Source organism: Petromyzon marinus, chromosome 33, assembly GCF_048934315.1.
Source record: "Petromyzon marinus isolate PM22_M1 ecotype Great Lakes invasive population chromosome 33, UKy_Petmar_22M1.pri1.0, whole genome shotgun sequence".
Classification (NCBI taxonomy): Eukaryota; Metazoa; Chordata; class Hyperoartia; order Petromyzontiformes; family Petromyzontidae; genus Petromyzon; species Petromyzon marinus.
In genome coordinates this window covers 14,041,327-15,194,759 of record NC_133699.1, presented here as the reverse complement: position 1 = coordinate 15,194,759, position 1,153,433 = coordinate 14,041,327, and the positions used below count along the sequence as shown (strand labels likewise).

The 1,153,433-nt window shown below is 49.1% G+C and overlaps 13 protein-coding genes and 3 long non-coding RNA genes across 40 annotated transcripts; 11 read left to right on the top strand and 5 right to left on the bottom strand.

The window, feature by feature from the left end:
- Positions 1-15,179: 15,179 nt before the first annotated feature.
- On the top strand, positions 15,180-32,636 carry HAUS2 (HAUS augmin like complex subunit 2). 3 transcript variants are annotated; one of them, XM_032965274.2, is made up of 7 exons: positions 15,180-15,317; positions 17,305-17,434; positions 18,350-18,454; positions 18,974-19,043; positions 24,114-24,246; positions 31,278-31,386; positions 31,986-32,636. In XM_032965274.2, the coding sequence occupies exons 2-7, from the start codon at positions 17,324-17,326 to the stop codon at positions 32,112-32,114; spliced, it is 657 nt and encodes a 218-aa protein (XP_032821165.1). In that variant the 5' UTR covers positions 15,180-15,317; positions 17,305-17,323; the 3' UTR covers positions 32,115-32,636. The 3 variants fall into 3 exon arrangements, with proteins under 3 accessions (XP_032821165.1, XP_032821166.1, XP_032821167.1); XM_032965275.2 differs by having other exon boundaries at positions 15,210-15,349; XM_032965276.1 differs by having other exon boundaries at positions 15,307-15,399.
- A 34,636-nt stretch (positions 32,637-67,272) lies between these two features.
- INO80 (INO80 complex ATPase subunit) lies at positions 67,273-177,609 on the top strand. Of its 3 annotated transcripts, XM_076071579.1 has the most exons (38): positions 67,273-67,625; positions 77,137-77,197; positions 79,871-80,054; positions 84,880-85,094; positions 87,917-88,075; positions 88,570-88,637; positions 89,785-89,928; positions 92,069-92,189; positions 93,002-93,207; positions 93,470-93,523; positions 94,423-94,626; positions 94,813-95,002; positions 96,241-96,308; positions 97,317-97,526; positions 98,085-98,165; positions 101,394-101,489; positions 116,641-116,700; positions 118,182-118,324; positions 118,526-118,610; positions 118,871-118,988; positions 119,549-119,634; positions 121,227-121,391; positions 122,021-122,154; positions 123,331-123,398; positions 125,600-125,693; positions 129,756-129,921; positions 135,719-135,859; positions 148,550-148,766; positions 164,361-164,488; positions 167,418-167,512; positions 167,691-167,763; positions 169,054-169,212; positions 170,216-170,318; positions 170,678-170,772; positions 172,156-172,302; positions 173,172-173,313; positions 174,923-175,189; positions 176,395-177,609. In XM_076071579.1, exons 3-38 carry the CDS (start codon positions 79,903-79,905, stop codon positions 176,634-176,636), a joined length of 4,896 nt encoding a protein of 1,631 aa, XP_075927694.1. In that variant the 5' UTR covers positions 67,273-67,625; positions 77,137-77,197; positions 79,871-79,902; the 3' UTR covers positions 176,637-177,609. The 3 variants fall into 3 exon arrangements, with proteins under 3 accessions (XP_075927694.1, XP_075927693.1, XP_032821163.2); XM_076071578.1 differs by lacking the exon at positions 77,137-77,197; XM_032965272.2 differs by lacking the exon at positions 77,137-77,197 and having other exon boundaries at positions 67,275-67,625; positions 84,880-85,001.
- Positions 177,610-230,413: 52,804 nt separating this feature from the next.
- Positions 230,414-240,446, bottom strand: LOC116948523 (uncharacterized). Its single transcript, XM_032965270.2, has 11 exons — positions 240,290-240,446; positions 239,625-239,927; positions 239,251-239,311; positions 237,678-237,935; positions 236,233-236,293; positions 235,705-235,835; positions 234,826-234,995; positions 234,273-234,495; positions 232,507-233,293; positions 231,824-231,941; positions 230,414-231,324 (listed from the first exon to the last, which is right to left on the bottom strand). Exons 1-11 carry the CDS (start codon positions 240,356-240,358, stop codon positions 231,319-231,321), a joined length of 2,187 nt encoding a protein of 728 aa, XP_032821161.1. The 5' UTR covers positions 240,359-240,446; the 3' UTR covers positions 230,414-231,318.
- Positions 240,447-306,487: 66,041 nt separating this feature from the next.
- Positions 306,488-312,346, top strand: LOC116948522 (uncharacterized). The gene is made up of 3 exons (XR_004403814.2): positions 306,488-306,709; positions 307,429-307,610; positions 309,880-312,346. It is a non-coding gene; the product is annotated as an uncharacterized LOC116948522 (long non-coding RNA).
- A 78,046-nt stretch (positions 312,347-390,392) lies between these two features.
- On the top strand, positions 390,393-395,496 carry LOC116948521 (uncharacterized). The gene is made up of 2 exons (XM_032965269.2): positions 390,393-390,608; positions 393,288-395,496. Exon 2 carries the CDS (start codon positions 393,330-393,332, stop codon positions 394,470-394,472), a length of 1,143 nt encoding a protein of 380 aa, XP_032821160.1. The 5' UTR covers positions 390,393-390,608; positions 393,288-393,329; the 3' UTR covers positions 394,473-395,496.
- Positions 395,497-452,009: 56,513 nt separating this feature from the next.
- LOC116948520 (protein fem-1 homolog C-like) lies at positions 452,010-460,296 on the bottom strand. 2 transcript variants are annotated; one of them, XM_032965267.2, is made up of 2 exons: positions 460,069-460,296; positions 452,010-458,173 (listed from the first exon to the last, which is right to left on the bottom strand). In XM_032965267.2, the coding sequence occupies exon 2, from the start codon at positions 458,138-458,140 to the stop codon at positions 456,269-456,271; it is 1,872 nt and encodes a 623-aa protein (XP_032821158.2). In that variant the 5' UTR covers positions 458,141-458,173; positions 460,069-460,296; the 3' UTR covers positions 452,010-456,268. The 2 variants fall into 2 exon arrangements, with proteins under 2 accessions (XP_032821158.2, XP_032821159.2); XM_032965268.2 differs by lacking the exon at positions 460,069-460,296 and adding an exon at positions 459,534-459,772.
- A 13,439-nt stretch (positions 460,297-473,735) lies between these two features.
- On the top strand, positions 473,736-824,595 carry ODF1 (outer dense fiber of sperm tails 1). Its single transcript, XM_076071399.1, has 10 exons — positions 473,736-473,739; positions 474,209-474,514; positions 502,510-502,617; positions 581,520-581,554; positions 613,927-613,988; positions 621,365-621,449; positions 692,249-692,295; positions 768,918-768,960; positions 801,440-801,539; positions 824,462-824,595. Exons 1-10 carry the CDS (start codon positions 473,736-473,738, stop codon positions 824,464-824,466), a joined length of 795 nt encoding a protein of 264 aa, XP_075927514.1. The 3' UTR covers positions 824,467-824,595.
- A 93-nt stretch (positions 824,596-824,688) lies between these two features.
- On the top strand, positions 824,689-856,969 carry FUT8 (fucosyltransferase 8). The gene is made up of 9 exons (XM_032965260.2): positions 824,689-824,970; positions 825,827-825,948; positions 828,158-828,392; positions 828,930-829,044; positions 845,434-845,671; positions 846,486-846,732; positions 847,606-847,782; positions 848,415-848,565; positions 851,823-856,969. Exons 1-9 carry the CDS (start codon positions 824,768-824,770, stop codon positions 852,159-852,161), a joined length of 1,827 nt encoding a protein of 608 aa, XP_032821151.1. The 5' UTR covers positions 824,689-824,767; the 3' UTR covers positions 852,162-856,969.
- Positions 856,970-859,507: 2,538 nt separating this feature from the next.
- Positions 859,508-869,077, top strand: LOC116948515 (protein max-like). 4 transcript variants are annotated; one of them, XM_032965257.2, is made up of 6 exons: positions 859,508-859,664; positions 863,591-863,620; positions 864,359-864,379; positions 865,854-865,961; positions 867,065-867,188; positions 868,189-869,077. In XM_032965257.2, the coding sequence occupies exons 1-6, from the start codon at positions 859,632-859,634 to the stop codon at positions 868,374-868,376; spliced, it is 504 nt and encodes a 167-aa protein (XP_032821148.1). In that variant the 5' UTR covers positions 859,508-859,631; the 3' UTR covers positions 868,377-869,077. The 4 variants fall into 4 exon arrangements, with proteins under 4 accessions (XP_032821148.1, XP_032821147.1, XP_032821150.1 ...); XM_032965256.2 differs by having other exon boundaries at positions 865,854-865,973; XM_032965259.2 differs by lacking the exon at positions 864,359-864,379.
- A 9,443-nt stretch (positions 869,078-878,520) lies between these two features.
- Positions 878,521-939,650, top strand: GPHN (gephyrin). 9 transcript variants are annotated; one of them, XM_032965253.2, is made up of 24 exons: positions 878,523-878,744; positions 888,017-888,095; positions 895,182-895,239; positions 896,539-896,631; positions 896,725-896,819; positions 897,525-897,591; positions 900,448-900,720; positions 902,677-902,757; positions 903,480-903,623; positions 910,311-910,359; positions 911,625-911,762; positions 913,915-913,932; positions 915,725-915,817; positions 916,078-916,133; positions 916,617-916,736; positions 918,797-918,855; positions 919,680-919,833; positions 921,384-921,505; positions 925,037-925,124; positions 929,278-929,351; positions 931,363-931,427; positions 932,549-932,652; positions 934,206-934,302; positions 934,955-939,650. In XM_032965253.2, exons 1-24 carry the CDS (start codon positions 878,675-878,677, stop codon positions 935,086-935,088), a joined length of 2,331 nt encoding a protein of 776 aa, XP_032821144.1. In that variant the 5' UTR covers positions 878,523-878,674; the 3' UTR covers positions 935,089-939,650. The 9 variants fall into 9 exon arrangements, with proteins under 9 accessions (XP_032821139.1, XP_032821138.1, XP_032821137.1 ...); XM_032965248.2 differs by having other exon boundaries at positions 878,521-878,744; positions 896,539-896,819; positions 903,480-903,614; XM_032965247.2 differs by having other exon boundaries at positions 878,521-878,744; positions 896,539-896,819; positions 910,311-910,353.
- Positions 939,651-948,075: 8,425 nt separating this feature from the next.
- On the bottom strand, positions 948,076-957,102 carry LOC116948513 (gap junction delta-2 protein-like). Its single transcript, XM_032965245.2, has 2 exons — positions 953,324-957,102; positions 948,076-952,310 (listed from the first exon to the last, which is right to left on the bottom strand). The coding sequence occupies exons 1-2, from the start codon at positions 953,392-953,394 to the stop codon at positions 951,290-951,292; spliced, it is 1,092 nt and encodes a 363-aa protein (XP_032821136.2). The 5' UTR covers positions 953,395-957,102; the 3' UTR covers positions 948,076-951,289.
- Positions 957,103-957,247: 145 nt separating this feature from the next.
- Positions 957,248-1,014,189, bottom strand: HEATR5B (HEAT repeat containing 5B). Of its 5 annotated transcripts, none has more exons than XM_032965241.2 (36): positions 1,013,866-1,014,189; positions 1,011,736-1,011,959; positions 1,009,736-1,009,947; positions 1,007,908-1,008,016; positions 1,006,633-1,006,782; positions 1,006,255-1,006,426; positions 1,003,307-1,003,464; positions 998,103-998,352; positions 994,734-994,883; positions 993,087-993,337; positions 991,853-991,964; positions 991,044-991,196; positions 989,487-989,586; positions 988,251-988,360; positions 987,465-987,628; positions 985,798-985,973; positions 984,806-984,911; positions 982,251-982,441; positions 980,509-980,668; positions 979,562-979,751; positions 975,835-976,004; positions 973,545-973,686; positions 972,915-973,094; positions 971,284-971,535; positions 970,631-970,812; positions 970,370-970,438; positions 969,251-969,430; positions 967,847-968,075; positions 965,648-965,878; positions 963,943-964,070; positions 962,744-962,891; positions 961,990-962,262; positions 960,711-960,935; positions 959,218-959,360; positions 958,267-958,480; positions 957,248-957,728 (listed from the first exon to the last, which is right to left on the bottom strand). In XM_032965241.2, the coding sequence occupies exons 1-36, from the start codon at positions 1,014,170-1,014,172 to the stop codon at positions 957,415-957,417; spliced, it is 6,525 nt and encodes a 2,174-aa protein (XP_032821132.2). In that variant the 5' UTR covers positions 1,014,173-1,014,189; the 3' UTR covers positions 957,248-957,414. The 5 variants fall into 5 exon arrangements, with proteins under 5 accessions (XP_032821132.2, XP_032821130.2, XP_032821131.2 ...); XM_032965239.2 differs by having other exon boundaries at positions 994,734-994,889; positions 1,013,866-1,014,188; XM_032965240.2 differs by having other exon boundaries at positions 985,798-985,967; positions 994,734-994,889; positions 1,013,866-1,014,188.
- Positions 1,014,190-1,017,046: 2,857 nt separating this feature from the next.
- Positions 1,017,047-1,066,517, bottom strand: LOC116948509 (neutral amino acid transporter A-like). Of its 2 annotated transcripts, XR_012945907.1 has the most exons (9): positions 1,065,940-1,066,517; positions 1,054,087-1,054,129; positions 1,052,899-1,052,982; positions 1,040,805-1,040,971; positions 1,036,433-1,036,666; positions 1,032,812-1,033,006; positions 1,031,154-1,031,288; positions 1,026,940-1,029,184; positions 1,017,047-1,026,896 (listed from the first exon to the last, which is right to left on the bottom strand). XR_012945907.1 is itself a non-coding variant. In XM_032965238.2 (8 exons), exons 1-8 carry the CDS (start codon positions 1,066,515-1,066,517, stop codon positions 1,028,950-1,028,952), a joined length of 1,671 nt encoding a protein of 556 aa, XP_032821129.1. In that variant the 3' UTR covers positions 1,017,047-1,028,949. The 2 variants fall into 2 exon arrangements, 1 of the variants encoding a protein (XP_032821129.1); XM_032965238.2 differs by having other exon boundaries at positions 1,017,047-1,029,184.
- A 318-nt stretch (positions 1,066,518-1,066,835) lies between these two features.
- LOC116948510 (uncharacterized) lies at positions 1,066,836-1,074,660 on the top strand. Its single transcript, XR_004403811.2, has 3 exons — positions 1,066,836-1,067,123; positions 1,072,705-1,072,924; positions 1,073,649-1,074,660. It is a non-coding gene; the product is annotated as an uncharacterized LOC116948510 (long non-coding RNA).
- A 10,071-nt stretch (positions 1,074,661-1,084,731) lies between these two features.
- On the top strand, positions 1,084,732-1,087,515 carry LOC142929752 (uncharacterized). Its single transcript, XR_012945906.1, has 2 exons — positions 1,084,732-1,085,573; positions 1,085,728-1,087,515. It is a non-coding gene; the product is annotated as an uncharacterized LOC142929752 (long non-coding RNA).
- Positions 1,087,516-1,095,627: 8,112 nt separating this feature from the next.
- Positions 1,095,628-1,135,154, top strand: LOC116948508 (cytochrome P450 4B1-like). 4 transcript variants are annotated; one of them, XM_032965237.2, is made up of 12 exons: positions 1,095,641-1,095,808; positions 1,098,955-1,099,099; positions 1,101,770-1,101,814; positions 1,109,838-1,109,965; positions 1,113,096-1,113,220; positions 1,113,879-1,114,030; positions 1,114,337-1,114,443; positions 1,114,564-1,114,754; positions 1,122,199-1,122,332; positions 1,122,938-1,123,002; positions 1,131,630-1,131,712; positions 1,133,083-1,135,154. In XM_032965237.2, exons 1-12 carry the CDS (start codon positions 1,095,668-1,095,670, stop codon positions 1,133,258-1,133,260), a joined length of 1,494 nt encoding a protein of 497 aa, XP_032821128.1. In that variant the 5' UTR covers positions 1,095,641-1,095,667; the 3' UTR covers positions 1,133,261-1,135,154. The 4 variants fall into 4 exon arrangements, 3 of the variants coding, with proteins under 3 accessions (XP_032821128.1, XP_075927683.1, XP_075927684.1); XM_076071568.1 differs by lacking the exon at positions 1,095,641-1,095,808 and adding an exon at positions 1,097,192-1,097,212; XM_076071569.1 differs by lacking the exon at positions 1,095,641-1,095,808 and adding an exon at positions 1,098,409-1,098,585.
- Positions 1,135,155-1,153,433: the final 18,279 nt, after the last annotated feature.

Sequence of the window (1,153,433 nt, the reverse complement as noted above, 5' to 3'; positions counted from 1 at the left end):
AACCAACTGACGGTGTGGGAGCGTATGTGTATGGGCATCAAGAAAACCAAAGAGTCTTTGATCAAGTCCTTGTGGCTGGGTCCCCAGGGAAGGTGGGCTCACTCTCTCTGGAGGTCCCGGGGGGAATTTGCAAATGTCCCGTTGAATCCGGCTCCTCACGAAGAGCAGTTGGCCGGGCAGATGGGCTCTCCTCTCCCGAATCCAGTGGAGAGGGCTCGGGTGGCGGGTACACGCTTTAGTTTGCTGGACACATCTGACACACGTCCCCTGCATAGTGGAGATGGGATGAATTCACGTGGTGCGATGAAAGGCTTGAGGCACGAGGGATGTACAAACCAACTCCGCCGACCCAAGCATATTTGAACACACTGGGGCCGAATGACCCGAATCACATCAACTGGCCCCTCCAGGGTTTAAACAATTTGCTTGATGTACCCACCGGTACCTGTGGACAGTGCAGCCAGGCTCTGTCACATGGAACCCACTCATGTACGGAAAGACGGGAACCCCTCAGCCACTCATTTGCCAATTGGTGCAAATTGGAATTTTCTCTAGAAGCCTCATGTGCTTCTGAAAGCTTCTGAAGGGTAAAGCGCATGGCATCAGAAATTTTAGATTTAGCCTTGTTTGGCGCGGCTCATAATTGGACATCAATCCGGGGATCATGTTCTCTTCTGTACATTAAAAAAAATGGTGAGTAGCCGGTGGATGCGTGAGGGGCCATTCTATAGGCAGCCAGGACTCCGGGAACATGCAAGTCCCAGTCAAGATGGATCTTGCTGACCTGATGGCTCAGCATGGAGGTCAGAGTCCTGTGCAGCCACTCCACCATTCTGGGGGTGGTATGACGACGTACGTACTTTCTTTGTTCCCAACAAGTCGCACACTTCCCGCAGTAATTTAGAAGAAAAATTATTGCCCTGATCGGTCAGAAGATGCTCAGGTGCACCCTTGTCCATCACATAGCCATCGAGGAATGCCTCGGTGATGGCGACCGCCGACTGATTGGGGAGCGGCCAGGCCATCGGCCAGCATGAAAAATACTCGACACCCACTAGCAAAAACTATTTTCCACGAGGGGTAGTGGGAAATGGACCAAGGATATCAAGAGCGACTAGTGCCTTTATGCGGGAGACCTGAATGGATAAAAACGGTGGACAACAGGGTTTAGACGGGGGTTTCCGCCATGCGCACTGCATACACCCCTTCAATAAATTTGCAACGTCTTCCGCCATGCCAGGCCAGAAGAAGTCGAGCTTAAGTGTGGCTCGCATCTTATGGACCCCCAGGGGCAACAGTCGCTCGTGCACCGCCCAGATGACTTTACCCCACAGGGCAGTGGGCACAACAATGTTGTAACGGCACAACCTTCCATCCCAATGCATGAGCAATCCGTCTCTGAAGATAACAGAAGCTACACCCCATCGATCCCCACCCCCATCAGCCTCCTTGACACAGCGTCGTAACTTAAGCAGGGAAGCATCCTCAACCTGGAGGCGCCCCTACTCCACATGGTCCAAGCCAATGACGGCGTCACGCGCCACAGGACCATCGGCTACCTCAGAGTTTTCAACCCCGGCCGACACCACAAGGGAAGGGGGCAAGTCCTCGGTAGGCGTTTTACAACCCCCCGAGCCTGAGAAACACGCGCACCCGTCGCTCGTTCCGCATTCGTGTGTCAGGTACCTTTGCAATAGGAAACAGTAAAGGAATAGTCCTGGAGGACTTCCAATCAACGTGAAATTTGGCCAGATGGCTGCTCAATACGTAACGCGCACTGTAGCGCTTCATGATCAGAACACACCTCAAAGCGTCTGCCATAAAGATAGGGGCGATACTGTTGTACAAAAAAAACAATAGCCAAAAGTTTCTGGCGTGTGACACAGTATGATTGTCTAGCCGGAGACAGTACTCTGCTGCCATATGCGACAAAACTCTTGACGCCATTGAGAACTTGAGACAGAACACCACAAATTCCGGTGTTATAGCATCTGTATCAATGGAACTTCTGACCTTTTGCCGTCAAGGCGTGGGGAAGTTTGTCAATAGTGGCGAACCCGGCGACAAAACGGCGGTAATAGGACGCAAATCCTATGAAACTCCACACCTCTCCCACTGACGTGGGGGTCGGCCAAGTATGAACACACGTGGTTTTGTCGAGGTCCGTCGCTATCCCTGATTTACTGACTATATGACCAAGATACCGAACATATTTTTGCAGTTTAAATTTGAGGTTCGCCGCACGCATTTTAAGAAAGACATCATGTAACCATTTGAGATGTTCTTTAAACGTACGGCTAAAAATGATAACATCGTCAAGATATATCAGGCACGAGTCCCACTGGAGGCCAGCTAGAACCAGTTCCATCAACCCCTGGAACATAGCCAGCGTGGAATGAACACCCATTGGAAGCCGATTGAATTCAAATAAGCCTTGCGGTGGACGAAAGGTTATCTTGGGCTTAGAGGAATTATCTAGCAGCAACTGCCAAAATCTGGATAGGAGGTCAAGAGTCAAAAAATAGCGTGCTCCCGCCAGAGCATCCAGGGAATCGTCTATCCGAGGAAGAGGGTACATGTAAGCCACAGAGATCTTATTAAGCTTACAGAAGTCCACATAGATGCGCAAACCACCATCATGCTTTTTAACAAGAACAATCGGTGCTCCCCACGGGCTGGTGGACAGCGAGATGATACCGGCAACCAACATTTCATCAACCGCCAGACGAACATGTTCTTTTTCCGTAGGGCTCAGCCTGGAGGGGTTCTGCTGGATGGGAGTGGCGTCACCTGTATCGATGTGGAAACTCAAAAGCGTAGTGCGACCGATGTCAAATTTGCCCTTGCTAAATACATCAGAAAATTCAAGCAAAAGCGACCCCAACGCCTCGCTCTGGGACTCGGACAATTCCGCATTTTCAGAACAAAGTGTATCCATCCATTTTTCATCAGAAACCAGTTGCGGCTTTGTATTTGACGTGACCCCTACACTTACGATGTTTCCCTCATGAAGCGCGGGCGATGCATGGGCTAGTATGGTGCCCTCCTGAATGACAGACGTGTCTAACCCAGCATTAAGGACCTGAATGAACGGTTCCTGGTCATTGGATACTAGAGGAGTCTGGGCCCCCACCAACGTCAATCCACGAATGGCTTTATTTGAGGGGTCCTAGGAGAATTCCTCCCACAGTCGCCGCCTGGTCTAGCGGCTTGCACAATTAAGGGAACCAACATTTGCGCACCGGCTGGAATCTTTACAGTCTTACTCACAAGCGCTTGTACAGTAGCGTTGGCCGTGTACAATCGAGTGGCAGAAGGCAAAAGGCCATTCGACGGCCTGAAGGTAACTCAAGGCACCCTTGATCGATAACAATTTTCAGGAGCATCTTCCCCAAAAAGTCAGTCCCGAGCAAGCAAGGAACATCAAGGGACGTTGATACAAGAACTGGTCAATTTTATATCTCCAATGCACACCTCCGCTGTTATTTTCCTAATGATGCCCAATGAGCCGCCGTTTGCGGCAAAGCACGGAGCCCCGATGGGACATAGGGTACGACTTTTAGGGGGCAAGATGTTAAAAATCAACTCAGAAATGATAGTCGCTGACACCCCAGTATCACCGAGCAATCTGATTTCAACCCCCTCTATCAATCCGATAACAGCTGATGAACCAGCGGTCGTAGCAACCACTCTATGGGCCAACTCTAACCACTGACTCGATCGGAGCGAACAGTCAGCCCAAGCAAATTGTGAACCCTCACGCACCGACGCACGATGGGAATCAAAACCGGCCGAACGCGATGAGTGAGGTGGATTCAGGGGCCGTGTGATGTGTTGTGACTCGCCTTCGGGTATAGTGGAGTGGAGGACGGTCTGGCGGATGATGGTGGTGGTCCGGGGAGGCATCGTCGCGGTACGCGGCAGTCTGACGAGACATGTCCCGGCAGGCCGCAGTTGTAGCACACGATGAGCCCACTCCCAGGACGAGGAGAGGTCTTCCACTATCGTTGTTGTTCATCTCGTCGCACCATGCCGTCCCCCCGTCAGCCTCCGCCTTGAGTTGAAGCGCAGGCTTGGACAGGCTCCACATCTTCGGGTGTATCCCACACCTCACGAGGCATGGTACACGCCACCAACCCCTTATGCCGTTGCAAGAGCAGGTGCGCCTGGATGCATCTTGCAACCTTGAGAGAAGACAAGTCGTCTTCAACGACAGCCGGCAGGATGATGTTGAGGTCCTTTGCCAATGTCAACAATCTTTCGTGCGGCCAGCGAATCGACTCCGTCGTGGTCCATCATCGGGAAGGCAGCCTTTGCTAGCACCAATAGTGTGCTACGGAAGGCGAGGGGCGTCTCGGCCTCCCCCCTCCTTATGGGGCACATTTGACGGTGGTCATAGATTCCCGCCATTTGCGCAAAGGCGTGATGCAATGTGGCCCTCTCTGACAGCGAGATGGTGAGAAATGCCGCCAAGGCTTCATCGTCAAGCGCGGCGGGGCAGCGCTCTCAGCGCCTCCACCTCCGTCCACCCCGCTTGAAGGCCACCCAGTCGCCTCCGGTGGCTGTAAATTCTTTAACAAAGGGCAGTCGTCACCTTTGAGATGGAGTGTCCACAGGCGAGTTCGATGCAGTCTCAGATTTGGTGGGCTCTTTGCTCTGCACCGCGATCAAAATGGCGGCCGCTTGTGTGGGCTGTGCCACAGAGGTTCTCTATTGGCGGGAAATGGCGATGGGATGTTCAGTCCCACACGGCTCCGTTGCTCTCTCCTCCACCGTTGGCTCTTCACGGTAGAGCTCAGCGACGATCGACGCTGCGGCTTGGAGGAGTTCTGCGAGGCGGGAGTGGGCTGTGCAACGCTTTCTCCCCGACGGCGGTGAGCTGTCGCGTGGATGGTCGATGCGATGCTCTGCCAACGGCGCCTCACTCTTTCTCCGGGTCGCCATCCCCGGGGCTGTTTGAGGGTGCTTCATCGTCCTCATCGTCCGACGTCCTTGTATGTAGTCTGCTTTGTGTAAACATAATCAAACTCAGCTAGCTTACTAATAAAATAACATTTGGCCACTTCCGACACCAGTTGTAGTGAGTTCAAGTGAGTCGCAGACGTACTCTTGGAGGCAACACATTTATTTAACACCTACACACGGGGTAACTGCCCCTTAACAGAATAACAACCTATGGTGGTGACCACCAGGCTAACTACACTAATAACAACGTAACTAGCTACAGCGGACCGTACCACAGCTCGGGTCCAGGTCCACATGTTGGAGACTCAGTAGAACGTAGGACGTAGACCAAAGATTCTTCAAGATGAACAACAACGCCGGTCCCTCTGGGGGACCCGGCTTATATTCTCTGCGGCATGGCTGGCTCCGCCCTTGGCCACAACTACCTTCCAGAATCCTCGAGCAGGATCTAGACCCGGACCACGTGACCTCCCCTAGTCCCCACTTGGGACTCCTTTGTAGACTTAACTGGTCACGTGTCCTCTCGGGTCAACCAGAGTGCCATGGCCTTTAGTAACCCTGGCACACCCACACCCTATCCTGTAGGGCTGGCACTGCCCGCCAAGCGTGGTGCCACCCAGTGCTATCAACCAGCACTCACCGAGCCCCTCTAGGGCCGGTACTACACCCACATCATAGTGGTGTCCGCGATGTCGTTACATCGCATGCCGCGCCTCTCTAGGGCCGGCACAGCATAGTACCATCCCGCGATGTCACTACACATATATAATATTAATGCATATAAAGTAATGTTTCCATTGTTTACAGATGTGCAAATGTTGCTACATTTTGATAAACCTAACCAAATTTGGCTGTTTCTGACGACGATTTGGCCAATACTGGACTGTACATTGACCAAACATTACCAACGAATTCCCATCTCGGCAAATGTCACCATATCTGGAATAATTTAGGAGGCAAGCAAATGAGGTCACTGAGAGATGACAGAAATCCACAGCAGTTAATCTCCGAGTTATTTGCCGTTCAGTACATCTGTACAGGAGCTATCATCTCTGTGGGCGCCGCAGTGGCGAAAATCTCCATTGCCTGGTATGCTGGAGGTCGTGGGTTCAATCCCGATGCAGACACCTGTATTTTTGGAGTTTGCATGTTCTCTCCCCGTGGTCACGGGTTCCCTGTTTTGTCCTCCACGTTTAGAAACATGCGTTTAGATTATTTGGCTGCTTTTATTTGTTGTATGATAAGCCACTTCGATTAGCTATCATCGCCTCTCAAAAAGACGTAATATCTAATAGCTCAGTAGGCTTTATTTGGTGACTAAAACAGTTTAGTTATTGGATAGTGCTGCTGCGAGCACACATTCATAAATTTTTCTCAAGTGCAATTATGCATGAGTTGTTGCTGAGTTGGTGATTTATGCATAGGATGGAATCAAGTTGGCTATGTACGGTGCAAAATAAGTTGAACATACATACGTAGAAGTTAATGGTGGTGAGGACGGCATGAAAATGAGGATGTGATCACGAGCGGAGATGCCACGAGTTCAGCAAGGTATTGAGGTTCATTTGTGGCAAGCACCTTGTGTGTAATGAGCGCGACCTTAAAAAACTTGTGTTCGGCATTGGGAAGGCAATGCAGCTCGGCGAGCACTGGATGGACATGGTCGAATCTTGCAGTATCTGACATCGATATTGTACATATAGAGACGTATACATGTTGAGTCGTAGAGGCGGAGTGTTCGATTTCACTCAGACAACTTCTGTCTTTCTTCGAACACCGCTTTATTTACAACTCTCAGCATGTCCTCCACATTCCACAATATCCTGGTCGCCACGGCTCGCTCGCCGTGCTTCACTCGACTCGCTCGCCACCTTTGTCTCTCCACTCCCCACGATTACTTTGCTTATTCTGCCGCTAACTTCTTCATCTCCGCTCTCCGCTATCACCGTAGCTATGTTCTCTCCACTGCTAACCTCTTCGTCTCCGCTCTCCGCTATCACCGTCGCTATGTTCTCTCCACTGCTAACTTCTTCGTCTCCGCTCTCCGCTATCACCGTCGCTATGTTCTCTCCACTGCTAACTTCTTCATCTCCACTCTCCGCTATCACCGTCACTATGCTCACTCCACTGCTAACTGCTTCATCTCTGTTCACCGCTATCAAAGTCACTATGCTCACTCCACTGCTAACTGCTTCATCTCTGTTCACCGATATCACCGTCACTATGCTCACTCCACTGCTGGCTGTTCTTGTCTTCAGCTCCGCTATCGCTACGCTCTCTCCACTGTTGGCTATTCCCGTCTTCAGCTCCGCTATCGCTACACTCTCTCCGCTGCTGGCTATTCTCGTCTTCAGCTCCGCTATCGCTACGCTCTCTCCACTCTTCCACTCCTGCACTCAGCGACTCCGCACTCAGCGACTCCGCACTCAGCAACTCCGCACACAGCGTCTTCGCACACAGCGACTTCGCACACAGCGTCTTCGCACACAGCGTCCTCACACTCAGCAACTCCACCCTTCAACTCTTATACCCGCTCTCATTACACCCCCAATGAATTAACCTGCGTCCCAACGGCACTCCGCGTGACCGTCACCTGTTTCTCGCCAGACTTCCAGACGCCCCTCCGGCCCTGGCAACAGCACCAACCAATCACAGCCGTCCTTGGCTCTCCCAACCTAATTGCCCTCACATAACCTGTACTGTATTTGTTATCATGTAATCACGCTGTTTCCACAACGCGCCTTCGTACTCCACTACAGAGGCACAAAAGATAATTCTCACAAACGACGTCTGCGACAGCTCTTGTCATCCTAGACAGACGCAGTATCCACAGAACAACTAAACGTTCATCAACATACAGTACAATCTATAAGAATAGGTTTTACCCTTTCTGGCAATAAAAAAAGGTGTGAAGATGTTAAAACACCAAACAAAATGCTTTTGCAAGTAATCATGTTTGCGTTAACCACATATACTTGTGGTGAACATGTAGCTGCTCACCCCGAGCTCTCAGTGTTCTGGAAGTGCATTGTCTTTGTGCTGTTCGCCTTTTGGTATCCACTGGTCTAAGACTGTTTTGAAACTTGGCTCTAAAGAAAGCTTTCTCTATTATTTGGGTATTTTTGTAAAGTCACGTAGATAGGTTAAAATAAAATAAACTACAACATCTCGATCGCAACACAAGCGGTCACCATCAAGAAAAGAGGGTTAGCCTCTAAAGCCAAACTGTTTATAAAGGTTTGAAATGGTCGTAGTCAAAGTGTCAGCAAGATGGTCAGGGCAGCTAATTTTAATATAAGTAATGGTACTCGTAGAGGGCGACAACGGCGGTGGTGGTGGGTTTCCACCAATTAAAGGGCTGCCAAGTAATATTTGCACCTCGCTTTACACACTCACACTGTTGCCGGTGGAGGTTGATGCTATAGGTGATGGTACTCATATAGGACCACAATGGCACTGGTGGTGAGCTTTCACTAATAGAGGGCTACTGCTCGTTGTAATGGTAGTAGTGGGCAGTGATGGTCCCGGTGATGGGCATCCACCAATTAAAGGGCTGCCAGGTCTAAAATGGCAACATTACAGCCAGTTATGACTTAAACTGGTTGATAACATCCTTCCAGTGATTGCTGAGTTTGTACCCATCTTCGCGGTTCAAATTGTGTCTGTGTCTGTACAGTGAGGGAAAAATGTATTTGATCCCAAGCTGATTTGGTACGTTTGCCCACTGACAAAGAAATGATCAGTATATAATTTTAATGGTAGGTTTATTTGAACAGTGAGAAACAGAATAACAACAAAATCCAGAAAAACGCATGTCAAAAATTTTATATATTGATTTGAATTTTAATGAGGGAAATAAGTATTTGACCCCCTCTCAATCACAACGAATTCTGGCTCCCAGGTGTCTTATATACAGGTAACGAGCTGAGATTAGGCGCACACTCTTAAAGGGAGTGCTCCAAATCTCAGCTTGTTACCTGTGTAGTGTTCGATTTCACTCGGACAACTTCTGTCTTTCTCCGAACACCGCTTTATGTACAACTCTCAGCATGTCCTCCACATTCCACAGTATCCTGGTCGCCACGGCTCGCTCGCCGTGCTTCACTCGACTCGCTCGCCACCTTTGTCTCTCCACTCCCCACGATAACTTCGCTTACTCCGCCGCTAACTTCTTCGTCTCCGCTCTCCACTATCACCGTCGCTATGTTCTCTCCACTGCTAACTTCTTCATCTCCGCTCTCCGCTATCACCATCGCTATGTTTTCTCCACTGATAACTTCTTCGTCTCCGCTCTCCGCTATCACCGTCGCTATGTTCTCTCCACTGCTAACTACTTTGTCTTTGTTCACCGCTATCACCGTCACTATGCTCACTCCACTGCTAACTGCTTCGTCTCTGTTCACCGCTATCACCGTCACTATGCTCACTCCACTGCTAACTGCTTCATCTCTGTTCACCGCTATCACCGTCACTATGCTCACTCCACTGCAGGCTGTTCTCGTCTTCAGCTCTGCTATCGCTACGCTCTCTCCACTGCCGGCTATTCTCGTCTTTAGCTCCGCTATCGCTACGCTCTCTCCACTGCGGGCTATTCTCGTCTTCAGCTCCGCTATCGCTACACTCTCTCCACTGCTAACTACTTCGTCTCTGTTCAGCTTCGCTATTGCTACGCTCTCTCCACCGCTGGCTGCTTCACTTCTTCAGCTCCGCTATCGCTATGCTCTCTCCACCGCTGGCTGCTTCACTTCTTCAGCTCCGCTATCGCTACGCTCTCTCCACCACTGGCTGCTTCACTTCTTCAGCTCCGCTATCGCTACGCTCTTTCCAAGCTCTGTCTCCAACTCCGTCTCCCTTCAACTCTGTCTTCCAAACTGTCTCTCAAACTCTGTCTCTCAAACTCTGTCTTCCAAACTCTCCACACTTCAATTCCCCCCTGTTGACTCCAAGCTCTCCAAACTCCAACCCCCGCTCCAATTGCCGACTCCCCAATTTATCCACGCTCTCATCACACCCTAATTAATTAACCCCCGTCCCAACGGCACTCCGCGTGACCATACACCTGTTTCCCGCCAGACTTCAAGACGCCTCTCCAGCCCCCGGCAACAGCACCAACCAATCACAGCTGTCCTTGGCTCTCCCAACCTAATTGCCCTCACATAACCTGTACTGTATTTGTTATCATGTAATCACGCTGTTTCCACAACATACCTTTGTACTCCACTACACCTGTATAAAAGACACCTGTCCACAGAAGCAATCAATCAATCAGATTCCAAACTCTCCACCATGACCAAAACCAAAGAGCTCTCCAAGGATGTCAGGGACAAGATTGTAGACCTACACAAGGCTGGAATGGGGTACAAGACCATTGCCAAGCAGCTTGGTGAGAAGGTGACAACAGTTGGTGCGATTATTCGCAAATGTAAGAAACACAAAATAACTGTCAATCTCCCTCAGCCTGGGGCTCCAAGCAAAATCTCACCTCGTGGAGTTGCAATGATCATGAGAATGGTGAGGAATCAGCCCAGAACTACACGGGAGGATCTTGTCAATGATCTCAAAGCAGCTGGGACCATAGTCACCAAGAAAACAATTGGTAGCACACTACGCCGTGAAGGACTGAAATCCTGCAGTGCCCGCAAGGTCCCCCTGCTCAAGAAAGCACATATACATGCCCGTCTGAAGTTTGCCCATGAACATCTGAATGATTCAGAGGACAACTGGGTGAAATGTTGTGGTCAGATGAGACCAAAATGGAGCTCTTTGGCATCAACTCAACTCGCCGTGTTTGGAGGAGGAAGAATGCTGCCTATGACCCCAAGAACACCATCCCCACCGTCAAACATGGAGGTGGAAACATTATGCTTTGGGGGTGTTTTCTGCTAAGGGTACAGGACAACTTCACCGCATCAAAGGGACGTTGGACGGGGCCATGTACCGTCAAATCTTGGGTGTGAACCTCCTTCCCTCAGCCAGGGTATTGAAAATGGGTCGTGGATGGGTATTCCAGCATGACAATGACCCAAAACACACGGTCAAGGCAACAAAGGAGTGGCTCAAGAAGAAGCACATTAAGGTCCTGGAGTGGCCTAGCCAGTCTCCAGACCTTAATCCCATAGAAAATCTATGGAGGGAGATAAAGGTTCGAGTTACCAAACGTCAGCCTCGAAACCTTAATGACTTGGAGAAGATCTGCAAAGAGGAGTGGGACAAAACCCTCCTGAGATGTGTGCAAACCTGGTGGCCAACTACAAGAAACGTCTGACCTCTGTGATTGCCAACAAGGGTTTTGCCACCAAGTACTAAGTCATGTTTTGCAACGGGGTCAAATACTTATTTCCCTCATTAAGATGCAAATCAATTTATAACATTTTTAACATGCGTTTTTCTGGATTTTGCTGTTGTTATTCTGTCTCTCACTGTGCAAATAAACCTACCATTAAAATTATAGACTGATAATTTCTATGTCAGTGGGCAAACGTACAAAATCAGCAGGGGATCAAATACTTTTTCCCTCTCTATATATATGGATGGCTTCACGAACTAATATTTATTGATAGCCATTTAGTTTGCAAAGTACCTTCGTCTTAGAGAAATCCATTTCGGGTGAGCCCATCGCATTAAAACAATGATCAGCCACGGCCGAGGTATTGGTCCTACCGTGTTTCAGATCTGCCTCATGTTGTCTCTGGACCAATCAGTTTCAAAGACAATGCATATATTATCAGAGTATGTTTTTGTTTGCATTCTGACCACAAGTATTTTGGTTAATGCAGACATGATTCCTTGAAAAAGGTTTCTGTTTGGTGTTTTAACATTTGAACACGTGTTTTATTACCAGAAAGGTTAAACCTATTCTATATTTTGATACTGGCAAGGGAGATCCCATGGTACAGTACAGTCATCCGTCGTTATACGGCGACTAAATGCACAGAATTTCGCTAAATCTTAAATTACAAATTCGGGAACGGATTTGATATACGTTATGGCAGGCACCGGGTGTACATGGTCGGATCTTTGGGATCGACTCCCAATTCTCGAGATCTTGCACCCTGGCTCAGGGTGGACCCAGGGCCGTATTATCCAATAGCCAAGGGCCTACGAAAAACATTTGCCATGTTTTTTGTTCTTATGATAAAATATATATTTTATTCATATTCATGATTGTATTTATATTGCACGCGATATGATAATAATCATTGTGAAAAATTGTTGCAGAAATTTTTGTTTGTAATATTGTTTGGCTCACCTTGTCCCCCCCCCCCACCCCAATTATTTCAAATTAAATTTGCTTATCTGCGGGACACAGAGCACTCCCATCGAATGAGGGCACAGACTAAATAACGAATGTGTCAGTATTAACGACATCTGTCCAGCGGCTGGACGAAGTACGTGTGAAACAATGGAGTGACAACGGCAGTTAAAGCATGGGGCAGCAGCAGTACTAACTGTAGTAAGTTGTCACTGAAGGCCTACGAAACAGAAGTGCCGAGGGCCGACAGGAACCTTAATCCGGCCCTGGGTGGAGTGAGTGCGTGGAGACCCAGGAGGGGACTGCCTCTCAGAGAATGTCAAGCAATGAAAAAAGTGGCCCCTCATGCCACATTTAATAGTCAATGCGTGCTTTCTCACAAAGTGTGTAAACCGACGAGGACTTTTATAGAGCACATGATAAACCCTACCGTGTCGTTGTAAACCGGCTGAGATGACTTAACTCGTGTTGACAATTCGAAAAAAAGTTCTTGCAGAGTATTCCAAAGGAAAAAGGAGTAATGGCAGGATTCAATAATAGCTGGAAAAGCAAGCAAATCAACTATACCACACGGAACATCTTAAGAACATGCGTGTTCAGTACAGCTTTGTATGCCTGCGAGACTTTGGCATTAAAAAAGACTGACAGAGAAAAGATATTGACCCTAGAAATGTGGGAAGGCTAATGCATCTAACCCAGACCCAAAGAATGACCAACGTAGAAGGTAGAAAAAGGTTGTACATAGGGGACCTGATGCAGGCAGTGATGAAAAGGAAATTGGCACTATTTGGGCACATGTACTGTAGGATGGACAACAGGGAAATTAAATGTGTGTTGTTCTGAAAAAGAGAGGAGCTAACAGAGAATGGCTTGACGACGACATAAGAGATTGGTGCCAGAAAGATGTGGCACTACTTGAGCATATTGGCACAAGACAGAGGAAAGTGGAAACAAATGATGAAATGTGCAGTGGACACCTCCGGGATATCTGCCCATGGATCATTATAGGCCTTCATTAGCTTTCAAAGAAGGCTGTCTATGGTGTAGGCCAATCAGTTTCAAAGGCAATGCCATATATTATCAGAGCATGTTTGTTTGCATGTCCACCACACGTACGTGTGGTTAATGCAGACTTTATTCCTTGCAAAAGGAATAAAGTCTATTGGGTGTTTGAACATCTTATCACCTCCTGTTTTATTTCCAGATAGGGTAGAACCTATTCTTATTTTTCATACTTTGATACATAAGATGGTTGGAGGTCAAACAGTGTTAAGATAACAAAAGGCGTTGCACAGGGTTCCATCCTCGTCCCCCTCTTGTTATCTCTTTATGTCAATGACTTGGGCACTGACCTGGATCATTCCGTGGTAAATCTGTTTGCAGATGACACGATACTGATTACTGCTGGCCGCTCTCCGGATGACGTGATTGCTAAGCTCCAGGGTGATTTCAACAAACTACATCAGCTAGTTGCTCTTAAACTAGTCCTGAATACCTCCAAAACCAAGGTGTGATGCTTCTCACCAGGACTAAAGCAGAAAGTTATTTTTCCCAATTACATTCCTTAAATAATTATCAAATAGAGCAAGTCAGAATCTATAAGTATCTTGGGGTCATCTTTGATTCAAAACTGAAGTTTCAAGATCACATTGATTATATTGGTAAAACGACAAAATTATAAATTAGTTTTCTGTATCGACACAAGCACTGCTTCCCCCCTATGTTCCGTTTTGAATTGATAAATGCTACCATACTGCCTCTACTTGATTACTGTGACATCGTATATAAATCATCCCCCAGTACTATACTCAAGAAACTTGACTCAATTTATCACTCAGCCTTAAGATTTGCATTGAACTGCCCATATAGGATCCACCACTGCGATCTCTACATTGGGTCAAACTTAACATCTCTCAATGATCGACGGCTCGTGCATTAGATCTTATTTATTCACGATGTACTTACAAAAAAATCAGCAGACTACCTGCTGGATCTCGTCACTGTTTCGAAGAACAAATGTGACCTAAGGTCTCCGCTCATTTACCAGCTTCACATTCCTTATTGCCGTACAAATTCTGGAGGAAGGGCCTTTGTTATTGATGCCCCCAGGGTCTGGAATGGTATCGCCAATCAACTGCAACTTGGATCACTGAGATCTTCACTCAAAACTGCTCTAGAGGAGCTGTACATCCCTAGCTGCCACGGCTATTCAGAGTGGCCTAATATCAAATGTATTGCTCCGGATGACCGCTGTAAAGTATGATCTTGAGTTTTGATTATAGTGTACTGATCTTTAAAGGTGCATTGAAAAATTTAGATACTCCTACTGATACTCCTGCTGTTATGGAGTGACTCATGCTGTCAGCTATGGCTGCAAAGTTTGGTCAGAAATTGCTTTTATAGCTTTATTTTGGTGATTTCGAAAACGTTTGGTTTAGCCATGTTTGTTTGTTGAAGAACAGAGTTAGCCTGATACATTTCATCTAAATTGTCTTATGGTTGTTATTGTTTTACTTGCATCCCACTGGAATTTTTGCATACAGCGTTGATATACGATGCTTTTTCTGGAAGATTTTGCTGTTTTTTCCTGGATTTTGCTGTTTTTTCCTGGATTTTTCTGTTGCGCGTAGTCACTTTAAGATGTTCTTTGTTCATGTTTTTGTTTGTTGCGGTTGCACCCGAGTCATGAGCCACATGGCTCAGAGGGCTCTACCTAATAAATGAAAAAAAACTGAAACTGGCAAAAAAAAGTTCAAACGTTGAGTTATGCTGATTACGTCACATCAACGGAGCCGCCACTAATTACGAAACGCGTTTTGTCGACGCATCGATGCGAGCCACCATAGGTTCTCGTTGATTGGCTGTACTAGGGTATCTTAAAATTTGATTCAAAGCTTTCGTGACTGCAGGGATTCATATTCTTGGTTCTTTCGGTAAAGTCACCACGTAGAAGGGAAACAATAAAATACCCTAATATAAAACAATAGGGTATCTTAAATGTTGAGGTCGCCCATTGGCTCAGCGCGTGAGTAAGGCGGCCTCCGATTGGGTGGCGGTGCCCGAGACGCAGATTGAATGCGGAAAGCGGGAAAGCGGAGAGGTGAGAGACAGAATGGAGATCTTCAATTACCGGTAGAGTGGACGGGGAGGAATCCGATGAGATTTGAAGCTCTTTTCTCCAGGTGTCCAGTAGGGGCGGGTCAGACACGGGAACTCTGCTATAATAATTCACTTGAGCCGACGAAAAGTCATATAGTGCATACGTCTCTGTATGTAAAAAAACACATTCATCGATATACAGTCGAGTCATCCGTCGTTATAAGTCGACTGAATACACGGAATTTCGCTATACCCTAACTTATAAACTCGGGGACTAAGTCGATGTACTTTACGTTAAATTCTCATTTACGGAATGTTTAATCCATATTTGTTTTGGAGACGGGGTTGGGAGGTGTAGGAAATCGAACAATGCTCGCTCGGCCTTTCGTTTTCACAACCTCTTTCCATCCTTCGGTCTTTGGTTCATGCTCGGCGTGCATTTCACGCTGCACTAGTTCCCGTGCTGCGTGTTTACCGGCCTCGGCTTGTTTGGGTGCAGTCCTTTGCGTTGATCACGCCTGGTCAGAATCAGAATCTTTTTTTATCCTGGTGAAATCCGATGAGCTATGAAGCTTTTTTGCACGGATGTCCAGAAGGGGCGGGTGAGGAAGTTACAACAACGAACAAAGCAAAATTCGATGGGAGTGAAGAGTATAGGAAAGGTAAAGCCCACTTTGGCAAAGTAGTTAACATCTCGCCACCGTGGCGAGACGTTAACTACCTTGCCTGGCGATCGAACAAGAAGGTTTGGGCGACAGCATTTTTCACAAATGGCCTGCTGTTGAAAGGTTCCATGCCAAAAGTAATGTCGCCAACAAGGCATTGCCCATCCTAGACAATACCCCATGGCACCCAGTAAATTTAGGTGATTGGTCTCATAATGTGAGGGTGGGAGTACCTCCCAAAAATACGACTGGCTTGATTCAGTCCATGGATCAATTCGTGATCAACACCTTCAAGGCTTATTACCTGAGGAATACTTTTTAATGGCAAAACTATATCATGAACGCCGTAGACAGGCTTGCAAATCCATCTCACATGGGCAATCACAGTATCTGGTAACTACAATAATGTACAATAGATTTTTGCTGTACATGTTTGAAAAATCATAGCTCATTGGATTCCTCTTGACTAAATAAAGATTCCTTATTCTGATTTCACGACTTATTTTGAGTACGATAAACACATTTTAAAAAATGTATCTGTTTTCCATTAAATCTGCTTATTAAAGGTCAGATTTGCTGTATTCTTACGTTTGATTTTATCATGTCTTGGGGCCAATTTTCCATAACGTATCCCCAATTATATGCAGGTCAGTGGGAAAATAAGGGTTCCATATACGGAACTTCACTTTACGGATACATTTTCAGGAACATATCTTCGTATATCGAGGGATGCCTGTGGATATGCAGTGGCCTTTCATTGCACAAATAAGAAGGGCAATTTCCCAAAACATCGACTATTATATATTTTTCTTGAAAGGCAGTGTTATTGCCTAACGTTTTTATTTGTTTGTGTTTAACACCATTGCTAACGCAATGTTACCAAATTGTTTTGCACACACTGAGAGATCCTGCCCCAGACTCACGGTTACCTGCAGCTAACCCCCTCATAAATACCTCTATACTCAGTATACACACGTACACATAACTTGCAGTAAGTACACGTGTTTACCAACAAAATGGGAAACCCTTAGCCGTTCAACTAAACCAGCCATGTACAGCGTGTGTAGGTTACGAGTTGTTAATGCCCATTCACCTATGTGCATCCGCATGTTAATGTCAGCTGATTCGGTTGATGCATGTCCATGTGGGCAGTGCTGTTCTCTCTTATGGGGGATTCACGTGGTCAATGGGATTGGGCTCATCGAGCAGTTGGTACCCTAGCTGGTGATGATGATTATATGGTGTGAAGTCAGGGTGATCAAGGTACAGTGTTACATCTTATCCAGTGTCCAACATGCTGCTCTTTCTGTTTTTAAATTATAGTTGCTGAATCTACGTGACTATGGTTGATAAAAATCTTCAGGGCAATGAGCGGAACCCTTGGGAGGCGGAGTGTCCTTCTAGTGTGGCGTTATTTCTTTCGAGAGCCGTCGCTGATGGGATGATAACCCAAGTAAGACTTTACCCCACAATAACATTCATGCCACCATCGTCGCATCATTCACAATTATCACAATATTATTCTTTGGGTATTTCGGTAAAGCCACATAGAAAAATAAATACAAATATCACGACGTTTCGATCGCAACACAAGCAATCGTCATCAGTTAAAAAAATATAGCGGGAGAGCTGCTGAGGCAGGAAAAAATATGACGATTGCTTGTGTTGATCGAAACGTCGTGATATTTGTTTTCTGTCTACGTGGCTTTACCGAAAGACCCAAATAATATGAATTCCTGCAGCCACGAAAGCTTTAAGTCAAGATTTATCACAATATTCCTCCACTCATCTACATTTATCAGCATAGCTCGTGGATGATCCTCAAAGTCGCTGTGCAGCCACAATCCTGCAACATGCGCATAACTAATAGATATTTGAGCTATAACACTTGTTCTCATTCTTTTTGAGGATGAGAACATCTTGCAGTAAATAGAAAATATTGCACACTACACTGGTGAGCAGCATCATGCTCTTGTAAATATAGTCACCTGGCAATCACAGCCTCCCTTTAGTGTTTCATCCTCCACTCAGTCGGCGGGTCACTCCTTCACCACTGTTCCCCACACACCTTGCAACTGCCTCCCCTTGTACATTTCCACGGTATGTTCCTCTTCCCAGTTTAAATCTAAAGTCAGCATACGGATAATCGCATTCTCCCTAACTTCATTTTACACCTGTGCGCATTTTAACCCACCCCTGATTTGTATATTTAGTTTAAACACAGCACCCTTTTCCTATTTTCAAACACCCTGCACTATTCATGTATGCAGACCCATGATTTATTAATGTAAGTTGCATGTTAATAAACAGACTGACTGAATCTGTTGAGGTCAGATGGTAAGATGTTACTACCCTGCTCACGTTTTAGGAGGAGATAGAAGACAACAGGAAACAAGTGGAAAAGGAATCTGCTGTTGTCCACCAGATAAAACTTCAAAATGAAATTGCAGCACTGCAGACTGAGGTCAACAAGGTAGGCCTGAGGAGTAACTGGTGATATAATTTCGTGGCGCTAAATGATTCCTTGATGGCTTCTGCCCATACCAGGGCATCCATTAATGTTATTTTATTTGCCACAACTTGTTGGTAACACTGATTTATAAACACACCACTCTGAACTCAATGTTATTCTCAATTTATATCCTCAAAGTAATAAATGAACATTCAAACAGAGTAATATAGTAATCCACACGATTGTAAGTGCTATCGTACATTGTCATTCCATGGAAAACTTTTTTGAGTGTTTTATTTTTCATAAACTATATTAAAGAGTTGAAATTGTTAACCGATTCATTTTTTTCAAACAAATACTTAATGGAAGCATTCTGGATGACTTGTAGGCCAATAAATATTCCTTATTTTAAGCAGTTAAACCAATGACATACTGTATTGTGAGATCATTTGCTTTGGCCGTTAACATAGTAATTTAAACAACGTATATGTATATTATTCATCATTCAAGTGATATGTAAGTCGTGCTGTTGCAACGCAGATGAAGCTGGAGAGACAGAAGCTGGAGTTGGTGCTGGACACAGCTGATGTGAGCCACCAGTCCCTGCTCTGTAAGTGACTTCCATGCTGCAAGGTGGCACAGTGGTAATGCTTGTGCCTTATAGCAAGAACTGTACTGGGTTCGATTCCCGATTAGCGCCATGTGAGTGTGTGGAGTTTGGATGTTTTCCACCTATATCACATGGGTTGCCTCCCAGAGATTAAAAAAGCACCATCAAATATATCTGGCCAAAACATCTCCATGCAAAAGAAATACCTGAAAATTAGCCAGTTTGGATTACACGTTGCAACATCACCCGCTCATGGCAGAACCCTCTTTCAAAAGAATCTCAAGACTCGGTGAGGCTCTCCTGGGTAAATACATATAGCACAGTCGTCCCTCGCATGATGCGTGACATGCGTTTCTAAAAGACAGCGCGTACGTCGAATCGCGCTGTTTTAAGCCTATTTTCCCACAGACGTACGTACATGTTGTCAGGGGGGGATGCGCTAGCGATGATAAATTAAGTCGTTTAATTTCATTATTTTAGCCCTAGATTTACAAAATCCATATAAATGTAATGCTTAATATCGATATTACAAAAAATATTTAATAAGGAGTTTAATAACAAATAATAAGATGTTAAAGATTACTACTTACAAAGAATACTTAATAAGGAGTAACTTGAAGGCTTCTAAATGCTTCCGTGGGTTGCTTGCAGCATCATGTATGATGCAAACAAAGGCAGCAGATCTACGATGGCCACACCCAGCCTGTGACACTGAGCGTTGCCATGGCGCGGTGACGCAATCAGAATTATTATTTGTTTACTTTGAATTTTGATCATTGAAAAAAAATTAGGAAAATATTTTCATTTTTAGTTTTTTCTTTAAACGCATAGCATCAGTGTGAAGTATGTCCCTCGAAGATGAATTGCGTAACTTGCGAATTTGCGCTAAAGGGGGGTGGGGCGCGTTACGCGAGGGACGCCTGCAATTATATTTCCAGAGGAACCGTGCACCATTGGCCATAAGACCTTGTGTACATGTGAACTGGAACGTTTGTAGATGACACTTGTGGACTAATAATAATTGACACTTTTCAGGTGCAATTCACAATGTCTCAAGGCGCCGTGCATGAAAATTACAAAGATAATAAAGAAGCGGGTGGCAAAATAAGAGCCCAATGAGGAACAAAGCTAATGAGAAGAAAGCTATTTTAATAAGATGAATCAATGTCAGTTGGTAAAATGTAATGCTATTTGGTTTTGTTTAGTGTGAAAGTAGAACACCTTATAATAGAGCACCATTTTTTGTTATTATAACTGTAGTGAGTTCAACTGAGTCGCAGACGTACTCCTTGGAGGCAACACATTTATTGATACCAACACAAAGGGGTAACTGCCCCTTTACCAGATAACAACCTATGGTGGTGGACCACCAGGCTAACTACACTAATTGCACTGGGAGTAGCTACAACGGACAGGACCCCGGCTTGGGTCCAGGTCCACGTGTTGGTGACTCTTCTCGGACGTTGAACGTAGAACGTAGATCTTCAGGATAACACAGCAACGCTGAACCCCGGTCCCTCTGGGGACCCGGTTTATATGCTCCCTGGTCGTGGCTGGCTCCGCCCTTGGCCATGATCACTTTCTCGAATCCTCTCGCAGGATCTCGCCCTGACATGTGACCACCCCTAGCCCCCACTTGGGGGCTCCTGTGTAGATCTTACCCTTCATGTGCCTTCTCAGGTCAACCAGAGTGCCATGGCCTACATTAACCCCATTCATGGCCAGCACTCTCCTACCCCCCTCCTATATGGAACAGCACTGCACGCCGAGCGTGGTGCCACTCAGCGTTCTTTATCAGGGCTCACCGAGCCCCTCTAGGGCTGGTAGCACACCCACATATACGGGGTGTCCGCGATGTTAATTACATCGCGCGCCATGCCTCGCTAGAGCCGGCATTATCCAGAGGGGTAGGGTTTGTGGCGTGCAGGGACGGGTGGGGACTGGATAAATTAGCATGTGAATGAGGTTTAAATCTTGAGTCTTGAATTAGTAAACTTGTATTTTTTAGAAAACAGCACGGGTGGGTGAGTGAAAATCACAGCAGTTAAAACTTGAAGTGGTTATCACGTCCTTCCAATGATTGCTCAATCTGAATCCATCTTCTCTATTAAAGTTTTGTCTGTGTTTGTATATCTGGATGGCTTCATGAACAAATCTCTGATGGTAACCCGAGGGTTTGCAGAGCACCTTGTTCTCGGAAAAAAACAATGTCATGTGTGCCCACAGCGTTGAAACAATGATCCGCCACCGCCGAGGTGTTGGTTCTACCGTGTTTCAAATCTGCTTTGTGAACTCCTGCAACCACAAAAGCTCAATCATTGGAAGGACATGATAAACCACGTCAAGTTTTAACTGCTGTGATTTTCACTCACGCACCCATGCTGTTTTCGTTTACTAATTCAAGCTCATTGACATGCTAATTTCTCCAGCCCCCCATCCCTGCACGCCACAAACCCACCCCCCTCTCCCCCCCCCCCTGTTAACTCCTGCAGCCACAAAAGCTTTAAGTCAAGATTTAAATCTCATTGACATGCTAATTTTACTCTACAAAACCCCCTCCCCTCCTTATCCCCCCCTCCCGTGCCTACATAAAGCCACAACAGCAGATCATTCTCACGTGATTACGGATGCTTGTGTTGCGACTGCAACGTCGTGTTCTATTATATTTTTTTCTATCTACGTGACTTTACCGAAAGAACCAGAGAGTATGGATTCCTGTAGTCACGAAAGCTTCAAATCAAGGTTGTATTAATCATGTCATAGAAACGTGAAGAGGGAGGGAGTCAACTGGAGAAGAAGATCTTGAGCAAGGAGCAACTCTGGCTCATCAGTGCTGCCTCGGTGTTGTCACAATCATGCGTTTCTTGGCCCATTTTTGAACCATTTCGACCTCGTCCGAGCAGAATATCCAGAAATGTTAGCGTTCTGTCATCTTCCACTTCAATGGTGAACTGGATGGATGGGTTTTGCGAGTTGAGATGATTTAGAAATGCGTTCAGTGTATCTTTGCCGTGTGGCCAGACCACCAATGTGTCATCCACATATCTAAACCAAGCAGATGGTTTTAGTGTGCTTGAAGCTATTGCTTTTGTTTCAAAATCTTCCATGCACAAATTCGCTATCACAGGAGACAAAGGAGAGCCAATTGCTGCTCCTTCCTTTTGTTTATAGAAGTCACATTGCCACAAGAAGTGTTCTTTAGACAGTGTTCAGCTAGTCTTGGGATATCTTTGGCTAAACATTTGTTTGTTACCAGAGTATCGAGTAATTTAATTGACTCATTCACCGGAACCCTCGTGAACAGACAGCTCACATCAAAACTTACGAGAATATCATTAGGGTTAAGATTAATATCTTTGATTATATTTACGAGATGTTCAGAGTTTTTGATGAACGAAGAGGTCCACCGATGTAGGGCTGTATTTGTTTCGTTACATATTGTGCTAATTTGTACGTGGCAGAGCTTATTGTATTCTATGGGTCTTCATGGGACATCAGGTTTGTGAATATTTGGTAGCCCATAAAGTCTTGGTGGTTTTGATGCCCTTGGTTTGATCAGGTATTGCTTATGCAATGATTGCCGTTGTTTTACGTTCCAAGGTGCTGGTTTGTTAAGGTAGGTACCTTTATCGAGTAAGTCTTTGATTTTATTATCGTAGTCCTCACGGGGCATCACAACAGTTGATCGGCCCTTATCAGCAGCAATAATTTGGATATCTTTATTTGCTCTCAATTATCTTAAGGCTTTTGCTTTGCTGAAGTTAATATTTGTTTTTGGCAATTTGCTGTTCTCATTAGTTTTGGCAACCTCATGCCTAGTCATCTCAGCTTGATTATGGGGGAGATGTCTAACTGCTGATTCCACTTAAGCAATGATCTCATCGACAGGGATTGTACGTGGGGCAACAGCAAAGTTAAGACCATTATACAAGACTGAAACCATATCGCTGTATAATTCAATGTTAGTCATGTTGATAACTGTTCTGTTTATAAAATGTTAATTTTTAATTGAGAGTTGTTTGTTAGCCAGTCTAGCAAATTTGTTAATTTGGGTAATGTTAGTTTTGTTAAATACGTTATCAGCTGATTGCTGTGTAATTGTGTCGATTATATTCCAGTGATCTGTAGAGACACTGTTACACATTTTTACGTGTGTAGTGACTGTACCTGTCACTGTGTGGTGCCAGGACTTGCGAAGTCATAGCCGGTAATGTCATTGCGGGCAGCCCAGGTTGCGGGCTGCAGTACCAACACTAGCAGTGGTTGGATGAGCGCTGGTTAGCGCGGGGGCACCACGAGCAGTGTGCGGTGCCGGCTCCCAGTGAGGGAGCGAGAGGGAGCGTCAGCCAGCCAGGGTTACTCTGGGGCATGATACTCTGGCTGACCTGTTGTCACGTGACTGGACGATACTGGAGGGGGGCCACAGGTGGACGGGGGCCGAGGAGCGGTCACGTGGTCCCGGAGAGCTCTCGGGAACATTCGAGAAGGAGCTCGAGGAGCCTGGAAGGTGGGCGGGGCTAAGGGCGGAGCTAGCCGTGGCATTCGAGACCCGAGCGTAGTTTGTTTTATGTTCGTGCTGTTGTGTGAATAGTGTTGCTCCCAAGATAACGTCTGCGACTCAGTTGGACTCACTACACGTGTAAGGACATTGATTTAGAAGTGTGACCTAGTTCACTTATATGTTATATATTTACGCGATCTAACCCAAAAAACCTCTATTATGGATGATATTGGTCGCGAAAGCCTACGCGTTATTATGCTTCAAGTAATTTTTTTAAGGAAGATGTATGATGTTAAGGGAGGAAACAAGGTTCCAAAACGTTGGTGCTGCAATGGCAAAGGCTTTGTTCCCTATTCCTATTGTTGCTGATTATGTTGTTGCTGATAAAACTGTAATGGTTAAGAGTGACATTCGTAGAAATATATTTAACTTGAAGAACGGGGAAAACAACATTCTAATTACCCATTTTCAACAAGTACTCTGTGCATGGTAAGCTGACGCAAAGAGACATGATTGGTCTTCGGAAGCAGCAGGCAGAGAGCATTGTTTGTGAACGCTTGCGATTGCAGTGCAAAAGACAGAGAAGCTGCAGCGAATCAACAGGGAGTTGGAGGGGGTGCTTAAAGAGCGGCGTGCCCTCACGCAGCGGCTGCTGGAGCGCACCACCATGGCAAGCATCGCTTTGGACGCAAACTACCACAGGTGCCTGGGCAGAGATTGCACGGGGAGTGCGACAGAAGAGAGGTGGCCACGAGTTTGGAATGTGGATGCCTATGGGGAGAGGGCAGCACACGACGTCCACACAGGAATAAGGAAAAGAGCCAGCTTGAGACTGTGGCTGTTGAGAATGTTAGCTTGACAATTATATGTTGTACTAGCTTTACTACCCAGACTTCGCCCGAGACTTGGATTAATACACGCCCTACGCGGAGGGTCGGGGGGATGCGTGACGCCAGCAGGTACACTGCGTGACGCTGCCGCATGCGGGTGACATCACAGATGTGACGTCACTGCTCACTTGCCGTGCAAAATATATCTATTATTGCCCCCCCTCCCCCTCAAAATACAAAAGTCTATTTTTATACTTTTTGCATTGTGTACAGTCTGGAAGCTTCCCACGTGCCAAATTTCAGGTTTGTTGCATTTTGGGAAGTATGCTAAATATTTCGAACAGACACATTCACAAATTTACCTTTTATATACAGTGAAACCTTGGATTGCGGGTAACGTGGTCTGCGAGTGTTTTGCAATACGAGCAGTACGTAGAGTATCCGCTGTCTGCCGAGCGTCACGTGATCACAACTGAACCAATGGTTCTCTCTCGCTTCGGGATTGTGGGTAATCATCTCCCATGCTCGGTCTCAGTCGGCGTTCCTCACTCGTATAGTCAACATCTGTGCGAGTGTATACTGTTTACTACAGTATAGTGTTGTGACCACGTGTGTGTGCGTAAAGCATTTTTTATTTTGTGTCCAAGTGTAGTGACTTCTTTAGTAACTCTACTGCAAGTGAAAGTCGTCCTACACAATAACCCTCCTCCTCTCTCTCGTCTCCCTCACACCAGCCACGATTAAATGTAATTCATAAATTTGATTACTTTATATTAAATTTAAATAATAAAAATATAAACCGGAATTTTGTATTAATCATTTTTATATGAATACAGTATTTTTGGGTTGTGGAACGAATCATCTGAGTTTCCATTATTTCTTATGGGGAAATTTACTTTGATATACGAGTGCTTTGGATTACGAGCACGTTTCCGGAACAAATTATGCTCGCAATCCAAGGTTTCACTGTATATATAGATGTTGTTTGAATGGCATTCTTTATTATAGGCTCACCAGGAGTGGTCCTCAATTTGTTTTGGACCGAGGACCCCTTGCAGCCCGCGATAACAATCTCACAGAATTATAATTTTGTGAGAGCTGTGTTCGAAAGTCATGAATGCAGAAGGGAAAATACAGTAATACCTCGATATACAAAGTAAATGCGTTTCTGGAGCTTCAAATATTAAATAACTTCTAACAGTACTAGGAGTATACGTTCCCAGCCTTTATAACTTACCATTTCATACTGTATACACATCATAACTTACTATTCATATTGTAAACAAAAACTTTATATTGAAAATAGTATTTTATACTGTACAGTATTTAAAAAAAAAACTTCGTGTACTCTAAAATATATTCACACCAGTATAGCCTTCGGTGCAGTCATAAGGTTCTATTGCCCACCAAACACTATAGCTCCGTACATGGCTTTGGTGGGCAGAGGGGGTGTGGAGTTAGTTGTAGGGAAGTCTTGACTTAAAGCTTTCGTGCCTGGGTCTTTCGGTAAAGTCACATAGATAGGTTCAAATAAAATAACAAAAACTATGACGTTTCGATCGCAACACAAGCGGTCGTCATCCAAGCTTGTGTTGCGATTGAAACGTCGTAGTTTTTGTTATTTTCTTTGAACCTGTCAACGTGACTTTACCGAAAGACTCAAAGAATAGTTGTAGGGAGCGTGTTGATTGGTCGAGACGAATGTAAACAAGCATTCTATGACCATCGTGATGCGCAACGCTCAAGAATCCAGATCTTGTTATTTTACTATGATTATTTAACACGATCATTGTTTCTAAACTCAACGTTGTACCTTTATATTCTTGGTTCTTTCGGTAAAGTCACGTAGAAGGGAAACAATAAAATAAAAATAAATTATTGTTGTGGTTTTCACACCTGATGATGATTGCTTGTGTTGCAGTCGAAACGTCGTGAGAATTTAATTGTTTTAAATTTTTATTATTTTATTGTTTCCCTTCTACGTGACTTTATCGAAAGAACCAATAATATGAATCCCTGCAGTCACGAAAGCTTTAAATCAAAAGTTGTACCTTTTCTTATGTTTACAAGATCAAATTTTGATTTAAAGCTTTCGTGACTGCAGTAATTCATATTCTTAGTTTTTTCGGTAAAGTCACGTTGAAGAGAAACAACAAAATAACAAAATATATATAAAACAATAAAAAATTCTCACGACGTTTCGACCATAACTCAAACGGTCATCATCAGGTGTGTCGGTTTGCATAAATTTATTTTGAAAACGGCATATTTATATATATATAAAATAACGTTTGCGTCACGCGCAGCGATTGGCAGTTTGCCCAGGACTAGTCCATCTATTTTTTTTTTTAAAAGAGGAGGGGGGAGACGAAATTTGTTTTTATGTATGCTGTCTGAAAGCCACTGTAAGCGTGAACAATCAATCAAGAACTGAAATGATTTATCAAATCTTTCCAATGATTGCTAAGATAGAATCCATCTTCTCGGTTGAAATTGTCTCTGTGCTTGTATATGTGGATAGCCTCATGAACGAATCTCTCATGGAAGCCAGATGGCTTACAAAGAACCTCCGTCTTGGAAAAGTCAATGGCATGTGAGCCTACTGAATTAGAACAATGATCTGCTACGGCCGAGGTGTTGGTTCTACCGTGTTTAAGGTCTGCTTTATGTTCACGAATGCGGTCCGAGATATGGCGTTTGGTTTCTCCAATGTAACTACTACCACAGAGGCAACTTAGTTTGTAGACACCAGGGTATTGTATGTCCGGAATCACATCTTTTACAGACGGAACCAGATCACGGATTTTATGTAATGTGTTGAAACGGACCTGGATCTTGTGTTTATTCAAGATTTTGGAGATCTTTTTTGTGATCTCAGCAATGTAGGGTAAAGTGATGGTTTTGAAAGGCTCCTCAAGAGGGTTCTTCTTCATGGTTTGAGTGATAGCTTTGCGGATTGTATAGTCGGAGTAACCATTAGCCCTAAGAGCTTGGTGTACGTGCTTGAGTTCACTGCTTATGTGTTCCTGGTCGGATATGCATTGGGCTCTATGATACAGAGTCTTGATGAGAGAATTCTTCTGTGATGGATGGTGGTGGGAATCCGGTTTCAGATAAGCATCCGTATGGGTAGCTTTCCTGTAGACAGAGTGGCTCATTGAACCATCAGGTCTCTTTTTAATTAGGACATCCAAAAAAGGTATCTTGCCATCTATTTCGACTTCCATGGTAAATCTGATGGCTGGGTGTATGGAATTGATGTGATCGAAGAATTGGTCTAGAGCAGGCCGGCCATGTGGCCAGATGACAAAAGTGTCATCCACGTACCTCTTCCATAAGGTTGGGCGCAGAGTGGCAGTCTGGATGGCGTCAGTCTCAAATTTCTCCATGAAAATGTTAGCTATAACTGGAGAAAGGGGGGAGCCCATTGGGGTGCCCTCAGTTTGTTTGTAGAAAGTTCCATTCCAAGTGAAGTATGTATTGGTTAAACAGTGTCTCACCAGGGGGGGTACCTCAGTGTTTAGTCCTTGATGAACCAAGTCTTCAATGATTGCAATGGTGTCAGGTACAGGAACCTTGGTGAATAAGGAAACTACATCAAAACTGACAAGCAGGTCGTCTGGGGACAGGGAAATACCCTTGATTGTTGATACCAGGTGAGTAGAATTTTGTACCGCAGAGGTGGTCTTTCCAGTGAAAGGACGCAGGATTTCAGACAAAAAACGAGCTAGTTTGTAGGTGGGGGAGCTGATAGTAGAGACTATGGGACGAAGAGGTGTATCAACTTTATGTATTTTTGGTAAGCCGTATAATCTTGGTGGCCTGGCAGCAGAAGGTTTCAACGAAAACTGTTTAGATTGATCAATTAATGCGGTTGAATCAGAAATTATTTTGTTGGTTTGTGTGACGAGGCTGTTGGTGGGATCTCTTTTTATTTTTGTATAACTACCATCGTCGAGTAATTCTTTAATTTTGTTGTTGTATTCTATTTTATCCATCATGACAGTAGCATTGCCTTTGTCAGCTGAGAGAACTACAATATCATTCCTCTTTTTTAATTTATATAATTCAAAACGCTCATCTTTGCTGAGGTTGCTAGCTGGCATCTTAGCGTTTTTGAGGGTTGCAGCGATTTCAGATCTTGCTACGTCTGCAGCGATGTGACCCAGGCCCCTGAGAGCAACGTCTACTTGGGCAATTATATCATTAACTGGTATGTGTTTAGGTGTGACTGCAAAGTTTAGACCTTTAGCTAAAACGGATTTCAGACCATCGGAAATAGAACTGTTACTGCGATTAATTACGACTTTATTAACGTCTAACTTTTTGGTGTGTGGGTCCGGTCTTTTGTTGAAGAGGAGGTTAAATTTGGAAATCAGGTTTTCCTTACATTTGGTCGACATAGTAGCAGCTGAAGAGGCAGTCATATTGTCTACATGTTCCCAATCCGATGTGGACATTATTGCCGTCAATGATAAGTGTGATTTGTAGAGTGTCTTGTCTAACTGATCTAGTTCTGTGCGTATAAGTCTGATTTTTTCTGAGATAAGAGCTAAGCTAGTTTTGAAAAGAATTCGTTTCGCATTAGAAGAAGTTACAGTAGCAGAGGTGAGTGTAAATGCGATTGGTATTACCCCAGAGTCGCGGCATCTCTTCAGGAAGGTGAGAGACTCGATCAGCTGAGCTTTCTTATCCCGGAGTTTGTTGAAGGATCTTAAAGTTATGTGAAAACCCTCCCCGTAGAGGCGATTAAATTTTGATTTAAAGCTTTCGTGACTGCAGTAATTCATATTCTTAGTTTTTTCGGTAAAGTCACGTTGAAGAGAAACAACAAAATAACAAAATATATATAAAACAATAAAAAATTCTCACGACGTTTCGACCATAACTCAAACGGTCATCATCAGGTGTGTCGGTTTGCATAAATTTATTTTGAAAACGGCATATTTATTTATTTATATATAAAAAAATAACGTTTGTGTCACGCGCAGCGATTGGCAGTTTGCCCAGGACTAGTCCATCTATTTTTTTTTAAAAGAGGAGGGGGGAGACGAAATTTGTTTTTATGTATGCTGTCTGAAAGCCACTGTAAGCGTGAACAATCAATCAAGAACTGAAATGATTTATCAAATCTTTCCAATGATTGCTAAGATAGAATCCATCTTCTCGGTTGAAATTGTCTCTGTGCTTGTATATGTGGATAGCCTCATGAACGAATCTCTCATGGAAGCCAGATGGCTTACAAAGAACCTCCGTCTTGGAAAAGTCAATGGCATGTGAGCCTACTGAATTAGAACAATGATCTGCTACGGCCGAGGTGTTGGTTCTACCGTGTTTAAGGTCTGCTTTATGTTCACGAATGCGGTCCGAGATATGGCGTTTGGTTTCTCCAATGTAACTACTACCACAGAGGCAACTTAGTTTGTAGACACCAGGGTATTGTATGTCCGGAATCACATCTTTTACAGACGGAACCAGATCACGGATTTTATGTAATGTGTTGAAACGGACCTGGATCTTGTGTTTATTCAAGATTTTTTCGGTAAAGTCTGCTCTAGACCAATTCTTCGACCACATCAATTCCATACACCCAGCCATCAGATTTACCATGGAAGTCGAAATAGATGGCAAGATACCTTTTTTGGATGTCCTAATTAAAAAGAGACCTGATGGTTCAATGAGCCACTCTGTCTACAGGAAAGCTACCCATACGGATGCTTATCTGAAACCGGATTCCCACCACCATCCATCACAGAAGAATTCTCTCATCAAGACTCTGTATCATAGAGCCCAATGCATATCCGACCAGGAACACATAAGCAGTGAACTCAAGCACGTACACCAAGCTCTTAGGGCTAATGGTTACTCCGACTATACAATCCGCAAAGCTATCACTCAAACCATGAAGAAGAACCCTCTTGAGGAGCCTTTCAAAACCATCACTTTACCCTACATTGCTGGGATCACAAAAAAGATCTCCAAAATCTTGAATAAACACAAGATCCAGGTCCGTTTCAACACATTACATAAAATCCGTGATCTGGTTCCGTCTGTAAAAGATGTGATTCCGGACATACAATACCCTGGTGTCTACAAACTAAGTTGCCTCTGTGGTAGTAGTTACATTGGAGAAACCAAACGCCATATCTCGGACCGCATTCGTGAACATAAAGCAGACCTTAAACACGGTAGAACCAACACCTCGGCCGTAGCAGATCATTGTTCTAATTCAGTAGGCTCACATGCCATTGACTTTTCCAAGACGGAGGTTCTTTGTAAGCCATCTGGCTTCCATGAGAGATTCGTTCATGAGGCTATCCACATATACAAGCACAGAGACAATTTCAACCGAGAAGATGGATTCTATCTTAGCAATCATTGGAAAGATTTGATAAATCATTTCAGTTCTTGATTGATTGTTCACGCTTACAGTGGCTTTCAGACAGCATACATAAAAACAAATTTCGTCTCCCCCCTCCTCTTTTCAAAAAAAAAAATAGATGGACTAGTCCTGGGCAAACTGCCAATCGCTGCGCGTGACGCAAACGTTATTTTTTTTTATATATAAATAAATAAATATGACGTTTTCAAAATAAATTTATGCAAACCGACACACCTGATGATGACCGTTTGAGTTATGGTCGAAACGTCGTGAGAATGTTTTATTGTTTTATATATATTTTGTTATTTTGTTGTTTCTCTTCAATGTGACTTTACCGAAAAAACTAAGAATATGATTTACAAGATCAGTTGTTAAAGCAGTTCCACTGTGTGTACCAACAATTAAATGCTGACATAAACCAATTGTTCTAACAATCTTGGGATTGCAGCATTCTTGACAGGATTGGCAAGGCAGCTTTGATTCTAATGACGATTGCTATTGGTGTGCTCTGGTGGTTTTAGGCAAGCAGTGGAGCTCCTGAGTCTTGTGAGCCGTCTCCTGGCCGATCTGGAGGGGAACGTGTCCCTTCTGCATGAGGTCAATGCCTTTCACATCCAGCACAAGAAGCTGGTGAGAGCTCCTGTCCCTGCTACGGTTGAGTGTGGGTCCTTGTGCAGCTTTGTACCCGTGTTCCTTTTCCTGTGCTGTGCTTGTGCACAGCTCACTTTGCCGGCTGAGAGAGGAGGGTGGTGATTGATACGTGTGATGGTATGGCCATATTCTTAACACATGGGGGGAGCGGTGGCCTAGTGGTTCGTGCACCGTGCTTCAAATCTAGCAGCGTGCGTTCGATTTCCCGCCACGGATAACACCAGTGGTGAGTGATATCCCCATGGTCAATTCGGCCCTAAATGAGTAGTGTGGCATGTAAACATTCACACTGGGGAGACAAAGGCGACTTGGTGTGGTCCTAGCCACACCACTCTTTCATGTACCTTGATGGCCTGCATAAATGCTTGCTACTAACATTTGCTCCAACAGTCTGTGTAGTCTCTGCAAGAGATTTTTACCACGTAGTGTTTTACAAAGAAGTTCACATTGAATGTGCATACGCCGATTGGCTTGTGTAAATAACACGTTCACTCTTGATGTAAAGCCAGCTCTTTACAGGTGGTGTTAACGAAATAATATTGCTCGTGTCCGTGACTGTACCACGTGTTTTTTTGCAGAATGAAGAGTGGATGCAGCTGAGTTCGTCGGCACAGCTCCGGGAGGAGGCAGCAAGAGCCTTGCTGCGACTGGAGGATGGGACGCAGTTGCTTCACAGCGCCACTCGCCCACATTTAACAGAATCTTAACAGCATCGACCCAGCGCCCCTCATATATCGGATGTGCGCTGCACTTAAGCTCCCAGCACCAGAGCTGTGGAACTTCTCTTGTAGTAAAACTGCTAAATACAGAATACCCTACGGTCGGGCAAGGACACCCATAGCAGGCAGATGAACTTCCAGCCAGTCGATGGCACTACAAGCATGGAGAGGGTAGTGCTTACTTCTCAGTGCCCTTGCAGCAACTAACCAGCTCACTTAGAGGTGATGCACAACAATTTAAGGCAGTACAAATTAAAAATAAATAGACATTACGTTGCATAATATTACCAATACAGAGTTTGCCTGCTTTGACTGCTCAAGTGAAATAACATTGAAATTAAACTTACCAATACAATTCTGCCATCTAGTGATGCTTTATATCCATTCCAAATGGCAGTGCCAAAATTTAAGCTGACATTCTAAGTAGCTCAATCAGTTCTGTCAGTCCCGTGCACTGATAACATGTCACTTGTGGTTATTTTAAGAGTAAATAAAGATTCAAAAGTTCAATTGCATTTGAATGAATATTTAAAGTCAGTGTCTTCTTGCTTCAGTGAGTGTGGAATGATGCTCATCATCCGCACCTCCGATTAGCACAGTTGGCTACATACGGTGAAAAAGAAGTTTAACATATTGATTGGAGGGCCTGAATTAGTGGTGGAAATTCCACATTTCCATGACAGGCCAGTCGCAGAATCATATATACTGTGGTTCAAGTTATGTATCCTGTGAAAAAAAATGTGGCTGTATGTTGAACTTCTTTGACACCATACATAGCCAACCGTGCTAATGAATGAAAGAAGACAAATTTACAGATTCCCACGTTATTCACGAACTTGCGATCCATGAATCGCATCTGGAACTCTACATGACTGCATGGAGAGAGAAAGAAAGTGATGAGATAAAGAGATGTGTTATTCTATTTTTATGTAATTAATAGCTTATTTATGTATTTCAGGCAATTCATGAAAAAAAGGTTTTCGTAGGACAATATCATAGAAATGTGCTATTCACGAGCATCTCTGGAACGTATCCCTCGTGAATAACGAGGAATACTGTATATGCTTTTGTTGATCATATAGATCAGTATATCGCAGCCGGTGTGCTGTGGCCAAGTCCCAGGTGTTGAGTGTCTGATCCAGCCCCCCCACCCTCAGCTGTCCTCTCTCCATTGGTCAGGTTGCAGTACGGCAGAGAGCCAGTCATTAGTCCCCACCCAAGCGCTCTCAACTCCATTGGTGATACACAGTTGGGCAAACACGGAGACAAATGAATACAGATGTAGTGGCCTTATTGACGTCGGAGACTGTTTACTTGAGGCAACGCGTATTTATTACAGATACTTCAATTATAGTAGCGACCCTGATACTCGAAGAGGTAACGGCCTCTTCACCCATACTTTATAGAGGGAAGTGTTCCTCGAGCTTAAGCCCACGCTAGCTCCCTAGTTCCCTCTATCCTAGTTCTCTCTCGGGAGGCTATCTGACCTGGCCCAGCTTCGGCGCAGGTCCCGATCACCAGCCACACGAGTCCGGCCCTCAGAAGGACATCGGCCCTCGCGGCTCTGGTGTCGTACCCTGGCTTGCCTTGCCCGGCCCTCAAAAGGGCAGCGAGTCAAAGGAGTTCCAGGGTCTGGCTAGTCGATCTTCATTCTTCACTGGCTCTTCATCTTGACTGGGTCGAACTCCCCCTCAGCTCTCTGGGTCCCACCTATTATACTGTCTCTCACTGAGGGGCGGGGCTGGGAGGGATCACAGCATCCCCCACAGCTTCCCAGGGGGGTGGCCGTAGCGGACGTGTTTGTGGCCACTGTTATACAACCGCGTGTCACCCTCCCGTAACACCTCTACATCACCCCCCCCCCCCCCCTGTACAGCCCGCAGACGTCCCGGCTGCAACAACACTCAACAATAAAATGCTTAACAATAACCAGAATCGCGTGTGCCTCAATAACAACAACCCAACAACAAAAACAATAATTACAATAAATTACCCCAACCCACCTGTACAGTTAGACACTATGAACAACATACACAAAAAAAATCTTCCCCCCCGGTACCGGGGCCCGCGACACGACCGACCCGACGCATAGTTCGTGAGGAGAAGAAGGATGGCCGGACAGTGAGCAACCATCCCTCATGAAAACCGATTTAGCATGGGTCCGAGTGGCTGGTCCGTCGTACGGGGCAGGGAATGGTTGTCTGGGGGTTGAGGCAGGCAGCCCCTGAGGGCACGGTGTGGGCTGCCTGGTTCCACGTTCATCGTCCAGCTCCGGTGGCCGATGCGCTTGTAAAGCCGTCAATTCCGGTGTGCCTGGAAGTGGAACAGTCAGTGGCATGTGAGGATCAGGCGACGGTACCACATTCCCCGAGTCGACAGACCCATCACATGCTCGGCCCTTAGGACATGTAGGGTAGGTATGAGGTGAGATGAACGGTTTCAGTCGTGAGGGGTGAACATACCATAGCCGTTTCCCCCACTTAATCTGAACACATTGTGGCCGTGCGACCTGCACAACCTCAACCGGCCCTCTCCATGGCTTCAGCAGTTTTGGGGATGTTGCCAGCGGTACCTGCGGACAGTGTAGCCAGGCCTTATCGCCAGGCTTCCACTCGTGGTTGTGTGTGCGGTGTGCACGCAACCGCTCGTTCGCCACTTGGCGAGAGCTCGAATGCTGTGCCGCAGCCTCCTTTTCCTCAGCCAATTTCAAAAGGTTGAATTTGACATGAAAGCTCACAATTATGACGGCCGCCAATCAACAGGATTGGGACAAACACCTCCCCTATGCTCTGTTTGCCTACACCTAAGACAAAGATCCCCCATATAGCCTTGACAGACTGTAGGGGCAAGTGCTGTTAGCGAGCACCTATGAAGGCCGGAACGGTACACGAGGGGGTGGGTGGCCAGCACCACGCCCGACCACCTTTGTCTCCCCAGTTGACGATGTTTACACACCGCACCTCGTACTAATTTTAGGCTCAGTAGATCTAGGGGAGGCCAAGGACTGGTTCAGATAATCGTCACTGGTGTTGGCTGTGAGCGGGAATCGAACCCGGATTACCGGGTTCATAGCGCAGCGTGCTAACCGCTACACTATCGCTCCCCACACGCTCTGTTTGCCTACACCAGCACGGTACACACATCCACTGGACAGACCCTGTTTCTAATGATATGTAGTCATGAGTCTTGCCTACCAGCAGATCTGTTGTTCAGCGTTCCTCCGCCACATGGGAGCCAACCCGTGGAGCACCTAATGGGGACCCAGCGAGGAGCCCGTGGCCATGCCTACCAACAGCGGGAGGCCGCCCATCAGCGGCAAGAGCAGGGCGCCCGCTCCCGTGTGGAGCCTCCCTTCTACTCGGCGGGCTATAAGATATGGCTGCATACCCCGTGTGTAGGGGCCGGACAGGTGGAGAAGCTGACCACCGACTGGCGCGGACCCTGGACCATGGTGCGGCAGATCTCTCCCTGGACGGTGCTGATGCAGGGAAGAGAGAGGCATCGAGAGACGGTGGTCAACGTCCGCCAATTAAAACCCTGGAGGGCGGCCCCAGCGGGGGAGACGCCCACCCCTCGGGTACCCCGAAACCCTGAAATCCCCGTACCCTCCATGCCCCCCATATCCGATGGCATCACGCCATATATGGACCCCGCTGGGCCCAAGTTACCAGCAGACCCCAGCCCAGCAAGGAGGCGATGGGCGCGGCGGCACCTAAACCCTTCAGCCCCTGAGTTTGTTTCCCAGCCAGCGGACGCTGGAGGGCAGGAGGAGCCTCTGGAATGGAGACAGAGACCGCCGCAGGAGCCATGTAAAACAGAGCCACCACCTACAAAACCGGCAACAAGGGCTGGGCGAGTCCCACGGACTCCGCGCCGCTACCTGGTTGGAGCGACCCAGGCGAGGTGCTCCAGTCAGACCGGGACGGGGACGGGCACCTCGGGGGGCTATGTGGTGCCACGACTGTGGAGCAACTCCGCAAGTGCCACGATTCCCCCCTAACCTCCCCCCCTGAGCACACGCACACACGCAGCACACACACACATAGTGTCCTGGTGGGGGATCGCCTGGCACAACGGGTTTTCATCCGAAGGGCCCCTAGGTGGGAAGTCCCGCAGTTTCCTGGTGCCAGGAGATTGGCCGACCCTCCCAGGACAAACCACATTGCGGCGCCCCTTAATTGGCTTAAAATTGTATGGGCACACAAAGGTTCACTGGGCCAGCCGCAATGAGTCACGCACGACATCAGGGAGAGGGCTGGAGTGAAATATTAAGCGAGCAGGGCAGACGATGAGGGCGGGGGGATTCCCGCACCACCGACCAAGTACACACTGACCGGGTGTGTGTGAGTACAGCTGCGAGGTACGTGATAGGGCGAGTGTTTGGGGACTTGGGTAGCAGTAGGCTAGGCTCTGCTCACAGAATATTCCCTCCGGGCAGTGCAGGGTTTGCGCTGTGAATAAATGTTAGCACAGAGCCTCAGTGTGGTGTGAGTGATTTATGTGTGGAGCGTCTGCGTGGGCGGACACGCTTCGAGAGTGAGGGCAGAGCCACAGCACGAGTGCTTGTTGAGATAATGGCCTGCAGGTGCACGCGCATTCGCGCAGCTGCTGTAGCGTTAACTGAGGTGTGTCCGCGGGTTAGAATATAATCGCCCACAGGAGCGCGCGCGTTCGCACAGCTGCTGTCGCGTTAGCTGTGGGGGCGTACGGGTGTTAGAATACAATCACCAGCTGGCGTGCGCGTATTCGTGCAGCCGTTTAGCGTCAGTGATTTAGCTATGTCCCTCAGAGGGGGCGCTAACATGGGGGGCGATCACTCGGTCGGCGGGGGCCCGGTGGGGGCCGATCAGCTCGATGGAGGAGGGAGTGGAGGAGGGAGTGGAAGGGGTGGACGTCGTGCCCCACCTGCCCGGCGAGAGCGGTGGGGTGGATGCCGACCCCCACACTATGCCTCTTCCAAAGGCCTGACTGGAGATGGTCGTAAGCATCATAGAAGGTGAGATCCTCCAGTGGTAGCTTCAAGACATAAATAGCCTTACCCACAAAGGCAAGGTTCGAAACAGATTTTGTAGTTACCAAGGCTGTCTGGGTCGAGAGGTTTCTTAAGGAGAGGTGTCATTTATGTGTCTTTACAATCCTCATCTAAGGTCCGGAATCTGGGGGTAATTTTTTTTATCCTGCCTTGACATTTGAGCATCATGCAAGGAATGTGACTAAGGTCTCCTTTCACCTGAACGATATTTCACACATTCGATCAATTCTCTCAATGCCAAATGCTGAGAAACTGGTGGCACATGTTTTCAGTTCATCAATACTTGATTATTGTAATGCGCTGTTTAGTAACGGGGAATGTGTTACATCGGTTGCATGAGGAAATATGAGCACATCACACCTATTCTTCGTTTCCTGCATTGACTTCTAGTAAAATACAGGATCGAATTTAAAATGATTGTATTGCCTTTCAAGGTCCTGACAGGGTTAGCTCCATTATATCTGCTGAAATCATATGCCCCTGTCAGGCAACTTTGATCCACCAAATCCGGGCACCTGAGTGTACCGCGGGCAAATTTGCGTTGAATGGGTGATATAGCTTTTAGTCTTCAGGCAGACACTCCGTCAATCGGGGTTTTTATGGCTTGTCTGAATATGCATTTATTTGTCTACGTAAGGTTATTTGCGTCTTAGTTTTAATGTTAAAGGTTTTTACTGGGATTCTGTTGTAAGGCGCAGTGAGGCCTAGTGTGAATGGCGCTATGTAAAACTGAGTTGTACTTTAGTGTCGAGAAACGTACCTGTCTCTAACGAACACCAGACCATCCCAGCTAGGACAAGCCTGGCAATCTTAATGCACCCCACAGCGGAGCGCCCATAGTTGTTTCACGTGTAATTGTAAAATCTGGTGTGGTTGCGCAATGTTTAATGTATTTCACTATGAACCTGGCGCCCTGAGTTTGAATCCAGGCTACAACTGTAGTGTTCGACTTCACTCGGACAACTTGTGTCTTTCTCCGAACACCGCTTTATTTACAACTCTCAGCATGTCCTCCACATTCCACAGTATCCTGGTCTCCACGACTCGCCCGCCGTGCTTCACTCGACTGGCTCGCCACCTTTGTCTCTCCACTCCCCACGATTACTTTGCTTACTCTCCACGATTACTTCGCTTACTCCGCCACTAACTTCTTCGTCTCCGCTCGCCGCTATCACCGTCGCTATGTTTTCTCCACTGCTAACTTCATCTTTGTTCACCGCTATCACCGTCACTATGCTCACTCCACTGCTACTGCTTCATCCCTGTTCACCGCTATCACCGTCACTGTGCTCACTCCACTGCTGGCTATTCTCGTCTTCAGCTCCGCTATCGCTACGCTCTCTCCACCGCTAACTACTTCGTCTTTGTTCAGCTTCGCTATCGCTACACGCTCTCCACCGCTAACTACTTCGTCTTTGCTCCAAGCTCCGTCTCCAACTCCGTCTCCCTTCCACTCTGTCTCTCAAACTCTGTCTCTCAAACTCTGTCTCTCAAACTCTGTCTCTCAAACTCTGTCTCTCAAACTCTGTCTTCCAACTCTGTCTCTCAAACGCTGTCTCTCAAACTCTTTCTTCCAACTCTGTCTCTCAAACTCTCCACACTTCAATTCCCCCTGTTGACTCCAAGCTCTCCAAACTCCAACTCCCCGCTCCAAATGCCGACCCCCCAATTTATCCCTGCTCTCATTATGCCCCAATTCATTAGTCCGCGTCCCAACGGCACTCCGCGTGATCGCACACCTGCTTCTCGCCAGACTTCCCGACGCCTCTCCAGCCCCGGCAACAGCACCAACCAATCACAGCCGTCCTTGGCTCTCCCAGCTTTATTGCCCCAACATAACCTGCACTGTATTTGCCTTCGTTACAGGCTAACCCAACATGAACCGCACTGTCTCTGTTTCCATGCAATACGCACCTTTCTACTCCACTACACAACTAACAACAGTGGCAACAGGTATTTGAAATGGTCCTGGGCTCCCTTCCCTTCTCCAAATTCACTGGCTCACACTGAGCAGTTTGGTGATGTGTGGTCAAGCGACTTTCATGGCATGCATGTGGTGGCCTTCAACTCTGGCTTGGCAAAGGTATTTGCCAAGGTGAATGAAAATAGAATTAATGCTCTTTTCACTTTAAATACATTTCATATTAAATCATCACTCCATGTTTTGTCAATAGACAGGTCCGAGGCACAGTTGTCTCCCTTGTTCCTGTCTTCCGTTGCTCTTTTCATGTGTCCGTACGTTCTTGTTGAACATCGTCGAGCACAGCTGTACTTTTTCTTCCTCTTGGTCTTGTCCCAAAGAATAATCCCTTCATCACCTGCTTCAACAAGCCATTTCTTCTCATGCCCAATCCACATTTTCTTTCTCTACCTAATGTTTAACTCGGCTTGTTGCATCTCTCTGAGCACTTTCTAATTTCTCACCATTACCATTTCCATCTTCATTGCCCTTCCTTTCTCTTTGCTTCTGTTAGGATGTTGCTGGGTAACGACAGGCCTTGCCTCATTTCCCGCTGGATGAGACCTCTGCAATTAAGTTGTGAGGCTCTGTTTATATAATTTACTCCAAATAAATGTTTTATCTGGACCATATGTCGGGGGTGGGGGGGGATAGTTCAAGTGGTTTCGCCTCGCCTTCCTCAACAAATGCAGTCTAGCGCCATTCCCAGAACGAGTTGGACTGCAGTTTGGCTTCTATACTTCATGTGTCCGGCTTGGGTAAAGCTGCCAGAAGCTAAAGCTCCCACCGCATCATTACCGTGGTTATACTGGTAGGAAACGTAGTTGACTGGAAGCCCAACCAGGATTAATTCACAGGAGGCAGGGGATTAATTGTGGATGTCTGGCCACGTGGGAGGGGTGGGGCTGGGTGAAGAGGGGAGGGTAGGGAGGGGCTGGGTGGGGAGGAGCTGGGTGGGGAGGGGCTGGGTGGGGAGGGGCTCGGTGGTGTTGTATATGTTGGTTGTGAAAATGTGAATGAAAATAATAAAAATTAAATGAAATTTGGAGTTTGTGTAATCATCCGAAATTATGTTAATTGACGTAATCGTATTAATTTATGCGAGTGAGTGTGATTATGCAAATGCAATCCGTCATGATAATTAGGCCCCGCCTCGCTGACGAGGGTCGGATTATCAATCGGGATCATACAATTAATCGTATGAAGTTATGCCAGTGTGATGCAAGCATGCCAGAGTAACTCGCTTCGTTGTCTAGGTTCGTATTAACGCTCGGTAATACAATTATTCTGACTTTAACATTTACTGAGTATGTACTAGTGTGTTTATGTCAGGTCTCCAAATTCAAATCTCAATGCAGAATACAGTTTTTATAAATAAGATTATTTTGCATGACCTCAGGAAAGAAAAACGCAGACACTTCTGTGTTAAGCAATTTTATTCTAAACGAAACTTTATAATATGCGAACTCTCAGGCTTGGAATTATCAACACAGTACCAACACAGTAACCGTCAACGATTGCGTTATTTCACTTTGGCAACTGCACATATGATTAATTCCACCGCGTAACGCGAGCTCAGTTGGTGGTAGGGACAGTTGTTAAAACATGCATGCACGCTATTCTAACAAAAACCTTAACACTCTATTATGAATTATTATACTTGAAATTGGCCACACAGTACTCCCTGATGCTCATTCAATGATCCATATGCAACTCTCAATGCAAATCTTGTCACGTTAACAGGGTAGCAGAACAATTGATTATTATGCAGAGTAACACAAGCATGTATGGCAATTAGGAACAAAAGGTCCTTAAAATTATACGACGATATTCATACGAAAAGGCAATCAAACAATTATTATTCCCAAAGGCACAAATATACGTCAATAGATTCATCGGCGAGATTATATCATTCATTAAATGTCTTGGAGTAAGGGCAGGCGACAGTGTGCGTGCTCTCCCACTAGGGATCCTTATCTTGGGCGAAACTTTAATTAATTTGTGGGCAAGATCGCCTGATAAAGAAACCGGTTTAATACGATATTCTCCCCGTGAGCGGAGCGCTTCGTGGCGAAGGTTTCAAGGGTTTAATTTATATTGATGAATCTATTGGTAATTTATGCGATTAGAAGTACAAATTACAAAGAAAAACGACGTATTCTCATCACTCGGTGAGCCGCGATGCCTTCGCGGCCACTGATTGTTCACGTACTTGATGATTAGGCTTCTTGTTAATGATTCGTGTATGTGTTGAGTGATATGGATTGGGTTGAGTGGGCCAGTGTTCGGAATCAATTCTTTGCATCAAGCAGACGCCAGGTGATGTGGTGGCAGTGTGGGGCAGAGTGCATATCATACGAACAGCGGGGTTTTCCTTCTTTCACGCGGTCGGCCAGAGTTCGGCCCCGCAGCAGGTGGACGAGTTGACACAGTGCGCTGTAGGCGCGATGATCCGTTGGCAGATGGCGCTCGCAGTTCGACCGCTGGCAGCTGGCACGGCTTGGTTGATCTCTGGTTGCGCGCTCTCTGGCGCTGAACGATGCAATGTTCGTTGCGATACTTCTTGTGATGGTGCTGAATTCGCACGGCGTAGCATGTCGCTAAGCAGCGAGTCTCGCCATTCTGGCGAGTTGTAGAGTCTTCTTCTGCGTCGGTCGTGGCTGATCCTTCTGATGGTCGCCGTCTTCTCCGCTGGTTGCTGAGCTGATTTCAATGCTCGCGGGCCTCTCTTTTATGTAAAATTTCTCCTTCTGGCTCCGCCTTCTTACAAGGGGCGGAGCTCCCTTTGATCCCACTGTGTGTCATGGGGTTGGAGTGTTCGTATCCGTGTGTATGTTTTTTGTGTGTGTCACGTGGCCTCAAGGTGCACATGGCCTGGCACAAGCGTCGTGGTGACGTCACCGCCGCTTAGTGGCGAATGGCGGTTGTTGTTGGTTTTTGTTGCCATTTATTGGTGTAATATGAGTCATCAAAGCATGGTTTCGTCACCTCCCTCAAGCCATCCCGCCATCAAGAGGGCCCAGATGTTCTAAGTCGTCCCGAAGGCGCCCCTCTGTCTGCATTATACAATTCTGGGGGGAGGGGGCGAACCTTCCCGTCCGGTCGAGCCCTCCCTGTGTGACTTTTCTCTAAGCACAAAGGGCGTTTTGAGGCTTTTAAAGTTTGACATTTATTTGATCCTATTTGGTACCGTACTACCTGCAGTTATGATTCTGTTTGTTATAGTAGTTTTCCATCGTGGTATTTGATTTTTATTTTCAAGAGGAGATGCTAGCGTATATAAATTCTTATCACGTGCTGCTGGAAGACAAAGACGGCTGGGAGGCTCTCTCTCTGGCTGGCTCTCGGTTTAACCTGCACAAATATTATTTGGGTCTATGTTTCAGGGTTTAATTTGTGTTGTAACACTGTCATCCCGATGCACTTCTCGGGTTTCATTAATTTTTGTCTCACCGTCTGTATACAGAGATTCGCGTTGTTATGATGGAGTTGCCATATATTTATTTATTTATTTTTATTTCCGATGTCCTGAGTTTGAAGTGTAAGTTTTTTGACTGTTGGAATTCATATCCCTTGGTTTTGTAAGGTTATGTAACGCCTAGATATAATGTAATTTAAGATGAATCACGTTAGTGTTGATATCATGCGTGACGCGATATGTGGGTTGTGGCCGGGCTTCGTGTTAATTATTTTTCCGCCCGGCTTTCGTTGTCGGCAGCTGCTGTCCTGGAGAATTCCTTCCCGCCCCCTTCCTCCTTTTGATCTAGTTCTGCGTTGGTGGTGTGTGTGCTATTATTAAGTCCAGCGCCGTGTGTACAGATGGCCCTCGCGATAAAGAGTAATTCCTTCGCTCTGGTGTTAATTCCAGGTCTCCTGCGCTGCGGGAAGACAAAGGCGGCCGGGGTCTCTCTGGAACACAGTTTATCCTGGTTTCGTAAGCTTGGCCCGTTTGCCTCATCTCTTCTGGACAACCCTTGATTTAACACTGCATCATTATTAATGTTTATGTTCCCCAAGATTTGTGATTTAACATTGTATTAACTTTTGCTCCTCGTCTGTATCTGGGGGTCCGTGCTATTATGTTTGAGTTATCATTGATTTTATTCCTGATGTCCTGAGGTTAGAGAATTCGTTTTGACTTAGGAATAACTCTGACTGCCAGAACTATTCTTGATGCTTCGGTCAGGTCGTGTAGAAAATTATTAAAGGTGAAAATAACATTTAGTATCGAATTAATAAATGGGTAATGATTCACTGATGTAGATTGTGGCCTGGTTTTTAATCGGAATGAGTGTGAGGATTGATAATGTTAGCTTATCCTTGTAGTTGAGTTCTGAACTTTAACCGTTGTTTTAATAGCAAAGAAGAGGAAAATTGTTTAAACTCGCTTGTGCGCGTGGCGTCACACTGTCTGCGGGCTGACGGAAAGGGGGAGAGGTCCCTGAAGCCTGGAATTCCCCCTTCCCTTTTGTCTTTGATTCTGGGTTTTATTGTTCATCTCCTGTGGTGTGTGGGTTTTTCATGGCCCTTTTACGATCTCCAGCTGCTGGTTGCTGGTCCTTGTCAGTTTGAGGGTGTTTATTTATTATTATTTATTGATTATTATTTAAAAAATATTTTTGCACATATTATTATTAATATCAATTTTAAAAAAGGCCTATATATCCAACATTCCGCCCTTTTAAAAATGATTAGTGGTCTATTGGCCACGGGTTATTAAAATAAATGCCTTTTTCCATCTTGAACCATCAACAGTCCTCAAGTTTCGGCTGCTATTTTCTTACAACGCACGCGTACGTGTCACAACTTAGCATGGTTACATTTGAAATAAAAAAAGAAAGAGGAACGAAAAAAATATATTAAGGCAACATGTTACATCGGTTCTTATCAATTATTGTTACTGTGATTTTGTTTTTAGTTCCTGGGAAACGCTGGGCAGCGGTTCCGAACACGGTTGTACACTGTTGTATCATCATTTTTTCTCATGGCCAGGTATTTTAGAGTAACCTGTGACTTTTCCACGCAACATCACAACATCATTCTCCTGTTTTTTTCTTCTTTGGTTCTTTCGGTAAAGTCACGTAGAATGAGAATAAAATAATAAATTTATAAAATAAAATAACACAATAATATTCTCACGACGTTTCGGCCACAACACAAGCGGCCTTCATCAGGTGAAGGGACGAGACTGTCTGGTAGGACAGCGCTGGAGTGAAAGAGCCACGTTCAGATCACGGCCTTTAAGCTGTGTGAGAGGAACAAAGCGCCTTGACAAAGGAATTAGCATATAATTTAGCATTGAAATGGCTGAATTATTAGCTTGTGACTGGTCACAGAAATAGCTATGTTAAAAGTTAAAGCATACACATCCGCAGAGGCACCCCTTGATAAAGGAATTAGCATAGAATTTAGCATTGAAATAGCTAAGTTAAAGCATGCACATCCGCAGAAGCTCTTTCGCCAGCATTGACTCTTAATACCTCTCACACCACGGTTAATGGTATGGTTTACAACATGGAGTATAATAGCGCCTCGCAGCTGTCTCTCTCCCCCTCCTCTGTTCCGACCATGGATGAACTCGCCTGTCTGAACGGGGCCCGTAGCTATCCGTGGTGCTAAAGTTGAGGGTAAGAATCCACCCATTTTTCGCCATATAGCATTGTGATATATAACGACTTATTGTTGGTAGCTTAGCTGATTGGAGAATATAGAGTTTATTGATAACATTAAGGTAATTTATATTTTAGTTTTTTATTGGTTCACTATATAGTACTGTGAATAGCTCAGATGTGTAGGCCTTGACTTCAACATAGTCATTTCTGTGGCCAGTCACTAGCTAATCACTCAGTTATTTCAATGCTAAATTCGCCTAGTTATTTCAATGCGAAATTCTCCTGTTTGATTTGTACTAAGTGCCTCGGTGAATGTGTATGCTCTGACTTTAACGTAGCTATTTCTGTGACCAGTTACAAGCTAATCACTCAGCTATTTCAATGCTAAATTCTATGCTAATTCCTTTGTCAAGGGGTGCCTCTGCGGATGTGTATGCTTTAACTTAGCTATTTCAATGCTAAATTCTATGCTAATTCCTTTATCAAGGGGTGCCTCTGCGGATGTGTATGCTTTAACTTTTAACATAGCTATTTCTGTGACCAGTCACAAGCTAATCATTCAGCCATTTCAATGCTAAATTATATGCTAATTCCTTTGTCAAGGCGCTTTGTTCCTCTCACACAGCTTAAAGGCCGTGATCTGAACGTGGCTCTTTCACTCCAGCGCTGTCCTACCAGACAGTCTCGTCCCTTCACCTGATGAAGGCCGCTTGTGTTGTGGCCGAAACGTCGTGAGAATATTATTGTGTTATTTTATTTTATCAATTTATTATTTTATTCTCATTCTACGTGACTTTACCGAAAGAACCAAAGAAGATTAATCATTGCAGTCACGAAAGCTTTAAATCGAAATCATTCTCCTGGTTCATCGTCATTATGGCTTTGGCCAAATGAGCACGGTTTACTGGTTCATATCTGTATTTTTTTATATCACTCTCTTTCCATGTGGGATTATGTGGCGTGAAGTTATGTTGCACGTAACCAGAATCAGCACACACCACGAGCTTCCGTGCTCGACTGTCGGGGGCGTTTGCCTTTCCCGCAGCAATATGCACGTTTGTTGACTCTGTGAGTCGATTCGATTCTGTGCCACGATTCGACTCCGTTCCTTTTAGTGTGTTGGGTTTCAACCCGATTCCCAATTCGTCATGGATTTTCATCTCCTCCCTTTCAACACTCCGATCCCCATCCCTCAGTGTGTCACCGCACAATTTTTCATTCAAAGGCTGATGCCTGCATGCCTCTGGGCGTGTCTCTGCAGCAGCTTTCTCTGCCACATTCACAGTATAACCACGCAATTTCGCAACACAAGGGGCGGCGTTTCCATTTACCGGACAATCAGGTTTTTCTCCTCGTCCCTGCGATTGGTTATCATTTCCTGTTGGATCATACTTCAATACAGTTATGTTTTCCTGTTCAATAGGTGTGTCCACCACGGGAGCGACACTTGCGTTCTCCACCACATTTTCAGAATTGGTACACGACGCATTTAGTTTTTCCCAATTATTGTTACTTTCCGGGTTTGCCTCGTCACCAGCAGCCTGCTTAATTTCTTTAATGGGGCTGTGATTTTCCTGCAGCTCAGCGGGCACCCTTGCTGACATTGATAGCTCCCTCTCAACCAATGTGAGCGATTCATCAGGTGTTCGTGTCACATTCTGTGTCTCAGCTGAGCCCACACCTGTTTCCCCATTTCCCGTGTCTTTGCTCCCTGGTAGAGCCGGTGGTGGGATCGATCGGAAGTGGGCAGACCGTGTTTGGCCCCTCGTGTGCCGTGGAATTGGGAACCGGCATGGTTCTGCTCTTGGCCCCCACATGCCGCGATTCTCGCAAATACGCGTCCCTGCACGCTGTGATCACCCCCAGCCTGTGTACCATTGTCTCGCGGAATTGTTACCCTGCCATCTGTGTATGTAATTACGTTGGTAGTTCGTGGGTGCTTGCCGTTCTCTGCACTGGGGGGCTGTGTGTATTAATTGCCACACATGTGGTGTTTTGTAGCTGCTCACGTGGTTTTTCTTTCCTTCTGAAAGGCTGGTTACATTATCCCTCTCCCTGTGTGTTGGACCCGGATTGTGTTTTTTAGTCCCATATAGCCATGCCATGTGAGCCCTATTCTCTATGCGGCGTAAGGAGGCCGTCTCTGGGTCCAAAACCATTCCCACGATTTCTGTAATCTCTGGACTCAAGGATTAAAAAAACATAATCTTGAACCTTTTGTCACCTTCATGATACTGATCCACATCGCCTGCGTAGTACGCTCTTTCAAATCGTAGGAGGTAATCTCGAGGATCCTCGTCTACGCACTGGATCATAGATTTAGCAGCATTAAATCCCTCAGACAGTGTTAAATATTCCCTAAACTTCCGAATCACTGCCAGGCTCAGCTCTTTGAAATCGTTCCGAACCTTGTATGGTAGCGACTTTACCCATGATATAGACTGTTCATGTAAACTCCGTTTCAACAAACTCGCTTTCTCGTCCGTTTTCCTCATACCCCTGATCATTGCCTCTGCTTCTACCGTTGCGATGTGTGTGTGTATGTCTCTGTTCCAATTGTGTGGATCAAAATAGGGAATTCTGACGAAAGCTTTGTCCATCAATTTTTTACTACTGAATGAGTATTCGAAAAGTTGGCCATCATTATCATCAGAGTCAGATGAGCTATCACTACAACGGTGGCGCTGCTTAACATAACTTTTGTAGTGTCTTTTGCACCTGTAACGTGGGTCAACTTTGCTTGGTGATTCCTGCTTGTCCCATGGCTCATGTTTATGTGGTTTTTGTTTGGTGTTTGATTTATATTTGTTTTGTGCCTCGTGCCTGTCGTCATGTTTGTGTCGGTCGTCTGTGATGCGGATCGTTTTATGTCGGTGGTTTTTGTGTCAGATGTGTCTCTCTGGTGAGCTGTCCCTGCGATCTGTGCTGTGTTGGTCGTGTTTGAGTGGTATGCGTCTCTCCTTCCATGTGTCTCCCTGATTTGTCTGCTCTGTAGCAGACCGGCATGTACGTTTTAATACGGGTTCCCAATATCCCGCAATCCACTCAAAAATACCTCTTAATCCGAGCATCTCTGGTATTCCCCTTCAGAATGCATATCAAAACAGTTGTATCACAGAATGCGGTCAGTTCGACTCGAGCAAATAATCTTAATCCAACTGTCTATGTTATACTCTGCTTACTCTGGTATTTCCCTTCAGAGTGAATTTTGTTTGTTTTACACCTGTTTACAATCACAGGGCAATGTTAGTTCACAATACTTTGGTTAACACAACAGTGATTCGTTCCTTAATTCATGCATAAACTGTCTGCGAGAGATTCCGGACGACGCCACCCAATTTTGTTGTATATGTTAGTTCATCTTCTTTGGTTCTTTCGGTAAAGTCACGTAGAATGAGAATAAAATAATAAATTGATAAAATAAAATAACACAATAATATTCTCACGACGTTTCGGCCACAACACAAGCGGCCTTCATCGGGTGAAGGGGACGAGACTGTCTGGAGGACATGTAGAATGAGAATAAAATAATAAATTGATAAAATAAAATAACACAATAATATTATTATTGTGTTATTATTGTGTTATTTTATTTTATCAATTTATTATTTTATTCTCATTCTACGTGACTTTACCGAAAGAACCAAAGAAGATGAATCCTTGCAGTCACGAAAGCTTTAAATCGAAATGTATGTTGGTTGTGAAAATTTTGATGAAAATAACAAAAATTAAATGAAATTTGGAGTTTGTGTAATTATCCGAAATTATGTTAATTGATGTAATTATATTCTTGGTTCTTTCGGTAAAGTCACGTTGAAGAGAAACAATAAAATAATAATAAGGATATATAAAAAAAACAATAAAATTCAAACGACGTTTAGACTGCAACACAATTATGCACATAATTATGCTAATTCGAGAGGTAATCGTATTAATTTATGTAGAGTGGGTGTGATTATCCTAATTCAATCCGTTATGATAATTAGGCCCCGCCTCGCTGACGAGGGTCGGATTATCAATCGGGATCATACAATTAATCGTATGAGGTTGTGCCAGTGTGATGCAAGCATGCCAGAGTAACTCGCTTCGTTGTCTAGGTTCGTATTAACGCTCGGTAATACAATTATTCTGACTTTAACATTTACTGAGTATGTATTAGTGTGTTTATGTCAGGTCTCCAAATTCAAATCTCAACGCAGAATACAGTTATTATAAATAAGATTATTATTCATGAACTCAGAAAAGAAACACGCAGACACTTCTCAACGAAATCTTAACTTTATAATATGCAAACTCTCAGGCTTGGAATTATCAACACAGTACCAACACAGTAACCATCAACGATTGCGTTATTTCACTTTGGCAACTGCACATAGGATTAATTCCACCGCATAACGCGAGCTCAGTTGGTGGTAGGGACAGTCGTTAAAACATGCATGCACGCTATTCTAACAAAAACCTTAACACTCTATTATGAATTATTATACTTGAAATTGGCCACACAGTACTCCCGGATGCTCATTCAATGATCCATATGCAACCCTCAATGCAATTCTTGTCACGTTGATAACAGGGTAGCAGAACAATTGATTATTATGCAGAGTAACACGAGCATGTACGGCAATTAGGAACGAAAGGTCCTCAAAATTGTTGAACGATATTCATACGAAAAGGCAATCAAACAATTATTATTACCAAAGGCATAAATATACGTCAATAGATTCATCGGCGAGATTATATAATTAATGAAATGTCTTGGAGTAAGGGTGGGCGACGGTGTGCGTGCTCTCCCACTAGCGATCCTTATCTTGGGCGAAACTTTAATTAATTTGTGGGCAAGATCACCTGATAAAGAAACCGGTTTAACACGATATTCTCCCCGTGAGCGGAGAGCTTCGTGGCGAAGGTTTCAAGGGTTTCATTTATATTGATGAATCTATTGGTAATTTATGCGATTAGAAGTACAAATTACAAAGAAAACGAATAATGTACTTAAAATGACGTATTCTCATCACTCAGTGAGCCGCAATGCTTTCGCGGCCACTGATTGTTCACGTACTTGATGATTAGGCTTCTTGTTAATGATTCGTGTATGTGTTGAGTGATATGGATTGGGTTGAGTGGGCCAGCGTTTGGAATCAATTCTTTGCATCAAGCAGACGCCAGGTGATGTGGTGGCAGTGTGGGGCAGAGTATCATACGTATAGTAGATTTCTTTTTTCACGGCAGTTAGTTGATGAGTTGACACGGTGCGCTGTAGGCGCGATAATCCGTTGGTAGATGGTGCTCGTAGCTCGTTCGCTGACAGCTGGCATGGCTTGGTTGATCGCTGGTTGCGCGCTCTCTGGCACTGAACGATGCAACATTCGTTGCGATACTTCTTCTGATGGTGCTGAATTCGCACGGCGTAGCATGTCACTAAACAGCGAGTCTCGCCATTCTGGCGAGTTGTAGAATCTTATTCTGCGTCGGGGGTGGCTGATCTTCTGATGGTCGCCATCTTCTCCGCTGGTTCCTGAGCTGATTTCAATGCTCGTGGGCCTCTCTTTTATGTCAAAATTTATCCTTCTGGCTCCGCCTTCTCACAATGGGCGGGCCTCTCTTTGATCCCGCTGTGTGTCGTGGGGTTGGAGTGTGTGTGTCCATGTGTGTGTGTTATTTATGGCATGGTTCTGTTCGTTGCCTTTCTCAATCCATAAACCATCAAAGGAACAGATGCTCCGAGTTGTCCCGAAGGCATCCCTTTGTCTGCATTATACAATCTGGGGGGAGGGGTGAGCCTTCCCGTACGGTCGAGCCCTCGGTTTAACATTTCTCAACGCACAAAGGGTGGGTTGAGGCTTTTAAAGTTAACATTTATTCCATCATAGTTTGGTACCGTACCACCTGCAGTTATGATTCTGTATGTTGTAGTGGTTTTCCATCATGATACTTGATTTTTATTTTAAAGAGGCGATGCTATCTCGAGCGTATGTAAATTATTATCAAGTGCTGCGGGAAGACAAAGGCGGCCGGGAGGTTATCTTTCTCTCTCTGGCTAGCCCTCGGTTTAACGTCACTCAAATATCATTTGGTTTTATGTTTCACAAGGTTTGTGATTTACCCCGTCATCCTGACCCTTCCTCAGCGTCATTAATTTTCGTTTCCCCGTCTGTATTCAGGAATTCGTTTTGTTATGCTGGAGTTATCATTTATTTTGTTTTATTTCCGATGTCCTGAGTTTGAGAGTTTGAGGTGTAAGTTTATTGACTGTTGTAATTCATATCCCTTGGTAAGGTTATGCAACGCCTAGATATAATGTAATTTAAGATTAATCACGTTAGTGTTAATATCATGCGTGACATGCTATGTGGGTTGTGGCCGGGCTTCGTGTTAATTACTTGTCCGCCCGGCTTTCGCTGTCGGCAGCTGCTGTCCTGAGGAATTCCTTCCCGCCCCCTTCCTCCTTTTGATCTAGTTCTGCGTTGGTGGTGTGTGTGCTATTATTAAGTCCAGCGCCGTGTGTACAGATGGCCATCGCGATAAAGAGTAATTCCTTCGCTCTGGTGTTAATTCCTGCTATCCCGCGCTGCGGGAAGACAAAGGCGTCCGGGGTCTCTCTGGAACACAGTTTATCCTGGTTTCGTAAGCTTGACCCGTTTGCCTCATCTCTTCTGGACAACCCTTGACTTAACACTGCATCATTATTATTGTTTATGTTCCCCAAGATTTGTGATTTAACATTGTATTAACTTTTGCTCCTCGTCTGTATCCGGGGGTCCGTGCTATTATGTTTGCGTTATCATTTATATTATTTTATTCCTGATGTCCTGAGGTTAGAGAATTCGTTTTGACTTAGGAATAACTCTGACTGCCAGAACTATTCTTGATGCTTCGGTCAGGTCGTGTAGAAAATTATTAAAGGTGAAAATAGCATCTATTATCGAATTAATAAATGGGTAATGACTCACTGATGTAGATTGTGGCGTGGTTTTTAATTGGAGTGAGTGTGAGGATTGATAATGTTAGCTTATCCTTGTAGTTGAGTTCTGAACTTTAACCGTTGTTTTCGTAGCAAAGAAGAGGAAAATTGTTTAAACTCGCTTGTGCGCATGGCGTCACACTGTCTAGGATTTCCAAGATGGAGCCCTTGGCGCTTGGAATTCCCTTGGAGTGTGTGTCCCCCCCCCCCACCGTCTCCTTTTGACTTGATTTATTACCTTTTATGGTTCATCTCCTGGCGCCCTGTTGTGTGTGTGGAAAGGGGGTTGTCCGTATCCCCCTTTTATTATTCAATGACCTTTTTACGACCTCCATCTGCTGTTTGCTGTTGTAGAGGTGTTAACTACGCGCTGTTGCGTAACCTGCGTTGCCACCAGGGCAGTGCAGCATTACCCCTGGGTACAACTGTTGGGGTTAGTCGAGGTGAAACGGATCGTGGCCAGGGTTTGGTGCGAACCAATCAGACGGTTCCACGTGGGAATGTATGATTGGTTCTACCTGGCCACGAAGGGGTATAAGACGGGTGACCCAACGGACCTCGGGGAGTTCTCTCCCTGCACGAAGACAGAAGACTGGGCTGAAGCCTAGCTAGGACCCTGGACCAGCCCTTCAGCCCTTCTAAGGGCTAAGGCTCGGCATACCCAGTGGTCAGGACCCACCGGGCCAGCGGTGGGTCAGATAGCCTCCCCTAGGTCCTATCCGGAGGACTAGGATAGCGGTAGACGTGTGAGTCCCGCCAGGTCCGGAGGCTGTACCTCCCTAAGGTATCGGGTGAGGGGACCGAATATCCCTCTGTGTGTGTTAAGCATTGTATAAGGAAATAATACAATAAACAGAGTGTGCCTCCTAAAGAAGTCTGCTCGTCCTTACAACACTACACTGTGATGAGGTAGCGGACGTTTATTTATTTATTTCGGGTACTATAAAAAATATATCGGCAAATTTGATTATTAGTATCAATTTTGTAAAAAGGCCTATATCAACAGTGGGGAGGGGCTGGGTGGGGAGGGGCTGGGTGGGGAGGGAGGGGTGGTGCAGGGTGGGGCTGGGTGGGGAGGGGCTGGTCACCCTGTGGTACCCTTATATGGACTGGAAGCCCAACATGGATTAATTCACAGGAGGCAGGGGATTAATTGTGTATGTCTGTCCACGTGAGAGGTGAGGGTGGGGAGGGGCTGGGTGGGGAGGGGAGGGTGGGGAGGGGCTGGGTTGGGAGGGGAGGGTGGGGAGGGTTGGGTGGGGAGGGGAGGGTGGGGAGGGTGGGGTGGGAGGAGTGGGGCTGGGTGGGGTGGGGCTGGGTGAGGAGGGGCTGGTCACTCCGTGGTGCCCTTATAAAACTCAACGTTTAACCTACTCACGCCGGCTTGTGCCCGCCCTCACAGTCGGGCATATTTGCGGAATACACCACGCCACCGTTGACCCTGGCCATTGATCGAGCAACCCAACGTTCCTACCAGCTCCCTCCGCAGGAATGTGTTTTAAGTACTTAAGTTCCTCCACCGTGTCACAGTTGCAGTCCAGGGAGAAGTCATTAAAATGTTAGCTTGATTTATATGCAATATTTGTTTCCATTCCTGACATATGGTATTGCTGTGGAAAGCAATATTCCCCTTCGAAATATTTAGCTGTGTGTGGGCATACATCCATCAGTTTATATTCAGGCTAATGCTTTTTTTATGGCTTACAAAGGCTAAGCACAATGGTAATTCAAATGTATTAGTCTTTTACATAATATTTTGATAGTTTGTATCTGGTCGATGATAGAGAAACATTTCATTAACCTTGCTTGCTCCCACGGCTGGTTGGCGTTATTCTGTTCTAAATGATCTCTAAACAATTTATCTACGTGCGATAGATAAGAGGCTGATGGATCTGTCGTCAAGGCGTTTTTTTATATCACCATTTTTGTCCAGAATATTGAGAAGTTTTATGATTGTGGTATTTCAATTTTGTTTCAGTAGTTGGTCCTGCATCTTTGATGATATCCACAGTTATTCCCATTTGGTCCAGAAGCCGATTCCTATGCTGTCTGTAATTTTCACGATAGAAATCTCCATTAAATTCCTCCACTATGTACACCGACATGGGCCACACTCCTGCTACCCTTCTCTCCACCTGAACTTTGCAAATGCTAATTCGGATGCTTTCCTAAAGGCTGGTTCTTGGGTCAGAATTAAAATAGGGCCATGCGCATCGTTGTCCTCATTGTTCTCACTCAAATATTTGTGTTTGAAAGCCTCCGCGACAGTGGGGGCATTTCAGGCTGTCTGAAATTTGTTGAAACATCCTCGTCTATCAGTTGCCACACTGCCATTTCCAGGTCACCGCATAACCCTCCATGCTGCGAGTTGTGCGTTATGAATGTATACTTTTGTGGGGACCATAGCCCGCCTCCCCGCTCCCTGTGAGCGGGCGGGGCACGACGTCCACCCCCTCCACTCCCCCTTCCTCCTCGTTGGCCGCCTCTCGCCGGGCCCCCGCCGATCGGGTGATCGCCCCCCCCCCCCCAGCGCCCTCTCTGAGGGACATAGCTAAATCGCGGGCTCACCGCCACACGGGGTTACTCTGCACACGCCCACGTATACCACCACTCATATGAAGGCGGCTGCGTGCACGCGCGTGCCCCTGCAGGCGCTCTTTTAGCACAAAATTTAGCACTAAAAACGGCAGTATGAATATGCGCACCACCTCCAGGTGGTTAAGCCTTAATCTGCTTGCACAAAGGCTAGCGCTAAAGGGCTGTGCGAATTTGCACGCGTGTCTCACCGTCAATGCTATTGTTGCTGTGTGAACACGCACGAGCTTTGGCGAGCGGGTTCTAAGGCAACCAGCAAGGTGTGTGAGAGTCAAACAAAGCAAGCAGTCTTAGAAGGAGTCCGCATGGCCGGACCTCCAGGCGAGGTAGGCTCAAGCTTCCTGGGGGTCCTGGGGGGACTTGAATGCTGGCCGACTGGCACGGCCCCTCTATAGGAGATAATGGCATCGGCGGAGAATAGCTGGTCAGCAGGCACTCCGCACCTAGCAGAGCATCTGGCGGAGCAGCAACCGACGGCGTCAAGAGAGTCACGCACTCCAGTCCTGTGGGCGGGACCGCAGAATCACCTTGAGGAACAACCTCAACAGGCGTGCCCCCCAGCTCGCCTGGCACACCCAACACTCGGCCTTCGTGAATTGGAGATTAAGGGATGTGACGGGGAGTGATAAAAGGCTTAAGGCGGGACGGATGCACAAACCAATTCCGACAGCCGAACGGGATCTTAACACAATGTGGCCGGTCGGCCCGTATCACCTCAACCGATCCCCGCCAGGGTCTGTACAACTTGGGGTATGTGCCCACGGGCACTTGAGGACAGTGCAGCCAAGCCCTGTCCCCTGGGGCCCACACTGTTTACCCGACACGCAAAGACCCCTTAGACGTTCATTGGCCCACTGCCGTGAGGCAGAATTTTCTTTCGAAGCCTCGCGTGCTTCCGAAACCCGTTGAATGGTAAAACGCATGGGTTCTGAGATGGTAACCCTCGGTTTCCTCGGAGCCGTATTTAGCTGGACGTCAATGGGGGGGGGGGGGGGGGGGGGGGTTGGTTCTCTCCCGTACATTAGAAAGAATGGCGAGTAGCCGGTGGAAACGTGCGGAGCCATTCTGTAGGCTGCAAGTACCCTGGAATGTGCAGATTCCATTCTTTCTGGAAATCATTGACCTGCTGACGCAACATAGAGGTTACGGTCCTGTTAAGTTGCTCCACCATCTCATCCATCTGGGAATGATAGGGCAACGTGCGGACCTTCTTCGTACCCAAAAGGTCGCACACCTCTTGCAATCATTTGGAGTAAAAATGTTTCCCTTGGTCAGTAAGGAGGTGCTCCGGGGCCTCCTTATCCAGCACGTATCCATGCAGAAATGCCTCGGTGATGGCGGCGGCCGATTGATTGGCGAACGGCCAAGTCACAGGCCCAAGGGAGAAATACTTCACACCCACCAGCAAATATTTATTACCCTGGGCTGTGACGGGGAAAAGTCATAGTATATCAAGTGTGACAAGCTCGTTGATACGGGAAGCCCGGATAGATTGCAAGGGCGGACAGCACTTAGTAGATAACGGTTTGCAGCGAGAACACTGCACACAACCCTTCAGGATGTTCTTGACGTCTACCGCCATTACGGGCCAAAAAAAATCAAGCTTAAGGGTAGCCAGGGTTTTGTGACCTCCCAGATGCATCAGCCGCTCGTAGATGGCCAAAATTTGTCTGCCCCTGAGGCTCGTAGGTACCACGATACTGTAGCGTTGCAAGCCGCCGTCACAACACATTCAAAGACCTTCCCTGAGAATGACAGGAGCTACCCTGCATCGGCTCGATCCATCGCCGGGATCACTAACGCGGCGCCGCAATTTCAACAGAGAGGCATCCTCCACCTGGAGGTGCCCCCATTCGTCGTGGCTCAACCCCAGGGTAGCATCGTGTGCGCCGGGATCGCCGGGAATATCAGGGGTGGAGGTCCCTGCCGATGCGACAACCGGAGGAGGCACAGCCGCGGCAGGCAATCTGCAGCAGCCCGAACCCGAAAGGCACACACATTCGTCGCCTGGGGGAAGCCGCGAAAGCACGTCCGCATTAGTGTGCCTAACAGTAAGACACCCGGAATGAGTAGTCCTGCAGGATTTCCAACCAGCGGGAGAGCTGGCCGGATGGTTGCTCAACACGCAAAGCATACTGGAGGGCGGCGTGATCGGAACGCACCTCAAATCACCTGCCATACAGATAGGGCCGGTACTGATGTATGAATAAAACTATGTCGTGCAGTTCCCGACGTGTCACAGCACCCTGCTGCCATACGCTACAACCCTCTCCACCCCGTTCACCACCTGGGACAACACTGCGTCAATGCCTGTGTTGCTAGTGTAGTGACTGGGAATGTCACTGTATAGTGCCGGGCCTGCGAGGCCACGGTGGGATGTATACTGTTGTGTGTACACCCCGGACACGGGGTGTAGTACCAACCCTAGTGGGGGCTTGGGTGAGCACTGGTTAAGCGTGGTGGCACCACGCACAGTGTGCGGTGTGGGCTCCCGTTGAGAGAGCGAGAGAGTGTCAGCCAGCTAGGGTTACGTTGGGGGCATGATACTCTGGCTGACCTGGGGACATGTGACCGGATGATACTGGAGGGGGGCCACCGGTGGAGGGGGCCAATGGGTGGTCACATGGTCCGGGAGGAACTGTCGAGAACCTTCGGGCAAGGGCGAGAGAGATCGAGAAGGTGGGCAGGGCGAGAGGCAGAGCCAGCCCCAGCCCAGCCCGATATAAGGGGGGCCCTGAGAGGGGCTCGGGGTTCTTACTGTTGGAGAGGCAGGAGATCCACTTCAAGCTTGAAGAAGCCTCCAGCCACGCGGACCGGGACCCAGCTTGTGGTCCGGACTGGGATAGTGAAAGCGTGTCTAGGTTCACCGTAGCATGGTTAGTTGGGTGGTCACCACCCGAGGATATGTTGTGTTAATAGCCCTGGAGTATGTTGTGCAAATAGTTAATACACTTGTTGCTCCTAAGACAACGTCTGCGACTCAGTTGGACTCACTACACTAGCGTCAGTGTCCAGGATCAATGGTAATGAAAAATCTGGGTATCTGAGGGGAGGAGCGCCCACCAGCACATCGCGGAGCGCAACAAATGAGGCCTCTTCCTCCGCTCAGCATCAAAATTTTTGGCCCTTTGCCATCAGGGCATGGAGGGGTTTGGCAATGGTGGCGAACCCGGGCACAAAGCGGCGGTAGTAGGGTGCAAATCCGATAAAGCTACGCACCTCACCCACAGACTTGTGGGTTGGCCATGTGTGCACGCACGCAGTTTTATCAGGATCTGTCGCAGCACCCAACTCGCTGACGATGTGCCCAAGGTACCGAACGGACGTCCGCAACATGTGGCATTTCTGAGGTTTAAATTTAAGGTTAGCCGCTTGCATTTTAAGAAAAACAATGCGTAGCCGGACCAAGTGCTCATCAAATGTGCGGCTAAACACGATAACGTCATCCAAGTATATCAGGCAGGAGTCCCATTGGACTCCTGCCAGGACCAACTCCATGAGCCTCTGGAACGTCGCCGGGGCCGGGTGGAGGCCCATCGGAAGCCGGCTAAACTCAAATAAACCTTGCGTCATGCGAAAAGCAGTCTTTGGCTTTGAGTAATCATCCAAGGGCAGTTACCAGAATCCCGAAAGCAGGTCGAGCATCGATAATAACCGTGCCCCTGCCAGCGCGTCCAGCGAATCATCCATACATGGCAAGGGGTACCCGTCCGCCACAGATACTTAGTTAAGCTTCCGGATGTCGACGCCAAAGTATAAACTCCCGTCGTGCTTCTTTCACGAGCACAATCAGAGAATTTCGATTTAAAGCTTTCGTGACTGCAATGATTCATCTTCTTTGGTTCTTTCGGTAAAGTCACGTAGAATGAGAATAAAATAATAAATTGATAAAATAAAATAACACAATAATATTCTCACGACGTTTCGGCCACAACACAAGCGGCCTTCATCAGGTGAAGGGGGCGAGACTGTCTGGTAGGACAGCGCTGGAGTGAGAGAGCCACGTTCAGATCACGGCTTTTAAGCTGTGTGAGAGGAACAAAGAGCCTTGACACAGGAATTAGCATAAAATTTAGCATTGAAATGGCTGAATGATTAGCTTGTGACTGGTCACAGAAATAGCTATGTTAAAAGTTAAAGCATACACATCCGCAGAGGCACCCATTGTTAAAAGGAATTAGCATAGAATTTAGCATTGAAATAGCTAAGTTAAGGCATACACATCCGCAGAGGCACCCCTTGACAATGGGATTAGCATAGAATTTAGCATTGAAATGGCTGAGTGATTCGCTTGTAACTGCTACAGAAATAGCTACGTTGAAGTCAGAGCATACACATTCACCGAGGCACTTAGTACAAATCAAACAGGAGAATTTAGCATTGAAATAACTAGGCGAATTTAGCATTGAAATAACTGGGTGATTTGCTAGTGACTGGTCACAGAAATGACTACACATCTGAGCTATTCACAGTACTATATAGTGAACCAATAAAAACTAAAATATAAATTTCCTTCATGTTATCAATAAACTCTATATTCTCCAATCAGCTAAGCTACCAACCATAAGTCGTTATATATCATATAACGACTTATGGTTGCTATCCGTGGTATGGAAATTTGAGGGTAAGAATCCACCCATTTTTTCGCCATATAGCATTGTGATATATAACGACTTATGGTTGGTAGCTTAGCTGATTGGAGAATATAGAGTTTATTGATAACATGAAGGAAATTTATATTTTAGTTTTTATTGGTTCACTATATAGTACTGTGAATAGCTCAGATGTGTAGTCATTTCTGTGACCAGTCACTAGCAAATCACCCAGTTATTTCAATGCTAAATTCGCCTAGTTATTTCAATGCTAAATTCTCCTGTTTGATTTGTACTAAGTGCCTCGGTGAATGTGTATGCTCTGACTTCAACGTAGCTATTTCTGTAGCAGTTACAAGCGAATCACTCAGCCATTTCAATGCTAAATTCTATGCTAATCCCATTGTCAAGGGGTGCCTCTGCGGATGTGTATGCCTTAACTTAGCTATTTCAATGCTAAATTCTATGCTAATTCCTTTTAACAATGGGTGCCTCTGCGGATGTGTATGCTTTAACTTTTAACATAGCTATTTCTGTGACCAGTCACAAGCTAATCATTCAGCCATTTCAATGCTAAATTTTATGCTAATTCCTGTGTCAAGGCTCTTTGTTCCTCTCACACAGCTTAAAAGCCGTGATCTGAACGTGGCTCTCTCACTCCAGCGCTGTCCTACCAGACAGTCTCGCCCCCTTCACCTGATGAAGGCCGCTTGTGTTGTGGCCGAAACGTCGTGAGAATATTATTGTGTTATTTTATTTTATCAATTTATTATTTTATTCTCATTCTACGTGACTTTACCGAAAGAACCAAAGAAGAACAATCAGAGAACCCCATGGGCTCGTGGACGGGGAAATGACATCGACGGCCAACATTTCGTCGACTGCCTGGCGCACATGTTCCTTTTCAGCAGGACTCAAGCGGTAAGGGTTTTGCCGAATGGGGGCAGAGTCACCTGTGTCATTATGGTAGCTCAGGAGGGTCGCGCGACCAATATCAAATTTACCCCTGCTGAAAATGTCCTCAAATTCGAGCAACAGCGCGTGCAGCACAGACCTCTGGGCGCCGGACAAGTTTTGATTTTCGGAGCAGAGGGCATCAGCCCAGCTGTCCTTGCCATTTAGCCCTTGGTCCGTGTCCGGCGCGACCCCTACACCCCCCACTATGTTACCGTCTACCTTCGCGGCCGACTCATGGGCGAGCACTGTGCCCGCCTGTATAACTGACGCGTCCGGCCCAATATTTAGCATCTGAATGAACGGCTGCTTGTCCCTCGAGACCAGCGTCTGAGCTCCCACGAGCGTCATCCCCCGGGCCACTCTGTTAGAGGGTCCCAGCACAACCCCTCCCATGGTGGCCTCCCGATTGAGCGGCTTACGCATTTGCGCACCAGGGGGAATCGTAACCGTGATGGTAGCTAGCTCCTGGACGGTCATGTTAACCATATGCAGACGAGTGGGGGATGACAAGAACGCAATGCGACGGCCTGAGGGCAATTCCAAACATCTTTAGTCTGTCAAAATCTTCAGGGGCATTTTACCGAGAAAGTGTGTTCCCAGCAGACAGGGCACGGCCAGGGAGGCGGAAACCAGCACAGGCCCTTCCAATTTAATGTTGCCAATGGACAATTCTGCCAATATCTGGCCTATAATGCCTAACGATCCCCCGTTAGCGGCAAAGTATGGAACAGTAACGGGGCGCAAGGAACGACAACCCCGCAGCAAGATATTAAAGATCAATTCAGAAATAATGGTGGTGGATGCCCCCGTATCGATGAGCACCCGCACTTCCACCCCTTGTATCGTACTGATGACTGCCGATGATTCCGTTGCCACGGCAACAACACGGTGGGCCAACTGCAACCACTGAGCCGCCCGGAGTGGCCAGCCTTTACCCGACACAACCGACCCATCACAAGGACGAACAACGATTGGACGCGGATCAACACGAGGATGAGATGGATGAGGTGGGAACGAGGGCCGAGTGTGTGGTGCACCGCGACTCGCCTTAGGGCCCCTTGAAGTCGATGGCGCCTGGGAAGATGATGATGGCGGCCCGAATTGTCCTCGACGTCCAGCGCGGCACCCTGAGGAGACATGTCCTGGCAGCCCGCAGTTGTAGCAGACGATGCGACTGTAGCCCGGACGAGGAAAGGTCACCCCAGTGGTGATCGCGTCTCCCTTGTCGCTCCGCATCGCGCCACCGTCCTCTGCCGTCGACAGCGGCACAAGCTGGAGCAGGCTCGTCCTCTTCTGATGCGTCGAGCACCTCCGCAGGTGCAATGCACGCCACCAGCCCTGTTCGTCGCTTTAGACTCAGGTGAGTCTGAATACATCGGGCAATCGTGAGGGACGACGAATCATCCTCCTCCGTAGCTGGCAAGGCAACGTTTAACTCCTTTGCTAACGCCACCAATCGCTCCAGGACCAATGAATCAATTCCCGCTGGCTCCATCTTTGGAAACGCTGTTTGCGCCAAGGACAACAGAGCACTACGGAAGGCGAGGGGCGTCTCGGCTTCCCCTCGCCTTCGCTCAGCGAATCTGTGTCGAACGCTCGACAGCGGGTTGTATACTGTGGCCATCTGCTTGAAGGCTTACGACAGCATGGTCCTCTTCTCTGGCGGCATGGCATAAAATGCCGCCAAAGTGTCATCATCGAGGGAGGTGGGAAGCGCCTTCAACGCCTCCGCCTCGGTCCAGCCCGTCAACGTGCAGTTTGCGGAGAAGCGGCGTTTGAACGCCTCCCAGTCCCCGCCAGCCGCTGTGAACTCCTGGACGAATGGGAGTCACCGTTGCAGCACTGGAATGTCCCATGGTGAGGGCGGCGGGAGGGGGGAAATGGCGGGCTCCGCGTCGCGCGTTCCCGCCAAAATGGCCGCCGAGTGGTTGGGCGGCTTGGCGGGAGAGTCGCGCGTGCGGACGGCAGTAGCAGCAGCAGCAGCAGCAGCGAGGTCGATGCCACGTGGCCCCGGGGCTGCCTCCTCCGTCGGCGGCTCCTCGGCGTCGAGCTCGGCGACCAACACGGCCGCGGCGCTTAGCAGCTCAGCGAGGCGGGCGCCGGCAGAGTGGCAAATCTTGGATCGAGATGGCGCGGCCGCCTGATTCGCGCAACGCTGCTCCACCGGCGGCGAAGTCTCGTCTGAACTTTCCAGGGCGGCCATCCCCGGGGCTGTCGGAGGGATGGTTTCCACGTCGTCTTCATCACCCGAGGAGTGTCTGGTAGGTTGCCTCCAACGTGTGAACATATCGCCTCAAGCTAAGTCTAGACTTAGAAATGTTTTATTTGTGCCACTTCTGTCACCAGTTGTAATGGGCTCGATTGAGCTGCACACTCAACTTGGAGGCAACACTGTTTATTCACACGTAACATTAACACGGACACTATACATAAGGTGGTGACCACCGTTCCTACTCTCACTAACACTCAGGAGCATTATATAGCATGACCAAGGCAGGGGGACGGCTGCTTGGTCACGAACGATGATCGGAGACTTAAGGACTTCTTATGGCATCTTCATCCCAGAGTAGAACAGCCCGCTCCCCATTCACGCCCCGCTTATAACCGCTCCGGCGTGGCCGGCTCCACTCCAGAACACGCCCCCCTTCTCGATCTTTCGGGAAGGTCTGGGCCCCCAACCACGTGACCCCCAAGCTTCCCCCTGGGGCCCCTAACCCCCCTTTATCCGGTCACGTGTTCTGTTGGGTTCACGCGGAGTGGCACGGCCTGACCCGTGTTGTATATGGCCCCCTTTTACCATCTGTAATATTAACAAGAAATTTGCCGATACATATATATTTTTTAGAGAAATAAATGAAGAAAACATGCAAAAGTCAACACCAGCAAAACACCAGGTTTTGACCACGACACACAGCTAAATCAAAAGAAGCTCCGCCTTGTGGGGAGGAGCCAAGAGGAGGGATTTTGGCATTAAAGAGGACACTGCAGCATTGAAACCTCAGCTTGTCAGCAAGCGGGCAAGACCCGCTTGCCAGCTCAGGGGGAGCTCAGCTCATCGAAGCTCGGCTCATCGGGGGAGCTCATTTGTGCATGCCACTGCGCGCCACGGCGCGCCACTTCGCGACAGAGCTCATCAGCGAGGAGCTTGTCAGCAAGCGGGCAAGACCCGCTTGCCAGCTCAAGGAGCTCATCAGCAAGGATCTCACCAGCAAGCAGGCAAGACCTGCTTGTCAGCTCAACTCAGCTCATCAATGGAGCTCATCAGCTTGCCAGCTCAAAGCTCAGCTCATCAGGGAGGGCTCAGCTCATCGGAGCTTGGCTCATCGGGGGAGCTCGCAGGGGGAGCTCAGCTCACCAGCAAGCGGGCAAGACCCGCTTGCCAGCTCAACTCAGTTCATCAAGGGAGCTCATCAACTTGCCAGCTCAACTCATCCCTGCAGGAGATCGGCCGCCACCGACGCAGAGGAGGTCCCTGCCGGCCGCCAGAATGGCGAGACTCGTTCTTTAGCGACGGGGCTATGCGGTGCGAGTCGGCACCATCAAAAGTAGCATCGCAACTAACGTGTATCGCCAGTGCCCGATAGCGCAACCGGTGGTCAACACTCAGCAACACGACCGTGCCAGCGACCAGCAGACGAGCGCTATCTACCGATCATACAACCGTGCCCACTAGAGCGGACTGTGGGCAAGCCGCCAAGCCGACAGCACCACCGCGCACGCTACGAGCGAACTGTGTGCGCCATCTACAGACGGGCCTTCGCAACTACAACAGCGTGTCGGCTCGCCAAACTATGTCAGCCGAGCCGAATCAACCATGGTGACAGAAGAATCGACTGATACGTATGACGCGCACTGCCCCCCACCACACGACAAACCAGGCGTCTGTTTAACGCAAAGAATCAACTCCGAACACTGACTATTCAACACAATTTATATCCCTCACCATACACGAGTCAGGAACCAAAATCCAATCCCAAACCGTGAACCATCTGTGGCCGTGGAAGCATCGCTACAGATCGGGTGATAACAGTCCGTAGTTTATAAGTATATTCGTAATTTTCCTCCTTAATATTTTGTTTTGGGCTGTTCTTCTAATTGCATAAATTACCAACCGATCCATCAATACGAATTAATCCTTGACCCCTTCGCCACGGAGCTACGCTCACGTGGGGGAATAGCTTCCTTATCGGGCAAACTGGTCCATAATTAAACGTTGGCCCAAGATAAGGATATCAGGGGAGAGAGCGCTCCCCACCGCACACCCTCACTCTAAGCCATTTCGGTAATCATATAATCTGTCCGATGGATCTGTTGATATATTTGTGCCCTTGGGAATAATAACTGTTTGGTCGCCTTTTCGTATGAATATCGTCATATAATCTTTAAGTATCTTTCGTTACTGATCGCCGCACGTACTCGCGTACTCTACAGAATACTCTACCGTTCCATGGCCCAATGTGCTAACAACGTGATAAGGGTTGCATATGATCAATAATGAGTGCGGTACTGCGTGAACAATTGAAGTATAATCATTTATTATAAAGTTAAGGTTTTTATTTAGATTAGCATATGCATGTTTTAACGACTCTCTCTCTCACCAACCGAGCTCGCGTTACGCGGCGGAATTAATCACAGGTGCTGATGTCAAAGTGAAACAACCCAATCATTGATGAGACTGTGTTGATACTGTGTTGTAATTCCAAGCCGAGAGTTGTATCTTTTAGAGTTAAGGTTTAATTAGAAATAAATTGATTCATGCAGAAGTGGTTGTGTGATTCTTTCCTGAAATCTATGCATAAGAACTGGTTCTGCGTTGAGATATGAACTTGGTGACCTAAAATATAAACACACTAATCCACTCAATAAATGTTAAAGCGAGAATAATTGTATTATACTGATCGATAACACGAAGTTAAACAGCGAAGCCGAGTTGTTTCTGGCATACCGCATCACACTAGCATAACTGCATACGATTAATTGTATTATCCCGATTGATAACTGACCCTCGTCAACGAAGCGGGGTCTGATTATCATAAAGGCTGTCATCAACATAACCACACCCACTCGCATAAATTAATGCAATTATCTCTCAAATTAGCATAATTTATATGCATAATTTCGGATAAATTATGCAAACTTCAAATTTCATTTAATTTTTATTGTTTTCATCTAATTTTCACAAAACCCACATATACAACACCTGACCCCCGTGACACCTGCCTACAGCCACCATACCGAGCCGACACGGTAGTGACGTCGTATGTCCCTACGCTCGTACAGTCCCAACATAATAGTGACGTCATGTCACTACATCTTAACTTTAAAGGCCCAGGGTGCCATTGTACCGCGCCGCCAAACGTGCGCTTACCTGCGGTTACCGCCCGCCCCCCCCCCCCCCCCCGTTACCGTGTCCTCCCTCGAGTGCTGCGCGGTGGCTGTAGGGCGGCAGCGGCCATCCATTGTCCCTTTCTCTGGAATGCTCAATGCTCTGCCCTCCGTTCTCTCCCCAATGTTGTGAGTAATTCATTGCGGTTGGCCCAGGGAACCTTTTCTTTCTGTGCCCATATAATTTTAAACCAATTTTAGGGGCATCGCAATGTAACCTGTCCTGCGAGGGTCGGCCAATCTCCTGGCACCGGGAAACCGTGGGACTTTCCCTCGAGGGGCCCTTCGGAGTAAAATACAATATGCCAGGCAATCCCCCGCCAGGACACTACGTGGGTACGAGTACTGCGTGTGTGCGGAGTTGCTCCATGGTCGTGGCACCACACATTCACCAACCACTCCAAAATGATGGCTGTTTATGCGAAATCGACAGCATTTGTGATACGGTGAGTTCGTTTTCGATAAGTCAATCCACATTGCGACGGCATGACACCCGCATCAGTCTTCGCCTGTCTCAGATGCTTCAGGCACCCTACTTCGGGATCACTCTTTCATCGCTATTGCCATGGTCACTGTTCCCATGGACTCAACTCGGTGATTCCTCCCATGTTGAGGACTCCGGCTCGAGGGCTGTTTCACTTACCTGTCAACCCATATGGTTTGCACGTATTCTTGTAGAGAGAATTCAGTTTTCAGGTCCATATGGCGTACAGCCGTTTCGATACGGGCAAACCATATTTTTGTCTATTTGTTCGTGTTTCTCCCTTGTGATAGGACTTTGTAGGATGAACGTTGAGCTTTATAAGGGCACGGGGTGACCAATAAGGTCTGACCTGGTTGACAGGTATGGTTTCACCTCACCCACACTGTTTAAGCAACCACACTACAGATCGCTTCCCTTTATGCCCTCACACTGCTGCTCTTTGGAATTCTCTCCCATTGCCTCTTTCCTCGAGCTCTTAGAACTTTGCCAAAAAGTCAAGAAGCATGTTCATTCTTTATCTCAACGTTGATTAGTTCAGTTTGTTGCTGTCCACTTGGCGTTTTGGGCCTTTGCTCAGACGTTGACCCCTCGTGTTTCCTTAGCAGATTCCGTTTTGGTGGAATTCATAGATGTGTGGGTGGACTGGTGGTACATTAAAATAAAATAACAAATGTCTCCATCCCACGTGTCCCTAAAAGAGTAATAAAAAAATTACGCATCCCATCAATATTTCTGGGAGTGCATTATTTGTGTTTGTACGCAGCAACATTGTAGTAATGCTGAGCTGGAACGGTGTCTGGGCACATGGGACAAAGCGGGGTCAATCCAGCTGCAGTGACTGCAGAGAAGGACTTCATCACAAAGCAATGGGAAGGGAAATGGTTTTGGATGTTTATCAATACTCGACAAACACCATTGTATTTATCCCAAATATGCTCACTGCCTCAAGACTTTCAGGAGGGTTCGGCATGGGGGTGTTTTGGCCATTCCCATTATTATTTTCTTCTTCGTGTGGGGGCGGTATTGGGCCAGCCGATGTGGCAGTTTCACTAATCCCTCCGTGATCCACCAACCCCTGCCCCAACGAAGTGGGCTCATCACATATGGGATCCGTTTTTTCGTTATAGATATGTTTTCAATGTTCACCGTGTTACATTGTATTCCCCACAACATTAGTCGTACGTAACGTGTCGTTGCTGTTGTTTTCAAACAACGCCGTTGATATTGCCATTGTTGCTGTATTCCGAACCGTCGCGCGGCCCCGAGGCGTCACGTGACGGTGAGTTTCCCGCGCTCGGCGCGCACCCCGCCCCGCGCGCCCCGCCGCGCCTTGACGTCACCTTCGGCAATCTCCGGAAGGCGCGGGAAAAGCAATCGAGCGCCGAGTGGGTCGAGCGCTCGCTCGGGATCGACCCCCCGCAAACAGGGCCGCGCTCGGGCCCCCCCTTCTCGCCTGACGCGGATCGCCCTGGAGGGTGCGGCTCTGCGCGGCTCGGCGCGGCCGGGTGCGGTGCGGGCGGGGCGCTCTGGGGGGCGGGCGAGCGTTGCTCGACGCGCGATTGGTCGAGCCGCGGCCGGGCCGGCCCTGGCGGTGGAGGCGCAATGGCGGGCGGCGGCGCTCGGCTTGGAGGAGGGAAGCGGCGGCGCAGGGAGGGCAGGAGGGACGCGCGCGCGGGAGGCGCCAACGCGTCCGGCCCGCGCCATAGCAATAGCAGCCGCAGACGCAGCAGCAGCCGCCGGCGCCGCGTCTCGCTCCTGCCGCCGAGCGGCACACAGCCGCGCACGCAGCCGCTCAAGCCGCGTGATCCCCGTGCTAACGCAGGCAGCGCCGCGTTCGCCGCGCATAGAGGAGCGAGGAGGATTGCGAGGAGGAGAGGCGAAGAGAGCACGGGCCGACGCGCAGGAGGCAGAGGACGGCGAGGTGAGCGGGCCACACGGCTCTGCGGATGGGCAGGAGACATGGCCTCACGTCTCGGCGGAGTGGGCTCCGCGGACCGGGAGGCCTCGGGGCTACTCCAGGGGGCTACTCCAGGGTCGCCCTGCGCGGGGTCTGGCCTGCTGGGTCGGGTCTGCCTGGGCCACGCCGGTCGTGTCGTGGCTGGCCGGGCCGCGCTGGGTCTCTCTGCGTTTCTACGGTCGGGTCGAGACTAGGTCGGGTCCCGTGAAGTATGTTTGTTGAACTCTCCGTTGACCGGGTCTGGTCTGGGTGACCCGAGTCTGGGTCGGTTCAGGACTGAGTTGGAGGTCCCGATGCTGGAGGGTCTCCGGACACTTGGCCGGGTGGTGCTCAAACATTAAACCACCAGTGATGATTTTATGATACCGTACTGAGAATTGCACTCGTTAATGTGTCAATAGTTTCAGCTCAATTGAAAGGTCCAAGGCTTGTTAAAAAATAACGACATTCAACCGTTGGACATTTAATTTAGGATTTCTGCTGGAGAAACTGCCCGGGTTGAGGCGGGAGTTGGTTTGGGTTACAGGCGCGGCTTTGCGGTTACTGGTGGTTCGAACCCCATCCATACGGGCTCATTAACTCGCCTTGAGCTGCGTCAGACCCAATAGAAATTATCTTTTGTGAGCGAATCCCACGTGTACACTCGATACGTACAGCCAGACTAGCGACTGAAATACTCGACTTGGGATATGTTGTGCTCGGTCGGGGTTAATTTGGGCGATGTATACTGGTGCCGAGCCATTTCGCTGTCGATATCGCCATATAATGTGATCTGTTTAAATGAGCGAATAAGAGGCCAGCGAGGCGAGCCCCGCCGGGGACACGTGCTGATGTACAGTGCGCACTGTGCCGCCATGGCCGCGCTGCGCTAGAGGTCACCACGGCGAGGAGGAGGACGCCGTGGCCCTGCCGGGAGATGTTGAACCGGGCACGAGATGGGCCTAGCAATGATGCCGTGTGCCGCGCCATCCACACCCCGGCGCCCGAGTCATTGTCAAGCACACGCACACACGTGTGCACACGAGCCGCCATCCGACACTGCCAGTGGCAGTAAAGACCCGACATCGCTTGTTTCCAAGCTTGGTGCTGTTTCAAGCCGCGTGGTTTGTGGAGAGACCCGGGTGTTCACCATGGGTTAACTGGGACAACGTGACTGGTAGATGTTACCACCTGCACTCCCCGAAGTGTCAACTGGCTGTGTTGTATCTGCCTCACGTTCTGCTCCTCGACATTAGTGTCCCTGCTCTGAGGATGGCTACGGTCAACAAGTGCCCAGGAAGTAGCGATTTCACGAGCACCCTCCACAGAGGCCGATCTTGAAACCACTGGCGTCGGTTATCGGCAAGTCGACTCGGCCCCAGGATCGTCCTGTGCACCTCGTACACCCACCTCTTGCCATTGCAGCGCCGGTTTAACCCCCTCTATCCGATCAAACAGGGAATGCTTGGGATTTTGGGCTCCATGTCAAGTGCATACTGACCTGCCAAATAATCCCACTCGCAGGACTGTGTTAGCTCACAATGCAATCCAACCATTGAGGATATATAGTAGGCAGTTCAACCTGTTCATGTGAAGTTTATGCAAGTGTTCCTACGAGGGGGTCCACATGTCACGAGCGAAGATATAACAAGCGGCTGGTGAGTGTGGAGCGTGCAACCAGGTAGCTTTCACGCAGCATTATGAAGCCGATGAAACAATGTATATAAACTTAGTTGGAGCATTCATTACCCGTGCTGTCCAGAAAAATAGAGCCACCTGTGCACACACTGCCCAGATATAGGAACTTCTCCACACTAAACCACCCCAATGCTCATATAAGGTTCTCAATGACGATGCCTGTAGGCATGTTAAATTGACGGATCCCGAACTCAAAATAAGGAGCAAGCACCAGGTCAGCAGAATTCGTAGAGAGGTTAGCCAGCAGGTTAGCGACCCATTGATCAGCCTCCCTTATATGTATATTTATCAGATAAAATGTACACTGGTATAGTTAAGAATCACAGTGTAGGTGCACCAGGACAATCCTGTGATACCTCTTGGTCCACAGAGAATGTCTCTGTTGGCTACGTATTTTTACTCAGGCCTGTTCATCTGAATTGTCCCTTGCCTTGACCAGGCCCTGTGTAATTCCGTACACCTATGTTGAACCAACAGAGAATATGGCATATATGCAAGACTGCCAGATTCCTCCAGTCGAAAGAAAGATTTGTATTCTGCCCCTGTCATGCTTGCCCTTAATGATGGTAATATGATGGTTCTAAAATTGACATGTTGATGCAATGAAATATCGTATTGCGATAATAGGCATCTCGCAACCACCAATCGTCATTGCAGCATTGAATGACTCCAGACCTGTGAGCGCATTAGTCTCCACATTATAGAATATGGGAATAGTAGTTGGTGTGAATTGATCCTCCGCTGTCTCGAGCTGAAACACTATTTGCGCGGGTTCTTGCTGAGTTCTGGGCCCGGTACCCATCGCTGCCACAGTGATTGCAAGAGCCACGGTCATAAACTTCTCCCAGCATTGCAGATAGTGATGGGAACATGATAAAATTATTGCTTACAGCTTTCGACATCTAGCTAAGACACAGTGTGAGTACAACGGACGCATATCGCATTTGACCAGCGAATGGTTGGTGAACAAACCAGCTACTGTACATGGCAAGTTGTCAAATGTTAATGTTTGGTCGGGTCTGCACCTATGATGCCATGTGGATGCGACGGTGAAGGAATAGATTGTTTGTCTTTGCAAACCCATTGACTGTAAAAACTGAAATATCCAGATTTGTTCTACTCTTTTAATGGGCATTAATGAGGTTTTGATTGAGTCTCTCACTTTTCTATAGCTTGTGATTACAATGCACATCTGCATTTTATTTCATACCAATGCATCTCATCATTGCCCATGTCGTCTGAATATATAAATACACACCTTATCTCACTGATTTCTATATCAATAATACATTTTCACGCCATTTTCTCACTTTTTTTTTACTAATTCTATACCTGAAATGTGTCCATATTAAAACTTCTCTTCGCTCAATTTATATTCTCTCGTCTCATGGCATCATTGAATTGTATCTGTATTTTTCTTCTCATGTCCCTACATATGTCTTCATAACCAATCTTGGTATTCCACGTATAAACTTAGCTAGCCATGTTTCTTCAGGCCTTGCGGCAGGATTACTTCTGCCACGATTGTGAATGCTATAAGTAAGCTCCTCGATCTTTGTAGTTTATGCATGGTTTATCCTAATTTGAAGCTTTCGTGACTGCAGGAATCCATACTCTTTGGTTCTTTTGGTAAAGTCATGTAAGTATAAAATAAAATAAATCACGACGTTTCGGGCGCAACACAAGCAGCCCTCATCAGGCGGGAAAGCATGGTCTGCTGCTGAGGCAGACTGTTTTAAAAGGTTTGAAATGGGTGTAGCCCAAGGGTCATAAAGAAGTGGCTGGGGCTAGTGATGTTAATGTGAGAAATTAGCATGTAACTGTAAGATAGGAAAGCGGCCTCCTCGACGAGGGCACGGAAATGGTTATGTTAATGTGAGAGATTAGCATGATGTTAATGTGAGAAATTAGCATGTAACTGTAGAAAAGGAGGGGAGCGGCTGCCTCGACGAGGGAGTGCAACCCCAACGGGTGCAATCCAAAGGGCATGTGAGTATGAGAGTGCAATCCAAAGGGCATGTGAGCATGAGAGATCTAACAGAGAGGCATAGAGAGAGACACACAGAGTCGGAAATAACAGCTGACATAGGCAGGTAGGATGGAAACATCAGTCAGTTAAGACTTTACCTGGTTAATAACGTCCTTCCAATGATTGCTCAGTTTGTACCCATCTTCTCGGATGAAGTTGTGTCTGTGTTTATATATGGATGGCTTCATGAACAAATCTCTGAAGGTATCCGGTAGGTTTGCAGAGTACCTCCGTCTTGGAAAAATCAATTTCGTGTGAGCCCACAGCGTTCAAACAATGATCAGCAGAGGTATTGGTCCTACCGTGTTTCAGATCCGCCTTGTGTTCACGAACGCGCTCCGATACATGTCGTTTTGTTTCCCCAATGGAACTGCTGCCACAACCACAACTCAGTTTGTAGACACCAGGGTATTGCATGTCAGGAATTGTATCCTTTACAGATGGGATTAAATCACGGATTTTGTGTACTGTGTTGAAACGAACTTGGATCTTGTGTTTGTTTAAGATTTAGGAAATCTTTTTGGTAACCCCTGCTATGTATGGCAAAGTGATGGTTTTGGTTGGATCCTCAGAAGGTTGCCTCCCCATGGCTGTGGAGGCAGCTTTCCGGATTGTACGGTCCGAGTATCCGTTCATCCTGAGGGCTTGGTGTATGTGCTCCAACTCACTGGCTAGGTGGTGCTGGTCGGAGATGCAACGGGCCCTATGGTGTAGTGTTTTGATGAGGGATGGATGGTGGTGGGTGTCAGGCTTTAGATAGGCATCCGTGTGGTTGGCTTTCCTGCAGCCCGAATGTCCCAACGAGCCATCAGGTCTCTTCTCAATCAAAACATCCAGGAATGGTAGAATGTATGTCTCTCTCTCTATGCCTTACCATCCTCAGCAGCAGACCATGCTTTCCCACCTGATGACGGACGCTTGTGTTGCGCCCGAAGCGTCGTGATTTATTTTATTTCATACCTACGTGACCTTACCGAAAGAACCAAAGATTATGGTTTATCCTCATTACCTTCAAACTGCATTTGATCCATGGCAACTGGTGTTTAATATATCAAAGGATTGTGTACTGTTTATCTGTTTGTGAGTAAATTCTTCCATCTTTCATGTATATAAAGGAATGCTTAATTTGCCATGGTTAAAATTGTAATTGGTACCTTGAATACGTTTTCTTGAAGACCATGAAGCAGGATTGCTTCTGCCACAATCACAAATGCTGGAACTGTTATGCCATCATGAATTGAGGGTGTGCATATGTTTTAGTTACATCTTTTTATTTGTTTTAAGCACTAATCATCGTTTAACGTGTTTGCACTAAATTCTGGCATGGGTTTCATGTAAATACTGTTTTGCTCTCTTTAGTTTGCACCGTTCCACCTTGCAATGTCCTTAACTGCCACCACTGCTGTTGGAAAAGAACTGCCTATCTCAATGGGCCTTGCCATCCGAAATATAGTCTGTCTCTTGTCTGTCTCTTTATTTATGTATGTTGAATTTCTTTCACAACTTATGTAGCCAACTGTGATAATCTCAGACATAGATGGTTGGCCTTTATTTCTCATCTCGCTGCATCGGTCCCTTTTGCCGCCTGCTTTCTGCCGTTGCAACTGCATCTCTCACTCACATTGTCTTAGGCCTCTGTATTTCTTGCCTCCACTCATCTCACTGCATCTTTCACTCTCGTAATGCATCTCTCACTCTCCCAACAGATCTCACTCTCCTAACACCTCTCTTCCTGCTTTTACTTTGTCCTTTACTTTTCAGTTTCCAATTCAGATAGTCAGATAACTCATTATTTGTTTGGCATTCAGAGGGATAGAAAAAAAAGTACTTGCTATTTGGAGCACCCTGAGAATGCTTCCTATATAGGCTTGCCAGTATGCAGTGGTTAGACCCCTTTCGCTTGTGATATGTGTGGCATGCACCGTTTTATTTCTTGTCATTTATGCAGGATATATTCTAAACCTTCAGGCTAATATAAATCAAACATACAACCCTTTAACATTCCCACATATAAGTTATTGTATGCTGTCTCCTTAATTCCCAAATCCCAAATTTTCTCTGAACCGGTATTGGAATTGACATTAAATATGAAACTGAGAAGACCTATGTGCATTAGCTAAAGATGCTAGATGTGCGCATGGCTCCTCATGTGGAAATGCGACAGAGATATTTGTCAAGAGGGAAAATATAAAACAATTACAATAGCACCAACTGAGTCGTATTTTGCTTTTGGAGTCGCTACAATAGCAAGGGACATGACAAATAGAAGCCACGCTTGTTTTGTTGTTGCTGAATTGTCAAATGAACGACTCGACTGGAACCTAAAGAACACGAACAGGGAGGGTCTGGAATGAAACTCAATGCGGAAATGTTTTATCGCTTCCTCAGTACGTCGCGAAGTATTGTTTTGTGCTCGCATTTTTTACTTAATGGTGCTAATTAATATTTGTATTCATTTTAGCCACGATGATGACTTTGTCACAATGCACGGGGCGTGCGCTCATGCCTTGCGCGGGGCAGCCAAATGCTTTGTTAACAAAACGCAGCAAGCGTGGGCCGTGCCAGCAGCGCTCGCCCTAAGCCTCTCCTCCTTCCGTCGCTCAGGCCTTGCGGTCTCGCAAGCCTCGTCACGATCGCCTATTCCCAGCCAGCGGTTGTGGCGCATGCTAAAAAACGCAGTGTGCAAGCACGTTCCTGCAGTGGAGCAGCGTGGGGTCTGATCTGTATCCACCCGGAAGGAATGTCGTGTTGAAACTGCTGCAGGCAAGACTTGGTACAGTGCAAAAAGGATGCCTGCTGCTGCTCTACCAGTCGTATTGTGCATAGGTTTTCAACTGAAATTAAGCCGTGTTTTTTTTATTTACAGATATCCTTATACAAAGGCAGTGTTGCAGTATGTTTTTTTTCTTCAATTACAGCCTTAAATTTTCTCCCAGGTTAAGTTTTGGAACAGGTTAAACCTCATTTAACAGGATTTGAGCACGGCTGGATTACACTGTTAATGTTCAGCTCCCACATCCACGTTGCATATTTTGCAGCATGTTTAGTAGAGAATTGACTAAAGCATTGCAATGAATAGATGATAAAGATCCAGTGACAATTTTCACGACAGTGGGCATTAGGAGTTAATGTCATATCCTAAATTCGATTTTTTTTTCCTGCCAATATGTCAGGAAATAGGTTTTCACCCTATTAAACAAATCCGTTGAATATATTTCTGGCATCACTGTAATGCTGCATTCCCAAATACATATAAAAGCCCGTGCAGAACATATTTTTTTCTGTATATGAACATATAAGCACATTACCAATATTAAACCTCATTTAACAGGATTTGAGCACGGCTGGATTACACGGTTAATGTTCAGTTCCCACATCCATGAATTTGAAAGCTAGATTTCATGACCATCAGTACCAGGCTTGCTTTTACATTACGCTCAAGGCATGTGCCTCAACATTATTCTGTGAGCAAAAGCAGTGTGTTCTATGTATTTTGAAGAGTTTGATATAATATACTTTATTAATAGAGTGATTGCATTGCTGGTATTCAAGCGCATTGCAGAGCTTTTTCCATTGCCAAACCCCTTGTGACGTTGGGACCACTTGTGAGAGAGGCTTAGCTTATCCAATGGACTGTGGCATCTTGAGATGTGCACATGGTTGAGTAGTTCTCAGCCTATCTGCTCAATTAGCCTTCAGAGCTAGGCTTGAATGAAGTAACTGTTACATGTGTGTTTTATATTCATTAATGATGATGCTGAGACAAACGCAATTCCCGTGAAAGAGCCCCTCTGTAGTCTTTCGTGAATGCCCACTATTTGAATCAAGGATGTCAAGAATGCCGGCTTAATACCCTATCACGACCATAGACGTTGACCCTACAAGCCACTGTTTCTCAAACTCCAGTTGTCATAAGCCCCGTGGTGCGGCGATCTGTGGTTAGTAACCATAAGATAAGTGAAGCTTGTAGTGGCTTAACTTGCCTATGCATAGCAAAGGTCAGTAAACATACAGTGGTTTGAGAAAGACCACTTTAATCACCCACCTCTGCCTATAGAGGCATGGGTTCAACATTCTAACCCAATATACACAAGGGCTCAATATCTTTATCCGATAGAGGCACGGGCTCAACATCTGCTATTTGCAGACAAAAAATTGAACTTCTGTATTGGTAACCAACATGCCATATTGCATTAGAAAATGTTAAACATGTTTGGCAGACTCACAGATCTGGATCAGAATATCTAATTTTATTTCTCCAATTAGGTGCATTGTATTGCAAAGTTATAATTGTCAGTAGGAATCCCACCTACACAGCTCATGTGTAATGTTTGTGGCATATAGCTGTACCTTTGACAAGTGTGCTTGTCTGGTGATTGAGCTAATTTTATTTTCCTCCCGTAATGCGCTTAAAGAAGATATTTAAAAATATGGGTTTTCTAGTTTGTGTTCTTCTGAAAATATACGTGCCTATTGACACCATGTCATTATGGAAATGCAGATCTTAATGAAGGAGATGCTGAATTTCGCCAGCTGTCTCACGGATAAACTAAGAGTTTGGCTTGAGGTTAATGTTTGTGCAACATTAACTGGGTGTGAATGCAAGTGAGTGCTCGGGGCCTAGAGCCAAACAAGACATGGCATATAAGTAGTGGTGGTGGTGCTTTTTGTGCCGTGTCTTGAGTGGCTCTGTACGTTTGCATTGGCATTAAGTGAGGATGACATTTTTTTCACCCGACTGATAAAGTGGGGAGGAGCGATGGCACAGCTATTACGCACTTGTAGTCTGAACCAGGATACCAGAGTTCGATTTCCGGCCACGGCTATCATGAGTGGCGAGCGATTACTGAATCATTCCCGGGTTCCCCACTTTTACCAATCATCCACTGACTTGCGTGGCGAAGTGCGGCCAACATCCTCCACCACCGGCACTACCCTGGAAGACCTTCGTCTAGCAAGTGCCTTAACCAAGGACCGTGCGCTATCATTGTTATGTATACAACGGCACAGTAGCAATAGTGAAAGTCGATGGGGCCGAGTCTGGGCTGCATGCTGGATGGTTCAGTTCCTCTAAAGGCATACTTTTGTGATAGCAGCCTGGACAAATTGTGGCTTGTGAACTGGAGCGTTGTTGTGAAGGAGGAACTCCACACTCGTAAAAAACAAATGGCAGCCGAGCTGGTAGCTGGAGCCAGGATGGACTGAAACTTTGTAGACATTAAGAGCAGATGTGTTGGAACCTGCTTATCTAGCTAGCTTCCCCACTGCTCCTTGCTTGGGTAGATGATGGCTTTCATGTAATTCCCACATGATCTAAAATTCTAAGCTGTGAATTTTTTGTCCAACTGCAATAACTTTGGATTTTACCTTTGATCCCTGGATGATGTTTTAACTTTTTTTGTTTTTAATGTTTATGGTGATTTATGTAGATACCAAAACCTTTGTACATTCGTTTCCCCCAACACCATTTATAAAATAATAATGTTGTAAAGTCATACTTAGCTGTTATCATTCGTGGAACACCTGACTTGGACCAAAATATGAGAACTCTTGTAAGGCATTGCTTTATTGATGCTGTACTGGCATCATCTCAGACACATGTATATTCTACCTGCTAGATGCCTGGCATTGTACTTTCTACCCAAGGTAATCTCTTCAATCCCGTTACGTGAAGTAGGGCTCTGCTTTGAGTCATGACTCATCCGGCCTGTGATGTGAATCATTTCAGTTTTCACCCTTTCTCATTGTGAGACGTTTATATTGTTGCAGGGTGGGCCCCGTTCACCGCTGAATCCCAGAACGTGCAAGCGGTTGGCGTTATTCGAGAGAGGTGTAGCACCTTTGTTTTTTAAAGACGTACTCACCGCATAGAACTGTAGCTACATGACCGCACTCCATGATAGCTGGCGCCAACTCTGCCACACGCCCCCCCGCATGACCTTGTGGGAGCCTCGGTACTGATTAAGTTATTTTATTGGAACGGATTCGGAAGATAAACTTATGACGTACACATGTCATTGGAAAGGGAAATGGTCAAGATGGTATCCTGATTCGACCTCCCTTTATCCATCAGTGGATTAACAAAGGGCTGTAAGTTTACTTATTTAAACAATCTTGATAATCATGTGGGAACCTTCATCATAAGGTGACTACCATTACGTGTAAACAGTCTGGTCTTACGCTGACAAAGAATGGCCATAACTTGTATTCACCATCAGCCCTGAGCTCTCATTCACCTCCCTTGTATTCTGATCTCTGCAGTCCCCCCTACCTATTTATGACCAACATCTCCTGTGTCTGCCACTTGTCCCATCGACTCTCTTGACCCATGCACATGCCTTTGTCATCTTTTAACTCCCCAAATATCTCACCCACAAACTCCAAATTGAGGAGAAGACCGGACCTCTTACCGACTACAGCTATCGATGTGGCGGCATCGCCACAATCCCCAGGTCCCTCCACTGGTTGTCATCCATCTTTAATTAAAAAAAAACTTTCTTAAATATCCTCAAAGGACTGTTCCTGCCTACGTCTCATCTCAATCTACTCCCCTCCATCTGCCCTTTGCTCCACAAATTAAGGCCTTTAGTTAATCTTTACTCAAAGGGAGGTCGTTCCTTCTCTGCTGCTCCCATTGTCTGGAATTTCCTCCCACTTGCCCTCCGTATTTCTGACTTCCTTGCTCTTCAAGCTCTGGCTGAACACCTTCCTCTCTGCTCTCTGAAGTGTCTTCAGGCACGCGTGAATGTAACAATGATATGCAATAATTTTTTGTTAGTGCACGCGTCCTGTTATTTTGAAAAGCAGGCACCAAAATTCAACTTAGTTTTGTCCTAGTATTGTTACGGCTGATTGAGATACTTCAGTATTCATCTTCTTGGTTTTTTCGGTAAAGTCACGTAGAAGGGAAATAATAATAAAAAATATGTCATAAAATAAAATTCTCACGACGTTTCAGCCACAACACAAGCAGCCGTCCTCAGGTGAAGAAACAGAACTGTCAGAAAGACAGTTCTGTTTCTGTTGGAAAGACAGTTCTGTTTCTTCACCTGAGAATGGCTGCTTGTGTTGTGGCCGAAACGTCGTGAGAATTTTATTTAATGTTTTATTTTTATTAATTTATTTTTTCCCTTCTACGTGACTTTACCGAAAGAACCAAGAAGATGAATCCCTGCAGTCACGAAAGCTTTAAATCGAAATTTATACTTCATTATTCATAGTGTCGACTGTAGAGGACCGTAAATTGTTTGGTGTAACTTTATTCAATTTCCACTTTAATCAAATGTTTCCTGTATATATGTGCTCTGTGTCATATATTACAAGTTGATATAACGACACAAAAAAATGCAACAGCACTTGCTGTGTTGTATGATATTTAAAAAAACTGCTTTTGATGTTGGATCTTTGTTCATTTGCTTTTTGAAAGGGAGCAGTTGAATTCCGTGTCCACTATAATAAATAATCATGCAGTAGCCGCAGCAGCAGTGGCTTGGGCTATTTGCAGTCCCTGTTGTGCGTGCCCAGACAAAATTACACTGCTGCGATCACCTAATCCCAAGTGCAGGTATCTACTCTAGCTGAGGTATGGTAGTCTTGCGTAAAGCTGGGTTGTGTCCCTCTCATCAGCAATATGTGATAAAACCACGTGCAAGAAATGATTTTGCATTGATTAAACTAGGGTTTGTTCTTATAAAGGAAAACAAGCGTGAACCATGTGCCCATGTCTACAGATAAAGGATGTCTTGGCGTTGTGATAAGGTAGAACCTGAGAGGATTTCAGGCAAAGGCTTGCCAGGCATTGTTGGGTTGCTGGTCTGTATGAGCGGCTGCCTTGCTGTTGAATTGTTCCAAACAGGAAAATGCTTTGTGCTCTGTCCGGGAATGGAAGAGCACACTTGCTTTAATTGGAGAACGATCATGTAAATTTAAAACACTCTTCTCATGAAGAAGACTGGCAAGGTTTGCTAAAATGCACATTCACGCTGTCCCGCAGTGTTGAACATTGCTATAAATAGCATTACCTCACTGCACACACAACACTCACACCACCTTCCCTGAAATTATTATTTTATTCGTAAGCTTTTCTAATAAAAAAAAATCCAAATGATGACCAATTCTCTTGCGTATTCCTTATTTACCTCTGTGCAATACCCATCCTGTTATTGCTTGAAATCTTTATTTCAGGAGGCCGAACTGAACAATCCCATTGCTGTATATCGAGTAATGAAATTTGAGAAGAATGATAATTCCTCTGCAGTTACTTCTCGTAAATTTGTATTATTTATCGAGTGAACGGGTTTGTAAGTTAACCCTGACTTGCGATGAATGCAGTTTGTGGGTTTACACGGCCACAGATGATTGTGGTTCTGCGCAATACAGAATAAAAATATTTATTTGCACTTGAGGAATCCAAATAGCTATGAAGCTCTTTTTCACAGACGTCTAGCCACTTTGGCAGCGAAAGCACTCGGTTGCCTCTCCTCCTCTCGTGGCCATTGTGCAGGCTCCCCATTGACTGCAAGCCGCTAGGTTCTCATGGCCACGGAGGTCGGAGCAGACGCAGCACCCGGGGGCGGCCCACCGGCCCTCGCCAGCCCCCTGCAGCTCCAGCACCTGGAGCGCTGCCTGCGCCTGGAGCCCTTCCTGCACCAGGTGTCGGCTGTGCTCAACCGCACTTTCCCCGTCAGGTGAGGAAACACGCTCTCTCGCAGGGGGGCGTCGAACTTCAAAATAGCTCGCCCGAAGCGCCAATTAAACCACCATAGTCTTGGGTCTTTCGGTAAAGTCACGTAGATAGGTTCAAAGAAAATACAAAAAAATTACTATGACGTTTCGATCGCAACACAAGCGGTCGTAGTTTTTGGATATTTTTGTGACTTTACCGAAAGACCCAAGAATATGAATTCTTGCAGTTATGAAAGCTTTAAGTCATACTGTAACCACTGCTCGCTCACGGCAGGTGTGATGCTTAAAAGTGTAATCGTGCTCCATCTGCTAACTGAGCTAATTAGTGCAATGTGTTTCACGTGTGAGGGGGTGAATTTGGAAAGAAAGGTGTATAAACACCTTGGAGATGCTGTTTTTGAGGTAGACACTGCAAGAGGATGCTCTTGTTAATTCGAATAATGCGTGCAGCACGGTTAAGCGGGTAAGCCAGAAGGCGTGTGGCTCTTGTTAGTCATAAGCTTTGCCGGTGTACGAGCTTTGTGCAAGTGGTGTGTGCAAAACCTTATCAGTGCTTGTATGGGTAATTAATCGGAGCTAAAATATCGCTGCTGATCGAGCAAACATTTGTAGAGATCTCTATTCGGTGCTTTGTAAGAACATGCGGTGTTTGTTCTTGTGCTGTCTTCATTTTTCTCTCAATACGGGTATTTCCCCGACTTACGAACGGGTTCTGTTCCTGAGACCCGTTCGTGTCGAACAGATCATAAGTTGGAACACATGAATGTACTGTTTTTAAATGCCCAAACAGTCAGTGTTATAACGTGTTACGGTTCAACAAAAAAGGGACGTTTTGTTAAACTCATAAATAATAAATATTGCATAGTAAATAAAACATAATATTAAGAAACATGAAAAGAAAAAAAACCTGTTTTTTTCACTTACATTGAGTCCTGATGCTTGGCTTGCTTTTCGGGTTTGTAGCACAGCGCATTAACCATTGCACTTCCGTTCCCCACACACACACACGGGGGCGAGCGCACGCATGCACACATGCGCAATGATACGCATACTCACTTTCACACACGCACACCCAGTTTCTCACACACACTCAATTTCACACACGTGCGCACACAAACACAGCGGGATGTTGAGACTCATTACATCACGCGGACGATCACTTCGCTGAACAGAATAGTTCTACTGTTCGATTCACAAGTGCGAGCTGGTGTTCGCACATTGTATGGTTAATATTTTATTATTTTATAGATGCACATTCGTAAGCGCGGTTCTTTGTAAGTCGGGTGTTCGTAACTTGGGGACTTTCTGTGTTCAATTTTAGGGTGACCTGCTTACAATCCTACATGTGGCCCTGTTATATGAAAAAGCTCAACGAAGTGAAATGTTTGAGATTGGCCAATTACAACAAAGTCGCATGAAGTTATTTCTACTTTTCTGGTTGTTAAGTTAGTGACCTTGAACTGGGCAAGAGTCTTTTTGATTCTTCTTATTCAAGCCACAAAAAAGGTTTCAGTGTTTTTGCAGGGTTAGCTGCATTAATTACAACATTGCTTGTAGGTCATTTTAAAATTACGATTTTGACCATTATTTTACAGTTACATCGGTGTTTACCATTGTTTACTGTTTTCAGTGAATTCACAGCGTCATTATGGGGTACGGCAGACATGGAAATGCACGTGGTTCATGGTCTTGCAACATTATTACTCCAAATTGGCCCGGTGGCAGGGACGTAATGCTGATCGAGCAAACATTTGTAGAGATCTCTATTCGGTGCTTTGTAAGAACATGCGGTGTTTGTTCTTGTGCTGTCTTCATTTTTTTCTCAATACGGGTATTTCCCCGACTTACGAACGGGTTCTGTTCCTGAGACCCGTTCGTGTCGAACAGATCATAAGTTGGAACACATGAATGTACTGTTTTTAAATGCCCAAACAGTCAGTGTTATAACGTGTTACGGTTCAACAAAAAAGGGAAGTTTTGTTAAACTCATAAATAATAAATATTGCATAGTAAATAAAACAATATTAAGAAACATGAAAAGAAAAAAAACCTGTTTTTTTCACTTACATTGAGTCCTGATGCTTGGCTTGCTTTTCGGGTTTGTAGCACAGCGCATTAACCATTGCACTTCCGTTCCCTACACACACACACGGGGGCGAGCGCACGCATGCACACATGCGCAATGATACGCATACTCACTTTCACACACGCACACCCAGTTTCTCACACACACTCAATTTCACACACGTGCGCACACAAACACAGCGGGATGTTGAGACTCATTACATCACGCGGACGATCGCTTCGCTGAACAGAATAGTTCTACTGTTCGATTCACAAGTGCGAGCTGGTGTTCGCACATTGTATGGTTAATATTTTATTATTTTATAGATGCACATTCGTAAGCGCGGTTCTTTGTAAGTCGGGTGTTCGTAACTTGGGGACTTTCTGTGTTCAATTTTAGGGTAACCTGCTTACAATCCTACATGTGGCCCTGTTTTATGAAAAAGCTCAACGAAGTGAAATGTTTGAGATTGGCCAATTACAACAAAGTCGCATGAAGTTATTTCTACTTTTCTGGTTGTTAAGTTAGTGACCTTGAACTGGGCAAGAGTCTTTTTGATTCTTCTTATTCAAGCCACAAAAAAGGTTTCAGTGTTTTTGCAGGGTTAGCTGCATTAATTACAACATTGCTTGTAGGTCATTTTAAAATTACGATTTTGACCATTATTTTACAGTTACATCGGTGTTTACCATTGTTTACTGTTTTCAGTGAATTCACAGCGTCATTATGGGGTACGGCAGACATGGAAATGCACGTGGTTCATGGTCTTGCAACATTATTACTCCAAATTGGCCCGGTGGCAGGGACGTAATGCGCTCGCCCGTCTAGCCAGCAATATTAAGGGAGCTCATTTCTGTTGCTGAACTGCAATTACAATTGCAATTTTGTCTTGTGTGACTTCGAAAACCACTGCATCTCAAGCTACTGTTCTATGACATATTTACTATACATAATTGTCTAATTTTAGCCAGGTGATAACTTGTTAATATGATTGTCTCCTTTAGAAGACATTTTCTACTTTCTTGCTCTATGTGCATGGTTATTTCTTGCGTCGTTCTTTTTTACAATCTGTGAGTAATTGTTTGAGTGTGGCTACGAGTGACGCAGAGTGGTGCACTCTGGAGAATGATGGCGCATGCACATGTTAAGTCTTGGCAGTGTTCATGATGCTTTTTCATGCCTAATAATTTCTTCACCCTGAGACCCACTTGTGCAGAGTTGACCGCTTCGGCTTGAGCACACATTTTCTCCTTGAACTTCAATCGGTAAACTTTATATTTACTGTTGCACTCGGCTCTGTGAAAATTCAGTGCGATGCTCACTTTTCTGCAGTGTTTGAATCCAAAGGCTCAGGTCTCTTATGTTTCAGGTGACTTATTTTAATTGACATCTTTTTCCATTTGAGCCATGTGCTTTTTCAGAATTGTGGAGCTGATGGGTTTTGTTTGAGAAGATCTAGTTTGGTTTCCATAGCTGTTGTCATCACTATTGCCAACGTGTGATGAACACGCTGCACACTTGAGACTCAATAGCCTGTAATGATCTGAAATGTATACTGCATTACTGTACACTGCTTAATGTTTAAAATGCAGCTCACTAATTGGGTAGTTCCACAAGCAAGATAACGAATTAAACTATAAAATAAACTTTTTTTTTGTATCAGGTCAGTCAACTTGGTCACAAATGATAGCTCATTGAAGTAGCTTATGTGGATATTTATAGCAGCTAAATACTCAAAATTAATATTTCGAAATGTGAAGGGGAAAACCAGAGGACCCGGAGAAAAATCCACGCAACCATGGGGAGATAATACAAACTCCAAATATATAGGCGTCAGGGTTGGGATCAAAACCCACGACCTCCTGCATACCGGGCGAGGCAGTTAACATCTTGCCACCATGGGTCTTGAATTACGTTACGGCAGGGAGGCCATTCCAGATGAATGGTAATAGAAGAGAAATTGATTAAAATATGGGAAAATAAGGCAGATACTTTTTTCAGTAGAGACGGTGGGAAAGGGAGCGTAGGGAAATTGGATCACAGAGGTGAGTGAATTCAGCCACAACGTGTTTTGAAGATTGACAGATTTTGTCGTTGAAACACAGGTGAGCCCCAAGATGCTTTTGTGGCTTAAGGATTGCTATAATGTTCCCTTGTTGGGGAGTCTGGGAGAGGGGAGCCTTGCAATCTAGACAGTGGTGGCTGACACTCAGTAGGATGAGTTCCTCTCCTGCTGGTGGATTTGAGTCTGGGTCTGTGCAATCCAAATTATATTAATTACCTCCTTAACAAATGTTGAACATTTATTAGGGAGTTTTTCAGAATGTTATTTATAATCCACATCTATATATACTTTGCAACATTGCCATTTAGTTATGACAGTGCACAGTAGTTTATTTTCATTAATAATGTCACAGGATCTATAAAGCCAAGCGTTCAATAGCTAATTTATTTGGTGATTACTCAGTCTAAATATACCTGAATAACAATTGAATGAAACTTTAAATATCCATTGATCATTTATAATATAAGGTAATATTGTAGAATTATTCTGCAATGCATCAACAGCTTTATAAACATTCTTGAGCAACCTGGATATTGGGAGTGACACTATTGCCGGTTTTGTACCGATGATGCGGCTCAAGTTCCTGTGCGCTTGACTCTAAAATATATCTCACTATAAGTTGGTGGACGTCGTGCTAACACCCCTCCCTTCCCCCCCACTGTGTATGTGGGGAATTGTGTATGCGTGTGTTTGGCAGTGATGATGACAGTAATGAGAGTGGTGAAGACTCAAAGGCGGAGCTTGCGGAGCGCCTGCTGCACATCAAACGGGAGACAAGCCCCGAGGCCGAGGATGCACGACCGTCCGTCAGGATCACAGGTGCCCCTTCCTCGGCCCGCCCTCCAGCAACGTTCGGTGTTGGTGGGGCCCTCGGCTGCGCAATCTGGCGGAGGGAGAGAAGGCGTTGGCGAGGTGTAGTGGCCTCGTTAGCTTTGGCTGTGATGACATCATTCCTTGACAAAGGTTGGGTGCCTCTTGGTGGCTCGACGTGTTTGTATGAATCTCACATCATAGCTTGGGTGGAACGATGATGGGACCTTGCTGGGGTCTCCCTGGGGTCCGATTGGGATCCAGCTGGGCCCAGTCCAGCTCAGCCGAACGGGGCTGGCCCTTCCCGTGTGCCTACTACCTCATGCCTACCATTTCTAGGTTCCCTCTTCACTTTAAATGCACGTACCTCCTCTTGCTAGTATAGCAACACTTTTCACTGAAATAGCAAGGCTGTGATGATGATCAGTGATGTTAGTTGCCAGCTAAGATGTGCAAGCATGTATTGCAAGAGGTGTGCTCAGCACTAAGGATTGGCATGGTTAGGCCATCATAGGTCTGCTTCCAAAGTCAGACAAACTGGGTCACAGCACCAGCACTGCATGAGTTACGGTGAGGTTCAAGATCTCAGCAACTGTGATAATTTACGACGTAAAGGTACCATTGCATCACATTGGTTTTTCACATCAATTGATTCAAGTGCAAGTCTGAGGGCACTTTTTCTAGATGAGCATTTAACGAACCGCTGCATTGAGCCATGCACACAAACTGAAGGTGTACAAAAATTTTGATTTAAAGTTTTCGTGCCTGCAGGGATTCATTTTCTTGGTTCTTTCGGTAAAGTCACGTAGAAGGGAAACAATAAAAGAATAAAAATATGAAACAATAAAAATGATCACGACGTTTCGACTGCAACACAAGCAATCATCATCAGGTGTGAAAACCACAGCAATTTTTTTTTTTAAAGTGGCGGTTTTTTTAAGTTAGCACCACGGATGGACTCGTCCATCTGAATAACTGCCAAATCGCTCTCCGTGGTACTAACGTTAAAAAACGCCACTTTTTTCAAATTTTTCTTGCTGTGGTTTTCGCACCTGATGATGATTCCTTGTGTTGCAGTCGAAACGTCGTGAGAATTTTATTGTTTTTTTATTATTTTATTGTTTCCCTTCTACGTGACTTTACCGAAAGAACTAAGAATATGAAGGTGTACAGTTCCATGTTTCTGCTTAAATGAACCGTAAAGGAGGTGAAGGATTGTGATGTCACTTGCATACCACTTGCAGAACTCGGCTGTCTCCAGGGGTTTCTGGATTGGTGAAAATTATTAGCTCCGTGCCTTGATGGTCTTAGCACATTTGACGTGTTACTTTAGTACTCAACTTATTTAGATTGCATAATCGTACGAAATCCAGAAGGCAGTCTTGTGTTTCCAATTTACACCTTTCTGGGTGTTACCACAAATGGAATCAATCCAGCTCTTTTATCTGTAAAACTATTTCATGGTCCATATTTTATGATTGTAAATACAATATATAAATAGAAAACTGAGATGCCACCAGTTTCCTTTAGTTGTGAGTGAATCTCTTCCAGAATTCAAATTAAGTTATGTTGTACTGTGCACCCATGCTTACTTTACTAGGGCCGTATTGCCACGTAAAATAAATATTGATTGATTGACTTATAGGGGAGACCTGGAATAAGCGGTAGTATCTGCATGCAGATGCTGGTGCAATCCATAACAATAACACTTTGCACACCCTCGCAGTATTAGGTTCGTTTTGTAACATTTGTGGAACATTTTCCAATGGACAGCCTGGTGGGTTATTCACTCACCATTTCTGCAGAATTTGAGAGCAAATATGCCCAAGTGACCGTGCATTCACCCAGACAGAGCTAAGTGGTGATTGCACTGCAAGTAACCGAGTATATGGGATATACACGGTATTTTGGACGTTTTAGTAACAACAACTGAGCAGGCTGTCTGCTGTTTCTTGTTGATAATCTGTGCTGGCTGCATTGAGCTTCAAATCACCCGCACTTTGAGTGTTGTAGTCCACACAGGCTACTGTAACCTGGGGGGGAAAGTGCATTTCACCAGAGGACATCGGCACTTTACAAGACATCCTACAATTAAGAGTGCTTGATTTTTTTTATGTGCAGGTCCACTCGACCGCACAGTTATTTTCTCCTTGACTTATTCAAGACGCATAGACTCAGGAAAACTGTTGTGCTATCCTCCATGCTCTTAATCACAGTCGCTAAACCTTGTCCCTTTTTTTACATAATTTGTAGCAAAGTGCTACCGCTCTCCTAGAGTTCTAGTTCCACTGCTTATAAACTCACTCCTATAGGAGTGTCGCTCGTTAAGTGAGACACACCTGTACCTGTCTTCACCACCAGGAGCCATTTTTACATTGATGTCATCAATGTACCTCGAGGAAAATTTTTACATGAGTCTAATTATATATGGTTTAGAGTGGCATAGTGGTAACACTTGCGCCTCGCAGCAACAAGGGTCTGGGTTTCCCTGTGGATTTTGCATGTTATCTCCCTGTTCTGCATGGGGTTTCATCTGGGTTCTCTGGCTTTCTCTAATAGCTGAAAACAACACACAATGTAATTGGTATTGGCCTAAACATCCCAATACAAAAAAATTAGCGAGAAATTACCAAACTGGGATTACACAAAGCAACATCACCCCCTTCTGCAATAATTTGGCAGGACTCTACTTAAAATGTTTTCTGAAGGCTTGGTGAGGCTTTCCTTGATAAACAAGCAAAATATCTAACGATATCACACAACGTCTTATAGCATGCACCTTCCGGCAGTGGTTGCACGACGACGCAAGACTACCAATTGCTCCGGTTAATGTGCCGATGATGACGCTGTGTCAGTTGCCGCGTGTGAAGCCGTTGCTGTGGCGGGTGGAATAAAAGGGTGCGTGCTGTTTGTTTGCCCGTCAGGGAGCATGGCTCGCCGAGCAGCCGCCATGAAAGTGGAGGAGGCCGGGGCCTTGACGCGGCTCGGCTGCATCAAGCAGGAGGAGGGCGGCGACCGCCACGGCAAGAGGGTTGCGCACAAGTTCCACTACGCACAGCCGGCCAATGGCTTCCTGTCAGCAGGTAGGGAGTCATCACCATCGCTACGTTCCTAGTTTGCGTTTCATTAATTGAGAAATACCACTTTACAACGTGCACACAATGAACTTTGAAAGGACATTCAGCAGTGTGGGAGAACACATTCAAGAAATTGAAAAGTATTCTCATTGTGGCACAAGGTTGATGCCGACACCGAAGTGTGCTTGTGAGAGAAGTAGTGAATTCAGGCGGCCGGAGTGGTATCAGAGAAGCGATGTTTGCCATGTCTGCTTCGAGAGAGACTTAGAGGTTGTGAGATGGGATGCACGATGAGACAGAGTTACATTTGCCGGTTCACCCCAAATTTGTGCGCTTTGTAACAGGACAGCGAATTTTTACAGGAAGCGTTGTTAAACTGAAAGCCAGTAAATTTGAGAAGCCTAAGGAATAGATGCAGGGGTTGTGGCCTAAACCAGCTCATGCTTGTCATCACAAGGTTTTCTCTGGCTTGCTACAGCAGTATGTGTTTCTTTTGACAGAACTGAAGGCTGAGAAGGCACAATTGTACAACTTCAGTAAGCTGAAGAAAAGTCGGAAATGGATGAAGGTATTTTTTACCAAGACCCTCATTGATCATGGTTATGTTCCTAAAGCAAATTAATGAATTACTCGGGAGAATTCAAACCAGAATCTACGGTGTTTATACTGCCTTGTGGTATATAATATATATATTTATTTAAAAAAGTATTTAATGTAATATTGTACAACTAGCCATGTGGCTCAGCATTAGAGAGTGTGGCTCGCAATCGGAAGGTTGCAAGTTCAAATCCTGGTCAGAGGTCGACTACAGCTTATCCATTTTTCTGAAGTCACTAAATGACGACCACTTTATGGAATATTCAACAGCAGTTATCTTATTCAGAGACTCGCCCCCACCATAGGAATGTGGAATTACCACCACTGGCTGGGGCTGTAACAGGAGATGAGCACCGCCTCAATACTCGTTGAAGCAGGAACTGACTTTTAATGGTACATGTAGATCAACGCAGCACTGTTATATTACATAGAGCTGAACCTTTGGCTTTTGGCTTGGAAGTGAACTTATAGTTCAATATTTACAATTTTGGTCGACACCAAGGCATTTGTGTGTGGTGTAACAATGCTCAGGAATACAAATGCGTCCATGAAATTCTCGTGGTGCATTGCATTCATGGCAAATAACTAGCACCTGGCATGCCCCTACCGAGAGACCATTTACAGTAGTAATTAACATTGTACTCAAGCTGACGCTACACCACCTCATATCTGTCTATCCACATGAAAGTTAAAGTATTATTTGCACATCATATCTGCCACACAGCCTGCTCGTAGTGTATTCTCGGCAGCTTTGGTTTAATACAAACGAACGCTGGACTTATTTTGACATTCAGTGTCTCATCAGCAGAGTCGAGCATGCTTAAAGCATAGGCAATGACTCATGAACAGCAGCCAGCTGAACAAGCAGAAATAACGAACGTTGAAACGTTTGTATTTTTAAGAAACATGGCAAATACATACCTTATAATGGGTCTTCGGTACTGAAAAAGCAGCGCTACCATGTCACGTGGCATACCTGCTCTTGTTGAGCATGTACTTTAAGGTGCTTTTCAGGATACGTTTTAACTTGTGTGATTTTCGGCTGATAGTTTCCTCCTCCAATAAAGAGCGATTTGTGACGATGCCCCGGCTGTGGTGTGCACGGCGCGTGCCCTCAGAGTATCCTCCTGAGCGACTCCTCCGAGTCGGAGAGCGACGGGGAGGAGGCCGCCTTCTCCCTCACGCAGGAGGAGCTGCACGACATGCTGCGCCTCCACAAGTTCAGGAAGCTCCACCAGAGCCGCTTCCGCTCGCACAAGGAGGTACGCTGCACGCCACGTGCCTAAGCAGCAGCAGCAGCTGTGCGGACACCGCCGCTGCAACCCACAGGGGGAGCCCCAGACTTAACGATTCACCCGTACGGGGGAATCTTCCACGTTTATTGTCATTGTGGCTCTGGCACTCGTACACATTTCCTGCTTAAAGCATTACCACAATGGCCTGGTTCCAAACTGGCAGCACACCTCGCATTTGACTGGGCTGCAGTGGCACTGGAGTGTTGACCCAGCAAACTGGTACATTGGCTTGGGTACTGACTTAAGGCCGAGATAAAATCGGGACATTTTCGGAATATTGTTGCCGGCAACTGGCACCAGCAACGCAGTAACCATAATTGCCTATGGCAACTTGGTGGGCAATGGCATAGAATGAGGGGTTTCTTTAGCCAATAAAAGACTTTGTTGAAAAGTGTGTTTGCTCAAAAGTGATTGCTTCAAATTTTCCAAAGTAAAAATTAAAATACTCTTTGGTTTTATTCGATAAAGTCATGAAGATAAAATAAAACAAAATAAAAGAAAACAATTAAATCACGACGTTTCAGAGGCAACACAAGCTTACATCCTCAGGTGGAATAGTCAACGCAGAATATCTGTGTCAGGAGCACAGTTCAGAGACGACCGGGATTATATACAGGTTAAGGGAGGGGGGAGGAGTCAGTAAGGGGGCGTGGGTGGGTGGGAGGGCTGGGTTAAGCAGTCCACGAGGCCATCCAGATTTACAAACACAGACATAACTTCAACCGAGAGGATGGTTTCAAATTTAGCAATCACTGGAAAGATGTTATAAATCAAGTCAAACGTTAGCTGCCTTTCAATTTTTTGTACAGCCATTTCCTTTTTTCAGTAGTTGTATATCAAACTTTAGCTACCTTATAATTGAACAGCCGTTTGCCGCCGCTTTAAAAAAATGCAGCATGTCTCTTCCTCCCCCCGACCCCCCACGCAGCATAACAAAAGGTGGGTTTTACCCACTCTCGTGCAGTGCGAAGTGGTTGTTACCCGCAGCAGTCTATCAAAAGGCTGCTTAACCCAGCCCTCCCACCCACCCACGCCCCCTTACCGACTCCTCCCCCCTCCCTTAACCTGTATATAATCCCGGTCTTCTCTGAACTGTGTTCCTGACACAGATATTCTGCGTTGACTATTCCACCTGAAGACGGAAGCTTGTGTTGCCTCCGAAACGTCGTGATTTAATTGTTTTCTTTTATTTTGTTTTATTTTATCTACGTGACTTTACCAAATAAAACCAAAGAGTATGAATCCTTGCAGTCACGAAAGCTTCAAATCTAGAAAAAATTAAAATGTCTGCAAATTACTGAATTGGGATTAGAGTAGCCCTTCAGTTAACAGTGACATCAGTTAATGGTTTTTCGGTTAACATTTCGCCTCCCATAGGACCCCATGGTTTCGACTAACCATAAAAATTTTGATTAACAGTGTTTACATTATGCACGTGGGTGACTCATGTAATTAATTCCTATATTGGATTAACAGGTATTTCAGTTAACAGTAGTTTTCGTGAAACGGATAAAAACGTTAACCAAGGGATACGTAGAAATCACCCCCTACAGGCTTACAAATGCCCCAGGTCTCTTGCAAATGAGACTTATCCTGGTCTCTAGAGTGCTCACCTGGTTTCGCAAAATAAGCGTTAAACTTGGTCTGCAGGCTGCCAATGAATCTTCGGCAATGGCTCAGAGGCCCGTCGTGGCCCATTACACCATCATGCCACACCATCATCCTATACGATCGCATCACACCTTTGTCTCCAGATCCCACTCAAAATGAGTCTTCCACTGTTTTTCAAACGAAGAAAGCTTCAGTGACCTATGCGATCTGATTGGGAACTGCATTGGCTTTCCCCACTAGAGGGAGCCTCGTTTTAACTTGTTTCAGTTATTGGGAAATGCTGCGGTAAACCTAGCGTGGTGTGCAGCGCTGGGGAGACGAAGGCAGCCGGCCTACGTGGCTCTGCAAATTCAGAAGTGCCTAGGGCCTACAAGCACCTTAATCCGGCCCTGTCCGAGATGTGCAGTGGAAGGCCAATGAGTGGTATTTGCGAGATGGGCCGTGCCGCGGCCGTGCGGTTGACGCGTGCTGTGACGCCCATGTGTGCTGTGTGCAGCTGCAACAGTACCAGTTCTACAGCGCGGGGCTGCTGTCTTCGCTGGACCGCTACCACGAGGCACACCGCCACTCCTCGGGGCCCAAGCGAAAGCGCCCTAAGGAGGAGCGCAAGCTCAAAGGTGCGTCGCCTTTGTATATCTGCTCTCACAGTGATTATAATATGGCAATTTTTTTACCCAGGGCGGCTCGCAAAGTCTATGAGGCTCCTTCGGATGAGTCCTGCTGAAGTGTGTTAGGCAGTTGTTTTTGTGAAAGTGTTTTAACATGTGGTTCTTTTCCACTTTTACCTGAGACACGACGAATGCTACATGCAGTATCAGAATCAGAATATTTATCCTGGAGGAACCCGATGAGCTATTAAGCTCTTTTTCACAGATGTCCAGTAGGGTCAGGTCAGAATGTTACAATAACAAACAATACAAAAACACGATAGGAGTGCAAAGTATAGGAAAAAGTAAAAAAATTACTTAGAAATATACAAATAAAACTAAACTATTTTTTATCTTACCAGGTTAACCCACTGAGCTATTAGCCTCTTTTTTAGAAGTGACCTGGCCACAAATGATAGCTCAATGAAGCAGATTATCATGTGGGAACTTATAGCAGCAAAATAATCTAAATAATTTAAATGCATGTTTCTAAACGTGGATGGAAAAACTTCAAATATACCAGCGGTACGGTCGGGATTTAACCACAACCTCCTGCTTGTAAACAATTATACAGGAGGGCCCTAACATGGGAGGTTCCAATGTAACAGCATGGCTATAATATTATGGTTTACTCTGCTATCGTATTGATGGAATTCTTCGCACCTCCGATTAGTATGGTTGGTTACGTACGGTGCGAAAGAAGTTCAGTGTTTTCACACACATTCTAAAAACACTGCCACCCGCACCCCCACCACGCATGGCCTCTCCCGTGCCCCCCGTAGCCATGAAGAAGAAAATGAGGAAGCGGCGCCGCGAGGAGCAGCAGCAGCGCGGCTCCCCGGCGCCGTGGGACGGGCGGCCGGTGGCGCGCTTCTCCCAGGAGGGCACAGCGACGACATCGTCGCGCCGCAAGCACCTCACCCTGGAGCAGCTGGGCCAGCGGCGGCGCCGCGCGTGGCTCACCGTTGCCAAGAAAGATATTCCCAAAGTGAGAGAACGGCGGTGGTGGCGGTGGCGGCGACAGTGGCAGCGGCGCACCCAGGGGTTCCGGCTCCAGCTGGCTCGGTGTGATGCGCTGGACCTGTGCTCCGTGCTGCATGCGATTGCCGGTGTCAGATTCGTCCACGTTTTGGATTCAACAAGAGCTCATCAAATATGAATAATCACGAATAAAGTTTGTCAAAATTGTTTTGTGAATGCGCTGTGGATTGATTGAAGTGCCCTGTTTGGGGTTTTTTTTTCTTCTGCAGGCCGCAAAACAAAAGTCGTCGGCCCATAACAACATTCTCACAAATGCCAAAAAGGTGGGTCGGGATCGTCGCCGTCTCATTTCCCACTTTCCCACTCTCACTTTAGGAAGACGCGACCTTTTTCCGCAGTGCCATGCCACTGGCAGAGCTCTGCACTTAAAGCATATTAAGTTGTATCACTTACATTAGTGCCTGGATTCAGTGTGTTTTTTTAATTTGTTAAATCTGAAGTGTCTCTTTGCTTGGTAATTTAATATCTACAGTACCCGTTCGATTGGCTAAGCCCAGTGCTTAGAGTATTTTTTTCCTGTTTCGGCGGATGTATGCACATCTTGAGTAATCTGAATTTGGTATCATGACACCAGCCTACAATGTTTTACATTTTTCTCACCAAAACTGCAATAGAATGTGCTTTCAAGTTGTCGCTACCCTGCCCGGACTGAAAATATTGAATTATAATTGGGTATATTTGATATTCGCGCTATTCTTCCAGCGGGAGGCTGTCACGAGTTCAGTAATTTGCAGGTAATTTTCAAATTTGGCAAATTTGCAGCATGATGTCAGTATGCAATAGCCTCCTTTTTAATGATGTCACGGGACTTTTTAACATCCACACTGAAGCAGACGGTGTGTAGTGTTTTACGGTTAATACATGGGCACTGCAGTACTAACCAGCAGCGGCATGCATTTAGAAATGTGCGTGTAGAGTATTTAGCTGCTATAAAATTCCATGTGATAAGCCACTTCTTTGAGCTCTTATTTGTGGCCAGATCGCTTTTAGAAAAAGATCTACGTAGCTCAGTGGGCCTTTCGTTTAACCAGGGGCGGCCCGCCGGATTCGAACGGCGAACCCCTGCAACGATCGGCTAACGCCCGCTTTTGCGGCACCACTTCTCATTGGGGGGGGTGTTGCGGGATGACGGCTGACGTCTGCATGTGGTGGGCGCGAGCAGTTGGCGCACCAGTGCATGCGTGAGGTGCGGCGAGCTTCCATCCAGACACAGAAGAACTGCAAGGAGACACTGCCGCGAGCGCGCCGCCTCACGAAGGAGATGCTGCTCTACTGGAAACGCTACGAGAAGGTGGAGAAGGAGCACCGACGGCGCGCCCACAAGGAGGCGCTGGAGCAGCGCAAGTTGGACGAGGAGATGAGAGAGGTGACTTCCTGCTCTAATGAACAACGTGGCAGCACTTGTTTCCTTTTAACACCAGTGGTGGGAATTACACGTTCCTATGGCCAAGGGACAAGTCCTCTTCATAGGATGATTCAATTTGAATCGATGCATCGAAAGCTAATGCCCGCCCTGCTCCCATCCTGCTCCCGTCCCGCTCCCATCCCCAAGGCCAAGCGCCAGCAGCGGAAGCTAAACTTCCTGATAACGCAGACGGAGCTGTACGCACACTTCGTTGGCGGGAAGACGACGATGGACATGGAGCAGGACGAGATCCTGAGGAAGCTGGAGGACTCAACGCCCAGCAGGCCTATCCAGCTGCCAGGGGGCGTCACACTGGACCCCGCTCACGACGATTATGGTGAGGGTGGCAATGAGCAATGGTTAATGCACAATGTCAACCAACCCTATAGATCCCAGCACACCAATGCCCATCGCTTACTTGCAGCACCCCTAACTGCTGTCTCCCACCAAGGATGTCCACTACCCCAACTTCCTAAATGCTCTATGTACGTATTTTGAATTTCTTTCGCACTGTACGTTACCAACCGTGTTAACCAGCGGTGCGAAGGACAAGAAACTGAACACAAAAAGCAGTTCTAAAGAAATTAGTTATCAATCTAGATTTTAAACTGAATAGCTCCAGTGGCTTCCTAATATCGGATGGAAGAGCATTCCAGATGGCTGCAGAAGCGCATTTGAAAGCGTGCGATGCCGTGACTGTCTTTGTTCGATGGCCAGCCAAAACTCCCGAGGCCGGTCTGTCTGCCCCCTGGTTCACCCCTTCCATCTTCGAAGTTGAAAGTCGCAGGCCGGAATGCCATCAAAGTCCCGTTTCAAAATTCATCACCATGTCTAGACAGGAACACTTGAAATCACATCAGGCTGCCCTTGCAGGAGCACGAATGGTGCCGGAAACCCAACACTTCTCTTCAGCTCCATAAACGTCTTCCCTACGCCCCCAAAGCCCAGTCGCCCAAACTGCCCCACCGATTAGTAGGTGGCATCAACGACTTTGGCCATTGTGACATCTTGATCAGCAGGCGTGAGCAACTTTTCTGCTCTCTTTGATCCTCCTGTTCCGTGTCCCTCTCCCTTGTCACTTACCATCTCCACTCGACATCCTCTACATCAAGTCAACCGCACATCTCTGCCATTATCTGTAACTTAATAAATATCTTCTTCCATCCTTGATTCTCCGATTAGCATGGTTGGCTACGTAGAGGGCGAAATAAGTTCTGCATACATACAAACATTCATTCTCTGCCTACTCCATTCATAACCACAGTATTCTCACCGCAGCGTCCTACAGAGTAGCAGCCCTTTTCAATGCTTCCATCTCCTCTTCCATTGTTCTTCTGACTCACAAGATATGTCTTCTACACGTTCTGTTCAGGCTGTTTAAGCAACTCTAGTCACATTGGGATTTTGTGTTTGAATGTAGTTATTATGTTTGAACTCTTCCCCACATTCTGTAACGTGTACTTTGAACTGTCGTGGAGGGGTGCGCAGACCACTTGGCTGCTCGGATGTCCAGGCAAATGTTTGTGTTGATGGTGCATCTGGCTGCCGCTTGATGCCCTATGATTGTCGTCACAGACAGCGAATTCTACAAGGCTCGGGCTCTACGCAATGCTGAAGAAGCTTTTCAGGCCCATCAGGCCAGGGTAAGGATTCACAAAGCACCGCGATGCAGAGCTCGTATTCGAAAAGCTTTTGGCTTTTGGCTTTTCGAATATGCCTCCTATGACCTGCCTCGCATCTGCAGAAAACATTCAGTCCCCATATGTTGTGTTTATGAAGTATGAATATCAACGAAAGGGTAATGGTAAGGTTGAAAACTATAACCAGAACATAACAACTGTTCCTTTAGATGCTTATGCATAATTTTACAAATTACAATTTCCACGTGACTGAAATAAATGTACTAATTCCTCATGACCTGTTTCAATGGGGCAATTGCACATTCCTGTCCACTGACAGTTGTATGTTTGGGAGGCTGAGAACTTCTTTGTCCGAGGTCAATTTAGTGCAGTGTAGCTTTATATTCAACTCAGTGAGTGTTCTCTTCATGCAAGTGTTTTTAGCACAGTTTCCGAGCACAGGCCCAAAGGTCTAAAACACCAAGCTTGCGTCTAGCAACAACAATTCAGTGATATGAGAATAAGTTTTTTCCACTTTTTTCTTGCAACAAAAAAACACCTTTTGCAAGGAATCATGTCTGCATTAACCACAATACTTGTGGTCAGAATGCAAACAAAAAACATACTCTGATAATATATGCATTGTCTTTCAAACTGATTGGTCCACACCAGAGACAGCTTTCTTTTGAGCCTCGTCTCAAACGGTGTTAGACCAGAGGCTCAAAAGAAAGTGTCTCTGGTGTGGACCAATCAGTTTCAAAGACAATGCATATTTATCAGTGGGTTTTTGTTTGCATTCTAACGACAAGTATTGTGGTTAATGCCGACATGATTCCTTGCAAAAGGTGTTTTTTTGTTGCCAAAAAAAAGGGGAAAAAACCTACTCTCATATGTTTGGTACTGTCAAAGGAGGTTCCATGATGAATTCAGTGATAGTTTTGGTGAGTGCTTTGAGATTTGCTTATTGTGTAGGAGGAATTGATTCTGAATGACAAAGCTGATGATTGCCCCCTCTTGATGACGCTTGTGCAGACGCGGCTCTTTGATGACGAGGCGAGCGAGAGCCGGCTGGCGGCACTGCGTGCGGCCGACGCGTCGGGCACCGGCTTCGGGGAGAGTTACAGCCTCGCGAACCCCTCAATCTTGGCCGGCGAGGACATTCCCCAGCCCTCCTTCTTCTGCGGCAAGCTCAAGGCCTACCAGCTCAAGGGCATGAACTGGCTGGCCAACCTCTATGAGCAGGTATGAGCGGATGGGAGTTTTTTTCCGACCACCCTCGCCGCACAAACCGGACTGTATTTGGTTGTGTTGCTCTGCTGAAAGTCAGGTATCGAATGAAGGGGGATGGGAACACAGGCTCATTGCTCAGGGGTTTGCTAAATTATTTTACCAGGTAAAGCCCATTGAGCTTTTTAGCTCTTTTTTTTAAGTGAGTTGGCCACAAATAATAACCCAACGAAGTGGCTTATCACGTGGTAATTGATAGCAGCCAAATACTCTAAAAGCATGTTTCTAAATGTGGAGGGAAAAACCGGAGGACCCGAAGAAAAATCAACGTGAGCACGGGGAGACTGTGCAAACTCCAAATATACAGACGTCGGGCTTGGGATCGAACACCGCCTGTATACCAGGCGAGATAGTTAACATCTCGCAACCATGTTGCCCCACTTTTGTTGACAGTGGGTTTCCATTAGTAAGACTAAGTCGACGGCATCAGATCATCGAGCAGTGACAATGTACAATATTTCAGTGCTGCAAATCGGTCAATTAACTTGCGTCTGTGTGGCACTTATCCTGCAGGGCATCAACGGTATCCTGGCGGACGAGATGGGCCTGGGGAAAACAGTGCAGAGCATCGCGCTGCTCGCACATCTGGCAGAGGTGCGGTCCCTTGTCGACTCCCCTGCATCGGCCGCTATGCATTTGAATCGACCCGCACATTCCTTTGCATCACGTCACACACAGTTACCCACACATACCTTTGCATCACGTCAAGTGCAGAGTTAGTTTGTTGTTGCGTCTAGCGGGAAGTACCCGGCATTGCCCGGGGAAAAATATATTTCAAAAATTCTCAAAACTTAAAGACATAACGTATACATACACAAATACTAAGCAATTGTGAAAGCCGGGCGTGCGGTTTGTCTCTCCATTAGTCCGTCAACAAAAATGTTATAGCAAGTGGGGGGTAAATAGTTGACTCTGCAGCAGTATCTACCGACTATAGTAGTAACTGCACACATTGCCTTTTTTTTTGCATGAAAGCGAATGAGAATTTTTCCCCGCCCTCACAGATCGCGCATGTCCATTGCTATGGGAACCACAACGTTTCGTGCATGCGAAGATGCGTGCTTTGGCACGCGCTCAGCGTAGTAGCATAATAATTAATAGTACTAAATTGTCAATTTAACTACTTTAAAGTTAGAAATGTAAACCCCAGTTTGTGAGTTAAAAGCGTCGCAAGTTGCATACACAGACATACGGAGAGACACACAGACAGACATAAAATTCCTTTTATTGGTAAGAATTAAAAGTACTTGCAATAATAATTTACTTGAATAATTTTTTACGTAACACCCATTGATTGGCATTGTACCGTTTAGCCATGTTACTTAGGGGGAAAACGTTTAACGTGCTACATGTAACGTTTACACACAACCCTTCTGTATAATTCATATAATTATGTATTTTTAAAGCAATTGATTAATAAATCAAAAGAAAACATAGATAATTACCTGATTCATTCAAATAAAACCCAACGCGCTGTGGAAAAAAAACTTACGCTCGTGCGCCAAGAATCGTTTCTTTAAATCGAGCAAAGGAATCTTAAGGTAGATTTCTTTAGAATCGGCCTATTCACGTTTAATCGATACCACAAAAGCTCACACACCGATTCTCACCAGTCCTGTATGCGGGTTGACGCCCCACACTTCATGGTAATTTCTCCCCCCCCCCCCCCGAAAATATAACAGTTAATTTTATACGTTTTAAATTGTGTACAGTATGGGAGCTACCCACATGCCAATTTTCAAGTTTGTAGCATTTTGGGAAGTATGCTAAACATTTCGAACAGACACATATCCACAAATTTTCCTTTTATATATAGATAAATAGGGATGCACCGTATTGTTCATTTTAATAAACAGTTGGTTTGGCCAGAGAGCACAGCTAAATCGCACGCGTAATGGGTTCAACTGAGTCGCAGACGTAGTCTTTGGAGGCAGCGCTTTTTGTTTAGTTCGGACACACAGGGTAACTTCCCCTTAACAGAATAACAACATAGAGTGGTGACCACCCGCCTAACTACACTAGTTAGCACATAACTGTTACTACGGACCCGGAACCAACAGCATCTGCCCGGGTCCACGTGCTGGAAGACTCGTAGAACAGCTATCGTAGACGAAGGGTTTCTTCCTGGGATGAACAACCCCGGTCCCTCTCTAGACCCGGCTTATATTCTCTGTGGCGTGGCCGGCTCTGCCCTTGGCCATGCCCACCTTCCAGAAACCTCGAGAAGGACCTGGGTTCCAATCACGTGACCCCCCCCCCCCAGGCCTCGTCATGCGGCCCCTCTGTCAACTTAACCGGTCACGTGTCCTCCTGGGTCAACCAAAGTGCCATGGCCTCACACGACCTTTTCCTTCGGTCGGCACCCACACACCATGTTCTGTAGGGCTGGCACAGCACTTACAACATTGTGCCATCCAGCGCTATTATTCAATGCACACCGTGCCCCTCTAGGACCAGTACTACACCCACAACCTGGTGACATCCAGCGATGTCACTACACATGTGTAGAGTAGGAGTGAGTGACGTCATGTCACGCTCGCCCTCTGGTACGATGACATCACGGATGGTGACGTCACGCACAGGGGGCAGGACGGTGACGTCATGTCCCCGTGGGGATTTAAGCTGGAACCTGTCACGGGTTCAGGGTCGTCTCGAGAGTCCGGGAACGTGAAGGGTGGAAGTCGGGACCCAGGGTAGGGGGAAATTGGCACCAGGCTAGGGTAGCCTGTGGGTGTGCTAGGGACCTCCCCAGTACCCTTCCCCTGGGGGAGCGATGGGACCCTGGGGTAGGGGGGCATTTGGCACCAGGCTTGGGTAGCCTGCGGGTGTGCTAGGGAATCCCAAGTACCTTTCCCCTGGGGTGTGGAGTGTAGGCAGCGAGTGTGCAGTACACAGAGTCGTGCACAAAGAGAGGTCTTTAATAAAACTGGCGCAAGCCCCTACACGAAGATCTGCCTCCGAGTCATCATTTATGCCTCAACACATGTATAGAGCACTTTCAGAGAAGGGATAAATGGACGTGTGGTGCTACGAGCAGGAGCAGAGCCAATAGAGCAGAGGCATGGGGGACTGGAGGTTGAGAGGATCGGCAACTTTGCTATGTCCGTGTGTTCGTTCTTGTGTGTATTTGTATAAACAGTATTTCCCCAAAAGTCTACGGCTATAGGGGAATCTGCCTTTTGTGCACGTGTTCCCCTCTGCAGCCACTAGCATGGCCCCAAGATCTTGAACAGCTTCAAATTTCCTACAATCTGTGAAATACATCATTACCAGTTTTTATTGAGGGTATCAATGCGATTTTCTCACAACCTGCTGCCGTGCTGTAGATTTCTGGGACCTATCGTTGAGAAATTCACATCAAGGTCACTGGCCCTAGCTGGAATCCTCATTCTCCTGGAACTCTGAGTTAAGCTATCAAGCTGACCCTTAGTCATTACAAATGTCTGGTGATGGGAAAGCAAATATATGGATGTTATGAAAACTGTGATGCTCATTGTACCATGCAAGGTTCCTCAAGCCACGATTCATAAGTGAAGCAGTAATTTCTTCCACTCACGTGGGCAGAACAAAGAGATATGGCTGGTGATTCCGCATGTCTCAAGAAGGCCGTGTCCCAAATGCAATTTTTGGAAGGGCAGCCATGTTGAACGATTATATTGGACGAAACATGTTCCACCATCTGTCTGTTGTGGGTTCATATGTGTGGAGTCAGAGTGAATCAGCGACCACTTGTGAAAACTAGATTAACATAAGTACAAAACCCTGTTTTTTCCTGAACGGCTCGCTAACATAAAAGTGGCATTTTTGTGTGTGTGTATGCAGAGAGAAAATATCTGGGGCCCTTTCTTGGTCATTTCCCCTGCCTCTACACTCAACAACTGGCACCAGGAATTTACGCGCTTTACACCCAAGTTCAAGGTAACCTATTGCATGCCATGCCAACAACTTTTGGAACCTGTTTGGCTTTTTACTGACAGCCATCTTCCCTATATATGTCATTTTTTTGTCTGTCTTGTGTTTCTGTGGATTCAAATTGCGACGGATTTAACTCACAACGTGGGGTTTACGTTTTTTTAAAGTACCCAGATACTGTGCGATAAGCCCCGTGGTGAGCCAGCGCTATTCGTATTTCACATCCGTCAACTTTAAAGTAGTTAAATTAACAATTTAGTACTATTATTATATTACTATGTTGAGCGCGCGCCAAAGCACGCATCTGTGTATGCGCGAGAAAGCTGACCGGTGGTTGCCCCTAGCAACGCACACACGCGATCGGTGGGGGGAGGGGGGAATTCTCATTCGCGTAAAAAATGCAGAAAAAATACACACAACAACGCCGAGGTAAAGTCTTCAGTGTGATGTTCTCTTCTCCCCCCCCAGCCCAATGTGTACAGTTGCTACTATAGAGTCGGTAGATGCTACTACAATAGTCCGTAGATAACTACTATAGAGCGGGCGGGGGGATGGTTGTGGGGGGTAGCGACCCAGCCCCAGCCTGCCAAGGTGCCACCTCTGCTGGCTGGGCAATCTAGGCGAGGCCGGGCCTCTGCACAGGAGTAGGTCTCACCACTACACTCTGTGAAGTTAGTACTATTATACAGTTAGTATAGCCACTACTACAGCCAGTACACAATGCTGTAGAGTTAGTATAGCTACAGCCAGTACACACTGCTATAGAGTTAGTATAGCTACTACTACAGCCAGTACACACTGCAATAGAGTTAGTATAGCTACTACTACAGCCAGTACACACTGCTATAGAGTTAGTATTGCTACTACTACAGCCAGTACACACTGCTATAGTTAGTATTGCTACTACTACAGCCAGTACACACTGCTATAGAGTTAGTATAGCTACTACTACAGCCAGTACACACTGCTATAGAGTTTGTATAGCTACTACTACAGCCAGTACACACTGCTATAGAGTTAGTATTGCTACTACAGCTAGTACACACTGCTATAGAGTTAGTATAGCTACTGCTACGGCCAGTACACGCTGCTATAGAGTTAGTATAGCTACTGCTACTACTGCAGCTAGTACACACTGCTATAGAGTTAGTATAGCTACTACTACAGCCAGTACACACTGCTATAGAGTTAGTATAGCTACTACTACAGCCAGTACACACTGCTATAGAGTTAGTATTGCTGCTACTACGGCCAGTACACGCTGCTATAGAGTTAGTATAGCTACTGCTACGGCCAGTACACGCTGCTATAGAGTTAGTATTGCTACTACTGCAGCTAGTACACACTGCTATAGAGTTAGTATTGCTACTACTGCAGCTAGTACACACTGCTATAGAGTTAGTATTGCTACTACTACAGCCAGTACACACTGCTATAGTTAGTATTGCTACTACTACAGCCAGTACACACTGCTATAGAGTTTGTATAGCTACTACTACAGCCAGTACACACTGCTATAGAGTTAGTATTGCTACTACAGCTAGTACACACTGCTATAGAGTTAGTATAGCTACTGCTACGGCCAGTACACGCTGCTATAGAGTTAGTATAGCTACTGCTACTACTGCAGCTAGTACACACTGCTATAGAGTTAGTATAGCTACTACTACAGCCAGTACACACTGCTATAGAGTTAGTATAGCTACTACTACAGCCAGTACACACTGCTATAGAGTTAGTATTGCTGCTACTACGGCCAGTACACGCTGCTATAGAGTTAGTATAGCTACTGCTACGGCCAGTACACGCTGCTATAGAGTTAGTATTGCTACTACTGCAGCTAGTACACACTGCTATAGAGTTAGTATAGCTACTACTACAGCCAGTAATACTGCTATAGAGTTAGTATTGCTACTACTACAGCCAGTACACACTGCTATAGAGTTAGTATAGCTACTACTACAGCCAGTACACACTGCTATAGAGTTAGTATAGCTACTACTACAGCCAGTACACACTGCTATAGAGTTAGTATTGCTACTACTACAGCTAGTACACACTGCTATCGAGTTAGTATAGCTACTGCTACGGCCAATACACACTGCTATAGAGTTTGTATAGCTACTACTACAGGCAGTACACACTGCTAGAGAGTTAGTATTGGTACTACTACAGCCAGTACACACTGTTATAGAGTTAGTATTGCTACTGCTACAGCCAGTACACACTGCTATAGAGTTAGTATTGCTCCTACTACAGCTAGTACACACTGCTATAGAGTTAGTATAGCTACTGCTACAGCCAGTACACACTGCTATAGAGTTAGTATAGCTACTTCTACAGCCAGTACACAATGCTGTAGTGATAGTAGATACTGCTATTGAGTCGGTAGATACTACTGTAGAGTCACTAGATACTGCTATAGAGTCGGTCGATACTACTGTAGAGTCGGTAGATACTACTGTAGAGTCGGTAGATACTACTGTAGAGTCGGTAGATACTACTGTAGGGTCGGTAGATACTACCGTACGGTCGGTAGATACTACCGTAGGGTCGGTAGATACTACTATAGTCAGATAATACTACAGTCAGTAGATACCACTACGGTCAGTAAATATTGCTACAGTCAGTAGATACTACTGTAGAGCCAGTAGATACTACTGTAAAGTTAGTAGTTACTACTATAGTCAGTGGATACTACTATAGTCGGTGGATACTAATATCATCAGTAGTTCCTCCTATAGAGTCGGTAGACGCTACTATAGTCGGTAGATGCTGCTACAGAGTCGGTAGATGCTGCTATAGAGTCGGTAGACGCTACTATAGTCGGTAGGTGCTACTATAGAGTCGGTAGACGCTACTATAGAGTCGGTAGACGCTACTATAGAGTCGGTAGACGCTACTATAGAGTCGGTAGACGCTACTATAGAGTCGGTAGACCCTACTATAGAGTCGGTAGACGCTACTATAGTCGGTAGACCCTACTATGCTACTATAGTCGGTAGATGCTACTATAGAGTCGGTAGATACTACTATAGAGTCGGTAGACGCTACTATAGAGTCGGTAGATGCTACTATAGAGTCGGTAGATGCTACTATAGAGTCGGTAGATACTACTATGGTTAGTGGATAATACTGCAGTCAGTAGATACCACTGTAGAGTCGGTGGATATTACCGTAGAGTCGGTAGATACAGGAGGGAGAGACACCTTGTAGCCGATCCTTGCCCTGACTCCCCACAATGACCGCGCATTCGTCACGGGGTCCCCCTTAAGAACCCTTTGGCGGCTCCTCCACCTAGCTCGGACCCGCCTTTGTCCCCGAAGGTACCTCTTCCACCACCCGTGACATGACATCATCCTTGACTGTCAACCCCCTCGCACCTCCTTCTGTTTGCCCCCTCATGGTTACTCAAAATACTACTCTACTACAGTCAGCAGATACCACTACGGCCAGTAAATACTGCTACAGTCCGCAGATACTATTATAGAGTCAGTATATACTACTGTAGAGTCAGTAGATACTACTATAGAGCCAGATATTACTGTAGAGTCAGATACAGTAAAACCTTGGATTGCGAGCATAATTCGTTCCGGAAACGTGTTTGTAATCCAAAGCACTCGTATATCTAAGTAAATTTCCCCGTAATTAATGGAAACTCAAATGATTCGTTCCACAACCAAAAAATATTCATATAAAAATTATTTAAACAAAATACCTTTTTACGTTTGTATTATTTAAATTTAATATAAAGTGATGAAATGTATTAATTAAATGTAATCGTGGCTGGTGTGAGGGAGACGAGAGAGAGAAGATGAGGAGTAGGGTTATTGTCTGGGACGAGTTTCACTTTCACAAACGAATCACTGCTACAGTGAGGGAAAAAAGTATTTAATCCCCTGCTGATTTTGTACGTTTGCCCACTAACAAAGAAATTATCAGTCTATAATTTTATTGGTAGGTTTATTTGAACAGTGAGAGACAGAATAACAACAACAAAATCCAGAAAAACGCATGTTAAAATGTTATAAATTGATTTGCCTTTTAATGAGGGAAATGAGTATTTGACCCCTCTGCAAAACATAACTTAGTACTTGGTGGCAAAACCCTTGTTGGCAGTCACAGAGGTCAGACGTTTTTTTGTAGTTGGCCACCAGGTTTGCACACATCTCAGGAGGGATTTTGTCCCACTCCTCTTTGCAGATCTTCTCCAAGTCATTAAGGTTTCGAGGCTGACGTTTGGCAACTCAAACCATCAGCTCCCTCCACAGATTTTCTATGGGATTAAGGTCTGGAGACTGGCTAGTCCACTCCAGGACCTTAATGTGCTTCTTCTTGAGCCACTCCTTTGTTGCCTTGGCTGTATGTTATTGGTCATTGTCATGCTGGAATACCCATCCACGACCCATTTTCAATGCCCTGGCTGAGGGAAGGCGGTTATCACCCAAGATTTGACGGTACATGGCCCCGTCCATCGTCCCTTTGATACGGTGAAGTTGTCCTGTCCCCTTAGCAGAAAAACACTCCCAAAGCATAATGTTTCCACCTCCATGTTTGACGGTGGGGATGGTGTTCTTGGGGTCATATACAGCATTCCTCCTCCTCCAAACACGGCGAGTTGAGTTGACGCCAAAGAGCTCCATTTTGGTCTCATCTGACCACAACACTTTCACCCAGTTGTCCTCTGAATCATTCAAATGTTCATTGGCAAACTTCAGACGGGCATGTATATGTGCTTTTTTGAGCAGAGGGGGACCTTGCGGGTGCTGCAGGATTTCAGTCCTTCACGGCGTAGTGTGTTACCAATTGTTTTCTTGGTGACTGGTCCCAGCTGCCTTGAGATCATTGACAAGATCCTCCCGTGTAGTTCTGGGCTGATTCCTCACCGTTCTCATGATCATTGCAACTCCACGAGGTGAGATCTTGCATGGAGCCCCAGGCTGAGGGAGATTGACGGTTCTTTTGTGTTTCTTCAATTTGCGAATAATCGCACCAACTGTTGTCACCTTCTCACCAAGCTGCTTGGCAATGGTATTGTAACCCATTCCAGCCTGTTTTGATCTACAATATTGTCCCTGACATCCTTGGAGAGCTCTTTGGTCTTGGCCATGGTGGAGAGTTTGGAATCTGATTGATTGCTTCTGTGGACAGTTGTCTTTTATACAGGTAACGAGCTGAGATTAGGAGCACACTCTTAAAGGGAGTGCTCCTAATCCTAGCTTGTTTCCTGTATAAAAACACCTGGGAGCCAGAAATCTTTCTGATTGAGAGGGGGTCAAATACTTATTTCCCTCATTAAAATGCAAATCAATTTATAACATTTTTGACATGCGTTTTTCTGGATTGTGTTGTTGTTATTCTGTCTCTCACTGTTCAAATAAACCTACCATTAGAATTATACTGATCATTTCTTTGTCAGTGGGCAAACGTACAAAATCAGCAGAGGATCAAATTCTTTTTTCCCTCACTGTGTCTGTTGGCTCACTGGAATCTTTTTCTTTTTGTGCAACTTTAACAAGGAACCTATCCAATGACACTTGCTTTTGCCTCCTTTTGAGGAATTCGCGGAAATGTGACATTGCATTGTCGTTAAACAGATTCATCGCTCGCACTGCTACAGCCTATTCGGGTGGTGTTTTTCTACAAAATTTTGCACTTTCCCACATTTTACACATCTCCCTAATCTCATTTGAGCATGGCACGCTCGCACAGATGTTGACTATATGAGTGGGGCACGATGACTGAGACCGAGCATGGGAGACGATTACCCACAATTCCGCAGCGAGAGAGAGAGAGAAGAACCATCGGCTCAGTTGTGATCACGTGACGCTCGGCAGACAAAGCATATATGTACTGCTCGTGTTGCAAGACCTCGCTCGTTTATCAAGTTAAAATTTATTTTAAAAATGTGCTCGTCTTGCAAAACACTCGCAGACCAAGTTACTTGCAATCCAAGGTTTTGCTGTACTACTATAGAGTCACTAGATACTACTCACTCTATTGTATGTAGGGTGTGTAGGTATATATGCCTACACGGGGGTAAACATTTTTGAGGGTGGGGGGGGGTGTCGACAATTTTCGGAAACCTTTAAGTTCAACTACCCCCCACTTTCTATAACTTTTTGGACTTCTGCAAGCCTCTTATCATTTTGTTGGCGGACAAATGGACAGGCAAACGGCACGCCGGGCTTTCACAATAGCTTAGTATTTGTGTATGTGTAGTGACATCGTGGGATGCCACTGCATTATGCGCGAGCCAGGCTGTGTGTATCACGGATGGATGGCATTGCACTTCACGTGCAGTGCCAGCCTCCAGAGGATAGGGGGGCGAGAGTGCCAGGTATGGTGGAAGGGTTCACAGGGGGCCGTGGCACTCTGTATGAACCCGGAGGCCTGGTGACCGGAGGTACCAGCCCGGGGGCCCCAAAGAGTGGGCTGGGGGACTACGGGACCAGGACCAGGTCCCTCTCGACGGCTCAAGAAGGGAGGCATGGCTAGGGCCGGAGTGTGGCCGACACTTGCGAGGGATTTGGCTCACGAACCGTGTGGTTTACGTTAAAAAAAAGTACCCAGGTAGCACGCCATAAGCCCCGTGGTGAGCCAGCGCTATTCCGATTTCGCGTCGGTCACCTTTAAAGTACATTAATTAGCAATTTAGTGTTGTTATTTATTCGTAACGTGCCTCCGAGCGCGCGCCAAAGCACGCATCTGCGCATGCGCGCCCCTACCAACGCACACACGTTCGGTGGGGGGGAGGGGGGAATTCTTATTCGTGTGGACACTGTACAAGGTAAGACAGATTTACAGCTCCCTTCAAACATTTATTACCTTTTCTGTTTACTCATTACTATTACTGTCATTTAATATTAAACGATAGGGATTACTCTTTGTTTTTTTTCGGTAAAGTCACGTATAAATAAGAAATAATAAAATAACATAATAGCGTACGACGTTTCGGTTGCAACACAAGCAGCCATCATCAGGTACAGAAGAGCTAAATTATGAGAGAGGGGAGACACATAACCTCAGATGTATATACAGACACCCAAGTAGGGGGAACTGACACAGATACAACAGGGGACAGAGAGAGAAGCATACCAGACAAACAGGGTTTAGCAAAATTTTTGGAAACCATTTAAAGCAACACAGACGGTTGGTCAAAACACAATTAACGCATAGTCCGGTTGATCACGCTATTTCAAAAGATTGCTAAATTGCAAGTAAAGTATGAAACTCAAAATACAGACCACACATGCACACACAGACAACCAAGTAGATTGAGCCAGCACAGAGACAAGCACGCAGTAAAGTCGCCTTAAATAGGCAGAGAAGGTAAGGCTGAGTGACAATGGGACAAAATTAGCATAAGGTATGCATGGAGCAAAGTGGGGCGCGGCAGCACCCACTCGGAAGCAACAAGGCCCACACACAGGCAGAGACAGCACAGAGACACAAATCCAAGCCAAGACACAAAGGCAGATACACAAGCAGAGACAACACAAAGACACAGACCTCTTACCTCCCCGAAGAGGTGGTTCAGACTTGATTTGAAGCTTTCGTGACTGCAGGGATTACTCTTTGGTTTTTTCGGTAAAGTCACGTATAAATAAGAAAGTATGATAGGGATTAACCAATGTTTGATGATAGTTAATCTAAGTAACACGACTTTTTTTTGCCCGAGTACTAAGTGCTACGTTAAAATTGTTACATTAAAAAAACAAAATGGCTATTATTCCCCACAAACTTTGCTTTTGGGACCACATCTTTGTGACATATTTACACTTGCCCCCTCATTACGGGGGTTGAGCAGTGACGTTATGTCAATTAGGCTTAATTGGTGCGCATCTGCTCATAGTTACAGGTAGGATAAGTTAATTTATTATTCGTTGACTTTCATTTATTTACCACTTTTTCTCGCGGCTGATTTTTGCACAAAAATAGCGGGACACCATCGTCGTCGTTCTTAATTACTTATCTACGCGTGCATTTCCCCAATTCCTTGGTACTTCCACTAAAGTCACGGCGATAGAAAACTGTTATTTAAAAACTAAGTAAATATGAAAGTAATAATGTGTGTGTGTGTAAGTTGATGTGTGCATATGAGTCCATATATGTGTGCGTGGTGTGTGTGTGAGTCCGTATGTGTGTGCGTGGTGTGTGTGAGAGTCCATGTGTGTGTGAGTCGATGTGTGTGTGAGTGGATCTGTGTGTGTGGAAGTCGATGGGTGTGTGTGTGTGTGTGTGAGTCGATGTGTGTGTGAGTCTGGCTGACAGAGGAGGTGTTCAGGATAGCTGAGAAAAAGCGACAGGCCCACTGTCATCGGCCACAGAATCCCACGTCAGAGAATGAGGAGGCTTACCGCAGCCTTCGCTCGGAGGTTCGGAGAGCCGTGAGACGCTGCAAGGATGGGTGGTGGTCGCGGGTTGCTGAGGAGATTGAGTCTGCCTCAGTGGCCCACGATCACAAATCTCTATTTAACTCCATCAAAAAAGTAACCTGCAGCGCCACACCTATTACCATCATTAGGGAAAAACGGTGATCCAATCTCCGACCCCCAGGAACAGGTTTGCAGATTTGCTGAGCATTTCTGTGAGGTCCTGGGGAAGGGGAAATCCCTCAGCCAGGAAAACATCGTGGCACAAAGTGGGGATGACCCTGCTGAGGCTGCGGTGCCTCAAATATTGGAGGAAGTAACCCCCTGTGAGTGGCTGGCTGAGGTGCCATTTGTTGAGGAAGTACTGAAGACGATCCGGAGTCTGAGACCAGGAAAGACACCGGGCAGAGATGATCTCCCAAGCAAAATGCTGAGGGAGGGTGGCGTTTGTGCACAGACTGCCCTATATGACATAACAACAGTCTGGACCACTGGACGGGTTCTGCAGGATTGGAAGGATGTCCTGGTGGTCCCCCTCTTTAAGAAGGGGGACCGCACAGACTGTAACAACTACAGGGGCATCTCACTCCTCATTGTGCCGGGAAAGGTCCTGGCAAGGATTATTCAACATCGCCTTGCCAGGCACGCTGAGGAGAGGCTTGCGGAGCCCCAATGCGGTTTCAGGAAAGGGCGGTCCTGCACAGATGCCATATTTTCTGTCCGTCTGCTACAGCAGATGTGTAGGGAATTCCAGCAAGACCTACATCTCTGCTTTATTGACCTGGTCAAGGCCTATGATACCATCAGTAGCCCTGGGCTCTGGGTTGTTTTTCGTGCTTTTGGAGTCCCTGACCTTCTGCTCACGATCATTAAGCACCTTCATGATGGTGAGCGGGCCCGGGTAAAACTACGTGGCCGGGAGTCAGAGCCATTCCCTGTACACCTTGGGGTGCGACTGGGATGTAGTCTGGCTCCCACATTATTTAACATCTATTTTGACCACGTAGTTCGTGAAGCCTTCAATAGTTATACCGGGGGAATCTCCATTTGGTACAGATGTAATGGGAGGCTGATCGATGCCCGGGTGCGGTCAAGGGATAGCTCCCTATTGCTCAACCAAGTTATGTATGCCAATGATTTGGTAATAGCTGCTCATTCAGAGGAGGAGTTGGAGACGCTGCTGCTGAGACTGGAGCGTGCCACTAAGAGATGGGGCCTTACCATCAGCCCCACCAAAACTAAGCACCTACCTGGGTATTTTGTATCATCGGATACTCCACCCCCACAACTCCCAATCGCTGATGGGGCAGTTGTGGAGAGAGTGGAGAGTTTACCATACCTGGGCAGTGTGCTTATGACTGGCTCCAATTTAACAGCAGAGGTCTCACTCCGAATCAGTCGAGCGACAATATCTTTTCATCAGTTGCGTAACGCTGTGTGGAAGCTACCTGGTCTGTCACTCCGCACTAAGCTTCAGGTCTTCTTGGCCACGGTCATTTCCTCCCTTCTCTACGCTTGCGAAACGTGGACCCCCCTAATGGAACATCTTTGCCGGTTAGAAACATTTAGGCTAGCCTGCCTACGATCCATCCTGGGTTTAACCAGGCTGAATTGTGTGAGGAGCTCACAAATCCTTGAAAGATCTGGGCAAGGTCCCATCGGTGAGCACCTCCGGCAGGTAAGGCTGCGTTGGCTGGGTCATGTAGCCCGCATGCCCAGCCACCGCATGCCGAAACAGCTTTTGTTCGGCCGGATCGAGGGGGCTAAATGGGTGCGGCACGGGCTAGAGAAGAGATGGAGTGATGTGGTACAGGAGGACGTGGAGCTGAGTGGACTTGCCGATGACTGGTACCAGCGGTGTCAAGATCGGCCTCTGTGGAGGAGGCTCGTGAAGGACGCTACTGGGCAGTTGGAGGCAGTCGCCCTCCAACAACAACGGAGGGCGGAGGAGCGACGCTCACAACAACGAGCGGAGTGCCGGGTGGCTAAAGCACAGCAGGTTGGCACAGTAGGGGGCACAGGTGGTGCATCAGCCAGTCATCTCGGTCATCTCAGTCAGTCGACCCGTGGCACCTGGGTCTGCCCCGTGACCTCCTGCCAGCGGGCATTCGACACTTCACGTGGCCTCAAGGTGCACATGGCCTGGCACAAGCGTCGTGGTGACATCACCGCCACTTAGTGGCGAATGGCGGTTGTTGTTGTGCGTGAGTCGATGTGTGTGTGTGTGTGGAAATTGATGTGTGTGTCAGTGGTGTAGCGGTAAGTGCGCTGCACCACGAACCCAGCGACCCGAGTTCGATTCCCGCTCATGGCCAACACCGGTGACAATTATCTGAACCCTTCCTGTGCCTCCCCTACGGCGAATCAGCTTCAAATGAGAACCTGCTGCGATGCGTCATAAACGTCGCCAGCGGGGAGTACCAAAAATATTTTTTGTTACACTATGTTGTATTCTCCTAAACACGTAAAATGTATACACAAATACTTTATACATACATTTCATTTTTCTGTATTTGTGTATGTATATGTTATGTTTTTAAGTGGAGTTTCGAAATATATCTTTTGCCCGGGCAACGCCGGGTACTTCCCGCTAGTATTAGTATTAAATAATAGAGATATCATCTTGCCCTGTCAGTGGGGTTGTTATTTTTTTTTAAACCAAGGCGAATACATTCTGATTTTGGGAAATTGTCTTTTTACGAAACTTTTTAAAACTCATGACAAATAATAGAAACAGGAAGAGCATTTCAAATTATCTAGGATTAGCATTGTGAAAATGTACAGTCAGTTTTTTCAACCAAAGTCAAAGGTAATATGTTGGACATAGCTCATGATCAACACAATAGGTCTCTGAATCCTTGCGGTCAGAATGATGTGTTGTTACTTGATTCTGTACGATGTAAATTCCTGAAGTGAGTGCAGTGACTGACTCGGAGACCGACGAATCAAGTTTTTGATAATGCCGATTGTACCTTCAATGCCACGTCACAAGGTGAATAAATTCCCGATTGGAACTCATTGCCACAAAGTGGTCAAATCATCCCATGTTAGACCAACTACTGCAAAATAACTTGTCAGGCGTCCTTGTGTTCCTCTTTTCAAAGTCACGGTTTGCCAGAATTTTATAACAAATCCAGCATTTTAAAATAGCTTGCAATTGAATTGCAGCACTGTTTATATTTCAACAAACCTTGATTTGTTCAAAGATGGGACGTGGCAGTCAACTCCTGTGCTGCTTGTAGTATTTTCTCTTGCAGTGTGTGCTTTAGTTATTGACATTGTTTTTTTTGTCAAAGATGGCTTGGCCTTAACCCTGCTCTGTGGCCATAATCCATGGTTCCTTATTCCAGAGCTATTTAATTAAATGGCCTGAAATCAAATTTGTTTTTCTGTCCATTAACATCTCTCCATTCCACTTCGCTATTTACCGCTTATCAGCATCTGCGCTCTGCATCCATTATTTGCTGGGCTTTCGATAAATATTCCTCCACCACCCCTGTTCTTAGTACAATAAAGCATTGCTTCCTGCATAATTTAAAAAGGGTTGTTTACATGAGATGTTGCTTTGAATCGTTTTTGCCAGTTATGTTTAGCAACAGACTCTCTCAATCAACCACACACACCCTTCACTACACTTGATGTGTGTCGTACAGAAGATATGCTCTCCCTGAGTCAATTACTGGGCTGTGGGGGGCTAGGGGAAGCTACGGGCAGGGTTGAGCTCTTCGTTAAGATGCAACCGCAGTGCAACGCTCGTCTGGAGACTGCCCAGAACCGCACGTTTTGTCCCACACAGATGTAGGTTAGCATACCTCGCTGCACCCTTGATATTTGCCACTTGAAACCACCAGTACTTTTAATTATAAGTTTATTCGCTCACTGAACCCAACCCTTCACCCTCCCGGGTAATCCAAATGCACGTTCTCTATCCCTGGATGTCATCATCTCGCAGTGTGGCCCTGCAGGAGATACACTTGAAATTAATGAGTGAACACAAATGTATAGACGTGTGTAAATAATCTGAATAATGCCCTTTATATGTGTCATTAGCTATGTTTTTTCCTGAGTATAAACAGGAATGTTAATAATTATGGTGGCACTTATTTTCAGCCTCTGCTTTGCACTTAGACATTCTAACAGTGCTTCAAACCTTGAGTGTCAAAAGCATTGCTATCTTCCAAATAAAGCAAGGTAATTAACATCTCTACACATAATTTTTGGTGACCTTGCAGATTTTTTTTCTTTTTTCATTTATTTTCACTTGTCCAGTAGCCCACGTCTTTATTTACGGTTCTTAGTGAACAGCTGGAGTTTTCTTAGAAACCTTCCAGTGGCTGGAAATACTTTGACCATGTCAAGGCTGAAGCATAGCAAAAATGTTCACAAGTGTAAGAAGGCAGGAAGGAATGTGTTGGAGTAAATGGGAAAACTGAAGTATCTCAAAGCTTGAGAGTAATAATCAACTTTCTAAATTGGAGGCCTTGATGGGTCTTCTACTGCCTGATGGTTTGAAAATGAGTGCTTTGTTTTGGGTAATTTAACTGTTATGCATAATTCTGGCTTAAAGGGCTTTTAGAGTTGATTTGAAGCTTTCGTGACTGCAGGAATCCATACTCATTGATTTTTTTTGGTAAAGTCACTTAGAAAATTAATAGATCACGACGTTTTGATTGCAACACAAGCAACCGTCTTCAGGTGAGAGAGAGAAAGCTACTGAAACAAGGTCTTACGTAGGCCTGAGATGGATGCAGCCTCAGGGTAAGAGGGTGGGGCTAGAGATGGTCTCCCTGAGGCTGTGGAAGTGGCGATTGTATTGTGAGAGATTAGCATGTCAATGCACGAGCTTAGTATGTTGCAGCATCGGTGACTGAGCGAGCAGGACATCCAGCCCATCAATACCAAGACATCCAACCTAATAATGCAACTCAGAGAGTCAGCTAAAATCGCAGGAAGGATGGAAACATCACAGCAGGTTAAGACTTTACCTGGTTAATCACGTCCTTCCAATGATTGCTCAATTTGTACCTATCTACTCGGAAGTTGTGTCTGTGTTTATATATCTGGATGGCTTCATAAACAAATCTCTGATAATAGCCAGGGGGTTTGCAGAGTACCTTCGTCTTGGAAAAATATATTTCGTGTGTGCCCATAGCGTTAAAACTGATCAGCAACGGCAGAGGTATTGGTCCTACTATGCTTTAGATCTGCCTTGTGTTCGCGAACACGATCCGAGACTTGTCGTATCGTTTCCCCAATGTAACTGCTGCCGCAGCCACAACTTAGTTTGGAGATACCAGGATATTGCATGTCAGGAATCAATCCTTTACAGATGGGATCAAATCACGGATTTTGTGTACTGTGTTGAAACGAACCTGGATCTTGTGTTTGTTTAAGATTTAGGAAATATATTTTTTTAATCCCTGCTATGTATGGCAAGGTGATGGTTTTGATTGGGTCCTCAGATGGTTGTCTCCCCATGGCTGGGGAGACAGCTTTGCGGATTGTACGGTCATAATATCCATTCATCCTGAGGACTTGGTGTACGTGCTCCAGCTCACTGGCTAGGTGGTGCTGGTTGGAGATGCAATGGGCCCTATGGTGTAGTGTTTTGATGAGGGAATTCTTCTGAGCTGGATGGTGGTGAGAGTCAGGCTTTAGATAGGCATCCGTGTGGGTAGCTTTCCCGTAGACAATGTCCCAACGAGCCATTAGGTCTCTTCTCGATCAAAACATCCAGGAATGGTAACTTGCCATCCTTTTCCACTTCCATGGTGACTTTGATGGCTGGGTGTATGGAATTGATGTGGTTGACGAATTGGTTTAGTGCTGGCTGGCCATGTGGCCAGATGACGAACGTATCATCTACTTATCTCTTCCACGTAGGGTGGATGTCTGAATGGCATCTGTTTAAAATTTCTCCATGAAAACATTCGCTGCCACTGGCGATAAGGGAGAACCCATTGGGGGTACCCTCCTCTTGTTTGTGAATGTACCTACCATTCCAGGTGTAGTTAGTATTGGTAAGGCAGTGCCTCACCAAACTTGGCACATCAGAATTCAGTCCCTGTTGGACCAAGTCTCCAATGATTGCAATGGTGTCAGGCACAGGTACCTTGGTGAACAGAGAGACTACATCGAAACTGACAAGCAAATAATCTGGAGACAGTGAGATGTCTTTGTTTAGAGAAACCAAGTGAGCTAAGTACAGCTGATGTGGTTTTTCCAGTGGATGAAAGCAAGGTCTCAGACAGAAATCATGTCAGTTTGTAGGTGGGTGAGTTAATGGTGGAGATGATGGGATGGAGCAGTGTACCTTGTTTGTGGATTTATTTTTTAGAGTGTTGGCACGGTCAGCCAAGTGACCGTTTTCACTTTGAGTGGATGGAGCCTCTACCTCGACTGCTACATGCTGACAAATTACTCAAATTTCTGCACAGCAACATTTAGTTCCAATATGTTAACGTGTGTGTATTTTACACATTGGTGGTGGGGGGGGGGCTATCACGTTCTATTGCCTGTATAAAAAAAAGATATTTTTAAGTTAAGCAATTATAGCAAACATTTAAATAATGGGACCAGTGGAAGATAATTTTAAACAATTTGGACAATCGACAAATGTGGCACTTGTCCATGATTTATGATCACTCGTACTCTCAAGTGTACGCATATATGCTTCACATTTGCACTACAGTTTGGTACTTAACACGTGCACAAGCTGTCTAATCGACTAGTAGTTGCGTGGGATATGTTACCACTCACATTGTTCCCGCTTTGTCTGACAGGTGCTGCCTTACTGGGGAAATCCTCACGACAGGAAGGTGATCCGCAAGTTCTGGAGCCAGGTAGGGGTGCACCCTCCGTTCAAGCTCTGCATCGTGCTGTGGCTTGCTCTGGTCCCGTTGAGAACGTGTGAAGGGGGAACAATTGCCCATAGTGTCAACCTTGAAAATCATAAACTCACTCCAATCTCTGCATGACGTATTTGGTAAAATTCAACTATAAACTATTTTTTACTTTACCAGGTAAGGGCCCACTGAGCTTATATAGCTTTTTTTCAGAAGCAACCTGGCCACAAATTATTGCTCATCAAAATATCATAAATGTTTGGAAATGTATAGCAGCCAAATACTCTAAATGCACGTTGATTCTAAATGTGCAAAGAAAAACCAGAGAACTTGGAGAAAAATCCACGCGACCACAGAGAGGACACGCAACGTCAAGATCGAACCCACTACCTCCTATATACCGGGCGAGGTAGTTAACATCTCGCCACCTTGGCGCCACTGCAGAAGCTCTCGGCAAATGGCAGAGCAATTTCCTGAGGGAACTTTCTGATGGATTGGGGCCTTGGTTGATGTTTGTGTTTCACGCTGGGTTTGGTGTGGATGTTGCTGATCGTTTTATCGACAAGGCTTGCTTCAGGCCGACCCTTTATCGCGTTCCTCTGTCAAAATGTTAGTGACTCGATGGCACGGCTGGACAAATAGTACGACGCCACGATTGGCGGCGGTGTTGGCGAGCCGCTGGGAGGCAGGGGCATAGACGGGGCAACGGTGTTGCGGGGAATCGCACCGTAGTTGTTACCTTGTCAAAATTGGCCCATGTTCACTGAATTGAATTAACATAGCCAATTGCAAGTCACAGAGTATTATTAAAGGTGATGTTCTTATAATAACATCAGACATAAGTTAGAACATCAATAGATGAAGGCTCTTGACACTTGATCTCATCAGTGGTGTCATACAGGATATCAGAAGTGATGTTGTACAACTGTTTGTTAAATTAAGCTTTTTAAAAACTCTTATAATTGGTGTCATGAGGTGAAAGAAGTATCCCAATCAGGCTCAGTAGGCTAATCAGGACCTTTCGCTGCCTGGGAATGTTGGCAGCGCTTTTCTAGAGTGCCCGGTCTCTTGTTAATTGGATGTTAGAGACCCGTGAATTACTTCACTGGAGTCGGCCATGATCTTTGGGCGTTTTGGCCCAAATATATTTAATGGTAATTAAATGTCAAAATTTTTTTAATTTAAAATATCCCCCATCATATCTATCATAGTCCATGTCTCCATTGTTAACTAGAAATCTCACGATTCTTCAAGTATTTCAAAACAGAACACAATCTACACAAACATATTTGATTTTGTACTTGGTTACATGAGGAACATTGACTGTGCAGCCAATGATCGTTGTCAACATCCAATACCCACTTTTGTTAATGTGGGTATTCGATGTCTTTATACCCATCCCTATGAAGACATTGTGTGGATGCAGGTTCCATGACTGCGGCCCCTGTGTGTGCATGTGCGCGCGTGCCGCCCTGCAGAAAACCCTGTTCACGCAGGACGCGCCGTTCCACGTGGTGATTACCAGCTACCAGCTGGTGGTGCAGGACGTCAAGTACTTCCAACGTGTTAAGTGGCAGTACATGGTACTGGACGAGGCACAGGCCCTCAAGAGCAGCACAAGGTCAGCGTGGCACACACACGCATCTCCTCTGTGCACCACACACACACACACTTCTCCTAGCCTGTATAAGCTGTTTAGAGCAACCTCTATGAGCACTTATTAAGGCAGCATGTTCCAAACCTTGCATAGTTGTGGTAATGTCAGCAGCATACAGCTGTGAATTACAGTGGTGGTTGTCTTGTGTGCGTGTCATGCCGGCAGTGTGCGGTGGAAGATCTTGCTGCAGTTCCAGTGCCGGAACCGGCTGCTGTTGACTGGCACGCCAATCCAGAACACCATGGCGGAGGTGAGTTCTCGTGGAGATTAAAATAATTGTAAAGTAGGCGCACCAGAGGTGGCTTCTTTCATAATGCTGGACAACTATTTTAATCAGAAATTTGTGCAGTTTGTGTAGATTGTTGCAAACGTGCGTAGTTGCTGCGTTGGCACCTGCCTTGCTACACTGCCACTCTGGGTTTGTTTGCTGCCACGTGGGTGCTGCCTGCATCCCGCGCTTACACGTGTGTGTGTGTGTGTGTTTGTTTGTGTGCGTGCTGTGATGGCCAGCTCTGGGCCCTGCTGCACTTCATCATGCCCACACTGTTTGACTCTCACGAGGAGTTCAACGAGTGGTTTTCCAAGGACATCGAGAGCCACGCCGAGAACAAGTCTGTAATCGACGAGAGTGAGTGCCGCTCCCCAACTCCACCGTCTTCCCCTTTCACTACACCCTCCCTTTCCACCGTCTCTTGCCTCACCTCTCTCCCCCTCCTCTCTCTTCAACACCTCCCAGACCACACGTGACAACGCAAAACCTAAAGCAAACACCTTTGCATGATTTTATATTTTTATAAGGCTGTATCCAAATAGTGAAAATATGTCCGGATACCATCCAGATCTGGGTTGTATGCGGATATTTGGAACATCCGTGATTTAAGGCCACATTGTTTACGTGATATGTGCTGTGACTGTGTGACACGGTTGATCCTCGGTCTGCTACAGTGCGGGAATGGCTGTGTTGGCTCTGTACTACCCATGACGCAATTTTGAGGTGAACGCTGCCCTAATAGAGGAACGTATGCCAGCAAGCGGTGTGTACCAATTGAAAGGTCAACGAAGTTGCTTTTCCAGGGACATAGCAGATTTGAAAAATCGTGCAGATTATAACGTATTTTTATTACAAGCAGAATTTTTAGGGTCTTTCCCGAAATAGTTAACATGTGTTTTTGCCCTCGCCTCCCTCAGACCAATTGTCACGGCTGCACATGATCCTCAAGCCATTCATGCTGCGGCGCATCAAGAAGGACGTGGAGAATGAGCTCTCCGATAAGGTGTGCACCCGCGGGACCGCCTGTATGCACTGCACCGGCATGCACGGCACTCACCGTGCGTGTACGGTGCTCGCCTTGTGCGGTGCACGCCGTGCATGCACGCTGCACACTGCGCAAGGAACAGAGTAGTTCGTGTCCTGCTGTGGTCAGCACAGTGTTTCGTTACACATGGCACCGTCGGCCGCGTGGTCAGCACATGTGTGACTGACACTGCTTGCAGGAATGCTTTTACTCTTTGGTTCTTTCGGTAAAGTCATGTAGAAAATTATAAATCAAATAATAGAAGACGACGTTTCGATTGCAACACAAGGTAGGGATGGAAAAAAAACATAGATAACTTAGAAACACAAGGCAACACAACACAGAGAGCCGGCCAACACAACAGCCAACACCCCACCTGGCTGACCACGCTCCTCCAAAGGATGACAAAAAGAAAGACAGCGCCACTGTGTCGAGGCTTTAAATAGAGAGAGGGGGGGAGGGGTTGGGGCAGAGAGAGGAGGGCGGGCAGAGGGCAATGAGAGTGTTGTGTGGAATTCCGGACCACAGTGGCTGGAGGCAGACCACACTCCTCCAAAGAATAGTTGTGTGGAATTCCGGACCATAGTGGCCGGAGGAGAGACAATGGACTATAAACAAGCAGCACGGCAATATTTAGAGTAAGAAAATCGGAAGTTTGAGAAAGCAAATTTAGTAAAATTAGAGAGTGTAATGTAATGCAACAACATAGAGTCGGTTAACACAGTTAACGCAATGACTGGTTGATTACATTCTCTGTGTTGTGTTGCATTGTGTTTTGAAGTTTACTATATTGTTTTTTTCTCATTCATTCTTACCTGATGACAGTTGCTTGTGTTGCAATCGAAACGTCGTATTCTATTATTATTGATTTTATTTTCTACGTGACTTTAAAAAAAAGAACCAAAGAGTAATTCCTGCAGTCAGGAAAGCTTGAAATCTAGGAATACTTTTTTTTATATTTTGTTGTTTTAATAGGTAAGGATCACTGATCTATGTAGCTCTTTTTAAAAAAGAGACCTGGCCGCAAAGGTTAGCTCAACAAAGCGACTTATCATGTGGAAATGTATAGCAGCCAAATACTCTCAACGCATGTTTCTAAATGCGGAGGGAAAAGCTGGATTACCCAGAGAAAAATCCACGCGACCATGGGGAGAACATGCAAACTTCAAATATACAGGCATCACGGTCGGGATCGAATCCACGACCTACATACCAGGCTAGGTAGCGGCGACCGCGGAAGATGCATTTTGAACCGCTCCAAACTTAAGAAATTCGACGGAGGGAGCAGACATTCATTTAGCCTCGCATGAAACCATCACGCAGCTTTCCGACTTGGACATAATAGAGCTTTAAGTTGCGCTTCACTAAACCATGCACAAGAAGTGAATGTTTACATGACGTCAGGAATATAATCCTTGCTGCCACCCATTAATGATGCTGCGTGGTTGTGAAAAGTGCATTGCAATGCTGTGTAGTGGGCACGAACAAGTCTGTGGCATTGGGTGACTTGGGGCATCTGTATTGCCTATATTTTTGCAATAACATGTCCCCTGTGTGCTTTTACATTGCAGATCGAGGTGCTGGTCTACTGCCATTTGAATTCGAGGCAACGGCTCTTATACCAGGGCCTCAAAAACAAGATCTCCATTGAGGATCTGCTGCAGTCGTCCATGGGCACCCAGCTCGCCCACACCACCACAAGCAGCCTCATGAACCTAGTCATGCAGTTCCGCAAGGCATGGCTCTCACACACGCACAATCACACGCGCGCACACACACGTGGACGGACACACCAACGAACACGGCGTGCTCACGGCATCCTCGTAATTGGGGGGTGGTGGGGCGGCTGTGGTGGTGGTGCTTGTTCTCAGCGACCGTCCCTGATTGTAACCTTGAGATAAAAAGATATTCCTGCATATTTACAGTTTTGGATGTTTTCTTATCCGAGGCACGGGATAGAACAAGATCATTTCTGGCTATATAGTGCGGAGTTTATGGTAATGAAGAGGGATTTATGGTTGCCAGCAACATTTTCCATCAGGGAAGAGTATAATATGACATTTTCTTTGTGTAGGGGTGGGGTATTACAAACCTGCATGTAATGTCCGATGGCATTTAATGGTTGAGGTGGAATAAAAATGCCTCCTAGACTTTTAACCAGTTAGGAATGCTTTCAAAATACGACATTCGTTGAGCTTAATATCAACATTGCAGGCTGTTATGTCGTGCCCGTTCCTGTAGGTGCATGGGTGGGGGGGTGCATGCATGCGTGAATGCGTGGGCATACCGTGGGTGGGTTGGTGGGCATACCGTGGGCGTGGAGTCGTGGGTACATGTGTATGTCTGCTGGCTGCTCGTTGTGCAGGTGTGCAACCACCCGGACCTTTTTGAGCGCCAGGAGACTCGCTCACCCTTTTTCTTTCCGACGGAGGTGTACCCTGTGCCCAAGCTAGTGTACCGCGAGTGCCTCCCTGCCTCCTGCAATCCCTACAAGCGAAAGTGAGTTTGCGCTGTCTGCGCATGGTTGGTTTACCGACAGGTTCCTGTGGCTGCTGCAGGGCGGCGTTTGGTTTGTTCTCTGGTTACCGGGGCCTGGTGGCTCGGCAGTGGAGCGAGCGGCTCGCACGTCGGCAGATTACGAGTTCATTCCATCTAGAGGAATGAACTCAATGAGAACCACTTTGTGGGAAAGTCACCAGTGGTTGTCCTTTTGATGGACTTGGCCTGCCATTGGAATGTGGATATCCCACCACTGGCTTAGGGCTTTAAGGAGAGATGACCGCTGTCTCGATGCTCATTTGAGCATAAATAGCTTGTGTCTTTGACCGGTTGCTGGGTTATTGCCTGATTGTTTTGTGATTTTTAGTTGTTCGTTTCATTCCATACGCTATAATCACCTCCTGCTGATTGACGTTGCGCTAACGACGTAAACTTGACTCCACCTGGTGCATCTGGTATATCAGTCGTAACCCCAGGAGTTAATTTAAAAGACCAGTCGGCCATAAAAGCTGAGATTTTACTTTCTTCTTTGTTATGAAAAAAACTTGTTATATTTAATGAATCTGTCATTCATCATGTATTATTATTATTCTTAAGAAAAGGTTTTTGGGTTAGATCGCATAAATATGAATTGTAAATGATGTGGGTATGCTCTCCAACAGACCGGTGTGCTGAACTAGTAACTAATTAGCACGTTTTGTTTCCATGATAAACCTTACTAATTGGCGGGTGATGGTGGTTTAACGAGACATATCTATGGGACCTTTTTGCCAGTATCAAAAGGTGTTAAGATGTTCAAACACCAAATAGATACCTTCTGCATGGCAACAAGTCTACATTAACCACACATGCTTGTGGCAAAACATTTACCTGATCTAACCCAAAAAACTTTATTATCAGTAACTTTATCGTTATTTATTTTAAATAGTAAATGCTGTTAGTAAAGACTGGCAGCAAAACCATCTTCTGAAATCAACCTTTGAGAGTGTAGGGATGTTAGCATTCCTGGTTGGCTTGCTTAGGTCTCTTACTAACGAATGTAAAATTGGTATTGCTCGATGATTTTGTCATCAGTTTCTGTTTTGGCATGCAGGAAATAATTGCTTACACTGCTGGTGCTGTGTGTCCTTGTTGTAACACTGTGTACACCATGGCGCTTGGTGTGCTGTGCCTCAGACTGCTGCTCTCCACCCTGTCTCCGTTCGCTGCTGAGCACATCCACTCCTCGCTCTTCCATGCCAAGGGTAAGCACCCCACCTCGCGAATCTCCCCCTCCACCAGGGGACAGCGATCGCACTGACGCCTTTTGTAACTTGGAGCAATCATATTGCGTGTTAAACACGCACGTTTTTTCTATAGGCCAGCAGCCAGTTGGATAAAACAGGGCTCTCTTGAGCTCCCTCTAGTGAAGGCCCTTCTGCCAGCAGTGTCATGGGCAGGGCTACACCTTTATCTGTACCTTTGTACAAGTTAATGTTCTATATATAAGTGAATACAAGCTACTCTCCGTGTATTGTATAGATGTGTTTCACTGTTCTTCAGATTTTTTTAAGCAACATTTTACCTTATGATTGTTGTTTCCTAAGAAATATTTGCTTAGAATCCCAACGGCATTCATCACCAAGTAATAGTCTAACGTTTTTCCTCTGTTTGTCTTGAGTCATTGCTGATTCCTTATGTTCTAAGCGGCCACTTTTGTTTATGGTGAAAGGGTACTTTTTTCCCTTTATGAACACGCCCGATGTAGCCAGAGCATCCCGTGCTTTTTACTTCACTGCCGCATATGACAGAAACACGCTTCTGGGAGCCAGAGCGCACTCTTAATGTTCCGGGGCGCTCACGCGCCGGGCCCCCCTGCAGCACGCCGGCCCGCTGTCCTTACCGGTGCCACCTGCACCGTGCCGCCATACGGTGTCGCCCTCGGCTCGGAGAGCGCTCGCTCCGTGGGCACGTGGGGCAGACGCAGGCGGGCCCGGGTTGTTGTGCAGCGGAGCACGCTCGCGTTGCTCGTGTTACAACCAGGATATCCGCAGCGGGCCGCCCTCCCCGTGGCTTCAAAGTGGGGCCCCCGTCTGGCAAGCGCATTCCCACTAGCAGGAGAGGCCTGGCAGGCAGGCGGGGGCTTCCTGTTATGGCAGCTCCAGATGGCGTGCATGACTTACGCGCTGGGAAAGGGAGCAGGGGGCCGATGGCAGTGTTGTGTGCGAGTGCCCTCATCAACAGGATATTTGTGTTTTAACGCGATCAACCACACACACACACACGTTCGCGTTGAGCCCTTCCACTCTTCAGTGCTGCGTTCCTTATTATTAGATTTCGCTTCTTGATAAAAGCAAAACAAACAAAAGATTATTTGTCTTCAGTTCGAACAAAGGCCGCATGTTTTCTGAATAGGTGTGTTCTTTTGCAGCGTGCACCCTTCCCGAGTGGGTGTGCCATAACTTACTCGCGCACGCCAGGGAGCATAAAGCACTGTCTGGAATATTTTTGTTAAACAGATTGTGCCATGTACACGGAGGTGATATAACTGCCCATATTAATAACCTACCAGGTAGCAATGGCTGTTAAAACACCCAGTGAAAATACACCTGCATTGCCTATGGCTTTTATTGCCATAACCCTGCCTGTATTGTGTTTTCACCGTAAAACTGGATAACCAATGTAGACGGCCTTGCAACTGGTCCGACAGCAATCCGTGTGCACAATTGTTGTGGAAAAATAATGCATACACTTTGGCAGGGATGTACAGGCATAGCTCAAACACAATTAATCGTTAACATGGCCTGAGAAGAGAAACATCTATATAGGAGGCTGGCTTTTCAAGCTATTTCCTGAAACCTCAACTTGATTGAAACATATGCTGATGTTATATCAACGAATGAGTATGTAATGCCAACGTTGTTGGTAGCTACACGCTTATCATTATCGCCCCCCCCCCAACTGGCAGACTGATACCCCTGATCGCTTTTGCAATTAAACTCATCGTGGTCTTTTTGGAGTTTGGGTTAGGTTGAACAAAAAAACTTTAAACTTGTGACGCAGGGTGCATTTACGATGATCCAGAAATAGGTTGCACATTGTGCCGAGTGGAGAGACATACACGTTCACATACAGTGTGCACCCCGATGTTCATGCTGCACATTATCACCATGCGTACATCCGACTGAGGGGTTCCGTTACTCATTTCTTGGACCGTGCTGGCCTGTGGCAGGGAGTTGTGCGTGAAATGTACAATCACCCATTCGTGGAGTGAGACAAAACTCCCAATATAGGAATAGAGAGCTTGGGAAATTGTTGGCTCCTGTTCTGGCTGCCTGTTTACGGTTTTTACCACGCAGACCTCCCTGTGAAATATGTGCATGTTACAAATTCTACAGTGTATTTGAGATGCAATTTGCACGAATCGCACTGTATAAAAATATATATCTATCACCTCTGCGTGCAGGCGGCGGCAGCAACAGTTCCTTCTCCTTCTTGCGCTTTGTGGACACCTCTCCGGCTGAGCTGTCTAACCTCATGCTGCAGGGGCTGCTGGTCAGGTAAATCCTCCTCTACCCAGTGTCACGGGCACTTACTGCAGAGCAGTTGGGGCAGGCCGAGTGCCAGGCATAGCTCATCCTTATCATATATTGTTTGTAGTACAAGGCTTAAATTTTGATTTAAAGCTTTCGTGACTGCAGTAATTCATATTCTTAGCTCTTTCGGTAAAGTCACGTTGAAGGGAAACAATAAAATAATAAAATATACATATAAAACAATAAAAATTATCACGACATTTCGACCATAACACAAACGGTCGTCATCAGGTGTGTCGGTTTGCATTAATTTATTTATTTTTAAACGGTGTATTTATAAAAAAACGTCAGCGCCATGCGCAGCGATTTGGCAGTTTATTTTATTATTATATGTTCTGAAAAGAGGAAGGGGGAGACGAAAAATTAATGTATGCTGTCTGAAAGCCACTGTAAGTGTGAACAATCAATTAAGACCTGAAATGGTTAATCAAATCTTTCCAATGATTGCTAAGCCAGAATCCATCTTTTTTCGGTTGAAATTGTCTCTGTGCTTGTATATGTGGATAGCCTCATGAACGAATCTCTCATGGTAGCCAGATGGCTTACAAAGAACCTCTGTCTTGGAAAAGTCAATGTCATGTGAGCCTACTGAATTATAACAATGATCTGCCACGGCCGAGGTGTTGGTCCTACCGTGTTTAAGGTCTGCTTTGTGTTCACGAATGCGGTCCGAGACATGGCGTTTGGTTTCTCCAATGTAACTACTACCACAGAGGCTACTTAGTTTGTAGGCACCAGGGTACTGTATGGCCGGAATCACATCTTTTACAGATGGAACCAGATCACGGATTTTATGTAATGTGTTGAAACGGACCTGGATCTTGTGTTAATTCAAGATTTTGGAGATCTTTTTTGTGATCCCCGCAATGTAGGGTAAAGTGATGGTTTTGAAAGGCTCCTCAAGAGGGTCCTTCTTCATGGTTTGAGTGATAGCTTTGCGGATTGTATAGTCAGAGTAACCATTAGCCTTAAGAGCTTGGTGTACGTGCTTGAGTTCACTGCCTATGTGTTCCTGGTCGGATATGCATTGGGCTCTATGATACAGAGTCTTGATGAGAGAATTCTTCCGTGATGGATGGTGGTGGGAATCCGGTTTCAGATAAGCATCCGTATGGGTAGCTTCCCTGTAGACAGAGTGGCTCATTGAACCATCAGGTCTCTTTTTAATTAAAAAAGAGGGATGATATTGTAGTCCTCTCAGCTCACAAGGGCAATGCTACTGTCATCCTGGATAAAATAGAATACAACAACAAAATTAAAGAATTACTCGACGATGGTAGTTATACAAAAATAAAAAGAGATCCCACCAACAGCCTCGTCACACAAACCAACAAAATAATTTCTGATTCAACCGCATTAATTGATCAATCTAAACAGTTTTCGTTGAAACCTTCTGCTGCCAGGCCACCAAGATTATACGGCTTACCAAAAATACATAAAGTAGATACACCCCTCCGTCCCATCGTCTCTACTATCAACTCCCCCACCTACAAACTGGCTCGTTTTTTGTCTGAAATCCTGCGTCCTTTCACTGGAAAAACCACCTATGCGGTACAAAATTCTACTCACCTGGTATCGACAATCAAGGGTATTTCCCTGTCCCCAGACGACCTGCTTGTCAGTTTTGATGTAGTTTCCTTATTCACCAAGGTTCCTGTACCTGACACCATCGCAATCATTGAAGACTTGGTTCATCAAGGACTAAACACTGGTGAGACACTGTTTAACCAATACATACTTCACTTGGAATGGAACTTTCTACAAACAAACTGAGGGCACCCCAATGGGCTCCCCCCTATCTCCGGTTATAGATAACATTTTCATGGAGAAATTTGAGACTGACGCCATCCAGACTGCCACTCTGCGCCCAACCTTATGGAAGAGGTACGTGGATGACACTTTTGTCTTCTGGCCACATGGCCGGCTTGCTCTAGACCAATTCTTCGACCACATCAATTCCATACACCCAGCCATCAGATTTTCCATGGAAGTCGAAAAAGATGGCAAGCTACCTTTTTTGGATGTCCTAATTAAAAAGAGACCTGATGGTTCAATGAGCCACTCTGTCTACAGGGAAGCTACCCATACGGATGCTTATCTGAAACCGGATTCCCACCACCATCCATCACAGAAGAATTCTCTCATCAAGACTCTGTATCATAGAGCCCAATGCATATCCGACCAGGAACACATAGGCAGTGAACTCAAGCACGTACACCAAGCTCTTAAGGCTAATGGTTACTCCGACTATACAATCCGCAAAGCTATCACTCAAACCATGAAGAAGGACCCTCTTGAGGAGCCTTTCAAAACCATCACTTTACCCTACATTGCGGGGATCACAAAAAAGATCTCCAAAATCTTGAATTAACACAAGATCCAGGTCCGTTTCAACACATTACATAAAATCCGTGATCTGGTTCCATCTGCAAAAGATGTGATTCCGGACATACAGTACCCTGGTGTCTACAAACTAAGTAGCCTCTGTGGTAGTAGTTACATTGGAGAAACCAAACGCCATGTCTCGGACCGCATTCGTGAACACAAAGCAGACCTTAAACACGGTAGGACCAACACCTCGGCCGTGGCAGATCATTGTTATAATTCAGTAGGCTCACATGACATTGACTTTTCCAAGACAGAGGTTCTTTGTAAGCCATCTGGCTACCATCAGAGATTTGTTCTTGAGGCTATCCACATATACAAGCACAGAGACAATTTCAACCGAAAAAAGATGGATTCTGGCTTAGCAATCATTGGAAAGATTTGATTAATCATTTCAGGTCTTAATTGATTGTTCACGCTTACAGTGGCTTTCAGACAGCATACATTAATTTTTCGTCTCCCCCCTCCTCTTTTCAGAACATAGATGGACTAGTCCTTATAAATAAACTGCCAAATCGTTGCACGTGGCGCTGACGTTTTTTATAAATAAATAAATACACCGTTTAGAAATAAATACATTAATGCAAACCGACACACCTGATGACGACCGTTTGTGTTATGGTCGAAACGTCGTGAGAATTTTTATTGTTTTATATATATTTTATTATTTTATTGTTTTCCTTCAACGTGACTTTACCGAAAGAGCTAAGAATATGAAGTACAAGGCTTCTCGGACCAATTATGAGACTGGAGCTTTTAAATGACCAAAACATTTTTTATCAAAATATTTCGAGGTTTAGCTCAGAAATGTAAAAAAAATACGCTTGGATTTGAATCTTTACCAGTAAAATAAAATTTTCACGTTTTGTATTGTAGCAGTCGTGTTAAGCTTTCTGTCAATTAAAACAAATTCCAAGGCCTTATTTTTTATTTTTTTAATGGCTATTTCAGTGTTTAACTTGTTATCAGTATAATTGTCTTTGTTTCACTGCCTCCCTTTATTTTCTTGCGGAATCCTATAGATCAAACACTGTTAGAAATATATCAATGTTAATCCAGGCAGTGACATGACCTGGCGGTGCGCATTCGCTGCTTGTTGCAGAGGTTCGAAGATCGAATCCAGCAGCCACCCTGGCTGCTACTTCAGGTGTATTGATCATAGAGTACACGCGGCCTGCTTCATGGTTGACGTTAAAGGTTCTTTGACAACTTTAGCATGAGTCGGGCATTGTGTGCTTGCATCATGGTCCACATTTGCCAAATTAGAAAATGAACCCACGTTAAACAATTGTGATTACGCATGGCAAGTACCGCCCCCCCCTACTCACAGACCACAGGGCTCGGGCAGTTCTTTGTCTCCGGTTCTGGCTCTGCCTTGCCTGCGGTTTCCCGTGTATGTTGCACATTGTGCACAGTGCTGTGAGGTTGCATTTGCATGAATGAGGCCGCAGCATAAAATAACGAATTTGCATTTTATGAGTTCTGCACAAGTATCCTCCTGGTCCTACTAAAATGCCGTCTCAATAATGAAAGTTTGTCGGCCAATTCAGGCTCCGTGCTGTTTGCTGCTTGGCCTTGCAGCAAGTGAACCGTAGTGATGTGTGTGTGTTTACCGGATGCCTGCTGCCCGCCTGCCTGTAGGTGGTTGGCCGTGTTCCTTGCCATGAAGGCCTCGTACCGGCTGCAGTACGAGCAGGCGTGGCCAGACCAGGTGGCTTGCGCGCCGTACCTGCATTCGCGCGCGCTGCTGCTCTCTCCCCAGAGAGTTACCTCGATGCCCAGTGTAGAAAGCAGCCCCGTGTTACAGGTAAGAGTCTGGTTTGTCAATGGGTGGCAGTGCCACTAAAACAATGCCCAGGGGGTGATGGCTGCAATTGCAGTAGCCGTGACGGCCTCGTAAACTTGCATTGATATTGTTGGCTTATTCTTTTCCATATTTGCCTGCTGCATAACCATTTTACTTATGTTATGCACTTATTCATATTTTCGTGTAATGATATGAGCCAAATTGCAGCAGGTATTCCATGTGTGATCATGTTTTGTGTGAGTGATTACATTTATAATCGAATACAGTACAATACCACAACGGTAACCGGCGCTTTGCATCCCCAAGTAGCACAAACACTTCTAATCTGCACGCCTCCACTTTGCCCAGGGAATGTCATGATGGTGGTAATTTGGAGGCGACACAGTCCCTGTTTTTTTCCAAGAGATGAAGCAATTGTTAAAAGCGGCAGCAGCCGATTTAATGTTGTCCATCGAATAGCGGCACCACTCTGCACCGGAAGCCATGCAATGAACTTTATTGCGATGGTCCCAGATAAAGCCCCTTCACAGCTCCCACAGCCGCATGCACGTGTGGCCCGACCATTGGGAGGCCCCTTCCAGGAAGCCTGTGAGCTGACACCCGCGTGGCGGCCGACTCTCCGTGCTGATTAACGGCCGGCCCAACTGCGCCTCCCCACCCCCTCCGTGCTCCCTGGGGGCCCCTCCCCACCTCCGATAGATAGAGGAAGCCTATTGAGGAGGCTCCGGTTCGAGACAGGGCCACCGCAAGTTGCTTGGTGCAATCACAGTGGGCGTTGTATTCGGAATAATGCCTCCATATCAATGAGCTTCCTAAGTGCACACTTGAGGTTTGTGTGTGGATCTGTAGTCACAGGCACCGGTAGTTTTATGGGATGAATTTCAAGACACTGGCGCTGACGTCATTAACTTGTGCACATATTATTTTTGTTCTTCTGTCGTTATTGCTGTCTTTGATGAATTGCTTCAGGATTATACAAAGGGTGGTGTGTAGTATGTCTGTTTGTTGAACTTTTCTTTCACCGTACGTAGCAAGCTGTGCTTATCGGAGGTGTGAGGGAAGGACAACAAACGAAACACAAAAAACTGTTCGAAGGAAATGACTTAAATCTATACTCTTTGGTTATTTCGGTAAAGTCACGTAGGTATAAAATACAATAAATTAAATCACGACGTTTCGGGCGCAACACAAGCGTCCGTCATCAGGTGGGACAACTACAGCAAGAAACAATTGCTGAAGTGGGCAAAAGCGCTGCTGCAACCAGATTTAAAAGTGCATCGCTCGGGTGGCTTTCTAATATCGGAAAGAAGAGTGTTCCAGACGGCCGCAGAAGCACATCTGAAGCGCGCACTGCAGTGACCATCTTTGTTCGACGGCTAGCCGAAAGCCACTGCTGCGAGGATGACCGGAGTGTGCGCAATGGTTTATGCTCCTTGACGAGATGAGCAAGGCATTGTGGTTCATTTGTGGCAAGCACTTTATGTTAAGTGAGTGCAGACAAAAATTAAGGATGTAAAAATGTAACGGTGACAAGTGGCCACATGCCATAGAAGGCTAATGCCACGTTACAGTGAAACAGCACTGCTCAGATTCTGTTTGAATCTGGGCCGCCACTTGTGATTAACCAGGCTTTCGAACCTCAAATCAGCAACAGTGTGTCTTTTCACATACAAGATATTTTTTTGTTCATCAACCGATTATCCTTCCAGATGAATGTTACCCAGCAGCTTTTGAATAAGCAAGTAAACTAGTCCAGAATTCAAGCTTGCACATTGGTATAGTTGCTTAAATAAATATGGCCGAATAACAGTCCTAAAGGCACTTGGGCTGATTAAATATAATTGTAATTTTACATCGATACAGATGCATATTTTCATACCCATAATTCACGAGTGCTTAACGAGTTGTTTCGAGTGTCATACCAGTTACTGGTTTATTCCTGCTCGGAGATTTACAAATGATGTAGGTTTGACATGCTGTGAGCACTCTTTTCCAGGGCATGTAAAAAGTATGACCAGATTGAGTCCCATTGAAGTGGCTTCAGGAGGAAGCGTGGGACATAAGAACGTAATCAACCAGGCTATGCGTTAATTGTGTGTTGACCGACTCTCTGTGTTGCATTGCATTACATTTCAAATTTTTACTACGTTTGTTTGATTTAGTGTGTTTTCTCTCTCTCTCTCTGTGTCCTCGTGTTGTTGCTCTATTATTTCCTGCAGTCACGAAAGCTCCAAATCTCTCGTTTATATGCTAATTTCTCTACCCCCCCCCCCTCTCTCTCTCTGCCCCCCTCTATTTATTTAAGGCCTCGACACAGAGGCATTGTTTCTCTGTGTGCCTATGTGTGTCTGTGTTATCTCTCTCTGCTTACAGTGAGGGAAAAAGTATTTGATCCCCTGCTGATTTTGTACATTTGCCCACTGACAAAGAAATGATGAGTCTATAATTTTAATGGTAAGTTTATTTGAACAGTGAGAGACGAATAGCAACAAGAAAATCCAGAAAAACGCATGTCAAAAATGTTATAAATTGATTTGCATTTTAATGAGGGAAATAAGTTTTTGACCCCCTCTCAATCAGAAAGATTTCTGGCTCCCAGGTGTCTTTTATGCAGGTAACGAGCTGAGATTAGGAGCACACTCTTAAAGGGAGTGCTCCTAATCTCAGCTTGTTACCTGTATAAAAGACACCTGTCCACAGAAGCAATCAATCAATCAGATTCCAAACTCTACGCCATGGCCAAGACCAAAGAGCTCTCCAAGGATGTCAGGGACAAGATTGTAGACCTACACAAGGCTGGAATGGGCTACAAGACCATTGCCAAGCAGCTTGGTGAGAAGGTGACAACAGTTGGTGCGATTATTCACAAATGGAAGAAACACAACAGAACTGTCAATCTCCCTCGGCCTGGGGCTCCATGTAAGATCTCACCTCGTTGAGTTGCAATGATCATGAGAACGGTGAGGAATCAGCCCAGAACTACACGGGAGGATCTTGTCCATTATCTCAAGGCAGCTGGGACCATAGTCACCAAGAAAACAATTGGTAACACACTACGCCGTGAAGGACTGAAATCCTGCAGCGCTCGCAAGGTCCCCCTGCTCAAGAAAGCACATATACATGCCCGTCTGAAGTTTGCCAATGAACATCTGAATGATTCAGAGGACAACTGGGTGAAAGTGTTGTGGTAAGATGAGACTAAAATGGAGCTCTTTGGCATCAACTCAACTCGCCGTGTTTGGAGGAGGAGGAATGCTGCCTATGACCCTAAGAACACCATCCCCACCGTCAAACATGGAGGTGGAAACATTATGCTTTGAGGGTGTTTTTCTGCTAAGGGGACAGGACAACTTCACCGCATCTAAGGGACGATGGACGGGGCCATGTACCATCAAATCTTGGGTGAGAACCTCCTTCCCTCAGCCAGGGCATTGAAAATGGGTCGTGGATGGGTATTCCAGCATGACAATGACCCAAAACACACGGCCAAGGCAACAAAGGAGTGGCTCAAGAAGAAGCACATTAAGGTCCTGGAGTGGCCAAGCCAGTCGCCAGACCTTAATCCCATAGAAAATCTGTGGAGGGAGCTGAAGGTTCGAGTTGCCAAACGTCAGCCTCGAAACCTTAATGACTTGGAGAAGATCTGCAAAGAGGAGTGGGACAAAATCCCTCCTGAGATGTGTGCAAACCTGGTGGCCAACTACAAGAAACGTCTGACCTCTGTGATTGCCAACAAGGGTTTTGCCACCAAGTACTAAGACATGTTTTGCAGAGGGGTCAAATACTTATTTCCCTCATTAAAATGCAAATCAATTTATAAAATTTTTGACATGCGTTTTTCTGGATTTTGTTATTATTCTGTCTCTCACTGTTCAAATAAACCTACCATTAAAATTATAGACTGATCATTTCTTTGTCATTGGGCAAACGTACAAAATCAGCAGGGGATCAAATACTTTTTTCCCTCACTGTATGTGTCTGTCTATGTGTCGCTGTGTCTGTGCTTTGTCTCTCTCTCAAATTTAGCAATCTTTGGAAGAACGTAATCAACCAGGTAGGGTGTTGACTTATTTTAGCCGACTCTTTGTGTTGTATTGCATTATATTTCTAAGTTTACTAGGCTTGTTTTCTCTTTCATTTGTACCTGATGATGATTGCTTGTGTTGCAATCGATACGTCGTATGCTATTATTTAAATTATTTTTTCTTTCTACTTGACTTTACCAAAAGAGCCACAGAGTAATTCCTGCAGTCACAAAAGCTCCAAATCTAGTCCAATTATAATTTAGTATTGGCCTGTACTATTGGTAAAGTGTTTTTCAAAGGTTATAGAGCGTTGAAGAGAAAAAAATGTAAGCTATTTCGTTTATAATACAGTATATATTTTGACAGATTGTCGTCTTAAACATTTTCAGCTTAAAAAAAAACTATTGTCACTAATTGTGTTTGCACTTTGGTGTGATCGTTTACTTTAATTACGTAACGCATTATTGTTTAATTTAACTCTACTTTGTTATATAAGGGCCAAATGATTTGACAGCTGGGCCCTTTGTCTACAATAGGATCATATGCCTATTTGGCGTGAATAGTGGAGCAGCTTGTGCTTGGATGCAATCAGATTGAGCAAAACCAAAGCAAAGTCTCTGCAGAATTAGTGAGGCAAGCTCTGTTGTGTCCTTGGCTTGTCGGCTATGGGCTGCCGCCCTCCGGCTGGCCAGTTGGTCCGCAGCTTGCATTCACTCGGCCAGTTTGCACACTCTGTATATGGAGAGACTCACAGCTTGAATAACAGTGCCACGGTCTCCGTAGGCTAACGATTTTTGTGTGAACGAGATTTATTTCTTGAAAGAAAAAATACAAATAAGGGCCAAGTGACAAGGTTGCATTCAGTTGCAGATTTATTGCGTATGTTGCGTTTGGAAGTAGCAGCATGTTTACGGCAATTGAATGCAAAAGGGACATTGAATGAAAATGAATATTTGAATCTCATCCTTTTTATGGAAGTGCATTTACAGTGATCGATCAACACAGCATGATTGGTGATTTTCTTGTTATCATGAGTTGCAGGGTGCCTTCTTACCTACCATCTTGTCTTTAATAGCATCTCAACTGGATAGTGTTTACTCTGCCCATTTGGAGTGTGTTGTAGGTTGACAGCTGGTTGTTGGAGACATATCTAAAATCGAGTCAAGGTTTTTTTGCTGCTATTGAGGAAAGAAAGCTAGCAAGCTAGGTGGCTAAAGGTATAAACTATAAAAAAACTCTAACTATTTTTATTTTACCAGGTAAGGCCCACTGAAATATATAGCTCTTTTGCAGAAGTGACAAATAGCCCAATAAAGTGGCTTATCAAGTGGACATTTATAGAAGCCAAATACTCTAAAGACATGTTTCTAAATGTGGAATAAAAAAACGGAGAAAAATCTACGCGACCACAGGGAGAGCATGCAAACTCCCAATATACAGGCGTCATGGTCGGGATCAAACCCACGACCTCCTATATACCAGGCGAGATAGCTAACATCTCGCCACATTGGCGCCACATCCCATCATCCTTGCTGCCTCCGCTGTTGAACGAATGGCCACTGCAATACACAGCACGGGCCCGTGCCTGGCGCCGGGTGTCCGGGCCTACTTAACGGTTGCCTGCAGGACCACCCCGGGCCTCAATTGCTCATCGGAGCAAGAGCGCGGCTCGGCTCGGAAAGCGTCGCTCGGGGAGATGAGGCGAGAGAGCTCGAGAAGCGCTTGGATGGGGGGGGGGGGGTGACTTGTCGTCCTATGCCTGTGCCATACAGGAGCTGGTGTTCACCGCTCACACGAGCCACGTGCTGAGCCACGTGCGCCAGGCCGTGCGCTCACGCCGGGCAGCCTCCACCGTGCTGCGCGAATGCCAGCGCTCGGACGTGCCCTCCTTCCTGCTCGGCTACCTCCCCAAGGTGAGACCTCGACACTTTCACCCTTGCCTCAAGGTGGCCTGCCACGGGGGAGGCCTCAAGGTCGATACGTGTACCTCCGATTGGCACTATCGGCTACATACAGTGCGAAAGAAGTTCAACATACATACATCTATTGGCAGCCGCGTTCGAATAGGTTGAGCAGTATTCGTAGAAACATGCGTTTTTCCTGAGATTGATTATGCTGTATGCAGCAGGATTTAATACAGACTATGACTGTGTTGCTCCATTTCTGATTTATTTCTCAATCCTAAGGCATTGTGCATGATATTTAATTTTGTTAATAATTCACACTCGTTTGTTTATCCACTGCTGGTTGACAGCCTTCCCTTGCCATTTTGCTCGTCGGTATTTTTGACCATATTTCACGGGTTGACTAAATGGGAGAGCCCAGGTCCGTTTCAGACATCGCCACTGATACCAGCCATGGCCGGGAGTGAAACTCGGGTCGCCTGGCTTGTAGCGTTGTGTGTTTGCTGTTGAATCTTTGCTCCGCCCAGGTGCGTATTAGTTGGTCCAAAGTATATATTTTTTACAAAATGCAATCTAGTCATTAATGTGTACTAAATACTCATCTCTCCTTTTCATTGCGTTGTTTATTGTGTCATTGCCTGCCTCATCCTCAAAATTGCGTACACTACATGCATCAAAATCATGCTGTGTGTACACTTAATGTGCACATCACGCATTTTAAAATTCCCCTGCTTCGGTTTAGCCAAAGGGTGAGTGACTCGTCGCTTTGCCAATGCCTGCTGTGCCTACATTATTATTGCCAATGATTTGTTATCACATTTGCATACAATGGCCTACTTTATGTATTGAGGTCATTAATAACTATTTTCCAGCAGATGGCGTGCTCCCACAGCATTATCGGCTGTAAGTGGGAATTAAACGATTGAATCCAGCACGATTGCTCTCTCTACACATACACAATGGGGCTAGTCCACTCTTTCTGCTCTTTGTATCTTCCCTAGCACTGCTCCACTTAAGGGGTTCCTCCCATCGTCTCTTCAGAGAAAGAGCTATAATAGCTCAGTGGGCCTTAGCTGGTTAAAAAATATGTAATGTTAATTTTCTCTCTTTCCCAAGTTCTTATAATAATAACCTTGCTCAATTTTAAGAAATGTGTTGAGTGCTGTTTGTTGCTCGCCTGTGATCGGAAACGTTTTAAACGATGCAATCTGCATTACTGGCTCTAGCATATGCATTTAGCAACCTACGTTACACAGAGGAGCGTGTCGCGTGGGTGTCAGTGTTGTGGCTAAATTTTTTTGCTTTCGCGCAACCTGTAACAGAGATAAGCAATTGATTTTTGGAACGGCAAACAACGTTATGAAACATTGTCTGGGTTCTTTCGCCATCCGACGGCGCTGGTGGTTGCGAACTGATGAATTACTTTTGTGACGTCGCTAACTGGTCTCGGTGGGCCATCAGCAGGGTGACCGCACGCTCCCATCGTTTGCTCCTCTCCGGAGTCGCAGATGGGACCTCTCTTTTGTCCTCCACTCATGTAGAAGAAGGGGGCGCACCGGCCGTGCGACAGGTGTCCGAATGCGACGATTCGCTGTGGTCCAGAGTTTACGTGGTAGCGAGAAGCCAGGAAGGGGTTCAGTTGGGTCGCTGATGGGGTCCATGTTGGACATGTGCTACATTGCCAGAGGTGCATGTTTTGTTCTTGGATATGCACAGCAGTGCAGAATTGTATCTGAAGCAGTCCTGGGCATCAGCTATATCAACACACACCTCGGTCAAGTACTCGTCATGTGACCCATAGTCTGCCATGGCAGTGTTAATAGGAGCTTGCTGATATTATTTGTTGATCAAATAAAATTATATATACTTAAATGCTTCTGCATTTTTTCTGCCCTGTAAAGATGCCTTTGTCTGCGTCTGTAAATACACGTTTGCCCAATTAGTTTTTCTTGGCTGCTCTGAAGTCTGCCATTCTCCAAGTATCTCCCAAGTTTTAAAACACGTTTTAAAGGAGATGCATGACTCTCCAAGTGTGTGGTAATGCTAATCTTGGTAAATAAGACCGGCACTGTGCCTTGATTAGGGACAGGTTGTCACACCTGCCTTGTGTGTCATCATGGCCGTGTGCTAAATTTGCATCAGTGTGCAAATGTTATGAGCAGCACCTGGTCTGTGCAAGGATCATGATTGCATAGGTCAATATTAAATGTTGATGTGATTAAAAGTTCAAAAGGTCGACAAAATATATTAATTGTACGTGGCTCAATGTTATCATACCACATGGCCGTAGTAATCAATCGTAATGTGCTAATGTCACAATAGTGCGGGTGCACACCGGCGATTCTAGCACATTTTGATTTGCGGGAGCGGGAAGCTCGCCAGATAACGCGGGCTTACATTGTCGGCTGTTTAGACTTCACCTTCATCAATCAGATGCACTCAAGTGAAAATAAACACACACGCCTATTAATATTATGAAGAGCCTGTTTTGAAGCCACTTCTTCCAGGAAAGATGGCTGGTAATATCAACGTAGATAGCTAATCTTTATGATTTTTTCGAGTGTTTCGTGAACACCATTGCACAAAGCAGCTGGTAGGTTAAAGGAGCCGAAGCTCGCTCACTGAACGCTCTCGGCACTGCATTTTAACTTAACACGGCATAGCTCCCAAGAGCGTCATTGTTTATTGTTTGAGTTGTCTGTGTTCTCATCCCGTTTACCTTCTCATAACCCATTCAGAGTAGCCTTTATTAAATTATGTTTCTCTCATGGCTTGCTTCGGCTTGAGCAAGACACAAATGTATACACATCATAATCAATTCTGGGTTTTCGTTTCTGCTACAGAGCCAAAGGACAGATGAGCTACAGTTAGTGATATTGGTTTTTACAATTTAAATGTAATGAGATTGACTGGTAAGCTAGCCAAGGGTTCCACGACGGATTGCAGTTGCCTGCTCAGGTGTCTTTTGGAATTACTTGTCAAGCCACGTTTATGCCCCCTCTGTGTACGACCCATTTTCCTCTCGGCAGATAAACGGTGTTAAGACCACAGTCTCCCTCCCAGGTTTGTTTTCGATGCTTGGTGAGGGGGCGGGGGCATGACCTCGCGGTGTCGGCAGGTGTCGCGGCCGTGACATTAACAGACAGCGTTGTCGTCGCAGCCTCTCCCGGCAGGTGTCCGCACACCTCTGCCCGTTCGCTCGCTCTCGCATGGCTCGTGCCGTCCGGCAGGTGCTCGGCTCCTGCACCTGTTGCGGACGCCTATTTTTTTAACCGCCACCCGTAGTAACGGCGCCTCTCTAATACTAGCGGGGGCAACTGAGTGAGAGAAGCGGTCATTTTAGTTCGTGGTACCAAGGTACATGGACGGGTCACTTTGTGGCAGGGTCGGGTTTCGCAAGAGCGGCTGTGAAAAGGGGAGTGGAGTGCGCTCGGTTTCAGGATTGTTTATGCCTCGCTGGTGGCGTTTACGGAGTGGCCACGCGAAGCCACCCGTGGTTAGGCTCTGCGCGACCCACCGCTGCGCCAACCACAGTTGAGAGATTCCGTCTCGGCGATGGCCTGACCTGGCTTCCCCCTCACAGCTTCCGTGTGCTGCATTCACTGGAGGTTACACAGTGGGGGGTATGGGTTCAGTTTGGTTATCAATTTCCCCTAAGCAAACAATCAAAATATATTTTTAAGAAGGAGTCATTTTTCTCTGGAAATGTAACTTTAGAAAGGCACATCTCAAACCTTAATGCATGCAAATTAAAAGCGACTTGAAACACCATTAAATAATGTTTCTCTCATGGGATGCATCGGCTTGAGCAGGCAGCAATGTATACATAAAAATAGATGTCGGGTCTTTGTTTCGTGGATGATTGATGTATTTTTAAATATTCTTGTTTCCCTTAGCAAATCAAGTGTAGCCATAGATTACATCATGGGTAGTCAGTGAAATAATAGCAGTTTATATTTAAATGGCGATGTACGTTTTATGCTCACACCAGCTTCTCCGTGTTGTCCAACTCGTCCAGTGTGCTGCATTGTGTCCCTCACACAACACAAGGTCCCTTGGTTTCCCTGTCCAGACCGTGTAAGACGCGTGATTAAAGCTCGCGACGCAATTTTCCGAATCTCTTGCAAATCCCCCTGATGATGCAGTTTTATGATATCTAGTGCATTTTTATTGTTGACTAGCTTTACTACCTGGCTTTGCCCGAGACTTGGATTCTTTTCTTGGATTAATACACGGCCTGTGATGTCACCCGCATGCGGGAGACATCACAGATGTGACGTCACCGCTCACTTGCCGTGCAATATATATCCATTGTTGCACCCCCCCCCCAAATACAAAAGTCTATTTTTATACTTTATGCATTGTGCATTGTGTACAGTCTGGAAGCTACCCACTTGCCAAATTTCAAGTTTGTTGCATGTTTGGAAGTATGCTAAACATTTCGAACAGACACATTCACAAATTTCTCTTTTTTATATATATAGATGAGTGTGGTCTGAAACGTGTAATCTCGAAAACCTACAACTGCATTTACAACCACTGATTGTGAAGTGCTCTGCAACTACACACCTGCCAGTCTTCTGTGGCAGCTGTGACCCAGTATGTTTATGATTGTTAGGCCAACGGTGAGTGCCTTTATTGCCAGACCCAAATTAGTCTGCATTGCAAATACCACGTGGTATGCAAGCAGTCATCGTGAAGTGCCAAAGTGCTGCGAGTTACTTTTCAGGAGCCAACTCTTATTTTGAAAATTTGGTCGTTCCATTTAGCACATTTCCCCTCCTTCCTGCCATGAATTGGAGCGCTCCTGTCAGTCATTTCTCTCTCATCCAACGAGACAGGGAAGATTCTTTGCAACCGCAATATACCTACGTGACTTTACCGAAAGAACCAAAGAGCATGGATCCCTGCAGTCACGAAAACTTCAAATCTAGATTGGACCGCAATACATTTAAATGTCATCGCACTGCCACTGCAGCCAGCCATGGAAAACCACTTCTCAATGTGAATGACTACACAGTCAACAGCTATGAAAGTTAAAAAGCATAATCAGGTGCATGGAAGTATTTTGTTCTCATTTACATATGTTCCCTCTACTAGACGATACATGTATTTATACGAGCCCTTTGTCAATCCACTGCTGGATGGACTCTCTCTACATTATTAGTATTGTGGGAATGTTTGACCATGCTTCACTAGACTGGTCAGGGCGGCTTGGTGAAGGGAGGGACCAGGACCTGTTGCCGGGAGTCGAACTCTGGTCGCTGGGTTCACAGCACAGTGCGCTAATCATCGGGTCATAAAATCATAACTTGGGTAATTCTCTCAATTACAAGTTGCTTTGTTTCGTGTGCAATGCATGTGATCTTCATGCACACGTTGTGTATTTATGTTCAGAGTAAAATTGTCTTTCTGCATATGTGAATGATGGGGCTGTACTCATTTTCCAGTGGTAGAAATTCCATATTTCCACTTTGGGGGCCGGTATAACTTTTGACTTCCCTTATATTGGTATTTAATTTATCCACCCCAGAGTCATGATGGGCGGAGAAGAATTGTGACAGTGATTTGATTTAACAAGCACAACCCAGCCAGCTGTGCATTGCCATTCTCTGAGTATTTGCGTGGGAAGGTTGTCGATCGAGGCAGCCCATTGTACGTTACCGGGTGAGGTGTGGTTCCATTGAGAAGCTTAATATTCATCACAATGGAGATCTGGGATTCCCAACAGGGAAAGGTTCATTATCATTCACCGCGCCATGGTTTTAGCGTGAATATTTGGATACCGCCCTGCAACATTTGTCAGCTGTAGAATTGAAATGACCGGCCAAGCTGATCTGTCCTCCACGGCTGGCTGCGTTGTGTACGATCGTGCATCTGTGGGGGCTCTGGATCATTAACTTGCTTAATTTTGGCAGGGTCATATTTATAAAGCTTATATGAAATATTTCCTTTAATCCATACATAACACTGTTACAATTTTTTTTATGTATTTATTGTTCCTGGGTAGTAAGTGTTATTTCCTAATTGCTTATGCCTCAAAAGTACAGAAAATGGCTATTATTCATACTCTTTGGTTCTATTGGGTAAAGTCACATAGGTAAAAAATAAAATAACAAAAATCACGACATTTCGGCCACAACACAAGCGGCCTTCATCAGGTGAAGGGACGAGACTTTCTGGAGGACAGCGCTGGAGTGAAAAAAGCCACGCTCAGATCACGATCTTTAAGCTCACACAGCTTAAAGAGCATTGAAATGGCTCATTGAAATAGCTAAGTTAAAGTATACACATCCGCAGAGGCACCCCTTGACAAAGGAATTAGCATAGAATTTAGCATTGAAATAGCTGAGTGATTAGCTTGTAACTTGTCACAGAAATAGCTATGTTAAAGTCAGAGCATATACATTCACCGAGGCACCTAGTACTAATCAAACAGGAGAATTTAGCGGAACACAACCACGCTCAGACCGCGGACCTTTAAACTGTGTGCGAGCAAATAAGGTGTCCTGACAAAGAAATTAGCATAAAAATTAGCATTTGATTGGCCGATTTTAGAAAAGAGGAGGTGTACGTGCCGGTGGACTTGCCGTTTGGCGCGGGGGGGGGGGGGAGTTTACCTATTGATGGTGTGAAAAGGGAATTTATAAGAGCTGCGAAAGTTTGGGGTACCACTACTTGAAAAATATACTGTACCATTGAAATTAGTTTAATGTTTAGTTCGATTTAGAACATCTTTCCAATGGTTGCTTAATTTGAAACCATCTTCTCGGTTGAAATTGTGTCTGTGTTTGTAGATCTGAATTGCCTCGTGAACAAATCTCTGATAAAAACCCGTGGGTTTGCAAAGAACCTTGGTATCGGAGAAAATTATATCGTGATCACCCACAGCGTTGTAACAGTGATCAGCCACGGCAGAAGAATTTGTTTTGCCGTGTTTCAAATCTGATTTGTGCTCGCGAATTCGGTCAGAGACATGTCGCTTTGTCTCCCCGATATAGCAATCACCACAGGTACAACTCAATTTGTAAACCCCGGGGTACTGTAAGTCAGGAATGACATCCTTCACGGATGGGATCAGATCACGAATTTTGTGTACTGTATTGAACCGGACCTGGATCTTGTGTTTGTTTAGAATTTTGGAAATCTTTTTAGTAACACCTGCTATATATGGTAGTGTGATGGTTTTGACCTGAGTATCAAGTGGTTGTTTCTGTATGGAGGGAGAAACAGCTTGGCGGATGGTACGGTCAGAGTAACCATTCCTTTTGAGGGCCAGGTGTACATGTTTTAATTCACTGGTCAGGTGGTGTTGGTCCGAAATGCAATGAGCCCTATGGTAGAAAGTTTTTATGAGAGAATTATTTTGGGCTGGGTGGTGGTGGGAATCAGGTTTCAAGTAGGAATCTGTGTGGGTGGGTTTCCTGTAGACAGAATGCCCCAATGAGCCATCAGGTCTCCTCTCAAACAGAACATCTAAGAATGGTAGCTTGCCATCTTTCTCCACTTCCATGGTGAATTTGATGGCGGGATGTCTGGAATTGATGTGGTGTAGGAAAAAGTTCAGAGCTGGGAGGCCATGTGGCCAAATGACGAAAGTGTCATCCACATATCTCTTCCACAGGGAAGGTCTGAGGGTGGAAGTCTGGATGGCGTCTGATTCAAATTTCTCCATGAAAATATTGGCTATCACTGGTGATAAAGGGGGATCCCATGGGGGTACCCTCATTTTGTTTGTAGAAGGAGCCATTCCAAGTAAAGCAGGTATTGTTGAGGCAGTGCCTAACCAGTGCAGGTGTGTCGGGGTCTAGTCCATGTTGGACCAAATTTTCAATTATTTCAATGATATCAGGTACTGGGACCTTGGTGAACAAAGAGACCACATCGAAGCTGACAACGATATTGTCAGGGGACAGTACGTCTTTGACCATAGAGACCAATTGGGCTGAGTTATGTACTGCTGAGGCGGTCTTGCCAGTGAAAGGCAGCAAGGTATCTGACAGAATACGGGCTAGTCTATAGGTAGGGGAGTTGATCGTGGATACAATGGGTCGTAGTGGGGTGCCTTCTTTATGAATCTTGGGAAGACCATAGAATCTAGGGGGTCTTGCAGCAGAAGGTTTTAGGGAGGGACGTTTAGTTGGGTCGATTAGGGAGGTCGAACTTGTGATGATCTTGTTGGTTTTTATCGCTAGGCTATTAGTAGGGTCATTTTTTATTTTATTTTTGAGTAACTTCCATCGTTGAGCAGATTCTGGATTTTGTTGTATGAATCTTTATCCATAACAACAGTAGCGTTGCCTTTATCAGCTGAGAGGATGACTATATCACTTCTGTTTTTTTTTAATTCGCGAGTTCAGAGCATTAATTTTTGCTGATGTTACTAATGGGTTTCTTAGCATTCTTAAGAATAGTGGCTATTTCAGCTCTCGCAACGTCTGCTTGGATGTGTCCTACATCTTTGAGGGCTACATCGACCTGAGAGATTATATCATCTACTGGTATGTGTTTTGGGGTGACAGCAAAATTTAGTCCCCTAGCCAGTACTGTTTTCAGATTGTCCGAAATCAGGGTGCTACTCTGATTAATGATGATTTTGTTAGCATCTAGTTTTGTTATATGTGGAACTGGGTTCTTCTTTGATAGGTGGTTGAATTTAGAAATCAGGTTAGCTTTACATTTGACTGACAGTGACTCAGCAGAAGAAGCAGTCATGTTGTCTACGTGATTCCAATCAGAAGGTGACATTTTTTGTGTTAACATTAAATGAGCTTGTAGGAGAGTCCTGTCTAAAGTATCGAGTTCAAATCGGAGTAGCCTTATCCTCTCTGAGATTAAAGATAGGCTGGCCTTAAGCAGAATCTGTTTAGAATTCGGAGAAGATACAGCAGCAGAAGTGAGTGTGAAAACGATGGGTATTACAAGCTAATCACTCAGCTATTTCAATGCTAAATTCTATGCTAATTCCTTTGTCAAGGGGTGCCTCTGCGGATGTGTATACTTTAACTTAGCTATTTCAATGAGCCATTTCAATGCTAAATTATATGCTAATTCCTTTGTCAAGGCGCTTTGTTTCTTCTCACACAGCTTAAAGGTCGTGATCTGAGCGTTGCTTTTTTCTCTCCAGCGCTGTCCTCCAGACAGTCTCGTCCCTTCACCTGATGAAGGCCGCTTGTGTTGTGGCCGAAACGTCGTGATTTTGTTATTTTATTTTTTACCTACGTGACTTTACCCAATAGAACCAAAGAGTATGGATCCTAGCAGTCACGAAAGCTTTAAATCTAGAATGGCTATTATTCCCCACAAACTTTGCTTTCGGTACCAGGACAGTGATATTTTTAAAAGTACCTATTTTCCAAAACATTCCAGATATATTCAGTGCTGAGTAAACTTGGAGTAACTTCTAGAACATTCTAGAACTTTCCAGTAATTTAAATAGTGATGTAATGAGAGAGCGCCATCCAGTGGGTGCCAGAGGGTAACTGGGTACAGGCACTTATGTAATAGACATCCAATCCTAAGAGCGAATAACATCTGGGGCAAAGGTGACAGGCGGAGTGGCGAAGAATGCTTCGGGAACCATTGGGAAGGTTCCTCGAGGGGGCTTGGCTAGAGGCGGAGCCTAGCTCCGCCGGGGTGAATATAAGCAGAGGCAGAGGAGGACTCGAGGTCGGTGTGGGGAGCCTTGGGTCCGGACTGCGTCACTGTTGGTCAACTCCTCTCGGCGCCACCGACCACGTGGCGGGTTCCCCAGCAAAGCTCTTCTCTTCTCTCCGACGCGCCGCCAGCTAACAGCGAGACCGGGGGAGCGGAGCGAACCTCGCTAGTGCAGAAGAGAGAGATGCTCGTCTATGGTGTTGTGCAAGGGAAACTACCCGGAGACCGAAGGAGCGGAGCTGTGCAATACCACAGTTAATCAAGAAGCACTCTGACAAAGATCGTCGTGGAAGTCGTTTATTACATTGGAGTCAGAAGTGGTCCTTCAATAGAATTAATTTTACCAGTCGCGAGAATTGTATAAACATCTCAAGAAGAAGAACCCACCTAAAGCGTCTTCCAACGACGATGAGGCGGGGACCCAAGACCTGCCGACACCGGGATCCGTGGTCCCGGTCACAGGAACCACAGCTGGTGAGGTCGCTGCACCAGAGGCGGTCGGCGCGGCCGCGGCATCTCCGCCCCAGCGAGCTGGAGGAGGGTGGAGGAGCAGCTGGAGTCGCTGCGGACGGTGCTTCTTCAGTTGGTGTCGCTCGTTGCGACGTTTACAGTGGCGGGGCGTCCACCTAAAGCATCGCCGAGGGATGGTGATCGGAGGTCAAAGGCTGGAGCCTCGGCGGGTTCTCCTGCAGAGGCGACATTCGCCATTACAGGCGCTGAAGAGACCAAGTCCGCCATTACACGCGCCGTGGACGCCACACGGCAAGACGCCGCCATTTTGGACGGAGCGGCAAAGGCACGGTCGGAACCCGCCATTTTGGTCGGGCCACTTGGTGTGCAAGGTGCGGGGGCCGCCGCGGAGGTTGGACGAGGCGGTGCCGATCGCACCCGACGACTCCCTCGTGTTAAAGAATTTGTCGCGGCCGGCGGCGACTGGAGCGCCTTCACTTAGAGGTTTGAGGCGGCGTTCCGTTTGGTGCGCTGGTTGGAGGAGGAGGCGCTCGTCGCTCTACCGACTGTGTTAGATGACGATGCCCTGGCGGTGTTCAGGTCGACCCCTCCGGAGAAGAAGGCAACTTTACAAGGTGCGTATGCTGAGATGGCAGAAGTTTACGAGCCACCTTCCGATACACGACGAAAGTTTATGCAACGTAGGCGAGGGAGTTCCGAGTCACCTATCGCCTACCGTCGTGCGCTGATGGCGTTGGCTGTGGCCGCCTACCCTGACGTGAAACAAGAAGCCCTCGACTCGCTTGTTATGGACTGTATGCTGGCTCTGGCGAGGGACATGGGTGGTTTTGCCTGCGTGTGGCCACGATGTGGCAGTTTGTCAGAGCTGTAGATAAGGAGTCGGCAGCCTTCAAGTACCTTCAAGACTTTTTCCCTAAGCTGTCCAAGGCAAAGGTCAAAGCCGGTGTCTTCATCGGACCACGGATAAAAAAGATCCTGGAGTGCAATGAATTCCCCAAGAAGCTCACTCGTAAGGAGAAAGCGACTTGGAACAGCTTTGTCGCAGTGGTTCGTGGCTTCCTGGGCCATCACAAGGTCGAAAACTATGTGGAGCTGGTTGAGACTGGTGAAGAACTATGGCACAATGGGCTGTAGGATGTCCCTCACAGTCCATATCCTTGCTGCTCATCTTGATTAATTCAAAGAGAACATGGAAGCATACTCGGAGGAGCAAGGCGAGCGCTTCCACCAGGATATGCTCGACTTTGAACGCCGCTACCAAGGACAGTATAACGAGAACATGATGGGAGACTACATTTGGGGGCTGATTCGTGAAAGTGATTTACAGTATAATCGTAAATCTCGAAAAACTACTCCCTTCTAAATCTTTTGTAGTATTTTTTTTATTACTTTAGTATAAATGCATGTACATTTTTATTCATATGTAGTTTTTTTCTGACTTTTGAAAATAGGTAAATTTCGAAATATCATTGTCCTGGTCACAAATGCAAAGTTTGTGGGGAGTAATAGCCATTTTCTATACTTTTCAGGCATAAGGAATTAGGAAATAACACTTACTACCCAGGAACAAAATTGTGTTACAAAGTGTAATGAGATTAAAATAAAATAAAACATTCTATTGGAGGCTGAAGGCCTCTGGAGGAAGACTTAGCAGTCAGTGTGCATCACTGAGCCGGTTTGCCATGGAAACCTTGGGATGTGAAATCCTGGACCGTGCCTGTTGCTTTGGCAATGCAGCCACCTACATTCGGCACCACGGTGGCGAGATGTTAATTACCTTGCTTGGTATACAGGAGGTCGTGGGTTCGATCTCGACCCCTGGCGCCTGCTGTATATTTGAAGTTTGCATGTTCTCCCCGTGGTCGTGGAGAACATGCAAACATTTAGAAACATGCGCTTGAGTATTTGGCTGCTATAAATTCCCACATGATAAGCCACTTCATTGAGCTATCATTTGTGGCCAGGTCGCTTCTGAAAAAGAGCTATATAAATCAGGGGGCCTTACCTGGTAAAAACATTTTTTTTTAATAATTTGGTCTTCAGGACATCGTTGCCGTATTCTGCTGTACAGGTGAATTACAAGAAATGTTGAGAGCCAATAAATAACCCCCTGCCTGGCAAGTTTCAAAGGAGCTTTGAGCTTCCATCCACAATGCCAAATGATGGATGTGGTCATATGATTAACAAAAACCTCCTTGAATAGTTCATGTTTTTTGTAAATACTTTCCTTACACTTACATTTTTTTCATTCTTTGACACTTTTGCTCAGGCCTAAGAACTGTTAGGACGTCACTCACTGCTGATATTAGCCATGGTCGCAAATCGAATTCAGGTCGCCAGGTCCATAGCGTCATGTTCAAACTACTGCTCCACCCCTCTGGGGAAAGTTGAGTCTTAAAAGGTTAATCTTGCTTGCATCCTGTTATAATGTAACTTTTGTCAGTGCCGCATAAAAGCTGACCATATAGCGCATATCTCTGCGCGCACCGTGCTGTTTGAATGTCACCGGTTGGTTGGCTCCATCCTGTTATGCGCGATCCTTAACACCTGCACCGTCCCTCGCCTTGGCAGGTGGTGTCTGGGTTCCGGCAGTGGCACTGCGTGGACCGGAGCGCGGAGTTCGAGCGTCTGGAGGCTGGAGGGGCGGTGGAACAGCAGGCACTGCTCTTCGGGAGTCCCGTCCGGGCGGTTCAGGCGCGGAGGCCTCACGACTCCTTCTTTCCGTCGCCGCTGGCCGGCCTGCACGCCATCGCGCCACTCCATGGCTGGTCCTTTATCCGCATTCCCGGTAGGTGGTGATGCCGCCCCGTCTGCTACAGAGCTGTGGCAGCAACCTTGAAGGCATTTGGTTGTTTTTGACTTAAACTTAACTAAAATTGAACTATTTGTCTTTTACCAGGTAAGGCCCACTGAACTATATACCATGAGGGATAAAAGTATTTGATCCCCTGCTGATTTTGTACGTTTGCCCACTGACAAAGAAATGATCAGTCTATAATTTTAATGGTAGGTTTGTTTGAACAGTGAGAGACAGAATAACAACAAAAAAATCCAGAAAAACGCATGTCAAAAATGTTTTTAATTGATTTGCATTTTAATGAGGCAAATAAGTATTTGACCCCCTCTCAATCAGAGATTTCTGGCTCCCAGGTGTCTTTTATGCAGGTAATGAGCTGAGATTAGGAGCACACTCTTAAAGGGAGTGCTCCTAATCTCAGCTTGTTACCTGTATAAAAGACACCTGTCCACAGAAGCAATCAATCAATCAGATTCCAAACTCTCCACCATGGCCAAGACCAAAGAGCTCGCCAAGGATGTCAGGGACAAGATTGTAGACCTACACAAGGCTGGAATGGGCTACAAGACCATTGCCAAGCAGCTTGGTGAGAAGGTGACAACAGTTGGTGCGATTATTCGCAAATGGAAGAAACACAAAGAACTGTCAATCTCCCTTGGCCTGGGGCTCCATGCAAGATCTCACCTCAATGATCATGAGAACGGTGAGGAATCAGCACAGAACTACACGGGAGGATCTGGTCAATGATCTCAAGGCAGCTGGGACCATAGTCACGAAGAAAACAATTGGTAACACACTACGCCGTGAAGGACTGAAATCCTGCAGCGCCCGCAAGGTCCCCCTGCTCAAGAAGGCACATATACATGCCCGTCTGAAGTTTGCCAATGAACATCTGAATGATTCAGAGGACAACTGGGTGAAAGTGTTGTGGTTAGATGAGACCAAAATGGAGCTCTTTGGCATCAACTCAACTCGCCGTGTTTGGAGGAGGAGGAATACTGCCTATGACCCCAAGAACACCATCCCCACCGTCAAACATGGAAGTGGAAACATTATGCTTTGGGGGTGTTTTTCTGCTAAGGGGACAGGACAACTTCACCGTATTAAAGGTACGATGGACGGGGCCATGTACCGTCAAATCTTGGGTGAGAACCTCCTTCCCTCAGCCAGGGCATTGAAAATGGGTCGTGGATGGGTATTCCAGCATGACAATGACCCAAAACACACGGCCAAGGCAACAAAGGAGTGGCTCAAGAAGAAGCACATTAAGGTCCTGGAGTAGCCTAGCCAGTCTCCAGACCTTAATCCCATAGAAAATCTGTGGAGGGAGCTGAAGGTTCGAGTTTGCAAACGTCAACCTCGAAACCTTAATGACTTAGAGAAGATCTGCAAAGAGGAGTGGGACAAAATCCCTCCTGAGATGTGTGCAAACCTGGTGGCCAACTACAAGAAACGTCTGACCTCTGTGATTGCCAACAAGGGTTTTGCCACCAAGTACTAAGTCATGTTTTGCAGAGGGGTCAAATATTTATTTCCTTCATTAAAATGCAAATCAATTTATAACATTTTGACTCTAAATGTGGAGGGAAAAACTGGAGAACCCAGAGAAAAATCCGCGCGACTACGGGCAGAACATGCCAACTCCAAATATACCGCAGGCGTCAGAGTCGGGATTGAACCCATGACATCCTGTATACCAGGCAAGGGGGATAACATCTTTCCACCGGGACTTGGGCAGTGTGTATCAGTTTTTGTATTTTAACTTGCATATGGCTTGGTGGCTCACCTAATTTTGCTGTGCATGTATCAGAGCGCTGAATCCTGCGTTCTGAGTTTGTATAGTGGAATATTATGCGCCCACCCAAAATAATTGCTGGTTTTCACGTGCAGCCGAGTTTGATGGGCCAACGACTGACGTGCCCGAAGTTTTTTAAATTTCGCAGACAGCTGGCGGACTGTGAAAGTTCACAATAAACAACACAGCACTGATATTATAAATAGCAATTAAATAATTATTCGTCAGCAGGTTAAGGTTTTTGCATTTTAAACTGGCATTCCATGGTTCTGAGACTGGTTGCAAATACTGCCATTACCCAGTTGCTTGGCAATATTATTTTTATTTTGCCTGTAAAAAATACCCTAATCACTGGTTAGTGATATTAATTGGCTGTGTCTGCTGCTATTATGTAAACTTTAATGTGGAACAAATTTGTATTATCAAGACCTCCTTGGGATAACTTTGGAATAAGATATCTTGAGAACTGACTAAATACACGTTATTGTGTATTGTTATTTAAACACCGATGCATTTCAAACCAGTTTTCCAAGACTGCTGCTTTCATGACGCTCGAGAGAAGTCGATGGTGTCCGAGTCCCGTTGTGGCACTTGGTGGCGCATTTCGTTTTGTTTGTATATATGTGCATGGTGCTCGCTTACAGCACTTTCCCATATAGTCTTTTAAGGCTATATGGGGGATCTTTGTCTTTGTATATATGTGTATGTTGGACTTCTTTTGCACCGTACGTAAGCAACCGTGCTAATCAGAGGTGCGTTTACGAGTAAGCTCGTGGAAGTGCAGAGACGTTCATGTCGTTCACCTTAACTGTTTGTGGGCAACCTGTCTGCATTGCTCAACGTCTGAAGCCTACGTGCTAATCTTTTCACTTTCGTTATTAAAAAAATAACGAAAGTGAAAAGTCAGAAAGTGAAATGGTTAGTGGCGATGATGAAGTGTGCTTCTTGCCAGCGAGGGCGTTCGTTCTCTGAAGTGCCGCCCCGCGTAGCTCGGTCAGGACACACAGGAAGCAGCTGCGCCACTATGCAGGAGCCCGACACCTCTGAGTTGATCATAAACGCCAACATTGTCCCCTCTTCCCGTGCTCCGTATATTTTTTTATTGTATTTCCTCCAGATTTCCCACGAAGAGCGGAATTGACAATGGTCTTTTACCTAGATATGAATTGAGCACTTGTCCAGCTGGCTGGGTTGGGGTGGAGCAGTGTTTAGCGCCGTGCGCTATGAACCCGGCGACCCGAGTTCGATTCCCAGCCCTGGCTAAACACTGGTGGCAAGTGATATGTGAACCAACCCGAACTGACCTCACCTTGGGGAAGTATGGTTAAAAACCCCCATGACCACAAGGTGTAGGGAGGCCTTCATCCAGCAGTGGATTTATATTGGGCTGCACACACACACACGCATACGATTGGCATTTTTGTAGTTGCACTTTGTGCGAGTGAAAATAAAGCGAAATTCTGTGACTGGAAGTTAAATGTTTCGAAAATTAGGCAGCAGATAATGCGCAGTGTGAGCCTTTGGAAGATGCCGTAGAGTGATGTTTTAACAATGAATCATGTTTAAAGGCAATTTGTTCTATACATTTTTGAACGTTTTGGACAAAACACTTGCAACCTTGGGGAACCAGAGCAAACAAATGCCCCATTGACCATTGACAAGTGACGAATTATTAAACTTAAAAAAACGAAGCAGGGGGGAAAATAGTTGAAGTAAGATGTAAATTAAATAAAATTAATTAAGTTTGCGTGTCCAGATTGTGTCCCTGCATGGTGGCTGTGGCGTTGCAGGCAGCGTACGGCCTTCATGAGCGAACGCGACACGCTTACCTACGCATTGTCACCTCCGTGTGAAGACTCATTCTGTAACTGTGTTCCTTGACTTTTTTCTATGTTTGCTTCTCTTTTAGTTATACGCCTCATTGGTTGGCTTTGTGTCACCCGTCAGGTCAAATTTAATTTGTTTTGTATCACATGTTCGGTAGACAACGAACACAAATGCACTTTGTGATGTTTAGCCATTTGGCTAAACATCACAAAATGCTGGAAGTTGTGGGGTGGGTTCCGTTCACCACAGAATCTGGGAAAGTGCAAGCGGTTAGCGTTAATTTTATCTCGAGAGGCGTAGTGCCGCTGATTTTAAAGACATTGTACTCACCGAAGAGAACCATAGCGACATGACCGCACTCTACGATAGCCGGCGCCAAACTGTGGCACACACCCTCCCGCATGCCCCTTTATTGTAAAATTGATGATGTACGTGTACGGCAATGGGAAAGGGTTAAAAGGTACACAAACTTGTCTAAATGCAGTGTGATGCAGTCCGGTTGATTGATCCAGCATTCACTCCATCACTTGCTCCATGGTGGTCAGTTACCTCTTGTTACTCTTGTATCGCTGCTGCCATGGTTACAGTTGCCGTGAACTTCACTCATTGACTCCTTCGCCCATGTTGATTGAGGACTCGGTCTACCAGACTGTTTCACCTCCACACTGCATTGATCCACCACACTGCAGGTCTCGACACCACTTCTGCTTTTTACATCTCACTGCTCGATTTGGGAATTCCCTGCCTTTCTCTTCCCAAACGCTTATATGTATTAAAAAAAACACCTTTCCCAATTCAAGAAACGAGTGAACTCTTCTAGCTATGGCATCTTTAATAGTGAGAAAAGATTAGTTGTTTAGAGTACTGTGCTCTGCAGTGCAGCATTTGGCCTCAGTACGTGCTGTTTGTGTGCGTGGTGTGAGAAAGGATGTGTTGCGTGGTGTGCCGTGTTGTGCTGTGCGGTGCAGCAGCACGGCCTCAGTACGTGCTGTTTATGGCTGCGCGGTGTGAGAAAGGATGTTGAGCAGGAAGCCTGCGCGGCCCCGGTGTGTTTACCAAACGCAGGATGAGCTGCCGCACGCGTGGGTCAAGGACGGGCCGCAGGGGAAACCACGGTACCGCTCCCATTGTGTCAACGATGAGAATTGGTTGCCGCTATCATCGCGCGCCGCCGCGCACCCCGAGCGAGCGCTTCCTGGGCCCCTCTCCCTGGGCCCCTCTCCCTGGGCCTGTGCCCGCTGCACTCCCAGCCGCTCCTCACCCTCATGCACTGGGAACCCTGCATACATTTTTTTGTTATTAAAGCCTTCCCTCACCCGCCTGTGTTTTCTGGTGACTTGCAATGATAATTGTGATCGATTTTTACAAGTCTATCAATGTGTTATTTTGGTCAGGTAAATTTTGGTCAAATATGATGGTGGAAAAAACTGTGTAAAGTACATCGTTATGGGTTAAATCCCATGATGCCGTTGTATCTCAACTTTTGGCGGCTTGTATACACACAGCAAACCAGTCTCGCCACCGTGGTTAAAATGCTGTAAATACTACTGCCTTCCCTTTCCTTTCAGCGCTTCTTTTTCACAACAGGAAAATTGGATACCAGTGCCAGGATTGTGGTTAATTCCACAAGATACATTTTCGAAGTTTGCAGGTAATTTGTTCCAATTTTCGAGTGGCGCTCACAATGGCTTAATCTTGAAAATGGTGCGAACTGAGTCTTAAATATCCACTTTGCTACAGTGCATGGTGAGCTCCGCTAAATCTCGGTAGCGATGGGAACTGGACCGAGTGCTCGTCGCCTGGCTGACCACAGCTGCCGGTGCTGTGAGGTTCCGGCACGTTGCTGTGCTCGGCCGCATCTGAGTCCCATCAGTGGGGAACCACGACAACGAATATCATCAACGTGGTGACCGAATGTTGACCTTATGTTAATACGCTAAATAAAAGCTTTATTGTAAAATGCTAATTTTATAGTTTGTTAAACAGGAAAAACTTGCACTTGGACCGAGAGATTTGTCGAAGATTACTGCATATATGTGTAAGAATATAGTCAGTCTGGTAGCCTGGATCCTCAACATGGATGTAAGAATCAATGACTGAAAATGCTCAAGTGATTCGTTTTACATTCTTCATCCTCAAACTGATATTTAATTGTGGTGACAATTGCAATGACTCTCGTCGCAAGGCTCCATCCACTTAAGTCGAGCGTGTCGTCCGCTGGCACGACGAACCAACGGCGTATCAAGTGTTCATACTAGCAGTGCCTGTGAAGCGCACACTTAGCTACGCTCTCGGAGCGCCTTCGCTGCTCATTTCCTACTCTGTTCCCAAATGGAAAGCGAGGCTCGTGCCATCGTTCGGCAGCGTTGCATTAGGAGCAGCGCGGTTTGCACCGGTGGTGCCACCAAGTGGCTTACTCCACTTGCTCGAAGCAGCTCTCTCGTCACGACTGATGTGACGCATTCTACTGGGGAGCTAGCACGGCTCCAGCTCCTCTCGGATTTGGGGCCAGTCGGGTTGTTGTGTGGGGGGCCCCACCGTGACAGCGATATACCGCAAAGGAGAGGGAACTTGGGGGGGGCGGGGGGGTTCGCAAAGAAAATTAGTGGAGCAGGACCCAGCCCAGCGCCCTCTTGTCTATCGCCAGCCCTTCCAGAGAGCCCCCCCCCACCCCTACTCTGTCTGTGCGTTTGTTTGGTTTGGTGTCTCTGGCTCTTGTTCAGCTGGTTTTGTTTCCTCCGCTCCCTGCCGCTCCTCTCTCCTCATATTTGCGCCAGTCACGGTGCCCTTTGCCCGTGGCTCGGTGTAGCAGCTTGCCACGATACCAGTACCTCGCGTCTCCTCCAAGAACACTTGGAGCAAGCAAAATTTCTTCCACCTTCGAAATTATTGTCGTAAAATGTGTGTACTTTCCATGTAAAATAATTATTGTATTATTTTATCCTAGTTATCTCGATAGTCCTTTTAAAATGAATGTTCTATTGATAATCTTAATATAATCGAAAGAAAAAAATTATTGGAATACAATTTTGCTATTTAAAATGATTGGAAAATTAATTAAATAATGCATGGTGGGGTTTCAGTTCCTGAGCCAGTGGCGGAAATTCTATATTCCTATGGTGGAAATGATTGGCTATTTAGGACGAGTACCATTTGTGACAGATACCAGAGAAATATGTTCGAGGATTTAATTAATTTTAGATTTCACTTTTACTTAAAATCAAACGGATAAGCAACTGCACATGACTAGGATGACGATTTTGCACGTGCCTGTGCACCACCACCAAAGTAGCTCCTTAATGTGTTTGACTCTTCTCGTTGCGGTTGTCATCGAGAAAGTTCGAGCCATTTGAAACGGATTGCGTAAAACGCAGAAGTTGTGACTGTGCGCGCGTGCCCCCTCGTATTGAGGCAAAGTCCGTGTCTGTGTCATCCGCGCCGATGCAAGTCCATGCCTGTCTGGAAAGCCCCGGCAGTGGGGGCTGCTCGTGATGCAAGCGTCCACGGTGTCACTGTGCTGGGGAATACGCGGCGGCCACCCCTTACGCCTTGATGGGAAGCGCTGAACGCTTCCTTCCTGCACGGGCCTTGACATTTGGAGAGTGTTGCTGGTGGCGATCGGGTGATGGGTGCGGTTCCTGCTGGTGTTGGCACCGTGCGTGCTCGCTGTCAGTCATCGCGGTATCGTGCTGTCACAAATCCCGGATGCTTCCATGCCTGCGCCGAAATGGTGTGGCACGTGTGGCCTCTGCGTTGGACGGTGGCAGGGCCTGCGTCTGAATATTCCCGAGAGATCGTTGCGTTTGCATTCGCGCAGTGCTTAACGTGGAACTGTCGCGTCTGCAGCTCGCCTGCTCAACCCGACTACAGATTAGGCACTGGCCAGGTTCAATTTGCGTCACCCACAATTGAATTGCGTCGTCGGTTGCATTGTTATTCTTAATCCAATCGATCCTTTCCCCCGAAGGGCACGTGGAAAGTAATTGTGATTAGGACTGGGGAAAAAAATGCGTTTTAACGCCACGCTTCATGTGTAAAACTTTTTCATGTAAAGGAAGTTGCGGGGGTGGGGTGGTGTTATGTGTTGGCATTGTTTGAAAGAGATTTATTCCATTGAATGAAAGTTTTATTTTGTTTAAACAGGGAAAAGCAAAAGGCATTATCAAAGCTCTGTGATGTCATTCACAAAACCAAGGGGCATCTTTTGTTGGTGTCGCAAAGCATGCCTACGGGCGACGATATGAGACGCGGGCTTAAAGTGCAATGTTACCGAACTGCTCCTTGAGCAGCATGAGTCTCTGGCGTGTCTCCCTTTCGAAATAAATAATGAACCTCGAATGGCAAACTTGGATCATTTAAGAATTATTAATCAAAAGATATCGAACTCACAAAGATCCCTGTCGCCATATCGAACTGGGTGAATCTTGATGTATAGTCAGATTTTTGTCTTGCCATGTCGAGCGCTGGTTGATGCTGCGTTGGTGGTGCTGAGTGGTGGCAATCCTGTATGGTGGGAATCCTACAGTGTAGTCGTTTTTTATTCATTGGTGTTGGTGCCCACTTAGGTGTCTGTTAGCGACATCTTTCCATGTAATGTTATACTCACAGTAAAGCGCAGTATATCACTCGCTCAACCGGTGGTTAGTCACCTGCGTATCACTCTTCTATGGCGACTACCGTGTTACGGTTCCCGTGAACTGCAAATGTTAATTCCTCCGACTGTTTTTTCTTCTCCACACCGAGTTCAACCACCACAATGTAGATCACAACACAACAACACACATACACACTCACCCACTCACTCTCCCTCTCATCACACTGCAGTCACAACACACTCACCCACTCACCACACGACAGGTCACCTCACGTATATTTATGCTTGTTTACTTTCACTGCGGCACTTTGGAATTCCCTCTCCTCATCGTTTCTTTTCCCCTTTGTCAATTCAAGAAATATGTTGACTTAACTATTACAGCTTTGATTGTGCTGTTTTTTTTCTCTGGGAATTTGAGTGTGCTTAGGAACCGTGTTAAAATGTATATACAGGATATATTATTGACATAGAATGGTGAACAATTTAACACCGTTATCTGACTGTAACTGTGCTTCCGTAAACCTTAGGGCTTTCCAACAGAGTCGTCAGAACTTTGCAAAGCCGAAGGGTGGAGTTTCTGCAGGTGGTGTTGACGGAGTTTTGTGGTGAGCCTCGTCCCATTCCCGTGTAGGTTTGGCACCGGCCCTCGTGGCTCGGCCACTCTGCGCGCTCCCTCTGAGCCAGTTTTGTCGTGGCCATGAGTGCATCACAATCGCTGTTTATGACCGCCGCTCTTGCCGTTGTCAAGTCGGAGAGCTAGCACTGTCCGGAATCTATAAATTAGTGCCGAGAATGAGACTTCCTCTGTGAACGTGTGAAGGCCCTCGGTCACCCCCAGGGAGAGGGACTGTTTGGGTGAAGCGTCACGTGGCGTGTAACACGCGCGCAAACGTTGCAACTTAGCCTCGTCCCCCTTGCTGGGGTGGTCGTGATCCCTGTCATGGCAGCACCTGAGCCACCTGCTTTCCTGTGTGCGACCTCTTTTGTTAATGCCTGCATGTTTCAATTTCATTGTGTCAAGTTTGATTTCTTTAATATACTTTGCGTATTTTCCCACAGTACTGTGTTAATAATTCAAAATAAGAATCTTGACGAACAAAGTTGCCGGTCAACTCTGAATATGGTCTCTCATGGGCCAAAATTTGTATTATAATGCTTTTTGGAAAGTCAACAATTTATGAAGCTGCCATGGTAATGTGGAATTTCAATGACTGGCGCAGGTCACCGTTGGAGACGAGTGCTGAATCTGTGCACTGTTTTCAGTCCGTCTCGTGCATTAAGTCGGGCCGCACGGATGCATCACTGCTTCTGGGTGAAATAGCTGCTTATTGCTTATAGTCTTGTTGATGGTCAAGTGTCACGTTTCGAGGACAAACCCCGGGACTAGACGCCATAGAAATAGCGTGTGGCGCTTGCGTGCGTCTCGTACCACAGTCACGAGACACCGCCTCTACGGCTGTATGGAGGTGGTTTTCTGCCCCCTCTCTGCACAAATACGGCTCGGATCCTCATTGCTGAATACCGTAAATCAAATGCCAGGCCGAAGTTGCCGTGCACGGGGTGCTTAGCGCAATCGGTCATCGCTGATGAGACCTCGGCACAGCGCGCAGTGCTCTCGAGAACCGTTTTATAACTTGGGACTCAGACTGAACCCTGGCACCTCATTGGTCATTACAAACCTTTATAAACGTGAATAAGAGCATCGTAAAATGTTCTTGGGAATTACAACCTCGAGTGTTGCTGTATGCCTTCTACTGCCCCGTTCAATGCTCTATGCTGCATTCCGTATTAACGTGTGCCGTGTTATGTTGCTGCAGCTTTGTGTCATGTGCTGCTTTGTGCACTCGGCGCTGCGCGTTTGCCGCACGCCTGCTCCCCCGTTTGCCTGTGTGTGGCGCGTGCCGCGTCCTCTGCGTTGTGTACGTATTAACGGGGGCGACGCGTTATTGTGTGTGTGCTTGCTTCCCTCCCACCCCACCCTGCCTCGGGCCTCCATGGTAACCTCCGGCAAGGGGAAGTGTGTGAATGATGCCGTTTTCCTGAGCTGCTTCACCAAGAAAATGGAACTCGGCCAGAAAACAGGAAGAAAGCGACACCGGCTTGTGGGCCTGATAATGGCCACGCTGTCGTTCAGGAGCTAATCACGGCCGGTAACAACGTGCAAAGAGCCGTTTTGTTTCGTAAAGATATCTCACGAGAAGAATTGGTGTTGCCCTAATTCCATTAGTTTGAAAACTCCTTTCTTTTGAACTGCTTTTTGTGTCTTAGTTTGTTGTCCTTCCCCCGCATCTCCGATTAGCACGGTTGGCTACGTACGGTGCGAAAAAAGTGCAGGACATATATACAACGTTCTCTCAGCAGTAAACCGTACACTAGGCAATGTCCCTGCAGAGCGTATTAAACGGCAACCGATGGGACCCCATCCAGACTAGCTGAGCGGCAAGCACTCAATCCACTAAGCCACCGCGCATTATAATCAGCTCTTCACATATACAGCACTGCCAAAGAGCCCCTCAACTATGCATACGTGTGGCTCTCTCTTCGGCCTTTTGTGGTAACCTTGTTCTGTAAGAATGGGACAAATACAAAAGGAACTAAATAATAACTTATGATTAAAACCACATTACACTGCCTAGACATAAAACGCTTCTTTGGCAATGCTGTGTGTTCGTGTTGATGGTGCTGTATGTTCGTGGTGATGGTGCTGCGTGTCCGTGTTGACGGTGCCGTGTTGATGGTGCTGCGTATTCGTGTTGACGGTGCCGTGTTGATGGTGCTGCATATTCGTGGTGACGGTGCCATGTTGATGGTGCTGCGTATTCGTGTTGACAGTGCCATGTTGATGGTGCTGCGTATTCGTGTTGACAGTGCCGTGTTGACGGTGCTGCGTGTCCGTCTTGACGGTGCCGTGTTGACAGGGTTGCGTGTCCGTGTTGACGGAGCCATGTTGGTGGTGCTCCATGTTCGTGGTGATGGGGTTGCGTGAGATGCGATAGTGGAGCTCGTGGAGGCCGGGGCGCTCGGGGTCCCGCCCCACGCAAATGAAAACATTGCTCGGCCGGCCAGCAGCCGGGCCTCCTTGCCGCATTTTACATAACAAGGGCCGTGTGGAAGTGCTGACGGCACCGGAGCCCAGTAATAGCCCCTTCCTGTTTGTACAACACGCGCGGGGGGGCGGCCGTGCCGCTGGCCGCGCGCTGTTTTGTTGCCGAGGTCTCCCCCGGTTCCCATGTTTTGTGTCGAAAACGTCTGCGACCCCAATCTCGCTCCAGCGGCCGCGACCCTTCAGTCATTATGCACTCCCCTTTTGTTTTTGCTTGTTTTGTTTCTTTATTTACAGTAATGTACGTGTTTTTTAAAGACCTATTTACAATAATAAACCTTTGTCCTTAGAATAACATCTACGAGTACCATACGGGTCATTTCCATCGTGTGGGCACCTTTAGTTACAATGTTCGTATTGATATTTTGCGTAGATTGACAGTGATAATAGCATTAATCTCGCACCTTTCTGTAGTGAAACGCCCGCAAGGCGCCTTGCAATATCCTGATTATTTCTACTGCTATACAATTAATCACACGGCAATTTGGCCACGCTCCGTGCGTTTCCTGCTCATGAGCCACGCTGCTTTTAAAATTCCTGATGAGAGTGGCGTTTTGTGCCCGAACTTTGGAGCTAATTTGACAAAAGCTCCATCACCAGCGCCAGCCACATGGGTTGGCATAAGGCTGGCGCAGCTCCGGTGCAGAGATCGGCGCGTGCACTACGGCTACTTGGATTGTTGCATCGCAGCGGTGTGGTGGGGAGGTCTTGATCCTAGCAGTGCCAATGGAGTGTGGTTCATGTTAATGATGATGATGAAGATGATGATGATGCTGCTACGGCATTAAATCTGTAGACAGTTTGACACAGGCTTTCGCGACCAATATTATTCATAATGAACGTTTTTTCTGGTTAGATCATGTAAGTATAAATGTGTCATTAACCCACCACCATCTGACACAGCCTCTTAGTAAGGTTTGTCATGTAAACAAAACATGCCAATTAGTTACTACTTCAGCCCACCAGTGTGTTGGAGAGTAAATCCACAACATTTACAATTTTAGTACAACGTTTCGCTGGTAATTAAATCCAGCATCATCGGGTGGGTTAACAACATTTATACTTAGGCACTCTAACGCAAACAAAATCTTAATTATGAAATCTGTAGACGCATGCGTCGGGTGGTGGATGCACGGCCGCTAACCTGCGGTAGACGCAGGGAAACTTCCTGGGGGTATAGTGGAGGTGATTGGTCTCGCGTGAGTGAGGTTTGTTGAGGTGCTGTGGAGGCCTGATGCTGAGGCCCGGGTGCCAGTGTCACGCGCTGTGCTCTGTGTGAATGCTGTGGAAAAAAATACTAACCACATCGCTTTCGGAATTGTAATTTGTTTATGACAACGTAAATTGTATAACATAACGAACAGCTACCTATAATCTTAGCTCTTTCGGTAAAGTCACGTCCTTTCACTGGAAAAACCACCTCTGCGGTACAAAATTCTACTCACCTGGTATCAACAATCAAGGGTATTTCCCTGTCCCCAGACGACCTGCTTGTCAGTTTTGATGTAGTTTCCTTATTCACCAAAGTTCTTGTACCTGACACCATCGCAATCATTGAAGACTTGGTTCATCAAGGACTAAACACTGAGGTACCCTCCCTGGTGAGACACTGCTTAACCAATACATACTTCACTTGGAATGGAACTTTCTACAAACAAACTGAGGGCACCCCAATGGGCTCCCCCTATCTCCGGTTATAGCTAACATTTTCATGGAGAAATTTGAGATTGACGCCATCCAGACTGCCACTCTGCGCCCAACCTTATGGAAGAGGTACGTGGATGACACTTTTGTCATCTGACCTCATGGCCAGCCCGCTCTAGACCAATTCTTCGACCACATCAATTCCATACACCCAGCCATCAGATTTACCATGGATGTTGGAAAAGATGGCAAGCTACCTTTTTTGGATGTCCTAAAAAAAGAGACCTGATGGTTCAATGAGCCACTCTGTCTACAGGAAAGCTACCCATACGGATGCTTATCTGAAACCGGATTCCCACCACCATCCATCACAGAAGAATTCTCTCATCAAGACTCTGTACCATAGAGCCCAATGCATATCCGACCAGGAACACATAGGCAGTGAACTCAAGCACGTACACCAAGCTCTTAAGGCTAATGGTTACTCCGACTATACAATCCGCAAAGCTATCACTCAAACCATGAAGAAGGACCCTCTTGAGGAGCCTTTCAAAACCATCACTTTACCCTACATTGCGGGGATCACAAAAAAGATCTCAAATCTTGAATAAACACAAGATCCAGGTCCGTTTCAACACATTACATAAAATCCGTGATCTGGTTCCGTCTGTAAAAGATGTGATTCCGGACATACAGTACCCTGGTGTCTACAAACTAAGTTGCCTCTGTGGTAGTAGTTACATTGGAGAAACCAAACGCCATGTCTCGGACCGCATTCGTGAACACAAAGTAGACCTTAAACACGGTAGGACCAACACCTCGGCCGTGGCAGATCATTGTTATAATTCAGTAGGCTCACATGACATTGACTTTTCCAAGACAGAGGTTCTTTGTAAGCCATCTGGCTACCATGAGAGATTCGTTCATGAGGCTATCCACATATACAAGCACAGAGACAATTTCAACCGAGAAGATGGATTCTGGCTTAGCAATCATTGGAAGGATTTGATAAACCATTTTAGGTCTTAATTGATTGTTCACGCTTATGGTGGCTTTCAGACAGCATACATTAATTTTTCGTCTCCCCCCTCCTCTTTTCAGAACATAGATGGACTCGTCCTTCTAAACAAACTGCCAAATCGCTGCCCGTGGCGCAAACGTTGTTTAAATAAATAAATAAAAACGCCGTTCGTAAATAATTTAATGCAGACCGCCACTTCTTTCAAATGTTTTTTGCCGTTGCTTTTCACACCTGATGATGACCGTTTCTGTTATGGTCGAAACGTCGTGAGAATTTTTATTGTTTTATATATTTTTTATTATTTTATTGTTTCCCTTCAACGTGACTTTACCGAAAGAGCTAAGCATATGAATTACTGCAGTCACGAAAGCTTTAAATCAAAATTTGAACAGCTACCTGTTTTCATCGTAGGACCCCCCCCCCTCCTCTTTTCCCTCCCAAATTCCCTGACCCCTACCCTTGTATATTTTTTATGACAACAACATTTATACGGCAATCAAATGCCTCGGCAACTCTGAACAGCACCTTGTGTCTCATCACACATTTCAAAGGGGACCCCGGGTGGCAGCTGTTGCTGTGCTACACAGAATTGCTCGGGCACTGGCCTAGAAGTGGGCACTGGCCTAGAAGTGGGCATTAGCTTCCCAGCAGGAAGAGATAACTCCAACCTGCAATCCCGGTTGACTAACTTTGTGAGTTTATTTCAAATTTGGGCTTTGGCACCAGCACACAATGAAAGGCCCGCTCGTCTCGAATGTCGTCACCGGATCTTTATTGTCCACTGTTAAACGGAGAGCTCGCTGTGATTTACGGTATGTTAACTGTAAAGCACAGCGAGCCGTCCGTGGTAACCAGGGTGGTAACCAGGGTGCACCTAGATTTGAACAACATACCTATAACATACCTGAAGGCCGATCGGGTCTGTAGGCATCAGAATTCAAGTGTCATGCGATTAGTTCATAGCAGAGGTTCGGACTTCCAGCTTGCTGCTATTCAGCTAATGCTGAACAACTGGACAGCCTCGACTTGGACAATTTCCTCTCATCGCATCTCTTCAAAAGCTGAAGCGTGTTAACTGCTGTTTGTTGCTGACCTCTTGAGATCTTGGGCCTTTGGGCCTTTGCTCAATGGCTGTTTAAAGAAAATCGAATCAAGTGTCAAGAGACGGGAAGTACGGAGGTCTTTATCTGGGCATTACATTGCACCAGTCAGAACGCTCCAAAGGGCATTCATATGGCAGGAAAGCAAAGGTGCAGGAGAAATGTCTTGCACTTGTGTAAGAACTTCTATGACATAGGTACAGAGAGCTGGTGGATTAGTGGCTATATACAAATATATTTATGATTTTTTTGGAAACCATGAAGCATTTGCATCAGTGTTTTTGAAAATTGATGTGCAGTAGTTTAGCTGTGCAATCCATTGAAAGGATCTCAAAGACGAGTGCCATTTCAGTGTGGAGCAGTACAGCTTTAATGGGTGCCCGTGCCAATGTGGGTGGGTTTTTGTCGGTGCATCCGTGCTATGGAAAAGGGCAGCCCCTCACTGCAGACTGCGCTCGTGTTACTCACCGACCCGTGCGCGTGTCCACATGTGCTTTGCAGACAAAGAGACGCTGATCACGGACAGCGGCAAGCTCTACGCGCTGGATTGCCTGCTATGCCGTCTCAAGATGCAGGGCCACCGCGTCCTCATTTACTCCCAGATGACTCGCATGATCGACCTGCTGGAGGTAGTGATGCGCGCTCACTCACTCGCTCGAGTGTCTTCAGTTTGTTGGCTCATTGCTGTATCTGGCTGCTGTAATGGGGCGATCGTACAAACAAAATGTGTGGGGAAAAGGAGGACGATGTCAACACAAACATGTAAACGAGCCAAGCCTGCCCTTCTTACCGCACTGCTGCACCATGGTTCTGCGTGCGAAGGGGATTAACATCGGCTGAAGAGATTGTTAGTCTCCTCAACAATTAAGATGCTCTGGCAAGTCTATTCGACGTGCGGTGTCTCATCAGCAGTCGGTCTTGCTTAAACCAACGCTGGCGTTCCGCAAGCAAGGACCCCCTATGTTGTGTATGGGTCATTGTTGGTTTAAGCGAGCCTGACTGATGATGAGACGCAGAATGTCTAAACCGGTCCAGACTTGTATAAAACGAATAGTGCTGAGAAAAAAAAACTCTCAGAAGGCTTCGTAGCTGTAGGGATTTGTAAAAAAAAATACTGACATTTTTTTAAGTGGAGAGATGAATATGTGCAGGAGGCGTATTGTCTTCTTAGTTATTTTCGTAATTTTATTCTCCACAATGATGCTCATGAGTGGTTTGCGTTCACTCTTTTGATAGAGCACAACACTTGCTCTGCTGACCACAGGCACCGAGTCAGATGATGGCTGGGGAATAAAATCAGCAGTGAAAGCGGACTCGCCTGACATGACGCTGTTTTGTATATCATAATTGTCTACGCTTGGTATCCCAGCGGTTAACACACCCTTTACGACGGCCGTGTTTTACACATGCAGTAAGGGATTCCATTCCTGCCGCGGCCGTTTGTGGGGAGTTTCTGGAATGGATGTTGAATTCTTTGCCACGTCTACGTGGCCACGTCATTGGGTTGCTAGTGTTCAAGGCCAGATTGCCGTGGTTTAGCTAAACAAAAATGCTTCTGACACTCGCCTTGTATGGTAACCCACATCTCCCTCACAAAATATTCATCGCATATCGATGGTGCCCTCCTGGGTCTAAATCAGGAAACCGGTCACATGCCCCACCCCAAGGCTGTTGTACTCTTCCTGAACTTGGGTCAGTGCTTAACGTCTGTTAAGGGGCCGTCCATAAATGACGTCACGCGATTTTGGCTGATTTTTGACCCCCCCTCGTCACACAGCGTCACAAAAAGTCAGACCCCCTTCAAATATGACGTCACAAATCTCTGCCCCCCCCTGCCTAAAACTATATTTATACATTTTGAAAATAAAATATGCTTCAAACCACTTTAAACTATTGTCATTGTAGTGCGTATTTAATGTGGCGCTGCACTCTTGATGTTGTAAGAGAAAACGCGTATAAAAAGGAGGCGTTGGAAAGCTGAAATTTAGCATAAAATTAACTTGAAAATATTCAACGTCTAACTAAAACTGCAGATGTTCAGAATATTATATTGAAATTCTTTTCTAAGTATCAAATATTAAAAGTAATTATAACTATAAAAAAATACTTGAAACTTTGTAGTAGAACGAAGCAAAATGGAGAGTACAATTATAATAATCACATATTCATTCCACAGAATGAAAAGCCCTGGTAGAATCAGAATCAAAATGTTGAATAACAATCATTCAAAAAAGTTTAAGAATGTATGCTTCATTCTCCCATGGAGAAGCAAAATGCTCCTTCATGGAATAAAACAACTATTGTTTTTTGCGCATAAAATACTAAATCGTGCACACGATATACTGAATTGTGAGTGGTGTTAATTTTTTTTTCCATAAGGGAACGCCGTAGTTAAATTAAAGATCCTAAATGGTTAAATTCAGTCACTCATGGTTCATAGTCGGACAATGCTGAAAAAGAAGCATGACGCCATTTTCTGGGTACAAAGAACAAAAATATCACGGAGGAATAATGAATCATGGAGGACGCGGTGGGCTATTGTACGCTTGCCGAATGACGTCTATTTAGTAGGTACTCTATGATTACGCTTGCCGAATGACGTTTAGTTAGTCGGCACTCTATGATTCATTATTCCTCCATGCTCAAAAATGGCTGTTTGATATCTTTGTACCCAAAAACTTTTCTTTCTGTATTATTATAAATGTTTTCGTAACAATAATAGTATAAAAATGTCATACTGATATTAAAATTAATATTTAATAAACAAATATGTGTGATTAAAAATTCTGTCGATTGATATTACAGGAATAATAGTACTTACGTTAAAAAATATATTATTTGAAACTATCAAGCGTTTTTAATATGACTTCATAAAATTTGTATTTGCACTTTCTGACGAAGTATTATTCTCTATAAAGATGTGACGTAGTTTGACTTCCGGTTCTTATGTTTAACATCATAATATCATCTATACTATACATAATTTTAAATTATCAAAAAGTTAATAATGGAAAATTAGTGTTATAACAATTCTATTTAATTAAGTAGAATGTGTTGTTTATATTTATTTAAAGTTGCGCATCTTGATGTGAGGTCACATTTCTAAAACCCCCCCTCGTCACACATTGTCACAAATGTCTGACCCCCCTAGGTGCGTGATGTCATTTATGGACAGCCCCTAAGTACCCATTGAAAACCCTTGTGATGGGACCAAGTGTAACCACAGAATTTAAACTGGCGTCTCCTACCAAATGTTCCCATCAGGGGTTATTCATTAGACTCAGTTCAACCTTAATCGTACTTTGAACTCTTGACATGGTGATTGCGAGCCTACCACACACCAGTTGATCAAAGATCTTCCCGTACATATATGCAATATACCCCTGCTTCACGTAAATATACACTCCTGTGTAGTTTTTAACAGTGGGGTTCTGAGTTGTTTCATCTTCTGTCACCGAACCCAGTGGTGTTGCAATATCTAGAGGGCCTGGACTTTGACCGAGCCGAACGGAGTCTTCGTTGTTGATGGCGCCGCTTGTTCCGTCCCGCGTGGTGCAGGAGTACATGGTGTACCGTAACCACACGTACATCCGCCTTGACGGCTCCTCAAAGATCTCCGAGCGCAGGGATATGGTGGCCGACTTCCAGACCAGGTACCCCCGTCGTATCCTCGTTACCAGTCTCCCTACGAAGTGCTGTTTTTACTTGTGAAGCACCCTAGGGATGGATTGATGTTGCCATTTCACTCGCGTTAAAGCGCTCGCGCATTGGCGGAGCAGCGCGCTGAGTGTACAGAGCGTCCGCGTGACGGAGCGATGCGTCTCCCTGCAGATCGGACATCTTCGTGTTTCTGCTGAGCACGCGAGCGGGTGGCCTGGGCATCAATCTGACGGCCGCAGACACGGTACAAGCTTCCCCGGCGCTGGGGGGTGCACAGCGATCGCCCGGCGCGGAGGGCCTCAACGCTCTCTCTCTCGTGAATCGAACCGCGTCAGCATCTTGGCATTCTCCAGCCGTCTTCCTCTCGATTCCGGCGTAGGGATTAACCACGTCACCGGCGCGGTTATATGGCCTGGCGGTTGTTGCAGAGATTCACGGTTCTAATTTAGCAGCCACCCTGAATATTATTGTGGGTGTAATAACCATGATAATACTACACACCATCTACTTCACAGTGGATGATAAAGATCCCCTCGACATCAAGCGCAAGAGGAGGCCATAGTGTGCCAGCGGCGTCGGAGTTGAAATTTGCCAAATAACATATTTACCTGAAAATTGCTCAATTTTGATTACACAAAGCACACCCCTCACTCGCTACTGGCAGGCTAATGCCTGTTTGCAGGCCAGATGCTGAGTCACATTGCGCCTAAAGGGACAGTTGCCACTGGGGGGGTGCCTTTATGATTGTTTGAGATGAGTTATAATGTGCTGAGTCACGCCAGCTGATGTATATAAAAAAACAGCAATATCATTATTAATACATTGTCATTTATTGTCATATTTTAGATTTGTTGCCGTGTAGAACTATGATGCTTATGCAAATGCAATTATTGACTTTTGAAAGGGCATTGACTTGACTTTCAGAGGGCTATAAGATGTAGATTGAGAACATATTTTCGTTAATTTTGGAATGCCTCAAAAGGGGCCAGTCGGGCCAGCCTCAAAATCGGGGATGGCCTTGTGGATGAGAGATTGTGTTCAGAAGCAAATTGTGCATGGGGGATTCCCAGCCCATTCACTCCACAAGATCTCTCTGGCTGTCTCCTGGGCCTGGTGAGCAGAAGTTTATCTCCAGGCATTGGGCTGTGCGGTGTTGGAAACACTGCAAGTCCGTGAAGAATTATCACTTGGATGCCTTGACTTTTGAAGAAGCCAGATTGTGTCAGGGTGCACTATTGGGCAGTCGTTGCCCATGTGGGGGACATAGTTGTTTCCTCATGGTAGGGTTGCCTCCTCTCCCACAGACCAAACCCACACATTTCTCGTTCAGTCTGGGTCTATCATCAACACTGCGCAGTAAACACAATAACCTTACCAGATCTCGGTACGAATAAATTCCTACCACCCGAACAGATACCATTTTCCAGACCGACCAGGTCAAACCTGTACAGGTGGCAACTCTACCCTATATTTTGAGCAACTTGTGAATATTGGAACAACTAATAAGGCCGGGGGTGACTGCCCGCGTGCGCAGGTGATCTTCTACGACAGTGACTGGAACCCCACTGTGGACCAGCAGGCGATGGACCGAGCTCACCGCCTGGGCCAGACCAAGCAGGTGACGGTGTACCGCCTCATCTGCAAGGGCACCATCGAGGAGCGCATCCTGCAGCGCGCTAAGGAGAAGAGCGAGGTATCCGCCCGGCCCATCGCGCCCGACCCCCATTGCCCACGCTCGCTCGCTCTGCTGCCCTCAATGACTGCTGCCCTCGTGCCAGGCCGCTGAATGCTTGCAGCCAAAGCCATCTGGCATAAAGCCCGTTACTCCATAATGCTTCTGCGACGTTTCGTCCGGCCATTGTTGACAGCATAGAAGCGCCGTGGTGTAACCCAGTCGTTTCCAATCTGTCCTCCGTGAAACTCTCAGTTGGTGGAGCAATGTCAAATTGGTTAGCAATGTGCTCTAAACCCAGAAACTTGAGCACGATTCCCAGCCATAGCTAACATCACCATCGATATTTGAACCGGTCCTTGTTTCCTTCACTAACCCATACCGAAAGTGATGAAGTATGGTCAAACAACCCCCATAATTGACATGGCATGGGGAGGTCATCAGTCAGCAGTGGACTGACAAAATTTGTATTTTCTAATAGCTTATATCAGACCTAGACATGAGTTCCTTTTCATAAAATATCCAGAGTGACTCACAAAAATGATTGCACAGCCATTAAGAGCACTGGGCAAGGCTTGTGGGGAATGTTGTCTTTGTCAGACAGTGTGTTTGGTTCATATTCCATTTGTTGAGACATCAGCTTGCAGCAATTGCTTTTTTTGTGTAAACACTTATAATAAAAAAGTATAGTTCGCCACTACATAATGAACACAATTGATTATACTAGTCTAAAATAACGGATTAGTTTGCTGTATGTACCCAGGGATTCTCTTTCCCATCGTGCAGGGTTTCCCATGTTTGTCTCAATGCGGGCTTACCTCCCTGGCTCCAAATAAATGGCAGCTGTACACGTGGGATGTGCAGTTGCTATCCACCACGGGGAGCTTAGCACCCTCTGCGCTACGACGCTTTTGTTTGATTTACCATCGGTTTATGAACGTGTCTCTGCACTGTCCTCGTCTCGTGCGTTCTCGCCCGGCTCACAAACATTAAACTTGAAACGGGTGAACTTCTCCGCGTGCAGATCCAGAAGATGGTGATCTCGGGCAGCAACTTCAAGCCAGATGCGTTAAAGCCCAAGGAGGTGGTCTCCCTGCTCCTGGACGACGAAGAGCTTGAGAAAAAGCGTAAGAGCGAGAGGGACGGCATTGTTGAAGCCTCTTGCTGCCAGCACTCACCCTGACAGCGGCTGAGGGCAAATGGCTTTGCAAAATCACATCTTGGTGAAAGTAATTTAAGCGGCAGGCAGCGGCGGCTGTGTTTGCACGCCCTTGAGTGGAACACGGTAGAGGCAAAAACTAATTTCTTCCCCCCGCACCTCCGATTAGCACGGTTGGACGGTGCAAAAGAAGTTCAACACACATACATCAACAACGTACGAGGGTTGGTGGTTCACGTAAACTCGGTGAAGCTCCCTCCCTACCCGTGTAGTTTGAGTGCTAGCGGGTTCCTGGAAGCACCTGTCGTTGGTGCGATGGTTGTGCAGTGCGGATGCGTCAAGAAGAAAAGAAGCAGCAGGAGGAGGTGAGCCGCGCCAAGGAACGCAAGCGCAAGCGAGACAAGTACGCCGAGAAGCAGCAGGTGCGTGTCCGCACGTGCCCGTGTGTGTGCGTGCCTCGATGGCGTGGCAGGCATTGCGTGCCCACCACGCCTTGCCGCACACCTCCCCAGCAGCAGCAACAACAACGTGCTCGTTTTCTCTTGCTCTTTAAATGCAATATTTGCAACTCTCTTGTTCATGACTATCTGACTTGGATATTTACGTTCGATTTATGTGTCGTGTAGCGTTAACAGATTGAGTTTTTTTTTTTTGGGCACGATACATTTTTTACGTGGTTGCTCCAATTTGAGTGTAAACATTGCCCGGGCGAGGTGACAGTGCTGCTCCAAGATCCCTATCATACGCTCCATTGTTCAGATTTTTGTCGCTTCCAGGTGCCTTGAATCTGCCACCCGTTTCCTGCAGTCTCCTGCAGTCCCCACGGCCGTTGTGCATCATCCATCTCTGCTGCCTTCGGCACGAGACTCATTTTATTGCCCACTGTAGGCCCCACGCACACCTGGAAACTCAACTGGCATCTAACGAACTGCTTACCACCTGTGCTATTAAAAGTTAAAATCAGTTGTGCCTACATTTTCCGTTTGTTTTAGAAAGACGTATTCCCTCCTTTGTGTTATATTTTAGTCTGTTTCTAGTTCAACATTTCTTCAAAGAATATTAGTCACGACACAACGCCCCATCCAGCGTGCTCCTCGGTGATTTGTGCAATCTTGATGCCTTTCTTATGCGCCGTCCTTAATTGATTTTCGTTTTGGGCCAAACTTACTAAATTTGATTTTGAGAACTGTTCTTCAACTCACCGGTGAACTGAAACAAAACCAAATTGGCGCATTGCACGCTTGTACACCGCACGACCATTTTATGTTTTTTGAATGTGTCGGGTGGTGGAGGTTCTTAGGAGACAGATTTTACCGGATGATTACGTGGCCTAACCCAAAAATAAATCATGAATCATCGTAATAGTGGCTGGTAAAGCGTACGTGCTAAGTTGCTTGTGTGTAGCTTGCATGTATTTTGTGCATTCATGCTGTGTTAACACTCTGTTGGTGCATTTTGCATTGCTGAGAAGCCATTACTCAGTTGTTACTGCAATGGTGCAAGGAACAACGATTGAGGATATTTGATATTTGCGCCATCCTTATGGCACAAGGCTATTGTGAAGATGGTATGGTTCACATACATAAGAGCATGACGTCATCACATAATGGCCTACAATTTTTTCGAATGATGTAATGGAATATTAACGTCCACTGTGAAGCAGGCGAAGGGTATTTCACGGTTAACGCGCCTGCAGTATTAACCGTGGGCAGCCTACCAGATTCGATTTACGAACCTCGGCAAAATGCGGCGAACGTGCCACGGCCGGGCCTCATCACCACCCTGCTTGGTGGTGGTGCGAGCAGGTCGGGGAAGGGTATGGCAAGCGGATGCGGCTGGAGATTGGGGTGGCGCCCCCCTCGCTCCCATCCGCCGACAACTCGAACACGTCAGCCGAGTGGGACGAGTGCTACGTGAGCGTCGACTCGGCGCAGCCCAGCCCCTACAGCGAGGTGAGCGGTGAGCCGCGGTGAGCCGCGGTGAGCCGATGAGCCACAGCCAGCCGATGAGTGGCGCCAGGCCGGGGCGACCACCGAAGGCTGGCGCGAGCTGCGTGCGTGCGTTCGATCTGCAAGAATAAACGACGAGCGTTATAGGTTTTATTTTGGCTTTGCAATTCTAAATGATTGGAATCAAAGATGCCATTGCAGCGATGTATGCGGAGTGTCCTTGCCATTGGCCACTAACGATTGCGTAACCAAAATGTAAATGAGCAAAGATTATTTTGCGAGCAATTATGTGGTTAAATAGAGGACTGCACCAATCCCAGCCAGGTAAGTTCAGTACTGATCTGTGGACCCCATCAGTAATTAGTTAATATCTCCGTTTGGCCTGAGGCGACTTGTAATAAAAGTCACCCAAATGTGAATATTTAATGCAGTTAATCAACAGCATGGTGAAATAATTCTTAGTCTGAGCAACCATTTTAAATTTAAACAAAAATTCAAATTAAAATTATATCAAATTCAACATTTCCAGATTTTTAACTCCCTACATTAATTAAACAAGCATTCAGTGTAATTTCGCTAGTAAATATACCAGCAGTTCGCACACACTCAGTGGCCCCCAGTTCGATTCCCGTTCACAGACAACATCGGTGGCAGATATCTGAACCGTTCATAGGTCTCCCCTAGGTCGACTGAGCCTTAAATTACTACCTGCTGCAATGTGTAAATATCGGATTGTGGAGACAAACGCGGCTGAGTGTGGTGCTGGCCACCCACCCCCTCTAGGTAGCCGCCAACAGCTTTTGTCCCAACAGCCTGTTAAAGGCTACACGGGAGATATCTGGACGTGATGTGCTTGCGTGTGTTTGCTTCAGATGTCCCTGGGCAGCGAGCTGCAGCCAGGCTCCATCCCTCCGGACGAGAGCAGCAACGACATGCTGGTGATCGTGGATGATGGCGCGCCGGCCAGCCACTGCAGCACGCCCACACGGAGCGTGGCGGCGGACCAGCCTCTCGGTGCGCGCGCGAGTCCTGCGCCTGCACCACACGCGGCCCGCGACACACGTGGCCTGCAACACACCCACCACGGCACACACTGCCCGTGCCACCGCACCTTCTGCGGCACACACGGCCCGTGCCACACTTACTGCGTCACACACGGCCCGTGCCACCGCACCTACTGTGCACATGGCCCGTGTCACACCTACTCCGTCACGCACAGCCCATGTCACCAGACCTACCGCGTCACACATGGCCAGTGCCACCACATCTACGTCACACACGGCCTGCACCACACCTACTGCGGCATACACGGCCCGCACCACATGCACCTGCCTCCTGTGCGGCCGCCATGACTGTCTTTTTGCTATGCTGAGCACATGGCTACAGCGTGGCAATGGGCAGCAAACACAGAAGGGAGTGGCCATGGAAGGAGAAACATAAATGATTTACCATTACTGAACATTGACCTTGGAGATTTATGTCTTATGGGTATATGCCACTATACGCTACTCTTGGTTGCATTTTAATATATAGGTTAGATGACTTAGGATTCCTACCAAATAATGGTTAATAATGTACGGATACCTGCCGTAAAACAGCATTTTAGTAGCTAATAACTTTTAATGAACATGAATTTGAATATATGTCATGCTTAATGACACGTGGCCGTATATTTTTGCTTTACAAAAACGGCGGAACAAAGCCGATGGTGAAGAACACGTCGGGTACATTTGTACTCGTGCCGTGCGAGCTAAAATGTGAGAAGAGAATAGGCGTTAATCAATTATAGAAAAGTGACATTCACGACTGGTCGGTTTCACGTGCAAGTCAGGTAGGCCGGCATAATTATGATTCCCGGGATTCAGGGTAAATACCCAAGACTCATATCTTTGAAATGAGGGCAACTTAAGGCCCACTGAGCTATATAACTCTCTTTCAGGATCGACCTGGCCGCAAATGATAGCCCAACAAAGTGGCTTCTCATCACGTGGACATTTATAGCAGCCAAACACTCCAAATGCATGTTTATAAATGTGGAGGGAAAAACCGGAGGGGATAACATGCAAACTCCAAATATACAGGCGTCAGGGTCAGGATTGAACCCACTACCTCCTGAATACCAGGCGAGGGAAATAACATCTCGCAACCACGACAAATAAAATGAGCACCACTTTGTTGGGAAGTCAACATTGGTCGTCCTTGAGAGAAACCGGCCTTCTACCATGGTAATGTGGAATTTCCACCACTGGCTCAGGGCTGCCAAGGCTGATGAGTGCTCCCAGGTTATTCTTTCAAGTAGGCAGACATATACATTGCAACAGAGTGCTTGTTGCTCTAAATATATTTTTTCCCACTATAAAAAAGGATGTACTGATCTGACATTCCGCCGAATAGAAAGGATCTAATGCTCTTTAACGATCTTGTGCCTGCAAAGACAGCTGCCTTTATATGATATATTGTACTCTAGTCCTGTGAATCAAGATGCGTATTCATGTTTTCCTCGGGTTCCTTTCGTCTAGTTTAGTAATAGTTAAGTAGTTTGAGGTTGTCTTGGTTCATCCTGTGGTCGTTGGTGAGAGTCACGTGTTGCCTGTGCGCTGCTTTGCGACCTCTTGTGCTGCAGAGAATGCGGGGAGAGGCCTCCCCAAGGGCCGAGGGCTGGCGCGGAGCCGCGGAGGCCGCTCTCGGCAGAGCGAGGCGCCGACCACCACCACCATCGCTGCCATCGGCGCCGCCTTCGCCGCCGCCACGGCAGGGCCCACCCGGGGCCGAGGCCGCAAATCGACGACGGGCAGCGCGGCGGCCATGGCAGGGGCCATGGCAGGGGCGGCGGCCGCCTCTGCGGCAGCTTACGCGGCATACGGCTACAGCGTGAGCAAGGATACCAACGGTATGTCCGCACCATCTAATGCGACAGCCCCCCGCGGTTTCGATGGTACCTCTGTAAATGTCCATCTTTGGGCACCGCACCATCGTGCAAGTGTCAACCTGACAGAGAATAAAGGGCATCACGGTGGCGAGATGTTAACTCCCTCGTCTAGTATGCAGGAGGTTATGGTACCTGCTTTATATTTGGAGTTTGCGTGTCTCCCCATGGTCGTGTGGATTTTTTGCCGGGTCCTCCAATTTTCCCCTCCACATGTTGAAATACGCGTTTACAGTATTTGGCTGCTATTAATTTCCACAAGCCACCTTATTGAGCTATCATTTGTGGCCAAGTCACATCTGAAAAAGAGCTATATAACTCGGTGGGCCTTACCTGGTAAAATAAAAAATTGAGTTTAGTTATAAATTAACAGACACATATGCTCTTAATTTCTGCACTTTGTGTGGTTATTATGATTGAATGAACCCGGTGAGATCCCATTTAAGAGTCTATCTCGTGCAGTATGTTTATGCGAGTGGCTGGGTGGCCGTACAGGTAATGTGATTGCCGACTGAGAGGCATTGGTTCTACTCTTCGTTCTCGTTGCTATGAATCGCTTAGCTTCCTAGAAGATTCCAAATAATACTGAAAAGCTTCGACATAGTACTTGAGCCCAGGTGGATCTCTTCGCCCTATACCGATAAGACATCATCATTGTTGAGGGCTGCCACACATTTGAAACCATTGGGGTTTGACAGTACGATGATGGGGTGCTTTTACATTTGTGTATTGTTGGGAGCCGCACGTGAGGGGCCGCACTAAAGGCCACCGGGGGCCGCCAGTGTCCTACGGGCCTTGTAATGAAGAACATTGCCCTCTATATTTGGGGCCCAAACTCTGCCCCCAATTAAATGGACACCACCTTCTTAACTTGGTGGCGTTCATGACATTAATTACTTTTAAATGCCTTGTTATTGTTTAGGAAAATCTAACATCGTCTGCACATGCATCACAACTCCCCGGTTTACCCCGGCAAAGAGATAATGCATTTCAGTCCAAACCCCTTTTTTCTAAACAACATTGTTGCATTGAGAGTGTTTGTTCCCTGGACCACAATCGTGGCCGGTGTTCCTGTGCTGTGCGCTTGTTCTTTATGCCACGATGCACGAGCACTCAAGTGCACGTGTGGCACGGAGACAAAAGGATCTGTGTTGTGTTTGCGTGGACAGGAAGCCCCCGGCAGGCCCCTCTGGTTCCCCCACCCACCTCCGCGACCGGATTTGGTGGCTCCACATCTTCCCAAGGCACGACCGGCTTCAGCAACCCCTCCTCGCTGGCTGCTCTCGGGCGAGCCGCTGGCAAGCTACCTCCCACGATCCGCAAGTCTCTGCAACAGCAGCAGCAGCAGTTTTTGTCTCACGGAGGCCGCAGGCACGGAAAAAATCCTGCCAACACCTCTGCCAACCCGTAGAGAAAATACAAAACGTTTCGGTGCCAGACGAAGACCGTTCCAATAAAACGAGAACGCAGGTGGCGACAATGGGGGTCTGGGCAGCAGCAGTGCCATTGTTTGGTTTGTGATGAGTGTTGGCTGCAGCTGGCCCAGCTTTGGGGGGGCGGGGGCTGGAGCGGGAGGCGGGGGCTGGAGCGGGAGGCGGGGGCTGGAGCGGGAGAGGTAACGCGCCGCCTTCTACTCATCCCGTTGTTCGGCAAGTGACCGACAAACTTTACTCCTGCCCTCTGCGACGGCTGCAAGAGGGGGCCCCGTGCGTAACGACGCAGAGGGGCTGACCACCTCTCACACCCCGACGACGGGAAGGTGGCACGTGAGCACCGAAGCCCCCACCCTGGTGCAACGGGGACCCCCTCCGCTGCTTCCCCCACCACTTGCAAAAGCTCGGCTGTTCGATCTCGGGTGGCAAACCGCACGGCCCACACATCCTGCAAGTTTGGCCGTTGGGCAATGTGACAGTCCCCACGTGTTCCCACTAAGAAACTGACAATACACAAACTGACCAACACGTACGTTCCTTTTTAAATACAACCCGTTGGTTTGTTGATTATGGCTGCTCCGTTTCGTTAACACACAGTAGTGTGCATGTGTTTTGGCGTGCGTGCACTCGCACTTGGTGATGTCGGGGAAGAGGGGCGCGCTGCACACGCCCCGGCTTGGCTCTGCGCTGGGTCTGCCGCTGGGAAGGTCCGTGTGCGTTACACGGAGTTACACGCGGATCATGCTTGGACGTCAAAGCAAAAAGGCTTTATTAAAATAACGTTCTCGCAGACACAGGGTTGAGGAAAGGCCCACATTTTGAAGGGCTTTATTTTTTTAGCTGTAATTACATATAATATAAATACAATTTGTAACAATGGGACAATTGTATAAAAAGCTTTGCCAGTGAGCCACTGATGCTTATAAAGTATGAAATAAATCTCTAATATTATTAGTAGTCTTTGTGCCTGACTTGTCCACAATAACGTGCCACTTGGGACGGTGCTTCTACGATGCTCCAGTTAGGTCGGGCGATGACACGCAGGAGACATGGTGCTTGGTCACATGATCTTGGAACCAACTGCCGACATAGTCACCCTACTCACATTCTACATAGTGAGGCTGTTTTGCATGGCTTTTGTCATCGATCAAGCAGTGTGCTTAGCCACCTGTTGATCTGAGTCACAACCCACTGCACAGGCACATCACTGCCTGCTTGTACATCACCGTAGTCGACCTGCAACACTGTTATTGACTCGCCCATATTGATGGTGATTGACCTCGAGAGCCCCCGCAAGATATGCCCAGCCTCGGTAGACAACAATGACTGTGGAATGCTCGGCCCATTGCAGGATCCTTCCCGCGAGTGGAAGCCGCGTCCGTGAAGCGAGACTCGCCACACCTGTGGCTCTGCCCCTTCCCCTTTCAGGGCCCCCTGTGGGACCCCCTTGCGCTCGCTCCTGCCGTGCGGAACGCAGGCACGGGGGCAGTGCCCCCCCCCCCCCCCCCCTGATCAATTCCTTGAAGTGAAACTGCTTGCGCTGAAAAAAGGCCTGTTATTCAGTAAACCACTGCGGGGGTGATGCCCCCAATTGCTTCGTTGGTTCAGGCCCAAGATTGCCGGACCACACCGTGTCCAGTGAAATGTGTTGGCTCTGCAGGGAAAGCTGTGGGCCAGCAGACTAATAGATGTTTATAAATACTGTTCTCTGGTAACCGGTTGATTTAGGATACCACTTGTGGCTAGATGCCACGAGTTGATTGTCTTCCTGCTGCCAACCACTAATTTCCACCAACCACTACTTCTGCTAAGTGAACACTCAATAACCTGACTGCATTTACAAGTGTAGGCCATTGTGTGTTGGTAGCATAGACCAAATTTTTAAATCGGCAATTAACGATTGTTTTTAAAATCTTGCTTACACAATGCTTTCTTGTACATATAATTATCTGATGATTATATTGTCATGGATCACAGCTGACCACCCAGGGCGTTTTGAGTAATTGGATGCAGATGAAACTAGAGTAGGGTTGTCAAGCGCTAACTGGTTATTTGTCCAAGAGGCGTGAACTGGTAAACCGATTGCAGTAGAACTTTAATTGCCAATGCACTGATTTGGCAACGCTGTTGGTTCAACTGCCACTCCAGAAGATGGAATATAACCAAGACAGCTGTGGCAGCTGTCTTGGTTTCTCAGTTGAGAAGCTAAACACTTGACGATCATTGCTCGATACATTTCAATACATGTGGCAAACTGGTCATCGGTTCATATTCTTGGTTCTTTCGGTAAAATCACGTTGAAGGGAAACAAAATAATACAAAATATATAAAACAATAAAATTCTCACGACGTTTCGACTGTAACACAGTCATCATCATCTGATGATGACTGTGTTACAGTCGAAACGTGAGAATTTTATTGTTTTATATATTTTTTATTATTATTATTATTGTTTCCCTTCAACGTGACTTTACCGAAAGAACCAAGAATATGAATCACTGCAGTCACGAAAGCTTTAAATCAAAATGGTCATCGTTTATTTTCCTTGCTCTTACCGGTAACACAAAACAAACTTTTACCCGCTCAACGAGAGCACTGCACTGGTGCTTGTTCTATCTGCAGTGTCCAATTAAACAATCAGAGGCCACAATTACAAACTAGTAGCCTGGATTCTGACACGAAACTAATTGTCAAGTAAATAATTGAGCCCATACCAGTGTGGTGAAGTATGGTCAAACATTACACGGCGTGGTGGGGAGGGCCTCGCCGGACAGTGGATTGACACCACGGCCGTGTACTAATGTATCCGTTTGTAAACCTAATTTCCACTCGTAACCAGAGTAACACCGTGTACAGACACGTCACGGAGGACTGGTGGAGTGGTGAGCCACTGGTTGAGACGTATCACCCAGACGTACTGACGTGAAATGTTCATCAACCTACGTCATCGGCTGTCTCCCGTCTCCTTCCAAAACCCGCAGAACCTTGACGTGCACAATCTAGCTGTGGGGAGCTTTATGGGCGAGTGCAGCAGGGCAGTTTCCTGGCTGTGTTATATAAATGAGCAGCCCCCAGGGAGAACAGAACGCCTGCAGGAGGGACACGCTGATGAGCCCTGTTGAGGTTGAGGAGCTTCCCGTGTGCTATTGGTAATGTGCATGGAGGGGTGTGCACGCCGGGGTGAGTGCGTTACAAGTGTAGCGACAAATGGTATCACTACAGTGTAGCGACAGTGATACTGCACGCGGGGTGCCGTTTTATGGCACCAGAGTGTGTACTGCATTAAGGGGCTCACGAAGACGGCAGGGTCCGGTTATCACGGAGGTCGGGTCAGGACATGACCGGACGAGGGGGCACGGGGACCCCCAGAAGGGGGTGAGAGGGCCTCGTGGTAGAGACCGAGAGCCTCCACAAATGATCTAGAAAGGGGCGTGGCCAGGGGCAGAGCCTGGTCACACCGCAGCGGTTATAAGCCCATTCCGGAGAGGGAGCTGGGCGGTTCGACCCGGGAATGAAGCCGCCGCCTTCGATCCTCGTTCTTCAGTCTTCGCGCACGAGGACCAGGCAGCGTGTTAGCTGTCCTGGTCCCACCATATAGTGATCCCGTTCCAGTGGTTAGGAGCGGTGGCCACCACCCTATGTAGTTAACCCGAAATGTACAGAGTTAACTTCGGAGCGTTGCGCAGTTATGTTATGTTAGCTGGTTCGAGTTGTGTTAGTAAATAAACGTGTTTGCCTCCAGGACTCGGTGTGCACCTATTTAGAACCCACTACCCTGCAGAGGGCGCGCGGTGGCGAGATGTTAACTACCTCACCTGGTATACAGAAGCTCGTGGGTTCGATCCCGACCCTGACGCCTGTATATTTGGAGTTTGCATGCTCTCCCCGTGGTCGCGTGGATTTTTCTCCGGGTCCTTCGGTTTTCCCTTCCACATTTAGAAACATGCCTTTAGAGTATTTGGCTGCTATACATGTTCACATGATAAGCCACTTCCTTCGGCTATCATTTGTGGCCAGGTCGCTTCTGCAAAAGAGCTATATAGCTCAGCGGGCCTTACCTGGTAAAATATATATTTAAAAAATAAGAGCCCAAGCCAAATGTTGTAACATTGTTTTGTTGCATACAACAGCATAAAAAGGTAAAGTTGCAGCTCTGCAATTCCTCGCTCGCACCACTGCTGGCGGAAGAGCCTCCACTCTTCCACGCCGGCCAAACGTCTTGGATGCGGTACAAGCACTCGCGCTCGATGCTGGTCCGTCAGCATTACTAACGACCGTCGCCTGGTCAAAAGTGAGTTCAGAATTTCTAAGGTGGTGACGAATGCACGTTCCCATGGCAGGAACGAGTCTGTCTAGAGGACCCCTTCCAAAAACATGCAATCGGTTTCGTTAAACCCCCAACCCGAATTTTTTACTCGATCTTACAATGGTGAGTTGAGCACCCCGCCAACAGTACAATGGCTACAACAATAATGACGGTGGTACAAATGACCTGTTAGGCAGGACACGATGGTGGCCGGTGGACTTCTGCCCCGATGGATGGGGCAGCCGACGGAGGGAAGGCGCCGTGGAAATGGAGCCGTGTGCAGGCTCTGTGTGGGATGAGTCTTGAGCCTGTTTATTATGGGGGGAGGGGGGGAGTCCTATTCAAGTTGTCGCAGCAGGGAGTGATATTGCTGCGTGTATGCCAATTGAGTCATTTTGTAGTAATTTTTAGCATTGGGGTGTTTGCTCAACACCGGTTACGTTGCACATTTAACTGGCCGGTGATGAATGTCCGATGTCTCCTTCCAGGTTGCTCCATGGGACGTGTGACCGCTGTTTGTAAAGGCGTTCAAAATGGGGAAGGAAAAAAATCGCACTCGTGCCAATTAATGGCAGCAACACAGCTGGGAGTACACCCCAACTGACGACAAATGCAAACGCTAAAGAGTGTTTGATTTTAATGCGTGAATCGTCAACAGCTCATGATGTTCCTTTCAACGACCGAGCATTAGGATTGCGGGACAGACGAGAGCCTTAAAACGAATATTGTGATTTTCTAATTGCCTAGCTCACTGCTTTAAAAAAAAATGACATGCTGAACGATGCCGGTGACGATGTTGTCGCATTGTGGAGCAGTATCGCGCAATCAACGCCGCGTCGGCAAGCGCCACACTAGCAAAGCAGCGGGCGTATTGTGGGACCCGTGGTGCCGCGCCGATTATATTGGCTAATCTGGGTGGGCAATATCATTTGCATAATAAAACAATCCAGCAGAGCGCACGGCGCGAGGCGGAGGCGGCAGCAGCCTTCTGTAATCGTGACTGCGGAGCCCACAGCTCACAATTATTCTGGTGGGGGGAGGGGGGGGGCTTTGGTGTGCAGGACGTGACGGGAGGGCATCTCCGAGCTGTCGAGGCCGCGGTGGGAGGGCCCCCATCAGCTCCCGATGGCCCCGACCCACCGACCACCACCATCACCACTTTCACCAGCCCGAGCAGCGCTCCTCACCAATCGCACGCACGGCGGCGTGCCACGGCGACAGGGTTCCCCTTCATGTGTACAACTCGAGGGTGAAAGGGATCCCGGCTATTGAGATTTGGTGCGGCGTCTTGTTGGAATAGCAATGAACCAAACATAAAATGATTAGATGTTAATTTAGCCGGGTGAGAGCCATTAGCGACGTTATCAGGCAGGCGGTGCTCTGGGCGGCAAGGGTGGTTAATTACAGCAGCTCATGTCATTCTATAATTGACTTTAATCACAGCAGCTCAATGTCATTCTATAATTTACTTTTTGGTTATTTCGGTAAAGTCACCTAGAAATCAAATAAATTAAATAGAACACGACGTTTCGATTGCAACACAAGCAATCATCATCGGGTACGAAGGAATGAGAAAAAAAACCTAGTAGTTTAATTGAGGGCGATGGTGTACTAATGCGATGTTTTCTTTCGCATCACTCACGCGGCGGCTTCAAGAAGGCTGCAGTCAGCCACCGGTGGGTCGCCCGCTCTCCACGAGACGCAGCGCTCCCTGGGCGATGCCATCACGATCCAAGCGATGGCAAGCAAGCGAGGGGCAAGCGAGGGGCAAGCGAGGGGCGCCGTCCACCGGCTTGCGATGGGTGCGCCGCCAGCTCGTGGTGGTGGAGGCTGGGCTGAGTTGACCTACGGGAGGCCCAAGGTCTACCCAAGTTCGATTCCCGCTCACGGCCAACACCGGTGACGATTATTTGAACCGGTCCTGGGTCTTCCCTAGGTCGAATCTGTCTCAAATGAGTACCTGGTGCGGTTTGTAAACAGCACTAGGGAGACAAAGGCGGCTGAGCGTGATGCTCGCCACCTCACCCCCTCGTGTGCCGTGCCGGCCTTCATACTTCCTCGCTAACAGCACTTGCCCTAACAGTCTGTTAAGGCTATACGGGGGGTGGGGGTCTTTGTCTTTGAAGTTCGCAACACTCAATTGTGCACCGAGAATCAATTCCGGAATTTAAATAATCTGTTAATTCACTAAAATAAGTAGACGGCAGACAGCATACCTTCTTCCAATGACTGTCTCTCCCCTAAAGAATGTAAGTGTACGTTTTACATAATTACATCAGCCACATGGCATCTTGAAATTATTACGTTTCAGCTGAAGTGGTTTAATACGAGCAAACTGGACGCGTGTCGACATTGTCTCATCAGCAGAGCCAGGCGTTGCATTACAGACAAGGACCCTCTATGATGTATAGTCATTTACTGCATTCAATAACCTTCGCATGTACCAATGTCTCCCTGTTCGTGCCACCACTTGCACGACAAAAAAGCGGTCGCATTCGTATCGCAGTCGCATCCGTTCATGTAGTTCGCGCTGTTTCAAGAAAGAAGAAGGAACTTTGGAAACAATTAAAAGTTTGCAGATGACTCTGGGGTTTTATTTAATTACTTTCTATCATGTTTTGGCATAATGTGACGAGTCGATGGCCCACGGTCAGGGCCATTCGTTCGAACCCCAAGTGCTGTGCTCAGCAGCGGGCAGCGCCCTCTGGCAACACACTCGTCCATAATTCATGCTGCCCTGGGCAATGCTGGCCATGCAGTCTCCCCCTCTCTCCCCCTCTCTCCCAGCTGTTGAGTTCTGGCTGGGTTATTATTATTAATCTTTATTTTGTCCCATTGCGCTGGGAGTGAGGTTGGGGGGGTCCCCCTGGGAGATGGGTCGGCGAAGGTTTCATTATGCGAGCGAGGCACGCGAATGCGTCTGGGGACCACGGCGCTCACGCCGCGTTAACGCTATAAAACCCCGCAGCGCGCCCTCGGCCCTATTAACCGCCTCTGCCGCAACAGCAGCAGCAGCAACAACAGCAGCAGCAACAGCAGCAGTAACAGCAACAGCAACAACAGTAACAACAGCAACACCAGCAGCAGCAACAGTAACACCAGGAACAACAGCAGCAGCAACAACAGCAACAGCAGCAGTAACAGCAGCAGCAACAGCAGCAGCAGCAGCAGTAACAGCAACAACAGTAACAACAGCAACACCAGCAGCAGCAATAGTAACACCAGCAACAACACCAGCAACAACAGCAGCAGCAACAGTAACAACAGCAGCAACAGCAGCGCCGCAGCCCTGCCCGATGGAGGGGTCTGTAATAAACGCAGCCGTTTTCTGTTACCCGAAAGTCGCACGCAGCGACAAAATCGTCGACACGAGGGCAAAGAAAGATTTTCCCTTTCCGCTCGGCCACAGACCCAGCCGCTGATGCCTCAAATTGGCTCGAAGCCCCCTGGGGTTCTTGCTGTGAGCTCCACTGGCAGTGCTGAAGGTCCCGGCACAATGTTTGCACGAAGACGGAGCGCGGATTTTGACCGATGGAGCTCTGCGTTCGATCTGAAACTGGCAAATATTGACCAACACCAAAATGTCCTTTAAACACACGCACACAAGCACACGCACCACCGTCTTTAATACGCGCTACTGTGAATGTATTAAACCAATTTGAAAACGAGCATGCTAATCGCACTTGCGATTAGCGCGTTTGGCTACGTACGGTGCGAAAGAAGTTCAACATACAAAAGGTGGTGCTGTGTAAGGAGAGGGGACTTCTCTCGTGGTGCTCCGTTTGGCACGGTGAGCATCGTCGCATCTCCGCATCCATTCAGAGGACTACCAACGTGACATGTCACCGGATTTCAACATTACAAACATCACACACATCGGTCGGCATTTGAGGGACGCTCGTAGTTGTCATAGATCTTCTGATGAAGGTTTTATTTTTTCTTTCCCAAGCTAGCAGACTTGCACTATTTTCTCTTTTTACAAGATAAGCCGGTGATTTGCACGCTTGTTATATAACGCCCTCGGAATTAGACCCGTGGACGTATCACGGCGTGACGATGGGGATCAATGAAACTGGCGGACCGAGTTTCATTGATGCCGCTCTGCCTGGAGGCCTCTTTGTACCCTTCCACTGGAATCAACTCCCCCCTGCGCATGAAGCTAGCAGTCTCCCCTCTTTAACCTCCGTTCGTTCCTCGCTCTTCAAGCCTCACCTCTTTTCCGTTGTCAATTCTCTTTCCTCCCATCGCCCCTCCACTCCGCCCCGTCCCTCCACGATCGCCCTTTCGTGGCATTCCCCCCCCCCCCCCATGTGTGCCCTCTGTCACGGCCACTCATTACTCGGCCCTTGTAACTGCCCTTGCCATCTAAATCACGCGATGTTTTGTTTTAAACGATGTAAAACGCCTTCAGCTAAGTGCGATATATATCTTCATAGAGCGCATTTAGCTAAGGCACTCTATAAAGATGAAAATAAGAGACGATTTACGCTTCACGTTGGGACGGAAAATAAATCAAAGACTTGGTGGCAAACAGCCATTTGTTGTTACCACCACCACCACCCCCAATGTTACCGAGTCTCGGGTTCCCCGTGCAGGGCGCGATCGGCCTGCGGGGTCGCCCCCATCACAGCCGGGCTGCTCTGCCGCGCGCGTTCCGGGTGATCGGCGACCGCTTCCTCCTCCTCCTCCTTCTTGGTCTCGACTCGTCGGGATGCCGCGGCACGAGTCGGCACCCGGAGTCTCCATCCCCACGCGGAGTGCCGCGGAGACGCGAGAGCCGCCGTGGCTTTTCCAACAAACAAAAACGAAATGTCTCGAGCCCTGTCTCAACATCCAAGGGCCCAAAGCGTCAAACTGCCATAAACAAACAGCACGCTCGTAGTTGCCATAGATCAATACATACAAGAGTGAATGCGTGTCTTGAATTGAGCACAGTTAGAAGTGGTTGGGGGGGAATTCCAAAGTGGAGCAGCGTGCAGGTCCCACCGCTTCTCTTTCTGCTTCTTCCCCTCGGTGTGGTGGTGAGTGCGTGGTGAGTCGTTGTGACCTGCAGTGTGGTGGTGATTGGGTGAGTGGTTGTGTTGTGACCACCTGCAGTGTGGTGGTGATTGGGTGAGTGGTTGTGTTGTGGTCACCTGCAGTGTGGTGGTGATTGGGTGAGTGGTTGTGTTGTGGTCACCTGCAGTGTGGTTGGTGATTGGGTGAGTGATTATGTTGTGGTCACCTGCAGTGTGGTGGTGATTGAGTGAGTGATTGTGTTGTGGTCACCTGCAGTGTGGTGGTGATTGGGTGAGTGGTTGTGTTGTGACCACCTGCAGTGTGGTGGTGATTGGGTGAGTGGTTGTGTTGTGGTCACCTGCAGTGTGGTGGTGATTGGGTGAGTGGTTGTGTTGTGGTCACCTGCAGTGTGGTTGGTGATTGGGTGAGTGATTATGTTGTGGTCACCTGCAGTGTGGTGGTGATTGAGTGAGTGATTGTGTTGTGGTCACCTGCAGTGTGGTGGTGATTGGGTGAGTGGTTGTGTTGTGGTCACCTGCAGTGTGGTGGTGATTGGGTGAGTGGTTGTGTTGTGGTCACCTGCAGTGTGGTGGTGATTGGGTGAGTGGTTGTGTTGTGGTCACCTGCAGTGTGGTGGTGATTGGGTGAGTGGTTGTGTTGTGGTCACCTGCAGTGTGGTGGTGATTGGGTGAGTGGTTGTGTTGTGGTCACCTGCAGTGTGGTGGTGATTGGGTGAGTGGTTGTGTTGTGGTCACCTGCAGTGTGGTGGTGATTGGGTGAGTGGTTGTGTTGTGGTCACCTGCAGTGTGGTGGTGATTGGGTGAGTGGTTGTGTTGTGGTCACCTGCAGTGTGGTGGTGATTGGGTGAGTGGTTGTGTTGTGGTCACCTGCAGTGTGGTGGTGATTGAGTGAGTGATTGTGTTGTGGTCACCTGCAGTGTGGTGGTGATTGGGTGAGTGGTTGTGTTGTGGTCACCTGCAGTGTGGTGGTGATTGGGTGAGTGGTTGTGTTGTGGTCACCTGCAGTGTGGTGGTGATTGGGTGAGTGGTTGTGTTGTGGTCACCTGCAGTGTGGTGGTGATTGGGTGAGTGGTTGTGTTGTGGTCACCTGCAGTGTGGTGGTGATTGGGTGAGTGGTTGTGTTGTGGTCACCTGCAGTGTGGTGGTGATTGGGTGAGTGGTTGTGTTGTGGTCACCTGCAGTGTGGTGGTGATTGGGTGAGTGGTTGTGTTGTGGTCACCTGCAGTGTGGTGGTGATTGGGTGAGTGGTTGTGTTGTGGTCACCTGCAGTGTGGTGGTTGAACGCTGTGTGGATGAAACTAAACAGTGAGTCTGGTAGACCGAGTCCTCAACACGGCTGGTACAGGAATCGGCGAGGGAACTTCACGGGAACAGTCACCGTGGTGGTGGCGGTGGTAGCGATAGAAGAGCGGTTGCATTTTGTGAACGTAAATCGGCACCTGGCGAGGTGACACGGGTCACGCGTGCAATCCATGGCCACCTCCCAAGGGCACTGGGATGTGAGGACTCGGCGTGGGAACGTCGCCTGGGTTGGGTTCATCGGCAATGCCGAGCCGGGCGAGGTCAAGACCCGCAATGTCTCCCCGCAGGGCTCCCCAAAGAGCCCTGCGGGGAGTCGCGGCTGCCGTGTTCGCTGCAGCGCAAGGCGAGGCCGCGTCCGCTTCCACATTCGGGAAGCAGGTGACCGACATCCGTCCGCCTCTCCCCCTCCTACTGCTCACGGGGGCCTCTTGCCGCGCCGAGTCGGTCAACGGACGCAACCAGGGCGGTCTTCTTCATTGCGAGGCCCGCAGGCCACTGGCGCCTTGTAGGCCGTGTGGCGGCCCCTCACACTGCGAAAATGCCCCCCCCCCTCCTGAAAAAGTGTGAAGAACACCGTCCCAGGCCGTGAAAACCGCGTCAACCTCTGCACGATTCCGTGCAAGTCTCCTGATTCACTGCTGCCCTGTTCCCACGGCTCGTGATCCTCAGTCGGTTTCCTCTTTTTGGTCAAGTGCGGCCTAAAAGCTTTCCTGTCCGCCTCTCTGGGTGTTTGCGACGGTGCTCACAGAGGGTTGTCTTCCCTCCTCGATACCAATGTAGAATGAGAACCACGCACAGAGAGAGAGAGACGATGGCGAAGTTGGGGAATGATTCGGACGCGCGGGAGACCACGGGCAGCCAGAGCCGGTGCCGACGATGTCCCCAGCTGTGGTCTTAGACCGGTCTCTGTGTACTACTGTTGTGTACTACTTGTTGTGTACTACCTGTTGTGTACTACCTGTTGTGTACTACCTGGTGTGTACTACTGTTGTGTACTATTGTTGTGTACTACCTGCTGTGTACTATTGTTGCCTACTACCTGTTGTGTACTACCCACTGTGTACTACCTGTTGTGTACTACCTGTTGTGTACTATTGTTGTGTACTACTTGTTGTGTACTATTGTTGTGTACTACTTGTTGTGTACTACCTGTTGTGTACTACCTGTTGTGTACTACTGTTGTGTACTACTTGTTGTGTACTATTGTTGTGTACTACCTGCTGTGTACTACCTGTTGTGTACTACCTGTTGTGTACTGCCTGTTGTGTACTACTGTTGTGTACTACTTGTTGTGTACTACCTGCTGTGTACTATCTGGTGTGTACTACTGTTGTGTACTGCCTGTTGTGTACTATTGTTGTGTACTACCCACTGTGTACTGCCTGTTGTGTACTACCTGGTGTGTACTACTGTTGTGTACTACCTGTTGTGTACTACCTGTTGTGTACTACCTGGTGTGTACTACTGTTGTGTACTGCCTGTTGTGTACTACTGTTGTGTACTACTTGTTGTGTACTATTGTTGTGTACTACTTGTTGTGTACTATTGTTGTGTACTACTTGTTGTGTACTACCTGTTGTGTACTACCTGTTGTGTACTACTGTTGTGTACTACTTGTTGTGTACTATTGTTGTGTACTACCTGTTGTGTACTACCTGTTGTGTACTACCTGTTGTGTACTACCTGCTGTGTACTGCCTGTTGTGTACTACTGTTGTGTACTACTTGTTGTGTACTACCTGCTGTGTACTATCTGGTGTGTACTACTGTTGTGTACTGCCTGTTGTGTACTATTGTTGTGTACTACCCACTGTGTACTGCCTGTTGTGTACTACCTGGTGTGTACTACTGTTGTGTACTACCTGTTGTGTACTACCTGTTGTGTACTACCTGGTGTGTACTACTGTTGTGTACTGCCTGTTGTGTACTATTGTTGTGTACTACCCACTGTGTACTGCCTGTTGTGTACTACCTGGTGTGTACTACTGTTGTGTACTACCTGTTGTGTACTGCCTGTTGTGTACCGCCTGTTGTGTACTACCTGTTGTGTACTACCTGTTGTGTACTACCTGGTGTGTACTACTGTTGTGTACTACCCACTGTGTACTACCTGTTGTGTACTACCTGTTGTGTACTACCTGTTGTGTACTGCCTGCTGTGTACTACTGTTGTGTACTACCCACTGTGTACTACCTGTTGTGTACTACCTGTTGTGTACTACCTGTTGTGTACTACCTGCTGTGTACTGCCTGTTGTGTACTACCTGTTGTGTACTGCCTGTTGTGTACTACCTGGTGTGTACTACTGTTGTGTACTCCCTGTTGTGTACTACCTGTTGTGTACTGCCTGTTGTGTACTACCTGTTGTGTACTACCTGTTGTGTACTATTGTTGTGTACTACCTGTTGTGTACTACCTGTTGTGTACTGCCTGTTGTGTACTACCTGTTATGTACTGCCTGTTGTGTACTACCTGGTGTGTACTACCTGTTGTGTACTACCTGTTGTGTACTGCGTGCTGTGTACTACCTGTTGTGTACTACCTGCTGTGTACTACCTGCTGTGTACTACCTGTTGTGTACTACCTGGTGTGTACTACCTGTTGTGTACTGCCTGTTGTGTACTACCTGTTGTGTACTACCTGGTGTGTACTACTTGTTGTGTACTACCTATTGTGTACTACCTGTTGTGTACTACCTGTTGTGTACTGCCTGTTGTGTACTACCTGCTGTGTACTACCTGCTGTGTACTACCTGTTGTGTACTATTGTTGTGTACTACCTGTTGTGTACTACGCGTTGTGTACTACCTGTTGTGTACTTCCTGTTGTGTACTACCTGGTGTGTACTGCCTGTTGTGTACTACATGTTGTGTACTACTGTTGTGTACTTCCTGTTGTGTGCTACTGTTGTGTACTACCTGTTGTGTACTACTGTTGTGTACTGCCTGTTGTGTACTGCCTGTTGTGTACTACCTGTTGTGTACTACCCACTGTGTACTACCCGCTGTGTACTGCCTGTTGTGTACTACCCACTGTGTACTACCCGAAGTGTACTACCTGTTGTGTACTACCTGTTGTGTACTACCTGTTGTGTACTACCCGCTGCATACTGCCTGTTGTGTGCTACCTGTTGTGTACTACCTGTTGTGTACTGCCTGTTGTGTACTGCCTGTTGTGTACTACCTGTTGTGTACTGCCTGTTATGTACTATCCGCTGTGTACTACCTGTTGTGTACTACCTGTTGTGTACTGCCTGTTGTGTACTACCTGTTGTGTACTACCTGGTGTGTACTACTTGTTGTGTACTTCCCGTTGTGTACTACCTGCTGTGTACTACATGTTGTGTACTACCTGGTGTGTACTGCATGTTGTGTACTACTGTTGTGTACTACCTGTTATGGACTACCTGTTGTGTACTACCTGTTGTGTACTACCTGTTGTGTACTACCTGCTGTGTACTACCTGGTGTGTACTACCTGTTGTGTACTGCCTGTTGTGTACTACCTGTTGTGTACTACCTGGTGTGTACTACTTGTTGTGTACTTCCCGTTGTGTACTACCTGTTGTGTACTACCTGTTGTGTACTACCCGCTGCATACTGCCTGTTGTGTGCTACCTGCTGTGTACTACCTGGTGTGTACTACCTGTTGTGTACTGCCTGTTGTGTACTACCTGTTGTGTACTACCTGCTGTGTACTACCTGCTGTGTACTACCTGTTGTGTACTATTGTTGCGTACTGCCTGTTGTGTACTACCTGTTGTGTACTACGCGTTGTGTACTACCTGTTGTGTACTTCCTGTTGTGTACTACCTGGTGTGTACTGCCTGTTGTGTACTACCTGTTGTGTACTACTGTTGTGTACTTCCTGTTGTGTGCTACTGTTGTGTACTACCTGTTGTGTACTACTGTTGTGTACTGCCTGTTGTGTACTGCCTGTTGTGTACTACCTGTTGTGTACTACCCACTGTGTACTACCCGCTGTGTACTGCCTGTTGTGTACTACCCACTGTGTACTACCCGCTGTGTACTACCTGTTGTGTACTACCTGTTGTGTACTACCTGTTGTGTACTACCCGCTGTGTACTGCCTGTTGTGTGCTACCTGTTGTGTACTACCTGTTGTGTACTGCCTGTTGTGTACTGCCTGTTGTGTACTACCTGTTGTGTACTATCCGCTGTGTACTACCTGTTGTGTACTACCTGTTGTGTACTGCCTGTTGTGTACTACCTGTTGTGTACTACCTGTTGTGTACTACCCACTGTGTACTACCCGCTGTGTACTGCCTGTTGTGTACTACCTGTTGTGTACTACCTGCTGTGTACTACATGTTGTGTACTACCTGGTGTGTACTGCATGTTGTGTACTACTGTTGTGTACTACCTGTTATGGACTACCTGCTGTGTACTACCTGTTATGGACTACCTGTTGTGTACTACCTGTTGTGTACTACCTGCTGTGTACTACCTGTTGTGTACTACCTGTTGTGTACTGCCTGTTGTGTACTACCTGTTGTGTACTACCTGTTGTGTACTACCTGGTGTGTACTACCTGCTGTGTACTACCTGTTGTGTACTACCTGTTGTGTACTGCCTGTTGTATACTACCTGTTGTGTACTACCTGTTGTGTACTACCTGTTGTGTACTACCTGTTGTGTACTACCTGCTGTGTACTACCTGTTGTGTACTACCTGGTGTGTACTACCTGTTGTGTACTGCCTGTTGTGTACTAACTGTTGTGTACTACCTGGTGTGTACTGCTTGTTGTGTACTTCCCGTTGTGTACTACCCGCTGTGTACTACCTGTTGTGTACTACCTGTTGTGTATTACCTGTTGTGTACTACCTGGTGTGTACTACCTGCTGTGTACTACCTGTTGTGTACTACCTGGTGTGTACTACCTGTTGTGTACTACCTGTTGTGTACTACTGTTGTGTACTTCCTGTTGTGTGCTACTGTTGTGTACTACCTGTTGTATACTACTGTTGTGTACTGCCTGTTGTGTACTGCCTGTTGTGTACTACCCACTGTGTACTACCCGCTGTGTACTGCCTGTTGTGTACTACCCACTGTGTACTACCCGCTGTGTACTACCTGTTGTGTACTACCTGTTGTGTACTGCCTGTTGTGTACTACCTGTTGTGTACTACCTGTTGTGTACTACCCACTGTGTACTACCCGCTGTGTACTGCCTGTTGTGTACTACCTGTTGTGTACTACCTGCTGTGTACTACATGTTGTGTACTACCTGGTGTGTACTGCATGTTGTGTACTACTGTTGTGTACTACCTGTTATGGACTACCTGCTGTGTACCACCTGTTATGGACTACCTGTTGTGTACTACCTGTTGTGTACTACCTGCTGTCTACTACCTGTTGTGTACTACCTGTTGTGTACTGCCTGTTGTGTACTACCTGCTGTGTACTACCTGTTATGTACTACCTGTTGTGTACTACCTGGTGTGTACTACCTGTTTTGTACTACCTGCTGTGTACTACCTGTTGTGTACTACCTGTTGTGTACTACCTGTTGTGTACTGCCTGTTGTGTACTGCCTGCTGTGTACTACCTGTTGTGTACTACCTGCTCTGTACTACCTGCTGTGTACTACCTGTTGTGTACTACCTGCTGTGTACTGCCTGTTGTGTACTACCTGGTGTGTACTACCTGCTGTGTACTACCTGCTGTGTACTACCTGTTGTGTACTATTGTTGCGTACTGCCTGTTGTGTACTACCTGTTGTGTACTACGCGTTGTGTACTACCTGTTGTGTACTTCCTGTTGTGTACTACCTGGTGTGTACTGCCTGTTGTGTACTACCTGTTGTGTACTACTGTTGTGTACTTCCTGTTGTGTGCTACTGTTGTGTACTACCTGTTGTATACTACTGTTGTGTACTGCCTGTTGTGTACTGCCTGTTGTGTACTACCCACTGTGTACTACCCGCTGTGTACTGCCTGTTGTGTACTACCCACTGTGTACTACCCGCTGTGTACTACCTGTTGTGTACTGCCTGTTGTGTACTACCTGTTGTGTACTACCTGTTGTGTACTACCCACTGTGTACTACCCGCTGTGTACTGCCTGTTGTGTACTACCTGTTGTGTACTACCTGCTGCGTACTACATGTTGTGTACTACCTGGTGTGTACTGCATGTTGTGTACTACTGTTGTGTACTACCTGTTATGGACTACCTGCTGTGTACCACCTGTTATGGACTACCTGTTGTGTACTACCTGTTGTGTACTACCTGCTGTCTACTACCTGTTGTGTACTACCTGTTGTGTACTGCCTGTTGTGTACTACCTGCTGTGTACTACCTGTTATGTACTACCTGTTGTGTACTACCTGGTGTGTACTACCTGTTTTGTACTACCTGCTGTGTACTACCTGTTGTGTACTACCTGTTGTGTACTACCTGTTGTGTACTGCCTGTTGTGTACTGCCTGCTGTTTACTACCTGTTGTGTACTACCTGTTGTGTACTGCCTGTTGTGTACTGCCTGCTGTGTACTACTTGTTGTGTACTACCTGCTGTGTACTACCTGTTGTGTACTACCTGGTGTGTACTACCTGTTGTGTGCTACCTGTTGTGTACTGCCTGTTGTGTACTACCTGCTGTGTACTACCTGCTGTGTACTACTGTTGTGTACTACCTGGTGTGTACTACCTGCTGTGTGCTACCTGTTGTGTACTACCTGGTGTGTACTACCTGTTGTGTGCTACCTGTTGTGTACTGCCTGTTGTGTACTACCTGCTGTGTACTACCTGTTGTGTACTACCTGGTGTGTACTACCTGCTGTGTACTACCTGCTGTGTACTACCTGTTGTGTACTACCTGTTGTGTACTACCTGCTGTGTACTACCTGTTGTGTACTACCTGTTGTGTACTACCTGCTGTGTACTGCCTGTTGTGTACTACCTGGTGTGTACTACCTGCTGTGTACTACCTGTTGTGTACTACCTGTTGTGTACTACTGTTGTGTACTACCTGTTGTGTACTATTGTTGCGTACTGCCTGTTGTGTACTACCTGTTGTGTACTACGCGTTGTGTACTACCTGTTGTGTACTTCCTGTTGTGTACTACCTGGTGTGTACTGCCTGTTGTGTACTACCTGTTGTGTACTACTGTTGTGTACTTCCTGTTGTGTGCTACTGTTGTGTACTACCTGTTGTGTACTACTGTTGTGTACTGCCTGTTGTGTACTGCCTGTTGTGTACTACCTGTTGTGTACTACCCACTGTGTACTACCCGCTGTGTACTGCCTGTTGTGTACTACCCACTGTGTACTACCCGCTGTGTACTACCTGTTGTGTACTACCTGTTGTGTACTGCCTGTTGTGTACTACCTGTTGTGTACTACCTGTTGTGTACTACCCACTGTGTACTACCCGCTGTGTACTGCCTGTTGTGTACTACCTGTTGTGTACTACCTGCTGTGTACTACATGTTGTGTACTACTGTTGTGTACTACCTGTTATGGACTACCTGCTGTGTACTACCTGTTATGGACTACCTGTTGTGTACTACCTGTTGTGTACTACCTGCTGTGTACTACCTGTTGTGTACTACCTGTTGTGTACTGCCTGTTGTGTACTACCTGCTGTGTACTACCTGTTGTGTACTACCTGTTGTGTACTACCTGGTGTGTACTACCTGTTGTGTACTACCTGCTGTGTACTACCTGTTGTGTACTACCTGTTGTGTACTACCTGCTGTGTACTACCTGCTGTGTACTACCTGTTGTGTACTACCTGTTGTGTACTGCCTGCTGTTTACTACCTGATGTGTACTACCTGTTGTGTACTGCCTGTTGTGTACTGCCTGCTGTGTACTACTTGTTGTGTACTACCTGCTGTGTACTACCTGCTGTGTACTACCTGTTGTGTACTACCTGGTGTGTACTGCCTGCTGTGTACTACCTGTTGTGTACTACCTGTTGTGTACTGCCTGTTATGTACTACCTGCTGTGTACTACCTGCTGTGTACTACCTGTTGTGTACTACCTGCTGTGTACTGCCTGTTGTGTACTGCCTGTTGTGTACTGCCTGCTGTGTACTACCTGTTGTGTACTACCTGTTGTGTACTGCCTGTTGTGTACTACCTGTTGTGTACTACCTGTTTTGTACTGCCTGCTGTGTACTACCTTCTGTGTACTACCTGTTGTGTACTACCTGTTGTGTACTACTTGTTGTGTACTACCTGTTGTGTACTACCTGCTGTGTACTGCCTGCTGTGTACTACCTGCTGTGTACTACTGTTGTGTACTACCTGTTGTGTACTACCTGTTATGGACTACCTGGTGTGTACTACCTGTTGTGTACTACTGTTGTGTACTACCTGTAGTGTACTACTATTGTGTACTACCTGTTATGGACTACCTGCTGTGTACTACCTGTTATGGACTACCTGGTGTGTACTACCTGTTGTGTACTACTGTTGTGTACTACCTGTTATGGACTACCTGTTGTGTACTACCTGTTGTGTACTACCTGTTGTGTACTACCTGTTGTGTACTGCCTGCTGTGTACTACCTGTTGTGTACTACCTGTTGTGTACTACCTGTTGTGTACTGCCTGCTGTGTACTACCTGCTGTGTACTACCCGTTGTGTACTACCTGTTGTGTACTGCCTGTTGTGTACTACCTGTTGTGTACTACCTGTTGTGTACTACCTGGTGTGTACTACTTGTTGTGTACTGCCTGCTGTGTACTACCCGTTGTGTACTACCCGTTGTGTACTACCTGTTGTGTACTACCTCCTGTGTACTACCTGTTGTGTACTACCTGCTGTGTACTACCTCCTGTGTACTACCTGGTGTGTACTACATGTTGTGTACTACCTGTTGTGTACTGCCTGCTGTGTACTACCTGTTGTGTACTACCTGTTGTGTACTACCTGTTGTGTACTGCCTGCTGTGTACTACCTGCTGTGTACTACCCGTTGTGTACTACCTGTTGTGTACTACCTGTTGTGTACTACCTGTTGTGTACTACTGTTGTGTACTACCTGTTATGGACTACCTGCTGTGTACTACCTGTTGTGTACTACCTGTTGTGTACTACCTGCTGTGTACTACCTGTTGTGTACTACCTGTTGTGTACTACCTGGTGTGTACTGCCTGCTGTGTACTACCTGTTGTGTACTACCTGTTGTGTACTACCTGCTGTGTACTACCTGCTGTGTACTACCCGTTGTGTACTACCTGTTGTGTACTGCCTGTTGTGTACTACCTGTTGTGTACTACCTGCTGTGTACTACCTGTTGTGTACTACCCGTTGTGTACTACCCGTTGTGTACTACCTGTTGTGTACTACCTCCTGTGTACTACCTGTTGTGTACTACCTGCTGTGTACTACCTCCTGTGTACTACCTGGTGTGTACTACCTGTTGTGTACTACCTGTTGTGTACTGCCTGCTGTGTACTACCCGTTGTGTACTACCTGTTGTGTACTACCTGTTGTGTACTACTGTTGTGTACTACCTGTTGTGTACTACCTGTTGTGTACTACCTGTTGTGTACTATCTGGTGTGTACTGCCTGCTGTGTACTACCTGTTGTGTACTACCTGTTGTGTACTGCCTGTTGTGTACTACCTGTTGTGTACTACCTGCTGTGTACTACCCGTTGTGTACTACCTGTTGTGTACTACCTGTTGTGTACTACCTGCTGTGTACTACCTGTTGTGTACTACCCATTGTGTACTACCCGTTGTGTACTACCTCCTGTGTACTACCTGTTGTGTACTACCTGCTGTGTACTACCTCCTGTGTACTACCTGGTGTGTACTACCTGTTGTGTATTACCTGTTGTGTACTGCCTGCTGTGTACTACCCGTTGTGTACTGCCTGTTGTGTACTACCTGGTGTGTACTACCTGTTGTGTACTACCTGTTGTGTACTGCCTGTTGTGTACTACCTGTTGTGTACTACCTGTTGTGTACTACTGTTGTGTACTACCTGTTATGGACTACCTGCTGTGTACTACCTGTTGTGTACTACCTGTTGTGTACTACCTGCTGTGTACTACCTGTTGTGTACTACCTGGTGTGTACTGCCTGCTGTGTACTACCTGTTGTGTACTACCTGTTGTGTACTGCCTGCTGTGTACTACCTGCTGTGTACTACCCGTTGTGTACTACCTGTTGTGTACTGCCTGTTGTGTACTACCTGTTGTGTACTACCTGCTGTGTACTACCTGTTGTGTACTACCCGTTGTGTACTACCCGTTGTGTACTACCTGTTGTGTACTACCTCCTTTGTACTACCTGTTGTGTACTACCTGCTGTGTACTACCTCCTGTGTACTACCTGGTGTGTACTACCTGTTGTGTACTACCTGTTGTGTACTGCCTGCTGTGTACTACCCGTTGTGTACTACCTGTTGTGTACTACCTGTTGTGTACTACTGTTGTGTACTACCTGTTGTGTACTACCTGTTGTGTACTACCTGTTGTGTACTATCTGGTGTGTACTGCCTGCTGTGTACTACCTGTTGTGTACTACCTGTTGTGTACTGCCTGTTGTGTACTACCTGTTGTGTACTACCTGCTGTGTACTACCCGTTGTGTACTACCTGTTGTGTACTGCCTGTTGTGTACTACCTGTTGTGTACTACCTGTTGTGTACTACCTGCTGTGTACTACCTGTTGTGTACTACCCATTGTGTACTACCCGTTGTGTACTACCTCCTGTGTACTACCTGTTGTGTACTACCTGCTGTGTACTACCTCCTGTGTACTACCTGGTGTGTACTACCTGTTGTGTACTACCTGTTGTGTACTGCCTGCTGTGTACTACCCGTTGTGTACTACCTGTTGTGTACTACCTGTTGTGTACTACCTGTTGTGTACTACCTGGTGTGTACTACTGTTGTGTACTACCTGTTGTGTACTACCTGTTGTGTACTACTGTTGTGTACTACCTGTTGTGTACTACCTGTTGTGTACTACCCATTGTGTACTACCCGTTGTGTACTACCCGTTGTGTACTACCGCCTGTGTACTACCTGTTGTGTACTACCTGCTGTGTACTACCTCCTGTGTACTACCTGTTGTGTACTACCTGTTGTGTACTGCCTGTTGTGTACTACCTGTTGTGTACTACTGTTGTGTACTACCTGTTGTGTACTGCCTGCTATGTACTACCTGGTGTGTACTACCTGTTGTGTACTGCCTGCTGTGTACTACCTGGTGTGTACTACCTGTTGTGTACTACCTGTTGTGTACTCCCTGGTGTGTACTGCCTGTTGTGTACTACCTGTTGTGTACTACCTGTTGTGTACTACCTGTTGTGTACTACCTGTTATGGACTACCTGCTGTGTACTGCCCGTTTTGTCAATGCAATGATGGATGAGGGCCCGCCTCGTGGACCTTCCTTCGTGCTGGTGGGTGCAGGAAGCATAGAAGTGGGAGGTGAGTACAGTATAATAATGTTGGTGTACTGCCCTCTCCTGTCCGCATTGCAGCCTAATAGCAGCCTCTTCACCCGTGTTATATATTGCACGTAGTGGTTGCTAATCCAACCACTATCCAGACCCAACCAAGGTTAACTTCCCAGATTTAACAAGATGCAGTACATAAATAACTGGCTTTACTACCCGGCTTCGCCCGGGACTTGCATCCACCACGCCCGGCCGCCTTTGTCTCCCCAGTGGCGATGCTCACACACCACAGCAGTTACTGGTTTGAGGCTGAGTCGACCTAGGGGAGGCCCAGGACCGGTTAAAATAATCGTCACCGGTGGTGGCCGTGAGCGGGAATCGAACTCGGGTCACCGGGTTCGTAGCGCGGCGCGCTAACCACTACACTACAATGCGTTCCGCTTCCACATGCGGGGGTCACGTGACAGATTTGACGTCACAGCTCACTTGCCGTGCAAATAAAATGCATTATTGAGCTCCCCCTTACCAAAAAACACAAAAGTGTATTTCAAGTTTGTTTCATGTCGGGAAGTACGCTAAACATTTTGAACAGACACACATATTCACAACTTTGCCTTTTATATATATGGAGGTTTTTATAGAATGTTCTATGTTTATGTTGATGAATCCGATAAGCTACGAAGCTCTTTTCCACATATGTCCGAGATAACGCGGCGATGGCACTTTGAGTTGTGCCAGAAAGGCACCACGTGCGTAAGCAAACGGAAGTCGGCTTCACTCATCGGCCTCGCCCAATCCAAACACCACCTCCTTAAGCTCCCAGCATCTTTACGGAATCTCGAGGTGCAATCGCATGTTCACGAATCAAACCCAGGCGTCGTTGCATTGCAAGAGCAGACGGTGAATGCGGTCACCTGCGCCAGACCGAGCATCGTCGATGCTTTGCGCGCGAGAAGCCGCGCTGCACTGTCCGCCCGGAGCGACGTTCCCTGCGACTTGGACCAACGTGGCACCAAGCAGCCGAGCGGCTCGGCGCCCTCCTCCCGCGGGGCCACGCGAGGCGCCGCCGTCAGGCACACGGCCACGTCTGAAGAGGTGGCCTCCACCACGTGGAGCCCTCCACGTGGTGGAGCCCTCAAGGACACTTATTTTGGTTCGCAAATGAATCTGCGCGGGCCTTAATCTGCATCGCCTGCTGCTGCTGCGGCCGCCGCCGCCGCCGCTCGTGAGCGGCGTCTAACGAAGTCGCTGAGTGGTGCTCGAGCTGAAGGAGCCGCGCGCACGTGGCTGGAGAGTGGCGGTGGCTGTGGTCGTGGTGGCGCTAATGAGAGAGAGAGGCGCGTGTGCGAGCTTTGTTTGTGTCGAGGCGGAGAAAGGGGGTCACGCCCCCCCCCCCGCAACGGAAACCTTTGTCGGGCCCCGCTTTCATCTCGACCGGCTTAACGACGCCATCACCATCACGGGCGAAGCCACGGTTCGGCTTGGAGCGCGCTGCACGGTGATGGACCCGGCCACCCGAGTTCAGTTCCTGGTCGCGGCGAACATCAGTGGTCAAGTGATATTTGAACAAGTTGTGAGGTTCTCTTCCAACACCCCACATTGATCAGCGCGGTGAAGCATGGACCAAACAAACCCCACCACGGACACGGTGTGGGGAGTTCCACACAGCAGGGCATTGGCAAAGGCCGCATACAATGAATAATATTTATTTGAATTTTGATTTAAAGCTTTCGTGACTGCAGTAATTCATATTCTTAGTTTTTTCGGTAAAGTCACGTTGAAGAGAAACAACAAAATAACAAAATATATATAAAACAATATATATATTTTGTTATTTTGTTGTTTCTCTTCAACGTGACTTTACCGAAAAAACTAAGAATATAATATTTATTTGCTTATAATTCAGAGAACAGTTGCAGCACATCACCCCACTGGCCACGCTGAATATCAGCCACCGGGTTCACGTAAAGCGCCTGCGTGAAGACGTCAACGCCAGAGTCTGTTAGAGGGTCGCCATCTGTCCGGGTTTGGCATCTCGTGCCGATGTTGTGTTGACCACCACTGAACTTCACTGCAGTTTTACTACACAGTTTTGATAGAGGCCGAATGAGGAATGTTTCCCGGTTTGGGCTGTGGGAAAGGTGGAAACTCCTATCGGTAGACCAGGCACGTTACATGCCTCACCATCACACGCTTCGCCACCTTCAACCCGCGCTGACCAGCGTGGTGAAGTATGGTCAAACATCCCCTATGACCGACGAGGCTTGAGGAGGCTCTCATGCAACGGTGGATTGACAACAAACCGAACATAATTTCCGTATACACTATACTTTAAAGGTAAGCCAAGCACGCCAACGTCTTTGCAGCTGACCACAATGTTGCCGTCCATTGTAAGGAAATGTGAACGCTGAGACAAAGTGGCCATGCACGCGATGGGGAGAGAGATTTCAGCTGCACCACGGCACGGGGACTCACAACTCGCGGCGCGCGCAGGCAGATTGCGGCACACGTGGGTACGGCACGGCACACGACGGTGCCACGACGGTGCCGACGGTGGAAAAAAAGGCGGCCAGTGTGGCCAATTTAAAATCAGCAATGAAAACACTTTAAGAGGTGGAGTTTGGCTGTCTCCTTCCTCCACCAGCCCAACCCTGGCCTCATCTGTTCTCATCAACATTTATTTATGAACGGCCCTCATTAAACAACTAATTAGCTCCGTGCTTTTTAGCCGTTTTACCGAGCGCTGAATGCTTAAACAGCACGAGAGCCCCTCGGATCTCCACCGCCCTCCTCCTCTCACCCCCACCCCGAGGGACGCAGGAGCGCTCCCTCCCCACTGTGAGTGGTTCTCGCGTGGCCAAGGCACGCGTCCACACACACACGCCGAGGCCTGCACAGGGAAACGCAACTTGTAGTAGCAGCGCGCTCCACTGTCGTGCAAGAGTGCGCGTGGACAAGTAGTAGAATGCGAAGCAATGACACCCTGGATGGAGCCATCGCGAACACATTTTTGTTTAATGAGTATTTATGTTTAATGAGTATTTTAGCAGGCAAGGCCCAGTGAGCGATGGAGCTCTTCATCAGAAGCGACCCTATCACAAATGATACCTCAACGAGGTGACTTATCGTGTGGAAATGTATTGCAGCCAAATACTCTAAAAGCATATTTCTAAATTTGGAAGGAAAACCCGGAGGAGCCGGAGAAAAATCCACGCGACCACGGGGAGAACACGCAGACTCCAGATATACAGGCGTCAGGGTCGGGATCGAACCCGCAACCTCCGGTATACAAGGCGAGGGCGATAACATCTCGACTCCGGGGCGCCGGCAAAATAAAAAGGGTGACAAGCGAAGGAAGAAGCCGTGGGGCCGGTGCGTGATGGGACCTGCTGAATATACGACCTCCTGCACACCGTGTCCCTCTTTAACTCTTTCATCACAGTGCCACCAAACCATGGATATACTGCTAAACATCAAATATACATATCCTTTGGTTATTTCGGCAAAGTCACGTAGATAGAATATAATATAATAAAATAAAAACTCACGACGTTTCGATCGCAACACAAGCGGTCGCAAGGACCAAAGAATATAAATTCCTGCAGTCACGAAAGTTTCAAGTCAAAATCAATATGCATTTTTAAAAGTGGATAAAGGGTGATGAAGCCGCATGTAAATGTCGTGTTATGTGTTATATAGTGTAGTTGTATCGTGTTATGTGTTATATATTTGTATCGTTTTGCATCGAACTTAAGACCATATCCAACAGAGAAAGTCCTTTGCCTATAAACCCCTGGAAGGTCACCACCATTGATTCAAGCAAACTTGACTCCACTGATGAGGAACTGAAAGTTGAAACCGCTCCAGAGTCTGCTTAAGTTGAACAAATGCTGCTGAAATGATGCGCTTCCAGAAGCGTGATGGAATGTGTCAAAAATTACTTAAACATGTTTTATGTCGAGGGACAGATATAGGAAGGAGGTGAATTGTCTCATTATTTATTTTCTTATATTCTCAGCAACAACACGGATGAGTGGTTTGTGTTACGTAAATATCGTGGTTACTCGATGCACACTTCATCAGATTTCACGTTGACATGTTTTGGAATTTGTAAAAGTGTAAACATTGTTTTTCTTCCATAAAACAGTCTTGAAATTTGGGCTGGGCTGAATTGTTGCCAATTTCCTACTCGCAGTCACTCGTAATTAATCAGCGGATGACGCCCTGTAGGGCTGGCTGCCTTGCACAATGACATATTAGCACGGCGGCTACGTACGGTGTGAAATAAGTTCAAGATACATACATACAAACCATGCCAATGTTCGAATGCGGAACGTAACTCACCGGAGGCGTTGCGTCTCGAGCGTGCTATTCGCAGCTACGAGGTCGTGGGTTCACAACCGACCAGTGGACGTGCCTCAACCTTTCCCCCTTCAGAGATGTATCAAATCCATCCTGCATTGCGCGGTCATGACTGACCCACATCGATAGGAACGTGGGGTTTCCACCAGTGGCTTTATTCAGTAAATGAGGATGAGCACCACCCCTGCTTCATCTGATTTGGAAAGGATTTGGTTTTGTAATACTCCGATTTACGTCTCTCAATATTTTACGTCGTTTCGCACATACGTTATCACTTTACGATTTACATCGCTACTACCTGGATTTGCATCGCCTCAATCCGCGCCGACGTCGCTGACAGCATCATCGTCCGTCCTTTCTCGTATCCCTCGCCTCGGCCTTCGCCTACCATCCTGTACATCGCTTCGATTCACGTCGGTTCGATATTCGTCACGGAGCTCAGGAAAGCATCCCCGACGGAAACCGGGGTTTTTGCTGTGATTGAAACACAGCGACGAGAATAACGAGCTAAGAGGACCATGGCGGCTCGCACGAGTTCGCGTCTCCAGCCACGCGTCGTGCACGGCGACTCCCTCTCGCGGTCGCAAGCGGCAATCCATCCCAGACGCGCAGCTCCAGAGCTTCCCTTCCGCACCTCCAGGGAATTTGATCATCTTCTCTGCACCACCTCTGTCCGTGCAGTTGTTTGGCACACGGCCACTGGTTGTTGCATATTCAGCATGTCCCTGTCGTCTTATTGGCGAGTGCTTTCAGGTGTTTTTCTCCCATTGTATTGAACGTGAGATTAAACGATGTGTATGAACTGATAGGACGTTTTAAGATGAGTTATTTTATTGTGTTCATTATTTACACTCGTTGCTAGAGCGAGCGGCTCGCAATCAGAAGATGCCAGGTTCCAATCCTGGTTGGGGGTTAACTCAGCCCATCATCATTCTAGGGTCGATACAATATGCACCACATTTTGGGGAAGTCAACAGTGATTGTTCTAAGGATGGACTCCTCCCCGCCCCCATCATAGAAATGTGGAATTTCCACCACTGGAAATTCCACATTTAAGCACCGGTTGCTTAATGCTCAAGTGAGCAGTAAATCACTGCAGCTGATTTCTCTTCAAGTAGAATTGCATCATTGCGAGATAACATTTATTCATTTATCTGGGCCGTGCTTTGAGCCCCCCCCCCCCCCACCGTGGACGCTTGCGTGAGCCCAACGTGCGCGCACCGCGGGCCCCCTCTCTCGGCAGCTCCGCTCGGACGCCGCACTTCGGCCGCTGACGTGAGTGCGGCGGCCATGGCAGCGGCAGGGCCCAGGCACCACCGCACGCCTGGCCCCGAGCTCATCTGAGCCTTCACGTGCATCGCCCCCTCATCGGCAGGACTCTCCCGGGCGCCACGGGCCCGTGCCACTCGCGGGACTGGCCGAAACGCATTGATCCATCGGCAACATCGATGCCCTCGGACGGATGTGTGGATGTATTTTTTTGCTCCTGTTGATCCCTCCGATAACGCCAGAACATTCACGTGGTGGCTTTTCCTGCCATTAAAGAAAAAGGCCGACAATTTTTTTTAACGTTCGGTGGCGAAACAACCTGGCCACTCTCCACGGGTGCTTGTGTGTTACCGTACGTTGAACTTCTTTCGCACCGTACGTAGCCAACCGTGCTATTCGGAGGTGCGTCCCGTAGATATGGTTACAGTGAATGTCCAGGAGAGACAGGCGTGGCATCGCTGTTGGTTGAATGACAATGCTGCAGGAGCTGCAACAGCCTCGTACCTTTGTACATTGTCTATAATAAATATATATAGCAGCGTGCGCTCCTTCAACGGAGGAGGAATAGCAAAGCTACTCTCTCACCTGAAGCCCTCTCGTCGAGGCTTAGCAGACCTCGACATTGGCATCGAACTCCTCAACCACATCGCTGCTGCTGTCATTCGCAAGATCAGAATATAATATACGATTATAATCAATGTTTTTTTTTTACGATATGTCCTGGAAAGCAATTTAAGTTTGTGTGATTTTATAAAAGAAGAACCCTAAACTAATTATAACGTGAGGAGGTCGAGTGGGGAGAGTTCCATTCAAAAGCCGCGTTCGTCACAGCCGGGGAGAGAGGCCACGCGCCCCGTTGCGTTTCAAGAGGGAGAGCCCTGCCACAGCGGTTCACGCACTGCTCTCCGAACCTAGTGACCCGAGTTCAATTCCCAACCACAGCTCACATTAGCCTGGATATTCGAACCGACCCAGGGGTCCCTTAACCAACCCGCTCTGTCCATCGTGATGAAGTATGGCCGAATAACCCCATGTGCGTGTCAATTGACACCCTGGACCCCCTTGCAAACAAGATGTTCCATCTCACGAGATTGTGTTAATTAATAAACCAAGCGGAACTGCTTGAGGGCGCGAGTGCTCTCCCATCTGCAGGACTCCCTCTGTGGGGACAGCGGCCGGCAGCCCCTAGGCTCGCATGAATTTGCCGGCTTCGTTAGGAGACCAAACCCGCGGGGCCTACACGGCGCCGAGCCTCGCTGAGGGCCGCGCCGCTGGTGATCGTGGGGCCCCAGGGACCCGGGGGACCCGTGGGGGGGCAGTAACCCCGGCCGCTCGGCGGCAGATGGGCGAGATAATCAGGCCCTTAGCATGCAGCCACCAGCCCGGGTCCCCTCCAGGCCCCCCCCCCTGCTCCCCTCCCTGCTCCCACCTCCCCGCTACCGCACCTCCCTGCTCCCCTCCCTGCTCCCACCTCTCTCTGCGTCCCTCGGCTGCTGCCCATTGGGTCGCTCCGCGGAGGTCTTCCCCCCGCCTCTCTCTCTCTCCCCGCAGGAAGGAGAGAGAGGAGAGATATCTGCAGTGCACTTGCCGAGTGCTGTCTAGACGGCGGTGCCGATGCGATCGACTTGTTGCCAACCGTTCCATCAGTCGCCTTGGGTCTATCAACATTGGGCAGTATGCTGCAAGAAAGTTCAACGCATGACCGGTACTAGATCTCGTAACAAATCAAGTCCTGCTACCAGAACACAGATGGCAATTCCCGGGTCAAACTGGGACACAGGTGGCAAGCCTTACAGTTGCTACCCATTTACACAGTATCCATGAGACCGATTGGCATCAGTAAGGACACTGCTCGTCGATTAAACATCTTCATTGACATTGACTGACAAGCGTGGGTCTGTAGAGCCTGATAGCCGAAACGCCGTAACTCGGTACATGCGCGGTATTGTGTTTTTGTTAATATTTGGAAATCAAACTTATCCATATAAATAAAATATAAATAAAACATATATACATCTCCTACAGCCAGTGTAAGTGAGCGATGTCCATTGACCTTGGAAAGACTTGAAACTCGAGCAGTGAGCAATTTCCTTCATTTCCAGAGAAAGAAACCCACATGCAACTGCTGCCACCATTCACGAGCCAACATTCGGCAAAACAAAGACAAAAATCCCCCATGTAGCCTGAACAAAATGTTGGGGAAAGTGTCGTTAGCGATCACCTATGAAGGCCGGCACGGCACACGAGAGAGTGGGTGGCCAGCACCACGCCCAGCAGCCTTTGTATCCTGAGTGGCGATATTTTACACTCCACACCAGGTACTAATTTCAGGCTGAGCCGACCTAGGGGAGACTCATGACTTGTTCAGACAATCGTTACTGGTGTTGGCCGTGAGCGGGAATCAAAATCGGGTGGCCGGGTTCATCGCGGCTCAGTCTCCTTCCTTCTGCCTCCCGCCTCTCAGTACCCCCACCGAAGCCTCCCACCACCGCGCTCCCCGGGGTCACCTCGTCACAGCTTCTGTGAACAACGTCGTCTCTCGCGAAGGGTGCAGGCCAGGTGGCACACGCTCTCAGAGTGTGACGTATGCATGTTTGTTGGTATTCTTTTGCACCGTACGTAGCCAACGTGGTGCTAATCGGGAGATGTGGGTGAAGGACAATAAACTAAACACAAGAAGCAGTTCTAAAGAAATTAGTTTTCAATGTAGATGAGTTAAAAGTGCGTAGCTCCACTGGCTTCCTAATGTTGGAAGGAAGAGCGTTCCAGACGGCCACGGAAGCGCATCTGAAAGTGTGCCGTTACGGCTCAACACTCAATCGCACCCAGGCGCGCGTCGGGCAGAGGGTAATTGTGCAGCAGCGGCGGTCATTAAAATGTTCCAGTTTACTTTGTGACTGTTTAGACTCGCCCCTTGGGCTGTGACACGAACACAACACTCCCCTAATGAAGTCGGAGTCTCTACCGGCCGCTGCTCGGGATCGAGACAGTGGTGCACTTTGGTAATTGCACACAGAAATGCGCGTGCGTGCGACTCCTGTGCTGGAACTGCCCAACGCTCTTGTAAGCCGGCACCAGCTGTCCGCTCGTGTCCGTGCACACATTCCCACGTTATTGTGCGTATTTGTAAAACTAACTCCTTCAGACTGGCATTTTCTACAACAGCAGTGTATTCGCCAAGCAATATTAACGACGCTTCTGTAGGACTGCCTATATTTTATAAACTCTTAGGATTAAAACATATATATGTAACATTAATTTTAAGCCCGTGTCAATTCAGTGTTGGATGCAGGTCAAGTCAAGCCATGTCAGTCATGGGGGTTGTTTGAGCATACTTCGCCACGCTGGTTTCAGTGTGGGTTTATAAAGGAGGGGTCCCCGGGGGCCGACCTCAGGTCACCGAGTTCACAGCGTAGCGCGCTAACCACGGCGCTACCGTTTCGCCTCCTGGCACCGATAGTTTCCACGAACGCCCCAAGCCCGGGAGGACAGGAACCGAAACTCAATGTCTGTGCCGGGACCGCCACTGCAAGGCGGAGGGCTCGGCACGCGGTCAACCCACGGTGCCGCTATCCATGCGGTGATCTCCCCGTGCGGCGAGCGTGTGGGAGGAGCCAGCGCGATCGCCGCTTTTAGAAGCTCCCAAGGCGCGGCTCTGAGCAAATTCCAACAAATGTAACCGCGTGCACGCTCGGCTAATTGCTCACGCGGCTGCTACCACTCGCCGACCCCCCCCCACCATCCCCGTGCCGACGAGCAGAGCGGTGACGCGAGCCGCCAGCCCCCCGACCCGCCAGCCCCCCGACCTCTGACCCGAGCCACTGAACCCTCTCCGCCCCCTCTCATCGAGGATCCCGCAGAGGGTCGCTCCGTGTGAAGCGCGGTGCTCTCACGACCGGCGCTCTCATCCTGCAAGTGCCACACACGCGGTGTTAAATTTCCAACGTCCGTCGCAGCAGTTGTCGCAGACTGAACTTCTACAGTTCAGTCGTCTACTTACAACGGCGCGTAGCCACAGTGCCGCGCGTGGACATGGCGTCGTGCATCCGCAGTCCGTACGCGCCATTTAAATGGACGAGGGGTAACACGGGGTCAGGGTCTGGATTACAGTCAGGAGTCGGACGGTCAGTGCCCCACTAGTGGAGTGGGTCACTAGCAAGCTGTCGATTCTGAGTTCCTCCATCGCTGCCCAGACATTTCTGCCGAGCTATAAAGCACTGCGCGCCACACCACCGCCACAACCCACCTCGATTTGCCTAAAATTTGGCTTCTACGCATAGCAACATCGACGCAGTCAGATCCACCTTGGGCCGCATTCTGAATGCCACGCAAAGCACGCCGTGTGATTCATTCCCCGTCTGTTGGGTCCGAGCTCAGATCGTGAATGCGGCCGGTCGGCGTGGTGTTGGGCACGCGGGATTGCATTCGGGCTCTTGTTGGTCCGTGGGCTGCGGTTGTGCTCACGGGAATTCTGGCTCCATCCCTCCCAGGTGATATTGCCAATGAGACCATCCGTGACTTCCCACCTGGGTGAGCGAAATGGAGCGGGGGAAATCGGCGCGGGGTCCGCGGTTGGGAAACGTCCTCCTGCCCCGGTGCTCGCTCGCGCGCTGCGCCGTGGATGTCTGTGGGCGCTCGCATTCCCAATTCGCGGCTTGCGACGGATAAAGGACTGCTCCTTCTCTGCCCGCGCCATCCCCCCCCCCCCCTCCCGTTGCGAGATTATTCAGCCCCATTGTGAAGCAGCGAGACAGCCCGGAGCCGGCCCCCCGCGCTAAAAGCACCCCCCGCCAGCCGGCTCCCCCAATCTGCAGCCTCATTACAGCCAATCTCCTGGCGAAAGCACGGGGGTGCATCCCCGCCTCGAGCCGGCCGCCGCTTCCATCTCCCATCTGTGAGCCTTCCGTGCAAGCATCTCCGCCCTAACCCTAACTCGAACCCTAACCCGAACCCTCCGCAGGGCGATCGTGGGCATCGCTGGGAGGCCTTCGCCGTGTGTTTAGGGGGACAGGCGGCAGGGCAGGTGAGGAGGAGGAGGCCCTTGGAGTGGTGCTGGTCCAGCGTGGGTTTCAATGTCGCTGCCGTGCACAGCGCTGGTGCACGATGGGCCGTTTAGCAACGAAGGAGGGTGGCCTGGGCGGTGTTGTACAATCGTCGACACGTCTGGGGTACTCGGGATGGATGAAGCGTCGCCCGCCGTAGTCTCCTCTCGCGTGCGAGCGCGGCCACCGCTGCCCCCCTCCCCGGGGACTCCGGCACCGAGAAGAGGCCGCGGGCTCCCCCAGAAGGCCTCGGCCATTGCGCTGCTCGGCTCGAGCCTTCGACTCACGGCGCTGCAGCTCGAGTCGGCGTAATCCCGCGATTGACACATTCACCGTTGAACCGTTTTAGGGCAATACATTTTCACGAATAAAAATGTCATGGTTTTAATGTTTCATGATTCCCGCCTCCCCCCTCCCCAACACTGGATGTTTATTTATTTAATGCGTGATGCTCGATCTCTCCCGGATGTTCTCGGGTTGTACCGTGTGTTGCTCTGTTCAGTTTCAGTTCCGGAAGAAGCTACCAGTACGAAACGTCGATCGGTACCCTTCCCCCCTAAGCCACCCGGTTACCTCTGAAATTAATCATTTCTAAAACCACGATTGTTAATTTCAACTCGAACATATTCACCTGACTCTACTAATCCACTGCTAGACGAAGGCCTCCCCCACACCATGTTAACCGTGGGAGTTGTTTGATCATACTTCACCATGCTGCTCATGGGGGGGGGGGGTGGTGGGGGGGGCAAAATGGTTCATGTGTGAAGCCGCCTGGGAAAGGCACGGCGCGCGATGTATTGACATTGCTGACGCCACTTGAATGTGGATGCAGTACCGGCCCCAAGCGGAGCTCGGTGAGCACTGACTGACAGTGACGGATGGCACGACGCTCTGCGTGCAGTGCCAGCCCCTACAGGATAGAGGGCGAGACTGCCGGGCACGGAACGGGGTTGCAAGGGGCCATGGCACTCTGGTTGACCCCGGAGGACATGTGACCGGAGGTATCAACCCGGTGACCCCCAAAGGGGGGGGGGGGGGGGGGGCTGGGGTGATCACGTGTCCAGGTGGAGATCCTTCTCGAGGGTTGGAGAAGGTGGGCGTGGCTAGGGGCGGAGCGAGCCCCGCCACGGAGCATGTAAGCCGGGTCCCCCAGTGGGACCGGCTGCTGTTGTCATCCCGAAGACTCGACGTTCTACGTTCGACGTCCAAGAAGAGTCATCAACACGTGGGCCTGGACCCAAGCTGGGGTCCCGTCCGTTGTAGCTACTCCGAGTGTAATTAGCCTGGTGGACCACCACTCACAGGTTGTTATCTGGTGAAGGGGAAGTTACCCCTTCGTGTTGGTGTGTGTTGGTACTAATAAATGTGTTGCCACTCATGTTAGCCGTGGCTGGGAATCAAACTGAGGTTGCTGGTTTCGAAGCTCAGTGCACTGAACATTGCACCACGGTTTCTGAGGGTTGCCACCTGTGGCGGGTTTGACCCCGGCACTCCGGGACCCGCCATCTGTGTCCGGGTGGGAGCAGCAATTGATTTTGTCCTGAGATCTGCTACCAGTATTATGTTGAACAGACTGAGATATAAGTCCGTGTTATGATCTACGGTGGAAATGGTGCCATCCCTACCACTGGTTGCAGCTACACTCGATGTAAACCACGGCCATCGGGCACTGCTCGCTCTGGCTACCCACGACCGGCAGAGCGACGATGAAGGTCGGAGGGGCCTCACGGCGAAGATGGGGAGCGCTGCCGCGTACGTGGGGAGCGCCTCTGGACGCGAACCTTTGACCCGGGCCCCTCCGGGACCTTGCGAGAGGGACGGCTGCCCGGACCAGTCTCCCAGCTCTGCTGCCGACAGCAAATAAGGAAACAAATACACAATCAGTTTAACACGCAGTAGCAGTCGTAGGGCTTTTGCGACGAATATGATCCAAAATAGAGGGGGGGGGGTATTGTAGGGGGGGATTAGATCGCGTAAATATAAATGTGTTATATTCTTGGTTCTTTCGGTAAAGTCACGTAGAAGGGAAACAATGAAATATTATTATTTATTATTTTATTGTTTCCCTTCTACAAAAGAACCAAGAATATGAATCCCTGCAGTCACGAAAGCTTTAAACCTAAATATAAATGTGTCGTTGAACCCGCCACCACCACACGACACAGCAAGTTAGTAAGCTTGTTACGTAAGCAAAACACACCGATTCGTTACTAGTTTAGCAAACCGGTGTGTTGCAGGGGAAACCCACAACATTTACAATTCTAGTTGAATCGACGTCTTAATCATAATTCATGAAAATTATTATAATGTTACATTAATGACCCTCCGATGTGCCACCGTATATAGCAAGCGGGGAGCAAACAGAACCGGCTGGGACACCGGGGAGAACTAGCGGGGTGGTTAAAGCCAGTTTAAAGAAGCCAGATTCCAGACAGACTAGAATATAGCTTAGGGACTCTGATTGTATTATCAGCAAAGACGACAGCGCTCCGAGGCTTGGGAGATGCACAGTGGCAAAAATCGCGATCAGCCCAGGAACAGTTTCAGTTTCATTTATTCGGTATAACCCTGTGAGCCATGCGGCTCTTGACTCGGGTGCAACCGCAACAAAACAAAAACATGAACAGGAAACAGGGCCTTGGCCTCGGAGTGCTTATAAGAAGGCTATCCGCAGATTGCAGGGGCCTCGTTGGTGAATGAGGATGGATCAGTTCCTGCAGACCATGGGTCGGCAACCTGTGGCTGCGTCGTGACGGACCACCACCGTCTCGTGAAATTTTGAGGTATTTTTTCGATTTCGACAAAAAATCTCTTATTGTGATTTTGAATTCCGATCTCCGCTGTGGAAAGTGCGCGGCTCGCCAATTGAGTCTTGGCATCTCGAACTCGCTCGTCACTCTCACTCAGTGCGTACCCACTCACTGAGTACTCACCCTCATTGAGTACTCACTGAGTACTCACTCAATAAGTGAGTACTCACTCACTGAGTACTCACTCAATGAGTGCCCACTCCACCTTGTGCCAACGTTGACGCTTCTGTGCTGACCCCCTGCAGACTCCCCAGTCGCCGCGCGCTGCATCCACACGCAACGCAGATGCAGCAGCACGGTGTTGCCAACAATACATCTGGAATTACACAGTCTGAGTAAAGGTTCCCTGGTTAATCACTGTGGGCTATAGCACTAGCGTGAGAATTTGTATTGTTATTATAGAAACGATAGCTACAATACCGTGCCTTCAAGTGCAGTTGATTCTCAAACTATGCAGCCGAGTACAACTCACTACAAGCAGTCTTTACAGAAAAACATTTGTCGATGACACTGGTTTTAAAATGAAATGTGCACTAGATAATTGGCGAACATTACGTGCAATGGGCCTTTTTCATAGCACATACCGTCACATGAAAAAGAGCCATTGCTTGAAACGTCGCCTATTATATTTATTTATATTTTTCCCTGTTCGTCATCAGCCAGGGTCAATCCACTGCTGAATGAAAGACGTCCCGAAGCTGCCACCAACTTCCGCGATGTAAAACATATAAAATCCATCCTGCGCATGGAACCGATCTCACCATCGCCGGCCACCATCGTCGCTTTCTCGTTACGAGCCCGGTGACCCGAGTTCGAGTCCCGCTCACGGCCAACACCAGGGACGATTATTTTAACCGGTCCTGGGCCTTCCCTAGGTCGACTCGGCCTCAAATGAGTACCTGGTGCGGTGAGTTAACATCGCCACTGGGGAGACGGAAGACGGCCTGGAGTGGTACTGGCCTCCCCACCCCCCTATGTACCGTGCCGAGCTTCATAGGTGCTCGCTAACAGCACTTGCCCCAAAAGTATGTCGAGACTATACGGGGGGTCTTTGTCTCGTGACCTGCAGGGTGGTAGTTGAACACCGCGTGGACGAGACGAAGCTGGCAGTGTCCTCATCGCAGGTGGAGGATTCAACGGGTTGAGTTCACGGCAACGGTGCCCGTGGTAGTAGCTTTAGAAGAGCGATATGGAGGCGACTGTCCGCAGGTGAGCGAGTGGAGTGATGGAGCGAGCGCTGGATCGTCAATCTGCACGCGTGCGGGGGATGCGTCTCAAGCCTCATTAACGCAGCCTATTTTCACTTGTGGACGCAGCGGTGCGGTGCGTCCTGGAAATGGCTGTTCCCGACCGCTCTTTGTTTCCGCAAATGGAACGGAGACGCGGGACGGGAGGGGGTGGGGGAGGAGGCGGCGGTGGCGGCCGAGCGGGGACGGCCGCCACCGCCGCCACGAGCTCGGAGCTCGGCGCGACTCGGGGAATCTGTGAGATTCTAATGAGGACGTCGCGTGCGAGCAAGCGCACCGCTGTGAGCGCCACACACGGAGTACACACGGAGTACACGCCGCGTGCACACGGAGTACACACGCCGTGTACACACGGGGTACACACCGCGTACACGCAGCGTACACACGCAGTGTACACACCGCGTACACGCCATGTACACGCCGTGTACACAAGCAGCGTTAACACGCAGTGTACACACCGCGTACACGCCATGTACACACGGAATACATACCGGGTACACGCAGCGTACACACGCAGAGTACACACGGAGTACGCACGGAGTACACGCCGTGTACACACCACGTGCACACGGAGTACACACGGAGTACACACCGCGTACACGCCATGTACACACGGAGTACACACGCCGTGTACACACGCCATGTACAAACGGAGTACACACCACTCACTTAAGCGCGAATTTCTGGCGGAGCAGTCCCGGAACACTGGTGCGGGACTTATCTTGAAACGTCGCCTGTTTCATACTTTTTTTATTTTAATGCCACGGCGTTATTGAGACGACGACGTTTTCAGTTGTTGTTTTATTGATTGCTTGGGCAGCTTTGGGAAACAGGAAAACAAACGAACGCCCGGCGTTGGCTCAGAGATCGTCTTTCGTTGTGGGTTCTGCAGTGTCACGAGCAAACAGCTCGGCATCGCAGGCTGCTGCGAGCGAGGCCGTTCAAGAGCAGAGGCCGTGCGTTGTCACCCAGGAAGTCGTCGATACCCGGACGCACGGGATGGGGTTAACGGCGCCTTTTTGTTCTCGTTCTTCAACTTTGCTTAAAGTGCAAATCCCACTGCTCCGAATGCCAAAGATGCACGCGAATTCTGTGCGAGACAACGAACGAATACAACATTCAACTGCGCTGGGTATAAATTAAAAGGGGGGGTAACTTGACGCCAGGAGACGTGATTATCTGGCAGATCTGCTGCTGTGGAGGCGAGGGGCGGACAGGATACTGTGATGTTTTTTATGCAAATTCCATCCGGGGGTGGGTGAGGGGGACTCTCTGCTCATCATTAAATTGAAACTGCCAAAAATCCAACGGAGGACCTCCAACATCGATTGAAAGGAAAGTAATAATTAGTTGTTTCTGGAAACCGGCGTTTGAGACCCCTGAAAGAGAGAGAGAGGGGGATGACCCGGGTGAACTTCCGTGGCCAGAGCTGGGCCTGCTGACAGAACAGTGGGGCCGGCACTGCTAAGATTCTGACAGCTCAAGGAGCAGGATGCTCACCTGGCACATTCGCTCGAAGTCGCCCGCACGCACAGACAGACACAGAGCGCCACGCACCAACGCAGCCGGGCTCCGTGGCTCCGCAACAGCGTGAGCGGCTCGCAATCAAAAGCGCGTGAGTTCAAATCCTGATTCGGGGGGTGCGGGTTTGACTTAGCCCATCATCACTCTGGAGTTGTTAAAATAAGCACCACTCCGTGGTAAAGTCAACAGCGGTTGTCCATATAGGACGGTGGGAGATTCCGCCACTGGCGCTAAAGGGCTATGAAGAGGGGATGAGCACCAATGCCTCGATGTTCATTTGAGCAGCGGGAGATGACTTTGACTTTCGTCACCATACACTGAGACGTATTCGCTTCATGTGATCAGCTGACGTGTTTAGTAGCGGCCATGTCACACCTGTTCGCCTGCGATGTGTTTATACGACCTAAGTATCTAATCAGCCCTGCTGTCCCCCGTTTGTCTTACCGCTGCATCATCGGGGTTACGTCTTGAGACAAATAATCCATTCGGAAATCTTGGCACAGTGTTGTGGCCCGATCGTGTGGCCCGTGAACGGCTGCCTGAAAGCCTCCCACGGAACTTGAGACAAACCCTTCAAGTGTCCTTTGCATCTCCACCACCACGACCACCACAAATACCACAAGCACCACAACCACCACAATCACCACAACCACCACAATCACCACAAACACCATTGCTGCACGGAGCTGACCCAGCTCAAAGTTACAATCCCACTTTTTTACGTCACGGTTTATTTGTGTGTGTGTGCAGTCAATAGTGGCTTGGGCTACGTTAATGTTATTATGTTTTTACTATTGTGTTGTTTCTTTAATTGTAACACATCGCAAGCCCGATGCAGCATGCGGCGCGGCTCGCATTGACCGCGTGTCACAATTCGCGCAGAAAAGTACTGACGCATCAGGAGGGGGACGGTAAAAGGTGGGTAGGGGGGGGGCGTGGGGGAAGGGGGGCCCCGCTGCCCCGACACGTTGACGTTATCCTGAAGACTGCGACGTGCATTTCAAAGATGCTTTCGACGGACGCATTCAATCCGCGCCGAGTCAGCGCCGTGGCGGTTCGGAGGAATTCTGCGTGCACCGCGGAGCTCGCGAGCTCCCCGCTGGCAGCTGCTCACTCAGCACGGTGACCGCTTTTGGGGAGAGATTCCCGCGGCCGGCAGCTGGAGAGATATTCCCGTAAAACTCTCCCGAACCCGTCGTTCTTGGCGACACGAACACCTCGGGGGAGGGGGTCGCCGTCCGCTCGCCCAAGGCAAAGTCAGGTCGGTTTGCGTACAACGAAGCAACGCAGCGACCCGTTTGTAAATGACGTCTGAGCCACGGTGACGGTCGTCCACTGGCGCCACGCACCTGGCTACCTCGGCAGCAGAGGGCGGTGCAGCAAACCGCAGATCGTTGTACTGCACTATGCTCCAAAGCCTATGGCTCACCACCTTCACCAACCTGCGCTGACGAGTACGGGCAAGTATGGTCAAGAAACCCCCCCCACCTCCCCCCACAACCCGCGTGGCATGGAGAGGCTCTCATCTAGCAGTGGATAAACAAGCGGGCTGTCTCTGCATGTGCAATGCCACTCTTCTCCCAAGGCATCGGTCTCAATCTGCTCTCGGGATTTAATTCTTGAGACGCCTTCACTCAGAGACGTGTGGCCTCTGTTTCTCCCTGCGTTTCGTGGCCACGTCTCTCGCCACCGTTCATGCAGACCAGGCGGCTGCTAAGCGTAAAAGTTTATATCCTGATGAGGGTGGTGGGATGGCGGGGGGGGGGGGGACTCATCATCCCTCCCTCCGGGGTTGATAAAATAGGCACCACTCTGTGAAGAAGTCAACAATCATATGGAGGAACTCGCCCCCGCCATATGACTGGAATTCATAATCAGAATATTTATTTGTACTGGAGGAATTCGATGAGCTAAAACTATCTTAATGCAGAGATGTCCAATAGGGCTGTACACGGGAGATGAGCACCAATGCCACTACAGACTAAACGATGTTTTTTTTATTTTACCAGGTAAGGCCCACTCAGTTATAAAGCTCTTTTTCATAAGCGACCTGGCCACAAATGATAGCCCAACAAAGTGGCTTCTCATCACGTGGACATGTAAGGAGGCCAAACGCTCTAAACGCATGATTCTAAATGTGGAGGGGAAAACCGGAGGAGCCGGAGACAAATACACGCGACCACGGGGAGAGAGACACGCAGACTCCAAATATACAGCAGCAGCAGGCGTCAGAGTCAGGATCGAATCCACGACCTCCTGTACACCAGGCGAGGTAGTTAACATCTCCTGGCCACCGTGTCAGAACGCCGTGTGTCTTATCGCGCATGATGAAGCGGCGCGGGCCCTTTCGCGCTGAGCCGCGCAACACGAGGCTCTGCAAAGTGAAAGGCAGCAGCAGAAGCGGCAGCAGCAGCAGCGGCTGCCTGCTGAATGATCGACCCCATAGCGGCATCAACCAGGTGAGGACACCTGCACGGATTAATTATCGCCGCGGCTCGCCGGGGAAGCTCGTTAGTGGCTCGCGGTACAAACACGCAGGAGAAGAGTGCTGCGCGTGGATATAGAGACCACTCAGCGCCGCACACTCGAGCGCCGCATCTGCGTGGGATCGGGGCGGTGGGGGTGGGGAGTCTCATCACGGCGGGATTTACTAAAAACGGCAGCAGCAGCAGCGTGGTATTGTATGAATGTGTGCGTGTGTGTGGAGCAGTGGCGCAGTGGTTGGCGCACACACCCGGGCCACCAGAGTTCGATTCCTACTCACGATCCCCAAATCGGTGACGAATATCTGAACCGGTCCTGGGCCTCCTTCGAGGTCAACGAAGCCTTAAGCGAGTACTCTACCTGATGTGGCGTGTGCTGTGTACATCAGCCTTAGGGTCAATACGAAGGCAGCCAGGGGTGGTGCTGGACACCCACCTCCTCGTGCGCCGTGCCAGTCTTCGTAACTGTATGCTAACGGCACTTGTCACTAACAGCTGCAGAGAGGCTCTTTGCCTTTGTAGTATTATCGAGGAGTGGCATAGTGGGTTTGCACACTGCCTTGGCCATGGGCACTCGTAGGGACTGGTCCTGGACCTAGTCTAGGTCGGCTCCGTGTGTAAACATCAGCGCAGGAGAGACGAATGCACGTCCACACCACGTGCTCGTGTGCAGTGTCTGCCTTAGGAGGCGCCGACTGACAGCGATGGGCCCCGCAGGCTCGTAGAGGATGCACATGGGCTCTTTGTTGCTCCAGCGGCGAGATTGTGAGTCGTTCCTGCATTGTGACCATGAGCCTATCCCAGCCCTCTCCGCGGTTCTCATGCAATCTCCATTTTCCGCCCGGTTTTAAATCAACTGAGTGAGCGGTGCCAACTCGCGAGATTAAGACACCATTTGCATCTCTCGCACAGCAGCAGACCGTTGTGTTCGAGATGATTGCCCACGGAAACGGATATCAAAGAGCTTCCAGTGATAGCTCTACAAGTGATGATGTCCAATCCACACTGCCACGTGACAGCGATGTTCTCCACGCGACAGTCAAGCCGGCATTTGTAAATCTCAGAGCTGGTCTGACCAAATGTAATACGATGGGTTTTTTTTTGTTTGCGCGGTCATTGATTATTATCGGGATGAGTCCATTAACTCACGACGCTTGAGAACCCAATTTAATCACCGGCAGCTGAAACCTGGATTCGAACACAGGATCCCAGGCGTGCCGGCTCTGCACTCTGACCTCAGAGCCAGCCGACCGCCTCTGGTTAACTCGGCCTTAAAGGAGAACCTGGTGCCCTGGTGGCACAGGCGTCAATATCTGGCTGAAGGCAACACAAATCCTGCCGAGCGCCGTGTTGGTGTAATGAGCGCTTGCACACAGCCCAGTGCTCTAACGGGGATCTTTCTCCCTGGTGGTGCCTCGCTCGGACGTGTCAGTCTGTGCGTGTGTGGCGTTGGAGCGCGATGCCTCGGTCGCTGTGCTGGTACCAGCGCTGCCAGCGCGGGGCCTCGACGTAGGCCGCTTGTGAGTGATGCCACGGGGCAGCTGGCGGTGGCCGCCGTCCAGAAACAGCGGGAGGTTGAGCAAGGGTGGGGGGGGGGGCAGCTCCGACTCGGCAGTTGGGGGCAGCAGAAGCAGCAGCAGCAGTAGCTGAGTGGCTGCAGCCGCTGTCCGTTCGCGGCTGCACGTGGGGACTACCGCCCAGCTGCCCGCGCGCTGCGCGCTCTCAGTGCATGAAGCCTGGGGGCTGACGCTGTGCTCAAGTCTGCATCACTGAGAAAACAACAACCACAACCACCACCATTCATCCGGTTAAAGTCAAAGTGATTTCCTGCTACTCAAATGAGCATTGAGGCGGTGTTCATCTCCCGCTTACAGCCCTGAGCCAGTGGTGAACATTTCACATTTTTGTAACTGGAACGAGTCAGTCCATAGGACAACCACCGTTGATCTTCCCCACGAAACGGCGCTCATTCGTATTGATCCAGGGGCGATGTTAGGCCGAGTGGAGGATGTCAACTCGCAACCTTCCCATTGCGAGTCGTCGCTCGTTCCAGCGCTGGGCCACGTGGCCGGGCGATGGCCCCGGGGGTCCCTGGCGAGGAGGTGCGGGTGGGGGAGACGCGGTGAGGTCACCGTGCAGCCATTCCACGGATTCGGGTTTACCCCCTCGGCAATGGACGCCAGTGGGTATTGGTATCTGAACCTGGCCATAGGGTTACTGTGTGGGGTCGGCTTAAATCGAGTATCTGCTGAAAGAGTGATCTGGACATATCAGTGAGTCGCTCGCTCCGATTAGAGTGCGTCGGCTGGGCCATGTGCGTCGCATGCTAAACATCACCGCGTTCTCAAGCAAATACTGTTTGACCAGATCGAGGGGGCTAAAAGGGGGGGCACGGGCTAGAGATGGACTGATGTGGTACAAGAGGTTAAGGAGCTGAGTCGACTTGCCAATGAATGGTACCGGCGGTGTCAAGATCAGCCTCGGTGGAGGAGGCTCGTGAAGGACGCTACTGGGCAGTTGGAGGCAGTCGCCCTCCAACAACAACGGAGGGGGGAGGAGCGACGCTCACAACAACACGCAGAGCGCCTAGTCGGATAAAACGCAGCGAGGTGGTACAGTGGGGAACACAGGTGGTGCATCTGCCAGTCATCTTAGTCAGTCAACCCATGCAACCTGGGTCTGTCCCGTGACCTCAACTGAGCAGAGAGCCGTCGCCACTTTGCATGGCTTCAGAGTGCACCTAGCCTGGCACTAGCACTGTGGCGACAGCGCCGCCACTTCGCGGTGAATGGCGGCTGCTGTTGCTGTTGTTGCTGCTGCTGCTGTTGTTGCTGCTGCTGCTATTGCTGCTGCTGCTGCAGCCATGCTCACTCCACGCAGACTCAACAACGGCGGATCTGTTGCGGGGCTGTGAGTGCGTGGGCGCGCGTCTGTGTGGTGTGGCGGTAGGCGCGCTGCGCTACGAACCCGGCGACCCGAGTTCGATTCCCGCTCACGGCCAGCCCCGGTGGCGATTAATTTAACCGGTCCTGGGACTTCCCTAGGTTGATTCAGCCAGAAATTAGTACCAGGTGTGGTGTCTAAACATCACCACTGGGAAGACAAAGGCGGTCGGGCGTGGTGCTGGCAACCAAACCCCTCGTGTGCCGTGCCGGCCTTCATAGGTGCCCGCTAACAGCACTTGCCCCTACGGCATGTTACGGCTATACGGGGGAACTTTGTCTTTGTGTGTGTGGACGTGATTCCGCAAGCGCTCTGGGCCCCCTGAGTGCGCGGTGTCTGCCACGATTTGGCTTAGAGCGCGACCAGACGACCTGGCGGCCTTCGCCGCTTCCACCGCTTAATCTCTCCCCACCAAAATAACTGTTTGTCTGCCATCCTCCGGCTCGCGTGCCCCATCTGTGCCTCCTTCTGCCTGCCCCGTCTGTTCGTCTGTCAGTGTTGCACTATTTGTAACCGCACACACGCGCGCGCACACTCCGCAACGGTTTACGTAATTGCTGAAATATTCGCATCTCAACAGCGTGGAAGCTGCGGGGTTCGTGGATATATTTTACACAAAAACTCAAACCAGCGTGCACAAAGATGGGATTTCTAATGCACGTATTCATTACAATGCGCTCTCCCGCTGTGGCAGAATGCCCAATTTTCACTCGGGAAGGTTGGAAGTTAAAATCCTATTGAGGAAAGGAATCAGCCCATCATCCCCCCTCTGAGGTCAATAAAATTGATACCACTTTGTGGGAAGCAAACAGGCGTCGTTGCACGGAGGGAATTAATTCTACCAAAGAAGGGTGGAAATGACGCCACGGCTCAATGCTCATTTGAAGACGGGGGATACGTTAAGTACAGATTGTGACTGTCGATCTCATGACCTTTAACCATTAACCCCATAAGCCCATGCCATTCTAACCCTTAGGCCATAATATACCCTAACCGTCCAATAAGCCCATAACACCCTACCCCTAACCTTTAACTCTAACCCTAAACATAAACCCAAACCCCTAACCTCAAACCATAACTCGATAAGACCGTAACCATAAGCCCAAAAGACGCTTAACCCCATAAGTCCATCACACCTTAAACCCAACCTCGTAAGACCTTAAACCTTCTGTGGAGCCCTTAGAAGTTACAATCTGAAACTCTTTTCACAGATGTCCAGTAGGGGTCCTGCCTGTCCAGTCTTTAAATCCTTTGACCTTGATGTCTAATACCTTGAGGAATGTAATCAATAAATACTTGGAATAGATCAATAGATAACGTGCATATCGATGACAAGCCAAAGTCGATCCCAGTGGTCGACTCTTCTGGTGACAGAAGGTATCTTCTGGAGGAGGCCGCGACGTCCGCTGCCATCGCGGGGAACGGTACGAGTCTGCTTTGTTTCTAGGTGAGACTGAGAGTGATGCCTCGGATCATTAAACTACTATATTTAATTTTTATTTGACCAGGTAAGGCCCACTGAGCTGTACAGCTCTTTTTCAAAAGCGACCTGGCTATCACAAATGATCGCTTAACGAAGTAACTTATCATCACGTGGACATTTATGGCAGCCAAATACTCTTAGGCATTCTGCAAAGTTTCCTGCGAAACCCAGAAGACCTGCCCTGGAGATTATGTGACAGCGTTGGAGAATGCTGCTGCTGACTGACCGGTGAAGTTCGGACCTAGATCCTGGTGGTCAGTCTCACTGTGGCCTGGTCGCCTCCATCAATGTTCACCTTGTCTGCCACAGTGCACTCGAGTGCACCACCGCTTATAAACAAGTGTCTTGCCGTGTCCAGTGCAGCGGACAACCGCCTCGTTTAATACTGCACAGTGCTGTAGCCTGGGGTTTATAAGGAAAAAGAAAGTGGTATGTAGAGCAGTGAATGAATAGGCGGTGAGTGTTTCGGCCGAGCTTTTGATGATACCGTGTGGAGCCTCATGTTTGTTTAGTGATACAATGTCTAGTCTCGTGTTAATTTAGTGATACAATGTCTAGCCTCGTGTTCATTTAGTGATACAGTGTCTAGTCTCGTGTTAATTTAGTGATACAATGTCTAGCCTCGTGTTCATTTAGAGATACAGTGTCTAGTCTCGTGTTCATTTAGTGATACAATGACTACCCTCGTGTTCATTTAGTGAACAATGTCTAGCCTCGTGTTCATTTAGTGATACAGTGTCTAGCCTCGTGTTCATTTAGTGATACAATGTCTAGCCTCGTGTTCATTTAGTGATACAGTGTCCAGCCTCGTGTTCATTAGTGATACAGTGTCTAGCCTCGTGTTCATTTAGTGATACAATGACTAGCCTCGTGTTCATTTAGTGATACAATGTCTAGCCTCGTGTTCATTTAGTGATACAGTGTCTAGTCTCGTGTTCATTTAGTGATACAATGTCTAGCCTCGTGTTCATTTAGTGAACAATGTACAGCCTCGTGTTCATTTAGTGATAGTGTCCAGCCTCGTGTTCATTTAGTGATACAATGTCTAGCCTCGTGTTCATTTAGTGAACAATGTCTAGCCTCGTGTTCATTTTGTGATACAATGTCTAGCCTCGTGTTCATTAATGATACAATGTCTAGCCTCGTGTTCATTAGTGATACAGTGTCTAGCCTCGTGTTCATTTAGTGATACAATGTCTAGCCTCGTGTTCATTTAGTGAACAATGTACAGCCTCGTGTTCATTTAGTGATAGTGTCCAGCCTCGTGTTCATTTAGTGATACAGTGTCTAGCCTCGTGTTCATTTAGTGATACAGTGTCTAGCCTCGTGTTCATTTAGTGATACAATGTCTAGCCTCGTTTTCATTTAGTGAACAATGTACAGCCTCGTGTTCATTTAGTGATACAATGTCTAGCCTCGTGTTCATTAGTGATACAGTGTCTAGCCTCGTGTTCATTTAGTGAACAATGTCCAGCCTCGTGTTCATTTAGTGATACAATGTCTAGCCTCGTGTTCATTTAGTGAACAATGTCCAGCCTCGTGTTCATTTAGTGATACAATGTCTAGCCTCGTGTTCATTTAGTGAACAATGTCCAGCCTCGTGTTCATTTAGTGATACAATGTCTAGCCTCGTGTTCATTTAGTGAACAATGTCCAGCCTCGTGTTCATTTAGTGATACAATGTCTAGCCTCGTGTTCATTTAGTGAACAATGTCCAGCCTCGTGTTCCTTTAGTGAACAATGTCTAGCTTCGTGTTCATTTTGTGATACAGTGTCTAGTCTCGTGTTCATTTAGTGATACAGTGTCTAGCCTCGTGTTCATTTAGTGGTACAGTGTCTAGCCTCGTGTTCATTTAGTGATACAATGTCCAGCCTCGTGTTCATTTAGTGATACAATGTCTAGCCTCGTGTTCATTTAGTGAACAATGTCCAGCCTCGTGTTCATTTAGTGATACAATGTCTAGCCTCGTGTTCATTTAGTGAACAATGTCCAGCCTCGTGTTCATTTAGTGATACAATGTCTAGCCTCGTGTTCATTTAGTGAACAATGTCCAGCCTCGTGTTCATTTAGTGATACAATGTCTAGCCTCGTGTTCATTTAGTGAACAATGTCCAGCCTCGTGTTCATTTAGTGAACAATGTCTAGCTTCGTGTTCATTTTGTGATACAGTGTCTAGTCTCGTGTTCATTTAGTGATACAGTGTCTAGCCTCGTGTTCATTTAGTGATACAATGACTAGCCTCGTGTTCATTTAGTGATACGTTGTCTAGCCTCGTGTTCATTTAGTGATACAATGTCTAGCCTCGTGTTCATTTAGTGATACAATGTCTAGCCTCGTGTTCATTTAGGGAACAATGTCTAGCCTCGTGTTCATTTAGTGATACAATGTCTAGCCTCGTGTTCATTTAGTGGTACAGTGTTTAGCCTCGTGTTCATTTAGTGAACAATGGCTAGCCTCGTGTTCATTTAGTGGTACAGTGTCTAGCCTCGTGTTCATTTAGGGAACAATGTCTAGCCTCGTGTTCATTTAGTGGTACAATGTCTAGCCTCGTGTTCATTTAGTGATACAATGTCTAGCCTCGTGTTCATTTAGTGGTACAATGTCTAGCCTCGTGTTCATTTAGTGATACAATGTCTAGCCTCGTGTTCATTTAGTGATACGTTGTCTAGCCTCGTGTTCATTTAGTGATACAATGTCTAGCCTCGTGTTCATTTAGTGATTCAATGTCTAGCCTCGTGTTCATTTAGGGAACAATGTCTAGCCTCGTGTTCATTTAGTGATACAATGTCTAGCCTCGTGTTCATTTAGTGGTACAGTGTTTAGCCTCGTGTTCATTTAGTGAACAATGGCTAGCCTCGTGTTCATTTAGTGGTACAGTGTCTAGCCTCGTGTTCATTTAGGGAACAATGTCTAGCCTCGTGTTCATTTAGTGGTACAATGTCTAGCCTCGTGTTCATTTAGTGATACAATGTCTAGCCTCGTGTTCATTTAGTGGTACAATGTCTAGCCTCGTGTTCATTTAGTGATGCAATGTCTAGCCTCGTGTTCATTTAGTGATACAATGTCTAGCCTCGTGTTCATTTAGTGGTACAATATGTAGCCTCGTGTTTGTTTAGAGGTACAATGTCTAGCCTTGTGCTTAATGAGTGTTACAGTGTTTGAGACTAGCATGCATTGGCATAGTGACTGGAGGCACTGGGACTGTAGCTTTCGGCACAGTGCCAGTGACTGGAGAGGCCTGACAACAAATCTCGATGCAGTGTTAGAGGTTTACAGTGCCAGGAACAGGAGACACTAGGGACGCCATCCCGAGCGCAACTCACATTTGTAACCTCTACAAATCACTCAGCCTGGTTGGTGTTCAAGCCCAAAGGTCTGTGCAGCCCCACTCGCTACGTGCCAGAGACAAACCTCGCGAGCCCTGTGAGCTTGCGATCTGTGCACGTTGCTCGGCTGGTGCCCAGGCCCGCGTCCCACTGTGAGCTCACGTTGTCGCCCTTGCTTCCATGACTGAGCACTCGAGTCTGGACTTTCATCGATAGCCATTAACACTGTGACCATCGTGTTATATAACCTGACCAAGTGCTTTCTGCTGCCGTTACACTTGATCTCGTTGATGTGACTTGCGTTTATTCATTGCCCTGTAACCCCTGTAAATCCTAGTATACTCCCCTGTGGAGTTGTTCTTCACAAACGCTTGCCTTGACACTTGTCCTGGAATTTGGTTCGTAGGTAGGTGGTTCAAGACAAAAATATAACCGTGGATTTATATAACTCGTCCAAACGAAAACCTGATTGTGAAATGTCCCACTTTTTTATTTTATGTGCAGTATTGCATATTGAGTCTAAAGACAATTGAGGAATTCACTTTTTTATTTCAAAATAAAACGATAAAAGCGTGGCCAACTTTGGAGAAAAAACGCGATTGGTTTGTACGCATTTTAAAAGGGAGACCTGGCTAAATAAATGTAGCTAAATAGGGACAGCTGTATTTTTATTATTATTGTCTGGTCAACGGGCACAGTTGAATGTATGTATGTTGAGCTTCTTTCGCAGTGTACGTAGCCTACCGTGCTAATTGGAGGTGCGGGGGGAGTTGTCTGCTCAAATCCTCTTAGTCACAAAAACCCGCAGATAATGAGAAGGCGTCCTGTGGCAGGACCCACAACGCGTGGAGCGGGGCAGACGAGAGGCGTTCCCTTGTCCGCGCAAGACGGGAGATCGTGGAAGCATTCAGCTGCAACAATTATATAATCATTGTCGCAAGCATCATCATTATACAATCCCATCGTCATTATAAACAATCCATTATCATATATCCATAGCGCCTTTGTGGAACACATTCTTGTAACCCCCTCCCCTACCTACGAATACACGCGGCTAAATCGAAGTCGACCCATGGGACGATTCAGGGAAGAGACAACGGGGGGGGGGGGGGGGCATAGCGCCAATTGTACAAGATGATTAACATAACTACACCACACAACCAGCCCCAAACAAAGGCTGACCCAAAACCTTTGAGTGAAACCTGCCACACATTGTCACGCAACACTAATTTGGCAGGGCCTTTCTAATGGCTCGGTGCTAAATGTCGCACAACGCCGCTGAAAACGGTCGCGCGGCCCCGGTTCAATGTGCCAATGCGGCACCGGATTGCTTTTCCATCAAAGCCTAAAATAAGAAAGTCCTCGTTGCAGCTGGTTTGTTTTACTCGAGCCTGCCAAGCAGAATGCGGATGCCTTACCAAAAAACACAACACACGTGGATTAAATAAAACACAAACACAGAGCTCCAGCAAACACACACACACACACACGTTCAGGGGTACAGCTCGTGCACACATGCACTCTACTTACACACAGCTGGCGCACGTGCACATGCGCACGCACAAAAGGCACAGCAATTTTTTCATGGCGTACAGACATGAGATGTAATCTAGTGTCTATTGCTGTGGACACGTCACGTGGCATGGGGTTACCAGTAAACCCAGCAGCATTTCGTCTCTCCATGGTTGATAAGCAAGTACTAATTTCCATTGACGTGACCATGAGTTGAAACCCAGTCTGGTGGAACCCCAACTCCCACTGAGCTATTGAGCCACTGACCCTCAACACCAGCGCGTGCCACACACACACACAGCTCGTAGTCTTCGTGTCTTGCACAATACAAATACCCCCCGTATAGCCTTAACAGAGTTTTAGGGCAAGTTCTGTTAGCACCTATAAAGGCCGGAACTGCACACGGTGGGGGTGAGTGATCAGCACCACGCCCGACCGCCTTTGTCTCCCTATTGGCGATGTTTACAGACCGCAGCAGGTACTCATTTGGGACGTTAGTCAATTTAGGGGAGGCCCATGACCAGTTCAGATAATCGTCACTGGCGTTGGCCGTGAGCGGGAATCAAAATCGGGTCGCCGGCTTCGTAGCGCAGCGCGTCGACACCACAAACACCTTCGGGTAATGGAGGTGAAAGAGTGCAGTTATGTAACCGTCAGGTCTCCCGTGTCTGAGCTCCCACTGGAACTAATCGAATGTGTGGACTTGTGAAATTACAGCGCCCGGGGGGCTTCGCCGACTCGCGTAGGTCATCTGGCAGCCGCGCGGCCAAAACCCCCACCGCCCATTCTCATCCATTCCCAAAGCCACCCTTCCTCAGCAACTGTCCAAACAATGCTCGCGCAGCAGTCTTCATTGAACTTCAGGATGAGCCCGTTCACGCCTCCCGCGAGGGGCGGTACAGTCGGAAACGCCGGTGTACTCTGCCTGGGCTGATCGGGGTCATCTAAAGAGTGCCCCCCACCCCCACCGTGACCCCCCGCCACAACCTTCCAGTCGCGCATTCGGTGCGACGCAGCGAGCAGGGCATCACCGCGTGTCGGAGAATGCCACCGGGGGGATGACGGAAGGCGTTCGGAAGTCACTCCCATTGTGTGCAACACAGTGTGGGACAGCAGTGGTGCACACGGACGCTGTAACAAAGTCTGCACATTCGTCAGTGACACCGTGCGTGGCCTGAAAATAAGAACACGAGCAATGTCCCTTCCTCGTGGCACTTAGATGAAATGCGTTGAGTGCTTGTGACGAGTGTGTTGAGAAATCGAGCAGACCGATTGCATCCACACGAGGAGCGGGGCGCGCCTTTGACGTGCCCTGCAAGTGGGCTCGTCGCATGGCATGAAGCAGACATCATTCTCAGGACGAACTCGGTGATGAACCGCGTTTGACTTTGTGTTTTTGCGATGTTATTTGTGACCGGCTTGAGACCAGGCCCGGCTCCAGCTCCTCTCGGATGGAAAGGGGCAGTAAAGCTGTCGTGTGGGGGGCCGCCGTGACAGCCGTGCAGGTACCCCCCCTCTGACCCCAGCTCTCCCGAGCACCGGCCCTGCTTGACACCTTCAGCGCACGGCACTCGAAAACCCGGTTTGATCGCGGCTGGCTAAAACGTGGGAGTTCGATCTTGGATCTGATCCACAGTGTAGTTGTGTTATTGAAATGACGCAGCACTCGAGCAGCACCGTTTGTGATCGAGCGGAAGCATTAAACCGGTGTGGGGTGACCTCGTCCCGTGTTGGCCGGCAACGAACGTGGGGCGCAATTAACGAGAAGTCCCCAAACATCCGCCGCCGCCGTCGTCATCGTTGCAAGCGGACTGTGTGGTAAAATCGCCGCCGTGAATCCACCGCCGGTCGCTACTCGCGAGCCGCCCCCCCCCCCCCCCACGCCGTCCGCAAGTTTGGCGGTGTGGGTCAGGGGGGCTCGATTGGGGGCGTCAACCCCAGAATGTCGGTGGAGGAGGAGGTGGAAGAGGAGCGGGGACGGTGGCGCATTCCCCACATCCGCTCCGCCACCGCGCAACGCCACCTCACAACTCGCACTCAAGTCGAGGGGACTCGGTCGCGACAGGGGCTCCACACAGCCCCACAAGTCTGGCGCTGCCCCGCTATTCGACATAATGGAACTCCCGAGAAGCCTCGTGGACTCCGTAATTTTCTCGCTCCGTCACCACTTATGGCTACCGGGAGCCCGCGATGTCCCCCCGGCCTCACCGCTTAATCATCCGCAGCGTCGACCAGGCTGCCGCTGGTGAACTCGCAACCTCGCCCCGTTCCCGATCGGTCTTCATTTCACCGTCACGCGTTCCCCGCCCCGCCGCTCGCTCCCCCCATGTACGGCCCCTAGGGCCGAAATCCCTCCTCATCCTCAATTCCGCGTGAGCAACACAGAAGACAGCGTGTCGGGCTCCTGCCCCTCGCCGTCTCCCGTTTTGTGAAGCGGTACAACGTTGTTTATTGTTGTCGTAATATTGCTCTTGATTTCACCACCGGCGATGACTATCTGCCTCGATATGGAGAAATCCCCAAGCCATCGCCATCTCCCCGGTCCTGCGATGGGACAATCCCACCTGGCAGCTGCCCACGAGCCGAGTCTCAGTTCTGTCTGTGGTGGACGGTCTCTTGGGCCCCGTGCCTCTCCTTTTGGCAGCCACTCTGCTGAGACTTAACGATTGTCCATCGTCTCCTCTCGTGTACGCCTTGACCCACGTGTTCCTCTTCTCTATGTAACTCTTGAGCGTGCACCCAATTTTCTTTGCCAATACTTCTGATCCATATGAACAACAGGTACTGGTGATGCAGAAATTAAAAACGTGCTCATTGCTCTGTTGCTTTTTCATTATCAGGTTAATGTGTTCCTAAATCGCTCCAACTGCCCCTATGTGTCATCGTTGTGAACCCGGGCCGCCTTCGATAACTCCCCTAGCGGCACGCGCTGCTCTGCTGCTCGTGCCAGGTGCGTGCCTCCCGCCGCATCCATCTCCACTGGTTCAGTGAACTCGTCGTTGTTACGTGACTTTAGTTTCCCTCGTCTATCATCTCGGGTCCAGTTTTTCTAGCATTTTCCCCTTCCTGGCAATGAAATCGGTGTTCAGATGTCCAAACACTAATCAGATACCTTCTGCAAGGCATCGTCTGCATTAACCACACGTACTTGTGGCAAAATATGCTCTAATAATAATGTACCCCTTGTCTTTGAAACTGATTTGCTTACATCGGAGACAGCCATCTTTATGTTCTTGTCTCACCACTGTTGGACCAGAGAATGCAACTAAAACCTATTTTTATTTTTCATCATTTTGGATACTGGCAAAAAGGTTCCGTCTGTATCTTCTAACATTGCCTGCAAATCCCCCCCCCCCCCCCCCCGTGAGTGTCTGCAGCAGCACGTCCGCCCTTCTTGCACCAATCCAACTTTAGAAAAACGTGATTCTATCTTTCAGACACGAAAAAGTTGTGATAGATAATACAGTACCCAGAGATTCACACTGACAGCAAAACCACACAAGATGAACGGAGTGAAAAGTGGGACGGTGCTCCCTTGCGTGACGCGGAGGCCATCGCCTCTCGTGCCCGCGAGTCGCCCCGCAACAGGACCGCGCGCGAAGAGCAGCGGCGCCTGAGTTGGACACGGCTCCTGGGCTCCTGGGCTCTTGGGCTCCTGGGCTCCTGGGCTCCTGGGCTCCTGGGCATGCTTTTCGAGCCCCCTCGTCGAACGGAAGCGAGGTGTAGGAAACGACGTGTTCGCGAGGTGGTGTTGTTAGAATCGTCTTTATTTGAAACGGTGTTAAATGTGAACATCGCGCACGGAAACGCAGACGTTCATGAGGAAGCACGAATTTATTTTGAAAAAATACGGTTCTTTTGAAACAATTCGGAATGTGGTACAAAAAAACAAATATATTATAGTCTTCACAATCTCACTTTATAAATAAACTTTACAGTATATACAAAACAAAATAATCTTCCCGCACATACCTTACATTATACGCATATAAAAAATTAAATAATTTAGTGGGACTAAAAATTCCAAAAATATTTTCTTCTTACGGTACAAATAGTAAATGAGAAAAATACAAAAGTTATGAAGCATAGGGAGAGGCCGGCCAGTATACACAACAATAACACTTATACAAGCAGGACATTCATTTGCAGCAAGTAATACCAAGTGACAGGATCACAGAGACGAGAAGGCATCGGGCCTGGCCTGCGCGAGGCCAGCCGCACTAAAGTTCGCTAGGAGAGACTCTATAATAGAGAGTAGTGCAATCAGTGTGAGAGGCCGCTAAGAGATCCGCAGTCATACGCTCCAAGCTCTGCGCACATTCTTCTGTAATTCCGCGTTGACGTCTGCGACGAGCTCGTGGCGCCGCCGTCACCGGCGCTCCGTAATGTACACGCGTTGGGCTCGCGGAGGGCCCTCGGCCCCGACGGCTCCCGAGTCCACGTGGTGCCCCACAGTGCTTGTACCACGTCCGCATGTCACAGTGTGAAGTCTTCCAACAAAAAAAAAGTGCTCGGCTTTCTTCCAAATCGAGATTTGCCCACACGTGAGGCATCCGCACACTAGCAGCACTGGTCCACCGCCCCACGTCCCTTGTAAACAACGCCCATCCTCGCCGAAGCTCCGTGGGCCCACAGAAGACGCCTGCCTGCAGTGTCATACCTGTGAGGAGGGAGGAGGGCGCACGCACACACACCAGAGCTGTTAGGAGAGCGGCGAGATTGTGCAACGTGGAATCCCACCCATTGCAGCGACCCTGCGTATCGCCCTGGGAAATGGCTCGAGCAGAGATGCCACAGAACTGACTCTCTGCAGAGCCTCATCTATAGGCCTAATTACCACGGCCTTGAGACGGCAGTCAGCCAATCCCTGCAGAGGAGCCTTTGTTTTACACACAGAGCCTTGAGGACTGGGTGTACTTGTATCATGAATTTACTTGTGCAGTTCTGGTGACCTGGCCGAGACCAAGTTGCCCACATGCTTGAGAAGCCAGGTTCACTGTGGTTTCACCGTGGGTGGGAGCCCTGCTTTAAAAATCCTGGATCTCGTCGGTGCAGGAGGGATCGGCGCTTCAAGAAGTGCGTGAGCACCAGCCTCCTGAGTGGCGGAGGCGAACCCAGGTGACGTGTGCTCGCTCGCGAGTCGCAGGATCAGAACTCACCTCTGTGGCGAGAACTCTTTTGTCGGCGCTGTCTGGTATCAGGTAGATGGTGTGGTGATACAGCCCCTCGGGGTGATGCGTGTACGGCATGGCCGGTATGTGACGGTCGGACTTTTCACTGCGGGGAGAGAGAGAGGGAGGGAGGCAGAGCGTGAGACCTCGGCAAGGTGAGCACAAGCTCTATCGGGCACGCTTTCCGCCCGTCACTCGTGACACAATCTTACCTTGACCCCCAATGATGATTTATTTGTACAAGTAAAGATTCATCTACATAATTAAAAAACTATGTAACTAAGTGACGCCAGAGTTGTGTTGCACACACAGAATGTGTGTTTGTAAGCTTTGCACGTATGGGTTGCGTATGTTTATACACGCACACGTGCGTTCATTTATGCTTGCACACTAGCTTAAAGTCAAAGTGCAAGACCGTACGCACGTGTGGACTTGTTAAGTGAATACCCCCAATCTAAGCAAAAGCATGCCTCTCTGTTGTAACGTAAACAAAAAAAACCCACAATAAATATCAACACATGGGATTCTCAACAAGTCTCTTAACCAGGGCCAGGAGTCGGCATCCAGCCTATAGCCTCCCTGCGCTGCCAGCGGCTGGCAGTGGGGTGGGGGTGTGGGGGGTGTGGGAGCCCACGCGGGGGCGCGAGGCTCCGAAAGGAGACGGTGCTCACCTGTTCTGGGTGAGAGCGCTCTTCTCCTCGCCCAGTGGGTACTTGCAGTCCCCGCGGGCGCCGGCCAGGTTACAGTCGGGCAGCTTGAGCCAGTGGTTCGACTTCTGCCCTGCGGACGCCTCGCTCTCCAGCGCCGCCGCCTTGTTAGTGTTCTTGAGCTGCAGGTTGGGCTCCGAGGGCAGCTCGGCACGCTGGTACTCGCAGGCGTTGTTGTTCTTCACGGCCTCCGATTCTCCGGCCCCTCCGCCGCCGCCCCCGCGCCGGCTCGACACGCGCCGCGTGGTCGCGTGCGCCGTGACGCGCACGTACGCCATCGCCATGGCGCCCAGGCCCAGCGCCAGCACCACGAGGCCCAGGCCCGCCGACGCGGCCAGCCACAGGTAGCCGTCGCGCCTCGCCACGTTCGTCTCCTCCTCCGGCGGCATCTCCGCCGTGTAGGCCAGGTCGCCCTCGACCATCTCGTGGTGGAACTGGCACTGCTGCCCCCAGTAGCCCGGCGCGCAGGCGCACCGGTAGGCACCGCCCGCGCCCGCCGGGGCGGTGCGGCAGGTGGCGCCGTTCCAGCATGGCCGCGCGGCGCAGGGTTCCGCCGCCGGCTGGGAGCAATCCCGGCCCCCGAATCCTGGCGGGCAGATGCAGACGGAGCCCCTCGGCGTGTCCTGGCAGGTGCCGCCGTTGGCGCAGGGTCGGGCGGCGCACTGCGTGGCGGCGATCTCGCAGCGCGTGCCCGAGAAGCCGGGGCGGCAGATGCAGCGCACCGAGTTTCCGGAGGGCACGCACTGTCCACCTGCGAGGGGCAGCGGGGATAGAGCGAGGAGGGAGGTGTGAGTGCTCGCTCGCGCTCGAGGGGCGTACGGTCCCCTCCCACGGTCGTTGCGGTGCCTGGCGAGGCGGCCACTCCATGGGAGAGTGATGTTGGAGTTCAAATCTGGGTTGTGGGTCGACTCGGTCCAACATCACCCCTCTGGAGTCATTAAAATAGCAACCACTTTGTGGATTGTCCTCGAAAGAGACTTCCATGGAAATGTGCAATTTCCACCACTGGCTCTGGGCTGTAAATGAGACAAGAACCAGTGACTCGATGCTCATTTGATCATAAATCGCGTTTTTTTTTACTGATATTCTGCAGATTTTCCTGGCGCGTATAAATTTGGCAGAACAGTGCGGGACTTTAGCGAACATGAGTAAAATAAAAACATAGCCATGTTAGACCAATGTCCTCTATTTTACTACGGCTATCACACTACGGCTATAACACTGGCACATAACGGTCTACTCCTGCCAACAATGTCCCAGGGGCTTTAAACACTCCACTTTACAGCGTTCAAAATTCCCAACTGGGCATTAAAATCTTGCCAATTGGCACCGTGACAACCGCAGAGACCACCAGGGGCTACCCGGCTCCTGTGCGGTATAACAAACCTCACGTGTTCACAACCAGCATGCACAGCACCGGCGTGGTGAAGAATTCAACTGGCTAAATTCATATAATTGGTTATACTTTGTTTTGTTCTGAAAACTAAGGCGTTAACAATGACGGTGAGGAGTATTATCTGGCTCTGTCGACGCTGCCAGTGGTTGTTGGCCCGCATCGAGAACTGCTCTGAGCTGTTTGAAATCGATGGAGGGTATTCCAAGTTAATGATCTTAATAGATACATCTTTTTTTTAATAAAGCGTCAGTGGGTAAGAGGGTGGGCATGGGGAGAGGGGGGCACGGTGGGCACGGGTAGAGGGTTCCGCGGCGCGGCCTGGCTCTTCGCTCACCGTTGGCGCAGGTGTTGCCTCCGCTGCTGCAGCGGTCGACTTTCTTCTCGCAGTTGAGGCCAGTGTAGCCGGGGGGGCAGACGCAAGCGTAGCTGCCGCCCGGAGCGCTCACGCAGCTCCCGCCGCGGAAGCAGGGCTGGTCGGCGCACGTCATGGCGCCGCGCTCGCAGTTCTTGCCCGAGAAGCCCGGCGGGCACGAGCAAGCGTAGCCGTTCTCCAGGTCCTGTTGGCGGCAGCTCTGATTAGCACGGTTGGCTACGTACAGTGCGAAAGAGGCAGACGCGGCTCGTGACGGTCGCATCACCGGACAAAGGATGGACAGGCCCTCGAGCTGACCCGGCCCCGGGCTGTAGTCGTGGGCGCTAGGCGTGCTGACCGGCGGCTCGGGCAAACGACGTCGTGCCCAGGGAATAATATTCGGCTTTAGGCAAACCGCATCCAGTATTGTCTCTTGATGTGGCCGTGGCTGTGGCCAGTCGCATTACTACCCCAGTCTGACAGCACCCCGGAACACGTGCGCACGATGTGTGTGAGCGTGCGTGAGCGAACGTACCATGCAGCTGCCTCCGTGACGGCAGGGACTGCTGTCGCACTCGTTGATCTCGGTGTCGCACGTGGGCCCCGTGAAGCCCGGGCGGCACGCGCACGTGTAGCTGCCCTGGCCCGTGTTGGTGCACGTGGCACCGTTCTGGCACGGCCGGTGGTTGGTGCAGTAGTTGAGGTCTGCGCGGGGGACAGGGGGATGATGGGTCATCACTACGGCCGCGCGATTCGCACCCTCCGTGAGCCGACAGGTCGGTGAGCGAGGTGGTGCTAGTGTGTGTGTGTGTAACAAGTGTGTGTGACAAGTGTGTGTGAGTGAGTGCAAGTTCCCTCCCATCATCTGTTTTTCCCAAGCTCTTATAATAACCGTGCTCGATTTATACTAACGTGTTACACCCGTATCTATGACAATTGTGATGGTGCTGTTTGTTGCTGGCCGCTTGATATTTTAGGCCTCTGGGCGTGTGCTCAGCGACCTCTTGCGTGTATAGGGGTGCGACTATACATCGGCTCATCTATCAATGTCCATTCTCAAACTCGCAGCGTTCCGTTATTCTACTTGTACGTGATGTATGTAATTGGTTCGAGTGACCATTTCGGTTACGCGAGGGCCCGCTGCATTAACCACAAGGCAAACACGACAAAGGTCTGCAATTGGGTCGTGACAATCTGCGACAATGCGAGCGATGCGGCAATGATGTCCCCGTTCATAGAGCGGCGTCTTCCGCGCAAAGTCGCATCTCAGAACGCCGCGGTCAAATTCGGCGCTCGTCAGAGTTCGCACGGAGGAGGAGCGAGCAAACCCAGAGACAAGAAACCAACAAATTCCCGAGCCCTGCTGCCCGCTCAAGTGTGGGGGGGGGGGTACGGGCCGTCGTCGGCCGCTCACCTTGGTCGCAGAAGAGGCCGCCCCAACCCTCCTGACAGTTGCACTTCCACGGCTGGTGGCAGGAGCCGTGCACGCAGCCCGGGTGGCGGATGCACTCGTCACAGTGGCGGCCTTGCCAGCCCACGTGACACCTGCGCCGGGGCGGCAACAAGAAAACACCCCGAAGTTAGACAATGGCGCAAGTGTGAGAGGGAGGGTGAAATGTGTGAGCGAGAGTGGGGGTGAGAATGTGAGCGAGAGAGAGGGTGAGAGTGTGAGCGAGAGAGAGGGTGAGAGTGTGAGAGAGAGAGGGGGTGAGAGTGTGAGAGAGAGAGGGTGAGAGTGTGAGCGAGAGAGAGGGTGAGAGAAAGGCAATAGAGAGTAGGCCTTATGTGTCGCCAGCACGCCCGCCAAAACCCTTTGATTGTCGCCATCAAAGAGAACGCAGTCTCGAGGTCACGTGGTCGGCTGCCAGGACAAGCCTGCCCACCGCTGATTGTCCCCCCACCCCTGTCCGTGTCTGCACGTGGGCGCTGCGCGGCTACTCACTTGCACTCTCCTGGCTGATCGCATTGTCCATGCTGTGGGCTGCACCCAGCCAAGCAGATCGCTGTTGGTGAGAGAGGGAGGGAGGCTCTGGTTAGTCACGCCGCATCACTCGCGGCCGCGATACACAGGGAGATGATGACGACTTCGCCCGTGTGATGCGATATTAGTTATTTTTTAACCAAAGTCTTGATGTCGAGGATTAGACCTGGAAACAACGGATTAACCGAACTCGCGCTCCCATATGCCGGGCCGTTCCCCTCCCCGCGCATCGCCGCTTTGTAGGAGTGAGTTAACGGTGGCCAGTTGGGGGCAGCTCCGCGCGGAACAGCTGCCCCCTTTGTAGCCTCGCAGCTGCCGCGCACAAAGGCGCCGCGCGCCAGCTTGCCCCATTGTGTCCCCCTGCCCCTAATCCACGGCCTTTCATTAGCGACCACGGCCCACGGAGCCGAGCCTCGGCCACAAATCGGGGGCAGGGTTGTTGTTTTTTTTATTTTACGCGGCGCGTGCGGCCCCCGTCACAGGGCTCGGTGCCCCTCATTAGGAGGAGGCGCGGGGATCATCGGTGGGACGCGTGGAGGGGGGACAGACACCACGCGCCCTGTTTTGAATGCGCGCACCCGCGAACCCCTCCCTTCACGGGGGACGCGGCTCGTGCGGCTCCCGTCAAGGCCACGCGTCCTCCGCTGATCTACTGCCCCTTGTGCTGCTGCTACTGCTGCTGTGACTGCGGCTGCTGCGGCTGCAGCGAGAGGGCGATCCTTCCCGAAGCGCTCCCTAAGCCACGCGCGTGGCGAGCCTTCACCCCCGGCGTTGTCGCCACGATTATAATTCACGCCCCGCCACGTGTTCTCCGCTTGCCATGCGTGCCGCGGGCACAGCGACAGCGGCCACTTCTCGGCACGCGCCGTGCAAACAGCGGCTTAGCACGGCGCGTGCAGGTGACGCCCACAGGGGCACGCGGCCAAAGGCAACCCCCACGAAGCGCTTAGCGCGGGCCGGGCTAGCGTCAGGGGAGAGCGTTGCGCGATACGGAGAACGCGCAACGCAAAGTGGAACGACGTCCACTGCGTTGGCGGTGGTGGCCCCTGCTGTCTGGTATCGTGCGAACGACGCCACGCGTATCGCGCTGCTCACTCCACAGTCCACGCGGTATGTTTACGACCGCATACAGACGCTCGTCTGAATGTTTACAGTTCTCGTTATGGTCATTTCCCTTAACAATAACGCCCGAAACATTCTCTTCCATTGCACCAAACGCCCGTTGACTCCTTGAGAACGCGACTCGGCGAGGCCGATTTAATTACTCAGCCGCACTCAGCACTTTGGCGGAGGGCTGTGACTGAAGGGATCCGAAGAGAATGAGGAAGGAGGAGGCGGCGTGACGACAGGATGAGGATGACAAGGATGAGGATTTCTGATTCTGCAGCAGCAGAAGCGCGACTCACGGTCCGTGCAGTAGTTGCCGCGCCAGCCGGGCAGGCACACGCGCCTGCCCGCCTCGTCGCAGGCGTAGTGCCCGAAGTTGTCGCGCCGCGGGCGGCAGAAGGTGGAGCAGCTGTCGCCGAAGTAGTGCTCGTCGCAGAGGACTCGGTACGCGTACTTGAGCTCCGTACGGCTGCTCGTGTGCACGTCCTGGGCCCACGCCTCCCCCGCATACAGGTGGCGCTGCGTGGCGAGGCGGCTGAGCAGGCGGCCCGGATCGTCTGCGCGTGGAGGAGGGGTGCGAGGCACACAGCGGCGGGGTCGTTAGCGAGAGGGTCCCCGGGAGCGGCTCGGTGCCACGGGGTAGAACGATCTCGCAACACATTCGGCACCCGTGGCCTTCAAAGAAAGCAATTTAGTAAGGGACGATTCGGGTAATGAACCAGTTTCATGGCACAGAGATCAGGCAGCAGCAGCGCGGTCGTTAGAAGCGAGAGCAGGGGTCGGCAACCAAAATAACAATAAGAGACAACTTTTTTATATCGAATTCGGTAAAAACGCAATATTTAAAGAGCCGCGATACACTGCGTAGTGAATAAGAGACGGTAGCGGTCCTTAATATATAACCTCACGAGTGCTTAAAGAGGCGCACGAGGCTCCAGAGCCGCAGGTGGCCGACCCCTTGAGCTCGAGGGATTGGCCGTGGCGCGCCCCGAGTGAGTGCCGCAGCGATGAGCGCGGTGAGGACAAGTCTCGGCTCCCTCTCGAATCGCATAAGTTCGAGATCCAGATAAAATCTGGGTGTGGATGTGACCGCGCTCAATACCTCCCCCCCAGCCAACACAGCCCTCCTTTGTCTCGAGTCGAGACCCCCTCATTGCAAACACTGGAGGAAGCCAAAGAGTTGGGAAGCCCAAGAAGGAAGCCCCTTCGGGGAGCGTCTCCCAAAGTGTTGCGGAGCACGCGCGCACCGAGACGCGAACCCTCCCTTAACTCGAGCGCCACGCCGCATTCTCCCCAATAAACACGTCTCGTTCAGCTCTATGAGCGCGGTAATGGGATTACACGTTCTCATTACTGGCGAGCCTGCAGCGGAGGAACTGAGCGGGTAGTGCGGGGTGGGGGGGTAATGGGGCAGGGGGGTCGCCATGAGGAGGAGGCGCCTCCTACCGTGAAGCGCGCGCACTGCAGCGCGCGCTTCACGTCTCGCCGAGGGAGCAGGAGAACGGTGGGGGGGGGGGGGCAGGTAAGGCGGGAGGGGGGGGAGCGAGGAGGTGGGGAGGGGGGCTCAGGGTCCCGGGAGCAGCGGAAAGGGGCCGGCGTGTCGGGAGCCCTTCCTCGCGGCGCCCCGTTCCCACGCTCGCGGAGCGGCCGTGCCAGCAGCGCGCGTCAGAGCGCGCGAGCCGCTTTCCTGTTTGCGCGGGATCGGAAACTGCTGCAGCGAGCGGCTCTGCCCGTAAAAGCGAGGAACGACGGGGGGAAGAAGGGGGGGGCATGGGAAGGAGTCTGCTACACGAGCCCCGCTTCCCGACCCCCCGGATTCAGGTGCGAGGACAGGGGGCAGGAAGGGCGACGGGTCCGTTGGACTTGACTCACCAGTGGTGAGGCGCTCCGTGGAGTTGGTGTGCCAGGCTTCGATGATGAGCGAGAACGTGCCCTGCGAGCCACAGACACCGCCCCGTTTAGAACAGCGACACCGGAGGTGCCCGCGCCGAGGCGCGCACCGCGCCGTGCGGTGCCACTCTCCTGCTGCGCGTTGGCCTTCACGCATTCACCACAAACTCATTCTTGTAAGAACTCCCGGCGCACACGATCGCAGGCGAACGGTTGATCCTCTGCGCCTATAGCGCGAGCCGCGTCTAAGGGGCGCTCTGCTCGGACACTCGAGTCGCTCGACAGCAGAGCGTGTCGCGGTCGACCGACTTCTACGGACGCAATCCTCATCCCGGCGCCGCGCCGCGCGCACTCACGGGCCACTTGAAGGGGAAGGGCAGGCGGATGGGGTTCGCGAATCCTCGGGTCTCCTCCACGCGGAACGAGTTGGATCCGAGCACGGGCGTGGTGAGCTCCCCGTATGTGCACGGCTGCTCGGGGGAGACGCTGGCCTGGTAGTGCTTGAGGCACACGCGGAAGAATGTGCGGCATTCGCAGGCGTCCGACGCGGCGCGCTCGCAGCAGCGGCGAGGCGCACCGCGCGGCGCCTCCTCCTCTCCCCCCGCGTTGCTGAACTCGTGCAGTTGCAGCTCGAAGACTCCCGACGCGGACACCTGGTCCTGGACGAGGAGGACGCGCGGGGCACGCGGAGGGCGAGGAGAGAGGAGGGGGGGTAGATGGGAGGGGTGGGGAGAGGGGTCGGCGGGAGAAGGAAGGGAGAGTGAGACCCTACACCTGCACCGTCCTCCCGTTCCCCCCCTCAATTATTCAGCTCCGTCACGGGACCCGCGCCAGCGCGCGTATCCATAGCGCGCACATTCATTATGAATGATGTCCACGCTTGCATTAGCGCCGCCGATGCGAATTAGTTATATCATGGTTGTTGTTTTTGTTTACGTTCAGTTTCCCCCCCCCCCCCATTACCCCCTTTACAAAAAACCCTCGCTGACCAACGTTGCTGTTGTGAGTCCACGGTGCTCACCTTGAGTGCGCACAAGGCGAGTAACGCTAGCGACAAAGCCGATATGCTGGTACAGGAGCCTGTAGCCATCGCCGCTTGCGAGCCGCGGCGCTTGTGAGGGGCGGGCAGGCGGGCGGGCGGGCGGGCGGGCGAGCGGCAGGGACGCGAGGCTCGGAGCTGGCGGGAGACGCGCGCTCTGCAGTGCCCCGAGCGCGACGTCGCTGCGCTTTTAAAAAGCACGCCTCGCCACGCCCCCACCCCCCACCCACTCGGCCTCGCAGTGGAGGGGGGGTGGGGGGGGCTGTCACTCAGTCACTCACTCACCCCCGCGCTCAGCCCGGCCAGATCCGCACACAACTACCGCCCCAGTCGCCCTCCTCCCTTCACCCCCACCCCCTCCGGCCTCTTCTCCGCACCCCCTCTCCCCGCGGCGCGGCCACACGGCGCTCACAACTCCGCGCCACCGACACGGTGCGAAACGCGCCCATCCACGTCGCCTCCTCCTCCCTTCGTCACTGGAGTGCGAAAGCACGGTGCTCCGCTCGCCCCCCACCCCGCCCAGAATTAGGATTTGGCGCATCGACAGAAGCAGCCCGCAATCGACGCCTTTATCAATATTCCGATAATGAATCACTACCCCGTCCTCCCCAACCCGAACTCGCCATACTCGCATTTGTAACCACACGGCGCTTAAAGGGGGGCCCCTCTCAAAGCCCGGCCCGTGGCGCGAGTCGCCAAATGTTCACCGCGAGAAGGGGGATTGCGTTTCCCTGCGCGCCGTTTCATCGGCGGCTCGGCGCTGCAGCGGCAGCATCGACATTGACATCACGGAGAGCCCTCGTGCGTTGTGCAGCGACACGAGTTTGTGACTTGGTACGCGATTCCTACTCCTCCTAGCGCTGTGCCACTGCCTGCAGGCGCCTGGGTTCGGTGGCGCGTGCCTCTCATTAAGTGCTCGGCGTGTGGATGGGGTTTCGCGGTTTGGGGGTGGGGTGGAGGGGGCTAGGGGCCAGGAGGAGGATTGTGTGCAGGCTGTCGTCAAACGGTTTTTTTTTTTCAAAAGAAGCCGCACCTGCTGCTTAACAAGACACGCGTCCCCCACGCCCCTCCCCTCGCCACCCCACCCCCGGGCGGCCCGTGCCGTCTGTGCGACGCGTGCCGCTTTGTGTGACCCCCCCCCCATCTCCCCCCCGCTCCCCTCCCCCTCCACGCGGCACGCGTCCTCAGCCGCGCGGATCAGCGCGCACACAAAGACAAAGATCCCCGTGTAGCCTTCGCAGACTCTTGCGGCAAGTGCTGTCAACGAGTAACTATGAAGGCCGCCACGGCACACGAGCAAGATGGTGTGGCCAAGATTCACGCTCGGCCGCCTTTGTCTTCCCAGTGTTCGTGTTGAATGAACAATGCACCGAGCGCTCATTTAAGACTGAGTCGACTCTGATATCCGTCGCCGGTTTCATCGTGTTTGTCGGAACGCGCGACGCACACCGCTTCTGCCCGTGGGTGTTGTGGGATGTGTCCGCCGCGCCTCGTTATCATCCACGCGTACACGGGCGAGGTGCCCTGGTGCATGCCGGGACAGAGAGGTCATCGGCGTCAGATCGGAACGGGTGCCCTAATTGTTTTGGGCGCAACTGGTCTCGTCCCGTGGCTCTGAGCCAAACGCCACGCGCCTGTCGCCTCCACGCTCTGGGTTCCTGCGTAGCGGTGTCACCAAAGGGCCGCGCTTTGTGGAATCCGCACGTTAAAGATCACCCCACGCGCCACTCTCGTGCTAATACAGGTCGATGTTCCACGTCGCACGAGCTACTCATTCGAGGCTGAGTCGACCTAGGGGGAGACCCAGGACTGCCTCAGATAATCATCACTGGTGTAGGTGGCCGTGAGAAGGAATCGAATTGGGGTCGCCGGGTTCATTGCGCAGCACGCTAACCATTGCGCCACCGCTCCCCACACTCACTCACACGTGCCACTGAGGCATTCGCGTGAATGCGAATCGGATGTCACATCACTTGATGCGTTGCCGGTGCATGTGCCAGCGAGCCGCGCACACCCGGCCTTGAGCCAGCGATGGACATTCCACAATCCTGTGGCAGGGAGCAGGGGATCAAGGTTGAGGGGTGAGGGTTAGGCGGTTATGGCGGTCACGGATAAGTTAGCGAGCGTCATGGGCCCAGTGCGCACTGCTGCGTATCAGTCGACACGCGCGCCGTATATCGGGTTTATTTGTCGCTTTATGTAAATAACTGTACACGGTCCACGTGACGTGGCCACCGCGTGTCCTGCCTCACCCGGAACGCTCTCGCTGCCGGATCCACAGCCGTAACGTCACAGGCAACCAGAACCAACAGCAGCTGCAGCGTCGTGCAGTGTCACCGGGCCGGGTTCCCGTGGGCCGCAGTGTCCGGGGATTCCTCCTCTCGGGCTGCTCGGGGCTGCTGGAGGCTCCGCGGTGAGGCGCGGGGTGACGGAGAGAGCGGAGGGCAACCGCAGGACGCGGCGCACCGCGCAGATCTCACTCCAGACTCAGCTGCCAGATCCACTCCACCTGGAGTGAACTGTTCGTATCTCACTCCACACTCAGCTGCCAGATCCACTCCACCTGGAGTGAACTGTTCGTATCTCACTCCACACTCAGCTGCCAGATCCACTCCACCTGGAGTGAACTGTTCGTATCTCACTCCACACTCAGCTGCCAGATCCACTCCACCTGGAGTGAACTGTTCATATCTCACTCCACACTCAGCTGCCAGATCCACTCCACCTGGAGTGAACTGTTCGTATCTCACTCCAGACTCAGCTGCCAGATCCACTCCACCTGGAGTGCGCTGTTCGTATCTCACTCCACACTCAGCTGCCTGATCCACTCCACCTGGAGTGAACTGTTCGTATCTCACTCCACACTCAGCTGCCAGATCCACTCCACCTGGAGTGAACTGTTCGTATCTCACTCCACACTCAGCTGCCAGATCCACTCCACCTGGAGTGAACTGTTCGTACCCCACTCCAGACTCAACGCGTTGTGTTTGCAACGCGGGTTTTGTAACGCGTTATATCTGCGATGCGTTGTATCACCACGTAAAGTGTATTCCGATATACGGTGTTCACTCTGCCTCTCTGGCCTCTCTATGTGCTGTGGATTGCCCGAACCGTCGCTTATATATTTTTTACACTTTTATTTTTAAGGTCGTGTTATTGCAAACTATGTAGATTGTTGTTGTCTGTGCACCACTGCCAGCGCAGCAGCGACCGCAGCATCACCGAATAACGCGTCCGATGTTCACCGGTGCCGGCTGCCAGCTGCCGCGTGTGACTCGGAAACAGAGGCGGGACACTGGCGGACAGCGTGGAACGACGCGCGTGAGAAGTGCGCAGAGAGACGCGGAGAGGCGCACACTCGGAGGGAGGGTGGAGCAACGTGGAGTGGGGAATTTTTAGAGCTTACGGACAGCGTCACGTTTGGCTCGGGCAAAGGGCTTCGTTGCTCCTCGGATTCCTCAAGTTTAAGTAAATATTGTGAGGATAGTCATTGGAGAATTATGCTGGCACGGAATGTCAGCCGAAGGAGAGGGGCACGCCCGGGGGAGACCACCGCGGACAAGTGCCAGTGGCGAATATTTGAATCGGTCCTGGGCCTCCGCTAGGTAGACTGAGCCTTAAATGAGTAAATAGTGCGGTGTGTAAACATCAGCACTGGGGAAACAAAGGCGGCCGATCGTGGTGTTGCCCACCCACTCCCTCGTGTCCCGTGCCAGCCTTGATAGGTGCTCGCTAACAAGCGCTTGGCCCAGCAGTCTGTGTGGGCTACACGGGGGGTCTTTGTCTTTGTGTATTCAAGCCATTGAGGGCTGAGATCTCCTTCTTGTGAAGGGGCGAGCTGGAATGTGGCAACACGGGACTGTGAGAGATGCCGACGGAGTGGCGAAGCCCCGATGCAGCAGTGGATAGACCTTGGCTGATGTTGGTTCTGTGAGATGTCAGAGCGTCCGGCTCAAAGCCGGGAGGACGAGTGAGTGAGTGAGGGTTCCACTCCCGCTCGGAGGTGGACTCAGCCCAAGTTACGACAGTTGTGGGGAATTCAATATTGGTCATCTTGTGTAGATTACTTATGCGGCCACGGGAATGTGGAATTTCCACTTCTAGGCCAGGGAGCGCCGCTGAAGTGCTCGTCACAGCGGGGAGCCGCTCTCTGGAAGACTATCTCTCTGGGTTTGAAATGGTAATTTCCTGTTCATGCAACACTGTGTTCTGGTAACATTGTGTTGAGGCAACATTATGTTAAGGCAACTTTGTGTTGAGGCAACTTTGTGTTAAGGCCACATTGTGTTGAGGCAACTTTGTGTTGAGGCAACTTTGTGTTGAGGCAACTTTGTGTTGAGGCAACATTGTGTTGAAGCAACTTTGTGTTGAGGCAACGTTTTGTTGAGGCAACATTGTGTTGAGGCAACATTGTATTGAGGCAACTTTGTGTTGAGGCAACGTTTTGTTGAGGCAACTTTGTGTTCAGGCAACGTTACCTCTGTACAATGAAGGCGGACACAGAGAGACTCGATCACTCTGTGTACCTGTGTTTAAAAGTTGAACCATGCCGTGGAGACTTGTCTGAGTGTGCGGACACAGTGGACATATGTCTGAGTGTGTGGACACAGTGGACACGTGTCTGAGTGTGTGGACACAGTGGACACGTGTCTGAGTGTGTGGACACAGTGGACACGTGTCTGAGTGTGTGGACACAGTGGACACGTGTCTGAGTGTGTGGACACAGTGGACACGTGTCTGAGTGTGTGGACACAGTGGACACGTGTCTGAGTGTGTGGACACAGTGGACACGTGTCTGAGTGTGTAGACACAGTGGACGCGTGTCTGAGTGTGTGGACACAGTGGACGCGTGCCTGAGTGTGTGGACACAGTGAACACGTGTCTGAGTGTGTGGACACAGTGGGGACTTGTCTGAGTGTGTAGACACAGTGGACACGTGTCTGAGTGTGTGGACACAGTGGACGCGTGTCTGAGTGTGTGGACACAGTGGACGCGTGCCTGAGTGTGTGGACACGGTGGACACGTGTCTGAGTGTGTGGACACAGTGGGGACTTGTCTGAGTGTGTGGATCGACGCTCAATGACCCCTCTCCGTCTCCCCCAGCGGGGGGTTTCTCTTCTCGCCCTTTGAGGCTTCTCTCCGGGAGGTCTGCCCTGGCCCACAGCGGAGAGCCCTCGCCCGAGGGTAGCGCGATTCTCACCCCGGTGCGAACGGCTAATGAGCCGGCGCTAATGATCGCGGAGCGCGATCGCCACGGCGCGGCTCCCGCTCCCTTGGCCTCATTCGCCCGCCTCGCCAGCTCGGTGCCCCGCGGGCCTCGCGTCGCGTGGCCCGCGACGATTCCCGGGGCCTCCGAGTGAGCGCCCCGCCGCCCGCTCACGCACGGAAACAGCACGCGGCTGGCGTAGAGACGAGGTGCAGGCCCACTGTGGCGAGATGCGCGTCTTCGTATTCACGACGCGATGCCCATCGGAAGCTGGATATGAACGCACCCCTTCGCAGCAAGGCCAGCCGTGCTTGTATCCGCAGTAGAGTGCTTGTATCAGAAGTCCTCCATCGCCTTCCTCCACCCGTGCAATGTGAGCGCGTGTTGCTTATGTCAGATCTGTGCTTGTATGCGGTGTTCTCGTGTCCAGCTCTCCGCTGGGTCTCAGCGTCGCTCGCGCATCTCGCGCATGGGACGCTGCGCACGCGATACGATCAGCGTCTAGGAGATGTTAACTACCTCGCCTGGTATACAGGAGGCCTTGGGTTCGATCCCGACCCTGACGCCTGCTGCTGCTGCTGTATATTTGGATTTTGGATGTCTCTGTCTCTAGCCGTGGCTGCGATGGATTTTTCTCCGGGTCTTCTGTTTCTTTTCCCACCTCATTTAGAATCGACGTCCGTCGTTTCGAGTATTTGCCTGCTATAAATGTCCACGTAGTAAGCCACTTCGTTTAGCTGTCATTCGTGGTCAGGTCGCTTATGAAAATAGCTACACAGCTCAGTGGGCCTAAGCTGGTAAAATAAAAAGATCGTTTTTCAGAGGGTCACGTCATCTGATGGACTGCGCATCACAGCTACATGGCCCGAATACGACGTCGCCTGGTCTGCTGGAATACGACTTCTTTAGCAGCAGCAGAAGAATCAGATTTTTTAATGTACATACTGGATAAATCCGATGAGCTATAAAGCTCTTTTCCACAGATGTCCAGTAGGGGCGGGTTTGAACGTTACAACAACAAACAGTACAACAACACGATAGCAGTGCAAAGTACATGAAAGAAAAAAACAATTCACCCAAACCCAAACAAATAAAACAATAAACCATCCCCATCCTACCAGACAAAGTCCACTGAGGTATCAACTTACTTTTCAGAAGCGACCTGTCTATGACAATTGATAGCTCCACCAAGTGCCTCGTCGTTCGAACATTTATAGCGCCCAAAACTAAAACGAATCTAAATAATCTCGATCCACGTCGATTTTAACAAAAAAATGTGGCCATGCTGTCGTGACGCCATCCACGGTCGATGCGGCCCCGGCGGGGGCCTCGGGTGACGTGGAGCTCGGCCGCTGCGAGTTGCGGCGTTGCAGGTCGACGTCGTAGAGGCGAACGCCTTGAGTCGGGGGCGCGGGGGGGTTTGTTAGGATCCACGCGAGGTGGCTCAGCCATCGAACAAAGACGGCGGTCACCACGTGGCATCGTTTTCAGGTGCGCTTCTGGGGCCGTCTTGAACGCGCTTCCTTCCGATATTAGGACGCCACTGGAGCAAATTCACTTTTGCACCACCTACATTGAAAACGCATTTAGTTAAATCAGTTTGTGTGTGTGTTAGTTTGTTGTGCTCTCCCCGCATCTCCGGTTAACTACGTATCGTTGCGAAAGAAGTTCAATGTACGGTACGTACATACACGACTGTTTTGAGACGCTTTACAGCGCAGTATATAGACGCTGATAACACCACAAACCCGCCGCACTCAGCCGGGACTCGGCTGGCAAAGTGAGATCCCGTCTCGACTGGATGAGGGAGGCTCGCTACAGTCCCGCTAGCACCGCGCGTCTTGAGACGCGGCTGCCCGGCACCCACGTGCTGAGACCCACGTGTTTCCCCGCCTCACTGAAAGCGAGACACCTCGCAGCCCCATCAAAGCGGCGGCTCGTAAAAGGGGCAAGGCTGTAAAACGCAGCGAGCAGTTGCGCTTGTGCGCAATAATTTCCGCTAAGCTGCCCGCGGAGACGGCAGGTGGGGGAGAGGCGTGGAGCGGTTGCCCGAGACTCGCGGTGCGAGTAGCCGCAGCCTCGGTGCGAGCTGCTGCTGCTTGCTGTGACCCGCGTGTGTGTGTCACTACACGTGTGTGTGTGTGTCACTACACGTGTGTGTGTATCACTACACGTGTGTGTGTATCACTACACGTGTGTGTGTATCACTACACGTGTGTGTGTCACTACAGGCGTGTGTGTGTGTGTGTCACTACACGTGTGTGTGTATCACTACACGTGTGTGTGTCACTACAGGCGTGTGTGTGTGTGTGTCACTACACGTGTGTGTGTATCACTACACGTGTGTGTGTGTGTCACTACAGGCGTGTGTGTGTGTGTGTCACTACACGTGTGTGTGTATCACTACACGTGTGTGTGTGTGTCACTACAGGCGTGTGTGTGTGTGTATCACTACACGTGTGTGTGTCACTACAGGCGTGTGTGTGTGTGTCACTACACGCGTGTGTGTGTGTGTCACTACACGTGTGTGTGTGTGTCACTACACACACGCGCGTGTGTGTATCACTACACGCGTGTGTGTCAAGATCGGCCTCTATGGAGGAGGTTCGTGAAGGAGGCTACTGGGGGCAGTTGGAGGCAGTCGCCCTGCAGCAACAACGGAGGGCGGAGGAGCGACGCTCGCAACGAAGAAAGTTGGCATAGTAGGGGGCACAGGTGGTGCATCGGCCACTCATCTCAGTCAGCCAACCCATGGCACCTGGGTCTGTCCTCTGACCTGCCGAACGGGCGTTCGACACTTCACGTGGCCTTAACGTGCACATAGCCTGGCACAAGCGCCGTGGTGACGTCACCGCCACTTACTAGCGAATGGCGGTGGTTGTTGTTGTGTGTGTGCGTGACTACACATGTGTGTGTAGATACGTGGGGCTACACTTTGTTTTTATGATTTTATGCACTTGCATTAAGGATAGAGATTTACTGAGAAGTCCTGAATTCCGTTGACCCACCTTGAACCTTCTTCGAAGTGCTCGTTACAGGAGGGAGAGTCTTTTGGGTCTTTGTGTGAGTCTTTGGGTCTCTGAGTCTATGGATATCTGTGTGAGTCTATGGGTCTCTGTCTGAGTCTACACTTGCTATCAGTTACCCGATAAATGATCGCATCACTACAAGAACAACGAGAATTATGGCGTGTCACGTTGTGTGTGTTTTTTTTACTCCATTCGGCTGTGTGCATGTGTGAGTACGTGTGCGTGCATATGAATGCATGTGTGTGGGTTAGGGTGTGTGTACGTGTGTATGTGCGCACGTGTGTGTGTGTGGTGAGGAGCGGTGGTGTAGCGATTAGCGCGCCGCGCTACGAACCTGGCGACCCGAGTTCGATTCCCGCTCACGGCCAACACCAGTGATGATTATCTGAACCTGTCCTGGGCCTCCCCTAGATCGACTCAGCCCCAAATGAGTACCTGCTGCGGTGTGTAAAAGCTACGCCACTGGGGAGACAAAGGCGGTCGGGCGTGGTGCTGGCCACCCACCCCCTGGTGTGCCGTGCCGGCCTTCATAGGGTGCTACTCGCTAACAGCACTTGCCCCAACAGTCTGTTAAGGCTACACGGGGGATCTTTGTCTTTGATGTTGGGCGCGGCACGGATGGTGTTTTTGTCCGATGGCATATGTCGGGTTAACGCGGCGGGGGGGCACTCCTGCGGGGTGGGGGGTGTGTGGGGGGGGGGGTAATGACCGCGTGCGTGCAGGGAGGGGCAAGGGGGCTAACGCAGCAGCAGCAGCCCCGAGCAGCGCGTGGTGGTGCGAGCAGCCGGAGCGTGCTGCTGCTGCTGGGCAGGACTCGCACACACACACACACGTGTACACACACGTGTACACACACGTGTACACACACGTGTACACACACGTGTACACAAAAACAAAGATCCCCCATATAGCCTTAACAGACTGTAGGGGCAAGTGCTGTTAGCGAGCACCTATGAAGGCCGGAACGGTACACGAGGGGGTGGGTGGCCAGCACCACGCCCGACCGCCTTTGTCTCCCTAGTGGCAATGTTTACACACCGCACCAGGTACTAATTTGAGGCTGAGTCGACCTAGGGGAGGCCCGGGACCGGTTCAGATAATCGTCACTGGTGTTGGCCGTGAGCGGGAATCGAACCCTGGTCGCCAGGTTCATAGTGCAGAGCGCTAACCGCTACACTATCGCTCCCCACACACACGTGTACACACACACACGTGTACACACACGTGTACACACACACACGTGTACACAAACGTGTACACACACGTGTACACACACACACGTGTACACACACACGTGTACACACACACGTGTACACACACACACACGTGTACACACACGTGTACACACACACACACGTGTACACACACGTGTACACACACGTGTACACACACGTGTACACACACGTGTACACACACGTGTACACACACACACGTGTACACACACGTGTACACACACACGTGTACACACACACGTGTACACACACGTGTACACACACACACGTGTACACACACACACGTGTACACACACGTGTACACACACACGTGTGCACACACACACACGTGTACACACACACACGTGTACACACACACGTGTACACACACGCGTCTGTAGACACACACACGCGAGTGTATACACACACGTGTACACACACACCCACGAGTGTACACACACACACGTGTACACACACACGCGTGAACACAAAGACAAAGATCCCCCGTATAGCCTTTAACAGACTGTTGGGGCAAGTGCTGTTAGCTATCACCTATAAAGGCCGGCACGGCACACAAAAGGGGCCAGCACCACGCCTGGCCGCCTTTGTCTCCCCAGTGGCGATGTTTACACATCACACCAGGCACTGTATTCACTTGAGGCTGAATCTACGTAGGTGAGGCTCAGAGACGGTTCAGATAATCGCCATCGATGTTAGCTGTCGTCTGTTACACACATCTGTAAAGAAAGGAGCTTTATAGCTCATCGGATTCCTCCAGTAAGAATAAATATTCTGATTCTCGGGTCGCCGGGTTCGTAGCGCAGCGGGGTCAAGCGCTACACTCTCACCATCACCACCAACGTCACCACCATCAACCACCGCCACTCGGCCATCAGGGAGCTCACCGCCTGTTCGCAAGTGGACTCTGCCTCGCGTCGTGTCCGCTGCAGCCTCCGTCTCGCATGGCAGAGGAGCGCAACGACGACCCAACGTGGGCTGGGGCGCACCGCGACCTCGTGTCCACCACCGCGGGCGGTCCCCGAGGGCACGAGCGGGGTCCACGCTCGCTGTGCTCTGAAGGCGGCAGCCAGCAGCAGCTGGATTCACAACTCGAGAGACGGGGATTTGTAGTTGCTGCTCGGGTTCACGTCCATAGGGAAGAGAGAGTCACGCCAGGACTCGAATAGAAGGAGAGTTAAGCCTGGTTGGCACTCGGATGGGTGACCACCACCACTACCACCACAAGGGCTTGCCAAGTGTTGTAGGCGTGGAGCTGGGAGGTGGGTAGGAGAATGGCAGTGCTATCTCCACCTCGCTTGCCCGGAGGGATTTCTCCGGGTTCTCCGATTCTCTTCCGAAACAAAGCCCAACTCCCGCTCATAGTATTGGCGAAACTCCTCAATGTGACAGCACCCTCGCCAAGAACTGCGTGAGGCTGCTGCTGCTGCTTCTTAGACCAAGCCTGCTCCTATCTCCAAGTGTCACGCCTTGTGCGTCTGTGTGTGGCTGTGTGTGTCTATGTGTATAGGTGCTCTCTCACAGCACTTACTCAAACAGTATGTTAAGGCTATACGGGGGATCTTTGTCTTTGTGTGTATATGTGTATAGGTGCTCTCTCACAGCACTTACTCCAACAGTATGTTAAGGCTATACGGGGGATCTTTGTCTTGTGTCTGTGTGATAAGCGGGAAGCCCCATGCGCGACAACCCCGGACACCCGAGTTCGATTATCTGAACCGGTTCTGGGCATCCCTTAGGTTGACTCAGCCTCAAATGAGTACCTGGTACGGTGTATAAACATCGGCACTCGGGAGACAAAAGCGGCCGAGTCGTGGTGCTGGCCACCCACGTGCCTCGTGTGCCGTGCCCAACTTCATATGGGCTACCCGATAACAGAAACTTGCCCCAAAAGTATTCAAAATAATATACGGGGGATTGTTGTTGTTGTATATGTAGCGGTGCGTGTTGTGTAAACAGCGCGGATAAGACTGTATCTGTGGGAGTATCTATGTTTATGTACACGCGTGTTTGTGTGTAGGCACATGCTGGTATTCGCGTATGCATATGTGCATGTCGGTCTTACATGGGGGAGACGTGCGTGGCTGTCCGCACACGTGTTTGTGTGTCCATCCCGCATTGTTGATATGCGCACGTGTGTGTGTGTGTATGTGTGGGGGGGTGTAAATCCCTGGCGCGTGTACACACACACACGGCGTCTGTCTGTGTGTATGTACGTGTGTGGGGTGTAAATCCCTGGCGCGTGTACACACACACACGGCGTCTGTCTGTGTGTATGTACGTGTGTGGGGTGTAAATCCCTGGCGCGTGTACACACACACACGCGGCGTCCGTGTGTGTTAGTGTGTACACGCTCCGCGTGTCGTGTTCACAAACAAACGCATTGTTTGGTGATACCGCGTTGGCGGCGGTGCAACAACAGACGCATTGACAAGGGTTATTGGCCGAAACGTCGTCTATAACACACGTGCTTCATTCTCAGGCCCACGGGTGCTGCCGACCATCGTGCCGAGGCTGTGGCCGCGCTCCGTGTAGATTCGTTTGGTGAGCGTGCGATCTGGTCGGCCTCTTGCGAGTGATGACCCCCCGCCCGCCCTCCCCCCTCCCTGCTCTTTAACGTCCACGTTAAAACACACGCCACGCTTTGGTATTTTCCCGCAGAAATTAGCGGCCAGCTGCGGGAATCCGAGCGTCGGCTCCGTGCAAACTCGTCCTCTTCATCCCCCGCGACCACGGAGAAGCGGCGAGTCGGGCTCCCCGTGTGCGTACGTGCCGTGCCGCCCTTCATAGGGGCTCGTTAACAGCACTTGCCCCTACAATCTGTTAAGGCTATACGGGAGATCTTTGTCTTTGTATCTAGGAGCGGTGGTGTAACGGTTAGCGCGCTGCGCTACAAACCCGGCGACCCGGTCATGGATCTCTCCTAAGTCGACTCAGCCTCAAATCAGTGCTTTCTGCGGTGTGTAAACATCGTCACTAGGGAGACAAAGGCGGCCGGGCGTGGTGTTGGCCATCCATCCGCTCGTGTGCCGTGCGGCCCTTCATAGGTGCTCGCGAGCAGCAATTTACCCAACTAGTCTTCGTGGGCGACACGGAGGATCTTTGCCTGTGTGTGATCGCACGAGTGTGTATCTACACGTGTGTGTGTATCTACACGTGTGTGTGTATCTACACGTGTGTGTGTGTGTGTATCTACACGTGTGTGTATGTGTGTTTGTATCTAGGAAGCCGCTCGAGCTATGTACTTTAAAATCTAGATTGAAACGTCATTCCTTTAGAGCTGATGTGTGTGTACGGTGCGAAAGAAGTTCAACATACATACGTGTATGTGTATGTATCTTTACGTGTATTTGTATATACACGTGTGTATGTATCTACACATGTATGTGTGTGCATCTACACGTGTGTGTGTGTATGTATGGGTGTGTGTCTGCAGATGCGCTACGAAACCTGCTACCTGGCGTTCGCTTCCCCGCCGCCACGGCTAACATCAGTGGCAATCAAAACGTGCGCTCCATCCTCTCTGCATGTCCAAATGATAACCCCGTGTACACCGCAGCGCTGCCGACACTGAGCCGGTTGGGCGCCTTCATAGGTGCTCGCTAACAGCAGTACCTCCCCCCCCCCCACAGCGGGGGGTGTCTGTGGGGGGTGTGGGGGGTAGGGATGGGGGCTGTGCCCGCTGCCACGTGCCAGCTGCGCGTCGCTCGCGTCCGACCCCCACCGCCACGCGGCCTCTGCGTTGGCGCCGAGTGTTAGAATTTACGCGCTTATTAAATTAACGACGTTTCGCTCCTTTTGCTGCTGCTGTTGTTGTAGTAACTTAGCGCTCGCTCGCGAACAAATGGCGACCCGGGTGCGAAGGGGGTGACACCTCCCCCGCCCCCAGCGACGCGTGCCTCGCGCGTCAATAAATCTCGCGCCTTCACGACGCGCGCGCGCGTGCGTGCGCGGTACGACGTGGTCTCGGCAGGGGCACGTGGAATGGTCCCTCCCACACCCCAGCGCCACTGAACACCGCCCAATGTAGGCTTGGGGCACCGTGTCTCCCCTCGCTGTACACGCACGCAGTGCCCGCTCCGCAGACGGCGTCTGCACGGAGCCTGCTCACTCATCCCGGGTTCTGTTCAAATTAAATGCCGCCGGTACTCCAGAGGGCCCCTAGACGGGCACAAGATGAGTTGTAAGCATCGCCACCACCAGCCACGGTTGGTCAAGGTGCTTAGGTGGCCGAAACAGCGCACAAAGCTTCGTGTCCACGCGGGTGTCAGCCACACGGGTGTATGCAGAGGTCTTAATTGCCTGCTCATCACATCATTCCCTCCGGCCGGGGTCAATAAAAATGATGATACGGTATTGTGAGGAAATCAACAGTGTGTTCTATGGATACACCGGCGTTCGCCATGGGAATGTGGAATACGCACCACTGGCTCCGGGCTCTAAACGGGACATACGCACCGCCTCGGTGATTATTTGAGCTGAAAATCACTCGAAAGAATAAGAAGACGTTTTTTTTTAAGTGAACAGCCCTGGGTCGCCGATGCCCGCACTCGAGAGCCGTCGCGTTCGGTTTGTCCCCGCGCGCGCCTTGTGGGAAGCTCCCGGCTAAGGACGCAACGCCTCGGGTCGCCAGTCCCGCGACAGCCTCGGCGCAGAGGCTGTCGGTGCCAAGTTCCACCTCGAGTCCCGAATTCGCGTCCTGCCTGGAAGGATTTTCATTTTCTTTTTCCGGCGGGCGAGCTCCCGTGAGAAGACAAACAGCGAATCGACGCTGTCTGACGCACGAGCGCGGTCGCGACGCCGTGCGAGATTCCCAAAGGGATTCGTTGCTTCGCGGTGAAGCAGAATCCCACATTGCAGGTGGAGTGCATTTGCGGGTCCGGAGGCACGGGGCTCGCGTGTCCGGGGGGTCACCACACGGGGTCCCGCTCGCCACGCGTGGCGCGTGGCGCCCGCGCCTTCCCTCCCTCCTCCGTGTTTATTTACAAAACAAACTCGGGAGCGATGCAGGCGGAATGCAGGGAGAGCCTCGCGCACGCTGGGCTCGAGCCACTGGACTCCTCTTTTCCTGGAGCGAAGTTTGCATCCCCCCGAAGGGTCTCGCCTTCTGTCACCCGCCCTGCCCCCCACCCCGCACGCAGCCCCTCCCCCCCGCCCCCTCATCTACATCACGCATTCATTATCCTCGCCACGCGGCGCGAGCCTCCCACCCCACCTCCTCCCACCTCGCTTCCTCCACCCCCCACCGAGATCCCTCTCCACCCTCCCTACCCCCCACGCGCCCTCCCTCCTCTCACCTGCCGGCCGGATGGTGCGGCCGGGGCACGTGCCCCCCCCTCCCCCCCCTCGCTCTGCTCGCGCCGCATGCAGAGCTCCCTTGGCAGGAGCCACGAGGTGGCGGTGACGTCACCACGGCGCTTGCGCCAGGCTAGATGCGCCTCGAGGTCGCGTGAAGTGTCGGGAAGCTCTCTGCTGACAGGTGCCAAGGGTTGGCTGATTGAGATGACTGGCAGATGCACCGACTGTGCTCCCCACTGAGCCACCTCGCTGCGCTTTAGCCGCCCGGCGCTCTGAGTGTTATTGTGAGCGTCGCTCCTCTGCCCTCCGCTGTTGTCGGAGGGCGACTGCCTCCAACTGCCCAGCAGCAGCAGCGTCCTTCACGAGCCTCCTCCACAGAGGCCGATCTTGACTCCGCTGTTACCAGTCATCGATAAGTCCACTCAGCTCCACATCCTCTTGTACCACATCACACACGCGCGCACAGATACGCAGGGCTTCACTCAGTCTCGATCTACACACACGCACGTGTCTGTAGCCCAGCAGCCTCTTGGCTTGGCGGACCAACATCGTCAAGCCGCATTTTGTTCAAGCACGAAAACTCTTGGAGAGGTTTCGACATGTCGGGGTTTTATTAGCAGTCAGGCTTGTTAAACAAATGCCACTTGATTGCCAGATGTTATTGGCAACAGCACTCCGTGTTACCCTGTGCACGGCAAGATAGCGCACTCGGTTATGAACCCGGCCACCCGAGTTCGATTCCCATCCACGGCCAACATCCATAACCCAGGCTGTAGTGCTCCCTCCCTCACCAATCGCCACTGACCGAGTTGGTGAAGTATGGTCATACCCCCCCCCCCCTCCCTCAGATCGAAACGGTGTGAAGAGGCCTTCATCCAGCGGCGGGTCGACAGAAGCCGCGCAATGCAGACACCGCGGAAGCGAGATGTTAACTACCTCGCCTGGTATACAGGAGGTTCGTGAGTTCAATCCCAACCCCGACGGCGCCTCGGGTCATCAGCCACGGACGAGGGGCCTCGCCAGCCACGCTCTGTGGCTGCGCTCTCGCCGTCGGGGAGGTCGCCTCTGTCGCAGCCCCAGTCGCGAGCGGCGTGCGGGTTTTGCTGGGCGGTGGGACCACCTTCAACCCCCCCCCCCCCCCGAGTCCTCAACAAGCTGCATCTCTCTCTCGCAATCGTCAACAAGAAAAGTGCGAGCTGCTGCTGCTGTAATTTCCTGCCGCACCTGCAATATCGGACACGGGTTGATTCATGCACGTGGAATGAATCCAGCTCTGTACGCCTACCGATGAACTCATCCGTGTTCCGTAATGGTGCTCAATTCACGTGCCAACAACCAATTCGGTCCATTATCCTTTACATAGCCAGGTGAGATGCCCATTCAGGTTCGCTTTTTTGTCGGTGAGACACGTGTGTCTGCAAGTATGTAGGGGCAATTGCAATGACAACGTTACGTTTGTCCTGATTTATATTTGCTTCGTTGCTGTTACTTTATTTTATTTGTTTATAATGTCGTCATCTTGGTGACCCAGGGGTCACCCTTGCAAAAGAGACTCGATCCTGGTCCCTTGAGGTGTCAGCCTGTTCAACAAAACCAACTCGAGCTTGCATCTCTTCCTGCTGCAGCGCATGCCCCATGAACTCGCGCCGTGCACAACGTCATCATCTGTGTTTCTGTGTTCACTGGGTGTGATAGTCGTCGTATACGTTCAAAGAGGTACACTTCACGTTATAGATGAAAAATGTTGTGTTTTGCATGTGTGTTGTGTGTGTTGTGTGTGTGGTGTGTGTTGTGTGTGTGTTGGGTGTGTGTGTTGCGTGTGTGGGTGTGTTGTGTGTGTGTGTGTTGTGTATGTTGTGTGTGTGTTTTGTGTGTGTGTGCATTATGTGTGTGGTGTGTGTTGTGTGTTGGGTGTATTGTGTGTATTGTGTGTGCTGTGTGTATGTTGTGTGTGTGTTGTTTGTGTGTGGTGTGTGTGTGTTGTGTGTGCCCTGGGTGTGGGTGGAGGAGTGTCTCGACACGCATTGTGTAAAGTGCCGTTAAAGCTGAACTCAACTATTTTATTTTACCAGGTAAGTCCCACTGAGAAATTTCGAAATTCGCATCCCGCACGTCACCAATGTCTCCAATTCCTGGACCTTCTTGTTCCAACCCAAGGCAATATGTACTGTATGTTGAACTGCTTCTTGTTCCATCCCAAGGCAAGATGTACTGTATGTTAAACTGCGTCTTGTTCCATCCCAAGGCAAGATGTACTGTATGTTAAACTGCTTCTTGTTCCATCCCAAGGCAAGATGTACTGTATGTTGAACTGCTTCTTGTTCCATCCCAAGGCAAGATGTACTGTATGTTAAACTGCTTCTTGTTCCATCCCAAGGCAAGATGTACTGTATGTTAAACTGCTTCTTGTTCCATCCCAAGGCAAGATGTACTGTATGTTGAACTGCTTCTTGTTCCATCCCAAGGCAAGATGTACTGTATGTTGAACTGCTTCTTGTTCCATCCCAAGGCAAGATGTACTGTATGTTAAACTGCTTTCGCACCATCCGTCGCCAACCGTGCTAATCAGAGGTGTGGTGGAAGGACAACAAACTGAACACAGAACAAGCAGTTATAAATAAATGAGTCTACATTGCGAGTAATGTTCAATTGTGAGATTGATTAAAGTTGGCAGACTCCAACTCCAACAGCCTGCTCTTTGCAAGCGTCTCAGGACCCCTGTCGATGGACCTGCAGAATCTGACGGGAGCCTGCAGCTGAGAGCCGCGCGCTGTGTCAAGAGCAAGGGTGCCAACCACGAGCCACTCCTTTGAGCTTAGGCCATACACACGCGCGCACATTCGTGTGGCTACGCTAGTAGAGCGGTGTAGGGCAAACTGCATGGTTAATGCAGCACGATTACCAATTGGGTGTGAGCGGTGGTGCAACGAGTGATAGCGCAGTGCGCTGCGAACTCGGTGATCTGAGTTTGATTCCTGGCTGCGGCTCGCATCAGTGGGACCGGTCTTAGGCGTCCACTTCGCCAAACCTCTACTGACCCGCGTGGTGAAGTACGGTCGAGCAACTCCCATGACTGACGTGGAGTGTGGGCCTTCATCCAGCTGTGGAGCTGTGGATTGACAAAGGATGGTGAGGACAGAGGGGTGCTTGGGACCCGTTCAGATATCGCTCGCCACTTTTGTGAACCGTGTCCCGGAATCGAACTCGAGTCGCTGGGTTCATAGTGCAACGAGCTAAACACTGCGCCCACCACAGCCACGACTCCAATGCAAAGTGCGATACCTTCAAGTCAGAGTGACGTCCAGCTCACGTGACCGTCGAGGTCGGTGCTCATCTCCCGTTCACAGCCCCGAGCCAGTGGCGGAAATTCCACATTCCTATGGCAGGTATGAGCATCCTATTGACGGGGGAGGGGACATTCCTTTAACCGCAGCTACCGCCGCAAAGCTTGCACATTCCTGGAGCGGAGGAGATCGAGGAGAGCTTCCACTGGACGGCGGCAGCCTCGTGGGGACCAACGACTCCTTGCGTCGTGCAGACAGACTCATCACTGCGCTGGGCGGCACCTGCAGCTCCCAGGCTGCTGCAAGACGATGACGCCTCCGTGATAGTCACTCGGCCGCGGTCGTTAAGAGGCGTCCTGCTCACAGCCCGGAAGGTGGAAGGTCGCCTCCACAGATCTCCCTCTTCCAAGAGGGACGAGGTGTGAACGTCGGCACGACGCCCGATCTGTGGCTAATCGCGCTCCCTCTTTAGCGAAACGTTCAGAGATCAAAGGCGCGACCTTCCCCCACCCCGTCTGCGCAAGCCCGGAGCATTGTCGGCCCCCTCGCTCACGGCACGTTGTGAATTGTCACGCCTCCTTACGCATGCGACTCGGAGCTCTGTGTCTCGGCCAACCGAACGCGGCCCGGCTCAGCATTGAGGTGCTCGGTTGATTCCAAAGTCTCGCGCGAGCGGCTCGGCCGTCGTCTCGGTCTCGGCTCATGGGGATCACGAGCGCGCCTCTCGGAGCGCGCTCAGAGCCGGCTCAAGTTGAGCGTGGCTCTGGACCGTGGCTCACGTGAACCCAGCCGTGACCGAGAATATGGGCTACAGCGCCTTTGCTAGACCTAGTATGAGATTTTCATACTGATCACCAGTGACACGTATTTATTTAAATCCTCTGTTCGATGCGTACGACTTCCACTTCATCCAACATTGCGCTGTGATTGGTGCGTGGCTCCGTTGTACGATTCCTTTAGTTTGCCGTCATCATTTACTGACCTTTTATTTACTCGAAAAATTCCATCACTCTGTGGGCCGGGACTATGTCAATTGTTCGTTGCATTGAATTTTTTTCTTGAAGCAGAACTGGGAGAGTGTAGTTCATGAGCAGTTTTTTGTTAAAGAAATGCACGTGGAAGTTTAGTTCGTAGTTAAATCAAAGTCGGCTACTGTTTAGCTCGGTATACCACGAGGTCGTCACTGCGCACTTCTCTCGGGAAGCCAGTTGTCAGAGTGATTCCCATTCACAGACCTGAGCCAGTGGTGTGAATTCTGCATTCCTATGGCGTGAGCGAGTCTATTCATAGGAGAACGACTGTTGATTTCCCCACAAAGTGACACGCGTTGTGTCAACCCCAGAGAGATAATTGTGCTGAGTCGACCCCCTTTCAGGATTGTAACTCGCAACCTTCGGATTTGCGAGCGGCTCGCTCGACCGCTTCGCCACCGCACTCCGGGACGATCCCACGGAAGTCGGAGCTCAACTCGACGCCTACTGGCTCAGAGGTGATCGTGAGAACCACGACGCTTGTCGACCACCGAGCAGCAACATCACAAAGCAACATCACAAATCAACATCACAAAGCAACATCACACGGACAAATCCGCGTGCGGGGCGGCTTGGGTGGCGCACAGCAACATGAGCGGGGCGTGTGCGAGCAGCAAAAGGCGTTCTTCGTAATCAGCAGCCACGTTCAATCCACTGCTGGATGAAGGCCTTCCCAAGGCGCCCGCCGCTCTCACGATTCTATGATGCAACAATCCACCCGACCTGCGCAAAAGTTGATTTGACCGCTCCATCTCCGCAGTATGACGTATAACTTCATTACACCTTCATACTCACTTCTATGGATCGCTCGTTAAGGCGAGAGAGAGGCACTACGCTGCTCATCGCATTCATGATACTGGGGTTCGTTGGACTTGCGCGTGATACCGAACCGCTGGTAAGAGAGGAGGGCCCTGCCGCTCGCGTTCCGGTGAAGCGACAGCTGACGGCGGCTCAATTGGGTTCCGGACTCTGGCAGTGCCTCCGTTTGTCACGCCCGCAAGTGCAGCCGCCGTCACGGCGAAGTCACGGTCCCCACTCGTCACGCGGCGATCCAGAGACGATCCCCTCCCGTGACCACCAGATCGTCACCGGGCCTCGTTCATGGCCACCGTTTTTTTTTTGTTTGCGTCATTCACTCCCGCGTTTCCCGTCACTGCTTTCACTGCCTTTTATTTGGGACACATTTATTTAATTCGATATTTTGCTGTGGTTTTATTTATTTATTTTCATGAATCTTTTGTTTTTACTTCTCACATCAGAGGCGTCTGTGTAAAAATGTAGTGCAATGAATATGTTTCAGCCTACGGCTCACACCTGCCTGCTAAAACCCTCAAAGCAATTTAACATTCTCTGCCAACTGCGGGAGTTCACTAATTGCTCAGCTGTCGAGACGTAAATGAATGGCTCCAGGGAAGTCGGGCCGAGCGAAGAATGGCGGAGGTTAGGATGGAGGGCCGCAGGCCACAACCGGACACATTTCTCGGTGGTTGCAGATCGCTCGACAAACAGAACCCTGCTGCCACCCGCACAACGTATACCAGTTCCCAGACTGTCCGGGTCCAACGTGCGCAGGTGGCAACCCTAGGTGATTGGGTGGCTCAATTGGTAGATGCAGAGCGTTAACCGTGAATGAAAACGCCTTATTGCCGTTGTCCCTCTGGCCAACGCGATTTGGCATTTCGCTATGTTGGAGCAACAGGCCAATACCACGGTCTTGCTAAGGTTATACACTGATGGCTTCCTACCCAAAATGTGCGCACAGACTGCATTGCAACATAACTCACGGCCAAAACGCGACAGCCATAGGCGGAGTTTCACTTCTATATTTGGGGAGGGTGGGGGGGTTTCGCTTTGTCCCTCACATTTGGAATCACGGGAATCATATAATTACTTTCTTAGTTTTTAATCTTAACGGTAAACTACTGAAAATAAATTAATAAGGGTGTACAGTTTGGGGAGGTCATTGCCCCCCCACAAATTCCGCCCATGGTGACAGCTCCCCCTCTTGTATTGAGCCTGCGGTGCGAGTGAGACCCTCGCAGGGTGCTGGACAAGGCCCTCTGACGTCACCGCTGGCTAACTCCTCAACGTGCACCCACTGACACGGGGTGCCCAGCTCACAATGGATTGACGCGTGTTTAATGTATTGTTTGAAATTCCACGGTGTGAAATTATAAATAGTGTCTTCCTATGACCAAGTCACCAGGAATGCGTCTGGTCAGATCTCAGCAGCTAAGCAGGTTCGAGCCTGGATAGCGCTTGGATGGGCGACCACCATACATACCAGGTGCTGTAGGATGCTGTGGGGCGAGGCTCTCAGCAGAGGGCAGTGCAGACAAATCCATTGTTGTGCTGTACTATGCTCCATCGTCGATGCGCCCACCATCACTAACATGATGGTGGTGAAGTATTGTCGCATAACCCCGTCATGGGGATACCATCATCCAACAGGGCGTTAGTGGCCGTCCATAAAAGACGTCACGCACCTAGAGGGGGGGGGGGGGCGGTCAGACATTTGTGACGATATGTGACGAGGGGGGGGAGGTGAGAAATGTGACGTCACATCAAAATGCACAACTTTAAATAAATATAGACAACACGTTCTACTTAATTAAATATACTTTTTAATAAATATTTTCTCCTACAACATCAGAGTGCAGCGCCACATTAAATACGCACTACAATGACAACAGTTTAAAGCGATTTGAAGCATGTTTTATTTTGGGGGGGGCAGAGCTTTGTGGCGTCATATTTGAGGGGGGGTCTGACTTTTTGTGACGCCGTGTGACGAGGGGGGGGGTCAAATATCGTCAAAAAAATCGCGTGACGTCATTTATGGACGGCGCCTTACCAAATGGGCTGTGCGAGTACAGAGAGTCTCTCTCGTACGCAGCACCGCGATCTTCACTATGTGCTATGATGCCTACAGGGGAAATTGTCTTCTAATTGGTGACCAGAACCAATCTATAGAGTCAAACACTGACATTCGCATTGCCAAATCCGGCTCTCTGTGCACAACAGAGAGGTCTCCCGATGGGCATTACACAGTCAACTGGGGGCTCGACACTGCATGTATACGGTATATTTATTTATTTCACCTCGTATTTCATAGCCAATTATGTGAATATTTATTTTCTATTGTCTATTGTGTCGTCATCGTGTAGTTGTCACCCCCCCCATAGCGTTAACAGACTGTTGGGGCAAGTGCTGGCACGGCACACGCAAGTGCCGGCACGGCACACGAGGGGGTGGGTGACCAGCACCACGCTCGGCCGCCTTTGTCTCCCGAGTGACGCAACGTTTACACATCCCAACAGGTACTCATTTGAGACTGAGTCGACCTAGGGGAGGAGGCCCAGCACCGGGAATCGAACTGGTGTGGCCGTAGCGCAGCGCGCTAACCCCACCGTGGCTGGCAGCCCCTGCAGATTCCGCGCGCCGCGACTGTCGACGGTGCAGCGCTGCCAGGCTGCCCACACGCCGGGGAGGGTTGCCACCCGTACGTAAATTTGCGTCGCTCGCGCTCGGGTGGCAGGAGAGACCCCGGTACCGGTGAACTCCACCGCCGTTTTCACTGCACCGTCGTTCACGAGCCGGGCCGACTGAGCAATGCGTCCGGGTTTGGTGTCTCGTGGGAAAGGCGGCAAACATTACGGCGCTTGTGACTTTAAACACGTGGTGGATTCTGTCAAATACTTTATTTAACAACACTCACGCACCACTCAGAGCATAAAGATTTCCCCTGCTTGAGTGCATTTCTGTTGGAGACAAACAGACCTACTGCGGCGTCATGTTTCCTCTACGTGATGGTGTGTACGATGCTCTATACATAAAGGTCGTGCAATGATTAGAACATTGGTCAAGGAATCCAGAGGTCGCCGGATGGATCTCCGGGCGCGGCAGTCGCAACAATGAGCAAGTTGCTTGAACCTCCCCACCACTGACCACCCAGCAAATATACCTGCTGCAGTCGTGTGTCGTGGGTGCTTCCACGTCTGGCCACCGTGGAAGAGTAGGCCAATTACCCTCCAGAGGGGTTCTCTAGAGCGGCCTCTAGCGGAGGCCCCTTCCGCCAGCAGCGGCGTGAGCGAGCAATTGCGTTTCATAGCGGTTCGAGGGGGGGGGGGTGGGGGGGGTGGTGGTACGAGGGAGTGGTGGTACGAGGGGGGGTGGTACGAGGGGGGGGGTACGAGGGGGGGTGGTACGAGGGGGGTACGAGGGGGGGGTACGAGGGGGGTCGCGGTTCCCAGCTGTGCCAGCGCAGCGCGTTGCCATTGCGTGTGGAGGTGGTGTCCCTGCCTGGAGGCGTGGAAATCCGTTCGCTGCCACTTAAATGTACTAACACCCTGCCAGGGTTGCTTCAGCGGGAGAGCGAGCGGCTCGCAATCGGAAGTGCCCCGAGTTGAACTCCTGGTTCGGGGGATGACTCAGCCGTCATCGCTCCGGAACGAGGCCTCGGTTCATATTCTTAGCTCCTCGGTTGTCATTAAACCCCCGCGGTTCGCGGTGGTGCGGTGGTGAGCGCAGCGCGCTGCGATGCCGGGCTGTCGATTCTCGCTCACGACCAATAACAGTGGCGAATGTTTGAAGCGGTCCTGGGCATCCCCTTTGTCGACTCAGCCTAAAATAAGTACAGTACCTGGTGTGGTGTGTGTGCAAACATTAGCACCGGGGAGACAAAGGCGGCCAGGCGTAGTGTCGGTCACTCACCTCCTTGTGTGCCGTGCCCGCCGTCATAGGCGCTGATACTCGCTAACGACACTTGCCCCAACAAGCTACTCGAGGCTATACGTTGGGATCGTCGTCTGTATTTGTTTATCACTGTATAGACACACACAGCGATGTAATGCGCCGAAGTCAAAGGGCCATCGGCAAGACAAACACGGCGAGCTCTGGCAGTCTGTGGGGGTGGGTGGGGGGGAGGATCAGCGGGGCCCGGCGTGAGCCTCGCCGCTCCGTGTCTCTCACGGCCCTGGGACGCAGATTTGCCGAGCCCGGTGGGAGCCCGGGGGAGACCGGGCCGGGTGGGGGGGGGGGCGCTGCGGGAGCTGCGCCCGCCAGCGTTTGCCCTGCCCCGTGGCAGGCTGGCACGGGGCGTTGGTGAAAGGGGGACGGCTCTCATTTGCAGTAGACAAGGACGCAAAGTGTGCGGCGAAGCGCGGTGGCGAGATGTTAACTACCTCGCTTGGTGTACAGGAGGTCGTGGGTTCGATCCCTGACGCCTGCCGTGGTAATTAGAGTGTGCGTGTCTCTCTCCTCGTGGTGGCGTGGATTTTTCTCCGGATCCACCTCCGGTTTTTCTCTCCACATTTAGAATCAACGTCACGCGTTTAGAGTATTTGGCCGCTCGACGTTTCCACGTGACAAGCCACTCCGTTTGGGCTATCATTTGTGGCCAGTTCGCTTCTGAAAAAGAGTTAAATAGCTCATTGGGTCTTACATGGTAAAATAAAAAAATATATAGTTTTGAATTAATAGATGTGATGAATGGAATTACTCATGTTCACTGCATGGCCTGTCGTTATATTTAAACGCGGTATACTGTCGTTGATGTTGTAGTATATATGCCTTTAGTTGGGTTAAGAGTTACAATTATTATAATCCCTTGGAGGATGCATGTGCTGAGCTGATTGACCAGGATTTAACGTAGTAATGATAATTGTTATAATAACGTCGAGCCTACTGCTCTACCGACTGAGATCTCCTGGCCATGAACGACTTCTGCTATCCCACGTTGTTATTATTACTAGGAACCACAACAGTAGTCCCACTACAAGCACCCGCCAACTCTCACTCTCTAGAGACGTTTCTAATCTGGAATAGTTGTGCATTCAGCGTCCTGATGATTTTAACGGTGATTTATGATTCTGGTGATTCATGATGATGATTACGTATGATGATGAGGATTACGTGTAATGATTGTCATGTACAATTATGTTGTTGATTATGTATCCTCATGATTAATTATGATTAATATTTACGATGGCGATTTATTATTGTGATGATGATGATGGTGTTGCGGCCCGCGTGGAAGAGAAGGTCTCAGGCTCGCGACTCTCAGCGCAGGACGCGTGCTCTGCACGAGAGATGCTGCTGCTGCTGTTGCCGCTGCTGCCGCTGCTGCTGCTGTTGCTGCTGCTGCTGCCGCTGCTGCTGTTGCCGCTGCTGCTGCCGCTGCTGCTGCACTGCTCGCGGTGAGAGAAGTGCAGCAGCAGCAGCAGCAGGCTAAGTGCTCGCGTAAAACAGCAAAACAACACAACAATGGGCGCGCGTTAATCTCTTCCCGGGCTCTGTACCACTGAGTGTTGTTGTTGTTATTTCAGGCAAGGGCCGTGCCCTTTTTAGCGAGGGGAGAGTTTGCACAAATAAACAGCCGCGAAATACGCATCGTGGGGCACGGGTATGCAGCAGAGGGGCGAACGGTAAACATATGAGCAACATATGAACAATATAAATATAAACAAACGGTGGCCATACGCCGCGACAGAGGGCGAGGAGCAGCGCTCTGCTGCTGCCCGTTCGCACGGATGGGGGTGGCGCTCGGGTAAGTGTTTCTTTATTTAGCCAGGCGGCAGCCTCCTTCGGTCGACATTTTGAGGAATCATCGTCCGACCCGTGGGTGACTTTGGTACATTGGCGTTTGGTCATCACCGCCTCACAATGGCTTTTTTCAACAACAACAAAACACATCACAGTGGACTACAAACGGTGGGCGGTAGGAATCAAGCATTTTTATATCGAACCTTTAACTTTCTTACACAGTGGGTTGTGAAATAAAAACGTTACGCGTATCTGTTCTTTATCTCCGTGTCGAGTACAAATATGATCGTCTAAGTCCATCCTAAAGCGGCGAATGACATCATAACAGGTCCTGAAAGGGTGCCTCGGTTGGCAGGCGCCGTGTCCTGGGCGTCTGTCAAACTACCGGGACATCTATGAAACAAGAGCTTTAGTTATCATCGGATTCCTCCAGTATATTCCGACATTCCGATTCTGAAAATATTCGGTCCATGACCTGCGCCAATGTCGGAGTCCCGCTACTCGGCTCGCATCCTGCGGCTGCGCTGGGTCAGTGGAAGAAGAAATCCCACACAAATACACCGCGAGAGTGGCCACGCAAAAACACCGGGGGTTTACAATGAACTCTCCACTGCGCCGCACATCTGGGGGAATGTGAGTGTTGGCTCCATCAACGCGTATCAGCTGCTACAGGCTGTAGGACCAACCCACTGAGCGCGCCGCCAGGCCCGGAGCGAAGAGGCGTCGCTTCTCCGCGCCTCTTGCGGGCCCAGCGCAGTCCGCAGGCAGCGCAACGCGCGCGGCACGGTCCCACGTCCACTCTCTCTCCGTGTCTTTTATATGTCTCTCTGTGTCTATTCGTGCATCCGTGTCTCTGCGTGTGTGTGTCTCTCTGTCCGTGTGGACTTGCCGATGACTGGTACCAGCGGTGTCAAGATCGGCCTCAGTGGAGGAGGCTCGTGAAGGACGCTACTGGGCAGTTGGAGGTAGTCGCCCTCCAACAACAACGGAGGGCGGAGGAGCGACGCTCACAACAACGAGCGGAGCGCCGGGTGGCTAAAGCACAGCAGGTTGGCACAGTAGGGGGCACAGGTGGTGCATCAGCCAGTCATCTCAGTCAGTCGACCCGTGGCACCTGGGTCTGCCCCGTGACCTCCTGCCAGCGGGCGTTCGACACTTCACGTGGCCTCAGGGTGCACATAGCCTGGCACAAGCGTCGTGGTGACGTCACCGCCACTTAGTGGCGAATGGCGGTTGTTGTGTCATCGCCGAAGAGCGGTAGTGCAGCGGTTAGCCGCGCCGCGCTACGAACCCTGCGATCTGGTTCGATTCCCGCTCACGCCCAACACCAGTGTCGATTATCTGAACAGGTCCTGGGCCTCCCCCTAGGTCGACTCAGCCTCAAATGAGTACCCGGTGCGGTGTGTGAAAACATCGCCATGAGGGAGGCAAAGGCGGCCAGGCGTGGTGCTGGCCACCCACCCCTTCGTGTGCCGTGCCGAACTTCATAGGTGCTCACTAACAGCACTTGCCCAAAAGGTTTGTCAAGGCTATACGGGGAGGGGGGCTTTGTCTTTGTCCCACCGTCTGTCTTTCTGTGTCTACGCACAGCCCATCCTACGCCACAAGCCAACGCCTGGACACGTGCATCATGCATTTAAGAATCCACATCAATCAACAAATCGATTCGTCGTTACGCCCTTAGCAAGGCAGCCTCGGCTGGGGTGGGAATCCACCCAGTCCCCGGGCCCCATGGGGGTCATGATGACAATGACGACGTTGAAGATGATGACGGATGCGATGAGACCCGAGTTCTGTGAGACAAACCCACAGTGAACTCCCCCCCACCCCATTCCACCGACTGTCCAGGGACAGGTTCTATTCATGTCACGTCTTGGTGATTCAAATAACACGTCCAAAAAAACTCGGTTGTTAGACTTCACATTTAGAAACGTGCGTCTAGATCATTTCGATTATTTTGCTGCTTTAAATGTCCACATGATGATAAGCCACTTCGTTGGGCTATCATTTGTGGCCAGTTCGCTTCTAAAAAAGAAGCTAATGGCTCAGTGGGTCTTACCTGGTAAGATAAAAAAAATTGTTTCGTTTTATTTGTATATTTTTAAAAGTGATTGCTTTACCTTTCCCATACTTTGGACCCCTATCGTGTTTTTTATGTGTTGTTGTAACGTTCTGACCTGCCCCTACTGGACACCTGTGAAAAAGAGCTTCATAGCTAATCGGATTCTTCCAGTATAATCGCCCAGCGCTATTGCACACTTATCTCTTGCACAGGCGCCGTAAGATCATCCACCAGAGGTATTTTACACTTCCATGGCAGGGGCCAGCTGATCCATAGGACGGCCACTGTTACCTACCCAAAAAGTGGTCCTTGTTTTATTTACCCCAGATGCGATGATGGGCTATGGCATACAGGATATTACCCTTGGCTTAAACTTCACTGTGTCAATCTGACACCAAGCCAGATGTAGGCTACTGATAACAATTTTTATTTTACCAGGTAAGGCTCAATGAGCTATATCGCTCTTTTTCAGAAGCGACCTGGCCACAAATGACAACTCAGCATATAGTGTCTTATCACGTGGAAATGTATAGCAGCCAAATTCTATAAACGCACGATTCTCAATGTGGAAGGAAAAACCGGAGGACCCGGAGAAAAATCCACGCGACCACGGGGAGAACATGCAAACTCCAAATATACGGACATCAGGGTCGGGATTGAACCCACGACCTCCTGTATATCTGTCAAGGTAGTTAACATCTCGCCACCGTGGAGCCCTAAAAAGCAGTAGCTCTGAATCTGTGGACAAGGTAGCAACCAAGGGATGGTTCCATGGTGAGGGCTGCACTACTGCTGTTGTGGATACAAGTTGTCCTGAGGCACGCCAGCTTTGGTTACTCTCGCAGCAGCGTTTTTTGGTAAACCATCAAACAAAGACGGTCGTCACTGCATCGCGCGCTTTCAGATGCGCTTCTGCGGCCGTCTGGAATGTTGTTCCTTCCGATATTAGGAAGCCACTGGAGCTATGCAATTTTAAATCATCTAGATTGAAACCTCTTTTTTTAAACTGCTTTTCGTGTTTAGTTTGTTGTACTTCCCCCCGCACCTCCGATTAGTGCGGTTGGCTGCGTACGGTGCGAAAGAGCTTCAACATACGGTCTGTTCTCCTATGACACGGTAGTTTCGTTCCTGAAGAACATCGCGTTATGGAAACATCGCGTTATAATAATCTGTAAGGTAGGGTAAATCACAGTCCGCGATAACGCTGTGAGATGCGTACACAGGCTGAACGAAGACCGAGGTGCGTGGGTAGCATCCAGAAGCATCCAGCAGCATCCCAATGCCTCGTGTGATGCTTCGCCGAAGCAGCCGTACGACTGCTTATTCGTACACGCACGATGTAGTTCCGTTCACTCAATCGCGTTATATCCAGTTCGCATCCGCGTTATTAAAAAAAATGTGTTCCTGAACACATTTACCGCATTATATCTAATTCCCATTATGAAACCACCACGCGTTTTAAGAGAACATCGAGCTCTGAGGCTTCCACTGTCCACTTCCCGTTGGCCCAGAAGCCTATATTGGACACGTGACTGTGGCCACGCATGAAGCGGTCCATATCTGGATTTGCAACTGCACTGCATTCACACATTTGCAGCCTTGACGCATCGTGCTCACAAAGTGAAACATTTCACTTGTAATTGCTGGGTGAGAGAGCGCTTTTAAGCCACAGACCCATGGGACATCTCATCATATATGCGGGAGCCCTGAACCAGATTTGTATTCATTGGGGCTCTTTAATGAGCCGCAGCCTGTCGAAATAAATAGACGTTCCTGCACTGCAATGTACAGACAAAAATGTGGCTTTTTTATGGAGTCCAAATGCAACCGCATCTCATCACGCTGTACAGACACATTGGGCGTGTATATTGTGTACACACACACACGTGCTGTGTACTCTGTAGCTGTACTCGTGCTATTTGTGCCACCTGGGGCTGCCACCTTTTCCAGCACAGACAAAATCCAGACGCAGTCCTCAAGTCAGCCCGCGTATAATGACGAGGAAACTGCGGAGTAAAGTGCAATAGAGTTCGACACAACACCGGCGTCAGATCTGGGTACAAATCAATTCCTGCCGCCCGAAAAGCAAATCTCTCTGCCGGTTCCCGGAGGGGTGTGAGCCCGCACAGTGCGGGACTTGGCATCTGCATTCAGGAATTGATTAGCGCCGAGAGTCGTGGCGGTGGTTGTGCTGACAGGAGGGGTCAAACCCGGACAGTAGCAGCGCCACTGCCGCCCCGCGCACTGCCGTGCGTGAGCTCTGGGAACGCGCTCTCAGATTGTCCCTTCCTGCAGGAAAGGCTGGGCTCCCCCCCTCTCTCCACCCCTCTCACAGGGAGGGGACAGGACGAGAAACTCCGCGCTGCTGCGTAAAGAACCGGGGCGAGGGGGACGACTTCGGCCCTCGTGCTCACAAGCCCCCGCGTGCCTCTCGGCCGCTTTGCCTCCCTGATGCCACTCTCCTCTTGTAGTTGGCACCTCGCGCAAAGCACTCACCCGGTTCATGTCAGTGGACAAGAACAGAGGCCACGCGTGGCTGTTTGTTGTGCCTGTGTGTGTAGTGTAGCGGTTAGCGCGCTGCGCTACGAACCTGGTGACCCGGGTTCGATTCCCGCTCACGCCCAACACAAGTGACGATTAACTGAACCGGTCCTGGGCCTTCCCTAGATCGATTCAGTCTGAAATCAGTACCTGGTGCAGTGTGTAAACATCGCCACCCCATCGTGTGCTGTTCCGGCATTCATTGGTGCTCGCTAACAGCAGTCATTAGAAGCCCAACTTGGCGAGAGTGAACGAACTGGCCTCCTTCTCCGAACCGGAGCCTGGCATTCAAACCCAGGGTCCTCGTCGGTGCTGAATCGGCACAAGGAGACCCCGAGCAGTCGCTCCGACACAACGGAGCTGCTGTGTGGACGCGCAGCGCTCTCCCGGGATATTCCAGCCAGTCCCCACGTGTTCACGTCTCACGTGAAACACTCCCTCGCACACATCTTGCGGAGCTGTCTATTCTTTACGAATGACGTCACGCAACTGGGGCGGGGGTCAGGGGAGAAATGTGACATCACATCAAAATGCGCAACTTTAAATAAATATAGACAACACGTTCTACTTAATTAAATATACGTTTTAATACATGTTTTCTCTTACAACATCAGAGTGCAGCGCCACATTAAATACGCACTACAATGACAATAGTTTAAAGCGATTTGAAGAATGTTTTATTTTTGGGGGGGCAGAGCTTTGTGGCGTCATATTTGAGGGGGGGGTATGACTTTTCGCGTGACGTCATTTACATATAAGTACAATATTGGTACACTTTCTGTAACTTCATGGTAATTGTGCTACGATCAGTGTAAATATAGTCTGCCCGAGCCGACTCACGCTCCAGGGAATGTGTTCTTCACCAATGATTTATGTTCGTGTAATAGTTTCAATTTCTGCTACGACAAAAAAAAATACTTCCGTTCTGATTTCTATTTGCTTCGTGTCTGTAAATTTATTATTTTAATTTGCTTTTGAATTATGTCATCTTGGTGACCCAGGGATCACCCTTGCAAAAGAGACTCGATCCTGGTCCCTTGAGGTGTCAGCCTGTTCAACAAAACCAACTCGAGCTTGCATCTCTTCCTGCTGCAGCGCATGCCCCATGAACTCGCGCCGTGCACAACGTCATCATCTGTGTTTCTGTGTTCACTGGGTGTGATAGTCGTCGTATACGTTCAAAGGGGCACACTGCACGTGTCGCGTGTGCGTTGTGTTTGTTGTTTGTGTGTTGTGTTTACGTTGTGTGTGTGATGTGTGTGTGTGTTGTGTGTGCGTTGTGTGTGTGTGTTGTGTTTGTTGTTTGTGTGTTGTGTTTACGTTGTGTGTGTGGTGTGTGTGTTGTGTGTGCGTTGTGTGTGTTGTGTGTGTTGTGTTTGCTGTGTGTGTTGTGTGTGCGTTGTGTGTGTGCGTTGTGTTGTGTGTGTTGTGTGTGTGTTGTGTGTGTGTGTTGTGTGTGTGTTGTGTGTGTGCGTTCTGTGCGCGTTGTATGTGTGTGTTGTGTGGTGTGTGTGCGTTGTGTGTGTGTTGTGTTTGCTCTGCGTGTTGTGTGCGTTGTGTGTGTGCTGTGTGTGTTGTGTGTGCGTTGTGTGTGCGTTGTGTGTGTTGTGTGTGTTGTGTTTGCTTTGCGTTTTGTGTGTGCGTTGTGTGTGTTGTGTGTGTGTTGTGTGTGCGTTGTGTGTGTTGTGTGTGTGCGTTGTGTGCGCGTTGTGTGTGTTATGTGTGCGTTGTGTGTGTTTTGTGTGTGTTGTGTGTGCCCTGGGTGTGGGTGGAGGAAGAGTGGAATAGCTCGGGATGGTCGTGTCTCGACACCTTAGACACCCATTGTGTAAAGTCTCGTGAAATCTAAATTAAACCACTTTTGCATTTTTCCAGGTAAGGCCGACCGATATAATAAGTTTTACCCTTTCTGGCAATAAAAGAGTTGTATTAAGATGTTAAATCACCAAACTGAAACCTTTTGCAAGGAATCATGTCTGCATTAGCCACATATACTTGTGGCGAACATGCAAACAAAAAACATGCTCTGGTAGCATATGATGCATTGTCTTTGAAACTGATTGGTCCACACACCAGAGACAGCTTTCTTTAGAGCCTCGTCTCAAACAGTTTTAGACCCCAAGTCGCCAAAAGCAGCACAAAGACACTGCCACTATCAGGACATTGAGAGCCCATCGACCTACAGTATATAGCTCGCTTGCCAAAATCCTCCCTTCGCTCTCACATCCCGCACGTCACCCACGTCTCGACACCCCGGCCATCTCCTGTTCCACCCCAAGGGAATATCCGGGTGAGAGAGAGAGAGTTTAAAAATAAATAAATGACTAACTGAGTTGTTTCAATCGCATCTAAAACGAGCACAGCGTTCATCTGCTAAGCCAGGCAGAGGCACTGCCCCCCACTCGCCTCGCAGAGGCACTGCCCCCCACTCGCCTCGCAGAGGCACTGCCCCCCACTCGCCACGCAGAGGCACTGCCCCCCACTCTGCCCCCCACTCGCCAACAATTTCTCGACCTCCCTCCAAGTCCCGTGCAGGCGATGTCTGGCGCACGGCCACGCGGTTACCATGGCAGTAGGATGCCATACACGTGTCCTCTGTTTGTGCGCTCTTAGTTCGAGCATCAATAATAAATGTGACCACAACGGCGATCAAACTCGGGCGACAGAGGCGCGCGGGACAGGCCCCCTTGGTTGTTGTCGTGACTCTCCTCGGCGGGCAGGCGCGGGCGCGTCGTGGTGTGGGCCACCTGACACGGCGACCGTGGTTCGTCTCTTGTGCGGCTCGCGGTTTTATGTTTCATAGCGGGAGCGGTTCGCTGCGTCCTGGCGCCCTTGTCTGTGTCTCGTCTGCCCGTGACACGCGCTCGACTTACGAGATATCTCAACGCCTTCGTTTCCTTTATTCCGAGGGCAGCTGAGAGATTTGGGGACATCCATCCAGCAGTGGAGCGACATCGGGCCCGTTGTTTGTTTATTTGTCTCTTCAGAGCCCGGGGCGACTGTGAATTTCCAACTTTCCTGCGTCGCGTAAATAATCACTGCACATTGGAGTAGCAGCTATTCTAGCGGAAACCACGATGATGTCAATAATGGTGTGTGACGAGTTTGGTGATATGTTGTGAGAAGGGAGCGGTAGGGTCGCGGTTAGTGCGCTGCGCTATGAACCCGGCGACCCGGGTTTGATTCCCGCTCACGATCAACACCGGCCCTGCCCTCCCTAGATCGACTCAGTCTCAAATGAGTACCTGTTGGGATGTGTAAACGTTGCGTCACTCGGGAGACAAAGGCGACCGGGCGTGGTGCTGGTCACCCACCCCCTCGTGTGCCGTACCGACCTTTATAGGTGCTCGCAAACAGCTCTTGTCCCACCAGTCTGCTAAGGCTATATGGGGGATCTTTGTCGTTGATAAGTGATGATGATGATGACGATATGTAACGATGTGTCTGATAGAGTGATGGCAGCAAGACTCCAAACTTCACTGCCAAGCTCTGAGTAGAACGATCGCCGCATAACGAGAGCCACGAGTCAACTCCAATGACACACAACGGGTGGTGTGGGTGGTGTTTTGGTCTGGTGGACGATGTGCGTGGTGATGATGTTGTTGTTGGAGGCTGGGAGTGCTCAGCTCATTTGCAAAGGTCAGGCGTGGTGCAGTGGAGAGCGACCGTCTCCTGCGTCACGGGCAACGCGTCGATGGCCCATGCAAGAAAACGCTGCCACGATGCTCCTGACGGCACGGCTCCTAACGGCACGGCTCCTAACGGCACGGCTCCTGCAGCGAGGCTCCTGACGGCACGGCTCCTAACGGCACGGCTCCTGCAGCGAGGCTCCTAACGGCACGGCTCCTGCAGCGAGGCTCCTGGCGGCACGGCTCCTGCAGCGAGGCTCCTGCGGTGCGGCTCCTGCGGTGCGGCTCCTGCAGCGAGGCTCCTGCGGTGCGGCTCCTGCGGCGAGGCTCCTGCGGTGCGGCTCCTGCAGCGAGGCTCCTGCAGCGAGGCTCCTGCGGTGCGGCTCCTGCAGCGAGGCTCCTGCGGTGCGGCTCCTGCGGTGCGGCTCCTGCGGTGAGGCTCCTGCACTCCGTGCGCCGTGCATTGGTTTGGGGCAGCTTGACGGTACACGACCGGTGTTGTCACAAATTCGTTCACGTTTCATATTTTGTGGAAACCGCATGCAAGAGCGACCATGGGGCACGAGTCTGCCAGTACGGGGGGCCAGGACTGCTGCCGCTGCGCTCTGTGTAATCCCTCGTTGAGTTATTTGGAGGTAATGTTCGCAAAATTTGGAACCTAAAGTCCTTGACGTTGCACTGTAAAGTAGGCGGCTCGTATTCTTATTGTTATGATCATCACACAGACCGCAGTATTAACCAGGGCGGCCGCTGGAAATCGAACCGTGAGCCCCTTTGTCAATCCATCACCGGATGGGAGCCTTGGCACGCAGTGCGGGGTCATGGAGGTGATTTGACCATACTTCACCAGGCTGGTTAGTCCGGGTTGGTAAAGGCGGGGGCGTACATGTGAGAGCATATAGGTACAGTAGAACCGTGGATGTTGTTGTACTGCCCCTCCAGCCCACCACGTAGCCCCACAGCCTATAGCACCTGATGCCTACCCGAGCATCATCCAGCCTCAGCCCTGCTCAGCTGCCGAGATCGAGCTTATTCTGGGTGATTGGTTCACATAGCCTTCAGTATTGGTTTATCAGTATTATTATTATTAATATCAGCACGTGCTGATATACAAATCTGGATATTAAAAAGTTGTTCTTTTTCCCAACTATGAAGCAGCAATGATACCCCATCGGCGAACGGCAGTCAGTCCGTTTTGGTGTCTGTATCAGAACATCAGCAGCAGCAGGCAGCAGCAGCAGGCAGCAGCAGCAGCAAGCCGATGTGTAACATCTCCTTCGTAAAGAGACAATGAAAGAGACAAGCCACAGCAGTGCGATTGTGGCCATGCAACCCAAATGATTGACCGTAGAATAAAGCCACTGTGGTAGTCTGCGCTCCTTCAACGGAGAAGGAGGAACAACAAAACGACGCAAACTCTCGGCTCCAGGGGCCTTCTCATCGTGGCCAGCAGCAGCAGACCTTGACATGGGCACCTGGCTCCTGAAGAACCCAGCAGCAGCAGGAGCTACTGCTGCTCCAGCTGCCACGGGCGAGGAGGGGAGCGGTGTCCGTGAGGCGCCTCGCCCCCAGCAGCCCGGACCCGGCTGCTAGCGCCGAGAATCCTTGGCCACGTGAATACTCAGCCACGAGCCCTCGTCCTACAACAGCCTTCCCTAAAGTATTAAAGCTTTCGTGACTGCATAAAATTACTCATTGGTTTTTTCGGTAAAGTCACGTTTGTAGAAATACAATAAAATTATATTAAAACAAAAAACAATCACGACGTTTCGATCACAACGCAAGCGATCTTCATCAGGTGTCAAGAACAAATCACGGAGGTAAATACAACAAAAAGATGAGAGACGAGAATTCAACAAACCTGAAAAAACATTATGTGAAGCACATCCAGTCAGGCCAACAACACAGTTAGACACTTCCTGGCGAATTTCAGAAGAGTGTTAAATTTCGTGTTCAACCTTTGGATTGCACATACCAGCATGGATAGAATGAAAAATACGAGGTACACGGTCAGTAGAAATACATATACAAGTCCACCAAGAGGTAAGGAGGGAGGAAAGATGGACAGGGAGGCAGAGAGAGAGGGGGGGGGGATGAACAGAAGAAGCTCAAATAAGAAATACGGTTGGAGGGGGGGAGGGGCCAGAGCGAGAGCGGCAGCTTCTGTTCATCCCTCCATCCCCCCCCCCTCTCTCTCTCTGCCTCCCTGTCCATCTTTCCTCCCATCTTACCTCTTGGTGGACTTGTATATGTATTTCTACTGACCGTGTACCTCGTATTTTTCATTCTATCCATGCTGGTATGTGCAATCCAAAGGTTGAACACGAAATTTAACACTCTTCTGAAATTCGTGGTCCGCCAGGAAGTGTCTGTGTTGTTGGCCTGACTGGATGTGCTTCACATAATGTTTTTTCAGGTTTGTTGAATTCTCGTCTCTCATATTTTTGTCGTATTTACCTCCGTGATTTGTTCTTGACACCTGATGAAGATCGCTTGCGTTGTGATCGAAACGTCGTGATTGGTTTTTTTAAAATATAATTTTATTGCATTTCTACAAACGTGACTTTACCGAAAAAACCAATGAGTAACAGCCTTCCCTGTTGTGTTAATGCATTTCATTGTTTGGTGTGCACATGTTTAATACTGTTATGTAATCTTCATATTTATTTATAAATACTATTTTTTGTTTATTATATCCTGATCGCGATTGCTTGTGTGCGACTTGTACACAATCATTATCGCACGTAATCTTGCCTTGTGAGTAAAAAAAAACTAATCGTAATACATGAGCAGAGATCTGTGTAATGTGTCACGTCCTGCTGATGAGGCCCACGCCACGCTTCCACAGCCACTGGCGAGCGGGCCCGGCGACCCAGACAATGCCCCTGGGCTGCTCCGGTTGGAGGATCGTGGCACGGGTTCGCGTCTCTACCCCCCACCCACCCCATCGTACCCCCTCCCCCACGCCCCTCCCGTTTCCTTTCCATGAACGCGGAGGGGATGGAGGTGAGGGGACGGGGCGGGGGGGGCCTGAGGCGGATCTTGAGACTTCCCAGGGGGGGGGGGGTCTAGAAACGTCACGCTTTCTAAACAGGGACCCACAGCAATAAACACGACAAGTAAAGACTTACAACTTTCTCTCCTAAATATCAATACAATTCTCATTGCCGGGGTCTCATTAGCCGGGGCCGATGAATCGCCAGCCCCCCTCCATTGGGGAGCTTTCAATCCACTCTTGGGATTTCAGTGATTTTCCACGTTTTCATTTTAGTTCTAGAGGCCGTCCATAATGACGTCACGCGATTTTGGACGATTTTTGACCCCCCACCCCCTCGTCGCACGGCGTCACAAAAAGTCAGACCCCCCCCCTCAAATATGACGTCACAAAGCTCTGTCCCCCCTCCCAAAATAAAACATGCTTCAAATTGCTTTAAACTATTGTCATTGTAGTGCGTATTTAATGTGGTGCTGCACTCTGATGTTGTAGGAGAAAACATTTATTAAATAATTAAGTAGAACGTATCGTCTATATTTATTTAAAATTGCGCATTTTGATGTGACGTCACATTTCTCACCCCCCTCATCACACATCGTCACAAATGTCTGACCCCCCCCCCCTTCCCCCCTAGGTGCGTGACGTCATTTATGGACGGCCCCATAGATACACGGCCGTGGAGGTGACGTCAGAGAGGGCCATCCTCAGTGAGCGCGCGTTTGGTGGCCGCGATTCTGGGCCCGGCCCGGGTAGACGCGAGCGGCTGCCCCCCTCCCTCCCGCGGCCCCGAGCCCCTGAGCTCGGGGGGGTGTGGGGGGGGCATCGCTTCCCTACGGTCGTGGGAAACGCAGCACAACAACAATAACAATGCCCATGAGTTGTGTTCGAGAGAGCCGCCCTCCTTCACGCCGTGGCGACTCGGAGGGCTTTGCACCGCCCAACTCGACTCGGCACTTGTATTTTTTTTAAAGTAACCAACCCAGTGGCAGCTGTCCCTGTGCGGCAGAGGGTGCCTCGGACACGTGGCCTGCGAGCGAGCGTGCGTGCGTCAGTAGGGGGCGATGATTGCTGCTGCTGCTGCTGGGCGTGATCCCCACCAAATCAGTGACCGTGTCAATGAAGAGCCGCCCGTTGCATCCCGGTGTGTTCAGGTGAACATCGTCACCGGTGTGTTCAGGTGAACATCGTCACCGGTGTGTTCAGGTGAACATCGTCACCGGTGTGTTCAGGGGAACATCGTCACCGGTGTGTTCAGGTGAACATCGTCACCGGTGTGTTCAGGTGAACATCGTCACCGGTGTGTTCAGGGGAACATCGTCACCGGTGTGTTCAGGTGAACATCGTCACCGGTGTGTTCAGGTGAACATCGTCACCGGTGTGTTCAGGAGAACATCGTCACCGGTGTGTTCAGGTGAACATCGTCACCGGTGTGTTCAGGTGAACATCGTCACCGGTGTGTTCAGGTGAACATCGTCACCGGTGTGTTCAGGTGAACATCATCACCGGTGTGTTCAGGTGAACATCGTCACCGGTGTGTTCAGGTGAACATCGTCACCGGTGTGTTCAGGAGAACATCGTCACCGGTGTGTTCAGGTGAACATCGTCACCGGTGTGTTCAGGTGAACATCGTTACCGGTGTGTTCAGGTGAACATCGTCACCGGTGTGTTCAGGTGAACATCATCACCGGTGTGTTCAGGTGAACATCGTCACCGGTGTGTTCAGGTGAACATCGTCGCCGGTGTGTTCAGGTGAACATCGTCACCGGTGTGTTCAGGTGAACATCGTCACCGGTGTGTTCAGGTGAACATCGTCACCGGTGGATTGGGAGAGTGGGGTGGGTGGGGGGATGGGATGGTGACTGTCTGTGTAGAGTGGGTTGGTGATGTCGATCGTTGATTGTCCAACATTCGTCAGCTTTAACAAATGCTACTAAAAGCGCTGATCAGCAAAGCTCACCCACCGGTGATTAAACAGATATTTCCCTATACAGTTCATATATTAAACACAGTACTGCAGTAGCATTACAGTAATGCCTCTATGTACGTCTCCTACAACTCTTACGTCGTTTCACAAATACGCCGCTACGACCTCATTTGTATCGTCTCAACCCGCGCTTACGTCGCTGGCAGCATCGTCCCGTCCTCTTCTCGTTATCCGTCGCCTCTCACCCCCCTTCGCCACCACCACCATCAACCCACGACTACTACGACACCGTGAATCGCTTGCCATTGACGTCGTTTCGAGATTCGCCGTCGCACCCTTCAGAAACGCATCCCCGACGCAAACCGAGACATGACTGTGCCACTCTCACCGTGTACAGAATGTCGGGGACAGTGATGGCTTTGGGAGGCCTTGGCCTTCTTTCAGCAGTGGGCAGACAATCACTGAGGATAACGATGACGAAGATGATTATGATCAGAATTGCATTACCCACGGATCCTGCAGATGTATACGGGTTATCAGTAAACATGCGTACGGTGGTGCAAATGCGAATGCAGTATACAAGTCCCACTATGAGATCTATTCGTTCTTGCAGTTTGGTCACTGACTCTTACAAACAAAAATATTAAGTTCCCATCCTGTATAGCCATTTAACGAACTGTTGGGACAGTTGCTGTTAACGAGCGCCTATGAATGCCGGCACGGCATCTTTCAGCACACTCTCACACACAAAGACAAAGACCCCCCGTATAGCCTTTAAACAAACGACTTGGACAAGTGCTGGTAGCGAGTAGCACCTATGAAATTCCGTCCGGTGCGCGTTCACACACCTCCCAAAACTTAATCACACTGTCCTTGACCATTTGAGGAAACAGGAATAGGAGCCGTTGTGTAGTGCCGTTACAACTACAAGGTCCACTGAGCCACAAATGATAGCTCAACGAAGTGGCTTATCATATTGAAATGTATAGCAGCCAAATATTCTAAACGCACGCTTATTCTAAACGTGGAGGGGTAAACCAGAGGACCCGGAGAAAAATCAACGCGACCACGGTTGGCTACATACGGTGCGAAATACATTCAACATACATACATACAACATGCAAACTCCAAATATACAGCAGGCGTCAGGGTCGAGATCGAACCCACGACCTCCTGTATACCAGGCGAGGTAGTTAACATCTCGCCACCGCAGACCCACAACCTCCTGGAGGGGTAAACCAGAGGACCCGGAGAAAAATCAACGCGACCACGGTTGGCTACATACGGTGCGAAATACATTCAACATACATACATACAACATGCAAACTCCAAATATACAGCAGGCGTCAGGGTCGAGATCGAACCCACGACCTCCTGTATACCAGGCGAGGTAGTTAACATCTCGCCACCGCAGACCCACAACTTCCTGCATACCAGGCGAGGTAGTTAACATCTATCCGAGCCACCGTGGCGCCCCGTAACAGTCGCGAGTGTTGTGGTGGTGGCGGTGGTGGTGGTGTGAGAAGTTCCGCCGTGTGCTCTGCCCCGCCACCGGGAGCCCACTGCTCGCTTACCACAGCCACGCAGAGGAGCCGTCGTCAACATCCGTCGGAGGCTAACCACGCGAGACGTTGAGACTAGTGTTTGCGAAATGCTGGACATCCGTGAAATTCTGGCCATCTGTAAAAAAAGAGCTTCATAGCTCATCGGATTCCTCCAGGATAATAAAATCCGCACAAACCATGGCAGATGCGGATACCTGATGGACAAATGGACAATGAGAAACTCTCCAGTAATGTGCGACTGTGGTCATCCAGAACAGAGCGTACAACGTGTGACGACGCAATCCACCGATCCACAAATACGAAGGAGACATCACAGCGACACACTCCGCTGCTCCTGACCACCTAAACGTGACATTGTAGTCGTTGCTTTGCATCTACATCAGCAGCCGTGGGAAATAAGAGAAGGGCCAAATAACGATTCTGATTCCGAATCATCATCAGAAGACTGCGTATTGAGAATCCTGCCGTGGTTACGTCCCGTGCTGTGCCCGTGGCTCTCTGCGGATGCGCATGCGGGCACGGGTAGACGGCCCGGCCAGCAGGGATAGCTCCAAGGTGGCCGCATAAAGGATTTAAGGTGGCGTGATGAATGGAGCTGCGGTGGGTGTCGCCTTACAGGGCGGCGTGTCGGGTTCGTCTGAGCCGGTATCCCTCCCACCATTGTCCCGTTGTGTCCCATTATCAAAGCCACCCTCCTGGGTCATCGCTGCCGCGCGTGTTGACTGCGAACCCGCCGCACAAAGCGACGCCGTGCGCGCGGGGCCCGCGGGAGTGTTCCCGGTCGCACGGGCGAGCGGATTGGAGGCGCGCCGCGGCTCTCACGCCGGGCCCTTTCACCGGGTTCGCCACGGCGCGGAGACGGCAGCGGAGCGGACGTTAAAGACCGCGTGAGGCTAATCCATTGCGTGGCAGTAGCATCGCCCAAATTCCATAATTAGAAGTAAAAATCGAGTTCAATAACTCATCATGTACAGCTCTTGGTTAATGGATGAGGTCTCCTTGTGCCGTGTACATTATGGGAGAGGGGTTGGCCATGCTTCGTTCCGCTGGTCAGTGCGTGTTGGTGAAGTGGGAGACTCAGCACTGGTTTAGATACCACGCGTTATTGACGTTAGCCGTGGCTGGGAATCAAAACTCGGGTCGCCGGGGTCAATAGTGATGTGCGCTAACCACCGTGCCACCGCTCACTGCCGTAATTGACTTGAAAACTGACGCGCATGTAATGAAGCTGAATGGCACCTGAGTTGGCTTCGTGGAAAACATTGACGTTACCTGTGACCAGAACCACGATATCGATGGAGGAGTACCAATAATAGCTCTAGCTTTCACGAATCACAGATTTACCCATTGCTTCCTGTCGTCTATTTAACGAACCTTATATCCACCATTATTACATCCATATTAACATTATTAATTCTGTGTAAAACGCCTTCGATAAGGCGCTACATGAATTATATCAAGATAAGATAGCTTAACAACGACGAATCTGCACGCGGAACAAGACAGCGGCAGACGTTACGCAGCCACCGCCTATTCCCACCGCAGTCATCGCACCGTGAAATCCCCCATGGGTTTTCATTCATTTCGCTCAAGTCGCGTGTTTTTGTCGAAGCCGACTTCACATAGACGTCGGTCCATTGCAGTCAGCGAACGGTGAAGCGAGTTGATACACCGCGTGACGAACGAGGTGATTTATTTAACCGCGCGAGGGGTCACTGGCGCGCGCCTCCTGCCAGAGGAGATCCGGGCGACTGTCGTTCACTCGTAAATGTTTCACAAATACGATTAATTTTTTATTTGGAATTGCGAGTCGCGGCGCAGAGTGTCTACTAACATAAATAAGAGGGACACGTCTCCTTCCCGTATTTGTCTCGCTACGTGACAGCAACAACAATTTATTTTTTAACACATCCCATCAGCCGCATGAACTTCCGGCAGTGGCCGCGGTTGGCGATGTCGCGACCTCAGCGTGGCCCCTGGCGTGCCGAGTTCCCCCGCTCCAGGCTCAACTCCTACCCAAACAGAACCCGGCGACGTTTTGGGATAAAATATGAATAAAAGAAAACAGAGGAAATCAAATCAATACAACGATTACATCACGACCCAAAACCGTGGGACTGACGCGTTTGTCTGGGGGTCAGAAGTTTGTTTGTCTTGAAGAAAATAGTAATAATGATTCATACAGTTGCCGTTACAAAGGACAAGCGAAGTCCAAATCTGATGCAGGATTCCTCTGCCTCATCCTCCCCCTCCCTGTGACCGCGTGCCCACTCGGGCAAGTTTGGTTCTAAACGTATCTCGTATGACAGAATCGTCAGCCTGCATGTTGATAAATTATCATGTTTTATATCGCAACACTCCATGGGTTGGCACAATCCACGCGCCTCTCGTGTGCGCTCCTGGAATTGTTAAAAAGCACCGTGAGATGAATGCGGCCTGGGGAGCTTTGAAGGCCATGGCCGCCCTAACCCCCAATCTGACGTGCGGTACAACACCGCAGCGCTGCATAGACTCATCCCACCAGAGACTCTGCTCATCATCCCACCAGAGACTCTGCTCATCATCCCACCAGAGACTCTGCTCATCACCCCACCAGAGACTCTGCTCATCATCCCACCAGAGACTCTGCTCATCACCCCACCAGAGACTCTGCTCATCATCCCACCAGAAACTCTGCTCGTCATCCCACCAGAGACTCTGCTCATCATCCCACCAGAGACTCTGCTCATCATCCCACCAGAGACTCTGCTCGTCATCCCACCAGAAACTCTGCTCGTCATCCCACCAGAAACTCTTCTCATCATCCCACCAGAGACTCTGCTCGTCATCCCACCAGAAACTATTCTCATCATCCCACCAGAGACTCTGCTCATCATCCCACCATAGACTCTGCTCATCATCCCACCAGAGACTCTGCTCATCATCCCACCAGAGACTCTGCTCATCATCCCACCAGAGACTCTGCTCATCATCCCACCAGAGACTCTGCTCGTCATCCCACCAGAGACTCTGCTCATCATCTCACCAGAGACTCTGCTCATCACCCCACCAGAGACTCTGCTCATCACCCCACCACAGACTCTGCTCATCATCCCACCAGGAACTCTTGTCATCATCCCACCAGAGACTCTGCTAATCATCCCACCAGAGACTCTGCTCATCATCAAATCAGAGACTCTGCTCATCATCTCACCAGAGACTCTGCTCATCATCCAATCAGAGATTGAGTTTGAAATCTGGAAGGATCAGGTGCAGCGTGCTTTTTTATTTCCCTTCTCATCTTGGCAAGTGGTTTATTATTGTCATTGTTATTAAATGGTGTCAACACTTGCATCGAGCACAATGAAGAAGTCGCTGATTTCCCACGGTTGCGTTGTACAGACGGATCTCACCACACTTGTTGACTTGTTTTTTTTTCCAAGGACAATTTATCTCAGCCGAGACAACGGCTCTCAAGTTCATCTTCACGTGCAGGGGATCGTGAACGCGCTGAATGCAGCGAATCGTATCCACACTCCAAGGTCCCATTGATAATCACGCTTCAGGGTCCCGATTCCATTCCAGAAATCAAACACAATACATATATTTACATTGTGGTGGATGTAGCGGCTTCCAGTGGCTGGAGCTCCCAATTGAATCCACTACAAAACAGGAGGCCATTAAAACAACGTTAACGCTCGCGACGCAACGCACGTGGTCAGGACGAGCTAAGGGAACGATGTCACCCCGCGACTCGAATCACCGCCGATAGATGACGAGTCGACCGCGCGGAAAAGACGTCATCGACACACGAGCCAATAGGCGACTTCGAGGAGCAGTGACGCCACAGTGAGCGATGGGGCAGTAGGGAGGGTGAGTGGTGGCTGGCGAGCGGCTGGGCACGTGGCGCAGGTGGCTTATCGTGCGGACGATGCCGGCCGCGTCGTCTCGCCTTACAGCCGAGACGCGGTCGCGCGGCAGGGGGGGGGGGGGGGAGGGAGACAACGTCGCTGCATTATTAATTCCGCGGGAGAATGTCGCGCTTGCCGAGTCGTTTTGTCTCACCGTGTCGATTATAATTGACTTTCTCCCGCTGTAGCACGCCACGCGTGTGGATAGCCGCACCCGCTCGAGAGTGGCGGAACCGCGGCTCCACGCGGCTCGCTCCGGCCACGCGTCTGCTCGTGGCCCACTAGGGTCACGGCGCCCAGAGAGCGGGTCCGCTCCGAAGTGAAACCCGTCTCAAAGACGAGCTTCTGACGTGCGCTTCGCCTTATTTTGGGTAAAAACGACGTTGAGTACAGAGCTATCGCGGGAGGACTCGCCCTGTCCGTCACCCGACGACGCCGTAGGAGCTGTCGGGTCTGCATAACGCTCCACCTACCAGCGGCCAAAATCTGTAAGCTTTGACTGGAACATGTAGGGCAAGTTGTGATGATACAGGTTTCCAGTGTAAGTTAATATCAGCCTCATTCACGTCTAATGATTTATCTGCAATTTACCCTCAAGATGTCGAACCCGTCACGGCAGATAAGATGAGGCCTCGTGTACCAATGGATGCGGCTCAAATCACCCGGCTATTTGTGACGCTGTGGGTAACGACCGAGTCTCTAGGCGGGGGCCCAACCTTGCCCTCCCCCCCCACCCACCCCCCCCCCCCCCCCCCCTGGAAGACGTTCGTGAGAGCAATCGCTCAGAGAACGTGTGAGCGATCAGCGATTGGTGAATTACGGTACACGGTGGAAATGTCTGCCAGTGGCGTGCGTCAGATCCAGCGTGTCATGGTGCTGAGTGCGAATGGGCGAATGGCTCACTGACGCCACTTGCAAGGCTGTTGGGACACTCGGCAATGTTTCACAATTTGCTGGCAGGTCATTCCGCATATTTGGATTCGCATGGTAGCCACAGAGGCGGCTGTGGTTACCAGCAGTTGTAATAATAAAGCAAGGATTTACCCCTTTCCTACGTGGCTGCTATAGATTGCCACGTGATAAGCCACTTCGTTGAGCTATTTGTGGCCAGATCGCTTATGAAAAATAAGCTAATAGCTAAGTGGGCCTTACCTGGTAAGATACAAAATATAGTTTTATTTGTATAGATTTTTAAAGTGATTTGTTTACCTTTCCTATACGTTGCACTCATATCGTAGGTTTTTTTTGCTTGTTGTAACGTCCTGACCCGCCCATACTGGACACCTGTGAAAGGGAGCTTTACAGCTCATCGGATTCTTCCAGGATAACTAAATATTCTGATTCTGTAACGGGTGTGTGTGAACGAGCGAACAAGCATTGAATAACAGCGCGCTGCATCTTACACATTGCAGATATGCAAGTGTGCCGTCGTTTCTATCACGTGAAATGTCTTCCACCCAGCGGCAAACACAAACCCAATGATTACAATCAATTACGAAGATCGCGCCTCATGTATTTACATTTATATATTTGTTTCAAACTATTGAAATCACACTGACCTGGTTTAAAAACGGCGCGGTCACTTGAACAGCATCCACGCTGCAGAGTTAATTCAAGTGTTTAAGCAGCTGGTGGATTTAAAAATGCGCGGGCGAGCGAAATTGATGAAGGAGCGGCCTCGGTGCTGAGTGCAGAGCGCAGTGCGTGGGGGGCCGCTCCCCCCCCCCCCCCCCCCCGCGTCACGGCTCCAGGCTCGAGTTTCTGGGCCGCTCACTCGAGCACGGCCGGGGGCGTTTCCTCGACGCGTTCGCGCCCCTCGTAAACCCTCCTGGGTTGCTGAACAGTGCCCGCGAGGTCGACGACAGTCGAGAAGGTGGGTGCCCGAGCGGGTCTGCAACCAAGTGAACTTCGATGAAGTTCAAGGCAAGGCCGCTACGAGGTCTCGGAACAAATCAATTCCTGCCACACGAACACAGACGGCCTCTTTCTCCGGACAGGTGGCAACCGACCGCACCCTGCTACGTTAAGCGGCCGTAGGTGACAGCTGCCACTGCTGCCGTGAGGTCAGCTGACTGCCTCGCATTGTTCCACCTGCACGGGGTGTGTGTGGTGTGTGTCGGTTTGTGTTGGCTTTGTGTGTGTTGTGTGTGTGTTGTGTGTGTGTTGTGTGTGCTGTGTGTATGTTGTGTGTGTTGTTTGTGTGTGTTGTGTGTGTGTTGTGTGCGTGTTGTGTGTGCTGTGTGTGTTGTGTGTGTGTTGTGTGTGTGCTGTGTGTATGTTGTGTGTGTTGTTTGTGTGTGTTGTGTGTGCTGTGTGTGTGTTGTGTGTGTGTTGCGTGTGCTGTGTGTATGTTGTGTGTGTTGTTTGTGTGTGTGTTGTGTGTGTGTGCTGTGTGTATGTTGTGTGTGGTGTTTGTGTGTGTGTTTTGTGTGTGTGTGTTGTGTGTGTGTGCTGTGTGTATGTTGTGTGTGTGTTGTTTGTGTGTTGTGTGTATATGTGGTGTCTGTGTCGGTTTGTGTGTGTGGTGTGTGTGGGCTTGTGTGTGTGTGTGTAATGTGTGTGGTGTGTAGTGTGTGTGTGTGTAGTGTGTGTCGGTGTGTGTGGTGTGTGTGTTGGTTTGTGTGTGGTGTGTGTCGGTTTGTTCGTAATACACACAACGCAGAGCGTTCCGAATGTTTAGAGGAACGCATCGCGATGTTGTCCGTGTCACGGGGTGAGGCCTCGGTGCCGGCATTAAGTCAAAGTGCACGAGCAGTGCGGGGGTTCTCATCTCAGCCAACAGTGGACATTCCACATTCCCTCGACGGGGGGGGGGGCAACTCGTCCAGTAGGACGACCGCCGCTGTTACTGCCTCGACAAAGCGGTGAACGTTTCATAAAAAAAACTCACTCGGGTGGGTCCCCTCCGACGTTTGAACTTCACGACCTTCAAAATTGTGAGTCCAGCTGTGGCCGCGCCTTGCCACTGCAGTCGTGGCTAACGATCAGTGTTGGTAGTCACGCTACTGCGGTTTCACCCTCACCTCTGCGGTGGGTAATAGTCACACCGTGAGAGCTACAATCGGAATGTCGCGAATTCATATACCCGCTGGGAGTTGACTCAGCCCATCATCCGTCCGGGGTCGATAAACCGAGTGCCACTTTGTGGGGATATAAACAGTGCTATGGCTTAAAGATAGACTGCACCCCCACCACCAAGCCACCCACAGGAATGTGGAATTTTCCATCGCTGGCTCGGAGCTGTAATCAAGAGATGATGAGCACCGCGTGAATGTCCATCTGAGCCGCAGGACATCACTCTGACTTTGACTGTGAAAGGCTGCAACCTCGACTCGACTGGGCTCATTCAGCCACACGCTGCCTTCTCCCTCTGGGTGCCCCTCTCATTAGCCCGGTGCAACGCCGCCGCCGCCGACCATCGCGGGCTTAGATCGCGACGCCGCGCTTTGTTGTACCGTGGTGATTGCAACAAAAACTTGCCTATTTCGAGCGAGTCTTGGGGGGCGTCGTTTTTAATGTCCTTGAGATGCGAGTGGCCCACGGAATCTTCAGTGGCCAAAATAAAAAATAAAACGAGCAGCTGCAGCGATCCAGCGGCCACGAGGGCCGCCGCTTGGTAACAGTCACTCATCCCCGATATCAGTCACTCATCCCCGATATCAGTCACTCATCCCTGATATCAGTCACTCATCCCCGATATCAGTCCCTCATCCCAGATATCAGTAACTCATCCCTGATATCAGTCACTCATCCCTGATATCAGTCACTCATCGCCGATATCAGTCACTCATCCCCGATATCAGTCACTCATCCCTGATATCAGTCACTCATCCCAGATATCAGTCACTCATCCCCGATATCAGTCACTCATCCCCAATATCAGTCACTCATCCCCAATATCAGTCACTCATCCCAGATATCAGTCACTCATCCCTGATATCAGTCACTCATCCCCGATATCAGTCCCTCATGTCAGATATCAGTCACTCATCCCCGATATCAGTCACTCATCCCAGATATCAGTCACTCATCCCTGATATCAGTCACTCATCCCCGATATCAGTCACTCATCCCAGATATCAGTTACTCATCCCAGATATAGTCACTCATCCCCGATATCAGTCACTCATCTCCGATATCAGTCACTCATCCCGGATATCAGTCACTCATCCCCGATATCAGTAACTCATCCCCGATATCAGTCACTCATCCCCGATATCAGTCACTCATCCCCGATATCAGTCACTCATCCCCGATATCAGTAAATCATCCCCGATATCAATCACTCATCCCAGATATCAGTCCCTTATCCCCGATATCAGTCACTCATCCCCGATATCAGCTCATCCCCGATATCAGTCACTCATCCCAGATATCAGTCACTCATCCCCAATATCAGTAACTCATCCCAGATATCAGTCCCTCATCCCCGATATCAGTCACTCATCCCCGATATCAGTCACTCATCCCTGATATCAGTCACTCATCCCAGATATCAGTCACTCATCCCCGATATCAGTCACTCATCCCCGATATCAGTCACTTATCCCTGATATCAGTCCCTCATCCAAGATATTAGTCACTCATCCCTGATATTAGTCCCTCATCCCAGATTTCAGTCACTCATCCCCGATATCAGACACTCATCCTCGATATCAGTCACTCATCCCCGATATCAGTAACTCATCCCAGATATCAGTCACTCATCCCAGATATCAGTCACTCGTCCTCGATATCAGTAACTCATCCCCGATATCAGTCACTCATCCCCGATATCAGTCACTCATCCCCGATATCAGTGACTCATCCCTGATATCAGTTCCTCATCCCCAATATCAGTCACTCGTCCCCGATATTAGTTATTCATCCCAGATATCAGTCACTCATGCCCGATATCAGTCACTCATCCCAGATATCAGTCCCTCATCCCCTAAATCAGTCACTCATTCCCGAAATCAGTCCCTCATCCCAGATATCAGTCACTCATCCCAGATATCAGTCACTCAACCCCGATATCAGTCACTCATCCCCGATATCAGTCACTCATTCCAGATATCAGTCACTCATCCCAGATATCAGTCACTCATCCCAGATAACAGTTACTCATCCCAGATATCAGTCACTCATCCCTGATATCAGTCACTCATCCCCAATATCAGTCCCTCATCCCCGATATCAGTGACTCATCCCCGATATCAGTCACTCAACCCCCATATCAGTCACTCATCCCAGATATCAATCACTCATCCCCGATATCAGTCACTGATCCCCTATATCAGTCACTCATCCCAGATATCAGCCACTCATCCCCGATATCAGTCACTCATCCCCGATATCATTCACTCATCCCCTATATCAGTCACTCATCCCAGATATCAGTCACTCATCCCCGATATCAGTCACTCATCCCAGATACCAGTCACTCATTGCCAATGAGCCGGCACAATGCATCCCCATTTCCCTACTCGTGGGGCTCACTGCTGTTTCAATGGCGTTCTAATGGGATCACAACCGAGCCTTCTCCCCGCACTCGTCCATGACGAGTTTACTCTGCACACTGCGAGTGGAGCACGAACACAGCCGGTTACCGGAGTTCAATTTCCAGCCACGGCTAACAATCACCAACCCCGCGGTGGCCGCCGTATGGATGCACGGTCAAACAACCCCATGGCCATCCAGCAGCGGGTTAATAAAGAATCGTTAACATCCACGACAATTCTAATAACCAAGTTGAATAAACATAATCATCAGAAATTATCCATCCACTGCTGGATGGAGGCCTCTTCACGACCATGGCCATCTCTCGCGGTCTCGCGATGCAACATTCACAACGAGCATACGAACATTGGCTAGCTGATGCAATTCGAGCCTGTGCACTTCATACACATTACGTGCTTATTTTTTTTAGTGAGCTGCTTTCCTTTGCTATACTTTGCATTCCCATGGTTGTATTTTTTGTATCGTTTGTTGTTGTAACTTTCTAGCCTGCCCCTGTTGGACATCTATGTGAAGAAAATAACTTCATAGCTCATCGGATTTCTCCAGGGTTAAATTGAGATCCTGCTTGTTATCCATCCTGCGCACCATCACCACCATCAAAGTACCACCACCACCACCACCACTATCTCCGCGGGGGTTCCTCATTGCCGAGAGATACGCCTGCAGTGCGGCGACAATACAATTCGGGACGACTTTACACGCGCAGAGCCAAGCGCTCCCCGCTCTGCAAACAATCGACGGTGGCCACATCCAACCCTGCGGTGGGGCTCAGCGGGCAGTTGTTCTTCTCCTCGTTCTGCGTGCAGGAAAGAGGTCCCCCGCGCGGCCACCACAACAACAATAAAAGCCGGGCGGGCGTAACGAAGAAAGCACGGAAACCGATTCCGACTCCACAATGTTGCATTACAATGCGCTCCGTGCAGGTCGTAGGTAGGGGTGGGTGGGCACGGACTCACACAAAGCGCCGTGCTCCGAGCTGAGCAAAGGCAATCAACAGCGTTGAGCTCTGCTCGCCGCGGGTCAGGCGTTGGACATTTAACCCGTTGGCAGTTTCACATTCATGGGTTTATCTTCTTTTCGCTGAGCTTTACGTAAGCGAATATTCTGTGACCACAACCGTAAAGCGTGTGCGTATTTCGCCACCAGTTGTTCTATTTCATATGAAACAAAAAATACACGGCTGCTGAGCCACAGGTCCCCAAACGCCCAAAAAAATCAAGAGGCCAGAAATGAAGCCAGCAACCACACCTCAAAGTTGTAATCGATACAAGGGAACGCGTTTTTTTTTTTAAAAGAGAAACAGTGAATGAACATGTCTGTTTTACACGCAACATCAATCCATTAACTTCTTTCGCAACTCTGGCTTTCCCTCGCACCGGCAAAACGAGAGCACTGTGACCATTGGCACAGCTGGTGCTGTGCGTGGTAGCCTGGCAGATGCAGGCAGTATGTTGAACTTCTTTCGCACCGTACGCAGCCATCCGTACTAATCGGAGGTGCGGGGGGAAGTACAACAAACTCAACACAAAAAGCAGTTCGAAAGAAATTAGTTTGTCAATCTAGATGATTTTAAAGTGCATAGCTCCAGTGGCTTCGCTATTTCGGAAGGAAGAGCGTTCCAGACGGCCACAGAAGGCGCATCTGAAAGCGCCGCGCGATGCGCTCGACAGTAAACCAACAGCCGCTGCTGCTGCTGCTGCGAAGATGACCACCGGAGTTCGCGTGATGCTCCTTGACCAGATGAGCAAGGCATTGTGGTTCACTTTCGGCAAGCACTTTGTGTGTATTCTCAAGTCGACGCGATCTCCTTCTCGAGTGACCATTGAGGCGGACGCCTCTTTCTCTTGCTCGCAACCCTGGGCCAGTGGTGGAAACTCCACATTCCCATGGCGGGATAAAGTCCATCGATCAGACAACCAACTGTTGACTTCGCCGCACAGGCTTCTCCGTATAACACCGTGGGGTCCATCGGACGAGCAGCAGCAAGGTATTGAACTTCTTTCCTGATGCCCACGTGCTCCTGAGGCCGAGTGATTGGCACGAGGGGGGGCAGCGCTCGCATTGTGCCCGCGCATGACGTAATGCACCCTGGAACATCTCCTGGCGTCCGTTCGTATTACGAAAGCCTTTCTGCTTTTCCCGTTGGGAAATGTCCCATTTCCACCCTCCCCCACCACCCCACTACCCATTCAATCAAATATCACAAACTCACTCCCCCGGCATCTTAGTCACAGATGTCACAATGCAACTGCGGGCCCATTGTTAGCGGCGTGTCTCCTCAACTTATTCCGCCGCGGTTTGCATCGCTAACTCCTCGCGGGGGGGACCACGGTTCCCCGCTGTCGTCTCAGCAAAAAGAGTCGGGCAGCACCACGTGCTCCGTGATGTGTGTGCTATCCCACACTGAGAGACCAATTCAAATGTATGAAGTCTGGGATGTATATACTTTTCTAAATTATATATTCATATCCCTGTATCCATATTCTTTCATCCACACATTATTTGGAAATACATGGTTTGCTTCACCTGTGAAAAAGAGCTTCATAGCGTATCGGACTCCTCCAGTCTAAGTAAAGAGTGTGATTGATTATAGATGGAGATGTAGCCATGAATTCTGCTCGTGTGCAGGCGATGGTGGATTATCGCATGCAACGTGGGGAGAAGTGGCGGATTTGGAGAGGCCTTCATCCAGCAGTGGATAAAGGCTGATGACAATGACAACGACGATGATGATGATGATAATAATGTTAATATCAACTGGAAGCTCCTGACCCATAGTTGGGACATGCGTTCATTAAAATCAACGGTCGTGTAGTTTTTTGTTTAATAAATAAACGCAATAAAGAAATTCCCGTTGTATATAGAGCTCGAAAACCCCACAAGCGTGTGTGGTTACCCAATGAGCCACACCACCACCACCGCCTCCCCATCACCACCAGCCTCTCGACTATCCACCAGGCAATCTGCACGGACCCTCAAAGGCTGAGACTGGTGGCTGGAGCTGTAGAGGCGTGCAGTGCTTGGATGTATTGTGGCAATTCAGGGGCACGAATCACCTCAGTAATGAATCGTCCTTTGTCTCGTTGTATGCATCTCATTTCTATTGAGTCTTGTTTGCACCCATCTGTATGTTGAACTTCTTTCGCACCGCACGAAAGCCAACTGTGCTAATCAGAGGTGTAGAGTCTCATTTGAACAGTTTTCTTCACTGCCGTATTTTGCCTGCTACTCGTCATTTTTGTAATAATATCTCTATCTCCGTAAGAACTGTAACTGCTGAAATTAACAAGTCCCGCTGTGGATAGAACGGGGGGGGGGGGGGGCGATGACGCGATTGCTGCTTTGTTTGGCCTTGATGTCATCGCTACCTGTTTGGAAACAATGAGGACCCCCTCTCCGCAATATATTATTATATAGGCCTATTATTATTTTACGCTGCTCTTTTACGAGACTGAAACGCTCAGTTTTTTTTCACACGTCTATTGTTAAGGCCTAACGAGAATAATGCTACTAATTAAAAAATGGTTATTGATTTCCTTAACGCTTTCTTTACGATACTTTGTATTTCCATTATTACTCGCTGGAGATTATTCGTACGCGCCAAGTTCATCCATCAGCCGTCCCATCGCAAAGGTGACGATGGCCATTCAAGCACACACGTAGGCGTACCCTTTGCCACGAGGGATGTTTGTTTGTTGGTGCCAAATAAAAACAATGACGTCTATTCCAACAACACAATCAGCCAATCGACAAACACGCATTGTTTAGTCTCGAGCTGGCGAGCTCCCACTGAGACTCGGCGTCTCTTGATCACGTGGGACCTGGGTTACGAGGACGAGACCAAGACGTGTGTGCGTATGTTGAACTTTTTTCGCATCGTACGTAGCCAACCGTGCCAATCAGATATCTCGGCCAAAGTCGTCGATGCCACCACCCCACGTCGTCACCAACGCCTCTCCACCCTCCACCACAGCCCGCAGTAGCTGCACAATGGACGCGCGGCCTCCAAGATCCTCCCTCACGGTCTCCCTCCGTCTGTTCTCAGGTATTCTCTTCCCCTTGGTCTCGGGACTTCGTGGAGGCCCCTCCGTTCACCCCCCCCCCCCCTTCGCCCGCCCATCGCCGTAACGCGACTCCCACCACGCAGCTTAGCCGACATTTGTTTTCCCTGAATCATCTCCACGCCACTCGCCTGCCACGTTCTCTTGCGGACCTCTGCAATGCTGCTCCCGTCTCGCCAGGACATTCCAGCAGAGTGAAGCGCAGCACTCAAGATATCTGCACGGCAATAGAAAGCCATGTGCAGATATCCTCATAAAAATGATCAAATGTACTTTTTTTTTTAAATGCTAACGTAACGCACAAGTTACAATCAACAAACATGAAGCACCCAGACATTCCCAAGGTCCCAGTCGATCAAGAAGACAGCTTCGAGAGGAAGCAGATGTTTTCGTTGCGGAAGGTTCACCACGTGTCCTACGCAGCAACTATGGCGGCCGCCGTCCAGCGGTCGGGTCTGGTGGCCCTGTGGGAATTCCCGCGGCCTTCGATGCCACCGCCCGTCCCATAGCGGGACACGGGGCCCTCTGCCAGGGCGCAGAGACTGCAGGAAGAGGAGCACGCGCTCGTTGCCACGTGCGTAGGTGGCGGGAGTTCATTGACGATTCCTTCACTGACCTACGCAACGTAATTGTCGCTTTGGCGCGTGCGCACGTGATGGGGGACTCGGCCACGTGATGTGGATTGCGCGTGGGAGCTGCCCTTGCGATCTTACTCGACGCCAACCCTCCCCTGTTTACACGCCAGAGCAATCGTCGCCCTCAATCTATACGTTGATGTCGCCCCTCCGATTAGCATGGTTGGCTGCGTACGGTGCGAAAGAAGTTCAGTATACATACAGCATACATACCACGTTTCTCCAAGATCACTTAACTTGCTGTGGTTGTCCCACCTAATGAAGATCGCTTGTGTTGCGATCGAAACGTCGTGATTTGTTTTATTTTATTTCTACCTACGTGACTTTACCGAAAGAACCAAAGAGTTATGGATTTCTGCAGGCACAAAAGCTTCAAATCAAGATTGAGTCAACTTTTGTTTGTGCACTGTTTTTTTTTATTTCTGCTCTAACGTGGTTGTTCTTGCTCTGATCTCTATTCGCTTGTTTTTTATGTTATTGCTTTCTCAGGTCACCCTTGTAAACGCTAATTAACATGGTCTCTTGAGTTCTCATTATCTGGTTCAACAAAAATTAAGATAAATTAAACAAACTCCTTGAAATGCATTCTACCCACTCCATTTGCATCACAGAAAACATAAGGTTCACACTCACACCAGCTGGATGGCGTGTCCGATGGGCTGTGAGGAAGTGTGTACGCACACCACGCTACAGACACCACGCTACACACCACGCTACACACACTGCACACACAGAGACAGGGAATTAAGTCGCTTACATAACGTGACTTCCAAACTCCAGCAGGACGCATTTTTCCAATTGACTATCGTGTCAACGATGCCCCATCATTCCCCCTGGGTTACGTGCTACCAGAGAGCTGCTTTGCTCTTACGGAGACGTCAACGGCACGGTGACATCACGTGCAAGAGTTAGCCAATGGGTGCTTGCGATTAGGTCGCGACCTTTTCCCACGAGAGACCAAAATCAGGACACGTTCCTCAGTCTGCCTGGGCCTGTCAAAACCTTGCAGTTTGCTGCAGTGAAGTTAAATGCAACACCAGTAACCAGATCTCGGTGCAAACAAATCCCTGCCGCCTGAGCACAGACGCCAATTCAACGACCGTCCGGGTCAGACCTGAACAGGTGACAACCGTAGTCTGACGTCAGCTCATATCGCAAATATTAAAAAGACCTGCAATTAAAAGAAGTCAAAGCACTGTCCTTGGGTTTTCTGAGTTAAAACCAAGCCAGAAAAAAGAGGCCGACCATAGCTTGATCTCACCTGGTTAAGCAGCGGCCGACGAACTGCGACATACAAAGCTGAGGGGTTAAGAGGACGGCGATCGTCGGATGCCGAGTGCGAGTTTGGCCTTTCCCAGAGCCATAAATCGAGCAGCATGAGCTCACTTCCCTCGCTTCCTTCCACCGCCTCCCCATACACATTCACACGCGGCGCCTTTCCTCTTCGCGAGAACATTCACGAGCACCGCCACACACCCACTCATTGTCTTCACACGTCGCGTAGTGGCTGCCGCGATGCTGCGCAAAGTGGAATAAGCCCGGCCGCTCTGCGATATTAATTGGGGCCGAGGCTGTGTTGGCAAGAGCGCTGTTCCCAATGACTCTCGAGCCATTTCTGTTCAGGGCGACATCTGTGAGGGTTCGTTTCCTCCGCTGCCTCTAAAAAAAAAACACGACTCCAATGAGCGAGGCGCTCTGCCGGCACAAAATCCACAGTCAGGGATCCCGCGCAAGGGGACCCTACACTTGCTGTGCATCCTTCAGGGTCCTGGCACGCCTCTGTGAATGTGAACAATCCAATGAATGCAACTCTCTAATGCACATTGACATTCTCTTTTAAGATTAAAATTGGAATGGTTTCCACGAAACCAGCAGACCAAGCGAAAAGGCCTAAGAACTAGATTTTGGGGTAAGGCTGGAAGGGCAGATCTTGGAAATCGCTGCGCCGTCTCCTGTGCAACAGCTGCAGGATCTGGTGGAGGGTGGATAGCCTTGACAGCGAGGTGTGGTGGTGGTTGTGATAGTGGAGGGTGGAGAGCATTGGCAGCGAAGTATGGTGGTGGTGGCGGTGGAATCAGCGGCTTTGGCCATGGTGACACCGCCATCTCGATCTGTAACCCTGTTGACTGAAGCTCACACTCCGTCGTGGCTCAGTGCTCCGTGCACTGCTGCATTGGAACCTGTTTTCTCGGCGCGATTCCCGATACCCAGATATCACCATTGTCAAGGAGTACCCGAACCTGTTTTGGGTCTCCCCAAGGTCGAGTAAGCCTTAGATGAGTACCTAATGCAGTGTGTCAATGTCAGCGGTGAGAAGACAAAGGTGGGCGGGCATGATGCTGGCCACACCGGAAAAAGGGCACCGATAGTTTCCGGACGAGGCCGGTTCGGGATTTTACCTTCCGCTGCCGTTTCACGGCGAATTCTCAAGGTTAATTTCTACCCGAGGTGATGCTGCCATTTTGGGCATCTCCTGCTGGACGTTTTGGCTGCAAAAGGTGACAGACATTTCATGGCTTGTTTGCGAGTTAGCCAGCCGCTTGGCCAGACCGAGAGTTTAACCAGACCAAGAGTTGAACTAGAGCAAAAGTTTAACCAGGCCAGGCATTTAACTAGGCAAAGAGTTTAACCAGACGAACAGTTTTGCTCGAAAAAAACCCAAAAAGACCAAGAGTTCAACCAGACCAAGGGTTTAACTCAGGCCCAGCTTGAACAGCGGGCCCACGGCTCTTTTCGCGGTTACTGCTGAAGAAGCGTGCTAGGAACAATCGTCAGCAACTGCTGGACCTGCGATACCCCCCCCCCCCCCCCACGTCCTACTGTGACACGGACTGCGTGCAACCACGGCCGTCGGAGGGGCTCCGCGCGCTGAGTAATGTCCTGCTTCGACCCAAAATGACGACAGCTGAACCACAACAAAAACGTCGACTTTAGCCGACATGGAAACACAGCCCCCCTAGCCAGCGGAGTTGTATGCACGTGATCGGTGGGGGAGAGAGATGAGCTCTCCAAGTGAAAGGGGGCATCTGATTGCTGCGAGGCTAATTCCAGGCAAAATTACGAGCAGTGGCCTTTTTCTGTACTTTGGCTGGCAGTGCAGCTCGCCATAAACAAGCGCAGCGTTGAGGCCGCCTGGTCCAGTGCGCGCTTCCTGTTGTTGAGCACCGCGTTGTGTGTGGGGCTCCGATGTTGTGCGTTATAAACACGAGCCCGCTTCCTCCCCACACACACGAAGAGATCATCGCGTCCTGTTTATATTTTCCCATCTGTCAATCTGTTGCTATCAAACATTTGTGTCACTTGCTACGCTTGTGGGCTGGCTGCCTTGTCGACGTTGAGTCCATCCTGCTAATACGTTGGTACCGCGTGCCAACAAGGACTTTGAGAATGCTTTACTGTCTTAAGAGTGCAGAACCCGCATCACCACCAGCATCAGCAGAAGACAGTGGCTGGAGAATCCTGAATTGAATCCTCCCCACACCATTGCCATCGCTCCCGAAACCTGCCACGATCCATCTTGCCCGTCGCCTCTCCGGTGCGTTTCCCTCACTTGGCTGACATTCTCACCACCGGCCTCATTCGTCCGCCAATCGTCGTCGTCCCCTTTCTAAGAGACATGCCTCGCCCCAAGCCCGCGAGCGCTTCTCATTGGCCTCGCAAAATTTGTGTCCAGTCACGTGACACCCCAGCGGGGGGGGGGCGGGATGCTGCAGGTGACAGTGGCAGCAGTGAGTGCACTGCACAGCAGCAAGCTAAGGGACCCCACCCCCCCTGATTAAGACTGGACAGGCTGCGTGCACTGCGGCCTGGCAGCGAAACGAGGTCGTGAAACCTTTCGCATCCGAGGCCGGTGTTGACCGGCTTCCGTGCGCGCGCTCAGCGGCAGCTGCGTCGTATTCCACTGTGCTCTTCTGTTTCAATATCCTTCGGCTCTGTGTGTGTCTCCCTGTCTGACCCCTCTGCTGATTGGCGCAGGCAGACCTCGCTTAGTGCTCAAGATGCGTTCATGAAGAAGCGAGCGCTAATCGAATCGGCGTTAACTGGGGCCGCTATACCCTTGTGCACATGGGGATGCTTTCCCGGCAGCGTTATTTATTTCGTATGAGCACTATACGAAGGCTTCGTGGGTGTATCGTTAATAGCGCCAATAATACTAATGCTGTACAGATGGCAAACATTATTTGATAAATAAGTAATATACAATAACATCAGTAAGTATTATCTGTACTTGTGAGTACATTCTACTGTATTCCTCCTACAAGGCAGCGGAGGGAGACGAGATGGGAGACGAGGTGAGAGACGAGGTGGGAGACGAGGTGAGAGACGAGGTAGGAGACGAGGTGGGAGACGAAGTGGTGGACGAGGTAGGAGACGAGGTGGGAGATGAGGTGGGAGACGAAGTGGTGGACGAGGTAGGAGACGAGGTGGGAGACGAGGTAGGAGACGAAGTGGTGGACGAGGTGGGAGACGAGATGGGAGACGAGGTTGGAGACGAGGTGGGAGACGAGGTGGGATACGAGGTGAGAGACGAGGTAGGAGACGAAGTGGTGGACGAGGTGGGAGACGAGATGGGAGACGAGGTGAGAGACGAGGTAGGAGACGAGGTGAGAGACGAGGTAGGAGACGAGGTGAGAGATGAGGTGAGAGACGAGGTGAGAGACGAAGTAGGAGACGAAGTGGTGGACGAGGTAGGAGACGAGGTAGGAGACGAGGTGAGAGACGAGGTAGGAGACGAGGTGAGAGACAAGGTAGGAGACAAGGTGAGAGACGAGGTAGGAGACGAAGTGGTGGACGAGGTAGGAGACGAAGTGGGAGACGAGGTTAGAGACAAGGTAGGAGACGAGGTTAGAGAAGAGATGGGAGACGAGATGAGAAACGAGGTGGGAGACGAGATGAGAGACGAGGTGAGAGACGAGGTTGGAGACGAGATGAGAGACGAGGTGCGAGACGAGGTTGGAGACGAGGTTAGATAAGAGGTTGGAGACGAGGTTAGAGAAGAGGTTGGAGACGAGATGAGAGACGAGGTGCGAGACGAGGTAGGAGACGAGGTGGGAGACGAGGTGGGAGACGAGGTTAGAGACGAGGTGGGAGTTCAGTGTTAGTGGTGCTTTCACCGCACCGCCAATATTAATTTGTTTCATTTTCACCATCGATGATTTTGTTAATTTGTTGTCTTTTCATTTTTAAGATGGACTCCAAAAGCATTGCAACTTGTGCACAGTGTCAATTAATTTCCCGAAACCAATAAGGGGACGTCCGTAAATGACGTCACGCGATTTTGGACGATTTTTTTTACCCCCCCCCCCCCCCATAGTCACACGGCGTCACAAAAAGTCAGACCCCCCCTCAAATATGACGTCAGAAAGCTCTGCCCCCCCCCCTTGTCACACATCGTCACAAATGTCTGACCCCCCCCCCTCTAGGTGCGTGACGTCATTTATGGACGGCCCCTTCCACGTAATTTTAAGAACATGGATAGTGCACGTGGTGCATCAGTACTAAGCACATGTTGTTACATCTGCTGGCTTCCTCTGGGCCTACAGAATGGCGTTGTTTACAGGCTAACAGCAAAGCGACTCAATATGCGCCAACATAAATACCCAAGGCAGTGCGCCGCCTTCCCCATATCTGTCTCTCCACATTAAATGCAGGGTGCTTAAAAAAACACTTATACGGGACTATCGTTTTTTAATGGAAAAAGAATGGATAATACACTGGGACGCGAAATGTGATGCTAATAGCCTCAAAAAGTAAAAGAGTCTCCACTTGTTCGCCATCGTTGTCAACACGTGGCCTGGAATCTTCTCCAGGTGGTCTCCAGAGCCCGCAGACAAATCCTCAGAAGTGTTCACATGTTTTTAAAGCACTCTGTATAAAAGTATTTTTTGTTACGCATCTCATCAGGCACAAGGCCTTTTGAAAATGTGTTTTTTTCATCAGCACTAGTTTCATAGAAGCGAGCACTGAACCGGCGTTGACATGCAGTGTCTCATCAGCAGAGTCAGGCTCGCTTAAACCAATGCCGGTGAACTTCCCAGACGTTTGTAGGCAAGGAACCCCTCCCTCTCTCTTCAGATACGGGTCCTGCAGTCGTTCGCATCAAATATATATCCATGACACAACACAATGTAATCGTTCACTTCGCTGTGGAGAACATATATAAGTCATACAATGGACAAGCGAAGAAGACGCCTGGTTCGCGTAACAAGAAAATCAGCATTTGCCCAAAGAGGCCCAATCTCCATATCCCATGGCGGTGTGCAGAGTACCAGTCTGCTCCGTGACCTCCTGCCAGCGGGCCTTCGACACTTCGCGTGGCCTGAAAGTGCACCTAGCCTGGCACAAGCGCTGTGGTGACATCACCGCCACTTAGTGGTGTAACGGCGATTGTTGTTATATTCATTATTTGGTGATCTTGTTTTGGTAGTGGTGCGCAAACGCAATGGCTATACACTGAACACAGTCACCATTGACACTGCGACCTTCATCATTGAGGCCAGTATAGAGAAATAGTTTGGATAGCAAAGCGTTAGGGACTACATTGGTTTTAACCATGGGGCCTGATGAGAATTACATTTCGACAGTTTCCTGATGAGCAGTTTTAAATAGGCACATGCATAGTTACACTATTAGAAGTTGTTGAATAACGGACACACACCCTTCAAAACTCAGTAAGGTATTCCTATACAAGCTTAATGGTATTTAAAGTGAAACTATTTTAGATTGTTTCTGGAATATTGAGTGCTAATATCAGAGCCTCTTTCGCACCGTACGTTGCCAAACTAAACACAAAAAATCAGTTCTAAAAAAAAATACTTTTCAATCTTGATTTCAATGCAGACGCGTGCATGTGTCCAGCATGTGAGTAAAACTGGGCACAGTGGGGAAGAAGGTTGGCATCGGTCTCCTGGAGGCAAACTTGCGCCTGGCACCCGCACAGCAATATCCGTGGAAACGGCGGTCACCGGAAGGAGGAGTTGCCGTCGCTGCAGTGAGCGGCGCCGCGCCTCGCTTGGGACCGTCACGAGTTTGCAGCACGGTGTCTAGCACATGGTCTAGCACAGGATCTAGCAGGGGGTCTAGCACGTGGCCTAGCACGTGGTCTAGCACAGGATCTAGAACGTGGTCTAGGCCAGGATCTAGCACGTAGTCTAGGCCAGAATCTAGCAAGGGGTCTAGCACAGAATCTAGCACGTGGTCTAGCACGAGATCTAGCACATGGTCCAGTACAGGATCTGGCACGTGGTCCAGCACATGATCTACCACGGGATCTAGCACAGGATCTAGCACGTGGTCTAGCACAGGATCTAGCACATGGTCTAGCACGGAGTCTAGCACGTGGTCTAGTACAGGATCTAGAACGTGCTCTAGTACAGGATCTAGCACGTGGTCTAGCACGTGGTCTAGCACAGGACTCGTACGTGGTCTAGCACGTGATCTAGCACGTGGTGTAGCACGGGATCTAGCACGGAGTTTGGCATGGAATCGAACTCACTGTGATTTCCATCGATTCCCCTTCGATAACACGTATGGGCAAGAACACGCCCGTGGTAACCTATTTGGGCACGACACACCCACCTACCTACCATTATCATAATTTATCCCTGGGCATTTCACGGAAGAGTTCGGTTACTTTTTCAGCGCCAATGCAAAAGACCAACGATGGAGCTTTGCTGTTGATCTTAACGCCATGCGTCTTCGCTCTTACCATGGCAACATCCACCCGTGGGACGCGAGTTTTAATAGGATAAGTTTCGACGAACCTCGATCATACTTCACCACGCTGCAGGCTGGTGAAGCGGTGGGGAGGGAGTTCAACACCAGTTCAGATATAACTTGCTGCTGTCAGCCGTGGCCAGAAATCAAACTCGCTGGTTTCATGGACGGTGCCACGTGCTCACCGCTGCGCCACTGCTCCCCGTGTTTCCCGGAGACGCGCTGAGAACCATGTGAACCGCCCCGATGGTAACTGCTCGCCGCATTCGCTCAGCCAAGGTGGACGCCGCTTGAAGTAATAATCACCGCTGCTGTGTCTATGGCCAAAGGCAACGACAATTACATTGATTGGCGCAATCACGGCGGAGAGCTGCTTATCACACCCGGGCCATTGAGGTTTTCCACAGGCACGAAGGCGTGCCCACAGCGCGCCACCCTAGCCCGTGCCACGGGGCACGGATGGCGATTTGGGGAGAGGGGTGGGGGCCGCGGTAATGTCGGCACAATAGCTGTGATTGTGCTGATTACGCCGATTACGCTGAACACCAAGAGCCTCCGACTGCTGTCACGGCCAGTCGTGTCGGAGCTGCACAATTAACATCGTCACGGTGCACGTCCCCTACCTCGCCGCACCGGGTGGAGCGGTGGCGCAGCGGTTAACGCGGCCGCACCACGAACCTGTCGAGCCAAGTTTGATTGCCGCTCACGGCCGCCAACACCAATAACGATTTATCTGAACCAGTCCTTTGCCTCCCCGTGGTTGATTCAGCCTCAAATAAGTACCTGATTCGGTGTGTAAAATATCCCCACTAGAGAGACAAAGACGGTCGGGCGTGGTGTTGGCCACCCACCCCCTCGTGGTGCTGGCCACCCACCACCTCGTGGTGCTGTGCCGGCCTTTATCGGTGCTCGCTAACAGAACTTGCCCCAACAGTTTGTTAATGCTATACGGGGAAGCTTTGTCTTTGAGCGAGTGTGTTGTTGTGACGTGGAGGGTGGTGGATGAACACCGAGTGGATGAGACGAAATTAAAATAGATTTTTATTTGTAGCTCTCTTTCAGAAGCGACCTGGCCACAAATGGTAGCTCAACGAAGTGGATTATCGCGTGGGAATTTATAGCAGCCTAATACTCTAAACGCATTTTGATTCCAAATGTGGAGGGAAAAACTGGATGATCCCGACTAAAATCCACGCGACCACGGGGAGAGAGACACACAAACTCCAAATATACAGCAGGCGTCAGGGTCGGTATCGAACACATGCCTGACACGTTATTATCAGAGTACGCCTGACACATCAACTCTGAGACAATTCCCACTTCTCTTAGGCCAAGAAGCAGCGACTCTAGGTTGTGCCACTTTTCACACCGACCAAATCCGATCAAATGTCTCAGTCAACCTGGGTCTATCGTCCCTTTGCAGCAAACTGCAGTAAGGTTTAACACAAAACCGCTTCCAGTAAATTCCTGCCTCCCGAATACAGACGCCTGTTATTGGACTCAAACCTGAACGCAGAAGGAAGCTGTGAGCTACTCCTAAACGGGTTTTTTTTCTTCATAATTGTATTTCATCACTTTTAAATTGACTCCAGTTTGCGATTGCAAGTTGCCTCGAGTGGTGCACGCTGCCTTTGTGCTACATCTGCTGTTGATGTTAATCACATGGGAGATATTGCCGAGTCAAGCGTAGTCAATTACTTTTGATTATTTGATTAGCTAATTGTGTCGGGCAAATCAGACTACATTGCTATTAAATTCTGTTAAACTGGCATCAAGAGAGAATGAAAATGAATTTGTTCCCATGGCGAGTTGATTAATCAGGACAGGCTGGTCTAAGTCCACGGACCACGACACCACGCTTGCACAGACTTTGCAGATGCTACAAAGTCCACAGACTTTGTGGCGTCTTGCACAGACTTTGCAGATGCTACAAAGTCCACAGACTTTGTGGCGTCTGTAGAGTCCACAGACTTTGTGGCGTCTGTAGAGTCCACAGACTTTGTGGCGTCTGTAGAGTCCACAGACTTTGTGGCGTCTGTAGAGTCCACAGACTTTGTGGCGTCTGTAGAGTCCACAGACTTTGTGGCGTCTGCAGAGTTCAAGCAAGATGGTGGTATCACGCACCGCAACAGAATGCGTAGGTGCCACCATAGAACTTCAAGCGAACTGATACAATGGTCATGTTTAACCAGGGTTCTTCTGTACAGCCCAGGCAAAATTTTCTAATTATTGACAATTCCACAAGAAAACCCTCCTACTATCCTCCATGTAAAGACAAGACCTTCGGCCCAAACTCACATCACCTCAGTGGCGTCACGTGTTGCTGGACTGGATTGCAACGTTAATTGTCCAGTTCGTACTGAGTATCATTGACGAGGCAGTGCTCAGTAGAGGCTTGTTCTAATCAATGGTAAATATTATAACACCTGTTATAAGTGATGTGTATATGACGTTCCATCCCAAGGCATTTTAAATATACATTGAACATTCATTTCTTTAGGACTGCGTTTTGTGTTTAGTTTGTTGTCCTTCCCCCACACCTCCGATTAGCACGGTTGGTTACGTGACGGTGCGAAAGAAGTTCAACAACATGCATGTTCCAGGTGAAGTACATGCGTCCGAGTTCGTGTCGGGATGCACTGGACACGGTTCGGGGAGTCGAGAGAGGAAGGTGCCAAGGTGTTTTGATGGCATGTCGTCGATGACATCACACCACCACCTATTTAAGGCCCAAGGCCGCACCTCAGGTTAGCACGGTTGGCTACGCACGGTGCGAAAGAAGTTCAACGTACACACATTACATAAGTAACCACAAGGCGCCGGACACGGACGGCCACGCGTGCGAGTTGACGGAACGAGTTCGCTCAACCAGCGCCGAAGAGAGTGGGCCCCGAGTGTCGCGAGGCGACCTTCAGTCGTGCTCGCACATTCACCCGCGAGCACTTCCAATGGGGTTGCTGTGATTTGAGTGAGCCGAGGAAAACAAAAAGTGGTTTTGTTTTCCCCTTCGCGTTTTAACCTCTTGGCGAAATATTTTGTGCTCGTCCAGTATACAAGAGCGAGAGCCCAGCCTCCGTATTCTGTGGCAATTTCCTAATTGTGTGTGACGACTGACGTGGTCTAATTTCTGCTATTTTGAGGTTCATAGCTGCTTTCTAATCCTTGCATTATACTTCCACGGAGCCGATATATCTAACACAATACAACAATGCAAATTAACTTGGCAGAGTGATTATCTGCTCAAATGAACATTGAGGCACCGGTGCTCATCTCCTGTTTATAGCCCTGTGCCAGTGGGTGGAAATTACACATTCGTATGACGGGGGCGAGTCCGTCCATAGGATGACCCCTGCTGACTTCCCCACAAAGTGGCACTCGTTTTATCGACCCCAGAGAGATGATGAGTCGAGTCAACCCCCCAACTGGGATTTGAACTGGGGTTGTCACGTAAACAGAACGTGCCAATTCGTCACTTGTACAGCAACACCGGTGTGTTAGAGAGCCAAGCCACAACATTTACAATCTGAGTACGACGTTTCGCCAGTAATTAACGATGCTTTCATATATTTACGCGATCTAACCCAAAAAACCTATATTATGGATATTGGTCACGAAAGCCGACGCGTTAAACTGAGTACCATCTTTGTACATGGGAAAGTCAACAATGGTTGACATTGATTAACCTCACCCTCGCCACAGGAATGTGGAATTTCCACCACTGGCTCAGAGCTGTAAACGGGAGGTTGAGCATCACGTCAGTGTTCATCTGAGCAGGAAATCACTCTAAAATAGCGTGCATGAACAGGAATTAGACAAAACAACACATCTAAATATATGGCAGCGTGTTTGTTTACATTTCTCTTGCTCAACGTGTGCTCATGACCGATCGTCGCAGTGCTGCTTCTCGCCGGATGCTTTCACGGTAGGCGGTGCAGCTGCGGGTGCGCTCAGTAATTAGCGCGGTGTTTTGATTGCGATCGGCGGCGGCGGCTGTGGTGGCGGCGTGGGCCAAGGAGTGACCCCCCCCCCGCCACCCCGCCGTGCATTGTTGTCCCGCGTCGCAGAGAAAACACGGCGCTTCCTCCTGCGAGGAGCGGGCGCCTGAAGCCGGTTCCCATGCTCCGGTGGGGCCGGAGCACCGCGCGCTCGGCCGCCCGGGCTCGGCTCGCTGCGCGTGGCAGGAGGAGGTCGTCGCTCCTCCCCGAGCCCCGCGGTCCCGCAAAACAAACACCGCCCGAGCCCAATAATGACCGGGCTGCCTTAATGAGGTACTGTATTGTGCTGCCGCGTGCGTGGGCCCGGCCCAAGAGTTCCGAGCTGGCAACGGGGCTCCCACAGGATGCATCTGTCCGCCGCGAGTTCGAGCTTGTCGTGATGACGCAGCGTAAGTGGGGTTGCCACCTGTCCCGAATTGACCCGCGAATTGGGAATTGGTATTTGTACGTTCGAGGTGGCGGGTATATTGACTTATACCGAGAATCTGGTGGTGGGACTTTGTGTTGAAAATGCACTACAGTGTTGATTGACCTACACGAGGCTGCCTGAGGATTCTGTGCCGAAATGCTCCGTGGGAAAGGTGGCAATCCCCTCTTGCACGAGCTGCTCGCTCTGGCCCGGGTCGTGCCCTGCGGAGCTCGCAGGGAGTAAGCGAACACGGAGTTGTTTGTATGTACGTTTAATTTGTTCTCACCGTACGTAGCCAACCGTGCTAATCGGAGGTGCGGGGGAAAGACAACAAACTAAACACAAAAATGCAGTTCTGAAGAAATGAGTTTGTCAATCTAGATTATTTAAAAGTGCATGGCTCCAGTTGCTTCCTAATATCGGAAGAGCGTTCCAGACGGCCGCAGAAGCTCATCTGAAAGCACGCGATGCTGTGACCGACTTTGTTCAATGGCCAGCCAGAAGTCGCTGCTTTGAATTCGCGTGATACTTTGTGCTCCTTAACGAGATCATCGAGCTACTGTGGTGCATTTGTGGTTCACAGCTGTTCCGGGTCATCATCAGCCAAGAAACAATCCCGCGTAAATGGGGCCAGCATCGCCATCGGAGCCCCACGCAGTCATCAAGGACAGGTGGAGGGCGCAGTCCTGCAACTGCTCAATCGCGCCACTCCTGGCAGATGGCCCCTCCACGAGAGGGAGCTCAACAAGACTGCCACACTCTAAGGTATTTGGCCTACTCTTCCACGCTTCTACACAATCGACCAAAGTGCTTGTCAGAAGAAGCAAACCATGTATCATCTCCCGAGATGCCCTGCAGCACCACAATGCACTCCTTAAGATGAGGCAATGCTCGCACCAGAAGCGGTGGCCTGTGCAGAATATTTGGAAAAGATCAAGTGGTTGAACAGGAGACACATTGCAGATGTCCCACGCTCGCCAGGCATCTTGTAAGAGGTGAATGTGGGTATTTCACCCGCGTGCCGTATCTTCACGCGAAGGAAGGCAATAACTCTCCTGAAGTTTATTATTTACCCACACGTAAAGCATTTGTTAGTCGCTTGATTGAAATGGCAATTGAAATATAAAATCAGGGATAAGGTCACCCACATCCGAAACCACATTCTCTGTGTTGCCGGCTCCATCTTTGCCCCTAACCAGCTGCGCCCCCTCTTTGGCACTGCCGAAGTGTGTTGGCTGGCCCCGAACGGAAACGTACTGATCGACCCGTACGCACACCCAGCGCGTCTTATCCCTCCTGGCCCTCCTTCACCCTCCGTGCCCGTTCCGTGGTGACTCGACCCACCACTGCTGGGGTCTGGGGCCTGTGGTCTATCTGGCTAGGCAGTCATGGTGGGTTTTTTTACGATACTTCACCACATTGATCAGTGCAGGTTAGTGTAAGTAGAGCATTGTCTCTCCTCATGCTGCGTGACTGGACTAGCACGTGGGGTCGCTGTCCGCGATAAAAAGACTATAATGCACAGGTGCTGCTCTTTATCAATCCACTCCTGGTTGAAAGCCTCCCCACACCGCACCATTCATGGGAGTTGTTTGACCATACTTCACTGTGTGGCTCGGTGCGAGTTGATGGAGGCCAGGAGCGTAGATGGAAGAGCACAGTACGGTCTAATGTTGCTGTTGGCAATGTTAGTTCTCCAGCAATAGCAGCATACATAGACCAGGCCAATACACACTATTCAAGCACCATCCAGGCTCATGCATGCTTAGCTTCCGAGACCTGACGAGGCGTTTTTGGCAAAGGCACACATGTATTCCATGAAAATAAAAAAATCAAGGTCATTGCTCATTATATTTCATTCGTTATGTCACGCAACACTGTCTTATTTTTGTACTCTTAAAATGTATGAGTAAGCCGAAGTTAATCACATTATTGCCCGTTTGTCGGGACGTTGACGGTGAACGGTCAGAGTATTAAATTACTTATGATTAACGGAGTATCCTGCTTCTGTTTCAAAACCAGTTTCAAAACAAGATGCACAAATATAACCAAGAAGATGTATGTATGTAGAACTTCTTTCGCACCGTACGTAGCCAACCGTACTAAATGGAGGTGCGGATATTGAAACAAAAAGCCCAACATTTCAGCCAATAGGGCTTCCACATCATTTTGTATTTTCCACCGAAACACTGAACAACACAGAAGGCAGTGGAGTGTCTATTTTGCACAAATGTCGAGACTTTAATCACTACCAGAGATACTCACCACACGTGGTGGACACCGCGTGACACGGACAATCAGGGAGTAAACACAAGCCAGAGGATTGGTAGTTAGCGAGCCTGAAATGGGTTTGGTTAGAGGCAGGGAAATTGAAGGGATTGGAGGAGAAATTCTAAATGAAAATTGCGGGAAACAGAGGGTGATTGACAGGGAGGTCGGTTGGGATCCCTTCAAAAAAGTGGGAAGGTGATTGGCTGGAGGGAAAGTGGGTCAAGGAACCTTCAAGAAAGGAGCTTGAGGGATATTTATTTTATAAGGGGGGGAAACGCGAGAGCTCAAGACACTTGGAATGAAGGGAATCATTGAAGTCCCGTGTGTCTGGTTCCCGAGGAAATAAAGTCTCCTATTTGTTGAAGACCGCTGCTGTGTCGGATGTCACTGCACGAGGATGTTACGGCTTGGCAATGGTCCACTTGGCCGTGAGAAGGATTGCAACTTATGACACACAAAAGGAGAGGCGCTCCCTCTGGCAAGCGTGATAGCCGGACGGGCTGATTACAAGTTGGTGTGCGTAAGGAATCGATGCGTGGCAGAATTCCAGCAGTGAAATATCTTGAACAATTTATCTATAAAAAAAAGAACAACCCCCCAGGCCCCAAAGACTTGTCCTCGCAAGGTGGACACAGTTGAATATTTTCACGTCAAATGCCATATTTTGGCCACTGTTGCTAAAATAAATAATGTTTTAGATTCCATGATTATTAATATTTTTGTCATGTATGATGCTGCACTCGTTTTGTCTTTGTCTATCCAGTGTTGGATGAAGACCTCACTGCCCCCAGTGTTGGATGAAGACCTCACTGCCCCCGCCAGTGACATCTCTCATAGCCCTGCGATGTCACAGTCCATCTCACCTCCGCGCAGGACGCGATCTCGTCTCTGCGTTTCAGTTCCAGTCGTCCTCTCGGGCGCGTTTCCCCACTTCGGCTGCCATTCCGTCAGTCGCCACTCTCGGCCGCTGTGCTCATCCGTCCCTTCTCCGCGTCTTGCACAAAAGCCCGCTCGGCTTTCTTGAGAGTTCTCTGATGCCAACACGCACTCCTCTGCCTCTCAGTTTAATTCTCAGCGTAACAAAGAAATATGAGTATAGGGAGCATGGCACGTCTCGCATTTCAGCGTGAGACGTGCCATCGCCCGCCAGCTTCGTGCTCGCTCGGAGTCAACGGATCTCCGGTTTGGCTTGGTGCAACGAAGAGATCTCTCCCCAAAACCGCGAATCACTATGGACCTTGTGGTTACATTTTTGCAGTCGTTTGTTTGTTTACACTGGAAAACACGCCGAGCGTGTTGACTGTTTTGACATTAAAATAATTGTTTGGGGTTTTCCCCGTGTTTCGTAATGGAGCTTGCCAAGGAGCAGATTGACCTCGTGAAACAAAAATCCGTCCCAGGTAGAAATGAGACTGCGATGGCCTATCGTTCATGAAAACTGATGTTGCGTGAAATTTTGATATTTGAAGTCAGCCCTCTGGAAGAGAGGCCTAGTCAACTTCATCGATGTGCGTCTGTGTGTTCACTCGAGTATGTAAACTCGACTCGAAACGTTCCGTATCGTATATTCTTGGATTCGTAGATTTTGGGGGCTAGCCCACAGAATGATCAAACCAAATTAGGTTGTGACACCCTCCACCACTTCACACAGACAAACGATATTGATTATCATGCATACGAGCGATTAGCACACCAATTATTATTGTTGTTGGTCGGCTCCCACTGGGAAGTTGAAGAGCTCCCACAGCCCCAAAGTTAGCGATTGGATTCGTGACATTTCACTTGAAACCATGCCAGGAATTCTCAGCGGAGAGACCAGGAAGTCATTCTGACTCACCGGTGAGCTCACACAATTTCAATGGTCACTCCCACGTGACCAATGAAATTGTTTGGCCGTGACGGGCGCTAGAGGGTCCCGTGACCAAAGATTTGGCTGCACCATTTGGTGGCCTCCCCCCAAAACACCCGGACGATGAATCGTGATGGTGGCTACAACAATGCGCGCTGAGTTTTACATCCTTTGTTTGTAACCTGTAACCTCCCTTGCAACAGAGGCGCTTCTCTCAGGCTGTCACCATCCAGAAGGTAAAGGTCACGTGTGTGCGGTCATGCGTATGTTTTGGACTCGACTTGTCATTTTCTCACTCGTTATGCGACTTTGCGGCCAACTGAAATGAAGCTCTTGCGTTTGCTGTCAGAGGTAGATACAAAAGCCCATTCAACCGCTCGACCTTACGCCCGCTGCATCCAATTTACTCGGCCTTCTCGCTCCATCTCCTTGTCCCGTCGAAACGAGACGGACATCAACAATGTCAAGCGACGATGGCTGTCTGCCGGGCCACGCCATGGCCACGTGAGGGGGAGGTGACACGCGCAGACTGAGACGGTGCCGCATCAGCGTGCCAAGTTGCCCACAGCCACACACCGGTCCGGCAAACGCTTGACAGCCTGGGTAGCTACTGCTCATGGTACGCGTGTGATTCAAGGGTTGTGTGGAGGTGCAATGCGGTCCTATATCTGAGTAGGTGCAGTTATCGCAGGCTGGTGCGTGACAAAGTTACACTGTGTGTAACGTTGCCAAACAGAGGTGACCGAGTTCGTAACCAGAGTGACCCAACTCGTTTCGCAGGTGAACTCCCGTACACGAGGTCGGGGAGAATGCCGGCTGGTTCTATGAGGCAGATCCACATCTCGAGAGATGCAAAATGATGCAATACGTGTCACCACTTTCAGTCCTGTGGTCTCGAGTGCCCCGACTGTGAATTTACGGAACTGCGAATACCACGGGGAAAAGACTGAATAAAGAATTTAACGAACCTTAAGAACACAACAACAAAAACATTTTTTTATTAACTTCTGAATTATAGAATATTACATTAGTCTCTTGATTACAACAATATTTGGCCATTATTTACGTGTAATTATATTGCAATATGATATATGTTTGTATTATTTGCGGCTGTGTTGCACACGGACTCAAACACAGCGACTCGACTGGACCCACGACTGTCGAGAAGAGAGTCCTGGACATGTTCACTTTTTATTCAACTGCCACCCCACCACGGGTAAGGTGCCGTCCATAAATGACGTCACGCGATTTTTGACCCCCCCCCCCTTGTCACACGGCGTCACAAAAAGTCAGACCCCCCTCAAATATGACGTCACAACGGTCTTTCCTCCCCACGCAAAACCGTATTTCCATTTTGAAAATAAAACATGCTTCAAATCGCTTTAAACTGTTGTCATTGTAGTGCGTAGATCATGTGGCGCTGCACTCTGATGTTGTAGGAGTGTTGTCATAAAAAAATATATATTTATTTAAAGTTGCGCATTTTGATGTGACGCCACATTTCTCAAACCCCCCCTCGCCCCTCGTCACACATCGTCACAAATGGCTCACCCCCCCCCCCCCCCAGGTGCGTGACGTCATTTATGGACGGCCCCTAATGTTTAATGCGGGCGTATCTGCAATGAAATGTAGTTAGATTGACATAAATCCTGAGAACACGAATACATTTCAAAATAGGCTTTTGCCGCGGTCAGTAACCCCTCCACGTTATCGCCCGACACGTGCGATGACATTCGTAAGCGCGTCGCAAAACGCGGTTCAGTTCGGCCTTCATTAATTGTCCGGTGCTGCGCAGCGACGCGCCGTCTGATCAGGGCACGGCGGGGACTCCGTGCCGGGGAGTAGTTTGGAGACTGTAACAAAGCCCTTGGGCTGAAACAACAGGAGGGGGTGGGGGAGGAATGAGAGACAGCGCCGCGTGCTTTAATATTCTGGGGGTTAGATTACAGGATAAGCAGAACGGTGGGGGGGGGGGGGGGCTCTGACACTGAACCACGCGGCGGTGGCAGAGCAAAACAGCGCGGCGGTGGTGGCACTGGCGGTGGTGGCACTGGGGGTGGTGGCGCTGGGGGTGGTGGCACTGGGGGTAGGCACTGGGGGTAGTGGCACTGGGGCTGGTGGCACTGGGGGTGGTGGCACTGGGGGTGGTGGCAGTGGGGGTAGTGGCACTGGGGGTGGTGGCACTGGGGGTGGTGGCACTGGGGGTGGTGGCACTGGGGGTGGTGGCACTGGTGGTGGTGGCACTGGGGGTGGTGGCACTGGTGGTGGTGGCACTGGGGGTGGTGGCACTGGGGGTGGTGGCACTGGGGGTGGTGGCACTGGTGGTGGTGGCACTGGGGGTAGGCACTGGGGGTGGTGGCACTGGGGGTGGTGGCACTGGGGGTGGTGGCACTGGGGGTAGTGGCACTGGGGGTAGTGGCACTGGGGGTGGTGGCGCTGGGGTTGGTGGCACTGGGGGTGGTGGCACTGGGGGTGGTGGCACTGGGGGTGGTGGCACTGGCGGTGGTGGCGCTGGGGTTGGTGGCACTGGGGGTGGTGGCACTGGGGGTGGTGGCACTGGGGGGGGTGGCACTGGGGGTGGTGGCACTGGCGGTGGTGGCGCTGGGGGTGGTGGCACTGGGGGTGGTGGCACTGGGGGTAGTGGCACTGGGGGTGGTGGCACTGGGGGTGGTGGCACTGGCGGTGGTGGCACTGGGGGTGGTGGCACTGGGGGTAGTGGCACTGGGGGTGGTGGCACTGGGGGTGGTGGCACTGGCGGTGGTGGCACTGGGGGTGGTGGCACTGGGGGTGGTGGCACTGGGGGTAGTGGCACTGGGGGTGGTGGCACTGGCGGTGGTGGCGCTGGGGTTGGTGGCACTGGGGGTGGTGGCACTGGGGGTGGTGGCACTGGGGGTGGTGGCACTGGGGGTGGTGGCGCTGGGGGTGGTGGCACTGGGGGTGGTGGTGCTGGGGGTGGTGGCACTGGCGGTGGTGGCACTGGGGGTGGTGGCACTGGTGTGGTGGCACTGGGGGTGGTGGCACTGGGGGTAGTGGCACTGGGGGTGGTGGCACTGGGGGTGGTGGCACTGGGGGTGGTGGCACTGGGGGTAGGCACTGGGGGTAGGCGCTGGTGATGGTGGCACTGGGGGTAGGCACTGGGGGTAGGCGCTGGTGATGGTGGCACTGGGGGTAGGCACTGGGGGTAGGCGCTGGTGATGGTGGCACTGGGGGTAGGCACTGGGGGTAGGCGCTGGTGATGGTGGCACTGGGGGTAGGCGCTGGTGATGGTGGCACTGGGGGTAGGCACTGGGGGTAGGCGCTGGTGATGGTGGCACTGGGGGTAGGCACTGGGGGTAGGCGCTGGTGATGGTGGCACTGGGGGTAGGCACTGGGGGTAGGCGCTGGTGATGGTGGCACTGGGGGTAGGCGCTGGTGATGGTGGCACTGGGGGTAGGCACTGGGGGTAGGCGCTGGTGATGGTGGCACTGGGGGTAGGCACTGGGGGTAGGCGCTGGTGATGGTGGCACTGGGGGTAGGCACTGGGGGTAGGCGCTGGTGATGGTGGCACTGGGGGTAGGCGCTGGTGGTGGTGGCACTGGGGGTAGGCGCTGGTGATGGTGGCACTGGGGGTAGGCGCTGGTGATGGTGGCACTGGGGGTAGGCACTGGGGGTAGGCGCTGGTGGTGGTGGCACTGGGGGTAGGCACTGGGGGTAGGCGCTGGTGATGGTGGCACTGGGGGTAGGCACTGGGGGTAGGCGCTGGTGGTGGTGGCTCTGGGGGTAGGCACTGGGGGTAGGCGCTGGTGGTGGTGGCACTGGGGGTAGGCACTGGGGGTAGGCGCTGGTGGTGGTGGCACTGGGGGTAGGCACTGGGGGTAGGCGCTGGTGATGGTGGCACTGGGGGTAGGCACTGGGGGTAGGCGCTGGTGGTGGTGGCACTGGGGGTAGGCACTGGGGGTAGGCGCTGGTGATGGTGGCACTGGGGGTAGGCACTGGGGGTAGGCGCTGGTGGTGGTGGCACTGGGGGTAGGCGCTGGTGGTGGTGGCACTGGGGGTAGGCACTGGGGGTAGGCGCTGGGGGTAGGCACTGGGGGTAGGCGCTGGTGGCTTTGGCTCTGCAGGTGTCGCCATCGGCGGCACCTGCAGAGCCAAAGCCACGCGGCGAGCGGCAGCGACGCAAATCAGAGACGCGGGGGGGGGGGGGGGGGGGGCGAATCAGCGTCGACTGCATTGCCCACGGGGTTTGGTGCAGCATTGTCGCTGCGATCTTAATGTGTTGCATGTGTTGTGTGTTGAACCACTTACGTAGCCAGCCGTGCGAATCGGAGGTGCGGGGCAAGAGGAGAACAAATCTAGACACAAAAAGCACTTCTAAAGATTTGAGGTTTCAATCGATATGTAAAAGTGTATAGCTCCAGTGGCTTCCAAATGAAACCTTTAACACTGTTGCCAAAAGCCTTCGACATTGTTGTATTCTACTCACCAAGACTCGATCAGCAAAAAATGTCAGACAGTACAATAAAATGGTTTAAGAGTTACCGCTCAGACCGTTCTCAAAAGATGATAACATCTCGTCCACAGATATTAACGTAGGGTGCTCCACAAGGTGCCGTGCTGGGTCCAATTCTGCCCTCCTTATAGATGTGGATTAGAGTGGAGCATACGAAGGGAGTAGGGGCTGTTGTTGACACGATGATGGGGTGTTGGGGGGGGATTTCCACCGCTGTGGTGAGATGGTAACTACCTCGCCTGGTGTGCAGGAGGTCGTGGGTTCCATCCCGACCCTGAAGCCTGCTGCTATATATTTGGAGTTTGCGTGTCTCTCTTTCTACCCCTGGTCGCGTTGCTTTTTCTCCGGGTCCTCCGGTTTTTTCCGCCCACATTTAGAATCAACGTGCGTTGAGATCATTTAGCTGCTATACATTTCCACACGATAAGCCACGACGTTGAGCTATCGTTTGTGGTCGGGTCGCTTCTGAAAATGAGCTATCATCAGTGTGCCTTACCTGGTGAAATAAAATAAAAAGAGTCTAGTTGAGAGATGTACTCGAAGAGTGGTTCCCGGCCAGTGGGTTATCGTGAGTGCCCAGTGATATCGGAACTAGCAATGCCCCCCCCCCCTCCACTCCCACAACCCGCACTGACCAGCGTGGTGAAGTATGGTCAGACGACTCCCTAGGACTGAGAGCAGCGTGGGGATATTGTCAGCCAGCAGTGGACAAAGGACTGCACATTATTGCACTGTACTTAGAAGTCATGTCAGCTTCATGGGGGAAGTGTCTTGCAAACAATGTAATATTAATCTAACCCAGATATTGTTGAAAAATGTTACGTGTTATATCAATAAAGCATTTTAAAAAAATCTGAACTCTAAGTAGCATACGTTAACTTGGCGCCAGCTAACACTCCGCGAGTTTCATTTGACCCCGGGAGCATTTATTGATGATAGACTGCGGGTTCCGAATGCACAACGAGTGGGAATATCAAAAACGTCGTCTGCTTGCCACCGCGGCTACGAACTCCAAACCGAGGTGGCCGTGAACTCTCAACTGCCCCCGTTAGACACGTGGAGGCGGTGGGTGGGTTGGTGCGAGCGCGCGTCGGTCGGGGTGAGATCCCGTGCGGGCTATCTGCAATTCGCCCACTCTCAGACAACGCAAAATGAGCGGCCAAATTCACTGAGAACCGAATCTCTGATGGGTGGTCAGCTCCTTGGCCACACAACAGAGGAGGACGAAGATGATGACTGGCCGCATGAGGAACTACCCAGCACGTTGGGCAATCGCGAACACCGAAGGTTTGCGAGGCCCCCAGCAGAAATGAAACGCAGCAGCGCTTTCTTCTTCTGCCGCTGCTGTTTATGCGCGAGCGGTGTTTGATTTGCTCGTAGACAGTGACCCCGGGAACGTTCCGCAGGGGAACTCGTGGCCCGTGTGAACGCCATTGTGACCGTGGCGGGGGTGGGGGCGTGTGGGACGACCGAGAAGCGGTGGGGTGAGCAACACAGGAAGAGAGGTGGGGGGGGGTGTGACCGGGGGGGGGGGGGGGGGAGAGGGCCCTGCCCGCGGCACGGTGGCCCGCGGGGTACCGCCTCGCACGGCCGCAGCCCTGGCCCCGACTCTCCCCTCCACTGGAGGGGAGAGTCGGGGCCCCAAACCTCCTCCAGCGCGATCTTACACCGCACGCACGCGGAGCCGGCGGGACCCGGGTCTGCCCGTCGGTGATCACCGGCAATCGCCACTTGCCTGGGGGTGATTCTTGCTGCGGCACGCTGCCTTCAACATCCTGGGCCAAGGGTTCCACTCTCGCTGCCGTGGGCGAGAGGAATGTGTTGCGAGAGCGCAGCGGGCGTCGAGTCACAGATCGAAGAAGGCACGGTGATGTCGTTGTGCAACAAAACAATAAATACGACCATTGTTTGTCAATGTCGACGTTTGAATATTGCGGGGAAATCCGATTGGCTGTGAAGCGAAGTGGGGATCCGGCATGACGCGTCGCTGGAGGAGATGGCGGCCGATCGTCAAAACTGCTTCGTCTGTCCCCACATCGATGTCCTTCCCCCCGCACCGACGATTAGCACGGTTCGCCAAAGTACTGTGCGAAAGAAGTTCAACGCACATCCATCAAATGCTAAATTCCGAGGTCTTTAAGGGGAGTGGGAAGGGGGGGCAGGCATTCGACCACCCCACCCCCCATGCTTATACAAGCGCGTGTGTGTCGAGGCTCGTGTAGGATAATTGCTGTAATGTGCTGACGGAGAAGCAGCCAAAGGAGAACACGCGCCCATGAGGATCACTCCGTGCAGATGGATCGGTGCATCGCGAGACGATGACTTGGGGGTGGAGGGCTGTCATTCAGCAGTGGATACATCATCGCTGTTTACAACAATAATCAACAGCCTTCATAACAAAGTCACACTGTGATATTAGTAACAATATAAATGTATAGAGTGCCCCTTAAACAATCGTTCTCAGGGCGCTGTGCATGGAAAGGAGGAAATCGTTTGACATCAACCAAGGAAAGAGGAAGTTAGAATGACGTTTGACAATAACTAAAGAGAGAGAAAGCCGTTGCAAAGATATCCGCTTTTAGTCGAGGTTTGAAGGTTTGTGTCTCTCGGAACTCCACGGGGCACGGAGCCCCGGAGTCGAGCTGCCGCAATTGTAAAGGCGCCGTCACCACCCCCAAGTGTGGAGCCTCGATCGTGGGACAGTGAGCAACGCACAATCTGAGGATCTTCATGATCTTGATAAGTGGCTGAAGGAGGTCACGCATGCAGGGAGGAGCAAGTCCATTCAAGGCCTCGGAATACGGGCAAGAGAACATGTTCGCACGTCAGCTCCGCATCCGTGGAAAGTGTTTGATGTGAGAGGCGGGAAACGATGTAGCGCGAGTTGAAACTTTTAAACGAATTAGACATCAAGATAGGAGCTAAACTTCCGGAGGCTATTGAGTGAGCACGTGTTGGTCACCAGTGGAACGGCGAACAGGGCAACGCGTGGTGTTGATCGACCCACAAACGGCGACGGCGCCCGTGTGCAGAATAACCAGCGCATGTTTTTCCCCAAAATGTAAACAGCCCGTTAAGTAAATCGTGATGAACAATGAGAGCGCTTCACAGTGCCAGCTGGATAACAACAATCAGAAGTTTCGATTTAAAGCTTTCGTGACTGCAAGGATTCATCTTCTTTGGTTATTTCGGTGAAGTCACGTAGAATGAGAATAAAATAAGACAATAAAATTCTCACGACGTTTCGGCCACAACACAAGTAGCCTTCTTCAGGTGAAAGAACACAGAATTGTATTGTCTTATTTTATTTTATGATTGTATTCTCATTCTACGTGCCTTTACCGAAAGAACCAAAGAAGAACAATCAGAAGGTTTGCAAGTTCAATCCCGGTGAGGGGTTGACTTTGCCCATCATCACTGCGGGGTAAATAAATGAAAACGAATCAACATTTTTTTTTACCAGGTAAGTTCTCACTGAGCTCTTTAGCTCTTTTTCAGAAGCGACCTGGCCACAAATGTAACTCGGCAGCGTGGCTTGTCGTGTGGAAGCTTACTTCAGCCAACGACTCTAAACGCGTGTTCATTATAAATGTGGAGGGAAAACCCGGAGGGACCCGAAAACAAATCCACGCGACCACGGGGAGAGAGAGAGAGACGCGCAAACTCCAATTATACAGCAGGCGTCAGGGTCGGGATCGATCCTACGACCTCCTGGACACCAGGCGAGGTAGTTAACACCTCGCCACCGCGTAATAAACAGAGGCCACATCTATGAACTGAACGGGTGTTCATTGTGTAGCGAGAATGGTCCCTGCCGTAAGACTGTGGAATGGTAACCGCTGACTGTGAAGGCGATGTGGGCGGTGTTGGTGCGACTCCGCTCGCCTTGTTTGGTTTACAAGCCCCGTGGGTGGATGTCATGAAGTGCCTTCATGAGACGGAGTGAAACTTTAAATGCCGCGTTATTTAATGAACGAAATCTTTATTTGTTTTGATCGGTCAGCAGTTTCACGAATGAAAGTGCTATATTGTACAAATCCATGACAGCATCTGAACGTAATACACAAGGAAACTAAATTATATGTTGAGTTTTTTTAAGAGAAGCAAATAATCTGAAACACATTGCTCACATTAGTCCTGAAGCAGTGATGTGGGTTTTATAACAACTAAATGTGGGACTTGTCTCTCTCTGAGTGCAAGGCCTGTGCTGCTCACCCCTCCCCCTGCTCACCCCTCCTCCTGCTCACCCCTCCCCCGTGCTCACCCCTCCTCCTGCTCACCCCTCCCCCTGCTCACCCCTCCCCCTGCTCACCCCTCCCCCTGCTCACCCCTCCCCCCGCTCACCCCACCCCCCGCTCACCCCTCCCCCGTGCTCACCCCTCCTCCTGCTCACACCTCCCCCTGCTCACCCCTCCCCCTGCTCACCCCTCCCCCCGCTCACCCCTCCCCCGCTCACCCTTCCTCCTGCTCACCCCTCCCCCTGCTCACCCCTCCCCCTGCTCACCCCTCCCCCCGCTCACCCCACCCCCCGCTCACCCCTCCCCCGTACTCACCCCTCCTCCTGCTCACACCTCCCCCTGCTCACCCCTCCCCCTGCTCACCCCTCCCCCCGCTCACCCCTCCCCCCGCTCACCCTTCCTCCTGCTCACCCCTCCCCCTGCTCACCCCTCCCCTGCTCACCCCTCCTCCTGCTCACCCCTCCCCCTGCTCACCCCTCCTCCTGCTCACCCCTCCCCCGTGCTCACCCCTCCTCCTGCTCACCCCTCCCCCTGGTCACCCCTCCTCCTGCTCACCCCTCCCCCTGCTCACCCCTCCTCCTGCTCACCCCTCCCCCTGCTCACCCCTCTCCCTGCTCACCCCTCCTGTGCTCACCCCTCATCCTGCTCACCCCTCCCCCCGCTCACCCCTCCTCCCGTGCTCACCCCTCCCCCTGCTCACCCCTCCTCCTGCTCACCCCTCCCCCCGCTCACCCCTCCTCCCGTGCTCACCCCTCATCCCGCTCACCCCTCCCCCTGCTCACCCCTCCCCCCGCTCACCCCTCCTCCTGCTCACCCCTCCCCCCGCTCACCCCTCCTCCTGCTCACCCCTCCCCCTGCTCACCCCTCCTCCTGCTCACCCCTCCCCCCCGCTCACCCCTCCTCCTGCTCACCCCTCATCCTGCTCACCCCTCATCCTGCTCACCCCTCCCCCTGCTCACCCCTCCCCCCGTGCTCATCCGTCTAGGGTTTACGCTGTGCGAGTACTGTACAAGCATTTGCTGTGATGTTATTGGCCAAACATCCTAATATAGAACCACAGAGCTTGGGCAATTGTTGGCGCCGGTTCTGGCTACCTTCTCGCTTGGCTGTAATTTCTTGCGCTTCGGAAGAATGTTTTCTCTCTCTCTCTCCCCCATCTCTCTCTCTATCTTTCTGTAAGAGTGAAGGAAAATCGTGTGCGATACAAATTCTAAATGTGTATCGCACCATTTCTCCACCGAGCAATTTATGTTTGTCGGCGTTCACGCGTGGTTGGCAGGGCACGTCCGTGCAAGCACCCTCAGTGGAGTTAATGGCAACTTCGCTCGCCGTGCAGCCTTGGCCAGCAAGGGCGTAGAGGCAGAGCCAGACAGATGCCAATAAGTTCCAGATGCAGGGATTACGCGGCCGGATGGGCTCAGCCGAAGAGCGAGTAGCTCCCAATCTGAAGGTTGAGAGTTCAAATCCTAGTTGAGGGTTGAGTCCGACCATCATCCCTCCGTAGTATCTAAATGAGTAGTCGTACGACTTTGTGGCAAAGTCAACAGTGGCTGTCAAAAGGATTATGGATTTTCCATCACTGCCTCAGAGCTGTAAACGGATGACGATCACCGCTTCAGTGTCTCATTTGAGCAGCAGGAGATCAACTGACTCATGTGTTCCCGGGAACACATGCTCGCTGGCACATCCAGCATTCTGCCATGAAGATCCTCCAGCCGAGCACCGCGTGGCATTGCGCGCTGGTGCCCAGGGTACATCGCGCTACTGATGATGATGATGATACTGGTGCTGGGAGTGGTGCAGATGGCTGCACTACGAACCCAGCGACCCGAGTTCGATTACCGCTCATGGTCAACACCAGTGACTATTATCTGAACCGGTCTTGGGTCTCCCCTAGGTTAACTCAGCCTCAAATGAGCACCTGGTGCGATGTTTAAACATCGCCACTAGGGAGACAAAGGCGGTCGGGCGTGATGTTGGCCACACGCGTCGTCGTGTGCCGTGCCGGCCTTCACAGGTGTTAGAGTCTATAGGAGATCTTGAGCGTTGTTGTTTTGTGGTGGTTGTCGTGGTGTTGGTCGTTGTACATTGATGGTGGTGATGGTGCCCATCATGGTGGACGCAATCATAATCTTTATTTAGACTGCAGGAGAAATCCGATGAGCTATGAAGCTCTTTTTCACCCATGCCCAGTAGGGGCGGGTCAGTGAGTTACAACGACCGACAGTGCGAGCACACGATAGGAGTGAAAAGTAGAGTTAATGTAAGAAAGTCACAAAACATAAATGAAGTCTACGAGTACACATTTCAAAAGTACATGATACATCCCTGCCCAATTGTCAACACTGAATGCAAAGAAACGACAACAACAGCCCCAGGCCACACCGAGACGAACCTCAGTCGCCCCTCCATTTAAATTAACACGTAGGATCAAAAGTTACAAATCACAATCTTGACTTAAAGCTTTCGTGACTGCAGGAATCCGTACTCTTTGGTTCTTTCAGTAAAGTCACATATAAAAATAATAGATCACGACGTTTCGATCGCAACACAAGCAATCGTCCTCAGGTGAAAAAGCAGGGTGTTATATAGGCCTGAAGGAAGGACGTTATTAACCAGTTTAAGTCCTAACTGGCTGTGATGTTTCCATCATACCTGCCGATACTCTTTGGTTTTATTCGGTAAAGTCACGTAGATAAAATAAAACAAAATAAAAGAAAACAATTAAATCACGACGTTTCGGAGGCAAAACAAGCTATCTCAGGCCTATATAACACCCTGATCCAGCAGCTCTCTTGCTATATTGTTTCACCTGAGGACGATTGCTCGTGTTGCGATCGAAACGTCGTGATTTATTTGTATTATTTTTCTATCTCCGTAACTTTACCGAAAGCCCCAAAGAGTGTTCCAAGTCTCGTTTGCAAATGTGACTGCATCCAGTACCAATCGTCTGCTGCAGGATGTTATTTAAAGATTTGCGACGTTAAGCGAGGAAACAAGGCTGTTCCTAGACGTCGGTGCTGCACCGGCAAAGGCCCTTGTCACCCACTCCTCCTGCGATTCTCGGGAGCGTGAGAGGGACGTCTTCAGTTTCTTCGGTTTGACAACGGGGTTCATTAATTAACCGAGTTAACAGTCTTGGCGGCGTGGCTGTAAGGCTATGATGATGATAATGATATCGTACTGATATCATGATGCTGATATCATGGTGATATCATGATGATGATAACAATTAACCCACTGCTGGTTGAAGGCCTCCCCACGCGGTGTCACTCATGGGGGTTGACCTCACGTCACCCGCGTGTGCTCACAAAGTGCTCGCCACCGACGAACCACGATGCCGCCTCGCTGATCTCGTCAAGAAGCTTCGACAATCAGGCGAGCTCCGTTCATCATCGCAGCAGCGGCTTGCGGCTCGCCGTCGAACAAAGACGGTGGTCACCGCATCGCGCGGCGCTTTCAGGTGCGCTTCTGCGGCCGTCTGGAACGCTCTACCTTCCGATATTAGGAAGCCACTGCAGCTATGCACTTGTAAACCTCGATTAAAAACTCATTTCTTTCGAACTGCTTTTTGTGTTTAGATATGTGTTCGCCTGTTGTCCCTCCTACGCACCTCCGATTAGCGTGGTCGGCTACGTACGGTGCGAAAGAAGTGCAACATGCAGTATATCTCATAACGTACATACATACTGCCTACATGTGCCAGGCTGCCACACACAGCACCAGCTGTGGTAAAAAAACGAGGCCACGGTGCTCTCATTTCGCCGGCGCGAGGCGTTGAATCGCGATGCGTGGCGCAGGGGGCTGGGTCGAGGGGGTGGGACCGTGGAAAAATTTGTGATGGACAGCGAGGTCAGAGGGCACAGCGTCCACGTTGTAACGGGGAGCCGCGCCACACACACAGGCTAACGTGCGGCACAAAGGACAAAGGTCCCCCGTGTAGCCTTAGCATGCTTTTGGGGCAAGTGCTGTGAGCGAGTACCTATGAAGGCCGGCACGCCTCACGAAGGGGCTTGGGGGTAGCCAGCACCACGTCCGACCACTTACTCATTTGAGGCTGAGTCGACATAGGGGGAGGCTCAGGACCGACTCAGATAACCGCCGCTCTTGTCGGCCATTGTGAGCGGGAACCGAACTCGGTTTTCCGGGTTCGTAGCGCAGCACGCTAAGCGCCGCGCCACCGCTGCTCAACACACACACACCGCTGCTCAACACACACACACCGCTGCTCAACACACACACACAGCTGCTCAACACACACACACACCTGCTCAACACACACACACACCTGCTCAACACACACACACCTGCTCAACACACACACACCTGCTCAACACACACACACACCTGCTCAACACACACACACCTGCTCAACACACACACACCTGCTCAACACACACACACACACCTGCTCAACACACACACACCTGCTCAACACACACACACCTGCTCAACACACACACACACACCTGCTCAACACACACACACCTGCTCAACACACACACACCTGCTCAACACACACACACACACCTGCTCAACACACACACACCTGCTCAACACACACACACCTGCTCAACACACACACACACACCTGCTCAACACACACACACCTGCTCAACACACACACACCTGCTCAACACACACCTGCTCAACACACACACACACCTGCTCAACACACACACACACCTGCTCAACACACACACCTGCTCAACACACACACCTGCTCAACACACACACACCTGCTCAACACACACACCTGCTCAACACACACACACACCTGCTCAACACACACACACCTGCTCAACACACACACACACCTCCAAGGTGATGGATGATGTATTTCCACTGCTGGCTTTGCAAGGTGTCCCAACAGTGAATATTTATCCCACTTGGGTCTTTGCTGTAAAATTCATGCACAGTTTATGATTATTGTTTGTATTATTATCGTTGCGTTTGTGTACCCGGCAAGGTCCCACGGGATCTCAGCATTCTATATCAGGAGGCTCTTGCCAAGTTTATTTTCTCGCGGTAAGGGGCGATGTTGCTGCTGCGTGTAATTCTCATCGAGTAATTTGCAGGAACATTTTCAGCATTGGGATGTTTTTGGTCAATAACGGGAATATTGTGAATGTTGTTCTGAGGCTACGGGAGGCAATTTGAGAACCCAGAGGAAATCCACGCAGAACATGAGGAGAGAAGAGACAAACTCCACGCAGGAAGGCGTCTTCGTCAGCGATCGAACCCAAGCCCTTCTTGTTTTGAGACACAAGTGTTTCCACTGCACCACCAACGCAAGGCTGATGCAATTCAGAATATTTGTTGAAACTGGATGAATCCGATGAGCTATAAAGCTCTTTTTCACAGATGTCCAGTCCAGTTGCTTCACATTGGTTGCTTCATATGCAGTGATATTTTACACCGCAGCTTGTAGAGGGCGTCGGTGGTTTCCGGGGATATTGCTGATGTCAGGGTGTTGAACCCATCCTGTGTTCCACTCCTGTCTTCTCAACTAAGACTTGGGTGGCCATCGCGCTCGGCCACTCTAAAGCAGCGTCGTGAACTCATTCATATTCATGAGAGAGCCACAGATAAAGTAGCATGATGAAGACAATTATAATAATGAATCGTGTTACGCATTCTAGAGTTTGGCATGGATCTCGGACCCATATCTAACAGGGAGGGCCCTAGCCTATAAACACGTGGCAGTTCAAGCGAGCCTGACTCTGCTGGTGAGACATTGAATGTTAAAACCAGCCCAGAGGTTGCTTCTGTTGAACCAATGCAGCTGAAGTGATGCACCCACAGAAGGCCGCGTAGCCGATGAAATGACTACAAATGCTTTTCTTTTCGACATAGAGAGACAGACTGTATGTTACGGAGGCGAATTGTCTGCTTATTTGTTTTGTTACAGAGGAAGCAGCCGAGTCGCTACACAACTGACATCTGCGCAAGATCGATCTCTAAAGGACATCAGGTCCGCGTTGGCACGTGCGGCGTCGATATCGACCGTGCAATGCGAGTCCACTGCTCCAGCAGATTCCGAGTAATTCAAGTTCCACGGTGTGCCGAGATGCTGATCGCACAACGAGAATGGATAAAAGATGTGAAATAATAGAATAGTCGTGTGAGACGAGTCAGCGTGATACAATTGAATCAGCTGGCCACAGTCTGGTTTTACATAGGTGGAAGTCAGTAGGAGGCATTCCCTGGCACTCGCACAATATTGGCCGCTAAGCATTGACGAGAACGAGAAGCTTGCAGTGGTTCGCGCATCACAGAACGGTACCGCCTGGAGCTTTTAATCGGACATTGAAAAACGCAGACTCGAACAAAGACGCTGGTCACGGCATCGCAGCGCTTTTAGATGCGCTTCTGCGGCCGTCTGGAACGCTCTTGCTTGCTATATTAGGAAGCCACTGGAAGCTGTGCACAAATAATCTCGACTGTCAAACTCATTTCTTTAGAACTTCTCTTTTGTGCTCAGTTGTGTTGTCCTTCTCCCCCTCACCTGCGATGGGCCGCAATTGGCTACGTACGGTGCGAATGGAGTTCAACAAACACACAGACAGCACGTAGCGAACGAGCGGCCGGCAATCGCTCGCACGTCGCAGAGCGCAACCAGGCCGGAGCTTTTCCATCGTACGTTGAAAAAGAAAAAAAACGCAGATTCGGCCTCGTCCCTAACAAACACCGCCACCTCGGCGAGGACGACGGCGGCGTCGACTCCTGCGGGGTGCCGGCCGCGAACGTCCACCCCGTGATGTGGGAAGCGGCGGGCCAGTGGTGCCGCGCCTGGCGCTGCCTCCCCCCCCCTCCCCACACCTTCGGTGCACGGCGGCTCCGTTGCAGCGCGCTGTGGCGCGCTCTCAATGACAGGCCACGGTGTTTCGAGCGCCAGGTGCTCGCTGCTGCTGCTGCTCCTGACAATGACAGGGCCGCCCACCTCCCCCCACTCCTTCCCCCCCACCCACTCGCTCTGCTTCCCCACTTTACTCAATTGGCTTTTATTATTAATTGGGCCCCCAAAAGCAAAAGAAGAAGTTGCTCGTATGTCTCCGTATTGTTTTACAGGACCACTCTAAATGTCGGCAAATTATATGCGTGTGTCGTTGTGTTTTTAAGCAGAGTGGGAATGTTTTTTTTTAATTGATAACAACAGACATTTAATACAGATGTACTTACGCAGTTTGGAATTATAATAATCATTACAAAGACAATACGAAAACTATTATTCGTTATCGACTGATGAATATTTGTCCTTGGAATATACTTTCCCTTGCCATAGAAATGTGGAATATCCACCACTGTCTCAGCCATATTCTATTCTTGCGTATGGCAAGATATGTTGCATTGCCACAATCACACTTCTGTGGCTTGTATTTAATGTATCTCTATGGGTCTCTATGAATCTCTATGGGTCTCTGTGTATTTGTATGAGTCTCTAAGTATTTATATGCATCTCTATGAGCCTCTATGTATCTCTATGAGCCTCTATGTATCTCTATGAACCTCTATGTATATCTGTGGGTCTCTATGTATTTACATGGGTCTCTATGGGTCTTTATATATCTATGGGTATCTATATATTTCTGTGGGTCTCTATGTATCTCTATGAGTCTCTATGTATATCTATGTATCTCTCGGAGTTTCTAAATTGAAAACTCATTGTCTAAATTGAAAAGGAATATCTTTAGAACTGTTTTTTTGTGTTTAGTTTGTTGCCTTTTTTCCCTACATCCGATTAGCACGGTTGGCTACGAGCGGTGCGAAAGAAGTTCAACATACAGACGTTGCTATATGGTGCGCACGACTTTGGCTTCTCTTTAATCGCCTTTTCATTGGGGTGTGCGTATCTCCTGTCTCCCCGGGCTCTAAGCGGGAAGTTAGCACTCCCTCGGTGCTTATTTGAGCAGACCTCAACAGGCTGATCGATCACCAGCCGATCGCAGCCCTCCCCTGGGCTGTCACTGCACGTGGGTGGAGGTCGCTTCACGTGGTGCTGGCGACTGGCATTGTGGGTCGACTCCACCGCTCGTCGTCCCGCGTTCACTCTGAAGCTCGCGACAACAGCGCCATCTCAAAGCGAGTGGGACAATCCAGTTGTTGTCGTTGTTGTTGTCGCTGTTCGCGTGCGCCACGCGTCATGCGGCCGCTGTGGCAGGAGGCGCCCGCTGCACGGGCCGCCCGAGGTGGTGGGACGCTCCAAGCGGCTCTCTCCCCGTGGGGTCCCCGTGCCTCCTCCCTCGGCCGGGGCACGGCGGCTGTCGGACCTCGGGTTTCCGCCGCGCTCGATCCACTGCTGGTCGCCGGGTGAACCCATCTCGACAACTGTGCACGTGTGTGTACCAGCGCCTTTGGTCTGGACAAAGAGCGGCGGTGCAGCGGTTAGCGCACTGCGCTACGCACCCACAGTCACAAGTTCGATTCCGGCTCACGGCCAACACCATTGACGATTATTTGAATGGGTTCTGGGCCTCCGCTAGGTCGACTGGGTCTCAAATGAGTACCTGGTGCGGTGTGTAAACATCGCCACTAGGGAGACAAAGGCGGTCAGGCGTGGTGCTGGCCACCCAACCCCTTTGTATACCGTGCCGGCCTTCATAGGTGCTGCTCGCTAACAGTCTGTGTAGGCTATGGGCGGGATCTTTGCATTTGTCTGGATGAATGCTCCCAGGCCAGTGCACCCGTGTTAATGAATGAGGAGTCATTTGAAGCCTCTGCGATGTGTGGTTTACGCGAACGAGGCTGCATTTCTGAAGGCACTGTTGACCTTTGACCCGATCACGTGGCGTGTCGTCGCTGGCGCTGCTTTGTCCCCTCTATCGTCTACAGTATCCCGGCGCGCTGCTTTTTCCCCTCTTCCTGCCACTAAACGGATAGAAGTAATTTTTGTACAGGACATTTTACAGCTGTTACAATTGCCTCGCTAATCTAATTTTTATTACCGTATTTTTGATGCTTTTGTAATATTTTTACGAGCGCAACGACTCTCCCTTGGCTCAGTGTATGACTTGACTTCATTAAATACCTTCACCAGTTGTTTCATTCACCAAAATTACCATTCATAAATCGCTGCGCGGTTGACTCGGCACTCCTCTCGGAGTCGTCCGTTACCAAGGTACCCCAAGATGTCACGACCTGCGGCAGCGGGCAGCACCTGGGGCAGCAGCACGTGGTACTCGTAAGAGTGTGCTTTCGGTCAACGTGTACGAAGGGTTAAGTTAATACATTTAAGCGCGTTATCTAATCGTAAATGAAGTGCGTATTGCATTGACGGACAGTTACTGGTCGATGCGGTGAAGGGTTACGCATAATCAATAAGCCTAAACGCAATTGATCGCTGCATTCTTTTGATCTCGGATTGATTGATCACGCGGCCAAGTCACACAACGGACGAAGGATAAACATCTGGCCCTCAAGTTGTCGCTCATTCCCCGTTCGCTGGTGCTCGGCGCGGCTCTGTAGGCACGGGCCGGTGTGAAGTTGGCTGAAAAGTCCGAGGCATACAGCTGCCCTCAGCTGGAGTGTCTGAATTAGTGCCAAGGGAAAGCTGCAGGCCGGCTGATACACGAGACATTTTGTCCTGCGGTGAATGAATATTCAGTTTTAAAAAAAAAATCGTTTCAGGGGAAGGATGGAGGGAGGGATTATATTCCATTGTTTGATGTTTGCGTAAAAAATAAACAGTGCTGCTTGAAATGAGATGGCGCACTCCCAAAGCACGTGCCGGAGGCCTTGGCGGGGACGAGGAGTCCGTCGCTTCTGTGGCTGCTCCGTCGCCAACAACGGCAGGGCAATCGGCACTCGAGCGCGCGCGTCCAACGCCCCGCCAGTGGCGGTCCCTCGTCCGCCGCAGTGCGATCCGCGCCGCCTCCAAATGACGCGCGAGGGTCACCAAAATGTCAACCAACGCCGCGGCCTTTCGGGATCTTTTGTCGCCTTCGCGTTGCCGGCGGTGGCAGACGACGAATTTTGCGTCGCTCAAAGCGGCGACGAGACTGGGCCCCTGTCAGCTGCGCGAAACCCCGCCGGTGGCAATCGTCACAGTTTTACTTTTACAGGCAGCGGAGCTTGTGGCCGCGTGTCCATCACTTTGCCGGGTCACCAACAGCTGGGATGGAGAGGTGTGGCGATGGCTATGGTTCGAGATGTTCACTCACTCCACCAGTATGCAGGAGGTCGTGGGTTCGATGCCGAACCTGATGCCTGCTGTAGATTTGGAGTTTGCGGTGTCTCTCTCTCTTTCTCTCTCCCCGTGGTCGCGTGGATTTTTCTGCTGGTCCTCCGGTTTTTCACCTCCACATTTAAAAAAAAACACGCGTTTAGAAGATTTGGCCGCGATAAATGTCCACCTGATATGCCACTTCATTTAGCTATCATTTGTGGCCAGGTCGCTTCTGAAAAAGATCTATACAGCTCAGTTTTCCTTACCTGCTAAAATAAATACAGTTTATCGTTTATAAATGTAATGGATAAAATTGTTCATGTTCATTCCATAGCCTGTCGTTATATTTAAACGCGGTATACTGTCGTTGATGTTGTAGTATATATGGCTTTAGTTGAGTTAGATGCCCGGCCGCGTGGTTGAGCGGTCGAGTGAGCGGCTCGCGAACGGTGCGGTTGAGAGTTACAATTATTATAATCCCTTGGAGGATGCATGTGCTGAGCTGGCTGACCAGGATTTTACGTAGTAATAATAATAATTGTTATAAAAACGTCGAGCCTACTGCTCTACCGATTGAGATCTCCTGGCCATGAACGTATTTTGCTTTGCCACGTTATTACTACGAGGAACGACAGAAGTGGTTCCACTACAAGAACCCACCACTGTCGCTCTCTCACTCTCTCGGGGTAGACATTTCTAATCGGGCAGTGTTGGGGGCCCGGCCCGGCTCCCCCAGCACAGGGGCCGCTCTTAACCAAGGAAGCGATGTTTATGTTTCCTTTGTCCTTCCTGGGGGGGAGGGGGCTGAAGACTGGGTCTCACACAGACTCAATACCTCGTGACATTGTGTGCTCGGAGCTGAGCCAACTTTGTTATGGATTCAGCGTGGGTTTTGTTTGAGACCCTCGTTTTAAGCGGGCACCTGTTCCAAGGTTCAGGTTAATTTCGCGTAACCAGATGTAAATACGTAGAGACGAGCATGAGTCTCATTCGCAAGGGTGACCCGTGTCACAAAAATAACGAAAACTATTTTTTTTAAGTACAGCGATGAAGCAATTATAAATGAGAGTAAAAGGAAGAGATATTAGCCGTGACAACGGCTGCTGTGAAATTGGGGTCGGTCGTCTACTCGCAGAACATACGGACCGTTGTGTCTCCAAATAGCACTGATGTTCGGACAGCAGCAGCAGCACAGCCACGCATCAGATCTATCCATAAGGCGACTGTTGACTTCCACACAATGTGGTACTTATTTTGTTCACCCCAAAGTGATGATGGGCTGAGTCAACCCCCGACCAGGATCTGAACTCGCTATCACCGCGGAGGCACCTGAAGCTGCAAGGTCTAAACAAAGCGCTGACGGGAAAAGAAATACGAGGAGACGATCAGAAGCAAACATTGGCGTCAGTGCGAGGGTTTGTGGCCAGCGTGCTTGCAACGGCGCGGTGAAATCTCGCGGAGAAGCCTCGGGCTTGTGGGGTTGTTGAATTGAGTTGAGTGAGGAGGTCTCCAGCCGAGCCGACACTGCCTCGACGGAGCAGACGGCTTGGCAAGGGCGCTGCAGCCATTTGCCCCGTTGTCTCGTTTTCCATTCCGCGCGGCTTAGCAGAGCGCATTAGCGGGGTAAACAGTTGGGGCATCAACAACAACAACAACACTGCCCACCGCCAGCCCCCGTGGGTCGAGCTGGTTCGTGCGCTCCTCCTGTGCCCCACGGCCAACACATGCCGCATGTTGCCACCGCAGCGCGGTTTGGCCGAACGCCCTCTGGGTTTAGTGCGAGAGACGTTCATTTAACGGAGATTGTTGTATGCAGTGCTCGCATTTGTGGCTCAATCTCAAACTTGTGATGTTCATAGCAACAACAAAGACGTTTCGTTAGCTTCGCGTGCTGCTCTGTATGTATTGGGTGGATCAGCCCTGTGGCCAAAGCCTGGGCCAGGAGACCGCGATGGCAACACCCGTGCTGTTCCCGTGAACTGGGCTCATTGAGTCCTCCTAAAGCATGTGGAGGACTCGGGTCTACAGAACTGTTTGGTCTCATCCTTCCTGTGTTCAACCACCACACCGCAAGCCAGAATCAGAAAATAATAATAGTTCTTTATACTGGAGGAATCCGATGAGCTATAGAGCTCTTTTTCACAGATGTCCAGTAGGGGCGGCTAAGAATGTCGCAACAGTTAAAAAACATAACAGTCGTGCCAAGTACAAGGTAAACAAATCACCCAAACACAAACAAATAAAACACTAAACCATCTCCATCCTACCAGACAAAGTACACTGATGTATTAACTTATTTTACAAAAGCGGCCTTGGCCACAAATGATGGCTCAACTAAGTGGCTTATTATTTAGACATTTCTAGCAGTAAAATAATCTAGTTTAAACGCACCCGCTAACCCACCCACCTACCCACTCACTCATCTCACTGACCCACCCAACACACTGCAGGTCACAGCACTCACCCGCACGCCCGCTCACCTTCTTGGCCACTCATCCACTCACCACCTTTCTCTCTCTCTCTGTTTCTTCGCTCGCACTGCTTGCTCCACTTTGAAATCTCCCATCATCGTTTCTTTTCCCCCGAGCTACTAGAATAGTGATCACCTTGCTCAATTCAACAAACGTGTTCAACTCTTATCTATTGCAACTCCGAGAGTGCTGTTTGTAACTGGCCGCTTGACGTGCGTGGGTCTATGGGCGACTTTGCCCGGCCACTCGCAGTTCGGACTCGGACTCTGTGCCGCGAGCTTCCCCGAGGGCCCCGCGCGTGGGTCCGGACTGCGGGACCCCGCCAGCCACCCACTATGGGAGCCGCCGGTGGAACGCGAGCAGCTTGCGGCACGATTCGGGCTCCAGATATCGCGGCGTGCCACAACAACGGCACGAACCGAGGAGCCCACTGCACGAGCGATGCGGGCCCTGGAGAAACAACCCCGCTGGTGTCTCTGAGCGCGAGCCGCGTGCACTCGGCGGAGCGCAACGGGAGGAACGGTTCGCAACTCTCGTGGCTGCATCACCCGGGCATTGCGATGTTGGTCAGCGTGGAAGGTCGCTGCCATTTCATTGTTTATTTATTTCTACTTGGCCAGGGTTCAAAGTCTCACCTGAGGTATACATTTCACCGGCTGGTGCGTAATATTAACCCGCAGAGAGGGTCGGGGGAGGGCGGTGGGCCGGGGGAGGCCGTGGGTTCGTGGAGGAGGAGTGGGGGGGAGTGGCTGTGCAAGCAGCAGATGGGAGACGAGACAGATGATTGCTGCTGCTGCTGCTGCGAGGAAGGCTGAGGGATGAACGCTCCCTGGCTGCGTGCGTGGCCCCGCGGCCCCTTCCTCCCTCTCCTCTCCCCGCGCCACCGACGCGCGGCCCGAGCGGTCACTCGGCCCCGGTCGGTTCGACTCGGAGGGCAGCAGCAGCAGCAGCTGTGTGGACGGTTCGGGTCGCCAGCCTCAGGAGAGGCGGCGGTCGTTTCTCTGGAGCAGCAGCGGGGGCTGCTTTGGTGCCGTCGTGCGCTGTCATTTGATCGCTGTTTTTGTTGTTGCCGTTGTTGCAGTGGCGTCCTCATTCTCACTGTGTTTCGATGGATTTCACCACCTGTGACTTTCACTTCTGTTTATTCGGGACCCCGTGGTCCCGCCATAAGGTTCAGATGTTGCGAGTGGTTGGCGCGCACCGCTAGGAACCCGGCGACCCGAGTTCGATTGTCGCTCACGGCCAACAGCAGTGACGATTATCTGAACCGGTCCTGGGCCTCCCCTAGGTCGAATCAGCCTCAAATGAGTACCTGGTGCGGTGTTTAAATATCGCCACTGGGGAGACAAAGGCGGCTGGGCGTGGTGCTGGCCACCAATCTCCTCGTGTGCCATGCCGGCCTTCAAACGTGCTCGCTTAACAATCCTTGCCCCAAACGTCTGTTTAGGCTACTTGGGCGAACTTTGTCATTCAAACAAAGTGCGGATCAAACGCAGATTTGTAGTGGAGGCCCGGGAAAACTACAGACAAGGCAACCAGAAGTCAACGATTATCCAAGCTCTGTGATCCTTGAGTGGGATGTTTCGGCAACTTTTTGCAGTTTATATATGAATGCATTTATTTTACGAAATATAAAGGACACATAAGGACTTGTTCATCCTGATTGCGTTTTTTTACACTTATTGGTCCTTTGAAATGTAAAAACAACTCACGGTATTTAAATGGTTGGCACTTGTTCCCACGGAGAAGTGAATGGGAATCGTGGAAACTGCAGCTCTGCACCGGGGGCTTCTGGGACATCCTCTCGGGGCCTCTCCCTAGTGGCCCCCGCCGCGAAGGTACCGAGGTAGGGAGGGGGTACCGAGGCGGGGGGGGGAAGAACACATTCCGGTACAGAAAACACGTTCCTACTGGACCCGAGCTCGTGGTGGAAATTCCACATTATCATGGCATGGGGGGGGGGGGCTACATCCTTCTTGAAGATGCCCGATCGTCATTCGTGAGAACGTAGAGCGCTGTTATCGTAAAGACAAGCGGCCTTCTGGGTTTGCTCCGCGTGACCGCTCACGGCTGCCACACGCAAATCATAAATACACTTGAATATTCGTAACATCGAAGCCTACGGTCTGTTCTCCGATAACGCGTGGTGTTTTTATAACGCGAATTGTATTAAACGCGATTAATGTTTTAGGAGACACATTTTTTACGCGGATGCGAATTCGTTATAACGCGATCGAGTGAACGAAACTACGTCACGCGAGTAGGAATAACACGTCGTACGGCTGCCTCGGCGTAGCATCATCACACGAGGCATTGGGATGCTGCTGGATGCTTCTGGGTGCTGCCCACGCGCCTCGGTCTTTGTTCAGCCTGTGTACGCATCTCACAGTATTATCGCGGACTGTGCTTTACCCTATGTTATTTATTATAACGCGATTTTTCCATAACGCAACGACCGCATGACAGCAGAACTGGCAGTATTTGAATGGACAGTCGCGTTCACTACATTCTCTCTGAACATTTTAACATGCGGGGGGGGGAGTGAGCAGTTGAGTCGTGCTAAAGGAGACCCCCACGGAACAATTTGGCAACTGCTGTTTAGGCCTCATTCTGTAGGCGGTGTCGAATTCCGCCGGAAGGTTCTTGGGTCTGCAACAACAATAAAGACAGTCTCGTCCCTTCACCTGATGAAGGCCGCTTGTGTTGTGGCCGAAACGTCGTGATTTTTTGTTATTTTATTTTCACCTACGTGACTTTACCCAATAGAACCAAAGAGTAATAAATGCAACAGGCGAACAACCGAGAATGAAACGGCGATGTAAATTGACGGAGCAATGCACAGGCGACTCTCATTGTTTTTGGGGTCGCAGTCACTGATCCCGGCCACCCTCGGTGTGGCACTCAAAACATCCCCCCTGGAGCCTTCGCAGAGAGTTGGGGCAGGCGCTGTTAGCGAGTAGCACCAATGAAGGCCGGCACTGTGGCGTACGAGGGGCTGGGTGGACAGCACCACGCCCGGCCGCCTTTGTCTCCCCAGTAGCGATGTTTACTACACACCGCACCAAGCACTCATTTGAGGCTGAGTCGATCTAGGGGCGGCCCAGTCCTGATTCAGATAATCGTCACTGGTGCTGGCCGTGAGCGGGAATCGAACTCGGGTCGTCGGGTTCGCAGTGAAGTGCGCTAACCGCTCCACACTCTCACCCACACACACTTGGAACCCAGTCGTGGGACTCCCCTAGGTCGACTCGGCCTTAAATTCGAGTACCTGGTGCGGTGGGTGACCAACACTTCTGGGGAAACAAAAGTGGTCGAGGCGACGTGCCTGACCGCCCACCCCCCGTGTTCCGTCCCGGCCTTCACAGGTGCCGCTCGCTCATAGCACTTCACGCATCACAGCCACACATTCACTCATCCACAAGGCAAAGATCCCCCAGAATGTTGTGGCAAGGGCCATTAGTGAGCAACACGCCCGGCCGCCTTTGTCTCCCCAGTGGCGGTGTTTACACACCGCACCAGGTACTCGTTTGATGCCGAGTCGATCACTCACCCACCCACCCACGACCACTCACACACAGGATCCTATGTCAATAAACATGTAATGCCTCTTGGCAAATATAGACGTTTCTTGCTAGGCCTTCGATGTTTTTAAATGCCCATTGTTTAGTCTCTACGGTGGCGTATGCGGCAAAGCAGCACAGGCGCATCTGGAAAACTTTTCAAGAAGGGCGGGCCCAACATTTATTTAAATAGAGCTCTACATATTAAAACAAAATCCAATGTGCTTTCTGTGGTAAATATCAAATCTATAAAACTGATTTCTTTACAACTGCTGGTTGTGTGTTTAGTTCGCTGTCCCACCCCCCGCACCTCCGATAAGCGCGGTTGGCTACGTACGGTGCGCTAGAAGTTCAACACACATCAATAAAAAAAAACATTTCCGAAGTTTGAAGGGGGGCTTCGCAACCCTGCCTCCCTGGACCCGCCACTGCATCCAAGCTCCCGCGTGTGTCGAGGGTCATATAAGAACAATTGCTGTAATATGTGTAGAGTACACCTAATAAAGAACATATGCATGCATACAATATTCACGTCCCATGATGTAGCTGCTCAGCACCGAGCTATCAATGCTCTGATAGTGGCATTGTCTCCGCGCCGTTTGCCTTTTGGCGTTCTCCGGTCTGACACTGGTGACACGAGGCCCTAAAGAAGGCTGTCTCTGGTGGAGGCAAATCAGTTTCAAAGGCAATGCCCATCTATTATGATCAGAGGATGTTTGTTAGCATGTTCGCCACAAGTACGTGTGGCTAATGCAGACTTGATTCCATGTCCACCACAAGTACGTGTGGCTAATGCAGACTTGATTCCATGTTCACCACAAGTACTGTGTGTGGCTAATGTAGTAACTTGATTCCCCGCATCAAGTTCTATTTGGTGTTTGGACATCTCAACACCTCCTGCAGTATTGCACTCATCTCCCTCCACTCATCTCCCTCCACTCATCTCCCTGTACTCATCTCCCTCCACTCATCTCCCTCCACTGATCTCCCTCCACTCATCTCCCTCCATTCATCTCCCTGTACTCATCTCCATCCACTCATCTCCCTCCACTCATCTCCCTGTACTCATCTCCATCCACTCATCTCCCTCCACTCATCTCCCTCCACTCATCTCCTTCCACTCATCTCCCTACACTCATCTCTCTCCACTCATCTCCCTAAACTCATCTCTCTCCACTCATCTCTCTCCACTCATCTCCCTCCACTCATCTCCCTGTACTCATCTCCCTCCACTCATCTCCCTCCACTCATCTCCCTCCACTCATCTCTCTCCACTCATCTCCCTCCACTCATCTCTCTCCACTCATCTCTCTCCACTCATCTCCTTCCACTCATCTCCTTCCACTCATCTTCCTCCACTCATCTCCCTCCACTCAACTCTCTCCACTCATCTCTCTCCACTCATCTCCCTCCACTCATCTCCCTCCACTCATTTCCCTCCACTCATCTCTCTCCACTCATCTCCTTCCACTCATCTCCCTCCACTCATCTCTCTCCACTCATCTCCCTCCACTCATCTTCCACTCATCTCCTTCCACTCATCTCCTTCCACTCATCTCCCTCCACACATCTCCCTCCACTCATCTCTCTCCACTCATCTCTCTCCACTCATCTCCCTGCACTCATCTCTCTCCACTCATCTCCCTCCACTCATCTCCCTCCACACATCTCCCTCCACTCATCTCCCTCCACACATCTCCCTCCACATCCCCACATCTCCCTCCACTCGTCGCGCTCGGGGGTTTAAATTTGACGACAATCGCTGTCGATTCTTTTTTTACGCGACCGACCACCTTCAACTTCCACCACTGCGGCCCGGCTCCTGCGGTTTTTGCGCGGAGGGTGACATTTAAATTGTCACACGTGGGTTGGGGGCCGGCAAACTTGTGCAAGGCAATAGCCCAGAGGCCGGCAGCAGCGTTCCTCAAACAGGATGCACCTTGCCTCGCTCGAGTGTGGCCCTCTCGGTGTCGGCACCGGGCCAAGGATTGCCGCGTCAAAAACAACGAATGTCGCCGAGAAACATTCAGAGCCCCCAAGAACCCTGGGGTGGGAGATGAAGAAATAACTCGCGTTCGGCGATTCCTTAATCAACAATAATAATAATTTGACACGTAGGCTTTCGCGACCAATATTGTTTATAACAAAAGCGTTTTTTGGGGGGGTTAGATGTGTGTCGTTTACCCACCACCACCCGACACAGCCAATTAGTAAGGCTTGTCACATATTCTTGGTTCTTTCGGTAAAGTCACGTAGAAGGGAAACAATAAAATAATAAAAATATAAAACAATACATTTCTCACGACGTTTTATATTTGTATTATTTTATTGTTTCCCTTCTACGTGACTTTACCGAAAGAACCAATAATATGAATCCCTGCAGTCACGAAAGCTTTAAATCAAGGCTTATCACGTTAACAAAACGTGACAATTCGTTACTAGTTCAGCACAACGGTGTGTTGGAGAGTAAATCCACAATAGCGCCCTAGGATGGGGGTTATATAAATGCGAAATAGAATTAAATTTACAAATTGAGTACAGTCATGTGACCGACACATTTATACTTAAGCTATCTAACCCAACAAAGCCTGTATTATGTAACGTAATAACTTTATGGAGTTAATGTGTGGTTGTATTTTGGCCAACTTCAACATCTTGTTGGCGTACGGGGATTTTGGTTAAAAAAAACTCCTCCTGACAAGGGCCGACTGAAAGGAAGATTTCCCGATGAGTGAATGGCCCCCTCCACCACCCCCTCGTGGTTCACAGGGCGGCCTCGTGGCGGTGGTGGCGGCGGTGGTGGCGGTGGTGGTGGCGGTGGCGGCGGTGGTGGCGGTGGTGGCGGCGGTAGTGGTGGCGGTGGTGGAGCGCTCGCCGCTGGGGGTGGTGTGGAGTTGACAGGACACTGAGCGGAGCAGGGGAGTCACTTTGTTGTTATTGTTGACCACCTTGCCGCAGCGCCGGCGGGCTGCTTCTAGAAGTCGCGAGTCTACAGGTGGATCTGAAACGTTGTAGGAAGCTGAATAGGAAGACGTGATGATACTCTTTGGATAATTCACTCCCAGCAAGCCGCGTGACTTACGTGATGTATAAATGACAACTAATTTTTTTTTACGTGAAGGCACAGATATTGGGAAAAGGCAAATTAACTGCATATTAATTCTGTATTCATAATTAGCTAAAACGTGCGTTTTTCTCAAGGTGCTTTATAATTATCAAAGCAAAATTCGTGTGTCAATAACACCACCTTCAAAGGGGAACTATATAGAGTTAATACATCATGGGTGACATTGACGCCTTAAACCCTATTTATACGCTTCAGATTCTTAAAGTTTAGTTATTCTAGTAAATTAATTATAATCTATTAGTATTTATGCTGAGTGTTCGCTGCTGATGCTGCTGTGTTCTGTACAGCACTTTGAGATCTTAGTTGAAAATCCGCTATATAAATGGAAGTATTATCATTATTATTTCAGGCAGTGGCACTTTTTCACTGCGCCGCACAAGTTTATATATCAAATTACTTTGAAAACATCCATTGAAAGTTATTTCATTTGGCGATACGGGCACGATTGCTTGTCCGTTCACACGTGAAGCCCATTCACTCGCCGACGCCACCTGTGTGCCCGGGGTCGAGACACGAACACCTGTCCCCCTGCTCTCCTATCGCCCCCTCGCTCTCCTTTCGCTCTCTTGCCTCCCCAGCGCGGGGTGCTGTGGCTCACACCGCGCCTTGGTTGAGGTTCAGATGTCAAATGGCATCGGCGTGCAGGGCATGGAATCGCATTGACAAACAAGTACATATCTACAGAGACACACACACAGCACACCTCACACGTATACATCTACAGAGACACACACACACAGCACACCTCACACGTACACATCTACAGAGATACACACACACGTACATAGATACACACAGCACACACGTACACATCTACAGAGACACACACACCTCACACGTACATAGATACACACAGCACACACCTCACACGTGCATAGATACACACAGCACACACGTACACATCTATAGATACACACAGCACACACGTACGCATTTCCAGACATACACACACCACACGCACACATCTATATCCAGACATAAACACAGCACACACGTACACATCTACAGACACGCACAGAGCACACGGAAAACCGTGTCCAGTATCAGTGCGTCATTCCGTGCAGCTGCAAGGGATCTTGTGTGGCTGAGACTGAGGGGGGTGGGGACGTTCATCCCCGGGAGGCCAGGCTGGATGAGCGTGTAACGAGCGGGGAACTTGGCAATGAACGCAACAGAGCAATGGGCCTGGAGAGAAGAGAGAGTAGTGCCCAATCGGTGCGCATCACCACGTGCTGTGACGCATGGATCAGAAACACCGCGGCCGTGAACGACAAACTTCGAAGGCAAACTGAAAAAGTGCGCAAAAGATAAGCGTGGAGTCAATCTTGATTTGAAGCTTTCGTGCCTGCAGTAATTCATACTCTTTGGTTCTTTCGGTAAAGTCGCGTAGTTAGAAATCAGGCCTGATGACGACCGCATGCATGTGTTGCGATAGAACCGTCGTGATTTGCTTTATGTTATTTCTAACTGCGCGACTTCACCGAAAGAACCAAAGAATATAAGCGTGGAGCGATGCACGCTCGGGATTGCACCGAGAGACGTGAGGAGGAGCACGCGGATTGGAGGACACACGGGCAGGTTCAGGCCATCATGGAAACTGTGAATGGAAGTGGGCATGGGCAGGGCACGTTCCTCGGATGGACGACAGCCCACGATAATCGCGGAGCGGCAGCCATGGAACGAAACGCGTCCGAGAGGACGACCGCGGAGGAGACGGAGCGACGACGATGAGATCGCTTCGCGTGCGGCTGCTGGACGTATTGTCGCATCGCAGAATCGCGAGACGTGGTGGCGGCTTGGGGACGCTTTCATCCAGCAGTGGATTGACCAAGGCCGGTGGTGGTGGTGGTGGTGGCGGAGGCCGCAATCCGCAGCCATTGCCGTTGAATGGACCCGACGGGGCCAGGTTCTGGTGCCGGGGGTCTCGATCGGCTATCGCGGAGAGTGCAATCCAATCCCTCCCAAATCTTTAAATCCCCTACCACAGAACACGACCCATTGAACATCATAAACACGTCCACTCGCGCACGCGGCCCGTGCACACAACCCCCACGTGGACAGACCGGACAATGATCGGGGTGTCACACGCAATGACTCTGGCCGCGCGACTGGATGGAAGGAATAATCGTGAAAATAAAAACAAAATTTTAAGGGGAAAAACGAGTTCTTCACCGTAATATAAGTTTTTTTTGTGTTAGATATCGTAAATATGAATGTGTCGTGAAACCCACCACCGCCCGACACAGCAAATCAGTAAGGTTTGTCACGTAAACAAAACGTGCCAATTCGTTACTAGTTCAGCACACTGGTTGTGTGTTGGGAGAGTAAACCCGCTACAACATTTACAATTCGAGTACTGTGACGTTACACCGCTAATTACAACCAGCCTCATCAGGCCACAGGCAGAGTTCTTCACGAAAAACCGAACCCACAAAGAGAAAGATAGAGAGAGAGCGAGCACGTGGAGAGATGGAGTGATGGATTGTGGGTGATGGATTGTGGTTCGTCACACCGTGGGTGGGAAGTCCATCACTGAGGTGAATTACAATTCCGCTTCTGCCTCTTCTGTACAGCTGATGTAGACGCAGAGAAACAACGACAATTTCACATGCAGGTGGTCAAGCCAGTCAACTGCGTCAGGAGCCAGCGGAGTGTATCACCGCCGTGATGTCTCCTTCGTATTTGTGGATCGGGCATTGCATCGTGATACGTTGCATCGTCTGTTCTGGATGACCACAGTCGCACACTACTGGAGAGTTTTTTTTATTTTCCATTTGTGCATCAGGTATCCGCGCATATGCCATGGTTTGTGTGGATGTGGTTTGTGGTGGACCGTGAGCTTCGTGGAAGATCAAACCCAGGCATCTTCTTGCATTGGGTCGCTCACAAGAGGGTGTTGGTTTGCGAGTTATTTTGAACTCCGTTCCACTGTCGTGATAGCAGTTCCTTGTATTCACGACGTAGCTCACTGTAGGCAACTTCTCGGCAGTGTTGAGGAGCCGTGTCCGTGAGCTTCATGATCAGTCTCCTTTGTTTGATTCCACAGGCAAAAACATTCATTCTCATGGATGATGATTACCATCATCATCATCATCAGCAGCAGCATCGTCAATCTGTTTAGCTCAGGCCGGGAAATAAGCATGCACGTTGATGCTTCGACTTGTTATCTTGGAGTTATGCGCTGTCATCCAGAGCACAAACTCAATTAGGTAACCATCTTCAGAATTGGTTACCGGATCTAACAGGAATAGGAGCTGGTCACCAATTGAAGTAGAAATGGAGTCAAAACTAAACTATTCATAATAAAGGTTTTTTTGGGTTAGATCGCGTTATCTATAAATGTGTCGTAACCCTCCACCACCTGACACGGCCAATCAGCAAAAAAGATGTCACGTTGACAAAAGACAAATAGTTCACTACTTTAGCTCACCGGTGTGTTGAAGAGTGAATCCACAACATTTACAATTTTTGAGTACGACGTTTCGCTGGCAATTACATCCAGCATCATCGGGCAATTCTCCATTTATAAATATCGCGATCTAACCCAAAAAACGTTTATTATGAATATTGGTCGCGAAAGCCTACGTGTTAAACAGCCTACGTGTTAAACAAAACTAAACTATGTTACCAAGTAAGGCCCACTGAGCTTTATAGCTCTTTTTCAGAAGTGGCCTAGCCACAAATGATTGCTCAATGGAGTGGCTTTTCATGTGGACATTTATAGCAGCCAAATAGTCTAAACACATGTTTCAAAATGTGAAGGGAAATACTGGAGGACCCGGAGAAAAATCCACACGACGACTGGTAGAACACGCAAACTCCAAATATACAGCAGGCGTTAGAGATGTTAACTACCTCTTCTGTATACCTGGCGAGGCAGTTAACATCTCACCACCGTGGCACCCTAGTCGTGAACACCGCGATTGGCACACACAAACATAAACCTCACGGCAACGGGAGTCCAACTGGCCTTCGTTTCTCAGTTCAGGCGTCTTCGTGCGCGGGCAAACCGGTAACCGGTTTGTTTACCGGTTTATTTTTTGGCACTCGCAAAAACCACGGCAGCTCCTCGCGGTCCCCTCTGCTCCAAAGCTGGGGCTGCAGCGCAGGTGGCGAGCTGCCCACAGGCCACCCCCCGTGGGCGCGCGAGTCCAGACGATGCCATCACCAGCCCGACTCTGCTGACGAGACACCGAATGTCGAATCCGGTCCAGAGTTTGCGTTGAAACCCCGCGGTGCTGAAGTTACGCATAATACACGTGTAGTGACACAGCGCCGACTGCTGTCCAGCAGCGGCAACTGCGGTGGAGAGTTAGCGGCGCGTGTGCCGGCAGGGCGGAGGAACGGGGGCAAGGGTCATGGAAGACCTCATCTGGAAGCCCCTGGAACCCGCTCGTGGGTTCGAGAAGGGAGGCGCGGCCAGGGCGAGTAGGATAAAAGCAGCAGAGAGCGAGGAGCTCCTGGCTGCCGGTTCTGGGAAGTGGACTCGTCTCGCCGCCGCTGTCGTCTTCGCCGCCTTTGTCCCCGCCACCTTCACTCGATAATTGCGCGGCCGGAGAGTTGTCGGCCGTCTCGGTGGACGCCGTCAGTGTAACGCGGTCAGGGTTGTGTCTCGGCTGGGCTATTCGACTTGGAAGGAACGAGGCTGAACCTAAGAGTGTCAATAAAGAAGGTGCCTCCTCAAAAATCGTGTCTCCCGCCTCGTCGACACTACAAATGTTTACTCTGCACGAGTCGGGAGAGATATGGGGAGGAGGCGTCGCGGCCTGCTCCGCGCCGCTAAGCTGACCCCGCGTTCATCGTCGCAGAGCATCGAGCGGGCGACACGGCGTTCAGATTGGGACCCCAAGCATTCATGAAGCGGCCCCCTTTCTTTCCTCCCCTTTCAACACCTGGGTATAAACAGCGGCCCTTCCTTCCTTCCCGGCCTCTATTTCTGTCCCGCCCGCAGTGTGCACCCGTGCGGGGGGGCGTCCTGCTGGGGGCCCTGTGGGCAGGGGGGGCCCTGCGGGTAGGGGGGGGGACTGTGGGTGCAGGGGGGCCCTGCGGGGGAGGGGGGGCTGAGGGCAGGGGGGCCCTGCTGGCGGGGGGGGGGCTGAGGGGTGGTACGTACGCAGCTCGTGCCGCGCCCCACACACGCGATCCGCTGTGCCAGCAGAATCCCCGCGGAAGCGGCGACTTCCTGAAGCGGCGCGCTTCTGTCAGCTCGCCCACCCAGTGGGGGCACGCGGCGCGTCAAGCCGTCCACTGTCATCCAGCACCGTGCAGACGGTCCCATCCACGCGCTGAGATATCCTCATCCAGTCAGTAAGAGAACACGGCTGCTGATGGCAGACACAAACAACGGTAATAATATACAACATGCCCTTCATGTACAAAGCGTGGTGCATCGATCGATTCACGATGCACGCTCGCCTCACCTCCCACTTGGGAATCGACAGAGCCCTCTTCCGCCTGGCGTGCCATGCTGGAAGTTTGAGATCTAAATTACATCTAGCGTGCCGTTGGCCTATCGAAGGCGACTCGTTGCGTCAAGTCGGTTATATGTTCCACTTATTTTCGTTAAAATTTGGGCAATAAATAGCCGCGGAACTTAATTAATACTCCACACATTGTTTTCGCGGTGTGTGGTGCCCACGCTCATTGCTAAACCAGTTTCCAAGAAGTTAATGGTTTAACTCCTGCAGCTGCCTAATAAACTGCCCAGTAATTACCATCGTTCATCATCCGCTGTAAATTGGCTCTTAAAGACCTGGTGGATTATTCCACAACAGCAGGCCATTGTTATCCTGTTTTATAACCCGTGCACATTTTCTATTTTTTTCAACTGTCCACAACTAAATAGTCGGGCGATCATTTGCCTCCTTCAAGTAAACGCAGCCGTGCAGATTCTCCCTTTGCAAACAGCACCGACTCCACGGACCGCCGCCTGGCGGACCGAGGGATGCGGACACCGCCGTGGCATGTGACCAACTGGGTGGCACGTCGTCGTCTCCCGCGGGATCCACGTGCGTCCTCAGAGGGCTCTCCGCACGACGCTTCTGCGTTGCTCGCGCGCCTGCCGAACCACTGGCGCGAGGGGAGCGCTTCGGCAGCTGCAAAATATTTACGCGATCCATGGGGTGCTAAATTGGACGCGGATTAAACGCGTTAAACACACCCGAGCGGCACAACACAAATCACTCCTTTGTCGTGACGGCTAAACATCGCGAGCATGGCTTTTGAATTAGCGTAACACAATTAATGCGGCAGTGGCCAGCCAGCAAGAGGGGACCGCACAATCGGGCGCTCTCAGCGAGCACCGCGGTGCTTCGCTAACCCCCCCCCTCCCCACCACGTCCCCGCCAGGGGAGCCCCCGGGTTCAACTGCACATCGTAAATAGACGTACAGTGCAGCAGAGGTAGGGCAGAAGACCTGCCGAGGCTCCGGTTTCCCTGGCAAAAAAAAAAAAGCACGCGCGGTTCCTTCTCTCAGCGCCGAGCTGCGGAACGAGGTTGGCGTCGGCGTTCAGTGCCGCGTGATCGACGTGAATCGGTGTGGAAGCGAGGTGCGACTCCGCCAATCAGAAGACAGCAGGGGAGGTGGCTCTTGCCCTGTGGTTCGACCCGATCCTCTAAGGCTCATCTCAACTTTGACTCCCATCGCTTCTTGAAAGTACCGGCAGTTTATATTCTTGGTTCTTTCGGTAAAGTCACGTAGAAGGGAAACAATATGATAATAAAACTATTTTATAAGAATATCAATCCCTGCAGTAACGAAAGCTTTAAATCAAAATTTTACCGGTAGTTTGTCCGAGCCAAATTAAGTCACGGGAAATGCGTCCCAATTAAATGTTGATTATGGTCGTGCACCGCTTTGGATTTCTCCTCTCTCAGCGCGGTTGTTTTTGTACCGATTTCTATTTGCTTTGTCGTCACGTTGTTGGTGAGCCCCAGGTCACTCTCGCCAGATGAGACTCATCCTGGCCTCTTGAGTTGTCACGTGGTCCCACGACGTCAACCTGAAACGCGCGCCAGGCAGTGAAACGCGCCACCGTTCGAGCACGCACGAAGCAACGCCAACGACCGCGCCTCCGACTGGCACGGTTGGCCACGTACGGCGCGAAAGAAGTCTGCACGTACAGTCCACGCAGCCTGTAATCGCGTGAACAGCGGCTCTGTTCCCGCGTGCGGCGCTCGCGGGGTCCACGACGCACGAGAGACTGTGGTGGAGAATCGACACCCGCGAGACATCTCTCAAGAGCAGCCCATTGTTTGCCGGGATCTTGGCTCCAATTTTTCCACATTTGGAAATTACCCACAATTTGGCAAATTGTGTCAAATTAAGAACAGCGCGGCTCCCCCACCACCAGAAGCGCCTGTGCCGAGTTAGGGCCATTGCCACCCGCGGCCCAGGGACCGTAAAGCTAACGGCGTGCAGATGAGGCGAGAGAACTCGTGTGTGTGTGCGTCTGTGTGTGTGTGTCAGTGTGTGTGTCAGTGTGTGTGTGTGTGTGTCTGTGTGTGTGTGTCTGTGTGTGTATGTCTGTGTGTGTGTATCAGTGTGTGTGTGTGTGTCTGTGTCAGTGTGTATCAGTGTGTGTGTGTGTCTGTGTGTCAGTGTGTGTGTGTCTGTGTGTGTGTATCAGTGTGTGTGTGTCTGTGTGTGTGGGTGTCTGTGTATCAGTGTGTGTGTGTCTGTGGGTGCGTCTGTGTGTGTGTCAGTGTGTGTATGTGTGTCAGTGTGTGTGTGTCTGTGTGTGTGCGTCTGTGTGTGTGTGTGTCAGTGTGTGTGTCAGTGTGTGTGTGTATGTGTCTGTGTGTGTGTGTGTCTGTGTGTGTATGTCTGTGTGTGTGTATCAGTGTGTGTGTGTCTGTGTCTGTGTGTGCGTATCAGTGTGTGTGTGTGTGTCTGTGGGTGCGTCTGTGTGTGTGTCAGTGTGTGTGTGTGTGTGTCTGTGTGTGTGTCAGTGTGTGTGTGTGTGTCTGTGTGTGTATCAGTGTGTGTGTCAGTGTGTGTATGTGTGTCAGTGTGTGTTTGTCTGTGTGTGTGTGCGTCTGTGTGTGTGTCAGTGTGTGTGTGTGTCTGTGTGTGTGTGTGTGTGCGTCTGTGTGTGTGTCAGTGTGTGTGTGTGTGTCTGTGTGTGTGTGCGTCTGTGTGTGTGTGTGTAATTACCAACACGCTGTTCCGGCATCGGCGCATCCACACAACATCATGGATGCATGCCGGGTCCAAGCAAGAACATCTGCTGGACTACATAGTGACAGACCAGCGGATGCGAGCCCATGTCCTTGACACTGATCTGCCCTCTGACCATCGACTAGTCATCTGTAAGATGCGCCTGCCATTCTTCCACTCCGGTGGTGGGTGTACACCCAGGACCCCATTCCAACCTAATGTGGCCTGGTCTCAGTTATCTGATGAAAGTTGCAAGCGAGAATTTCATCATCGCTTGCGGCTGGGATTGGCATCGTTCCCGACTCCTCCTGATGTCGAGGGTAAATGGGCGAGGTTTAGGACTGTGACTCATGCAGCTGCAATGGCTGCTTTGGGTACGCGGTCCAAACCTCCCCAGAGACCCTGGCTGACAGAGGAGGTATTCAGGATGGTTGAGAAAAAGCGACAGGCCCACTGTCATCGGCTACAGAATCCCACATCAGAGAATGAGGAGGCTTACCGCAACCTTCGCTCGGAGGTTCGGAGAGCCATGAGGCGCTGCAAGGATGGGTGGTGGTCGCGGGTTGCTGAGGAGATGGAGTCTGCCTCAGTGGCCCGTGATCACAAATCTCTATTTAACTCCATCAAAAAAGTAATCTGCAGCGCCACACCTATTACCATCATTAGGGGAAAAAACGGTGACCCAATCTCCGACCCCCAGGAACAGGTTTGCAGATTTGCTGAGCATTTCTGCGAGGTCCTGGGGGAGGGAAAATCCCTCAGCCAGGAAAACATCGTGGCACAAAGTGAGGATGACCCTGCTGAGGCTGCGGTGCCTCAAATATTGGAAGAAGTCACCTCCTGTGAGTGGCTGGCTGAGGTGCCATCTGTTGAGGAAGTACTGAGGCGATCCGAAGTCTGAGACCAGGAAAGGAAGCGGGCAGAGATGATCTCCCAAGCGAAATGCTGAGGGAGGGCGGCGTTTGTGCACAGACTGCCCTATATGACATCATAGCAGCAGTCTGGACCACTGGACGGGTTCCGCAGGATTGGAAGGATGCCCTGGTGGTCCCCCTTTTTAAGAAGGGGGACCGCACAGACTGTAGCAACTGCAGGGGCATCTCACTCCTCAGTGTGCTGGGAAAGGTCCTGGCAAGGATTATTCAACATCGCCTTGCCAGGCACGCTGAGGGGAGGCTTGCAGAGCCCCAATGCGGTTTAAGGAAAGGGCGGTCCTGCACAGATGCCATATTTTCTGTCCGTCTGCTACAGCAGAGGTGTAGGGAATTCCAACAAGACCTACATCTCTGCTTTATTGACCTGGTCAAGGCCTATGATACCATCAGTAAACCCTGGGCACTGAGTTGTTCTTTGTGCTTTTGGAGTACCTGACCCTCTGCTCACGATCATTAAGGACCTTCATGATGGTGAGCGGGCCCGGGTAAAACTACATGGCCGGGAGTCAGAGCCATTCCCTGTACACCTTGGGGTGCGACAGGGATGTCCTCTGGCTCCCACATTATTTAACATCTATTTTCACCACGTAGTTCGTGAAGCCTTCAATAGCTGTACCGGGGGAATCTGCATATGGTACAGATATAATGGGAGGCTGATCGATGCCCGGGTGCGGTCAAGGGATGGCTCCCTATTGCTCAACCACGTTATGTATGCTGATGATTTGATAATAGCTGCTCATTCAGAGGAGGAGTTGGCGACGCTGCTGCTGAGACTGGAGCGTGCCACTAAGAGGTGGGGCCTTACCATCAGCCCCACCAAAACTAAGCACCTGCCTGGGTATTTTGTACCATCGGACACTCCACCCCCACAACTCCCAATCGGTGATGGGGCAGTTGTGGAGAGAGTGGAGAGTTTCCCATACCTGGGCAGTGTGCTTATGACTGGCTCCAGTTTAACAGCAGAGGTCTCACTCCGAATCAGTCGAGCGGCAATATCTTTTCATCGGTTGCGTAACGCTGTGTCGAAGCTACCTGGTCTGTCGCTCCGCACTAAGCTTCAGGTCTTCTCGGCCACGGTCATTCCCTCCCTTCTCTACGCTTGCGAAACGTGGACCCCCCTAATAGAACATCTTCGCCGGTTAGAAACATTTAGGCTGGCCTGCCTACGATCCATCCTGGGTTTAACCAGACTGGATTGTGTGCGGAGCTCACAAATCCTTGAAAGATCTGGGCAAGGTCCCAGCGATGGCTGGGTCATGTAGCCTGCATGCCCAGCCACCGCATGCCGAAACAGCTTTTGTTCGGCCGGATTGAGGGGGCTAAGCGGGCGCGGCACGGGCTAGAGAAGAGATGGAGTGATGTGGTACAGGAGGACGTGGAGCTGAGTGGACTTGCCGATGACTGGTACCAGCGGTGTCAAGATCGGCCTCTGTGGAGGAGGCTCGTGAAGGATGCACTGGGCAGTTGGAGGCAGTCGCCCTCCAACAACAACGGAGGGCGGAGGAGCGACGCTCACAACAACGAGCGGAGCGCCGGGTGGCTAAAGCACAGCAGGTTGGCACAGTAGGGGGCACAGGTGGTGCATCAGCCAGTCATCTCAGTCAGTCGACCCGTGGCACCTGGGTCTGCCCCGTGACCTCCTGCCAGCGGGCGTTCGACACTTCACGTGGCCTCAGGGTGCACATAGCCTGGCACAAGCGTAGTGGTGACGTCACCGCCACTTAGTGGCGAATGGCGGTTGTTGTTGTGTGTCTGTGCGTGTGCGTCTGTGTGTATGTGTCAGTGTGTGTGCGTCTGTGTGTGTCTGTGTGTGTGTCTGTGTGTGTGTGTCTGTGTGTGTGTGTATCTGTGTGTCTGTGTCTGTATCTGTGTGTGTCTGTGTGTATCTGTGTGTGTCTGTGTGTATCTGTGTGTGTGTATCTGTGTGTGACTACAGGGAGCAGGCAGGCTGGTGTATGCGGGACAGAATGAGTGGCTACACGTGAACTGTGCGCTGTGTGTATCTGTGTGTGTGTATATCTGTGTGTTTGTCTGTGTGTGTACGTCTGTGTGTGTGTCTGTGTCTGTGGGTTCGTCTGTGTGTGTGTGTCAGTGTGTGTCTGTGTGTGTCAGTGTGTGTGTGTCAGTGTGTGTGTGTGCGTCTGTGTGTGTGCCTGCACAAGAACACAGGTTTACCACTTCATCTGGCTCGACTCCAGCGGTAAAACATCAAGTTTTACTGGCATGCAATGGTCTCAAAGCTGAGCGTGAAGGAGAGTGCGACCCGCTTGCTTGTGTACGAAAGGTTAAAACGGCCGCTTCGGGAAGGATTTTTACTTTCCTGCCACTGTTCACGACACGAAGGGGGTGCGCTGCTCTGCGAGATTTCCCCGTGGATTCTCTGCCTCGGTGATCGTTGAGGCGATGGGGCAATTGGAATAAACCTGGGGGTGGGTAGGGTACAAAACCAAGAATAGAAAAGCACATTCACCGGAGGGAGGGAGGGGGGAGCTCGTTGGGAATGGGGCTCAATTCTTGCTTAGGCCTCGAGTCCCAATCGCAGTGCCCACCAACGAAATAATACACGAGACGTCCTGACACCCCCCCCCCCTCACCGCCCACTCTCACCCCCCACTCTCACCCGCCCCCCTCGCCCGACCCCCTCGCCCCCCACCTTCACGCCCAACCCTCACCCCCCCACCCTCACGCTCCACCACGCCCCACCCTCACCCACCACCCTCACCCCCCACCCTCACCCGCCCCCCTCACCACGTGACAGCCAAGTGTTTGTGGTTTAAACGTTGGCACAACGTGTAGAAATTGACAAATTCGCGAAAAATAATTCCACTTGGGCTCACTGTGAATGACACGTCGCTCACAATGCGCGTTGCGGCTTAACGGCTCATCGTGCAGCCGGGCAAACAGCGGCGTTAATAGATTGGACGATCTGTGCACACAAGGCCGAGTAGAAGCTGACACTGCGCGCGTTTTGATGCCTGTCGTAAGCTCGCGCTGCCCCTCAACCAACCTGCCAGTGGGAAGGAACGACTTTGGCAGGGCATCTGAAGTGTCCTGCAATCCGCTGGCGGCTCCACGTGGGCACTGCCTACACCCCCACGGAAAGAGGGTTTCGCATTAGCGACGAGAGAGACACTCTGCATGGGAGCATCAATCAAAACAATCAAAATCCTCATACCAGTACAGTGCGATATATTACTTTAGAATCATCGGAATATATATACTAGAGAAATCCGATGAGCTATAAAGCTATTTTTCACAGATGTCCAGTAGGGGCAGGTAAGAACGTTACAACAACAAACAGTACAACAACAAGATCGCAGAGCAAAGTACGAGAAAGGTAAACACATCACACAAACAAATACAACACTAAACCATCCTCATCCTAACAGGCAAAGCCCACTGAGGTATTCACTTGTTTTTTTCAGAAGCGACCTGGCCACAAATGATAGCTCAGCAAAGTGGCCCCATCATTTGAACATTTGTAGCAGCCAAAACAACGATCTGCTCTCCTCTGTTTCGGAGAGGGTATCTATTCTACTCTTCCACACTGACGAGACTTGGCCCCACCCACACACATCCTGACAATGTACACACGACTGCTGGGTAGACGGGGACGGCGGTGGTGGAGAGATTTAAGAAACTTGCCCCAATGATTTCAACTGCCGCGCCGGGAGATGAAATCGAATTCGGGATTGCAAGCTCAGTGCGCCGCTGACCTTTAACCCGTGGAAGCTCTCCCTCCCTGCGTTTCTCAGTTTAAAAAGCTGAACACGTCAGTGACGTTTATTGTTCTAGATCAGGACTCGGCAACCTGCGACTCCGAAGCGGCTGCTTCGTGACGTTGCTTACCAAGGACCAGCGCCGTCTCGTGTACACCACATAGGGCACTGCGGGCAGCTCTTGAAATATTGATTTATTTTTTTACAGAATTGGAAAAGAATGGGTCTTCTTGTTATTTTGGGTTGCCCCCTGATCTAAACATCTCTTAATGTTTGGAAAAACGATGTTAACCAGGTTTATCATTCCGTTACCAGTACTAAAAATATATATACAGTCGATAATTATCCGGCTTGCAACATTATCCCGTGGTCACGGACTGACCCAGCGAAACTAGCACGTAATCCGGCGATCGCCAGAATACCGCTCCAAAGGCTGTACCAGTCCGGCGATCTTTCAGTTTTCAGTTTAGTTTTCAGGTTATTTATTTTGGTATAGCCCTGTGAGCCATTCGGCTCTTTAATCGGGTGCAATCAACAAACAAAAAAACACGAACAAGTAAAACATCTTAAAGTGACTATGTGACTGTGCAAACAGAAAATCCATGAAAAAACAGCAAAATATTCCTGAAAAAAAAGCACCGTACACCAACGCTGTGTCCAAAAAATCCCAGTGGGATGCAAGTCAAACAACAACAACCACAAGAAAACTTAGATTAAGGCCATCAGTCTAACTCCGCACTACAACAAAACAAAGATGTCCAAACGAAAAAACGTTTTCGAAATCACCAAAAAAAGCCATAATTGCAACGTAACAGTGATCACAGGGACTGTGACCGAATGTTTACAATAAACTACATAAATAACATGTAACACCAAATCCTAGAGCCATAGCTGGCTGCATGAGTTACTCCATAACAACAGAAACATCAGTCGGAGTATCAAATTTTTCAATGCACCTTTAAGATCAGCACGCGAAATCAAAATACAGATAATACTTTGCAGCGTCATCCGGAACGAAACATTTTATTTTATTTACGCCAATGAATAGCAGTGGCAGCTAGGAGTGTACAACTTCTCTAGAGCAGTTTTGAGAGAAGATCTCATTGGTAGCGATTCAAGTTGCAGTTTATTGGCAATAGAATTCCAGCCCCTGAGGGCATCAATAGCAAAGGCCCTTCCTCCAGTTTTTGTACGGAAATAGGGAATGTGAAGCTGGTAAATGAGCGAAGACCTGAGGTCAAATTTGTTCTTTTAAACAGAGAGGAGATCCAGCAGGTAGTCTGCGGATTTTTGTGTAAGTACATCGTGAATAAATAAGATCTGGTGCACAAGCCGTCGAACATTAAGAGATGTTAAGTTTTACCCAATGTAGAGATCACAGTGGTGAGTCCTATATGGGCAGTTCAATGTAAATCTTAAGGCCGAGTGATAAATGGAATCAAGCTTCTTCAGTACAGTACTTGGGGCTGATTTATACATGATGTCACAGTAGTCAAGTAGAGGCATGGTAGCTTTTATCAATTCCAAACGGAACATTGGGGGGAAGCAGTGCTTGTGTCGATACAGAAAACCAATTTTTATTTTTGTCTTTTTACCAATATAATCAATGTGATCTTCAAAATTCTGTTTTGAATCCAGGATGACCCCAAGATACTTATAGATCTTAACTTGCTCTATTTGATCATTATTTAAGGAATGTAATTGGGGAAAAATCACTTCCTGCTTTAGTCCTGGTGAGAAGCAACGCACCTTGGTTTTGGAGGTATTCAGGACTAGTTTAAGAGCAACTAGCTGATATTGTAGTTTGTTGAAATCACCCTGTAGCTTAGCAATCACGTCATCCGGAGAGCGGCCAGCAGTAATCAGTATCGTGTCATTTGCAAAAAGATTTACCCTGGAATGATCCAGATCAGTGCCCAAGTCATTGACATAAAGAGAGAACAAGAGGGGGCCGAGGATGGAACCCTGTGGAACCCCTTTTGTTATCTTAACACTGTTTGACCTCCAACCACCTGTGAATATAGTTTGGGTGCGAGAAAAGAGGTAATTTTGTAACCATTTTACTGTGTTTTCGGAAAAAACCGAGGCAACTTAGTTTACTAAGCAGGGTGTTGTGGCCTACTGTATCAAAAGCTTTGGACAGGTCTAGAAAAAGACAGGCACAGTACTGATAATTATCAACGCTGCTGTAAATGTGATTCAGAGAGTCTAATGCAGCAGATGTGGTACTACACAGTACGCGAGACAAAGAAGATAGCTACGCTTGATTTCAGTGTCAAATATTATAAACAGTCCATTATACGCTACATACAACTTAAACAATGAAAATACTGCACGTATATACATTTTTCATGACTAATAACTCATAAAAAACTCATAAAATACACACGGTGCTATCTGGCGAAAAGTGCATTGGGGGCCGTCCATAAATGACGTCACGCACCTAGAGGGGGGGGGGGGTCAGCCATTTGTGATGATGTGTGACGAGGGGGGAGGGGGTTGAGAAATGTGACGTCACATCAAAATGCGCAACTTTAAATCAATATAGACAACACGTTCTACTTCATTAAATAGACTTTTTAATACATGTTTTCTCCTACATCAGAGTGAAGCGGCACATTAAATACGCACTACAATGACAATAGTTTTAAGCGATTTGAAGCATGTTTTATTTTTTTTGGGGGGGAGGCAGAGCTTTATGACGTCATATTTGAGGGGGGGGGTCTGACTTTTTGTGACGCCGTGTGACGAGGGGGGGGGGAGTAAAAAAATCGTCCAAAATCGCGTGACGTCATTATGGACCGCCCCTTGTTCAATTCGGCGTTCGCCAGAGCACCGGACTAAAGGCTGCCTCAGTCGTCCAACACGTGGTTGGCTGCCTCAGTCGTCCAACACGTGGTTGTTAAAACAAGAGCGAAGTCGTACCACCGACATCACCACATGTAGAGTCTTCGAGATTGGAGTGGTAAGTACGGTAAATACAGTAACGTTTTACAGTAGGACATTCATATTCGTCTCTTTGGCAATTCATTTATATAATAAACACATTAAAACACAAAAAGCATAAACACAACACCGAAAAACATGTTATACTCGAATGTGCAAATCTAAGTTATTTTAAATTATGATGATGATAATGATGAGATTATCCGGCGGTTTAATTTTATCCCCCTTCCTCCCTAAGCCGCTGGTTAATAATCCACGCTCCAGCGTTTATTTCCACAAGGCAACAAGTCGAATATCGTTCTTGTTGAGCTTCATCACCAAACCGCTTGGGTGCCATTGGACTAGCTCCCTCAGTCGCTCATGGCCTGACGACACCGAATCCTTCGTCCGACAGACGGCCACAACAACGGAGCCACCGACGCGTTGGTGTACATAAAAAAAAACCCATTCACGCTCGGGGCATGACGTAGTTAACGATCGTTCGTACTCGTAACGCGGCACCGCCGCACACGATCCGCTCACTGTCGTCGTTGGGGGAGGACAGCTTATTGGTGCCAGGCGGGGACTCACAGGCGAACGGGAAGGGGGCAGCCATGGCCACACCAACAATTGGCCAAACTCACGTGAGAGGAAACCGAAGCGCTCAGAGAAACCCGACGCGTGCGAGGGGGCAACACTCTATTCCGCACAAGATGGAACAGGTGGAGTTGATGTGGCTCCTCCGCGACGCCCACGGGGAGATTCACAGCATGTGTGTGGTGATCCATCAACCCTCGCTGCTGCACTCCAGTGCAGGCAGCTACCACGTGCAGCGTAGCCGCAGACGCGGGTCCAGACTGCTTCGCCTGCACCCCCTCCGTATCGCCGACCGAGCCCCCCGCACCCTCCCCCCACTCCGCACCCCCACACGGCGCCTCTCCACACCCCGCCAGCTGCCCCCAAGGCCGGCTGCTTTCGCTTCAAGGAGCGAGCGTTGTAAGTGGATGGGACTGAGGGGGAGGCGTTAATCCAGCGAGCGAGAGTTCGTCATCTAGAGGAAGATTACATGACCGGGCGGATTATCCGGCTGAGAGAACCGGCTCCGGCCTGCTCTACCCTGCTCCACCCTGCTGCACCCTGCTGCACCCAGCTCCACCCTGCCCCACCCTGCTGCACCCAGCTCCACCCTGCCCCACCCTGCTCCACCCTGCTCCACCCTAATCCATCCTGCTCCACCCTGCCGCACACTGCTCCACCCTGCTCCACCCTGCACCACCCTGATCCACCCTGCTCCACCCTAATCCATCCTGCTCCACCCTGCTGCACGCTGCTCCACCCTACCCCACCCTGCTGCACCCTGCTCCACCCTGCTCCACCTTAATCCACCCTGCTCCACCCTGCCAAACCTTGCTCCACCCTGCTCCATCCTGCTCCACCTTACTCCACCCTGCTCCATCCTGATCCACCTTAATCCACCCTGTTCCACCCTGCTCCACACTGTTCCACCCTGATCCACCCTGATGCACCCTGCGCTATCCACTGGGCATTAAAAACAATCTGAAGGCTTCATCTCAGGGACTTCGTGAAACTGGTCGTGATTGTGGCCTCTGACGGTAAGGAGATGCTTCCATCCAGCAGTGAATTGGCAAAGCCCTGGATTGGTATTACGTGTTCATAATGTGCAGGTGATGTGCGAACGTGACACTCGGACTATTGCCCTGACAATGTTGCCAAAAGGGATGGAACACACGGAGAGTAAAAGAAGCGGGATTGTAAAACTAACCAACATGATGGGTTCTTAAATCACCCTTGGCTCGCAACTGTGACAATTCGAGTCATCTGGGAGGAGGTAAAGGTGATTTATATATATACATAATTACATTTCTTATTTAACCAAGAGAGCCTCAAGGTTCTATTTCAGGAGGGTCCTGACAAGTTTTCGAGTCTGGGGCCGCTGCTGCTGCTGTGTGCGAGTGATCGCAATTGCAGGCAATTTTTCAGCATTGGGATGTTTTGGCCAGAGCCAGTTACAATGCGCGTGTGTGTGTGAGTGTGTTTTGTGATGGCGTAGCAGTTAATGTGCTGCACTACGAACCCGATGACCCAAGTTCGATTCCCACTCACGGCCAACACCAGTGACGATTATATGAACTGGTCCTGGGCCTTCCCTAGGTCGACTCAACCTCAAGTGAGAACCAGGTGCGGCGAGTAAACATCGCCACTGGGGAGACAAAGGCGGCGGGGCGTGGGGCTGGCCACCCACCCCCTTGTGCGCCATGCCGGCCTTCATAGGTGCTCGCTAATAGCACTTGCCTCAACCGTCTGTTAAGGCTACAAGGGGGATTTTGTCTTTATTTAGCTATAACAGGAAACCAGAGAACGTGAAATAAACCCACGCAGAACAGGAGTGGAGACCCCAGTCAGGAATCGAACCCAGGGTTTCCTTGTCGCTGCGAGGCACGCATCACCGCTGCGTCGCCACCCTGCCGGCAGGCCCGAGTCGCACGGCCGAATCGTCACCGCGACCCCCACGAGCCGAGCTGCTCGCCAGCGTCGGGGCACGGGCGACGCCCTGCATGGACGCGGCCCCGCAGCGTCGGGCCGAGCCGGAGGAAGCTCCCCGGGCGGCACGCGAGGGGTGACGCCGCTCCGCACGCCGCTTTCAGTTGCCGCCCGCGACGGTGCCCCCCGTTGGCCGTTCGAGTGCCGTCCGCGACGCACGCGGCCGGCAGAACAGGAACACCTTGCACGGCCGCACGCTGTCTTCAGCAGCGGCAAGAGATGAGTCGATGCATCGTGAATTATTCAGTCTTTGTCGACTGCTGGATAAATAATGATAATTACTAGGATTTACATTTGCTAGGCGCATTTCGTCCGTAGATCCCGATGCGTCACCGTGTATGGGGAGCAGGACATAAAGAGAACCCGCACGGTCAACAGACAGAACTAGCGCGGAGGGGTGGGGGGGGGGGTAAAGGTCAGTTTAAAGAGGCGAGCTTCCACGATACAATCTGAACCACAGGTCATGACTCTGGTTGTCTTATTCCCAAAGGCAAAGGGCTCCAAAGCTTGAGAGCTGTGCAGTGGCAAAAATCGTGATCAGCCCAGCAACAGAGCCTTGACCTCGGAGTCTTTAGAAGATCCCAGGGATCCCAGGGACCTCGTTGGATGAGGGCCTCCCCACGTCGTGTTTGTCATGGGGATTGTTTGAGCAAACTTCACCACTCATCAGCGCAGGTTGGTGGGGTGGGGGAGGGGCCAGGATCGGTTCAGATTTCACAGGCCACTGATGTGAGCCGTGGCTGGACATTGAGGTTCGCTCGCCTGGCTCACAGTGCAGTGCAAACAGCATCCTGGGGGAAACAGTGTGAAGAGCGAGAGCGAGGGAGAGACAAAGAGGCATTCATAGGTAGAATAGAGGGTCTTGTGGACTTGCATAGGGGCAGGGAGTCGGCAGCACAGACGGCAGGGGAGTTCTAGACTAGGGGAGCAGCAGCATTGGAGTGGGGGGGAAGCGACCTCCCACTGAGGGGAATACAGGGGAAGGGGGATATAAGCGGGGGTGAGTGCGCTGAGGATCTTCAAGATGTGAACGTGATCTTGCAGTTAGTCCGGGATTGCAATGGGAGCCAGCGGGGGGGGGACTCAGAGGGTTTGGGCAGTTACGGTCACATCAGTGGCTGCGGCTGTGAAGGCTGGCAGCGGCCTTCTGCAACGCCTGGAGTTTGGAGCTAAGGGCCGTAGAGAAGGGAGTTGCAGGAGGTGGAGATGGAGGGAGACATGGAGGTGGAGGGAGAGATGGAGGTAGAGATGGAGGTGGAGGGAGAGATGGAGGTGGAGATGGAGGGAGAGATGGAGGGAGAGATGGAGGTGGAGGGAGAGATGGAGATGAGAGTGTAAGGTGAATGAGAAGAGAGAGGCTGCAGGTCGTGAAGCTGTGGCGATGCTCGGCAATGCGACAAATCGCGACAGCGCTGGAGAGATTTTAATAAATAGTCGTTTGTGTTGGGCTAATGTATATGCGTGCTCTGCATTTCAATATGCTTTAGCAAAATAATTAAGTTTCAAATTGACTCCAAATTACATACAATTAACCGTGCTTATGTTTGCAACCATTCAACTTAATTGGAACAATAATTGCGATGCTTGCTGTGATTTGGCACGAGGAGGGATATAGTGGCCAGGCTCTAGGAAACAAACACCTATATTCTCAGCACCCAGCTGACGGTACAGCGCACCAAGATGCGTGTAGCTCGGTTTAATTGTATTTATTGGCTGTTGTTTACCTGAGAAAGCCTTGCAGGATGGTACTGCAAGGTGTTTTGCAGGAGGGGGAATTGTTGCTGCTCTGTGTAATCCTTATCGAGTAATTTTAGAGCACTGGGATGTTTGGCCAATTCCAGTTACAAAGTGTGTGTTTGCTGTGAGAGGAAACCAGAGAACCCGGAGGAAGTCCATGCAGAACAGAGGGAGAACGTGCAAAGTCCACACGAGGAATGGCAGGGAAGTGCAGTGGTAATGCCTGTGCTCACAGCAAGAAGGGCCTGGAGTTTGATGCCCGACTCGGTGGAGTTTATATCTTCTCTCCGTTCTGCGCGATGTTTCGCGTGGGTTCTCCGGTGTAACTGACTAGTAGCTAGGGTTCCCACCCTGGACATGTTCCTCAGTCGGCCGGGACATGCGCAGTAAACTGCAACAAATGCTTGACACGTGCGTATGTATGTACGTTGAACTTATTTCGCAACATACGTAGCCCACCTTGTTAATCGGATTTGTCTCCGGGTCCTACGGGGTTTCCCTCCACATTTAGAAATATGCGTTTAGAATATTTGGCTGCTATACATTTCAACACGATAAGCCGCCTCGTTGAGCTTTCATTTGTGGCGAGGTCACTTCTAAAGAAGAGCTATTATAGCTCAGTGGGTCTTACCTGGTAAAATAAAAGTATTTTTTTTAAATCTCCACCTCCATTTCTTCCTCCATCTCCACCTCCTGCAACTCCCTCCTCCACGGTCTCCCCACATCCCCCGCCTCCCCACGCCCTCTTCCCTGCGCGATCTCAGAGCCGAGGGAAGGTCGCCGCGCACGCCGGCAGCCAGGCCTAGACGGGCACAGCCACGCCTCTCAGGGCAGGAAGATGAGCGGGCGACGGCGTGCCCCGCTCTACACGCCGTGCGAGGCGCCTATCGTTCCAGCTTTTCTCGCATGCGGCCACCCCCTGCCGCCCGCTCGCAGCTCCGAGGGCGGCCGCACTGCCGGGACCCCCCCGCCCGTCCCTGACGGCCGAGCGGTAGAAGCGGTGCCTACATCACAGCCGTGTGGACACAGCTCTGATAGATACAGCAGGTGGGGGGGAGCGGAGGTGGGGGGGGGGGGCTTACTCGTTCCCCTTCCCCCTCCTTGAGACCTCGAATATTGGTATTTTGTTGATATTTTCCACAGAAGAAAGAGCGTATACCTTGAATGTCGTGATTATTGATGCAGGGTCCTGTTGGCTGAAGCTTGACATTTGGGGACCGCCCCGTGCCCCCCACTCCAGCACCCACGGGTGGGGGGGGGGGGGTGGCGTTTCCAGATAATCGACCTCCCATGCACGGCCCTCCGGCGAGCTCCTGCAGCAGCACGCGTCGCTCTCTCCCAGTGCTGACAATTCTGCTTTACTTTTTTATGTGCACATTCGGGTTGCCACCCGTGATGGCCCCATGCTGGCCCCGTCATGGCCCCGTGCTGGCCCCGTAATAACCCCGTGCTGGCCCCGTAATGGCCCCGTGCTGGCCCCGTGATGGCCCCGTGCTGGCCCCGTGATGACCCCGTGCGGGCCCCGTAATAGCCACGTGCTTGCCCCGTAATAGTCCCGTGATGGCCCCGTAATGGCCCCGTGCTGGCCCCGTAATGGCCCCGTGATGGCCCCGCAATGGCCCCGTGCTGGCCCCGCGATGGCCCCGTGCTGGCCCCGTGATGGCCCCATGATGGCCCCGTACTGGCCCCGTGCTGGCCCCGTGATGGCCCCATGCTGGCCCCGTGCTGGCCCCGTGATGGCCCCGTGCTGGCCCCGTAATAGCCCCGTGCTGGCCCCGTGATGGCCCCGTGATGGCCCCGTGATGGCCCCGTGATGGCCCCGTGATGGCTCCCGTGATGGCTCCCGTAATGGCTCAGATCGGATGTGCCAGTGGAGAATATGTATTAAAATGTGTTACACGACAACAAGATTATGCTCCTCGTGCCCAATATTACCCTTCATAAAGGTTTTGGTAAATATAAATGTGTCGTTAAACCCACCAATACCAGACAGCCAATTAGTAAGGTTTGTCACGTAAGCAAAACGTGCCAATTTGTTACTAGTTCAGTTCACCGGTTGTGTATTGGAGAGTAAACCCACAACATTCGAGTCCCGTGACGTTTCGCCGCTCATTACAACCAGCCTCATCAGGCGACAGACAAAATCTTGATTGGAAGCTTTCGTGACTACAGGAATCCATACTCTTTGGTTCTTTCGGTAAAGTCACGTAGGTAGAAAAATGTATAGTGTACGACGTTTCGATCGCCACACAAGCAATCGTCTTATTCGACTTGTTTAAGCAGCCTGCCGAAACAAGTCCTTATATAAACTTGATTTGAAGCTTGCATGACTGCAGGAATTACTCTTTGGTTCTTTCTGTAAAGCCACGTAGAAGGAAAATACATTGAATAATAGAATACGACTTTTCGATTGCAACACAAGCAATCGTCATCAGGTAGAACTACATTTTGAGAAAGAGACAAAACACAGACACGGAGACATACAGGCAGACACACAAGCAGAGAGAGACAACACAAAGTAACACAGAGAGAGACACACAACATAGACACACAGAGGTGTTGCAATCGAAACGTCGTATTCCATTATTTAATTTGTTTTCTTTCTACGTGGCTTTACCGAAAGAACCAAAAAGTAAGTCCTTAGATATATAAGGACTTGTTTCAGCAGCCTGTTTCTCTCTCTCACCTGAAGACGGTTGCTTGTGTGGCGATCGAAACGTCGTGATCTATTATTATTTTTCTTCTACCTACGTGACTTTACCGAACGAACCAAAGAGTATGGACAGACAGAATTATGGAGATATCCTTCTCCCTGTTTCAGTCTTAGACATAGGAGGGGTAAATATGATGTCGTCACCGGTGAACCAATCAGTGGCGAAGACCAGAGGGGGGTGGGGGGGGGCGTTAATGTAGAACAATTCCCCAAAAATGCGACCAAATGTGTCCCCTTATTTCTGACTAAACTCAGACCAGACCTTTAACCATGAATAAATGTTGCCTCATCCTGGGTGGTGGAGCAAGGTGCAAGAATACCTCGCTGCTGCGTGGTGTTGGCGCACGCCTGCAATATACCACTGGAAGCAGCTCGGGTTGGTGGAGTCTGTACCCCTGGCTTGCCAGGGACACCGATTCCCAGTGGATGCTCCATGTAGGACGCATCACTGTGACTTCTATTCTATGACTGGGCTAATGTCCCTGGAAGCACGAAGGCATTTTCATTGGGCAACATTCATTTTTACGGCAATTAGCCCAAGACCTCCAATTTCTTTATCAGCTTTATTCGTGCCGTTACAAAATCCCAAAATATTTGCGATGTGTGTCGCAGAATTTTTAACTAGATTTTGTACAAAACTTGGTTCAAAAGCGTTTCATGTAGCTGCTGCTGATCCACGGTTTTGGTAGCAACTGGTTGGTGTCTTCTCTGGGGATCACCACTCTGCCATCTCTGTAACTCTTTTAAACAGACATTATTAATATTTTAAATCTTGTTTCTTGACTCCTGCTGCCGTGTCTGTCTGTTGGCCGAGTCACCCTTGGAAAGGAGCCGTGTAGCTCATTGGGTTTTTTTACTCGGATTATATCAACTTCTGATTCTGGTTTCTGAGAAAGTGGTGCAGAGAAAATGTGGACTCCACCTGTCCCACCTGTGTGGGATAGAGCGTTTCCCCCTCGCATGCGTGGGTTTTCTCCGGCTGCTCCGGTTTTTTTTTCCCACATGTAAGCACTCATTAATTGGCCGACAGCACCTTGATATATAATAGAGGTACACAGAGCTAGGGGAAGTATTGGCACCGGTTCATTGCACGGCTGCTGCCTTTCCACTTGTGTCTAGTTCCTCGCGCCTCTGAGCCAATTCTCTCTTTACAAGAGTGAGCGAAGCCTGTTCGTTTTACAAGTTGACATTGCTCTTATTATTATTATTGAGACCGGATCGGCAAATAACACGTAACTTTATCCAAGAGTCACCGGTGAACGCTCCTATGTGTTTCCTGTATGCCAGTGTACACTGACTGTTGTCCGTGAGTTGAAAGTTACTTGGTTCATGGCAAGGATCGTTTTTAAGCCAGCAGTGATAGTGGAGCTTCAGCACTGGGCACCTGGGAGAGCCTAGAAGCTACGAATATCCGCTTGTCATTTGATCAAGCATGATGAACAAAGTCGTCAGACAAACAGTGGACCAGATTGTCAGTACTTTAGACTGTAATGGGTCACTGACGATAAGAGGGACAGGGCCGGAAACATAACAGAGACTTGCACAACAACAAGGTTGATGGTGATTATTTTGTGTTATGTATGAGGGAGTTTTATGTTGAACTAGGACCCATATCTTGTTTATAACGTCTGGTAATTCCCCAGCATTGGATCAAACGAGCCTGACTGCTGATGAGACGGTGAACCAATGCAGCTGAAGTGATGCATTCCCAGAAGGCCGCGTAGCTGATGGGATGTGTACAAACTACTTTTATTTTCTACGTGGAGAGAAAGTGTACGGGAAGGAGGCGAATTGTCTGCTTATTTATTTTGTTCCAGAGGAAGCAGCCGAGTCGCTACACATTTGACATCTGCGCAAGATCGATCTCTAAAAGACATCAGGTCCGCGTTGGCACCTGCGGCGTCAATGTCGACCGTGCAATGCCAGTCCACTGCTCCAGCAGATTCTGCACAACGGCGCTAACTCTGATTTTGTGGCATACGTAGACCCGCCGGTGAGCTACGACAGAGGCCGTGCTTGCAGATGAGGGTGTGCGTCAGTGATCGGGAGATGGTCGTGAACTTCCCAAAATGCTGACGGCTATTTTAAGATATGAGTCACCCGGGCTTCCGAGAAGCCACCCAAAGAAGTGGCGATGACTTCTGAAGATGGTAAATGTGTTGATGGCTGATTCTATCACTCAGCGCAGTACTTACTACGTCAAGGCTTACGAGTCACTTACGCAGCGTGCGGTTGTTCACTCTAAATTACAATCGGGAAAATCCCCCATTCTGGAAAAAACTAAACGTCAAGAGGGATTTCAGACTGATTGGTAAGAAGTTTCCTCGCAAAGATGTGCGATGAACTTCAGTAAAGCTCACTTCTTCTTGCTGCAAAGGAAGTGTTGCGGCATTGCAATTCCCAGAATACTTCAGCTGTCAACGGTCTCCATCAAGTGACAGAGCACAAATTGCACACATCACTCATGCTGCAAATGACCAAAAAAATACCAACGTTTCCGTAATTTAAGTTTTACGTGAACTTTTCATCTGGAACAACTTCACAGTGGCTGCCTTTCGAATCATACTCAGTTGTCAAGTCTCTTTAAATTGTCTTTATAATTCACATTGCCATAAATAGGCGAATAACACGTCATTAAGTATCAGTGGCGAGGTAGCCTTAGCGGGTGTGACTGTCACTCAGCCAATCAACACCAAGTCGACCGTTTAATCCCCGCTGCAGCGTCAGTCGACGTGAAGAGGCCGCGCACGTTCGATCCGCTTGATGCCGACGGATTCCCAACCCCCCACGCTGCCCGTGGGGGTTGTTTGGCCACTTCACTCCCGCCGGGCAGCGTGGGCGGCTTGAAGCATATCGGCCGTAAACAGCGGTGACGACGACAGCGCCGCGTGGCTGTGATTAAGGGGAGGTAAGTCGTGACGTCCGTCAGCAAGGAACCCCAACTCTCACCGGACAACGTCGCGCGGCCTTTAATGTCCACTCTGCAGCAGATGGCCCGGGGGTTAGAAATACCCCCACCAGGAACAATGGGGTCGCTGCTGGCTGTGGGGATCGACCTCCATGCCCTGGCCTTACACTGCGGGTGCGTCAACGAGAGCCCGGGCAACTGGATTATTGTCAACCGTGGACGCGTTCGAGTGAATCGTCGGAGTGGGCACGGGGCTCTTGGTTTCGTAGCTCGGAGCTGTGAGCAGATGCGCGAGGTTCGGGCTGGAGACAAAGAGCACTTCCTAACTTTCTGGAGCCGCGCAATTCAGCTGAAAAGGATGCGATCGATGCCAAGTGGATCCAGGGCCTCGGGCTGATGCCCGCCACCCACCCCCCCCCGGCTTCCACAACCGCCACCAACTCCTGGAATCGTGCGTTTATTTCAGATCAGCCGGGACATCTGTTGCACCGCGCAGTCCAAGTTCTATCCCCTTTGACAAACTGCAACCCTTCCAAAGCCGTCACTCGCCAAAAGCATCCGATTAATTTTCCGGCGCTTTTGTGCAGATTCCATTGATCAATTATCCCAAAAAAACGATTTGAATAGAAATCTGCTCATTAACAAATTTGGCACGTGCTGCCCTCTTGATAATCGATTGGCAACAGATTCTCAAAACAAAGATTCAAGCTGAATAAAATAGCCTTGGTTGCACAGTGCACCTCGGCAGTAAACACAGCATGCCACGAGCCTAGACATGAAGACATTATCACCCTTGAGCTACAGGATCACGAGTGAACGCAACACATTGAGCAGTGCCCAGAAGCTGGCTGTTACCAGCTGTTGCAGGTTCATGACATACAGCAAATACATAATAATACTCAGACGCAGGTTTCCCCAATGCTTGTAAATTCGACGTTCATCAACGTTGAATGCGATTAACTGACAATGAGTATTCAACAGAGCGTAAGCCGACAGCAGTGAGAGCACGGATTTGCGGAGACCTACAAGGCACGCGTAAGAGTTATTTCACTGCGAGGATTGGTTTGACATGAGGATTTTAAAAACGTAGGACGCGGCCCAAATGATCGAGTCAAAAGGGGATCCAGGCGGGCGCGGCCGAGGTAACTCCACTGCCGCTCCACCCACGCGCAGTTAGCGCTAACCCCCGACAAACCTGGCTTCGCTTTCCAAGGGGCCTTTTCGGAAATAGCCTGGCCCTCGATTGGGTTTTCTCTTTAATCTCTGTCCAGGATCCACCTGCTCGAACGTAAACTGAAACTCCCAGGTGGTTCCCTCCGCGGCCCTTCCCAAACCCCCCACACTGCGCTCCGTGGGAGTCGGGCGAAGGGAGGGGACGAGGGGGCCGGAGGAGCTTTGGGAAGGGAGGCGGGGGGGGGCAGGGCAGGGGGCTTTTGAGGAAGGATCTTGGGGGTGCGTTCCTGGGAATGTGAAACAGGAAGACCGGGGTGACGCAGCAGGCCGCGAGCGGCAGCGCGGCCACCACTGACAAAGTGTGCGGGCAGGGGGGTCGGGGTCGGTGGGGTGTGGGTGGAGTGAGTGGCTGCCAGGGTGAGGCACGGGTGATGAGGATGGAGTGAGTGGCTGGCATGGTGAGGCACGGGTGGTGTGGGTGGAGTGAGTGGCTGGTAGGGTGAGGCACGGGTGGTGGGGTGAGTGACTAGCAGGGTGAGGCACGGGTGGTGGGGGTGGAGTGAGTGGCTGGCAGGGTCAGGCACGGGTGGTGGGGTGGAGTGAGTGGCTGGCAGGGTGAGGCACGGGTGGTGTGGGTGGAGTGAGTGGCTGGCAGGGTGAGGCACGGGTGGTGTGGGTGGAGTGAGTGGCTGGTAGGGTGAGGCACGGGTGGTCGGGTGAGTGACTAGCAGGGTGAGGCACGGGTGGTGGGGGTGGAGTGAGTGGCTGGCAGGGTGAGGCACGGGTGGTGGGGTGGAGTGAGTGGCTGGCAGGGTGAGGCACGGGTGGTGGGGGTGGAGTGAGTGGCTGGCAGGGTGAGGCATGGGGGGGGGTTGAGTGGCTGGCAGCAGGGTGAGGCACTAGATGGTGCACAGGAAGCGCTATTTATACGCCGCCTGCTGCTGTCAGGTGCTGAGGGCGACGCTCTCAAGCCCCCCCCCCCCCCCCCCTGTGTTGAGCCTCTATGCGAGGCCCCTTCCTGCTTGGGTATTTAAAATGTCCGCTTGTTGCCATTCTCCCCGTTTCTCCGTCGCCGGGTTCACGCGTGAATCGACCATAGTCGGCGCCTGCCCCTGCAGACGCAAACCGCATCCACCTCTCGCTCTCTCCGCACTGCGTCCGTAACCAAGCGTGCACGCTCCAGACAAGTGAAGTTTACCGGTGCGGGAGTCAACAAAACCTAAAATCGTACTTAAATCTGTCGCGAAAATGAATTGTGATACTCCTTCTTGAACTGGCAACCACCCCCACCACCCCCCGTGAGAGATCCGTGCGGTTCCACGTCGGGGAGAGTCTCGCTGCCGCCGACCCAGCTGAGCCTGGCAACCTCGGTGGCTTTGCCTCTGGGCCACAACCGCGTGCGTGAGGTCACAATGGGGGGGGGGGGCCTTCCCGTCGTGTGTCATTTCCCATTCACGGGGGGGGGGCTTCCTGTTGCCCCGTCCGGCCTCTGTTCCCTCCGCAGTGGCCACGACCAGAGTGTTTAATTTGGTCGTTGAGCCAAAAGCCTTGCCCATATCCCGTGTCTCCACTTTCCTGAGTAAGCCACCGTCAGTGTCCACACGTTTACAAATACCAAATTGAATTTCCACAGCGCCCGGACGGATTACGTTGAAATGTTACCTCACGATGGATCGATACCAATCTGGTTACCTTTGTGTGGGCATTCAACTCTATCCATCATGTTCCTATCATCTGGTTAGTTCAGTTTCATAACCTAAAGTCAAGGTGATCATGAGTTAGGGTTTCGACCGGGCAGTCCAAAAATTTGCGTCTGCCTTGGGGTAACAGGAATGTATTTGTACCAAGATCTGGTGCCAGTATTTCGTTCAACTTTACGATGACTTCTGATCGACGCAGGCTCACGAGTATACATCTGGGTTTGCTCTGTGGGAAAGGCAGCGACCGTAACCCGCCGAAGCGCCATTTTCAATGTTTACTTGCCCACAAACAATTGTCCGAAGCTAAGGAGGCGTGAGCCTGGTGAACGCTTGGATGCGCGTGGTGCCAGTCGACGGGAGGTCGTCCCGATATCCGGGATTTTAAAAGGCACGCAGTCCTCCACACTGCGCCACAGTCAACGACGGACGACAACTTCGCCCAGTGCCGCGATGCTGACGGTGCGGTACGAATGGGTGGCACCTGGGAAAGACCGTCGTTCGCGAGCTCGAAACCGTCAACCACAATACAGGGCCGTGTTGTTGTTGTTGTTGAATGTGCGCGCCTGTGAACGTGTGCAGGTCAACCTACCAAGGGTGTTTAGGTACAAAAGAGCTGTGAGAAAAACAGTTTTTGTTGAACTTCTTTCACACCGTACGTAGCCAATCGTGCTAATCGCAGGTATGGGGGAAGGACAACAAACTAAACACTAAAAGCAGTTCTCAAGAAAATTGTTTTCAATCTAGCTGATTTAAAAGTGCGTAACTCCAGTGGCTTCCTAATATAGGAAGGAAGAACATTCCAGACGGCTCCAGAAGTGCATGTGAAAGCGCGCGATGCGGTGGCCATCTTTGTTCGACGGTTCGCCAAAATCCGCTGCGTGGTTGACCGGAGTTTGCATGATGATCTATGTTCCTTGACGGAATCAGCGAGGTGTATTGTGGTTCATTTGTGGCAAGCGCTTTGTGTGTAATGAGTGCGGACCTTAGAAAATGTAACTGCTCCTTCGAACGACAAGATTTTACACATGGGACCGAACAAATTACAAACGACATAGACGACAGTGAAGAGGAATCGCTGCGATGAATCACGGAGGCCCGAACGTGACGACGATTCACCAAAGCGCATGGCGGGGGGGGGGAAGTGAACCATCGCGGACGATCCGCACGATTACAATCATCAATCCACGCAGAGGTGCGCTCAGCTCTCAGGAAGAGCGCCGTCCCCGGCGCTCGCCAGCAGAATGGCGCGCATCGCACAAAGTGGCCCATGCCTTTTGGATTCCACCACGTGCCTCGTGCCGGGGCCAGATGCCTGTGGTTGGCCGCGACAAACCCCGAAGGACCAGAACTGCTGCAATATTCGAGCAAATATATATTTAGCACGCTCGCCACTGCGGTCGTGTGCACACTGCCCATCTGAACCCTGCTGCTGCCCTGCGGGGTTCTTGGGTAATCTCTGGGGGGCGATAATTACTGGCCCTCGCTGCCTTCTGCAGGCATCACAGAGCGGGTGCCGTTTGACAGCTACAGTCCCAGAAGTTGGCTATTATGTCATCCGTGTGTTTATTGCACGGCGCTTTATTGCTGAATTACAACACAGCGCCATGCGTGGTGAGGGGGGCAAATGACGGTCCCCCCCCCCCCCCGTTGTATATCGCGTAACGGCTTCACGGATTTCTTCATCCCGAAAGGACTAATTATAAAACAATCTGTAATCTTCAAATGGATTTCCTGTTCAAATGAGCATCGATTTGCGGTGCTCTTCCATTTATAGCCCTCAGCCAGTTGGTGAAAGTTCCACATTACTATAGCAGGGGCGAGTCTCTTCACACAAGATTGTACGTAGTTTATCGACCCCGAGGGGATGATAGGCTGAGTCAACCCCCGACCAGGAATTGGTCAAATGGTATTGGCCAAAACTTCCCAAGAGAGGGCACCTTGTGAAAGGGAGTCTTGAGATTCTGTTAGGGGTGTTTGGGATACATGGAATACGACACGCAATGTCAAGGCCTCCTCGCCTTAGCTCGGGCCGCCAGCGCGCGCGTGCCCTGGATCAAGGATCTCAAGCCGGCGAGGCGTTTCTTTTATCAATCAAAGCGGTGAAAAACTTTGCTCATTGAGAAAAATCAACCTTGGCTGGACCTCGCATATTCCACGGAGCGCCCACACACACCCCCACCCCCACCGCAGAGATGCTCGCCTGGTCCACGTTCATGTCCCGCGCGCAGGTATTTCCTTGGACAACGAAGGCGCGCGTTCACGTTTGTTTACGTGCGATTTCTTCGCTCGGGGGGAAGCACGCGGTGTGAATGGAGGACATGGGGGGGGGGGGGGGGCTGGGCCCGACGGCGCGCTACGTGTCCGCGCGCAGCCATCAAGCACCGTCACACGCCATGGAAACAGGAAGGCCCATTGTCTACGGGACTGGGACAATGGCTGTGACCTCACGGCCTCCCCTCTCCTGCGCGCGCACAACGCTCGCGCGCTCCGTGTTCCCAGGAACAGTTCGGGCCCGTCACGTCAGCAGCACGGGTCCCACACACACACACACAAAAAATCTGCATGCCCTCATCTTTTTTTGCGCACCCCTTACCCTGCCGACGAGCGATTGCGGGCCCCCCGATCAGCAATCGGCTAATTGTGGCACTGACATCGTGGCAATGTTTTGAGCCATTATCTCAAGGAGGGCTTTGCGGCGGTAGACGCACACTTAGGGGCGAGGATGTATTTTCCCAGGCTTTGTTGCCGTTGCTTATCGCGAGATCTTCCCGAGTTTGGATGCAACATCATTTCTCGGTGCCATCCTGAGAATCGAGCGGAAATCCAGGGCACTTGCGTCGCAGACGTGTGACCGTGCCCCTTTTCATCGTGCCGGGGTTAGGGCTGGGTCACACAAAGTGGATGTGTGTGTGTGTGTGCGTACACCATACAGCATGTGCGTCGCTCCAATCCCAACTGGCCAGGTGGCGGCTTTGCAAACAGGAGGTTGCATGTTCAAATCCAAGTTAGGGGGTTGACTCAACCCATAATCCCTCCACGGTCGATAAAATTAGTACATCTCAAAGTGGTTGTCCTATGGAGACACTCGCTCCCGCCATAGGAACATGGACATTCGATCACTGGCTCAGGGTTGTGTAGAAGAGATGCGCACTGCAATACTCTTTTGTTCTTTCGGTAAAATAATAGATCACGACGTTTCGATCGCCACACAAGCAACCGTCTTCAGGTGAGAGAGACAGACAGGCTGCTGAAACAAGGCCTTATATATAGAGAGCCGAGAGGGGGGGGGGCGCATCGGGCAAGAGGGTGGGGGCTAGAGATTGTGCCTAAGCGAAATCCAAAGATGGGAACTGAGATAGGGGTGTAAGGGAGGATGACCTCCACGACGACGAGGAGCTGAGGAGGTGGTCATTGTGTTGTGAGAGATTTTGCGTGTCAATGTGAACGAACCAACGCAATGGTGACTGTGCTAGTGAGACATCCAGCTCGTGAGACAACGAGGGAGCTACAAACGAGGGACAACATCACACCGAGAGAAGGAGAGACACACAGAGAGACACACACAGAGACACACACACAAAGAGAGAGACACACAGAGAGAGAGACACAGAGAGAGACACACAGAGAGACACACAAAGAGAGAAAGACACACAGAGAGACACACAGAGACACACACAGAGGGACACACCCAGAGAGAGAGATACACAGAGGGACACACCCACAGAGAGAGACACACACAAAGAGACAAACAGAGAGACACACACACAACAACATCACAGCCAGTTGTAGTCTGCTAAAAAACGAGAGCCACCACCACATCAAGGGAAAGGGGGCAACGTTGGCTTTGTTAGTGAGACATTTAGCCCGTTAATGTAAAGACTTGGTAATGTAACTTAGAGAGTCGGAAAAAACTGCTGACAGTGGCAGGTAGGATGGAAACATCAACAACCAGTGAAGGCTTTACCTGGTTAATAACGTCCTTCCAATGATTGCTCAATTTGTACCCATCTTCTCGGTTTAAGTTATGTCTGTGTTTATGTATATGATGGCTTCATGAACACATTTTTGATGGTAGCCCGAAGGTTTGCAGAGTACCTTGGTCTCGGAAAAAACAATGTCGTGTGAGACCACCGCGTTCAAGCAGTGATCAGCCACTGCAGAGGTATTGGTCCTGCTGTGTTTCAAATCTACCCCAATGGGTTCTCCCTTATCGCCAGTGGTAGCGAATGTTTTCATAGATAAATTTGAGACAGATGCCATTCAGACATCCACCCTATGCCCCTCCTTGTGGAAGAGATACGTAGATGACACGTTCGTCATCTGGCCACATGGCCTGTCAGCACTGAAGCAATGTTTCAATCACATCAATTCCATACACCCGTCTATCAAATTCACCATGGAAGTGGAAAATGATGGCAAGCTACCATTCCTGGATGTTTTGATTGAGAAGAGACCTGATGGCTCGTTGGGACATTCTGTCTATAGGAAAGCCACCCACACGGATTCCTATCTAAAGCCTGACTCCCACCACCATCCAGCCCAAATGAATTCCCTCATCAGCATAGGGCCCGTTGCATCTCCGACCAGCACCACCTATCCAGTGATCTGGAGCACGTACGCCAAGCCCTCAAGATGAATGGATATTCAGACTGCACAATCCGCAAAGCTGTATCCCCAGCCATGGGTAGAAAACCATCTGAGGACCCAATCAAAACCATCACCTTGCCATACATAGCAAAGGTTACCAAAAAGATTTCCAAAATCTTGAACAAACACAAGATCCAGGTTCGATTCAACACAGTACACAAAATCCGTGACCTGATCCCATCTGTGAAAGATGTGATTGTGGTCAATGTAAACATGACTCCTTGTAAAAAAGGTGTCAGTTTTGTTGCCAGATAAAAGGGTAAAAAGCCAATTATCATGGCTGTGATGTTGTGTGTCTCTCTCTCTCTCTGTGTCTCTCTGTGTGTATGTGTGTGTGTCTCTGCGTGTGTGTCTCCCTGTATGTTTATCTCTCTTTGTGTCTCTTTGTGTATGTCTCTCTCTGCGTATGTCTCTTTGTGTGTGTCTCTCTCTCTGTATGAGTGTGTCTTTCTGTGTGTGTGTCTCTCTCTCTGGGTGTGTCCCTCTGTGTGTGTCTCTGTGTGTCTCTGTGTGTGTCTGTGTGTGTGTCTCTCTCTCTGTGCGTGTGTTTCCCTAGGTGTCTCTCTCTGTCTCTCTCTCTCTTTGTGTCTCTCTGTGTGTCTCTCTGTGTGTCTCTCTCCTTCCCTCGATGTGATGTTGTCCCTCGTTTGTTTCCTTCGTTTTCTAACGAGCTGGATGTCTCACTAGCACAGTCACCGTTGCGTTGGTTCGTTTACATTGACATGCTAATCTCTCACAACACAATGGCCACCTCCTCAGCTCTTCGTCGTGGAGGTCATCCTCCCTCTCCCCCCCATCTCGGTCCCCATCTTGGGATTATCCCACTCGCTTCGGCACAATCTCCAGCCCCCACCCTCTTGCCCGATGCGGCAACCCTCCCCCCCCCCCCCCCTCTCAGCTCTCTATATATAAGGACTTGTTTCAGCAGCCTGTCTCTCTCTCACCTGAAGACGGTTGCTTGTGTGGCGATCGAAACGTCGTGATCTATTATTATTTTTCTTCTACCTACGTAACTTCACCGAAAGAACCAAAGAGTATGGATTCCTGCAGTCACGAAAGCTTCAAATCAAGATTGTTTGCACTCCAATGTCTGAAACCCAGGTTCTTAGTATCAGACAATGCCATCTCTCCTGAACAGTCACACCAACGTCCACCCGAGTGACAATAAAGCAGAGGCCACTGCAATAGGGTTAATTACACATTCCTATGGCGTGGAGAAGTGCTCACATAATTCTTGGCCATGAGCCACCAAGAGCCATACGTAAATATGCGGGTTCCCTACAGGACAGCTGCAGGTTTCTACAGGACAGCTGCAGGTTCCCTACAGGACAGCTGCAGGTTCTCTACAGGATAGCTGCAGGTTCCCTACAGGACAGCTGCAGGTTCTCTACAGGACAGCTGCAGGTTCCCTACAGGACAGCTGCAGGTTCTCTACAGGACAGCTGCAGGTTCCCTACAGGACAGCTGCAGGTTCTCTACAGGACAGCTGCAGGTTCTCTACAGAACAGCTGCAGGTTCCCTACAGGACAGCTGCAGGTTCCCTACAGGACAGTTGCAGGTTCTCTAAAGGACAGCTGCAGGTTCTCTACAGGACAGCTGCAGGTTCCCTACAGGACAGCTGCAGGTTCCCTACAGGACAGCTGCAGGTTCCCTACAGGACAGCTGCAGGTTCCCTACAGGACAGCTGCAGGTTCCCTACAAGACAGCTGCAGGTTCCCTACAGGACAGCTGCAGGTTCCCTATAGGACAGTTGCAGGTTCCCTACAGGACAGTTGCAGGTTCCCCACAGGACAGTTGCAGGTTCTCTAAAGGACAGCTGCAGGTTCTCTACAGGACAGCTGCAGGTTCCCTACAGGACAGTTGCAGGTTCTATACAGGACAGCTGCAGGTTCTCTACAGGACAGCTGCAGGTTCTCTACAGGACAGCTGCAGGTTCTCTACAGGACAGCTGCAGGTTCCCTACAGGACAGCTGCAGGTTCCCTACAGGACAGCTGCAGGTTCCCTACAGGACAGCTGCAGATTCTCTACAGGACAGCTGCAGGTTCCCTACAGGACAACTGCAGGTTCTTTACAGGACAGCTGCAGGTTCCCTACAGGACAGCTGCAGGTTCCCTACAGGACAGCTGCAGGTTCTCTACAGGACAGCTGCAGGTTCTCTACAGGACAGCTGCAGGTTCTCTACAGGACAGCTGCAGCTGATCAACAGTGACACCACTGCTCATTGCTGGTCAGAGGCAGATCTAGCAAAGTACCCAGGGGGAGCTGTCCCAACATTTAAATGAGGCCCTAAATAAACGATAAACCGCAATGTATTTGTCTGGTAAATATCAATACCATATTAAGTGTCGGTGTCTCAAGGTGGGAGGGGGCGATGGGGGGAGGCAATTACCCCATCGCCCCCCCCCCCTCCATCCACCACTGCTGTTAACCACTCCCACACAAAACACTCGGGGGAGCGGACCTGAGACATCCGATGCTGGAAACCCGGAGCGGAGAATGAACGGCAACAGGCACGCCAGTGGGAACAGCAAGCGCGTGTGCTCCACCGGACCAGGGAGCCGGGGTGGTCGCGTGCGTACGGTGGTGGTGCATGGGAACACGGCTCCACCTACTGGACACCGTGGGGGGGGGTGGGGGAGGGCAGCTTGGTTGTTTTTGAGTAAAGTAGTGTGAGCGCCGAGAGGACATTTTTGAGTCGAAATTCTGAGAGAAGAACTCCATTTAATGCACTTTTCCTTCATGGTAACTTGGGTCGCCAATTTTTTTCTGCTGCAGATCCACGCCAGACACATTCCTCAGTCAGCCTAAATCTATCGAAAACTGTGCAGTATATACGGTAACAACAACAACAACAAAATCAGCAAGAAGGGTCTGGGGTTTCATTCCCGACTCGGTGGAGTTTATACCTTCTCTCCGTTCTGCGCGATGTTTTCTCTGGGTCCTTCCGTTTAAATGACTAGCAACTGGGGTTCCCACCGTTTCCACAGACCGATCCCCGTACACGTTTCTCAAGTCAGCCGGAATCTGGACAATCAACTGCAACAAAGGCTCAATACAGCACCGGCCGTACCAGATCTGGGTACAGATCAATTCCTGCCACCGAAACACAGATACCAATTCCTGCACCTTCTGGCGTAAACACGGACAGGTGGCAACCCTCCACAGTAATATGAACAGATAAATGGTTCGAAGTGTAAATTATTATTATTATTATGTCTCTGGCCTGCGGTGGTTAGCGTACTGTGCTATGAATCCGGTGGCCGAAGTTCAATTCCCAGCCAAAGCTGGCATCAATGGCGAGTGATATCTGTGTAATGACAGGGTGACACCTGCTGGCCTGGAAGGGGAATCACGGGTACGGACACGGTTAAGTAACAACTAATCAGAGAAGGAGGTTTATCTGGTGCAAAGGTGGGGCTAGCCGAGATACTCCGAGAGCCTGCTCGAAGGTTCCACGAGAGGGCGTGGCCGGAGGCGGGGCCTAGCCACGCCTGGGGGGATATGAGGGGGAGCGGACCCGGGGCTCGTGTGTGGGGTCCTGGGTCCTGGCTGCGTCGCTGCTCGCCGACATCTCTCTCCGTCGTCCGGCCACGTGGAAGATCTCCTGCGTGGCTTCCATCACCGTCATCGTCACGCCGCCAGCCAGCGGCGTAGCCGAGTGAGGGCGATGGGACCACGCCGAGCGATCGGCTGTGTGCAGCCGGTAGAGACGTTAATATCGAGTGTTGTACTCAGTGTTAGGAAGAACAAGTGTGGACCTGTGTTGTGCCCAGTGTGAGTGATAAAGGAGAAGTACCCTCTACACGACGTGTCGCGGAAGTCGCTCACTACATCTGAACAAGTCTGGGGCACCGTTCACCAACCAGCACTGATCATTTCGGTGTTAGACACCTCGCAGGACTGACATGCCATCGGGAGGCCTTCATCCAGCCCAGTAGTGGATGGACAGAATCTTACAAAAAATGCCCTATAGACTGCTGAATTGCCATGTCGTTTGCACCGTGCTGTGAGAATTATCAATTCAAAGCCTCTTCATGCTCAAACAAGCATTGGGCCATAAACATCTATATTTGGCCTCGAGTTTGTGGTCCCATGGCGGCAATTCCACATTGCCATGGAAGGGCCAGTCTCCCCAGAGGAGAACCACTCCTTTTATCAACCGTGACGTGTCAGGCAGTATGCCAGCGCTGTTGACCTTAGATCAATTCACTGTGTGTGTAATTAAACGGTTCACCAATCACTTTGAATGCATACAAAAGTTTTGACCACATCTAATCAGTGTCATATGCAATCGCTGATCGGCATTTTAGACAAAGGTTATTAATCAGTGCCAAATGTGTGCATTGTATTTTAATGTTTCCTTGGGCCTCCATTTAAAATGCCGCTCCGCCCAATCAGACCTCCTAGAATAACGCTGCCCCATTGAATTTCAAAATTTAAAGCTCAGGCTTGGCAACATGTTTTTAAAATATACTCCCTTGTATATCACGTAAACATTCTGCCTTCCCACGCGGCAAAGCAGCGCACATGCGTACATGGAGATAAATGTATCCCACCGCACAAACTCTTCTATCTATGTTGCACTTATTTCGCACCATTCGTAGCTAACCGTGATAATCGGAAGTGTGGGGGAATTAAAACAAACTAAACACAAAAAGTGGTTTAACAAAATTAGTTTTCAATCTATTGTGGAAAATACTGTAAGTAAGCACCTATTAATAGTCAATAGAGCACACGATGGCGTGAAAATAAAAAACTTTACAACTTTGGTCATTAACACCACCTTTATCAGCCACTGCCTATCCACTGTTGGATGAAGGCCTCTCCCCGTCGCTGCCATCCTTCTTGCCCTAGCTCACTACAATCCACCTGTCCCCTACACAGCGGCCCATCTCCTTGGCCATTCCTGGCCGCGGTGGTCGCGCGTTTCGCGTTCTTGCCTTCGACTGCCACTTCATTGTGAGACGCGACGCCACTGCCATCGTCCCCCCTGGCGACGTTTCCTGTCCAACAATTATTTCCCTCTGAAATTCTGGCCAACGCCCTGCTTAGGGTGGCTGGTGTTGGCATTGATCCTGAAGGTAATCAAGAACGGCGTCGTTAAATTTTATTGCACCGCACGCAACACTCGGACAAGCACCGATAGCATCAGGCCACAAAATGTTACAGCGTTTACAACGCCATTAAAATCCATCATACAAATTGTCACGTTTAGGTCAAAGAGATAAGCTTCATCAAGGTATACTGCTGGATGTTGTGTGTGGGTTGCGGAAATATTTTTTCTGGACAAACCCCGCTGAAATTAAGCCCTGTATGAACAGGACTGCAGCTTCCCTCCAAATGAAATAAAGTTTCTTTGTGCAAGTCTACAACTTAAGGGGATGCAGCAGGATAATTCACCCAAACACCTCCAGCCATGTGGTCTTAAATTCTGAGCAAAGATATCCCTCGATTTACGAAAGGGATGCGTTCGTCAAAAAAAATGTTAAACGAAACGTCGTGAATCGAAACGGCTTTTTCCCATTCACACAAAAAATGTGGTATGTCTTTCGGACAGTCATTCCAACTCTACTCCAAAAAAAATTAGACACCTATAGCCATTTCCCCATCTTTCTATCCCCTGCTTTTCATGACCTGTTTGGCTCCTATTGAGTGTCTACGTGCATCACAACGGTGATGTATCGGGCCCGTACATTGCATCAATAAAAATATATCAAATATATATACCTATATCACTTTTCAAAATATAAAAATAATAATAATGAACAGTAATATTAAAACGATTGAACAATATTTGTTTTAAATTACGTTTTCAGGGAACTCACCAAAAGATCTGCTGCATGTTGGAATGACTGTCAAGGTGATGTGGAGGCGTCACTGTTGCTCTGCAGGGACACGGGGACGCCATCGTGGATGGATGACGACGCTGCCTCCCAGGTGGCTTCTTGTTTGATATTGAATTAACGCGGAAATTCGATTTCGTGAAAATCTAAAAGTGCCATAATTTGTCAATGGTGTTCACGCGGAAATTCGATTTCGTGAAAAATCTAAAAGTGCCATAATTTGTCAATGGCGTTCACGCGAAATTTCGTGAACCGAACGTTCGTAAATCGAGGGACAGCTGTATGAACTTCAGGAAAAAACAGTGCTCTACCAAGCTTCCAACTCCAATCCTCGCATCCCGCCGTTTGCATCCTCTCGACACGTTCCGTTGGTACCCAAAGGCGATTCATTTGTATGTCGTACACATCTGATGCCCTGTAAATAAAACAGAAGCCTAGCCCACAGTGTGGGCTGGAAAATAATAGTTTTGGAGGCCGTCAATTGTGACATTCTGATTATCTACACGTGCAGATGCTACATCACAACTGCCAGGAAGGCAATGCGGGTAAATGCATGCAGTGTGTGCATCCTCAAACAAAAAACAAAAAATTTGCCCTTCAGTGAAATGAGAATAGATGCCAACAGAGCTTTTTGCTCTTCCTCTCAAAAGCCCCAATGAAAACATAGTTTGTTATTAATGCCAGAACCTTACCCGTCACTACAACGACCGAGGATGACCACCTAGAGATTAATGATAATCATCATCATCATAATCCGACCGGGATCTCCAGAAAGAGTTCCATATCCGAGCGCGGTTGCAGCGCAACTTTGCGACGTTTAATTTTATATTCCAACACCGGAGTCACCTTGAAAACAAACCGCCAGGTACAGTATAATGCGCGAATTAGCTGCATGGCGAGACGCGTTTTGGCCGTGATTGAAAGTGCGCTCATGTTTGCTCATTATTATCAGGGCGGAGCAGGCTGTGTGTGTGTAGCGCCCGCTGTTTGCTGTTTATACACACAGCGACTTTATCGCCACCACCCAGGCCCCGCACTGGCACGCGTTGCATCTCCCGTAGCTTACTGCTCAGCTCTTTGCTCCATTCTCTCTCTCTCTGTCCCGGTTTCGCTGGCACGTTGGGCCCACAGACGGCCTTATCCAGCCTCTCCTCTTCTGCCGCTGCTCTGCCACGTTCTCTGCTTTATTTTCCATCCAAAGGCAAACCTTGGCACCCCGCCCCATGCTGCTAACCGCTGCTGCTACCGCCGCCTGGTTATCTCTTTACAGCTGCTTGCGCGGTTGGGAATATTAAAATAAGTTTTCTCTCTTTTCAATGACGATATCTTTATATGCAGTAATGGTCATATTTTTTTTTAAAGGCAAACCTTGTTTTTAATTTCTTTCAACAACAAAATTGGTAATGTTGCAGTTTGGACAAAAAGTGTCATTTTGTTCAGCCATGAGGTGAAAATTCATGGGACCATGATAGAGTCTCATTTGCAAGAGTGAACCTCGGTCACGAAAATGATGAAGCAATACTGTTATATTAAAAAAGACTATACAACAATGAAGCATATAAACATTTGAGCAAAAACAAATATATTAAAATCAGAGGAAAAACACTGCATCACAAAATAATTGATGGTGACAGTCTGAGAAGTGAAATCCAACATGTTAAAGGAGCGCTGCAAATAAACGGTTACAATGATGCACAAATCAACAGGGCATTGAATACCAAAACCAAATCAAATAACAAGAGCATCGAAACTGCCAAAGTAATGAAAACGATGTTTGGAAAAACAAAACATCCTAGTCAGATTTGGCACAGTACATATAATACAGAATTTGGGGGGGGGGGGGTTGAAGTTAATATCTAGTACAAAAGATGTATTACCGAAGCTATCAACAGAAGGTGTGTACAGGATTAACTGCACGTGTGGTAGATGTTATGTTGGGCAAACAGGACGAATGATCAGCACGAGACGAAAAGGGCATCAGATAAATATTAAATTCTCCCAAATGCAACTCTCAGCAGTAGCAGAACACGCGTGCCAACAAGGACACTCAATTGATTTTGATAATGTTGAAGTTTTGTGCAAAACCAGCTACTACTGGCCAAGACTAATTAGAGAAGCTATCGATATTGAAAGAAATCAAAATAACTTTTACCCGTTCGGATAGCCACCGCCTTAGTGCTGGCTGCGTGGAAGCGAATCATCAAATAATAAATTATTTATATGCATGCCTACAAAGGGCAGCGTACTTCAATAGGCATTACCGTTGGTGGGGCTATTTTAATAAACACAATAGACAGGAAGGACAAGTTCAAAGGGCTCACATAATGCACATGCATAATGTTCGTTGCCTCAGTCACCCCCCCCCCCCCCACATGGTGCAAGATCACAGAAGCGTGGTCAACACATCTACGCCTCTATATAAGGAACGAAACAGGAAGACTTCTCCACATATTTGGTTGTCGCCTGATGAAGCTAGTTGTAATTACTGGCCAAACGTCGTACTCAGATTGTAAATATTGTAGCTTGGCTCTCACACACACACCGGCGTGCTGTACCAGTGACGAATTGGCACGTTCTGTTTACGTGACAACCCTTACTAGTTGGCTGTGTCGGGTGGTGGCGGGTTTTAACGACACATTTATATATAGTTGTAAGGCAATCTGGCTTGAATACATTGCTTTTAAGAACCATTCACAATCAAAATAAACATCTTTCGGGCAATTATTGCAGTGGTGTGTAAACAGACGAGAGTTGCAGTGACGTTGTACAGAATCGACAGCTCAGCATCCAACACAAAGCAGGGTGAGCCGTGTTCACCTGAAATGTTTCCGAAAGTAAAATTGTTGGAGTGAAATAAACCACACTCGGCCTGTGCCTGTCCCTTGGGCACACAAAGATCCCCCGTGTAGCCTTCACAGACTGTAGGGGCAAGTGCTGTTAGCGAGCACCTATGAAGGCCGGAACGGTACACGAGGGGGTGGATGGTCAGCGCCATGCCCGACCGCCTTTGTCTCCCCATTGGCGATGTTTACTACACACCGCACCAGGTACTCATTTGAGGCTGAGTCGACCTAGGGGAGGCCCGGGACCGGTTCAGATAATCGTCATCGGTTTTGACCGTGAGCGAGAATCGAACCCGGGTCGCCAGGTTCGTAGCGTAGTGTAGCGCTAACCGCTACACCACCGCTCCCCACACGCACACGCGCGCACGTGCCAATGATGAGAGTGAAATCACCGGCTCATTCTCCAGGGATGTTGAGGGAAATATCTCCAGATCTCACAATTCTGTTTGGGTAGTGATGCAGAAAACACGCAATAAGTAATGTCTCAACGTCATTCAAGAACCCTTGTTGATCTTTACATGACTGAAATACATTTTTTGAAAGTGCTGGGTTACAACCTGAATTTCCACTTTTACATTTCACTTTTTACGATTTTTCAAAGTTTTAAAAGCAGTGAATAGTCGCGATTGAGTAAGATAGTGTCCCTTCACATTTAGATTGTTTTAATCGAGCCTTTAGCACCCCCCACCACATCCCCCCCCCCCCACATCCAATGAGTGGTGGTGGTCGTTTGACCACTGAAGGGAGCAGTGGCGGCGGTGGTTGGGAGCATTGAGCCAGGAGTTTGATCCCAGGCCGTTCGCCAACCCATAGAGACCAGTGCGGTGATGTATGGTCAACGAGTTCCTTCATCCGGCTGTGGATTGCTATGTTTAGGGGTGGATGTATTAAGACATGACCGTTGCCTCATTTGCTAACCCACAACACGCGCGGTGCCCCGCGTGTTCACGCGCGGTGCCCTGCGTGTTCACGCGCGGTGCCCCGCGTGTTCACGCGCGGTGCCCCGCGTGTTCACGCGCGGTGCCCTGCGTGTTCACGCGCGGTGCCCCGCGTATTCACGCGCGGTGCCCCGCGTGGACGCGCGCGGTGCCACGCGTGGATGCGCGCGTGGCACCGCGTGAATACGCGCGCTGCCTTGTGACTGCGTTGAGAAGGGAGGGAGGCAGAGGGCAGCAAGGCTGTTGTTGGGAAGTAGACGACGAGGAGGAGGCAGGCGAGGAGTGTGCGAGTGGTGCGAGGGCGCCTCCGTGCGGGAGCTCAGGGTAACCGCTGCGGTCCAGGGAGGGGTGGGAGCAAAGCAACGTGAAATAGAGCCACCCCCACCTATTCGACTTGGTTGATGCTGATGTCGAGCATCAGCTGCAGTTTAACACGGAGGTGGTTCATGAGCCAGGCGATTTCGTAACGAATAGGCTTTGATGATACCATCTGTATATATCTGTGTGAGTCTATGGGTCTCTATGCGAATCTCTCAGGATCTCTATGAGCCAATAAGATGTCCGTCTGTCTGTATCTTCGTATGGCGGATGCTGATGTTCAGCATCAGCTGTAGTTTTTACATTTAGGTTGTCAATGGGCCAGGCTATTGCGTCACAGAGTGCGTCGCTCTGATGACGATGCTTCCTTCTTCGTATTTGTGAATCGAACGTTGAGTCGTGGCTCCGTGTTCCGTGGTCTATCCTGGGGGGTCAGCACAGTCTCACACACTGAGGATGACACCCGTAGAGCGATTTGCGTCTTACCAATTGCATCTACATCTCCATCGCATCCACATGCAAATCGGCATCTCTCTCCTCCAACCACCTGTGATCTATTCTGAAGACAGGGTCATTATACGGTCCAATGACAATGAACCGGAGGAAATGTACGAAAAAATATTTAATAAAGAACACTGCAAACTCGTGGACGAAGATAGAGTTGAGCTCAAACAGAGGTCACGTGCGAGTTGGCTAAACAATGGGAGATGTCTGTGGGAAGGATGCGGCTGGACACGCGGTGCAGTGTGAGTACCGAAATCCACGACACAGAATGGAGGAAGAGCTGGGCGCAGTGATTTTTGGAAAATTGAACTTGGATAATGGCTGCACCAGAGCGATGGAGTCGGAGAGAGGCAAGATTTACAGCAGTGCCCATCACCACCCGTTGTGACACGTGGATCTGAAACAAAGTGGAAAGTGTGCAACGAAGCAGAGCTGGGCGGAATGAGAGATGGGAGGAGGAGCACACGGGTTAGAGAAAACACGGGCAGGTTCATGACATAATTCAAATTGTTTTTAAAAAGGTCACGTAGAAGGGAAATAATAAAATAATAAAAAATACAACGTTAAATTCTCACGACGTTTCGGCCACAACATAAGTAGCCGTCCTCAGGTGAAGAAACAGAACTGTCGGAAAGACAGCGCTCCGTTGAACACTAAGCTTGGCAGCGTCTTTTAAGCTGGGTGGGAGGAGCAGAGCGCCTTCACAAAGGAGTTTACATATCAACAGAAGAATTTAGCATTGAAGAAGCTGTGTTAATGTGAGAGATTAGCAGGATGTTAAAGTCAGAAATTTGCATGTAACTGGGAGATTGGCATGATGTTAGTGTGAGGAATTAGCATGTACAGTGAGGGAAAAAAGTATTTGATCCCCTGCTGATTTTGTACGTTTGCCCACTGATAAAGAAATGATCAGACTATAATTTTAATGGTAGGTTTATTTGAACAGTGAGAGAAAGAATAACAACAACAAAATCCAGAAAAACGCATGTCAAAAATGTTAGAAATTGAGTTGCATTTTAATGAGGGAAATAAGTATTTGACCCCCTCTCAATCAGAAAGATTTCTGGCTCCCAGGTGTCTTTTATACAGGTAACGAGCTGAGATTAGGAGCACACTCTTAAAGGGAGTGCTCCTAATCTCAGCTTGTTACCTGTATAAAAGGCACCTGTCCACAGAAGCAATCAATAAAGCAGATTCCAAATTTTCCACCATGGCCAAGACCAAAGAGCTCTCAAAGGATGTCAGGGACAAGATTGTAGACCTACACAAGGCTGGAATGGGCTACAAGACCATTTCCAAGCAGCTTGGTGAGAAGGTGACAACAGTTGGTGCGATTATTCGCAAATGGAAGAAACACGAAAGAACTGTCAATCTCCCTCAGCCTGGGGCTCCATGCAAGATCTCACCTCGTCGAGTTGCAATGATCATGAGAACGGTGAGGAATCAGCCCAGAACTACACGGGAGGATCTTGTCAATGATCTCAAGGCAGCTGGGACCATAGTCACCAAGAAAACAATTGGTAACACACTACGCCGTGAAGGACTGCAATCCTGCAGCGCCCGCAAGATCCCCCTGCTCAAGAAAGCACATATTCATGCCCGTCTGAAGTTTGCCAATCAACATCTGAATGATTCAGAGGACAACTGGGTGAAAGTGTTGTAGTCAGATGAGACCAAAATGGAGCTCTTTGGCATCAACTCAACTCGCCGTGTTTGGAGGAGGAATGCTGCCTATGACCCCAAGAACACCATCCCCACCGTCAAACATGGAGGTGGAAACATTATGCTTTTGGGGGTGTTTTTCTGCTAAGGGGACAGGACAACTTCACGGCATCAAAGGGACGATGGACGGGGCCATGTACCGTCAAATCTTGGGTGAGAACCTCCTTCCCTCAGCCAGGGCATTGAAAATGAATGGGTCGTGGATGGGTATTCCAGCATGACAATGACCCAAAACACACGGCCAAGGCAACAAAGGAGTGGCTCAAGAAGAAGCACATTAAGGTCCTGGAGTGGCCTAGCCAGTCTCCAGACCTTAATCCCATAGAAAATCTGTGGAGGTAGCTGAACGTTAAAAAAACCGCCACTTTTTTCAATTTTTTTTTGCTGTGGTTTTCACACCTGATGATTGCTTGTGTTGCAGTCGAAACGTCGTGATAATTTTATTGTTTTATGTTTTTATAATTTTATTGTTTCCTTACTACGTGACTTTACCGAAAGAACCAAGAATATAAATCCTAAGAATATGAAAAAACGTAAGTCGGACCATCGTAAGTCGGGGACGACCTGTATACGCTCTGCTGTAATCGGCTCTGGAATGTTAAACGTGGAATTGTGCGGGGTAAACCGTTAAATATCACGTAGATTATAAATTCACCGTAAGCATAATAAAAAAAATAACATCACCTCGTCTATCACAATCATCATGCCTCCAGGGTCGGTAAATGGAGTTCCATGTTGTTGTACAGCTGACCGTAATCAAACCGGGTTCTTAAGTGTCGCGAGTTGACGGGTCTCAAGCCCGCTCATGAGTGAAACCTCGGTTCGATTCCCGGCCAAGGCTAACGTCAGCAAAGTGTGGTGCTTACCCTGGGCTTCCCCTGGGTCGACTCAGCCTTAAACACGTACCCGATGAACCTGTGTGGAGAGGTAGACTCGGTGTGGGCCTGGTTCTGGCCACACCAACTCCACTTGTGCTCGTGTTCGGTGTTCAGCAACGCCTCCCAGGTGTTTGTGGACAGATGAACAAATTATTCAAGATGGGCTAGAGCAGTGAGTGGTTCTCAGATGTGTTGGCTACTGTGTCACCCCCCCGTCCCTCCCCCTTGTTGAATTTAGTTTCAACTGAGTAAACCCCTTGGCTGACCCAACGTGGTTCTGAGAAATAAACATAATGAATAATGAACATCAACCATTAAAATAAATTGGGTTAAATGGCGTAAATGTGTCTTTAAACCCGCCACCACCGACAGGTTGTGTCGGGTGGTGGCCGGTTTAAAGACTATCGATCGCGGAAGTCCACGTGTTAGCCTAACTAATTTGATTTTTTTTCACTTTAGTCTTTTTCATTTTTTTATATCTACGTGACTTTACCGAAAGAAACAAATAATATATACAATAAGGCGACGTTGTGGGCAATGTCCCTTTAAATATGTTTTGCCAATTTTTATTTAAACATTTAAATGCCACAGTTTCCGACATGAGAGGGGGCTAGGGAGCATGACAGCGGGCATGGTTTGAAACGACGCTGGTCAGGAGTCATGATAATAACAATGACACAAACTACAAGGTGAGTGGCAGGGCAGGAGCGGAACGCGTCCCGAGTAAGCGGCTCCGCGTGTGGAGACGGAGCCTTGAAATCAACCGGCGGCGCGTTGGGAGTGACCGCTGTCGATGTGACGAGGGTGGCACCGCCCAATGCCTATCCGCGCTAGGAAATGCGAGCACGCGGCCGCTGAGTCGCCTAAGCGCGCTATAGAATCTGTTGGCTCGCCGCAACGGGCGTAACGGCGACCAGACTCTGTAGTTACAGTTAGAGACAACTTCTCATTACAGTCAGAGACAACTTCTCATTACAGAGACAACTTCTCATTACAGTCAGAGACAACTTCTCATTACAGTCAGAGACAACTTCTCATTACAGAGACAACTTCTCATTACAGTCAGAGACAACTTCTCATTACAGAGACAACTTCTCATTACAGTTAGAGACAACTTCTCATTACAGAGACAACTTCTCATTACAGAGACAACTTCTCATTACAGTCAGAGACAACTTCTCATTACAGTCAGAGACAACTTCTCATTACAGTCAGAGACAACTTCTCATTACAGTCAGAGACAACTTCTCATTACAGTCAAAGACAACTTCTCATTACAGTCAGAGACAACTTCTCATTACAGAGACAACTTCTCATTACAGAGACAACTTCTCATTACAGTCAGAGACAACTCATTACAGAGACAACTTCTCATTACAGAGACAACTTCTCATTACAGAGACAACTTCTCATTACCGTCAGAGACAACCTTCGAGTTGTTGAACAACGTCGCCTGTAAATGAACCCAGCGAAGGGGCCGTAGCAAGCTGAAGAGATCCACGCCAGGTTGGCCGTGGGTGATGCGTGCGGCTGTGAGAGTGGCGATTTGGGGTGGATGATGATGATCATCGATGATGATGATCATCGATGATGATGATGATCGTGGATCCGTGAGGGTAGTCGGGCAGGACGGGACGCCGTGAGACATCTGCCTATGGCTCTGGGTGTGTTGACGCGTTTGTATGCAGGGTTGACCATGGACAGCTCCTGTTTCAAGTGATTGCTTTGAGCAACTGATCCGCTGGACGTCGAAAAGTCCTCATCGCGTTCACTGCGCTCGCATCGAATAGTGAGGAGTGTGACAATAGATTTAGATTATTGTGCAGTGTGCCCAACTCTGTGTGATTTTAGCTAACGTGACAATGTACCGTAATGTCTTTAATATGTACAGGTAGTCCCCGACTTACGATGGAGATGCGTTACGACGACCCCCATTGTAAGTCAAAAATGCCGTAAGTCGAAGATGGCCTAGCCTACCCAGGAGACTTAAAGAATGGTGATAATTTAGCAAAACAGAGCTATTTACAGTACCGTACTGCATAAACTATATACTGTATGTATTTATTAATTACAATACTATATTTCACAGTAAAATGTAAAGTAAAAAACAAGGTAAATTCTTAGCCTACCTATATGAACTGCGATTTAATATAAAGTCTTTTCAGGAAACAATCCTATCTGCTATAAAAAAAAAAAACTTTCAACATGCACTGAACGTATGTATCGTGGTAACCCTAAAATGAAATCGCTAAATCTACGTATCATACATGCATTGAACGTATCGTAACGTATCATATTGTACTGTACTCACCAAGATTCTGTCCGTCGTCTGCATACTTGAATAATGTTAGGTTGTTGATGGCAATTTTATCGCTATCGCCATCGTAAGATCGAAATATCGTAAGTCGGACCATCGTAAGTCGGGGACGACCTGTATACGCTCTACTGTAATCGGCTCTGGAATCTTAAACGTGGAATTGTGCGGGGTAAACCGTTAAATATCACGTAGATTATAAATTCACCGTAAGCATAATAAAAAATAACATCACCTCGTCTATCACAATCATCATGCCTCCAGGGTCGGTAAATGGAGTTCCATGTTGTTGTACAGCTGACCGTAATCAAACCGGGTTCTTAAGTGTCGCGAGTTGACGGGTCTCAAGCCCGCTCATGAGTGAAACCTCGGTTCGATTCCCGGCCAAGGCTAACGTCAGCAAAGTGTGGTGCCTACCCTGGGCTTCCCCTGGGTGGACTCAGCCTTAAACACGTACCCGATGAACCTGTGTGGAGAGGTAGACTCGGTGTGGGCCTGGTTCTGGCCACACCAACTCCACATGTGCTCGTGTTCGGTGTTCAGCAACGCCTCCCAGGTGTTTGTGGACAGATGAACAAGTTATTCAAGATGGGCTAGAGCAGTGAGTGGTTCTCAGATGTGTTGGCTACTGTGTCACCCCCCCGTCCCCCTTGTTGAATTTAGTTTCAACTGAGTAAACCCCTTGGCTGACCCAACGTGGTTCTGAGAAATAAACGTAATGAATAATGAACATCAACCATTAAAATAAATTGGGTTAAATCGCGTAAATATCTTTAAACCCGCCACCACCGACAGGTTGTGTCGGGTGGTGGCGGGTTTAAAGACTATCGATCGTGGAAGTCCACGTGTTAGCCTAACTCATTTGATTTTTTTCACTTTAGTCTTTTTCATTTTTTTATATCTACGTGACTTTACCGAAAGAAACAAATAATATATATACAATAAGGCGACGTTGTGGGCAATGCCCATTTAAACTTTTGCAATTTTTATTTAAACATTTAAATGCCACAGTTTCCGACATGAGAGGAGGCTAGGGAGCATGACAGCGGGCATGGTTTGAAACGACGCTGGTCAGGAGTCATGATAATAACAATGACACAAACTACAAGGTGAGTGGCAGGGCAGGAGCGGAACGCGTCCCGAGTAAGCGGCTCCATGTGTGGAGACGGAGCCTTGAAATCAACCGGCGGCGCGTTGGGAGTGACCGCTGTCGGTGTGACGAGAGTGGCGCCGCCCAATGCCTATCCGCGCTAGGAAATGCGAGCACGCGGCCGCTGAGTCGCCTAAGGGCGCTATAGAATCTGTTGGCTCGCCGCAACGGGCGTAACGGCGACCAGACTCTGTAGTTACAGTCAGAGACAACTTCTCATTACAGAGACAACTTCTCATTACAGTCAGAGACAACTTCTCATTACAGTCAGAGACAACTTCTCATTACAGTCAGAGACAACTTCTCATTACAGTCAGAGACAACTTCTCATTACAGTCAGAGACAACTTCTCATTACAGTCAGAGACAACTTCTCATTACAGAGACAACTTCTCATTACAGTCAGAGACAACTTCTCATTACAGTCAGAGACAACTTCTCATTACAGTCAGAGACAACTTCTCATTACAGTCAGAGACAACTTCTCATTACAGTCAGAGACAACTTCTCATTACAGAGACAACTTCTCATTACAGTCAGAGACAACTTCTCATTACAGTCAGAGACAACTTCTCATTACAGTCAGAGACAACTTCTCATTACAGTCAGAGACAACTTCTCATTACAGAGACAACTTCTCATTACAGTCAGAGACAACTTCTCATTATAGTCAGAGACAACTTCTCATTACAGAGACAACTTCTCATTACAGTCAGAGACAACTTCTCATTACAGTCAGAGACAACTTCTCATTACAGAGACAACTTCTCATTACAGAGACAACTTCTCATTACAATCAGAGACAACTTCTCATTACAGAGACAACTTCTCATTACTGTCAGAGACAACTTCTCATTACCGTCAGAGACAACTTCTCATTACAGTCAGAGACAACTTCTCATTACAGTCAGAGACAACTTCTCATTACAGTCAGAGACAACTTCTCATTACAGTCAGAGACAACTTCTCATTACAGTCAGAGACAACTTCTGATTACAGAGACAACTTCTCATTGCAGTCAGAGACAACTTCTCATTACAGTCAGAGACAACTTCTCATTACAGAGACAACTTCTCATTACAGTCAGAGACAACTTCTCATTACAGAGACAACTTCTCATTACAGTCAGAGACAACTTCTCATTACAGTCAGAGACAACTTCTCATTACAGTCAGAGACAGCTTCTCATTACAGTCAGAGACAACTTCTCATTACAGAGACAACTTCTCATTACAGTCAGAGACAACTTCTCATTGCAGCCAGAGACAACTTCTCATTACACTCAGAGACAACTTCTCATTACAGTCAGAGACAACTTCTCATTATAGAGACAACTTCTCATTACAGTCAGAGACAACTTCTCATTACAGAGACAACTTCTCATTACAGTCAGAGACAACTTCTCACTACAGTTAGAGACAACTTCTCATTACAGTCAGAGACAACTTCTCATTACAGAGACAACTTCTCATTACAGTCAGAGACAACTTCTCATTACAGTCAGAGACAACTTATCATTACAGAGACAACTTCTCATTACAGTCAGAGACAACTTCTCATTACAGAGACAACTTCTCATTACAGTCAGAAACAACTTCTCATTACAGCCAGAGACAACTTCTCATTACAGAGACAACTCATTACAGTCAGAGACAACTTCTCATTACAGAGACAACTTCTCATTACAGTCAGAGACAACTTCTCATTACAGAGACAACTTATCATTACAGAGACAACTTCTCATTACAGTCAGAGACAACTTCTCATTACAGTCAGAGACAACTTCTCATTACTGTCAGAGACAACTTCTCATTACAGTCAGAGACAACCTTCGAGTTGTTGAACAACGTCGCCTGTAAATGAACCCAGCGAAGGGGCCGTAGCAAGCTGAAGAGATCCACGCCAGGTTGGCCGTGGGTGATGCGTGCGGCTGTGAGAGTGGCGATTTGGGGTGGATGATGATGATCATCGATGATGATGATCATCGATGATGATGATGATCGTGGATCCGTAAGGGTAGTCGGGCAGGACGGGACGCCGTGAGACGTCTGCCTATGGCTCTGGGTGTGTTGACGCGTTTGTATGCAGGGTTGACCATGGACAGCTCCTGTTTCAAGTGATTGCTTTGAGCAACTGAACCGTTAGACGTCGAAAAGTCCTCATCGCGTTCACTGCGCTCGCATCGAATAGTGAGGAGTGTGACAATAGATTTAGATTATTGTGCAGTGTGCCCAACTCTGTGTGGGGTTAGCTAACGTGACAATGTACCGTAATGTCTTTAATATGTACAGGTAGTCCCCGACTTACGATGGAGATGCGTTACGACGACCCCCATTGTAAGTCAAAAATGCCGTAAGTCGAAGATGGCCTAGCCTACCCAGGAGACTTAAAGAATAGTGATAATTTAGCAAAACAGAGCTATTTACAGTACCGTACTGTATAAACTATATACTGTATGTATTTATTAATTACAATACTATATTTCACAGTAAAATGTAAAGTAAAAAACAAGGTAAATTCTTAGTCTACCTATATGAACTGCAATTTAATAGAAAGTTTGTTCAGGAAACAATCCTATCTGCTATAAAAAAAAAAAACTTTCAACATGCACTGAACGTATGTATCGTGGTAACCCTAAAATGAAATCGCTAAAGCTATGTATCATACATGCATTGAACGTATCGTAACGTATCATATTGTACTGTACTCACCAAGATTCTGTCCGTCGTCTGCATACTTGAATAATGTTAGGTTGTTGATGGCAATTTTATCGCTATCGCCATCGTAAGATCGAAATATCGTAAGTCGGACCATCGTAAGTCGGGGACGACCTGTATACGCTCTACTGTAATCGGCTCTGGAATCTTAAACGTGGAATTGTGCGGGGTAAACCGTTAAATATCACGTAGATTATAAATTCACCGTAAGCATAATAAAAAATAACATCACCTCGTCTATCACAATCATCATGCCTCCAGGGTCGGTAAATGGAGTTCCATGTTGTTGTACAGCTGACCGTAATCAAACCGGGTTCTTAAGTGTCGCGAGTTGACGGGTCTCAAGCCCGCTCATGAGTGAAACCTCGGTTCGATTCCCGGCCAAGGCTAACGTCAGCAAAGTGTGGTGCCTACCCTGGGCTTCCCCTGGGTGGACTCAGCCTTAAACACGTACCCGATGAACCTGTGTGGAGAGGTAGACTCGGTGTGGGCCTGGTTCTGGCCACACCAACTCCACATGTGCTCGTGTTCGGTGTTCAGCAACGCCTCCCAGGTGTTTGTGGACAGATGAACAAGTTATTCAAGATGGGCTAGAGCAGTGAGTGGTTCTCAGATGTGTTGGCTACTGTGTCACCCCCCCGTCCCCCTTGTTCAATTTAGTTTCAACTGAGTAAACCCCTTGGCTGACCCAACGTGGTTCTGAGAAATAAACGTAATGAATAACGAACCTCAACCATTAAAATAAATTGGATTAAATGGCGTAAATGTGTCTTTAAACCCGCCACCACCCGACAGGTTGTGTCGGGTGGTGGCGGGTTTAAAGACTATCGATCGCGGAAGTCCACGTGTTAGCCTAACTAGCTAAGTAACTTCAAAGCGAATTAAAAACAAGGTACGCTCTGTACGCGTGACGGAATTTGTTCCCGCTCGCTGGTTACTCTTGTAAACCACATTGTTTACGTTGAGTTTAGAAAGGTCTTTTATACCGTTCTATGTTACCATATGGATTTACATTTTATCGTAGTTATTTTATATTGGCAGATTTATACAAGGTTATTCACCAATGACTCTCATGTATGATATAATTTCACACGTTCATAGATCACCTCATGTATGGAAGTGTGTAATTGGCTTGTTTCAAAGGTTCTGCAGCTAAATGGCATCGGATTATACATTCCGAAAAAAAATGTTCAATTGAGTCTACCAAATCTTAGTGGCATTTTTTTATGATTACATTTTTATTCCCAAAGAGTTGTATCCATCGAATTGGAAGTGGGCTTAATTACAATGACATCATACCTAAATAATCCAGGTACTTTTTTAAAGAGTGTAATGCTAAAGCCAGTGGAAAGCAAACTAGTCGGAGATATATATCGGTATACCTGAGACTGGATGTGGCAGCGTATCTCTGTAGGAGAAACTAACAATATTCCCCAGACTGTGAAAAACAAAAACTGAGCACGGAACAAAACATGAAAAAAGGAACAAGGATAAAAGCAGCAGAGGCCAGGCAAACATCATACCTAGAATCAAGGACGGGGACAGTTGTCAGGATATAGTCAAGTAGTCTAACGTGGGTTAAGGCTAGACATAGGACTGTGGTCTGGTTAGTGGGATTTTGATTAGTAGAGCTATGGTCTCTGGTTAATGTGGTTAGAGTTAGACACAAGGCTGTGATCTGGTGAATATCCTTATGGTTAGTATTGTTGTGGTTTGGTTAATGTAGTTTTGGTTAGTAGGGCTATTGGGTGGTTAGCTCGTGTGGTTAGGATTAGTGGTGGGACTGGTGGTTGGTTCGGGTTAGCGATATGACTTACTCCACATCCTAACATGTCCCTTTCTCATTTTTGTTCACTTTTCACTTTCAGTCTTTAAAAGGCCCCATCTCCCTGCGCCTGACAGCCAGGAACATGGACAACCCGGCAGTGGTCATGGACAATGGCTCCGGTCTGTGCAAGGCTGGCTTTGCCGGGGAGAACGCCCCACGCTTTTGTGTGCCCTCGCTCGTGGGGCGGCCCCGTCAGAGGGACACGATGCTCGTCAGCCGTGGGCTTGACGACGCCGGCGGTAGCGGCGATGGTGGCTGCTACATAGGGCGGCAGGCGCTGTGCCGGCGCGGCGTGCTGTCCCTCCGCTACCCAGTGGAGCGCGGCATCGTGACGCGCTGGGACGACATGGAGCGCGTGTGGGCCCACGCCTACGAGGCCGAGCTGCACGCGAGACCGCAGGACCAGCCCGTGCTCCTGACGGAGGCTCCTCTGAACCCCCTGGAGAACCGTGAGCAAGCGGCCCAGCTGCTGTTCGAGCGGTTCGGGGCACCGGCCGTCCACATCGCCGTGCAGGCCGTGCTGTCGCTCTACGCCAGCGGCATGGTGACGGGGCTGGCGGTCGGCGTGGGCGACGGGGTAACACACGCCGTGCCCGTGTTTGAGGGTTACGGGCTCCCGCGCGCTGTGCTCCGCTCGGATGTGGCCGGGCGAGACGTCACCGATAACCTGGGCCGAATCCTCGCCGAGAGGGGACACGCGTTTGTGAGCTCGGCCGAGTGGGAGATCGTAGCCGACATCAAAGAACAGGTGTGCTACGTGGCCGGGGACTACGAGAAGGAGCTTAGACGGAAGCCAGAGGAGCTGGCTGTCGACTACAAGCTGCCGGACGGTCAAGTCATTACCCTTCACAGCCAGCGCTTCCGGGCACCAGAGCTTCTCTTCTCGCCCACGATCGTCGGACTGGACGCACCGGGAATCCACCAGCTGGTCTGGAAAAGTGTCACCCGGAGCGACATCGACCTACGCAAGAGCCTCTACTCCAATATCCTGCTCTCTGGGGGGTCCAGCCTCTTCCCTGGGCTGGACGAGAGACTGTGGCAAGAGCTGGCAAAGTTAGCGCCACGCGGAGCTCCTGTCAGGATCTTTGCGCCACCGGAGAGGAAGTACTCGGTGTGGATTGGCGGCTCGATCCTGGCATCCCTCTCCACCTTCCAGCAGATGTGGATAACAGCGCCTGAGTACAAGGAGTTTGGGCCATCGGTCGTTCACAGGCGCTGCCTTTGAACGATGGTTGCCCCTCGATCGTGCACGACTTTCTGTCGAGGCTGCGTAATGACTACTTCAATGTGTATTAAAGAAAACGCAGGCCAGTGACAACCTGGGCTGAGATAACCAAGTTGTGGGTTGCTGTTGAGGCTTTGGAGAGAGGTTAGCTGACTGCAGCGTGACTGTCACGCCGCTAGAGGGCGCTTTAGCAGTGCTCCTGAGATTGACGCAGCCCTGACTGGGTTTTGCTCATTAACGTATTATGCTACAAGAGCTTTGGGCGTAAAAAGGAGATTAAATAACATTCGGGGCGATTAAAACAAGTGTGCTGCTTTAATTGTAAATAACGTTTCCTTATATGAATGTAGCGGTTGCGCACGTTTGCTCCCCAGCACGGCCAACATCAGTGGCAATCAACATGGGAAGCGGTACTTAGGCCTCCCCTTCATCAACCTAAAACGTGAAGTCAAACAACCCCTAATACTGACAGGTTGAGGAAGCCTTCATCCAGCAGTGAATTAACAAATTGTTGTAAATATTGCTCATTCTAAATCCTATGAATACCCACAGCACGTACCCAACCCCTGCACAGTTGCACAAGAGCTCCCATTATTACTACACTGTATTTCATTATAGTTGGCTTAAAGTACTCTAATTACATTTTGGGCAAAGGTTATATTGTACATGAACAAAGATCACCCTTATATAAAGCCTTAACAGACTTTTAGCGAAAGTGCTGTTCTCCAGTACTTATACAGGCCGGCTCAGCACACGATTGGATGGGTGGCCAACACCACGCCCGGCCGCCTTTGTCTCTCTAGTAGCGATGTTTACACACCACACCAGGTACTCATTTGAGGCCGAATCGACCTAGGGGAGACCCAGGACCAGTTCAGATAATCGATCCTAGTTTTGATGGCCGTGAGTGGTAACTACTACACGACTGCTCCCCAGACAAACTAATCCCTGTTTGTGCTTACTGTGAGTTATGACTGGGCACTGTTCATTAAACCTGAACTATTAAAGAAAACTCTGTCCTGTTGCTAAAGTCGATTATATTCCTGGGTGACAATGACCAAACGTGTGACTCGTGTGGCAGCACACACATTTAAATCGTAGGAGCGAGTGCCCCACTGTAGCTGGAATGTTCACGCTGTTCCATTCAACGTGATTAATAACGCCGCTCTGTATTCCAGCACTTTTGCAAGGTTGAAAGCATTGTTGATCAACGAGCTCTCTCTCTGCAGCAATGGGTCACGATAACTCTCGTAAACATGGTCCAAATGTATGAAATATAAGGTCGTGTTGCTGAGAGGTGTATCGATAGTTAATGTTGCATGGTATTGAGTGATTGCTGTGTGGCGTTATCTTGGTGTGCTGCTCTGGGACTGTTTTGCTGCCTTGCCCAAGCTTGATAAATCGGACTTAAACAGTACAACTAAAACATGTTTTATTCATATTTAGTGACTTACGGTTTTCTCTAGTTTGCACTCCTGCTTTTTGTATTGCCTTTTGTTGTAACCCGCTGAGCCGCTCCTACTGGACATCTGTGAAAAAGAGCTTCAAAGCTCATCGGATTCCTCCTGCAGTCGAAAGATTCTGATTGTGTCCACCATGGGCACCGTCACCACTATCAATGTACAACCACCAACACCACTACGGCCACCACAAAAACCCAAGATCACCCGTATAGCCTTCAAATCAAGATTCTGATTAATGTGGTCAGCCTAAGTCATCTATCTGCAGGCGTTCATCCTCTTGTCTCTCCATGCCTCTTGTTGGCACCTGCCACTCACCTTGTGTTCATCAACATCAGCTCAATGTCACAGCCTGGTTGTACGCATTCGTTAAAAAAACAAAATACGTTGCTCTTTTATTACAAATGTAGGATTCCGACATGTTAACTTCAACGAGTAACGAACCATTTTAACTGACGCAAAATTAAAAAAAATGTTAAGTTAATTGTAACCAATAGGTAAATACAAAACATGAAAGTATAAACGAGATTCCGTCACGTTGCTTGACAAGACACGCGCCATCGTCGATCCATGTTCAACGCTGGTTGGGGCCTGTAGCCCCAGGCACCAGGCCTGCCTTACCTCTTTTCAGTGCCCAGGTTCCCGCGCCTCCCGGGGCAGGGGACTCTGGGTGAGAGCGGAGTAAGTTCGTGGCACGCACCGCCAGCAGCCAGGGCGTGACGTCCCCCGTAGTGGGCGACCCGTTGTGTGATCTGGGTTATTATGGCATGAGGACACACTTGTCAGGGTTGTTCCAAGGGTAAGGTCCAGAATAACAATTAACTCGAATTCACGCCGGCATTATCTTCCCTAGAAATTGTCCGCGTGCCCAGCAGACAATGCACATGGACTCACATGGCAAACGCGTTGGACCCTCAGTTGGACATGGTTAAAACCGTAATTAATACGTAATGAAATCTAACCACGGGGAGAGATAGCGAGTTATAAAGCCCACGTTTCATTGCCAGCGTCACGAGCCGATGAGCTTCAGGATGCGAGCGCCCTCTCCCCAGCACCCCCAGCCAGTAGCGACACGCAGGCAGCAGCCCCAGCCCAGAGACTCTCTTCCTCCTCAATATCACCGCCACCACCACCGGCAAGCAGCAGCAGCAAGTACCATCGCTACTTGGCCTCGTGGTGCTGCTCGACTACGCCGTGGCACTTGCCCGCCAGGAGATTTGCGAGGCCCGGCTCCCAGGGGCCGTCTTCTTCGACGTGGAGGGGTGAAGCCACCTCCAGCACTCCATGCCGAGCGCCGGGGCCTTCACGCCCATCGCCCGCCGCCTCCTCGGCGCGTCGGCTCGCCCGCCCGCCCGCCCGCCCGCACGGCGTGGTCTACGACACGAGGCCGAGGCCACCCCACCCCCGGGCATCGACTCGGCGGCCAGAGCCTGGTGGATGTTCAAGGTGTTCGGCCACGGCGCCGTCTCCGTGCCGGACTGAGGCTTGCAGGCATTGGCGGCTTCCCGCTGGGTAGCGGGCCCCCGATATCGGCAGGTGGACAATCGGGAGGTGGAGCCAATGTTGGTGCGATAGAACAATTTGCAGGAGGACATTTAGGTGGTGGTGATGACGGAGGAGGGCCTGGCTGTGACCACGCAGAGCCCGGTGGCGATGGGACGCGACTCTCCCGAGCCACCTCGCTTGCGCCGGGGCTGCTCAAAAGGTTCCGAGTAGATCCGAGACAACACGGACAGCGAGGACTTGGTCCTGGTGGGACACGAGGACTTGGTGCTGGTGGGACACGAGGTCTTGGTCCTGGTGGTACACGAGGACTTGGTGCTGGTGGGACACGAGGTCTTGGTCCTGGTGGGACACGAGGACTTGGTGCTGGTGGGACACGAGGTCTTGGTGCTGGTGGGACACGAGGACTTGGTCCTGGTGGGACACGAGGACTTGGTGCTGGTGGGACACGAGGACTTGGTGCTGGTGGGACACGAGGTCTTGGTCGTGGTGGGACACGAGGTCTTGGTCCTGGTGGGACACGAGGTCTGAGGACAGGTTCATGGAAACGGAGCCCCAGCCACAGCCAGGTGAGGCAGGTGGAGCGAGAACGGAGGAGGCCCGAGTGTCTGCAAATGTGTTGGGTCATGTAGCCCGCATGCCCAGCCACCGCATGCCCAGCCACCGCATGCCCAGCCACCGCATGCCCAGCCACCGCATGCCCAGCCAACGCATGCCCAGCCACCGCATGCCCAGCCAACGCTTTCGTTCGGCCGGATCGAGGGGGCTAAACGGGCGCGGCACGGGCTAGAGAAGAGATGGAGTGATGTGGTACAGGAGGACGTGGAGCTGAGTGGACTTGCCGATGACTGGTACCAGCGGTGTCAAGATCAGCCTCTGTGGAGGAGGCTCGTGAAGGACGCTATTGGGCAGTTGGAGGCAGTCGACCTCCAACAACAAGGAGGGCGGAGGAGCGACGCTCACAACAACGAGCGAGCGCCGGGTGGCTAAAGCACAGCAGGTTGGCACAGTAGGGGGCACAGGTGGTGCATCATCCAGTCGTCTCGGTCATCTCAGTCAGTCGAACCTTGGCACCTGCTGGGTCTGCCCGTGACCTGCCAGCGGGAGTTTGACACTTCACGTGGCCTCAACGTGCACATAGCCTGGCACAAGCGTCGTGGTGACGTCACTGCCACTTTGTGGCGAATGGCGATTGTTGTTTGGGAGTGGTAGTGTAGCGGTTAGCGCTCCGCTGTGCTACGAACTCGGCGACCCGAGTTCGATTCCCGCTCACTGCCAACACCAGTGATGATTATCTGAACCGGTAATGGGCCTCCTTCCCTAGGTTGACTCAGCCTCGAATGAGTACCTGGCGCGGTGTGTAAACATCGCCACTGGGGAGACAAAGGCAGTCGCGCGTGGTGTTGGCCACCCGCCCCCGTCGTGTGCAATGCCGGCCTTCATAGGCGCTGCTCGCCAACAGCACTTTGCCCAACAGTCTGTTAAAGGCTATACGGGGGATCTTTGTCCTTGGCGTACATTATTTACTGGGGTCATCTCAGCGGACTTTTACCCAACCTGTCTGCCATTCCTTGAAGATGTGCGTCTAACAAGGACGAACTGCAAACCTGGACCCCATTGATTATCTGGGATTCGCAGATAAGAGTGGCAGATTATGGAGGTTTCATACCGTGATCAAGTGAAACGGAATCATTCCTGCCAGGGGGTTGACACATTTAGCTGTGATAACACCTGTGTTGCAACGACACACAACACTGGCATGTTTTAAAAACCTCTAAATGTTTTGCAGCCTCGTGTAATCATATGTTCCGTCTCATTCTTTTAGTATGAATGAAAATGTGCATGTAATTTGCAATGATGCACACGTCATTCAATGCATATACAGTGGAGTAGTGTATTTAAATCACAAAGCTCGATTTTAATTGATGAATCTCACATGTTGCTTATATCTCTTAAGTGCTGAAAACGGAAACTTTACATCGTGTTCAATAGGGATGGTATTGTATTTTCCAGGGTTTTAACAATTCACCATACCCGGCGATTCAACTCGACGGTGCACAATGATTCAATCGAATTGCCGTCCGGAATCGTGACAAGTCGACTAATCTCTTCTACATCCAGGCAACAATCTCTTTAGGGCCAAATTCTCAGTCACGGCTCGGCTCTGGCTCAGCTCTGGCTCAGCTCTGGCTCGTCTTCTAACGAAAGCTCGACTTGGGGTTGAGCTGCTCAGTCGCTCCAAAGATGCATGAGTGGCTCAGCCATGGCTTGGCTCAGGCTCAGCTCATGGGAAATCCTGAGCATGATAGGAATCATGCTCAAAGCTGGCTTAGGTTAAGCTCATGAGGTTGTTGATGGGGAAGTTGTAAAGTGGCTCTGCAGTGGTGTGGCTCGTTATAAAACTGTCAGATTCCCAGCAGACTGCTGTTCAGGCCACATACCCGGGTCAGTGTCAATGCCTTTCAGCAGCGTCATGGATCCAACCACGGGGCTGGTAATGAAACCTTTGGATTACAGCCAGGGCAATTATCTGATTATGGACATAAATGAAGACACTTTAAACATGTGGGTAATCATGATTATAATCATAAAGTGGCATTTTACTTGGGTGTAGTATGTCAACCAGTTGGGACTGTAATGTACAGAAACAGTTTGTTCACTCTTTCTTAATAAGGGTAAAATAGCTGTAAATACCACGGTGTTGGATTTAAGCTAGTGGTGGTGTATTTCGTTTAATTGAATATCAAAACATTGACTTGTACCATACATAAGTAATACTTTTGAAAACTACAGAGAATTTATTTCACACTGACACCATTGTGGAGATACAGTCATACCTCGGTATACGACCGCTTTGGAATACGTCGAAGTTGGTATACGTCGTGTCTTGACGAGAAAAAAATGTCTTGGGATACGACGTCTTGCTTGGGGTACGATGTCTTGCTTGGGATACGTCTTGCTAGAACTTGTATGGGTCTGGATGAGTCACCGCGTAGCCGCGTAGACCCCGTTCACGACTGAGACAAAGCGCCGCTCCTCAGTCTGCCTGTAGATCTCGTTCAGTGCACAGCCCTTGCTATAACTGTGCATTTTCACGTGTTATTTGTCATTTTAATGTATGTATGCATTTTAGTACTAAGTAGTGTCTACATTATGTTATACAACCACATTAATGTATACTATGCCATATAAAATATATATTTGTTTATACTCTGGAACGGAATATTTCCTTTCCCTTTATTTCTTATGGGAAAAATTCGTTTGGTATTTACGTCACTTCCGGTATAAGTCCTACCTTCTGGAACGAATTAACGACGTATACCGAGGTACCACTGTATTTATTTTGACCGTTGCCTAATTTGTGAAAAAACTCATTGTTAAAATTGCCAGTAATCATGAACATAATGCCTAACAAAGACTCATATATACACTCCTCTATATCACGCATGTGTAAAGTATAGCAGATGGTATGACGAGTGCATGTGCACACCTCCTGGAGCCATTATTCACGCTCTAAGCACTGACCTTGACTTCTTATCTGTGGAATAGCGTAGATAGCAAAACGAGCTTGCCGCTCCACTCCCTTATTCTGTTTGCAAAATAAACAAGATGTGGTTATTGATGTCCCATTTGCTTATATATCCTTTTTCCCTTGTTCAAAGCCAATTGTAGATGCTCATTTAAAACCCTGTCCTCTGAATTGTTAGCAGATGATGACTTAAGACGATGACACGATGGAATTGGATAATGATGGTGATGGATGATGATGGTGATGGATAATGAAAGCAGTGTCGATGGGATGAAGATGCAGGAAGTTGAACGATGATTAAGACAAATGGATGATGATGATTATGATCCATGGAAAACAGAATTTTCTACGGATCAATTACGGGTGCAGATTATTGGAACATTGTCCCCGATTATCGGGGCATGGGTAAAAGGAGTTTCACCATAATTAGTTAATTCTTACATGATTGTGGACACATTGCATGTAATCGTCAATATAGTAGCAGACATAGTTGTGGAAGTAGCTAGCACACATAGTGGGCTGTTGATAATGAGGAAGTACTAACCCGTGCGCGAGTGTGAATACTTTACATGAGTTCATTACCGGCCATGTTCAATCCACTGCTGGATGAAAGCCTCCCCGCCGTCGCCGCCTCTCGCGATGTTGCGATGCAACAATCCACCCAGCACCTGCACATGAACTAATCTCGTTGCTCTTCATCGTCATTTAAGAATCTGAAATTAAGTTACTTTAAATGACATATCTCAATACATGGATGGTACAGAGCTGATGTACATAATGGCTACCTGATGAACATTTCTTACCACATCCGATTGATTTTTTTTCATGTTTAGGGAAATTACTTGTCCGTTGTAAACATTTCCGAGACCCCTGTGCTGAGTAGTGATTAAACATGGGCTTATATGAGGGTTATTTTTTCATAGGATTTAACTATACTCTAAATCTTTTAAAATGTCATAATTGTTCATCTGTGTCGTGCTCAAATGTTCCTTCCGTGACCTTCATGATCTCAATAGTCTCACCATCCCATAAGTGGACCAAGCCACCATGTGTAGTGTGAATTACGAATCAGGAACGTGGATGTTCAGTCTTTTCCAAACGCCATGCCACATTTTGGCATGAGCTAAGGATGAGAGCAATGTTCAGATCCAGCAATTGAACCACAAAGGGCACCGGGCCGTCATTTCCAGTGGGTGTGCACATATGCACGCCATGCCAAAGAGGTTGATAACCACTGAGCAAGCACTTTACTTTCTTTCTTATCCTGCTAAGGCAGAGATTCACATATACTTGGGGACTCAAAATATCTCCGGATGACTTTCACGATCGTTCTCTTCGCTCACCCGGCCACAGGGTACGGTGCTCCCTCCAATGCGGCGGTCACACGTGCTGAGACGATGACGATGCTTGCGCTGTTTGATGCAAATGCGCGGAGGAGCTGCACGGGGAGTTCACTCGGCGAGGTATGCCGTTCGACCGTCCCTTCGTGGCCACGTGCGGCTCGGGCGTGAGGGCGTGTCGTGCTGCACCTGGCGGTGCTCCTGTGCCGGGCTCTGGACGGGGCGCTCTACGACGGCGCCTGGATAGAGTTGAGCAAGCGAAGGGGCCCGCGCTCGGTCCAGTCCGCCATGGGAGCAACGCCTGACGACTTTGCGAAGAATGTCTGCGTGCGTTTGGGGAGCTTAGGCCCCTTCTTGCGCTGCTTCACAGCAAGAAGGTCCTGCGTGTATGTCCTCTCCCTGTTTTGGGTGGGTTTCCTCTGGATTCTCTGGTCTTCCTCCCGTAGCTAAAAACGACACGCATTGTAACTTGTGTCGGCCAAAACATCCATATGCAAAAGTATTACCTGCCAATTACTCAATTGGAATTGTACATAGCAGCAACATCGCCCCCTACTGCGAAAACTGGGCAAACGAGTGGTATATTGGTTTAACACGTAGGCTTTCGCGACCAATACCATCCATAATAGAGGTTTTCTGGGTTAGAGCGCGTAAATTTATAAATGTATCGTTAAACCCGCCACCACCCAACACAGCCAACTAGTAAGGGTTGTCACGTAAACAGAACGTGGACAATTCGTCACTTGTACAGCACTGGTGTATAGTAGTGTAGTGTATTGTGTATAGTAGTGTAGCGTATAGTGTAGTGTATAGTAGTACAGTACTAGTGTATTGTAGTGTGTAGTATGTAGTGTAGTGTATAGTGCAGCATACTTGTACAGCACTAACCGGTGTGTTGGAGAGCCAAGCCACAACATTTACAATCCGAGTACGACGTGTCGCCAGTAATAACAACTAGCTTCATCAGGCGACAGCCAGATTTGTGGAGAAGTCTTACAGTTTCGTTCCTTATATAGAGGCGTAGATGTGGTGACCACGCTTCTGCGCTCTTGCGCAAAGTGAGGGGGGGATTTATGAGTTAACGTACATTAGGCATGTGCATTATGCAAGCACTTTGATCTTGTCCTTAAAATATACTTACAAAAGAAATTGCAGTTGTAATACAAAGTAAAATCTTAGCAAATGTAATGTCAAAATTCCTTACATGTGCAACTATAAATACTCAATAAAGTAGTTAATCCTTCTGCATTACTACGTGCATCATTGAAGTGATTTTAATTACCTTTTAATTGTTTACAGCTGTTGTCTGTTTCCTGCCAATTTGAAGTTGTTCCCTATTCACTAGGACAGCACCGCAGCAGCCAATCCGTGGGTTCCCTGCGTGGGGGCCAATCCGTGGGCTGCCTGCGTGTGGGCCAATCCGTGGCCCCCCGTGTGTAAGGTCACCCCGTGCCCCACCCCCCGTGTGGGTCACCCCGTGGGCTCCCCGTGTGTAGGTCACCCCGTGGGCTCCCTGCAGCATGGGCCACTCCGTGGGCTCCCCGTGTGTGGGTCACCCCGTGGGCTCCCCGTGTGTGGGTCACTCCGTGGGCTCCCCGTGTGTAGGTCACCCCGTGGGCTCCCCGTGTGTGGGTCACCACGTGGGCTCCCCGTGTGTAGGTCACCCCGTGGGCTCCCCGTGTGTAGGTCACCCCGTGGGCTCCCCGTGTGTGGGTCACCACGTGGGCTCCCCGTGTGTGGGCCACCCCGTGGGCTCCCCGTGTGTGGGCCACCACGTGGGCTCCCCGTGTGTGGGCCACCCCGTGGGCTCCCCGTGTGTGGGCCACCACGTGGGCTCCCCGTGTGTAGGTCACCCCGTGGGCTCCCCGTGTGTGGGGCACCCCGTGGGCTCCCCGTGTGTAGGTCACCACGTGGGCTCCCCGTGTGTGGGCCACCACGTGGGCTCCCCGTGTGTAGGTCACCCCGTGGGCTCCCCGTGTGTGGGACACCCCGTGGGCTCCCCGTATGTAGGTCACCCCGTGGGCTCCCCGTGTGTAGGTCACCCCGTGGGCTCCCCGTGTGTGGGACACCCCGTGGACTCCCCGTGTGTGGGCCACCACGTGGGCTCCCCGTGTGTGGGCCACCCCGTGGGCTCCCCGTGTGTGGGCCACCACGTGGGCTCCCCGTGTGTAGGTCACCCCGTGGGCTCCCCGTGTGTGGGACACCCCGTGGGCTCCCCGTGTGTAGGTCACCACGTGGGCTCCCCGTGTGTGGGTCACCACGTGGGCTCCCCGTGTGTAGGTCACCCCGTGGGCTCCCCGTGTGTAGGTCACCCCGTGGGCTCCCCGTGTGTGGGCCACCCCGTGGGCTCCCCGTGTGTGGGCCACCACGTGGGCTCCCCGTGTGTGGGCCACCCCGTGGGCTCCCCGTGTGTGGGCCACCACGTGGGCTCCCCGTGTGTGGGTCACCACGTGGGCTCCCCGTGTGTGGGCCACCCCGTGGGCTCCCCGTGTGTGGGCCACCACGTGGGCTCCCCGTGTGTGGGCCACCCCGTGGGCTCCCCGTGTGTGGGCCACCACGTGGGCTCCCCGTGTGTAGGTCACCCCGTGGGCTCCCCGTGTGTGGGACACCCCGTGGGCTCCCCGTGTGTAGGTCACCACGTGGGCTCCCCGTGTGTGGGCCACCACGTGGGCTCCCCGTGTGTAGGTCACCCCGTGGGCTCCCCGTGTGTGGGACACCCCGTGGGCTCCCCGTATGTAGGTCACCCCGTGGGCTCCCCGTGTGTAGGTCACCCCGTGGGCTCCCCGTATGTGGGACACCCCGTGGGCTCCCCGTGTGTGGGCCACCACGTGGGCTCCCCGTGTGTGGGCCACCCCGTGGGCTCCCCGTGTGTAGGTCACCACGTGGGCTCCCCGTGTGTGGGCCACCACGTGGGCTCCCCGTGTGTAGGTCACCCCGTGGGCTCCCCGTGTGTAGGTCACCCCGTGGGCTCCCCGTATGTGGGACACCCCGTGGGCTCCCCGTGTGTGGGCCACCACGTGGGCTCCCCGTGTGTGGGGCACCCCGTGGGCTCCCCGTGTGTAGGTCACCACGTGGGCTCCCCGTGTGTGGGCCACCACGTGGGCTCCCCGTGTGTAGGTCACCCCGTGGGCTCCCCGTGTGTGGGACACCCCGTGGGCTCCCCGTATGTAGGTCACCCCGTGGGCTCCCCGTGTGTAGGTCACCCCGTGGGCTCCCCGTGTGTGGGACACCCCGTGGACTCCCCGTGTGTGGGCCACCACGTGGGCTCCCCGTGTGTGGGCCACCCCGTGGGCTCCCCGTGTGTGGGCCACCACGTGGGCTCCCCGTGTGTAGGTCACCCCGTGGGCTCCCCGTGTGTGGGACACCCCGTGGGCTCCCCGTGTGTAGGTCACCACGTGGGCTCCCCGTGTGTGGGTCACCACGTGGGCTCCCCGTGTGTAGGTCACCCCGTGGGCTCCCCGTGTGTAGGTCACCCCGTGGGCTCCCCGTGTGTGGGTCACCACGTGGGCTCCCCGTGTGTGGGCCACCCCGTGGGCTCCCCGTGTGTGGGCCACCACGTGGGCTCCCCGTGTGTGGGCCACCCCGTGGGCTCCCCGTGTGTGGGCCACCACGTGGGCTCCCCGTGTGTAGGTCACCCCGTGGGCTCCCCGTGTGTGGGACACCCCGTGGGCTCCCCGTGTGTAGGTCACCACGTGGGCTCCCCGTGTGTGGACCACCACGTGGGCTCCCCGTGTGTAGGTCACCCCGTGGGCTCCCCGTGTGTGGGACACCCCGTGGGCTCCCCGTATGTAGGTCACCCCGTGGGCTCCCTGTGTGTAGGTCACCCCGTGGGCTCCCCGTATGTGGGACACCCCGTGGGCTCCCCGTGTGTGGGCCACCACGTGGGCTCCCCGTGTGTGGGCCACCCCGTGGGCTCCCCGTGTGTGGGCCACCACGTGGGCTCCCCGTGTGTAGGTCACCCCGTGGGCTCCCCGTGTGTGGGACACCCCGTGGGCTCCCCGTGTGTAGGTCACCACGTGGGCTCCCCGTGTGTGGGCCACCACGTGGGCTCCCCGTGTGTAGGTCACCACGTGGGCTCCCCGTGTGTAGGTCACCCCGTGGGCTCCCCGTGTGTAGAACACCCCGTGGGCTCCCCATGTGTAGGCCACCCCGTGGGCTCCCCGTGTGTGGGCCACCCCGTGAGGCCCCTGCGTGTGGGCCACCCCGTGAGGCCCCTGCGTGTGGGCCACCACGTGGGGCCCCTGCGTGAAGGATCGCGCGCGGTGCTGGAATCCGCGCTCTCAAGTGCCGCTTCATACCTTTCGTGTTCTTGCCAAACAAAACTTGCTATTTTATGTTAAGACATAAACGGAAGTACGTTTTATTTAACGATGATTAATAACTCAAGGATGTTAGCGCTGCAATGTGTTGCTCAGGCCACTGTTGGAGCAACGACCTCCACCGAAGAGGCCTACTCTTCCACACTGGCCGGATGTCTCGGAAGAGGTGGGAGTCCCTACACACTTTACTCCACCACACTGGCGACCTGTCCGTCGATTAGCCGGGGTGTACTCATTGTCACTGCTCGGCGGATAGGCGTTGGGGGCTGGGGAGGGATTTAAGTAACCCACCCACCCCCTTTGTTTGAGGTCACGCCGCAACTGCAATGCGGTGCGCAGGGTTTTGTGTGGGGCCGAGCCTCCGCGTGCCGGTGTGAACGTCGCCGTCGGTGCTCTGCCTCCTCGGCCGCTTGTAGAGCACAATGTCGATGTCCCATGAGGACGCGGCGAATTGTTATTCTTCAGTTTTTTCACGGGTGTCTTTAAAACGAGTTATTTTTGTTATTTTGCCAAATACATCGCCCCCCCCCCTACCTACTGTGTGATAACTAAAAAATAGGTATCTAAATCCAAGAGGCACGTCTCCACTGAACGCTGCAGTTCGCCAGACTCGTGCAGCCAAAGACAACAGAATGTAGAGCACGACTTCTCACGGGGTTGCTTCCACATTTCTGTCACGTTCCAAACATTTATGTAAATTCGGCAAATTTCCTTTCATTTGTGGTATAATTATTGTTGTGTCCCTGCAGTCCATCTGGGTTTCCAGTTACCACTGGATTTGGATGGATTACCGATTTCTAATTAATGTTTGCATACAATTACCGTTGGCTTTCGTTATTAAGATGAAGACATTTTCCCAATTTCTCTCCTTTCTGCATGAAATCCTACCCTGGTTGCATTATCAAGTAGAGTGGTGGAAAAAATACAGCAGATTTTGCTGATGAGAGTGACCATGACGAATGAATGCAAAAAAAGGGGTGCTTTACATAATTCAAACACGAGCTTCTGCACGTGCTGCCGAGACATTCTTTCTCATTAATATCGGCACCAATTCCCAGAGACGATTTTCTTCACTCTGTAATTATCATTAACGGGATAAAAAAAAAACCCCCATGATAAATACTGGCTTTGGTAATGGCTTTGTCTGGGGAGGAGGAAAACATAATTGTGAAACGTAAATGAGATCGGAATGCATCTCTGCTCTTTGATGCCAACTGTCTTGAATCGAGCTCCTTCGGAGGCCTGGCACACTTAGCGTGCCCTTGAAAAAAACATCTTCAAGCAATAAGACTGCTGAAGAGCTGAGCCCTGGCTGTGTACCTGCATATTATCAGACCATGTGCACTGACTCTGCACCTTACTACACACACATCACACACACACACCACACACACTCACATCAGACTATGTGCACTGACTCTGCACCTTACCACATACACACCACACACACCTACACAACCACGTGACTGCTGCTTCTGCTACTATATATTACTATATATCCCACTGCTCAATCAAGTACATTTATTCTATTCAAACCTATTCCACTTTATCGCTCTTCCCCCGCATACGTGTAAATAGTGCCTACTGTGAAAAGTTCTTTCTTACTTTATTATATTTCTCACCACTTTTGTATACACAGTGTTCTTGTGCTTAATTTACGTGTTTTATTGACGTAGTATTCCATTGTGCTGGCTTTGCCTACTTATTGCCTTGATTGTATCTATGTTGGTATAGCTGCTGCACTGTTTGCGAGGAGAGAGCTTGCAAGTGAAGCATTTTCATTGTCCCGCGTGACACTCCGCTGCAGCCTGTGCATGACAAATAAACTTTGATTCGATCTTCCCCGCAAACAACCGTGTAGGTGTGGAGAGGACAGTCACCGGTTTTAGTTTTGGGGAGCTAACATTCCGATTTGGATCTCAATCATTTACCTAAATTAAACTAGAAACCATTTTTTTACTTTACCAAGCAAGGTCCACTGAGCAATGTAGCTCTTTTTTTAAGAAGCCATCTGGCGATCAGCAATGATAGCTCAACGAAGTGGCTTGTCATCACGCGGAAAAGTACAGCAGCCAAATGCTCCAAACGCGCGATGTTGAGTCTAAATGTGGAGGGGAAAACCTACACAGCAAATGGCTGCATGTGGCAATGTCATGTGCCTTCAGTACTAGTTTTTTTAAAGGCAGTTGTAATAGGTTCGGGTGAACACTCTTCTTGAATTAAGCAAGGTTATTTTAACAACTTGTCACAGCGTGAGAGACGGAGCAGAAGCGAAATATCAGCGATGTTTATTTTTATTATTATATTCTTGGTTCTTTCGGTAAAGTCACGCAGAAGGGAAATAATAAAATAATACAATAAAATTATCACGAAGTTTCGATTGCAGCACAAGCAATCATGATGACTTTACCGAAAGAACCAAGAATATGAATCCCTGCAGTCACGAAAGCTTTAAATCGAGATGTTTATTTTACCAGGTAAGGCCCACTGAGCTATTTGGCTCTTGTTCAGAAGCGACATGGTCACAGAGGAAGGCTCGACGAAGTGGCTTATCATGTGGACATTTATATCAGCCAAATACTCTCAACACATGTTTTTGAATGTGGAGGGAAAAACCAGGGGACCCGCTTAAAAAGCCACGCTACCACGGGGAGAGAGACACGCAAACTCCAAATATGCAGCAGGCGCCAGAGTCGGGATCAAACCCACGACCTCGTGTATAGCAGGTGAGGTAGTTAACATCTCGCCACCGCGTGTGGTGACCTGCAGTGTGGTGGTCGAGCAGTGTAGATTATATGAAACAGTCTGTTGGTGGTCTTGAGCTGTGGTCTAAATGTGAGACCAATATCGAGGTGGACACTTTCCACCGCAGAAGAACCACTGTTGATTTTCCACGGAGTAATTATTTGATAAACCCTTAATATCTGTAAATGTTGTGGATTTGCTCTCCAACATACCGGTGTGCTGTACTAGTAACGAATTGGCGCGTTCTGTTTATGTGAAAACCCTTACTAATTGGTTGTGTCGGGTGGTGGCCGGTTTAACGACACATTTATGCGATCTAACCCAAAAAAAAACGTGTATTATGGATGATATTGGTCGCAAAAGCCTCCTACGTGTTAAACTTGATAAACCCTGTAAGGACTTGCTAAGTCAACCCCTGACCCCAATTTGCACTCACAACTTTCTGCTCGTTACGACAGAACTCTTGCTTTAGAGCGTCCAGACTCCCATGTTGATGGCTTCACGTTTTTTTGTTTTAAATTAATACAATTGTAATGATGCATTGCTTGGCAATCATTGCACAGTGCCTCAATAGTTATTGTACACCATCAGTGAGACTGTAGGCTCTCAAGTGCGCATGTTCGGTCTGTGTCATGACAAACGTGGTTAGCAGGCACCAGGAGCAAGAATTGAGCACCTCACTACATTTTATTCCGTTTTGTGCATTCGATTTATTAACCGAGATGCTTTGTCAATTTCTCGGAAGAGAAGAACGCGCGTGTGTTTTTTTTCGTTTCGGATTGTACAAACACGGACCTAATCGTGTAACGAGCCAAAACATCAAGAGATGTTTCCCTGATAACCTTTTGCATTGTGCGCTGCGCAGATGGAAGGCTGCAATATCTTGCAGCTGAACAGAGTGAGGGCGTTCTTTGTGCTCGACTGTCAAACGGAACATATCGCGACATCTTCGCAGGGCATGAGACGACAGGACGGGTGTTGTGTATTGTGCAGCGCTCTTCCTTGCTAACCCCGATCAAAATGAGAACTGGGGTCCCAGGAACGCGCCACTAAGTGGATTATACGATCAATCTCACTTGCAACAGTTTTGCCCCATAATTAAATGTGCCGTACACTTATTTAAATGTTACTTCAAATACTAAACGAGTTTACTTTGGAAAATATGTTTCATTATTGACGGGTTTGGCTGTTACTCGATGGGCTACTATTAGATGCATTTTCATATACCAATAAAAAATAAATATTCTTTAGAAAAAAAACACTTTTATATACCAATTCGTATCAGGCCCCATTGTGTAAAGTTCAGTCTCCAACCCTTAGGTGATTTATCTCCCCGGCTTATTTACGTGATACGAAGTCAGGCATCGCCACTGGGGAGACTGAGGCGGCCGGACGTGATGCTGACCACACAGCCTCGTGTGTGCCGTGCCGGGCTTCGTAGGTGCTCGCCAACAGCACCTGCCGCAACAGACTGTCACAGGCTACACGGGGGAGGGGGCACCTTTGGCTTGGTTTGCACGTGCAACGCGCTTTGCAGCAGCAGCAGCACTCGTGTAGCCATTCAGCTGTGCACACACACAGCGCCCGTGTGTATCGTGAACCCCTAAGTGGTGGATGTGATTGAGGTCTCCCCAGTGCCGGATTAAGCTCGTGCGGGGCCTGTAGCATATGTTGTAAAGGGTTCCCTAAATTAAAAAAAAACACATGAATATAAAACACATAGTAAAGTAATTGTATTTTTTTTCATTTGCTATACAGCCAGATAATACGACAAATCGCTAACATTAAACACCCAGTCGTTCATAAAAGTTGAAGGCGGTGTAGAACTGTAGTAATAGAGCAAGTCCAGAATCAATGAACCGGAATTGATTGCTTGAAAGCATTTAGTGCGGAGCCCGTAGCTGCTACTACACGTGGAGTATCTGCTACTACACGTGGAGTAGTAGCTACTAGTAGTAGTAACTACTCCACGTGTAGTAGTAGCTACTACTACACGTGTAGTAGTAGCTACTACTCTTACTACACGTGGAGTAGCTGCTACTACTACACGTGGAGTAGTAGTAGCTACTACTAGCTACTACTACTACACATGTAGTAGTAGCGGCGCTATTGATTGGAATGATGCCAGGTTAATGCCGTGCACACGACAGCCGAGGACTGTCTCTCTCTCTCTCCCTTTCTCTCGCACACACAATCAGATAGTCGGCGTGAAGACTGAAGCGGGCTGCTTACTGGAGTGGAGCAGAGCGTAATGGGGGTGCTGCCGTGTGCGCCTTTTTGGAGTGACGCGATAAGCCTTTTGTGCAGCCTTATCGCCGCCTCGGTGCCTGCCAGACGTCTACGTCTTTACTTCCACGGAACATTCCGCAAAGGTCATCGCTCCGCCGTAGTGCCGGCTAGCACCCGATCGAGAGCTGCACTTCCACCCATCAGTGTCGGATACTGGCTGTTCGTATCGTCCTACTAACGATGACGATGATGAAGTGGAACAATGTGGGCGGGGAGTGGGGAGCTCTTTTCGATGTATGGCACTTGAGTCGGGAGACGTCTCGAGGTGCTCGAGACGGCACAACACTGTGACTCGCGAAGGGGCTGTCACGTCCGGAAGGGACGATGGTCAATAACAGTGGCGGAGCGGCCAGCCAAAGAACGGAACGCTTCCGAGAGGACTACCTCGAGGAGATGGGGTGGTGATCAAATCATCACTTGAGGAGAATGAGTGATGATTCAATCGTGATTCGAGGATATGGAGTGATGATCAAATTAGTTAGTTCACCACGCGTCGCCATCGAACGAGCCAAGTGATAAACGGGGTTTAATGTTGCGATAGTCAACTCGTGTTACAAGCTGACAGTGCATTCAAAAACCCACTCCTGACTCCATAGAACGGTGTGGACTGCACCTGTTTCCTCTTTATGGGATAGCGTGTTTCCCCCTCGCACGCCCTGCGTTTTCTCCACGTGCGCGCGTTTCCTCCCACATGTTAACGCTCATTAATTTGCCGATAACACGTGACTATGTAGAGGACAGCAGAGCTTGGGCGATTGTCATTGTTGGCGGCTCACCACGTGGCTGCCATCCGGCTCGTCAGTATGTACAGTATGTTGAACTTCTTTCGCACCGCACGTAGCCTACCGTGGTAATCGGATGTGCGGGAGGACAACAAACTGAGCGCAAAAGACCGTTCTAAAGAAACAGAGTTTTCACTCTAGTGTACAGCTCTCAGTGGCTTCCCAATATCGGAAGGAAGAGCGCTCCAGACGGCCGCTCTTCCTCGCGCCCCCTGAGTCGTATTCTCTCTCCGAGGGCGAGCGAAGACTGCGCCGCGGACCTTCGCGGCACAAGTTGAGTTGTTGATGGCTATGGAGGCCCTGGCACGATGATCCCGGGGGGCGGGGGGGGGTCAACGCCTCCCCCGCGACTGTGCCGAGCGAGCGCGGGGTCCCCCGTGTGCGTTCGCCGCTGTTCAACAGAGGGCACCAGAAGCTCGCCGCCGCGAAACGGAGGCGCACACGGGCGAGCGCGAGTTTCCGCATCGAGCGGGCGCTTAGCTCAAGCCACGTCGACGGTTTTCATTCACACAGCACGCCCGTAGCAGGACTGCAGTCGGTCAAGCGCCGCGTCGCTCGAACGCCGGGCGAAAGGGGTTGCCGACAAGGGAGATGCGCGCGTTCGCCTGTCTCTCTTTACAAGGAGGCGCGGAGAGCGAACTCTGACGAACTGTGCAGCGGGGATGGCGTTTCACTTCCCCGAGGCGTCGGTGTTCGTCTTCCGAAGCAGTGGTAGGAAAGTCCACGTTCCTGTGGCGGGGTCGAGTCTCTCCGTAGGACAACCACTGTGATTTGTACTAATTGTATCGACACCTAGAGGGGATGGTGGGTTTGAGTCAACCCCCCTAACCAGGAGTTGAACTCGCAAGCTTCAGATTGCTGTGGCGATGAGCCACCTGGCCAGTTGCGATTGACGCGATGTAAAGATCCCCCGTATAGCCTTTAACAGGCTGTTGGGGCAAGAGCTGTTAGCGAGCACCTATGAAGACCGGAACGGCACACGAGGGGTGGGTGGCCAGCACTACGCCCGGCCGCCTTTGTCTCCCTCGTGGCGATGATTACACGTTGCATCAGGTACTCATTTGAGGCTGAATCAACCTAGGGATGGCCCATGACCGGTTCAGATAGTCGTCACTGGTGTTGGCCGTAGGCGGCAATGGAACTCGGGACGCCGGGTTCTCAGCGTGGCACGCTGACCGCTACACGGCCACACCGACTGTCTTTCCCACAGCGGCTGACCGCTACACGGCCACACCGACTGTCTTGTCCACAGCTGCTGACCGCTACACGGCCACACCGACTGTCTTGTCCACAGCTGCTGACCGCTACACGGCCACACCGACTGTCTTGTCCACAGCTGCTGACCGCTACACGGCCACACCGACTGTCTTGTCCACAGCTGCTGACCGCTACACGGCCACACCGACTGTCTGGCCCACAGCTGCTGACCGCTACACGGCCACGCCGACTGTCTGGCCCACAGCTGCTGACCGCTACACGGCCACACCGACTGTCTTGCCCACAGCGGCTGACCGCTACACGGCCACGCCGACTGTCTGGCCCACAGCTGCTGACTGCTACACGGCCACACCGACTGTCTGGCCCACAGCTGCTGCACGGGATTAACGGTGCCCGCTTCATGGCAACCCCTTTGTCGTGATTTACCACTCGATATTAATGCCAAGCGACATTGGAATAACGGTGGAATAGTGATGTGCTGATATCACGACGCAATTAGGACGAGACACGGATTTTACAGCGTGACCAAGCATTCGCCCCTGCCCCTTGTTTGCCCAGAGGGGGCCAGGCGTGTGACACCATTGTTCTCACGGCAAAGGGGTGATCCATCGCCACGTTCTCTGTGCCGTGTTTTACTTGTGTCCAGCCACGAGCAGCGTGGAGAGACGACTCAGGCTTGGAATTTAGGGGGGGTGGGTGGGATGTGGGTGGGGGGGCCTGATCCTATCCGCGTTTGATCAGCGAATTGGGCATCTGAATTAGGATCGAATATTTATTTATTCTCGAGAAATCCGATGAGCTATGAAGCTTTTTTTCACAGATGTCCAGTAGGGACGGGTCAGAAAGTTACAACAACAACAAAAAACAATACCAAAACACAACAACGATAGGAGTGCAAACGTTAAGAAAGCAAATCACTTCAAATAAATACAAATAAAATAGATCAAGTATTTAGTCTGTTTTAGACATGGAACGAGGTATTTTTACATGTATATACACACGGTATACGTGTATATGTACATATATGAAGGTGTACTATTCTTTGGTCCGTTTGCTTCTTTTAAAATTAGGCAGCGTTTGTGGCCCCTACTTGTTTTGTTAGAGGCATAAAAGGACATTTGGACGCATTGGCGGCACACCGGTGCAGCATAACAACACAGCGGTCCTCATAAAAGTCTTCACGATGTCGCCGTTGCCCCTCGAGTGAGCTGCAGACTCTCTCATCAGAAGTTGCCCTTAGATTCAGCAGCCGCTTTCCCATTCGAACGTTGTTGGTGGTGGTGACACCACGACGGGTCGTAATCTTTTGATGCCACCGTCCGCCAAGAAACGAAAAGAATCGAGGAATCGTCCGACCAAGTCTGGGCACGAGGAGTCAAATCTCGCTGCCTTTGGAACACGGAGCCAGCCAATTATCAGGCTGGGTGCTGCTGCTGTGCGGCAACAGATCGTGCAGCTTCTTCGTGTTCATCTTCCGACTGCTTCGACATCACGATAACTGATTTGGACGCACCACCACCTCACCTTTTAGTTTAGCCATGTTTGTTTGTTGTAGTACAGAGTTAGACCGATAACTTTAATCTAAATTGTCTTATGGTTGGTATTGTTTGACTTGCATCCCACTGGGATTTTTTTTTGCACACAGCGTTGAAATGCAGTGTTTTTTTTCTGGAAGGCTTTGCTGTTTATTCCTGGATTTTTCTGTTCCGTGTAGTCACTTTAAGATGTTTTTGTTTGTTGCGGTTGCACCCGAGTCAAGAGCCGCATGGCTCACAGGGTCATTCCTAATAAATGAAACTAAAAACTGAAACTGAAACCTCAACAGATTTTCGGACCGGGGTTTTGTGAATTGCGGGAAAATATATTATGATTGCGGAAACTTAGGTTTTTCTTTTAAAATATATAAATACCGCGAACCACCTGTGTGTACCCGCCAATACGTTTGTTTCTGGAGGCCACTTTGGCCTTCAATGTTTGGTTCCCCAGCCGCGTGCGAACGAGTGCGGCTGCTGTGCGTGCAAACGACTTCCCTCCCTAATTTCATTATAATGTCCTCATTATGCTCGCGCCGAGCTGAAAGAAAAAAAGGGAACACATCACCTTGCTGACCCAAAACATTTCCATTGCTCGTGTAAACTTTTTAAAACATCTATTTGCTGATGTATTGGGAAGATGTCCCCTTTTTAATGAATTTCTCGTGGAGTGGGGGAGACAGCACGCACCATGCCACCCTCCCAAGCCAAGAAAGATTAAACTGATGTCGCCATGGGAAACGCGCCTCTAAAAATCTGTTTTCTGATGGATTTTCTAAGTAAATTTTCACAGTTGGCTCGTCCAGCCGGGGACAATTTATTCTGCCTGCTCTGATACCTGTTTTCAGAAATTGTGTTTTGGAGGAAAAAAAAAATCTCCACATTGCAGGCGCTCGTGCGTTCCAGACTTCGTTTTTACCATTACAGTCCAGATGTATATCCAGGAATGAGACCCACACGGTGTTCATGCCACCAGGGCCGTATGAAGTTTATGTGGCCTATGGCTAATAGGAGGGAAGGGCCTAAGTATGTATTACATATATTGCACTTTTTTACGAAGTCATCAAAATATTTATTTTCTTTTTTTAAAAAGCAACAAATGTATTCGACTCAATATAATGTGATGCAAACATAAATCGCTCACTACACTCGTGTCCTTAAGCAAATAAAATAAGCGTGCTCCTATAGCTTCAGCTGTGTGGCATTGAATAGTTGGTCATCATCGTGATCCACAGAGGAAGCGCGTTCCGACGGCTGCGATGCCGTTGCTCGGCTGTTTCTTCAACATGGAATGGGAAGAGCCTAAAGGAGGGCCTACAACGTATGAGGGCCTCGAACTCTGCACACGATACATTAGTAGAGATTGTATCACTACCGACGATACTCACCACACTGCGTGACACGCGTAGCCAGGGAGTAAACACAAGCCCTCTGATTGGTACTTAGCAGGCCTGAATAGGAGGATTGGTTAGAGGCAGGGAAATTGAAGGGATTGGAGGAGAAATACAAAATGAAAAGAGGGGGAAACGGAGGGTGATTGACAGGGAGGTCGGGTGGCATCGGTTTGGGAAAGTGGAAGGTGATTGGCTGCAGGTAAAGTGGGTCAAGGAACCTTCCAGTAAGGGGCTTGAGGGACATTTAAGTTGGGGGGCTGCCGGGAACTCGAGGGCTTGGGACGCTTTGAGAAAGAGGAATTCTGGAAAACCGTGTCTCGTGCCTGAAGAAGACTGCTGCTGTGTCGGGTGTCACTGCACATTAAGGAGCTATGGAAACATCGCCCAAGCGTTCATTGCCTGCATTTAGTTTGAGATTCAAACATTTTCAGAAATACTTTATTGGTGCGGTAATTGCATCATCCCCAGATATAACAAATAACACGGATTGAAATTTTAATCAAATGTACCATTACTTATTCAACCTGTGCAATAATGTCCCGTGTCTGCGGTCGCGTTCAGATCATATTGAGCAGTCAGTGCCCCCATGAGCCAGTTGTACACATTCCACAGCCCTACAATGGAGTGAAGCTCCTCTTCTATGCCACCCTCTTGTGCGCAAATACTTTTTTCTGCAGCTTTAAATCGTCATCTCTCGTTGTCCACAGGGTGAGTCATCTTGCAGTTGTCCACAGGGTGAGTCATCTTGCAGTTGTCCACAGGGTGAGTCATCTCTCGTTGTCCACAAGGTGAGTCATCCTGCAGTTGTCCATAGGGTGAGTCACCTTACAGTTGTCCACAGGGTGAGTAATCTCTTGTCCACAGGGTGAGTCACCCTGCAGTTGTCCACAGGGTGAGTCATCTCTCGTTGTCCACAGGGTGAGTCATCCTGCAGTTGTCCATAGGGTGAGTCACCTTGCAGTTGTCCACAGGGTGAGTCATCTCTCGTTGTCCACAGGGTGAGTCATCTCTCGTTGTCCACAGGGTGAGTCACCTTGCAGTTGTCCACAGGGTGAGTCATCTCTCGTTGTCCACAGGGTGAGTCATCTGCAGTTGTCCACAGGGTGAGTCATCTCTCGTTGTCCACAAGGTGAGTCATCTCTCGTTGTCCACAGGGTGAGTCACCTTGCAGTTGTCCAGAGGGTGAGTCATCTCTCGTTGTCCACAGGGTGAGTCATCTGCAGTTGTCCACAGGGTGAGTCATCTCTCGTTGTCCACATGGTGAGTCATCTTGCAGTTGTCCACAGGGTGAGTCATCTCTCGTTGTCCACAGGGTGAGTCATCTCTCGTTGTCCACAGGGTGAGTCATCTCTCGTTGTCCACAGGGTGAGTCACCTTGCAGTTGTCCACAGGGTGAGTCATCTCTCGTTGTCCACAGGGTGAGTCATCTCTCGTTGTCCACAGGGTGAGTCATCTGCAGTTGTCCACAGGGTGAGTCATCTCTCGTTGTCCACAGGGTGAGTCATCCTGCAGTTGTCCACAGGGTGAGTCATCTTGCAGTTGTCCATAGGGTGAGTCATCCTGCAGTTGTCCACAGGGTGAGTCATCCTGCAGTTGTCCAGAGGGTGAGTCATCCTGCAGTTGTCCAGAGGGTGAGTCATCTCTCGTTATCCACAGGGTGAGTCACCTTGCAGTTGTCCACAGGGTGAGTCATCTCTCGTTGTCCACTGGGTGAGTCATCTGCAGTTGTCCACAGGGTGAGTCATCTTGCAGTTGTCCACAGGGTGAGTCATCCTGCAGTTGTCGAGAGGGTGAGTCATCCTGCAGTTGTCCACAGGGTGAGTCATCCTGCAGTTGTCCAGAGGGTGAGTCATCCTGCAGTTGTCCAGAGGGTGAGTCATCTCTCGTTATCCACAGGGTGAGTCACCTTGCAGTTGTCCACAGGGTGAGTCATCTCTCGTTGTCCACTGGGTGAGTCATCTGCAGTTGTCCACAGGGTGAGTCATCTTGCAGTTGTCCACAGGGTGAGTCATCCTGCAGTTGTCGAGAGGGTGAGTCATCCTGCAGTTGTCCACAGGGTGAGTCATCTCTCGTTGTCCACAGGGTGAGTCATCTCTCGTCCACAGGGTGAGTCATCCTGCAGTTGTCCAGAGGGTGAGTCATCCTGCAGTTGTCCACAGGGTGAGTCATCCTGCAGTTGTCCAGAGGGTGAGTCATCCTGCAGATAACCGGAGTCGCTCAGACGTGGTCAGGGTGGGCACAAAGGTATTCTCTTATCCACCTTCACAAAGACAACCATGTTGATGGCAGCATTAACTGCGATGGTCATGATAACCATGCTGTTGCTTGTTCTGCTGATTATGATGATGTAAAATTAAGATGAAAGCACATCAGGGAAATGTATTTGTGTGTAAAAAAGTTGAAAAATATAAACAACATTATTTCAGTCCTGTATTTGTTATTCCTGGTAGAGATTACAATCACCTCTGCTAAGGTATACCACGCACATGCTACAGAATCACAACTTCGGTGAACGCGCTCTGTAAAATTCGGCTATGCCTGAGACGAAATTTGACCTTCAGATTGTTTACAAGAGTCCTGCCCTCAAACGCGTGCTCAACGTCACGGGCGCTGCGTGAATCGGGGCCCCTTTTGCTCCCGTGAGAATCTTCCTCTCGCGCCGTCCACGTGGCAGTCGGTGACAGACGCAGAGCGAAATCCAATCCCGGGCTGCGACGGTGAAATCGCAACCGCGCGGGTAACCTGGCGATGCGTTTGCTGTGGACACGCTTCATGAGCGCGTGTTGCGCACACGTATTTGGGGCGACAAGGCGGGTGACTCTCGTGCCTCGCACCAAAGGAGGCCCTGGGTTCGATTTCCTACTCGGCAGCTCTTCTGCGTGGAGTTTGCGTGGGAATTTGCACGTTCTCTCTCCCCCTTATTGTGCATAGCTTTCCGCCGGGTTCTCCGTTGTGCCTTCCGTAGCTGGGGCATGCAATGACACTCGTGTTGACGAACACATCCCAACGTAGCAGGCACCCTCCTGAAATAATCTACAAACTCAGTGTGGCTGCCCTGGGTGACTTGAGCACATGACGAATAATGTACTCAAAGTTAAAGTGCCACACAAACGGGCCCTGACGTCAGGTGGCAGCGCTCACAGGCAGCGACCCTCGAACCACCGGGGCATCGATTTCATCGAAAAGAGGCCGACAGGGAATCAATAACCCGCCGAGGAAGATAGACAAAGGCAGGGAGAACATCTGGGTCTCAACGAAGGTCCCTTGGACCTAAACGTTATCACCCCGTCGTGTCTTTTTCTCTCTTTCCTGCCGTCTCGTGGACGTGCTCTCATTTCTCTTCCGAGTCGAGAGCCTCCCGCCAAACACGAGGACCGGCCGGGTGCCGTCGGCAGTACGGACGTCGGCACGGCGCGTCGACCGGGGAAGTCTCCCCGTGCGTCCCCCCACCCCACCGCCCCCTTGAGTCTGCCGACTCTGCCGGGGGGGGGGGGGGATGAAGCGGCGAGACCCTCGGTTGCTTGCTGCTGGGAGCGCCAACCGCATCAGAACTTCAGCAGGCCCCAGGGCGAACATCCTCCTTCGCTGTTTTGGAAATGCATAAGCACACGAGGCACGGGAGTGCGATTGTGACCACGTAACTCAAAACCGTGGAATCGTATCGTGAAGCCATAGAGACAGGGAGACAGTGCCGGATGATGATCGTAGCACAAGTAGCTACACAAGCTACGGGCCCCGCACTTTCAAGGGCCCCGCGCTAAATGCTTTCAAGCTATCAATTCCGGTTCAGTGATTCTGCACTTGCTCTGTCACTATAGTACTATACCATCTTCAACTTTTATGAACGACTGGGTGTTTAAGGTTAGCGATTTGTCGTATTATCTGGCTGCATAGCAAATGAAAAAAATACAATAACTTTACTATGCAAGTTAAAAATGTTTGTTTTAATATTCATGTTTTTCTTTTATTTAGGGCCCCTGTATAACATATGCTACAGGCCCCGCACGAGCTTGATCCGGCACTGCACGGAGACTCGCAGAGATGACATCGTTGACTAGCAGAGAGTCGCGGAGCGATTGTGGACAACGCTCTGAGCACAGAATCACGATTGCCGTCACTGTAAAGAATATAGCGAGAATTAACAAGCAGACAATTCGCTTCCCTAAAACATGCGTCCATCCATGTTTTACAAATCTCATCCGCCACAAGGCCACGTGGAAGTGCATCCCACGAGCAGCGCCGGTTCAAAACAGAGGCCTCGAGTGCCCCTGGGCACTAACGCGCAGCGAGACCCCTCGCACTCGGCAGCCGCTCGCGAGTCCCCGAGAGTGACGACTGCGTTGGGCCGCGCGCACGGTGGTCTGGCCACGTTTGTGTCGGCAAAAAAGAAGACCCTCCACCACCCGACACCGCCGAACAAATGAAATGGTCCCGTGGTGTTCGAGGCGCTCAGCCTCGCGCCACTTGATGATGTCGCTGTTTTCTCGTTTTTCGTGTCAGCTCACCACTCACCGGCGAGTTGAAGGACAACAATCTCACGGCGCAGTGTGCCAGCTACAGCTCCTGTGATGGTTTCCGTGTCGGCGGCGCACGGCGCGAGTTGCTCCAATGACGAACCGGGCCCTGCGGACGCTCTGGCCGCTCGTCGCGCCCAGCGGCGGCGGCTCCTCGTAAACCCCGCGGGCCTCTCTCTGCACGGCCGGTGTCTGGCTGGACTGCTTGGTCCCAACATTTATTCTGTGCGAGTGGTGAGTTTGCTGTGCCCCCCCGCCCCGCCGCGTCTCCATTCCTCTTCTCGATAAACATCGCCGCTGCCTCGGCTCCCCGAGCCTCGAGCTTTACCCCTGACCCCCCCCCCCCCCCCCAGAATGATTCCATTGTGTGAGTCCATTACCTTGCGTGTCAGAAAATCGGTGGGAGGTACCGATTTTCACATTCTCATGAAAAGCAACGGATATATTTATCATCCATGTCTGAGATTAATTCGGCCGAATTGTATGATGCTCTGGGCATGGCCGGTAGCCTCGGACGTTGATTTTGGATTCAGAGTGAATGACAGCTTGCAAGGCGCGTCCTAAATTATCATTTAGTGCAATCACCAAACGTCTGTGTTGCATTAACCACCAATTAATCTGAGTTTTATAGCTGTAAAATGTGAATGCGTGCCAGCATTGTGTGTATGTGTGTGTCTGTGTGTGTCTGTGTGTGTGTCTGTGTGTGTCTGCGTGTGTGTGTGTCTGTGTGTGTGTCTCTGTGTGTGTGTCTGTGTGTTTGCGTGGAATCCGTAGTTCAATACTCGTCGCCGTTATTTCTGCTGTGAATTAAAAGTCACCAGCTTTGAGTCGAGCAAAGCTGGCTCTGCTGATGAGACATAATTGATTTGAAGCTTTCGTGACTGCAGGAATCCATACTCTTTGGTTCGGTGAAGTCATCACGTAGTAGGTATAAAATTATACCTACTACGTGTGACTTTACCGAAGTAGTAGGTATAAAATTATAAAAATTATACCTACTATAAAAGACACCTGGGATCCAGAAATCTTTCTGATTGAGAGGGGGTCAAATACTTATTTCCCTCATTAAAATCAATTTATAACATTTTTGACAAGCGTTTTTCTGGATTTTGCAAGATCTCACATCGTGGAGTTGCAATGATCATGAGAACGGTGAGGAATCAGCCCGGAACTACATGGGAGGATCTTGTCAATGATCTCAAGGCAGCTGGGACCATAGTCACTAAGAAAACAATTGGTAACACACTACGCGGTGAAAGACTGAAATCCTGCAGCGCCAGCAAGGTCCTCCTGCGTTTTTCTGGATTGTTTTGTTGTTATTCTGTCTCTCACTGTTCAAATAAACCTACCATTAAAATTATAGACTGATCATTTCTTTGTCAGTGGGCAAACGTACAAAATCAGGAGGGGAACAAATACTTTTTTCCCTCACTGTACGTGACTTTACCGAAGTAGTAGGTATAAAATTATACCTACTACGTGACTTTACCGCTTGTGTTAAACGATTTCTGCTTAGATTATGCACTCCCAGAAGGCTGTGTGGGTGATGGTTGTTTCGTGCGGAGGGGAGATATATGGGAAGGAGGCGAAAATGTGTTATTGTTGATTTTGCTAAGTAGTTTGCATGGCTATCGTGTGCCCGCATCAGCTCAAATACCTAATGTGGAAATTATCTGAACATAAATTGTAAATATAAACCAGCTAACACGCTTCTATCTATTTGATCACGTGGATGCTGCGAGAATTAGTGGTGTCCCCAAGACGTATGTTTGCTAATGTAACACTCGTTTATATATATAACACTCGTGATACATAACACTCCTTATAATGCTAATAAAACGAGTGTAATATTCGTTTCCAGTTTCACATCAGAGAGCAATGTGCCACTCTCTCAACTCCGTGGCGGTCAGCGAGTGCACGTCTCCGTGTCTCTCCGTGTCCCTCCATGTCTCTCCGTGTCTCTCCATGTCTCTCGATGTCTCCCCGTGTCTCTCTATGTCTCCCCGTGTCTGTCGATGTCTCCCCGTGTCTCTCCATGTCTCCCCATGTCTCTGCGTGTCTCTCCATGTCTCTCCATGTCTCTCTATGTCTCCCCGTGTCTCTCCATGTCTCCCCATGTCTCTGCGTGTCTCTCGATGTCTCCCCGTGTCTCTCCATGTATCCCCGTGTCTCTCTATGTCTCCCCGTGTCTCTCCATGTCTCCCCATGTCTCTGCGTGTCTCTCGATGTCTCCCCGTGTCTCTCCATGTATCCCCGTGTCTCTCGATGTCTCCCCGTGTCTCTCTATGTCTCCCCGTGTCTCTGCTTGTCTCTGCGTGTCTCTGCGTGTCTCTCCGTGTCTCTGCGTGTCTCCCCGTGTCTCTCTATGTCTCACCGTGTCTCTCTATGTCTCACCGTGTCTCTCTATGTCTCACTGTGTCTCTCCATGTCTCCCCATGTCTCCCCGTGTCTCCCCGTGTCTCCCCGTGTCTCTGCGTGTCTCTCCATGTCTCCCCGTGTCTCTCGATGTATCCCCGTGTCTCTGCTCGTCTCCCCGTGTCTCTCGATGTCTCCCCGTGTCTCTCGATGTCTCCCCGTCCCGTTTCTCTCGATGTCTCCCCGTGTTTCTCTATGTCTCCCCGTGTCTCTGCTTGTCGCTGCGTGTCTCTGCGTGTCTCTCCGTGTCTCTGCTTGTCTCCCCGTGCTTGTCTCTCCATGTCTCTGCTTGTCTCCCCGTGTCTCTGCTTGTCTCTCCATGTCTCTGCTTGTCTCTCCATGTCTCTCCGTGTCTCCCTGTGTCTCTGCGTGTCTCCCCGTGTCTCCCCGTGTCTCTCCGTGTCTCTCCATGTCTCCCCGTGTCTCTGCTTGTCTCTCCGTGTCTCTGCGTGTCTCTTTATGTCTCTGCGTGTCTCTCCATGTCTCCCCGTGTCTATGTCTCTCTATGTCTCCCCGTGTCTCTCTTTGTCTCCCCGTGTCTCTCTATGTCTCCCCGTGTCTCCCCGTGCCTCTCCGTGTCTCCCCGTGTCTCTCTATGTCTCCCCGTGTCTCCCCGTGCCTCTCGTGTCTCCCCGTGTCTCCCCGTGCCTCTCTATATCTCCCCGTGTGTCCCTGTGTCTCCCTGTGTCTCTGCATGTCTCCCTGTGTGTCTCCCCGTGTCCCCCCGTGCCTCTCCGTCTCTCTCCGTGTCCCCTATTCAGAGGGGCCCTCTTACCTCATCTGCTGCACAGGGTCAGAGTCGGGGCTCTGTCGCGGTGATTGTTGCTGTTCTGGGGGCTTTCCAAACCTCCACAGGGGTCGCCCTGTCCCTTGACACCGCTCCCACAGACAACCCCACCCCACAACCCCCAACAACACCAACTACAAAGATCCCCCCGTGCAGCATTAACAGACTTTTGGGGCAAGTGCTGTTATTGAGTTGCACCTATGAAGGTCGGCATGGCACACGAAGGGGTGGGTGGCCAACACCACGCCCGGCCGCCAATTGTGTTCCCTAGTGGCAATGTTTACACACCGCACTAGATACTCATTTTGAGGCCGAGTCGACCTAGGGGAGGCCCACGACCGGTTTGGATAATCGTCACTGGTGTTGGCCGTGAGCTGGAATCGAACCCGGGTCGCCAGGTTCATAGCGCAGCGCGCTAACCGCTGCACTACCGCTCCCCACACCACCAACTACACCACCACACCCACCAGCTGCCACACTGAGAGCGCCACCACCATCAACAGCAGCAGCACCACCACCAGCAGCACCACCACCACCAGCACCACCACCAGCAGCACCACCACCAGCACCACCACCACTAGCAGCACCAGCACCACCACCAGCAGCAGCACCACCACCAGCAGCAGCAGCACCACCACCAGCAGCAGCACCACCACCAGCAGCAGCAGCACAACCACCAGCACCACCAGCAGCAGCACCACCACCAGCAGCAGCAGCACCACCAGCAGCACCACCAGCAGCAGCACCACCACCAGCAGCAGCACCACCACCAGCACCACCACCAGCACCACCACCAGCAGCAGCACCACCACCAGCAGCACCACCAGCTGCAGCACCACCACCAGCAGCACCACCAGCAGCAGCACCACCACCACCAGCACCACCACCAGCAGCACCACCACCAGCAGCAGCACAACCACCAGCACCACCAGCAGCAGCACCACCACCAGCAGCAGCAGCACCACCAGCAGCACCACCAGCAGCAGCACCACCAGCAGCAGCACCACCACCACTAGCAGCACCACCACCAGCACCACCACCAGCACCACCACCAGCACCACCACAAGCAGCAGCACCACCACCAGCAGCACCACCAGCAGCAGCACCACCAGCACCACCAGCAGCAGCACCACCACCAGCAGCAGCAGCACCAGCACCACCACCACTAGCAGCACCACCACCAGCACCACCACCAGCACCACCACCACTAGCAGCACCACCACCAGCACCACCACCAGCAACAGCACCACCACCAGCACCACCACCAGCAGCAGCACCACCACCAGCACCACCACCAGCAGCAGCACCACCACCAGCAGCACCACCAGCAGCAGCACCACCACCACCAGCACCACCAGCAGCAGCACTACCACCAGCACCACCACCACCAGCAGCACCACCACCAGCAGCACCAGCAGCAGCAGCACCATCACCAGCAGCAGCAGGAACGCCGTTACCCACGGTGCGTGATTGAGCAAACCACAGACCGACTTTTGCACTTGCGAGCTGTCTATGGCCGGGTCCGTGCGTAGGTGCATCTGGTCGGTCACCTCAGCCAGTCAACCCACGTGGCACCTCGGTCTGTCCCGTGACCTGCTACCAGCGGGCCTTCGGACACTTCACGTGCCCTCGAGGTGCACCTAGCCTGGCACAAGCGCCGTGGAGACGTCACCGCCACTTAGTGGTGAACGGCGGTTGTTGTGGTGGTGGTGGTGGTGAATCACGTGACAAGCCGCATCCGCTCCCCTTGACAGCATCCGCCAGTGCCCGGCAGTGTTGTCTAACAGACCTGGGCTCTATCGATGTGACCCAGCAAGTCAAAGCCTGTTTCATTATTTTGCGGAATAGGAGGGTCCACGCGTTTTGTACAGACAAAACCGAACAAGTGTATCAGTCAGCCTGGGTCTGTCAACTCTGTGCAGACTACCGCAATGAAGCTCAACGCATTTCCGCCAGATGTCTCGTACTCAGCAAATGCGGGCAACCTCAATGCCGATGCCAATTCCAGGAGTCTCCGGATCAAACCCAAGGGAGGTGGCCATCATAGTTGTTGATGAACCTTGAACCCTGATGAACCTTTAACCCCGATGAACCTTGAACCCTGATGAACCTTGAACCCTGATGAACCTTCAACCCTGGGCACCTGGCCCACGTCACTCGGGGCTTGAGACTGTGACTACTGAGCAGACGAATGACCTGGGACATGCATTATTGGTCTCGGAACCCTGGTGGGTCCATACAAATGGAGCGTACTAATTCACAGACACTAGTAAGAGGCACTTTCTCTCTTTTATTCCGGCCTTCACAGCCTTAGGAGATAACTACACACCGGGTAGGGAGTGTCAACATGCTGCCAGACCCACAGCTTGCAGAGGGCAAAGATCACGACGACGACGACGGAGTTCCACCCCAGATCGCAGCAGCCCCGACTGTGAGTCGGAGCTTGCCTTTCATCCTGCCCAGCGTGGCCAGGCTCCGCCCTCGGCCCCGCCCCCCTCTGGATCCCCCAGAGGGCTCCGTGCCTTGCCCACAGGTCCAGCTGGTAGAACGGGCTGCTGCTACCCCTCATTCTAGTGTCTACCAATCTCCCAGCGGCACGCGCTACAGTGACTCATTCAATATCACGACACAAATATAAAAACTAATGTGTAACCAAAGGACAGTCGAGAGGGGCCGCGTAACGCCGTGGGACGTGCGAGGCAGGTGACCCACCCACCAGGTCAGACAGACAGAGGCCACAAGCGCTTTAATTCCGAGTGCCACTGCTGCAGAAGGCGTCTCGATTGGCTGAGGCCCCCTCACCAAGCGCCAGGTGATGCACTCTCTCGCAGCCCCTCGTGAACAAAGCACTTCCACGCATGGCAGTTGAAACAATCTCTTTGTCATTGTTTAGCGCTTAAAATAATCCAAATTGAGGAGGGGGGGAAACCCCCATTCATTTTGGGGGGTATTTTGCCAAAATGTTTGCCACTCGTGCTATCTGCATCGTGTCCTGAGACACGAATCCATCAAGAACTCCCGCAGAGCAATGTAACCCCCCCCACCTGTGTTCGAGAGCGGCCTGTGGAAGCCGACCTCTGAGATCCCTGACAATCGACAAGGTGGTGGTCAGGTTCGTGAAAATTGGAATTTAGACAAATTAAGTTTCAAACAAAACATGCTGTTTTATTGTTGTTGTTCATTCATTGGTGACGAAGTTGAGCTCATCAACTCACGACTCCACTTCATGGGCAGCTGCTTGGCGATTGCCAGCTCAGTGGCCCTGACCCCTGACCTCTCGTCAACCCCCCGTCAACCTCCCCGTGAACCCACAGTCAGCAGTAACCGGGCCCCAAGTGTAGCGAGCGAAGGACGAGTGTCTTGGCAAGGCTTTCCGGGACTGAGCTCTCACTCCCGAGAGAATCCCGTCACTTACTCATTGTTTTTTTCGGTAAAGTCACGTTTGTAGAAATACAATCAAATTATATTAAAACAAAAAACAATCACGACGTTTCGATCACAACGCAAGCAATCTTCATCAGGTGTCAAGAACAAATCACGGAGGTAAATACAACAAAAAGATGAGAGACAATAATTTTATGCAGTCACGAAAGCTTTCATACTTTATTATCACACTTCTACGGGGAAGTTCCCGTTGTAATTATGTGTAAGATGTGCCCTTTTTTGAGCTGCCGTTTTGTATTTACAAGAGGTGGCCCTTTTTTGAGCTGCCGTTTTGTATTTACAAGAGGTGGTCCTTTTTTGAGCTGCCCCCTCTCTCTCTCTGCCTCCCTGTCCGTCTTTCCTCCCTCCTTACCTCTTGCTGGACTTGTATATGTATTTCTACTGACCGTGTACCTCGTATTTTTCATTCTATCTATGCTGGTATGTGCAATCCAAAGGTTGAACACGAAATTTAACACTTCTAAAATTCGTGGTCCGCCAGGAAGTGTCTGTGTTGTTGGCCTGACTGGATGTGCTTCACATAATGCTTTTTCAGGTTTGTTGAATTCTCGTCTCTCATCTTTTTGTTGTATTGACCTCCGTGATTTGTTCTTGACACCTGATAAAGATCGCTTGCGTTGTGATCGAAACGTCGTGATTGTTTTTTGTTTTAACATAATTTTATTGTATTTCTACAAACGTGACTGTACCGAAAACACCATTGAGTAATTTTATGCAGTCACGAAAGCTTTAATACTTTATAATCCCGTCACTTGTTGATAGACAATTTGCCATGTTATTAAAACGCATCCCGTCTAATTAGAGCTGAGTAAAAACGGCGTTTCATCTCGCGCAGTTAAACAGCGGGTTATTTACGAAATAAAACTGTTACATCCGCACGAGATGACTTTAGAATCCGCCTTCATGGGATTTTTGTGTTTGTTTAAATATCCGTACAGTACAGCCGACAGCACGCGCATCGATTCCCCACTGGCATTATTGGGAGTCAGCAGGAATTACTCATCAGCTGCCCGAGCTCATTGGCACATTAACCACCGGGTGGGCCAGTCACAGTGGCAGAGTGGGGATAGGAGACGTGGAAGCTTTGCCACTCGCAGTGTGAGAGAGGCACTCTGGATGCAGCGCATGGACTAAGATGGCCAGGGAGTGGCACAGTGATGTGCGCGGTGGCTCAAGTGCCAACACTCGTCCCTCACAGCAAGAAGAGCCTGGGTTCGATTCCAGAATCGGGCACCTGTCTGTGTGTAGTTTGCGTGTTCTCTCTCCCCGCTGTTCTGTGTGGGTTTCCTCCGGGTTCTCCGGTCTCCTCCCATAGCTAAACAAGAGCGTGCATGTCAACCCGTATTGGCCGGCAATGACACAGTTGGGATGACACGGAAACGACATCGCAACCCGACTGCAAACACTTGGCAGGACGCTCCTGAGAAAAAGGTTCTTGAGACTCAGTGAGGCTTTCCTGGGTTAACACGCGTCATAATAAAGAACGTACACACGTGTTGAGAGGGGGGGGGGACGTTTGAAAGTGGGAATGTTGAAGGAACACAACAACAACAACAACAACTTGTAGAAACAGTGCTCGGCCTGCGTGCATTACGCAAACACCAACACAAGTTGGTGAAGCACTACCTTGCTGGTCTTCTTGTCCCAGGTCATCGTCAAAATACGTTTGAGTCACTGACCAGCTGACAGCAGCAGCAGAGAGACAGAGAGAGAGACAGAGAGAGAGAGAGAGAGGCAGAGAGAGACAGAGAGAGACAGACAGACAGACATAGAGACAGAGAGAGACAGACAGAGAGGCAGATAGAGACAGAGAGAGGCAGAGATAAACAGACAGAGACAGAGAGACAGAGACACAGACAGAGAGAGAGACAGACTGAGAGAGAGACAGAGAAACAAACTGAGAGACAGACAGAGAGAGACAGAGAGAGAGGTAGAGAGAGAGGCAGAGAGAGACAGATTGAGACAGACATAGAGACAGAGAGAGACAGAGAGAGAGGCAGAGAGAGGCAGAGATAAACAGACAGAGACAGAGAGACAGAGACACAGACTGAGAGAGAAACAGAGAGAGAGACAGAGACACAGACAGAGAGAGAGAGACAGACTGAGAGAGAGACAGAGACACAGACTGAGAGAGAGACAGACAGAGAGAGAGGCAGAGAGAGAGAGAGGCAGAGAGAGAGACATAGAGAGACAGACATAGAGATACAGAGAGAGGCAGAGATAAACAGAGACAGATAGAGACAGACTGAGAGAGAGAAACAGAGACACAGACTGAGAGAGAGACAGAGACACAGACTGAGAGAGAGACAGAGACACAGACTGAGAGAGAAACAGACAGACATAGAGACAGAGAGAGACATACAGAGAGAGAGGCAGAGAGAGACAGAGAGATAGACAGAGAGAGACAGAGATAAACAGAGACAGAGAGACAGACAGAGACACAGACTGAGAGAGAGAGACAGACTGAGAGAGAGACAGACAGAGAGAAACAGAGAGAGAGGCAGAGAGAGAGAGAGAGAGGCAGAGAGAGACAGAGAGACAGACAGAGAGACAGAGAGAGAGAGGCAGAGATAAACAGAGACAGAGAGACAGACAGAGACACAGACTGAGAGAGACAGAGACACAGACTGAGAGAGAGACAGACAGAGAGAGACAGAGAGAGAGGCAGAGAGAGACATAGAGAGACAGGCATAGAGAGACAGAGATTAACAGAGACAGAGAGACAGACAGAGACACAGACTGAGAGAGAGACAGAGATACAGACTGAGAGAGAGACAAACAGAGAGAGACAGAGAGAGGCAGAGATAAACATAGACAGACAGAGACAAAGACTGATAGAGAGAGAGACAGAGACACAGACTGAGAGAGAGACAGACAGAGAGAGACAGAGAGAGAGGCAGAGAGAGACAGACAGAGACAGAGATAAACAGAGACAGAGACACAGACTGAGAGAGAGACAGAGAGAGGCAGAGATAAACAGACACAGACTGAGAGAGAGACAGAGACACAGACTGAGAGAGACAGAGACAGAGACACAGACTGAGAGAGAAACAGACAGACATAGAGACAGAGAGAGACATACAGAGAGAGAGGCAGAGAGAGACAGAGAGATAGACAGAGAGAGACAGAGATAAACAGAGACAGAGAGACAGACAGAGACACAGACTGAGAGAGAGAGACAGACTGAGAGAGAGACAGACAGAGAGAAACAGAGAGAGAGGCAGAGAGAGAGAGAGAGGCAGAGAGAGACAGAGAGACAGACAGAGAGACAGACAGAGAGAGGCAGAGATAAACAGAGACAGAGAGACAGACAGAGACACAGACTGAGAGAGACAGAGACACAGACTGAGAGAGAGACAGACAGAGAGAGACAGAGAGAGAGGCAGAGAGAGACATAGAGAGACAGGCATAGAGAGACAGAGATAAACAGAGACAGAGAGACAGACAGAGACACAGACTGAGAGAGAGACAGAGATACAGACTGAGAGAGAGACAAACAGAGAGAGACAGAGAGAGGCAGAGATAAACATAGACAGACAGAGACAAAGACTGATAGAGAGAGAGACAGAGACACAGACTGAGAGAGAGACAGACAGAGAGAGACAGAGAGAGAGGCAGAGAGAGACAGACAGAGACAGAGATAAACAGAGACAGAGACACAGACTGAGAGAGAGAGAGACAGAGAGAGACAGAGAGAGAGGCAGAGAGACAGAGAGAGACAGAGAGAGGCAGAGATCAACAGAGACAGAGAGACAGACAGAGACACAGACTGAGAGAGACAGAGACAGACTGAGAGAGAGAGACAGAGACACAGACTGAGAGAGACAAACACAGAGAGACAGAGAGACAGACAGAGAGAGAGACAGAGAGAGGCAGAGATAAACAGAGACAGAGAGACAGACAGAGACAGACTGAGAGAGAGAGAGATACAGAGACACAGACTGAGAGAGAGACATAGACACAGACTGAGAGAGAGACAGAGAAACAGACAGACATAGAGACAGAGAGAGACATACAGAGAGAGAGAGGCAGAGAGAGACAGAGAGACAGAGAGAGACAGAGAGGCAGAGATAAACAGAGACAGAGAGACAGACAGAGACACAGACTGAGAGAGACAGATTGAGAGAGAGACAGACAGAGACAGAGAGAGAGACAGACAGAGACAGTGAGAGGCAAAGATAAACAGAGACAGAGAGACAAAGACACAGACTGAGAGAGAGACAAAGAGAGAGACAGAGAGAGAGGCAGAGATAAACAGACAGAGAGACAGATAGAGACACAAACTGAGAGAGACAGAGACACAGACTGAGAGAGAGACAGACAGAGAGAGACAGAGATAAACAGAGACAGAGACACAGACTGAGAGAGACAGAGACACAGACTGAGAGAGAGAGACAGACAGAGAGAGGCAGAGATAAACAGAGACAGACAGACAGAGACACAGACTGAGAGAGAGAGAGACAGAGACACAGACTGAGTGAGAGACAGAGACAGGCAGAGATAAACAGAGACAGACTGAGAGAGAGAGAGACAGAGACAGAGAGACAGACAGAGACAGAGAGAAGCAGAGATAAACAGAGACAGAGAGACACAGACTGAGAGAGGGACAGAGAGAGGCAGAGATAAACAGAGACACAGACTGAGAGAGAGACAGAGAGAGGCAGAGATAAACAGACACAGACTGAGAGAGAGAGACAGAGAGAGGCAGAGATAAACAGACACAGACTGAGAGAGAGACAGAGACACAGACTGAGAGAGACAGAGACACAGACTGAGAGAGAGACAGACAGAGAGAGGCAGAGATAAACAGAGACACAGACTGAGAGGTGTGGAAGTGTACAACGCTGCAGTCTTCTTGGTGCTTTCGGTAAAGTCACGTAGAATGGAAATAAAATAAAAATAAAACAATAAAATAAGTTTTATTTTAATAAAATGTTTTATTTTTATTTATTATGTTTTATTTTTATTATTGTATTTCCCTTCTACGTGACTTTACCGAAATAACCAAGAAGATGAATCCCTTCAGTCACGAAAGCTTTAAATCGAAACGCTGCAGTCTTTCAGACATAATTACATCCTGAACGTCACCGTTATAGTCCCACGTTATTTCTGCATGAATCCTCTAAACTAAACCAATTTCCACAAACTCACCCTCTCAACGTTTACATGTTGCATTTTAATGCTCTGCCACTAACATACAAAAATATTTTTTCTTCGTGAAATGAAAGCATTTCCACTTTAACTGCAAGCCCGCCTGGAGCCCAGACACACGCACACACGTGCACACTCCGACTCCCCCGTGTCACTCATTCCGCAATGAGACAGTGTCAGCCCATCGCTCACCGCTACTAAGTTTAATAACTATTTTCTGACACATGCTCGTATTGTACCATTTCCTCCCTCCTCCATTTTCCGCAACTCCGTCCCTACGCAATCCATTCTGAAACTGTCAACTGTTCCCGAGTTGAAATCGCATTTCTGTTATGATGCATTGCTACATTTGTATCTGCATGCACGCACTGTATGTGTTGAATTTCTTTCGTACGTAACCCAACCGCGCTCATCGGAGGTGCGGTGGGGGGACAACAAACGAAGTACACAAAGCAGTTCAAAAGAAATGAGTTTGTCAATCTAGATGATGATTTAAAAGTGGCAAAGCTTCCAGTGGCCTCTCAATATCGGAAGGAAGAGCGTTCCAGACGGCCGCAGAAGAGCATCTGAAAGCGCGGCGATGCGGAGGCCTTCGTAGATGTCCGACTCGGCCACTCGTAATCACGGAGCATTTTCTTTAGCATGCAAATGAGGATCTCGTATTTATTGGCATTCCAAGCGTTCTCTGAGATTCGCGCAATAATATACAGTCTGTAAATGAATGTAAAATTCTGAATTAAAACCTTTGTGACTGCAGGAATTCATATTAATGAAAATTATAAAATAAAATAAAATTAAAAGTTAAAAAAAGAAATTCAAGAGAAGAAAAAAACCCCACGACGTTTCGATCGCAAGACAAAAGCGTTTTTATTTTATCTTTACCGAAAGAACCAAGAATGTGTGTAAATGTCATGACGCAATACCTGGGAGAGACATCTGCCTTCACCTCCAACGTGGCCTTCATCTCAAACGTGGCCTTCACCTCCAACGTGGCCTCCACGTCCAACGTGGCCTCCACGTCCAACGTGGCCTTCACGTCCAACGTGGCCTTCACCTCCAACGTGGCCTTCACCTCCAACGTGATGTCCACCTCCAACGTGGCCTTCACGTCCAACATGGCCTTCACCTCCAACATGGCCTTCACCTCCAACGTGACCTCCACCTCCAACGTGGCCTCCACGTCCAACGTGGCCTTCACGTCCAACGTGGCCTCCACCTCCAACGTGGCCTTCACCTCCAACGTGGCCTTCACGTCCAACGTGGCCTTCACCTCCAACGTGGCCTTCACGTCCAACGTGGCCTTCATCTCCAACGTGGCCTCCACGTCCAACGTGGCCTTCACCTCCAACGTGGCCTTCACCTCCAACGTGGCCTTCACCTCCAACGTGGCCTTCACGTCCAACGTGGCCTTCATCTCCAACGTGGCCTCCACGTCCAACGTGGCCTTCACGTCCAACGTGGCCTCCACGTCCAACGTGGCCTTCACGTCCAACGTGGCCTTCACCTCCAACGTTGAGTAATTTAGACGAAGTGGCGAACGCGCAAACGCTGAGTCACAGTGCCACGGAGACCAAACAAAGACAAAGATCCCCCGTATAGCCTGAACAGGTCGTTGGGGCAAGTGCTGTTAGTGAGCACCTATGAAGGCCGACAAGGCACACGACGGGGTGGGTGGCCAACACCACGCCCAGGCGCCTTTGTCTCCCCAGTGGTGATGTTTACACACCGCACCAGGTACTTATTTGAGGCCGAGTTGACCTAGGAAAGGCCCAGGGCCGGTTCAAATAATCGTCACTGGTGTTGGCCATAAGTGGGAATCGAACCTCGGTCGCCAGGTTCATAGCACAGAGCGCTAACCGCTACACTAAACAGCAGAGCAATCAGCACGGTAGTGTATCATATTTACAATCAGTGGCAGCATCACCATCAGCAACAACAGCTGCTGCTGCAGTGAAGGTAACACGGCGCTGGAGCACAGCTTTGCAGGTGGTGGCCTCTGGGCTATCCCTGCCACAAGGACACAATTCGTCTGTGCAGCCTTCAACAGATCGTTGGGGCAAGTGCTGTTCGCGAGCTGCCAAGATAAATGTTGCATTCGTCGACAAACAATGCAGCGTTAACCCTGAGGTTGATGATGAGGATTGGAGAGTAAAATTGAGTCCACAAGAATGATGATGATGAAGATTGGAGAGTAGAATTGAGTCCACAAGAATGAGGATGATGAAGATTGGAGAGTAGAATTGAGTCCACGAGAATGAGGATGATGAAGATTGGAGAGTATAATTGAGTCCACAAGAATGAGGATGATGAAGATTGGAGAGTAGAATTGAGTCCACAAGAATGATGATGATGAAGATTGGAGAGTAGAATTGAGTCCACAAGAATGATGATGATGAAGATTGGAGAATAGAATTGAGTCCACAAGAATGAGAATGATGAAGATTGGAGAGTAGAATTGAGTCCACAAGAATGAGGATGATGAAGATTGGAGAGTAGAATTGAGTTCACGAGAATGATGATGATGAAGATTGGAGAGTAGAATTGGGTCAACAAGAATGATGATGATGATGAAGATTGGAAAGTAGAATTGAGTCCACAAGAATGAGGATGATGAAGATTGGAGAGTAGAATTGAGTTCACGAGAATGATGATGATGAAGATGGGAGAGTAGGATTGAGTCCACAATAATGAGAATGAAGATTGGAGAGTATAATTGAGTCCACAAGAATGAGGATGATGATGATGATGAAGATTGGAGAGTAGAATTGGGTCCACAAGAATGATGATGATGAAGATTGGAAAGTAGAATTGAGTCCACAAGAATGATGATGAAGATTGGAGAGTAGAACTGAGTCCACAAGAATGAGGATGATGAAGATTGGAGAGTAGAACTGAGTTCACGAGAATGATGATGATGAAGATGGGAGAGTAGGATTGAGTCCACAATAATGAGAATGAAGATTGGAGAGTAGAATTGAGTCCACAAGAATGAGGATGATGATGATGAAAATTGGAGAGTAGAATTGAGTCCACAATAAGCTACGAGCAGCTCCTCCTCGCGAGAGACCCCACGAGGCAGGGGATCCCCACCACGGTGAAATCCCCCGTCCTGAAGATCATGGAACCACAACCCCTGAACCGCATCCACTGCATACAAATAATAGCAGCAGCAGATAGTGCGGATACCTGACGATGATATGTGTACGTATGTTGAACTTACTTCGCACCGTATGTAGCCAACCCTGCTAATTGGAGGTGTGAGGGAAGGACAACAAACTAAACACAAACATCAGTTCTAAATAAATGAATTTTCAATCTACATTTACAAGTGCATAGCTCCAATGTATTCCTAACATATGAAGGAAGAGCATTCCAGACGGCCGCAGAATGCAGTGACCGTCTTTGTCCAATGGTTAGCCAGAAGCCGCCGCTGCGAGGATGACCAGAGTTGGTGTGACGGTTTATGCTCCTGATGCTGCACAAATAAAACATCCAAAAAGTCTCTGGCAATGTGCAGCGACTGTGGCCACCACCCAGAAAAGAGGCTGTGGAGCAACTGAGTGACCCAGTGCCCGATTCACAAACACGGAGGAGGATGAGGAGGCGTCATCACGGAGATGCACGGCCACTCCGCTACTCGTGACGCAACGATCATCTGGGCGCAACCACCTCGGTGTGAAACTCCCGTCCTTCTCTACGTCAACACTAGCCGTACGAAGAATAATAAATCACTTTGTAGATTCACATAGAAACCCGCAGACTCGCAAAGAGACCCATAGGCTCGCATAGAGACCCATAGACTCGTACGTGGATCTATACGAAGGAGGTGTCATCGCTGCGAAAAATTCAGCTACCCGTGATGCAACCGTCTGGCTCACGAACCACCTGGATGTAAAAAAGAACCACAGCAGTCGCTCGACATCAACATCAGCAACGTGGGGAGAGCGAGAAGATGAGGACACAAAGGCAACGTCTTAGACGCGTCACGAGTGACGCACGTGACGTGGGAGCGGGGGGCATTGTCCCACACTACGCGCGTGCCTCTGCTGCTGCTGCTGGGATTTTGGCGCGGACGCAGGCGGACATTAGCGGTGGGCAAAAGTGAAACCGGAGCTCAACCGATGGCTGCTGCGAGGCTATTTACGGTTGTCAGATTTAAATAGAGCCGGCGAGCAGCGCTGGCCGTTTTAACCCCACTGGCCGGGTGACGGCTTCGCACGCTTAATGTCGATGGCTGGCCTCTGCTTGATTAAGCATCGAGGCTCACAGCTTAGGCACTCACTGCTAATGTAAGGAAGCCCGCACGGGGTGTGCCAAACGCTCATGTGGACGACCACGGTTGCAAGGGACGTGAACGATCGCGATGTTACCGAAGAGATCTGCGGATGACAGTGATAGCAAAAACAAAGATCCCACGTGTAGCCTTTACAGGCTGTTGGGGCAAGTGCTGTTTGTTAGCGAGCACCTATGAAGGCCGGAACGGCACACGAGGGGGTGGGTGGCCAGCACCACGCCAGGCTGCCTTTGTCTCCCCAGTGGAAATGTTTACACACCGCACCAGGTACTCATTTGAGGCCGAGTCGACCTAGGGGAGGCCCAGGGCCGGTTCAGAAAATCGTCACTGATGTTGGCCGTGAGCGGGAATCGAACTCAGGTCTCCGGGTTCGTAGCGCAGCGCGCTGACCACTACACTACTGCTCCCCACACACAGACAGACACACAGATAGACACAGACAGACACACAGATAGACACAAGACAGACAGACACATACAGACAAACAGACAGACACACATACATACAGACACACATACAGACACACAGACACTCAGACAGACACACAGACAGACACACACACAGACAGACACACAGACACACAGACAGACACACAGACAGACAAACACACAGACACACAGACAGACACACAGACACACACACAGACATACACACAGACAAGACACACAGACACACAGACAGACACACAGACACACAGACACACAGACAGACACACAGACAGACACACAGACACACAGACAGACACACAGACAGACATACACACACAGACAGACACACAGACACACAGGCAGACACACAGACAGACAAACACACAGACACACAGACAGACACACAGACACACACACACATACACAGAGACACACAGACAAGACACACAGACACACAGACAGACACACAGACAGACACACACGTACACACGTGTGCGTGACGTCTCGCACGCCACCCGTTGTGCCACCGCGGCGCGTCTCGGGGGAATGCCTCTTCCGTTGACCGACGTTTCGCTTGATTCCCCCCCCCTCCTCCTGCGAGGCAGACGTGAGTGCGGGTGCTCCTGACGGCGCTCGCGATGGACGCTCTTGGTGACTGCTTCGTGCGGTCGCTTCGCGCTGCCGTGCGAACCGACGCGCGACTTCTGACAACCGACCTCGGGCAGGTCCACGCGTGCACCAATCACCACGCGTGCACCAATCACCACGCGTGCACTGGAGGTCCGCTCCCACGACACCGTGGCGGGAGTGAGTTCCTGCTCAACTGGAGCGCTGTTCTAACCCAAACACCTCCATTACGAATAATGTTGGTCGCGAAAGCCTACGTGTTAAACTGGAGCATTGAGGCTCATCACCTATTAACAGCCCTGAGCCATTGGTGGGAATTCCACATTTCTATGCCAGGAGCGAGTCCATCCGTAGGGCAACCATGTTGACGTCCCCACAAAGTGGTCTTCATTTCATTCACCCTCGAGGGATTATGGGCCAAGTGAAGCCCCCAACCAGGATTTGAACTCGCGGCCTTCTGATGGCGAGCCGCTTGCTCCTCCGTTGATGGCCACCTGACCAGTGAGATCAGTACTCATAGAATCACACTGCAGCATGAATGCACACATTATATATAGAGATGTCAAAGGTCGCTCTCGCAATGTTTCCATCTTTTTCGTTCACAGTCTCGTTTGACAATGAGGAGGACCAGTCCATAAACTGTTACAAACTTTATTTTGTTTACTTTACCAGGTAAGGCCCACTGAGCCATGCAGTTATTTTTCAGAAGCGACCTGGCCACAAATGATTGCTCAACGAAGAGGCTTATCATCACGTGGAAATGTATACGCAGCCGCATATTCTAAACGCGTGTTTTCTAAATGTGGATGGAAATCTCGGAGGCCCCGGAGAAAAATCCACACGACCACGGGGAGAGAGACACGCAAACTACAAACATACAGCAGGCCTCGGGGTCTGGATCGAAACCACGACATTCCTGTATACCAGGCGAGGTAGTTAACATTTCCTAGCCACCGTGGCGCACAGTCAAGTTGCGCATCAAACAGAGTCATTCAATGAACACCACCAATGCTGCTCGCCGAGTGGAGAGACTGGGTTGGTTTTGGAGAGCCGCGACTGGGTGGGTCGCGGGGGTCAACGCTGCCGTTCTGCCCTGACGGGAAACCCCGGAGAGGTCAAAACTCCTCACCACGCACGTGGCCACTGGTCAACGACCGGGCCAAGAAGTCACCACAGGCAACCCTGTTGTATGTTAGTTGTATGTTGGACTTCTTTCGCACCGTACGTAGCCAACCGCGCTAATCGGAGGTTGCGGTGGGGGGAGAGGGGGACAACAAGCTAGACACACAACCATCAGTCTGCTAAGACACGAGTTTTCAATCGAGATGACTTAAAAGTGCTACAGCTCCCAGCGGCTGCCTAATGCCGCGCACTGCACCGAGCCGCTTTCGAGCCGACACCTGCGAGGTCTGCGCCGACCGGCCGAGGCATCTCCCGCCACCACTTGCTGCTGTCTGGCCTATTGGCGGCCACTGCAACGTCCGTCTCGGTAACCCGCCCTCTGCCACCCCCTGCGCCACCTTCCTGTTTACATCTCCCGGCACGCGCCCTGAATTCCACATTCTACTCTGAACGTCCGAGTCGCTTGCCCCGCGCCAGCGCGACATTCATAACATTCTCTCCACACCGGCGGTCTTCACTCGTTTTCAGAGGGGGAGGGAGGGGGGGGCAATTTTCACCGACAAGACATCGTCGGTGTGAGCGCCGCCTCGCCAGTTGAAGCTATTGGGGCCGTTGGCAGCAGCAGCAGCGCGATGATGATGATGATGGGTGGGATGTTTTCGCCATTTGTGTATTGTCAGCGACGCAGCGGCTGTTTACTCGACAGCCGTGCCACTGATTTAGAGGTGCGCGTTCCTGCCGTCGATTTAAATTCCCGGTGACCGTGCTGTTTCATTGGAGATGGTGCGATCCTGTTTGTGTAGCAGGATGTTCTTCGCCAATTTTCACAGGGGGAGCCACTTTCGCCGACAAGACATCGTCAGTGCGTGGGTTCCGCTACACCACTTGAAACCAATTGGGGGCGGGGTGCTGACAGCAGCACGATAACGATGATGGGGGGCCGTCTTCACTGGGTGTGTATTTGTCGGGGGTCGCACGTCAGAGGCCGCACCGAAGGCCACCAGGGGCCGCCAGTGGCCTGCGGGGCCTTGCTCTGCGCGCACTTACACATCTATCGGCCAAAAGCCGTGGACATGGGAGAGTCCATTACACTACCCCCCTCTGTCCAGTCAGCGGTGGGGTGAAGTGTGCGTTCTCCAACCTCTTCCAAGATGTCCAACAAGCGTGAAAGAGTAGGCCAAAATCGCCTCGTTAGAGGGCCCCTGTGGAGCTCTTTCTCGTGGAGATCCTACCGCCAGCAGCGGCCTGAGCAAGCAATTGCACAGATGCGCCTTTACCTCTCAGGGCAGTATACAATAGTAATTGTGTAGTGTGCTAATTCACAGACACTATTAGGAGGTGCACTCTTTTATTCCGGCCTTCACAGCCTTAGGAGATAACCACACACCGGGTCGGGACAGCCAACAATTTGCCAGACCCACAGCTTGCAGAGGGCGAAGATCACGACGACGGAGTTCCATTCCAGATCCCAGCCACCCCGACTGTGAGTCGGAGCTCGCCTTTTATCCTCCCCAGCGTGGCCAGGCTCCCCCCTCGGCCCCGCCCCCCTCTGGATCCCCCAGAAGGCTCCGTGCCTTGCCCACAGGTCCAGCTGGTAGAACGGGCTGCTACCCCTCATTCTAGTGTCTACCAATCTCCCAGCGGCACGCTGGGAGATTGTTTTAAAAAGTTAACGTTTGAACATCGATCCCATCCCTAATATCACTTTATGATTAAACTTTAATGCATAAGTTGGCTGTAACTGGACACCTGTTCAGATGAATGAGGTTTGTTAGAAAAAGTCCTGTGTGTGTGCGTGCGTGTGTGCCTGTGCGTAGCGCACTGCGCTACAAACGCGGCGACCCGGGTTCGATTCCCGCTCATGGCCAACACCAGTGACGATTATCTGAACCGGTCATGGGCCTCCCCTAGGTCGACTCAGCCTCAAATGAGTACCTGGTGCGGTGTGTAAACATCGCCACTGGGGAGACAAAGGCGGTCGGGCGTGGTGCTGGCCACCCACCCCCTCGTGTACCGTTCTGGTCTTCATAGGTGCTCGCTAACAGCACTTACCACTACAGTCTGTTAAGGCTATACGGGGGATCTTTGTCTTTGCTGGTGGTGGTGCTGCTGGTGCTGCTGGTGCTGGCGCTGCTGTGACCCTTCTGGGGTTCGTGCAGCAGCGTTGCCTTGAACGCTCAGATTGTAAAAATAGTCCGGGCTTGCGATTCCGACTGCGCGCGTTCCCGGAGGGGTTGACGTTGAGAGGGAGCCGCTGGCCAGCGACGCTGCACCGCAGAGCCGTGCGCGCTGCGCTGCGAACCCGGCGAGCCGAGTTCGATTCCCGTTCACGGCCAGCACCGGTGACGATTATCTGAACCGGTCCCGGGCCTCCCATAGGTCGAGTTAGCTTAAAATTAGTACCTGGTAAGGTGTATAAACATCGCCACTGGGGAGACAAAGGTGGCTGGGCGTGGTGCTGGCCACCCACATCCTCGTGAGCCGTGCCGGCCTTCATAGGTACTCGCTAACAGCACTTTCCGCAACAGTCTGTTAAGGCTACACGGGGGATCTTTGTTTTATGCGTGTGCGCGTGTATGAGCGTGTGTGTGTGTGTGTGCATGTGCACGCGTGCGCGTGACTTTCTATGTTCTGTAAACTCCACATCATATAAATCCGAACAGTGCAATACAACTTGAAAAATTATAAAATGTTCGTGTTCATCATCGGCCATGGTCAATCCACTGCTGGATGAAGACTTCCCCCAAGTCTCACGATCCTGCGACGCAACAATCCGATCTCGCCATCGCTCCGTCGCCTCGGTGGACGTCATCCTCGGACCATTGCCTGGCTGCCACTCCATCACCATTCTGGACCATCGGCCACCGTCCCTCGTGGCCGTGACCTGCCCTGCCCAGGGGTCAAACGTCAGTCCGAACACCTTGCCCGGTGATGACACGGCTGATGGAGCCGTGTAGCGAGATGTTAACTCCCTCTCCCGGTATGCAGGAGGTTGTGGGTTCGATCCCGACCCTGATGCCTGCTGTTGGTTTGGACTTTGCGTGTCTCTCTCTCCGCGTGAATTTTTCTCCGGGTCCTCCGGTTTTCCCCTCTACGTTTAGAGTCAACATCGCGCCTTGAGAGATCTTTGGCCGCTAGAAATTTGCTCAGACACTGAATGTCGACACTTCTGTAGAACCAATGCCGAGGAACTAAGCCCCGCCAGAAAGCTGTTTGACTGATGGGATGTGTACAAAGCCTCTTTGGTATTGTTCATGTGGAGGGACAGTCGTGGGTGGGAGGAAGGAGGGAGGAGGGAGGGAGGGCGTCTCGTCTGCTTATTCATTTTGTTCTTTAGATTCCCTTGGTCGCTTCCTCAGCTGGCTCCCAGACGACCACTCATCTGCGTCGGTGTTGAGCTTCTTTCCCACCGCACGTAGCAAACCGTGCCACCTCAGCGTCTCCAGCTGTCCCGCTGATGCACCTTTGCGCGCCTCCCACAACGAAGCAGCTCCACGTGCTTCATCTGTGGCGCGCGTCGCAACTCAAAGAGGCCACGTGGAGGAGGAGCCGTGTAAGAGGGCCGCATGCCGAAGGCGCTGCCGGCTCCCGTCGAGATCGACTGGTGTGACAGGTCGCTGGCTAACCCAGTGTTTAATAAGATTGGCACCTGGCCCGTTTGCCACAGTTAAGTTGCCACAGCCATCCACTGCGCTCGGTCGGGGAAACTCACGAGGTGTGTGCTACCCGCTGCACCGCGCGGCGCTCAACTCGCCGAGACATTCGAAGGAGCGTGCCATTATCTGTTCAAGTCCTCAAAACACAAGCACCGACTTTATCCTGTCGACTGTGAACGAACCTTTCAACAAGACGCAATGTCGTCGTTGACGTACGCAGAATAATTATGTTTGAAATCACTAAATGAATTCTGCGACAGGAGAGTGAAAGGGGAGGGCCGTGCCTCTCAGTTAGCCTGGGTCCGTAGTCGCAGCCGTGCACCAAAACTCGAATACAGCTCCATACAATGCCTGCACCAAAACTCGAATACAGCTCCATACAATGCCTGCACCAAAACTCGAATACAGCTCCATACAATGCCTGCACCAAAACTCGAATACAGCTCCATACAATGCCTGCACCAAAACTCGAATACAGCTCCATACAATGCCTGCACCAAAACTCGAATACAGCTCCATACAATGCCTGCACCAAAACTCGAATACAGCTCCATACAATGCCTGCACCAAAACTCGCTGCTGCTAATAAACTCCGGCCACCAGAAAACAGATGCCAATCCCTTGCACTCCCCAGGTCACACCCGGACATCCCGAGCACAGAGCCACGTTGAAACCGCGATAACGGGAGGCGTTGTGCATTCGAAGTGCTGCCCACAGCCAATTCTAACGAGCACTCACTCCTCTGATGGGCACGAACACGTGTCATCCCTGGCGTCATTCACTGGCAGCAGAAATTCTAACCCTACCCTTACCCTGCTCTAACCCTATGCAACCCTAACCCTACCAAATCATACCCAACCCTACCCTGACGCTACCCAACGCTACCCTACCATATCCCTCCCAACCCCCCACCGTGTTGTCATCATCCTCCCCTTGCGCCTCCGATTAGCACGGTTGGCTACGTACGGTGCAAATCAAACGTACATACATAGTACATACATAGTACATACATAGTGCATATATAGTTCATACACAGTACATAAATAGTACATACACAGTACATACATAGTACATATATAGTACATACATAGTCCATATATAGTACATAATAGTACATACATAGTACATACACAGTACATACATAGTACATACACAGTACATACATAGTACATACATAGTCCATATATAGTACATAATAGTACATACATAGTACATACACAGTACATACAAATACATACATGACATGAGGGGGATCCGAAGCCCCTTGGGCGTGCGGAGGGAGTGGCCTGGATAGGGTCACGAGGTGCGGGTCCCCGTCACGCGTGGAGAGCAGCGCAGGTGGAGGTGGGTTCTGGAGGTGGGTACGGGTAGTGATAGGGGTAGTGATAGGGGTACGGGTAGTGATAGGGGTTGGGGTAGTGATAGGGGTAGTGATAGGGGTTGGGGTAGTGATAGGGGTAGTGATAGGGGTAGTGATAGGGGTAGTGATAGGGGTTGGGGTAGTGATAGGGGTACGGGTAGTGATAGGGGTAGTGATAGGGGTTGGGGTAGTGATAGGGGTAGTGATAGGGGTAGTGATAGGGGTAGTGATAGGGGTTGTGGTAGTGATAGGGGTTGGGGTAGTGATAGGGGTTGTGGTAGTGATAGAGGTAGTGATAGGGGTTGGGGTAGTGATAGGGGTTGGGGTAGTGATAGGGGTAGTGATAGGGGTTGGGGTAGTGATAGGGGTTGGGGTAGTGATAGGGGTTGGGGTAGTGATAGGGGTTGGGGTAGTGATAGGGGTTGTGGTAGTGATAGGGGTAGTGATAGGGGTAGTGATAGGGGTTGGGGTAGTGATAGGGGTTGGGGTAGTGATAGGGGTTGTGGTAGTGATAGGGGTAGTGATAGGGGTAGTGATAGGGGTAGTGATAGGGGTTGGGGTAGTGATAGGGGTTGGGGTAGTGATAGGGGTTGGGGTAGTGATAGGGGTTGTGGTAGTGATAGGGGCAGTGATAGGGGTAGTGATAGGGGTAGTGATAGGGGTTGGGGTAGTGATAGGGGTAGTGATAGGGGTAGTGATAGGGGTTGGGGTAGTGATAGGGGCAGTGATAGGGGTAGTGATAGGGGTTGGGGTAGTGATAGGGGTTGGGGTAGTGATAGGGGTAGTGATAGGGGTTGGGGTAGTGATAGGGGTTGGGTAGTGATAGGGGCAGTGATAGGGGTAGTAATAGGGGTTGGGGTAGTGATAGGGGTTGGGGTAGTGATAGGGGTTGGGGTAGTGATAGGGGTTGGGGTAGTGATAGGGACAGTGATAGGGGTTGGGGTAGTGATAGGGGTTGGGGTAGTGATAGGGGTTGGGTTAGTGATAGGGGTTGGGGTAGTGATAGGGGTTGGGGTAGTGATAGGGGTGGGGGTAGTGATAGGGGTTGGGGTAGTGATAGGGGTTGGGGTAGTGATAGGGGTTGGGGTAGTGATAGGGGTTGTGGTAGTGATAGGGGTAGTGATAGGGGTAGTGATAGGGGTAGTGATAGGGGTTGGGGTAGTGATAGGGGTAGTGATAGGGGTAGTGATAGGGGTTGGGGTAGTGATAGGGGTTGGGGTAGTGATAGGGGTTGGGGTAGTGATAGGGGTTGGGGTAGTGATAGGGGTTGGGGTAGTGATAGGGCTTGGGGTAGTGATAGAGGTTGGGGTAGTGATAGAGGTTGGGGTAGTGATAGGGGTTGGGGTAGTGATAGGGGTTGGGGTAGTGATAGGGGTTGGGGTAGTGATAGGAGTTGGGGTAGTGATAGGGGTTGGGGTAGTGATAGGGGTTGGGGTAGTGATAGGGGTTGGGGTAGTGATAGGGGTTGTGATAGGGTTTGGTAGTGATATGGGTAGTGATAGGGGTTGGTAATGATAGGGGTTGGGGTAGTGATAGGGGTTGAGGTAGTGATAGGGGTACGGGTAGTGATAGGGGTTGGGGTAGTGATAGGAGTTGGGGTAATGATAGGGGTTGGGGTAGTGATAGGGGTTGGGGTAGTGATAGGGGTTGTGATAGGGTTTGGTAGTGATAGGGGTAGTGATAGGGGTTGGTAATGATAGGGGTTGGGGTAGTGATAGGGGTTGAGGTAGTGATAGGGGTACGGGTAGTGATAGGGGTTGGGGTAGTGATAGGAGTTGGGGTAATGATAGGGGTTGGGGTAGTGATAGGGCTAGGCCTGGTGGTAGCTGGGTGGCGGGTGCAGGGAGTAGCAGTAGCAAGATGATGATGCTGGGCTAGGGGCGAAGAGATGGCGTTTGTTGTAAGGGAAGAACGGAAGAAGGTTAGTGACGATGATTGCTCTCTGTGCTGCACTGGGAGTTCGTTCCACTGCAGGGGGAGCAAGAAGGGAGAAGAAGGAGAGCGAGACTGGGCGCAGGCACGGTGAGGGACGGTGAGGACTTGGAGGAGGGTAGAGAATGGGACAGAGGAGTGAGACACGAGAGACGCAGGGGCAAGACCGTGGATGGATTTGAAGACCAGAGAGAGAAATATAAACGGACAGCGACAGTCGACAGGGAGCCGGTGGAGTTGGGGAGTGCAGAAGTGTGGGCATTGTGGTCGGGGCGGGGTGCTTATATCGCATTTACATCCAACAGCAATTCCATTCTCGAATAATCTATATAAGAATTACGATTAAAAAGTATTGTGTTTGCCTATAGTTTAGCTTTGCAGTGTATACATTGTGCAAATATATTATGTGAAGGTCACCTGCCAGTTCGAGAATATGAATGTTAAGGACATTTAACAACAGACGAGTGTGATTAGGAAGTAAGACCCGTTGAGACTGATAATCGTTATTTATCCTAAACGTTGAAACGGGAGCATGAAGCTCTGAATGCAGCAGAAGAGAATTATTTCAGGGCTCGAGTCGATTCAAGAATCTGGAGGAAATGTGTCAGATCGGATACCTGTGGGAGACAGAAGTCATTTAAAGTATAATCGGAGCGTGCCTGTTCCGCAGGACAAGGTACTGGCTCAGGGTCGCCACGTCAGGTCACGCGAGCAACAAAGCCAGCTGTCCCCAGTGCAAATCCTTGCGGAAGGGTGGCTCAGTGTTAACCACTCGTGGCTGCCTCATTGCAAGGAGGGCCTTGGTTCGATTCCCCAACACGGCCACTTTCCCGCATGCAGTTTATAGTATGTTATTCCCCTTGTTCTGCAGTGCGTTTCCACAGGGTTCTCTGCTTTCATCGCAAAGGAAAAAAAACCGATTCGCCTTTTGGCGTTCTCTGGTCTGACACTGGTGACACTCGGCCCTAAAGAAGGCTGTCTCTGGTATAGGTCAATCAGTTTCAAAGACAATGCCCATATATAATTAGATATAATAATTTGGATAATGCAATGTTTAGATAATGCATAGTCCACTTTTTCTTCTTCGACACACCTTTCCCAACTGGAGGCGCCATGCAAAAGTAACAATTGCTAATATGATCTGTTGGCACTCTCCAAATCAATGGCACTGCAAAAGGCATAGATTTCCTTTTCCAGTTCAACCATTGGCGAATATTTGTTGCACAAGTGTTGTAGCATATGTGTGGGGCCCACATCTTGTCCTGATCTACAATTTTGCAGCCAAAATAAAGGTAATAGGCTTTCTTAACCATAGTGGTTATACTGCACTTGTGTGATGCAAAAGTCACTTCAACACAAACATAGCAGAAGTGATCTGCTTTGTTCACACAAGTACGAGGCATCTCTGCTCACTTTGCTAAACATAAATGTGTCCCTTTGCAAAATCAAACACTTACAAATAAGAGAGCACGACACTGTATGATTTCTCGAGCTGATGTAGGGCTATTTGTTCAGCAGAAGGATGTACGCCTAGTTATGATTGCATCATCTATGACTTCTAGGAATAACATGATGCAATTCTGGCCTTCAGCCAGGAAAGTCACACACAAATTGCACACAAACGACGCATTCACGCAAGCACCTGATGCTCCGTTTTGAAGTTTTAAAATGAAACATCTTTGAATTGTATTGTTTTGAATTAAATAATTGTACTTATTCATTAAAAGCTTATATCATTTTACATCTGGAAGACTTCATTGAAAAGGACATTTCGTGTGAATTTTCTCTCGTCGTTAAGTAGATGGCCTTGCTGGGGGTTCGGTTCGATGCAGACTTTCACATGTTTGGGATTGCGGGATCGAGATAAGGCGACACAGAGCTGGCCGTGGGAGAAGATCGCTGTCTGCAGATCGATTCCAACGTAATCGAACGTTTGTCCCTGCGCCTCCGTCGTTCATGCAGGGGGCACGTAGGTTTGCAGCGCCCCCTGCATGAAAACGACGGAAAGTGCAGCGTTCATCACAGATAGATAAAGTTGTGCACTTATATAAGAGTATGATGCAATACCAGGTTCAGATTGCATCATTCATTGTTTTTCTCAAAATAAAGTAATGTCCAAACCCAGTAATAGATGTATTCATAGATCCAGTCAACGATGTATTTTAGTTATTTCTGGTTTAAACTGAGATCTCTTCCCTTTATAACTCACCCTCCGCCATTCCCAGGTCAAGGGTCGTATATACTGACCGAGTAGAATATCTTGTAAACTAGAGCCAATAAACAATTTTAAGCATCAATTTCATTCTCAGTGACTCAGAATTACTAGAGGTTGGACTACATTTATTTCGGAAGTATTTTGGCTGTAAACCAGTGTTATCAGAGCATGTTTGTTTGCATGTTGATCACAAGTACTGCGTGTGGTTAATGCAGGCTTCATTTATTGCAAAAGGTTTCTATTTGGTGTTTAAACATCTTAACATGTTTTATTGTCAAAAAGGGCAAAACCTATTATTATTTTTTTGAAACCCATTCTGTAACTATTTTTGGCGAAACATCCCAATACTGAAAAAATTATTAGCAAATTTATAAGATGGGATTACACATCACAAAAAGTGCCCCCTACTACAAATACCTGGCAGGACCCTCTTCAAAATGAATCATGGGGCTCCATGGGGCCTCGCCTGGGTAAATAATATAACCATAATAACGCTGACCTACAAGACGGCTGACTAAATAGGCAGACATTTCACCTCCTTCTCGTATCTGTCCCTCCACGTAAAACAATTGAAGTATTTCTTTACACATCCCATCAATGTGACCCGGGAGTGAATTTCTTCAGCGGCGTTGATCTCAATGCGGGCAAACTCTGGGCAGGTGAATAATACTTCTCACGATATCCAATACGCTTCAAACACGGAGCAATACGTTTCAGGAGATGACTGCGCACACGCAGCAGATTGCTCACACGCAGCAGATTGCTCACAACCGTGCTAATACGTACGTGTCTTGAACTTCTTTCGCACAGTACGTAGCCAACCGTGCTCATCGGAGGTGCGGGTTTCAGTTTTGTCAAAGCACCAGCAGGTTTCTCCATATCTACAAGTGGCTCCCGTTCACAGTTTTTCGTCGTCGTGCTGCGCTTGTTTTACACGTGTAGTGACACAGTGCCGACTGCTGTACAGCAACAGCAACTGCAGTGGACACAGCGCACACGCCATTGAGCATATACACGGTGTGTGTGTGTGTGCCGGCAGGGCGGAGGAACTGGGTCAAGGGTCAGGGTAGACCTTATAGGGAGGCCCCTGGAACTCTCCGGAGGGTTCGAGAAGGGAGGCGTGGATAGGGCAGAGCCAAGCCGTGCCGAGGGGAATAAAAGCAGCGGAGAGCGAGAGCTCCGGGCTGCCGGTTCTGGAAGTGGACTCGTCTCGGTTGTCGCCGTCGATGCAATGCGGACAGGGTCGTGCCTGGGCCGGGCCATACAGCAGCGTGGTCGAGAGAGCGGGGACTGGAGTTGCGGGTGTGAACCTAATAAAAGACGGCACCTCCTGCGACTACCTCGTCTCCGACTGAGTGTGTGCGCCGCAACGCCACACGCACACGCATGCACACACATGCCTCGATGAAGGAGAAGAGCAACTACACACGCAGAGTGCACCGTTATTACTCCTTAACATTAGTATTCTTACGTAGTAGTATGTATAAGGCAGATATTACATTTGATGTTTTTGGCCAAGGTCGGTTAATACCATAACAAATGATGATTTGTGAGGTAAGCTCATCAAGTGAACCACTTTCCACTCAATCTGAAATGCAATTCGCAAAGCAGATTGGAATTTACGAAAGAACGTTTTGCACTATAAAGTGGATGTCATAAATCCAATGAAAATTACTCAAAAGACCGCTGGCCAAGGAAAGCCTCCTTGTCGATGCTTCCAGCAAGGTCCTAAGTTGAAACGTTTGAACAATTCCCTCTGTATGTAGCATGTTGGAAGCAATCAGAAAGGACGCGCACCTTGGGGTAGACACTCAAAAGCTCCACAGAGATCATCAGGAAGCCACTGGAGCTATGCACTTTTAACTCGAGATTGAAAAACTAATTTGTTGAGAACTGTTTGTGTTTTAGTTTGTTGTCCTTCCCCCGCAACCTCAGATTAGCACCGTTGGCTACGTACGGCGCGAAACCAGTTCAACATACGGTACGTACACACACACACAAGGGCTCCCCAAGACATCGCAACTTCCCAAAAATCCCACCCAGCGCCTGAATAAAAACCAAATCACTGCGCCCGCCATCTCCTGGAAACCGCCAGAGCCCCACCCTGCAACACCTGGGGGCCCCGGGCAACCTCCCACGCACAGGACGCACCGAACCGGAGCCCAGCTTTTATCTTCTAAGAGCTGACCCGAGTCACGTGGGGTAACATTTCCGAGTGATTGGGTAACAAGTGAACGAGCGCGCATTACTAATCGTGAATATGTAGCGCCGCGATTCCGAACAGATGTTTAGGGTTTGACTCAAATTTGTGTCCTTGTTGTTACGAAGCTTCTGCCGCTACACGAGCTGCCACGCGGTGCACGCGACAATTATTGTTGTTGCTTCCGCTCACTCACCGGTCGTGTGCGGCGACCGGCCAGAACGACGGCGGTTCACGGAGCAACTCGACCCACGAGTCACAGAATGCATGGGAAGAGGCGGGGGAGGGGGGGCAGCAGCACCAGCATCACGGCAGTCATCGACGGTCCACCACTCCCACGACTGCTGGCGCAGTTACCCGGCTCAACTACGAAAATAAAATGACAGCCGCTGTCGCTCTCCATCAGCCATATGAATAGGTAAAATAAAATTTAGAAACATGCTGTGAAAACATTTCACACTGCTGCAGCAGCAGTAGTAGTGCACATTTGCAATTCGCTTAAAAAGTCATTCGCAAGCGATGCAACGGGACTGTCGTATGTTGACACATCCCATTGGCTTCATGGAAGTAAATACTGGGCACGTTTCAACAATGAGCGTCTCATCAGCCTTGAGACCAATGGGATGTGTAAACTAAAACTTGTGATGTGGAGAGACGGCTAAATATGAAAGAGTATTGACTATTATTGTGTTACCAATGTTCTCCACAAAACGAAGTTAATTATGGTTTGCGTCACGTGATGCAGGGCTACCATCACATTCTGCAGTCCGTGGAACCCAAAATGTGACTTTGCCCGCTAGACAGCCAAGATGCAAGCGGCAACAGGCAAAACATGATCCCGCATCTTGAACGTCTGCACAAGCATTCCCCTTACACGCGTCGTGTGTTTACTGCGTACTGGCCATTCACGCGGTGATTTCTTTTGCACTCTGACAAGTTGGCGGTTGGAGTTTTGCTGGAGGTGCATCGTTTGTCACAATCCCATTTTAGCGGCACTGGATTTTTAAAAAAAGCACGCAAAAACGAGATCAGAAGTAGTTTTTTTTCTCAAAATGCCATCCATATAATTGTTAATGTTAAACACAGTCGGAACATCACAATAGCTTTGTTTAAACGAGAAATGTAATTCCGTGAGCAATGAAAGGACTCGGATTTGTTTTCTTAAATGATAACTGACGATGTTACGAGAATCTTTGGTTATCAAATTATTTACCTGTGATGCCGGTGATGTTCATTTGCCAATAAGGAAATGCAGTGTAATGAATCACCCAAGAAGCATGATTGCGGCAGGTTGACATTATATTCTCAGTGCATAGATGATTTCAGCCGACAAATATAACAAGCATTTATTGAAACAGAAAACAAAAGTTTTTTTCTAAATAGTTTTTTTAAAATGCTACATTAAGCAACATTGGTATTTCCATGAAAAGATATATCAAACATGTCTCTATATATTACCGAGCACAAAGTTCAAACGTACCATAAAACCTGAAAAATATTGTTCAAATCACTTTCCAAGTCGTGAAACATTGTCTGGTCAAGGTATGAATCTAATTTGTCACAAACATCACTCGTGTTATTTTGATTAACCACGCCGTGTAATGTAACCCGAGTTGAAAATAGGTTTTCCCCTTTTCTCTGGCAACAAACAGCTGTGTTGAGATGTTAAAACACCAAACTGAACCCCTTTACAAGAAATCATGTCTGCATTAACCACAATACTTGTGGTCAGAATGCAAATAAAACACTAATATATGCATTGTCTTTCAAACTGATTGGTCCACAGCAGAGACAGCTTTCTTTTGAGCCTAGTCTCAAAACGGCATCCTCTGGTCTAACACCGTTTTGAGATGAGGCTCCAAAGAAAGCTGTCTCTGGTGTGGACCAATCAGTTTCAAAGACAATGTTAACAGAGTATGATTTTTGTTTGCATTCTGACCACAAGTATTGTGGTTAATGCAGACATGATTCTTTGTAAAGGGTTTCAGCTTGGTGTTTTAACATCTTAACACCTGTTTTGTTGCCAGAAAAAAGGGGAAACCCTATTCTCATATTTTGGTACTGGCAAAGGTCCCATGATGTAACCCGAGCTCTTCGTAATTGGCAATTTTTTCTTCTGCTTAGTAACCAAAATGTTATGTTTATTAACTCGTAAACATTGGCGAAATGTGGCAGAACTCGTCGGCACACCAAATTTCCTCAGCAGGTTAAAGTGATGGGATGACATAAAATCCCTGCACGCGGTGCTGAACGTAAGTATCCAAGAGGCGTAACAGTGGTCATGCAGGAGGACCGGTGGCACTGGTGGCGCTCGCACCCACGGAACCAACCCACGCACGCGTCGTTAACGCCGCCCTACAAGGGACACGCTGGAGGAAAGTCTCCGACACAATTCCAAAGTGCCCTCTTTATTTGAATGGAACAACATGCAGATGAAATAACTTCTGGTCGGTCGCATACACAGGCTTAGTTGTTATTACACATCGCCGGTTGCTCGTGCAGAGATCGTCGTCTGGTTATTTGGATGGAACAATGACGATAATGTACTTTTGTTAAAGCGTTGACCACGCATCACGAGAAGAAAATTGGCGCATCACAAGGATGAGATCGTTCAATTTAAATTTGATAAGATGTATAAGAATGAGTAATGCCCAAGTTGCCTGGGCAATTCGGGGAAAATGCCTTTTTGAAGTTGATGTGATTGTTCACACCAGCCAATCAGCCTCGACAAAGACAGCAACTGTGAAACCATGCATAGCTCCTTCTGCTACAGGGAGATTCAAACCCGACCTGTGAAACGTGTCATCTAATTAATGTATTCTATCAATCGTGCAAAATTGTAAAACGTAAGGACACAAGAGATACCCAATGTAAGCGCCAATGTAGCCTCTCAATAAATGTAGAATCATAAAATGCATTCTTTAATATGGTCAGAAAAATCATGAGCAAACTTACGGGAAACTCCAAGCAGATTTATTTTCAATGTATAATGCCATGGAAACCCAACTGCGGGAATTCGGCTCGTATGTAGTCTTGGTTCAGAAATTGATGCCAAGCAAGGTTCAGCAAAGTGATAACTGATCGCGATGAGAAATTGTCACCAGCCTGAGTGTAAAGTGCAGTAGTTTGGTCTGACGGAACTGCCGGCTTTCTTGACTCAATTGGATCGCCTAATCAGATCAAGAACACCTTTACAGCCTCCAAATGTCCACATATCCACATTGTTAAGCGCACGAGTAAGGTGCCTGCACAGTACGGTACTATGTTTAAGAGTCTTAGGATTCAGGAGACATGGGTCAGAAAGCAAAGATGTGAACAGCGAACAGAATAGTAAACTGTATCCGCCAATACCCAGCATCTCGGATCCCTGAGTAACAGAAGCAATGGACAATGATGAGAGCCGTATGCTCAGTCGCGGCTCAGCTCAGGCTGGTGCCACTCAGATGCTTCCAAAGACGCTCGGGGGTGGGGTGGCTCAGCCATGGCTCGGCTCAGCTGAGTGTAGTTAGAACCACACTTGGAGCCGACTGACATGAGCCGAAAGCAATGCTGAGCAGAGTCGTAACCAAGAATAATGTTAATGTGTTTTAAACTCGCACACAATGTGGTTGGTGCCTTTTACAAATATGAATGTAATCAAACTTTTATGGTGGTGAGTAAAAGTCACTGGCCATCAGCCTACAGGGAATTTCTTGCTTAAGATCATTTGTTAAACATTAGAAATCTTGTGGTGTTAGCATTGGGCAGATTGTTTCACATGTAGTATAGGCAACAACAAAACACTCACGCATGTTTCATTGATAGAGATGAGCATGTTAAAAAAATTAAAGATAGTTTAACTTGCAGTATTCTAAGTTAAATAGAAATAAGGGATTTCATTTAAAAAAATGCAAAAGGATGCTTAAATGGCGAGTTAGACTTATTCAACTAATTATCTTGCTTCCGCGGGGCTATCAAGGGTCTACACGACCCAGATTGGCCAGACATTGCAACCTCTCATGTTTTGCAACTTGGCCACATCAGCGTGGAACCAAACACCCGTTACCCCCCACCCCCCCCCCCCGCTGTAGTGCACTTTAAACGCTTCACACGACATGCTGCTTCACACGCGCGCCCGAGCCGCGCGGTTCCCTGTGCCGCGCGTGCGTCTCCTCCTCGCATGCCACCGTTTTATTCACAAGGTTTGGTTCATGCCAATTGTCATTTTGAACAGACTCAGGAAATGTTGTTTCTTTTTGTTTCACCTATGGATCCATAGTGCTCTATTAGACTGAACCTAAATAGCAACACATTGTTACGTACAGTAATATACTTACATTCTTGGCCTGAGAACAGATGTAATTACAATGACGACTGTTTACATGCTATTTACAGGGTTGTTTTTCTGTTTGCAGCTTTGTTAAGCACATTATTTGCACAAGTTGCCTTCTTTCGGTAGGCTTTAGTATGGTATTTGCACCATCAAAAGGCCTGATATTGTGGGCTCCACTGCAAAAGCTGAAAGGTACAAAAAGCAATATAATATTTAATGTTTGTGCACATTAGAGGTCTTAAGCCTTCCATCAGGACCTAGCTAACCATAGCAAAATGGTTCATTTCAGAAAAAATACGGCTGCCTGCAGGGAGATTGCTCATAAAATGGAGCTTAATAAAAGCAATAACAAAAATACTGCAGAATATTGAAAAAGGACTCGTCGGCAAAAAGATACTGGGATAAATTTGTTCAATTACAATGAGAATTACATTATTGTAAAACTCGCGCTTTACTCGGTGCATAAAATGTCAATGTAATTCCTTATAGCGCGTCACGTAAAAATACCTCAAATGCAGTAACACGACGCTATTAACGTGGAAAAAATACGCACGTGAGCACGCATCTAGGCCTCGATGAGATCCCATCGGTAACTCCATTCTATTGTCACAATGCATCTTCCCTCCTGCCCGTTCAAATCATTTCATGTCAACAGACGAGCTAAGAGTGGAAACTACGGATAGTCAGGCACACATCTTAAGTGTGTACAAAAATATAACAATGTTGTCTAAACCACGGGGGACATTTCATTAGTTCCTGCAACGCCGACAAATGTGTAACCCAACGACATAAGGAATACGCGGTGATGTAAAATTATGCGTACAATCGCACGCGGATGGCTGGTGATCAGGCTTTTCATTTCTTGCAAATTTTACTTCAACGGGGTTTAACTCAACCAAAATGTAAACTGAAGGTGATGTTACAGTACTAATGGGATGTGGAATGCATATCCTCACCGACGGGTTAAGTGTGCTTAGCAAATGCAGTCGTTTGTTGCAGAGCATTCAAAGTTAAATTCCCCACAGCCTTAGCTGTATTTAACATCCACAATTTACACCAAAGAGATCCTTACAGTATATACGTATATATCAATGTCTCATAGAATTTTACGTTCTGATTTTTTTTATATTTAAATCTGTATCAAAGTAATGTGCACACTATATTCATTTCAGCACCTTTGGACGTATTGTTACTCGGGTAACGGAAGCAGTAAGCACATGCCACCTTATTAATGTAGTTGAACAAAGGCCTCCAGTATACTGGGAATCTTCCCCTTGTATGTCACTTTGTGTCCGATAAGGGCTTGCGCAGCCAGACACTGCAGGGTCACGTGGCAGGTAGGATGGATGAGATTTTTGGCCATTTCTTTTTCATCCAGCAGCTCGTACGAGGTGCGGCGGGCCGCATTCGCCATGTCAAAGTGGGCTCCGTTATCGAGGAGAAGCTTCATGATGTCCGAGTTGTTGTTGAGCGCCGCCACGTGGAGCGGCGTGTTCCCGTCGAGGTCACAGGCGTCGATGTCGGCGCCGCACTCAAGAAGCAACGACGTGACAGGGCCCGAGGGGAACTTGCACACGGGGTAGCGGCCTACCGCCGTCGTGTCCTTGTCGACGGCCAGGTGCAGGGGCGTGAAGCCGTTCTTGCCCCGGGGGTCAAGCCGCAGCAGCTTGTACACCGTCTGCTTCTTCAGGAAGTCTTGCTCCGTGTCGCATGGCACCTTCTCCAGCAGGCACACAAGGTGCAGGATGATGGATAGGGCTTTGTTGAAGGGGCCGTGGTCTCGTTCCATCGGCGACGGGCTACTGGTGTGGTGGAGATGCTTGAGCCCACGCTCTATCTCCAGCACGCTTTTTATCAGTATTCCCACAAGATCATAAAAATCCACCGTCGTTCCCAAGAGGCCCTGGGCACGGTCCTGAAGCATGAATGAGAAAAGCTCGGCAAAGGAGAGGAGGCTGCTGGCCGTCATGGGGCTCAGCGGGTCCAGGTACTTCTGCTGCATGTCGAGTGCGTACTTCCAAAGCTTTATGCAGCGTTCAAAGTTCCCAGAGTCGGCGTACACGGCCCCGCGATAGCGAATGTAATACGAGGTGTCGGGGTGAGATGGGCCGAGAACTCTTTCTCGAATGAGCAACGCTTGAGTTCTCATCTCGTCAGGGTCGGCGATCAGTGCATCCAACTCGTCAGCATTCGCCACCTCTCTGGCATAATCGTAGGCTGCCACGAGCTGTTTGGGATCCGGTTTGTGGATGATATTCGTGCGGTCACAGTACCTCATTTCCATGGCTTTTTTCCAGTATTTGAGGGCTGTCAATAAATCCCTCTTCTTGTCTACAAATGTGGCACCCAGCAACTCCAATGCGTCGATCCGTTCCTCCCGTGACGTCTGCGGGTTGTGGATCAGATATTCCACAATGTTGGTGTGGCCGGTCACGCTGGCTGCCATGAGAGGCGTCATCCCGTAACCATCCTTCTCCATGTGCGCGCTGTACTTGAGCAGCATCTTCATGATCTCCAGGCTCCCCGATTCGGCACAGTCATGCAGAGCCGTGTTTCCCTTGACACTCTTGCGGTTCACGTCGGCGCCTCTCTCCAGCAGGTACTTCGCGATCTCCTTGTGGCCCTTGTAGCAGGCGATCATCAGGCAGGTGTGACCGTGGCGATTGGCCACTTCCAAATCGGCCTGGTGCTCGATGAGGTACTTGACAATATCCAGGTGGCCGTCGAAGCAGGCGGCGCGCAGCGGCGTCGAATTCGTCAGGGTGGTGTTGTTGACGGAGGCGCCGTGCGCCAGGAGGGACTTCACCACGGCCAGGTGGCCCGCGGCCGACGCGGCCCACAGGGGCGGCGCCCCCTCGATGGTCTCGCCGTCGAAGTTGACGGAGCCGCCCAGCTCAATGTTGGCATTGCAGTGCTCCACGAGGTAGAGGACCACGTCCAGGTGGCCGTAGCGAGCAGCTATGAGCAGCGGGGTGGAGCCCCCCGTCTTCTCGGTGACCAGGCCGCGCAGCTCCTCCGGCGCCTTGTGCCGCAGCAGGCGCTGCAGGAAGCGCAGCTTGCCGTCGCGAGCTGCGTTGAACACCGCCGTCTTGATGTCCATGCTTGCATCCGACTAACTCACTTTCATGATAACCTGTAAATAAAGTGTGGGCAAGTCACATGAGTGAAGCACTTGCCTAGTACTGGTAAACATCACAATTACAGTAGTTTTATGTATTAGTTTCGGGTAAATATACAACTCAATTTACCGAAGAATACATTTTACTTTTAAATTAAACTGGTACAAGAGTTGCATATAAAAACATGACAATTTAAACGTACTTTATTTAGAGCGAAAGTTCCCTATCTATGATACGCAAACCCTGGGGTGTACACGCGTTATCTCTCGGGGGTCATTTACATTATCATCAGCCATGGTCAATCGATTGAGAGTTAAAGGCCTGCCCAAGCCACTGCCACCAGCTCCTGCGATGTATAATCAACCGAGCGCTTGCACACCGATTTAATCGATTTTGCCTCAGTGGACGACCTTTCGAATGGGTCCCGTTCCTGAGCTGTCATTCCCTTTTTCTTCACCATTGTCCTTTCCAGAAATGTGTCCTGCACAAGCCCACTTCAATGTCTTCTTCAGGTTTCATATGTGGTTAGTGGTAAGCAGAGCTGATAGGACTCGTAGGGTACAAAATAAAAAAAGTTGTAAATCATTAATTGAATGCAGTAGACAATGAATTATAACTCGAGAAACATTAATTATGTAAACTTACGATCAGAATGTAAATATTGTGGATTTGCTCTCCAACACACTGGTGTGCTGTACTAGTAACGAATTGGCATGTTGTATTCACGTGACAAACCTTACTAATTGGCTGTGTCGGATGGTGGTGGGTTTAACGACACATTTATATTTACGCGACCTAACCCAAAAAAAACTATATTATTACGATCATCTCTCAAATATCTCAAGTTCGGGCTATCGCCCGAAGCGTCGCCTATGATCTATTTTCCTTTTACGGCAGTGGCACTGAAACGAACGTGTCGAGTGGTTTTCCCCGTTATCTATGCTTTTGCACCACTGCCAACGCAGCAGTATCACTAAATCATGGAATTATCTGACAGGAGCTGATAAAAATAATGGGGAATCAAGAGCAGTCGTATGGATGGACGATCCCCCACCATGAAAATGTGGAATGGCTCGGGCCTGCACGGGAGAATAAGTACCGCCCACTGCATTTTTAAGCAGTACGACGTTTGGGCTTCTTTCTGCTTAAATCCAAAACAGATTGGAACAATTAACATGTATTCACCGTACAAACAAACTCCCCAAACAGAACAGATGGCGGGGGGGGTGTGAGCGAGAGCTATTTAAGGCCGCGTTAAGAAAAGGTCGCGCCAGTGATGTTGGAGTCACGGCCGCACGAGGACACGGGCAGCTAAAACAGAATCACCATCACCACCACCATCACCACCACCACCTACACCGGAATAATCAATACCGAGACAAACAAGGCAGCTGCGGGCGAGGAAGCGGGGGCGGGGGAAGCGAAACAGACGCGACCCAGGGTCTCGCTTCGCCCATGAACTTGGGACGCGGGGGCGGCCCGGGCCTCAGTGGAGCCAGACCGAGCCCGGCCACAGCCTGCCATTAGAAGAGCCGCGAGTAATCCAAGGCCCGGGCCCGCGGACCGCAGGGGGGGACCGCGGAGAAGGAGCCGCGGAGGAGCCGCCGCGACCTTTACGCCCCACCCCCCCGCCGCGCCATTTCCCCGAGTCATCCCCGAGGCGCAACAGGCCCAGTCCAACGGCGTCAGGGCGGGTCGCACAGCCGCTCCGGTATGCGGGAGACGCGAGGATCGCGCGGGGCAGAGAGGAGGAGACGGGGAGGGGGGCAGAAGCGCTGGGCGCGCCGCCAGATACCGACACGGCCCCGCCGCGGAGTCGAAAACGGGGCCTCGGTCTCGCCTGGACGCGCGCCGGAGAGAGGGCGAGAGGAGCGAGCTGGGAGCTCAGGCGAGCAGGGACGCGGGTTACCGTGAGGAGGCGCGGCTGAGGAAGGGCGGCGCGGGTGGCGCGGGGATGGAGACGAGGATGAGGAGGTGGTGACGAGGGAGGGGTGGGGGTAGAGAAGAATGAGGAGGGAGGAGGAGGAGCGGACTCTTCGATCTTCGTCTTTGGGCCGCGGGGTCGTGGAGGTGTCGAGCGATGGCGGCGAGTCCAGGAACAGCTGATTCACGGCAACACAGCGACCAATCAGCAGCGAGCCCCTCTGTCACGGCGAGCAATCAGAAGCGGGCTCCACCACTACAACCGCCAATCAGAAAGGAGCGCTACTGTCACAGCGACCAATCATAATTCAGCACAGCCACCAATCAAAAGAGAGCTCTACAATCAGTGACCAACCACCAATCGACGCTTAGCTCTACTCATCACAACCACCAATCACAGTGCCAACACCAACACAACCACCAATCACACTTCATATCCACGTTGATGGACACAACCACAAATCAGAAGCGCGCTCCACTACCACGCATCTGCATCACCCTCATGGCTGTTGCAGATGCAAAGCAACAACTACAATTTCACATTGAGGTGGTCAAGCCAGACAACCAAGTCAGGTGACAGCGGAGTGTATCGCTGTGATGTCTTCTTCGTATTTGTGGATCGGGCATTGCGACGTTTTACGTTGTATGTTCTGTTCCGGATGACCACAGTCACACGCTACTGGAGAGTTTTTAATTTTCAACTTGTGCATCAGGGATCTGCATTTGCCATGGTTTGTGCGGATGCAGTTTAGGGTGGACCATGAGCTTCGTGGAAGATCAAATCCAGGGATCTTCTGTTGGGTCTTTCATAAGGTGTTTGTTTGTGAGTTCTTTTGAACTCCATTCAGCTCTCCAAGGTTCATCCAGGATTGAACAGGCATTGTTGAAGGTTAAGAGCATGGGTCCAAAAGGGCTTGCGTGACTTCAAGTGATGACAGACTTTATGGAGTTCCTGATGAATGGGAAGGCGACTGCTTTACTCGATTCGCAGGACTTCCCGGAGAGTTTCAGCATTGCAGCGGATGAGTGGAGGAGAGATTTGTGACAGCACGGGCAGCCAGGGTATTGGGGTCGACTTGAGGGTTCCAGTGATACACCACATTGCAGTGTTCAGTTGGATATTGACAAGTGGAGTGTGACTACTTCTGGTCCATACTCGTGCACAGTACTCAGCTACAGAGTACACAAGGGTCATCGTTGATGCCTGAAGCACCGAGGGTGCTGATGCTCTCCAACTTGTGCTCACCAATTTCTGGACCAGATTTGCCCTTGTTTTGGTTTAGGCAGCTACGTTTTTTAGGTGGTTGTTGAAGGTTAGCATACGGTCCAGCTTCACTGTGAGATATGTTGTAGTGGGGTCGTGTCACAGTGTTGCAACAGAAGGTCACTGTATTTGTTGCCCATAAAGACATGCACTCGCCTATTGCACAGCATCGTCCATATCAAGTGTATTGTTTTGAGGCAGGTAATGGTCCTTGCAAGCTTCAACATCAAGCCCCTAATCCAGACCGTATTGTAGGCCAATGACAAGTTCACAACGCCTGCTCCAGTCTTGGATTTCTTCTGGAAATCACAGCGATCAATAGAGCAGAATGGAAACCCACCTTTAGACAGTGTAGAGTTGTGCTGACATGTTTACGATATCGCCAGTAGCTAGTGATGGGCATGAAAGTACACGTAACAATTGGTATCATAAATAGAAGAGGCAGTCATAGTGCATACATTTGTGGGTGCTTACCTACCCAGTTCTCCACAACTTGCAGTTTTGTGGTGCACCAATCCGCTCGGTCTTTACACATGAACCCATCTCATTCTCATTGCACCATCGCGGCAGTGATCTTTCTGTTGGATTTGTTCCCTCATTTAACTGCAACTTTGATTAGTCTTGACAACCGGCCATGACCCCTACTCGTGACGTATCCAGTCCAAGACTAATTACCTTTTTAAAGTCCAAATGCTGTCTGTTTTGTTTTATGATCCATGTGTTTCACTTTCAGTGTAACTCAGCCTGTTCTTGTCTACGCTTCTTTGAACACGTATAACTTTTGTCCCATTTTATTTTTCAATGTCCCTATTCCTAAACCATGTGTCATAGCAGGTAATACACACTAATAAGGAACCTTAGTATGTGGTATTAAATACCACTTAGCCTTTTGTAACAATGTTAAAATACATTTAAATCTGTGAAAACTGACTGTAACCATTGTGGGCCTAGTTATGATGAATTGCACATAATTGTGCACCAAGCAGTGTGTTGCAGTCCAGAGGAGCCACGTGTTTTGTACTGCATCTTACCGCTGCATACTTCTCGTTAGGGTGAAACTACCATGTTGAGTGGTGCGTCTTGTGCACCACAGAGTTATGGTACACATGATGCGATAGTGACTCAGGGATTGGACCCTAAGCCAAACATGTACACGTGGCTTTAGACCACAGCCAGAAAGTAGCTGTGGGCTCCAGTGTTTATGGGCCCTAGTTTGTACTGCATTGGCCAAAGACGAGGGGAAAGAGCAGTATAGTGTTTTGTGGTGTGTAGGCTGATGTGGACTCTCTTGGTCACTGTTGCAGAGATACACATTCTTCCCGGAAGTGTACTTTAAAATTTAGTTTTGAGGTTATGTGACCCACTCGTGTTGATGAACGGCCTTACCATTGGAACTTGACCGTATACATGAAGACCTAAAGCTTTTGTGACTGCAGGAATTAATATTCTTTGGTTCTCACGGTAAAGTCATGTAGATAGGTTAAAAAAATAATCAAATAAACAAGAAACTATGACGTTTCGATCGCAACACAAGCGATCCACTGAATGCTAATGTACTGGCCCTGGTGAGACACTGCCTCACCAACACATACTTCACCTGGAATGGAACATTCTACAAACAAGTTGAAGGCACCCCAATGGGTTCTCCCTTATCTCCGGTTGCAGCCAATGTTTTCATGGAAATTTTTAAGACAGACGCCATCCAGGCATCCACGCTATGTCTGTCCTTGTGAAAGAGGTACGTAGATGACACGTTTGTCATCTGGCCACATGGCCTACCAGCTATGAACCAATTCCTCAACCACATCAATTCCATACACCCAGCCATCAAATTCACCATGGAGGTGGAAAAGGACGGCAAGCTACCATTCTTGGATGTTCTCATCGAAAAGAGGCCAGATGGATCAATGGGCCACTCTGTCTACAGGAAAGCAACCCATACTGATGTCTACCTAAAACCTGACTCCCATCACCATCCATCCCAAACGAATTCCCTCATCAAAACTCTATACCATAGAGCTCGATGTATCACCGACCATAATCACCTAGCCAGTGAACTGAAACACATGTGTAACGCCATGAACACACTATGTACTTACCTGCACTAGCGGACATACGTCAGTAGGGGGTGATATGTGGGCCACCGAGGTTCCCCAGACCCCAAGAAGGGGGCTGGGGGAATATTCTAGGATCCCCTGGAACACTCTGGAAGGGAGGCGTGGCCAGGGGCGGAGAGCCCCTAGGAGGTGTATAAAAGCCGGACCTCTGAACGGGTTCGGCAGTCGTCCTCAAGCCGAAGACAGAAGACTGGGTTTAGAATAAGACCCTGGGACCCCAGTTCCGCTGTCCTTCTAAGAGCCAGGACTGAGGTGGGACAGTGGTCGGACCCTGGGTACCCCCAGACCCGACGTCCTTGTAAGGGCCGGGACTGAGTGGACCAGTGGCCAGGACCCAAGGACCTTGGCTGGGTCGAGTCAGGATAGTGTCCCCTAGGGCCCCTAGCCGGAGGGCTGAGTGTAGAGTGGGCCCCAGTGTTAGGAGGCACAATAGCCCGGAGGCCATACCTCCCCAGGTAGCAGGTGTAAGGGGCCGTTGCTCTTTATAGTAGGGACCTTACATTGAGTTATTTGTTAAATAAACTGTTGCCTCAAGTACCGGCTCTCCCTCGTCTTTGCGCTCACTACACATGCACCAAGCTCTCAAGACGAACGGATATTCAAACTACACAATCCGTAAAGCTATCACCCCAACCATTAGGAAGGAGCCATCTGAGGACCCAATCAAAACCATCACCTTGCCGTACATAGCAGGGGTCACCAAAAAGATTTCCAAAATCATGAGCAAACGCAAAATTCAGGTTCTATTTAACACAGTACATAAAATTCGTGATCTGATCCGATCTGTAAAGGATAAGATCCCTGTCATGCAATACCCCGGCTTCTACAAACTAAGCTGTGTCTGCGGCGATAGTTACATTGGGGAAACTAAGCGACATGTCTTGGACCGTGTTCGTGAGCATAAGGCAGATTTGAAACACGGGAGGACCAACACGTCAGCCCTGGCTGATCATTGTTTTAATGCGGTTGGCTCACACAAAATGTATTTATTTTAGACGAAGGCACTTTGCAAGCCCACTGGCTGTCACCAAAGATTCGTTCATGAAGCCATCCATATATACAGACACAAACAATTTCAACCGAGAAGATTGGTACAAACGCAGCAATCATTGGAAGGACGTCATCAACCAGTTTAAGTCATAACTAGCTGTGATGTTTCCATCTTGTCACCTTCCGATGTTATTTTTATTTTACTAAAGATAGGACAAGCAATTCCAGTTCCTGCTGTATCGCCCCTGCATTGGGCGTACCACAAGTTGTTAATTTCTCCACGGCTCATACGTCTCCCCTATTTACATAACCATTGCCGTTGGTTTACCAGGACGCTTGGGCTACGCCTATTTTGAACCTTTAAAAACAGCTTGCCTTGGGTGGCTTCCCCCCCCCCCACGCCTTTTTTGCACCTGATGACGATCGCTTGAGGTGCCTTCAACTTGTTTGTAGAATGTTCCATTCCAAGTTAAGTATGTGTTGATGAAGCAGTGTCTCACCAGAGCCAGTACATCAGCATTCAGTCAATCGTTTGTGTTGCTATCGAAACGTCGTAGTTTCTTGTTTATTTTATTATATTTTTAACCTATCTACGTGGCTTCACCAAAAGAACCAAAATACATGTATTTTTGGATAGTTGTCATGTTTGATGCTGTAACCTGGTTTATGTTGTGTAATCAGATTTCCATCAAAAATGGGCATTGATTGCCCAATGGGTTTTACTTATGCCAAAATAAAGCAAACCAAACCACTCGCGCTCCCACTTCATGAAGTCCAGTCATCTCAACGAGCCGTGGGATACAGGAGAGAAGAACACAACGCACCTTAACATCAGTCTCTGAATGATTTATTTTTGGCCGGTCTGTTATCTTGTTGTGATCACAACATGAGAGAGGACGGGCCGGCTACATGATGTGATCATTCACGGTCTCACAAACCAAGTCCCTGCATTGTCCAGTATACATTATTAATCTGTGATAATACCATGATGGATATTTTGGAATTACAGTCCAAATATACATACCTGATGATGCTGGATGGAATCTCCAGCGAAACGTATAAACTGGTCCACGTTTTGCTTAACTTTAAACATTCTATTTCGATTTAATTTTATTTTTTGAAGCTCTGTCGTCCCGACAGGTCTGTTCCTTTCACCTGAAGAAGGCCACTTGTGTTGTGGCCGAAACGTCGTGAGAATTTTATTGTGTTATTTTATTTTATTAATTTATTATTTTATTCTCATTCTACGTGACTTTACCGAAAGAACCAAAGAAGGTTTAAACATTCTGGTTAGCTCATAAACCAAACGGGCACATTCGCCCATGATGTGACATTTTGATTTGTCTTTGTTGGTTGGTGGAGGGTTAAAATTACAATTTTACATACCTACGCAGTCTAAACCAAAAGAGCACACGAATCGTACGAATATGAACGTGAATGAAAAGTTTTTGATGCAGTTATGAATGATCGGGATAAGACTGTGGACCCTGTTGCATGAAACAACCTCATAACCCCTGCATTCATTCCCACTTTGTGTTCCTCAAGGCACAATACAAAGATCACAGGAACACAGCATCTTGACAAGAGCACGTGTGCATTTGTGCAAGCCAGACATCTCTTCAGAAAATGTTAAAGTTGTTTTCATAACCCAGGAAACAGATTTTTATTGATCAGTACCCTATTTGAAATCACTCTGTCTCACGCAGTAGCAAGCATTTGGCTTAAAAATACCATTTGATGGTACGTGAATGTACGTAGTGCTTTCTAGATGCATGTACTGTCTGTCCACTGTTCTCCAAAGTGGAATTGGTGGATTTATGTACGTCATTTTAACATGTATTAAAGTGAAAATTGTATATATAAATTGAATGAGAATTAAATCTTTATTTGAAACTTGAGAATTGTAGTGTTTTGAGAAAATTATAATTGAATTTGGGGACTTGGCCTGTCTATTTCTGACATAATTTTATTTATTAAATTCATGAACCTCAAATAGTCTAACATGTCACAATTTTAATATATCTGAACACATGTGTTAAGAGAAAAACAAGGAAATAATTATTGGAAGTATACACTGGGAATCACAGTCTTACCTATAAAAGGCATTTTTTGTCTGTCTGTCCGTCCGTCTGTCTGTCTGTGTGTGTGCACGCTTGCGAGGGATTTGGGGGTTATGTTAAAAAAACATAGCCAGGTACCACGCCGTAAGGCCTGCAGTGAGCAAGCGCTTTTCAGTTTTCCTATCGGTCAACTTTAAATTCGTTTAATTCGCGATTTAGTGCGATTTTTATACCAACTCACGTGCCTTTGGTGGGGGCGGGGGGGGGCGGCTCATACCAAGTTGCACGTCTTCGGTGGGAGTGAGGTGGACATTTTCTTTCGCGTTAAAAATGCGAAAAAATACACAAAACGCTTAGGTTAATTCTTCACAGTGTGATGTCCCCCCCCCACCCCGATGCGTGCAGTTACTACTATACAGTCTGTAGATGCTATCACTATAGGCCGTAGATATTACTGCAGAGCGGGCGGGGAGATCGTGGCCCGGGGGGGGGGGGGGGAAGGGGTAGCAGCCCAGCCCCAGCCTGCCAAGGTGCCACCTCGGCCGGCTGGGCAATCTAGGCAAGGCCGGAGGCTCTGCACGGCACTAGGCCTCACTATGCCACTCTGTCAGGTGAGTACTTTGTGCTATAGAGTCGATAAATACTGCTATAGAGTCAGCATGTACTACTGTAGTTATAGCAGGTACCACCACAGTCGGTATGCACTCCAGTAATCATAGCAGGTACTACCACAGTATTTACTACTGCAGTGAAAGCAGGTACCACCACAGTATGCACTGCTGTCATCATAGCAGCTACCACCACAGTGTGCACTGCTGTAATCATAGCAGGTACCACCACAGTCAGTACGCACTGCTGTAATCATCGCAGGTACGACCACAGTCGATGTGCACTGCTGCAATCATGGCAGGTACTACCACAGACACTATGCACTGCTGTAGTGAAAGCAGGCACCACCCCAGTATGCACTGCTGTTATCATAGCAAGTACCATCGTCAGTATGAACTGCTGTAATCATAGCACGTACCGCCATAGTCAGTATGCACTGCTGTAATCATAGCAAGTATCACCACAGTCAGTATGCACTGCTGTAATCATAGCAGGGACCACCACAGTCATTATGCACTGCTGCACTCATAGCAGGTACCACCACACTCAGTATGCACTGCTGTCATCATAGCAGGTACCACCACAGTATGCACTGCTGCAATCATAGCAGGTACCACCACAGTCGGTATGCACTGCTGTAGTGAAAGCAGGTACCACCACAGTCAGTCAGTTTGCACTGCTGTAATCGTAGCAAGTATCACCATAGTCAGTATGCACTGCTGTAATCATAGCAGGGACCACCAGTCAGTATGCACTGCTGTTAGCATAAGCACCACCACAGTCGGTATGCACTGCTGTAATCATAGCAGGAACTACCACAGTATTTACTGCTGCAGTGAAAGCAGGTACAACCGCAGTATGCAATGTTGTCATCATAGCAGCTACCACCACAGTATGCGCTGCTGTAATCATAGCAGGCACCACCACAGTCAGTAGGCACTGCTGTTATCATAGCAGGTACCACCACAGGCAGTATGCACTGCCGTAATCATCGCAGGTACGACCACAGTCAATATGCACTGCTGTAGTGTTAGCAGGCATCACCACAATATGCACTGCTGTTATCATAGCAAGTACTACCATCAGTATGAATTGCTGTAATCATAGCACGTACTGCCACAGTCAGTATGCACTGCTGTAATCATAGCAAGTATCACCACAGTCAGTATGCACTGCTGTAATCATAGCAGGGACCACCACAGTCATTATGCACTGCTGTAATCATAGCAGGTACCACCACCCTCAGTATGCACTGCTGTTATCATAGCAGGTACCACCACAGTATGCAATGCTGTAATCATAGCAGGTACCACCACAGTCAGTATGCACTGCTGTTATCATAAGCACCACCACAGTCAGTATGCACTGCTGTAGTCAAAGCAGGTACCATACTACTATAGAGTCATTAGATACTGCTATACAGTTAGTAGTTACTACTCTAGTCAGTGGATACTACTATAGAGTCACCAGATACTACTATAGAGTTAGTTGTTACTACTATACAGTCGGTAGCTACTACTGGCTCAGTAGATACTACTGTACAGTCAGTTGCTCCAACTACAGAGTAAATAAATACTACTTACTCTGTTGTATGTAGGGTGTGTAGGTATATACTGTATACCTACGCGGGGGTAAATATTTTTCTGAGGTGGGGGGGGGGGCGACAATTTTTGCAAACCTTTTACATCAACTATTTACCCTCCACTTTCTATAACTTTTGGGACTTCTGCAAGCCTCTCATAATTCTGTTCGTGGATACATGCACAAACGGCCCACCTGGCTCTCGCAATTGCTTGGTATCTGTGTATGTATATGTTAGATTTTTAAGAGTAGTTTTTAAATATATATTTTTGCCCGGGCAACGTCGTGCACTTCCCGCAGTATAATATATTTTCATAGGGCTATTGCTGACCACAGCATTGCGATCATAATGATAAAATAAAGAGGCGAACAAGGGCAGGATAGAGTCCTTATGAGAAGGTGAGTTTGACAAGGAAAGAAATGCAAGCAATGGTGCTTGAGTAAGGAAGTTTCAATGAGTGCACATCATGCACTTATGACAAAAGGATCAGAAACATTGACAAAACGGAACACAACCTGAAAAGTGTGCAGAGCAGCATGGAGAGATGTTTGCTTGGAAAAAATACGTCACAATTATGTTTATTTAACTACAAAGTGTAACAGCTTTAAACAAAATATATGTATTAGATGTAAACAAGTACTGCCGTTATGAGACATCCATAGCCAGTAACAAGATATAGTAATAGGTTTTTACCCTTTTATCTGGCACAGATTTGTCTTTTTTTGTTTGCATTTTGACTACTTCTGTTGCGGTTATTGCAAACATGATCCCTTGTATAAAGGTGTCATTTTTCTGCCAGATAAAAGGGTAAAAACCTATTACTAAGTACTGCCGTCTTTGTTGTGGTGAAGTCCATTTGTCTCGGAGTGGATCTGAATTTGCAACAACAGCAACAAAAAGTATTGTACGCATATATGAATGTCTGTGCAATTGCGTGAGAATGCAAGCATCTGTGGCAGCCCTAAAAGTATGCCGTCTCAGGCTGCCGCAGCATGCATGGCACGTGTCTACGAAGGCGAAACCTTGGCAGCTTACCATTGCTCCGACCACTCGGGAACGACATTCACGCAGCGAGTCCCCAGAGAGTGGCGGGGCCGTCTGAAAAAGAAGACAGCGGCAAATGTGTGCCCCGAGCGTCGGTGCAGGTGGCATTTGAAAAGGGCAAGTGTGGGCCCAGCGGCAGCCTGCCAACATCGAAGTCGGCACAGCGCTGGCCCGGCATCCGCTCGGAGGCCAGTTCCCTCTATACACGGTAAGAAAATATTCTGACAATCGTGTATATTTTGTACCCAGAATGGGTAACATAACTTAATAAAATATATTACTTCACAATTGTAACAATCGGTATCGTGTTGTTTACACTCCTATACTTCATGGGACCTCCTTTGCCAGTACCAAAATATGAGAATAGGTTTTCCCCTTTTTTCTGGCAACAAAACAGGTGTTAAGATGTTAAAACACCAAACTGAACCCTTTTAGAAGGAATCATGTCTGCATTAACCACTATACTTGTGGTCAGAATGCAAACAAAAAACGTACTCTGATAATATATGCATTGTCTTTGAAACTGATTGGTCCACACCAGAGACAGCTTTCTTTTAAAACTATGTCCCAAAATGGTGTTAGCCCAGAGGACGCCAAAAGGCTCTCTTTATCCTATAATGTCCTATGGAGCTCTCACAATCCAGCCACTCCCTTTCCTTTCCAGGCTTAACTCAACTAAAACTGCTATTTCATCCTTTTGTATATCAACTCTCCTGCTCCCTTAATTGCCCCAACTGACAGGCTCGTGGCTGCCCATCAACTGCCCCAACTGACAGCCTCGTGGCTGCCCATCAACTGCCCCAACTGACAGCCTCGTGGCTGCCCATGAACTGCCCCAACTGACAGCCTCGTGGCTGCCCATCAACTGCCCCAACTGGCAGCCTCGTGGCTGCCCGTCAACTGCCCCAACTGACAGCCTCGTGGCTGCCCATGAACTGCCCCAACTGACAGCCTCATGGCTGCACCGTCAACTGCCCCAACTGACAGCCTCGTGGCTGCCCATGAACTGCCCCAACTGATAGCCTCGTGGCCGCCCATCAACTGCCGCAACTGACAGCCTCGTGGCTGCCCATGAACTGCCCCAACTGACAGCCTCGTGGCTGCCCATCAACTGCCCCAACTGGCAGCCTCGTGGCTGCCCATGAACTTCCCCAACTAACAGCCTCGTGGCTGCCCATGAACTGCCCCAACTGACAGCCTCATGGCTGCACCGTCAACTGCCCCAACTGACAGCCTCGTGGCTGCCCATGAACTGCCCCAACTGATAGCCTCGTGGCTGCCCATCAACTGCCCCAACTGACAGCCTCGTGGCTGCCCGTCAACTGCCCCAACTGACAGCCTCGTGGCTGCCCATCAACTGCCCCAACTGACAGCCTCGTGGCTGCCCATCAACTGCACCAACTGGCAGCCTCGTGGCTGCCCATGAACTTCCCCAACTAACAGCCTCGTGGCTGCCCATCAACTGCCCCAACTGACAGCCTCGTGGTTGCCCATCAACTGCCCCAACTAACAGCCTCGTGGCTGCCCATGAACTGCCCCAACTGACAGCCTCGTGGCTGCCCATGAACTGCCCCAACTGACAGCCTCGTGGCTGCCCATCAACTGACAGCCGCCTGCTGCTGCTGATGCTGCTGCTTGTGTAGCTCTACACCATTACACTAACACAATGTCATATGTACCTCTAGTACCCCATGAGTGTGGCCAAGATGCTTGCAGTGACAAATAACCAGCGTATACACGATCGCTTGTGTTGTGATCCAAACATCGTGGGTTTTTAAAATTTATTTTTATTAACGAATGAACCAAGAATAAGTCTACATTATATACTGCCAGTACGCTCACTCAGGTTAAGAACCAGGCTACAGTCTACGGTATAGACTGCCAATACGCTCACCAAGCTTAAAAACCAGGCTACAGTCTACATTATAGACTGCCAGTACACTCACCCAGCTTAATAACCATTGCTACAGTCTACATTGTAGACTGCCAGTACACTCACCAAACTTAACAACCAGGCTACAGTCTACATTATAGACTGCCAGTACACTCACTCAGATTAAGAACCAGGCTACAGTCTCCATTAGTGTTTCTATTTTTTATTCACTTTCTTTTTTTCATTATTTTTCTATCTACGTGCTTTACCGACAGAATCAAAGAATATGAATTCCTGCAGTCACGAAAGTTTTAAGTCAAAATGTATAACGGGTGGGTTGAGGGAGGATGTTGTTGGGTTGAGGGGCGGGGTGTGTGTGGGTTGAGGGAGGATAATCTTTGGTTTCTTCGGTAAAGTCATGTAGACAAAATAAAATAAAAAAATAAATAAAATAACGACGTTTCAGACGCAACACAAGCGTCCGTCATCAGGCGGGACAACCACAGCAAGAAACAATTGCTGAAGTAGGCAAAAGAGCTGCGAGTAACAAGGGATTATATAGATGATGAGGGAGAGGGGGCGGAGCCAAGGATAGAGAGGTTGGGGGTGGGGCAAATATGGCATGCAAGGCAAATATTCTGAAGACAGGGAGCAGTAAATGACCTGCGCTGCAAGCTCGACATGCACGGCAAATTTCCGAATGATGGGAATGAGCAGGGCTGGGCGTAAGAGACTGGAGATGCGGATATGAAAGAAAACTAAAGCAGCTAATGTTTTACCTGGTTAATAACATCCTTCCAATGATTGCTCAATTTGTATCCATCTTCCCGGTTGAAGTTATGTCTATGTTTATATATCTGGATGGCTTCATGAACAAACCTTTGATAGTAGCCAGACGGTTTGCAAAGCACCTTGGTCTCGGAGAAAACAATATCATGAGAGCCCACGGAATTATAGCAATGGTCGGCAACGGCGGAGGAATTTGTTTTGCCGTGTTTCAAATCTGACGTGCTCGCGGACACGGTCAGAGACATGACGTTTCGTTTCCTCCATGTAACAATCACCACAGATGCAACTTAGTTTGTAGACTCCCGGGTATTGCAAGTCAGGAATGACATCCTTCACAGATGGGATTAGATCACAGATTTTGTGTACTGTACGGAATTGGACCTGGATCTTGTGTTTGTTTAAGATTTTTGAAATCTTTTTGGTAACGCCAGCTATGTATGGTAACATGATGGTTTTGATCGGCGTCTCAAGTGGTTGTTTCTCAATGGTTGGAGAGACAGCTTTGCGGATAATGCGGTCCGAATATCGATTCATCTTAAGGGTCTGGCGTACGTGTTCCAGTTCACTGGCGAGGTGGTCTTGGTCAGAAATGCAGTGGGCCCTATGGTACAGTGTTTTGATGATGGAATTCTTCTGTGCCGGGTGGTGGTGGGAATCAGGTTTCAGGTAAGAATCTGTGTGGGTGGCTTTCTTGTAGACAGAGTGTCTCAGAGAGCCATCAGGTCTCTTCTCAAACAAAACATCCAGGAATGGTAGTTTGCCATCCTTCTCCACTTCCATGGTGAATTTGATGGATGGGTATATGGAATTAATGTGGTTGAGAAATTGGCTCAGTGCTGGCAGGCCATGTGGCCAAATGACGAAAGTGTCAACCACATATCTCTTCCACAAGGAGGGACGTAGGGTGGGATGTCTGGATGGCATCTGTTTCAAATTTCTCCATGAAAACATTCGCTATAACTGGTGATAAGGGGGAACCCATAGGGGTACCTTCATTTTGTTTGTAGAAGGTACCATTCCAGGTGAAGTAAGTGTTGGTAAGGCAGTGCCTAACCAGGGTAGGAACATCAGGGTTCAGTCCAATTGTTTCTTGCTGTGGTTGTCCCACCTGATGACGGACGCTTGTGTTGCGTCTGAAACGTCGTGATTTATTTATTATTTTATTGTTTTATTTTATTTTGTCTACGTGACTTTACCGAAAGAACCAAAGATTATGCATCCTTGCAGTCACGAAAACTTCAAATCTAGAATTGAGGGAGGATGTTGGTGGGTTGAGGGGCGGGGTGTGTTGAGGGGCGGGGTGTGGGTGGGTTGAGGGGCGGGGTATGAGTGGGTTGAGGGGCGGGGTGTGGGTGGGTTGAGGGGCGGGGTGTGGGTGGGTTGAGGGGCGGGGTGTGGGTGGGTTGAGGGGCGGGGTGTGGGTGGGTTGAGGGGCGGGGTGTGGGTGGGTTGAGGGGCGGGGTGTGGGTGGGTTGAGGGGCGGGGTGTGGGTGGGTTGAGGGGCGGGGTGTGGGTGGGTTGAGGGGCGGGGTGTGGGTGAGTTGAGGGGAGGGGTGTGCGTGGGTTGAGGGGCGGGGTGTGCGTGGGTTGAGGGGCGGGGTTGTTACCTCGCGCACGTGACCGCCGGGGTGGTGATCGCCATGCTTGCGGAAGTGAGAGTGGCGAGAGGAGGAGCGCTCGCAGGAGACACGCGGAGCCCCGGGCGGTGAGTGCGCCTCCTCCTCCTCCTCCTCCCCACCCACCTCTCTCCACGCATTCTACCCTGCTCCCCGTGACTATGATGATGGTAAATTATGAGACTCCCCTCTTCCTCCTCCGTGCAACCCCGCACGGACGAAGAGGGGTCCACCGTTGCCGGTCGCGCTCCCCGTGTTCCCGCGGATTTGTAGGCTCTCTCCCGGCTCCCCCAGCTCCCCGTGCTCCCCCAGCTCCCCGTGCTCCCCGTGCTCCCCCAGCTCCCCCGTGCTCCTCTGGCTCCCCCGTGCTCCCCCCCTCCTCCCCCAGCTCTCTTTGCTCCCCGTCTCCACCGAAGAGTTCCGCGCACTGCGCCGGCTGCTGACCCCGGTGCCCGTTTCCCGCCGTACGACAGCGCGAGCGAGACGCGGTGAGGGTGAGACGTGACGAGGTGTGAGCAGGGAGACGTGGTGAGGGTAGCGGGTGAGGCGGTGAGGAAGATGCGGTGAGGGTGAGACGTGACGAGGTGTGAGCAGGGAGACGTGGTGAGGGTAGCGGGTGAGGCGGTGAGGGTGAGACGTGGTGAGGGTAGGGGGTGAGGGAGACGTGGTGAGGGTAGGGGGTGAGGCGGTGAGGGAGACGTGGTGAGGGAGACGTGGTGAGGGTAGGGGTGAGGTGGTGAGGGTAGGGGTGAGGTGGTGAGGGTAGGGGTGAGGGTAGGGGTGAGGGAGACGTGGTGAGGGAGACGTGGTGAGGGTGAGGCGGTGAGGGAGACGTGGTGAGGGTAGGGGTGAGGTGGTGAGGGAGACGCGGTGAGGGTAGGGGTGAGGGAGACGTGGTGAGGGTGAGGCGGTGAGGGAGACGTGGTGAGGGTAGGGGTGAGGCGGTGAGGGAGACGCGGGGTGATATTCGCCACCCGCGCAGCGCGAGTCGCCGCCGCCCGCGCAGCGCGAGTCGCCGCCGCCCGCGCGAGCCACCGACGCATTGGCGGCGCGGATGCGTGTGGTGAGCCGCGGTTGTGGTTGCACGTGTGGTTGTGGTTGTGGCTGGACGTGTGGTTGTGGCCGGACGTGTGGTTGTGGCTGCACGTGTGGTTGTGGTTGTGGTTGCACGTGTGGTTGTGGTTGTGGCTGAACGTGTGGTTGTGGTTGTGGCTGAACGTGTGGTTGTGGTTGTGGTTGCACGTGTGGTTGTGGTTGTGGCTGAACGTGTGGTTGTGGCTAGACGTGTGGTTGTGGCTGCACGTGTGGTTGTGGTTGCGAGTGCTGCTGCTGTTGTTGTGTCCGTGCTTGGTTGCGGCGCAGCGGTTCGCGCTCTGCGCTGCGAGCCGAGCCGAGTCCTCTGCTCACGGCCAACACCGAGTGGCGTTAGTCCGGACCGGTGCTGGGCCTCGCCCAAGGTCGACTCGGCCTTAAATGAGCGCGCGGTGCGCGGTGTGAACGTCGGCACGGGACGGGGAGGGGTGGGGAGACGAAGGCGGCCGGACGTGATGAGGTTGACCGGCCCGCACAGTCGGTGCGAGTCGCTAACGGCACTTGCCCCATGAGTCTTTGAAGGCTACACGGAGGGGATCTTTGGCTTTGTTTGCCCGAGCAGCCCAGCACGGGGTGTGTGTGTGGGGGGGGGGTGCTGCTGCTGCTATAGGGGCCGTGTTTGTAAGGGCCTCCCCTAGGTTGACTCGGCCTCAAACGAGTACCTTGTGCGGTGTGTCGTAAACACCGCCACTGGGGAGACAAAGGCGGCCGGGCGTGGTGTTGGGCCACCCACTCTTTCGTGCGCCGTGACGGCTTTCATCGCTGCTCGCTATAACTGCACTTGCCCCAACAGTCGTGTTAAGGCTACACCGAGGGGTGGGGGGCGGTGCGATCTTTGTCTTTGTGATGGCCGGGAATGAGCCGCCGCCGGCTCTCTGTGACATCTGTCCCGGCCGCCTTCCCCTAGTACTGCGGTGGCTGCTGCTGTGGTAGGGAGCAGCAGCAGCAGAGCCACCACACCAGCAGAGCCACCACACCAGCAGAGCCACCACACCAGCAGAGCCACCACACCAGCAGAGCCACCACACCAGCAGAGCCACCACACCAGCAGAGCCACCACACCACCGGGCAAGGCTCGTTCACAGCCACCGGTGGTCGATCTGTGGTCGTGTGCTCCCCACGGCATTGTGGCCTCTGTCGCACAGCGCCGGGTGTGTCTGCATGTGTAGTGTGTGCTGATTATTTACTCCACAATGCGTGTTGTGGTGTATCATGCACTTGGAGTCTGCTAGGACCCACGTCTAACAGACAAGGGGTTCCCTTGCCTGTAAAACGCCTTGCGGCGACTTCAGCGGTCTTCACTTCCGATAAGACACCGTATGTCAAAACCGGCCCCAGGAGGTCTTAACCGCACAGTATTAAGCGGTATTTTTTTAGCAAATAATTACGGCTATGAAGCCGATTGGGATGTGGAACAACAAATATTTCCACGTGGGAATTTTACACGTATCGTCGTCTGCTTGTATATATTTCGTGCACATTCTGCCAGATGCAAAACTCCACTCTGCTCCGGTAATGATTTTCTTCCGGTAATAACGAGCGTGATGAATGCCCAACAGCACCTGCAGCAAATCGATATTCCTCCATTTAAAAATTAATTATTCTCTTTTAATTATAACGCGCAAGACTCCGCGTATAGGCGGCCCCGTTAAGCGAATCCGTTATTGAATCCTAGATATCAAATATAGAGCGCATCTACAGTGAATTAAAAACATATTAAATATATCTACTGTTTTTATACTAAAGTGACGTGTGCTGCATTCGTTAAAACAAGGAGCGTTCGTGAAGTAAATGTAAGTTTTTATAACGAGACCAGTCAATGTACGTCGGTCGGTAGTGAGGTTTGGATTATTCTGAATCGCAATGCACTTGCACTGCGAATGTTTGCCATTAATGCGCATTTTTGTCCGGTTTTTATACAAAATATAAATTAAGCATTTACTCTGGTTCTCTTGTGTAGTTCCCCGTAGTTACACATTTAAGTGAATAGTAAACTCGTACAATGTATTTTGAGCATCCTGATACCCTGTAAAGATGCATAAGGGCAGAAAGCTAATTCGAATACGCATTATCATATTCCTTGTTTACGCATCAAAGCCTCGCTGATCCTGGTCATTACACACCGCACGCGGCGTGATCGTGGTCATTATACACCGCACGTGGGGCGATCACGTTCATTGCACACTGCACGTGGGGCAATCGTGGTCATTGCACACCGCACGTAGTGTGATCGTGGTCATTACGCACTGCTTGTAGCGTGATCGTGATCATTACACACCGCACGTAGCGTGATCGTGGTCATTACACACCGCACGTAGCGCGATTGTGATTATTACACACCGCACATAGCGTGATTGTGATTATTACACCGCACGTAGCGTGATTGTGATCATTACACACCGCACGTAGCGTGATTGTGATCATTACACACTGCACGTAGCGTGATCGTGGTCATTACACACTGCTTATAGCGTGATCGTGATCATTACACACCGCACGTAGCGTGATCGTGGTCATTACACACCGCACGTAGCGTGATTGTGATTATTACACACTGCACGTAGCGTGATTGTGGTCATTGCACACCGCACGTCAGGTGATCGTGGTCATTGCACACCGCACGTCAGGTGATTCGAACGGCGAACTTCAGCAAACGCGCGCTACTGCTCGGCCATGTCACCCCTCATGATTGAAAATAGTTTTCAAGAAGGCAGCTTGGGATGTTTCTTCTGCGACTCTCAAAGATCTGCGATAGGTTGCTTTGTCTGATCTGGGTGTAAAAGACAAAACCCTCTGACATGTCCACTTGCCTGGTGCTGCATAGGAATCGCGCCCGCACTTCGTGATGTGACACGAAAGCCACATTGCCTGTGGTTGCGTCTGCTCTCTGCGAAGTGCCGCTTCCTTTACGATGCTACGACGCATCGGAAAGGAAGCAACTGCCACACAGGCATATTCTGGTTCGTGTTTATTTGGCTCGGTGTAATCATTGTACGTGTTTGGGTTTTTGCTATTTTCGCTCTGGCAGAGTAAATTAAGCTGTACTTTTTAACAAAAAATATCCTTTTCTTGACGCAATTTCTGTTCCGGTAAGATATTTGCCAAACATTCGAAGCCCAGACGATTAATTGTGAGAGTGCTGTACTCAAAGGGAGTATTGTGCGATGGTTAACTTTATTGTTTTGATGCATGAAACGAAAAACAAACAAAATGACCGTGCATCTTTGCAGCTGTGGAGCAAATGGGTTGATGAGCCCCGTAATGTGGCACGGCACTTTCAAGGGCACCTCCTCCTCCACCTCCTCCGTGTTGCTGGCTCCGTGTATGATGTGAACTCGACTTTACACAGCGCCTCTTTCTTTCCTCATCTCTTCTGCAACTGTACACTTTTTGCTCCACTCTATTTTTAAACTTTCTCAGCATCTTTAAACCTTTCCCCCACTCCACCTGTATTTCATGAAAATGGAAATCGTTTCAACGTATGTCTCTCGTTCAGTTTGCCCTCTCAGAACGTTACATGCCCAATCACGGACAATTGTAGCATTACGTACTTCACGTTTGTTATTTTTTTCTTAGGTCTGTAATTTATCATGGCCAACAGGACCTGGTGTTGGATAGAACTTTGAAGGTAAAGCTAGGGAGACTGAACAGAGATCATCCCTAAACTACAAAAAAAATCAACACATTCGTGAATTTCACTGCGTAAAAATGTTCAAGTGATTTTCTGCTCAATTAAGCGAGTGGTGGGAATTCCACATTCCTATGGTGGTGGGGAGGGGGGTGTCCACAGCAGGGATAATCGTTTTAGTCGGTCGTATTAATTTGCTAAAGAAGTTCTACATACATAGGGGGGTGGCAGAGGGGGCCTTGTCTGGCTAGTGCAGTGCTCTTCACTAATTTCCAGAGGGGGAGGCCACTTTCTCCGATAAGACATCACCGGCGTGAGGGCCGCTACACCGCCTGCACAGGGGCCTTTTTCACTCTTTGTGTATTGTCGGGGGGGGGGGGCGCACATCCAGGGGCCACCAGTGACTTGTGGGCCTTGCAGTGAAGAAGACCGGCTCGCGGCTAAGAAAACACTGTTACAAAAAAAATGTGTTTCTGGGTAGTAAGTGTTATTTTCTCTTGGCTTATGCCTCAAAAGTACGGAGAGTGGCTATTATTATTCGCCACAAACTTTGCTTTTGTGACCAGGACAGTAATATTTTGAAATGTACCTATTTTCAATGAGAAAACGTGGTGTGCATTTGTGTCATTCCTTCACATAAAGTCCTGGTCACAAAAGCAAAGTTTGTGGGGAATAATAGCCATTTTATATACTTTTGAGGCATAAGCAATTAGAAAATAACACTTACTACCCAGGAACAAAAATCGTGTTACATAGTGAAATCTACTTTCGTTACACAATGTTACTGAATGTCTATACATGTGTATTAGTGTGCATGTTTCGGTGTGCATACGGTGTTATTGTACTGTACATACCAACAAATACAAAATACGTTCCGCATGCTTTATGGTGTATACGGTGCTGTCCACTACAGTATTTGTATGCAGGAAGTCGTCATGGGTTCGATCCCGACCCTCACGCTCGCTGTATATTTTGTTTTTGCATGTCTAGCTCTCCCCATGGTCGCGTGGATTTTTCTCCTTGTCCTACGGGTTTTCGTTCCACATTTAGAATCACTATGCATTTAGAGTATTTGGCTGCTATAAATTTCCACTTGATAGGCCACTTCATTGAGCTATCATTTGTACCCAGGTCACTTGTGAAAAAGAGCTGTATAACTCAGTGGGCCTTACCTGGTAAAATAAAAAATAGTTTATGTCCCCCCCCACCCTCTCCCCACCGCCCTCTCCCCCAAAACTCTTACCGATCGCCTCTTCCCCACCATCCACACGCATTTATTACACAATAACTAGATTATTTATATATTATACATAATGTAACACGGAGTGCATTTTTTATTGTAAATTATACGTCACATAGCATTGTAAGGTGTATCATACATTATTCTAGTATATTTAAAATGTGTACATTTCCGATATATTTTTATATTATCAGACGTGATGCGGCTAAACGAGATAATGTCCAGCTAGCTGGGGATTTCACGGCGATGTTTCAGGCAACGACCCTTCTTCGTTAGCACACCGTCCATGGTCTCACTCCAGACCTGCGGTGCTATCAGGTGGTCTGTAGTAGAGGGCCCGAATCGTATGCCGGTTGCGATCCTCCCTGTGGGGTTTGTTCAGCGCTCCGCTCGTGCTGTAAATGCTTCTCTTTACGTGGTTCGGTTGTTGTTTCCCCTCTGGCTTAAAGCAAAAACTAAACAAAAAGGGACCGGTGAAACGTCCCAATCCAGAGACCCTCCTGAAAGTCACGTTAACAAATACTATCGGGCGACGTTGGCATCTGTGCATGAGGGCAATTCACAAAACAACTCAACGTGTTGGTCAATAGCACTGTGGCCTTACAAGGAGAACACATAATATGGCTCTTCCTTCAGAGCGCATGCATGGAGATGCCAGGGAGACGGAGCCGGTGGGAGTTGGAGACTGCACTTATTAACACTACTGGGTCTGATAACAATAAACTTTTAACAATGTTTCCTCATGAATATTTTTGTTGAAATAGCCATATGAATAGTTATCTGGAAGTAGCCATTGAGTAACAGGCAAATGTGGCAACATTCAAAAATATATTACTAAAAATATTCATACGTATGTATGTAAATAGAGACCTTAGTCTGTATGTCTCAAAAACGTCTAGGGTACTTGCTGACAAATTAGTATCATGCTGAAATGTGGTATATAGGTAGCTTTTAGGATACCTAAACAAGGGTTAAGTGTGTCTCCTACTGCAATGATACAGCTGTGTTTTAGTTGGCCAATGATACAGCTGTGTTTTAGTCGGCCAATGATATAGCTGTGTTTTAGTCGGCCAATGATATAGCTGTGTTTTAGTCGGCCAATGATATAGCTGTGTTTTAGTTGGCCAATGATACAGCTGTGTTTTAGTCGGCCAATGATACAGCTGTGTTTTAGTCGGCCAATGATACAGCTGTGTTTTAGTCGGCCAATGATACAGCTGTGTTTTAGTCGGCCAATGATACAGCTGTGTTTTAGTCTGCCAATGATACAGCTGTGTTTTAGTCGGCCAATGATACAGCTGTGTTTTAGTTGGCCAATGATACAGCTGTGTTTTAGTCTGCCAATGATACAGCTGTGTTTTAGTCGGCCAATGATACAGCTGTGTTTTAGTCGGCCAATGATACAGCTGTGTTTTAGTCGGCCAATGATATAGCTGTGTTTTAGTCGGCCAGTGATACAGCTGTGTTTTAGTCTGCCAATGATACAGCTGTGTTTTAGTCTGCCAATGATACAGCTGTGTTTTAGTCGGCCAATGATACAGCTGTGTTTTAGTCGGCCAATGATACAGCTGTGTTTTAGTCGGCCAATGATACAGCTGTGTTTTAGTCGGCCAATGATATAGCTGTGTTTTAGTTGGCCAATGATACAGCTGTGTTTTAGTCTGCCAATGATACAGCTGTGTTTTAGTCGGCCAATGATACAGCTGTGTTTTAGTCGGCCAATGATATAGCTGTGTTTTAGTCGGCCAATGATACAGCTGTGTTTTAGTCTGCCAATGATACAGCTGTGTTTTAGTCGGCCAATGATACAGCTGTGTTTTAGTCGGCCAATGATACAGCTGTGTTTTAGTCGGCCAATGATACAGCTGTGTTTTAGTCGGCCAATGATATAGCTGTGTTTTAGTTGGCCAATGATACAGCTGTGTTTTAGTCGGCCAATGATACAGCTGTGTTTTAGTCGGCCAATGATATAGCTGTGTTTTAGTTGGCCAATGATATAGCTGTGTTTTAGTTGGCCAATGAGATACAGCTGTGTTTTAGTCGGCCAATGATACAGCTGTGTTTTAGTCGGCCAATGATACAGCTGTGTTTTAGTTGGCCAATGATACAGCTGTGTTTTAGTCGGCCAATGATATAGCTGTGTTTTAGTCGGCCAATGATACAGCTGTGTTTTAGTCGGCCAATGATACAGCTGTGTTTTAGTCGGCCAATGATACAGCTGTGTTTTAGTCGGCCAATGATACAGCTGTGTTTTAGTCGGCCAATGAGATACAGCTGTGTTTTAGTCGGCCAATGATACAGCTGTGTTTTAGTCGGCCAATGATACAGCTGTGTTTTAGTCGGCCAATGATATAGCTGTGTTTTAGTTGGCCAATGAGATACAGCTGTGTTTTAGTCGGCCAATGATACAGCTGTGTTTTAGTCGGCCAATGATACAGCTGTGTTTTAGTTGGCCAATGATACAGCTGTGTTTTAGTCGGCCAATGATATAGCTGTGTTTTAGTCGGCCAATGATACAGCTGTGTTTTAGTCGGCCAATGATACAGCTGTGTTTTAGTCGGCCAATGATACAGCTGTGTTTTAGTCGGCCAATGATACAGCTGTGTTTTAGTCGGCCAATGATATAGCTGTGTTTTAGTTGGCCAATGAGATACAGCTGTGTTTTAGTCGGCCAATGATACAGCTGTGTTTTAGTCGGCCAATGATACAGCTGTGTTTTAGTTGGCCAATGATACAGCTGTGTTTTAGTCGGCCAATGATATAGCTGTGTTTTAGTCGGCCAATGATACAGCTGTGTTTTAGTCGGCCAATGATACAGCTGTGTTTTAGTCGGCCAATGATACAGCTGTGTTTTAGTCGGCCAATGATACAGCTGTGTTTTAGTCGGCCAATGAGATACAGCTGTGTTTTAGTTGGCCCATGAGATACAGCTGTGTTTTAGTCGGCCACGCCAGCTGCAAGATGTTCAATTTGAGCATGAGGGTGGCCTTCCCTCTTTTTTTTCTGGTCTCATCCCCACCAGAGATCAAGCGGAGAGCACGCTCAGACGCGTCACTGGGGCTGTGCTCCCCGCTGTCGGGAGTGACGAGCCACCGGTTTGGACGCAAGTGCGTGCACGGCGAGCCGATGGAAGATGCTGGGCGAATTGACGACCTCAAGGCTTTTTCTCCAGTGTTGTAGTGGAAGGCCGCGCGTTGTATTTGGCGCGCGGTGCAATGGACCAGGCCGGTGGAGGTGCCTGTCAGTCTGTGGTGCATCACAAATGGTGCTCTGCGTGTTTTGACCCTCGTGTATCGGTTGGTGTGAGGATACACGTTGCATATCCACATCAAATGCTGTGGCCTCCACTACATCGGTGATTTGGTTTGATGTTTTTAAAATGATTTCTCCAGTACAGATGCCTTGCGTTTTAAACGCACGTTTACATTTGCGCAGTTTTGAAATGGCGCGTTAGATTAAATTGCACCCATTTTTGTAATGCGCGCGCTATTATTGCAATAACACGCTTCGGCACGTGGGCCACAGTGTTACGGAACGCGCCTGCGGAGCTGATCGTCAGTCAGGCAGCAAAGTTGAGTAGCGATGCTGCCTGCGGTGCAGCAGCATGTCAACCACGAGCGCGTGCAGCAGCAGCAGCAGTCGCAGCAGCAGTCGCAGCAGCATCGCCTTCTCGCACGCCATTTTGAAGATCTTGTCTGTGTGAACTTTAGCTTGTTCACACATTCGAATGCGCCATCATCTCCACCACCGTCGTCATCCGATGATGATGATGATAACCCTCTCTCTCTCCAGTAGTAACCCCACCACTCTCCCCTCCTCCTCGTCCCTTCCACCAGCCCCACTATACCACCACACTCAAACATCACACTACGGGTTAAACATTTTTTTAGTTTTACCTTTTTTTCTTTAAATAAGCTGTTACTGTCTTTAATACATGTATGATAGTATTGGAAATATAATGTTACAGTAACCAGTGAAATATGTGGACGTGTAAGAATGAGGTTCGATTGGGCGCTCTCTCCCTAACCTCAACCATTTCCTTAATTTATTTTCAGTAAATTCTGTTTAATTACGCGATGTTGAGTTACGCGCTGTCTCACAACCCCCTCGTAAAACGAGAGGTAGCAATATAGTCAATGTGATTATTTTTTTGTATTATTATTTTATCAAATACTCATGCCAACGACAATACACAAATTAACCTAATTCCCTTAATAATGAATAATTATGTTAAGAGTGATTGAAGATATATCGTGTCCTCGATTGCATTGTGACTGGATGTCAACACAGAGCAATAAAACTATTGGCATTCATAAGTAATTTCCTTGCAATCTGTGCTCCGTTTTTCTCATCCGATTCATCATTGCAACGAATAAGTCCATAAACGTGGAAAACCAACACGGTAACTTTTAATAATGACAAACGCTTTTCACACCGTCTGACAATGCAATAAGTGAACCGCAGGAGAATTCCTTAGCGGGCAGCACGCTGTTGCATGTTCATTTGCGCCTTTGTGTGATGATGACAATAAACAGTTTGGATTGCGATTTTTTTAATTATAAAACGGCAGCCAGTATAGGTGCCAACCGATTGTTCAAAGTGCGTGGTCCTGTATTTGGATGTTTGGCCAATTTTAGGAGCAATCAAAATATAGATTTTTTTGTCCAGGTGTGAAACAACTAACAATGACTTTCTACAGCTCCATAACTTACTTACGAACCGAAGTGAACTGCATACCAGTATATTAGCTAGCAGTAACAATATAGTTTATTGCTTGAAAAAGTCACGTGCTGGCTAGCACACAGAAGGTAAAGTTCGATGTAAAGTGTTTATTGAAACATTTTACAACAATTTTTTACACCACCAAACGAACTGCCAAAGCATAAAAGACTGGGCCGCATTGCATCATTGTGAATCTGGGATAAAAGGAGAGTGCTTCTCTCTGGGATAATGGGAATAACATCGTCTCGGCCCGATCACGCACAGATAAGAGGAGTTTGATATGACCTCTTGTGACCTTTGCATGTCAGTCCTTGCATCTTTGCACCATTTGCTTTGTGAATCTGATCGCGAGCGCAATAGGACACTTGATTTAAGAGCAGCCATTACACTTCCCGAGGGGGTAATACGTTACTTAGAGTGGCTGCTTAATTGAACGGTGACATTGACAAACAATGGCCTACTGGAGATGAGTGCCAAAGGGACCTTTAACTTTTATGAGTGGGGATCGCTGCCAAGATCCACTTGTCCAGTGTTGAAGTGAACTCTGTCCGGTGAGTGGCCTGCAGCTTGCATGCATTGGGGCCGTTTCGAGTCTGTTGAACGGTTTTACCGCTTTGCGCTATTCAGTCGGTGAGTATGTTGATTACTCGTAGTTCACACAATGAGAGAATGCATATTAAAAATAGGCAGTGGCATTGTACTCTTTGGTTTTTTCGGTAAAGTCAGGTAGGTAAAAAAATAAATAAAATAAATTAAAACTAAATTAAATCACGACGTTTCGGGCACAACACAAGCGTCCATCTTCAGGTGGGGACAACGTAGCGAAAGCACACACTTAAGTGTGTCTCACTTAAGTGTGTCTCACTTAAGTGTGTCTCACTTAAGTGTGTCTCACTTAAGTGTGTCTCACTTAAGTGTTTGTGCTTTCACTACACGTTGTCCTCACATGGGCACACTTAAGTGTTTGTGCTTTCACTACGTTGTCCTCACATGGACACACTTAAGTGTTTGTGCTTTCACTACACGTTGTCCCCACATGACACACTTAAGTGTTTGTGCTTTCTCTCCGTTGTCCCCACATGGACACACTTAAGTGTTTGTGCTTTCACTACACGTTGTCCCCACATGACACACTTAAGTGTTTGTGCTTTCTCTCCGTTGTCCTCACATGGACACATTTAAGTGTTTGTGCTTTCTCTCCGTTGTCCCCACATGGACACACTTAAGTGTTTGTGCTTTCACTACGTTGTCCTCACATGGACACACTTAAGTGTTTGTGCTTTCACTACGTTGTCCTCACAAGGACACACTTAAGTGTTTGTGCTTTCGCTCCGTTGTCCTCACATGGACACACTTAAGTGTTTGTGCTTTCTCTCCGTTGTCCTCACATGGACACACTTAAGTGTTTGTGCTTTCACTACGTTGTCCTCACAAGGACACACTTAAGTGTTTGTGCTTTCGCTCCGTTGTCCTCACATGGACACACTTAAGTGTTTGTGCTTTCTCTCCGTTGTCCCCACATGGACACACTTAAGTGTTTGTGCTTTCACTACGTTGTCCTCACATGGACACACTTAAGTGTTTGTGCTTTCTCTCCGTTGTCCCCACATGGACACACTTAAGTGTTTGTGCTTTCTCTCCGTTGTCCTCACATGGACACACTTAAGTGTTTGTGCTTTCACTACACGTTGTCCCCACATGACACACTTAAGTGTTTGTGCTTTCACTACACGTTTGTCCCCACCTGAAGAAGGACGCTTGTGTTGCGCCTGAAACGTGATTTAATTTAGTTTTCATTTTTTTTTTACTTTTTACCTACGTGACTTTACCGAAAAAATCAAAGAGAATGAATCCTTGCAGTCACGAAAGCTTCAAATCTAGAAAGAAGTGACATTGTACATGACGGAAAACAACAATTCTGCACGCAATATTTTTTAAAATTTAGAAAGGCCCCTGATTTCGGATTTAACGCCATTGTATTTCAAAGTTCTTGAGTGGAAACGCACAATTTATGCACAAATGTTAAAAAAGACCCTGCAAAACTGGAATACCGTTGACTATTTGCACATGAAGGTTGCTTTTTCAACTCAAGATCCATATTTTTTACGTGGACGGACAGCTATATGAAGGAGAGGTGTAATTTGTACTTCTGCTGTTGCTAAGGATTAATTTGTGTTGGTATGTTTTCACATTAAACTAATATCCACATCTAACTGAGACGGTCCTTGCCTATAAACATGACCGCTCCAGACATTTGTCTTGTGTTCAACGAACGCTTCTGAAGTTACGCGCTCCCAGAAGGCTGTGTGGCAGGACAGATCCGTGAGGGATGTCTTGCCTGCCTATTTACGTTTTTGCATTTGATCTGGTTCAATAATTTGAAAATGTGTGCGTGTGCCTGCGTGCCTGCGTGGCGCCCCGTGAATCGCCTTCTTGTTAACCTCACAAGACCTATTAGGGAGCTCCACTCAGCTGGCGTGAAGAAATGCCAGCGGTTTGAGTTAATGTTTGGCGTAATCGGAATTATTTGAGTAAGGGGAAAAAATGCAGATCAAAACATAATTTTAAAAAAGTGCACTTTTAGAACTCTCGTTGAGCTTGCGTCACTTTGGGCGATGCGCGAAAGATTCTCCGCGCATCCGTGTTGCCGAACCGTTGGTTTGCCGGGCATAGTGTACGCCCCTGTTGTACGCGCTTGCCACGCGTGCTCTTGCATAGCACAAAACCACCACTCCCACTTTTAATGAGGCCCGGCACAGTAAAGGTGAGGGGTGGTGTTTATGTTGTCAAGACCAGCCAGAGAATTGGACGCCTCCTTTTCATAATACGAGTTAATTATGTCGGTTGTCTAACTCAAATTACGTTTTGGAGGAGGTCATGTCCCACGGGTGCGACTCACGGTGGCAACGTTTTTTTTGTTGTGAGAGTGTGTGACCACACCTGGAGGAGGAGAGGGCTTTGTAATCACTGTCATTAACTAGTCAGAGTCTGGAAAGCCATAGCGAGGAAGCACCGCTGAGCGCGAGCGGCGCGTGTTTGGACTGCGCGAGGAGCATAGAGAACAGGCTGCAGGCCGCTCGGCATCCCTTCACGCCAGTGAACCTACGGTGACTACGGGCATAGCCACCGCGTCGAGATGGTGAACCTACAGTGAACCGACGATGACTGCGGGCACGGCCACCGCGTCGAGACGGTGAACCTACAGTGAACCGGCGTAGACTGGCCTGGCCACCGCGTCGAGACTGTGAACCTACGGTGAATCGACGTTGACTGTGGGCACGGCCACCGCGTCGAGACGGTGAACCTACGGTGAACCGATGGTGAACTGACGTTGACTGGGCACGGCCACCGCGTCGAGACGGTGAACCTACGGTGAACTGACGTTGACTGTGGGTACGACCACCGCGTCGAGATGGTGAACCTACGGTGAACCGATGGTGAACCGACGGTGACTGTGGGCACAGCCACTACGTCGAGACTGCATCTGAAGATGCCGCCAAAGCTTACTTTGCATTTTCGTTGCGCAGTTGTAGGAGGGCTTAATTCGGGACTGTGTGTGTTGTGGAAGTGTCTCTATTTAGATCGTGCAAATAATTATGATTCATCATTCATTTTTGGGGTTTGCCGCTTAATGATGTGACCACATGTGCATCATAAGACCCTCCACCACCTGACATGGCAAACAAATTAAATTGTCACACGTACAAGTGTTTGACGCGCCAGTTATTATTTTTTCAGCTCGATACAGATTTGGCCAGATCATTGCATGGCCTAGCCCAAGAGTCAATTACGAATAAACACTGTTAGCTGCAAAAAACCTACGACGTGTTCTGCATAAATAATTGGTGGCATTTTATCATGCATTTGCGTGCGGTTGACTCTTGGATTCAATGTTAAAGATGCAGGTTTGGGCTAACGGGGGACACTGCCGCATCTTTGAAGCTCGACGCAACACAAGAGAGTGCCCCACCTCACTGCTGCACACCACACCACCGCCGCACGTCTTCCTATTACCAGCATGTGTTTGTGCTCGCGAAGAGATGGTCGGCAACGTCTGTCCTACGGACCTGCACCTTCTTAGGCGAGAGGCGTCGGAAGGATGAAAACACGTGTGCGAATTTGTTCTCATTCGAGTAACGGGAGGCGTATATTTTCAACATCGCACAGTGAGGATCGCAGCAGCAGCATATATAATCGGATGTATCGTATGCGTTTAAACTGCGTCCTGGTAGTGACAAACGCGGAGCATGTTTTATTCATGTCGGCTCTTCATTGCTTGGACGTTATTTACCGCCGGCCGTGATGAACATTGCAAGCCAATTACCCACTTATTTTTGTTCACCTATTTATGGATTATTCTTTTTCCGAATGGATCCTGGATGCGCGAACTAATGGCGGTGCTTTCACGCTGCGGTCCAAGTCGCGTGACGATGGTCTACGTGATGCGTCTGCCATATTCGTCACGTTGGGATAAATTATTCAAATTACTACTCGACGTTTGTCATTGTCAAGGAAAAATAAAGCGTGTCCACTGGTTAGCGCATGCCACTGTAGTGATTGCACAACTGATGTTTCAGGACAAGCCTCACGACGAGAATGCATATGAACAGGCACACTAACTAGTTAGCATGTATACAAACACACTGACTAGTTAACTAGTGTGCGTGTGTCAATAGTATGTATACAGACATAGTAACCAACTAGTTCACCTGCGTGCGTGTGTGTTTCACATTTGTTTAACTCCCCACACGCAAAAAAATGTTCACGGCTCACAGCAGATTTGAGTAAGCGACTTAAGCATTGCCTCTGGCCAAACCACACTCGACGTAGCGTATACACGCGTAAGGGGCATCGGGACTTTGTGGCAACGCCACCCGGCGAGAAACTCTGCGCAGTTTGTTTTTGAGCTTTCACTTGGTGCGCTGCGATGGAGGCCATCGTCTCTCTTCTTTGGTCGCCCATCGGTGAGAGCTTTTCCGCCGACCGTGAGCAGGCTCCTTTTAAACGGGGAGGCCCAGCCCGCAGGTTCACCGCGATCGGGGGAAAATCCACCGAGCGAGCGTCGAATGAGCGCTGTGTGAGCGCCACAAGCGCCCAGTCCTGCATGACGCATGACCCCAGCCGCGCGTCGTCGTCGTTTCAGGAACGCGCGTTCAGTGAGGCTCCGTCGTGTTGAAGCGTGTGACGCGCACGGTGCTGCAGGCACACGACAACAAACAAATGTCGGTGACGAGTGTCTAAGCGGTAACAATTGCAAAGGGGTGCAATTGGCATAGAATTTAACCTTCCCGAGAAGAGGTCGTCGGGAAGAGGAGGTGCCTGTAAACGTTTGCTTTACAATGTATGTACGTGGCCAGCCGCGCTAATTGGAGGTGCGGGGGAAGGACAAAAAACTAAACACAAAAATCAGTTCTAAAGAAATGAGTTTTCAATCTGGATGATTTAAGTGCATCGCACCAGCGGCTTGGAACAGCGTTCCAGACGGCCGCAGAAGCGCATCTGAAAGCGCTGCACGATGCGGTGACGATCTTTGTTCGACGTCTCGCCAAACGAGGAGTTCGCGCGACGATGGGTTTATGCTCACGATGTTAACAAGCGACGGAAGGGATGTGTAAGTGAGCTCCGCCACATGTGTTTGTCGTAGCGGTGGGACGGGCACTGCACCGTATGTGGGGACAACGCCAAAAGGGGAACCTGCAGACAAGTACGTGCGGTTAATGCAGGCTTGATACCTTACAAAAGGTATCAAGTTTGGTGTTTGGATATCTTAACACCTGTTTTATTGCCAGAAAGGGTAAAACCTATTCTTATTTTCCACACGTTTATGCCGGCAAAAAGGTCCTATATATGTCTGTTGATACCTAATGAGGGCGCCACGGTGGCGAGATTTTAACTACCTCACCTGGTATACAGGAGGTCGTGGGTTCAATCCTGACCATGACACCTGCTGTATATTTGAAGTTTGCATGTCTTTCTCCCCGAGGTCGTGTGGATTTTTCTCCGGAGCCTCCGGTTTTTCCCTCCACATTTAGAACCATGCGTTCAGAGTATTTGGCTGCTATACATTTCCACATGATAAGCCTCTTCGTTGAGCTATCCTTTGAAAAAGAACTACATAGCTCAGTGGGCCTCACCTGGTAAAATAAAAATAGTTACAGCTAAATAGTCGGTTATTAACTCGGTGTGTACAGGTGAATGCCGACGCCTATTCAAAATAGGAGATGATAATGGCTCGTGAGAAGCGACACGCCCATGAGCCTCCCGACCACACGCACGTTGATTGTTGGCCTGCGGCAGCGCGACCTCTTGGTGTCGCGTTCGCCGCTCCTCGCAAAAAGGTTCACGGGGGATCGAATTCTGCAGTCGCCCCGGCTATCGCGCGCGCAGGTGCACTCGTTCACCACGCATCGTCCGCCTCACGGGAGACGTGGCAAAGATCCCAAAAACGGCAGAATGTACACACGTGACATATAATTACGTACGTTGATTACCTTTGAATAACCCCACCAATGATAGGCATCCATTGTAATTTATACGACTACATTAACCGCCCCTGATTGGCTCGCAAGTGACGACATCACATTTACCCCTCGTCTATTTTAAGACCGAAACAGGGAGGAGGATTACTCCGCACCACTCTGGCTGTCGCCTGATGATGCTGCGAAACGTCACGGTAGTCGAATCGTAAATGTCGCGGTGGGTTTACCCTCCCAACACACAACTGGTGAGTGCTGAACTAGTAACGAATTGGTACATCTTATTTACGTGACAAACCTTACTAATTGGCTGTGTCGGGTGGTGGCGGGTTTATATTTACGTGATGGAACCCAAAAATAACCTATTATGGATAATATTGGTCGCGAAAGTCCTGCTACTACCGCTATGTGTTACATCTTCTGATGTCGTTCGCAAGAGAGAAGACCATTGCGTGGCCAGCGTCATGGTTTAAATTTGCAAAACGAAAAGAAAAATTTCCCTAGAGTTACTCGATGGGAATCTAAGTCAGCAATGCCTGGCCCCCACTATGAAAACGTGGCAGGACCCTCTTGGAGAGGTGTCACAAGATACTGGTGAAACGTTCCTGTGTAAACGAGTGGAATAATAACAATGATTGGGAACCGGATATTGGACATTTTAGAGAAGTAACCATCCATGGGGCTGGACGGGGTTCAGGAAAGGTTTCTCTACCCTTGCGGCGCATACAACCTATCAATCCTGAAAAATATGAATGAACATCAGATACCATTGCGCATAGCCTTTGGAGGCCATTGAAAGGCATCTGACTGTAGAAATTGCAGCTATCAAAGCTCTCACAAACCGAGGCATAAATAAATAAACCATTGAGAAATATTAAAAACCATATACACAAATGGTCACAGCTCCACTGAGATAATCAAAAGAAAGTTTCAAAATACAAATTTGACGGGCAATTCGGGGCAAGGAGACCCATTTTCAGATGGATCAGAAAATGGAAAATACAAGCTTGGAATTTAAACTAGGGAAACACTATTCTTTTTTTACCAGGTAAGGCCCACTGAGCTATGTAGCTCTTTTTCAGAAGCAACATGGCTATCACAAATGATAGCTCAACGAAGTGTCTTATCATTGCAAATTTACAGCAGCTAAATATTCTGAACGCATGTTGATTCTAAATGTGAAGGGAAAAACCGGAGGACCCGGAGAAAAATCCACGTGGCAGCAGGCGTCAAGGTCGGGGATTGAACCCACGACCCCCTGTATACTCAGCGAGGCAGTTAACATCTCCTAGCCACCGTAGGAGATGAAGAGAAACGTGGATGAGAGAACAAACGCGTCGTGGAGACGTGGACTTGGTGGGTGGGCTTAAGCAGAGGAAGTGCGTCCCTCACACGGGTGATGGCCGGTGGTCGAGGCTCGCGATGCACAGGGGATGTTTTTTTTCCCCAGGACCATGAGCGATGGTGACATCTTTGGGGGAGAGGCCTTAATCCAGCAGTGGAATGATCGTCGCTGCCGACGATGATGATTAAATGAAGTTTAATTTTTTTGCATAGAACACAAGTTGCCTGCTGTTGTGCAGCTTGTCTGGCCAAATCGGGTCACCTGCCTCTAAAAAAAGTCTAGCTGTCATTTTGGTTAATGGCTCTTCTTCATAGCACATGGAGAGAGGTCATGTGATTAAGGAAAGTCTCTCTACCTCTCTAGCCTCTTTTACGTGCCCTGAAGAAGGGGGCCCATTGCCCATAAAGTCAACCGATTGTATACTTGCAGTGCGGCGTTATTGACGAATTATATTTCTTGTGCTTGTGCACCACTGCTGCAGAAGCAGCAGTGTCACAATAATTGGACTAATCGCCTGCAGTGAGTGCGTCGAATGTGGCACCGTCCATTTCCCTGTGGAAATAAGTCCCATCCTGTTTTCTGACAGTGTGGCTGAAATGGATGATTAGCTCGAGGTCGTAGCAATGTTGATGCAGATGCTGCATTTAACATTCAGAGGCATTCGTCTCATTGAATACTAATACAGGAGAGATGAGTTCTGCTAGAGACGACGGTGCAGGGCACATTGCGGAAGGTCTGCAGGGATGGGTCTACTAACATCGTAAAGTGGATAAATTGACTTAGCAGGCGATGACCTCTATCGAAATTGGATAGAAAGTAGAGACGTTAAAGGCAGTAAAGCTGTGCACGGGGAGGTGAAGGTCTGATGGCGGTGGTTGCAGTGGCTTTGCTGGCCGTTGCGTGTCTCCCCGCCGACATGTTGAGCTCGCTGATGAGCCGTGTGTTGTGGAAAACCGGGCTGCCTCGTGGTGAACTCGCTGATGAGCCGTTTGTGTGGAAGCCAGGTGGTCTCGTGGTGGGCTCGCTGATGAGCAGTGTGTTGTGGAAATCGGGCAGTCTCGTGGTGGGCTCCCTGACGAGCCGTGCATTAGGCACGTTGCTCGAAGCCCGCGCCATTTCGACACTCGATGTTTTGCGTAATGCAGCAGAGTCGGCGCGCGGTTGCAACGTGGCCGACTTTGCGGCTGTGGACGTGGCAGGGTGTTTTCTGCTCCGTTGCCCTTGACCCATTCACGGAACGTTTCGGTACCATTGTAATTCACCCGTGCGTTGCGTATTGTTTGTGAAATCGAGCGTCTCGCGGTGCAACCTCTGGACACGCTAACCAACTCCGTGAGCTATTGTTATTAGGCATGTGGTGTGCGTGGGTGTGCTCGGCCGGATAGAGGGGGCTAATCTGGTGCGGCACGGGCTATAGAAGAGACGGAGTGATGTGGTAGAAGAGGATGTGGAGCTGATTGGACTTGCCAATGACTGGTACCAGTGGAGAAGGCTCGTGAAGGACGCTGCTACTGGGAAGTTGGAGGCCTCCAGCAACAATGGAGGGAAAAGGAGCAACACAACAACGAGCGGAGCGCCGGGTGGCTAAAACACAGCAAGTTGGCACAGTGGGGGCACAGGTGGTGCATCAGCCACTCATCTCAGTCAGTCAGCCCATTGCACCTGGGTCTGTCCAGTGACCTCCTGCCAGCATGCGTTTGACGCTTCACGTGGCCTTAAACTGCACTTAGCCTGGCACAAGCACCGTGGTGATGTCACCGCCACTTAGTGGCGAATGGTGGTTGTTCTTGTGTGTGTGCACCGAGGGTTTTCCCCATTTCATGAACGTGGTCACCCTTGAGTGGCTGCACATTAGCCGGGGCGGTGGTAGTAGGTGGCGGCAGATATGCATGCGGCCTGCCTGTAATCCTGCACTGTGGAGGTGAGGTTTGGTGGATTGCACAAATGTTGTGAAACTGCCCTTGCCCGTTGGTGCTTCGTACGCTCGCTTTCCAGCAGAAGGGGGTTCAGCAAAAAATCTGCACTCTGTCTGCACTCTGTCTGTTACATCGATATGGGATAGAGTGTTGCCCCCTCGTAAGCGTGACATTCCTCCCACACGCGCAAGCGCTCATTAATTGGCTGAAAACATCTTAATGCATAAAGGACTGCAGAGCTTGGGCAATTGTGGGCAGCACCGGCCCCTCGCCGCCTGGACGCTGTCTTCCAGCCCATCTGTGGTTCCTGAGCAATGGCGGGAGGCAATTTGCATGAACGGCGTTCTGGAGAACCAAGCAAACAAACGTCGGTGGAAAACATCTCGGCGTTAATAATTGTGAACAGCTGCTATTGGCAGGAATTGAATGGCGACGCGAAGAGGTGCCTTTGTCGTCGGGAAGAGGAGGTGCCTGTAAACGTTTAGCTTTACCACGTACATACGTGTGTACGTTGAACGTGTTTCGCACCGTACGTAACCAACCGTGATGATGGCAGGTGCGACCGCGTTCATTCAACAGCGACGTTGGAGCTAGGACGGGGAGGCCTCCTGGCTACAACCGTTGACCGGCGGGGGTCAGCGTCGAAGCGCAACGCGATGCGAGCAAGCGACGGGAGGGGATGTGCTAAGAAGTGGAACACCGAGGGCTTAGGTTGGGGACCTCTGTGGAAACACTGTCGCTCATGGCTGGTGAAGAACGCAGCTCCTCGTGTTGAAGTGTACGAGGAGTGGGGTTCAGTGGAGTGTGTAGAAGAGTTTTTTTATTACCGGCGAAACGTCGCGGTACTCGAATGGTCAATGTTGTGGTGGGTTTACTCTCCGACACAACCGGTGAGTGCAATGGCGGAGCCAGGATTTTCAGGTAGCGGGGGTGGGGGGGGCAACCCCTCCAGCAATGAAAAATGATAGAGGAGTTGTTAGTGAGTAAGGACTTGTCCCTTGCTTTTTATTCGACGCGTGTGCGGCGATGACTCAGCCATCGATCGAGGATCGAATTCGAACCGCGTTGTGTGATCGGCGTCGCGCTCGCTGAAGGTGAATGCCTTCGGGGAAGTCGTGTGCTGTAGACGCAACTGCGCACAATTCTGTGAGTAGCTTGTAACTGCTTTGCCGTTTCTTATTGCCAATGATGGACTCGGACTATTGTCCTATCTTCTCATAGAGTCTCTGGCATGTAATAATATGCTACACAGTGGCAGTGGGGGTCGCAAAATGCCTATTTATTACTAATAAACCCTAATGATCCGATCAAAATTAGGGATTTCTATCGGATCATTGGGGGGGCACGTGCCACCCCCCCCCCCCCCACTGGCTCCGCCAGTGGGTGAGTGCTGAATTAGGAACAAAATTGGCATGTTTTGTTTACGTCACAAACCTTACTGATTGGCTGTGTCGGGTGGTTGGCGGGTTTAACGACACTTTTATATTCACGCGATATAACCCAAAAACACCCCTTTATTATTTGATAATATTGGTGCGCGAAAGCCCTACTACTACTACTGCTGCGTGTTAAACTTTGTGTCAAAGACGCTCGCGTGGGGCAGGAGGCCTCCGGCAGGATGGGCCGGGACTGAGGGCAGCAGCAGGAGGGGGGAGATCCCAGAGAAGGACACGAGCGGGGGTAGGGGGGGGTGGCGTAGCGTCTCGGTGGCCACATCCAGCAGGCTGGCTTTGCCAGGAACCGGAGTGGGGGGGGAGGACCGGATTGTGCGACCGCTGGAGGAGAGCGATTAGAAGAGAGGGGGGGGGGGGTGACCCTTTTGTGTGTACGTACGTTATACTTTTTTTCGCGCCGTACGTAGCCCACCGTACTAATCGGCGATGTGGGGGAAGAGGACAACAAACTGGAACACAAATAGCAGTTCGGGAGTGTTCCATGCAAAGAGCTGCTCGATTTGGGGTGCGTGTTTTGTAGGCTTGTTGTTGAGAACTTGAGTGGCAGCAGTCCTGGGGATGAGTAGAATGGAATGGACATTTTGTCAAAGCAGTTGTTTTTTTACATCTTCCATTCCTTCCCTTGTTTTACTCCCAACGGTTATTGTTGGTGTCTTACTGTGAGATGAAATCACCTTTGGGAACTCTCACACAGAGACCATCGCTTCACCCTGTGTGTTAGAGATCTCAGCCCCACGGGAGGTGGTGACGGAATCACTGTACGTCCAACATCCCCGGCAAGGTCTTATTGGTTGGTTAATTTTGCTCGATTTATATTTGTTTCATTGTTTTACTTATTTCTGCGATTTTTGCCAAATACAGAATCAGTCAAACTTAATGCTGGTTTATTGTTTGCAGTCATCTGTGGCCTGGTTGAAGCCGTCAATTCGCTACGAATTAAAAAATAAGCCGGACCATATGTACATACACCTTGTAGGATTTGTATGGCAGTAATCCTCACGGTGATATTATCATCATCGTCAGCATATAACGAATGCAAATAATGCAACTAAGTGGAGAGAGTGCAGTGTTTCAAAACCTCGCTTTGGCTTCACGTGCCGTACTAGTTTTACCGCGTGTTTCTTTTGAATGGAAGTGAATCCATTAAAAGCTTAATTGAGATTGCAAGTAGGGGTGGGCGGGTGGTGGGTGGGGCTTGGCTCTAGCCGACCACAGCCATTTACCTGGTATGCCTTTCATTCACTTGCCACTGGACGTGCAGGCTTTACCTGCGCTTCCTCGGCCAGAGGTCGTTCCAGGTGAGAGCTTTGAAGCCCCGTCCTCTCCGAGGGCCCAGCCTCCGCGCGACGGCGCGCCGAGGGGATGTGGGACCGGTTTTGTCCGCTGCAAACGAATTTAAGTGTGCGTGGGTGTGTTTGTGTACGTGTGCGCTGCGTCGAATGCTCGCCACCACCACCTCTGTTGTATCTCAAGCAGGATTGCGCCGCTCCCGCTGAACCGGACATTTCCTGCTCGTGGCTCAGGCTGTCTGTCGGGTGTGAGTCAAAGGGGAGAGAGAGAGCGACATTTTTGTTTACATGAACTGATCTCATCACTTTATCTCTCTGCGGTGGGCCATCCTCTCTCCGGAAATGTTTTTCCTGCAGCTGCCAATTCTATCCCTCGTCTCATCCGCGCACACGGGAACCGAAGACAAGTTGAGTGAGATTGACTCTAGTGCAATTGAGCAATGATAAATAATAATAATTATCATTTTGATTTAAAGCTTTCGTGACTGCACGGATTCATATTCTTGTTTCCCTTCTACGTGACTTTACCGAAAGAACCAAGAATAATAATGATCATATCTATGGGACCCTTTTGCCAGTATTAAGATGAAAAAAGTCTATCATTTTTGGGTATGCCACAGTGGCTAAGAGACGTTAACTCCCTTGCCTGATAATAGCAGGTCGTGGGTTTCATCCCGACCCTGAGGCCTGTATATTTGGCGTTTACATGTTTGTCCCCCTGCCGCCGCGTGCACTTTTTCTCCGGGTCCTCCGGTTTTTTCCCACCACATTTAGAAGTCTTTGGCTGCTATGCATATTGCCACATGTTAACCACTTTTGTGAAGCTATCACTTGTGTGACAGCCAGGTCGCTCCTGAAAGAGACATACATAGCGCCGTGGGCCTTACCTGGGCAAATATTATCACGTGGGTTTGTGAAACATCAGCGTGGAACTTTTTGAGCATTTTCCCGACACATGCGTGGGTTTTCTTCAGCTACAGGAACTTCCTCCCACGTGTAAAAAACGAAATAAAAAAAAATCCCAGACATTCCAATGCAGGACCCTCCTGAAAACACGTCGCTAGGCTCCATAAACATTTCCTGAATATCATCTTCTTGGTTCTTTCGGTAAAGTCACGTAGAATGGAAACAAAGTCATAAAAATAATAAAACATAATAAAATAAAATTCTCGCGACGTTTCGGCCACAACACAAGTAGCCTTCTTCAGGTGAAGGAACAGAACTGTCAGGACGACAGTGCTTCAATGAACGCTGCTAAGATTCGTAGCGTCTTTTAAGCTAGGTGAGAGAAGTGGAGCGCCTTGAAAAAGGAGTTTACATTTCAAACAGGAGAATTTAGCATTGAAATAGCTGAGGGATTAGCTTGTGACTGGTCACAGAAATAGCTATGTTAAAGTCAAAGTTTACATATCAACAGAGGCATTTAGTATATGGACGCTAAAGGGCTGCAACTACCCAACTATCATACAGTAAACCGATGTGAAAAAAACTAAGTCTAAATTACATCAATATAATAAATGTACTCAATATATTCTTCAATAAGCTGAGCTATTAACACAAAGCAACTGTGGGTATACACTACACTATATAATGAATACCATATAGTAAACTAATAAAAAACTAAAATATAAACTACCTCAATGTTATCAATAAACTCTATATACTCTCCAATCAGCTGAGCCACCAACAATAATTCGTTATATATCACAATGCCATATGGCGGTTTCTCCCCTCAACGCCAGCACCACGGACAGCGACGAGCCCCGTTCAGAGGGACGAGTCCATCCATGGTCGGAACAGAGGAGGGGGGAGAGAAACAGCCACAATGCGCTGTTATACTCCATGTTATAAACCATACCATTTACCGTGGTGTGAGAGGTATTAAGAGGCAATGCCAGCGAAAGAGCTGCCTCTTAATACCTCTCACACCACGGTTAATGGTGATAACATTGAGGTATTCTTAACTCTTTCGGTAAAGTCACGTTGAAGGGAAGCAATAAAATAATGTTTTTATATATTTTATTATTTTATTGTTTCCCTTCAACGTGACTTTACCGAAAGAGTTAAGAATATGAATTACTGTAGTCATGAAAGCTTTAAATCAAAATTTAACATTGAGGTAGTTTATATTTTAGTTTTTTATTAGTTTACTATATGGTATTCATTATGTAGTGTAGTGTATACCCAGTTGCTTTGTGTTAATAGCTCAGCTTAGTGAAGAATATATTGAGTACTTTTATTATATTGATGTAATTTAGACTTAGTTTTTTTCACATCGGTTTACTGGTAGTTGCAGCCCTTTAGCTTCCATATACTAAATGCCTCTGTTGATATGTAAGCTTGGACTTTAACATAGCTATTTCTGTGACCAGTCACAAGCTAATCCCTCAGCTATTTCAATGCTAAATTCTCCTGTTTGATATGTAAACTCCTTTGTCAAGGAGCTCCACTTCTCTCACCTAGCTTAAAAAACGCTACGAATATTAGCAGCGTTCATTGAAGCGCTGTCATCCCGACAGTTCTGTTCCTTCACCTGAAGAAGGCTACTTGTGTTGTGGCTGAAACGTCGTGAGAATTTTATTTTATTATGTTTTATTATTTGTATTACTTTGTTTCCATTCTACGTGACTTTACCGAAAGAACCAAGAAGATGAATCCCTGCAGTCACGAAAGCTTTAAATCGAAATTTCCTGAATATGTTAATTGTACCGCAGCAGTAGCAGTATTGCAAGCAAAAACAGAAACGCTGATGCTGCTGCTGCTGGTGATGATGATGCTGCGGATGATGATGATGCTGTTGCTGATGATGCTGCTGATGATGCTGCTGATGATGCTGCTGGTGATGCTGCTGCTGATGCTGCTGCCACTGATCATGATGATGATCATTATCAGCAGCAGGATTGCTATCATCTACTTATCCACGGTAATTGTGGGCAATTGGAATAATGTGTTGATGGTGAGAGCATTTATGCTGCCACTTCGTAATCAAGGCGCTGTGTTACTGTTGTAACAAAGTTGCCGAACCCAGGCCCCAGTGGCCCAAAAATGTCATGCGGCCTGCAACAGACGGCACCGTTGAAGGTGTAATAGGTACGAGTGTAACATGTTTCTTGGCATGACTCAAGGTTATTATAATTGTATAAGAGCCCTGGTGGACAAACGACGATGGGAGCAAGGGAATTCCAATGTGGAGCAGCGCGATTTAAGAAGCAGCGTGGTGAGTGACTGGGTGAGTGTGTTGTGACTTGCGGTGTGGTGAGTGAGTCGGTGAGTGTGTTGTGACTTGCAGCGTGGTGAGTGGGTGAGTGTGTTGTCACTTGCAGTGTGGTGAGTGGGTGAGTGTGTTGTCACTTGCAGTGTGGTGAGTGGGTGAGTGTGTTGTCACTTGCAGTGTGGTGAGTGAGTGGGTGAGTGTGTTGTGACCTGCAGGGTGGTCAGTGAGTGGGTGAGTGTGTTGTAACTTGCAGTGTGGTGAGTGAGTGGGTGAGTGTGTTGTGACCTGCAGCGTGGTGAGTTAGTGGGTGAGTGTGTTGTGACCTGCAGTGTGGTGAGTGAGTGGGTGAGTGTGTTGTAACTTGCAGTGTGGTGAGTGTGTTGTGACCTGCAGTGTGGTGAGTGAGTGGGTGAGTGTGTTGTGACCTGCAGTGTGGTGAGTGGGTGAGTGGTTGTGTTGTGACCTGCAGTGTGGTGGGTGAGTGGGTGATTGAGTGAGTGGGTAGGTGAGTGGTTGTGTCGTTAGTGGGTGAGTGTGTTGTGTTGTGATCTGCAGTGTGGTGAGTGAGTGGGTGAGTGGTTGCGTTGTGATCTTCAGTGTGGTGAGTGGGTGAGTCTGTTGTGACCTGCAGTGTGGTGAGTGGGTGAGTCTGTTGTGACCTGCAGTGTGGTGAGTGGATGAGTGGATTAGTGGTTGTGTTGTGAACAGCAGTGTGTTGAGTGGGTGAGCGAGTGAGTGGTTGTGTTGTGAGCAGCAGTGTGGTGAGTGGGTGAGGGAGTGGTTGTGTTCTGACCTTCAGTGTGGCGAGTGGTTGTGATGTGAGCCGAGTGTGGTGATTGAACACGTGATTGAACACGTGATTGAACACGTGATATTTCGCAGACATTGCGCTTTCTGTTTGACAAGTACCGACTTGCTGGCATGTACCCCACAGTCGGAATGGTGGAGTTGGCATCAGGGACAAACAAATCACGAATTATATTTCACTTTAACGTAATTCTTTGCTCATTTTATCCAGGAGGCCTTCTTGTACGGAGAGCGTAGTTTTCAGAAGTCCCCAGCGTATGTGCTGTTGTGGTAACAAGGGCTCACCGTGTGCTATGAATTTAAATACAATAATAATCGGCAGAAATGTAAAAATAACATGTGGTGATTATATCCAGTTTGTGATATTTTTTTTTCATCTTTTCAAATCCTTTGTTCGCCCCACTCTCGAAATTAAATTGCTCAAATGTTTCCATTTCGTCTGCTCGAAAATGCGCGCGTGTGTACGCCGCCGCACCTTTTAGCTGCCATTAGCAGTTCACAGGGGCCACCGCTATGGTTTTGTGGAGGTTTGAGGCTGCCAGGGATTTCTGGAAATGACACCGAGATGGTGCCCCTGGCCAATGTCAAAATAGACGGGCATTGTTCACGTTAAGTGTTGACAACTTTCTATCGTGGTCACGCGCGATTCCGAGTGCTCCATTGGCGGTACGTAGTCCAAGAGGGCAAGGGGGGGATTGTAACACAAAATAATCGCTCGCCGTCGTTGCCGACAACGCGGGTAACACGATAAGCGTGCCGACAATACGCCCCCTCCACATCTCCCCCCCCCCCCTCAATAAAATACAAGAAGTCTCTTTTTACACATCCCATTGTGCCGCACAGAACAACATCCACAGCTTCGGTTCACCCGGACAGAATCAACCTGTGCGCCGGCTTCAGCATTCGGGGTTTGCATCAGCAGCGTTCGGATTCGTGCGATTGGAGTAGACGCTGCTGCTGCCGCTCGGCCGACCCGTGGGGAGAAAGGGAAATCATTTATTTTGGAAATGACCGTGGGACTTGTGGGGGACAGCGCCTCACTCTCTCTCTTCGCCGGCCGCGAGGTCACAGCTGATGGAGGACCCTCGCTGGCCGATGACAAATGTTGTTTCGCGGCGCCAGGCAGCTGCCATCCTCCCGACGCTCGTCATGAAAACAGGTAGTGCCGAAAATACGTGGGGGAATGCTCTTTAAAGTGTTGAACCTTTAAGCACAGGGTGCTCAGTCGCTCGGGTCTCTTCAACACGCACTACGCACAACGTCAACATGCGGCGCCTCTTCCTGTCTGCGTTGTGAGCAGCGGTAGCGGCAGCTGGAGGAGGAGCAGGAGGAGCGGCCGTCTGGACAAGCATCCAGGGCAGATGTGGATCGTCTTTGCCGAAAACCGTAAAGCCTCTTCACACTGAAGGTGAGTTGAGTGTGCATGTCCGTGGTTTTTTTCACGGCTTGCACGGTCGGATGTTTTTTTTTTTAAAGCAAGCAAATGGAAGTGTGGGTTGATGTTGCGTCCGTCCCTCATTTCGTATCTTATTATGGTGATCACATTTCTTTTTGTCGATTTAGCTGCTCATTGGCAAAAATGAATGTGGGATTTTAACAAGTTGATTAGCAACAATAGAAATGCTTCCAAATATATACATATCACTCGTCGCTGATGTTACTCACAACTAGGAATGGAACTCTGGTCGCTGGGTTCCTAGCACAGTACGCTAGCGACTGCGCCACTACTCTCCCATGTTTTCTATGGGGTGCTGTGGTGGTGAGATTATAACTACCTCGCCTGGTGTGCAGGGGGCCGTGGGTTCCATCCCGACCGTGATGTCTATGTATTTGGAGTTTGTGTGTTGTCTCTCTCCCCCTGGTCACGTGGATTTTTCTCCAGGTCCTCCAATTTTTCCCTTCACATTTAGAATCAACATGCGTTCATAATATTTAGCTGCTGTAAATTTGCACGTGATGAGCCACTTCGTTGAGCTATCATCTGTGGCCAGGTCTCTTCTGAAAGAGAGCTATTTAGCTCAGTGAGCCTTACCTGGTAAAATAAAAATAGTTTAAAAATAGTATCGTTTATATTCTTTGGGTCTTTCGGTAAGTCACGTACATAGAAAAATAATAGAATGATAAAAAATCACGACGTTTTGATTGCAACACAAGCAATCGTCTTCAGGTGACAAAAATACAGCAGGCGGACTGCTTAGGCAGGAAGAAATATAGCGAGAGAGCTACTGCAGCCAAAGGTTATATAGGTTTGAAGTGGGTAAATGTAAGATCGCAGAGCTAGGAATACCTCGGCTAATTATGTCTGCATTAACCACAATATCATCTCTAGCCACGCCCACTTCAAACATGTACAGTAAAACCTTGGATTGCGAGCCTAATTCGTTCCGGAAACGTGTTTGTAATCCAAAGCACTCGTATATCAAAGCACTCGTACATCAGTTGTGGCGCTCGGCAGACAAAGCGATGTAAATGACATGCGTTTTTCTGGATGTTTTATTGTTGTTATTCTGTCTCTCACTGTTCAAATAAACCTACCATTAAAATTATAGACTGATCATTTCTTTGTCAGTGGGCAAACGTACAAAATCAGCAGGTGATCAAATACTTTTTTCCCTCACTGTATAACCTTTGGCTGCAGTAGCTCTCTCGCTATATTTCTTCCTGCCTCAGCAGTCAGCTTGCTGTATTTATCACCTGAAGACGATTGCTTGTGTTGCGATCAAAACTCATTATTTTTATTTTATTATTTTTCTATCTCCATGACTTTACCGAAAGACCCAAAGAATATGAATTCCTGCAGTCACGAAAGCTTTAAGTCAAGATTTAAAGTTGAGTTTGTCAATTCGACTGTCCACAGCAGAAATTCCCGCCGGGTCGCTGAACGTGTGCAGAGTACGCCCCTTGAGGTGGGCGTCAGGCCCCACCGCTGCCACCTGACGTATCCCACCCCCTACCCACAATCTCTCGCTTAGGTTCATAGCGCGATTGAGTGCAGTGTGAGACTTATAAGCCGCCTTCGCCTCAATGGATAAATAAAGTTGCAGATACTTCCACTGTGTCCCACCACCACTATTGTGAGATAATAATGACGTGAGTGCCGCAATACCATCCGTGGGGTCATCTTTATGGTCTCTTGGCCCATTGTGGAGGATTTTGGGAAGGAAAGTGACATATAAATAATAGTGGGGCTTTTGGGGTTAGATTGAAGAAATATAAATGTGTCGTTAAACCCAACACCACCCGACACAGCCAATTAGTAAGGTTTGTCACGTAACCAAAACATGACAATTCATTACTAATATAGAATTAAAGCTTTCGTGACTGCGTAAATTACTCATTGGTTTTCTCGGTAAAGTCACGTATGTAGAAATACAATAAAATTATATTAAATTAAAATAAATCACGACGTTTCGACCGCAACACAAGCGATCATCATCAGGTGTAAAAAACAAATAGCGAGGGAGCACATAGGGTGACATCACCGCAACACATAGAGAGCGTTAAACTGCACGGAGGTAAATACAACAAGAAGATGAGAGACGAGAATTCAACAAACCTAAGAAAAAATTACGTGATGCAAAACCAGTCGGCCAACAACACAGTTAGACACTTGCCTGGGGGACCACGAATTTCAGAAGACTGCTAAATTTCGTGTTCATCCTCTGTCTGTTCTTCGAAGTGCTTCAATGTGCTTAGTTTTTTGTTTACTGTTTACCGTTGTTTGTCTCTATGCTTCCGTCTGTTTCCGCCCGCGCGCTTGCGCACCTTGCTGTCCTCGGCCCCTCCCCCCACCTCTGCTGCTTATTTAAACCTCTGTCTGTTCATCCCTCCGGCCCCTTTTCTTGCTTCTCTGTCCGTCTTTGCTCTTCTTGCCTCTTGGTGTCCCTGTACAGTGAGGGAAAAAAGTATTTGATCCCCTGCTGATTTTGTACGTTTGCCCACTGACAAAGAAATGATCAGTCTATTATTTTAATGGTAGGTTTATTTGAACAGTGAGAGACAGAATAACAACAACAAAAGCCAGAAAAACGCATGTCAAAAATGTTATAAGTTGATTTGCATTTTAATGAGGGAAATAAGTGGGCAAACGTACAGAATCAGCAGGGGATCAAATACTTTTTTCCCTCACTGTATATGTATTTCTGCCACCTTGTACCTGGTATTTGTTCACTCTGTCTATGCTGGTGTGTTCAACCCAGAAGATGAACACGAAATTTAGCAGTCTTCTGAAATTCGTGGTCCGCCAGGCAAGTGTCCAACTGTGTTGTTGGCCGACTGGTTTTGCATCACGTAATTTTTTCTTAGGTTTGTTGAATTCCCGTCTCTCATCTTCTTGTTGTATTTACCTCCGTGCAGTTTAACGCTCTCTATGTGTTGCGTTGATGTCACCCTATGTGCTCCCTCGCTATTTGTTTTTTACACCTGATGATGATCGCTTGTGTTGCGGTCGAAACGTCGTGATTTATTTTAATTTAATATAATTTTATTGTATTTCTACATACGTGACTTTACCGAAAAAACCAATGAGTAATTAATTACTCGTTCAGCACACCGGTGTGTTGGAGAGCGAACCCACAAGATCTACTGGTCGCAAAAGCCTCCGTGTTAAATTGCAAGTTACATACTTTGCAAAAGTTGATCTTTGAACTGTTGAAGCGCTGGCATGTGGATTTTGTCGCATTAACAAAAGCACATGGGCGCTCTGCAGAGCGAGCGTATTTTAGAAATCTTAACACATTTTGTTGACTTATCCTGCATTCACATATTGTGCTCAATATGCTCCGTAAAACAGCGGACACGTCCGTCGGATCTAATCTTCTGAAAAAAAACTAATTTAGAGCCATTGATTTTCACATAATTCAACGTACCGTCATAATCGAGCCTGTGGCACTGGTGAGTTTGGGCTGGTGGAATTGATGACCGCTGTTATGTCTGTGTAATTGTGCATTTTATGAGTTCCATGAGTGGCTGTGCGTTTGATGCTCTGGTTACAAAATACGCTCGTCTGCAACACCGCCGCTGAAATCTGTTTGCTCACAAAGTTACTGAAAATAAACCTGAAAGAGAACAGCTTTTGCTCGGTAGGAGGCCTATCCAAATTGAACAACGCTTTGTAACTTTTCTTTTGCTCCGAACTGAATTGTAAGATGCGCTCTCTTGCTTTGGGCTGCCATGCGCCCTGTGTATTGCCGGATTCATTCGCTCTGACTGAACCCTACTTTCCTGCTCTGCGTTTTAACGCGTGCCGGCTGAGTATTTTTAAAAAGCGATTATGCATCAGCTCTGCCCGTCTGGTTTGTGGGTGCGTCACTCCGTCCGTGATGTGAGGACACTGTAACTCGAGTACAGGTGATCCGATGTAAATAAAATGTTGGTCTAAAGTGGTGTTGCTATTAGGGACTCGCCCCAGAGACAAACGGAGGCAAATGATCAAACGGTTACCCAGTGCTTGGTGATAAATATCTACCGACGCTCGGTATGCCTCCTCGGCCAGTGTCGTCATGTCATGCGCCATATGCGTGTCGTATAGATGTCGTGCGCCCAGCGCCGGCTCCTGCTCTCGATGGAGTGATGGAGTAATGGCGTGAGCGTGTGAGTGAGCGCGCGTGTGAGCGCGCGTGTGAGCGCGCGAAGCAACCTTGCGACATCATCCACGTTGTTATCTCTTATGAAATCCTTATCGAGGACAAAGGTGTGTTGGGAAGCATTGCAGCATTGACAAACGTCCATGATTTGTCCTCTTTGTTTATTACTCTTTCGTGTGAGACCTTCTGCTTTTGGCTGGTAAAAAAAAAACCATAAACCGAGTTCATGTCACCTTCGGATGGAAACATGATGAACTATCAACCCGTCAGCGATGGCTTTTTTGCATGGCAGGATTCGGGGCTAATGTCCACGTGCAGGATGGTATCAAGTCGATGGTTTTCATCGATTAATCCCCTCTGCAGCCGTTCGCCGCCGTATTGGTCGCTCTGGCGCCGTGAAGGCAGACGGCACGCGCTCGCGGAGAGTGCTGCCTGTCCCGTGGACTGCCAGGGTTTGCCGTCTCTCACCCGGGTCTCGCCCGGGGTCTCTCACCCGGGTCTCGCCCGGGGAGTGGTGGCGGCGTGGCAAGCAGGTTCATTCCCATCTCTACGGGAATTGAGTGTCCAGCCCCTCTCGCACCTGTGGGGGGTTTCTTTTGGGATGCTCCGGTCTCTCCCTCATGGACAAACACTTCGTGGGTGGTGTTGACCAAACGTCCTGATGCAGGATCACAGAGCTTGGACGCCTGTTTGGGGTCGGCACTGGCTGCCTTCCCGCTTGTCTGTGGGTTTTCCACGTCTTAGAATCAATCTTTCTGTCTCTCGCTCTCTCCGAGAGTGAGCACAAATTGTGCGCTTTACAAATCCTAAATTGTTATTATCACGATGTAAAAAGGAAGGTATTGTTCGGGCTGATACGTGACTCACAATTGGGACAAGTGATTGACTCACGGGGCGGGTGGGGGAGGGAAGGAGGTCGCTGCAGCGTGCGCCGAGATCCACGCTCGCGTGTGCACCGTGCAGCGTACTGTTCACTTGTGCCGTCAAGGCCGTGTCTAAAGAGCGCCCGAGTATTTTTTAAGCAGGGGATCGCCGCGCGCTGTCAGCGTCTCAACTGCAGACACCACCAAAGTGGATAAATGACGGCTTTCCATTGCCTCCCCACTTAGCGAGAGCAGCAGTGGGATGAAGTCTATTCGGAAATTGATCGTTCCGGCGCGTGAATGCCAGCGCGTCTCGTGGTGGACGTTCTTGCTTCGGAGCGCGCTGCCTTCGTTTTACCGCTCGGAAATTAGAAACGTGCACGCTGACGTTTCAAGAACCACAACGCTCGTGGCAACGTGCGGGACATTTTATGCGCGTGAGGATTTACCGACGTTAAGTGCGGGGGGGGGGGGGGGGAGCCTGTTTACGCTGATAGGACCCGGCTCATCTGGCGTTGGGAGAGTTGGGCTTGGTTTTGTCTTGTTGCCTCCTTGCTGTTAAAACAGAATGGATAGGGTGACCACGCCAGTCGACGTTGACTCGCGAGTTCAGGGGGTTGCATCGCTCCTCCGTTTAGCACGGTTGGCTACGTGCGCTCACGTGAGCGCTGAGATCGTGCACATCTCCCGTTTACAGCCCCGAGTTAGTGGTGGAAATTCCACCGTCCTATGGCGAGGACAATCGCTTAATGCATCGTTTTTGCAGCCAGTTTTCTGATTCATAGCGCAGGGTTTTAGGCGAGTCCACGTCGCGGTGATCTGATCCTGTAACCCTTCCCGGACGTGTGTGAAAAAGGGCTTGGGAGCGCATGGGATTTTCCCCCAAGATAAGACAAATTATGATTCTTAGTGGTGCTTAACTGAAACGTCAATTAAGAATCGGGACAAACCACTTTGGTCTTCTCCCATAGAGTGGTATCTATTTTATTGACCGCGGTGGTCAGGGGGGGGGGGTGGATGATGGGCTGAATCATCCCGCAACAAACAGCAACTTGAGAGGCTGCGTGTAAAAACAAATTCTAATATAAAAAGGAAAACGTCGCAGCGTGGGGCTTCTTGCGAAGGGGAGTAAACCCTCGACACGAGCCAAGCGGCCGCACACTTCGTCATGTGGGCTGCACCCCTCCTACGAGCTTGCCTCCAATTGGCCGCTCTTCTCTCGCGACAGCTTTCACGCCCCCCCCCCCTTCCCTTGCGTCAGTCGCGTTGGGGAGCTATATCGCTCTGTTTGAAATCCGGGCAGCTTTGATATTTTTCCACCAATATTGCTGGATCGCCCGTAGGTCACCGCGTCCACGCGCCGTTATTCCGGGACGCCAGCTGCCCCGGAGCTCGCCGCTCTTTGTTTTTTGCTCGGGATTGCGCACGGGGAAGGTGAAGCCCTGGGCAGCGCACGCCTCAATCGGGCTGTGCTGCACATCACCCTGACCGCGGGTGATTTGCCTACGTGTGATGTAGCTCAATTCAAATCCATAAAAAAACGTGGGCAGGCAGGAAAAACGGAGGGGTCTCGGCAGTGCGCAACCGCACGCGCGCATGCATGCGCGTGCTCGCCGTGCAACCAGCTCTCAACCATCAGCATTGTGACAAAACCACCGGTTCCTGAAGAACTGCATTGTGGTTATCTTGTCTTGAGCATCGGTGACTTCTGTACTGCCGACTCATAATAGTAGAGTGATAAGGAGGCAACTAACCGGCCCTGTGAACGAGATGGGTGTAGGATCGTCCGTCACCCTGACTGCTACTTTTCATTGAATTCTGTCCGGTGCAGCAGTGAGCTACGTGCTGGCGGCTCCGATCGAGATATGGTAGCAGGAGCAGCAGCAGGAGCAGGATTCCTCCTCGGGCTGCATGTGTTCTTTGTAGAGCAGCAGCAATAGTAGTAATAATTGTTTTGGTTCAACGCTTTGACTGATCGGCTGAATGCACTGAAATGCCAGCGTTGCAAGCTGCTTCGTTTGCAGTGGGTTGCAGGGTGTGTGCGGTCTGTTTCGTCGCAATCGCCTTGCAAACAAATTGCACGGTAACTCTGAAACCGTCTCTTTCTGCCCCCCCCCCCCCCCCGGTGTCTCCGTTTGTACGAGCCGGCGGTTTATTTCTGTCTCTCTCTCCCCCTCCATCCCATCCATGCCCGAAATGCAGAATGCCTCCCCCGCGGCGAAGTGATCTTTAGCGCCCGTCTCTGCCAATGTGTCATCGCTTAATTTGTGGCCATAGTGAAACAGCGGCCTGCATTGGCAAGAGTAACTTTTCAAGCGGAAACTTTTAACACGACATGTTCATTTTATGTGTCGACAAATACGCCTCCTCTCTACGTAAAAAAATGTATTCCTTTTACACATCCCATCAGCCACATGTACTTCCGGGAGTGCATAACTTCAGCAGCATTGGTTCGTCACAAGCAACATCTGGAGCAGTTTCGACATTCATTGTCTCGTCAGCGGACTCAGGCTTCCATAAACCAACGCTGGTGAACTACCAAATGTCATTTGGCGAGGACGCTGTGTTAGATCTTGGTCCTCATGATTATCAGGGCGGTGGTGACGTACACCTGAACTTGGTCTCCCTTCGGTGGCTGCACGTGACCTGTAATCCAGCACTGTGGAGGCGAGGGTTAGTGGATCGCACAAATGTTGTGACGTTGGAGGAGTTAGGCCCTGTCTCGCCGGTAGAATACAGCCCAGAAAATTGCAGACTTAGATCATCTTTCGCGCGGTATTCTTCTTCCCCAAGTGAACACTCATCGTTAATTGGCTGAAAGCATCTGAACATGTTGAGGACGGCAGAGCTTGGGCAATTGTCGGTAGTGCCGGCTCCTCACTGCCTGGCTGCTGCATCCCTGCTTGTCTCTGGTTCCTCTCGGCTCGTGCCTGTCAGTCGTCTCTCTCCTCTCTCGCTGCTCTGCCTCTAAGGGAGCGTGGGGCGAGTGCCGTGTGCCGCGCGTTACAAGTCGACGATGAATAATTACTTATTTTGTGTGACGCCCACTCGGTGCGACCACAACAAATAAGATATTAAATATGGCCAGATGCATCTGTGGATGATGAGTGGTTCTTCGTGTTGAAATTACGCTCCGTCCTCTGTGCTACGGGTCGTTGTCTTTAGTTATGCTGGATTTAATAAGGTTCAAGTTTATATTGTTTTAACCAGGTGAGAACTCGGGAGGCAAGGTAAGGATATCGGGCTCATTTACAAGTAAGACCTGGTGTGTTATAATTGGGTATTGCACATTCTCACAGCGTCGTAGGTTAATGACATCTGTCCAGGTGCAGGAGATATTATTTTGGGACCGAAGTAAAAGCCCCCTTTGAGTGGCATGTTCTTGAGAACTTTCACTCGAGGAGCTCCCTGGAAACAAAACAAACACCCCCCCCCCATAAAAATGTACGGATGTGTGCGGTAAGAGTTTTTGATGAAGCGCTACATCTGTTGTCAATGAGCTGTTAATCAGCGCTCTCATGAACCGTGTTCCCCATGCACCACTTGGCAGCTCTCAACAAGGTGCAGCACGGCTGATGTTTACAGGAGGGATATTTTTAATTGACTGCCCCCCACCCCAACCCCCACTCCTAGTCATCCTCGTACGATGAGATTTTCCCTTCCCAACGCTTCGTTGCTTCCAATTAGAAAAGCACCTGGGGTGACGCCGTCCCTATTTTGCGAGGTCGTCGCGCGGCCAAGCGGTATCCGGTTGAGAGCGCGTCAACGCTTTCCCGCATCTCTCTCTCTCACGTCACGCTTTCCCGCATCTCTCTCTCACGTCACGCTTTCCCGCATCTCTCTCTCACGTCACGCTTTCCCGCATCTCTCTCTCACGTGACGCTTTCCCGCATCTCTCTCTCACGTGACGCTTTCCCGCATCTCTCTCTCCCCTCGTGCTTCCCTGCCTCATCTCTTTTTCACGTCAACGCTTCCCTGCATCCCCGGGCCAGCCTTTGCACACTGCTCGTTGCCATCGAGGCAGCTTTGAGACTAATTGGATTTGCGAGTTCACGTGCATCAAGAACGCACATGCGGAGTCTGCTGGCGGTTCGCGTGCGACATGGGAACACCTCCGGCGAGGCCTGAACTTGTCAGTGCTGCAACCTTGGGCGGCCCCTGAAAATCACTTGGGCTGGTTTGTTTTTTCTCTCGCATCCCCAAAGTTTTCACAAAAATATTCGTGGAAGGCTCTAAATGCTGCTTGAACTCCTATGCGCCTAATTACTTTTCCTAAACAGTTTCCACACTTTTTTGTTGGTGTTAAGTCATGATATCCCGATGTTGGGTTTGTGTAAAGGCAGAGCGGTGTGTTTTCATTCACACAATGGGTCCCTAGGAGCACAGCTTGTTATCTTGCTGGGGAACAGCCGGGGAGAATACCATTGTGGGGTTCCACCTTGAGATTATCCAAGACAATTATATTCCGGCTCGGTGGCTCAGAGGTGGAGCGAGCGGCTCGCAAACCCGGAAGGTTGCGAAATTCAACTCCCGGTTTTGACTCCGTCGATCGTCCCTCCAGGTTTGGCAAAAATGAGTACCCCCCCCCCCCCCCTCTGTAGGGCAGTCAAGTAGGGAAGCCAACAGCGGTTGCCCTACAGATAGATTCGGCCACGTCTTGGCAACGTGGAGTTTCCACCACTGGCTCAGGAATATAACAGGGAGATTACCACCGACCCCAATGGTCTCATTCTAGCAGGAAATCACTCGGACTTTTGACTTGTTATCTCGTTCTTAGCAAGGGCTTCCTCGTGAGTGTGTGAACTCGCATCTGTGTTTGTTAGCCAGCATCTTGGCTGAGCTCCACTGTGCTGCTCATATCATGATTATTTCCAGTAGAGGTTTTTTTGGGTTAGATCGAATTACTGTAAATATGTCGTTGAACCCGCCACCACCCGACACAGCCAATTAGTAAGGTTTGTCACGTAAACAAAACGTGCCAATTAGTTTATTTTTATAATTATTCCAATAAATATTCATTTATTGGAATTATTTCATCCGGAAACCCCCTCGAGGTGGAATGTCTCATTGGCACAGTAGTCCAGGGTGCGGAGGAGCGGCCCTGCTGGCTCCCGGCACGACGGCCCGGTGGAGATCACCGGTGGCAAGCTCTCAGTTAATGTGTCGGCAAATACGCCGGTGCCGCGTGCCGTGCCGGGCCCCTGCTCCGGAGGCTGCGTTCGTTACGTGCCGCGGAGGCTTGCGCTGTAGTCGCTCCCCTCCCTCGCTTTTTATCCTTGCCGAGTTCCCAATCTGGGAAGGTATTGGGCAGGCCTTAAAAAATGGCCACATTAGTGAAGTGCGGAGCTTGATTTATGCGACGGTGTTTTTTATGCAGTCGCTGGTGACCTGGTTGCGTTCGTAAACTTGTCGTGCGTGAGAAGTGGGTTTAATCTCACGCTCTCTCGCACATCTATTAGGCTCATAAGATCCCTAGTGTAAAAAAATCTACAGTACACGTTTCTAACAAACGCAGTGCGTAATGGACAACGTTGTAACTTCACACACGCAGGTTTTCGCTGCTAATACCATTCACGGTTAATTTTTTGGGGTCAAGTCACTACGTAATGATCTGCTCAGGATTTGTTCCATCGCTCGGGCGAAAAAACATTTGTCGGAGGATCGAGCATGGCGGTCGCAGACTCCGGCAGTTCAGTTTTCTGCGTGTCTAAAGAGCCTCGGAACCATGCTCGACCAGATTATGTCGTTTGATCGCCACGTGCCAAAATAGAGCCAGGTCCTGCAATGTCCATATCGAGGCTCCCATGACACGTTCGACCACCTTTGAGTCGTGACGTGGCCCCGAGGGTGTGGACGTTGCCGTGACACGGCCGATGGATGCCTCAACCTGTCCCGGGCCGTCTCCACGGAGAGCGTAGCGCGGCACCTTCCTCCCGTGGCGGCAGCCTCGCGCTAAGAGAACGACGACGGCGCCCTTGCCAAATGCACACCAACGACGAGACGCCGGCTGTCGAGGCCCATCCAGAGTTGCGCTTGGCGTCGGACAAACGCTCCTGACATTTCGCACTGCCAGAAAGGGCCGTGGCGGCTGACGGGATGCGTAAAGGTTACTCGTGTATTTTGGGTGGAGGGACGGACGTGGGAAGCGGGCGCGTCCGTCAGTCTCCTTAATTTTGACGACGTGACAGCACGTGCGTGGACGTGTGAGTCGCTAATGAGTCGTCGGGAAGCTTGCTGCGCAGGATGATTAGAGCTCGTCATGACGTGCGACCCTCCGCTGTTACCGTGGCCTTTCTCTGAGGCACCAGTTCTCTTTTGCGCTCGCCCCTGTGTGCAGATTACCTTTTACTACTCGCTGCTGCCGTTGCTGCTGCCGCCGCCGCTGCTGCTGCTGCGGATAAACCTCAGTGGAATGACGAACGCCATTGATTTCTGGCCATGCTATTTGGTTGCTTAGGATATCACTCAAAGTGAAATGTACAAGTGAACATATCAGCAACCGTAATTCAAGTGTGTGGCAAGTGTAACTTTTTAACTGAAAACACTACGTATAATTGGACATTGCCCCTGCTTTTATATTGTTAAAGTGATCAATATTCTGAGTGACGAAGAGCAGCTGTGAAGTTATTTTCTGAAGGGAATGAAACATTCTCGGGCTGATATCGCTGCTTTGGCAGTGGGTGTCCAACCACAAATGATAAAACCTCAACACAACCAATAACAGTGGTCTAAAACATGACAAAGGATCTATCGTGTCATTACTCAATTGGAATTGCACACAGCAGCGATCATCGCCCCCTACTGGCAGGCTATTGCCCACTTGCAGGGTGCTGTCGTGTCTCCTTGAGCTGCTGATGGTTATATTTTGGAGGTAATGTTTAGAATGTTGGCAAGTCTGGACCACGGTGCCAGCACACAGCGGCCCACTCATTGAGCACGATGCCAAGGTGGCCTCTATCTACCGTTCACCGTGAAGCAGACATCGTGCTGAATTCACCGATGGCATTAATCAAGGGGTGGCTTGGCGGTTTCGAACCACAAACCTTGAAAACCACAACATTTCCAGGGCCCCACAAATCGCTCTTGAGACCCAGTGAGACTTCCTGGGCAAACCGAGCGTGACCACAATGACGGTAATGAGAGGGTTCCTGGGACGCCACGTGCGTACGGTGCTCCGTGTGTGCGTGTGCGCGCGTGTGAGCGCGTGTGAGCGAGTGAGCTTAAGGAGAGGGCTGACGAACCATGTTAGCGCCTCATTACTGAGCCGCTCTCCCCCACGAACTCCGAGGTATTTACAGCTCCGGGGGGGAGCCGCCGCACGAGGCCTGGCTCAGCCAGCAGCGTGCGGGCCCTCGCGTTTGCCGTTAGGTGGTGATGAGGACGGTTAGAGTGCCAGGGGGGTGGTGGAATCGGCAATCAAATATGCATTTGTGCCGTGCCACAGAGAGCCGCGCGTGCGCTGATGGGCGGCGAGCCCCCGGCGGTCGGGCCTCGCCGGCGATGGACGGTGGAGCGCGCGTCGGCTGCCGCTCACGGTCAACGTCACGAAGCTAACGGTGGAGAAACGGCGTTGTTGGGGTGCCACGGTGGTGAGATGTAAACTACCTCGCCTGGTATGCAGGAGGTCGTGAGTTCGATCTCGACCCTGACGCCTGCTGCTGTATTTTTGAAGTTCGCGTGTCTCTCTCCCCGTGGTCGCGTTGGCTTTGTCTCCTGGTCCTCCGGTTTTTCCCTGCCCGTTTTAATCCATGTCGTCAGCACCCCCACGTGGGTTTCCGCCCCTTCGCTCGGGTTCATCCGTGCTGTTTTGTGGCTACGGTTTATGTGACCTCCTGGCTATTGGCATGGGGCACAGGCGATTGCCACAGACAAATAAAACAATGGCAAAACATCTTCAACTTGAGAAGATACACGTGAGAGTGCATACTTGGAATAGCTTGGAGGAATAACAATACATATTTACACAGGAAATCCACACTTAGTTTAAAGCCTTTGTGAGGAGGGTGCTGCAACATTGAGATTCTTGCACAACACTGGTGAGTGATATTTTGTGTGTTTGTGGAGCAATGGTGACATTGTGTGTGTAGCTATGACATTGTGTGTGTGTGTAGCTATGGTGACAGTGTGTGTGTGTAGCTATGACATTGTGTGTGTGTGTAGCTATGACATTGTGTGTGTAGCTATGGTGACAGTGTGTGTGTGTGTAGCTATGGTGACAGTGTGTGTGTAGCTATGGTGACAGTGTGTGTGTGTAGCTATGGTGATAGTGTGTTTGTGGAGCAATGGTGACAGTGTTTATGTGTTTAGCTATGGTGACAGTGTGTGTGTAGCTATGGTGATAGTGTGTGTAGCTATGGTGATAGTGTGTTTGTGGAGCAATGGTGACAGTGTTTATGTGTTTAGCTATGGTGACAGTGTGTGTGTAGCTATGGTGATAGTGTGTGTAGCTATGGTGACAGTGTGTGTGTAGCTATGGTGACAGTGTGTGTGTGTAGCTATGGTGGCAGTGTGTGTGTGTAGCTATGGTGACAGTGTGTTTGTGGAGCAATGGTGACAGTGTGTGTGTAGCTATGGTGACAGTGTGTGTGTGTAGCTATGGTGACAGTGTGTGTGTGTAGCTATTACGTTGTATGTTTAGCTATGGTGACATTGTGTGTGTGTGTAGCTATGGTGACAGTGTGTGTGTAGCTATGACATTGTGTGTGTGTGTGTGTAGCTATGGTGACAGTGTGTATGTGTATAGCTATGACATTGTGTGTGTGTGTGTGTAGCTATGGTGACATTGTGTGTGTAGCTATGGTGACAGTGACATTGTGTGTGTAGCTATGGTGACATTGTGTGTGTAGGTATGGTGACAGTGTGTGTGTGTAGCTATGGTGACATTGTGTGTGTGTGTAGCTATGGTGACATTGTGTGTGTAGCTATGGTGATATTGTGTGTGTAGCTATGGTGACAGTGTGTGTGTGTAGCTATGGTGACATTGTGTGTGTAGGTATGACATTGTGTGTGTGTGTAGCTATGGTGACATTGTGTGTGTAGCTATGGTGAGATTGTGTGTGTGTAGCTATGGTGACATTGTGTGTGTAGGTATGACATTGTGTGTGTGTGTGTAGCTATGGTGACATTGTGTGTGTGTGTGTAGCTATGGTGACATTGTGTGTGTGTGTAGCTATGGTGACATTGTGTGTGTGTATAGCTATGGTGACATTGTGTGTGTGTAGGTATGACATTGTGTGTGTAGCTATGGTGACGTGTGTGTGCAGCTATGACATTGTGTGTGTGTGGTTATGGGAGGAAACCCGTTCAGAGCAGGAGCAGATCATGCAAGCTCCGCACAGAATGGAAGCAGAGAAACACGTGCGTGACAGAGCAAGCGAGAATCTGACACGTCGCAAAACGGGACGACATCACTCAGCTTGGGCAAGTTCCAGTGGCAGAATTGATGACAAATGACCGATGTGAAAGGGGACATTCATCAGGTGGGAGCCGTGCGGGAGATGGCGACGAGATCAGAGAATGTGTGCGAATTATTTTGATTGCAGCTGAGTGCATTGAGAATGACTTGAAGCTGTATTGTGGTGAACAATCTGCCGGTAACACGGGCATTCTGTTGATGTCCTGTGGCCAGAGTGTACAGTAAGTGAGAGTCGAACCGGGTTCAGAGACCACGGCACAACGGCGGAATATCGAATGGTAGCCATCCCGGCGGAGCGTGTGTGTAGGTCTGCACAAAGTCTTCCACAAGAGCGCGGTCATCGGTGGCATCCCTCGCTCTGCCCCGTGGAGCCACCTGACCAGATTTCGTGCAGGTGCCGCGGTATAAACGGCGTCGTGCGGTCTGCTTGGTGGCTGCAGCGCATTCTGCGCCGACGAGGCTGTAGCGCGCTGCGTGAGTGCACGCTGCGAACGGGGAGCCCGCTGCGTGGGCGAGCGCTGCGTGGATGCGCGCTTCGGGCAAGAGGGAGCGTCCGTGTTGACGGGCACCGCGCTATCGGTGGGTCCCCAGAAGCATCGTGATGGACGCTTGGAACCCTTGATGGATGGGTGAGCGGAGGTTGGGGGGGGGGGATGGAGGATGGAATGGCCGGAGCAAGAGGGAAATGTATCTTTTGTTTGTGAGGCTAAATCGCAGCTGTCACGCGTCCTCCAGCCGCAGTCGTGGAGGAAGATTTCTGAGCGGAAATCACCGGTGTGAAAAGAAAAAAAAGTGTTTAAAAAACGGTCACGTGTGAGCTGCACATTAACTCTGCTGATGATTTATTCCGCTGACAGCGGGGCCACGGCTGCATCGCAACACCCTTTTTATGCACGAGCCAAAATCGAGCCGTGAAAGCATCGTCCCCCCCCCCCGCACGCGCGCGAGGTCTGTATTAACGAAACAAAATATGCACCCCGGTTCAGGTGAAGATGAGCAACGCCGACGATGAGTCGCCCACCGTTTGTCGCGAGACGGCGAGGGTTGGGGTTGTCGGGGCATCTGAGTGCGCGAGGGGACTGCTGGCGGATCCCTTGCATAGCGAGCGGACAGGATCCTGCCTCTATGCGTCCGGCAGCTCACCAGCAAGAGTTCATTGCAAGACACTCGGTGTCAAAATTGGTCCAGAGGTTGTCTGCGTTGGACCAACGAAACTGAAATGATGCACTCGCAGAAAGATGACCACGTGGCTGATGGGATGTGTACAAAAAAAAGTATTTCTTGATTGGAGAGACGAATATGTGAAGGAGGCGTCGGGGTCTACTTATTTTGTTACTAAGATTCTCCATTCGACTGGTAATGATTACTTTGTTGTCCGTTTTAAAAGCAGCTGCTGGGTACTGAATGTGAAGGACGAGTGACGGGCAAGGAGACGTTTCATCTCCATCGGGGCTCTTCTTGCCTTCCAGCGCACGTGGAGACACTTCACGTGTTTGCATCGTGAGTTAGGAGGGGCGGGGTGGACGAGGAGGATAGGATTGTAAATAGGATTTTGCGTTCCTCCCATTACCCATGGTTGGCTCCATAGAAAGAAGTTGAACATACGTACATAAATAAATGATTGAATGTGTGGCACCTAAGGGGGGGGGGGGGGGGTTGTCTGCGCGTTACTCCGTGTCGCCCTGCAAACCTAAAAGAACTGTGCCGTCGTTATTTTGACTTCTCGTGATAAAACGGAATGAAATATGTACGCTGGCGGTGCCATCTGCTTTTATTTTGGTTAATTGTGGCTCGGAAACAGACGGAATTTTTTATTTCCGATTTAGCTACAGAAAAGCACGTTCCAGAGACCGGGAACTCATCGTTCGTCCGGTTCTCTCCACCGTTGCTTGGGGGATCTGTGGCTGGGAGTGAGGACGTAAGATTCCTCTGCGCAATGAAGGCGATTCCCCGCACCGTGCCGTCATCCACGAAGAGTGCGAACTATGCCTGTGTGCATGAGCGCGCGAGGTGGATTTGCATGGATTGTTACTGAGCAGGTTTGCGAGGGATGGCGGCTCGGGGAGGCCTTCATCCAGCAGTGTATTGAGCTGGCGATGTGGGTGATTCAGCGGTAGTGTAGCGGTCAGCGTGCTGCGCTACGAACCCGGCGACCAGAGTTCGATTTCCGCTACTGGCCAATGCCGGCGACGATTATCTGAACCGGTCCTGGGCCTCTCCCCTAGGTCGACTCAGCCTCAAATGAGTACCTAGTGCGATGTGTAAACATCACCAATGGGGAGACCCTCGTGTGTCGTGGCGGCCTTTCACAGGTGCTCGTTAACAGCACTTGCCCCAACAGTTTGTTTAGGCCATACGGGAGATCTTTGTTTTGTGCAGCTTTATAATAGATATCCTACCACAAATTTGGCATGGCTTGAACTCAACATTTACTTGAGAGTGCTGTTTGGGCCTACAGAGAAGCCCTTATAATCCGAGACATGGTTCAACCCTTACCTGGTCTTTCCCCGTCTGCAACATTGCCTCCATTCATTGAGTTGTGTTGTTTTGCATCTAATAACCGTGCCCTCTTGAATTGAATTTCATTCTGCGACTTGAATCATTCATGAAACCAATCGATTTTGAGAGAAATGCACGCGGACCTCCGTTGTCTCGTTTACAACCACTGCAGTGCCACTGTTGTGGATGTGGGAGTTGAACATCGCCGTGCGAATGGGATGCCGTCCATGCCCAGTGAGGGCTGGCAAAACGAGACTTACAGGGACTCCTCTACTTACGAACGAGTTAGGTTCCAGAAGTCTGTTCGTAAGTTCCAACTTCACTCCTGTCCAAACGTGTTGTATGGCGTGTAGACTAAACACGCTTAATGGCTTTAGAAGTTATATCATCTCCTCTGCAGAAGTAGATGTCACCACCGCCATCTATTGTGCGGCGGTTGAACTTACGACTCGCAGTCAGAACAGGCAACTGGACATACGGACAGGATTGTTCGTCTCTAAAATTTTATAAGTCGAATGTCCACAGACTTAACGCCTGTGGCAAAAGTAAAAGCCACGCTTTCACACAGGGCACTTCCATGTAGCATACACAGGCCGTGGATTATTAGATCTGGTCGCCCCCCATGTTGTCCCTCTTCTTTTGTGACTGCTGCCGTTGCTTTTTCTTCCCGTGAACTTAGCTCGTTGATTCCTGCACCCATGTTGAGGACTCTCTTTACGAGCTCAACGCATCCGTCAATGACACCGTGTGTGTGGCCTTGAAAAGAAAAGTATACAATTGGTGGCGTTTTTGGGGAATGGACCTTCAACCAGACTGATCGATCTTATCCGCAACCTTTCCACCACCGCTGCTCTGCAGGTCCACAGCACTTCTCTTTGTTTCCTCCCTCACGCTGCGTGACTCTGGAGTTACCTCTCCCGCCGCCTCTTCGAGCTCCTCATCAAATAACCTCGCTCTAATTCAGAAGCGCGTTCACTTTTGCCTATTTAGAACGCCCGACAGTGATGTCTTTTGCTGGCCCGCTTGATGTTCTGGGCATCTTTAGACCCATGTGCTGCTCCGACCGCTCGCAAAAAATCGTCGGCCAGGCTGAGCGGAGGATCAACCCTTCACACCCCTCTTGCAAGATGTGAGATTGGCCACACACCACTGCTGGAAGGGAAAAACGAGCCTGACGGAAAAGGCCCCGCAGCAACTGTGGGCATCGCTGCACTTAGGGTTGATGAGCGGGTGGACGAGCGGGCGGGCGGGCAGATGCCAAACAGCAATGTGCCGTGGCAATGTAAAGTCGAAGTGATTTTCCTGCGCGGGTGAGCAGTGAGGTGGCGTTCTTGGCCAAATTCACAGCCCTGAGACAGTGGTGCCAATTCTCATTGCTGTGGTGGGGGAAGTTGCGTTTGCAGGGATGACCACTGTTGACTTCTCCAAATTGTGTTGCACAGTACTCTATCAACCCCGGAGGGATAATGGGCTGAGTCGACCCCTAACCAAGGATTTGGACTTGCAATCTTCTGATTGGGCGCCACGGTGGCGAGGTGTTATGTCCCTCGCCTGGTGTGTAGGAAGTTATGGGTTTGATCCCGACCCTGAGGCCTGCTGTGTATTTGGAGTTTATGTGTCTCCTCTCCTCGTGGATTGTGTGGTTTTTTTCTCCGGGTCCTCTGGCTTTTCCCTCAACATTTAGAATCGACGTTTGTTTACAGTATTTGGCTGCTATACATTTCCACGTGATAAGCTACTCTGTCGAGCTATCATTTACTGCCAGGTTGCTTCTGACAAGGAGCTCTCTAAATAGCTTAGTGGGCCTTACCTGGTAAAATAATAAAAACAGTAAAGATAAAAAGAGAGATTTGGAGCCACTCGCTCTTCATAACTAGGGGTTGGTGGCAGGGTTCCCGCAAAGAAGATAGGTGGTACCGCAGTGGGGGCAGGAAGTGGCGGGGCAGGAGCTGGAGGGGCAGCAGCTGGAGGGACAGGAGCTGGCGGGACAGGAGCTGGAGGGGCAGGCGCTGGAGGGACAGCAGCTGGAGGGGAAGGATGCTGACGGGGCAGGAGCTGGAGGGGCTGGACCTGGAGGGGCTGGAGCTGGAGGGGCAGGAGCTGGAGGGGCTGGAGGGGCAGGAGCTGGCGGGGAAGGAGTCGGCGGGGGGCAGCAGACTCCCCCATGGCCTCGGCCCTCGTGTTGATCGTGTCGTCCGGTCCAATGCCCCTCTTGAGCAAGATGAAATGCAATAGAGTTTTATCAATGTATTGGGTAAGAATACATGTATAAGCTTATAAAACCCCTACTTTGCAATATCTTGGCAAGGGGAGGTAAATAATAATGATAATCCATTGGTGTATTGTGCGTTTCGTGCAAATGTATTTATGCCATGAAATGTTTAAAATATTTCGACTGGAAAATCCCTTGGGAGGGTACGTCTCAGTTGCAAGGGGCGTCCTGGTGAGCTTGTGAGTGATCTGTACCTCCGAATAATATGTAGCTGATGTGAATGATATGTCGCACGGTCGGCTATGTACGGTGCGAAAGAAGTTCAACGTTTATACATGTGTGGACACACGTGCGCACATTTCGGAACAGTAACTTGCGTGTAATATTTTTTAAACAACATTTGCTTGCTTTGGTTATTTGTCGAGCTCATTTTGTACCCATATGTTGTGTTTGTAACCTTGACTGTGGGCACTAAATATATCAGTCCGATAAAATATAATATTTATAGCAATCGCCACAGAATATATCATTATTGTTATTACATCGCACAGAGCGTGGTTTATAAGAACTAGATTTTAAACGCTAAACCAGAAATGAAATGCAGATAACGAGCACTGGAACATGTAGAATCATCGCCAGTGCGTTTTATTTTGTCATTACTGCCAGGATCTGACCTTAAGATTGTGTGGAGCAACGTTTGACGGAAAGCTCTGTCTCACCCGTGCTCTGCAGTTGTCTTTGCTGATTTATATTTTTTGCTGCCTACAAGACGCACATGGTCAGCATGCACGCACTCGCATGGTCAAGGCAGCGCTGCACGGCCTGGTCTTTTGTAGCCAGTGGTCCGTACATATGTGACTCGTTTTATCGTCCACGTGTGAATAAGTCTGGGCCGCTCAGACTGCTCTAATAAAACATCGTCTCCCGCCTCTTCCATCTGAAGTGTCAAGGTTGTGGTATCGTGTGATTTCTTCCACGGCTGTTTAATTGGAAAGCTGAGCGAACTGCTGCTGCTGCTTGACAGTGGGAAACTTGGGGGTTTAAAGTTTACTCTATTGTAGGTGGGCGAAAAGAACTCAAGAGATGGAAGTCTCGTTTGCAACGGTGACCCGGTCGCCAAAAACCTAAAAATCCAAAGTAATGGCAAAGAAGCAAATGTTAAATCTTGACTTATTCTTTGGGTCTTTCGGTAAGGTCACTTAGATAGGTTCAAGGAAAATAACAAAAAACCACGACGCTTCGATCGCAACACAAGCGGTCGTCATCAGGAAAAGGGGGTTAGCATCTAAAGGCAAACTGTTCATGAAGGTTTAAAGATGGGCGCAGCCCAAGTTTGTCAGCAGCATGGGCGGGCCAGCTAATGTTAATGTAGGGGAAAAACAACGACACCGGCAGTGGGTTTCCACCAATCAAAGGGCCGCCAGGCAAACATTGCACCGCGCTCCACACACCCACACTTCTGACGGTGGAGGTGGCTGCTAGAGATGATGGTAGTCGTGGACCAGTTCAGATTATCGTCACTGGTGTTTGGCCGTAAGCTGGAATCAAACTCGGGTCGCCGGGTCTGTAGTGCAGTGGGTTAAGCATGACGCGACAGCTTCTCACATATAAACACTCATTGCTTGCCTGACAACACCAATTCATATATGGAGGACCACAGAGCTTGGGCAATCATTGGCGCCGGCTTGCCGTGTGGCTGCTTGCCTTCCCGCTCGTCTGCGGTTCCTCGCCGCGCCTCTTCAGTCGTCCTTTCTCTTGGAGAGCGAGTGGATGCTGTGTGGTGGTGCCGCGTTGACAAGTCACGTCGTCATTCTGGCGAGTGCGGGGAGTGCGTTGGTGAGCGTTGCGAGGTCGGTTCTACGCACTGCGGGACTAGTTAGCGTTCCTGGTCTGCATTTCCAAAAGTGCATCAATAAAACATTCGTTTGTGGGAATTAAATTTTAAACTGCTAAATATTGCATGACTGTTAAGTTTTTATGATTGTTTTAACCCGTGTTAATGTCACTGGGAATCGTGGGAATATGCCGCATGTGCATGCGTGGGATGTGTCCGGGAGCGGCATGGTAGAGGTTAGCACGCGCCAACCCGGTAACTCGAGTTCGATTCCCGCTCACGGCAAACACCAGTGACGACTATTTGAACCAATCCTGGCCCTCTCCGAGGTCGAGTCAGTCTCAAATGAGTACCTGGTGCGGTGTGTAGACATCGCCACTAGGGAGACCAAGGCTGCCGGGCGTGGTGCTGGTCACCCACCCCTACGTGTGCTGTCCGGGCCTTCATAGGTGCTGGCTAACACCACTTGCCCCAACAGTTTGTTAAGACTATATGGCGGAGCTTTGTCTGTGTGGTTGAATCCCCTGCGTTGCTCGCAGGGTAGAAGAGGGGCAGTGCCGTGTCTCGAGAACGCTGGGAGTCGGGCGGCTGCTGGTTGAGTCAGAGTCGGCTTTGCCTCCAAACAAATATTACCGGTGCCATAACAAAGCACAAACCTGGCTCCCTTGCTGGCGTCACATCTGGGGTGGAGCACCCGGTTCTTCCCACGTCACTGCCGCACAGGGGGACAGGCTTCGTCGTGAAGCAGGCAATGCCGTTGCAGCGCGGGGCACCCCTTAAGCGCCGCGATTGTGGCGGAGAAGACTCCCGCGCGCATTGCGTTTCACCGGCGGTGCGTTCACCGGGCACAGCGCTCTGCCTTGGCACTACTACGAGGCGGGAGGCGGTTATTAAGTTAAACTAATACGAAACTATTATTTTTTATTTCACCAGGTAAGGCCTGCTGAGCTGTACATAGCTCTTTTTCAGAAGCGACGTGGCCACAGATAATAGCCCAACGAAGTGGCTTATCATGTGGCAATGTATTGCAGCCAAACACTCGTGGTTTGAAATGTGGTGGGAAAAAAATGGAGGATCTGGAGAAAAATCCACATGGCCTTGGGGACAGACACGCAAACTCCAAATATACTGCAGGCGACGGGGTTGGCATCAAACCCACGACCTCCTGCATACCAGGCAAGGTAGTTCACCTCAAGTCACTGCGGTGCCTCTTCTTGAATGGCGTGTTAGCCGAGCCCCTCGTGACGGCAGTACGACGGCAGCGCAATGTCAGTGCGACATCATGTGAACTGCAAGTTCACGGGAAGGGACGGCGCCTCCCATTGGTTGGATTTTGACACGTCCACCTCGCGCGACGCGAGGTGGCCCCTCGCACCCTCGGCTCCCGGTATGATGCACCCCGGGCCGACAGGTTGTTCAATAGAAAAGCGCTAGCCGTTGAACGCACGCCCACCCTGTATCGGAGCCCGATCGTGACGCGGGTTCCACGTGACAATTGTGAAAAATCTCCCACGTCTACGAAAGAGGGGGGAACGAAAGTGCCGGCCGATTACATTTGCGCAGCCGTGTAGGCTGCTTGTCCTCAGTGCTGGAAGGGCTGCCGGCGCAGGAAGGTTTCCCGAGAGCGAGCAGCTTTGTCGTGGGGTGGGGGGGGCGCGACGTGGCAATCCTCAAAATGGGAACGCGCGCGGTGCAGCCCGAAGCAGGTCCCGGCGAACCCCTGCGGTAGCGTGGAATCTCGAGAGCCGCGGTCGCCACGGTGACGGCTTCGCGGCGGCGGCCAAGGCACGCAACCAGCGAGAGCGCGAAACTCCTCGACCGAGTCTCTGGAACTCGCGCGGGATGAGGAGTGCTGCTCCAGTCCATTACCGCGAGAGTCTCTCGCTGCAACCTCAGCCTGTGGCTCTTATTAACCCATCGCACGGGGTCTGCATTTGTAAGACATACAAAATTACTTTCACGTTAATCAGATCTGCCCATACTTGTGGCAAAGTCTTGTAATCTAAGGAAGCGATGATTCAGCCCTGCTCGGTCTGGAGGCTGCATATTACATTTGGCGAAGTGTCTCAGGAGTAAAATTACTCATTTTCTGCAGTGCAAACATTTATTTTGAATCTGTTTCAACGTGATTCTCACGTCCAGACCGCTGCACAGTAGTGCTATGGTCTCTTGAACCATTTCCGTAGCGTGTCGAGAGTTCACGGCGAATTCATTATTCTGCGTGAAAATGAATAACATGTGAATATTGTTGGCCGTAATGCGGACCAGGAACGCTAACTAGTCCCGCAGTGCGTAGAACCGACCTCGCAACGCTCACCAACGCATTCCCCGCGCTCGCCAGAATGACGACGTGACTTGTCAACGCGGCACCACCACACAGCATCCACTCGCTCTCCAAGAGAAAGGACGACTGAAGAGGCGCGGCGAGGAACCGCAGACGAGCGGGAAGGCAAGCAGCCACACGGCAAGCCGGCGCCAATGATTGTCCAAGCTCTGTGGTCCTCCATATATGAATTGGTGTTGTCTGGCAAGCAATGAGTGTTTATATGTGAGAAGCTGTCGCGTCATGCTTAACCCACTGCACGACAGACCCGGCGACCCTTGCCCTCTCGAGCGCTTGAAAGCTTTTTAGCACATCACTTTTTTCACTCCGCGCTCAAACGAGAGTGTTTCCTCTGCTCATATGAGCCAGTGGTGGAGACTCCACGTTCATATGGCGGGGACGAGTCCATCCACAGGGCAACCACGGTCTCGTTTATGCCGAAAGGTATACACGAGACGAGGTCTAATCGTGTTGTTTTTTTATGTATTCGATGTAGGTATGCGACTGCACAGGACGAGTTATCGTTGTCTCGATAGATGAGCTGGAAGTTACATGTGGGGGTGCAGTGCTAAAGTACAATTGGCAAAATCATCCGTTGTCTTTTTTATATTAAAAAAGCAATGTGCGGGCCCGTGACACCTCGTTCTGACGCACATGCACACAGAGTCAACGTAAACTAGACCGGCTATGAAAAGTAGGGGACATCAAGTTGAAGAACGGACCCTGCTGCCCCAAACCAGATGGGGTCTCACCGAAAAGGGGAATTTGTTTTAAGTAGGAGGGAGGGTATGACACGGGTAGAGAGAGAGAGAGAGAATGAATATTACTGCAACACGCCTGACAAAGAAAATAAAAACATGAGAAGCCACCCGCACGAGTGAGTCGGGCTCCCCGTCTCAACTGCAGGGGTTGTGCCCCTTAACCTGGGTCCCTGTCTCCCGACCCTCCATCCTGCTGACTTAGTTTGGGTGTCGTTTAAGGTGGGGGGGGGGGCCATCCGGCCTCATTCTCCCCCTCCTTTCCCTTGAGCGTTACGGCTCAAGTTCTCCCCCTAACTAAATCTGCCGTAAGCAGTGTGCAACTGTTTCCAGGTATTAAGTCTCCATTGTAAACATTTCCGTGATTGCCGTCTGGGTGTTGATTAGGGCGAGCCGCGGTGTGTAAACGTGCCGGTTCGCGACGGGGCGCCACGCAGCCGCCACCGCTCACGACAGCCGCCACTAGTCCCGCCACCGTGCACGGCGGCTCCACTTCCTGTGTACCGCGATGCCCCTCCGCACAATAGGCAGGCAAACAATGTCGCCGTCGTTCATCCATCTATGCACTTGCAACGCAAAATGGTGTTTTACACATCCCGGCCCCACGCACTGCCTTCTGGGAGCCCATCGCTACAGTCGCGTTAATTCAGTACGAGCAAACTTTGGGCCCGTTTCAACGTGCAGCGGTCTCATCAGCAGTCGCTCTTTGCTGGAACCAATGCCGCTGAAACGCCCAGACGTCTACAGGCAAGGACTTAGAGGCGTCTTTTGCGTCAAACTAGGACCTGTATGTTGATGCTGCTATGAGGTGCATTCCCAGAGGACACCAGCGGTGAGTGTATCTATGGGACCTTTTTTTCCAGTATCACAAGGTCCCCGTGGATATAACTGCTCAAGCCGAGCTATTCATTATTTTGTATTTGTATTTCATTATTACTGTTCTCCTCTTGGCGTTCTCTGGGCTAGCACCGGTGAGACAATGTCCATAAAGAAGGCTGCTGTCTGGTGTAGGCCAATCAGTTTCAAAGACAATTCATATGTTAGATCATTTTAACACGTAGGCTTTCGCGACCAATATCCATAATACATGTATTTTTTGGGTGAGATCGTGTAAATATTTATGCAATCTAACCCAAAAAGAAACTTTTATGGATTATCAGATAATGTTTGTTTGCATGTTTTACCACAAGCATTTGTGGTGAAAGCAGACTTGATGTCTTGCAATAGGTATGTGTCTATTTGGTGATTCAACACCTTAAACACCCTCCTGTGTTATTGCCAGCAAGGATAAAGCCTCTTCTTCCCCCCCCCCCCCCTCAGCAGTGAGTGTGAGAAGGCACGAGTGGTCACAATATGCACGCACAATGTGACCGCTGGATAAGCGGAGGGGATAAGGGGGGGGGCGTCGAGTTTGGCAGCGAGAAATTCAGTTTGCGCAATTTCCTCTCTGGGATACGGATCAGAAAGCCGCCGACGGTAGCGTACGAGACTCGTGTTCTTGGAAGCCTTGTGTAATTATACTCAAACGTCGTAGTCGCCGTGTTCTCGAGAAATTCTTGCCAAGCGCCTAATTGTATATTTAACATGGAAATCACAAATTGTTGTGAAGGTGCGTCACATTCTAACGCACCGTTTTACGATGCCGCGTTGTTTGGCTCGTGCGCGGTTTGCGATGCATCCTCTCCACCCTTCCCCGCCGCCCCACTTGGCACGCTCTCAGCAGTCGTCTTGGACTAGCGCCGTGTGTTTGGGGCGTGGGTGGGGAGTCATTATAACCTGCCACGTTACTTGGATCGCAGACAACTTATTTACAATCGATTTCCCTTTTTGGAATATAAAAAGTTGCCGAATATTTCATCATCATCATCATCAGACAGCCAATCCACTGCTGGCTGGATTCAGCAGTGTTTTTGACGATACTTCACACCGCCGCTACCGCTTATGATCCTGCGATACAACAATCCATCCAGCAGATGCACGCGAACTGATCTCATCATCGCTCCATCTCCACGGTGGACGTTCCGATCCTTGGCTGCCACTCCGCGATTATTCTTGTCAATGCTCCCTTCTAGCAACGTGTCCTGCCCGTGCCCACTTACCTGTCTAAACAGTTTTGGATGATGTCATGAACCTGCCCGTGTCTCCTCTAATCCGTGTGCTCCCACTCCTCCCGTCTCTCAGTGTAATCCCGAGCGTGCATCTCTCCATGCTTCGTTGCACACTTTACAGTTTGTCTGCCACGTCCGTCGTTCATGGCCGCGGTGTTTCAGATCCACGCGTCACAGCAGGTGGTGATGAGCCCCGTTCGGAATCTCTCCGGGCTCGTTGCTCTGTTGTGTCCATTAACCAAGTTCAGTTTTCCAAAAATCACTGCGCCCAGCTCTTCCTCCTCTCTGCGTTGTGGATTTCTGTTCCTGCTCCACCTCCAGCAACTGCCCTCGGTACCCACGCTGCACTGCGTGTTCAGCCGCATCCTTCCCACAGACATGTCCCCCATTGTTTAGCCAACTTACACGTGACCTCTGTTGTTTACCCTCAGCCCAAGTTTGCAACCTTGATTGCAAAAATGATCCTTAACTTGTTTAGAGCGGCGTTGCAGAGCGGCGCACGACGATCCCACCCACAGGATGAGCAGTGCGTGTGCCCAACAGCGTAGAAGATGAGTGGGCAGCGGGGTGAGGCCGCAGCTGGGTGAGGCCGCAGCGGGGTGAGGCCGCAGCTGGGTGAGGCCGCAGCTGGGCGAGGCCGCAGCTGGGCGAGGCCGCAGCGGGGCGAGGCCGCAGCGGGGCGAGGCCGCAGCGGGGCGAGGCCGCAGCTGGGCGAGGCCGCAGCGGGGCGAGGCCGCAGCTGGGCGAGGCCGCAGCTGGGCGAGGCCGCAGCTGGGCGAGGCCGCAGCGGTGCGAGGCCGCAGCGGGGCGAGGCCGCAGCGGGGCGAGGCCGCAGCGGGGCGAGGCCGCAGCGTGAGCACTCCGGCTGCCTGTTTTTTTTGTAGCATTTTAAAACTAGCAACCCTCAATTGCCCTTGCACAGTCGCTGGGAGAGAATTCATATATTTCGTTGCTTTGGAATGAAATGTCACTCTTTATGCATTTTTCGTATGGATGTGAGGGGTTCTGGAATATGAGTGGAGCTGATGTTAGATTTTAATTTCCCACACGAGATTGGTTGTCATCATTTACAGCCCTATGTCAATCCCCTAATGGATGAAGGGCCACCCCACACCGCGTTGGTTTTATGAGGGGGTGAGGGGGGTTTGACCATACAAAAAACTAAACTATAAACTATTTTTTTTATTTTACCAGGTAAGGCCCACTGAGCTATGCAGATATTTTTCAGAAGCGACCTGGCTATCGCATGATAGCTCAACGAAGTGGTTTATCACGTGGAAATGTATAGCGGCCAAATACTCTTAAACGCACGTTGATTATAAAATATGGAGGGAAAAACCGGAGTACCTGGAGAAAAATCCACACAATCACGGGGAGAGAGACACGCAAACTACAAATATTGCGCAGGCATTAGGGTTGGGATCGAACCCACGACCTCCTGTACATCAGGCGAGGTAGTTAACATTGATGAAAGGGGGCACCCCAGGGCCTGGTAGAGATGTAACTCGCTCCCGATGTCAGCCGTAGGCGGGAATCAAACCCAGGTTGCCGAATTCATAGCATTGTGCGCAAACTACTGCACCAGCGATCCCCGACAAGATTGTTTACGTTATTGCAGCGTGGAGATATTTTTGCGAATGTGTTTGTGTGTGTGTCTGTAGTGCGCCGTGTGCTGTGTTTCAAACCCAGTGGCCCACGTTAAATTCCCGCTGACGATTATATGAACCGGTTCCAGGCCTCCCCTAGGTCGATTCAGCCTCAAATGAATACCTGGTGCAGTGTATAAACATCGCCACTTAGACAAAGGCGGCCGGGCGTGGTGTTGGCCACCCACCACTCCCTCCCGTCTGTGTCGTGCCGGCCTTCATAGGTGCTCGCTGACAGTTTGTTATGGCTACACAGGGAGGGGGGTCTTATTGTGATGGTTACCTCTATACGCTGTTAAACAGCCTATGGTCGTTACTGCTCGTCACAGTCATGTCGGTACAGTCATCAAGATGCCTCCTATACTTTCCATTTTCTAGAAACGCTTTTAACAATGCGAGCCGTCAATTTTGGCTGTCGACTTGGAAGAAAATGACCCCCAGGAGTTCTCCCGGCATACAAACGCGCTCGCACTCGCGCGCCCTACGGTTGACGTAAAGATTTGGTGTAGAGCACAGCGGCGCACAGCAATTCCAAGGTGTCGGGGATTTACGCCGCGGAAATGTTTTTGTTTCGACGTCCATTTTTGTCCGCGGGCAGCCCGGCGAGCGCTCCCGTGAAGACAGCGGAGCGGCGGCGTCGCTTGATGGCCCGGGAGAGCTGGCGGCGGTGGCGGCGGTGGCGGCGGTGGCGGTGGTGGCGGCGGTGGCGGCGGTGGTGGGGGTGGCGGCGGTGGCGGCGGTGGTGGCTACCGCACCCGTTTGCGCTCACGAGGCCACGTTGCTGGCTCTTCAGCGGAGTTTCTGGATATCGTTAGAGGTGCAGAGAATGTAAAAAATTGGTGCGAAAACAACGACAAAAATCCGCGTGCTGCTACTCTTGTGGTGTGGGTAAAGAGTTGCTGTTTGCAACACCTGTGGCCATTAATCATTGGCGTTTCACAATGCATGCCATCCAGCACATGCGCATTGGCTCATGTTATCTCCACATATGTAAAAGGCAAAGTTGTGAATGTGTGTGTTTGTTCAAAATGGTTAGCGTACTTCCTGACATGCAACAAACTTGAAATTTGCCATGTGGGTACTTTCCAGACTGTACACCATGCAAAAATTATAAAAATACAATTTTTTTTAGGGGGGGGGTGCTCAATAATGCATATATTTTTTGCACGGCAAGTAAGCTGTGACGTCAAATATGTCACGTGACCCTCGCATGTGGAAGCGTAACGCATTGTAGTGTAGTGGTTAGCGCGCCACGCTACGAACCCGGCGACCCGTGTTCGATTCCCGCTCACGGCCACCACCGGTGACGATTATTTTAACGGGTCCTGGGCCTCCCCTAGGTCGACTCGGCCTCAAACGAGTAACTGCTGTGGTGTGTGAGCATCGCCACTGGGGAGACAAAGGCGGCCGGGTGTGGTGAATCCAAGTCCCGGGCGAAGCCGGGTAGTACAGCTAGTGCAATATAACATTTGGCGGTAAATGAAAGTAGTAAGACAATGTGCATTCATAAAACCGGTATTTCTTAAAGAACCATGCAGTAAAAAAAGTCGAAATGATTTCCTGCTTCAATGAGCATTGAGGCAGTGCTCTGCATCTTCCGTTTACAGCTCTCAGCCGGTTGAGGAAATTCCCCATTGCTGTGACGGGGATGAGGTTATCAATAGGACAACCACTGTCGGGATGATGGGCTGAGCCCGATCGCAAGCCCCTCGTTCTACCGCTGAGCCGCCCGGCCAGATAAAGGGACGCCATTTTTGCAAACTTGGTAGAGCCATAAACAAGGCCTCTGCCAATACGTTTGGAGCATGGGAACTTAAAAGTGAAACAATTTGGCTCGTGAATAAATGCACCGGCGGTAGAAGCCCAGCGCTGAGTGTTTACTCGGAGACTGCTCGGGATGCAATTCATTTAAACGCAGCATACCGGCCACTTTACATTAAATCCTCAGACATTGCACGCAGCACAAACACAGGATATAAATGTGAGCACGAAAACAGCCGGCAGCAAAAACTGTTTAAATAACGAGCGCTTCTAATGGATAGCTGCGTGTGGTGTTGTGGGTGTACTTAGCAGTTCATCTGTTTATTGTGGCGTTCTCGCACTAAGCGAATGCTCAGCAGTGCGGTGGATGAGCGATGGCGAGGAGCATCGCAAGCGCTTGGGGATTGATTATAAATAGCAGCGCGATGACTCTGCTCCGCTAATGTGCGCTCCCGCCCGTCCGCCCGCTCGCTCGCTCGTCCGCCCGCTCGTTCGCTCACCCGCAGGCCACGGGCTCTGTCACCGAGTTACCCCCCACCCCGGCGCCCATCCCCTCCCCTGCGTCGCTGGCAGCACGTAGGGGTGGGGGGGGGGGGGCGGCCTTGCTCCATCCACTGTTGGATGAAGGCTTCCCCCCCGCCCCCCCGTCGAGTCTGTCTCCCTTGCGCAAGATATATCCAAAAAAGGCCGTCACTTTATGATTGCATCCCTGGCTTCCTCTCCTCACTTGGCTAATCCTTCCAATGCGTTTCCCCCACTTCCATCTCTGGTTGATCTGGGTTTGACTCCGCCGATGCGGTTCGGATCCAGGGCTGCTGGGGAATGGGTGGAGGGTCCTGGTCCTGGCGGTGCCCTGTCCACCAATGGGGGTCGTTTAGCCATTCCCTCGCCGTTGGCGGTCGGTGCGGCTTGGTGAAGGGAGCACGTGTGGTCTCTCGCCGAGTGGCGGACTCGGCGGGTGGGGATGAACCGTGTGAACGTGCCGCTCCGCAGCCAAGCATCTTGTGTCGCCACCCGAGGATGCCTTCTCCACCCCCAGGTTGATGGTGGATGACCCAGCGCTCACCCGTTCACTTCGGTCGCTTCGCTCACCGGCCACTCCTAATACCTCTTCTGTCGCTGCCGCGGTTACCGTTCCCGTGAACTTCGCTCGTTGACTCCTCCAAAAGAGGGCCAACAATGCGTACGCATTCACATGCCGGAGCGCCAAACCCGTGTCAAGGACTCGGGGGGGGGGGTGGGGTGGGTGGCGACCGGACTGACTGTTCCGTCTCACCCACCTCACTGGCGTTCGACTACCGCCCTGCAGTGCGGGTGGGACAGAACAGTCTGGTAGCCTGGGTGGAGCGATCAATGGGTGCAGTTTTGCGGGAACCGTAACCGTGGTGGTAGCGATGGAAGAGTGATAGGAGGACGACTGCCCACCGGTGAGCGACTCACTGGAGGTGGGGGGGGGGGTCGGCGAGCGCCGGGTCATCAATCACCGCGGCCGCTTTACTTTGAATCATGCCGGGGTGCAGTCACTTACGAAGTGGGAGCTCAAGAATGTTGATGGGGCTGTGGCATTGCGGGACTGTGGCGTTGCAGAGCTGTGCTGGGGGTTTCTGGCTCGTCGCTTGGTTGCTGCTGCTGCGCTGTAGCAGTGAAGCCATTGGCTACGTGAGGGATTCTCCTGCCGCTGCTGGTATGGTGTTTCATCTGTCGTGTCCGCATGCACAGATGTACTTGTGCGCTCCCTTTCCCCACGTCTGCGGTTTTTCAACGCATACGAAGATGTGTGCTTGATGCGTGGCGTGCGAACATAGTCTCATTATGTCCGTATGGCTTCAGCCGACGACGCCCGTTGCTCCAGAAGTGCCTAAAGTCCGCAGCCCGTGACACGCGCGAAATGTCCCATTGCTTGGCCTTGGCGAACGGATGCGGGCTCCGGTGCTTTATTTAGTCGCGTTTGCGATTCTGCAGCAGCTCTTCTCCTTTGTCGAAGGCGGCGGACGGATGGCCGTGTGGCTCGCAGGCCGCCGGCCGTTAGAACGACACGAGCGCCCCCCCCGTAGGCACGCGTCGACCGCCGACAACCTCCGCAGGGCGACGGACGCGGCCACGCGGCGCGCGGCGCGCTCAGTCGCCGGGCCCAAGGCCTCAAGTTCGTTACAGCGGCAGACGGCTTTCGCCGAGCAGAGCGAATAAATTAAGAGATCGTAATCCATTGGTTTATGTTCTTTTGCGCGGCATGCTCGGCCGGGTAAGAGACGTTGCTGCGCTTCCTTTCGTGGTGTCCGAAGCTAAGGGGCGGATGTTTTTTTCGTGGGACTCGAGAGAAAAAGAAAGGAGTCGGAGATTATCGGCGGATCTCTAATCCCGCTCTGTGGCCACGCTGCTTCGCCTGTGGTCCTTATTCCGGCACGGCCTGTGGTCCTTCTTCCGGCACGGCCTGTGGTCCTTGTTCCGGCACGGCCTGTGGTCCTTGTTCCGGCACGGCCTGTGGTCCTTGTTCCGGCACGGCCTGTGGTCCTTGTTCCGGCACGGCCGAGGTGAGGGTTTGGCGGATCGCGCTCATTTGTGACCCGAGTTCCATTCCTGCTCACGGATACAAATTCGTGATTAATATTTTAACCCATCCTGGGAACCTCGCTCATGGCACTTGCCCCTACAGTCTGTGCAGGCTACACTGGGGAACTTGATCTTTGTTTAGTGCACTCCCCTCCCCCACTACACACATGCACGTGAGTGTTTTGCTTGTAGCATTGTATATGCACGTATTGTGTACATGTGCGTGCAGTAGACATTTGGGGAGCGGTAGTGTCGTGGTTAGCGCGCTGCGCTACGAACCCAGCGACTTGAGTTCGATTCCAGCACACGGCCAACACCAGTGACGATTATCCAAACCGGTCCTGGGCCTCCCCTAGGTCGACTCCGCTTCAAATGAGTACCTGGTTCGGTGTGTAAACATCGCCATGAGGGAGACAAAAGCGGCCGGGCGTGGTGTTGGCCACCCACCCCCTCGTGTGCCGTTCTTCGGTGCTCGCTAACAGTATTTGCCTGTTAAAGGCTATATGGGGGATCTTTGTCGTTGCAGTAGACGTGAGACGTGGTCACGCCAGCCATGTGACAAGTTTTTACGTTTCTTGTGTCCCTTGCACCCACGTGCCTATGGTCACTCGCCAATTACTGAATTGGGAACACAGCAACATCGCTGCGTAAGTGGTTGTATTGTGATCTGCAGTATGGTGAGGACTGAGTGGGTGAGTCAGTGGTTAAATGAGTGAGTGAGCATGTTGTTGTGACCTGCCGTTTGGTGGCGGTTGAACTCCGTGTGGTGGATGAGACGACACAGTCAGCGTCTGGTAGAGACCGAGTCCTCAACACTGGTGGAGGAATCGATGGGGAAAGTTTGTGGCAATGGTTGCCGTGGTAGTAGTGATCGACAAGTGACAAGGAGGAGGCAGCTGACGGGGTGACTCGTTACAGGTCGAGAGTTGACTGTTGGCTCTCCACGGCTCCCTGCTGGTGGCTGCAGAGGGCGGTGGCGTCCCCGTACCGTGACCCCTGTCGCAGAGGGCGGTAGTGTCCCTGTGCCATGACCCCTGTGGCAGAGGGCGGTAGCGTCCCTGTGCCATGACCCCTGTCGCAGAGGGCGGTGGCGTCCCCGTACCGTGACCCCTGTCGCAGAGGGCGGTAGTGTCCCTGTGCCATGACCCCTGTGGCAGAGGGCGGTGGCGTCCCCGTACCGTGACCCCTGTCGCAGAGGGCGGTAGTGTCCCTGTGCCATGACCCCTGCTGTTCGTGCAGCTCACGTCCCGTCCGTTGCAAAAAGAAAAATAGCAATCCGTCGTTACGAAACAACGTTTCCTCGTTGCTGCCTGTAATAGGAAATAAATCCCGCAATGTATTCCCTGTTTGGTAGAAAAAAAAATTATGCTCTGTTAGGTATATGGATATAAAGTAAAAACAACAAAAAAATACTTCATAATGACTCGAATGAAGGGGACGCGGACTCAGTCGTGGGCGGCGAGATTTTGGCCGGTCGCTATCGGGCTTCATTGACAGCGCTGTGACACTTGACATTATTAAGTGTGACATTACGTCTGCCTAAAGGCGCTCACCTGGAACAGGAATGATTTAAGGTGACATTCACCAAATGAGCTACAGATGCTACGGCGGCGCCGGCTGTTGTTTCCTGCCATAGTCCAGCACTTTAGGCATTTCTGCCGGAACACTTGAGCAGCTCACCGATTGGTCAACCTGGCAGGCTAAAAGTTCGGTCCGTCTTAATGCGAAGCGGCTGTCTTTTTTCCGCGAGTTGTTTTGGAAACGACGGCTTTTGTGGAATCTGTCGACGGTGTCGACGCCCGCAAGGAGCGGAAAGCACCGTCGCCTTGCCGGCATGGAATTAAAATCCCGATTGCCTGACTCCCGTGGGGATTTTATGAGAGTTTTTGTTAGTTGTTAAGAAAGGCGGGAAAAATGGTTTATCTTACCAATTACAGTTCTCATTGGTTGACACGCTATGCCTAACTAACAAAAAATTAACCTCTTAATGATTACCCACGTCTTGTTAGTTGGCTCCGATTAGCTTGGTTGGCTGCGTGTGATGCACAAGAAGTTCAACGTGCACGCGCACGCACGCACAAGTGTTTGAAATGTGTGTCCGAAATTGTGGGCCTGCCCACGTCCAGAAAGTGAACTTTCGGATGCTCCTCCTCATCATGAGTAGGTGGATCATAGCGTCATTGGCTTGTGGGGGTTATTAGACATTTGACGAGTGTAATACAGCATCTGCCGAGTTCAGTGCAATATTTGTTCATCCATGAGTGGATGCGCAGAAAAACCGCGTTCACCCACGTTGCATTGTGCTCCAAAGAATGACACAGTTGGGACTGTAGATTGGTAGGTAGATATTGGTAGGTAGATATCGGTAGGTAGATATCGGTAGGTAGATATCGGTAGGTAGATATCGGTAGGTAGATATATAGAAAGATAGGTAGATAGATCGCAGTCATTGCCCCCCACTGCAAAACACTTGGCAAGAGCCTCCGGAGAGAGTCACGGGACTTGGGGAGGCTTTCCTGGGTAGACGAGTGTGATGATGGTGATGATGGTGATGATGGTGATGATGGTGATGAGCTACACACAGGGATCGTAGTCGTAGATGAATTCCGGCACAGGTGGGAGTTTGCAGACGTGGTCGCGATGACTGCAGGCCGTGTTATAATTATTGCCAACCTTGTTATTACGACTGTTGATTATAATTGTGGTGTCAGAATTTATGATGGTAGAAATGATCCGACACCGCTGGCTATGATTGATGGTGGCTGACGCAATGTTACGTTTAATAACGTGATGATTATTGTAACGCCGTGTAAATGACATCGATATGTTTTTTATTAAACGTCTGCATTAGACGTGCAATTAGGGTTCTAAACTGGTTAACCGTTTTCATAATCAGTACCGGTTCTGAAAGGCAGGAACTGATAACGAATTTCAGTGCAGTGTCAGTCATGAATGCGCCAGTTTAACACGTAGGCTTTCGCGACCAATATTATTCATAATACAGGTTTTTGGGTTAGATCGCGTTATTTATAAATGTGTCGTAACCCTCCACCACCCGACACGGCCAATCAGCAAAAAAAGTGTCACGTTGACAAAAGATAATTAGTTCACTACTTTAGCCCACCGGTGTGTTGAAGAGTGAATCCACAACATTTACAGTTTGAATACGACGTTTCGCTGGTAATTACATCCAGCATCATCGGGCAATTCGTAATTACATCCAGCATCATCGGGCGTTTATTTGCTCTTGACGTTTCTATATTCCCGGAGACCCGGGTTTTAATTTTTTTTCCATTATTTTTGTTTCTCGTGGTTTTCCTTGTGCCGCAATAACACAAACCGTTTTAAACAGCGCCTGTGCGCCTTCGGTGTTTTTTCCACTGCGGTTGGAGATGTGGTCACATGTCGCGTTGATACTTTGACAAATATGGGATGCTGTTGAGTTGAGTGCTTCCGTGCCCAAAACGAGGTTTCGCACAACTCGTTTGGTCATCGGCTGTTGTCGCGCCATTCATTGTCTTAATTTCACCGCGTGTACAGCTTGTAAATAGAAGCGATGCTAAATTGTTGCCGTGCAAGAGGTGAGTGGCCGAATAGTCACCTCTTGGTTGGGCAGTCTTGGCCGGAAGCCATTACGCGGAGAATCGCAGCGGCCGTCTTAACGCTCGCGTTTGTCGCACAATCGTTCTCATCAACATGGCCATATTCCTCATCACATCACGCTGACTGCAATTCAGATTTATGGATTTTCGCAGCCCGGATTAAGACTCACGTCGTCATCGCCTGCCGTTGATGGAATCGGCCCCTCCAGCCACGCGGCCTACCCAGCCTCTTGCTGCAACTTTGCAGCGGTGGAGATGTTCGTCGCCTGGAGGCAATTCTCACCCTGCAGTCCGCGACTGCACGGTGGGTTAAATGCTTGTTGGTGTATAATGCACGAGCAGTGCTCATTTGTTTCGGCCCAAGTAATTGCTAAATGGGAAATCTGTGCGGAAATGCGTGGAGCCGGGTCTAATGCGTTAATCCAGCGCTGCCACCCTCGATTCCACCAGCGAGACCATCGGCAGCATTTTCAGCACGGCACCTCGGAGGCTCGCTCTCCGCTCACGGGGCCTGCAGGTGGGCACAGCTGCCCACCTGGCACGATCCCAAGCCCCATCGCCTGCTGGCACAGAATGCACAACCCATTGGGCATTTCCATCCTTTGCCTGGCAAGAGACACCACATGGCATCGTCTGTGCTGCCCGCAGAGGATTCCGCGGGCTCCCTCCCTCCCCTCCCAATGCTGAGACCCCTTCGGTCCTTCCTGAGGCCCCCTCAGATCTGATTCCCTGGCAAACTGTCTCCCACTTGGCACATACCCCCTTCCCTCTCTCGACAGCCACGGATGTGTGATTTTTTTTCCTTGGCTGTTTTGAATGCCGCTGCAGCTCTTTCATCGACCATTCATGATTCGTGAGACGTGACCTTTGCGTGACGCCACCACTCGTGCTGTCTGGTGCAAGGAATAACCCTTGACAAACGTGTCGGGTGCCCGGCGTGCGCTTATTCAAATGCATCGGCGTGTATACGCGGCAGCAATCGTGAAATCAATAAGAGTTGATTGCCGCACGCCTTGTGCTGCCCCGTAATGGTTTCAGCCTTTTACGGGAAATTCACCTCTTGCTTCGCTTAAAGAAGTCTTGTTTCATCATTTCAATGAACGTTCCCTTTGAACTCTCTCTTGGCGGCAATTTTAATAGCTGCCGCCGCATAAAATATAAAGACCTTTGCCAAAATGCAAAAATCCCCTCCTGGTCGTCCTGCACCGCCGGTGTGATACCATGCAGCCTGCGGCGTCTTATTTGCTCAACCAATTAAATAACCTCCTCTGCTTGCACATCCTCCATAACCTCTGCGATGGCCAGAGTGCAGGCAGCCTGGAGATGATGAAACCCATGCAGGGTCCCCACTGGCTCCTCTCTCCCCCTCTCTTCCTGCTGTACGTGCCCCTTCCGTGCCACCTCTTGCCTCCCCTGCACTCGTGCAACTGTGGCACAACTGTAGTGCAACTCTGGTGCAACTCTCGCGCAACTCTCGCGCAACTCTGGTGCAACTCTCACACAGTCCTCACACGTTCCAACACGACCTAGCTGCAGCGCATCATCCTCTTGACGCAGAGGTTTGCAATTCACATCCGGGCAGGCCACCCTGGTTAATCCCGTGGCGTGCATCATCTGTGACTTCGCATGGACATTAAAGATCAGGTGATGTCATTCAAGATCGAGCAGGCCATTGTGTGCTGGCGTCGTCTATTATTACAAAAGCCCTGCGTTCCATTTGTCCGTCAACTAAATGATCAGAGCCATTCAGAAGGCCTGAATCAAAAGTTATAAAATGTAGGGGTAAAAAGTTGATCCAACAGGTTTCCAAAATTTGCCCTTCCCCCCCCCCTAAAAAAACTTTATTTCGTAGGCATATCTGCCCATACACCCGTAATACAATAGTCGGTAGTATCTGCATACATGTGAGCGAAGAGATTCTAGTGCTCCAAATTTGTCCAATTTTTTCATTTCCCTTGAAAAATATAACCCTTGACAGCACAAGGTGACTCGGTGGCCTGTGAGCAGCCATTATTCTGCCAGAAAGGGGGGGGGGGCGATGATTGCTATTTGTAAATCCAATTGAGTAAATTTCTAATAGGCAACATGTTTGGGAAATGGCCCGAAACGTCACCTGTTGTAAATGTTTCCTGTTATTGATTGGGAAACAGCAATCATTGCCCTCCCCGCCCCACTGCATAAACTGAACAGGACCCTCCTCAATGAGCCAGCTGTGTTGAGTACTCACCCGGTGAGGCTTTCCTGGGTAAACAACACGTTGCGATCACAAAATACAAACGGTCTTCAACCACCTCCCCTCCTTTGCACAATCTTGCGCCGGTGCCTTCGACTGCAGATCCATCTGGGTATTACAGAGTGCGTGCGTCTCTCCGCGCGACTCGCGAAGTGGGGGAGAGAGAGAGAGAGAGACAGCGGAAGGCAGAGCGCTGGGGAGTGATTGTTGCTCTCCAGCTAATCTAAGGGCACCGGCTGTGTCAGGCCATGTCAGGTGTGCAAGTTGCAGCCGGGCTTGTATGTTTGCTTGCTCCACGTGGCCACTATTATGCATGCTGGGAGGAGTATTACGGGGAAGGCGAGACGTGAGTCTGTGCAGCCGCTCGCCGACCGGTTGCGAGTCGTGCGTCCATCTCGTTTATACGCCTGCGTGCCCCCCCCCCCCCCGAGCGGGCATTTCGCGGAGGCGTTGCTAGCGGTTGTTTGTGTACCAGCATGTGCCGACCCCCAGTCGTGTTAATGGTTACTTATACCCCCACTGAAGACGAACATCCGTGGAGGGATGCAAGGCCGATGAATCAAATGCCTTCTATGACCTCCTGTCACAGGTGATAGCTAAAGTGGCCCCTTGGGATAGAGTCATCTTGTTGGGTGACTTCAATGCCCGAGTTGGTCATGATGCTGGCACCTAGCCTGGAGTGATTGGAAGGCATGGGCCAGATCAGCTCAATTACAACGGCAGGAGGCTGCTAGATTTTTGTGCAGTCCATGGGCTTGTAATTACCAACATGCTGTTCTGGCATCGGCACATCCACACCACATCATGGATGCATGCTGGGTCCAAGCAAGAACATCTACTGGACTACGTAGTGACGGAACAGCAGATGCGGGCCCATGTCCTTGGCACCAGGACCTACCGTGGAGCTGATCTGCCCACTGACCATCGACTTGTCATCTGTAAGATGCGCCTGCCATTCTTCCACTCCGGTGGTGGGTGTACACCCAGGACCCCATTCAAACCCTTAGTGGCCTGGTCTCAGTTATCTGATGAAAGTTGCAAGCGAGAATTTCATCATCGCTTGCAGCTGGGGTTGGCATCGTCCCCCACTCCTCCTGATGTCGAGGGGAAATGGACGAGGTTTAGTACTGTGGCTCATGCAGCTGCAATGACTGCTTTGGGTACACGGTTCAGACCTCCCCAGAGACCCTGGCTGACAGCGGAGGTGTTCAAGCTGGCGGAGAAAAAGCAACAGGCCCACTCTCATTGGCTACAGCATCCCGCGTCGGAGAATGAGGAGCCTTACCGCAGCCTTCGCTTGGAGGTTCGGAGAGCCGTGAGGCGCTGCAAGGATGGGTGGTGGTCGCGGGTTGCTGAGGAGATGGAGTCTGCCTCAGTGGCCCGCGATCCAAAATCGCTCTTTAACTCCATCAAAAAAGTAACCTGCAGCGCCACACCAATTTCCGACCTTCAGGAACAGATTTGCAGATTTGCTGAGCATTTCTGTGAGGTCCTGGGGGAGGGGAAATCCCTTACTCAGGAAAACAACGTGGGACAAAGTGGGGATGACCCTGCCGAGGCTGCGGTGCCTCAAATATTGGAAGAGGAAGTCACCTCCTGTGAGTGGCTGGCTGAGGTGCCATTTGTGGAGGAAGTACTGAGGGCGATCCAGAGTCTAAGACCAGGAAAGGCACCGGACAGAGGTGATCTCCCAAGCGACATGCTGAGGGAGGGTGGGGTTTGTGCACAGACTGCCCTACATGACATCATAACAACAGTCTGGACCACTGGATGAGTTCCGCAGGATTGGAAGGATGCCTTGGTGGTCCCCCTCTTTAAGAAGGGGGACCGCACAGTCTGTAACAACTACAGGGGCATCTCACTCCTTAGTGTGCCGGAAAAGGTCCTGGCAAGGATTATTCAACATCGCCTTGCTAGGCATGCTGAAGGAATGGCTTGCGGAGCCCCAATGCAGTTTCAGGAAAGGGCGGTCCTGCACGGATGCCATATTTTCTGTCCGTCTGCTACAGCAGAGGTGTAGGGAATTCCAACAAGACCTACATCTCTGCTTTATTGACCTGGTCAAAGATTATGAAACCATCAGTAGGCCTGGGCTCTGGGTTGTTCTTCGTGCTTTCGGAGTCCCTGACCCTCTGCTCACGATCATTAAGGACCTTCATGATGGTGAGGGGGCCCGGGTAAAACTACGTGGCCGGGAGTCAGAGCCATTCCCTGTACACCTTGGGGTACGACAGGGATGTCCTCTGGCTCCCACATTATTTAACATCTATTTCGACCACGTAGTTCGTGAAGCCTTCAATAGCTGTACCAGAGGAATTTCCATCTGGTACAGATACAATGGGAGGCTGATCGATGCCCGGGTGCAGTCAAGGGATGGCTCCCTATTGCTTAACCATGTTATGTATGCCGATGATCTGGTAATCGATGCTCACTCAGAGGAGGAGTTGGAGGCGCTGCTGCTGCTGAACCTGGAGCTTGTCACTTAGAGGTGGGGCCTTACCATCAGCCCCACCAAAACTAAGCACCTGCCAGGGTATTTTGTACCATCGGACACTCCACCCCCACAACTCCCAATTGGTGATGGGGCAGTTGTGGAGAGAGTGGAGAGTTTCCCATATCTGGGTAGTGTGCTTATGACCAGCTCCGGTTTGACAGCAGAGGTCTCACTCCGAATCATTCGAGCGGCATTATCTTTTCATCGGTTGCGTAACGCTGTGTGGAAGCTACCTGGTCTGTCACTCCTCACGAAGCTTCAGTTTTTCTTGGCTACGGTCATTCCCTCCCTTCTCTACGCTTGCGAAACGTGGATACCCCGAGTGGAACATCTTCGCCGGTTAGAAACATTTAGGCTGGCCTGCCTACGATCCATCCTGGGTTTAACCAGACTGGATTGTGTGAGGAGCTCACAAATCCTTGAAAGATCTGGACAAAGTCCCATCGGTGAGCTCCTCCGGCAGGCAAGGCTGCGTTGGCTGGGTCATGTAGCCCGCATGCCCAGTCAACGCATGCCTAAACAGCTTTTGTTTGGCCGGATAGAGGGGGCTAAACGGGCGCGGCATGGGCTAGAAAAGAGATGGAGTGATGTGGTACAGGAGGATGTGGAGCTGAGTGGACTTGCCGATGACTGGTACCAGCAGTGTCAAGATCGGCCTCTGTGGAGGAGGATCGTGAAGGATGCTACTGGGCAATTGAAGGCAGTCACCCTCCAACAACAACAGAGGGCGGAGGAGCGACGCTCACAACAACAAGCGGAGCGCTGGGTGCCTAAAGCACAGCAAGTTGGCACAGTAGGGGGCACAGGTGGTGCATCAGCCAGTTATCTCAGTCAAACGACCCGTGGCACCTGGATCTGCCCCGTGACCTGTCAGCGGGCGTTCGACACTTCATGTGGCCTCAGGGTACACATAGCCTGGCACAAGTGTCGTGGTGATGTCACCGACACTTAGTGGCGAGTGGCGGTTGTTGTTGTTGCTGTAAGTCTATCTTTCCTGTGTGAGTCGATGTGTGTGTCTAATTCCATGTGTGTGTCTAAAGTCGAGGTCTGTGTGTGTGAGTCCATATGTGTGTATAAGTCGATGTGTTTGTATGTGTGTGGGTCGATGTCTGTGTGTGTCTCTTTCGCCCGGGCAATGCTGGGTACTTCCTGCGAGTTATTAATAAACTGTCAGCCATTTTTTATTTCAAAATGGCCGACGCCAGATCCCGTCGCCTGATATCAGGGAAGTCACCATGGTGCAGACTCAGGCAGCGTTGGTGATGATGATAACAATGATCATGATGTCATAAATGCCTTTAATATGCTGGGTTTACGGACGTGTTTGAACCCCATGCATTTTTCAGGATTTATATTTGATTATTCGGTCAATAAAAGAAGTGATCAGAGTAGATCAATTGAGTAGTTCATTATTATTTCTGTCGTTGATAGTTTGGTGTTGACTTGAGCCTATCATACCTCTGGGGTTGGTAAAATAGGTACTGTTTTGTGGGGAAGTCTACAGCGGTTTTCCATAAGATTGTGGAATTTCCACCACTGGCTCAGGCCTGTGATAATAATAAAATAAAATTTCGACTTTTAGTGCGCAAGGTATTCGCTCACTCTCGAAGTGAGGAAAGGACTCAAGAGGTGCGAGGAACCACAGACAAGCGGGAAGGCAGCCAACGCGGCGAGCCCGTAGCAACAATTGCCCAAGTTCTGCGGTTCTCTATATATGAAGGTGTTATCGGCCAATAGATAAGTGTTTTATGTGGGAAGAAACTGGAGCACCCGGAGAAATCCCGAGCAGGCAAGGAGGCAACGCTCTATCCCAGTGTTCTCCATTGCAAGGCCCCAGCGGGCCACTGCTCCCTTGCAGGCGGTGATGTCTTATCGAAAATTAGTGAAGAGCAACTGCTCTATCCCATACGGATGGAACATATGGGATCCACATTTGCTCTACTGCCTTCTCTTGGCAAGCCAGGGTGTCGGCACCTTGACGCGCATGGGGAGGGATTTTGACGACATTTGTATGGGTCCCACCATCACCCGTGAACAGGAAATGAGCACCACCTCCATTATATGCTTATTTGAACAGCAGTAAGTCACTCTCACTTTGTATGTATGCCACGTGTTTGTTTGCCCCTTGCACATGCATAGATCATGCATTTGCCAGTGTCAGAAATGACGTGAAACCAGTTCAAGCCACCTTCTGCTTGTGGATTGTATTGTAATGTTATACGAGTTCACAATAGACATCTGCACGAGGTGGCGGGTTCTTGTGCGCCTCGCTGCGTTTCTCCTCGGCCGGCCACGTTCCCTCTTGCTTGAGTGGTTATTTAGCCGTGGCAGCCTCTTGAGTGGTAATTTAACCGTGGCAGGACACACAAAAGGCGTGTTGTTGGGTAAGGGCATCAGGCGGCCATTGTGCCCCGAGCTCCGCTTTGCCGGCGCTCTCTCCGATCTTGCGTCCGTGACGTTTCGTGAGCCGCCCATGAAGGACACCTGTTTCTCACTCGTGCAGGCGAGAGCCGTGCTGTTTCACGGTTTACGTTCGTTATGTTGCCCCCCCCCTCCCCCCGCTTCATCGCCGGGTGATGAATTCTTACGAAGGGGCGATGTTTCGCCACTTTATTTTTGTGGCCAGAGGAAAAACAATGGCAGTGCTTGTGTGTAGTACAACTCGTGTTACAGGCCAGGCTTCAGCATTCAAATGTATTCTTTGTACTGGACGTACACCCCTTTTCCGTTTACACGCCAGTGCAATAAGCGCCCTCAATCTACACTGATGTTTCTGTTATTTAATTTAACCGAATGTTTTTTTTAAGTAATAGCGGGAACTACCCGGCGTTGCCCGGGCGAAAAATATATTTCAAAACTTCTCCTAAAAACCTTACATATATATACACAGATACTAAGCTATTGTGAAAGCCCTAGTGGGTCGTTTGTCCACGCTACTCATCCGTGTCCACGTAACCACGTCCACGCTACTCATCCGTGTTCACGTAACCACGTCCACGGTACACTCATCCGTGTCCACGTAAACACGTCCACGCTACTCATCCGTGTTCACGTAACCACGTCCACGGTACACTCATCCGTGTCCACGTAAACACGTCCACGCTACTCATCCATGTCCACGTAAACACGTCCACGGTACACTCATCCGTGTCCACGTAAACACGTCCACGGTACACTCATCCGTGTCCACGTAAACACGTCCACGCTAATCATCCGTGTCCACGTAACCTCGTCCACGGTACACTCATCCGTGTCCACGTAAACTTGTCCACGCTACTCATCCGTGTCCATGTAACCACGTCCACGGTACACTCATCCGTGTCCACGTAAACACGTCCACGCGACTCATCCGTGTCCACGTAACCACGTCCACGCTACTCATCCGTGTCCACGTAACTACGTCCACGGTATACTCAGCCGTGTCCACGTAACCACTGCGGGGAGCGCTCGCTGCGTGAGGTTGGCTGCGACGGGGTGAGAGGTCGCATTATTGCCGTCGGTAACCAGGCCTCCCCCCCCATGCAAAAAAAGTTTTTTTTAATCATCAGGGTTTAGTGGAGGTTGGTGAGGGCTGCATTCATTTATTAAAGGTCATTAATTCAAGAGCCTCCTAAATATTCCGCTCTAATTCCAGATGTGACCATTCCGCTCATTGGCAACGGGTGAGAGAAGAGTGGGGGGGGGGGGCCTTGGGGAGCTGACGTTGGGGGGGGGGGGGGGGGCCTTGGTCGCTAACCGAGCCGTGCCGTAGGCTTTTGTGCCGGTCATTTGGTTAAAAGAGGGGGAGACTAAAGTGACGCGAGTCCGAGTGTGGATGAAAGTAGTTTGCATTGGATTGTGATCGCCGTTGAGTATTTTGGACTCGGGAATGGATGTTATCGATCAGCTTTGAATTACCCTGCAGTAAATGAAGATTAATCTGCCCTAATGATGCAGTGGCTGACGCTGCTGTGTATACACCCCGGCAATAAAAGCCTGTCCAGAGCCAACGATCCACCGTGTACAGTATGGATTTTGCTTGATCTGTTGGGTTGGGTCGTTGCTCGCATTTCAAAGCTTAAATGGCTACCTCGAAGGAATGAAAAAAAACACCTATGGGATATGAAACAGCGGCGAAGGGTCAATGGTTTTTATGCGAAAATCAGAGCGAACATTTGTTTGTGATTGGCAGACAGAGCCAGATGGGGTGGTGGGAATGCACGCACGCCGACTCGTGATTATTGTTGGGCGCTGTAAACGCATCGCCGTGCCGTTGAGTGCACGGTCGGCACATTGATTCAGTATCAGCCGATTAAAATGCACACTTTTATGTTGTCGTCTTGCTTGGTTTTTTGGTTGCTGTTAATTATTAATTCGGCTGTCAAAAAAAGACACGCTCGTTTTGCAAAAGAGCCGAGAGAATTTCCGACGCGTATCGAGCTTTCTCGTGCGCGCCCTTCCAGCCTGCAAGTAAACGGCCACCCTTGTGAAATTCTGCGCGTTGGCTTCCCCTGACCCAGGCGGCTTCGCCCGCCTCGCCCGCCTCGCCCGCCTCGCCCGCCCTCCTACATTTGCATTCTCCCGAAACAACCCCCGTCGCAGAGAGCCGGCATTGAGCCTGTTCGCTCGCTGCACGCCATATATTAATTCACTCCGCTGATTCTGTTAACGGGGCTGTGCGAAGCTCGTGTATAATTACGAAACTTAATTTTAACCTTGCAGGCATTGTCCTGCCTCGACGGGGCCTCGATGGATGCGGGCCAAGTGAGGGAAAAAAGTATTTGATCCCCTGCTGATTTTGTACGTTTGCCCACTGACAAACAATTGATCAGTCTATAATTTTAATGGTAGGTTTATTTGAACAGTGAGAGACAGAATAACAACAAAAAATTCCAGATAAACGCATGTCAAAAATGTTATAATTTGATTTGCATTTTAATGAGGGAAATAGGTATTTGACCCCCTCTCAATCAGAAAGATTTCTGGCTCCCAGGTGTCTTTTATACAGGTAACGAGCTGAGATTAGGAGCACACTCTTAAAGGGAGTGCTCCTAATCTCAGCTTGTTACCTGTATAAAAGGTACCTGTCCACAGAAACAATCATTCAATCAGATTCCAAACTCTCCACCATGGCCAAGACCAAAGAGCTCTCCAAGAATGTCAGGGACAAGATTGTAGACCTACACATGGCTGGAATGGGCTACAAGACCATTGCCAAGCAGCTTGGTGAGAAGATGACAACAGTTGGTGCGATTATTTGCAAATGGAAGAAACATAAAAGAACTGTCAATCTCCCTTGGCCTGCGGCTCCATGCAAGATCTCACCTCGTTGAGTTGCAATGATCATGAGAACGGTAAGAAATCAGCCCAGAACTACACGGGAGGATCTTGTCAATGATCTCAAGGCAGCTGGGACCATAGTCACCAAGAAAACAATTGGTAACACACTACGCCGTGAAGGACTGAAATTCTGCAGCGCCCGCAAGGTCCCCCTGCTCAAGAAAGCTCATATACATGCCCGTCTGAAGTTTGCCAATGAACATCTGATTCAGAGGACAACTGGGTGAAAGTGTTGTGATCAGGTGAGATCAATATGGAGCTCTTTGGTATCAACTCAACTCGCCGTGTTTGGAGGAGTAGGAATGCTGCCTATGACCCCAAGAACACCATCCCCACCGTCAAACATGGAGGTGGAAACATTATGCTTTGGGGGTGTTTTTCTGCTAAGGGGACAGGACAACTTCACCGCATCAAAGGGACGATGGACGGGGCCATGTACCATCAAATCTTGGGTGAGAACCTCCTTCCCTCAGCCAGGGCATTGAAAATGGGTCGTGGATTAGTATTCCAGCATGACAATGACCCAAAACACACGGCCAAGGCAACAAAGGAGTGGCTCAAGAAGAAGCACATTAAGGTCCTGGAGTGGCCTAGCCAGTCTCCAGACCTTAATCCCATAGAAAATCTGTGGAGGGAGCTGAAGGTTCGAGTTGCCAAACGTCAGCCTCAACCTTAATGACTTGGAGAAGATCTGCAAAGAGGAGTGGGACAAAATCCCTCCTGAGATGTGTGCAAACCTGGTGGCCAACTACAAGAAACGTCTGACCTCTGTGATTGCCAACAAGGGTTTTGCCACCAAGTACTAAGTCATGTTTTGCAGAGGGGTCAAATACTTATTTCCCTCATTAAAATGCAAATCAAATTATAACATTTTTGACATGCGTTTTTCTGGATTTTGTTGTTGTTATTCTGTCTCTCACTTCAAATAAACCTACCATTAAAATTTTAGACTGATTATTTCTTTGTCTGTGGGCAAACGTACAAAATCCACAGGGGATCAAATACTTTTTTCCCTCACTGTAGGTCATGAGAGCAAGGGGATTCACGTGTGAATAAGAGGAAAGTATTCATCTGAATAGCAAGCAAAAGTGCGGCTGCTCATGTTTGCTACATGTGGGTTCTCATATTTACTGAACATCTGTGAAAACTACCGGACATCTGTGAAAGAGAGCTTTATAGCTCATCGGATTCCTCCAGTATAAATGCATGTTCTGATTCTGGTTAATGTGAGACACCAACGAGGGGAAAATCGGAGGCAGCACAACAAGTAGGTGCTTGTCCTCCTCTTTGTACACGTGGGGTTTTTTTCCAGGAACTCTGGTTTCTAAATATGGACAACCAGGAAAGTCATCTTCTTGGTTCTTTCGGTAAAGTCACCACACGTAGAATGGAAACAAAGTAATAAAAATAAAACATAATAAAATAAAATTCTCACGACGTTTCGGCCACAACACAAGTAGCCTTCTTCAGATGAAGGAACAGAACTGTCGGGACGACAGCGCCTCAATGAACACTGCTCAGATTCGCAGCGTCTTTTAAGCTAGGTGAGAGAAGTGAAAGTGGCTAAAAACATCTCCAGCGAAACTCTCCTGCTGGTGAGGCCTTACTAGTTTTCAATAGTTTCGTCTAAACTAAACAATGTTTTATTTGACCAGGTAAAGCCCCACTGAGCTATATAGCTTGTTTTCAGAAACGATTTGGCTATCACAAATGATAAGTTAACGAAGTGGCTCATCGCGCGACAATTTTTATGTTTTGCAGAGGGGTCAAATATTTATTTCCCTCATTAAAATGCAAATCAATTCATAACATTTTCGACATGCGTTTTTCTGGATTTTTTGTTGCTATTCTGTCTCTCACTGTTCAAATAAACCTACCATTAAAATTATAGACTGATCATTTCTTTGTCAGTGGGCAAACGTACAAAATCAGCAGGGGATCAAATACTTTTTTCCCTCGCTGTAGATTTCCGTGGTGACATTTTATTTGTTTGTTGGAGAGCAACTGTGGGCACCTTCAACAAAAGACGAAACCTTTTTTTTCCCGCGGCGGAGATTTATTGATTCATCGATTTGTAACTCATTGAGAGCTTTACTCGCTTGAGTAATGAGCGGCGTCGTTGCGGCCGACTTCTGTGGCAGCTAGCTTCAGAGAATAGATGACACCTTCCCTCGGGTGAAGAGGGCACCGCGACCCTTCAGGGACGCGTGTAATGAAAGAGACGGACCGCTCGACGGCGAACTCAGCAGTGGGGGCAGGTGGCGGCGACTTCAGTGACTGGATTGTGGTGACGACTCAAGCGACTGGACCGCGCCTCGCTGGACCACGCCATTTCCCTTGTTCTCCTGTCTGAGAACGTGCTTGCGCGGTTAATTTCCTTTCTCGCTCGACGCCCTCCTGAGTGGGCGAGTGCAACACGTGGCTCTGGAAAGGCAGACCGAACGCGTTGTGGGAATGCGCTCGAACCTTCTTGTCGTGTAGCACCCAAAATACAGTTTTTTTTGGGTTGGATCGCATAAATATTTAAATGTGTCGTTAAACTCGCCACCAACCGACACAACCAATTAGTAAGGGTTGTCACGTAAACAAACCATGCCAATTTGTTACTGGTACAGCACACCGGTGTGTTGGAGAGCAAAGCCACAACATTTACAATCTGAGTATGACATTTTGCCACTAATTACAACCGGCATCATTGGGCGGCAACCAGATTTGTGGAGAAATCCTCCTGTTTTGTTCCTTAAATAGAGAGGGGTAGATGTGATGACATCACTTGTGATCCCATCTTGAGCGAAGTGGGGGGGAGATTAATGAATGCATATACATGACAATGGGTATCCATTGCCGGTTTGGTTATTTTTTGGTAATCAACGAACATTCTAGATTTGAAGCTTTCGTGACTGCAAGGATCCACACTCTTTGGTTCTATTCGGTAAAGTCACGTAGGTAAAAAATAAAATAACAAAAATCACGACGTTTCAGCCACAACACAAGTGGCCTTCATCAGGTGAAGGGACCGTGCTGTCATGAGGACAACGTTGGAGTGAAAACAGCCAAGCCCAGGTCACGTCCTTTAAGCTGTGTGGGAGGAAGCAAAACGCTTGACAAAGGAATTAGCATAAAAATGAGCATGATGTACGTAGGAGGTGCACGGGCCATGATGGACCAGGAGTGGATGGGGACCATGACGGACCAGCAGCGGGGGGGGGGGGGGATGTTCTATTTGAGAGGAGACCTGATGGCTCACTGGGGCATTCTATCTCCAGGAAACCCACCCACACAGATTCCTACTTGAAACCTGATTCCCACCACCACCCAGCTCAAAAGAATTCTCTCATCAAAACGTTATACCACAGGGCACATTGCATTTCGGACCAACACCACCTGACCAGTGAATTAAAACATGTACACTTGGCCCTCAAGAGAAACGGATACTCTGACCGTACCATCCGCCAAGCTGTTTCTCCCTCCATACAGAAATAACCACTTGATACTCTGGTCAAAACCATCACACTACCATATATAGCAGGCGTTACTAAAAAGATCTCCAAAATTCTAAACAAACACAAGATCCTGGTCCGGTTCAATAGAGTACACAAAATCCGTGACCTGATCCCATCCGTGAAGGATGTCGTTCCTGACTTACAGTACCCCGGGGTTTACAAATTGAGCTGCACTTGTGGTGATTGCTATATCGGGGAGACGAAGCGACATGTCTCTGACCGAATTCGCGAGCACAAATCCGATTTGAAACACGGCAGAACGAATTCTTCTGCCGTAGCTGACCACTGTTACAACGCTGTGGGTGATCACAATATAGTTTTCTCCGATACCAAGGTTCTCTGCAAACCCACGGGTTTTTATCAGAGATTTGTCCACGAGGCAATTCAGATTTACAAACACAGACACAATTTCAACCGAGAGGATGGTTTCAAATTAAGCAATCATTGGAAATATGTTCTAAATCAAACCAAACATTAAACTAATTTTCAATGGTACAGTAATTTTTTTTCAAGTAGTGGTATCCCAAACTTTCACAGCTGCTTATTTCTCTCCACTCACTCACTCACTCCACTCACTGCACTCACTCACTCCACTCATCACTCCACTCACTCGCTCCACTCACTCACTCCACTCACTCACTCCACTCACTCACTCCACTCACTCCACTCACTCACTCCACTCACTCACTCCACTCACTCACTCCACTCACTCACTCACTCCACTCACTCCACTCACTCACTCACTCCACTCACTCACTCCACTCACTCACTCCACTCACTCACTCTACTCTCCCCTCCCCGCTGCTGGTCCGTCATGGTCCCCACCCGCTCCTGGTCCATCATGGCCCATGCACCTCCTACGTACATCATGCTCATGTTTATGCTAATTCCTTTGTCAAGCGTTTTGCTTCCTCCCACACAGCTTAAAGGACACGACCTGGGCTTGGCTGTTTTTACTCCAACGCTGTCTTCATGACAGCACGGTCCCTTCACCTGATGAAGGCCACTTGTGTTGTGGCCGAAACGTCGTGATTTTTGTTATTTTATTTTTTACCTACGTGACTTTACCGAATAGAACCAAAGTGTATAATCAACGAATATGATGCATGTTCTTTGTTCTTGTACTTCTTGTCGACTGTGTGCATAAACTATCAGTCCCCGTTATTGTCTGTTCAATACTAATCGCCATTGAGGTATGGTGACCTGTACAGGCATGCATTTAAACGATGTATTATTTGATTGTTCGCTTCCAAGCAGCACTAAGTCTGTAGCTATCTCCACGGTTAAAATTATTTTTACTTCTCTCAATTTCGATAGATTCTCTAATTACTCTTGGCTATTAGTAACTAGTTTTGCACAGAACTTCAACATTATGAAAATCAATTGAGTGTTCTTGTTGGCATGTGTGTTCTGCCACTGCCTGCCGTTGTATTTGGCAGTATTTAATATTCCTTTCGTGTTCTTTTAGTTTCGTACTGATCATTCGTCCTGTCTGCTCAACATTTGCCAAGATCAATTAATTCGGTACACCTTCTGTTGATAGCTTCAATAATACATCTTTTGTACCAGATATTTCTCTATTTTTGTACCGTGTTTGTACCAGATATTTCTCTATTTTTGTACCGTGTCAAATCTGACTAGGATGTTTTGTTTTTCCAAGCATCTGGCTAGTTTATCAATTACTCCCGCAATGTACGGTATTTTAATAGTTTAAATTACTTGGTCTGTTTCAACGCTCGTGTTTATTTAGTTTTGGCATTCAGTAGCCTGTTTATTTGTGCATCATTGTAACCGTTCAATTGCAGCGCTTCTTTAACATGTTTAATTCACTTCTCAGACTATCATCATCTGACACTTTCTTGTGTAGCACCAACGGTATTGATGTCCTGTAACCCGCGGGTTTGTTATGTCCTTCTCTCTCTCATGATGCACCTCCCATGAGCACGGTTGGCTACGTAAGGTGGGAAAGCAGTTCTACATCCGTACATACTTGGGGAGATCGCGTTATCGCACACCATGGGAGCAGAGGCAATAACTTGTTTGTTTGTTTGTTTCTGGCTTTGGTACTTTAGAACATAGGTGGCTCAGATATGCACGTGTGGCTCTACAATGCAGAGCACTCGTACTAAATAATAATGATAGCCGTGTTGCGTTTGTTGTGCGTGCTGTCCTTCCTGCGCAAGGCTGTCGTCGCGACGGAAGGCGCCGTTGTGTTCCACATGGCCTGCCGTTTGCTTCCCACCGCAAGGCGCGACGTTGCCGTGCGTAATCCCAAAAGAGGAATTTGGGGGTAGTATTTTTTTTCTAACTCTGCTCCTTCCTCTCAACGAACTGGACCCTATAGTAGAGGGGATTTCCTTTTTGGTTATAGATGGCATAAATATAAACGTTGTGTCATCAAACCCGACACAGCCACTCGTTAAAACGTGCCAATTCGCACTCACCGGTTGTGTGTGTTGAAGAGTAAACCCACGGCAACATTTACCATTGATGCAGTGACGTTTAGTCGGGTAATTACAACAACCAGCCTCATCAGGTGACAGCCAGAATTCTTTATATTTACGCAAAAGCCCTACTACGATTATTTGTTGAGCTTGGGGCACTCCAGACGCTGGGGGTTGTGGGTTTGTTGAAGGAGAAAGGAGGATCGTGCCCTCAGAGGAAGAAGTGTAAATTCTCTCATTTGAACAACAACAATAATCATAATGATAAGAAGAATTCTGACATCGAGTAATATTTTTTCACAGCCTGGTCTTGTGCACGTTGTGGATACGAATTAATAAATTAAAGTCGCACTTAATAACATTGTTATGACAACTAACGTGTAATAACAGTGCTTGCTGTTTGGAATAATTAGATCTCCAGCCGCTGGTTCCATGGTTAAATTCATGTATGTATTTATGCTGTACCCATACATTTCACTCGCCAATTCCTCCACCCGTGTTGAGGCCTCGATCTCTACCAGACGTGGACTGTGTCGTCTCAGTCACCACACAAAGTTCAACCGCCACGACACTGCAGGTCACAACAACACACTCACTCACCCACCCACTCACTCGCCCACTCACTCACTTATCCCACTGCAGGTCACAGCACAACCACTCGCTCACTCACCTACCCACTCGCTCACTCACCTACCCACTCGCTCACCCACTCACTCGCTCACCCACTCACTCGCTCACTCACTCACTCGCTCACCCACTCCCTCGCTCACCCACTCCCTTGCTCACCCACTCCCTCGCTCACCCACTCACTCACCCATCCACTCAGTCACCCACTCACTCAATCACCCACCCACTCACTCACCCACCCACTCACTTACCCACTCACGCACCCACTCAGTCACCCACTCACTCACCCACTCACTCACTCACCCACTCAGTCACTCACACAGTCACTCGCTCACCCACTCACTCACCACACTGCAGGTCACTTGCCTTGCTGATTCTTCCCTCCGACTGCCTCACTTTGAATTCCCTGTCCCATTGTATTTCTATGTCTTTCTCAAGCTCTTTAGTAATCTTGCTCAATACAAGAAACGTGTCAATCCTGTCTTTTACGACTGTGATGGCAGTGCTCTTTGTTGCTGGCCGTTTGACGTTTTGGGCCTTTGGGGCTGTGCTCAGCAATCATGATTAAAAAAATTAGTTACGTGAGACAATGCTTCTGGTTTTCAGGTCCCCTTAAACAATGAGGTTTTTTCTTTGCTAAATATATTTCTGAACGGGTTTTTTCTTTTTGCGCTAACAATGCATTGAGGAATGCCTTGTGTAAGCTGTTTAATTACGGCATTGTGCAATCAATAAGACATTACGTTAGCATGGATTGTGTGGTCCTCAGACCACTCTATATTCTCTCGTCGTGCTGTGCCGTGGTGGTGGCTGTACCTGCCGTGTGCTGTACCTGCCGTGTGCTGTACCTGCCGTGTGCTGTACCTGCCGTGTGCCGTACCTGCCGTGTGCTGCACCTGCCGTGTGCCGTACCTGCCGTGTGCTGTACCTGCCGTGTGCCGTACCTGCCATGTGCTGTTCCATGGCGGTGGCTGTACCGTGCTGTACCTGCCATGTCTTGTGCCATGCCATGCCGTGGCAGTGGCTGTACCTTTCTCAATGTACAAAATTAACAGGGAGACAATACATCATGCCATTTCCCATATCTGCCCTTCCACATTGATTACCGTAAATGTTTATTTTACACATCCCGTCAGCCACACGGCATTCTCGAAGTGCTTACTTTATTTTAAAATCTCGTTGTAAAGGACACATTGTTGCATATCTCAGCAGTGTAAAGAAAGATCCCTTCTTCACACGTTTATATTTACGTATATATAATATAACAAAGACAAAGATCCCTCGTATATCCTTAACAAACTTGGCCAAAAAGCTATAAGCGAGCACCTATGAAGGCCAGCACAGCACACAAGCGGGTGGGTGGCCAGCACCACGCTCGTCCGCCTTTGTCTCCCCAACAGCGATGTTTACGCACCGCATCAGGTACTCATTTAAGGCTGGGTCGACTTAGGGGAGGCCCAGATAACTGTCACACTGGTGATGGCCTTGAGCGAGAATCGAACTCGGGTTGCCAGGATCGTAGCGCAGCGCACTAACCGCTACACTCTCGCTCCCCTTATACACACACACACACACGTGTATAAGTGGGTATACGTGGGTTTGTGTAACGTACACAGTTGAAATTGTTGCGACTATTGCTGTGCAAGAGGCTGTACACCGGTCGAGGTAGTTAACATCTCCGAGCCATCGTGGCGCCCGGCTCCGTGAACTCTCTCGGCTCACCCGCTCATTGACTTTGGTCAGCGCCACGGCGCAGCGTCCCCGCACAAACGTCTCTCGGAGAATGCCCGGGCAGTGCCACCGCCGTGAGAGCCCTGGCAGTGCCACCGCCGTGTCATTGCGGAATTTTCCTCCACAGGTGTTGTGGACAGGGGACAATTATCCGCTGATTATTTTGGTTATTTATCTCAACATTGACGTCAATTATTATTTTACTATTGTGTCATAGTGCCCGTTTGTTGCTGGCAACGTGTTATTTTGGGGCCTTTGAGTCTGTGTTTAACAGCCGTGTTTAAAAATGTAAAAGAAAAGATGTGGTCCAGAGTCATCCCCTGATCACCAGACTCGCGAAAACCACTCCAGTGCCGGTCTCGGCAATCGGCGATCGTCCATCTGGCTGCACGGGTGTCCTCACCCAGCGCCGCCATTTTTTTTGCCGAATCTACACCACTCACCTGCTGCCCTGTTTCCTTCCAAACACGAAACCATTTTGTGAGCCGGGTCCTCCTGAAAATAGGTCGTTGTGGGTCGAACGATCGATGGTATTATTTTTGTCAAAAATATAAAAGCCACCAGACACCGTCGTGGCAGTCGAACAAGGGGGGCGGCCATGCCTGCACTTGTCATGGTGTGAACTGGTGTCCGGGTCTGACTGCTGCCGTTTTGTGGTTTGTGTAGTTTCCACGCGTTCCCACCCCGTGACTGTTTGTGTCACGCAAATATTTAACAGCAGGCCTGTAAGGATTTGGGTGGCCAGGTTATCTTGCGGGGAGCTTCTTCTATTGGTTCTCTTTTTTGCTCAGAACTAGCTTTTAATGAGCACGCCTGTTGACGTCTGCGGGAATTGTTCCAACGTTGCTCCGTTGTCGTCTGCTGCAAGGCGGCGTCGCAGGCTCCTGTGGCACAACCTTTCGCGACGGTGAAAACGTCACTGAAGTAAATGTACAAGCATTTAATAACTCTGCCCCCTGACTAATCAAGATGAACATCTCCACACAAATAATTTAAAGCGGGGTTATTTAAAATTAAGACATCGGTTGCTCCGACAATCGAGGTTACGACAAAAGTGCAATGAAGAGCCGGTGTGCTCTCATGTACGGTGTCTGATGGTGCGGTGGAGCAGTTGTGCGTGGTGCCTGCATTGTAGACGGAGCCGGCGAGGCTACGGTAATACCGAGGGGCTTGGGTTTGGCGGTGGGGTTGGAAGATCGTGCGGGGGCAGCAGGGCGGGGGTGCAGCAGTAACTCTCGCACCACACAGCAACAAGTGCCTAGGTTCGATTTCCGACTCGACCACCTTTCTATGTGGGGTTTGTAGAGCATCTCTCCCTGTTCTGCGTGGGATTTGTAGAACGTCTCTCGCTGTTCTGTGTGGGGTTTGTAGAGCGTCTCTCCCTGTTCTGCCTGGGGTTTGTAGAGCGTCTCTCCCTGTTCTACCTGGGGTTTGTAGAGCGTCTCTCCCTGTTCTGTGTGGGGTTTGTAGAGCGTCTCTCCCTGTTCTACGTGGGGTTTGTAGAGTGTCTCTCCCTGTTTTACTTGGGGTTTGTAGAGCGTCTCTCCCTGTTCTGCCTGGGGTTTGTAGAGCGTCTCTCCCTGTTCTGTGTGGGGTTTGTAGAGCGTCTCTCCCTGTTCTGTGTGGGGTTTGTAGAGCGTCTCTCCCTGTTCTACCTGGGGTTTGTAGAGCATCTCTCCCTCTACTTGGGGTTTGTAGAGCGTCTCTCCCTGTTCTGCCTGGGGTTTGTAGAGCGTCTCTCCCTGTTCTATGTGGGGTTTGTAGAGCGTCTCTCCCTGTTCTGCCTGGGGTTTGTAGAGCGTCTCTCCCTGTTCTGTGTGCGGTTTGTAGAGCGTCTCTCCCTGTTCTGCCTGGGGTTTGTAGAGCGTCTCTCCCTGTTCTACGTGGGGTTTGTAGAGCGTCTTTCCCTGTTCTGCCTGGGGTTTGTAGAGCGTCTCTCCCTGTTCTGCCTGGGGTTTGTAGAGCATCTCTCCCTGTTCTATGTGGGGTTTGTAGAGCGTCTCTCCCTGTTCTACCTGGGGTTTGTAGAGCGTCTCTCCCTGTTCTGCCTGGGGTTTGTAGAGCGTCTCTCCCTGTTCTACCTGGGGTTTGTAGAGCGTCTCTCCCTGTTCTACCTGGGGTTTGTAGAGCGTCTCTCCCTGTTCTGCCTGGGGTTTGTAGAGCGTCTCTCCCTGTTCTGTGTGGGGTTTGTAGAGCGTTTCTCCCTGTTCTACCTGGGGTTTGTAGAGCGTTTCTCCCTGTTCTACCTGGGGTTTGTAGAGCGTCTCTCCCTGTTCTGCCTGGGGTTTGTAGAGCGTCTCTCCCTGTTCTACGTGGGGTTTGTAGAGCGTCTCTCCCTGTTCTACGTGGGGTTTGTAGAGCGTTTCTCCCTGTTCTACCTGGGGTTTGTAGAGCGTCTCTCCCTGTTCTGCCTGGGGTTTGTAGAGCCTCTCTCCCTGTTCTGTGTGGGGTTTGTAGAGCGTTTCTCCCTGTTCTACCTGGGGTTTGTAGAGCGTTTCTCCCTGTTCTACCTGGGGTTTGTAGAGCGTCTCTCCCTGTTCTGCCTGGGGTTTGTAGAGCGTCTCTCCCTGTTCTACGTGGGGTTTGTAGAGCGTTTCTCCCTGTTCTACCTGGGGTTTGTAGAGCGTTTCTCCCTGTTCTACCTGGGGTTTGTAGAGCGTCTCTCCCTGTTCTGCCTGGGGTTTGTAGAGCGTCTCTCCCTGTTCTACGTGGGGTTTGTAGAGCGTTTCTCCCTGTTCTACCTGGGGTTTGTAGAGCGTTTCTCCCTGTTCTACCTGGGGTTTGTAGAGCGTCTCTCCCTGTTCTGCCTGGGGTTTGTAGAGCGTCTCTCCCTGTTCTACGTGGGGTTTGTAGAGCGTCTCTCCCTGTTCTACGTGGGGTTTGTAGAGCGTCTCTCCCTGTTCTACCTGGGGTTTGTAGAGCGTCTCTCCCTGTTCTGTGTGGGGTTTGTAGAGCGTCTCTCCCTGTTCTACCTGGGGTTTGTAGAGCGTCTCTCCCTGTTCCGCCTGGGGTTTGTAGAGCGTCTCTCCCTGTTCTGTGTGGGGGTTGTAGAGCGTCTCTCCCTGTTCTACCTGGGGTGTGTAGAGCGTCTCTCCCTGTTCTACCTGGGGTTTGTAGAGCGTCTCTCCCTGTTCTACGTGGGGTTTGTAGAGCGTCTCTCCCTGTTCTACCTGGGGTTTGTAGAGCGTCTCTCCCTGTTCTGCCTGGGGTTTGTAGAGTGTCTCTCCCTGTTCTACGTAGGGTTTGTAGAACGTCTCTCCCTGTTCTACCTGGGGTTTGTAGAGCGTCTCTCCCTGTTCTGTGTGGGGTTTGTAGAGCGTCTCTCCCTGTTCTACCTGGGGTTTGTAGAGCGTCTCTCCCTGTTCTGCCTGGGGTTTGTAGAGCGTCTCTCCCTGTTCTGTGTGGGGTTTGTAGAGCGTCTCTCCCTGTTCTACCTGGGGTGTGTAGAGCGTCTCTCCCTGTTCTACCTGGGGTTTGTAGAGCGTCTCTCCCTGTTCTGTGTGGGGTTTGTAGAGCGTCTCTCCCTGTTCTACGTGGGGTTTGTAGAGTGTCTCTCCCTGTTCTACTTGGGGTTTGTAGAGCGTCTCTCCCTGTTCTACTTGGGGTTTGTAGAGCGTCTCTCCCTGTTCTGCCTGGGGTTTGTAGAGCGTCTCTCCCTGTTCTGCCTGGGGTTTGTAGAGCGTCTCTCCCTGTTCTGTGTGCGGTTTGTAGAGCGTCTCTCCCTGTTCTGTCTGGGGTTTGTAGAGCGTCTCTCCCTGTTCTGCCTGGGGTTTGTAGAGCGTCTCTCCCTGTTCTACCTGGGGGTTGTAGAGCGTCTCTCCCTGTTCTACGTGGGGTTTGTAGAGCGTCTTTCCCTGTTCTGCCTGGGGTTTGTAGAGCGTCTCTCCCTGTTCTGCCTGGGTTTGTAGAGCGTCTCTCCCTGTTCTGCCTGGGGTTTGTAGAGCGTCTCTCCCTGTTCTATGTGGGGTTTGTAGAGCGTCTCTCCCTGTTCTACCTGGGGTCTGTAGAGCGTCTCTCCCTGTTCTACCTGTGGTTTGTAGAGCGTCTTTCCCTGTTCTGCCTGGGGTTTGTAGAGTGTCTCTCCCTGTTCTACGTGGGGTTTGTAGAGCGTCTCTCCCTGTTCTACCTGGGGTTTGTAGAGCGTCTCTCCCTGTTCTGTGTGGGGTTTGTAGAGCGGCTCTCCCTGTTCTACCTGGGGTTTGTAGAGCGTCTCTCCCTGTTCTGCCTGGGGTTTGTAGAGCGTCTCTCCCTGTTCTGTGTGGAGTTTGTAGAGCGTCTCTCCCTGTTCTACCTGGGGTGTGTAGAGCATCTCTCCCTGTTCTGTGTGGGGTTTGTAGAGCGTCTCTCCCTGTTCTACCTGGGGTTTGTAGAGCGTCTCTCCCTGTTCTACCTGGGGTTTGTAGAGTGTCTCTCCCTGTTCTGTGTGGGGTTTGTAGAGCGTCTCTCCCTGTTCTACCTGGGGTTTGTAAAGCGTCTCTCCCTGTTCTGTGTGGGGTTTGTAGAGCGTCTCTCACTGTTCTACCTGGGGTTTGTAGAGCGTCTCTCCCTGTTCTACCTGGGGTTTGTAGAGCGTCTCTCCCTGTTCTGTGTGGGGTTTGTAGAGCGTCTCTCCCTGTTCTACGTGGGGTTTGTAGAGTGTCTCTCCCTGTTCTATGTGGGGTTTGTAGAGCGTCTCTCCCTGTTCTACGTGGGGTTTGTAGAGTGTCTCTCCCTGTTCTATGTGGGGTTTGTAGAGCGTCTCTCCCTGTTCTGCCTGGGGTTTGTAGAGCGTTTCTCCCTGTTCTGTCTGGGGTTTGTAGAGCGTCTCTCCCTGTTCTGCCTGGGGTTTGTAGAGCGTCTCTCCCTGTTCTGCCTGGGTTTGTAGAGCGTCTCTCCCTGTTCTGCCTGGGGTTTGTAGAGCGTCTCTCCCTGTTCTATGTGGGGTTTGTAGAGCGTCTCTTCCTGTTCTACCTGGGGTTTGTAGAGTGTCTCTCCCTGTTCTGCCTGGGGTTTGTAGAGCGTCTCTCCCTGTTCTACGTGGGGTTTGTAGAGTGTCTCTCCCTGTTCTACTTGGGGTTTGTAGAGCGTCTCTCCCTGTTCTGCCTGGGGTTTGTAGAGTGTCTCTCCCTGTTCTATGTGGGGTTTGTAGAGCGTCTCTCCCTGTTCTACCTGGGGTTTGTAGAGCGTCTCTCCCTGTTCTGTGTGGGGTTTGTAGAGCGTTTCTCCCTGTTCTACCTGGGGTTTGTAGAGCGTCTCTCCCTGTTCTGCCTGGGGTTTGTAGAGCGTCTCTCCCTGTTCTGTGTGGGGTTTGTAGAGCGTCTCTCCCTGTTCTACCTGGGGTGTGTAGAGCGTCTCTCCCTGTTCTACCTGGGGTTTGTAGAGCGTCTCTCCCTGTTCTGTGTGGGGTTTGTAGAGCGTCTCTCCCTGTTCTGTGTGGGGTTTGTAGAGCGTCTCTCCCTGTTCTACCTGGGGTTTGTAGAGCGTCTCTCCCTGTTCTACCTGGGGTTTGTAGAGTGTCTCTCCCTGTTCTGTGTGGGGTTTGTAGAGCGTCTCTCCCTGTTCTCCCTGGGGTTTGTAGAGCGTCTCTCCCTGTTCTGTGTGGGGTTTGTAGAGCGTCTCTCACTGTTCTGCCTGGGGTTTGTAGAGCGTCTCTCCCTGTTCTACCTGGGGTTTGTAGAGCGTCTCTCCCTGTTCTGTGTGGGGTTTGTAGAGCGTCTCTCCCTGTTCTACCTGGGGTTTGTAGAGCGTGTCTCCCTGTTCTACCTGGGGTTTGTACAGTGTCTCTCCCTGTTCTGTGTGGGGTTTGTAGAGCGTCTCTCCCTGTTCTGTGTGGGGTTTGTAGAGCGTCTCTCCCTGTTCTACCTGGGGTTTGTAGAGCGTCTCTCCCTGTTCTGCGTGGGGTTTGTAGAGCGTCTCTCCCTGTTCTACCTGGGGTTTGTAGAGCGTCTCTCCCTGTTCTACCTGGGGTTTGTAGAGTGTCTCTCCCTGTTCTATGTGGGGTTTGTAGAGCGTCTCTCCCTGTTCTACCTGGAGTTTGTAGAGCGTCTCTCCCTGTTCTACCTGGGGTTTGTAGAGCGTCTCTCCCTGTTCTACCTGGGGTTTGTAGAGTGTCTCTCCCTGTTCTACCTGGGGTTTGTATAGCGTCTCTCCCTGTTCTGTGTGGGGTTTGTAGAGTGTCTCTCCCTGTTCTATGTGGGATTTGTAGAGCGTCTCTCCCTGTTCTGCGTGGGGTTTGTATAGCGTCTCTCCCTGTTCTGTGTGGGGTTTGTAGAGCGTCTCTCCCTGTTCTACCTGGGGTTTGTAGAGTGTCTCTCCCTGTTCTACCTGGGGTTTGTAGAGCGTCTCCCCCTGTTCTGCGTGGGGTTTGTAAAGCGTCTCTCCCTGTTCTACCTGGGGTTTGTAGAGCGTCTCTCCCTGTTCTGTGTGGGGTTTGTAGAGCGTCTCTCCCTGTTCTAACTGGGGTTTGTAGAGCGTCTCTCACTGTTCTACCTGGGGTTTATAGAGTGTCTCTCCCTGTTCTACGTGGGGTTTGTAGAGCGTCTCTCCCTGTTCTACCTGGGGTTTGTAGAGCGTCTCTCCCTGTTCTGTGTGGGGTTTGTAGAGCGTCTCTCCCTGTTCTGCCTGGGGTTTGTAGAGCGTCTCTCCCTGTTCTGTGTGGGATTTGTAGAGCGTCTCTCCCTGTTCTGTGTGGGATTCCTCCGGGTTCTCCGGTTTCTTCCCACAGCAAAAGTAAAGGTACCATGTGACGTGCCGTGTGACGTACCGTGTGACGTACCGTGTGACGTACCGTGTGACGTACCGTGTGATGTGCTGTGTGACGTACTGTGTGACGTACTGTGTGACGTACCATGTGATGTGCCGTGTGACGTACCGTGTGACGTACCGTGTGACGTACCGTGTGACGTACTGTGTGACGTTCCGTGTGATGTACTGTGTGACGTACTGTGTGACGTACTGTGTGACGTGCCGTGTGACATACCGTGTGACGTACCGTGTGACGTACCGTGTGACGTACTGTGTGACGTACTGTGTGAAAGAACAGAACTGTCGGGAGGACAGTTCTGTTCTTTCACCTGATGAAGGCTACTTGTGTTGTGGCCAAAACGTCGTAAGAATTTTATCGTCTTATTTGCTTTTATTTAATTATTTTATTCTCATTCTACGTGACTTTACCGAAAGAACCAAAGAAGACGCAGTATGCTCAATTGGGAAGACACATGGCAGCATGGCCCACCGACTGCGAAATAACTTGGCAGGGCTGCTCGCTGTGAGTCATGTTTGTGTGCATACCACGATGCGGGACTACACACAGAGAAGCCGGCAGTGGCACCGCCGAGAGAGCCTGGCAGTGGCACCGCCGAGAGAACCCGTCAGTGGCACCGCCGAGAGAGCCTGGCAGTGGCACCGCCGAGAGAACCCGGCAGTGGCACCGCCGAGAGAACCCGGTAGTGGCACCGCCGAGAGAGCCCGGCAGTGACACCGCCGAGAGAGCCCGGTAGTGGCACCGCCGAGAGAGCCCGGTAGTGGCACCGCCGTGTGTCGAACGGTCTTGTTGCCGATTCATGGACGAGTGAAGTCTGTAACACAGATTCATTGCGTTGTAACCGTGTATATTCTGCGGTGCACTGTTGAAAACACTAAAAACATATTTTTAAATACCAGGCTTAACTATGATCCCCACCTTGTGTGGCAATCTGATAAGCTGAGCCTGAATAAATAGCCACATTTAATCTTCTCCTGCAGTTACATCTAAATTGCTCTGTGTTCCTTTAAAAGCCAATTGACAAGAGTGACACACACCACGGATAACGAAATAGATAAAAGCACACAATGCGGCCTTCTTCCCATATCTGTTCCTCCGCATAAACATTACAAGACTTTTTCTTTTTACACATCCCATAGCCCACGTGTCCCTGTGGGAGCGATTATTTTTCAGCGCGTTTTGGGTCGTCGCCGGCAAAATGTGAACGGGTATCGCGGTCCGGCGTCTCTCGTCGGCAGAGTCGCGCTTGCCGGGCCGGCTTCAACCAATGCCGGTGAACTTGCAGGCAAGGACGGCACGGATTGATGCGCGTGCGCTGTTGCCGCAGCTGCAGAGGGGCGCCGCGGTGGCTAGGAGACGTTATCTCTCGCCGCTCGGTATGCCGTGGGTCCTTGGTTTCGGTCCCGACCCTGACGATGCCTGCCGCTGAATATTTAGTGTCCGCGTGATGAGCCACTTTTTGCTGAGTTATCGTTTGTGTGGCCAGGTCACTTCTGGGCCTTACCTGGTAACAAAATAAATTACGAGTTTCCTTTTAGTTTTTATCTCTACTGGCTGCCAGGGGCGGTTCGCGCGTGCGTTAGCCGCGCGCACGCCGTGGTGTCGACAGCCAAGGGAGCTGCGACTTATCGTCCGACTGCGCCGACTTGCTCGGTTATTCAGGAGGTTGTAATTTTTCACAGAAGCTGCGTGTCACCCTCAATGACATTATATGCGGTGCCTAATGTAGCTAATTGGAACTTTATTAGAGCTTAATTGAAATTTTTAATAAACCATTGTCAGCTTTAATTGTCAAAATGAAATTTATTTGCGTCTGCCTAATGCATTATTAACATGTTGATATAACACAAACCCAACCCCGCTCCTCGTCCAAATAGGACACGTCTGCTTCCATTACCCTCGTCGTACGTATCGCTCGCTTCTCGTTTGGGGGGGAGGGTGGGAGATAAAACCATTCCCTGGAAATTCCATTCAGCGGTGACAAAAAGGGCTGCTCCTGAGGCAGGCCCAACGCTTACGTGCGCTGGCAGGGTTGCGTTTTGGCCGAGATGGCGGCCCCCGATGCTTAACGAGAGGGTGACAGGTCCCCCTCGCCCATTAGCCACACGAAGTGGCGTCTGTTGTAGATTCCAAGGTGGCGACTTGGCACGAGTCGTTTTTTTTTGTTGACACCGACCCAATTGGTCAGGTGTTTTTTTTCTTCTTTTGGTTGAACCACGTGATTTGTGGTGGGGTGGTGCATCTGGGGATTCAAAAAGGAACTCTTCCGTCATTTCGCTCTCATAATTCGCTCATTTCCATAAGCCATTACGCGGTTGCTGCTGCTGCTGCTGGGATACCGTGTTTAGCCGCTGTCTCCATCTTGTCCCCCCCCCCCCCCGTTGTAACTCATGCCCTGGAAACTATCCAATCCGCAGCGTTGCCCCCTTTCTAGGTCATCCCTTGCATGCGTCCATTAACTATTCATTGCCGTTCGTAATGAGGTGGTGTTTTGGATTATTTAATGCCTGTCGGGGTGCGTGTGTTTTTTTATGTTTTTGACTTCCTCATTTGATTACAGAAGTGAAATTAGAATAATAATTATAATTGCATGCTTTTTTTACTTTTATATTTAAAAAAAGCGCCCCAGGATTTGTGACGTGCCCAGCCTTTTTTTGAACGCGGCGCGGGAAACCAGACGTGGGGGACGGTGGTCAGAATCGGTTCCAACCGTTGCCCAAGCTCTGTGGGTCCTACATTGGGATGTTTGGTCAAACTTCATTCATGAGCGTTGTGTTTGTACATAATGCAGCGCTACACCGTTCAGTGATTGCCCAAGAAAAATATGAGTGATGTTGCTTGCTCGGTTTGTAAAGGTACTTTTATTTGCTTCAAACAATCAGAAAGCGATTTCGGTTGTAGAAATAATATATTTAGCCTTAACTCGGTGGTACAGGGGAACATTAACCTTGCGCATTCAAAAGCACTTCTGCGGCTGTCTGGAACACTCTTCCTTCCGATATTAGGAAGCCACTGAAGCTGTGCACTTTTAAATCTAAGATTGAAAACCAATTCCTTTAGAACTGCTTTTGGTGTTTAGTTTTTTGTCCTTTCCCCGCACCTCCGATTAGCACGGTTGGCGACGTACGGTGCGAAAGAAGTCCAACGTACGTCCGTGCCAGATTATTGTGCCCGCCTGCACCTCTGAAAGATAGAACTGCAGGTCGCCTGATAAATGAAATCGACCTGCTCAACAAATGGCTGCGACACTTCCACAATGTTTGTATGCATGTTAAACATATTTCACACCGCCCCCCTTAACCAACCATGCTCATCGGAAGTGCGGCGGAAGGCCAACAAACTAAGCATCAAAAGCAGTTCTAAAGAAATTAATTTTTAATTAAAATTTTAAAGTGCATAGCTCCAGTGGCTTCCTGAGTGGTGTTATTTGCTCCAGTGCAGCCCTTGAGACTTACGCACCATATGAACACCGAATACATCCCGACTCGCATTTACAGATTAAGAGCAGGGCCTTGAGCTTCACATGAGGTAGACTATTGAAGGTAGCTTGGCCACAGCCAATGATGTCACTTCCTGGCCATTGTCCAACGAGTCTCTGGTATTTTAGGAAGCTGTAATTATTTCTCGGTGTAGCTACCACGATTAGAGTTTGTGTGTTCAGATTGGGCGTTATCATCATCATCATCCATGGTTTCTGCCTTGTAGGCTTTGCCGGGCTCAGTTCGCTGATAGCATCGACCCTTCTGAACAGCTCTCCTTGTTGCATCGCGGCCGATTAACGAGACGCTATGTGAGTGACAAGGAATGGCCTCCTCTCGCCTGCTGGTGCTATACTGCTCGACCCCTTCGCTCCAGCTCAGGACCGCCGCTAGGTGTTGGCTAGAACTCGCAAAATGCACGCAAGGATTTCTTGATGCTCATCATTGTTCAAACCAGACTCAAATTTTACTGACGTCCGGACTCATTCAGGTGTTTTTGTGTTTTTGTATTTTATGAGTTAAAATTATTCGCCCATCAAATCCTTTGAGATGGAACATCTCGTCGTGCAAAGCAAACGCGTAACGACACGGTTATAAACATTTTAAAACGTTGCGTTCACCTACGTGCTTTTCTCAGTTGACGTAAAATGTTAATAGTAAAAACGATAGGCAAGTGTCAAGTTTATTTTGTTAAATCAGATGAGACCCAAAGAGACCAGGATGAGTCTCATTTGCACAGTGATCTGGGACATGAGTCTGCCAGTAGGGGGCGAGGATGGCCGCTGCTCTGTGTGTAATTGAGTCATGGTGGCGAGATGTTAACGACCTCGCAAGGTATACAGGCAGTCATGGGGTCGATCCCGACACTGATGCCTGTATATTTGAAGTTTGGATGTTCTCCCCGTGGTCGCGTGGATTTTTCTCTGCGTCCTCCGGTTTTTCGCTCCAGATTTAGGCTGCTATAAATTTCCACGTGATAAGCCACTTCGTTGGTCTATTATTTCTGGCCAGGGTGCTTCTGAAAAAGAGCTATATAGCGCAATGGGCCTTACCTGGTAAAATAAAAATAGTTTATTTTTTTTCCGCCCACAGACAAACTATGTAGATTCGCGAATTCTGCTTTCGTGCTAATTTTCAAGAACCTAACCTTCACGAATGTCGTCAGCAATGCTGATTATGAGCAGTAGTGCAGCAATTAAAGTGCGGCGCTATGAACCACGCGACCCGGGTTTGATTCCCGCTCACCAGTGACGTTTGTCTGAACCAGTCCTGGATCTCCCCTAGGTCGACTCAGCCTCAAAACGAGTGCCTGGTGCGGTGTGTAAGCATCGCCACTGGGAAGATGAAGGCGGCCGGGCGTGGTGCTGGCCACCCACCCCCGTCGTATGCCGTGCCGGCCTTCAAAGTTCAAAGGTGCTACTCGCCGAACAGCACTTGCCCCAGCAGTCAGTTGAGGCTACACGGGGGGGGGGGGGGGTGAGCTTCGTCTTTGTGAAGCCTGCCGTCACGCTGCGCCCTTGGCTGTGAGAGCCGTGCAGAGGCCGCCCACTCACACGAAGGCAGCTGCGCAAATCGTGCGTCTGCATGCTCTGGGGGTTTTTCTTGCCCGGCACGCTCTCCACGGCCACCCCTTTGTGTCCTGTTTAACCGGTCGCAGCGACGGTGGTCCGATGGTCGTCTACCCTATCTTGTGTCGTTGCGCGTGCGGAATTAACATCCCGTTTCACTATTGGTGACACGTGCTTAAAAAGGAATTGGCCGAACATCCCTAATGTAGGAAGGTGCTGCCGTGGTGCAGTGGTCAGCAGCGCACACACAAGAGGTCACTGGTTCAGTCTCCTGGCGCGTCAGTTGACACAACGCAGCTTGTTTCTGCAGGGTGCCACTTTCCCACACAGCCGTGCACATGGCTGCGGTCAACGTGGATGGATAGTACACACCTTTGAGAACGCCGCTGGTGAAGGAGAAGGCCCCTTCTCCACCAGCAGCCGCGTGAGCAAAGCGGTTGCAGGGGCTGCGCTTTTACCCCCAGTGTGGGGGGGACCCCTTTTGGGGAAAGCCTCTGGAGACTTTTGGGGGCGGCCTTTTGCGAGAGACACGCACGGCACGTGGGGTTCTTGCCGTTCGTTCGGCCGACGTTCTTAACCAACCGCCATTGCAGTATCGTATACGCCCAGCTAGTAAGTGAACGTGGGTTTCTTCATTTACCTGTTTTTAAGCTTGTCGAATTATTCGAATGAAAAGCTAGCATAACTGAAATCCTCTTACGAGGTTATCAGTGCAAATTTTTCGAAGCCGTAATATAAACGTAATCATAAGCAGACACGAAATAAATTGTTCGCGATTTCTTTTGTGCAAACCAATTGTGTTTGCCTACAACATTGCAGCGGTAGATTTGTGATTGATTTTGTTGAATGGAAAAAAAAGCTATGCTTTGCCCCGTAGCTGGTCTCCATTAAAGAATTCGAGCAATCTCCACATGCAAAGGCACAGAGATGGTCTCTTGTGCCAGCGAGGAGATGGAAGCAGTGAACACACACCTTGTGTTCGGTGAGAAGGACTTGAGAACCGGACAATCGGATTGCATAAAGAAGTGATCACAATTCTCATGAAAGGGTCTGAAAATATATTTTGAGATGGCAAAAGGAGCCCATTTTATGACCATATTTACGGTTACCAAAAAAGTGGTCCGAAATGTAATTTATTTTTGGGTTTGTCCACTTAATGATCTGGTCAAATATGTGTTGTAAGGGCCCTTCACAACCTGACACTGCCATCGTCCCAGCTCACGCCTGCGAGTTGGCTTCCTGGATTTTAAACTATATTCGAAGCTTTCGCGATATTAAACTGTCACGTGTGCCTTTATGTTGTGTCTCCTTCTGCTTGTGGGTCTGCCTATGCTGTTTCCGTGTCTGTGTTTGATCACACTTCTAATTTAGCAATCTTTGGAAGAAAGTTAATCAACCAGGCTATGCGTTAACTGTGTGTTAACCGACCCTCTGTGTTGCATTGCATTACACTTCTTAATTTGACTGAATTTGCTTTCTCAAACTTTCGATTTTCTTGCTCTAAACCATTGTCTCTCATCCGGCCACTGTGGTCCGGAATTCCACACTGCTCCCTCCTTGTCCCCTCGTTTGTCAACTGGTCCCACATCCCCAGTCCTCTCTCTGTCCCGGCCCCTCCCCCCTCTCTCTATTTAAGGCCTCGGCACAGATTCGTTGTCCTTCTGTTTGTCTTGGTGTGGTGTCTCGCTCGGCGTGTCTTTGTGTGTGTCTCTCTCTGCATGTGGGTCTGCCTATGCTGTTCCCGTGTCTGTGTTTTATCATTCATTCTTACCTGATGATGGTTGCTTTTGTGTTGCAACTGAAACGTCGTATTCTATGATTATTTGATTTTATTTTCTACGTGACTTTACCGAAAGAACCAAAGAGTAATTCCTGGATTTTATTCTGACTCTCGTGCCTCCTGTCCTGCAGACGCTTAGCGTAGCGTCCAAATGAAATGCCGCCTACCTGCATTTGGTCGTGAGAATTATTTTACACCTCGCTGGCAAGTCGTGGTTTTTGGTATTTCCTGTCCAGTCTTGTCCTCGGACTGCACTCTACCAGGCCGTCTCAACATGAATCGCAGGCCGGAAATCCAGAAAGAGGGCTTTAGGAGCTGATCGCTGACAAAATGAATTGTGGACTGAACAATGGAATAATTGGTTCGGCACCCAGGTAGGGTCAGTAAATAAATGAGTTTTCACCACCATTGGTTTGAGTGTGGCATGCTGGGTAAATGAAATGCCTATTGTGATTGGATGTGACCAGAGGTCAGGGGCTATAAACGGCCGGCGGGCCACTGGAGGAGCCCGCGCTGCGCGTGGCCTGAATGCAACACCGTGGAGGTGGCGAGAGGGTTGGTGGATCACACAGAGACGCTTGTAACTCTCCCTACCCATGGCTATTGAGGTCGCCACCTCCTGGCTTGCCAGGGTGTAATGATGGCAGTGCAGAAAGTGGGTTCATTTCCATCTGTATTCTATCTTTACACGCAGTTGAGCATTAACCCTCCTCACACGTCCAGGTTTTGTCCAGGAACTCCTTTTCCTCCCCGCATCTATCATGTAGTTGGCCAGACATCCCAAAATAGGACCACAGAGCTCAGGCATATTCTTTGCACTGGCTCTGGCTGCCTTCCCGCTGTCTCTGGTTTCCCGTGCACATTTACAAATTGTGCAGCGGCTGTTTTGAAATGCAATTTGCATGAGCAACGAGATGAAACGAAAAAGACCGCCCTCTTGAGACGGCTGGAGGTTGCCTTCTCAACTTCCCGCTTGGGAAGATTGGTTGGAGGTTGCCGGCTGGAGCGGTTCGTGACTGCGGAAAGAGGAGTCGTGTTCGGGGCAGGAGAAAGGCATTTGGAAAGATTGAAAGGGAACCTTTTAACATTTAGCGTTTTTTTTTTGTTTCGGGGTGCCCGCATGAAATAGGTATGAGCAGGATTTGGATTGTGTCATATATGGCGGTCGGTCGCCATGCAGGAGCCGCAGCAGGTCTGTATATTTAATGCAAACATTCTGCTCTGCTACTGCCGACTGACTCGGGTTTGTAGTGTGTTGAAGTGGCTGGGTCGCTCAGCAAAAGAGTGGGCGGCTCGAAATCAGAAGGGTGCGAGCTCATATCCAGTTTGGGTGTTCACTCTGCCCAACGTTCCTCTGGAGTCGATCAAATGAGTCCAACTCTCTCAGGAGATGCCAAAGAGTGAATCAGAATCTTGGTTTAGACTGCAGAAGGAATCAGATGAGCTATGAAGCTCTTTCACAGATGTCCCGTTGTTGTCCTATGGAGAGTCACTCCGCCATAGGAATGTGGAACTTCCACCACTGGCTCAGTGTTGTAACAGGAGATGAGCACCGCCTCAATGCCCATTCGAAGCAGGAAGTAATTTTGACTTCATATATAAAATTACGTTCAAACACATTTTCGATTTCTACCTGTACATATATATTTACTTTCCTTGACGTCATGTTGTACACAGCTCCTTGTTGCGTGTGGAGGCATTGAAATATTAGCAGAGAGAGGTGTGATGAACGGCAAAGAGGACACGTGGCCGGCCACCGCGGGGCCTCCCACCGCGGGGCAGCCTCCCACACGGCATCCCCGCACAGTGCGGGCCCTCAATGTGGACCCGGACAGGCCGAGAGTTGCGATCCCCACACCCGGACGGGGTCTTTGGCCTGGGGCCACAGGTGCCAGCGAAGGGACTGTGGCCCGCGAGTGCCCCAATTCGCATTTTTGGTTCCCTGGGGCCCCTGTGCTCGGCAAAGCGGAATAAAAACCCACCATATTGGGCGAAGGCATCGCGACGTCTACTTGGTCACGCGCAGTCACTTGCGATCAGCCTGCTGCGCGCGACAGTCAGGGGCGCACCTCAGGAGCCTAAGACATCAACCTAAGGGCACCGGCACTGACATTGGACCCCAAAGCCACCCAATTGCCGGATTATTAGCCCCCTGGAGCCACTCATCCTACGTGATTTATGTCTTAAATATACACAGCGACGCCATTCTAACAGGCTGCAGTGTTTCATGGACCCGGCTGACACTACGATGCACGGCGATGTGCTTCTGCTGACGTGAGCGGCGTTGAGGGCCGTGCTTGTCTCCTATTCGCAGCCGCGAACGTACGAGGGGGAAATTCTACTTTCCGACGACGGAGGCGAGTCTATCCACATGGACAACCGTCGCTGACTTCCGCACAAAGTGCTACTTATTTTATCGACCCTGGGGGGTGGTCTGAGTCATCCGCCCCCCCCTCCCCAAGCAGAATTGGAAGTCTCAACAGAGCCGCTCACTCTGCCGGCGAGCCACTTGGCCGGCTCCTACGCACGGAGCTTGTGAATGGGCGTAGTGGTTTAATTTATTAACGGACTCATGCCCATTTTACACGTCGTCCCCAATAACCGTTGCGGGGTAGTTCGTACGTTTACAGTCTGGTACCATTTGATGCGTGAAACTGGAGTGATTGACAGTCGTTTTCATGTCCTCTTCAAGGGCCACACTCGGATGTGCGGATGAGATGTAAGTGAATATCCTCGTGCAGCTGCACACTGCTCTGCGGTGTGGGGCGAGGGGGGGGAGCGAGGGGGGGAGCGACGGGGGGGTGCGAGGGGGGGAGCGGGGGGGGGAGCGACGGGGGGGGGGAGAGCAATGGGGAGAGCGAGGGGGGGGAGGGGGGGGAGCGACGGGGGGAGGGAGCGACGGGGGGGGGAGCGACGGGGGGAGGGAGCGACGGGGGGGGGAGCGACGGGGGGAGGGAGCGACGGGGGGGGGGAGCGATGGGGGGGGGGAGCGATGGGGGGGGGGAGCGACGGGGGGGGGGGGGAGTGAGGGGGGGGGGAGCTTTAAGTGGTCGTGTGGCCGAGACGCCACCGCCTCTTTGCTGGCCACACGGCTCCAGGGGGCCCATTGCCACCATTGCCACCATTGTGCAAACGCGGTGGCAGCGCTGCCGAAATCCTGGCTTTGATTGTGGATATCAAACATTGCAAATCACATTTCAAGTATATCAATGTGATGTGTAAAAGCCTTTTATAACCCCTGGCTCCGCATGGTTTTTGGGTTTAAAAAAAATTGTGGATTTTAAATTAACTGGATCAAAAGTGTCGTGAAGACGAAATGTGTTGTTGAAGGCCACCCCACACCCCCACAATTCAACGCAGAAACACACGCAGACAAAGATCACCCGCATAGCCATACGGTTTGGTGGGGGCAAGTGCTGTTAGCGAGGACCTCTTTAGACTGGTGTGCGGTGCACGAGCGGGAGGTGTGGCCAGCACCCCATGCCCAGTGATGATGATGATTATGATTATACACTGTACCTGGTATTCATTTAAGGCTGAGTCGATTCGGGCGGGGGGGGGGCTGGTAGACATCCAATAGCGATAGCAAACTTCAGCAAACTTTACCAGCGGTTGACGAGGTGTTCAAAGCGGACTTTTGGACGCGTGACGGACACACACACGAGGTGTAAAATCTGTGCGAGAAGGTATGAAATAAAATTGCGCGTGGTGCTTGCGCGCGCCGGTGATCCAACGTGCGGTGACTCGCGCAGATCCTAAAATCGGGGTCCCAGTACGACGCCAAACGACGCAGTGCTTGACGTGAAGGGATGGTTAGACGTGAAGGGATGGTTAGACGTGAAGGGATGGTTAGACGTGAAGGGATAGTTAGACGTGAAGGGATGGTTAGATGTGATGGGATGGTTAGACGTGAAGGGATGGTTAGACGTGAAGGGATGGTTAGACGTGAAGGGATGGTTATACGTGAAGGGATGGTTGGACGTGAAGGGATGGTTAGACGTGAAGGGATGGTTAGATGTGAAGGGATGGCTAGACGTGAAGGGATGGTTAGACGTGATGGGATGGTTATACGTGATGGGATGGTTAGACGTGAAGGGATGGTTAGACGTGAAGGGATGGTTAGACGTGAAGGGATGGTTAGACGTGAAGGGATGGCTAGACGTGAAGGGATGGTTAGACGTGATGGGATGGCTAGACGTGAAGGGATGGTTGGACGTGAAGGGATGGTTAGACGTGAAGGGATGGCTAGACGTGAAGGGATGGTTATACGTGAAGGGATGGTTGGACGTGAAGGGATGGTTAGACGTGAAGGGATGGTTAGATGTGAAGGGATGGCTAGACGTGAAGGGATGGTTAGACGTGATGGGATGGTTATACGTGATGGGATGGTTAGACGTGAAGGGATGGTTAGACGTGAAGGGATGGTTAGACGTGAAGGGATGGTTAGACGTGAAGGGATGGCTAGACGTGAAGGGATGGTTAGACGTGATGGGATGGCTAGACGTGAAGGGATGGTTGGACGTGAAGGGATGGTTAGACGTGAAGGGATGGTTAGACGCGAAGGGATGGTTGGACGTGAAGGGATGGTTAGACGTGAAGGGATGGTTAGACGTGAAGGGATGGTTGGACGTGAAGGGATGGTTAGACGTGAAGGGATGGCTAGACGTGAAGGGATGGTTGGACGTGAAGGGATGGTTAGACGTGATGGGATGGTTAGACGTGAAGGGATGGTTAGACGTGAAGGGATAGTTAGACGTGAAGGGATGGCTAGACGTGAAGGGATGGTTAGACGTGAAGGGATGGTTAGACGTGAAGGGATGGTTAGACGTGAAGGGATGGTTAGACGTGAAGGGATGGTTAGACGTGAAGGGATGGTTAGACGTGAAGGGATGGTTAGACGTGAAGGGATGGTTAGACGTGAAGGGATGGCTAGACGTGAAGGGATGGTTAGACGCGAAGGGATGGTTGGACGCGAAGGGATGGTTGGACGCGAAGGGATGGTTGGACGCGAAGGGATGGTTAGACGTGAAGGGATGGTTAGACGTGAAGGGATGGCTAGACGTGAAGGGATGGTTGGACGTGAAGGGATGGTTAGACGTGAAGGGATGGTTAGACGTCAAGGGATGGTTAGACGTCAAGGGATGGTTAGACGTGAAGGGATGGTTAGACGTGAAGGGATGGTTAGACGTGAAGGGATGGTTAGACGTGAAGGGATGGTTAGACGTGAAGGGATGGTTAGACGTGAAGGGATGGTTAGACGTGAAGGGATGGTTAGACGTGAAGGGATGGTTGGACGTGAAGGGATGGTTGGACGTGAAGGGATGGTTGGACGTGAAGGGATGGTTGGACGTGAAGGGATGGTTAGACGTGAAGGGATGGTTAGACGTGAAGGGATGGTTAGACGTGAAGGGATGGTTAGACGTGAAGGCATGGTTAGACGTGAAGGCATGGTTAGACGTGAAGGCATGGTTAGACGTGAAGGGATGGTTAGACGTGAAGGGATGGTTAGACGTGAAGGGATGGTTAGACGTGAAGGGATGGTTAGACGTGAAGGGATGGTTAGACGTGAAGGCATGGTTAGACATGAAGGGATGGTTAGACGTGAAGGGATGGTTAGACGTGAAGGGATGGTTAGACGTGAAGGGATGGTTAGACGTGAAGGGATGGTTAGACGTGAAGGGATGGTTAGACGTGAAGGGATGGTTAGACGTGAAGGGGTGGTTAGACGTGAAGGGATGGTTAGACGTGAAGGGATGGTTAGACGTGAAGGGATGGTTAGACGTCAAGGGATGGTTAGACGTGAAGGGATGGTTAGACGTGAAGGGATGGTTAGACGTGAAGGGATGGCTAGACGTGAAGGGATGGCTAGACGTGAAGGGATGGTTAGACGTGAAGGGATGGCTAGACGTGAAGGGATGGCTAGACGTGAAGGGATGGTTAGACGTGATGGGATGGCTAGACGTGAAGGGATGGTTGGACGTGAAGGGATGGTTAGACGTGAAGGGATGGTTAGACGCGAAGGGATGGTTGGACGTGAAGGGATGGTTAGACGTGAAGGGATGGTTAGACGTGAAGGGATGGTTGGACGTGAAGGGATGGTTAGACGTGAAGGGATGGCTAGACGTGAAGGGATGGTTATACGTGAAGGGATGGTTGGACGTGAAGGGATGGTTAGACGTGAAGGGATGGTTAGATGTGAAGGGATGGCTAGACGTGAAGGGATGGTTAGACGTGATGGGATGGTTATACGTGATGGGATGGTTAGACGTGAAGGGATGGTTAGACGTGAAGGGATGGTTAGACGTGAAGGGATGGTTAGACGTGAAGGGATGGCTAGACGTGAAGGGATGGTTAGACGTGATGGGATGGCTAGACGTGAAGGGATGGTTGGACGTGAAGGGATGGTTAGACGTGAAGGGATGGTTAGACGCGAAGGGATGGTTGGACGCGAAGGGATGGTTAGACGTGAAGGGATGGTTAGACGTGAAGGGATGGTTGGACGTGAAGGGATGGTTAGACGTGAAGGGATGGCTAGACGTGAAGGGATGGTTGGACGTGAAGGGATGGTTAGACGTGATGGGATGGTTAGACGTGAAGGGATGGTTAGACGTGAAGGGATAGTTAGACGTGAAGGGATGGCTAGACGTGAAGGGATGGTTAGACGTGAAGGGATGGTTAGACGTGAAGGGATGGTTAGACGTGAAGGGATGGTTAGACGTGAAGGGATGGTTAGACGTGAAGGGATGGTTAGACGTGAAGGGATGGTTAGACGTGAAGGGATGGTTAGACGTGAAGGGATGGCTAGACGTGAAGGGATGGTTAGACGCGAAGGGATGGTTGGACGCGAAGGGATGGTTGGACGCGAAGGGATGGTTGGACGTGAAGGGATGGTTAGACGTGAAGGGATGGTTAGACGTGAAGGGATGGCTAGACGTGAAGGGATGGTTGGACGTGAAGGGATGGTTAGACGTGAAGGGATGGTTAGACGTCAAGGGATGGTTAGACGTCAAGGGATGGTTAGACGTGAAGGGATGGTTAGACGTGAAGGGATGGTTAGACGTGAAGGGATGGTTAGACGTGAAGGGATGGTTAGACGTGAAGGGATGGTTAGACGTGAAGGGATGGTTAGACGTGAAGGGATGGTTGGACGTGAAGGGATGGTTGGACGTGAAGGGATGGTTGGACGTGAAGGGATGGTTGGACGTGAAGGGATGGTTAGACGTGAAGGGATGGTTAGACGTGAAGGGATGGTTAGACGTGAAGGGATGGTTAGACGTGAAGGCATGGTTAGACGTGAAGGCATGGTTAGACGTGAAGGCATGGTTAGACGTGAAGGGATGGTTAGACGTGAAGGGATGGTTAGACGTGAAGGGATGGTTAGACGTGAAGGGATGGTTAGACGTGAAGGGATGGTTAGACGTGAAGGCATGGTTAGACGTGAAGGGATGGTTAGACGTGAAGGGATGGTTAGACGTGAAGGGATGGTTAGACGTGAAGGGATGGTTAGACGTGAAGGGATGGTTAGACGTGAAGGGATGGTTAGACGTGAAGGGATGGTTAGACGTGAAGGGGTGGTTAGACGTGAAGGGATGGTTAGACGTCAAGGGATGGTTAGACGTGAAGGGATGGTTAGACGTGAAGGGATGGTTAGACGTGAAGGGATGGTTAGACGTGAAGGGATGGTTAGACGTGAAGGGATGGCTAGACGTGAAGGGATGGCTAGACGTGAAGGGATGGTTAGACGTGAAGGGATGGCTAGACGTGAAGGGATGGCTAGACGTGAAGGGATGGTTAGACGTGAAGGGATGGTTAGACGTGAAGGGATGGTTAGACGTGAAGGGATGGTTAGACGTGAAGGCATGGTTAGACGTGAAGGCATGGTTAGACGTGAAGGGATGGTTAGACGTGAAGGGGTGGTTAGACGTGAAGGGATGGTTAGACGTGAAGGGATGGTTAGACGTGAAGGGATGGTTAGACGTGAAGGGATGGTTAGACGTGAAGGGATGGTTAGACGTGAAGGGATGGTTAGACGTGAAGGGGTGGTTAGACGTGAAGGGATGGTTAGACGTCAAGGGATGGTTAGACGTGAAGGGATGGTTAGACGTCAAGGGATGGTTAGACGTGAAGGGATGGTTAGACGTGAAGGGATGGCTAGACGTGAAGGGATGGCTAGACGTGAAGGGATGGTTAGACGTGAAGGGATGGTTAGACGTGAAGGGATGGTTAGACGTGAAGGGATGGTTAGACGTGAAGGCATGGTTAGACGTGAAGGCATGGTTAGACGTGAAGGGATGGTTAGATGTGAAGGGATGGTTAGACGTGAAGGGGTGGTTAGACGTGAAGGGATGGCTAGACGTGAAGGGATGGTTAGACGTGAAGGGATGGTTAGACGTGAAGGGGTGGTTAGACGTGAAGGGATGGCTAGACGTGAAGGGATGGTTAGACGTGAAGGGATGGTTAGACGTGAAGGGATGGTTAGACGTGAAGGGATGGTTAGACGTGAAGGGATGGTTAGACGTCAAGGGATGGCTGGACGTCAAGGGATGGTTGGACGTGAAGGGATGGTTGGACGTGAAGGGATGGTTAGACGTGAAGGGATGGTTAGACGTGAAGGGATGGTTGGACGTGAAGGGATGGTTGGACGTGAAGGGATGGTTAGACGTGAAGGGATGGTTAGACGTGAAGGGATGGTTAGACGTGAAGGGATGGTTGGACGTGAAGGGATGGTTAGACGTGAAGGGATGGTTAGACGTGAAGGGATGGTTGGACGTGAAGGGATGGTTAGACGTGAAGGGATGGTTAGACGTGAAGGGATGGTTAGACGTGAAGGGATGGTTGGACGTGAAGGGATGGTTAGACGTGAAGGGATGGTTAGACGTGAAGGGATGGTTAGACGTGAAGGGATGGTTAGACGTGAAGGGATGGTTAGACGTGAAGGGATGGTTAGACGTCAAGGGATGGTTAGACGTCAAGGGATGGTTAGACGTCAAGGGATGGTTGGACGTGAAGGGATGGTTAGACGTGAAGGGATGGTTAGACGTGAAGGGATGGTTGGACGTGAAGGGATGGTTAGACGTGAAGGGATGGTTGGACGTGAAGGGATGGTTGGACGTGAAGGGATGGTTAGCGTCGCAGCGGAGCGCGCCTGGACGCGGCGTAGCGGGGAGTTTGCTGGATCCAAACGCCTCCCAAGCGCCTTGACCTCGTCGCGGGCTTCTTCACTTTCCACTGAAAAGCATCACTGCCAAAATGACGTTACCCTCGCAGACGGTCGGTGACGAACGCGCGTCGCTGCGTCTCCTGTAACAACTTACTGGCTGTGGCAGCTGCGTGGCTGTCCCCTGCCGTGCTCCTATCGGCTTATGGTAATGCTTATGGTAATGCTCGTGGTTATCCTCATCGTTATGCTCGTGGTGATGTTCATGGCGATTCTCATGGAGATTCTCATAGTGATGCTTATTGCGATTCTCACGGTGATGCTCATGGCGATTCTCATGGCGATTCTCATGGAGATTCTCATTGTGATGCTTATTGCGATTCTCATGGAGATTCTCACGGTGATGCTCATGGCGATTCTCATGAAGATTCTCATGGAGATTCTCATAGTGATGCTTATTGCGATTCTCATGGAGATTCTCACGGTGATGCTCATAACGTTTCTCATGGAGATTCTCACGGTGATGCTCATGACGATTCTCATGGAGATTCTCACGGTGATGCTCATGGCGATTCTCACGGTGATGCTCATGACGATTCTCATGGAGATTCTCACGGTGATGCTCATGACGATTCTCATGGAGATTCTCACGGTGATGCTCATGGCGATTCTCACGGTGATGCTCATGACGATTCTCATGGAGATTCTCATGAAGATGCTCATAGCGATTCTCATGGAGATTCTCACGGTGATGCTCATGGCGATTCTCACGGTGATGCTCATGGCGATTCTCATGGCGATTCTCACGGTGATGCTCATGGCGATTCTCACGGTGATTCTCATGGCGATTCTCACGGTGATGCTCATGGCGATTCTCACGGTGATTCTCATGGCGATTCTCACGGTGATGCATGCACGAACGGGAATGGCTGTACGGCTGCAGAGCTATTCAACTATTACTCTTCAACTAAACTATTTTATTTCACCAGGTAAGGCCCACTGAGCTACGTAGCTCTTTTTCAGTAGCGACTTGTCCACAAATGACAGTTCAACTAAGTGGCTTATCACGTGAGATGTTTCGCGACCAAATACTCGTAGACGCGTGATGTTGATTCTCAATGTGGAGGGAAAAACCGGTGGACCCGAAGACAAAAACCCTCGTGACCACGGGGGAGAGAGAGACACGCAAACTCCAAACATACAGCAGCAGCAGCTGTCGCTAGGGTCGGGATCGAACCCACAAAGGTTGCTGGTCTCGCCTTATTAGCAGCAATAATCCACTTTCCACCCTCCACTCCCGGTGAATTGGTGGATTGCCATGGTTCAGGATTCTGTTCAGAATATCAACAAACTTTATCGTGTGATTTATACCCTCATATATTTGTATATATGTTAACAAAAACTAAACTCTTTTTTTATTTTACCAGGTAAGGTTCAGTGAGCTACGTAGCTCTTTTTCAGAAGCGACTTGGACCATCACAAATGATAGCTCAACGAAGTGGCTCATCACGTGGAAATATATCACAGCCAAATACTCTTAAGCGCATGTTTCTAAATGTAAAGGGAAAAACCAGAAGACCCGCAGAAAAATCCACGTGACCACGGAGAGAGCGACGCGGAAACTCCACACATTCAGACGTCAGGGTCGGGGTTGAACCCACAACCTCCTTGTATAGCAGGCGAGGGAGATACCACTCCACCACCGTGGCATCTCGTGTTCGTGTATGTGCGCGTGATGACCTGCGTGCAAGCTGTGCTTAACGGACCTCTGGTGTAATTGTGGGACGGTGGTTTCTGCTGGCATTCGTCGTGTTCACATTGTAGTACAGCAACATTTAGCTCGGGTAGGAATGGATGCAATGTTCTTGCTGGGACGGATCCTCAGATTGTCGTTTGCAGTTCTGAGAAATGGCAGCCTTTAGAACCACCCAGGCTTGTGGAGGTGTGTTCGCGCTACGTGTGCGTGCGTTGATACGCCGCACACCCTTGCACCCGAGATGTTCCAGCTCGAGGGATTTGCCAAGTGATTAAATCGAAGTAAAAATTGGACTGATCTCGCGTCTGTTTGCCATTTCAGACGCTGATTATTGTGGCGACACGAGGTTTCTAAAGGTATTTCTACATACACGGCGTAACGCGCACACGTACACGGCGTTACGCACACACCTACACGCCTTACGCACACACGTACACAGCGTTTAATCGAAACATCTTGAAGTTCGCCGCTATGTTTGTAATGAAAGAGATCGCGGAGTAAAATTACTCATGGCCGTGCGTGATTGATTTTTGGGTGAGGCCATTATTGTCATGAAACCCTCCACCACCCGACATAGCCCAAACAAATTAAAATTTCACGTGCTGTGCAACTGTGAGTTGAAGAACAGCCATAACCACCTTCGGTGAGAGTGGCTGACGATGCGTGGCGGAGTTTCAAGAGAATCGTCTTCACTGCTCAATGAGGCCATGAGGGCTCTTCTTCACCTCGCCGGTGAGTGAGCTGAAGCAATCGCCACGGCGCGTTAAAAACTCGTGCACCGCGTGACGATTGCAGTGGTTTGGCTTGACTTGTGGGGGCGGTGGAGGTTTTCGCGACAAAAAACAATTGGGCTGGATCATTGCGTGGCCTCAACTCAACGGTCGACGATGAATCATGGTTAGTGGCTGCAAAATCCAACATGTTCAGGTAATGTATTTATTTATTTTTATCTGCAAGGCTCTGTGGTGTTCTGAGAACAATCCCGTAGAGCTTAGGCCTTCTCGACTCCACTGGGCTCCTGTTCCCTCGGCTCATTTGGTGCTCGAGTGTTGGTTTTGTGTGTGTGTGTTTGTGGGGAGCGGCAGTGCAGCGGCTAGCGCTACGCTGCGCTACGAACCCGGCAACCGAGTTCGATTCCCGCTCACGACCAACACCAGCGACGATTGTCCGAACCGCTCCTGGACTTCCCCTAGGTCTGCTCTGAGTAACCAGTGTGGTGGGTGAACATCGCCACTGGGGAGACAAAGGCGGCCAGGCGTAGCGTTGCCCGCTCGTGCAGTGCCGGCCTTCATAGGTGCTCACCGACAACACTTGCCCCAACAGTCTGTTGAAGGCGATAGGGGGATCTTTGTCTCGTGGGGAGGACCTGCACACCGTGTGTGCACACAAAGCGGCAGGCCCAGAGGACAGATGCGCCAGGGCGGCTCGCTGGGTGCACGTGCGCGCCCCCGGCTCCCGCGATGCGCCGTTCGATTTAAACTGCACACGGTTCACGGCATGTGCCAGCGCGCTAATGGAATGGTGCAGTCTATCAGGCCGCTCTGGATGTACTAAGTAATTGCCATTGTTAGAAGGCATTTTGCGTTCCGATTGTTGCGGGGCAGAGGGACGTATTTGCGAGGTGTCGTCGCACCGTGGCAGTGCCGCGTAGCTTCTTGGGCTCGTTGGCACGTGACATCGGGTTCAGAATCATCGGAATATTTATTTATTCTGGAGGAATCCGATGAGCTGTAAAGCTCTTTTTCACAGATGTCCAGTCGGGGCAGGTAAGAACCTTACAACAACCAACAGTACAACAACACGACAGTAGTGCAAAGTTCATGAAAGATAAACAAATCACCCAAACACAAGCGGCCTTCATCAGGTGAAGGGGCGAGACTGTCTGGTAGGACAGCGCTGTCCTACCAGACAGTCTCGCCCCTTCACCTGATGAAGGCCGCTTGTGTTGTGGCCGAAACGTCGTGAGAATATTATTGTGTTATTTTATTTTATCAATGTATTATTTTATTCTCATTCTACGTGACTTTACCGAAAGAACCAAAGAAGATGAATCATTGCAGTCACGAAAGCTTTAAATCGAAATTTAAATCACCCAAACATAAACAAATACAACCACTAATCCATCCCCATCCTACCAGACAAAGCCCACTGAGGTATTAACTTATTTTTTGAAAAGCAACCTGGCCACAAATGATTGCAGCAAAATAATCTAAACACTCTAAATGCACGTTTGTAAATGGGGAGGGAAAAACTGGAGAAAAAAAATTCCACGTGACCACGGTGGGGAGAGAACATGGAGACTCCAAATTCACAGCAGGCGCCAGGGTCGGCCTCGTGTGTGTTGGCCGGAGTGTCAGTAAGAGCCTGTTTGTGTGTCCCACTCGCTCAGTGTTGTTCAAATAATAAATAACTTCCATGTATCTCTCGACGTACAATAAATATTTGCCCAGGTGGCTCGGTGGAAAGTGTGAGTGGCTCGCAATCAGAAGGGTGTGAGTTCAACTCCCGGTTGGCGATTGACTGCGATTGGACATCTGTGAAGAAGAGCTTCTTTGCTTGTCGGATTTCTCCAGCATAAATAAAGATTCTGATTCTGCTTCAGCCCATCATCCTTCTTGGGTCTATAAAATAGGTGCCACTTTATGGGATCGTCAGCAGTGGTTGTCCACTGCTGACAAAATACTCACACCAGCCATAGCAATGTGGAATGTCCACGACTGGCTCTGGGTTTTTAAACAGATGAGCACCGCCTCAATGCTCATTTGAGCAGCAGGAAATCACTTTGACTTCATATTTAAAATTACTTATGGACATTTTCAATATAATATATTAATTTTGGATTTCTTCGTATACTTTGCTTGACAAACTCTTTGGTTCTTTCGGTAAAACAAAATAAAAAATAATATATTATTTCGTTTTCTTTTTCTACCCACGTGACTTTACCGAAAGAACCAAAGAGTATGGATTCCTGCAGTCACGAAAGCTTCAAATCAAGACTTTTCCTTGCCGTGTTATACACAGCTCATTGTGTTCGGAGACACTGTTTATTGAGCAGAACATCACTTTGTTTTAAAAAAAACCTAAATGTAACTTTTACATTCATCAGCCTCTAGGCATTTGTGTAAATAACTCATTCTCGGCCAGTTTCTGCCTTCGGGATCTCATCAGCAGTCTGCCTTGTTAAATAATTGCTACTGTGTTTACCATGTGTTTTGGCAATAAAACTCCATTGTTATGGTAGGGCAAAAACACAATATCATAAACAACTGATTACGTACCAATGTGGAGCGGTGGCTAGGAGATGTTAACTACCTCGCCTGGTATACAGGAGGACGTGGGTTCGATCCCGACCCTGACCCCTGTATATGTCGAGTTTACACGTCTCTTTTCCCGTGGTCGCATTGATTTTTCTCCGGGTCCTCTGGTTTTCCCCTCCACATTTAGAATCAACATGCGTTTAGAGTATTTGGCTGCTATGCATGTCCACGTGATAAGCCACATCATTGGGTTATTGTTCGTGGCCCGGTCGGTTCTAAAAAGAGCTTTACACAGCTCAGCGGGCCTTACCTGGTACAATAAAATATCGTTTAGTTTTAATACATAACTAGGCTCCCATTGATAGTTGTATACGATTTATTGGTCTGCACAGCCCATAGGCTGATGGAGGTGGTGAGTCTAAGCATAGGAAAATCACTTGACTTTTGCATATAGTGGTATTAATTGTATCCCTCCCAAAGGAATGATTGGCTGAGTCATCCCCTAACCAGGATTGAACTCGCAACCTTCTGATTGGGAGCCGCTGGCTCTGCCGCTGAGCCACCTGGCCGGCTATTTACTCTCTTACCCACGTTGCTCCACTCTGACACACCGTTAATAGAGGTGTTAATGTTTAATAATGTGTGCCTGAGTGTGTCCAAGTCGACAGCATAGCCGCAGTGTTCCTGACTTGCGAACTAGGAAGTCGTGCATTAAGATCCTTGCTGGATGTCAACTCAGCCCATCACCTCCTGAAGGGGTTGATAAAATAAGTACCCACGGATGGGGGAGGACGTGGCGATCACGAGGAGTGAGATTTATACCGCGCAGGATATAGAATGAAGATGATGTACAAGGCCGGGGCGGGTGAGTAATGAGGCTGAGGTGGGATGGGGGATGGGGTCAGGGGAAGGGCTTGGTTAATAAAGGGGAGCGGGTTTCTGGGACAGGCGGAGGGAGGAGGCAGCGATGGAGATGAGCCCCATTGAGGTCACGCTTCCACTTGGACTGTGCGCCACCTCTTTCTCTACATCAGTCGTACCTCTCGCTCCTCGGGCATGATATCATTCGGCAAAAGCGGCGTCCGCTGAGTGGGAAGTGAGCACAGGACGGGGGAGGGGGGGGGGTCTGATTGCCGTGACCGGCATCGGAGCGGTTTCCACGAGTCCAGAGACCAAGGGATGTTGTGATGAGACAGTCAGGGCCGATCTATGGGTCTCTGTGTGAGTCTCTGGGTCTCTATGAGTCTTTGGGCTCGGACGTCGTGGCCGCGATGTTCGCCACTCCCTTCGCCCACCGTTGCGTTCACCTCTCACCTGTGCTCGTAATCTCGTGTAGCGGGTAACCATTTACCCAGCACCGTGTATTTTCCCCAATTAGGATAAAGTCTTGGTGGGGGTATTGGTATATTTTTTTCCATTTTTAACCGAGTTATTGTGTTTGTTACCTCTAGAATAGTAGATTCAAGGTAAATGTATGCGCAGAGTAATTGCTGTTGCATTTTTAAAATCCATGCTCATGTGGATTAAGAGGTTGTCCACCGTTATTAATGTTTGCCAATGTCTAATGTAGCTGCCATCATCACCATCATCGCCTTAATGTATAATTGATTATAATGAGTGTCCAATGTGGAGATCACCGCACACGAGCCTGCGCTTGCTTCATGCGTGCAGCCTTTTTTATGTTTCCACGGGGAATCCCGCGGTGAGGGTAAAAGGGGCCCGAAGGTGCCCATTGTACGACGGGACGCGAAGCCACGGGAGTGAGAGGTTACGTCTTGTGCGTGGACAAATACAACGGGGAAGTGCGGTGTCAAATATTTAGCAAGATTCAAGAAAGACTCAAGATAGCTCGTGCCTCAGGCGTTGGCCATCTTCTACTTCCTCCCTCCGGCTGCTGATGTAGATGCAGAGCAAAAACTACAATTTCACATTCAGATGGTCAAGCCAGATAACTGCGGCAGGAGTAGCAGAGTGTATCGCTGTGATGTCTCCTTGGTATTTGTGGATCGGACGTTGGCCATAAACCATCATAACTAAACATATTTTCAGCTAGGTTCGGAGGCAGCCAAGGAATTGGCTGTCATATTTTTTAAATGAGCGTCGCTTCCACGAGCATCTGGGGCCATGCTCAAGGAGCACCTGTGCTCAGTGGAGTGTGTTGATTCAACTAAAAACCCAAACTGTTTTTGTTATTGTACCAGGTAAGGCCCAGTGAGCTATACAATAGCTCTTTTTCAGAAGCGACCCAGCTGCAATTGATAGCTCAGCCGATGTGGGCATATCATCACGTGGAAATTTATAGCAGTCAAACACTCTGAACGCACGTTTATTCAAAATTTGGATGGAAAACCGGAGGACACGGAGAAACATTTACACGAGCATGGGGAGAGAGAGGGACGCAGGCTCCAAATATACACCAGGCGTCAAGGTTGGGATTGAACCCATGCCGTCCTGTATACCAAGCAAGATAGTAAACATCTCGTGCGGATGCCTTAGAGGATAATTGCATACTAGGAGTTTGGATGTTGCCGAGCTTCAATATAAATAAAGGTCTGCCAAGGATTCCCGTAGAGTCGTGCGAATAGTCTCTCATCACATAAATCAACATCATTCATAGACACTATGAGACCTCCTTTGCCAGTAGCAAAATATAGTAATAGGTTTTTACCTTTTTATCTGGCACCAAAACTGACACCTTTATACAAGGGATCGTGTTTGCAATAACCACAACACAAGCAGTCAAAATGCAAACAAAACGAGACAACTCTGATAATGATATGCACTGTCCTTGAAATTGATTGGTCCACACCCGAGACGGCTTTTCTTAGAACCTAGTCTCCACTGGTGTTGGACCAGATGACGCCAAAAGGCATACAACTCAAAAACAGCACACTATCACAGTATTGAAAGCTCGGGGTAAGCATTTACACTATGAGACCTCCTTTGCCAGTAACAAGATATAGTAATAGGTTTTTACCCTTTTATCTGGCACCAAAACTGACACCTTTATACAAGGTCCAACACCAGTGGAGACTAGGCTCTAAGAAAAGCCGTTTCGGGTGTGGACCAATCAAATTCAAGGACAGTGCATATTATTATCAGAGTTGTCTATTTTTGTTTGCATTTTGACTGCTTGTGTTGTGGTTATTGCAAACATGATCCCTTGTATAAAGGTGTCAGTTTTTGTGCCAGATAAAAGGGTAAAAACCTATTACTATATCATTCGTAGATTATTTTTGGGTTAGGCCACATATGTTGAACTTCTTTCGCACCATCGTACGTAGCCAGCCGTGCTAATCGGAATGATCTGGCAAAAATTCTGTCGTTTTAGACCCTCTGCCACCCGACAGCCAAACAAATTAAATTGACACGTGTCGATGATTATTGTTTCAGCACAAAAGAAAGTTGAGGAACAATTTTCACGACTAAATCTAGCGAATTTAGGTGCGACCTTCCAATTGAAACTGTGGGAAGTGTCACAAAAAATGAATTTGGAATCATAACATTGGCTGAGGAAAAACCCGATGTGTTCAGTTCTTCTTTCTCATCACAATTATAAGCCCCTCCACCTGATGTGATGCAGCAGCAGCAGCGGTGTGAGTGACCGTAATGGGACCACGGTCGTCCGCATCATGAACGCGGGATTCATAGTTGATGCAATGACAGCATTAAAGCGATGTGCCCCTGAGGTGTGCCTTGTGATCACAGTGGGATTTAAATGGTTATGATGATGATTATTATTACGCTTGTTTACCTAGAAAAGCCTCACCCAGTCTCAGAATTTTTTGTCAGCAGGGTCCTGCCCGATTTTCACAATAGGAGGCACCGATTGCTATGCGTTTGCCAATTGAGTATTTGGCAGTGTCATTTTTGCCAATATTGGCAAAACTTGGATCATGCCGCTGGCACGCAACGGCCTGCCCTTCCCCGTTTAATCCCACGGGATCTCTCACGTCCGCTGTTGACATGGGCGGCGCATCGTATTTTCCAGTCAATGCCGCACCGCATTAGTAACGAGGGCAGAACTTTGTGGGTTAATACCAAGCAACGATGGAATTTTAATTATTCTGAGAAAGAAAATTAACGGAGCCCCGTTAATAATGCAGCCAATAGGCATGCGATCTTGTGGGACAAGCGCGTACAAGCATGAAGCCATTTGCGCAGCGCAAGTGCAATGTCTAGGCTGCGCTACTTACGGAGTAATTGACAAAGTCTAACGCGACCACACAAGAGGGCCCAGCGGACGGATGCTCATGAAGATGCATCGCAAATCCTTGTCTCTAAAAAAACGTGCCGTGGCCCCGAGGTCAGTGCGGTGGGTTGGTGCGTGAGTGTAGGTAATTCAAACAAGATCTACATCTCTGCTTTATTGACCTGGTCAAGGCCTATGATACCATCAACAGTCCAGGGCAGTTCTTTGTGCTTTCGGAGTCCCTGACTCTCTGATCACAATCATTAAGGGTGCCTCATGATGGTGGGCAGGTCCGGGTAAAGCTACGTGGCCAGGAGTCAGAGCCATTCCCTGCTCACCTTGGGGTGCGACAGGGATGTCCTCTTGCTCCCACATCATTTGACATAATTTTTGATCACGTAGTTCGAGAACCTTTCCATGTCTGTACATGAGGAATTTTCTATCTGGTACATATAAAATGGGAGGCTGATCGATGCCCGGGTGTGGTCGAGGGATGGCTCCCTATTGGTCAACCATGTTATGCATGCTAATAATCTGGTGATTGCTGCTCACTCATAAGAGGAGTTGGAGGCGCTGCTGCTGAACCTGGAGTGTGCCACTAAGAGGCGGGGTCTTACCATCATCAGCCCCACAAAAACTAAGCACTTGCCTGGGTATTTTGTGCCATCAAACACTCCACTCCCTCAGCTCCCCAATAGTGATGGAGCAGTTGTTCAGAGAGTGGAGAGTTTCCCATACCTGGACAGTGTGCTTATGACCATCTACGGTTTGACAGCAGAGGTCTCACTCCGAATTAGTCAGGCAATATCTTTTCATTGGTTGCATAGTGCTGTCTGGAAGCTACCTGGTCTGTTGCTCTGCACAAAGCTTCAGGTATTTTCGGCCACAGTCATGCCCTCCCTTCTCTTTGCTTTTGAAACGTGGACCCCTCTCATGGAAAATCTGCGCCGGTTAGAAACATTCAGGCTGGCCTGCCTGTGATTCATCCTGGGTTTAACCAGGCTGGATTGTGAGAGGAGCTCACAAATCCTTGAAACATCTGGACATATTCCGCATCAGTGAGCTGCTCCGGCAGGCAAGACTGTGTTGGCTGGGTCATGTAACCCATATGCCCAGCCACCACATGCCCAAGCGAGCTTCTGTTTGGCCGCATAGAGGGGCTAAACGGGAACGGCATGCGTTGGAGAAGAGATGGATTGATGCGGTACGGAAGGATGTAGAGCTGAGTGGACTTGCCAAAGACTGGTAACAGCAGTGTCAAGATCGGCCTCTATGGAGGAGGCTCGTGAAGGACGTTACTGGGCAGTTGGAGGCAGTCACCTTCCAGCAACAACGGAGAGCAGAGGAGCGACGCTCAGAACAATGAGGGGAGTGCCGGGTGGCTTAATGCATCAAGTTGGCACAGTGAATCTACCAGTCATTTCAGTCAGCCAACCCATTGCACCTGGGTCTTAGTCCGTGACCTCCTGTCAGCGAGCCTTCGACACTTCACGTGGCTTCAAAGTGCACCTGGCCTGGCACAAGCACCGTGGTGACGTCACCGTCACTTAGTGGCAAATGGCGGTTATTCGTATTTGTGCGAGTGGGTGTGTGAGTGGGTCGGTGGGTGAATGAGTGTGTGGGTGTGTGAGTTAGCGAGTGGTTGTGTCCTGCATTTTGGTGGTTAGACACTGTGAATGAGATGAGACAGATTTATAGAATTCCTAATCTCAATGATGAGAAAACGGCAGTACAGCAAGCGGGTTAGTGAACCTGTAGAACTCTCAGGGTTAATGCCTCGCACGTCTGCGTCTCCGTTGGTTCACCTGCCTCCTTCCCTGCTCATCATAATGGAAATAGCCAAACATTGCAATGCTGGATCCTCCTCAATATCTTGAGACTGGAGATGCATTCTTGGATAAATCAACATGATTGATCATCGTCATCATCATTGTTGCCATCGGTATCATCAGCAAACGCATCGTCCTATCGACAAAAAATTGAGAATCAGATCAAATCGGCACCTGCTGTGATAAAAATGCAGATAATATGTTGAATTGATGCGCGGATGGTTCGGGGTTACTCCTCTTATCCGTGCGGTGTCACTGATGAACGTGGAAGAGTAGAGACGCGGGTACCAAGAATATCTGCGGATCGAGTTGACCCCCCCAATGCATCGGGGAGGGTTCACGGATAAGGGGAGTCGCCGCACAGTGCTGCATTAGTAGGACACCAAATTACACCTCTTGTAAATGATTTTAATCGCACTTTCTAATTGTGGTCACGGGGAGGAGACCTTTATCCAGAAAAGATTGATCACGGCTGACGATGAATGACTGTAAATGATTATTCTCTGCCTGTCTTCGCTGTGAAAGGATTCGTGTAATTTGCTGCATGGAAGTATTCCCAGGTGCTCAGAAGTATTGCCACGCGGGAATGAAGTATGATCGCAATGTTTCATCCTCTTTGACAGCACGGCCTTGTTCAGCAACTGAGAATGCACTCTCATTTTACGATTGATTAATTGCGTTTGACCTTGCCGCGACCTCTCTACCACCGTTGCTGCATGGTGTGGGGGCGGCGGAGGGAGGGTCGGTGGAGGGTAATGAGGGAGCGGTGGATTCGTGTGGGGATTCAGTAGTGCTTGAGAGGGCATGGTTGGGTTCTCTGTTTGTGGTGAAGAGTGAATCTTATTATGGTTGTGTGTGTGTGTAGTGGGGAGTGGTGGTGTAGCGGTTAGCGCGCTGGGCTACGGACCTGGCGACCTGGGTTCGATTCCCGCTCACGGCCAACACCAGTGACGATTATCTGAACCGGTTCTGGGCCTCTCCTAGGTCGACTCGGCCTCAAATCAGTACCTGGTGCGGTGCGTAAAAATATCGCCACTGGGGAGACAAAGGTGGTTGGGTTTGGTGCTGGCCACCCACCCCCTCGTGTGCCGTTCTGGCTTTCATGGGTGCTCGCTAACAGCACTTGCCCCAACAGTCTGTTAAGGCTATGGGGGGGGGGGGCTTTGTCTTGTATATACGTAACAGCTCATTGCGCAACTCATATCGTTGCTCATATGAGCATCGAAGCGTTGTTCATTCCTTGTCACATTACAGCCCTGAGCACTGGCTCCGATATTAGGAAGCCACTGGAGCTATGCACTTTTAAATCTAGACTGAAAACTCATTTCTTTCAAACGGCTTTGTTGCTTTGAGTTTGTTGTCCTTCTGCCCCACCTCCCGATAAGCATGGTTGGCTACGTATGGTTTAAAATAATATCAACGTACGTACTTACATACATGTCAAATAATCGACAGCCACACTGAATACTCTTTGGTTCTATTCGGTAAAGCCACACTGAAATTTGAGGCAGTTGATAGATTTAAAAGATACGGCACTGATTTAACAGGAATATCAGAAATATATATTTGAGAAAGGTGGCAGGACAGCCCACCGTGGACTTGCTGGCAAAACTGAAAAAGTTCAGAGGCCCTTCGTGGCTCAGGAAGCAAGCCCGGGGCATTGAGAGCTTTGAGTGGAAGAGCTGTAAGTATGGTAATGCAAGATGGAGTTTATGCAAATGTATTGTCGTGCAGTTAACATTTACTAGTTTTGACGTGGGAAGTATTTCTCAAATCTGTAAAACTTCATTTTCTCTGATGCCATGTTTTTTTTCAGGATAAGTTGTACAAGCAACTATGATGGCGAGGCGTTTTAATTTGTGCAATAACTCCGTCAAGCTGCACATTTGTAAAATCTGTCCCATCATTTAATGAAAAATGTCGACAGTCCTTGAATATTTTTAAAGTAATTTTGGACAGGAGTCCTTTTCATCAGAAACACGATGCAGGGCATTCTTGTTAGATGGGAAAATACAATTTCGGGTTACTGCTATCAGTAATATATAAATTGTATCCATTTCAGCTTGTGTCATAACGTCTTGATTTTTACCTGCAGTTTATCAATACAATATTATTATCTTATGCGGAGAATGTTTTTGGTAGGCAAGTTATTTTTATTTAATTTTACCAGGTAAGGCCCACCGAGCTGTATATAGCTTTTTTTCAGAAGCGACCTGGCCAAAAATGATAGCTCAACGAAGTGGCTTATTGTATGAACATTTATAGCAGCCAAATATGGAATGAAAAGACCGGAGGATCTGGAGAAAGATCCATACAACCACGGGAGAACATGCAAACTCCAAATATAGAGTAGGCATCGTCAGGTTTGTGATTGAACCAACGACCTCCTGCGAGCGAGTTAACATCTCCTAGCCACCGTGGCGCCCCTTGTTCTTTGCTGGCAATGCTAAATTCTATAAATGGCGGAGACCACACTGTGTGTACGCAACCCAATGCCTGCATTCGTTTGATTTTACTGCAGTGTGAAAGTGTTGTACACAAAATAATTTTGATATAGGCACTATTTATACATGCAGCGACCTGATTTTATATTTTTAAATAAATGTAACCCAAATAAAATCTACATTCTTATCGGTTAGAAAAACTCTTCAAAAGCAATTTCCAAGTTTGAAATAAAAATAGATAGAAACGTTTTAAATCTGGCTGCACTACTGATCTGCCAGAGCAATTATAGAAAGTTTAGCTATCACTGATATAGTTATGACAGGCACATACATACACTTCGCCTTGACATTGGTGATCATGATCTCTGCAATTGCCTTGTGGATATGGCAACAAGCGGTGCGGCGCTTCTCAGATCGCCATGTGAAGATGAAGCGATGCACGGTCGGAAGTTTACCGAATCTCATCTTCACAAGAAAAGAATATTCCACACGATCTTCACGTGAAAAAAATATTCCACATGATCATAATACATTGATTCACTGTCTGTAAATTATGAGAAAACCCATTGCAACATAGGCTTTTGTTCGTGCAATGCAACTTTTTGCTCGTTAAATGTCGTTGTGTAACTCTGTAAATGAAATTGGTTGTTACTGGTGTACTTTGTTTCAAATAATATTTGTAGGTGACAGGACCTTAGGCACAGGCTGACAGTACTTGTGTCATGCTTGAGCGACAATGTTGAGAGCATGTGGGAGAAGCCTTCAGGCAAGGCCCCCATTAGTGTCCATACCAAGTCCGTGTGTAAACTAGGTGGTGTTGCTAGGCCTCCTTAGTGTCCATACCAAGCCAGTATACACTGGGTGGTGTTGCTAGGCCTCCTTAGTGTCCATACCAAGTCAGTGTACACTGGGTGGTGTTGCTAGGCCTCCTTAGTGTCCATACCAAGTCAATGTAAACTAGGTGGTGTTGCTAGGCCTCCTTAGTGTCCATACCAAGTCAGTGTACACTGGGTGGTGATGCCAGCCCCCCTTAGTGTCCATACCAAGCCAGTGTACACTGGGTGGTGTTGCTAGGCCCCCTTAGTGTCCATACCAAGCCAGTGTACACTGGGTGGTGATGCTAGGCCTTCTTAGTGTCCATACCAAGTCAGTGTACACTGGGTGGTGTTGCTAGGCCTCCTTAGTGTCCATACCAAGCCAGTGTACACTGGGTGGTGATGCTAGGCCCCCTTAGTGTCCATACCAAGCCAGTGTACACTGGGTGGTGATGCTAGGCCCCCTTAGTGTCCATACCAAGCCAGTGTACACTGGGTGGTGATGCTAGGCCCCCTTAGTGTCCATACCAAGCCAGTGTACACTGGGTGGTGATGCTAGGCCTCCTTAGTGTCCATACCAAGTCAGTGTACACTGGGTGGTGTTGCTAGGCCTCCTTAGTGTCCGTACCAAGTCAGTGTGCACTGGGTGGTGTTGCTAGACGTCCGTAGTGTCCATACCAAGCCAGTGTACACTGGGTGGTGTTGCTAGACCTCCTTAGTGTCCATACCAAGTCAGTGTGCACTGGGTGGTGTTGCTAGACATCCGTAGTGTCCGTACCAAGTCAGTGTAAACTGGGTGGTGTTGCTAGACATCCGTAGTGTCCGTACCAAGTCAGTGTAAACTCGAGATTTTTTTTTCGACCGACCGCTGGCCCCGTCCTGTCCAGGGCAGGGCGGCCAATTCCTCGCTGGGTGATCGTGACCTCAAACACGAGTGATTTATTGGTGGTTTAAATAATTGAATAATTTATTGATGCGCGATACGTGGGGAATGCTGCGCTGCCCGAGCGCTAGTGGAGACGCGCAGCCGCTCTCCGCCACGCTCCGCCCGAATGCCTACGGACCAATTCCACGGGATCATGTCTTTTTGCCATTATCAAGATGATGAAACGAAAGAAAAGGCCTCATTCAGCCTTTTGTTAACCCACGAACATCTCGACGACCTGGTATCGTTGCCAGAAAGCAGCAAGAGGCGGTCCTCGACCTGAGCGCCCGGCCGACTTGCGTCGGTCCGCACCCTCGGCAGGGTTGCCTGTCGCCGCCACCCCCGGCGTCGTTGCTCACGGCGGTGGGGCCACGCATCCGTGCGCTGCGTCGCCCCTTTCATCCGGCATCCCGACACCGCGCGCCGCCAGCGCTAGACCCCCTGTGCGTTGCGAGCGATTTTTAAGCATTTTTTTTTTTTGAAATCCTTAAAAATGCCTGATAAAAGGGAAAGGTGAGCGAGTGCTCTAGTGACGACGTTGATAAGAAATGTAAGAGACGGGCCACTGCCGTATTCTGTCCAAATAAGCCAGGAAATACGAAGAATCAAGGTAATACCTTTATAAACACATTATATTCTATATCATTTGTTAGTTCATTACATATGCTATTTGTATTTCTATTAAAAGTTGCATATCGGACCCTTGGTCAGGAACGTAACCCCCTATTTATTGTATTATTGTTTCTCTGGGAAAATGCGTCGTTTCCACTTAAATGGCACCTTTTCTAGGAACATAATCTGACCACGTTCAAGGACCGCCTGCCTGTCTGTACGCACGCATGTATGTGTGTCGAACTTCTTTCGCACCATACGTAGCCAACAGTGCAAATCGGAGGTGCGGGGGGAGGACAACAAAATCATTAATAGTAAAGTACAGTTTTGGAGTAGCGGTCATGATGAATACGAGCATCCATGTATTTGTGCTTGCCATGTAGTGTTTCCACCTGTATTTTGGGGCAGCAGGGTGGTGGTGCAGTGGTAACACTCACCTCACAGCAGGAACCTGGGTTCGATTCCCGACGCGGGCACCTTTCTGAGTGGCGTTTGTACGTTCTCCCCCTGTGTTGTGCACGGGTTTCTTCCAGCTTTGCCAGTTTCCTCCTGGAACTAAATCCGTCATAAAATATGCAGTGGCCAAAACATCCCACTGTTAAAACATGATCTGCAAATTACTCAACTGAGATTATGCTGTGATAAACTTGGCAGGACTGCAATAAATCAATCTTTGTTTTACGTGCACAATATCGCCCTCAATAATGTAGTGCATCGGTCCACATTACAGCGGAACGGGAACGCTAGAGGGGGCACGGAGCAGCAGGGAAGGAAAAAAAACGTGTCACCACCTCGGGCTAATGCTGACCGAGCAGACCTCTTGAACAAAGAGCCTTGAGACTCAGTGAGGCTGTTCTGAGTAAGCAAGTGGAATAGTAGTAATAACAATAACCGTTATTTTATTAAGCATGTGAATAAAAACCCCATTGTGCTTACCGTGTGCTTACCACGCATGTAAATGACCGTACTTCCAAAAGTGTACACTGCCATGAATTATTGCCGGAAAATTAAAGGTAAATGTTAAAAGAAATGTGTAAAAAAACAAAAAAATGTATATGTAGCGTGAGATGTTTAGAGACGCCAACAGCTTGCAGAGGCCTTCATCCAGCAGTGCGTAGATCATTGCTGACAACGAGATAGTTAAATAGTGTCCATATTTAACACGACGTCAACGTTACAAAGAAGTTACCATGGCGTGAGAGTAGCAAGCGCAAAACTCTCTCGGATCCCGGCATCCCCGGGTTCCATTCCCACCCTTGAACACAAGTGGCGCGTTGTATCCAAGCCACGACAAGGGCCACCCCTGGGATAATACAGACGCGGACGAGTTCCGACGTACGTGTGTACGTTGAAAGTCTTTGGTACCGTACATAACCAACCGTGCTGATCGGAGGTGCAGTGGAAGGACAACAAACCAAACACAACAAAAAGCAATTATCATGGAATGGCAATCTAGACGATTTAAAAGTGGCATAGCTGCCAGTGGCTTCCTAATAATCGGAAGGAAGAGCATTCCGAACGGCTGCATCAGCACGTCTGAAAGCGCCGCGCGGTGACTGTGAGCGTCTTCGTGGTATTGATGCTCACTGTTGGCAGCCGTTTTCCCAGAGCTTAAAAATGACCGCACGTTGTTTTACTAACATGCTTTTTAAACGTAAGCCATAAAGATTCGTATCTGGTCAGATTTAGTTTTGTATTCGGAATCACGGCAAAAGTTTGTGTTCGGTTCGATTTGGCCCAAATGGATTTGTCCCGCTGCTTATGCAACCTGCTCTGTTCCAATTGGTTGAAGGTTTAGTATTCACTGACTCCATATGTTCATATACTTAATATTCAATGTTGCTTTTATTATGGTGTGTGTGCTTCCAAGACAACTGCACGTGCTTGACTCATAAAACAATAATAATTGACAGCCCTTGGTCAATGCACTACCGGATGAAAACCTTCCCGTGCTCTGTGAGTCGTGTGGATTATTGGACACGGCGCTGATCCGTGTGACCTGGTGACGTGGTCGGGGTGTCCAAGAACCACTTCACGTGATCAGTCTCGGCTGATGCTGACCAAGGCCTACTAAGCCGACTGGGTGCTGTGTTGGAAGCGCGGTGGCAAGATGTTAATCTCCTCACCTGTTGTATACAGGAGGTCGTGGGTACGTTCTTGGCCGTGATGCCTACTTTATATTCGGAGTTTGCATGTTCTCTCCCGTGGTCGTGTGGATTTTTCTCCGAGTCCCCTCCGGTTGTTCCTTCCACGTTTAGAATCGTCATGCATTGAGTGTATTTGGCTGCTCAGCGCGCCTTACCTGGTAACGTGAGAATAGTTTAGTTTAACCACCATGGCACCGCTCCCTCTCCGCGTTGCGACGACGTGCAGAACCTTCGTGTGTTGAGCCACCAAAGAGAATGAAGAGGACAACATTTTGCTGCTGCTGTGATAGTCTCACATGCGTGCGGGTTTGTGGATTCGGAAGAGTGCAGGTTCACTCTAAAAGTTAACCCGCAAACTTGGTAGATTTCGGGTTTCGTGTTAATTGTAGTTGAGGACAATATTCGTGAAAAATGTTGTTAATCTCTCTGGACCAGGCTGCTGCAGTAAAAGTCGTAATTAAGTGCATTGGTTTTTAATTTGAGAATTGCATTTCATCTCCATGCAGGCTGTTGGAAGTGTGTTTAATGCCTGAACTATATGGCTGCAGGTGCCTTTTCTTGTGTGTGGTCATTAGCAAATTTATGTAATTAAAAGTCTCTTTGTTCGGTCACGTTTCAGAGATCTTTGTTTTATATTAAAATGTTAATGGGGTTTTCCAAGTGGTAGTTTTTGGACCGTGACCATTTCGTTCCTCCGTAGATAATTAATGTTACATTAATTGGAGGTCGGTAGTTTGTGTTTATACTTCATAAGAACATCTCATAATTATTTTTTGTATTGTAAACATCTACAACGCCAACTGTTTCAATTCCTCTTGAGGTAATAATTGTCTATTTTTGGGCAAAGTGTTCAAATAAGATTTGGTGTATCGTTCGTTTGTGATGTTATTGCATCGCCTGCCAGTTAATATATGGTGCGCACCCCGGGGACGCATTTTACCTGGAGAGCATGCGTTGCAGCTGTACGACGCTTGCGACAATAGGGCCAATCGCGCCTGCGGTTTTTCAGAGGGGGCAACAATATGCGAGCTACAGAAGCACGCCGCAGTGAACCCCCTGCAAACGCGTGTGTTGCATTTTGAGCGATTTCAACAAAACCTATTTTAATTTGACCAGGTAAGGCCCCACTGGTCTATGTAAAGTGGTACCTCAGTTAACAGTGACATCGGTTCACGGTTTTGCGGTTAACGTTTCGCCTCCCCATAGTGCCCCATGGTTTTGACGAACGGTAACATTTTGATTAACGGCAATGTGTTTAAGTTATGCACACGGGCGCCAATTTCGGACAATCATCGTGCTCGTAAGTGGGGCTGAGCCATGCCCTCACCCAATCAGCGACACCCATTTATGAGCGTCTAGACCTTGACTGCCTTTGTTTACGTAGGATAAAATAAAACAAATCACGACATTTCGATCGCAACACAAGCAATCCTCATCAGGTGGAATAACCACAGCGAGAAAAAATGCTGACGTAGGCGAGAGAGCTGCCGTGGCAAGAGGTTATATAGGTAAGAAAGGGCAACTATCAAAGGGTTGTTCATGAAGCCATCCAGAACGGTAACATTTTGATTAACGGCAATGTGTTTAAGTTATGCACACGGGCGCCAATTTCGGACAATCATCGTGCTCGTAAGTGGGGCTGAGCCATGCCCTCACCCAATCAGCGACACCCATTTATGAGCGTCTAGACCTTGACTGCCTTTGTTTACGTAGGATAAAATAAAACAAATCACGACATTTCGATCGCAACACAAGCAATCCTCATCAGGTGGAATAACCACAGCGAGAAAAAATGCTGACGTAGGCGAGAGAGCTGCCGTGGCAAGAGGTTATATAGGTAAGAAAGGGCAACTATCAAAGGGTTGTTCATGAAGCCATCCAGATATATAAACATAGACATAAATTCAACTGAGAAGATGGATACAAATTGAGCAATCACTGGAATTATGTTATTAGCCAGGTAAAGCCTTAAGTGATTGTGGTTCAATCTTGATTTGAAGCTTTCGTGACTGCAGGAATCCATGCGCTTTGTTTTTTTCGGTAAAGTCACGCAAGTATTTTTCCGAGTTACTTTCCCTCCGTGTCCCCAGCTTCCCACTTCTAGCCCCGCCTACTTCCCCCCCCCCCCCCCCCCAGCATCACTTCTTCCCCTCGTGCTCACGCAGCCCCCCTTCCCCGACCCCACACCCCCCCTCTCACTCTCCCCCCTTGCTCCTCCCGCCTTGCTCCTCCCCCCTCTCTTACCTATATAACCTCTTGCCACGGCAGCTCTCTCGCCCACTTCAGCATTGTTTCTTGCTGTGGTTGTTCCACCTGATGAGGATCGCTTGTGTTGTGATCGAAACGTCGTGATTTGTTTTATTTTATTTCTACCTACGTGACTTTACTGAAATAACCAAAGAGTTATGGATTCCTGCAGTCACGAAAGCTTCAAATCAAGATTGGCTTTGTTTACATTCGGGTTTCTGTTTTGGCAGTGGAAACAGCTCTCTCCCTCTTCGATTAACAGTTATTTAGCTTAACAGTAGTTTATTTTGGAACGGATTAAAAACGTTGACCGAGGAACTACTGTAGCTATTTTGCAGAAGTGACCTGACTACAAATGATGGCTCAACGAAGTGGCTTATCATCATGCAGAAATTTATAGCAGCCAAGTACTCTAAATGCACGTCCAGTCTAAATGTGGCGGGAAAAACCAGAGCACCCGGAGAAAAATCCACGCAACCACGGAGAAACCATGCAAACTCCAAATATACAGGAGGTCGTGGGTTCGATCCCAACCCTTAATGTCTGTTTATTTGGAGTTTTCTTGTTCTCTCTCCCCGTAGTCATGTGGATTTTTCTCCGGGTCCTCCGGTTTTTCCCTACACATTTAGGAACATGCGTTTGGAGTATGTGGCTGCTGTACATTTCCACATGATGATAAGCCACTTTTTTGTTGGGCTATCATTTGTGGACAGGATCGCTTCTGAAAAAGAGCTACACAGCTCAAAATGAGCACCACTTATTGGGGAAGACGATGGTGAATTTTTACGTGGATAGATTTGACCCACCTGCCATAGGAATGTGGAATTTCCCCCCTCTGGGTAAGGGCTGTAAACAGGAGATGAGAACCATTGCCTTAATGCTCATTTGCGCATGACTTTCATTGTTTGAGCACACACGAACAACAGTCACAGACATGCCAACATGCACAACGAAATGACACATGCGTGTGTGTGCAAGCGCTCGCAATCTTGTGTGCACGAATGCGCATGGTGTGTGTTCTATTCATTCCCTGCTTTGCACGTGAAGTTTACCATGAGAGGATCCCATCTCAACAGGGACATCGTTGTGTCCTGCAGTCATAACCATGTTCGACGCTTGCGGTGGGACTATTAAAAAAATGCATCTAATTACCTCCTTGAACAGCGTCACATCCGTTCACGCAACGAAAGACGGTCGCAGGATTCGTGTGTAACTGAGCGTTGATTAAATGCCGAGGTGTAATGAACTTAACCCGTAACACAATCCCGCCGCGTGTCACAGTGATGGCGGTCAAGACCCTTGGGATTTATTTTTTGGGAGAAATAAAGACATTACACAACTTATTTAGGAATAATTAAACAACAACAAAACAGGCTCGTAAATTTGGTTGTGAATTTTGAGGTCACCTGCCCCTCTCTCTCTCTCCTGGTGCTTGGAGGTGCTTGAAGACAAATTCTGTTAATGCCGTGGCATCGTAGGTCGAGTCTGTATCTGCACTGTGGGTTTTCATTGTTTCTCTTGCCCAATTGCTTAGCTAAAAAAATTAAAAAGCCATAATATTACCAGGGCCATAACTCATGCCTGTCTTGACTTTGCCGAGTCAAACCCCACCCATCCCCACGAAGGTGTTTATCCGCGAGGCTCAGAGCACGGGCTCACCAGTGATGCTGCTCAAATTCAACCCTTTCTTTAGGGTGCCAAAAATTGATTCTCCGTTGAACCTTGTACCCGCTATACAGTTCAAGAATTGTAATTTTAACACGATTGGTTTTTGCAGCCAGTATTATGATACGGAATAGCTTTTTTGGGTGAGGCTACTTATTTACCTGGCCCGTTTTTGACGGTATAACCCCTATTTGTGTTTATTTGTCTACAAGGCTAAGGCCCACTGAGCTGTGTGGCTCTTTTTCAGAAGCTACCTGGCCACAAGTGATAGCTCAACGAAGAGGCTTGTCATCATGTGGAGATTTATCGCAGCCAAATACTCGAAAAGCATGTTTATAAATGTGGAGGGAAAAACCGGAGCACCCGGAGAAAAAAAAGAGACACGCAAACTCCAAATATATATAATAGAGGTCTTTTTGGGTTAGATCGCGTAAATATGAATATAAGCATAGGTTTTCCCCCTTTTTTTCTGGCAACAAAACTGAAATCTTTTTACGAGGAATCATGTCTACATTAACCACGATACTTGTGGTCAAAATGCAAACAACGTGACTTTACCGAAAGAACCAAAGAAGAAAAAACACACTGATAATATATGATGTATTATCCTTGAAACTGATTGGTCCGCACCAGAGACAGCTTTCTTTTGAGCTTAGTCTCAAAACGGTGTTAGACCAGAGGACGCAAAAAGGCGTACAGCACAAAGACAATGCACTATCAAAGTAATGAGGGCTCGGGGTAAGCATCTACATCATTAGACCTCCTTTGCCAGTACCAAAATATAATAATAGGGTTTTTCCCTTTTTTTCTGGCAACAAAACTGAAATCTTTTTTTACAAGGATTCATGTCTGCATTACCCACAATACCTGCAGTCAAAATGCAAACAAAAAACATACTATTATAATCTATGCATTGCCCTTGAAACTGATTGGTCCACACCAAGGGACGGCTTTCTTTTGAGCCTCGACCCAATTGGTGCTCGACCAGATAACGCCAAAAGGCGTTACACAGCTCAAAGACAATGCACTATCAAAGTAATGAGGGCTCGGGGTGAGCATCTACATCATGAGACCTCCTTTGCCAGTAACAAAATATAAGAATAGGTTTTTCCCCTTATATATTATCAGTGTTTTTTTGTTTGCATTCTGACCACAAGTATTGTGGTTAATGCAGTAACATGATTCCATGTAAAAAAAGGTTTCAGTTTTGTTGCCAGAAAAAAGGGGAAAACCTATTCTTATATTTTGGTACTGGCAAAGGAGGTCTCATGATGTAAATATAAATGTGTCGTTAAACCTGCCACCACCCGACACAGCCGATTAGTAAGGTTTGTCACGAAACAAAACATGCCAATCAGTCACTAGTACAGCACACAGGTGTGTTGGAGAGAAAATCCACAACATTTACAATCTGAGTATGACGTTTTGCCAGTAATTACAACGAGCATCATCAAACGGACAGCCAGATTTACAGGCAACGGGGTCAGGATAGAACCCACGACCACCTGCATACCAGGTGAGGTAGTTAACATCTCGCCACCGCGGCGCCCTCTACCACCCGACACAGCCAAACAAACGAACCTGTTGCCACGTGCACAAGCCTTAAATGCGTCAGTCGTAGTCACAGCTCACCAGTGAGTTGAAGACCGATTCCCATGGACGTGGATGCAATCTTTAAATCTGGTTGTTGAGAATCGATCCTCAACTCACCGGTGAGCTGAAACGAATAACAATTGGCGCGTTCAGTGCTCGTGAACGTGTGACAATTCAATTTGTTTGGCAGTTTTAGGTGGTGGAGGGTTACAGGACAAAAAATGAATCCAGACAATTTATGTGACCTAACCCAAAATCAATTTGTGAAAAATACGAATACCATTTGCATTGTAAGCTGCTGAGCAGACATTTAAAACACGAAGCCTGGCCAATGTGCGTGGCACACTTGTGTATGAGAGCGCGTGTGTGTGCGTGTGCATGCGTGTGTGTACGTGTGTATGTGTGTGTGCGCGTGTGCGTGTGTACTGGGGAGTGGTGGTGTCACGGTTAGCGCGCTGCGCTACGAACCCGGTGACCCGAGTTCGATTCTCGCTCACGGCCAACACCAGTGATGATTATCTGAACCGGTCCTGGGCCTCCCCTAGGTCGACTCAGCCTCAAATGAGCACCTGGTGCGATGTGTAAACATTGCCACTGGGGAGACAAAGGCGGTCGGGCGTGGTGCTGTCCACCCACCCCCTCGTGCGTCGTGCCCGCCTTCATAGGTACTCGCTACCAGCACTTGCCCCTACAGTCTGTTTAGGCTATACGGGGGATCTTTATCTTTGTGTGTGTGTAGCATCATTTCGTAGGAAGGGGCTGACTTGGCCCATCATCCCTTGGGGAGGAGGGGGGCGGGTTGGTCTATAAAATGAGTACCACGAGGTGGAGAAGTCACACCGGTGGTTGCCCTGCGGATGGATGTGCCAACTTTCACGGGTGTGTGTAATCGCCGCCCCTGGCTCGGCGAAACGCGCCGGGTACTGCGGAGGCATCTTTACGGATTGACGCATCCCGCTGGCCAGACACGTACGGACCCAACAGGGCAGCGACGAGCGAGGCCTGCCCCCGGCGTGCGCATGTCAGTCGCGTTGCATTCGTAACAACGACAAAGTAGCAAACGTACCTCAGACGTCAGGGGCGCGGTCAAAGCGTGCATTTGCATAATGGTGCAATGGAAAAAAACGGCTCTTGTACGGAGCAGTACTCCGTACAAGAAAGGTACGGGGTGAAAAACGCATTGCAATAATGCTCCACCTCCACATACACGTCGGAATACATCGTTTGTGAAGGCGTCGGATTAGCTAACGCTAAACTAAGTAAACTATTTTTTTTTATTTTACTAGGTAAGGCCCACTGAGCTATATAGCTCTTTTTAGAAGTGATCTGGCTACAAATAATAGCTCGACGAAGTGGCCTATTGCGTGGAAATTTCTAGCAGTCAAATGCCCTTAACACGTTTAATCAGGTCGCCGGACAGAATCAATACAGCGATTGGTGACATAGAATTACAGCCATTTACGTGCTTGATGATGATCCAACGCAAGAACAATGGAAAAGAAACACAGAGTTCCCCATATATGTGTTTGTGTGAATGCTCGCCAATTTCTTCTTGAGAAATGCGTTGACTCACGTTCGAATAATAGCTGTGCCGGTGGAATCCCTGGGAGAACCTGGAATCGAATAAACCCCAGGGCCTGACCCTCGACCTCGAGCGTAGGGAGAGGCAGGCGCCGGCTTCCCCTGGCGCGAGAAGCCGGGGATCTGGGCCGGCGCGGTGTGTTCTACAGGGGCCCCAAAGGCACAGAGGCCACCCTGAGGCCTACTGAGGGAGCCGCTGGCAATTGCTGCCACCGACCTTTGGTCTGTGTGCCCCCCCCCCCCTCCTTTTTACCCACTGCAGACCAAAACCCAGACAGATTTCTCAGCCAGCCCAGGTCGATCATAACTGTGCACCGTGTCGTGATAAAGTTCAACGCAATAACGTTGCCAGATCTCGGTACAAATCAATTCCCGCCACCTGAACACAGACGACAAATCCCGGACACCTCTAAGTATACCAGTAAGTATTCTTCTCGAATTTAAATTAGTTTTCTCCGTGCGGAGTGGTTCTTCCGGAGATCTTCAAAATTTTCAAAAGCTAATCGAGTCTGTCCTGAGTGAAGATTTCGATGGTTATTTTTCGTAGACTTTAGTAGGCTTTCCAAAATCTCATTGTTCGGTTCCGCAAAGACCTCATCTGAGTGCGCATACAACTCCCTTCCCCTCCCCTATAATCATCAGTCCCCATCCTCAACTTCGTGAAACTTTTAAATTCAGATGTGCGATGTAAAACATCCAACGCGTTCCTTGGACAGTATTTGCGCATAACTAATTGGCTTTGGTGTTTCCAATGCCAATATGGGGGCGACAGGGTCAGGACGGACAAATAGCCTGGGCAACGTTGTGTGGAGTTCGTATGTTCTACCCCTGTGATACAGAGTGTGAGTGTTGGGTGCGTGTAGGCAGGTGTGGACTTTGTATTATTCTCCCCTGTTCTGCATGGGTTTCCTCCGCATTTCCTACCCACCTCCAAACACGTTTGTACGTGCGTTGAACTTATTTCACGCCGTACGGAACCAGCTGCTATATGGAGGTGTGGGGGGAGGCCATCAAACTAAACACAAAAAGCAGTTCTAAAGAAATTAGTGTTTAATCTGGATGATTTAAAAGTGCATCGCTCCAGTGGCTTCCTATATCAGAAGTGCATCTGAAAGCGTGCAATGCGGTGACCACCGTCTTTGTGCTATTGACACTCACCGTTGGAACCGTCATTCGCTTTGGCCAAACATCTCAACGTATTGGGACACCCTCCTGAAGAGAGTTGTCGGGCTCCGTGTGACTTAGCTGGGCAGGCGGAGTCAGAGATGTCAACGCACCGGTATGCGCCAACTCACACGCACGAGCCCGTGCACGCGCGCTGGTGCACGCGACGGCTCGTATCAGCGAGGGGAAAAGTGGCGAGACCTCGAGATAGAGGCCCCATTGTTGTTGGGTACAGAGATTAAGGCGCCTAATCTATGGGCACATTGGGTGCCGCAGTGGCTAGGATACGTTAACTACCTTGCCTGGTATACAGGAGAGTGTGGGTTCGATCCCGACCCTGACACCTGCTGCTGTATATTGGGAGTTTGCATTTCTCTCTCCCCGTGGTCACGTGGATTTTTCTCCAGGTCCTCCGGTTTTTCCCCTCCACGTTTAGAATCAACATCACGCGATCAGAGTATTTTGGCTACACGAGAAGCCACTTCGTTGAGATATCATTTGTGATAGCCAGGTCGCTTCTGAAAAACAGCTACATCGCTCAGTGGGGCCTTACCTGATAGCATACAAAATATAATAATAGGGGTTTTCCCCTTTTTTCTGGCAACAAAACTGAAACCTTTTTACAAGGATTCATGTCTGCATTAACCACCATACCTGCAGTCAAAATGTAAACAAAAAACATACTATGATAATATATGATGCATTGTCCAAAAGGCGTCATCTGGTCGAGCACCAATTGGGTCGAGGCTCAAAAGAAAGCCGTCCCTTGGTGTGGACCAATCAGTTTCAAGGACAATGCATCATATATTATCATAGTATGTTTTTTGTTTGCATTTTGACTTCAGGTATTGTGGTTATTGCAGACATTAATCCTTGTAAAAAGGTTTCAGTTTTGTTGCCAGAAAAAAGGGGAAAACCCTATTATTACATTTTGGTACTGGCAAAGGAAGTCTAATGAAGCATACAAAATAGTTTAGTTTCTAGTTTACTATATGGGCCGGTCCCTCCGTCTTCGAACCAGATGCTGGGAGCCTTGTTGAGTGACAAGGCTCTCGCACACTTACATTTTCCACTGCCCAGCATTTGATTGATACGTACTTTTTTTGTGCGTGTGTGTGGCTTCACCGTAACAATTGTAACTATCGTGCGTCGCGACTGTCTGCGCTAAATCTTCTGCAAATTAGTTATTTGATGAGAGCCTTGGCAGCGCTTCACTTCGCATGTTGAGACAGCTGCTGTGTCAGCCTTTCATTAAAATGGTTTAACACAGCGGCACTTAACCGACATGCTCTATTAAAACCTTATTTGGACGGGGAGAAATCTTGAGGAAATTATTTCCCGTGCAATACTCTGTGTAGCGGTGTAATTCCTTCACGGTGCGTTTTGTCGGTGGGCCATTCGCTGACGCTTTGGCTTTTTTTTTGGCCCACATTGTGTTCCAGTCGCGGTAATCGCGTCATATCGGCATAAGATCCCTGTTGGCATCGTGCCAGTTACCATCAGTCTATGTGTGGAGACGCGCGGGGAGACGCGCAGGGCAGTTGGTGGCAGCCACCATCCAGTAATGAAGGGGCATAGAGGAGCGACGTTCGCAGCAGGCGTCGCACCCGCCAGATAAAGTCGAGCAGGTTTGAACAGTGGGGAGTGTAGTCATTTAACCCATAACACCTGGGTCTATCCCGTGACCTCCTCGTCATGGTCTTACACCAGCATCTACCCCGGCACAAGCGCTGTGTGTGGTGACTATGGGACCGTTTTCATCGCTGTGGTAACGTTACCCAATCTGGCATGGCAGCTGTTTTTCCAGCTGTTGTGTGCGTGGTGCATTCTCTTGTTTGTATTGTGCAGAGTGGCGACACCGTGACTACCACTCGTGCCTCACAGCAAAAAGCCCCTGGGTTCCATCCCCAACTCGGGTCCCTTTCTGTGTGGAGTTTGTATGTTGCTCTCTCTTCCCCTGTTCTGCATGGGGTTTTTTTCTGGGCTCTCCAGTTTTCTTCCACGGCTTAAGAAAAAAAACACGTACAGGGAATCCTCTACTTATCAACTTTCAGAGATACGAACAAACCTGTCCGCTTGTCCAGTTGCCTGTTCAGACCGAGAGTCGTAGGTTCAGCCGCACAATAGATGGCGGTGGTGGCATCTACATCTGTAGAACGTGAAGAACCAGTGGCATCTACATCTACAGAAGGTGAAGAACTAGTGGCATCTACATCTACAGAAGGTGAAGAACCAGTGGTATCTACATCTACAGAAGGTGAAGAACCAGTGGCATCTACATCTGCAGAACGTGAAGAACTAGTGGCATCTACATCTACAAAAGGTGAAGAACCAGTGGCATCTACATCTACAGGAGATTATACAACTTTTAAAGCCATTCCCCGTGTTTAGTGTACATTTCGTACAACGTGTTTGGAATGGACAGGAGTAAAGTTGGACTCGCGAACAAATCGACTTACGAACAGACCTCTGGAACCGAGCGTGTTCGTAAGTAGGGGAGTCCCTGTGCAATGTAACTGGCATTGGCCAAGCATTCCAATGCTGAAAAATCACCTGGAAATTTCTCCCCCCTCCCTACGTTGAAATCCTGGCAGGACCATCCTGAAAAAGAGTCTTGAGACTCGGGATTTTCCAGACAATCAAGTGTAGTAGTATTATTAATAATAATAAAAATGCAGGGTGGTGTGTGCAGCACGATCAAGCAACGCCACCCACGGCGAGCGAATCGGCGATTGGCATGCGGCAAACGAAGTCCGTGGCCACCAACCCGGCTCTTCGCGGCGATCGTGCATTTTACGTCCATGCCGAGGGTATCTCGCATTCAAATATTTGTCTTGGCGGGAAGCGCAGGCAGATTTGTTAGCCACGCGTAAGGCAAGTGGGATTTCTCAAAATAATTAGGATTATTGGCCTCTCCGTTGAACAGGGTGGGGGGGTGTGGGTGAATGGGTTCAAGGATTACATGCACCATATATAGATTAATTAACCGGCATGGTCTTTCTCCGTCACGGCAAAATGGGGATGGTGGGGATCGTGCAAACAAACTCTCCCCGTTCGCGGGGCTGGACGCTGGCGTGAGTACCCCCCCCCCCCTCGTTATTTTTTAGCTTCCCCTTCCCTTCCGCTGGGCGAGGCTGTCATCGTGACACACGCGATATGCGTTCCACGTTCCCTTCGGGTCGGCTTCACCGGGCTTCCCACAGTTGGCGAGATGTTAACTTCCTCGCCTGGTATACAGGTGGTGGTGGGTTCGATCCCGACCCTGATGCCTGCGGTATATTTGGAGTTTGCGTGTCTCCCCAAATTTAGAATCAACTTGCGTTCAAGAGCATTTGGTTGCTGTAAATTTTCACACGATAAGCCACTTTGCTGAGCTATCATTTGTGGCCAGGTCGCTTCTGAAAAGTGCTAGACAACTCAGTGGTCCTTACGTGACTTTACCGAATAGAACCAAAGAGTATGGATCCTTGCAGTCACGAAAGCTTTAAATCTAGAATATATATTTGTAGTAAACTGGGCGGTGGATTAGCCACTGGCGGCCTCCGAGGTTCCACAGCGGCAGCGATGGATGCAATTTGTCGAGCTGTCCCCCCACGTCACTGGTCGTGTTCCACGCGGCGCAAGCGCCGACCCACTCGCGGGTCCGCACTGACCTTTGCCCGTCGTGTGAAGGCAGAGGACCCAGTCTCGAATTGCGTTGAGCTGTGACGCTGGAGTTTGAGATGTGTGTGTGTAATGCCACAAGGGGATGCTGCTACTGTGCGTGAGGTTTTTTTTTTAACGAGTTTGCTGCAGAAATCTTCTCTTAGCTTAGGACACGTCTGCCTGGTTGGCGCCCTGATAACTAGCACCCTTATAACTAGGACCTTGATAACTAGCACCCTGATAACTAGGACCCTGATAACTAGGACCCTGATGACTAGGACCCTTATAACTAGGACCCTGATAACTAGGACCCTGATAACTAGGACCCTGATAACTAGGACCCTGATGACTAGGACCCTGATAACTAGGACCCTGATAGCTAGGACCCTGATAACTAGGACCCTGATAACTAGGACCCCTATCTTACAGACAGAGTCTTTGCCTATAAACATTTGGCAGTTCATCAGCCTTGATTCAAGCAAGCCTGACTTGCAGATGAGACACCGAATGTTGAAGCCGGTCCAGAGTTTGCTTTTGTTGAACCAAAACTGCTGGATTATGCACTCCTAGAAGGCTGTGTGGATTTTTTTGGCCATGGATTTGAGTGAGAATTCAGTTTTGTTCGACTTCTCATGAACAATGATTAATCTTCAGCCTTTGTAAATCCACTGTCTCACTGCTCATGCTATAAGTAGGACGACTTGGTTATCTAGTCCTGGAAGAACGTCATAAGATTATTTTCACCTTGAGTTAAGCTTCACTGAGTGTGAAGGCTTTTTTAGGAGGGTTGTGCCACCGTTATTGTAGGAGGGGGGTCAATGTTTGTTCCGTGGAATCCCAGTTGAGAAATTAAGAAATCCCAGCTACCGTCTGTGTGTGTTTAGCTGTGGAAGGAGACCAGGGAACCCAGAACCCAGAGTCGGGAATCGAACTCGGGTCGTCTTGTGAGGCGTTGCGCATCACCGTTGCTCCACCACCCGTCTGCCCTAGATGGTCAAGAGTTGGCAAGAAGAGAATGTTACGCTGTCCGAGTAGACTACGGAAGAGTCCGATATTCATGGACATTCCGGGGGAGGCGTTTGCTAGATTTATTGTGTGAATAAGATCAACTCGCAGGTTGAAGACTATAATCGTGATGTTTGTTTCGTGTATTTCCCATTGTGCGGTGAGTTTAACCACGTAGGCTTTCGTGGTCAATGAGGCTGGTTTTAATTCCCGGCGAAATGTCGAACTCGAATTGTAAATTTTGTGGGTTTATTCTCCAAACACACCGGTGTGCTGAAGTAGTAACTAATTGGCATGTTTTGTTTACGTGACAAACCTTACTAATTGGCTGTGTCGGGTGGTGGCGGGCTTAACCGACACATTTATATTGCATCGATCCAACCCAAAAAAGCTATATTATGAAAAAAATTAGTTGGGTAAAATATTTTTTTAATAAAAGAAAAGGTTTTTCCCCTTTTTTTCTGGCAACAAAACTGAAGCTTTTTCCTACAAGGAATAATGTCTTTTTTGGGTGAGGCTACTTATTTACCTGGCCCGTTTTTGGCGGTATAACCCCTATTTGTGTTTATTTGTATACCAGGCTAAGGCCCACTGAGCTGTGTAGCTCTTTATCAGAAGCTACCTGGCCACAAGTGATAGCTCAACGAAGAGACTTGTCATCATGTGGAGATTTATCGCAGCCAAATACTCGAAAAGCATGATTTTTATATGTGGAGGGAAAAACCAGAGCACCCGGAAAAAAAAAAGAGACATGCAAACTCCAAATATATAATAGAGGTCTTTTTGGGTTATATCACGTAAATATAAATATAAGAATAGCTTTTTCCACTTTTTTTTGGCAACAAAACTGAAACCTTTTTTACGGGGAATCATGTCTGCATTAACCACGATACTTGTGGTCAAAATTAAACAAAAAACACACTGATAATATGATGCATTGTCCTTGAAACTGATTGGTCCACACCAGAGACAGCTTTCTTTTGAGCCTCGTCTCAAAAGGTGTTAGACCAGAGGACGCCAAAAGGCTTAATATTGTGCTTTTTACACTAAAATGGTTTTCTTTTTCATTTATCGCTTGTAAATGTCACAAATACGTGTCCGCCAGTCACTGTGGGTCATGCTTTCTCCGTGCAGCCAGCGACCCATAGAGATCCCTTCCCTGTGACCCTGGCCACCCAGGCGCTAAATGGCCACGTCGCCCGCCTCTTGTTATTTATATAACAGGTAGCCAGCGTCCTGTTCTCGGTGACGTGTGCGTGTGTGCGTGTATGCGTGTGTGCGTGTGTGTGTTGACGTGAGCTCAGTGGCAGCGGTGTTACGTGGCCTCTGCACAAAGCCGGATATCGCGTTTATGTGATTTATTTATTTTTGTTTTGGCTATCGCCATCGAACAAAGACAGTCACCGCATCGCGCGCTTACTGATGCACATCTGCCGCCGTCTGGAACGCTCTTCCGATATTAGGAAGCCAATGGAGCTATTGAAAACATAATTTTTAGGATTGTTTAGTTTGCTCTTCCCCCGCACCTCCGATTCGCACGGTTGGCTACGTACGGTGCGAAAGAAATTCAACGTACATACGAAGTCAGCGGCACACTCTTGCCAGCTCCCCCTCGGTGCGCACTAGGGTAAGATTGTGTGGTGTGAAACCAGTATCTGTGTGGGCATTTGGAGCGTGCTGTACGTCTATGGTGCCTGCAGCGCAACATCTGGAATGACTGTGACTGCTGTCATGTGAATGTTGTTGTTGTTGTTGTTTGTTGCTGTCTGGGCAGCAGTGGCGCAGCGGTTAGCATGCGACCCAAGTTGCACGGCCAGTAAAAAATTCCGATTGGGCCCTCGACGTCCCGTTGGTCGACTCAGCCTTAAAGGGGAGACAGAGCGGCCGGTGCTGGTCGTGCAAGCTCTCTGTGCGCCGTGTTTGCCTTTGTAGGTACAGGGGGGGTCCGCCGATATACGTCGGGGTTAGGGACCGGGAAGTTGCGACTTATAACGAAGCGATGCATCACGTGGGATTTTCCTCCCATAAGATTAATGGGAAATGGGGGGGCAGGTTTTGGGGATGATCGGGACCGTAAGAGGCTAAACATTGCCCCTGCGACGCAAAGTGGGGCAGTGTCTCCCATAAGAAACAATGGAATTAGGTAGGGATAGGGACCATAACTTAGGGAATGTTGAGTTTCATACCTAGCAACCACAATATTATTGTACATTTACAGAAAACCTGGTACTGTGCATGTACATGTACAGTACCTGCATTATAATGTACAACACAATGTAAACATTTGTTTTATATATATTTTATTATTTTATTGTTTCCCTTCAACGTGACTTTACCGAAAGAGCTAAGAATATGAATATTTATAACCAGGTTGAAGAACCTTGAAACAGCATTCATACCTATCAAACATTTCACTGAAAACAATTTTCATGAATATTAAGAAAGAATCCCTGTACACTTAAAAAGTTTTCCTTTTTTTAATACGACACGTATTTGTGACATTTCCAAGCGATGAATAAAAAAGAAAACCATTTTAGTGTAAAAAGCACAATCTCAAGCGGCATTTAAAAAATATTTTACCTTAACCTATCATTTTTACGATCTTATCTTGAGGAGTGGATGGGTTGTGTTTGCTTTGGAGGTGTTGGGAAGAGGATTAAACACCTTCAATTTTTTTTTTAAAAATGTCTGGAAACGTTTCTGCAGCGTCTACGTCGGCACTGGCCGACTTTCCCTGTATGTTTACGTTCTTTAAACTTTATCGTGCCTGAAATCTGTAGAACCGTCAACGCGCGACCTTGAATGGTTTCTCTTTCGCTGCTTCCTTCCTGTCCCAACTCCATATTCAAGTCCTCATACAGGCTTAGGGCCTTCTCCTGAATGAGATGCTAAGCTGATCGGCGTGTTCTTGTGCAGATCCTCAGATCCGTAAAGGCCGAGAAATTGTTCCACTTTTTCCGTGGCCACACTTCGTGCTTGAAAGCACGCTTGGCTTTAATTAAGAATTCATCAGCGTCCTTCACTATCGTACGCACACTCAAATTGTGCCCAATATCAACCGCGCGTTCACATTCTCTCCTTCGCTTTATCGCTACCATTTTAACATGGAGCGTGATACTGCTGCGCTTTTTCTTACGCTCATCACCTGCGCCGTCACTAAGCACGACGCTTGCTACTCATTGTTGAAGGGTTGCGACGATATTCTGCGACGAAGTTGACACGCCGATTACAATGAGCACCCGCTACGCAGCATGTGAGAGAGGACACGATGGGACTGAGAAGGTGGCGGGGCATGCGCTAAAGAGTAGTTGCACAGTCTGGCTGAACCGAGTCGAAAACGCGGTAACGACGTGTGCGTGCGGGGGACATTTTACGTTGGGTTCCTCAAAAAGTCAGCGACGTGAGTGCGAAACAACGTATATAAACAACGTCTATAAACAACGTCTATAAACAACGTCTATAAACAATGTATATATCGAGGAGATGTACATCGGGAGGGACCTCTCCCCCTGTACTTACAATTGGAACTTACCCTCAACAGTCCGTTAAGGCCTTTAATGGAGGATCATAGTCTTTGTTTTTGTGTTCTGTGCATGTTTCACCGCAGGTTCGTGTCGAGGGGATTCCTTTTCAAGCCGCCCGGCTGTGCTGTTCCCCGTGGTGTCGCCGGTATGTACAGGAGTCGCATTCGGTCTCCTCCTTTGCCCTGCTTACACCAATCACAGAATCCACAGGTCCCAGAACTTTTCTGTTGTTTCATGGAGAGCATAATTTAGTAGGTTCGCTGTTGGCACCGTTCTTATGGCGCAAGGCTGCTACCGCCACAATGGCTGTGTTGCACGCAAACTTCTGCAGAAGTTTTGCAACGGGGGGCGATTTACGTGTCATCTCAATTGAGTCATTTGCGGGCCATTTATCGAATTTGTCCAATTTAGGCCGCGATGCCCGGCATCTGTAACATCCACTTAGAAGCAGACAGCTCGTACGTAGTATTTTACAGTTGATGCGCAGCCGCATCCATAACTGGGGTAGCCTGCCAGATTCGGACTCCACTCCAAGATAATTTGGATTGTGTAGATTTCTCGTTGCAGGCTTTGATGGATTTCCCACAGAGGACGGAATGCCCTCCATTTGCAATAAACCACTCCTGTGACCATAGTTGTTCATGTTGTAGATCAAAAGTCAAAAGTGATTTTCTGATGAAATGAGCATTGTGGCGGTGCTCGTTTCTAGTTTACAGGCCTGAGGAAAGTGGAGGAAATTTCACGTTCCTTTGGCACGGGCAGGCCTATCCATAAGAAGACCAATAATAATGATGATGATTACAGTTCATAAGGGGCCTTTTTATAAAATCATCTCAAGGCGCTTAAGTGACACTCATTTGATCGACCCTGGAGCGATGATGGCAGAGTCAACCGCCAAACTGGAATTTAACTTACGACCTTTCGATTGCGAGCCACTTGCGACCACCGCCGCGCCACCTGGCCCGGTTATTGTCGACTCGTCATTGCGGAGAGGTTTCGTTGGTTGGCGCAAGTTCTGTAAGGGAGCACCTATGAAGGCCGGCACGGCACACGAGGGGGTGGGTGGCCAGCACCACGCCCGGCCGCCTTTGTCTCCCCAGTAGCGATGTTTACACACCGCACCAGGTACTCATTTGAGGCTGAGTAGGGAGGCCCAGGGCCGGTCCAGATAATTGTCACTGGCTTTGGCCGTGAGCGGGAATCGAACTCGGACCGCGGATTTGTAGCGTAGCACGCTAACCGCTACGCTTGCCACTCCCCACCATATACACGCAAGCACATGAAGTCACCCGCGCTCACTTATACGGCGTCAATTTCTCTAATGAAGATCGCACCTCGTCAAACACCCGCTAATAAACGACACCCGCTGATAAACGAAACGAAGCGGTGCACAGCAGCGGTTCGCATGGCCCAAGGTCGGTGCCTCACGCTCGTAGCTGCCACGTGGGGTGTTAGGGTCATTACGAGGGTCGCGTGGCTGTGGCGTCGCGGTCACCGGCAGCACCAAAGCCGTGCACCGTGCACCGTGCACCGTCCACCGTGCACCGTCCACCGTCCACCGTCCACTGTGCACCGTCCACCGTGCACCGTCCACCGTGCACCATGCACCGTGCACTGCACCGTCCACCGTCCACCGTGCACCGTCCACCCTGCACCGTTCACCGCCCCCCCTTTTTGCAGCGCTTTAGTAATCCAGTCCCTAGTGAGTGTTCATGCAGAATGCTGCACACTGGAAATGTGCGCTCTCTCCCATAAATTATCCTGAAAATTATTATGCAATCACATTACACGCTTTTTCAAAGGTTAAAGCGTCTGAATTTAAAGCTGTTCTACCCGTAAGAGGTAATTTTGCAAGATCGGCATACGGCAATATATTACGCCACATTTCTGTATGGGTTTTGGGATTAAGGTCGCCGTGTCTTGCATTTTTATTGAATATGACAAATCGACTGAATATTAATCGTAATCCAACATTTAAATACGAAGCATTTATGACCTTTGATGCCACGTAGCTTAATAGATTTGCGGTGTGCTCTACATGTTATCCCACATGCGAAACATAATCTCTGTCGGCGCGCGGTGCCGTTAATCCACGGCGCGTGCGTGGCGTTTTACTTGTTGCCAACTGAGGCGGTGGCCGTGGGAGGCGTTTGGTCACCGCGCGGCCACGCAACAACCCCCCCGCCCGTCATGAGACCAATCTTGACCAGGCGTGTCCGCCCGTGTGCCAGCGTGCTCGGTGTGGGCGCCCAAACAACAGGCACAGCCTGTGGAAACCCGTGCGGGGAAACTGGCACACACACGCGAGTGTGTGTGTGTAGAAGTCTGTGTGTGTGTGGGGAGCGGTAGTTTAGCGGTTAGCGCGCTGCGCTAAGAACCTGGCGGCCCGAATTTCATTCCCGCTCACGGCCAACACCGGTGACGATTATCTGAACCGGTCCTGGACCTCCCCCAGGTCGATTCGGCCTCAAACGAGTACCTGGTGCGATGTGTCAACATCGCCACTGGGGAGACAAAGGCGGCCGGTCGTGGTGCTGTCCACCCACCCCCTCGTGCGTCGTGCCGGCCTTCATAGTTACTCGCCAACAGCACTTGCCCCAACGTTATTCCTAATTGAGCGACGTGGTACCAACCACAAAATGACGAGTTGCATCGTTGTGGAGAATATCAAGTCGGTCAATTCGCAGACATACGCCTCCTTGCCATATTTGTCTCACCGCATTTTTTTTGTTTACATCCCATCGGCCGCACGGCCTTCCTTCAGGGAGTTGACTGCTTTGTTTTAAAAGCAATAGCCGCTGAAACAATTTCCTCAAACACGCTGGATGACAAACGCTCGCTGCGACGGGTGCCACCACACTCGTGTACGCGAGCCGTGACGAAACGCGTGGCCATGGCCGGAGATGTGAACATCCTCAACCATTTGTTTAGGCACACTAACTTGATTGCTGTTCAAGGAGAGGCGGCTTTAGGGAGTACGTGTGCACGACTATTTGAACAGAATTTGGCTTGCACGCAGAACACGCTTCGAAAAGCCCACTTAGAGCGCACAACTCGCCAATGTTTAACTTCAAAGCGGCAAGAGTTACTTTAAGACTTGTACCAAAGTGATATATTTTGATATGACTTGTAATTACCGCAGTGTATTCACCCGACACCCATGGTAACATAGCGTTAAAGATACATTGCAAACACTCATTGGAAATGTTCGAATTGGAATGTGGGACTCGTAAGAGGTGATACTCGGCCCCGCTGACGAAGGCTGTCTTAGACACGTGGCCTCGTGGTGATGGTGGTCATCCTGAGTCTTGTGATTTCCATGTGACCAGCGTGCGGAATACGACATGAGACAAGATGACAGGTTACCCAGACTCTTGGCTTGGGCGGATAACAAATTGCCTCGTACGGATCGCATCTCGGTCTAGCGAGATTGGGGCCTCGCTTTGTCGGTTACAAACAGCACACAGTAAGCATCACGTGGTCATTTACATGCGAAGGTCGGTGTGTTTGCTTTGCGTGCGGGCACGCAGTCTCTCGTCGATCGTGCGTGAATGTGATGAAGACGCACAATTTTTGTTTTTTTATCATGGAACCTTTTTGCCGGTATCAAAGTATGACAAATAATAATAAGAGATTTTACCCATTCTGGCAATACTACAGGAGGTGTTGAGATGTCCAAACACCAAATAGATATTGATGCGAGGAATCAAGTTACTGCATTAGCCACACACTACTTGTGGTGAACAAGTAATCAAGTTACTGCATTAGCCACACAGTACTTGTGGTGAACAAGGAATCAAGTTACTGCATTAGCCACACACAGTACTTGTGGTGAACAAGGAATCAAGTTACTGCATTAGCCACACACAGTACTTGTGGTGAACAAGGAATCAAGTTACTGCATTAGCCACACACAGTACTTGTGGTGAACAAGGAATCAAGTTACTGCATTAGCCACACACAGTGCTTGTGGTGAACAAGGAATCAAGTTACTGCATTAGCCACACACAGTACTTGTGGTGAACAAGGAATCAAGTTACTGCATTAGCCACACACAGTACTTGTGGTGAACAAGGAATCAAGTTACTGCATTAGCCACACACAGTACTTGTGGTGAACAAGGAATCAAGTTACTGCATTAGCCACACACAGTACTTGTGGTGAACAAGGAATCAAGTTACTGCATTAGCCACACACAGTACTTGTGGTGGACATGGAATCAAGTTACTGCATTAGCCACACACAGTACTTATGGTGAACATGCTAACAAACGTGCTCTGATCATAATAGATGGGCATTGCCTTTGAAACTGATTTGCCTCCACCAGAAACAGCCTTCTTTAGGGCCTCGTGTCACCAGTGTCAGACCGGAGAACGCCAAAAGGTGAACAGCTATCAATGCTCTGATTGTGGCATCGTCTCTGTTCTGTTCGCCATTTGGCGTTCTCTGTTCTGACACTGGTGACACTAGGCCCTAAAGAAGGCTGTCTCTGGTGTAGGACCATCAATTTCAAAGACAATGCCCATATATTATGGTCAGAGCACGTTTGTTTGCATGTTCACCGCAAGTGCTGTGGTTAATGCAGACTTGATTCCTTGAAAAAGGTTTCCATTTGGTGTTTGAACATCTTAACACCTGTTGTTTTATTGCCAGAAAGGGTAAAGCCTCTTATTTTTCACACGAATTTTTCGTTAGCAAAAACCAAAACACATTTGTGCAGTAGGATTACGCTGGGGTAGCAGGTATTGTCTATTATAAGCACACAATAGCATTAGCACCCCGACTGAATGGTAATGCATTGGAAACGTACTTTACAATGTAGGATCTTGTTGTTGGTGTTTTGTGTGTTTGAAGGAGTTATATTTAATTGCACTCCTGCGGTTCGACTACAAATATTTGAGGTTGGGAGACCCTTGGGTTGCTTGTGACCCGTTCAGTATAGTTGAATAACCCCCCCCCCCCCCCAGTCCACCTATCTTATCGTCACACATCTTCCCAGCCTATCATCAGATTCATAGTCACCACCTCATCCGCCTCTACGTATTGTTCATTCCAGGAGGTGCCCTCTCCATTATTAGAGGGAAATTATGAAGTGAATGAGTGAGTGAGTGTTTCATGCCAGAATTCTCGGCCCAATCACAACCTTTCCCAATTAATGAATGGGGCGGAGGGGGGGGCATTGCGTGGGGCTAGGCATAATTAATTAAAACTTTAAACTATTTTTATTTTACCAGTTAAGGCCCACAGAACTATGTAGCTCTTTTTTTCAGAAGTGACCTGGTGACTAATAATTGCTCGACGAAGTGGCCTATCATGTGGAAATTTATAGCAGTCAAATTAAATGCTCTAAACGCGTAATGCTGATTCTACATATGGAGGGAAAAACCGGAGGACCCGGAGAAAAGTCCACGCGATCACGGGGCGAACACACGAACTTAACATGCAGAGCAAGCATTGGGGTCGGGATACAATCCACAACATCCTGTATACCAGGTGAGGTATTTAACATCTTGCCACCGAATGCATCGGGAGGGTGGGGCGGGGCTTTGGCATTATTCTGGGGAGTGGTGGGGTGGGTGAGCAGCAGGGGCTGAGTAGCTGTGGCAGAGCAGTGGCTTCAATTCATCGGCCCTGAGCCCTCGGTGGAAATTCCACATTCCTATGGTGAGGATGAGTCTGTGTCCATAGGACAACCCCTCTTGACTTCACCACAAAAGTGGCACCAATACTTTCTAGCCGAGAGGGACGGCGGGCCGAGTGAACCCCCGGCCAGGGTTTGAACTCTCGAATCTCCGCCTGCGAGCCGCTCACTTTACCGCCGAGCCACCCGGCTGGTTTCCATGCCTACGCTGTCGCCCAACTGTGTGGTGGTGGTGCTGGTGGTGGTGTGGGAAAACCACTCCGAAAATATCCAGGCTGGCTGTGTTGACCCCTTCCGTCGCACAAAGCTGCCACCGCCAATATGCTCGGCCTCGACGTGAGAAATGTCAGAAGCCAGCGGACCAAGCCGAGGTGCTCCACGCTGTGCTCCTCACTCTGCTACACGCTCTGCTCCACTCTGTGCTCCACGCTGTGCTCCACGCTGTGCTTCACGCTCTGCTCCACATTGTGCTTCACGCTCTGCTCCACGTTGTGCTCCACGCTCTGCTACACCCTGTGCTCCACACTCTGCTACACCCTGTGCTCCACACTCTGCTACACCCTGTGCTCCACGCTCTGCTACACCCTGTGCTCCACGCTCTGCTCCACTCTGTGCGCCACGCTCTGCTACACCCTGTGCTCCACACTCTGCTACACCCTGTGCTCCACACTCTGCTACACCCTGTGCTCCACGCTCTGCTCCACTCTGTGCTCCACGCTGTGCTCCACTCTGTGCTCCACGCTGTGCTCCACTCTGTGCTCCACGCTGTGCTCCACTCTGTGCTCCACTCTGTGCTCCACGCTGTGCTCCACTCTGTGCTCCACGCTGTGCTCCACTCTGTGCCCCACGCTGTGCTTCACTCTGTGCTCCACGCTGTGCTTCACTCTGTGCTTCACTCTGTGCTTCACTGTGCTCCACGCTGTGCTCCACTCTGTGCTCCACTCTGTGCTCCACGCTGTGCTCCACTCTGTGCTCCACGCTGTGCTCCACGCTGTGCTCCACGCTGTGCTCCACTCTGTGCTTCACTGTGCTTCACTCTGTGCTTCACTGTGCTCCACGCTGTGCTCCACTCTCTGCTCCACGCTGTGCTCCACTCTCTGCTCCACGCTGTGCTCCACTCTGTGCTCCACGCTGTGCTCCACTCTCTGCTCCACGCTGTGCTCCACTCTGTGCTCCACGCTCTGCTCCACGCTCTGTTTCTCGGTGTGTTCGGCGGGTGGGCATGACGCGGGTGTGCCCAGTGTTTACACCGAGGCTTTCATGACTGATGTTATGATTCAGTGTCAGATGTTATTGTTATTTCCTCATGATGTTACTAAAGTATTATGAATCCACTTATTTTAGTAAACTTTCATAATACTGGTCAGATATTATAATTATTTCCTCCAGATTAATACTAAAATGAAAGTGTATTAAAATACGTTCGTGATATCACGAGCAGGGCCACCCTGGAATAAGTTTAGACGTAAATTATTGTTATTATTTTAAGGGCAATTAAGTATTCTCAAAAAATAATACAAGTTATGTTTTACAATTGTGGTTTCATTCCAGAAGTGATAATTTAAAACTAAAATTTGTTTTATCCGAAAGAAAGCCACCTGCAAATGACTGAAGGCTGCCACCGCTCCCATGATTCCCAGAAGGGCGCCGTAAGCCAATGGGATGTGAAGAAAATTACGTCGCATGGAGGGACACGATTGGGATTTCTCCATGTATCATCTTGTTTTTTGTTCTTCTCTGTACGGTCTCTGTACACTCTCTATACACTCTCTGTATACTCTCTGTACGCTCTCTGTATACTTCTCTGTATATTCTCCCCGCCCATCTCCGTGTGTGATTGCGCTCGCCTACCGGGACACCGCTCCGTCACGTGACCCTAGCGGTGTGCCAAGTTCGCGCCATTCAGACACGTGGATCGCTTCCCGCAGCAGCTGTGGGCCGACTACGGCGCGGTGTGAGGTGAAGGTGAGCACCGGCCGGTCCTCCGCGATGGCTTTGAAGCCTTTTGCCTCGAATTGGATGAGAAGGGGGTGGAGGGCGGCTTTGGTTGAAACCCTCTGTGGATTGGGGAGGGATTCAGACGGCAGTTCCCGGCAAAATGCGTGACCTCGTGCCACGTCCGTCGGATTCCGTTTAGTAGCTTGAAGGAGATTTAGGTAGTTAGCGTTTTAGTCCCGGTTGCCGTTGGTGTGCATCTGCCATACGCATTTGGAAGGTGGGGAATTTAAATCCCAAGTTGGGGTTTGACTGAGCCTATCGCCCCCTCTCTAAGGTTGATAAAATTAGTACCACTTTGTGGGAAGCGAGTTGTTATCCTCGGGAAAGACTGCCTCCAACATGGGACTGTGGAATTTCCAGCATTGGCTCCTGCCAATGGAAATGAATGCTGTCTAACTGCTGCGTTGATCAGGAAGAAAGTTTGACCTGGTATTATTGCACAAATTTAATCTGCGATTATTACAAAAATGAATCATTCAGAAATTAAACCATAAAAGTTTCACCTGAGCAGTCCTTGGAGATGAAACACCTCATTTGCAAAGGGTACATAGCGAACATATAATTACAGGTATGTTAAATTTGAAATGCATCGCCAACACTGTTTGGATTTATACAATGAATATCACACCCAGTCACACATGTAAACATACAAATAGATAAACGGCGCACGCCGCCGCCGCCGCTTGACGTAGAATGTCCGTCCCCTCGCCGTGAGAGTCGCGGTCGCCGTGTGAGGGAGTTTTAACGAAGGACGTGAACGTGTCGGGACTTGGCGGGACACCGCCGCCGTGAGCCCGGGAGAGCGTGGCGTGCCCACGCCGCGGCTGTTGTGTCGGGAACGAGGGAGAGCAGCGTGCACGCTCGGGGTTTCACCCTAAAAGCAGCGGCTCCTGCCGCTGGGCTGGGGCCAACCCTGCCTGGACGTAGGCCCGGTCCAGTTGGCCCACCGTCCCTGTGAATCAACTGTGCCGCTCGCATCGCGGGCAAGTGTTGGTTTTGGACCACGAGCACGCTTGGACGCTTCCTCCAGCCTGCAGCGAGCGGTCGTACCCAGCGGTGTACACCCGCCGGTACGTGACGCCGCAGCACGAGAGCCGACACGACTACCGGCACTTTACACACCGGCTCCCTTTCCTGTACCGTGATGATTCTCCAGAGGGGGAACGACGTCAGAGAAACCGGGTGGCTGCTGCTGCTGCTGAACCCGGTTTGTTTGCCTCGGCTGGGGAGCGGTGTGGTGGCTGTTTGGCTGTGGGGACGGCAGCTGACATGAAAACACGACAGACTGTAAATGTAGCTTTCACTCCGAGGGTCGTGCCTTGTAGCAAGAAGGGGCCCAGGGTGTGATTCACAACTTGGGTGCCTTGGTGTGTCAAGTTTATACGTTCTCCATTTTTCTGCACGGGGTTTCTCCTGGCCTCTTCCGTAGCAATTAAAAAAAAAAGAATCCATAAGGCGTGACTGGTATTGGCCAAACATCGCCATTGCTGACAAAATACTTGCAAATTACTCAGTTGGGATCGCACACAGCAGCGGCAATAACATCGCGTATCTCACCCGAGTTTCAAGAATCTTGAAACTCGGGTGAGACACCGCTGGGCAAATAAAATAAAATGTTTTCGCTCCGGATGACCGCTGCAAAGTATTATCTGTATTTTGATTTATCGTGCCGATCTTAAAGGTGCATTGAAAAATGTGATACTCCGACTGATGCTCCTGTTGTTGTGGAGTGACTCATGCAGCCAGCTATGGCTCTATGTAGTTTGTTGTTAAAAATTCGGTCACAGTCCCTGTGATCACTGTTCCATTGCATTTATGGCTTTATTTTGGTGATTTCGAAAAGTTTTTTGGTTTGGCCATGTTTTTGTTTGTTGTAGTACGGAGTTAGACGGATGGCCTTAATCTTAGTTGTCTTGTGGTTGTTGTGGTTGTTGTTGTTTGACTTGCATCCCACTGGGATATTTTGCACACAGCGTTGGTGTACGGTGTTATTTCAGGAATATTTTGCTGTTTTTTTTTCCTGGATTTTCTGTTTGCACAGTCACACATAGTCACTTTAAGATGTTTTCTTGTTCGTTTTTTTGTTTGTTGCGGTTGCACCCGATTCGAGAGCCGAATGGCTCACAGGGCTATACCAAAATAAATGGAACTATGGAAATGGAACTATGGAATAATAAAATAACAACAGATGGAGGTACAGTGAGAGAATTATTCACTCCGAATGCTGCAGCAAAGGCAGTACGTGAAGCAGTGCCGCGTTGTTGCTATGGAGACCGGCTACACAATGTACGCCAATTAGAGTAATCTTAATGCTTAATTTGCATAATTAGCGTGCTAAACGGCACACTTGACGGGCGTGAATATCGCGCAGCCTGTGAAGCTGGTGGATTAATGTACCTTAATATTACATGACAGATTCTTTGGGTATTTCGGTAAAGTCACGTGGATAGGTACAAGTTAATAAAAATAATCAATATAAAATACGCAAAAAACTAGGACGATTCGATCACAACACAAGCGATCGTCATCAGGAGGAAAGAGGGGGAAAGCTACTGAATGCAGACTGTGTTATAGGGCGTGGTCCTAGTGATGTTAATGTGAGAGATTAGCGTGTTAATGTGCACGGGTGGCTATGTTAATGTAGAGATTAGCGTGTTAATGTGCACGGGTGGCTATGTTAATGTAGAGATTAGCATGTTAATGTGCGTGGGTGGATATGTTGATGTAGAGATTACCATGTTAATGTGCGTGGGTGGCTATGTTTACGTAGAGATTAGCGTGTTAATGTGCGTGGGTGGATATGTTAATGTAGAGATTAGCGTGTTAATGTGCGCGGGTGGATATGTTAATGTGGAGATTAGCGTGTTAATGTGCGTGGGTGGCTATGTTAATGTAGAGATTAGCGTGTTAATGTGCACAGATGGATATGTTAATGTAGAGATTAGCGTGTTAATGTGCGTGGGTGGATATGTTAATGTGAGAGTTTAGCGTGATGTTAATGGGAGATCGCAGAGCCACCGCGACGTAGAAGTCGGTGTCCTGGGGTGGCCACGTAGGCGCGATAAATTAAACCTGTTGATGTGAAATCGGGGAGCCGAAGCCACGGGGAAAAAATAAAAATAACATCGGAAGTTGGCAGGATGGGAACATCACAGCCAGTGATGACTTAAACTGGTTGATGACGTCTTTGCAAAGGTTGCTGAGTTTGTACCCATCCTCTCGGTTGAAATTGTGTCTGTGTCTATGGATGGCTTCATGAACGAATCTTTGTTGATGGCCAATGGGTTTACAAAGTACCTTCGTCTTAGAGAAATCAATTTCACGTGAGCCAACAGCATTAAAACAATGATCAGCCGCGGCCGACGTGTTTGTCCGACCGTGTTTAAAATCTTTTAAAAGCTTTCCCCCTCATTCCTCCTGATGGCGATCGCTTGTGTTGTGATCTAAACGTCGTAGTTTTTTGTTTAATTTATGTTGATTATTTTTATTGATTTGTACCTATCTACGTGACTTTACCGAAAGACCCAAAGAATATGAATTCCTGCAGTCACGAAAGCTTTAAGTCAAGATTCATTACGTGACATTATTATTTCATGATATATGTAGCTTTAATGTAAGTTAAACGTGAGTTTGGAGTAAGAAAAAGAGTTGTAAAAAAATAATCCTTTGACCAGCGCTCGCGGCATTATTGTCTGTAGCCACAGTCCAGGGCCGAGAGTGAGGTCATCACTATCGGGGTCACCTCGCGATGTTATTGTCTGTAGCCACAGTCCAGGGGCGAGAGTGAGGTCATCACTATCGGGGTCACCTCGCGATGTTATTGACTGTAGCCACGGTCCAGGGGCGAGAGTGAGGTCATCACTATCGGGGTCACATCGCGGCCTTATTGTCTGTAGCCACGGTCCAGGGGCGAGAGTGATGTCATCACTATCGGGGTCACCTCGCGATGTTATTGTCTGTAGCCACGGTCCAGGGGCGAGAGTGATGTCATCACTATCGGGGTCACCTCGCGATGTTATTGTCTGTAGCCACGGTCCAGGGATGAGAGTGATGTCATCACTATCGGGGTCACCTCGCGATGTTATTGTCTGTAGCCACAGTCCAGGGCCGAGAGTGATGTCATCACTATCGGGGTCACCTCGCGGCATTATTGTCTGTAACCACGGTCCAGGGGCGAGAGTGATGTCATCACTATCGGGGTCACCTCGCCGTGTTTCCCGTCCATCAATTACAAGGTCTACACCTGTCCTCCACCGGCTTGCTCTTTTTGTTGTGATTCCGCTTGTTTACTCAGGCGAGCCTCACTGAGTCTCAAGACTCTTTTTCAGGAGGGTCCTGCCAAGGCTTTGCTGTGGGGGGGGGGGGGGGGGGGGATGGTGGGGGATGCTGCTGCTGTGTATTCCCAATTGGAGTTATCTGAAAATAAATTTTCAGCTTGGGATGTGGCTTGGCCAATATCAGTTGCATTGTGTGGAGGAAAACCACGCAGGCACAGGGCGAGAACAAACTGCGCCTATTCCGGTGCCCGGGTAGGGAATCGAACCCAGGTGCTGCTCGGTGTGAAGCACGAGTTATTACCCACAGTCATCCGCTTCTGCCTCGACGTCTTGGCCTGTCTCCTCGCACATAGCCGGGTGCGAGTCTGTGCGAGTCTGTGTGTGCGTGTGTGCGAGTCTGTGTGTGCGTGTGTGCGTGGGGAGCGGTAGCGTAGCGGTTAGCCTGCTGGGCTGTGAACCCGGGGATCCCGAGCTCGATTCTCGCTTACGGCCAACACCAGTGACGATTATCTGAACCGGTCCTGGGCCTCCCCTAGGTCGACTCAGCCTCAAATGAATACCCAGTGCTGTGCGTGTAAACATCGCCACTCGGGAGACAAAGGCGGCCGGGCGTGGTGCAGGCCACCCAGCCCCTCGTGTGCCGGACCGGCCTTCATTGGTGCTCGCTAGCAGCACTTGCCACCAACATTGTGTTGAGGCTACACGGGGGGGGTGGAGGGGGATCTTTGTTTTTTGTGTGTGCGAATGTCGCGCGCCATCTCGGTCAACTCAGATCACCGGGGCTCCGTCCCAGACCCGAGCGCGCGTTGCTGTTCCGCGCGCAGGATGAGGCGCGGCGCCTACCGCCGCCTCCTCTCGGTAATTGGCGACGTCACGGCGCGCTGTCACGCCACCGCTTCGTTAACCCGCAAGCGACTCACCTTGCTGGTGACCCCCGTACACCGAAAGAGAAACAACATGCGATGTTAGCGTGATTCAAAAACTAATCTCGGGTGCGTTGGTGAGGTGAAGAGAGCTTTGCCCCGGGTGGTGCACAGCATCCTGATGGTTGTGGTGGTGGTTGTGATGATGGCGGTGGTGTTGGCGGCGGCGGTGGTGTTGGTGGTGGCGGCGGAAGCGCTGGATCTGGCCGCACGCAGGGGCTTTGTTGCTGTTTTGTTTGCAGGTGCGATTGTGGCATAAGTTATTTCTTTAATTACAGCCGGGGCCGCACGTTTTGATAATTGCATTTCTGCGCAAGCAAAAAACCACGATCGTATATATATTAATTGAGTTAACGGCTTAGTGTAAAATGTTAACAACAATAGCCGCTTAGAATTTTTGGCCTTTATTTACCACGAAGGGTTGCTGCAAATCCACGCGTGGGGAAGCGGCGCGACCGCGGCGAGTTCAGTAGAGTTTATTTATTTATTTTTGGTATAGCCCTGTGAGCCATCCGCCTCTTGAATCGGGTGCAACCACAACAAACAAAAAACACGAACAAGAAAAACATCTTAAAGTGACTTTGTGTGACTTTGTGCAAAACAGAAAATCCATGGACAAAAAAAGACAGCAAAAATATTCCTGAAAAAAGCACCGTACACCAACGCTGTGTGCAAAAAATCCCAGTGGGATGCAAGTCAAACAACAACAACCACAAGAAAACTTAGATTAAGGCCATCAGTCTAACTCCGTACTACAACAAAACAAACATGTCCAAACCAAAAAAACGTTTTCCAAATCACCAAAAAATAAAGCCATAATTGCAACGTAACAGTGATCACAAGGACTGTGACCGAATTTTTACAATAAACTACATAAATAACATGTACAATAACACCAAACCCTAGAGCCATAGCCGGCTGCATGAGTTACTCCACAACAAAAGAAGCATCAATCGGAGTATCACATTTTTCAATGCACCTTTAAGATCAGCACGCTAAATCAAAATACAGATAACACTTTGCAGTGTCATCCGGAGCGAAACATTTTATTTTATTTTACGCCAATGAATAGCAGTGGCAGCTAGGGGTGTACAACTCCTCTAGAGCAGTTTTGAGAGAAGATCTCATTGGTAGCGATTCAAGTTGCAGTTTATTGGCACCGCACCTCCAACCAGACGGCAGCCCGGACTCGTCCGGGCCACGGCCAACACCGGTGGCGAGCGATATCCGACATTGGTCCCGGGTGCCTGCGCGCACCTCCCTTGGACCATCGGTGGCCGGCATGGTGAAGTATGGTCAAACAACCCCCGTGACCGGCGACACGGTGCATTGGAAGCCCTTCAGCGGTGGATTTAGCAAAAGGCTTGTCGATAAATATTCCGCAGCACCGCCAGGTAGAGGAAGGTAAGGCCTTCCTGTGCAATCCCTGGTAGCCTGGCATTGGCTGGTCGGCATGGCAGTCCAGCTGCTTGCTCACGCCGTGTGTGAGATGATGAATAATTATGGGCACCTATGGAATAAAATTTTAAATTCTGTAAAACACGTAAGGGTAATGAATGTCAAATACGATACTTCTCTGCTTTTTAATAACGCACTGCCGAACTGTTTGCTCTGCACCGTGTCAATTGCCAGTGAGATTATATCCTGTATCATGTGCGTAGCTGGCTGGGCGGTTAGAGAGGCTGGCTCGCAATCGGAAGTTTGCAAGTTCAAATACTGGTTTGTGGTTGACTCAGCCTACCGTCCCTTCGGGGGTCTATAAAATGAGCACCACTTTGTGAGGAAGTCGTCAGCGGTTCTCTTATGGATAGACTGTTTGCACAGTCACATAGTCACTTTAAGATTTCGATTTAAAGCTTTCGTGACTGCAATGATTCATCTTCTTTGGTTCTTTCGGTAAAGTCACGTAGAATGAGAATAAAATAATAAATTGATAAAATAAAATAACACAATAATATTCTCACGACGTTTCGGCCACAACAAGTGATACAGGATATAATCTCACGGCCACAACAAGTGGCCGAAACGTCGTGAGAATATTATTGTGTTATTTTATTTTATCAATTTATTATTTTATTCTCATTCTACGTGACTTTACCGAAAGAACCAAAGAAGATGAATCACTTTAAGATGTTTTCTTGTTCATGTTTTTTGTTTGTTGCGGTTGCACCCGATTCAAGAGCCGAATGGCTCACAGGGCTATACCAAATAAATGAAACTGAAAAACTGAAACTGAAAACTGACTCACCCCCGCCTGAGTAAATAATGATTCCCCCCTCCCTGCCTCCCCACTGGCAAGGGAGATGAACATTACCTCCACTGCTCATTTGAACAAGAAATCCAATTGCTACAATCATGTTGCTACAATCAATGTGAGCTCCTTGGTGGGCCTGTGAGACGGCGTGCAGATGGCAGCTCGCTGAGCTGGTAGCTCGTGCGCAAGTTGTGACCTTCACAAGTTGTGACCTTCACAAGCTGTGACCTTCACAAGTTGTGACCTCCAATAAAATGACGCGGCGAGGGCAGCGAGCCGGTGAAGGCGTCGTCGTGCCCATGCTCCACGCGGTCTGCATTGGCCAGCCGAGCACCGGTTGGGGGTTTTTGTAAAATTCTGCGCACTGTTGTTGGAACTCTGTTACCCTCGGTAAAGCAAACAAAAACTGCTACGTCGGAAGCGATGTGTTTAATTCGCCCAATATTTATTCGGCGCATCAGTAACCCCGGTGTTGTTTCACTATTTCTCCTCCACGCCGTGTGGGTAGGCGCATGAAAAATTCACGTAATTTTGATTATCGATTAATGCCCGGCCTGTAGATGTTTTCTGTTGGAATGGTATCCTGCTGCGGAGGAAATGTGTCTGCGTGGGGCGACTTGGCATGCGAGCTTGTGAGGCAACAGCCCCTTGAACAAATTGCGCTCTCGTTAAAAATTGCGGTTCAGCCTGCCAGATTTCAGCCTCGGTTTAACACGGCCCAGTTTTTTTGCGAGCGTCGCGGCGCTCGCGTGGTGCTCTCGGGAAGCTGATTAAGAGCAGAGAGAGATCGCTCGGATAGCCGTGGCCAATTAGCCCCCCCCCACACCCATCGCCAGGAGGAGCGCTGTGGCTTGCAAGCACCGTTGGCTGTGTGCACATCTGTCCTGGCCACCCTCCAGCGTTAATTGGTTAACGGTTGCCACCGAAGCAGCGTGTGCGATTGTATATACTGTACTGTACGTTCCATAGGTTTTTCCTTGAAAAACACCCTGGCGCTTTTATGGACACCCTCCAGATATGTCGTTTAAAAAAAAAGGCATCTCCCCATGTGTGGCTCGGCAGAATAGGGCAGCGACTCCAGTGAATCGGTTCGATAAAACCTCCCGTGCGAAATTTGAAGTTGCGCGAGTTTATCGTACCGCTTAAGGAAAACGGTTTTGCCGGCTGGCTTCCTGCCTGGATCCCTGGCTTGGCCGGCTTGCGCGCAAGTGTGCGTGCGCGCGATGGTGATGCTGCCGCGGATGGGCGGACGGCAGGGTCACGTCCAAAGAACGTGTGTGCTGCTCGTGTTCAGTACAAAATAAAACGCCCGAAATTGGCAAGAATTGCATAAACGTAATTACCATTTGGTTTATTAATTGCATCTGGGTTAGTTAGCATTTCTGAATGCTGCGACTTTAACTTATTTTTTATGAATTGTTACTTTATGCGCACGACCATGCTCTTGAGCTGTTTTAGCGACGTTTTTTTTACATTAAACCAAGGGTATTCAGTGCCGCGCGCAGTTTAAATAACGTCAACTTCTCTCATCTCTTGACACGTCTTTATTTCCCAGACGTTTTAATCCCTCGCCGGTTTTTTTTAAACTAACCGGAACGTTATTGAAGATTCACGCTTTGCTCCCCTCGAACACAACACGATCGTTTTTTTGTTGAGGCTTTATTTCACTCGCTTGTCGCCTCGCGGGGCACATTCGGGCCCAACAGGGGGAAGCGTTTCATGAAGAGGAGAACAAAAAACAATCTGGAGGGGGGTGGGGGGTGGAAATGCGGGAGGGAGGGAGGGGTGAGCAAAGGTGCGGCGATAGCCAAACGCAGCAGTGCGCGAGTATGGCATGGGTAATATTAGCATGGGTAATATTAGTGCGGGGATATCCCTCGATTCACGAAAGGGGGGCTGCGTTCTTTGACAAACACACGTGCGTGAAAACGACATTTCGCGAAATCGGAAATAGCTTTTCCCGTTAATTGAATACTAAATTTGATTTCGTGTTTTGGACAGTCAATCCCACTCAACCCCGAACCTAAAAATATATGCACCCGTGTCACTGGTCGCAATACAAAAATAAGTACAAAGAACGTAAGTTATTAAAACGATTGAATAATAATGAATGAATCAACATTAACAACAGATCTTGCTGCGTGTGTGAATGACTGGCGAGGCGACGTGGAGGCGTTAACGTTGCCACTGCAGGGACACCGTGGCGCCATCGTGGACGGATGACAACGCTTCTCGTTTGATGATCCTACGGCGCGCGTGGCCACAGTGAATGTTCGTGATAACACGGGAATTCGATTTTTTTTAAATCGAAAAGTGTCCATAATCTGTCAGTTGAGTCCACGTGAAATTTCGCACGCCGAACATTCGTAGTTTGAGGAATACTTGTGCAAGAATTCAGAGTGTTAAACTCGCAAAAGTTGGTGAAGGTGCCACTTTTAACCGATACGGGAAGCCCTACGCCGTGATTGCCACCTCCGCGGTGGGCGCTCCGCAATGCCACGGGAAGTTCCTCTTTGCAGGACTGTCGGTGGAAGTGTGCGAAAAAAAGAGCTTCACAGCTAATCGGATTCCTCCGGGATGAATAAAGAATCTGAGAGATGAAAGATGATGTTCCAGATGCTACGTTTATTTTTTTTTTATAAAACGGCATCACCATAAATATATGCCCACAGAAATATTGCATGGAAGCCCACCGCTGTCTTGGAGAATTCTGGGTAATTACTAAAATAAATCAACGTCCGTTCCATGTGGGAATACGATACTTGCGATCTATCAGCCTATTGGGTTTCCACACTCGCGGTCCGCACATTTGCATATAAAGTGTCGTAGGAGTGTCGGCATTTTGAGTTATTAGAATTCCCTAATTGTTTGCATTATCTCTGCTCGGTTTTATTGTTTGAGTAATTGACTTGAGTTCAAAGAGACCGGGCGCTCCGAGTCAGCCAACAGAGAGCCTACCCTTGGGTTATCTAAATAAATAAATAGACAAATAATTCGCCTCCTTCCCGCATCTGCCCCTCCAGATACATTTTTTTTTAAAGTACTTTGTTTTGTTCGGCATCCCATCAGCCGCCGCAGCCTTCTGCCGCGAGTGCGTGCTTTCAGCAGCATCTGTCCAACAGGCCGCTGCGCACGCGGTGCCTCGCCGGCGGCCGACGGGCTCGCTTTCTGCCGTCGCCGGTGAGCTTGCCCTGCGCTGATAGGCGAAGACCGCGGGCTGACGGCGCCCACTCTGCTGCACGCCCGGGGCGGCTCGGCGAACGCGCGGCCTGCGTGAGCGATGCTCCTGCTCCTCCCCCCACCCCCGCGCTAACAGGGCTGCCGTTGTCGCGCGGTTATCGTGCTCGCGGGCCGGCGGGCGGATGGTGTCCGCGGAGGGCGTCGGGGGTGCGCGCGTCAGCGTCACGTGCCCCCCGTTGGTGTTGCGAGCGCGCATCTTCACGGGGGATCTGCGTGTCGGTGCAGCATGCACGTGCCAAGAGGCTCGCGCGCGCGAGAGGTGTTGGCAGTGCCGAACGTTTTGGGCGTGTGGAGGTGGGCGAGGGGGGTGGGGGGGAATCGGGGAGCGCTTATTAGTGTGGGCAGCAGGCTGTGTGTGTGTTTGAGTAATCCCCATTAGTGGGGGGGGGGGGTGGTGCACGCAGTAATGTGAAGGGCAGATTTATGTTAACTAATGGAGGGCACGTGTCAACGGGGGGTGCGATTGTTAATGGTAGGTATGTTTGGTAATGGGTGGCGCGAGCGAGTGGAGGGACCCTTGTTAATTACAGATATGCGTGGTCATGGTTGGGGCAGAGACGCTGTTTAATAGGATTGGGTGTTAATGGGCGGGGTCAGGTGTGCTGTTGTGGCGGTGCTCTAATGCGCGACGTGTTCGTACGATGGGCAGCGTGGCCTTCGCTAACCAGCAGCCACACTATGCTGTGGGATGTTTCTGATTTTTGACGCAATGCAAACTTATTTATTTAATATTTCACCTGGAAAATCCCTTGGGATTAAACATTACGATTGATTGCATGGGCGTCCAGGATGACCAACTGGCAGCAGAACGCACGCCTGTCCCTTTAAGCCCCTCGTCTGAGACATCGCAAAGCGCCTCGCAGCGCCACCGTGCCCCCCTCTGCCCGTGCCCCCCTTTCCCTGTGCCTCCTTCTGCCCGTTCCCTCGCAGCGCCACCGTGCCCCCCTCTGCCCATCCCCCCCCCCTCTGCCCGTGCCCTCGAGGCTGCCCCTTGGCCCAGACGGCAGTTGCTCCGCCGAGTCTACTCCGTCGCGTTGTCAGTGACCTCGTCGAAGTTGTTTAACGAAGCGAGAACTTGAGGATAGAGGCTCCTCTGCAAGAGCGACGCTCGTACCAGGAATGCAGTGAGATACGCCATTGCACTTGCAGTGCTGCATAGGAAACCGTATGAATAAGAATCGTCTCTCGTGGTTAGCGTGATTATTAACGCAGGTTTGATGTTTTCAAATTCAGGATTTGGGCCATGGCATTGTGCACACGCGACGGGCTGCATCTCAACCAGGTGGCTTTTTTGCATGGCTATACGTAAACCTGTGAAGAAAATCAAATTCGCTGTACCACCAGAACACGTTCTTCGAGCCCGGAGGAAGTCATTCTCAATTAATGCGTAACTCGGCACTTGCTTGAATCGAGGGTCTCCGGTGATGCTGCCTCGGTTGCCTGAAATGGATCTTGGCCCCTTGAGAGACACCCAATCCCAGACTTAAGCCAGGGAGTCAGAGATATTGGCAGAGTCCCTTGGCACTCGTATTGTGGGCAGGAGTGAAGATGGTGGATTTCTTTTGCACGTTGGTCACCGACACGCTTCGATCGGATCCTATTGAAAGCCGCCCTGCGCCGGACACCCAGAAACCCATCCCTTGATGAATGATTTAACTCTTAGTGCCCGGGCGGGGGCTCCGCCCCTCCCTCCCACCCGAGGTAACTCTAACCCTCCAGACCAGCTGGAGGGAGAGGTGGCTGGAGGAGGAGACGTCCTGGTTCGTTGCGACCACAAGGCGGCGGTGGCCACGGTGAACGGACGGGGCTCCACGAGGCGTGACGGGTCGATGCGGGAAGCGACCCGCCTCCTGACGTGGGTGGACAGCAACCGGGGTGATGCCGGAAGGGAGAGTCGAAGTGCGGGTTGGCTGCGTCGGGAGACCGAAAACACCTTGCGAGTGGCCGACGCACCCCCGAGGTCTTCCGTCCGGTCGGTGGAAGCGTGGAAGCTTCTACAGCCAAAAGGGAGTGCGGTGCCAAGGCCTCCGGGCCCTGAACGTGACAACGTAGGAATTGAGAGGGCCAGGTTTTCAAATCTAGGCTTAGACTCCTTCTGAATTCCAGGAGACAGTCCACGTGTCGTGTCTTTCACTTCCCACGGGAAGGAGTTCCGAGCGTGGCGCCCTTCAGAGGAGATGGACCCAGAGTGTGGAGCTCCACGTTCCCGGTGGAGGCCCTTTCCTAGAAGCGTTGCCTCTGGCGGCGCTAACGGTCCGGACGTCGGCCATCTCAGCCGTCCACGAGGGGTTGGGGGGTCATTCCATGGGGTCAGCCAAGACACTCTCGAGGCTCTTAAGGGCTATGAGACAGAGGAGAGACCTCCAATAAGGACAGTTGTGGCACCATGGAATTTCCGTCTGGTGCTTAATGGTCTTTGTGGGCCCTCTTTGTGGCATTAAGCGATGTGTCCGGATCGTTAACTGGCAATCAACACGGTGCTCTTGCTGGCGATTACGTTGGCTACGCGCGTCAGCGCGCTCCAGGTCCTCGCGGCGATCACCAGGATGTGTGCCGTAGCTATTCTCCCGAGTTCGTCGTAATTCGGGAGATGGCGTAATCGCCCTTCTGCCCGGCACCGTTGCGCGCACCGGCGGAGGCCAGACTCAACAGGCTTGCCCCCCCCCCCCCGTGAGAGCGATGGCTCTGTAGCTGGCGGCGCGGCTGTTCGTGCCATCGAGTCAGCAGAGGAGAGGCGGCGAGGCAGTGAGTGGCCTCCTGGACGCGGGAGTGCTTCCCGTGCGCGAGACACCATCGGAGCAAAGCAATTACGCCGAGGCAGGCATCCTTCCTCCCCTGTTCAGCCCGGAGTATCGGCAGGAAACGCACCGGGAGTAATTGGTCATCGCACGGCCGCTGTTGCCGCGAGAGCGGCGAGGCATGCCGTTTGGCGTTGCTCACCTTCCGTGAGCGGCGATTACTTTTTGAGGCCACGTCTCAGCTTGGAAATGTCCCCCACGTGCCACTCGCCGTGGCTCGAGCCAGCCCAGTCTCACGCTTTGTCGCCGCCATAAAGCATCCCACCGCTCTAGGTTTTCGCCAGAACCGTCGCAGCACCCTGCGAGATCGCGTTTAGTTGACGGCGGGATGTCATTGCGACGGTGGTCGCACGAGCGTGAGCGACGCGATGGCGCCGGCCCCCCCCCCCGCGACGTGATGCAGCAACTTTGGCCCCGGCTCTGGCACCGGCAGTGGCCGGAGTGACGGCAGCGCCATGAGCGTGGTGGTGCCGGAGCCGCTTGCCGATCCCAGGGAACTCGGCGCCATGAAATCGGCTTTCACCAGAAAATTGCCAAGTGTGGCTTTTTAGTGGCTCTGTCTGTGAGAGTGGGACAGTCATTGGATTTGGTGGTTTTGTACATGTCACATGTCTCTGGCTATTGGAAGGAGAGTGCTGCTGTGTGTTTATTGTGAGGGTTTTATTCTTATTTTAAAACGACTTGCTGTCGCCACACTCCTATGTGCTTCACGCATCATCGCACACCAAGAGGGCACGGACATTCTCAATTTTTCTCTGCCTCCTTCGCTTATGCAGCAACGACAATGAAACGAGGTTTCTCCACCGCACGCAAAAATACCCTGAAGAAGCGGTGGACAGGGCCTACCAGCATGCCCGCCCCTGGCTGGACCCTGCAAGCACCCTTGCGACCGGTCAACCGAGAGACGCGGCGCAGAGCGTGCCGGTTGTGCGAACCCACGACCTTTCGAGCCCGCTTGTCAAAAATAAATCATCCCTCGCAACTTTCCTGTCACTCAGGAGCACCATCGCTCTTAAGGAACTGCCTCGATGTGCAGTTCGGCACAGACGCAAACCCTCGGGGATCTGCCACTGCACGGTTGCCTGCCAGAGGCCGGCAACGGTGGGCCGCGTGCCACGTGGTGCCTCGCCACGCCATCGTTTGTGACCCGCCACCTCAACCCGCGTCTGATTTTCTTTGTGATGCACTCAGACGCTGCGGCCTCCACGACGTTGGGGGGGGGGGGGGGGGGGACCGGTCAGTGCCTTTGTGAGTCCTCCCGCCAGCTTGCCGTGCAGACGTCTGTTTAAAAACACCTCGTCGCGAAACATTTCAAAATGTAATTCTCGTCAGGCCCCGTGCTGTGAAGTGCAGTCTGCAACTCTTATTATCCACTCTGCCGATCGCCTCTATTATTTATGTGCTGTGAAGAAGCACCATTACCCAAAATGTCAACTCTTATATATTTTTCCATTTAAAGCTGCAGTGTTATTGACGAATGTGTTACCTTTTTTCCGTAGTGTAATGTACGCTATGTAACCTGCATATAGATATCTAAAGGGTCCTTATCTATGCAATTTGGCGGTTCATTATAATGGCTCAAGCAATCCTGAGTGCTGTTGAGACACTGAATTTCGAAACCAGTCCAGACTGTTGCTTGTGTTGAACCAATGCTGCTGAAATGATGCAATCCTAGAAGCCCTTGTGACTGATGGGATGTGTTAAATGAATCTTGTTTTGTTTATGCGGAGGGAAAGCTGTGTGACGGAGGCCAACGTTCTGCCTGTTTGTTTTGTAAGGAATGGCGGCGCTGTTATTCCCCAGTGACGCCGCCTATATCACCGGTGACGCCGCCTGTATGTATTGCCAGTGACGCTGATCCAACACCGGTGACCAGAATCTAAACGATGAAGCGTCGGGGTGGCCCGAGCGTTTTGTGAGGCCGACCTTGAGAATGTAAAACAAGGGAACCCACGTGCCTCAATGTAATTACGTTATTATTATTCAGCATCTCGCGCCTACCGTGGCATGGTTCATCAGCAGGACACGTGGATAACGAATGAAAAATACTCGACTAGCGCCGAGAGATGTCCGCTTGGAATCCTATTGTAGAGCCCCCCCCCTTCCCGCTCCGATCGCAGAATGGCCCAAAGTGCAATTAAGGTATTCCTATCTGGTGCTCATCTGGCTCAGAGTAACAAATTACATAATAGGCCACACACACACGGCTGTAATTTGCAATGATTTATCTGTAATGTATTAACCGCACTGAGCTCTTTAACATTTTATTTTTCCATTTGTTGAATGTTCTGCGGGTCTTCGCAGTCCCTGTAATTTAACACATGAGATTTTGCAACCAATATTATTCATAATACGTGTTTTGGGTTAGATCGCGTAGATAGAAATGTGTTATTAACCCACCACCCGATCTGCCTTATGCTCACGAACCCGGTCCGAGACATGTCGGTTCGTTTCCCCAATGTAACTGCTTAGTTTCTAGACACCGGGGTATTGCATGTCAGGGATCACATCCCCCCGAGCACTCTCCTCAAAGGGGGGCAACGCAGGGGGTCGTTGAAGAAGTCCTCCCGGGGAGTCGTGCAAGAAGTCCTCACGGGGGGTCGTGCAGGAAGGCCCCCCCGCGTTTGTTCACGTCAACATTCCCTTTTCGTGATGGAAAAGGGAATGTTGACGTGGACGGCCACCGATTGCGAGGAATCCTTGACATTGAAATTCACGTTCCTGGCTTTAGGAGCCGCCGGTGCTGCTGGCGCAGGCTGGAGTGGCTGCATGTGCCGGGGGTCTTACCACAAGCGGAGTTTTACTTCTGTATTGGCCATTGTTCAGAGGGTGTGGAGAGTGTGACGCGGTTTGACGGGCGGCAGGGTGACACAACGACAACGCTCGTGCCCCCGCAGCAAGAAGTTCTGGGGTTCGATTCCTGACTGGGGCGCCTTTGTGCCGAGTTCTCTCTCCCTGTTCCGCGTGGGTGTCCTCTTTTGTTCTCCGGTGTCCTCCCACAGATGAAAACAACGCAATGTAACCCCGGTATGGGCCACACCTCCCAATGCTGAAAAATTACCTGCATGTTACTCAGTTGGGGTGAAACATAGCAACATTGCCCCCCTCCCTCCCTCCTCCTGCGATACATTGACAGGGTCCTCCTGCAAAAAGAGTCTTGGGACTCGGTGAGACTTACTCTTTGGTTATATTGGGTAAAGTCACGTAGGTGAAAATAAAATAACAAAAAAATCACAAGTGAGAGACTGTCCTGGGTGAACACCGCCAAGCAGTGATAACGCGCTTCTGCGGCCGCCTGAAACGCCTCTTCCTTCCGATATCAGGAAGCTACCGGAGTTATGCGTTTTTTCAAATCTACATTGAGAACTAATTTCTTTAGAACTGCTTCAGTTTGTTTTCCTCCCCCGCTCCCCACCCTCCGCACCTCCGATGAGCACGGTTGGCAACGTACGGTGCGAAAGAAGACGTTCAACTTACAGCTCATTACGGAGAGAACCCAGAGAGGAGTCGTGCGTTGTTCAGCTCGCACGGGGGGGGGGGGGGGGTGGTGGAGAGCGCCGGGACCCCCGTGTCGTTGCCTCGACAGGCCCACGTAGGCAAGGGGCCCAGCAACATAGCAGCGCTGTGGTGGTTCTAATGAGTTGTTAAGAGTTCAGTGTCAAGAGTTTGTTGACCTCTCTAACGTATTGAGCAAGGTTGTTATTTTTGAACCTTGGGGAAAAGAGACGACGATGGTGATGATGGGAGGGGATTCAAAAGTGGAGAGATGCGAGGGAAGACGTTGAAAGAAAGGTGGGGTGACCTCCAGTGTGGTGAGTGACTGGGTGGGTGAGTGGGTGGGTGAGTAGGTGAGTGTTGTGACCTTTAGCGACGTGAGTGAGTGGGTGAGTGTTGTGACCTTTAGCGATGTGAGTGGGTTAGTAGGCGAGTGTTTTTTTGACCTGCAGAGTGGTGAGTGAGTAGGTGTGTGTTGTGACCTTTAGCGATGTGAGTGAGTGGGTTAGTAGGCGAGTGTTTTTTTGACCTGCAGTGTGGTGAGTGAGTAGGTGTGTGTTGTGATCTTTAGCGATGTGAGTGAGTGGGTGAGTAGGCGAGTGTTTTTTTGACCTGCAGAGTGGTGAGTGAGTAGGTGTGTGTTGTGATCTTTAGCGATGTGAGTGAGTGGGTTAGTAGGTGAGTGTTTTTTTTGACCTGCAGTGTGGTGAGTGAGTAGGTGTGTGTTGTGATCTTTAGCGATGTGAGTGAGTGGGTTAGTAGGTGAGTGTTTTTTTTGACCTGCAGTGTGGTGAGTGAGTAGGTGTGTGTTGTGATCTTTAGCGATGTGAGTGAGTGGGTTAGTAGGTGAGTGTTTTTTTGACCTTTAGTGTGGTGAGTGAGTAGGTGTGTGTTGTGATCTTTAGCGATGTGAGTGAGTGGGTGAGTAGGCGAGTGTTTTTTTGACCTGCAGAGTGGTGAGTGAGTGGATGAGTGCGGTGAGGTGGTTGAACATGGCGTTCGGGTCATGCTCGGACAGCTGGTGACTTTGGTCCAGATAACCTCGTGCCAGGGTGACACCGAGCGATGGGGGAATTTCTTTGCACGTGGCGAGCGCCGTTCTGATGAGGTTGGACCCCGAGCTGTGGGCCCACGTGGCCTGCCACAAGCAGCTGTTCATAGCCTAAGGAGGGCCACATTAGCGTAATGGATCCTAATAATGGTGACGGATTGGACTCTTAAAACTAAATCAAATGTGGTGCAGTCCTTTCAACTCTGTTGTTTTGTACTTGTACGTGTGAAATGCCATTTGAATATTAACACAACCTGGGATTTGAACGTTAATGTGTTTTTTTTGTAAGTGAAAAGAGCAATTAACATTTATTACCGCGGTGTGCACAAAGTTGTTTTTTTTGTTGTTGCTTTTTAACTCTTGTCTTGAATGGCAAGTTGGCTCGAGCAGTTAATACATTTGAAAGCTTTGAGTGGCTTCGCACCAGCGTGGCTAGCACTGGCAGGCGAGCTGCGTGCGCTGGTGACCAGGTGGCCGTACCTCTGATTAATTAAACTGCCGAGCACACCTGGGAGCCGCCCGCCCGCCCCGTACCCATCAAGCAGCATGGCTGCGTTCCGACTGATGCAACACGTCGTCACAGCCGTCTGTTTGAAGCGAACGGCTGCGGCTTTACACAGTCTGTGAGCAAGCGAATACTTTTGTAACGTGTGCCGCACCCAATAAGGTTTTTGTTTTTTTGCCAACCTTTTCCACGGACCAAAACGCGGACAATGTTTGTTCAGTCAGTCGAGGCCTATCGGAACTGTGCACGAGTAACACCGCAGGTCACGCTTCAACACAATGACACCGGGTCTCGGTGCCAATCAATTTCTGACATGCGAACACAGGTGAGCCCTGCCCCGCCTCCCATGCTGGTGTCGACAGGGCATGTGTGCCAGCGATCATTGAAGTGGCCACAATTTGACACTTAAATGTCAATGAAACCAATCGCGCCGTTGCGCATTGAGGTGGTTTTACCCGTAACGATGTAGTCGGCGGTGTGTGTTTGGGCTCGCCACCCTCGGAGAGATAAAAAATCGGACACGTCAACGTGAAGAATATCTCACAGTATTGACAGAGGGGTATAAGTGCTCGTAAAAAAGTATTCAGGCCCTGCCTCTAATACGGCTCGGCTAACGCTTGAGCCGCTCAGTTGCTTTCAAAGTCGTGTGAGCAGCTCGGGCTCCAGTTCAGCGTGAGCCCGAGTGCCGACCCCCAAGCCTTTAGCCATTTACTTAGGACACGGGCCTTAACGTCCCGGGAAGCCACCTCGCTCGAACAGAGGACGATCCTAGGAACTCCAGGACGGGTGTCAATTGTACGGTGTGCCTGTGTTAAGTCGATGCTTCAATTGGTTAGGCTCACAAGCGAACCCACTCGCTTTCTTGACATCTCAATGCTGCGTCGGTACACAGGAGCCACGCGTCAAAGTCGCTTCCCGTGACCCGCACCGCCGCTTTAACCGCCGCTGCGCGCGCAGTGCGTGCCGAGCGCTCGCGCCTGCTGCCACGTCAAGCTGCCGCTGGTGCTTCTGTTGCCCGTGAGCGAGTGCAGCAGCACGACGATCGGGGCGTGCTGCCTCCCAGCGCGCATCCCCTTCCGCTGTGGGCCCCCGCCGCCGCCGCTGCTGCTGCCGCCTTGAGCGTTTCCATTTGCGTCCTTTTTCCCTTCGCATTACCAATCCATTACCATCATCGCATTAACATCATGTGGCCGCTGTGGCGGCGCTCGATGCGAGCGCGACCTCTTGGCGAACGTGGGTCCAGGGGCGCACCTCTAGGGGCGCTGTTCTAAGCACCGCTTTGCTCTTTCCGGAGCGACACGAGGGTGGAGGAATCGTCGAGCCAGCGATCCCTCCGGCCGTGTTGAGGACTCGGTCGCGACCACGCGCCGGTTGCTTCGTCTCATCCACCGCTCGGTGTTCAGCCGCCACCACCACCGCACTGCAGGTCACGGCAAAACTCGCTCGCTCGCACACTCGCTCATTCAAATATTCCTGCCAGTTCAAGGCGCTCACAATTTCATTTGCTTTAACGCCTCAAAGCATATCGAGTTTCCCCCGTAAAATGCACGGTCTGCAAACTTGAGATTGACAGACAAATAAAAGGCGCATGAAAGAGGTGTGTAACCAAACCGTGGGGCCCTTCCGTGTTAGCCACATGGCTGGCGGTGGCTGTTGGTGGTGTGGCGGCCCAGATGCACCGCGGCCCCGTGCCCCGCTCCGCCGCAGTGCAGCAGGCTCGGCGCAACTTGCTTAAAGGGGTCAAGAATGTTCTCGGTTGCACCTGAAGCTCGGCGAAGATGAAACGTTTTAAAGTCTCGCGCGGGTGCGCTTGCGCACGCGCAACGTTGAGCACTTCCCCGCCACTTCCCAGACGGCGGAAGCGACGCGGCATGGCTAAACGTTCGCGGTGTCGCTCACTCCGGCTGCCGAGAATCCATAACCGGGAGACGGTCGCGTCGTGCGCTGAGCGCGCGCACGTGAGGACCGGGAGGTGCCGGTGACTCAATGGTGGCGCGGTCTCTCGATGGCTCGGCCGGAACCGTGCACGGTCCGGCGCTGTGCAAGGTTGCCCCCCAGTGAACGGTGCCGAATGGCGCCGCTGGGCACAATCCCAGAAGTCGGCAGCGGCCGTCGGGAACGCGGCAGCGGTTGGGTAGCGTGAGTGGCAACAGTTGTTCCTCACGGCAAGGAGAGCCTGGGTTCGATTCCCGACTCGTGCGCCTATCTGTACATTCTCTCGCCTCCGGGTTCTCTGGTTTCCTTTTGTAACGAAAAAAGTACTTGAATTGTAACTGCTGTTATAGCCCAACACCTCAGTGCTGAAGCATCACCTGCAGATTACTCAATTGAGATTAGGTGCATGGCAACACCGCTCCATACTGCGGACGCTTCGCAGAGGATACTCCTAAAAAAACGATTCTTGAGACTCGGTGAGGCAAACGGGTAGAATTGGAAAATATTCACGATGAGCAGCAGCAGCAGCCGCCATCGGGTTCACCGCTGGGCTCGATGCGCAAGCAGAGGGAGTGCTGTTGCCCCCGAGTGGGCCAGCAAGGGCGAACACGAACGCTGTACCTGGCTAGGCGTGATGCCACTGGAATGGGGCTTTCCCATTGATTCGTCGACTGGAAGCCCGAGTTGACAATTGACAATCAACTTTGTAACAAGGAACGCCTCCAGGGCCCGGTTCCGCCGGTGCGTTTGCGATGAGTTGGGGCGAAGGCCGCCCGGGGGGGGGGGGTCCTTTGCGAACAAAGGAGGCTGACACACTCCTCGTGTGCACAGCGATTAATTCATTCATTAGTGGCCCAAGCGTGGTCCGCTGCCCCTTTGTGTGAAGGCGTTAATGAGATATTCATAAAAGGGGAATTTACATAATTTACATATTTAGCAAAAGAGAGACCACAAGTTGAACGTACGGGTTGCGCACGTTAGCTGTTTAGCTTGGGAATTCAGAATCGGAATATTAAATTATATTGCAGGAGGAAACCTATGAAGCTATTTTCACAGATGTCCAGTAGGGGCACGAGGTAAGAACGTTACAACAACAAACAGCACAAAAACACGATAGGAGTGCAAAGTACAAGAAATGTAAACAAATCGCCCAAACACAAACGGATGAAACACTAAACCATCCCCATCATACCAGGCAAAGCCCACTGAGATATTTTCCGGAGGAGACCTGGCTATTACATATGACAGCTGCGGAAGGCAAAGACAGCCAAGTGTTCGCCAAATATTTCAGTCATGGCACTCAATCGAATTCTCACGCACCTCTCAAATAACACTTGGCGCCGGATTCTCATCAACGCGAGCGTCCGTTCCCTGTGGAGTCGGCGCGAGGGGCGGCGCGCTCATTTACAGCTCCTCCAAGGCAACGACGACCTTGGCCCTGGTCACCGCCCACGCCCACCCCCACTCCGTTATCTCGCTAACGACGATAGAAGCCCCGTCGCAACGCGGTGACGAGCGCGCGCGCGCGCCCCCCGTAAAAACCGTACCTCTCAAACAACGCGCGCAAACCCGTGGAAAAGACGGCCGCCTGTGCGTGGGGTGCAAAACAGAACCCAGCATTTCCTGGACCAAGGGCATTGTGGGCCCATTGTCGGAGGAAACCGTCAGAATAACCTGAAACAAAATGTTACCGCCTGAGAGCAGAGCTGTGTGGAGTTTGTCGATTTTCCCCCTGGATTCCTTCACTTTCTCCCCAGTTTCCTCAACACGAAGTGGCGGTGACATCGCCACGGCGCTCGCGCCATGCTAGGTGCCTTCGACACCTCACGTGAGGTGAACAAGCGCTGTAGTAGTACAACGACTAATAATGATGGTAACATTTGTTTGCCGTGTCAGGACCACTGCGAATGTGTTCACCGCAGGAGCCTGCTGTGCTTGGTTGTGCGAGCGTAGAGCAGGATGAGGGAATGTGCCGTTAGGTGGGAAAGTGGTCCCTGTGGAGCCCCTCACATCATCTGTCAAAGTCAAATCTGACTTATTCAAATGAGCGGTGGAGGCAGTGCTCGTTTCCTGTTAACAACCCTGAACCGCTGGTAGATATATTCCGCTTTTCTATGGCGGGAATGAGTTTATCCACAGGGCAACACCAGTTGGCTTCCCTACGGAGCGGTGCGTCAATTTATCGACCCCGGAGAGATGATGGGTCGGATAAATCCCCCCCTCCAAATCAATATTCTAACTCGCTACCTTCCGGTTTGCCAGCCGCTCGCTCTCCCCACCTGGCCGGATATTGTTGAATCAAACGGAGTGAAATGTAGTAGAATGCAGTGCGTATTGCGGGGGATAATTTATGTAGTGCTTTGAAGTATTTAACAGCAACAAAAAGCCACCGGTAAGAACGTATCGTCATTATCGCCGGTGAGTAAATAGCCGTGTGGGTTTTTTTTTAGTTTAATTTTATATCCCACAAAACACTGCCTAAGTTGGCCCACGTGCCTAGCCGAGTCAGCATTTTAAAAGAGCACCGTCCCTGTGCCCATTACCATTTTAATGTGAAACATGAAAGTGACTCCCGTGCAAGCCAGAGCGGTGATCATTAAACGCAGAGGCAGAGTGCTACACATTTGCGCCCCATTTCATCCCGCCGCTCTCCCCGCGCTCTCCCCGCGCTCTCCCCGTACACACGTCTGTATGTCCATGTGTGCGCGTGTTCAAGGTTATCCTTTCGCGATGACGACGCAACAGTTGTTGGTTGAAGCGGGGGGGATGGGGTGGGGGGCGGAGGGGGCGGTTGAGCGTACATCGCTTCACGGGTTCGAGATTTTGAATCCAGCGACCGCACCCCGGTCGATGGCGCGAGGCGAATGGACCGTAAAAATGTTAGATAGAGAAGGCCATTAATATCTGTCGGTGTCATGGTCAAAATGTGCCAAATTAGAACGTTAACCCACACGTTAAACGATTGGGGTTACGCATGGCGTGTACCGCGCCCCCCCCCCTGTCGCAGACCACAGGTCTCGGACAGTTGTTTGGCTCCAGGCTTCTCGCTTTGCCTTCCCTGCGGTTTCCCGTGCCTCCAGTTTGTACACTGCGCGCATTGCACATTGCGCACAGCGCTGTGAGGTTGCAATTTGCATGAATGAGGCCGCTACGGCCGCAATGAAGGTAGCCATGGCAACGGGACGTGTTAATGCACGGACCCTGGTGACCTGGCCCGTGTTTCCCGCGTTGACTTGAGCGATGACTCCTCAGGGATGTTTCTCTCTGCTGGAGGAACAGGGCCGGTGCCTCGCTGCAAGAAGAGCCTGAGTTTGACTCCTGACTTGAGTCAATATCCATTATAGATGTGTTTTTGGTTGTTACGTGAATATAAATGTGTCATGAAAGCTGCCACCACCTGACACAGCCAATTAGTAAGGTTCGTCACGTAAACAAAACGTGCCAATAAGTTACTAGTTCAGCACTCACCGGTTGTGTGTTGGAGAGTGAACCCACAACATTCCAGTGCTGTGACGTTTCGCTTGGTAATTATAACCAGCTTCATCAGGCGACAGCCAGAGTTGTGGGGAAATTCTCCTCATGTTTCGATCTTAAAGAGAGGGGGTAAATGTGATGTCGTCACTTGTGAGCAGCCAGTCAGGTGCGAAGATCAGAAGGGGTGAGGTTAATGTATTCGTATAAAGTTGGTTTGTGCTCGCCTGTTCTGCTGATAAATTACCTGCAAGTCACTCAATCGGGATTCCCTACACAGCAGCAACGACATCGCCCCCCCCCCCCCCCCCCCCCGACTGAGAAAACTTTGCAGGACCCTCTTGAAAAAGTAACTTGAGACTCGCTAGTCAGTGAGGCTTTCCCAGGTAAACCAGCATGACAATAATAAATAAATAAATAGACCACTGAGCCTTTATTGAATTGGCCAGAGAAGAGATAGATTGAGTTGGAGATGGTCAGGGCCTTCCGAAGGTAACAAACTGCCAGGCATAAGCGGTGGCTTCCTCGGTTTGTTAATTGGCAGAGGAGTGCAGAGTCATCGTTTTGCACCCACACACTTGTGACCGTCGTCACTTCCTGCCTATCGCGGAACACGTCTGCTGCATCGGCGGAAAGAATCGTTTTTGGATTGGGAAAAACCCTCGGTCGGCAAACCCCTCATTTGCCATCAAAACGACAACGTTTCAATTGTCTCTTTCCACAATTCTATTCTGATGTCTGCCATCGGCACCGTGTGTTCACGAGGTGTAGAATCCATCTGGAACCCTCGCGGAGCACTGCCTCATTCACCTCCTTGCTTTCAGGAATAGCCCACGGAAGCAGATCTCGCAGAGCTGCATTTGAGGATCACCTCAAGTGACCTCTGATGTTCAAGATATGGGGCATCACTTTCCCACCAAGGATGGAACTCGAGCAAACTAAGTGCGGAACCAAATGTAACGTGATCCGGGTTTTCGAACAGTCATTGGTGGCCGTCGAATTCTGTCACGTGCAGTGAGGAGGGAATTGGGTGCTCCACCCCGGATATCATCGGCGTGTGTGTGCGGTGCACGCCACGGAAGTGGGTGTTTTTGATCGCATAAAGACCGGGCTATCGTTCATCGCTACTGCTGCTGCGTGTCAATCTGAAGCTCGTTTTCTTCCGAGCGTACGTCCCCTCTCGTGGATTCCCTGCGGATTGAGCTGGCGCAGGCATTTGAGCGAAGGCCAACACAAGCGCGTGGGCCGTGAGCGTGTAACGTTGGTGTGGTGTTTGCGGGAAACAAGCGTTCGATAATCGACGCGAGTCGAGGCGGCCGTTCCACACGATTGTGGTGGTGGGGGTGTTTTATTGAGCGGAGTAATTAATGTCCACGGCAACCCGGCCTAAAGGGCGTCAAGCCAACGGAATGTGGGAGTGAGTTCCAACAAACTCGCCCTGGGATGCCATGGATCCTGGCCCAATAGAGAGCGGCGTCAACGTGAAAAATGGGAGCCGGGCTCTCGAGCGAGACTTCAGGCAGCCTGCATTTTATATTTTTTTTACCTTTCCAGCACAGCGACAAAGGTGACGCCTAATGATGGCTGTGTCAGTGCGCTTGTCCGTCTGTCAATCCGTAGGCGTTTTACATTTTGTAATGACAAAGTATGACAGTTCAGACGCTTAAATTAACATCACGTTATTGCTTGAAAGACGGGAGACTGTAAAGGCGTTATTATGTTTTGCTTTTGAATGAAATAAAAAAGAACATGACTCTAAAACAAGCCATTTATATAGCGGTAATTAAAATGAGATAAAATATTAAACTGAGATAAAACGGCCCCGAATGAAGGCTGCCTTTTTTTTGGACTGCAATTACAATCTTTCTTGCCAAAGAGGGATTTCATACGTGACATTTTAACTTTTCGATAAAAATAAAGATTGTAACTGAATTACTGACCCATTACGATTTAATGTAAATGCGCATTCTCCAGTCGTGTGTTTTCCCCAAGCGTTGTGATTGTTTTTGGAATGTAATTAATAGGCTTTGAGGCAGGTCTCTCGTGGCAAAAGTTTTGCTGTGAACTTAGCAACATCGTGAATTTCATTTGTGTCATGGTGGCGAGATGTCAACTCCCTCGCCTGGTATGCGGGAGGTCGTGGGTTTGATCCCGACCTTGACGCCTGTTGTATATTTGGAGTGTGCGTGTCTCTCTCCCTGTGGTCACGTGGATTTTTCTCCGAGTCCTCCGGTTTTTCCCTCCAAATTTAGAATCAACATCACGCATTTAGAGTTTTTGGCCGATATAAATTTCAACATGATGAGCTTTCATTTGTAGTCAGGCCACTTCTAAAGAATTCGCCATATATCTCAGTGGGCCTAACTGAACCGTTGGATAGTTTTAGATGTGTCGTGTGAGCAGGACTTCCCGTGCTCCTTGTGTGGGGCCACTGCTTGGATTCGAGAATGGAAGCAGTGCCACCAAACCATTGGACAGGCCACTTGAGATTGTGTCCACGGGCTTGACAGTTCGAAGAAAATCGATGACCAAGTGGTAACGTCTTCTTCGTTGTTGCCAATGGCCATAAAAGTACAGACATGTCAAAACTTAATTATCATACTTTTTAAAATATATTTTTTAAAAATAATAACCTGTAAACGGTGAGAAAAGTCCGTCACGACGGAAAAGGGAACGTTGACGTGGACGGCGCTGGTTGTGATGAAACCCTGACTCTTAAAGTCACGTTCCTGGCCTCAGAAGCCGGCGGTGCTGCTGGCGCGGGCCGGAGTGTCCGCCACTTGGGAGCGGCGCGTTGTTTTTTGGGAGTCCTGAAACGTCACGCGTCGTACCACCGCCGATGTAAGGAAGAGGAGGGCCGGTTGGCATGGTGTGGTGGTGGACCCCGCCGTGCCGTGCTCGTGTCGACGGCGCCATCGCGGGGACCCCCGCCACAAACTGCCCGGTCGCACGTCGCAGAATTCGGCGCTGCTCGGCCGGTGCCGCAAAGGGAACTTCCATCGCGTCTCCGGTGCCACGGCAACCCACAACGTTTCACGGATCTTCGCTTAAAACTAAGATAGGTTACGGAAACGTCGCTTTGGAAACCCAAACTCGTTTGTGATAATTCCGCGTTCATACATTCAGTTAAAATTAGAGAGAGAAAAAACAATCTATACGGTCATAATAACAATGTTAAAAGTGCCCTTAAACAATCGTTCTCGGGGCCGCTATGTGCGGAAAGTGTTGATACACCCAACTATATAACACTCATTGGATTAAGTTGCGAAATAAATAATAACACCACTGTAATAGTAAAGCGAACAGCTGAAATGTATAATTGATTATCTATCAAACGACGGGGCGGTGATGCGGGGGGTGCGGGTCTGTATAGGTGCCCTGCGTGCACGAAGGAGGATACCAAACATTGCGTATGAGAAAAGACACACAATCCGATGAAGCAGCCTTTACATTGCGTGTGATTTTAATAAATACATTAATATAAAATGGCCATTTGGGTAAATAAACAAAGATAGAGCACTGCAACTCAATCTCTTAAAATCCATTACTCTCCGATATAAATAATGCAGGTGAATCAAAAAGTGGAATGAGAGCGACGCTCTAACAGTCTGAAGACATGTTTTTTTTCGAGCAACTAAACTATTTTCTGTTTTTGCCAGGTCAAAATTTATAGCAGCCAAATACTCTCAAACGCAAGTTTTTAAATGTGGAAGGAAAAAACGGAGGCCCAGGGGAAAAAATACGAAAAACACACAAACTCCAAATATACAGCAGGCGTCACGGTCGCAATCGAAACCAACGAACTCCTGTGTACGAAGCGAGGTTAGTTAACGTCTCGCCACCGTGGCGGGTTACCGAGGAACCGGATGAAAGATGGACGAAGCGGCTTGAAGCGAAAGGACGTGGCAGGTGGGGCTGTGCTAACGGGAGCCAGATTGCAGCTGACAGGTTTAGCATTTTGAATGGTGGCCATGTTGATAGCACACACCAGTAAGCCATCAGTTTATGTTAAGTTGTGAGGGGGCTGAGGGGTGGCAGAGTGGACCGGGCCACGGCGAGGGCGGCCTTGTTCCATGGATTTCGCGAACAGTCGGGGATCGCTTCCACAGCTTCGGGGTCTAATTTAGATTGAGGGCAGCAGATGTTCACGGCGCTGCATTGTAATCGCTAAGCAATTGCTGAAAGGGGCACGGACAGTGATGTAACGCCCGGACATCGGTCGCACGTTCACGATTATTTACGTGATGTGTGCGCGCGCACAGCTCTTTGCTGCTAATATCTTTTAATAGATGTTTTGTTGTCTGTTACTTATTGCAGACACGGGCGCATTGCACATTTGTGTTATTGAGTACGTTTGTGCACTCTGTGTGTTTGACTGATGTGGGCGAAAGTGACCACTTGGTGTGCGAGAGACATCAACACACGGGCGAGAGACAACACATTAGCGATGAGGCGTAGGCTCTGGGGATCTCGGCATCGGCAGCCTTGGTTCAAAGATCGGTCTTTTTGCCCCTTTTGTGTAGGCTTGGTAATCGCTGCCCTGTAATATCTCCACACCACCACCCTTACCAAGCAGTCATATAGCCACGGGGTCCCTGTTGCTGCCCAGGGGTCTGGGAAAGAAATGACGTGAGAACTGTGCAGGGCTCATCCTTTCCCGTGTAAAAATCTAAATTATGGTATCGTAAAGCAATAGAATGCAAATATTCTCAAGGTATATTGCATTTAAGTGCATTGATTCCGCCACAATGTACACGTGCTTAGATGCCCTTCGGTTTGCCACCTCTCCAGGTTTGACCCGCACAGCCTGGGAGTCGGCGTCTGCCTTCGTGCGGCAGTAGTTCAATCTGTACTGAGATGTGTGTCTGAGTGTCCGTGTATCCGTGTGTTCACGTGTCCGTGTGTTCACGTGTCCGTGTGTTCACGTGTCCGTGTGTTCACGTGTCCGTGTGTTCACGTGTCCGTGTGTTCACGTGTGTTCACGTGTCCGTGTGTTCACGTGTCCGTGTGTTTGTTTGTGTGTGTGTGTCCGTGTGTTTGTGTGTCCGTGTGTTTGTGTGTGTGTGTGTCCGTGTGTTTGTGTGTTTGTTTGTGTGTCCGTGTGTTTGTGTGTTCGCGCCGGGCGGCGCTTGTGAAGCCGCGGCCCTGCGCCGATGGTCGGCTCCGCAGCTGAATCATCCCCCGAGGAGCTGAGCGGGGTTAGCGTCGGCCCGTAATGCCTGCGATGATGTATGGCGGTGATGCTGGCCCAGAGTCCTCCGACGATATTTCTACTTGATAGACTGATCCGGGAGAGAGCCAGGGTTCAGCTGATTGTGCAACAATCAATATGGTTTGCTTTTATTACCCAGCCTCCAAGATCAAGACGCACTTGCGCTGCTTATTACACAGCACCAAGGCGATACATTATTGATATTTGGAAATTTAATCCTGCCGTATTCCCCGTGTAATAATTTTATGAAATCTCGGGAGTGAACTGCTCGTTTTTCTATTGTGTTCCAGCCGGCCCATTCTCTGTAATGCATTTCAGCCGTGCAATTTGTGCTGTTCTCTTTAAATCGCGCAAGCGGGTCGTCATGGCATATGCCCGTCGTTTGTTTGTCAGCCGTGATCAATCCACTGCTGGATGAATCCCTCCCCACGCCACCCACCACATCCCACGATTCTGCGACGCGCAAACTCGTCCAGCAGCTGCGCGCGAACCGATCTCACGGTCGGTCCATCTCCGCCGTGGGCGTGGTCTCGGACGCGCTCCGTTCCTTCTGGACCGTCGTCCGCCGTCCCTCCGAAGCGGCGTGCCATACCCATGTCTACTTCACAGTTTGGATGATCTAAGCCAGTGGTTCTTAACCTTTACTGCAGTCTTGCACCGTTTTGGTTCTCAATCGTAAAAAGAGATGTAATGTTAATAAATGCGCACAGAGGGTTTGATGTGACAAAAGTAGCCGTGCTTACGTGCCCGTGCTTCATTTGTGTTTTCGACGATTTACCTTCTAAAAAAATATATTGCCCATGGCTCGCACCCCCAGAAAAGGCATCTCGCACCGCCAGGGAGTGGTGCGTGCACCCCAAGGCTAGGAACCACTGCTCCAAATAGTGTGACCGTATCACTCCCGATTCTCTCGTCCCTGCTCTGGCTTCCTGTCAAGTACAGCACCGACTTCAAGATTCTGTTTTTTTTGTCACGTTCACGGCCTCGAATCGGCTGGCTCCCACATATCTCGCCGGTCTGCTCAAGTTGTATGCACCCACTGCGGCAACTTAGATCAGCTGACGCTGGTCTACTACTCATCATTCCAAAGCGCAGACTGTGGTGTTGACGTTCCGTGGCGAGACACAGAAGCTGTCTGCAGCCAGGGCTCCACGATCGTGAGAGATTCTGAGTCTGTGTCACTTTTTAAATCTCGCCTATTTGTACTTGCGGGCTTTCCCTGTAACTTAACATAAAAAAAACTCTGTTGTCTGACTGGATAATACTCTGCAATTATTACAATTATTATTCACTTTTATCATAGTTCATTTTATTGCAATTTCGGCAGGAGTCATCGATATTGTTTTTTTATCTTTCTGTACCACTTTGATTGTGTCTGTATTCATGAGTGTAGTTTTCTATTTACATGCAGCGCATTGAGATACTTCAATAAGGAAGGCGCTTTGTAAAATCGAGGTTGTTAGTATCATGATTATTGTCATTGAAGTTTGTTGCATATTCTACATGTTCCTCTTTCTGTCTCTCGCTGCCATTCCACCCCTGGATCTCTCCCAGCAACTTTTCGGTTCATGTTCAATGCGTTTTGTTAATTGCTGTATTTTTTGTTGATTTCGCGACTGCAGGATTCCATACTCTTTTTCTACCCACGTGACTTTCGGTAAAGTCACCGCGTAGGTAGAAAAAATAATAGATCACGACGTTTCGATCGCAACACAAGCAACCGTCATCAGGCGTGAAACAAACACAGCAGGAGGACTGCTGATGGCGTCAGAACGAACCAATGAGTATGTTTATTTGCATTTCTCATGTCGTGATACTGTTTAGAATTTTATAGGGTGCCACGGTGGCGAGGAGATGTTAACTACCTCGCCTGGTATACAGGAGGTCGTGGGTTCGATCCCAACCGTGACGCCTGCTGCTGCTGCTGCTGTATATTTGAGGTTTGCATGTTGTCCCCGTGGTTGCGTGGATTTTTTTCCGTGTTCTCCGTTTTTTTCCCTCCACATTTTCGAATACACCCCTTTAGTGTATGTGGCTCCTCTAAGTGTCCACGTGATGAGAAGCCACTTCGTTGAGCTGTCACGTGTGGCCAGGTCGCTTCTGAAACAAAGAGCTACACAGCTCAGTGGGCCTTACCTGGTAAAATAAAAAGTAGTGAATCGTAGTTCGTATGTAAATTTACATGGGATAGTTTAATATTTATATATAGATTAGATGTTGTATTTTAAGTAAACTATTACAGAAATTGCTTGTTGCTGTTTTGAATATTTAAATTAGAACATTTAACCTCTCACTAAAGTCCACACTTAAAAGCGTCAGCGATTGGCCAATCAAGTTGAACATCGTGGCGACTTTCAATCGGCAAAAAGAGCGTCATTCGCATCACACTACGAAGCCCAGGAACCCAAGTTCTAATCCCGGCCACGGCGCACCTCAATGGCGAGTTGGGTCAATTACCTTCCCAGCCCCCTCTGACCAGTGTGGTGAAGTATGGTCAAGCATCCAAAATTACTGGACATCTCTGAAAAAGAGCTTTGGGGCCGTCCATAAATGACGTCACGTGGTTTTGGACGATTTCTTTACCCCCCCCCCCACCCTCGTCACACGGCGTCACAAAAAGTCAGACCCCCCCTCAAATGACGTCACAAAGCTCTGCCCCCCCCCCCAACAAACCATATTTCCATTTTGAAAATAAAACATGATTAAAATCGCTTTAAACTGTTGTCATTGTAGTGCGTATTTAATGTGGCGCTGCACTCTGATGTTGTAGGAGTGTTGTTATAACAATTATATATTTATTTAAATTTGCGCATTTTCATGTGACGTCACATTTCTCAAACCCCCCCCCTCGTCACACATCGTCACAAATGTCTGACCCCCCCCCCCGGTGCATGACGTCATTTATGGACGGCCCCTTTATAGCTCATGGGATTCCTCCAGTATAACTATTTTTATTTTACCAGGCAAGGCCCCACTGAGCTATGTAGCTCTTTTCCAGAAGCGACCTGCCCACAAATGATAGCCCAATGGAAGTGGCTTATCGTGTGGGAATTTATATCAGCCAAATACTCTAGACGCATGTTTATAAATGTCGAGGGAAAAATCCACGTGATCACGAGGAGAACATGCAAACTACAAATATAACAGGCATCACAGTTGTGATCAAACCCACAACCTCCTGTATACCAGGTGAGGGAGTTGACATCTCTTTTTTTATTCTGTGCATTGACAAAGGGCTGAAGGTTACCCTTGTAAATAATTATTTTTTTAAGGAACATCTAAGAAGGTCTGATTTGTGTGTTTGCAGACTCGGATGTTCTGCATAATACTGTAAACAAGCGGCCAGATCGGTGGACCGGAATGCCGGTGTGAATTGGATTTTCTCAGTATAATACTAATGGAATGTGACCATTCACCAGCACTTGCGTTAGACCCATTTTGCCTTATCCCGTGAAATGCGTTTGTGAGTAGTTTTTTGTCGTGCAAGTCTCGAGAGAAAACAGGAGATATTGAGGAATCTGAATACGCTATCATGGCAAAAAGTAGATAAGCAGACCGTACGTCTCCTTCCCATTTCTGTCTTGCCATGGAAACCAAAAAAAATCCGAGTATTCGTTTTGCGCATTCCTCTTGGCCACGCGGCCTTCTGCGAGGGATGGTTTTTTATTCTCCGCAGCGTTGGTTTAAAACAAGACAACTCTGGATCGGTGTTGACAATTCGGTGCCTCATCGGCGCATCGCACGCTTCCCGCGGCCGCTGTCTGGACCGCTCTTCCCTCCAAACATTAGGAAGCCACTGGAGCTATGCACGTTTAAATCTCGATTGAGAACTCATTTCTTTAGTACTGCTTTTTCTATTTAGTTTGTTGTCCTTCCCCCGCACCTCTCATTAGCATGGTTGGTTGCGTATGATGTGAAATAAGTTCATCATACGTAATCGACCTTAAAAATAAGAAGGCATTGTTGCCAATGCAATGTGTAAAAAACGTTTTCATGTAAATTGACGGATACGGGAAAGATGAGGCATATATTGCCTGCTTATTCGTTCTCCACAACAACATACATTAATTATGCCTCGCTTCAACTTGCTTGCGGGTTGATTGCAGTTATCAAAACACAGGCATTCACCACAGGGCCGCTGCCGCCTCATCGCGAGCTCACGGCGCCGGCCAGAACGCAGCAGCTGTCTCCTCTTGCTGAGGCCTCAACCGCGCCGAGCCTCGGCGCCCGTTCCTTGCGTTAGGCGTGTGGCTGAGCGCGCTCGCCACGAACATTCTGCTGCTGCTCGCCGTCCCTCGAATGCGGAGCCCTCAGCTTTTACTGGGCGCCGTTAATGAACGGCTCCCAGATGAAATAACAACAGCCGGGTTGGATAATGCCTGATCCCATGGGGGACTACATTACGCATAAATAATGCGAATACTTAGCACTAATGTCTTTACAGTTTAAAATGTAAATGATGTTTTTGCTAAAAATAAACAAAGGAATTTTGGACTGCAGTCCAAAGTCAAAGTGGTTCCCTGCTCAATTGAGCATTCAGGCAATACTCATTTGCTTTTGGTGGAAATTTCACATCCCTATGGCAGGGGTAATTTTATCCATAGGATCACCACTGATGACGTCACCACAAAGTGGTACCCATCTTATTCAGCCAATCGTCCCCCCTGAGAGATGATTGGCCGAATCGTCCTCCCAACGAGGAGTCGAACTTGCGATCTTTCCGATCCACAAGCCGCTCGCTTAACCACGGAGCCACCTTGCCCATGGCTCATGGCCGTTATCTTCATGATTCGCTACCTCAACCTTCCCAGCGTTCATTGCCACAGTCAATCATCATCCTTGAAACGCCATTCATTAACCATCGTCAGTCACCGGGAATTCATCAACCAAATGTCACCGGAATGATACATCAGTCAGCAGAGATCAATTGTTGTCATTATCACCATCTGAAACAGCGGCTTTGTTTCCGTGAGCGACTTGAGTCCTGTCTTCCGTGGGGTTTCCGCGGTGGATGAAAACTCTGGCCCGATATTTTCTGTACCTCCAGGGTCACTGCTGTGGTTTATTTTGAATAAGTGGTTTAATATTACACGAGTTCAATGCACAGCTAATACATCATGTGTTTTGAGGCCTGCAGGGCGGAAACAAGCCACTGCGATGACCTTCGAGCTGCCGGCAGAGAGAGTAATGGCACTTAGTTAATGGGAAGGGCTGCCACGAATTCAGGCCCGTGTGGTGTGGCATGTATGATGTGGTGTGGTGAGTGTGGTGTGGTGTAGCCCTTGTGGTGTGGCGTGTATGATGTGGTGTGGTGAGTGTGGTGTGGTGTAGCCCTTGTGGTGTGGCGTGTATGATGTGGTGTGGCCTGTGTGGTGTGGCCCAAGTGGCGTGGCCCGAGTCGTGTGGACCATGTGCCATCCAAGTGGTTTGGCGCTTATCAGTGTCATCACTACTACTACTATTATTATTCCGATAAATTACCCAGGAACGCTTCGCTGAGCCTCGAGACTCTTTTTCAAGATGATCCTGCCAAGAGTTTGCAGTCGGGGGTGATGTCGCCTTTGTGTAATCCCAATGAACTACTTTGCAGATCAGGATTAGGGTGTTTAGTCAATACCGGTTACATTATAATCATTGTTTTAGCCATGGTAAGAAACCGGAAAACCTCGAGGAAACCCATTGCAGAACAATGGGAGAGGAACGTTCCCGCACCTCCGATTAGCACGGTTGGACGATGTTACCGTTACGAAAGAAGTTCAACACATACATGAACCCACGGCGCTGCTCTTGCTGCGAGCGTTCACCACTGCGCCACCCTGCCGCCCCAAAGAGAGCCGGCTCCGGAGTTCGACGCCGAGCATGGAAGAGGGGGGGGTGTGGCGGGTTCCCTCTCCCGGCAGCCGTGATGTAGCCCCCCCCCCCGCCACCCCCCCCCCCCCGCATGTGCGCCCGGAGTACGTGACGGGGGTCCGCGTAATGGTGATGGATGGAGAAGGCCCAAGCGGGGGGCTGCTCGTCGCAGGCAGTCGAGTGCGGTGTTCTGCTGTGAAGGCGCCTGCTATCCTCGCCATCCTTCACAATTACCGATCATCATCAATCATCATTCATTAGACTCTGCGGTTGTTACTAATCCATCACGGTTAGCAGATCGCACCTGAAATCGCGCGATCTTGCCCGACGTTGTGGTGTCCAGAGTTCTCAGAAGCTGAAGCGGGTTTTTGGGGGGTCCTTGCTTAGCTTCTTGCTATAATGAAGCGAAGCGGGCAGGAATTTGGCCGTGCAGCTTTGGATTTTTGAATTATTCTATTTGGAATTGTGGGAGTGTTAATCCCTCACGCGTGTGAGATTTCTCCCGTTGCCGCGGTTTGCTCAACACATCGCAGACGCTCGCGAATGGAATGCAGGATGCTCCTGAGAAAGGCCTTACAACTCAGGCTTTCCTTGTTATTATTATGGTGAGAGAGGTCAAAACTCAGTCAATATATGGTTCGTCTAGTCGTTCCTGTACGATGATGATGATGTTGTTGTTGCCATTGTCGGATGCAAGCAAATTCTAATCGAGCAGCCAACCTTTCTCTGCATGAGATTTACTCAAGCTGCTTTGCGCTTCCGGACTTTAAAATTTGTTGTTTTATTTCGTAAAAAAATGTTTTGGTAACCATGCGAAAAGAACTGGTGAAGCAGTTTTCCGCACGTGTGGCGACGTCGAGAGCGATAGACGTATCACGTTCACTTTCTTGACCAAGAACCAAGGGGAGCTGCCACAGTCGAGGTGTGAACGGTCAGCAGCCGGCGCTGAACTTATGATCCAGAGGTTCGCCGATTCGATTCCATCTCCTGGCACGGCCGCTGAAACAACGGGGCGAGTTTTACTCGGCGGCCAGCGGCGTAACTGACTTGGCCGCGGTGGGACGATCGGCACGGTCGTGTGCGGTGGTGGGGTAATGTGTGGGTAACTCCCACCCCTTCTAAGGTGTCTCGTCAGCATGGAAGAGAACAGAGAAACCATTTGAATGTTGATATCTGCTCATGGCGGAGACTATCCAAACCCAGCGCAGTATATTTTCGATCTCACCTCTTTGAATATGTTCACTTGGCTGTTTGACCTGCACAAGTATCAGTTGGAATTCTTAAAAAAGCTTCTGACCTTTACCTAAGTGTATTCTACTTAACTTTATGGATACCTGCTTGACACATTATTCTTGAAAATAGTATTCAGTTTGTACCTTATTTTTCGATGTAATTCCCAGGCTGTTAAGTGAGGTACGGTAGTCGGTGGCTTTGCAGTCCAGCCCGGTGGCTCAGCGGTGGGAGCGAACGGCTCGCGATCTGAAGGTTGCGAGTTTAACTCTCGGTTAGGGGTTGGCTCGGTCCATCATCCCTCCGGGGTCGATAAAACAAATACCACATCATGTGAAAATCAACAGTTGGTTGCGTCCTTTGAATAGACTCCCCCCCCGCCCCGCCCCGCCCCGCCCCGTCATAGGAACGAGTAATTTCCATCACTGGGCCCCTGGTCTGCACGCAGGAGTGTGAGCACAGCGTCGATGCGCGTGCGGGCAGTGGGAAATCGGCCTGACTCTGCGGTGCAGCACTGTTTGTTTCGTTCTCATGGACAATGCGGTTGCTCTCTCGGCCCTCCATTGTTTGCTTGCTCCGACTTCTGCTCGCTTCGTTGTTTTTTTTGCTCTGTTTGCTCTACTTCGTGTTGTTTTTATTGTTGTGGGTGACCCAAGGCCCTCTGGCCAACATGACTCACCCCCTGATCTCTTGACCCCTCACCTGCTTATAAGCGCAACAAATCCATAATCGAGGTTTTTTTTGGGTTTATGTTGCGTAAATATGAATGTCTCGCTAAACCCGCCACCACCCGACACAGCCAATTAGTAAGGTTTGTCACGTAAGCAGACATGCCCATTCGTTACTAGTAGAGCACACCGCTGTATTGGAGAGTAAATCCACAACATTTACGATTTGATTACGACATTTCGCCCTACGATTTGAGTACGACAACCTCTAAACCAATAAACTTTATCCTTGAATTTGGACCAACATGCCCTAATGGATAACCAAGCATGTTATTACCAACATGCTTCGCTTAGTTAAAGTGGGCTTGCAATGCTGTAGAATAGTCCATGCAATATTATATCAAAGACGTTAAATGACACAGGATGTTTTGTATTTTATATTTAAAATTCATTTCATTGAAAGTAAAAGTAAATTATTACCATATTTCACACATGAACCACCAGGGCTAACCCCACACATGACATTGGCTCCCTCATTTTTATTTCCGAGCTAAACCCGGCACTTAATCCTGAGAAAGATGGCCCTTTGCGCTGTGTGTGGATTAATGTATGTCGCCCGCTGAACCAATTAATCAGTACGAATAATGTGCAAAACATTTACATGTTTTATTGCGTTTGTGTGAGATTATTCATTGCATGTGCGGGTGATGGATCTTTCCTGCGCTTATTTAATATTCACGGGGTGCCGGGCCGGAGTGTGGACACGGTGTTGAGATGTTAACTGTCTCGCCCGGTATACGTGAAGTCGTGTGTTCGACACCGACCCTAACGCCTGCTGTATATTTGGAGTTTGCACGTCTCTCTCTCTCCCCGTGGTCGCGTGGATTTTTCTCCGGGTCCTCCGGTTTATCCCTCCACATTGAGAATCAACATCACACGTCTAGACAATTTTTGCTGCCGCTTTAAAGTTTCCACCCAATGATAGTAAGCCACTTCGTTGGGCTATCGTTAGCCAGGTCGCATCTGAAAAAGAGTCGCGTGGCTCAGTGATCCTTACCTGGTAAAAAAAAGTTTTTTGTGTTGTCACCCACGAACCCCTCTCAGTTGCACTGCCCACGAGCGGCCCGACGGAGCCGCCACCGTCGTCCCCCCGCTCCCTGCTCAGCCGCCGAGGCCGCACCGCCACCCTCTGGCTCCGCCATGCGGCTCGCGCTGTTGCTTTCGGGGGGGGGGGGTCATGGCGTCCGCGTGTTTATAAAATGTAGCTTGATTCTAATATTGATTTATTTTCTGAATTCTCAGCTCAAGGAGTAGAATCACGTGATGATGTGGCTGCGTGGGGTCTGGTTATGTGCAACAGTCTGGGCCAGGTGGCTCGGCGGTGGGGGGGGCGGCTCGCGATCGGACGGCCGCGAGTTTAGCTCCTGGTTGGGCGTTGACTCACCCCATCAATCCTCTGGGGTCGATAAAATGAGGAACCACTTTGTGGGGCAAGTCAACAGTGATCGTTCACTGGATAGACTGGATAGACTAACCCCAGAACGATATGAATGTGGAATTTCCACCACTGGCTCAGGACTAAATCGCCTTGTGCACACAAGGGGCAGCTGCCGCCATCCACCCACCAGCGTTCTGTCAAAAACAAAGCAGTATAATTTTCACCAGCGTGAAGTTCTCATGATGGCAGAGGTGTGACACTCGAGCAGTTGTAGACACGGGGGGATTTGGCGTAGTCGCTGTCGAGTGGGAGAGCAGCATGGTGAGGGCAGCAGCCTGGTGAGGGCTCTGTGATGATGGCAGCAGTGTGGTGAGGGCAGCAGTGTGGTGAGGGCAGCAGTGTGGTGAGGGCAGCAGTGTGGTGAGGGCAGCAGTGTGGTGAGGGCAGCAGCGTCGCCTCCGCCCGTCGTGCCGCATGGCGCTCTTTGTGTGCGACCATCCCCAGGGAGCTGTGGCAATCTTTCAGCGAGATGAATAAAATGATGTGGCTGTCCGCATGCAATCTCTAGCAGATATATACAAATGATAATTCAAATTTTCTGCATGCGGGCTGCTGAAACGGAAGCTTGCGTGTATCAATTGTTTCCGAGCACAGTTTAACGTTTTGTTCCTCCGCGGTGATTACTTTCCCCTTCACGAGGCCAGCTTCGTGCCATTCATTGATGTCCTCCAAAATAAACACGAATCGATTTTCATGCAGGTGCTTGATTCGGTTTCAGGCAAAACGTTGGAATGAATTGCTAAACTTGGCTGGAAGAGTTGTCGTTCTTCAACTTGCCGGTGACCACACAATGTAACAATTAGCGTTTGAAAGTCGAAATGTTAACTCCCTCGCCTGGTATGGAGGAGGTTGTGGGTTCGATCCCAATGCTGACGCCTGTATTTTTTGAGTATGCGTGTCTCTCTCCCCGCAGTCGCGTGGATTTTTCTCCAGGTCCTCCGCTTTTTCCCCCTCCACATTTTGAAACATGCGTTTGCAGTATTTGGCTGCTATAATTTTCCACGTGATAAGCCACTTCGTAGAGCTAGCATGTGTGGTCAGGTAGGACCAGAAAAAGGGCTATATAGCAGCTCAGAGGGCCTTACCTGGTAAAATAAAAAATATAGTTTAGATTGAGTACTTAGCTTATACACGTGACAATGTGTTTGGCTGTGTTGGGTGATGGAGGGTTTCACGCTATCATTGCGTGGCCCAACCCAAAATTTGCTTATGAATGGTAAGCGCAGGCGATAGTATTTTCCTTCTCTATGCCTATTATGAAGCAAAAGTGTTCATGAAGAGACAGTGTCTTATGAAGGGAAACTATGTGATGGCATTGCACGAGGAGATGTTTTACATCTCACAAATGTTATCAACATTGCATTCAAATCCGAGAGCTTCCAGGAGGCAAGGGATATATCACGCAGGCTTACAATGTTGAACTAGGCCCGTGCTCTGGTGCTCAGCCAGTGAGACTCCCCATCTCAGCGGTGGCTGCCACTGCCACCGCTGCTGTTTGGCGTTATTCTGGCCGGGGAGGGGTTGGAATGGAAATGGATTCATTTTCCACTCATGACCGATGCGCTCGCAGAATCGTACAAACACTTCCTGGAAAATATATTGACGTTTAAAAGGGCTCGCGAAGCAAGCTGAGAAGGTAAAATGTTGAGATTTACATCTCTATAAAGTGTAATGTTTTATGTAAAAAATAAATTTTCAGCAACGATATATCGTAATGCCTTTGATCGTGCAAAACTCTGAATTGCATCATCATTGTAAGGGCAAAACAAGCGTACAGAGCGCAAGGGGTGTGCGTCGTGTTGGTTGATGGCAGCTTCTCCGTCGTCTCAGTGTGCGTAGTTAATGTTGCTTCAATGATGCCCAGCTGTATCCACACGAGAGAAGGCTTTCGTCATTGCCACCACCACCACCGTCATTGTGGTGTCTACAGTTTATTGTCAAGCTGCTGAGCACCTTGACTCACTACCTCTGGAAGCTTAAATTAGAATCAAAGCGTCTCCACACTCATGGCACAGTGCTTTGATATTGTAGTGGCCCTGAGTCGGTGCTGGAAACTCCACGTTGTGATTGTCGACGCACAGTATCTACACGGGGCAACTTTATTTGTGGTTGATTAAAAGTGGATGATCCCTAGAGGTGGAACATCTCGTTTTCAAGGGCATCCACAACCAGCGTTGACTCTCCCCACACAGCTGTGCTTGCTCATTAATCTCCCAGGATAATGGGCCATCCGAGTTGACCTCCTGACCTGCGTTGTGCTTGGAACGTTGTGGTCATGACTGGCATGCACTTTGCCTCACGGTGACCCCTTTGCCCCGGGCATAAGGGAAGAAGAGGTCACTCAAATACACGCTCGCGCTGGAGTCGTCTTCAGCTGTGTAGTGTTTTGGGTGTAGATGCCCCATGAATTATTTGGCAAATTTGTTTCACAGCGGTGAGGGAGGAGGTGGTGGTGTTGCACTGCAAGGGTTCCCATGGGAACTTGGATGGAAGTCGACTGCGGTGTCATCCGTCGCCCCACTTCACTTCACAATAAAACAAACGCCCACTACGCACCTCCCTCGCACATCCCACTTCACCACACAGATGATAAAATAGAAACAATAAATGGATTTTTCGCACATCCCATCGGCCACACGGCCTTATGCGAGTGCAACATTCAGAAGCATCGGTTCAATGTGGGAAAACTTCTGAACTAACGCTGAGGAATTGCCCGATGGGTATAGGCAAGGGGACCCTCTCTTAGTTGTGGGTCCTTGCGTGATGCAAAAACGAATACGTACATGACACAATTAGATTCATTAGCATCTTTATGGAGAATATAATTAACAATGCATAAGTAGACAGTACGTTCCCAAGTGTGTACGTTGTACTGATGGTCAGCCTGTTCGTTGTGGATCATCGTCCTGATTGTGATCCACATATACAGGCGGCTCGACAGGAGAGCGTGCAGCTCACAATTGGAATGTTTTCAAAATGACATCCCAGTTGGAGGTTGACTCAGCCCATCATTCCTCCAGGGTCCATAAAACAAGTACCACTTTGTGAGGAAGTTAAGAGTGGTCTTAAGAGACGTCACCATCTGTCTACGTATGTATGTGGCACTTCTTTCGCACCGTACATAGCAAACCGTGCAAATCGGAGGTGTGGGAGGACAACAAACTGTGGGTCTGTGAGTCTATGGGTCTCTATGTGAGTCTATGGGTGTCTCTGTGAGTCTATGGGTGTCTCTGTGAGTCTATGGGTCTCTATTTGAGTCTATGGGTGTCTCTGTGAGTCTATGGGTCTCTATGTGAGTCTATGGGTCTCTATGTGAGTCTATGGGTGTTTCTGTGAGTCTGTGGGTCTCTATGTGAGTCTATGGGTCTCTATGTGAGTCTATGGGTCTCTATGTGAGTCTATGGGTCGCTATGTGAGTCTATGGGTGTATCTGTGAGTCAATGGGTCTATATGTGAGTCTATGGGTCTCTATGTGAGTCTATGGGTCTCTATGTGAGTCTATGGGTGTCTCTGTGAGTCAATGGGTCTATATGTGAGTCTATGGGTCTCTATGTGAGCCTATGGGTCTCTATGTGAGTCTATGGGTCTCTATGGGTGTCCGTGTAAGTTTGTATATATGTGGCACTTCTTTCCCACCTTACGTAGTCAAATGTGCAAATCAGCGTTGCGGGGGAAGGACAACAAACCCGTGACAAGTCATTTTAAAGGATGTTCCTCTTATTCTTAGCTCTTTCGGTAAAGTCACGTTGAAGGGAAACAATAAAATAATAAAATATATAAAACAATACAAATTCTCACGACGTTTCGACCATAACACAAACGGTCGTCATCAGGTGTGTCGGTTTGCAGATGTTCCTCTTCCCCATTATTTCTCCCAGCCGTGAGACAAAGAATCCATTGGGAACTCTCACAGAGCATTGTATCACCCTGCGCATCAACCCTGTGATAATGGTGGCCCATGGAAATGGATGTCAAAGAACCACTGCTGATGTTTAATTTACGTCTTGTGCACATCGGTGGAAGCATTTTCACACCGATCCTGCTGAAGAAATAATTCCCTGGCCTCCCATATTTATCCAAATTGAGAGCAAAAACAAATTTAATATGACGGGTTCATTTGCACGGTCGTTGATGACTGGGCCGAGACCATAAACTCGCTACACTGCAGAACCCATTTTAATCAGGGGCAGCCGCCCACGATACTGATTACTGCTGGCCGCTATCCAGGTGACGTGATAGCTAAGCTACAGGGTGATTTCAACAAACTACAACATCAGCTAGTTGCTCTTAAACTAGTCCTGAATGCCTCCAAAACCAAGGTGCTATGCTTCTCACCAGGACTAAAGCAGGAAGTTATTTTTCCTCAATTACATTCCTTAAATAATTATCAAATAGAGCAAGTCAAGATCTATGAGTATCTTGGGGTCATCCTGGATTCAAAACTGAATTTTGAAGATCACATTGATTATATTGGTAAAAAGACAAAAATAAAAATTGGTTTTCTGTATCGACACAAGCACTGCTTCCCCCCAATGTTCCGTTTGGAATTGATCAAAGCTACCATACTGCCTCTACTTGACTACTGTGACATCGTGCATAAATCAGCCCCAAGTACTGTACTGAAGAAGCTTGATTCCATCTATCACTCGGCCTTAAGATTTACATTGAACTGCCCATATAGGACTCGCCACTGTGATCTCTACATTGGGTCAAACTTAACATCTCTTAATGTTCGACGGCTTGTGCACCAGATCTTATTTATTCACGATGTACTTACAAAAAAATCTGCAGACTACCTACTGGATCTCCTGTCTGTTTCAAAGAACAAATTTGACCTCATTTATTCGCTCATTTACCAGCTTCACATTCCCTATTGCCGTACAAAAACTGGAGGAAGGGCCTTTGCTATTGATGCCCCCAGGGTCTGGAATGCTATTGCCAATAAACTGCAACTTGAATCGCTACCAATGAGATCTCTCAAAACTGCTCTAGAGGAGTTGTACACCCCTCGCTGCCACTGCTATTCATTGGCGTAAAATAAAATGTTTCGCTCTGGATGACGCTGCAAAGTATTATCTGTATTTTGATTTAGCGTGCTGATCTTAAAGGTGCATTGAAAAATTTGATACTCCGACTGATGCTTCTGTTGTTGTGGAGTGATTCATACAGCCAGCTATGGCTTTCGGTTTTGGTGTTACATGTTATTTATGTAGTTTATTGTAAAAATTCGGTCACAGTCCCTGTGATCACTGTTACGTTGCAATTTTGGCTTTATTTTTTGGTAATTTCGAAAATGTTTTTTGGTTTGGACATGTTTGTTTTGTTGTAGTACGGAGTTAGACTGATGGCCTTAATCTAAGTTTTCTTGTGGTTGTTGTTGTTGTTTGACTTGCATCCCACTGGGATTTTTTGCACACAGCGTTGGTGTACGGTGCTTTTTTCAGGAATATTTTGCTGGTTTTTTTCATGGATTTTCTGTTTGCACAGTCACATAGTCACTTTAAGATGTTTTTCTTGTTCGTGTTTTTGGTTTTTTTTTGTTTGTTGCGGTTGCACCCGATTCAAGAGCCAAATGGCTCACAGGGCTATACCAAAATAAATAAATAAATAAGCTGGAACCGAAACTCGGCAGTGCCGGCTCAGCGCTCTGATCCCTGGGCCCTGAACCACTGGCCACTTCAAAATAAAACAAATATCTTTAAAGAGTTCTGCTTGATACCTATCTCCAGCTGCTGAGAGAGGCTTAACCCACAGAGCATTCATGGCTCAGGGATTGTGTGAGGACTCTGGCTTCGGTTTCCTGCTGCTGAGCCTCGGCTGGGCCTGAGCTATTTCTGGGCCACAGAGGCCGCCATCGCCTGTGGCTGTGGAAACGAGTCTTCGGTCGCCAGGGGTGCTAATGGCCACGCCACGATGCTAACATGTTTGCCTTTGTGGACCTTAATAGCTGGTCGCTTGTGTCGCTATCTGTCGATAACGGCGTGTCGGATAACAGGGAGGGCCGTTAAATTTTTAAATGTGTGTGTGTGTGAACGTTGATTTATAGCCGTGAGAGAGAGAGAGCCCCGCTGAGCAACATTTCTCCTCTTCAAGAGAGACCGAGGGAAATTATGTTGAACAAGATTTTAGTTCTAGGGCACCCCTGGGTGTTTTTGCCGGGACTAGGAACTCGCTTAGAACCGCACGAGCATTCGTAATTGATGAACTTGTGGGCGCGCGCGCACTGCAGAAGCTGTGCGCCGAAGAACGGTGTGGAAGAAATATGACGTTCGTTACAATAACATTGTACTGTGCTGAAGACTAAAATCGTAATCATTTGCTTGTGTGTGTTTCTACGCATTTGCAACGGGGCAGCGGTAGTGCAACAGGTAGCGCCACGCTCCGCTACGAACGCGACAACCCGAGTTCGATTCCCGCTCACGGCCAGTGCCGGTGACGATTATCTGAAATGGTCCTGGGCCTCCCCCCTAGGTCGACTCAGCCTCAAATGAGTACCTGCTGCGATTTGTAAACATCGACACTGGAGAGACAAAGGCAGCCAGGCGTGGTGCTGGCCACCCACCCCTCGTCGTGTGCCGTGCCGGTCTTCATCGGTGCTCGCTAACAGCACTTGCCCCAACAGTCTGTTAAGGCTACACGGGCGATCTTTGTCTCTTCTGTGCATTTGGATTGTTTGTTTCCTGAAGTATTACAAATAAAATCAGCTATTTAGCAGGCCTGTTTACGGGCTCAGTATCCCCTTTAGCTAAACCCACTTACTGACTATACAATGGGATATTATTAGTTTTGAAAAGTGAATTTCTCCTCAATGTTTAGCCTTCAAAGTGTGGCTTGCGTATTCCATTGGTAATTGCGTTTTTAAATTGAGTGTAAACATTTGTGGAGTGTAACATCATTCTTTAATATTTTGACATTTTTTTGTACGTTTTATTTTCCTCTATAAAGCCCCTGGCCACACGTGATGGTAGCTCATCGAAGCGGCTCGGATCGTCGCACGTGGGAATTTATAGCGGCAGCCGATATAATCTGAAGGCGCGATGTTGTTTATAAATGTGGAGGGGGCTCAGAACCGGAGAAACCCAGAGAAAGATTCCACGCGACCACCACAGGGTGAGACGGAACATGCCAACTCCAAACATACAACAAGCACACAGCCGGGGTCGGGATCAAACCCACACAACTCCTGCGTACCAGGCGAGGGAGATGACATCTCCTCGCCGTCACCCCCGTCGCCCGATTGAGTGATGTTAATTATTATTTTAGATAAAAAAAATTATTTTTTGTTAAATTTTTTAACTCAGGCTGACACATTTGTATTTGGAGGTTTTTAATAAGGCGGAATCTAAATATGGCATCGGACTTCCCCAAACTTTGGGGACAGAAATATACGTGTATATGTGTGTGTGTGTCATTGTTTACCTAGGCCTACACGTTTGTGTTTGCATATGTATGTTGAACTTCTTTCGCACCATACGTAGCCAGACGTTGCTAATCGGCGGAGGTTTGGAGGATTCAAGGAGCGCTGGGTACAAACGTCACGTCAGGCGTTTAAAATCTTCCATATTGGATGCCCCGAGTTGTTGTGCTGTCATCCTTAACTCATTTGCGTTGAACCGTAGACCGACAAACCTCGTCTGTTGAGCTTTTGTATGGCGCTGATGTCAAGCGTGAGCGTTCACGTCGCTGACGCTGATACTAAACTGCCCAAGCCCTTGGCCAGCCGTTAGCATTGTCACACCGTGTTGCTGCATCATCGTCATCGCCATCATCGGCCGTGGTCAATCCACTGCTGGATAAAGGCCATCCCCAAACCACCACCACGCCTCGCAATCCTGGCGATGCGATACTCCGCCCAGCAGCTGCACGCGGAGCGATGTCATCGTCGCTCCGTCTCCTCTGTGGGCGTCCTCTTGGACGCGTTCCATTTCTTTCATTCCGCGATTTCGTATCTGATAATATCTCTCATAACTGTTTTAGATTGTGTTGACGTTGGTTGTGTTGCCTGTTTTTCTTATTGTGTATTAATGCACATTCATTTAATGTTACTTTTACTTAGGCGTCAGCAATGTGCAAAATGTTCTACCATCTCCAAATGCTTTATTATTATTATTATAACTCATGACTAATATATAACTTTCGACTCATTTACAAATAGCGTTTATTTGTTTTAAATGCAGTTTCTGAGCACCGGCCCTCCAGACCCAAAACATCGAGCGACCGCAACAAACAGCACTTGTCACAGTTGTAATGGATGAGAGTTAACACATTTATTGACTTGAGCAAGGTAGTTATGAGAGCTTGGCGAAAGAGATACCACTACAATGATAACAATGATGACTACGATGATGACTACAATGGTAACAATGATGACTACCATGATGACTGCAATGATAACAATGATGACTACGATGATGACTACAATGATAACAATGATGACTACAATGATGACTACAATGACTACAATGATGACTACGATGATGACTACAATGATAACTATGATGACTACGATGATGACTACAATGATGACTACAATGATGACTACAATGATAACTATGATGACTACGATGATGACTACAATGATGACTACAATGATAACAATGATGACTACGATGATGACTACAATGATAACAATGATGACTACGATGATGACTACAATGATGACTACAATGATGACTACGATGATGACTACAATGATAACAATGATGACTACGATGATGACTACAATGACTACAATGATGACTACGATGATGACTACAATGATAACTATGATGACTACAATGATAACAATGATGACTACAATGATGACTACAATGATAACAATGATGACTACGATGATGACTACAATGATGACTACAATGATGACTACGATGATGACTACAATGATAACAATGATGACTACGATGATGACTACGATGATAACAATGATGACTACGATGATGACTATGATGATGACTACGATGATGACTACAATGATAACAATGATAACTACAATGACTACAATGATAACTACGATGATGACTACAATGATAACAATGATGACTACAATGATGACTACAATGATAACAATGATGACTACAATGATGACTACAATGATAACAATGATGACTACCATGATGACTGCAATGATAACAATGATGACTACGATGATGACTACAATGATAACAATGATGACTACAATGATGACTACAATGATAACAATGATGACTACGATGATGACTACAATGATAACAATGATGACTACGATGATGACTACAATGATAACAATGATGACTACAATGATAACAATGATGACTACCATGATGACTGCAATGATAACAATGATGACTACGATGATGACTACAATGATAACAATGATGACTACAATGATGACTACGATGATGACTACAATGATGACTACAATGATAACAATGATGACTACGATGATGACTACAATGATGACTACAATGATGACTACGATGATGACTACAATGATAACAATGATGACTACGATGATGACTACAATGATAACAATGATAACTACAATGACTACAATGATAACTACGATGATGACTACAATGATAACAATGATGACTACAATGATAACAATGATGACTACAATGATGACTACAATGATAACAATGATGACTACCATGATGACTGCAATGATAACAATGATGACTACGATGATGACTACAATGATAACAATGATGACTACGATGATGACTACAATGATAACAATGATGACTACGATGATGACTACAATGATAACAATGATGACTACAATGATGACTACAATGATGACTACGATGATAACAATGATGACTACGATGATGACTACAATGATAACAATGATGACTACAATGATGACTACGATGATGACTACAATGATAACAATGATGACGACGATGATGACTACAATGATAACAATGATGACTACAATGATGACTACGATGATGACTACAATGATAACAATGATGACTACGATGATGACTACAATGATAACAATGATGACTACAATGATGACTACAATGATGACTATGATGATGACTACAATGATAACAATGATGACTACGATGATGACTACGATGATGACTATGATGATGACTACGATGATGACTATGATGATGACTACAATGATAACAATGATGACTATGATCATGACTACAATGATAACTACGATGATGACTACGATGATGATTACAATGACTACAATGATGATTACGATGATGACTACAATGATAACAATGATGATTACAATGATGACTACGATGATGACTACAATGATGACTATGATGACTAATGATAACAATGATGACTACGATGACTACAATGATAACAATGATGACTACAATAATAACAATGATGACGACGATGATGACTACAATGATAACAATGATGACGACGATGATGACTACAATGACGACGATGATGACTACAATGATAACAATGATGACTACAATGATGACTACGATGATGACTACAATGATAACAATGATGACTACGATGATGATGGGAGAGGGAATTCCAAAGTGGAGCAGTGCGAAGGCAGAATCAGAAAGAGGGCGGTGAGTGAGTCATCGGTGAGGCGAGCTGCAGGGTGAGTGAGTCGTCAGTGAGGCAAGTGGATGAGTGTGCTGTGACCTTTAGAAAACTATCAACAATGTTTTTATTTTACCAGGCAAGGCCCCACTGAGCTATGTAGATCTTTTTTCGGAAGCGACCTGGCGATCACAAATGATAGCTCAATGAAGTGGCTTATCACGTGCAAATGTATCGCAGTCAAATACTCTAAACACGTGGAGGGAGAAGCCGGAGAACCCAGAGACACATCCACGCGGCCACGAGGAGAGAGACACGCAAACTCCAAATATACAGCAGCAGCAGCAGGCGTCAGGGTCGGGATGAAACCCACGACCTCCTGAATACCAGGCGAGGTAGTTAACATCTTATCAGGGTCGGGACAGAACCTACGACCTCCTGAATACCAGGCGAGGTAGTTGACATCTCATCAGGGTCGGGACAGAACCTACGACCACCTGAATACTAGGCGAGGTTGTTAACATCTCCTAGCCACTGTGGCGCCCTTAACGTTCAGAGTCAGGGAAAGGGCCACGGTTTCCCAGCGCGGCGGTGCACCCCTCAACTTGTTCAATCCCCCCCCCCCAATGTCACGCGATTACAAAGTATTCATCCCCCCCCCCCCCCCAATGTTAACAAGAACCCGTGTAAATCTTGCCACCATGGTGACCTGAAATACATTTCCACCTGATAAGCCACTTTATTGGGTAATCATTTGTGGCCAGGTCTCTTTTGAAAAAGAGCTACATGGCTCAGTGGGCCTTACCTTGTAAAATAAGAATAGTTTTACTTTCATTTATATGGGGGTTCTTTGTCTTCGTTATTGTGTTGTAACCTGCTGTCTAGTGAAAGCGTGAGTGGTTGAGTGAGTGAGTGTGTTGTTGTGTTGTGACCTGCAGTGTGGTGCTTGAACTCAGTGTGGAGGAGATGAAAGAGTCGGTGTCCCGTCGGCAGAATCCTCAACATGGGTGGAGGAATCAATGGGTGAAGTTCACGGGTAATCATAAGTTATCACGGCTGGCACGTTCATCAATGTGTACGTTGAAGATCGACGCGGGAGCCGGGGCCAGTCGTTCTCTTGCGTTAGGAGCGGTGACGAGAGCGCCGTGTGTGTCCGTATAGACGCTTTAGTGCTGGGGAAAATATACAAGGCGTCTTGGGCTTTACGTCGTATAGGGCCTACTCGTGTGTTTGTATAGAGGCCGTTACAGCAGCAGCAGCAGTCACTGATATCCTCCAGTGTGTCCCATTGCACAGTGGTAAAACCATTACATAGACCATACACGCCGGTTTATAGTCTAGGCATTGCACAGTACAGTGCAGTTGTCGAACGTTAAAATGCTTCTAGCCACGTGTGTGGGGTTGAACTGTCATAGGGTACATGCATTTTAACGTATCTTGGTCACTGTTGTGCCTTTTGCTTGACAAATCAAACTGTCCACTGGAACCCCCCGTCTCATCAAGGCTGTTACGAGACCTGTTATACCGGGCCCGTTTATCCTCCGTCTCCTCAACAGGTCCCTCAATCCCGGCACAGTTCCTGACATTTTTCAGACGGCTGTGGTCACCCCAGTTTTTGAAAAAAGCTGGCTCTTGATCCAGAGCTTCTGGAAAAATGTTACCAAACGTCCAACTTTCCGTGTTTGTCTCAAGATTCTGGAACGATCTGTGGTCACTCGTTTACATCAGCACCTGGCCTACCACTTTCAATCGGGGTTCAGACCTGCGCATAGCACCGAGACTGCTCTGGTAAGGGTGGTCAATGATTTACTTTTGTCAGCTGATAAAGGCTTTGTCAGCCTCCTCATTCTGCTCTATCTAAGGGTGGCATTTGACTCCATTCATCACGGGGTTCTCCTTGAGCGACTCGAAGTTTCAATGGGGAACTATGGACTATATATGTTGTGGTTCCACTCTTATTTAAAGAATCGTAGGTACTATGTTACAAAGGATGGCTTCAAGTCACCGATTAGACCTGTTCTCTTTGGTGTTCCGCAGGGATCGGTGCTTGGCCCATCACCTTATAGCATCTGCATGGCACCATTGGGTATTCTGCTCCAACATCTTGGCTTATCCTTCCATCGCTATGCAGATGACACTCAATGTTATATCCGGTTAGAACCAGACTATGCAGCAGCTTCTTCTGCGCTAACTGCGTCACTGACAGTGAATTCGTGGTTGCGCCAAATCTTTTTGCCGCTCAATGCCGACAAGGCCGAAGCCACATTCATCGACTCCCCTCTGCATTTTTTAAAAATTGCTCCGCCTCGTTTGTTTGTTTGATGGTCATGATGTGAGTCCCACACGGGAGGTCAGAAAGCTTGGTGTTCATTTGGACCGGTCATTATCCTCTGAGACACACATATATCTAAGGTGGTTAAAATGTCCTTCACCAAATAAATATTACCAGAATGCATCGCTTTCTGTCACCTGCTGACTGGGAGAGACCAGTCCATGCTTTTGTGTCGTCCGGACTCGACCACTGCAACACCTCACTGGTTGGGATTCCAAGCAAAGTACTGGGCAGACTCCAGCTTGTTCAGAATGCAGCTGCTCCAGTGCTCACACCACGTTCACCGTTACGTGAGCACATCACGCCGGTCCTCTTATCTCTTCTTGGTTACCGGTCAAATTCTGAGTTGGTTTTAAGATACTGCTATTAACCTATAAGGCTTTTAAAGGGCTCGCCACACATTTCTTGCAGGAACTAATACATTTATATATTCCATTAAAGTCCTTAAGATCTTCTGATCTCCAACTGCTCAGTACTCCCAAGTCTAGGGTGCACTCTTTTGGTGATTGGGCTTTTGTTAGCGTGGCACCGATACTATGGAACTCCATGCCACTTAAAGTCAGGCAATCGAAGTAGATATACATTTTTAAGTCTGCTTTGAAAACCCATCTCTTTAAAGTGGCCTTCCCTCTCTAGTGTGGTCGGTAGCCCTTGGTTCTGTTTTTGTTTCCTGCTTTCATGCGTTGCGCATTGGGATCCGAGGATGGAATGCGCATTATACATTTTAAATATTATTAATACCTGTAAATCTCAAACTCTCTACCCATTAGTTGTATTGTTATTATTGTTTGTTACGATGCTCGTTTACCCAGGTAAAGCGTTACAGAGTTTCGAGACTAGTTCAGGAGGTTCCTGCCAAGTGTTCGCAGTAGGGGGGCGACGCTGTTGCTGCTGCCGCTGCCGCCACCGCTATATAATACCAACTGAGTGATTTGCAGGCCATTTTTCAGCGTCGCGAGGTTTGTCCAATACCAAAAAACTACGACGTTTCGATCGCAACACAAGCAACCGTCATCAGGAGAAAAAATAGTGGGAAAGCTTCTGAGGCAGGATGTTTTAAAGGTTTGAAATGGGTGTAGCCTAAGGGTCATAATCGAAGTGGGCGGGGCTAGTGATGTTAAAGTGAGAAATTTGCATTTAAATGTAAGATCGGAGAGCTACCTCCACATCATCGGCTGTGTTAGTGAGACATTTAACCTGTTAATGTAAAACCAGAGAGTCGAAAATAACTACTCACATCGGAAGGTAGGATGGAAACATCACAGCCAGTTATGACTTAAACTAGTTAATAACGTCCTTCCAATGATTGCTCAGTATGTACCCATCTTCTCGGTTGAAATTGTGTCTGTGTCTATATATATGGATGGCTTCGTGAACGAATCTTTGTTGATAGCCAGTTGGCTTGCAAAGTACCTTCGTCTTAGAGAAATCAATTTCGTGTGAGCCCACCGCATTAAAACAGTGATCAGCCACGGCCGAGGTATTGGTCCTACCGTGTTTCAGATCTGCCTTTAACATCGCTAGCCCCGCCCACTTCGCTTATGACCCTTGGGTTACACCCATTTCAAACCTTTAAAACATCCTGTCTCAGCAGCTTTCCCTCTGAACAAGTTGAGGGGTGCACCGCCGCATTGGGAAACCGTGGCCCTTTCTCTGACTCTGAATGTTAGGGTGCCACAGTGGCTAGGAGATGTTAACTACCTCGCCTGGTATACAGGAGGTCGTGGGTTTGATCCTGACCTTGACGCTTGCATTTTTGGAGTTTGCATGTCCTCCCCGTGGTCGTGTAGATTTTTCTCGGGGTCTTCCGGTTTTTCCCTCCACATTTAGAAACGTGCGTTTAGAGTATTTGACTGCTATACATTTAAACATGATAAGCCACTTTGTTGAGCTATTATTTGTGGCCAGGTCGCTGCTAAAAAAGAGCTGTATAGCTCAGTGGGCCTTACCTGGTAAAATAAGAACGGTTTCGTTTTATGTATGTAGAACTCTAAGTTATGTAGCTCGGTGCCTACGGGGCAGGAGTTGGGCTCACCGGCCTGCTACTCATGCAGGGGTGACGTTCGGGAACGTGCTATCTTGTAGGGTTAGGGGGAGGTGATGGGGAGAGAATGTATCTGAGTTAAGTGGGGCCGTCTCATGGCCTATCCAGGGAGTGGTGAATCAAGAGTCTGTCGGCAGCCTCCAGCCACGTGAGCATCATTCCCGCAGGGTGCTTGTTATTACTGTTGTGGTGAGAGTGGTGTGGGGACCGGCGGTGTAGCGGTTTGCGCGCGGCTCTACGAACCCGGCGTCCCGAGTTCGATCTCCGCTCACGGCCAACACCAGTGACGATTATCTGTACCGGTCCTGGGCCTCTCCTACGTCGACTCGGCCTCAAATGAGTACCTGGTGCGGTGTGTAAACATCGCCACTGGGGAGACAAAGATGGTCGGGCGTGGTGCTGGCCACCCACCCCCTGGTGTGCCATGCTGACCTTCATAGGTGCTCGCTAACAGCACTTGCCTGTTGGTGTTGAGTTTAGAAACCATCCGCGCGTAGCGTGCAGTCCGCCATTGCATTCTCTGATGAGGCAACGTGAATGCAGTTGCTGCTTCTGCAACTCCTTAAATATTAACGACAACAATAATTATAACTTTATTCTATACGTCGACATTCATGCGAATTGCATCTCACATCGCTGAACATTGTGAACAGTTTAATAAAACTGAATGTCAAATTGCTACCACGTTTCGTCTGGGTTAATTTGTTTAACTTTAATGTTGGAATTCTATATTTTAATTGTATTCAGTATTCTTGTTATTTATTTCTGTTCGTCCCCCTGTGTTCGCGTGCCATGATTGCCGCCCGTGATGTAGACGCTGAGAATGGGCTCCCCGTAATCCCAGCTGCCCGAGTGGCCCTTTTGATCGGGGCTCCCGTTTTAGTCCCCGCTCGCATTCAGGGGCGGTCACTTTGGAGGGGGCGAAGGCTCCCCCCCCCCTCACCTCCGATTAGCACAGATGGCTACGTATGGTGCGAAAGAAGTTCAACATACATACACATGTACATACGATGCCGACCAGAGGCGAGTGCCGTGCTCGACACGTGTCTGTCCCTCGGCTCAATAATGTTTTTGCGCTTGTGGAGGCCCGGTTGGCTCGGCCGTAGAGCGAGCAGCTCGCAATCGGAAGGTCGCGGAGTTCAGCTCCCCCGGTTGGGGGTTGACTCGACCAATCATTCCTCCCGGGGGTGGGGGGAAGTCGATAGAAATGGGTACTGCCTCGAGGGGAAGACAAACAGTGGTTGCGCTGTGGAGAGACTCGCCCCCCGCCACAGGAGTGTGGAATTTCCACCACTGGCTCAGGGCTGTAAATGGCAGATAAGCACCGCCTCATTTGTCAGTTGAGCAGGAAATCTTTGACTTGCGGAGGAGGGGAAATGGGGAAGAAATAAATGATTACGTGTAACATTCATAGCACGAGTCTGGGGCAGGCACCATGGCCCTCGTGGCGGATTCTTGGGGCACGCGACCTGAATCTTCTGAAGGAGACATCTCGGCTTGCAGATAACCGTTCAAAACCATGCCGATGGAGCTATTAAGAGGCTGATCATGTTTACGGCTCGGGGAGAATGTGAAAATAGGCTGAGGCTACAGCAAAGGTTAGTGGCTCTGATTTTCGTACAGATTTTATCTGCATTATCCATGGGGGGTGGGTTTGAGAGTGTTGACACAGTGGTTAGTGCATGCCACGACAGACACGAACCCGGCCACTAAAGTTATGGCGGATCTTGGTGGCAGGCAACAACTTTTAGTTGTCGGTCCTGGGCTGCCGACTACATCAACCCACACTGACCAAGCTGGGTAAACAATGAATGGTCAAACACTCCCCGCAACTGCAGGGGCACCACAACTTATTTCACCAGGGGGAGGGGGCTGTGCAAGATATAACTGTGCCCCCCCCTCCTTTCTCTCTACTCACTTTGACTGAAATCGCTACGCATGTTTTTAACCCGTATACAATAATACGTGAGACTTTAACTATATATATTATTTTAGTTGCGCCGTGTGTTGTATTTAGAGGAAGGCAGTCTCACAGTAGCAGCATTAATAAAAAATAAATTTAAAGCTACAATTCTCACAATAAAGCTCTCGTGCGTCTTGCTTTCATGCGCATGTCAGTTCGCGAAACAATCCTGGTGGTGTTCAGTAACAAACCCCAGCAGTAGCTCTACTAGATTTACGCTGCGTGTATTTTTTCGGAAATATTAATTTTTCATTTGGAACAATGACTTTTTTTTGGCATTTATGGTTAATTGTTGGAATGTGTTTTTTTATTTACATTTTCTTCAACATTAAAAAGTGTATCTGTTGATTGGGAGGCTCCCTTGTGGCCGACTTGGCCCCCCTATGCCCCGCGTAATGCTGCCCACCCCCCCTCCTCCCCCCCACCAGTGGCGCCCTGCATGACCGACTGTTGAAAGAAAATATTTTCTGAAATTGCACTTAACATTTTAGCGAATTTCCAACTGTGTAATTAATTGCATCGTCTCTCTTTGTTGTCCTGGAGTGCTGCTCCTCGTTTAATTGTCCTAACAGGGCAATGCATATTCTTTGGGTGTTTTGGTAAAGTCACATAGATAGGTTCAAAGAAAATAACAAAATAACAAAAAACTACGACGTTTCGATCGCAACACAAGCGGTCGTCATCAGGAAAAGCGGGGTTAGCTTCTAAAGACAACTGCTTTTTTTTTGTATTTTGTCATTTTCTTTGAAGCTATCTATGCGACTTTACCGAATGACCCAGAGAATATGAATTCCTGCAGTCACGAAAGCTTTAAGTCAAGGGCAATACAATTTCATATTTGCAATTAATTGTTTTTGAACCACGTTGGAGAGTGGCAGGGCGACTCACTGTGCGATATTTTTTTTGTCAACCGTTGCCCAACACATCTCCGGTGACCCACGATGCGTCAGCTGTTGCACGAAGTGCTCGAAATGGATCTGTGATTTTCCGTTGCGAATTGCTCGCTCACTGCTACTGAGCCACCTGGCCAGATGGTGAAGGGTTGTCGCAGTGGTTTCCTGCCACTCAAAGGAGCACCGAGGCGCAGCGCGCTCATCGCCTTTTCCATCCCCAAGCCAGCGGTGGAGGTTCCACATTCCGCTCATGGGGGGTGAGTCTACCCATTAGGACAACCAAACTCTTGTTGACTTCCTCGCAAAGTGGCACTTATTTTGTCGACCCCGAATGGACGACGGGCCGGGTTAACACCCAACCAGGATTTGAACTTGCGGCCTTCCGATGGCAAGTTGCTCGCTCTGCCGCCGAGCCGCCTGGCCACGCGAATGACTAGGCGAGTGGCTCGCGAGTGGCACGCGAGTGACTCACGAGTGACCCCCCCTTTCACAAGAGCTCATGAATCGGCCACGTCCCCTGATTGTGGGAAACCCTTGAGGCACGTTGCTTGCTGCTGGCTCCCACTGAATGAATGAGGAAGAACATGTGAGGAGGACAGAGGAACCTTGGAAACAATGCCCTTGACAGCCCCAGGCAAACTAAACAAACTGCAATGTGGGCAATTATCAATGTTATGTGGTCATGCTCATTCAGCTGTGCTGGCTATAACAACACAGAATCAGAATATTTATTCATGCTGGAGGATTCATGAGCTATCAAGCCCTTTTTCACAGATGTCCATTAGGGGCACGGGCTCAAAACGTTGCAACAACAAACAATAGAAAAACACGCCAGTCGTGCAAAGTACAAGAAAGGTGAACATCACCTAAGCACGTACAAATAAAAACTAAACCATCCCCATCCTACCAGGCAAACCGTGCCGAGGTATGAACTTGTTTTTCAGAAGTAACCTGGCTGCCACAAATGTGGGAACTCTCGACCGTGCGCCCATCAACCAGGCCAACGGAGAGAGAAGATGTAGGTCGCAGTCCCCAGCGTGGAGTGCCAGGGAGAGGAGGAGGCACCAGACAGCGCAGGCCGACCGGGCTAAAGGGGAACAGTGATTGACAGGTGGCGTGGGTGACACTGCGCTGGCAGTGGTGCCATAAGCAACACCGTCGGAGCTCTCACCGACACATCCGTCAATAACCACTGCCTTAGAAAGAAAAACATTTTGTGTATACGATTGGGGATGAGAGCAGAAGGAAAGGGACAGAAGGCATCCCCGCGTATTCAATCTGAATGTGGAGCAGCTGGTAGGGCTGACGGGAACGTCTCGCCCTCGCTACAACACCGCCGCGTCGTTGAAGCTGGAGGCTCACTTTTTTTCACCCCTCTTTTTAGAATCGTATTTGGGTGTAACCTCGTTTCGGAACGCACGTTTTTTGTTTGCGGAACAAACTTTCTCGGTGAAATTGTACGGCAAGGGGATGAAAAGTCACTCAAGTCAAACTTGTTATTAGATTGCCTCCGATGTGTTCCTCAAACCTGCCTTGCAAGGTTCAGTGATGTAAAACATTTGAAACTTCCGAAGATCCGAACGATACTTGACAGCCTCTTGGATTCCATTGAAATTACATTATCTAAGTAGATAATGTTCTTTTATTCTGTGTTAAGTAGATACCACGTGGAAACATTGATAACCATGATGCAATGTGCTCGCAACGTTTTCTAATTAAAGTTTAAATACAAAATAGTTGTGGTTTTCACACCTGATGATGATTGTTTGTGTTGTAGTCGAAACGTCGTGATGATTTTATTGTTTTTAAATTTTTTTGTTATTTTATGGTTTCCCTTCTACGTGACTTTACCGAAAGAACCAAGAATATAAATCCCTGCAGTCACGAAAGCTTTAAATCAAAACAAAATAGTTTATTTCGGAATTGTTTATTATGATGTTTTGAAGGGGTTTGTCTCTTACTCGTAAGCGACTAATAGGTCCATACACTAGTTTAAGGCTGTATAAAGAAACGTGTGAATGTTAACACTATGTAACACAATGTTTATTCCTGGGTAGTAAGTGTTATTTCGTAATTGCTTATGCCTAAAAAGTATAGAAAATGGCTATTATTCCCCACAAACTTTGCTTTTGTGACCAGGACAGTGATATTTTGAAATTTACCTATTTTCAATGAGAAAACTGGCGAATTTGTGTCTTATCGTTCACATAAAGTCAGAAAAAAACACATGAATCAAAATGAACATGTATTTATACTAAAGTAATACAAAAATGACTGCAAAAGATTTAAAAGTGAGTAGTTTTTCGAGATTTACGATTATACTGTAAATCACTTTAACGAATCAACCCCCAAATGTAGTCTCCCATCATGTTCTCGTTATACTGTCCTTGGTAGCAGCATTCAATGTCCAGTATATCCTGGTGGAAGCGCTCGCCTTGCTCCTCCGAGTACGCTTCCATGTTCTCTTTGAATTTATCAAGATGAGCAAGGATGTGGACTTTGAGGGACATCCTACAGCCCATTGTGCTGTAGTTCTTCACCAGTCTCAACCAGCTCCACATAGTTTTCGACCTTGTGATTGGCCAGGAAGCCACGAACCACTGCGACAAAGCTGTCCCAAGCCGCTTTCTTCTTACTAGTGAGCTTCTTGGGAAATTCATTGCACTCCAGGATCTTCTTTATCTGTGGTCCGACAAAGACACTGGCTTTGACCTTTGCTTCAGACAGCTTAGGGAAGACGTCTTGAAGGTACTTGAAGGCTGCCAACTCCTTATCTACAGCTCTGACAAATTGTTTCATAAAGCCCAATTTGATGTGCAGTGGTGGCATCAGCACCTTCCGGGGGTCCACCAGTGGCTCCCACTTGACGTTGTTCCTCCCCACAGAGAACTCGGTCCGCTGTGGCCAGTCCTGCCTGTGGTAGTGCGCCTTGGTGTCTAAATCTTTTGTAGTGATTTTTTATTACTTTCGAATACATTCATGTTCATTTTGATTCATGTTGTTTTTTCTGACTTTACGTGAACAAAAATACACAAATTCGTCAGTTTTCTCATTGAAAATAGGTAAATTTCAAAATATCACTGCCCTGGTCACAAAAGCAAAGTTTGTGGGGAATAATAGCCATATTCTGTACTTTTGAGGCATAAGCAATTAGGAAATAATAAATTGTGACAGTGTAATTCTCGTCAGGCCCCATTGGTGTCAAGTTCAGTCTCCAATTCCTATTCTCCGCTCTGTCTCTCTGGCCTCTCTATGCCTGTGCCATCAAGAAGGCCCATCGCCCAAAGCGTTGCCTATTATATGTGTAGTGTTCGATTTCACTCAGACAACTTTTGTCTTTCTTCGAACACCGCTTTATTATTTACAACTCTCCGCATGTCCTCAATATTCCACAGTATCCATGTCGCCACTGCTCGCTCGCCGTGCTTCACTCGGCTCGCTCGCCACCTTTGTCTCTCCACTCCCCACTATTTCTGCGCTTACTCCACCGCTAACCTCTTCGTCTCTGCTCTCTGTTATCACCGTCACTATGCTCTCTCCACTGCCTACTACTTCGTCTCTGCTCTCCGCTATCACCGTCACTTTGCTCTTTCCACTGCTAACTACTTCGTCTCTGCTCTCCGCTATCACCGACGCTATGCTCTCTCCACTGCTAACTACTCTTCTCTAGCTCGCTATCGTTACGCTCTCTCTACTACAAGCTGCTTTTCTTCTTCAGCTCCGCTATCGTTATGCTCTCTCTACTGCTGGCTGCTTCTCTTCTTCAGCGCCGCTATCGTTACGCTCTCTCTACTGCTAGCTCTGTCTCCAAACTCCGTCTCCAAACTCCGTCTCAAACTCTGTCTCCAAACTCTGCCTCCAACTCTGTCTCCAAACTCTGTCTCCAAACTCCGTCTCCCCCTTCGTCTCCTCAGCTGCTCCACGTCTTGCCTCGTCCAGCCCCCAACTCCAACTCTCTACTCCCGACTCCAACTCCCGACCTTATCCCCGCTCTCATCACACCCCAATTAATTAACCCGCGTCCCAACTGCGCTTCGCGTGCCCTCTGCACCTGTTACCTTGCCAGACTTCAAGACGCCACTCCAGCCTTGACAACAACACCAACCAATCACAGCCGTCTTTGGCTCCCCCAGCTTAATTGCCCTAACATAACCTGTACTGTATGTGTCTTCGCTACAGGCTGATCCAACATGACCCGTAATGACTTTGCCTTCACAACAAGCTGACCCAACATAAGCCGTATTGTCTTTGTTTCCATGCAATCACACTGTTTGCACTACGCACCTTCCTACTCCACTACATATGTTTAACTTTTTTAGGCCACGATGTTATTGCCAAATGCCCTCTTTCCCAATAATTGGGATGTTAACCGACAGGCCTCAGCGCTTTGGGGGATACTCTACGGGAGTTGAGAAGGGAAGTACAGCTCAGTGGTTGAAACGGAGGGGGGTGGGGGTCACCGGGCCGGTGAAGCGGGGGGTGTATTTCAGAAGTTCATGTGGTCATGAAGTGGCAATTCAAACCTCGCTGAACTTTCCATTTGGCGATGTGCCGCGATGATTGGTGAGTGTTGCTGCTGACAGTACCCTGTGGCTGCGTGCAGGCCTGGCGGCCGTGTGGGAGCTGCCGTGCCTCGTTAGGCCATGCTGCAGCTTCTCCCCTTCCCTCCCACAGATAAACAACACTCACTATAACTGGGATTGGACAAATATCCCAATGCTGACAAAAAAAGTACCTGCACAGAACTCAATTGTGATGACACATTAGCAACATCAACAATGCGCCTGTCTTTGGAACAATACGCGTGGTTGTATTGTTATTATTGGTGCTCATGTTTGGCTCTTCACGCCATATTTTTTGCCTGCACCTCCGACGCGTTCTGTGCCGACATTTCCCGATCCTCCGTACGGATCGCTCTGACGCCCTTGTTGCTGCTCTCGTTCTGTGCCGACGCACCGTGGATGCCCCACCTGGGGAACTAGCTGGGTAACTGTCTTGCACGCGATTGAACATTTCGCCCCACTGCCTAAAAACTGTGGCGGGACCCTCCTGGAAACAAGCCCTGAGACTCGGTGAGGCTTTCGTAGTGAAAGCAAAGCAGCATCACGATGTGTTGTGTCTTTCAATAATAGGAAGCTTGTTTGGCCCTTAAAACCGACTGCTGGCCCCTTATAGTCTTGACTCTGTGTGGACAAAGCAAAGCTTCGCATTTCACCAGAGCCAAGGCAAATGCTGCACGCAACAAGGGGAGGGGGAGGGGTGTGCGTGCAAACAAAAGGGAACCATCGGCTGTTATTCAGCAAATGCAGCGCCCCAAAATCCGCAATTGTGCGATCGTGGCTTTCTCTCTAAGCAAATGTGAAAAATCTACGCGGTCTTTAAAATTCCGAGTTCGTGTGCAGATGTGACACAAAATCATAATTTGCATCGTTGTAGGAAAAATGTAAATCGTAAAATAGTTGAGCAGGCAATGTCTCCTACACATTTCAGTATATCCACGTAAAAAAGTATGTTTAAAGATCCGCAGTGCATGTGGGAAAAAAAGTAAGTTTTACACAGCCCATCGACCGGGTTTGACTGTACACTGTCTCATCAGCGGCCAGGCCTGCTGAAAGCAAGGACTCCGCTGCTCTTTTGGGCAGGCATCGACTGTGATGTTGACGTCTGTAAGTGTCGGGTTGCATCTTTTAACAAGGTTACATCTTTGTCGAAGACAGGGTTTGGAAATCAAACAACAAGAGACTTTTTTTCGAATTTGGTTCAAATTCCATAATTCAAGAGTCGCAGTGCACGTGCGTATGAGAGACGGTGGTCCTGAATAAACAACATCACGAAGCAGTCCTTAAAGAGCCGCACGTTGCCAACCCCCGATCTAGGACAATGAAGTAGTTTCATATTTTTTATGGCTGAGTGGTTGGTATTTGTGGCTTAGAATCAAGAGTTATGATTATGGATGAGTAGGAAGCCATGGGTTTCTGGGTGAGTAAGTGAAGGTTTATTCTGCAAATGCCTCGCCACCAAACTTTCATTCAAACAATCCAACTTTGTGAGGGAGAAAGAAAAATACCGAGAAACAAAATCAACATTTTGAAGTAAAAACTTTTCTATTCGACATGATGACCAAGCTACCGTGTCCATTCCTGTGCCTGGATCCCCCAGGGCAATGAGAGTGCCCCGGACATTGTCGCTGCTGTGCACGTATCCCGCGAGGCCTGACATGAAGAAAGCCTTCGTTGAAAATGTTCTTCTAACTCTTAACTGTAAGAGATCTACGGACGGATGTGTGTGTGTGTTGAAGTAAAACCTACTCTCATAGGTTTTACTTAAACACTGGCAAAGCAGGTCCCATGATGTAGCTGCTCAACCCCGAGCTCTCATTACTCTGATAGTGGCATTGTCTTGGTGCTGTGTGCGCCTTTTGGCGTCCTCTGGTCTAACACCGTTTTGGGACATAGTTTTAAAAGAAAGCTGTCTCTGGTGTGGACCAATCAGTTTCAAAGACAATGCGCATATATTATTAGATTGTGTTTTGTCTGCATTCTGACCACAAGCATTGTGGTTATTGCAGACATGATTCCTTGTTAAAGGTTTCAGTTTGGTGTTTTAACATCTTAACAGCTGTTTTGTTGCCAGAAAAAAAGGGGGAAAAGCTATTATCATATATTTGGTACTGGCAAAGGAGGTCCCATGATGATTAAGTAAGTCGAGCACTTCTTTTATGCTTGTAAATATTGTTCTGTTACTTTTTCTTTCAAGCGTGGCCAAAAGTCAAAGCAATTTCCTGCTCAAATGAGCATTGAAGTGGAGCTCAGATTCTGTTCAAGGCCCTGAGTCAGTGGTGGTTCCACATTCTTACGGCGTGGGTGAGCCTTATCCGCAGGATGACCACTGCTGACTTCCCCACAGAGTCTTACTCATTTTTATCATGATGGGCTGAGTATCGTCGTCTGCAATGCAACTGCGACATGGCTTGTGGCTGTGCAAGGCTCAGACCGATGGCAATGGACGGCGCGTGTATTATGCAGTCGGCCGATAATGACGATGGCATACCGTCACCTCCGTCTGTACCGTCCCTCAGGGCGGGCAGTGTGAGGGGAGCGGCCGCCGTGGGCAAGCGGCTGTCGTGGCTGCTGCTATCCACATCCCTTCTACGATGGCGAGACGCATGCCCCTTGGCAAACATTTATTTGCTTGCCATCTGTATCGTCTTGCTCGTTCATTTCTAGACTTTAATTAAAGCCGCTTGTGAAATTGACATCCGTGGCAATTGAAACACATCACAAAGTGTATTCAATTACAGCGCGTGAGGCTTATTGTTATATGAAAACGTGAAAATAATAAAGACAGGGATCTTTCTGGTTTATTAAAATATCTGGCTGTGTATTTCGAGCAACGGAAGTCTTTCACACATTATCTATGAGAGTGTCACTTATCACGGCCACGCTTATTTACCTCCCCCATGATCCTTCACTCCAGCAGCGACTCTGCTGCCTGTTCCGAGCTCGCAACAATTTCACTCCAGACGGTCACGGCATCGCACGGCACTTTCAGACGTGCTTCCGCCTGGAACGTTTTCTTCCGACATTCATAAGCCTGTATATGCGTGTGTATACGAGTCAATTACGCCTTTGCTGTGCGCGAGTCGAGCGACACTGGTGGAGGCCCTTGCAAGTGAGATGTGTCCACGCTCCAGTGATGTAATCCTGGTGAAATGTTCTTGTTAGAGCTCCAGTTAGAATGAGCCTGTTCCACGGTGCCACTCGCACGCAAGCAGCCCAGGGAATCACGGCGGGCACCCAGGGCATCACGGCGGGCATCACGGCGGGCACCCAGGGCATCACGGCGGGCACCCAGGGCATCACGGCGGGCACCGAGGGCATCACGGCGGGCACACAGGGCATCACGGCGGGCACCCAGGGCATCACGGCGGGCACCCAGGGCATCACGGCGGGCACCCAGGGCATCACGGCGGGCACTGCAGGCATCACGGCGGGCATCCAGGGCATCACGGCGGGCACCCAGGGCATCACGGCGGGCACCCAGGGCATCACGGCGGGCACCCAGGGCATCACGGCGGGCATCGCGGGCATCACGCGCGTCTGCCACGTGCCCTCCGGTCTCGGTGGCCGGGCAGCTCGGCTGGCTTTCTCACCGTCCTCAGCGAAACGGAGCAGCAGTAGCAGCAGTAGCAGCAGTAGCAGCAGCAGCAGTAGCAGTAGTAGCAGCTCCTCTTCCTCAGCAGTAGCAGCAGTAGCAGTAGCTCCTCTTCCTCAGCAGTAGTAGCAGCAGTAGCAGCAGCAGTAGCAGCAGCAGTAGCTCCCCTGCTGTTGCTGTGGCCTCCTCGCCCTCCTCACTCTCCTCGCCGAGTTTCCGCCTCTGTCTGGCGCCGCGTCCGCCCACCTCGCAAGGCTCAAATGAGAAGCGGTGACCCCGTTGCAGCCAGTGCAAAGATCTCCGTCTTATTTTCATTTATTTTTTACGCCTTCACCAAGGCGCTGAGCAAACAATCAACTCTTTTGTACGGCAGAATAGTGCGATGACATGGGTTGACGAGAAGGGATGGTAGTGCGTGATGAATATGATGATGCATGAAATAAACGATGGTGAAAGCGACAGTCAGTGGTCGATGACGAATGAGTGTGATGGATGGGTAGGGAAGTTGCAAAGAGGGATGGAGTTAGTGATGGGGAAGGAAGGGGGAAGGGGAGTTGGAGTAAGCGACGGAAAATAGTGAGTTTTAACGGAAGAACGAAAAATAGTGTGGCTGATTGTTTGACATGTAGAGGCAGTTGCTAAAAACTATACTCAACTATTTCTATTTGATCAGGTAAGGTCCACGGCTATGTAGCTCTTTTTTAGAAGCGACCTAGCCACAAATGACAGCTCAACAAAGTTGCTTACCACGTGTAAATGTATCGCAGCCAAATACTCTTAAATGCGTGATGTTGATTCTAAATGTGGAGGGGAAAACCGGAGGACCCAGAGAAAAATTCACACGACCATGGGGAGAGACATGCAAATTCCAAATATGCAACAGACATCAGGGTAGAAATCGAACCCACGACCTAATTTATACCAGGTTAGGTAGTTAACATCTCAACACCGTGGCACCAGAGTGAAGGGGCCAGATAAAAACTTAACAACATTTTTTTTTATTTTACCAAGTAAGGACCACTGAGCTATGTAGCTCTTTTTCATAAGCGACCTGGCCACAAATGATAGGTCAACAAAGTGGCTTATCTCGTGGAAATGTATTGCATCCAAATACTCTTAAACGCAAGTTGATTCTAAATGTGGAGGGGAAAACCATGGGGAGAGAGCGAAAGAACACAGACTCCAAATATACAGCAGGCGTCAGGGTTGGGATCGAACCCACAACCTCCTGTGTACCAGATGAGGTAGTTAACATCTCGACAGCGTGGCATCGGTGTGAGGGGTCCAGATCGAGCAACGGTCAGGCCTGCCTCCTTGCTCTCATCCCCGATAGCCGATGTGCTGCTCCCATTGTGGGAATTCGCAAACCGTCCGAAATGATTCCACTGCGATAAGCGAGTGACGTCTGTTTTCTAATGTGCTCTTTCGGTTGTGACGCATGCACGAGCCTTATGAATGGCCCCTGTAACTTCGGCTAACGTGGCAGTTCACGATGCAGAACATCGCTGTGCTTCTTTCACGCCGGACGTCGCCAACCGTGTTCATGCGCCAGCTACGATAAGCGCACTCCGTTTTGTGTGTTGGACGTGCATGCAGTGCGGGGTCACGCGCTCTGTGGTTTGATTTGAATCTGAACGTTTGCGAGTCCTGGGATGAATGCGGTGTCGCTTGATACCGCTCCTTTGCTGCCTGTGTCTCTACGGCCCGCATCTCCCTCGGGTGCCGGGGTGGCACGGCGTGCTGTCATCCCGTCGACCCGGCTGGCAGCGGTGGCCAGTGATATCTGAGCCGAGCCTCGGGCCCCGCTTCGCCGACCTGTATTGACCAGTGTGGTGAAGTATGGTCAAACGACTCCTATGATCAACACTTGCGGGGTGAGTGGATTGACAAAGGGCTGTAAATTATTAGCATTGTTGTATCCACAGTTATGATGGCCAGCTGCTCCAGATTTGACCGTCTAATAGTCTTGAATAATTTTTCATGCTTTCCCATTTGGCGCCCTATCCTGTTGTACAAATCCCTTGGTGCGTTTTGAGCCAATACAAACACACAGCTATGAGTTACCTGGGGATTCCGTGCTTTGCAAATGCATGTTACCTTCATCAATATATTATATGTGGCTTTACTTTCACGCATCCATTGCGTGCACGTTATTTTTGTTTTATTTATCCACAAAAGCCTCGCTATTTTTCAAATGGTTCAGGTCTTTGTATTGGATGTTTCACCACATACTTGATATATATATAGTGTGGGAGAAAACAAGAATACTTAGAGACGAACTGTGTGAATTGGTAAGCAATGCCCACACAGAGTGGTTAGTAACTTAGTTTTCGTTATCATGATAATATTACACAGAACATATTGTTAATTTTGCGTCTCTGAGGCATCGCAGGAAAGTTGGATGAGCAAATAAACCTGGCGCCGCGATGATATCACCGCTTTTTGCTAGCCGTAGAACAAAGACGGTCACCGCATCGCGCTTTATGGATGCGCTCCTGTGGCCGTCTGGAACGCTCTTTCGATATTAGGAAGGCACTGGAGCTATGCAATTTTATATCGTCTAGATTGACAAACACCCCCGATTAGCACAGTTGGCTACGTACGGTGCGAAAGAATAGGTTGAACATACATACGTACAAGACGTACATACACACCCCAAACACCCGGGGAGGCACGCTTCCGCTCAGACACAATCGGCTCACAGCGGTGTTCCACCAGTCCCAACGTAGGAAAGAAGAAGTTCAACGTACGTACATAGTACAACCCCCTCAACGATGTAGAAAATGACTTCCCAGGGGAGCCTCGCTGAGTCTCGAGACTCTCTGTGACGAGGGTCCTGTGTGGCGGCATCGGGGCCTGTACATTCAGGAGAGTTTGTGCCTTGTGGGGAGAAAAAAAAACTACCGTAGAATCCAACAAGGAAAACCCATGCCGCAAATCTGTGACGCCTGGAAATCTCTCGTGGTCATCCATTGATAACAACCAACCAGGATCAGCCTGCTTGGCTTTCAAGATCTGGCGCGTGTAGGCTGATTTGGCAGAAGCGACAGATGAGTTCAGAATCCGAATTTTTATTTATCCTCGAGAAATCCGATGAGCTATGAAGCTCTTTTTCACGGATGTCCAGTCGGGGCGGGTCAGAACGTGACAACAACAATCAGTAAAAAACCATTCATCGCCCCAACTTGCCATGTGCACGGGGCACACACAAACACGGGGATGGATATTGTGGAAAAAGCTGAGGGGGGGTGGGCGTGGGGGGGACAAGACCCAATTTTATTTTGCTGCAACGCAACAGAGGCCTCGACGGTCCCCCGCTGCTGGTGCTCCACGCCGCGCCCCATTTGCCACGCCACGCCGGTGCCGCCGCACCCGGGTGACAAATGCCGAGCGCTCCGCATGCCGGCATTGCGACCCGCTCGGTCGGGCGTGTGCCCCCTTCTTGCAGGCCGTGTTATTTCTGTTTTCATGCTGCAGCGCACCGTGTGTGTGTGTGCGCGAGTGCTTCTGAGGTTTCGGTTGCACGTGCGCGTGGCTACGTGAACCCCTTTGTGAAGGTAGCCGCGCAAAGTGAATTATTTCGTACCGCGAGCAAGGTATTGGATTCGGGCGTGCGAGGGCACGTTGAATTCCACTCCGTAATTTACGTGTGTGGATACATTGACGTACTCCATTGAGTTCCGCAGTGCTCATAGATTAGACTAATGTGGGCTGTGCGCTCTCTCCTACGTGATGCTTAGTTATTGCTCATTTAATTATCCATTGTATTTATTATGAGGTCGTAACTCAATGATCCACCAGCAATCTTCTCCGGTTAGTGCACGGCTGCGTTTCCATTTGCTTTCATTTCCTTCGTTGAGACATCACGGTAAATAAATAAATATAAATCCTTGCCGTTTAATTTATCGTGACGTCTACACGAAGGATAAGAAGTCATCGTGAGCAACCTCACAGCGTCCTCCGTACGTGAGGCCTCTGTTCTTCGTTCCACACATGGGCCCCACACACGGGCCCCACACACCAGCCCCACACACGCTCACTGCGCTGTGGGTCACCGTCTTCCACGGTCCCACGTGTGGAAGAGGCGTGCGTGGGGGGGACCGGTCGTCGGTCGGAAGCTGTCGGTGATGGAGCCACCACCACAGCTTTGTTGGCGGAACAGAGCCGCAGCGGTGGGGCCCTCGGCGACGCTTGTGGTTAGGAACCTCGCTACGACTCTGCAGCGTGTGCAAAGCGCTCTTTGGCTCACCCCGCTTCGGTCCAATTGCGTCGCGCCGATCCAAGATTTGTTTCTGGGATCTCGGACGACTTAGTTGGAGGGCCGTGCAGGCCTAGGTGTAGATGTAAAAGTGTTCTTTGTATAATCGCACATCTGAGTTGAAGTGTGTCAGAGTTACTTGTTTAATTGTTTTTCGAAGCCCATAAAAAAACTACTCTGTCTATTTGAAACATTGCATTTTTAAAAGTTTTGGACTTCCTCATGTATGGATGGATGCATGTGTGTGTGTGTGTGGGGAGCGGTGGTGTAGCGGTTAGCACGCTGCGGTACGAACCCGGTGATCCAATTTCGATTCCCGCTCATGGCCAACACCAGTGTTGATTATCAGAACCGGTCCTGGGCCTCCCTTAAATCAACTCAGCCTCAAATGAGTACCTGGTGCAGTGTGTCGTAACTGTCGCCACTGGGGAGACAAAGGCATGGTGTCACCCACCCCCTCGTGTGCCATTCTGGCCTTCATAGGTGCTCGCTAACAATCTGTTAAGGCTACATTGGGGGGGGGGGTGTCTGTCTTTGTGTCTGTGTGTGTTATGTGTGGTATTAAAGTTGTAAGCTGGCAGACTAATTCCCACTTGCAGGCTGATGCTGAGTCGCCTCATGCCACGAAGGTACAGCTGGCACTGGGGGTTCCCTTTGAACGTGTGAGGTAATATCAAACGCAAGACGCTGTGGTTTTGCCGAGGCCTTCGAGGCCTATAAATGCAAATATTGTTACTTTTAGTAGTATTGGCAGAAGAATTAAATGTTAAACGTGAAACGGAGGTAAGCGTTTTGCCAGTCAGGCGTTGCTGCTGAAGAGCCGTTTGGTTTAAATGCCGTCTGCTTCATTGGCAATAATCTTTTTTTTCAATTTGCCAATTCCGTTGTTCTTATATAAAACGGCTAAAGCAAAAGGTGTCCACATAATATGATTTTTTTATTTCCTTAAGCCGTGCTCATGGCAGCAGAGAGGCATTGGCTCTCTTATCACGGTGGCGTTGGGGTTCATGGGTCAGTTGTTTTAGGCCAGTGACTTTAAGCATCCCATAATCTGCAATTAGGTTCCTTTTGACACTGAAAGGCTCAGATGTTTGTCCTCGTGCAGAATTCCAATTGGAAGGTTATGTCGGCCTTCATTACAGGTCCCACACACGCGTGGTATCCAATTTTATAGTGGGAATTGTCCCGGCTTCATGTATTTGCACTCCTAGCGTACGTCTGGCCTCGCCTCACTTGAACGCTGCATCCATCCGTCCGGGCGTCTGGTCCATCCCTCGTCTCTCTGTCGACCCTCCTGACTCGCGCCTCCCGTTCCGTGCCGCACAGTCGCTCCGTCGACACCCCTGCCCTGCGTGCTCCTGCTCGCGTTGTTACATCGTTCATAAGCAGTGCGTCATCCTTCTTGTTGTTTCTCAACATGGAAATGCACCGATGAATACACGTGGATTAACGATCATTGGTTGGTGGTAGAGCGGTGGCCTGTGAGTGCAGTGCACTAATCACAACCTTCGGCAGACGTGTATGGGCTCTTAATAGTGCCAAGTCTTAAAATCGCACGCTCGTAAAATGTAAAAATGTGCCCAGTTGACGCTCAGAGGTGAGCGTGCCCGTGGCATCGCTCGGCGGTTTGGTGTGCGCGCAGCTGAGCGATGGTCCGAAGCCTTCTGAAGACTGGCATTTGAGATTACGAACGCGCTCGCCTCTTACGGTTCATGATAGTCGGGCGGCGTAGTTATAGCGCGCGTCTATACTTAGAGACGCTTCGCCACACGCCGGCCTACAGGCGGCAGGGCGAGTGGCTCGTAATCGGAAGTGTGCGAGTTCTCATCCTGGCTGGGGTGGTTGACTCAACCCTCTGGGGTTAATATAATTTGTACCAATTTGTGGAGAAGTCAACATTGGTTTATGAACATACTCACCCCTGCCAATGCGGAATTTCCACCACCGGCTCTGCAGGGCTGTAAACGGGAGGTAAGCACCACCTTAACGCCCATTTGAGCCGGGGGATCTCTTTGGCGAAAGCTTTTTCATATTGCCGATTGGCTGCGTGTGGGTGTATGCGCAGCGTTACAAACCGTCTGTGTGTTTGTGTGCAGCTGCAGATATTGTTTTGCGGATGGACACTCGATGCACCTGTGAACACAAAGGGCTCGCGTTTCTGACTCATTACGATTGCCGCGCTCTCTCTCTCCCCCAGGCTGCTGCGCCGTCTCCTTCCCGAATCCCCTCCCGCACGTCCGCTCGGTGAGTCGCCTGCTTCACGCAATGCGATCATTTCCCTCTACCTGCGTTTTCTTTTTCGAGATGCGTTTCACGCGTGATGGAATACCTGTTCAATACACGGGCGTTGGATTTTCATAGGCAATTTTTTTTTTGGGGGGGGGGGGGGAATCGTAGCTCGATTTTCAATTATATTTAGATCTCTGCTTGTCCCCATTGAACAATTGACACGTCTGGATCACTTTGTTAACGTTTGGAAATGTATTCTGAATTTTAAATTCTATTTTCCTATCGGATTCAGTTTTCTTATGTGTCTGGCCTCATCTGGTGCTAGTAGTGCCAGACATTTTATATTTTTTACTTATTCAGCCCATGTATCTCATTTGTCTCACCTGTCGGAGCTCCCTCGGAGGTGATATGTTTGCCTCGTTCGTCCGATCTGTCTTATCGGTTTCACCTGTCGCTGGGGTCTCGTCCAATCCCTCCTCTCACGTCTCCCCCCCCCCCTCACACAGCGCTCCCGTCTTGCACACGCGTGTTCCCAATGCCGCACGGCCGATCCGTTTTCACGCCCATTGATAAACAGTCGTGCAATTACAGTGTGTACTCTATTTGCTTATTTACATGGTAAAGCTACGCTGAGTCTGAAGACTCGTATTGAGGAGGGCCCTGCTACATTGGGGCGTTTGGCCAACAGCAGTTGTTACACTGCACGTTTTTAGCAACGGCAGGGAGCCGTGAAACCCGGAGGAAATCCTCGCAGAATGAGAGGAGGACATAGAGACTTTCCCCATTGAGGACTTGAACCAAGGTCCTCCTGACTGAGACACAAGCGTTACCAAGGCACCACCCTGCTGCCCAGATTTAAATTGTTAATTTGAAGAGTGTTCTTGTTGTTGTTCTTCAATATTGAAATGCACTGATGAATACACGCGGACAATGGCCGTGGTTTTGAAGTCGTGGGGAGGCCCGCGAGTGTACTGTGTTTTTCTCAACCATCGCTAGATGTGTACAGGTTCTTAACAGCAAAGTATTCAAATCTAATGGCTGTCATTCATTGTCAACGAGCAGCATCTCAAACACGTCCACAGTGACCCGCGGGGCGGTGAACTCGCCACCCCGGCACTGCGTATATCATCAGCACGTGGGGAACACGCCGGCTGGCCGGGCTCGCGAAGGAGAGATCTCACAGCGCATCGGGTTCAAGGTCACGGTCTAGAGATCATCACAGTCAATGGCGTGGATGCCACAACACCTCACCATTGATGCATTTCTGCCGTTAAGCAGCTGACACCCGACCTCCAATGTCGCTCTTCCAGTGTCCTGCCATCTGGCTCGACGTGTCTCCTTTGGGCGCCGAGCCCCCGAGTGTCCACTCCAATATCTGCCTCCGTGGCCAGTCTCCTCCATTCTGCTTACGGGTATCGGGGTGGCGCAGCGGGGGCAACCCTTGTGCCTCACAGCAAGCGTCGTCTGGGTTCGAATCCTGACTCGGGTGCCTTTGTGTGTGCGGTTCACATGTTCTCCCTCTGTTCTGCATGAGTTTCCTGTATCCTCCGGGCTCGGACAGTCTGGGAATTGGCAGCTGTGTTTGAGTGGAAGGAATTTGTTTTGTACCAAACTATATTATGGTTTATTGCACAGTTTTGATTGGCACGAGATTGCCTAAGAAATATATCCGGGATTGGCTTGTGGGAAAAGAATGGAAACCTGGCAAGGATAATGCAATATGATAAGGCCTGAACTAACCCAATTTGAAAACAGTAAACAAAAAAATACGAAGTAAGTAGGTGAAATTTTCGTTGTAAGCATTAACTGTTCATAGAATTTTGATGAAATAGCATGGCATGTAGTGGTTGTAATTATTGAAAAGAGGGATTTATTTCGGATTTTTTTATTTATTTTGCTTTGAAATTGCAAAGAATGAAAACTCACAAAGCCCTGTGCTCGTTGTATTTGTATTTATTGCCGGGTTTATTTGGCGGTAATTGCAGCAGATGTGTAATTGCAATAAACTCAGAGCATCCGGCGCTTAGTTTGTAGCTTGGAAACAATCGCATAGCAGGTGTGCACATCCAGCATGAGCAGATGCTTCTCCTAACGATGAGCAGTTTCCTCTCTCCGCGCGGCTTGAATGTGCCCAGCAAACGCTCACCCTCGACCGCAGCCGGGATAGCGACACTCCGCATCGGTCTGCTCAAATTTGGATTTGTTTACGGATGCTACATTATTTACCGAGGCTACCGTGAGGATGAAAAATGCACTGGCGCTTTTCACGACACGTGGGTTTCCCACGCGGGTCTTCTGTCCCTTGCTCGCTCAGCGTGTTCCATGCTCATCGTGTCCCCCGCTCGCTCAACGCGTCCCCCGCTTGCTCAGCGTGTCCCCCGCTCGCTCAGCGTGTCCCTCGCTTGCTCAGCGTGTCCCCCGCTCAGCGTGTCCCCCGCTCAGCGTGTCCCCCGCTCGCTCAGCGTGTCCCCCGCTCAGCGTGTCCCCCGCTCAGCGTGTCCCTCGCTCAGCGTGTCCCCCGCTCAGCGTGTCCCCCGCTCAGCGTGTCCCCCGCTCGCTCAGCGTGTCCCCCGCTCAGCGTGTCCCCCGCTCAGCGTGTTCCCCGCTCAGCGTGTCCCCCGCTCGCTCAGCGTGTCCCCCGCTCAGCGTGTCCCCCGCTCAGCGTGTCCCCCGCTCGCTCAGCATGTCCCCCGCTCAGCGTGTCCCTCGCTCAGCGTGTCCCCTGCTCAGCGTGTCCCCCGCTCAGCGTGTCCCCCGCTCAGCGTGTCCCCCGCTCGCTCAGCGTGTCCCCCGCTCAGAGTGTCCCCCGCTCAGCGTGTCCCCCGCTCAGCGTGTCCCCCGCTCGCTCAGCGTGTCCCCCGCTCAGCGTGTCCCTCGCTCAGCGTGTCCCCTGCTCAGCGTGTCCCCCGCTCAGCGTGTCCCCCGCTCAGCGTGTCCCCCGCTCGCTCAGCGTGTCCCCCGCTCAGCGTGTCCCCCGCTCAGCGTGTCCCCCGCTCGCTCAGCGTGTCCCCCGCTCAGAGTGTCCCCCGCTCAGCGTGTCCCCCGCTCAGCGTGTCCCCCGCTCGCTCAGCGTGTCCCCCGCTCAGCGTGTCCCTCGCTCAGCGTGTCCCCTGCTCAGCGTGTCCCCCGCTCAGCGTGTCCCCCGCTCAGCGTGTCCCCCGCTCGCTCAGCGTGTCCCCCGCTCAGCGTGTCCCCCGCTCAGCGTGTCCCCCGCTCAGCGTGTCCCCTGCTCAGCGTGTCCCCCGCTCAGCGTGTCCCTCGCTCGCTCAGCGTGTCGGAGTCATCGAGGCATGCCCGTCACCTCGCTCGTACGTCCTGATGAGTGGCGGCACGGTCCGCCCCCAAGCCGTAGCGATTCAGCCCAGAGGCCGGAGGGGGCCCTGTCGGCCCATGTGTGCGCATTCCATGCTCAATTCAAGACCCGTCATGGACTCTTTTCTATCACAACTTTGAGAGTGCTGCTTGTTTGTTCTTTTTGTTGTCGATTTTTTGGCCCTTTGGGGGCCGTATTCGGCAGCTGCGTTTAAAATGAGACACATGTGCAGGATACCTCATCTCCCGCAGTGCACGTTTTTGGTACTGCACTTATCGGTGTCCTCGCTCGGATCAGACGCAGGACCTTGTTTTGCAGGGGTGATGTTGCGAGTGTAGTGGGTCCAACCGAGTCACAGACTCGTTCCTTTTTAGAGGCAACACATTTATTTGTAACACCGTAACACAGAGGGGTAACTGCCCCTTTACCAGATACAGCCTAGGGTGGTGACCACCCAGCTAACTACACTACACGGAGGAGTTACTGCTACGAAGGGTCGGACCCTCTCACTCGGGTCTCCGACCACGCCGTTGCCTCGTAGGACGAAGAGCTTCCCGCTAACGAAGAGAGCCCGGTCCCTCTCAGGGACCCGCCTTATATCCCTCTCCGGGCGGGGCCGCTCCGCCCTCGGCCCCGCCCGCCTTCTTGAACATTCTCGTTCCCTCTACAACATTCTCAAGAGCTCTCCCCGGACACGTGATCACCCAACCAGAGTGCCGTGGCCCGGGGCAACCCTGCCCCTGGGCTCACACTCACCCCTCCCCCTCGGGGGAGCCCCCACCACACGCTGTGCGTGGTGCCCGCACTATCCAAGTGCTCGCCAAGCCCCGCTAGGGCTGGTGTCACACACAGCCACCCACACGGTGCTGTCCACGCTAGGGCTGGTGTTACACACAGCCACCCACACGGTGCTGTCCACGCTAGGGCTGGTGTTACACACAGCCACCCACACGGTGCTGTCCACGCTAGGGCTGGTGTTGCACACAGCCACCCACACGGTGCTGTCCACGCTAGGGCTGGTGTTACACACAGCCACCCACACGGTGCTGTCCACACTGGGGCTGGTGTCACACACAGCCACCCACACGGTGCTGTCCACGCTAGGGCTGGTGTTACACACAGCCACCCACACGGTGCTGTCCACGCTAGGGCTGGTGTCACACACAGCCACCCACACGGTGCTGTCCACGCTAGGGCTGGTGTCACACACAGCCACCCACACGGTGCTGTCCACGCTAGGGCTGGTGTCACACACAGCCACCCACACAGTGCTGTCCCCGCTAGGGCTGGTGTTACACACAGCCACCCACACGGTGCTGTCCACGCTAGGGCTGGTGTTGCACACAGCCACCCACACGGTGCTGTCCACGCTAGGGCTGGTGTTACACACAGCCACCCACACGGTGCTGTCCACACTGGGGCTGGTGTCACACACAGCCACCCACACGGTGCTGTCCACGCTAGGGCTGGTGTTGCACACAGCCACCCACACGGTGCTGTCCACGCTAGGGCTGGTGTTACACACAGCCACCCACACGGTGCTGTCCACACTGGGGCTGGTGTCACACACAGCCACCCACACGGTGCTGTCCACGCTAGGGCTGGTGTTACACACAGCCACCCACACGGTGCTGTCCACGCTAGGGCTGGTGTCACACACAGCCACCCACACGGTGCTGTCCACGCTAGGGCTGATGTCACACACAGCCACCCACACGGTGCTGTCCACGCTAGGGCTGGTGTCACACACAGCCACCCACACGGTGCTGTCCACGATGTAGGAACATCGAACGGCACGACCCTTCCGGGCCGGCACCATGCAGTGATGATGTCACTACACTAGCATGAGCATCATCATCGTCGTCGTCGTCGTCGTCCATGGTCAATCCACTGCCGGATGAAGGTCTTCGCACAAGCCACCGGCCATCTCTCATAATTTTGCAACACTCCATCCAGCAGCTGCGCACGAACTGATCGACGAGTCTCCACCTCTTTTCGCCTCTCCGTGTGCTGTGAAGAAAGAGCGGTTGGCCACAATGCCGCCTATCGTAGACTGTTTTTTGAACGCCCGCAGTGTTTTTAAGCGAATGTTTTGGGGGGGGGGGGGGGGGGTTTCCATCATGAATGTCAATGCACCTGCCTAGAGATGGTTTATGGAAACGATTTGAATGATCGTGATCTTGGTGACATCTTGACTCTGAAACGGTGCGAACGAAAGGGACGCGCTCATTTGCCGCGGCAGTGGAAGCTGCTTCGGGTTTTTCTAGCAGCGCTAGGGCTTAATGCACGCACACACAAAGACGAATATTTACTGTATAGCCTTTACCAGACTGTTAGGGCAAGTGCTGGCAGTGAGCACGTGTGAAGGCCGGAACGGTACGCGAGGTGGCCAACACCACGCCCGGCCGCCTTTGTCTCCCCAGAGGCGATGCTTACACACCGCGCCAGGCACTCATTTGAGGCTGAGTCGACCTAGAGGAGGCCCATTACCGGTTCAGATAATCGTCACTGATGTTGGCTATGAGCGGGAATGGAACTCGGGTCACCGGGTTTGTAGCGCGGCACGCTAACCGCTACACCACCGCTCCACACGCAGACGCACACTCACACACGTACACACACTGACACGCACACACACACACACACGTGCACGCACACACACACACACACGTACACACACACACGTACACACACACGTGGCTTTGCCGACACTCGCCGTTAACTCTTCAGCCTTCCTAGCTCGTGCGAAAGAGGACAATTTAATTAAGCGGTTAAGCCATGTGACAAATTTAGTGTCATATCTGCCAACTGCAACACAAACAATGACCTTCTGATGTAACCTTTATAGTACCGGCCATTGATTATCTAAACGGTTAGAGAGGATAGCAGTGTATCCATGTCCTCAAACCAGTCGGGGTGAATGATGATCCAGCACTCGCTAATTCGTCCGGGTAAAGTCGCTCACCGGCCGTCAGTTGCCGCCGTGCCCACGCTTCTTTTGCGGCTACCATGGTTAAATCTTTCGCTCGGTGAACGTGCCCATTGATTCCTCCACCCGTGTTCAGCAGACGGACTGTTTCACTTCCTCCGCACTCCGTTCAACCACCAAAGATAAGAGAAAGACAAAGATCCCCAGTATAGCCTGTAACAGACTGTTGGGGCAAGTGCTGTTAGCGAGCACCTATGAAGGCCGGCACGACACACGAGGGGGTGGGTGGCCAACACCGCGCCCGGCCGCCTTTGTCTCCCTCGTGGCGATGTTTACACACCGAACTAGGTACTCATTTGAGGCCGAGTTGACCTAGGGGAGGCCCAGGACCGGTTCAGATAATCATCACTGGTTTTTGCCGCGAGTGGGAATCGAACTTGAGTCACCGGATTCGTAGCGCAGTGCGCCAACCACTGCGCCACCGCTCCTTGTAACGATTTAGGTAGCCATGACGATTGGACGAAGCAGCGGGCTGCATAAGTGAGAACAATACACGTTCGCTCCGCGTGCACCAATGCGCGTTTAGAGTGTTTTTCTGTGATAAATGTCCACGTGATTAGCCGACACTTTCATTGAGCTATCATTTGTGGCCAGGTCGCATATGAAAAATGAGCTTTATAGCGCAGTGGGCCTTACCTGATCAAGTTAAAACATAGTCGAGATCACTATTCTCAAGGCCACAGGGGTCCATTGCCTTACTTTTGCAACAGCTCATAAACGCATCTGCTCAATTATGCAAGAGGTGTCATAATTCGCAGAAAAACATGCACAGGCTAAGTGATGCTTTCAGGTATTAGGGAGACGAATGGCTCACGTGTGTGTGCATTGTGTTTACGTGCCGGGGGGGCCCCCGTGGAAGTTGCGGTGGCTGCGTTGGCATCTCCTGGTTGACTCGCTCACCCACCTCCAGGAACTCACAATCCGCATGTGGCGGCTTCCCGTGCCGTCTGGGTAAGACGGCGGCGGCGGCGGCGGCGCTATTAACGTCGCTGGATTCAACAACTTTTTTTTAAAATTGTGCTAAATTGAGAAGCATCCCAAACACGGTTGTGGCTACGCAGATATACTTTGAACATTTTTTAAATCTCAGTGGGATATCGTTTGGTTATAGGGCATTGTTAGAGTTGTCACAGTCTGCATTTGTAATGTATTAGCGTGCGATAATCATATCTTTGTGTTTCTCCATGGAAGCGTAACCAGGGCGTGTGGACAATCCCTTTTTAATCATGGACGTTTTATTTTTCATTTGTTTGGCGAATGCTGCCGCGGTGTTAACCGGTCAGCGGCACTGGACTTGCAGAGCAGAGGTTGCGGGGACCGATTCCATCTCCCGGCGAGACAGTTGAAACAATTTGAAGGCCTTTCTTGCATCTGCCGTGAAAGCTCATTTCTTTAGAACTACTTGTTGTTGTGTTCAGTTTGTTGTGCTTCTCTTGCGCCTCCGATTACACACGGTTGGCTACGTGCAGTGCGAAGTAAATCAACGTACATACGTGCATGCACATGTCAATCGGGTACACTACATGTGACTGGCAGGTTGGCTGCGATTGGGGTCAAATGTGGATACTTCCACCTTTTCTGGAACATGTGGCTGACATGGCAGAGTAGGCCAAATGCCCTCCGGAGGGGCTCTCTCTGTCTCTAGTGGAGGCCCCTCCGCCAGCAGTGGCGCGAGCAAGAACGATATTGTATCGCTGCACCTTGACCTTTGTTGTTAAACCCGCCACCACCCGGCACAGCCAATTGGTAAGGTTTGTCACGTAAATAAGATGTACCGATTCGTTACTGGTACAGCACTCACCGGTTGTGTGTTGGGAGAGTAAACCCAACGCAACGTTTACGATTCGACTACCGTGACGTTTCGCAGCATCATCAGGCGACAGCCAGAGTGGTGCGGAGAAATCCTCCTCCCTGTTTCGGTCTTAAAATAGACGAGGGGTAAATGTGATGTCGTCACTTGCGAGCCAATCGGGGGCAAAGACCAGAGGGAGGGCGGTTAATGTAGCCGTATAAATTACAATCCGATACCTATTATTGGTCGGGTTATTCACAGTTAATAAACATACATAATGTACATTATGGATGTACATGCACATCATGTATGTATAACTATGTATGTACATTCTACCGCTTTTGGGTCCAAAAATCTCAATTGGCTGCTCACAGTTAATCACCAACGATGTATGGTGACCCCCAGCTAAAGAAGGCAGCTGTCAGCGCCGGTGCTGCGGTAAAGCTGTGAGTTGAGTTGAGCGTGCGACCAACGAGCCGCGAGTTGTTCTGCACGCAGAGCTTTTGCAATCGCCGCGGCCTTCGCTGTGCCCATGCGAGAGCAGCGGCAGCAGGAGGAGGAGGAGGTGGCGCTTCCTTGGCGGCGAATCCTCGGTTCAGTCTGGCGCCCGCAGACACGCAGGCGGAGCTGGGAAGTGTGACGCGAGCCAAAAACGTCTCCCCACTAAATGTCTAAGCCTTTGTTTCGGTATCTTTTGGCAAAAGGGCCGGTGTTGCGGCAGGCCCCTTATCTGTAAGTGACGCATTGTCGCGCGCGTCTACTCGGTGGTTATTTTCCAGGACACGGTATCTAGAAACGTAAAACGTAGGTTTTCTTTTTGCAGCCAATGCGATTCACAATCGATGTTTTTTTGGGCTAATGTTGAATGCACAAATTATTGTTGTTGTTTCAGCTCATTTCTGCATATCGTTCTAACTTCCTGGATTTTGTCCTGAAGTTGCTTGGCGTGGTTTCAGGTGAAAGCTCGGATCCGAGCGTTACCGTTGGTTGTGAAGGGAGCCCTGCTGCAGCTCACCAGTGTGGGGACTGACACGGTGACGACCGGCACGTTGTTAAATGCAAGCACACGTGACCAATTCACCTTTGGCTGTGTCGGTTGGTGGGAAGGGTCCTTGTGACACAGATCTTTTTTGCCAGATCATTACGAGGCCTAACCCATTGCGAATAATATCAAGAAACAAACTTGTTTTTCCTCCAGATTTTCAGTAGATGTCACACATTGTTATTCGCATTAACTCTGACAATTGAGATTGCGATGCCCATTTACCTCTACTCATGTGGTACACACCAATAAGCACTCCACCCCCAGCTGGATATCTTTCCCTGTTGATGAAACAGCAAGTCGGTGACGCCGTTCTCATACACTGAGCAGTCGTAGTTTCCACCGGTGATTCCGAGTCGGTGCTAAAAACTCCACATTGCTATGGCAGAAGCCACTCTTAGGAAACATTATTTCAATCGAATTTTCTGCTCAAGTGCCACTTTGTAGGGAGTGAAATTCCTCCTTAATTGTGCTCATCGACCGCGAAGCTTTTAATATTAAGCAGTAATATTTGAAATACCCCAGAGGAACCCACAACCAGAATGAGCATTTCCAATATTCCAGTCGCGAGTCTTAATGCATTGTCACATGCCTTAGCCACACTGCCTTCTGGGAGTGTATTTTATCAGCATTGGGTTTAACACAGCCAAAATTCTGGACCATTTTCAACAATCAGTACCTTATCAGCAGAGTCAGGCATGCTAAATCCAATGCCGGTGAACATCCAAATTATTCATGCAAGGGGCGTCTCTGTTAGATATTGCCCTGGTTTTAATGCAAAACTGTATATTACATTACACAAACTAATAAGTAGCATCCTTAGGTGGAGAATATAAGTCACATAATATCAGAATATAAGTCGCAAAATAAATCAGCAGACCAGTTCGCCTCATCCTCTCTGTCGTCCCTCCACGTAAAAACAATAAAATGGTTTCTTTCACGTGCCCGGCAGCCCGCACGGCCTTCTGGGAATCTTACAAAGACATTTTTTTGCGGCATTGCTTTACGACAAGCAAAACTCGGGAGCAGTTTGAGACATTGAGTGTCTAACCAGCAGCCGGGCTGCTTTAACCAGTATTGGTGAGCTGCCTGCAGAAGTTGGTAGGCGAGGGGGGGGGGGCCTCTCTGCTGGTGCCAGGAGGGGGCGTCACTGACCGTGATGTCATAACATGCCCACATTGAGTTTTCCCAATTAAAAAAGAGAGATGATATTTTGATTTAAAGCTTTCATGACTGCAGTAATTCATATTCTTAGCTCTTTCGGTAAAGTCACGTTGAAGGGAAACAATAAAATAATAAAATATATATAACAATAAAAAATTATCACGACGTTACGACCATAACACAAACGGTCGTCATCAGGTGTGTTATGGTCGAAACGTGAGAATTTTTATTGTTTTATATATTTTATTATTTTATTGTTTCCCTTCAACGTGACTTTACCGAAAGAGCTAAGAATAAGAGATGATATTGTCATCCTCTCAGCCGATAAGGGCAATGCCACAGTCATCATGGACAAAACCACATACAATCACAAAATTCAGGACCTACTTAGTCATGGTAGCTATACAAAAATTAAAAGGGATCCCACCAACAGCCTCGTTACGAAGACCAACAATATCATCACCGATTCGACATCTTTAATCGAACCAACCAAGCGGTTTTCATTAAAACCCTCTGCTGCTAGATCACCCAGATTGTATGGCTTACCAACAATCCATAAAGAGGGTACACCCCTTTGTCCTATCGTCTCCACCATTGACTCACCCACCTACAAACTGGCCCGATTTCTGTCTGAAACCTTACAACCATTCACTGATAAGACCACCTCAGCTGTACTCAACTCAGCTCACTTGGTATCGTTAATTAAGGACATCTCACTATCTCTAGGTGATTTGCTCGTTAGTTTCGATGTAGTATCTATGTTTACCAAAGTTCCTGTGCCTGACACTATTGCAATCATTGAAGACTTGTTCCAACAAGGACTGAATGCTGATGTACCGACCCTGGTGAGACACTGCCTCACCAACATTTACTTCACCTGGAATGGAACATTCTACAAACAAGTTGAAGGTACCCCAATGGGTTCTCCCTTATCTCCAGTTGTAGCCAATGTTTTCATAGAAGAATTTGAGACAGATGCCATCAAGGCATCCACTCTACGTCCGTCTTTGTGGAAGAGGTACGTAGATGACACGTTCGTCATCTGGCCACATGGCCGACCAGCTCTGAACCAATTCCTCAACCACATCAATTCCATACTCCCAGCCATCAAATTCACCATGGAGGTGGAAAAGGATGGCAAGTTACCATTCTTGGATGTTGTAATTGAAAAGAGACCAGATGGCTCAATGGGACACTGTCTACAGGAAAGCCACCCATACAGATGCCTACCTAAAACCTGACTCCCACCACCATCCTTCCCAGAATTCCCTCATCATAACTCTACACCATAGAGCTCGATGTATTTCCGACCATCATCACCTAGCCAGTGAACTGAAACACACCAAGCTCTCAAGATGAATGGATATTCAGACTACACAATCCGTAAAGCTATCACCCCAACCGTTGGAAAAGAACCATCTGAGGTCCCAATAAAAACCATCACCTTGCCATACATAGCAGGGGCCACCAAAAAGATCTCCAAAATCATGAGCAAACACAAGATCCAGGTTCGATTTAACATAGTACATAAAATTTGGGATCTGATCCCATCTGTGAAGGATATGAACCCATGACATGCAATACCCCGGCGTCTACAAACTAAGTTGTGTCTGCGGCAGTAGTTATATTGTGTTCGTGAAAACAAGGGAGATCTGAAACACGGTAGGACCAATACCTCGGCCGTGGCTGATCATTGTTTTAATGCGGTGGGCTCACACGAAATTGGTTTCTCTAAGACGCGAAGGTTCTTTGCAAACCCACTGGCTATCAACAAATATTTGTTCATGAAGCCATCCACATATACAGACACAGACACAACTTCAATCTAGAAGATGGGTACAAACTGAGCAATCATGGGAAGGATATTATCAACCAGTTTAAGCCATAACTGGCTGTGATGTTCCCATTCTACCACCTTCCGACGTTAGTTGTTATTTTCGGCTCTCTGATTTTACATTAACAGGTTAAATTTCCCACACTAACACAGCCACCTCGCTCGCTGAGCTCGACGTTGTTGCTCTGCGATCTCCCATTAACATGCTAATCTCTCACATTAACATGCTAATCTCTCACATAAACATGCTAATCTCTCATAAACACGCTAATCTCTCACATTAACATGCTAATCTCTCACATCAACATGACAATCTCTCACATTAACATGCTAATCTCTCACATTAACATGCTCATCTCTCACATCGACATGACAATCTCTCACATAAACATGCTAATATCTCACATTGACATGCTAATCTCTCACATTAACATGGTAATCTCTCACATTAACATGCTAATCTCTCACATCGGCATGCTAATCTCTCCCATTAACATACTAATCCCTCACATTAACATGCTAATATATCATATCAACATGCTAATATCTCACATTTACATGCTAATCTATAACATTAACATGCTAATTTATCACATTTACATGCTAATGTCTTGCATTAACATGCTAACTTGTCACATTAACATAACTAGCCCAGCTCACTTAGTTTATGATCCTTGGGCTACGCCCATTTTAAACCTTTAAAACTGTCTGCCTCAGCAGTAAACGTAGATTTTCGTTATTTTTTGTTAATTTCTTTTGAACCTATCTACGTGACTTCACCGAAAAACCCAAAGAATATTCCCCCATTAATTTTAATATCTCCCCCCGCCCCACGCCACCTTCTTTTCTCTGGATATTAATGTTTTTTTGCGTGTAAATTTACTGTCCAGTGCGATGTAATTAATGCACCCACATATTTTTTTTATAATTGAATCCGTCACTTTTAAGATGTAACGTTTAATTAAAATACACTTGGGTTCTTTCCGTAAAGTCACGGAGGTAGAAAAATAATCGATCACGACGTTTCGATCGCAACACCAGCACTCGTCATCAGGTGTGACAACCACAGCAAGAACAAAAACTGCTGTTGTTGTTTACCGAAAGAACCTGCAGTCACGAAAGCTTCAAATCAAGATTTAATTAAAATCTTGCATTTAACACGGGCCGCCAAGTATCCGTTGCAAATCCGTCCGGCGTTGATGAGCGCCAAGCGTGCGAGGCTGCCCCCCCCGCAACCTCACCGCACAGTCACCTCTCAGCCACTTTACACCGCTAATTTATTGGACACGGAGAGCCGTTTTGTTTACTTTCAGCAGCACGGGCCACCGATGCCCGGCGGTGTAAGACGCGCAAGGGGGGCCCCGTCTCTCCGAGTGGGGTGCCGTCCTCCCCCCCCCCCCCCCTCCGCAGTGGGCGGCCTCGCTTGGGCCGCTTTGCACCGGCGGTTTGATTCGACGCTCGTGGCCCACGCCGGTGACGACAATCCGGACCGCCGCTCCGAGGCCTCCCGCAATGGCTCGGCTCGGTCTCGAATGAGTACACGGCGCGTCGCGAGCAAAACCCTTCGCAGTGGGGAGACAAAGGTGGCCGAGCCCGTTGCTGGTCACCCATCCCTTGGTGGGCTGTGTGCGGCCTTAATAGGTGCTCGCACACTGGCCCCAAGCAGCTTGTGTGGGCTACACGGGGGACCTCTGCCTTCGTGTTCACTATTGTGCTGACGTGCGTGCGGGTGTACGTTTCCACGCATTAATGCCCCGGTTGGCAAGTCTAACGTCACGGTTTCATTCCGGGTACACGCGCGCTGTGCGGTTCATGTGTACGCTCGCATATCGGCTCCTACGCTCTTAACTCAGAGGATGGTAGTGGTGCTGCGTGCATGTGCGTGTGTCTACGTAGCATTAGTGTAGAGGTTAGCGCGCTTCGCTACGAACACGGGTTCGATTCCCTCTGACCGTCAACAGCAGTGACGATTATCTGAACCGGTCCTGGGCCTCCCCTAGGTCGACTCGGCCTCAAATGATTACCTGGTGCGGTGTGTAAACATCGTCACTGGGGAGACAAAGGCGGTCGGGCGTGGTGCTGGCTACCCGCCCCCTCGTGTACCGTTCCGGCCTTCTGAGGTGCTCGCTAACAGCACTTGCCCCTACAGTCTGTTCAGGCTATCCGAGAAGCGTTGTCTTTGTGTGTGTGTATATACCTACGGGGGGAGCGGTAGTGGAGTAGCGGTCAGCGCGCTGCGCTACGAACCCGGCGATCCGCGGTGCTGGCCACCCACCCCGCCGTGCGCTTCGCCGGCCGTCATCGGTGCCGCTCGCTAACACCACTTGCTCCTCCAGTCTGTTAAAGGCTATATGGCGGATCTTTATCTTTGTCTAGCTGCCAGATGAACGGGCACTGTGTTGTCCTCTGAGGTTTGTTGTCATCCGAGGGATGCTGGCCTTGGCTTATCTGCTGTTGTTCATTCTGTCAAGAAGCGCCAAGCTTTGGGGCAATATTAATTCGGGCCTCTGCTGAGCAAGCACCAATTCTTTTGGACATTTTCTTCTTTGTTTTTCAGCTTTATATGGTGTGACGGTGTTTTCTGTACACGACATTTGTTTATTTCTGGTGCGTGTGGAACCAACGAGTTAATTTAGTATGAAGTGTCTTATAATGCGATTAAGTTTATCACGAAAAAGTCATCACAGAAAAGTAACCATCTTAAAAAAAATAACCTTCCTAAAAAAAACAGCTTGCTTTATTTATAATTATGTAATATATCACGGAAATGTTGACTTAATGTGCTGGCTGATGCAGAAAGCTTGATTTAAGGTGCATTAAATTGAGCACCTGCTAGATGGAGTCTGCTGCGCCTTGTATTTCATCTTGTGCGAGCCACACTAAAGATGACATTAGATTTTAACTGCTTTGGAGACTTCGTTTTTTTTCCCCACAGTGGCGTACCTTCTCGATTTTAACTCCACTTTAAAACCTTTTAACCAGCGTATCTGTCACAAAGGCTCGCAAATAAAATTCCCTCCCATCATCTCTCGTTTTTTTGCCAAGCTCTTAAAATAACCTTCGCTCAAATCAACAAATATGTCAACTCTAACCCGTTGCAAATTTTACCATGCTTTTCGTTTCTGGCTGCTTGGGATTTTTTGGGCCTGTGGGTCTGTGCTCAGAAACCATGTGAAAAAAATGAAGAATGGTCTCCAAACTATCGCAGAAGTAGGATTGCCACCTCTCCGTGAACTGGTGCCTGTGTGTTCGGGTGGAGTGAATTGATTTGCACTGAGGTCTGGTACCGGTATTGAACTCTTCAATGAGCTTTGCTGCGGTAAAGTGCCCGGACGTGATCGACGCAGGCTGACTGAGAGAAAGGCCTCCTGGGGGGCTTTGGCTTCATGTAGACAAGGGGGGGGGGGGGGGGGCAACCCTCCAGAGATGATATTTTCTTTTAACGATGCAAAACCCTCCGAGTTAAGCAATATATATGTAGTGTGTACGTGTGTGTGTATGTTTGTGTGTGTGTTGCGGGGAGCGGTGGTGTAGCGGTTAGCGCTACGCTGCGCTACGAACCCAGCCACGGAGTTCGATTCCCGCTCACGGTCAACACCGGTGACGATCGTCTGAACCGGTCCTGGGCTTCCCCTAGGTCGACTCGGCCTCAAACAAGTACCTGGTGTGGTGTGTAGTAAACATCGCCACTGGTGAGCCAAAGGCGGCCGGGCGTGGTGCTGGCCACCCACCCCCGTCGTGTGCCGTTCCGGTCTTCATAGGTGCTCGCTCACAGCACTTGCCCCAACAGTCTGTTACAGGCTATACTGGGGATCTTTGTCTTTGTGTTGGGCGCCTCTTCCACTGTTGGTGTGTTTTTGCATTGTGTCCACATGTTCAGCGTGACACAAGACAAAGATCCCCCGTATAGCCTTTTACAGACTGTAGGGGCAAGTGCTGTTAGCGAGCACCTATAAAGGCCGGCACGGCACACAACGGGGGTGGATGGCCAACACCACGCCCGGCCGCCTTTGTCTCCCTAGTGGCGATGTTTACACATCGCACCAGGTACTCATTTGAGGCTGAGTCGACCTAGAGGAGGCCCAGGACCGGCTCAGTCGTCACTGGGTGTTGGCCGTGAGCGGGAATCGAACCCGGGTCGCCGGGTTCGTAGCGCAGCGTAGCGCTAACCGCTACACTACCACTCAGCGTGACACACACACGCTGACACACACGCTAACACACACGCTGACACACACACACGCTGACACACACACACGCTGACACACACGCTGACACACACACACGCTGACACACACACACGCTGACACACACGCTGACACACACACACGCTGACACACACACACGCTGACACACACGCTGACACACACACGCTGACACACACACACGCTGACACACACACACGCTGACACACACACACGCTGACACACACACACGCTGACACACACGCTGACACACACGCTGACACACACACGCTGACACACACACACGCTGATACACACGCATGCTGACACACACACACGCTGACACACACACAAGCTGACACACACACAAGCTGACACACACGCTGACACACACACACGCTGACACACACGCTGACACACGCGTGCCCACGCTTCATCCGCAGTGTGGTGTTCCCTTGCCCTCCGTGGTCGTGTGTTGGCATTTTTCGTTTTCAAACGTGCGGACGTCCATCTCTTGAGTTTGACAACGCATTGTCACGGTTGTATTAAGGTCACGCGTTATCCCAAACCTCTTAGAATGTCACGGGGGAAGATTAATGGCAGGTGCGCGACACGAAGAGCGTTTCATCTTCATTAACCGTTGCTGCTTTTCTCTCAACATGGAGGGAAACTGTTTTGAGCAGACCGGGAGGGCGGCCCCCAGCCTCCAGACCGTCCGCGTTTGTCCGAGGCCCATCGAGGAGAAGTGTTCACACGCTGTTCACACTGTTCACACGCTGTTCACACTGTTTACACGCTGTTCACACGCTGTTCACACTGTTCACACTGTTCACACGCTGTTCACACGCTGTTCACACTGTTCACACGCTGTTCACACGCTGTTCACACGCTGTTCACACTGTTCACACGCTGTTCGCACGCTGTTCACACACTGCTCACACGCTGTTCACACTGTTCACACGCTGTTCACACTGTTCACACGCTGTTCACACTGTTCACACGCTGTTCACACGCTGTTCACACTGTTCACACGCTGTTCACACACTGTTCACACGCTCTTCACACGCTGTTCACATGCTATTCACACGCTGTTCACACGCTGCACACGCTGTTCACACGCTGCTCACACGCTGTTCACACTGTTCACACGCTGTTCACACTGTTCACACTGTTCACACACTGTTCACACGCTGTTCACACTGTTCACACGCTGTTCACACGCTGTTCACACTCTGTTCACACGCTGCTCACACTGTTCACACTCTGTTCACACGCTGCACACACTGTTCACACGCTGCACACACTGTTCACACGCTGCACACACTGTTCACACGCTGTTCACACTGTTCACACACTGTTCACACGCTGTTCACACTGTTCACACACTGTTCACACGCTGCTCGCACGCTGCTCAGACGCTGCTCACACAATTTTCACACACTGCTCCGAGCACAACTGGACCACTGGCACTTTAAGCTGCACGGAGTCACCTGTGACGTGATAACAAGCTACGGCTAAGCTATTGCCGGTTGGGGAGTTGGCGGTGCCGTGCTTGGTGCACTGTCCTCTGAACCCAGCGACCATAATTTAGATTCCTGCCGAATGTCCCTTCACCAACCCACGGCAACCAGCGTGGTGAAATATGGTCAAACATCCTCCATGGTGAAGTGTACAGAGGCGTTCGTCCAGCCGTGAATTACCAATGTCTGAAAAATATTCTACATTTTTTGGTAGCTTTTTCAATGAAAGGAGCGTGCTAACTCTTATCTGTTACAACTTCGACGGTGCTGTTTGTTGCTGGACGCTTGACATTTCAGGCCAGTGCTCGGCTTCTGTCATAACGGCCCGCGTGAAGTGCCTTTCAGAGTGCGTCCTTCGTCACAGATGTTTGGTAACCACTCCAGTGGTATTTCGACAAAGCCACTGAACGTTGTTGACTTTGATAGGCTTCCTATTTTTTCACGATTTTGTTCGGTAAGATGTTTTGTGCTCTTTGGGGCGCCTGGTATGCATGAGGTCGTGGGTTCGATCCCGAGCCTGACGATTCCTGCTGTATTATTGGAGTTTGCGTGTCTCTCTCCCCGCGGTCGCGTGGATTTTTCTCCGGGTCCTCCGGTTTTACCCTCCACATTGAGAATCAACGTCGCGCATTTAGAGTATTTGGCTGCTGCTATAAAATGTCCGTTTGAAAAGAGCTACATAGCTCGGTGGACCTTACCTGGTAAAATAAAAACATTGTTTAGTAAGAGGCGACTTACGTCAGGACCCAAGCTTGCTCAAGCGCTCGCGATCGACACAGAAAAACCATTGTCACGACGTTCCCTTTGCGATGCCCGTTGGCCGATAATTCTGCGATTCTCTGCCTTCCCCTTCTTGAAAGGAGGTTAGTCGAGGAGCATTCTGCGGTTAAGGGACTTCATTTTTTTGAACGTGCAAAAGTAAATCATCCTCGCAGCTTGACGTTTCGTCCCGTTTATTCAATAACATCACGGCCATTTGTGCGTCTGCATCGCTCCCGTTTACGTCAATGAGGGTACTGGCCGCATCTTGATGTTTAAACTCGGAAGCTTTCCCAATTCATCTTGTCAAAGAATTGCCGTTTGCACACCGCCGTTTAGCGACGTGTGGCGGTGGCTGCGGAGATCCTCCAATGGTGCTCCTCTGCAGCACGCGGGAACACAGCAGCCAGCCGCTAAACCGGGTCACGGCCAATCCGAGAACACAGCAGCCAGCCGCTAAACCGGGTCACGGCCAATCCGAGAACACAGCAGCCAGCTGCTAAACCGGGTCACGGCCAATCCGGGAACACAGCAGCCAGCCGTTAAACCGGGTCACGGCCAATCCGAGAACACAGCAGCCAGCCGTTAAACCGGGTCACGGCCAATCCGAGATTGCCGTCACGAGTCGTACACACGTTACCATGTGAACCCTAATTATACGTGACTGTGTTATCAGTGCATCGAAATTGAATCTGCGAATAATGAAATTTACCCACAACTGAAAACTGTTGTGGGAATCCATCATTGATAAAGCACGCTTCAAAGGAATTTGATTTGGATCGTAGCCCATATGTTATCGCGCAGCTGATGTTCAACTGTGACTCAACACATTCGTCAATAACACCGTGGCCTTTAGAAGGAAATAATAGAGAATCGGTGATGAATCGGGCAATGGAACTACTTCACGGCACAAATGCATTGGGTTGTTTTTATATATTTTTTACTTGGGCACAACTGACAACGCAGTCTCATCAAATTCGACTGATGTCGAGCTGTCCATATGCTGGCGAGATGTTAAGTACCTCGCCTGGTTTGTAGGAGGTCGTGGTTTCGATCCCGACCCTGTGACGCCTGCTGTATATTTGGAGTTTGCATGTTCTTCCCGTAGTCACGTGGATTTTTCGCCAGGTCCTCCGGTTTTTCTCACCACATTTTGAGTCAACATGCGTTTCAAGGTATTTGGCTGGTATAAATTTCCACTTGACGATCCACTTCATTGAGCTATCATTTGTGATGGCCAAGTTGCTTCTGAAAAAGAGCTAAATAGCTCAGTGGGCTTTACCTGGTGAAGTAGAAGTTGTTTGTTATTTGTAATCTTCTTCACACCGGCGCTCGCGAAAGTAAGCACCCGCTGCAAAGTTATCAAAACAAGCTTCGTGATGCCGCGATGTTCAAAGGCCCTGTCGTTTGCGCGGCACCACCGACTCACGGACGATGAGACCGCCGCGGCGGCTCCAGCAAGGACCCAGCTAAGACGAGACGTCCGTAAAGGTCATGGCCTAGAAAACAACCAAAAAATATATCGGTGAACAAAAAATATATCGGTGGGAATCTTCTTGTCAATGGGATTGGAGGCGTCGGCGGCGAGGGGGCCACAGCACAGACGCTCGGGTTGTTCAGGGCGTGCAGCTTGTGTGGGAGAGCTTTATGGATAATAGCAGTCCACGTGTTTTGTAATTCATGGATGATTTTTGTCAAATTATGATTCTTTGTGAATCCTAAATATAAATGGAGCTCATTTAGGAATTGTGGATGCCCTCGGACAACGCGCGGTGCTACGTGGCAGGGTGAATCCATCGTCCGTGATAACCAGCGTGCGGTGGATGTGAAAGATGCTGTATGCTCGCTTCTGGCTCCTCCGTATCACTCCGGATAGTGTTCTCGCAAATGCATCGATCGATTGAACTTTATTTTACCAGGCATTGAGATCCATCGAGCCATTTGCATGAAGAAAATTGTTACTCTGGGACAGTTATTAAGCTTTCATGAGAATAGTTGTGGATGATTTACATATTTTGGGGGGATTTCAGATGTGTTCGCAAACACTTGTTCTCGTGGTGATTCAATTGGGTTCGTTACATGCGCTTGACGGTGAGAGGAGCAACATCTCTGGTCATTTGGCACGGTGAATTGCCCAGTAGCTGCGGGAACAGAAGTGGCATCTTCGTGTGAATATTTCTGACGACAGTCAATGCGGACGAGCGTGCCGAGGGCCTGGCTTTGCAACTGCGTCAACTGCGAATCCTTTTGGGTCTGTGCGAGCCAGCAGATCAGCGATTCCTTCTGTTCACAGCAGACCGCGAGAACTCAGCGTTGTAGAGGCTGGGCCACTGAACAACACGATTATATATATATTTTTACTTTACAGCGTTGGTCGCGCAAATTGCATCTGAAAACGCTGATGCAGAAATCGTAACGCGCGTGCAGTTTTTGCGCACGGAGCTGCGGGAAAACCACAGACAAGGCAACCAGAACCGGCGCCAATGATTGCCCCAACCTCTCTGGTGCTATACGAGATGTGAACTGCCTCGCCTGGTATGCAGGAGATTGTGGGTTTGATCGAGACCCTGACGCCTGCTGTAGATTTGGAGTTTGTATGTTCCCCCCATGGTCGAGTGAATATTTCTGCAAGTCCTCTGGGTTTTCCCTCCACATTTAGAAAACTTGCCTTTCGAGTATTTGGCTGCTATAAATTTCCACATGATGATAAGCCACATCGTTGAGCTATCGTTTGTGGCCAGGTCGTGTCTGAAAAAGATCTCTATAGCTCAGTGGGCCTTACCTGGTAAAATAAAATAAAACAGTCTAAATGGCTAAAGAAATATGGGGATGTTTGGCCAACTCCATTAATGAATGGTTTACACATGTGGTAGGAAATGGGAGTACTCAGAAAAAGCGCTGTCCAGATGGAATATAGATGGAGACATCCCATTGCTGTACTGCCATACCCTGTAGCCTGAAATCAAACTCAAGTTTGCCACAAGCTCGCAGTGCACTGTGCTAACCACTGCACCACCGCTCCGTTTTATTCGCAGACCCAAAAAAAATTAATGTTCGTTGCGCATGAAGGCCATTGTCGTCATGTAGTGCAGTGTTTTGTTTCGAGTAATGTGGCTCGGTGTTTGATAATTCAGTTGATGTCAGAGGTTGGCTCACGATGTAAACCTGTGGATGGTTCCGCAGCAGCAGCAGCAGCAGTCTCGCTGAGCGCAACGCCGCTGGCAGAGCGTGCGGCCGGGCTCTGCGTTTGCTCCCTCCCAGAGGTTCATCTACTCGCAACGGATTGGGTCTGAAACGTCGACCTCCGCAAGCACGCGGGGCGCTCCGCTGCACAGATGCCCGGTGCACCAAGCCATGCAGCGCCGTGCCGAATGTAAACGACACGCACGTGTCGTTTACATTCAGCGTCTTGAGCACAGCCCAAAGGCTCGAGAGGATAAGTGGCCAGCAACAAGCAGCACTCTCAGAGTTGTGATGAATGAATAAGAGCGAGCACGTTTCTATAATTGAGCGATATATAAGAACACGGGGAAAAGAGACGATGCATGTATGTATAGTGAACTTCTTTCGCGCTATAAATAGCGAACCTTGTTCATGATGGGAGGGAATTCTAAATTGGTGCAGTGTGAAAGAAGAGGCACAAAGAAAAGTGTTGTGACATGCAGTGTGGTGGGTGAGTGGGTCAGTTAGTAGGTGAGTGGGTGGGTGAGTGGGTGAGTGAGTAGGTGAGTTTGTTGTTGTGACATACATTGTGGTGGGTGAGTGGGTGAGTTAGTAGGTGAGTGGGTGGGTGAGTGGGTGAGTGAGTGGGTGAGTTTGTTGTTGTGACCTGCAGTGTGGTGGGTGAGTGGGTGAGTTAGTAGGTGAGTAATTAGGTGAGTAGGTGGGTGAGTGAGTAGGTGGGTGAGTGTGTAGGTGAGTTTGTTGTTGTGACCTGCAGTGTGGTGGGTGAATTGGTGAGTAGTTGAAGTAGGTGAGTGGGTGGGTGAGTGGGTGAGTGAGTAGGTGAGTTTGTTGTGACCTGCAGTGTGGTGGATGAGTGGGTGAGAGAGTGGGTGAGTTAGGTGGGTGGGTGAGTGGGTGAGTATGTGAGTTTGTTTTTGTGACCTGCAGTGTGGTGGGTGAGAGAGTGGGTGAGTTAGTAGGTGAGTGGGTGGGTGATCGGGTGAGTTTGTTGTTGTGACATGCAGTGTGGTGGGTGAGTGGGTGAGAGAGTGGGTGAGTTAGTAGGTGAGTGGGTGAGTGGGTGAGTGAGTAGGTGAGTTTGTTGTTGTGACCTGCAGTGTGGTGGGTGGGTGGGTGAGAGAGTGGGTGAGTTAGTAGGTGAGTGGGTGGGTGAGCAGGTGGGTGAGTGAGTAGGTGAGTTTGTTGTTGTTGTGACCTGCAGTGTGGTGGGTGAATTGGTGAGTGGGTGAAGTAGGTGAGTGTGTGAGTGAGTGGGTGAAGTAGGTGAGTGGGTGGGTGAGTGGGTGAAGTAGGTGAGTGGGTGGGTGAGTGGGTGAGTGGGTGGGTGAAGTAGGTGAGTGGGTGGGTAAGTGGGTGAAGTAGGTGGGTGAGTCAGTTGTTGTGACCTGCAGTGTGGTGGGTGAGTGAGTAGGTGAGTTTGTTGTTGTGACATGCAGTGTGGTGGGTGAGTGGGTGAGAGAGTGGGTGAGTCAGTTGCTGTGACCTGCAGTGTGGTGGGTGAGTGGGTGAAGTAGGTGGGTGAGTTGTTGTGACCTGCAGTGTGGTGGGTGTACACGGTGTGGTGGGTGTACACGGTGTGGTGGGTGTACACGGTGTAGACGAGACGATACACTGAGTGTGGTACGACCGAGTCCTCCACATGGGTGGAGGAATAATTTCGTGAAGTTCAATTGGAACCGTAACCATGGCAGTCGTAACCACGGTAGTAGTAGCGATAGAAGAGTGATATGGAGGCGACTGACAGCCGGTGGGGCGAGTGATTAAAGCAAATCGTTGAGTGCTGGATCAATAGTCACCCTGGCTGCTCCCCTCTGAATGTTATCCGGGGCAGTGCGGCGGCAGTAAATGAGTACTGCACCCCGGGTAGGACAGCAGGATGCGGACTTGCCTGTGTAGTTTATGGAAACACATTCCTGCGGAGGGAGCTGGTAGGAACGTTGGGTTGCTCGGTCAATGGCCAGGGTCAACGGCGGCACCACGGGGTGGTGCATTCCGCAAATATGCCGGACTGTGAGGGCGGGCACAAGCCGGCGTGAGTAGGTTAAACGTTGAGTTTTATAAGGGCACCACGGGGTGACCAGCCCATCCCCACCCATCCCCACCCCCACCCATCCCCACCCTCCCCACCCAGCCCCACCCTCCCCACCCAGCCCCGCCCTCCCTCCCCACCCAGCCCCGCCCTCCCTCCCCACCCAGCCCTCCCTCCCCACCCAGCCCCGCCCTCCCTCCCCACCCAGCCCCGCCCTCCCTCCCCACCCAGCCCCGCCCTCCCTCCCCACCCAGCCCCGCCCTCCCTCCCCACCCAGCCCCGCCCTCCCTCCCCACCCAGCCCCTCCCTCCCTCCCCACCCAGCCCCTCCCTCCCTCCCCACCCAGCCCCTCCCTCCCTCCCCACCCAGCCCCTCCCTCCCCACCCAGTCCCTCCCTCTCCACCCAGCCCTCCCCCCATTTTTGGATGCACGACGGACGGACACAATAATCCCCTGTGGGCTGGTGGTGTAACCAGGAGGTTCCTACCACTAATAGTTTACTGTCTGGTGATGTGTGAAGTGTGTGAGCATGCAACTTTCAAACTCCCTGGGGTGCAGGTTAAACGGTCTCCTTTTGTACTCGCGTTGTTTTTGCATGGCAACTTTAATCTGACAAAACAAGCAGACGAGATGCCTCCTCTCCATGAAATTAAAATAGATTTGTTTACACATCACATAAGCCACACCACGGCCTTCTGGGAGTGCATCTTATCAGCAGCATTCGTTCACATGGGCAAACTCTGGGCCGATTTAAACTCGTGTCTCATCAGCAGTCCGTATTGTATGGGCAAGGACCCTCTGCAAGATATGTACGCACAACTCAAAACAATCGCTGGCATCGTGGAGTTGTGTGTGTGTGTGGGTTTTTATTTTGTCAACGAGGTTCTACGCTCCGTCGCCAATGACGCTTCTTGTTAAAACGATCGACTTGATGGGTGATCTGCGTCTTGTCACTGCTGTTGTAGTCTCAGAGTGGTGGCATTGATGATAATGCGTGCGCCGGGCAATGTACAGGACCGAACACACGTACGTGTGTGCGCGTGTGTATGTGTTCTCGTGTGAACACGTGTGTGTGTGTGACCACGTGTGTACGTGTGACCACGTGTGTACGTGTGACCACGTGTGAACACGTGTGTGTGTGCTTCTGTTAAACGTGTGAAATGTTTGTATGCTCGTGTGAACACGTGTGTGTGTATGCTCGTGTGAACACGTGTGTGTGTGTGTATGCTCGTGTGAACACGTGTGTGTGTGTATGCTCGTGTGAACACGTGTGTGTGTGTGTGTATATGCTCGTGTGAACACGTGTGTGTGTATGCTCGTGTGAACACGTGTGCGTGTGCTCGTGTGAACACGTGTGCGTGTGCTCGTGTGAACACGTGTGCGTGTGCTCGTGTGAACACGTGTGCGTGTGCTCGTGTGAACACGTGTGTTCACACGTGCGTGCGCTCGTGTGAACACGTGTGTGCGCTCGTGTGAACACGTGTGTGCGCTCGTGTGAACACGTGTGTGCGCTCGTGTGAACACGTGTGTGCGCTCGTGTGAACACGTGTGTGCGCTCGTGTGAACACGTGTGTGCGCTCGTGTGAACACGTGTGTGCGCTCGTGTGAACACGTGTGTGCGCTCGTGTGAACACGTGTGTGCGCTCGTGTGAACACGTGTGTGCGCTCGTGTGAACACGTGTGTGCGCTCGTGTGAACACGTGTGTGCGCTCGTGTGAACACGTGTGTGCGCTCGTGTGAACACGTGTGTGTGCTCGTGTGTGCTCGTGTGAACACGTGTGTGTGTGCTCGTGTGAACACGTGTGTGTGTGCTCGTGTGAACACGTGTGTGTGTGCTCGTGTGAACACGTGTGTGTGTGTGCTCGTGTGAACACGTGTGTGTGTGCTCGTGTGAACACGTGTGTGAAGGTGTGTGTGCTCGTGTGAACACGTGTGTGAAGGTGTGTGCTCGTGTGAACACGTGTGTGAAGGTGTGTGCTCGTGTGAACACGTGTGTGAAGGTGTGTGTGTGTGTGTGTGAACACGTGTGTGAAGATGTGTGTGTGTGAACACGTGTGTGAAGATGTGTGTGTGTGAACACGTGTGTGAAGATGTGTGTGTGTGAACACGTGTGTGAAGATGTGTGTGTGTGAACACGTGTGTGAAGATGTGTGTGTGTGAACACGTGTGTGAAGATGTGTGTGTGTGAACACGTGTGTGAAGATGTGTGTGTGTGAACACGTGTGTGAAGATGTGTGTGTGTGAACACGTGTGTGAAGATGTGTGTGTGTGAACACGTGTGTGAAGATGTGTGTGTGTGAACACGTGTGTGAAGATGTGTGTGTGTGAACACGTGTGTGAAGATGTGTGTGTGAACACGTGTGTGAAGATGTGTGTGTGTGAACACGTGTGTGAAGATGTGTGTGTGTGAACACGTGTGTGAAGATGTGTGTGTGTGAACACGTGTGTGAAGATGTGTGTGTGTGAACACGTGTGTGAAGATGTGTGTGTGTGAACACGTGTGTGAAGATGTGTGTGTGTGAACACGTGTGTGAAGATGTGTGTGTGTGAACACGTGTGTGAAGATGTGTGTGTGTGAACACGTGTGTGAAGATGTGTGTGTGTGAACACGTGTGTGAAGATGTGTGTGTGTGAACACGTGTGTGAAGATGTGTGTGTGTGAACACGTGTGTGAAGATGTGTGTGTGTGAACACGTGTGTGAAGATGTGTGTGTGTGAACACGTGTGTGAAGATGTGTGTGTGTGAACACGTGTGTGAAGATGTGTGTGTGTGAACACGTGTGTGTGCATGTGCTCGATAGTGTAGCGGTGAGCGCGCTGCGCTACGAGCCTGGCCACCCGGGTTCGATTCCCGCTCACGGGACGACACCGGTGACGATTCTCTGAACCGGTCCTGGGCCTCATCCCCTAGGTCTACTCGGCCTCAAACGAGTACCTGATGCGGTGTGCAGTAAACATCGCCACTGGGGAGACAAAGGCGGCCGGGCGTGGCGCTGGCCACGCCACCACCTTCGTGTGCCGTGTCGGCCTTCAGCACTTGCCCCAACAGTCTGTTAAAGGCTACACGGGGGATCTTTTGTTGTGTGCGTGAACACGTGTGCGTGTGTATGTGTGCGTGTATGGATGTGCGTGTGTATGTATGTGTGTGTGAGTGCGTGTGTGTGTATGTGTGGATGTGCGTGTGTGTATGCGTGCGTATGTATGTATGTGTGGATGTGCGTGTGTGTGCGTGTGTGTGAGTGCGTGTGTATGTATGTGTGCGTGTGTATGTGTGTGTATGTATGTATGTGCGCGTGTGTGTATGCGTGTGTATGTGAGCGTGTGTGGATGTGCGTGTGTATGTGTGTGCGTATGTATGTGTGCGTGTGACCGCCACGTGTGTGTGTTCACATATACAAGGCACACGCACGGACACCCCTACGTGTCACTGCGCGTCCGCATGTAAATCATCTCCCGAGTGAATCCGCCGAGCGGCCGATTGTGAGAATTCAGCGGAGAGGCGAGGGGCTGCTCGCGATGGCTGCCGCTGCCGCTGCTGCTGCCACGGTCCTCCGCTCTTGATGCTGCTGCTGCTGCTTCCGTGGCGTCTGATCGGAATGAATGGGGAGGAGGAGGAGGTGGTTGTTGGTGGTGGTTGTTGTTGGTGGTGGTGTTGGTTGTTGTTGTTGGTGGTGGTGGTGGTTGGTGGTGGTGGTTGTTGGTGGTGGTTGTTGGTGGTGGTGGTGGTTGGTGGTGGTGGTTGTTGGTGGTGGTGGTGGTTGTTGGTGGTGTTGGTGGTGGTTGGTGGTGGTGGTGGTTCGTGATGTTTCGTTTGGCCGGGCCACTGCTGGCGATTGGTTTGCGCGGGGAGACGAGAGAGAGGAAGGGGGAGAGACGATGGAGGCCCGTGGTGGTGGTGGGGTGCTGTGCGGGGTGATTGATTGGCGGCGGGTACGGGGGGGGGGGGCACGCAGGGGCGGGGGGGTACGAGGAGGGGGCGGTGGGGTACGAGGAGGGGGGTAATAGGGGGGGTACGAGGGGGGGGGGGCTCGGCGCTGCTGCCGCCGCCGAGAGCGGCTGCCGCCCGCCCGCCCGCCCGCGCCTCTCGGCTGATGCATTTGCCGCAGTAAATCGCCGCCGCCTCCTCCTGCTCCGCTTGCTCCGACGAGAAGTCTCCATCCTCCTCCTTCTCCTCCTCCTCCATCCTCACCGCGGCACACCGCGAGCGGCTCCCATCGGGCCCGCCACTCCGCGGGGCGCCGCGCCAGGTGAGGCAGCGCGCCCTCGACACCCCTCACCGTCTCACCCCCCTCACCCCCCTCACCCCTCTACCCCCTCTACCCCCTCACACCCCTCACCCCCTTCACCCCTCTACCCCCTCTACCCCCTCACCCCTCACCCCCTCACCCCGCTACCCCCTCTCCTTGCTCACCTGCTCCCACCACTCCCGGCGTGGGTACCCTCCTCGTCTCCCGCTCTCCTCCTCGTCACTCTTCCTGCTGTCCTCATGGCCAGCCTCATCCTCTTCGTCTCCTCATCACCCTCCTCACCCTGCTCACCCTCCTCACCCTCCTCCCCCTCACCCTCCTCACCCTCCTCCCCCTCACCCTCCTCACCCTGCTCACCCTCCTCACCCTCCTCACCCTCACCCTCCTCACCCTCCTCACCCTCCTCACCCTCACCCTCCTCACCCTCCTCCCCCTCACCCTCCTCACCCTGCTCACCCTCCTCACCCTCCTCACCCTCACCCTGCTCACCCTCCTCACCCTGCTCACCCTCCTCACCCTCCTCACCCTGCTCACCCTCCTCACCCTGCTCACCCTCCTCACCCTCCTCACCCTGCTCACCCTCCTCACCCTCCTCACCCTGCTCATCCTCCTCCCCCTCCTCACCCTCCTCACCCTCCTCACCCTCCTCACCCTTCTCCCCCTGCTCACCCTCCTCACCCTCACCCTCCTCACCCTCCTCACCCTCCTCACCCTCCTCACCCTGCTCACCCTCCTCACCCTCACCCTCCTCACCCTCCTCACCCTCCTCACCCTCCTCACCCTGCTCATCCTCCTCCCCCTGCTCACCCTCCTCACCCTGCTCACCCTCACCCTCCTCACCCTCCTCACCCTCACCCTGCTCACCCTGCTCACCCTCCTCACCCTGCTCACCCTCCTCACCCTGCTCACCCTCCTCACCCTGCTCACCCTCACCCTCCTCACCCTCACCCTGCTCACCCTGCTCACCCTCCTCACCCTGCTCACCCTCCTCACCCTGCTCACCCTCACCCTCCTCACCCTGCTCACCCTCCTCACCCTGCTCACCCTCCTCACCCTGCTCACCCTGCTCACCCTCCTCACCCTGCTCACCCTCCTCACCCTGCTCACCCTCACCCTCCTCACCCTGCTCACCCTCACCCTCCTCACCCTCCTCACCCTCACCCTGCTCACCCTGCTCACCCTCCTCACCCTGCTCATCCTCCTCACCCTGCTCACCCTCCTCACCCTGCTCATCCTCCTCACCCTGCTCACCCTCCTCGTCACTCCTCCTCTAGGTCGGCTCGGCCTCAAATGAGAGTTCCCGGTGTGGTGCGTAAACAACGTCGCCACTGGGGAGACAAAGGCGGTCGGGCGTGGGGCTGCTCCCCCCCCTCTCGTGCCCTTCGTAGGCGCTGCTAACTCGCGAACGTCACTCGCCCCCCCCCCAACCAGTCTGTTCAGGCGGCTAAATTAGTCCCGGGGGGCTCATTGTCCTCCAGAGAGGGGGGGGGGCTCGCTTATAAACGATGTCTGGGATCGTCGGCAGGGATTTCTTGACTGCCGATGGGACGCTGAATGTTGGAACCGGTACAAGCGTTGTTTGTTTGTGTCGTTTGTTTGTGTCGTTGTTTGTGTCGTTTGTTTGTGTCGTTGTTTGTGTCGTTGTTTGTGTCGCTTGTGTCGTTGTTTGTGTCGTTGTTTGTGTCGTTGTTTGTGTCGTTGTTTGTGTCGTTGTTTGTGTCGTTGTTTGTTTGTGTCGTTGTTTGTGTCGTTGTTTGTTTGTGTTGTTGTTTGTGTCGTTGTTTGTGTCGTTGTTTGTGTCGTTGTTTGTGTCGTTGTTTGTTTGTGTCGTTGTTTGTTTGTGTCGTTGTTTGTTTGTGTCGTTGTTTGTTTGTGTCGTTGTTTGTTTGTGTCGTTGTTTGTTTGTGTCGTTGTTTGTTTGTGTCGTTGTTTGTGTCGTTGTTTGTTTGTGTCGTTGTTTGTGTCGTTGTTTGTTTGTGTCGTTGTTTGTGTCGTTTGTGTCGTTGTTTGTTTGTTTGACGTTGTTTGTGTCGTTGTTTGTTTGTGTCGTTGTTTGTTTGTGTCGTTGTTTGTGTCGTTTGTGTCGTTGTTTGTGTCGTTGTTTGTTTGTGTCGTTGTTTGTGTCGTTGTTTGTTTGTTTGACGTTGTTTGTGTCGTTGTTTGTTTGTGTCGTTTGCTTGTGTCATTGTTTGTTTGTGTCGGCCAGTGCCGGATTATCCTCGTAGCAGCAACGTAGCTACTGCACGTGCCTAGCGGCTACTACATATGTAGTAGTACTACGTAGTAGTATATGTAGTAGTAGCTACTAGTAGTAGCTACTACTACATATGTAGTAGTAGCTACACGTGTAGTAGCTACATAAGTAGAAACTACTACATATGTAGTAGCTACACGTGTAGTAGCTAGTCGTAGTAGTAGCTACGGGCCCCGCACTTTCAAGGGCCCCGAGCTAAATGCTTTCAAGCTACCAATTCCGGTTCACTGATTCTGCACTTGCTCTGTTACTATAGTACTACACTGCCTTCAACTTTTACGAACGACTGGGTTTTAAGGTTATTGAATTGATTTGTCGTATTGTCTGGCTGTATAGCAAATGAAACAATACAATAACTTTACTATCCAAGTAGAAAATGTGTTTTTTTTTATTCAGGGCCCCTTTAGAACATCATGCTACACAGCTACAGGCATCGCGCTAGCTTAGTCCGTGCTGCTGACATGATGCACTTCTAGAAGGCCGATGAGATTTGCAAATACATATACAGTATATACACCTTATTACTTTTATATAGTTTGGGGGTAATTATTTGTCTCTTCACATCTGTACATTCATACAGTGTGTTATGTTTACTGTACACACAACACGGGCTTGTGTCTGTGTTGTGTTAACTGTACACACAACACGGGCTTGTGTCTGTGATTACTGTACACACACAACACGTGTTTGTGTCTGTGTTGTGTGTTTACTGTACACACACAACACGGGCTTGTGTCTGTGTTGTGTTGACTGTACACACACAACACGTGCTTGTGTCTGTGTTGTGTTTACTGTACACACACAACACGGGCTTGTGTCTGTGTTGTGTTGACTGTACACACACAACACGTGCTTGTGTCTGTGTTGTGTTTACTGTACACACACAACACGGGCTTGTGTCTGTGTTGTGTTTACTGTACACACACAACACGTGCTTGTGTCTGTGTTGTTTACTGTACGCACAACACGGGCTTGTGTCTGTGTTGTGTTGACTGTACACACACAACACGTGCTTGTGTCTGTGTTGTGTTGACTGTACATACAACACGGGCTTGTGTACGCTCTTTGTGGCTGTTCACGTGGGAGTCATTACTATGGATATTAAAGTGTATACATTTTATATTTGGCATTCGTATATTGTACGAGATCTATCCAAGAGTGTTCCAAATTTGAGTCTACAAGAATGTTATCCTCTTATTCCAAATTGACCTTAATAAATCAATATTGTGCAGCCTGGACATACACCGTACTTTTATACTGTGAATGTGAATCACCAATACGGCATATGAAGGCAGTGATGATGTAAGGACTGCGTGTGTGTAAACATGTTTACACGGTGTGCTGTGGTAATGGCTGTGGTGATCGCGTGGCTGCTGTATCGGCTGTGCATGGTAACTGCCGTGCATGGTAGCTGCTGTGCATGGTAGCTGCTGCTGCCGTGCATGGTAGCTGCTGTGCATGGTAGCTGCTGCTGCCGTGCATGGTAGCTGCTGTGCATGGTAGCTACTGCTGCCGTGCATGGTAGCTACTGCTGCCGTGCATGGTAGCTGCTGTGCATGGTAGCTGCTGCTGCCGTGCATGGTAGTTGCTGTGCATGGTAGCTGCTGCTGCCGTGCATGGTAGCTGCTGTGCATGGTAACTGCTGCTGCCGTGCATGGTAACTGCTGCTGCCGTGGATGGTAGTTGCTGCTGCTGCTGCCGTGCATGGTAGCTGCCGTGGATGGTAGTTGCTGCTGCCGTGCATGGTAGCTGCTGTGCATGGTAGCTGCTGCTGCCGTGCATGGTAGCTGCTGTGCATGGTAACTGCTGCTGCCGTGCATGGTAACTGCTGCTGCCGTGGATGGTAACTGCTGCTGCTGCTGCCGTGCATGGTAGCTGCTGTGCATGGTAACTGCTGCTGCCGTGCATGGTAACTGCTGCTGCCGTGGATGGTAACTGCTGCTGCTGCTGCCGTGCATGGTAGCTGCTGCGGCTGCTCGTTGGGTCTCACTATCACCAACTTGCCTTGCCCCTACGTTGTGCCGCGCTCTGCACACACGCAGCGGCAGTGTGGCAATTCGCGCTCTGCGCTACGAACCAGGCGACCGGAGTTCGATCCCTGCTCACGGCCAACACCAGTGACGATTTTCTGAACCGGTTGCGTGCCTCCCCCTCGGTCGACTCTTCGTCGAATGAGTACCCGGTGCGGTGTGTAAAAACATCGCCACTGGGGAGACAAAGGCGGACGGGCGTGGTGCTGGCCACCCACCCCCTGGTGTGCCGTGCCGGCCTTCATAGGGTGCTACTCGCTAACAGCACTTGCCCCTACAGTCTGTTAAGGCTACAATACCCTGATGTACGTCTCCCCCTTTGACGTCGTTTCGCAAGTACGTCGTCGCTTTATTATTGACGCCACCTCTACCTGATCCTCGTCGCCTTAACCCCACGCTTACGTCTCTGACGGCATCATCGTCAATCCTGTCTCTTTGTCCGTCGCCCCCCCAGCCTTCGCGTCCTATCACCACCCACCCTGCATCTCACTGCGATTGACGTCGTTTCGATATCCGTCGTCGCACCTCTCCGGCCTCTTCCCGTTCCGTGTTAAGGATCTTTGTCTTTTTCGTGTTCTCGGCAGACACCGGGCTTCCTGTGAACATTGCTACAGCTGCTATATGGTGCTGGGAATTCCACACACAGACGATGACACACGGGACCAGGCACGTTATTTTCTCAATGAGCACGCTGGCCGCTGCAATATTTATCGGCGGCGCGGTTTCTGAATACGTTGCCACGGTTTTGCCATTTTATTTTGCAGACGGAGTTATAAATATCACTGACGTTCTCCCACCTTGTTTTTTTTTTAAAGGAAATGCTGCGGGTTTCAGCGATTCAGTGACAAGTTAATTTACTAATCGAGGATTTGGATTGTGACGGAGGCATGCAGTGGACCGGCCTCTTGCGAGTTAACAAATTAAATAAGCAGACGCTACGCCTTCCTTCCCATGCCCTGTCGCTCCACGTGAAATGAACGATCCTCTGTTACACATCCCCATCAGCCACACGGCCTTCTAGGGGTTGGCATGATTTCAGCAGGATGGGTTCAATGCACGGAAAGTCCGGACGGAGAATTCTTTGTTCACGTGCCGCGTCTTGTCCAGCAGAGTCGGGCGCCGGAGAACACTGATGTCACGTTTACCGGCACAGTCGGGCGCCAGAGAACACTGATATCACGTTTACCGGCAGAGACGGGCGCCAGAGAACACTGATATCACGTTTACCGGCAGAGTGGGGCGCCGGAGAACACTGATGTCACGTTTACCGGCAGAGTCGGGCGCCAGAGAACACTGATGTCACGTTTACCGGCACAGTCGGGCGCCAGAGAACACTGATGTCACGTTTACCGGCACAGTCGGGCGCCAGAGAACACTGATATCACGTTTACCGGCAGAGTGGGGCGCCGGAGAACACTGATATCACGTTTACCGGCAGAGACGGGCGCCAGAGAACACTGATGTCACGTTTACCGGCAATCCTGACGGGCGCCGGAGAACACTGATGTCACGTTTACCGGCAGAGTCGAGCGCCGGAGAACACTGATGTCACGTTTACCGGCAGAGTCGGGCGCCGGAGAACACTGATGTCACGTTTACCGGCAGAGTCGGGCGCCAGAGAACACTGATGTAACGTTTACCGGCAGAGTCGAGCGCCGGAGAACACTGATGTCACGTTTACCGGCAGAGTCGGGCGCCGGAGAACACTGATGTCACGTTTACCGGCAGAGTCGGGCGCCAGAAAACACTGATGTCACGTTTACCGGCAGAGTCGGGCGCCAGAGAACACTGATATCACGTTTACCAGCAGAGTGGGAAGCCGGAGAACACTGATGTCACGTTTACCGTCAATGCTGACGGGCGCCGGAGAACACTGATGTCACGTTTACCGGCAGAGTCGAGCGCCGGAGAACACTGATGTCACGTTTACCGGCAGAGTGGGGCGCCGGAGAACACTGGTGTCACATTTACCGGCAGAGTCGAGCGCCGGAGAACACTGATGTCACGTTTACCGGCAGAGACGGGCACCGGAGAACACTGATGTCACGTTTACCGGCAGAGTGGGGCACCGGAAAACACTGATGTCACGTTTACCGGCAGAGTCGGGTGCCGGAGAACACTGATGTCACGTTTACCGGCACAGTCGGGCGCCGGAGAACACTGATGTCACGTTTACCGGCAATGCTGACGGGCGCCGGAGAACACTGATGTCACGTTTACCGGCAGAGACGGGCGCCGGAGAACACTGATGTCACGTTTACTGGCAGAGTGGGGCACCAGAGAACACTGATATCACGTTTACCGGCAGAGACGGGCGCCGGAGAACACTGATGTCACGTTTACCGGCAGACACGGGCGCCGAAGAACACTGATGTCACGTTTACCATTCAAATTAGCTGTGGGGACACAAAGGTGGCCGGGAGTGGCGATGGCTGCACTGCCCCCTTTGGTGCCATTCTCCTGCGCAAGCGCTGGCACGGCAATCAAATGGCTGAAGTGCGGAGTGTGTGTCTGTGCACACACAGAGTAATGCGTATGCTATGCTGATGACACCTGAGTACACACAGAGCATCGGCTACGCAGACTCTTGTCTTACCTTTAGTCAATTAAGATGTCTGCTGTGAGTGTGGTCTTGCTACGTATGTATGTTGAACGTCTTTCGCACCGTACCTGGCCAACCGTGATAATCGGAGGTGCGGTTATCTGGCCGCACGTAAAGTGGTGAAGTGTACATTTACTTGAGGCCAGGTTTGCTATACTGTTGTAATACATACGGTGGTACGGCGGTTAGCGCACTGCACTGTGAACCCGGCATTCTTCGCGCAGATTTAAAATTTCTTCTGCACGGTGATCATGCTGCAGCCTGCACCCCCCCCCCCCCCCATGGAAGGCTTTTTGAGTTTCCCCCCCCCCCCACCAAAGTGGCAAAGCCATGCCAATTTCTGCAGATAAACGTGGCCTGTGCGGTGGAGGTCCGGCCAACAGCCACGTGGACCTGATGTGACCACGTGTCTGGATGGTGGCGGCGGGGGTTGAATGTCTCTGGTGGCGGCATGGACAACATCGCAGGGCAGCCGCAGAGCTGTGATTTACATTACAAAGTGTAAGAGCCGCCGCCTCCCACGTTGCCTTCCGACGCCTCTTCCTGCGGGCCCCAAGCAAAACGGCTGGTTGCGGAAGCTTCGTAAATATTCTCGCATTGATGTGAGGTGATTTGATAAAAAAAATTTGTTAAAATTCCTCGTGTTGCTTACAAAATGAATATTTTTGTGCAGCGGGCACGTTGGTTTTAAACAACGTTGATTTATTGACACTACTGAGGCTCGGCTATTCAATTTGGAATCTTTATGCTTGCCTCAGAGGCCGTCCATAAATGACGTCACGCGATTTTGGGCGATTTTTGACCCCCCCCTCGCCCCCCTCGTCACACGGCGTCACAAAAAGTCAGACCCCCCTCAAATGACGTCACAAAGCTCTGCCCCCCCCCCCAAACCATATTTCCATTTTGAAAATAAAACATGCTTCAAATCACTTTAAACTATTGTCATTGTAGTGCGTATTTAATGTGGCGCTGCACTCTGATGTTGTAGGAGAAAACATTTATTAAAAAGGAGGCGTTGGAAAGCTGAAATTTAGCAGAAAATTCACTTGAAAATATTCAACGTCTGACTAAAACTGCAGATGTTCAGAATATTATATTGAAATTCTCTCATAATTAAAAAAATATTAAAAGTTATTTATGAATATAAAAGGGAAATTTGTGAATATGTGTGTCTGTTCGAAATGTTTAGCATACTTCCCGACATGCAACAAACTTGAAATGTGGCATGTGGGTAGCTTCCAGACTGTACGCAATGCAAAAAGTATAAAAATAGACTTTTGTATTGGGGTGGTGGGCGCAATAATGCATGATATATATTGCACGGCAAGTGAGCGGTGACGTCACATCTGTGCTGTCACCCGCATGCGGCAGCGTCACGCAGTGTGCCTGCTGACGTCACACCCCCCCCCTCCCCCACCCTCCGCGTAGGCCGTGTATTAATCCAAAACAAGAATCTCAGTCTCGGGCGAAGCCGGGTAGTAAAGATAGTTATGCCTATTAAAAAATACTTTAAACTTTTTAGGAGAATGAAGCAAAATGGAGTACTATTATAACAGTCACATTCATTTCACAGAATGAAAAGCCCTGGTAGAATCATTAGAATCAAAATGTTTAATAACAATCATTCAAAAAATGTACAAAATTGATGCGTCTCCATACCCCCATGGAGAAGCAAAATGCTCCTTCATGGAATAAATTAAAGGTGACCTTAGTAAATTTAAATAATGAAATCGTTAATAATGAAATTAATCAAAATTAGTGTTATAACAATTATATTTAATTAATGTTTATTTAAAGTTGCGCATTTTGATGTGACGTCACATTTCTCAACCCCCCCCCCTTCCTGTCACGCATCGTCACAAATGTCTGACCCCCCTCCACCCCCTAGGTGCGTGACGTCATTTATGGACGGCCCCTCACGTCCAGGCCTCTGAGAGTAAACCGTTCCTAAATGCCTCTGTGAAACCCAAGGGGAAGGCGGCTCGCCAGATGGCACCACGAATGATTCTACTTCAGGATCGGTAAAATATTTTTTTTGGTGGTACCGGTAAACTGCACCATGCGTGCAGTGACTTATGTCGCCACCGCCGCCCGGTTTCCGCGTTGTCGCGTGCCGAGCTGCGCGTTCATTATTGACGCTCCGCTTGAAACAGTGACCGCTTCCCGACATTTGGATCCCCTAGTGGATTCTGAAAACGGTTGCCAGTTTAGCGGTTGTTGTTCAACGTCCCCAGTTAGTAGCGACGTGGTGCCGCCCTTTCAGAGCGAGCATCGCGCGCTTTCGGATGCGCTTCTGGGTCGTCTGGAACGCTCTTCCTTCCATTATTATGAAACCACTGGAGCTATGCACTTTCAAATAATCTTGAAAGAAAACTAATTTCTTTATAACGGATTTCGCGATTAATTTTATTCATAATGAAGATTTTGGGTTTGTCACGTAAACAAAACGTGCCAATTAGTGATTGCTTCATCCCACTGGTGTGTTGGAGAGTAAATCCACAACATTTACAATTTGAGAAGTACGACATTTTGCTGGTAATTACATCCAGCATCGTCGGGCGATTTGCCAGAATAGTGAAGCAGTACACCTGCTTCCGGTCTTAAATAGAGCTCAGTTGGTTGTCCTTCCCACCGCACCTCCGATTATCACGGATGGCTACGTACGGTGGGAAAGAAGTTCAACGTGCATACGTCCAGCAAGACTGAGGCCTGCAGGCTTCATGGAAGCGAGCCACGGAATCACGATGGTCGATGCATTGCTTCCAAGCCGCTTGAGTGACGTGACTGCAGAAGTCAATTACTGCTGCTGTCATTTTTTAAGGATGGCAAGACGTTTCGGTGAGAAAAAGAGTACTCTGTCAAAACACGCACGTTGCTTGCATGCATGGATTTTATCCACTTAGCCCTTTTATAAGCGACCGAATGACCCTAATATCGTTTTCTCTCTCTGGCATCTTGGTGTCCAAGTCTTACACATTTGTTCTTGCAGCACGGGATGCGTCGCGATTAGAGATTTACCCAAGATTTACCCGGAGGGAGCGTGTGGGGTGTGATTTGTTGGCGAGCGAAGGCTCGCGAGGCAGATGGCGTGGTTTCCGATCCCGCTCGGCCGTTGACACTTCGTCGTGCTGTTTTTGTTCAAGAAAAATGACGGCGTCCGAGCCGCCGCACCTCACCAAATGGGAGGTGTTGGCTGCAGAAAGCGTTTCATGCATTGTTACCTCGGTGGGCTTGAGTTAATGTGGCCAGGAATTTGTGCAATTTACCCTCGCCGCTGCTGCTGTTGCGCCACACAAACGGCGGCCCGCACCGCGGCGTCTCTGGTGCCTGTTCCCGGGGCGCTCGCTCTGGCGGCTGTGAAACGTGGTGGGGAGGAGGGGGCGAGATTGCAACGGGGGGAGGTAGTGCTGATCCCTGGGTGGTGCTGAGCCCCCTGGGTAGTGCTGAGCCCTGGGTGGTGCTGAGCCCAGGGCAGTGCTGAGCCCTGGGTGGTGCTGAGCCCTGGGTGGTGCTGAGCCCCCTGGGTAGTGCTGAGCCCTGGGTGGTGCTGAGCCCAGGGCAGTGCTGAGCCCCGTGGGTGGTGCTGAGCCCCTTGGGTGGTGCTGAGCCCTGGGTGGTGCTGAGCCCCATGGGTAGTGCCGAGCCCCATGGGTAGTGCCGAGCCCCGTGGGTGGTGCTGAGCCCCCTGGGTAGTGCTGAGCCGTGGGCAGTGCTTGTGTGTGTGCTGGGGTCACTGTTCCCATCAGACCTTGCTCACCTCTGCTGTCGATTCGTTGTTTTTTTACACACTTGCTGAGGACAGGCCCAAAGGTCCAAGACATCTAACGGCCAGCAACAAACGGCACGATCAGAGTAGTAATAGATAACAGTTGATATGTTCCTTGAATTGAGCAAGGTTATTAGTATAAAAAGCTTGTGTAATCAGTTTATATATATGGAGAGACAGATATAGGAAGAAGATTGCCCAATATACTCACTAACACTTTCTCCCGCTAAACGACTCAACCACTCACCCACTTGCTCACTCACTCGTGCACCAAATCAAACACCGAACTGCAGGTCACAACACTTTTCTCTCTGCTTCTTCTCTCGTACTGCTCCACTGGGGATGTAACCCCCATCGTCTCCACACATCTCATCGTCCACACAGCCTTCTGGGAAAGCCTCATTTCCGCAGCATTGGATAAATACAAGCAAAGTATACAGTTTTGTCCTGAACTTTGACCCATATCTAACAGAGAACGTCCTTGCCTAGAAACGTCTGGCAGTTGACCAGTATTGGTTGAAGCAAACCTGACACTGCTGATGAGACTGAATGTCAATACCGTTCCAGAGTTTTCATCTGTTAAACAATTGCTGTAGAAATATGGACTCCCAAAAAGGCCATGTGTATGTACAGTAGTCCCTCGGTTAACAGTGACATCGGTTAACGGTTTTACGGTTAACGTTTCATCTCCCATAGGACTCCATGGTTTTGACGAACGTTAACATTCTGACTGACGGTAACGTGTTTACATTATGCACGCGGGCGCCAATTTCCACCAATCTGAGCGATCGTAAATAGGGCTAAGTCATGCCCTCGGCCAATCAGCGACGTCTATTTATGACCTTTTAGACCTTGACTGGCTTTGTTTACATTGCGTTTTCTGTTGTGGTAGTGGAAATAGCTCTCTTGCAAACTTTACTATGAACAGTTATTTTGGTTATCAGTGGTTTTCGTGGAACGGATTAAAAACGTTAACTGAGGGACGATCGTATTTATGTTGAACTTCTTTAGCACCGTATGTAGCCAACCGTTCCAAACAGAGGTTTTTCTGATGGGATGTGTAAAAAATGCAAATATTCTATGAAGGGACATATGGAAAAGGGGGCGTATTGTCAGCTTATGCCTTGGGTTACTTGATTGATATTTTTTTTAAATGGAGTTGGTATAATTCCCGTTGTGGCGAAGGCCGTTTGACAGGAAGAGTGTTCCATAATTCTACAGATCTTTTGGGTTAGATCGCGTAAATATATAAATGTGTCATTATACCCGCCACTACCCGACACAGCAAATTAGTAAGGTTTAATGACACATTTATATATGTACGCGATCTAACCCAAAAGATCTGTATTATGGATGATAATGGTCGCAAAACCCTACGTGTTGGGGAAGAGTTTTGCAATGTCGCGAATCTTAAGGAGCGGTTGAGAAGCAACGTCCCTCGTTCAAGCATCGCGTTCGTAATTTACTGTTTGGTTTTTGTTGTTTCAAATGTCTATTTTATGTCCGTTGTGTTTTTCTAGACTGTGTAGTCGTAACTTATGTTTTGTTGCTGTTGTTGCAGCTGTTATGACAACTCATTCCAAAACGAATTTTAATATCCGGCTCCATGGTCGTGATTGAGACGATTAATAGCACTGAGGCGAGTAGCGGGATCTGTCCACGACGATTGGCGCATGAGTCTTTTCGTGTGGAAATGTCATTGGAGAATTGTGTTGCATATTTAATCACCCTAATCTAGTAACTAGGAAGCTGCACGGTGAACCAAGCAAGGTGTCTTCTCGCTACTGCGTGGACTAGACCGATATTTTAGACCGATACAGCCGTCTGTAATCACGTTTGAAGCAGTTGTAATTACACGCAATTAAACAACCATTCATCTTTTTATCAAACAAATCAGTCCACACAGCTTTCCGTTTTCTATAAATCTCACACGGCCCATTGGAATTGTATTCCAAGTAGTTTTGTAAACTCTCCCGAGTAAGTTTCCCCAGCGTTTCTGCCCATCATGAGTGGGAGGAGCAGGGTGGTGGATGAGAGCAATGTGTACTGTGTTCGGTGGGTTTTGTGCCAAGTTCATTTTGGCAAAAGCAACAGAACGTGTCGGTCGGGCCGGCTTCGGGATCCGAGTTGAGTTGCATGCTGGCCAACACGCATTGGAATCTGAACTCTGGAGAAAGAATCTTCTCGCTCTGTCTGCCTGCCACATAAAAGGGCTCAGCAGCACACTGTCTGCCGTTGCCTTAATTATCGTATCGAATGGCGGTTGTCAGCGTTTGTTTAATCGTAGATACCCATGATAGGTAACAGATTTTTAGTTTCGGCCACGTAATGATCTGGCCAAATTTCTAATCCTCCACCACCTGACGTGAGCCAAACAGATGAGATTGTTACACTTGCAAGTGTTTTAACGCGCCAATTATCAGAGTTTCCGCCCACTGGTGGGTTGAAGAAGAGCTCTCACAATGAAGTTCGCCAATTAGATTCGCGACGTTTCTCTTGAAACTATGCCAAGCATCTTCAGAATAAGATCCGGGAAGTCATCTTGTTGACTCGGTATTCATTCATTGCAAGGCCCCACGGGCCGCTGGTGGCCTTTAGTGCGGCCCCTGACGTGCAGCCCGACCGGCAATACACACAGAGTGAAAACACACCCCCCCCCCCCATCATCATTATCGTGCTGCTGTCAAACCCCCCAATGGTTTAAAATGTGCGGTGGCCTTCACACTGATGATGTCTTATCGGCGAAAATTGGCCCCCCTCTGAAAATTGGTGAAGAACACTGGGCTAAATAGACTTCCGTGATCGCTGTGCGTTGAAGCTATCACCGTTATGTAAGCTAGCACCGTTAGCTTATATAACGGCGATCTGCTTTTTGTGTGTCTAGTTTTTGTTGCCCTTCCCACGCACCTCCGATCGCCATGGTTGGCTACGTACGGCGTGAAAGAAATTCAGCGTACATACATGCATACGCACGTACTTCCAACTGCTTTAGCGTCGCCTGCGCCCTGTTTGTGTCTCTGAGCACGTGCACCGACTCGCCACGTCGTTACTTTCTCCCCCCGCAATTTCAGGCCACAAAATCGACTCCCTTGCCTGTGTTATTGCCAAACATTGACATCTGCAGCCATTCAGAAATGCGTATTAGCCAGGAATACCATTTCTTTTGTTGTTTAGCCCTGGTGCTATGAGAGTACTGTTGATGACGCTTATTGAAGCTGAGACAAGTCAGTTTTAGCGTGACAGCGTTACGAGTACTTTGATGGACATATTGCGACCGCTTCTCCTGTTATCTAGTCAACCGTAGGGTAATTTTAGCTGTTGCGTGGAGTTCGTAAGTTACAGCTGCTTAGCAATGCGTGCAAGCACGTCGAGGGCGGACGGAGGAAGCGGCTCTTGTGAGCGCGTGGGCCAGTTGGTTGTTGAGGATCGTTTGCAACCCTCGAAACCCATGAAAATTTTAATTTATTGATATTTACCAGAGAAAATAGATTGTTTTTTTTTATGTCGGGCCATAGTTAAAAAGCTGAAGATTTTGGGACTCCCCCCCCCCCCTCCTTGGGAAGTTTATAGATCCGTCGCTGCCTTCTGGGAGACCTACTTGGAGAGGGCATTGTGCTGGAAGTGGCCACTATGGTTGCGGGGAGTGCAGTGCAGCCAAATCCACACTCCCCTACCTGGGAGTTGGGTGCAGCCAAATCCACACTCCCTACCTGGGAGTGGTGTACAGCCAAATCCTCACTCCCCTACCTGGGAGTCGGGTGCAGCCAAATCCACACTCCCTACCTGGGAGTTGGGTGCAGCCAAATCCACACTCCCCTACCTGAGAGTGCAGTGCAGCCAAATCCTCACTCCCCTACCTGGGAGTGCAGTGCAGCCAAATCCACACTCCCCTACCTGGGAGTGCAGTGCAGCCAAATCCACACTCCACTACCTGGGAGTTGGTTGCAGCCAAATCCACACTCCCTACCTGGGAGTGGTGTGCAGCGAAATCCACACTCCCCTACCTGGGAGTTGGGTGCAGCCAAATCCACACTCCCTACCTGGGAGTTGGGTGCAGCCAAATCCACACTCCCTACCTGGGAGTTGGGTGCAGCCAAATCCACACTCCCTACCTGGGAGTTGGGTGCAGAAAAAATCCACACTCCCCTACCTGGGAGTCGGGTGCAGACAAATCCACACTCCCTACCTGGGAGTGGTGTGCAGCGAAATCCACACTCCCCTACCTGGGAGTTGGGTGCAGTCAAATCCACACTCCCTACCTGGGAGTTGGGTGCAGCCAAATCCACACTCTCTACCTGGGAGTCGGGTGCAGCCAAATCCACACTCCCCTACTTGGGAGTGGAGTGCAGCCAAATCCACACTCCCCTACCTGGGAGTGGTGTGCAGCCAAATCCACACTCCCCTACCTGGGAGTTGGGTGCGGCCAAATCCACACTCCCTACCTGGGAGTTGGGTGCAGCCAAATCCACACTCCCTACCTGGGAGTGCAGTGCAGCCAAATCCACACTCCACTACCTGGGAGTGGTGTGCAGCCAAATCCACACTCCCCTACCTGGGAGTGCAGTGCAGCCAAATCCACACTCCACTACCTGGGAGTTGGTTGCAGCCAAATCCACACTCCCTACCTGGGAGTGGTGTGCAGCGAAATCCACACTCCCCTACCTGGGAGTTGGGTGCAGCCAAATCCACACTCCCTACCTGGGAGTTGTGTGCAGCCAAATCCACACTCCCTACCTGGGAGTTGGGTGCAGCCAAATCCACACTCCCTACCTGGGAGTTGGGTGCAGCCAAATCCACACTCCCCTACCTGGGAGTCGGGTGCAGCCAAATCCACACTCCCTACCTGTGAGTGGTGTGCAGCGAAATCCACACTCCCCTACCTGGGAGTTGGGTGCAGTCAAATCCACACTCCCTACCTGGGAGTTGGGTGCAGCCAAATCCACACTCCCTACCTGGGAGTCGGGTGCAGCCAAATCCACACTCCCCTACTTGGGAGTGGAGTGCAGCCAAATCCACACTCCCCTACCTGGGAGTAGGGTGCAGCCAAATCCACACTCCCCTACCTGGGAGTTGGGTGCGGCCAAATCCACACTCCCTACCTGGGAGTTGGGTGCAGCCAAATCCACACTCCCTACCTGGGAGTCGGGTGCAGCCAAATCCACACTCACCTACCTGGGAGTGGTGTGCAGCCAAATCCACACTCCCTACCTGGGAGTGCAGTGCAGCCAAATCCTCACTCCCCAAAATCCAGAAAAACATGCGTTTTTATGGATTTTGTTGTTATTCAGTCTCTCACTGTTCAAATAAACCTACCATTTAAATTATAGACTGATCATTTCTTTGTCAGTGGGCAAACGTACAAAATCAGCAGGGGATCAAATACTTTTTTCCCTCACTGTATGTATGTCACGTGGCCAGGCAGTTGTTTTTATTTTGTAATCGAAATAATGATTTGTGTAAGGCCGACTGGGCTATGTAGCTCCTTTTCAGAAGCGACCTGACCACAAATGATAGCTCAACGAAGTGGCCTGTCACGTGGAGATTTATAGCAGCCAAATAATCTAAATGCGTGTTGATTCTAAATGTGGAGGGGAACACCGGAGGACCCGAGAAAAATCCACGTGACCACGGGGAGAGAGACACGCAAACTCCAAATATATAGGCATCATCAGGGTCGTGATCAAACCTATGAACTCCTGCATACCAGGAGAGGTAGGGTAGTTAACATCTCGCCACTGCGGAAAGTTGTGGCCCAGCGGCCAGGGCGTTGATGGTGGTGTCTCACTGACAGATGATGGTGCGAAAGGTTTGTAATATTCATAATAAAGGTTTTTGGGTTAGATCGCGTTTATTTATAAATGTGTCGCAACCCTCCACCACCCGACACGGCCAATCAGCAAAAAAAGTGTCACGTTGACAAAAGACAAATAATTCACTACTTCAACCCACCGGTGTGTTGAAGAGTTAATCCACATTTACAGTTTGAGTACGACGTTTCGCTGGTAAATACTTCCAGCATCATCGGGCAATTCGCCAGATGATGCTGGAAGTATTTACCAGCGAAACGTCGTACTCAAACTGTAAATGTGGATTAACTCTTCAACACACCGGTGGGTTGAAGTAGTGAATTATTTGTCTTTTGTCAACGTGACACTTTTTTTGCTGATTGGCCGTGTCGGGTGGTGGAGGGTTGCGACACATTTATAAATAAACGCGATCTAACCCAAAAACCTTTATTATGAATAATATTGGTCGCGAAAGCCTACGTGTTAAACTGAGGTTTGTAATAATCAAGATTTGGTCTTGGCTGAAGGCGAATGCACATTACATTTTCCTGGCAGAGTCAGGCCTCGTACAAACGCCTTCATTGATTTGGATTTTGTGGATCTGACGCCGATCGAAGCGTGTTCAGTGGACACGCTCGGTGTATCTCGGTGGACCTTTATGCGAAGCGCAGGAAGCCACGAGGTGACACTGCCGAGGCCTCTGGGCTGTCCGTGTACCGCCGTTTCGTGCGCCAAGCGCATGCGTTGTTATCACGCGGTGGGGGGGGGGGGCGGAACGGGAGAGATGCTCCCAGCGTCGGCCGTCGCTTGACTTTGACGGATCGCTGCCTCCCTCAGCCCCGTTACAAAGCCACAGTGGCCACCAAATGGGGAGAGGCGTGCACTGGGAGGCTGGCTGGCACCTTGTAAAACGTTGAATTGCATTGCAGGAACACCGACTCGGATGCCAGCATGGAGAGCAGTGCGGTGCGATGCGCCTCCGTCAACTCACGGCATCGTTTTATGTGATTTGGTTACCCTCATCAAAGCCATCTTCAGTGTTGAAGCGTTCAACAGGTGGTGGCCCGAACATTAAAACGTGGCTACGTCCACAGGCGAAGGGACGACTTTTGGCACAAGACAGAGCGGTGTCTTTGTTCCTGGGGAGGTTCGTACACACAAGACAGTTGAAATGTGTAAGGCGTTCAAATGCCACCGCTGTCCGAGATTTGAAATTGACATGAAAGGGCATTCGGGTTAAATGGATCTTAACAATAAATCGACCATATCAAAATGAACTGGAACAAAGGAAATCTCTATCGGAGTGTTGACAGTAGAAGCATATAAAAACCAAAGACAATTTACGTGTTCAGTATTGCGCTTTTTTTTCCGAGGAAAATCTCACCGAGTCTCAAGATTCTTTCAGGAGGGTCCTGCCAAGTAATCCCCATTGAGTAGTTTGCAGGTAATTTTTTTTTTCCAGCTGTGGGATATTTGGCCAATACCTATTACACTTCATCTTCGTTTTTACTCGCTCTATAAGGAAACCGGATAACCCAGAGGAGGAAACCTGTGCAGAACAGGGGGAGAGAGCGTACAGACGCCATGCAGCAAGGCGCCCGCGTTGGGGATTGAACCCCAGGCCTCTTTGCCGCGAGGCCCAAGTGTTGACACTGCGCCACCATCACCCTGCCGCCGCCCGAGCGGTGTTGTGCCGCACGCCCTGACACAGCCAGGCGAGTGATAGATCGTCCTCTCCAAAACGCCGAGTCGGCCTTCCGGGCAGCAGTTCCTCCAGCAGGCTGCCGTCAGCCCGCTTGAGCAGGTGTGGCGAGCGCGCGTCTGTGCGTCTGTGCGTCGCGGGCGCTGGAGGCTGCAGGATCGCGGCCACCTCTGTGCGAGCCTGTCTGTTGAGTTTATTGGCCGGGTGTATTGGTGTAACGGTTCTAGCTCGGCTCCGTACACTCTGTGCCCCTGCGGTCCTTTTGTTGATGTAGATCTCCTGTGTGCGGTATCGAGCTCCGGCATGCGTGTGCATGCGCGCGCACACGCATGCACGTAAACTTGTCCGTGCGTGTGCATGCACACGCACGCGCACGCACGTACACTTGTGCGTGCGTGTGCATGCATGCACACACACACACGCACGTACACTTGTGCGTGCGTGTGCATGCATGCACACGCACGTACACTTGTGCGTGCGTGTGCATGCACGCACACACACACACGCACGTACACTTGTGCGTGCGTGTGCATGCATGCACACGCACGTACACTTGTGCGTGCGTGTGTGTGCATGCACGCACACACGCGGCGGATTGTTTGCATGCGAGGTGCGTGGCGACGCGCTGTCAGCGCCGTTGACAGCGCGTCGCGTCGGAGCCGAGGGCTGATGGATGTTGGCCTGTTGGGCACTATTTTTACAGACGAGTTTAATAGTAAACACCAGCCCGGGCAGCAGATAGGTATCTTGCAGCCACCGCCGCAAGCGTGTGAAACGGTACTGCTCTTTACGGCTTTAGGAGGACGCGTTTTGTAGAAGTAATGAATAAATAATGAGTTGCTCTTCACAGAGCGCCGTTTTACGATGGGGCGTCTCACAGCGCTGTACCCGCGATGAGCGACTTACAGCTCACCTCGTCGCAAACACTTGATAGGTCACCCCCAGTGGCAGCTGTCCCTGTGTGGCATGAGGTGACTCAGCACCTGGCCTGCAAGCGGGCATTGGTCTGCCAGCAGGGACGATGATTGCTGCTGCTGCCGTGTCTAATCCCATTTGAGTAATTTTCACCACGTCATTGACGCATCTGACATAATCACGAGAAGCTGCACGGTGAGGCGTATACTGCACCGTGTGTACCCAGAGGCGGAATTCGTCCCCGCGGCAGCGTCGGTATCGCCACCTCGTCGCGCCGCAGAGAAGCCCCACGCTCACCGCCGCGCCCCCTCCAGAACGAGCGTCGCCGCTGCACGGGGACCCCCCGCCGCCGCTGCACGGGGACCCCCCGCCGCCGCTGCACAGGGACCCCCTGCCGCCGCTGCACGGGGACCCCCCGCCGCCGCTGCACGGGGACCCCCCGCCGCCGCTGCGTCCGGTTGGGAGGCGTTACCGTTGCAGCTCTTGACCCGTAATCGGAATGGCGCAAGGATTCTTAGGCGGAGGGGGGGGGGGTCTCTGGTGTCTAAGAATTTGAGTACCAGACATAGATATCGGGCACTTCATCTTCTTGAAATTACATCGGGCAAGTTATTGCTTTTTAAATGAAAACTCAGAAGCTGCGAGAGGGTGTTTTGATTGGTCCCAAAGCAAGCACGTGACCCCCTTCACTTCGCGTGCGGGTGCCCCTTTACAGCTCGTGCAGCGGGTCGTCTTTATTGTCAAATTCCGCTGCCGCGCGATGAACTTGCACTTTAATTGCACTCGGGAAAACTCTGCCTCCGTGCTCGGCTCGAGTTTGTTGGCGTTCGGGGCCCTCGCGGCCGTGGCGCGGCGCGCGGGCGTGGGAGCGTGGCCCGTCCGGCCTCGCACCGCCAGCGCCCACGAAGCTTCTCCGCTTGTTACGCCACCGCCGTCGTAGCTGCCGGCTTCGGTTTAAACGTCGTAGCGGGGAAACGTTGCGGTGGGCGCGGCGCCACTCCGGGAGCACAAAGTGTCGAGAGGAGCTTCGATGCTTGCTTGGCTCACAGGTTAAGCAGGGTATTATGCACCGTTTTTTTTAACTGCCGGGCTGAAGCGTCCGTGGCTTCAATGAGACATACCCGTGCTTCCACCTGATATTATTAAGTCGATCCCATTACCTCGGCAGAGTTGTGCCAAATTACCCCGCGGTAATTAATGAAGTCGGTTCCGTAGAGGCAATCTCGTACCTGTCCCATAGTTTGACGCGCGACGTCAGCGTGTGCGTGGCGGACGTGGCGGCAGCTCGATATTCATTCGGCTCGGGCAATTCCCAGATTGTTGACGACACTTTTCGGAAAGCAAAGGTCAGAAAGTCTGTGCGAGCCATGACGACGATGACGCTTCCTCACCGTGCTCTCGCTGGGGCGGGGCAGGGGGGGTCGCATGTGCGGTTGCTAAAATGTTTTTTTTTTGGCGTCGCCGGTAACTGCATTCAAAATATGATCGTTTTACCAGTTTGTTTTTCAGCACCAATAGCTAACAGCATGTGCTTTCCTCGCAGCCTGTGACAACGGAAGCAAATTTGTTTTGCCTGACGTTGGATTAGCCGCGCGCTCAGCACAGCAAATATGCAGACGTGATCGCGAAGGCCCCTGGGCGGTGGTTTTGCGTCGTATTTCGTCCGCTAACTGCTGACGCTAAAACGACCCCCGCGCGTTGTGCTGCATACGCGTTATTATCCCCTGCCGTGTCCGTCTGCGTCTGCGCGCGCATTTCTCTGATGGCCTGGGACGTTCAGCGTCGGCTGCCTCTTTTTGGAGGCGTCGTTCTCTCCTGCCCCTTCAACGGGCTGAGCAATTTTAGGGAAGCTCTTAATGTGGAAAGCGAAATGTTCATCGGCCCGATGTGTGAGTTACGTACGTGAGCGTCGATACACACGTTGGGCGCCCTTCGGGCATGCGGGGAAAAGCCTTGCGGCATTGGTGCAAGATCAGGCCGAATGCAAGTAATATTTACCTTTGAAATCATTCTTGTCTCATTCCCCAAGTTTCTGGGTCCTGTGTGTGAAAGGAATATTACCATCTAAATGCAAAAGAAAAACATTCCTTTCAAACCAGTCCTAGTATTTTTGGTTCACAGCATAGAAGAGGAATTTCATCCTTTGCTCAGTATGGGTCTGTCTAGTTATGGCTGTGCATTAACCGAGGACATTTTACCAATGAAGTTTGAACAATGGCACCAGATGGCACACGTTTACATATCATCGTCTTTGTCTTCAATGCGTAGAAACACATGAGCCAAGGGCAAGCAAGTCTTATCATGCTTTTGTCGTACTGTATTTATGCGAGCGTATGCTACGAAAATAAATACGCAGATTATTCACCCAATTCGCACACCTGTCCCTCCAAACAAAAACTAAAGAATGTTTTGTACACATTGTGTCAGACGCATCGCCTTCTTTTCGACATGCGGAGTCTCATCAGCAGTCGGCCTCGTTTGAACTAATGCCGGTGAACTGCCAGGCGTTAAATGTATTTTTATTACTCAGCCTCAGACTAGAATATCCTTTTCACCCCCCCCCGCCCGCCTGCACGCTTGTCACCTCCTGTGTAACATAAACAACGCCTTCGTTATCAACCTCTCCGCCTTCATTCCAGCACTCACTCATTCACTCCACGCAGTCGTTCATCAGCGGTCAGGCGCCTCGCCTCGCCACTCTTCTATCGAGGCCTACCAGACGGACTTTCATCTCCTCCACACGGTGTTCAACCACCATACTGCAGGTCACCACAACACACTCACCCACTCACCACAACACACTCACCCACTCACCACAACACACTCACCCACTCACCACAACGCACTCACCCACTCGCCACAACACACTCACCCACTCGCCACAACACACTCACCCGCTCGCCACACTGCAGGTCACCACAACACACCCACTCACCACAACACACCCACTCACCACAACACACTCACCCACTCACCACAACACACTCACCCGCTCACCACAACACACTCACCCACTCACCACAACACACTCACCCGCTCGCCACACTGCAGGTCACCACAACACACCCACTCACCACAACACACTCACCCACTCACCACAACACACTCACCCGCTCACCACAACACACTCACCCACTCACCACAACACACTCACCCGCTCGCCACACTGCAGGTCACCACAACACACCCACTCACCACAACACACTCACCCACTCACCACAACACACTCACCCGCTCACCACAACACACTCACCCACTCACCACAACACACTCACCGACTCACCACAACACACTCATCCACTCACCACAACACACTCACCCACTCACCACAACACACTCACCCACTCACCACAACACACTCACCCACTCACCACAACACACTCACCCGCTCACCACAACACACTCACCCACTAACCACACTGCAGGTCACCACAACACACTCACCGACTCACCACAACACACTCACCCGCTCGCCACACTGCAGGTTACCACAACACACCCACTCACCACAACACACTCACCCACTCACCACAACACACTCACCCACTCACCACAACACACTCACCCGCTCACCACAACACACTCACCCACTCACCACAACACACTCACCGACTCACCACAACACACTCACCCACTCACCACAACACACTCACCCACTCACCACAACACACTCACCCGCTCACCACAACACACTCACCCACTCACCACAACACACTCACCGACTCACCACAACACACTCACCCACTCACCACAACACACTCACCCACTGTAACTTCCCCTCTGCTGTTTGGATCACCGAGCCTCTCTTTTGAATCGAGACTTAAGGCACCCCTCCGTGCTTCTCAGTCACACACGATTGCTATTGCCGTGTCTGCCCATCGCGTGCGATAATTTGACTCGACGTGCGCACAATTCATGGTTGTGATCAATTTCGCTTTGTAACGAGCCGCACGTTATCCGCTCGCCCTCGTAGCGAGAGAGAGAGAGAGAGACGACGGCTCGGAGGCGCCGGTGGCAATCACAGACGAGCGGGAAGGCAGCAGCCACGCGCCGAGCCTGACGCCTACAATTGCCCAAGCTCTGCGATCCTCTATATATATTTGTGAAGGTGTTTTCAGCCAGCGAGCGTGCGTTTCTACATATCACGTGTTAAAATCTGCCTTTTGATTGGTCCTTGCGATGGATAATTGCCTTGTGTCTGCACCCTGCCAGCCTCGGTGCCAATGCGGCGCCGGGTGGACGGAGAATCTAAATTCAATCGTGCCGCTCGACGCTTACATGGCGACACCTCTGTTTTGACGCCGTCCTGAGAGATATCTATCACCCTCTTATCTGTTGCAGCATTGATGGAACTGCATGTTGCTGGCCATATGACATTTTGGGCCTTTGTTGCCTGCGGTCAGAAACTTTGTTTGAAATAGAAGTATATAGAAAAATATATATTCCTCGCCGCAATAAGCAAAACCTGCGGTGGGTTTTCTTGTTTTTCAATTTGGTCGGTCACGGACACTGCAAACTCGTGAGTTGCAACTTTAAAATAGAGTTGACGGCACCACAGCCGTCAGAGCAACAGCTCCCCCGGGCGCGGTCCATCAAGCAGCAGAAAATGAGTCACAACAGGAACACAACCCCCTGGTTTACATCTGCAGCATGGAACTGCGAGAGAGCGCCAACGGTCAGGTAGCCTCTTGTGGCATCGCTGCGACCGTAAATGTGCAGTGTGCAGTGGGGCTCTCAAATGAGGAGACCTCCATCAACAAGCAAACGGATCGATTTGGAAGAAATTACTTCCGAGGTAATTTTTATTTATTTCACAGCTAAGGGGTTCTTGGCACAGAATAAGAATGTCTCCAACCATTTTGTCCGCAAGGTGCTTGTGGAATTTGTAGTCGTCGGCAATGACACAAATTCAAAACAATAAATGCATTGTTAAGTTGCAGCGAAATAGTTATTTTTTTAATTAGCAGTACCAATGTGTATTCTTGGTTCCTTTCAAAACCATCACTTTACCCTACATTGCGGGGATCACAAAACAGATCTCCAAAATCTTGAATGAACACAAGATCCAGGTCCGATTCAACACATTATATAAAATCCGTGATCTGGTTACGTCTGTAAAAGATGTGATTCCGGAAATACAGTACCCTGGCGTCTACAAACTAAGTTGCCTCTGTGGTAGTAGTTACATTGGAGAAACCAAACGACATGTCTCGGACCGCATCTGTGAACACAAAACAGACCTTAAACACGGTAGGACCAACACCTCGGCCGTGGCAGATCATTGTTATAATTCAGTAGGCTCACATGACATTGACTTCTCCAAGACAGAGGTTCTTTGCAAGCCATCTGGCTACCATGAAAGATTCGTTCATGAGGCTATCCACATATACAAACACAGAGAGAATTTCAACCGAGAAGATGGATTCTGGCTTAGCAATCATTGGAAGGATTTGATAAACCATTTCGGGTCTTAATTGATTGTTTACGCTTACAGTGGCTTTCAGACCGCATCCATTATTTTCGTCTCCCCCCTCTTTTCCGAACATAGATGGCCTCGTCCATCTGAATAACTGCCAAATCGCTCTCCGTGGTGCTAACGTTAAAAAAACGCCACTTTTTTCAAATTTTCTTGCTGTGGTTTTCACACCTGATGATGATTGCTTGTGTTGTAGTCGAAATGTCGTGAGAATTTTATTGTTTAATATTTTTATTATTTTATTGTTTCCCTTCAATGTGACTTTACCGAAAGAACCAAGAATATGAATCCCTGCAGTCACGAAAGCTTTAAATCAAAATTTAGTACCAATGTGTGTTTACATTTTCACGTTTCTTAAATTTAAATTTCCTTTCGACAAAAATTAGATTGTCCAGTGCACACACCAGATGGGAGTAAGAGGGAAACATTTCATGTTTAATGATGGAGGTTTGCGGGGTGGATATTAGAGGCCCCCTTGACAGCCAAGGAAGTCGGCCGTGACCGCGCGTCGGACCCCAAATGAGAAACACAGCGAGACGCGTGTGCAACGACGCGATTACCGATGCGTGTCTCGCCGTGTTATTTGCGTCTCGCTGTGTTGTCTGCGTCTCGCCGTGTTCGCTCGTCGCGTTGGGGCCAGCCCCAGGCCAGCAGCTCTCACCTGGCCCATTGAGCAGTCCCCGTAATTCCACAGCGCTCAAACCGACACGCGGCTTCGGACTGCTTGCTTTGTTAACGGGAGTCCAAGTGAGAAACGCTTTTTTCCCACACTGGCTGATCGGTGAAAAAATAAATAAGCTCACTGTGCCTCTTTCCGAGATTGGTCCTTCCGCATAATATATAAATGCATTGTTTTTTCCACATCCCATCAGCCACACGGCCTTCCTTCTATGGGAGTGCATGATTTTAGCAGCATTTGTGAAAAACAAGCAAATTCTCGATCCGTTTTGACATTCAGCGTCTCTTTAGCAGTCGGGCTTCCTAAAGCAATGATGCTGAAAAATGGCAAATGTTTATGAGGCAAGGGCGCTGTACGTTAGATATGCGTCCTAGTTTGACACAAAGATCTATAATACATAAAATAATCACTGGTGTCATTATGGAAAATACAATTCACAAAATAATCAGTTAATATGCCTCCTTCCCACACACCCTTCTGGCAGTGCATCATTTCAGCATCGGTTCAACACGACAACTGCACCAGTTTCAACATTCAGTCATTGGCTACTCCCGTTAGATTTCAGCGTGCTCACTAACACGAGTGGAAATTGGCGGCGAACTGGGTCTCGGAATTCAAAGCAGCTCCCACATTTCTCTTTGTGAACGCTTAAGAATGCTCACGTGAAACAGAGCCTGGCGAGTTGTCTTTCAGGTGATATCAGTGGGATAAAGATGGTCGATAACGTAACACACAGGTTTTTTCCCAGTCAATGTAATCAATCTTTTGGTTGGATCACGTATTGCCCAGACCAAATTTTTTTTCATAAATCCCTCCGCCGCCCGACACGGCAACAACAAAAAATACAGGTTGTTGCGCGTGCAAGCGTTTTAACAGAACGGTAATAATTTACACATCAAACGCTCGGCACACTTGACAGCTTGATTTGTTTGGCTGCGTTTGGGGCAGTGGAGGCTTTCGGGGGTAAGATGTCGCGAGGTCGCACGTGACGTGGCCCAAAAAAATCAAACGTAAGTCACGGCAGACGACGGCCTCCCGTGACGGGACGCGACAGCGCAGCCCCTTCGAGCCCGTCGTGTGTTGGGGGCCGGGGCAGGCCGGAGGGCCACTGGATATCTCCGTGCAAAAATTTCCACTGGATATCTCCGTGCAAAAATTTCCACTGGATATCTCCGTGCAAAAATTTCCACTGGATATCTCCGTGCAAAAATTTCCGCTCGGCGCTTGCAATTAACGTGCCTGCCCGGGCGCGGATGGGCGGCGCCGTTCTGCGCGGCCGTGTTTGTTCTGACCACCCTGGGGGATATACAATTTGACCAGTGAATCGAATGCCTGTTCCTGCGTATCATGCATAAAACATAACGCAATTACGGCGGGTCACGCCATCGAGCGCCACAAGGCTTTTTATGGGTCACAATAGCCGGGTTTTTCAAATTAAACGAGCGGAATTCAATTCAAGCGCAACAATTCCAGCCGGGCCACAGTTGAATACAACGGTGAGCATCGCAGCAGAGCCTTGAGTTTAGACGGGAGGAGTGCGCCGCCAGTGACATCCTTTGCAGTACGAGGCGGCGTCCTGCATTTCTTTGGCAAATGTTAAGCATGTTGAATGTCAACGCCAACCTTTGACGGATGCCAGGGATGCCGAGAGGCAAACCCTATTAAGTAAATCAAGAAGAAATTAACGGCTCCCCGAATCTTGAACAACTTTGGGGTTTGATATAAGGCGCTTGATTCCCATTGGCGATCTGCTACGTGGGGAGCTGATGTGCTGGTGGGCGCACAATCTGATTGGATGGTGCTGAAACACTCAAATCTGATTTATGGAGAGATCAATTTGGAAAATCCCTGGAAAAAGTCAAATGAGAATGAGGGATCGGTTGGAGGATCACTTGTCGGACACAAAGGGGATTGGCGGAGAGACGGAAAGTTCGAGAAGGGTGGAGAATATCAATGGGACTATTTTGCCATTATCCAAAATGATGAAAAATAGGAATAGGTATTACCCTTTATGGCAATAAAACAGTTAAGATATTCAAACACCAAATAGATACATTTTGCAAGGAATAAAGTCTGCATATCCAAACGTACTTGTGGTGAACATGCAAACAATCATACTCTGATAGTATACGCATTGTCTTTGAAACTGATTGGCCTACACCAGAAACAGACTTCTTTATGGCCGGTGTTGGACCAGAAAACGCCTAAAGGTAAACAGTACAAAGACAATTTATTGCCAGAAAGGATAAAAACCTATTATTTTTCATCACAGGCGGTGAAGCGGTAAGGTGAGTGTGGGCCCTAAGTGGAGTCATTGCCGGAGGTGATACCTGCTGTGAGTTGCACGAACGAGGTACAGGACTCAACCGGCCGTGGGGCCCCAGCGCCGGCTTGTCCGGCGCCCTTCGCAGCGGCGTCTCGCGGGGACGGGCAGGAGGGGGTCACGGGGGCTGACGCTTCCCAGAACCCCACAACGCCAACTCGCCGGCTAAGGGGGTGCCGCCAGGGAGCTGCTGCCCGAGCGAGGGAAGCGCAGCGCTTGAACTGCGCTTCGGCGATGGCAGCCCAGTAGCGCCGTGCGCCCAGTGAGGTGGACGTGAATTTGCTGGATGTGTATTGGTTGGATTTGTGCTTTGCCTGAAATGTGAGTGTTGATGCGTGAGCGCATGGGGACAGTGCTGGTGTCCTGGGTGCCGTTGGTGGTGGTTGTTCGAGTGTCGTAACTGGAAGGCGAGAGTGGGGATGAACCACTCAAAAAAATGTTTTTACCGTTTTTATTTTACCAGGTAAGGCCCACTGAGCTATATAAGCTCATTTTCAGAAGCGACCTGGCCATCACAAATGACAGCTCAGCGAAGTGACTTATCGCATGGCAAATTAAGTTGGCCAAATACTCCAAACGTATGTTTTCAGGCGTGGAGGGGAAAAAACTACGCGACCACGGGGAGAACATGCAAATTCCAAATATACAGTCGTCGGGGTTGGGATCGAACCCACGACCTGCATACCAGGCGAGGTGGTTAACGTCTCGCCACCGATCGAACCCATGACCTGCATACCAGCCAAGGTAGTTAACGTCTCAACGCCGTGGCACTCGAAGCCCAGAATGTCTCCAGTCCCGATTGGTTGGATCCCCACTGTCGGCCACTCTCGCCGTCCCACGCCACGAGCCACACAGCTGAGACAATTGGGAGCATTCCCCCCAGGGGATTCGCTCTGAGGGGTGAGCGTCCAAGAAGCGCGTCCACCAAGGAGGTGGAGCGGTGAGATCAGTTCGTGTGTAGGCACCGGATGGATTGTTGAATCGTAGGATCGCGAGAAGTGGTGGTGGCTTGGGGGAGGCCTTAATTCAGCAGTGGATTGAACGTGGCCGGTGATGATGAGATTGTCCACGGCGACGCTCATGATTATTTTTTGTTCCCCTTCGCACTTAAACATCCCTTGCCCCGAAAGTGTCATCCTGTGGAAGTCGTTTACAGCAAGAGGAATGATTCTCTCCTTGTTTTGTTACATTAGGTTGTGCAGGATATGATTAACGGTGTAGGGAGTCACGGGGAGCTCTATCATAGCGCCGCACGTCCTCCATTACTGCCCGGGCCTACTCTCTCGGCACTTCACGCTGAGCCTGCAATTGCAACGAGACCGCATTTTTCACCCAATTGTGGTGATCCGCCAGCGCACACGGTCGCCGCATTCCAATGCGTTTCTCATAACTTTACCAAGTGGCAACCGCTTTAAAATCAATCGCACGCTAGCAGCAGCAGTTGGTGGTGGCGGTTACGCTCGTAGAGCCGGTAGCTTTTATCCTGCGACGTTTCCTTGGCATGCGCGCGCTATAATTCCGTTTAGCCATCATGCGGCCGCGATGAGTTTAAAACAAAAAGCTGTCTCTGCTCAACTCGTCAGCCGCTGCAAGCGCACGGAAGCAACGCTGCCAAGAAGAGATGTACAGCGTCGAAGGTCATGCTTCCGTTTAACTGCAAAGGATTTGTGAATATTAAAGAGTTTTATTGGGTAAGATCGCGTCAATATAAATGTGTCGTGAACCCACCTACACCCGACGCATCCACTTAGTAAGGTTTGTCACGTAAACAAAAGGTGTCAATGAGTTACTGTCAGCACACCGGTGGGTATTGGAGAGTAAACCCACAACATTTACTAATTTAGTCCTTGGACGTTTTGCTGGTAATTACAACCAGCTTCATCAGGCGATTTGCCAGAATTGGCATCACTGTGCACCCTCAAGTGTGAAGATCCCAGTGGGGTCATGTATTCATATAAATTATCATGGATTATTTTAGTCTGATAATATGCACTACATATTACCGGTTGGATTAGTCACGTAATTTATGATGACATGAATACGCATGCAATTAAACATTGTATTTCCTTGTAAAAGGTTTCAGTTTGGTGTTTTAACATCTTAACACCTGTTTTGTTGCCAGAAAAAAGGGGAAAACCTATTCTCATATTTTGGTATTGGCAAAGCAGGTCCCATGATGTAGCTGCTCAACCCCGGCTCTCATTACTCTGATAGTGGCATTGTCTTGGTGCTGTGTGCGCCTTTTGGCGTCCTCTGGTCTAACACCGTTTTGGGACATAGTGGACCAATCAGTTTCAAAGACAATGCAGATATTATCAGAGTGCGTTTTTTGTTTGCATTCTGACCACAAGTATTTTGGTTAATGCAGACATGATTCCTTGTTAAAGGTTTCAGTTTGGTGTTGTAACATCTTAACACCTGTTTTGTTATTCTCAGTGTATTACTTGATAATACACTTCAAAGCAGCACTAACGACACATTTATATTTACTCGATGAATAACATTGGTCACGAAAACCTACGTGTGAAGTCACTCAAATTCTGCGGAAGACAACGCTTTTTTTTAGCTAGATGTGAACATTTGTGTTTTACGGACCTGCCAGACAGCCAGAGCAACTTGAAATCGAGCGTCGTTTGCTAAAATGGACTCCCACTTTATGGGAAACAAATTGTGCAGCCTTGCGATTGCCTTTTTTCTTCCATGAAAGGCACAGTTGGCTTTCTCCAAGTGTGACAACCGCAACTTCTTTCCACTCCTTGGTGAGTGTCGGCCTGATTCGCGGGCTATGTGCCTTTGTTTTTGCTCTGTGAATCTTCGTAAAATTCCTCCACTTGTTTGAAGTTACCCCATCGAGTCGTGGTTCCCTCTCGAGCACGCTGCTCAGTGCTGGGTTGGTGAAGGGAGCACCCATTGTGTCGCCTGGCCGCTCTGGATGCCGTTGTGCAGTCTTGCTACCCAAAGCACTCGGGCCTCTGTGTCGCTATGGTTACTTGGTCCTCGGTGTCGCTATAGTTACGGCTGTTGCTCAGGCGTCTGTGCCGCCATGGCAACGGCTGTTACTCGGGCCTCTTGTGTCGCTATGGTTACGGCTGTCACTCGGGCCTCTGCGTCGCTATGGTGGAAATGTGAATGTGGAAGCGACAGTGCAAGGCCTGTTCCTCCTGCAGGCCAGGCTCACTGCCCTTTTCCCTCTGCGGGAAACATCACGATACATTATCGAAGTAGGAACCACTATGAGACCTCCTTTGCCAGTAGCAAGAAATAGTAATAGGTTTTTACCCTTTTATCTGGCACCAAAACTGACACCTTTATACAAGGGATCATGTGTGCAATAACCACAACACAAGCAGTCAAAATGCAAACAAAAAGAGACAACTCTGATAATGATATGCACTGTCCTTGAAATTGATTGGTCCACACCCGAGACGGCTTTTCTTAGAGCCTAGTCTCCACTGGACCGGATGAGTTGTGTACACCTTTTGGCGTCATCTGGTCCAACACCAGTGGAGGACTAGGCTCTAAGAAAAGCCGTCTCGGGTGTGGACCAGGTATTCTGTACCACCGTGTGCCGTTACGCCTGCACCACTGCAACGCACACCGGCTCTTACCGCCTGCTCTTGGAAAGCGAGCGCTCGCGGTCTCCCCGTGCGGGTCGCGTGAATCCCACAGCATGTTTCTAAGTCGGCTGCCTTGTCCAAGATAAGAAGAGGGCAAAAATGGCATTCCCGGGAGAAAGGAATCGCGGACAGGTAAATGTCCTTAAGCTGCTTGGCGGCGCCTGTTTGTGCACACGAGAGAGCGAGCGTGTGATCGAGAATGTAATGGAAAGGCGCAAATGATGAGCGAAGGAAGAGAAGGAAGCAGCTGGCCCCTCGCTATGGAGAGGCTGGCGGGCGTGGACCGCCGGTTCACTTCCCCTGCAGCTGGGATGCGCGCTAGGTATGCATTCGACCTTGCTTTTACTCCGATAGCGCTCCTTGGGTGTTGTTCTTACCACGTTTGTGTTCACCCACCAAAGTCTCGCCGAGTCTCAAGATGCCATTTCGTGAGGGTCCCGCCAAGTGGTTTTTATTTTCTCAGCAGGGGGCGATGATTGCTCCGTGTAGTCCCAATTGAGTCATATTGCAGATACGTTATTTAGTGTCGGCGTGTTTGGCCAACAGTGGGTACATTGTGTGTGTGTGTGTGCGTTTAACGGGAGGGGGAAAGCCACGCAGAACAGGTGGAGAACATACAAACTCCACATGGATAGGCACCCGCGTTATGAATCGAACCCAGGAACCTTGCTGCTGCGAGGCGCTGTGATACCCTGCTGGTTATAATTGCCGATTTAAAAAAAAAATGCTTTGAATTTGATATGGAAATAGTTTAGATTTTTTTAAAATTCATGTAGATCTATTTGGCTTAATTTTTTATCTTGCATCACCTGATTTAATTGCATCCGTCCGAGGGATACATTCCTGCTGGGTATGATTAAGAGTGTCTTTGTAGTCCCGTCTCAACAGTGGATGCAGTGCAGGCCTGTGCGTGGCTGACAGTGCCGCAAACACACGTTGTGTAGGTCGCCGGAAACACAACGTTACAAATGAGAAACAAGCCCTCGGAGACATTTGGAAAGAGATCAAACGATGGGGACTCTCAAAAGGGGCGGGTGACATTCTTTATGGGCTTTGGCATGCAAATGGCACAAATGGTTTGTCGCAAGTGTCAGACTTGGCAGGCATTTGCTTTTGTAAGTTGTGTTTGTCAACGTCGCGGTTGCGTTCCCGTTTGTGGCCCACCTGGTGTCCAGAAGGGTGATGGATGCGTTTGACGGTTTAGAGCGGAGCGCTGCCCGCTTGTCACGTGGACACACACGTGTCCAGCGGGGTACAGCCGCCCCCGCTCCTCCCGTTTCCGCGCTCGGCGCTGAAGCGTTTTCGTCGGGGAGGGTTCGTCGCCAATCAACGATGACACGAGACCGTCGCCGGCGATGTGAGCATCCAAACTCGTGGGTTGGGGTTTATTGATCGTTGGGGTTGTGGGCCCCCTACCCACGTATAAACAGAGATGGGTCCTCTTTACAATCGTCTGGCGGTTCACCAGCATTGGTTCGAGTGAGCCTGACGATTCCGCTGAATGTTGAAATCGGTCCAAAGTTTGCACGTGTGGAACCAATGCTGCCGAAATTGTGCACTCCCAGAAGGCTGCGTTTGCCGACGAGATATATATTTAAAAAAATACTGTACTTCTTTTACGTGGAGGGACAGATACGGGGAAGAGACGTATGTCGTTAGCGTGACTGTCGTTAGGGTATGGGAGCTGTGCACACAGAGGCGATCGTCAGCATTCACCTCGTCGGGGCACATAGCTGCAGAGTCCACCGCACGCATTGTCAGCGCCTGACACGTGTTGAGGTGACGGGGTACTGGTGGCGGCGGCGGTGGCTGTGGCGGTGGAGTGATTTCAACACGTGCTCGTATACCACTAGCATTGCGGTCGCACCTTATTGGCTCACGAGTAATGACATCACATTTATCCCCTCTAAGACCGAAACAGGGAGGATTTATCCACAATTCTGGCTGTCACCTGATGAAGCTGGTTGTAGTTACTGGCAAAGCATCACAGTACTCGAATTGTAAATGTTGTCGATTTACTCTCCGACACACCGGTGTGCTGAACTAGTAACGAACTGGCACGTTTTGTTAATGTGACAAACCTTACTAAATGGCTGTGTCGGGTGGTGGCGGGTTTAACAGCACATATATTAACGCGATCTAACCTAAAAAACATGTTATGGATTACATTCTATGGTTTACAAAACACAACGATGGGCAGGGCGACATGTGCATTTAACAACTGAAGAGCAGCATTCACTGAGCTCCCATTCGGTTACATTTGTGTCACTATGCTAGATTTGACTGCAGGTGTTTGATGCAACTGGCCACACATACTTACACCCCATCTGGGTAATGTGGAATTTCTACCACTGGCTGAGGACTTGTCAACGGAGGATGAGCACCGCCTCGATGCTCGTTCAAGTGGCGGGCGATCGATTAAGCTGTGGGCTGACCCCCACTGCCTTTCCACTGTGGCTTCGCAACGCTACGTGGGGTGCCGACCGCCAGAATACCCCGGGGTCCCCATTGGCCGCATTTATTTGGCCCGGTGTGTTCGCTTCCGATGCGGAGCACGTTATGGAATTACCGGTTCCATTGGCATTTAATATGCATCGGCTTGTTTCTGTCCCAATTGTCGATGTAATTTGCCATGGAGCGGTGTGGATTCTCACGCCTGTGCTGGTACTGAGAGCAAAGCCTGCCTGCTCGCTTTCCGGTGCTTGACCATTGCCACCGTTTGCTCCCCTGGAAGCGTCGCTGGAGTGCGGCGCACGAGTGGGCAGGGTGGCGCGCTCCAGTTTCTCCAAACCCGAGCCTCCTTTGGCAGCGGTGGGTAATGAACGACGCGTAGTCCTTCGCGCGCTACCGTTCATCGCCTCTGCGTTCCACGTGGGTGTTTAAGTGCGGTGTTGGCAGTTTTATCATATTTAGAGAAGTAATTGACTGAGATGAAGATTAACAACCGCATTTGAGTCTCTTGTTTTGCCATTCTATCGGCTTTAGAATGGCAGCGGGGATATTGGGCCGTGTCGTGTAATTGTGCTCGCGTCCGCTGCTCATTCAAACTTTTTTTATGTTAAACAGCAGCCCAATTCCACAGGAGGGGTCTCTCTCGCGGCGTGTGTGCGAAACCCAGCCTCGATAACAATAATGGCCGATCCATAAAAAATTGCGGAGGGGGGGGGGGGTGGGTCTTTTTTATTTTTCGGCAAGTGATCCGCCGTGGCGCGGGGGATATTTCCGCCGCTAATAAGCGGGGGGCAGGCCAAGCTCGTTTGTCTTCATTAGCGGCTTTTATTGGCCGCTTGTTTACCTGCACGTCGCTCTCTCATTAGCCGCAGCCTGGCGTGGCCACCGCGGCCGGCACAGCGCGTTGAACCCCGATAGCCCCCCCCAGATGGTTGGCTGCTCGGCATCGTTTAGGGAGGCTCCTACGCTCGGCTGTCTCTCGGGCAGCGGCAGTAGGCGCTGGCAAAACCCTCCTCCTTCCCCGCCACCTGTAGGCAGCAGCAAAGGTTGTTTACGTTCTCACTTGGGCTCTCTTTTTGCGAATTCAAGGAGAGGCGCTCTTCGTTTTGTGTTTTGCTTCATGAAAAATCGTTGAACGTGTCTTGGGGTAAAGGTACGCTTGCCATTTAATGAATTTGTCAAAGTAGCCGAACGCAGAGGAGTTTTTAAATAATGTTGGGCACGACGAGTAGCCGTGTCGGGTGGCGAGGGGATCTTACAACACACATTTGGCCAGACCATTGCGCGGCAAAGTGAACTCTGAACCGAGTGATTGGACATTGCATCCTGTTTTGCATCATGTGGCATCCGGCCAGCTGGCTCAGGCGTAAGACGAGTGGCTCGCAAGCGGAATGTTGCGAAGTTCAATTCCTGGTTTGGGCTCGACTCGGCTATTGTCCTCGCGAGGTCGGTGAATTAGTTCAATTTTGTGGGGAAGTCACCCGTGGTTGTTTTATGGATAGGCTCGGCCTGTCACAGGAATGTGGAATTTGCACCACTGGTTCCAGGCTGTAAACAGGGAGATGAGCATCACCTCGATGCTGATATGAGCAGGAAATGTCTCTGACTTTTTTGTAACGAGAGTATGCTTGACGATTCATTTGCCGAGAAAAATCTTCGGAGGGTACCAAGACCCCCCCCCCTTTGTCAAAGACGGTGGATGGTTGGCCAATTTCTTGTGCTGCATACACATCTGTACAACACTCGAAACGCCGCACAGATGGATCAGCACCGTGCTTGCACAGTGACCACCCTGTAACCAGTGATGTGGGTGTCTCCTGTGCGCAATGATCTCTGCATGGGCCAATAGCTCTGCCTCTAGAGGCCTCGACTGCCGACACGCTGCTGTATGCCTCCTAAGTGAACTGTCGCTCCTTTAGGGAACGTGAATGTCACTCTATAAACTATTTATATTTGACCAGGTGAAGGCCCACTGAGCTATGTAGCTCTTTTTCAGAAGCGACCTGGCCACAAGTCACAGCTCAACGAAGTGGCTTACCCTGTGGAAATTTATAGCAGCCAAAAACTCTAAACGCCTGTTTCCAAATGTGAAGGGAAAAACCGGAGGGTCCGGAGAAAAATCCACACGACCATGGGGAGAGAGACACAAACTCCAAATATATACGTGTTAGGGGCAGGTTCGAACCCACGACCTCCTGTATAGCAGGCGAGGTAGTTAACATCTCGCCACTGTGGCACACACCCACGTTTCACATACATTGTAAATACGAAATAAGAGGCAGCTCGTGTCGAAAGAAAAAAATTAACGAAAATCTGATTATGATTATGAGTCCTGTAAACTTTTCGCAGTCGGGGCGGCAATTTTGTTGTTGCTGCTGTGTGATCCCAGCCGAGTAACTTGCAGGTAATTTTTCAGCATTGCGATGTTTGGTCAATGTCAGTTCACATTGCGTGGTTTTTGCTATGGGAGGAAAGCGTAGAACCAGGAGGAAATACCACGCAGGACCTGGGGAGAACATCCAAACTCAATACAGAAAGGCGCCCATAGTCGGGAATCGAACCCAGGCCTTTCTTGCTGTGAGGCACGAGTGTTACCCGCCGTGCCACCCACCCCGCCACCCACCCACCCCGCCGTGCCACCCACCCCACCGTGCCACCCACCCCACCATCCACCCCACCATCCACCCCACCACCCACCCCACCACCCACCCCACCACCCACCCCACCACCCACCCATCCCGCTGTGTCACCCACCCCGCCACCCACCCCGCCACCCACCCACCCCACCGCGCCACCCACCCCACCGCGCCACCCACCCACCCCGCCGTGCCACCCACCCCACCGTGCCACCCACCCCACCATCCACCCCGCCACCCACCCCACCACCCACCCCACCACCCACCCCGCTGTGCCACCCACCCCGCCGCCCTGTACCAAACAACGCTGGAAGAGAAGTCGTATTTCTTAAAGCGGTGCTCTCGCAGCAAGGCGACGTGTGGCAGGCCTTCATCGCAACTCGGCTTCGAGCGTGCCCACGGACCGTCTTCACACGGCAGCAAAAATACGGCAGTAAAAATTTCACAACGCTCCTATTACAAATGTAATTAAAATTAACGGTACATTTGACATCTTCATTAATACGCGTACCGTACTACCTTGGGTGGTGGATGTGTCGTGATTATCTGAGTTCAGCTGCGTGTTTACATTGCGTCAAGCAAGAGCTCGCGCTTAGCTTCCTAACGCAGCAACACAAACACCGCGTGCCAGACGATACTCCTCCTTCCCGTCTCTGTCCCTCCACTTTTCCCCTTCGGCCACAGGCCTCCTGGGAGTGCATAATTTCAATAGCATTGGGGGGGGCGTTTTTTAACACAAGCAAACTCTGGACCAGTTTTTGACATTCAGTATCTCATGAGCAGTCAGCTTTCATTGAACCAATGCCAGTGCACGGCCAGATGTTTATCGGCATGGATCCTCTCTGGTGAATATGGAACCCGTCCAGAGTTTGGTTGTGTTAAATAAATGTTGCTGAAATTACGAACTCCCAGAAGGCCACGTGGTTGATGGGATCTTTTAAAGGAAACTTGTAAAAAAATGTGTGTGGAGGGGTGGTTATGAGGTGGGGGGAGGAGGAGGGGGGGCAGAAGCGGGCGGTGGAGGAGTCTGCAGCGATGGCAGGGCAGCTTCTGTTGAGGAAGAAGAGGGTAGGAGGAGGGAGGGAGGAGGAGGGGGGGATGAGGAGGAGGGAAGAGGAGGAGGAAAGAAGGAGGAGGGGGACGAGGGAGGAGGGAAGAGGGGGACGAGGGAGGAGGAGCAGAGGAGGAGGATTGTCTGCGGATTTATTTTGTTGCTAAATGTATTATTTTGTTACACAGCGCGAGCGAATGATTGTTCCGAGCTCGAGAGGAATCGGCGGGGCCGCGGCGTCTCCCAGCGGGGATGTGAACACGGAGGGTGCGGCGAGATCAGAGCACAAATTACAGCGGCTTCCAGCCACGGGCCCGCAGTCACCTCCGTCTGGAGTCAAATTGCGACGATCGTTCTCGCAGAATAGAATTGGATCGAAATTGCGCATAGGATCAGGCATCGTCAGATCGGGCACGGATGATGCCCTCATGACCGATATGAATCCTGTTCAATCAGATAATCTCTTGACAGACTTTAAAATATGTTCGCATGTCAAAGTTTTATTATGAAGAATATATTTTGCTAGAAAAATAACCTCTCTGTTTAGTCAGTGGACATTTCTAGTACTCAAATGAACTGGGGAATGCCCCATAGCAAAAACTATTTCATGATTGCAATCTGAGGAATACTCTGCCTCTTGCTCTCGTATCAAGATGCCCTTAAGCCAAAGATATATACCTTACTATTATCGTGTAGACCTTCCTGCCATCATATAGACCTTTCTGTAATCATGGAGACCTTTCTGTCATCATATAGACCATCCTGTAATCATAGACACCTTTCTGTAATCATAGAGACCTTCCTGCCATCATAGACGCCTTCCCACCAGCATCACCTTCGCCAGGGGCGCGTGGGTGAAGGCCGACAGCACCAACCAGAGTGGTCCCCACGTTGCCCCGCGTTGGGGAAGGAGGCCTCGTGTAGCTGTCTGGCCGTTGACCCGGCAGCTCTCGTGAGAACGCGAGTCGCTCGTTGTTACCTGCCCCCGAGTCTCGAGTGTTCTTCCTCTACCTAAAATACTAAAAACGATGTTTTATTTTTAACCCAGGTAAGGCCCACTGAGCTATGTAGATGTATTTTCAGAAGCGACCTGGCCACGAATGATAGCCCAACGAGCAGTGGCTTACCACGTGGAAATGAATAGCAGTCAAATACTCTTAAACACACGTTTAGAAATGTAGAGGCGAAAACCGGAGGACCCGGAGAAAAATCCACACGAACACGGGAAGAACATGCAAACTCCAAATATACAGCGTGCGTCATGGTCAGGATCGAACCCACGACCTCTTGTGTGCTAGGCGATATAGTTAACATCTCGCCACCGCAGCACTCCTGTGCCATTCCAGGGACGTTAGCTAATTGAACACGGCGCAATGTTAACTGCTGACTGTTTCTCTAAAGCATCTTCGCTCGTTTCCGTACGTGCATTAGTCATGTGGCTGAATGTCCGTTCTCCGCTATGCCGTGTACTCATTGAACATCCTGCGAGAAGCTCTCGTCGCTCGTGCCCATTACCCCGCTAATGCTCATCCCCCCCACCCTGTTGTGCTCCCCGCCTTCTTGAGATGCACTTTGTTGTTGATGTTATTTTATTTTAGAACAGGATTGAAAGCAAAAACTAAATCTTTGTCCACTAGCCTTTTGCCCGTCCTAGGACTGAAGCTGTAATATTAAAGATGTACATTTACGTGTTCTTGCGTGATTGTACATTTTTTTAATTGTTGCACGTAAATACATTTTTCTTAACTTAAAAAATTTAATTTGGATTTAAAGCTTTCGTGACTGCAGTGATTCATATTCTTGGTTCTTTCGGTAAAGTCACATTGTAGGCAAACAATAAAATAATAAAATATATATAAAACCAATAAAATTATCATGACGTTTCGACTGCAACACAAGCAGTCATCATCAGGTGTGAAAACCAACGGCAAGAACATTTGAAAGAAGTGGCGGTTTGTATTTATTTATTTTTAAACGTTAGCGCCACGGAGAGCGATTTGACAGTTTGTTTAGATGGACGAGTCCATCTATGTTCGGAAAAGAGGAGGGGGGAGACGAAAAATTAATGTATGCTGTCTGAAAGCCACCGTAAGCGTGAACAATCAATTAAGACCCGAAATGGTTTATCAAATCCTTCCAATGATTGCTAAGCCAGAATCCATCTTCTTGGTTGAAATTGTCTCTGTGTTTGTATATGTGGATAGCTTCATGAACGAATCTCTCATGGTAGCCAGATGGCTTGCAAGAACCTCTGTCTTGGAGAAGTTAATGTCATGTGAGCCTACTGAATTATAACAGTGATCTGCCACGGCCGAGGTGTTGGTCCTACCGTGTTTTAGGTCTGCTTTGTGTTCACGAATGCGGTCCGAGACATGTCGTTTGGTTTCTCCAATGTAACTACTACCACAGAGGCAACTTAGTTTGTAGACGCCAGGGTACTGTATGTCCGGAATCACATCTTTTACAGACGGAACCAGATCACGGATTTTATGTAATGTGTTGAAACGGACCTGGATCTTTTGTGGTTAATCAAGATTTTGGAGATCTTTTTTGTGATCCCCGCAATGTAGGGTAAAGTGATGATTTTGAACACTTGGCTACATTTCACTGACGTACTGTTAATGTCAGTGATTCTTGCACAAAACTGTCATAAAACACGTTACTTCGTGTCACTGTAGCACTGTATTTAACTGACCTTCAATTAGCTAAAAAATAACTGCTCTCATACTTTTTTCACTCGCTAGCGTTGAAAGCAATTTGAATTCGATATAACATCTGGAAAATCACGGAGAAATGTATACATTATAATTGAAAAGCAAAAATTTTGACTTACCGTTTGTTTCAAGTGCTGAAGAAATACATAAAGACAGCAAAAGCACTGTTGCTGCGTATAATTATTTATTTGATCATATTTCAATAAAGAAACGTCAAATTTAAAGCGAATTTGCGTAAAAATAATGTTTGTCCGCTCGACCTGGGGGAGTGTAAAAATCCACCCGCTCATGATTATTAATGAGGGGGGGGGAGCCTCTCTTGCAGTGACGTCACGTACGGACGTAGCACTGCTGCGTATATTTTTGACCGTCACTTTCTGTAAAGAAACGTCATATTTGAAGCGACTTTGTGAAAAAAAATGTCCGTTCGACCTTCTGCGTGAGTATAAAAATCCACTTGCTCATGATTATTTTATTATTAATAACGAGGGGGGGTGGGGGGTGCGGCATGTGGAGTGACGCCACGCGCGTCACACACATTTCTGGGCTGTTATTCTTTGTCCATAGCTCCTAAGCTTATTATTCATAATTGACAGCTTGATTTGGCCACGTAATGATATGTGTTGTGAGACCCTCCACCACCCGACGTAGCCAAACAAACGTGTGTTGTCACGCAGTGTTCGTGCGTTTCACGAGCCAGCCATTAGCGTTTCATTCCGCTTGTTAGTTGAAGAACATTTCTCGCAACGAAATGATATCATGACGCATCTTGAAGAAGCTTCCCGGATTATTCCCCGAGAGATGCTTTGCGCAGTTGCAAGTGGCGAGCCGCACCAATCGTAACCGGCGCGTTGTTCAGCGGCTGCAAAACCGCGCGAGAATTGAAGAATGCCTTTGGCTGTGTCCGGGTGGTGGGGCCACGGCCTTACGATGGGAAGTAAGTCGGATCGTTACGTGGCCTAACCCAACAATCGATGAGGAATTGTTGACATCGGCCGCAAAGACGCACGTGTGGAGTTGAGCTGATGTTGAATGCGGACGTCGAGAAGGGAGGGCGGTGCCGAGCTCCGTGATTGTGCAGGTTGGGGGGGGGGTGTTGGGGGGGAGCGTTCGTGGAAACGGAGGCCGTCCGTCGGGATCGCGCGCCCACGATTAACCCGGCTCACGCTTAGACGCGGCGCAGACGGCTCGGCCACAAAAGTATTAAACTCGCAGTGACAATTTCAGAATTCATCCAGAATTCGGATTTATTCGACCCTTTATGTCCCCTGTTACAATCATATTTTTTGGCATTCGCTGAGATGAACCAAAAAAATATGTTTTGACCTCCCAATGAACGCGCATGTTAGTATGTTATTTTCTGAGAGGTATACCTTTACAAAATAAGGAAACATGAACACGTCTGTCGAATATTAAACGGACTTGGAATTAATTTTTCAGCATCTGTATGTTCAGGCATCTACTTGTGTTGAGCCAAAGTTGCTGAAATAATGGACTGCCAGAAGGTCTTGTTGCTGATGGGATGTGTACAATTACTTTTATTTTATACGTGGAGGGACAGATATGGGAAGGAGTCGTATTGTCCGCTTGTGTATTTTGTTAAATACATAATGGATCACCATCCAGTCAAGCTGATGACCAGACATCAGAAAACGCATATAAAGCTCCTGCGTTATTCTGCTGCAGAGAAGCCACGCTCCCATTTGAAGATGTGTGCACACAGTCAGAGGACTCTCTGGTGGAAATCCCAGCTCAGATTTCACAGAGTGCAGGAAAATATCTCGGCAGCTTTATCATCTTCACCACCACCACCAAAGCCATCACCTTGCCCAGGGTGGCTGCCGGGTGACCGTGAGAGTTTCCCTCTCGCAAAGGGGCGTTCCTCAGAGCTGTGTCTCGGATATATCTTGGAGCGAGGGAGCGTCTACATCTACTGCACGACGACTCAGCGTGGCCGACTAACAAGCGTCAAGGGGAGAGTCGTGTGGGTGTGTAGGTGACCTCTGCGGCACTATATTTTTCCCAAGACACATCTTTGAAGATGCAGAGCGGCCCGAAAATTGCCGGCTGTTTTGTCCCTTGTCATTTTTTTTAAAAGTGGGGAATACTGTTTGAGATTGCCATCGTAGGAAGGAATGGCATTATTTTAATGCAGCTGTTGGGGCACAATGCAGTGCGGTGCTCTGGTGGGAAGGATGCGCCTGTAACCTTCGCGCCAATGTCATTTCGGCGGAGAGCTTGGCAACTGATATCATTATGAACTGATATGAAGTTTAAACTAGATTTTGACAGCGCCGCGTTTCGTAAACCTTTCTTGGAGTGCAGCGAAAAGTACTTTATTAAGCAACGGCGCGCTCAGTGTGGTGGGATTTTACGGGGCGGGGGGGGGGGCATGGGACTCAATTAAGAAACATTTGCTTCTGTGAGTAAATATATGCTGGGCTGTAGAGGCTCTGTTAAATGTTGTTAACGAAGTGGAGAGCTCTGCCCGTGTGCTTTATGGTACAATTGCACGTGGTGATGTCAATAAAGACTTTAATCTGAGATGACAGGAGTTGGGCACAGTTAGACATGTGTGAAATTATAATTCCCAAAGTATTGGAGGAAAAAAAGAACTGACCTTTGTCGTACTTAAGAAGCATTTAAGGTGCGTGGAGTATGCCCGCTGGAAAAAAAAAACACGTGGCAGATAGAAACACGGATGTTTGGACACAGCTGACAATATTGCTTTTGTCATCTTAGTTGAGCATTCCTTCTCTGTAGTGCGGCGAGGAGGCTCAGCGGTAGAGCAAGCGGCTCGCTATCGGAAAGTTACTAGTTTCAAATCCACATTTGGGGTTTATTTAGCCAATCATCCATGCGGCGTCGATAAAATAGAGAAGCAGTTTGTCCAATTAATATCCCCCCCTTCCCCCCCCCGCTATGGGAATGTGGAAGTTGCATCACTAGCTCAAGACTGTAAACAGCACCAAAACTGTGTAATGTTAGTTACGAGAACCCACGTGAAGACAACGTTATGGGTCTGGAGTATACCAAAACCATGAGAAGAAAACGAGGAAGGAAATAATTGACAAAAGCTGCTTTGAGAGAGAATGTTTTGGGCCTGACATGCAGGCTCAAGTTTGGAAGCTCCGAGCCTGAGACCCCCTCTCTCAGCGCTCCCACCCCCATTGTGTCTTCTCATAGCATCACAAACTACACAAGGATTGTTTTCCTACGCCATCATCAGCACCGCAATGTGGAGTTGACAACGTTATGATTCTTAATGCTAAGAGAGATTCTCTTCCCATCAGAGGATTCCAGAATCCTGGCCCATGAGAAATACCAACGTCACTGTATAACATTTAATGTGTAGCATTACATTTTTCATCCGGCACGCCCGACAAAAAAACCATCTACGATAACTTATTTTGCTAAACATCCTGCAGTTTAAGTTGCACCCTGCGGCTGAATATCATGAATTCATTAAGAAGTCGTGTCTCTGCATGATATCTCGGTGACTATTATACATTTATCTTTTGTAGTTTAAACATGCACGTTGTGTTTATTTGGCACCTCTTAATAAGATGGTTTATGGCGTTAATTGCATAATAAAAGTCTGCATTACAGGTTGATTTTCCTCAATAATTACTCACGAGCATGGAGATAAAATCGCACTTTGTGGGTGGAGGCCCCCACGCTCAAAGACAGCTTGGAGGCTCCGCGGAGGAAGCCGCGTTTGTCATTGGGATGGAGAGAATGCTTGTACCGCTCTGATCACTGGCAAGTGTCGTGACGGCTACTGCGAGATCCGACCGTGTCCTGCAAGATCCGACCGTGTCCGTCCAGTGCTAGCCGAGCTGCATTGGCTTCCGGTTGCCGAACGAATGCATTATACTAAGGTCTCACTCATTACACACAAAGTGCTTGCCGCAAATGAACCACGATACCTCGTTGATCTCGTCAAGGAACATAAACCACCATCACGCGAACTCCAGTGGTCATCCTCAAAACGGCTTTTGGCTCGTCGTTGAACAAAGACGGTCACCGCATCGCGCGCTTTCAGATCTGCTTCTGTGGCCGTCTGGAACGCTCTTCCTTCCGATATTAGGAAGCCACTTGAGCGATGCACTTTTAAATCATCATCTAGATTGAAAACTCGCGTTTTTTAGACTGCTTTTGCGTTTAAGTGTTTGTCCTTCCGGCTTAGCACGGTTGGCTACGTACAGTGCCAAGGAGCGAAACAGTTAAGACTTCTCCACAAATCTGGCTGTCGCCGTTGAAGCTAGTTGTAATTACTGGCGAAACGTCGTACTCAGATTGTAAATGTTGTGGCTTGGCTCTCCAACACACCGGTGTTGCTGTACAAGTGACGAATTGGGCACGTTCTGTTTACGTGGCAACCCTTACTAGTTGGCTGTGTCGAGTGGTGGCGGGTTTTAATGACACATTTATATATTTACGCGATCTAACCCAAAAAACCTCTATTATGAGTGCGAAAGAAGTTCAACATACATGCACCACGACGCCGCCTCGCCGCACATTAATTAAGCTAAGCCTCGCGCTTTCCCCCGCCACTTTGTTTACGCGTGGTGTGTGCCAGTTGATGGTTGCAGCAGCTCAGACCGCATGCACGGGCGTGCGGCCTTGCCAGGATGCATTGGAAAGTGCTGCCAACTATTTCTGCTTAAATGGGTTTGTAATTTAGTGCTGCTTACTCTGGAAAAATATTTAGTATTTTAAAGCGCTCTTAGTGCATCCAACCAGTTAAAATAGCTAATTGAGATGCAGGACCAAAGCGATAAAAGAACAAGAGTGATTGCGTATTGGTTTATGATAAATTGTGTTTAAAGTTATTTATGCCCTTATTTGTTCATTAAATTCAAAGCAGCTTAGGTTAAATATCTTAAAAGGTTTAAGTTCGGTGAGGATTATGGTACGAAGCATTGTGTTTCCCGGGAGTATATGAACCACCAATTGCCCGTGGTATAATCTGTTGTGTTATAAGTGATGTGCCCTTTACAAAAGCACATGGGACATTTGAATCGTATCATAAATCACACGACAGGTCCTGGCAGCCCCTGCTATCGCAGACCTACTCTTCTGTGCACATTGCTTTTTTTTTACTTATTCACTTAATATTCTGCGACTCGACCTTACAAGGCCGATAAAGTTGAGTTGCGCTCCGGTACAATTCCCACGTTCGCTCCTGCGACAGATGCCATTCCATCGTGGAGTAAAAGTTGCTCGCATTCGGGAGGTCGTGGGTTCACGCCCTCGTTTGGGGGGGGGGGGGGGGGTTTGACTCAGCCAATCATCCCTCCTGGGTGGGCAGTATGAGTACCGCTTTGTGATGGAAGTCAACGGTGGTTGTCCTCTGGAGAGACTCGCCCTTGCCATAGGCATGTGGATTTTTTTTTTCTCCCCACTCACTTGCCCTCAGGGCTGTAAATGGAAGATGAGCACCAGCGCCTCGCTGCATATTGAGCATCAAATCACTTTGCGAGTGTTTTCAGCTGACGCTGCTGCTGCGCTAGGCCATGCCGTGCGGACGGTCACAGGCCGCACACGTTTGCGTAGGTCAGACACCCACCTGCATGCCGAAGAGGTGGTCTCTTGAAGGCAGTGCAGCGAATGGCTCTCGGACATATCTGTGCGGACCTTTGATTATGCCATTAGTTGTATTTGGGACCCAAACATAACTTGACGGTTTGGCCACGTATCCGAGCAGGAGCCCTCGAGGCGTAACAAAGAATGAGGATCATTGCTGGCATTCACGCGCTGTTAAACCGAACAGCAGCAGCAGCTGTGGCAAGGAGAGTCAAACTGCGCGGACGCGGCGCCTCCCAACGCCAGCCACGTCGTGGTCTTGTCACTCGGCGTGATAATAATAACTTCATGCGTCTGTGATATTTACACCGTCATCTAGATTGAACGTTATTCTGCGATACATCACACTGCATGGATCCAACATCCATGGAACAAAAATAATATAAAGGCAAAGTGTGTGGTGGGTGATGCTTTGTTGTCAGTGGTTTTTCTTTGCAAAGACCCAAATACGTAAATTCTTGTTTTGGCATTATTTTGTAAACCCTGCTTCAATTCTCAATCTTTGCTGTCTCTCTCTTTCCCTCCTCCTCCTCCTTGTGCTCAATCCACGCTGTCTCTCTCTCTTCTCGCCAACCCCCTTCACTGGAACAAACTTCCCCCTCCACATTAAGCGGTCACCTTCGCTCACGAGTCTCCGCTCCTCACCCAAAACTCACTTCTTGTTCCCAAGCTCACCCCCACGACCACCCCCCCCCCTCTTAACCCTCATAACCACCAACACCGTTTCTGTTCCATCTTCATATTCTCATTACGTGGCTATCACTCATTCCCCACTCATTCAACCCGTTCATCATCATTTACCGTCATCAATTTCGCTTTCACCGAATTCACGCTTCACAGATTGGCCACCCATTGCCTCCTGTCATCTATTTCATTCACCTCACCTCCACCGTTACGTTCACACGCGTCGTACCCTCCTTAATTATCTGTAAAGCGCCTTGGTTCAGGCGCAATATAAATTACATTAAGATAAGATAAACTCTGATTAATCACAACGTTTGGAACCTTTGGGTCTCTGCTCAGCCGCTGTGTTTATATATCCATACATTTATTTTTTTATATCGATTTTAAAAACTCACATTTGTCAATGACACTGCAGTCAAAGAAAGGTAGTCGTTTTTTTAATGATGCCACAGTGTCATTGAGGAATGCGTTCAGTTGTTATTCTTACCCGTCTTTTTGCACCACTGTCAGCAGCAGCATTACCAAATAACTTATTTACACACGAACTGTTTATGCTTTGGGTGTACATTCATTACAAGCCTTTTTCCCGTCCTAGGACGGAAGCTGTAATATTTACGAAACAATTTAGCAGAGTATAATTGTGTCATTTGTAAATTTAATGGCAGTGAATCTTGCACGAAAGTATGTCATCAAACACTTCACTGCATGTTACTGTAGCATTGTATAGAACTGAGCTTCAATTTGTTCAAATTCACTGCTCTGATACTTTATTCTCTTCTGCTTTCGGTCGCTGGGGTTGAGATTAATTGGAAATCGTTACAATATCTGGAAAATCACCGAGAAATGTCTATTTTACCATAATGTAGAAGCATAAATTAGACTTACCTTTCGTCTCAAGTGCTGAAGAAATAAACAAAGACACCAAATCCACTTTGTTGCTGGGTATGATCATTAATTAGATTCACTTTCAATAAAGAAACGTGAAACTTAAAGCGAATTTAGCAAAAAAAAAATGTTTCACTCGACCTTCTGTGTAAAAATCAACCCGCTAATGAATATTAATGACAGGGGGGTGCGGCATGTGGAGTGACGTCACGCACGTTACACACAAGTATTAATTATTTAAAATGGTTCAAACTGGTGACTGCCCTACGGTTGCTGTCACCATTGTCGATAGCGCGGTGTTTTGTTGCGATGGGCCATGACAGACGAGTGACGTGGCACGACAATGCTGAGTCACATCACCGTCGGCGTAAATCGAGAATCCCATGAATTACCACTTTCACTTTTTTTTTTAATCACTGCTAGTCGTGGCAGTGTTATGGATAAAGGAATAACTTACAATGTTTTCATACTCTTTGGGTCTTCCGGTAAAGTCACGTCGATAGAAAAATAATTTTTAAAAATCACGACGTTTCGGTCGCAACACGAGCAGTCGTCTTCAGGTGAAAAAATACAGCAGGAGAACTGCTGAGGCAGGAGAAATACAGCAGGAGAACTGCTGAGGCAGGAGAAATACAGCAGGAGAACTGCTGAGGCAGCAGAAATACAGCAGGAGAACTGCTGAGGCAGGAGAAATACAGCAGGAGAACTGCTGAGGCAGCAGAAATACAGCAGGAGGGCTGCTGAGGCAGCAGAAATATAGCAGGAGGGCTGCTGAGGTAGGAGAAATACAGCAGGAGAACTGCTGAGGCAGGAGAAATACAGCAGAAGAACTGCTGAGGCAAGAGAAATATAGCAGGAGAACTGCTGAGGCAGGAGAAATACAGCAGGAGGGCTGCTGAGGCAGCAGAAATACAGCAGGAGGGCTGCTGAGGTAGGAGAAATACAGCAGGAGAACTGCTGAGGCAGCAGAAATACAGCAGGAGAACTGCTGAGGCAAGAGAAATACAGCAGGAGGGCTGCTGAGGCAGCAGAAATACAGCAGGAGGGCTGCTGAGGTAGGAGAAATACAGCAGGAGAACTGCTGAGGCAGCAGAAATACAGCAGGAGAACTGCTGAGGCAGGAGAAATACAGCAGGAGAACTGCTGAGGCAAGATGTTGTATAGGTTTTAGATGCGTGCAACCCAAGGGTAAGTGGGCGGGGCTAGAGATGGAATTTGCATGTAAATGTAAGATCGGAGAGCCTGATTTACCTCACGACTACGGTGCTGTAGAGGCGGCCATTGTATTGCACGAAATCAGCATGTCAATCTGTAAGTTTCATGTAAATGTAAGATGTTTCGTGTCCCGCAAATGTCCCATGTGGGCAGCTGAATGATAGATTTCACACTAAGCGTTGCTTTTTCTTGTGTTGTTACAGGCGGCTTGCCGAACGTTTGAGGTGCGATCACTCCAACTCAGAGGTGAGCTGCTCTCTGTCTGCGGGCCACTGTCTGTAATGTTCTCTCTTTGATGCCCAGGTGCTTGTGTGAGTGGTCCCACGCCCATCCTGGTTTCTTATGACCGACCGTGTCCCGTCTTAGCATGCCTGTAAGTTGCCATTGGCTGCACAAACCCCAGTGAACTGGATAAACTAAACAATACAAAAACTCTTTGACATTTTGATTTTACCAGGAAAGGTTCACTGAGCTATGTAGCTCCTTTTTTCAGAAGCGACCTGGCCACAAATGATAGCTCAACGAAGTGACTTGTCGTGTGGACAATGTATCGCAGCCAAATACTGTCAACGCGTCTCTTTAAATGTGCAGGGGAAAAATCCACACACCACGGGGAGAGAAACATACAGCAGGCATCAGGCTCAGGATCGAACCCACAACCTCCTGCATTCCAGGCGAGGTAGTTAACATCTCGCCACAGATCATTAATATCCGGGGTGGAGGATTCGGTTTCTTCCTCACTGCCCCGGATAGAATTCAGAGTGAAGCAGCCAGGGTGACTGGCGATCCAGCACTCGATTATTCGCTTCATTCACTCGCCCACCGGCTGTAAGTCGCCTCCCTATCACTCTTCTATCGCTACGACTACCGTGGTTAAGACTACCGTGGTTACGACTACCGTGGTTACAACTGCCGTGGTTACGACTACCGTGGTTACGACTGCCGTGGTTACGACTACCGTGGTTACGACTACCGTGGTTACGACTGCCGTGGTTACGACTACCGTGGTTACGACTACCGTGGTTACGACTGCCGTGGTTACGACTGCCGTGGTTACGACTACCATGGTTACGACTGCCGTGGTTACGACTGCCGTGGTTACGACTACCGTGGTTACGACTACCGTGGTTACTGTTCCCATGAACTTCGCTCATCGATTCTCCCACCCATTCTGGGGCTCCGTCTACCAGACTGGCTGTTTTGTCTAATTCACACTCAACCACTCACTCACCCACTCACCCACTCACTCACTCACCCACCCACTCACTCACCCACTCACTCACCCACTCACTCACCCACCCACTCACACACTCACCCACTCACTCACCCACTCACCCACTCACTCATCCACTCACTCACCCACTCACCCACTCACTCACTCACTCACCCACTCACCCACTCACTCACCCACTCACTCACCCACTCACTCACCCACTCACTCAACCACTCACTCACTCACACACCCACTCACCCACTCACTCACTCACACACCCACTCACTCACCCACTCACCCACTCACTCACACACCCACTCACTCACACACCCACTCACTCACCCACTCACTCACCCATTCACTCACTCACTCACACACCCACTCACTCACCCACTCACTCACCCGCTCACTCAGTCACTCACCCACTCACACACTCACCCACTCACTCACTCACTCACCCACTCACTCACCCACTCACTCACCCACTCACACACCCACCCACTCACTCACTCACTCACCCACTCACTCACTCACCCACTCACTCACTCACCCACTCACTCACCCACTCACTCACTCACCCACTCACTCACCCACTCACTCACCCGCTCACTCATCCACTCAATCACCCAGTCACTAATCCACTCACTCACTCACCCACTCACTCACCCACTCACTCACCCACTCACTCACCCACTGACTGACCCACTCAATCACCCACTCAATTACCCACTCACTCATCCACTCACTCACCCACTCACTCACCCACTCACTCACCCACTCACTCACCCACTCACCCACTCACCCACTCACTCACTCACCCACTCACTCACTCACCCACTCACTCACCCACCCACCCACTCACTCACTCACCCACTCACTCACTCACCCACTCACTCACTCAACCACTCACTCACCCACTCACTCACCCACTCACTCACCAACTCACTCGCCCACTCACTCACTCACTCACCCACTCACTCACTCACCCACTCACTCACCCACTCACTCACTCACCCACTCACCCACTCACTCACCCACTCACTCACTCATCCACTCACTCACCCACTCACTCACCCACTCACTCACCCACTCACTCACCCACTCACTCACTCACCCACTCACTCACCCACTCACTCACCCACTCACCCACCCACTCACTCACTCACTCACCCACTCACTCACTCACTCACCCACTCACTCACCCACTCACTCACACACTCACTCACCCACTCACCCACCCACTCACTCACTCACTCACCCACTCACTCACTCACTCACCCACTCACTCACCCACTCACTCACTCACCCACTCACTCACTCACTCACCCACTCACTCACCCACTCACTCACCCACTCACTCACCCACTCACTCACCCACTCAATCACCCACTCACTCACCCACTCACCCACTCACTCATCCACTCACTCACCCACTCACCCACTCACTCACTCACTCACCCACTCACTCACTCACCCACTCACTCACCCACTCACTCACCCACTCACTCAACCACTCACTCACTCACACACCCACTCACCCACTCACTCACTCACACACCCACTCACTCACCCACTCACCCACTCACTCACACACCCACTCACTCACACACCCACTCACTCACCCACTCACTCACCCATTCACTCACTCACTCACACACCCACTCACTCACCCACTCACTCACCCGCTCACTCAGTCACTCACCCACTCACACACTCACCCACTCACTCACTCACTCACCCACTCACTCACCCACTCACTCACCCACTCACACACCCACTCACTCACTCACCCACTCACTCACTCACCCACTCACTCACTCACCCACTCACTCACCCACTCACTCACTCACCCACTCACTCACCCACTCACTCACCCACTCACTCATCCACTCAATCACCCAGTCACTAATCCACTCACTCACTCACCCACTCACTCACCCACTCACTCACCCACTCACTCACCCACTGACTGACCCACTCAATCACCCACTCAATTACCCACTCACTCATCCACTCACTCACCCACTCACTCACCCACTCACTCACCCACTCACCCACTCACCCACTCACCCACTCACTCACCCACTCACTCACCCACTCACTCACTCACCCACTCACTCACCCACCCACCCACTCACTCACTCACCCACTCACTCACCCACTCACTCACTCAACCACTCACTCACCCACTCACTCACCCACTCACTCACCAACTCACTCGCCCACTCACTCACTCACTCACCCACTCACTCACTCACCCACTCATTCACCCACTCACCCACTCACTCACCCACTCACTCACTCACCCACTCACCCACTCACTCACCCACTCACTCACTCATCCACTCACTCACCCACTCACTCACCCACTCACTCACCCACTCACCCACTCACTCACCCACTCACTCACTCACCCACCTACTCACTCACTCGCCCCACTGCAGGTCTCGACACGTCTCTTTCTGCTTCTTCCCTCGCACTGCTGCACTTGGCATTCCCTCCTCCCGTCATCGTCGCTCTTCTGAAGTTGTTATAAAAACTTTGATCATTATATTTTAAAAGCCTGACAGTGTGGTGTGTTGCTTGTACCACGAATAGCGAGCATTGCTACCAGTTAAACGGTCCATTCTACTATAATGCTTGTTTTCATAACGCAAATAGATATAGCTTGATGAATGTATCAGGGAACACAACGCAAATGTGAATTGGATATATAACGCGATTAAGTGAACAGAACTACGTCACGCGAGTAGGAATAAGCGGCCGTACGGCTGCCTCGGCGTAGCATCGTACAAGGCATTGGAGTGCTGCTGGATGCCTCAAGATGCTACCCACGCGTCTCAGTCTGTGTTCAGCCTGCGTACGCATCTCACGTGCCATTGTGGACTGTGCTACACCCTATATTAGTTGTCTCGCCTTGCATACAACTTGGTTACATTCATTTAAAATGAGTGGCTTCGCGACTAACACTGGAGCACGCATTTTTTAAAACTCATTTTCATGCTTTTTTTAAAATAAATAATCATCCAACTGAAACAAGGTCATTATGAAAGAACACGTAAAAATCTAAATGATATCACTAATTATCATAAAAAAGGTCAGCTATGTTGGTGTTTTTTAAACCTACTACCTGCCTTCCATTGGATCGATGGTTGTTATTATAACGCGATGTTTCCATAACGTCGTGTTCGTCAGGAACACAACTACCATCGCCTTATAGGAGAACAGACTGCTTATATTTGCGATGGGTTAATGCTGAGAAAATACACGTGTGTTATCTGTTATAATGTTGCTGGCTGCTTTGACGCTTTAGGCATTGGGCCTGTGCTCAGCAGCAGTTAAAACAAACAAAAATATATATGAGTTAATTGCGTTGAGTATTTCCTTGGGTGTAATAAGTTATTGATAAATATATTAGTGAGTAAATGTTATCGTTCAACATTCAGTTATTACAGTTAAAAAATTACACGTTGCGCATAAAATGTATTAATTTAATTCTAGACGTCTTTGCAAAACGAGATGTCCTAATCTCGAGAGATTTTTTTTTTTACAGGTGAAATATTTTGATAAATAGAATAAATACAAGATGTCGTTCAGTGGCCACTCGTAACAGGGGCCTGCTGGGACGTACATTACCGTATTCATGAATTAAAGTGGAAATTGGCATGTCATAGTTCCTATTTCTATTATGTCAGTAAAATATTGTTCAGTCTTTTAGCGTTTGATTTTTTAAACATTTCCTCCAGAGTATTTTTAAAAATAATGGGCATTGTTTGGCACGGAGCACGTTGAGCGGCCATTGTGTAAATTGCCTTCCATGGGAGGTCAAAGCGCCCAGTGAAATGTCTCGGTGCATCGGGTCAACGGCAGTGACTCAAAACGAGTTTTCTGGTCCGAAAGTAAACCGCCAATGATGCTTCATTCCCACTGAGGTGCCACGACACTCGCCGTTTCCACGCGCACCTCGAAAAATAGCAACGCGGCCGGCCGACTTGGCACGAGAGCAAGCGGCTTGCACATCTGAAAGTTTTTTGCGAGTTCAAGTCGTGGTCCGGTGTTGACTCGGCCCATCGTATACCCACCGGTGTGGGGGAAAATTAGTACCACTTTTTAGGGGAAGCCATCATTGGTTTCCCAAGCAACGGCCACGTCCCTGTTATAGGAATGAGGAATTTCTGCCACTGGCTCAGGGCTGAAAACCAGAGATGAGCACTGATGCCCCAATGCTCATTTGAGCCAGAAATCATGCTTTAAATTACTGTGATTTAGTGCGTAATCGTGTTGAGCTGAGACTCAGGAGCTCGTTGGTTAATTCCTCATGGTCAGGATGTCTGCATTACCCATCCCTAACAATGCCGTTTCTGCCCCGAGTACAAAACGGTATTGAGCAAGACGAAGCGAAGGGAACCTTAATAGCTTTGAAATTGCCTTGCTGAGCCTGGTTATAGGATCGGTTAAAAAGTGTTGAAGGCATCACCTTGGGGACGTACACTTTAAACAGAGCCTCGCTCGCAGCAGGAGCAAAACGGGCCGCAGCCTTAGCTGGAGAATGCGGAGCCCTGGACGCCGTGAGCTACCCGGGGTGGCCCTCCAGTGTAACCCCCCGGGGTAGCCCCCACCAGGGTTTCTGGGCAGGCAAAAGGAATGTGTCATGCTCAGCGTACCTTCTACACACGCTCACATCGGGTGGTGGTTCCTGTAGCGCTTGTATAGTGATAATAATAATGATTAAAAAAATTCCACCAGTATATTATTGTTCATTTCAAGTTAACTCTAAATTAAACGTTTTATTTTACCAGGCAAGGCCAACTGAACTACTGTAGCTCTTTTTCAGAAGCGACCTGGTCACAAATGGTAGTTCATCGAAGTGGCTTATCACGTGGAAGTTTATAGCAGTCAAATCCTCTAAACGCATGTTTCTAAATGTGGAGGGAATAACCGGAGGACCCGGAGAGAAATCCACGTGACCACGGGGAGAAATTGCAAGCTCCAAATATACAGACAGCAGGGTTGGGACCGAACCCACGACCTCCTGTATACCAGGCAAGGTCGTTAACATTCTCACCACCGTGGCGCGTACCATATTCCATCCGATGGGCAATTTAAAAAAGTTCCACAGTGAAAACTGAGCTCACATAGTAAACGTGGGAAATAAACAACCAGGCATGTAGTGCTGTGGCGGCCAGTCAGAGGGACGGCTTTTTCATCACGGAAGCTTTTGAAGCGTGGCTATTGTCACGCCATCAGATTTAGAAATTGCATCCATTTCCATCCACCTTCATTTAGAGTGGCCGGTCACACTTGACAGAGATTGTCCGCCATGCGGCAGCCCGACAGAAATCAAGTGCCATTATGCCGCGGGAGACGGCGGTAGCAGCAGCAGCAGCTGTGCACCGTCGTGTGTTAGAAGCAACGACGAACCGTATCGGTGCACTGTACTGTGTGCGAGTGTGTACGTGAAGAGTATTTTTGGGTACGATTCGTGTGCGGCCGTTTGTTTGCCGCTTGCGCCTGGACACGCGTGCCAATGAAATGTTCCATTTGAAGGGATTTTCGCAGGTAAAATATTTGGAAAACAGCAAAAAATAAGGCTACTGTGATGTTTTTGTTTTGTTTTCAAACCCTACATGTTTGCCAACTGTTGAGTGTTGGCTTTAATTTTTTTTAAATCAATACCCAATGATTTGAAGATTCGATCCAGCAAAAGCTGCTGCCGCCAGCTGGCACTTGCATGCAGGACGGGGGAGGTCTGATTGCCGTGACCGGCATCAGCGCGGTCTCCATGGGTCCAGAAGCCAAGGGATGTTGGGATGAGACAGTCAGGGCAGATCTATGGGTCTCTGTGAGTCTGTGGGTCTCTGTATGAGTCTGTGGGTGTCTCTGTGTGAGACTATAGGTTTATCTGAGTCTATCAGTCTCTGTACGAGCCTTAAGAGCAGATTTTGGATTGAGGCTGCCATGGCAGATCTTGGAGGTTGCTGCGCTTCTCCTGTGCAGCGTCTGTGGGCTCTGGCGCAGGGTGAAGGGGAGCGTTGGCAGCGATGTATGGTGGCGGTGGCTTCAATGGCTTTGGCCACGATGCCGCCTTGGTGTTGAGTGTCACTTGCTGCTGGTGTTCGCTGTTGCCAGGAACCAAACTCAGGTCGCCAGGTTTATTGAGCTTCACGCAATCCGTTGTAAGGCCACTCCACACCAGAAGTGATGCAGCAAACATAATTATCTCCGAATGTTTTGTGATGGGGTGTTATTCAATATCACCCGATGACTTCTGGGACTTCAAATATGACGTCACTTTAGTTTTGATGGAAAAGGAATTACGATCGCATTCTTAGAAGTTTCTTGCCACAGTTTGCGAAAAGTTTGCAATAAACACCGCTCAGATTTCATTGTGCACAACTTTCTTGCATAATAACATTTATTATTGATGGAGAACACATTGCAATGCTATTTACTCGAGGCTTCTTTGATGAATCACAACACTACAAAAGCAATGTATCCAGCATTTCACGTGTGAAGTGTAACACACGGGGCCTGAGCGAGGCTTGCGGGGTGCACGGGGTCCTAAGCACGGGGCCCTACTCACGGGGCCCTGCTCACGGGGCCCTGCTCACGGGGCCCTACTCACGGGGCCCTGTGCACGGGGCCCTGCTCACGGGGCCCTGTGCACGGGGCCCTGCTCATGGGGCCCTACTCACGGGGCCCTACTCACGGGGCCCTGTGCACGGGGCCCTGCTCATGGGGCCCTACTCACGGGGCCCTGTGCACGGGGCCCTACTCACGGGGCCCTGCTCACGGGGCCCTGCTCACGGGGCCCTGCTCACGGGGCCCTACTCACGGGGCCCTACTCACGGGGCCCTACTCACGGGGCCCTGTGCACGGGGCCCTGCTCATGGGGCCCTACTCACGGGGCCCTGTGCACGGGGCCCTACTCACGGGGCCCTGCTCACGGGGCCCTGCTCACGGGGCCCTGCTCACGGGGCCCTACTCACGGGGCCCTGTGCACGGGGCCCTACTCACGGGGCCCTACTCATGGGGCCCTGCTCACGGGGCCCTGCTCACGGGGCCCTGTGCACGGGGCCCTGCTCACGGGGCCCTACTCACGGGGCCCTGTGCACGGGGCCCTGCTCACGGGGCCCTACTCACGGGGCCCTACTCACGGGGCCCTGGCCACGGGGCCCTGCGCACGGGGCCCTACTCACGGGGCCCTACTCACGGGGCCCTGCGCACGGGCCCCTACTCACGGGGCCCTGCTCACGGGGCCCTGCGCACGGGGCCCTACTCACGGGACCCTACTCACGGGGCCCTACTCACGGGGCCCTACTCACGGGGCCCTACTCACGGGGCCCTACTCACGGGGCCCTACTCACGGGGCCCTACTCACGGGGCCCTACTCACGGGGCCCTACTCACGGGGTCCTGCGCACGGCGCCCTATGCACGGGGCCCTGACCACGACAGCCATGTGCCGTGGGGTCGGTGTCGGTGGGAGGGCGCGGGGGTGGTGCTCGCCGCCGTTCCCTCCAGCTGTGCGAGTCCAGCGAAGCTCTGAGAGGCAGCGCACGCGGGGGTGGGGGGGGCCTTCCCCTCCCGCCGTGTACACGTGGGGATGATACATTAATCGCTTGTCCAGTGGTCACCGACACGCTCCATCTGAGGAACAAATGAGCACTGTTCCTGAGGCGGGGGGGGCGTCCCGCTGCGTTGCCATGGCGACACTGCAGTGGCCGCGCCAGACCGGCACGGCTCCGCCCATCATCCCTCCGAGGTCGTTAAAATGAGTACTAATTTATGGGGAGGTCAAAAGTGGGTTGTCCTGTGGATGGACTCGCCTCAGCCATAGGAATGTGGGATTTCCACCACTGTAAAGGGGAGATGATTCCCCCGACTCGATGCTCATTTAAGCGATGAAGCTTATATAAAGGCACGTAGAAAATAAAATCAAATAATAGAATACGACGTTTCGGTTGCAACACAAGCAACCATCAGGTAAGAATTAATGATGAAACACAGACACGGAAACAACATAGGCAGACACACATGCAGAGAGAGGCACACACAAAGATACGCCGAGCGAGACACACCAAGACAATCAGAAGGACAACTAATCTGTCCCGAGGCCTTAAATAGAGAGAGGGGGGAGGGGCCGGGGCAGAGAGAGGACTGCGAAGGACAAATGAGTGGAGCAGCGTGCAATTCCGGACCAGAGTGGCCAGAGGAGAGACAATGGTTTAGAGCAAGAAAATCGAAAGTTTGAGAAAGCAAATTTAGTAAAATTAAGAAGTGTAATGCAATGCAACACAAACCATTGTCTCTCCTCCGGCCACTGTGGTCCGGAAATCCACACTGCTCCCCTCGTTTGTCTGCTGGTCCCCACGTTTTGGTCTGCCTCCGCAGTCCTCTCTCTGCACCGAGACTGGACCTTGGAATTGCAGTTGCTCAGCATTGACGAATTGATTTAAATACAAGCGCTTATTAGATTTAATTGACAATTTACTGATTGATTGATGGTGCATTTAAAGAAACGAATGCTGAATTAATTGCAGTCGTGTTTGTTTATTGGTTTTGTGCGCGCAAATAACGGGAGGTTTATCTTTATTTTTGGTGTACGCGTGGAAACTGCTGACGACGATGGTGTTTGCAATTCCATTGCCGTCTCAAAATTGACGCAACTTGAGCTCCGCCGTACGCAGTGCAAGTCATAAGCAATGTTAATCACGCGTGAAGCTGACATCGGTAAACATGACTGTGGTAATTGACTTGGGCAATGGGCCCAACTGCACAAGTTGAAATTTTGACTTTAAGCATTGCACAAGTTGCACAGAGCACAAGGAGGAGGGGTTCATTGTCATGAACCCAAGACGCTTGCCCGTCGTTCATCCTTACAGTGTCCGTACAGCAGCATCTGTTGCCTCCCGAGATGATCCATATCAGTTCCTTCCGGTGGGACCTGCCGCAAAGCCGCTCATCGTGTTTAACGCTCGTTGCCCGTCGGGATGATGCTCGCGTTCGCCACGGCACACTCGCGGGGGCCACGGCGCGCTCACGGCCAACACGGCACGCTCACGGGGGCCGTGGCACGCTTGTGTGGCAGCTGTGCTCTCGGGCCGCACGCAAACCCTCCGCGGCCTTAGCCGCGCGCCGACGACGGCGCCGGACGTCCGCGCTGCCGTTTGTCGCGACACCACGGACGGCGCGTTGTGCTCCGATGACGACACGGCAATCGATTTCCCGCGCCGGCGCTCTTGTCGCACGACGGTGCAGCGTTACCAACGCCGTGCACACAGATCCAGTAGGTTTCTGCCGATTGCGTTCGGTGTGCACGTAGACGCCACGTTGGCGGTGTTTCCTCTTGGTCATGTTTGCGTGGTCGTGGTACCCATGGTTGATTTGTTTGCGCTGATTTATGTCTACTTTGTTGTTTTTGTTATATATGTTGTCTTCATGACTTAGGTTTCTCTTATGAACGAGACTGTGATCCTCGGATGGTTTTACAAATTTAAACTTGGAACTTAAAAGCTGAATTTTGGTTGTTGTTGGGCTGGCATTGGAGCAGGCTTGGCATGTGTAAGTCGAGACGCTGCTCCTGCTTAGATGATGCACCTCAGGCAAACGGAGTGGGGAGTGGAGCTGAGGGGGACTCAGTTGTTGTGTGCGGTGGGGAGCTGTTACCTCTGCATTTAGAAACATGTATTGAGATTATTTAGATTATTTTTGCTGCTATAAATGTCTATATGATGGGCCACTTTGTTGAGCTATCATGTGTGGCCAGGTCACGTCTGAAAAACAAGTTAATACCTCAGTGGACCTTTGGTAGGATAGGGACATCGGATTCCTCCAGGATGACTACATTCAGATTCTGATTCTGACCTCTGCCTTAGCCACATCTTTTGCATTGACACCATTGCTGGGCACAGCCCAGAGGCCCAGTGGCCAAGCAGCAAACGGCACTGTCAAAGCCACCATAGATGAGGGGCGTTAACAAGTGTCTTGAATTGTCAGCAAGGTTATTTTGAGAACTTGGGGAATTAGAGACGATGAGAGGACATTCTAAAGTGGAGCAATGCGAGGGGAGAACAAGAAAGAGAAGTGAAGTGACTTGCAGTGTGGTGGGTGGGTTGGTGGGTAGGTGCATGGGTGAGTGTGTGTGGGTGAGTGTGTGTAGGCAAAAACAACCCCCTTCCTCCTCGTGGTGCCGGACGGCAACGTTGTGGTGGGCAGTGCTGTGGGGGGAGGGCCAATTTAGATTGGCCTTTCATGGTGTATGTAACCACCACAGCGGCCAAATGGGGGCTCTGGACGGGTGCGAGGGGCTGGTAACCCCTCCACCTTCAATTTAACTACCACTAAACTACGAGGTAAAACATTTATTAAGCTTGTGCCGGAGGCCCTGGGGGGACAGGCGTTCATGACGTCTCCTGGCCAAACCCCATTTGGCGGAGCCAGGAGACTGAATCCTTACCCTCGGGGCTCCTCCAGAAACAACAAAAAGCCACTACGATGGCCACGTGGAATGTTCGAACACTCCCTGCGGAGGAGAGGCTGCCACTCCTTTGTCAGGAGCTGGACCGGTACCGCCTGGATCTCTGTGGTATTCAGGAGGTCCGGTGGACAGGTTCTGGCTCCTGCCACCTTGAGGGGTGGACAGTCCTCTACTCGGGGCAGAAGACTGCCAAACAACAGGGAGTGGCTCTTCTTCTGAACAAAAGAATGAAGGGGGCGTGGGAGCGTGGCAGTGAGGTGTGGGAAGCTGAAAGCTGCAGACTACTTTGGGCTCGTCTTCCCATCAACCAGAGGCGAGGAGTGGTGGTCGTGGTTACTTATGCCCCCACCAAAGACGAACATCTGTGGAGGGATGCAGGCAAGGCCGATGAGTCAGATGCCTTCTATGACCTGTCGCAGGTGCTGGCTAAAGTGACCCCTCTTGTTGGGTGAGTTCAATGCCCGAGTTGGTCATGATGCTAGCACCTGGTCTGCAGTGATTGGAATACATGGGCCAGATCAGCTCAATAACAACGGTAGGATGCTGCTAGATTTTTGTGCAGCCCATGGGCTTGTAATTACCAACACGCTGTTCTGGCATCGGCGCATCGGCGCATCCCCACATCATGAATGCATGCCGGGTCCAAGCAAGAACATCTAATGGACTACATATTGACGGAGCAGCGGATGCGGGCCCATGTCCTTGACACCAGGGCCTACCGTGGAGCTGATCTGCCCACTGACCATCTACTTGTCATCTGTAAAATGCGCCTGCCATTCTTCCACTCGGGTGGTGGGTGTACACCCAGGACCCCATTCCAACCTAAAGTGGCCTGGTCTCAGCTAGCTGATGAAAGTTGCAAGCGAGAATTTCATCATCGCTTACGGCTGGGCTTGGCATCGTCCCCCACTCCTCCTGATGTCGAGGGTAAATGGGCGAGGTTTAGGACTGTGGCTCATGCAACTGCAATGGCAGCTTTCGGTACACGGTCCAGACCTCCTCAGAGACCATAGCTGACAGAGGAGGTGTTCAGGCTGGCTGAGAAAAAGCGACAGGCCCACTCTCATCGTCTACAGCATCCCAGATCAGAGAATGAGGAGGCTTACCGCAGCCTTCACTCTGAGGATCGGAGAACCGTGAGGCGCTAGAAGGATGGTTCGTGGTCGCAGATTGCTGAGGAGATGAAATCTGCTTCAATGGCCCGCGATCACAAATCGCTCTTTAATTACATCAAAAAGTAACCTGCAGCGCCACACCTATTACCATCATTAGGGGAAAGAAGGGTGATCCAATCTCCGACCCCCAGGAACAGGTTTGCATATTTTCTGAGCATTTCTGTGAGGTCCTGCGGGAGGGGAAATCTCTCAGCCTGGAAAAAATCATGGGACAAAGTGGGGATGACCCTGCTGAGGTTGCGGTGCCTCAAATATTGGAGTCACCTCTTGTGAGTGGCTGGCTGAGGTGCCATCTGTTGAGGAAGTACTGAAGGCAATCCTGAGCCTGATACCAGGAAAAGCACTGGGCAGAGATGGTCTCCCAAGCAAAATGCTGAGGGAGGGTGGCAATTGTGCACATACTGCCCTACATGACATAACAACAGTCTGGACCACTGGACGGGTTCCTCAGGATTGTAAGGATGCCCTGGTGGGCCCCCTCTTTAAGAAGGGGGACCACACAGTCTGTAACAACTACAGGGGCATCTCACTCCTCAGTGTGCCGGGAAAGGTCCTGGCAAGGATTATTCAACATCGCCTTGCTAGGCATGCTGAGGAGAGGCTTGCGGAGTCCCAATGCGGTTTCGGGAAAGGACGGTCCTGCACAGATGCCATATTTTCTGTCCATCTGCTACAGCAGAGGTGTAGGGAATTGCAACAAGACCTACATCTCTGCTCTATTGACCTGTTTAAGGCCTACGATACCATCAGTAGGCCTGGAATCTGGGTTGTTCTTCGTGCTTTCGGAGTCCCTGACCCACTGCTCGCGTTCATTAAGGACCTTCATGATGGTGAGCGGGCCCGGGTAAAACTATGTGGCCGGGAGTCAGAACCATTCTTTGTTGCTGCTGAACCTGGAGCTTGCCACTAAGAGGTGGGGACTTACCATCAGCCCCACCAAAACTAAGCACCTGCCTGGGTATTTTGTACCATCGGACACTCCACCCCCACAACTCCTAATTGGTGATGGGGCAGTTGTGGAGAGAGTGGAGAGTTTCCCATACCTGGGCAGTGTGCTCATGACTGGCTCCGGTTTGACAGCAGCGGTCTCACTCCGAATCAGTCGAGCGGCATTATCTTTTCATCAGTTGCGTAACGCTGTGTTGAAGCTACCTAGTCTGTCGCTCCACACGAAGCTTCAGGTCTTCTCTGCCACGGTCATTCCCTCCCTTCTCTACGCTTGCGAAACGTGGACCCCCCTAATGGAACATCGTCGCCGGTTAGAAACATTTAGGCTGGCCTGCCTACGATCCATCCTGGGTTTAACCAGGCTGGATTGTGTGAAGAGCTCACAAATCCTTGAAAGATGTGGACAAAGTCCCATCGGTGAGCTCCCCCGGCAGGCAAGGCTGCGTTGGCTGGGTCATGTAGCCTGCATGCCCAGTCACCGCATGCCTAAACAGCTTTTGTTCGGCCAGATAGAGGGGGCTAAATGGGCGTGGCACGGGCTAGAGAGGAGATGGAGTGATGTGATACAGGAGGATGTGGAGCTGAGTGGACTTGCCGATGACTGGTACCAGCGGTGTCAAGATCGGACTCTGTGGAGGAGGCTCGTGAAGGACGCTTCTGGGCAGTTGGAGGCAGTCGCCCACCAGCAACAACGGAGAGGGGAGGAGCGATGCTCAGAACAACGAGCGGAGCGCCGGGTGGTTAAAGCACAGCCAGTTAGCACAGTAGGGGGCACAGGTGGTGCATCAGCCACTCATCTCAGTCAGTCGACCCGTGGCACCTGGGTCTGCCCTGTGACCTCCTGCCAGCAGGCATTCCACACTTGACGTGGCCTCAACGTGCACATAGCCTGGCACCAGCGCCGTTGTGACGTCACCGCCAGTTAGTGGCGAATGGCGGTTGTTTTTGAGTGGGTGAGCGTGTGAGCGGGTGAGTGTGTAAGCAGGTGAGTGAGTGAGTGTGTGAGCGGGTGAGTGAGTGTGCGAGCGTGTGAGCGAATGAGTGTGTTGTTGTGACCTGCAGTGTTGTGGTTCATACAAAAATATGTGGAGAATCGATGCATGGCGTTAATTGGAAGAGTAACCATGGTGTTAGTAACAATGGTAGTAGTGTCAATAGAAGAGTGATAAGGAGGCGACTGACAGCCGGTGGGAAAGTGACTGAAGGGAATCAGCGCTGGATCATCAGTCACGCTGGCTGCTTCACTCTGCTATCCGGGACAGTGAGGAAGGAGCTGAGTGCTCCACCCTGGGTATGACAGCAGGATCTGGACTTGTGGTTGACAACACAGACCAGGACCTTATTCATAGCAGTTCAGTCACATCGTCCATTCACAAATTGATTACATTTATGTGGCTTGTTACGAATGACTGTCATCATATACATCTGCAACTATCGTACAAAACACAAACTAGCATCTTTGCGGAGAATATAAGTACATCTGTAGTGAGTCCAATTGAGTCGCAGACGTGGTCTTAGGGAGCAACACGTTTTATTAAAATATTTGCACAACATACTCCAGGCTATGAACACAACACACTCCAGGGATATTAACACAACATACTCCAGGGATATTAACACAACATACTCCAGGCTATTAACACAACACACTCCAGGGCTATTAACACAACATACTCCAGGCTATTAACACAACACACTCCAGGGCTATTAACACAACACACTCCAGGCTATTAACACAACACACTCCAGGGCTATTATCACAACATACTCCAGGGCTATTAACACAACACACTCCAGGCTATTAACACAACACACTCCAGGCTATTAACACAACATACTCCAGGCTATTAACACAACATACTCCAGGGTTATTAACACAACACACTCCAGGCTATTAACACAACACACTCCAGGCTATTAACACAACATACTCCAGGGCTATTAACACAACATACTCCAGGCTATTAACACAACATACTCCAGGGATATTAACACAACACACTCCAGGCTATTAACACAACACACTCCAGGGATATTAACACAACACACTCCAGGCTATTAACACAACACACTCCAGGCTATTAACACAACACACTCCAGGCTATTAACACAACATACTCCAGGGATATTAACACAACATACTCCAGGGATATTAACACAACACACTGCAGGGCTATTTACACAACACACTCCAGGCTATTAACACAACACACTCCAGGGCTATTAACACAACACACTCCAGGGCTATTATCACAACATACTCCAGGCTATTAACACAACATACTCCAGGCTATTAACACAACACACTCCAGGCTATTAACACAACATACTCCAGGCTATTAACACAACACACTCCAGGCTACTAACACAACATACTCCAGGGATATTAACACAACACACTCCAGGGCTATTTACACAACACACTCCAGGGATATTAACACAACACACTCCTAGGGCTATTAACACAACATACTCCAGGCTATTAACACAACATACTCCAGGGATATTAACACAACACAATCCGGGCTATTAACACAACACACTCCAGGGCTATTAACACAACACACTCCAGGCTATTAACACAACACACTCCAGGCTATTAACACAACATACTCCAGGCTACTAACACAACACACTCCAGGCAATTAACCCAACACACTCCAGGCTACTAACACAACACACTCCAAACTACTAACACAACACACTCCAGGGCTATTAACACAACACACTCCAGGCTACTAACACAACACACTCCAGGGCTATTAACACAACACACTCCAGGCTATTAACACAACACACTCCAGGCTACTAACACAACACACTCCAGGGCTATTAACACAACATACTGCAGGGCTATTAACACAACATACTCCAGGCTATTGACACAACACACTCCAGGCTATTAACACAACACACTCTAGGCTATTAACACAACACACTCCAGGCAATTAACACAACATACTCCAGGCTATTAACACAACATACTCTCGGGTGGTGACCACCCAACTAACCATGCTACGGTGAACCTAGACACGGTTCCACTATCCCGGTCCTGACCACAAGCTGGGTCCTGGACCGCGTGGCTGGAGGCTTCTTCAGCTTGACGTGGATCTCCTGCCTCTCCAACAGTAAGAACCCCGAGCACCTCACAGGGCCCCCCCCCCCCCCCCTTATATCGGGCCGGGCTGGGGCTGGCTCCGCCTCTCGCCCCGCCCACCTTCTCGATCTCTCTCGCCCTTGCCCGAAGTCTCTCGAGAGTTCTTCTCGGACCATGTGACCACCCATTGGCCCCCTCCACCGGTGGCCCCCCTCCAGTAGCATCCGGTCACATGTCCCCAGGTCGGCCAGAGTATCATGCCCTTAACGTAACCCTAGCTGGCTGACACTCTCTTGCTCTCTCAACGGGAGCTTGCACCGCACGCTGTGCGTGGTGTTACCGCGCTTAACCAGAGCTCACCCAAGCCCCCGCTAGGGCTGGTACTACACCCCGTATCCGGGGTGTACACACAACAGTATACATCTCGCCGTGGCCTCGCAAGCCCGGCACCACATAGTGACATTCCCAGTCACTACACATATATTAGATTTACGGTTAAGTTTTACTTCGCTGAGTGATGACAATGGGTGATGGTTGCTGTTGCCACTGCTAACCTATTGCTGGACCTCCTGCACATGACAGCGGACGGCAGTGGAGGATTCAATCTTTGACTTTCTGACAGTGCTGGCTTGGGTCTCTTACATGGGTGTAGCATCGTGGTGACAGCATCGTGGGTACAGCATCGTGGGTAGAGAATCGTGGGTACAGCATCATGGTTACAGCATCGTGGGTACAGAATCATGGGTCGTGGTTATATCATAATTTACATTTATAAGGCATACAGCATCGTGATTATAGCATCGTGGGTAGACCCTAGAGCCTTCTCTTCTGACACGTGTATAATTTAACAGGTGGGTGCAAAGTAGAGACACGTTTTTATCTTTATCACTTTCGTGTCCTCTCCGTATTATTTCCTGGTCTTGGACCGTGGATCGTGGTGGTGGTAGCCACCTCCTCCTCCTCTAGGGCGTTTGGCAGCTGTCGCCTCCCGCGGGCCGTCCGTGAGAAGCAGTGGTTGCAGACGCCACGTGTTTTTTTTTTATGGAGTTGCCCTTTTCGTCTCTCTCTCTCATCTCCCCGCGTTAAATTGGATTACGAGACGCGACTTCTTCTCGATTCGTGGATTTAAAAAAAACAAGCCCCCGGTAACTTGTGCGCATGTCCACATCGACGCAATCGGAACCCAGAGAAGGGCATTTGGTCCAGCTGTAACTGTCGGTATGTGTGTAATTATCGTGTGTGTGCTGTGTGTGTCACTGTCGGTGTGTATGTAGCTGTAACTGTGTGTGCTGTGTGGGTCACTGTCTGTGTGTGTCACTATGTGTGTGTCGCTGTGTGTGTAACTGTGTGTATCACTGTGTGTGTAGCTGTCACTGTGTGTGTGTGTCACTGTGTGTGTGTCACTGTGTGTGTAGCTGTTCCTGCGTAGAGCTGTGTGTGTGTGGCTGTGTGGGGAGCGGTAGTGTCATGGTTAGTGCGCTGCGCTACGAATCCGGCGATCCGAGTTCGATTCCCGCTCACAGACAACACCGGTGACGATGATCTGAACCGGTCCTGGGCCTCTCCTATGTCGGCTTAGCCTCAAATGAGCACCCGATGTGACGTGTAAACATCGCCACTGGGGAGACAAAGGCGGTTGGGCGTGGTGTTGGCCACCCAACCCCCTCGTGTGCCGTGCCGGCCTTCATAGGTGCACGCTAACAGCACTTGCCCCAACAGTCTGTTAAGGCTACATGGGGGATCTTTGTCTTTTTTTGCGTGACTGTCTATGTATGTGTAGTGAGTCCAACTGAGTCGCAGACGTTATTCTTCAGAGGCAACACATTTATTGTAACACGTATATAAAAAAGTGGTAACTGCCCCTCTACCAGATACAGCCTAGGGTGGTGACCACCCAGCTAACGACACTACACACAGGAGTTAGAGCTACGAAGGGTCGGACCCTCACTCGGGTCCCCGGACACGTGTTGATGCCTCTTCGGACGTAGGACGTGGAGCTTCCAGCTTGTAGGACGAAGCGACCCCGGTCCCTGTCAGGGACCCACCTTATATCCTCCCGGGTCGGGGCCGGCTCCGCTTACGGCCTCGCCCGCCTTCTCGAGCGTTCTAGCTCCCTCTAGAGAGCTCTCCCTGGACACGTGATCACCCCCTAGCCCCCCCCGGGGCCTTCGCTGTGGACACTCCGGATCACGTGTCTACGGGGACAACCACAGTGCCATGGCCCGGGGCAACCCTGTCCCTGGGCTGACACTCTCCCACTCCCCCTTGTGGGAGCCCGCACGACCCGCTATGCGTTGTGCCCGCGCTATCCCAACGCTCACCAAGCCCCGCTAGGGCTGGTACTACACCCGCCTACGGGCTGTACGCGATGACGGTGCATCGCATGCCGTGCTATAGTGAAGCCGTCATCACACAGAAACTCACACGGTGCTGTCCGCGACGTAGGGACATCGCACGCCACAGCTCTTCCGGGCTGCCTCCATGCAGTGACATCCCCGATGTCACTACACATGCATAGTGGGGAGTGGTGGCGCAATGGTGAGCGTAGTGTGCTCTAACCAATTGATGCGGCCCAGGTTCAATTCCAGATCACGACCAATAACAGTGGCGAATATTTGAAACGGTTCCTGGCCTCCCCTAAGGCAATCAGTCTTAAATGAGTACCTGGTGGGGTGTGTAGCTCTCAGCTGTCGCTGTGTGTGTAGCTGTCGGTGTGTGTGCTGTGTATCGCTCTTGCTGTGTGGTGCTATCGCAGTGTGTCGCTGTGGGTGCTGTGTGTGTGTTGCTGTGTGTGTCACTGCCGCTGTGTGTAGCTGTCGTGTGTGTGCTGTGTGTAACTGTGTGTGTAGCTGTGTGTCGCTGTGTGTTGCTGTGTGTCTATCCCCGTGTGGAGTAATTTATGACTCTGTCACTTGTGCATTAATGCTGTGCATGATTTAACATTCGTATTCATAAACGTTACAGGACGATACCGTAATTTAAAGCAAAGGACCTCTAATGTTCTCGGTACACCACGTCGCCGTTTGCCTGCCGATTTGGCGATTTAATTGTACATCCGTTGCGGCGTCGCCCTATTAGCGGCAGCGGCGGCAGCGGCGGCGGCAGCGGCAGCGTGCGAGCGCGAGACGTTGATGTGCCGGCCACTCGAGTGATCTTCGCACAGCGCCCTCCCCGAGTATTTCTGCCGCGTGCCGAGCGTCACGCGCGTGGGGACCGTCGCTCATCGTCACGCACGGGGCCTTCCCGCCCCCTCGCACGGCTGCGGGGCGGGGGGGGGGTCGCACTCGCCTCGTCTACGAGGGGGCGAACAGCCGAGCATGGTGAAGCGGAGGTGTAGAATGGTTTCCGATAACAGCGGCCTGGTGCTCCCAAATGCATCAACGAGTTGCCGGCGTAAGTGGGTAACGTCAAAGGATCGAAAATGATTGGAAAAATTACGATGCGCCGCCTCGCGGAGCCGGCGGCCGCACAAAGAGGGTTTTGGTGGAACGCTCTCGGAATATTTTAAGCGGGCGGTGGCGGCGGTGGCGAGACGCCCCATGCCGTTCACCCACCCGGCGCTTTCGAGTCGTCGTCAATCAAGCGCCGGAGCCTAAGAGCCCCAATCAACTTCACAATCAGCCGCGATGACCAGAGGTGCACCGGGCGGATCTTTGATCTTTGCGTTTAATTTTCTGGAAGATTAACCGATAACGTAGTTTTGGGTTGGGGGGGGAGACGTTGAGCAAACGGCTTCCTGCCTTGACGATCAAAATGCCACATGGGATGACCGCCGGGTGCCGTGAAACTTTACCTCTCGATCCTCGATTTACCCGGGGCTTGCCGGGGATGTCGGTTATTTCAATAATGTCGATTGTTAAAGAAGTAATCCTCGAAGGTGGCGTTCTATAATGCGTATTTGCGCACCAAAGTGAGTTCGACGCTGTAGTGTTTGCGTTTGTAGTCATTGCGGCGTGCTGAATGTACGTACACGTATGTTGAGCTTCTTCTTTTGCACCGTACGAAGCCAACCATGCTCATTGGAGGTGCGAGGGAAGGACAACAAACTAAACACGAAATGAACGAGTTTTAAATCTAGATTGTTTAAAAGTGCATAGCTCCCGTGGCTTCCCAATACCAGAACGGATAGCGTTCCAGACGGCCTTGGAATAGCGCATCCGAAAGCACGCGATGCAGTCACCGTCATTGTCCAACGGCTAACCAAAAGCCGCCGCTGCTGCGAGGAATTTCTGGAGTTCGAGTGATGGTTCATGGTCCTCGACGAGATCAGCAAGGTGGTTTTGCGGTTAATTTGCGGCAAGCCGCGTTGAATCGGCGCAAACTTCACCAGGGGTGGGGGGGGGGCAACGTGACGTCGGAGAGCGGCGCGTGCCAGTTAGGAGTTTCACAGCATAGGCTCGCTCGTTCGCCGTCAAGGTGGGACACCCCCCTCCCCGTAGATAAGCAGCATTGTGGCTCAACGCCACAAAGCAGCTGGGCCCACGGCGGGGCGACCGTGACCGTGCAGCCCAAACTGCGGACCGGTGAGAAAACGCACCGTGGTCGCTGCTGCTCCGACGGAGGAGGAGGAGGAATATCAAGGCGACACGAAGTTTTTTTCCTGAAGACCTCGAGTGGCTATCCGACCTGGACGTTGGGCACCTAGCTCCCGGACGTGTGTCTGTTTCCATGCGCAAGGGTCAAATGGAACCTGTGACAAAGCAGACTTCTTCGTAGCCGCTTGTCTGTGATATTGTGGTTAATAGGATTTTTTTTAAATAAAAATGTAAACAGATTTGCTGAGCAGAGGCCCAGACATATTAAGCAGCCAGCAATAAGCAGCAGCACTAAACTGATTTAAATCGATAAGAGTTTACACTTTTCTTGAATTTGAGCAAGGTTATTATCACAAGAGAGATGATGATGATGGTGATGGGAGAGAATTCCAGGAACAAGCCATGGGAGGGAAGAATCAGAGTTGTGTGACCGGATTTAAGCAAAAGCCCGGCTGCTGACGCGACACTGAATGTGGAAACCGGTCCAGAGTTTCCTTGCGTTGAACCAGTGCTGCTGAAATCACACACACGCCAGATGGCCGTGTGGCCAATGGGATGATAACGAGGGGTATCGTCTGATTATTTAATTTATTGGAAGTTATTGTTGTATCTTGATTTTTATTTGTTTGAATGTTCAATTGATAATAAAGCTTGTGTGGGATTTACATTGCTTACAAAGCTTACATTGATAACATTGACGCATCATCATCGTCATCACGGCAATCCCCACCATCATCATCGCCATCATTATCATCACTGCCATCATCATCACCGCCATCATCATCACCGCCATCATCATCACCGCCATCATCATCCTCACCATCATCACCAACACCGGATCTTGGCACGCCTTTGCCTGCCTGGTGCGTACGTCAACCCTGCCGTGCACGCGCATGTGCCAGCCATCGATTTCACGGAGCCGAGCGCTCGTGCGTGCGAGCGTGCCCGCGGGCTGCACCCATCCGAACCGCCGGCGGTAATAACGACGCGGCGGGTCGGTCGCCGTGATTGATCACGGACGCAGAGCGAGCGTGCGAGCGCCGCTTCCCCCGCACCCAACGCCACACGACGAGCGGCAGGCATCGGCGGCGCGCGGCCCCGTCGCCAACGGACTCGCGTCACGCTGGCCCAGCGCCGATAGGGCGGCGTGCGGTTTGCGGCGGCGCGTGGCCCGGCCGTCCCGGGCGGCCGCGCACAGTGATCGACCGCGCTAAAGCCGCGCGGTTCGGCAGCCTGGCGTCACCAATGGGGTGCGATGCGAGCTCCGGTGCCGGCTCCGTGCCCGGCCCCGTGCCGGCTCCGTGCGCGTGCGTGCCGCGCTAATCTGTTTGCCGTGGCCTTTGCAGTTGAGCCACGTGCGCGATATTAGGTTAATGTGCGTAATGTACGCGACGCGCGTGCGCTAATCTGCAGACAAGTTTGTCACGTGCACGTGGGGGGACTGCGTTTGTTTAAGCGCGGAATATCACGTCGGCAATGCCAAGTGCTCGCGTTTTTCACTGCATATTATCCTTAGTACATGATGTGAACGGTCCAAATGAGATTAAAAGATTACACTATGTAACACGATTTTTGTTCCTTGGTAGTAAGTGTTATTTCCTAATTGCTAAAAGTATAGAAAATAGCTATTATTCCCCACAAACTTTACATTTCAAAATATCACTGTCCTGGTCACAAAAGTAAAGTTTGTGGGGAATAACAGCCATTTTCTGTACTTTTGAGGCATAAGCAATTAGAAAAAAATTATGTTTTGTTACACAGTGTTATCCTTCCAAAATATTGAACTTTGGTACTAGTTTATAGCAGTGTGCATGCACATGTTGTTACATCATCATCCCCTTACTTTGCCAGAGAACGAACGTGCTCAATGTCCAGGTACTCACAGTGCAGCATTTCTTCCACTGTGAACGAGACGACGTTTGAATCTGGGCCATGATTCCCCCCCCCTCCCCTCACTTTGCAAAACACAACAGAGCAGGCCAAACCACGAAAACGCAACAACAACAACCGTAATCCCATCATGCTGCAATTGTAAACCATTTGGGGCGCACACCACAGCTGCGTTTAGAGGAATCTCGTGCGCGTGGTGACGTCTCGGGGGGCCCTGTTATCTTGTGACTGTATTCGCTCTGTTTTGGTTTGCAGGCGATTGTCACGTTTGGCCGTTTGGACGATACCGCAGGCACACGCTGACCTACTTTTACAAAAATTGCGGTGCGGGTTCTGCAGTGTCCACTTAATCACAGTGGCCCGCCACGGTGGCTGTGAAACGTCACGACACCTCGTCGCCGGCCTCCTGCTGCGGCCGCTAGCGTGGCGAGCTCGGCACGTGTCGCTGAGTGTATACGCTAGCTCTGCCATCTGAGTTTATACGCTAACTCTACCGTCTGAGTTTATACGCTAACTCTGCCGTCTGAATTTATGCGCTAACTCTGGCGTCTGAGTTTATACGCTAACTCTGCCTTCTGAATTTATACGCTAACTGTGCCATCTGAGCCCCCGCACCATGCAGCCGAACGACTCGCATGATGGGCAGCATTGTGCAGGGTGACGGTGTGGGAAATACATGATGTTAATGATCTGCCGCACTGGCGAAATGTTAACTTCCTCGTCTGGTATGCAGGAGGTCGTGGATACCATCCCCACCCTGGTAGCTGTATATTCTGAGTTTGTGTGTCTCTCTCCCCGTGGTCGCGTGGATTTTTCCCCGTGTCCTCCGGTTTTTCCCTCCACCACATTCACAAAAGCTTGCCTCGATTATTTGTCTCCTATAAATTTTCACGTGATAAATCACTTTGTTGCGCTATCATTTGTGGCCAGGTCGCTTGTTGATTGTGAGGCGATTTTAACCGAAGGAGAAACGTGGCCCAGTGAACGTGCGTGGATATTTTGCTCCACGGCCGCATGTTATTGCTGCTCATGCTGCCGTGAAGCTCTGTGCATATAAACGTTATGTTACGCGAGGAATCAATTATACGCACAACACACGTCGTAAATTTACGCGGAATTATGCGGGATGTACATTGTGCGCTCGTTGTGCGCGCACACGTTTCCGTGCGCCGTGCATGAAGGATTGCTGTGAAGCGCCGTTGTGAGGCAAGGCCGTGAGGTGTTGTTGCTGTGAGGCGTCACATGGCGAGGCAAGGCTGTGAAGCGCCGTTGTGAGGCATTGTTGCTGTGAAGCATCGTTGTGAGGCAAGGCTGTGAGGTGTTGTTGCTGTGAGGCGTTGTGAGGCGTCGTTGTTGTGAGGCGTCGTTGCTATGAGGCGTTGTGAACGAGCGCCGTGCGTTGCGTGTGCTGGGCGACCGTGAGTGAACCTCGTGGCGCGAGAGGCGTAAGACGAAACGCGCTTACAAACTCTGCCGGGTTCACCGCGTCGTCCCACATGTCAGATTGCGTGGTGCCACGACGCTCCTGACAGTGCCGTTGCTGCTGTTCGTTTTTACTTGAAAAGAAGACAAGTCGTAATTTCTCGTGCGCCAAAGTTATAACGATATATTTTGTCACTCGCATTTTCCACCGTGGCGCTGCTTGTTATTTTCCGTCATGTGTTATGTCACAAGTAATTAACTTAATACATTTCATCACCAAACATGCTCCTGGAATCGCATGATGCGTGTAAAATCTGATTGGTTCTGGTTCGGACACACAGTTTTCTGGTGGTCCAGGGAAACCCAGCAGCAGCCGGAGATTTTATACCGATAAATAAGCGGGTAATTCACCTTCTTCCCAAATCTGTCCCTCCAGACATAAAATAACTTTTTACACATTCCACCGGCCAAGCAGCCTTCTGGGAGTCCTTAATTTCAGCAGCGTTTGTTGGGGGCAAGCAAATTCTGGACCAGTTACTACCTTTGGTGTCGTCAGCAGAGTCAGGCTTCGTTGAACTAAAGATTAGAGCAAAGACAACCAAAGTGAAAATCAGAGCGGACAACCTGCCGCCTACACATTCCGCAAGGAGTGACTAACCCCATATCTGCATTTGTCATCAATATGCTGAATTCCTCTGTTGATATGTTAACTCGTTTGTCAAGGCGCTCTCCTCCTCCCACCCAGCTTAAAATACGCTGCCAAGCTTAGCAGTGTTCAGTAGGACACTGTCTTTCCAACAGTTCTGTTTATTCACCTGAGGATGGCTGCTTGCGTTGTCGCCAAAACGTCGTGAGGATTTTATATTACGTTTTATTTGTATTTATTTATTATTTCCCTTCTACGTGACCTTACCGAAAGAAACAGGAATACGGACATAACCAGTTTATGTTCTTGGTTCTTTCGGTAAAGTGACGTAGAAGGGAAATAATAAAATAATAACAATAAAACAATACAATTCTCACGACGTTTCGATTGCAACACAAGCAATCATCATCAGGTGTGAAAACCACAGCAAGAAAATTTTGCAAAAAGTGCTTTTTTTCTTGTTGCAATCGAAACGTCGTGAGAATTTTATGTTTTATTATTTTATTATTTCCCTTCTACGTAACTTTACGGAAAGAACCAAGAATATGAATCCCTGCAATCACGAAAGCTTTAAATCGAAATATGACCAGTTTAACTAAGTAGAAATCGGTGCAAAATCCGAGGATGTTACAGCAGAAATAAAAAAAAACAGTGCTGCTCTAAAATGACCAATACATTTATGGTAACGACAGTTACCTTGGGCAGATCACCTAAAATAATAACCCATTCACAGTAAAATTAAGTTCCGGAAAAATCAACGTGGATGCGGGTGATTATTTAGAGCAATTGTGGCACGAGTATGCAAACAGACGGGTAAATATATACTGGGTAGAAGAATCGGATGTCTCTGGGATGACACAAAGGTTGGTTTTGCTCTGATGTCTATTTGGTGGAGTTTAGGGGGCACTGCAGGCTCTTGTTTACAGACTCGCTTGAACTCGTTAATGGGCCAGAAAAGGAATTACGTGACTAATGATTCCCATGCTCGGTCATTTAACCACAATTAATGCTCTCGCAAAGTAATTTTCAAGAAACGTGGACATCAAATATCCCTCGTATGTAGTTCCCCCCACCCCTCATCACGATCAGAGCACGAAATCCACTTTGTAATGGACACAATAGCAGAGCTCTAAAACGTGCCTTTTAAATGGTTAGATATTTAATTTGGGAGGAATCGCTGTCGTGCGATTAGTCTCATTGATGCCTCGCAGGGTCTCTGCACAGCTCATTGACCGTGGGAATCTCTCCTCGTATCCCAGAGTGCTTTGTGAATATCTGAACACACGGGATAATTAGTCCCCACACCAGATGTAGTGTTCAAATGAGTAATTACCATAACAAATAATAATCTTGAAATGTCTTAATGATTAATTGATTTATCGGTCGCCCAATTAATTGTGAAATCCTATTTAATTAAAGGTCAAATAGATTTACATTAATTGACCGCACGCGCGCGCACGTATGGGGAGCGGGTAGTGTATCGGTCAGCGCACTGCTCTACAAACCTGGCGACCCGAGTTCGATTCCCGTTCACGGCCAACACCAGTGACGATTATATGAACCGGTCCTGGGCCTCCTCTAGGTCGACTCGGCCTCAAATGAGTACCTGGTGCGGTGTGTAAACATCGCCACTGGGGCGACCAAGGCGGTCGGGCCAGGTACTCCCCACCCACCCCGCTCGCGTGCCGTGTCGGCCTTCATCGGTGATACTCGCCAACGGCACTTGACCCAACAGTCTGTTACAGGCTATCCTGGGGATCTTTGTCCTTGTAGACTCTGGCAATTACACCGAGTTCAGTGTAGCTGTTAATCCTGAGTCATTTGAGATGCGTGCCGGCGACAATATCTCACGCTTGCTCTTTATGATACATTTTTGGCGATTACGATTTTGGGGCGTGTCGCATCACGAGATTACGCAGTGAGAAGTGCTCCACGGGCCGTGTCACACAGAGGCCCGCGTCACACACAGAGGCCCGTGTCACACACAGGGCTGCGTCACACACAGAGTCCCGCGTCACACACAGAGGCCCGCGTCACACACAGAGGCCCGCGTCACACAGAGGCCCGTGTTACACACAGGGCCGTGTCGCACACAGAGGCCCGTGTCACAGAAAGGGCCCGGAAGTTGACGTTTGCTGGAACTCTTTCCGAGGTCACTTCACTTGGCCTCTTTCTCCTGCCCCCTGGGGGATTGACTCGGTCCACAATCCCTCCCTGTCCGGGGGGGGGGGGGGTCATTAAAATAAGTCCCACGTTTGGGGGGGAAGTCATCGGTTGTTGACCAGTGAACAGACTCGCCCCTGCCATAGGAATGTGATGTTTAATCCCCAGAATCTGGAATAAGTGGAATTAAATTAAACATTTATGAAGTTAGCATGATAAAATGATGATGGTTGACGGACTGCCGGGAACAGAGCTACGCTCCTTGCTGAATTAGAAAGTGGAGCGATGACCTCGGCGTTCCTGCTGTGTTGGACAGCGTGACCAACGCTCGACTACGCACGGAGCATGGTGCAAATACAAATAGGGGCAGTCGCATTAAATATCTCATTTGGGCACGGGCGGTCAATGCGCACGATCCCAGGCACGAGTGATTGGCAGTGGGTCTGTTTTACCGGAATTGATCAAGGACACCTACGTAGTCAGACATCCCCCGTGTAGCCTGAACAGACTTGCGGAAAGTGCTGTTAGCGAGCACCTATGAAGGTCGATACGGCACACGAGTTGGTGGGTGGCCAGCACCACGACCGACCGCCTTTGTCTCCCTAGTGGCGATGTTTACACACCGCACCAGGTACTCACTTGAGGCTGAGTCGACCTAGGGGAGGCCCAAGACTGGTTCAGGTAATCGTCATTGGTATTGGCCGTGAGCGGGATCAAACTCGGGTGGCCGGGTTCGTAGCGCAGCGTAGGGCTAACCGCTGCACTATCGCTCCCCACCATAGTCATACACATGCACACGTGGGCGCGTCTTTGTGGGGAAATCGTAACTGGCCGTGCCTTTGGCACAGAGCCATATATAACATATTATTTTCATTACGTTTTGACCATCGGAGACTTCTCGCCCAATGCATTTTCTGCTGGCTTTGCACAACAGTTGCTCCATATCGGCCCAGCGCAGTGAACGAGGGGAGACGCTCCCTCGCGCTGCGCGAGTAACATCGTTGCCTTTGACGAGCTGCCACCAAGATTGTTTCGCGAGCCTTCAGTACTCTCGCGTTAGTTTGGTTGCCCCCATTCAAACGGTCAGCTGGGCGGCTCAGCGGCAGAGCAAGCGGTTCGTGATCTGAACGTTGCGAGTTCAGACCCTGGTATAGGGGTTGACTCAGCCTGTCATCCACTCCGGGGTCGATAAAACGAGTACCAATCTGTGGGGAACTTGACAGCGGTTGTTCTCTGGGTAGACTCTCGCCCCCTGCCCTTGCAATGTGGAACTTCCACCACTGGCCCAGGGCTGCCAACAGGAATCTGAGCACCATCTCAATGCTCAATTGTGAGCAGGAAATCACTTTGACTCATGTTGACCTTCGTTGTAAACTGTGCTCTCTGCAGGCTAATAGGGCTTGGCCAGTCGTAGCCACGTGCATGGGCTGATAACGGGAACTCCGTAGCAAAGCATGCGGTCCCTTACACATTTCAGTACAACGGGGTTGCAGCTCGTGTATGACGAAGCAGCGTCCCGTGCATTTCCCTTATCGAAGGTGGTCAGCGTGGCTCTGGGAACTATGGAAACATCACCGTGTGTGCAGCAGAAGGCATCGTCAACGTTGACAGTCGTGTTGCAATCACGATGCTGGACAGAATTGCGCTTGATTGGCTGTGGCGTGCTGCCAATTATTAAAATTGTACGCATGTTGGTGCTGATGACAGTGAGGAGCGACCTCCCATCATTTGGCCCTTTGAGGATAAATGAATTGTGTTCCAATACAGCTGGGCCCTCAGTTGCACAAAAGTGGAACGGGCACCTTCAATGTTGCTCTTCTGTCTTTGTGCCGATGGACACAGCTCGAGCACCCAGACCCCCACGCCTTGGGCCCATGTCAGTGGCCAGTTTCCCTACATTGAGACTGCGGTCCTGTAGCGGCCGTGTCCGTGGCCTTCGCGTGTTGAGATCGCCGCGCACTCTGTTCTCCTCGGCAATGCCACGTGCTGTTTTCGTAACGCGATGAATGTATTTAGGGAACACGTTTTGTTATGATGCTGGATGCGAATTGGATGTAACGCGGTCGAGTGAACGGAACTACTTCACAGCGCGAGTAGGAAGAAGCAAACGTACGGCTGCCTCGGCGTAGCATCATCACACGAGGCATTGGGATGCTGCTGGATGCTTCTAGATGCTACCCACGCACCTCGGTCTTTGTTCGGCCTGCGTACGCATCTCACGTGTTATCGCGGACTGTGCTTTACCCGATATATATTATCACGCGATTTTTCCATCATGCGGTGTTCTTCAGGAAGGCAACTACCGCTGCGTTACAGGTGAACAGACTCCGCTTGTGTCTGCTTCTATGTACAATCTCGTAGTCGTTCACTCTGGTTGGATGGTCACTGGTTGGCTGGTGACGCTGGTTGGTCGGTCGCCCTGATTGATTGGTCGCCCTGGTTGGTTGGTTACTCTGGTTGGTCGGTTACTGGTTGGCTGGTCACTCTGGTTGGTCGGTCGCCCTGATTGTCTGGTCACTGGTTGGTCGGTCGCCCTGATTGGCTGGTCACTCTGGTTGGTCGGTCGCCCTGGTTAATTACTCTGGTTGGTTGGTCGTTCTGGTTGGTCGGTCACTGGTTGCCTGGTCACTCTGATTGGTCGGTCGCCCTGATTTCACGCTCTGTGGGCCCCGCTGCTCTGCCCAATCATGGCTGCGTTTGGGCTGATTTTGCAGTCGGCCGGTACGGTGTCAGAACAAATGTAAAAGGTGCCCTTTTGAATTGCCCACGAGAGCTTGTTGCCCACGCGCCGCTGTGGCGCGCGCCGTTAGCGTCGAGCGGTGTTCATTACAATCAATTCCTTTTGATGATTTAATGCGTCTTCTGCATTCGTAGTGCGGGAAATGATCGATTTTTTAAAAAAAAATGTTGAGCCTCATCTCATTTCCTCCTCACTCGTTCTCATCACCGCATCCGAGCTGGCGGTTGCGTGGCTATCTCCCGTTGGCGCCGCCCCTTCACAGTCTCAGCGGGGGAGAATGTCGACAGCGAATGAACGCAAACGTCCGGCGGTCAGCAGCACGGTTACGGTTGTGATAGAAACGAGCGAACGCACCCCTTGAAAAGTTATTTTAAAGAGCTGTTGTGATTTGCAGTGCGAGGTGAGTGTGCGAGGTGAGTGAGAGTGTGAGTGTGCGAGGTGAGGTGATTCAGTGTGTGAGGTGAGTGAGTGTGTGAGGTGAGTGAGTGTGTGTGTGAGCGAGTGAATGTGTGAGCGAGTGTGTGTGTGTGTGAGGTGAGTGAGTGTGGGGTGAGTGTGTGTGTGGAGTGAGTGAGTGAGTGTGGGGTGAGTGAGTGTGTGGGGTGAGTGAGTGTGTGGGGTGTGTAAGTGTGAGTGTGTGAGGTGAGTGAGTGTGTGAGGTGAGTGAGTGAGTGTGGTGAGTGGTGAGTGTGTGAGGTGAGTGTGGTGAGTGAGTGTGTGTGGTGTGTGAGGTGAGTGAGTGTGTGAGGTGAGTGAATGTGTGTGAGGTGAGTGAGCGCTGGAACACAGCAACAGCGCTGGAACACAGTGACAGCGAGGCGATGCACCATCAATATTGATACTGCACCCATAACTGTCTGCATGAAATTTACATCGTACAGACTAAATATTTGGCTGCAATTTCTTTCTCAAATTTCATAGAAATATTATTACATTTAGTCTGTGAGCCTCATATTATACACACAGAATAATTTCCACCCTTTGTCTGCTAGCGGAAGGCCTTCCTATTCCCTGCACTGTCATTCGTGGGAATTGTTTGACCATACTTCACCATGCTGGTCAGTGCGAGTTGGCGAAGGGGAGTTTGTTCAGGGTGAGCGATTGCGATGTGAAGCGGACGACTGCCGAGTGGCGGCGATTTATTTTCAAGTAAGACACTGGGAATAACAGTTCTCTACCATGTGTGTTGATGAATCAAGCGCTGTTGAATCTTACTCCTTAACTGAATCGTATGTTTCCCTTCTACGTGACTTTACCGAAAGAACCAAGAATATGAATCCCTGCAGTCACGAAAGCTTTTAAATCAAAATTGAATCTTACTCCTTGACTGGGACCTCCTCTCCCCTGTTTCGATGTCCCCACCCGTGCGTTGACTCACGTCTGAGCTCTCGTTTCTGATCAAGGTGCCGACCGTTCACCCGTTAACGCCATGCTGATGAGACTCAGCAGAGTCAAAGCCGACCGAGGCTTTGGCCGGCTTTGACTCCTGCTGCTGGGATATGGGCATTTGGAAAACGCATTGGTCACTGGATTAATAAGTGTTCGATTTTGACAAATAAAGCCTCGTACGTTATTACTTTGGCCAAAGCTCATAGTTTTGAACTCGTAAAAGCAGCTTTAATGTGGTAGAAGCAAGTCTTTCAATAATATCTACAGAATATCGATAGTGGTATTGCATTGTATGCACCGAGTTGTTAACAAGTTCTGCGGATATTTGTGCTGCAGATTTGATCTCTGAATAGCTCTCCCTGGCTGAAGTCAAATCCAAAGTGATTTCTGCTTCAATGAGTAATGAGGCAGTGCACTTATATTCATAGCTCTCAGCCAGTGGTGGAAATTCTACATTTCCATGACAGGGGCGAGTCTATTCATATGACAACCAGCGTTTATTTCTCCACAAAGTAGTACTGATTTATTTTGACAACCCCAGAGGGATGATTGGCCAAGTAAACCCCTGACCAGGGTTCGTACTCACAACACCTTCCGACTGCGAGCCCCTCGCTCTACCGCTAAGTGCTCTGGCCGGCTTTATTACTGAGAGTCGAGCTAATTTAACAGAGCGCTACCTGACCGCCATGCACATTTACACCAGCGTTTCCTACCCAACAGAGATTCTGCAAGGCGCGCAGACAATGGCAGAGTAGTGCCGTAAGGGACGGTGTGCCCTGCTCGTTTGCAAACAAGCCCACGTGCTCTGGGCTTGGGGGACGATTTTCAGAAATATAGTTCAGACTCAAAATCTTTATTTAGACTGGAGGAATCAGATGAGCTCTGAAGCTCTGTTCCACGGATGTGCAGTAGTCACCGTTTAAAGTTGGCGTAACAATGCGTGCATATTTTACAAACGTGCAATGCCTTAATGAATGTAATAATGGCAATTAAAATGCAACTCCACCGTGTATCGTCGTGTTCCTCCAGTATCCAAGTCATCGCCGGGTTTCGACGGGTTTTGCCTTCCGTTCGTCAGCAGTGTGCGCACGCGCGCAAAGTCTTCCTGAAACCATTTACAGCTACTCAGGTGAGGCCATTACTGCAGAAGTACTCCGCATTACCACACGCACGGCCCTCTGAGTCCTGTGCGCACCCCCGGGGGTATTTAAGAAATTGCAGAGGCGTACCGGTGGGATTTTGGTAAAGGGCCGGCTTCCAGGATAACCTCTCCGGCCTGCTTGTGCATGCAGCGCCGCCGGGGTCAACCTGTGCCGTCAGCCGCCTGCGCTGCGCGCCAGTGTGCCCCTTAGTCCGCTGGAGACTGCCTCTGATATATTGGTAGCGCAGTCGAAGCTAGCAGGGCTTCAGCTCCATATTAATCTTTGCCCCAAAGGTGGCAAGCGGCACTTAATCCTGCTCGTCGGAGGACGCGTGCTGCAGGCTTCCCCCGCAGGTAATCCCTTGCGCAGCATCTCTGCGGAGGCGTGGTTTCCGCGCGAGTGAACGGCTTTGTGCTGTTTCGGGACGTGTGAGTTCGGGTCGTCGTATCTTCGAGCGTTGCTCGTTCCGGAAGCTGCCGCCCGCTGTGCCATACAGACCGGTGCCCCAGACAACGAACAGCTGTACCTTTCTCTCCGTAGGTTCCGTGCGAATGGAGCGAGCGTGTCTCCCATGTTTTCACAGCGAAATACGTGTCTTCATGTAAAACGTAAAAAATATATATATAAAATTTGGCGCTGCTGCTGCGTTGACAGCGGTGCGCAAGGAAGGACAACAGAAACTCAACACCGTCATCGAAAATAGTTTGGACACAAAGCGGAAAAAATACGTGCGGTATAATCGGCGGCGCTTTCGGGCAATGGCACGTGAAAAGGGTCATTCCTCCGAAACATAATCTGCTTATATATATTTCCCTTTGAAGGCCAGAGTGTTGTTGATGGATGTGCTGAGCCTTTGTTATCTATTTTCCAAGTGTTGCGTTGGATGTAGCATCCTGGCTATGGTTTTGTTTTGCCAGACTCAGTTCACTCCGAGCTTTGCATCGCGCCCTGCGTGGGTCACGCGCACGATTCACTCCGCGTGGGCTCCCAAGTCTGGGAGTGCTTTGTGCGGCGGTGCCCGGCTCTGCTGTCCTGCAGCCATTAGCAAAGTACCCGCGGCTTTAAAGACCGGCCGCGATGCGGATAAGCATCATGGAATTCACAACGCAGCCACGGTGGGGAATTGAGAATGAGTTGGCTGGAGAGGTGCTTCACGCACGCCGCACCTGCAAGGAGAGACGTAGCCATGTTTTCCTGCTTTTAGTCATCTCGGCAGTCATTAAACATGCATCGCTAATTACTTTCTCGGCAGGGACGTGGCCCAGCGGAAGCTCGTTTTGCCGCTCGGAGGAGATGTTTCGCGGTTCGAATCCGGCAGAGTGCCCTGGTGTTGACTATAACATAGCACACACGCCGTCTGCTTTGCGGTGGATGTTAAAGGTCGTGTGGTGTCGTTCACAAGAGCAGGCCATTGCGTACCGGCGTCATGCTCCACACTTGCCAAAATCGAGAAAAATGTCCCGCGGTGTACTCAATCGGGACGATGCACGGCAACATCGCCCCCCGCTCCCCATGCTGCTGTGACACCACTGCAGGCCGTGTCTCCGTTTTAATGTTGCGACTCCTTCCTTCACGATTGTAGCCCTACAGTTGAGTGAGATTGGCAGGAATTTGTGGAGCCTACCCGGCGAAAACTTTCCGCGCGTTTTTTTATGGAAGGGGGAAAGATTGGACCACGTCGGTTTGAACGCGACGGCAGAAAGGATTGAACGGCGGCGCCCGCTTCATCTGGCGGGCGGGTCCTCCCCGCCCCCTCCGTGTTGGTTCCCGCGTGAAACGTGAGCGGAGCGGAGCGCCTCCTCGCGGACTGCTCCCCCGCCGACATTGCCCGTCGGAGGCGCGACGGACGGCGTCACCCTCGCAGAAAATCCTGCGGCTTGGAGGCACGGACGAGATTTAAAGCTTTTTTTTATTGGGTGCAATTGTGAACAACAGCCATATCGGACATCGGCGTAATCATTGGTCACTGCAGCTCAGATCCTCGGTCACGATAAGTCGTGCGGTGGAGTCAGGAGATGCCCACGTGCGAGTTCGGCATTTGAAGGCCTCAAGACCAGAATCGGTGATTTCGCCGACATTGTGTTCATCAGGGAGGCAGTTCCATTTCCGGAAATCAGAGTGAAGAAGGAGTGAGCGTCTGTCCAGAGAGCAATGTTCTTGTCACGGGGGTGGGGCAAGGGCGTGGCTGGACATGTTTGTACCATTCAACATGCTGAGTCCATGGCTGGCTCACGGAGCCACGTGCCCGGCCTACACCGAGTCACCTCTCTGTGTGTTCCAGCACAAGCGCAAAGCGAGCAATTCACTCGGTTGGGCTTTGACGCCGCACGGGCGAAACGTTCCCGGTCCACGTGGCCGCGCGCGAGCCCCGTCGACATTGGGCGCTCGTGCGTGCGCTCGTGCGTGTGTGCGTGTGTGCGTGTGTGTGTGCGTGCGTGTGTGCGTGCATGTGTGCGTGCATGTGTGCGTGCGTGTGTGCGTGCGTGCGTGCAATCACAAACCTGGGCTGGATTGAACGGAACTCGGGGAACACGGCACAATACTTGAACAGCAAATTGATCGAGGAACAAGAATATATGCGTGCAAAATATAATAAATAGTAACATTTTATAGGTGACAACTCGTTAAAGTTCAAAGATATATTCAACTCGAAATTGCCCGTGAAATGTCATATTTGAAGCACCCGCAGACTCCCCACACACGCACTGCCCCTCACTACTTAACAGACTGCTAGGGGTACGTTCTGTTCTCGAGTAGCACCTACGAAGGCCGATTCGGCACACGAGGGAATGGGTGACCAGCACCACGCCCAGCCGCCTTTATCTCCCCAGTGGCGATGTTTACTCATCGCACCATGTTCGCATGTGAGGCTGAGTCGACCTAGGGGAGGCCCAGGAGCGATTTTATCATCATCAGTGGTGTTGGCCTTGAGCGGGAATCGAACTCGCGTCACCGGATTCGTAGCACGGCATGCTAACCGCTGCACTATAGCTCCCCACACACAAACACAGACATGCACAGACAACGACAGCTGCCATTCGCCATGAAGCAATTGCCCGACATTGCAATAAATCATAGTGCAGTTTCCATCACCACCATACATTATTTGCATTATCTCTCAGCGGTAGATTGGTAAAAGTGAACTTTTTAATGACAGAATAACTTGTATCCACACGCCCCGATTATCTGTCACTCCGATTGGTCCCTAAATCGATCCACAGAAGCCCCGCTCCACGCGTCGATTCACCCTGCGCCCTGCGCCTCAGAACGAGGATGAAGAGGGGTGACCCCACAGCTGCGACGAGTTGTCCGCTCCACTCGCAAGCTCTCCCGTAACTTTATCACAAACTGTTCTCGTGACGTTTAAATTGTTAAACTATTTTCTATATTACCAGGTAAGACCCACTGAGCTCTACAGCTCTTTTTCGGAAGCAACCTGACAACAAATGATATTAGCTCAGCGAAGTGTCTTATCACGTCGAATTTTCTGGTAACAGTCAAATTAACTTAACGCTTGTTTCTGAATGTGGAGGGAGACACCGGAGGACCCGGAGAAAAATCCACGCCGACCACGGAGAGAGAGAGAGAGACACACAAACTCCAAATGTTTCTACGATGTTGGGACTCGTTCTGTGCTCTGGCCGCACACCTATACACAGTGCCTTCCCCTGTGCGTCTTCTTAAGAATGTATTTAATTAAAAGGGAAACGAATTCTGCGAAATAACGTTTTAATCGATATAAATAAAAATAAATATCCCCCTATATCCTTCACGGGCTGATGGGGCAAGTGCTGTCTGCGAGCACCTATGAAGGCCGGCACGGCACACGAGGGGTGGGTGGCCGGCACCACGCCCGGCCGCCTTTGTTTCCCTAGTGGCGATGTTTACTGCACATGGCACTAGGTATTCATTTGAGGCTGAGTCTACCTAAGGGAGGCCCAGGACCCATTCAGATAATCGTCACTGGTGTTGTCCGTGAGCGGGGATCGTACTCGGGTTGCTCGGTTCGTAGTGCAGCGCGCTAACCGTGACACGACTGCTCCCCAGGTCATTCATATATGCCTATATATATTTGTATATATACACAGTATTCGTATTTCAGTTAATATTTTAAATAAATACAAATTGTGTGCAGATTCAGAAGCACGAAATAAAATCCATATTTAAAGGCAGCAGCATGACCAGTGTGTTCCACGTCTCCTATAGCAACAAAGCATCACCTGTGGCAACAGCTCTGGCAAAGCTCGTGTGTCAGAGCGAGGGATTGTGGGACGCGACGCATTACGCCCGGCTTGTTGTGTCTGCCGACCGTATGTTCTTTCGCCTTTCACTTCGTTACAAAATGCTATTAAATTGTTCCCATTTGCATGCCAGCACAATAAACGTAAAAAAAAAATGTAGTCTCTTGAAATATGAAAGGCGGTGTGAAACGATGCACTGCGTGTTTGTGAGCCAGGGCCCAGCTGGGCGCCTTGAGTCAGAGCGATAAGTGACCCCCCCCCGGTAGACGCAATGCTCACGGCGCTCCCCGCGGTGGTGTCCCCTTGACGGCGTGAGACACGCAACTCTCGTGGCTGAGCCTCGCACGCAAGAAGGTCGTCGCATATCTCGACTACCTGACGTGGGGGGTTTTTTGAACGCTTGGGGTCAGGGTGTAAATACTCGCGGCGTTGACCGCGCTCCTCCTCGCGTGCTCTCGCTGCTCAATGCGGACATCGCCACCAACTCAATTGCTCATTGTAACGCTCTGCGTGGCCATCTACTTCCGTGCAATTCACAAGAAGTCATTCAACTGTTTCAACTTGTGACGCACACGAGTTGAACTCGAAAGGACATTCAAATCGTGGTTGGGGCTTGACCTAAGCCCACTCGGTGGGGACGTCAACAGCGGTTGCCCAATGGGTAAACTCGCCCCTGGCATAGGAATCGGGAATTCTGCCGCTGGCTTTGCAGCGCTGTACACGGAGGTTGAGCTCTGCTTCGATGCCCATATGTCTAGGAACTCGCTTCACTCCGAGTGAGGTGCAGTCGTCCCTAGGTTAAAGTTTTTTTTTGTTTTCCCGTTCGTATAGAAACTACCGTTCACCGAAAGCATTAACGTTCGGAAGTTGACCTTTTTGACCCTAAAAACATAATTTATAACATTTAAACACTCAATATTAAGAGATACACGTAATAACATATTGAAGGATTAGTAGAAACACAGAAAACGCAATGTAAACAAGGCAAGTCGAGGTCTGAACGCTCATAAATGGGCGTCGCTGATTGTCTGAGGGCGTGGCTCAGCCCGACTTATAGGTGCTCGGATTGGCCGAAATTGGTGCCCGCGTACATAACGTAAACATGTTACCGCTCCATCATAATGTGCACGTTAATCAAAACCATGTGGTCCTATGGGAGGCAAAACGTTCACCGAAGAACCGTTAACCGATGTCACTGTTAACCGAGGGACTGCTGTACTGTGTGAACACTGAACGTGCAGCCTCAATGCCCAGACACTTTTAAAGTCTTAACCCGGGACAAATCCATTCCTTGTGCAGGAGAGGGGTGGCGGTTTTCATGGATCCCTTTTATTTACATTCTACTCAGCAGCCAATAACATTTGCAGTTTTATCCAAATCTCCAAAGACGAGCAAAAATCCATCATCACATAAAAAAGAACATAGGCTGCAAAAACCCCACGGGTTTCAAACAACACGCGAAAACGCATACCAAGAGCAGAACCCGCCTCGTGCATTATGCAAAAACCATCAGCAGTTCTGAAAGAACTGCATTGTGGCCCTCTCGTCTTCGATCAACCATCGGACGCAACGTGAGCGAATGTGACCAATTGATGGGCAGCAGTGAGCGAGAGACCAGTTTCGCCCTTATTGGGACTCGGCAGTGCAGGGAGTCGTGCAACGTGGCCTCCCCCCGCCTCCGCACATTTGGGGCTCATTAGCTTGGCTCATGCTACCAGTGATCACGTCCGTAAACGATTAACGCACACATCATAGCCGGGAACTCCCCTGGGGGTCTGCGCACCTCCCGTGCGGCTTCACAATTTCACGCTTAGCCTGCGTAGAGTAAAACAAAAATACCACAGCCTCGCTCGGTGTTTACCGTTTGATAACAAACGGTGCACGCAGCTCACCTCATTTGAATCATTGCAACGAACCAGATACCGTGTGGAAACAAAATCCTCTCCGCTGTGGCCTACAAAGGTTGCGTACGTTTGCTTTGGAAGGGCGTTCATGGGGAATTGTGGACGCATACATTGATTTCTTACATCGTTTTTGTACCATTTTATTGTTGGGTTTATGACATCACCCGGCTAATAATAATGATATTTATAACGCGCCAAGCTCATGGCTGCTCGAAAGCCTCACCAAACAGATAGAGGCCTTTAGATGTTTCTTGAAAGTCTTGAGTTTATTTGATGTTGCGGGTGTGCAAAGGGATTGAGTTCCACATTGAGGCGGCGACAGCAGAGAACCCACATGAGGCAGTTTAGTGTAGTGTATAGTGACGTGCAGCTGTAACAGTTCGAGACCTTTGGTGTCCAAAGCAGATTTTGAGTGACGCTGCTACTGATGCTGTGTAGGGTTCTACCATGAGCGTCAGTGCAAGGGTTTCTATATTCTTTGGTTCTTTCGCTAAAGTCACGTCGATAGCAGGCAAGGATAGAGGAGTGAGGCGAGGTGTGGTGGTGGGAAACCGGTGGTCAAGGCGCGATGACAAAGGCAGGCGCAATTGTATACATTAGTCCTGCTGGCGAAAGGGAGCCAACGAAGAGTACGGAGAGCGGTGGCCGAGTCGAGCCATAGACGTTGGGGACCGAGAACGACAGGAGCAAGGTTGTTCTGTAATCTTTGCAATTTGAGGATGTTGCTTGATGATGACTCTGCGAGATTGATGATGACTCTGCGAGATTGATGATATGACTCTGCGAGATTAAGGATGACTCTGCGAGATTGATGATGACTCTGCGAGATTGATGATGACTCTGCGAGATTGATGATGACGCTGCGAGATTGATGATGACTCTGCGAGATTGATGATGACTCTGCGAGATTGATGATGACTCTGCGAGATTTATGATGACTCTGCGAGATTGATGATGACTCTGCGAGATTGATGATGACTCTGCGAGATTTATGATGACTCTGCGAGATTGATGATGACTCTGCAAGATTGGCATTACAGCGGTGGAGGCGAGACCCTGACTGTAACAGCAGGCAGGCGAGGGTGTTGGCAATGTCGGTGTTAACGAGTGGACGCCGCTGACGAAGGGGCCTTGAGACGCTAATGTGCCCCGTCCGAAATAATCACGCCGGGCGGCAGGGAGGCGCAGCGGTCACACTCGGGGGTTCCGTTCCCGACTCGGGACGGGCCCTTTCTGTGCTGCCGGGTTTATTTTTTTAATTTGTCCTCCCTCGTGCTCTGCATGGGTTTCCCCCTCCCGGAGCTAAAAGGCTGACAATCTAACTCGTATTCGCAAGAAGCATAATAATGCTGAGAATTACCTGAAAATCACTCAAATTGGGATAACACGTTATCGGCACCGTGCCCGAATGCGAACACTCGGCAGCTTTCCTCCTGAGAAGAGTCACGAGAGAACTGTGAAATAAAGTGTGGGAGTGGTGGTAATAATAATACTCGCATTGTCATTCGAGGTCCTTGCAGCGCCAAGAGAGTAGCGCTGGTCGCGTGGGCAGTGCGGGGGGCCGGCACGCTGGGGGGCCGGCGCGCTGGGGGGCCGGCGCGCTGGTGAGGTGGGGGTGGTGGTGAGGTGGGTGTGGTGGTGAGGTGGGAGTGGTGGTGAGGTGAGGGGGGTGGTGGTGAGGTGGGTGTGGTGGTGAGGTGAGGGGGGTGGTGGTGAGGTGGGGGTGGTGGTGAGGTGAGGGGAGTGGTGGTGAGGTGGGTGTGGTGGTGAGGTGAGGGGAGTGGTGGTGAGGTGGGTGTGGTGGTGAGGTGAGGGGGGTGGTGGTGAGGTGGGGGTGGTGGTGAGGTGAGGGGGGTGGTGGTGAGGTGGGGGTGGTGGTGAGGTGAGGGGAGTGGTGGTGAGGTGGGGGTTTAGTTGTGAGGTGGGGGGGTGGTGAGGTGGATGAGGTGGGGGGCGGTGGCCGCGTCTCTGTCTCGTGAAGTCGTCGTGTCAGTACGGTGTCCTTTTGTAACTTTCAGTTGATGCAAGAGAATACTCTTTTTGTCAATTAGTATTTCAGTAAGATGCATTTCCTTTTTTTGATGTCTTATTTATTGGCTGTGGAGGTAGTGCAGGGCAAGTGGTGTTTTATTCCGAATAGATTTATATCGCAGCTTTCCTTTTATAAAAGATTTCCTGTCATGTCCACGCCGTCGCTAATCAATGCAGCCGCGAAGACGACTTTGAACCTCCCCCCCGCTCCCCCCCTCGCTTCCCTCTCTTTTCCCCCTCGCCGCCCTCCCATTCCCCCCGTCTTGTCCTCTTGCTCCCCCCTCGCTCCCCGCTCTCTCCCCACTCTCTCCCCCCCTCGCTCCCCCCTCTCTCCCCCCCTCTCTCCCCCCCTCTCTCCCCCCCCTCGCTCCCCCTCGCTCCCGGCCACTGCCGTGTTGTGTCCGAGTACTTTCCGTGCGCACTGCACAGCCGTGCGTTGTCGTCCCATGTAAGTTGCTCTCTCGTCACTGAACACAACACAAACTCTCGTCACTGAACACAACACAAACAGGGCCATGCGGCACAGAGTGCTCCCGTTAATATATACGATGACCACAATAACTGTTGTGCTGAATTTTATTTAGCGATATTGCTCGGTGACGATTATATAACATCTTGAATTCGTACCGCACGCACTTTTCGTACTTGTATATTTTTTAAGCCAATGCTATAATACATAACTGGGTTTTTTTTTTGCGTTGTGCTACGTTGTTTGCAGTTTCGGGTTGTGGACGGATTCATGACAAAATTGTGGCTTGGTCATTGCATGGGCTAACATAAAAAAGAATTATGTATCATAGTGCCACAGAGATATACAAATTATTAAACATATTTTAAATATTATTTGGTTCTTTCGGTAAAGTAACATATGGGACTTTACCGAAAGAACCAAAGAGTATGGATTCCTGCAGTCACGAAAGCTTCAAATCAAGATGTATTTAAAATATTTCACCTGGATAATCCCTTTATATGGAACTTATCCTCTGCAAGGCCAAAGGACACACACACACACAGCACACACACAGCTCACACACACAGCCAACACACACGTCACACACACATCACACACAGCACGTAGCACACAGCACACAACACACACGTCATGCTACGTACACATGCACGATACATCTGTCACTCACATGGTCCAGCGGTAGCGCGATCACCCCTTGTTGCAAGCCGGGCACTGAGTCACTTCGTACCCACAGGGACAGCTGCCACTGGGTGTGCCCACTCAAATGTGTTCAGATATTGTGTGATGTAATGCACCCCGGCGTATAGGTGGGCACTGTATCAAAAACACACGGTTATTATTAGTATTAATCACCAATCGTTTCTTTCCAAGTTCTTATAAACATGGTGTAACCAGGTAAGGCCTGCTGAGGACCCAGGAAAAAATCCACGCGACCACAGGGAGAACATGCAAACTCCAAATATACAGGCATTAGGGGTCGGGAGGAAACCCGCAACCTCCTGTATACCAGGCGAGGCAGTTAACATCTCGCCACCGTGGTGCCCTTACAATGACCGTACCTAACTCAAGAAGAGCGTCAACCCTTCTCTATTTCGGCTTCAACGGTGCTGCTTGTTTCTGGGCCGTTTGACGTGATGGGCCTCAGGGAGGGGGGGGGGTCGCGTACGCTTCCTTCTGGCCGCCCTCCGTAGGCACTTGATCTCGTCAAACCCCCTGGCCTAATTAATACCGTTCTCTGTGCCCTTGCCCTGCAGGACTCGAGCGAGCAATCGGCCGATGAGCTCGCAGCGCCCCCCCCCCCCCTCCCCGTGAGCTTGTGCGCTTGGCTGGATGCCAGTTGCTGGACGCAAGTTGCTGGACGCTCACGTGCGGCAGGGAAAAGGGGCACGGGTAACGGAGTGCCATTTCCCAGAAACGTTACGTAGCCGGACACGTGGCGCACCCAGAGAACGCTTGCCGTGCCAAGGGTCTCTCAGCGCAAGGCACGTTGTAGCTGGCGGTATGGGCTTAATGTAATGAATCACGTGTATAATTGATCCTTATGGCGGTTCCCCGGGGTACCAAATAATACAAAATGGCCGAAGCAATTAAATGTTTTATTTCTGGGACACTATTTTTTTTCCCAGAGGTGTACTTCACTCCGCGACTGGGGTAACCAATCAATCCGAAATGAGTGCCACACTCCGCGATGTCAAAACGCAGCGAGGACGATTACGCTGAAACCCTGAACGCTCGTACACACCGTAGTGGTGGTGCATCGTGTACAGCTCGTCGAGATGAGTCGATTGCCGCATCGCCGACCATCAACAAACTAAAAATGACCGCATCACGGAGACATGCGAGAACAGGGGTACTACGGTACCCCGGGGTACCGCCGTAAGGTTCAGTTATCAATAGAGTTAATGATGGTCATGGATTGTACCCATAGACTCACGTGACTGCACAGTAGGCCACGCCCAGCAGTGGCGTAATTAATTCAGGGTACAGGGCATCTATTCAGATTCAGATGGACGCTGGACAGGGATTGAGCAGTGAGGGGTTGTTGTAACGTGGGGTCGATTGGTGTGCGTCTAGATGCATGAATGCTCCTCAGTAGAACACTTTGAAATGAAGAGTTGCCGTTCCACAACCCTTTGGTGTCCCTCGGGGGTAGAGTCACTCAATCCTCAAGAGGAGGACAGAACACAACGCAGAGTCCGAACTCGTCTTTATTAAGCGGCCTGTCCCCTCGTTACGATCACCGGGAGGAGAGGGATAGGATGAGACGGTACACACGCGTCGGGCGACCTCGGCCTTGCCGGGCCGGCCCATACCCAGCCACACTGAGCCACACTGAGCGGGGCATGCGGCCCCAGGCAGACCGAGCGGCCAATGAGGTGGAATGCCACGCGTGCCTGCCGCCAGCTCTCATGGCCTGGCGCCCTGCGCATTCGCGTGGTCGTCGCTCACGCTGCCATCTCTTTCGAAGAGACACTTCCGCACGGCTGATGTCGATGATGCAGAGCGACAACTACAATTTAACTTTCAGATGGTCAAACCAGCAGACAACCACGTCAGCAGCAGCGGAATGTTATCGCTGTAATGTCTCCAGGACCGACACTGACTTTTTTAACCACCTCTCCTGGTTAAAACAGGAGGCGGTGAGCTTGTGAGTCTGGGATTTAACCAACGATGTCAATACGTTGAGGCTGGTGGCATGAGCTTGCGAGTCCGAGAGGCCGTCCCTTGCGCTAGTCGCACGAATCCCCTCTGTAGCGATGAATCTCGACGCTAGGTGAATGTAGCCGAGCAAACTTCCCTCCGTGTTCAGGCTGCTCGCCACGTGGGGAATTCACCGCACTTAGCGCCGTGAACCTGAGACCTCAAAAGGATCACTGTGGAGCGTTGTTGTGGAGAATATCAGTAACGAGATGAATAAGCCGACTGTGCGTCTCCTCCACGTTTTTGCGCCTCCAAATACAAAATGTAAGTATTTTTTACACTTCCTGTCAGCCACAGGGCCTTCTGGGAGTGCATAATTTCAGCAGCATTGGTTCAACGCAAGCAACACGTTGGTTCAACACAACCGATCCTCGTAATGAATTGAAGAAATACGTTATGAGGTCATACTTATTACACACGAAGTGCTTACCAAAAAGTAACAACAATACCGTGCTGATCTCGTCAAGGAGAATAAACCATCACGCAAACGCGGTTCATCCTCGCGGCGGCTTTTATGCTGACCATCGAACAAAGACGGTGGTCACCGCATCACGCACTGTAAGGTGCGCTTCTGCGGCCCTCTGGAACTGCTCTTCCGATATTAGGAAGCCACTGGAGTTATGCACTTTAAAATCTAATTTTAAATTCATTTCTTTAGAACTGCTTTTTGTGTTTATTTTGTTGACTTTCCTCCTGCACCTCCAATTAGCATGGTTGGCCACGTACGGTGCGGAAGAAGTTCAACGTACATACACACATTCGACTCGCGCTCGTTTAAGCATAAGCAACAAATGCGTGAATGTGTTCTGTTGACTCAGCCATTGCCTAGGCTAAAACAATACACCAGACATACAAAGGCAAGAGAGATATTCCCCCTATATCCTGAACAGGCTGTAGGGGCAAGTGCAGTTAGCGAGCATTTCTGGCCGGCGTGGCGCACGAGGGGATGAGCATCATGCCCGGCTGCCTCTTGTCTCCCAAGTGGTGACGTTTACGCTTCGCAACCAGGTACTCATTTGAGGCTGAGTCGACCTCGGGGAGACCATGGACTGGTGCAGATAATCATCACCGGCGTTGGCCTTGATGGGGAATTGATATTGGGTCGCAGCGTACCGGGAGCACGCACACACACGCACACACGCGCACACACACGCACACACGCGCACGCACACGCACGCACACGCGTGCACACACACGCACACACGCGTGCACACACACGCACACACGCGCGCACACACACGCACACACGCGCGCACACACGCACACACGCGAGAGAGAAGCCAACGTGAATGGCATGGCAGTGTCCTTGTGTCAAGGGAGGCCTGGTGGCCAGGGCTGGCTGGCAGCCTGGTTGGTGTCAGGGAAAGCTACGTGCATTCACACGATAGGTTGCTCCTCGGCAATGATCCAGACTTGAAAGAACACATTTCTTTTGGCAGATATATAAATGTGTGTATATATGCTCGACAAAACACAGTAATCGCAAAACGAAATTGGCAAGCAGAATTTTTTATCGAACAGTGATGAAGTTGAAAATGTCATGAGGTGAGAGACATGAGTTCCAGCACAGCAGTGGACATGAGTTGTTTTGCAATAGCTATTTATCAATAAATATCTATTTAGCAATACGTATTTACTAATTCTTACCAACACTAATTTACAAATACGTACCAACAGCTATTTACTAATACTTACCAATCACTATTTACAAGGGGCACACATCCACAGCTTCTTCCTCTGCAGCCAATGAAATCACCCGCCCGAAATTAGGCAAAATGTAACATTTTCAATTATTGGCGCATCGTCAGGCAGTTGTACACGAGACACTGTAATTTGTTTGGCCATGTGGGGTGGTGGAGGGTTCTTAGGGCAGAATTTTGTCCAGATCAATTTGCGGCTTAAGCCACAGAACCAGTTGTGAATAGTACAACAGATGTTTTGCCGTTGTCGGGAAAATGACCCCGACATTGTCGCGAGACAAGGCCAAAATAATTCCGTACGTTCTCCAGAGCGCGTGTGTACCTGTCGGGGTGCCAGTCTGTTCGAGCCATTCCTCCTCCTTGGCGTGCGTGTCCGCGTGTCCGCGTGTCCGAGTGTTCGTGCGCGTTTTTTTCCCCCATCGTCTTGAGATTGGCGAAGGGAAGTTTTTTGGTTGCGGACCGTTCTAACCCGGCTGATTCGAACCGCCGAACAAAGACGGTCGCTGCATCGCGCGCTATGTTGGCAATGTACGCTGCGAAAGATGTTCAACGCACGTACGTACATACGATGGGAGAATGCCCCTGTCTGCCTCGTAGTTTTTAGAGACGCATGTCTCGGTAGCAGCCTGGGAATATCGTCAAAAGGTATCGCGAAATAAGTTCAACATACTACAGTGACGTCCTGTTCACTTGCTGCGTACGGCCCTGAGCCAGTGCTGGAAGTTCCACTTTACCGGGGCAGGACAGAGTTTATCTGCCCGACAACCACTGTCGACTTCCCCACAAAGAGGGTCCCATGATTTTTCATTCCATTTTTGTGTAGGTGCCCACGATATTATTTTTGTTCAAGAGCTTCACGGCCATCGGTGTTATTGCATTGTAAATGTGTGCACGGTTATCTTAATTCAGCTCTCATGCATGTGGGTGTACCTTTACTTTACTTAAAATGCCCAATAATAAGAATGATTGCTGTTTCTCATTAACACTGGCGTGGAGAAATACACACACACACACATATATATAAGCCTATGAAAAAGTCAAACTCTCCGAGAAGTGGGACTTCTTCGGAGCAGAGAGATGGCGCAGAGATTGCATTATCGGAGACGGTTGCACTTTATACCCGGGCGGCCTTGAGGTTGACAAATGAACGGTTTCGAATCGATGTATACGAACAATATTTCACGCGCTGTGTGTCGATTCAAAGCCGTACATTTGTCAACTTTCACAATTTCGGTGCGAGGAGGAGGCCGCCTTCCTCCGCCGTGCGTCTCTCCCGGCTCGGGCGCCGGTGCTGCCCCCTCGCTTGCGTGTCATTCTCAACGACGGCTCCGCGCCACGGGAGCCCGTGCGGAGGGCGCGGGGTTCGTCACGCGGCTTGGCTTTGTTTGATGCAGTATGCGCGCCCGTCGCCCCGGCCCGTCGCCGCCCTGGCCGTGAATGCCGCCGGCGAGCCGAGCATGAGTACGGCCGCTAAGGGGAGGGGGGGTGGGGTTGCTGCCACGGTGGAGGTGTGAACGGTCGGCGACGCTGAAGTTGCGATGCAGAGGTTCACCGGTTCGACTCATCTCCCGGCGCGACCGGCTGAAACAACGGGCCGAGTTTCACTCGGCGGCCAGCGGTGCAAATGGGTTCGCCGCGGTGAGTCGATCGGCACGGTCGAGTGTGGTGGTGGGGTACAGTGTGGGTGCTCCTACCTCCTCTGAGATATCTGGCGAGCGTGGAAGAGTAGACCAAATTCCCTGTACTTGGAAACCCTTCCACCAGCAGTAGTGTATAAGACAAGCTATTAAAAAAAACTATAAAAATTAAACGAAAGCACTTGCAGGGCTGCGCCTTGACCTCTGGTGACAACAGACACCGTGTACGGTTTTGTGCACACAGGGTGTTGGTACCAGTGCTGTAGTATCTTGCGTAAGTGCGTATCAGCGTGACGGGTATGTGGTGTAAATTGCACGAATGCTGAATTTGTTAAGATAGAAAATAATTTGGATCTAATTTTCCAACTACTGCCCTTGGGTCACCTTGGAGATTATTATATTTTATTTCCAGGAATGCTGAACAAATTTGATTTTAAAAATATATGAGCAATTAGCCCCGTCGCAAGGAGGTTCCAATGACTTCTGACCAAAGGCTCCTTCTGAATTTTATTTGTTCACCCATATCCGTTCTTTGTTAAATATTTTTTTAAGTTTTATTCATTGAACTTTTGAAATTGACAATATTCCAGGCGATGCACCCTACCTAAATCATTCCGGTTTTTATTGACATACTGTATTTATAAGAGTACCAAGTAGCATCCGCTACAATTATGCTCATGTGCGGAAATAAACGGGCTTTTTTTTAACATCCTTTTCACTGACACACGTATCTTGCTCGCCGCTCGATGTACCCACCGTGTGTACCCAGAGGTTGGAATTTGTCCCTGCGGCAGCGTCGAAATCGCCACCTCGTAGCGCCGTAGCGAAGCCCCACGCTCAACGCTGCACCCCCTCTACAGAACGAGCGTCGCCGGTTCGCGCGCCCGTTGGGGGAGTGTCGGAAGACGAGCCGGCATGGGGCATCGTCGTGCGCCGGCACGACCCCACAGCTTCGCGGGCTGTCGACGGCATGTGTGTGTCGATTGTAGCCGTCCTTTTGTGAATCCTAATGTCAGTGCTCGGTCGCCGTTTAGGGCTTACGTGCCGTCGTGTGGGAGTGCAGCGGTGAAGGGCAGTGCATCGGTGAAGGGCAGTGCAGCGGTGAAGGGCAGTGCATCGGTGAAGGGGAGTGCATCGGTGAAGGGGAGTGCAGTGGTGAAGGCGAGTGCAGTGGTGAAGGGCAGTGCTGCGTAGAAGGGCAGTGCATCGGTGAAAGGGAGTGCAGCAGTGAAGGGCAGTGCAGCGGTGAAGGGGAGTGCATCAGTGAAGGCGAGTGCAGCGGTGAAGGGCAGTGCATCAGTGAAGGGGAGTGCAGCGGTGAAGGGCAGTGCAGCGGTGAAGGGCAGTGCTGCGGTGAAGGGCAGTGCAGCGGTGAAGGCGAGTGCATCGGTGAAGGGGAGTGCATCAGTGAAGGGGAGTGCTGCGGTGAAGGGCAGTGCAGCGGTGAAGGCGAGTGGCTGTGCGGTTGGCTGTGGCCGTGTGAGCGCTGCTGCCAGGCTGACTTTGTGCACTCCCCCCCCGCGATCGATCGTTGGCGAGGCGGCGGTGGCGTGCCGCTGCCTGATGGAGCAGCCCTCATTGTGCGTGCTCTGCACACGGGGTAGAGAGGAATTAGCGGAAAGAGCAAGTCATTTATTTGAGAGTTGCTGTACAAGACATTACACTAAAAGCCATTTTCACAAATTAAGGGCACCGTAATATACGTAGTAGCCTGGAGGCCTGGATTTATCTTATAAATGTAATAATGAAATAAAGTGGTAATAGCAGTTTTAATGAGATAATTCAGTACTTCAATGCAGTCCTTTGAATTTGCCTTTGGTGAAAGCATTGCAGGAGTGCGTGGGAGTGTTCTCAAAGACACAGAAGGTACATCCTAGACACATCCTGGGCACACCGTCTGTGCTTGTGACAAAATGCAACGAAACAAATTGTAATTTGGGTCCCCTAAAATGTCCTGGTTTATTTATTGTCTCTGTAGTCGAACCCACACCTATAATCGTTTGCATATGAACGTGAGGATGCTGGGGGGCAGGTGGAAAGACAGCTCCATAGGAATGTAGAATTTCCACCACTGACTCAGGGCCCGAGACAGGAGATGAGCAACTGCCTCAATGTCTCATTGAGCAGCAGGAGATCGCGCTGACTTTTGTATTTTTCACACGGCCACGCGACAATCAATTTTAATTAAATATTGAGCTAAATTTGGGGTGGTGATATGACCGAGCGCAGAGGTCCGCGGTTCTAACCCGGCAGGCCACCCTGGCCATTGCTGCGGCGCGCTGTCCACAGCCGGTGTCAACGATCCTCGTGATGTCGTTCTCAATGAGGGGGCTATCCCGTGCCGGCATCGTGTGAATAGCGCGGGGTTAAAAATGTACTGAATCAATGGAATTGTTTATTAAAAAAAAAAATTTGCGGGTTTAAAATTGGTGGCTTGTGTGTATTCAGAGTCGGTAGATATATTTAAGTCTGCTTTGAGAACCCGTCTCTTTAAATGGCCTTCCCTCTCTAGTTTGTTCGGTTGCCCTTGATTCTGATTTTGTTTCCTGCTTTTCATGCACGGCGCATCGAGATCCTAGGATGGAACGCGCATTATACGTTGGAATTATTATTCCAGATTTTTCGGACGTGGTATCCCGCTGCGGTACGAAGCGTGTGGCGTGCACGGCAACGTTGATTTTTAATGACTCACACTGAGGGAACGGCGGGGGGGGGGTGACCTCTGCCTGCAGTATCCGGCAGGTAGAAATTATGCCTCAGCAGTAACTGTGACAAAAATCAATCGCCGACGTTGTCACCGGCAGCGGCTGCCACCTTTTGGACTTGTCATACTCAAGAGCGCCGGGCCAAGGGGCTTCCCAGAGCAGGCTGACAGACGAGGTGACATTGACCAGTAAAATGCCCATTGCCCAGAGGCCACGGGTAAACAGTGTCTGGTTATAGAGTGCACGGCCCTGGCACAGCAGCAGCTGCAGCAGCAGCAGCAGCTGCAGCAGCAGCAGTAGCTGCTGTGTGGGGTTGCAGGCGGCAGATCCATTTTGTTCTGCTCCACTTAACGATGTCAGATTTTCCACAGCACCGGATTTGCCGCTCTGTCTTCAGACTGCATTGGGGGGAATTTATTGGGGAAGAAGTTTACGGCTTTTAATTTTGAAGTGACTGGTTCTTGACGGTGTTTACTTCAGGTTGGTTCTGGATAATGCATTGCTTTCTATCCCCGCTAAGTGGACGAAACACATTTCTGCTTTGTTCGTTTTTTTTTGGTTCTTTCTCGATGATTTTTTGTTGTTGCGTTTTTTTTACATTGGTTGTTTTTTTGCTAATATAGTAATCCCATGCAGGGGCTGAGTGGGGGGCTGAGTGGGGGGTTGGGGGGCTGAGTGGAGAGTTGGGGGGGGCTGAGTGGGGAGTTGGAGGGCCTAGTGGGGGGTTGGGGGACTGAGTGGGGGTTTTGGGGGGACTGAGTGGGGGTTTGGGGGGGCTGAGTGTGTGGTTGGGGGGGCTGAGTGGGGGTTGGGGGGGCTGAGTGTGTGGTTGGGGGGGCTGAGTGGGGGTTGGGGGGGCTGAGTGTGTGGTTGGGGGGGCTGAGTGGGGGTTGGGGGGGCTGAGTGTGTGGTTGGGGGGGCTGAGTGGGGGTTGGGGGGGCTGAGTGTGTGGTTGGGGGGGCTGAGTGGGGGTTGGGGGGGCTGAGTGTGTGGTTGGGGGGGCTGAGTGGGGGTTGGGGGGGCTGAGTGTGTGGTTGGGGGGGCTGAGTGGGGGTTGGGGGGGCTGAGTGTGTGGTTGGGGGGGCTGAGTGTGTGGTTGGGGGGGCTGAGTGGGGGGTTGGAGGGCCTAGTGGGGGGTTGGGGGACTGAGTGGGGGTTTGGGGGGACTGAGTGGGGGTTTGGGGGGGCTGAGTGTGTGGTTGGGGGGGCTGAGTGGGGGTTGGGGGGGCTGAGTGTGTGGTTGGGGGGGCTGAGTGGGGGTTGGGGGGGCTGAGTGGGGGTTGGGGGTTTCTCAGGGCACCAAAGTTTTGTTCCCACGTGAAGCCAAACTCGCAATCAAGAGAAGTGGCCAAGCGTCCCACTGCTGCAGGACCCTCCTAAAAAGCTGTCCTGAGACTCGGCGAGGCTTTCATGGGAAGTAATTTGCCTTCTTCTTACTACGATTGTCACCAACAGAAAATAATAATTTGGCGTCATCGCGACGGCGGCTGGAGGCAGCTTCTAAGCCCCTTGATCTCCGCGCCAAGGGATCTGGATCAAGCATGTTGAGTGTGTGTCATTAAGAATTGCTCTGCGCGTGTCATTAGCACCTCCGATTAACACGGTTGGCTCAGTACGGTGCGAAAGAAGTTCGACATACATACGTACAGACACAGACGTACAGACACTCGGCACCCTGGGCACCCTTGCGGATCTCAAGGGAGAAATACTTGAATCGATAAAACAAATGTAGAATAAAAATGAATTTCTAGACCGCAGCAGAAGTATCAACACTTTTCACATCCCTCCGCTGCTCTCTAGTGGCAGCGCTGTTCAGGGCAGATATAAACATTCACAGGGAATAGGAGGTTTCAAGACGCCTTGATAGAGAACGTGCCAAATGTACGGCGGTATAACATCTTAAGTGTAAATTACGCGACAAAATAAGGATGGATTACGTGTAATGTTGAGTTATGTGGTGTTGTGTAATGCAGTGTTATGTAACGTTCGATTTGTTCATTAAAAAAAAACAGTTGTGACCGGATTCACGAGCGTGCAGTATTGGGTGAATCTACCTTAGCCTGAGGCTGCGCTGAAGCTTGTTGTATCATGAACCAATTTTGACATGGCCTTTTGTTTTTTTATTTTAAATGTACGGTGTGGGTGCTTTTGGTGCATTGTCGATGGTTTAAAATATTTTTTTCTGCACCGTTTTGCATGCAACGTTTTCTTGCAATGGGGGCAACCTCGATTCCATTTTAGTTTTACCATTTGAGGCTATTAACAAAAAAATACATTTTCGCCTAGATATCAGTGAAACGTCGATTGTTTTAGAAATTGATGTAAACATAGTGTAAGAAAAGAAGAGGGCGTTGCCGTGAGTAAATTACCAACGTGCATCGGGAACCAGTTGATGGGCACCAACTCAAAACGTAAAACTCTCGACTCACTTTTTGTTACCAGACGCGGGGGAACATTTTGATTGACAAAAATAAAATCCCCTGGTGAAATAACCGCCGTGTTTTTTTGTTGGTCCGAGCAGGGGCCCACCGTTAGAAGGGGGGGGGGGGGCCGCGCGAGCGCCTCACCGCCTCGAGCGCCTCAACGCCGCGAGCGTCGAGACGCCACGGAAAGGCGTCACTAGATCCCGCCGCCGCTCCCTTGAAGATTGGAGGTGTGCGCTCCCACGGTCATGATGACATGGTCATCATCGATTTAAAGCTTTCGTGACTGCAATGATTCATCTTCTTTGGTTCTTTCGGTAAAGTCACGTAGAATTTATTTTATCAATTTATTATTTTATTCTCATTCTACGTGACTTTACCGAAAGAACCAAAGAAGATTGTCATCATCGTCGGCGGCGGTGGCGGCAATGCCCGCGATTACAGGGCAATGAGAGAACGTGCGGAGCGCTTCGCACGTCCTCCTGCCGACCCGCCGAGACGGGGTGGAGGGGGGGGGGAGCTGCACGTTGCCCGGTTGTCAACCTCGGGGTGGTGGAAATGTCCCATGGAGGCCCCGAAATATATAGCGCAATACAAGCGGAAATCTGACATTCGTGTCCCCTACAGAGGTAAATTAAATTGAACCTCACTCTCAGCGTGGACGTGCGGCTGTAAAGCTCGTGCGTCGAGCACTTGCGCGAAAAGGAGCAGCTGCTCTTGTGAGTTATGGCCACCCCCCCCCCGTCTTTGTGCGTGTCAGCAGAATACGGCAATCAGGCCGATCTCTCATTTTATACCGAGCCTACAACGAGTCAAAGTGATTTCATGCACAAACGAACATTCACACAGCGTGCTCATCTCTGCTCCTAGCCCCTGAGCCAGTGGTGGTAATTCCCCATTCCTACAGCAGGGGAGAGTCTGCCCCACAAAGTGGTCCCTGTTTTATCGACCCCGGAGGGATGGTGGGTTGAATCAATCCCCAAACCCTAGGTTATACCATAGGCTGAGCTATACCAATTGGTTGACAGAAACTACAAGGTACGTTCGTGTCCCTGGTACCCAGCACAAATCAGTTTCCTCCCCCCTTACAGTTAAAATGGAAGACTTTTTGCACGAGTCATCATCGCGAACAGCCGCGGTCAATCTACTGGCGGTGTAAAGGCCTCCGCAAGCCGCCGTCGCCTCTCACAATGTCACAAAGTGACGGTCCACCCACAGCTCCCTGCACAAAACAGATCGAATCTGTATCATTAGACCTCCGTTGCCAGTACCAAAATATAATAATAGGGTTTTTCCCCTTTTTTCTGGCAACAAAACTGAAACCTTTTTACGAGGATTCATGTCTGCATTAACCACAATACCTGCAGTCAAAATGCAAACCGTCCCTTGGTGTGGACCAATCAGTTTCAAGGACAATGCATATATTATCATAGTATGTTTTTTTTTGCATTTTGACTGCAGGTATTGTGGTTAATGCAGACATGAATCCTCGTAAAAAGGTTTCAGTTTTCATCTTCTTTGGTTCTTTTGGTAAAGTCACGTAGAATGAGTATAAAATAATAAATTGATAAAATAAAATAACACAATAAAATTCTCACGACGTTTCGGCCACAACACAAGTGGCCTTCTTCAGGTGAAAGGAACAGACTTGTCGGGACGACAGAGTTGCTCTCTCTCTGGCCAGAGCTCTGTCGTCCCGACAGGTCTGTTCCTTTCACCTGAAGAAGGCAACTTGTGTTGTGGCCGAAACGTCGTGAGAATTTTATTATGTTATTTTATTTTTCGATTTAAAGCTTTCGTGACTGCAAGGATTCATCTTCTTTGGTTCTTTCGGTAAAGTCACGTAGAATGAGAATAAAATAAATCTCCAGCGCTGTCCTCCAGACAGTCTCGTCTCTTCACCTGATGAAGGCTGCTTGTGTTGTGGCCGAAACGTCGTGAGAATATTATTGTGTTATTTTATTTTATCAATTTATTATTTTATTCTTATTTTATTTTATCAATTTATTATTGTATTCTCATTCTACGTGACTTTACCGAAAGAACCAAAGAAGGTGAATCCTTGCAGTCACGAAAGCTTGAAATCGAAAAACCCTATCGAATTTGTTTCGGGCCGTCCGAATGGAACAGCCGCACGAGAGATCACCCGGAGAAAGTAGGGTGTCACGCGAGTGCTCTACGACGAGTCCCACTTTTATTGCAGAGAAGTCGACAGCACTTGTCCTCTGCAGAGATCGGCCACCGTCGTTTTTGAATCCAAGGCCACGCCGGCTCGTGGGCACCGGTGGAGCCTTGCCGCATTGTTCGCTTGAGCCGGGGGGGCCGGGGGGACGCAGCGGGTTTGCCGTTACTGAGAACTCGGCGGCTGGCTCAGCGGTAGCACGGCCAGCGACCGTCCCGGCCGCATTGGTCATTGGCTGTGCCGCACGTGTTGCGTTTGTAAATGTTTCCAAGTGGAACGAGTTATGACGCCGGAGCCGGACGTGCAATTGTGTTACGCTCGCGATGATCCCGAGAATCCGTCGTTTCCCCGTTCGTTTCTCGTCGCAATTGATTCCCACGACTTCCGCAGCCTCCTGCCAGAGACGCTGCATTTTTACTACGGGGATGAGGCAAGAATGGATCCTCGAATAAAACTACCGCCGGCGCCGCCACTGCCACCAGTTGCCGCGATTGATCTAGCGATGTGCGTGAAAAAATCGCTTCGTGAATTTTGAGCGTGTCAAAGACAATCGACTCTTAACAAGTAGGTTGTTGCAGCCAATATTAAGATTTATCATTTTATTCCGATTTTTTTCTCAAGAGACTTGGCGCAGTTCAGAGTGAAACGGCGCATATCCAATTGCTTAATTTGTTGGTGAGAGTTGTGAATTAACTTGCCGGTGAGCTGAAACAAAAACATTGAAATGTTTTGCACGTGAAATGTTTTGTACGTTAAATGTTTGTAACACTGCATGAAAATTTAATTCGCTTGGCTGTGCCAAGTGGTGGGAGGGTCCTTCAACACAAAATATGGCCAGATCATCACGTGGCCTAACCCAGGAATGAACAGCGGATTGTAATTGCATCTCTTGATTGTGGCGCGTGGGTTTTCAGGTTGACTCGCGTTCTGCACGGAGGTCGTTGCTGCCTCGCGCTGATGGATCGGTCGAACGGCGCCAATCAATAGAAGAAAAATCAAGGCGTCAGGCGGATGAAACTACACCCCACCTACACCCCACCGGAGACGATTTGATAAAGACCCCCACCTTTGTGGGCATGATATTGGCATCATCGTTCGTATCTGGATCAGCGTGAGCCCCCCGCTTCAGCCCCCCCCCCCCCCCCGCGTGAGCCCCCCCCCCCCGCGTTCCCATTGCAAGCGGCGGCGTCGCCGCCATCTGTCGCACAGCGGCAGGCAGGATGCGCGCGTGGCCCCCGTCGTGGCGATGGATCATGCTGATCCTGTTGGCGTGGGGCTCCCTGCTCGTCTACATGGGCGGCCACCTCATCCGAGACCCCGAGATGGGCGAGCACTCGAGCCGAGAACTTTCCAAGATCATGGCCAAGCTGGAACGGCTCAAGCAGCAGAATGACGATCTGCGGCAGATGGCCGAAGCCCTGCGGTGAGCGACCTCCCCCACTCCCCCAAACCTCCTCTCCCATCGCGCGTTGCTCGGCGGTTGCTCGCATGCACGCAGGGGAACCACGCGGGCTCAATCCTGCTTAGCTTGCGGGGCTGGGCGAGAGAGAGCAACTCATCCACAAATTAAAAAAAACGATGCTTTGGAGGCATAACAACCAACTTCAATTGTACACTTTAAATGCACAGTCTGCATGGCAAAAAGTTCCAGGAGTCGAAACTTTCCGTAAACATGCGGCCCCCAGGTTTACCCATCCAGGCGTTGAACAGAGCCCACGTGCCGTGCGGATGGCAGTCAATCGCAAGTCTTGAGTGCGGTGCAAAGATTGTGCCAGTGTCATGAGACCGCAACCACACTCACGTCGCTGACAGCATCATCGTCCGTCCTTTCTCGTTACCGGTCACCTCTCAGTCTTCGCTTCCACCACCTACTACCCTGTAAATCGCGGCGATTCACGTCGTTTCGATATTCGTCATCGCACCTTTCGGCGTAAACCGGGGGGTATTACTGTACTTAGATATGTACGAATGTTGAACTTCTTTCGCATTGTACGTAGCCGGCCGTGCTCATTGGAGGTGCGGGAATAAAATACGACCACGGCAGGATTCGGACCTGCAATCCTCCAATCCGAAGTCAAAGACGCCTTCTCCATTAGGCCACGTGGCCGCAGTCGAAAGTTTTTATATCATTGCTTTGGTAACTTTAGTGACGCAGTTCACTCGTGCAAACGTGACCGTCCTTGCTTCTTGAGGTTCCCGCCTGGTTCTGCAGACTTGTTGATGAACGCAATTCCGGGCACGGTGCGCGACGCGTGTCCTCTGCCGTGCCATGCGTGCAGGGTCTCCGAGCAGCAGGGAGAGCCGGTTGTGCCGTCCAGTCCCCAGAGAGTCAAGGGCCTCGAGGAGCGCCTTGCACAAGCCCAGATGGAGCTCAGCTTCTACAAAGAGAAATACCAGCAAGGTAACGGCCCCATCTAACAAGCAGATTAATCTTATCCTGACGGAAATTGTATAACGCCTTAACCAACGCGAATTTACAAAGAATTAACGACGGTACGACGCTTGTGAACGTAACGGTGGAGTTGCGGTGAATGAAATAGATGAGAGGAAGCAATGGGCAAATCGGTGATGCATGAATTCTGTGAAAGCGAAATTGATGACCGTAAATTATGATGAATGGATTCAATGAATGGGGAATAAGTGATAGCCACGGGGTGGTGGTGGTTATGAGGGGGAGATTAAGGGGGGGGGGGGACGTGGGGGTGAGCTTGGGAACAAGAAGTGAGTTTTGGGTGAGGAGCGGAGACTCGTGAGCGAAGGTGACCGCTTAATGTGGAGGGGGAAGTTTGTTCCAGTGAAGGGGGTGGGCGAGAAGAGAGAGAGCGACAGGGTGGATTGAGCACAAGGAGGAGGAGGGATAAATAAACAAACCACACACCCTCCGCATGGATAAATAAACAAACCACACACCCTCCGCATGGATGAGAAGTTTTTTTATTTTTACTACACATCCATTCAGCCGACACGGCCCCTCTTGGCGGAGTGCGAGTAATAGAATTAAATATTACGCGAAATATCTGTCGTCTTTCGTGTGTCACTCTGTGCAGACATCAAGGGGCGGCAATAGCAGCGAATGCGTATATGATGAAAATATTGTGAAGAGGTTGGAGACTATAACGTGGTCTTCTTGAGTTTTTATGCATTTTTTTCCTACCCATACTCTTTGGTTCTATTGGGTAAAGTCGTTGTAGTCAATGTCAGTCAATGTCATACAAAAAAAAAGATACAGCTCGACGCTAATTGTTCAATACTAGGACACATGTTTAGTAAAACTTAATTGGCGCAAGAACTATTACAGTTCTTGTTACAAGCGCATTAAGGGCTCATTACTACGTTCCCCGCCGGCGTATGACGCATCGCGTTTGCGTATCGAACGAGCGAGCGCAAATTTGAGTTTAGGCACTGCCGTTATATGGAAGGATTACTACAGTAAATAATGTAGAGACCAATGGCGTCTGAAGTAAAATGATTCTCCCTCGTCATATAACATAGCCCAGCTATGCATATTTGGCACGTGTAATGTAGAGTTTGGTGGGTTTCTCTGTGTAAGAAGTGTGCAGGACCACTGATGAATTGTCACCAATATTACAGTTCTGTAGCTCCACCCCATGTCCTGTAGCTCCACCCCCTGTCCTGTAGATCCACCCCTGTCCTGTAGTTCCACCCCCTGCCCTGTAGCTCCACCCCCTGTCCTGTAGCTCTACCCCCTGCCCTGTAGCTCTACCCCCTGCCCTGTAGCTCTACCCCCTGCCCTGTAGCTCCACCCCCTGTCCTGTACCTCCACCCCCTGTCCTGTACCTCCACCCCCTGTCCTGTAGATCCACCCCTGCCCTGTAGCTCTACCCCTTGCCCTGTAGCTCCACCCCCTGCCCTGTAGCTCCACCCCCCTGTCCTGTAGCTCTACCCCCTGCCCTGTAGCTCTACCCCCTGCCCTGTAGCTCTACCCCCTGCCCTGTAGCTCTACCCCCTGCCCTGTAGCTCCACCCCCTGTCCTGTACCTCCACCCCCTGTCCTGCAGATCCACCCCTGTCCTGTAGCTCCACCCCCTGCCCTGTAGCTCCACCCCCTGCCCTGTAGCTCCACCCCCTGCCCTGTAGCTCTACCCCCTGCCCTGTAGCTCCACCCCATGTCCTGTAGCTCCACCCCCCTGTCCTGTAGCTCCACCCCTGTCCTTTATCTCCACACCCTGTCCTGTAGCTCCACCCCCTGTCCCATAGCTCCATCCCCTGGCCCGTAGCTCCACCCCCTGTCCCGCAGCTCCACCCCCTGTCTTCTAGCTCCACCCTGTCTTCTAGCTCCACCCCCTGTCCTGTAGCTCCACCCCCTGTCCTGTAGCTCCACCCCCTGTCTTCGAGCTCCACTCTCTACTGTGTAGCTCCGCCCCACTGGGAAACCCGAGACAGTTGATATAAAAAGCCCCAATACCACATACAGAGAAGCGCTTCACCGTGAACTTCCCTATCGACTTTGGGAAATGAAAGCATAGAGTCAAAACAAGTGCAGCTGGCAGCACGAATCTTAATGCCGCAGATGCGGCCGCTGGCTAAATAGTTTATAAAGACTCGCTTTCCCTTCTCGATGATATTTACGTACGCTTTGTTCGTTGGCAGAAAATGCAAAGCAGGCGTCGGAAGTCGGCCCCGCCGTGAGCGCCGCGGCCGCGGCCGCGAGGATCCCCGCCGGCCCTGGGACGGACCACGAGCTGCTGCGGAGGAAGATTGAGAACGGCATCAAGGAATTCTGGTTCTTCGTGCGTAGCGAGCTGAAGAAGATGCAGCACGACGCCGGCGATCACTCCAAGGAGAAGATAACCATGATGCTGCAGGACATGGGTCATCAACAGAGGTCCCTAACCCCCCCACAGCTGCCACTTCCCAAAGTCGTCACGCTGCATTCGCTGAAAGTTGCTCGACTTAACTGAAAATAATCAAAATATTTATATTATTTATTATTATACTGCTCGTTTAGCCGTGAAATTCTCACTGAGTCTCAAGACTCTTTTTCAGGAGGGTCCTGCCAATTTTTCGCATTAAAGCGGCGATGTTGCTACAGCTGTGTTTAGCCAATGCCAGTTTACATTGTGTGATCTTAGCTATGGGAAGAAAGCGTAGAGGATTACAATGCAGAACACGAGGAGAATATTTAAACTCCACACATTAAGGCGCGCGAGTCAGGAATTGAACCCAGGGCCTTGTTGTTGTGAGGCACGAGGGTTACCCGCTTTGCCACCCACCCCAACCACCCACCCCAACCACCCACCCCAACCACCCACCCCAACCACCCACCCCAACCACCCACATAAAGAAGCAGGAATCTAAACAACCCTCGTGCACTATCCGTTGTTCTCACTAAGTGCGTGCCCGTCGGTGCTTGTGCGCCCAGGTCGATCATGACGGACCTGTTGAAGCTGAGCGAGGCGGACGGGGCGGCCGAGTGGAGGGCCCGGGAGGCCAAGGACCTCTCCGACCTGGTGCAGCAGAGGTTCCACTTCCTGCAGGCGGGTGCAGACGCGCGTCGCACTCACAGCGCCAGCCCGTCCGCCATCGGGTCACCTCTGACATGGCTTTTACAATCCGCACCTCTGATTAGCACGGTTGGCTACGTACAGCGCGAAATAAGTTCTAACATACGTACGTACATAAGCCATCCGTTCTCAGCTTTCACTGGGCTTCATCATCATTGTCGTCGTTGTCAGCTATGATCAATCCCGTGATAGATTAAGACCTTCGCAAGCCGCGACCTTCTCATGTAACAATCCATCCAGCGACAGACCACAGGTTGGGAACCACTGCACCTGAGGAGTTAGGGTTCACATATAGACCCTGGCTACACTGTCTATTAAGTTTGAAGTGGACATCACGCCCGGTGGTTTGAGCAGCATCCAAGGAATTGGTTTGTGCTGTTTACTTGGTGACAATTCACGTTTTTTAATATCCTAAGAGTCATTTAGTCATGTTCAGAGACCCAAGATCAAACTATATCTGGTTCTCCAGTATTACGAGGAAGAAGATATTCAAATAGTATTTGCAGAGACTTGGAACTCAAATCTGTAAATTTATGAGAAAACTCATCGCAAATAGAAGACGTAGCGCAGGCCCAGACAACAGATTTAATAACGCGCAGAGATGCATTACATTTAAATAACCACTCGGCCTGATGCAGACCACTAGCTTAAAAGAACTGCATGTGTGGTGGTGGCACATGCAGTTGGGAAGGTGGTGACGCACACGCCTGTGCTCCAGCACCATGGAGGCAGCTAGGGTATCACTCCGCGTATTGTATCACTGTACCGCTCAGTTGTGCAGCTTAAGAAACGAGGTCATCATCGACCGCTCGAAAACCGCATTATAACGGTGCACTTTCGACGCTACAACGGTGCACTTTAAACGCGATAATGGTGCACTTTAAACGCTATAACGGTGCACTTACGACACTATAATGGTGCACTTTCGACGTTAGAACGGTGCACTTCCAACGCTATAACGGTGCACTTTCGACACTATAGCAGTGCGCGTTCGAATGGAAGAACCGCGCTTTAGTGAAAATGCATTGTTGCGTGAACACCGTGCGTGAAGCGACGACTTGCCGTACTTTCAAACCATGCTATCAAACGGGAGATGTTGCAAGACAGGGCCGCACCTCTCCTGTCCTCGTGCTGAATCCACATGGCTTGTTTGTTTTAATTATTATTGATATTATTTTACTCTTTAAACATCACTGAAGGTGCAGCCCCTGCAACTTTTTCTCACGTCTCTGCTGGCGGAAAGGCCTTTCGAGTGGGTATTTGGCTTAATCTTCCACGACAGCCAGACATTACGTTACGGTGCTGTATGTCTCCCAAACCGCACGCTCTCATGTTGCGCTCTGATCTCCTCCGACACTCGTATCTAAAATATTATTTAATAAGCTCGATATTCCCAGCATCAGCTTCACAAGGCATTTTCCTTCTCCCGTTATGGTACTGTACCGTATGCTGTCAGTGCACTGGCCACTTGTGTCAATAGTTTAGATTACGGCACTATTTGGATTACAAAGCGCCTAAACGTGACTCGCGTCAAGATGCTGGACACAAAAAAGCAGCGGGCATATTTGTTTTTTAATCATGCTGCCCTGCCTCGGACCACTTCTAAAATGCATAGAACAGTGTCCGTGGTCAGGAGGCATATATTTCCCACGGTAACATATCACCGCGTCGGCTCGCATGAACGCCAATTTCCTTCCAAGGACATTACCGCTGAACCAAGGCCAGCCCTCGTTGCTGAACTGATGGCATATGTTTACGACCAATCATCACGTCCGTCCGTCCGTCCGTCTGTGTTGGGTTCTCTTTTCCCCCACGAGGACTGAGCTCCGACACCGGAGCCGTTGTGAAGTGTAATCACGGGTGCGCGATAATTACGTGCCTCATTCTTTCCGCAACCCTAATTGGCGTGTTCGCAGTTGAGCACGTGCCTCTCATCAGGGCCTCTCATCAGGGCCTCTCTTTGCTGCGAAGGGTATATTTTGGTATTGGTTTTGACCGAGGGTGCTAGATTTCATTTAATTTCACGAAGGGTTAAACACGTTAAAGAATGTTTCAAGCGGTATTAAGTCAATAGTTATAAAACAACGAATTTGTTGTACTCACGTAGGATTGTGCTGTACTCGGGTAGGGTTGTACTGTGCTCACGTAGGATTGCGCTGTACTCGGGTAGGATTGCGCTGTACTCCCGTAGGGCTGCGCTGTACTCCCGTAGGGTTGTGCTGTGCTCATCGGCGATGTGCGTTGATGCTGTCGGGGAATAAAATAAACCACGAACACAAATGGGAAGGATTGCACGTGAGAAAGAAGAGGAGAGGTGGCGAGGAGAGGGGACGGGGCCCTCCCGCTTTGCCAGTGCTTGCACTTCAGGTCACGTGCTCTAGGAGGCGCTGGAGGTTGCACATCTCTATATATGAAAGGGAAATTTGTGAATGTGTGTCGAAATGTTTAGCATACTTCCCAACATGCTAAAAACTTTAAATTTGGCAAAGTGGGCAGCTTCCATACTGCACACAATGTAAAAAGTACAAAAATAGACTTTTGTATTTTGGGGGGGGGGGGAAATAATAGATATAATACATTGCACGGTAAGTGAGCGGTGACGTCACATTTGTGATGTCACCCGCATGCGGCAGCGTTACGCACTGTGCCTGCTGACGTCATGCATCCCCCCCCACCCTCCGCGTAGGCCGTGTATTCCGCACAAATGCACGGCTGAGGGGGGGGGGGAAATGATATATACTAGGACTAAACTATTAATTTCCGTGCGAAGAACGGGTACACCTGCTAGTCTAGAATAAAGTTTAACCATATTATTTGGGTCTTTCGTTAAAGTTGCGTAGATCGATTCAAAGAAAATAACAAAAAACGACAACGTTTATTGGTGGAAGCCCACTACCAGTGCCGTCATGGCCCTCTACGAGTACCATCACCTCTAGCAGCAACCTCCACCGTCAACAGTGTGATTGTGTAAAGTGAGGTGCAATGATTACCTGGCAGCCCTTTAAATGGTGGAAACCCACCACCAACGCCGTCATTGCCCTCTACGAGTACCATCACTCACATTAGTTGCCCCGCCCATGCTGACGACACTTGGGTTACGCCCATTTCAAACCTTGAAAAACAGTTTGCCTTCAAAGGCTGTAACCCCCTTTTCCTGATAACGACCGCTTGTGTTGCGATTGAAACGTAGTAATTTTTTGTTAATTTTTTGTTATTTTCTTTGAACCTATCTATGTGATTTTACCGAAAGACCCAAATAATATAAATTCCTGAAGCCATGAAAGTTTTAAGTCAAGGTTTAACCAAAAAAGCAAAATAAAAAATAGTTGAGGCTTTTCGAACTTTCAGGATGAACACCCCAAATTTAGACCAGATTTAACACCCAAGACACACAACTCGATGTGTCTCTCTGTTCGGAGGGTCTGCGTGGGGCCAGGCATCGCGTGGGATCAACGCTGTCCCTGCCTGCAGGTAGACGGGGACGAGCACCATTGTGTGCTGTCTCACCATGTGTCCCCTGCATTTGTGTGTATGTGTGTATGTCAGTGTATGTGGGCAGCGGTAGAGTAGCGGTTAGCGCACTGCGCTATGAACCCGGCGACCCGGGTTCGATTCCCACTCATGATTCCCACTTACGGCCAACACCAGTGATGATTATTTGAACCGGGCTTGGGCCTCCCCTAGGTCGACTCAGCCACCCACCCCCTCGTGTACCGTTACGGCCTTCATAGGTGCTCGCTGTCAGCACCTGCCCCTACAGTCTGTTCAGGCTATACGGAGGGTCTTTGTGTGTTACAGATTGTAACAACTACAGTGGCATCACTCCTCAGTATGCCGGGAAAGGACCTGGCAAAGATTATTCAACATCGGCTTGCCAGGCACGCTGAGGAGAGGCTTGCGGAGCCCCAATGTAGTTTCAGGAAAGGGTGGTCCTGCACAGATGCCATATTTTCTGTCCATCTGCTACAGCAGAGGTGTAGGGAATTCCAACAAGACCTACATCTCTGCTTTATTGACCTGGTCAAGGCCTATGATACCATCAGTAGGCCTGGGCTCTGGGTTGTTCTTCATGCTTTCGGAGTCCCTGACCCGCTGCTCATGATTATTAAGGACCTTCATGATGGTGAGCGGGCCCGGGTAAAACTACGTGGCCGGGAGTCAGAGCCATCCCCTGTTCACTTTGGGGTGCGACAAGAATGTCCTCTGGCTCCCACATTATTTAACATCTATTTCAACCACGTAGTTCGTCAAGCCTTCAATAGCTGTACCGGAGGAATTTCCATCTGGTACAGATACAATGGGAGGCTGATCGTTCCCCGGGTGCGGTCAAGGGATGGCTCCCTATTGCTCAACCATGTTATGTATGCCGATGATCTGGTAATTGCTGCTCACTCAGAGGAGGAGTGGAGGCGCTGCTGAACCTGGAGCTTGCCATTAAAGAGGTGGGGCCTTACCATCAGCCCCACCAAAACTAAGCATCTGCCTGGGTATTTTATACCATCAGACACTCCACTCCCACAACTCCAAATTGGTGATAGGGCAGTTGTGGAGAGAGTGGAGAGTTTCCCATACCTGGGCAGTGTGCTCATGACCAGCTCCGGTTTGACAGCAGAGGTCTCACTCCGAATCAGTCAAGCAGCATTTTCTTTTCATCGGTTGCATAACGCTGTGTGGAAGCTACCTGGTCTGTTGCTCCGCACAAAGCTTCAGGTCTTCTTGGCTACAGTCATTCCCTCCCTTCTCTACGCTTGCGAAACGTGGACCCCCCTAATGGAACATCTTCACCGGTTAGAAACATTGAGGCTGGCCTGCCTACGATCTATCTTGGGTTTAACCAGGCTGGATTGTGTGAGGAGCTCACATATCCTTGAAAGATCTGGACAACGTCCCATCGGTGAGCTCCCCCAGCAGGCAAGGCTGCGTTGGCTGGGTCATGTAGCCTGCATGCCCAGCCACCTAAACAGCTTTTGTTCGGCCAGATAGAGGGGGCTAAATGGGCGCGGCACAGGCTAGAGAAGAGATGGAGTGATGTGATACAGGAGGATGTGGAGCTGAGTGGACTTGCCGATGACTGGTACCAGCGGTGTCAAGATCGGCCTCTGTGGAGGAGGCTCGTGAAGGACGCTTCTGGGCAGTTGGAGGCAGTCGCCCTCCAGCAACAACGGAGGGGGGAGGAGCGATGCTCACAACAATGAGCGGAGTGCCGGATGGCTAAAGCACAGCCAGTTGGCACAGTAGGGGGCACAGGTGGTGCATCAGCCACTCATCTCAGTCAGTCGACCCGTGGCACCTGGGTCTGCCCTGTGACCTCCTGCCAGCGGGCGTTCGACACTTCACGTGACCTCAACGTGCACATAGTCTGGCACAAGCGTCGTGGTGACGTCACCGCCTCTTTGTGGCGAATGGCGGTTGTTGTTGGTGTGTGTGGGGTGCGGTCGTGTAGCGGTTAGCGGACTGCCCTACGAACCCGGCGACCCGAGTTCGATTCTCGGTCTTGGCCAACACACGTGACCATTATCTGAACCAGCCCTGGGCCTCCCCTAGGTCGACTCAGCCTCAAATGAGTACCTGGTGCGGTGTGTAAACATCGCCACTCGGGAGACAAAGGCGGTCGGGCGTGGTGTTGGCCACCCACCCTCTCGTGTGTCGTGCTGGCCTTCATAGGTGCTCGCTAACAGCACTTGCCCCAACAGTTTGTTAAAGCTATACGGGGGATCTTTGTATGTTTATGCCTTTGAATGTTGAACTTCTTTCGCACCGTCCGTCGCCAACCGTGCTAAATCGGAGGTGCGTTAAGCCGCTCCCCGCCTTGGATCCGCAAATATAAACGGGGCACCTTGCTGCAGTGAGGGGATCCCTGCTGGCTAAGTGTTCAAACAAACAAACAGGCATATAACTAGCTATCTCTGATGGGCCATGTGATAGTGCCGTGGGAATTCGTTTTTTGGACGTGTTTTATACCGTCTCGTTTCTCTCGGGGGTGGCTGCCCGGCCACTGTTTCATTTGTTCATTGTGCTCAAGGAACCGGCGAACATTTCTGTGCTGCATGGTGGTGGCAACACCGATCCATGCAATGTCTCTCTCTGGAGACTCAACGAGAGTGATCCACCACCATGCCTTCGTGACTATAGAATTGTGGCTGTCAATTCTGGCTGTCGCCTGATGAGGCTGGCCGTCACGGTACTCGAATGGTAAACGTTGTGGGTTTACTATCCAACACACAGTGAGTGCTGAAGTAGTAACGAATTGGCAGATTTTGTTTACGTGACAAACCTTACTTAATTGGCTGTGTCGGGTGGTGGCGGGTTTATCGACACATTTATATTTATGCCGTCTAACCCAAAGAAACCCTCTTATGGATAATGTTGGTTGCAAAAGCCTACTACGTGTTAAATGAGAGTACAGCGAATGATGCTGTATTTCCATTAATTTGTTTGATTACCACGAAGAGCGCCCTCCATGTATGGGCATAGACACGACGCAGTGCCTGGCAGCGCAGACTACAGCATGGAAGCTTCATTATCGGCAGCATAGTCACGTTCGCAAGTAACAGTTAGGCTTAACGTGATCAACATTGTCTCAGAATCTTCTGGGATCTGCAGGTCATGTAAATAATTGCATATTCTCCCGTAACCAAGATAAAGAAGCAGACGATAAGCCTCCTCATATCTGTCTCTCCTCATACAAATTAAAGCCCCCTTTGCACATCCTATCGGCCACATGGGCTTCTGGGAGTGCATCATTTCAGCAACATTGGTTCATGATAAGCAACACCCTGGATTGGTTTCAACATTCATTGCCTCATCGGCATCATCCAACTTGTAAAGTTCAATGCTGGTGAACTGACAGATGATTCATAATAAAAATGTTTTAATTAAATGGCCTCCATACAAAGCCGAATCATGTTGATGATCCTCTGTCACCCGACACGGCCAAAAACAGAACATGTCGTTTGAACAAAACGCATCAATTGGTATTTTGTTTTCAGCCAACTGCGATGTGGAAAAGCAATCCCCACAGAGGGAATTATTTGCACCTTGTCGCTGAAAGTTTTATACCCAGCAGCGTCAGGCAATCACAAGCACGCACTCGGCAATGACCACTCTAAATCCCCACGTGATAAGCCACTTTTGTTGAACAATCATTGGTGGCCTGGTCGCTTCTGAAAAAAAGCTCAAATACCTCGATGGGCCTGACCTGGTAAAATAAAACATATTTTAGTTTAAGTTATTGCATCTCCTCAGCTGCAGGTTGCACAACATCGTTTGGCTCTATACTGGCGCCATCCAACCCAACAACTAATACTGAATAATAATGTATTTAAATTTAAACTTGCGAACTGCTTAAAGCCAATGATCCTGTTAGATACTGGTCTTCGTTTGGTGCAAAACTGTACAATACACCACACAGAGTAATCACGAGCATCACCAAATGTTCTATAATTGCCCGTTCACAAGTCTCTGATTGTTCTTGCTTATTGTCCAATTGACCTTTAATCCAGTAGTACACACAGACGAAGTGTTCCCGTATTGAAAGGCATGGCGGAAGGAATCCCCAGTGCCCGTGCGTGCTTTGCTGGTGTCTCTACAGAGCCTAGGGTTGCTAACTGTCTGACTTTGACCCGGTTATGCATTGTGGAACTGACCCGGATAGTCCGGGAATTGGCATCTGTGTTCGAGTCGCAGGAATTGATTTGTGCCAAGATCTGGTACCGCCTGGTGTTGTGTAGAACTGCATTGTCGTGAACGGCACAGTTTTGATGACGGCCCCAGGCTTCGGTCTTTGGTGGAAAAGGTAGCGGCCCCAAACGGAGACTCATCTCCTCAGCAACCGTACCTTCACGGTGGCCATGACAGTAGTCATGACTCCACGTGCAGGAGTCATGACTACTGTAATGAGCCAAAAATGTCTGTTTGTGTGTAACGCGAGTGACGTCACTCCACGTCGACCAGCCCCCCTCATTAATAATCATGAACAGGCAACGTCCTCCACATGCCCGCCCCCCCTCATCAATAATCATGAGCGTTTGACGTCACTCCATCACTCCACATGGAGCACCCCCCCCCCCCATTAATAATCATGACCAGGTGATGTCACTCTACATGGGGGGGGGGTGGGGGGGGGAACGCCTCCTCCCCCCTCCTCGGCGTCAACTTATAACCCTCACTACAAAGGCTATCACGTCACGTGATCTCCATAATGATATTGAGACATAGAAAGGACGTCATGATGAACAAGGAATTATAACCTTTAAATGAAATAAGTCTGTGTCACCGCGGCCTGACAAATTGCACGCAAATTGATGCAATGAATATGACGTCGCGCTCTGCTTTTCGCTTGAATGTTTCAGATTTACTGAAATACACCCTTGGACGGGCTATAGGCTAGTTACCGTAGAACAGTCGAGCAACAGCCCTGTCGCCTCTATTGCCACAACTTGCGTCGAGGGCTGTTGTAATGAACAGCTCTCCCTATTATACACCGTGGAACTGCTAGACGAAAATTAGAATGGCACATCAACTCTAAAGATGTACGAGACGGTGCGCCCAACTTCCTCTGCGCTGGTTGCTAAGTACAGGCTGCTGTGCACACGCACAGTAACAGATGGCACTGAAGGTATTACTGAGTTTCCCCATGATGCCTTGCAATCCAAGTACAGTATTTAATCTTGGTGTGTATTTGTTTGCGATTTCTTTCTTAGCCAAAGACGCGTTTATTGCAGCTTATACGGATTCTGGCATCTGTAGACAAAGGGTTAGTAACAAACAAAAACATCCATAATCCATTTTGCAATTCATAATCTTTTCTCTTGGACAGCGCGACGGTGTCGTGTGCATGATTACACCTTCGAAAACGCACCCCTTATTGCGAAGGTGAAGTGTCCACGCGCGGTGTGGGAGGAGACGAAGCTGCACCTGGTAGCTTCGGCTTCTCCTGGGTGTATTGTTAAGCTTTTGGACCTCAGTAGCTTATAGCGACAACATCGTCTTTGTCTCTCTTGCCAGGCTCACACAGAATGTGTTGTCTCCTGTGACCCTAATCTCAGCGAGGCAATTAATAATTATTGTAGCGGAGGATTCATGCTGCCGCTGTCGAGACTATGGGCAACAAAATAAATACGTAGTTGGCAATTCGCCTCCTACCGATATCCGTCTCTCCACGTAAAAATTAAGTAGATGGTTTTTGTTACACTTCTCTTTAGTTGTGCGGCCTTCTGGGAAGCGCATAATGTCAGCGGCGTTGGTTAAACACAAACTGTGGGCTGGTTTCAATATTCGGTGTCTCATCAGCAGTCAGGCTACTCGCTTGAACCAATGCTGGTGAACTGCCAGGTGTTGATGGGCAAGGACCCTCTTTGTTAGTAATGGCTCCAAGTTCGACGAAGGCTCTATAATAAAATCACAACGATCATCATCAGCAGACAGTATATGCCTCCTTCATATATCTGGCCCTCCATATAGGAAATGGAAGTAACTGATCCATCATGTCGGGGTGCTGGGGTGGCGAGATGTTAGCTACCTCACGTGGTATACGGGAGTTTGTGGGTTTGAACCCAACCCTTGATGCCTGTATATTTGGAGTTTGCATGTTCTGGATTAGAAGCCAGTGGCTTGGTCCTGCCCCATGAGAGGGGACAAGGCTGCCCCGTGCATGGCCGTCTTGTGCAGTGTGATAGCATTGGCACATGACTGCGATAAGCACTCCCCTCCCCCCATGTTTTGTGGAAACGTGTCGTGTGTAATGCCTGTCACTTGATACCGAGTGTTAATTTAATTATTTATCAGTGTTTTTAAAAATGGGTTCTTCTGGGTAGCAGCATTCAGCGCGGGTAGCAGCATTCAACGCGGGTACCAGCGCCGAGCTTGGGAGGAGTTGAGTACCGGAACGCGTCGTCACAGCAGCAATACTCGCCACCAGGGAAGATACATTGGGACAGGACTCGATAATGACTTCTGAATATCCGCTGTAGGTCTGCGCACCGTGCTTCATTGTTAAAACAATGAAGCACGGTGTACTTTGTAACAGTGCACCTTACTTTCCTTTGCCTTGTCTGTGCACAAGTCAAGAAGAGATCAACGAACCCGCCCAATGGAAGTAAAACAACATTCCCCTTCCTGCCATAAACATTTAACGCGATGCCATAAACGTTTAATCTCTGGCGTGGTGAAAAATGCCTCTGAGCTACTCAACCAATATCTCTTCATGCGAATGCTTAAAAATTAAATTACGGCCGTTGTAAAACCTTGCTCATGTCAAGACACGTGTCAACACTTCATCGTTTACAGCTTTGATGGTGACGTTTGTTGCTGGCCGCTTGGTGCTTCGGGCCTTTGGTCAGAGGCCGCGTTTAATATTTAAAAAAAAACAGTCTGCCGTGCACATTTTCTGCATGCCATTCAGCACACACGTATGTATGTTGAACTTCTTTCGCAGCGTACGTAGCCAACCCCGGAAAGGTCACGGCTTTTCCCTCGCGATGCTTCCGCTGCCAACGTCCGTTGCGACGGGGAGGGCCGCGCGGGTGCTTGGTGAAGTCGCGCTACTGTTGGGTGCCTGTGAAAAAACTTAAATCTGGGCTCTGCCATTAACAATCACAGTTGGACGCTGAGCTGTGAGGTTCGCTTGCAAATTGCGTTTTGGCGCACAACCTAGGCCTGTTGACGCACTCGTGCAATGATCACCATAGCAACAGGTCTAGGTTTCACCCGGACATCCTAGGAAGTGAGCGCCTGTGTTCAGGTGGCAGGAGTTGAGTTTGCGCCGAGGTCTGGTACGCAGTGTTTTGTGGTTGGGCGTTATTGCGCAAGAGACGCGGGGGGGTCGGGGGGGGGTTGGGGGGGCACCGTTGCGATCGACCCCCGGTCTGACCGAGAGACGTGTCTGCATTTGCTCTGTGGAGGGGGAAGGTGGCGACCCTCGGGGGGAGGGGGGCACGGTGGTGAATCGCTGCACTCCGGGCAGCAAAGGCTGATGGGTAATTTGTGCTGTTGCTGCTAATCAGCTACATATCGATTGTTTGCGCTGTGATGCGTCTATTATCTAAATCTGTGGTACGGACGTCATACTGTGACTTTTTGTAGTTGCTTTAGAATTCTTGGTTCGTTGTGAGATATTGAAAATGCACTTACTGAAAATGAATTTGTAGGCAAACCACTTAACGTCATCTGATGACAGACAATACTACGTCTCTTCTCCAGAGTAACGTGTTACCTGATCATTATCATCTATTCTTGCGTCTATTATCTAAATCTGTGGTACGGACCTCATACTGTGACTTTTTGTAGTTGCTTTAGAATTCTTGGTTCGTTGTGAGATATTGAAAATGCACTTACTGAAAATGAATTTGTAGGCAAACCACTTAACGTCATCTGATGACAGACAATACTATGTCTCTTCTCCAGAGTAACGTGTTATTTGATCATTATCATCTAGTCTTGTGATTCCCTTAAGTTATTTAAACTCATTCCATCTTTTGGAAATTGTAATATTCTGACTAAATCATATTTCATGGCTATAGTCTGTTTGGTTTGTAAAAAACATTCACAAATCTGGGACATGATGATTTCTAATCACATTATCAGCTACATTTTTCAAACGTGGCTTTTCAATTGCTTTTTGTGACTGTTTATTCAACACTCCCACATCAGATTCATGAAACTAAAATTTAGAGGTGGCTGTGCGGCCCAGGGAGATCGGGAGCGCCGAGCTGGCTCTGCTGAGCCACCTGGGTTCGACTCCAGGTAGCCGGGCTCCCAAGCGGAGCGAGTCCGTTGGTCTCGACCGCGGCCTCCGATGACTTTACGCTCAAAACGTTTCACGACCAATTTGGGGTTTTTCATTTACCTTCGCTTAAATTCCAGCTCGGGGAATTAACAGTTGTCAGCTTTACTGGCTTGCATCAAAGAAGCTCCCGCAGGGTTTTTTGTTACGGACGTGTAGGTTGGCGGCGGCGGTGTTCAGGAAGCGGTCGGGGTGATGCATTGCCAGCTGTAAGAGAGATGTTAACTACTCGCCCAGTATGCAGGAGGGCGCATGAGTTGGATCCCGACCCTGACGCCTGCAGCTGTATATTTGGAGTCTGCGTGTTCTCTCTCCCCGTGGTTGCGTGGATTTTTCTCCGGGTCCTCCGGTTTTTCCCCTCCACATTTAGAATCGACATGCGTCTCGACTATTTGGCTGCTGTACATTTCCACGTGATGATAAACCACTTCGTTGAGCTATCATTTGTGGCCAGGAGGCTTCTGACAAAGAGCTACACAGCTCAGTGGGGCTTAGCTGGTACAATAAAAATAGTTTTAAGTCGTTTTACGGAGATTTCTTCGTCTCTTGAGATCACGCCAATTACGTAATTAGAAATAAATGAATCAAAAAATGATTGTCTAAACATATTAACCAACTCTGATCTCTTGGTGTTCCATGTCATGACAGTGCTGCTGGGTGCTTCGAGGATGGGACATCTCCATCGCTCTCGCTTCAGCTTCCTTATCTTGAGAAACATCTTTGAATATGATTTTTTTTTATCATTGTAATCACCAAGCGTAGTTCGGTTTTCCAGCATGCTTTAATGTCTGAATCACAATGACGCATCCCCTGTGATTACAAAAAATAGTTTTTGCTCCAACCATTTGTGTGTGTCCCTAATCTGATTGCAATAAAATTAAGTCCAAATTTCTTTTTACATTTTCATGGTCAGTTATCGGAATAAATCCACCAAACTGGCAGAGAAATGAAACGTATTTATGGAGGAAAACTCACGCGCTGTGTCCTCCGCGCAGAGCGGGCCTTGGGCCTTTAGCCGTTGGCGCACTGTGCACGCTAACAGCTCGCAGGGCCAGCCCGAGGTGACATTCGGCATCGGACCCTTGAAATGAAGTTCATACGAGGAATCCGCCTGCGGGAATTAAATATAGGTTTATGCCCACCTCTAACTGCTTGGCCCTGCCTCTTGATCACGCCCGCATGCTTGGGGGGTGGGAGCGCACGAGCCGACGCACGGCTTTTAAAATATATCAGACTGCCTGAGCAGCAGTGGTGCAAAGCAGCTTGGCTTGTCCACCATGTGACCGTTTGTGCATCCTACTGCGGCGGAAGTTCATCCCTCCAGTCGAGATAAAATGAGTACAGCAGTTCCCTCGGTTTACAATGTCATCGATTAACGATCGGCCCTCCCATGGGGGGGGGGGGGGTCCCATTGTCTCTATTAACTAAACGTTTTACGATATCACGCGGCCGCCAATTTCGGCCAATCGGAGCGCTCTTAAGTGGACTCGGCAGACCTCGGCCAATCAGCGATGACCTTTTATAAGCGTTTTGAGAGCAACTGGCTGCTCGCTTTTCAATGTCTCATCTTCTTAGCCTCAGGTAATCGTTGTTATTTTATGCTCTGTGTGCCTTCATGCTCTATCCATTATTTTTCCATGTTTATATTAATGCTTTGATGTTCTCAGAACATATATTTATAAAAAGTGCGTGTTTAAATATTATAAACTATGCTCTTAGGATGACAAAGGCCAACTTTCCATCGTCTTGGAACGTATTAAGTCTTTAACATGTGATTAACGATCATTTCAGTTAACGATGGCTTTCGTTGAACCAATCTTTATCGTTAACCGAGGGACCACTGTACCAGTTTTCAGGGAAGTCAACAGTGGGTGTGCTTTTGGTGGGTTTGCCCCCACCATAGGAATGTGGAATTTCCACCATGAAATAGGGGATGAGCACTGCCTCCTTCCATGCTCATATGAGCAGCAGGAATCACTTCGTTTTATTGTCAAGACAGACCAGAAATAACATTTCCTAGTCACTACACTCCCACCTGATGGACAAATTTACGCTGGAAACTCACATCACTGTTTGCAAAACAATTTCCAAAAAGAACTCTTTGAGTGTGACACTGCGATACTAATGAACGTTTGAAATTGTTTCTAATAAACAAGAAGGCCTTTTTCCCTGTTGCTTAAATATTAACTGCCCGTTCCCATCTGCCTTTCCGATTGTGCGATTGGTATCATGTCGTGTTTTTCGGTAAAGTCACGTAGGTAAAACAAATTAAAATAAATTGGAATAAAATAAAAGAAACAATTAAAACACGACGTTTCGGAGGCAAAGCAAGCTTCCGTCTTCAGGTGGGACCAGTCACAGCAAAATCACTTGGTGCAGTGTCGCGGTGTGTTAGAGAGCGGCTCACAGAAGCAGATGTCACAGAACTGCTGCAAGTGACCTCTCTTCTGTGTCCACAATGGACTGGCTGCGCTTCCCCTCGCGCTCCGTTGCCAAATATTTTCGTTTGCACGGCTGTAAAGCTCACAGTTTAAATTATCAAAAACTGCAACTATTGCGCATTTAAGTGAGAAAAACTACCTCATCATGATGTGTTTCGTGGGGTCATTAGCGGCCTGGCCGACACCCTTGACACTTTTCATCCGTGAGAGAAAAAAATGTTACAGGATTAAGCTTTACCCTTTCTGGAAATTGATGTTAAAAACACCAAATTCAGACAAGGAATAATGTCTGCATTAACCACGTATACTTGTGGTGAACATGCAAACAAACAACATGCTCTGGCAGTATATGATTGTCTTTGAAACTGATTGGTCGACACCAGAGACAGCTTTCTTTAGAGCCTAGTCTCAAACAGTTTTAGACCAGAGGACGCTAAAAGGCGAACAGCACAAAGACAATGGCACTATCAGGGCATTGAGAGCTCGGTGTGAGCAGCAGCTACCTCATGGGACCTTATTTTATTGACGACTTTATTTTTCTTGTGCTGTTGCGCGCGGTTGCAATTTACCCTCCGCAGTCGCCGTTGGCCGCTGAGGTCGTGATGGGTTCCTTTTTTCACCCCTGTTGCTCCGTTGTCCCCCCTTGTACCGTTCCGTTGTGATATGCGCACCGATGCCGACTTTTATTGTGGGCGATAATAATAATTTACATTTGTAAGGTGCCTTCCACTAATGTCTCAATGTTTCCTTTGAAGGATAAGGAAAGTGCCAAGAGAGATGGAGAAGATAAATAGAATAAACTGACTGAAGAAAATGTCAGTTTAACACGTAGGAGGCTTTCGCGACCAATTTTATTCATAAAGATTTTTTGGGTTCGATCTCCTAAGTATAAATGTTGTGTCGTAACCCTCCGCCACCCGACAGAGCCAGTAAGGTTTGTCACGGAAACAAAACGCGTCAATTAGTTTACTACTTCAGCCCACTGGTGTGTTGGAGAGTAAATCCACAACATTTACAATTTGAGGACAACGCGCGATTATGCCGGATGTAATTACCAGTGAAACGTCGTACTCAAATTGTAAATGTTGTGGAATTACTCTCTAACACACCGGTGGGCTGAAGTAGTAAACTAATTGCCGCGTTGTTTACATGACAAACCTTACTGGCTCTGTCGGGTGGTGGAGGGTTACGACACATTTATACTTAGGCGATCTAACCCAAAAACCTTTATGATTGATAAAATGTGTTTTAAGACGAGACTTAAAAGAATCCACATTTCGGATAACATTTCCAACGGTAGGGAATTCCACAACCGTGGCGCAGACAGCGATTGGCCGCTCACCTCAGGAGCACAGCCGGGATCGAGGTCCGCACAGAAAGGCGGAGTCTGCAGATCTTAACGACCTTGGGGGGGTGTACGGATGAATTATTGGCACGTAGAATGAAGATTGATTGGTTATAATACAAGCACATGTATAAGCATCCTACCCAGTGAGATGAGCTAAAACGCGATCATGAACACACGGGAGATCATCGATTATAATCGATCATTATCGGGCGGCTTCGGGGGGGAGGGGACGCCGGATTTTCAAAAACGTCGGATAATCACTAAACATTATTTAAAAGAGTTTATTTTTGTACATTCTTGTATGACATGTTTTTAGGTGTTGTGTTCTTTTCGTGTTTTAAATTAGTTTACTCTGAAATTGCCATAAATAAACATACAAATAGACACAAATAAATATCCTACCGTAAAAAGTTACCGTATTTACTGTACCGTACTTACCACTCCAATCTCGAAGACTCTGCAACGGCATGATGGACATACTGCAGTATTTTCATTGTTTAAGTTGTATGTGGTGTATAATGTACTGCATCTAATGTTTGACACCGAAATCAAGCATGCCGATGTTAAGGGATCGGTCCGGGATCGCCGGATAATGTTGCACGCCGGATAATCGACGCCCAAATAAATGTTCATTATCGTGCTTTAGCTCTGATCTCGTGGCTATTGTTCACAATTGCACCCAATTTAAAAACAACAATGATATTATTTAGTCATCGCAAGCACGATGTTAATGTCTCCCAAAGTGCGTCGCCGACATTTCCCACTGTTCGTCGCCACCGTCCCCAATGCAGAACCCGAAAGACTGCCGCACGGCACGCAAGCTGGTGTGCAACATCAACAAGGGCTGCGGCTACGGCTGCCAGCTGCACCACGTCGTCTACTGCTTCATGATCGCCTACGGCACGCAGCGCACCATGATCCTCGAGTCCAGGGGCTGGCGCTACAGCCCCAAAGGCTTCGAGAAGTTCTTCCAGCCCGTCAGCGAGACGTGCAGGGACCGCTCTGGGAAGAGCACAGGCCACTGGTCCGGTAAGCGGCGGCGTCTCTCGCTGCGTTTCGTTACCCCATCGCCACCGCTCGTGAATCGCCGCACTCGCCACCGCTGTAACAGCGCTGTAACAGCGCCACGTGTGGGTTTCCCGTGAATGGATTTGACACGGGACGAGTGAGGGATGATTATGTGGATCGCTGTACAGGTGAGGCAGTGGAGCAAGTGGTAATTGTGTGGATCGCTGTACAGGTGAGGCAGTGGAGTGAGTGTGGATCGCTGTACAGGTGAGGCAGTGAAGCGAGTGGTAATCGTGTGGATCGCTGTACAGGTGAGGCAGTGGAGTGAGTGTGGGTTTCCCGTGAATGGGTTTGACACGGGACGAGTGAGGGATGATTATGTGGATCGCTGTACAGGTGAGGCAGTGGAGCAAGTGGTAATTGTGTGGATCGCTGTACAGGTGAGGCAGTGGAGTGAGTGTGGATCGCTGTACAGGTGAGGCAGTGAAGTGAGTGGTAATCGTGTGGATCGCTGTACAGGTGAGGCAGTGGAGCAAGTGGTAATTGTGTGGATCGCTGTACAGGTGAGGCAGTGGAGTGAGTGTGGATCACTGTACAGGTGAGGCAGTGGAGCGAGTGGTAATCGTGTGGATCGCTGTACAGGTGAGGCAGTGGAGCGAGTGGTAATCGTGTGGATCGCTGTACAGGTGAAGCAGTGGAGTGGTAATCGTGTGGATCGCTGTACAGGTGAGGCAGTGGAGTGAGTGGTAATTGTGTGGATCGCTGTACAGGTGAGGCAGTGGAGCGAGTGGTAATCGTGTTTGTTGCTGAGCGTCGTGTGTTGCTGCGCTTGCAGGAGAGGCGAATGACCGTGACGTGCAGGTCGTGGAGCTGCCGATCGTGGACAGTCTCCACCCCCGGCCCCCTTACCTGCCTCTGGCCGTGCCGGAGGACCTGTGGGAGCGCGTCTCACGCCTGCATGGCGACCCCTCCGTGTGGTGGGTTTCCCAGTTCATCAAGTTCTTGGTGCGACCGCAGCCTCAGCTTGAGCAAGAGATTCAACAGAACGCGGAGAAGATGGGCTTTGAGCATCCCATTGTCGGGTGCGTAAAGCACCGCACCGCACGCAGACGACACGACTCGATGTTTGAACGCGCGCAGAGCGCACGTTCCCTCGCGTATTTGTATTCCTGAAATGTATTCGTTTGGTCAAAGTATACCAACTAGTTTTTTTTTAAATGTCGCCCGTAGCCGATACAAAAATAATAAAACCTCAACCATGCATTCGTACAGTTAATGCCGTCTCATTAGAGAATAATTATCGTAGGCTGACATGTCAAGAAATGGCCCTTCATCAGAGCACAAACTGAGAGCGGAGAGAGATGGACTTTATAGTTGGAGACGACATTTTTAACAAATGTTTAAATTCGCCTGGTGGCGCTTTAGTGCAGTGCGTCTAGGAGATTTTCCATGTCGATGTCGCTACGGCGAGTGTAGCACAGCTTGCGTGACCAATGACGGCGACGTGACGGGTTGGCACCGCTCACGTCCGGCACGCTTGGTGAGAGAAGACAGCAGTTTGTGAACGGCATCGATGTCATCAATAGAGCGTGGATTAAAACTTAGGATCCAGATTTAAAGCTTAGTCTGACCTTAGTCTGACCTTAGTCTGACCTTAGTCTGACCCAGCTGCCATGAACAAACGCGCGTTCACCGTCTCACTTGTCAATCACTGCATAACGATAGGAACCGATTCCACACCTCCACGGCCGACAGTCTGCCTCGTTTTTGCTCCGGCGCCTTACTTATGAGTCATATCCGTTTGTCTGTGAACACCGTTGAAGGGGGGCCGGGTGGCGAGGGTGAATCGCCAGTCGATGTCCCAGAAACCCTTCCCAATTTAGGGTGGCGGCTGCGTCTTAGCGAGAGCCGGCGCATCCGGTGGCGCGCACCGACGGGCCTGTGCACGTCCGCAGGGTTCACGTGCGGCGCACGGACAAGGTGGGCACGGAGGCGGCGTTCCACGCCATCGAGGAGTACATGAGCCACGTGGAGGAGCACTACGAGCTGCTGGCTCGCAGCGCCCCGGTGGAGGTGAAGCGTGTCTACCTGGCCACCGACGACCCGGGCCTGCTCGCCGAGGCCAAAGCCAAGTACGCGGCCCCCCCCTTCCGTGGGCGACTCCCGCTCGGAAGGGCCCACGTCCCCGAGCGGATAACGTTCGTCATTCGCGGTCCGTTGTTGATCCGCTGCTAGAAGAAGCCCCTTCCCCGACGCGCGACAAAGTGATCGTCGGCATTGCAGCGGAGAATTTATGTACTGAAGTAAACAAGCAAACAAAACGCCAACTTCCTGTTTGCTTTTTCTCCACGTTAAACATGAAGGTTAACAGAACTCCAGTAATCCACGCTCCACTAATCCGTGAATCCCCGTAATTTGCGGATTATTGGCGGATCGCGACTCCTCCCGTAATCCGCAGCGCACGGCGGTCGGTTGGAAAACGCTTCGCGGACCGCAATCCGTGACCCGTGGATGTCGGCGGGTTATCATGGAACTGCAGGAGTAGAGCAGCAGGGAAATACGGAGGGGAAAGTTTTCTAATTTTATTTATTGAGAAATTTTACTTTTTTTGTTTTGCATCAACACGGACGAGCTGTGCTAACACGCATTGTTCAGGAGAGACTATTTAAGCTTTTTATATTTAAAAAAAAATTACTTGGAAAATTTTGTATTCCTTTGCGCGTCCTAAGCCTCTCACTCGCGTGTTTGCGTGCGTCCACTGCAGGTACCCGAGTTACGTGTTCATCAGCGATAACGCCATCTCACGCTCGGCCGGCCTGCAGAACCGCTACTCGGAGCAGTCCCTCATCGGGGTCATCATGGACGTGCACTTCCTGGCACACAGCGACTTCCTCGTCTGCACCTTCTCCTCCCAGGTGACCCCCGACGCTGTGTGGCCACGCGCTCAGCTCGCCCGTGCGAACGCGACCGTCACACGATTCGTTGCTGACCGAGCGTCCCTCTCAAGGGCGCTGCACACGCGACAATCAACTCGCAGTCGCGCCTCCCATTAACACGGTTGGATACGAACGGTGCGCAAAGAAATTCAGTATTAATGCGTACATCACAGCTCACACGTTTGAAAGGGCACTCCCAGTGGCAGCCTTCCCTGTGCGACGCACAGTAATTTGGTACCTCGCTTGCAAAGGTGGGGCATTGGTCTCCCATTCAGAGGCGATGATTGCTTTGTGCATCCTGGCCACTTGACTTCTCAACTTGGTTTTACAAAAAAACGGAAGTAAACTCATCAAACTACGGATACATTTATTTTGTATGGCGTTTGAGAAAAGCAACTGACGAAAACACTGCAACTGCGTGTGCAGTCTGGTCACCAATTCGATGGCATCGGTGTAGTTTCATGCAGAGCGTGTTCGTACCTCCCGTGAGAGCGAATAACGGGCAACGCTCGGTTACGCGATCAGCGGATGGCACGTTCATAAGAGGCCAACTCTCCCACTTGTGAAAGAATTGGCTTCACCTGCCATGGGTTTCCATGCACACCACCGGGCTAGCACCGCTTGCAGTCGAATAGCAATGCAATCATTGAACGCAAGCGAAACTCGCGAGCGATTCTGAAACGCTTCCCAACGTTGTTGAAGTTCGCCGTTTGAATCCAACGTCCGTCCTGGTTAATACTTGCGGGTGTATTAACCGTACACCCGCAAGTACTCACCATAGACCCGTACCTAGGATTAGCACAGTTGGCTACATACGGTGCAAAAGACGTTCAACATCTGCTTTACGGTAGATGCTCAAAATTAGGCAAATTTTAAAAATTGCACTGTCAATTTCACATTTGCAATCTACATAGCAATCATCGTCCTGTGCTGCTAAAACTTTGCAGGATCCTCTTGAAAAAAAGAGTTGGGGGAGTCAGGTTTTTTGGTTAGGCTTCTTCTTTTGCATGGCAGGATGGAAAAGCACCGGTGATTAAACAGGTTAAGAGTTGAACACTTCAGTGTTTTCCAACCAATCCGAGGAGGAGGCAGCAGTAGACGCTATGTGGGTCGCAGCGACACTGCCGGGACACTCCACGGATGGCGCGGTCCGTCGACGATGCCTTTGATGGTTTAGACTTCACCACAGCCGCAGTTCGGCGATTCTGCGATCTTCCGTTTGCCGATGTCCGAGCACGGTGTGGCGAGGACCGCGGTCGTCGTGGGAGAGAGAAACCCGGAGGCGCTTCCACCCTCGCGTCCTCCACGAGGTGTTAGTGCTGCCACGTCCACGCCCAGCCCACCATCACGTGCGGCGAGTGCCGACGTCTTCTTTTTCGGCCGCTTGGATGTCAGCCGACGGCTTGGCGATTCTTCTAGGTCTCGTTGGAGCTGCGGACCGATGTTGTCCTTAAGCTGTGGTACTACTCCCCGGGTCGTCACGGCATCGCGCCGGACGTTGGCTGGGAGCAATGTTCACTGCACGGGGAGCCGCGGCGGTGGAGCGGAGCTCGGGGGTGCAGTCGCCAACGACGATCAGCAGCGCGGTGTTGATTTCGGCATCGCGTGAGAGCTGGCGCTGCATGCCGGCGGCCCAGGGCTCCGTCCGCGGTGGAGGGGGGGACCAGAGCTTGCATCGACATCTTCAACGTGCGGGCGTCGCTTGCCCCACGTTGTTCATATGTAGTAAACGAGCATAATAATAATAATGTGTTTTTCTACAGAAGCATTCTTTTTATAAAGATGCATATACAATTGTTACCTCGGTATACGTTGTTAATTCGTTCCAGAAGGTAGGAGGACTTATACCGAAAATGACGTAAATACCAAACGAGTTTTTCCCATAAGAAATAAAGGGAAAGGAAATAATCCGTTCCAGAGTATAAGAAATTATATTTTATATGGCATATTATACATTAATGTGGTTGTATAACATAATGTAGACACTACTTAGTACTAAAATGCATACATACATTAAAATGACAAATAACACGTGAAAATGCACAGTTATGTGCACTGAACGAGATCTACAGGCAGACTGAGGAGCGGCGCTTTGTCTCAGTCGTGAACGGGGTCTACGCGGCTACGCGGCGACTCATCCAGACCCATACAAGTTCTAGCAAGACGTCGTATCCCTAGCAAGACGTCGTATCCCAAGCAAGACGTCGTACCCCAAGCAAGACGTCGTACCCCAAGCAAGACGTTGTATCCCAAGCAAGACGTCTTATTACAAGACGTTGTATCACAAGCAAGACGTTGTATCCCAAGCAAGATGTGGTATCACAAGCAAGATGTCGTACCCCAAGACGTCGTATCACAAGCAAGACGTCGTATCACAAGCAAGACGTCGTATCACAAGCAAGACGTCGTACCCCAAGCAAGACGTTGTATCCCAAGACGTCGTACCCCAAGCAAGACGTCGTATCCCAAGACATTTTTTTCTCGTCAAGACACGACGTATGCCAAATTCGCCGTATTCCAAAGCGGTCGTATACCGAGGTATGACTGTATACCCTATGTGACATCACAAATCAGACGTTAACTAGAAAATGGAAAATGTGCAAAGAAGCATGGAGAGGTGCACGCTTAAAACTACGCTGAAAGACAGAAAGAGGAACACATCGATTACAGAGCACACACCGCTCAAAGACATCATGTTGACTGTTAATTAGTGGGCTTTGGCCAATTAAGAAGGGCTGCTGGCCACTGGTTGAGAATAATAACCGAGTGGCAGCCAATGGAGAGAACGTGCCGGAGAGTGCGTCCACCGAGGAGACGGACCGATGAAATCAGCTCCTCGCCTACAGGGGCTGGGTGGATTTGTACAACGCAGGACTCTGTGGTGTTGCAAAGACTGACACCGGACTACTAAGGCAGGTCAACAGAACGAAGCGCTTGTCAATTCCACAGTCTCTTCACAAACGCCTTTTGAGGCTGCTTTCCTTCTGCCCTCCTGCTGATGTTTTTCTTGTGACTACTAACTTACCGATGAGATGATGTGTGTCAAAACCGGTCCAGAGGTCCTTAGTATTGAGCCAGTGCTCCTGAAATAATTCACTCGCAGAAGGCTGCGTGGGGCTGATGAGTGTAAAAAATAATCCTTTCTACTTTATACACGGAGGATGAGATATGAGAGGAAGGCATATTGTCTGCTCAAGTATTCATGTCGCTGGTTGTTGTTGTCTTTGTTACCACAGGTGTGTCGCGTGGCATATGAGATCATGCAGACCCTGCACACGGACGCGTCCGCCTCGTTCCGTTCGCTCGACGACATCTACTACTTCGGGGGGCAGAACGCCCACAACCAGGCGGCGGTCTACCGCCACGAGCCGCGCTCGCCCGACGAGATCGCCCTGGAGCCGGGCGACACGGTGGGAGTGGCGGGTAACCACTGGGACGGATACTCCAAGGGGGTGAACCGTCGCACGGGCCGAATGGGACTCTACCCCTCCTACAAGGTGCAGGAGAGGGTGGAGGTCGTCAAGTACCCCTCCTACCCCGAGGCCGACCGGATACGTCTGCAAAAGCAGCACTAGCAGTCGAGCAACAGGCGGGGGGGGGACCGTCACCGTCCAGCAGCAGCAGCAGCGAGAGACTGCGTTACCCGGAATCGCGAGTTGTAATTGAAGAATCAAAAGACAGACGAGAGAGAGACTGCATTCTGTGAATGAATTTAAACAAAAGACTACCATGAAATGAAGAAATAAACTACTGCTGGCGATGCTGTTTACTTGCTATTGCTTTGTATTTCATTGGCAGTCTTAAGGCAAGTCTTGTGGTAAGCGCGCCAGGCGATTTGCATTTGTGACAAGACTGATGAGCATTTGGAAGTAATTTTTCAGCCTTTATAATCACGAGTGCAAAGTGCAGCTCCGGAATTGCCACTTAAACAGTTAGGTTGTTTGTGGTTCACTGTTATTTGTTATTTTTTTGTCAAGAACTGTGTCTGTAAAGCTTTAACCTGGCTGTCTTGTGTTACGTGAGGGATGGGGGGGTGTGTTGGACGAGTTGATCATTATCTGGGCTTGTAAACTTGTTACATTCCTTTATCAAACACCATGCATCTCCAACACTTGGGTTTTGTTGTTAAGTTCAAGGCAGAGATAGTACCTCAGGGTGCAGCTGGCAGGCTGCCTGGGTGTCCGACTGTGTCGCAAGGCAAGCAGGCGGGGTGGGTACATTCGTGTGGGAGACGCGTGGTGAGAGTCGTGTGGGAGCAGACGTGACGCACTCCCTCCGTGGTGGGAGCCCGCACGTCCAAATAGTCCTTCACCTGGGCCTAATACAGCCTGATCAGGAGAAACCAGCTCGCTACTTTGCCCGATTATAGATCGTAATCCTTGTAAAGCACACATTCATCATGAGAACATTACCTCAATTTTGTACTTGTGCGAGATGTCTGCGTGCAATTCGACACACGCGCTACTCCCGATTGCTGCAATTATCGCCACAGCGCGGACAAAAAAGAAGCAGAGGCAGCGGGATCGTGACTGCACGGCGTTTCCCCTCGATCGGTTGTCTTCTCCCTTTGTGAACTTTGCCTTCGCCGGATCCGGCGTGCGACGAGCCACGTGCAAGAGAGGTGTCCCAAACTTGCCTGGTGTAACAGTTTGATCCGTTTTGGCAAGTTGAGTAGTCTTTGGTTTGGTTAAAGGTGTTTGAAGTCACCGTTTGAGGACATCGTACTACAGCCTGCTCAATATTTTCTGTGGCCTTTTACACAGCATTTGTTCAGCCTTAAAGTGCCATCTTTAGCAGCTGCAAAAAGAGAATGGATTTACGTGCAATGCCCGACAGAGCCACTGTCTTGGGCTCGCTGCGAAGGACTGCAGGTTAGGAGGTTACCGTTGTTAATTCTTTCTTTCACTGGCGAAATTAACACGGGAGAATAATTTGTTTGCAAAATTTCCTAAATATACAACTTAAACAATATCCACTCTTTTGCCCAACTAATTCCAATCAAATGGCAACAGACATACTGTATATTTCAAACATGAAGAAAGTCCTATCTTTCGTCATGAATATCCATTTGTGCTTGATAATGGGTAAGTTGTTGAGAATGTGTGGTTCTCTCTAAGGGCCGATTAAACTTTATGCTGAATGAATGATTCATAGTGCTACTTATACCGCATTTAATGGTCAAAATGTAAATATTGAAGTCCCAATATGAAAGCTGTTCGTCCTACGGCTCACGTTCACTGCAGTTTCCCCTCTGTGGAAATATCGTAGAATAGGAGCTTTTCTCATCGTGCCGGCACCGGCATTGGGCATTGTGAGACGTGCCGGCACGTTTACACCACTGCGTCATTTCTGACAGCAGGAGGGAAGCGAGCAAGCCGGGTTAGCGAGCTCGGCGCGTGACCTTGGCCCCGAGTAGCACGCCGCGGCCTCACTGGGTCGACCCCGGTACCCAAACCCCCATCGATTTCCCGGGCCACGTGGCTCCCTCTCAGAAGAAGCACGTTTGCACAATGTCACCCCTGGCCGCTCTCAGAGCCAGACGTCACGGCGGGTGGGGCGGCGGGGGGGAGAAACTTGATAATGAGATGTGTAGTCAGTGGTGTCCCTCGCTTCGCTTCACTTTTCGGAATGTGTCTTGGTTTAGAAAAAAAGGCAACAAATATTGTAAGCGTGTGTTAACCTCACACAAGCTTAAGTTAAAACATGTATGCTCTTTGCCTCCTGCTGCTAAGGGCAGGGAAAGGGTGCAGGTGCAGTGGAGATGGAGCAGGAAAGGGCCCCTGAGCCCTTTGAGCAATTGTTGACACACAAAGGCCTCAGCTGGGCCCCAACCTGGGCCCGACCTGGGCCCGACCTGGTTCCGACTTGGGCCCTCCGAGACCATTGCGCAGTGGTCCTGGAGATGCAGCACGATTGACTCCTCGTTGCAACATAGAAATGTGACCTTGTGCAAGAACAATTTATCCATTCGGTAACAATGAGAATCTCGTTTAATGTGCTCCACTGTCACAAGACTTTTGGTTTGTGTTGCCAATAGACGATTACATTCACTGGATGATTTTATTTCTCCTAATGTGTTATTTTAACAATTATGTTATCTTCATGGTTATCCTAACCAGGCATTACAGATCCGAGCAATCTACATTGTTTGGAGGATAAGGGTAGCACTTGGACTCTCTGGTTAAATTTACTCAAGTTGCCCGGAGCCCATTTCACTCTCCGTAACAAACTATTGAATGCTGCAATTCCCCCCCCCCCCTCCGTCGTCACTCATGACACGTGACAGTCCTCCCACAGAACATCCAGAATTGTAATCGTCCCTGCAGGAGTTGGTTGTCTTGTACAAGAATTGTTCTCACCAACCTGGCCAGGGATAACTCGCGCGGAATACCTTCAGCAAGGACGAATCTCGATTGCATCTCTCTTCACCACTTTGATTTTATTTTGCGTGCTGTTTGTTCAACACCTGTAACACAGATCATCGCCTCTAAAGCTGTACACTTCTATTAGGAAGTCTGCAACAAAGACACTCGGTCATGTAAGCAAGGGTCGCATACCTGGTTCATAGCTTAAAACAAAATATGCATTTGTTCCACGATTCTGTCATCGGAGGCCTGAAATAAACGTGAACAATCATTTTTGACGGGCTAAAAAATGGATGTTATCAGAAACACAATAATTGTAAGTAGATTAATTGATATTAAATCAATTGCAATATTTAATAGCAAGTTAAAATACCACCTAATTCGCATAAACTTTAATAATTGGAAAGATTTCAATGCATTCAAACGTGCTTAGATTTGTTTCGCCACAAATACCAAGTTTGTAATCATCTTTTATGTTAAAGATTTCTTCTAACGAGTTAACGTCCCCATTCCAGGTAAAACGCATTAATCAGTGGAAAATTACCCATTCAGATGTCTCAGCAAGTCTGGAGTGTTTCAATTGGCACTTTTAAAATTGAGGCTATAAGTGTATTCCAACTGCTACTGAGTAGGACTATATTTTACATTAAATGTGATTTAAAAGGCCAGGTGGCTCAATGGTATAGTGAGCGTCTCTGGGGATTGAGCCGGCCCATCATCTCTCCGTGCCAATAAAATAAAGTACCACTTTGTGGGGAAGTCGACAATGGCTGTCAAATGGATAACCCCCCCCCCCCCCAGCACTTGTTCAGGGGTGTAAACAGGAGATGAGCACCAATTTATCTATGCTCATTTGAGCAGGAAATCACTTTGACTTGTATTGAACACTGAAATCATGCAGCATTTTACGTAAGAGCATGAGCCGTTTCTCTAGTAAACCGCATCGACCCCAAGTATTACCCGGACGCCTAAATCACCCTAGAAACTGAGGTACAACAATATTCGGACAACCCAAGTGTGGCGCCGCGAGCTGACATTCACTGAAATGTTTTATTTCCTGTTGGCACAGACGGTTCCCGTGCGTCTGCACGTGATCCTTATGGCTGTACCCTGGGGTACCAAATAATACAAACTGGCCGAGGCAATTAGGGTAAATATTTTATTTCTGGGACACTATTTTTTTTCCAGGGGTGTTACTTAACTCCGCGACTGGGGTAACCAATCAATCCGAAATGAGTGCCACACTCCGCGATGTCGAAACGCGGCGAGGACGATTGCGCCGAAACCCTGAACGCTCGCACACACCGTGGTGGTGGTGCATCGTGTACAGCTCGTCGAGATGAGTCGATTGCCGCATCGCCGACCATCGACAGACTAAACGTGACTGCATCACGGACATTATGCAAGAGCCGGGGTACTATGGAATCCCGGGGGTACTGCCATAAGGTTCGTATGTTCCCATCTGCAGTGGTGATGTCTATAAATAACACAAGGGAACCTTTTTAAAATCTGCTTCTCTTACCGTGCTGCCGAAAACATTTTCCAAACCGCTTGGCGCTCAAATATTCCAGCTAAAAATGTTGCAGCTAATGGACTTGCTCCAATATTGGCATTTATTTTTGTACTAGTTTTGCACAATTACATCACAGAAGCTATACTGAGTGTTGTTGCGTCATTGTTCAGAATTAGACCAGACCCGCGTGTTCCAGTGTGTTGTGACATGCCGTCCAACAGTCACCAAATATACACACCTCGCTTGGTTGTATTTCCTGGATGCATTTTGGAACCTTTGCTACTTTCTGGCCTGTATATCTACATTTGAAAACCACCCAAATGCCTGTCCAAGGGTCACTGTACAAAAGGGAACGTTCATGATAATTGTCATTGCTGCAAAATTAATGTTTTCCTCTGTGTAAATTCTACTTTTATTTTAAATGATTCCACTATGATTTTTCTGTGCTATCGAATAGAACGTGATTTTTTCATGTCTTGGTGAACAATTAAATAAGTTAAACAGGCTGTGTGTGACGGTAGGTTTGCTATTTTCCACAACGCTGTATGTTGACTGCGTGGCAATTGTCCCGTAACTACTGCGGAGAGTAATGCGCGCACATCTCTACATTTCAGACGTATGAACCTTTCCTGTACGAGTCTGAAATTAGGTCAAGAGGTTATCACGGCCGACGCGACTTCTGCCATATCCCAAACTTGTTGCTGGCTCAACCCCCCGGGGATCTGAGGGCTACTGCAGGTCCCATCACCACTATTACCACCACCTCAACCAAATGTTTTTATTGTCGAGTTGTAAACTATAACGTCAAAATGGAGTTTGGCAGACAGCAAATTCAGACCTCTACCCACCCGGTGTCAAAATGTCCAACATTTAAAAACACAGTTCCCGTGATTGCCGATCTTGTCCACGTTCAGTAAAATGGGCTTTGGGCAGGACTCGTCACGAGAGGGCGTTGATCGGCATAGCCCTGGACTGGACATGTTGGTGCCCTGAACAAGGTTGGCGGGGGGGGGGGGGGCTTCCTTGTTGATGCGGCGCCGGCACCGTCCCACCAACAATTACAGCCACCACCAACAACAATTACAGCCACCACGAACAATTACATCCACCACAATTACATCCACCACAATTACATCCACCACCAACAACAATTACAGCCACCATCACCAACAATTACATCCACCACAATTACAGCCACCACAATTACAGCCACCACCACCAACAATTACAGCCACCAACAATTACATCCACCACAATTACATCCACCACAATTACAGCCACCACCACCAACAATTACAGCCACCACCAACAATTACATCCACCACAATTACATCCACCACAATTACAGCCACCACCAACAATTACATCCACCACAATTACAGCCACCACAATTACATCCACCACAATTACAGCCACCACCAACAATTACAGCCACCACCACCAACAATTACATCCACCACAATTACAGCCACCACCAACAATTACATCCACCACCAACAATTACAGCCACCACAATTACAGCCACCACCAACAATTACATCCACCACAATTACAGCCACCACCAACAATTACAGCCACCACAATTACAGCCACCACCAACAATTACATCCACCACAATTACAGCCACCACCAACAATTACAGCCGCCACCACCAACAATTACATCCACCACAATTACATCCACAATTACAGCCACCACCAACAATTACAGCCACCACAATTACATCCACCACAATTACAGCCACCACCAACAATTACAGCCACCACCAACAATTACATCCACCACCAATTACAGCCACCACAATTACAGCCACCACCAACAATTACATCCACCACAATTACAGCCACCACCAACAATTACAGCCACCACAATTACAGCCACCACAATTACAGCCACCAACAATTACATCCACCACAATTACAGCCACCACCAACAATTACAGCCACCACAATTACAGCCACCACCAACAATTACATCCACCACAATTACAGCCACCACCAACAATTACAGCCACCACAATTACAGCCACCACAATTACAGCCACCACCAACAATTACATCCACCACAATTACAGCCACCACCAACAATTACAGCCACCACAATTACAGCCACCACCAACAATTACATCCACCACAATTACAGCCGCCACCACCAACAATTACAGCCGCCACCACCAACAATTAGATCCACCACAATTAAAGTCCCCACCAACAGTCTCAGCCACCGCCACTGTGGCCTGCGCTCGTCACCCATTGGGGTGGCAGCCGCCCCCCGCCCTCTCGGTGACACTGAGAGGCGATCGTCTCGAGTCTGGGACTCGTCGAGCAAGCAGCCAAAGGCGAGAGAACGCGCCCCAGGGGAAGATGCCCACCGCTGAGACGAAGCGATTCAATCGTTGCACGCCGAGGGCGATGGGTATCACAGTTAGGGATCGTTCATCACTGACGAACGAGTAATCGATTACACGGCGATCCTCACAACGCATTATATTGTGGGTGTCGTAATCGATGAGTTGAGATCGGTAATTCGCTAGTGCGTGCGCGCGCACCGCTGTGGATTGTAGCGTCACCACGACGGTGAAGACGACGCGAGTCGTGAGAATCGCGACCCCCAAGTTGAATCGACTCCTGACGAGGGGCGGGGCACTAAGTAATGGGGCGGGGCACAGGGGAGGGTGACAGCACAGAGGAAGCGGGTTGGGCGATGGGGGCAGTGGGCGAGAGGGGGGAGGGGGTGCTGCACGTGGACGAGAGGGGGCGGGCCAAGTGGGCGAGACGGGGGGCGGGGCACGAAGGAAGGGGGCGGCGTATCCGTGAAGGGGGCGGGGCAAAGTGGGGGTGACGGCACAGAGGGGGCCCGCTCGACTCGATGGGGGCAGTGCACGTGGGCGCGCACGTGGGCGCGCAAGCTGAGCACGGTGCGAGGCGTGGGAGGGGGGGGGGCATGGCAGGAGGGGGGCGAGGCGTGGGAGGAGAGGGGGGCGAGGCCTCACTCTAGGAGGGCGGGGCGCCCGAGCGCGTGGGCGTTTGGGGCGTGTGGGAGAAGCGGAAAAGGCGGGGCGCGAGGGCTGCCCGCGTGCGTTCTGTTTCCGGTGCGAAAGGGCGGTCACGTGAGGAGGCCGCGCCTCGTGCTCCGCGCACCACGCGCCTCGTCGCCCCGCGCGCGCCATGAGCGACATCGACGACGAGTTCGACAGCGACGTGAGGAGCCGCCCCCTCCTCCTCCACGCACTCTCCTCACTCACCCGCTCGCTCCCCCGCTCGCTCGCACGGACTCTGAGGCGCGGCGCCTGCCACAACTCCCTCGGACACGGCGCGCGCGGCTCTCATTTCACCCGCGCGTGTGCCAGTTACGTGACTGCGCGTGTTTTTGTTGTCCGTGTGTATTATTTGTTTCACGCGTGTGTCAAGCGTTTCACGTGTCCGTATATTGTGTTTCGCGGGTGTCCCCCGTGTCTAGCTTTTGTGTTGCGCGTGTCTGTTTCCTGTTACACGTACCCGTGTGTGTGGCTCGCGTGTCCGGTGGCTGGTGTGTGTGTGTTTCACGTGTCTCTGTCAGTGTGTGTGTTTCACGTGTCTCTGTGTGTGTTTCACGTGTCTCTGTGTGTGTTTCACGTGCCTCTGTGCGTGTTTCACGTGTCTCTTTGTGTGTTTCACGTGTCTCTTTGTGTGTGTGTTTCACGTGTCTCTGTGTGTTTCACGTGTCTCTTTGTGTGTGTGTTTCACGTGTCTCTTTGTGTGTGTGTTTCACGTGTCTCTGTGTGTGTTTCACGTGTCTGTGGGTGTGTTTCAGGTGTCTCTGTCAGTGTGTGTGTGTTTCACGTGTCTCTGTCAGTGTGTGTGTTTCACGTGTCTCTGTCAGTGTGTGTGTTTCACGTGTCTCTGTGTGTGTTTCACGTGTCTCTGTGTGTGTTTCACGTGTCTCTGTGTGTGTGTGTTTCACGTGTCTCTGTGTGTGTGTGTGTTTCACGTGTCTCTGTGTGTGTGTGTGTGTTTCACGTGTCTCTGTGTGTGTGTGTTTCACGTGTCTCTGTGTGTGTGTGTTTCACGTGTCTCTGTGTGTGTGTGTGTTTCACGTGTCTGTGTGTGTGTGTGTGTTTCACGTGTCTCTGTGTGTGTGTGTGTTTCACGTGTCTCTGTGTGTGTGTGTGTGTGTTTCACGTGTCTCTGTGTGTGTGTGTGTTTCACGTGTCTCTGTGTGTGTGTGTTTCACGTGTCTCTGTGTGTGTGTGTGTTTCACGTGTCTCTGTGTGTGTGTGTGTTTCACGTGTCTCTGTGTGTGTGTGTGTGTTTCACGTGTCTCTGTGTGTGTGTGTTTCACGTGTCTCTGTGTGTGTGTGTGTTTCACGTGTCTCTGTGTGTGTGTGTGCGTGGTTCACGTGTCTGTGTGTGTGTGGGCGGTTGTGGGGAGCGATAGTGTAGCGGTTAGCGCTACGCTGCGCTATGAACCTGGCGACCCGGTTTCGATTCCCGCTCACGGCTAACACCAGTGACGATTATCTTAACCGGTCCCGGGCCTCCCCTAGGTCGACTCAGCCTCAAATGAATACCTGGTGCAGTGTGTAAACATTGCCACTAGGGAGACAAAGGCGGTCGGGCGTGGTGCTGGCCACCCACCCCCTCGTGTACCGTTACCGACCTTAATAGGTGCTCGCTGACAGCACTTGCCCCTACAATCTGTTAAGGCTATATGGGGGATTTTTATCTTTGTGGGTGGTTCACGTGTCTGTGTTTCACGTGTCTCTGTGTGTGTTTCACGTGTCTCTGTGTTTCACGTGTCTCTGTGTGTGTGTTTCACGTGTCTCTGTGTTTCACGTGTCTGTGTGTTTCACGTGTCTCTGTCGGTGTGTGTGTGTGTGTTTCACGTGTCTGTCAGTGTGTGTGTGTTTCACGTGTCTCTGTCAGTGTGTGTGTGTGTTTGACGTGGCTCTGTCAGTGTGTGTGTGTGTTTCACGTGTCTCTGTCAGTGTGTGTTTCACCTGTCTCTGTGTGTGTGTTTCACGTGTCTGTGTGTGTTTCACGTGTCTGTGTGTGTTTCACGTGTCTGTGTGTGTTTCACGTGTCTGTGTGTGTTTCACGTGTCTCTGTGTGTGTGTTTCACGTGTCTGTGTGTGTGTGTCTCACGTGTCTGTGTGTGTGTGTTTCACGTGTGTGTGTGTGTGTGTTTCACGTGTGTGTGTGTGTGTGTTTCACGTGTCTCTGTGTGTTTCACGTGTCTCTGTGTGTGTTTCACGTGTATGTGTATTTCACGTGTCTCTGTCAGTGTGTGTGTGTGTTTGACGTGGCTCTGTCAGTGTGTGTTTCACGTGTCTGTGTGTGTGTTTCACCTGTCTCTGTGTGTGTGTTTCACGTGTCTGTGTGTGTGTTTCACCTGTCTCTGTGTGTGTGTTTCACCTGTCTCTGTGTGTGTGTTTCACGTGTCTGTGTGTGTTTCACGTGTCTCTGTGTGTGTGTTTCACGTGTCTCTGTGTGTGTGTTTCACGTGTCTCTGTGTGTGTGTTTCACGTGTCTGTGTGTGTGTGTGTGTTTCACGTGTCTCTGTGTGTGTGTGTGTGTGTTTCACGTGTCTCTGTGTGTGTGTTTCACGTGTCTCTGTGTGTGTGTTTCACGTGTCTGTGTGTTTCACGTGTCTCTGTCAGTGTGTGTGTGTTTCACGTGTCTCTGTCAGTGTGTGTGTGTGTGTGTTTCACGTGTCTCAGTGTGTGTGTGTTTCACGTGTCTCAGTGTGTGTTTCACGTGTCTGTGTGTGTGTGTTTCACGTGTGTGTGTGTGTTTCACGTATCTCAGTGTGTGTTTCACGTGTCTGTGTGTGTGTGTTTCACGTGTGTGTGTGTGTGTTTGTTTCACGTGTCTGTGTGTGTTTCACGTGTCTGTGTGTGTGTTTCACGTGTGTGTGTGTGTTTGTTTCATGTGTGTGTGTGTGTTTCACGTGTCTGTGTGTGTGTTTCACGTGTCTCTGTGTGTGTTTCACGTGTCTCTGTGTGTGTGTTTCACGTGTGTGTGTTTCACGTGTCTTTGTGTGTGTGTGTGTTTCACGTGTCTTTGTGTGTGTGTGTGTGGTTCACGTGTCTTTGTGTGTGTGTGTGGTTCACGTGTCTTTGTGTGTGTGTGGTTCACGTGTCTTTGTGTGTGTGTGTGGTTCACGTGTCTTTGTGTGTGTGTGGTTCACGTGTCTGTGTGTGTGTTTCACGTGTCTTTGTGTGTGTGTGTTTCACGTGTGTGTGTGTTTCACGTGTCTGTGTGTGTTTCACGTGTCTGTGTGTGTGTTTCACGTGTCTCTGTGTGTGTTTCACGTGTCTCTGTGTGTGTGTTTCACGTGTCTCTGTGTGTGTGTTTCACGTGTCTCTGTCTGTGCGTGTCTCTGTGTGTGTGTTTCACGTGTCTCTGTGTGTGTTTCACGTGTCTTTGTGGGTGTTTTTCACGTCTGTGTTTCACGTGTCTCTGTCTGTCTCTGTGTGTGTATTTCACGTGTCTCTGTGTGTGTTTTTCACGTGTCTCTGTGTGTTTTTCACGTGTCTCTGTGTTTTTCACATCTCTGTGTGTTTCACGTGTCTCTGTCTGTGTGTTTCACGTGCCTCTGTCGTTGTTGTGAAATGTTAACTAGCTCGCCTGGTATGCAGGAGGTCGGGGGTTCTATCCATGACCCTGACGTCTGCTGTGTATTTGGAGTTTGCAAGTCTCTCTCCCCGTGGTCGAGTGATTTTTATTTTTTCTCCGGTCCTCTGGTTTTTCCCTCCACATTTCAAAACATTCAATTAAGATTATTTAGTTATTTAACTACTATCTATGTCCAAATGATGAACTACTTTGTTGAGCTAACGTGTGTGACCAGGTCGCTTCTGAAAAATAACGTAATACCCTCGTGGGCTTGGTTTAGTTGTATTTGTTTGTGTTGGGGCGATTTATTTTTTGCCTATCTGATACTTTGCACTTCTATCATGTTTTCATATTGTTGTAATGTTCTTACTGGACATCTGTGAAAAAGAGCTTTATTGCTCATCAGATTCCTCCATGATAAATAAATATTCTGATTCTGTGTTTCACGTGCGTGCGTGCGCGTTTCACATGTGTGCGTGCGTGCGTGCGCGTTTCACATGTGTGCGTGCGTGTGTTTGTCTATTCTGCAGGATGATCAGTGCTCCAGGTTCCAGAACACGGTGAGCGCCTGTGTGGCCACACAGCGGCGTGGCGCAGCCCCTTTGGGGCCAGGAGCGGCTCCAGGGTTTGGGATGTAGCAGGGCCCTGTGTCCATACTCGACCTAATACTCACGCCATTGTCACTGTTTCAGGGTTATTGTTCTCGCTGTTTTTAGGTCGCTTGAGTAACAAATTGTTCATGTTCTGAAGTTAGTATTTCAGTGTTAGTGCTGCATGTTTTCAAGTTTATGTTTGTTTAACCAGATGTGAGAATTTAATTCGCTTGGATAGTCTGAAAACCAAAGGCGTCCACCAATTCCAGCCCCGGTTGGCTTGATGCGCTGGGATTTGAACTCAGTCGAGGGCTTTTGACAGTGGTGACACGCAGCCCGATTTTGAAATGCTGCTGCCTTGCGGGCAGCATCGGCAACAGCAGCGCGTATCGCGCACACAGTTGGCACGGTAGGCCGTGCTGTCGGTGGAGTTATTGTATCGTAGGAGGCCACCATTGGCGCTGCAGGGAAATGACCGGGCACGTCTTCCGCGTTTACTGGGTGAGATTAAACCACAGGACCTGTGGCTTTATCATCGCGTTAACCTTGGGTGCCCAGATTAAAATGTCAAAACAATCACTTTGTGATTTGAGTACACAATTTCTACTGGGCGTATTTTATTACCGTAATAATTTACATATATACACTAAGACTCGTGGTAAATTAAGTAGAATACCGTAATAACTTGATGTTTTTCTCTTAAAGGAGCATTTCCTCTTTAACCAGGTAAGAGCTCATAAACTGCCTTTGTACTTGGGGGCATCGGTTAACGTACTTGGCGGAAACTGTTGTATGACGTGTTTGGCTGCGTTTTGAGGTAAATAGCGACGGGAACATTTTCTGCTATTCATCTCGACACATTCCGGCGTGAAGGAAGTTCACCGGGGCCAAGGTGCAGCTTTTGCCAGGGCAGGTGAATGCGACTCGCTTTGTGGTCGGCATCGCCGGCACACGGAAACCCGTTTCGCACCACTGCGTGGGTGTTATGATAACCCATTCGGCACCGTTCTGCCATGTGCCATGATCGCAGAAAAAAAGTGGATGAAACTCTGAAAGGAATGTGCCACGTTTACCGTCCTCTGCTTGCGGAAAACCCATTCCGCAGGATGCAAACAACATAGGATGCGATGTGCAGGCGGTTTTTATTTCGAGTTATGACTTAACACACACCTGGCACAGTTGAGCCATTGGCATGTCACTTGCATACATGCGGGTGTATGTTGGGTGGAATGTCTAGACCAGGGGTCGGCAACCTGCGGCTCTCCTAAGGGCTGCTTCGTGACAGTTTTTGTTATTAAGGGCCACCGTCTTGTGTTCACCATTGCATTGCAACTCTTGAAATATTGAGGTTTTTTTTCTTCCGAATTTGAAAAAAAAGGCGCTCTTATTTTGGTTTGCTGGACCTCTGGTCTAGATTAAGGGTGGAGGCTGCAGCCAAGCTGGACTACAGTTAAACAGCCATTAAACTATATACAGGACCAACACTTTTTTCTTCTATAATCGGTGAATTGCCGCCGTTGCTGTAATTTCCGTAGGTCCACTGATTGCGATTTCTAATCCGATCTACGCATTTTACGTGCACCAGCAATTTTACATCTGTTACAGGTAAACAGGGATGTCAAAGTGTGTACGTGTTTCTTGTAGGTTAAAACATAGTAAACATAAGATAATATTTATACACCACTATGGACAAATTAAACTAGAGAATGACTGGTTACATATTTTTGTTAATGTTTAAAATATCTGAGAAGCAGTCAAACTGATTATTTCCAGTTAAGTTTGGGTTAACCCAAAAAAAGCTTTTCATTTAAATAAAACTGTCTTAAAGAAGGTTATATTTACTAAATACATGCATAGACAGGAAAGGCAGTACATAATATCCAGTGAGTGTCTGTCTTACGGGTGACCGTATGTGTGTGTGTACGCATGGCTTTGTGATCAAGGATTTATTTGTGGCTGTGTGTATGCTGTGTGTATGGTGCGTGTGAATATGGTGTGTATGCTGTACGTGTGTGTGTTTTATCCCTTGTAAAACAGGTTGGTTAAAATCGCTATTCCTGGTTCTAAATAGTTTTGTCTAGATGCTGTTAAATACTTCATTTTTTTAACCACGATATTATTTTATACAACTTAACGGTTTTCATAAACTGTATTTCAAGAACTGTGCATGGCATATTTCTGCTTATTTCGTTGTGCCCAGGCAGATAAGCGGGCCCACCACAATGCATTGGAACGCAAGAGGAGAGACCACATCAAAGATAGCTTCCATGGTCTGCGTGACTCCATCCCCGCAATTCAAGGGGAAAAGGTCTGTCACAGGGTAATTGTTTTTTGTTTGTTTTTAAACACGGTCGAGTACAGGCCCGAAGGCCACACGACACATCGAGTGACCAGTCGCAAACGGCACGATCAGAGTTTGAATAGGTAAGAGTGTGACACGTGTTCATATGGACATAGAGCAAGGTTGTCATTAGGGCTTGGGGTGGGGAGGGAGAGACGATGGGAGGGAAGTCCACAGTGGAGAGCAGTGTGTGAGGGGGAGGTGGCAGCGGCAGAAGAGTTGTGAGCTGCAGTGTGGTTGGTTGAATACCGCTCTGATGAAACAACGGTCCAGTTCCATTCGTTTAGTTTAACTTACACTTGAACGGTACATGCCATAACCTAAAAAAATCAAATTACATCCTCCAACTTAGGTCCTTTCTAAACCTATGCGCATAAATGTATTTTATGGCATTTTATGGCATTACCTGAAGTGACCACTGCGTTTTTGCCTATCCAAACTTAAGAATGTAAAATTCCCACCAAAAATGACGCATTAGTCTGTTAACTTTGGATTGGTCCTCCATCCTTAATGCTTGTATTTTTTTCAAATTTTTATTTCAACTTTTGGCGTAATGTATTGAAACAAAGTATAAGTTTCGGATCTCTCGCAAAGCAGTCCAACTTTTCGTCTTCTGCAATGACCCACGGATTAACTCTGATCCCTCAGTCACCTCTGGTTTAGACCAAGTCGAGGGCAGCACTGCTTACTCTGCACACGAGAGTGAGATTCGTCACATGACCATCAAACCCGATATTGTAATAAAATGTAATGGTGGGGGACTGGACTGAGACCATCAACTCGCACTGCACTCAACCCAATATAACCACATGCAGCTGCCTGAACTCAAACCTAGGGATCTCGGAGTTGGCACAAAGGGTTTTGTTGTACACTGTAGAAGATCGCCATCCACAGGCAGAGTAAGTGCATCAACAATTAAGGACAATACAGTCGGGAAGAGTGGAGTAGGGCCAGATTATGCTTGTACGCCTGAGTTAGCCTGAAGTTCTCTGATGTAAGACATTTGTATTAATTTTGTATGTGGTTATATTGTTGGTGTGTTCCGCCTGCCTTATTGAATTTCACTGCAGGCCTCCCGTGCGCTGATTCTCAACAAAGCGACGGATTATATCCAGCACATGAAGCGTAGAAACAACTCTCACCAGCAAGACATCGATGACCTCAAAAAGCAGAACTCACTTCTAGAGCAACAAGGTGTGTGGAATACACAATTTACAAATAGAGAACGACTTTTTTTGCGATGTGTAGTCTTAACTTTTTGAGTTTCATAGTTTACCTAATGAAAGCTTGGCTACCAGCCCCGTTATTCAAGGCACTCTTGGAAATACGACAGTTCTTGAGTTCTCACCTGCATTAACTACACTTTGCTGACATCTCCTGTCCACCATGTGGGTACGGCAGGATTTGGAGTTCCAAAAACAAACGTTATCTGCTAATCCTTGCCTTCCAAACACCGAATTACACTAGGCATGAGATATTGCTATGGTACCTGAGCATTCTCAAAGTCTTAGTAAGAAATTTTACTAAACTACATGACACTTATTTGTAAAAATAAAGTTAGAATTGTTTTTGTTTAAAACAACCTATGTTTTAAATATCATTGAATACATGAGTTGAAATTATAACAAATTACAGTTGTTCACGCATCTTGGAAACAAGTGCTCTTCATACAAATGTAGTTTTCTGTTGTGTATGTGCGAGTGTCATCATGTTCTTATGTTATTCAAATTGTGTTAGAGATTTGTGATAGGCACTCGCTGCACGAATTCTGGGTCTCGCTAAAGATCTCGACATATTCGATGTAGTTTCTCGCAGCCAGCCGGTCGTATGATTAATAAATGTTTATGGTTCGGCCATGTAATGACCTGGCCAAATTTCATTTTCGCTTCTCGGATTATTTCTTTGCTTCCTGGATTTTCCTGAAGATGCTTGGTATAGTTTCAAGCGAAACATAATGCTAAATTTGCTTGAAGAATTGCCTTCAACTTTGAGGTGAGCTGAAACCATAATATTTGGCCTGTTGAAAGCTTGTACATGCGACCAATTTAATGTTTGGATAATGTCGGGTGGTGGATGGATTGCCAACCGAATTGTGGCCACAACAATACTGGCCTAACACGTGAATCATGACGTGCGCTAACAAATGGATCCTATTTGCTAAAGTGCACAGTCTTCGTGTGTCGTGTGTTAACAGTGCGAGCGCTGGAGAAGGCCAGAGTGTCAAAGCAGCAAGCTGGCACCTCGTCGCCCAGCGGCAGCTACGTTGGCCTGAAAGGGAGGGCGGCTTCTGCAGCGATGTTGGAGGCATCTTCCAGTTCCGACTCCGAGGCAGAGCCCAAGGAGCCCCACAGTCGTAAGAAGCTGCGCACGGAGCCAAGCTGATCGCCTTCAAAATGTCCACATGGCGGGCTGTTGTTGTACCCACTAGCTCAAGTTATGCTGGGGCCAAGGAAAAGGTGATTTTTTTTTTTAATTGAAACCTGGTATTTTAAGAACACTCCCGTGTCCTTCTTTAACTTCAAATGTATTCTTCAGTTAAATTCGTGTGTTTTTTTTTTTCAAAGCAATACAGTTTTCTTGGGATGCCGATAAAGCTACTTGAATATCAGTCGTAGCTTTTACAATTTATAAAAAAAAATACTTGGCATGAAGCCATTGTAAACAGACCTACATAATTTGGTGTGTTTTGGATGGTGCATGAATGATGTTTGTTTACAAAAGCTTTGTTTTTTTTATGCAGCCATGTTTTGTGGTTATAAAAATGTATTAACTTAAGTCCATTCCTTCCCTTTGCTGTATATACTATTCTTGTGGCAGCCTTCCTCCATCGTCTTCTGTCCAGTTCATCTCCATTGAGAAATAAGATCAGCTGGGGGGAGAGAGGGAGCCATGTTTTAGCTTAATTTGGTTTTGTGGGGATAAAGTGACTGATCCGCAATCATGTCTCGCACACATTTTGTTAAGAAGGACTCAACAACTTGCTGCCAAAATTATCTTGCATTGTTCTGAATTATATTTTGATGTATTTTACATTAAAACAGCATATGAGATGAAATTTAAAAATAAAAGTAGTGTCCATCTTAGTTCCAGCTGAGTGCTTTTGTCAGGCAGTGTACAAACATTTCACTGCACACCCCCGTACTGTAGAAATGCCTCGTATCTGCCATGGTTGGCAGTATTCCTGCATTGAAGAGCTCAATTTGCAGAAAAGAGTTGTTCATGCGAGTATCAATTCCGTCTTCACATCTTATATCAAGCATCGCAGATATAAGAGTGGCAACAGCCGGTGCAGTTCAGGACGGCAAAACCAGGAGCCAGAAATTCCCAAACCCCCACTTTGACAAAGGCGAGAACCATTGGTGTACGAGTACACCAGATCCATGTGGAACGATGCACGGCTCGCAGGCAACCTTGTCGGCACCAGGTAGATGCATTCAGTGGCACCAATAAGAAGCGGAGTGAACGTCACGAGGGGGACACGTGTCTACACCACTGATTGTAGCGTGGCGTAGAATGTCTCTTCAAGGTCACTTTCCACGGTAGGAGCATCACGCGGCGACGAGGGAGCTGCCGCGGAGTGCCTTGGTCTCATACATAATGTGTGTGTGTTGAACTTCTTTCACACCATGCATAACCAACCGTCAATACACCGCCGGCAGTCGCTCCTTTCAACTGATGAAACCATCCTGCTTGAGAATGACGGCGACTCCTTTTTTTGGTGATCGCCCTCTGAGCATTGTGCCAAATTTGGCAAATAACCCACAAATTACTGAATTGGAATATGCAGAGTAATCATAACCCCCGACTATGAAAGCTTGGCAGGACCCTCCTGAGAAAGTCGTGAGACTGAGGCTTTCCTGACTGACGAAAGCATAATACTTTAGTTTTGCTAAACATACCAATACAGGCAGTCCTCGACTTATGAATGCTGAAAATACAAACCAGCTTCCATGAAATATAAAAAATCGATTATCGCTTTAAAACTCAGACTCGCAAACTGAACCGTGGAACTTTTCGTGGAGTGGTGGTCCTCACCTGTGTGTGTGAAAGTGAGTGGGGGAGGAGTCGTGTTGTGGTTAGCGTACTGCGCTAACAACCTAGCGATCAAAGTTAAATTCCTGCGCGCGATCGACACCAGTGACGATTACCGGAATGGGACCTGGGCCTCCCCGAGGTCGACTCAGCCTCATGAATACCTGATGCGGTGTGTAAGCATCGCCACTGGGGAGATGAAGGCAGCCGGACGTGGTACTCACCCCCACGTGTGCCTTGCCGGCCTTCAGGTGCTCATGAACAGCACTTGCCCCAACAGTCTGTTAAGGCTACACGGGGCATCGTTGTCGTTGGGGAGTGTGTGTGGGTGTGTGGGTGTGTGCACGCACGTGTGCTCGTGCATGCGTGGCCCGTGTGGGTTTGCAATTGTGATTCGCTTGCACCCCCTTCTGACTACAAGCTTGCATCAGGACGCAAGATCAGTGAAAATAAATAAATTATATTTGTTTTATTTACCATATAGTACAGTATTTTGCTCTCGTGTTATGTGCAAATGTACAATATTTCTTAATTATGAGTTTTAACAATGCTTCCCATTTTGTTGAACCGTAACACATTTCATAACACTGACCGTATGGGCATTTAAATAAAGTACATTATTGTGTTCCTTATGAACCGTTAGACTTGCGAACGGGTCTCGGGAACGAATTGTTCTTAAGTCGTCGAGGATTGCCCGATAGGACGGGCAATTGGTGTTGTTTCTGGCTCATTGCCTCTTGCATGGTTTACCGGCCGCTCGCCTAAGCAGAGGGGATATGGGCTATAAGAGTCGGAGCCGGAAATCGCCAAATGAGTTATGTCAACACTATGTAACACTGCGAGTAAAATAACTCGACCCACGTCCAACAGGATACTTGCCTATAACCACCAGCATTAGTTCAAGCAATCACTGCTGCTGATGAGATGCAGAATGTCGAAACCGGCCAAGAGTTTGCTTGCATTGAACAAATGCTGCTAAGTTTACGCGCTCCTTGAAGCCTGTGTGGCGGTGGCATGTGTAAAAAAAAAACAATGTTAAGGGACAAGATAGGGAGTGCATTGCTTGGTTACCTCGGTCTTGTACGTATGTTGAACTTCTTTTGCACCGTACGTAGCCAACCGTGCTCAACGCAAAGCCAGTGTGTGTGTTGCGGGTCGACCGACCATCTAATGGGGACGGCATGAGGTGCCGAGTGAGGATCATTGGCTTTGCCAGAACGGCGTGCTCCCATGCGCGTGTTCACGCCGCGAACGACTCCGGAGCGGATTGTTGTGTTGAAGGACGAGGCTACCACGGGTTGTTGCCCTCTCCCTGCTGTGTGTGTGTGTGTGAGGTGGGGGGTGGGATGGGCAGGCTTTTCAAGGTTGCAGAAGTTCTTGTGCCAACAATGGAAACCTTTTCCAAAAAGAGCCGGTTCATATTGGCCGAAGGCAAGGTGGGGGGGAAGGTTTTACCATTGCTAGCTAACATAATTCAGGCTGTTCAATTGCAGTTGTCTCCGTGGAGGTGCGTGAATAACGGATACCCTTGTCGTGGTGGTCTGTCACTTTTTTCACAAACCAAACCCACACATGTTTTTTCAGTCAACCTAGGTGTGGACAATATACGAATATAATTCAACAATACCAGTGCTGTACCAGATCTCGGTACAAATCAATTCCTGCCACCCGAGCACGGATGCCAGTTGTCAGCCGATGTTTGTGGTTGAACACTCCTCACTATCAACCAGGACGGCCGTTGTCTTGAACTGCAAACCTCTGCAATAAACGGGAAATGCGCCACCATTCTCAAAGTTGGACAGAATTTCGTGACATCCCAGAGTTGATGTGAATATTTAGTACAGCCCGTATGTCCAGTCACTGAGTCCGGGACCCCATTGAGCTATCTGGGGCCCTAGGCCTTTGCATGTGTGATCATGCCCTGTTCTCGCACTATAAGCATGAGAAATGTGTTAATTATAATCAACCGTATATGGCCAATGCGTTAATGTTAGATTGTGCATTTGGATATTTGGTTAATTTTTTATGTACTTGGGTCGATTGTTTAGTAAATATGCTTTTTAATGTTTTGTAACATTTGGAATGTTAAATGTTGCACCACGGTTGCGAGATGTGAATTGCCTCGACTGTTGTACAGGAGGGTGCGGGTTCGATCCAGAGCCGGTGGCTGTATATTCAGAGTTTGCATGTTCTCTCCGTGGTTGCGTGGATTTTTCTTCGTCGCCTGGTATGCAGAAGGTTCTGGGTACCTTCCTGAGCCCGATGTCTGCTGTATATTTGGAGTTTGCATGCCTCTCTGCCTGTGGTCGAGCGGATTTTTTACCGGGATCCTCTGGTTTTCCTCTCCACATTTAGAAACATGCGTTTCGAGTATTTGGCTGCTTTAAATTTCCACTTAAGCCACTTTGAGCTATCGTGTCGCTTCTGAAAAAGAGCTTTTTAGCTCGGTGGGCTTCGCCTGATAAATTAATATATTGTTGGGAAACATTACAATCAAATAACAGCAAATATACGTAATCTTTGATTACATTTGGAATTTGCCCCATTTCACACAGTCTGCAACAGTTTCACGGTTGGGGGGTGGAGCTGCAAAAGTGATCCGAATTGGGGACGTTTTGCGGGATGCGGTATTTTTTTTTAAAGTGGCAAATTTTGATGGTGGCGCCGGCACACGATGGCAGATTTTTAATAACGACGTCACGTAGATCTTTCACGTCCATTGATAAACAGGTAAGTGCGTGGTGATGCTGTAGAGTCCAGGGGCGGGGAACGTCCGGCCCGCGGGCCGTTGTAGGCCCGCGAAATCATTTGGTCTCTGGCCCTGCCAAGGCAACCGCAGACGGGACTCGAAATTCAATAAATCTAGGTAGCAAACCTTGAAAAGCAGTTGCGAGTAGCAACATCATCACACGCCTCGCCAAAGAGAAGCAGTTCCAGCCATCGCATTAGAGGTGAGTTAATTCAATGCTTGACCAAAATATAACAGGCTATTTTTTAAGTTGATAATTTTGTATGGCCCGCGAATGATGTTATAAATATCCAAATGGCCCTTGCAGTGTAGACAATTGACTGCGCCATTGGCTCAGGGCTGTGAACAGACAAGCACCCTTGGCTCATTGGAGCAGGAAATCACGTTTGAGTATAATCCAGAACTGCGCGTTTAATGCGGTAGCGACGCTGCAGAGAATCGTAATCAGCCGACGGAAGTTCTGAATGCCGCTGCTGAACCTGGAGCCGTCGTCCTCGGCGGTTAACTCGCGACGAGAACCAAACGCTGCGGAATGGATTCCCATCACGCAAACCCACTCCGCTCTCAACAACCAACCGGTCCGCTCTGCGCTCCCGCATTGGCCACCGATATCACGGTGGTGGGGGTGGTGGTGGGGGGGGGGGCACGAGTCGCGAATGCCCCAGGACTCGGTCGCGAATTCCCCGTCGGAGAGTCGCGGGAGGCCGCTGCGCATGCGGCGCCCTCTGCCGGGCGCTCTGGGAATGTCCAAAGCCCATCGAGGGGGCGCGGTTGAACCGTGGGAGATTACAGATCGAGATACCCTTGGGGGGCCGTTCATAAATGACGTCACGCACCTGGGGAGGGGGGGGGGGGTCAGACATTTGTGACGATGTGTGACGAGAGGGGGGGGTATGAGAAATGTGACGTCACGTCAAAATGCGCAACTTTTTAATATTGACAACACGTTCTACTTAATTAAATAGACTTTTTAATAAATGTTTTCTCCTACAACATCAGAGTGCAGCGCCACATTAAATACGCACTACAATGACAATAGTTTAAAGCGATTTGAAGCATGTTTTATTTTTTGGGGGGGGGTGGGCAGAGCTTTGTGACGTCATTTTTGAGGGGGGGGGTCTGACTTTTTGTGACGCCGTGTGACGAGGGGGGGGGTCAAAAATCGTCCAAAATCGCGTGACGTCATTTATGGACGGCCCCTTACGAGAGATTCAAATTTGCAACAGTGACTTGGCTTATCGCCGGTGTTCAAGTTTCTGATCCACATGCCATAGCAACAAGATAGGGAAGCTGACGATGCCTTCTTCGCGCATCTGTCCAACTGCAGAACGAGCAAACGCATTGTAACTCGGAATGTCCAAACCCCCAAGTGCGTTTCGTTGAACCAGGCGTGAGATCTCGAGGGACCAATTTTGCAAGATTGCCTGAGCCGTCGCCAAAATGATAGCAGCACCGGGTCACATCGTGACAACGCACGACAAAAAAAACCCCACACCAAACATCACGTTGTAGAAGAGATTGAACACTGCTAAAACGTCTAAAGGAGTCGACGATTCGCCTCCACCACAAGCCTGTTCATTATCTACAAAAAGACACAAGTGTGTGTGTGTGCGCGTCCCGTCAGCCACACGGCCTTCCTCAGGTGAGTGCACACATTCAGCAGCATTAGTTGAACGCAAGCAAAGTCTAGACCGGTTTCAACACGAAGGGTCTCGTCAGCCGTCCGGCTTGTTTGAACCCAATCAATGTTGGCGAAACTTGGCAGATTTGAGGAGTCAAGGAGCTGGATGTGGGGTCGAATTCTCCTTGTTTAGTCTGTAACATGCAGCGCTGCACATTCGTCACAGCGACGCGAATGGTTTACCAGACCGCGTACCAGCGGCACGTGCTGGACTCGTGTGTGTGTGTGTGCTTGCGCGCCTAGGTCGACTCAGCTTTAAATGAGTACCTGGTGTGTGTGTGTGTGTATATAGATCTCAGCATTGGAGAGGCACATTACGGTCGGGCGTGGTGCTGACCACCCACCCTCTCGTGCGCCTTTGTTGGCCTTTTGTAGGTGCTGTACTACTCGCTAACAGCACTTGCCCCAACAGTCTGTTGGCGGCTGTACGGGGGACCTGTGTCTCTGTCCGGCGTCAGGCGTCAGGCGTCATGACTCTTCCCCGTGTGAATGGCGCCTCTCGCGGCGAGGATGGAGGCAGACGCAGGAGCTGGGTCCCGGGGTCGGACGATTTGAATTCAACGCAAGAGGCAGCATCGTCTATCTGCCCCTACGTTATACCATTGAGACACGCTCAAATGTAAAGGGTTATTATACAAAAGATATAAAGAGTGCTTCTTACAAAATAACTATTGTCATCCGGCCATTGGTGTTATTTGACAGCGGCATTTGGGGAAGCCGGTGGTTGTGGCGTTTATCGAGATAAAACGCAGCGGAATAATGTAACCTCCCACCGCCACCACCAACACCCACCACCAACAATGTGCCCCAAGGCCGCTTGATCCGGGGGTTGAAATCCCCCTCGGCTAATCCCCTCGCTCCGGCTCACCAGCGCGGCCCCCACCCCCGCTGCGGCAGGGCCACGCGGCGTGGTGGTGTGGTGGTGGTGGCGGTGTGGTGGTGGTGGAGGTGGTGTGGTGGTGGTGTGGTGGTGGTGGAGGTGGCGTGGTGGTGGAGGTGGCGTGGTGGTGGTGGTGGTGGAGGTGGTGTGGTGGTGGTGTGGTGGTGGAAGCGTGGTGGTGGGGGTGGGGTGGTGGTGGTGGTGGCGGCGTGGTGGTGGTAGTGGTGTGGTGGTGGTGGCGTGGTGGTGTGGTGGTGGTGGCGGCGTGGTGGTGGTGGTGGTGTGGTGGTGGTGGTGTGGTGGTGGTGGCGTGGTGGTGGTGTGGTGGTGGTGGCGGCGGTGTGGTGGTGGTGGTGTGGGCAGCCCGGACATTCCTCCCTCACACGGGCCCCCACCTCTCTCACAGAGTGGCGAAGGAACGGAATTTAATTCGTCAGAGGAACGAAATTAATTGTCCGCCTCCTTCCCCGTGGTGCGACCTACCACACTGCAATAGACGGCGATGTGTCCTGTTGGGTGATTGGAGTCGCCCCGCCAAAGGAACGAGGCACGATCCACCGCTGGCCCGGGACTGGAAAACGCGTGAGAGCACCGCCTCCTCGATGCTTTATTTGAACAACGCAATCGCTCGCCTCTTTAACGTAAATATACACGAGTTGTCTTTATTTTACTTTACACAACCACCGGAGTGCGTACGTAACTTTCAGAAGCGTTGGTTGGTTCAACAAAGCTGGCTCTGGATCGATTTCGTCCTCCAGAGGAGGCTCATTTTTTACCGGTTAAATAAACCAGTCTACAATTAAGGTGGCTGCCGTGATATAATCATTAACAAGTAATTCTAGATGTGAAGCTTTCGTGACTGCAAGGATTCATACTCTTTGGTTTTATTCGGTAAAGCCACGTAGGTAAAATAAAATAAACCAATTAAATCACGACGTTTCGGAGGCAACACAAGCTTCCGTCTTCAGGTGGAATAGTCGGGTTTATATATAGGTTAAGGGCGGGGGAGGAGTCGATCATCTCAGAGCTGTCTACTTTACACAGATTTTTTCTGCTGTGACTATTTCACCTGAAGACGGAAGCTTGTGTTGCCTCCGAAACGTCGTGATTTCATTGTTTTCTTTTATTTTACCTCCGTGACTTTACCGAATAAAACCAAAGAGCATTATTAAGTAGTAGCAACATCGCCTAGCGGTAGTGCGATTTCCGCTTGCTACAGAGGTTAAGGGTTCGATTGCAGCGACCGCCCTAAGTAATGGTTGTGTGCGTGGGAGTAGTGACGACGCAGTGCTGACACGTGGCCCTTCACAGTGGCCCTTCACAGTGGCCCTTCACAGTAGCCCTTCACAGTGGCCCTTCACAGTGGCCCTTCACAGTGGCCCTTCAAGGCCCCCCTGGCGTCTCTCGCTGGTTTCAATGCGGTCCACATTTGCCAAATTCTAAAATCACCCACGATAGAGGTTTGTGTAGGGTCAGATCGCCTGAATGTGTGTCGTTAAACCCGCCACCAGCCGATACAGCCAATTTATAAGGTGTGTTAACGTAAGCGTAACGTGCCAATTCGTTACGAGGACAGCACACCAGTGTGTTGGTGAGCAAATCGGCAACGTTTACAATCTTGAGTCCGACGTTTCGCCAGTAATTACAACTAGCTTCATCAGGCGGACAGCCGGATTTGTGAAAATCACCCTGGCAAGCATCGCCACATGCTGGCAGACGAATTCATACGGGTAAACCTTGGTGCCCACAGGGACAGCTGTCACTGGGGGTGCCCCTTCACGGTCTGAGATGGGATACCGTGCGCTCTATATCGGAGGGAGCTCTCTCGTGATATTTGTTAAGGGGCCGTCCATAAATGACGTCACGCACCTGGGGGGGGGGGGGTCAGACATTTGTGACGACGGGGGGGGTTTGAGAAATGTGACGTCACATCAAAATGCGCAACTTTAAATAAATATAGACAACACCTTCTACTTAATTAAATACGTTTTAATAAATGTTTTCTCCTACATCAGAGTGCAGCGCCACAATAAATACGCACTACGATGACAATAGTTTATAGCGATTTGAACCATGTTTTATTTAAAAAAAATTGGGGGGGGGGGGCAGAGCTTTGTGACGTCATTTGAGGGGGGGGGGTCTGACTTTTTGTGACGTCGTGTCACGAGGGAGGGGGGTAAAAAACGTCCAAAATCACGTGACGTCATTTATGGACGGCCCATAAATCAGTCGTACGCCGAACTTGCGAGCCAGCGGGCGCCGGTTTCATTCCATCTCCCGGAACGGCGGTGGGCATGTGAAGAATGTCTGACATCGTCCCGGATGGTGTTAACACAAGTGTTCAATATAAGTGCACCAGTTAGCTTATCAGCATTCACGTGTGGTGGGGGTGAAGTGTAAGTACCGTGTCCACCTCTATCACCACGCCTGGTCAGTGTGGAAGAGGAGATCAAATGCCCTCCAGAGATGCCTATGGCGGATGCCCTTCTGCTGTATGATTGAGTGCTAGACAAACCTTTATCACCTTTTAAGGCCGTATACGGTGTCACCTCCGTTGGAACACACATTTGTTTATATTACACTTTTCAGGTCAAATACGCTCAAATTAAATGTATAATGTAACTTTAAATACAAATTGCTGTATTCCGGTGATGATGACATAAATATCGACGGATTTCGCCTTCTTACTCGGCCCTGTTGGTGTGAAGTGCAGCCTCCAACTTCTATTATCCATTGTCGCTCTGGCTTCTTTATTTGTGTGCGGTGAAGCAGCACCATTGCTCGAAACGTTGCCTAACTATACGGTTTATATTGCTATATGTTCCCTTTTAAGGCAGTGCTATTGATGTGTGTGTGTGTTGATTCTGACAACGGTTACCGGTTCACGGCCATCAGTTACCGGTTCGTCGGTTATTAAGGCCGGCCCCATTAGTCATTCTAATTGGGGGGAGGGGCGACGAGGGGGGGGGGACGAGGGGGAGGGGGGAGGGGGGGCGAGGGGGAGGGGGGGACGAGAGGAGGGTACTAGAGGGGGGGGACGTGAGGGGGGACGAGTGGGGGAGGGGGCGGGACGAGAGGGGGGGACGGAGAGGGGGGGACGAGGGGGCGGGACGAGGGGGGTAGGGGGCGGGACGAGGGGGGACGAGGGGGCGGGACGAGGGGGGAGGGCTGTGGGCAGAGCGAACTCGCGACGCAAAATGACCGCTGCCCCTTGGTGAGCTCCGCCGCCGCCGCCGCCGCTGCCCCGGGACTCGCAGCAGCAGCAGCAGCAGCCGTGACGTCACGCGCCGCGCTGCGGAGCTCGCCGCTCGCTGCCGCCGCTGCAGCTGCAAGGGAAGATGATGATGGCCGCGGACGGGCAGATTCTCTTCAACCACAGCTTCCAGATCCGCGTGGGCATCCTCACGGGTGAGCGAGACGGCGAGTTCCTCCTCCTCATCCTCCTCCTCATCCTCCTCCTCCTCATCCTCCTCCTCCTCATCCTCCTCTTCGCCCCGGCTTCTCTGCCTCCCTCCCTCTCAGCAGCAGCAGCGGCAACGTCGGCGGCGCCCTCTCCTCCTTCCCCTGGCGCCGCGTCGACGCCGCCGCTGCTGGATGGAGGAGGAGGAGGAGGGGGGGGATGCGGGGGGGTTATTTAATTAATATTTAACCATCATTATTTAATTATTATTTAATTCATTGGCGCCGCGCATTAACAGCAGGCGCACGAACAGTTGGGCAGCACGGCCCGGCCAGTGCGGCCAATGCAGCAGAGGCGGCGGTGGGGGATGGGGGGGCGATGGGGAGATGGGGGGGGGGGCGATGGGGAGATGGGGGGGGGGGCGATGGGGGGGGGCGATGGGGGGGGGATGTCCCACTGCTTTCTCGAGGATGGACCCCGAGTTTTGAGCGCGGCGCTCGCTGTGGCTGCAGCTGTAGGACATGGGGGGACAGGCGTGGGGTGAAGGGGGGGGGGTGACAGGCGGCTGCTGTTGCCGCTCATGATTTATGGTGCTCAGCCTCCTGGCTGCTGAGAGGGAGGGAGAGAGAGGCCCGTGGTGGAGAGCACGCGCGCGCACAGGGCACGCGCACGCACGCACACGCGCGCAGGTGCCGCGATTTGTAATCAGGTGAGGACCCCCCCCGTCCCCACCGGCGAGGCCGAGCGTGGCGGCTAGCGGGGGGGGGGCTGTGAGGGGAGCAGCGAGGAGGGAAGGGGCAGGGGGGGGGACACGGGGGGGGGGAGACACGGGGGGGGGAGACACGGGGGGGGGGAGACACGGGGGGGGCAGGGGGGGAGACACGGGGGGGGGGCGCATTCCGGGCGATGAGGAGGTCGCGATCTCCGCCTGCTCCCGACACGAGGAGCCGCAACAACGCCGGTGTGGAGGCCTCTTTTGTGTGCGCGCACATTCAGATAGTTGTAGCCGGCCAGAGGCAGATTGAATCTTTCCTCCACACACCCCCCCGCCATGCAACGCCGTTTCACAAACACGCCGTCACTTTGATCAACACCGCCACGACCTCATTTGCGCGTTCGCCTCAACCCGCGCTTACGTCGCTGGCTTCATCGTCCCGTCCTCTACCTCGTTATCCGTCCTCTACCTCGTTATCCGTCGACTCTCACCCCCCCTCCACCACCCCCACCACCACCAACAACAACAGCCCACGACTACTGCGACCCCGTAAATCGCTTGCCATTGACGTCGTTCCCGAGCTTCCGTCGGGAGTCTGACTGCGTCTACACTTCGTGAAGTGTGTCCAGGGGGGTGCCGGGCATCAATCCATCGAATCGTTATTTCTGTAGCGCGTCATCAATCCATCGAATCGTTATTTCTGTAGCGCGTCATCAATCAATCGAATCGTTATTTCTATAGCGCGTCATCAATCAATCGAATCGTTATTTCTGTAGCACGTCATCAATCAATCGAATCGTTATTTCTGTAGCGCGTCATCAATCCATCGAATCGTTATTTCTGTAGCGCGAGTTCGTGCACAGGATGGCATTCGTCACGTGCACGTTGTCCGTGTAGGCAACTGGATACCGCGTGAACCCGCAAGGTTCAAACTCCCGATTCTCATGCAGGGCAGGGCCATGCGGCGTACAGACGTTTCAATAGGGGCCAAGAAACATTGTTTTTTTGTCTGTGTTTCTCCCTTGCGATGGCACTTTGTGGGATGAACGTTGAGATTTCCAGCGATATCGCACCACCACGCATCGTGGTCACAGCGACAGCGTCCGTTGTCAAACGAGCGCGGAATCGGTGCAATTCCCAGCAGGCCTTGGCGAGAGGAGGACATTCCACATTGGTATGGCGGGGCCAGGTTCTCTGTGAGATCACCGCTGTTGATTTCCCACTAAGTGGTAGCTGGCTTAACGACCCCGGCATGGTGATGGATTGGCAACCTTGAGACTGCGAGTGGCGTTGCCCCAGCACAGCGCCACCCGCAACGCAGTCCGGTACAACACGTACCCTCACACTGCACACACACACACACGTGCCTGCTCAACACGTACCTTCACACTGCACACACACACGTGCCTGCTCAACACGTACCCTCACACTGCACACACACACACACGTGCCTGCTCAACACGTACCCTCACACTGCACACACACACGTGCCTGCTCAACACGTACCCTCACACTGCACACACACACACACACGTGCCTGCTCAACACGTACCCTCACACTGCACACACACGTGCCTGCTCAAAACGTACCCTCACACTGCACACACACACGTGCCTGCTCAACACGTACCCTCACACTGCACACACACACACACACGTGCCTGCTCAACACGTACCCTCACACTGCACACACACGTGCCTGCTCAACACGTACCCTCACACTGCACACACACACACGTGCCTGCTCAACACGTACCCTCACACTGCACACACACGTGCCTGCTCAACACGTACCCTCACACTGCACACACACACACGTGCCTGCTCAACACGTACCCTCACACTACACACCAGTGACGTGCAGTGAGGTCAATGGCTGGAGAGGCACTGGCTAGTGTCAGAGCCGGATTCGCACACTGAGGGGGGCGTGGCCTCACGGAGGGGGCGTGGCCTCACTGAGTGGGGGCGTGTTAGACACGTCCCCCTCAGTGAGGCAGATGTGATAGCTGCCTCCCCTGGTGCTTTTTCATTGCAGTTTCATGACGAGACCAGCGAGCCTAAATATCTCTATACACATACGTGAAATAAGTTTTACCTGGAGTATGACAGGGGAGGCCCTGACCGCACGTCCCTGCTGCACCCATAAACGTGCCTGCATAACACGTACCCTCACACAGCACAAACACTTGCCTCACTACACGTGCCTCGCTGCACGTAACCTCACAATGCATACACACACGCGTGCCTGCACAACACGTACCCTCACGTTGCACACATACACGTGCCAGCACAGGATCGTGTTTAATCGGTGCATGTTACCCGCTCTGAGATATACACAAAATCATCTCTATCTTTTCACCAGCATCGGTTCAAGCAAGCCCAACTGCTGACAAGACCTTGCGTGTTGAAACCGGTCTAGAGTTTGCTTGCATTGAACCAATGATGCTGAATTTATGCACTCCCCAAAAGAAGGCCGTGAGGCTGTCGGGATCTGTAGACACACTCTTTGTCTTTTGATGAGGATGTACAGATTTGCCAAGGAAGGGATTTGTCCGCTCATCTTGATGAATGTGTGAGCACTTTTTTTTTTACTTCTTTTGGAACGTGGTTTTTTGTTCCCGATGCTTTTCAGGTTGTTTTTCCCTCGAATTCTAATTGGCCCAATTGTTGTACGCTGTCGTGATGTCGTCGTCGCTGCTGCTATCATTATGGTGCTGACGCAGGTCATTCTTGCAAATTGGACTCTCCTGGTCTCTTGAGCTCTCCCCTGGTTCAAGTAAACGCACTTGGGGTTTGGACATTTCGAGTGAAAATGCTTTTGCTTGTTTTGATGCGGTTGGACAGATGCGCGGAGGAGACATTGTCTGCTTACCTATCTTGTTGCTTGCCATATGGATCATTGGTTGATGAGACATTGGTTGATGAGGCTGGTTGTTGTAATTACCGGCCAAACGTCGTACTCGATTTATAAATGTTGTGGAATCGCACGGAAGAGCCACGCGTGCATCAGAGAACACGCGCACGTTAAAGACATTTACCGTTCATGGATTGGGCTTGGGCAGGACGCGTCACTGGATGGGAAGATGCTCGCTGGTGGAGATGGAGCGGTGAATTTGCGTGTAGCAGCCGGATAGATGTCTGCCTCATCGCGAGACCGTGAGAGATGAGGAGGGAGGCCTTCATTTCTGCATTACGATTGCCAGCCATTCATCCTCCTAAACTCGAATGAACGGTGACAGCCAATTAAGCACACTGAAATGTTTAAAGTGTTTCGGTTTGTAAACCTCATGAAGGCAGCAGTAACGCCAAATTGACAATCGCTGCAATGGCTGCAGAGCAGTCTGACGATGTGTATATATTCGAACATGAAAGTTCATATAATTTTAGCACAACTTGATTTAAATCACCTAAACAAAATAGACATGGATGGAACAAGCTTGACTAAGATGGCATGAAGAAACAAATTTCATATCACAAGAGGAGTCGTGCAAGGATTTATGCTTCAAACCAAGTCATTCACAGGCATATTAGAAGACATTTTCAGAAAAAATATATAAAGTCACGAATATAAAGGCAGATATTAATAAAATAACATATCAGATGTTTCACTGTGCAAACCATTGGGAATGAGGTACTGTAAGATAAATGCGAGCAGAGGAAAAAGTCACGTGGGCACTGAACCATGAGCACTGAACCATGAGCAACTGCACTGAGAGACGACCGGAGAATACCGCCAGGGTTTGTCTGCTGCGACAATTGGTATACAGGAGGTTGTCGGTTCGATCTCGACCCTGACGCCTGCTGCTGAATATTTGGAATTTGCGTGCCTCTCTCTCTCATGGTGGGCGTGTGGATTTTTCTCTGGGTCATCCGCTTTTCCCCTACGCATTGAGAAACGTGCTTTTAGAGAATATGGCTGCTCTAAATGTCCACGTGATAAGCCACTTCGTTTGAGTTATCATTTGTAGCTAGGTCGCTTCTGAAAAAGAGCTCTATAGCGCAGCCGGTTTTACCTGGTAAAATAAAAAATAGTTAAGTTTTGATTGAAGGTGACGCTAACTCAAAATGTTGATATAAAGAGGTGGATGAGAGTGGGTTCGTGTGCCTTTCGAAATCTGAACTTTATTTTGAGAGGAACACGGCAATGCACCTCGTGGAGACAGTTTTCAGTCGGTGCACACGACTTGCCATGACGTGTATCCGAAGCAACGTGGTCACTGTCAAATGGAATGGAGCACACGCCGAGTAATGTGGAGATGCACGGAAAGGCTCATGCTGCGGTGACGCTGAGAGAAAGAGGAACACTCGGTTTGGGCACAGACGCAGTGCCCATTCGAGATGTTTTGTTTGTATTTTTTTTTTAAACATTGTCGGTTTAAGCATGAATGCTGAACAAATGAGTGAGACACAGGAACTTTAGTAGAAAGGCAATTGCTGCATCATTGCAGTGGACCTACGTGTGTCTGCATCTCTATCCCTCAGTGGATCTATCCATCTCTTCCTCAGTTGCCCGACTTCCTTCTCCTGGCCACTTCACAACCATTCAGGGTTTGGAGTTTCAAAAATCTCTATGTTCCATTAACCCTCACTCTCCAATAACAACTTTCAGTCACTCCCATACCTACACTCACACTCCCATACCTACACTCACACTCCCATACCTACTCTCACTCTCCCATACCTACTCTCACTCTCCTATTATCAGGAGAAGCACGCAGAGCAGATGGAGACGCTAACAGTAAGAGGCAGAGCAAGGCGTTTCTTTTGAAGGCCAATAATGTACATGGTGAGAGTGTCTCGGGGCGAGGTCCTTGAGGGAAAGCTGGGGGCAAGCAAGAGGAGTGTCTGCGTTCCAGCATGAGCTTGTGTGTGTGTCTCTCAATACACCAGTTATAATTAATTGTCCCTCCACTTAAAAAGTAAAAGTCTTTTTTTACACATCCCAAAAGTCACACTTCCTTCTTAGAGCGATTAAGCAAGTCTGATTCTACTGATGCGATGTTGAATCTCTGAATTAACTCACCAGAAGGGCATGTGGCTGATGGAATGTGTAAAAACAACCGAAGTTTAATGTGCAGGGACAGATATGTGAAGGAAGCAAATTGTCTCCTCATTTCTTTATTTTATGACTCGTGTTCTCCGCAACACCTGCCAATGGTGGTCATTTAGTGTGATGCGGGAGGAAAATGAGAGGAGCCAGGGTGTGTGTGCGGATGGTGGTAGTGGAGAGATGCCACGCAGAACGATGGCGCTGACAGTCACGTGGGTGTCTCACAGTGGCCCTGGGTGAAGAGAGCAGGACGCTCACAGTCACAGCACCTCCCGTGCCTCATCACCATTCCCGACGCGTGCAGCGTTACTCGGTGTGTGATGTCACACCACGTGTGCATGACGTCACGCCGTGTGCGTGCGACGTCACAACGTGTGCGTGCTGTCATAAATAATAACCCTCATAAAAGAAAAAAAATACTGTGTAATATGAAAAAGATTTGATCTAATTACAATTTTTTTTGCTAAGCGCAATATACATGTATTTATTGAACTGTTTTAAATTGGTAACTACATCTCAAATTTGTATAAGGTCATTCTGGATTTTAAAAAAAATTCGTTTCAGTTTGGGAAAAATTAATGCTTCAAGCCTTTTTTTTGGTTAGAGGTTTTTGTTTGGTTCGATTCCCTGGTTTACACTAGCACAGAATATTTTTTTTTTTATGGCAGCGCTTAGAGGATTTCCCGGGACCCCCTGGTCGATGGCTCGTCCCTCTGCAGGAGCACCCTTCATCGTTTGCTGAAAACCGAAATAAATTGTAATGTATACAACCCAGGGCTCTTCTCTCACCCGTGCAGCTGATCGCGTAAATCCTCTGCGGGTCGTTAAATACATTGGAACCTCGACCGAGCGCAGGCTTGCCGTTGGTTGGACGACGCTGGGTAGGCAGCGTTGGAGACCTTGCTGTTGTTCCAGGCATTGCTCACATCCTGCTGTAGACTTGACAAATTTGCCGTCGGTGATGGGGGGTTGCGCGATGCCTTAAGAATATTGAGGAAAATAGTTTGAAAGATGGTTTGTTATGCAGGAAAAAGTGTCCCTTAGGAAATACCGTTCTTAATACAATAACCAGGCCTTGCACAGTCGCAACAACAATGTAACTGGTCTCAAGTGAGTGATGTACAATCTATGATGCTCCAGGGGGGCTCGAGAGCTGAATTTTGGTATAAAGAGTCGACTTTATGCCTAACTGTAAACGTACACATTATTGAGCACTTTGAAATGAGGTGCAAAATTTATGCACTTGTTGTTTTTGAAGCTAGGCCTAGGAGTTGATTGATTCCTTGCAAAAGGAATCAATTGATTGCTTGCAAAAGGTTTATATTTGGTGCTTTAACATCTTAACACCTGTTTTATTGCCAGAAAGGGTACAACCTATTCCTACTTTGCAAGGCCTATGAGTGTTTGTTTTCAGGCATGGAATACAAATCAAACATTTTTGGGTACTTTTGGAAAAGTGCGATACTAAAGTAAATGCAGCGGCAGTCACTTGCCTGGAGGAAATGTACGGTGTGTATGCAAAGGACTAAAACACGAATGAATATGCCTTCATTATGCACTCGTGGCATATCATCTTATTAATAACGTGCATGGATGTAAAATAAAGTTGCATGCAGTTACTTCTTTACGTAGCTTCATGTGTTATCCAGTTTTGGTCAGAGACCCGACTAAGAGGTTTCTATAACATGTCCATCGCACAGTGGGCACAGAGAAACCACACGCAGTTGGTGACATCAATGCCCTGAAATGTTTCCATATGAATTCTGCTGGGGTTCTGACTTGCACTATAAGTTCTATAAGATACATGCATATATTCTGGTATCACGATTTTAAAATGCCTGCATCCTTTCATCAGAAGCCAACAACATCTTTCAAGATGTGCTTTTATTTTCTTATTCCGCAGCAGGGTTATCAAACATGTGGCCCTCGGCCACGTCAAGCTCGTGGGGCCCTGTGAGAGCAGAGCACGGGCGAGCACAAAGGCACTGTGCGTAGCCCATGTTGGGGAGGTTGCGGGTGCAGGTCGTGACCCGCGTGCTGTTTTCAAGTCAAGAGTCAAAGTGATTTCCTGGATTGCGAGTCACTCGCCGTACCACTGCGCCACGTGGACAAGCCATCGGGCGATGCGTTGGGCATGTTTTGTGCCGAACAGGGCCTCATTAAAGCTGCCAGCAATTCCCACTGCTGTGAAACCTTCACGTGGTGACAGTTGCGATGTCAGCAAATTTGAATACAACAGCGATCCTTAATGATGTCCCAAAGGAGGACGGGACACACAAGTATACCGCTATTAGTTTTATTGGTTGTGCCTAGGCCGTGCATTCTGAACTGCTGATGCGACTAGAGCGTCACGACTTATAAGAAACGAATTTAAAATCATAGGCACACTCTGCTTGGTGCTTCACATCTCCTATAATATCAAAGTGCCCAGCCAAGGTGCCTCATTGGTCGAGGGAGCAGCTCGCAAGCGGAAGGTTGTGAGTTCAAATCCTGATTTTGGGGGGTTGACTTGGCCCGTCATTCATTAAATGAGTACAACTTTGTGGGCTAGTGGTTGTCCTGTGGATAAAGTTGCACCCCACCATAGGATTGTGGAATTTCCACCTCTGGCTTGGGGCTGTAAACAACGGGATGAGTGCCACCTCAATGCTTATATCAGCAGGAAATCACTTTGACTCTGGCTATTGAAACTATTCTTCTTATTGGAGTAGCCTGAGGTGCCACCATGGCCTGCTCTGGCACAGTGGAAATGTAGCACAATGTCGCTGTGAAGGCTCCCTTAGTCTCAACGGTGTTGATTAGTATCATTACGTTGAATGCAATCCACGAGTTTTAAAATCACCCTCATTATTAGCAAAGTCATGATCGGGTTAATCATCAGAATCGGCGTAATTTTAATTCACATTGCCACAATCACCACACTAAAAAAAACTATGATTGGACCGCATTATAGTTGTACTGGCACTTCAAGCCTCCCTTGGAAAAAGAGGTGATTAATCTCAATTAGCTGTCATTGGGTTAAATAACAGACGGAATTATAAGGAGATGACCCTAATAGGCTCTAACCTGGTTAATTGATGTCAATTACAACATGCAAAAAACATTGTCTAACAAAGAGTGCTTAGCGGTGGGTGCCTTATTGTGGCTCTGACTCGGCTTAGGGTCATCACCTGTCCAGGCTTCAACCTGGGCTTCACTTGGGCTTCACCCAGACTGTCTGGGAATTGATTTTGTTCCAAGATCTGGTGCTGTTGAACTTTAATGCACTTGACTGCACAGTTCCAATAGACGATGGTTGACTGAGAGATGTGCCCGGGTTTGGTCTGTGGAAAATGTGGTGACCCTGAGCCACTGAACCTTGAACAAAAAAAAATATTTAATGTATTTTTTACTTGGTGGGACATACGTGTGTAGGCGATGTTAATGTCTGCTGATTTATTTTGGTACTATATTTTCCACAGCGACGCTAACGATTGTGCCGTGTAATTGGTGTGTGTGGTGTGGTGTTGTTGCAGTGAGTGACAGTTGCTTTAAGAACCTGGTTGAGGACAGAACGGGACTGAATCTGAAGGATCTGGTGGAAGATGAGTCAAGGTGGGTCCCTACCCTTTTATCATTAATTGCCGTAACTGTAGCCTAGGCCATTATTATTCCGTGGCGCTTGTGGCTGTTCTGCTCATGATCCAGGACTGTGGAGGCCAGGTTTGGTGGATCATACACATTTGTGAAACTCCCTTCCTACCCGAGTTTGTTGAGGTCGCCATCTCCTCGCTTGCCTGAGTGTGTCAGTACAGCACGTGGCTTGATTTCTGTCTGGAATCCATCTGTATGGGGATTGAGTATTACCTCTCCCCTGACACGCGTATGTTTTCTCCGGGTACTCCGGTTTTCCTCCAACATGTATTCAAACGAATGGAGTTGGCAAAACATCCCAATTTAGGACCACAGTGCCGGGGGCAATTGTTGGTGCGGATTCTGGCTGCCTTCTTTGCTGCCTGCCTGTGGTTTCTCACTCCTCCGTGCGTGACATCCGTGCACATTGCACGCTCCAGTAATTGAAACTTGCAATGTGCTCCCCGCGAACAGTTATTCGCTCACTCTCGCAGAGCGAGAATGACTTGAGGTTCAAGGAACCACAGACGATCCAAAATAATAGACAAGCGGGAAGGCAGCACCCACACGGTGAGTCAGCACCCCCCCCCCCGCCCCAAGCTCTAGAGTCTTGTCTATATTATTTTTCATCTGATTAATGTTTACGCATGCAGTCAGAAACCTGAGCGCCGGAAGAAAACCGACGCAAGCGAGAGGGGCAACACTCTATTCCATATACAGACAGAACAGGTGAAATTATTGAGCATGTTTGCTGTACCGCCTTCTCCTGGCAGGCTGTAATGTATGCCATGTGGTGACGTAACAGATGACAGCATAGAACCAGATCAAGCTCGTTTATCTTCTAGATATGCTTATCTATCTTCGAGCCTCCTCACCAACTTCAACACACCTGGGGGGGGGGGGGGGATTATACAGATGGCTCCAGCTCCCTTTTGACATAAAGTCAGCTCCATATTAGACATGCAGCTTCTACTCCCGAGAGACCCAGTCCGCATGGCACCATTGCCCAGAAACAAGCATTGGACGTGGAGAATAGTGGCAGGGCAGCATGATTCTCCAAGGTCCTACGTCAATGGCACGTGACGGACAAAAGTTTTTAACCCGAAATAGACGGGACGTGCCCATTATCCACTGATAAGGCTCACAAGTTCTTCAATTGGCGCCACTAGCTTCCTGGGTAGCACTAAGCTCCCATGTGACTGCACCTGACAGCAACGCCTGCACCAAACCCCATCAGTGTAACTGAAGGCATGGTAGAGGGCACTGGTCCCCTCATTGCAAGCCCAGGGAAGTGTTTACTGCGACGGGCGTCCTTGCAAGGCAGGTCCGGTCCTGTTGGTCAACAGCTGTCCAGCACTTTAGCAGAGGTGATGCCAGCAGGAATGCCTCGGCCAAACGCCAATGAGGCATCCATAACCAGCACGAGAGCTGGGTGGCCGCTGAACGGACCGTGCCACCTTGATAAGAATGGGGGCAAAATAATCCCCATCTCAAAGTACCATCAGCATTAGAGAGAGGGTAGTTCCACCCCTGTTCTGTTACAGTGCCATTCGCGTGGTGCTTACAACGTACATTCACACTCCCTCAAGCACTCGATTATTACTGTGAATGTGTTTAAGTTTGAAATATAAAGTTACATTTCATAAATGGAAGCACTGCGATGGTGTTCCCTCGTATTACTTAGTTACTTTGGGTTGGTTATATTTAACGTTGATGTTTTTTTATGATTATGTATGTATGGTGAACTTCTGTCAGACCGTACGTAGCCAACCGTGCTAATTTCAGTTGCGGAGGAAGGATTACAAACTAAACACAAAAATCTATTATAAAATCAAGTTTGTCAATCTAGATTTGAAAGTGCATAGCTCCCGTAGCTTCCTAATGTCAGAAGGAAGAGTGTTCCAGATGGCTGTAGAAGCGCATCTGAAAGCGCACGATGCAGTGACCGTTGTTTGATGTCAAAAAGAGAGATGTAATGAATGTCATGCGACAACGTGACGACGAGGGAGTGGAGTCAGACGGGAGAGCAGAGCATGGGAGAGATGTCAGTAGAGTTTGGAACCAGTGAGTTGTGTGTGCCTCTATTCCTCAAGCTTCGTTTAACACGTAGCCTTTTGCGACCACTGTTATCCATAAGAGGTTTTTGGGTTAGATCGCGTAAATATGAATGTGTCGTTAAACCTGTCACCACCCGACACAGTCAATTGGTAAGGTTTGTTACGTACACAAAGGATGCCAATTCGTTACTAGTATAGTGGCATAGTGCTGGCTGCTGGCGAAAAAGGAGAGCTGCGGTGTACGGCAGTATTGAAGTCAGCAGGCCATGACAGACACTAGAGGGGGACATCTAGGGGAAAGGTCACAGAGGGGGGCCTATCGGGAAGCCTCGGGAACTCCTCTCGTATGTTCCAGAGAGGAGGCGTGGCCGGGACGGAGCGAGGCCACGCTTAGAGTATAAGAAGGGCCCCTGTGAGGGACCTCGTGGCTGTTGCTGGAGTGGGATCCTCGTCGTGCTGTCGTCTCGTCGCTGTCGTCTTCACTCGATATTCCGCTGCAAAATAGTTGTTAGCTGTCTCGGTTCAGCGCCGTCAGTGTTAGACAGTTAGTGTCTTGTATAGGCTAGCAACCCACGTAGAATTGTGTATAGGTGAATGACTGTAGAGTGTGTACCCACGTAGGGTGTGTATAATCCGATGGTGCTCGTTAATTCAAAGAAGTTCCTCCAAGTCTTATCGTCTCCTAGTAAGTCACTACATTTGGCATCAGAAGTGATAAGAAAAAGAAAATTCGTCATGTCACAAGCGGCGAAAAGGAAGAACCCACCGGTAGTATGCTCGGAGGACGAGGACGACGGGGATATCATCCCCTCAACAGCCCCGGGATCCAGGACCCCGGTCATCTGTCCCGAGGCTGCGGCGGGCATACGGCTCGCCTTCCACCGCCACGCCAGTGCGGGAACCGGCGAATTTTTCGCCCGCGCAAGCGACCGCCATTTCGCCCGCCGCGGTCGCGGCACAGCAAGAGGCCGCCATTTTGTCGGCAGAGTTGAGGGCTGGTTCCCGCCAAGTTCAAGTCGCCATCGGCGGCTTCCGCGGGGGCGCCATTTCGGCGGGGGCACCTGCCTCCCGTCCGCGAATTCGTGGCGGCGGGAGGCGACGGGGCGGCATTTCAATGCCACTTCAAAGCGGCCTGCACCTTGGTCAGGTGGTCTGACGAGGAGGCTCTGCGACTTCGCCTCGGGCATACGCTCAGATGGCCACCATTTTCAACGCGCGCCGAAGGTTTGTGCTGTGGAGGCGGGGGAAGGCCGAGACGCCTTCCGGAGCGCGCTGCTGGCCTTGGCGGGGGCGCCTTTTCAGCGGAGGCGAGCGGGACGAGGCATGTCGTCCTTCGGGTGGCCACCGCCGCGAGCCGGGCTGTGGCTTTCGGCTGATCTGCGGTGCTTCCCGATGCTCGTGGGCTGCGGCGCGCCAGCGGACGTCGTAAATTGTTAGCTTCTCTCGCGGTTCGGGGTTAATAGTTAAGGGATATTTTTTTTGCTGATGTCTGTTAACCCTCCCTTTTATGCTGTAAGTTTCCCCCTCCTTATGTGATTGCAGTCTGCCGAGATGGCTGTTTTTTTTTCACGGGGGCGGGGGGGTGATGTAGTGGCATCGTGCTGGCTGCTGGCGAAAAAGGAGAACTGCGGTGTACAGCAGTATTGAAGTCAGCAGGCCATGACAGACACTAGAGGGGGACATCTCGGGGAAAGGTCACAGAGGGGGGCCTATCGGGAAGCCTCGGGAACTCTAGTATGTTCCAGAGAGGAGGCGTGGCCGGGACGGAGCGAGGCCACGCTTAGAGTATAAGAAGGGCCCCTGTGAGGGACCTCGTGGCTGTTGCTGGAGTGGGATCCTCGTCATGCTGTCATCTCGTCGCCATCGTCGCTGTCGTGGTCACTCGATATTCCGCTGCTAGATAGTTGTTGGCTGTCTCGGTTCAGCGCCGTCAGTGTTAGACAGTGTTTTGTATAGGCTAGCAACCCACGTAGAGTTGTGTATAGGCGAGTGACTGTAGTGTGTGTACCCATGTAGGGTGTGTATAATCCGATGGTGCTCGTTAAATAAAAGAAGTGCCTCCAAGTGTTATGTTTTGTTTACGTGACAAACCATACGTTACTTAAAATAAACTAAACAATGTGTATTTTACCAGGTAAGGCCCACCGAGCTATATAGCTCTTTTCCAGAAGCAACCTGGCCACAAATAATAGCTCAATGAAGTGGCTTATTGCATGGAAATTTATAGGAGCCAAATGAACGTCGATTCTAAATATGGAGGGAAAAACCGGAGGACCCTGAGAAAAATCCACGCGACCACGGGGAAAGAGAAATGCAGACTCCAAATATACAAAAGGCGTCAGGGTCGGGATGGAACCCACGACCTCCTGTATACCACGACCTCCTGTATACCAGGCGAAGTAGTTAACATCACGCCACCGTGGCGCCCGTTTACAGCCACGGGAAATGAGTTTCACTGCATTCGTGCAATGATCCCCAACCCTCGCTGTCTCCACGGTGCTGCATTACAGGCCGTGGCGCCACCAACGCAACGATTGTGAGATGAAATATGCTCAAATAACCATGTAAAAATAAAACATGATCACGTAACACGTAATACAAGCATTCCAATGCCATACACATGCATTATTCATGATAATTCATACTTGTAAAATATGTGCGTTCATCTTTAGCATAGATTATGTGGAAAAATACAAACGTACGTTTGTAATTGGTATTTAACATGGCATTTTGGAAAGATATTAAAAACAAATTGCGAAAGAGCCACTTTATTAGGTGTTGTAAATGTGGTGCCTGCTGGCAGTGATAGGTTACTGTAGATAGGCTTCAATCGACCTTGGTTACCAGCGTGACTTTGTGACTTCCAAATATTCCTTCAACTGGAAACCCACAGGACCTGATTAATCACAAAATAAACATAAAATTGCGTGCACACGTGTCCCTGCCTTGTTTGCTATGCGTGCATCAACCCGCACCCGCTGCAGCTCTTGCATACAACACGTCCCCTCTCAAGGGATTTTCCAGGTGAAATATTTTAATAAGTTAAAATGAATCAACGCGCACCTTGGCTGGAGGGACTTTTTATTGCCAGTTTACATTCTCACAGAGATCATTACTTTGTTTCTGCCTTACTGCAATGCGTACGCAAGTCATCTGATAGGCATATCGCACGAGGCTGATGCGTGCGATCCCAGTACACTCTGTGAATAAATTAGTAATTATGCATCGTGTTTCTTCACGTCAGAATGTTGCACATTGTGTCCAATTATGTTACATCTTTTTTTTTACAAGTACGTTGCACAAAGTTACGAGTTGAGTGAAGGGTATTCAATAACGACATCGGAGGGATTGCGTGGGGTGCAATCTCAAACTGTCATACGTTCCATCCCTCTCTATGCGCTATGAGGAATGGTCTTTTCTTAAAACATCACCTGTACATCCAGTATATGGATGCACTGGCGGTACACAGGTGCAGCATCACAACACACCGGTCCTCAAAAACCAGTCTGACGATATCGCTGTGTTGCCCTCGAGTGAGCTGCCGACTCTCCATCAGAATTTCCCCTTAGATTCAGCAGCCGCTTTCCCATTCAAATGTTCGGTGGTGGTGACACCACGACGAGTCGTAATCTTTTGATGCCACTGTCCGCCAAGAAACGATTCCGGAAATGAATCGAGGAATCGTCCGACCAAGTCTGGGGCACGAGGAGTAAAATCTCGCTGCCTTTGCAACACGGAGCCAGCCAATTATCAGGCTGGGTGCTGCTGCTGTACGGTAACAGACCGTGCAGCTTCGTTTTCAGCTGCTCCTGTAACGTTCGTATTCTGACCGCATCGACATCACAAGAACTGATTTTGACGCACCCGCAAGATTTTCTGACTGGGGTTGCAAATCACGGAAAATTAATAATTATCGTGAAGGTTTCACTTTTTTGTACTGCGCACCACCGGTGTACCGCCCATACATGAATATATTCTCTTTGAGGTCACAATGTTCATGTTGGTGAATGAATTGAGTCTTTGTCAGGTCAGGACAGAGGCAGGTGTGCGTCGTGGTGGCAGTTCGAGTGCCGAGCGGCGAGTGGCTGTGTAGGCACGCACCCGGTGTGCTGGTGCTTGTGTTCACTCGGCCTCGCGTTCACTCGGCCTCGCGTTCACTCGGCCTCGCGTTCACTCGGCCACGCGTTCACTCGGCCACGCGCTCACTCGGCCTCGCGTTCACTCGGCCTCGCGCTCACTCGGCCACGCGCTCACTCGGCCTCGCGTTCACTCGGCCTCGCGTTCACTCGGCCACGCGTTCACTCGGCCACGCGTTCACTCGGCCTCGCGTTCACTCGGCCTCGCGTTCACTCGGCCACGCGTTCACTCGGCCACGCGCTCACTCGGCCTCGCGTTCACTCGGCCTCGCGCTCACTCGGCCACGCGTTCACTCGGCCTCGCGTTCACTCGGCCTCGCGTTCACTCGGCCTCGCGTTCACTCGGCCTCGCGTTCACTCGGCCTCGCGTTCACTCGGCCTCGCGTTCACTCGGCCACGCGTTCACTCGGCCTCGCGTTCACTCGGCCTCGCGTTCACTCGGCCTCGCGTTCACTCGGCCTCGCGTTCACTCGGCCTCGCGCTCACTCGGCCTCGCGCTCACTCGGCCTCGCGTTCACTCGGCCACGCGTTCACTCGGCCTCGCGTTCACTCGGCCTCGCGCTCACTCGGTCTCGCGCTCACTCGGCCTCGCGTTCACTCGGCCTCGCGCTCACTCGGCCTCGCGCTCACTCGGCCACGCGTTCACTCGGCCTCGCGTTCACTCGGCCTCGCGTTCACTCGGCCTCGCGTTCACTCGGCCTCGCGCTCACTCGGCCACGCGCTCACTCGGCCACGCGTTCACTCGGCCACGCGTTCACTCGGCCACGCGTTCACTCGGCCTCGCGTTCACTCGGCCTCGCGCTCACTCGTGGTTATGTTTACTCATCCTCGTGTTCACACGTGCTCGTGTTCATGCGTACTTGTGTTCGCCGCAGGCTCGGGGGAATTGTGTCGGCCTACAAGATTGTTCCTGAGGAGATGGAGGACATTAAGGTGAGGGTTCACATTTGCCCCGTCACTCCGAAACCGCTCCCACTGTGCTGCGACGTTGTGAGTGAATGCTATGGCTGTCATTACGCTTGTTCACCCAGGAGAGCCTCACTAAGTTTCAAGACCTCTTTTCCAGGAGGATTCTGCCAGGTTTTTGCAACAGAGAGCGACGATTGCCTTACGAATTTTTTTTTACGATACCAATTTGGACCGTGGCATCACGGGATTTTAATGTCCACTTTGAAGCAGATGGCGCATTGGTGGGGGCAATGGCGGTGCTAGGGTTTCAGGTAGGGGGGGCAACCCCTCCAGCAATGAAAAATGATAGAGGAGTTGTTAGTAAGTAAGGACTTGTCCCTTGCTTTTTATTCGACGCGTGTACGGCGATGGCGCAGCCATCGATCGAGGGTCGAATTCGAACCGCGTTGTGTGATCGGCGTCGCGCTCGCTGAAGGTGCTGATGCCTTCAGGGAAGTCGTGGACTCTGTAGACGCAACTACGCACAATTATGTGAATCACTTATAACTGCTTTGCCGTTACTTGGACTCAGACTATTGTCCTATCATCTCATATAATCCCTGGCACGTAATAATATGCTACACAGTGGCAGTGGGGGTCGCAAAATGCCAATTTATTACTAATAAACCCCAATGATCCTATCGAAATCCCTAATTTCGATCGGATCATTGGGGGGGGGGGGCACGTGCCCCCCCCCCCCCCGCCCCCCCCCCCCCCACTGACTCCGCCGTTGGGTGTAGGCCAATCAGTTTAAAAGACAATGAATATGTTATTATCAGAGCATGTTTGTTGGCGTGTTTTGCCACAAGTATGTGTGGGTAATGCAGACTTGATGCCTTGCAATAGGTATCTATTTCGTGTTCGAACATCTTTATCCCTGTTTTATAGCCAGGAAGGGTAAAGCCTATTCTTATATATTTTTTCATCATTTTGATACTGCCAAAATGGTGTCATAGATAGATGGCACACACATTACCGTTGTTACACCACCGAAGTATTAACCGGGGCAGCCTGCCGATTTCACACCGCGAACCTCTGCAACAAGCGGCGAACGCACTACTGCTGGGCCGTATAACTGCCCCGCAAGCGGCTCATATTTGTGAATGTCCACGCTGCTGCTCGGTGAACTCGACAACAATAAAAAAAAAATATCAAAAGAATTGTAGAACTGGCGCACCAACTAACGCGAGCAATCGAGTTTGCCGGTGGGCGGGCACTGTGGCGCCAGGCCGAGTGGCTCCTTCCTCTCCCTTCCCCCTCTCTCCATCTCGCCTGGTGCTGCAGGAGAGCCTGCTGGAGTGGTGCGACGACAAGGAGCTCAACCTCGTGCTCACGTCTGGAGGCACGGGGTTCGCTCCCCGCGACGTGACGCCAGAGGTGACGCCTCCACTCCACTTCGTCGGTGCTGCACATGCCCCGAGCGGGAGGCTACACAGGGATATTTTATTTTTGTATGTTTTCCCCGCACAGGCAACAAGGGACGTGATCGAACGGGAGGCCCCGGGAATGGCCTTGGCGATGCTGATGGGATCTCTCAATGTCACCCCGCTGGCAATGCTCTCACGGTAACGCATGCGTGAGATGTATTCTTGTTGTCATCGCTTCTGAGATTGACGGAGGAAAATTCAAGAAATGTGCAGTAAATTAAACATTGAGACTTCCGTAAACAAGATATTTTTCGCAAAAATATGTGTCCATTCAAAGCACGCGTCATGTTTTATGCACTGCAAACCTCGTAACCTTGCTGGCGAGTATGGACAAGAGGATTCAAAAACATCAATCCTTAATATTAAGCGTTTTTAATAATGAACTTAATGTGTAGGTTTTCACAGTGATACGATTTACAGTTGATGTTTTGGGTAAGGCCACGGTGATCTGGCAAATTCTGGGTTGTAAGACCCCTCCGACCTGGTGTCGGCAAACAAATAAAAATTTTCCGCTTGTGCAAGCGCTCAGCCCCGCACGATTTTTATTGCTTCAGCTCACTGCTGAGTTGCAGGGCAAATTTCACAATCAAAGTCAGCAATCAGATCCGACGTTTCGTTTGGAACTGTGCCAAGCATCTTAAGAACAACATCCACGAAGTCCAAATAAAAGTCAGAATAACCGTGTCACCTGACCCAGCTTTTGTTTAATTATTAATCAGTAGAATGAATGAAGCAACAACGTTATACCTCACAGACTGTTCATGTGCGTCCTATGCATTGGGTTGGCTTATTTTTGAAATGTTCCTGTGTGGCTTCATCGTTATGTATTTTTGTACATTTTAGCCCTGTTTGTGGAATTCGAGGGAAGACCTTGATTATTAACCTGCCAGGAAGCAAGAAAGGGTCTCAGGTGAGCCGTCTTTCTTTTGGCAGAGTTCACGTGGACTTGGCGACGGGTTCATTCTGCTCAGACCAAGTGGCGATTCACACGAGCGCTTGGCATGTGCACATTTATGATGATGGACCCAACCCATACTGCGTTACGATCGACGTGGAGCGTTTTGCGATGAGGCTTGTCGTGTGACCGCTGTGCCGTGTGTCAATCGAAGTCCCGGAGCGCCACGCTTGCAAACGAGATGTTCCATCTCGAGGCGTTTTCTAGGTTAAATAAATTAATGGCTAAAAATAGAAAAATAAACAGAACAATGATGGTCACCAATATAAATGCATCACCCATTGCAATGTCGCACCCACACACACTCACAGTTATGATCAGTGTTGTTCTTGGGTGTTAGGCCACTCGGTAGCTTTACGACATTCTGCGCTTCAAGTGTACGCATATGTTTAATGAATAATAGAGGTACATGGCCAAGATGTTAATAAGCAAACTACGAACATTTACAACTATATATATAAAATATATGGTTGAATAATGCTGCCAAGAGAAGACTCACAAAATAAATTACGTATCAAGGATGACAGGTGCCTCACTGATGTAAACACTGGGAGAGAGTGTAAACCGTGAACCGGGGAGATTAAGGGTTTAAATTATAAGGGCAGCTGAATCGAACCAGCAACTGCCCCATTATGCAAAGATTTATGAGAGATGACAGGGAGCTGGACTCCTTTTTTGGGCAGATAAATAATGAAGGTGGATACGGGGACATTAAAGTCAGATTAGTGGGCACGAGTTAGGTGGTAGCAAATCACACGTGGGCACAATGAAATTGCACGTGGGTACGGTGAAATCGTACGTGGGCACGGTGAAATCGCACGTGGGTAGGGTGAAACACGGTGAAATCGCACGTGGGCACGATGAAATCGCACGTGGGTACAGTCAAATCGCACGTGGGCACAGTGAAATTGCACGTGGGCATGGTGAAACACGGTGAAATTGAACGTGGGCACGCTGAAATCGCACATGGACATGGTTAAACACGGTGAAATTGCACGTGGGCGCGGTGAAATTGCACATGGGCACGTTGCGCATCACATCGGTCGGCCGCATGATTTGGTCAGTCAGCTTTTGTCGTTGGAAATGGATTTGATATCAATAATGTTTGTGCACTGTTTTTTTTATTTCCTTTGGAACACGTTTTTTTGACTGCAATTTCTAATGTACTCGATTGTTTTTTTTTTTTGCTCTGACTTCTGTGTTTGTCTCGTTTCTGTGTTGACATTATTTGATTTAGTCGTTTTGGTAAGCCAGGTCACTCTTGCAAAAGGGAAAATATCCTTGTCTCTTTGAGTTCTCGCACCTGGTTAAACGAAATACATTTCACTCTTGAACTTGAATATTTTTGGCTGCATGAAAGCCCCACTAAAGTAGGTGCCGTGTACGCAGGTGCCCTGATGTGTAGCGTGGGCTGAAAAAGATAAAACGTGGATATTTTAAGAGCGTGATGCTGGCGCTGATGAAAGGCAGGCAAATCCCGACGAGAGTGCCAGTTAGATCCGAGCTCCACCGTCGGCTCTGCCCAGTGCCCCCACCTCTGAAGAACCCTTTGAATGCCGATTGAGTTGTGAAAAGATTGATTTGAGCAGCGTTTTCACCGGAATAATTTGTTCCCATGAATGCAATCCACACCGAGAGTGGGGCGGGGACCCCTCAGGTGATGAGCGCTGGTCTGTGACGGAGGCATTGATTGACAAGCTGCTCGAGGTTTTTTTCGCTTTGACAATTCCATTGTCTCAAACCCGCTACACCACAGGCAGCCACGTACGATTTGAGAATATGTTGTATACAGTGGAACATTTTAATTGCTTAAACATGGAACACTCTCCCAGACTCAACTTATTCCCATCTTTAGTTTAGACTTGCACAACATTTGCAACCGCCTACAGCGAGGGAACATTCTATATTAACCGTTGGTGTGCATCATCTAATTATGTATTAATTTATGTTTTTGGGTGTTATTTTCATTACATTATATCTCTCATATATTACTTCTGGGCATCTGTGAAAAGGAGAGTTGAAGCTCACCGGCCTTGCTTCAGGATAAATAAAAATTCTGATTCTGTATGAATGCACACCGTATGAGGCAGATGTAACGCACGTAAACGTGTCGCGACGCGTTTGCAAAGTGCGTGTCAATCGGCACCCTGGACTCCCTTGCAAATGAGATGCGTCCATCTCGAGGGATTGTCCGGTGGAATTTTTTTTATGAAATAAAAACAGCTGGTCATGTCTTTCAAAATAATACAAATAAAACTCAAAGTGAGACCTTTTGAAACTAACCACAAAACCACAAAATGTGCAAGACGCATTTTCCTCATCGTCGTATGAATACAATTTTTACTTGGCGTGTGATGTGACCCTTTCCTGTTCTGAGACGAGTGCAAGTTGCAGGGTGGGTGTCCCGTTCACCTCTGAAACGAGCAAGTGGCTCGGCGTAAATTTGATCTAGAGAGGCGTAGCGCCGTTGTTTTTATAAGACATTGTACTCACCGCAGAGAACTGTGGCGACTCGACCACACTCTAAGATAGCTGGTGCCAAACTGTGCCACACTCCCTCCCCGCATGGCCTTGTGGGAGCCTCAGTACCGATAAAGTTATTTAATTTTTTCTTCTGATTTTATTCTGATGACGGACGCATGCACAGACGTCATCGGAACGGAACCGGAAGAAAAACCGATGACCTACACGTGCGTTATCGTAACGGGAAATGGGTTAACCGTGGTTGTTCGAGCCGTGCGATTTACTCGCCGAATGTGCCCCCCACCCCCCCCCCCCCCCCGCGATGTTGCTCGACGACGCGCTCGACAGGAGTGCTTCCAGTTCATCCTGCCGGCTCTGCCGCACGCCGTCGACCTGCTGCGCGACGCGATGGTGAAGGGCAAGGGGTCGCATCCCGAGCTGGACAACCTGCCGTCGCCGCCTCCTCCTCCTACCCCACCTCCCGGCCTCCCCGGCCAGCGCTTCACCGTGGACCGGGGCATCCAGTGCGAGGACGAGGAGGAGGGGAAGAAGGACAGCGGTGTCTCCTCGACGGAGGACAGCTCCTCCTCGCAGAACACCTCGTCAGTCATCACCGGCAAGGTTCGCTCCGTGCGATCGTAAAATGCATGTATGTTGAACTTTTTCCGCGCCGTACGTAGCCAACCGTGCGAATCGGAGGTTGCCGGGGAAGGACAACAAACTGAACACAAAAAGCAGTTATAAAGAAATTAGTTTTCGATATTGATTTAAAAGTGCATGTATGTTGAACTTCTTACGCGCCGTACGTAGCCAACCGTGCGAATCAGAGGTGCGGGGGAAGGACAACAAACTGAACACAAAACGCAGTTCTAAAGAAATTATTTTTCGATATAGATTTAAAAGTGAATGTTTCCTGTAGCTTCCTAACATAGGATGGAAGAGCGTTCCAGATGGCTGCAGAAGCGCATCTGAAATCGTGCAATGCGGTGACCGTCTTTGTTCGACAGCCAGCCAAAAGCTGCTGCGAGGATGACCGGAGTTCACGTGATGGTTTGTGCTCCTTGACGAGATCAGCAAGCTGTATGGTTCATTTGTGTGCGAGCACTTGTAATGTATTCTTTCGGCAACCGGAACACCGATGCAGCTCGGCGAGTAAAAATGTTGCCTTTGTGAAGAGGCTGGGTGGGACGCGAGCGGGGGTGGGCAAGGGCTAATTTTGTCAAACGACGAGCATCGGAGCGGTCTTGACGAGTGCGGAGGCCGAGGGAAAGGCCAAACGAGTAGATGGCGGGAGACTATCGGGGCGTATCTTAGAGATGGCGGCGTGTCTCCCGTGCAGCAGCCGCAGTGTCTTGCAGAGGGTATAAAGCCTTGGTGAGGTGATGGTGGCGTTATGATGACATCATGATCTTGAGATCTTGGCCATCCAAATCTCAAAAGGATGTACGAACAATGATTTCGTTAAACTCTTCTTGGGGCACATTAAATATGCTCCTTAGTGTGTGGATAAAAAAAAGTCACTTGAAGGGGGGCTTTCGAAGTAGTTCTGTGATATTTACTTCCATTGAGCTGTTCTCTAACACATGTGGTGATGCAGTACTCCACGATAATTCTAAATGGCCGCTATCTAGTGACAAGATGTCAAGAGCCCAATCGGAATAAAGTAAAAACTCAGCGCGAAAGAAAAAGCGACCCAAAGCGTATAAACAAACAGGTGGCTTCGGGGTCTACTGCCGTGTTTGGGTGCTGAGCAATCACTGCTGGGTGGTGCCAGGGTCCAGCGGAAGGCCTGTGGTATGGCGCAGGGCTGTAGTGATCTAACGCCACAATTAATCAAGAATGGAATCTTTTTCGTTTCATCTGTTTTATATAGTTTTGTCACGTGTAGTTTTATTGCCTTCCCCTAGCCTAACGGCACTCCAGGTCAGCGTGTGTGCTCGCCTCTTCCCTGCTGCAGTAGATGGGTGATAAGCCGCAATATGAATCCACAGCGGTGAGATGTACAACTCGCTGTGAGGTGAATATACAACATTTGCTGTGGTACGGACCTGTAGAATCTGCTGCGGTTTGAATATGTAGATTTAGCGGCGTGCGTCGATTTGAATCCAGTGATGTAATATCAGAAAATGTATTGTGGTGTGAATCTGTGCAATTTTTTTAATTGGTGTGAATATATAGATTCTAACGCACACCCATGAAATGCGTCATTGTGGAGAATATAAGTAACAAATTAAATGAGCAGACCATCCACCTCCTTCACATATCTGATATTGTGTACCCCCAGGATCCTGTGTGGCTGCTGGGATATGTAAAACATTTATTTTATTTTGGTACTTGGAGAGATAGCAGTCTTGACAAACGTTTACTGTCATATAAAACTGCCTGCTTCAAAATGTGAGAAATTATATCACTCGTATTACAGCATAACTGCGACCTCTCCATTTGTTAGCGTGTTTACTTGGCCCTGACGGTGAGTAGGTCGGGTAGAACGTGGATATTTTTTGTCGATGTGTTCAGTGTCCCGTTGGTGTTTTACCCGGTGTACTCTTCTGTCCATTTTCCCCTAATGCTCTGAAGGTCCCCCTGAAGGCACGGAGTGACGTTGCTCCGTTCTTCTGGGGCGTCGAACAGCCGTCGGGTTGTGCCGTCCGCAAACAGGTCCACGTCGTTCGTTAACAACATGATTCCTCAGCCAAAGCAGCGCGAGCACTGACGACGCAACTACCGCGTGAACCCACAGCACAGAACGCCTCCACGCGGTGTACATGTCACATTTAAGATATCTCGGTCAAATATATAGTCACCAGATCTCGGCACAAATCGATTTCTGCCACCAAAACGCAAGATGTCAGTTCCCAGACTTGAACGGGTCAAAGCCGGACGGGTGGTAAACGGGAGCTCGGTGGCGCGGGGAGGTCAGGTTCTACGTCTCTGCGTGGTACCCTTGGAGTTGCCCAGCGGTAGAGTTTGGCGGAGGGGTTGTGCGTGACGGGGAAGCGGCTAAGATTGCAGTGCGCTGCTCACCGTGCCGTGCAATACGCGCAGTCTGCTTGTAAGGGGCATTAATTTTGCAGGGAATGTCGGCAGCGGGACGGGATGCCATCTCAAACCGGCCAAACGGCTTGGCAAGCAGAGCGAGCGGCTTGAAATCAGAAAGGCTGCGAGTTCAAATCCTGGTTGATGATTCACTCAGCCCCTCATCCCTCCGGTGTCGATAACATCAGTACCGATTTGTGGGGAAGTCAAAAGTGGCCTAACCAGATTAAAATCTATTACGAATCATATTGGCCGCTAAAACTCCCTTTTGAACTCAATAACGAAACAATTATGGGTAAAGATCTCGCCAAGGTGACCGTTGCTGTGTGTGGCGCCGTGCACAGATCCCCGAGTCCATCATCTCAAGAGGGGTCCAGGTGTTTCCCAGGGACAGTGCGTCGCTGAGCACAACCCCGTCTGAGTCCCCGCGCGCTCACTCCACCTCGCGCCTCTCCACCGCTTCCTGTCCCACCCCCAAAGTAAGCCTGGTAATGTCCATTACTCTGTGTTTACGCATGCAGCATACGCGACGGTGGAATTTGTCCCCGTGGCAGTGCGGTATCGCCACCTCGTAGTGCTGCAGCGGAGCCCCACCACGCTCACCACCGCGTCCTCTCTACGGAACGAGCGTCGCTTTGAGCTTCGGACGTCCCAGGGAGTGGCGCCGGTTCGCGCGCGAGTGGGGAATGTTGGGAGACGAGCCGGCACGGCGTAGCGTCGTGCGCCGGCACATTTACAATTTGTGGGAAATCGGGAGATGATTTAAGAGCAAACTACGGGCCAGTGCACGTGCCTCTGCATCGACACCGAGATCTTGGCGATAGATGGATGGGGAGCGACTTGCATTGCTAAACGCAGAGCTGAGTTTAACACCAGGTGCAACCTGTGAAAAGGTGTCCACGGTGCATCGTGGCGCTCCCTCATCCCCCCTCACGCGCTCACCGCGACACGTCGCCACTCTCCACAATGTATGTCCCCCTGCTTCCAAACGGTATCTTGAGATATGTTCGCAGTTTGATATTTTCTAGGTTGGAATATCATGTTGTGCGTGCTGGCGAATACCACTTACATGTGTGTACACATCGGGTAATATATAAACGTACGCGGATGTACATATTGTGCATACATCCATCCATGTATGTTGCGTGTACATGTTCATGTGTGTGCAATATAAGTGTCGTCTGTAATGGAGGCATTGGAATTGTATCTCAGAACGCTGTAGAATTTGTAACGCGCAGAGTTTATGCACGGAGGTCCGGATAACCTGGAGGCAAGTGGGACGTAGGGCAGACGCCGAAGATCTGCGGTCCTATATCAGGCTTGTTTGGCCAACTTTGCGAATCAGTATTTATACATGTGGGGAGAAAACCGGAGTACCCAGAGAAAACCGGAGTACCCAGAGAAAACCATGTGTGGTGGGAGGTGGAGGTAATATTCAACCCACGTACAGATGGAAATTAACCCACTTGCTGTACTGCCTTAACCCGGAACGCCAGGAGATGGCGACCTTGACGCGCGTGGGTAGTTTTTACAAACGTACGTGACCCACCAACCCTCGGCTCCACAGTGCTGGATCACAGCCGTGGAGCACAGGCATGGGGCAAGGAACCTCCCTGCCACACGCAGCACCCAGCAGAGCGCTCCTCTTCACTTGGCCATGAAGCAGAGCAGACAGGGCACAGAGCGGGAGTGGTGGAAGCATTAATGATTGAAGTCAAAGTGAACAACGTGTGCACTTTTTACTTTTAAGTGGTTGGTTATTTTGGGTTTCTTCCGTGGCTTTAGTTCGTGGTCAGGTGCGTTTGGCTAAGGACCTTTTGGCTTCCAGTTGCATGCAGCAGAGCCAAGATGCAGTGCAGATATCCAGATGCAGTTGCTTCCATGGCCAAGTTAAACCTCTTCCTCACGTCCATAGCCGTTTTTAACAGATAATTATTTGGAATTCACGAAAAAAATGAAATCCATTAAAATCAATAAAAATAATTATGGGTAAGGAAAGATCTCACCAAGGTGATGCTTCTCCTGCCCTCAAGAGGAGGATCTAAAAGAGCTCTAGAGTCACGCAATCAGACAGCAGGCAAGAGAGTGAGGAGTGGTCGGGGAAAGCGGTTCAATCCCTGTACCTTGGTGGGCATACTCGCTCTCTGTGCAGAACAGGTCAGCGTGGGCATCGTTGGGGCCTCCTGAGCAGCTATCCCAGGGGTCGGTGGCAAGCAGAAAAACAAGATGAGGCATTTATTTTCGAATTCAGTCAAACAAAAGACTCAATACTTCAAGAGCCGCAATGCGCGCGAGTAAGAGACGCTGGGTCCTTAATAAATAACTGTCACGAAGCAGTCCTTTTAAAGAGCCGCTTTGCGGCTCCGGTGCCGCAGGGTGCCGTCCCCCTGGGTCTAACCCAAGGGAACTGGCACGTGGACCTGGCGGTAACTTACAAGGCCTCAGGATTGGCCGTCGAAATGCCCGGAGGTGAAATCACTGGTTGGAGGGGCGTCACCTTGGCGAGATCTTTCTTTACCCATAATTGTTTCGTTATTGAGTTTAAAAGCCAACTGCTACAGTGTGAGTGTTTTTTTTAAAGGAAGGGTGTTGCAGATTAATATCGAAGGGAATTCATGGCTTGGTTTTTTTCCAAAACAACCCGAGGTAGACAGCTTCTGGATGCTGTTATGAACAACGTTGATTCAAGCATTTCTCTCTGCTTGACCCCTTCTAAAAATAAAACCCGGGAACTATGAAAATAAAAATGTAGGTTGCAATTCCTTATTTTGTATGATTTTTTTTAGTTTTTAAATAAAAGGATTGAAGACGTATTCTCCGCTTTGAACAAAGAAAATCGTTCACATTTTTCACATTATGTACAGTGCTTTTTTAACACTTGAGCATCTCAAAGCGCCCTTTCATCACCATCTCATCTCACACGTTCGGTGGGCACCCCTGCGGCAGCCGTCCCTGTGCATCATAAAGTGACTCGGCACAAGTCTGCAAGGATGGGGCAAATGATTACGAGGTGTCATCCCAGGTGAGTTGATTAAGAAGCGACGTTCATCGAGTGAAGATGTCAAACCTGCCGCCAGTGTTGCTGCACAGCTGCCGTTCTCCTGTCGTGTCTCTGCAGGTCTAATGGAAGCGTTCCCTACGTAGCTCTCCCCTTGCCGGCTCTTCACCATGTGTCCGATGATCAACCCACTCCATCCTCCATGATGCCCGGCGCACAGGGCGTGTTTCCAAGTGTGTCTTCCCCTTCTCGTGTGCTCTCTCTTGTTGTTGTTCATCCGCCTGTTGGGGACGGTGTAATCGTTTCCATTCCCCAGGTCATCGTGTAACATTTTCCACAGCCATCCCCGCTATCACCTTCCTCACCTTCGTGTGCAGACAGTGGTTTAAATAGATGTGTAGAAGTGCCGGAATGAAATCCATTCGTCTGGCAGTCCGGGTTCACCGCCGTTTCCCCTCTGTGGAAACATCGTAGCGAAGGAATCGGAACCATTATCAGAAGTGCTGGGTGTGTTGAGGTGCCGGTGTCGTGTACCCTTGTATACTGGGACATTTACACCACTCTGTACGGTAAAACCTCTAAATTGGACTCATTGAGGGGGGGGGACACCCTTTCTGATTATAGGCGATATCCGGCATACTGCAAATCATACGATAAAATTTGTTTTTAATGAAGCTGTTTTTTTATTCGTTTGTGTTTATGTTGAATGTTTATATTATGATGGTGACAATAGCAATGTACTGGAAACATAAAACATTTTTATTTAAAATTCTACATTCAAAACAATGCAACCTCTTGAACCCTGTTCAGTCCATACCTTGCCCACCTGTGAGTCCTTGCAACCTCTGCAACTCGGCTCTGTCTCTGTCCGAGTCCCCGTAAGCCCTGCGAATGTCTGAAACTTTGCCTGGTCCGTGCTTGCCGGTGACCTTGTGAGCTCTGCAACCTCTGCGACGTTGCTCGGCAGCGTGTCCGAGATCGTTCACCCGGGTGACCAGAGCAATTGCGCTCGGCACCGTGTCCAATGTCTGCGAGCTTGTGTCCCGGATCACGGATCGGCGAACTGTAGACTTTCTTTCACTTCTCTTGACGCCAGTGGTAGGAAACCCAATGATAAAAATTAAGAATAGGTTTTACCCTTTCTTGCAATGAAACAGGCCTTAATATGTTCAAACACCAAATAGATACATTTTGCAAGGAATCAAGTCTGCATTAACCACACGTACTTGTGGTGAACATGCAAACAAACATGCTCTGATAATAATTAGACATTGTCTTTGAAACAGTTTGGCCTACACCAGAGACAGCCTTCGTGACATGGCCTAGTCTCACCAGTGTCAGAGCAGAGAGTAGAAAGGTCCCATGATATGTAGGAAATCCGATCGCTCTTATTTTCCTTTTATTAATCTTTTATTCCTGAGACTAGTTTGACCAATAAACTCATAGTCTCATTGTTTCCTCTAGCTTTCGACTGTGGCCAGGGTTAACTGAAACTAAGTATTGGAATTTAACAGAAGGGCCTATCCCTTGTTTAGATGTATCCTTTGAATTTGCCTTGAATGTTTGACTCTGCTATGGATCTCATTTATGTTTATGACTCCGATTAGGCATGTTGATCTGGTTAAACCTTAAATAAAAATGCTTTAGACTGCATCTAGCCTGTAGTTTGCCTATTTGACCTGTTTGACCTATTTGACCTATTTGACCTGTGCTTCTAGTAGTTTAAGGACCTTAAGAACTACTTCTCTTTGCATTGCTTTGTGAACTCAAGTGTTGTGTTGCCTTGTTCCTTCTCATGCACCTTTTCTCGGGAACCTAAATATGTTAATACATCTGTTACCCCAGAACAAATTCCGTCTAGACTTTGCCAAATTGCTTTTATTTGAATCATCGTGGTGGCAAATTCTTATTTGAAGTTGTAACTTTAAACATACGACAAGGTGTCTATGTATGTTGAACTTTCTTCACACCGTACGTAGCCAACTGTGCTGATTGTAGGTGTGGGTTCTTAGGTATAGAGATGCCCACGTGTCTCTCAGCGTCCGTGGAAATTTGAGTTTGGGCCTTTCGGAGGCTCTCTCAAGAGTGTCTTGAAGAGGCGATAGCCTGAACCAACCCTCGCATTACTTCTCGGTGATTTTGTTTATTAATATCGAATGTATATTTACATTTTGTAAAACCCCGGCACTGGTTTATAATGTCATCGTGCGTTCAGAGGTTGTGTATTAAGACGCGCGTTGTCAATTGAGATTTGTAAATAAATATGGTTCGGACTATGACGTATTCCCCTAACTGTTTATCATTATTGTTCCTATCGTAAACTCGGCACTATAAAAGCGTGCCAAGTAAATCACCTGAATATTAAACTCCTCATGGTATTTAAATACAGTTCAAAGAGACTGCCTGAATATTCACTTCAGTCACTTTTAGCAAGCGATGAACTAGAATTTGCATTTCTCATCCGGCAACACGATGGCAATGACCACCAGGATGACCAGGGGCAATCACAGTCTTCTCTCTCACAGTGTAGGGCGGGTTTATTAGAACCTCCTTGAACAGTAGTGTCAGCAAAATAATAAGTGTAAGACGGCCGTCACAGTGACGAGTTATTCCCCATCCAGAACGTGGACACTCCTCGTATATCTACACATTGTCCACCCAGCCTCCAGGCCCGCTGAATACTCCACCACTCGGCGACTCAAATCTCCTTTCTCTTCCCGTGCTCTCTATCCCACGCTCAGTCCCGCCAACCTCCCCCTCCTCTCTCCTTGCCGGCGCTCTCTCGGCACGCCGTGGTCGCGGTGGCCTCACGTCGCTCCCCCCGGGACCCCCGCCTCCCCTCGGCGGTCGCTTCTGCCCTTGACCCTGCCGTCTCCTGCGTGACCTCACCCGTCGTTATCCAACCCGCGTTGACCATTGGTCCATTATGCCATACGCCGCACGGGCTTTCCAGTGCCCTCCCTCTCCATCCCCTGTCAACCAAGGCTCATTGCCATGCCAACTTATGAGGTTGCGCTCATTACACACAAAGTGCTCACCGCAAACGAACCACAATTACTTGCTGATCTCGTCAAGGAGCATAAAACATCGCGCCCACTTCGGTCATCCTCGCAGCAGCGGCTTTTTGGCTAACTATCGAACAAAGATGGTCACCGCATCGCCGCACTTTCAGAAGCCCTTCTGCAGCCGTCTGGAATACTCTTCCTTCCGATATTAGGAGGCCACTGGAGCTATGCACTTTTAACTCGTCTAGATTGACAAAGTAACTTCTTTAGAACTGCTTGTGTTTTAGTTTATTGTCCTCCCCCCCCCGCACGGTTGGCTACGTACGGTGCGAAAGAAGTTCAACGTACGTAAATCTCCTGCCAGTTCACCCCTGGCCCACCTATTCTACCTCTGCCTCCCCCCCGCCCGCCCACGGCTGTCTCCAAGGCTGTCCGGCGCGCCCCGACTGCTTTGGGTCCTGAATCTGCCCATTCATAACACTCCCTGCCCAAACTGAAACGTTACAATTTCGTATAATATTTTCCCATTCATACTCAAATGTTAGCAAGGGGCAATTGAAATATTTTGGAAGAGATGTGATCGTGACCCAGTACACTTTACAATTCATTGTTAAATGTACTTGAAAAATATGAATTTGTAGCTTTTGTTTCGGAAAATTCACCAATATATTTTCCCACTGTATCTACTGCATTTACCCTTTAATCAACTAATGTACGTTTGACTTCTCATCACAGGCATTGTAAATATATTTTTCATTACTATTGTAATGCTGTGAGCACTGGGTTTTGAGATATTGTAGAAATTTTACATCCTATTAATAATTATATTTTGTGTGTATGTTGCGTTAAACACACGTGTGCAATATTATCTATAATCACAGATCAGTGCAAAGTAACAGCACAGTCACCAGTGCACCGACAGACACTATTAACTGGATAATTCCTCGAGTAGCCACGAGGCTACTACAGGCATTGATTTTTTCACATTTTTTAACGCGATATTGTTTATTGTTTCACGAGACAAACCCATCCATTTGAATAGATTTTCATGAACCTTTCAGACATCTCAGTATAGGGAACATTATGCTGTGTCGTGACACGGTCAGTTTAGACGTTGGATATGAATGAATTTTAATGAAACGTCACCAATATTTAGCCGTGTTCCGTTTCAGGTACAGTCTCGTTGCAGCAGCAAGGAAAATATTCTGAGGTCAAGTAAGTGTATGTATACTCTCTCTTTCTGGCTTTGCATGATACACAGCCGTAACAATTGCACGTGGTATAAAGGCGACATGTGTTGAGATTGTGTAATGAAATCGCTTAACACAGCACGGCGTTGACGTGTATCATGTGGAGATTGCTACGCGAGGTATTTATACATAGTGTTCTATGCTGTGTGAGGTAGGCAGTGTTGTACAATGTTGAGATTGTTGTGTGAGGTAGGCAGTGTTGTACAATGTGGAGGTTGTTGTGTGTGGTAGGCAGTGTTGTACAATGTGGAGATTATTGTGTGTGGTAGGCAGTGTTGTACAATGTTGAGATTGTTGTGTGTGGTAGGCAGTGTTGTACAATGTTGAGATTGTTGTGTGAGGTAGGCAGTGTTCTACAATGTGGAGATTTCTGTGTGAGGTAGGCAGTGTTGTACAATGTTGAGATTGTTGTGTGAGGTAGGCAGTGTTGTACAATGTGGAGATTGTGTGAGGTAGGCAGTGTTGTACAATGTGGAGATTGTTGTGTATGGTAGGCAGTGTTGTACTATGTGGAGATTACTGTGTGTGGTAGGCAGTGTTGTACAATGTGGAGATTGCTGTGTGTGGTAGGCAGTGTTGTACAATGTGGAGATTACTGTGTGAGGTAGGCAGTGTTGTTCGATGTGGAGATTACTGTGTGAGGTAGGCAGTGTTGTACAATGTGGAGATTGTGTGTGTGGTAGGCAGTGTTGTACAATGTGGAGATTGTGTGTGTGGTAGGCAGTGTTGTACAATGTGGAGATTGTGTGTGTGGTAGGCAGTGTTGTACAATGTGGAGATTGTGTGTGTGGTAGGCAGTGTTGTACAATGTGGAGATTACTGTGTGAGGTAGCCAGTGTTGTACAATGTGGAGATTACTGTGTGTGTGGTAGGCAGTGTTGTACAATGTGGAGATTGTTGTGTGTGGTAGGCAGTGTTGTACAATGTGGAGATTACTGTGTGTGGTAGGCAGTGTTGTAGAACGTGGAGATTACTGTGTGGGGTAGGCAGTGTTGTACAATGTGGAGATTGTGTGTGAGGTAGGCAGTGTTGTACAATGTGGAGATTGTTGTGTGTGGTAGGCAGTGTTGTACAATGTGGAGATTACTGTGTGAGGTAGGCAGTGTTGTTCAATGTGGAGATTACTGTGTGGGGTAGGCAGTGTTGTACAATGTGGAGATTACTGTGTGTGGTAGGCAGTGTTGTACAATGTGGAGATTGCTATGTGAGGTAGGCAGTGTTGTGTGCTGTGCGCAGGCCATAGCGCAGTGGACATCACAAAGATGTCTCGCAGGTCTCGATCGTCCTCCTTCCCACTCACCTCGATGGACAAGGCCTTCATAACCGTGCTGGAGATGACTCCCGTTCTGGGCACTGAGATTGTCAACTACCGAGGTACAACCATCGCTCGTCCTTATAACAGGAGTCATTAAACACACATACGCTGTGTACATTGGAGAGAATTTTCCCGCACATGGGTAGAGACTTTAACAGGGTTTTATTAAAGACACGATTCACCACAGAGAATTGAAGCAAAAGTCCCAGTTGCTCTTCCCGTATATACCCCGGCTGCCACTGTCATCATTGTTGCCACGTGCCAAGAGCCATTTTAAAACTGCCGCTCATAAAATAGCCAATTAGTGACCGCTTTACAAACGCCCAATTGAGAGTCTCGCCCCGCACCCAATAAAAAAGCCACTTCCTCTATCACGTGCTCAGAATTTGGCTGATATGAGACTCCACATGCTAATATCGAATGGTAGAGTCACTGTTCCCACATGCCCGATGCTAACCAACAGGAGGCTCCACGCACGGCAGCCAAAGGGCTGAACCACTACGCCTCCCACTTGTCCAGTGCTCAACCAATGGGGACCAGGACAGGCCCGTGGACACAGCCCGGCCTTGCACCCGGAACCTGAAGCACGGGAAACTCTGGGTCGCGATGAGAACCTCGACGAAGAAGACTGGCCCCCGGGCGACCTCTGGGGCGTAGGGGGTGACAAGCCACCCAAAGCCGATGTGGAAGAGGTTACAACCATAGCCGAGGGAGACCAATGGAGATGTCGAAGCCGGGAAATAATTGGGAGGATCTGGGGGACTTGACAATCTTTCCGAGGAGAGGCCGGATGGGAAGACATCCCCAACCTACGGAGAACAGAAAAAAAACCCTTCGACTCCGCCAGTGACGGCGGAAACTGGAGAGTATCATGCCTGGGGATTTCCTTGCTCTACCAGAACAATGGCCACATTGTTGGAAACCCAGGGTGGACTACAAGACGCTCATCAAATTAGAGAGGGGTGACCGCCACAATGTCAGGGCTCCGATGGACGAGACAGGGTCAGCAGACCTGGAATGCTTGTGAGGGGTACTATGTATGTGTGTTGAACTTCTTTCGCACCATACGTAGCCAACCGTGCTAATGAAAAGTTCAGGGGAAGGACAACAAATGGTGACTGTGAGGGTGCTATAGGATTTGGGATAAAGTGGGGTGGAGCGGTTTGCTCTGAGTGGCCGCCTGGGCCCCAGGAGATACAGGGAAATGGTGGCACACAGAGAGACAGAGGGAGACACGAAGGCACGCAGGAAGATACAGGGATACACAGAGAGATACACAGAGACATAGGGAGACAGGGTGACAGTCATCTGGAGAACGATATACAAGCGGTCCCCGACTTACGAACTCCAGACTTACGAAAACTCGCACTTACGAACCAGCTTCCATTAAATATATATTTTTAACATTGACCTAAAATGCGAACTCGCATTTGTAAACTGAACCGCGGAACTATTTTGTTCAGCGGAGGAATCCTCTGCGAGATGCAATGAGTCAGCCTCGCGCTGGGAGTGAGTGTTGGTGCGTGTGTGCACGCGCACACGCGTCTGTGTGAAAGTAGTGTTGTGGTTAGCACTGCGCTACAAACCCGGCGACCCGAGTTCGATGCCCGCTCACGACTAACACCAGTGACGGTTATCTGAACTGGTCTTAGGCCTCCCCTAGATCGACTCAGACTCAAATGAATACCTGGTGTGGTGTGTAAACATCGCCACTGGGGAGACGAAGGCGACCAGACGTGGTGTTGGCCAACCACCCCCTCGTGTGCCGTGCCGGCTTTCACAGGTGCTCGTTAACAGCACTTGCCCCAACAGTTTGTGAAGGTTATATGGGGGATCGTTGTCGTGTGTCTGTGTGTGTGTGCCTGTGCCCCCGTGTGTCTGTGTGTGTGGGGAGCGGTAGTGCAATGGTTAGTACGCCAGTCAAAAGTGGCCGGGCATGCTGCTGCCCACTCACCTCCTCGTGTGCCTTCCCGGCGGCGACCTTTAGAGGTGCTGCTTGCTAAAAGCACTTGCCCCAACAGTCTGTCACGGCTATACGGGGGATCGTTGGTGTGTGTGTGTGTGTCTTTGTCGTTGTGTGTGCGTGCGTGCGCATGTGCACGCACACACACGGGGGATCTTTGTGTCTGTGTGTCTGTGTGTGTGTGCGCGCGTGTGCTGTGTGTTTGTGTGTTATTGTGGTGACTCATTACGCCTCTTCCGACAAGCAAGCCAGCAGCAGGACACAAGGTAGGTGAAAATAAAACTAATTTATTTTCTATTTATGCTACTTTATTTTCTTTTAATTACGATACAGTACTTATTACAATGGTGCATGAAAATGTACAATATTAATTTTTATTCATGAGATTAACAATGCTTCCCTTTTTGTTGAACCGTAACACATTTAATAACACCGACCGTATGGCATTTAATATAGTATATTGTGTTCTGACTTACGAACCAATCTACTTACTAACAGGTCTTAGGAACTAATTGTGTCCGTAAGTCGAGGACTGCCAGTTCTGGTATAACCAAAACAGATAAAGAGAAAGATCCTCCTTATAGCCTTAACATACTGTTGGGGCAAGTGCTGTTAGCGAGCACCTATGAAGGCTGGAAACGGTACACGAGGTTGGTGGATGACCAGCATCATGCCCAACCGCCTTTGTCTCCCTAGTAGTGATGTTTACTCCACACCGCACTCGGTACTCATTTGAGGCTGAGTCGACCTAGGGGAGGCCCAGGAACTGTTCAAATAATCGTCACTGGCGTTGACCGTGAGCGGGAATTGAACTCGGGTCGTCGGGTTCATAGCGCAGTGCGCTAACCACTACACTACCGCTCTCCATAACTGGTATAACAGATACAGGTGGAACAGACATAAAGTTGTAACAGAGAACAGTGACAAATGAGCCGCAGGATTACAAGTCGGACTCGACTTACCTTGTGACAGCGATCCAGAGGACCAGTGAAGAAGTGAGTCACAGGATTATACGTCGAACTAGATTTATAACTGGTGACAGTAATCCCGAGCCACACTGGGACAACGAACCGGAGCAACCCCGATTAGCACGGTTGACTACGTACAGAGCAAAATAAGTTCAACATGCGTTCATATAGTGAATCCTAGGATTATCAGTCTAACTCTGCTTACCTTGCAATCGTGGTCTAGTGCGACAGAGAGCGGTGAATTCCAGGCATATAAATACAAAGCCAGATATCTCTTGGATATATTTTAGGCGTAATGGTAGACCCTATGCTGGGATATCTGGTTGTAAGGCGCTCTTCGCTACTGCATGCTTCCGATGGCACTCCAGGGCCTGTTCTGCATGAGCCGTGCCCTTGCGCCCCAGGCGTCTTCTACTTGTCCTGTGCCCTGGAAACTCATTATTCTCCAGAGCGAGCAACCACCAGGATCGGAGACTGGAACTCTTGAGGACTGCTGGCACAGCGGGTACACACGACGGTGCGGGCGTGTTGTTAGTGGAATATTGTTTTGTGGTTGGTTTATACTGCTGCCCTGGCACTGACGCTCAACAAATGTAGCCGCGGTGTCTTTGGCGTTGTTAAAAAGAGGAACTTCCTGCAGCGGAGCTTCATCTCCGTAATTTCGTCCGGGGCGAGTGCCGGGAAGATCGTGCAGGTGGACGTGGCGGAATTGAACGGGGGGGCGGGAGGGTGGGAGGATCTACACCTCCCTCACACTTAACGCACTCGTGTCGTGAAAGCTACTGCAGTTACTTCACACTTTGCACTAAAATAAAAGCATAGGTGAGGTTATATGTGATGGGGGCTGCATACGCGGCTCACTCTAGACCGACTGTGGGATGTAGGGTAGTGGGACGTCATTAATCTACGACAGGAGGCTACTGAGCCCGTTTGTAATTTTCCTGCACGCTATCCTTGCCCACAGCCTATGCAAGGATATTTTCTTCTTAAAATGTTCCTCTTTTTAAAAAACAAAAACTTCGTATTTGTCCCACATGTAATTTTAATGCCACACTTATTTCAGTTGTTTCCATTGGGGATGTTTCTGCAGATGGCTTCGGCCGAGTTTTGGCCCAAGACGTCTTTGCCAAGGACAACCTTCCTCCGTTTCCAGCGTCCATGAAGGATGGCTATGCCGTGAGAGGTTTGTGTGCCTCTGTGCCAATTATTGTGACATTGAAGTTGTGAAGAAAATGTTCTGAGGATAAACGTTTAAAAGAAATCCCCTAAAATGTATCTAAAAAGAAAATGTAATTTAACATTTTTTTTGGAAGAGTGTTGCTAATTGTGGCAACCCAAGGTTATCCTCGGATGTCATAGCAAATGGAAATGAGAGAGTACACACCGATTAGTTCACTTTGAGGTAACGGTGTACATTGTTTTGCTGTCCGTGTCCCTTTTTAGCAGCGGATGGGCCAGGTGACCGCTTTGTTATTGGGGAATCGCATGCCGGTGAGCCGGTAAGCCCTAAACACTCACTCCCAGTGCCAAAATACGGCGTCATTGATGATCGCATGGTGTGAGGCAATAGTGGCCGGTCTGTTGTCTAATGAGCATGTACAGTTGTTCAACAGTTTAATGAGCATTTTTATTTGAATAGTGACAATCTCATGCAAATATTTGAGTAGGTTATAACAATGTTACCGGATTGCTTCTATATTTTGGCCCTTTAAAATACAGGAGACACATTCATATGGAGAGTGCAAAGGTGGTACTTTATTTGGCAATATTCCAGCTCTGAGGATTCATTATTTTTGTTCAATTGTGGCAGACTTTTCATAAGATTTAAAAGGTGGTGCCCCCTTTTGTGGGTGGGCAAAGTGGCCCGTTGAAGTGACCTTGGAAGTAATTCTGCGTGTTCATCTTCCAAATGGCCCGGCACTGCAAATTGAGCGGTCCTGTTGACAGTGTGTCCGTGTGTGTGTGTAATGCACCCTGGGCAGCCGAGCCAGACGGTGATGCCGGGGCAAGTGATGCGCGTGACGGTGGGGGCGCCAATCCCGTGCGGCGCCGACGCGGTGGTGCCCGTGGAGAACACGGAGCTCCTTAAGGAATCGGACGACGTGAGTGTTGTGACGCACGCTCAGTCCGCAGCTGGATGAAGGTCTCTGCGGGCCACCGCCACCTCCATGGTCTCGCGACTCATAGCCGGATGTCCTCTCTATGACGTGTTCCATTCCTTGGCTTGCCACTGCGTTTTTATCATTCTTATTATTTACCATCATCCCCCCAGAGCATGATGTGTCTAAGGGCACTTTTCCTAATAGTTTGGATGATGTCATTAGCAGCATGTGTTCTCTCTCTGATCCAAGTGTTAATTACAGCAGTGTCACAGTGGCGAGATGTTAACTACCTCGCCTGGTATACAGGAGGTTGTGGGTCGACCCTGACACCTGTTGTATATTTGAAGTTTGCGGCGTCTCTCTATCCATGGTAGTGTGGATTTTTCTCCGGATCTTCGGTTTTTCCCTCCACGGTTATTATCAATATCAGGCGTTTAGAGTATTTGGCTGCTATAAATTCTCACATGATAAGCCACTTCGTTGAGCTATCATTTGTGGCCAGGTCGCTTCTGAAAAAGAGCTACATAGCTCAGTGGGCCTTACCTGGTAAAATAAAAGAAATAGTTTTAATCAGAATTTAAGTGTATATCCCAAGTACAGCCTATTGAGCTAAAAAGCTATTTTTGAAGTGCTACTTTGCCGCCCAGACAACATCAAAGCATTCCACTATTACATATTTTAAAAAAACTTAACAATAGCAATTATTTTGATTTAAAGCTTTCGTGACTGCAGGAATTCATATTCTTGGTTCTTTCGGTAAGAACCAAGAATATAATAGCAATTGTGTTGTAAACTTACTTTCACACTTGAACTTTCGTGATTTTAATAGAGACGGTTTAATTGAGGACAGAGATAGCAGACTGGAGATGCCAAGAGACAAATCTTGGTGGTTCAAAACACTTTGGGGCAGCAGCTACATTCAATTATTTTTTATCCAAATTGCGTGTGAAATCTGGGAACTATTGCAAGACGATCAGACGTGCTTCGCGGACTTTTTGCATTGTCCACTGGTAACAAAAACACCAAGTCGGACAAATGGAGAGCATCTCTACGGAGAGCAGCCTTGTAAAATAAGAGTAACCTTACAGAGAAAATGTCTTCTCAGGTCCAAGGACATTTGCCCAGCCATGGCATTAGAGCTCAAAGTGATGCACCCGCTGAGAATCGAAACGCAGCACCGCAAACTGAGTTAAGCCGACGAAGCAACCTGATATGCTACATTGCGGTAGTCAAATAATGGAATGATTGGCGCTTCAGTAATCTGCCTACGAATTTTTATTTCGGAAGGCATTGCTTGTTTTTGTACAAGAAGATAGCCTTACATGTAATATTTTTGATGACTTGATGAATATGCATATTAAAGGGTAAGGCAGCATCAGTAATAAACCCTATGTATGTATATACAGTTAATTAAATGTTTTTGTACATAAAAATTTGTTTTCCCGCTCGAACAGACATAATATACAAGTACCATTATTTTAAAACACAACTACTTATACAGTGGGAGGAATCAAATTTGCCTATTCTGTTTTGTGTGTGTATATATAGGTAATTGATTCTGAAACGTTTAGGTCCATTGAAAGAAAAGGCAAACCACTCCATTCTCTCGGATAAAAAATGGTCAAATTGTTGTTAATCTGAACCAATTGGCTAAATTTCAGTCGCGAGAATGAAAGGATCAGTTTGACTGTCGTGTGCCAACCTCACTCTCATGTGCAGAGCGAGTGGGAAAGTGCTGGACCGGTGTTCACTTGAAGGGATCTCGGAGGTAGCTCTGCAATATCCACTTCCGTGGGCCGATTTCTAAGACGAAGGGGTTGCACTGCTCTCTTTGGGAGTTCCGAAACGGTACTTTGACTCGTGACGTCACTCCGATAGCACAATTAGGATAAAATTGTGGAAATAATGACAACGTAATTATTTAGTCTTTAACTGAATCATGACCCTGAATCATGATACTTCATTGAATGATGGACGGATTTAGGGGGTAGGTGGGGGTAATAATAATAATTAATGTATATCCACCATGCAATGGTGTGCCTATTGTATCTGACAAGCAGGGCACGGAGGAACTGGAGGTTCGGATATTAATTCAAGCCAGGCCAGGACAAGATATCCGGTAAGTGAACTTGCATTTAGAATTGAGATCGTTCTCCCTGTATCTCTACAGCTTTACTCTCTACGATTGTGCCCAGGAGAGCTAAACTGAACACTTCTGCCTTGACCCTGTGCGTGAACTGTACAATTGTCTTTGTCTAAGCTTCATCATCATCAGCAGTCGTTATCAGTCAATGCCAGATGAATGCCCCCCAAGCTGTCGCCGTCCCTTAGGGTCCTCGGATGCAAACATTTATTTAGCTCCGGCACGTGATCCGATGTCATCGCTTCATCAGTTCGGTCGACGTCACCTCGGGCGCGTTCTCTCACTTGGCTGTCGCTCGATTGTTAGTCTCGACCGCTGGCCATCACCCCGTCTCGCGACGTGTCCAGCCCCAAGCTCTCTTACTTTAGCAGATATTTTTATTTGCGTTAGTTTGTGATTTGCTTACCTATCGCTATACTTTGCACTCCTGTCATGTTTGTTTGTATTGTTTGTTGTTGTAACGTTTTTACACTCCCCGACTGGACATCTGTGAAAAAGAGCCTCATAGCTCATCGGATTCCTCCGGCATGAATAAACATTCTGATAAAATTTGATGTCATTCAACTCGCATGTATTGCCTCGTGTGCCCCTTTATGTCTCTCAGTAAAATTCCAAGCGTGCACCTCTCCATACCTGCTCGTGCACTTTTCAGCTCTTGCCGTTACATTTTTTGTCCACGTTTTCTGATCCATATGTCTTGTCATGCGAAGGGGGTCCCCCATGCCCGTGTGTCCGCGCGTGATAAACGATCGACGCGCGCACATGTGCAATGCGTGTGGCTCGTACTGCGTTGTGCGCAGGTCGATAGGCCACGATATAAAGCGTGGGGAGTGCGTGCTGGCCAAGGGCACCCACATGGGCCCCTCGGAGATCGGACTCCTGGCCACCATGGGCATCACAGAGGTGGAGGTGCACAAGTTCCCCATCGTCGCTGTCATGTCGACGGGAAATGAGGTCATCTACATTCTCAAATTTTTCTTTTTTGCAAAATTTATATTTAAAAGAATATTAATAGTACCATCTAGCTCTGATTCAAATGAAGACCTGGCGAGGTTAAGGCTCATAAGCAAGCAATTGCGCAATGTATATGATCGGTATTATCGCCAGCAGCTTCCAGCTCCACCAGAAATCACGTTTAAGGAACAGCGGGTCCTAAGAATTAAACTATGAAACTTGAAACTATTTTTGATTTTACAGGTAAAACCCTCTGAGCTATAGAGCTATTTTTCAGAAGCGACCTGGACACAAATGATAGTTCATAGGGGAAACACATACTAATTAACGGATTACTAACGTAGCATATAATCACAATAACACACATTACAACTAATTACTAATCTACAACTCATTACTAATCATAACCATTGACTGATTACCAATCGATTATATAATTACAATACCCCCCCTCCGCCTCAAATCACTGCACCTGAAATGAGTTAAATGATGACGTCACCCTGCTGCTCTATTTAAGACCGGGAGCAAGCGAGGGCTTTACCATTCTGGCGAATTGCCCGATGATGCTGGATGTAATAACCAGCGAAACGTCGTACTCAAACTGTAAATGTTGTGGATTCACTCTTCAACACACCGGTGGGCTAAAGTACTGAATTATTTGTCTTTTGTCAACGTGACACTTTTTTGCTGATTGGCCGTGTCGGGTGGTGGAGGGTTACGACACATTTATAAATAACGCGATCTAACCCAAAAACCTTTATTATGAATAATATTGGTCGCGAAAGCCTACGTGTTAAACTCAATGAAGTAGCTTATGATGTGGAAACTTATAGCAACCAAATACTCCAATTGCCGGGTATGAACAGGACACTTGCATTTGGCAATCACTATTATACAACAACACACGGAACTCACCGTTCGGATCAGACCTTTGTAGAATTGGAAGCAGAATTGGTAAAAATAAAGTGGGACATCGGTGGACTTCGTGAGGTGTGGAGAAAAATAAATAACAATACAGTCTTCTCTCTGAAAACGTGGTAGTTGCATTCCTGAAGAACACCGTATTATGGAAAAATCGTGTTATAATAAATAATATAGGGTAAAGTACAGTCTTCAATAACACGTGAGATGCGTATTAAGGCTGAACAAAGACCGAGGCGCGTGGGTAGCATCTAGAAGCATCCAGCAGTATCCCAATGCCTTGTGTGGTGATGCTATGCCGAGGCAGCCGTACGACTGCATATTCTTACTCGCGCGACGTAATTTTATCGATCGCGTTATATCCAATTTGCGTTATGAAAATATGTTACAGTAGAACGGACTGTACATTGAAATTGTGGGAAAGCAGAGGGAAATCACAGGAGTGGGTTTCTCGTCTCAAAGGGCTGCACATGCAGTGGGCATAATGTGAACAGTGACTTGAGTAAAACTATTATCAAACTACTGCGTCCCACAGACTTGATAATGACGCAACTATTTCCTGGTGCTGTTCTCCAAGGGCACGAGTGTAAACTTGCGTCACTGCCGGGTGCTCTTGTGGGTGTGCACAGTTGCTGAATCCGGAAGACAACCTCCTCCCTGGGAAGGTGCGAGACAGCAACCGCTCCACGCTGCTGGCCGTCATCCAGGAGCACGGCTACCCGACCATCGACCTGGGCATTGTTGGGGACAAGTGGGTACCGCGCCCGCACTCAACGCCGTGTTCAGCCATCGCTGATAAACTCCCATTGCCACCGTTACTGCATGCCTCGTCTCTCCCAGTAGGGTTTACCTATAAAACTAAACTAGTAACTTTTTTTTTATTTTACCAGGTAAGGCCCACTGAGCTCTGTAGCTCTTTGTTTCAGAAGTGACCTGAAAGTGGCTTAGCGTGGAAGTGGCTTATTGTGTGGGAATTGATAGCAGCAAAAAATAACAGTGTGACCAAAATTTTTTTTCCCTGGGTAGTAAGTGTTATTTTCGAAATGCTTATGCCACAAAGTACAGAAAATGGCTATTATTCCCCACAAAATTTGCTTTTGTGACCAGGACAGTAATATTTTGAAATTTACCTATTTTCAATGAGAATTCCAGATAGATTCAGTACTGAGTAAACTTTGAGTAACTTCTAGAACATTCTAAAACTTTCCAGTAATATAAATAGTAGTATAAATACAGGGGCCTTAAGCCCACCAGTTCAGTTTAGTTCCAGCTGCCTAAGTCGATACATATCTGCATTTTTCTGAGATGGCATCAAGAGGCTGCAAGCATCCGGCAGATACATTTTGCGATGTCTGCGGCCAATTTATCAAGACAAGAGCGAAAAAGTACTCTGTGGAAGCATCTGCTAAGATGTGTGAGGCCTACAAGGCATATTTCGGCATGCCTGTTGGGGATCAAGACAAACCCTGGGCACCTCATTTTACCTGCGAGCAATGCAAAAAAATTCTGGAAGGTAAGATGTTGCTCGGAATTTTATGTTATAAAATTTGTGAAAAAAATTGTAAAAGTTTTTAATTTTAAAATGTTTTACAATTTTCAATGTTATTGAACAAATATGTCATATATAAAAAATGTTGCGGGAATCTCTGACACATTAGTCATGGGGAAATCAATGTATTTTTGTAGGATGGTACAGAGGGGAAAAGAGAGCCATGAAGTTCGCTTTCCCAAGAATTTAGCGGGAACCCACTGACCACTCAAGCAACTGCTACTTCTGCATGGTGGACCCTTCCAAACGTCGGACTAGCAAGAATTCGGACCTTCCTTTATCCATCGCCCCAGTGCCACACTGCCATGAGCTCCCCGTACCCACTCCTCTGGGGAGAGGAGCCGTCTTTAGAAGAGAGCAGCAAGTCAGAGAGCGAGGAAGACGTTGTAGATCCAGATGACAATTTCAGAGGTGGAGCTGAGGAGAGAAACCTATACTACCCCAACCAAAAAGACCTCAACCACTTGATCAGAGATCTTGGTCTCACCAAGTCCAATGCCGCGCTTTTGACGTCAAGGCTCACGCAGTGAAACTTGTTGGATGCAAGTGTGCAAGTCGCAGATCAGAGGAAGCGTCACCAACCTTTTTGCAGCTTCTTCACCCGTCTTGATGGGCTCTGCTTCTGCCACAATGTGACCAGTCTGTTCGAGGCAATCGGAATTGCCTGTAACCAGAATGAGTGGTGCCTCTTCATTGACAGCTCATCCAGGAGCCTCAAAGCCGTGCTGCTCCATAATGGTAACAAGTACCCGTCTCTTCCCCTGGCTCACTCAGTGCACCTCAAAGAGGATTACAACAGCATCAAAACCTTGCCGAATGCCTTGAAGTATGATGGGTCTCCAAGGCGGTTTTACCAAGTTTCCCTAATATCTTTGCCTTTGGGACAGCAGGGACACCAATGCGCACTACCACAGGCAGGACTGGCTACAGCGGACTGAGTTCTCTGTGGGGAGGAACAACGTCAAGTGGGAGCCACTGGTGGACCCCCGGAAGGTGCTGATGCCACCACTGCACATCAAATTGGGCTTTATGAAACAATTTATGTCAGAGCTGTAGATAAAGAGTCGGCAGCCTTCAAGTACCTTCAAGACTTCTTCCCTAAGCTGTCTGAGGCAAAGGTCAAATCCAGTGTCTTCGTCGAACCACAGATAAAGAAGATCCTGGAGTGCAATTAATTCCCCAAGAAGCTCGCTAGTAAGGAGAAAGTGGCTTGGGACAGCTTTGTTGCAGTGGTTCGGGGCTTCCTGGGCAATCACAAGGCCGAAAACTATGTGGAACTGGTTGAGACTGGTGAAGAACGACAGCACAATGGGCTGTAGGATGTCCCTCAAAGTCCATATCCTTGATGCTCATCTTGATAAATTCAAGGAGAACATGGGAGCATACTCGGAAGAGCAGGGCGAGCGCTTCCACCAGGATATACTGGACTTGGAACGCCGCTACCAAGGACAGTATAACCAAGGACAGAATAATGAGAACATGATGGGAGACTTTAGTATAAAGACATGTTAATTTCGATTCATGTTGTTTTTTTCTGACTTTATCTGAACAAAAGGACACAAATTCACCCGTTTTCTCATTGAAAATAGGTAGATTTCAAAATAATCTTTGGTTCTATTCGGTAAAGTTACGTCGGTAAAAAAAATAAAACAACAAAAATCACGACGTTTCGGCCACAACACAAGTGGCCTTCATCAGGTGAAGGGACCAGACTGTCCAGAGGACAGCGTTGGAGTGAAGCCAGCCTGGTCACAAAAGCAAAGTATGTGGGGAATAATAGCCATTTTCTATACTTTTTAGACATAAGCAATTCAAAAATAACACTTACTACTACCCAGGGACAAAAATTGTGTTACAAGCGTAATCACAATAATGTAAACGGTCGGCCCAAGTGAAGCCCGCAGCCACGAGGGGCGCTATGTTTACCGCAACAGCAGAAAAAACAACCCCACCTCAAATCGTGACCAGTCAGTGTAACGCGACGAGCCAACTGCATAATGGGCCGAGCGGCCCAGTGCCAAATAATACAAATGCACGTTGATAAATGTGGAGGGGAAAAAAAAAACAGAGGACCCGGAGAAAATTCCATGCGACCACGGGGAGAACATGCGAACTCCAAATATACAAGCGTCATGGTCGGGATCAAACCCGTGGCCTCCTGCATACCGGGCAAGGGAGATAACATCTCGGCACCCAATGCGGCGCCCAAACGTGCGTGGTGAAGTCTGCTCACACAACCTCGATGACTGGCAACAGCGTGGGGTAGTCTTTATCCAGCAGAAAATTGGCAAAGGGCTGTAATGTAGTATTTTATTATAATTATTGTGGTACAATTGAACCTTATGGGCGGGACCCCGGGGTGCCGAATAAACGGAAGTCAAAAACGTAATTAATGTATTTATTTTTGACGACCTACCTGGTGCGGATCATTCTGTTGTCATGTAGTCCAAGTGCAGCGAGGACGAATGCGCAGAAGAAACAAAACTTTGAAACTTTGATTAGCGCATCGTGTAGAGCTCGTCGAGAGGAATAGACTGCCGTGTCGTTCGCCTTCAACAGACATAAAATGACGTTGCAACGCAGTTTATGCGAGAGCCGGGACTTATGGGACCCCGGGGTCTCGCCATAAGGTTCAATTGAACATATGTGCACGTCTGGTAACACTTTTACTGGAGGTGTTGGTCAACTGATTGGTGCAACTACTTGGCTTTTCAACATTTTTTGTTCTTCCAGTCCTGATGATCTACTGACGGCTCTCAATGAAGGCATCACCCATGCAGACGTCATCATAGCCTCTGGAGGCGTCTCCATGGGCGATAAGGTACGCAGGCCACGGGGTCACCACATCTGACTGTTTATGATTCCTATCGGACATTATGTTAGTTTCTGTTTACATAAAAGTGCAATAATCACCCGAAATCCATATTGATGGTTCTCTAGCTTAATTTTACTTTGAACGTTTTTTTAAAAGTTATTTGTCTGATCGAACTTTTGTTGGAGGAAATGTTAATTAACGTAATCGATTTCTTCTGTGATGCGGGGCACATTGTCTTTTTTGACATCATTGCTTTTGTCATTGTAGTGATCCAGCTCACTCTGGCAAAATGATGCTATCTTTGTCTCACCACTTGGTTAAACAAAATAAACTTGAACCTTGACGCTGAATTTAATGTACAACTGTAATGTTTTCTTGTCCGTGCACACTTGCGAGGCAGTCGCCTTGATTGGCTATATAGAATATTGGCTATATAGTGTGCCGACTCAAGTGATTTCATGAATGTATTATAGATCAATAGCGGGAAGTAGCCGGCATTGCCCGGGTGAAAAAGACACATACACATCGCCTTACACACACACACACACGGACTAAAACACACACATCGACTCACACACACATCATCTTACACGCATATTAACTAACACACACACATCGACTTAGACACACACAGACATCGACCCACAAACACATCGACTTACACACACACACACACGGACTAAAACACACGCATCGACTCACACACACATCAACTTACATGCATATTAACTAACACACACACATCGACTTAGACACACACAGACATCGACCCACAAACACATCGACTTACACACACACACACGGACTAAAACATACACATCGACTCACACACACATCAACTTACACGCATATTAACTAACACACACACACATGGACTGACACATCGACTCACACACAGAATTCGAACCACAAACACATCGACTTACACACACACACATTTGAACTTTTCTATTTACTAACTCAGTTTGTTAAGATTAGTTTTCTATGTACGTAATGTTAGGGAAGGAACCAATGAAGAGGGAAAATGCAAACAATTGTTAATGCACCTTTGAGGATCAGCACTGTAATCAAAGGTGAAGGTCATGCTTGTATGATATGCCTTTGTCTTGTATTGAATGCAATGAGTCATGGTGCCTATAAATATGTATATTATTTTCGAAATACTGCATTGTAGGCAGGCACTGTCATAAAATGGCAGAGGGAAAAAAATATTTTTAGATGAATAAAATAATATGATTTTGAAATAAAGTTGTCAAATAAATGTCAGTATCATAAATGTGTAAGGAATACGTGAATGCTTAAAAAATATAAAAAAAGAGGAAATGTGCTCGCTCCGTCAGGTGAATGTTGAAAGAAAAGCTGCAGTACGCCAAATGGAAAATTGGTGATTTTCCCAACAATGTAACAAAATCATAGACGAAATGTAATGAGCTGTAGCAAAGGAAGTCCAACGTATTTAGCAGTATAGCATAGAAATCAGCATCGCAGTACTACATATCAGTGAATAGCGTGACGTGAGCAAACGAAACAATAGAAATGCATTGAAGAAAGAATCTAGAATAAGTACATTATAGAGCAGCAGAACCCACACTTAAGAAGCAGTCTAGATTATAGACTGCCAGTACGCTGACTCAATTACATAAGCATTGCTGCAGTCGACATAACAAGCTGGCATATAAGGGTCAGCAGCTTAAGAAGCAGGCTACAGTCTACAAGAAAGACTTTCAGTACGCTGACCGTGCCTCATATCAATATTTAGCGTGTAGATAATAGACTGCCAGTGCACTGACTGTTAATTAATAAGCAGGCAACAGGCCACATTACAGAGTGGCAGTAAAGTGGCGCAGCTTTGTAAAAATGTGTACAGTCTACGTAAGAGACTGCCAGTAGAGTGAGCAGGCACCAGTGGAGACTGCCAGTACACCGACTGCGACCAAGAAGCTGGCTGCAGCGTAGCTAAGCGGAAGTGTTGCACTTTAAAAGTGTTATAGTACAGTAAAACCTTGGATTGCGAGCATAATTCGTTCCGGAAACGTGTTTGTAATCCAAAGCACTCGTATATCAGTTGTGATCACGTGACGCTCGGCAGACAAAGCGTATACGTACTACTCGTATTGCAAGACCCTCGCTCGTTTATCAAATTAATATTTATTTAAAAAATTTGCTCGTCTTGCAAAACACTCGCAGGCCAAGTTACTCGCAATCCAAGGTTTTACTGAATTTGTATTAATTAATTTAGTAGTAACATAAAATATTTCATGGCAAGTGGTCTATACGTGACAGTAACGAAAGAAGTGTGACGTTAGGAGAAGTTAGAAATGATAAGTTAAATTATGCGTTAAATTAAGTGCATTAATAAAGTACGTTGACGACGTTTTTGCTGTCATGTTGGTTTGTAATTTGTCCAGCGAATGCGAAATGGAGATAGTTATTGAAAAGATAATGGTGATGCATTGCAATATCATTTGCAGAAGCGTTAATAAACACTGTGTAAAGAATAAGGGGCCGTCCATAAATGACGTCACGTGATTTTGGACGATTTTTGACCCCCCCCTCGTCACACGGCGTCACAAAACGTCAGACCCCCCCCCTCAAATATGACGTCACAAAGCTCCGCCCCCCCCCAAAAAATAAAACATGCTTCAAATCGCTTTAAACTATTGTCATTGTAGTGGGTATTTATTGTGCCGCTGCACTCTGATGTTGTAGGATAAAAATGTATTAAAAAGTCTATTTAATTAAGTAGAACGTGTTGTCTATATTTATTTAAAGTTGCGCATTTTGATGTGACGTCACATTTCTCATCTTGCTGTGGAGCAGTCGCAGCAAGATGAAGCGACCTTGCTGTGACTGCTCCACCTGAAGACGGAAGCTTGTGTTGCCTCTGAAACGTCGTGATTTAATTGTTTTCTTTTATTTTACCTACGTGACTTTACCGAAAAAAAACAAAGAGTATGAATCCTTGCAGTCACGAAAGCTTCAAATCTAGAAGAAAGACGTATGTTTGAAGGGAACTCTAAATTCGTGTGTATTACCTCGCTCAGTGTCCGCATGAAAGAGAAATGGCCCCTCGCCCCCACCGAACGCGTGCGACTTGGTATGGGCGAGTGCACGCTAAGTACTGTAATACGTAATGAAACTAATTAAACTACGGTAAAACCTTGGATTGCGAGTCACTTGGTCTGCGAGTGTTTTGCAAGACGAGCAAAAATTTTAAATAAATATTAATTTTATAAACGAGCGAGGGTCTTGCAATACGAGTAGTACGTATATACGCTTTGTCTGCCGAGCGTGACGTGATCACAACTGATGTACGAGTGCTTTGATATACGAGTGCTTTGGATTACAAACACGTTTCCGGAACGAATTATGCTCCTCGCAATCCAAGGTTTTGCTGTATTTTAAAGTTTACGGACGGGAAAACGAAATGGCGCTGGCTCGCCACGGGGCTTACGGCGTGGCACCTGGCTACTTTTTTTAAACGTCAACCCCACGGTTTGGGAGCCAAATCCTTCGCAAAAGCTTGGGCTGCACACACAGACAAACAATGACATTTATAGGTTAAAACATTTAGAAAGAAAGAAATGTCTCTAACTTGCAATGCTGTGGGGATTGAACACAGTTACAGCTACCAAACATCCTGGTTTGGCCTGTCAGTTAAATTATCCGTTAATTATAAACTTCATTAAATAATCCTGAAAATTATTTAAGGATAAATTATACTTATGTAACAATACCTTTCAAAGTAAAAACAATAGTACGATAAATTATTTTTAAAAAATATTCTACGTTGTATCCTGTAACATCATCCAAATTTTTTTTAAATGCAATTTCTGTTTACGTACATGCTTGGTAATTAAGTTTCTCGAACATTCTTCCCGTTAGCCAGCCTGCTCATCGGTAGAGCGAGCGGCTCGCAATCGGAAAGTTCACGAGTTCAACTCCCGGTTGGGGTTTGGCTCAGGCTCTCATTCCTCCGCGGTCCATACAATGAGTACCACTTCGTGGGGAAGTCAACAGTGGCTTGTCCTATGGATATACTTGCCCCGACCAGATGAATGTGGAATGAGGGCCGTTAACGGGAGATGAGAACAGCTTCGATGTTCATATGAGCAGGAACTCACTTAATGACTTTTCCTTGAATTCCCCCTCCCTTTAGGATTATTTCAAACAGGTACTGGACATTGACCTCAATGCCCAGATCCACTTTGGAAGAGTCTTCATGAAGCCAGGGTGAGGAACAATTACATCAGTGCCCTGTGCTCAGTGGTGACACGTTCTAGGGGATGCACACTCGTGTATGGTTTGGGATTGCTGTTAGGTATCTGCGGCTGCCTGCTCGATGTGATTCCTGGTCACAAGTTATGCCCGCATATCGTTCCCCAGATTGGAGTGCAGCGTGAAATACATGGCGGTTATGTTTTCTGCAAAATTCAAGGTCTGATAGCGACGAGGGGGCTTCAGGAGAGAGTTCTTGTATTTTTATATTCTTTAATTGAAGGAGCGCGGACCACAGTGATTTACTATACAGTTGATCATCGATTATATCCGGCGCGCGATATTATCCTGCTTCCAACATTATCCGGCGGTCCCAGACCGATCCGGCGAAACCGGCAAAACGACTGCAAAGGCTGCATCAGTCCGGCGATCGTTAAACACATACGTACATCACCCCATGCAGAGTCTTCGAGATTGGAGTGGTAAGTATGGTACAGTAATTACAGTACCTTTTTACAGTAGGATATTATTTTTGTCTATTTGTATGTTTATTTATGCCAAGTTGATATAGTAAACAAATATAAACACAAAAAACATGTGCACAACTCCTTCAAACATGTTATACAAGAATGTAAAAAAATAAGCTATTTTAAATAATGATTAGCAATTAATTGTTCGGCGTTTTTTTTTTAAATCTGGCGCCCCTTAACCCCGTAGCCGCTGGATAATCAATGACCTCCTCTATGGTCCATAGTTTTGATTGCATGGCCACAAGTGCACCACTGTGTGGCTTGTGCCTTTAATTTTACATTCACGAAGGAGATGTGTGCATCAAGCCTGTCGGTGTTCTGATGCGGTTGATGATGGTTACACACGTGCCTTCTGGGAGGAATGTAGAACCCAGGAGATTGTTTTGGGTCTTGAACGAGGTGTTTATTCCGAACGTCCGCGTTGCTCGTCCAGATCTGGGCGAGAATCTAGGATGGTGACAGGATGATACTAGAAGGGGGGATTGGGACTTGAGTCGGTGGTGTGGTGATGTACATTGTTGAGGTGGTGGTTGGCGAGATATCTCGTAAAACTCCCTTACAGTTTGCATGTCTCGGCGGATATTCGGTGGCAGAACGTGTGCGAGAACAGGGAGCGAGGGGATTGGTGTCAGTTTCAGTGGTCTGGTTGCGATGCACATTACGTCATTTAATGGTGCATCTAGCAGTTTTACATATGAGCTGCCGGACCAGGCTGGAGCACAAGCGCTTGAGGTGGTTTCTGAGCATCGTGTCGATTAGGTATACGTTAGAATGACATCTGACGATGTTGGTCAACTTCAGCAGTAGACCATGATGCCAAGCAGTGTCATTGATATTCTTATTCTTGGTGTTGTTCATTGTCTGAGTAGCCCCATCATCGTGTGTGGTGGCTGTTGAAGTCACCCACGTCTATAGCCGTGCAAGCGGGTGCTGTCACAGGCGGTGGTGGTTATGGCTATTTGGGGTTTATACGCAGTGATGACCATCACGTGGCCAATTGTGATGGTTATTGTCGATGTGCTGTCACTTGTGGCGGTGGACTTGAAATCAGCAGAGACCCTTAGTTTGGCCTTGCCTGATGAAGACGGCGAGGAGGGCATTGTTACTAACACACCTGTTGAGGTTTCGTTAATTGCGGTCCGTATAAGAGGTCCTTTTAAGAGTCTCGGCAGTATTTCTGTGATGTCTGCTTTTGCCAGCTGTTGGTGCCGGTGTGCACCGCTGTTATCATTCTCACATTAATTTGCTTTGGGAGGAACAAAATACGCAACATTGTAACGTTACTCGTAACTAAAATTTTAAAAAGTAAATTATTGTTTCTACAGCATGAACCTTAGCCCCCCAGGGGAGTACAAGACCTTGACTCTGATTCTGTTTTGAGTTTATTAAAAAAGGGTGGTTACTGATTTTCTGACGTTATACGAAGCGGTTTAAGCAGCTGCATTGGTTTTGTCGCGTGCCGTTTATTTCTGGCATGGCGATGTTTCTCTTTGCAGATTGCCCACAACGTTTGGTACACTGGACATCCACGGCATGCGCAAACTAATCTTCGCACTACCCGGTAATGTGGTGCGCACAGACATCCACTTGTGTGTGTGTGTGTGTGCATTACAGTCGTGTAATAAAATTATGCGTAGGCCTGGGTACCCAATTATTTTAAGCTAAAATGGGTCGTGCGATAAACATATCGTGAGCTATCCACGTGAAGATTAGAACAGCCTTGGGCGTGCTCAGTCTCCTTACTCAGAAACGTTTGTTGTACACGTTAATACTTACATGTTAATACATAGCTAACACATAGTTGTACACATTGATACGTGCACATTGATACATACAGGGGGTCCCATAAGTCTGGAATCTAGGAAAAATTATACAAAAAAGGCAACTGTAACGCTTTTATTCGACACTTCTGTGTCATCATCGTTGGATCTCGTCGAAGGTCCACTGCGTGGGTTAAGTTGTATGGATCCTGTTCCCATTAACTTTGCAACAAGTTTGCTAACACAACTCTGTGTTATTGGCTCGCCGTCTGGATGCAGTCTGTTCAATTCCACGGCGACCTCCCTCTGACTCCGATTTCCTACGAGTGGAATTATCTGTACTCGTTCTTCCTTACTACTCAGAGACATCTTGGGCCTGCAGAAACAAAACTAAATACATTAATTCGTTATTTTTCCCTATGATTCCAGACCTATTGGCCACCCTGTAGTTGTACAGTACACGTTAATTCATCGTTGTACACGTTAATAATCGTTGTACACGTTAATACAGCGTTTGTTGTAATATTTTATACGCAGTGTGAACTATGACACGTGTGTCAGCATTTGTTTTGTGAAAGCCATGCTTTGAAAGTGCATTTAAATTGAATGTATTGTTTAAAGGCACTTTCAAACATGATGATAATAAAAAAGTGGATGGAAAGGAGAAGGGAATCCAATGACTGTAACAACTCGGGAGATGAACTTACTATATATTTATCCAGATTATACAGTGTTCCATCTAGCCATTAATGCCAAAACGCCATTGTTTTGTCAAATCGGAATAATATAGTGATAATATTCTGTTTTATTTCAAATTTGAAGAAGATTTACCTCATGCATTTCAATTGGCAAGCCATATCCAGGTACGATTCCGCAATCGTCTGTGTGTCTGTTGCCCATAAGTGCGGCCCTCCCATTACAGGAAATCCGGTGTCTGCCATCATCACAAGCAACCTCTTTGTCATCCCGGCGCTGCGTAAGATGCAAGGGATCATTGATCCGCGTCCCACGATCCTCAAAGCAAGGGTAAGGCAGGGAGCGTGTGATTGAAGCGAGATATCGGCAAAGATGCACTCCAGTAGTGGGCCAAGGCTCTCGAGACATATGTTTGACGCGCTCAAGTTTTAATTGCTGTGCAATATTTGCCTCTCTCGCAGTTTGTACATCTGTGAGAAAAGAATGTGAAAATGCGGTTACCAATAACTGTCCAAGGGAAGTATTTATATTTAACCCGGCGATGTTTTGGATAATGGCCCTTCCTCATAGCGCGTTGTGTTTTTGTTATTTGTGCTTATCAGAATTAGAATATGTATTTATACTGGAGGAATCCGATGAGCTATAAAGCTCTTTTTCACAGATGCCCAGTAAGCGGGCGGGTCAGAACATTACCACAATAAACAAAAAAAACACGATAGGAGTGCAAAGTATAGGAAAGGTAAACAAGTCACAAAAACCTTGACTTAAAGCTTTCGTGACTACAGGAATTCATATTCTTTGGGTCTTTTGGTAAAGTCGCGTAGATAGGTTCAAAGAAAATCACAAAAAACTACGACGTTCCGTTCGCAACACAAGCGGGTCGTCATCCTGATGACGTCACTTTACCGAAAGACCCAAATAATACGTTACAAAAAATAAAACTAAACAATGTTACTTTTTATTCTTAGCTCTTTCGGTAAATTCACGTTGAAGGGAAACAATAAAATAATATATATAAAACAATAAAAATTATCTCTTTCGACCATAACACAAACGGTCGTCATCAGGTGTGTCGGTCATGCAAACCGACACACCTGATGACGACCGTTTGTGTTATGGTCGAAACGTCGTGAGAATTTTTAATTGTTTTATATATTTTTTATTTTATTGTTTCCCTTCAACGTGACTTTACAGAAAGAGCTAAGAATATGAATTACTGCAGTCACGAAAGCTTTAAATAAAAATGTAATGTTACTTTTACCAGGTAAAGCCCACTGAGCTATGAGCTTATTTTTCAGAAGAAATCCTGGCCACAAATGAAAGCTCAACGAAGCGGTTTATCACGCACTGTTGTCAACTCAGTATCACTAAAATAAATAGTAAAAATATTTGAGGTTGATTCAATAGAGTAAATATAATAAGTATCTAAGTTATGCCAAGAGAAGTTCAGTAAAAATAGCCAAGAGCATGGTACTCGTGCACCGTCTTATTCCCAGACTCTCACCAGGTGCAGACGTGTCACATGATCAAGGGTGGGGCAGTGGGCACCTTGCATAACTGCTCTTTAAAAGTGGCCAGCTGTTATTGTTTATTTTGTGAAGTGAAATTTATTGAAGAAGGAACCTGGAATGTGGTGATAACTGACTTGCAGCATTGTTTAGAAATGGTTGCAATAAGGACATGCGCATGTTTGTGACGATTATGGAAACGGTCGGCTCAGCTTAATGCTCCCATCACTTATTGTCAAGAGGACGATTTCGTATGTCAGGTGCATATCAGCAGTCATAGCGTGAAAGGGAGGAAGGAGTACATTTTGTATATTTTTAACTGCTCGGCGTGTGACAGCACAAGGCTTATTGTGGTGCTACTCGTGATGTTTACAGTTGGCTTGCGATGTGAAGTTGGATCCACGCCCAGAGTACCACCGCTGCATCCTGACCTGGCATCACCAAGAGCCACTACCCTGGGCCCAGAGCACAGGTACGTTCGCAACGCGTGTCCAGCACAAACTACAGTTTATTTCGTAAACTGCGTACTTTTGGGCACTTTAAAGATTTTACACTTGAGGCCGCTTGTGGTATTTTATTGCGAGATCTGACCATGTCCGCCCAGTGCTCGCTGAGCTGCATTGGCTTCCAGTTGCTGAACGAATTCATTACAAGGTCGCACTCATTACATACAAAGTGCTTGCCACAAATGAACCGCGATACCTCACTGATCTCGTCAAGGAGCATAAACCATCATCACGCGGACTCCGGTGGTCATCCTGAAAACGGCTTTTGGCTCGTCGTTGAACAAAGACGGTCACCGCATAGCTCGCTTTCAGAGGCGCTTCTGTGGCCGTCTGGAACGCTCTTCCTTCCGAGATTAGGAACCCACTGGAGCTATGCACTTTTAAATATAGATTGAAAACTCATTTTTTTAATTGTTGTGTTTAGTTTGTTGTGCTTCCTCCGCTCCTCCCATTAGCACGTTTGGCTACGTACGGTGTGAAAGAAGTTCAACATACGTACATACGTACCAGGATGTTAGCAAGACGAATGTTAAAAAGTACGGCCACGGCCTGAACTCTCCACCTGCTGATTTGTTTTCGAACAGCATTGACGCGTGGCGGCCTTGAATTTCCCTGCAGGTAACCAGATGAACTGCCACGTGCTGAGCATGCGGAGTGCCAATGGACTGCTGATGCTGCCACCCAAGACAGAGCAGTACCTGGAACTGCATAAGGGGGAGGTGGTTGATGTGATGGTCATCGGAAGGTTGTGATCACCCCCCTCCCTGCCTCCTCCTCACCCCCAGCCAGCGCGCTGTGCATGCACTGCATGTCCACCATGTATCTGCAAATACTACATGCTGTACTTTAGTTATTTATTACTGTATATCCTTTACTATAGAGTTAGTTAGCAACCCCTTGCTTTAAATAATCAGGTAGAAAACTATGAATGTTTCATAGATATATTTACACTTATTACGCTATTATAATCCAAAATAGGTCAATGTTACTAAATTTGGGGTTCCCTATGAAATGTCTGACACGTTCGACATGGATTATTCATTTAACACATTTAGTTTTCAAATCAAATAATGAACCTGCGTGAACATGTTAGCGTAGAGAGCTGTTTGTCCCTTGATTAGCGCACACCCAGAGCCGCTTGAATTGGTTTGATGCCTCTAAACGCCGCCAGGGTGCTGATGCGTTCCAACTTATGGAGCCAATCACATGCTCATCCACAGCTTTAGCTCATTTATGCAATGTTTAGGTAAAGGATAATTTTAGCATATATACAGTATATAAATAGAGTACATATTATACTAATCTAGTGTGTGGTAGATCTTTCTCAAGAAGTATGTTCAGAGGAATTTAAATTAAATGATTAGCTTGATTGTACATCATCATCATCATCTGCTGCTGCAGGATTTGTTACCTTTACGGAGTGTAAGTGCATGGCCCTTGGGCCCTCTCAAACTCCGTCTGCATACAGAGTGCTACATCGATGCTCAGCATTATCTGCAGATACTCATATTTTTGTCAAGGGAGTAATATATATGATATAACACTGGGCTACACGAGGACACGATGTTTATGCTGTTTAAATAGTGTTCACTTGAATTTATATATTTATGGTATATGAAATATAATTATTGTACACATATAACTTATAATTAACTTGTACTGAAAGGTTACAAATCTTGTGAATTACTGTAACAGCAAAGGCAATGTGCCGGTTTGTAAGTACACATGCACGCACGTGGGTTTTAGTGCAGTATAGTACAACATTGGTGCAGTTTAATTTTGACCCCTCCCACAACGATGTTAGTGATCCTGTCAACGCAGAAACCCGACCGTTTTATTGGGGGATTTTCTACATAAACTGAATTCCTGATCTACAAACCTGCTGCACAAGTACTGCTTCGTAAGGATGTACATTTCCTCATTGCGCAATAGCGACCTCCTCGATCGGCAGCGGTCCCCGTGGCAGAGTGGAAACCTGCGAGGCTCTTGCCCTGGGCGCCCAGGCCGGCCACCTGTGTTCAGTAGATGCCTGCACAGTGGTCCACTCACCCAGCAGCTCACTGCTTACGTTGGGAATGTGTGTGTGTGTGTGCGCGTGTTTATTTGTGGGGGGCCGGTGGCGCAGCGGTTAGCGCTACGCTGCGCTACGAACCCGGCGACCCGAGTTCGATTCCCGCTCACGGCCACCAACACCAGTGACGATTATCTGAATCGGTCCTGGGCCTCCCCTAGGTCAACTCAGCCTCAAATGAGTATGGTGCGACGCGTAAACATCGCCACTAGGGAGACAAAGGCGGCCGGGCGTGGTGCTGGCCACCCACCCCTTTGTGTGCCGTGCCGGCCTTCATAGGTGTTCACTAACAGCACTTGCCCCAACAGTCTGTTCAGGCTATACGGGGGGAATCTTTGTTCTGTTTATTTAAATATTTATGAATTCCTTTATTTTTTTGATTTAAAGATGTTGCATTCAATGTTGTACATTTCAAAAACAGCAAAGGTTAAATCCCAAACAAGTGAAGATAGTAATGGCTGCATACAATGATGCTGTGTTATAGCCAAGTGCAACTCTTTCAGTGTTGGCCATCAATCACGCAGCATAAATGTACACATTTCACGGTAACATCTGTAAATGACGACACCATTAAACACATTTATGATCCATACTTGTTTTGAGTACAAGACTGGTTTTACAAATATTGGCTGAGAATGTATTTCAAGCCTATAATTGTCTGCATTGTTCTCTTGTCCGTCTCCATGATTTAGTTTGAACATGCGTCCCTTCATCTCTCAGACGTTTTACAACTCACGAAAGCTGACTTAACGAAATTGCCAGTTTGTGAATGTTTACATTTTTATTGACATTTAAGCATATATTTATCTGAAAATGCTGGTGCTAGCTTAACAAGAAGGGGATCTCATTTTCAGAGAAACTAGTTGTGATCTTGGAGCTGATGTAGTAACATTTACACAGACTCAACACCTATTTGTGAGGTAAAATTGGTACAGTATTTTTTGGGGGGGTTATTTTGTGCTTTTCAATTAAAATGGGATTTATGAAGCTTGCCCAGATCGTGTGCATCTCAGAGGTTCTGCACTGCTCACGTGTGATAGCCTGCCATACAGTACAAATAGGGGACATCGATTACTCTACACGCGCCATGGATGGAAAAAAATGGTTCCGTGAAATTGTTCCATCAACATTTTCATTGGGTCCCGTCATTTTTGACATTCAGGTATCTTTCAAAGCTCAAGGATTACCCGCATGTTGCTGGTTTCAAACACGTCCTGCGCAAAGGACAATGGAGGATTGCCATTGACTTGTGAAAGGCATCCACAGTCTTTGACCAAAGTTGATTATTTGATTTAGACCCATTCTCAAATCCGTCCCTGTACGATAGACACAAGATCGCAACACAGCGACACTAAACCAGGAGGAAAAGTCACGCGAAAATGTGTTTGTATTCAATTAGCAATGTAACGTGTTACGTTTCAGGCCGCACGAGGAAAGGACGTCATATGTAGTGACGTCACGAGGGAAGCGTGATGCGCCATGTCGTGGAATGACATCACAATGACGGCATCGCTAACCCCAAAGGCAAATTCTTAAGAGTGGAGGACTCGCGACCGTGAACTCGCAACTAGCTGCACGTGTGATTGCAAGTCACTAAATTGGCTGAATGTCAGGATATTTCTGTCAGTGATATATATATTTGAAGGCCTGGAATTTCTGAATGTGTATAGATCTGGCCGAGATCACCCAGCACTAAACATTGTGACGTGAGAAATATTTTCCATCGGTCGCTTTTCTGAGGCCGATCACTTTCATTGCTTTTGCAGCGTTATACCAGCTTCCGTAATACCGCGGTGACTGAAATTAAGCATGTTACTGTGCTATTTTGGGGTACATGTTAGTGAACAATACAAAGTTTACATCGTGCTGTATTTCTAATAGGTTTTTTTGGGAGTTATATCGCATAAGTATAAAGCCAAATGATGTGGTATACCCTCCTCCACCCGACAAAGCCAAACATCAAGTTTTACCATTACCATAATACGTCCCATTTGGCATTATTTTCAGCAAATCCGGTCAGTATAAAGGCAATCACACCAGAGTTTGACTTCGCAAGGTGTAATTTCCACACTACGCTGGAAATTACACCTTGCATTTTCTGAAGATACGTAATTATGAATCGTATTGGTCGTGAGTGTCACACTTCCAGTAGCAGTCCGAATGTTTTTTTTTCCATTTAAGAAACTTAAGCAAATATTGTTGGAAAGGTTCTGGAGACCAAATGAAAATGCCTTCAGTATAAGTTGCAATAAGTTGATATTTTTATTTGTAAGTATTGTTGACTAATAAAAGCATCGCATGCAGCTTTGAAGCTCCAGGTGAAAATGGGTAATCATTAGGTCAAGATAAGATCAATCTTCCAGTGTTCCTGGTATTCTTCAGCAAAACCAAAACATCGAACACTTATTGTACAGATTTGGCAATGTCAAGTTAAGTTTAATTGCATTCCTTATTGAAACTGCATTATTTGTTGTTCATAATGAAAACATAAATGTTATAGTGTACCAGTATTTTAAATTACGTATATATTGTTTAATTTCTACAAACCTATTTTTATACTCCAGTTCTGGTGTGTTACCCACTGTATGAGTTGAACATGTTGTTCACGTGATTTTCGGAGTGATGCTTGCCCAGTGAAAATTAGCTGAACTCTGGGCCAAACCCGGTAAACTCAGCAAGGCCCTCACTCAGTACGAGATAAACACCAAGTTAGGTCCTGGCATAACAGATGCCATTGAGAGCAAGATTTGGCATCTGCTCTAAATCGGGATAAACCGTGCCCATGCCCTGCATAAATAACAGTGATGGGTACCATTTCTGTTTTCCTTGAGTAACTTCAACTTATTACACACCGCTTACAAATTAATACTGTATGTGTAATTATATATCAGAGTGCTTTTCCCATTTGAAATAATTAACAGAGTAAACATGGTTTTGGAACTCGGGGTGATTTGTCTTGTAGTGCCACGTTAATGTTTATGGCAGACTATCACGGCGTTACGATGCGTCTCCCTTCCACGTGAATCACTGTAGACCTCGGTGCTACAGGGAAATACACCGGGTCCACGAGAGTTATCGGGAACTTGACGTGTTGGTTTTTGTTTGTCCCAATCTCTTCGTCTCGTCAGCGCCGTGATCACGACCCTGCTTCTTCCCTCACACTGCCCCACGGCAGGACTTACATCGTCTCTTTTCCTTAACTCGTTACGACATCGCTCGATTCAATAAACGTGTACAACTCCCTACCGTTACAACATTTCATGGAGCTGCTGCTGCTGTTGGTTTGCTGATTTGCTGGCCGCTTGACATTTTGGGGCTTCGCGCGCCTCTGCTCAGCAACTGTGTTTTAAAAAAATCTATTTGCGTTCAACGTGAATGAAGTTACTGTCGATGTATTAACACAACAATGGATTTTCTAACAGTCTGTATTGCACCCACAGTTAACACAGCATTAGTACTGCATTGGGGTCAACCCGACAAGCTCGCTCCTGTGAATGTATCATAATGTTGTATCCACCGTTGTCACGTCGGTTCACTCAACATTGGTGATGCATTATTTGCATGGTAGCTGGGTGGCTGCAGTTGCTACGAGGCAGCAGACCCTTTTCCAAGTATCGGTTGATCACGCAGTGCCGCAATCAGGAAGCTGCTAGAAGAAGCCAAGGCTCAAAACTCCCCCCTCACCAACCCCGCGTGTGTGGAGTTTAGCCTCGACACCGCTGGCACTCGCGGAGCAAAAACCTCGCCACCTCGCCACCTTGCGTTCATGTGCAGGGACTTTGTGGCGCGCCATGGCAGGGATAGTCGGCACCTGGAGTGGAGGAGGCGGGGACCAGGGGCCACGAGAGGCACGGGGCTACCAGCCTTGGACCGCGGCTCATCTCTGCGACTACCTCGAGTGGAAGGCGCTGGAGCCTGCCAGGGATGGAGCCTTGCTCCCGAGTGTAATGACATGACCACGAAGCTGCCCGGAGGAGTTGGGCAACCTCATCCACACCACACGCGGGCGTGAGGCCACAGTTGGCACTCGATGGGCCAGCGCTTCTCTCCCTGAAAGTGTTCATCCTCGGCAGCCTAGCAGGCAAACCTTAGCCATGGGGTTTCCCAGGTGAGAGAGAGAGACATGGGGATGTTCCGTGTGAAATAGCCCTCGGGCTCTGGAAGGAAAAGGGGAGCTCAACCTGAAACCGCCTTCAGGAAAATCCTAAACACGATAAATAAACCTCGATTCTGAGTTACGGACCGCGGTGCCGTCAGAACCATTCGGTGAACAAAGACCCAGCCCCGCGAGGTAACTTACTACCGAAGGTGAATCTTAACTCTTCCGTAACTCGAGGTGCAAAAGCAGCCGAACCGATTGCATCGAGGAATCACCTCCCCAAATACACAGCGACCCCTCCCCACCCACCTAAGCCTGTGGGGTGCAGAGAGAGATGAACCCATCTCGGGATTGCCAGCAGTGCACGGCTGGGGTACACAAGGAGGCCATGCTGTCTCTCGTGCTCGACTGCGGTGTTGAAAACCACCCTCGCTGTTCCTGTCCAAGTGATACTACTACTAATAATAATTATTATAGCTTATGTTGCGCTTTTCAGATTAGTTGAAAACTAATTTCGTTAGAACTGCTTGTTGTGTTTAGTTTGTCCTTCCCCCCGCACCTCAGATTAGCACGGCTTGCTACTGTGTACGGTGCGAAAGAAGTTTAACATGCATACTCGCAATTACAATGGAGGAGTGTGTGGGGGAGGGGGTGGTTAAGACGTGGTTCTGAGTTAAAATAAGAAAAGATGCCTTCTGAAAGGAGGTTTTTTTAGGCAGGACTTGAAATTCCCAACCGAACCGGACTCCTTTGGCAGAGCGTAGTTCCACAGTCCAGGAGCCACGGAAGCCGCAGTCCCAGAGGATCGACCCTTGGACTGAGCCCTTCCTTTCTGGGGATGCAGAAGAACCTCGCTCAGAGTTCTTGCTGGGCCGTAGGGCGCAGCAAGCTCTCAACTACACGGAGGTGCGAGATCATTTAGGGCTCTTGGATGTGAAGAAAAGTAGTGTCCTTGAATTCAATACGGAATGTCACTGCAAACAGTGAAGTGATGCTAGAACAGGGGGTGATGTGTTCTCAAAGATTCAATTTGCGGTGTCTGTAAGTGTGGAGTGTCGTCGGCATAACAGTGAAAATTGAGATCTAATTGATGAAGGGTCATGCAGATGCAGAAAATGTGGACCCAGGACCCTAGGGGACACAAATGGAACTGTTATTTGCGGACTTAAGAGCTACCCGAGCTATTAAATTGCTTGCTATTCAATCTCTATGTTAGTATCCAGCATAGTGCGGTACCATTCACCCCATAAAAATTGTTTCTCCAAGCGTTCAAGGAAGAACACCGTGGTCGATAGCATCAAAATCAGCACTCGGTTCCAGCATAACGAGAATGCTGGGTGAGCCCATTGTCAGTGGCAGTCAATACATCATGAAGTATCTTCACCAAAGCCGTCTCAGTGCTGTGCCCAGGCCGAAAACCAGATTGGTAGATCGTTTTGGAAAGGGCGATAGTTGTTAGGTCGTTCAAAATCAAGCCCTGGTTTCTTGACGAGAGGGATGCCAACAGCGTGTTTGAAGAGAGGGGACTGAGCGAGAGCAGAGTGGTATGTTCAAGAGGTGGGTAATAAATAGTACATGGTGAAATTACGACGAAGTAGTTTGGCTGGAAAAGGGTCCAGAGAGCAGAAGGTGGGTCGAGATTTAGCATCCAGAGCTGTAACATCGGATGTATTGAAGGAAGACAGGATAGTGCCCTGCAAGGGAGGGCAGAATTGGTGGCGGCTGTGTTTAAGAATAACACACGCAGATTATGACGGATGGCTTTAATTGTGTCGAGGAATAACTACTCAAGCAGTGTGTTACATTGTTCGATGAAGACAAGTGTATTTGCTTGTGGAGGGTGTTTTAACATCTGAGTAACGGTAGAAAAAAAAGTATCCTGAATTGTTGGGGCGACTGGGAAGGAATTTCGATGGCATTGCCTTTTAGTACGTTTCGCTGGCATTGCCTCTTAATACCTCTCACACCAAGGTCAATGGTATGGTTTATAACATGGAGTATAACAGCGCATCGTGGCTGTTTCTCCCCCCTCCTCCGTTCCGAGGATAGATGGACTCGTCCGTCTTAACAAAGCTCGTCGCTGTCCGTGGTGCTAACGTTGAAAAAAAAACCGCCACCCATTTTTTCGCCATATGGCATTGTAATGTATAACGACATAAAATTTTGATTTAAAGCTTTCGTGACTGCAGTAATTCATATTCTTAGTTCTTTCGGCAAAATCACGTTGAAGGGAAACAACAAAACAACAAAATATATATAAAACAACAAAAATTCTCACGACGTTTCGACCATAACACAAACGGTTGTCATATATATTTTGTTGTTTCCCTTCAACGTGACTTTGCCGAAAGAACTAAGTATATAACGACATTGTTAGTAGCTCAGCTGATTGGAGAGTATGTAGAGTTTATTGATAACATTGATGTAGTTTATATTTGAGTTTTTTTTATTAGTTTACAATATATAGTGTAGTGTATACCCAGTTACTTTATGTTAATAGCTCAACTTATTGAAGAATATATTGAGTACATTTATTATATTGATGTAGTTTATACTTAGTTTTTTCACATCGGTTTATTGTATGATAGTTGGGTAGTTGCAGTCCTTTAGCGTCCATATACTAAATGCCTCTGTTATGTAAACTTTGACTTTAACATAGCTATTTCCGTGACCAGTCACATGCTAAGCCCTCACATTAACATCATGCTAATCTCCCAGTTACATGCTAATTTCTGACTTTAGCACGCTGCTGATCCAACACTTTAACACAGCTATTTCAATGCTAAATTCTTCTGTTTGATATATAAACTCCTTTGTCAAGGCGCTTCACTTGATGACGACCGTTTGTGTTACGGTCGAAACGTCGTGAGAATTTTTATTGTTTTATATATATATTATTATTTTATTGTTTCCCTTCAACGTGACTTTACCGAAAGAACTAAGAATATTCTCCCACCTAGCTTAAAAGACGCTGCGAATCTTAGCAGCGTTCATTGAAGCGCTGTCATCCCGACAGTTCTGTTCCTTCACCTGAAGAAGGCTATTTGTGTCGTGGCCGAAACGTCGTGAGAATGTTATTGTCTTATTTAGTTTTATTGTTTTATTCTCATTCTACGTGACTTTACCGAAAGAACCAAGAAGACTGGGAAGGAGTTTTGAAAAATAACTGAGCTGGCTTGAGCCAGGGCATGTCAGTAGCCAGTTTGTTGCTCTCCAAAAGTGTGTCGATGCACACAGCAAGGCCTGATTTTCTCCAAGTGTTGCTCAGCTTTACGCACTGTTGTCTTGATTGAGGGCCGTTCGAAATCCTCTTTGTTTAAGGGGAGGAGGCTAAGGAATCCAGAATATCACTAAAGGGTTGGATTGTACAACCGAGTGAGATCATCCAATAACATACAAAGATAGCCTGTTGACTAACGCTGGGGAATGGAGTAAATGATCAGACACAAGTGTTAGAGTATTGCCCTTTATGTTATGAAATTGATGGAATTATGCAAAGCAGAGATGGCAGGGGTAAAAGCAAAATAGAAAAATACAGCAACGTGATCTGATAGGCCAGGGTCCGCTATCAGTCGTTACACTACAACTATTCGTCTTCAGTTCTAAATGCTTTGAGATGTAATTTGATGCTTTCTGAATTAAAGTTCATTATTTTCCTTGAGAAATCTACTGCAAGGAAGTAAGATAGGTTAGGTGTGTCTGAAACGAGACGTGTGATCCATGTCAGACAATCCAAGCTCCAAGTTTATTTTGTTTATCATGCGAGAAGGCAAAAGATCAGGGTAGTCTTATTTGCATGAGAGACGTGGGTAGTACCTTAGGGTCGTGGGTCACGGAAATGACAAAAGCAATCACAAAATGAAGTACAACAATGAACCAAATAGAAATCAGAGCGAAAACAACCATGGTCGAGAATAAATTTAACCTACTGCATGAGCTCACAAACCAATATTAAAGTACATTTCCTGGAATTAAAATTAACTTGGACAAATTACTTTAAACAAAAAACTTGTAATCGTAAAAATAAGTCAAAGAAACATTTCGATTTAAAGCTTTCGTGACTGCAAGGATTCATCTTCTTTGGTTCTTTCGGTAAAGTCACGTAGAATGAGAATAAAATAATAAATTAATAAAATAAAATAACACAATAAAATTATCACGACGTTTCGGCCACAACACAAGCGGCCTTCATCAGGTGAAGGGACGAGACTGTCTGTCCTACCAGACATTCTACGTGACTTTACCGAAAGAACCAAAAAATATTAAAGAAACATCTTATATATAAACGCCTAGTCTTATATAAACGCCTAGTCTTCTATATAAACGCCTAGTCTTATATAAACGCCTAGTCTTATATATAAACGCCTAGTCGTATATGTTAACGCCGAGTCTTATATAAACGCCTAGTCTTATATATAAACGCCGAGTCTTATATATTAACGCCGAACTTTATCTGTGATGAACGCTGCACTTCCCGTCGTTTTCATGCAGGGGGCGTGTAGGTTTGAATGACGGAGGCGCACGGATAGACGTTAGATTACATTGGAATCGATCTGCAGAACGAGGCGATTCTGTGTTGATTCCTAGAATCGACTTGGCCCCCACCGACACGACTTTGCCATTTGTTTGGCGACAATTTCCCATTCTCCCCGCATACGCTATCACAATCAACAAGTCACAGGAACAGACGTTCGATAGCGTTGGTAAGCGCACTACTTTATCTATATTTGTATGATGCATATGATGAACGCTTGCGAGAGAGAGAGAAAAGAGCGAGGAGAGGCCAAAGAGAGGTGACCCACTCTTCTCTCTCTCATTTTTGCCTTCAAAATGTTCCTTAAAGATTTTTTAACTTCCAGTAACAAATTATGGATGAGGACGAAGATCCCCTCGCAAAAAAGCATCGAAAGGCTAACGAACGAAAGCAAAGATGGTTGGTCAAGCAAAGTCAGGAGTCGCTCTAGACAATTCGAGCAGCACATGGTCAATCTCAACAATGTTACATCAATCGACAAACTGCTGAGCAATCCCAGTCGCGGCGTGCAGTGGTCGTTCAGAGTCAGCGCTTAGTTACAGAGCGTCAGAGACAAGCGTTCTGCAATGAAGCCATCAATTTCGACGACACTCGAGTCGAGGCTCAAAATTGCAGGCCAATGAACATCATCTGCCAGTTCTGCGGCTCGAGGAACTTCATCTCAAAGCGCCCTGTTGATCTGAAATTCACTTCGTGCTGCCGTAAGGGCAAATTTAAGTTGCCAAAGCAAAAGGACATCAACGGAGTTGAGCTGGAATATCCTGAGTTTCTCCACGCATTGCTGACTGACCCAACTCATCCGAATCACGCTCACTTCCGCGATCACATACTATCCTACAACAGCGCAGTTTTCTTCGCGTTGATGGGAGCGAAGATCGTCGATTTGCCAGGACGAGGCCCATATGTCTTCAAGGTCCACGGCCAGACATATCACGGCACATCTTACCTGCAGCCGCTTGACAATCAAGCATATACTCGTTTGTGGCCAGGTGTAACCAATCCCACATTCCCACGTGGAACTGTCTGATTGGTTCTTACCAAACTGTGGCTACGATCCACTTCACCTCGTCTGACCCCAATCGTTATGTACACAGAGGTAAAGCTTGCACTGCCCCTTTGATACCTGGTGGCAATGCAGGTTACCGAACAGTGCGTAGTTAACACCTCTACACAAGTAACGGAGATCCGTCAACAGCACACGGCGAATGCTCAGTGTCATCAACCTATCCTGGATGAAATTGATCGCTTTTTCCGCCGGCACAACAGATGCGCCAACAGCTATCAGTTGTGCACGAAAACGAAGCACGAGAAGTTGACCGTGCACTTCAAGCGGGAGAAGAAATTCCGTTGGTCAGCATGGTGCTGAGACGTGATCGTCAGTCGGATCAACGACGATACAACGCACCAACATCAAACGAAGTCGCGATGGTCTTCGTCAATGAGGATGGCGAGCCGCCGTTCGAGTGTGACATTCGCATCTACCCGAGGAATCCACAGAATCCCAATCAGCAGTTCATCAACCTCAATAACTTGAGTCCCCACATGGATCCCATGACGAACGCGATTCTGTATCCGTACGGCGAAATGCTTTTGTGAGGGGGCGCCATAGGTGCCCCCGAACAACTAGTTAAATAGATTTGAGTTATTATTGTACTGTGATGTAAACAGACAAGGATATGTGCCAAATACAATCACAAGTGAAGTGATGCAGAAACAACAGTTTAGCATCAAGTTGTGATTTAGATGGGAGAATAACCAAGAATATTTTAGAAGTGATGCCATTCCTGTTGTCCGGGTATTTAGCAGAGCATAAATGAGAACTGTGTGAGGTTTTTTTTGGTCCTTGGTACCAATCAATTTACTTTCATTTTAGGGGTTTGGTCCTGAATATTAGCTTGGTAAAGGACGTTACCAAGCTAATATTCAGGACCAGCGGTGGATTAGATATTTATTTGGCCCAACAAGTCTCCCTGAGAGTAAGGCAGAAAATTAACGATAGGACTTCACCACCATTTATAAAGACTAGAAATCAGGGATCATTGAGGAGTGAAAAACCCAACCAACTTGCCTCATTACTATCTATGCTCACTAACACCTATTCGTCAATGTGTTCTGCCTCGCTTGAAAGAGCATGTGGTGCCACGACCGCGGGGCCACTCCGCAAGCGCCGCGACCCCGAACGCACACACACGCCGGGCACACGAACACACGCAGGGTCCCGGTGGGGGATCGCCTGGCACCATGGGTTTTCATCCGAAGGGCCCCTAACGGGGATGTCCAACGGTTTACCGGTGCCAGGAGATTGGCCGACCCCCCCAGGCCAAATTACATTGCGGCCCCCCTTAAATTGGCTTAACATTGTATGGGCACACAGAAGCTCACTGGGCTAACCGCAGTGAGACGCTCACAGCACGGCGGAGGGGCCAGGGTAAAATATTACGCGGGCAGCACAGACGAGGAGGTGGGAGAGAAATCCCTGTGGACACCGCGGGTGTTTATTGAGCCGGGCGGCCGCTCAGGGTTTACTAGCTGAGTTCAGGGGTGAGGAATGCGGGCACGGAGACAATGGACGGGTGGGGGGGGGTAGCGTGACGTAATGCCCTAGGGTAACGGCCACGAAACGTTTGAAAATTGAAAGGTAGGTGCCGGATTGGCTGCACAGGATGAAGTCACGTAACCCTGAATTTTCGGAATCCCAGGGCATAAAAGGGGGGAGCGAGAAACGGTACAGGGACTTCTTCAGCCGTTCAGCCATCCGGACCGACTCCCAGCCACTCGCGAGCGTCCATGAGACGCTAGCAAGTGCCGCTACGCGTCGACACTAGGCAGAGCCCTCTCTGATCGCCGTCCCTCCGACTCGCACTGCGTCCGTGCGACACCGTGAGTGCGTCTGTGAGGTGAATAATCGAGTGGGGGTACACCTAATGGATTGGATAATAATAGGTTCGGCGCTGCTCGTAGAATATTTGCTGCTAGGCTGCCGAGGATGAACACTTTCAGGGAGTGAAGCGCTGGCCGATCAAGTGCCAACTGTGGCCTTACGCCCGCGTGTGGTGGAAGATGAGGTTGCCCTGCTCCTTCGGGCAGCTTCGTGGTCGTGGAATTACGTTCAGGAGCAAGGCTCCATCCCTGGCAGGCTCTAGCGCCTTCAACTCGAGGTAGTCGCAGAGATGAGCTGCGGTCCAAGGCTGGTAGCCCCGTGCCTCTCGTGGCCCCTGGTCCCCCCCACCTCCTCCACTCCAGGTGCCAACTATCCCTGCCATGGCGCGCCACAAATTCCCTGCACATGAACGAAAGGTGGAGAGGTTTTTGCTTCGCGAGTGCCAGCGGTGTCGAGGCTAAACTCCACACACGCGGGGTTGTAGAGGGGGGAATTGAGTCTTGGCTTCTTCTGGCAGCTTCCTGATTGTGGCATTGCGTGATCAACCGATACTTGGAAAAAGGTCTGCTGCCTCGTAGCAACTGCAGCCACCCAGCTACCATGCAAATAATGCATCACCAATGTTGAGTGAACCGACGTGACAACGGTGGATACAATATTATGTTATATTCACAGGAGCGACCTTATCGGGTTGACCCCAGTGCAGTACAAATATTGTGTTAAATGTGGGTGCAATACAGACTGTTTTTTTTTCTTTAAACACGCCGTTAATAAACATTAGTGCAGAGTATCGGTGCAGTTTGATTTGTGTGTGTGTGGGTGGAACCTCGGCGTGGTGTTGGTAATTTGAGGGTGTGGGCGAAGGGGGGCGTGTATTAAACCAGCGGTCCCCAACCTTTTTGACACCAGGGACCGGTTTTGTGGATTTTTTTCACGGACCGGAGGGGGGGGGGGGGGTTCATCATTGGGTCTTTCCCCCTTTTCAAAGAAGCTCTCCAGCGACGTTTGTTTTTTACTCATTGTGGCTACTAGGGGTTGGCTTGTGGGCTTACCAAAACTGTGACTGAGACAAGTGTGCAGTGCGGGAAAGAGGCGCGGACGGAAGTGGTAAATTAAATAATGGGTGCGGGCCACGCGCGGACTCACCGCTCACCTCCTGCTGTGTGGCCCGGTTCCTAACAGGCCATGGACAGGTACCGGTCCGCGGCCCGGGGGTTGGGGACCCCTGGATTAAACCATAAACAGCCGCCGACGCTCACGCGTCCGTGCAGTTGTGCCGCGCGAATATTAGGCCGGGGGAGGGGTGAGTCAAACCCGCTCGCTGGCACGCACGTGTTTGTGCCACAACAATAGCGTGTTTGTGCCACAACAATAGCATTAAAGGCGAGGAACGCACGCACATTCGCGCATCCCTTTAGCGCTAGCCATTGCGTGAAACAAGCGCCTGCAGGGGTGCATGCGTGCACGCAGCCGCCTTCGTATTCGTGGTGGTGTACGTGGGCGTTTGCGAGATAACCCCGACGGTGGTGAGCCAGCCAATTAGCTATGTCGCTCAGAGAGGGCGCTGGCGCGGGGGGGGGGCAATCGCCTGATCGGCGGGGGCCCGGTGACAGGCGGCCGACGAGGAGGAGGGGGGAGTAGAGGGGGTGGACGTCGCGCCCCGCCCGCTCATAAGGAGCGGGGAGGCGGGCGTCGGCCCCCACAAGAACGTCATGGGAGACAAGGGGAGGCCCGCGATGTGCTGCGTCATGGGAGACGAGAGGTGGCGCGTGGAGTCTTCCGGGGCAGCATCACCACGAAGCAGTTCGAGTGAGAGCGACTTCGTTACGATGCTCACGGGAATCTCGCGGTCAGCCGTGGATTGTCAAGCCACGGGGCAGGGGGGGGGGGCGGTACACGTGATCGGCGAGCTGGAACGTCGGCAAATATGGCGGCAAATGGTAAAATTCGCAATGAGAAAACCCGTGATGGGCAAAGCTTTGGTGTACGCTCAGGAGAAGTGTGGTGTCACAGCAACGGAGCAACTCTGCCAGCGCTGCTATCCCCTCGCACCCCCCCCCCACACGAACGCACGCACACCCCCTCTAAACACACACATACACCCACGTAGGGTCTCATGGGAGGGTCACCTGGTACCCTGGGTTTGTACCCAAGGGGCCCCTCGTGGGGACGTTCCACGGTTTCCCAGTGCCAGGAGAGATTGGCCGACCCCCCACCCCCCAGGCCGAATTGCGCTTTGGCCCCGTGAATGAGCTTAAAATTGTATGGGCACGACGAGCTCACCGAGCAAACCGCAGTGAGAACACACCCAGCACAGGGGAACGGGGCCTTGGGGGAACAAGGCTTTCAGCGAGCAAGCCGAGAGGGGTAGACGGGCGCGTAGACAATGGATTAGGGTGCAAGGGAGAGCCACACGCCAGGTAGGGGCGGGGCATCGGTTGACAATTGAAAAGTAGGCGTCCGATTGGCCGCGCAGGGAACACCACGTGACCATGGATTTTTGGATTCGGAGGAGACAAAGGGAGGGAAGGGAAAAAACGTTAGTCAGTTCTCCTTCAGCCGGCCAGCGACCCGGTCGGACTCCCAGCCGCTCGCAGTGTCCGGGGGATCCTGGCGAGTGCAGCTACAACTAGCCCCCAGGCAGGGACCATGAGACACTGTGAGTATATCTGCGAGGTGAGAAGCAGAGTAAGGTTCCACCCAGGGATTGAATAGGAAAGATTGGGCGCTGCTCGCTGAGAATTTTTCTCCGGGCCACTCAAGGTTTTTCTTCAGGCGCGCCATTAATAAACTTTAGCACAGAACACCGACGCCGCGTGTTGGGAGAGCGTAGGTGTGGTGTGAGTACGTGCGTACGTGTGAAGCGCGCGTGTATTCAATCATAAACGTTCGCGTGCGTGTTTACATAGCACGTTTTACGCAGTATGTTTACGTAGCGACGATCGCATTAAGGGTGTCGGCGTGGTGCGTAATTCGAGCGTGTGTGAGGCTGCGTGGGCAGTAATCCATTGACTGCGCCCGCGTGAGCGCAGCAGCCGCGCTGTTTTTAGCGCGAGCCGTGGTGAGCAACCTGCACGGGTATGCGCGAGCACGCAGCCATCTCCGCATTAGCGGTGGTTTACACGAGGAGTGTGTGGGATAACCCGAGGTGGTGGGAAGCCAGCCGCTACCCATGTCCCACAGAGAGGACGCTGGTGCGGGGAGGCCGATCACCTGATCGGCGGCAGCCTGGCGAGAAGGGGCGGAGGAGGAGGGGGGAGAGGAGAAGGGGGGCGACAGCCCCCACAGAAGCATGCAGTGGGTTCGTGCCAGGGCAATTACGCAAAGGGAAATCTGACTTCGGGTGAGACATTCTGAGCTTTGTGAAATCAGACGTAGGCAGATTCGCTCGAGTGCGTGCGACTGAAGCGAGGCGTTCGTATTGCATGCTCAAAGTCCTTGTGTCGAATCTCCCAAAACGACGTCTTGCGAGTCCGGACACCCTGCATGGCTCCCTTGATTTTCCGCCAGCCCAGGTGGTTGAGCTCTGCGAGGTTGAGCACCAAGCACAAGCCGCTGACGCCGAACATGAAGAGCAGAAAGACCGTCTTCTCGGTGGGCCGAGACACGTAGCACTCCACCTGCCTGATGCATGGGTGACGCTCGCACGCCACCATGGACGGTACGTAGAGGCCGTACAAGAAGTACTGCCCGATAAGAAATACGATTTCCAACACGTTGCGCAGGACAACCTGCAGGATGTAAAAGCGAGAGATGCTCTCCTGTGTGTGGAATCTGCCGTATCTCTCCCTCGTGGCGACCGACGAAGGTTTCGTTTCCCGCGACAGGCCACCACCACCACCATCGTCGCCTCCTCCGTGTCCACGGCTCTCCGAGCGACAGCCGAAGACGGCCCTCATCCTCGTTCTGAACGTCCTGCTGCAGTCGCGTTTCTTGGGTCGATAGCGCCGCTCGGCCTCGCCGAGGGTGGGAGGGTGAAGCACGGAGAAGGGCTGCCCACCCCGAGGCTCCTGCCTGTCCAGGGTCTGGTGCAGGACCGGGAACCCGCCGCGCTCCCGCGCCTCCGACAGTGGCGGATGCAGCGTGGAGGAGACGCGCCTCTCGTGCGCATCGCCAAGGGGCAGGTTGAGGATCGAGAATCGGTCCCACTGCTTGGTGGACTGGTGCACCGAGTAGGTGATGAAGCAGAGGCTCGGCGTGCAGACCATTATTATTTGAAACACCCAGTAGCGGAGGTGGGAGATGGGGAAGGTTTTGTCGTAGCAGACCTGGTTGCAGCCAGGCTGCAGAGTGTTACACACGAACATGGTCTGCTCGTCACCGTAGACGGTTTCTCCGACAATGGCCACGATCAAGATGCGGAAAATGACCACCACGGTCAGCAGGATCCTGCAATGAAAGACGGCAGAGGCGTCGAGACCGAACGCTCCACCGTGCCCGCTGCTACGCTTACAGATTTGCCAACGCGCTTTGCCAAACGGCCTCGATGCAGTCGCAATAACTTTGCTTATATCACATCGCCCTTCAGTTCAATTAAACCCCATTCATTGGAAGTGACAGTCTCGAATATAATTTGTAATGTTGTACGGTGTTTATTTTATTTGTCTAATGTTGCTGGTGAAAGCACGCCTCCTTGTGTGACTCTCATTATAATTTGAATTTGTTTCTTAATGCAATCTCAAATGTGTATACTCTACATCTGTGTTTTAGTTTGGCCAGTGAGTCAAATGCGTTTGCGTGGTCTACAAAGGCTACGTACAATGGTATCTCTTCTTCTTTGTTTTTTCCAGACAATTGAAATCATACAATTAAGTTGCACAAATATATCAAATGCACATTTGCCGATGACAGAGTACATTTTAATAACCCTCAGAAATGAACAGGAAATATTATAAATACGCTAAATGAATAAAGCTGAAAAGTTAGGCCCCACGATGAACATCAAAGCAAATGTCACGTACAAAAAGTTGACCGAATTATTTACCTAAATCGGTGTGAAGATTATGCTCAGAGTGCACTGACATGAGGGGAAACGGCGATAAGACAGAGAAGACACTAAACTGCTAGAGCTGTTAAGAGGAAGGAGCGAGTGCCGGTGGAAACTGAAGGATGACTTTAGAGATGACTATACACGACTATATCATTCTGAACGACGTTCCATCTTGCGGAGGCTGCGCGCAAAGTTTACTTCACGTTTGTGTTCAAATCATGGAACGCCACCGGCGGCTCAAGAGTGCAACCGACTGAGGCAGCCAGCGAACACGACGACCATTTAAGGTGGGCGTCCAGGAACGTATTCATCCGCAACTAACATCATCTGGGTTTCCCACCTTCCAATAATGCGAACAATATGATCACATGCATTGCAGAGGTCATATCAGTCACCACCAGCTGAGCCTTACCGCCCTATCATCGTCGCGTGCTGGTGAACGGCTGCAGCGAGCAGTCGCTCCAGAATCGTCCACTCTCCCATGGCCGCCTTTGTCTCTCGTCCAGTGATGAGGCCAGCACGGTGCTGCTGTTGCTACGATCGTAGGAAGGCTGGATACTTCACGCGACCCTCATCGTTGCCGTTGTTCAATGTCCATTGTGGTGATGATGATGATCTGCTGCTCAGCCTCAGTTTATTACAGTGTGCGCCACTCTCTACTATCCAGATTATCCTAAGCTTGGCTATATATAGCATTGGAATCTGACGAATCGCAGAATGCAATTTAAAAGAGAAATACGTGTGCGTATGAAAGAGAACGTTATATATATATTTCACACTATCAAATCCGCCTATTGCTGTACAAGGAAAAGATGTTTATATTTTACAGGAAATGTTGCATTTAGAATTGTCATATTCAGCAGAACTGTATCCAATGGACACATTCCCAATCAAAGCCGTTTCTGTCCAAAGCAACGGACGACAGCGAACCACTCTCCCCACACAGGATGAGAGACATCCAGAGCGCCACGCTCTCCCAGACTCTACACGGATCTCAAGCTAACGTCCTCTCCAGCTGATGACATTTACAAACGTACACATCAGCTGTTGTACACGTCCACCGCTCTCATTCATGTCCACCGTTCACACGCAAACACTCTTTGTTGGTGGAGGTCGAGGTCACCACGGCCTGTGGTAACAATGCCACCACACACTTGGCTATTAATTCCTTCCTTCTGTTGGATGCTGCAGGTTGTGAGGTTGGATGCCTGCCTTTGTGTTGGGCCAAGTCTTGTGGATCCTCGCACTGAACGTCTGATATTGGGGTCAGCACATCGTACCTGGTGATGGAAATCATCAGCTTGCGAAGCCCCAAGACTTGCACCCACGGGTGACGGTGCGAGGTACAATTGTGGTAAGTCGAGCAATACCGTGATCAAGTAAACCCAAGGCTTTGTTGGTTGGTAATCGTGTACAAACCAGCAGAGGCATGATAATTGGTGTGTTACCCTTTTATCTGGCAACAAAACTGACACCTTTTTTACAAGGAGTCATGTTTGCATTGGCCACAATACCTGCGGTCGGAATGCAAACAAAATACATAACTCTTATAATATATGCACTGCCTTTACTTCAATAGGGATTACCGTTGGTAGGGCTATTTTAATAAACACAATAAACAGGAAGGACAAGTTCAAAGGGTTCGCATAATGCACATGCATAATGTTCGTTGCCTCAGTCACCCCCCCCACCCCACATGGTGCAAGATCACAGAAGCGTCGTCACCACATCTACGCCTCTATATAAGGAACGAAACAGGAAGACTTCTCCACAAATTTGGTTGTCGCCTGATGAAGCTAGTTGTAATTCCTGGCGAAACGTCGTACTCAGATTGTAAATGTTGTGGCTTAGCTCTCCAACACACCGGTGTGCTGTACTAGTGACGAATTGGCCACGTTCTGTTTACGTGACAACCCTTACGAGTTGGCTGTGTCGGGTGGTGGCGGGTTTTGACAACACATTTATATATTTACGCGTTCTAACTCAGAAACCTCTATTACGGATATTGGTCGCGAAAGCCTCCCAAGTGTTAGTTAATTAAAGTGTCGTCCGTACCGCAGATTCGCTCCGCGTTCACATTCAGGTTCAAAAGCGTCCCTTTCTCCGCCTTAGATTACATTTTTATTTTACCGCACTCTCATTTCGCTCTTTAATTGAGCGTATTCGGTTCCTTCGCTCTCCCAAAAAAGAGTCCCCTTTCTCAAAATTCTCTTGATGCGCATGTCCCGAATTCGCACAGCATCTCTACATGCAGCTGCACTAGACATTGACGATAAGCTGCGACAATTATAATAAAGTGCTGTGCTTTCAAAATTGAATAACACAATATCCTTGCAGCAGCGGAAGTGGCGGCACAGTGGATAGTGCGTTGTCCTATTAAAACAGCAGACCCCTGTTTGATTCCCGACGTTGGCTAACATCAGTGGCGAGTGAGATCTAATTCGTGCCCCTGGGTCCCACTACCAGCCCTTCATCGACCCGCATTGACCAGCCGCTGACATAGCCTCGGAGGCCTTCATCCAGCATTGAATTAACACAGGGCTCTTCACGTTATATTATTATGCTAAGATCCTTGCTAAATAGGTTGCAAGATTTTGACAGATGTCCACAATCTTAACAGCAAAGAAATTATCAACAGTCGAACCGAGTTTTACTATTTGCAAGTTTCTAAATGTGGAATGTGAAAATTGCATTTTAGTTCACTATGATGGTTAGCACTGAGAAATTATGATTGGTGTTTGCATTTTGACATTCTTTGCATTTCCAGGCGTCCCTTGTGAAATGTGTGTCCCCCCCCCCCACACAGCGCAAATTTGCAGTTGCGCGGTTCATCTTTCAGGGACGCGCTTCACACTTACACAGTGCATTTCAGTTACACGCTCAAGCAAAAGACAAAAACACTAACATTTAGTTAAAAAAACTAAAACATTTCAATTGTATATCATGGGACCTCCTTTTCCAGTACCAAAATATAATAGGTTTTCCCCATATTCTGGCAACAAAACAGGTGTTAAGATTTTGATTTAAAGCTTTCGTGACTGCAGTAATTCATATTCTTAGTTTTTTCGGTAAAGTAACGTGACTTTACCGAAAAAACTAAGAATATAATAGGTGTTAAGATGTTAAAACGCCAAACTGAAACCTTTACAAGGAATCATGTCTGCATTAACCACAATACTTGTGGTCAGAATGCAAACAAAAAACACTGATAATATATGTGGCACTGTCCTTGAAACTGATTGGTCCACACCAGAGACAGCTTTCCTTTGAGCCTCATCTCAAGCGGTGTTAGACCAGAGGACGCCAAAAGCTCTGGCTTGGAGTAATCAATTTCAAGGACAATGCATATATTTTGATTTGAAGCTTTCGTGACTGCAGGAATCCATACTCTTTGGTTCTTTCGGTAAAGTCACGTAGTTATAAAATGAATAGATCACGACGTTTCGATCGCAACACAACTGACCTTCTTCAGGTGAGAGAGAGAAAGCTACTGAAACAAGGCCTTATATAGGCCTGAGATGGATCTGGATGGCTTCATGAACAAATCTCTGATGATAGCCAGTGGGTTTGCAGAGTACCTTCGTCTTGGAAAAATTAAATTCGTGTTCCCACAGCATCAAAACAATGATCAGAAACGGCAGAGGTATTGGTCCTACCGTGCTTCAGATCTGCCTTGCGTTCGCAAACACGGCCCGAGACATGTCGTTTCATTTCCCCAATGTAACTGCTGCCGCAGCCACAACTTAGTTTGTAGACACCAGGATATTGCATGTCAGGAATCACATCCTTTACAGATGTGATCAAATCACGGATTTTGTGTACTGTGTTGTGTTTGTTTCAGATTTTGGAAATCTTTTTGGTAACCCCTGCTATGTATGGCAAGGTGATGGTTTTGATTGGGTCCTCAGATGGTTGTCTCCCCATGGCTGGGGAGACAGCTTTGCGGATTGTATGGTCATAATATCCATTCATCCTGAGGACTTGGTGTACGTGCTCCAGCTCACTGGCTAGGTGGTGCTGGTTGGAGATGCAATGGGCCCTATGGTGTAGTGTTTTGATGAGGGAATTATTCTGGGCTGGATGGTGGTGGGAGTCAGGCTTTAAATAGGCATCCGTGTGAGTGGCTTTCCTGTAGACAGAATGTTCCAACGAGCCATCAGGTCTCTTCTCGATCAAAACATCCAGGAATGATTTGAATGTTGTTGTTCAGGAACGCAATCATCACGCGTTACTGCAAGGAACGCCCATATTACATCTCATGAATGTGTAAAAAATGTAACACGTTTCTAATTCATATCTGAAGCACTCATTTCTGAATAACACAAAAGAATGCAAATTTAAAATTATTGGCTTTTATTTTGGTGACATACCACACAAATATTTGTTAGTCTATAGTATTTACTTGCATTTTAATCGACAGTTGATATCATGTAAAAAAACATGTTGTGTTGGATCTATTGCTAACTTACAGTGTGTGCTTATAATCATCGGATGTGGGCAGAATTAAAAATTGCCAAAAGAGGTTTTGAGTGTGATGGAAGGAGCTGACGGGGTCATAACTCTCGACTCCCTCACTGACATCTTTGACTTCACACTGGCCTGGTTGGCTTTAATAGCGGCCTCCAACCTTGCCTTTAACTCAGCTGAAGCGCCCATCACAAGCTTGAATGCGCTTGGATACAGTGGACCAATATGCATGAGGTTCTGCAGAGCAAACTCGTGAAGCTGGCAGGAGACCAGTGGAGTCACGGAAAGGGCATTCTCATCCACAAGATAACGGATCAGGATGGGCACCAGTAGAGCCAGGAGCTGAACTCCTGCGGTGATAGGCAGAAAAAAACTGTCAGAAATGCTACACCAGCAACATTATATACGTTAATACAGCGTAAACAAGAAACATGAATAGGAGTTATCAGATGAGGGATGTAGTCGCAGTGTGCATGATTTTTCTGCGAATGCTCAAATGTCACCATCACCTGCTCCCATTAATCCGTAAATAAATAAAAATTAATAATCGGAGCTTGTCCAATATTGTTACATATAAAAGATGAAGTGTCCAAGTGTGAAGCCAGGTTGCCCTTGAAGTATTGCATACGCAGCGTCATTGCGCAAATTGCAATCGTGTATTTTGTCCTACAAGCAGCACACTGCATATTGTGATGAGCTGGCAATCGTAGGTTTTTACATAAGGTCATACAAAGGTCAAGTTGACTCCCAAAGACCTCTGGATTCATACCGTTACAATGAGCCTCTCCTGGACCATGTGTGATGAAATGTACTCACTTGCAGAGACAGACTGGCAACAACAATACCTCCAAGACAATTTTTGTTGAAGGCAAAAAAAGTTGAACGTACGGTTCTGGTCCTCGGCGACCGCCACCAACGTAGCAAGGACACGCACACCTTCCTGAACAGCCTGCAACTCGGGGGCAGCCTCTGGCTTGTTGTGTTCCACCTTTTGGAGTTGTTCAACCAGCAGCGGTGCAATTGCGTGGATGTACGGCACTGCTAGTGCCCGATTCTGGTGCTGAAACACTGACACTAGTATTTGGCAGCACTTAAATTGCACCTGATTAAAAAAAGAAAATTATTAGTAGTAGTAGGACTTCGTTCATAATATTTTCAATTTTAATCAAGGAAAATGTTTTGTTGTTGCACTGTATGAATAGTATTTTCAAGATTAAGAATTATCCAATTATACCAGAAAACAATTCATGTAAAACTAAATATATTAAAACGTTAATATTCATGACAAGTGCTAGTACAGTCCCAATGTAATTGACTTTTATTTAGAAAACATAGCAGGCACGTTTAGGTAATGACTGATTCTGTGTGTGCAAAGAAAACTGTCACTTTTTATTTTGTGACTATGCCTGAAATGTCTCTCTGTGATTTGGTGCAACATGCATTCATTATAATTGGCTTGGTAATAATAATGAGATGCAAGAATATTGTGTGCATGTTCATAAATGCATTCATATTCAAATCTGTTTAAAAATGGGCCACACTTTGGATAGATATGCAAAATAAAAAATGTTTTGCTCTTTTATATTGGTGTGTTATAATTTGTAATGAAATACAATTTGATAGCATGTGTTTGAACGAGTATAATCACTATAATTTTCAATTTGTATAATTGCCATATGTAACGTTTGAATGGAATTTGGATTATCTTTGGATGGTGCATTTTATATAAATGATCTCAACAAAATTTAATGAGACTTTCAATAAAACCTAAAAGTCACAAAAAATGTGACTGGAGAGGCAAGCATCGTCTCCTTTGCAAGAGTGGCCCGGGTAATTTACCTTGGGGTCCTTAGATTTGACAGCTGCTACGAATCGTTCGATGCACGGTAGCTGTAGGCTGCGCACAGCAAGGACGTCGGGGCTTGCCGACAGCAGGAAGACAGCGAGGGCCGCGAGCACGCTCACTTCATCCACATTTGCACCTGCGCAGCGATAAGTTGCGGTCGAATATCAAAACAGAATTGCAGAGCAATAAACAAATTTGGTTACATCGTGAAGCCAAGGCGACAGAGCGTGTCAATGGAGGATAAACACTGCAGCCGGTCCTACGCTTTTATGGTCATTGCAATGCGTTCCTGAAAACCCCGTCATCCTATATCAAACCCCATTTTTCCATAGACGGTAGACACAGTGGAAGCTTTGCTTTTTTTTTCCTTTTATTAGCCATATTTAACCGGCTTTGATAGGTACACATCCACAAAAAAACACCTGAGAATAACAAAAGCTCCACGCCACATAACGGACACCAGACTGATTGTTGAAATGTCGGAAGATGTCGGAAATAAAGTTTCTGCGAGGTAAATCGTTTCCATGGTGATATTATGTAAATGTCGTAAATGTGGATTCATGTAAATCGAACCGTCGTAAATCGGAGACCGCCTGTACTATTAACAAGAACAGGAAACCAACGGTTTAATTTCTCAGGAAACGCAAATTTAGTATTCAATTGGGATATTTAGTTAATTTCTTAGTGCATTCCACACAAGATTACATGTCTCATCTACCAATCCTGCTGTCAAAGGGCTGGAATACAAACATGTGACTGAGTGAATGACAGCGAGTGATTGACAACAAAAACATGTCTCAATCTATCGCCAAAAAACATTTTTCGGAAGCATTTTTGAGGTGGCCTTATACAAATAATGACTTTAAATGCTTTCTTACCTTTGACATCATATACAGGCTTGTAAAAAAGAAAAACTATTTTCCACATGAGATATTTTTACTTGTTAAGGTCGTGGTCACCTCGTAAAAATAATTACATTTTGAAATTTGACCCCACATTCATGGTCATAATGTTCCAAGTAAAATATAACATTTGTATTATTATCCAAATAAAACAATGGTTTTTGGAGGTGACCAAGTAAAAAATATTGCTTTGAATTTTGACCCCAAATTATTTCCTAAAATACTCCAACATCAAATTTCAACCACAATTGTAAACAGTGATATCATGTGCTTTTAGTGCTTGTTGACCCGGCCAAAATAGCAGTGCTGCACGCAAATTCAGTTCGTGCAGTTTTGCTATTCCTCCTCCATTAAATGACCGCAAAGTACAGTGGTTTACTGTGCGGTCTATACATTGGATTGCATGCCCACATTAGCACTGTGGTTTGTGTCTTAAATTTTCCATTCATGAAGGAAATGTGCACATCAGCTAGTTGATGTTCTGACGTAGTTGATGGCTACAGCAGTGTTTTCAAGGTATATCAAAGTGTGTAATTGAATGGGCTTGTTAAAATGAAAGCGTATCACGTAAATTGCCGACAAACCTGGTTTTGAAAAATCGAGGACTGTTGCCAAAGCACTACGCAAAAGTTTGGTCCATTGAAGGTTGGTCTTCTCCATCTGAGAAAGTGGAGACGTGATGAGCGCTCGCAGTGCCTGCAGAGTTGCACCGACTGGAAGGGAAATCTGTCCATCTGCTGTGCTGTACGCGGTCTCCTGGAGAACTCCGGTGATCAGGAACAGCAGCGTGGGCAACACTGACACGCTTCCTGTAACACAAACGAGCCAGTCACCCCTGTGCTATGCAGTTACACTTCGCAACTACTCGGGAGACCGGGTAATTCCGTAGCAAGCGCCGGGAACACATCACAACCATTAACATTACCAAACAACAGAAATGCACTTGAATCCTAAAATAACTACCCAACTCAAGAATGTGTGTGGGGGGGTGCCACAATTATACATTATGCAAGTCATATATATAACCTGCATGATATCATTTTGTAAAATGTATGATTCACCCCACATTACATGCAGCAAACCTTTTCCCATTATGTGTCTGGTTACATTCTTGAAAATAGCCACAATCGGCAAATCCACAATCTCAAAGGCAGATGGGAAAATGAGGGTTTGGTTCACGATTCGTCATACAAGACCCACCCACCACCCTCCTTTTGTTAAAAAATGTTTCCCTACGTCGATCCAAACATTAAATAGAAAGTATTTTGAACATAAAATATTATTAATATTTTCTAGCATTAAATATAACTTGTACGGTAAATGAATCGAATGAAAACAATTAACTTAGTGTACAATACTGTACACGTATCCGTGTACAGTAATGTACACTACAGAAAGAAAATCGTGTGGCGGAACATCACTGCCTCCTCACTGGAGGCTGGGAACAGCGCGTAATGGCCTGGGACCCGCGATAGGCCGCTTGGCAGACAAGATGCAGGATAAGACAGCGCCGCGTATGTTCTTCCGAGGCAGCAGCATCGTCGCGAGCAGTGCAGTTATGATGCGTACAAGAATCTCGTGGTCAATTGCGAATGGTCGAGGCATCTCCTCATGGAGTGGTGGGGAGGGAGGGGCAATTGGCAAACTGGACCTCAATAAATTTCACGCAAAAGTGAAACCCGCGAGTGGGAAGGGTTTGCCGCTTGATTATCAATAACTTTACGGGACATCAATGTCACACTGCATGCATACGATGCATCATACCAATATGGTGATGGATTATGTTAGCATTGTCCAATTGATAATTCTAGCATTCAGTTAAAGCTTTTCAAAGTTATAAAATATGATAAAAACTAACTTTACCTGCTGGGGAACACAATAATGGAAGCTCTGCTAAGATGTGCAATGCTGCAGATACAAGCTTTGCTCCATGTTGAGACAAGAGTTGGGGCTTGACGAGACCCTCGTTAGCTGCAAGCAGGAGCTTCGGGTTTAGCCTCGGGAGCTGCCGCACCAGAATGCACAAGCACAACTCGAGTGCGGCAAAAACCAACGACTTCCCGGGGACAAGCTCCCCGGTCTCCTCTCCCTCTCCAAACTCTGGGAGGGTCTCCTTCTCTGCGGCTCCATCATCGACTGTAAAACAACAATACCCCCCGAAAACGTTAAGAACAAATATATACTTTACTGTTGCACCAACCTCAAATCTATTCCTGAACGCCATCGGCCTTCCAAATGTTCTGTCTTAATATCACCTTGCACGACTACTACTGGTTTATGTTTAGTTCCACTCAGACACAGTGGGATTGCTCTTATCCACATTTATATGGGGCATGCTAATCACAGACCCTAATGTCTTTACCAGGAAACAACTCCATTTGCAATGTGACTCATTATTATTGTTATCATCATCATCATAAAACCATCAACATTAAGTGAAAGGCAACATGACCAACAACATACATTATTGCCAATATAAGAATGCAGTTAATGATGCTATTTAAAACTGTAAAAACAAATTTCCGCGAGATTATTTCTTTCAAAATACAGGACAATGTAAATGAACATAATCCACATTTACTTTAAAATAAAAAAAACAAACATACACACAGCTCACCTTCTGCACTTCTTCGTTTTTCCTTGATATGCTCAAGGGTGGCGCGGATTGTTTGCGTGACAACGTCAACTACAGCCAGCTGCACCACCGGCACGTCGCGTGTGAGCAGCAGTCTGTGCAGCACATTCAGCAGCTCCACAGCCAGCATCTGAATTTTAAAAAAACCCCAATACGGTGGGCACAACACGAAGGTTGAGGTGGCAGGGGATTAATGGCCTCATCACCACCACCACATATCACATTGGCCCCGCGCTGCGTATAAACAGATCAGATGCCTTGTATCTGACAGTTTTAATATAAAGTTATCCAGTTAACTTTATAGATCAGATAAATCGATTGCTTAGGCACTGCAATGATGTTTTGCAAAAAAAACGTTTTGTAGGAGACCTACATTAATAAGAGATTGCCAAACTATTATGGAAGTAATGCATTGATTATGTAAGCTTTGACTGGAACATGTAGGGCAAGTTGTGATTATGCAGGTTTCCAGTGTAAGTTAATATCAGCCTCATTCACGTCTAATGATTTTTGAGAGTGCAGGTTGGACTGGGTCAACAATGAGCAGACGGTAACAATTCAATTATGGTGGCTATTGCCAACAGACCTGTTTCACACGTTTGCCTGTATGTATAGGCCTCTCATCATCATCATCAGTTCTTATCTATCCAATGCCCCAACACTGAAGCCATCCCTTGTCTACGTACAATCATTCCACACATCTTGGTTACATGAAGAACTCAACACATTCGCCAATAGCACCACGTTGCGTTTGTTGTTGTTGTGCTTGTGCATTATTATAAATGCAGCAGCATCACCAAACAATTTGGTTCAATAAGGGGGGGGGGGGGGGTGGGGCTGTCTGGTATTGATTCCAGGATCTCAGCGGTGCCAAACTCATTCCTTGGATACAGTATTATCCCGAACCACTTGGTTACAATGTCAGCCATGTGTAAGAACATGATCCGATGGCATAGTTGTATGAGAAGATATAATGGTGTGCTACAACATTTATAAGTTCTGAACTAAATTATAAGTTCTGAACTAAATTATATAAAACCACCCTCACTGATAAATTACAGTATATTTCAGACCCTTTCACTCGGAGGCCAAATTATCGATGAAGAGGCAGTATTCCCAGTGAAAAAGTTGTATTTGATGTAATGACTGTATTGTGCAGACGCTTTTAACACCACAATTACCTGATCATTGCCAATTTTAGTTCGTGGCCAAGGCGAGTCCAGCAAAGTTTTGAGAGCTTCCAAACATTCTGTGACACATTCAATTGGTTCTTCCACTCTTGGTGAACACAGAAATTCGATGCTTATACCTGAAAAAAGCGGCAATAAAATTAAACTGAAACAATTTTATGATCAGGAATGATTGTAAGAAATGTATTACAATTAATATGGTTGTACACTCTTTCGTACAATACACACAAACTTTGCACATCGCGGGTCTGGTTACGTTTTTGAAAGTAGCCGCCGCAATCGGCAAATCCACGACTCGCAAACTCAAAGGCACATGGAAAAAATGGACGCATTGGCAGTACACCAGTGTTGCATAACACACCGGTCCCTCATAAAACAATCTATAATTTTAAAAAAAGTAACTGCCATTCGTCTTCTGACTGCTTCAACATCACGAGCCCTTATGTTAGACACACCCTCCAACATTTTCTGACCGGGGTTGCAGGTAAAATACATTATTTTGCGAAAATTTTGATCTTTTTTCATACCGTGCACTGCCAATACGTTTATATATGGTTTGGTTCATTAACCCAAAAATTAAACGGGAAGTATTTTAACATTAAATATATTAAATATGTTCTCTAGTGTTAAACAAAACTTGTACGGTAAATGTATAGCATGAAAGAAATGTACGTGGTGTACAGTACCGTACACGCAAAAGAAACCATGAAAATAAAGATAAGGTGAATGGCATATGTACAGTAAATATTATGCAGTCAACAAAATAAAAAAAATACTTTTACTATGGGAGACAAGATGGCGTGTGTGTTCTTCCACAGCGGCATCAATGCGAGCGGTGCGGTTATAGAGTACAGCACTAGGCACCAGTTCCCCCCCCCAGGCCCTCCAGCGCAGAAGCTTAATTTTGATATTTTTAAAGTTTTGTTTGGCAAATAAATTAATGGTGGAGGAGTTTCCAGCCCCTCACACCCGTCCAGAGACCCCCATTGATCAGTGTGGTGGATGTGAGCATGCCATCAGGGTAATGTGCTCCATTAGCCATCAGCGTCTCAATGACACTGCTCACAACACACCCGTGTTTGCCTCCTGACCCCAGCAAGGAGGTTGGCGTTTGTTTTTCCAGATTACATGACCATTAGTTAAAAGTTACATCGACTCGCTGAGACGCGCAAAAAAGAGGAATAGAGAGGAGTATATAAAGGAAGAGAAAGAGGCACAAAAGCCGAAAATCGAAATAACATTTTTCCAAGTTGCTGTTCCACATTCCTGGACTCATCCTTGCTACTCGTCAACAGCCTGGTTCCCTTCCTTCACTCCCCCGCTTCATGTTCCTATTACGCCATAAACAGAGCTTGCTTGCACATGCACCTCACTTTATCTGGTACCTCTTGCTCTCATATTGTTTGCAGTTCTTTTTTAACTCTCGTGTATTATGCTTACGACCGTTAAATACCTTGTTTGTTTGTTGTGCAATATGACCATGTGTGTATGTAGACCTTCTTACGAACCGTACAATATTGATGTCTGTCTTTTATTTGTGTTGCTGCTATGCTCACGCACCACGGATCTCCCTTGTAAAGTAACTCGGAAACTGGCTAAACAGCGGGAACATCCGTGCGACAAATCAAATAAACGCAAATTCACAGTTAACAAACATGAAAATTCCTATCCCCTTTACGGGAAGAGATAACATTACCGATGATGAGGTGAAAGCGATCTGTGTTGAGGTCTTCAGGGGAGCAAATTGGAACCTCAGGGCCTGATGCCAGTTCTGTGCCAGGCAGTGCAACTGGAAAATCTTCCAGCTCGCCGACTGCAAAGCCACTGCTGTGCAACCACAGACACACTGCGCGCAGGATCGTCGCCCATGATGCCCGGTAGTGCATTCGAGCTGCATCTATAGTCTCCGGGGTATAGAATGCGCCACCTGATAAAAAAAAAATACGCATGGCACAACATGTACGCACAAGCTTGCATGCGTTGCGTTTTTACTTTTGCCAGACCGTCTTTCCCAATGTAATTGAGGAAATACAAACATTAACAGGACATGCCTTTGAATGTCCTTTTTAAGTTAAATTTGAGTGTGTTACAATTTGTATCAACGACTTAAAGCTTTCGTGACTGCAGGAATTCATATTCTTTGGGTTTTTCGGTAAAGTCAGTAGATAGGTTCAAATGCATAAAAAAATAAACAAAAAACTACGAAGTTTCGATTGCAACACAAGCGGTCGTCATCAGGCCTGATGACGATTCAAATTAATAAAAATAAATTATTCAAAAATAAAATAAATTAATATAAAGAAAATTTAAACTACGACGTTTCGATCGCAACACAAGCAGTCGTCATCATTTTTTTTATTTGCACCTATCTACGTGACTTTACTGAAAGACCCAAAGTATTTGTTTAAACGAATGAATGAATCGAGTAATGTTTTTTACAATTATACTCTTTGGTTATTTAGGTAAAGTCACGTAGGTATAAAATAAAATAAATCACGACGTTTCGACCGTCATCAGGTGGAACAGATACAGCAGGAGAACTGCTGGCATAGGAGAAAGAGCTGCTGCAACAAGAGTTTATATCGGATTTTGGTGGGCTAAACCCAAGGGTAATTGGGCGGAGCTAGAGAAGGAATTTGTACGTAAATGTAAATGTGAGAGATTAGCATGTCAATGTGACGGCGGTCCCAGCCACCGGAGGTGGCGGGGATGTGTTGGTAAGGCAGTGCCTTACCAAAGTTGGTACATCTGGATCCAGTCCTTATTGGACCAATTCTTCAATGATTGCAATGGTGTCAGGTACAGGTACCTTGGTGAACAGGGAAACTACATCGAAATTGACAAGCAAATCAACTGGAGGCAGTGAGATGTACAGCTGAGGTGGACACGGTAGGACCAATACCTCTGCCGTTGCTGATCATTGTTTTAACGCTGTGGGCTCACACGAAATAGATTTTTCCAAGACGAAGGTACTCTGCAAACCTACTGGCTACCTTCAGAGATTTGTTCATGAAGCCATCCAGATATATAAACACAGACACAACTTCAACCGAGAGGATGGGTACAAACGGAGCAATCATTGGAAGGACGTTATTAACCAAGTAAAGTCTTAACTGACTGATGTTTCCATCCTACCCGCCTATGTCAGCTGTTATTTCCGACTCTCTGAGTACATCACCAGGTTAAATATCTGTGAGGCGGCCCAGCCACAGGAGGATCCCCGCCACCTCCGGTGGCTGGGACCGTCTCACATTTACATGCCAATCTCTCACATTAACATGACAATCTCTCTTACTATGACATGTCAATCTCTCATATTGACATGTCAATCTCTCACATTGACATGTCAATCTCTCTTACATTGACATGTCAATCTCTCATATTGACATGTCAATCTCTCACATTGACATGTCAATCTCTCACATTGACATGTCAATCTCTCTTACATTGACATGTCAATCTCTCATATTTACATGCTAATCTCTCACATTGGCATGCTAATCTCTCACATTGACATGCTAATCTCTCACATTTACATTTATGTACAAATTCCTTCTCTAGCTCCGCCCACTTACTCTTGGGTTGAGCCCACCAAAATCCGATATAAACTCTTGTTGCAGCAGCTCTTTCTCCTATGCCAGCAGTTCTCCCGCTGTATCTCCCGCTGATTTATTTTATTTTTCTACCTACGTGACTTTACCGAAATAACCAAAGAATATGGATTCCTGCAGTCACGAAAGCTTAAAATCAAGATTTTTTTACAATTGTTAATATTCCAATAGCACAACTTAAAGTTAAAAGTTAATGAAAACACTTGATGGGAAATAACATCAATAAATCATATCTATATATATGGCCTGCTATATATATAAAAAAAAAATTCTGCTCCTATTACCCTCCGCAGGAAGTTGGCTGGAGAACTCCAGCGGTAGAGTGAGCAGTGCATGGTCCTGCAGGGCTGCTTGCCACAGGCGGCTCAGGGTTGGGATCTCCGGTTGCACCAAGTTGAGCAGAGAATCTGCAGAAAGTTGGTCGACCTCTCTGCTCCCTTCCTCCTCCTCCTCCGTGTCTCTTGATACTTTAGCTGTGGCATCTTGCTGAGTTTTCATTGCAACGATATAAACCTGAGATAAAAAAGCAGCGACACATTGGAAAAAAAACGTATTCCACATGTAATCATGAGATGTTAACTACCTCGCCTGGTATACAGGAGGTCGTGGGTTTGATCCCAACTCTGATGCCTGTATATTTGGGATTTGCATGTTCTCCCTATGGTAGCGTGGAATTTTCTCCGGGTCCTCAGATTTTTCCCTCCACATTTAGAAACACACGCTTAAGAGTATTTGGCTGCTAGAAATTTCCATGCGATAAGCTACTTTGTTGAGCTATCAATTGTAGTTAGGTCACTTCTGCATAACAGCTCAGTGGGCGTTACCTGGTAACAATATATTTGTTGAAGTTTTTTTTTACATTAACATGCTCACAATATATACTTCCCATATTATTCCTACAATAAAATGCAAATGTGAATGTAGTCTCACAATACTGTCAAAGTAATGCTGCACCAGCGTACAAGACAAATTTGTCATTGAATATGATGGCAGAGATGAAAGTTATATTCTTGGTAATTGAGAGATGAACTGCTCATTATATTGGCTGAATATTAATATCTCTTTCCACAGAAAAAGCAACATTAATGAAGAAAGTATGTGCAAACCAAAAGGGCTCATCAATATTTTTGCAAAATGCTGCCTGTCACACAACTATGCAGTTTTCCCATATCTCCTATCCAGTTTCCTGCACTTCCAATTAGCACGTTTGGTTATGTACAGTACGAAAGAAGTTCAACATACATATACAAATGTGTGAAGTTTGTTTAAAGGTTGTGTTATCAGGGAGGTGTCTATTTATACATTAAGCAAATATGATGATTATTATTACTACTATGCGTGCTTACCCAGGAAAGTCTCAAGACACTTTTTCAGGAGCGTTCTGCCATGTTTTTTGCAGCAGGGAGCAAAGTTGCCATGCCTAATCCCAACTGAGTAATTTGCAGGTCATGTTTCAGCATTGGGATGTTTGGCCAAAACCAGTTAACATTGTGTACATTTTAGCTATGGAAGAAAACTGGAGAACCAAGATGAAACCCATGCAAGGACATGGGGAGAACATACAAACTCCACACAAAGGCACGCCCAAGTCGAGAATCGAATGCAGGACCTTCCAACTGCGAGGCATGAGTGTTATGACTGCGCCCACCCAGTTTAAAGCGTTAAGATGAGAGCAGTTCAGAGCATACCTTTGCCCAGGCCTTCAGCACAGCGAGTCTCTCCATGGTTCCAGAGCTCTCGCTGTACAGCTGGCATGCGCCACCCTTGCCTGCCAACACCTTGCTCAGCGAGGACACCAGCAGCGAGTGGACCCTTTGCAGCCCATTCGAGTCATTCACCACTCCACTGCAGATCCAGGAACTACACACCTAAGAAAAAACAAAACAACGGGCATACAGCAAAGTTTCCTCCACGTTTACGCATCACCTACAGCACAACTCCACCAATCCGTGAATCCCCGTAATTTGAGGATCATTGGCGGATCGCGACTCCTCCCGTAATCCGCAGGGCACGGAGGTCGGTTGGAAAACGCTTCACGGACCGCAAATCGCGAACCGTGGATGTTGGCGGGTTATCATGGAACTGCAGCAGCGGAGCTGCAGGGAACCACGGAGGGGGAAGTTTTTTTTTTTTATTGATCAGAGCGTGGGCAATTGTTGTTGCCGATCCTAGCTGCTGCCTTCCCACCGCCGGCCTGCGGTTTCGCATCTCTCCACGTGCAGGCTGTGACAGATTCTACGGCATGTTGAGATTAATTTTGCATGATGCCTTTCCACAGAAATATTAATGGAATATAACCAAAGGAAACAGCAGCTCTATTACATTATTTACACCAATATTACAAACAGCATATAACTAAGATTTGAGTAATTTTCTATACACATTTTTTGCAAAAGGGTTCTCATTTTGTAAAACAAATCCTCTCGTCCTAAAGAATACAACAGCACCTTGGGCATATCATGCACTGGAATTATACGGAGTAACACTTGCACTCATATTGCATCCATAATCTTAACAAAGTATATCAGAGCATAATACAAATTTTAGGCTGAGGGAACCCCATGCCTTCAAAGCCCTAGATGACAATGGTGCATCGCTGTGTCTGGCATGCTGCACCCTTCTTAATTATAATACATACTACATGAAGTTCTCATGACTTACATGTCACTGTGGCCACAATGAATTAACGTGTACGGCTATGCAGGTGTGTACATGCCTGTATATATGTGAATGCATCAATACTTGTGTGTACCGTTGCAAGCTATATATAGCAAAGTGTGTACATTTGCAAACGACACCAAGCTTACCTGACAGGCTTTCGCGGTTATGTCGGAAGGTGTGTCAGCTGAAAATGCTGGTCTTAGGGCTGCACCAACCTACAAAATGCACAGAAATATTTCAGAAACTCATATTACAAGTGCCATTTCTGGGTTAGGCTGTGTTGAGCATTTCTTATCTTATTGTTTCATGGTTACATATTAATTGATATAGTAAACCACACTTTTTTATATGCATAATTTGTATTTCTAATAAGCAACTTAGTTCACAGTGATTAATCAGCAACTTACATTCGCTTGATATTGCTCAAGTATGACATGGCCTGGGAACTCTGGTTCATCTACTGCTGCAAACTTCTTGATGACGTCTTCCAGAGCTTGCAGGCCAACCATGCGTAGCTGGTTGCTGTGGTCAGTAGCAGCCATGAAAGCCATACGTATGAGGTCCGAAAGGTGCAACACCAAATAATCACCTGCAATGAAAAATGCATTCTCTATTTGTCTTTATTGTGATGCAAAACCATGTCCGTATTGAGACAAATCAGGAGGTTTCAGTCATGTAGAGTATATGTTAAACCTGCAGCCTGTCACTTTCACCTGCTCTGACAGCAATACATCGCATAGCCAGCAGTGGCAATGTTACCCAAAACCAAAGCACCCGGACAAGTATGAACAAGCAGGAGAGGACTCAACATCAACACAACGAATGAATAACACCAATAAACGAAACATCTGAAAACTGCATTAGAATCAGCTAAAACAAGGACCTCCTTTAAGTATGCTGAGGAATCCTTACGAGCACACCCATCGACACTCCACAAACTGTACAGACTAGAGCTGACATCAACCAACCCCAGCAGCTCTAGTGATCCCTCTTGACGCCAAATCTCCCGCACTGCTATTACCATCGCTGGGCAGACCTGGAGACAATGGTGTCAAGTTACCTTTGGCATCCTTAAGCTTCTTGTCTCTTGCTTTGCCCAAGTCAAAATGGGCAGGGTCCCCACTCTCACACTGTGCGATGATCCGACAGAGGCAGTCTGCAGCGAAGACCCGTGTGGCCCAACGAGGGGCGATCTGCGGCCGAGATTTTTCCTCTGTGTGCGAGGACTTGAACATGGTATCATCGTCCATACCATCCCCCTTCTCTCCCTCTTCTTGCTGAGTCGAATCAACTTTAGACCCACCGCCTATTTCTGAAACGCAATTAAAAGTCACATTGAGAGAATTTGGTTATTCAAGGCAAGCGAGAGCTTATTAAGATCGTAATCATTTTGCAGGGGCCCTGGAAAAATAAGATTATAAGCTGACAACACGAGATAAATACAATGTGATGTGTTTTATATAGCACTCATAATGCAGAGTATTGCAGGGTGCGTTGTGCAAAAAAACGTAGAAAACCATTAGTCAATAAGCTAACTCAAACACATGTGTTTAAATTTGATACAATTAAAAGATTATGCCAGCAGGAATCTGATATGACTTTGCATGAAGTTCTCATTTTAGACGACCTCTAGAAAATATAAAAAGTTCAGCATTCACGGATGTCAGGTGCAACTAGGAACATAATGTGCCAATAGTTAGGGCCCATGAAGGATTGTACAGGGAGTAAGCGTAATTTTAAAATAAATCCTGATGTTAACAGAAAGCCAATGCAGTGATTTAAGAACCTGAGTAATGTGTTGAGTGATGTGTGTGAGTAAGCACTTTAGCTGCAGCATTTTTAATCAGTGGGAGCAGACGTAATTTAGAACCAAGGAGGCTAGCGGACGACACGTTACAGTGATCTAACAAAAGGATGCACCAACATTTCCACACCTTTAGTAGACAAAACGTATCTTGATTAAGAATATTATTTTTATGAAAAAATAAGACCTTTCTAATGTAGCTAATTTAAGTATCCAAAGCACTGTGGAATCAGTAATAATTCCCTAGTTAAAATATATATCCAGAAAACTAGGAAATTCATAAAACATGCAACAAACATGTCAAATATGTTTCCCCCCCCAAAAAAAGGATTACAGCTGCATCTCAGATTGTGCGGATTTGCCTGTGGATTAATCAATATTATTTATATAACATGCAGATTAAGGGATAATCCACGTATGCTTGCCTACAAATGACAAACACTGCTATTGCATATCGCAAGGACAAAATCATAGCCATATGAAAAAACTGAATGCTGAGCACACCACATTCATAGTATGGGAAAGGACATTACAAACACATTTTTACCAAGTGTATTAATTAGCTCTAGGTATATAAACTTAGATTATCTACTATCATCCATTCAAGTTTTTTTTGGTTAGATCGCGTAATTATGAATGTGTCGTTAAAACTGCGACCACCCGACACAGGCAATTAGTAAGGTTTGTCAAATTGAAAAAATGCCAAATTCGTTACTATTTCAGCACACTGGTGTGTTGGAGAGTAAACCTACAACATTTACCTCTTATGGATATTTTTCGTGAAAGCCTACCTACGATCATGTTGAACGAAAAAGTATTTTTTTGTGGTGTTACCATATTGCACAAATCCACTATATAATTGCCAGCTGTAGCTGGACTGACTGTACCTGTAGATGCTGCAAGCACATCCTTGCAGAGTTTTAGCCAGTGGGAGAGATCCTCGACCGCAAGCGATGACAACATGTGTCCCAAAGTATCACGGATGTCACAGCAGAGCTTACGATCAGTTTCACGGTCCAACATTCCAAACAAAACACCTTCCAGACCAGTCTCACTAATGGCAATATCTGGAAAATGGAGAAAATGTATAATATTTTAGAAATATCCGTACCATGAAAACACTGAACAATGCACACGAACATTATCACTGATATCAATTTCAGAAGTTAAGTAGTCGTAATGTAGAAACTAGTGTGCTTGAGATTCAATTATTTGAAATAAGAAAACTCATGGATATGCAAATGTCCTGTAATTCCAACGTGCATTTGTCGTCTAAAGTATTCAATGAGTGATAATGATGGGTTCACGCCAGATAAACAGGAAGCAGTAGACCGCGATGACACAATCGAGTCACGATCAAAAACGATGTTTAAAAGTTCCAAACATGCATGACAACATGCACAGTCAATTATAAATTAAAAGAAACACGTGGCGATTATAATATACAAAATCTATTTTCATAAATTCGGTTCGATATTATCAAATGGGATAGAACATGGGAATAATTGTAGACTTACTGTATGCACCAGCTTGGGCTTCCGTGTCCCTGGCCAGGCGGAGGGCGTACTCACAGACTTCCGAAGCCTCCCTCTGAGCCAGTTGGCGTAAGCAAGCGACAGCGGCACGACGCAGCAGCAGGTGTGGACTGCCTAAATTCACCTGCGCAAAGAACATATGTAAAAACATGAATGGCATCCGAACATGAACGGCTTGTTCTAGGTAATACTGCTTTCCTTTATATATATTTTTACAAAATGATATATCTACATCCTTGGTGCTATATATAACTTTTATTTTCCCAGGGTCTTGCTTTGAAGACATTTTTCAAAGGCTCTCCAACTACTAAAGGACAGGGTGCTTAAAAATGTTACCATTTTTGAGATTTTGCAACAATACCATGAGAAATGTGCCCCCGGGCTCTGGAGACCACCTGGAGAAGATTCCAGGGATGTGCTGACAATGATGGCGAACAAGTAGAGGAGACTCATTGACTTTTTGAAGCTAGTAACATACATTATCATGTTACAGTGTATTAGCCATTCTTTTTCCATTGTAGTGACATCAGGGATGTCACTGTATGGCGCCGGCCCGGGAGGGTCGTGGCGTGCGATGTTCTAACGTCGCGGACAGCAACGGGTAGGTTTCTGTGTGACGGCTTTACTATAGCACGGCATGCGATGCACCGTCATCGCGTACACCCCGTAGGCGGGTGTAGTACCAGCCCTAGCGGGGCTTGGTGAGCGCTGGAATAGCGCGGGCACAACGCATAGCGTGTTGTGCGTGCTCCCACAAGAGGGCGCAGGAGAGTGTCAGCCCAGGGACAGGGTTGTCCCGAGCCATGGCACTCTGGTTGACCCCGTAGACACGTGATCCGGAGTGTCCACAGAGAGGGCCCCAGGTGGGGGGGCTAGGGGGTGATCACGAGTCCCGAGAAGAGCTCTCGAGGGGGATCGAGAGGGAGCTGGAACGCTCGAGAAGGCTGGCGGGACTTGGGCAGAGCCAGCCCTGACCCGTTCTACAAGCTGGAAGCTCCACGCCCTGCAAGCTGGAAGCTCTACGTCCTACAAGGAATCAACACGTGGCGGAGACCCGAGTGAGGGTCCGACCCTTCGTAGCTGTAACTCCTCCGTAGAGTGTAGTTAGCTGGGTGGTCACCACCCTAGGCTGTATCTGGTAAAGGGGCAGTTACCCCTTTGTGTATTACGTGTTGATATAATAAATGTGTTGCCTCTATAGAATAACGTCTGCGACTCAGTTGGACTAACTACACCATTAAAAACGATAGTCCCATATAAGCGTTAACATTTTTTGAAGCACCCTGTATTTTAAATGTATGTGTTTTTTAAAGCTACATTTCAAGTAAGCAGACAATACCCATACTTCCCACATCACTCCCCCTTACATATAAAATTATTTTTACACATCAATCAGCCACACGGCCTTCTGAAAGTGCATAATTAGGCATTAGTACTTAACCTTAAGCATTCCTTTGGGTCGAAACTTACTATATTTAACAATTGTAACGTTTTTAAATCACAGCTGTTGAGCACAGGCCTTAAAGACTTATAGCACAAAGCGGTGAGAAATGAAGAACAATAATAATAGAACTGTATAATATTAGTGAATACACTGGTGAATGAGGGACAATCTACAAAGGAGGTCGTGGGAACTATTATTTTTCTAATAATGGCTTTACTGCGACCAAACACGAGCCCAGTACAATACGCTGATTAACATTGGAGGGGAGGGGGGGGAACAGAAAATCCACGATAATTCTGATTTGGCGCGACGGGACTGTACGTAGGGCTGGGGGGGGTGTTGGGCCTGCTTGCCTAGCCAAGAGGGATTTCCCGCGTAGTGCGGGGGGGGTGAAGATTTATAATGGGGGAGGGGGGTGGGGGGAAGAAGGGGGAGGGAGGGGAAAGACAACTAACATACTGAGGGAGGACCAAGGATAGAGGGAAGGGGGAGGGGAAGAGGGGGCTAAAGGAAAACCCTACAGCTTATGGGCTTACGCACTAACCTCCCACCGCTGGTAGATCCCGCTCTCGCTCGTTCGCAGCCGAGGGGCTGTTGTGGGAACTGTTTGACCATACTTCACCGCGCTAGCCAGTGTGGGTTGGTGAAGTTGAAGATTGATACTGTATTGCCCTCTCCTGCCCAACACAGGGGCCCACAGCCTACAACAACCTATTGCGCATGGCGGTCACCCATCCAAGCACTCTTTACAAACCGTCGTACCCTGTCTTAAGAGAGCTTGAATAAGAAAAGAAAATGAAGGATAGGATGAATGAAAAGGTTACTTACACAGAGATTGGGTACCAGGCTGGAGAGATTGACATGACGTGGGGCAAACATGTGGAGCTGCTGCAGACACGATATGGCCTGGGCCTGCACCAGCGAGTCCGAGTGGTCCTGCATGATCGCGCATCCCACCAAGCAGGAGGACCGCGCCGTGGAGATCAGAAGCCCTGCACCTACAACACACGCAAGTCGCACACAAGTCTTACAAAATGTTCCATTACGCATTGTTATCAAACTGCATCTGGTGCAGCACACTAATTTCCTCTAAATGGCATCCTCTATGCTACAACAATGTGCATCACTGTTAGACTATCTAAGTACGAGCACGAACCCGCGGAACTTCCATGGTAAAATCATGGCGAATGTGTAGAGAGACTGATCATTTCATTAACTGATGATTTCACAAATAGATTTTTTTTTCATAAAAAATTTCCGAAAATAAATTACAATTATTTACCCCCTCTCATCCGAATCTCATGTGACGTGATCAATCCAGTGTCCTCACCACTTTCGCATCTTTTCACGTCATCACTCCCTCTTCTTCACATCACCCGTGTGGCGTGACATCATCAATCCCTCTCCTCAGCAAACCCTGCGTCGCGTGACGTCACCTCCTCTCCTCACCAACTAACCCCAATCTTGCGTGACATCATCACTCCTCCCCTCTCCTCAGCACCTTCTACGTCTTGTGACATCATCAACCCCTATCTTGCATGACATTATCATCCTCTCCTCGACCTCACTAGTGTCATGACCCCTCTCACCTCCCCAGTGTCGCGTGACATCATCATCCCTCTCCCTCACCTCCCCAGTGTCACGTGACGTCATCACCCCTCTCTCCTCTACCTAACCACCACAGGTCTCGTGACGGCATCACCCCCTCTTCTCACAACCTCATGCCAATATCTCTCGTAATGTCGACAGTACTCCTCTACCCAACATCCCAGCGTTTTTACGTCACCAACCCCTACCCTCCACCTCACCCCAATCTCGCATGACCTCATTCCGGTGCGTTACAGACACACGCACACACAAACAAGCGTGTAATGACGGTATATCTGCCACTAGGGGGTTAGAGCGCTGTTGCCACCCACGTGGGTGCGGCACACGAACGGCCCTAGGGGGCGTGATTCGGGCAGTCAAGGGAGCGACCCTTCTGGGAGGTGCCAGAAGGAGGGCGTAGCCAAAGGGTGGGGCAAGGCCACACTGAACAGAATAAAAGGGAAGGGCCGAGCTCGTCGAAGATCGATTCAGTGGGTAATGTTCGGTGGGTCCGGTCATGTCGTCGGGTTGTGGATCTTCACTAGCCTCGTGTATAGTGGGTTACCTAGTGATAGATACGTCGACACCAATTATAGAACCAGTTCCGTAAAAGTCTCGATATAAGGAAGTGTTAATAAACGGGTTGCCTCCAACCACTTAGTGTGTCTCCATTTATCAGCACTACAAGCGTTTAATATAATGCAGACCAATACAAAAAATTAGATCAACCCTAACCATTTTGATTGTGAATGTTAGGTAGGCTAATGATTTGTCAATTGCTGCTCACTCTGAGGAGTTGGAGGATTTACTGCCAAACCTAGAGAATTCCACTAATAGATGGGGCCTTACCATCAGCCCCACCAAAACAAATCACATTCCTGGGCATTTTGTGTCATCAAATACTCCAACCTCTCAACTCCCCATGAGTGACAGGGCAGTGGAAAGAGTGGAGGAGTTTCCATACCTGGGCAGAGTACCAGTGGCATTATTATTTCATAATCTGCATAAGGGTATGTGTGGAAGCTACCTGGCCTATCACTGCATACGAAGCACCGGGTCTTCTTGGCCACAGTTATGCTCTCGCTTCTCTGTGCCCGTGAAATATGGAACCATTTAAAATTAAAATCTGCGTCGGTTTGAAAAATTCAGGCTGACGTGCCTATGATCCATCCTGAGTTTAACCAGACTGGATTGTGTGAGGCATCCACAGATCTATGAAAAATCTGGAAAATATCCCATCAATGAGCTCCACTGGCAAGCGAGGCTCTGTTGGCTGAGACATGCAGTCCGCATGCCCAAGCAGCTTCTCTTTGGTTGGATAAAGGGGACTATGTCGGTATGGCACGGGCTAGAGAAGAGATTGTCAGGAGAGGAAATTGGAAATGATTGGACTTTGTGGAAGCTTGTGAAAGATGTTACTGGGCAGTTGGAGGCAGTCAAGCTCCAACAATAACGAAGGGCACAAGAGCCACTCTCGCAACATTGAGCGTAGCATCGGGTGGCTAAAATGCAAGTTGGCACAATGGGAAGCGCAGGCGATGCATCCGGCAGTGAACTCATTCAGTCAACCTGTAACATCTGGGGTCTATCCCATGACCTGCTGCCAGCAAACCTATGACACTTTACATGGCCTCAAAGTGCAACTGGCCTGGAAAAAGTTGTTGTGGCGACGTCAACGCCACATAGTTGCAAATGGCTGTTGTATTTAACTGAAAAATATACCAAATTCCCAAAATATATTAAACAGTTTGCAAGTGGAGTGGTCTGAGTGAAACAGAAGTATGACCTTTAAGTTTATGAGAATGCCTGCTCAAAATTGTGATTGAGAATAAAATATTTGTGGCCAAAAAAGCCCACGAATTAATCACAATCAGCTACACATGTTGATCCCGGTCAGTGCCAAGCTCATACTTCCAATTATGTAGTTTGAAAATAATTTTTCGGATTTGCTAAATTTGTATCGAGCATGCCACCACCCAATGGCCCCAACCTTCAAATTACTTCACGGATCTTTAACGTCCACTGCAAAAGCAGTTTGTGTATATGTTATGCTCAATACACCTGCAGCATCAACAAGGTTGGCCTGTCGGATTCAAACCACAAACCTCTGCAATACGCGGCGAACTTGCTATCATTGGGCCGAGATCAACGCCCTAAATGACAATCATTTATTTTCTACGAGTCTACAATGACTGATATTAGTCCATGAGCCCAGGCCAGATGTTTTACTTGTCAGTACTACTAGAGGTGGCGTAACTTTAGTGGTTCCAATATCTTTATGTGGCCAATAAGTCAACTATGTGATAAGTATTTGTCTTATTAGCCATATAAATACATCTGGAGTACTCAAGTTTTGCTACCTTGGGCGGCACCAATTTCTGCTCTGAACTATTTTTGCTATTGTTTTACTGCCTTTCCCAAGATTGGGAATTTATGTACTTATGCAACGGGCACCAAGGTGGTCTGATGTAATCTTCCTCGCCCGGTATACAGGTCCGGGGTTTGATCCCGACCCTGGCGCCTATATATTTGGAGTTTACATGTTCTCCCTGTGGTCGCGTGGATTTTTTCTCTGGGTCCTCCGGTTTTTCCCTCCACATTTAGAAACATGCGTATAGATTAATGAGAATAATTTTCTCGTGTGGATTTCCAAATGATAAGCCACTTCGTTGAGCTATCATTTGTGGTCAAGTCGCTTCTGAAAAAGAAGGCAATGGCTCAGTGGGCCTTACCTAGTAAGGTAAAAAAATATAGCTTAGTTTTATTTGCATATATATCAAATGATTTTTTTACCTTTTGTACACTTTGCACTCCTATCGTGTTTTGTATTGTTTGTTGTCGTAACCTTCTGACATACCTCTACCGGACATCTGTGAAAAAGAGCTTCATAGCTCATCGGATTCCTCCAATATCGACAAAAAAACAATCCGATTATAAAAAGCACAGGCCAAACAAACTGGTTCATTACCTTGCAATTCTGGTCCAAGTGTAGTGATAAGAGCTCCCAGACAACGTCCCAGGCATTGATGAACCTCTACGTGGGAGGGTGGCACTGTGAGCAGCAAGGTGAGGGCTAGGGAGAGGGTCGGCTCAACATAGCTCCGGTACATTGGTCCACTCGAGTCCACAATCAGAGCTAGAGAGTGGAGGGCCCAGGTCTGTGGAAAGCAAAAAAAAAAACAATTGCAAATGCAGCCTCCTCAACATTGCTTTGGGTCATATATATCGTCACATTTGTGTTGGTTTTAAATATTATTAACTGTAACTTCTTACACAATAAAATTGTGCCCATTCCTTACACATTCCACTTACGTAAATATTTAGCTTGGATTTGTATAGGAGCAGTCACATAGATAATTTGACATAACAAATACTGCAATTATTTATCAGCACAGTGCGCATGGTGGGAAAGAGACATCGTTGATAATTGTTTGTTTTACTTGAAGGAACATAAGATTAGAACATACCAAACACCAAGGTTTATATTGCATGGTGTTGAATACCACCGATGTCTTCTCCTAAATTAACATTAGCTGCCCCACCCATGCTGCTGACAAAATTGTACTACGCCGCTCAGCTCGAGCTCGTCCATTCATGCTACTCTACGGCTCTTGTGCCCCACTCCTTCTGACACTTGGGCTACGCACATTTTAAACCTTTATAAACAGTTGCTTACTCCTATTTTCTCTCCGCCTGATGACGACTGCTTGTGTTGCGATGGAAACGGCGTGAGTTTTTTTATTATTATATTTTTTTCTACTTGACTTTACCGAAAGAACCAAAGAATACTCTTATTATCTATTATTTCAGTAAAGAGGGGTTACCCAGAAGTGGTGCCAAGAGCGTTAAAATAATCCCACCGTCAGTTTCATTTGTCTTTACCCCATGAATAAAACCGAAGAACAATAATCTCACCTGCACTTCTGGAGAAGTGTTGTCTTGTGCTAGAGCAAGCAGGATGCTCACACTCGTCTTGATATGCTGCCCAGATCCAATTCCACCAACGTAACGATGTAAGCAGCCCAGAGCTAAAGAATGGCCAGTACGTGACACAACGTCTCGAGCTGCTTTCAACCTGCGCAGTAGATAAATAAGTTAGAAATATACTGCAAGTTGAAAATATACTGCCTTCTATATTTGCAGTTGAGCTCTACCAGTTGTAACTGACAGTGTACGGTTAAGTGAATCAATATTAGGCACACACGGTGACAATAATTGATTTTGCATAACATTTAATAACCTCGTTACATATTTTCTTACCAATGTAATTTTGTTACTCAGTGATTTATATAATTATCTCTCGAGCAAAGGCTACCTGGGAAGTAATTGTTCAGTTGCAATCCAACTAAACTAGAGGAGATGGCATAATTTGACAATGCTCACTACACATGGCCTTCCTGTCTGCGCCTTCGCTTCCCCCGAAAGATACAAAATACAGGCTCCCTGTCGACTGTCGCCGTCTGTTTACATTTCTCACTCTGGTCTACACATTCTACTTTGGTTTTGCTCCGCATTATCTTGCTCGTGTCATCTCTTACTACTCTGTCCCATCCCATCCTCTATGCTCCCCGTCTCTACTCTACCTCTGTGCCTCCCTCGCTCTGTGTCGTCTCGCTCTCGTTCCCTTTCACTTCTTGAGCCCCCTTCACTGGAGCAAACTCCCACTGCAGCACATAAAGCAATCATCACTAACCTGCTTCTGTTCTTCCCTTAAAACAACCGCCATCTGTTCTCCCTAGCCCATCCTGCTACTGCTACTCCCTGCTCCCGTCCCCGCTACGACCAGGCCTAGCCCAACCCCTATCACTACCCTAACGCCTAATACTACACCCTACTCCTATCACTATCCTATCACTACCCCAACCCTAATCACTAACACTAGTGCTACTCCCTACACCTGCCCCCCAGCTATGACCAGGCATACCCTAACCCTATCACTTAACCCAACCCCTCCTTAACCACTCACACCTGTTCTCCTGTCACATAACTGCACCACCACTTTTAATAACCCCACTATTTAATTCAACCACTATTACCATCTTAGGTACAATTTTATAATTGTTGTAAAGCGCCTTGGATAAGGCGCCATATATGTCTATATAATTCTAGATTTGAAGCTTTCGTGACTGCAATGATCCATATGCTTTGGTTCTATTCGGTAAAGTCACGTAAAAACAACAAAAAATTAAAAATTCATGACGTTTCGGCCACAACACAAGTAGCCTTCATCAGGTGAAGGGACCAGACTGTCTAAAGGACAGCGCTGGAGTGAACACAGCCAAGCTCAGACCGACCTTTAAGCTTCCTCTAACACAGCTTAAAGGTCGCGGTCTGAGCTTGGCTGTGTTCACTCCAGCGTTGTCCTCTAGACAGTCTGGTCCCTTCACCTGATGAAGGCCACTTGTGTTGTGGCCAAAACGTCGTTAATTTTTTTATTTTTTGTTGTTTTTTACATGACTTTACCGAATAGAACCAAAGAGTATGTCTATATAAGATAACAGACTGGTTAAGCTATCGTACACTGGCTTGTTGACAAGCACACAAGTTGTTAGGTTAGTCATCCCATTGCTGTCCAATGTGGCAATTATCAATGTAAATGGCAAATATAAAAATATGGACATGAAAACGACGACGTTTGTGACATTTGCGCTGCGTACTTGTCAAAGCTGTTCTGAGCCATCTTGGCGATGAAGCTGGCTTCTCCCACAACCTGCGCCATCCTGCCCAGGGCCTCGCCAGCGGCACAGCGCAGAATCAGGTTCGGATTGTCCAGAGCTCCCAGCACGAGCGCAAGGGCAGATCGTTTTACCTCCTCGAGGCCCAGAGAGCTCTTGTTTTCTGCAAGGCCCTGCAAAGTAACACGTCCGTATACCGATAATACACAAGTTGTATCAACTTTCCGGAAAAAAAACTTTATCAGAACAATACTCCATCAAAGGCAAATCACTGACTGCTAGCCAAGACTCTGATGAGCAATGTATAAATGTTTATCTATCATCTTTATTGCATACTGGTTGCTATGCAGCGTAACATTTGTATGTTTTTTAGTTGAAATGAGTCAAACACTTGTGCTGCACAAGATAGTGCTATATTTGCATATTTATGTAATTCGTACTGTTTTTGTCTTGCAGTAATTTGCCCCTGGTTCAACTGTTCCATTGCAATTTCGACAGGTCTCCCTTGCACAAGGTCAGGGAACATTTGACAAAAACATTGGAACTGGAATGTAATGAAAAGGAGGATTTCTGAATGTCCCTAAGGCTAATACTTAACTCGATGTAAACAAAAATAATCATATAAAATGTGAATTGCCAAAATAAAACACATTCCTGCGGAGGGGGCTGGTAGGAACGTTGGTTGCTTGGTCAGTGGCCAGGGTCAACGGCGGTGTAGTGTATTCCGCAAATATGCCCGATTGTGAGGGCGGGCACAAGCCGGCGTGAGTAGGTTAAACGTTCAGTTTTATAAGGGCACCACGGGGTGACCAGCCCCTCCCCACCCAGCCCCACCCCACCCTGCCCCACCCCTCCCACCCCCCACCCAGCCCCTCCCCACCCAGCCCCTCCCTCCCCTCCCTACCCTCCCCTCTCCACCCAGCTCCACCCCTCCCACGTGGACAGACATCCACAGACATACACAATGAATCCCCTGCCTCCTGTGAGAATTAATCCCGGTTGGGCTTCCAGTCCACTACGTTTCCTACCAGTAATCCCCATTAGGAGCGCATTTGTTATATATCCGGGTGTTCAGATACACGTGGACAGACATCACAGACATACACAATTAATCCCCTGCCTCCTGTGAATTAATCCCGGTTGGGCTCCCAGTCCACTACGTTTCCTACCAGTATTAAAACTAAAGCAACGTGAGTTCCAAAGTATATTTGCATGTTCATCGTTTGATATCTGTGGAATCTAGTATTCGTACAATTGCACTGTCATTGCAGATTATAGTTAAAATATATGAAGTTCATTCGCAAAACAACCCAAATTCCCCAACTTGAAGACACGATATTCAAGAATGTAACATTTCAGCGAGAAAACGTTATTCACTTGTGGGAAAAAATGCATGCAGAGCTGCACACCATTTGTCTTTATAACCTTACCCTTTACAAATGATCAAATTCATCCATCATCTATTACCTACTGCAGGGGTCCGCTATCAGAACTTTGTGTTGCGCCAGCAAACCGAAGTACAGGAAAACCTTGCTCAATGCAGCTTTGTTGAACGCGTGTTTTGGCTACACATGGTTTATTACCAAACGACTTCTGTTTTCCAGAAGACGGGGGTGATGTTTCGGCTCTATGCGGTTTGACGTGACTGAGATTGTCTCCTCTCCATGTCGAAATGTAGTGCTACGAGAGTGTTGCATCCATTGGAAAGGTGTGAATTAATCGACTGTGAGAACGCTTTATTTACCATGTATGTTCTTGTGTGATTGTATTTTTTTTGTGTGTATGATAATGTAGCACTGAACACGCACAACGGAATGTTCGCATATTGCCGCACGCGTCTAGTCGTCCATTCGTTGAGGACTCGAGTCACACAGATGCCTAAATGGCGAATCATTAACGTTCAAGTGACAGTGTCAGGGTCGAGCGTCGGGTGTGAGTGCAGCAGTACGGAAAAGAGTAATGGGGACGGGGGCTTATTGTTGAGGTGAAATTTAAAAATAAAGAGTGTAGACACACACACAAGAAATTGAGAGCAACTCATCATCATTTAGTACAATAATAACAGTGAAAATCGTGCAGAACACAACCCTGTTTTTCCCCTAAGGCCTATGATTTGTCAAACACGTTTTTTCCCAACATGGCATTTTCCAGGAATGTAACCCCCCACACGTTCGGAGAGATCTGCCTGCACACTAATATTGCACAATGTGCATCTTTATAATTTTGTGTTTAAAATTTGAGATGAAGTAGTTATTAGTCAGTTAAAAGCATAACTCGGTACATCAGAAAATGTCCCGGCTGAACGGTGTTTCTGTGTAGCTGCTCCCCTCATCTGGAACTCTCTCTCCCGGTCCACATCCAAAGCATTGAAACTCCCTCTGCCTTTAGGAGTCGGCTAAAGGCACCGCACTTGTTCAAGCATACAAGGTACCACGAGGCCGTGCCCCACGCATTCAAGTTTGCGGTCACACAATGGCTCGTCTGTTTTGTTAAATATGTACACTTGACAAATTGTCGTAATATCGTAAATGTAGTACCTTAAGGGCGCTGAGCACAGCTGTGAATATATTTAGTTGTACTGCTTGTTGTCTGATGCCCTTGGCTTGTTTGATGCACTCAGCAAAGTGTTCCAACATTTGCAGCCTGAAACGGAACGGCATTAATGCGTTAATGATTCCAACACCACTGCAGTAATATAAACCCCAAAATGTGACGGCAAGGGTACATCCAGATTAACTGAAAACTGTAGCGTCAATGGCACACAACCAAACACCACATGATTGAATCATCTGCTAGTTACAACAAGTTATAAAACTTACATTAATCTTTCATCTAGAGACAGCTGTCTCTGATGTGGACCAATCAGTTTCAAAGACAATGCATAGTTTATCAGAGTATGTTTTTTATTTGCATTCTGACCACAAGTATTGTGGTTAATGCAGACATGATTCCTTGTAAAAGGTTTCAGTTTGGTGTTTAACATCTTAACACCTGTTTTGTTGCCAGAAAAAGGGGAAAACCTATTCTCACAGAGTATCACATTCACAAATTCTACTTTCGCGCAGATTTTCAAGAACCTAACCCACGCGGATGTTGAGGCCTGACCATACATTTTATTTTGAATATAAACAAAACTCTTTAAACCTAATATATTTTTTTTATTTTACCAGGTAAGGCCCACTGAGCTATACACCTCTTTTGTCAGAAGCGATCTGGCCACAAATGATAGCTCAACAAAGTGGCTTATGTGGACATTTATAACAGCCAGATACTCTTAACGCACGATTCTAAATGGGGTAGGAAAAAGCGGAGGATCCGGAGAAAAATCCACACCACCACAGCGAGAGACACACCACAAACTCCGACTATAGAGCAGGCATCAGGGTTGGGATCGAACCCACGACCTGTACACCAGGCGAGGCAGTTAACATCTCACCACCGCGGCACCCCCTCGTCAGCCCCGGCCAGCAAAAACTTGTATTCAAATAGAGTACGATGCATTGAATGATTCAGAGAGAAGGCAGTATACCGGTGCTTGAAGGAAACGTGTGGAAAGACGACCCCAAAGAGAGCGACCGAGGCATCGATCACCGACACGCCAAGCGGCAGCGGCCCGGGCACGGCCTCCCCCTCCGCTGCCCGCAGGTAAATGGACGAGGGGTCATGCTCCAACGCACCACTGCCAGAGGCACTGTTTGGCTGCAACTTAACAGAATACAATTAACAGTAGAAATTAAAATACACAACAGACGTTACTATAGATAGATAGATAAATATTTTATATATATTTACACTATTCATACAATCAGTTGTCAAAGTGATTCCAAATCAAATGAGCAGAGGCAGTTATCGTCTTCTGTTTACAGCCTTGAGCCAGTTGTGGAAATTCCTCATTCCGATGGCAGGTTGAGTCTCTCCATAGGATAACTGCTGTAGAAATACCCACAATCTGATACTTAATTTATTAACCTTGGTGGGATGATGGGCTGAGTCAACCCCAAGTAGAATTGAGCTCGCAACCTTCTGACTGCAATCCACTCACTCAACCACTGAGCCACCTGGCCAGATGAATTGAGCCGAGTTAAAATTGTTAACACTCTCAGCTTGAAACATTCAGTGAAGCAGAAGATGCAAACATGATCAATCAACAAGATTATCCCATGTAAGTACATCATAATAGTTAAACATTAAATATAGTTTTAGATTTGAAGCTTTCGTGACTGCAAGGATCCATACTCTTTGGTTCTATTCGGTAAAGTCACGTAGGTATTTTATTTATTTATTTTTACCTACGTGACTTTACCGAATGGAACCATAGAGTATTAAATATAGTGATTTAAAGCTTTCGTGACTGCAGTGATTCATATTCTTGTTGCAGTCGAAACGTAGTGAGAATTTTAATGTTTTATATATTTTATTATTTTATTGTTTCCCTTCAACGTGACTTTACCGAAAGAACCAAGAATATTAAATATAGTATTATCCAATGTGCTAATGTGTGCTTGTTGTATCAAGATACAAACATTTGGTATAGTTGTCAAACAACACGGGATAATAAAAACATAATTGCTGATGAGCAAGTGAGTATGGTGAGAGCATTGATGAGCAATAAATGCACAAATAAGTTCAAATGAATTGAGGGAAGTTATTGGGACATGGAAGAAAGCTAAGAGCATGCTCAAAACATGCACGGCTATGACGTGTAGATCACAGCATTTGCTGCGCATCGTTGTACATTTATAACGTGGCACATTTTGCAGACAAGTCAACAACTCAACGGCATGGAGCCAAACTCAGGGCTGCTGGAAAGCCTGACCAAACAGATAGGCCTTTAGATGTTTCTTCAAAGTCAGAGTACGTTTCATGTTGCAGATGTGCAAATGGATATAGTTCCACACTGAGGCGACGACAGTGGAGAACCGACATGAGGCTGTAACAGTTTAGTGTAGTGTATAGTAGTGTACAGTGTATAGTCGTGTCGTGTATAGTCGTGTAGTGTATAGTGACGTGAGGCTGTAACAGATCGAGACCCCCTTGGTGTCCAAAGCAGATTTTGAGCGACGCTACTGCTGCTGCATAGGGTTCTACCATGAGCCTCAGCGCAAGGGTAGAGTCGTGAGGCTAGGTGTGCTGGTGGGGAACCGGTGAAGGCGCGATGACAAAGGCACCGGTACTGCCTTCTATGTATTCCTTTACCTGATCCTCAATGAGCTTGTGGTCAGTTTCCTGCAGCCAAGATCCCAGCAGCACACTGTCGTCACAGTGGCAGAGGGAGCGTAGCAGTGATGTCGTTGTGTTGGCAGCATTATCTGTTAGAGTAAACTCTGCTACAAGCTCACGCAGCAAGGCGCTGAAGTTTCCTGCAACAAGAAGATATTACGTGTAGATTGCCACGCTACTGCATTATTTTCAGAGGGGCACGTTCCAAAACTGTGCGCACCTCACGCTTTTGTTGGCTGTAATTGTGCAATTTTTCGTTTTTATGGTCATATACAGCCAATTCTCTGTTATTCGGCTTCCATAGGGAATGAAGGGTGTCGGTTAATCAAATATGCCGGTTATATAAGTTATACTTACGGTTCACCAAATTTTGCATAAAACTTTTGAAGAAAGAAACTAAGCCTACATTTTAACTATGATGTAAGAAATTACGTACTCTTTTACAGAGGTCCTCACCAGCCAGTTGTAGAGCATTCTAAGTTAATTGCAGAGAAGCAGTGGGGCTGTTAGAGTACCGGATACAGTAGCACAGTACTGTATGTACAGACTGTCGCTAGCGCCACAACTCGGCAGCATCCTGAAGCTTCCGCAAACAAAAGATCTATAATAAGTGCATGGCAAGATCCCGGATGGCTGTCGGAATTTTTCCGGATATGCGAAGGAAGATTTGTATTGCCGTCTAAGACAGATGCCGGCAAAGAGAGCATTTCGGATGGTAAAGTGCCATAAGCCAGAGCTTTTGCCGCAAACAAGTCTATTTACCTTCGTATGTTTTTGGTGGGAGGAGAGCCAGTATGTCATACAGCCTGAGCCTGACCATGGCTGCACTGGCCTTGAGGTGTGCACCATGTGTCTTGATGACAGATGGGATGCTGCAATAAAAGCAGGAAGAGAATTTAGCTACCACTGCCGGTACATAGATGTTCAGGGGCAGCTTTAAATAAAGTTACTGTCAATATCTTTCAACTAATTGCATTGTCATATTCTTAGTTTTTTCGGTAAAGTCACGTTGAAGGGAAACAACAAAATAATAAAATATATATAAAACAATAAAAAAATTCTCACGACGTTTCGACCATAACTCAAACGGTCGTCTTCAGGTGTGTTGGTTTGCATAAATTTATTTTTAAACGGCGCATTTATTTATTTATTAAAAACGTTAGCGCCACGCGCAACAATTTAGCAGTTTATTTAGGACTAGTCCATCTATATTCTGAAAAAAGGAGGGGGGAGACGAAATTTTTTATAATGTATGCTGTCTGAAAGCCTCTCCTCTTTTCAGACTATAGATGGACTAGTCCTAAATAAACTGCCAAATCGTTGCGCGTGGCGCTAACGTTTTTTTAAATAAATAAATAAATGCGCCGTTTAAAAATAAATTTATGCAAACCAACACACCTGAAGACGACCGTTTGAGTTATGGTCGAAACGTCGTGAGAATTTTTTATTGTTTTATATATATTTTATTATTTTGTTGGTCCCCTTCAACGTGACTTTACCGAAAAAACTAAGAATATGAATTACTGCAGTCACGAAAGCTTTAAATCAAAATTTAATTCCATTGTCATTAAAATTCTACAAACAAAATCATTGTTAAATGTGAGTGGGCACATTCTTCATTATGAAGCTATATATTTAAACACCCCATACAAATGTTGGTCATTGCTATAAAATAACTATTATAATAATACTTTAATTTTAATTTATTTTGCATCCATAACATAAAGATATGTTTCAGAGCGCATAATTTTAGCATAGGGGACCCCCTAATGGCAGCTTAACTCTGTGGACCACGAGACTTGGCACCAGCCTGCAAGTGGGCATGAGTCTGCCAAGAGGGTGCAATATTTGCTGTAACCCCAATTGAATGTCAAATATGGAACATGGTGTTAAGAAATACCAATCTGATATAACCACTCATGCAAAAGACATTCTTAGATGTTACAGCAACAGTCCTAAGACACATTTAAACCGAATCAAAATCTATCTGTCACTTACTGCGTCATCATGAGCATGGCACACTCTATCGGGTTGAGTAGTCTCCTGATGACATCTTCAGTTAGCAGCTCCCCACAATGCGCAACGAAGCTACGCATGGCTGAGAGAGTAAACATCAACAACTTTTAACAATAAATGGTCGAATGTTAATAATAATAATGTTTAGTTTTATATAGTGTTGATCATGCAAATTGCAGCTCACAATTGCAACAGACAAGCTGGAAGCCACCGAGCCAGCACCAAGCTCTGTGGTCCTCTTCATATGAAGATGTTTTCAGCTTATTAAGTGTTTATATGCATGTGTGAGGAAATCGGACCATGGACAAATCTTGAGCATGTGAGGCTATCCCACAGGGAAGGAACAAATTAAATTTGTCCAAACATTTCTGTACTGACTTATCCTGGCAAGCCAACATGAATATGCAAAACTGGTATCATGATTCAACATGCTGAGAGGTCAAAACAAGTCTAGCATTTGAATAAATACTGACGAAAAACATTCTTTTGGAGGGCGCATAGGACGTATTATTTAATTAAATAATAATCTAAAGGATACCTGAACTAAGATCCATAACTTAATATACATTTAGGCTTGCATTAATTAATGAAAGTTAATTGATAGATGTTATAAACAAGGATGCTCTCTTTAAGATATGGGTCAGAGTTCAAAACAAAACAATGTAATATTACCTAACTCAGAAAATAATTCGTGTCTTTGTGAAGAATATAAATAACATGATAAGCAGAACACGTCTCACTCATATATTTATAACTCCACATAAAAAATTGAAGCATATTTTACACAATTTTCCATGATGCGAATGATTAAATCGAGTCATGCATAACATAATTTTGCATTGCACGAGGATGCATATCTTAAAAGAGGGTCCTTGCTTTTAACATTCAGCAGTTCACCAGCAATGCTTATAGCAAGCCAGGCATTATGTTGAAACCAGTCTCGACATTTCTTATAGTGAATCAATACTGCTGATATTAACTCCAGCCCATAGGGCTGTTGGTTTGTGTAAAAAAATACTTTTTCGTGAGAGGGACAGATGTATTGAGAAATACTGTCCACTCGTCTCATTTGATACACATTTGTTGGCAAATGCGTCGTGGCTTAATATTTTGATAGTCAGTTAAAAGTAGGTTATATATTATCACAAATACTGCAATGAGTTGTTTTCTAGATATACAGGGTAAATATATATTCACCGAAGGGCATGTGACATTTTTTTATCGGCCTCTAAACACAACATATTTGTGTTTTAACCGCCTTTACGGGGAGGGTTTCCATTTAACTATAAGATCTTTCATCCTGATGATGATTGCTTGTGTTGTGATCGAAACGTCGTAGTTTACCTATCTACGTGACTTTACCGAAAGACCCAAAGAATATGAATTCCTGCAGTCACGAAAGCTTTAAGTCAAGATATTTGTGTTTGTTCGATGTGAGCAATTAGAAATATTCCCCCTACAGGTTTAAACGAATTTTGAACAGTAAAACGAGACAGAATACAACGCACAATAGCACACGACTGGCCATGTGATTCATACCACACAGTGCTCCTGCACGGCCTTCTAGGGTGACCTGCCAAGTAAAGGCATCCCCTCTGGTCTTCTCTGCCTCCATCTCTTTTGGAGATCTTGGAAAGACATTGCGCCACAAGAGCAGCATCTTCGGGAGGTGATATCTCACAACTGACGGCCCTGCAAAAGTACATGTATGTTATTTAACAAAATGTAATTGGGACTTCAAAAGTTTTACGACGCAGCACAATATGACAGCGAACAATCTTAGACGGCAAGGAGTGTTAGTTCATCAAAGAAAATGAAGGAACCACAAATGAAATTGGGAGTTGAAATATTGCACTGGTTAAGTGTATACCAGTGGGGAAAACGTATCGCCAAAATTCACACTCAATTTTTATGCCATTCTGCTGAGGAAAACGAACAGCCTGCATTGGCTACAAGAAGGGCTGCCAAATCCCATGTCAGGCGGAGACCAAGGTACAATGGGAGGCTGGTCCTCCTAATGAGAGATGGGTAACTGTTTTGGCCACTCATATGATTTTATATCGATGACAGCTGTTCCATATTTGCAAACAATTTGAATAAAAATTATCAATGCAGAAAGGGCAGTGGTGTGCGTGCAGACCTTGCTTAATTGCAGAAGCCAAGAACAAGACTCGAACACACACTTTACCATCCCTCCTTAATTTGGCCTATCCACCCTCATCCTAACCCCACTCCTACGTTCCATCCAACCTCCACCCACCAAACAATGAACAGAAAATTATGTTTTTAATAATTACCAGGGAACACGTACAATAGTGATGTGCAAATGTGTGCTGCTGATCGCTTACCCAATGTCATGAGGGCGCCCAGGAGAAGCCACCCTGCCTGGGTTCTCTGCAGAGACAAGCGGCTGTTCTGCGTGGCTGTGCGAAGCAAATCCTCTGCTATGCTCATTACCATCTGCAAAACACATAGGTAGGACTTAAACGTTGAAAGCTGACGTAAATGTACAAATGTATTCGTGAACAGACAATATATACTTACATCTCTATGCACAGTAATATGAATGCCCTTTATCCAGGAAAGGCTTGCTTAGTCGCAAGCCTTCTATAAGACTCCTGTACTGGGACTTCATTGTTGAGTGTTTTCGAGACACGTTTCATTTTTATATTTATATTGCTCATAATCTTGAGAAGTGATCACATTCAGAATCTGTAAGACTCTAGTGATGAATGTAAATTATGTTTTCTATATAAAATTTACAAACTTGTCTGATGTGTGATCATTAAATCTATAAATCCTGTTACCGACAACGACATGGGATCTGTGATATTGATGTCTAGTTACCTAATTAACTCTTCTTGTTCATTGATTTACCTCTCCGTTTAGCATATAACAATGCCCTGTAGAACAAATCGAGTAGTATTTACATAGCACACATGCAAACATGCCAGTAAGAAATTGTCATTTCTTAAACCTGGAAAATGTGCAATTTGAAGAGTGGAAAAACTAAGTAAAGCTCGCTCACTCTACTAGTCCCAGATATGTTGATTTGAAATTCGCCTAAAATGCACCCAATCTCATCAAACCTTGGAAACCTACAAACCAACCATATTAAGACAACTTTTCCACGGCCAAAACAAATTTCAGCATTTCCTATCTGCCTTGCTAATTATAATGATAAAATTTGATAATTATTGAAAATTATCAAATGTTACCAAAAATTTGTATCTGTCTGGCTCAGGCAGACAAGCAGTAAGAGCCAAGTGAGTCGGCCGTATGCTTTGGAAGCAAGGGTTGGCTCACGTAGCTTTGTAGAACTCCCAAGGTATCCAGGAGCTGACGGTACAGCAAGTGGGTTCCTCTATAATTCGTGCGAACCACTGTCATTCCCCTCATATGCACAGGTTTCCCAACGTACTCTGAACAGTCCTTAATGAAACTGTCCAAAAAAACCCCACAATATTATGGGACTGTTGGAAAAGAACATCTGTATTCACCAATTTTCAGAGAATATGGAGATATTTAAAATCTTTAAACTTTGAAGAATCGATGACATTATTAATATTACAAAAGTGTTACCTTTCCCTTTGTGTGAGGAACTCCCAAAGGACAATGTTGCACACTGCCCAGTAGGGCTGCAATGGAAAAGCTGTATCCTGTAACAGCATCTGGAGAGTTCTTTAAGCTGTTCATAAATTCTGTGCATCGCTCAAGCAGAGGAGTCAGCTGAGATGGTAATGCGATGGACACAGAGCGGAGACACCAGGCTGCTGACAAGCGTGCTGATATACTTGGATGGAGCAGCACAGAAATGACTGTATCCACAACACCTGGAATTGGACAAGGGTTAATTAGATATAGATTTCTTCAAAATATGCCATCAAAAGAACAAGAGAAATTGATTTTAGTTAAAATAATCGCACCTCCGATTAGGACGGTTGGCTGCGTATGTTGCAAAATAAATTAAACATACCTAAATATTTCTTTAGCATTTTTATGATAGAGATCAAATGTGGTAATATGCTGAATAATGTTGCCTCATTCACTATTCTACTTTACATAGAGTAATAATAAAAACAGTATAAGTTCACCCTCCTGGAAATCCAGAACCATGATTCAAGTTGAGTGAAACTAATCGAAAAAAATTTGCCTCTTAAACTTGCAAAGTTATTGCATGCACTATGAGCTTAAGAATAAATATTCCATGCATCACTGCATTATTTCACCTGTAACTCTGAAATTGCATAAACTTGCCCATAAACATAGCTAAAGCACTGGATTATCTGCTATGTGATTATTCTTTTTATATTTGATTTCCGACAATATATTTAATTAACGTATTCAATATATCCTCAATTATCGGCAACATACACACTCTCCAACCAGAATTGAACATGTAAAATAGGTGCGTGTTTTATATACTGTTAATTCAATTGGCACCAGCAGTAGTTCACCGACAACATATTGCAATGCAGCATAATCATTCTTGATAATTGAACATGTCTAATACCTCTTGATTTGATCATTTATGTTGTCAATAATGCAGGATACGTTAAATAGGTTACTGAATAATTGTCGATAACTGATACTCAATAATTGTGTAGTGATATTACAGGGCGATGTCACAGGGTGCGAAGGAGTGCCCGGAGCAGGCCGGGCCATGGCACTCCGGTTGAACCCAAGGGGGCTCGTGGCCGGAGATGCAGACCCAAGGCCCCCTAGAGGGGGGCTGGGGGATGTCGTACGGCCAGCCCAGGACCTTCTCGAAGGATCTAGAAAGTGGGCGTGGCCAGGGGCGGGGAAAGCCGGGGCTGGATATAAAAACTGGACCCCTAAACGGGTCCGGAGGCTGTTGAGCATTTGAAGACCCGGAGCTGCCCACTGAAGACCCGAAGACTCGCCCTGAGAAGAGCCCGTGGACCAGACTCGAACCCCTGGCTAGGGTCGGGCTGAAGCTTAACCAGTGTGAGGGCACGATAGTCCGGAGGAGATTCCTCCGTAGTGTATCGGGTGGAAGTGTCCGTTTCCCCTTTGTATTAGAGTCTGTTAAGGTTATAAATAAACGTGTTGCCTCCAGTAAGTCTCATTCTCCCTGATTACCCACTACAATTGTATTAAATAGATTTCCGAAAATCAAACATAAATAAAACATAGCAACAGATATCGTACAATATATTTAGCTCCACGTCTCTTCACGAGTTTGCCACATTTAAAAATGCACATTACCTGTGTGTGTCTCCTGCACCAAGGGAGTAGCTGTGGCACTGAGGCCCAGAATGAGGCTGCCCAGCTCTTGCAGTGCGCACACGAGCATGTGCTGGGAGGCACACATGTCCACGGAGCCTGCCTTGTTGTCCGTGTTACTGTCACTCGCCGCTGCATCTTAAAAGAAAACAAAAAGGTCAAAGGTCGAATACGGTTAAACCCTTAATAATCGCGGGTTGTACAATCGCGCTTTTGCGTATTCCACGACAAATTTATTGTGCAGTCATTGTGATTAGAAATTCGTGGTTGTATTTTAAATATTCGCGGCCAACAAGTAGTAGTGCTCGCGTGGGACAGACGTGGGTGGTGAGAGTGCCAACGTTGCCCCCACGACTCTCCATCAGTCGGCCTTTGTCCGCCGCACTGATTAACAATGCGAGTGCTTTCCTTGTTTAAATTTTTGGAATTACGTACTCGAATATAATATTGATTTACTAATGCCTTTGTTGATATTAGCACTTTTAAATATGTTTATGATCATCATATTAAAAGTACGTAAAATCATATGTATTAATTAATATATACGTACAATTTATATCTTTAAAAGTAATTGAATACGTTAGTGCCTCCTGACACTATTTTCCTCATAAGCTGTAAGTATTAATTTTCGTGGATTGAAAATTTGTGCCGTTCTCCACAAACGTATCCTCGCGAATACCAAGGGCTTACTGGGAAAAAGTGTACTGCCTGTGTTTTGTTTCACTTGTACGTGAATTACATTTCAGAATCGAGTGGACTTCAAATGGCATCTTGGGAATTAGTGGGAGGTGAGACACGATCAAATGCTTTAGAAATGTCCAGGATTATGGTAATTTACTCTCGAAAAATGTTGAAGGCTTGCACTCCAAACACAAGTCACATGGGCTAGCTTTCGGCGATTCCATCGGACAAAAACGGTTACCACATTGCGCCCTTTCAGATGCGCTTCTGTGGCCGTCTGGAACACTCTCCCTTCCGATATTTGGATGCCACTGAAGCTATGCACTTTTAAATCTAGATTGAAAACTAATTTCTTTAAAACTGTATTTTCTGTTTAGTTTGTTGTCCTTCTCCCACACCTCCAATGAGCACGATTGGTTACGTACAACGTGAAATAAGTTCAACATACATACAGTGAGGGAAAAAAAGAATTTGATCCCCTGCTAATTTTGTACGTTTGCCCACTGACAAAGAAATGATCAGTCTATAATTTTAATGGTAGGTTATTTGAACAGTGAGAGACAGAATAACAACAAAAAAATCCAGAAAAATGCATGTCAAAAATGTTATAAATTAATTTGCATTTTAATGAGGGAAATAAGTATTTGACCCCCTCTCAATCAGAAACATTTCTGGCTCCCAGGTGTCTTTTATACAGGTAACGAGCTGAGATTAGGAGCACACTCTTAAAGGGAGTGCTCCTAATCTCAGCTTGTATAAAAGAAACTTGTCCACAGAAGCAATCAATCAGATTCCAAACTCTCCACCATGGCCAAGACCAAAAAGCTCTCCAAGGATGTCAGGGACAAGATTGTAGACCTACACAAGGCTGGAATGGGCTACAAGACCATTGCCAAGCAGCTTGGTGAGAAGGTGACAACAGTTGGTGTGATTATTCGCAAATGGAATAAACACAAAAGAACTGTCAGTCTCCCTCGGCCTTGGGCTCCATGCAAGATCTCACCTCGTGGAGTTGCAATGATCATGAGAACGGTGAGGAATCAGCCCAGAACTACACGGGAGGATCTTATCAATGATCTCAAGGCAGCTGGGACCATAGTCACCAAGGAAACAATTGGTAATACACTACGCCGTGAAGGACTGAAATCCTGCAGCGCCCGCAAGGTCCCCCTGCTCAAGAAAGGACATATACATGCCCGTCTGAAGTTTGCCAATGAACATCTGAATGATTCAGAGGACAACTGGGTGAAAGTGTTGTGGTCAGATGAGACGAAAATGGAGCTCTTTGGCATCAACTCAACTCACCGTGTTTGGAGGAGAAGGAATGCTGCCTATGACCCCAAGAACACCATCCCCACCGTCAAACATGGAGGTGGAAACATTATGCTTTGACGGTGTTTTTCTGCTAAGGGAACAGGACAACTTTACCGCATCAAAGGGATGATGGACGGGGCCATGTACCGTCAAATCTTGGGTGAGAACCTCCTTCCCTCAGCCAGGGCATTGAAAATGGGTCGTGGATGGGTATTCCAGCATGACAATGATCCAAAACACACGGCCAAAGCAACAAAGGAGTCACTCAAGAAGAAGCACATTAAGGTACTGGAGTGGCCTAGCCAGTCTCCAGACCTTAATCCCATAGAAAATCTGTGGAGGGAGCTGAAGGTTCGAGTTGCCAAACGTCAGCCTCGAAACCGTAATGACTTGGAGAAGATCTGCAAAGAGGAGTGGGACAAAATCCCTCCTGAGATGTGTGCAAACCTGGTGGCCAACTACAAGAAACGTCTAACCTCTGTGATTGCCAACAAGGGTTTTGCTACCAAGTACTAAGTCATGTTTTGCAGAGGGGTCTAATACTTATTTCCCTCATTAAAATGCAAATCAATTTGTAACATTTTTGACATGCGTTTTTCTGGATTTTGTTGTTGTTATTCTGTCTCTCACTGTTCAAATAACCTACCATTAAAATTATAGACTGATCATTTCTTTGTCAGTGGGCAAACGTACAAAACCAGCAAGGCATCAAATACTTTTTTTCCCTCACTGTACATACCTGTAGATCGTGCTTGACAGAAGTCATTCTGATGATAACTAAACAATAACTCCAAGTGATTGAGGATCAGATTGTTTAGGATAGATTAAATCACTAAAAATGCTAATGAAGTAGACAATTGGCCTCTTGAATAAGATATCACTTCAACAAGGTTACCCATAATGCAATGTGCAAGCAAAATTTTATGTTACTTTGAATACAAATAATTGTATGTGTGAATACATTTCTTATTTTGTAAGTGTGTTACTCAATATATCAATACAGGCAACTATTCATATGCCAATTAAAACTGTTTTAATTGTTATTCTTATCAGAGCCCCATTGTGTAGATTGCAGTCTCAAATATCTACTCTATCTCTGGCCTGTGCTATCTGTGTGCTATGAAGAAGGGACAATACCAAAAACGTTACCTATTATATATTTCCTTTTTATGTAGTTCTATGCACAAATGTGTTAAGTATGAATGAAGTCAAGGCAAATGACAAAAAGTGCAGTCAGATCATAACATAGCAGAATTTAAACAAACACAATAAAAAGTACAAATGAATGCTACAATAATAAAAAAAAAATTGTACAGGATTTTAAGAAGCGTATCAGAATGCTCCACAACTACTTACCCAGTGCTTTCATTTGCTTTGTAATGGCCTGGCAGATATCCTTGGCTGCCGCCACCTGAGCCTTTTCTCCAAGGAGACTCCCCACAGTGGAGCGCAGAATGAAGGACACACAGCGACGGGAGTAGACGGCCTCCACGTGGTTCTGAGTTGCCCTCGGATTGGCCACGAGCCCCAGGATGTGCATCAGGAATGTGGGGAAGCTTCTTTCCAGCCACGGTCCTCCCATCGTCGAGACAAACACAACGTATGCCTGTGAAAACAAAATTAACGTTTTTGAAAGTTTTACTCAATTACATAAAATCAGCCACGTTATTGTAAAGTCTACATCACAAGAGTTGCACAAACACTATAGTGTACATTTATCATGCAATACATTGAATGATTATTGAACCAATACTACCAAGGATAATGTGCAAAAAAGTAATTTAGTTTAGTTTAAAATGGGAAATAAGTTAAATAAAACCGTTGAAAAATTAGTTTATGTCCAATATCACATGTATGATTTTGATTTGAAGCTTTCGTGACTGAAGGAATCCATACTCTTTGGTTCTTTTGGTAAAATCACATAGGTATAAAATAAAATAATTCATGACGTTTCGGGCACAACACAATCAGAAAGGGTTTTATTCGCCATGAAAGTTCACACAGACAAGGAATTTACTTTGGCAGGAAGGGGCGTGCATACATTCAACATATAGGAATCTAAAATCTTAAATAAGTGGTATACAAGTCTAACTATACAATCTTCCCCGCTCGCCTCATGGTCCTCGAGGTGTGCAGGTCCTCGAGGGTTGGTAGATTGCAGGCAATCACCTTCTCAGCAGTGTGGTGATACGCTGCAGTCTGCTCTTGTCCTTGGCAGTGGCAGCAGCGTACCAGACGGTTATGGTGGAGGTTAGGATGGATTCAATGATTGCTGTATAGAAGTGCACCATCATTGTCTTTGGCAGGTTTAATTTCTTCAGCTGCCGTAGGAAGTACATCCTCTGTTGAGCTCTCTTGGTGAGGGAGCTGATGTTCAATTCCCACTTGAGGTCCCGGGAGAGAATAGTGCCCAGGAAGCGGAAGGACTCCACAGTTTTGACTGGGGAGTCGCACAGGGTGATGGGGGTGAGTGGGGCTGTATTCTTCCTGAAGTCCACAACCATCTCAACTGTCTTTAGAGCATTTAGCTCTAAATTGTTCTGGCTACACCAGGTCACCAGGTTGTCAGCTTCCCACCTATAGTCAGACTCATCCCCACCAGAGATCAGCCCAATGAGGGTGGTGTCGTCCGCAAACTTCAAGAGTTTGACGGACAGATGATTGGAGGTGCAGCTGTTGGTGTACAGGGAGAAGAGCAGTGGGGAAAGGACACAGCCCTGAGGAGTTCCGGTGCTGATGGACCTGGAGTCAGAGACTTGTGTTCTCAGCTTAACGCACTTCTTCCTGTCAGACAGGAAGTCTGTGATCCACCTGCAGGTGGAGTCGGGCACGTTCAGCTGGAAGAGCTTGTCCTGAAGCAGGGCAGGGATGATGGTGTTGAAGGCAGAGCTGAAGTCCACAAACAGGATCCTGGCGTAGGATGCTGGGGAGTCCAGATGCTGTAGGGTGAAGTGGAGGGCCATGTTAACTGCGTCGTCCACAGACCTGTTGGCTCTGTAGGCAAACTGAAGGGGGTCCAGGAGAGTGTCTGTGATGGCTTTGAGGTGTGCCAGAACCAGGCGGTCAAACGACTTCATTACCACAGAGGTAAGGGCGACCGGTCTATAATCATTTAGTCCTGTTGGCCTTAGCTTTTTGGGCACAGGGATGATGGTGGAGGACTTGAGACAGGCTGGTACATGTCATGTCTCCAGGGAGGTGTTAAAGATGCTGGTGAACACCGGAGACAGCTGGTCAGCGCAGTGCCTGAGGGTGGCTGGAGAGACAGAGTCCGGCCCAGCTGCTTTGCGTGGGTTCTGCCTCTTGAAAAGTCTATTAACTTCTCTCTCCTGAAGGAGAGAGTCGACTCTGTAGTAGGGGTGGTGGATGGGGCCTCTTGGGTGGGAAGGGGTAGTTCAGGACAGTCCAATTGTCTTTCAAATCTGCAGTAGAACTCGTTAAGATCGTTGGCCAGGAGGGAGTCGTTAGTGGTGTTGGGTAGCTCTGGGCTTGCAGTTGGTGATCTGCCTGAGCCCTCTCCAGACAGAAGCAGTCGTTAGCAGAGAACTGGTGTTTTAGTCTGAGTACAGTCGTTTAGCCTCTCTCACCGCCTTTCTAAAACTGTTCTTCGACTCCTTGAATCTGTCTCTATCCCCACTCCTAAACGCTTCCTCCTTCTCCAACCTCAACCTTCTGCGCTTTGCTGAGAACAAGGGCTTGTTGTTGTTGAAGTTCACCCTGGTACGTGTTGGAATACAGCAGTCCTCACAGAAGCTGATGTATGACATCAAGCCTCTGTGAGTTCATCCAGACTATTGGTAGCAGTTGTGAACACATCCCAGTCAGTACAGTCCAAGCACGCCCGCAAATCCTCCACAGCCTCACTGGTCCACTGTTTAGATGTCCTCACAGCAGGTTTACAGAGCTTTAGTTTCTGCCTGTATGCAGGAATCAGGTGGACCATGGCATGGTCAGAGTGTCCCAGTGCTGCTCGGGGGAAGGCGTGGTAGGCTCTACTGACTGTAGTTTAGCAGTGATCCAGAGTGTTCCCTTCTCTGGTAGGGCATTTAATGAATGGTATGTATTTGGGGAGTTCGTGGCTGAGATTACCTTTGTTAAAGTCGCCAAGTACGATAACCAGCTAATCTGGATTTGCTCGCTCTACACTCAGAATCTGGTCGGCGAGCATGCGTTGGGCTTCTGTAACCTGAGGACCCGGCGGCAAGTAAACTCCGACCAAAATAAGCGACGCGAAGACGCGAGGCGAGTAGAAAGGTTTACAGTTGATAAAAAATGATTCAAGGAGCGGAGAACAATGTTGCAGAATCACTGTGACATCTACACACCAGCCACTGTTAATGTAAAAACAAATACCACCGCCTTTCGTCTTGCCGGAGAGTGCTATGTCACGATCCGATCTTACAAGATGGAATCCTGCTAGTTGTAGCGAAGTCTCCGGAATCAAATCACACAGCCATGTTTCCGTGAAGCACAAAACAGAAGCTGAAAGAAAGTCTCTGTTTTTCACCATCAGTAGCTGAAGTTCGTCCATTTTTTTGCACAGTGAACGTACGTTGGAGAGGAAAAAGCTCGGAAGCACTGTTCGGATCCCGTGTCTGCGTAGCCGTATTAGAGCCCCCGACCGTTTACCCCTTGGGCGGCGTTTCGCTGCTTGAGCAAAGTCTAGCGCGGCTTTGACTAGAATGCCCACTAATTCTGTCGCTGGAAGCAGAAAAGTGGGAAATAAATCCACAGGAGTTGTTTCCCATGATGTTTAAAAGTTCGTCTCTTGTTAGGGAACTCCGAAAATTTGGCACAACACTGAATTAACAGACAAAACAAGACAAAACAGGGCGCACCGACCGGCTGAGGCTACCATCATCGTCGCTATCTTCTCACCAGCACGGGTGTGCTGAACAGCAGGCCTCTCTCACCAGCATGGGTGTGCTGAACAGCAGGCCCCTCTCACCAGCACAGGTGTGCTGAACAGCAGGCCTCTCTCACCAGCACTGGTGTGATGAACAGTAGGCCCCTCTCACCAGCACAGGTGTGTTGAACAGCAGGCCCCTCTCACCAACACGTTTGTGCTGAACAGCAGGCCCCTCTCACCAGCACGGGTGTGCTGAACAGCAGGCACCTCTCACCAGCACAGGTGTGCTGAATAGCAGGCCTTTCTCACTATCACCGGTGTGCGGAACAGCACACTCGTGCATCATTAGGTGGGAAAGCATGGTCTGCTGCTGAGGCAGACTGTTTTAAAAGGTTTGAAATGGGTGTAGCCCAAGGGCTCACGTGACGTGAAGGTTCTGCCTTTGTAGTGAGGGTTGTAAGTTGACGCTGAGGAGGGGGGAGGAGGCGCCCCCCGCCCCCCCATGTGGAGTGACGTCACCTGCTAATTATTATTATTAATGGCGGGGGGGGGTGTCCATTTGAAAGACGTCATCTCTTCATGATTATTAATGAAGGGGGCTGTTACATGTGGAGTGACGTCACCCACTCATGATTATTAATGAGAGGGGGTCCATGTGGAGGACGTCACCTGTTCATGATTATTAATGAGGGGGGCTGGCCGACATGGAGTGACGTCACGCGCGGGACACACAGACATTCTTGGCTCATTATAAATGCCACCATCCTGCCCATATTTGATTACTGTAACACCATCTACTGCCTGGCTTACCACATCTACCCTGAAACGTGCTGTTCCGCTACACCACTTTGCTCTCCGTTTTGCCCTCGATGCACCCCATTAACCTCATTATTCCAACCTGTACATCAACTGAAATCTGTCTTACCTGGATATCTAGAGACGGCATCACCGACTGGGCTGTCTTCATCCAAAAGGTCCCATTAAACAAATCCATCAAATACCTAAAAGAACCACCAAGCTCCTCCAACTCCCTCCAATAGCCTCAGAAGTTTTAGCACTTTTAAATGTTTATGATCATAATTATTAAAGGTAAGTAAAATCATATGCATTAATTAATATATACATACAGTTTATATGTTTAAAAACATAATTATATACGTTTATGCCCCCTAACACTATTTTCCTGGGAAGCTTTAAGTATTAATATTTGTGGATTAAATATCTGCGCCGATCTCGAGGGACGTATCCCCACGAACACCAAGGGTTTACTTGTACGTTAATTACATTTCAGATTCGAGTGGACTTCAAATGGCAGCCTGGAAATTAGTGGCAGATGAGACAGGATAAAATACTTGAGAAATGTCCAGGGCTTTGGTCATTCACTCTCGAAAAATGTTGAAGGCTCGCTGAAGTGCGCCCCCCATCCCCCCCGCCCCCGCTTTAAGAGTTACATCATTCATCAATTGTCCAAGTTCTAGTCCCAGCACCAGAACGGTGTTCGTTTGTGTATCGTCAGAGCGCGTTGGTGGCCAACTATGAAAACCGGATATACTAAAACCGCGTGTTGTTGTTGCTGTGCTCACGCACCATCCATCTCCCCTTGTAAAATATCCGGACAAAGTGCCTCAACGGATTCATCTGTGTAACAAATCAAATGAGCTCAAAACTCAAACAATGTGTTTTATTTAACCACGGTAATCCAGTAGCACACCTGTGTGACACCAACTCGGACTTCTCGAGGGATGGAGCCTCCCCCCTTGAGCATCTCTCCGCCACTTCTCAGGAAGCCAGAGCCCCCACGCAGAAACCCCGTGGCCAGGAGTTCAAACACCTCCTCCAGGGTTGCTTTGCGTACATTTTGCCTCATGACTGCAAATTAGAAAAAAAAAACTTCAGGTCAAATATACATATTATCCTCATGCAACATCGCATCCTTTGCCACTGCATCATCATTGCAAGTAAACTATGAAATCTTGACTTAAAGCTTTCGTGACTGCAGGAATTCATATTCTTTGGGTCTCTCGGTAAAGTCACGTAGATCAGTCCAAAGAAAAATAAGAAAAATACCAAAAATCTACGACGTTTCGATCGCAACGCAAGCGGTCGTCATCAGGCTGAAAAAAGAGAGGAAAGCTGCTGAGGCAGATTATTTTAAAGGTTTGAAATGGGTGTAGCCCAAGGGTCATAAATGAAGTGGGCAGGGCTATTTATGTTAATGTGAGAAATTAGCATGTTAATGGTAGATCCGAGGACGAACTCCATGATGAGCACGTGGAGGTGGCTATGTTAATGAGAGAAATCAGCATGTTAATGGTAGATCGGAGGATGACCTCCACGACAAGTGCGCAGAGGTGGCTATGTTAATGTGATAGAAATGAGCATGTAATGTAAGATCGCAGAGAAGCAGGCCCCGTCGGCGCACGAGTTGGCTGAGAAATTTAACCTGTTTATGTAAAATCAGACAGCCACAAATAACTAACATCGGAAGGTAGGATGGAAATATCACAGCCAGTTATGACTTAAACTGGTTAATAACGTCCTTCCAATGATTGCTTAGTTTGTACCCATCTACTCGGTTGAAATTGTGTCTGTCTATATATGGATGGCTTCATGAACGAATCTTTGTTGATAGCAAATGGGTTTGCAGAGTACCTTCGTCTTGGAGAATTCAATTTCGTGTGAGCCCACCTTGTTAAAACAATGATCAGCCACGGCCAAGGTGTTGGTACTACCGTGTTTCAGATTAGGATTATGTTCACGAACACGGTCCGAGACATGTCGCTTAGTTTCCCCAATGTAACTACTGCCGCAGACACAGCTTAGTTTGTAGACGCTGGGGTATTGCATGTCAGGGATCATCTCCTTCACAGATTGGATCAAATCACACATTTTATGTACTGTGTTAAAACGAACCTGGATCTTGTTTGTTCATAATTTTTTAAGTATTTTTGGTGACCCCTGCTATGTATGGCAAGGTGATGGTTTTGATCGGGTTCTCAGATGGTTCTTTCCCAACGGTTGGGGTGATAGCTGTCCGATTGAGCCATCTGGTCTCTTTTCAATTAAAACATCCAAGAATGGTAACTTGGATGTGATCCCTGACATGCAATACCCTGGCGTCTACAACCTAAGCTGTGTCTGCGGCAGTAGTTACATTGGGGAAACTAAGCGACATGTCTCGGACAGTGTTCGTGAACATAAGGCAGATTTGAAACATGGTAGGACCAACCTCAGCCGTGGCTGATCATTGTTTTAATAAGGTGGGCTCACACGAAATTGATTTCTCCAAGACGAAGGTACTCTGCAAACCCACTGGCTATTAACAAAGATTAGTTCATGAAGCCATCCAGATTTATAGACACAGACACAATTTCAACCGAGCAGATGGGTACAAACTGAGCAATGATTGGAAGGACGTTATTAACCAGTTTAAGTCATAACGGGGCTGTGATGTTTCCATCCTACCTTCCAATGTTAGTTGTTATTTGCGGCTTATCGTGCGCCGACGTGGCTGCGGCTCTGCGATCTTACACCACATGCTAATTTCTATCACATTAACATAGCCACCTCCGCGCGCTCATCGTGGAGATCATCCTCCGATGTAACATTAACATGCTAATTTCTTACATTAACATCAATAGTCCCGCCCACTTCGTTTATGACCCTTGGGCTACACCCATTTCAAACCTTTAAAACAGTCTGCCTCAGCAGCTTTCCTCTCTTTTTTCAGCCTGATGACGACCGCTTACGTTGCGATCGAAACGTCGTAGTTTTTTTGTTATTTTTCTTTGAACCTATCTATGTGACTTTACCGAAAGACCCAAAGAATAAGTAAACTATTGTGCAACATTTTTTTTGTGGACACAATTAGAAGTGGCATTCTGGTTTGTGTGCTTCCTTCTGCTTCAATCTTTCATCTACTTCTTCACAGCCCATTCCATTCTTCCTCCCAATTCATTCAAATGTAAATAATTGTGTATTTAAAACATTTGTTTATTGCATTGTTCTGATAAACCAGTAGTGGTGGATACATGGATAGTGATCCAAATATTTTCGTGGATCTCAGGACAAATCAGAACACCAACTTAAGCAACCAACTATTTTTGTGATGGCTAATTGCAAATAATACCCCTATGCATCATACTACAGTAGAAAAACTTTTCTGGCTGACTTCCTACTTGGATTCCTGTCTGCCAGCTCCTGTCTTCGCTATGCAACAACTAAGTCATGACCTGAACCTATACTGTTTGAGCACCTATACAACCTAGTCTTGGGAGATGCCCTGTGCTATTCTTTAGTTCTTGTTATAATATATCAGTTTATCATTGACCCATTTGTGATTAAGATATTTTGCCAACAGAGCTATTGGAAATACTCACTCTACCCGGCAAAATTGACCCATCCATCAACAGCCAATATCTTGTGGGAGTCCCAAAATACTCCCATCATATTTGGAATCAATAAATTAAACAATTCACTCAGATGGATACAAGTTGAATGTAGTAACAAGGAACACACATCATGCATATGCATGGATGTTATAAAGCTTTCCAACGTGTTCTTCTCTGCAGTATTTATTTAGTGATAATAGAGACTGATTTTAAACATCACCATGGTCAATAAGACGTGAAAACAAAATCCCAAAAAAAGCTTCCTTACCTGCTGCATGCTTGGGTAAAACAGCCGTGGCCAAAACGGTGCCAAGGAGTGTAGACACAGCCACTCGGACATCATAATTGGATCCTTCTAACGCTTTGAAGCATATTGTCGCCATGTTCTCAAGTTCACTGCTCCAAAGAAACACCGCTTCATTTTGGAGCTCCAGGAGACACTGCAGATACAATTAATTATTTGGCGATGCTGCGTTGGCAGTGGTGCACAGACACAATGATAAAAAATATCTCTGTGAGCTACACTGCAGAAAACAAAAAAATATATATAATTGTTGAAGTTTCAGGCAATGACCCCTTGTTGGTGTGCTATGAAGGGCCATTGCCAAGAAACGTCACCTGCTACACATTCACATAGAGTACATACCTTTGCAGCTGCACACCGAACCGCCATTGAGCGATCAGTCAAGCAAACACGAGCCGACTTGTAAATGTCCCTGTGACACGAAGCTGCTGCTCCACCAAGACCACTCAGAATCTTCTGCAAGCTGATCATAATCTCACTTCGACCCTGCGACTGATAATACAACAAAACATTGATGACACGCACCTCAATTAAATAAGAGCAAAGAAGGAATTCATAATGCCCCTTTAAACCACTTTTTTTTCTCAAAAATTTTGCCATTCTGATTGCCACATTAAGCAGTGGTGCCCCCTGGGCCACCAAATGTCCTCAATATAATTAAAATTGTGTGTATACAGTAGTCCCCCAGTTAACGTTTTTTTATTCATTCCACGAAAACTACTGTTTACCCGAAATAACTGTTAATCGAAGAGAGAGCTGTTTCCACTGCTAAAACAGAACACGTAATGTGAACAAAGCCAGTCAAGGTATAAACGCTCATATATGGACGACGCCGATTGGCTGAGGCCATGGTTCAGCCCAATTACGAGCGCTCGGATTGGCCAAAATTGGCGCCTGCGTGCATAACATAAACGTATGGTTAATCAATATTCTAGCGGTTTGTCGAAACCATGGGGGTCCTATGGAAGGGCACAACGTTAACCGAAAAACGTTAACCGATGTCACTGTTAACCAAGGGACTACTGTATTTTAACATTACAAAGGCTAATTGAAATGACAAGCAAACTCAATGTTTGACATGGCTGTGGCATATAATACATCCGATTATAATTGCAATTCAGTACTTCCACGTTATAGTACAAGTAAAATAACATTTGTATTACAAGCCTTGACTTCAGGAATCGGTCTTGGAACCTGCATTCTGAGCCTTGTTTTAGCCTTGCGTTGCATGTGCTTGGTAGTGGTTTTTAAGAGGTATCGTATGTCTCTAATTTATAAAACATGCGCAGCTGACAAACCTGCCAGCAAAGAGTGGCATGTCTCTAAACAGATTGGCTATGCACACAAATGCAGGGCAAGAGATGTATAGCAGTGGCAGCATTGTGAGGGGAACCATAACCTCGGTGTTATCTTACTCTACCAACCCACAGTTGCAGACTACAAAAAAAAACATGAATTGGACACTTCACACACCTATATAAAATTTCAGTGACGGTATGAATAGCGTATTAATCATGTGATAAAAAACAATAGCATTCAAACAAGTCATTAAAGCGTAGAAAATGCTGACAAGTTATCTGTGACGTGTGCAATTTAAAGTCACTGTTAATATTGCACCTCTGCGCTCTTAACAGCTTTGATGAGGTTCCCAATAGTGTCGGGGAAAGAGCTCCCCAACATGCGGCCCAGCTTCTCGTACAAGGCTCCAATGCAGGCAACAGCAGATCTAAAAAGGAACACATCGTTCGTATTAAAACCCAAAACGACAACATTGTAAAAATAATCATGGTAGATATTGCATTAGTCAAACATGTAAACATTAAACTAGCCAAGATGAACAGTATTCCTCTGAAATCTTGACTTAAAGCTTTCGTAAAAGAGGGGACGGGGGAAGAGGGCCCCTTTTCCTGAAGACGACTGCTTGTGTTGCGATCGAAACGTCATCGTTTTTGTTATTTTCTTTGAACCTATCTACGTGACTTTACCAAAAGACCCAAATAATAGCATTCCTCTGCTTTAAGGAAGACCTGTGTGGTGACTGGTCAATATCAGTGCCTACATTTTACACTTACTGTCACCTTGCAAGATTCAGGAAAGCCCAAAGATAGCTCTGAACTACTGCTCAGAAACAATATTCATTATGCTTAGGAATGGGACGATACTAACAGAAAAAAACCCTTTATATAAAAAAAACACAATGTCATATAATAAAGCAGGGGTGGGGAACCTTTTTTCTGTCAAGGGCCATTTATATATTTATAACATCATTCGCGGGCCATACAAAATTATCAACTTAAAAATTAGCCTGTTATATTTGGTCAAACATTGAATTAACTCACCCCTAATGTGATGGCTGGAACAGACTAATTAATTTGCGGGCCTTATACGGCCCGCAGGCCGGACGTTCCCCACCCCTGTATAAAACAAATGTAAATTGTGGCAATATACTATGATAGCAGCAGCAGAGAGGGTGCCAAGTTACCTGTACCGATGTGTTCAAAAGGGGAACATACCGAAAATATTACCCAATTGATGGCTAGAAACCAGGAAGTCAAACTTAACTGAAAACAAGAGTTATACGACATTTTTCATCAACCAAAACGAAATTGAAGTTGTTGCTCTGGAACTAAACAAAAAAAATACAATCCTGGTTTTAACCAGTAACGAAACATATAACGCTCTGTAGTTGGGGTATTCAAAGTGAAATTGACCATGAATCCTGGGCCAGTTCATTGTTATTCCGCTAGAGATGCATCACATATGCTGTGATCCCTCATGGACTGACACTTGCATTTGGCTTGGCACCGGGGCTAAGGGTGTATGGTGACATATGCGAGGTGAGGTATGGCAGGGTGTGTGGTGAGAGCTGTGGTAAAGGGAGTGTGTGGTGACGGGCTATATATGTAAAATGTGTGACGAGGTGTGGGTTTGGGGTGGAGCTGAATGGTTTGGTCCACAAAACAATCTATCCAGGATTAAAATTTCAATGTAACTGAATACATAATTTTTTATTATTTTAGGTATCTATTCTTTGATCCTTATAGCTGTACCCCAGGGTACCAAATAATACAAAATGGCCATGGAAATTAAATATCTTATTTCTGGGACACTATTTTTTCCAGGGGTGTACTTAACTCCGCGACTCGGGTACCAATCAATCCAAAATTAGTGCTACTCCTCGATGTCGAAACGCCAAACATTAGCATAAAAAATACGTTATCGAAAAATTAAACTTTGAATAGTGCATCGTGTGCAGCTCGTCGAGATGAGTCTATTGCCGCATCGCCGACCATCAACAGACTAAAACTGACTGCATCACGGACATTATGCGAGAGCCGGGGTTCTATGGCACCCCGGGGTACCACCATAAGGTTCATTTCACAGAATTATAAAATGCACACCAAAACAGTGCAACAATATATATTTTTTCAAATCAACGACTTACAGTTTTGTTGGCAGATAACTGGGTGAGTCATCTTTGCTGCGTATAATTTCATTGCATTTGTCAATGGTCTGGAAGACTGAAAACGTGTCGCCAATGCTGTAGAGGGTGGACAGAGATTTAGCGATGAGTCTACGAGTCGGTGGCCCAGGGGCCTCGCTCATCAAGTTGGTGAGTTGCTCCACCAGCCGGTTCTGGTTCTGCCTTGTGTCTATCTGTGAATAAAAAAACATATTACAATTTTCGGTAAGTGATGGAACATTTCCTTTTACCCAGTATCAGTTGCACTTTCTCCAAAAAATATATAAGTGGTGACATCATGAAGCAAGATAGAACCTTCATGGTTTATGGATTTATATTATGCTCACAATTCAGGCATAAATTAACTTCCATTATGTCCCAAAATCAATCGATCTTTCATATATATTAAAATGTCATATTTCGTCAGTAGTTTATCTTTGTCAAATCTAATATTGACATTCTCTCTCATGGTAATTTCATCACTCGTTTTGTTCAACTCTTTGAGTGAAGTATGTTGCACAGACTTAACTTTATTAATATTGATTTAAATGTTCATTGTTCTTAATACATGGGTTTCTATTTTTACATTTTTCAATATCATTGCAGCGTTTTCAAATAATATATTTGTTAGTGACCATTATTCCGATCCAAATGTAAATGTGCAAAAACTGCACAATATGCACATACCATATAATTGTAATATAAATGGAACAACATATGCCGGTCATAAAAAATATAATTTAAATGTTGGGATGAACAGAATAACAGGTTTATGTTTTATTCAAGAATTTCACCTGACAAATACCAGATAACTGAATGATGGATCTTGTTGAATCTGAATTTTAACATCGTACAGTTAAGATCGATACATTAACATGGATAGAACCATCCATCTACCACCTGCAGTGCACACCCTCGCAAATACCCATTTACCACACACCAGCACAGTTGTAATGACCACATACAAAGACCCTCCCCCCCCCGTGAAGCCTTAACAGAAGGTTGGGGCAAGTACTGTTAGCGAGCACCTTTGAGACTGGAACGGTACACGAAGGGGTGGGTGGCCTGCACCACGCCCAGCCGACATTGTCTCCCCAGTGACGATGTTTACACATCGCACCAGATACTTATTTGAGGCTGAGGCAACTTAGGGGAGGCCCAGGACAGATTCAGATAATCGTCACTCGTGTTGGCCGTGAGCTGGAATCGAACTCGGGTCGCCGGGTTCGTAGCACGGCGCGCTAACCGCTGCACTACCGCTCACCACACACACCTACAGGCACAAACACTATACAAGACAAAGGATTCGCCTTTATAGCCTCATGATGAATATTGGAGCAAATACTGTCAGCAAGCACTTATTTAAGACCTGTCACAGTGCGCAGAGGCGTGGCGTGGCCAGAACCACTACAGCTGCATGTCCTATACTTGTACCCGTTTACATCGGAGTTGGCCTAGCAAACCCATGACCAGATTTAGATATCACTCATCACTGATGTTATCTGTGGCAGGGAATCAAACTCAGATTGAAATCAAATACTTGCTGTAAACGAAAAAACAAACCCATCACAAAAGGCAAATGTGTGCAGGCTGTAAAGAAATACTGATGACGACACAAATGTGCTCAAAAACTGCAGGAAGTTCAGAGATAGAGCAAACTAAAAAACATTTCCAAATGCATAATTTGGAGTGTAAATACAATTTCAATGCTTGTCAACTCCCGCGTTGTTTCAATGTTGCAAACGTTTCAAAGCCATATATAATTAGCGCATACACTCAATTACACACCGGTCTTGAACAACAACAACAATAATATAATATTCATATTCTTGGTTCTTTCGGTAAAGTCAAGTAGAAGGGAAACAATATTTCATTTCTACGTGACTTTACCGAAAGAACCAAGAATATGAATCCCTGCAGTCACGAAAGCTTTAAATCAAAAAAATATAATACACCGTTTGAGAACGTTACCAGTTACGTACCTTGTTAGCGGTGGCAAGATAAATGTCGAGGAACCTGAGCCATTCAAAAACAAATATGGGCTTCTTGGCATCGGTCACTTGTGCCAGGGCTTCCTCGTTGAGCAACAGACTGTGAGCCAGCTCCATCGTTTTGTTACGGAACCCGAAGGTCGAGATGGAAGTGCCACTTACTCCAAAACTCTTCAAAACCAAATCACTACATTCCGCTCCAGCCGCGTTGGAAACTGATGGAAGACAAAATTATTGGCGAGGCATGGAACAAAACATTAAAATAGAATCAGGCTCGCAACACTACCACATTATATTTATACAGTTACAACTTATACGTCTAACTGACACGCATTACAAAGTGTCAAGTTCAGAATCTTTATACTGGAAGAATTCGACGAGCTATAAGGCTCTTTTTTCACAGACGCCCAGTAGGTTTGTGGAGGGCCCCTATACGTGTCCAGCAACCACCAGGTGCATTCGTTTGTTTACAGGCCGCAGTCCTGCGGATGTGACACACAAGAGTCGAGACCGCTGCAGTGAGCTTGGTGTTAAATGATGACGGAAAACGCCGGCCCCAGGGCCTCCCTGGCACGACACCCACACAAGACGTGCGCACTGCCGTGATGCTGCGCTACGCAGTTGGGCGCATACCCCCCTCACCCCCACAACCTCTCAAAATCACCCCCACAACCCCTCAACGTCACCCCCACAACCCCTCAACGTCACCCCCCACAACGTCACCCCCCACAACGTCACCCCCATAACCCCACAACGCCACCCCCACAACCCCTCAACGTCACCCCCACAACCCCTCAACGTCACCCCCACAACCCCCCAACGTCACCCCCACAACCCCTCAACGTCACCCCCACAACCCCCCAACGTCACCCCCACAACCTCCCAACGTCACCCCCACAACCCCTCAACGTCACCCCCACAACCCCCCAACGTCACCCCCACAACCCCTCAACGTCACCCCCACAACCCCTCAACGTCACCCCCACAACCCCTCAACGTCACCCCCACAACCCCTCAACGTCACCCCCACAACCCCTCAACGTTACCCCCACAACCCCTCAACGTCACCCCCACAACCCCTCAACGTCACCCCCACAACCCCCCAACGTCACCCCCACAACCCCTCAACGTCACCCCCCACAACGTCACCCCCCACAACGTCACCCTCATAACCCCACAACGCCACCCCCACAACCCCCCAACGTCACCCCACAACCCCTCAACATCACCCCCACAACCCCTCAACGTCACCCCCACAACCCCTCAACGTCACCCCCACAACCCCCCAACGTCACCCCCACAACCCCTCAACGTCACCCCCACAACCCCTCAAAGTCACCCCCACAACCCCTCAACGTCACCCCCACAACCCCTCAACGTCACCCCCACAACCCCTCAACATCACCCCCACAACCCCTCAACGTCACCCCCACAACCCCCCAACGTCACCCCCACAACCCCTCAACGTCACCCCCACAACCCCTCAACGTCACTCCCACAACCCCTCAACGTCACCCCCACAACCCCCCAACGTCACCCCCACAACCCCTCAACGTCACCCCCACAACCCCTCAACATCACCCCCACAACCCCTCAACGTCACCCCCACAACCCCCCAACGTCACCCCCACAACCCCTCAACGTCACCCCCACAACCCCTCAACGTCACTCCCACAACCCCTCAACGTCACCCCCACAACCCCCCAACGTCACCCCCACAACCCCTCAACGCCACCCCCACAACCCCCCAACGTCACCCCCACAACCCCCCAACGTCACCCCCACAACCCCTCAACGTCACCCCCACAACCCCTCAACGTCACCCCCACAACCCCTTAACGTCACCCCCACAACCCCCCAACGTCACCCCCCCACCTCCCCCCAGTCGCGGGGCCTCAAGGTCCCCGGTGTCTCAGCCCGGCCCCCACCTTCCCCAGCCGGGTCTTTAGGCCCCGAGAGTCTCAGGGCCCCGCGTCTTAGGGTCCCGGTGTCTCAGTGTCTCACGGTCCCCGGTGTCTCAGTGTCTCACGGTCCCCGGTGTCTCAGTGTCTCGCACGGCTGGACGTGAGCGGGGCGGGGGGGGGTCTCGGCTCCCCCTCGGGCCGCGGAGGAGACGTTCACCTCCTCGCCTCACCGCACCGCCGCGCTTCTCCCCGCTCCAGCCGCTCTGCTGCCAGCGAGGCGGGGCGGGTGGTCTCGTACCGTGAACCCGCGGCACGCGGACAGCGCGCGGCGCAGTCGTCGCGCAGTCCGCGCCTCGGTCCCTCCTCCTCCTCCTGCTGCGGCTGCTGCGGCTCCTGCTGCGGGGAGAGTCTCGCTCTGCTCGGCGGCCACGACGCCCGAGGCTGCGGCTTCGTCCTCCTTCGGTGAGGGGTGGGGGGCGACACAAACACTCCCCGCGTGACGTCACGCGCGCGGCCGACGTCATGTTAGGCCGGCCCCTGGACCCGCGTCATCGGCTGCCTTTCCCCCACCCCACCGCGGTCGCGATGGGGGATGACGTCGCCGCGAGCCACGCTGCGACGTTGTCCCCCGTGACGTTGCGGCTGACGTCGGCACACTTGGGGGCAACGCGCACGTGGTGGTGATGGGTGGTGGTGGGTGGTGTTGGGATAAAGTGTGGGTACGGCCAACCCTTCCAGATGGTATCTCCCTCGCCTGCTATGCAGGAGATCGTGAGCTGCCACTGCTATTCAGTGGCCTGAAATAAAATGTATCACTCCGGATGACCGCTTCAAAGTATGATCTTGAGTTTTGATTATCGTGTGCTGATCTTTAAAGGTGCATCGAAAATTCTTGATACTCCTCCTGATACTCCTGCTGTTATGGAGTGACTCATGCTGGCAGCTATGGCTGCAAAGTTTGGTCGTACATGTTATGTATATCGTATATTGTTAAATTTGAATCACAGTTCCTATGATCACTGTTACATTGTTTTTATAGCTTTATTTTGGTGATTTCGAAAACGTTTTGGTTTAGCCATATTTGTTTGTTGTACAGAGTTAGACTGATAACTTTAATCTAAATTGTCTTATGGTTGTTATTGTTTGACTTGCATCCCACTGGGATGTTTTGCACACAGCATTGATATACGGTGCTTTTTCTGGAAGACTTTGCTGTTTATTCCTGGATTTTTCTGTTGCGTGTGGTCACTTTAAGATGTTTCTTGTTCATGTTTTTGTTTGTTGCGGTTGCACCCGATTCAAGAGCCGAATGGCTCACATGGCTATACCTAATAAATGAACTGAACTGAAGTTCGATCCCGACCCTGACGACGCCTGTATATTTGGAATTTGCGTATCTCTCCAGGTCCTCCGGGTTTTCCCATCAACATTTAGAATTAACGTCGCGTGATTAGAGTATTTAGCTGCTGCTATAAATATCCACACTATAAGTCACTTCGTTGAACTAACATTTACGATAGCCAGGTCGCTTCTGAAATAGAGCTATATATAGCTCAGTGGTCCTTACCTGGTAAAATTAAAATTAGTTTCAACACACCTGGCTAGCATGAATGACATACCTGTCAACCCCTTACCAGTGCCTACCTTATTACAGACCAATTCAGACCTTATTGGTCACCCCGTGCCCTTTTGAAAAAAATGCCCGTATTGAAATGGCTGTACGCCATATGGTCCTGAAAACTCTATTTCCCTGTACAAGAATACGGAGTAAACCGTATGGGTTGACAGGTATGGAATGAGTAGTGGATGCATTTCCACCAGCAGTGACGTAAGCAGGACATTGTAGGAATTGCACCTTTTACCGGTAATCAATTATGAAAGCAGTTTACCGGTTATAATTCTTATCACTCACCGGTGAGCTGTAGCTATAAACCCCCGACTACAAGTACCAGACAAAAAAAACTCACCTTCGTCAATAACAGGTGTGTAGTGACATAGAATCGGTCACGTAGCAGCATAGCGCTGGCTGCTGGCAGGGAAGGGGATCTGTAGCTTACAGCAGCCCTGACTGACAGCAGGCCACGTGGTAGACCAGAGAGGGATCGAGGAGGTCACGGAAGGGGCACATCGAGAACCCGCTAGTAGGTTCCACAAGGGGGCGTGGCCAGAGTCAGGCCACGCTGACAGTATAAGAGGGGCCCCGGGGGGGGGACCTCGAGGCTGTCGTTTGGAGTGAGATCTCCGTCATGCTGCTGGAGTCTTCACCGTCGTCTCCGTCTTCACCATCTCGGCGTCGCCAGTCAGGTAGTCTACCAACTGTCCTGACTGGGAACTGTGGTTACTAAGTGTTACTGTCAGGCCGTGTTCATAAACAGAGTGCCTCCTACTCTTAGTGTCTCTGAGTCAGTCACTACACATGTATAGAAAGGGAGGGGGGGATGGCCCTTCTTGGTAGTACCATTACCCGCTATTCGCCACTAAGTGACGGTGAACTGCGCCTGTGCCAGGCCAGTTGCACTTTGAGGCCATGTGAAGTGTCGAAGGCTCGCTGAAAGGTCACGGGACAGACCCAGGTGCAATGTGTTGGCTGAGATGACTGACAGATGTAACAGCTGTAACCCCTAAAAATTATACAACTCTAAAAGTAGAGTTTTATAAAAAAAAATTGGGGGGGGGGCGCAATAATGGATATATATAAAAGGGAAATGTGTTAATGTGTCTGTTCGAAATGTTTAGCATACTTCCCGACATGCAACAAACTTGAAATTTGGCATGTGGGTAGCTTCCGGACTGTACACAATGTAAAAAATATATAAAATAGACTTTTATATATATTTGGGGGGGGGGGGGGGGATGACCATGAAGTGTGTGGCGTCAACCCGCATGCAGGACTGGCGAGAATCGATATCTGGGGAGCGTTTGTGGTATCGATGAAACGGGAATAGGTCGATTCTAAAGAAATCTATAACCTTAGATTCCTTTGCGCGATTTAAAGAATCGAATCTTGGCACGCGAGCGTAAGTTTTTTTTTCCCACCGCGCGTTGGGTTCTATGTTATTTTTAATTAATGAGGTAATGATAAAAGTTTTCTTCTCATTTGTATATGTTATGTTTTTACAGTTTTGAGGAGTTTTAAAATATATTTTTCGCCCGGGCAACGCCGGGTACTTCCCGCTAGTAGTATATAAAATAGCTTCGTCAATGGACTTCTGAATGAAGCCACCTTGTACTTTGTCAGTCAATGTTGAAGGGGTCTAGGATTGGTGATATCCCGCATGACTCGTCAATACGGTGTCATGGTTGCGAATGAGGTTAAATACTGTGCCACCATACGGGTAATACGCATCAGAAAACATTGACGCAATGCAGTTCAAAGAAGAAAAAGAGATACCAGGTAATTTGTTTTCTAATATTTAATATACTTATTACCAGTCTACACTACTTTCTTTTCAACATAGAGTAAAAGTGCTTACACACGACCGATCAGTTTTAACTTACAATTCTAAAACATCTACAAGTCTAAAACATCTCTGCAAGCTGTGACATTACAGTGCAGATACACGACTTCAAAAATAGTTCACCGCTGTAAGCTGGTCACAATAACTGTGCATTGCTGAATTAAACTTATGCAATGAACTTTCCAATCACATCAATACCCACACTACACCAATTGACCTGTACGTATACATACACATGTGCATTGATACATTACCACCGTGAAACTGAACTCAAAGCAACAAAGTCACGCCAGTATACGGAACTCAGCTGAGAACTTTGCACCAGCTACAGCCGCACGAATTGTTCCATATTAATGAACTTCTTCCTATATTACTACAGTAACTTCAGGTAATAATAATATTCATTTATTACTGTTAATTTGTTTTCCGAATAACATTTTTGCTAATTGTCATTGACTGTCACTCAAATGGAAAACAATCATGAATGATGAACCAAACAGTATTTTCTATTTAAAAGATGCTTGTGATATTTTGTCCGCGTGTGTACATTTTTTGTTCGTAATATATTTATATTAAAGGTATAACCGTACGAGCTGTTAACTTTATTTTTTTAAAAAATTTTTAAACAAAACTTCGAGCTTATCAAGTCAAGTTCATTTGCGTAAACCAGGTGAGATTTCATGAGACCAGGGTGTGTCTCACAGCAGTGACCCGTGCCACCAACATTAAAAACGCAAAATAATTTAAGGTACAACAACGAAGAAAATATAAATCATTGCAAAAACAACTGTCGAAATTGTTATTGTCGAAAATATTGCGCGAAAATAAATTCATGTCAAATAATTAAATAACTGCGGCGTCAGATCAAGCAGATTAGTTTTAAGACTGATCAAATTACAATCGAGATAAGTTACAGAAACAATAGACATTATGACTATTGCACTGATCGAAACAATATCACGCAGGCCTTACCCAGCAGCATTACCCCTCCAAAACAATTTCAAATCGACTGCTTGATCAAAGGCATCCCTATTAATGCTGTAGATTTTAACCCGAGTTATGTGCAACCCGATACACCCATATGTAACAAAATGGCTTAATCTCCCCACCAGCCATATCCTCATGTGGGTCTCATCCTGAGACCGTCATCATCGCATGTTGTGTTCTCTTCAGATCGTGCCAAGTACTGGTAGTTTTAATTAGGACAACTGTGGAGTGTTATATTTGTGTTTGCAATTAAATCCCCAGGGGTGGTATTTTAAACATTCATACTTTCATCCTCCGCAGGTGATCAAATTTTCTATCATTTGCATTGAATATTTCATTGCATATCCATTGATAAGCATTGTCCCATACCAGTAAATCATTGATGAAAAGAGAAAAGGCTTCACCCTTTCTGTCAACAATACAGGTGTTAAAAAGTTCAAACACCTAACAGACACCACATACTTTTTCTAATACAAATACGGTATGCTCTGACAATGTGTGGCCAATCAAGTTCAAGGACAGTATATACATTATGAAAACAATTATTTGCATGTTTTACCACAAGCATGGGTGGTTAAAGCAGACTTGATACCCTTTTAATAGGCGTCTGATTGGTGTTTTCACATTTTAACACCTCCTGTATTTTTGCCAGAAAGCTTAAAGCCTTTTTTTCTTTTTCATCATCTTGATACTTGCCAAAAAGTGTCCCATAGATTGAAAATAATTGATGTGACAATATAATTTGTCATTTTTGTATAACCATTTTCTCAAAAGCACTCAATTTTGTTTTATTATTTAACCAGCATTACCGTCTGTCTGTATTATGCCATTTTCTGGCTGCGATTCTTCACCAATCTAGATTTGAAGTTTTCGTGACTGCAGGGATCCATACTCTTTGGTTCTTTCGGTAAAGTCATGTAGGTATAAAATGCCCACTTCATTAATTGTTTCTTGCTGTGGTTGTCCCACCTGATGACTGACGCTTGTGTTGTGCCCGAAAAGTCGTGATTTAATTTATTTTATTTTATATCTACGTGACTTTACCGAAAGAACCAAAGAGTATCTTCACCAATCAGTTTATAGATGGCATGAACACAAATTGCCAATTTGTCTTGAATTATCATGAAGCATAGCCGTGATCTTAAATATTACATTTTCTTTGCAGTATTTTAATTAATCCCACTACACAAAAATGGTACCACAATATCGTACTACTGCATTAAATCCATGTAAACACAAACATTTTCACGAATTCGCCCTGGACTGACAACGAAGACCACAAAGACGATTCAGCAGAAGAGTGAAAAAAACACATGAAAACCCTGATAACTTAAAACTAAAAATCCTATACCAGACACACTGAAAGTATTAAACAACCTGAAACATACGGTTTATTTCTGTATTTACATTACAGTATACATGTGTAGTGACGTATATTGAGTGACTACGGCGTCTAGCGCCAGTTATTGAGAATAGAGAGGAACTACGAGCCTCTCTCTAGCACCAGGGTGTTTAGGCCATGGAAGGGGCCCCTAGGGGGCATGGTTCCGGTAACGGGCAGAGAGAGGGCACGCCAGCGCATGATACTCTGGGTGAACCCGAGAGGGCACGTGACCAGGACAGGGTAGCAAGGGGGGCCCGAGGGGGGCCCGAGGGGGGCGAGCGGGACACGTGACATGCAGCCTAGAACCTTCTAGTAGGATCCAGAAGGGGGTGTGGCTATGGGCAGAGCCAGGCCACGCTCAGGCGCATATAAGGAAGGTCCCGAGAGCCGATCGGGGCTGTTGTCTGGAATCAACCTGCCGTGCTACGTCTCTTCGGTCTTTTGTCTTCGATCGTTACGCTTGGCTTGTGGGTCAGGCAGTACGGTACTGACTGACCCAGTTATGTAGTTACCGCGTTGTAGTGTAGTTACCTCGTTGTGGTTTTAGTTACACGTGGTAGTCACCACCTATGTTGTTATCCTGTACGTTTATGCAGTTACCCTGTCGGGGTGTAGCAATAAACGTGTTGCCCAAGTTAAAGTGTGTGTCTCCGTGAACCCCACTACACATGTATATAACACATGGTTTAGTTATTTGCTTCAATGTGTGTGCTCTTCGATGGTGGTAACCATTTTGGTATTTGATCATTTCGCAGTTGCATCAGACAGGTTTTATGTGTGATGCATGGTGTGTGTATAACTATAACAATATTTAGGAGGTATAACTACATAATGATAAGACACTAACTCCATCATTGTAAACACGTTCTACCTTATAACTATGAAAACAACCATGCTAAGGTGTTGGGCAATGGCTCTTCTATCGTGTAGACAAAAGAATTGTGTGGCAGTGAGAATTGTGACTTGTTAGTTGGTGATAACGTTTGCAGTTTGGTGCCTAAAAATACTGTACAATTTAAAAAAAATATGTTGGAATATAGCTTTCGAAGTAGAGAAATGATAATGAAACGTTTAAAATACAAATGAATCCAAGACACGAATGTGTGCAATATACTTTAACACTGAAACTATGAATGTAAATTTTCACTTAACTTTCTATTACAAACGGGAGCTACGGTATTTCTATTGTGAATGCATTACACGAACATTTTATTGTAGATTGAAAGTTTGATTGGTACGGTGTCTTCAAGTAAATTCACATCGAATCCATAGGTTGTTTCCCAGCAGTACGTGTATAATCAAGGCAATTCGTTGGGGGGTGTTTAGTTTTTGGGCCACAGGAGCTTTTGTGGATGACACACTCACCGAGAGTGTCGCGCTCCTCAGCCACATTCATTTCACAGGCATTCCCTGGTGATATTTTAGTAAACTGAAACAAATCCATTGCCTGCTATTTGATTTTATATTGGCCACAATCTAGCAAGGCAAGTGCATCATCATTTAGAACTTTATTTCGCATTCATATTCAGGTAGATGTTCATAATTTCCATCTTTAAACGCCTGCTACTTAATATCTGATAGGTAAAGGGTACGGCCTTGAAATTGCTCGCTCACGCCACTGCTGGTGGAAGGGCCTCCTCTAGAGCGAACTCCAGAGGGTGTCAGTTCTTCTCTTGCACGCTGACCACATGTGTTATCAGAATATCAGAATCATATTTATTTATACTGGAGGAATCCGATGCGCTATAAAGCTCTTTATCACAGATCTCCAGTCGGGGCGGGTAAGAACGTTACAACAACAAACAGTACAAAAGCATGAAAGGAGTGCAAAGTACAAAAAGGTAAACAAATCACCCAAACACATACAAATAAACCTAAACCATCCCCATCATACCAGACAAAGCCCACGGACGTATTAACTTATTGTTGAAAAGCGACCTGGCAACAAATGATAGCTCAACAAAGTAGCTTATCATTTGGACATTTATATCAGAAAAATAATCTAAATAGTGGGCGTACCCACACTTTATTCCAACACACACGTGACCTGCCGATCGACTCACGGTGGCGAGATGTTAACTACCTCGCCTGGTATACAATAGGTCGTGAGTTCAATCCTGACCCTGACGCCTCCTGTGTGTTTGCAGCTGACATGTTGTCCCTTTGGTCGAGCAGATTTTTCTCCAGGTCCGCTATAAATTTCCACACAATAAGCCAATTCATTGAGCTATCATGTGTGGCCAGGTCGCTTCTGAAAAAGAGCTACGTAGCTCAGTGGGCCTTACCTGGTAAAATTAAATAATAGTTTGCAGTTTAGACTCGCTGGTGCACCCATTTACCCTGCTGGGTGCAGAGGCAGTGGGAGAATGTTAGAAAATTACACACTTTTTGCAGTTCCAGGCCGGGAGATGTAATTCAACCAAGCGACCTGTGGATGGCAAGTCCACTGTGCTAACTATTACACTCCGACATTTCCCATGTTTAATATGTAAAATGATGTAAACACGATTTTGTTCATTACCTCTTGTGTGGTACCAGAAAAATTGAGGACCCCCTCTACCAGATCACGCACGCGCTCTCACCTCAAATTTGGCTCCTGTTCCAAAAATCCCATCATGGCTCAGTTCAGGGTTTTAACAATTTTTTTCACGAAGCGCATACATTCATACTCTTTGGTTCTTTCGGTAAAGTCACGTAGGCATAAAATAAAATAAATTAAATCACGACGTTTCGGGCGCAACACAAGCGTCCGTCATCAGGTGGGACAACCACAGCAAGAAACAATTGCTGAAGTGGGCAAGAGGGCTGCTGTGACAAGAGGCTATGTAGGTAAGAGAGTTGGGGGGGGGGGCCAGGGAGGAGAGAGAGGGGGTGTGGGGTAGGGCGAGCAAGGAGAGCAAGGCAAAATGCCGAAAAAACCAAAGAGTCACAAAAACTTCAAATCTAGATCGCATACATTCAATTCCATATTCTTGGCTCACATGCATACTTTGTCTTGGTGACTTAATTTGATACCGTGAAAATACTTCTAAGAAGCATTTAAACAAATTAGGATTTTAACTTGCTACAACAATCACATGTTTAGGCTTAAACTCGTTTACCTTTGTTATTATTACCGTGTTACAACCCTGTCGACGCATTATGGCATCCCTTGTAAAGTGACTACACATGTGCTCTTGTCTGGCATAAATATATTATTTTTCGGTAAAGCTGGCTGTCTGTAATTCTGTAATAGAACTCACTGTACATATCCTGAGAATATTTATGTTTGACTGTTCCACTGAACAAGCAGCCCTCAGTAAAAAAAAAATCTGGCATTTCACTACTCAGCATAACCCGAGGTTGGAATTTGTGCACCTCGCGTTACTGAGGCTGCATATTGAATTGTTGGTAAATGCACGTTTAAATACTCAACTTTAATTTCTTGCTTGATTAATCATTAGGTTGTAAAGGGCTGTTCAAAAACCTCAGTGTTCTGACAATAAAAGCAGCCAATCTAACACGTAGGCTTTCACGACTAATAATATCATAAAAGTTGTTTTTTGGGTCAGATCGCTTAAATATAAATGTGTCGTTAAACCCGCCACCACACAGCCATTAGTAAGGTTTGTCACGTAAACAAAAGATGCCAATTAGTTATTAGTTCAGCACACCGGCTGTCGCCTGACAAGGCTGGTTGTGACTATCGACAAAACGTCACGGTACTCGAATTGTAAATCTTGTGGATTTACCCTCCAACACACAACCGGTGTGCTTAACTAGTAACTAATTGGCATGTTTTGTTTACGTGACAAACCTTCCTAATTGGCTGTGTCGGGTGGTGGCGAGTTTAATAACACATTTATAATAATAGGGGTTTTCCCCTTTTTTCTGGCAACAAAACTGAAACCTTTTTACAAGGATTCATGTCTACATTAACCACAATACCTGCAGTCAACTGATTGGTCCACACCAAGGGACGTCCCTTGGTGTGGACCAATCAGTTTCAAGGACAATGTATATATTATCATAGTATGTTTTTTGTGTGCATTTTGACTGCAGGTATTGTGGTTAATGCAGACATGAATCCTTGTAAAAAGGTTTCAGTTTTGTTGCCAGAAAAAAGGGGAAAAACCCGATTATTACATTTTGGTACTGGCAAAGGAGGTCTAAAGATGAAACACATTTATATTTATGCGATCTAACCCAAAAGACCTTTTATGAATAGCAGTCAACTCATTTAAAATCAAAAGATATAAGCAGACAAATTGTCCCATTCACATGTCTTTCTTTACACGTAAACTGAAAAGTAATTCTTTAACTGCCCATCGGCGAAACGGCCTTCTGAAAGTGCACAATTTCAGCAACATTGATTCAGCACAGCAAACTCTGGAGCGGTTTCGACGTGCAGTGTCTCGTTAGCAGAGTCATGCTTTGCTTGGATCAATGTTGGGGAATTTCCATATTTTAAAGACGACTATCCTCTCTTTAAGATGGGATTAGATGGCGGTGCTTGTACAGGCTTGTGGTGTTCGGATTTGTGCTTGTTAACATTTTCAGCGCAAACTATATACATGTGCATATGTGTCCAAGACGCTGCGTGTGTGTGTAGTGTTTTGGTCAAATTTACCAGTTTAAAATTAATCCGTCTCAGATTTTAAAGAAATGCGATCTCATATTCGGTGACTACAAAATAACAAAATCTGATTAATAGATTGTTTGTGCTTCCTTTCATAAAATGAATTAGGTTGCTTTGAGCCTTTAAAAAATGGCACAATTGTGTATTTATGTGGAACACTTGTGTTTGGTCGTGAAACATCTCAGATTTAGAAACACAGGAGATAGACATGAAGATAGACACATAAGCTAAAACTAAACACATTTTTTATTTGATCAGGTAAGGCCGACTGAGCTTTATACTGTAGCTCTTTTTCAGAAGCGACCTGGCCACAAATGATAGCTCAATGAAGTGGCTTATCACGTGGAAATGTATTGCAGCCAAATACTTTAAGCGCAAGCTTCTAAATGCGGAGGGAAAAACTGGAGGACCCGGAGAAAAATCCACGCCACCACAGGGAGAACATGCAAACTCCAAATATACAGACATCAGGGTCGAGATCGAACCTACAAACTCCTGCATACCAGGCGAGGGAGATAACATCTCGCCACCGTGGCAGAAGTTAGGAAGAAACCGAGAGACATATGCAAATACAGAATTGCAAACCACAGTAGCACAGAAAAACAAGCAGTGGCAGAGTGAGATACTAGAAATGGAGCCATTCGCAAAAAAGAGGGAGAAATACAATGAGACAGAGTTACGCAACAAGGTAGATATAGGGAAAACATCAGCGAAAGTGAGAAACATGGAGAAACAGAAACAGATAGTGAAAAACATCCCACGAATAGGCTCAACAGACTGTTGTGGAAAGTGCTGTTTTCAAGCACCTATGAAGGCCAACGTATAAAAGACACACGCACACATACATCAATACACAGACACACTCTCAGGCAAACACAGAGAAAGATATAATTTCCATACACAGATGCAAGATACTCAAACATGGAGACATCTAGAAACAAGTGACATGTGGAGTCTTACTTGGTGCACTGGCTCCATATGAATGGATTAAATAAAAAAGATATTGAGTGATGCGCATTCGGTATCTAGAAGAGTGAAACTCCACTCATTTGCGACCATCACTTGCTCGACTCCTTTTGCTTTTATCCATTGGTTCAAATAAAACAACTGCAAAGACCGCCACCAGCACTGCTTCATTCTACTGTTTAATTTACAATGTCACTGACGTCAGAAAGAACTGGTCATGACGGGGACAGACACAGCCTATTATCCGTGGGGTCTGCGGATGTCTGTGTAGAGTCAGGGGGAGAGGGCACAGTGGGGAGCAGCGATGTAGCGGTTAGCGCCATGTGCTACGATCCGAGTTCGATTCCCGCTCACGGCCAACACCGGTGACGAATATCTGAACCGGTCCTGGACCTCCACTAGGTCGACTTAGCCTCAAATTCGAACCGAGTGCGATTTGTAAACATCGCTACTGGGCAGACAAAGTTGGTCGGGCGTGATACTGGTCACCCACCCCGCGTGTGCCGTGCCGGCCTTCACAGGTGCACGCTAACAGCACTTGCCCCACTAGTCTGTTAAGGCTACACGGGGGGGTCTTTGTCTTTCGAGAGGGCACAGTCCTGGTGGGAGCCTGTGATGCATGCACGTTGCTACCAACAAACACGGCAGATCAGAGCACCACACGTTTATCTCGATCGCAGAGATCTGCGACCGAGATAGAAGAAGGTGCTACACTCATCATGCTGTCTGAAATTTCCCACAGGCAACAGCTTGAGTATGCAGATGAAATGTGGGCACTGTCAGAAGCTCTGCGCTATACCTAAAACATTGATATAGATGATAATGATGATGATTATGGATGTGAATGTAGTTTTTGTCTGCTACTGTTGTCACCAGTCACTGTTGATGCTGCAAGATACGGTGCACAACATGGCACTGCACTTTTACCCTGCACTCCGCCAATGCATTGCACCACTGCACTGCACCTCTACATGACACTGCACCACTGCACTCCACCACTACACTGCACCACTACACCGCTACACTACACAAAACTCCTGCTATACTGTGCGGATACACTGCACCACTACTACACAACACCACACAACTACACAACACTACGCCACTTTCACCATACTACGTAATCCATTACATATAATTTTTAGCCGATAAGAAGGTGTCCACCAGCCTGTGTGTATGTTGCGGCAAATGCTACATTGGTCGAAAAGGTCGTAAAATTAGTACGCGAATTAAAGAACATCAAATATTTTTACTTAAAACTTTCGTGACTGCAGGAATTCATATTCTATGGTTCTTTCGGTAAAGTCATGTATTGTAGCTAGAAGAAAAAGAATAACAATAAAATTATAAAAATAAAGTGAATTAAAAACATATCACGACGTTTCGATCGCAACGCAAGTGGTCGTCATCAGCAACAGGGACGTTAGCCTCTGAGGGCAAGCTGTTTATAAAGGTTTAGAGATGGGCAGGGCAGCTAATGTTAATGTAGGAGAGGGCTCCGACACCGGCAGTAGGTCAACACCAATCAAAGCATTGCACCTCGCTCCACACACTCACTGCTGACGGTGGAGGTGGACAAGAAAACACAAATCAAGTCATGACCCAAAGTGGTTGAAGACATCTTTCCAATGATTGCTGAGTTTAAAACCGTCGTCTCGGTTGAAATTGTGTCTGTGTCTGTATATATAGATGGCTTCGTGAACAAATATTTGTTGATAGCCAGTCAGCTAGCAAAGTACCATCGTCTTAGAGAAATCAATTTCACGTGAGCCAGCCGCATTAAAGTAATGATCAGCCACGGCAGAAGTATTGGTCCTGCTGTGTTTCAGATCTGCCTTATGTTCACGAAGTATTGGTCCTGCTGTGTTTCAGATCTGCCTTATGTTCACGAATATGGTCTGAGACATGTCGTTTGATTTCCCCTATGTAACTGTTGCCGCAGATACAGCTTAGTTTGTAGCCGCCGGGATATTGCATGTCAGGAATCTTGTCCATCCAAGATGGGATCATGTCACGGATTTTATGCATTGTGTTAAATCGGACCTGGATCTTGTGTTTGTTCAAGATTTTGGAAATATTTTTGGTTATCCCTGCTATGTAAGGTGATCGTTTTGATTGGATCTTCAGATGGCTCCTTCCTCACGGTTGGGGTGATGGCTTTGCGGATTGTGTAGTCAGAATATCCATTCGCCTTGAGAGCCCGGTGAACGTGTTTGAGTTCACTGGTCAGGTGTTCATGGTCGGAGATACATTGAGCTCTATGGTGTAGCGTTTTGATGAGGGAATTCTTCTGGGATGGATGGTGGTGGGAATCAGGTTTTAGGTAGGCGTCAGTGTGGGTTACTTTCCTGTAGACAGAGTGGCTCATTGAGCCATCTGGTCTCTTTTTTATTAAGACATCCAAGAAGGGTAGCATGACATCCTTTTCTACCTCCATGGTGAATTTGATGGCTGGGTGTATGGAATTGATGTGGTTGAGAAATTGTTCCAGAGCCGGTCGGCCATATGGCCAGATTACAAACATGTCATCCATGTACCTCTGGATGGCGTCCGTCTCAAATTTTTCCATGAAAATGTTGGCCACAACCGGAGATAAGGGAGAACCCATTTTTTATTTTATTGTTATTATTTTTCCTTCTATCTACGTGACTTTACCGAAAGAACCATAGAACATCAATTATTAAATATTCACAGACGCAGATGTCTGCGGTTGAACACGCATGTCAGGAAGGGCACACAATTTTCGCTGGTGAGATTAAAGTTTAGTGTAAAATGTATTATTATTATTGGCAAACATTAATTGGGGAAATTAAATTGATAAAAGGCAAAACAACATGAACAGGGTGACTTGCTATAGACCAAGCGCTGCCCTGAAACGAATTAAGAACACATTTTCATTAAGATGCTAAATTAAGTATTCCTATGAAGATAATGCTTAAATATATTCATAACATCAATTAACTCTGCCTTTTTAAGTTAAAATAAAACATCATAATTACAAGAATGTAAAAAACTAATAATCTCTTAAATTCACCTTACCTGCATATTCCAATCACAAAAAAATCACCAGAAAGACGGATAAATTACACCTTACGATATAACCCTAGGGGATTTGTAAACAATGAAGCTTAATGTAACTAATATCAATCATGACTAATACAACACACTTCAATATAACCGATTGATATTTTCACCAACAATGAATCAGCTTCACCTTGTTACACTATTTAACCCTGTCACTTACAACCGGTTAATCTGCATTCAATTCTATTGATCAAATCCAGTTCTCCTGCATCGTTGATCTGATGGTGGCATGGCACCTACTCCAGGAGCCAGATCAGGAAGTGCATTCACTCCGATATGATCTCTTGCTATCGCCTGATGATGGTGGTTTGTACTCGCCGTTGAAATGTCACGCGAAAAATCGTTAAATGTTGCTCGCTTTTCAACGTAACCGGTTGCTGAAGAACAAAACCAACGGGCACATGTGTCCAACTTGACAGCTTGATTCACGGTGGACATTACACCTCCACGATCTAACCCAGACGTTATACAATCTAACCAAGACATCACACCTCCACAAACTATTTCAGACATCACACCTACATGATCTAACCCAGAATAAACTATGAATCGGGAGAATCATAGTGTGCAAGGATAACTACGTACAATAGCTGCTGGTGTGCTTGCATTAACCCAGGTTACAAATATAATCAATTCCTCAATGTATTTTTTTTTTATATTTAAGAATTATAAAAACGAATCAGTGCTGTAAGTTATCATAATATGGTGACCCACTGAATGTGGAGTACTAACACAGATTTACCATCACCTGCCTTTGGGCATGGGACTGCAGTAAGGTGTATCTCCAATGTCCTCGCGTTCGACTCAGAGCGCAGACTCCTGGGCGGGCGACGTGGGGGTGAGAGACACGACGTGGTTGTGCCGGATCAGCGGCGATGCCTCACTGCCTGAGCGCCCGTTTATCGGCGTTTCCATCTTGATTTCGGCGAGTTCCTCCGCGGCCGGCGCGACCGCCTCCTCTCGCTCCGTGTTGGTGTAATGCAGAATCCCAGCGCCGATGGCATCGCCTTCAACATTGAGCACGGTGCAGGTGCGGTCCCTGGCAATGGAAACGCAAAGTGCAAGCTCATCATCATCATGATTATTATTAATCGGCATTATTTTTTCAGGAGGGTCCTGCACAGGTTCACAGTGGGGAGGGCAATGGTTGCGACTATGTATTCCCGAATGGGTAACTTGCCAGTGATTGTCAATAATTGCGATGTTTAAGCAACGCCGGTTATGTTGTATGTTTTATTAGCTGTGGCAGGAAACCAATTCAGAACAAGGGGAGAACACACAAAGTCCACACAGAAAGACGCCTGGCCCACTTATGAAATCAGGTCTACCTTGGTGTAACTCAATCCCAGAAGAAGAATCGACCATAAGCCGTAGTAAGTTAATTAAAAGTATATGCAAATATGGCAACCTACCCTCCTCCATTCTCTATACCTGTCTCTCCCATCACAATTTATGTTTATGAAATAATTTCACCTGGATAATCCCTTGAGATGGAACATCTCATTTGCAAGGGCATCTCAGCTGTGTTTCAAATCCAAACATTCCAATCACGAGCAAAAGCATCCAGCTCACTGAGCCACCCTGTAGCTCATTAAGTATTACACGAGAGTGTAATTGCTTATTAGGTACTCATTACAATTCTGATCACAATAATCCGAGCGAGTATCAGGTCTGATCTGACTTTGACCTGCTACTTGCTCGGGTTAGGTCATACCCAAACTGTGCACCCTGAGTATAAACTATTTTAAAAATTTGTAACTGTAAACAATTGATTTATTTTACCAGTTAAGGCTCACTGAGCTATATAGCTCTTTTTCAGAAGCGACCTGGCCACAAATGATAGCTCAACGAAGTGGCTTATCGTGTGGAAATTTATAGCAGCCAAATACTCTAAACATATACTTGTAATGTAACTCTCAGGGACGCTGTCTTGTCTTCTGTAGATTTATTAAGAACTAGCTTTACTACCCGGCCTTGCCCGGGACTTGGATTCATGTCTTGGATTAATACACGGCCTATGCGGAGGGTTGGGGGGGGGGATGCGTGGCGTCAGCAGGCACACTGCGTAACGCTGACGCATGCGGGTGACATCACAGATGTGACATCACCGCTCACTTGCTGTGTAATATATTACATGCATTATTGCGCCCCCCCCCCCCCCCCCCCAAATACAAAAGTCTATTTTTATATCTTTTACATTGTGTACAGTCCGGAAGCTACCGACATGCCAAATTTCAAGTTTGTTGCATGTCGGGAAGTATACTAAACATTTCGAACAGACACACATATTCACAAATTTCCCTTTTATATACATAGATAAAGTCCATATATTTATTAAGAATAAAGTCCAATAACAACTTAACACGTAACACGAGTGACTCCATACACTCGTGTGATGAGACACAACCCTACTCGGAGATAATCAAGCTTCCAAGCTCCAGACAACTTGCAGACGATGGAGACGACCCGATCCCAGGTGACGACGACGGCAGTTCCCCACACCAAGCAGCCCCAAGCCTCCGCTCACGCTGCTATTTATGCTCGCCTGCTCTGGCCACACCCTAAGCCTCAATCCTCCTCACCGCACCTGGCCCTGCCGCTAACGTCCTTCTCCCCCCATTGGATCCCGTCTCATGAATTCTCATTAACTCGTCCATTAGTAACACCTCCCCGCCATTGGCTCCCGTCTCATTAATAGCTCGTCCATTAGTAACCACGGTCCCGGAGAGCTACAGTGTCCCGCTATCGCTCCGCACTGTCATTACACATTGATTTTAAATGTGGAGTGAAAAACCGGAGGACCAAGAGGAATATCCACGCGACCACAGGAAAAGAGACAGGCAAACTTCAAATATCCAACAGGCGTCAGAGTCAGGATCGGACCCACGACCTCCTGCATACCAGGCGAGGTAGTCGACATCTCCTAGCCACCGCGGCGCCCAAAGCAATTCATACCGACAGGCTGCTCCAACATCGAAATGGAACACACAAAATGAGGGGACACTCACACGAACCAGTCGACCGCCAGGACCAGAGACAGGTCTTTGGTGGGGACGCCGACCGCCTCCAGGATGATGGCAAGTGTCAGGATGCCACCTGCTGGGATCCCAGCTGCTCCCACGCTCGATGCTGTTGCCGTAACGCTGCACAAATGAATACACAGTCACGTTAAAAACCCACTCTCGTGTACAAATATATACCGGACACCATAACACAATTGTAATTTGTCGTCCATTCTTACATTGCAATTTAATGTCATTGTTCAATGCGCTTCAGCCGGTCCGTGGATGGGGGTTAGTATATTTATGTATGTTAATGTTGAGAATAATAATTATACATTTTATTTATACTATTAATGAGTACATACATTTTGTCGTTGATTATATTACTAATTATAGGTTGACCTTTTTTGACCTTGACGACCGCTCGTAATGAACTTCTCTCACTGCTTGTTAAGGACTCGGTCTACCAGACTCACTGTTTTGTATCATCCACACTGTTCAACCACCACAATGCAGGTCACCACAACATGCTCACTCACTCATTTACTCATTCACTCATCACAATGCAGGTCACCACAACACACTTACTCACCCACTCATTCACTCACCACACTGCATGTCACCAAAACAGTCACTTACTCACCCACTCACTCATTCACTCACCACACTGCATGTCACCACAACACACTCACTCACTTACTCAATCACTCACTCATTCACTCACCACACTGCATGTCACCACAACACACTCACTCACTTACTCACCCACTCACTCATTCACTCACCACACTGCATGTCACCACAACACACTCACTCACTTACTCTATCACTCACTCATTCACTCACCAACTGCAAGTCACCACAACACACTCACTCACTTACTCACCCACTCATTTGCTCAGCACACTGCATGTCACTACAACGTCTCGATCTGTTTATTGCCTCTGCACTGCTCCACTTTGGAATTCTGTCCCATTTTCACTTTTGCCAAGTCTTACACATTTATTCTTATAAATCTACTCAGTGTTTGTGGCTTATGGCCCTGTACTCATCAACTGTGAATCTGAAAATAGGATCTGGAGTCTTCATCAACAATGACAATTAGCACCTGACAATAAATAATGTAGTGGATAGAGCTCAACGCCATAATTATAATGTCATCCACATAAGACACTACTAACTCTTCCACAAAGGTCATCAGTTTATATTCTGTGCATAAAATATAGGTCACGCGATGCACCCGAGTGTGGCGACGTAATCAGAGCATAAATGTCTGATATCTGTTTTGTTTACGATGACAATCGAATTTCTACCATTACTTCTGCAGTCAAATTTTTGAAAAACATCAAATGTCGCCGTGAATCACTTTGATAAAATCGTGTCTGTGTCACAAGCGATGAGCTACACCCGGCCGGAATGTGGAATTTCCACCACTGGCTCAGGGCTGCGAACAGGAGATGTGCAACGCCTCAATGCTCACGCGAGCAGGGAATCACTTTGCTCTTAATACCTATAGTAGTTGTTCCACTTTTGGGGTTTGGTGAACCGCAACATCGCGCTACTTACATTTACGATAACTTTCCATCACAAACCGTTGCCGTAAAAAAATAATAATAAACTCACGACCGTAGAGAGCGCACAGGCAAGCTCACGTGTGAACTCACAGGATCGTGAAGATCTGCCCCGCATCCAAATGTATGTCATTGAACTGAGCGATGAAGACGGTGGCCACACACTGGAACAGAGCGGCGCCATCCATATTCACGGTGGCGCCGATCGGCAGGATGAAGCGGCTGATGCGCTTGTCCACGCCGTTGTTCTCCTCCACGCACTTCATCATGAGGGGCAGCGTCGCCGAGCTGCGACACAAAAGGGTTCAACAAGAAGGGCTTCAAAGGACATGGTCGGGAAACGGCGGACCCTGAAATGAGAAGGTGCCGCCGGCGCCCTCGCTTAATTTGTAGCGCATGCGCTCCTTGCCGTTTGTTTTTTATCTCCGTCTCTTAGATAGTTTTATATTTTTTTTCTGGTCCCTGTTGCAGATTTGAATTTATTTTGGAGTTTTTGAATGCTTTTTGTGTTGTTCTGGGTTTAATAGGTTTTGGTTTTGTTGTCATGGATTTCCAGGGCCGCCTGTGATGCACTGCTGCTGTGGCGCCTGGCCTTGCCAAAGCTGCTGCCCCCTGCTGCACCCTGGGTCTGTCTGAGAAACTGCTGAACCCTGGGTCTGTGTGAGAAACTGCTGAACCCTGGGTCTGTGTGAGAAACTGCTGCACCCTGGGTCTGTCTGAGAAACTTCTGCACCCTGGGTCTGTGTGAGAAACTTCTGCACCTTGGGTCTGTGTGAGTAACTGCTGCACCCTGTGTCTGTCTGAGAAACTGCTGAACCCTGGGTCCGTCTGAGAAAATTCTGCACCCTGGGTCTGTCTGATAAACTTCTGCACCCTGGGTCTGTGTGAGAAACTTCTGCACCCTGGGTCTGTGTGAGAAACTGCTGCACCTTGGGTCTGTGTGAGAAACTGCTGAACCCTGGGTCTGTCTGATAAACTTCATCACCCTGGGTCTGTGTGAGAAACTTCTGCACCCTGGGTCTGTCTGAGAAACTGCTGCACCCTGGGTCTGTGTGAGAAACTGCTGCACCCTGGGTCTGTGTGAGAAACTGCTGCACCTTGGGTCTGTGTGAGAAACTGCTGCACCCTGGGTCTGTGTGAGAAACTTCTGCACCCTGGGTCTGTCTGAGAAAATTCTACACCCTGGGTCCGTCTGAGAAAATTCTGCACCCTGGGTCTGTCTGAGAAACTGCTGAACCCTGGGTCTGTGTGAGAAATTGCTGAACCCTGGGTCTGTGTGAGAAACTGCTGCACCCTGGGTCTGTGTGAGTAACTGCTGCACCCTGGGTCTGTGTGAGAAACTTCTGCACCTTGGGTCTGTGTAACTGCTGCACCCTGTGTCTGTGTGAGTAACTGATGCACCCTGTGTCTGTGTGAGAAACTGCTGCACCCTGGGTCTGTGTGAGAAACTGCTGAACCCTGGGTCTGTCTGATAAACTTCATCACCCTGGGTCTGTCTGAGAAACTTCTGAACCCTGGGTCTGTGTGAGAAACTGCTGCACCCTGGGTCTGTGTGAGTAACTGCTGCACCCTGGGTCTGTGTGAGAAACTGCTGAACCCTGGGTCTGTGTGAGTAACTGCTGAACCCTGGGTCTGTGTGAGAAACTGCTGAACCCTGGGTCTGTGTGAGAAACTGCTGCACCCTGGGTCTGTGTGAGTAACTGCTGCACCCTGGGTCTGTGTGAGAAACTGCTGCACCCTGGGTCTGTCTGAGAAACTTCATCACCCTGGGTCTGTCTGAGAAACTGCTGAACCCTGGGTCTGTGTGAGAAACTGCTGAACCCTGGGTCTGTGTGAGAAACTGCTGAACCCTGGGTCTGTGTGAGAAACTGCTGAACCCTGGGTCTGTCTGAGAAACTTCATCACCCTGGGTCTGTCTGAGAAACTTCTGCATCCTGGGTCTGTCTGAGAAACTTCTGCACCCTGGGTCTGTCTGAGAAACTGCTGCACCCTGGGTCTGTGTGAGAAACTTCTGCACCCTGGGTCTGTGTGAGAAACTGCTGAACCCTGGGTCTGTGTGAGAAACTGCTGCACCCTGGGTCTGTGTGAGAAACTGCTGAACCCTGGGTCTATGTGAGAAACTTCTGTCTCCTGGGTCTGTGTGAGAAACTTCTGTCTCCTGGGTCTGTGTGAGAAACTTCTGTCTCCTGGGTCTGGGCCTGCTGCTTCCTGGGGCTGCCATTTTTTTGTTAATGTGGTTTGAGATGGTAAACGTTTTGAGATGAAAAATTGCATGAATGCTACTACATAAAATAAATTATTATTCATTCATCTTATTATCCTGATTTCAGTAGGAACAAAAAAACGTGAAATATAGCGATGTAAAGTTAAATCTGAAAACTTTTATATGAAGCATGCAGCACGAAATCGCAAAGCAGGGTAAACACGGCACCATTTTACTACGGAGGAACCATTAGAGTAGTGGTTCTCAACCGGGGGTACGCAGACCCTTGGGGGTACGCATGGCAATGTCCCAGAGGGTACATGAGATGATTTATAAATGTGTGCAATTATATCACACATGAGAGTCATTGGTGAAAAATCATGTATGAATCTGCCAATATATATAGCCGACGATAAAATGTAAATCTATACAGTAACCTAGAAGGGTATAAAAGACCTTTCTAAACTCAACGTAAACAATGTGGTTTACAAGAGTAACCAGCGAGCGGGAACAAATGATGTCACCCATGCAGAGCGTCCGTTGAATAGTAATTTTGTCTAACTCGCTTGCAGTTACTTAGCTCTATACCTCACACAATCGACAATTGGTTAAAATATTGATCTTCTTTGGTTCTTTCGGTAAAGTCACGTAGAATGAGAATAAAATAATAAATTGATAAAATAAAATAACACAATAATATTCTCACGACGTTTCGGCCACAACACAAGCGGCCTTCATCAGGTGAAGGGAGCGAGACTGTCTGGTAGGACAGCGCTGGAGTGAGAGAGCCACGTTCAGATCACGGCTTTTAAGCTCACACAGCTCACACAGCTTAAAAGCCGTGGTCTGAACGTGGCTCTCTCACTCCAGCGCTGTCCTACCAGACAGTCTCGCTCCCTTCACCTGATGAAGGCCGCTTGTGTTGTGGCCGAAACGTCGTGAGAATATTATTGTGTTATTTTATTTGATCAATTTATTATTTTATTCTCATTCTACGTGACTTTACCGAAAGAACCAAAGAAGATGGATCATTGCAGTCACGAAAGCTTTAAATCGAAATAAAATATTGATGTTCATGATTCATTACATTTATTTCTCAGAACCACGTTTGTGTCAGCCAAGGGGGTTTACTCGTTTGAAACTAAACTCAACAAGGGAGGGGGTTACACAGTAGCCAACGAAGGCTGAGAACCACTGGGCTAGATAATGCATTTTGCACGGTGGTGTAAATGCAATACGCTGGTACACCAAACTGCCATTTGTCAAATCAGTGTAAGCTCAAGCATCAATTGTTTTTTTAAGGAGTAAATGGCAAGGGACATGGACTGCAGGGTGAATAGTTTTCACACCAGACTTTGAAATTCCCATTTTAACCACAGATTATATAGGATCGTGTTGGAAAACTATTTAAGTAATATACAGTACAAAAAAACATATCCTTGTCACAAATGCTCTCCTAGGCGTGTTTACACGGTGCTCTGTAAATGTTAACCATTAGGAAAGTTTGTTGCCTTGAAGAGGTGCCGAAGGCGGTGGTGAGGGCTGTGAGGATACCGAGCAGGAACGTGTACGGATTCCTCCTCGTGAACGCGAAGAAGATCGCTGGCAGCACAATGAGGCCGTGAATGAGCTGCCCCACGACGCAGCACATGATGTATTTGCCCAGGCTCGTGATCAGCAGAACCACGTTCCGCATCTCCACAATCTTGCTGGCCACCAGGAACATGATTCCAATGGGGGCATACCTGCACGCAGCAGCAAACGTGCAACGTAGTCGAAGCAAATCTTATCACTGTGTTTACATTTTGTACATTTATAAAGACTCTGCCAAGTCAAGCGGCTCAGGGGTAATCATACTTCATACTCAATTAGAAGGGAAAAAAATCTGGCTGGCTTCCTGCCTGGATTGCTGTCTGCCTGCCTGGATTCCTGTCTGCCAAGCTGGCTTGTGCGCAGGTGCACATGTGAAGCAGTGACGTCACCACGTACTTCCACGTGGTGACGTCACCCGCATCCCACGGCGTTGAGCTGCGTTCGTGCTGACGTCACGCCTCTCCCCCTCTACCATGGCCGTGGATCGATATAAGTGGGATAGAGGAAGGAGGTGAGGAATGAGATAGAGGGAGGTGGGAATGAGATAGAGGAAGGTGATGAATGAGATAGAGTGAGGTGAGGAATGAGATAGAGGGAGGTGGGAATGAGATAGAGGGAGGTGGAAGAGACAGGAACACAGAGGAGAAGGGTGGGGAGAGAGTGAAAGGGCATTAAACGGAGAAGAAAAGCGAGCAAAACGGAAAGAGGAAAGCGACAAGCAGTGGGAGTGAGCCTCAGAGCGAGGCAAGAGATTGTAATGGGAAAGGTGGGAATGAGGAGGGCAAGTGAGATAAATAGGGGGGAAAGAAGTGGTGAGATGCAAGTGGAGGGACGAGAGGAATACAGAGGGACCTAGGTAGAAAAGGGGACAGAGGAACAGAGAAAAAGTGATAGAGATAGATTGATATATACAGTACGGAGAAGGATGCAGAGACACAGTGATCTATCATGGGACCTCATTTGCCAGTACCAAAATATGAGAATAGGTTTTTCCCTTTTTTTCTGGCAACAAAACAGGTGTTAAGATGTTAAAACACCAAACTGAAACCTTTTACAAGGAATCATGTCTGCATCAACCACAATACTTGTGGTCAGAATGCAAACAAAAAACACACTCTGATAATATATATTGTCTTTGAAACTGATTGGTCCACACCAGAGACAGCTTTCTTTGGAGCCTAGTCTCAAATGGTAATAGACCAGAGCAGGGGTCGGGAACCTTTTTGACTAAGAGAGCCATGAAAGCAAAAAAATTGGAAATTTATTTCAGTGAGAGCCATATAATATATTTTAAAAGTGAATTCAACTAAATGTCAGTATAATAAGCCTCTGAATTTATTCTTTTAAATAATGTTGTTATAACACTCACCATTAATGCGACTTCTGGTGCTGCATGGATTTGCTGATGTCTTTGTAGTCGGGTTGGTACTTGGTGAGGTTAAGCTTCATGCAAGCGTTGAGGCTTTCATCCGTTAAACGTGATCGTAGGTTGGACTTGATGTTTTTAAGATGTGAGAATGACTGCTCACATGCATACGTAGATCCAAACATGGTCAATACAGCAATACTCACACGCTGCAGTGTGTGGTATGTGACAGGAAGCGCGTTCCAAGTTTTGAGAATCAGCTGGTCTTCGGGTTGGAGTTTTTTCATTTCTGTCCACATGTGCTTGCTCGCCAACTCCGCTTTCTGTCGTGTGATTCTTTCCAAATCTTCATTCAGTGACTTGAACTTATTCACCCACATGTCTGAGGCCTTCAGGTCAGCCACTTCTGCTTCAAAATCTCTGACGGAGACACCAGGGATGTAATTCAGGTCGGCTGTGTTCAGTGAACACTCGTTTGGATGGGTGATGAACTTAAAAAGACGAGTGTGCTCACGAAATTCTCCAAAGCGTGCTTTGAAGGACTGTAGGAGACTGGATGTGCAGCCAGCTAGCTGGTGGAGATCAAGGTTTTGAATGGGCTCACTTGCTGTGCATGCATCTTTAAATTGGCTCAGTTTTCCAAAATGTAGTAAACGACCTGTTTCAAGATCCGTGATGAAAAGCTCCAGCTTGTTTTCAAAAGCAAATACAGCTTGTTGAAGGGATAACACTGTATTTCCAATGCCTTGCATTTTCACGTTGAGCTGGTTCAGATGTTCAGTCAGATCTACGAGATAGTAAAACTTGAGGAGCCACTCGGTGTCGGCTAGCTCAGGATGCCCGACGCCTTTCATTTCAAGGAAAGTCCGGATTTCGTTCAGGCAAGCCGCAAAACGGCTAAGCACCTTGCCTCTTGACAACCAACGCACATTGCTGTGCAAAAGCAGACCAGGATAGTTATTTACAACTTCATCCAGCAGTGTTTTAAACTGGCGATCATTTAAGGCTCGGGCAACAATAAAGTTGATCACACGAATGACCAGCGACATCACTTCGCCAAACTGCCTGTCACACATCTGAGCACAAAGTGCCTCCTGGTGTATAATGCAATGGAAACTTAGGATGGGTCTATTTTCATGTTCACGGAGAAGCGCCACAAATCCTTTGTTTTTCCCCACCATACACGGAGCACCATCAGTACACACTGAGAGAAGTTTATCCATAGGTAGACTTTTTTCTTGAGCAAACTCCATGAAAGACTTGAATAAATCCTCACCTCTTGTGGACCCTTTTAATGGCAGAACAGCAAGACTTTCTTCGCGCAGTGTGTCACCAACAGCATATCTTGCAATCACGCTGAACTGCGACAAATGGCTCACGTCTGTTGACTCATCCAAAGCCAGAGAAAAGAACGGCGCTGCATTTATGTCCTTCACTTGCGTTTCCTCCACTTTGTTTGCCATCACGATGGTACGATCATGAACAGTTCTTGCCGACAGAGGCATGTCTTGTATCCGTTTGATTATCTTGTCTTTGTTCGGAAGATCATCAAAAAGTTCATTGGCTACATCCAGCATGAACTTTTTAGCATACTCGCCATCTGTGAATGGTTTTCCGTTCCTCACTATTGCTAAAGAACCAGCAAAGCTAGCCGAATTATAGTCACCTTGCCGGGTCCATACGCGGAGTTGCTGCTGGCTAGCTTGCACCCTGCTCAGAAGCTCTTGGTACGCTTTCTTTCTGCTGTCTCCCGCAGGGTATTTTGATGCAAAGGTAGCGTGGCGCGTGTCGAAGTGCCGCTTTACATTCGACCGTTTCAACGATGTAATTTTGTCATTGCAAATTAGACACACCGCAGAACCCGCTCTCTCCACAAAGGCGAATTCTTCGGTCCATTCGTCCTGAAATGTACGATACTCGTCGTCTTTTTTTCTTTTCGCCATCTTCGTCGAAGGGTTAGCTTTGAGCTAATGACCGAGCAGACGCAGTCTCAGACTGATTCAAAAGGGGGCGTTTACCTGTTTTACCCAGCAACGGCAAACGTAGGCCAGTATCATCCAATTAAAATAATGGACAATTGCTCCTGCAGCCCTGAACAGGACATGCGCAGTGAAAAATCGATGGATGGATTAAAACAAGTGAGAATATTTTGTTTTATCTGCGAGCCATATGCAATCATCAAAAGAGCCACATCTGGCTCGCGAGCCATAGGTTCCCGACCCCTGGACCAGAGGATGCCAAAAGATGCCTTTTGGCGTCCTCTGGTCTAACACCATTTGAGACTGATGCTTGTGGTCAGAATGCAAACAAAAAACATGATTCCTTGTAAAAGGTTTCAGTTTGGTGTTTTAACATCTTAACACCTGCTTTGTTTCCAGAAAAAAGGGGAAAAACCTATCATATTTTGGTACTTGCAAAGGAGGTCCGATGATGTAGATGCTCACCCTGAGATCTCATTACTCTGATAGTGCTTGCCTTTGTGCTGTACCCCTTATGGCGTCTTCTGGTCGAATACCGTTTAAGATGAGGCTCAAAAGAAAGCTGTCTCTGGTGAGGACCAATCAGTATCAAAGACAATGCATATATTATCAGAGTATTTTTTTTGTTTGCATTCTGACCACAAGTATTGTGGTTAATGCAGACATGGTTCCTTGTAAAAGGTTTGAGTTTGGGGGTTTAACATCTTAACACCTGTTCTGTTGCCAGAAAAAAAGGGGAAAAACCTATTATCAATATGGCACATTTTTAGTATTTTTTTGTGTTGGGACTTTGTAGGATGAACGTTGAGATTTATAAGGGCACGGGGTGACCAATAAAGTCTGAATTGGTCTCATAAGGTAGGTACTGATAAGGGGTTGACAGCTATGATGTACACTTCGCTTTTGTGTTCACAAGACAATTACCCGCACAGGTTGTCAGCTCACCACATGATCCAGGACACGAGCACCATGGTCCCTTCGTTAAACACGTTGAACACGCGAATGAGGACCTCTCCTTCTGCCCCAAGTTGCCGCAGAGCAATCCCGAAGGCAATGGCAAACACCACCAGTCCCAGAATATTCATTCCGTCCGCATCCGAACCAACTGGGATCTGGAAACACGTGCATACGCGCACAATATTTACAGTCATTCACACACAGGTGCAGCGAGGGTCACTGATGAACGCTTATAATAGACAAACCAAAAGTGTGAGAGTGGGACGGCTGGTAGGAGCGGGACGTGGGATTGACCGAGGGGTTGAAAGAGGATACAAATGGAGGCATGGCAAAATCGCGAGGTCTTTCAGTTTGGGGAGAATAAAAGTGCCTTAACGAAGAGGCAACTCGTGTGGACTGCCTTTCTTCCGGTGGCAGCGATAGCCTACAAGATGCCTCGCTTGAGTAGAAGATACCCACGCGAAGAGTCCAAGGAAGTGAAATAGGAGGGGAGTGAGGGAGAAAAGTCCACCGATACGGATGGCCCAACTCCAGAGACCCCCTCTTCTCCTGGTCGCCTCTTGAGGAAAAGATAGACCGGCTGTCAGAGATGGTCGCTCATACTGCCGCTGAAGCCGATGGAAGGAGGAAGAGCGGCTCTCCACAGCCATCGCCAAGTCCGTCGCCATCGCCGACCGCGCGGGACGTCATTGCTACTCCGTCGAGCGCCACGAGCGGCTTCCCGCAGCCATCGCCACTGCTGTTACTGTCCCTCCTGGACCAGCTGGGCAACTCCAAGCACGCCGCCCAGTGCCACGGAGAGAGGGATGGCGTTTCCACAGCTGTCGCCATCGTCGCTGCTGCTACTGCTACCGTCCTCCCTGCTGGACGAGTGCCCTGGGGCGCTGCTGCCACGCCGTTGATCGACTCCCGACTGTCACTGACACAGTTTCTGTTCATGCCCCCGACCAGCGGAGCCCCGGCGCCGCTCCCCTAACCACCGTGGACAGCTGCCGTCCTCACCATCAGGCAAGCATTTTGCTGCTTTTGTTTCTCTTAAAAGAGCCGAGGGTTGTGTTCACCAACCCCCTGCCAGGGCAGGACCCCTTGGTTGCTCTCCACACCACCTCCAGCGGGCATTCCACAGTGGCCACGACTGCCGGCAGCTTCCCATGCCGTGGCAGTTGCAGCTACCAGCCCAGCAGGGAGCCACGGCCGCAAACTGTAGGTTGCGTTCCACAGCGACTGCAGCCGCCACCGTGGGGGCCTCAAAGACAGCCCTAACGACTGGCACTCGTGGAGAAGCTTATGGGCGCTGGAGGAGACTGGGTAGCGTTCGTGTGCCATTTAGAAACGGCATTCCATGCCCTGGAATGGTCCAAGGAGGAGGAGGCTTGGAGAGCAATTTCCAAGGGCTCTGGATGACGAAGCCCTGGCTGTTTATTCCACTATTCCAAATGGTAAAGGAAAACCGCCCTTGGGCCGCCTACAAGGAAATGGTTGAGACCTATGATCCACCATTAAATGCAGTGCATCAATTTCAAGCTCAGCAATGGGGAGCTTCAGAGTTGGCATTGGCGTTTTGTAGCGCGCTGATGATCGTGCCAAGGACCATTTTAGCTCACGTGACCCCATTGTGGAAGCAAGAGACTGCCGTGGCGTCAGCAGTTGATGAATCCTCAAAGCAAGGGTGTGATCGTGAATGGATGCGATATCCTTGGAATAGAGATTTCCATCAGGAGCCCATCTTGACCCTGTTCTCTTTGCAGCTTACGTGTCGAGCGTGTATCCGTATATAACTTGTGTCAGAATGCACATATGTGCTCTGTGATATCTCGTTCCTCTTTCCGTGATTCCATCGGGTTTGGGGGCTTAAGGCAAATGGGGGTTACAACCACTCAGTTAACCAAGGATGGCTCATTCTCATGGAGTGATGGGTGGTGCAATGCTCAGGATTTATGGAGAAGGGCAGGTCATTTGGATCAAAACTGTAGTGATGGTCAAGATATTAGCGACCCAAGGGAAGACCGAAAACTAAAGGAAATGTTAAAGATTGACCTTGGTGGTTGAATGTTAACTCTGCCAATAGTCTTGGGATCTGGTGGGAGGGAGTAGGTGGTGGCAGCAGCAACATTGGCCCTGACAACCTTTTGACGTAGACCTGTTATAACAATACAAGTTGGCAGTTCTGGGATATGATGTCTAGGAATTGCTCAATATAATACAGTGTCTTCATATCAATCCAAAAGTTACAGATTCAATTAAATCTCCTTGTGCAGCAATAAAAAATGGCCAAATTTCTTAATTCCCTCTGCTTCTGTCCACCCAGCGACATAACTCGGTACACGGCAGTTGATTTGCAGTCCGTGTTTGGTGCATTAAAGTGTGGATATGCTCACCTTTTCCAAGTTATCTGGTTACTGTGGAAGAGTAGACTAAAAGCCCCCCAAAGTTCCCTCTAATAGTGGTTCCTTCTGTCAGCAGCAGCATGAGCAAGCAAAATGTAGGGCTGTATATTTACGTCTAATTTACCCCGTTTTCCCTTAGGCCTACTGCCGTGAGGTTTTGTACTTTCACACGTGCAAATCAGAGCATTCATAATGAAATTACACTGGAATCGTTTTTTCGGTTCCCAACTTTCGGAATCGGTAAATTAAGTATGAAAACGTCTACCAGTTTATCGTTTTTTATTATACAATGGTAGTTTTTCAATTATGGTATATTTATTTTTGGTAGTCTTTTGCCAGCTTGCCTGGAATCTTGATTGACTCAAGTTTGCTTTGAAAGGATTTACTGTCTCCAACCCCCCCCCCCCCCCCCCCTTCAGGACAGTTAGAAATAAAATATTAATGTGACAGGGGCTTCAATATTCCGTTAACAGAATATTGTTAGATTTAACCTCCCTCCTCCTTAACCATCCGATGTGTACGTACTAAATGTTGGCAATGTTTCAGTCCTTCATGCACATGCTTGTATATGTGTGTACGCATACAAACATGGGCGTATAGGGTGTGCATCCACATGTATTTATACTGTATGCATGTGTAGTGACATTGAATGAGTCACTGTAGCGCATGCCGCTGGAAGATTGGTAGACAATGGAATTAGGGGTTACAGCCATTTCTACCAGTTGGACCTGTGGGCAAGCCACGGAGCCCTCTGGGGGATCCATAGGGGTGCGGGGACCGAGGGCGGAGCCTGGCCATGCTGGGCCGGAAAAAAGGCGAGCTCCGACTCACAGTTGGGGCTGCTGTGATCTAGAATGGAACTCGTCATGCCGTCGTCGTCGTGATCTTCCCCCTCTTCAAGCTGTGGGTCTGGCAGCATTTTGGCTGTCCCGACCCGGTATGCAGTTATCCCCTAAGGCTGTGAAGGCTGGAATAAAAGAGAGTACCTCCTATTAGTGTCTGTGAATTAGTACACTACACTTGGTGTCAGAAGTGGGGTGTTAACCATTTTTTTATATATATGACATATATTGTAGGGTTGTTGGGATTTTTTCCTTCCTTTCCTTTCCAATCCTTGAGGGGGATATAGGCTATGTCGAAGTTCATGAAGAGGAATGCTCTCGTCAGCACGTCCTCGGACGAAGAGGGCGATGGTGATAAGGGTTCTCGGGCAGCCCCGGCAGTCGAGACCCCAGCGGGAGGTCCCAGAGTGGCGGTCCCGGCGGGGCAGCGGGTGAAGGACGACGATCCTGCGTCGCTGCCGGCTGGAGAAGGGCTGCGGGCACTCAGCACGCGCATAGTAGAGCTGATCTCCATGGTGACAGCACTGGTGGGGCAGCTGGGTAAAGAAGAGGCAGTGGAGGGGGCTGCGAAGCGGTAGCAGCGAACAAGCGACTCCGCCGTCACTGCCGACCAAGGGCAGGTATTGAGTCCCGCCGAAGATAACCTGGCGCCTTCCCTCGTGCAGCGGCTGCCGTTTCTCAAATAATTTTCGGCTGCGGGGGGTGATTGGGCGGCCTTCCGGCGATGGTTCGCCGCCACTTGCGAGCTCGCGGGGTGGTCCGATGGGGAGGCGCTACATATTCTTCCCACCACGCTGAACGATGCAGCCTTGGCGGCGTTTTTTTCAATTCCCGAGGCGGACAGAATGACGCTGCAGCAAGTGTACGCCCAGTTGGCGGCAACTTTTAACCCGCCATCCTACGTGTGGCGGAAATTCGTGATGCGGAGTCAGGGGGAGACAGAGACACCCCTCGCCTTCCGCAGCACACTACTGTCACTGGCTCAGGAATTGAACTTTTTTTGCCGGCCACAGAGAAGGATGACCTATCCTCGATTCAGGTAGCCCAATGCATCCAGGCCCACTGTAACCTGCGACGACGTGCCAGGGTGGCGGCCGCGGCTGGATTTCCGGGAGAAGAGGGCATCCAGGAGCATCGAGAGTCTCCTTGGGTCTGCGCGTCGAGTGGTTGGAGCCCGCGGGGGAGAGTCGGAGCAGGACGACAATGGGACCAGCAAGGCGGGGGGGGGGGACCTTGCCTCCGCCATGGCGGGGTCCCATTACCTGCTTCAGGTGTGGCCTACCGGGCCACATCTTCAGGGACTGGCGTGCTGATTTGGGTAAATTTTTCCTAGCTTCGCCATCCTCCGCCCTGCCGGTCTCCGCTCCTCTGGGTCCGAAGGCAGGTCGTGATACACCCAGCTGACACAGCCACCTTATGCATCCCCATTGCAGTCAGTGTCAGGTGCACACGCCATCGCCCCTCATAGTGATATGGGGTATGAAGATGGTGCTTCGGTACGTGATGGTTGGCCACGGGGGTCCAGGCAATGGACCACATTGGCACACCGTGTCATGGCGGCGGGAGCGGAATCATCCACGGTATATGGATTTATGCAGGGTGTTGAGGTGCGGAGTTTCATAGATACGGGGGCATCCGCCACCATGGTTTCCGAGTTTGTTTTTAGGACTCTGCCGTCGACAGTGGGTTGCCTTAGTCCTGTAGATAGTCCGTGTTTGCCGCTAATGGCGGGAGTTTAAGCATTGTGGGCCAAATTGAGGCATCGATATGGATTGGCGATATTAAAAGGACGGGCCCGGTGATGGCTTCAATTTCATTGGCGGTGCCTTGTTTATTGGGGATGGATTTTTTTAAAAGGATGCCCCTCCGGATTTTAATTGACCAGGGTTGTATGGAATTACTGTCGGGGCATCTGTTGTGGTTTTTGGAGTCCGCTACTGGGTGGTGTATGGCTAACGCTGTGATTCGGGCCCTGGTGCATGAAACTATTAGAATTCCCCCGGGTGCACAGATGCTCGTACCCTTGAGGCTGCGGAAGCGGCTCGACCAGAAAATCATTAGGGGTGGAGGTCTTTTAACCCCTTCGAATAGAGCGGTTCGTGGGCTCACTTTGATAGGGGCTCAGACGATAGTGAAGGGGAATCAGGAGCCCTTCCTGCAAGTATTGAATACTGGGCTAGATACCGCGGTCATACAGGTTGGTATGGTGTTGGTCCACGCGATGGCTGCGTGTTGTGAAGAAACGGATGATGTAACCACTCGGGTCGTGGCCGCGGTTGAACGGGAAGCGGTGTTGGATGACTCGTGGATGGATCTGTTGTGCATGGGTAATCCGGATTTGTTGTGGGAGCAGAGGGGCGAGTTGCGGACATTGTTTCGGGAATTCTCCGATGTATTTAGTAAGGGTAAATTCGATGTGAGCCATACGTCCCTGATGCGTCACCATATTGATATGGGTGGCGCCGCTCCCATTCATCAGAACTCATTTCGGTTTAGTCCGAAGGAAAAGGACTATGTTCATCAGGCGGTCGACGCGATGTTGGCCGCCGATATGATCTCCCCGTCAACCAGTTCGTGGGGTGCTCCCATTGTCCGGGTTAAAAAGGATGGGAGTTTGCGGTTCTGTGTGGACTTTCAGAAATTAAATAAAGTCTCCGTGGTGGATGCGTATGGACATTTGTTGGATGCCCTGTCGGGGGCGCGGTTTTTCTCCACCCTGGATCTATTGTCAGGGTTTTGGCAGTTGCCCCTGGATGAAAGTTCAAAACCCAAAACCGCGTTCCGGACACCACAAGGGCTGTTTCAATTTAAAATGCTTCCGATGGGCTTCACTCAGCTCTGGCCACGTTCCAGCGACTTATGGAGTTGGTACTTTCAGGGCTCCAATGGGAGTCATGTCTGATCTATTTGGATGATGTGATTGTCTTTGGCCGCACGTTCCAGGAACATCTGCAGTGGTTGCGTGCGGTATTTGTTAAAATGCGGGCGGCTAATTTGAAATTCAAGCCACAGAAATGTTAGCTCTTGCAAAAATCGGTTCAATACCTGGGGCATATTGTTAGCGAGTCCGGGATCGGCACGGACCCTGAGAAGACTGCGTGCATGCGTAAGTCGCCGACCTCCACATCAGTGGGTGAGGTCCGCACTTTTGTGGGGTTCGTGTCGTATTACCGCCGCTTCGTGCCTGGGTTTGCGACAATCGCGAAGTCGCTCCGCGCTCTCACGGCAAAGGGCCAGAGGTTTCGGTGGGGGACGGAGGAGGAGGCCGCATTTCTTGCGCTGTGCGACGGCCTCGTGAACGCACCCCCCCTTCGATACCCCGATTTCTCCTTGCCATTTACTATGGATACAGATGCCAGTGATACCGGAATCAGCGCCGTGTTGTCGCAGGTGGAGAACGGCATGGAGAGCGTGGTCGCTTACGGTAGCCAGGTGCTGTCCCCCACAGAGCAGCGCTATTGTGTTACGTGCCGCGAGTTGTTGGTTATCGTGCACTTTGTACAACAATACCGCCCGTACCTCGACGGAAGGCAGTTCATCGTACGCAAAGATCACACGGCTTTGCAATACCCGCTATGCATTGACCAGCCGTCCGCGCAACTCTCGCGATGGTTGGATATCTTGCAGGATTTTTAATTCGAAGTCACCTATAGGAAGGGTTTGCGCCACTGCAACGTGGGCGCTCTGTCACGGTTATCGCCGAAGAGCCAGTGCACATGTTTGATGGGCGCCGGTCGTTGTAAGCAGGTGGATGCGGGGCAGCCGGGTGCCATGGTAGAATCGGTGGATGCTCTGCCACCCGTACCGGGGGTGGCACGCGATAATACTATTGATCTTGCACACGAGGAATGGGAGCACCTCCAAGCAGAGGACGCCTCCTTACTAAAGTTACGGCGCCGTGTTGATGCACCAAGCGATAGGGAGGGTCCAGGGGGTATGTCCCCTGTGGTCCTCCGAGATGGGCTACTTATGCGCTGGGATATGGAGGTATGGTGGTACTGTATCGTGGTGCCAATTGCTCTGCGGGGTAGAGTAACAAGAGCTGCTCATGTGCGATTGATGAACCTAGGGGTGCAGAAAACGTTGTCTACGTTGAAGTGGGACTTCTTATGGCCTGGGATGGCAGAGGACGTTCATAACGTGCTCAAGAGATGTGCATAATGTGCACATCTCTTGAGAATGACCTGACCACCACTGCAGTCCATTGGGGTGTCCCGTGTAAATGAGCTCGTTGCCCTTGACATCCTCGGGCCATTTCCTACCACTCCGAGGGGAAATAAATTCTTGCTGGTAGGGGTAGAGTACCTGTCACGGTGGCCGGTGGCATGGCCCCTACCGGATCAGTCGGCGGCGTCCATTACGGACACGTTCCTGCATGGTTATGTATTGGATAAGGGGGCCCCGGAACGTCTCCTTACGGACCAGGCCCAAAAAAATTCTTCAAAATTGTTGCAAGAGTATGTGATTTGTTGGGTATGAAAAAAATTCGAACCTCGCCCTACCATCCGCAGACTGACGGGATGGTGGAGCGTTTACATAGGACACTTACGCCCATGTTGTGCCAACAAGTCAACGAGGCACAGTCCGATTGGGACCTATATGTTCTGGGAGTTCTTGCGGCCTATAGGATGGCCTCTCATGCCTCTACCGGATTCTCCCCATTTTTTTATGTACGGGAGAGAATGGGATCTCCCCCATGGAAGCCCAGTTAAATATTGAGCCAAGGAAAAAGAGAGTCGCTGTGCCAGGACTGATGAGACTCACCCTAAAGTAGTTGACGGAAGCATGGGAGGCATCCTAGGGAAATTCGGCCAAATGGCAGGCTGCAAATGAAAAACTGGCTGGGCTTAAAGAATCGGGGAAATCGTGGAAACCTGGGGAGAGGGCATGGCTGCATTGCCCCCAGGTGCCTGTGGGCACATCTCCTAAATTACATAGGCCATGGCAGGGCCCGGTGGAGGTAATTGAGGTTAGGAGGCAGCAGTGTGTACGGATCCAGGTTGGTCTCAGGTGTTGGTATGTGCACCCGTCACGACTTATGAGGGAATTTCATCTTCGCCATCTGATGGCTGGGTGTGTGATGTGTCCGACGGGGACGGACATACATTTACGGAGGTTGTGCCTCTGCGAGACCGTTCCTCCATCCGCAGGATCCCAGGGCTTGACGCCCATGGAACCGCCGGCGGTGCCGCCCTCAGGCGGACCAGGGTGGACTGTACGACCGCCACCCGTTTCTTCCTCTCCTCCATCTTCGTCCCGGGGGGGACCGCACCCATTGGGCCAGCTGCGAGTCACCCCCAGGATCCCTGGGGGATCCATGCCGGGTCCATACAAGGGACAAGCGACAAGGACCCATTCCAAGACCGTTCCATTCAGATAACCGCCCCTACTCGTCATTGGGTTGCTGTTATTTTAGGGGCTGGATCGTTGCCATGCATTACGAATGTTGCGTGGATGTTGTTGTGTACGTCGTCCCGCTACGCGACGTATGGAGATCAGCCGGGACTGCTAGGTTTTTTTTCACGGGGGGGGGGGGTGATGTATTGACATTGAATGAGTCACTTTAGCGCGTGCCGCTGGGAGATTGGTAGACAATGGAATTAGGAGTAACAGCAGCCCGTTCTACCAGTTGGACCTGTCGGCAAGGTACGGAGTCCTCTGGGGGATCCAGAGCGGTGCGGGGCCGAGGGCGGAGCCTGGCCACGCTGGGCCGGATAAAAGGCGAGCTCCGACTCACAGTCAGGGTTGCTGGGATCTGGAATGGAACTCGTTGTGCCGTCGTCGTCATGATCTTCGCCCTCTTCAAGCTGTGGGTCTGGCAGCATGTTGGCAGTCCCGACCTGGTATGTAGTTATCCCCTAAGGCTGTGAAGGCCGGAATAAAAGAGAGAGAGTACCTCCTACTAGTGTTTGTGCATTAGTACACTACACTTGCATGCCTGAAGGCAAAGGGGTCATTAAGGACAATGCCATTCATGTCACACACTGCCAGTGCCACGACCTCAAGAGCCGCCACGAGGCACACCACCCACACACACGAGGCACACCACCCACACACACGAGGCACACCACCCACACACACGAAGCACACCACCTAAACACACGAGGCAAGACTTCAGTTAATTGTGAGATGAAAGTCCTTGGGCCCTAAGATAAAACCTCCGTGAGGTGAGCACAAGACCACCTCTAGGAGGACCCGGGTGATATTCAAAGGAAGAATGTCAAATTCTGTGCGTTGGACTGTATGTGTTGGTGCACTAAGAGACGGGCAAACAGAGGTAAAGCACCCAATCTCACCCCGCTCGGTGGCCTTGTTCGAGACGAGTCACCGTGGCTCGTGTGCATTGTTGGTTTTCAGCGTTGGTCGTCTCCCAAGACGATCAGGAAGGAGTGGTGGAGGAATTACCAAGGAGTATGGTGATCATAAAACCAACTAAAAGTGTATGAGACTTCATCATGGGACCTCCTTTGCCAGTACCAAAATATGAGAATAGGTTTTTCCCTTTTTTCTGGCAACAAAGCAGGTGTTAAGATGTTAATACACCAAACCTTTAACAAGGAATCATGTCTGCATTAACCACAATACTTGTGGTCAGAATGCAAACAAAAAACATACTCTGATAATATATGCATTGTCTTTGAAACTGATTGGTCCACACCAGAGAAAGCTTTCTTTCGAGCCTAGTCTCAAATGGTGTTAGACCAGAGGACGCCAAAAAACGCCTTTTGGTGTTAAACCAGGGGACGCCAAAAGACGACTTTTGGTGTACTCTGATCTAACACTGTTTGAGACTAGGCACGAAAGAAAGCTGTCTCTGGTGTGGACCAATCAGTTTCAAAGACAATGCATATATTATCAGAGGATGTTTTTTTGTTTGCATTCTAACCACAAGTATTGTGGTTAATGCAGACATGATTTCTTGTAAAAGGTTTCAGTTTGGTGTTTTAACATCTTAACGCCTGTTTTGTTGCCAGAAAAAAGGGGAAAACCTATTCTCAGTGTATGAAACTGTGGTATGTTCTCTGTGTGTGTGTGTTGAGTGGCGCAGGAACGGTAGACCAGTGTTGCGGGGGTTTAGGCAGCACGCTGTTAAATTTTCCCTGCGTTAGGTGGCCAACGCAGCCAGGGGAGACACTCTGTAACCTTGTTCCCACTGATCGTGTGGCGTGCAAGGGCAGAGGAAGTGGGGAGCTTGTGTATGTATTGGCAGGAGACCGGTGCAGCATAACACAGCGATCCCCATAAAACAATCTGAAATCAAAATTTGAATCGGCAAATCTGTTTATCAGTCTTTAATTGGCCCTGTGTCACTAAGTTTGGTGCGATTCGAAGGTTTATTCAGTCTACTGAGACTTGCTAAAAAAGGTCAATATCGACTGATGATTTGGTTCCGGGGCATGCAATTTTCTTTTGGGCCGACCAAGAGGGTGAGTGCCTGAAGCAACAGCAGCAGCAGCGGCTTTCTTTCGTTGCTTTCTTTCCTTGCCTTACGAGCCTGAGGTGGGACTGGAGCAACATAATCTTCGTCGTCGTCTTGAACCGCCGATGGATAGTACGGCAAGATGAGCGTTGGGATCGTGTTGTACTTCTTCTGAATGCTTTAGAGTTTGGAATCGTCTGAACAAGTCTAGGATACGGGTCAAAACATGAAGCCAATCGTCATCAGGATGGGTGCTGCTATATGGCAACAGACTGCAAAGCTTCGTGTTCAGCCGCTCATAACGTTCTTCGTCCGACTGCGTCGACATCACGAGAACTGATTTTAACACACCACCACCACCCCACAAGATTGTCTCACCGGGGTTGGCGAATTGCGGAAAAATAAATAATTGCGAAAAATGCGACTTCTATTTTTTGGGATACCGCGCACCACCGGTGTACCGCCAACACGTTCACAATGCTCGTGGCCTGTGAGGTGTGCTGTGGTCAGGGGCATTACCGCGAACCATGGGAGTGAGTGGTTAGTGCGACGATGTGCCGGGACAAACGGTAGGAGGTTATTGTTGTTGACTGACGTGGTTTGTATAGTCCAAACAAACGACTCTGCAAATGTATGCAAATTAACTTGACATGAAGGTTGACTTAAAGCTTTCGTGACTGATCGTTGTTTTAATGCTGTGGGCACACACGAAATATATTTTTCCAAGACGAAGGTACTCTGCAAACCCACTGGCTATCAACAAAGATTAGTTCATGAAGCCATCCAGATACATAAACACTGACACAATTTCAACCGAGAAGATGGGTACAAACTGAGCAATCATTGGAAGGACGTTATTAACCAGGTTAAGTCATAACTGGCTGTGATGTTTAGTAGTTATTTTCGAATCTCTGGTGTTACATTAACAGGTTAAATGCCTTTACATTAACAGGTTAAATGTCTCACTAACACAGCCACCGTTGCTCGTTTTCCTTGATGTGGCGGTGGCTCTACGATCTGACATTGACATGCTAATCACAATACAATGGCCACCTCCGATCTTACATTTACATGCAAATTTCATCACTAGCCCCACCCACTTGGCTTATGACCCTTGGGCTACACCCATCTCAAACCTTTATAACATCCTGCCTCAGCAGCTCTCTCGCTATTTTTTTCACCTGATGATGATTACTTGTGTTGCGATCGAAATGTGATATTTTGATTATTTTTTATATCTACGTGGCTTTACCAAAAGACCCAAAGAATATTGATAGGAAGGTCTAATTAACTTGCATATGTCGGTGAAGATGCAGACATATTCGGGGACTTGAACAGAAATGCAGTGGTGTTTAATGTACAATCAATGCCTTTAAAGTGTCCGCGGGTGAAAATGTCGGTAGAAATGTAAAACAACGTAAATATGCACGTACCTTTTCAATCGTGACATTCTGCAAGGTTGTGTTGTCAACTGTGACATTTGTTGTCACGGAAATATAATTGTAGACGGTAGCATACTGCAGAGAAGATCAGACACAACACTGTATACATTGAATATTCGCAGGTTAGTTGTCTTTGTTTCAAATCTCACATTTGCTTTGTGTAGCCAGGTGAGAACTCGAGGCTTGGGTCACAAATATGATGAACCGAAACAAATAACGTTACAGCACTGAAGCACAAACAGGAATCAATGTTAAATTATACATTCCCTGTAGTGTAAATCTAATCTCCGCAGTTAAACACGTAGGCTTTCATGACCAATATTATCCATAACAGAGGGGTTTTTTTGGGTTAGATCGTGTAAATATAAATGTGTCGTTAAACCCGCCACCACCACCCGACATAGCCAATTAGTAAGGTTTGTCATGTAAATAAAACATGCGAATTTGTTACTACATCAAAACACCGGTGTGTTGGAGAGTGGGTTTACACTCCATGTTAGTAAGGTTTGTCAAGTAAACAAAACATGGAGAGTAAACCCACTCTCCAACACACTGGTGTGTTGAAGTAGTAACGAATTGGCATGTTTTATTTACATGACAAACCTTACTAATTGCCTGTGTCAGGTGGTGGCGGTTTTAACGACACATTTATATTTATGCGATCTCACCCAAAAAAACCTCTATTATGGAGATTACATTTAGACTGGGTCTAATACAATGACAAACTTAATTTACAGAAACATTAAACAGATATAAGGTGGCTAGAGTATTGTACTAATATCTAAACAGACGAAGATTCATGTCAAATGCAACTGTAATTGCAGGGAAGTTATCGTGGAAGTTTTTAGGCAGAATATCACAAGAGAACTAACAAGCACAATAATCACAATGATATTTATATGCAACTCTACCTGGTGAATATGGCAGCGAGAGGTTTACCCATGATGCACTGTGAGCCTAAATATTAAACATTAATAATACACCCAACCATGGCAGGGGCCATAAGCAGGGACCTTTGCCAAATAATTGTGGTTCGGAGCTGGTCAACTAATGGACTAGGTTAGAATACAACCACGGGCATTATATGCCATTACATTTGTTGTCATATTTCTGCACTGTGTATTAAAAGACAAACGTGTATAGCAAGCAACTGCAATATAAACAATGCAAGTAACTCACCGATTGAAAAGCAGCAGCCACAAGATTGGCAGGGAAGAGGTTTCTGGAGAAGACAATGTTAACAGGTTAGTGACATCGACTACCCAATTTCAAGTTCCTATACACTCACCACCCCCTTCTTAAAAATTAGCATTTACAATTTCTTTTCGTTCACCTGTCTCGTAATACATCATAATCAGCCGTGTTCTATCCAATGTTGGATGACGGCCTCACCACATCATCAACATTTCCCATGAACCTGAGATGCCTGAAGAGCTGGTCTCATCACACGGAACATACATTTTGTGAGATATTATTTTACCGCTATAAAGATCCAAATATAATTCCTACACTTTTTATGATTCTGTCTCAACTCATGCAGTATGGTTGCATCTGTTCTCTAAGTACTACTTGTGGTCAGAATGCAAACAAAAAACATACTCTGATAATATATGCATTGTCTTTGAAACTGATTGGTCCACACCAGAGACAGCTTTCTTTTGAGCCTCGTCTCAAACAGTGTTAGACCAGAGGACGCCAAAAGGCGTACAAATTTGTGAATGATCACAAATTCACTTCCTCTTCACTGCCTTCACGCTCACGTGCTCGTGATCACGTTTCATATATTCTTGAATCGTGGTCTCTAATTATTTCCCTCATGCATTTGTAGTGTTCGATTTCACTCGGACAACTTCTGTCTTTCTTCGAACACCACTTTATTTACAACTCTCAGCATGTCCTCCACATTCCACAGTATCCTGGTCGCCACGGCTCGCTCGCCGTGCTTCACTCGACTCGCTCGCCATCTTTGTCTCTCCAATCCCCACGATTACTTCGCTTGCTCCGCACTCAGCGACTCCGCACTCAGCGACTCCGTACTCAGCAACTCTGCACTCAGCAACTCCGCACACAGCGTCTTCGCACACAGCGACTTCGCACACAGCGTCTTCAGCTCCGCTATCGCTACGCTCTCTCCACTACTCGCTATTCTCGTCTCCAGCTCCGCTATCGCTACGCTCTCTCTCCACTGCTAACTACTTCTCTTCTTCAGCTCCGCTATCGCTATGCTCACTCCACTGCTGGCTATTCTCTTCTTCAGCTCCGATATCGCTATGCTCACTGCACTGCTGGCTATTCTCTTCAGCTCCGCAATCGCTATGCTCACTCCACTGCTGGCTATTCTCTTCTTCAGCTCCACTCCACACTCTGTTTCCAAACTCCGTCTCCAACTCTGTCTCCAAACTCTGTTTCCAATTCCGTCTCCAAACTCTGTTTCCAATTCTGTCTCCAAACTCTGTTTCACACTCTGTCTCCAAACTATCCTCCCAACTCCATGTCTTGCCTCGTCCAGCTCCCAACTCCAACTCCCCGACTCTCTGTGTGTCTCCCCATTTTATCTCCCCCACGCTTCGTGTCCTCAGAACACCTGTCTTTCTCCAGACATCTCGACGCCTCCTCGCCCTTGACAATAGCCCCAGCCAATCACCGCCGTCGCTGGTCCTCTGGCTTAATTGGCCCAACCATTACCTCATCATCCCAGCCCTTGCACCTGGCTGCCCTAACATGACCTGCACTGTATTTGACTTCGTTACAGGCTGACCCAACATAACCCGCACTGTCTCTGTTTCCATGCAATACGCACCTTTCTACTCCACTACACATTTGTAAGAGTACTCTCTGTCACAACCAGAATTAATATCTGTAACATAGTTGATTTATATAACTGTTGGGTGGGTATACGGCAGCCTACAAATACCGCAAGGTTGAATATTTTGAGAGAGTTAATCACCCAACCACTAAACGATATCCAGGAACCAAAGCAATGAGATATCATGCCAGCAATACCTAAAAAGAGTATTAAGCAAAGGTGTCACAACACCACTCTCGGTAGAGGAGCAATAATGCTTTACACAGGTTTTACAAGGTGATATCCAATATGAATAAAATATGTTGAAAAACAAAAAAAACATACTTTAATAATATATGCATTGTCTTTGAAACTAATTGGACCACACCAGAGACAGCTTTCTTTTGAGCCTAGTCTCAAAACGGTGTTAGACCAGAAGAGTATGTTTTTTGTTTGCATTCTGACCACAAGTATTGTGGTTAATGCAGACATGATTCCTTGTAAAAGGTTTCAGTTTGGTGGATTAACATCTTAACACCTGTTTTGTTGCCAGAAAAAAAGGGAAAAACCTATTCTCATATTTTGGTACTGGCAAAGGAGATCCCATGATGTAGCTGCTCAATCCCGAGCTCTCATTACTCTGATAGTGCATTGTCTTTGTGCTGTACGCCTTTTGGCGTCTTCTGGTCTAACACCGTTTTGAGACTAGGCTCAATAGAAAGCTGTCTCTGGTGTGGACCAATCAGTTTCAAAGATAATACATATATTATCAGAGTCTGTTTTTTGTTTGCATTCTGACCACAAGTATTGTGGTTAATGCAGACATGATTCCTTGTAAAGGTTGCAGTTTGGTGTATTAACATCTTAACACCTGTTTTGTTGCCAGAAAAAAATGGGAAAACCTATTCTAATCTATTTTTCTTCTTCCCTTTCAGATGACATTTAAACATGGAAATAAAGTTGACTGACGACGAACGAGTTAATTTCGCTTTCATGTATGCGAAATAAGGCAGCTGTAATCTAAAAAACAACCTAAATTAAATTAAAGATAATTCATGCATTTGTTAATGTTAATGGAATTTAGCTTTGGACATTTATTAAAATGTATTAAATAACCCTTTGGAATTTGTTCAAATAAATATAATAACTCCATGTGTCCTGACTTTTGGGTCACCGTATGTCATTGGAGAAGCGTTCTCATGGGCAAAAAATAGGCCCCAAGATGTAATAAAATCACACCTAATGCAACAAACCTTTTTGAGCACCTGTTTTATGGAATATCGATGATTTTATAATATATTAATATTCCAAATTAGTCCTGAAATAAAACTTACTGTACAGCACTTACACTCAGAACAATTGGATGACGGTCTCTTTTTGAACTTGTGCTTTCAATTGTATTTCATCGCCTCGTTCCAGACATCTTGACTGACTGACCGACCAACTGAAGTAATAAATGTAAGAAAAGGGTGAAATCCCCACAGTACAGAACCAGGCGTGAGCAACGCAACGGGACCCGAACCAACCAACGGGACCCCAACCAACGGGACCCCAACCAAAAGCAGGTGAGCGTGGGCAGCATGGAGAGCGGTTGCTTTGTGACGGGGGGTGACGCGCAAACCACCCGGAGCAGCACGCCAGCACGCCATGCACGCGAGGACAAACGAAATTGTTCACAGATCCCCCCACCCCGCCTAATTAATTTTTTTTATAGATTCAAAAATCCATAAATGCGAAGTCAACGTAAACTATATCTTAAACTATATCTTATTCGGAGAGCATATTTTTGATCCCAACTCTTACATAGAGAGAATGGTTTTTTTTCTTCTTACGGTCGTACAGCAAGAAGCACATGAAGAGAGTAGACATTCGCTTACGGTGGCAGCGATTGTTTTCTTCCCCCCCCCCTCTCACCACCACTTCGTTAGTTTTTTCACTGTGGTACATTTTATAGAAAGCGACCCATCGGAGCCAAGGCTGGGTTCCGCGCCAGCGCTCCGCCCTCGTTACCGCTGGCCGCTCCCCGCAGTGTCGACGTGACAGCTCCAGCCAAGCCTGCAACTCAATTTCTGGAGACCCGCTCGGCTCGGCCTCATTGGTGTCCCGACTCCGGGCTCCCGAAAGGCAAACATTAAATGTCATATGTTTTACTTTCTTATGCTACACACTATTATACTCACTGTAAATGTGATTGTAATGCAGCGAGGCGAGGTTCTGTCTCACGTACGCTTATTCAGCCCTTGCTCGACAAGGATGCCGTCAGTCTGCCTTGGAACATTTTTCCTCCGCAATGCTGCTGCGTTTTCATCGTCACTTCAGTATGATGTGAACTATTTTTGCAACACACTTTCATTTTGATGTTATTGGGGGTAGCAGACGTTTGCGTGTGTGACGTCGAGTGAAACAGCTCGAAACCCACGTCATCTTCGGATTCATCAGACACCTTTTCTTCCTTTTTCACTTCAGCAGCAGTGGCTGGAGCCCCAATAGTACCTGGCACGGCTGGAGCCACCAGCCACGTCGACAGACACAGCCACAGGCGTGGACGAGACGTTGGCTAAGCCAGCAGAGATCGCTTCTTCTGCATTCCTGCCCTTCACCTCACTGACGACATCCTTACTGAGCTTGGGGTCATCCCGCCTCAATGCCAACAACCGCTTGGGATCCTTCTTGCTGTCACCGGCATTGGGCTGCTTCGTTGCCATCACAGTGTGGCGATGGATGGGTTAGCGGCCACCCAATGCATGATTAAATTCCAGGGATGCGAAATGTCGTGCACGCTTGGGTTGTGAAGCCGTGTGGAACACACTCGTTGCGGGGGGGGGCACATGAACTGTGATCGAAAATGCCGGGTCTTACATTCAAAACCCATTTCACCCCTCCATCTCTGAATGAAGCTGAAGCAACTCCTCCTCCCTTCTAGTTTGCCATTACATCACCCCACGTTGTCTCCTGACATGAGATTTGTTCTATGCCCTTGCACTTTCCGACTGGGTTATTTCCAGATTCAGTCATTGTCAATGGGTCATAACATCCGATTACATTTTCTGCCCATAACCAGAATTATCTTTCACGATTCTATCTCAAATTTCACACAGATTCCGTCACGCTATTTTTAGTTTTGTTGGAATTTCATCCCTTTTCATCTCTACTATTACAAAATTCCTCTTATGATTTCAGATAACTTGGCATCACAATTTATGTAGTTTTAGTGCGTCGTTGGAGAATTATAAGATGGCAATCTTCAAGTGGTCTTCTGCGTTATGTGATAAAGCACAACAAATGTCACCACTCCGGTAACTGAACTTCTTAAATCGACCTCCTGGTCAAAATGTAATGGCAACAATGAAAAAAGGCCCACATCAGAGACAAACCAACCTCCCAACTGGTCCATCACTGTGAATTATCCATCTCAACGTGAAATTATTATCGAGCGCCAAAAGTGACTATCTCGCTAAATTGAGAGCAGAAAACATCAACATTTTGTCGCTTCAGAAAACTCACTTATCCGCACCTCCAATTAGCATTATTGGCTACGTATGGTGCAGAAGAAGTTCAACGTGCTGTTAACTACCTCGCCTGGTATACAGGAGGTCGTGGGTTCGGCCCCGACCCTTACGCCTGTACATTTAGAGTTTGCATGTGTCTCTCCCCGTGGCCGTGTGGATATTTCTCCGGGTCCTTCGGTTTTCCCTCTACATTTTTAATCAACATACGCTTCGAGTACTTGACTGCTATAAATGTCCACGTGATAAGCCACTTCGTTGAGCTATCATTCGTGGCCAGGCCGCTTCGGAAAAAGAGCTATACAGCTCAGTGGGCCTTATCTGCTAAAATAAAATACTAGTTTCATCTTCTTTGGTTCTTTTGGTAAAGTCACGTAGAATGAGAATAAAATAATAAATTAATAAAATAAAATAACACAATTACATTTTCACGACGTTTCGGCCACAACACAAGCGGCCTTCATCAGGTGAAGGGACGAGACTGTCTGGAGGACAGCGCTGGAGCGAACACAGCCAAGCTCAGACCGCGACCTTTAAGCTGTGTGAGAAGAAACAGAGCGCCTTGACAAAGGAATTAGCATAAAAAATTAGCATTTAATTGGCGGACTTAGCATGATGAACGGTGTAGAGGGGGTGAACATGTGCAGACCGGCGAGGGGGGGAGGGGGAGTTTAGCATTGCTAAATTATCCGAACCAAACATTAAACTAATTTTCAATGGTACAGTATATTTTTCAAGTAGTGGTATCCCAAACTTTTGCAGCAGCTTAAATTCCCTTTTCACACCATCAATATGTAAACTCCCCCTCCCCCCCTCGCCGGTCTGCACATGTTCACCCCCTCTACACCGTTCATCATGCTAAGTCCGCCAATTAAATGCTAATTTTTAATGCTAATTCCTTTGTCAAGGCGCTCTGTTTCTTCTCACACAGCTTAAAGGTCGCGGTCTGAGCTTGGCTGTGTTCGCTCCAGCGCTGTACTCCAGACAGTCTCGTCCCTTCACCTGATGAAGGCCGCTTGTGTTGTGGCCGAAACGTCGTGAGAATTTTATTGTGTTATTTTATTTTATTAATTTATTATTTTATTCTCATTCTACGTGACTTTACCGAAAGAACCAAAGAAGATGAATCCTTGCAGTCACGAAAGCTTTAAATCGAAAAATACTAGTTTGTTGTTTAGACTCACTGTGGTGCACACTTTACCTTGCTGGGTACAGAGGCGGTGGGGGAACTTTAGAAAACACACCTTTGTTTGCACTGCCACGCCGGGAGATCTAATTTGACCAATCGACCTCTGAATGGCAAGTCCATTGTGTTTACTATTGCACTCCGATATCTCCCATGTTTAATATATAAACATGAAAAATAGCTATATAGCTCAGTGGGCCTTACCTGGTGAAATAAAAATAGTTAAAATAGTTAATCAGACAGCGGCCGCTGGAAGATCAACGAAAACTGGCCACCTTCATCAAACATGACATAAGAGACGCCATCCAAGTGCTGCCGATCACTGATCCACTTCAAGTCGACATCAAGAGAGGCGAACTTCTTGTTGTAAACAAGCCACGACCCGCGGAATGTCCGTGCCCATTGCTACCACCAACAAGCCGCCCTACATTTTCATCCCGCCCATGCCCACCTGCTAGATCGCGGCGATCAAGATGCTGGCATGAGCTCCTACTCGAGAGAGATCCTGCCCTGGCTGGCGTTTCTGCTGCCACTGGGCTGCCGCTGGTCTCCAACCGAGTAACTCTGCTCTATGTTTTTACCCGATTGTCGCTCGACCCATCAAACTCACTGTCACCTTATCCACCACACGCAACTCACCCCCGATACTTTCTTAAACAATGGCACCTCCCATAATCCGTTCATTCTTTTATTCCAGTCTGAAATATTCTACAATTTCATATTACTCTTTGGTTCTTTCGGTAAAGTCACGTAGATAGAAAATGTATAGATAACAACGTTTCGATCGCAACACAAGCGACCATCTTCAGGTGAGAGAGAGAAAGCTACTGAGATGGGTGCAGCCTCAGGGTAAGAGGGCGGGGCTAGAGATGGTCTCCCTGAGGCTGTGGAAGTGTCTATTGTATTGTGAGAGATTAGCATGTTAATGCACGAGCTTAGTATGTCGCAGCATCGGTGACTTGCCTAGTATGTCGCAGCATCGGTGACTGAGCGAGGACATCCAGCCCGTAAATACAAAGACATCGTGAACATAAGGCAGATCAGAAACACGGTAGGACCAATACCTCGGCCGTGGCTGACCATTGTTTTAATGAGGTGGGCTCACGCGAAATTGATTTCTCTAAGATGAAGGTGCTTTGCAAGCCCACTGGATATCAACAAAGATTCGTGCATGAAGCCATCCATATATATAGACAGACACAATTTCAACTGAGATGGGTACAAACTGAGCAATCATTGGAAGGACGTTATTAACCAGTTTAAGTCATAACTGGCTGTGATGTTTCCATCCTACCTTCCGATGTTAGTAGTTATTTTCGACTCTCTGGTTTTACATTAACAGTTTAAATGTCTCACACAGCCACTGTGGCTCGTTTTCCTCGATGTGGCAGTGGCTTACATTGACATGCTAATCTCTCACAATACAATGGTCACCTCAGCAGCTTCGTCGTTGTGGAGGTAGCTCTCCGATCTTACATTTACATGCAAATTTCTCACTTTAACATCACTAGCCCCACCCACTTCGCTTATGACCCTTGGGCTACACCCATTTCAAACCTTTAAAACATCCTGCATCAGCTTGTGTTGCAATCGAAACGTAGTTTTTTCTTATTTTCTTTTAACCTATCTTCGTGACTTTACCGAAAGACCCAATAATATGCTCCTAAATCCCCAAAAAAAACATCATGCTCTTTTCCTCAAACAAAAATCCAGTTTTATTCTCGTCACCTGTTACGAAAATCAGAAACAACATGATTGAACAATCGGAGTGCTTCAAATACTTGGGTTTACTGATTGGTTTGAAACATATTCAAACTATATATTCATCACATTTCAAATATAATCAATGAAAAATAGAGTTTGTATACAGAAACAAACATTTTTTCCCATTCGACTGCACCTGGAAATTGTTGAAGCTACCATTCTACAACTTTGACGATGTGACGCTGCTTGCAGATCAGCTATTAATAAAACACTAAATTGACTAAACCCGCTTTATTATCCTGCTCTTCGATTTACATTATTATGTGTACCATACAGTAGAGGTCACCATTGTGACCTCTACTTGTAATCCAACCTCACACCACCTGATGCAAGAATAAATCTACATTGGGCCCTGCTTATCCATACAACCCTTAACTGGAAAATCTGCATTATACTTAGCTCATTCATTAACCCCATTGTCAAATACCAAGAAACCTAAAACGTCCATCGAATTGCCTTTTAACTCTCCCTAGAACAAGAACCGTAATCGGTGACAAAGCCTTTGCCGTTGCGGCAGCATCGACGTTTTAAAACAACAACCTTGTTTCCTCTCTTTACATCGTAACTCTTCCTTCAAAAAATATCCTGAGACAGAAGATTGGTGCTGAACGCAACCACATTTGCACATGCGATTTGTAACTTTGATTCTTACTCGTGTATCGATAGTTCAATGTTAAGGTAAAATTTGATTGTGGAATGACTGTTGTGTGTTGTCTTGGTGTGTGGTCTGGGACTGTTTTTGCTGGCATTTTGCTGCTTTGCTCATATACTTATTTCTTTTCTGAACTTTACCTTTTCTCTATTATGCACTTCTAATAATTTTTTTATTGTTTGTTGTAACCCGCTAACCCGCCCCTACTGCACATCTGTGAAAAAGAGTTTCATAGCTCATCGGATTTCTCTTGCAGTCTAAATAAAAAGTCTGGTTCTGCAATCCACGAAGGTGATTTCAATAACCACTTCACCCCCGTGAGGGTGCAAACAAAATAATTCAGCAGGAGAGTAGCTGACATTGTGGGCATCAACCGAAGACTAACATGTGCTGGACAATGCTAAATAGCCCGGGACGTCGAGGACACCCCAATGGAGGTGACACACCCCAGGTCTCTCCTTCGTATCGCAGGGTATGCAAGACCTCCCATTTACATCTTTGAGGTGAGTCCAAGACATTTTTTTCAAAGAATCAGCTTCGCCCCGTTGCGGTCCCACCAATGCCTCGACCCTTTTGTCAGCTGAACAGAGCCCTGCCACCCAGTGGTGCGACGACGTGGGAAAACAGCGGTGTACCAGACAAGAATCTGACTGAAGAGCAGGCGAAGTGGCAGCCTGGTTTATCTCCACTACCCCGACGGGAATCGGTCACTGTCAACCGTGTCCGAACACATGGAAGGTGTGGATATTTCCTCCATAAATGGAAGACTGAGGACTCGCCAAACGTTGAATGCGCACCACTGATGGCTGCCCAACGTAACACGCGCACACTCTGGTGGGACAAGCAAAATATGCTCAGCTACCCCGGATGCTGCCGTGGAATGGCTTACAAAATAAAATATATGGACACATAAGAGGTTTTTTTGGGTTAGATCATGTAAATATATAGATGTGCCGTTAAACCCGCCACTACCCGACACAGCCAATTAGTAAGGTTTGTTACGTAAACAGAACGTGCCAATTCGTTACGAGTACAGCACACCGGTGTGTTGGAGAGCCAAACCACGTTTCCAATCTGAGTACGACGTTTCACCAGTAATTACAACTAGCTTCATCAGGCAACAGACAGATTTGTGAAGCACTCCTGTTTCGTTCCTTAAGCCTACGTGTTCAATTATTCAATTATAGCCTGTTGCTTTTTGCAAACTCCATATGGAAGAAGAGGTGCAATGTCCAATTACAATGTTAGAAATCTCAAAATGTTTAAGTGGTAACATCAATTTCATAATTTTGCTTCTCAAGAGTTTTAAGTTGTTATCTTCATATATATATACGAATCCAAGCCTTTGCCTACCCACGTTTCCCCTACAGTACAGACCCTGTGTTAAGGGACACACACCTCGAGTTACGTGACACATGTACAAGGTTGGGAGGCAAGCGTAGGTTTATTGGCTAACAGCAAAATGCTCCCTTGGGCAGATGCAGTGAGCGGATGAATGGTATATTCAATCGTGCTTTTTGGCCTTTTAAAATCTGAATAATTTAATTTGTTCCAGAAATAATCAATGTATCCACCATCGAAGCAGCTAAGGTACATGCAATCCCTGTAATGTCCAGCATTATTTCTAGAAATCATGCCCACCGCTGTTGCAAAAAAGCAATCCTCCATTTTCACGGCATCGTAACAACGTTAAATTTCGATTTAAAGCTTTCGTGACTGCAGGGATTCATCTTCTGGGTTCTTTCGGTAAAGTCACGTAGAATGGAGATACAATTATTATTATTTTTATTATTTTATCTCCATTCTACGTGACTTTACCGAAAGAACCCGAAAGAACCCAGGAGATCGTAACAACGTTGTCGGACGCCACGGAACCTCCGCTGCCCTGGTGTTATAATTCGCACGAGGCTGGAGGATGCTGCTCGACATGGGCAGAGCGATGCATTTAGAATGTCAACGTGTCCTGTTGAAGCACGCGCCTCCTTCCCTATGTTCACAATGTAAACGATGATCACTGGGGCATTTGTGTGTGCTTGGGAGACATGCGACAGGTTGCGATGTTTAAACAAATAACGCGGAGACGTTCAATATAGAACCGATAATATTTAGCACGAGATTAATCTAGAAATTCTGAGTTTATATGCCAGAATTCACGTCTCGCTTCCAATCGTGTTTGAATGATACAACTGCAGATTTTAAAAAATAACAGGCGTAACTGTTTTTTAGATGACAAGATGTTGTATTGACAATATAACGTTCTTCAGCGTGATAACCATTGCGCACAACTGCAGCCTCCATCGAGCAGAGATACGCATCTAAAAACTGACACCTGGAATACATAATAATGTATCGAAATAGATGTAGTGTATTAGGGAGAAAAGCGCTGTGGATAACGGATGTAAGTGGTTAAACATCCAATGTCGTCGCTGACAATAATTGTTTATTGACGTTTAAACGAAAGGCAGTGAGTTTCTCATTGACAGGCAGGCGCAGTAACCGTGTACGCCTCTGTGTGGTTGTTATTAGCGCAGACCTGGGGGGGTCTCATTCACGGCTCTGGCGGTGCCAACCAGGGAAAGAAGAGGCGCGCATCTGGGAGCTGCGTGGAGAGAGCTGCCCAGTCGGGCACTGCTGCTGCTACTGTCATCTCCTTATTTTGTAATAGTCTTCAGGAGGACGCGATTTTTTTAATTTGTGCTATGTGAAATATTTGTAACTAACAGAGAGGGTATATACATCTGACAATACACCAGCATTGGTTCATGCAAGCCATGATTATCAAGCTGACGATGCACTGAATGTCGAAACCGGTTCAGAGTTTGCTTGTGTGGAACCCTGCTAAAATTATGAACTCCCAGAAGGGCTTGTGGCTGATGACATGTGTAGACATTTGTATTTTGTGTGGAGGGTCAGATTTGTGAAGGAGGATAACTGTCTGCTTACGTATGTTGTCACATTGTTGGCGTATACACTATTTTTTTAAAAGGACACGTTTTTTAATGATCTAGTTAGGAAAACAAATATTACCGTCAAAAGAGCGTGTCCATGCTGGACTGATTGAGTCGATATCGTCTGCTTGTTCTCTCGTGTGACCAGCGACCGCTGCGCGTGTCCTGGGCAATGGGTGAGCGGCACCCACCTGGTCAAGTCCAGGAACGAGTCCACGGCCTCCCGCGCAGGGGGCATTGGGCTGCTGCTGCTGCCGCTGTCGCCCAGGTTGGGTTTCGCGTCAGAGCCGCCAGCCCCGGGCTTGATCATCAGGGCGAGGGCCACGCCAATGGCCGAGGCTATGAGCGTGGTGACGAGGAAGAAGAGGATGGCGCGACCCCCGAGGCGGCCGAGGGAGCGCGTGTCCAGGCTGGCCGCGCCCGACACCAAGCTGCACACCACCAGCGGTATGATGATCATCTTCAGCATGCGCAGCAGCATCTCGCCCGGGAAGGCGAAGTAGGCCGCGCCGGCCCGCGAGAGGCCGACCCGCCGCACGGCCATGCCGAGCGCCACGCCCGTGAGCACGGCGCCCACGGTGAGCAGCACCAGGGCATTGGCGCGCACGCAGCGCGACGCCTTGCGCAGCCGCACGTTGGGCTCGGGACCCCCCGCGGGCTCCGCCGCCGCCGCCGCAGCGTTGCCGCTGCCACCGCTCTCGGGGACGGAACCGCCTCCCTGGGCCGTGTCCTCGACCTCGCAGGCACCGTTACTCGCTGACTTCTCCATTGGTGCTGCTGCGCTAAGCTGGGCTGCTGCTGATGCCGCTGTGTTGATCACGGGCGGCTGACGCTGCTGCTGCTGGGATCGGGCGGCCCGGGAGCAGCAGCGATGCTGCCACGCCTCGGCAGTGGACCAATGGGAGGCGACAACGCGTTGCCTGGGTATCCGTAGCCATGGCGACCGCGGAGACGATGATGCGCGCGAGCTCTGCCGCGGTGGCGCGCGTGAGATGCCCCCCCCCCGCCCCCACAACCGAGGGGGCAGGGTTGAGGAGGGCGCGTGTCAAGGTTGTGCTGCCCTTTGTAAACACGATCCTCGCTATAGGCTCGGGTCTTTCGGTAAAGTCACGTAGATATGTTCAAAGAAAATAACAAACAAAAAACTACGACTTTTTTTTTCTTTCTCCTGATGACGATCGCTTGTGTTGCGATCGAAACGTCGTAGTTTTTTTTGTTACTTTTGTTATTTTCTTTGAACCTTTCTACGTGGTGACTTTACCGAAAGACCCAAGAATATGAATTCCTGCAGTCACGAAAGCTTTAAGTCACGATCCTCTCTCTCGACTGTGCGCCTCCCCGCCCGTCCACTCCGCCTACCGCCTGGCGTCACCGAGTAAGCGCTACACGATTTGATTGTCTATTTTTATTTATAAATCGCATTGACAGAGACACATGGTGGGAAGGGAGTGGGATGTGTCCCATCGTCGGTTTTGTGCACGCACAATGCACTGGTTGCAGTTTCCATCACCCGCATACAACAACATCCAGTTTATAAATATAGCCTCGAACGTGCAACCTGATCCACGCATCGTGAGCATAATCGATTTTAACCAATGAAGGGATGCTCTCGTATCGATGAGATGCATCTGTCAAGTAGCCATTCTAAAGCTCGTTTGGTTTTACATTCTAATTTTTTTAACGTTCGTTGACCCACGGAAGTCTCACTTAGGCTCAGTTCCCCCCCTTTCAGGAGGGTCCTGCCAAGTTGTTACAGCATGCAGCGATGTTGCTGCTGCTGCGTAATCCCAATTGACTGATTGCCAGCATTGGGATGTTTGGCCAATACCAGTTGCATTGTGTTGTTTTTCTCTTAGCTATGGGAGGAAATTGGAAAATCCAAAAGAAACCCACGCAGAACAGGGGGGGGGGGGTAACATACACAGTCCACAAAAAATAGCGCCCGAGTCGAGGATCGAACCCAGCATCTTCTCGCTGTGAGGCCCGAGTGTTCATCACTGCGCGCACGTTGTTTGGTCGTGTGGGTAGGAGGGGGCCTCGTGGTGGCACTGTAATGGGTGGCTTTGTGTGGGGAGCGGTGCTGTAGCGGTCAGCGTGCGCCGCTACGAACCCGGAGATCCGAGTTCGATTCCCGCTTACGGCCAAAAGATCAGTGATGTGTTATCTGAACCGGTCCTGGGCCTCCCCTAGGTCGACTCGGCCTCAAATGAGTGCCTGGTGCGGTGTGTGAACATTGCCACTGGGGAGACAAAGACGATCGGGCGTGGTGCTGGCCATCCACCCCGTCGTGTACCGTTCCAGCCTTCATGGGTGCTCGCTAACAGCACTTGACCCAACAGTCGCTTTAGGCTATACGGGCGATCTTTGTCTTGTGTGCGTGAGGAGCTGCTTATCTTTTCTTGAGGCGGTATACTTGTCGTGGATATGCGTAGTGAGGTGACTCTGGTGCACCACACTCACGTCCTACACGCACCACAAATCAGCTCCGGCAGGTGACAGAAGGATTTAGCGAGAGTGCGGTGTACGGAACAGCGCGCGTTTTCAGTGTGCAGGGAGAGGGACACACATTTAGAGTAGGGATGGCCACACAGAAGGCACGTGATTTAACGGAGGCTTCAGCTGATTAATTCGTTTATAAATAACAATGTTTATTGTACAAAAAGCCCGCTTCGTGTACAAATAATATTTACACGATAATAAATTATTTCGACACAGTTTAACATGTAGGCTTTCATAATAAAGGTGTTTTGGGTAAGATCGCGTAAATATAAATGTGCCATTAACCTACCACCACAGCCAATTAGTAAGTGTGTTGCGTAAAAAAATGCTAATTAGTTACTTCAGCACAACGGTGTGTTTGAGAGTAAACCCACAACATTTACAATTGGAGTACGATGTTTTGCTGGAGTGTACAACCAGCTTCTTCAGGTGATTTGCAATAATCTCCATATATAAAAGGCAAAGTTGTGAATGTGTGTCTGTTCAAAATGTTTAGCGTACTTCCCGACATGCAACAAACTTGAAATTTGGCATGTGGGTACTTTCCATACTGTACACCATGCAAAAATGATTTTTTTAAAAAATTAGGGGGGGGGAGCTCAATAATGCATATTTTTTGCACGGCAAGTAAGCTGTGACGTCAAATATGTCACGTGACCCTCGCATGTGGAAGCGTAACGCATTGTAGTGTAGTAGTTAGCGCGCCATGCTACGAACCCGGCGACCCGTGTTCGATTCCCGCTCACGGCCACCACCGGTGACGATTAATTTAACTGGTCCTGGCCCCCCCTAGGTCGACTCAGCCTCAAACGAGTAACTGCTGTGGTGTGTCAACATCGCCACTGGGGAGACAAAGGCGGCCGGGCGGGGTGCTGGCCACCCACCCCCTCGTGTGCCGTGTCGGCCTTCATAGGTGCTTGCTAACAGCACTTGGCTCCTACAGTCTCTTCTCTTTCTCTTATGTATAAAAGTCTCCACACGCGCGTGCTCTTGCGAGGGATTTGCCTATCGAACGGTGACCTTTACGTCCAAAAAATTTGCCTGCCAACACGCTATTCCCTTTTCACGTCTGTCACCTATAAATTAGTTTATTTAGCGTTGTTTTGGAGACATTTATTAAAATTGAAAGTTAGTTTGCCTATTATTTATTTATTTCGCCACGCACTGGGTCACAACGCAGCCAGCTTCACTTGCGCACAGGTGTGGTGGTCACTCTGTAAACACACACGCGCTACACAGTACCTACCAGAGCGGGGTCATTGATAACCCTGACCAAGACCCCGCCTGGGGGGTGGAGGCTGTGGAGTGTGTGTGTATGATCCCCCAGAACCCTGCCCCTAGGCAGAAAGCGGGACAAACAAACACAGATCGGTTGAACTACCTGTGGCCAGAACCCCTCCTGAGGGGAGGGGGCTGTGGGGGATCTGTGATCCCTCAGAACCTCGTCCCTCGGTGGGGAAACGTATAAAAGGCTGGCTCCTGAGAGCAGAGCTCAGTTCGCCTCAAGCCGAAGTCGAGGAGCCACCTGGAGACGAGATCCTGGACCCCAAGCCCCGACGTCCTTCTGAGGGCCGGGGCTCATTGCGGTGCCAGTGGTCGAGAGGCTAGGACCCTGAGGTTCCCTTAGCCCGACATCCTTCTGAGGGCCGGGTCTGGACGGGCCAGTGGTCAGAGACCCACCGGTGCCAGCGGTGGGTCAGCCTCCCTCGCTCCAGCCAGCCGGAGGGCTATAGGAGTAGGTCAGTGGCTAGGATAGATAGCCCGGAGGCTGTACCTCCACAGATTGTGGGTGGAAGGGGCCATTACCCCTTCGTGTTAAGTCCTGGTGAGTGTTTTTAAAGATATAAAATAAACGTGTTGCTTCCTACTACGACTCCGTCTCCATACACGACTACTGCACAGGGCCCACGAGGTTACCCCCAGTAATCCACACGTGCCATCGTCCAAGGTAAGTCGCACACTTTTGTTTTATATGCTTTTAGATAAGACGTAAGTCCCACTAATTTGTCTTATAAGCATTTATCTCATTACACTTTGCACTGCCCACATGGGTTGCCCCTAGCAACGCACACACGATCGCCACAAATTTTCTTTTGGCTTACACATGCAGCTAAAACACACCAAACACGTACATTCTTCACTGTGCGATGTCCTCTTCTCCCCACACACCCCAATTATACCCCAATGCGTCCTTAAACGCTATAGAGCCCCTACATATCATTATTCTAGCGCTTACATCACATTATTGTCACGTTGCCGGGGGGACCGGCCCAGCCCCCAGCCTGCCAAGGTCACACCTCGGCGGGCTGGGAAATCTAGGCGAGCCCGGGACTAGGCCTCACCACGGCACTGTCTGCTTATTACTTTGTGCTATACATTCCATATATACTGCTATACAGTCATCATGTACTACTGTAGTGCTAGCAGGTACCACCACAATCACTATACACTGCTGTCATCATAGCAGGTACCACCACTGTCGCTTGCCCCACTCTAATCATAGCAGCTTACACCACAGTATGCATGCACTGCTGTAGGGAAAGCAGGTACCACCATAGTATGCACTGCTGTAGTGATAATGCATACCATCGATGTGTGTACATAAGTCCATATGTGTGTTAGTCAATATGTGTGCGTGGTGTGCGTGTGTAGACAACTACTCTTTTTTAATTCAGTTACTTCTTTTCACAATAACAATGCCTGCGTCTAAGTCCATGTGTGCGTGTGGGTAGATGTGCATGCCTGCGGCGATGTGTGTGTGTGTGTGTGAGTCGATGTGTTTGTGTGTGTGAGTCGATATGTGTGTGTTTGTGTCAGTCAATGTGCGTGTGTGTTAGTCGCTGTGTGTGCGTCGCTCCATGTGAGTCAGTGTAAGTCTATTTCTTTCTGTGTGTTGGTCCACGTGTGCATGTGAGTCCATGTGTGTGTGTCTGTACATACATGTGTGTGTGTGCGTAAGTACTTGTGTGTGTGTCAGTCCCTGTGTGTGTGCCTGTATGTGCGTGTGTGAGTACATGCATGTTTGTGTGGGAGTCTATGTGTGTCAGTCGATGTGTGTACGGCAATGTGTGTATGTGTGTGAGAGTCCATGTGTGTGTGCGTCGATAAGTGTGTGTAAGTTCATATGTGTGTGTGAGTCGATGTGTGTCTGTAAGTCGATGTGTGTGTGTGGGTCCATGTGTGTGTGTAAGTCCCTGTGTGTGTCTGAGTCGATATGTGTGTCTTTGTAAGTCCATATGTGTGTTTGTGTAGGTCAATGTGTATGTGTGTCTGTGTACCATCGGACACTACACGCGACGCTCACAACAACGAGCGGAGCGCCGGGTGGCTAAAGCACAGCAAGTTGGCACAGTAGGGGGCACAGGTACTGCATCAGCCAGTCGTCTCAGTCAGTCGACCTGTGCCATCTGGCTCTGCCCCGTGACCTCCTGCTAGCAGGCGTTCGACACTTCACGTGGCTTCAAGGTGCACACAGCCTGCCACAAGCGGTGTGGTTATGTCACCGCCACTTAGTGGTGAATGGCGGTTGTTGTTGAGTCTATGTATGTGTGAGTCGATATGTGTGTGTAAGTCTATGTGTGTGTGAGTCCATATGTGTGTGTGTGCGCGTGTAAGTCGATGTGTTTCTCTGTGTGTGGGTCGATGTCTGTGTGTAAGTCCATGTGTGTGTCTGCCTTTTTCGCCCGGGCAACGCCGGGTACTTACCGCTAGTTGTGAATAAATAGAGCAAGGTGATGTCATCACTGTGAGCCAATCAGGTGCCAAAATCAAATTGTAAATGTTGTGGGTTTACTCTTCAACACACCGACGTGCTAAACTAATGACTAATTGGCACGTTTTGTTTACGTGACAAAGTCCTCTGCAAGTCTTCATCGTATCTCACGGTTCTGAAATGCGACAATCCGCTGAACACCTACAAACGAGCCGCCTCCATCACTCCACCTCCTCGGTGGACGTCCTCTCAGACGCGTTCCATTTCCCGGCCGCCACTCCGTTACTATTCTCGACCGCCGGACCATCATCTCTTGTAGCCGTGATGCGTTCTATCAACAATAGAAGACTCGCCCGTTTTGTCTCTGGACGAGTTTGTTTGACGCGTGGTGACCGCGAAGCTGTACCCATGGCACCTCATGGTGATGCGATCCTCCCGGACCCCCCCATCGCCACTGTCACGGTGCACAGTGCACGGGGCTACAAGTCCAAAGAGGAAATCGAGATTCTGAGTGTCCGTCGCATTAACAAGCTGCTGAGGCTCGCAACCAACAGGTGGAGAGGTGGGCGCCCTCCCTCGACCGTCGCCTCACTCGCCGCCCGTCGCCTTTCCTCCAGCGGTGGCGGCCGGGCACCCAGTGAGGTGTCCGCTTTTGCCACGGCTCGTGCATTTGTCCGGGTCGCCCGAGGTAGCCGGCACTTTATTCTGCTTGTCCCGTCGCCATCTCTTTGCTGCTGACTTGCAGGAGGACGTGCAGATGTGGCTGAAGTAATGTCGACGGCGACCAGGGTGGTGGTTGTGGCGACGCGTGCCGCGATGCGTGCTTGCAAGCGAACGAGCGATCGCTGGGGCCCCTCTGTGCATGTGATGCCTTTCTGCAAACCAAGGAGGAATTCCTGGATGACGTTCTTAGCGGGGAGATGGCGCGATGGCGTCTGCCAAGATCGCCTCCAGGACGACCTTAGGTGTGTACCGACGATGCTCGCCCTCCGTCATCGTCACAACACAAACCTGGATGGGCGCGATGGTGTCGTGCACCGGTGGTGTACGGTGCACGTGCCGGGGCAATGTCGGTGCGCCAGGCAACAGGGGTACCGTGGTGCCGCTGTGTGTGTCGAGATGTTCATGAGGAATTCATTTTTCATCGTAATTACTGTTAAATGTAAAAACATAAGGAATCAGGAAAAAATTTACTTTTACATACTGATTCCCGGTGATCTGATTACAGCAGCGTGTACGGCTGTATTTACATGATTATAGCACGTGAGGCGCTCATCTGATTACACTGACCATTACATTAGCGTGTCCCTGGCCGGTGGTGGCTACGCACGTGGCCTGTACTCCAGAACGTTGGAGGCAGCGAGGGGTGGTGGATCAGAGGAAAAATGTCGCGAAAATCCCTTCCTGTGGGCATCGATGAGGAGCCGTACCCGGGCTTGCCAGGAGAAGGGCAGTGTACAGCAAGATTAGACTCCACCTGTTCAATCTGTATGGGATTGAGCACTTGACCCTCCCATGCTTGGATTTTTTACGGATCCTCCATTTTCCTCCCACATGTAAGCACTCATTTATTGACCGATAACACCTTCATGTATAAAGGATCGCAGAGCTTGGGGTGGAATTTGGCACCAGCTGACCGGATGGTTGCTGCCTTCCCGCTCATCTGTGGATCCTTGTGTGGTTCCACAGCAGCGAAGCCGCCCCGTCGGAGCCGTGCCTGCCACTGTGATGCCGCAGCAGCGAAGCCGTCCTGCCGACGCTGTGGGTGCGACGCCGCAACCTCCGAGCGACGGGGCCGACGCTGCTCCTCCTTCACCACCCCCCACATGAACACACACACACACAGAGCCCCCACATGAACACACACACACACCCCCATATAGAGCCCCCACATGAACACACACACTCCCCCACATAGAGCCCCAAGGGGAGGTCACCTGGCCGACAGGTTTTCACCCGGAATCCCTCTCATGAGACCAAACTTTACGGTTTCCTGTGACCAGGGAATTGGGCGATCTCCCCCGAGGCTAACTCACACCACGGCGCTGTGACTTGGGTTGTAATCACGTGGTCACGACGGGGCTGCTGAGCCACCGCGAGTAGAAAACACACACAACACACACGGGTCAGCAGGCAGGTAGGGGGGGGGGGACGGAGTCACTAACGGCGGGAAAAACAGGGCCGGTCCTCTGATTGGTAGGACAAATGTGCTTGTTTAGAGGGTAAAAAGCGGACGTCTGAGAGAGCACCGGCCCGGGGAGAGTGGCGGGAAATCCGAGCCACCTGATTGGCCGGGAAGGCCAGCGGATCAGCGCCGAACTATCTTTGATGTGGGGAACAATAAAAGGCATGAGAAGGTAGGGATAGGGTAGTCACGTTCTTCCCGAGTCAGGGATCGTGGTAGTCACCTTACCGGCCACTGGATCGTCCGTGAGACGAGTCACAGCGCAGCCCGGCCCCGCTCCCAACGAGAACGTCGAGCAGCCTCGCCTCTCCTTGGCTTCCCGCACATCCAAGGCAAACCGTGAGTACGCAGGGGAGAGTTGGGATTTAGGATAAGATCCTAGGGAGTTTAATTCTAAGGGGACGAGGCAGGTCGAGTTAGACCATCAGGAGATAGGTTACACCTGCTCTGCTGTCTTCGACTGATTTGGGTGATAGGAGCTCGCAGACACGTCGGGAATAAATCGTTCGTGATAAATAGACCTTGTTGTGTGGTTTCTGTGAGTGTGGAACGGGCGCATGATGGTGTGAGTCCTCTCGTCGTGGTACGGGGATTTGTGCGCGGGTAACTCTGTTGAAGCAGCCATTGTGTGCGCGCCCTACCGGGGTTCCTGCGTCGTTATACCCTGTGGTTGTGCGCGAGTGTGTATTTACACGTGTGTTTGCGCTCGGCCCTGGGTGTTACTCGTGGTTAGCGTGTGCGTGTAGCGAGCGACGGCGGGCTCGTACAGAGATATGTGAGGTTACTCATGCGCCCTTGGGTTTAACGTGTGCCTGAGGTAGTGCCCGCGGTGAGCGACGGTGGACTCGCCTGGGTACACGTGGGATTATTCATACAGCTCTTTAAATAATCTCCGAGACAACCCCACAAATCGGCTACGCGTGTGCGAGTGACGTCCCTGCCCTCGGACTCCCGACCCCCAGTCCCACGTGTGCGATCGGTGTGCCGCCCTACGACCAACTCCGAATCCCCGCCCCGCAGACCTTTAAACAATCTCCATTGCCTGCCCTCGGTGGCAACGCGTGTGCTTAGGACATCATTGCCCTCTGACCCCTGACCCCCGGTTCAGCACGTGCGAGTGGTGCGCGGGGTTGTGTGAATGGATACGTCGCGTTTGAGTGGCTGAGAAGCGACGGATTGATTCCAGGCAGCCGTGCGCCAGCCCCGAGCTATGCCCCCCAAACAGGACCCGCGGACCCGAGGGGCTGCGGCGCGAGGAGGGGAGCCAGGGAGCAGCAGCCCTCTCCCCACGAGCGAGGAGTTGAATAGCAGCGGCTCTCACACGAGCGGGGAGTCCGGAGCCTGCAGCCTGCAGCCCTCCCGAGATCAACCCTCCCCCGGAGGGGGAGCCGGGGGCCCGTGTCCCCCACACTTGCACCTCTTAGTTGTCCTCTCTCTACGAGAGTGAGAGAATACTGTGCAATGCCACATTCCAAGGATGATTATTTTATTATTATTACTTCCAACATACCTGCCCACTTCTGTTTGGGGCAGAGGTCACTTAAATTGATATCTGAGGTAGCTCCGTGCCACCTACTTCTGTGGCCTATGCTGTTTTAACATGAAGGGTCCGCATCGCTCTGCGAGATGCGTTGTGGGTTCCTCGTATTGTGAGGACATGTGCCGGTAGCAGTCGAGGTGACCCTGGCTGGGCAGTGCGCATTTAAAACCGGGCGTCGCCGCTCCACTCTGTGTCCACCAGACGCGAAGTTCCACATCGCACTGCCGTCCATCGTCAGATCGTTTGACTTCATGAAGGAGCTGCAGAAGGAGATCCGGGAGACATGAGTGCTCGAATTCCTCCTCCGTGCTCTCTGCCTGCATTTGTGATTCTTTCCGACGCTTAAGATTGATCTCGGTGCTCAAAATCGAGTGTTGGGGGGTGGGGGGTTAGGGGTCATGGTAACTCTTGTAAAGACATTCAAAACGTAAATAATCCAAATTAAATTTCAGTACAAAGTTATGTCGTTCGTTGTCCGCGGCGCTCTGCCTTGAGTAGCGATGCTTTGTGATGTCGCACAGACCAGGGCGGTCTTCCCCTCTATTGGCATTGGGCATCCATAAATTACCAAGTGACATCCACTTCAGTGCTCACGACACGAGCCTCGAGTCTCGTGCGTCATTTTTTTGCACATCGTTTGAAAATTTTAAATGCAATGTTTAGACCGGTGGACCGAACGAGGGTGTGCCAATGAGTCGGCGGGTTTGTGTCGGCACACGGCTTATGATCCACTCGGGGTGCGTGCCTGTTGGGCTCCGTCCACAGCTGGAGTGGCTGTCGAGTCGACACGCTGGCAGCTCACACTGGCTGCGGCACCCACATTGGCAGGGGTCGATGAGTCAGGCTCAGTCTGCAGCAGTGTGCATGTAAGCCACGTCGCCAGATAGCGCTCGCAGCTCGTCCGCTGGGTAGCAGCACATCACGCCACTTGGCACCAGGCACGGTTGTTCGTGCATCATGCTCGACCCACGCTAGAGGGTGCTCGGGGCTGCCGAGTCAGCACGCTCGTGGTTAGCTCTTAGCTGCTGCGCTGCACGTTCGTAGATTATCTGCACGCCCGGCTTGATCAGCAGTCAAATAGTCTGTGGCCACGTTGCTCCTAATTGCTTGTCAGCAGCAGCTTGCTTCGCGCGAGCACCCTTGGTGCCCCTCCCTCCCGCAGGAGGGCTCCTGCTGTGCGCCGCTCATCACTGCTCCTCGCTCACTCTCCAAAACTCATCAAGACTCTTATCATTAGAATATCAGTCACTTGGACAACGTAACTTTTCCAGCCTATAGCTTGGACAAAATTTCATGCATTCTCGATATTAGTGTATCACAGTATTATGTGAAAATGTATTCGCACACCTAATAGCTTATCACAACTCTTATAGCTTAGTACAGTACAATCTCTCGCAGTCCTTGACTCTGCAAGCGACTGAAAACATGAAAAACGTAGAATAAAACTTTCAGCGCAGAACTCAACACTTAGCAACACAGAGCCCTTTGCCTCTGCAAAACTCGACACTTATGGTTGGTTTCAAGGACCATACCCCAGAGCAAGACTCTTTACACTAGAGGGGAAGACGGGGGGGGCACCCTTTCTCAAGATTGTTTAAGTCAGCACAAGAGATATCAGTAGAAAAGCGTGAGTGACTGCAATAGTCCAACCTGAGCCTGATTAGACCAGCCAAAGGACTGGACTGTGACAGAGAGACACATCAGTAACATCTTCCTCCGCAGTTCATACTGAGCATCCCTTCATCAATGATTTTCAGCCTTTCCTCAAAGCAACACGCACATACAAACAAAGCCTGCGATATTAGCCCTGACGATAATTGGCACAGAGGTGTAATGTAAGGACTCCAGAGACATCGACTGTAGCAATGGCGGAGCCAGGATTTTCAGGTAGGGGGGGCAACCCCTCCAACAATGAAAAATGATAGAGGAGTTGTTAGTAAGTAAGGACTTGTCTCTTGCTTTTTATTCAACGCGTGTGTGACGATGGCACAGCCATCGATCGAGGGTCTAATTCGAACCGTGTGTGATCGGCATCGCGCTCGCTGAAGGTGTTTGCCTTCAGGGAAGTCGTGTCCTGTATACGCAACTGCGCACACTTCTGTGAGTCACTTATAGCTGCTTTGCCATTACTTATTGCCAATTATGGACTCAGACTATTGTCCTATCATCTCATAGATTCCCTGGCACGTAATAATATGCTACACAGTGGCAGTGGGGATCGCAAAATGATCCGATCTAAATTAGGGATTTCGATCGGATCATTGGGGGGGCACGTGCCACCCCACCCTCCCCCACCCCCCCCCCCACTGGCTCTGCCAGTGGACTGTAGGGACTTCTTTTTTATTTCTCGCACACGACTACAGCTCGGTAGCACTTAATCCAACGGTGACTGTCTAGCGGCGACGACGCCGACTCCTAGATAGCTGGCTGACTATCTAGCGAGCGACGACGACGACGAAGCAGTGGGAAAAAGTGACAGAGACGACGGTCACGATGACAGCGACGACGAAGACTATCCCAATTTCCTCGCGGCGCCCCGAGTCCTGTTCCCCGCTCCCTTTTATGCTCCCAGCATGTCCGTGGCTCCGCCATGGCCACGCCCCCTTTCTGGAACTCTCTAGCGGGTTCCGGGAGCTCCCAGATGGTTCCCCTCGCTGACCCTTGGCCCAGTTATCTCCCCGTCTGGTCGTTTCAGTTTATACTGTCTTAGAGTCTTGCCCATCCTGTTTACACACCCGCAATTACCCCCTACGGCCGCTAGTCAGCACACCACTCTACACAAGTATCAAAGACCTTGAGTTGCTTTTCTCGGCTCTCAGCATCAAGTTGAATGCATCCTCTAGTTCCTTGAGTTTGGCGTTATGTGTTTTGCTGAACTCCCCCTGTTCCTCTAGTGCCACCTGGGAAGATGTCATCATGGAATCTTGTTTCTCCACTCTCTCGCTGATGCCACTTAACTTTTTGTTGAGAATAGGTTGGTAAGTTGACTAATCTTCCAGGTATATTGGGAAAGTTATTTACTTTTTTGAGAAGAGCTTGTAGCATCCCACGAGTTCCTCCATGAGGGGTCTTGGGTCTTTCCTTAATTTGGGAGGTGATTGGAGAAGAGGCCTTCGATTTTTGTGCAGGGCTCTTACCGTTATTGAGCACGCGGAGTGTGGGGCAGACTAGCACAGGCCTCGGCTTCAGTTTCACGAAGCAGGCCCGAATCCAGAAGTCCAGGTTTTCTGTGCAGAGGGGAAGGCATGTTTAAAGTCCGGGTTGCCCCTATGGTGCTGTGAAGCTAAAGAATAGGGTAAGTGAAAAAAGCAAACCAAAACGGTTTGTAACCTAATATATTGAGCCGAAGAGGTCCATTTGAGCGCTTCTCACTCACAAAAATACATTAAAGGCTACATTGGGATATTTTGTCTTTGTCTTTTACTTGCATCAAACAGGACAAATGGGAGGAGAGGATCAAGACGTGTTTGAGGACATCAGCCTCATGATGCTTTCCAGCATCAAGTGTGCCTTCAGCTATCGCAGCAGCTGGCAGATGGACAGGTGACCTGGCGGGGCACGCGGAGGCCGTGCAGAGCTGGAAGCACTGCGGCATGGGGCAGGGACTCGCAGGCCTCGACATTGGCATTCAGCTCATGGACGTGCCTGTCGCCATTGTGCATTACAATAGAGCACGAAAGAAAGTGCCAATTTTAAAAGCACTTGTGCAATCAAGACACTTCTCACACCTGCAGCACACAAATCTGATGTAGTTGTCATGCCCTGGTAGGCCTGGCAACGTCCTGGATAACTCCCAGTTAACCATCATCACCGGCTCGACGTCTCAGGTGCAAATGGCTCATTGTGAGTTTTATTCCCTGTGCCTCTGCCCAGTCCATGATCATAGTGATTGCATAATGCAGAATGACCTTGGCAAAGTGTGATGCATGACCTTACACTAAACCATTAAGTTGTTTCTACTCACTGCACAGGCATCCACACGCCCCAGTCTCATGGTCCAGGTTCTTAAATTACCTACAAATGTGTAGTGTTGTAAGGACGAGCAGACTTCTTTAGGAGGCACACTCTGTTTATTGTATTATTTCCTTATACAACGCTTAACACACACAGAGGGATATTCGGTCCCCTCACCCGATACCCTAGGGAGGTACAGCCTCCGGACCTGGCGGGACTCACACGTCTACCGCTAACCTCCTTGATACCTAAGGAGGTACAACCTCCGGACTTGGCGGGACTCACACGTCTACCGCTATCCTAGTCCTCCGGCTAGGACCTAGGGGAGGCTATCTGACCCACCGCTGGCCCGGTGGGTCCTGACCACTGGGTATGCCGAGCCTTAGCCCTTAGAAGGGCTGAAAGGCTGGTCCAGGGTCCTAGCTAGGCTTCAGCCCAGTCTTCTGTCTTCGTGCAGGGAGAGAACTCCCCGAGGTCCGTTGGGTCACCCGTCTTATACCCCTTCGTGGCCAGGTAGAACCAATCATACATTCCCACGTGGAACCGTCTGATTCGTTCGCACCAAACCCTGGCCACGATCCGTTTCACCTCGACTGACCCCAACCGTTGTACCCAGGGGTAATGCTGCACTGCCCTGGTGGCAACGCAGGTTACGCAACAGCGCGTAGTTAACACCTCTACAAATGTAATAGCAACCTGCGATTTTCCATAGCGATTCTCTTCAACCGAATCGTTTGCATAAAGTACAAAACATATGTCCAGAGGTCCTCCCCAAATTACCAGCCGTCTGTCACGTGCGCTAATAGCCACTGAGCGGCGTCTTGTAACTCGCGTGACCTCTCTCGCCCGTGCCCCGCTCTGGGTGGCCAGTGATAACTCCTACGTGTCGGCGTTGTTTGATCTCACGAAAATGGCGCACCGTCAGACCCGAATCTTCCCATGCCACTTTGATGTCATCTTCAACCTGAGTCCGACTATCACGTGCGCAGACTAAGATACCCCGCTTCGCATGAAAAGACGATAGGGGTGAGGGTCACGGTGCAGTGTGCCAACGGCCGTCTCCACTCTACTCATAGACAGATTAAAAATAAAACCCGTGCCTTTATCTGCCACAAAATAGGAGCCCCGTAAACGTAGAGGGTGACCAGTGAAGTGCAGGTCACAACTCTGCAAATAACATAATGTTGTATATATAGGCATTTTTCCAAAATTGAGATTAAGATTAATCCTGCCAATTTTTTTAAAAATAATCAATAGCGGTGTCGCGTGGGGGCAAAAGGGGGTGAGGTGAACCCCCCTCTCCCTTCAGAGCAGCTGCCTCTCACACTCGGAACCAGGCAGCCGGAGATAAACCATAAAAGATAATAAAAACCCAAAACAAAAGAGAAGGGGGGGGGGGGGGGCGAACAGGCGTCATCAGCCTCCAGGGCGGCGAAAACCAAACAGACGAGTTTTTTGGTTATTTTAATTAACAGAAAGTTCAGAACCTAGTGACACGAATAAGTGGACATTACACACTGCCAACACACTCACTCCGATTAAAAACCAGGCTACAATCTACATTAGTAGGTTATTACTTCTGATATATTATTTTAATACTAATGTTATTCACCTTAATTTCTATTATATCTTGCTATCTACGTGGCTTTACCTAGAAACCAAGGAATATTAAATCCAGCAGTCAAGAACCTTGACTGAGACTTAGTTATACCTCTAACCTCAGGACATCAAAATATAACTCGAGTATAGCAGCGCAGATCCCTGGATACAGACGGAGGAATTAAGGTTGATAAAACCCAAGGAACATACGTAATAACAATGCTAAATCACGAATCTCGGAAAACATAAACCAAATAATTATGAAGCGTTAAGCCGGGGGGTCATCCAGGGGAGATGGGAGAGGTGGGTCGATCACGTGATCAAGATAAATGTATTCCATAGAGAAAGAGAGTCTCCCAACCGCCTTTGTCTCCCAGCAGCACGTGATAGAAATTGCATACGCATGCAGAGGGCATCTCCCCTTAAAAAAAAACACCACGATGGAAGTACTGTAAACAATGCTACAAACATACTTTGAGTCACTTACAGAATCATAACTACAAAGTGGTACGGTATCAAGCTATGAGGCAAAATACATTTTTTACTTCCAAACCGTACAATGGAATACAACTTCAAAAGCGTATAACACACACTCTTGTGAGAGGCAAAAGTATGTCACACCAGGAGGGAAGAGAAGAGGGGGGAGAACTCGACCGGACAGGGAGAACCCCCCCTCCTTCCAGATTAATTATTGCAGAGGGTTGGAGAAGAAGGACGCACTCGGGGGCAATCTGGAGCATCTGTTTCCTTTGGATGGCGGGATGGCTTGAGGAAGGTGACAGGAACCAGGCCTTGATGAAACTTATATTACTTCAATAAATTAGAACACACACACACAGGCCGGACAAACAGCTGTTCCCACAAGCTGAGAGCGAAATCAAAGGTGTCGGTCCTTTGTGAGAAGGCGAGCCGAGAGGAGAGATTTTTTCAGATATAAACAGCGACACGACACACACAGATCAGCTCTGCAAGGGACACAGCGACCAGCGGCAGAAGACGGAGATCACCTACAGAAGGCTGCCACCAGCGACAGAAGATGACCAGCTACAGAAGATAACCGCCATCTACAGAAGGTTACAACCATCAGCTACAGGTCACTGTGACCATCAGCCACAGAAGGCGATCAGCTACAGAAGAGTTCTGCGACGGCGAGCAACGTCAAGCAATCAACGTCGAGAAAGGGCAAAAAGCGCCAAGCATTGACCAAGAACCAGCTGCATGCGCAATCGACACCGCCAGAGAGACGGAGCAGGAGAGAGCACGCCGCAGCGTCACCAGCGTCGCCAAGCAAGGGTGTCAGCTGCCAGCGGACGAGCTGCGGGTGCTACCTGACGACGGGATCATCGCGCACAGACGGCGAGCGTCGTGCCAACTCTGCCACCCAGCTGTGGACAGAAACTGCGGCCGCCCGTGAAAAAGAGGGAGAACCAAGCTGTCCGTATGATACGCACACACCCACACATTACAACGCATCACCTGGCGTCTGCTTGACACAAATAATTGATCAAGGAGACAAACCACACATAACACATACCCGAACTAATAATAAGAAGACTCATGATAAGTGCGTCAAATATCAACTGATAACGAAGAACATGGCTGCCATTGGGTTACGGGGATATGGTCGTTTAGAAGTATTTTAGTAGTTATGTTTCTTTTTATTTGCATAAACAGGTCCCTGCAGGGTGGGCTGGTAGGACAAGTCTCTGCGCTGTCTATTGCTGATTTTACACCCAACAGCACGAGATTTCACTTCGTTAAAGTATTGAAAGGGGACGGACGGACGGACACATTAATCTATTGCAGGCTGGTACACTCAGTTTACAACTTCGTTCCTACCAGTAATATTACCAATGAATTCATCGACGAAAACTAAACATTTAGAAACCTATGTTACGAATCTACACACTCACAGAATCTTCCCGCGAATTGATTGAAGCCTTATCCAATTGATAAGTATTTGCTGAAGCAGGATTACTGCCGCACACCATTGTTCCAATACATTTCGTTAATGACGTAATCTTGCCCATGACTTAATTGCCGTATACTTTTGCCTTCGGGACATGTTTCTTTATTGCCCTTCGTATGAATATCGTTGCATGCAATTTGAAGGACTTTTTTCTATCGCTGTATATGCTCGTGTTACTCTGAGGAATTAATCAATTGTTCTGTTACCCAGTTAACAAACGTGATCACTGAGGGTTAAATGTACGGATCAATGAGGAGAACATCTCCAGGAGTTCGCATATTAGAGTGTTATGTTTTTGTTTAGAAATTAAAATTGCTTAACACAGAAGTGTCTGCGTGGTGCTTTCCTAAGTTCATGCGTAATAATCTTAATTATAAGAACTGTATCCTGCGGTGAGATTTGAATTTGGAGACCTGACATAAACACACTCAGACATAATCAGTAAATGTCAAAGTGAAAATAATTGTATTATCCCGATTAATAATACGACCCTAGACAACGAAGCCGAGCTTAATCTAGCATACCTATATCACACCTGCATATTTTCATACAATTCATTGTATTATTTCGATTGATAATACGACCCTCCACAACGAGGCAAAGCCTAATAACCATAACAATGTGCATTAGCATAATCGCATGCAATTGTATAACTTAATATGATTACACGTTCCTAATTAGCTTAATTATGCACATAATTACAGTGAGGGAAAAAAAGTATTTGATCCCCTGCTGATTTTGTACGTTTGCCCACTGACAAAGAAATGATCAGCCTATAATTTTAATGGTAGGTGTATTTGAACAGTGAGAGACAGAATAACAACAACAAAATCCAGAAAAACGCATGTCAAAAATGTTATAAATTGATTTGCTTTTAATGAGGGAAATAAGTATTTGACCCCCTCTCAATCAGAAAGATTTCTGGCTCCCAGGTGTCTTTTATACAGGTAACGAGCTGAGATTAGGAGCACACTCTTAAAGGGAGTGCTCCTAATCTCAGCTTGTTACCTGTATAAAAGACACCTATCCACAGACGCAATCAATCAATCAGATTCCAAACTCTCCACCATGGCCAAGACCAAAGAGCTCTCCAAGGATGTCAGGGACAAGATTGTAGACCTACACAAGGCTGGAATGGGCTACAAGACCATTGCCAAGCAGCTTGGTGAGAAGTTGACAACAGTTGGTGCGATTTTTCGCAAATGGAAGAAACACAAAAGAACTGTCAATCTCTCTCGGCCTGGGGCTCCATGCAAGATCTCACCTCGTGGAGTTGCAATGATCATGAGAACGGTGAGGAATCAGCCCAGAACTACACGGGAGGATCTTGTCAATGATCTCAAGGCAGCTGGGACTATACTCATCAAGAAAACAATTGGTAACACACTACGCCGTGAAGGACTGAAATCCTGCAGCGATCGCAATGTCCCCCTGCTCAGAAAGCACATATACATGCCCGTCTGAAGTTTGCCAATGAATATCTGAATGATTCAGAGGACAACTGGGTGAAGGTGTTGTGGTCAGATGAGACAAAAATGGAGCTCTTTGGCCTCAACTCAACTCACCGTGTTTGGAGGAGGAGGAATGCTGCCTATGACCCCAAGAACACCATCCCCACCGTCAAACATGGAGGTGGAAAAATGCTTTGGGGGTGTTTTTCTGCTAAGGGGACAGGACAACTTCACCGCATCAAAGGGACGATGGACGGGGCCATGTACGGTCAAATCTTGGGTGAGATCCTCCTTCCCTCAGCCAGGGCATTGAAAATGGGTCGTGGATAGGTATTCCAGCATGACAATGATCCAAAACACACGGCCAAGGCAACAAAGGAGTCGCTCAAGAAGAAGCACATTAAGGTCCTGGAGTGGCCTAGCCAGTCTCCAGACCTTAATCCCATAGAAAATCTGTGGAGGGAGCTGAAGGTTCGAGTTGCCAAACGTCAGCCTCGAAACTTTAATGACTTGGAGAAGATCTGCAAAGAGGAGTGGGACAAAATCCCTCCTGAGATGTGTGCAAACCTGGTGGCCAACTACAAGAAACGTCTGACCTCTGTGATTGCCAACAAGGGTTTTGCCACCAAGTACTAAGTCATGTTTTGCAGAGGGGTCAAATACTTATTTCCCTCACTGTACATAAATAATCATAATTTCAGAGAATTACGTATTTTTTATTTAATTTTTATTATATTTTTTTATCAAATTTTCAAGACCCGGCATATACAACAATGCGTCACAGAAGTCTCAGGCTAAATGTAGAATATGATTTTTGTGCCTGTGTATACATGTACTGCTAATCAACTAAAGTGATCAAAGAATGCAAAGAGGCCTTGCGTGGGGAAGAGGAACTGGAGAAGATCAAAGCAAAGCGGTAACTTGACTTCCTCGACATCTTACTCAGCGTGCGGGTGAGCGTTCGATCGTGTAGAGTGAAGATGGCATGGACATTGTGGCCTCTCGGTTGCGTGTAGGGTCACAATGGGTATGAATAAAAATTTTCAACGACCGGCTTCCTCACTTTTCAGGATGACAAGGGCAATGGGCTGACTGAGGAGGACATACAGGCCGAGGAGGATACCTTCAAGTTTGAAGGCCATGACACTACAGCCAGTGGCCTGGCCTGGGCCCTACATGCCATGGCTCACAACCCTCATCACCAGGATGCTTGCCGTGCCGAGGTCACAAGCCTGCTTGCAGGCTGAACCTTCCTCACCTGGTGAGAGGTTTGGGATGCGACATGGAAAGCACTCTGCACGCTCTCAACTTAAGAGAACACAAAGCTTCTGTCTGGAGATGACTCCTGAAACTCCCCAGAATGGTTTTAAAGCTGATTTTGTGAATCAGTTGGATTTATTTAATTGTGTTCCTCACAACCCATCAATTTTTCCTTCTTGTTAGAGGCTTATGACAAAACAATATTTGCAGTAGCAGAATCTGTTCTACAGGGTCAATGTCAATGAACCGCCTGGATTAAATATTGACTTGGATGGATTGCTTCTTTTAGAGCAAAAGTTATAAACATTGTTGACATAGTGCCCCAAATCAATACCACTGTTAATAAGTCACTTATTTCATACTCTGTCTTTGTGACTTTGTCTTCATAAGTCATCTGTTTCATGTTGTGTATGAGTTAATTTGTCACCACAACAGGGTACTGACATTCCCTGTGCACGTTTGAAATAGTTCCTACACTTTTCTTGCACGGTATTCATGCCACAGCCTGTGCCACCCCAGGGTAGCACGACCCACAGGTTTGAGAACCACAGATGTGGAGAAACATTTCATATATCTACTTTTGTCTACACGAAGGAACCTTCATCAAGACGTATGGCCATCGTGAAAAAGCCTGGAAGGGCTCTCTAGAGCGTGTGAACTGCACTCACCTGGCCTCTGCATTTGACCTGCACGTGCAGATTCAATACATTCGTAGCCCCTACATGAAGATTGTTTTGTCCGTGTTCACATTCCTTTTAGGCTGAAACAAATATAGGCAGAGCATGACGATTTTAGGATATTTTCATGATTTTGAATAACAAATACAATGCAATTGTGACTATTTGAAACTTAAGCCCCACTTACAGAGTTATTGAAAATAAGATGAATATTGACTTTGAAGGAAGTAGGCTTGGGCTTGACTATGTACGGTGAGAAAGAAGTTGAACATACATTAATCGTACACAGATTGGAGGTGCGGGGGAAGGACAACAAACTAAACACAAGAAACTGTCCTAAAAATAATAATTTTTAATCTAGATTTAAAAGGAAGAGCGTTCCAGACGGCCGCAGAAGCGCATTTGAATGCGCGTTGTGCAGTGGTTATACAAAAGCCACTGCGAGGATGACCAGAGTTTGCATGATGGTTTATGCTCCTTGAGATCAGCAAGATATTGTGGTTCATTTGTGGCAAGCACTTTGTGTGTAATGAGTGCGATCGTATATGTGTTTGTTCAGCAACCAGAAGCCAATGCAGCGCAGCGAGCACCGGACAAACATTGTTTGATTTTACAGGGCCCGTCACGACACATGCCAAATAATTTTGTACACGTAGCTTGCTAATGTTTTTGTCAGACATCCCGTAGAGTAGTGAGTTGCAATAATCAAGCCTTGTCAATACTATGTGTAACGATTCGGAATAGTTGCAGGGTTTATAGGGAGTGCGATTCCTTGGGGAGGGATGTAACACACCAGGCGGGTTGGTCGTTTTGCCACTCTTTTATAGGCGATACTTTCATGCACACTCATAGGCAGAATCCCACAAGTATTGTCTGAATTGTGTGCTCTATATGGAACTTAATAAAGAAAAGGAACCTGTTTTTACCCGCAATGCACCCGAACGACTCCATAACCCTTATACACCCACAAGCACGCCCGCTTAAAGGGTCTCACGGTCCTCTGTGTGTCCCAGTCGGCCTGCAGCAATATGCAAAGCTTTTCGTGCCTTCTTTAGAGTGGTGTCTCCACAGTCTAACAGTAGGTAGAGCACTGGCGGCTCCCTGAGCGTGGTGTGTCCACACTGCAGCTATAGACAGGGCAGGTGGCTCCCTTGGTGTGATGTCTCTGCATCAACAGTATGTAGAGCAGGTGGCTTCCTTTGGGAGTGGTGTCTCCCCACCAACAGCACGCAGAGCCATGCTGCCTCCCCTTGGTGTGGTGTCTCCACACTCCCGCTGTGGGTAGAGGCTTCCAGCTCCTGGCTGCTGCTGTTTGTATCCTCAAGTCGCATGCCTCCAAACACCTTATTTTCCCCCTTTTATGGCAGGTAAATTTGCATAATTGGGCTTCCCCACACTCATACTCCTAAAATCGGTCACACCAGCTAAAACTGCCACAGAGGGAAGCCAGGAATGTGACCCTCAGCTTTCGCCTTGTTACACTATGCTACACGCCACTGTGTTGGCGATGTCACGACTAAATATTGGCTGAATGTGTCGTAGAACCCTGATATGAAAATTCTTGGACGTGACTATATTTTGCACGTGGTGATCAAACGATATAATCTGGTCGAGTACGATGCCAAGGCTCATTAAATGAGTAGAAAACTTAATCCTGGGGTCTGCGACCACCACCCCTGATCGTCTCACAATTGTTTCCACCTGAACCCGAGTGCCAACCAGCAGAACCTCCGAGTTTCCTGATTAAGCATAATTTCGTTTTGTGCAAACCACATGTGCACTGCTCGCGTGCATTTTTAGAGGTTATCGAGGCATCCGTATCTAACTTTAACTTAAATGTCGAGTTGGCAATCGTTGATCAGAGAGTGGATCAATGCCGTCTTGTTGACTAGGGAGCGTGCGTTTACAAATCCAAAGTTGAGCTCTGGTCCACGGTTTGGGTCAATACCTGACATCAGCAGCAATATGGCGATGAAGGCACTCTTTTGGGATCGTGTGGATGTAGAGTGGAAGAACTGACCAGATCTGCAGCATAATCATGTGGGATGCATTGCAACAAGTGACGAACACGGTCAGGTAGGGGTCGCCATTGCCACAGCAGATCGTAGCACAGTGGGTGCTGAACTCGAGTCGTTTGACCTGAAAAGTCGACCAATCAGCACTCCCTTCTGTTGGTCAGTGCCACCGCAGTACTGGAGACATTTGGGTGAGACAGAATTAGTTTGTCGATCAAAGCCAAGAGAAGTTCTCGGCATGGTCCCCCATTCTCCAGGGAAGAGGGGAGGCATTGCTTGTTCACACCGATTGGTTCGTTCAGCCGAAGTCCCGCGAGCGTGGGGCCTGGCCGCAAGCACCCAGGGCAGCAGCAGCAGAATTGGGTTTGGGCACTTCACTACACACCTGGTGACCTGGGTTAGATTCCTGGCCGAATCAAGGAAGGAGTGCCTGAACCTGTCCTGGATGGCTCCTATGTCAACTCAGCCGTAAATGAATGCCCAGTGTTGTGTGTTATCATCAGCACTTGGGTGGGTAAAGGTAGCAGGGCATGCTGCTGGCCAGATTAGGCCAGGTTGGCCTAATCAGGTGCTGGCTAAACAGTATTTGCCAACTTGCCTCGCCACCAGCTACAATTCCAGTATTAACTCCTGGACATCCACACCAGAGGTGATTAGTCTCAGTAAACTTAAGAGACCTGGGCCCCCCTCAGGTTCACTGATGGTAATTCTGCTGAGTGTGCATTGGCGTCAAACCTGGGAAACTTCTGTAATAAACGAGACAACAGACAACTCACCTGCAGCAAGCATACCGGCAGACAGTGAAGGAAGTAGGCCAATGCCTCCCATTGGTGCAGAGAGGCCTCCACAGTGATTGGTCGGGAGGCGAGGTTCAAAGGGATTGGAGGTGGAGGTTCAAACTGAAAAAGGTGGGAAGCGAAGGTTGAGCGTTGAGGCGATGGTTGACAACCGTTGAGGGAAGGACGATGATTGGCCGAGAGGGGTGTGGAGTGTGAGGGATGCGTCGAGAGAAGGGGCTTGAAAGGTATAAAAGGAGAGAGCACAAGGGGAGGGTACGAGCTTCAAGAGACAAGCAAAGTAGCCGGGCCTAGTGTTGGTGCAGTGTCAAATCAAAGGCTCCCAAGGGCAACATGTGAACCTTATGGCAGTATCCTGGGGTACCATAGTAGCCCGGCTCTCGCATGATGTCCGTGGTGCAGTTATTTTTAGTCTCTTGATGGTCGGCGATGCAGCAATCGACTCATCTCGATGAGCTGTACACTACGCACTATTCAAAGTTTAAAATTTCGATAACGGATTTTTTTATGCTGTTTGGCGTTTAGACATTGCGGAGCAGCACTGATTTCGGATTGATTGGTACCCCTGTCGTGGAGTTAATTACACCCCTGGAAAAGGAGTGTCCAAGAAATAAAATATTTAATTGCCTCGGCCCATTTTGCTTTATTTGGTGCCCCGGGGTACCACCATAAGGATCATGTGTAGGCGTCCTAGCACTTAGATGGCTGGGAATGGAGCTCTGTACCAACCCGCTGTTAACTTAATAATAGGTGCTCGCTAAGGGAACTTTGCCCAGCAGGGTAAAGGAGGTGGTGATCAGTGTGCGTACGCATGCACATAAAGTCACTTGATGTGTCAATATGTAATTTTGACTCGCCTGTGCATCTGCCCGCAGGTTTATGACCCTTTGAGATTTTCCCCTAAAAACGCAGCCAATCGCCACCCCTACGCGTCCACTGCTAGCCTGGTCTCTCTCTCACTCTCCTACCCTCTCCACTGCTAGCCTGTTCACTCTCTCACTCTCCTAGCCTCTCTACTGCTAGCCTGGTCTCTCTCTCACTCTCCTAGCCTCTCCACTGCTAGCCTGTTCACTCTCTCACTCTCCTAGCCTCTCTATTGCTAGCCTGGTCTCTCTCTCACTCTCCTAGCCTCTCCACTGCTAGCCTGTTCACTCTTACTCTCTTAGCCTCTCCACTGCTAGCCTGGTCTCTCTCTCACTCTCCTCGCCTCTCCACTGCTAGCCTGTTCTCTCTCTCACTCTCCTAGCCTCTCCACTGCTAGCCCGTTCTCTCTCTCTCTCTTTTACGATCAGAGGAAACAAGAAGATGCTCGGTGTAGTCGGCACTTTGCTCCGTTCATCATTTCGGTTTTTTAGTTTTTTTATGCTTTGCTTTATGTAACCCCCCCCCTTTAAATGAATGACCCAACGAAATATTTTTTCTTTTCTGCTCTCCTTACCCCTTCCCTCTCTCTCTACCCCCCTCTCTCCCCCTCCTCTCTCTCTACCCCCTCTCTGCCCCCCCTCTCTCTCTGCCCCCTCTCTTCCTCCTCCATTTCGCTCTCTCTCGCTCTCTTTTTATAACTACGACAAGTGCTGCATCTGCACGCAGCCCTTCCCACAGTCAAACGGCCTCCGACGGGTAGCTTATATCTGCATGCAGAGCTCTCCGTCATCTGCCACCGAGCACACGGCCTCCTCCAGCGCCCACTGCTCCTTGAAGACCGGCACGGCGTGGGTCAGCCGCGCATGGCGGAACTCCAGCCACACCCTGGCTCCGACCAGAGCGCGGAAGATGCCCAGGCTGCTGGCCGGACGTTGCCCCTCCAGGGCTACCTTCCTCGCCCTGTACATGGCGAGCTTGGCGTAGCCGAAGAGCACGTTGACCAGCCCCTGAAGATGTTGGGGTCCGTCGCTCTTCAGGTATCCAAAGATGAGGACCGTCGGGGAGAAGTGGAGGCTGAACCTTAGGAGGATGTTTCTCAGGATCTTGAACAGCGAGTCCAGGCTCTTGCACTCCACGTATTGGTGCGCCACCATCTCCACTTTACCGCAGAACCGACACTCTGGGGACGTGTCGATGAAGCGCTCCAGGGAGGCATTGGTGGTGATGGTGCCGTGGGCGATGTTCCAGCTGAGGTCGCCGATGCGGTTATACGTCGGGCTGGAGTAGAGTTGTCTCCAGCGAGGCCTCTCTGGAGAGATGCAGGGCAGGGCTTTCATCCAAGCATGGTCCTTGTGGCTCATCAGGGTGTCCTGTTGGTGAAACCGGACAATGTAGGAGTAGAGCACCTTCCTCTTTACATTTGCGAAGGCCACCTCCGGCAGGTCTTCCAGCTGGCACAGGTTGTGATCCGCCTTCGTTTGTCGGCCTTGGCCGATAGCTGCCGCTGAGAAGGCCCCCTTGGCTTCGGCCAGGATCCGGGCAGCCACCCGGAGCGACTGCAGCCCTGTCTTTGCGGCCATGTCTGCTGGTCCGAGCCACCGGCCCTGTGTTTCAGGCTCCACCAGATCTCCCATCCTGGTGAGCCGCGTGTTGGCGAGGCGTCTCTCCATGCATGGGGTGGTGGTGGTGGATGGCAGCTTTGTCTGTGGGTTCCTGAGGATGGGTTCGAAGACCAGATCCTCGACCAATTGCGGCTGATTCAACCTCCTGACGGCGAGGGAGCTCCATGTCTGCAGGACGCTCCTGTAGAAAGGTGGCAGCTGTCCCAGTGGGAGGCCCTGCAGGTCCATGTAGAATAGTTGTTTGGAGCACTGCAGACTCCCCAGTTGTTTCAGGAGGAAGGAGGCCGTGACGCTCCAGGCTGGTGCAGGGGCGGCGTGCAGGAACTTTTGCGCGGCTGCAGTCGGAAGGTGGCCAGCTGACTCCGCACACACACCAGCCCGTTACCGCCCTCGTCAAGTGGCAGGGCCAGGACCCCAGCCGCGACCTGGTGTCCTCCACCCAACCAGAAGAAGTCGAGGACTCGCTTCTGAAGTGCGTTGACGAGGCTCATGGTTGGGGGGGGTGTAGGGAGAAAAGCCGGTGCCACAGCTTGGACGTCACCAGCTGGTTCACCACCGACGTCTTTGTCCTGAAGGTGAGGAACTTGCACAGGCTACTCCAGGTGCCCAGCCGCTCCTTCACCTTCTCCTCCAGCTCGACCCAGTTCCTCTGCGGTGGTTCTTCCTCTGGTCCAAGGAATACCCCCAGGTGGTGCAGCGATGTTGTGCTCCAATTGATGGCTTTTGCCTTCTCGGGACACTCGGTCATATCCCACGCTCCAACCAGCAGGCCGCTGCACTTTTGCCAGTTCATTTTTTAAGAGGAGGCTTTCGAAAATACCTCCTGGCACTCATGCAGCAGGGCGACATCATCCAGGGAGCGCAGGATGAGGAGGACTACGTCGGCGTATGCCGTCAGGACCAACTTGACGCTTGGTTGCCTGAGCACTAGGCCGCTGAGTCTCTGCCTTATGAGACTCAGGAAAGGCTCTAATGCCAGGGCATAAAGTTGGCCCAACAATGGGCATCCCTGTCTCACTCTTCGCTCGAATTTGACCGGGGCAGTGAGGGCGCCATTGATCTTGATCATACACTCTGCCTTGGTGTAGAGTAGGCAGATCGTTCGGACAAAGGCACCCCCAAAACCAAAGGTCTTGAGGGTTCCCAGCAGTTATTTGTGGTCCACTCTGTCAAAAGCCTCTTCCTGGTCAAGGGCCAGAAACGCGATTGGGATGCTCAACCTTTGGGACACCGCGATGAGGTCCCTGACCAGGATGATGCCGTCGTGGATGGTTCGTCCGGGGATGGTGTAGGACTGGTCCCTGTTTACGACTTGTGCAATCACCCCTTTCAGTCGCAGGGAGAGAGCTTTCGTCAATATTTTGTAGTCTGTGTTCAGGAGGGACACCGGACGCCAGTTTTGTAGGTGCCTCAGGTGTTCTTGGGCAGCAGAGTGAGCACCGCCCTCCTCCAAGACTGAGGCATCACCCCGGTGACTGAGGCTTCCTCCAGCACCTCTCTGTAGTCCTCCCGTAGGGATAGCCAAAAAGCAGCGTAAAACTCACTCTCCTAGCCTCTCCACTGCTAGCTTGTTCACTCTCTCTCTTCTAGCCTCTCCACTGCTAGCCTGTTCTCTCTCTCACTCTGCTAGCTTCTCCACTGCTAGCCTTCCACTATATACTCTGCTAGCTTCTCCACTACTAGCCATCCGCTATATACTCTGCTAGCTATACTCTCTGCTAGCTTATCTACTGGTAGCTATTCTCTCTGCTAGCTTCTCTACTGCTAGCCTTCTCACACTCACACTTAGGATTCCGCTAGCATCCCTACTGCTAGCCTGTTCTATCCTCGTCTCTCCAACCTCACACTTGCCGCCAGTGCGGGTTTAGCCATCACCGCTGGAGAGGGCAAGGTGTGGAGTGCGGGGCTTGGGACTTCTGTTGTCTTTCCTCTTGTCTTCACTCCGACCAACTCAACAACTCTCTCTCACGCTCGCGTATAACACATTCCTGCGGAGGGAGCTGGTAGGAACGTTGAATTGCTCGGTCAATGGCCAGGGTCAACGGCGGCGTGGTTTATTCCGCAAATATGCCCGACTGTGAGGGCGGGCACAAGCCAGAGTGAGTAGGTTAAACGTTGAGTTTTATAAGGGCACCACGGGGTGACCAGCCCCTCCCCACCCAGCCCCTCCCCACCCTCCCCTCCCCACCCTCCCCTCTCCACCCAGCCCCTCCCTCCCCACCCTCCCCTCTCCACCCAGCTCCACCCCTCCCATTTTTGGATGCACGACGGACGGACACAATAATCCCCTGTGGGCTGGTGTAACCAGAGGTTCCTACCAGTATAACCCCTTTTCCTCATTAACTCCTCACGCCCGTGGCTTCCGCCGTTATTGTCTCAATCTCCCGTCAGCCTGGCGTCTGTTCCACGCCTGCATTTGCAGCCAGACAATCACCGCTATGCATCTTAATAAGCCGTCACCTTTCCGTTGCTCCCCCTCGCCGCACCTGGTCGCCCCGATGCGACCTCACTGTCCGTAACTTGCACATGCTTGCACACCGCTTGCAAACCCCCGTGCGCGTTATTCCACTACATTTGTGATGATGAGTTATGAGAACCTGCACAGGGGGTCTGTTTTAATTATAGTTCACCCACGACTCAGCGATTGGGTGTTGCTGTCGCGTCAGGGTAAAGCGCTGCTGTGAGCAGAAAAGAACAGCATGCGAGTCTGTGTGTGAGTCTGTGTGTGCTGGCTTGGAGTGAGGGTGAGTGAGTGTGCTGGCTTGGGGTGAGCTTGTGTGTGCCGGCTCAGGGTGAGGGTGAGTGTGTGGTGCCACGACCGTGGAGCAACTCCGCAAATGCCGCGATCCCCTCCCGGCCCCCGTACTAAACACACACCTGCATGCAGCACACCCACATAGTGTCCTGATGGGGGGTTGCCTGACGCATCGGGGTTTAATCCGAAGGGCCCTAGAGGGAGAGTCCCACGGTTTCCCGGTGCCAGAAGATTGGCCAACCCTCACAGAACAGGTTACATTGCGGTGCCCCTAAATTGGCTTAAAATTTTATGGGCGCAGGAAGGTTCCCTGGGCCAACCGCAATGAGGTACAACTCGGAGGAAGAACGGAGGACAGAACATTGAGCGGAAAAAGCGCGGGAGCCCTTCCAGACAAAGGGACAATGGGGAGTCGCCATCGCCCGCCAGCCGCAGCCGCCGCAGCACTCGAAAACGGACGGAGGGTGGCATATTAAGTAGGCAAAAGCGCGAGAGCCCTTTCAAACAAAGGAGCCACGGGGGGTCGCCGCCACCCGCCCAGCCGCCGCAGCACTCGAAGGGGGACAGAGGGCAGACACATAGACAATGGGTCGAAGCGTAATGGAAAATGACGGGGGGGTATGCGTGCATATTCATATCTGTCCGCTGCTTCTTTCTCTTTAGCGCAGGTACGCGCATATTCATACCGCCGCCGTTTCTTTTGTTCAGCGCCAGCCTTTGTGAGGGAAATACGCGCCTGCAGGGGCGCGCGCGCGCGTGCACGCCTCTGCATTCGTTTATGTGGTGGTGTAATCTGAGCGCGCGTGAGATAACCCCGGGTGGTGGTGAGCCAGCCGAGTAGCGATGTCCCTCAGCGCGGGGGGGGGGGGGGGCGATCACTCGATCGGAGGGGGCCCGGCGAGAGGCGGCTGACGAGGAGGAGGGGGGAGTGGAGGGGGTGGACGTCGCGCCCCACCCGCTCACGGGGAGCGGGGAGGTGGACGTCGGCCACCACAAGTTCACCGGCTCAGAGTGAGGAGGATGTGGGAGCTGCTGGGCTCCCTGCTGCTGCTGCTGTGCGCCGCGTGCTGCGCCCTGTGGGTGCTGCGGCGGCGCACGCGCTCCGCACTCGACGCCTTCCCGGGACCGCCCGCGCACTGGCTCTACGGGCACACGCACCTGGTGAGTGGTGAGCGTGTGGTGAGGACACTGGCTCTACGGGCACACGCACCTGGTGAGTGGTGAGTGTGTGGTGAGGACACTGGCTCTACGGGCACACGCACCTGGTGAGTGGTGAGTGTGTGGTGAGGACACTGGCTCTACGGGCACGCGGACCTGGTGAGTGGTGAGTGTGTGGTGAGGACACTGGCTCTACGGGCACACGCACCTGGTGAGTGGTGAGTGTGTGGTGAGGACACTGGCTCTACGGGCACACGCACCTGGTGAGTGGTGAGTGTGTGGTGAGGACACTGGCTCTACGGGCACGCGCACCTGGTGAGTGGTGAGTGTGTGGTGAGGACACTGGCTCTACGGGCACGCGGACCTGGTGAGTGGTGAGTGTGTGGTGAGGACACTGGCTCTACGGGCACACGCACCTGGTGAGTGGTGAGTGTGTGGTGAGGACACTGGCTCTACGGGCACGCGCACCTGGTGAGTGGTGAGCGTGTGGTGAGGACACTGGCTCTACAGGCAGACGCACCTGGTGAGTGGTGAGTGTGTGGTGAGGACACTGGCTCTACGGGCACGCGCACCTGGTGTGTGGTGAGCGTGTGGTGAGGACACTGGGTCTACGGGCACACGCACCTGGTGAGTGGTGAGTGTGTGGTGAGGACACTGGCTCTACGGACACACGCACCTGGTGAGTGGTGAGTGTGTGGTGAGGACACTGGCTCTACGGGCACACGCACCTGGTGAGTGGTGAGCGTGTGGTGAGGACACTGGCTCTACGGGCACACGCACCTGGTGAGTGGTGAGTGTGTGGTGAGGACACTGGCTCTACGGGCACACGCACCTGGTGAGTGGTGAGTGTGTGGTGAGGACACTGGCTCTACGGGCACACGCACCTGGTGAGTGGTGAGTGTGTGGTGAGGACACTGGCTCTACGGGCACGCGCACCTGGTGAGTGGTGAGCGTGTGGTGAGGACACTGGCTCTACAGGCAGACGCACCTGGTGAGTGGTGAGTGTGTGGTGAGGACACTGGCTCTACGGGCACGCGCACCTGGTGTGTGGTGAGCGTGTGGTGAGGACACTGGGTCTACGGGCACACGCACCTGGTGAGTGGTGAGTGTGTGGTGAGGACACTGGCTCTACGGGCACACGCACCTGGTGAGTGGTGAGTGTGTGGTGAGGACACTGGCTCTACGGGCACGCGCACCTGGTGAGTGGTGAGCGTGTGGTGAGGACACTGGCTCTACGGGCACGCGCACCTGGTGAGTGGTGAGTGTGTGGTGAGGACACTGGCTCTACGGGCACACGCACCTGGTGAGTGGTGAGTGTGTGGTGAGGACACTGGCTCTACGGGCACACGCGCCTGGTGAGTGGTGAGTGTGTGGTGAGGACACTGGCTCTACGGGCACACGCACCTGGTGAGTGGTGAGTGTGTGGTGAGGACACTGGCTCTACGGGCACGCGCACCTGGTGAGTGGTGAGCGTGTGGTGAGGACACTGGCTCTACGGGCACGCGCACCTGGTGAGTGGTGAGTGTGTGGTGAGGACACTGGCTCTACGGGCACGCGCACCTGGTGAGTGGTGAGCGTGTGGTGAGGACACTGGCTCTACGGGCACGCGCACTTGGTGAGTGGTGAGGACACTGGCTCTACGGGCACGCGCACCTGGTGAGTGGTGAGCGTGCGGTGAGGACACTGGCTCTACGCGCACCTGATAAGTGTGTACTGTGTATGTAGTGTGTATGTAGTGTGTCATTACTGTGTATGTAGTGTGTGTATATTGTGTATGTAGTGTGTGTACTGTGTATGTAGTGTGTGTGTACTGTATGTAGTGTGTATATTGTGTATGTAGTGTTTGTGTACTGTGTATGTAGTGTGTGTACTGTGTATGTAGTGTGTATGTAGTGTGTATGTACTGTGTATGTAGTGTGTGTGTACTGTGTATGTAGTGTGTGTGTACTGTGTATGTAGTGTGTGTGTACTGTGTAGTGTATACTGTGTATGTAGTGTTTGTGTACTGTGTATGTAATGTTTGTGTACTGTGTATGTAGTGTTTGTGTACTGTGTATGTAGTGTGTGTATATTGTGTATGTAGTGTGTGTACTGTGTATGTAGTGTGTATATTGTGTATGTAGTGTGTGTATATTGTGTATGTAGTGTGTGTGTACTGTGTATGTAGTGTGTGTATATTGTGTATGTAGTGTTTGTGTACTGTGTATGTAGTGTGTGTGTACTGTGTATGTAGTGTGTATGTAGTGTGTGCGTACTGTGTATGTAGTGTTTGTGTACTGTGTATGTAGTGTGTATGTTGTGTATGGAGTATGTGTACTGTGTATGTAGTGTGTGTATATTGTGTATGTAGTGTGTGTACTGTGTATGTAGTGTGTGCACTTTCCGTGTACCGCACGTCCACCAGACGCGTGTTCACAGTGCCGCGCGTGCGAGCTTAAGGGGCAGCCGGCCTCGTCCGGCCACGTGAGGCCGATTGACGTTGGCTCCTGGCCACAGCCAACACCAATAGCGAGCGATACTTGGACCCGTCCTCTGGATATATTCAGCCGTGGCACAGGCAAACTCGTTGCCTGGCTCGGTGGTAGCTGCTGGTGGCTCGGCGCTGCCTGTGTGCTCTCTCGTTGCGTGGCCTCGTGTGCGCGGTACATTCGCCCCAAGGCTACACAACGGCACACGGAGGCTGTACTACACACAGCTCTATGGGAACCTGCTGACGCATAGGGCACTCAATACGCGAGCAGCACTTGTGGCTGAGAACCCCTGCGACACTGGCGGCGCTGGTAAAGGAGTTTAATGGAACAAAAACTTGCCTCGTTGTTTCAACTGCCGCGCCGGGAGATCAGGATTGAACCGGTGCCCTCTAGGTTGATTGCAGGTCCATTGTGCTTACCATTGTAATACACCGCGGCGCATTCATGGTGTCTACGCAGGAAACATGCAGTCTACATTAGTGTATTGCTTAATCACATCAGCTTGCATGGCTGTGTGAAGATGGTTAAGGGGTTAGGTGCTTTGTGTGGGATTGGAGGGGTCACCCCTCGTGTGTCGTGCCGGCCTTCAAATATACCCCCTAACAGCACTTGCCCCAACAGTCTGTTCAAGGCTATACAGGGGGTGTTTGTATTTGTTTTGTATGTGTTTGTGTGCAGCTTCCAGATGACGAGCAGTGGCTGCGGAATCTTTTGAAGCTGTTCCGCGAGTATCGCTACGTGTTTCCCATGTGGCTTGGTCCGTTCACAGCAACATTGCAAATCAGTCACCCGGACTATGCCAAAGCCATCATCAGCACTGCAGGTAAAACGGCTCGCGAGGGACAGGGAGCAGCGTGACCGCTCTAGCACTGACAGAACACGATCGGCCAGAAACACTCCTGCTACTCTCAACTCTCTTTTGCACACACAAACTAGAGTGTATTCGTATCTATGGGACCCTTTTTACCGATATCAAAATTCTGGGGAAAAAAAAGGCTTCATCCTTTCCGGCAATAATACAGGATGTGTAAAGATGTTTAAACAGACATGTATTGCAAGGATGCAAATCAGCATTAACCAGACATCATGCTTGTGGTAAGAAATGCAAGTATCCTTTCATTACAATGTACGTATTGATTGGCTAAACCAGAGACTATGGGACCCTTTGTGTCGGAATTAAAATGATTAGTGGCAGGGCATACGTTCCCTGCAGGAAGACGCAGGGCCAGTGAACTAGACACCGATACACAGACACGACAGGGACACGGTCTTAGTGTAGTAATTGGAGAGCTTAGTAATATAAATAAATATTTTACATGATGTCTGATAGACTATGCATATTTTACAATTATCTTTTGGGTAATTGTACAATTTGGGATGTATAGCTACAACACGAGCCCACATTGACCAACTCGTGAGTAATGTGACATGGCTTGTGACGTCCACTTCCTAGGAAACGGCATCCCTTGTGAAGGACTTGACAGTCCACGTGTGTATGAACACAGTGTCGGATCTAGGTGGACAATACGCCAGATACACAAGGCCTCGCAGACATAAATTGCGTAACCCGCGATGTAAGCACATTCGTCCACGGATCTGATTCAGTGAAACACCATCGGTATTTTGCGTCTTGTCTTGAGCCTTGGGATGGGATGCCGTTGTGGCGAGATATTCACTTGCTCACCTAGTATACAGGAGGTCGTGGCTTCGATCCAGACCCTGATGCCTGCTGTATATTTGGAGTTTCTATGTCTTTCTTTCTCTTCGTGGTCGTGTGGATTTTTCTCCGAATCCTCCAGTTTTCCCCTCCACATTAAGAATCAACATGCGTTTCGGGTATTTGGCTGCTGTAAATTTCCACGTGATAATTCTAGATTTGAAGCTTTCGTAACTGCAAGGATCCATACTCTTTGGTTCTATTCGGTAAAGTCGTGTATTTTTTTACCTACGTGACTTTACCGAATAGAACCAAAGAGTATGGTTCCACGTGATAAGCCACTTCGTTGAGCTATTATTTTTTGCCAGGTCACATGAAAATGAGCTATGTAGCTTAGTGGGCCTTACCTGATCAAATAAAACATAGTTTATTCTTGGTTCTTTCGGTAAAGTCACGTTGAAGGGAAACAATAAAATTATAAAATATATATAAAACAATAAAATAAAATTTATTGTTTTATATATATTATTGTTTTATATATATATTTTAAGTATGGTTCCACGTGATATGGTTCCACGTGATAAGCCACTTCGTTGAGCTATTATTTTTTGCCAGGTCACATGAAAATGAGCTATGTAGCTTAGTGGGCCTTACCTGATCAAATAAAACATAGTTTATTCTTGGTTCTTTCGGTAAAGTCACGTTGAAGGGAAACAATAAAATTATAAAATATATAAAACAATAAAATAAAATTTATTGTTTTATATATATTATTGTTTTATATATATTTTAAAACAGTAGTAATTTCTGTGACCAGTCACTAGCTAATCACTCAGTTGTTTCAATGCTGGATTCGCCTAGTTATTTCAATGCTAAATTCTCCTGTTTGATTTGTACTAAGGGCCTCGGTGAATGTGTATGCTCTGACTTTAACGTAGCTATTTCTGCAGCAGGTACAAGCTAACCACTCAGCTATCTCAATGCTAAATTCTATGCTAATTCCATTGTCAAGATGTGTATGCAGCTATTTCAATGCTAAATTCTATGCTAATCCCTTTAACAATGGGTGCCTCTGCGGGTGTGTATGCTTTAACTTTTAACATAGCTATTTCTGTGACCAGTCACAAGCTAATCATTCAGCCATTTCAATGCTAAATTCTATGCTAATTCCTTTGTCAAGGCGCTTTGTTCCTCTCACACAGCTTAAAGGCCCTATCTGAACGTGGCTCTTTCACTCCAGCGCTGTCCTACCAGACAGTCTCGCCCCCTTCACCTGATGAAGGCCGCTTGTGTTGTGGCCGAAACGTCGTGAGAATATTATTGTGTTATTTTATTTTATCAATTTATGATTTTATTATCATTCTACGTGACTTTACCGAAAGAACCAAAGAAGATGGTACAACATTCTTGTGGGTACTGTGTGTACTGTACACGCTACTCGGCAGGCAGCTGTTTCGCTTTGTACGCCCTTTTTTAACACATCAACCGCATAAAGTGAGGGAAACATGCACTTTACACAGTCCTAGCAGACAGTCTCGTCCCTTCACCTGATGAAGGCCGCTTGTGTTGTGGCCGAAACGTCGTGAGAATATTATTGCGTTATTTTATTTTATCAATTTATTATTTTATTCTCATTCTACGTGACTTTACCGAAAGAACCAAAGAAGACTTTACACAGTGTTATACATTTTGGAGCCTGGTAAACAAAGGACACGACTTCATCTTCTGCGAAAGGTATGGACATGTGAGCAAGCCCATAGGGTGGTTAAAGTAAATTTTTGTTACTTTGGATATTCCTGTGTTTGTTGTACGCACCTCATGTGTGTTTTTGTTCAGAACCGAAGACTGACCTCGGATATGCATTCATCATTCCATGGATCGGTGAGTTTACAAATCCTGCAAGACACACGAGATACCACTCGACAAATTCACTGGAGGCAGCAGACCAGCATCAGAAATGCATTTAGCCTCACCTGAAGCCGTCATGTGACTTTCAAACTTTGATATACAGCAATCCCTCGCCGGGTTGCTGGAAAATGCCACGGTAGGCAAATCCGCGGTTGGTAAAGTACAGGGCCTATGGGAAATAGGGGGTTAGGGGAACCACAGCTACAGTCAGACTTGTCAGAGCTTAACTACATACCCCTTATCAGTGCGTACTAGTCCATGGGCCCAGACCAAAAAAATCACTTATTGGTACCACCTCAGGTGGCAAAGTCTCGTAATGATTTTTGTAATCCTTCATGTGTGTGGGACATATTCTGATATAACCTTTGCGGAGTGGCAGCTTAGTTGTAGTTACCATGACTTTTATACCCATACCCTATGACAAGCGTCCGGAACGATGAAATAAGCATTATTACTGAAAAAACTACCTAGACCAAAGCCAGTTAGGTCACACACTGGTCTTTATTGGTTTAAATACACAATGAAAACAGGATAATAAGGAATACCATAGTGAGGTAAGGCACTACTTGAATATTATAAACATTGACATTCGCATATACTTAGTCAATGATATATGTAATCCCATATATATCGTTAGGTGATGAGAATATGTGAAGAAGGTTACATTATTGTTATCAAGCTCTGTGTGTACTTAGATGGTGTTAACAAGGGTAACCAAGTCCAGAATCACCACACTGTGCATCAATGTATACTACTACTACCACAGTAATACCATCAGAATCACCACCCTGTGTCAGTTATCAAACTGCTCGTCTATCTCGCCATCTGACTCCCCGAGTTCAAAGTCAGGCTCTGGATCATCCTGCAGTTTTTGGTTACTGCAGGTCTGTAACATGCACATGTCTGTGCATGGCAGTCCGTTTGACAGGCACGTGCAGCTTGGCATTTTGTATGAACGCACGCACTTGCATGCTAGCAGTTCCAAGACCTCACCTGGTGCGGATGGGGAGCGCATCCAGTACATGGCCAGCTTGCCATCATCGTCTGTCCATCTATACTTAGTAGGGCTTGGCACCACAGGGTTAGCCTGCAGACAGCACTTCCAGATTGCTGCCCGATAGTTGGCTCTTTGAACATGCATGAAGAGAGAGTCTCTACATGGTGGCAGCTGGCTGGACTCCACTTCCCTTTTGGTGCAGAAGAGCTGGTAGCGCAGTTCATTCACCTCACCAGTGCTGCTATTAGCAACATACATGCGACAGATGAACTGCTCAATTTTCTGGAACAGCTCATCACTCACATTCCATGACTGCCCCAGTCGACTAAAAGTGTATTGGCAGGAAGTTTCCTTTCTCACCATCTTCGGGGCATTCAGCTTCCCTCTACCGGCGAATGCACTGAGAGTGTCGCAGCTAGTGAAGGCGTGTAAGCCAATTAGGTTGTCAGTTTGTTGATATCGACAAACTGTATGCGGTTCTGTGCCCCACACTTCTGGTAGATGGGACAGGTGATGTCCTTCTGTACGCCAAGACAAAGCACCATGACATTAGTGTCCTCAGCTGTTATGATAACTACCTTTGAGCCCACATTTTCTGCATGCAATACATGCAGGAGCAGACGGGTGTCAGCTTCTTCATGCGTGGAGTGCAGCGCTGCTACTTCCTCACACTCATCTTCTGTCAACTTGTAGCAGGTTTCCTCACAGGTCATGTACAACACCTTACCGTGCAGTATCTCTCTGTATCGTGGGAATTTCCACTCTTCCACCAGACACTTGATGAGACTGATCTTGTTGGAGGGATTGCACAGGAATTTTCTCCATTTCTGGACGTGGTGTCCCCCTGCAAGGTTCTTGTACTGGATAGTGGTGTCTGCACCCCGGTTCAGTCGTTCAGCATCTTTGATCGAAGTCTGTCGGTAGACATAAAAAACAACATCAATTCTCTCTCTCTGTGCCCCATCGTGGAGGACCTGGGTCAAGGCTGACTCTCCCACCTATGAAAATGTTTTGTTGTTGACATTCATTTTTTGGACCAGGCTCATCTGATTAATGATGGAAGTAGATGGGGTTGGGATGTTTTCTGCAGGAGACACCATTCTTCCAAGTTCTCTGGCAAGCGCACCCTTGTTTGTATTTCGTAGGGACCCATCAGCATTTACCAGTGCCCATGGCAGTGGGCCCAGTGGGTAGGCAAGAACATCCTTCATATTCACTTTCCTGCTTTCAGCCACCAGGATCATGTGGCTGAACAGGTTTCTATCTGCCTTCAGAACCACATAATGTGCTTTCTTTCTACTGTATGTGCTGTTTTTGTGCCGATATTGGAGAATGTCTTCAGACTTTGCTTGGTCATCTTGTCGTGGAATTTCACAGATGGTGGGTCCTCAGCTAACCTTGTTTGCTTGACTACCTGGTAGGCCTCTTCTATCTCAAGAGCTCTCAATAGATCCCTAGTCACATCAGGTGGAGCCATGGTGCCAGTGGAGAGGCTAACCAGATCTGTCTCATCAGGGGACATAGGATTGATCCAGTTATTCTCCATAAGGTCAATGAGAGACTGGACATCTGCTTCATCTCTCTTGATCCTTGGACCCTGTAGATCTGGATAGGACAGTTTGGACCTGCCTTGACCTATCAGGTCTCTCAGCTGTCTGAGGTACATGCTTCTGTACTCAGCTGTTAGGCAATGTTTAGTCACGGTTCCTGGCTTCAAGTTGAATCCCTTTGTCCCTCGAGCTGTCTGGGTGTCTTTGTTCACCGGTTCTTCTATAGCTTAGTCAACAGGGATTCGGCCAAAGGGATTGGTAGAGCCCAGTTGAACTGAGAAGCCTCCTTCCATGAATTCCGTGTACACATCTGGATGTGTGATGGACAGCCGAGACATCTGAACATAGTAATAGGGGAGGTAGCATGCATAATCCATCCTATCAAAAGCGAAGCACCATGAGATCATAGTTCGAATGCTTGCCAAGTTTAGCATCCAGCCTCCCTCTTTGGATGCTCGGATGAGCCCCAACAAGATTTCAACCATGTTCAAATAGGACATCTAGAAGCTCGAGAGTCTGCCGTTTCCACCCCTTAGGAACTTGCGGTAGACTTCAAACAGTTCCATGATGCGTGTACCTGAGCTGTTCTCGAGGACCTCCTTCAAAATGGCTTGAGACTTCTTTCCCAAGGTTGTGAATGGTCCTCAGTGTCTCATCCAGGTGAACCATGGTTATTTCTTAAAATGCGGAGACAAATTGCGATGAAAGGTGCAAAAAAACGCTAATTTAATGCTTTGTTTACTTGGCGAAGTTTGCATAAAATCGTAAAAACGAACTTTTTGTAAAATATAAAGGTAAATTTGTGAATGTGTGTCTGTTCCAAATGTTTAGCATACTTCCCAACATGCAACAAACTTGACATTTGCCATATGGGTAGTTTCCAGACTGTACACAATGCAAAAAGTATAAAAATATACTTTTGTATTGGGGGGGGGGGGCGCAATAATGGATATATTGCACAAGTGAGCGGTGATGTCACATCTGTGATGTCACCCGCATACTGCAGCGTTACGCAGTGTGCCTGCTGACGTCACGCATCCCCCCCCCACAACCCTCCCCGTAGGCCGTGTATCCCGCACAAATGCGCGGCTGGGGGGGGGGGGGGAAATAATGGATATAATCTACTTGGCTACAAACTTAAAATTTGGCACGTGGCTATCTTCCATACTGCACACAATGTAAAAAGTAGAAAAATCAACTTTTTTTTTTGGGGGGGGGGGAATAATGGATATAATTTATTGCATGACAAGTGAGTGGTGACGTCACATCTGTGATGTCACCCGCATGCGGCAGCGTTACGCAGTGTGCCTGCTGACGTCACGCATCCCCCGTGTAAGAATCCAAGACAAGAATCCAAGTCCCGGGCGAAGCCTGGTAGTAAAGCTTGTAAAATATAAATAGTAGTGGGTACAACTCGAGGAGAGACGGTTCTTTAGAGGCAACACAAAGGGCTAACGGCCCCTTCCACCCAATACCTGGGGAGGTACAGCCTCCGGGCTATCGTGCCCTCTATCACTGGGACCACTCTATATCTCAGCCCTCCGGCTAGGGGGACCTAGGGGAGGCTAGCCTGACCCGACCCAGCCAAGGTCCTCGGGTCCCGGCCACTGGCCCGCTCGGTCCCGGCCCTTAGAAGGACGTTGGGTCCGGGGGTTTCCCAGGGTCCTATTCTAGGCAGGCTCTTCGGGTCTTCAGCTTGACGACGACTTCCCGGACCCGTTCAGAGGTCCGCCTTTTATACTTGCTCCAGAGTCTCTCTGCCCCTAGCCACACCTTCCTTCTGGAACTTTCTAGGGGATCCTGGAACATGACGGCATCCCCCCAGCCCCCCCCTTGGGTCATGGGTCGCTGGTGGCGCAAGAGCCCGATTCATCCCACCTAGCCTTCTACCACCTCCTGTTGACACATGTCCGCTACTGCAGGTAAGGTTAATGGTGAATACGCATACAGCCTAACAATGGCACTATAGTTGTGTGCATGTTATGAAAGTTTACAATTTATAGAAACAAAATATGAAAAACATACAAATTTACAAACTGAACAAAAATAATTAGTTTTGCCTGGAGTGCCTAGCCTTAAATAATAATATTAACAGGTACATTAACAATACATTGAAGTTTGATTTAAAGCTTTCGTGACTGCAGGGATTCATATTCTTGGTTCTTTCGGTATAGTCACGTAGAAGGGAAATAACACACGCAGTCATCAGTAGTGGCATCGGGGGCTGCTGTTGTTAACCTGAAGACACCACGTAACTCCGTCGAAGACAAGACCCGGACCCGAGTCGGGGTCCAGTCTTGACAGCCTCCTGCAGTTGTGTTAGGGCTAGTGAGCCCGGAGGGACTCCGTCTGTAGGTTACCTGGTGGAAGGGGCAGATACCCCTTTGTGTTAGGATGTTGATGTTGTTATAATAAACGTGTTGCCTCCAGAGAAGCCTATCTCTCCATTTGTACCCACTACACATATCTTTAATATTAACGATGATGATGACAATGAGATGTCGTGGCGGAAGGGGTGGTTAGAAGTAGGGGCTCAGCCCACCCTCCCCCTCTTCCTCTGGGCCACAGACGCAACACTCTCACTTTCGCGACTCGCTGCATGCACGCTTCGGATCCATGATCAAGGGCACAATTAACTTGAATGTAGTTGCCATGCGACGGCCGGTCTCTGCTCTGCAAGAATCACAGTACAATCGACATGCAGCTGATCAGCTTCGCAGCGCCATGGGTGGTGCTGCGAAGCGTGAAGAACCACAGTCCCGCAAAATTTGTAACAATGAAGTCACGCAATGGCGTGTTACCAACGTCATGTGAGTCACTTAACACCTTGCTTACCCGTGGATACTTCAATTTACAAGCCATGGTTGGTAAATTGGTATACAACTAATAAACCGTGTGTGCATGAAATCGCGGTTGTTAAGCGGTTCCTGTAATAGATATTGAAGTTGCTCTTCACTCAGGCACATGAAAGAGAAGACATTGGTGTCCTGAAATTCATACATGAACTATTTCAAAATGTTGAACAGTATCAACATTTTCCATGAACAGATATTGTGTGGGGAGCAGTGATATCGTGGTTAATGCACTATGCTATGATTCCCATAACTTGGATTAAATATCCTGTCATGCATATCATTGTCAGGAGCTGTTTGCACTAACCGCAAGCATCCAGACTGTCTAAACTAGGCTGGTAAACCAGACCCGGCCAACACACGTCATATCTTTATGTACACACACAGACTCAGCGAGTACACTTCCATCTACACCGACACACACACTGACCCAGCGAATACACCCCCATCTACACCGACACACACACTGACCCAGCCAGTACACCCCAATCTACATCGACACACACACACTGACCCAGAGGGTACACCTCCATCTACACCGACACACACTTGTAGTGGAGTAACGCGCATGGGGTTTTGAAAACAGTATGCATGCACGTGTGAGCCGCGGACAGTTAAGTCACGCCAGGACAACCAAGTGCGGTGTGAGGCAATCCAGAGAGAGACGACCAATTAGAATGCATAGCGGTGATTGGCTGGCTGCAAATGCAGACACGGTGTAGGCGCCTCGGAGTCTGCAGATTGAGGCGATAGCAGCGGACGCCACGTGCGAGAGGCGACGGGAGGACGCCAGCTTGATTAGGGCGTTTAATGAGGAGCAAGATAAATACGGAACTTGTGAGGCAGGGGGGAGAGTTGGTTGGAGCAAAGAGAAGAGCGAACACAAGAGAAGACCAAGGCCCCACTCTCGACACCTCGTCCTCTCCAGCGGTGATGGCTGAACCCCCACTGGAGGCAAGGGCGAGGTTGTAGAGGCGAGGGTAGTAAGGCTATCAGTAGAGAAGCTAGCAGAATCCTAAGTGTGAGTGTGCGAAGACTAGCAGTAGAGAAGCTAGCAGAGTATATAGCGAGAGGCTAGCAGTGGAGAAGCTTGCAGAGTATATAGTGGAAGGCTAGCAGCGTATATAGCGAGAGGCTAGCAGTGGAGAAGCTTGCAGAGTGTATAGTAATAGGCTAACAGTGGAGAGGCTAGCAGAGTGTACGGTGGGAAGCTACCAGAGTGTGTAGTGATAGGCTAGCAGTGGAGAGGCGAGCAGAGTGAGAGAGCACAGAGAGCGGAGCGAGCGGAGCGTGGCAGGCAGGCTAGCAACGGAGAGGCCAGCAGAGTGAGAGAGAGCAGGCTAGCAGCGGAGAGGCTAGGAGAGTGAGAGAGAGAGCAGGCTAGCAGTGGAGAGGCAGGGAGAAAGAGAGCGAAGCGAGCGGAGCGAAGCAGGCGAGCAGCACAAGCGGGAGAGTTGCAACGAAGTTAGGGGCCGTCCATAAATGACGTCATGCACGGGGGGGGGGGTTGAGAAATGTGACGTGACATCAAAATGCGCAACTTTAAATAAATATAGAATTGTTATAACAATACTAATTGTTATAACAACACTCCTACAACATCAGAGTGCAGCGCCACATTAAATTCGCACTACAAGGATAATAGTTTAAAGCGATTTGAACCATGTTTTATTTTCAAAATGGAAATATGGTTGGGGGGGGGGGCAGAGCTTTGTGACGTCATATTTGAGGGGGGTCTGACTTTTTGTGACGCCGTGTGACGAGGGGTGGGTCAAAAATCGTCCAAAATTGCGTGATGTCATTTATGGACGGCCCCTTACGTGGTGCTGAACGTGAGGAGTTCTGTTCGAATAAAAGTGACAGGAGAAAAAAAAAGTTGTCCTTGTGAAATCACAGCACTACACACTGACCCAGCCAGTACACCTCCATCTACACCTACACACACACTGACCCAGCCAGTACAACTCCATCTACACCTATACACACACTGACCCAGCCAGTACACCTCCATCTACACCTACACTGACCCAGCCAGTACACCTCCATCTACACCTACACACACACTGACCCAGCCAGTACACCTCCATCTACACCTACACACACACTGACCCAGCCAGTACACCTCCATCTACACCTACACACACACTGACCCAGCCAGTACACCTCCATCTACACCTACACACACACACTGACCCAGCCAGTACACCTCCATCTACACTGACACACACACTGACCCAGCCAGTACACCTCCCATCTACACCTACACACACACACTGACCCAGCCAGTACACCTCCCATCTACACCTACACACACACACTGACCCAGCCAGCACACCTCCATCTACACCTACACACACACACTGACCCAGCCAGCACACCTCCCATTTACACCGACACACACACACTGACCCAGCCAGCACACCTCCCATCTACACCTACACACACACACTGACCCAGCCAGCACACCTCCATCTACACCTACACACACACACTGACCCAGCCAGCACACCTCCCATTTACACCGACACACACACACTACTTGCCGCATCACCGTAATCATCAAACTGACCTTCTAACGTTGTGTTACTTGTGGACAGGATTGGGTCTCCTCACCTCATCTGGTCCAAGGTGGTTCCAGCATCGCCGCATGCTCAGCCCCGGCTTCCACATGGAGATTTTGAAGCCCTACGTGTCTCTCATGGTGGAGAGCACCCAAGTGCTCATCGTAAGCTCACGCAGTTGTCACACACGCCGTGGGCACTTACCCTGCAGTAGCCATGGCAAGGATTATGGTTCTTAGTACTGCACTTTGGACGGTGCTCAATCCAAATGTGTAATTTTAGTATTCCCACCCCCAAACATTAATGTTGATTTCCTGTTGAGTTGCAATTGCTTTTTCGCTTCCAACGTGGATCAGTGTGGACTCATTATTTTGATTCAGTTATCATTTACAAGTCTCACTGGGCAGCCAAGGAAAACAGTTTATGGTTTAAACTAGATTCGAAGCTTTCGTGACTGCAGGAATTACTCTTTGGTTGTGTCGGTAAAGTGACATAGAAAATCAAATCAAATAATAGAATACGACGTTTCAATTGCAACACAAGCAACCATCATCAGGTAAGAATGAATGATGAAAAACACAGACACGGAAACAACATCCTCCGTCTTCTGCATGACGGTATGAAGGCTGTCATCCTATCAGGTGGTGAAACCACAGAGTCGATCAAGGTAAGAACTGGTGTGAAGCAAGCATGCTTTATTGCACCAATCCTTTTCTCTATCTTCCTGGTGGGAATGCTTCATCTGACAGAGAGCAGACTCCCCTGAGGCATATAGGACAGACAGGAACTAATTCCACATCAACCGTTTCAGAGCCAAGTCGACAACCTCAATCACATTCCAATATGTAGATGATGCCTGCTCATAAGCTGACCTTCAGGCCATCGTCAACATATTGATAGAAGCTTACAGCAGGGTGGGTTTAACACTCATTACCAGCAAAACAAAGATCCTCTTCCAACAAGCTCCAGGAGCACACCTACCACCCCCGAAAATCACTACTAACAATCCAATACTGGAAAACATTCCCAGTTTCCCATACTTAGACAGCCATCTCTCCAGCAATGTCTCAATTGACGATGAAATGCAACATCGGATTGCTATAGCTAGTGTTGCCTTTCGCAAGCTTAGAAACAGGGGCTTTGAAGACCACGACATTACCACCAAGACCAAAGTGGTTGTTTATAATGTTGCTTTCATTCCTACCCTGTTATACGGTGCAGAACCCTGGACCTCCTATTGCAAACACATCAAATCCCTCGAAAAGTGTCATCAACGCTGCCTCAGGAAAATACTAAACATCAGCTGAGAAGAAAGACAAACTAACATAAGTATCCCGGAGCGATCGAACTCATCCAGTACAGAATCCACCATAATGAAGCACTAACTCGGATGGGCAGGTCACCTCGTCAGGATGAATGACTCAAGGCTTTCTTAGCAAATCTTCTTTTCCCAGCTCAGGGATGGATCCAGTCCCCCTGGAGGTCAAAAGAAGCGTTATCACAACCTTAAAACACACCTCAAGCAAAGCCATATGGACCAAAACAACTGGGAAATCTATGCCCTTGATAGACCATCGTGGAGGTCCAAAGTCAACAATGGAACACAACACTTTAAAGCCGAACCAAAATATTTGATAGCTGGGAAAAAAGCATGCTTCAAAGAACATACACATACACCGGAGACAGAGGCAACACGTCTGAGCTCCAGGATGAACTATCCCTGTCCCCACTGCATCAAGATCTGCAGGTCTTGGATCAGCCTGTTCAGCCACCTTTGGACTCATGGCCAGCCAGGCCCAACTCACAACCTGGACAAGTGACACCTGGAGGGAAATCATACTCGACTACGAGGGATCCTAGAAGGAAAATAACAAAGCCGCAATACAAGGCCCATCTGGAGTGGTCGAGGGGGAGGTGGTGGGAGGAATAAGGAGGGAGGAGAGAAGGGGATGGTGCAAGAAGTCAAATAAGAGAGTTGTTTGGGGAGGAAGAATACCCTGCGCTGCTCTGCCCGTGTAAGGATACGCGTTGTCCTGGCGCCAGAGATGCAGGACCAGCATTACCACGCCGCTCTGTCCAGCGACCAGCTGCTTCAGGCGAGACTCCATCGACACTGTCCTCCATTCACCCTTGGTCCCCGTCGAATCTCCTGGATCTCCCGGCACCCCATCATCTTGCCTGGGGTCAGGAAATCCCACCTCCTCCCTCTGATGTGGGTCCACAGTTTGAATGGGCAAAGCAGTTTTGAGTGCAGCCCATCCCTGTTCAACAGGCCACTTTGCAGGGGAAAAAGTAGGTTCCTCTTTTTCGAGTCTTCCAGGTTAAGGTCAGGGACTATGAGAATCCGGTTTTCCTCTATTTGAGTACCTTTACCCCTTGAAATTATTGCCATCTTTAACGCATCCGCAGCACAATGTTGATTAGAGAAGAGAATTAACAGAGGGCAGTGTCACGGGTTGCCTGCATACATGGAGCCTTGCCCCTCTTTCCTTCCAACCCAGTAGGCCTGAATCATCCAGTCTGAATGTTGGTGGACTGGAGTCTTGGGGTTAGCTATCACAGAAGGTGCTTTCTGATGTAGTTGAGGACTCCTAGGGAAACTGTGATCTCCCCGCTCTGTGACACCAAAGACCTTGAGTTGGTTTTCTCGGCTCTCGGCATCTAGTTGAATGCATCCTCTATGGCGTTGTGTTTTGCTAAACTCCCCCTGTTCCTCTAGTGCCACCTGGAAATATGTCATCATAGAATCTTGCTTCTCCACTCTCTCGCTGATGCCACTTAACTTTTTGTTGAGGACTCGGAATAGGTTGGTCTTTTCCTCCGTAAGTTGACTAATCTTCCGGGTATATTGGGAAAGGTTATTGACTTTTTTTTAGAAGAGCTTGTAGCATCCCAGTTCGGACCCCTCATGGAGTTCCTCCATGAGGGGTCTCGGTCTTTCCTTAATTGGGGAGATGAGTGGAGAAGAGACCTTAGATTTTTTGCGCAGGGCTCTTTCCGCCATTGAGTACGTGAAGGATGGGGCAGACTAGCACAGGCCTCGGCTTCAGTTTCACGAAGCAGGCCCGAATCCAGAAGCCCAGGTTTTCTGTGCAGATGGGAAGGCATCTTTAAAGTCCGGGTTGCCCCTCTGGTGCTGTAAGGCTAAATAATAGGGTAAGTTAAAAAAGCAAACCAAAAAAACATTTGTAACCTAATATATTGAGTCGAAGAGGTCTGTTTTAGGGCTTCTCACTCACAAAAATACGTTAAAGGCTATATGAGGATGTTTTGTCTTTCACTTGCATCAAACAGGACAAATGGGAGAAGAGGATCAAGACCCAGAACTTGTTCGACGTGTTTGAGGACATCAGCCTTATGATGCTGGACAGCATCATGAAGTGTGCCTTTAGCAACTGCAGCAGCTGCCAGACGGACAGGTGACTCAGCGGGGCACGCGGAGGCCGTGCAGAGCTGGAAGCACTGCGGCATGGGGCAGGGGCTCACAGGCCTTGACATTGGCATTCTGCTCCTGGACAAATGGCTGTTGCTATCGTGCAATACAATAGAGCACGAAAGAAAGCACCAAATTGAAAAGCATTTGTGTAATCAAGACACTTCTCACACCTGCAGCACGCAAATCTGATGTAGTTGTCATGCCCAGCGAGGCCTGGCAACGTCCTGGATAACTCCCAGTTAACCATTATCACCGGCTCAACGTCTCAGGTGCAAATGGCCTATTTTGAGTTGTATTCCCTGTGCCTCTGCCAAGTCCATGATCATCGTGATTGCATAATCCAGAATGATCTTGGCAAAGTGTGATGCATGACCTTACACTAATACATTAAGATGTTTCTACTCACTGCACAGACATCCACACGCCCAATTATCATGATCCAAGTTCTTAAATTACCTACAAATGTAATAGCAACCTGTGATTTCCCATAGCGATTCTCTTCAACCAAATCATATGTTTGCATATACGTCCAGAGGTCCTCCCCAAATTACCAGCCGTCTGTCACGTGCGCTAATAGCCACTGAGCGGCGTCTTGTAACTCGCGTGACCTCTCTCGCCCGTGCCCCGCTCTGGGTGGCCAGTGACAACTCCTACGTGTCAGCGGTGTTTGATCTCACGGAAATGGTGCACCGTCGGAGCCGGCTATTCCCGTACCACTTTGATGTCATCTTCAACCTGAGTCCACTGGGATTCCGCTTTCGCAAGGCGTGCAACGTCGCACACGAACACACGGGTATGGTGGACGCACAGGCATTCCGACTATCACGTGCACAGACTAAGAAATCCCGCTTCGCATGAAAAGACGATAGGGGTGAGGGTCACGGTGCAGTGTGCCAACGGCCGTGTCTCCACTCTACTCATAGACAGATTAATGATAAAAACCTTTGCCTTTATCTGCCAGAAATTAGGAACCCCTTAAACGTAGAGGGTGACCAGTGAAGTGCAGGTCACAACCCTGCGAATAGCCTGCGTCACAGAAGTCCAAGGGTAAATGTAGAATATTCTTCTTGTGCTTGTGTATACGTGTGCTGTTAATCAGCTAAAGTGATCAAAGAACGCAAGGAGGTTTTGCGTGGGGAAGAGGAACTGGAGAAGATCAAAGCAAAGCGGTACCTTGACTTCCTCGACATCTTACTCAGCGTGCGGGTGAGCGTCTGATCGTGAAGAGCGAAGATGGCATGGACATTGTGGCCTCTCGGTTGCGTGTAGGGTCACAATGGGTATGAATAATAATAATCTGCAACGACCGACTTCCCCACTTTTCAGGATGACAAGGGCAATGGGCTGACCGAGGAGGACATACAGGCCGAGGTGGATACCTTCATGTTTGAAGGCCATGACACTACAGCCAGTGGCCTGGCCTGGGCCCTAAATGCCATGGCTCACAACCCTCACCACCAGGATGCTTGCCGTGCCGAGGTCACAAGCCTGCTTGCAGGCCGAACCTTCCTCACCTGGTGAGAGGTTTGGGATGCGACATGGAAAGCACTCTGCACACACTCAAGTTAAGAGAACACAAAGCTTATTTCTAGCTGATTTTATGAATCAATTGTGTAGTGACTTGGAGCTTCACTACCGTGTGGGCCTACACACACACATGCACGCGTGACGTCACTACGCGGGGGAGCGTCACTACTACGCGGGACCACACACACACACATGACATCATCACGTCTGGTTGCGGGAATGACGTCACGGCCGGTTCGGGGGTCTGGAGGCCGTGGGTCAGTACCACGGGGGTTGTGTGAGGCCGTGGCACTCTGGGTGAACCCGGCTGGACACGTGACCGGATCAAAGTGGGGGCCCCGGGTGCCCTGGGGGCACCTTGGGGGCTACGTGGACAGGAGAAGAGTTTTCTCGAGAGTTCTCGAAGGTGGGCATGGATGGGGTGTGGCCTGGACACGCCGAGGCGAATATAAGCAGCCTCCGCATTGGGTTCGAGGATGCTCGTGTCCGGGATGAAGATGCCTCGTTAAGACGCCTCATGAAGAAGAGTCAAGCCTCAAGTCAGCGTGGCCAACCAGTAGTCCTCCTGGCTTGGCCACTCTTAGTCATATCAGAGAGTCAGTGTTAGCGAGTATTAGCAAGTGATGGTGTGTGTTAAGGATTGGTCGGTGGTCACCACCCTATGTTAAGAGTTACCATTGTGTAGATAATAAATAATGTTGCCTCCCAAGTTCCAGTGTGCGCCTGAAGTGAACCCATTACATTTAGTGTCGGAAGTGGCACACGCCTGAGTTTATTTACTTAGAGTGAGGTGCGATGATCACACGCCATAGGCAACCTACAAGGCATTCCTCAGGAGAAGAGGACGACGACAGAAATCTCGTCCCGCCGACAGCCCCGGGGATGGCAGCCCCGGAGAGCCCTGCCGACATTGCGCCGGCGGCGGAGCAGCGCTGCACGGTCCGGCCGGTGGACCCGTCGCCACCAGAGGATCGTTGGGCGACGAGCGCCCCCCTCGCTGAGCTGCTGGGCCCCACAGCGGAGTTGGTCGCCAAGCTTGATGTAGGGGAGCCCTCGACGGAGGAGCTTGGGCCGGGACTACGTGGCGACGGCGCTGTCGCTGCTGCGGTCCGGCCGCGCGAAACTCCCGCCACACCGCCGGATCGCGCGGCAGCCATTTTGGTGGTAACGCGCAGCATGGAGGCCCCCATTTCCCCACTCGTGCCGGCTGCGCAGCAGGATGTCGTTGCGCTGCATCCCCGACTCCCATTTGTGCGCGAATTTACGGTGGCTGGCGAGCTGCACCTTGGCGGGGTGAATGGAGGAAGACGTTTTAACGGCGCTCCCCACGTCTCTCGATGACGACACGTTGGCGGCGTTTTGCGCCATTCCACCTGCACGGCACTCCATGATGGCGTTGGCCTTCAAGAAGATGGCCACCATTTACGACCCGCCGTCCAGTATTCGGAACAGGTTCGTGGAACGACGTTAGGGGGAAACCGAGATGCCCCTCGCCTTCAGAAGCACCCTTTTGTCGCTGGCTCAGGCAGCGTTCCCGAAACTGACGGCGGCAGGCATCGACTCTCTGGTGATGGACAGGCTGTTGGGGCTGGCGAAGGAGCTGAATGTCGCCCTACCTGCTTCCGAGGACGACGATCCAACGTCCCTTGTGATTGCACGGTGTATCCAGTCTCGCCTCGGGTTGAAGAAACGCTCGGGCCTCGTGGCCTGTGCTGCACCAGCGGAATGGGCTTGAGACTTCCAAGGAAGATGAGTCCTCCCCAGTTTGTGCTGCTGTGTCCAGTGCCGGAGGTCGGAGGCATGCTGTCGAATGCCAAGGGAGGCGCGATCGGCCTCCACGTTACCCTCCCAGGCCGGGCTCCACTCGCGATGTCTGCTTCAATTGCGGGCAGCCGGGACACGTCGCTGTGGCATGCCGGGCGCCGCACCGGGGACGTTTTGGGCCGCCGTCCATGTCTTCTCGTCCACCATCTACTTCCAAGGGTCCCCAGGCGAGTCGCGGTGCACCACACATTCGGCCCTCGTTCCCACCTCACCCATCTTTCGATCGTGTTGATCCGAGGAAGGTTGTTACTCCTTCTTGTCGGGTTGCACCGCGCGATGGCTCAGCGGCGTCAGGTGAGAGTTGGCCTTTCAGGAAAGACCAGTGGTTGCAGTTAGCCCGTCGAGTCGTGGCCGTGGCCGCCGGGTCATCTACGGTTATCGGTACTATTCAGGGCGTCGAAGTGCGGATCCTGGTTCACCCCGGCGCCTCCGCCACCATGATTTCTGAAGTGATTTTTTAATATTTTGCCGGCCCATTGCTGCTTGTTGTGCCTCGTTTCCATTCCCTATTTCGCGGCTAACAGGGGCTCGCTGGGAATTTTGGGACAGATAGTGGTGGAGGTATCCATCGGGGGCATTACGTTGCAAGGACCCATCTTGGTCTCTGAATCCCTGGCGGTGCCGTGTTTGTTAGGGACAGATTTCCTCGGGAGGATGCCCCTTAAAATCCTCATGGACCGCAGGTGTTTAGAGTTGCCTTCGGGACGGCGGGTTGTATTCTTATCATCGCCCAATGATTCGGACAATGTCTGCGCGTACAGGTGCTCGTGACTGATACGGTCACGGTTCCCCCAGGGGGGCAAGTGCTCGTCCCCCTCTGGTTGCACAAGCCACTTGCTCGCGATGCTACCGAGGGGGTACCGTGTTGACTCCCGCTAATTGAGCAGCCCGGGTGATGGCGCTCATGGGGGCGCAGACACTGGTGTCGCGGGATCACCAGCCCTTTATTCAATGTTGAATGACAGCCCTGATGCGTCAACTTATTCAGGCGGGTACGGTGCTCGCTCACGCGTCGGCCGCGGTCGTTCAGGGGGACTGCGTTGCAGCCGTTGATAGGTCACGTGACAGCGTGCGCACGCGGGCCTGTGATACTAAGTGGGCTGACGCTCTTTGTGATGAAAATCGGGACCTGTCTGGCAGTCAGAGGTTCACATTGCGGGCTTTGCTGGTGGAATTCAGGGATGTTTTCAGCCAGGGGAAATTTGATCTGGGTCACACCACCCTTTTGAGCCACCACATTAATACCGGTGACTCTCCCCCTATCTGACAAAACCCCTACCGGCTGAGCCCGGCTGAAAAGGAATACATACGGGTCACTGTTGACGAAATGTTGGTGGCCAATGTAATATCCCCGTCCACGAGTCCGTGGGGTGCCCCGATAGTGCTTGTGAAGAAGCACGACGGGAGTCTGCGCTTCTCCGTCGACTTCCGCAAACTCAATAAATTATCGGTGGCGGACGCGTATCCCCTGCCCCGTATGGATGACTCGTTGGACGTATTAGCGGGGGCCAGATTTTTCTCTACGCTTGATCTGCTTTCGGGATTCTGACAGCTGCCTCTTGACGATTGATCCAGGCCTAAGATGGCTTTTCGGACGCTGCAAGGCCTGTTCTAGTTCAACGGAGTCCCGATGGGCTTACACTCGGCCCCGGCTACTTTCCAAAGATTAATGGAGTTGGTCTTGGCAGGATTCCAGTGGGACTCCTGCCTGATATATTTGGATGATGTCATTGTGTTCGGTCGCACGTTTGAGGAACATCTTGGCCGGCTGCGCACTATTTTTCTCAAAATGAGACAGGTTACTTTAAAATTCAACCACAAAAGTGCCACTTGTTATTTAGCGAATCGGGTATCGTGACTGATCCCGATAAGATTGCATGCGTGCACATGTGGCCCACCGCCAAGTCGGTGGGTGAAGTGCACAGTTTTATCAGCTTCGCTTCGTATTACTGTCGCTTTGTGCCCGGGTTCGCCACCATTGCCAAGCCTCTCCACACTCTCACGGCAAAGGGGCAGAAGTTTCGCTGGGGTGACGGCTTGGTGCACGCCCCTCCCCTCCGATACCCAGATTTTTCATTGCCCTTCATCCTGGACACCGATGCCAGTGGAAGAGTGCTGGCGTACGGGAGCAAGGTGCTCTCACCCACCATTGTATTTGTAATGCAGCAGTACCGGCCCTATCTATATGGTAGAACTTTTGAGGTGCGATCCGACCATGCTGGCTTCCAATACGCTTTGTATGTTGACCAACCGTCGGGACAGTTGTCGCGCTGGTTGGAAATTCTTCAGGATTATTCTTTCCGGGTTTCGCATCGCCGACGCGTTGTCGCGGCTTCACCCGGGCGGCCTGCCTGTTGGGTTCCCTCCGCTGTAGATCTCCGGATGCGCAGTCATCCTCTTCCATTGTTGCGGCAGCATCGGCACCCTCCCCTGATGCCCCCGTCCCTTGTGATGCTGCCTTGGGGTTGTCCCACTCCGAGTGGGGGCGCCTCCAGAGTGAGGACGCTTCCCTCCTAAGATTGCGCCGCCGTGTTGGTGTGCTTGGGGATAGCGCGAGCCGGTGAAGGGTTGCTCCAGTGGTCATCAAAGGGGGCTTGCTGATGTGTTTAGACGGCGGGCTGCAGCGTTACAACATCGTGGTGCCTACATGCCTCAGAGGCAGGCTTGTCATCGCCGTTCATGAGCGGCTGATAAATTTGGGAATGCACAAAAACGCTTGCCGCCTTTAAACTCGATTATTTTTGGCCCGGCATGGCGATGGACGTCGCAAATATTATCAAGGGTTGTGCGCAGTGTGCACACCGGAAGCCGCCGCCTGTTAAATGCTGCCCACCCTTGCAGTCAATTAAGGTGTCCCGCATTAATGAATTTGTGGCTCTTGATATATTTGGTCCCTTCCCCACTATGGCCCGGGGAAACAAATACTTACTTGTGGGTGTTGAATATTTCTCGCGATGACCTGTTGCTTGGCCGCTTCCGAATCAGACAGCCGGCAGTATTGCCGAGGCGTTTCTGCACGGGTACGTGCTGGACAAGGGGGCCCCGGAGCACCTCCTTACTGACCAAGGGAGAAATTTTTCCGCCAGACTGATGAAGGATGTGTGCAACCTTCTAGGCACCGTGAAGGTGTGCACCTTGCCCTACCATCCTCAAACAGATGGGATGGTGGAGAGGCTTAATAGGTTTCGATGTTGAGTCAGCAGGTCGATGAGTCACAAAAAGATCGGGATCTATGCATCCCTGGGGTGCTTGCGGCCTACAGAATGGCCCCCCATGTTTCCACTGGTTACTCGCCTTTCTTCCTAATGTACGGCCAGGAACCTAACCCCTCCATTGACATTCAACTTAAGGTGAGCCCTACGAAGGCCAAGGTGGCCATCTCTGACCCTATGCGGTTCACCCTTCAACGCGTCTCAGAGGCGCGCGAGGCCTCCAGGGCACATTCGGGCAAGTATTGGGCCCCTGGGGACAAGGCTTGGCTGCACCGTCCTCAGGTGCCTGTCAGCATGTCCCCCAAACTGTATAAACCCTGGCGAGGCCCGGTCAAGGTGGTAGAAGCCGACCGGCCTCAGTGTGTCAAGATTCGTTTCGGTCGTCGGACTTGGTTTATACATCCGTCACGACTTAACCAGTTTGTACCACTCCGGCGCATTCATTCATCCCCAATCCCCGAGGGCCGAATGTCTGGTGTGCCAGGTGAGCTGGGGGACGCACCGGTTGAGGTGCTCCCTCAGGGTTGCTCTGTGGTGCCGCCCGCAGGATCGGAGCTCGTGATCCCCTCGACGCCGTCAGGGGCTGCTCGTCCGGACGCCCCACTCGAGGTGGAGCAGCTATCGACCGGCAGACCTCCATCTGCACCGCGGCCCCCGATGGGGGAGCCGCGACCGCCCACCTGTGACGACGCTACCCCTGCACCCTCTGGGGTGCTTCAGCCCGCCTCACCTGGGGTCCGGCCACACGGACTCGCTCACGAACTGCACGGTTCAAATGCAGTTTGTTCCGTGGGTCTTTATTGTTACGATCGCGCATGGCTTTTCTTCACCCACAGATTTTATGTTGTGGTTTATAGACTTGCGAGGGCGTTGATGCTTGTTCGACTCTTGTTGGTGCGTTCGTGGTTCGTTCTGTATTTGTACATGTTCTCGCTTTATTTATTGTCGGCGGTTATTGACGTTACTCGTTGGGGGCGCACTAAATTTTTGTATGCATTGTTACAGCCGGGACTGCTGTATTTTTACATGGGGGGTGGGGGGGGTGGGTAATGTAGTGACTTAGAGCGTTACTACCGCGTGAGCCTACACACACACACACACACGTGTGACGTCACTACGCAGGGGAGTGTCACGACTACGCGGATCCACACACACACATGACGTCATCACATCTGGTTGAGGGAATGACGTCACGGCCGGTTCGGGGTGTCTGGAGGCCGTGGGTCAGTACCACGGGGGTTGTGTGAGGCCGTGGGTGAACCCGGCTGGACACGTGACTGGATCAAGGTGGGGGCCGGGGAACCCGGGGGCACCTTGGGGGCCACGTGGACAGGAGAAGAGCATTCTCGAGAGTTCTCGAAGGTGGGCTTGGCCGGAGTGTGGCCCGGACACGCCGAGGCTCACATAAGTGGCCTTCGCATCGGGTTCGAGGCTGCTCGTGTCTGGGATGAAGATGTCTAGTGAAGACGCCTCATGAAGAAGAGTCAAGCCTCAAGTCAGCGTGGCCAACCAGTAGCCCTCCTGGTTTGGCCATGCTAGTCGTATCAGAGTCAGTGTTAGCGAGTGTTAGCGAGTGATGGTGTGTGTTAGTGAGGATAGGTCGGTGGTCACCACCCTATGTTAAGAGTTACCGTTATGTTAATAATAATGTTGCCTCCCAAGTTCCAGTGTGCGCCTGAAGTGAACCGATTACGGTAGTATTTATTTCATTGTGTTCCTCTCAACCCATCAATTTCTCCTTGTTAGAGGCTGATGACAAAACAATATTTGCAGTAGCAGAATCTATTCTTCAGGGTCAATGTCAATGGACCACCTGGATTAAATATTTACTTGGATTGCTTCATTTAGACCAAAAGTTATAAACATTGTTGGCACTTATTTCATGCTTTGTCTTTGTTAATTTTGTTTTTGTAAGTCATTTATTTCATGTTGTGCATGAGTTAATTTGTCACCACAACAGGGTACTGACATTCCCTGTGCACGTTTGAAATAGTCCCTGCAATTTTCTAGCACGGTATCCATGCCACAGCCTGTGCCACCCCAGGGGAGCACGACCCACAGGTTTGAGAACCACAGATATGGATAAACATTTCATATATCTACTTTTGTCTACACGAAGGAACATTTATCAAGACGTCTGATAGAGCACCGTCTCCTGGAGGCTTCTCTGCCAGCAGTCGCGTAAGCTAGAAACTGCAGGGCTGCGCCTTTACCTTTACTTTTTACATTCAGGAGCAATTTGATGAACACTTTTAGAGATACAGTATATTTCAAATATGGGAAGCCGTTTTGTTTTTCATTGTTTGCAATCCGTGTGTACAATAAATATGATTTAGACCTGAGGTAAACAAGACATAAACTGACGTTTGTGTCACCGTGCATGTGTGTCCCCTTGCAGGGACGACCTTTCCCAGCTGTCCTACACCACCATGTGCATCAAGGAATCGCTGCGCCTGCAGGCCGTGGTGCCCGCGATCTCCAGGAAGACGAGCAAACCAATCACCTTGTGCGATGGGCGCGTCATCCCCGCAGGTCCTAGCTCCTCACCTCCTCAGCTCTGGTCTAACTGCTATGAGCTGAAATCTCTAGCCTCCCACAGATCCTAACGCTTTACCTACCCTTCGTTCAACCCCATGTTTGTTGTCACTTTGCGCCGACTCTGTCCACGGATGTTGCAACATTTTTACAAGGCTCATTGTGAGTGGGCAGGCGGTGGAGCGAGTGACACGGAGAGAGGGATGCGAGCAATGGACAAGGTCTGCAACGAGGAGTTGTGGTTTGGAGTCCCAGTTAATAAAACCTTTGTAGGTTAGAATCACTGTAAAAACTACATTACCATACTGTAGTTTATGTATCTTTATTCTTCTGTTAAATGGCTGGTCCTTGACTCATGCTGTCCAATCCTGAAGTTCATCGTGTCACGTACCATCCCTTAAAGTGGCATCGCAGCATCTTTGTTTCTTTGCCTCTTTCACTCCATCTGGACTTCCGGAACAAGGTCTGGAGTCGCCGACCCCTGGCCCATGTGGTTCTATGCTCAGTTGCACCATGATAGGGAGCTGTGTGACTACACATTTTGGGAAACTCTATGTTGATGTATCTTTGCCTCCCACCCCCTGTGTTATACAAACGTACAGGGACCCGAGTTTTCATCAACATCTACTGCTTGCACAGAAACCCAGAGTTCTGGAAGGACCCAGAGGTTTGTCTCCAACCTCCGAGTGTGCACGCTGCTTCATTGAACTATCACAGTGTCGCATGTGTGAACTGCACTCACATTTTCTCTGCATTTGACCTATACATGCAGATTCAATATATTCGTAGCCCCTACATGAAGATTGTTTTGTCCGTGTTCACATTTCTTCCAGGTTGAAACAAATATCGGCAGAGCATTAATAATAAACGTTTTTGGGTTAGATCGCGTTATTTATAAATGTGTTGTAACCCTCCACCACCCGACACGGCCAATCAGCAAGAAAGTGTCACGTTGACAAGACAAATAGTTCACTACTTTAGCCCACTGGTGTGTTGAAGAGTGAAACCACAACATTTACCATTTTTTAGTATGACGTTTCGCTGGTAATTACGATTTTTGAAATTTTATTCAGTTTCACAGCGAAGAAAACAAAACAAAACAAAGATCGAGGAGCCGCCCCCTCCCGCGCGCCGCGAATGCCCCACCCGGCCACCGACCCATCCGCGAGACCGGAATCAGCCACGCGCGACCTCGCCCCCGGGTGCCAGTAAAAGCCCCCCCCCCTCATCCCAGGCCTCCCTAACCCACCCTGGGCAGTGGCCAATTCCACTTTTCCCGTGCGGCTTCGTGTCCCAGCCTCACCCGATCCACCTCCACCACCCTCTCCAACAACCTTGCCACGTAGCATGTTTCCAAAGGGGACATCTGGGACCCCTCCAGTTCCTTCTTGCGCGCCTTCCGTAAGGCCTCCTTTGTTGCGCCTATTATGGCCCACGCCCGGTCCCTGTCCTCCCCTCCCACTCCCCGCAATTCCCCCCACATGCCCCACGTTGTCACCTTCGACGGGGCAAACCGGGCCAACAGCGTTTCGCTCCACCTCCACACCTCCTGGGCAAAGGGGCATGCCACCATCACATGTATAGCGCTCTCGTCCCCGTTGCAGCCCCTCAGGCATTTGGGGGTGCGTGCCATTTGGCGGGCGTACATGAAGCCCCTCGTCTTCAGTTTGTCCCAGACCGCCAGCCAGGATAGGTCCCTCTGTTCTTTTGTGAGTGCCGTCGACGACACGTTCCTCCAAATTTGCCGGTGTACCGCCTTCCTCGCACCTGGCACCTCCTCACAGGTCTCCCCTTTCTCCGCCTCGGCCCGCACCTCTCTGGGGCTCCACCGGCCCCCCCACCAGTTCAGGCCGTGCTGCCCCACGTAGTTCCCCACCACGTCACTCAACCAGCCCCCCGGCCAGTCCAAGGGTGTGCTCCTCTCGGCTTGGGTCATCCCGAGGCCCCGCAGGTGCCACGTCAGGCGATATCTCATGTAGCATGCCGCCTTGCCTCGTGGCTCTTCGGAGGAGAACAGTCTCATGGCATTACACACAAAGATCGAGATCAGGGTGTACTCCACATTTGGGGCGCCCCTCCCCCCGTTCACAACCTGCTTGCACAGTATCGCTCTCCTCACCCTCTCCATCCCTCCCCCCCAGTTATATCCGAATAGCGTTGATGTCAAGGCCTTGACCTCCCTCCTACCAGGTGGGAATACTTGCGCCAGGTAGTTTAGCGTTGGCAGTATCTCCACCTTCACCACGATGATCCTCCCAGCCATCGTGAGCCGCCTCCCTGCCCACTTACCCAAACGTCCCTTCGCCTTCCTTATCCTTTTTCTCCCAGTTATGCTCTGCCGACCTATCCCTACAGAAGGTCACCCCTAGCACCGTGATCTCTTCCGTCTGTAGTCTCAACTCCGGTGGCCGACCCTCGAACAACCTTGAGTCCCCAAAGGCCATCAGCTCGCTCTTCCTCGTGTTGATCTTCAAGCCGGAGGCCGCACAGAACCGCCCCGTCTCCTCCATAGCTCTCCACACTGACACAACGTCCCTGCACAGCACGGCCACGTCGTCCATATACAATGTCACTTTCCCTTGTTCCTTGTTGCCCGGGATTGTCACCCCCCTAATCCGTTATCCCTTATTGTCTGCACAAGAGGTTCCACGCTCATGATGAACAAGACCGGAGACATCGGGCACCCCTGCCGCACCCTGGACTCTACTTGAATCACCACCGAGCATTCCCAATTTATCAAAAGCCTAGCCCTGAGCCCCCCGTAGAGCCGTGCCACCTACTCCACCAGGGGCCCACTCATTCCCATTCCCTTCATCACCGCCAGCATATACTCATGCGAAAGACGGTCAAAGGCTTTGTCCAAGTCCAAACCCAGAATCCCCAGCAGACACCCCCTCTCTATTTCCTCTTCTATAGCCTCCCTCAGCGCCACCAGGGAGTCCGCGATCCTCCTCCCCGGGACCGCGCACGTCTGATCCGGCTCTACCACCTCACCCACCACCCTCCCTAATCGCGCTGCAACTATCCTTGCTAAAATCTTATAGTCTGTGTTTAGGAGTATAATTGGGCGCCAGCTTCCCAAGTCCTTGCGATCCCCCTTCCCTTTATAAATCAGTGTAACTAAACCCTCCCGCATATCGTCTGGCACATGGCCCTCCTCTAAAGTCTCCCTACAGATTTGCAACATGTCCTCATTCAGGTGCTCCCACAACTTGACGTAGAACTCCGCTGGGATACCATCCGGGCCCGGGGTTCTATTCCTATTCAGCCCCTTTACCGCCCCCTCCACTTCTCCCTGCCGAATCTTCTCCCCCAGCGACTCCAGGCTCCCAATCCTCCTCCCCAGTGCCGCCAACAACTCCTCCCGCTTCCCCCCATCTGTCCCTTTTCTCCCATACAGCTCCCTATAGTAGTCCTCCGCTATGCTCATCATCCCTGCCATCGTCGTCTGCCTGCCCCTGGTAGGGCTTACCAATTCCATAACTACGTTATCCCCCTCCCTACCTGCTTTGAAGAAGAACCTCGTGCACTTCTCCCCCTCCTCCGTTGCCCTAACCCTCGCCCTGTACACTAGCTGTCTAGCCCTCCTTTCCAACACTGAGGCTATCCTCCCTTTCAATTCCTCTATCCTTTCCCCCATTGGGAAACCTAGCTCAAGCAATCTGTACATCCTCTCCAACCTGGCATTCCACTGCCTTAACTCCCTGTTCACTCCACTCCTCCTACTATGGTACTGGAAAGGCGCTTTCACCCTGCTCTTCATCTGGCCCCACCATTCCACTCTCGTGGGAAAACAGTCCTGCAAGGTCCTCCAGTCTTATTTTTGCACAAAGTCTCCCACCACTTTCTGGTCCTCCAATAGACCCACGTTCATTTTCCACATCCCTTTTTCTCTCCTCGCCCCACCTGGGATCGCGAGCCCTGCCACGACCATTTTGTGGTCCGAGAAGGGGAAGGGCTCCACCCCCGCACTTTCCACTTCTACTTTGGCAGAGGCGAAGATAAAATCTATCCGCGACTGTGCTCCCCCACTTTTGTCCGACCACGTGTACCCGGGCCTTACACCATGCACCCTCCTGAAAGCGTCTATCATGCCGAGGTCCGCCATCAGTTCTCTCAGCTTTCTGGAGGAAGAGTCCAGTTTCCTCCTCCCCTTTGCCGACACCAGGTCCGTTAAATATAGCGGGCAATTGAAGTCTCCCCCACGATGACTTGTCACCTAGTAACCAGTAGGGTCAATACGCTCTCCCACAACTCTACCCTTTCCATGCATCGTACAGGGGTGTACACATTCACCAGCCGCAACTCCACGCCTCGGTAGGACACGTCCATACAAAGGAGTCGGCCCGGGATCATCTCTTGGGTTCCCTCCACTCGCATTTCCCTCCTGCCTAGGAGTGTAACTACCCCAGTGCACCGATTCCCGTTACTACCCGACCATAAGTAGTGGCCATTCCAGTCATCAAGCAGTTCTTCCGAGCCCAGGGTGTACGGTAGGTGGCACTCTTGAAGGAAGGTCACGTCCCTTCTGGTGGCCTTTAACAGTTGCATAATTGCTCCCCTCCTTCCCTTCCCCGCACTTTCTTCCTACCCCTCAACCTCCGGGGCTTCCCCCGGGTCAACCGCCCCCCTTCTGTCCTCCTCCACCCAGACACCTCCGTGTCTGGTGAGGAGCCTGAAGGATCCGTGTCATGCTGGGGGCCAGCCCCCTTTAGGGCTCTGTCCAGTTTCCTCTTCCTCCCCGTTGTTTCCTCCCACGCCCCTTCAGCTCCTTCCTCCACCCGTTGCTCCCTCTCGCCCTCCTCCTCGCCCATTGCCTCCGCCCAGTCCACCACGGGGATTCCTGGGGCATCTCACTCGTCTTCCCTCCCCTCCTCCCCCTGCTCCCCCTCCTGTCCGGTGATGTCATTGCTTCCCCCCCCGGAGGCCTCCCTCCTTCTCTCCTCCCGGGGGGTCGTGGTTCTGCCGCCTCTCCTTCCTCCTCCCCCACAAGCTCCCGGTCCGATCCCCGTCCGGTCGCCTCCTCCACCGCCTCCCCCTCCCGTCCACCCCAGTACGCCTGCACCTTGTTGGCATATGATTCCGGGCAGTTCCTATACAGGTGCCCTCTGCTACCGCAGAGGTTGCATTGGACCGGCTCTCTGCACTCCTCCACCGTGTGATCCGGCGCCTTGCACCTGTAGCAGATTCTTGCCTCGCATGCTGCCGCCAGGTGCCCCCTTCCCCCACACCTCCTACACAGTTTAGGCTGGCCCGCGTATACCACATACCCCCTGTTCCCCCCAATGTTTAAGGCGCTCGGGATATGTTTCAGAACCCCCCCCCCCCCTCCGTCTTAAGGCGCACCCTCCATTGCCATATCCCCACAGAGTCTTGCACCCTCTTGCAGTTGGATAATAGCACGCAATGCTTTCTAAACCACACCTCCACATCCTGGTCATGCAGTGCCTCATTATACAAGACAGTCACAACCTTTGTTTCTAGATCCGACAGCAGCTGCGTCCTCATGGATGCCAGAGGCTTCTCCCCCGCCTTCTCGAAGCGAGTGAGGAAGTTCTGCAGCAGGAGGCTTGAAGTAAAGCTCACATCAAAAGCCCTCCCCCCCGGCAGAGCAATCAAACAGTACAGGTCCGCCACATCCCGAGCATCACCGACCTCACGAAGGTCGCTCTATCAATCGTCACCTCCTTCACCACGTCGTCCTTCAACTCCAGCCAGATGCAGTTGTGCCTCCTGGCGTGCGTTGGTGTCAAGCCCGCCCCTGCTCCACTGCGCCACCTCTCCACTCTTTCGCTGGGCCTCCCCGCCCCCACCGGACCAGCGTCCGCTGTCATCTTCCTCCTCTGTTCCTCCCGTGGCCCCTGGCTTGATAGCATCCCTTCTGCTTCGTCCCCTGTGCTCTGTTCGGGGGCGCTCATTCCCCAGCCTCCCAGCACTTCCCCTCGTCCTCTTCGCTCTTCCCCCCCCGCCCCCTCCAGTCCATCCACCATCTGCGCACCCTTCCCTCGCTGCACCTCCCCCGTCACCTCCCCCGCCCCAGGCGGGCCCGTGCTGTCCCTCCGGTCTCTCTCGGCCCCGCGGGCATCCTCCATGGTCCTCTGCGCATGCCACGTCCCCGTCTCCTTCCCTGCCGCCTCCATTCGCTCGTTCCGGTGAAATCACCTCCCCCACAGCTCGGGTGGCGCCCTCACCCTCCGGCAGCAAGGCCACCCCCGGCCGTTCAGCCTAGGGCCAGCCATGCTAATTGGAGGTGCGGGGGAAGGACAACAAACTAAACACAATAAACTGTTCTAAAAATAATAATTTTAAATCTAGATTTAAAAGAGCGTTCCAGACGGCCGCAGAAACGCATTTGAATGCGTGTTGTGCAATGGTTATACAAAAGCCACTGCGAGGATGACTAGAGTTTGCATGATGATTTATGCTCCTTGAGATCAGCAAGATATTGTGGTTCATTTGTGGCAAGCACTTTGTGTGTAATGAGTGCGATCGTATATGTATTTGTTCAGCAACCAGAAGCCAATGCAGCACAGCGAGCACCGGACCAACATTGTTGGATTTTACAGTGCCCGTCACGACACATGCCAAATAATTTTGTACACGTAGCTTGATAATGTTTTTTTCAGACATCCTGTGGAGTAGTGAGTTGCGATAATCAAGCCTTGTCAATACGATGTGTAACGATTCAGCATAGTTGCAGCGTTCATGGGGAGTGTGATTCCTTGGGGAGGGATGTAACACACCAGGCGGGTTGGTCGTTTTGCCATTCTTTTATAGGTGATAATTTCATGCACACTCATAGGCAGAACCACACAAGTATTGTCTGACTTGTGTGGTCTATATAGAACTTAATAAAGAAAAGGAACCAGTTTTTACACGCAACGCACCCGGACGACTCCATCACCCTTATACACTTACCAGCACGTCCGTTTAAAGGGTCTCACGGTCCTGTGTCCAAGTTCTTCATAGTCGGCCTGTAGCAATATGCAAAGCTTTTCGTGCCTTCTTTGGGGTGGTGTCTCCACGGTCTAAGAGTAGGTAGAGCACCGGCGGCTTCCTTGGTGTGGTGTGTCCACCTTGTAGCAGTAATTAGAGCAAGGCTGGCTCCCTTGGTGTGGTGTATCTACACTCCCGGGTAGATGCTTCCAGCTCCTGGCTGCTGCTGCTGTTTGCTAGACCCACACCCTTCTCATGTCGCGTGCCTCCAAACCCCTTCTTTATTTCCCCTTTTATGGCAGGGAAATTTGCATAATTGGGCTTCCCCACACCCATACTCCTAAAATCGGTCACACCAGCTAGAACTGCCAGAGATAAGCCGGGGGTGTGACCCTCAGCTTTCGCCTTGTCACACTATGCTACACGCCACCATGTTGGCGATGTCACGACTAAATATTGTCTGAATGCGTCGTAGAACCCTTATATGAAATTCCACGACCTGACTATAGTTTGCACGTGGTGATCAAACGACATAATATGAGTAGAAAACTGAATCCTGGAGTCTGCGACCATCACCCCTGATCGCCTCACAATTGTTTTCACCTGAACCCGATTACCAACCAGCAGAACCTCCGAGTTTCCTGATTAAGCATCATTTCGTTTTGTGCAAACCACATGTGCACTGCTCGCATGCATTCTTGGAGGTTATCGAGGCACTCCATACCGTATCTAACTTTAACTTGAATGTCGAGTCGACATTCGTTGATCAGATATTGGATCAATGCTGTTTTGTTGACTAGGGAGCGGCATTTACAAATCCAAAGTAGAGCTCTGGTCCACGGTTTGGGTCAATACCTGACATCAGCAGCAATATGGCGATGAAGGCACTTTTTCGGGATCGTGTGGATGGAGGGTGGAAGAAGACCTGACCAGATCTGCAGCATAATCATGTGGGATGCATTGCAACAAGTGACGAACACGGTCAGGTAGGGGTCGCCATTTCCACAGCAGATCGTAGGACAGTGGGTGCTGAACTCGAGTCGTTTGACGTGGAAAGTCGACCAATCAGCACTCCCTTCTGCTGGTCAGTGCGTCTGGAGCACTGGAGAAATTTGGGTGAGACAGAATTAGTTTGTCGATCCAAGCCAAGATAAGTTATCGGCATGGTCCCCCATTCTCCAGGGAAGAGGGGAGGCATTGCTTGTTCACACCGATTGGTTCGTTCAGCCGAAGTCCCGCGAGCGTGGGGCCTGGCCGCAAGCACCCGGGCAGCAGCAGCAGAATTGGGTTTGGGCACTTCACTTGACACCTGGTGACCTGGGTTAGATTCCTGGCCGCATCAAGCAAGGAGTGCCTGAACGTGTCCTGGATCGCTCCTATGTCAACTCAGTCGTAAATGAATGCCCAGTGTTGTGTGTTATCATCAGCACTTGGGTGGGTAAAGGTAGCAGGGCATGCTGCTGGCCACAGAACTCGGCGTCAAACCTGGGAAACTTCTGTAACAAACGAAACAGACGACTCACCTGCAGCAAACATACCGGCAGATAGTCAAGGAAGTAGGCCAATGCCTCCCATTGGTGCAGAGAGGCCTCCACAGTGATTGGTCGGGAGGCGAGGTTCAAAGGGATTGGAGGTTCTAACTGGTGGGAAGCGAAGGTTGAGCGTTGAGGCGATGGTTGACAACCGTTGAGGGAAGGACGATGATTGGCCGAGAGGGGTGTGGAGTGTGAGGGAAGCTTCGAGAGAAGGGGCTCGAAAGGTATAAAAGGAGAGAGAGAGCACAAGGGGAGGGTACGAGCTTCAAGAGACAAGCAAAGTAGCCGGGCCTAGTGTTGGTGCTGTGTCAAATCAAAGGTGATGTGTCAAATAAAAGGCTCCCAAGTGCAACACGTGAACCGTATGGCAGTCTCCTGTGGTACCATAGTACCCCAGCTCTCGTATAATGTCCGTGATGTAGTTATTTTTAGTCTGTTGATGGTCGGCGATGGGGCAATCGACTCATATCGACGAACTGTACACGCTGCACTATTCAAAGTTTAAATTTTCAAAATCTATTTTTTGTGCTGTTTGGCGTTTCGACATCGTGGAGTAGAAATAAAATATTAAATTGACTCGGCCATTTTTTATTATTTGGTGCCCCGGGGTACCACCATAAGGATCATGTGTCGGCGTCCTGGCACTTAGATGGCTGGGAATGGAGCTCTGTACCAACCCGCTGTTAACTTAATAATAGGTGCTCGCTAAGAGAACTTTGCCCAGCAGGGTAAAGGAGGTGGTGATCAGTGTGCGTACGCATGCACATAAAGTCACTTGATGTGTCAATATGTAATTTTGACTCGCCTGTGCATCTGCCCGCAGGTTTATGACCCTCTGAGATTTTCTCCTGAAAACGCAGCCAATCGCCACCCCTACGCGTTCATCCCCTTCTCGGCCGGGCCCCGGTGAGCGTTAAACCCTCCTGCTCACCGTCACCGTCTCCACAGGCAAACTCGGGCCGTTACGACGCGAACTATGAAGCCCCACGATGCGATCAGCCTGCAAGGGACATGGGGGGGGGGGGGGCGAGCCATGGGGCAGTGGTTAACGCATTGCACACAAACCCAGAAAGCCAAGTTCGATTCGCGAACACGAATAAAATAATTGCCAATGGGGAGTTGTAAATCATACCTGTCCCTTTCTCCCCTTCACCAACCTACGTTGGCTAGCTTGTTGAAGCAATGTTAAATAACTTCCCCCACTCCAATGAAGCCTTCATCCGACAGTTGATTTTTTAAAAAGATGACTGCGCATTTTTACTTAAAATAAGTCACGCTAGCACAGTGGTAACACTTCTGCTGCTTCGCAACAAGTTTCCAGGGTTCAATTCCAGACTCAGGACAAAAAAATAACGACACAATGTTCCTGGCACTGGTCAAACATCCCAAGGCTGAAACATCTTACCTAGAAATTACTCAATTGGCGATTACACACAGGAAGAACATCGCCTCCTGATTCGTGCGACCACAGAGGCTCCAAGCATAACCAAGCATAAAATGATTATTATTATGAAAGCAGTGAACGTGTCTGAAGCCTGCATGGGTGATAGTGTCAGTGCCTGCCCTGGATGGGTGGGGAGCTGTGGCACAGCGGTTAGTGCGCTGCACTACGAACCCTGCAACACAAGTTCGATTCGCCCTCACGGCCAACACCGGTGACAATTAACTGAACAGGTTTTGGGGCTCCGCTAAGTCGACTCAGCCTCAAATGAGCACCTGGTGCAGTAACTATCGCTACTGGGGAGACAAAGGCAGTTGCGTGTAGCTGGTGATCCACCTGCTCGCTAACAGCAGTTTCCCTAAGTCTATTTAAGGATATAATAGGGGATATTTGTCTTGCCTAGATGAGTGCGGAGAGCCGTCAAATCAATAATTATTTTATGGCGCCTTTCTGGCTCAGAGCCATCACATTAAAACTCAATGTAAAAATATAACTTTTTGTACAATGAGATCTGTAGGGAGCGATGGCACCACACAAGAGGAATGGTGCTGCCCAACACAAACCCCTCCCCGGGCTGCACTTGCATCATTATGAAGAATATTCTCGCAGAGCGCTGCGTGCCCCGTATTCATTATTTGTCGCATTACAGCCACAGCAATGTTTTATTTTGAGAGCTGGAACCTATCCACATAATTGTACAGCACGGCTCTACTACAGACCTCTTCTACGGTTGACATTTGATGAGTGATGATGACTTGAATCGGCAATGCTAGCGATGATAAAATTGTGATTTTGTGACCACGACTCCCTTCACCCTGCGTGCCCCCACCCCCAGCAACTGCATTGGGCAGCACTTTGCCATGAACGAGCTGCGCGTGACGCTCGCCCTGATCCTCTCGCGGTTCCGCGTGCTGCCGGGCCCCGTGGAGGCGCTGCCCGTGCCGCGCCTCGTCAACCGCTCCACCACGGGCTTCCAGCTGCAGCTCGAGAGAATCTCGCCACTCGCCGAGTAGCAGCGGCGCGCTCCGTCCCCATCTCACATCACACCGAGTGCTCTCCCTGCTTCTCACTCTCACATTCACGCTCTGTGGAACTCTCTTCCCATCTCACACACTCACTGTGGAACTCTCTCCATCTTACACACTCACTGTGGAACTCTCTCCCCATCTCACACACTCACTGTGGAACTCTCACCCCATCTCACACACTCAATGTGGAACTCTCCCCATCTCATACACTCAATGTGGAACTCTCTCCCCATCTTACACACTCACTATGGAACTCTCTCCCCATCTTACACACTCACTATTGAACTCTCTCCCCATCTCACACACTCACTGTGGAACTCTCCCCATCTCACACACTCACTGTGGAACTCTCCCCATCTCACACACTCACTGTGGAACTCTCTCCCCATCTTACACACTCACTGTGGAACTCTCTCCCCATCTCACACACTCACTATTGAACTCTCTCCCCATCTCACACACTCACTGTGGAACTCTCACCCCATCTTACACATTCACTGTGGAACTCTCTCCCCATCTTACACACTCACTATTGAACTCTCTCCCCATCTCACACACTCACTGTGGAACTCTCCCCATCTCACACACTCACTGTGGAACTCTCTCCCCATCTCACACACTCACTGTGGAACTCTCTCCCCATCTTACACACTCACTGTGGAACTCTCTCCCCATCTTACACACTCACTGTGGAACTCTCTCCCCATCTCACACACTCACTGTGGAACTCTCCCCATCTTACACACTCACTATGGAACTCTCTCCCCATCTTACACACTCACTATGGAACTCTCTCCCCATTTCACACACTCACTGTGGAACTCTCTCCCCATCTCACACACTCACTGTGGAACTCTCTCCCCATCTCACACACTCACTGTGGAACTCTCCCCATCTTACACACTCACTATGGAACTCTCTCCCCATCTTACACACTCACTATGGAACTCTCTCCCCATCTCACACACTCACTATGGAACTCTCTCCCCATCTCACACACTCACTGTGGAACTCTCTCCCCATCTCACACACTCACTGTGGAACCCTCTCCCCATCTCACACACTCACTGTGCAACTCTCACCCCATCTCACACACTCACTGTGCAACTCTCACCCCATCTCACACACTCACTGTGGAACTCTCTCCCCATCTCACACACTCACTGTGGAACTCTCTCCCCATCTCACACACTTACTGTGGAACTCTCTCCCCATCTCACACACTCACTATGGAACTCTCTCCCCATCTCACACACTCACTGTGGAACTCTCTCCCCATCTCGCACACTCACTGTGGAACTCTCTCCCCATCTCGCACACTCACTGTGGAACTCTCTCCCCATCTCACACACTCACTGTGGAACTCTCTCCCCATCTCGCACACTCACTGTGGAACTCTCTCCCCATCTCACACACTCACTGTAGAACTCTTTCCCCATCTCACACACTCACTGTGGAACTCTCTCCCCATCTCACACACTCACTGTGGAACTCTCACCCCATCTCACACACTCACTATGGAACTCTCCCCATCTTACACACTCACTATGGAACTCTCTCCCCACCTCACACACTCACTGTGGAACTCTCCCCATCTCACACACTTACTGTGGAACTATCTCCCCATCTCGCACACTCACTGTGGAACTCCCTGTCGCATGAGATTGATGATGGTGACATGTCTCTTTTTCGATAGTTCACAAACGTGCCGTGCTCGTGCAACACTCTAGGTTCTCGTGACTGATGGTATTAGATAACTCGTGTTGTGCAGTATGAGATGGCGACAGCTTGGGAAAGCCTTTATCCAGTAATTAGTAATGTGTTCTGTCCTCATAGTCCTGCATAAAGAAAACCATTAAAAATAAACCATGCTCTCAAACTGTAATCGTACTTTATTATGCCAAATATCGGGTTTCATAAAACACATTTTAAAAACAAACAACAAAATACAATAAGGGTTACATTTAAAAATACCCTCGGACAAAGCACCTTGAAAGCGTGTGATAACACTCTTTTTGTTTTTTTTCGGTAAAGTCACATAGGTATAAAATAAATGAAAACAACTAAATTAAATCACGACGTTTCGGAAGCAATACAAGCATCCGTCGTCAGGTATGACCGATCCAGCAAAAATTACTGTAGCGTATGAAGAGAGCTCTTCAGAGACAATGTGTTTATATAGGGTGTTAGGTGGGGAGGAGTCAAGGGGTCGGGGGAGGGGGGAGCATGCGGGCAGGCCGTGTGACGTCGTGGGCGGTTGGGCAGGGGATTAGCATGAGTTAAGCCGATAGATAACCATCTTTTTGTGATGCCAGGGGAGGGGGAGGTTTGAGACTGAGTACAGTGCCGGTACGACGAGTAATGGTGGTGTATCAGGCTGGGAGTAAAAAAAACTGGAAATATGGATATGGCTGTAAAATTATTAGGCAGCTAAAGTTTGACTTGGTTGATGACATCCTTCCAATGATTGCTTAATTTAAAACCATCCTCTCAGTTGAAGTTGTGTCTATGTTTGTATATCTGGATGGCTTCATGGACAAATCTTTGTTGGTATCCATACGGCTTGCAGAGTACTTTGGTATCGGAGAAAACAATATCATGAGAACCCGCTGTGTTGAAACAATGATCAGCTACGGCAGAATAATTTGTTCTACCGTGTTTTAAATCTGACTTGTGCTCGCGAACGCGACTCGAAATATGTCATTTCGTTTCCCCGATATAGCAATCACCACAGGTGCAACTCAGTTTGTAGACACCAGGGTACTGTAAGTCAGGAATGACATCCTTTATGGATGGGATCAGATCACGGATTTTGTGTACTGTACTGAATCGGACCTGGATCTTGCGTTTGTTTAGAATTTTGGAAATCTTTTTGGTAATGCCTGCTATGTATGGCAACGTAGTGATTTTGATCGGAGTCTCAGGGGGCTGTTTCTCCACGCTGTTTCTCCACGGTGGGAGAAACAGCTTGGCAGATAGCACGGTCCGAGTATCCGTTCATCTTGAGGGCCCGATGTAAATGTTACAATTCACTGGCCAGGTGGTGTTGGTCAGAGATGCAGTGGGCCCTATGGTATAGTGTTTTGATGAGGGCATTCTTTTGTGCCAGATGGTGGTGGGAATCAGGCTTCAAGTAGGAATCTGTGTGGGTGGCCTTCCTGTAGACAGAATGTCCCAAAGAGCCATTGGGCCTCCTCTCAAACAGAACATTCAGGAATGGTAGCTTGCCATCCTTCTCCACTTCCATCTAGAAATTGGTTCAATGCTGGGAGGCCATGTGGCCAAATGACGAAAGTATCATCTACGTATCTCTTCCACAGGGAAGGACGCAGAGTGGATGTCTGGATGGCGTCTGTTTCAAATTTCTCCATTAAAACATTGGCTATCACTGGTGACAAGGGGGAACCCATAGGGGTGCCATCATTTTGTTTGTAGAAGGTACCATTCACGGTGAAGTACGTGTTGGTGAGGCAGTGCCTAACCAATGCAGGGACATCAGGGTTCAGTCCATGTTGGACTAAGTCTTCAATTATTGTTATGGTTGTCAGGCACTGGAACCTTGGTGAATAGAGAGACCACATCAAAGCTGACGAGGACATCATCAGGAGACAGTACAATGTCCTTGACTAGAGAGACCAAGTAAGTTGAGTTGAGTAGTACAGAATAAGATTACTCCGATTTGAACTCGATAATTTAGACAAGATTATCTTGCAATCACATTCAATGTTAACACAAAAAATGTCCCCTTCCGATTGGGATCATGTTGACAACATGACAGCCTCCTCTGCTGATTCACTGTCAACCAATTGTAAAGCTAACTTGATCGCTAAATTCAACCTCCTAGCAAAGAAGAAGCCAGAACCATGCATTACAAAGCTAGATGTTAACAAGATCGTTAATTAATCAGAGTAACATTCCAGCTCTGACAATCTAAAACGGTATTAGCTAAAGGGCTGAATTTCGCAGTTACCCCTAAACATATCCCAGTAGAGGATATAATCTCCCATGTTGATGTATCCCTCAAAGGTTTAGGACACATTCAAATGGACGTTGAGAGTGCTGAAATAGCCACTATCCTCAAGAATGCTAAGAAACCCGTTAGCAACATTAGCAAAAACGAACGTTCTGAACTCGCAAATTTGAAAAGAGGGATGACGTAGTCATCCTTTCGGCCGACAAGGGCAATGCCACTGTCATCATGGATAAAAACTCATACAACAAAATCCAGGACCTACTCAATGATGGCAGCTACTCTAAAATCAATAGAGATCCGACTAATAGCCTAACTACTAAAACCAACAAGATCATTACTAGTTCGACTTCCCTAATCGAACCAATCAAACGGCTCTCCCTGAAACCCTCGGCTGTGAGACCTCCCAGATTCTATGGGCTTCCTAAGATCCAGAAAGAAGGTACCCCACTACGGCCCATCGTGTCCACAATCAACTCGCCTACCTACAAATTAGCCCATTTTCTATCCGATACTCTGCTTCCCTTCAGTGGCAAGACCACCTCAGCAGTACTCAACTCAACTCACTTGGTCTCTCTAGTCAAGGCCATTGTACTGTCTCCTGATGATATCCTCATCAGCTTTGATGTGGTCTCTCTATTCACCAAGGTTCCAGTGCCTGACACCATAACAATAATTGAAGACTTAGTCCAACATGGACTGAACCCTGATGTCCCTGCACTGGTTCGGCACTGCCTCACCAACACGTACTTCACCGTGAATGGTAACTTCTACAAACAAAATGAGGGTACCCCTATGGGTTCCCCCTTGTCACCAGTGATAGCCAATGTTTTCATGGAGAAATTTGAAACAGACGCCATCCAGACATCCACTCTGCGTCCTTCTCTGTGGAAGAGATACGTGGATGATACTTTCGTCATTTGGCCACATTGCCTCCCAGCATTGAACCAATTTCTAGACCACATCAACTCCATACACCCATCCATCAAATTCACCATGGAAGTGGAGAAGGATGGCAAGCTACCATTCCTGAATGTTCTGTTTGAGAGGAGGCCCAATGGCTCTTTGGGACATTCTGTCTACAGGAAGGCCACCCACACAGATTCCTGCTTGAAGCCTGATTCCTACCACCATCCGGCACAAAAGAATTCCAACATCAAAACACTATACCATAGGGCCCACTGCATCTCTGACCAACACCACCTGGTCAGTGAATTGGAACATGTACATCGGGCCCTCAAGATGAACGGATACTCGGACCGTGCTATCCACCAAGCTGTTTATCCCACCGTGGAGAAACAGCCCCCTGAGACTCCGATCAAAATCATTACATTGCCAAAAATAGCAGGCGTTACCAAAAAGATTTCCAAAATTCGAAACAAACACAAGATCCAGGACCAATTCAGTACAGTACACAAAATCCGTGATCTGATCCCATCCGTAAAGGATGTCATTCCTGACTTACAGTACCCTGGTGTCTACAAACTGAGTTGCACCAGTGGTGATTGCTATATTGCGGAAACGAAACGACATATTTCTGATCGCATTCGCGAGCACAAGTCAGATTTAAAACATGGTAGGACGAATTAGTCTGCCGTAGCTGATCATTGTTTCAACACAGCGGGTTCTCATGATATGGTTATCTCCGATACCAAAGTACTCTGCAAGCCATCTGGATACTGCCAAAGATTTGTTCATGAAGCCATCCAGATATACAAACATAGACACAACTTCAACCGAGAGGATGGTTTTAAATTAAGCAATCATTGGAAGGATGTCATCAACCAAGTCAAACTTTAGCTGCCTAATAATTTTACAGCCATATCCATATTTCCAGTTTTTTACTCCCAGCCTGATACACCACCATTACTCGTCGTACCGGCACTGTACTCAGTCTCAAACCTCCCCCTACCCTGGCATCACAAAAAGAAAATGATGGTTATCTATCGGCTTAACTCATGCTAATCCCCTGCCCAACCGCCCACGACGTCACACGGCCTGCCCGCATGCTCCCCCCTCCCCCGACCCCTTGACTCCTCCCCACCTAACACCCTATATAAACACGTTGTCTCTGAAGAGCTCTCTTCATACGCTACAGTAATTTTGCTGGGGCGGTCATACCTGATGACGGATGCTTGTGTTGCTTCCGAAACATCGTGATTTTATTTAGTTGTTTTCATTGATTTTATTTTTTACCTACGTGACTTTACCGAAAAAACCAAAGAGTATGAATCCTTGCAGTCACGAAAGCTTCAAATCTAAAACGTTTGATAACAGCAGGTGTCAAACACTGCATGTGCATGTTTGTTATCCTGTATCCTGCCTGTCTGGACTACAGCAGCACATCACCATTGTGTACGATAATAGTCACTGTTGTGGCTAAAGTCATGCTTTTGCATCGTATGCTACAGGAGTATTGTGGGTTTTTTTTGTTACACCTGCTTGCGAGTTCAGACCTCTCGAGAGAAAGAGTTGCTCGCAAACCAGGATATCAAAACGCAGCTGTAACCAAACGAGGCCAAACATCTGAGAAGTGTTTGAGTGGCGCAGGCGGATAAATGGGACTTTGTCGAGTGATCCAGACGCTGGAATTGTGAGACTGGATTCCAAGAAGTCGCTAGATATAAAACCATGAACCGGCGAGGAGCTCAGCGTTGTCAGCAAACAAAATAAGTATTGAGATTGATTTTGGGCTTAATTCATTCTTGTGCAGCTACTCGAGCTAGTTTCATATTATAACCCAAACTATTCTCACCATCTCTCTTCCTCTGCAAAGTCAAACTCCTCCAGAAATTCAGATTGCAAGCCAAGGCATGGGTACAAATAAATGGTCGAGCCATAAGGAATGCACTTTACATGGTTAATGTTCATGTGGAAGACATCGGACAAATCATAGAAACAGACTCTTGTGATGTCTTTACACAATTCAGCTTTACAAAAAATGCATAACCATGTTTGTTTCATGTAGCAGTGCGAGCCAATGATTTATTTCATTAAATAATGATCACACCAAGGTGAAAGGTCCACACAACAATAGAGATGAAAATAACGGTTTTACAAGTTTATGGGGTGAGAATAAAACCTGGAACATTATTGAATGAATTAGGCAGGTCTTCTAATGGTGCTCCTAAGAAATTCACTTAGAATGAGATGAACAGCAACCTGACCTTCTGAAGCACAGCTTCAAGGAAACGTTACTTTCAAGCATCGTTCCCGTGTGCATAGGGTTTACTGTCACACTAACAAGAATGTCGCCAAACTCTGCTTGAACGAAGGTTTCAACTGTTGTGAACAGTTCTTCACGACGCCCCTCTAAGAGCTTTACTTATTTCAGGTGAAAATACTTAGACATTCAATTTCCGAAAGCTGTTCACACCCTGCCTACAGGATCTGTTGACAGAATACAAGAGACAATATCTATGCCCTCTTACTGAAGACAAAACTTGTTGGCAACATTAAGATGTGTCAAAGATCTCACATTGTTGTATTCCGTGGCTCAAAGCAGTGGTCAAGAATTTTCACTGAGACAATGTGGCACCACATTGGTGACATGTTAACTACCTTACCTGGTATACAGGCGGTCGTAGGTTCGATCCCGACACTGACGTCTATATATTTGGAGTTTGCGTGTTCTCCCAGTAGTCGTGTGGATTTTTCTTCGGGTCCTCTGGTTTTTCCCTCCATATTTAAAAACAAGTTTAGAATATTTGGCTGCTATAAATTTCTACGTGATAAGCCACTTCGTTCAGCTATCGTTTGTGGCCAGGTTTGCTTCTGAAAAAGAGCTACATAGCTAAGTGGGCTTTACCTGGAAAATAAAACGTTTGCTTAGTATTTATTTACGCCTGTTTACTCAGGAAAGTTTCACCGAGTCTCAATTCTTTTTCAGGAGTGTCCTTCCAAGTTGTGTAATCCCCATTGAATAATCTTTAGATAATCTTTCAGAATTGGGTTGTTTGCCCAATACCAGTTTATATCAGCAACAGGAGGAAACCAAAGAACTCAGAGAGAAAAAAATCAGAACAGGTGGAGAGAGAACATACAAACTCCACGCAAAAAGGCACCCGAGTCGGGAATCAAACCCAGGAACTGTGCCACCCCTGCTGCAGTTGGCCGTTCAGTTCTTCCAGTGCCCTGTCGATTTCCGAAAGCAAAGTGACTCTCCTGTATCGTGGATGTGAGAGATCACATCACTCACAAGCTGTTTATCTGCAAGTGTCGGCACACATTAAATACAAAATATTCAAATACAAAATAGTATTCCCACTTAAATATGACAATCTATTTTCTAAATTATCATCACCAGCCATAGTCGGTCCACTGTTGGATGAAGGCATCTCCATATCCTTCAACAATAGTACTTTAATCTGTACATGCTCTCACTTGGTTAAATGAACGGTGCGGACATGAACTGACCCAAGATCTGTTACCGAGTGCTGTCGTCCTGCCCAGCACGAGGAGGCTTTACTGTGTGTCGGTGTACTCCATTTATTCCACAAAACACAACTAAGACAGGGCAAGCGCAGTGGCTTAGGGCCTAACTTTACAATCTATATATGTAGTGTTCGATTTAACTCGGACAACTTTTGTCTCTCTTCGAACACCGCTTTATTTACAACTCTCCGCATGTCCTCAATCTTCCACAGTATCCTGGTCGCCACTGCTCGCTCGCCGTGCTTCACTCGGCTCGCTCGCCACCTTTGTCTCTCCACTCCCCACTATTATTGCGCTTACTCCACCACTAGCTTCTTCATCTCCGATATCACCGTCGCTATGCTCTCTCCACTGCTAACTTCTTCGTCTCTGCTGTCCGCTATCACCGTCACTATGCTCTCTCCACTGCTAACCACTTCGTCTCTGCTCTCCGCTATCACCGTCACTATGCTCTCTCCACTGCTAACTGCTTCGTCTCTGTTCTCCGCTATCACTGACGCTATGCTCTCTCCACTGCTAACTGTCTCTGCTCTCCGCTATCACCGTCACTATGCTCTCTCCACTGCTAACCACTTCGTCTCTGCTCTCTGCTATCACCGTCACTATGCTTTCACCACTGCGATCTACTTCGTTTCTGCTCTCCGCTATCACTGACGCTATGCTCTCTCCACTGCTAACTTCTTCGTCTCCGCTCTCCACTATCACCGTCACTATGCTCTCTTCACTGCGAGCTACTTTTCTTCACCTCCGCTATCGTTACGCTCTCTCTACTGCTAGCTGCTTCTCTCCTTCAGCTCCGCTCCACACCCCGTTTCCAAACTCCGTCTCCAACTCTGTCTCCAAACTCTGTCTCCACGCTGTCTCCAACTCTGTCTCCAACTCTGTCTCCAAACTCTCCTCCAAACGCCACGTCTTGCCTCGTCCAGCTCACAACTCCCCACTCTAATTGCCGACTCCCCAATTTATCCCCGCTCTCATCACACCCCAATTAATTAACCCGCGTCCCAACGGCGCTCCGCGTGCCCTCTGCACCTGTTACCTCGCCAGACTTCAAGACGCCACTCCAGCCTTGACAACAACACCAACCAATCACAGCCGTCCTTGGCTCGCCCAGCTGAATTGCCCTAACATAACCTGTACTGTATTTGCCTTCGCTACAGGCTGACCCAACATGACCCGTAATGACTTGGCCTTCACAACAGGCTGACCCAACATAACCCGTACTGTCTTTGTTTCCATGCAATCACACTGTTTGCACTACGCACCTTTCTACTCCACTACATCACCTACCCCCCTGTAATGAAAAAATCTAGCCGTCCCGGCTACGACAACACTTCGACCTCTGGGTAGGGGAGTACATAGGACATAACAACAAACAACAAAACATCACAACTTTGTACGAGAACCGCAACACGTAGAGTCAATGAAAGATTCGTCCTCGGGAGTGAGTTCCAGCTGCCAGTCTTCAACGAGTTCGTGTGGCCGAGCCCCCAGGGGAGGAGAGCACGCGCTCCCTGGAGGCCCTGGGGGAATCTGAAAAAGGCCCAAAAAGGGCACGGCCCTTCCCCCCGGAACTGGGCAACAGGATGCGCAGGAGCGACGCACGGGTGCTCCACTCCCCCCTTCAAGTCCACATCCAGCCAGCACAACCGGCGACTCTAAGGGCGGCTAGCGCAGGAATCTTGTGACGAGAGAAATCAACCCTCCTGAGGCATCACTTGATGAACACTCGCCTCGGCTCGTCGGACACAACAGTCACCCGGCCCAGGGAAGTGGAGATGATCAAATCCGCCCGGCGGAAGGAACCAAAATACACATTCTACAATCAACCCATAATCACACAAATACCCATGCACACACAAAATGGCGACCGCATGCTTGGACGGCAATGCCGCAATCCCCGCGCACCCGCATATCTCCGCGGTTCGCCCCGCACTCCCAATCCAGTGTACTCCTCTGGGAATCATAACAGACAGCGCATTTCGCACCCTCCGACGCCTCTGCGCGTCGCCGCCGTTCATCGCATGAATCGGCCGTAGCAGGGGAATTTCAAACCAGTGTTTCTCCAAGACTCACGTTACCGCAATCAGCCGCCCCAACCGAGTTGAGAAGAAACATCGTTCACCCACTGCACAACATGCACCCTGACAACTGAGGGATACATCTCCAGCCCACAGTTTCAACGCACCTCGGAGTGTCTCGAACTCCGGGCCGCCAGGGCGAGCCTATAGCTCCATCGTATAGCTTCAGATGCACCACGGAGGGCCTCAACCTCCGGGCCGTCAGGTCAAACCATCATTCATAGCATGACGGAACCACACTCGCGTGTTAGACACTCAACACTTACTGGGCCATCCTGGTCAGGATCTGCGCCCCCAGAGATTTGACAGCCAGCACAATACCAAATCAATGGCAGCATGTCACCATCTCCAATGTCGAACAAGCATGCACAATTTGCGACGATCCCAAATACCCAACGGTCACCACAATACACTTCACATCCCGCATCAGTACCCATTATGTCAGATACTCGCATTGCAGCACACAGCTGTACCAACCGAGTTGAGAGCAAAACAACTATACACAATCCCACGAATCGTCGAATGAGGTAATACAGTACACGCAGCATATACAGTCCGATACAGTCTATACCTTGGCAACAATAACGATAAAAGTTTCTCACAGTCACACGTAACCAATCGCAAGCGAAGCTCCATACTGCATATACAATAACAATCGCGAATCATTAACACGACAACCCAGAGGATATTTAAAGGGCCTCGGGACACTCGACACACACACGAATGAATCATTAACAGCCCCATCAGATAACACTCCCGATGCCGTAACCACACACACGAGCACAGACATTGCGTTCATCCTACATTCACACAGCCAGAAACCCCGTTCAGCAGCCCAGCGAGCAACAAAACCCCACGCACAAAAACAACCCGGCGCAAGCAAGATGGGTGAGGTGTGTTTAGGGCCAGGTGCGTTGTGTCACGACTCGCCTGAGAGGCTGTGAGGAACTCGAAGCGTGGGTGGTGAGCCAGGCATCCTCTTGCGTCAGGATGCCACCAAGACGGCTGAACATCTTCCTCCACAGGCGTTGAGAATGGCGGGATCGGCGTTTCGTCGGGAACCGCGTCCCGAGCGGCCGCCACGATGGCGGTCACACGCGCACGATGCGCACAATTTTCCCACCCGGCACCCGCATTAGCGGCGGCGGCATTCTTTCTCCTCCAGCTCCGGCGCTCTCTCTCTCGATGGCGGCGAAGCAGCGGCGTGATGTGCATCCTGCTGCCCCGCCTGCAGTGCCGTGGGAGGTGCGGCTCCGTCGTCGGCGTTTCCCGGCGGCGTGGGAACGGCAGCGGGCTGGCTTAGCCCCGTCGGCAACGCTCATTCCGCCCGCTGGGGGAGCGGCACCCACTTGCCCCGATGCGGCAGTCACGTTCACATCGTTGCCGTCGTCGGACGAGTCCTTCAGCACGTCCCTTCTCTTGGCCGATGTCTTCCACATGTAGACGTGGTTTCGATTTCACTCGGATAACTTTTGTCTTTCTTCGAACACCGCTTTATTTACAACTCTCCACATGTCCTCAATATTCAACAGTATCCATGTCGCCACGGCTCGCTCGCCGTGCTTCACTCGGCTTGCCACCTTTGTCTTTCCACTCCCCACTATTACTGCGCTTACTCCACCGCTAACTTCTTAGTCTCCGCTCTCCGCTATCACCGTCGCTATGCTCTCTCCACTGCTAACTGCTTCGACTCTGCTCTCCGCTATCACCGTCACTATGCTCTCTCCACTGTGAGCTACTTCGTCTCTGCCCTCCGCTATCACCGACGCTATGCTCTCTCCACTGCTAACTGCTTTGTTTCTGTTCTCCGCTATCACCGTCACTATGCTCTCTCCACTGCTAGCTGGTTCTCTTCTTCAGCTCCGCTATCGTTACGCTCTCTCTACTGCTAGCTGCTTCTCTTCTTCAGCTCCGCTATCGTTACGCTCTCTCTACTGCTAGCTGCTTCTCTTCTTCAGCTCCGCTCCACACCCCGTTTCCAAACTCCATCTCCAACTTTGTCTCCATACTCTGTCTCCACGCTATCTCCAACTCTGTCTCCAACTCTATCTCCAAACTCTCCTCCAAACTCCACGTCTTGCCTCGTCCAGCTCCCAACTCCAACTCCCCACTCTAATTCCCGACTCCCCAATTTATCCACGCTCTCATCACACCCCAATTAATTAACCCGCGTCCCAACGGCGCTCCGCGTGCCCTCTGCACCTGTTACCTCGCCAGACTTCAAGACACCACTCCAGCTTTGACAACAACACCAACCAATCACAGCCATCCTTGGCTCGCCCAGCTTAATTGCCCTAACATAACCTGTACTGTATTTGCCTTCGCTACAGGCTGACCCAACATGACCCGTAATGACTTTGCCTTCACAACAGGCTGACCCAACATAACCCGTACTGTCTTTCTTTCCATGCAATCACAATGTTTGCACTACGCACCTTTCTACTCTACTACATATATGTAGGGGTGCTATGGGGAATAAACACATGGCACGGGAAGGTGTGGTTCGCCCACACCTTGGTGGCTACAACAACGTCCGCTAAGGCTTCAGTGGGTATAAAGTGCGGGGAGCCAGGGAGCTCGGGGCAGAGTGTGGGGCCCGAGGCTGAAGCAGCCAGTGAAGAAAGAAGGCCAGCTAGGTGAGACCCTGGAACTCCTGTGACCGCTGCCCTTTTCAGGGCTGGCACAGCAAGCCAGTGGTGCGGCCCCAGAGCCCCAGAGTCAGAGTCCTTCTAAGGGCCGGTCTGGTCGGCAGGGTGGCGAGATCTGTGCCTAACCAGGGCCGGATCTGATAGCCTCCCTTAGAGCCCTACCAGGAGGAACTGGGAGCCTAGAGATTAGGCTAGAGAGCCTGGGTGTGTGTGTTCCTGAGTTATACGGGTGGAGGGGCCGCTACCCCTTCTAGTGTAACCCTTGTTAAGGTTTAGCTGCTTTTATTCTGTCGTCTCCGTGTCCTGGAACCCACTACAACTGGTGTCAGAAGTGGCCTTAAAATGGACACAAGGAGTACAAACCGATCACAGGAACCCCAGGAGGACGGCTCGCCTGGGATTGCGCCAGAGGCCGCGGCCGACGATCCTGGGATGCCCCAGACGCCCCAACAGCAGCCGCCGCTGGAGGAGTGGCCGCCGATGGAGGATGGGTTGCAGGCGGCTCACTCTCGACTGCCTGAGCTGCTGTACGCCGCGGCTTCCACGCTGGAGGAAATCAACCGCGCGGGGCTGCGGGCGCAACGGCGGCAGAGAGACGAACGCCGTTCAACGGCCATTCCCGCCGAAACACAGCCACCAGATTTCGGATTTGCCGCCATGACAGTGTCCGCCACGGCGATTGGAGGGTCGCAGCTCCACGTGGACGCTGTGAGCCAATCAGCGGTGGCGACGTCATCACCAACGGACGCCCGCTGTCAGGACCAATCGGCGGGCGCATCGTCATCACCAACGGACGCCCGCTGTCAGGACCAATCGGCGGGCGCATCGTCATCACCAACGGACGCCCGCTGTCAGGACCAATCGGCGGGCGCATCGTCATCACCTGCGCGACCGCCGATGGGTGTCCCCAGCCCCTCCAACACCGGCGGAGATGCCGGAGATGGCGCGCGGCACCTTTCAGAGATGAAGCCATCGTTTCAACAACGCCTGCCGGTGTTGAAGGAGTTCGTTTCAGACGGCGGCGACTGGGGGGCCTTTCAACGCCGCTTCCTCGCTCATCAAGAGATGGCTGGCTGGACGGACAACGAGGCGTTGAGTGCGCTACCAGCCATGCTGGACGATGACGCCCTTGCTACGCTCATCACAGCTCCCAGATCAACGCGATCTACGCTACAGTTGGCGCTCCAGGTCCTCACCATAGTCTACGGGCCATCGTCGGACTGCCGCAAACTCTTCCACGAGCGGTGCAGGGGCCAGAAGGAGCCACCGCTGGCGTATCGCACGGCTCTCCTGGCCCTCGCAAAAGCGGCTTTCCCGCGGATGGACGGCGAAGGGGTGGACGCGATGGTGACGGAGAAGCTCCTGGCGTTGGCCCAGGAGCTACAGATCGTCATCGTCGCAGAGGACGACGCGGACATGTGCTCCTTGCGGGCAGCAAGACACATCCACGCGCACCTCATAGCGCAGCGTCGATCACCTCTCGTCCCCAAGGGCGCAGCTGCGGTGTGCGCTGGGACGCCGACCATCCCCCCCTCCGAGGAGGTCTTTGCGGCGGGTCGCCCGGTGGAGTGGAGATCCGGAGGGAGGCCGGCTCGGACAACACCGGATCGCCAGGAGCACCCCAAGGCGCTCATCACGTGCTACAACTGTGGCCGCAAGGGCCAAGTGGCTGCGGAATGCCGGGCGCCTCGTCAACGACAGCCGGGACAGTCGGACGGCGCTCCAGCCTACAGGCCTCCGCATCGCAACCCGGCAAGTCGCGGCACCCCACATGCTCGGCCTGTGCACACACCTGTCCCCACCTCGCGCGTTTCGGTGTACGGGCCTCGGGGTACGCCCATTGGTTTGTTGGGTGGCGGCGGGGTCGAGAGGGTGCTCGGGCCGGGGCAGTGGACGGAATTGGCCCACCGCATTGTTGCTGCGTCGGCAGGCTCGTCCGTGGTCGCGGGTCACATTGACGGGGTCGAGGTGCGTATCCTTGTCGATACGGGAGCTTCGGCGACCATTGTGTCAGACTTGATTTATAATATTCTTCCCGTTCAAAGCCGCCCCTTGCTCCCAGTCACCGTTCCGTGTTACGCAGCGAACGGGGGTTCGCTGGGTATCATAGGCCAAATTCGAGCACAAATTTGCATTGGCGCTATCAAACTCTCCGGGCCGATATTAGTCTCGTCCTCGCTGGCGGTTCCGTGCTTGTTGGGGACGGACTTTTTGGGCAAAATGCCGATTAAAATTCTAATTAATCAGGGTTGCATCGAGCTTCCCTCGGGCCGACGGGTAACATTCCTGCCTTCCCCTGTCACCTCAAGGGCAGCGTGCGCGTCGATACAAGCGTTCGTCACTCAGACGGTGCGTGTACCTCCCGGGGCGCAAATGCTCGTGCCCCTTCGCTTGCGTCGGCCTTTCGTGCCCGGTGTTCTGGACCAGGGAATGCTGTTAGGGCCCTCGAGGGCTGGGGAAAACGGGCTGGATCTGGTGGCCGCTCAAATGCTCGTTAAGGGGAGCGATGACCCGTTTATCCTCTTCCTTAACGTTGGCGTACAGACGGCCGTCGTTCCTCAGGGAACTGTGCTCGCGCACGCGACGCCGGTCCCCGTGGTAGACACGGTTATGGGTAATGTGGGGACCGATCCTCTGGCTCAACCGCATTCTGAGGGGGACGATAGTTGGATGGACGCACTATGTTCGGGCACGAGTGATCTGTCCGACTCCCAGCGTGCCGGCCTACGCACCCTTCTGACGGAATTTTCCGATGTCTTAGTAAACACAAATATGACATTGGGTGCACGAAATTGTTGCATCACCACATTGACACGGGTGACAATGCCCCGGTACGCCAGAATCCTTTTCGGTTAAGTCCGGCCGAAAAATATCATGTCAAATCGGCAGTGGATGACATGTTGGCTGCTTCTATTCTGCCGTCTCCGTGTCCTGGAATCCACTACATATATATAAAAAAGGGAAATGTGTGAAGGTGTGTCTGTTCGAAATGTTTAGCATACTTCCCAACATGCAACAAACTTGAAATTTGGCATGTGGGTAGCTTCCAGACTGTACAGTCTGGAAGCTACCCAATACTTGATTATTCGTATTACACTGAAATAGACTGTATCTTAATGTTAATCAACTACAACAGAGTGATCTTTTAAGATAATTCAATAAACGCAGGCCACACTTAATCACAGTCACAACTCAAAAAAAGTAAATATAAAAGAAATTGACTTTGTAAATGTGATTAAATTAGATTTTGCAGTGTATAAGAAACGTCTACAATAGTAAATTAATTTATGACTTCACAATTTATATAATCTTCTTTCGTATGGAAGAAAATTTTATATAAGAAGCCAACATAAAAGATATTATGATAGCCTCTAAAAGAAATGTGTGCAGTGTCTCGGCTTTGCTTTGCGCTGCGTTGCACCACTATCCGAGTAGATAACCTCGCATTCAATAAACCTTCAGAGCCAGGGTGAACATCCGACTCCAAATGTATTTAATGAATTGAATGTGGTAAAACTGATGGAAAAACACAGCACAAATACAGAATCTGTTAATACTTGAAAATATCAATACAATGAATGAACACTACAGCATCATAACATTGTCTTAGATAACGTAAAAACTCAACAATAGATCCTGGATGGACCAGGCACCTACATTAGTACTGAATATGCTACTGTGTTAAATAAGGACACATCGTGTAATCACCATACTGCAGTCTAAATGTACAGCACTACACATAACACTGAACTGTGGAAGAGATATTTCATCACCCTTGCTCTCAAGATCGCAATATGGTTACATGGGTACAAGTCTGACTCGACTTATTCAATTACAAGTAACATTCACAATAAGGCAAGTGGCAGGCTTCGTTGTTAACTAGGCCTCATATTTATCATAACAATTTAACAGTATTATAAAGGCATTTACAGCATTATAACGGCCATTATAACATTATAACAGCATTCCCAGTATTATAAGAACATAAACGAACTTATAGACAATGCTTCTTAAAGTCCCACAATGAACAGATGCAACTGTCTTCACTGAGACGCTATTTGTGCCACCATTTTGTACTCTGTGTAATGGCTGACACCCTGCCGCGTGGCTGGGAGAATCTTAAATCGTAATTTCCTGGTCACGTGACCAAACTCAACATCAATACAAGAAATTCCTGTTACATACACCCCCACACCTGCCGTGAGGCAGAACACTCCCCATCTGGTATCTAGGAGATACCACCATTTATTTTATATCTCATGAACAAATGTATAACAAACTTTAACCAACACACCTGAAGACGACCGTTTGAGTTATGGTCGAAACGTCGTGAGAATTTTTTTATTGTTTTATATATTTTATTATTTTGTTGTTTCCCTTCAACGTGACTTTACCGAAAAAACTAAGAATATAAACTTTAACGGGTCAACTTATTTGTCCATATCTTTGTGAAAGAGAAGTAGTACTGTCTCGACTATGGGCCTGACGAAAGTTCTTGCGACACCTTGCTTCGCAATCATAACCTCGACCTTTCGAACTTTTCCATCGGTACTGGGAATCGTCTTGAGGATGCGGCCCATTTGCCACTCATTTAATTTGACTTGGTTGTCCTTCAATAGGACGAGGTCACCTTCTTGGATGTCTCATCTGTTCGACTGCCACTTGCTGCGCACTTGAAGTGTCGTAAGGTACTCGTTTTTCCAGCGACGTTAGAACGTGTTGGCGAAGCTCTGCACTTGTCTCCATTGACGTCTGTAGAGGGCTGCAGTGTTGACCTCCTCGGTGGGTGCTGTGATCCACGTCTGTCTTCTGAGTAAGAAGTGTAGCAGGAGTCAAGATGAATGGTGACTCCAGGTTGGTTGAGACGGGAATCAGGGGTCTTGAGTTAATTATAGCTGAGACCTCGGCCATGAGAGTGGTCAAGACCTCGTGAGAGAGCCGTGTGGACCCGACATCACACAGCATGGAGTCGAGAATGCATCGAGCAATCCCGATCATGCGTTCCCAGGTTCCACCCATATGCGAAGAGTGAGGAGGATTGAAGATCCATGTGCAGCCTTGGTCACCAAGGTATTTCCCTACAGAATCATCTTCAAAATTTTCCGTGTTGATCTTAAGCTCTTTACAGATGTAATGTATTAACACGCGCATACAGGGGGGATTGTAAAGACACGCGAGTTATGAACAGTGGGGTTACGTCAGGCCGGGCAGGTGCGGCAACAGGGAACGGTAAAAGGGTGATGGCCCAATTAAGTTGGTATGCGATATATGGCTGTGATTGGACGGGTGTTGTTGTCAGGGGCAGAGTGGCGCCGAAGTATCTGGAGATGGGGGGTGATAGCGACAGGTGCGAGGGACACGAGGCGTCGTGAGCACGCCACCTAATTAATTGGTAGTTGATGGGAACGGGGATATATTCGGGGGACGAGAGAGCGGAGTTGAGTTGTCGCTGGGACTGTAACGATGCAGGTCGGAGAGAGACGGAGAGAAGACATGAGACCGAACAAGCTAGCAGTGGAACAGAGACAAGGAGCGACAGAGAGAGATAGAGACTAGGAGAGACAAGACAGAGACAAGGAGAGACAAGGAGCAACAGAGAGAGAGATAGAGCCAAGATAGAGACAAGACAGAGACAGGGAGAGACAGAGAGAGACGGAGACGAGATAGAGACAGAGAGAGATAGAGACAAGACAGAGACAAGGCAGAGACAAGGAGAGACAGAGAGAGAGATGGAGACGTGATAGACAGAGATAGAGACAAGACAGAGACAAGGCAGAGACAAGGAGAGACAGGCAGAGATACAGAGTGGGACAGACAGAGTAGGACGGAGACAGAGTGAGACAGAGAGAGAGACAGAGTGGGACAGAGACAGAGTGGGACAGAGACAGCATGAGAGAGATACAGAGTGAGACAGGAACAGAGCGAGAGAGAGAGATACAGAGTGAGACGGAGACGGAGTGAGACAGCGACAGAGAGAGACGGAGTGAGACAGCGACAGAGAGAGACCGAGCGACGCAGAGAGACAGTGAGAGCTAGGGAAGGGAGCGGAGTGAGCGAGACAAGTGGGCCGTGGCGAGCGAGCTGCGGCGAGCAGAGAAAGGATGAAGTCACAGGCGAAATGTGGAGAGTTTGTAATAAAAGTGGTGTCGGAGAAAATAAGAAGTTTTCCATGTGAAGTCGACCACTACACATGCTCCAGTGAAATTGGTTCGACAATCAGAACAGAGTTGCTTGGCTGGCCCTCTGATGGCAAAGAATCTCCGGAGTGCATTTATAAAGCTCGAAGAGTCCATAGACTCGATGACTGCAATGTGCACTGCTTGTGTACTCATACAGGTGAACAGCATTGTGCAACCTTTGCTGTTCGTGAGCCCTCATCTGGTGCTGCGGGAGATGACTGTCCATGGTCCGAACACGTCGATCTCTACAGAAGTGAAGGGAGATTCCATACTGAGTCGGTTAGCTGGGAGGTCTGCCATTTTCTGTTCTTCCTGTTTTCCACGTAGCTTGCGACACCTGATACACTTGTGGATTGTGCTGGTGATGCACCTCTTTGCTCCAACGATCCACAACCCTGCAAATCGGATTGCTCCTATGTGAAGTGCCGACCTTGGTGCTTGACCTTCTCGTGGTAGTAGCGCACAAGTAAAATTGTGATGTGGCTCTGGTTTGGGATTATGAGGGGGTTTCGTTCATTCTCATCTAATTTTGCATTCCCTCGCTGACCACCAATCCTCAGCAAGCCGTCTTTGTCCATCCTGGGGTTTAACTTACTGAGGAAGCTGACCCTAGGAAGGTCTTCTTCCTTGTTGATGGACTTGATCTCACTTGCATAAGCTGCATGTTGTAATTACCTTGTTCTGGAAAGCTCATCTTCAGTGCGTGGCACTGTGCAGTGATGCCACCCATTGCAGCTACCAGTGGTGCCTCTCATCGGGCGATGGAAGCAGTCTGCGATATGCATTAGATGTGCTATCGCTCGCACGAAGCGTCGTCCATTTCGAGAAATGTTCAAAATGGTGTGG

Coding starts and splice junctions, on each gene's coding strand:
- LOC116948521 (XM_032965269.2), top strand. CDS start 393,330: ATGGACAACCCGGCAGTGGTCATGGACAATGGCTCCGGTCTGTGCAAG.
- LOC116948508 (XM_032965237.2), top strand. CDS start 1,095,668: ATGTGGGAGCTGCTGGGCTCCCTGCTGCTGCTGCTGTGCGCCGCGTGC. Junction 1,099,100..1,101,769: donor AGCCATCATCAGCACTGCAG/GTAAAACGGCTC, acceptor GTTTTTGTTCAG/AACCGAAGACTGACCTCGGA. Junction 1,122,333..1,122,937: donor TGGGCGCGTCATCCCCGCAG/GTCCTAGCTCCT, acceptor ACAAACGTACAG/GGACCCGAGTTTTCATCAAC.
- ODF1 (XM_076071399.1), top strand. Junction 474,515..502,509: donor GACAGCGCGAGCGAGACGCG/GTGAGGGTGAGA, acceptor CGTTGTGAGCAG/CGGTAGCGGCAGCTGGAGGA. Junction 581,555..613,926: donor GCGACACGAGGTTTCTAAAG/GTATTTCTACAT, acceptor GTTTCACCGCAG/GTTCGTGTCGAGGGGATTCC.
- LOC116948520 (XM_032965267.2), bottom strand. CDS start 458,140: ATGGACATCAAGACGGCGGTGTTCAACGCAGCTCGCGACGGCAAGCTG.
- LOC116948515 (XM_032965256.2), top strand. CDS start 859,632: ATGAGCGACATCGACGACGAGTTCGACAGCGAC. Junction 865,974..867,064: donor GGGAAAAGGTCTGTCACAGG/GTAATTGTTTTT, acceptor ATTTCACTGCAG/GCCTCCCGTGCGCTGATTCT. Junction 867,189..868,188: donor CTCACTTCTAGAGCAACAAG/GTGTGTGGAATA, acceptor GTGTGTTAACAG/TGCGAGCGCTGGAGAAGGCC.
- LOC116948513 (XM_032965245.2), bottom strand. CDS start 953,394: ATGGGAGAGTGGACGATTCTGGAGCGACTGCTCGCTGCAGCCGTTCAC. Junction 952,311..953,323: donor CACGCGACGATGATAGGGCG/GTAAGGCTCAGC, acceptor CTTTCATTGCAG/GATCCTGCTGACCGTGGTGG.
- HEATR5B (XM_032965239.2), bottom strand. CDS start 1,014,172: ATGACGTCGGCCGCGCGCGTGACGTCACGCGGGGAGTGTTTGTGTCGC. Junction 976,005..979,561: donor ACTTGGACCAGAATTGCAAG/GTAATGAACCAG, acceptor CGTGTGTTGTAG/GTGCAGGGCTTCTGATCTCC. Junction 962,263..962,743: donor AAAACGAAGAAGTGCAGAAG/GTGAGCTGTGTG, acceptor GTTGTTTTACAG/TCGATGATGGAGCCGCAGAG.
- FUT8 (XM_032965260.2), top strand. CDS start 824,768: ATGCGCGCGTGGCCCCCGTCGTGGCGATGGATCATGCTGATCCTGTTG. Junction 824,971..825,826: donor CAGATGGCCGAAGCCCTGCG/GTGAGCGACCTC, acceptor CCATGCGTGCAG/GGTCTCCGAGCAGCAGGGAG. Junction 845,672..846,485: donor GAGCACAGGCCACTGGTCCG/GTAAGCGGCGGC, acceptor CTGCGCTTGCAG/GAGAGGCGAATGACCGTGAC.
- INO80 (XM_076071578.1), top strand. CDS start 79,903: ATGGCCACGGAGGTCGGAGCAGACGCAGCACCCGGGGGCGGCCCACCG. Junction 167,513..167,690: donor GTGGCCGACTTCCAGACCAG/GTACCCCCGTCG, acceptor GTCTCCCTGCAG/ATCGGACATCTTCGTGTTTC. Junction 175,190..176,394: donor CGTGAGCAAGGATACCAACG/GTATGTCCGCAC, acceptor TTGCGTGGACAG/GAAGCCCCCGGCAGGCCCCT.
- GPHN (XM_032965246.2), top strand. CDS start 878,675: ATGATGATGGCCGCGGACGGGCAGATTCTCTTCAACCACAGCTTCCAG. Junction 895,240..896,538: donor AGGAGATGGAGGACATTAAG/GTGAGGGTTCAC, acceptor CTGGTGCTGCAG/GAGAGCCTGCTGGAGTGGTG. Junction 903,624..910,310: donor CCACCCCCAAAGTAAGCCTG/GTAATGTCCATT, acceptor GTTCCGTTTCAG/GTACAGTCTCGTTGCAGCAG.
- LOC116948523 (XM_032965270.2), bottom strand. CDS start 240,358: ATGGCTACAGGCTCCTGTACCAGCATATCGGCTTTGTCGCTAGCGTTA. Junction 239,312..239,624: donor CCTTCCCCTTCAAGTGGCCC/GTGAGTGCGCGC, acceptor TGTGGCTCGCAG/GGCACGTTCTCGCTCATCAT. Junction 236,294..237,677: donor CGGCAACTACTGCACGGACC/GTGAGTCGCGCT, acceptor TCTCACCAACAG/CGATCTGCTTGGCTGGGTGC.
- HAUS2 (XM_032965274.2), top strand. CDS start 17,324: ATGGTTGATAAAAATCTTCAGGGCAATGAGCGGAACCCTTGGGAGGCG. Junction 17,435..18,349: donor CTGATGGGATGATAACCCAA/GTAAGACTTTAC, acceptor CTCACGTTTTAG/GAGGAGATAGAAGACAACAG. Junction 31,387..31,985: donor ACATCCAGCACAAGAAGCTG/GTGAGAGCTCCT, acceptor GTTTTTTTGCAG/AATGAAGAGTGGATGCAGCT.
- LOC116948509 (XM_032965238.2), bottom strand. CDS start 1,066,517: ATGGAGAAGTCAGCGAGTAACGGTGCCTGCGAGGTCGAGGACACGGCC. Junction 1,052,983..1,054,086: donor TGGCTGCTGCTTTTCAATCG/GTGAGTTACTTG, acceptor TCTTCTCTGCAG/TATGCTACCGTCTACAATTA. Junction 1,040,972..1,052,898: donor AGAATGTCACGATTGAAAAG/GTACGTGCATAT, acceptor ACGTGTTTCCAG/ATCCCAGTTGGTTCGGATGC.